This window comes from Bubalus bubalis, chromosome 20, assembly GCF_019923935.1.
Source record: "Bubalus bubalis isolate 160015118507 breed Murrah chromosome 20, NDDB_SH_1, whole genome shotgun sequence".
In the NCBI taxonomy this organism is placed as follows: Eukaryota; Metazoa; Chordata; class Mammalia; order Artiodactyla; family Bovidae; genus Bubalus; species Bubalus bubalis.
In genome coordinates this window covers 65135971-66252035 of record NC_059176.1, presented here as the reverse complement: position 1 = coordinate 66252035, position 1116065 = coordinate 65135971, and the positions used below count along the sequence as shown (strand labels likewise).

Sequence of the window (1116065 nt, the reverse complement as noted above, 5' to 3'; positions counted from 1 at the left end):
AAAGAAAACCTCTTCAATAAGTTGTGTTGGGAAATCTGGACAGCCATATGTGAAAGAATGAAATTAGAACACTCCCTAACACCATGCACAAAAATAAACTCAATTAGATTAAAGACCTGAATGTAAAACCAGGCAGTATAAAACTCTTAGAGGAAAACATTGGGAAAACACACTTTGATAAAAGCCACAGCAAGATCTTTTTTGACCCACCTCCTAGAGTAATGAAAATAAAAATAAATAAATGAGGCCTAATTAAACTTAAAAGCTTTTGCACAGCAAAAGAAGCTATAAACAAGGTGAAAAGACAACCCTCAGAATGGGAGAAAATATTTGCAAATGAAGCAACAGACAAAGGATTAATCTCCAAGATATATGAACAACTCATGGAGCTCAATATCCAAAAAATAAATAATCCAATCAAAAAATGGACATCTCTCCAAAGAAGACATGCATATGGCCAATAAACACATGAAAAGATGCTCAACATCCCTCATTAGTAGAGAAATGCAAGTCAAAAGTGAGGTATCACCTCACACTGATCAGAATGTCTATCATCAAAAAAACCTACAAAAGATAGATGCTGGAAGGATGTGGAGAAAAGGAAACCCTCTTACACTGTTGTTGTTTAGTCACTAAGTCATGTCCAACTCTTTTGCAACCCCATGGACTGTAGCAGATGGATTCTTTACTACTGAGCCACCAGAGAAGCTCTTACACTATTGGAGGGAATGTAAATTGATGCAGCTACTGTAGAGAACAATATGGAGGTTTCTTAAAAGACTAAACATAGACCTACCATATGACACAGCAATGCCACTACTGGGCACATACACTGAGAAAAATCACAAGTCAAGAAAAAGACACGTGTACCCCAATGTTCATTGTAGCACTATATACAATAGCTAGGACATGGAAGCAACCTAGATATCCATCAACAGATGAATGGATAAACAAGATGTGGTATATAGATTCTTTACCACTATACCACCTGGAAAGCCACACTGGAATATTGTGTGTGTGTGTGTGTGTGTGCATGCGCACTCAGTCATACAGTCATTTTCAACTCCTGCAATCCCATGGACTATAGCCCACCAGGCTCCTCTTTCCATGGGGTTATCTGGGCAAGAATACTGGAGTGGAATATATTTCCTCCTCCAGGGGATCTTTCCAAACCAGGGATTGAACCTGCAACTCGTATGTCTCCTGCATTGGCAGGCTGATTCTTTACCACTGAGCCATTTGGGAAGCCCACTGGAATATTACCCAGCCATAGAAAGGAACAAAATTGAGTCATGTATAGTGATGTGGATGAACCTAGAGCCTATCACATGGAGTGAAGTAAGTCAGAAAACAAAAAACAAATATTGTGTATCAACATATATATATGGAATCTAGGGGGGGGGAAATGGTCCTGATGAGCCTATTTACAGGGCAGGAATGCAGACATAGATGTAGAGAAGAGGCTTGTGGGCACAGAGGGAGACAGAAAGGGCAGGACAAATTGAGAGAGTTGAACTGATATACAAACACCACCACGTGTAAACTAGAGAGCTGGCAGGAAGCTCCTACGCAGCACAGGGAGCTCAGCTGGGTCCTCTCTGATGACTTAGAGGGTTGGGATGGGAAATGGGCTAGGAGGGAAGCTCAAGAGGGAGGGGATATTTATGTACATATGGCTGATCCACTTTTTTGTACAAAAGAAACCAGCACAGCATTGTAAAACAAGTATATTCCAATAAAAAGAAGAAGAAAATGCAGTCTTTTTCTAATGTGGAGACAAAAATCTAAGAGAAACATTGTGACAGGTGTACACTGGTATAGTCAAGATACAAAAGTTGGACAAGCAACCCCCGGCTGCCTTCTTGTCTCAGCTTCCCCAACAGCCTTCTGTAGGGTTGAATGAAAACAAAATCCCACGTAACTCCATCCTTCTATTCTCTTGTCAGGATTCCTGAAACCAGGAGTACTTTCATACTTTTACTAGATGGTGCTAACATATTAGCCAAATTGGAAGGAAAAATTTGATGCAATTCTTGCTTTCATTTATTTTCTACAGAAAGAGAAAAAGGTTTCAGGTTTTAGGAGTCACACAATGGATAAATTTTCATGTCAGAATAAAAGGGAGATGAATGTCATTTTGTTCATAATAAGGTGGTTTTAAACAGACTAGGATAACTTTTAAGGATCCTTAAGGTAAGAAGCTATGACAAACTTAGGCAGTGTATTAAAAAGTAAAGACATCACTTTGCCAACAAAAGTCCATATAGTCAGAGCTATGATTTTTTCATTAATCATGTATGGATGTGAGAGTTGGACCATAAAGAAGGCTGAGCACCAAAGAACTGATGTTTTTGAACTGTGGTGTTGGAGAAGACTCTTGAGAGCCCCTTGGACTGCAAGGAGTTCCAACCAGTCCATCCTAAAGGAGATCAGTCCTGGGTGTTCTTTGGAAGGACTGATGCTAAAGCTGAAACTCCTATACTTTGGCCATCTCATGCGAAGAGTTGACTCATTGGAAAAGATCCTGATGCTGAGAGGGATTGGGGGCAGGAGGAGAAGGGGACGACAGAGGATGAGATGGCTGGATGGCATCACTGACTCAATGGACATGAGTTTGAGTGAACTCCGGGAGTTGGTAATGGACAGGGAAGCCTGGCGTGCTGCGATTCATGGGGTTGCAGAGTTGGACATGACTGAGCGACTGAACTGAACTCTGTGTATTCGTCCCTCCTCTTCTTAATGCCTTCTGCTTCTGTTAAGTCCATACTATTTCTGTCCTTTATTGTGCCCATCTTTGCATGAAATGTTCTGTTGGTATCTCTACTTTTCTTAAGAGATCTCTAGTCTTTCCCATTCTATTGTTTTCCTCTATTTCTTTGCACTGATCCCTGACAAAGGCTTTCTTATCTCTCCTTGCTATTCTTTGGAACTCTGCATTCAAATAGGTATATCTTTCCTTTTCCCTTTGCCTTTAGCTTCTCTTCTTTTCCCAGCTATTTGTAAGGCCTCTTCAGACAGACATTTTGCCTTTTTGCATTTCTTTTTTTGGGAGGGTGGTCTTGATCACTGCCTCCTGGACAATGTCACAAACCTCCATCTGTAGTTCTTCAGGCACTTGGTGTATCAGATCTAATCCTTGAATCTATTTGTCACTTCCACTGTATAATCCTAAGGGATTTGATTTAGGTTATACCTGAATGTTCTAGTAGTTTTCCCTTCTTTCTTCAGTTTGTCTGAATTTGGCAATAAGGAGTTCATGGTCTGAGCCACAGTCAGCTCCCAGTCTTGTTTTTGCTAATTGTATAGAGCTTCTCCATCTTTGACTGCAAACAATATAATCAATCTGCCTTCAGTATTGACCATCTGGCAATGTCCATGTGTAGAATCTTCTCTTGTGTTGTTGGAAAAAGGTGTTTGCTATGATCAGTGCATTCTCTTGGCAAAATTCTGTTAGCCTTTGCCCTGCTTCATTTTGTACTTCAAGGCCAAACTTGCCAGTTATTCCAGGTATCTCTTGACGTCCTACTTTTGCATTCCAGTCACCTATGTTGAAAAGGACATCTTTTGGGGGTGTTATTTCTAGAAGTTCTTGTAGATCTTCATAGAACCATTCAAATTCAGCTTCTTCAGCATTACTGCTTGGGGCATAGACTTGGATTACTGTAATACTGAATGGCTTGCCTTGGAAATGAACAGAGATCATTCTGTCATTTTTGAGATTGCACCCAATACTACATTTTGGACCCTTTGTTGACTATGAGGGCTACTCAACTTCTTCTAAGGGATTCTTATCCGCAGTAGTAGATATCATGGTCATCTGAATTAAATTTGCCCATTCCAGTGCATTTTAGTTCACTGATTTCTAAAATGTTGATGTTCACTCTTACCATCCCCTATTTAACCACTTCTAATTTACCTTGATTCTTGGACCTAACGTTCCAGGTCTGTGCAATATTGTTCTTTACAGCATCAGACTTTACTCCATCACCAGTCACATCCACAACTGGGCATTGTTTTCGCTTTGGCTCCGTCTCTTCATTCTTTCTGGAGTTATTTCTCCACTCTTCTCCAGTAACATATTGGGCACCTCCTAACCTGGGGAGTTCATCTTTTAGTGTCATATCTTTGACTTATCGTACTGTACATGGGATTCTCAAGGCAAGGATACTGAAGTGGTTTGCCATTCCCTTCTCCAGTGGACCACATTTTGTCAGAACTCTCCACCATGACCTGTTCGTTTTTTGTGGCACTAAAAAATGGCAACCCACTCCAGTATTCTTGCCTAGAGAATCCTGTGGACAGAGGAGCATGGTGGGCTGCTGTCCATAGGGTCGCACAGTCGGACACGACTGAAGCGACTTAGCATGCATGCATGCATTGGAGAAGGAAATGGCAACCCACTCCAGTATTCTTGCCTGGAGAATCCCAGGGGCAGAGGAGCCTGGTAGGCTGCTGTCTATGGGGTTGCAGAGTCGGACACGACTGAAGCGACTTAGCAGCAGCAGCAGCACATGGCATTGGCTCATAGTTTCATTGAATTAGACAAGGCTGTCTCATTTTAGGCTCACAATACCTTACAGAGAGGCTAAATAACTTCCTTAAAGTCACAACACTAAAGACAAGATTCAAACCAAAGTCCAACAGACATACAATCACTTTTTGCTAAAACATTCCAAGTATGGTCTACAAAGGAATATAATTTCAGTTTAATAAACATTCATATTGTCTCCTGAACACAACTAAATGTTTAAGTAATGAGAAAGAGAAGGAGTGCTTGAAAAGAACTTTACTGAATAATGAAGTGAGGGGTCTGGGGAACACACCATGTTCTGGGCTGGCTATTTTAATGCATGAACACTTAACTATTACAACAATCCTGGGAAGTAAATATTGATACCTCTTTTTTTTTTCTTCCATAAGAAGAAACGGAAGTTTACAAGGTGCAAGAAGGTCCAGGGTTACAGAAGTTGCAAGACTCATAGTTGGGAATAGAAATCAAACTCAATCGGTCCATAAATATTTACTGAGTGTTTACTATGTACCAGAGCTATTACGAGGCACTTTAGAATAGAATATTAGAGATCCCCTACATACAGCTCAAAGGCTTCCCAGGTAGCTCAGTAGAAAAAACTCTGCCTGCAAGGCAGGAGCCACAGGAGGTTCGATCCCTGGGTTGGGAAGATTCCCCCAGAGAAGGAAATGGCAACCCACTCCAGCATTCCTGCCTGGACAATGGCTTCTGCTATTGAAAGTATACCTCAGCTGTTTCTCTCCATATTCTCCTGTATTTTCAGTCTGAAGCGGCTTGCTGTGTTACCTCAGTTCTCTGATGTGTCCAAAAGAAGCTGTTACTTTTCACTTTGTTCAAATTTTTCCTCTTGCAAGTATGGCAGTGACTGCTTCCAAGCTCCTTTGCATGTCAGGGCTGAGATCAGAAGTCTCATTTTTAAAATTTAAAACCAAGATTTAAATGTGTTTATATGTCTAAAGATAGCAACTTTTTTTTTCTTGACCACACTGTGTGGTTTTCAGGATCTTGGTTATAGGACTAGGGATTGAACCTGCACCTCCAGCAGTGAAAGCCCAGATTCCTAACCACTGCACCACCAGGGAATTCTCTTCTTACATGTTTATAAAGTAGTATAATTCCAAGTGAGATCCTTAAATCACATGTTATTAATGCACTGACAGTGATCATTTTGTCTTAGGGAATGACAATCAAATATGAACAATCCAAAGATTTCCACAGCAATATGACTATTTGGTGTCACTATAGTAGTTATCATGCATTTTTCGTCAGTGATTACAGCATGATAAAACGTTAAAACATACATCATTTTGCTGGTGATTGAAAGAGAAGAAATGAAATGCAAATATTGTATACTGAAACCAATCATTAACAATGTATATAGATCCCCTATATCCTTTTATATAATCTTTTCCTTATTTCAGTTCAGTTCAGTTCAGTCGCTCAGTCGTGTCCGCCTCTTTGTGACCCCATGAACTGCAGCATGCCAGGCCTCCCTGTCCATCACCAACTCCCAGAGTCTACCCAAATCCATGTCTATTGAGTCGGTGATGCCATCCAACTATCTCATCCTCTGTCGTCCCCTTCTCCTCCTGCCTTCAGTCTTTCCCAGCATCAGGGTCTTTTCAAATGAGTCAGCTCTTCACATCAGGGAGCCAAATATTGGAGTTTCAGCTTCAACATCAGTCCTTCCAATGAACACCCAGGAGTGATCTCCTTTAGGATGGACTGGTTGGATCTCCTTTCCTTATTTAGCCTTTGTATAATTTAAAAATTATACAAATGATAAATATGACTCTAGGGGAGAAACTTTAACCTGTCTCCCATTTTTGCCTTCCATGTGAATTCTGGCCACCACATATTTGAACCCAACAAGAGGCTCTAGACACTTCCTGTGGCCCATTTCTTATCTGGGAAACTCTGTGTTTGCAGAGATGGTGAAAGTATAGAGTCACAGGAGAGGAAGGAAGCATGTGTATGAAGAATAAGGCTTTACTTTTGTAGACTCTTGTTGTTGCCCAAGTATTCTCAAACATCTTCTTGAATGATTTATAATACAATACATAAAAAGGAGAAAAGGTGCATGTTATTCCATTTTCACATGAGTTTAGAAGCCAATAAACCCCAAGTTTCTTGTCGAAGAATATATTAGGAGGTATCTTACCACCAAGGGACTGAAAGTAGGACTTAATAAATGTGTGCCACTTAATATTGATTAGAGTTGCCATTGAAGTAAAAAGTATATAAACTACTTTTCCTTCCAGTTTAGTTTATGATTATTTAATATAATTATACCATCCCAATATAAAATTCTACCAAGAAGGCAAGATTTCTAACTTTCAGAGGATAAAATAAGAACCAAGATTCACTTGCTGCTGCTGCTAAGTCGCTTCAGTCGTGTCCGACTCTGTGGGACCCCATAGACGGCAGCCCACTAGGCTCCTCTGTCCCTGGGATTCTCCAGGCAAGAACACTGGAGTGGGTTGCCTTTTTCTTCTCCAATGCATGAAAGTGAAAGTGAAAGTGAAGTCGCTCAGTCAGGCCCGACTCTTAGTGACCCCATGGACTGCAGCCTACCAGGCTCTCCGTCCATGGGATTTTCCAGGCAAGAGTACTGGAGTGGGTTGCCATTGCCTTCTCCGAAGATTCACTTACCCTGAATTAAAATGTCATGCAGATTGAGTTCACTAAGACTTTAATTGTAGTTTAAATTTTTTATTGAAACATTATTTACATTTTTATTTATTCACTTATTTATTTGTTATTACATGTTTATTACATACTTGGGCTTCCATGGTGGCTCAGATGATAAAGAATCTGCCTGCAATGTGAGAGACCTGGGTTCGATCCCTGGGTTAGGAAGATTCCCCTGGAGAAGGGAACAGCTTCCCACTCCAGTATTCTGGCCTGGAGAATCCGATGGACAGAGGAGCCTGGCGAGCTATAGTCCATGGGGTCGCCAAGAGTCAGACACAAATGAGGGACTGACAGTTTCAGTTTACATACACATTTCTCCTTATGTTCATACCCTATTCGTCTGTTATTTGGGAATTGTCTTTCATTTACCCATAATTCTTTGATATATTTGTATTTTTTTATTTGGAAGAACCATGGTACTAACTATAACTATGAAAACTATAAAACCACTTGTAATAAAGCTAGCTGCAATTTTTAACTTTTAAGAGGAAAAAAACTACAAGAAAGGAAATAAAATGGCATGTAACATTTCTGTCTAGGAAGTGTTCATGTTTCCCCATATTTTATTTATCATTTACTTACAGAAGAAAGTTTAACTTTTTAAAATAAAATTCATTCACTATTTTCACTATTAAATACTGCTGAAGCTAAAGGTAAAGGAGAAACGAGAGACATACCCATCTGAATGCAGAATTCCAAAGAATAGCAAGGAGAGATAAGAAAGCCTTCATAAGTGATCAATGCAAAGAAATAGAGGAAAACAATAGAATGGGAAAGACTAGAGATTGCCCCAAGAAAATTAGAGATACCAAGGAAACATTTCATTTAAAGATGGGAACAATTAAAGGACAGAAATGGTATGGACCTAGGAGAAGCAGAAGACGTTAAGAAAAGGTGGCAAGAACACACAGAAGAACTATACAAAAAAGATCTTCATGACCCAGATAACTATGATGGTGTGATCACTAACATAGAGCCAGACATCCTGTAGTCCAAAGTCAAGTGGGCCTTAGGAATCATCACTACAAACAAAGCTAGTGGAGGTGATGGGATTCCAGCTGAGCTATTTCAAATCTTAAATGATGAATGCTGTTAAAGTGCTGCACTCAATATGCCAGCCAATTTGGAAAACTCAGCAGTGGCCACAGACTGGAAAAGGTCAGTTTTCATCCCAATCCTAACAAAAACAATGCCAAAGAATGTTCAAGCTACTGTGCAATTGCACTCATCTCACATGCTAGCAAAGTAATGCTCAAAATTCTCCAAGCCAGGCTTCAACAGTACGTGAATCATGAACTTCCACATGTTCAAACTGGATTTAGAAAAGGCAGAGGAAACAGAGATCAGATTGCCAACATCCACTAGATCATCAAAAAGCAAAAGAGTTCCAGAAAAACATCTACTTCTGCTTTATTGACTATGCCAATGCTTTTGACTATATGGATCACAACAAACTGGGAAATTGTTAAAGAGATGGGAATACCTGACCCCCTTACCTGCCTCCTGAGAAATCTGTATGCAGGTCAGGAAGCAATAATTAGAACCAAACATGGAAGACTGGACAGGTTCCAAATTGAGAAAGGAGAACATCAAGGTTGTGTATTGTCACCTTGCTTATTTAACTTATATACAGAGTACATCATATGAAAGGCCAGGTTGGATGGAGCACAAGCTGGAATCAAGATTGCCAGGAGAAATATTTCTCATATCAATAACCTCAGATATGCAGATGACACCACCCTTATGGCAGAAAGCAAAGAGGAACCGAAGAGCCACTGGATGAAAGTGAAAGAGGAGAGTGTAAAAGCTGGCTTAAAAGTCAACATTCAGAAAACTAAAATCATGGTATCCAGTCCCATCACTTCATGGCAATAGATGGGGAAACAATGGAAACAGTGACAGACTTTATTTTGGGGGGCTCCAAAATTACTGCAGATGGTGACTGCTGCCATGAAATTAAAAAACACTTGCCCCTTGGAAGAAAAGCTATGACCAATATAGACAGAATATTAAAAAGCAGAGACATTACTTTGCTGACAAAAGTCCATACAGTCAAAGCTATGGTTTTTCCAGTAGTCATGTATGGATGTGAGAGTTCGACTATAAAGAAAGCTGACCACCAAAGAATTGATGCTTTTGAACTGTGGTGTTGGAGAAGACTCTTGAGAGTCTCTTGGACAGCAAGGAGATCCAACCAGTCCATCTTAAAGGAAATCAGACCTCAACGTTCATTGGAAGTACTGATGCTGAAGCTGAAGCTCCAATACTTTGGCCACTTGATGCGAACAACTGACTCATTGAAAAATACCCTGATGCCTGGAAAAAGGAGAAGAGGACGACAGAGGATGAGATGGTTGGATGGCATCGCTGACTTGATGTACATGAATCTGAGCAAGGCCCAGGAGCTGGTGGTGGACAGGGAAGCCTGGCATCCTGCAGTTCATGGGGTCTCAAAGAGTTGCACACAACTGAGGGACTGAACTGAAATAAACATCCTACATATAAATTTGTTTAGAAATGGAATCACTTTGGGTATCTCTGCATTTATGTATTTATACTCTCACCAGCTCTGTATAAGATTTTTTTGTTTCCCCATATCAATATCACTCTAGGTATATAAGAATTATTAATTTCTAAGGTATGTTTATGAACATATAATACATTACTGCTCAATTTGCACTTACTATATTGTTATCAAATTTTAATTATTTTATATACTTTTTAGCTGTTAGGATGTTTTCTTAAATTCTGAACTCATTATGCATATCTATTGCCCTTTAGGGCAATGGATAAAATAATTTTTTTAATGTATACTGGACACTATTATTTATTTGTTAGTAAAAGTGGCACATTTTTTCTTTCATTGTAGGGTTTGCTTTTTGTGTTTGTTATAATGTTTTCATATAAAATGTTTAAATGTTTTATGAACTTTAAATTTATCATAAATTAATTTTGATTTAATTTAAATAAATATTAAATTCAAATTAATCCATCCTTTGTGTTTTAATTTGTGCTTTTCATGTGTGTCTAGAAGGAAATGGCAACCCACTCCAGCGTTCCTGCCTGGAGAGTCCCAGGGACAGGGGAGCCTGGTGGGCTGCCGTCTATGGGGACACAACCAAAGCGACTTAGCAGCAACAGCAGCAGCAGTTTAACAAATTCATGTCTTTGACCACTATCAAGATATTCCCCTGTATTTTGTTCTATTTAAGATTTAAGTAAATTTTTTCCCCATTTTTCTGTCTTTGGTTCCTCCGATATTAATTTTGAATATGGTGTACGATATAGATCTAGTTTTATTGTTTTCTGTATGCGTGTCACTAGCATCATGTGTTGCTAAGTCCAAACTCTGATTTGTAATACCACTGCTCTCTGTTCATATATTCTTGCTCCTTCATTTTCAGTATTTCCAGCCTGGTCCTTTGGCTGATTCGCCTTCCCCATGCCACATTTCTATTTACCACATCTGACGTGGGGTAGGATGGAGCTCCTCTTCTTCCATTATCTTTTCCTGGTTCTGAGGCTCTCCATAGAAACTTTGCTGTTGCTAGGTCAGGTTTCACAAAGGTCCCTATTAACTTGACTTTATAGTTCATTTTGAGGAGAAAAACAGCTTTAGTATTGCCATCTATGAATATATATTATGATTTTTTTAGGTCTTACTTTAAGCCTTTTAATAAAATTATAATCTTTTACTCAAGATTTTCATGCTTGCTTAATAAACTGTATTTCTTAGTAGTTCCTCAACACAAACTTGGTAGGGTTTTGTAGCTTTAAAAAGATTATATTTCCTAATAAGTTGTTGCTAATGAATTGTTGCTAAATATTTCCTAATAAATTGTTGCTGAAGAATTTAAATACTCTGGAGTTAGACTCTTGAGTGTGAATCCCTGCTTTGCTATTATTAATATGTGACTTTGTATGTACACAGTGATTATGTGTGAAAAATGAGATCTTTAATTTTTTCTTTTATGTCTTGTGGGCTTTCTTTCATTCTATTATGTTACTGTGCTAGTTAGGAATTCTAGTATTCTATTAAATATGAATGCTGATAGGAGGTATTAATTACTTAATGGGAATGTGTCTAATGCTTCATTATTAACTGTGATGTTCATAGAAATATATGATCAACTATCAAGTTTAGGAACATATCTATCTCCTAATACCAGATTGCTAATATTTAAACTCAGCTAGTATTAAATTTTAACAATTTTTTATCTGTTGAGAAAAAATATAAAGAAATACTTTACTTCTTTCTATAAAGTCAATTTCTATTGAGGTATAATTCACACATAACAAATACTACATTGAGAATTTTTCATTTTTGAGTTCTAGCTTTGTTATGATTAAATGATGGATCTAGGGTGGCTCAGAGGGTACTGCTTACAATGCAGGAGATCCGGGTTCAATCCCTGGGTCAGGAAGCTATCCTGGAGAAGGGAATGGTAACCCACTCCAGTATTCTTGTCTCCCCCCTTCAAAAAAAAAGGGGCTCAAAGAAATATTTCGGAGAAGGCAATGTCACCCCACTCCAGTACTCTTGCCTGGAAAATCCCATGGATGGAGGCACCTGGAAGGCTGCAGTCCATGGGGTCACTGAGGGTTGGACAAGACTGAGAGAATTCACTTTCACGCTTCACTTTCATGCATTGGAGAAGAAAACGGCAACCCACTCCAGTGTTCTTGCCTGGAGAATCCCAGGGACAGGGGAGCCTGGTGGGCTGCCATCTATGGGGTCACACAGAGTCGGACACGACTGAAGTGACTTAGCAGCAGCAGGGTAGATTTTCTCCTAGATTCAATTTAGCTCAATTACTAAGACATTATCTTTCTGGAGTCGACAGAATATCTTGTGTATTCAAGTTTTCTCCACTCTGGATATCGGGTAGTCAAATGATTCTTGGCTCTGTGTGATCGCTGAGGATTGCTTTGAGGTGGTAGTAATTTCTGCAAATTTTTCTCTGTCCACCCTAAGGAGTTTTACCTTATGGATATGCAGAATGATGTTCAACCAAAGACTCAAATGGATCCCTATCCACATCTCTATCCATTCTGAAGGAGATCAGCCCTGGGATTTCTTTGGAAGGAATGATGCTAAAGCTGAAACTCCAGTACTTTCTTTGGCCACCTCATGCGAAGAGTTGACTCATTGGAAAAGACTCTGATGCTGGGAGGGATTGGGGGCAGAAGGAGAAGGGGACAACAGAGGATGAGATGGCTGGATGGCATCACTGACTTGATGGACGTGAGTCTCAGTGAACTCCGGGAGTTGGTGAGGGACAGGGAGGCCTGGTGTGCTGCGATTCATGGGGTCGCAAAGAGTCGGACACGACTGAGTGACTGATCTGATATATATATATATATATATATATATATGCCTCTGCTTTCAGACTCTTGTCTCCAAGTTATAGTCACCTTAGCCTCTCAGAACTCCCATCCCTGTTGCTCAACTCAGCAAGACTATCAAGCTCTCTTTATTGTACCAAGGTCTGGAAATCTGGAAATCACCTGCAAGCAGAAACTTGGGTGAGGATAGCTGCCTCCTTGTTCATTTCACCTCTCAGGGATTTCACCTCTGAGCCTATTAAAGCCCTTGGGCGGAATGTATAGATTAACTGCTATTCACATAGCCCTAGATGTCATTGTGTGGGACCCTCTCCCTCCAGTGTTCCCCTACATTCCTGAGATGATACAGACCAAGAGATGTGGGGAGACCGCCAGTGAGACTACAAAACAACTTACATCTTTGTGACTAATGCTCTTAATATATAAAATATAAAGAAGTTTTCAAACTTTTTAGTACAAAATTTACAGTTGGACAGATAATAGGGAAAAGTCAATTTAAAAAATGATGATAATTGCAAAATTTTTGCTTAATCTGAACATTTTCCTACAAACTTTTTAGCTAGGCAAACATTTTGCATAAAATATACGCCTTTAAGATTGAGATCAAACATTCATCTGAATTTTCTCATAGTTTTTTAAACACACAAATGACATGAATGGAGCTGAGGCTACCTTCTCAGTGCCCCAGCATTCTTGTTTGAGAATAACTCCAAGTGTTCTTATTCTAGGATTTGGTGACATCAAATTATCAAAAGTATGGCATTAATAGATAAGCGCCAAGTTTCATTCACATAATGAGAAGAGAGTGTACCACTGTGCTGCCCATCTTCATAGGTATTTACAAGGAGCCTTGATAAATACAGGGGGTCTTCATTGGATTCTGCCTTAGGCCAAAAGGACCACAAATACTGGTGGTTCCTTCACAGTATTAGTCCTATTGTTACCATTGATGTCAACATGAACCATATGAGAACTACATCAGTTCAGTTCAGTGACTCAGTTATGTCCAGCTCTTTTCAACCCCATGACTGCAGCACACCAGGCTTCCCTGTCCATCATCAACTCTCAGAGCTTGCTCAAACTCTCATCCATCGAGTCAGTGATGCCATCCAACTATTTAATCCTCTGTCGTCCCCTTCTCCTCCTGTCTTCAATCTTTCCCAGTATCAAGGTCTTTTCCAATGAGTCAGTTCTTCACATCAGGAGGCCAAAATATTGGAGCTTCAGCTTCAACATCAGTCCATTCAATGAATATTCAGGACTGATTTCCTTTAGGATTGATGGATTTGAACTCCTGGCAGTCCAAGAGACTCTCAAGAGTCTTCTCCAACACCACAGTTCAAAGGCATCGATTCTTCGGCGCTCAGCTGTCTTTATAGTGGAGCTCTCACACCCATACATGACTACTGGAAAAACCGTAGCTTTGACTAGACGGACCTTTGTCAGCAAAGTAATGTCTCTGCTTTTTAATATGCTGTGTAGGTTTATCAGAGCTTTTCTTCCAAAGAGCAAGTGTCTTTTAATTTCATGGCTGTAGTCACCACCGGCAGTGATTTTGGAACTCCCCAAAATAAAGCCTGTCACTGTTTCCATTGTTTCCCCATCTATTTGCCATGAAGTGATGGGACCGGATGCCGTGAGCTTCGTTTTCTGAATGTTGAGCTTTAGGCCAGCTTTTTCACTTTCCTCTCTCATTTTCATCAAGAGGCTCTTTAGTTCTTCTTCACTTTCTGCCATTAGGGTGGTGTCATCTGCATATCTGAGGTTATTGATATTTATCCTGGCAATATTGATTCCAATTTGTGCTTCATCCAGCCTGGCACTTCTCAGGATGTACTCTGCACATAAGTTAAATAAGAAGGGTGATAATATACAGCCTTTGATGTACTCCTTTATGAGAACTATATAGTAGGAGCTTAAAAACAAACTTCCTTTGGAAGTCTAAGGTAGTATTTATAACTACCACCAGCTCAGCTATTTAAGATTCTAAATGATGATACTGCTAAAGTACTGCATTCAACATGTAAACAAATTTGGAAAACAGCAGGGGCCACAGGACTGGAGATGGTCAGTTTTCATTCCAATCCCAAAGAAGGGCACTGCTAAAGAATATTTAAACTGCCATATATAATTGCACTCATTTCTCATGATAGTAAGGTTATGCTTAAAATCCTTCAACCTAGACTTCAGCAGTACACAAACTGAAAACTTCCAGATGTGCAAGCTGGGTTTAGAAAAGGCAGAGGAACCAGAGATCAAATTGACAACATTTGTTGGATCATAGAGAAAGCAAGGGAGTTGAGAAAAACGTCTATTTCTGCTTCACTGACTATACTAATACCTCTGTATGGATTACAAAAACTGGAAAATTCTTAAAGAGATAGGAATACCAGACCACCTTACCTGTCTCCTGAGAAATCTGTATGCAGGTCAAAAAACAACAGTTAGTACCAGACATGGAACAATGGACTGGTTCAAAACTGGGAAAGGAGTATGATAAGGCTGTATATTGTCACCCTGCTTGTTTAACTTATATTCAGAGTACATCATGCAAAATGTCAGGTTGTATGAATCACAAGCTGGAGTAAAGATTACCAGGGGAAATATCAACAACCTTAGATATGCAGGTGATACCACTCTAATGAGAAAAAGCTAAGAACTAAAGAGCTTCTTGATGCAGGTGAAAGAGGAGAGTGAAAAAGTTGGCTTAAACTCAACATAAAAGAAATTTAAATCATGGCATTCAATCCCATCACTTCATAGCAAATTGAAGGGGAAAAAGTGGAAACAGTGACAGATTTTATTTTCTTGGCCTCCAAAAGTCACTGCAGCCATGGAATTAAAAGATGCTTGCTCCATGGAAGGAAAAGTATGACAAACCTAGACAGCATATTAAAAAGTGGAGACATCACTCTGTCTACAAAGGTCCATATACTCAAAACTATGATTTTTCCAGTAATCATGTATAGATGTGAGAGGTAGACCATAAAGAAGGCTAAATACTGAAGAACTGATGTCTCTGAATTGTGATGCTAGATAAGAGTCTTGATAATCCCTTGAACAGCAAGATCAAACCAGTCAGTCCTAAAGGAAATCAACCCTGAATATTCACTGGAAAGACTGATGCTGAAGCTGAACCTCAAATATACTGGCCACCTGATGAAAACAGCAGACCCATTGGAAAAGACCCTGATGCTGTAAATAAAGAGGACCTGAGTTTGAGCAAACTCTGGGAGATAGTGCAGGATAGGGAAGTCTGGCATGCTGCAGTCCATGTGGTTGCAAAGAATCGGATATGGCTTAGCGACTGAACAACAACATCCCTCGCTATATTTTTTTTCCAAAGTAACATTAACTACAAAAGTCTATGTCAGATTTTGACTCATTCAATCTAAACAATGTGTTCTGAAGTCATATTATACCTCATTTCTGCTATAAGTCAAATTAGATTGAATTGTGTCATAGCAGATAGAAAATTCACCTTTATGTTGATAGGTGTTCTACATTGCATGCAGATACTTCTGCAGCGGCAAAGATAGATTGCATTGCATGTAAGGAAATTCAGTACTAGTTCAGAATTTATTTGGATTTGCTCACTGAAAACTATACTAATTCTCTAAATATTCCATTTCAGTTCAGAGCTGCTCATTAAGTATTCTGCTTACAGGTCTTAGTTCGGTTCCTCTGAAATTGGCTTCTGTCCTGGGAGAAGCTAGTTTAAAGATCACATCCTATGGAATTTGGCAGCCACTGGTCTCTCTGTCTTGAGTAAAAGTGACAACAGGCAGAGGGACCAGTGGGTGCCAAACACAAACGCCGGCAATTGGACGTCCGCTGTAGGAAACCAAATGGCTGATGAATGGAGCAACAAACATGCTGTAGAAAGTCACGCTCAGCTCAGCGAATCTGTTTTCTTGCCAGGATATTGGTCCCTCGAATTCTGGCTACTTTAATAGCTTTTAAATACCCTCTCGTGTTTTGCTTTTTGTTTTTTTTTTTTTTTTTCTATTTTGATCTATTTTTCCTAATTGTTCTAGGTAGGGGGATTGGTGTCCCAAAAGTTAGTCAGTCATAGCTGAGAGTGAAAGTCTAGGCTATTATGTTCTGGACACACTAAAAAGTATTTTACTGAATGATTTATGAGTCTGGTCACTAAAATATCTTTTTATTGATTTGGAAGGTGGATAACTGTTATTCAGTTTGTACCAGTTTATTTGAGGTTCTTTTTTGAAAAAAAGTCAAACAATTTTCAACAAACATGGATCCAGTGGTAACTCATTTCCTTATTGGAGTGATACACTGAATGTATGTTATTTCCAGTTAAAATGGTTTTGCTCTATATTTGCGTGTTATTTTACATAAGTGATTACACATGAAAGATTAAAGAGAGTAAGCTTCTTTAATATCATCTTTCTGCACAATTCACTGATAGAATTACTTTGAAAACAAAATGGCAAATGCTAAGAGGAAGGTTTCCCCCTCATCCGTGTTGTTTAGGTTTGCAGAATCCAGTATTCCCAGGCTTGATTTCAGACCAGAGTAGTGCCCTGCTGTTGAAGGATCCTGGTCTCTGACTTGCTGAGAATTCACTTTCTCTTTCTGGCACTGCTTTTGGTGTCAGCTCTTACGCTCCATGAAGCATTTCCTCATCATAGCTGAGTTCTGCAGTGAGTGACAAGTGTCAATGCACATCTTCACTTGTCACTAACCCTTGCCACTCAGCCACTACCCTGTTCCCCAAGAAGGCTGCTCAGCATCCGACACAATGCTACCAGCACAGTGCATGCCCAGCAATAGGATGCCAATCAGAGACTCAAAACAGAGTTTCTGTGGATGGTTAAGGGCTAGCATGAAGGCAGACAAGCAGCAAATTCAAGGACTGTGAATTAAGGATGGAGTTGTCACTACACATTTCTGATCAAACATACAAAAGTAAAAATAATTCAGTATAGCCCGCATATATACATTGTTCTTTATAAAATGCATTAAAGCAGGTGACTTTTTTTTTTTTTTTAATGTCAAAGAAGCCCTCTAATTCCCTCCCTGTATTGGAGCATCTTGTTGACTTCCCATAACACCATTAATATGGACAAGAAGAAAGCCAGGTATCAGGAAAACTGAAGATACAGGGACTAAAAGAGTGCTATTGCAAGGGTACAAACTGAATAACAGTTATCCACCTTCCAAATCAATAAAAAAATATTTTAGTGACCAGACACATAAATCATTCAGTAACATACTTTTTAGTGTGTCCAGAACATAATAGCCTAGACTTTTGGCTAGGCTATGACTGACTAGCTTTTGGGAGACCAATCCCCCTACTTAGAACAATCAGGAAAAATAGATAAAAAAAATACATATATATATGAGAGGGTATTAAAGAGCTATTAAGGTAGCCAGAATTCTGAGGGACCAATATCCTGGCAAGAAAAGAAATTCACTGAGGTGAGCGTGACTTTCTAAGCATGTTTGTTGCTCCATTCATCACCATTTGGTTTCCTACAGCAGACGTCCAATTGCCACTGTTTGTGTTTCCAAGTCTGATGACCTGTTTTTTCTGGAAGCTCAGAATATTGCCCCAAATGGTGTCAAGCTATATACTGTGGGGAGGACGTGTTGCAGACTCCACCTCCCTCCCTTAAGCAGCCCTTGGGAGTTGGTAGAAAAACATTTCAGCTCTCTCAGCTGCTGGGTACAGTATATCTGAGATATGTGTTTTGCACCATTTTTGAGGCTTTCCCTGAAGCACTCAGCCTCAGGTGTCCACTATGGTAACTGGCTTAATGACTTTTATGCTTTCCCTTCTCTATATCACTTCCCCATGGCACTACCAGTGTCCTGGACTTCCCAAATAAATCATTTTTACATTAACACTTATCCAGGGTCTGCTTCTAAGGCAGCCCAATTAATGATTCATAAGCTACGTGGGGGCTGAGGCTGTGAAGTTGAACAGAAAGCAGCTGCTATGAGGCAGAGAAGCTGAAAAGAGATTTCAGACATCTCCCAAGACTAAGGAGGCTAAAAATTAAGGTTCAGAGTTACCAAAGTATCAAGACATGAGAGGTCCCTGGAAAATAAGAGAAACACAGAAAAGTGATTCCAATACTTTGACCTGTTATTGTCCTAAGGCATTCACCAATTCCTCAGCTGCACAGGAGAAGCAAGAGGCAGAGGAGCTGAGTGTAAGTAGATAATAGCCGATTAGAAAGCTAAGTAGAGCTACCAGCACTCTCTTTGGTCTGAAAAGATAAAAATTGGAGCACAGAGCCAGCCAGAATGGAGAGGTTGAGGTAAAACACATTAAAAAAAAAATACACATAGACTTTCATTTTGGACCCCTGAGAACTGCAAACTAAAAGGAAGGGTGAACCAGAAATAGAGCAACAACTTAGTGAAACACACCTTATGCCTGGTTTCATTAGAGTGATCTGCTTCTACTCTAGCTACTCACAAGGAGCTGAAGAATATCCTTTCTAGTGGAAGAAATATCAAAATAGAGAACTTTGCCACTTTAAATACACAATGCCAGGCAAGGAACTTTATCTAGAGCTTTGCTGTTCATTATGTTGGTCACAAGCCACATGTGGCTATTTACATTTATTAAAAGTAAATGGAATATTACTTCCTCAGTCGCATTAGTTCAATTTCAAGTGCTCAAAAACTGCATCTGGCTAGCAGCGATCATCCTGCACAGCACACATATAGAACTTTTTTTTTTTTTTTGGCTTTTTATCCTACTTTATTTTTTTTATTTAAGAACATTTTTTTATTCACAGAAACTTCTATTGAACAGTGCTGATGCAGAGCTTTTACATTTTAAAATACATCTGGCATTTAATCAAATTTAAAAGGCATATAAAGATCTAGAACCATCAGAAAACAATAAAAACATAAGCATAGTGATCCAGATATTGGAGTTACTAGATGCTTAAGAAATAGATGACAAGACAGGGAAATATTAACACTTCAGATAATTGAAATCAATATAAGAGAATTAAATGGAATTTCCAGAAATGGAAAATATAACAACAGAGGAGATACAATGGGAGAGAGGAATCATTACTTGGAAGATGTTAACTTGGAAATAAACAGAACAAAGCATAAGTATGGGAAAGGCAAAGAAGAGAGCAAAAGACATCAGTTTAGTCGCTCAGTCGTGTCCGACTCTCTGTGACCCCATGGACTGCAACATGCCAGAGTTCCCTGTCCATCACCAACTCCCAGAGACTACTAAAAATTTGGGAAGTTTTCCAAATTTCTCATTCTATTGTTTTCCTCTTTCTTTGCATTGATCGCTGAGGAAGGCTTCCCTATCTCTCCTTGCTATTCTTTGGAATTCTGCTTTCAGATGGGTATATCTTTCCTTTTCTCCTTTGCCTTTAGCTTCACTTCTTTTCTCAGCTATTTGTAAGGACTCCTCAGTCAACCATACTGCCTTTTTGCATTTCTTTTTTGAGGATGGTCTTGATCACCGATTATACTATTAGTAAAGTAATATTACTAGTACTTATACTACTATAATTATTCATATACTATTATAATTTGTGGGGTTAAGTGTATGTAAGGTTTAAATTGATGATAACAATAATTGTCTTGGATATGAAAAATAATTCTTGTTAGACACTAATGAAAGAATGCCTATTCTAATTTATATGATAACCAAAATTTAGCATAGGTAAAAGACTGTTAGGTTATTAGCATAAAAACTGAGATACTTAAAGATAAACCTAACAAAATATATACAAGATCTGTATGAGGAAAACTATAAAACTACAATCCTGATGCAGGAAATCAAAAGTTTAAATTAAAAAAAAAAGTATATGTGTGTGAATAGGAAAACTCAATATTGTCAAGATGTCTATTCTTCCCATCTTGATCTATGGATTCACTTCACCCACATTCATAATCTCAGAAAATCATTTTGTAGATGTTGAATAACTGATTCTAAAGCTTGTACATAGGGCAAAAATCCCAGGATAGCCAACACAATATTGAAGAAAAAAATGAGAGGATAAATGTGAGCTGACTTCAAGTGTAACTGTAAGTCTACAGTAATGAAGACCGTGTGGATATGACAGAAGAATAGACATACAGATCTATGGAACAGAATATATAATGCAGAAATACACAAATATAATCAATTCTCTGGGAGAAAAGAAGAAAGGCAATTCAGTGAAAAAAGGATGCCCTTTTCAACAAATGACATTGAAACAATTCAGTATCTATATGCCAAAAAATACAAAGATTTTATACCTTTCACAAAAATAAGCTTGCAATGGATCATAGAGTTAAATGTGAAATGTAAAGTCTTAAAACTTCTAGAAGACAGCATAGGAGGGAAACCAGGTAACTTTGAGTTTAGTCTTGACATATTTAGATATTAAACACAATATAAAAATCATAACTCATGAAAGAAAAAAATTGATGTTAGACTTGATTAATTAAAAACTTTTGCCCTTACAAAAAAAAAAAATCAAAAAACACTGTTAAGAAAATGAAAAGATTATCCACAAACTGGCAAAACACATATTTGACAGAGTACTGGTATCTAGCTATACAAAGAACACTTAAAACTCAACAATAAGGAAACAAACAACCCAATTAAAAATTAAGCAAGAGATCCAAAAAGATGTTTAATTATAGAGGTTGTGCAGATGACAAATAAGTATATAGAAAGATATTCAAAATCATATGTCATCAAGGGGATGTATGAAATTAATTAAAATGAGGCACTACTGTGTAACTATTAGAATGCCTTCATCTAAAGCACCGAACACAACAAATGCTAGAAAGAATGTGGCTGCTGCTAAGTCGCTTCAGTCATGTCCGACTCTGTGTGACCCCATAGACGGCAGCCCACCAGGCTCCCCCATCCCTGGGATTCTCCAGGCAAGAACACTGGAGTGGGTTGCCATTGCCTTCTCCGATGCAGGAAAGTGAAAAGTGAAAGTGAAGTCGCTCAGTCGTGTCCGACTCTTAGCGACCCCATGGACTGCAGCCTACCAGGCTCCTCTGTCCGTGGGATTTTCCAGGCAAGAGTACTGGAGTGGGGTGCCATCACCTTCTCCGGAAAGAATGTGGAGCAACAGGAATTCTCATTCTTTGCAGGTTGAAATGAAAAACAGTACAGCTACTTTGGAAGACAGTGTGATGGTTTCTTATAAATCCAAACATACTCTTACCAAAGGATCCAGATGGTAGGGAGGAATAAACAGGTGGAAAAGGGATTTTTAGGGCACTGAAACTCCTCTGTATGAAACTGTAATGATGGATACATGTCATTATAGGTTTTTCAAAACCCATAGACTTTAGAGAACCAACAGGAAACTATAATATAAGCTATAGACTTTTGTTAATAGTTTATTATAAAGATGGATCAGCACTGTGCAACTACATGTCCTGACTTCCAGAGACACTTCCACAAGTGGACATAGTAAAAACTTCATTAAACATAAAGCTGTGGTTGTTGCCTAGTCACTTTGGTACCCCCCTGCCAGCAAATTAACTGCCTAAAAATGAAGCTGTCATATTGGCACGGCAATTAACCCATACTATAAAGAGGAAGAATACAGATATATTAGCTTCAAGTGTACAGCTTAATGACTCTGATGTTCTGTTTCCCAATCTGATCACTTTACTTGTGAATGTGTTTACTTATGCTCTATACTTACAATTTATCAAACTTCTGTACAGACTTATCTGGAGAAGGAAATGGCAACCCACTCCAGTGTTCTTGCCTGGAGAATCCCAGGGACGGGGGAACCTGGTGAGCTGCCATCTCTGGGGTTGCACAGAGTCGGACACGACTGAAGTGACTTAGCAACAGCAGCAGCAGTACAGACTTATACAAAAAATTAAAGTTTTAAATGTACCTACTCTTTCATCGTGCAATTCTGCTTTTAAAATTTTGTCCTAAGAAAACATTTTAATGAGTAAATAAAATTATATATATGTGATAAATAATAAACTGAAATGATGTTTAATACTAAATTATTACGTCTACCAATTGTAGCTCAAATGGTAAAGAATCTGCCTGCAGTGCAGGAGCCCAGGGTTTGATCTCTGGGTCAGGAAGATCCGCTAGAGAAGGGACTGGCAATCCACTCCAGTATTCTTGCCTAGAGAATTCCATGGACAGAGAAGCCTGGCGGGCTACAGTACGAGGGGTCGCAAAGAGTCAGACACGACTGAGCGACTAACACACACACACACCAAAATTATTGAACAACTATTGTAGTTAAAATTACAGTACTTAGAATATGGGTATATGAAGGTGAGACAGGAGATAGATGGACCCCAGACCAAGAAGCGAGTTCACTCCCTGTGACCTGATAATCCAAGATAGGAGAGGCTGAGCCCTGCCCAGATAAAAAGATAAGAGACCATATATTTATCAGTCTCAAAGTCAAAGAGACCTTCTCAGCTAAAAAGTTCCTTGGAGGTCAAAAGGGGAGTGATGTCTAGCAAACCATAGGATTCTTCACTGGACTCCATCTTGGCTAAGAGATACACATGCACCCAAAGGAGGACCCTAAAATAAACCAAATACAGACTCAGAACCAGGCAAATCAAAATGATTGGCCAAAGGAAACCTGGAAGAAATGCCCCATGTAAGCAATTTAAACCACCACGTGGGCACAAATCTCAGAGTCTGCCTGTGTGTCTATCCACACATACTCTTTTTCCTTCTAATAAACACTTTACTTGTTTCAATACTTTTCCCATCTTTGTGGGAACTCTTTTCTGCAAAGCCAGAAGACCAGGGCCTTGTCACTGGCCACTAGTTTAGTAGCCAGGATTCAGCACTCTCAACTTCTGCAGCCCAACCTCAGTCTCTGGCTGGGAACAGAAACTCTGCTTTAAGCTGCTGCAGGCCAAGGACACCTGCAGGAAGGAAAGAAGGAAGGAAGGAAGAAAGGAAGGAAGAATTAATTAGTCTCTTACTCAGAAAAGTTTTGTGTGTGTGCTAAGTCGCTTCAGTCTTGTCCTAATTTTTGCGACCCTGTGGACTGTAGCCTGCCAGACTCCTCTGTCCATGGGATTCTCCAGGCAAGAATACTGAAGTGGGTGGCCATGCCCTCCTCCAGGGGATCTTCCCAACTCAGGGATCAAATCCACATGTCTTATGTGTCCTTCATTGCCAGGCAGGTTCTTTACCACTAGTGCCACCTGGGAAGCCCAGAAACGCTTTACCCATTAACAAACAGTAGGCCCAGAGGAAGAACATTGCCTGGATTGCTGAGTGAGTTTGGAAGTTGGAGGTGGTTGATAAAAAAAAAAAAAAGTTTTAATTGTGAAGTTATGTTATAGCTGAATTTTTAAAAATAAACAAGAATTCATCAGATGATTCAGTTCAGTTCAGTTCAATGGCTCAGTCATGTCCAACTCTTTGCGACTCCATGGACTGCAGCACCCCAAGCTTCCCTGTATCAATTCCCATCATCAATTCCCAGAGTTTGCTCAAACTCATATCCACTGAGACAGTGATGCAATCCAACCATCTCATCCTCTGTTGTCCCCTTCTCCTCCTGCCTTCAATCTTTCCCAGCATCAGGGTCTTTGCTAATGAGTCAGTTCTTCACATCAGGTGGCCAAAGTATTGGAGTTTCAGCTTCAGCATCAGTCCTTCCAGTGAATATTCAGGATTGATTTCCTTTAGGATGGACTGTTTGGATCTCCTGTCAATCCAAGGGACTCTCAAGAGTCTTCTCCAACAACCACAGTCCAAAAGCATAGCTGTCTTTATGGTCCAACTCTCGCATCCATACATGACTACTGGAAAAAACCATAGCTTTGACTAGATGAACCTTTGTTTGCAAAGTAATGTCTCTGCTTTTTAATATGTTGTCTAATTTGTCATAGCTGTTCTTCCAAGGAACAAATGTCTTTTGATTTTGTGGCTGCAGTTACCATCTGCAGTGATTTTGGAGCCCAAGAAAATAAAGTCTCTCCCTGTTTCCATTGTTTCTTCATCTATTTGCCATGAAGTGATAGGACCAGATGCCATGATCTTTGTTTTTTGAATGTTGAGCTTTAAGTCAGCCTTTTCACTGTCCTCTTTCACCTTCATTAAGAGGCTCTTTAGTTCCTCTTTGCTTTCTGCCATAAGGGTGTTGTGATCTCCATATCTGAATTTACTGATATTTCTCCCAGCAGTCTTGATTCCAACATGTGTTTCATCCAGCTAGGCATTTTGCAAGATGTACTCTGCATTTAAGTTAAATAAGCAGGGTGACAGTATACAGCCTTGATGAACTCCTTTCCCAGTTTGGAACTGGTCTGTTCTGCCATGTCCAGTTCTGAGCTTCTTGATCTGAATATAGATTTCTTAGGAGGCAGGTCAGGTGGTCTGGTATCACCATCTCTTGAAGAATTTTCCACAGTTTGTTGTGATCGACACAGTCAAAGGCTTTGGTGTAGTCAATAAAGCAGAAGTAGATGTTTTTTTCTGGAACTCTCTTGTTTTTTTGATGATCCAACAGATGTTTGCAATTTGATCTCTGGTTCCTCCGCCTTTTTAAAATCTAGCTTGAACATATGGAAGTTCTTGGTTCACATACTATTGAAGCCTGGCTTGAAGAATTTTGAGCATTACTTTGGTAGCATGTGAGATGAGTACATTTGTGTGGCACTTTGAACATTCTTTGACATTGCCTTTCTTTGGGATTGGAATTAAACTGACTTTTTCCAGCCCTGTGGCCGCTGCTGAGTTTTCCAAATTTGCTGGTATATTGAATGCAGCACTTTAACAGCACCATCTTTTAGGATTTGAAATAGTTCAGCTGTAATTCTATAACCTCCACTAGCTTTGTTTGTAGTGATGCTTCCTAAGGCCCACCTGACTTTGGACTACAGGATGTCTGGCTCTAGGTGAGTGATCACAGAATTGCAGTTATCTGGGTCATTAAGATCTTTTTTGTTTAGTTCTTCTGTGTATTCTTGCTCCCTCTTCTTAATATCTTCTGCTTGTTAGATCCATACTGTTTCTGTCCTTTATTGTGCCCATCTTTGCATGAAATATTCCCTTGGTATGTCTAATTTTCTTGAGGAGATCTCTAGTCTTTCCCACTCTATTATTTTCCTCTATTTCTTTGCATTGATCACTGAGGAAGGCTTTCTTATTAAGTACCATTAATTATCTGTCTTCAAAAGATTTGCTGGAAAATGCTGTTGTTAGAGCCCATTTCTTTCCAAGAGAGTATCAGCCTGACGAGCATGCTTTTATTTTCATAAAAATGTTAGGGATTATTTTCCCCAGGCAATGTGGAGCAATCTAAAAGCATGATGATGAAAGTAAGCAATATGTTTTATTTCCCTAACTGTGCTTCTCAATCACTGTGTGATCTTAGGCAACTCTAATCTATTGGGGCCACCTTTCAAAATATGCAAAATGATGATGTTTGAAGTTCCTTCCAGTGTTTAAACACTCTATTTTAAATTTGGATGCTTCTTAGTGCTAAAATCCCTAGAAGGCTAGAAACCTTATTAGAATTCAAAGAAAATTTTATTTAAAATTATAGCACAATTACAAAAGCTGAATTACGGTGACATTATTTCATTATTATTGTTGTTGTTGTTTAGTTTTAGTGCATGCTTTATAATAATTTTGGGCTTCAAACACAAAATACATAGAGCAAGATAAATCATAGCGTAAATTGCAGTGATTATTAACCCTTATATCATTGGTGAAATGTAGAAGCATTTAATAGATAAATTGAAGATATCATGGACTCACCTGGTTTCATAAATGGTGTAAAATTTTCTGTGTTCTTTGACTGCATTCCTAAAAAAAAAAAGAAGGATAAAATATAAGCTTCAAACTTATTGCTAAGATCTGAAATTCCTTCATTAAGTCTGTTCTTAAATTTATCTATTTGATGATGAAATACCTCCACTACCTTTTTGGTAAATTTCAAGAAATAACACTTAAAGAAATATGAACACATTTTAAAAACAATACACATTACATTAGATAAACTTAAATAGTTATCAAACCACTGCTTAAATTTTATTAGAGACAGAAAACAAACAATAAAAAATAACAAATTCTAATAGTGGTATGTGCAGTGATAAAAATAGAACAAAATGATATTAATACAACAGAAAATGACTTGAGAGAAGCCATATTACAAAGGATGGCAAGAAAAGCTTCTTTGAGGAAATGAATTTTCATTGAAATCTGAGTCATGGTGGAAGTTTACCATGAAATTTGTAGGAAAATGAAAACAATATAGGAGAAGGCACTGGCACCCCACTCCAGTCCTCTTGCCTGGAAGATCCCATGGACGAAGGAGCCTAGTAGGCTGCAGTCCATGGGGTCGCGATGAGTCAGACACGACTGAGTGATTTCACTTTCACTTTTCACTTTCATGAATTGGAGAAGGAAATGGCAACCCACTCCAGTATTCTTGCCTGGAGAATCCCAGGGACAGAGGAGCCTGGTGGGCTGCCATCTATGGGGTCGCACAGAGTCGGACATGACTGAAGTGACTTAGCAGCAGCAGTAGCAACAGAAAGCAATATAAAATAATAATTATATATTGATTGCTATGGAAAAAGCACTGTAATCCACATGCTGAAAGTGTCACTGAAAATAAAAATAAATTAAGTAAACAATGGAGATAAAAGGCAGTAGAACAATACAATACCCGATAGTAAAAAGTACGTGTCAGTGACGTGGAAGGACAAGCCTTTCCCAGCGTCTCTTACTTAGCTCAGCAGTACAGGATTAAGGAGGAAAAGTCAGACAGCATTTCCACATGAAGTGAGATTATTGAAAAAGATGGAAAATTTCACAGTAAAAAAAAATAACTTTAGAAAAATGAAAATCTCAAAGAGTCAAGAGAACACTAGTATCATGGAAAAGGAACAAGATAAAAAAAGAATTTGGTAAAATGTTAATTTTGAAACATATAACTATTTTAAGAAAGAATACATTTAAAGGAATGAATAAAATGTTTATGGCTGAATAAAAAAGTTAGTGAGCTAGAAGATAGTACTGGAGGACTTTCAAAGGCAGAGCTTAAAGATAAGGAGATAATAGTGTAAAAGAATAGCAAAGATAAATGGAATACATAGATACAGGTGCCAACCTCTGGATAAGAGGAGGTATCAGAAGTAGAGAAAAAAATTAGATCAAGAAATAAGTTATTTGATAAAATGAGAACAAATTTCCAAGAATTAAATGAGAAATATTTTAGATTAAATATGAGGTGCATTTTTAGGATTGTAATAAACCAATTAAACTTCAATCTTAACTTCATACCTAACCAAAAAAACCAAAAACTATCTCAAAATGTTTCATATGCCTAGGTTCTCATATATATATAATTGTCCATTTTAGAAGCTTAAGAAAAAATATAGGAAATAATCTTCATTACCTGAGACTAGGCAAAGACTTTCTAGACATGGCACCAAAAGCACAGTACATTATAGAATGACAAATTGTACTTAATAAAAATGTAAGCATTATTTTAAGAAATAGAATGCTTTAAAAAATGAAGTGACAATTACATATTTGCAAAAAATATTTGTCAGTGACACAGACAGAAAGGACTTAAATCCAGAATATATAGAGAACTTTTAAAATTCTTAACTCTTCACAAAATTCTTAACTCTCAAAATTAAGGAATCAAACAACTCAATTAAAACTGAGCAAAAGATAGTCACTTCAGCAAATAGGGTATACAGACAGATAGGATATAGAGCTATAGGAAGAGGTGTGCAACAAAGTTAACCATCAGAGAAATGCAAATTAAAACCATATTATGATGATGGTGAACAACAATTAGAAACTCTAAAATTAAGAAAAAAAAAAAAAAAAAACAGGTGGAACTTCCCTGGCAGTCCAGTGGTTAAGCCTCAATCAACGCTTCCACAGCAGGGGCCATGGAGGCTCTTATGAAGTAGAAGTTTAAAAATCTAATAATATCAAACACTGGCATGGATGCAGAGAAACTTGATCACTTACCAATTTCTGATCAAAATGTGGTCACTCTAGGAAACAGTTATGAGGAAATCTAAGCATGCAAGTACTATGTGCTATGCTCAGTCATGTCTAACTCTGCGACCCCATGGACTACAGCTCGCCAGCTCCTCTATCCATGGAGTCTTCCAAGCAAGGATACTGATTGCACCAATCCAAGGACTGAACCCGAATCTCCTGTGTCTCCTGCATTAGCAGGCAGATTCTTTACCACCGAGCCACCTGGGAGCCCCAACATGCCAATTGTATTCCTGGAATTTATTTCACAGAAATCTAAATTTATGTTCACACAAGGGTCTGTGCACAATAGTATGTAGCAGCTTTGTTCATGGGAGCCTATATTGAATGGTCCTGATGAAAGTGAAAGTCGCTCAGTCGTGTCTGACTCTTTGTGACCCCATGGACTACACAGTCCATGGAATTCTCTAGGCCAGAATACTGGAGTGGGTAGCCTTTCACTTAGCTAGGGGATCTTCCCAACCCAGGGATTGAACCCGGGTGTTCTGGATTGTAGGCGGGTTCTTTACCAACCAACCTATCAGGGAAGACCTTGTTATCAGGGAAGCAGCTTTGTTCATGGGAGCCTTTATGGAATGGTACAGGTGCCCTTCAATAAATGATTCAAATAATTTGAATCTTTTCAAATAACTTCAAATAATTTTGTTAATCCATGTCATGGAGTACTGCTCCGCCATGGAAAGGAACAAAACTATTGATACACTCTGTCTGATAAAACTCTGGAGTAATATACTGGATGAAGAAAGGTCATCCTGAAAGAACACTTACTGGATTACTCCATTTATATAACATTGTTGAAATGATAAGATGATAGAATGGATTGGTGCTTTCCAGAGTTTAAGGAGAGGTGGGGTGGGACCTTGAGTTCCCACATGGGACTTGAACTCATGAGATATATGAGTTCAAGTGGGAAACGTGAGGGACCTTGTGGTGAAGCAAATGTTGTGTCTTGACCATGTCAAGTATCACCATCTTGTTTGTGATACTTAATATACTTTTACAATGTATTACCTATGAGGGCAAGTGGGTAAAAGGTACTTGAGATTTCTCTGCATTCTTACAGCTACATGTGAATGCAAATTTATCTCAAACCAAAAGTTTATTTTAAAAAGTTAAGCTATAAACATTTTAGAAGAAAAATTGTTAATTATTACTTGAGTTTTGAAGTGGAAAAAGATCTTTTGAGAAAAAAAAGCAATAGAAATTACCAACTAAATGAGTATCCAAAAGTTTTAAAAACTGAACATGACAAAGAATTTTATAAGTACATTTTGATGCAAATATAAATTAAAATAATGAGATATTTTGGAACCAATTTGAAAAAGAAAATTAATTAATATTGTCAAGCATTGTGTAAAATGAGTCTTCTAATGCATTTCAGTGTTAAATGTTAGTAATTTTCATATGTGTACTTGACTCTCAAGAAATTTCATGCACTCTGAATCAATAATTACAGATATGGGAATCTGTCCTTAGGAAAGAGCCTCAGCTGACTTCTGGTTACAATAAAGTCTAGCTTACCAAGTGTATTGATCTAAATACTTTAACGAGCAAAATACTGCAAATAGTCTAAGTATCTAACAGTAAAGAAATTGTTAAATAAAATACGGTAACAGCCCTACAAAGAAAGAATAGTAAGCACCTACTTGAAAAACCTTTAATGACAAAAGAAAATTCTCACATGACAGTAAGGGACACCGTAATACAAATCTTACATGTGTTGGCTTTTGTAAATAGACCAAAACTTAAATAATAAATAATCCTGAGTGCTGCAATAGTGAACTAATTTTTTAGTTCTCTGTAGCTTCCAAAAGCATATACTATTTAATAATAAGGAAGTGGCTCAGGCAGTAAAGAGTTTGCCTGCAATGTGTGAGTCCCTGAGTTGAGAAGATTCCCTGGAGAAGGAAATGGCAACCATTCCAGTATTCTTGCTTGAAAAATCCCATGGATGGAGGAGCCTGGAGAGCTACAGTCCATGGGGTCGCAAAGAGTTGGACACAACTGCGTAACTAACACACACACACAACTATAAATTATAGATAAACTGAAAAAAAACAAATCTATTACTAGAAAATGTCTTTCAGAAATTTTGAAAACTCTCCTCTTTTAAACAAAATTCAAACAATTAGGAGGATATCAGTTATATAACAATTATATAAAAAATAAATGTAGTCTAAAGCAAGTATGTTAGTCATGCTGCTGTTTATTCTTCTCAGTGCTGGTGGAGTCCTTAGCAATCCATGGGGTTCTCCAAGCGAAAACACTGGACTGGGTTGCCCTTTCCTCCTCCAGGGGATCTTCTGACTCAGGGATGGAACCCGAATCTCTTGCATCTCCTGCATTGGCAGGCAGGTTCTTTACCACTGTGTCACCTGGGAAGGCCCTCACCAATGTCAAACAATAATGATTAGGGAAAGAAAGAGCCTCAGAGGATGGTCCAGAATTCTCTTCAATAGTACAGTTCTGTCCTGCCTCATTTGACATTTTTTCCTGACCCTGAAACTTTCTTAATATTCTCAGGAGTAAGAAACTTTTCTTTCTTTAGCTAAGAAAAAAATATCTTTGGAGTAAATGGCTCGCAAATTGAATTTCTCTGCAAAACAAAGCCCCTAATGCCATCAATTCCAATATGAGTGGAGACTGCCATTTGACAAAAGTCTAGCACAGCAAGTAATCCTCATGCCACAGAGGAAGCTACAAAATTAATTTTGCTATGGAAATATGTGTTGTAAAATCAAAGTTACAGCTTATGGCCAAGGAAATTTCTGTGACTGATGGAGTGCATGTAGTGCTTCTCACCACACATTTTTCAAAAGCATGTGTTGCTCTCCATCTTCATCTGTGAAAGGCGGTCACCCCTGGTTTCCAGCTCTACCTCATCTGCACCCTCCAAGCCACCCTCTTTTAATGATCCTTTTTGCTTTTCTTTTTAGAAACTTAGTTGGCATCTATTACAGATGTAGTCCATATGAATCTTACAGTCACAGAAAATCCCGGTGTACAAACCTGTAGTTTTATCTATTTAATTCAAATTAATTTTCTATCCCAAGACCCAGTCTGCCCAACGCAGACAATCCATAGCATCCCTGTAACCCCCTCAATCACCTCATAACTTCCAGTTCAGGATGTGAACACACTTGGTTGTGAGTAAGCTCCTTTCTCTTCCTCCTGGGTCCTGGAGCAGCCTGAGATCTGGGGGTGTAGGGTCCTGTCACTGAAGGATGAGACCTTGGGCCCAGGGTGACAGTGTTTTCTCATGGGCTGCAGCCAGAGGTCGCCTGATGACAAAACAGTGTTTCTTCCACTTGAAGGGTGAAGCTAGGTGTTTCAGGGTCTTCAAGTGCCCATAAATTCAAAGGAGGTAGACTTCTGTTTAGAAGGTATATCCCCTTGCTTGGGGCTGGATTAAGTGAGGGTCTTTGCCAATGCAAACCCACGAAGTTTTTAGGTATCTTCTGCAAAATGTTTGCCTCCTAATAAATATTATCCTGTCTTTATATGTTTTAACCATTCTGAAACCCTAAGGTATATCTAATCCATAACCATTCTGAAACCCCAAGGTATATCTAATCCAAGACATTCTACTTTGGCTGGATAGTTCCCTCTTGCTCCGAGACTGGCTGCTTTCCATGCCTGCTACAAAGCTGTGACCACAGGACTTGCTGTCATGCATTCTTGGGCTACACACCTCTCTGAACCTCAAAGTGAAAGTGAATTCACTCAGTTGTGTCCAGCTCTTTGCAACCCCATGGGCTGTAGCCTACCAGGATCCTCTGTTCGTGGGGTTTTCCAGGCAAGAGTACTGGAGTGGGTTACCATTTCCTTCTCCAAGGGATTTTCCGAACCCAGGGATCGAACACGGGTCTCCTGCATTACAGGCAGACACTTTACTGTCTGAGCCACCAGGGAAGCCCTCAAGCTTCTTTTCTTTTTTTTTTTCCTTGTTTTACTCACCACTTTTACAGAAGCACATGCTTAAGTAAATTCCTCAGAATGGCATATGGAAAGTATTTCTGATAAGATGATTTTGGATTACTATTAGCAAAATATGTTTGAAGAAAAAAGGAGAATTAAATAATTATTTACCTAAAGAGAGTGTAAGTAGCGTAGGTGGAAGACACATTTGATCAGGACCCTGGAACAGGGAGTGTGGGACCCTCAAGTCCATCCCCATTCAAATGTATCTCTTCTCAGACTAACTATCCTCCTGGGGAAAAGTGAATGAAGCACCCCAGGCTTCACATATGTACACGTTTTCATCCTGAAGGAGACTTAAGAAAGTCTCATCCAGTCAGAGAGGCCTCACACCTGAGTCAATCTGTGCAGCCAGTGAAGGAACATGCTCCTTTCTTTCCCACCTCTTTAACTGTAAATATGCCATTTATTTATAATGGAGGTAGATTCATTTGTTATGGTCTACATTCAATCCATGCTTTCATCAAAATCCTGGTTGATTTTTAACATTTTGGAATAAAATTCATTCTTTATGGTGTACAGTTCTATGGTTTTTAATAAATGCATAATATCCACCAACTAAGTATCATATAGAACAATTAAATTGCCCCTAAAATTTGTTATTGTCAACCCCTTCCGTACCTCCAACCCCAGGCAACCACAGATCTGTTTTCTGATGCCTCTTCCAAACAGTCATTTAAATTGAAAGAAGCAAAATATATTCTTTTAGATTTGGTTTCTTTCACTTAGCAAAATTCATTATGGATTCATCCACATTGTACGAAATATAACATCACTGCTCAGGGGTTTCTCTGATGGCTCAGTGATAAAGAATCCACCTGCCAATGCAGGAGATACAAGTTTGATCCCAAATGCCACGGAAGAACTAAGTCTGTGTTCCACAACTACTACGCCTGTGCTCTAGAGCCCAGGAGCCACAACTACTGAAGCCTACATGCCCGAGAGCCCGTGCTCCACAATAAGAGAAACCGCTGCAAGGAGAAGCCAGCACCCCACAACTAGAGAATAGCCCTCGCTATATACAACCAAAGTCCATGCAGCAATGGATATCCATCACTGCCAAAAATAAAATAAATACTTTTTTAAAAGACTCAGTATATGTTAAAAAAAATTGCTGTTTGTAACAGAGTAATGTTACATTTTTTGGACATACTACAGATTGTTTATCCATTCATCTGCTGAAGGATATCTGGGTCATTTTCATCCTAGGCAAGCAAGAATAAAGCTACTATAAACATTCTTGTACAGGATTTTGTGTGAATATAAGTTTTCTTTCCACTAGCATAAATATATGGAAGTGGTACTCTAAGATATACAAAATATATATCTGTTGCTGGGCTGTATTTCCCTAAAGACTCTCAACATTATTATGTTGAGAGGCTTTCTGTGTTTGTTGGCATTTGTATTAATTCTTTGAAGAAATGCCTATTCCAATCCTTAGCCCATTTAAAAAACTAGGTTATTCATCTTTTTATTGTTGAATCTTAATTGTTCTTTATATATTCTGGATGCTAGATCTTAAACCAGTTATTTGATATGCAGATATTTTCTCCCATTCAATGAGTTGCATTTTCATTGTCTTGGGGGTATACTTTGATGCACAAAACATTTTTTTTTTAATTTTGATTTTTAATGTATTTCACCCATCCCCCACCCCACTTCCTTCTAGCAAACACCTTTTTGTTCTCTACATCTAGGAGTCTGGTTTTGGTCGGTTTGATTTGTTTTGTTATTCATATTCCACATATAAAGGGGACTGTTCAGTATTGGTCTTTGTCTGACAAATTTCACTTAGCAAAATACTCCCTAGATTCATCCACAGTGTTGCAAATAGGATGATTTCACTATTTTTAAGAATGAGAAATATTGAAACCAAGTAGGACCCAGTGGGGCTCCTGAGCACAAAAGCCTTTCTGTTTCCACTTCTTTGAGTTCCAAAGAGCAGATTCAAACAGCTGCTAGTCAGGAAAGGAAGGGGATGCAGAAACAAAAGAGGAGAAGTCAAGAAACAATTGTACAGCTTTGGGGGCAGGGTCTTGGTTCCCCCTCAAGGGATATACATTACAGTGTCCCTGAACTCTTGTTGAACTAAAACCCCCAATAAGTGGAAGATGTTACCTACTTGATGAAGCACTCCTCATTCCTGAGAAGGTCACAGTTTTCAGATTACCACCTGACACCAGATGATCTCTGGATTGAATGAATGTGGCCATGCAAGAACCATGATCATTATCAGCAACCCTGCCCTAGACAATGAGACTCTTCACAACTCTTCCCCTCAGCCAGCTGTGGCGCTCTCTGTCAGCAAAGCAATACAGCTGTTATTTTCTACTTAACCCAAAACACTGTCTTCAAGATTTAGTTCAATATTGGGGTACAGACAAAACATAATCCATTGGAGAAGGGAATGGCAAACCACTTCAGTATTCTTGCCTTGAGAACCCCATTAACAGTACGAAAAGGCAAAAAGACAGGACACTGAAAGAGGAACTCCCCAGTTCAGTAGGTGCCCAATGTACTCCTGGAGATCAGTGGAGAACTAACTCCAGAAAGAATGAAAAGACGGAGCCAAAGCAAAAGCAACACCCAGTTGTGGATGTGACTGGTGATGGAAGTAAACTCTGATGCTATAAAGAGCAATATTACATAGGAACATGAAATGTTAGGTCCATGAATCAAGGAAAGTTGGAAGTGGTCAAACAGGAGACGGCAAGAGTGAACATTGACATTTTAGGAATCAGCGAACTAAAATGGACTGCAATGGGTGAATTTAACTCAGATGACCATTACATCTACTACTGTGGGCAAGAATCCCTTAGAAGAAATGGAGTAGCCATAATAGTCAACAAGAGTCCGAAATGCAGTACTTGGGTGCAATCTCAAAAACGACAGAATGAGCTCTATTCGTTTCTAAGGCAAACCATTCAATATCACAGTAATCCAGGTCTATGGCTGGAGCAGTAATGCTGAAGAAGCTGAAGTTGAACGGTTCTATGATGACCTAGAAGACCCTTTAGAACTAATATCCAAAAAAGATGTCCTTTTCATTATAGGGGACTGGAATGCAAAAGTAGGAAGTCAAGAAATACCTGGAGTAATGGTCAAATTTGGCCATGGAGTACAGAATGAAGCAGGGCAAAGGCTAACAAGTTTTGCCAAGAGAATGCACTGGTCATAGCAAACACCCTCTTCCAACAACACAGACTCTACACATGGACATCACCAGATGGTCGACACTGAAATCATATTGAGTATATTCTTTGCAGCCAAAGATAGAGAAGCTCTATACAGTCAGCAAAAATAAGACCAGGAGCTGACTATGGTTCAGATCGTGAACCCCTTATTGCCAAATTCAGGCTTAAATTGAAGAAGGTAGGGAAAACCACTAGACCATCCAGCTATAAATCAAACCTTTTACGACTATACAGTGGAAGTGACAAATGGATTCAAGGGATTAGATCTGATAGACAGAGTGCCTGAAGAACTATGGACAGAGGTTCATGACATTTTACAGGAGGCAGTGATCAAGACCATTCCCAAGAGAAACAAATGCAAAAAGGCAAAATGATTGTCTGAGGAGGCCTTACAAACAGTTATGAAAAGAAGAGAAGCGAAAGGCAAAGGAGAAAAGGAAAGATATATCAATTTGAATGCGAAGTCCCAAAGAATAGCAAAGAGATAAGAAACCCTTCCTCAGTGATCAATGCAAAGTAATAGAGGAAAACAATAGAATGGGAACTACAAGAGATCTCTTCAAGAAAATTAGAGATACCAAGGGAACTTTTCACGCAACTATGGGCACAGTAAAGAACAGAAATGGTATGGACCTAACAGAAGCAGAAGACATTAAGAAGAGGTGGCAAGAATACACAGAACTAGAGAAAGATATTCACGACCCAGATAATCAAGATGGTGTAATAACTCACCTAGAGCCAGATACCCTGGAATGTGAAGTCAAGCGGGCCTTAGGAAGCATCACTACAAACAAAGCTAGTCGAAGTGATAGAATTCCATATAAGCTATTTCAAATCCTAAAAGATGATGCTGTGAAAGTGCTGCTCTCAATATGCCAGCAAATTTGGAAAACTCAGCAGTGGCCACAGGCCTGGCAAAGGTCAATTTTCATTCCAGACCCAAAGAAAGGCAATGCCAAAGAATGCTCTAACTACTACACAATTGCACTCATCTCACACACTAGCAAAGTAATGCTCAAAATTTTCCAAGCCAAGCTTCAACAGTATGTGAACTGTGAAATTCCGGATCTTCAAGCTGGATTTAGAAAAGGCAGAGGAACCAGAGGTCAAATTGCCAACATCCGTTATATAGTCGAAAAAGCAAGAGAGTTTCAGAAAAACATCTAATTCTGCTTTGTGACTATGACAAAGCCTTTGACTGTGTGGATCACAACAAACTGTGAAAAATTCCTCAAGAGATGGGAATACCAGACCACCTGACCTGCCTCTTGAGAAATCTGCATGCAGGTCAAGAAGCAACAGTTAGAACTAGACATGGAACAACAGAGTGGTTCCAAATCCAGAAAGGAGTATGTGAAGGCTGTATATTGTCACCCTGCTTATTTAACTTATATGCAGAGTACATCATGAGAAAAACTGGACTGGATGAAGCACAAGCTGGAAGCAAGATTGCTGGGAGAAATATCAATAACCTCAGATATGCAGATGACATGACCTTTATGACAGAAAGTGAAGGAAAACTAAAGAGCCTTTTGATGAAAGTGAAAGAGGAGAGTAAAAAAGTTGTCTTAAACCTCAACATTCAGAAAACTAAGATCATGGCATCTGGTTCCATCACTTCATGGCAAATAGATGGGGAAACAGTGACAGAGTTTATACTTTTGGGCTCCAAAATCACAGCAGATGGTGACTGCAGCCATGAAATTAAAAGATGCTTGCTCCTTGGAAGAAAAGTTATGACCAACCTAGACAGCTTATTAAAAAGCAAACACATGTATACCTGTGGCAGATTCATTTTGATATTTGGCAAAACTAATACAGTTATGTAAAGTTTAAAAATAAAATACAATTAAAAAAATAAAAAAATAAAAAATAAAAAGCAAAGACATTACTTTGCCAGCCAAGGTCTTTCTAGTCAAATGTATGGTTTTTCCAGTAGTCATGTATGGATGTAAGAGTCAGACTATAAAGAAAGTTGAGTGTTGAATAATTGGTGCTTTTGAACTATGGTGTTGGAGAAGACTCTTGAGAGTCCCTTGGACTTCAAGGAGATCCAACCAGTCAATCCTAAAGGAAATCAGTCCTGAATATTCATTGGAAGGACTGATGGTGAAGCTGAAACTCCAATACTTTGGCCACCTGATGCAAAGAACTGACTCATTAGAAAAGACCCTGATGTAGGGAAAGATTGAAAGCAGGAGTAAAAGGGAACGATAGAGGATGAGATGGTTGGATGGCATCACTGACTCATTGGACATGAGTTTGAGAAAACTCCAGGAGTTGATGATGGACAGGGAGGCCTGGTATGCTGCAGTCCATGGGGTTGTAAAGAGTCGGACACAACTGAGCAACTGAACTGAACTGAACTGAAATGGGGTTCAGAGGTGGAATTCAGTTTCAATATTCCATTGTGTAGTTCTTAATGACCCAGATAACTACGATCGTGTGATCACTCGCCTGTAGCCAGATATCTTGGAATGTGAAATCAAGTGGGTCTTAGGAATCATCACTACAAACAAAGCTAGTGGAGGTGATGAAATTCCAGTTGAACTATTTCAAATCCTCAAAGATGGTGCTGTTAATGTGCTGTACTCAATATGCCAGAAAATTTGGAAAATTCAGCATTGGCCACAGGACTGGAAAAGGTCAGTTTTCATTCCAATCCTAAAGAAAGCAACGCCAAAGAATGTTCAAACTACCACATAATTACAATCATCTCACATACTAGAAAATAATGCTCAAAATTCTCCAAACCAGGCTTCAATAGTATATGAACCAAGAACCAGATATTCAAGATGGATTTAGAAAAGGGAGAGGAACCAGAGTTCAATTGCCAATATCCATTTGAATATTGAAAAAGAAAGAGAGTTCCAGAAAAATATCTACTTCTGCTTCATTGACCACCCTAAAGCCTTTGACTGAGTGGATCACAACAAACTGTGGAAAATTCTTAAAGAGATGGGAAAAACAGACCACCTTATCTCCCTCCTGAGAAATCTGTATGCAGGTCAAGAAGTAACAGTTAGAACCTGAAATGGAACAACAGACTGGCTCCAAATTGGGAAAGGAGTAAGTCAAGGCTGTATATTGTCAGCCTGCTTATTTAACTTACATGCAGAGTACTTCATGAGAAATGGTGGACCGGATGAAGCACAAGCTGGAATCAAGATTGCCAGGAGAAATATCAATGACCTCATATCTGCAGATGGCACCACCCTTATGGCAGAATGCAAAGAGGAACTAAAGAGCCTCTTGATGAAAGTGAAAGAGGAGAGTGAGAAAGTTGTCCTAAAGCTCAACATTCAAAAATGAAGATCATGGCATCTGGCCCCATCACTGCATGGCAAATAAATGGGGAAACAGTGGAAACAGTGGCTGACTTTATTTTTGGGGCTCCAAAATCACTGCAGATGGTGACTGCAGCCATGAAGTCAAAAGATGCTTGCTCCTTTGAAGAAAATCTATGACCAACCTAGATAGCATGTTAAAAAGCAGAGACATAACTTTGCCCACAAAGATGTATATAGTCAAAGCTGTGGTTTTTCCAGTAGTTATGTATGTGACAGTTGGACCATAAAGAAGGCTGAGCACTGAAGAACTGATGCTTTTGGACTGTGGTGTTGCAGAAGACTCTTGAGAGTTCCATGGACTACCAGGAGATCAAGCCAGTCAATCCTAAAGGAAATCAGTCCTGAATATTCACTGGTAGGACTGATACTGAAGCTGAAGTTCCAATACTTTGGCCACCTGATGGGAAAAGCCAACTCATTGGAAAAGACCCTGATGCTGGGAAAGATTGAAGGCGGGAGGAGAAGGGGACGACAGAGAATGAGATGGTTGGATGGCATCACCAACGCGATGGACATGAGTTTGAGCAAGCTTTGGGAGATGGTGAAGAACAGGGAAGCCTGTTGTGCTGCAGTCCATAGGATTACAAAGAGTTGGACCCGACTGAATGACTGAATAACAACTTCTACAAAATAAGACCCTCCCGCTCACCCAGGGTTTGATTTTTTTGTTTTTATTTTGTATTGTTTTGGGATATCTCTGTGCTATATTTCAGCCTGAAGTGTAAATATAACACCTTCTCAGATTTTTCTTAGTCTGTGCCTCTCCTTAGTCATGTGCAGTTGCTTTATAATTTTTTCAGTATATTGGTTATTTTGAATGTCCTACTCTTCAGTGCCTGGTTCCCAGAAGGAAAAAAATAAATAGACAAAATCCAAGGTGCAAAAAGGTCACTGATCTCTTCAGTTCCATGGGAATCACTTCATCCAAGGGAGGAGGGGCTTGCAACAGTGCGGGGTGGGGGACAGTGCCAAAACACTGGACTCTACCTCTTTATCTGCAGCTCTGTGATCAGAAAAGTGAAAGTGTTAGTTGCTCAGTTGTGTCAGATTCTTTGAGACTCCATGGACTTCAGCCTGCCAGGCTCCTCTGTCCATGGGACTCTCCAGGCAAGAATACTGGAGTGGGTTGCCATTTCAGCTATCAATGGTCAGAGCTCATATGTTCAATATTTGGAGGACGAAGTCCTATTTGTCCATCCAGGCAAATTGTCTGCAAGCTGCTCGTAGAACATATGCCCGTCTGCTTGCCAAGTCACTTTTCAGTCTTTCTTATTCCATTGAGGCTTTCAACTCCTTAAACCTGTTTATTCAAATATATTAACACATCATAGAGGGCTCTTGAGTGAGGTAATTTTTCAACTGAAAAATGAGAGTGAAAAACAAAATCTTGACCTTTACTAAAGTTCTGAGGGGTAATATTTAATACTTAATATTTAAATGACATTTACTTTAGGCTATGGAAAGGATTCCATTACCAATATTTGCTTCAAAATTATTCAAAATCCTTCAATACTTTTTAAATAAAATACTTCATGATTTTATTATATTCCTTTTCCTGAATTTTCAGTGATGATGATGTCTTTAAAAAATGTGGTGTAATCAAGTATTAAATGCAATTTCTTTAAATAAATATTTAGTTCAATGGACAAACATAATGCTTGTGTGCCCCATGTGATTATTAACAGCATGTTCGCCTCAGGCAAAAACCCTCTTCCTTCTCGTTACGGCCCTGAAATTTTAGTCACTAGGGCTACAGCTATGCCTTTCTTAGATTCTTCATAGTTTCTATAGTATTGTTAACTAAAGCAATCTAAAATGCTCTCATGCAGTCTAGCTGGCCACTGTATCAACCTCAATCCTTCTTTTGTTTATCTCCTTTAGCTTTGCTGTTACTACTGCATTATTGGCACCTTATTTCATACTATTTTATCCTGTGGTTGTGATTGTCTGATCTGCAATTAGGTAATTATGTTGTGCACAAAGCCTCTTACTTACGCATGCATGTGTGTGAGTGTGTGTGAATAAGGCCCATTGTTTTTTAGTAACGGACATGGTACTATTAATGATAGGTGCCAGTTGTTCAATTCCTTCTTAGAAACTTACTTGTCAGAACCTTCCAAATACATTATCTTCTTGGTAACTGAGATAATGATTTGTTACTCCCATATTGCTTATTGATAAAACGATTTTGAAAGCTAAGTATTTGTCTCCTTAACTGAGAAAAATGTCTTGGAATTGTAAAATTGTTTGCATTTGGAAATCTTTGCAGAATTTTTCATTTTGATGGGCAAGGACTAGTCTGAAAAACTTTTGAACACAATTGTCAACAGAAAAATAAGGCTATAAATAAGACTAAAATGATCTACTTCCAAAATGTAATTAAATTAAAAATAAGGTACAGAACTATTCTCAGGAAGCAAAGGTCTGAACTCTGCTGTAGATGGGGCAATGTGAGTCTTAGCTGAGCAACATCAAGACAGGGCTTTGTCACAGAAGCATTTTCTAATGAAATAAGGTGAAGAAAGTCCGTCAGTCCTCCACTGCCTCTTCCAGCATGACTTTTTTGCTGCTTCTCCTCCTTCACTCTCCAAAACAAAGGATCTGAGGAGGTAGATGGTCTTAGAAATGTAAAAACTCTTGGCTGAAAAATGAATCATACTGATCATGCCAGCTGAGGTCATACCAGGACACTTCAAAGTGTGTACTATTTCAACTTGGACATTATTCAATAATAATTCAATAACAATTAAATTTTCAAAAAAGTATAATGCTTTGCATAAATCCACCCCTGTTTGAAATCTATCAAGTCTTGTTAAGCCCAACACAACATCATGTAGCACTTATAGGAATAAAAGGACTTATGATATTAGAATTACCTAAAAGATGGGGAAAGAATTCTGAATTTGAAGGTGGAAAATCAACAGTGAATTGTAGTACCACTCCCGTTGCTGAGAGATTTTTCACCAGTTCCACCTCTCTGACTCTGAAGCATGCTGCTTGGTATCCGAGCGAGATGCTAGAGCCCCACATAGTGCTGTTAACGTCAGACAATGTCATAAGAATTTACTCTTTGCGTGAGCCCCAGACACTGACCAAGGTCATTGAACTTTCAGAAGCAGAAGAGGAAAGTCTAATACTCAACAAAGGAAGGGCCTACACTGCATCTCTGGGAGAGACAGCAGTTGCATTTGACTTTGGGCCATTGTCAGCAGTCCCGAAGCACATATTTGGACAAAAAGGCAAAGAAGAAGTAGCAGCTTACCCTCTGTACATCTTATATGAGAATGGGGAGACTTTCCTTACATACATTAGTCTGTTGCACAGCCCTGGGAGTGTGGGCAAGCTGTTGGGCCCGTTGCCCATGCATCCTGCTGCTGAAGATAACTATGGCTACGATGCTTGTGCTGTGCTCTGCTTACCATGTGACCCTAACATCCTGGTGATTGCTACTGAATCAGGAATGCTGTATCACTGTGTTGTGCTGGAGGGGGAAGAAGAAGATGACCAAACATCAGAAAAGTCCTGGGATTCCAGGGCTGACCTCATTCCATCTCTGTATGTGTTTGAGTGTGTTGAGTTGGAGCTTGCCCTGAAACTGGCATCTGGAGAGGATGAGCCCTTTGATTCTGACTTTTCTTGTCCAATCAAACTTCACAGAGATCCCAAGTGTCCTTCAAGATACCACTGCACTCATGAAGCTGGTGTACACAGTGTGGGGCTAACTTGGATTCATAAACTTCACAAGTTTCTTGGGTCAGATGAAGAAGATAAGGACAGTTTACAGGAACTGGCTACAGAACAGAAATGCTTTGTAGAACACATTCTTTGTACAAAGCCACTGCCGTGCAGGCAGCCAGCTCCGATTCGAGGATTCTGGATTGTCCCTGACATCCTGGGGCCAACGATGATCTGCATCACCAGTACCTACGAATGCCTCATCAGGCCTTTACTGAGCACAGTCCATCCAGCGTCTCCTCCCCTGCTTTGTACCCGAGAGGATGTTGAAGTAGCAGAGTCTCCCCTTCGTATTCTGGCTGAAACTCCGGATTCCTTTGAAAAGCATATTAGAAGCATTTTGCAACGTAGTGTTGCAAATCCAGCATTTTTGAAATCATCTGAAAAAGATATGGCTCCTCCTCCTGAAGAATGTCTTCAGCTCATCAGCAGAGCCACCCAGGTGTTCAGAGAACAGCACATTCTAAAACAGGACCTGGCAAAGGAGGAGATTCAGCGGAGGGTCAAGTTGTTATGTGACCAAAAAAAGAAACAATTAGAAGATCTCAATTATTGTCGAGAGGAGAGGAAAAGTCTACGGGAAATGGCTGAGCGCTTAGCCGACAAATACGAGGAAGCCAAGGAAAAACAGGAAGACATCATGAACAGGATGAAAAAAGTACTTCACAGTTTTCACTCTCAGCTCCCAGTTCTCTCTGACAGTGAGAGAGACATGAAGAAAGAATTACAGCTGATACCTGATCAACTTAGACATTTGGGCAATGCCATCAAACAGGTTACTATGAAAAAAGACTATCAACAACAAAAGATGGAAAAGGTACTGAGTCCTCAAAAGCCCACCATTACTCTCAGCGCCTACCAGTGAAAATGCATTCAGTCCATCCTGAAGGAGGAGGGTGAGCACATAAGAGAAATGGTGAAGCAAATTAACGACATCCGAAATCATGTAAACTTCTGAACCACCAAGAACAGACTCACATCTGAAGTTAACACATGTGCAGGCTTAATCTCATTATAAAATGAACAAGTAGCACTAATTTATAAAGAAGCAGGTGCCTTGTTAGCGTTATCAGTCTCATAATTTATAAAGAGGTATTCTGGATGAACTTTGGTGTGATTGTACATCCCTTTTTATACTGTTTTATAATTAATTGAATAAATGCTTGTATTAAAAAAAAAAAAAGAAGAGCAAAAAGGACCACTTTTACCCTGTAGGTTTTATACAGAATGAATTTTCTTACTGCATATTTAGTTCAATTTTTCTTTTCTTTTCTTTTGTTGCTGTTTCAGGATCTTAGTTCCCCGACAAGGGATTGAAACCAGGCCCTCACCATGAAAGCATGGAGTCCTCACCACAGGCCCATCAGGGAATTCTTGGTTTTTGTTTTCAATTCACTTCTCATTATGCATAAAAGAATGACAATTTTTTCCTTTGTCTGAAGACTAACTGGACCACAGAATTCTGTTTATTTATGTTCACTTTTTCAATTTTTGACTCAAAAATATTTATTTGGTGTCATATTTTTCTGTAAATCTGTAACTAGTAATTGCCTTATTTCTCATAATATCACAGGAATATTTATACAAAGAAGTATTAAATGAAATCTAATTCTTGATTTCTCTAGGCTACAAATCTGGGCATAGTTAAAGCTCTGGCCAGGAAGGGTCTGCTGAAAATTTATTTAATCTGGAGAACAGGGATTCCATGAAGTATGTCATTGCAATGAAAAGAGAGCTGAGGTCTCAGCAACAAAATTTCAAGGAGAGAGAGGATGCCAATCACAGAGTCATCATGGTCCCAAGGAGTACCCTTGGACTTGATCTCTATAGTCACAAGGCTAAGTACATTGAATGTAAACATGCAAAGCATGTCAAAGAAAGCATAAACCTTGCAGAGCCATGTTTTAATAGAATTTGAACTGAAAATAGGGCAGGTTGTTCTGTACAGCAATCAGCACTGGTAGTGATGCAAGATGGTATCATTGGAGGGCACTGGGGAAGCCAGGAAGGAGAAGTGTAAAATAGCAGAAGCTTTCATTGGTGAGGACCAATGAAAGTTTCCCCGGGTGTGGGCACTGGTGCTTATGAACAGAGGCAGAGCCAAGGAAAGACTTGTTTACTGATCTCAGGCCATTGCTTTGACTCAGGGCAGGAGTAGACTATGGGAATATTGGTCACAGTCTGCTTTCTCCCAAAGTGTTTTATCTTTATTTGCACATTATATTAGGTTGGTGCAAAAGGAACTGTGGTTTTGGACCCTGAATTTTAAATCATTATAACTAGGCTCAAACACATCTTTATTAATCAAAATAGAAACCATTACAATCAATGCATTTTTTCCAATAAAAATGTAAATTTATTTATTCCTATAGCATAAAAATCTGTGCTTCAAGATTCGAGGAACTCTTAGAAAGCATTTTCTACATCCTGCAGGTTGTGGAAGCATATTCCCTGCAACAAGCTGTCGACATGCTTGAAGAAGTGATAGTTTGTTGGCAAGAGGTCAGGTGAATATGGTGGATGAGGCAAAACTTCATAACTGAATTTGTTCAACTGTAGAAGAGGTTGTTCAGCATGTGGTTGGGAGTCGTGGAGAAGAACTGGGCCCACTCTGCTTACCAGTGCTGGCTGCAGGTGGTGCAGTTTTCGTGCATCTCATTGGCTTGGTGAGCATACTTCTCAGATGTAATGGTCTTGCCAGAATTCAGAAAGCGGTAGTGGATCAGACCAGTAGGAGACCACCAAACAGTGACCATGGCCGTTTTTTTGGGAGGGGTGCAAGTTTGGTTTTAGGAAGTGTTTTGGAGCTTTTTCTCAGTCCAACCACTGATCTGGTTATCACTGATTGATGTATAAAATCCACTTTTTATTGCACCTCACAGTCTGATAGAGAAATGGTTCATTGTTTTTGCATAGAATAAGAGACAATGACGCTTCAGAACAACGATATTTTTTATTTTGTGGCCAGCTCATGAGGCACCCACTTATCAAGCTTCTTCATCTTTTCAATTTGCTTCAAATGCCAAATTTGAATGGTTAATGTTGAGTATGTAGAATGGTCAATGTTGAGTTCTTTGGCAACTTCCCATGTAGTTGTTTAAGAGGATCAGCTTCAGTGATGGCTGTCAATAAGGCATTGTCAACTTCTGATGGTCAGCCACTACACTCCTCATCTTCAAGGCTCCCATCTCCTTTGCAAAGCTTCTTGAAAGACCATCCTTTCTTCACTACACCGCAGCACCCCTTTGTCATACAAGGGATTGTATATCTCTGTTCTCATTTGTTTCTGTTCTTGTGTTGATACTCTACTATTTATACTACCATTGAGGGTCTGGTTCGAGATGGTGATGTGAGAATATCCTGAGCTCATCTTCTCCCATGGACGCACAGATCCTACAGCTACATATGCAACAACTTCTTCTGAAAAAAAAAAAAAAAACAAAAACTAAAACTGTCAGAGCTACCTCTTCACATCAGACAAATGAGAGGGAACTCACCACATTAAAGTAAGTGGGAAAGGCTGAGACACAGTCTAACCATAACCCCCAACCACAGCAACAGAGCCCACAGTCAGGAGGGAACCACAAACCTGACACTTCTTCCTGAGGAGAGAAGGGCTTGCACCCCACAACAGACACCCCAACTCTTGAGTCAGACACCTGAGATACAAGCCCCTAAAACACCTGTATGTGAAGACTAACAGGGCTCAAGCCCAAGAAATCTGCAGGCTGTGGTAAATTGAGCTCTTGAAAAGCTCTGAGACTTTAGGTGAAAGCGACTCATTTCCTAATTTTAAAGCATTTGTCTGAATTGCAGGGACCTGCTAGGACCGTCCCCAGCGTCAAAAGCTAGCATGTGCCATTTTCCTGCTCTCCCTCTGCTACAGTCAGTTGGAACCATTTTCTTTTTCATTTTATTCCCCTTCCTTTTTAAAATTTCTATTTTTTCCTTTGTTCAGTAGATACTACCATCTTTGCACTCCTCCTCTGCCTTACTTTAGGGAATGAGAGCTATCTTCACTTTCCCTCTGCAGTGCTCCAGGCACCTGTATGTCTCAGAAGAGAGCTTCTCTACACATCCAATCCCGTGTGATAATTGAGTTATAGTTGATTTATAATATTATTTTACTTTCAGGTATACAGCATAGTGGATCAAAATTTTTCTAAACTATTATTCCATTAAAAGTTATCATAAAATATTCTCTATATCCCCTCAGCTCTACAAGATAAATTCTCATAGCTTATCTATTTTATACATAGTGGTTTGTACCTCTTGATCCCCTTACCAGGCCCCCACTTTCCTTGCCCACTGATAATCATTAGTTCATTCTCTAGATCTGTTTCTGTTTGTTACACTCATTCTTTTATTTTTCATGTTCTACATATAAGAGAGAACATGCAGTGTTTGACTTTGTCTGTCTGATTTATGTCACTAAGCATAATATCCTCTAAGTCCATCCATGTTGTTGTAAATGGCAAAATCCCACTCTTTTTCATGTCCGAGCAATATTCTATTGTGAGGAGGGCACGGCAATCCACTCCAGTATTCTTGCCTGGAGAATCCTATGGACAGAGGAGCCTGGTGGTCTATAGTCCACAGGGTTGCACAGAGTCAGACACGACTGAAGCAACTTAGCACTCATGAACACAGTACACACTTGTACATATAATTCACATCTTCTTCACGTATAATTCACATCCATTCATCTATTGATGGGTATTTAGCTTGCTTCCACATCTTGGCTATTGTAAATAATGCTTCTATGAACACTGAATATTTTTTAATACATTTTTATTGGAGTATAGTTGCTTTACAAAGTTGTGTTAGTTTCTACTCTACAGCAAAATGAATATACATATATCATCACACTACACAGCCATACACATACATATATCCTCTTCCCTTTGGACTTTCTACCCATTTGGGTGACCACAGTGCATTAAGTGGTGTTTCCTGTGCTATGCAGTATGTTCTCACTAGTTATCTATCTTATATGTAGTATCAATAGTATATATGTGCCAGTTCCAATTTTCCAATTCCTTCCATCCCCCACCTTTCCTCTTTGGTATCCATATAATTGTTTTCTACCTTTATGTCTATTTCTGCTTTGCAAATAAAATCATCTATACCATTTTTCTAGATTCCACATATATGCATAATATACTATATTTGTTTTTCTCTTTCTGACTTACTTCACTCAATATAGAACAGTCTCTAGGTCCCCCATGTCTCTGCAAATGGCATTATTTTGTCCTTTTTTTGTGGGCCATGTATAATATTTTTTTAATTTACTTTTTGTGCATGTGTGCGTGCTAAATTGCTTTAGTCTTGTCTGACTCTTTGTGACCCTATAGACCATAGCCCACCCAGCTCCTCTGTGCATGGAATTATTCAGGCAAGAATACTGGATTGGATTGCTGTGTCCTCCTCTAGGGGAGCTTCTCAATCCAGAGACAGAACCCACGTCTCTTACATCTATCTGCATTGACAGGTGGGTTCTATACTACTAGCGGCATGTGGGAAGACCAATTTATTTTTTAATTGGGGAAAAATTGCTTTACAATGTTGGTTTCTGCTTTACAACAACACAAATCAGCCATAATTATACATATATCCCCTTCCTCTCAAGCCTCCCTCCCCTCCCCCACCCCACCCCTCTAGGTCATCACAGAGCGCCAGGCTGGGCCCTGCTGCTGCTGTTGCTGCTAAGTCGCTTCAGCCCTAACCCTATGTTATTCAGCAACTTCTCACAAGCCATCTATTTTAACAAAATAGTGTGTATATATTGATGCTATTTTCTCCATTCTTCCCACTCTCTCCTTCCTTCACTGGGCCCAAAAGTCCATTTTTTATATCTTCATCTCTATTCCTTCCCTAGAAATAGGTCCATGAGTACCATTTTTTCCAGATTCTATATATATGTTTAACATACTATATTTTTCTCTTTCTGACTTACTTCATTCTGTGATAACAGGCTCTAAGTCATCCACCTCACTAGAACTGACTCAAATTTGTTCTTTTTTTATGGCTGAGCAATACTCCATTGTATATATGTACCACATTTTTACCCATTCTTCCATCGATGGGCATTTAGGTTGCTACCATGTCCTGGCTATTATTAATAGTACTGCTCTGAATACTGGAGTGCATGTATCTTTCTGAATTTATGATTTTCTCTGATATATGCCCAGTATTGGGATTACTGAGTCATATGGTGAGTCTACTTTTAGTTTTTTAAGAAACCCCCATACTGTTTTCTGTAGTGGCTTTATCAATTTGTACTCCAACCAGTAGCACATGAGGGGGTCCCCTTTTACCACACCCTTTCAGCATTTATTGTTTGTAGATATTTTGGTGATGACCATTCTGACCAGTATGAAGTGATACCTCATTGTAGTTTTGGTTTGCATTTCTCTAGTAATGCAGAGAAGGCAATGGCACCCCACTCCAATACTCTTGCCTGGAAAATCCCATGGACGGAGGGGCCTGGTGGGCTGCAGTCCATGGGGTCGCTAGGAGTCGGACACGACTGAGCGACTTCACTTTCACTTTTCACTTTCATTCACTGGAGAAGGAAATGGCAACCCACTTCAGTGTTCCTGCCTGGAGAATCCCAGGGATGGGGGGGCCTAGTGGGCTGCCGTCTATGGGGTCGCACAGAGTCGGACACGACTGAAGCGACTTAGCAGCAACAGCAGCAGCAATAATGAGCAGTGTTGAGCATCTTTTCTTTCTTTCTTTTTTTTTTTTTTTTTGGCCATCTGTATGCCTTCCTTGGAGAAATGTCATTCTAAGTTTTCATTTTTTGATTGGGTGTTTGTTTTGTTTTGTTTTATTTGATATTGAGCTCCATGAGCTGCTTGTATATTTTGGAGATTAATCCTTTGTCAGTTGCTTCATTTGGAATTATTATTTCCCATTATGGAGGTTGTCTTTTCATCTTTTGTATGGTTTCCTTTGCTGTGCAAAAGATTTTAAGTTTATTTAGGCCCCATTTGTTTATTTTTGTTTTTATTTCCAAAAATCTCGGTGGTGGGTCAAAAAAGATCTTGCTGCATTTATGTCAAAAATTGTTCTGCCTATGTTTTCTCTAAGAGTTTTATAGTGTCTGATTTTACATTCAGGTTTTTAATCCATTTTGAGTTTATTTTTGTATATGGTGTTAGGGAGTGCTCTAATTTCATTCTTTACTTGTGGTAGTCCAGTTTTCTCAGCACCATTTGCTGAAGAGGCTGTCTTTTCTCCATTGTATATTCTTGCCTCCTTTGTCATAGATTAGGTGACTTTAGATGTGGGTTTATCTCTGGGAATTCCATCTTGTTCCATTGATCTATATTTCCATTTCTATGCCAGTACCATATTGTCTTGATAGTAGCTTTGTAATATAGTCTGCATTAATTTTATATCCTGCAACTTTACCCAGTTCATTGTTCTATGTATAGATCATGCTATGTACACATGGTGAGTTTTCCTTCTTCCTTTCCAACTTGGATTCCTTTTATTCATTTTTCTTATATGATTGCTGTGCCTAGGATTTCCAATACTCTGTTGAATAAAAGTAGTGAGAGTGAGCATCCCTGTCTTGTTCCTGATCCTAGAGGAAATGCTTTCAACTTTTCACTGTTGAGTATCATGCTAGCTGTGGGCTTACATTGTATGGCCTTATTTTGTTCAGGTATGTTCCTTCTATACTCATTTTGTTGAGAGTTTCTATCATAAATAGATTTGAATACAGATGCCCAACAGGCACGTGAAAAGATGCTCAACATTGTTAATTATTAGAGAAATGCAAATCAAAACTACCATAAGGTATCACCTCACACTGGTCAAAATGACCATCATTTAAAAGTCAACAAATAACAAATACTGCAGAAGGTGTGGTAAGAAGGGCATCTTCCTACACTCTGTTAGGAGTGTAAGTTGGTGCACCTACTAGGGAAAACAATATGGAGTTTCCTCAGAAAACTAAAGATAGAGTTGCCATATGATTCAGCCATCCCATTCCTGGGTGTCTATCCAGACAAAACTATAATGCAAAAAGATACAAGCACCCCTATTTTCCTAGCAGCACTATTCACAGTAGCCAAGACACAGCATTGACCTATCCAATGACAGATAAAGAAGATGCTATATGTATATGTATATGAAATAATGCCATTTGCAGCAACATGGATGGATTAAGAGGAAGACAAAAACCATATGATATCACATCCCTGGAATCTAAATTATGATACAAATGAACCTAACTATGAAACAGAAATAGGCTTATAGACATAGAGAACAGACTTGTGGTTGCCAGGGGGATAGGAAGTGGGGAAGGGATGGATTTGGAACTTGAGTGAGCTGATGCAAACTATTATATATAGAATAGATAAATAGTGTCCTACTTATAGCACATGATATTCAATATCCTGTGATAAACCATAATAGAAAATAATATAAAAAAGAATATACATATATATGTATAATTGAATCACTTTGCTGTACATCAGAAATTAATACAATATTGCAAATCAACTATACTTTAATAAAAAATAAATAATTTTTAAAAAATAAATAAAGCTGTCTCAAGATGTAAGAGGAATGGGATGGGGAGACCATTATCTACCCCACAGATTCATCAAAAGATCATTTGAATATTGAGCAACTTCCACAAAACAACTTCTGAATGCTGGTGGAGGACATCAGGCACCCAGAAAGGCAGCCCAATCTCTTTGAAAGGAGGTAGGACAATATATAAAAGATGAAAACAGAGAAAAAGTATTTAGGGATGGAGATCCATTCTGGGGAGGGAGTTGTGAAGAAGGACAAATTTCCACACAGTAGGAAACCCTACATAGGTGTGTCAGTGGGGAGCTTTGGAATCTCAGAGGGCAACATAACTGGGGGGAAAAAAAAAAACCAAAAACAGGATATGTGCCTAACCACAACTACCAGTGGAGAAACAGCACAGACACTCAAGTCTGCCAGCAGCGAGTGGGAACTGGACAGGGAGGCGTGGGCTGCATCACTGATTCTTAGGGTAAGGACCAGGCTTGAATGCCCTTAGGACAATCTGAGGGGGCTAAGGTGACACAGCAACCCAAATTATGGGATCACTAGTGAGACAAAAAAAAGGGGGGGGACCTGTCCTGGGAAAGGCTATAAAGCCTCATGGTGACCCCTGACATGCTTTCAGAACAAACTATTGTACCCTAGCAAATACCAAAGGACAGCAAGCCAGATGCCGTTTAGGGTTCCGCCCTCCCCAGAGGCAGAGAGGCAGGTGTGCAACAGCCAGAGACAGAAATCAAGGGGCTGCAGCAGTCTCGAACCAGAGACCGCATCTTCCATCAAACTGTGAGCAGGCTGCTGGTTGCTAACCACATCGTCCTGGGATCCTGATGGTTCACATCTGCCAGGAGTGTCACAGCCTGAGATCAGTTCCCCAGAGGAGACACACAGAAGACCTGGGTTTGTGCCCTTTGGGCACACCGGGAAAACCAAGAGGCCAGGACCAGGGATGTGCATAAGATGTAAGGCCCACCTGGGACAGTGCACTTGCTAAGCACCTGGTCACCTGAATGGCTGGACCTGGGAAGGGCACAAAACACACAGGCCATATCATCTGGGTCTGTGCTCTTGCAGAGCATCCAGGAACTTTGGAAGCTTAGACCTAGGAAGTGCATGAAATGCAGGGTCCACTTGGGACAGTATCCTTGCAGAGTACCCTGGAACCTGAGCAGTGTGGACCCAGGAAGCACATGCCACATTCAGTTCAGTTCAGTCACTCAGTCGTGTCCGACTCTTTGTGACCCCATGAATCGCAGCACGCCAGGCCTCCCTGTCCATCACCAACTCCTGGAGTTCACTCAGATTCACGTCCATCGAGTCAGTGATGCCATCCAGCCATCTCATCCTCTGTCATCCCCTTCTCCTCCTGCCCCCAATCCCTCCCAGCATCAGGGTCTTTTCCAATGAGTCAACTCTTCGCATGAGGTGGCCAAAGTACTGGAGTTTCAGCTTTAGAATCATTCCTTCCAAAGAAAACCCAGGGCTGATCTCCTTCAGAATTGGACTGGTTGGATCTCCTTGCAGTCCAAGGGACTCTCAAGAGTCTTCTCCAACACCACAGTTCAAAAGCATCAATTCTTTGGCGTTCAGCCTTCTTCACAGTCCAACTCTCACATCCATACATGACCACAGAAAAAACCATAGCCTTGACTAGACGAACCTTTGTTGGCAAAGTAATGTCTCTGCTTTTGAATATGCTATCTAGGTTGGTCATAACTTTCCTTCCAAGGAGTAAGTGTCTTTTAATTTCATGGCTGAAATCACCATCTGCAGTGATTTTGGAGCCCAGAAAAATAGTCTGACACTGTTTCCACTGTTTCCCCATCTATTTGCCATGAAGTGATGGGACCGGATACCATGATCTTAGTTTTCTAAATGTTGAGCTGTAAGCCAACTTTTTCACTCTCCACTTTCACTTTCATCAAGAAGCTTTTCAGTTCCTCTTCACTTTCTGCCATAAAGGTGGTGTCATCTGCATATCTGAGGTTATTGATATTTCTCCCAGCAATCTTGATTCCAGTTTGTGCTTCTTCCAGCCCAGCATTTCTCATGATGCACTCTGCATAGAAGTTAAATAAGCAGGGTGATAATATACAGCCTGAACGTACTCCTTTTCCTATTTGGAACCAGTCTGTTGTTCCATGTCCAGTTCTAACTGTTGCTTCCTGACCGGCATACAAATTTATCAAGAGGCAGATCAGGTGCTCTGGTAATCCCATCTCTTTCAGAATTTTCCAGAGTTTATTGTGATCCAGTCAAAGGCTTTGGCATAGTCAATAAAACAGAAATTGATGTTTTTCTGGAACTCTCTTGCTTTTTCCATGATCCACCGGATGTTGGCAATTTGATCTCTGGTTCCTCTGCCTTTTCTAAAACCAGCTTGAACAGTAGGATGTTCATGGTTCACATATTGCTGAAGCCTGGTTTGGAGAATTTTGAGCATTACTTTACTAGCATGTGAGATGAGTGCAATTGTGCGGTAGTTTGAGCATTCTTTGGCATTGCCTTTCTTTGGGATTGGAATGAAAACAGACCTTTTCCAGTCCTGTGGCCATTGCTGAGTTTTCCAAATTTGCTGGCATATTGAGTGCAGCACTTTCACAGCATCATCTTTCAGGATTTGAAAGAGCTCAACTGGAATTCCATCACCTCCACTAGCTTTGTTCGTAGTGATGCTCTCTAAGGCCCACTTGACTTCATGTTCCAGGATGTCTGGCTCTAGGTCAGTGGTTATACCATCGTGATTATCTGGGTTGTGAAGATCTTTTTTGTACAGTTCTTCTGTGTATTCTTGCCACCTCTTCTTAATATCTTCTGCTTCTGTTAGGTCCATACCATTTCTGTCCTTTATCGAGCCCATCTTTGCATGAAACGTTCCCTTGGTATCTCTAATTTTCTTGAAGAGATCTCTAGTCTTTCCCATTCTTTTGTTTTCCTCTATTTCTTTGCATTGATCGCTGAAGAAGGCTTTCTTATCTCTTCTTGCTATTCTTTGGAACTCTGCATTCAGATGCTTATATCTTTCCTTTTCTCCTTTGCTTTTCGCTTCTCTTGTTTTCACAGCTATTTGTAAGGCCTCCCCAGACAGCCTGTGGCAAACACAGTGTCGTCCATCCGCTGTGAGCTCCCCACACATGCCAGAGGTATTTTTTTGTAGTGTCCCTCCCTCTACACAACATAACTGAACAAGTGAACCTAAATAAGTGGCCACCATTGCCCACTCATGGCAGGGCAGAAATTAGACACTGAAGAGACTGCAAACAGAGGAATACAAAATAAAAAAGAAGGGGGAACCACACCAGAAGTGATAAGTGCAACAGATTAAAAACCTGCAGTTAATTCTGTGACTGTGCATTTGAGGAGCAACTATAGACCTGGAGAAAAATAAAAGCCAAAACAAGGGACTGACACTGAACTGACCCCACACTGCCCACAACAGCTCCAGAGAAATTCCTAGGTATATTTTTACTATTATCACTTTTTAATTTTAAGTTATTTTAAAAATTTAATAACTTAAAAAAATTCAGTTCTTTCAGTTCAGTTCAGTCACTCAGTTGTGTCTGACTCTTTGAGATCCCATGAATCGCAGCACGCCAGGCCTCCATGTCCATCACCAACTCCCAGAGTTCACCCAAATACATGTGCATCGAGCCAGTGATATCATCCAGCCATCTCATTCTCTGTTGTCCCTTTCTCCTCCTGCCACCAATCCCTCCTAGCATCAGGGTCTTTTCCAACGAGTCAACTCTTTGCATGAGGTGGCCAAAGTATTGGAGTTTCAGCAGCATCAGTCCTTCCAATGAACACCCAGGACTGATCTCCTTTAGGATGGACTAGTTGGATCTCCTTGCAGTCCAAGGGACTCTCAAGAGTCTTCTCCAACACCACAGTTCAAAAGCATCAATTCTTTGGCGCTCAGCTTTCTTTACAGTCCAAGTGTCACATCCATACATGATTACTGGAGAAACCATACCCTTGGCTAGACGGAACTTTGTTGGCAAAGTAACATCTCTGCTTTTGAATATGCTATCTAGGCTGGTTATAACTTTCCTTCCAAGGAGTAAGCATCTTTTAATTTCCTGGCTGCAATCACAATCTGCAGTGATTTCAGAGCCACAAAAAATTAAGTCTGACACTGTTTCCACTGTTGCCCCATCTATGGAATCTGTTTTATAAAATAGGGTATTTTTTTAGAAAGGTAATAGTAGTCTATAAAAATGAAAATTAATGGAGTAGTATAAAACCTATGGAAGCAAGAAATAGATTTAAGGGACTAGATCTGATAGACAGAGTACCTGATGAACTAAGGATGGAGGTTCATTACATTGTACAGGATACAGGGATCAAGACCATCCCCATGGAAAAGAAATGCAAAAAATAAAAATGGCTGTCTGAGGAGGCCTTACAAATAGCTGTGAAAAGAAGAGAAGGGAAAAGTAAAGGAGAAAAGGAAAGATATAAGCATCTGAATGCAGAGTTACAAAGAACAGCAAGGAGAGATAAGAAAGCCTTGCTCAGCAATCAAAGCAAAGAAATAGAGGAAAACAACAGAATGGGAAAAACTAGAGATCTCTACAAGAAAATTAGAGATACCAAGGGAACATTTCATGCAACAATGGGCATAATAACAGACAGAAATTGTAGGCATCTAACAGAAGCAGAAGATATATATCTTCACATTCCAGGATGTCTGGCTCTAGGTAAGTGATCACACCATCATGATTATCTTGGTTGTGAAGATCTTTTTTGTACAGTTCTTCTGTGTATTCTTGCCATCTCTTCTTAATATCGTCTGCTTCTGTTAGGTCCCTACCATATCTGTCCTTTACCGAGCCCATCTTTGCATGAAATGTTCCCTTGGTATCTCTTCTCCATTGGAGAAGGGAATGGCAAACCACTTCAGTATTCTTGCCTTGAGAACCCCATGAACAGTATGAATAGGCAAAAAGATATGACAGTAAAAATGAACTCCCCAGGTAAGTATGTGCCCAGTATGCTACTGGAGAAGAATGAAGAAATAACTCCAAAAAGAATGAAAAGATGGAGCCAAAGTGAAAACAATGCCCAGCTATGGATGTGACTGGTGATGGAAAAAATAATATTTCATAGGAACCTAGAATGTTAGGTCCAAGAATCAAGGTAAATTGGAAGAGGTCAAACAGGAGATGGCAAGAGTGAACATCAACATTTTAGGAATCTGTCAACTAAAACAGAATGGAATGGGTGAATTTAATTCAAATGACCATAATATCTACTACTGTGGGAAAGAATCCCTTAGAAGAAATGGAGTAGCCCTTGTAGTTAACAAAAGAGTCCAAAATACAGTACTTGGGTACAATCTCAAAAATGACAGAATGATCTCTGTTCATTTCCAAAGCAAACAATTCAATATCACAGTAATCCAAGGCTATGCACCAACTAGTAATGCTGAAGAAGCTGAAGTTGAACAGTTAAATGGAGACCTACAAGACCTTGTAGAACTAACACCCCCCAAAAACGCCCTTTTCATCATAGATGACTGGAATGCAAAAGTATAAATTCAAGAGATACCTAAAGTAACAGGCAAATTTGGCCTTGGAGCACAAAATGAAGCAGGGCAAAGGCTAACAGAGTTTTGCCAAGAGAATGCACTGGTCATAGCAAACACCCTTTTCCAACAACACAAGAGAAGGCTCTATGCATGGACATAAGCAAATGGTCAAAACCAAAATCAGACTGATTATATTCTTCGCAGCCAAATATGGAGAAGCTCTATACAGTCAGAAAAAAACAAGATGGAGCTGACTGTGGCTCAGATCATAAACTTCTTATTGCAAAATTCATACTTAAATTGAAGAAAGTAGGGAAACCACTAGATCATTCAGGTATGAACTAAATCAAATCCCTCACGATTATACAGTGGGAATGATAAATAGATTTAAGGCATTATATCTGATAAACAAAGTGCCTGAATATGGATGGAGGTTCATGACATTGTACAGGAGGCAGTGTTCAAGACCATCCCTAAGAAAAGAAATGCAAAAAGGTAAAATGGTTGTTTGACAAGGTCTTACAAATAGCTAAGAAAAACAGAGAAGCTAAAGGAAAAGGAGGAAAGGGAAGACACACCCATCTGTATGCAGAGATCCAAAGACTAGGAAAGAGATAAAATAAAGCCTTCCTCAGCAATCAATGCAAAGAAATAGAGGAAAACAACAGAATGGGAAAAGCTAGAGATCTCTTCAAGAAAATTAGAGATACCAAGGGAATATTTCATGCAACAACGGGCAAAATAACAGACAGAAATGGTATGGACCTAACAGAAGCAGAAGATATTAAGAAGAGGTGGCAAGAATACACAGAAGAACTGTACAAAAAAGATCTTCACAACCAAGATAATCATGATGGTGGGATCACTCACCTAGAGCTAGACATCCTGGAATGTGAAGTCAAGTGGTCCTTAGAGAGCATCACTACGAACAAAGCCAGTGGAGGTGATGGAATTCCAGTTGAGCTCTTTCAAATCCTGAAAGATAATGCTGTGAAAGTGCTGCACTCAATATGCCAGCAAATTTGGAAAACTCAGCAGTGGCCACAGGACTGGAAAAGGTCCGTTTTCATTCCAATCCCAAAGAAAGGCAATGCCAAAGAATGCTGAAACTACCACACAATTGCACTCATCTCACATGCTAGTTAAGTAATGCTCAAAATTTTCCAAGCCAGGCTTCAGCAAAACGTGAACTGTGAACTTCCTGATGTGCAAGCTGGTTTTAGCAAAGGCAGAGGAACCAGAGATCAAATTGCCAACATCCACTGGATCATTGAAAAAGAGAGTTCCAGAAAAACATCTATTTCTGCTTTATTGACTAGGCCAAAGCCTTTGACTGTTGTGGATCACAATAAACTGTGGAAAATTCTGAAAGAGATGGAAATACCAGACCACCTGACCTGCCTCTTGAGAAACCTATATGCAGGTCAGGAAAGAAGAGTTAGAACTGGACATGGAACAACAGACTGGTTCCAAATAGGAAAAGAAGTACGTTCAGGCTGTATATTATCACCCTGCTTATTTAACTTCTATGCAGAGTGCATCATGAGAAATGCTGGGCTGGAAGAAGCACAAACTGGAATCAAGATTGCTGGGAGAAATATCAATAACCTCAGATATGCAGATGACACCACCCTTATGGCAGAAAGTGAAGAGGAACTAAAAAGCCTCTTGATGAGAGTGAAAGAGGAGAGTGAAAAAGTTGGCTTATAGCTCAACATTCAGAAAACGAAGATCATGGCATCTGGTGCCATCACTTCATGGGAAATAGATGGGGAAACAGTGGAAACAGTGTTAGACTTTATTTTTCTGGGCTCCAAAATCACTGAAGATGGTGATTTCAGCCATGAAATTAAAAGACACTTACTCCTTGGAAGGAAAGTTATGACCAACCTAGACAGCATATTAAAAAGCAGAGACATTACTTTGCCAACAAAGGTCTGTCTAGTCAAGGCTATTGTTTTACCAGTGGTCATGTATGGATGTGAGAGTTGGACTGTGGAAAAATCTGAGCACCGAATTGATGCTTTTGAACTGTGGTGTTGGAGAAGACTCTTCAGAGTCCCTCAGACTGCAAGGGGATCCAACTAGTCCATCCTACAGGAGATCAGTCCTGGGTGTTCATTGGAAGGACTTATGCTAAAGCTGAAACTCCAATACTTTGGCCACCTCATTCGAAGAGTTGATTCATTGGAAAAGACCCTGATTCTGGGAGGGATTGGGGGCAGAAGGAGAAGGGGATGACAGAGGATGAGATGGCTGGATGGCATCATCAACTCAATGGACATGAGTTTGAGTAAACTCTGGGAGTTGGTGATGGACAGGGTGGCCTGGCGTGCTGCAATTCATGGGGTCTTAAAGAGTCGGACATGACCGAGCGACTGAACAGAACTGAACTGAACTGAAGTGAACAGGAAAAAAAAAAGCAGAGACATTATTTTGCCAACAATCTTCTGTCTATTCAAAGCTATGTTTTTTCCAGTAGTCATGTATGGATGTGAGACTTGGACTATAAGGAAAGCTGAGCACTTAAGAATTGATGGTTTTGAACCATGTTGTTGGAGAAGACTCTTGAGCGCCCCTTGGAATACAAGGAGATCCAACTAGTCAATCCTAAAGGAAATCAGTCCTGAATATTCTTTGGAAGGACTGATGCTGAAACTGAAACTCCAATAATCTGGCCACCGACACTAAGAAATGACTGACTGGAAAAGATCCTGATGCTGGGAATGATTGAAGGTTGGAGAAGGGGATGACAAAGGATGAGATGGAACTGGCATCACCGACTCAATGGACACGAGTTTGAGTAAGCTCTGGGTGTTGTTGATGGACAGGGAAGCCGGGCATGCTACAGTCCATGGGGTCACAAAGAGTTGGACATGACTGAGCAACTGAACTGAACAGGAGAGAAAAAAAAAAAAAGACTATAAAAAACACAAACATATGGAGGTTAAACTACACTCTTCTGAATAACAAACAGATCCAAGATGAAATCAGAAAGGAATTCAAAATATGCATAGAAACAAATGAAAATGGAGACACAACAACCCCAAACCTATGGGATTCAGCAAAAACAGTGCTAAGAGGGAGATTATAAGCAATACAAACCTAATTTAAGAAGCAAGAGAAACATCAAAAAACAATCTAAATTTACACCTAAATCAACTAGGAAAAAAAACCCAAAAACCCAAAGTTAGTAGCAGGAAGGTTATCATGAAATCAGAGCAAAAAGAATTGAAAAAGAAACAGAGGGGACTATAGCAAATATCAACAAGCTAAAAGTTGGTTCTTTGAGAAGATCAATAGAATAGACAAATCTTTAGTCATACTCATTAAAAAGAAAAGGAAGAAGAATTGATCAATAAAATTAGAAATGAAAATGGAGAAATCATAACAGACAACACAGAAATACAAAGGATCAGAAGAGACTACTATCAGCCAATTAAATGGGCAACTTGGAAGAAATGGACAAATTCTTAGAAAAGTATAACATACCAAAACTGAAGCAGAAAGAAATAGAAAAACTGAACAGACCAATCACAAGCACAGAAATCAAAACTGCCAGTCCAGGTTCGATGCACGATACTGGATGCTTGGGGCTGGTGCACTGGGACGACCCAGAGGGATGGTATGGGGAGGGAGGAGGGAGGAGGGAGGAGGGTTTAGGATGGGGAACACCTGTATACCTGTGGTGGATTCATTTTGATATTTGGCAAAACTAATACAATTATGTAAAGTTTAAAAATAAAATAAAATTTTTTCTGAAAAAATGCAAAACTGTAATAAAAAAAATCTTCCAAAAAACAAAAGCCCAGGACCAGATGGCTTCACAAGTGAATTCTACCAAAAATTTAGAAAAGAGCTAACATTCACCCTACTCAACTTCTTTCAGAAAATTGCCAAGGAAGGTAAATTCCCAAACTCATTCTATGAGGCCACCATCACCCTAATACCAAAACCAAACAAAGATGTCACAAAGAAAGAAAACTACAGTCCAATAACTCTGATGAACATAAATGAAAAATCCTGAACAAAATTCTAGCAAAAAGAATCCAACAACATATTAAAAAGATCATACATTATAACCAGGCCGGACTTTATTCCTTGGATTCAAGGATTCTTCATTATTCACAAATTAATCAATGTGATACACCATATTAACAAATTGAAAGATAAAAACCATATGATTATCTCAACAGATGCAGACAAAGTCTTTGACAAAATTCAACACTCATTTATGATTAAAAACTCTCCAGAAAGCAGGAATAGAAGGAACATACTCAACATAATAAAAGCCATATATAACAAACTCACAGCAAACATTATCTTCAATGGAAAAAAATGGAAAGCATTTCCTCTAAAATCAGAAACAAGACAAGGGTGTCCACTTTCACCACTACTATTCAACATAGTTTTGGAAGTTTTGACCAGAGCAATCAGAGCAGAAAAAGAAATAAAAGGAACCCAAATTGGAAAAGAAGAAGTAAAACTCTCACTGTTTGCAGATGAAATGATCCTCTACATAGAAAACCCTGAAGACACCACCAGAAAATTCCTAGAGCTAATCAATGAATATAGTAAAGTTGCAGGATATAAAATTAATACACAGAAATCTCTTGCATTTCTATAGACCAACCATGAAAAAAACAGAAAGAGAAATTAAGGAAACAATCCCATTCACCATTGCAAAGAAAAGAATAAAATACTTAGGAATAAATTTACCTAAAGAAACAAAAGACCTATATAAAGAAAAAACCCATATAAAGAAAACTATAAAACACTGATGAAAGAAATCAAGGATGACCCAAATAGATGGAGAAATTTACCATCTCCATGGATTGGAAGAATCAGTATAGTGAAAATGAGTATACTACCCAAAGCAATCTATAGACTCAAGGCAATGCCTATCAAGCTACCAATGGTATTTTTCACAGAACTGGAACAAAAAATTCACAATTAGTATAGAAACAAAAAACCTCAAAGAGCCAAAGTAATCTTGAGAAAGAAGAATGGAACTGGAGGAATCAACCTGCCTGACTTCAGACTATACTACAAAGCTACAGTCCTGGGCATAAAGCACCTATGAACACCTTATCTTTGACAAAAGAGGCAAAAATGGAGAAAAGACAATCTCTTTAGCAAGTGGTGCTGACAAAACTGGTCAACCACCTGTCAAAGAATGAAACTAGAACACTTTCTAACACCATACACAAAAATAAACTCAAAATTGATTAAAGATCTAAACTTAAGACCAGAAATTATAAAACTCCAAGAGGAAAACATATACAGAACACTCTCTAACATAAATTGCAGCAAGATCCTCTATGACACACCTCCCAGAATAATGGAAATAAAAAGAAAAATAAACAAATGAGACCTAATTAAACTTAAAAGCTTTTTCACAATGAAGAAATGTGTAAGCAAGTTGAAAAGGCAGCCTTCAGATTGGGAGAAGATAATAGCAAGTGAAACAACTGACAAAGAATTAACCTCCAAATATACAAGCAGCTCATCCAGCTCAATACCAGAAAAATGACAACCCAATCAAAAAGAACAGATATTTCTCCAAAGAAGACACACACATGGCTAATATACATGAAAAGATGCTTGATATCAATTATTATTAGAGAAACGGAAATCAAAACTACAATGAGATACAATTTCCTGCTCGTCAGAATGGCCACCATCAAAAATTCTGCAAACAAAATGCTGGAGAGGGTATGGAGAACCCCTCTTACACTATGGTTGGCAGTGCAAACTGGCACAGCCACCTGGAGAACTATGTGGAGATGTCTTTAAAAACTCAAAATAGAACTACCATAAAACTCAGCAATCCCTCTCCTGGGCATACACAGCAAGAAAACCAGACTTGAAAGAGACACATGTACCCCAGTGTTCATTGTGGCATTGCTTACAATAGCTAGGACATGGAAGCAATCTAGATGTTCATAGGCAGAGGAATGGATAAGGAAGTTGTGGTACATATACACAATGGAATACTACTCAGGTATATATATTAAAAAAAAAAAAAGAACACATTTGAGTCAGTTCCAATGAAGTAGATGAAACTGGAGCCTATTATACAGAGTGAAGTAAGTTAGAAAGATAAACACTAATGCAATATATTAATGCATATATATGGAATTTAGAAAGATGGTAATGACAATCCCATATGCAAGGCAGCAAAGAGACTCAGATGTAAAGAAGAGACTTTTAAATTATGTGGCAGAAGGTGAGGGTGGGATGACATGAAAGAGTAGTGTTGAATCGTGTATATTCACCATGTATATTACCAATAGCATTGAAACATATAAAACTAGATGAGCAGTGAATGTTTGATGCATGAAGCAGGACACTCAAAGCCAGTGCTCTGGGACAACCTAGAGAGATATGGTGGGGAGGGAGGTAGGAGGGGGGGGTTCAAGATGTGGGGGACACATGTGCACCTGTGGCTGATTCATGTTGATGTATGGCAAAAATCACCACAATATTGTAAAGTAATAATTCTCCAATTAAAATAAATAAATCAATCAAAAATGATAAATACATAAATGGGTGTTGAATCTTATCAAAACTTTTTCTGCATCTATTGAGGTGGTCGGAGAAGGAAATGGCAACCCACTCCAGTATTCTTGCCTAGAGAATCCCATGGAGAGAGGAGCTTAGTGGGCTGCTGTCTGTGGGGTCCCACAGAGTTGGACACGACTGAAGCGACTTAGCATGCATGTATGCATTGGAGAAGGAAATGGCAACCCATTCTAGTATTCTTGCCTGGAGAATCCCAGGGACAGAGGAGCCAGGTGGGCTGCTGTCTGTGGGGTCACACAGAGTCAGACACGACTGACGTGACTTAGCAGCAGCAGCAGCATTGAGGTGGTCATATTATTTTTATTCTTTAATTTGTTAGTGTGATGAGTTATAATATTGATTTTCAAATACTGAAAATGCCTTACATGTCAAGGATAAACCCCACTTCATCAAGGTGTGTAATCCTTTTAATATATTGCTGGATTTGAATTGCTAATATTTTGTTGAGGATTTTGCATCTATGTTCCTCAGTGATAGAGGTGTGTAATTCTCTTTTTTGTGATCTTGTTTTCTGGTTTTGAAATCAGGGTGATACTGGCTTGATAGAATGTGTTAGGAAATGGTCCTTCATCTGTAATTTTTTGGAATAATTTGAGAAGGATAGGTGTTAATTATTATTTAAATGTTTTGCAGAATTCAGCTGTTAAGCCATCTGGTCCTGGACTTAAATTTGCTAGGAGTTTTAGTTACTGATTCAATTTCACAACCAGTGATTGAATTGATTGGTCTGTTCATACTTTCTATTTCTTCCTGATTCAGTCTTTAATCAAGTATTTGCCAATTTCCTTTCAGTTGTCAATTTTATGTTGTAGAGTTGTTTGTGGTAATCTCTTACTATTCTTTTATTTCTTTGGTGTTGTCCTTTCTTATTTCTGAATGAACTGATTTGAGTCATCTCTATTTTTTTAGTTGATCAGTATGTCTAAGGATTAATCAGTTTTATTTATTTATTGAAAGAACCAGGTCTTAGTTTCATTGGTCTTTTTATTTTTTTAAGTCTTTATGTCATATATTTCTGCTCTGATCTTTATGACTTATTTCCTCCTACCAAATGTGGGTTTGGTTGGCTTTTTATTCCTTTAGGTGTTAGGCTAGGTTGTTTGAGGTTTTTCTTGTTCCTGAGGTAGGCTTGTATCACTATAACTTTCCCTCTTAGAACTGCTTTTGCTGTGTCCATAATTGTTGGATTGTCATCTTTTTATTTTTCTCCAGGTATTTTAAAATTTCTTCTTTGATCTATTGGTTGTTTAGTAGCATATTTTTCAGCCCTCATGTATTTGTGATTTTTTGCAGTATTTTCTTGTGGTTTCTAGTTTCACATTATTGTGATCAGAAAAGATGCTTGACATGATTTTAATTTTTAAAAATTTACCAAGGATTGTTATGTGGCCTAGTATGTGATCTATCCTGGAGAATGTTCCATATGCCCTTGAAAGAATGTGTAATCTTCTCTTTGGGGATAGAATGTTCTCTGCATCTATTAAGTCCACTGGCTCTGATGTGTCTTTCAAAGCCAATGTTTTCTTACCAATTTTATGTCTGGATGATGTATTCATTGATGTGCATGCATGCGTGCTAAATTGCTTCAGTAATTTCTGACTCTTTGCAACCCTATGGACTGTGGCCCATCAGTTTCCTCTGATCACGGGATTCTCCAGGCAAGAATACTGGAGGGATTGCCATGCTCTCCTCCAAGGTATCTTCCTGACTCAGGGATTGAACCTGCATCTCTTATGTCTCCTGCAATGACAGGCAGGTTCTTAAGCACTAGCACTAGTGGTGTGTAAATGTCCCCTAGTGTAATTGTGTTACTGTCCATTTTTCCCTTAATACTGTTAATATTTGCTGTATGTATTTAGGTGCACCTATGTTGGGTGCAGTTCATGGGATTGCAAAGAGTCAGACATGTCTTAGCAACTGAACAGCAACACCAATAATAACAATTGTTATATCTTCTTCTTCTTGATTTGATCCTTTGATCATTATGTAACATCCTACTTCTCCCCTATTATAGTCTTTGTTTTAAGATTTATTTTGTCTGACAGAAGTATTGTTACTCTACCTCTCTTTTGATTTCCATTTGTATGAAGTATCCTTTTCCATCCCCTCACTTTCAATCTGTGTCTTTAGATCTGAAGTGAATTTCTTGTAGGCAGCTGATACAAAGTTCTTTTTTTTTTTAATCAATTCAGTCACCTTATGCCCTTTGATTGGAGTATTTAATCCATTTACATTTAAAGTAATTTTTGATAAGTATGAACTAATTACCATTTTGCTAATTGTTTGGAAGTTGGGGGGTTTTTTTTAGTTTTTTATTTTTATTTTTATTCTTTTATTATTTGTATTATTCTCTTCTCTTGTAATTTGGTGGTTATCTTTAGTGTGTTTGGATTCCTTTCTGTTTTTTCTTGTTTAACTATTATGGGTTTGGGGTTATGTGTTTGTCATATATATATGTGTGTGTGTGTCTGTGTGTGTGTGTGTGTGTGTGTGTTTATATTGGCAATTTAAAGTTGCCAATCACTTAATTTCAAATGTACTTTAACAACCCCGCTTTTTAACTTCCAGTCACAAAAAACTACTGTTTTGACATATCTTGCACCTTTGATTTTTCGTATTTAGGCAGATCTAATTGATTTTACTACTTCTGTCTTTAACTTTCTTATTGCCTGATTTATTAACTTTACTGTATGTTTCCTTTTACCAATGAACTGTTCACTTTTGTAACTTTTATGTTTCTAGTTGTGACATTTTTTTGCTTAGAGAAGTCCCTTTAACATTTTTTGTAAAGATGGATCAATGGTGTTTAATTCTTTTGGCTTTCCATCAATCAGAATGAAAGATTTCCCAGGTAGCATATTCTTGGGTGTAGGTTTTCCCTTTTAATCATTTTAAATATGTCATGCTACTTCTTCTGGTCTACAGAGTTTCTACTGAAAAGCCAGAGCTGATGGCCTTATGGGAATTCCCTTGTAGATAACTTGTTGCTTTTCTCTTGCTACTTTTAATAATCTCTCTTTATCTTTTTCCATTTGAATTACAATTTGTCCTTGTGTGTTCCTCTTTGGGTTGATACTGTCTGGGACTCTATATTTCCTGTACTTTGGTATCAATTTCTTTTCCAGTATTAGGAAAGCTTTCAACTGCTATGTCTGCATATATGTTCTCTTGTTTTTTGCTCTCTCTTCTCCTTCTGGAATCCCTATACTGTGAATATTAGTACACTTGATGTTTTCTCACAAGCCTCTTAAACTGTCCCCATTTCTTTCTTTCTTTCTCTCTCTTTTTTTTTTTTTTTTTGCTTTATTCTGTTCAGTTTAAGTGTTTTGCTGGAGAAGGCAATGGCAACCCACTCCAGTACTCTTGCCTGGAAAATCCCATGGACAGAGGAGCCTGGTAGGCTACAGACCATGTGAGAGGGAAACAGGCAGGAGGGCCAGAGGTCTCCAAAGGGAGGAAATAGCCTGCAAGTGTCAGACATTTTGATCTCTCTTAAGCAACAGGAGGAAACAAACTAGCGATATTTTTTCCTTCTCTATACAAATTTAAAAGGAGGTTTCTCTTAAAATACTGTGTTGCCATAACGACACCTGGTTTCACCTGAAGTTAACTATTCTCAAACCTAGAGAAAACCAATGCATTTCTCTCATAGAAATGTTTATCTTAAGCTATGCTAATGTACTATGCATTTACCCCAAATTCTCAAGTCGGTTCCGCCTCTTGGCTCAGAACCTACTTGACAAACCAGTATGTTATACTCAGATATTGTTCCCCTAATCTATGTAAATGAAACTATTTGTATGGTGATCTGCCCTTCTTCAAGATTCAAGTTAATCATTTTAGGGCCCAGGATGAACCATTTGGTGCCAAGATTATCCCAAAATGCATCTTATGGGTGAGGGGCCTGGTGCCATTCTGAGTTTTAAGACATTCCTTTCTTTTATTAACAGACTGCTAGTGACTATATAACAACCAGCTGAAGACTAGCCAGGGGGGCACTCTTTCTGCCCCCTTCTGATGCCTATGTCAGAAGATTTCTCTATCTCCTTTATACTTTAATAAAACTTTATTACACAAAAGCTCTGAGCGATCAGGCCTCGTCTCTGGCCCTGGATTGAATTCTTCTCCTCTGGGGGCCAAGAATCCCAGCGTCTTTGCGTGATTCAACAACAATCTTTCACAAGGGGTCGCAAAGAGTCAGACACGACTGAGTGACTTCACTTTCACTTTTCACTTACGTGCATTGGAGAAGGAAATGGCAACCCACTCCAATGTTCTTGCCTGGAGAATCCCAGGGACAGGGGAGCCTGGTGGGCTGCCGTCTATGGGGTCGCACAGAGTCAGACACGACTGAAGCGACTTAGCAGCAGCAGCAGCAGTAAGTGATTTGCACTACTTGTTCTTCCAGATTGCTGATCCATTTTGTATCATTTAATATACTGTTGATTCCTTCTAAAGCATTTTTCACTTCAGTTATTGTATTCTTCAGTTGTTTCATTACTCTTTATATTTTCTCTTTGATAATATTTTCTAACTTCTCACTCTGTTCATCCATTTTTCCCTAAGGTCTTTGATCATCATTACAGTCATAACCTTGAATTGGGTAGATTGCATATGTCCACTTCACTTAGTTCTTCTGTGGCTAGTTCTTGTGCACTGGTATGGGAAGCTGAGTCCCACGGTCTCTGGTATTACAGACGTGGGGGTCCCAGGTCTGGGGCCTGCACACCGGTATCTGGGACACTGTCCTGTTCTTTTTGGTGGGTAGGGACATGTACAGGAACCATTGGAGGCTTAGGAGATATTAAGGCAATCTGTACTTGGTGGGAAGGACTGTATCCCCATCAAGATAGTTGCTGGACTTGAAGTATACCAATAGTGGTGACTATTCAAGCAGATGGGTCAGGCCAGGGAAGGGTGAAACAAGAGCAAGGCTTCCAAAGTGGCACTTACCCACACCAGTGTCAACATGGTAGAACAAGTTCCCCAAAATAGCTGCCACCTGCGTACATGTCCCCAGAGTGAGCTATAGTTTCTTCCTGCCTCTCTTGTTGTTCAGTCGTCCAATCATGCCCAACTCTGTGACCTTATCAACTGCAGCACACCAGGTCTCTCTGGAAATATTGTTATATCCTGGAGTTTGCTCAAGTTCATATTAATTGCCATCTCATACTCTGATGCCCTCTTCTACTTCTGCCCTTGATCTCTCTCAGATCATGGATTTTCCAATGAGTGGTCTGTTTGCAACAGATGACCAAAATGCTGGAGCTTCAGCTTCAGTCATTCCTGTCTCTCCTGCTGCTGTTCAGTCACTCAGTCATGTCCAACTCTTTGTGACCCCATAGACTGAACCATGCCAGGCTTCCCTGTACTTCACCATCTCTGAGAGCTTGCTCAAAGTGATGCCATCCAACCATCTGATCCTCTGTCGTCTCCTTCTCCTTGGCCTTCAATCTTTCCCAGAATCAGGGTCTTTTCCAATCATTCAGTTCTTTGCAAAAGTGGCAGAAGTATTGGAGCTTCAGCTTCAGCTTCAGAATATTCAGTATTGAATTTCCTTTATGATTGACTGATTTGATCTCCATGCAGTCCAAGGGACTCTCAAGAGTATTGTCCAACACTAAAGTTCAAAAACATCAGTCTTTTGGTGCTCAGCCTTCTTTATGTTCCAACTCTGACATCCATACATGACTATTGGAAAAACCATAGCTTTGACTAGATGGACATTTGTTGGCAAAAAAAGTCTCCGTTTTTTAATATGCTGTCTAGGTTGGTGATAGCTTTTCTTACAAGGAGCAAGTGTCTTTTAATTTCATGGCTGCAGTCACCATCTGCAGTGATTTTCAAGCCCAAGGAAATAAATGTGCCACAGTTTCCATTGTTTCTCCATCTATTTGCCATGAAGTGATTGGGACCAGATGCCACAATCTTAGAGTTTTGAATACTGAGTTTTAAGCCAGGTTTTTCACTCTCCTCTTTCACTTTATCAAGAGGCTCTTGAGTTCTTCTTTGTTTTCTGCCATAAGGGTGGTGTCATCTGCATATCTGAGGTTATTGATATTTCTCTCGGCAATCTTGATTCCAGCTTGTGCTTTATCCACCCTGGCATTTTGCATGATGTACTCTGCATATAAGTTAAATAAGCAGGTTGACAATATACAACCTTGATGTACTCCTTTCCCAATTTAGAACCAGTCCATTGTTCCATGTCCTGTTCTAACTGTTGCTTCTTAATCTGCATTCAGTTTTCTCAGGAGGCAAGTAAGGTGTTCTGATATTCCCATCTCTTGAATTTTGCTCAGTTTGTTGTGATGCACACAGTGAAAGGCTGAAGCACAGTCAATGAAGCAGAAATAGATGATTTTCTGGAATTTTCTTGATTTTTCTGTGATCCAATGGATATTGGCAATTTGATCTCTAGTGCTCTGCCTTTCCTAAATCTATCATAAACATCTGGAAATTCTCGGTTCACTTACTGTTGAAGACTAGGTTGCAGAATTTTGAACATTACTTTGTTACCATGGAAGATGAGTACAATTGTGTGGTAGTCTGAACATTCTTTGACATTGTCTTTCTTTGAGATTGGAAAGAAAACTCACCTTTTCTAGCCTTGTGGCTACTGCCGAGTTTTCCAGATTTTTTGGCATACTGAGTGCAGCACTTTAACAACATCATCTTAGGATTTGAAACAGCTCAGCTGGAATTCCATCACCTCTACTAGCTCTGTTCTCAGTGATGCTTCCTAAGGCCCACTTGACTTAGCACTCCAGGATGTCTGGCTGTAGGTGTGTGGTCACACCACTGTGGCTATCTGGGTCATTAAGACCATTTTTGTATAGTTCTTCTATACAAAAAGAAGCCACCTCTTCTTAATATTTTCTGCTTCTGTTAGGTCCATTACATTTCTGTCTTTTTTTGGTGCCCATCTTTCCAAGAAATGCTCCCTTGGTATTTCTAATATTCTTGAAGAGATCTCTAGCATTTCCCATTCTATTTTTTTCCTCGATTTCTTTGCACTGATCACTGAAGAATGCTTTCTTATCTGTCCTTGCTATTCTTTGGAACTCTGCATTCAGATGGGTATATTTTTCCTTTTCTCCCTTGCCTTTAGCTTCTCTTCTCTTCTCAGCTATTTGTACAGCCTCTTCAGACAACCATTTTGCCTTTTTGCATTTCTTTTTTGGGAGAGACAGTCTTGATCACTGCCTCCTGTACAATGTTATGAACTTCTGTCTACAGTTCTTTAGGGACTCTGTCTATCGGATCTAATCCCTTGAATCTATTTGTCACTTCCACTGTAAAATCATAAATGTTTAGGGCATACATGAATTTCCTAGTGGCTTTCCCTACTTCCTTCAATTTATGTCTGAATTTTGAAATAAGGAGTTCATGATATGAGCTATAGTCAGCTCCTGGTTTTGTTTTTGCTGACTGTATAGAGCTTCTCTATCTCTGCTGCAAAGAATATCATCAGTCTGAGTTCAGTATTGACCATCTGGTGATGTCCATGTGTGGAGTCATCTCGGAAGAGGGTGTTTGCTATGACCAGTGAGCTCTCTTGGCAAAGCTCTGTAGACTTTTCGCTTCTTCATTTTGTACTCCAAGGCCAAACTTGCCTGTTGACTCCATGTATTTCCTGACTTCCTACTTTTGCAGTCCAGTCCTCTATGATGAAAAGGACATCTTTTTTTGGTGTTAAGTTCTAGAAGGTCTTGTAGGTCTTCATAGAACCATTCAACTTCAGCTTCTTCAGCATTACTCGTTGGGGCACAGATTTGGATTACTGTAATATTGAATAGTTTGCCTAGGAAGTGAATAGAGATTATTCTGTTATTTTTTAGATTGCATCCAAGTACTGCATTTTGGACTCCTCTGTTGACTATGATGGCTACTCCATTTCTCCTAAGGGATTCTTTCCCACAGTAATAGCTATAATGGTCATCTGAATTAAATTCACCCATTGTGGTCCATTTCAGTTCACTCCAAAGTTAACAGGTGGTTCTGACTCAGGAATCCTTCAAATTACTGCTTGTACCCTGTGTCCTAGAGTATGTGAGATTTTGTGTGTGCCCTTTTGAGTGGAGTCTATTTCCTGCAGCTCTCTGGATCTCCTGAAATTACCCCTACTGACCTTTAGAGTCAAATGGTCTGAGGTCTCATTTCATCTTCCTGGTATAAGACCCCTGGGCTGGGGATTTCAATGTGGTGCTCAAACCTCTCACACCTTGGAGAGAATCTGCAATTATGATTATCCTCCCATTTGTAGGTTGTTCACTCAGGCATATGGTTCTTGACTATGCCATGATTGCATCCCCTCACTTGTCTCATTTTTATTCCTTCTTTATATCTTTAGTTGTAAAAGACTTTCAGGTCTTATCAATAGTTCTTCTGTAAATAGCTGTTATTTCATTGTGCCCATAAGAGGAAGTGAACTCGGTATCTTTCTACTCCACTATCTTGGATCAAATTGACTGGTGCCCCAGTTTTTATATCTGGTGACCCACTTTTTACATGTCACCCAGGGAATTACCCTTGATTACCTACCTGGCTCTATGGGACAAGCTGGCTTATGTTCCTGAGTTACCCTGGACTGTTAAAGTTAGAGAGACAAATCATGGCATATTACCACTCTTAGGGTATTGCACAAATAACAGACTAGAACATTAACTATAGACTTCCTCAGAAAGAAGTATTTCTTTCTCAAGCAATATCTGCTTGTCTCAGAACTTTGATCTTCTCAGAACTTGTCTCAGAACTTAGGGGCAGATTTCTGGTTTGACACACTTACAGAATGTATAGAAATGATTTCAGGGAACAGAGGTTAATGGTCACAGTCTACATAGACACTCTGACCTATTCTAACTCACTGGTATCCTCCAGAAAGGGCCTTATATCCTAGTTTGATGCCTCGATTTTTACAGTTGCTGCCAGGGAACACTTCTACTTTACCTGGTTCTGTTGACTAACAGGGTTTATCTTTGTGGGTCCCACAGGACTTCAACTAATGAAGAGAGAGATCATAAACAGCTACCACCCCCAGGGCACAGCAAGAGGCAACAGAATCAGAGAATCTTTCTTTCTGTGAATGAAGTTTATCATCATAGCTGCAGGCCGAGAAGCAGGTTTCTAATTAATCACACATCTAAGGGCTGAATGTAAACCTTTTCTAAGACCTTGGAGGATGGGCACTATCTTTTTGCTCTCCCTTTCTTGGTCCAGAGCACCAGTATCTCTTAGAGCGGAGTTCTTATACACATCTAGTACCCTGTTTTCTTTGTTATGGTTTTATGGCTGTGGCCCAGGGGATATGCTTTGAGCACCTGGCTGTAGTAGACACAGTGTCTTGCCTGCAGGGTCTCATGATACTGTAACCATTGGAGGCAGTTCTTTCTAGGTTACCACTGTGTAGGGCACTGCATATACAGCAGACTGAGAAACATGCATAGCTTTCTGTGCAAGAGATCTAGTCCTGGAGTTTTGGCCTTAAGAGTACACATCAGATTTGACATACATCTAGAAGTTTCAGGGGTGCTCTTAGAGAATCTAGGCCAAGGGACACCATCTTTACACTCTCCTTCTGTCCCACTACAGCTCACTGGTATCTCCTAGAAACAAGCCTATGCACTCATCTGGAGCTGCAATTTTGTGACCACTGTCCAGGAGACACCTCCAAATTGCCTGGCTCTGGTGGCCAGTAGGACTTACATTTGTAGTCTCATGTGCACATGTGCTAAGTCAATTCAGTTGTGTCTGACTCTACAACCCTATGGACTGTAGCATGCCAGGCTTCTCTGTCCATGGGGTTTTCCATGCAAGTATAGTAGAGTAGGTTGCCGTTTCATTCTCCAAGGAATCTTCCCAAACCAGGGATCGAACTTGCATCTCCTGCATTGGTAAGCAGGTTCCTTGGCACTAGAGCCACATGGAAAGCCCTTTGAAATTTTACAGGACTTGTATATATTTTTATTCCTTAAAAGTTGCTGCCTGAGGGTCTAGATTCTAATGAGCCTTGATCTAGGTACTGAAATATCTGCCCCTTTGGAATACTGATTGGTTTTGACATTCTCTCAATTACTGGGACAAGTATTAATAGTTAAAAGCTAAAATGTAATTAAAAATAAAATAGACTGTTTGAACAAACACAAAGTTTTGAAAGCCAAAACCAAGTGCTAAGTCAGGGCTGATTAGTAAGGTTCATCTCTAACACAAAGTCCACTCTTTGAAGATGGGGAGAAATGGTTATTTCATCTAGTGCATAGATACCAACACAGAAAGTCAGGTTAAATAAAGAAACAGAGGACTATGTTCCAAAAACAATAACAAGATAAAAGCTCAGGAAAAAAACAAACTTAATGAAATGGAGGTAAGTAATTAGCTTGATAAAAAGTTCACAAAGTAGGGGGAGTGGGAAGAAAATTCAAGAGGGAGGGGATGGATTTAGGTACACTAATTGCTGATTCACATTGCTGCAAAGCAGAAGCCAACACAAAATTGAAAAGCATCTATTTTCCAATTAAAAATAAGTTTTTTAAAAATTTCAAATTAACAATAATAAAAATGCTCACCAAATTTGGGAGAAGAATAAATAAACATAGTGAAAACTTCAACAAGAAGGTAGGAAATATTTTTAAAGTTCCAAATAGAAGCCACAGAACTGAAGAATAAAATAACTGAATTGAAAAATATGATAAAGTAGAGCAACAGCGGAATAGATGAAGCAAAGAAAGAGCCGATGTACTCAAACACGGTGCAGAAGAACTCACCCAATCAGAGCAGGAAAGGGGAAAAAATAAGCTTAAGGATAGCTTAAGAGATTTATGGGACAGCAACAAGCAGATTGACATATGCATTAAATAAGTTCCAGAAAGAGAAGAGAGCCAGATTGGCAAAAAACTTATTTGAAGCTATAATGGCTAAAAACTTCTGTAGCCTGAAGAAAAAAATAAAAATTCAGATCCAGGAAGCCCAGAGTGTTCCAAATAAGATGTGCCAAAAGACCCACACCAAAACACAGTATAATTAAACAATCACAAGTTAAAGACAAAGAGAGAATCTTAAAGGCAGCAAAATAAAAATAACTTGCTATATAAGGAAACCACTATAAGAAAATTAATAGACATTTAAGCTGAAACTTTGCAGAAGAGAAAGAAGTAGTATGATATATTCAAGGTGAGTGAAAAAGATTTTAACCAAAAGTATTCTACCCAGCAAAGTAATCATTCAGAATTGAAGGAGAGGTAGACTTTTCCAGTCAAAGAAGGTCAGGGAAGGACAGGGAAGCCTAGTGTGCTTCAGTCCATGGGATCATAAAGAATTGGACACAAGTTAATCACCGAACAATAGAGTTTTCCAGACAAGTAAAAGCTAAAAAGGATCATAATCACTAAACTTGCCTTACAAGAAACGTTAAAGGGAATTTTTTTTTAAGCTAAAAAAAAAAGGGCACTAATTAGTAACAAGAAAATATATAAATGTCACTGGTACAAGCTAGTTTTAGAAAAGGCAGAGGAACCAGAGACCAAATTGCCAACATCCACTGGATCATCGAAAAAGCAAGAGAGTTCCAGAAAAGCATCTATTTCTGCTTTATTGACTATGCCAAAGCCTTTGACTGTGTGGATCACAATAAATTGTGGAAAATTCTGAAAGAGATGGAAATACCAGACCACCTGACCTGCCTTTTGAGAAACCTCTATGCAGGTTAGGAAGCAACAGTTAGAACTGGACATGGAACAACAGACTGGTTCCAAATAGGAAAAGGAGTACATCAAGGCTGTATATTGTCACCCTGCTTATTTAACTTCTATACAGTACATCATGAGAAATGCTGGGCTAGAGGAAGCACAGGCTGGAATCAAGATTGCCGGGAGAAATATCAATAACCTCAGATATGCAGATGACACCACCCTTACGGCAGAAAGTGAAGAAGAAATAAAGAGCCTCTTGATGAAAGTGAAAAAGTTGGCTTAAAGGTCAACATTCAGAAAACTAAGATCATGGCATCCAGTGCCATCACTTCATGGCAAATAGATGGGGAAACAGTGGCTGACTATTTTTCTGGGCGCCAAAATCACTGTGATGGTGATTGCAGCCATGAAATTAAAAGACACACCTTGGAAGGAAAGTTATGACCAACCTAGATAGCATATTCAAAAGCAGAGACATTACTTTGCCTACAAAGGTCCGTCTAGTCAAGGCTATGGTTTTTCCAGTGGTCATGTATGGACGTGAGAGTTGGACTATAAAGAAAGCTGAGCAAGAAGAATTGATGCTTTTGAACTGTGGTGTTTGAGAAGACTCTTTAGAGTCCCTTGGACTGCAAAGACATCCAACCAGTCCATCCTAAAGGAAAAGGATGATCAGCCCTGGGTGTTCATTGGAAGGACTGATGCTGAAGCTGAAACTCAAATACTTTGGCCACTTGATTTGAAGAGCTGACTCATTTGAAAAGACGCTGATTCTGGGAAAGATTGAGGGCAGTAGGAGAAGGGGATGACAGAGGATGAATTGGTTGGATGGCATCACTGACTCAATGGACATGGGTTTGGGTGGACTCTGGGAGTTGGTGATGGACAGGGAGACCTGTCGTGCTGCCGTCCATGGGGTTGCAAAGAGTCAGAGATGACTGAGCATCTGAACTGAACTGAAAAACAAAAGATGAGAAAGAGAAATTCAAGGTAAATTTCAAAGGTAAAATTCTGTTCACCTTTTTTATCAAAAGTAATAAAATACCTAAGAATAAACCTAAGGAGACAAAAGACCTGTACTCTGAAAACTATAAGATGCTGATGAAAAAAATTGAAGAAGAGATAAACAGATAGAAAGATATACCATGTTCATGGACTGGCAGAATCAATATTGTCAAAATGACTATGCTACCTAAGCAATCTACAGAATCAATTGAATCTTTATCAAACTGCCAGTGCTGCTGCTAAGTCGCTTCAGTCGTGTCCAACTCTGTGCGAGTTGGACAGCAGCTCACCAGGCTCCCCTGTCCCTGGGATTCTCCAGGCAAGAACACTGGAGTGGGTTGCCATTTCCTTCTCCAATGCATGAAAGTGAAAAGTGAAAGTGAAGTCGCTCAGTCATGTCTGACCCTCAGCGACCCCATGGACTGCAGCCTACCAGGCTCCTCCACCCATGGGGTTTTCCAGGCAAGAGTACTAGAGTGGGTTGTCATTGCCTTTCCTGTCTTTATCAAACAACCAATGGGATTTTTCACAGAGCTAGAAAAGGAAAAAAAAAAAAAAAAAAAAAAAACACAACTCAAAAATGTGTTTGGAGACACAAAAATCCCAAATAACCAAAGAACCTTGACAAAGAGAAATGGAGGACTCAGGCTTCCTAGCTTAAGACTATGCTACAAAGCTACAGTCATCAAAACAGTGTGGCACTGGCATAATAAATATAAACATCAAAGTAACAGGTAGAAAACCCAGAAATAAACCCATGCACCTGTAGTCAATCTATGACAAAGGAGGCAAGAATACATTAGGTTGGAAAGACAGTCTCTTCAACAAATGGTGCTGGGAGAACTGGACAGCCACATGCAAAAAATGAAATTGGATCATTCCTTAACTCCATACACAAAAATAAGCTCAAAATAGGCTAAAGACCTAAATGCTAGCCCAGACACTATAAAACTCTTAGAGGAAAGCATAGGCAGAACACTCTCTGCTATAAATCAAGGCAACATCTTTTTTAATCTATCTCCCAGAATAATGAAAATAAAAGCAAAAATAAACAAATGGGACCTGCTTAAACTCAAAAGCTTTTGCACAGCAAAGGACACAACAAATGAAAAGACAACCCACAGATTGTGAGAAAATACTTGCAAATCATATGACTGATAAGGGCTTAGTCTCCAAAATTTACAAACAGCTTATGATACAATAGCACCAGATGTGCAGAAGACCTAAATAGACATTTCTCTAAAGCGGACATACAGATGGCCAATAGGCACATGAAAGATGTTCAAAATCACTAGTTATTAGAGAAATGTAAATCAGAACTACAGTGAGATATCATCTCACACTGGTCAGAATGGCTATCCTCAAAAAATTCACAAACAACAAATACTGGAGAGGTTGTGGAGAGAAGAGAACCCTCCTTCACTGTTGGTGGGAATGTAAATTAGTACAGCCACTAGGGAGAATAATATGGAGGTTACTTTAAAAAAAACTAAAAATAGAGCTACCATATGAAACTGCAATCCCATTCCTGAGCATATATCCAGAGAAAAATGTGGCCTGAAAAGATACATACACCCCAATGTTCATTGCAGCACTATTTACAATAACAAAGACATGGAAACAAGTTAAATATCCATTGACAGAGGAATGGATAAAGAAAACATGATATATATATATCACTCAACCATTAAAAGGAATGAAATAAGGCCATTTGCAGCAACGTCGATGGACCTAGAGAGTGTCATACTGAGTGTAGTAAGTAAGACAGAGAAAGAGAAATATCATATGACATCCCTTATATGTGGAATTTAAATGGAAGTGATACAAATGAACTTACTTACAAAACAGAAAGAGACTCATAGACTTAGAAAATGAACTCATGGTTTCCGGGGGGAAGAGATAGTTACGGACTTTGAGAAGGTCATGTACATACTGCTATATTTAAAATGCATAACCAACAAAAATCTATTGTATAGCTCATGAAACACTGCTCAATGTTATGTGGCAGCCTGGATGGGAGGGGGGTTTGGGAAGAGTGGATACATGTATGACTGAGTCCTTTCACTGTTCACCTGAAACTATCCCAACATTGTTACTCACTATGGAATGAAGCAGGGCAAAGGCTAATAGAGTTTTGCCAAGAAAATACACTGGTCATAACAAACACCCTCTTCCAACAACACAAGAGAAGACTCTATACATGGACATCACCAGATGGTCAACACCAAAATCAGATTGATTATATTCTTTGCAGCCAAAGATGGAGAAGCTCTATATAGTCAGCAAAAACAAGACCAGGAGCCGACTACGGCTCAGACCATGAACTCCTTATTGCCAAGTTCAGACTTAAAATGAAGAAAGTAGGGAAAACCACCAGACCATTCAGGTATGACCTAAATCAAATCCCTTATGATTATACAGTGGAAGTGAGAAATAGATTTAAGGGCCTATATCTGATAGATAGAGTACCTGATGAACTATGGAATGAAGTTCGTGACATCAGGAGACAGGGATCAAGACCATTCCCATGGAAAAGAAATGCAAAAAAGCAAAATGGCTGTCTGGGGAGGCTTTACAAATAGCTGTGAAAAGAAGAGAAGTGAAAAGCAAAGGAGAAAAGGAAAGATATAAACATCTGAATGCAGAGTTCCAAAGAATAGCAAGAAGAGATAAGAAAGCCTTCTTCAGTGATCAATGCAAAGAAATAAAGGAAAACAACAGAAGGGGAAAAGCTAGAGATCTCTTCAAGAAAATCAGAGATACCAAAAGAACATTTCATGCAAAGATGGGCTCAATAAAGGACAGAAATGGTATGGACCTAACAGAAGCAGAAGATATTAAGAAGAGGTGGCAAGAATACACAGAACTGTACAAAAAAGATCTTCATAACCCAGATAAGCATGATGGTGTGATCACTGACCTAGAGCCAGACATCCTGGAATGTGAAGTCAAGTGGGCCTTAGAAAGCATCACTATGAACAAAGCTAGTGGAGGTGATGGAATTTCAGTTGAGCTATTCCAAATCCTGAAAGATGATGCTGTGAAAGTGCTGCACTCAATATGCCAGCAAATTTGGAAAATTCTGCAGTGGCCACAGGACTGGAAAAGGTCAGTTTTCATTCCAATCCCAAAGAAAGGCAATGCCAAAGAATGCTCAAACTACCGCACAATTGCACTCATCTCACACACTAGTAAAGTAATGCTCAAAATTCTCCAAGCCAGACTTCAGCAATATGTGAACCGTGAACTTCCTGATGTTCAAGCTGGTTTTAGAAAAGGCAGAGGAACCAGAGATCAAATTGCCAACATCCGCTGGATCATGGAAAAAGCAAGAGAGTTCCAGAAAAACATCTATTTCTGCTTTATTGACTATGCCAAAGCCTTTGACTGTGTGGATCACAATAAACTGTGGGAAATTCTGAAAGAGATGGGAATACCAGACCACCTGATCTGCCTCTTGAGAAATTTGTATGCAGGTCAGGAAGAAACAGTTAGAACTGGACATGGAACAACAGACTGGTTCCAAATAGGAAAAGGAGTTCGTCAAGGCTGTATATTGTCACCCTGTTTATTTAACTTATATGCAGAGTACATCATGAGAAACGCTGGACTGGAAGAAACACAAGCTGGAATCCAGATTGCTGGGAGAAATATCAATAACCTCAGATATGCAGATGACACCACCCTTATGGCAGAAAGTGAAGAGGACCTCAAAACCCTCTTGATGAAAGTGAAAGTGGAAAGTGAAAAAGTTGGCTTAAAGCTCAACATTCAGAAGACAAAGATCATGGCATCTGGTCCCATCACTTCATGGGAAATAGATGGGGAAACAGTGGGAACAGTGTCAGACTTTATTTTTCTGGGCTCCAAAATCATTGCAGATGGTTACTACAGCCATGAAATTAAAAGATGCTTACTCCTTAGAAGGAAAGTTATGACCAACCTAGATAGCATATTCAAAAGCAGAGGCATTACTTTGTCAACAAAGGTCCATCTAGTCAAAGCTATGGTTTTTCCTGTGGTCATGTATGGATGTGAGAGTTGGACTGTGAAGAAGGCTGAGCACCGAAGAATTGATGCTTTTGAACTGTGGTGTTGGATAAGACTCTTGAGAGTCTCTTGGACTGCAAGGAGATCCAACCAGTCCATCCTAAAGGAGATCAGCCCTGGGGTTTCTTTGGAAGGAGTGATGCTAAAGCTGAAACTCCAGTACTTTGGCCACCTCGTGCGAAGAGTTGACTCATTGGAAAAGACTCTGATGCTGTGAGGAATTGGGGGCAAGAGGAGAAGGGGACGACAGAGGATGAGATGGCTGGATAGCATCACTGACTCGATGGACGTGAGTCTGAGTGAACTCCGGGAGTTGGTGATGGACAGGGAGGCCTGGCGTGCTGCGATTCATGGGGTCACAAAGAGTCGGACACGACTGAGCGACTGATCTGATCTGATACCCCAATGAAAAATATTTTTGGTTTTAAAAATTAAAAAAAAACAAAACAAACATAAAATGTTGGTAGGGGGAGAGTGAAAATTCAGGGCTTTAGAATACATTCAAATTTAAATTGTTATCAACTTAAAATAGATTGGTATAAATGTAAGTTGTTACATGTAAGCCTCTTGGGAACCTTCAAGCAAGAACCTATAGTAGACACATTATAAATAATAAGAAAAGAATTTGTGTACCACTACAGAAAGTCATAAAAGTGCAAAGAAATAGAGCAAGAGAATAAAGGTATAGGGAACTATAGAACAGCTAGAAAACAATTAACCAACTGGCCATAAGTATATACCTATCAATAATTACTTTAAAAGTAGATGAACCAAATTCTCCAATCAAAGGGGATATGGTAGTTGAATGGATTTTTTTTTAAAAAGACCTATCAATATGCTGCCTAGAAGAGACTCACTTCAGATATAAAGACATACACAGTTTATATAGTGATGGAAAAGATAAGATATTAAATGCAAATTGAAACCAAAAGAAAACTGTACTTACATAAGACAATAGTCTTTAAAACAAAGACTGTAACAAGAGACAAAGAAGGACATTGCATAATGATGCAAATGCCAATCCATATGATGATATAACATACGTAAATATTTGTGCACCCAAAATAGGTGTGCCTTAGTATATAAAGTAAATATTAACAGATCTAGAAAGAGAAATGGAAAGTAATTCAAAAATAGTAGGGAACTTTAATATCCCTCTTACAATTGATACAACATTCAGCAGAAAACCAATAATGAAAGATTCACCTTAAATAAAATGCTAGACCAGATGAACTTAACAATATTTACAGAATATTTCATTCAAAGGTAAGAAAATAAACATTCTTGTCAAGATCACATGGAACATTCTCCAGGATAGATACTTGTTAGGACTCTAAACAAGACTTAAAAATTTAAAAACATTAAAATCTTATCAAGTATATTTTCTGATATATATTTACCACATTGGTATGAAACTGCAAAACAATTAAGACAAGAAAACTGGAACTTTTACAAATAATATAAACTAAGCAACATGCTAATGAAATACCAATAAGTTTATGAAGAAATCAAAGGAGAAATCAAGACATATCTTGAGACAAATGAAGATACAATATATAAAAACATGCAGCAAAAGCAGTTCTAAGAGGAAATTTCATGAAATAAATACCTACCACAAGACACTAGAAAAACCTCAAACGAACAACATAACTTTACATGTCAAGAACTAGAAAATGAACAAACACAATCCAATGTTGGTAGAAAAAAGGAAATAACAACTTCAGAACAAAAGTAAATAAACTAAAGGCTAAATAAACTGCAGAAAAGATTGATGGAACTAAGAGCTGATTCTTTAAAAAGGTAAAGAAAATTGACAAGGGTTTTGCTAGAATTACCAAGGAAAAAAAGAGGACTCAGATAAAGTCATACATGAAGGAGGAGATGTTATAACTGATACCACAGAAATATAAAAGATGGGTTTCCCTGGTGGCTCAGACAGGAAAGAATCTGCTTGCACTGCAAGAGACCTAAATTTGACCCCTGGGTCAATAGGATTCCCTGTTGAAGGGAATGGCTATCCATTCCAGTATTCTTGCCTTGAAAATTCCATGGCAGAGGAGCCTGGTGTGCTACAGTCCACGAGGCTACAAAGAGTCAGACAAGAATGAGCAGCTAACACTTTCACTTTTCAAGAGACTAGTATAAAAAATTGTACATCAACAAATCATACAACCTATAAGAAACTAATAGATTCCTAGAAATATACAGCCTACCACGAGTTAATCATATAAAAACAGAAAATCTGAGTTACTAGGAAAGATATTGAATGAGTAATTTCAAAACTTCCCACAAGAAAAAGTCCAGGGCCAAATGGCTTCACTAGTGATTTGTAGCAATCATTTAAGGAAGAACTGATACTAGTCATTCTATACTCTTTCAAATGACACACACACCAAAAGGTGGAAACACTTCCAATATATCTCAGGATGACAGCTTTACGCTGATGCCAAAACCAGACAAAGAAACCACAAGAAAGGAAAATTACAGTCCAGTATTCATGGGAAATAGATGGGGAAACAGTGGAAAACAGTGTCAGACTTTATTTTGGTGGGCTCCAAAATCACTGCAGATGGTGGTTGCAGCCATGAAATTAAAAGACGCTTACTCCTTGGAGGGAAAGTTATGACCAACCTAGATAGCATATTCAAAAGCAGAGACATTACTTTGCCAACAAAGGTCTGTCCAGTCAAGGCTATGGTTTTTCCAGTAGTCATGTATGGATGTGAGAGTTGGACTGTGAAGAAGGCTGAGTGCCAAAGAATTGATGCTTTTGAACTGTGATGTTGGAGAAAACTCTTGATAGTCCCTTGGACTGCAAGGAGATCCAACCAGTCCATTCTGAAGGAGATCAGTCCTGGGTTTTCTTTGGAAGGAATGATGCTAAAGCTGAAACTCCAGTACTTTGGCCACCTCATGCAAAGAGTTGACTCATTGGAAAAGACTGATGCTGGGAGGGATTGGAGGCAGGAGGAGAAGGGGATGACAGAGGATGAGATGGCTGGATGGCATCACCGACTCAATGGACGTGAGTTTGAGTGAACTCCAGGAGTTGGTGATGGACAGGGAGGCCTGCTGCTACTGCTAAGTCACATCAGTCCTGTCCGACTCCGTGCGACCCCATAGACGGCAGCCCACCAGGCTCCCTCTTCCCTGGGATTCTCCAGGCAAGAATACTGGAGTGGGTTGCCATTTCCTTCTCCAGTGCATGAAAGTGAAAAGTGAAAGTGAAGTCGCTTAGCCATGTCTGACTCTTAGCGACCCCATGGACTGAAGCCTACCAGGCTCCTCCATCCATGGTATTTTCCAGGCAAGAATACTGGAGTGGGGTGCCATTGCCTTCTCCGCAGGCAGGCCTGGCGTGCTGCAATTCATGGGGTCGCAAAGAGTCGGACATGACTGAGCAGCTGAACTGAACTGAACTGATACATGATGAACATATATGCAGAAATCCTAAACAAAATATTAGCAAACCAAATTAAATAGTACATTAAAAGGCTCATACAGAATGATCAAGGGAGATTTATTCAAGAGTCTCAAAAGTAGGTCAGCATCCCCAAATCCATCAATGTGATACTCCGCATTAACAACAAGGATAAAATCATTGATCATCTCAATGGATGCAGGAAAAGTATTTGAAAAATTTTAACATTCAGATATTATAAAAACTCTCAACAAAATGGGTGTAGAAGGAATGTACCTTAACATAATGAAAGCCATATATGACAAACTCACAGGTAATGATACTCAATGGTGAAAAGATGAAAGCTTTTCCTCTAAGATCAGGAGCAAGACAAGGATGCCCACTCTTCCCACTTTTATTCAATATAATATTGGTAGACCTAGATAGAGCAATTAGGCAAAAAAAGAAATGAAATGAAACACGTTGAAACTGGAAAGAAGTAAAGCTGTCACTATTTGCAGATGACATGATATCACATATTAAAAATCTTAAAGACTCCATAAATGTACTGAACTAACAGATGAATTCAATAAAGTTCCAGTATACAAAATCAATATGAAACTACCTGTACCATTTCTATACACTAATAACAAACTTATCAGAAAAATATAAAAAACAATCCTATTTACAACCATGTATTTTTGTTGTTCAGTTACTAAGTCATGTCCAACTCTTTGTGACCCCAACGAATGCAGCACACCAGGCTTCACTACCTCGCAGAGTTGCTCAAATCCAGGTCCATTGAGTCGGTAACAGCATTCAAACAGCTCATCCTCTGTATTTCCCTTCTCCTCCTACCTTAGTCTTTCCCAGCATCAGGGTCTTTTCCAATGAGTTATCTCATCACATTAAGTGGCCATAGAATTGGCACTTCAGCTTTAGCAGCAGTTCTTTCAATGAATATTCAGGGTTGATTTCTTTTAGGATTGACTGGTTTGATTTCCTTGCTGTCCAAGGAACTCTCAAGAGTCTTCTCCAGCACCACAATATGAAAGTATCAGTTCTTCAGTACTCAGCCTTCTTGGTGGTTCAACTCTCATATTTGTACGTGACTACTTGAAAACCCATAGCTTTGACTATATGCACCTTTGTCAGCAAAGTGATGTCTCTACTTTTTAATACACTGTCTGGGTTTGTCATAGCTTTTCTTCCAAGGGGTAAATGTGTTTTAATTTCATGACTGTCATTACCATCCACAGCGATTTTGGAGGCCATGAAAATAAAGTCTGTCACTGTTTCCACATTTTCTCTTTCTATTTGCCATTAAGTGACGGCAACATATACCAAGATCTTAGTTTTTTGAATGGTGAGTTTTAAGCCAGCATTTTCACTTTCCACTTTCACCCTCATCAAGAGGCTCTTTAGTTGCTCTTCACTTTCTGCCATTAGAGTGGTATCACCTGCATATCAAGGTTGTTATATCTCCCAGCAATCTTGATTCCAGCTTGGGATTCATCTAGCCTGGCATTTCAAATGGTGAAATTTTTATTACTCTGCATAGAAGTTAAATAATCAGAGTGACAATATACAGTCTTCATATACTCCTTTCACAGTTGTGAACCAGTCCACTGTTCCATATCCAGTTCTGTTGTTTCTTGATCTGCATACCAGTTTCTCAGGGGACAGATAAAGTGGTCTAGTATTCCCATCCCTTTAAGAATTGTCCACAGTTTATTGTGATCTATACAGTCAAAGGCTTTAGCATAGTCAATGAAGCAGAAGTAGATATATTTCTGGAATTCTCTTGCTTTTTCTATGATCCAATGGATGTTGGCAATTTGATCTCTGGTTCCTCTGCCTTTTCTAAATCCTGCTTGAACATCTGGAAGTTCTCTGTTCATGTACTGCTAAACACTAGCTCAAACTACTTTGAGTATTACCTTACTAGCATGTGAAATGAGTGCAAATGTACAATAGCTTGAACATTCTTTGGTATTGCCTTTCTTTGGGAATAGAAACTGACCTTTTCTAGTCCTGTGGCCACTGCTGAGTTTTAGAAATTTGGTGGCATACTGAGTGCATCAGTTTAACAGCATCATCTTTTAGGATTTGAAATAGCTTCACTGGAATTCTATCACCTCCACTAGCTTTGTTCATAGTAATGCTGCCTAAGGCCCACTTAACTTCACACTCCAGAATGTCTGGCTCTAGGAGAGTGACCAACCATCATGATAACCATTAACATCTTCTTTGTATAGTTCTTCTGTGTAGTATTGATGCCTCTTCTTAATCTCTTCTGCTTCTATTAAGTCCTTGCCATTTCTGTGCTTTATTGTGCCCATCTTTGCATGAAAAATTCCCTCGGTATCTCCAACTTTCTTGAAGCATCTCTAGTCTTTCCTATTCTATTGTCTTCCTCTTTTTCTTTGCACTGTTCACTTAAGAAGGTTTTCTTGTCTCTCCTTGCTATTCTCTGAAACTCTGCATTCAGCTGGGTATATCTGTCCCTTTTTCCTTTGCCTTTCACTTATCTTCTTTTCTCAGCTATTTGTAAGCCTCCTCAGACAACCACTTTATTTTCTCGAATTTTTGGAGGGCAATAGTTTTGGTTACCACTTCCTGTACAATGTTATGAACCTCTGTCCATAGTTTTCTTCAGGCACTCTGTCTACCAGATCTAATCTCTTAAATCTATTTGTCATAAGGGATTTGTTTTAGGTCATACCTGAATGGTCTAGTGGTTTTTCCTACTTTATCCAATTTAAGCCTGAATCTTGCAATAAAGAACTCATGATCTGATACTAAGTCAGGAATTGTTTTTGCTGACTGTATGAGCTTCTCCTTCTTCGGCTGAAAGACTACTGTAAATTGTATTTCAGTACTGACCATCTGGTGATGTTCACGTGTAGAGTTGTCTCTTGTGTTGTTGGAAGAGGGTGTTTGCTATGACCAATGTGTCGTGTTGGCAGAACTGTGTTAGCCTTTGCCCTGCTTCATGGTGCACTCCAAAGCCAAAGAAGTGAAAGGCCTTTATGTGCTGAAAGCTATAGTACGTTAATAAAAGTAACCACAGACACAACTAAATCGAAAGATACTCTATGCTTATGAATTGGAAGAATTAATGACAAAATTTCCATACTGTCCAAAGTAATCCACAAACTCAATACAATCTCTATCAAAATACTTATGGCACTTTTTAGAGAACTAGAACAAACAATCATAATACTTGTGTGGAATCACAAAAGACCTCGAATAACCAGAACACTCTTGAGAAACAAAGGTGGAGGTATCACATGCCCTGATTTCACACTATATTTACAAAAGCATTGTAATTTTTTAAAGTATAATATTGGCATTAAAAACAGACACATGTATTAATGGAACAGAATATAAAGCCTAGAAATAAGATGCAGCCAATATACAACAGCGAAAACCAATCTCTTTAACTCAACAATCTCATAAAAAAGAGTGAAACACAAAAATTAACTAAAAATTGATTAAATACTTGAGTGTGAGACTTGAAATCATAAAATTCCTAGAAGAAAACTTAGGCAATAAATTCCTTGACATCGACCTTGGTAATGATTTTTGTGTTTGATATCAAATGCGAAACTAAAGTGGGAATACATTAAACTAAAAATCTTCTGCATACCAAACAAACAAGCAAACCAAAACCAACAATCAACAAAATGAAAACCCAGCTACTGAATGCAAAAAATATGTGCAAATCATACATCTGAAAAATGATTACTACCCAAAAAACACCCAAGAATTCATATAACTCAATAGCAATTAAAATTGTGTAACTATGTGTGGTGATAGATGTTAATTCAACTTATTGTGATTGATCATTTCATCATATATACAAATATCAAATTACTGTTGTACACTTGAAACTAGTATAGTGTTTCAATTATTAAAAATAAATATATAAATAAATAATCACAAATATTATAGCAAATCCGAAAAGACCTGTCAATGATAGCATAAACCACCTGTGGAAAATTAACATTTCATTAGATTTTTGTAAAATTACTACAGGTTCAACATAAATCTTAGTATCCAGCAAAGTCAGTGCTCCTTAAAAATTATTTTGGCTAATTTTGACCCTGACAAGTGTCATTTATTCATATGTAATTTCATATTTCTGCATTTACATACACATTTTAGAACCACCATATCAAATTTCACTTTTAGAAAATCTCCCGAATTTTTTGTGGGGATGCTAAAATTCCATTTGATCTTATTGATGGAGAACAAACACTCTTTCAATCAATGGCCATGATTTAAGTTGGTATTTATCAATATCGTTTAATAATGTTTTATGGCTTTCTATGAAGAGATGTTGAATATTTGTGTGTTTGTGTAATTTAACCAGCTTTAAAATTTGAGTTATTGGATCTTCTATACAATTACTGATTCTTTCCTGATGCTCTTCTCCAGTTGCTGAGAAAACTGGATGAAAATTTATCACAATGGTTGATGACTTTTTTTCTGCTTCACTCTTTAGTTTTGACAATTTACATATATTTGAGTCTGATTTTTAATGTGCTAAACAAATTAAAATTGTTATATCTCCTTAGTGATTTATAAGATACCTATCTTAATCACTAGCAAAATTTTTGCCTTAAAGTTTAATTTTATCTGATTTTAAAATAACTACACTGATTTCCTATGGTTGATATTTAGAGTTTAGCATTTTATAGTCTTTAATTTCAAATTTTCTATATCCTTGTTTTTGTATGTGTTATTTCTTTTAGCAGTAGATATGACATTTGTCTTTAGTGTCTTTGCGTTGTATCCTGACATACCAAAATCTAAGCTAAATTACTCTTGTTGTTGTTTTTCAGTTGCTGCCTTGTGTCTGACTCTTTGCGACCTCATATACTGTAGCACACCAGGCTCCTCTGTCCTCCACTATCTCCCAGAATTTACTCAAACTCATGTTCATTGAGCCACTGATGCTATCGAACCCTGTCATCCCCTGTCACTCCCTTCTCCTTTTGCTTTCAAGCTTTCCCAGCATGAGGGTCTTTTTAATGAGTCAGCTCTTCACATCAGGGGGCCAAAGTATTTGAGCTTCAGCATCAGTCCCCCAATGAATGTTCAGGATTGATTTCCTTAAGATTGACTAGTTTGATCTTACAGTCCTAAGGGACTCTAAAAAGTCTTCTCCAGCACCACAGTCTGAAAGCATCCATTCTTTCATGCTTAACCTTTATGCTGTCTCACATTCATATATGATTACTGGAAAAACCATAGTTTTGACTATACAGACCTTTGTCAGCAAAACAATGTCTCTGCTTTTCAGTACATTGTCTAGTTTTATCATAGCTTTAGTTTACTGTCTTTCAGAAATGTTGATAAATTTGTAGCTTGAGCCTCAGTTTCCCAAAACAATTGACTGTGACCCTAAAATGTAGCTCTAGTCCACATTTCTCCCTTTCAATTTATAAAAGGGTAGCTTTTTCATAATGGACCTTCAGATTTGTATTTAGAGAGTGATCATGATTCAGCTTCTATAAACTTTTTGTTGAGCTATAAGATTATCATACTTATCTTTTTCATCACTAAAACATAAATTTTCACCAACTTTTCACAGTATTAAACAGTTGGAGCTCATAAAACAAAGCAGGTTTTGTGCAAACTCCTGATTTACAATCAAGATAGTGATGAATTTTTAAACGTCCCTTTATTTTATTTTTTATTGAAGTATATTGAAGTATAATTTTATTGAAGTATACTTTATACTTTTATTGAAGTATAATTAACATACAACACTATGTTGGTTTCAGATGTACAACACAATAATTTGATAGTTGTATATACTGTGAAATGATCACCAAAATAAGTGTAGTTAAGTTCTGTCACCACACACTCACAGAAGTTTTTTTCCTTGTTATGAAGACTTTCCAGATTGATTCATTAAAAGCAGAAAATTATGAAACTGTATTAGAAGAAATCAAAATGTCTACAAATGGAGTGATATTCTGTACTTGATTATTGAAACTCTCAATATTGTTAAAACATCAATTTTTCCCGATTTGATGTATAGATTTAATGTAATACCAATTAAAACCCCCCACAAAGATATTTTGTAGATACTATACTTTGTAGACATTGACAAACTGATCCTAAAATTTATATAAAATGGCAAAAGTCCAAAAATGGCCAACACAACACTATAGAAGAACAAAGTCGGAGGACTGGCATTATCCAGTTTCAATAGTTACTGTAAAATCACAGAAATTAACACAGCATGGCATGGCAAGACAACAGAAACAGATGACTGTAACAGATACAGGGGTCCAGAAACAGACTCCCACAAAGCAGTCAATAGACTTTTTAAGAGCAAAATCAATTCAATGGAAAAAGTGTGATTTTTCAACTAATGGTGCTGAACAATTGGACAGCGACATGAAAAAAAAAATCTAAACACACACTTTACCTTTTTTTCCAAAAAATTGCATAAAATGATTCATAGTGCTAAATGTAAATTTTAAGACTATAGTTTCTAGAAGGCAACAGGAGAAAACCTCTATGACTTTGGGTTTGGAAGTGAGGTTTTAGATATAAAACTAAGAGCAAGATCCATGAAAGAAAAAAATGATGTTAGACTCGATTAAAATTAAAGACATCTATTAAATTAAAGTGGAGAAGGCGATGGCACCCCACTCCAGTACTCTTGCCTGGAAAATCCCATGGATGGAGGAGCCCAGTAGGCAGCAGTCCATGGGGTCGCTCAGAGTCGGACAGGACTGAGCGACTTCACTTTCACTTTTCACGTTCATGCATTGGAGAAGGAAATGGCAACCCACTCCAGTATTCTTGCCTGGAGAATCCCAGGGACAGGGGAGCCTGGTGGGCTGCCATCTATGAGGTTGCATAAAGTCGGACATGACTGAAGCGACTTAGCAGTAGCAGTAGCAGTATTAGATTAAAGACACTTTTAAGAGATTAAAAGACAAAGCACAGGCTGGAAGAAAATATTTGCAAAATCTCTGTCTTGAAAGGAATTTGTATTGTAGTTATGAGTCCAGGTTCGATGCACGATACTGGATGCTTGGGGCTAGTGCACTGGGACGACCCAGAGGGATGGTATGGGGAGGGAGGAGGAAGGAGGGTTCAGGATGGGGAACACATGTATACCTGTGGCGGATTCATTTTGATATTTGGCAAAACTAATACAATTATGTAAAGTTTAAAAATAAAATAAAATTAAAAAAAAAATCAAAAATAAGAAAACAACCCAGTTAAAGAAGTAGGTTAAAGAACTGAAAAGATATCTCACTCAAGAAGATATTCAGATAGTAGAGTATATAAAAAGATGCTCAATATAATCTGTCTTTAAAGAGTTGAGAAACAAATACATACCTTCTAAAATCCTAAAAACTGACAAGATCAAGATTACTGGCAATAATGTGGAATAATAGGAACTCTCCTCCAATACTAAAAGAAGGAGAAAAGAAATAAATCATCATATCCTAAAAAATATTTAATATTTACCCATGTTGATAAATTTAAAAGCCAGTATGAAAAGACTACATGAAATAACTACTCAGTTATTTCAGTTATAGGACATTCTGAAAAAGGCAAACTACAGAGATGGGTGAAAGCTCAATGGTTGCTAATTGTTTAGATTGAGGAGGAGGTTTGGATAGACAAAATAAGGGGATTCTTTAGGCAATCAACTTATTCTCTATGACACTGTAGTGGTAGATACATGACATTATGTATTTGTCCAAACCTATAGAACTTTAGGGACTTCCTGGGTAACTCAGATGTTAAGAATCTGCCTGCAATGTGGGAGATCTGGGTTCAATACCTGGGTCAGGAAGATGCCCTGAAGGAGGGCATGGCAACCCACTCCAGTATTCTTGCCTAGAGAATTCCATGGACAGAGAGGCATGACAGGCGTTTGCAAAGAGTCAGATACGACTTACCGACTAAACACGACTGAGTGACTAACCCTGTCACTTTCACAAGGGATATATTACCTTTCATAGAACTTTATAGTATAAGAAACTAACTTTAATACATGCAAATATTTTAAGAATCATTTAGGAAATTGAGGGGACCCAAGATGGAGTGTGGAATGTGACACCAAAATTCTAAGTGTAGTGTGATTTGAAACAACCATACAAATGGAAAGAAGGGAAGATGCTAACTTAAGGTACTTGAAAAATAAGTAGAATATGTAATACAAAAGAAGCTGCACATACGTACTGTATCTAGTTGATTATGTATTATACCACAGGGATCTAGCTTAATAATTTTGATGTTGCTACATATTTATACTGGATTGAACAACTTATCAAGTGAATAGAAAATGGTAGGATCCAGGTTCCTCACTGTCTGGTTCAGTTCAGTTCAGTTCAGTCATTCAGTCGTGTCCAACTGCTGCAGTCCTTGCATGGACTGCAGCATGCCAGGCTTCCCTGTCCATCACCAACTCCTGGAGCTTGCTCAAACTCAAATCCATCAAGTGAGTGATGCCATCCACCCATCTCATTCTCTGTCATCGCTTCTCCTCCTGCCTTCAATATTTCCCAGCATCAGGGGATATCTAAAGAGTCAGTCCTACGCATCAGGTGACCAAAGTGTTGGAGCTTCAGCTTCAGCATCAGTCCTTCCAATGAATATTCAGGACTGATTTCCTTTAGGATGGACTGGTTGGATCTCCTTGCAGTCCAAGGAACTCTTAAGAGTCTTCTCCAACACAACAGTTCAAAAGCAGCAATTCTTCAGCGCTCAGCCTTCTTTATGGTCCAAATCTCACATCCATACGTGACTACTGGAAAACCATAGTTTTGACTAGATGGACCTTGTCAGCAAAGTAATATCTCTGTTTTTTAATATGCTGTCAAATTGTCATAGTTGTTCTTCCAAGGAAAAAGTGTCTTTTGATTTTGTAGCTGCAGTCACCATCTGCAGTGAATTTTGGAGCCCAAGAAAATAAAGTCTATCACTGTTTCCATTGTTTCCCCATCTATTTGCCATAAAGTGATGGGACCTGATGCCATTATCTTAGTTTTCTGAATGGTGAGTTTTAAGCCAGATTTTTCACACTCTTCTTTCACATTCATCAAGGGGCTCTTTAGTTTCTCTTTGCTTTCTTCCATAAGGGTGGTGTCATTGCATATCTACGGTTATTGATATTTCTCCCAGCAATCATGCTTCCAGCTTGTGCTTCATCCAGCCCTGCATTTCACATGATTTACTCTGCATAGAAGTTAAATAAGCAGGGTGACAATACAGCCTTGACATACTCCTTTCCCAATTTGGAACCAATCCATTTCTCCATGTCCGGTTCTAACTGTTGCTTCTTGACCTGCATTCCCTGATATTCCCATCCCTTTAAGAATTTTCTACAGTTTGTTCTGATCCACACAAATACTTTAGTGTAGTCAATGAAGCAGAAGTCGATGTTTCTCTGGACCTCTCTTGTTTTTTTGATGATCCAACGGATGTTGGAAATTTGATCCCTGCTTCCTCTGCCTTTTCTAAATCCAGCTTGAACATTTGGAAGTTCTCAGTTCACATATTGTTGAAGCTTAGCTTGGAGAATTTTCAGCATTACTTTGCTAGCATGTGAGATGAGTGCGACTGTGCAATAGTTTGAACATTCTTTGGCATTGCCTTTCTTTGGGACTGGAATGAAAACTGACCTTTCCAGTCCTGTGGCCACTGCTGAGTTTCCAAATTTTCTGGCATATTGAGTGCAGCACTTTCACAGCCTCATATTTTAGGACTTGAAGTAGCTCAGCTGGAATTCCCTCATTTCCAGTAGCTTTGTTCATAGTGATGCTTTCTAAGGCCCATTTGACTTGGCACTCCAGTATGTTCTCACTGTTAGAGTATAAGTTTACAGATAAGCAAGCTGGAGGAAGCTACCATGTAGCAATTGTTTAAAGTTGATCTATTAGTAAGTAAGCTTAAGTTGTTGTAACAATGTACCATAGATGAGATTGCCTTGGAAAAAAAAAATTGTTCTCTTACCATTCCAGAAGCTAGAAATATAAGATGAAGATTCTCCCTGATTTGGTTTCTGATGAGGGTAGCTGCCTTCTTACTATGACCTCAGGTCTTTCCTCAGTGTGTACATATGAACAGTAAGAGCAAGTGAGCTCTCCAGTTTCTCTTTTTGTCAGGATATTGATCCCATCAGATCACAGCCCCATCCTTATGACTTCATATAACTTTAAATACTTCCTTAGAGGTACCATTTTCAAATACAGCCACATTATGCATTAGAGCTTCAGCATATGAAGGAGGAGGCTGATATGAATATGATATGAATATTCAATCCATTACAGTGGGAGACTGTAATGGCATCAGGTCCCATCACTTCATGGCAAATAGATGGGGAAACAATGGAAACCGTGATAGACTTTATTTTCTTGGGCTCCAAAAATCACTGCCAATGGTGACTGCAGCCACAAAATCAAAAGACACTTGTTCCTTGGAAGAACAGGACTATACATACCTGCATATTCACAGGTTAGTATAAACATATATATTTCCTTGACTATTCAGCTTAGATGTCCTAGAAGCTTGACATCCCATAGCAATGACCACATTTAATACCTAGGTCTTGGTTTCTAATGCCATTTTCCAGTAAAAAGAACAAGGGCTTCTGGGAGAAATGGCTAATGTTAACAATAGTTCAGAAATTGTACAAGATGAACCCAGAACATCTTGTATTTCTAGAAAGCAAATATGTAGTCAAACACATGTATACCTGTGGCGGATTCATTTTGATATTTGGCAAAACTAATACAGTTATGTAAAGTTTAAAAATAAAATAAAATTTAAAAAAAAAAAGAAAGAAAAAATACACACCACACTGATGGGGAATAACAGGATACAGAAGCCAACTGAAAGAGCTCCCAGTATCCAAAGGTGGAACAATTTGATCAAATAAAGTAGTACTGAATTTATAAAATATATATATATATTAAAATAAATGTACTTGAGTACATAGTGATATAAAAAGTAATTGATTGAATAAATAAAGGAGGAAGCAAGAGAATCCTCTTATTCAGAATTCCAAATAATTTATGTAGCTAGTCTGCCCTTAAGGATGTGGACTATAGTTCTCTGTTACTTACATGTGGGCTAAACATAGTGACTTTTTCCTATAAGTACAGTTGGAAAGAAGTGGAGAAATGTAATTTTACAGTTTGGAAAACTGCAAACAATTTGATAACAAAAGTAACAAATTATAACATCAGCTGAGAGCAGGCAGGAGTACCTGACAACTGGCAAAGAAAATATACAAGGACAAAGGAGGACAAAAAAGAGGAGAGTGAGTATGACTGGATCTGCACCTGGAGGGTGGGGGAACTGTCAGACAGAAAAGGATGAAAGAGAAAACAGTATCAACAAAGCCAAAAGTTGGTACTTTGAGAAGTTTAATAAATTTAATATCTAAATGATTTCTACAAAAAAAAGAGGGGAAAAACTCAGAGAAGGGACAAATGCAGCAATATTAGGAGTGAAAGGACATTACTACAAATAAGGAGATACCAGGAATAAATGTATGCTAGATAAGTTTGAAATTTTATATGAAATGGAAAAATACAGTGGAATATAAATCAGTAAGTTGATTTAAGAAGAAACAGAAAATTTGATAAGTGCCATGTACAAACCCTATAGCCGAATCAGTGCCACTTTTCAATTTTTCAGGAAAAAGAAAAACAACAACTGCATAGGACAAGACAGTTTTACATATAAACTCTATCAAACTGTGAAGGAACATGTGTTTGTAAACATGTGCAAATCCTTGCAAAAAATATTTTATTTTTACAAAAAAGGAGAAATCTCCCAAATCATTTCATGAGGCCAGTACAATCTTGATACAAAAACCAAATGAAAATTCTGTTGTCATATGTATTTTACTACAATTAAATTTTTTTAATTAAAAAATGGGAGGAAGACAATGAAGATGGTGGAGGAGTAGTGGCCATGGAGCACATCTCTCTCCATGGATACATCAGGGATACACCTCCAGACACAGAAGATCTTGTAGAACATCAGTTGCGAGCAGGCAGGAGTACCTGACCACTGGAAGAGAAAATATAGAACCATACAAAATTCAGTAGGAGAAATGAAGGAGGGCAGAAAAGAGGAGAGTGAGTAGGACCGGATATGTACCTGGGGGTTGGGGGACTGAAGCAGGGGTCAGATCCCCACATTGAGGCATCTGTTTGGGACAGAGATGAAGCGTTTGAGGCTGTTGGAGAGTGAAGAAACTTATCTGTGACAGTCTGAATGGAATCACACAGATAATCCTAGACAGCCAGACAGGGACACGACTCCCCTAGAAAGCTCAGTGGCTGGGAGTTGGAGCATAGAGATTGGAGAGCAATCCCAGGAAAGCTCTGCTGTTGACTGTGGGGAGATGGCCCTAGGGGACCCGAGGGAGGCGACAGCAGTGGGGAAAGCTTGTGAAGGAAAGCCAGGCAGAATGGAGGCAGGGCGATTCTGCTGAGTCACACACTGTGGGGGGGACCAGCACTCTAGTCTCTCTCTCCCCACACATCAGCACCTGGCAGCCGAAGACCCCAGAGAGGGAGGTCCTTTAAGCACCTGAAGGGCCAAGCAATAGAGAACTCCAGCCAGGGTGGACCTTTAAATGTTTGATGTGCTAAACAAAAGAGAAGGACCCCAGCTAGGGGGCCCTGTAAGTGCCTGAACAGGCCAAGCAACAGAGAAGGACCAGCCAAAGAGGCCCTCTGATTGCCAGCTGCCAGAGGCTAGAAAGACTCTAACAGGTCCATGGCTCCTGTGGCCGAGGCAGCTGGAGTCCCTGCACATTTGGTACACCAGTGTTTACACAATCCAAGCAGCTGCACCACCTCCACACTCAGTCCGTACTGGGTTAGAGCTGTCAGAAGCTAGAAAAACCCTAATAGCACCATACTTCCTGTAACAACAGCTGCGAGCACCCCTGCATATCCAGCATTAACAGGGTCCCCGTGATCCAAGCTCCCATGCCAACTCCATGCGTGATCTACACTGGGGCAGAGAAGCCAGAGGCTAGAAAAAACCATAAGACCACCATATTTCCTGCTGTCCCCACCACTGGCTCCCCTGAGTACATGATGCTGCCAGGGCCCCTGTGACCTAAGCAGCTGCACAACCTCCAGAGCAGGTCTTCCGTGGGGCAGACTCAAGTCCTCCAGGGCAGCCTCAGGAGCAAGCCCCTGTGGACAACTCACACCCAGAGGAGGAGATAAAACCACAATCAAAACCCAAGGGTGGCGTGGCTAAGGAAGAGAACCCAAAACCTTCCCACCAGCTGTACAAGCTGCAAATTAAATCCATACCATCAACTAGGCAGACTTTGTGTCTATGGAATATGTAAAAGGACAATGAGAGTTTCCACAGAAGAAAATGCACTAGCACAGGCAAATGTGGACATTGGAGTCAAGAACATGCAGGAGCAGGACACGATTAGAGTCTGAGCTGCCCCCGCAGCAGGTCCAGAGATGAGCTCAGTATTAGAGGGCATCCTAGGAAGGCGAGGTGGCCTGTGACTCACAGTGAGGATGCTGACAGCTGAGATCCAGGGAAAACATTTATTATTCTTATAGTTTAACTTGTTCAATATTGCTTCTAAAATTTCTTTTTCATTTTTCCCCCCTCTGTTGCTAGAGTTGTTGATTTTTTTAGTACTAATACATCTATGTATGCTTTTGTGAATTTTTTAAATCGCACTTTTTATTTCCTTTAAATACTTCTGCCCCTGCTTTGGACTTTTGCAGTTTTGTGGGGTTTATCCTTTTTTTAATTAAAAAAATATTATTTTTATACAAATATTCTTTGTTAAGCTTTTTTATTCTTTTCCTCTTGCAATTATCCTTTAAAATATATAAATATTCTTTACCTACCTCTATTTAACTTTGCTTTTCTATTCCTTCCTTTTCTCACTATGTTCATTAGCCTGTATTCTTTGGTTTTGTTTTCCAGTTTATGCTTTAGTTAGTTCTGCTTTTACTGGCTGATATAATTTTGCTATCCTTTGCTCTCCAGGTCAATCTCTTCTACTTTCTTTCTTTCTTTTTTTTTTGGACTGTATTGGTTTTGTTTATGTGTGTGTATGTATGTGTATATATGCCATTATCTTTGTTAGTATCTGCCTGTTAGTATTTGCCATTTATCTTGGATTTGCCTTTTGTTTTTTGTTTTAGTGTGTCTGCTTTTCTTTCCTTTAATGTCATAACAAACCACCTGTGGAATCTCAGTTCCCTGGTGATAGATCAAGCCCTGAGCCTTTAGAGTGGGAGCACTGACAACATGACTCCAGACTGCCAGAAAACTCCTAACCCCAGGGAGTATTAATTAGTAAGAACTCCCACAAAGACCTTCAGCTGTATATAAGACCTAGCATCATCCAACTGCCAGCAGTACCAAATGCAGGATGCCTCATCCAAATAACAAAACAAGACAAAAACACAATTCCAATCATCAGCAAACAGGATTACTGCCTCATACATCCCTTTCCGTCAGAGGAAAAAAAAAACTTACCTCCTCCCATCAGTGCACAAGCACAAGTCACACCCAACAGAAGCCTACATAAACCGCTGGAACAGTTTACCCTTAGCCACCAAGGGTAGAGACCAAAAGGAAGAAGGAATTCTACTTCAAAACCTGAGAAAGGAAACCTCAAACACAATAAGTTAAAAAAATTTTTAAATAGGTGCTGAATTTTTGTCACAGGCTTTTTCTGCATCTATTGAGATGATCATATGGTTTTTATCTTTCAATTTGTTGCAAAATTCTGTAAAGTAATTATCCTTCAATAAAAAAATTAATTAATTAAAAAACAGCAGTAAAAAAAAAAAGTCAGAGAAATACTGTGCAAATGAAGGGACAAACTAAAAACACACAAAATCAAATAAACAAAGAGGAAATGGGCAAACTACCTGAAAAAGCATTCAGAGTGATGATAGTTAAGATGCTCCAAACCCTCGAAAATGGAATGGAGAAAGTGCAAGAAGCAATCAATACAATTAACAAGAACACAGAAGAAATAAAGAATAAACAAACAGAGATGAAGAACACAACCACTGAAATGAAAAATACTCTAGAAAGAACGAGTAGTAGATTAGCTGAAACAAGAGGATGGGTAAGTAGCTGGGAGACAGAGTGGTGGCAATAACTGCTAAACAGTAGAATAGAGAAGAAAGAATAAAAAGAATTGAGGGTAGCTTCAGAGACCTCTAGAACAATACTACACATGCCAACATTCGAGTTATAGGGGTCCCAGAGGAAGAAGAGAAAAATAAAGGCACTGAGAACATTTTTGAAGAGATCACAGTTGCAAATTCCCCCAGCATGGGAAAGGAAATAATCAGTCAAGTTCAAGAAGCACAGAGCATCCCATATAGGACAAATCCACAGAGAAACACATTGAGACACATACTAATCAAGCTAACAGAAATTAAACATGAAGAAAGAATGTTAAAAGTAGTAAGGGAAAACCAAGATGAAACATACAATGGAAAACTCATAGAATGAACAATTGATCTTTCAGCAGAAACTATGCAGGCCAGAAAGGAATAGTAGGATATATTTAAAGTACAGAAAGACAAAAATAAATAAATAATAAAAACAACTACAACCAAGACTACTTTAACCTGCAAGGATCTCATTCAAAATTGATGGAGAAATCAAAAGCTGTAGAGACAAGCAAAAGTTAAGAGAATTTAGCACCACCAAACCAGCTTTATGACAAATGTTAAAGGGACTTATATAGTCAAGAAATGCAAGAGAAGAAAAAAGGGATCTACAAAATCAACACCAGATAATTAAGAAAATGGCAATAGGAAACTATACATCAATAACTGCTTTTTAAAAAGTTCTGGATTAATGCTGGATTAAATGCTCCAACCAAAAGACACAGACTGGCTAAATGGATACAAAAACAAGACCCTTATATATGCTGTCTACAAGAAGCCTACTTCAGGCCTCAAGACACATACAGACTGAAAGTGACAGGATGGAAAAATACGTTCCATGCAAATGGAAAGAAAAAGAAAGCTGCAATAGCAATCCTCACATCAGACAAAATAGACCTTTAAATAAAGAAGATTACAAGAGATAAAGGACACTTCATAATGATCAAGGGATCACTCCAAAAGGAAGACAAAGCAATTGTAAATATCTATGTACCCAACATAGGACAATGCAGAACTGATGCACCTCAATACGTAAGACAAACACTAACAGACATAAAAGGAGACACTGACAGTAACACAATAATAGTAGGAGACTTTAACACCACATTCACACCAATGATCAGATCATCAAAATAGAAAATTAATAAGGAAACACAAATCTTAAATGATACATTAGATGAGATGGATCTCATTGATATCTTCAGGACATTCCATCCAAATGCAGAAGAATACACCTTCCCTTCAAGTGCACATGGAACATTCTCCAGGATAGATCACATCTTGGGTCACAAATCAAACCTCAGGAAATTTAAGAAGATTGAAATCGTATCAAGCATCTTCTCTGATCACAATGCTATGAGACTAGATATCAATTACAAGAAAAAAAACTGTAAGAAACACAAACACATGGAGATTAAACACATTTCTAAATAACCAACAGGTTACTGAAGAAATCAAAAGGGAAATCAAAATATTTCTAGAAACAAATGACAATGAGAGCATGATAACTCAAAACCTATGGGATACAGCAAAAGTGGTTCTAAGAGGGAAGTTTATTGCAATAAAATCCCACCTCACATTGACTCTGTGGGAGAGGGAGAGGGTGGGATGATTTGGGAGAATGGCATTGAAATATGTATAATATCATATATGAAACGAGTTGCCAGTCCAGGTTTGATGCACGATACTGGATGCTTGGGGCTGGTGCAATGGGATGACCCAGAGGGATGGTATGGGGAGGGAGGAGGGAGGAGGGTTCAGGATGGGGAACACATGTTTACCTGTGGCAGATTCATTTCGATATATGGCAAAACCAATACAATATTGTAAAGTTAAAAAATAAAATAAAATTGAAAAAAAGAAAAAGAAAAAAAAAATCCTACCTCAAGAAACAAACAAACAAACAAAAAACATTGAATAGACAACCTAACTTTACACCTAAGGCAACTGAAAAAGAAGAACAAAAAACTCCCAAAATTAGTAGAAGGAAAAAAATCATAAAGATCCGAGCAGAAATAAATGAAAAAGAAAGGAAAGAAACAATAGTAAAGATTAATGAAACTAAAAGCTGGCTCTTTGAGAAGATAAAAAAAACTGACAAACCCTCAGCCAGACTCATTAAGATAAAAAGAGAGAAGAATCAAATCAACAAAATTAGAAATGAAAAAGGAGAGGTTACAACAGACAATGCAGAAATACAAAGGATTATAAGAGACTATTATGAACAACTATAATGGCCATAAAATAGATAACAAGGAAGAAATGGACAGATTCTTAGAAAAGTTCAATCTTCCAAGACTGAACCAGGAAGAAATGGAAATTGTGAACAACCCAATTACAAGCACTGAAATTGAAGCTGTGATCAAAAATCTCCCAAAAAACAAAACCCCAGGACCAGATGGCTTCACGGGAGAATTCTATCAAACATTTAGAGAAGAGCTCATGCCTATCCTTCTAAAACTCTTTCCAAAAAATTGCAGAGGAAGGAGTACTTCCCTGATACCAAAACCAGACAAAGACAACACACAAAAAAGAAAACTACAGGTAATATCATTGATGAACACAGATACAAAAATCCTCAACACAATTTTAGCAAACAGAATTCAGCAACACATCAAAAAGCTCATACACCATGATCAAGTTGGGTTTATTCCAGGGATGCAAGGATTCAATATATGGAAATCAATCTATGTGGTACACCATATTAACAAATTGAAAGATAAAAACCATATGATCATCTCAATAGGTTCACAAAAAGCCTTTGACAAAATTCAGCACTCATTTATGACTAAAACTCTTCAACAAATGGGTTAAAAGGAACCTACCTCAACATAGTAAAGGCCATATATGATAAGTCTACAGCAAACATTATTCTCAGTGGTGAAAAACTGAAAGCATCCTCCCTAAGATCAGGAACAAGATACAGGTGTCCACTTTCACCAGTATTATTCACATAGTTCTGGAAATCCTAGCTACAGCAATCAATCAGAGAAGAAAAAGAAATAAAAGGAATTCAGAACAGAAAAGAAGTAAAGCTCTCACTGTTTGCAGATGACATGATACTATACATAGAAAACCCTAAAGATAGTATTAAAAAATTACTAGAGCTAATCGGTGAATTTAGCAAAGTTGCTGGATACAAAATCAAAACACAAAAATCACTTGCATTTCCATATACTAACAATGAAAAATCAGAAAGAGAAATTAAGGAATGAATCCCATTCACCATTATAACAAAAAGAATTAAATATCTAGGAATAAACTTACCTAAGGAGATGAAAGAACTGTACACAGAAAATTATAAGACAGTAATGAAAGAAATCAAAGATGACATAAACAGATGGAAGGATATTCCATGTTCCTGTGTAGGATGAATCAATATTCATTTTTTCAAAGAACTAAAACAAAAAATTTCACAATTCATATGGATACACAGAAGTCTCCGAATAGCCAAGCCATGTTGAGAAATAAGAATAGAGCTGGAGGAATCAACTTTCCTGAGTTCAGACTATACTATAAAGCTACAGTCATCAAGACAGTACAGTACTGGCAAAAAAAAAAAAAAAGGCACAGAAATACAGACCAATAGAACAAGATAGAGAGTCCATGCTCTCTATGGGTACCTTAGTTGTGACTAAGAAGGCAAGAATATACAGTGGGGCAAAGATAGCCTCTTCAATAAGAGATGCTGGGAAAACTAGACAGTTACACGCAAAAGGAGGACATTAGAATATTTCCTAATGCCATACATAAATACAAATTCAAAATGTATTAAAGACCTAAATGTAAGACCAGAAACTATAAAATTGTTAGAGGAAATAATAGGCAGAACACTCGATGAAATAAATCAAAGAAAGATCTTCTATGATCCACCTCCTAGAGTAATGGAAATCAAAACAAAAATAAAGAAGTGAGACCTAATTAAACTTAAAAGCTTTTGCATAGCAAAGGAAACTACAAACAAGTTGAAAACCCTCAGAATGGGAGAAAATAATAGCAAATGAAACAACTGACAAAGAATTAATTTACAAAATATAAAAGTAGCCCATACAACTCAATATCAGAAAAATAAACAACCCAATCAAAAAGTAGGAAAAAGACCTAAACAGACATTTCTCCAAAGAAGACATACAGATGTCTAATAAACACATGAAAATATGCTCAATATTATTGGATAAATGCAAATCAAAACTACAATGATATTCCATCTCACACCAGTCAGAAGAGCCGTCATCAAAAAGTCTAAAAACAATAAATGCTGGAGAGTGTGTGGAGAAAAGGGAACACTCATGCATTGCTATTGGGAATATAAATTGATACAGCCACTATGGAATATGGTATGGAGATTCCTTGAAACCTAGGAATAAAATCACCATATGACTCAGCAATCCCACTCCTTGACATATACACTGGGGAAACAAAAACTGAATAAGACACACATACCCCACAGTTCATTTCAGCACTCTTCACAATAGCTAGAACATGGAAGCCTCCTAGATGTCCATCGACAGATGAGTGGATGAAGAAGCTGTAGTACATATACACAATGGAATATTAGTCAGCCATAAAAAGGAAGGCAAATGAGTCATATGAGGTGGACATACCAAGAGCCTATTATACAGAGTGAGGTAAATTAGAAAGAGAAATATATATATCTTCTACTGATGCATATATATTGAATCTATAAAGATGATACTGATGAATTTATTTGCAGGGCAGCAATGGAGAAACAGAAAGAGAACAGACCTATGGAAATGGGGGGAGGAGAGGAAGGAAAGGGTGTGATGTATGGATAGAGTAACATGGAAACTTACAACACCTTATGTAAAATAGATAGCCAATGAGAATTTGCTGTTTGAATCAGGGAACTCAAACATGGGCTCTGTGACAGTCTAGAAGGGTGGGATTGGGGGAGAGATGGGAGGGAGGTTCAGGATGGGGAGGAAATGGGTGTACTTATGGCTGATTCTTGTTGATGTTTGACAGAAAACAACAAAATCCTGTAAAGCAATTATCCTTCAATTAAAAAATGAAGTGGCAAAAAAAAAAAAACAATGAAAAAGAAGTTATAATTGACATCACATAAATACTAAGGACCATAAAGCACTACTGTGAGCAAGTCTATGCCAATAAAATAGCCAACCTGGAAGAAATGGATAAATTCTTAGAAAAGATCAACCTTCCAAGACTGAACCAGGAAGAAATTAAAAAAATATGAACAAACCAATGAAAAGCATCAAAATAAAAACTGTGATAAAAAGTCTTCCAAGCAACAAAACCTCAGGCCAGATGGCTTCACAGGTGAAGTCTATCAAATATTTAGAGAAAAGCTAACACTTATCCTTCTCAAACTCTTCCATAAAATTGCAAGGGAAGAGCACTCCAAAATTTATTCTGCAAGGCCACTATCATCTGATACTAAAACCAGACAAAGATATCACAAAAAAGAAAATTATAGGCCGATATCACTGATGAACATAGATGCAAAAATTCTTAACAAAATGCTAGCAAACAGAACCAATGACAAATTAAAAGGATCATACACAATGACCAAGTGGGATTTATCCCAGGGATGCAAGTCTTCTTCCATATATGCAAACCAATCAATGTGATACATCATATTAACAAATTGAAAATTAAAAAGCATATGATAAGATTTCCCTGGTGGTACAGTGGTTACGAATCTGCTTGCCAGTGTAGGGGAGCAAGTTTGATCCCTGATCTGGGAAGATTCCATATGCCAAGGAGCAAGTAATCCTATGAGCCACAACTACTGAGCCACAACTACTGAGCCAACATGCCCAAACTACTGAAGTCCATGTGCCCTAGAGCTCGTGCTTTGGAAGAAGAGAGGCCAGCGCAATGAGAAGTCCGTGTACTACAACTAGAGAATAGCCCCAGCTCATCACAGCTAGAGAAAGCCTGTGCGCAGCAATGAAGACCCAGGGCAGCCAAAAATAAATAAACAATTAAAAAAATTTAAATGACAATAACAATAATAAACTATAAAATAATCTCGGTCAGTTCAGTTCAGTTCAGTTCAGCCGCTCAGTGGTGTCCGACTCTTTGCGACCCCATGAATCGCAGCATGCCAGGCCTCCCTGTCCATCACCAACTCCCAGAGTTCACTCAGACTCATCTCCATTGAGTCAGTGATGCCATCCAGCCATCTCATCCTCTGTCGTCCCCTTCTCCTCCTGCCCTCAATCCCTCCCAGCATCAGAGTCTTTTCCAATGAGTCAACTCTTCACATGAAGTGGCCAAAGTACTGGAGTTTCAGCTTCAGCATCATTCCCTCCAAAGAAATCCCAGGGCTGATCTCCTTTTGGATGGACTGGTTGGATCTCCTTGCAGTCCCAGGGACTCTCAAGAGTTTTCTCCAACACCACAGTTCAAAAGCATCAGTTCTTTGGTGCTCAGCCTTCTTCACAGTCCAACTCTCACATCCATATATGACCATAGGAAAAACCATAGCCTTGACTAGACGGACCTTTGTTGGCAAAGTAATGTCTCTGCTTTTGAATATGCTATCTAGGTTGGTCATAACTTTCCTTCCAAGGAGTAAGCGTCTTTTAATTTCATGGCTGCAGTCACCATCTGCAGTGATTTTGGAGCCCAGAAAAATAAAGTCTGACACTGTTTCCCCATCTATTTCCCATCTCAATAGATTAAAATAAGCTTTTGACAAAATTCAACACCAATTTATGATTTAGAAAAAGATTCCAGAAAACGGGCATCGAAGGAACATAATGTAGGCTATTTACAACAAACCTGCAGCAAACATTATTCTCAATGGTGAAAAACTGAAAGCATTTCCTCTAAGATCAGGAACAAGACAAGGGTGCCCACTCTCACCACTGTTATTCTACATAATTTTGGAAGTCCTAGCCATGGCAATCAGAATAAAAAGAAAGGAATCTAGATCGGAAAAGAAGTAAAACTCTCACCGTTTGCAGATAATGTGATACTATACATAGAACATCATAAAGATATTATCAGAAAATTACTAGAGGTAATCAATGAATTTAGTAAAGCCACAGGACACAAAATTAATATACAGAAATCCCCTGCATTCCTGTATACTAATAGCAAAAAATCAGAAAGAGAAATTAAGGAAACAATCTCATTCCTCATTGCAACAAGAAGAATAAATTATCTAGGAATAAACCTACCTAAGAAGACAAAAGACTTGTATACAAAAAAAATCTATACAGCTGATCAAAGAAATTAAAGGTGACACAAACAGATGAAGAACTACATCATGTGCCTGAATTGGAAGAATCAATATTATGAAAATGACTAAACTATCCAAAGAGATCTACAGATGCAATGCAATCCCTATCAAATTAGCAATGGTATTTTTCACACAACTAGAACAAAAATGTTCACAATTCTGTATGAAAACACAAAAGACTCTGAGTAGGCAAAGCAATCCTGAGAAAGAAAAATGGAGCTGTAGGAATCAGCCTTCCTTACTTCACACAATACTACAAAGCTACACTAATCAAAGCATTATGGTAACTGGCACAAAAATAGAAACGTAGATCAATGGAACAAGATAGAAAGCCCAGATATCAACCTGCACACCATATGGGCACCTTATCTTTGACAAAGGAGGCAAGAATATACAATGGTCATAGACTCTTCAATAAGTGGTGCTGAAAATACTGGACAAATGCATGTAAGAGAATAAAATTAGAATATTTAGAATATTCTCCTTCACTCATGACACTATGCATGGAAGTAAACTAATGATGGATTAAATACCTAAATGTAAGGCCAGAAACCATAAAACTCTTACAGGAAAACATAGGCAGCACACTCCCTGACAGAAATTGCAGCAAGACCCTCTTTGACTCCTCTCCTAGAGCAATGGAAATAAAAACAACAATAAACAAAAGGGACCTAATTAAACTTAAAAGCTTTTGCACAGCAAAGGAAACTATAAGCAGGATGAAAAGACAACCTTCAGAATGAGAGAAATATTTGCAAACAAAGCAAGTGACAAAGTATTAATCTCCAAAATATACAAGGAGATTATGCAGCTCAATATTAAAAAAATAAAAAACCCAATCAAACAATGGCAGAAGACCTAAATATACATTTCTCCAAAGAAGACACATAAATGGCCAACATATACATGAAAAGATGCGACAACTGCTCATATTAGAGAAATGCAAATCAAAACGCCAATGAGCGGTCACCTCATACCAGTCAGAATGGCCACCGTTAAAAAGTATACAAACAAAACGTGCTGGAGAGGATGTGGAGAAAAGGGAACCTTCTTGCAATGTTGGTAGGGATGTAAGTTGATACGGCCACTATGGAGAACAGTATGGAGATTCATTAAGAAATTAGGGGTAAACCTACCATGTGACCCAGAAGTCCACTTCTGGGCATATACCCTGATAAAGCCATAATTCAAAACAACATATGCATCCCAATATTCATTGCAGCACTATTTACAATAGCCAGGACATGGAAGCAACCTAGATGGCCATTGACAGATGAGTGGATAAAGAAGTTGTGGTATATATATACACAGTGGAATTCATTTCATAAAAAGAAATGAATGAGTCAGTTCAACTAAGGTGGATGAAACTAGAACTTGTCATGCGCTCTGTCATGAGTGAAGTATGTCAGAAAGAAAATAAAAATAAATATCATATATTAATGCACATATAATGGAATCTAGAAAAATGTTACTGATGAGTCTATTTGCCAGGAAAAGAGATGAAGAGAATTAACTTTTGCACACAGCAGGGGAAGGAGATTGTGGGGTGAATTGAGAAAGTAGAATTTATATATGTATAGTACCATGTATAAAACAGATAACTATTGAGAAGCCACTGTGTAACACAGGAGCTCAGCTGGATGCTCTGTGATGACCTAGAGTAGTAGAACTGGAGGGTGGGAGCGAAGCTTAAGAGGGAGAGGATATATGTATACTTATAGCTGATTCATGTTGCTGTACAGCAGAAACTAGCACAAAATTATAATTACCTCCAAGTTAAAAATTTGAATAAATTAAAAAGAAATGTTAAACGCAATAATTATCAGCATTTATGGACCTCATAACAGATCATCAAAATATATGGGGAAAAAAATGATAGCATGATGGGGAGAAAGATATAGCTCTTCAATAGTAACCAGAGATTTCAGTACCTACTCAATAAGAGACAAAACAACTAGACAAAAGATAAGTAAAGAAATAGAGGACTTAAATGACACAATATGTCAACTAGATCTAACATCAATATACTGAATACCCAACAGTGATATACAAGACCATATTGTCTGTGAACAGAGATAACTTTACTTTTTCCTTTCCAATTTACTTTTTCTTTTTCTGTTTATTTTTCTTTCTTAATTTCTCTGACTATAACTCCCAGTGCTATATTGAATAGAGGTGGCACAGAGATATCTTGTTCTAAACTTAGAAAAAATGTTCTAGTCCCTTATCACTGAGTATGATATTAACTGTGAGTATTTAATAAATGGTAATTTATTATTTTGAGATAGTTTCCTTCTATTTCTCATTTGAGTGTTTTTATCCGGAAAAGTTGTTGAATTTTTTCAAAAGCATTTTTACATCTATTGAGATGATCAATAGGGTTCTCTGTTTTTTGTTTTATTCAATCTGGTAATTTGGTGTACTACTTTATTCGATTTTCACATATAGGGTTAGGGTGCCTTCTAGGAGCAAATCCCACATGGTTATGGGTCATTTACACATGGGTCATGTATAAACATTTTGATATGCAGCTAAATTTGGCTTGTTAGTATGTTGCTGAGGATATTTTCATGAGTCTTCATAAGGCATATTGGTCTGTAGTTTATTTTCCTTTAGAAAATTTTATCTGGCTTTGGTATAAAGATAAAGCTGAAGCTAGCCTTAAAAAAGGAGTTAAGTTTAAAAATAAAATAAAATTAAAAAAAAAAAAGGAGTTAGGAGGTGTTTCCTCCTCTTCAGTTTTTTTGAACATTTTGAAAATGATTGCTGTTAATTTTTATTTAAGTGTATGTTAGGAATTCACCAATATAGCCATGTGATCCTGAGCTTTTCTATTCTTTTTTTTTTTCTTTTATTTATTGAGGTATAGTTGCTTTATGATGTTGTGTTAGCTTCTGCTGTACAGCAAGGTGAATCAACTATTTGTATACATAAAGCCCTCCCTCTTGGGTCTCCCTCCCATCCCCACCATCCACCCATGTAGGTTACCACAAAGCACCAAGTTTAGCTCCATGTGTTATACAGCAGGTTCCTACTAGCCATCCGTCATACCATGTTAGCGAATATATGTCAGTCCCAGTCTGCCAATCCACCCCACCCCCAGTGTGTCTACACAGCCATTCTCTGCATCTACTGCTGCCCTGCAAATAGGTTCATCTACACCATTTCTCTAGATTCCAGATATATGAATCTATACATGATATTTGTTTTTCTCTTTCTGACTTACTTCATTCTGACAGACTCTTGAGAAGTTTTTTATTACTGATTCAACCTCCTTGCTAGTCAAAAATCTATTCAGATTTTCTATTTCCTTATGAGTCAGTCCTGGTAGCATTTTGTTTCTAGGAATTTGTTTATTTCATTTAAGTTATGCCAATTTGTTGACCTAAAGTAGCCTACAGTGTCCTCTTCCAATCATTTTTATTTCCAGGGAACCAGTAGCAAACTCTCAATTTCATCCCTGAGTTTAGTAATTTAAGTCTTCTCTCTCTTTTTTCTCACTACCTAAAAGTCTGTCAAATTTGATCTTTTCAAAGAACCAACTCTTGACTGTGCTGCTTCTCTCTCTTGTTTTCCTCCCCTCAATTTCATTTGTGTCTGCTCTAATCTTTATTATTTTCTTCCTCTGTTAGCTTTGTGTATAATTTGTTCTTCTTCTTAAGTTGCTTAAACTGTAAGTTAGTCTATTGATTTAAGATATTTATTGTTTTTTAAAGTAGGTATTTACAGCCGTTACTTTCCTTCTTAGCATTGCTTTCATTACATCCTATAAGTTTTAAGAATATTGTGTTTTCATTTTCATTTATTTCTAGCAATAATAAATCCCCAGCATGTGCAGTGGTAAAGAACCCACCTGCCAATGCAGGAGATGCAAGAGATGCAGGTTCAATCTCCTGGTCAGGAAGATCCCCTGGAGTAGGAAATGGCAACCAACTTCAGTATACTTGCCTGGAAAATTTCATGGACTGAAGAGCCTGGCAGGTTAGTTCATAGGGTCTCAAAGAGTTGGACACAACTGTACTGCTGAGAACACGCACACACGTACAAGCAAACGACATAATATTACCAAAAGAAATTAAAGACTTAAATAAGTGGGAAAACATTCCACTTCCAGTGATTGGAATACTCAATATTTCTAGGATGTCCATTCTATCCAAAAGAATCTACAGATTTAAAGCTGTTCCTATCAAAATCTTGATGACATTTTTTTGCAGAATTAGAGAAACATTTTCTCAGTTTCAGATGAATCTCAAGGAAATATGAATACCTTAAAAATCTTCAAAAAGAAAAACAAAGAAAAATGAAATTTGAGGACTCACACCTACTGATTTGTAAACTTATTACAAGGCTACCATAATCAAAATAGCAAAGTACTAGATTAAAGGCAGGGTAAAGAACCTAGAGAAAAATCCTTGCATATATGGTCACATGACTTACTAAAGGATGCCAAGACCATTCTCTGAGGTAAAGAATAGGATTTAAAAAAAAAAAACGGTGCTGGGAAAATTGAACATTCATATGCAAAACAATGAAGTTGAATTACAACCTAACAACATATACAAAAATGAACTCAGTATGGGTCAAAGATGTAAACATAAAGTTAAAACTATAAAACTATCAGAAGAAAACATAAGGTAAAAGTTCATGACTTTGAATTTGGCAATGATTACTTGAACATCAAAAGCGCAGGCAACAAAAGAAAAAAACAGGCAAACTGAACTTCATCACAATGAAAATTTTGTACATCAAAGGACAGTATCAACAGAGTAAAAAAATATTTTCAAATTATATATCTGCTAAGGGATTAATGGGAGAAGGCAATGGCACCCCACTCCAGTACTCTTGCCTGGAAAATCCCATGGATGGAGGAGTCTGGTAGGCTGCAGTCCATGAAGTCGCTAAGAGTCAGACACGACTGAGCGACTTCCCTTTCACTTTTCACTTTCATGCATTGGAGAAGGAAATGGCAACCCACTCCAGTGTTCTTGCCTGGAGAATCCCAGGGACAGAGGAGCCTCGTGGGCTGCCGTCTATGGGGTCACACAGAGTCAGACACGACTGAAGCGACTTAGCAGCAGCAGCAGCAGCAGCAAGGGATTAATACCAGTATATAATCCAACACCAAAAAGTCAAACAACCCATTTCAAAAAGGGGCAAAGTTCTTGAGAAGACATTTGAAAGAAGATATACAAATATGCAACCAGCACATATAGATACTCAAAATCACTATTAAGGAAAGGCAAAGCAAAGCAACAATAAGGTAACACTCTGCAAGCCTAGTAGGGTGCTGTCTCTCTGTATCTCACTGTCCACACTGTTCATTGAACCTGGGGAGGCAAGGTGTGATCTACGAGGCTGAAAGAAGACTTGAGGAGCCCTAGGAACTGTAGACACGTTTATGCTCTCCTGGTTGATCCAGCAGATGCAGCAGCAGACACACTATATTCTCTCATCTCATGGCTGACACAATGGTCACAGCCTTGATACAGCAGTAATATGCCACAGCTTTCTAGGTGGAGCTCACCTGGAGGTCATGCATACAATCAGTGACCAAGCGAGTACCTTGTGACGTGCATGGTCCATGCTATAAATGATCTCAGCTGTTACATAGTCAATATTTACAAAATATGGTGTGAGGGAGCCTAAACACACCATCTTAACTAATTTGCTCTCTCCTCACAGGTGCCTATTAAATAAAAACAAAATGAAAACAGAAACAAACATTGTTGATTATTATGGGGAGACAAAATGTGCTCCACTGGAGAAGGGAATGGCAAACCACTTCAGTATTCTTGACTTGAGAACCCCGTGGACGGGATGAAAAGGCAAAAAGATATCACACTGAAAGATGAACTCCCCAGGTTGGTAGGTGCCCAATATGCTACTGAAGAAGACTGGAAAAATAACTCCAGAAAGAAAGAAGACATGGAGCCAAAGCAAAAGCAACACCCAGGTGGGGATGTGATTGGTGATGGAAGTAAAGTCTGATGCTGTAAAGAGCAATATTGCATAGGAACCTGGAATGTTAGGTCCATGAATCAAGGTAAATTGGAAGTGTTCAAAAAGGAGATGGCAAGAGTGAACATCAATATTTTAGAAATCAGCGAACTAGAATGGACTGGAATGGGTGAATTTAATTCAGATGACCACTATATCTACTACTGTGGGCAAGAATCCCTTAGAAGAAATGGAGTAGTCATCATAGTCAACAAGAGAGTCTGAAATGCAGTACTTGGATGGAATCTCAAACATGACATAATGATCTCTATTCATTTCCAAGGCAAACCGTTCAATATCACAGTAATCCAAGTCTATGATCCAACCATTAATGCTGAAGAAGCTGAATGGTTCTATGATGACCTACAAGACCTTCTAGAACTAACATGCAAAAAAGATGCCCTATCATCATAGGGGACTGGAATGCAAAAGTAGAAGTCGAGCGATACCTGAAGTAACAGGCAAGTTTGACCTTGGAGTACAGAATGAAGCAGGGCAAAGGATTACAGAGTTTTGCCAAGAGAACACACTGGTCATAGAGCACATCCTCTTCCAACAACACAAGAGATGACTCTACACATGGACATCACCAGATGGTCAACACTGAAATCAGACTGATTAACATTTTTTGCAGCCAAAGATGGAGAAGTCAGCAAAAACAAGACTGGGAGGTGACTGTGGCTCAGATTATGAAATCCTTACTACAAAATCCAGACTTAAACTGAAGAAAGTAGGGAAAACCACTAGACCATTCAGGTATGACCTAAATCAAAATCCCTTATGATTACACAATGGAAGAGACAAACTGATTCATGGAATAGATCTGATAGAGTGCCTGGAGAATTATGGATGGAGCTTCGTGACATTGTACAGGAGGCAGGGATCAAGACCATCCCTGAGAAAAAGTAATGCAAAAAGGCAAAATGGTTGTCTGAAGAGGTCTCACAAATAGCTGAGAAAAGAAGAGAAGTGAAAGGCAAGGAGAAAAGGAAAGATATACCCATTTGAATGCAGAGTTCCAAGGAATAGCAAGGAGAGATAAGAAAACCATCCTCAGTGATCAATGCAAAGAAATAGAGGAAAACAACAGAATGGGAAAATTTAGAGATATCTTCAAGAAAATTAGAGATACCAAGGAAACATTTCATGCAGAGATGGGTAAAATAAAGGACAGAAATGATATGAACCAACAGAAGCAGAAGATACTAAGAAGGGGTGGCAAGAATACTCAGAAAGTGAAAGTGAAGTTGCTCAGTCGTGTCCGACTCTTTGGGACCCCATGAACTGTAGCCTACCAGGCTTCTCTGTCTATGGGATTGTCCAGGCAAGAATACTCAGAAGAACTATACAAAAAAGATCTTAATGACCCAGATAACCATGATGGTGTGATCACTCACCTAGAGCCACACATCCTGGAGTGTGAAGTCAGGTGGGCTTTAGAAAGCATATAACCCTGTGTACGAGACAGCAAAAGAGACACTGATGTATAGAACAGTCTTATGGACTCTGTGAGAGAGGGAGAGGGTGGGAAGATTTGGGAGAATGGCATTGAAACATGTAAAATATCATGTATGAAACGAGTTGCCAGTCCAGGTTCGATGCACGATACTGGATGCTTGGGGCTGGTGCACTGGGACGACCCAGAGGGATGGAATGGGGAGGGAGGAGGGAGGGGGGTTCGGGATGGGGAACACATGTATACCTGTGGTGGATTCATTTGATATTTGGCAAAACTAATACAGTTATGTAAAGTCTAAAAATAAAATTAAATTAAAAAAAAAAAGAAATGGTGTAGAAAAAAAAAAAAAAGAAAGAAAGCATCAGTACAAACAAAGCTAGTGGAGGTGATAGAATTCCAGCTGAGCTGTTTCAAGTCCTAAAAGATGATGCTGTGAAAGTGCTGCAGTCAATATGACAGCACATTTGGAAAACTCAGAAGTGGCCACAGAACTGGAAAAGGTCAGTTTTCATTCCAATCCCAAAGAAAGGTAGTGCCAAACAATGTTCAAACTATGGCACAGTTTCACTCATCTCACACACTAGGAAGTTAATGCTCAAAATTCTCCAAATGAGCTTCAACAGTACATGAACTGAGATCTTCCAGATGTTCAAGCTGGATTTAGAAAAGGCAGAGGAGCCAGAGATCAAATGGTCAACATCTGCTGGATCATGGAAAAAGCAAGAGAGTTCCAGGAAAACATCTACTTCTGCTTTACTGACTATGCCAAAGCCTTTGACTATGTGGATCACAACAAACTGGAAACTTCTTGAAGGTATGGGAAAACCAGACCACCTTACCTGCATCCTGAGAAACTTATATGCAGTTCAAGAAGAAACAGTTAGAAGCAGACATGGAAAAATGAACTGGTTCCAAATTGGGAAAGGATTACAATCAAGGCTGTATATTTTCACCCTGCTTATTTATCTTATATGCAAAATATATCATGCAAAATGCTGGGTTGGATGAAGCACAAGGTGGAATCAAGATTGCCATGAGAAATATCAATAACCTCAAATATGCAGATGACACCACCCTTACGGCAGAAAGCGAAGAGGAACTGCAGAGCTTCTTGATGAAAGTGAAAGAATAGAGTGAAGAAGCTGGTTTAAAGCTCAACATTCAAAAAACTAAGATCATGGCATCTGGTCCTATCACCTCATGGCAAATAGATGAGGAAACAATGGAAACAGTGAGAGATTTTATTTTCTTGGGCTTCAAAATCACTGCAGATGGTGACTGCAGCCATGAAATTAAAAGACACTTGTTCCTTGAAAGAAAAGCTATGACAAACTTAAACTGCATATTAAAAAGCAGAGACATCACTTTGCTGACAAAGGTCTGTACAGTCAAAGCTCTGGTTTTTCCAGTAGTCATGTATGGATGTGAGAGTTGGACTATAAGGAAAGCTGAGCACCGAAGAATTGATGCTTTTGAACTGTGGTGTTGGAGAAGACTCTTGAGAGTCCCTTGGACTGCAAGGAGATCCAACCAGTCCATCCTAAAGGAAATCAGTCCTGGGTGTTCACTGGAAGGACTGATGCTGAAGCTCCAATACTTTGTCCACCTGATGCGAAGAACTGACTCATTGGAAAAGACCCTGATGCTGGGAAAGACTGAAGGCAGGAGAAGGGGACAAGAGGATGAGATGTTTGAATAGCATCATTGACTTGATAGCCATGAATTTGAGCAAGCTCCGGCAGTTGGTGATGGACAGGGAGGCCTGGCGTGCTGCCACGGGGTTGCAAAGTCAGACATGACTGAGCGACTGAACCGAAATGTAAATTTTATATTATGTGCATTTTATCACAATTTAAAAAGTAGGTTTCTGACTGTTAAAGTAAAAGCTGACTGATTATGTAGAAGTAAAGTGTGACAACAACAGAAAATAGGACAACAAACAATATACAAGTATAAAGGTGTAAGATTCATATACTACACATGCAATGGCGTACTGTCACTTACAGGTAGGTATAGATGGTGTTAGTGGTAGAGAACGTGCCTGCCAATGCAGGAGACATAAGAGACATGGATTTGATCCGTGGATCGGGATGATCCCCTGGAGGAGGGTATGGCAACCCACTCCAGTATTCTAGCCTGGAGAATACCATGGACAGAGGAACCTGGCAAGCTATAGTCCATAGGGTTGTAGAGCCTGACATGACTGAAGTGACTTAGCATGAATGCATATTAATTTAGAGAATTAATTTTCTATTTTCAACCTTAGAGAAACTAATAAAAACAAAATAAATAGATGTAACTAACAAGCCAATAAAGAAGAGAAAATGGAATCCAAAGCAAAGACTCATGTGCTTCTATTTGCCATTTAATGTAAGTGAAGGAGCCAGCCTAGGTGTAAAAACAGAAGAGACCATGTTGCTCTGAGGATCCCGTGCCTAGTATAAGTGGGTGACAGCTGGCGCAGAAGGTGGTAATGTATGTCCACTACTGCTAAATTTGATCTTAACTGTTTTTCTTTTAAGAAAAGCCAAAAATCTATCTATTTATGCATTGAATAGATATAATTCATCTATTCATCTAGATGCAATTAATCTATGAATAGAATAATTCATCTATTATTCATTGATTCATGTGAAATCTTCTGGTTTTTAAGTTGTCTTTATTTTAAAATAGCGCTGACTAATTAAATGCATCTGTAGTCTACATATAGCCTTCAGATAACTAATATGATAACTCTAATTTAAATAAAGTGAACAATAAAAGGAATCAATGATGGACTAAAAATAGAGAGTGTGATTTCTGTGAATGGAACATTTATCACTTAATGTGCCCTATACCTTCCTACTTTTGTTCCTGCTCTTGCTTTTACCTTTTTCTGATATTTTCCGTCCAATTTCTTTTTCAAAATTCAAATCAACTGCCATCTTTTCCTAGGAATTTTGTTTCTTCTTCTAGTCAGAACTGACATTTGTTTCCTTAACAATCAAGACCCTCTTGCTTGGGCAAAGCGCTAATAAATCCACTTGGAGTACATGTGAATCAATGCGGTTATGATTCCATGAATGAAAAAACTCAAAACATTTATTAACTTTCCCCCCACCATAGACTAGACCTGCAATGTTCATTCATGCTTTTAGCCTAAACTTGTCTCTTCCCAACACTTTTTCTGTATACAGCTGCTATGGGGAATCTGTTCTGGAACATGTACTTCCCTGACCAAGGAAACTATTCAATGACTCCTTCCCTGCAAGAAGTTGATTCCTTGGCTCCACAGTTTTTGTCTTCCAGTGCCCGACTCATCTCATCTCTTGCTATCTTTACCCTGCACTTGAATTTTCCTAAATACGAAATTACACACAATTCAATGAATTGACTCTCAGCTCTCAGCTTAGAAGACTCTCCATTCAACTTCTCACCAAGCTCTGCTTCCTCATGGCAATACTGTTTTTTTTGTTTGTTTAGCCATCTCTACTCCACCTACTGCCACAAACAGCCTCGCTGTGCTGCCTCTGTGCTGGGTGGGATAGAGGGTGTCCATCCATCGCCCAGCTTCCCCAGGTTCAGCTATTTTAGTCTCACTTGGAAGCTCTTACGGAGACTGAGCCAACCCAAGGTTACGTGGAACTATGGTGCCCTCTACTGCTTTCCAGAACCGTGACTACTTTGCTTTCTGTCATTCAACACAAGAGAAAATGCTAATAGAACACATGGGAATTAAGTGGATAGACCATCATTTCCCAGGGCAAACACTGAATTTCATATTAAAACAAATATTATGAAATGCTAATATATATTCTTCTAACATGTGAATTTCCATAAGGTATGCCTTATTATTTTACTATCCTTTCAGGTCCAACCTAAGGCTCTTTATATGGTCATAAATATTAAGAGAAGACACAGGGTTATCATTTCATCACATGGAGAAATTAAGTATTTAAGCCACGTGGTTAAACAAAATTTAAAGATTAGCTCTCAATAAACATAATTTCCATGTGTTCAATAATATGCATTGACTTTAGACTGATAGGGAAAACATGCAAATTTTAAAAATAATTCATGAAAAGAATATAAATTCTCTTACAGTTGATTGAATCCAGTAAAGTATTATTGTTAAAAATCAGTATCTGTAACTCTCACTAATACAAAATAATCCCTGGTTTATCTACATTTCTTTGCAAAAATTACTAAATGATTTCCTTTGGTAATCTCTAAGGCTTTAAATTCACTAGTTATTTGAACTCTTTGATTTGCCTTATGCTGTTTAATATTGGGAAAATAGTAATTATCACTGGTATCTCTAAACCTAGAATTCTAACACTTAGTAGGTTACAATTATATTGATTTTTATTGCTTTTAATTTAATGGTTTTGATTGTCAATGAGCTATATCTTAGTGATACGATTTTTGAGTAATTAGAAAATGAAGAAATGTCTGTCTTCAATTTATTCATTTTAGAATCAGAAAAGCCTTTCAAATAAGCATTTTATCTAATTTATATTTCATGCAGAATCACTGGAATCAGAGCTATTTAATACTATGACTAAGTGTATACTCAGAATAACTTTCTTATATTTGGAACATTTATGTATTTTTATGTCCTATTTCTGAAATATATCTAGAAGCTGCTATTTTTAGAAAATCTTAGAATTTTTGGCATGTGCAAAAGTGCCAGCAGTTAGTTTAGATTTGGACTGCGTTGTATTAAACATAACTAAGGATAGTGTGACTTCACACACTGAATGATTAAAGATCTTTTCTGGAGAGTTAGAAATTCGCCCTTCTCACAATTATTCTGTTGAGAGTGACTGTAAACAATTCAGTCAGAGTATTTTGACTCTTGACTCTCAAAGTCTTTCTTTGTCTTTTGTCAGAGTATGACAAAAGACATAGAAATGATAATACACTGTCCATCAGGTTCTTGCTGGGTTTATTTAAACATTGAACATCTCCCCCTGGGTGTTCTCATAGCCAAGAGGCATCCGGTCCGGAGAAAATCAGACGCTGCCATCTTAAAACCAGAACTGTGCTTGCTTTGCTTCCCTATCCTGCCCGAGCGTCATTTGTGCCAGCCAGCCTCAGCACTCAGAGTAGGCACGCTGAGGCAGAGACGAACATGACCTCAATAATGAAATTTCACGTGTTCGTGGGTGCGGGAGGTAACGCCCTACAGCAGAATTCAAGTCCGATACCCACTCACAAGTCTGCAGACCCTAAGTCCTCTTGTCACTGACAAGAAGGCTTCTTGTCAAGAAAGGAACTTCCCAGCCTCCCCAAATGTACAGAGCAATTAGGTAAGCGTTTAATTCTAATTAATCCATTTTACTGACTTTACTTCTCATAGCAATGAATTACAATTCTTTACAAAGTAGCCTCAGAGGCCAGTTTCTTCCTATAGAGAGTAGGAGCTGCAGACACAGGGGCCTGCGTAGAGGACTGAGGCAGGACTTAGGCCCGGCCAGAAAGGCGCTCAGGGCTGGTCCTGAGACAGGAAAGCTCTAGGCACCCCGGCCTTCGGCGCCTGCCTGGACACCCCCTTTCCATCTCAGCCCTAAAAAGAGGGACACGAGGCACCGATACACTCCGGCAGGCTACCAAGAAACTTCATCAGAAACGTGGCCTGTCCCAGAGCTGGCCAAGCTGGGGACCCCGAACGCCCCCACTTCCTCGCAGCCGGCCCGGGGCCAGGGCGCGTTTGGTGAGAGTCTGGCGGCCTCTACCGGAGCGCCTCCGCAGAGGAGCGTTTCTCAGAGCCGGAGCCGACATGTAGCGCTCGCGCGAGGTGAGAGCGCGCCCCGGCGCGCCGGGGGCGCCGGGGGCTCTGCAGCGGGGCGGCGCGCGGCCTCGGGCGCGGAGCTGAGCCGCAGGGCGGCGGCGGGAGCGCGGGGGGCGCCCCAGGCGCTCGGCCCGGGAGCACCGGGGAAGTTCGCGCTGGCGGCATGGGGCGGTGACGCCGCACCGGCCTCTGCGCCTGCCAGCCGGGGAGAGCAGACGGGGGAGGAGGATGCGCCCTCGCCGACGGCTCGCCTTCCCGGGCCGGCGCGCGGGGTAAGCCCGGGCGCGCGGGACCGGGGCCGTGGGGTCAGGAGCTGCGGACGGCGGCGGGAGGGCAAGCGGCCCCGGCTCGGCCCGCATGCCTCTCCTCGAGGGTACCTGGCTCAGGGAGGGCGGTGGAGGCAGGCGGGGCCCCGCGGGCGGCCGGGAGCGCAAACTTTCCCCCGGCGACTGCGGAGGCGCAGCCCGCGCGGGAGGGCAGGGGCGTCCAGAGCAGCGCGGCGCCGCCGGACGGGGCGCCGGGGCGCAAGACCCACGGACCTGCCGGTAGGAACTGGGGCACGAGGCTCCCGCCGCGGTCACCGGAGCCGAGGGCCGAGAACGCCCCCCGGGGGCCCCGCCAGCCGCCGGGCTCCGAGGCGCGGCGGGCTGGGCGCTTCCTGCAGGGTGGGCGCGGGCTCGGGCTCGAGACTGGGGGCGGGGGCGCGAGCGGGTCGCGCTGGCGGCTCGAGGCCGGGAGACACGGAGCCGACGCTGCACCGCGCGCTCCGGGCCGAGGAGGAAAGCGCCGCGCGGCAGGACGCTCCGCTAGGACCCGGGGCGGCAGCAGGGCAGGTCTGCCGGGGCCAGAAGCGAGCCGGGGAGGGTGGGCAAACGGTTGGCGCTGGGCGCGCCGCTGCGGACCGGGCGGGCGGCCGACTCTACCCGGCCGCGGGCGCCCGGGCGCGGAGGCTGCAGCTCTGCAGTGCCACCCCCGCGCCCGCGAGCCCCCGCGGAGGTCCCGGGACCGTGGGAGACAGCCTGTCTTTGGGGGTCCCGACTCCCTCAAAGCCTGGTCCAGATTGTCACCAGGCTGAGGGCGGCAGGAGGTGCCGCCCGGGTTTCCCGCATGCAGCGCCGCGTGCTCGCCGCCGGGACTCCGGCCCGGGTTTGGAGAGCAGCCCCTGGACGCACCCAGGCAATCCCCGCCCTGCCTTTCTCGACTCGAGGGCCTTGGTTTCGGAGGTGTACCTGTTGTGTGTTTCTCTCTTTCGGAGTTGGCCTGGGGTCTCCTCGGGAAAATGTTGCTTTTGAACACGCGGTGCTCCTTTATGATGTCTATCCATTTGCGTTATGCGCATATTGAGAAATGTATCCCTTCTCTAGGGTTAGTTGCAGAGCCCAGGGATTGTGCCTGCTTGGATTTCAAATGCATTAATTAGGGCCCACCATATAATCCAGAGCCGAGAGACTTTCCAAAATGCAGTGATTACTAAGTTATTTAGTCATGGGGACAGACTGCTGAGAAAGTGGCAGCCTTCTTTTATAAGCAGTTCTTATATTGTCGTGATCTTGCAGAAGACTTGTTTAAATGTGCCTTTTTTCCCCTCTTTCCACATACTTTCTCATAGCACCTTGCAGAACAAGGAGTAGCTTGCTGGCTTTGACGCGTGGCAAATATTTCAGAAAGGTAAAATTATTCCACTTGTGGATTTGACAGATGTAAAATACAGTTAGATAACTTCAGGCATTGATTCTAATAATAGGACTAGAGGGTCATTTGATCACATGGAAAAAGTAAAACAAAGAATTTGCGACATGGGAAAGATAAATTAGGAGAATGATTCTGCACCCTGAGTAAAGGTGAAAACCAAGCCTACTGTAATTTCTTTTTACACCCCCAACTTACTGGCCAGTGAACACAGATAATTCTCGATATGGAACTGTGATGGACAAGGACAGCCAGGCTCCTTTCTTTATGCATTGTGTATGTTAGCAGTGTGATTTGATTCTAGAACTGTTTCATGGCAACATTCATGTTTATGTTTTTTCCCCTTTCAGCTTCAAGATCAAGGTGGAGAAAGGAATAGCTATTCTTCCAAATTCATCTGCTTCAGCTGTTTTTCTTACTGGGAATGGACAATGGAATGTTCTCTAGCTTTATCATGATCAAAAACCTCCTTCTCTTTTGTATTTCCATGAACTTAGCCAGTCACTTTGGGTAAGTTATCATCTATGCTTTGATTTTACAATTTTCAGGGCACAAGTACCTTTTAGAAACTTTGTTGAGCAGTGTATCAGCAAACCCTCATTGGCCACCTTTGCAGTCCCATAGAGTTTTAAGAGTCCTTGCCTTACCCCACGCTTAATTCCAAGCAAGGCTGCTTCCAGTGTAAGGTCTCTGAAGTCAGTCAGAGAAAAGAAGCACATTGTTTTCAGAAGTGGAAGCCGAAGATGGTTTCAGAGTAAGCTGTGTTTCCTCCCACTCAGGTTAAAGCAGGATTGAAAAGCTGACCTGCATGAAGGACATTTATTGCTTGTTGGACAAAGCAGTGGGCAACAGTCTTTGTCGTCCTTGGTTCCAAACAAACTAAGGATTGTTGTCCTTAGTTCCATTCTGTAAAGGAATTTGCCTTTAAAGCCAAGCCTACTGTAGGTGGCACTGACAAGGACTCGCAGTGGTCCTGACTTGAGCCAAAGGCTCAAGCAAACGCAGATACCAGAAACTGCATGTATCTGATGATCTGCAGGACCCCAGGGCATTTGGTATTACCAGTGCCTTTAAGCTCTTTCATCTTGGCCTTTAGTATCAGTGTACTGATTCTAATAGTTTTTCATCAAACTAGTGATAACCCAAGTTCCTGACAAACTTCTTATGAGGTGCTGACTCTGTCCTCTTCTTCCCAAAATTGCTGTGGCTAATCACAAGGATTGTAACTTGAAGTTGGTGGTGTGTTTAGTCGATAAGTCGTATCCGACTCTTTGCAATCCCTTGGACTATAGCCCGTGAGGCTCCTCTGTCCATGGGATACTCTAGGCAAGAATACTGGAGTGGGTTGCAATTTCCTTCTTCAGGGGATCTTCCCCACCCAGGGATTGAACCTGTGTCTCCTGTCTTGGCAGGCAGGCTCTTTACCCCTGAGCCAGCAGGGAGACCCCAACTTAAAGTTGGTGGAGTGTAATTAAGAAGTTAAATTTTAGGACAAAAGTCACCAAACACCCCTTATGTGAAAATCAGTGGTGAAGGTTGCCCTTGTGTGAATCATGGAGGCATCTGCAGGGCGCAGTGGCTCTGCAATACATCCCCACGAGTTGGCAGGAAGGAGGCCCCTCCAAAGTCCATGACCCTCTCTCTTTGTTCTCAGGACATTTTCTGTACTTCTGACTTCCCAAGTCTGTACAGACGAGAAAGCAGAGAGAGAGAGGTCTGTGACCATCCCCAGGTGTGTGGCTGGTACACGACGGCATGGGGCTGTGTTCCAGCTCCATCAGAGACGTGTCTGGCCCTCAGCACCGTGAAGGGGACAGAGTGTGTGTGCTACCCATGCCTGTGGGACAGCCTCCTAGCCAGTCAGGGCGTTCCCTTGGGACACAGTGTTGGTTGTTATTCTTACCTTGCTGCTCGTCTTGAATGGGTACTTCCCTACTTGTGCCTTTGGTTTCCTTATCTGTTCAGTGAATGTCTTCCCTTCAAGGGCTCTCCCTGCTGCTAAATCTTCTAGGATTTAACCATAGTGTTCCCACATACATCCTGCATACATCCCTCCTGCATGAGAAGTGTGTTTAGAAGTGAAATCAAACACAATATTTTAAATTTCCAAGTTAATACATTAGGTAGGTAGTTTGCTTACTGATATATTGAATACATTTATCAATATTTCAGATGTAAGAAATATGCTAGGATTGGAAACGTATTTTTTTCCTAAGATTTTAGTCGAAGATATTTCTGTGAATCTGCATATTCTGTAGTCAAGAATGTATTATGCTCACCTGATGGATGAAAGTCTGAAGTATGAAAAAATGTGCATATGGAGTTTGGCCATTAGAAGCAGCTGTACTTGATTTCTTACTCAATTTGATGACTTTCTGATGTCATCTTCAAAATAGAGAGAGAACTCTTAGTTTCTAGAAGCTAATACAAAACAAGTAGTAGAATACCCCTTAATCTCCTTGACAGTTAGTTGTTGGAGAAGTTTTGAACCTGTTGGATATAAGTTTAATAGTCCATCCTAAAATGACACCTACTAACTGCAGAAATTAATGAGACACAGAATAGTATGTGAAAAAGGAAAATATCCTTAATTCCACCACACAGATACAATCATCCTTCCCATTCTAGTGTGTTTCTTCCTCTTGCTTCTATGCCTAGCTTTATACAGTTGGGATCATACTGTGTTTTCAGTTCTGTAATTTTTGTGCTTTCTTCACGCCAATACTTTGTTACCACAGAATCTTAAAATGTATGACGTAAAATGGACAAGTGTATTGCAGTGCATAAATGCTTTGTCATGGGCTACATCCCTAATTAGGGGTGTTTGCATTGTTTCCGATTGTGTTGTTTTCCTACATATCTGTGAACATATCCGTCCTACAATTGCTTTAAGTATTTGAGTTCATTTCTATTAGAAGATGTTTCTGTAAGTGGAATTTTACGTCAGCCTCTCTGAGTGCTTTTAGCTCTTGGTTTTGTGCGTCCATTTGCTTCTGGGGACCAAGATCTGTAGCAAAGTGGGAAGTCAAGTAGGGTATGGTTTTCAGCAGAAGGCATCTTGACGTCTAGGGGCACAAGGGCCTATCGATTTCCCTTTTCATACAAGGCTCCTTTCACTTGGTTATTACTGTAAATGAACTTAAGAATAATTTTGTCAAATTGCAAAGAGAGTTTCAGAACACTTATTTGATTTAAAATCTTGACAAAATAATATCTATTGCAATATGAAGTGCCTATTGTTACGATGTCTGTTTTAGAGGACACTTATGAGCTGAGCATCGTTAGCCCTGGCTTACAGTCAGGGAGACGAGAGGAAAAGAGGCCTGGTGGGTTTACCACGCTGGTCGTGCTGGGGTTCTGTCCTCAGCCCTCCTCAGAGGGAACCTGCCAGGTGGTCCTGGGGTTCTCGTCTTGGCTTCACATGGTTTGCAGGGAAGGTCTTAGTCAGACTGACCTATAAAGGAAGGGGGCATAATTTTGAAAGGAATTCTCTGCATCAGGGTAGAGAGAATTTTCCGTTCTGAGATTACAGGAAAAAAAAGAGCTTGGTAAGCTCTGTTATCTTCTTCCGAAGAAAGAGTTTATGTGATTTTGTTCTAAAGAAAGGTGAACAGGGAAGCATGAAAGGTTGTAATTTGCACATTGTGGGACGGAAGAAATGTGGATACCTGTAAATGCATAAAGAAAATCAGACAACTGGTGAAGGGTAAAGAGTGATAGGAAACTGCTCTCAGTCAGAGAGCAGAGGAAAGAGGCAGGATGCTGTGCTTCTGTGCAATACAAAATCATACACTGTTTGCGAAAAACATGTGGATCTGGCAATCAAGAAATTTATGTGATAAGTAAAATGTATTTGGTGATTATATAAGATACGGTGAAATTGCTTTGAAAATATGAGTCTCATGTCTTCTCCCTTTTATTTTCTAAATTTGATCAGAGCCACCAGTAGCTCATTTTCAGTAGCCTTTGTAATTCTTCTGTTAGTTTTAAGTTATATAACAGAGCATGAGTCAAGTGTATAACAGAGCAGAGACATATCTGACTGTCAGCCTTGTGTGATGTCACATTCAGAGGCATGGCATAATTTGAGGCATTATAGTTATTTTAACCAGTAATCACACATACATGATATAAAGATGCCAGCACAGAAACAATGTTTGCATCAATGTAAGGTCAAAACATAATTTAATCTGAAGTTACTTTATCAGCATCTGAAAAATCATACTTTTCAGACTTGATTAGATCAGTGATAATTGCAGGATAAATTTGAGGATTATCAACTCCATAATATGGTAAAATCTGATTCCATTCATTTAATAATATTAAACACTGTTTAGAGGTTTATCTATTGGAAAGTAAAAAATGCATTAGAATTTTATCACATGGGAGCTATAATTCAAATAGACTTTGGAAAACAGTATTCTATAATTGGCAATTATAGGCAGGTTCTTGTAGAAGTAGCTTAAGAAAAGGAATAGATAAGGTTCTTCTTTATCTGTCTGCATAAGCATGCTAACCGGGACTGTTGGTTTCATGAAGAGGGCCTGTTCATACACGTTCTCAAGGACAGTTCTCTTCTCTTAACTAGAGCAGAAAGTGCACTCTCTCTGAGTCATTCATGTACTCATGATGTCTTTTTAAATGGCAAGAGGGAAATTCCCATATGGAAAGTTCTTCCTGCTTGTTACTGCAGATTCACAAGACTAGGACTGATGGTCATCATGACAGTTATAAAACCACAGAGAAGTGCTGTGAAGCAGATAGGACACTCACAGGTGATGAGGCACTTATGTGGAGGCTGCAGGGATAGCCAGAGACCTTGCATATAGTAAACATTTCAGGTGATTAAGATCCTGTGCTGTGCTGTGCTTAGTCACTAAGTTGTGTCCAACTCTTTGCGACCGCATAGACTGTAACCCACCAGGCTCCTCTGTCCATAAGGATTTTCCAAGCAAGAATATTGGGGTGGGTTGCCATTTCCTACTCCAGGGGATCTTCCCTTCGACACAGCGGTCAAACCCAAGGGTCCTGCATTGCAGGTGGATTCTTTACCATCTGAGCCACCAGGGAAGCCCAAGAATACTGGAAAGGGTAGCCTATCCCTTCTCCAGCGGATCTTCTTGACCCAGAATTGAACTGGGGTCTTCTGCATTCCAGGAAAGCCCGACTAAGACCTTACTACAGAGTAATGCCAACATTTTTTTAAGGCACCAAAACAAAATACTTTCAAATTACCTGCTTAAAACTTAAAACTGCTAAGCAAAGCTTAGACGGATAGCCAGCCAGCCCTTCTCTGGCCATCAGCTCCAAGATGAGTAACTGGCTTGGTTCAAGGGGAGAAGGAGAATGTAGGTTTTTGGATTTTTTAAACAAAGGTACAATTGCATAACATGCGTATTTTAATTGGTGTGAAATTTCAAAGGAAAATATTAGAATCAAAAGTAGAATTCTAGTGGCAGCAACAATACTTATAAGTGCTTACATGAGTACTTCTTCATTTCCAGAATGCATTTTCAAAAGAAATGTACTGTTTAATTTTCACAGAATCCTCTCTCTGTAGGTGAAAAGAGTTAAGGTGATAGAATACAGAAAAACATGTCTAAGTTTCATCATTGAAAAGTAGGAAAGTCAGGGTCCATCTCCAGGGCATGAGCTAGCAACATCAATGCAGGAGCTTCTCCAGAATGTCTGCATATTTAAGCTGCAACAGAAAGGGATAGAATGGGGGGAAATCTGTACATTGGAATCTTCTAACCTAGAACTCAAATAGCACTGCTCTAAAGATAGTATTTCATAGCCTGAATAAAATCAAATACAAAATATATACTATGAAATATGATGTAATAGAGAGGGAACCATCTTATAGGAAAATTAAGATAGACAATGAAACAGACTTTAGCAGTTCATTGAAAATTCTGTTTTATTTGTATTTATTTAACAATTTATATCAAGATCAAAAGGCAAACCTAAAAATAAATGAAACCCAGGAGCAGTTCATTTTCACTTTTAACCACAGGAAGAAATTGGGCCATCACTCCATAATCAATTTAGTTCCTACTTCAGGGATGTAGGTATCATTTTGACAGGACAGTGAAGCTGTTTTTTGTGGCAGCAGTTACTAAGCCTGCCTGCAACTCAAGTTTCCTAATCTCCAAGATAAAGTAATAACAGATCCTATGCCACAGAGTTGATGTGAAGGATAAATGCACGTATGCTAAATGCTGAAACATGGCCAGGTAAGGAGGGAGTGCTAAGTCCAGGCTAGCACTATCCTTCTGGGTGTTGTGACCAAGAAGTGCCAAGGTTTGCTAGACTCACGGGCTGGGCACAGCAAAGTCCACAAGCTTAGTCCCATTGGTAGAGTCTCCCTTCTGTGTAAGGGCGCACATTCACAGTTATTGGTTCTGGATCGGGGTTTGGGCATTCTGCAGGATGGTACCCTGCAGCTGCGTCAGGGTCTGTTGAGTCCTTCCTACATGCCAGGCACTGTCCTAGGTGCTGAGATCCTGTGATGGGCAGAGCAAAGCCTGCCTTCCAGGAGGGCTCCTTCTGGTGCAGTAAGTAAACATGTACTTATCAATTGGGTCACAAGGATTGCTGTGAAGAGTAATTCAGAGTAGGAGGTAGTGAGTGTGCTGGGAGATGTACTCAAGCAGATGTCTGAAGAATGAGCCTGTCTTGGTGGTGATGATTGGACAGTTGAGAGGAGCAGCAGAGGCAGGGTGACTGAAGAAGCCAGCTTGAGGATGGGGAAGGTTGGTGGGAGGCAGGGCCAGAGAGGCAGCATGGGTAGGGGATAGTCAGATCGTCTGTAGGCCATGCGGGGTAGCATCGGGACTAGCAGTTGGCTGTTGAAGAGTAAAATCTGATCCCACTGAGACCTGCAGTCAGTAAAGCTGACTCTGGCTGTAAGTGGAGAGTAAACTCAGAGTCTGGGTGGGGAGGCTTAGTAAAGGGGGGGGCCAGGAAAAGGCGGTCAGGAGGCAAAGGTAGTGCCCCAGGGGATGGGCATTTTGGCTAGCAGGATCGGTTGATGGGCTGCCGTGGACCTGAACAAACACCTGAAAAGGTGATGGGTTCAATAGGCTGTTGTTGAGCTGGAAGAGACAGCAGGGGAGGAGGCCGCTGAGAATTATCAGCACAGTTCTGGACCTGTGCGAGCTTTGTTAGATATCCAAGCGGCCAGGTAGGCCATTGGGCATACAGGTCTGGACTCAGAGAGAGAGAGTTTGGGACTGGAGACATGAACTTGAGAGAGGTATTTAAAGCCATTAGATTGAATGAGATCAATTAGAGATTGAGTTTAGACTGAAGGAGTGTCTCTAGACAGCCCTGGGAAATGCCAGGTTTAAGGAGAAGAGGTGGGGGAAGATAAGAAGAGACTGTGTCCTGCACTGTAAGAAGGGGACGGGCTCAGCTGAGGGCTGAGACTGGACCCGTGGGTTTGGCACTGGGAGGAGCAGCCCCAGAGGATTTCACTGGGATCCTGGGTGAGGTGGGGGCAAGAGCAGGGCAGAGTGACAGCAGAGACCTTTGAGCAGACAGATCTTCAGTGAGAGGGCCTCTCTTCAGACGAGAGGCTGAGGATGGAGCAATACCTGAAAGGGAATATAGGGTGAATGAGAGACTTTTCAAAGACCTGATGTAATTACTGATGGGAATGGTTAGGGAGGGAGGGAGACCCACGTGTAATAAGCACCGGGATGATTCGTGTGCTTTATAACCACATTTGTGGTGCATCCAGCATGGCTGGGGGAAAGGAAGGGAATCAGTCTCCGGAAGTCTGGGGTCAGATGACAGGGATGTGGCCTGTAAGGCAGGCACCTGGGTCTTACCTTGCAGGTTGTAGGATTCTGAGCCAGGCTGCAGTCTTGGGGACAAGAGTGGAGCATCTACATGAAGAGTGGTGTGCAAGGGTGGGGTGGACTTGAGCTCTGTCTGGAGAGGTGATGGGCAGGATCAGGGGCACTTTTGACATGGAAGCCACCTAAGAGTTCTGGCATAAAGCTATATGGACACAACTTTATTCACATAAAGCACATGTGCCAATCAGTCCATATTTTCCATCATAAGAGGAAACAATTTAATTGGAAACTCAAGTTTTATTTTCATGTCTGGTTATATCCACCATGGTATTTTAAAATTTTTACATATTTTAACATAGTTAACTAAAGTGGTGTGTAATGGAAATTTGAGGAAAACATCACAAAACTGCCATTTAGAGATACTTATTTAGTGAGCTTAAAGTAATGAGCGAATAAACTGAAGATACTTTTCTCAGAAGTAACAATATACTGGAGAAAGAATGCAGAAAGAAATGCAGTTCAAGAAGACAGATAAGCTGTTGCTTAAAAGCAATTCTGTTCAAGTCCCAAAGTAAGTTCACGTTAAAGCTGGTCTGCAGATGCAATTATCTATACCATTTTATGGAAATCGAAAATGACTGTCAGCATAAGCAGAGATCACAAGAAATGCATCACATATTGCCATCAATAGCACCATTTGTGGTACGAGACTCAAAAGATTTTTCTTCCCCAGAAATGATGACGTAACTGTTCAACTTGAACCATTTAAAATACTGAAATAAGGAGGCATCATCAAGCATCACTTGGTAAAGTGAAACGCATTTAAAGATGGACTCCACCGCATAGTGTTATTATTACTAGCAGAGGCATTCATACTGATAGAAAAGTTACGTTGGAGTAAAGTTTCCTCAGAAACAAAAAGACTCTTAGATTTGACGCGTAATACAACTCTCCCCTTTCAGAGTAATGCATGGATTCTACTGCAGGTTTCACTCACCCTGATACCTGGTTTTGGAGAAAGCTTTCTTGGGATCCTTGTCTTGCTGCATTCAGATTGCTCCCTCCCCATTCCTCCCCAGCTCGCGTCAGAAACCCTGCTGATGGCCTGTCCATCCCACCTCTGCAGCCCTGCTTGGCCTGAACACTGGCCCTCTCCACCTCCAGTCTTGCCTCTGATAAGCCCATCATCCCCAAGGTGCCTGGGGCCACAAGGAAAGACAATGCCCCTGTTGAGGTGCTTTGCTTTCCCACCACCTTCAGGCCACATCCTGGAGGTGGAGCTTGTCACATGAATATGCTGTGATTTGACCCCCACACAGGGCTCTTCTCACTAGGGTTCTTACATGCCCACTGCAAATGTCAATATTTTTCTTTTTTTTTTTTAATTTTTATTTGAGTATAGTTGATTTACAATGTTGTGTTAATTTCTGCTGTACAGCAAAGTGAATCAGTTATACTGTTTCTACTCTTTTATAGATTCTTCTCTCATATAGGTCATCACAGAATATTGAATAGAATTTCCCTTGCTATGCAGTAGGTCCTTATTAGTTATCTGTTTTATATATAATAATGTGTATATATATATCAATCCCAATCTACCAATTTTTTTTCTTAGTGCCGCTACTCACAGACCCCTTCCTTTGGCTTGAGACCTGATCTTCATGCTTGAAGGCTCAGGCCTGCTTTCCTTTCTTCTGACCTCATACAAAGCTTGATCCCTCTACTTTCGGGTCCTAGGATGCCCTGCATATGAGACTCCTGAAGCAATCATGTTCTTCAGGAGTCCTCTGGGAGCATGGCCCATTCTTTTAGATCCCAAGGTTAGGGATGCCACGTTTGTCATTGTGACAGTTCCCGCCACAATGCCAGGCACACGGGCGACACCTACAACACCTTTGCTGAGCTGAGCTGCTGGGATAGTGAACCTCTGTGAAGATGTGATGAGAGAGGTGCTCTCTGGGGTCATTTGGAGTCACTCTGGCAGCTGGTTCACAGAGCAGCCTGTTTCCGACTTAGCTCTCTAGTCTTAAGACAGTCCCTCTCCCCTCTGACTTCACATGAAGATCACTTGGGGACCTTAAAAAATACCAGTGCCCATTCCTCCTAAGGCCGAGTCTCTAGGGTCTAGAAATCCGGAAGAAGCTAATGCAAAAGTCACAGATTCAAATGGCCTGAAGACACCAGAAGTTAAGACCACAGGGACAGGTGGGAAATTTGCACAATTACGAGAGTTGAGCCTTTCTAAAGTCATGCATATTTTTTGTTCTGAAAACTCTGTGTGAAATAAACCCATTAGCGGACCACATTTTATGGCTGCCTGTTCCCTACTCCACCTCGTCAGAAGTCCCTGAAAGACCCAGACCTTTAGGCCTGGCGGGGGCCATTCACGGAGTGTGAGAAAGTCCTTCACCACCTGAGCATCCGTCCCATTTGTGTCCCTGCCCACGTCCCAACCATCACCTTCCCTCCTCCGCCTGGAACGTGGGGCTCAGCGTTCAAGCTTAGGGATCGAGTCCTTGTGCCTTTTGTATAGAAGATGTAAAACATGAGGATGTTCTAACATGAGTGGTTGGATGTATGTTTCCTTTATTGTCCCTTTTCTGGAACATCAGTAATATGAAAATGTTGCAGCTGTTTCATGGGCATTATTTGTAGAAAACATGCACTAACTTTAAGAAAATGGTTCAAATTTTCAGATAACCTAGTTTATTAATCCTGATACTGAAGGGAAAATTACCAAATTTTTCAAGGATTTCTACTTTATATAAAATTGTTCTCAAAAATAATGGCTCTAGTCTTAGTTCACAGAATCTGCTTCCCGCAAGAACAGAGCTTTCAGCTTGTCTTAGAAGTGGCCGTGCAGTCACAGCTGACCTGAGGGCCGGCAGAGCTCTTTGGTTTTACTCAGAACCGGGAAGACGCAAGCTGAAGCCTGCTCCCTGTACCCCGGAGGGCTGGGGAGGTGGTCTTGTGTTTCCACCTGGAGGCCTTGTGGATTTGCTCACTGCATGGAACTGCTCACTGAAGGCACAGCCCCGTATTGTGTGTTGTTTTGTTTTCCTAGCCCAAATGGAACAAAGCAAGCTGAAGTCACTCTGTATGTTAGAAGCAGTCTGTAAAAATTATACAACTTAATGTGCGTGAGAAAGTTCACCAGGCCACGCTGAGAGTCTCCCGTGTGCTGGCACACCATTTGCTTTCGGTCGTATGGGAAGGCCTTCCTCTCCATAGCTCTGAAGACAGTGCGTTTTGTAACCACCAGTTACAAAGGAATGGTTTCCTGAAGAGGACTTTCCAGTTGTTCATGAGAGGACCCTCTACTCCTGCCTGCCCTGACAGGCATTTTTAAGGACTTCTAAAGAAACTGTTTGCGACGTCCTAGGGCCTACCTTCAGTAAATACAGAGAAGAAATCATGGCAAATCCCCAGCTGGGCATCTATTTTTTTTTTAAGTCCACAGATAAATGTAAGAAACAGTTATAGCAAAAGAGGGCAAATGCTGAAATTCCTGCAAGGGTGTCTAGGAGGCAGCGCTTCTGGATACATGATGGGACTAAGTGGTCTGTGGACATCTCCATGGTCTCTATCTCCTGACAGTCAAGGCTATTCAGAGCAAATATAATTTAAGAGTATTTTCACAACAGATAATGTAATAGTTTTTAAAGTGTACTTGAAACATTAAGGTATGCTTTTTCTTTTTTTTTTTTGATTGTGACTTTTATATTTTTATTAAGATAGAATTGATATGTAACTTTGTATAAATTTGAGGTATGTAGTATGTTGATTTGATACATTTATATATTGCAATGTGATTACCACCTTAGCATTAGCTGACACCTCTGTCACGTCATGTAATTATTAAGTCATTTCCTTTTTGTGATGGAAACAAGATCTAGCCTCTTATTAACTTTGAAGTTTATGACATAGTATTATTAACTAGAATTACTTCATTGTGCATTAGATTCCCCCAAATTATTTTTTTTCTAGTTGCAGGTTTGTAACCTTAACATCTCCCAAATTCCATCACCCCAGCCCCTGGTTATTCTCTGTCTCTACGAGTTGGCTTTTTTAGGTTTCACAAACAGGTGATAGCTTTTCTCTGCCAGTTTGTATGCTCTCATCTCTCTTCTGTTAAAGAGCCAACCGGGACCTTCCAAAAACTGGACACTTGGACAAAACCTAGAATTGAGTAACCAAAGTGGTTATCGTTGAGAGCTTCACGTGAAGTGGACATTGAGGCCAGACTTAGTTTGAGCAATAGTTGCTCTTTTGTTGCTCAGCAGGGCCCATGCACAGACTTTCTTTCATAAATTTGGAGGACAGTGTTAAGGCCCTTCATCCTGACATTAGGTTTCCAAGGCTGAGTGCTTTGTCTTCCTGTGTGAAACTAAAATGGATGTCAGAGAAAAGGGAATTCAGTATTTTAAAATACTAAGTCACAGAGGAAAGAAGAAAAAAAAAAATGTGTCTGTGGACTCCAAAGGTACATAATTCAGTCTTTAACAGGACTGAATTTTAGGTTGTTTGAGCTTCAACTATATGCATTTTAATGGTGATGAGAAAATTAGATCCAAAGAACATTATAGTCATTCATTCAAAAAGGAGACACTTTAGGCCATTAGAGGATTGATCTGTTCTTAGATGCTGTCGGTGGAAATGACCGATTTTCGAGAAGCGGGTGGGGCAGGCACACATCTGTGCTGCCCCGAGAACCGCCTGCTGATGGCAAGGTTCAGCTTTCACTCCAGCTACTCTGAGCAGAGTGGGGTCCATGGTGACACTTCAGAGGGGCCCCAGGAGCCCCGTGTTCTCATCGCAAGTACCACCGGTGCTGACTTCATGGAGCCACAGCCGGCTCTCAGCAGGATGAGTTCCCTTTGAAGCCGAGCCAGATGGCAGGTCAAGTTCTTGGTAATAACACGCATTTTCCTATTTGCACATCTGAACAGGTAGCAATGGATGGACATCTGAGGTGGAACCCATGTGTCAATCATCTTCTGGACTGTGGCTTTCTTTCCCTGCTGATAACTTCTTTAGCTTTTCCCATATCTGCTCAGGGCTGATTCTCATTTCCACCTGCTCTGTTGGCATACGCCTTTTTTTGACATAGACTTTTGAGGCCTGAGTAAGTTTGTTGCTGAATTGTACAAATTAGACCGTTCTTCCTGTGAACCTCCTGCAAGGTCCTACCCGCTCTTCTCAGCGTTTTATTGTAGGTTGACATGTTGGTCACAGAACACTGTGCTCCCTGAGTCTCTGCTCTGGGGCCACATCACGTAAAGTCGAGGTTTTCAGCCTGGGCTTCACAACTCCTGCTGGGCTGGCCTGTGCTCTGACTGAGAGGAGCGTGCCATGAGAGCTGACGGTGTGGAAGTCCACCGCCATCCCTCACCAGCGATCTGTCCTGGCATAATGCTCACAGCACAGGTGCTCCCAGTCAAGAATGCAGGAAAATGTGGGCACACCAATCTTACGTTCAAATTAGATAGAAGCTCTAATGTCCTCCGGTACCGCAGAGCCCATTGCAGTGGAGTAACTAACAAAATGAAGGCTCAGTTTCTCTGTATTTGAACCAAACTGCTGAAATGCCCCACAAGTGGGTGAGGCTCTGCCAGTCCATGTGCAGTGACTATTATGTCTTAAAAATGGCTACTCTATCAACACAAATAGTTCTTCAGAGTCTGGGAGGGATGGAGTTTGCTTTGATGGGTGACCAGCCCAGAGCCAGCATTCTCAGACTGGCTATTCAAGAATTAAGCCTGTTTAAACTTCAAGAATAAGGATGATGTAAGCAAAACAGCCTGGATAGTACAGGAGATCATTCTTAGATGTCCTGCCTCCAAGACAAGTCAACATATCATTCCCTGTTTCTATATTTTGAGAAAAAATTGTAAGAAACAATTAAGAAAGTCAACTCCTTCTTTTGTTTCTCTGTTAAAAAGCTTTTCACAAATGCCAACCAGCTCTGTAAAAGCTGAGACCGATGACAACATCACGATATTCACCAGGATCCTGGATGGGCTGCTGGATGGTTATGACAACAGACTGAGGCCCGGGCTCGGAGGTGGGTGTGGGCCGTGCCTGAGGCCCTCGGGCCCAAGGCACATTTCTGCTTAAACCCAGTCTCAAGCTTACGTTTGCTGTGATTCAAACAATTCCTCAAAGGGCTTCCCTGCTAGGAATTTGACTTGGTGGTGTTGCCAAGGCTGCTGCATGTTGTCATTTTCCAGATGCAAGAAGCCAGGGCAAGTGGTCTCCCTGAAAACTCCTTTTCTCCCCAGATAATGGTAACATCCATTCTGGTCCACTTAAGGAGAAACCACTTCTTAGGTGATACTGAAGCTGAAGTTACCCTATGTTAGGAAATACTTTATCATCAACCTCATACCCTCCTGTCTCTGCAAGTCCTTTTCAGAAATCCACTATTTAGTGCAAGTCTTCTTTACACATTGCATATTACAGGTTTAATTTTTTACTAGAGCCATAATTAGTTTTTACTTTGACCCTATAAAGCTGATAAAACTAAACGAGTAGTAAAATATGCTTTCAGGGTACAGCTGGCTTGACTTTGTGCTGGGAATCCCATGCGTTTCAGGTGTGTGCAGGGCGTGTATATTTGAACCTGCTCCGTTAAGTGAGGAGGGACCCCCTAGCAAATCCATTCCCAGAGGAAAATGTTTAGTTCTTCTTCATTATTGGCATTTTTTATCAGGGCCATTTGCTTAAACCATGGGTTGACCCTCTCTGCGTCTTTGACCAGAACAGTCCACGTAGGCTCCCTGACCCCATTTTACTGTGCCCTGAGTTATGTCCCTCTGAACTGTGAGCTGAGGCCCTGGCGAGGAACCTGTGTCTGTGTTTCAGAGCGTATCACTCAGGTGAGAACGGACATCTACGTCACCAGCTTCGGGCCCGTGTCTGACACAGAGATGGTGAGTGCGCTTGCGGCCCGGCCCGGACCACTCTAAGACCTTACGGCACCGGCCCAGGGCTGCCCTAACGAGCCTTGCCTCCCTTTGTGCTAGGAATACACCATCGACGTGTTTTTCCGACAAAGCTGGAAAGACGAAAGGCTTCGGTTTAAAGGGCCCATGCAGCGCCTTCCGCTCAACAATCTCCTCGCCAGCAAAATCTGGACTCCAGACACGTTCTTCCACAACGGGAAGAAGTCCATCGCCCACAACATGACCACGCCCAACAAGCTGCTGCGTCTGGAGGACGACGGCACGCTGCTGTACACCATGCGGTGAGTGCCGCCGGCGGGCCCTGCCGTGCCGAAGCTGGCTAGTTTGAGGGTTTGTCGTATTTGTGTGTGTGTGTGTGTCTATGTGAGATGGGTGCTTTTTACCTTCTGACTTGCCCATACTGATGTCCATGTAGATTATTTCTTTGGGCTACTATGAGTTCATAGTATTTATCTATACTTGTTTATTTGATTCAAGATCAAGGGCATCTTTAGAAGAGTGGTAATGTAAGTTAGGGAAAATTTAACAGAGATTTTATTTTAAAAGTCTAAGGAGACCCCTTTTTTGTTGCGATTGTGCAGTATTTTGAAGTTTTAAAAGTCTATTTGTTGTGTGGTTTGATAACATTTCCAGCACTGAGGTTAAATTTTAGCATTTGTCATTTAAAATGATCATTAGTCATTTTTTTGAAAATTCTGAATTATTCATTGCATCTGAATAAATCAATACATTGACCAGTGAGAAAGACTCCTTTATAGCTTTTCAGTTTCCATGCATGATGGGTCTAAGTAGCCTTTAGAAGATATTTTTAAATTAATTAAAAAGAGAAAAGTAAAGAAAAAAACACAAAAGCCAAGTTTTAAAAAAGGTACATTCATTTAGGTAGCTGTTATAGATATTTTCTTAGTTATAATTCTTCACAATAAACTTTATATTTAAAAAGATAATTGTAGTGGAAAATAATGTGAATACAGTCATCTTCAAAGACTGCATGTCCTAACGTAATTCTGAGGAACGCTTTGGCCTATTGTGTCCCAAAGCTGCTTGACAACCGGCCGTGATTTTTCTTATACCAGCTCAATAAGGATTCTGATCAGTGATCTGCACACACATCTTGGTGTTTTGTTCCAGTCTTTACTCTTCCTTTTTCCCTACATTGATCTGGAAGGTGTTTCACCCATAGATGGAGATAGGAGTTGTGAGCATCACATCAATGCCTTCCCCATGCAGAAAGCATGTGGAAAGCTGAGGAATATCTCGAGGACTGACGTTCAGTCCTCGGTCGTCGTACTATGGGATGGAAGGCTGGGGAGTATCTCGAGGGCTGACGTTTAGTCCTCGGTTGTCGTGCCGTGGGAAGGAAGGCTGGGGAATATCTTGAGGGCTGACGTTCAGTCCTCGGTCTTCGTGCTGTGGGAAGGAAAGCGGGGGAATATCTCGAGGGCTGACGTTCGGTCCTCGGTCGTCGTTCTGTGGGAAGGAAGGCTGGGCAGTGAGACAGAGCACTGTGCTCAGTCTGTGAGCAGGGAGTAGTGTGGAGACGAGTCCCGCATCCTGGCCGGTGCTGGGGTTCCCCCTAGAGGGGGCCCTGGGTGGGCCTGCCGGGCATCTGTGTTCTGTCCCTAGGTTAGACATACCCCAGTCTGCATAGATTCTTATCCTTGATTCACACCTGGCTCCCGTCCTGCAGGGGTCAGTTCGGTCCATCACCTAAGACGATGGGATGCCTTCGTCTTGGGCACAGTTGCATGGACAGGGTGTGAGAGAAGCCTCTTGTCCAGAAGGGGAGGAGGCAGCAGAGGGTCCTTTTACCAAGTGTCTGTATACCAAAAACATCCCCAATACACACAGCACTTCAGACCTCCCAGCCAGGGGACAGCATTTCCACTAACCAACAAATAGGCAGAGGCTAGAAATGTTTGGTAATCAGCCCAAGGTCACAGCTATGAAGGGGGTGGTGGCAGCAGGAATTTGGGTTCTGGTATGAGCAGTTTCCTTGTTTAAGCCACCACATTTGGAAATCGGAGGGATGCAGCATTATTAGACACATAATGGCCTTCTTACCTTTAGGAAAGTGTCATGCCCAGAAGGAAGTGGTGAGAACCAGAGCAACTTAGCAGTGATTTATCCTTATTTATGCAGAGGAAGCCTGCTGCTAATGAGTTGCAAAGTTGATAACCAGTTTTCTTTTTCAGTCTTATACAACATGTGGAAAGTAGAACTAGCTACACTTGAAAGCATTAGGAATTATAGTACGATGGATCTATAGCTATAATTTGATAGCATTTTAGTCTACAGATTTAGCAGAGATGGTGAGATGACAATCATAATTAACTGGACACAGCAGAGCCCCATCCAGGCCTCACCCCGTCACTGGGCCTTTAGAAGTACAGCCTTTCTGTCTAGCACTTTGGTCACTCCCACCAAATCTTATAAAAGCAGTGATATACTTTGACCCAGTAATTTCTATGTAATGTCCATCTTAAGGAAATAACTAGGAGTAAGGACTAAGGTTTATGCACAAAGGTTTCTACTACCATGTTACTTACGATACCAAACACTGGGAAAAATATAAAAATTCTGCACATTTTTTCAACTAAAATTGTATTTAAAAATTTTTATTCAGACTTTGGATCTAATAAAAAAGATGAAACATGAACATGAAGAAGAAATTAGGGTTCACATCCTACACTTTTAACCTGAGATATATTTGAGAACTACTGTTACCAACTTCTGAAAAGTAACTCTATAGCGATTATTGTACATGGGAGGGATGCATTTATATAACATCCCCACCATGCTCCAGAAATCATTTAAGGTAATATTAAAAGGCACGCACAATTCAGATGGATAAAATTCCTTCAGTTCAGTTGCTCAGTTGTGTCCGACTCTTTGCGACCCCATGAATCGCAGCACGCCAGGCCTCCCTGTCCATCACCAACTCCCGGAGGTCACTGAGACTCACGTCCATCGAGTCAGTGATGCCATCCAACCATCTCATCCTTAGGTGGTTCCAAAGAAGCTAAGGGAACATAAGCTGTTGATGCCATTTGCTCCCAAAATGTCTTCTAAAAAGCCTTTGGTGCTTGCCTAGAGCTGATCTACAATTTCAGTTCTGAAGAACTTTCTATTACCTATGCATAATCTGTTTACAGGATCTGATGATAAAAAGGTAAGTCCAAAGAGAGCCATAGACATTTCCTGTTAGACCATCAAAGAGAGGACCCTTAAAACGCTCTGCAGTTTCCTTCAGGATGACCTTGTAGCAAATAAAAGTGATAAGTTTTACAGAGCCATACCCAGAGGTGTACTGTGGATGACAGGCCAGTGGCCCGGCATTGTCAAGGGACCCTCAGCTCAGCAGTTTCCCTGGGTTGTCATTGCCAGAGCTGGGGAGAGAAGAGGCACAGAATCCAGAGCATGACTTCTGTCCACCCAAGGACTGAATTACTGCCCTTCTGGCCGGCCTCACTAATTGCCTGGGGTTTTTCCCTGGGTGGAACTTTAGGTCATCATTGAGTAGTAGAGAGTTTTTATTTCACTCCCCTGCAAGCTCGGACATGACCACAGGAGGGCATGTGCCAAACCTCATGACACATTTTCTTTGTAACAGGTGAGCTGGGAGATAGTGACCAGCTCTCATCTCTGTTTCCTGCATGCCTTCTGAAGGTGCAGACTTGTGAGGACCACACAGGGCTTAGTTTCCTGGTCTTTGGGTCCCTGATGGAAGAGCCAGTCTCTCTAGTCTGTGGTGTAGGAAACTGCAACAAGCAAGAAAGCACTGACAAGGAAGCGGGCTCTGGTAGTATCACATGGTGTCAGAGAACCTGGCTGCTGCTGGACCTAGGATCACTGCGTCCACGCCCGTGGGCAGGTGTCTAAGAGTGCCAGTGACTGCCTTCGTGGTCATAGAATGCCCTGCACTGGGGAAAAGAGCCCTGGGCAGAGTGGAATCACTCTGCAATCACTCTGGCACACCATGTATTTCCCTGTGCTATTTTTATTTTGAGAAAGGCATATTTTTATGATTGTTTACACCCCTTTTGGATTTTCATTATTAGTAGACATCACTGCTTTGGATTGGAGCTATAGAAAGAGAAAGGAGCATGGATTTTGGAGTTAGCCTCACTTAAGTTCAGATCTTGACTTGATCATTTAGTGGTCATGAACACTTGGCCGTTTTACTTTAATCTCTTAGAACCATTGTTTGTTATTGTTTATTTCTTTCTTTCAGTACAGTGTACCTGCAGGCTCTGAGATGTCAGTTTGAGATCATCATATGTACAGCTATTCCTTGAATGGCCACTGGGAGGCAACGCAGTCACATTTTTGCATAGTGATTGGCAGCGACTGTTGAGTATGATGGTAAAGCTGAAAGTCCAGGACTTTGGCCACCTCATGGGAAAAGTTGACTCGCTGGAAAAGACCCTGATGCTGGGAGGGATTGGGGGCAGGAGGAGAAGGGGACGACAGAGGATGAGATGGCTGGATGGCATCACTGACTCGATGGAAGTGAGTCTGAGTGAACTCCGGGAGTTGGTGATGGACAGGGAGGCCTGGCGTGCTGCGATTCATGGGGTCGCAAAGAGTCAGACACGACTGAGTGACCGAACTGAACTGAACTGAACTTACTTGAATGAGATTATATACACGTTACATATGTTTGATTTGTGGGTAATATATTTGAAGGAGATCATACATATATAACTAGAAGTTTGTAACTAAGCACTGGTATGTGTTTAAGAGTGTCTACATCCCTACATGTAAACCAGTGTCCTTCATGACACCAGTAGATATATTGGTCAGATCTTGACATTTTTAAGCTAACATTTATTTTAATGATTAGAATCAATGTATTATTTAAATATTTGTAAAACAAGGCAAATCACCAAATATGGAATATACTTATGACACCGAGACCAAAGAAAATCAATGTTAACGGTTTGGTCTGTATCGCATATACGTGTCCACATGTGTGAGCACACCTGCATACACGTGTGTATATCTGCATGTCTCCACACATACTCTCCTACAGATTTTGAGTGGTCTCATTCTCTGAAAATTGTTTTGTAAATAGCTTTATGATAAAGTATATTGAGCACCTTTTCCCCTCATTAAACATTGTTCTCAAGTTTGTGATCCATTACATCCATCAGGTCAGTATCCTGTCATTATATAGTCTCTAAAGAAATGCATGTCATTTTAATTTTTTTTACTTTATGATAAACACTGTAATCAGTTCAGTTCAGTCGCTCAGTCATGTCCGACTCTTTGCGACTCCATGAACCGGAGCACGCCAGGCCTCCATGTCCATCACCAACTCCCGGAGTCCACCCAAACCCATGTCCATCGAGTCGGTGATGCCATCCAACCATCTCATCCTCTGTCGTCCCCTTCTCCTCCTGCCCTCAATCTTTTCCCAGCATCAGGGTCTTTTCCAATGAGTCAGCTCTTCGCATCAGGTGGCCAAAGTATTGGAGTTCCAGCTTCAACATCAGTCCTTCCAATGAACACCCACCCAGGACTGATCTCCTTTAGGATAGACTGGTTGGATCTCCTTGCTGCAAGCACATAATTCTATCCATTGCATAAATTCCAGGTATTGGTCAAAAGATAAGCCTTTCAGTACATGTTTCCACGTTACTCTCTAAAAACTCGACCACATTCACTCCCTCCAACAGGGGAGGAGGGGTGGTCCCTGTTACTTCCTCACTGACGTTTCACCTGTGGAACTGAAAACAAAGCAGCACTCCTTTGTGCTGCATGGGATGCGATCAGCGATAGACAAGTCCATGTGTCCCAGTGAGTCTGAGACTTATACTCACACCAGCCTTCTTCTTTCCCTTTGGGAAACGCGTCCCACAGAGCAGCTTGTGAACTGACTTGACCAAAGACGACCTTTACTCCTGAATGAGGGCCTGGGCACCTGGCTGCATAGCTCCACTCCCACCTCTGTCTTCCTGTCAGTGTGCACCTTCAAATTCCCTTGTTTTCCCCTAGCACTGGGCCCCAGACTTCCCCAGATGACCCCCCAAAGCCGCCTACTCTCCAGCTCACTGGCCCTGGCTTATCTCAGAGTCCCCCGCTCACAGCCCCTAAGTAATCTTGCCTGGAGCGTTGGCCACCTGCATCTGACATCCCTGTTGAACTTCGGAGCATCTTTGGGGAATGGCCTATATCTTGATCATGCATGATTCTCTGTGATTTCTTACAGTCCGTGGACTCTAGAGGCCTGGCTCCTGGCCCTCAAGAGGAGTTTACCTTTGTGAAGAGTAAACCATAATGACTGGAGAAGGAAATGGCAACCCACTCCAGTATTCTTGCCTGGAGAATCCCATAGACAGAGGAGCCTGGTGGGCTGCAGTCCATGGGGTCACAAAGAGTCGGACACGACTGAGTGATTGACACACACACACAAGCCATGGTGAACAAAACACCTTCCTTAATCTCGCCTACATCACGGCTCAGGCCTTAGTTTGACAGATTTGGAAGGGAGACCTAGAAAATTTCCACAGACATGCTCTGTGCTTGGGTGTCTGCCAGTTTTATACAGATTCAAGTTTATGTGTGGCTAACAAATTGTACTTTGGGGCCACATGAGGCCATCTTACTACAGGTTTCTTGGCTACTTGGTTTGAAAATGTGACTGGAACGTGATTATCCTGGGTCAATTCACTGCAGTTAGTGTTGATTTTTAGACCATTAGATTGGATTACGTCATCCTTTGCAGATGGACAACTCCAGCACGTTTTTGTCTTCTTAGGTTCTGAACCAACAAAGGCTGTCAGGCACTCCCTTCTAGGCTCCTTCCACTGTGCTCTTGTGGGCTGGAGTCTCGGGCTTCCCTGTCCAGGCAGGGACCTTAAGCTCAGGCCACAGCTCCCACAGTCTTGAGGAATCACTATGGCCTCTCTTTGAAGGCAGTGGGTGGGAGGCAGTGGGCTGCAAGCCCCAGGCAGCTGCTGGCTGGTAACTTGGTCCTAGACCCCATTACCAGCCTCACAAAGGTAAGGCCCAGGCCCTAAGTAATGTTGAATGGAGAACACCTCTTGACCTGGGCTGCTAATTGCTTTCAAAAAAAGTATGTAGCCTTTTTTATGTGCCAAATATTTTAGAAATATAAATTCATCTAATCCTCAAATCATCCTAACAGCTTGGTACCATCATTATCCCTGTTCATAGATGAGGCAAATGAAGCAGATGAAAATGAATACACAGGAATTAGCCCATCAATAGAGTTCAAATGCCCAACTCACCCACCTATACCTACTTTAACACAGTGTCTAAGAAACACACAGCAGTAGGGTATGCATGCTGTTCCGCCGACCTGTGTGAAAAGTCTCCACCAGGTGGCGCCCTATGCACTTGCATTTAGGGGGAATGGGCTCAGGAGTGCCTTGTGTGAGACACAAGAGGGAAGTTCTGGTCGCCCTGAAACTCATTCAGGGAGAGTAAAGTGCTGCATCTCTGAGCAGTGTTGCTGTGAGATGCAGTTGGTGAGTCTGCGACTGGCCTGAGGTTTCTCACAGCCAGGAAGCCCGTCCTAGCACCACACCCTCGCTGGCACACAGCTGGCCTGTACCTCCTGCCATGCCACTGGGATGCCAGGGTGCTGACTCTAGAGCTGAAGGGCTCCTGAAGAAGTGCTTCCGTCTCCTCACCTGGGGAAACATGAAGGGTCCTTCTAGGACGCTGTAATTGGTGGTCTCATCTCAGACGTAACCTGTGCATAATCTCATCTCATGCATAATCTGTCAGATGGCGAAGAATCCGCCTGCAATGCAGCAGACCAGGGTTGGATCCCTGGGTCGAGAACATCCCCTGGAGAAGGAAATGGCAACCCACTCTGGTATTCTTACCTGGAGAATCCCGTGGACAGAGGAGCCTGACGGGCTACAGTCCACGGGGTCACAGAGTCAGACACAACCGAGTGACTAACACTGCCACTTTTCACTTCATAAATGTCAGACAAGTACCTTGCATATCACATAAATCAGAGAGATCTTTTAGTTATGTGGATAATGCCCTGAGGGTTTCTGTGTCTGATGTTTATGGAGAAGAATGAAGACACCGAGTCCTCGCTGCTGAAAATGTTTCCCAAGGGGTGTGGGATCATGAGTTTTGGGTTTTGTTTTTCCTGTAATTGTACTTTCTCATACAGTAGCCACTGCATCTTGTTGTTAATTTTAAGGTTAAATAAAATGGAAAATTCAGCTTCTACGTCATACTGGCTATATTTTAAGTGGTCAGTAGCTAGTGTGAAGTAGGGCTTCAGTATCAGACAGCACAAATATAGGCCATTCATATCATCACAGAAAGTTCAGGTGGAAACCCAGCCTAATCCAACAGAGCTGAAATGTTTTCCAGGGGTCGTATTTTTCCATTGGCCCTGATGGTTGCACACAGCACTGTGGCCAGCATTAGCCAACTTTCTGCTATAAAACATACAAAGAAGGGATGACAGAGGATGCCGAGAATCCTCAGACTTCAGTAAAATTTTAGAATAGCTTTGAAAAAGTTAAAGCATTTATGGTACAATATTTTTATAACTATTTTTATATAGACAAATATATATTTTTTCTAGTTTTAACAGAATAATTGACATATAGTGCTGTGTAAGGTCAAGCCGTACAGCATGTTGACTTGATGCCTTATGCGTTGCAACACGATGACCACCACCATGTTAGCAACACCTGTTGTGTCACATAATTACCATATCTTTTTTTTGTGGTGAGAACATTTTAGGTCTACTCTCTTAGCAAATTTCAAATATGTCATGCAGTATTACAACTATAATCACCATCCTTCCACTCTAGATACCTAGAACTGATTCATTCTTAACTAGAAGCTTATACCTTTTTACCAATATCTCCCCAATTCACCCACCCTCCAGCCCTGATCACCACCAGTCTACTCTCATTTCTGGAAGTTTGGAGTTTTAAATTCATACAATATTTGCTTTTTTCTGTCTGACATAATGCCTTGAAGGTTCATCCAAGTTGTTGCAAATAGAAGAATTGTCTTTCTCATGACTGAATAATATTCTCTTGAATGTGTAAATATGAGTATATATCACATTCTCTTTATCCAGTCATCCAGAGATGAATACTTAGATTGTTTTTATAACTTCTCTTTTTTTTTATAACAGGATTTGTGAAAAATCCTGCAATAAGGATTGCAGGTAGTGCAAGTATCTCTTGTAGTTAGTTTTCATTGGAATTATTCCCCAAAGTTAGATTGCTGGATCATATGGTAGTTCAATTTTTAGTTTTCTGAGGAATTTATCTTCTTCTTTTTCTGTAGTGGCTACACCAAGTTACATACCCACTATCAGGATAGGAGGACTCCCTTTTTTCCACACCCTCTCCAAACATTTTATCTCTTATCTTTTTCATGATAGCCATTTTGACAGATGTAAGGTGGTATCTCATTGTTGTTTTGATTTGTGTTTCCATGGCAACTAGTTGTTGAGCATCTTTTCATGTACCTGTTGGCCATCTGTTCTCTTTGGGAGAATGTCTTTTCAGTTCCTCTGCCCATTTTAAAAGTTGGATTTTTTTCTTTTCTTTTTTTTTTTTTGCTATTGAGTTGTATGAGTTCTTTATGTTTTTTGGAAAGTAAACCCTTATCAGATATATGATTTGCAAATATTTTCTCCCATTTTATAGGCTGTGCTTTCACTTTGATGATTATTTCTTTGGATGTGCAGAAGCATTTTAGTTTGTCTGTTTCTTTGTTTGCTTTTGTTGTTATATCCAAAAAAGGGTTGCCAAGGCCAATGTCAAGGAGCTTTTCCCCTATGTTTTTTCCTAACAGTTTTTTCTTTTCAGGTTTTGTGCCCAAGTCATTGATCTGTTTTGAGTTAATTTTTATGACTAGTGTGAGATATGGCTCTGATTTCGTTCTTCTGCACGTGTTTATCCAGTTTTCCCAACACTAGGTATTAAAGAGATTATTCTTTTGCCAGTGAGTATTCTTAGCTCCCATGTGAAACATTAATCAACTATATGTTAGAAGGTTTATTTCTGGACTCTCAGTTCTGTTCCATTGGTCCATGTTTCTATTTTTAAGGCAATGCCATACTGCTTTGATTACTATAGCTTTGTAGTATAATTGAAATCTGGAACCATGATGCCTCCAGCTTTGTTCATCTTTCTCAGGATTGCTCTAGCTATTCAGTGTCTTTTGTGGTTTTATACAAATTTTAGGATTGTTTTTGTATCTCTGTGAAAAATGACTTTTTCAAATTTTAAAAAGGATTACATTGAATATATAGACAATTGGGTAATATGGACATTTTAACAATATTGATTTTTCTGAATCATGAATGTGAAAATTTTCCATTTGTTTGTGTCTTTTTTAATTTCTTTCTTCAAAATCATGTTCTTTTCAGTGAAAAGAACTTTCACCTTCTTGGTTAAATTTATTCCTAAGTATTTTATTGTTTTTTGTGCTATTCAAAATGAGATGTTTTTATTTTTCAGATATTTTGTCATTAATGTATAGAATTATAGCTGATTTTTGCTTGTGATTTTTGTGTCTTGCAACTTTACTGAATTCATTGATTAGTTTCAATAAGTTTTTGATGGAGTTTTTAGATCTCTGTATATAAGATCATATCATCTGCACATAAACACAATTTTCATTCTTTCCAATGTGGCACCTTTTATTTTTTTTTCTTGCCAGATTGTTCTGTATAGGATGTGCAGTAACTATGTCAAATTAGAGTGGTGAGAGAGAGTATTCTTGTCTTGTCCCTAATATTAGAGGAAAAGACTTTTAGTCTTTCTCTGTTGAGTGTGAGGCTAGCCGTGGTCTTGTCACATACGTGTGCTAAGTCACTTCAGTTGTGTCTGATTCTTTGCAATCCTATGGTTCTCTGTCTATGGGATTCTCCAGGCAAGGATACTGGAGTGGGCTGCCATGCCCTCTTCCAGGGGATCTTTCTGACTCAGGGATCAAACCCAGGCCTCTTACGTCTCAAGCACTGGCAAGTAGGTTCTTTACCATTAGCGCCACCTGCCAAGCCCCAGTCTTGTCATATATTCACTTTATTACATTGAGACATACTGTATACTGAAATTGTTAAATGTTTTTATTGTGATAGGATCTTATTTTTATCATGAAAGGATGAATTCATTTTCAGTGAATACTTCTATTGAGTTAATTGCAAGATCCTTATCTTTTATTCTATTTACGTGATTGTTGTTGTTCAGTCACTCAGTCATGTCCAACTCTTTGCAACCCTGTGGATTTCAGCACACCAGTCTTCCCTGTCCCTCACTATCTCCCAGAGATTTCTCAAACTTATGTCCATTGAACCAGTGATGCCGTCCAACTATCTCATCCTCTGTCACCCTCTTCTCCTCCTGCCCTCAATCTTTCCCAGAATCACGGTCTTTTCCAATGAGTTGGCTCTTTGCATCAAGTGGTTAAAGTGTTTATGTGATGTATCATATTTAATAATTCCTTGCATCTCTGGAATAAATCCCACTTGATTATAATGTATGCTCCTTTTAATATGCTGTTGAATTTGGTTTGCTAATATTTTGTTATGAATTTTTGCATCTAGATTAATCCAGGACATTGTCTGTAGTTTTCGTAATAGTGTCCTTGTCTGGCTTTGGTATCAAGGTGATGCTGACCTTGTGAAATGAATTTGGGAGTGTTCTTTCCTCTTCAGTTTTTTGGAAGAGTTTGAGAAAGATTGTTTTCATTGTTCTTTCACTGTTTGGTAGCATCCATCAGTGAAACCATCTGGTCTTAACACTTTTCTTTGTTGGAAGATTTTCCATAATGATTAAATTTTCTTGCTAATTTTTCATCTGTTCATACTTTTTATTTTTCCTATAATAGTCTAGGAAGGTTGTATGTTTCTGAGAATTTATACAGCTCTTCTAAGTTATTCAATTTTTGGCATATATTTGTTTATAGTAGTTTTTTGATTCTTTGTATTTTGTGATATTAGTTATAAAATTTTCTCTTTCATCTCTGGTTTTATTTGAGTCTTTTCTATTTTATTCTTAGGCTAGCTAAAGGTTTCTCAATTTTCCCCTCATTTAAAAATAAAACCCATTAGTTCTGTTAATCCTTGTTATTTCCTGGTCTGTCCTTTTAATATTTCTGCTCTGATCTTTATTATTTCATTCTTCTGCAAACTTTGGGCTTACTTTGTTTTTTATCTAGTTCCTTGAGGTATAGAGTTAGGGTGTTTATTTGAGATATTTCTTTTTTCTAGTTGAGGCATTTGCATGCTTTCCTCCTAGCATTGCTTTTGCAGCATCCCATAGGATTTTTTTTTTAATTTATTTTTAATTGGAGGATAACTGCTTTACAAAATTGTGTTGGTCTCTGCCATACATCAGCATGAATCAGTGTTAGATATACATATGTGCCTTTCCTCTTGCACCTCCCTTCCACCTCCTGCCCCGCCCCACCACTCTCAGTCATCACAGAGCAGCGGCTTGAGCTCCCTGTGTCATATAGCAAAGCTCGTGGACCGTCTGTTTTCCCTATGGTAATGTGTGTGTCTCAGTGCTACTCTCAGTTGGTCCTGCCCTCTGCTTCCCCTGCTGTGTCCACAAGTCTATGCTCTATGCCTGTGTCTCCTCTGCTGCTCTACAGATAGATTCATCAGTGCCATCTTTATAGATTCCATATATATATATATATATGCATAGATTATATATAGACTCCATATATATATATGCATTAATGTATGATATGTTTTTCTTTCTGGCTTACTTCACTCTGTATAATAGGATCTAGGTTTATCTGCTTCATTAGAACTGACTCAAATGTGTTCCTTTTTATAGCTCAGTAATAATCCATTATATATAGGTATCACACCTTTATCCATTCATATGTCAGTGGATATCTAGGTTGCTTCCATGTCCTAGCTATTTTAAATAGTGCTGTGATGAACATTGGGGTATATGTGTCTTTTTCAGTTATGGTTTCCTCAAGGCATATGCTCATTCATGAGATTTCTGGGTCGTCTGGTAGTTTTATTCCTAGTTTTTTAAGAAATCTCCTTACTCTTCTCTACAGTGGCTGTATCAGCTTACATTACCACCAGTAGTATGAGAGTTCCCTTTTCTCCGAACCCTGTCCAGCATTTATTATTTGTGGATTTTTTGATAATGGCCATTCTGCCCAGTGTGGGGTACAATACCTCATTGTACTTTTGATTTGCATTTCTCTAATAATTAACAATGTTGAACACCTTTTCATGTGTTTATTAGTGATTTGTATGTCTTCTTTGTAGAAATGTCTGTTTAGGTCTTCTGCCCACCTTTTGATTGTGTGTTTTTTTTTTTTTATTCTGGTGTTGAGTTGCATTTCCTGCATGCATATTTTGGAGATTAATCCTTTGTCAGTTGTTTCATTTGCTATTATTTTCTCCCATTCCAAGGGTTGTCTTTTTCACCCTGTTTATAATTTGCTTCACTGTGCAAAAGCTTTTATGTTTAATTGCTGCCTGCCAAGTCGCTTCAGTCGTGTCCGACTCCGTGTGACCCCATGGACTGCAGCCTACCAGGCTTCTCCGTCCATGGGATTCTCCAGGCAAGAACACTGGAGTGGGTTGCCATTTCCTTCTCCAATGCATGAAAGTGGAAAGTGAAAATGAAGTCACTCAGTCATGTCTGACTCTTAGCGACCCCATGGACTGCAGCCTACCAGGCTCCCCCATCCATGGGATTTTCCGGGCAACAGTACTGGAGTGGGGTGCCATTGCCTTCTCCCTATGTTTAATTAGGTCCCATTTATTTATTTTTGTTTTATTTCTATTACTCTAGAATGTGGGTCAGAGATCATTTGTGCTTTATTTCAAAGGGTGTTTTGACTATATTTTCCTCTAAGAGTTTTATAGTTTCTGGTATTATATATAAGTCTTTAATCCATTTTGAGTTTGTTTTTATATATGGTATTAGGAAGTGTTCTAATTTCATTCTTTCACATGTAGCTATCCATTTTCCCCAGCACCACTTATTGAAGAGACTGTCTTTTCTCCATTGTATAATCTTGCCTCCTTTGTTAAATATCATTTGCCTATAGGTGCATGGGTTTATCTCTGAACTTTTCCATATAGTAAAGTCTCAGGATTTAATAGTAATACACAGAAATCCATTGCATTCTTGTACACTAACACTAAAAAATTAGGAAGAGAACTTCTAGAAACAATCCCATTCACCATTCCAACAAAAAGATTAAAGTACCTAGGAGCAGTTGGTAAAGAATCTGCATGAAATGCAGGAGACCTGGGTTTGATCCCTGGCTTGAGAAGATCCCCTGGAGAAGGGCATGGCTACCCACTCCAGTATTCTTGCTTGGAGAATCCCATGGATAGAGGAACCTGGCATACTCAGTCCATGGGGGTCACAAAGAATCAGACATGACTGAGCAACTAACACTTTCACTTTAAAACCTATTTAAAGAGACAAAAGACCTGTATGCAAAAAAACAAACAAACAAAAAAAAAACAAAAAAAACTATAAAACACTGGTGAAAGAAATCAAAGACAACACACACAGATGGAGAGATACACCATGTTCTTGAGTTGAAAAAAAATAAATATTGTGAAAATGACTCTACTACCTAAAGCAATGTATAAATTCTGTGCAATACCTGTCAAACTACTAAGGGTATTTTTCACGGAACTAGAACAAATGATTTCATAACTTGTGTGGAAACACAAAAGACCCCTAACATCCAAAGCAATTTTGCAAAAGAAGAATGGAGGTGGATGTGTCAACTTTCCTGCCTTCAGACTATACTGCAAAGCTATAGTCATCCAGACAGTATGGTACTGGCACAAAAACAGAAATATAGACTGATGAAACCTGTTAGAAAGCCTGTCAGATTTTGTGTGTTATATTTACATTTTCATTTGCTTAGGATATTTTTGACCCTCCTTTTGATTTCTTCTTTGACCTTTGGTCACTGAAGAGAGTGTTATTTAATTTCTATATACTCATGAGTTTCCCAGTTTTCTTCCTGTTGTTGATCTCCAGTTTCATACCATCATGAGCAGAAAGACACTTGGCGTGATTTCAGTCTTCTCAAGTGTGCTAAGACTTTGTGTCCTGTCCTGGAGAGTGTTCCATGTGCATCATGAAAGAGTGTGTGCCCTGCTGCTCTTGGGTGCTATGTTCTGTATGTGGCTGTCAGGTCCATTGGTCTAAAGTATATTTCTAGTCCAACTTTCCTTATTCATTTCCTGTCTGGATAGCGAAAGTTGAAGCAATGGTGTTGTTCCAAGTGGGGTATTGAAGTTCCTTACTATTATTATACTGTCTATTTCTCCCTTCAGGTCTATTAGTATTTGGTCAGTATATTTAGGTGTTCTGATATTGGGAGCATATATTTTCAGGATTGTTATATCATGTTGATGGATTCAGCTATTATCGTTATATAATGACCTTGTTTATTTCTTCTTACAGTTTTGGTTTAAAGTCTGTTTTTTCTGGTATAAGTACAGTTATCTCTGCTTCCTTTCAGTTTCCATTTTCATGGAATATCTTTTTCTATGCCTTCACGTTGAGCCAGTTTGTGCCCTTAAAGTTAATACAAGTCTCTCATAGGCCACGTATGACTGGGTCGTGTTTCTCTGTCCATCCAAGTGTTTTGTACCTTTTGATTGGAAAATTCAATCGTTTACATTTACATCAAGTAATTGTTGTTGGAAAAGGACTTGACGATTGTGGTGGTTGCCAGAGCTGGTGGTATGCACACGCTCAGCTGCAGGGGCCAGCTGCAGACACGTAGGTAATGATGGAGGGGCAGGCCAACCACAGGGCCCTGAATGTCCTGAATGTGCACTAGTGATTGCTGGATCATGCCATGGGTGTGGCATGACAGCCAGGCTGGGGGCGTGGTGGCACGCAGCGGGAAAGAAGGGGCCAGCTGCAGGGGAGTGCAGTGGCATAAGTCAGGGGCAGAAGACAGGGCCCAGTCCGGGCCACCGGCTGTGGTGGGGCCCTGGCTCTGGTGTGCTCCCCTGTGGCCTCACTGTAGTGGGGGCTGACAGTGTTCACAGGCCTGCTGGGTGGGCTGGCCTCAGTGTGTACATGGTGGTGGGCTTCAGTGGCGACTCATGCAGATGCAGAGGCCTGGGCTGGCTGCTGGTGTGGTGCCCAGGCTGTGGTGGGGACACAGGAGAGGGACTGGGGAAAGACTCAGATGGCTGGTGTCAGTGAGGCGCCTCTGGGGTGAAAGCTGGAGAGGTCTGCAGGATTTTGACGGTGGCCGCGCTGCCTTCACTTTCCTCACTTTTGCTGGTGAGCAGGCCAGTGTGAGACACGGTCATTCTGCTATGTGGCTGCTCCTAGTAGCCCCTGCTTTTCTTCCTGTTTCTAGCCATGTCATACATCAGTTTGGCCAGTCTTCATTGCATGTAAGTGAAATAGGACCTCTGCAAAGTGTTGAGAACAGCTGTAGAACCTGATCGCTCACCCAAATCTTTGTCTCCTAAGAAGTGGAGTGTGGGCTCCAGATCTCTCAGAGCTGTTTTTATTCATGAAGAGCAATTCAGCCATTGATCTTTGTGGAGGGAAAGGGACTGGGCCTTCAATATGATGATGTCACTCCTCTTTTAATAAACTGACTTTAAAAAAAGCATTTAAACATACGAAAAAGCAAATAGATTCTAAATATTTTTAAAGGCATCCAACAAAAAATAATAAACATTGCAGATCTGGTTTTTATTATTGAACCTATTTTTTTCAACTGAATCCAATTTCTTCCCCACAGTGCTTCAGACAGTACTAATAAGGTCAGTAATGTGTGTGCGCTTAGTTGTTTCTGACTCTTTGCGACCCCATAGACTGTAGCCCGCCAGGCTGCTCTGTCCATGGGATTCTCCAGGCAAGAATACTGGAGTGGATGGCCATGCCCTCCTCCAGGGCATCTTCCCAGACCCAGGGACCTAACCCATGTCTCCTGTGTCTCCTGCATTGCAAGTGGATTCTTGAACACTGAGCCACCCTGGAAGCTCACACTTTTAAATGTAAACCTAGAAAATGTTATTTTCTGTTAGTATTAAAACAGAGAAGAAAAAGGACATGGGAGAGAATAACAGGAAAGGCCCTTTAGATTGGGGGTGGGCCCAGGAAAGGCTTCTCTAAGTCACTGTGCAATTGCGGCCAGAAGGACAAGGTGGCACTGGCTTGGTGTCCTGAACCAGCATTTTAAGGAGTGGAGGAAAGGCTGAAGCAGGGAGTGAAGTGCAGAGGTTTAAGCTTAGGTATCTGCTGTCTTGCAAAAAGAACAGGGCTTAGAGGAATCAGACTTCCGAGTGGAATCACACAGTGCTCTTAGGGGGTTTGCCAAATCGGGCAGGAGATGAGGACAGATCTTTGGGAGACAAAACCAAAGAAATGAGGTGAAACAGTCATTTTAGAGGAGAACTGACAGGACTTGCTGGTGGAATTGAAATGGAGAGATACGTGCATGACAAGTGTCAGCAATGATCCCCAGATTTGTCTTGCAAAGCAGCGCTGTTCCGAGGTCACAGTGTGAAGGAATGCATGCATGAAGACAGCTGAAGGGCACCAGGGTTTCCTGCAAGGGTCAGAGGAAGGCTGAATTCCATTTTCATTACACTCAGATCGTGTGGTTCTGAGGCTGCACGCGAAGATGTGATTGCTCGACATTTTGGTTTGACTTTCAACAGGTTGTTAAACCCTTTCCCGGGGTGCTGATCAGCAGAGGCCACACCCTGAGCAGCAGGTCTGAAGGGACGGCAGACGACAGAGCTGTCCCGGTGGGATTCTGCTGGCCTCCCCACCCCTGCATGCAGAGTGATCCCTGCCCACCAAGCGCACAAGCTGTACTCATCCCCCAGCTGGAAAATGGACAGTTGTACAGGCATCTGGAGGTCATTCTCCTCCTCCTCCCCTACTCTCTGTTTTCCTGGTGCGAGACTGAGCTTGTGGAAGGATGCTACAGAGGCTGTCAGTGCCAGAGTTAGAGCAACATGTGAGCTTGTGTGGGTGTGTGGGAGGCGGTGAGGGGATGAGCCTTAGTCTTCCAGCTTAAAGTGTATTATTAAACTATTAAACAGGAGGGGGAGGCAAGATGAAGGTCGGTTTCGCTCATCTCCCTGTGTGTTAATTTAAATAAGTAAGCAGCGATCACTGGAGTCGACCTGTCCACCAGCCTGTCTCCTGCCCTTCACCCTGTGAGCTCTTCACTGAAGCATCCTTTTCTCCCCTTTTTCTCTCAGTTGATGAAGGGTTGGAGCAAGAGGGGAGAAAAAGATGGTTCAGTGAAGAGCTCACAGGGTGGAGGGCGGGAGACAGACTGACTGACAGGCCAGCTCCAGTTTAGATGGCACATAAATGCCATCCGTACCCTGGATATCATGGACATGGAGGCAGGCGTATTTGGGAACAGGTTCGTGGGGACCTGCCTTGGGCTGGTGGGCAGGAGGCAGGGTTAACAGAGGGAGTGATGGAAGACTGAGCTGAGTTGGGGGGAGGGGCATGGCTGTGTGGGTTGAGGGGGAGATTTGCAAGCGTGCTCTAGACATAGGGACAAAAACATGCAAAAATATGGAACTAGGTGTCCAAGTGAAATAGTATTAAAAATGTGTGATGATATCTCAGAAGAATAAAAGGCGGGCAAGGAATGATTCTCTGTATACAAGGCTAGTTCCTTCTACTTTGGGCCCCTGGGAATTCTAGGGCAAGAAGCAGAATCTCTCCTGACCCCTCGACTGGCCAGCCTTCTCCTCCTTTCTCAGATGCCTTGGAGTAGGGACCGCTGCTCTCTGCAGCACATCAGCAGCATGCCGAGTGCGCAGCTCTAAGCTGTTGCCCTCTGTCTGTCACATGTTTATAAAAGCCGGTCCCTGATTGTTGAGGATGAACCCGGTGAGACCCACTTCCCCTCACTGGCCTTCAGCTTAATCCCTTGGCCTCTGGACGCTGGTGCATGATCCCCCTCTGCAGGAATTCACTGTCCTTCTCTGTATAAACCTGTGCTTCCCTGGGCCCTGTGCTCATTAGACTCTTCCTTTCCTCCCACATTCAGTTTAGTTCAGTTCAGTCGTTCAGTTGTGTCCAACTCTTTGCGACCCCATGGATTGAAGCATGCCAGGCCTCCCTGTCCATCACCAACTCCTGGAGTTCACTCAGAGTCATGTCCATCGAGTCGGTGATGCCATCCAGCCATCTCATCCTCTGTCGTCCCCTTCTCCTCCTGCCCCCAATCCCTCCCAGCATCAGAGTCTTTTCCAATGAGTCAACTCTTCACATGAGGTGGCTAAAGTACTGGAGTTTCAGCTTTAGCATCATTGCTTCCAAAGAAATCCCAGGGCTGATCTCCTTCAGAATGGACTGGTTGAATCTCCTTGCAGTCCAAGGGACTCTCAAGAGTCTTCTCCAACACCACAGTTCAAAAGCATCAATTCTTCAGCGTTCAGCTTTCTTCACAGTCCAACTCTCATATCCATACATGACCACTGGAAAAACCATAGCCTTGACTAGACGGACCCCACATTAAGAAGATGCTAATACCTGTTATTTTAGCCATTGGAGGTACGTGTGCTCTCCTTTAGAGATGTTAGGTGTATATTCCCCCCTTTTCTGTAGAGCTGAATTGAGACTTGGTACCTTTTAAAGCCACACAGACCCAGGGACAGCCTGGCCAGCAGAGCATCAGGCCCTTGGGTACTTCGTCTTCTTATTCCCAGGTTTCCTCTCTGAAAATTTTTCTGTTTCCATGGCGCAGCCTGTCTATTTGCTGATGTTCTGTAAAACACAGGCCTTGATTTCATTTTGTGTGGTCCCGTGTTGAACACACAATGATGACCTATAGGACATCCCCTCAGGCTCATCTGTCAAGGTCTGAAATGTGGCCCAGAATTCTTCCCAAATAGCAACTGCTTCCCTAGTGTTTTGTTGGGTTTTTTTCAGCCCTGGCTACCAGGGGCTGCCTATTCCTCCTGTCCTGCCCTGCCCACTCGGCCACGTGGGCCCTTCACCTCCACTAGAATGCTGCCTTGGCACTTGGTTGGCTCCTGGCTCTCAGGGAGTCCTTCTGAATACAGAAGCCAAGACAATTTGAAGCACTGAGTGTCTCTTGTTAGGGATACAGAGCTTGTTAACTAACTTGCAAATTCCTGACTTGACGCCAACTTGTGTGCAGACTCTGGAACTATTCCACTTGGGTTGGAATCCTAACTGTGCCACTAACTGTGCGACATGGGAGAGATTTTGTAACTTCATTTGTAAATGGGTATAAAAATAGTACCCGTGTTCTAGGGTTTTTGTAAACACAAGTGAAAAAAGCTTTTTCACAGCATTTCAAAAGCTTTTTTTTTTTTTTACTGGGCAGAGGAGAAACTCATTTAGTTGTCAGCCAGGCTGGTCAGGGTCTCCGTGAAAGCCAAGCAGACCCTGCTTAGGCTTTCCTATGAAGGGATGGAGGGGCCCCCAACCACCTCCCTTTCATCACACGTTTTTTCCTCCAGAGTTGTCCATTTACATCCTTCCCACCCTTGGCCATTCCTCGATCTTGAATTTGCTCAGAACCCAGCACTTCTGGGGTCTCCTTCTCTTGATTCACACAAGAGTAGAAAGGCTATTTGAAATAGATTGCCTAGGCTCTGAGGTGTTTCTGGGTATGTGCATTAATGTTGGCCCCAAATGAACCAAAAATGTCTTGGTGTCTCTGCAAAGCAGCCATAAAATAACTGTTCAGAAGATCTCATAAAAGGCATATGAAATGAAACATAATGTGTCACAAATGCCAAATCTTCACCCTCTTTGTAAAGTCACTTTTCAGTGATCCAAATTCACAAATTCAGGTAGATATCCTTATTGTTTTAGTCTGTATGCCATAATTTTTGTTAAATCAGAAAGGTGGGGGAGGGTGTTGCAGGTAAGAAGCAAGTGATTTCGTTATTGTTGTGGGACAAATTGTGTCTTTCCTGCCAAGTTTATGTGTTAAAGCCCTAAGCCCCGATTCCTCAGAATGTGGCTGGTTTTGAAGATAGGTCCTTTAAAGAGGTAATTAAGTTAAACAGAGGTCTTTAGAATGGATCCTGGCCCACTGTGACTGGTGTCTTTATAAGAAGAGATGGGCACACAGGTAGACACAGAGGCTGTGAGGACACGGGAGAAGAAGGCATCTGTAAGCCGAGGAGAGAGACCTCAGGAGACACCAGCCTGGCTTTGGTCTCACACTTCCAGCCTCCAGATCTGTGAGAAAATTTATTACTGTGGTTTTTGCCCTTGAATCTGTGACACTTTGCTTTGGCTCTCTTAGCAAACACACCCAGACATCAATGAAAAGCTACAGCTCCGTACAAACCATCCCAGCCCACTATGCACGCTTCCTTACTGCACTCTCAATTCCTTACAAACCTGGAGAAGTACAAGTTACTCACTGGTAAAATCTAGAGTTTCAGAATGCATACGTCTTTTATGATAAGTCTGCTAATGACAGGCAGAACCTCTTGTCACTTTTCCTATTTTATGCTCAGCTTCTGTGCTACATGTATCTCATTCTCTGCTCTACAAACTTGCATCCTGAAGACCAGTCAGCGTTTTACTTATAGGCTATTCACTGTGTGCTGGGGATAAAAACTAATCCAGAAAGGGACTTTCTGGGCACATTTTATCATACTGTTTTCTAAAAGTAATGCACTTTCCCTAAGTTGATGACACTTGGGGACTGGTAGGCTTCAGCTCAGACATTTAAATGATAGAAAAACCTGAAACTCTTCCTGATTCACAGAAACTCCACACAGTTCCAAAATATTTGTCTGGCCACTTACTGGAAATGCTAGACTGTCACAAAATGAGTTGCCAGAGTAGACAGTAGAGCATTCTGAAATGTGAAGTGAAAAGAAGAGAGTGATGGGCACACTCATGGAAATTGAGAGGAAAGATACTGATGGGCAGTCTTGATAGGAAGTTAGCAGAGAGCGAGGAGAGGCAGCCCCTTCAGCTAACCTTCCATCTCCGCCTAATCCCTCCAGGTAATTTACCAGCCCCACCGCCAATGCAGTGCTCCAGAGATAGTCAGGGGACCGGAAGAACCCTTGTGGCCAACTGGCAGGACTTTCCCTACTCTAGCACATGTGCGGGCCTCACACTATACCGACTAAAGTAACCTTTGGCAGCCGTTGGACTTATTAACTGCTCATAAATATGCCATGAATAAATACATCTAATTATAACAGACTGAATTATTGGAAGTGCATGTACGGGAGAGCATCCTGTTGTATAACATGCAGCTGTCAATCAGTGACCCCTGTGGACTATGCAAATAACCGTGCGTTAAAAGCTCTGCACCCCAGCTCTGCAGGGCCATTTGCCTCCCTTGGCCTGGCGCAGTTCACTCTTAAGGTGTTCTCCCTGTTCTTTCTCTGTGTGTGCTCAGTCACTCAGTTGTGTTGGACTCTGTGGCCTGCTCTTTCTTTCCTTTCTGTTAATAAGCTTTCTTGCATCAGGTAAAGGCCTTAGATTCTTCTTTGTGTCCTTAGCAAAAAACAAAGCCCCCAGGAGGAAGGGTCTCCAGACTCTCTTTCCATGAACAATCTAGGAAGAAAATCACTGAGTCTCTTAAGTCTGGACAAAGAAATCCCCACTGTTCAGTGAGGCCAACAGAAAATCTAACCCAATCCTTGCTTTAAGGAGGCTGCAGCCACCACTCAGATGGCGCTCAGCTGTCAAGCATCTGCTAGTTTAGCAGGTGTCTCGTCTACTTACCCGCGTGCTCCAACACCACCCTTTCTGTCAGCTCCCCAAAGAAGGATGTGATCATCATTTGAAAGATTCTGGGTTATTAAAATGTGTTAGATAACATAATAAATCCTGCTCTAATGTCCATTATTCACAGCATTTAGAATTCTGGAAGAAGAGATTCAGGCATGGAAAACTACAGCATCTGTGGTGGGGAAGACTGGCTCTGTGGGCCTCAGTCACTGCACAGTGCACCCTTTGGCTTCTCTGTGAGAAAAGCTGAGGCTTTTGTATTTTCTCTTTCACTTAGCCAGTTTTTATTATTTCATTTCTTCAGTTAGCTCTGGGTCTACTTAGGTCTTCTTTTTCTGGTTCTTTAATATGTAAAATTGGGTTATTGATTTGAAATCTTTCTTTTTTTTAAATGCAGACTATTTGCAGCTCTGAGTTTCACTCTGAGCACTCTTTTTAATGCATCCCGTAAGTTTTCAAATGCTGTGTTTTTGTTTCCATTCATCTCAAAGTTTTATCTCATTTCTTTTATTTATAATTTGATCCATTTGTTATTTAGGACTGTATTATTTAATTTTCACATATTTGAGAAATTTTCCATTTTTCTTCAGTTACTGATTCCTAGTTTCATTCCATTGCTGTCAGGGGAAATGCTCTGTATGATTTCAGTAGTTTGAAATTTTTTGCGACTTGTTTTGTGGCTGTTCGTGTGGTCTATCTTGGACAGTGTTGTGTGTTCCTTTGAAAAGAGGGCTACTGTTGGATGAAGTTCTCTGTATAAGCCTGGTAGGTCTACTAGGGTTATAGTGTAGTTTAAACCCTCTACTTCCCTGTCATCAATCTCTCTGGTTTTTCTAACATTACTGAAAGTGGGATATTGAGATCTCCAAGTATTGTAAAACTGTCTATTTTTCCTGAATTTTGTCAGTTTGTGCCTCATATATTTTTGAGATTCATTTTTGTTTATAATTTCTATATATTCTTAACTGATTGAGGTTTTTGTCATTATATAGGGTCCTTCTTCGTCTCTTGTAAAAATTTTTACCTTGAGCTGTCTTTTGGCTATGTTTGTTTTTTCCCATCCATTCACTTTCAATTACTGTTAACATTTTTGGAACTAAAGTGAATCCCTTTTGGACAGTATATAGTTAGTTCTATTTCTTTATCGATTCTACTCATCTCTTCCTTTTAATTGAAGTGTTTGTTTTCATTTAGATTTCATATAATTACTGACAAGGAAGGACTCAAAATAATGTAGTAAGGGATGTTGTCACAGGCTGAACTGTGTCCTTCCAAATTCATATGTTGAAATCCTAATCCTCAGTACCTCAGCATGTGACTGTATTCAGGGATAGGGTCTTTAAAGAAGTGATTAAGTTTATTTGCTTTCTTTATGCCTTAATTTTTGTTTAGTTCCTCAGCTCTTCCATTATTGCTTTCTTTGGTATTTAGTTATTTTTTTTATAACACACTATTTCAGTTCTATCTCACTTCTCTTACTGTATATTTTTTAGTCATTTTCTTAAAGGTTACTCTGGGGACTTGTATTAGCCTCTACATTTATGACAATCTAATTCAAATTGACACTGACTTAGTTTCAACAGTATATAAAAGTTTGATCCTACAGTTCTACCCTCCTCTTATGTTGTTACCGTCACAAATTGCATCTTTAAATAGAGAGTACCCAGTAATGTGGATTTATAATTACCATTTTATGCATTGCCTTTAAAATAATCATAGAGAGGTTATGAACCAAAAATAAAACTAATACTGGCTTTTATGTTTTGTTTACCTGTGTCTGTATCAGCACTGATGTTCCTCGTTTTTTCACGTGACTCACAGTTACTCCTAGCGCTCTTTTGTTTTCACTTAAAGGACTACTTTTAGTGTTTATAATAGAACAGCTCTATCAACAGTGAATGCCCTCAGCTTGTGTTTATCTGGGATATCTTAATATCTCCTTCAGTTTTGAAGGACACTTAGTTTCTTACAGCACTTTGAACATGTCCCTTCACTGCCTCTGACTTCCATGGTTTCTGATGGAAATCAATTGTTAACCTCAGTTAGGATATCCGGGGCAAGATGAGTTACTTCGACCTTGCTGCTTTCAAAATTCTCTCTTCATCTTTGGCTTTCAGCAGTTAGATGATAAGGTGTCTTAGTGTGGATCGCTTTAAGTTTATCCTAGTTGGAGTTTTTTTAACTTTGATGTTGATATTTCTGATTAAATGAAGACATTTTTGGCCATTATTTCTTCAGGTATTCTTTCTGCCCCTTTCTCATTTTGCACTTGTTCTGGGACTCTTATTGTGTACACTTTGGTATTCTTTTTAAAAATGTCATCAGTTTATTTGTTTGACTGTGCCAGGTCTTGGTCGTGTGAGTGGGATCTTTGATCCTCGTTGTGGTATGAAGGATCTTAGCTGCAGTGTGGGAACTCCTAGTTGCGGTGTGTGGGATTTTGTCCTCAGACCAGGGATTGCACCCAGACCTTCTGCACTGAGAGAACAGAGACCTAGCCTCTGGACCAGCAGGGAAGTCCCTATTTTGATATTTTTGATGGTTTCCCAGAGGTCTCTTGGGCTTTATTCATTTTCATTCCATCTTTTTCTCTCTTTTCTTGAACTGGATAATTTTACTTGACTTATCTTCAAGTTTGCTGATTCTTCCATCTCATATCTGCTGTTGAAACCCTCTTGTGAATTTTTCCTTTCAATTATTGATATTTTTTGACCTGAAGAATTTGATTCTTATTATACCTTCTCTCTCTTTATTGATATTTTCTCTTTGTTGAGCTGTTGTTCTCTAGGTTTGCTTAATTTCTCTGTCCATTGTTTTCTTTAGCTCCTTGACATTGAAGGCAATTGATTTAAAGGGATTTTTGGTAAATCCAGTGTCTTTGCTTCCTCAGGGACTGCATCTGTTCATTTTTTCTTTCCCTTGTGAATGGAATATCTGTTTTTGTGGGGTCTGTTTTTATGCCTCTTAATTTTTTGTTGAAATTGGATGTTTTGATTGTCTTAATATAGTAACTCAGGAAATCAGATCCTGCTCCATCGATAGAGTTTCCTGTTTTGCTTTCTGTGGTATTGTTTAGTGAGTTTTCTCAACAACTTTTTAAAGTCTGTATTCTTTGTCATGTGTGGTAACTCATTAGACTAATGGCGAGCAAGTAGTTTGATAGAGATTCCTTAATAACCTGGAGCAAAAAAACAGAAAAACTCTCAGTCTTTGCGAATCGCCTCGTGTGTATGTTGGAGTGCTTTTTAAAGCTTAGCCAAGCAGTTTACATCTTTGCCATAGTTTTCACTTCCTGCGTGTTCGGAGCCTGAGGGTCAGCTGGAGATGAGAACTCAGGGTCTTCTCGGGTCTCTTCTGAGCATGTATTCAGTCCTGAACATGCACATGGCCTTCTAGAGTCTCTGGAATATGTGGGCACTTTTCACCCCCTCTTTCCCCAAGTATCTCCTTCCTCAGCTTCTCCTTCCTAGGCTTTCAGTCTGTTTCTTGCTTGCCCCATATATATCCATTGCCCCTGTGACCATGCTGAATACCTTTACCTGCATATGTTTTCAACCCAAATACCCTAGGAAGACATCTCTAGTCAGTTGAAACAAAGGCAAGCCTTTGAGCCAGTCCTTCAGAACCTACAAGACAGATCAAAACAAACAACCAACATTCTGTGAGAATAAGGTCCATATCATTCCTGTTACCAGCAACCTGCACCAGGAATATGAGTTCCTATTTTCAAGACCACTGCAGAGCTGGAGAGGGGGGGCTGGTACCAGGGTAAATTACAGTGCTACAGAACTTGCTTACTGGTTTTCAGGCTTTTTTTTTTTTTTCTTTACAAAATATTCTCTGGCTACTTTTTATTTTATAGATGCCAGAGTTGCATAAAAAGTTGATGTTGACCATTTTTGCAGCTTATTCACTGTGTTGTTCTCTAGTCCCTCACTTCTACTGATGTTACCTTTACTTCTCCTCTAGAATTTTCAAAGTATTTACTGTGTGTCAGGCTTTGTACAACACATCTGTATTGGTATTTGGTACGTTGGGACTTAGCACTATAAGATAAGCTTTATATCAATACAATCCTCTTTATAGGGAAATGTGGGCACATGGAGACTGAGCTGAGCTTTGGAGCTGGGTCTGTTCCATTTTACTGTCTACTCTGTCCCCCATGACACTGCTGATTGCATTATGCCTTATGATTAGAGATGTACTTGAATTTCACTTTGAGAAAGGAATGTCTTTGCATATCTGTGCTGTTTCTTTTTTGAAGCATTATTTTTATTGCCCAGGCTTGTGTTTATTTTCCTACATTTGATTTATTAAGATGGTTTGTTGCTGGGTGTGTGGATACACATAAAAAATTAACCAAAATTTTCCATTCTCACATCAATCATAGTGTCTTCCTGAGAAACACAAGCATTAAAAAAGAAATAGCTATATTAATCAAAATAGATCAATGAAGCTTATATCCCTTTTTGCTAAGAAATATGACTGTAAAATTGTTACTCATCTACTAGTTTTCCCAAAAGACAGAAGAATTTCTGGCATCTTTCCAACAGCTGAAGGGGAATGGTAGTCCTAATGAGCAGTGCAAGTTCAGAGAGGATTTTTAGCAGAATAATTCTGATGGTTGGTCCCTTGTACATTCCTATTACATTGAAGAGTACAAAATGAATCAGTTAGCTTTAGGATGACATGAAATGTGTAACTCAAACTGGAAGTAAGTTGTGGAATTTGATTTCATTGCTAAAAGGAAGAGTTTCATTATGTTATTTCAATAACAGGTGTTTTGAAGCGTGGAACTTTACAGTTGTAGAAACAAAAACACAGATCATTTTAGTATAGTATTATTGGAACTTTCAGATAACGCCCTGAGTTTTGCTTTCTACAAGGCTGTCCTTCACTGAATTTGAATTCTATTGCCTTTAAACAAGCCATTGCACCCTTTGTTTACTGACTGTTCCCCACCCCTTCCTGGACTGTACCTGCTAAACTTGGTATCTCTTCTCATCTTTATCACAGACCAAACCCCTTCTTTAGATTTGGTTAGGCCAGGGTAAGTGCTAAGGCGAAGATCCCTCAGGAGGGCAACTTACCAGGACAGGCACCATGGCCAGACCCTGAATAAAACTAGGCTTGCACTTCTGATTTGGATCAAACCCAATTTCAGTAGGTCTACAACGGTTGCCGAAGGGACCAGTGTGCACAGGTTAGTTAGCAGAAGGACAGAGTGGGGGCGGCTGCACCTGGCAGTGACCTTTGGGTTCACACATACGTTGCTCCCAATTTGTCAGTGTTTAGATTTTAGAAGTTCTGTTTTTATAGAACTGAGCTTCAGTTTGATATATATCTACATCTATATCTATGTTTTATATATATGAGCATTAGAGTGTGTTTTCCTTAAAACATTATCATGAATCATAGTTAGTTTCCGGGAAAACCAGCAATGCCTAAGTGACAGATCGTGAACACAGTATTTCACTGTTTATCACGACACACAGAACAGTGATTGTTCACAGGAAGAGAAATGCATCCATGTATTCTTTTATTTACTGAAGAAGCTTGCAGTTCTTCTAAGCATAGGAGTATAAGGGAGAAAGCTCCAATAAATAAGATTTTGACTTTAAGCAGGGCTCATGGGGAAGTTCCTGAAGGAGAAGGGCTATCTGTACCTAGCACCGGTGACTTAATAAATACATAATGTGTGGACATGTAAATAAGCACATATTATACTAATAAAAAGACCAACTGTTTGTAATACCTGAATAAACCTCTGTTATTTGCCAATCTAGAGGTAAATCAAATATAAGGAAAAGAAGCATATAATCCTCAGAGGTAGGCTTCTTTCAGAGACCTCCCCCGTCTCTACCCAGCGCAAAATGTGTTCCTCATGCAGATATGAATCTGCAGCTTTCTGTCCGAGGACGAGAGGCAGGTGTAGAGCAAGGAAGAGTCTCCGGAGTGTTGAAGGGGCCCTGCACAGCCCCACCCAGGCAGGAATAACCAGAGCAGCACAGTGAGGCCATGGAACAATGATGGTGCTGCATGAAGTAAAGCCAGCTGGCAGTGCCAGACCTCCGCCACCTCCAAACCCAGCAGCGTTTCAGATGGGTGCAGCCACAGTCAATAGAAAGTTGTGTACATTAAGCATTTCTGTGTTCCCTCCAAGGGGCTTCTCAGTTGACACTAGTAGTAAAGAATCCTCCTGCTGATACAGAGATGGGGGTTTGATCCCTAGGTTGGGAAGATCCCCTGGAGGAGGGCATGGCAACCCACTCCAGTATTTTTGCCTGGACTATCTTATGGACAGAGGAGCCTGGCAGGCTAAAGTCCATGGGGTCACAGAGTTGGACAGAAATGAAGCGACTTAACACACACATGTATGTCCCTTCCGAAAGCTCACTTGGAAACGTATCACAGCCAAATTAAGCCTCGCCTCTTCCCCATAACACCAATCAGTAAGTACTGTGTGAGTAATGAATTTCAAGAATCCTCAAGTAAATTCCATATATTGCCTGGCAGTCACTGCAGCATCGTGATAGGAAGGTGATGCTTCCACTGAGTGACCAGTGGAGGCATATTACTCAGCTGTAAAAAAGAATTAAATAATATTATTTGCAGGAACATGGATGGACCTAGAGATTGTCATACCGAGTGAAGTAAGTCAGACAGAGAAAGACAAATACATACGATATCACTTATGTGTGGAATCTAAAATATGACACAAATTATATTTAAGAAACAAAATACACTTAGTGATATAGATACCAGACTTGTGGCTGCCAAGTAGGAGGAGGAGGGAAGGGGTAAAAAGGGAGGAGGTGCAGCCTGGATGTTAGTCACTGATCAGGCCAGGGTACTTTGCTTGAGGCTCCAGTCCATTTCATTACCCAGGCTGTGATTTTCATGGTAGTGAACACTTTGTGCCAAGGGAATATTTCATGCAAAGATGGGCTCAATAAAGGACAGAAATGGTATGGACCTAACAGAAGCAGAAGATATTAAGTAGTGGTGACAAGAATATACAGAAGAACTATACAAAAAAGATATTCATGACCCAGATAACCACAATGGTGTGATCACTCACCTAGAGCCAGATATCCTGAAGTGTGAAGTCAAGTGGGCCTTAGGAAGCATCACTATGAACAAAGCTATTGGAAGTGATGGAATTCCACCTGAGGTATTTCAAATCCTAAAAGATGATGCTGTGAAAGTGCTACACTTAACATGCCAGCAAATTTGGAAAACTCAGCAGTGGCCACAGGACTGGAAAAGGTCAGTTTTCATTCCAAACCTAAAGAATGTTCAAACTACCACACAATTACACTCATCTCACACACTAGCAAAGTAATGCTCAAAATTCTCCAAGCCAGGCTTCAAAAGAACATGAACCAAGAACTTGTGGATGTTCAAGCTGAATTTAGAAAAAGCAGAGGAACCAGAGATCAAATTGCCAACATCTGTTGGATCATAAAAAAGCAAGAGAACTCCAGAAAAACATCTCCTTCTGCTTCTTTGACTACACTAAAGCCTTTGACTGTTGTGGATCACAACAAACTGTGGAAAATTCTTAAAGGGATGGGAATACTAGACTACCTTCCTTGACTCCAGAGAAATCTGTATGCAAGTAAAGAAACAACAGTTAAAACCTGACATGGAGAATGGACTGGTTCCAACCTGGGAAAGGAGTATGTCAAGGCTGTATGTTGTGCTTACTTAACTTATATGCAGAGTATATCATGCGAAATTCTGGGCTGGATGAAGCACAAGCTGAAATCAAGATTGCCAGGAGAAATATCAATAACCTCAGATATGTAGATGACACCACCCTTATGGCAGAAAGTGAAGAGGAACTGAAGAGCCTCTTGATGAAAGTGAAAGAAGAAAGTGACAAAGCTGCCTTAAAGCTCAACATTCAGAAAACTAAGATCATGGCATCCAATCTCATCGCTCAGGACAAATAGATGGGGAAACACTGAGAGACTTTATTTTCTTCTTTTCCAAAATCACTGCAGATGATGACTGCAGCCATGAAATTAAAAGATGCTTTCTTCTTGGAAGAAAAACTATGACCAACCTAGATAGCATATTGAAAAGCAGAGACATTACTTTGCCAACAAAGGTCCATCTAGTCAAAGCTATGGCTTTTCCAGTAGTCATGTATGGATATAAGAGTTGGGCCATAATGAAAGCTGACTGACGAACAGCTGATGCTTTTGAATTGTGGTGCTGGAGAAGACTCTTGAGAGTCCCTTGGATGCAAGGAGATCAAACCAGTCAATCCTAAAGGAAATCAGTCCTGAATACTCATTGGAATGACCGATGCTGAAGCTGAAACTCTGATACTTTGACCATGTGATGTGAAGAACTGACTTCTTGGAAAAGACCCTGATGCTGGGTAAGATTGATGGTAGGAGGAGAAGAGGTCAACAGAGGATGAGATGGTCAGATGGCATCACCGACTTGATGGACATGAGTTTGAGCAAGCTCTGGGAGTTGATGATGGACAGGGAAGCCTGGTGTGTTGCAGTCCATGGGGTCACAAAGAGTTGGACTGAGTGACTGAACTGAACTGAACTGAATTGAACACTTTGTAAACTATTTATAAGTTGACGAAATCAAATTTCTTTTTCAACTTTGTGAAGATTATTTGACAACTGGTTATTGGATTAGTAATATTATTATTATTTTATTTTATTGAAACTAATCTGTTAGTTTCCTGTTGCTGTTGTAACAAATTACCACAAACGTAGTGGCTTAAAACTGTACAAATTTATTATCTCACTGTTCTGGAGATCAGAAGTCTGAAACATGTCTCACATTGGGAGGTTTGTGTCCTTTCCAGATTGTCTAGTGGAAAGTTATTTCCTTACCTTCCCCAACTTCTGGAGGCTGCCTGCATCCCTTGATTCATGGTCCTTCATCACTCCTTCCACCATCACTGCTTCCACATCACATCTCCCCCTCCAACTCAGACACTCCTGTCTCCTTATAGGTAGCCTTTGTGCCTACATTGGGCCCACCCAGATAATCAGGGTAATCTCCCCATCCCCAAATCCTTAATTTAATCTCATCTGAAAAGTCCCTTTTGCCATGGTAGGTTTTGTGTTCATAAGTAGGAAGAGGAAGGATTAGGACATGAACATCTTTGGCAAAATCATTGTTTTGCCTACCACAGTTTATCTTCTGCCCCCAAATTCATGTCTGTCACACATGAAAAAAATATTAATCTCATTCCAGTATCCCCCAAAGTCCTAAATTATTACAGAAGCAAATTAAAGTCCATAATCTCAACTAAATTTTATCAGCTCCGAAGTTCCAGGCCTGAATCATCTAAATCAGTTATATGATCTTCCCTGAGGCACAGTTCTTTTTATCTGTGAATTTGTGGAGCTCAAGAAACAAATTTGTTGTTCATTGTCCTCAGTTGCTAAGTCATATCTGATTCTTTGTGACCCCATGGACTGCAGCACACCAGGCTCCCCTGTCCTTCATTATCTCCCAGAGTTTACTCAGATTCGTGTCCACTGAGTTGGTGATGCTATCTAATTTCTAACCATCTCATCCTCTGTCACCCCCTTCTCCTGCCTTCAACCTTTCCCAGCATCAGGGTCTTTTCCAATGAGTTGGCCCTACTGCATCAGGTGGACAAAGTATTGGAGCTTCAGCTTCAGCCCACAAGTTATTACCTACAGAATACAATGGTGGGACAAGCATAGGATAACAGTTAAAGATATTGCATAGGATAACAGTTAAAGATATTGCCATTTGAAAGCAAAGAATCTAATAGGACAAAAGGAAGCAGTGTTCCACCCAAATTTCTAAATCCAGGTAGGCAAACAGCAGATTTCAAGGCCTGGGACTAATCACCTGTGACTGAAGTTCTATCCTTGGAGTCATCCTTTCTTTTTCATTAAGGATAGCACATGTTTCCAGTTGAGTGGTTTTTTCCCTACCTATTTCCTGCATGTAGAATGTTGGGGTTCGGACAGCCTTCTTTCATTTTGGCTTCTGTCTGTCCTTTTCAGTCTAAGCTGACAGTGTTTCTGCTGGTAAAATTTTTAAGAATCATGTAGGTCTCCTGCATATGTCTCAAGAATTTACACCACTAGACCTCCTCCATATATCTTTCATGAATAATTCATTCCTTATTCCTGGCTTTTGGTAACATGGCTGAAACAATCCATGAATCACACAACTCATTTCCTCAAAGAGTCTGAAGCAGTAGCAGAAGGTTGTCCAACCACACCCTTGGCTTCTTCTTAAGCATTTGTTTTCCTCACAATGAATCGCCTAATTATAATGTCTTTTGTAACCTGGATAAACTGAGAATTTTCCTAAATCAAGTCCTGGTCCCTTTTTCATTGGCAGTTCTTACCTTAATCTATTTCGTCTCACATTTTGCTATAAGCAATAGGAAGAGGCCACAACTTTAACACTTTGCTTGCACTCTCCTCATCTAAGGGTCTAATTTCATTATTGTATCAGTTTCCTGTAGCTACTATAAAAAATTTTACCACACACTTGAGGACTTAAAACAACACACATTTATTCTGTTAGATTTCTGGAGACCATGAGTCTGAAATCTGTGTCACTGGGGCAAAATCAAGGTTTTGGTAGGGCTCCAGATGCTCTAGGCCAGAGTCTGTTTACTTGCCTTTTCCAGTCTCCAGAGCTGCATACCTGCATTCCTTGGATCAGGACACCTTCCTGCATCTTCAAAGCCAGCAGCACAGCATCTTCCAATAGCCGTGCTTTCATCCCATCCCATTTCTTTTGTCTCTGCAGTCTCCTTTGCCTTTCCCTTATAAGTGTCTTTATGATGCATTTAGTGCCCATCTTGTCAGTGTCCCCATCTCAAGACCCCTAACTTAATCACATCTGCAAAGACCCTTTTCCCATATAAGGTAATGTTTGCAACTTCCTGGAATTAGGACCTGATATCTTTAAGGGGCATTGTTTAGCTTACTATCATCTTTTAAAAGTTCTACTTTCCACATGAGCCTCTGTCACTGTATAGTGAGAGTCTCCTGTCCTCCAATTTCCAATTTCCTAATTTCCTTCTGAGCCCTCATTATTAGGGCCTTTAATGTTCATATTGCTAGGAACAGTGTGTTTATTAATGTAGGTTTTAACTACCTTGCTTCTCACTACAAGTTCTCATTACAGAATCATCAACATTCACATTTCAAGTACTAGTCTGTTCAGTGTAGTCCAGGTGTTTTCTGTGATGAATCTCAGAATTCTTCCAGCCTCTTCCTATTATCCAGTTCCAAATCGTTTCTACATTTTTTAGGTATGTTACAGTAGCATCCCACTTCTAGGTAGCAGATTTTGTATTATTTTCCTATTGATGTTGTAACAAATTATCACAAATTTATTGGCTAAAACACAATTTATCTTACAGTTCTTTGGATCAAAAGTCCAAAAAGAGGCTAAAAAAGGTCTTAGGCTGAAATCAAGTTGCAGGCAGCAGGACTGTATTCCTTCTGGATTCCCTAGGGGAGAAGCCTTTCCTTGCCTCTTTCAGCTTCAAGAAACCACCTGCATCCTTAGGGTTCATGACGGCAGTCCCATTAAATTCTGCTTTTGTCATCACATCACTTGTTTTGAAGGGGAGCAAGTTTCAAGTTGTTTATTAGGAATTAACCTATGAAGAAAGCGAGGAGCAGGTTTGGGCACAAGAAGTCAAACTGCAACACCGGCCTGATAGGGAGTCAGCCAGCCTCATGAACATTCAGAGTGGCCCATGTTGAGCCCAAATGGCCGAGCCTGTCTCTGTCCACTCCCCTGCCTAGTCACAGACTCAAACTTCCTTGGGAAGAGTATGGCCTTGAGAAAGTTGGCTCCCTGCAGCTCAAGTGGATCCTCCAAGAGCTGACGGCAGGGGCTGTCGGCTGACTGTACCCCTGCAGCGAGGCAGAAGAAGGCCTTCCTTGAGAGGGATCTGGACAGCACAGATCTGCACACACCACACGCTCTCTGAGTTCATACTATGCAGTCATCATCTACTGTTTTGTTTTTTTTTCTACTTCAAAAAATAATAGTTCTGTGTACAGAGCTGAGCCTGACCTGGCAGAAATCAAAAGCCAGTGTTTCTGAGCAGAGGGAAACTAGCTGGGCTTAGTCAAGTAGGCCTGGATTCTGATGGGTCTTGGAGTAGAAGGAAAGTCTGGATTGGTTATCTGGTACAATACTTTTCTTTCGCTGTAATATAATAACAAATGACCACATGCTTGCTGCTGCTGCTGCTGCTAAGTCGAGTCAGTTGTGTCCGACTCTATGCGACCCCATAGACAGCAGCCCACCAGGCTCCCCTGTCCCTGGGATTCTCCAGGCAAGAACACTGGAGTGGGTTGCCATTTCCTTCTCCAAAGCATGAAAGTGAAAAGTGAAAGTGAAGTCGCTCAGTCGTGTCCGACTCCTAGCGACCCCATGGACTGCAGCCCACCAGGCTCCTCCATCCATGGGGTTTTCCAGGCAAGAGTGCTGGAGTGGGGTGCCATTGCCTTCTCCTGACCACATGCTTAGTGGCCTAAAACAGCAGAAATTTACTATCTCATGGTTCTGTAGGTCAGAAATCTAGTTCCTCTGTTTTGGGTCTTCCAGAGCTGAAATCAAGATGTTTGATGATCTGGGCTGTTAGCCAGAGACTGTGGGGGATAATCTGTTCCCAGGCTCACTTGGGTTTGTGGGGAGAGAGCAAATTGGCCAGGATGGCATGTTCTGCTCTCTCACCCCACGTTTTGTGAATGATGACTGGGTAACAGCTGAGATCATTTATAGCACCACGCATGCACGTCACGAGGTACTCGCTTGCTCACGAGCTACTTTGTGCTGTTGGCACATGTGAGCTCCACCTAGAAAATAGCGGCATTACTGCTGCAACACGCCGTTCCTATGGCTCCTGGAGTTTCCTTCCAGCCTCTTAGATGGTGCCTTGTCTACCTGCCTTCAACGAACAGTGTAAACAGCAAGACAGTGGGCATCACGAGCAGGATCAGCAGTGTAAGTTTGTTGGCAGAATTCAGTTTCTTGTGGTCGCAGTGCTGAGGATGTATTCTTGCTGTCAGCTGGATTCCTCTCTCAGCTCCTTCAGGTCACTTACATTCCTCATCATGTTTCCCTTTATCTTTGAACCAGCAATGATGACCTTGTCTTAATATTTTGAATCGCTCTGACTTTCCCTTCTGCTACCTTTCGTCTTTAAAAAAAAAAAAAACAAACCACACTTTTTATTTTGTATTGGAGTGTAACGGATTAACAATGTTGTTACAGTTTCAAATGGACACCAAAGGGATTCAGCCATCCATATAAATGTGTCCGTTCTCCCCCAAATTCCTCTCCCATCCAGGATGCCACATAGCATTGAACAGAGTATAGTAAGTACACTCTGCTGTACAGTAAGTAGATCCTTGTTGATTATCCATTTTAAATGCAGCAGAGTGTACCTGCGCATCCAAACTCCCCAACTTTCCCTTCCCCTCAACCTTTTCCCCCTGGCAACCATAAGTTCGTTCTCTAAATCTGTGAGTCTGTTTTATAAATAAGTTAATTTCTATCATGTCTTTTTAGGTTGCACATAAAAGTGATGTCATATGAGGTTTCTGCTTTGTCTTATTTCACCGAGTATGCAATCTCTGCGTCCATCCATGTTGCTGCAAATGGCATTATTTCATTCTTTTTTGATGGCTGAGTAATATTAAGTAATATTACATTGTGTATATGTACCACATCTTCTTTATCCATTCCTCTGTTGATGGACATTTAGATTCCTTTCATGTCTTGGCTATTGTAAACAGTGCTGCAATAAATATTGTGGTGAATGTATCCTTTCAGACCAGTTTTTTTCCTCTGGATATATGCCCAAGAGTGAGATTTTTAGGGTCACATGATAGCTCTATTTTTAGTTTTTTAAAGAACTTCCATATTGTTCTCCATAGTGTCTGTACCAGCTTCCATTCCCACTAACAATGTAGGAGGGTTCCTTTCTCTCCACACCCTCTCCAGCATTTATTGGCTGTGGATTTTTTGATGATAGCCCTTTTGACTGGTTTGCGTTGATATCTCATTGTAGTTTTGATTTGCATTTCTCTAATTATTAGTGATGTTGAACACTTTTTCATGTGCCTCTTGGCCATCTGTATGTCTTCTTTGGAGAAAGATCTTTTTAGATCTTCTGACCATTTTTTGATTGGCTTGCTTCATGAGCTGTTTGTAGATTTTGGAGACTAATCCCTTGTCAGTCAAATTATCTGCAAATCTTTTTACCCAGTCTGTGGTTGTCTTTTTGTTTTGGTTGTTGTTTTCTTTGTTGTGCAAAAGCTTTTGAGGTTTTTGAGGTCCCATTTATGTTTGTTTTAATTTCTGTTATTATGGGAGACATTTAAAAAGATATTGCTGTGATTTATGTCAGAGTATTCTTCCTATATTTTCCTCCAGGAATTTTAGAGTGTCTGGTTTCACATTTAGGTCTTTTCGGTCTTTAAACATTTTGAGCTTAGTTTTGTGTATGGTGTTAGAGAAGGATATAATTTTGTTTTTTACATACAGCTGTCCAGTTTTCATAGCACCATTTGATGAAGAGACAGTCATTCCAACATTGTATAGTCTTGCCTCCTTTTCAGAGCTTAATTGACCATAGATGCATGGCTTTATTTCTGAGCTTTCTACCCTGTTCCCTTGATCTATATTTCTATTTCTGTTCCAGTAGTATACTGTTTGGATAACTATATCTTTGTGGTATAATCTGAAGTCAGAGAGCCATTCTGATTCTGCCACTTCTGTTTTTCTTTTTCAAGATTGCTTTGGATACTCAGGATCTATTGTCTCTCCATACGGTTTTTGTTTTTTTTTTTTTCCTAATTCTGTTAAAAAATTGCCCTTGGTAATTTGATAAGGATTGCATTGAATATGTAGATTGCTTAGGGTAGTATAGTCATTTTCACAATATTGATTGTTCCATTCCAAGTACACAGTGTATCTTTCCATCTGTTTGAGTCTTCTTCAATTTCTTGTAGTTTTCAGAGTACAGGTCTTTTGTCTCCTTAGGTAGGTTTATTCTTACTATTTTATTCTTTCTTATGTGATGGTAAATGTAACTGTTTCTTGAATTTCTCCTTCTGGTCTTTTCTTGTTAGTGTATAGAAATGCAGCAGATTTCTCTGTGTTAATTTTTTAACTTGCAGTTTACCATGTTCATTGATGAGTTCTGGTAGTTTTCTCAGAGCATCTTTAGGATTTTCTGTGTATAGTATCATGTGTGCTGTGTTGCTCCTGTCATGTCTGACTCTTTGAGACCCCATGGACTGTAGCCTGCCAGGGTCCTCAGTCCATAGGATTCTCTAGGCAAGAATACTGGAGTGGGTTGCCATTTCCTCCTCCCAACGCAGGGATTGAACCCATGTCTCATGTTTTCTGCCTTGGCAGGTGGGTTCTTTACCACTGGCGCCACCTGGGAAGCCTGTATAGTATCACGTCATCTGCAAACAATGACAGTTGAACTTCTTTTCCAATTTGGATTCCTTTTACTTCTTTTTCTTCTCTGATTCCCGTAGCTAGGACTTCCAAAACTATGTTGAATAAAAGTGGCAAGAGTGGACTTCCTTGTCTTGTTCCTAACCTTGGAGGAAATGCTTTCAGCTTTGCACCAGTGAGTATGATGTTAGCTGTAGGTTTGTATGGCCTTAATGTGTTGAGGTATGTTTCCTTTATGGTCTTTTAATGTATTGTTAGATTTGGATTGCTACTATTTTATTGACAATTTTTGCATCTATGTTCATCAGTGATATTGGCCTATAATTTTTTAGGTATCTTTGTTTTTGGTATGGGTGATGGTGGCCTCATAGAATAAGTTTGGGAATATTCCTTCCTCTGCAGTTTTTTTTTCTATTTTTATCTTTGTCTTTAATTTTTGTCAGTTTGCTTACTGTGTGTCTCAGCATGTCCCCCTGGGTTTATCCTGCCTGGGATTCTGCACTTCCTAGACCTGACTGGCTGTTTCCTTTTCCATGTTAAACAAGGTTTCAGCTATTATCTCATCAAATATTTTCAGTTCAGTTCAGTTGTTCACTCGTGTCTGACTCTTTGCGACCCCATGAATCGCAGCACTCCAGGCCTCCCTGTCCATCACCAACTCCCGGAGTTCACTCAGACTCACGTCCATCGAGTCAGTGATGCCATACAGCCATCTCATCCTCTGTCATCCCCTTCTCCTCCTGCCCCCAATCCCTCCCAGCATCAGAGTCTTTTCCAATGAGTCAACTCTTCGCATGAGGTGGCCAAAGTACTGGAGTTTCAGCTTTAGCATCATTACTTCCAAAGAAATACCAGGACTGATCTTCAGAATGGACTGGTTGGATCTCCTTGCAGTCCAAGGGACTCTCAAGAGTCTTCTCCAACACCACAGTTCAAAAGCATCAATTCTTCGGCACTCAGCCTTCTTTACAGTCCAACTCTCACATCCATACATGACCACAGGAAAAACCATAGCCTTGACTAGCCGGACCTTTTTTGGCAAAGTAAAGTCTCTGCTTTTCAGTATGCTATCTAGGTTGGTCATAACTTTCCTTCCAAGGAGTAAGCGTCTTTTAATTTCATGGCTGTAGTCACCATCTGCAGTGATTTTGGAGCCGCAAAAAATAAAGTCAGACACTGTTTCCACTGTTTCCCCATCTATTTCCCATGAAGTGATGGGACCGGATGCCATGATCTTTGTTTTCTAAATGTTGAGCTGTAAGCCAACTTTTTCACTCTCCACTTTCACTTTCATCAAGAGGCTTTTTAGTTCCTCTTCACTTTCTGCCATAAGGGTGGTGTCATCTGCATATATGAGGTTCTTGATATTTCTCCCAGCAATCTTGATTCCAGCTTGTGTTTCTTCCAGTCCAGCGTTTCTCCTGATGTACTCTGCATAGAAGTTAAATAAGCAGGGTGACAATATACAGCCTTGACATACTCCTTTTCCTTTTCGGAACCAGTCTGTTGTTCCATGTCCAGTTCTAACTGTTGCTTCCTGACCTGCATACAAATTTCTCAAGAGGCAGGTCAGGTGGTCTGGTATTCCCATCTCTTTCAGAATTTTCCACAGTTTATTGTGATCCACACAGTCAAAGGCTTTGGCATAGTCAATAAAGCAGAAATAGATGTTTTTCTGGAACTCTCTTGCTTTTTCCATGATCCAGCGGATGTTGGCAATTTGATCTCTGGTTCCTCTGCCTTTTCTAAAACCAGCTTGAACATCAGGAAGTTCACGGTTCAAGTATTGCTGAAGCCTGGCTTGGAGAATTTTGAGCATTACTTTACTAGCATGTAAGCAAATATTTTATCAGGTCCTTTTTCTCTTCTCCTTCTGGGACCCCCTATAATGCAAATGTTGGTTTGTTTAATATTGTTCCAGAGGCCTGTTAGGCTGTCTTCGTTTCTTTTCATTCTTTTTTGTTCATTCTCTTCTGTGGCAGTGATTTCCACCATTCTGTCTTCCCGGTCACCTATCCATTCTTCTGCCTCAGTTATTCTGCTATTGATTCCTTCTTGTGCATTTTTCATTTCAGGTGTTATATTGTATTTTTCATCTCTGTTTATTCTTTAGTTCTTCTAGGTCTTTGGTAAACATTTCTTGCATCTTTTCAATCTTTGCCTCTATTGCCTCCATTCTTTTTCTGAGATCCTGGATTATTTGCACTATTCTTATTCTGAATTCTTTTTCTGGAAGGTTGCCTACCTCCGCTTCATTTAGTTCATTTAGTTGAAGTGTTCTCTTGTTCCTTCATCTGGGACATAATCCTCTGCCTTGTCATTTTGATTAGCTTTCTGTGATTGTGGTTTTCATTCTGAAGGTTCTAGTAATTTGGCCTTGATTCTGCTATCTGCCCTCTGGTGAATGAAGCTCCTGATGGGAGAGACTGACCATGGATAGCACTGGTTCTAGTTCTGGGGGGCAGGACTTCACTCAGTAATTTAATTTAGTTGTTTGCTGATGGATGGGTTTGAATTGATCTGAGGCAACCCAGCCCTGGACTCAACAGGCTTTATTCTAGGGGCAATGGTGACAACCTCCATGAGGGCTCATGCCTACAGGTACATCGGGAACTGCTGCTGCCAGTGCCCTTGTCCCCTAAGGGGGCTCTGCCAACCATGCCTCTGCAAGGGATGCCCCAGCACTAGCAGGCAGGTTTGGTTCCATCTCCTGTGGGGTCACTGCTCCTATCCCCTGGGTGCTGGTACACAAGATTTTGTGTCTGTCCTCCAAGAATGGAATGTTTCCCCAGCCCTGTGGAAATCTGCACTCAAATCCTGCTGGCCTTTAAAGTCAGATTCCCTGGGGATTCCTAATCCTTTTGCCAGATCCCCAGGCTGGGAGTCGGACCTGGGACTCAGTACCTTCACAACAGTGGGAGAACCTCTGTGGCATAATTGTCCTCCAGTCTGTGGGCCGCCCACCCGGCGGTTATGGAATTGGATTTTATTATGGTTGCGCACCTCCTACTCTCTTGTTGCAGCTTTTTCTTTGGACGTGGGGTATCTCTTTCGGTGGGTTCCAGCACTCCTTGTCGACGAGTGTTGAGTGGTTAGTGGTGATTTCGGTGCTCTCACGGGAGGAGGTGAGCACACACCCTTCTCCTCTGCTGGCTTGAACCAATCTCCCGCTGCATGGCTTCTGATGACATTCCTGCCTGTATGATTCTGCTGGGCCCATCTGGATAATCCAAGATAATCTCCCATCTCCCAGAGGCCTTCACTTAATCACATCCTCAAAGCCCTTCTGCTATTTAAGGTAACATATTTACAAGTCATGAGGTTTGGGGGATTAGGACATGGACATCTTTGCAGGACCATTATTCTGTCTGCCACGACACCTATTGTATCCACGCAGTATTTTCATGTAAATGAAGAAGGCTTGGCTCTGAAGAGCATATTGGGTAGAAATCTCTATTCACACCTATTAACTTTTCTTTTTTTTCCCAGAGAATAAAGCAGCTGTTACTATTTTCTTTTTCATTTGGATAAGCTGAATCAGAGAGGTTAGGCAGTTTACAAAGGTCTCACAGTTCCTTAACGGCAAAGCTACTCTAGAATTTGGCTGTTTTAACATCTTAAAGCATGCTGCACTGTGGGCTGCCCCTGTGCAAGCAAAGAGCTCTCTAGGGAGTTTACATCCAAGTTGAAGCAAACAGCTTAAGTCACAAAATGCCCTTTTCCTAGCCCTAAAATTAAGATATTAAAAATGGACCTTACATTCCAATAAGTTACTGCTTGAATGTCTTTAGAAACTGGAAGTAAAACAGAAATATAACCTTTGGGGAAGAAAAGCATATACTTGGATCTACCAGTAATTCACTGAAGTTTTTCCATAAACACATTCATTAACCTTTTAAGAAAAGTGTTTCTAAGAGATGCCCTGGCTAGTTCCTTTGCTATGGCAGTCCATATTCCATGGAGTGCTTTGATCTCAGTTTTGTGTGAAGGAGGTTGATTATACATTAAAGGACACTACATTTTAAGGATCCTGTGAATGGAAGGGTCTCTCTTATCTAGAGACGTGGTTTGAATACTATAAAAGCCTTTTTAAAAAATGTTCAAAGGCATCAAAATTTTTAATGTTCTCTTACTAAGGTTGAAGGTTGAAACATTTGCTATTGGGAAATTTATCTGAATAATACATTGATTCCTTAGAGGAGAGATGCTACCATAAATGAAGTATATTTTTTTGATGTTTGGAATTCTAATTCTAAGGAAGTCTATTAAATTGGGGAAACAATCTCAGAGGCTCTAATGTTAACACTTATCGAGATGGTAATTGTAGAATCTTTTTTATGTTTTTACTCCTTTTTATATTTTACTATGTTTTATGTTTTTTCTTCAAAAGAGTTTTCTTTTTAGATCCACTTAAATTCTTTCTCCCTGTCTCTACCCACACCTTCTCCTGCTGTATGCTAAAAGCGGACTCCTGGGTATACATTCCTTGCCATTGTAAAATGTCAGCGCAGCAGTCTCGGCCTAGATCTCAGGGCCAAACAGCCAGAATAAAGCAAGACATGAGATGCTAAGACCACAGTTACAGAAGGGATGGCTCCTCACCTCTCCTATAGACACACACTGTTAGCCAAGAAAAGCAGTATGCGAAGAAATGGACAAAAAGTCAGGAGTGGGCAGAGTGACAAAGGTGGGAGGCCAAGTCCCCTGCGGGGGTCTTCTCTGATAAACAAGCAGAAATGCAGGTGCCCCCGTGGCCATGGATATTGAAGCAGAGAACCAGCTCCAAGCAAGGGGCAGAGGAGTTAACCATGACTCACCACATTGTCAAGAACCCAGCCAACACATCTGGCTCCAGGGCAGCCTCCAGACCCAGTGGGCTGAGTGGTGTTTTCCAAGGGACAGAAGCCCAGTTGTGTGAGCTCCAGCCATGCTAGTGTCTCGAGAGGAGATTCTGCCACGGAAGGACCCTCTGTATGTTACTCTGTGGTGGGAGTGCAGCCAGTAGTTGTTGAGCTGGGTGGGGGCAACGTGACGTCTGCAGCACTGGGTCTGCTGGTTGGGGTCTGTGAGCCCTGCAGCAGGGCTAGGCCAGTCGGTTGCACCTGAAGCACCCCACTCACTGCCCTGCCGTATTCCCACGGGCTGAGCCCAGCATGTTCCTTACACCAGGGCCATCAGCTGTTGGAACGGAGGCTGCATGTGAGACAGACTTTCCTAATCATTAGCATTCTCTGTGCTTCCATATCACCATTTCTTCATGTGCTTATTTTCAGTTATTGCGTTGTACATGGCACTGTAGCTTTGTATATGACTTCTATTTCCCTACTATAAATTTGTTTCTCAAGAAAATTCTAGATTTACTGGGTGATTGTGATTTTATTCTCCAGAACATATTTGACTCACTTAAGTTTTTCTGTCCCACTATCTTTTTTAACAAATGGCTTAAGTTTACTAACAACTGAATAGAGTAACACTATTTTCTTTTATGTTGGCTGAATGTCCTCCTCACAGGCTGTGGTTTTTAAGTCCTGTTTTCTTAGTTCTACTAAATAAATATTCATTTACCTTACTTATTTCGTCGTCTCTAATAATAATCCATTTTATATAGTTTATGCTTGAAGATGTCCACACATATACAGATATATCTATATCCTACATATACTTACACATCTGCATGCTACAATTAAATATTGCACCTTTCAAAGTCATGATTCTGTAGAGATTTTAATGATTTGGGGAATACCTCTACTCTAATGTTGGGTAACCAAAAGACTGAATTTTATAAACCAAGAAGAATGAAATGAGAACATATGTACTTGTGAAAAAATCTGGACAACATGTATGAGGTGAAATTATAAGTGAAATGATAAGTATTTGTAACTTTTTTTCTTCCGCATTTTCCATATTCTTCTATGAACCTAGGTGGCATATAATTTTAAATATCATCTCCCTGCCTGAATGTGAAACTTTTATGGTATATTCTCACCCACATGCACTCACATCCCTTAGAACTGACCCCATTTGGGAGAGAGTGGTCCCCCCAGACCACCAGAAAATATCCTCTCTGTGATGGACACACACCTTCCTTCCACTGACACATGTTTTAGCTCCATTCAGAGAATACATGCATTGACCACTCCATCTGGAATTGTCAAGTGTGAATTATGTGCCCAATTAAAGGGCAAAAGGTTAATCTATCTTGAAAGAAGGAAGCAGTAAAGACAAAAATGATTGTATATTTTGACTCTCATCCCAGGCACATAGGCAAGATCCAGACTTAATATAAGAAAATAGAATTGTAACATCCATTTTAAAGTTGAAAATTGTGCAATTTGGTTTCATTTTAGGAAATTATTTTTCATTTTAAATAATAGAATTAAACATCGAGAAACAGAAGATTAACTCCTAAAGAAATTTGGATTTACTGCCTAATTAGTAGCTCTGTAAAAAAAGTAAAACCACCACAGGGACAACTCCGCAAATACAGCCAGCCTCAGGTCACAGAGCCTGTGGGAGGACTTGCCGTTAGGGTCTGTGCATTCGTGTCCGGATCCCTTAATATCTGTGTCTGACTTTCTTACCTTGAAACTGGGATGATAATAGCAGTAAATCATGCTGTTCTAACGATGTGTTAATACAGGTGAAGCACTTAACCCAGTGCCTGGCACAGACCAGCAGCTCTTACGCCCAGTGCTGTTTTAGTCATTAGTGACGGTGGTAGTGGATGGCATTATTATCTGGAAGACCAGACTTGGATTAAAAACAGTAGGAAAGTTGCCGTTTCACTTACTCTGAAGTTTCATGGTAGCAGCCCAGTACCTGATAATTATAGCCAGCTTTTGGTTAAAGCTTGTTGCTGTTGTTCAGTCACTCAGTGGGTCAGACTCTTTGCAACCCCATGACTGCAGCATGCTAGACTTCCCCGTCTGTCACTATTTCCTCAAGTTTGCTCAAACTCATGTCCATTGAGTCGATGATGCCATCCAACCATCTCATCCTCTGCCACCCCCTTCTCCTCATGCATTCAATCTTTCCCAGCATCAGGGTCTTTTCCAATGAGTTGACTCTTCTCATCAGGTGACCAAAGTATTGGAGCTTCAGCTTCAGCATCAGTCCTTCCAATGAATATTCTGGGGTCAAAATATGGACTGTGCATTTATTCCACATTTATATTTCTGAGCTTATAAATTATTTCAGAAAAAAATATATTTTCAGCCTGGTCAAGGGAAGTTTTTTAGATTACTCTTGGTAAGTGATGCAAGAATAAAAGAATAAATTATTTTTAAAGGCATTTCAAATTGCTTTACAAGTGGTAATGTATGTATAGACACATCAAGCCACAGAACTCCCGAGTAGATTTGATTTAAACCTTATTTCTAAATGATATTCACCTACAATGTAATCCTATGTAATTTGATGCAACAGTTTAGACAATTTCATAAAAGACTTTAATTAAAATAATGAGTGGAGTACTTAATATGCCTTTCTGGAACATGGTGTCCAATAAATAGAGTTGACGAGTCATTGAAAGGTCCCCATCTCTTGTTTTTCAGCTTGACCATCTCTGCAGAGTGCCCAATGCAACTTGAAGACTTCCCAATGGATGCCCATGCCTGCCCTCTGAAATTTGGCAGCTGTAAGTTATTTTCAAAAGTAAGAACCATGGATATACTTTGGGGTTATTTCCACATTCATTCAGAAGTATTTAGATACTATATGTAAATAAACTCAAGATGCGCTTCAGTGTGCTTGGGAAAGCTGGAGAGGCAGCAGGGTACACACACTTGTCCTCTCAGAATGATTTCCCTGCCTGTAACTGAGAGAATGCAAATGGGGGCTTTTGCCCTCTAGGATATGCTCCTGGGGAAACAATTCCTCACCCCTAGACCTGCACCAGACAGTTCTTTCTTGTTTTCACTTCTCAGATTCCAGGTCACCTCCTCCAGGGGCCCTTAATGACCCAATTTCCATTACCCACCTCAGAACTCCTTATTGCGTGGTAGTCATTGCTATGTTGAGTCACTTCTCAGATGTTCCGTATGAACATTTGATTATTTATATGTGGCTATTTAATTTTTCTGTTATCGTTCTGTTATTGATTTCTAGTTTAATTCCGTTATAATCAGAGGACACCTTCTATATGATTTCACCTTTCTTACATTTATGGCAGTTTATTTCATGACCCAGAGGCTTCATCTTGGTATTTGTGCTTTGAACACTTGAAAATCATGTATACTTTGCGGTTACTTGGTGGAATGCTCTACAAGTATTAATTAGATCCTGTTGACTGTGCTATTGTGAGTTCTATACTGTTTGCTGATTTTCTGTCTACATCAGTTATTGAGCAAGAGGTGTTGAAGGCTCCATCTAATTGTGCAATTGACTATTCCTACTTTCAGTTCAGTACTTTTTTGTTCCATGTATTTCTCACTTGTTCTTTGGTGCACACACATTCAGGATTATAGTCTCTTCTGGGTGAATCAACCCTTTATGATTGCATAATATTCCTCTCTGTCTGTGGTAATTTTCTTTGTTTTAAAGTCTACCTGAAATCTATATGGCCACTCCTACTTTCTTTTGATTATATTTGAAAGATATATGTATATATATATATACACATTTCCATTTGCTTAATCATCATGTTAAAATGAATTTCTTGTAGTTGGTGTATGTTTGGGTCATATTTTTAAATTTGCTTTGCCAGTCTTTATCTTTTAATTGGTGTATTCTCATAATTTACACTTTCTGGAGGGCTTGTCTGCCACTTTATTTGATTTTTTGGTTTTCTGCTCTCTGTTTTCTGTTTCTTTATTTTCCTTTTCCTGACTCCATGTGGGTTAGCTGAGCATTTATTATGATTCCGTTTTTTTTTTTTTTTTTTAATTTATAGTGTTTTGTTTGTATCTTCTTATATACCTTTTTAGTTATTGCTGTAGATATTACTTTATACATACATGACTTATTACAGTTTACTATTCTTATTTTACCAATTCATATGAAAGCTATGTTCCTTTATCCTAAGATAGTGAAAATATAGTTGTCTTAAACATTTTGTCTGTATTCACCTAGAATCACGTCAGAGAGTATTATGGTGTTTATTTGAACCATCAAACTTAATTTTGAAATCTTAAGAGAAAAAGGATATTTTTTTCTCTATTTTTACTTATGGTGTTCTTTTATTGTACTCCCAGTGTCCCAAGATTTCTTCTTTTATAACTAAAAGTTATTTTTTCATAAAAATAAAATAAAACATTTTGAAATAAATGTTATATTAAAACTGGGCTTCCCTGGTGGCTCAGATGGTTAAGAATCTGCCTGTGATGTGGGAGACCTGAGTTCTATCCCTGGGTTGGGAAGATCCCCTGGAGGCGGGCATAGCAACCCACTCCAGTGTTTTTGCTCCCCTGGAGGCGGGCATAGCAACCCACTCCAGTGTTTTTGCCTGGAGAATCCCCATGGACAGAGGAGCCTGGAGGGCTACAGCCTCCTTTATAACTGCTTAGCAAACTTCCTTTAACCATTCTTTTAGGATAGACTTCTGGCAATAAATTCTCTTAGTTTTTCTTCATCTGAAAATATCTTGATTTCTCTCTTCATACCTGAAGAACATTTTTAATGAATATAAGATTCTGTTCTGACAGTTTTGTGGCATTTGAAAAATGTGCTACTTTATTCTTGCCTCCATGGTTTCTGATGAGAAATCTGCTGTAATTCAAATCATATTTTCCTTATAGGCATGATATCTTTTCTCTTTGTTGCTTTCAAGCTTCTTTTTTTTTGTCTTTAGAGAAATTTGACTATGATGTGTATTAGTGTGGATTTCTTTGGGTTTATCTGATTTGAGATTTGTTCTACTTCTTGAATCTATAGGTTTTGGTCGAATTTAGGGAGTTTGAGCAGTTATTACTTTGAATACTTTTCCTACCCCATCCTCTTTCTCTTCTTTCCTGATTCCAATGACATGAATATTAAATCTTTTGTTGTATTCCCACAAGTTCTGAGGCTCTTTGCGTTTTTTTCTATTGCATCTGTGTGTGGTCAGGCTCCTCAAGATGGCTTTTCTCTTGCTCTCTGTATATCGCCTGCCTGACCAGTGGATATACACCTACACCCTACTCACACAACTGACTTAGATACTTGTCCCAGGCCCCAGCTAATGACTGTTCTAGCTTTAGGTCAGAACTCAACTCTCCTCTCCTCTTATCAAAGGGTTGGTGAGGACTGGGCCCCTCTGGTGGTCTCCCTGGTAACTGATGAGCCAACTTGGTACCATTTCCCCCTGTAACTGGCAATCTCCTCCTCCCCCTGAGCAAAGGTGGCTACCATGTCCTGCTGGCCACCCAGCACACACGGTGGGTGTAAGCTCCCTCATCCTTTAAACCATTGACACCTCTGTCACTGACTGTTTCTTCAGTCTAGAGGATGGTTGAGTACAGGCCTCTTAGGCCTAAGAGGTGCAACCCAATACTCTATTTTTCAGATAAACTTAATTTTTATTGTTGTGTATTTCATTTTAATGATACTTTCTTTTGTTCCCTCCTCTTGCTGATGAGCCCATTTAGTGAGCTTCTTATTATGGTTATTAGTTCTTATTTTCTTTAATTCTATGTGTCAACTTGACTGGGCCACAGGATGCCTAGATACTATTAAATAGTTAAATATTATTTAATAGTTAACTATTAAATAGTTAAATATTATTCTGGGTGTGCATGTGAGGATATTTTTTTAATAAGATTAACATTTAGATTGGTTGACTGAATAAAGCAGATTGCCCTCCCTAATGTGGGTGGACCTTGTTCAATCAGTTGAAGACCTGAACTAGAACAGAAGGGCTGACTTTCCCATGGTAAGAAACCCCTCCTACCTAACTGCCCTGAGCAGGCATGTTGGTCTTTTCCTGCCTTTGGATGCAAACTGAAACAGTTCTTCTTGGTCTCCAGCCTAACAGTTCTCAAACTGGAACTGCACTGCAGATCTTGGGACTTTAAGCTACTATTACTTCATAAGGCAACACCTTATAATAAATCATATATATATATATATGTGTGTGTGTGTATATCTTATAATAAGTCATATATATGTGTATATATATATGTCTATATAGAGATGATATACACACACATATCCTATTGTTTCTCTTTCTCTGGAGAAACCTGACTAATACAGATTTTGGTTATGAGAATAGGTGCTACTCTGGCAAATGCCTGAGAATGTGAATGTGGCTTTAGAACTGGGTAAGGGATAGAGGCTGGAGAGTTTTGTAGTGAATGTTTAAAAAAGCTGAGGTTGCTATGAAGGGACTGTTGTTGGCTGAAATGAGGATATTGAAAATACTGGTTAGGGCTTCAAAAGAAAATAAAAAGCACTAGAGAGAAATTTTTCATCTTCTTAGAGAATACCCAAATAATCATGAATAGAATGCTGCTTGAAACTTGGATGTTAAAGGTTTTCTGGTGAGGTCTCAGAAAGAAATGTGAAACAGGTTTTTGGAAAATGGTGGAAAGATGCTCCTTGTTATGAATCGGCAAAGCACTTGACTAATTTGTATTCTAGTGTTTTGTAGAAGGTAAACCTTGTGAGTAATGAAATTGGGTATTTAGTTGAGGAAATTTCTGAAGTGCTGGAGGGGTTGTTTGGTTCCTCTTGAGAGGCAACAGATGAATTAAAGAAGGAATTGTTAAGCCAAAACAAAAAAATGAAAACAAATTCCAGAACTTAAAGATTTGGGAAATTCTTATATTGCAAAAATGAGGAAGTTTGTTCATGACGGAACACCCCCCCCCCAAAAAAAAAATGGTTACCATGGTGTTATAAGCCATCTCAACAGAAGCAGGAAGAATGAGCCCCAAAGTGATTCAGAGCTGCCAGTCCTGGCCCAGGTGCAGCGTGCATGGGCCAGGGAGTGAGACAGCCTCTCCTCTGTCATCAGCAGAGCCCTGAGTGCTGCTCCCTGCAAGGCAGTGGGTGTGAGGCTGCTCCCCGAACACTGAACCAGAGAGGATTATGTTCGAGCTTTAAGATCTAGTGGAACTTGCCTTGCTAGGTTTTGGACTTGCTTGAGACTTATCAGCCCTTCTTTTCCTTTTGAAAGGGGAATGTCTATCCTATACCCATCCCACCATTATATTTTAGAGCAAAATAACTTGTTTCACAAGGTCACAGCTGGAGACAAATTTTGCCTCAGGATGAATTGAGTCTAACTGATATCTGATTTAGATGATGTTTAGATGAGACTTTGGACTTCAGACATTAGAGTTGATGCTTGGAAAGAGTTAAGACTTTGGGACTTACTAGGATGGAATGAATATATTTTGCATGTGAGAAGGACATGAATTTTGTGGGGGCCAGTGGTAGAATGTTATGAACTGAATTATGCCTCCCAAATTCATATTTTGAAACCCTAATCCTCAGTGTTACTGTATTTGAGCATAAAGCCTTTGTAACTAAAGTTAATGGAGGTCATAAAGGTACAACCCTCATCTGATGGGATTAGTGCCTTTATAAGCAAAGGAAGAGAGAGAGATCTCTCTGTCTCCACATGCATGCAACAAGGAGAGGCCATGTGAGTGCACAGGGAGAAGGCAGCCCTGTGTAAATCAGGACAAGAATCCTCACCAGAATCTGCTAACACCTTCATCTTGGACTTGACAGCCTCCAGAACTGTGAGAAAATAAATTTTGATTAATTCAACCAGTCTATAGTACTTTGTTATGGTAGCCCAAGCAGACCAACACAAATACTAAAACTTATGTTTGAGTTTTGTTTCTCTCTTTTATTTCTTTGCTGAGACTTCCTATTTTTTAATTTGTTTCAAGCATGTTTGTAATTGATCATTGTGGCATTTTATGGTGGCTGCTTAAAAAACTCTTTGTCGGGTAATTCTAACATCTCTGTCATCTCTTCCTTGACATCTATTGATTTTTCAAAAAACCCAGTTTGATTTTCCTGGTTATGATTAGGACAAATGTGTTTGTATTGGAACCTGGACATTTCGTGTGTTATATTATGACACTCTAGATTTATTGAAACCTTCTGTTTTAGCTAGACTTAAAATCACTGCTCTGGAGGGAAAGGTGTACCACAGCCTTCTTACTGCCAGGTAGGCTTCCCCTCTGATGCTGGGAAAGATTGAAGGCAGGACGACAGAGGATGAGATGGTTGGATGGCATCACTGACTCGATGGACATGAGTCTGAGTAGACTCTAGGAGTTGGTAATGGACAGGGAGGCCTGGCGTGCTGAGGTTCATGAGGTTGCAAGGAGTCAGATACGACTGAGTGACTGAACTGAACTGAACTGAGGCTTCCCCCCAGCTTCCGTTGACAGGGGGAGGCCTGGGTTCTGGCTGCTGCTGGGTAGATACAGGACCTCGAGCTCCGTACCAGTGTCCCCTGCCACTGTGTGGGTAGGCTGGCCTTGGGGTGGTAGGAGTCTGAGCTTCCACTGGGCCTCCTGTGACACAGCCCCAGCAAGTGTCAGGAGGACTGCTCCTGCTCGTCGGTGGGGGTCCAGGCTCCCCTCGCCCTCTCGCCCCTGCAGAGAGTGTGTGTCGGTGCTGCCCACCGACAGAAGGCCCTGCCCTCAGGCTGGACCTGTCCTCATAGCTGCTGAGGGGAAAGCCTAGCTTCCCACTCTCTTTGCGGGCCTGGGCTGGGTCAGGGCAGCATCTTTTCTGTGGTATTTGACTAGAGTCAAGTGATTATTTTCTGTCTTTTACTTTTTTAAAGAGAAGCCACTCCCTGCATCCAAGTGCCAGCTCCTCTCTGGGTCCCTCCTGCCCTTGTTCACTCTCCATTGCCTTCAAGGAGTTATTTTTCATGTGGTGTCCAAAGTTAATAGTTATTACCTACTAATAGCCACTCTGCCATTACTGGGAGGGAACTTCCTTTAATTCTGAAGGTTTCCTTTAAAACTAATTTCCTTCTTAATTCCAAAGGGATTTGGGGGATCAGAAGTATGTGTGATGAACCAAAATTAAGTTGGATGGGAGTAAATCTTTTTTTTTCAAATTATGATCTTCAAATGCCATGTAGAGATAACACATACGTTTACTTGGGGAAAGTAGTGTAATAGAGAGGGACTCTCACTAGAATTTATTTAAACTCCTACTGCCGTCAGTGGCTGTGCACATCAGTAGTTGGGACAAACCCTTAAAAAGGTCCCTGGGGCACCTCATTTAGGAAACACTGAGTCATTATGGCACTTAAAATTATGCCACTCTTTGCACCTGAAAATTACGCTCTTCATTTGATCAAAGGTAGAACACTAAAAGTCAAAGATTGTTATTTTTCATCATTATCTGAATAAATTCAAGTCAATGTGATGTTCAGATTTAATGGCAGTGGTGTGCAGGGCAGGCAGCACAAAGCAATTTTTGGTGAAATAAAGTATGTGAGCTTTTAAACACTCTTTATATAATCTCATATTCAGCGACTCCCCAACTATGGTTATATAATTTATAATATTCAAAGCTAAAATATGTATCTAATAGGGCCTCTTCATTTCTACATTCAACCAAACAACATCAATTTATATATATATATAAAATGTACGTATATATACATGCATATATATATGTATGTATGTACACATTTCTTGAACTTCATAGCAAGACAAAACCAATATAAACATTTCTTGAACTCAGTGGAGATACAGAACTCTCATACCAAATTTATTTATATCTGCCTGATATTGTAAGATTGGTTTGAAATTGATGCGACACTTATTCATGTTTGCTGTTACTATCATTACTATGATATTCAAGGCAGCTTAGAAGATTTTCCTCATATGTCATGTTTGCATACAATTGACCAAAAGCTAGAAAACCTCATAGACTTCACTTTTCCTCAGCTCCTATGGTTTCAACTCAAGACTAAATAGTTTTAGGAGGAGAAATACTATTCAGTGAAGTGTTTTTCTTGCTTGTGTTTTATCTTTTGGATTTACTAAAAATAGCTGCTTGGTCAAATAGCTCACTTCTACCCTTGGCATCCAGGGCTGCAGAGGTTAAATGTGATAATATAATGATTTTCAAATTACCCAGTCCAACAACTCTCTGCTGTTAGGAGACAAAGCAATGCAGATAGTCATCATTATTCTGATGAGCCACATACTCTGGCTTCTCTAACGCAGAACTGAATTAACATATATTTCTCTTATTGTTATATCTACTCTCAAGAATTCAAATAGTTATTGAAATTAGCCCTGGATTCTAGAGCTATATTTCCAGTCTGTAAGGAAATTCCTTAAAGATAATTCAGTTCAGTTCAGTCACTCAATCATGCCCGACTCTTTGTGACCCCATGGACTACAGCACGCCAGGCCTCCCTGTCCATCGCCAACTCCTGGAGTTTACTCAAACTCATGTCCATTGAGTCAGTGATGCCATCCAACCATCTCATCCTCTGTCATGCCCTTCTCCTCCTGCCTTCAATCTTTCCCAGCATCAGGGTCTAATGGCATGGCTTAAATTTGGAAGCAAGTGCTTAAACAAATCAAGACTATTTAGAGAAGGAAATAGTCCTTTTGTTGTTGTTCATTTTATTTGTGAAGTTATGCCTTAAGTGGTAGACCAAGTTTCATGAGAAAACATCTGAATTGATGAGAATATACCCTAAATTAGACGTGAACACTATTTCGGTGGATCTCCAGTAGACAGAATTTCAGGCCATCATAAGTATCATGAGGCTGAGCTGTCAGAGTGTTCAGACATGTGAGATTACAGCTCTGCTGCTGCCTTGGTCACGCCAGTATGGAGCGGCTCCGCTGGTCTGTGGGTGTCTGGAGTGCAGGTTTCAGAGAGCCACGTTGGAGCTTTGTCTGTGTTGTGCGTTGGTTGACCTTGATTATCGTCTGGCAGCTGTGTCAGGGGTGCTCTGCTCTCAGCACCCTGCGAGGTACAGTGGGAAACAGGCATGGCCAGGGTTCCAGGAGCAAATGCTGGGCAGATTAAATAATTCAGTGAAAACCCTTGTGAAACTGAGGGCTGTTTGGGGAAGCTCATGGGGGTCATATTTTGAACTGAGCCTGGAGGATTTGGATGGAAGGAGGCATAATGGATAAAGGATAAAGCACAATTGGCAGGTGATCTGTTTGTGGAGGCACTGGGCTTCCTCCTTGGGGAAGAGACACGGCAGTGCCACAGTTCAGATGTTGTTAATGTTGTTCAGTCGCTCAGTCATGTCTCTTTGTGACCTCGTGCTGCTTTTGTTGTTTTTACATGTTTTTATTGTTGTTTAGTCACTAAGTCAGTCCCCATGGACTATAGCACACCAGCCTTCTTTGTCCTCCACTGTCTCCCAGAGTTTGCTGAAATTCGTGTTCATTGAGTCAGTGATGCTATCTAACATCTTATTCTCTGCTCCCAGTAGGAAGGGCCTTAAATTCCAAAATGTAGAAATAGACAGAGCAGTGATGTGGACTAAGGGGAGGATGTGCTGAAGTCATTGTTTTGGAAGTGAAAACAAGTACTTGGAATGTCACGAAGCAGTGGAGGTGATGAGAGCTGACAGCAGGGTGGTGGCCGGTGTGACAAGTGGATTATGAGATGGGCTCTGGGCCCATGGATAAGTCAAAGATGGCATCGTGATTTAAGACCAGATGACTTGCAAAATGCTATTTTCTATGAGAAATTGGGAAGTGATTGGAAGGAGCTACTGGTATGAATGTGTAAAAAGCTAATTGCTTTATGAAGGGGACAGAAGAGTATGTGGACGGGTTCGATCCTCATATTCCTGGCCTTTGACTTGCTTCTCATTCTTCTTCACAAAGGAAGCAGCCCTTCTACTTGGAGGGTGACAGTCCTTTGTCTTCTTCCCTGATTTGGTTCCACTTAAGTCTATAGACACAGAGCACAGTCTCTCAACTCTCCCTCAGACCAGCAGGCAGTCAGTGACCCCATGTAATTTTACAGAGACCCAACTGTGGGGTGATGATGGGCCATCTGACTAGCAAATCTCAGTCTTCCACTATTGCTTTCTGGGTAACAGAGCAGCAATGTTATCTGTTCATCTCCATCTGCAGAGAGCTGCACTCACTTCTCAGCTGATTCTGGACAGGGAAAGAGGCCTGGCAAAGCCCCACTGATCTCATTGGTACCTGCCTGATTGAAAGCAGGGATGCGGAGTGTCTCATAGGTCATTAGAGATCATGTATCCACAGACATTTATATTTTACAAAGTTTCTAATTTAGATTACGGAATTGATGTGTCAGGTATTGACTTGGTTTTCAGTTCAGGAGACTGATGGGGCAGTTGAAGGCAAGTGGGTCACACAGGTGATGGTTGGTGAGGTCACCTGGGACAGGTACTCTGCCGATTCCTACCTCAGTTTTAGAAGAAGGAGGAAGACTGGGGACACGGGCATCAGAGAACTAAAATCCTATAGAGTTTGCCAATCATCAAAATTCTGATCGCCTCCTAACCTGTATTTCTTCTAACATAGGCAGTGAATGCACAGAGTAGAAGAGGCTTCCTCACTGTCTCATAGCCTGGCACGTAAGACTAACCAGTGGTTCCCACACACTCGGTTTGCTTTTGACAATTAGAAAGCGAATTCATGTACAAAGATCTTCTCATGAGACTGGATTTGACACCAAACAAAACTTCTGTCCAACCTATGGCTCTGTTCCTTGGTCACTGTTTACTGCGGATCTACTGTGTATCAGGCACATGGTGAATACTTGGTTGCCATGAGTTCATGTTGCCCTGAGCACCTCCAGGCTGTTCCCCTCAATCTGAAGATGAGAGAGCAGAGCTTAGAGTAGAACAGTGACGGTCGGGATCATGCCAAAATGTTTCTCTCATCATTAGACAAAAACTTGCGGCTTCGAAAAGGCCTTGTAAACGAGGGGTTGATGTGCCGTTGTGGCTGTTTATTCAGGATTTGCAGAGCCAGAAGAGGACACATAGGAGGTGTCAACCTGGGGACAGAGCTGCTCAAAAAGCAGTGATGAATTGCCAAGTTGGCTGTGGGTGAAAATGTTTCAAACCTTCTTGCCTAGCTCTGCTGATGTATAGTTGGAGGAAGGCAAGCGTTATGTTTCTGGAGCTCTAAATCATGACAGATGATGGTGGTATGGCAAACTTGATGGCCTCGTTTACTGTTGTCCCAGCTAAGAGATTGTTTGCCACGCATCTGACACAAAGAGCAGAATTTAGTGCTGCTAAATGTCATTGATATCAACAGGCCATTTAATACTAGCAATTTGAAAAACAAGACAATATGAATGATTAGTGTGCATTGTAGTTGACATTCATACATTACTCTGTGATTTCAAGTAACTTTTATCTGGTTACAATTCTGATTTTCTGGGGTCCTTAATGTTGGATTATGGTGGTCCATAATCCACCTGACCCCATCCCCATCAGCAGTGGAGAAAGAGGCGTGGAGGCTAGTGAGCCTGCAGGTAACAGAGGCAGCCTCTCCTCAGCCTCTGATCCTTGAAGCACAGACAGGCTTTCCTGGTCTGCATGCCACTTGGCCCCAGAACTCAAAGACAGCCACATCCAGGCCCATGGAGAGAGTCAGAACTGTGTGCCCAGCCACACCCAGTCCCATGGAGAGTTAGGACCATGTGCCCAGCCACACCCAGTCCCACGGAGAGTCAGGACTGCATGCCCAGCCACACCCAGTCCCACAGAGAGTCAGGACCGCGTGCCCAGCCACACCCAGTCCCACAGAGAGTCAGGACCATGTGCCCAGCCACACCCAGTCCCATGGAGGAGTCAGGACCGTGTGCCCAGCCACACCCAGTCACACAGAGAAAGTCAGGACTGTGTGCCCAGACACACCCAGTACCACAGAGATTCAGGACCTCATGCCCAGCCATACCCAGGCCCATGGAGAGAGTCAGGACAGCGTGCCCAGCCACACCCAGTCCCACAGAGAGTCAGGACCGCGTGCCCAGCCACACCCAGTCCCAAGGACAGTTAGGATCACGTGTCCAGCCACACATAGTCCCACAGAGAGGGTCAGGACTGTGTGTCCAGCCACACCCAGTCCCACGGAGAGTCAGGACCGTGTGCCCAGCCATACCCAGTCCACAGAGAGTCAGGACCGTGTGCCCAGCCACACCCAGTCCACAGAGAGTCAGTACCGTGTGCCCAGCCACACCCAGTCCCATGGAGAGTCAAGACCGCATGCCCAGCCACACCCAGTCCCACGGGGAGAGTCAGCACCACATGCCTAGACACACCCAGTCCCATGGAGAGTCAGGACCACATGCCCAGCCACACCCAGTCCCACGGGGAAAGTCAGGACTATGTGCCCAGTGATCCAGTCTGTACCCCACCACGTCTGCACCCCCACCATCCCACAGCTCCCACATGCATGCCCGCATCATGGTCAGCTTCTCTCCAGGCCACCCAGGCGGGTACCGTCCCCCTCCTGAAAGCGTCATTCTTCCCAAAGGCCCCCTCTTCCCTGTGCCCCCTGCTTTTTGCCCTCTTCCCATCTTCCTTGAGGACACTGGCATTGAGTAGGTAGCTCTGCAGTTGCGGGAGGAGGGATGGTGCATCGTTTTCTGTGCTCTCTGCTCTGACGCATGTCTCTGCACCCAGTCATTCTTGGCTCTCAGAACCACCCGGGTCACTGAGACCTATTGCCCCAAGGTTTGCGCTCCTTTCTGAGCTTTGGGATTCACAGTTCCCAGCTGGCTCACATCTTCCAGGGGTCATGGGGGCCTACATACTTCTTTGGGCCAGGGGACAGACTCACAGCCCATGGTGTGTGGATTGGGAGTGGAATGAGGGTGCCGGTAGGACATGAGCAGCCCTCCTCCCTGTGAACATGGCCGGAGTGGGGCCAGCCTCACAGAGCAGCAGCCTGGCCTGTCCTGGGGCACAGTAGCTGGGGAAGTACGGGGCACAAGACCGCAGGATGCTAGCTGCCTGCGCCAGTCTGGGGACAGCAGGAAGCCTCATCACCATCCACCACCCACTCCACACTCAGCCCTGGCCAGAACCCGGCGTGGCCACTCTGCTCCAGTCCATGTCTCAGCGCCACGGCCCTGCAGTCTTTAGGGTGCTGTGCCGTGTGAATGATAGAAAGAGGGAAATCTCACCTGTTTATGGGAAACTCAGGGAGCCATCAGCATATGCTTGACTGTGTCTGTGACCAGACACTTGGAAAGCAGCTTGCCAGGGCGGAGTGCGTCGTCAGCCCCCCACGCCAGCCCAGCCACATCTCCCGCAACAGAGAAGGGAACTTACAGCAGAACGCACTTGTGCTGGAGGGCTCCAGTGCAGCCCATGTGCAAACACGCTTCTGCATTACCTGAGACTTGGAAGGTCATGCTAATTTAAAACCACATGACAAGAACACTCAGCCTCCACTTGCCATGTAATTCAAGTGCAGCATCCGTGGTATCCCATTAACTGGTGAGCACGTCTGCTCTGTTTACATCATTCTGTTTGATATCATACTGATACCCAGATGGCACTGGAATTGTGTCACTAATTCTCAGGGTTCTAACGACCCCCTCGCCGAGGAGCCTCCTGAGAAGTAGGGTTCCCAACTCTGGGAGCTGCGGCTTTGCTCAGAGACAGGACACACTGGGTTTTGGAACCGTGTTAACTAACACACGTCTGAGGGGAGAACACCCGGTGAAAGAGGAAAGTGATATGACCTCACCGAGAGATGTGTCCACCTAGAGCACTGTTTTGTGTTGCCCTCAGGTCATCATCAGCCGTCAGACACACACTGTGACTAGGAATGCTTGGGGTGCCCATCTGGGCCTGTACGAGCCATGGCAGCCCACTCAGACATTCTCTGACGGGAGCCAGTGCTGACGCTGGACAGGCCTTCATGGTTCCTGTTATGACTGCAAGACACACTTGGCAGGAACTGCCAGGAAAAGGGAACTTTGAAAAAACCAGGTTATCACTCAGAGATCTCAGAGGGCCCATAGCACACCCAGGGCCACGCAGCACAGTCATGGGTGAGGGAAAGAGGAAGACCATAGATGTGGGGCTCTGCCTTTATTGGGGTCCAGGGTGGGGTGCTTAGGGTTTCACCAGTTCAATTTTTATTGGCAAATTCAAAACATAAGAACGGGAATTAGGTGTTCTAACTAGGGAGAATTGGGGTCATCAGGCAGTCAGTTATCTAGGTCACCTTGGGTTTTCTTGAAGGGGAACTGCATGGGTGGGTTGGTCCTTTATCTAGTGGAGTATCTGGGAACATGCTCATGTGAGGTGAATGCCTTTTAAACAGGTGCCTTGGCAATCAGCAATTGAAAGCCTGATCCCAGGCACTTAACACTACAATTAAAAAAAGCTTATTATCAGTCACTTGCACTCCAGAGACCTACATACACATCATGTCCCTGGTAAAAGGATTCTATACCTAAGATGTGATGTCACCCCAATCTAAATCTGTAGATCCGGTTCAGGTCCAATATAAATCTCATCAGAGTATTTTGGGGAAAGCCTGATTCTAACATGTGTGTGGGTGAAGATGAAAAGGGGACACCTTGCTCTTCCAGCTGCTGGTGTCTAGAGTTCTGCACTCTGTGTGGTTAAGGCGAGAGGCTTGCAATCGCAATAGAAAAAGGAAGCAGAACAGACAATTCCACAGAAAGAGCCTGTGCCCGCAGGAGACCTTACTTGTCAGAACAGGCCCTGAAAGGATGTGGGTGGGAAGAACGGCTTAATGAGTCCTGTGGCAGCACAGAAAATCTCATGGAGAGGGTGCAGTTGGATACTTATATAGGAAAATATGTACAGAAGTCAGCTTCCTGTATCAAGGCCCTGATGGTTAAAGATGGAGCATTCTAGCTTTGATCAGGAGGGCCTCCGAAATAAGATGCAGAGATTAAAAGGTTGATAAATTTAACTCACTTAAGCTACCATTTATAAATTTTTTTTTAAGTGAGCAAAGTTATATAGGCACAACTTGATGTTTACAACACATGGAACAAAAAAATTACGTATATCAGAATATGTAAAGAATACATGATTCAAACGGGTAAAAAACACAATCAGATTTTATGAAGAAAACATAGCAAAAAAAAAAAAAAAAAAACAACCTTTCTTTAGTGATGTCTGTAAAACTACAGAGCAAACAATGCAGTGATTATGTGATTATTGTTAAGGTTGGAAAAGAACCTGTTGGGGGAAAGTGACTTCACAGAGGGCCTGGAAGTTTCCTCTGTGTTAACTCAGTGTTTGCTCTATACTTGTTTGTTTTATTATTTTTCAAATCTTAGGAATGCTCTTTCGCACGTAAATCAAGAATAAGGGTAGTGATGTGCACTAGCAGAGAAACTCGTACACTTAGTAGTGTGACCCTTCTTCTGGGACCTTCTGTGGAGGCCTGTGGCCACACGGACACTCCTGCCCGTCTGCGCAGCAGTGGCTGCACCGGGCCCTGCCTGGTGGAGGCCCGGAACCTGCCGCCCCGCCCAGGGACGCCTTCCCTGCCAGCCCGCCTGTCTCCTGAGACGCCTGCTGAGGCCTCCCTGTGAGGGCACACAGCTCTTTGTGCCAGGGGTTGGTGCTAGGCGGGAAGCCCAGCGCACAGGCTTGTGCAGAAGGCACTGGGGTCTGGGTGTGGCAGCCGTGCAGATGCTGTAGGTATGTGGGTTCACTGTCGGGGGCCTCGAGAGACACGAGGAGCGCTCCAGTGGGCGGGTTCCTTCATGCCATCCGCTCCCCGGGAGCCGCTGTCCTCTGAAGCCTGTGACCCAGACCCCCGGAAGCGTGCTCACCGTTGCCCCAGTGCAGCGGCCACCGCGCCAGTGCCTCTGCTGCCTCCTCACCTCTCAGGCCTCACCCTGGGGGCCCCTCCGCTCCACCAACACACACCCCAGCCGCTGCTTCCCATGACGTACGTGTGCTGACGCCCCGCGATCTCACCTCCCCAGACTCCCCCACTGCACCTCTCCCCTCGGCAGAGCGTGTGTCTCCCTGTAGCACTCACTACCACCTCACATATAACATGTTCATGTATATTTGTCTCCCTCCTCTGGGATACAGTCTTCTGTTTATTTTCCATCCACCTGTTCTAGTGTTCTGCTGCCATGACATGTTATCACAAACTTAGCAATTTAATTGAAACAACATATTTATTAAGTAGCCTTATTGTAGTCATCATTTTATAATATATACATATATAAAATCATGACATTGTACACCTTAAACTTATACAATGATATGTGTCCATTGTATCTCAATAGTTAAAACATTAAAAAATAGAACAACACTTGTATCGTCTTCTAGTTCTACAGGTCAGACAGTGAATTTGCCTGGTATCCCAGCTCTGGGTTTCCCGTGGCCAGAATCGTCATGTCAGCAGGGCTGCCTTCCCTTCAGGAAGCTCTGGGGGCAAGTCCACATCCAGCCCCTCAGGCTGCAGGCAGGATTCAGTTCCCTGATCTGCAGGTTGAAGTCTCTGTTTCTTGCTGGCTGTCACCAGGAATCATTCTTGCCCATAGAAGGGCTAACTCCATACCTTGGGTCATGGCCCCTTCCTACACCTCTAAAACCAGCAATAGAAGTTGAGTCCTTTCTTTCTGCTTCAAATCTCTCTAAACTGGGTCTCTGTGACTGGCCTCAGCTTGAGAAAGTTCTCTGTTTTGAAGGACCAAAGTGGTTATATTGGGTCCACTGGGATTATCTAGGAAATCTCCTGACTTCAAGGCCCATAGCTTTCATTCCATTTGCACGGTGCCTTTTGCTGTGTAAGGTAACAGTCACAGACATGACGCCAGGGTTAAAGTTCCTGCTGCCTGCATCACCTGCCTGCCAGGACAGTGCAGACAACCAGACAAGTGCCTTCTGCAAAGTGAAACCTTTATAGGAGCTGATGTAGTCAGACGCTGCTGCAAGTTGTTAGAATCACAAACAAATGGAGACCAGACATGAAAACTCACTGAGCAGCCAGCCGGTTTCATCCTACAAATGAAGCTTAATTTAGCTTATTTTCTAAGGCTAACTTGACCTGGGTCATTTGCCTCTAAGGATTAGAAGTAAAACTTAAACTGTTTCCCGGGGTTGATATGAGGCAACTACTGACCAATTCCATATCACTTAAGAAAATTCTAATATTGTAACCACTTTGAATAATAAACCATCAACTCTTTCCTGCTATACAAGCTGCTTTATAATGGTGTACCCCTGAGCCTCAACCCATGCTTTGGTTTGAGAGCTCTCGGTTTGCAAACTGTCTTTTTGGTGTGTGCACAGTAAACTTACTCGTTGCTTCTTGAGTGACTCATCATGTTTACTTTGACTCTTAATGAACCGTTGACACCCTGATGGAGCTCTCGTCATGTCCATTGTAATAGTGGACGGCAGACATTGTCACAATCCTGTTCTCAGATAGAAGCACGGAGCATAGAACAGGAGACTTGCCCCAGAGCGTGGAGCTGGGAGAGCCCCAGGCCCTGTGGTCTTGGCCCATGTGACGGTGCACCCTGAAGAGAAGACAGTCCGTGGGAAGCACTGGGCCTGACTTCTGAGGGCTCCGCCCTGTGGAAATGATAAGGGCTTCGACTGTGGAGCTGTCTGCCCTGGTCTGACTGCCCGTGCTTTCTGTAGGTCATTTGATTCTTCAGTCATCCCTCTCACTACTCTCATAAACATGTGTGGTTGTACCAGGCTGCAAACGTTTCCAGGCTTACACTGCCTTCTGTCCCCCGCCGTGCAGACGCATATCCTAATTCCGAAGTCGTCTATGTCTGGACCAACGGCACTGCCAAGTCAGTGGTGGTGGCAGAAGATGGCTCCAGGCTGAACCAGTACCACCTCATGGGGCAGACCGTGGGCACGGAGAACATCAGCACCAGCACAGGTAGCCCTCCTCTCCCGCACCCTGCACGGGTGCACGCCTGGGGGAGCCCCGGCTCTCCTGAGCCACAAGGAATCACCACGTCCAGCCCCTCCTCCGGCGGTGCACGGAGGCGCAGCTGTGGCATCCCGGGATTAAGGGTCATGAGGGACGTTAATCCGAGGTGCGTTTGCCCCCATGTGAGCATCAGTGACCGCGGGCCCTGCTTATGTAACAGTCCTGCCAAGCACCAAGACGCCAGCAGCAGCCTCTGCAGCCAAGGCAGAGAGCTGCCTACACATTCTCCCATTTACCTGCTCTGCTGTTTCCCTGTTTGACCATTTCAGGGATTCCCCTGGGGTTGAATTTTGGAAAGCACAGCGAGCCACGTAGAAATCACCACGGCCTTCGAGGGTGCAGTTAACTCCCTCAGGCACAGGGCTGGCTTGAGCCCTCAGGGCAGCACAGGCCTGGCGTCACCCGATGCCAAGTGGGCAGGGTCTCCGAAGGAACAGAGTGCATTCCTGGCCTACAGCGACAGGGGGTGTCCTCAGACCCCAACCCCAATGGTCACGATCACCAGCTTGGCTGTTAGCAGGGCAGGGTCCTCCAGGGCGCCAAATGGCAGGAGAAATGTGGGACAAGGATGGAGTGAGTCCTGCCTGCACCATGAGTTCTAAGCCCCAGATGGTCCCCCGGTCAGCATCACCTGTCAGCATCACCACCCCTGGGAGCTGGCCGGAAGCAAGGGATGCACATTGCAGCCTTCCACTCAGTGCCCATCTGCTGGAGAGGGCTGGTGTCCTCGGAAAGGGCCTGGCAGGCCTGGGAAGAGGCTGCTGCAACATACTGCTGCTGCGTTCAAGGGAAAGGAAGAGGCAGCAGGCCTGGTTTTATAGGAAGAAGTGGGAAGGTGGCATGGCAGATACTTGGGGTTAAGGAGTGCAATGCTAATAAACCCTGTTTCATGTCATTCTGTAAACATTTTTAAATAGGATTCTGCCCCTATTTGCATTTTAAAAAATGACCTTTTTTGAATGTTATCTTATATTGCTATCCTCGACTCAAAAATAAAACAGAATGAAAAGAACCATAACAGCAAAAGAATTTATGAGTAGGAGAGTAACTTCAAATCCAAATGCAAAGAAACAGAATGGTGTTTTCCCTCCTGGCAAAATCAGATCATGGCAAAGATGTCTTTGCTACTAGCATACCTTCCCCCCTTCTCTGTGTCCCTGTCTCCTCCTATGGGACGGAGCCCAGTCCCTCCTCTCGCCTGCCTGGGGCTGTGGGGAGGGCGTGGTGGCTCTCGGTCCTGCAGGAATTGTGGTCTCCTCTTCTGTAGGGAGCAGGTTTTACCACACATGATCTTAATTCATGCTCTGAGGAAAGGCACCTAGGGACGCATCCACAGCTGACCTTATTGACCACTGGACTTTGATTCCAACAGCAAGCGTCCACGCTTCAGCCAGTCTCAAACACCTCAACACTGAGCCCATGCTGCAGTCTGACCACCCTCAAACAGATGGCCCCATCTCGGGTCTGCCTCAGCAGAGGCCCCCCGACCCTCCACCCACATCCACGGTTCTGCCAGACTCACTGGCCCACACTGTCTGATTCTTCCAATCAGTCAAAGGACTCTTGTCCTCAGATCAACTCAGCTCTGCCTTCACATCTGGAAGCATCCTTCCTGTCTCCCCAGGGAGAGGCAGACTCATGCAGCAAAGGCGCCCGTCTCACCCCGCTGCCCATGTAGCCGCCTTGGCTCCTTACCAGTTCACCGTCAGTGCAGCATCATTCTCCGCAATGAGGGGAAGGTCGGCGCTCGCCTCCCACACCACCAGGCAGATCCAGAGGAGGCACTGGGGCATCGCCAAGGAGATGCCCTCGCTGTCCCCGGGAGGCGCGGGGGCTCGGCGTGGTCAGGACCCGCCACCTCCTGGGTCTGCTGCTTCTCACCCCCCAGCCGAGGCGGGGCACTGAGCCTGTGGGGGCCTGGAAGCCCACCGCCCCTGCCAGCCCTCTCTGGCTGGGAAGTGAGGAAAAACCCTCCACCCGCGACAGGGCTCTGTGATGTCCTGAGTTATATGTAGAGAAGCTAAATCCTGAAATCCTGAGGGGAGTAGCAGTGAGGGGGGCAGGTGGAGAGCGGCACAGATTGTAACCAGGGATTAGGAAAACACACAAATCTGATTTTCCCCAGAAAAGCATCCCCCCGCAGAGGCTCTTCAGAGGCCGGGGGTCAGGAGTCTTAACAAAACAACCAGCCTCTCCTTCACCCAAACAACACGATTGAATGCTTGTGCAGAGGGAAGGTGGGGAGAAGGGAGCTCCCGAGGAGACGGTGACCGGGGCAGGAAACACAGGGATTCCTTTAGGTGGCTGACTGCACTGATTTGCTTATTTGCAGGTGAATACACAATCATGACAGCTCATTTCCATCTGAAGAGGAAGATTGGCTACTTTGTCATCCAGACCTACCTCCCCTGCATCATGACCGTGATCTTGTCACAAGTGTCCTTTTGGCTGAACCGAGAATCAGTTCCTGCCAGGACAGTGTTTGGTGAGTGTGCCTAACCCAGCCTGCAGACTGTGTTCTGCCTAGTCTAACATCGCAGAAAACAACAGCCTAGAGCTGCCTGTCTATTCTGTGACCTTGAAAACAAATTCAGTCTTAAAGACTAGATTTAGGGCTGCTTTCTGAACCAGGGTTCAGAGCAATTTGATTATCGTTTCCCTCCTGAAAAGCCTTTCACCGGTAGCCTGTTATTTATTTTTTCTTTTTTTGGGGGGAGGGGCAGGGCAGGACAGTGTTTTTAAAATTTCCAGCAATCTGTCTTGCATGAGATTTTGCTACAGTATTTTTACAAAAGAGCCTGGCAGGCTAAAGTCCATGGGACCACAGAAATTCGGAAACAACTGAGCAACTGAGCAAGAACAACAAATGTATAAACACATATATGAGATATATGCATGTATGATATGTGTGTATATGTACACATATGTATGATAAGAATCTAGAATATTATCTGACATCCCTGAGACATAAATCAAGTTTAGCCAGATCTAGCTAGCTAGTACCTTGACACAGCAGACGTGATCCAATGTTTTCCTCTTACTTGGGAGCTCATTTCATCAAATTCAACATTAAAAGTAATTTTATGGGTCAGTTGTAATGGATATTCACATCTTTCTAAACTGCCAAGTACTGTTCCCACCTCAGCTCTTCCTGCTGTACTTTTTCTTCCAAAGAAAGAAAGGTCCCCTGCATTTCCTGCCAAAACTCCTGTAGGTGGAAGAAGCCGGAGATCCTGGAGATTTCCAGGAAGGGCCCAGGACTGCTTCTGTGCAACCACCTCTCTGCCTCCAACCGCGTGCTTCGTCTGCCTCCTCTGATTTAGCATCAGGAAGGTGTGGGGGTTGGCTTGTGGATAGACAGTGTTTCCCCAGCTCTTTAGGAGAACATTAGTAGGTGGACAAGGAAAAAAATTTAGTTTGGAGGATGCCTTGTATTCCAGTCTGCTTCCTCATAGAGATTTTCAACTAGTGTTAGGATGTTAAATGACTCAAGGAGACACAAGAAGCCTGTTTAAGGTCAAACACAGAGCACTGCTCTCTAGCACAATGATGAACTGGATTTCTAAGAAAAATCAAAGGTGACCACTGATTTCTCATTAAGCATCAGTTCCATGCACAGTGCCATGTTCGGTGAGGGTATGTAAATATCTCTGAAGGATGACACTGAATGAACACTAAGCTGCTGTGACCACCAGCAACATTACACTCTTTTGATGCTGTTTGCTGGGGCTGCCTTAGTGCAGTTCCTCCCACTGAGGGCTTAAGCAATAGAAGTTAACTGTCTGGAGTTAACTGTTCTGGAAGCTCCAAGTCCCAAATCAGCAGAGTTGGTTTTCTCTGAAGGAAGGCTCTGCGTCTGGCCTCTCTCCTAATTTCTGGTAGTTTCTTGGCGTGTGGCAGCATAATTCTGGGCTTCACAGGGGGTTTTCCCTGTGTGTGTGTGTGAGAGAGAGAGAGAGAGAGATACCAGTCATATTGGGTTAAGGCCTACCCTAATAACCTCATTGTAACTTCATTACTTCTGTAAACACCATGTTTCTAAGTAAGATCTGGAAAATAATGCTGAGTTCCAGAGATTAGGACTTCAACCTCTGAATTTGGGGAGGGTGGCGCACAGTTCCACTGGAACAGCTGCATTGCACTCACTCCCTGTGCACAGACATGCACCCTTATGCAAGCAAAACTATGCTAAGAGGAAAGACAGAGCTTGTGGAAACTACATGGGTTGTAAGTGTTCAGCAGACCTGGGTCTAGTATTGGCTCTCATTTGCCAGCTGGTGAATTTGAGTGCAGTACTATTTTTACATCTTTAAGCTCCTCACCTGCCAAATGTGAATATTGACACCCATCCAGAATGTAGCTTACATCAGGGGCTGGCCCCTAGCAGATGCCCAGTAAAGGTTCAACAGCTCCCTCTGAGGATCTAGACTTGCTGTATGCTCACTGCAGATTTCCCTAAAAGACAAGGCAGATGGCTACAGGCATCTTACACAGCAGCCTCAAGGTGACCCAGTTCTTTCTTAGAGGGAGTGCCAAGACCTAGATTCAGATGTGGCACTTCTGTTGCACTCGGGTCCTTGGAGTCTGCAGGCTCCGTTAGTCCATGTGAAAGCAAGTCTGCTTTACGAGTTTTCTGGAGCCCACAGTTTGTCAGGGCACTGTGAGTCTTTGTGAAGTGCTTCCCCAGAGCCGTGGGAACATCCCTGCCTGTCTCAGCTCGACTTTTCTGAGGAACACAAAGAAGCCCCCGTCTTCTAACTTATCTGTGTTGGGCATCTGCTCTCTGCAGGGCTCAGGTCAGGACAACAGGGACACAGGGTATGTGTACAAATCAGACCCAATCCCTGCCCGCCTCGATCCATATTCTAGCGGAGACAACTGACAAGATAAGGAAACTAAGCAGTGTTTAAAGGAACGTGTTGTGCTATGAGAATTGTAGAGAGAGACCTGGGCTGAGAGACAGTTTCTTTCTGTCTTTGTCTCATGCAGAGGTGTTATCCTGGGGTCTGGTGCTAGAGCTGATTCTTGTTCCATTGTCCTCCCCTTATCGTTGACCAGGGGTGACCACGGTGCTGACCATGACGACCCTCAGCATCAGCGCCCGGAACTCTCTGCCCAAAGTGGCTTATGCAACAGCCATGGACTGGTTCATAGCCGTGTGTTATGCTTTTGTGTTCTCTGCGCTGATCGAGTTTGCTACCGTCAACTATTTCACAAAGAGAGGCTGGGCCTGGGATGGGAAAAAAGCCTTGGAAGCAGCCAAGATCAAGGTACTGACTTCGTTTTCCTCCTTACTCCAGAGAAAACGGGCCTGACTTTATGTCCAACTAAAAGCCCAAGTGTTTCTCTTCCCTACATCCCTTCCCCTGAAAAATGATTCCTTCCCTTATATTCACAGACCTTACAAAGTCTTATAACAGGTCCTGTTTTAACTTTATTTTCAATCACTAGCTTCATTCAAGGGAAAGATCTGATTTCATGTTGATGGTTTGGGCTTGTTTATCCTCAGGCCTATTACTTTTGACGAAGTACCTTCTGTCTGTTCAGGGACCACTTACCCAGTTTTGAATTGTACAGTCAATGGTTCTGCTTATTCTTTTGCCACTTCACCATGCAGTGTCTTCTGCAAGGTGGCTGAAGGTCATAAAGGGAGCATTTGAATTATTGAAAGCAACACAACAGCAAACACACCTGATTCTACTCGTGGGATGATCCAGCTTGCTTAAACGAGGCAAGAGTTATCTTGGGAAGCATTTTTCTGTGCAGAGCAATTAAGTGCTTAGTATATAGAAAGAGATTGGTGCCTGAATCTAAAAAATATTTTAAGAAAAAGGTTGTGCAACATTCCAACTTGAACTAGGTCCTTGGGGAAAAGAAAATAACATACATGGAAGAGAAGAGAAATAGCACGTGGCAAAGTGATAATTATCCCATACATAAAACAAACGAGCAAGTGAGAGATGAGAGATGAGCAGTCCAGAGTTTCCAGAGCAGGCTTGAATGTGAAACTCCATCTGTCCTTTGGAAATCATCACGAGGGCAGTCCTGGGGCCTTCCTGGAGACTGGAGACTGGAGCCCAGACCCATGATGGCGCCTGGATACTCTGCTGCTGAGGGCACTCAGGGGTGCGCACCCACAGCTGCACAGCTCTTTTTTCATTCAACACAGCTGTTCTTTTCTTACGAAAAGTCCAAAGTTCTGACTTGACCTGGCCCATCGGATTTTTCCTACTACCAAGCACCATGAATCCACTCCCACGCCGAGGTTTCAGTCATGCAAGAAAGACCTGCTTCTAGGCCCAGCTCACCTGTATGAAGATGGAGGAAGGCCTAGTGGGCCCGTATCAGGCCCCTGAGGGCAGGAGGGGTGGGGAGAGGTGCCGGGGGAGGGGGGGTCTTGACAGGCATGACGCTCCCAGATGGGTGTTTCTGTGGGAGGTGACGGGGGCAGGAGCCAGCTGAGCAGAGCTGGTGGTTGGCAGAGAGCTGGGAGAACACTGCAGAAGCAGGGGACTGTCGGACTGGGGGCTCTTGACTGAAGGGTCCCAGTAGGCAGAGCCATGGGGGTGTTCATACCCCAACAAACATGAAGTCTGGGGAGAGGAGCTTCCCAGCACTGTGTTGCAGGGAAGTAAATGTTTGCTATGGGCCTGGTGACGGTGAACTGGAGGTGGCCCCCTTGAGTGGGGCAGCCAGCTGGGAGGTGCAGCAGGAACTGAGGCCATCAGGCTTGTGTCTGTGAGCCTAGGAGGAAGGCGGAGCGGCCCTGAATGTTACTGAGTGGGCTGTCATCATCGTCAGCCACCTTATTCTCCCACACGTGGCCTCCCTGTCCTTTCCACTCATCACAGGTCTGAACACAGACCAGAAGGGAGAGGAGGGCTTGGAGGTAAAGTAGCTTGTCTCACTCCAGACTAGCACTGATCTCCTGGAAGACTGTGTGTTGCCCCCAGAGGTTGTGGAGCAGGGGGTCCCATGCCCTCGGCCAATGAAGGCATCAGGGTATCTGCAGGCATCCCAGCCAGCAAGCCCTACTTTAGTCGTGGTGGTGAGCATGAATAAGGAAGTGTATCATTACTCTTTTTGCATGAACTGGCTTTTACTTACAAGCGGAGAAAACTTGAACACCAAACTGTTTGCCATCATTACCTGTTGGGGTCTTCAGAGTTTGGGGGTGCCAGGCAGTTTTTAGGGGTGAACACCTGCAGAAGGGTAGAGAAAAAAGTTCAGGTTGACCGTGAAGGGAGCAGTCTGCTGGCCTCTGCGCCCTGCGCTGGGCAGCAAGTCTTCCCCGACAGAGCACCAGGGGCCCGTCTCCGACCACCGTTGCGGTCCTAAGGCTTGTGTGCTACCTTTTGCGAGCAGGACACCCGCTCCTGAGACCACCCTGCTGTCCATCAGTGCGTGCTCTGCCCTGCTTACCCCAGGACATGAAGGCTGCAGGAGACACTGACGGAGCTAGTCTGTCAGGCTGGTGGCAGCCCCGCATGGGTGCGTGCGGAGCCACAGGGTCTGCAGAGAGCCCTGCAGCACAGTTGCTCACAGGCCCTGCTCTGCTCTGAGGCTCATGGTCATCCTCGCCGCGGGCCTGGGTTCTCATGCTCCCTGGGTCTGTGCACATGCTCAACCTCGCTTTCCAGCGCTGCTTCCTGCTCCCTCTCCATGCCCTTCCTCTCTGCTTTTTGCCTTTCACATATTTTTAATAGTTAATATATTTGCTTTTCTTTTTTAAAACTATAGTCACCAGGCTGTGCACTACATTTCCTCATCTTATTTATTTTAAAGCTGGAAGTTTGTACCTTTTGACCACCTTCATCCATAGTGCTCCCCACCCCACCCTGACCTCTGCTGACCACCAATCTGCTCTCTGTATCTATGAGTTCAGCTTTTTGTTTATTTGGATCCTACATATAAGTGAAGTCATACGGTATTTGTCTGATTTATTTCACTTAGCACAGTGCTTTCAAGGTCCATCCCTGTAGGATTTATGGCTGAATAGTATTCCATTGTGTGTGTGTGGTATATGTGTGTCTGTATATAGTATAAGGCTTCCCTGGTGGCTCAGCAGTAAAGAATCCACCTGCAATGCAGGAGACACAGGATTGATCCCTGAGTTGGGAAGATCCCCTGGAGGAGGAAATGGCAACCCACTCCAGTATTCCTGCCTGGGAAATCCCATGGACAGGGGAGCCTGATGGGCTACAGTCCATGGGGCTGCAAAAGAGTGGGACACAATTTAGTGACCAAACAGCATTCATATATATATATATATATATATATATATATATATATAAAATGTATATTCATGATCAGTCACTTCAGCTGTGTGTATATGCATACATATATATATATACACACATATATGTGCATTTTGTTTAATTATTCATCTATTGATGGATACTTGTTGTTACCAGTCTTTGCTATTCTGAGTAATACTGTCTGGGATGTGAAATTCTAGAACAGGCAAAATAGTTTATGGCATAAAAACTCAGAATAGTGGTTCCTTTTGCTGGGGTGAGGATGCAAATGGGCTGGGAAGGGGCATGGTGACCTTCTGGAGTGCTGATGGTGTTCTGTCTTGATCACCAAGATGGTGATATATTATCTTTAATGTATTTGTGTGTTTTTCTAAATTTAATTCAATGAGACTATGTTAACTTGGTAAAAGAACAGAATTTTCCCCAACATTCTATCATGCGAATTTGCAAGCATGTGGAAATGTTGAAGAATTACACAATGAAAACCTCTTCTATTAACTTTTACTATGCTTGTGTCATCGCCACCTATCTGTCATTTATGTTACCTAGAGATGGGAATACCAGACCACCTGACCTGTCTCTTGAGAAGCCTGTATGCAGGTCAGGAAGCAACAGTTAGAACTGGACATGGAACAACAGACTGGTTCCAAATAGGAAAAGGAGTATGTCAAGGCTGTATATTGTCACCCTGCTTATTTACCTTCTATGCAGTGTACATCATGAGAAACGCTGCCCTGAAAGAAGCACAAGCTGGAATCAAGATTGCCGGGAGAAATATCAATAACCTCAGATATGCAGATGACACCACCCTTATGGCAGAAAGTGAAGAGGAACTCAAAACCTTCTTGATGAAAGTGAAAGTGGAGAGTGAAAAAGTTGGCTTAAAGCTCAACATTCAGAAGACAAAGATCATGGCATCTGGTCCCATCACTTCATGGGAAATAGATGGGGAAACAGTGGAAACAGTGTCAGACTTTATTTTGGGGGGCTCCAAAATCACCGCAGATGGTGACTGCAGCCATGAAATTAAAAGACGCTTACTCCTTGGAAGAAAAGTTATGACCAACCTAGATAGCATATTGAAAAGCAGAGACATTACTTTGCCAACAAAGGTCCGGCTAGTCAAGGCTATGGTTTTTCCTGTGGTCATGTATGGATGTGAGAGTTGGACTGTGAAGAAAGCTGAGTGCTGAAGAATTGATGCTTTTGAACTGTGGTGTTGGAGAAGACTCTTGAGAGTCCCTTGGACTGCAAGGAGATCCAACCAGTCCATTCTGAAGGAGATCAGCCCTGGGATTTCTTTGGAAGGAATGATGCTAAAGCTGAAACTCCAGTACTTTGGCCACCTCATGCGAAGAGTTGACTCATTGGAAAAGACTCTGATGCTGGGAGGGATGGAGGCAGGAAGAAAAGGGGACGACAGAGGATGAGATGGCTGGATGGCATCACTGACTCGATGGACGTTGAGTCTGAGTGAACTTCAGGAGTTGGTGATGGACAGGGAGGCCTGGCATGTCTCGATTCATGGGGTTGCAAAGAGTCGGACACAACTGAGCAACTGAACTAAACTGAACATCTATCTATCCGTTCATCCAGCCAGCCATCCTCAGTCCGTCAATGCTTCTTAATTCTTGATGGATTCAAAGTAAATAATGCATTTCCCACTAAATAATTCAGCAAGCATATCACTAATTAGAGTTCAATATTTGTTTACTGTTTGAGTCTTTTGAAGCAAAAATTTACATAATATGACATGGACAAACTCTAAGTGTACCCTTGAGAAGGTTTGACGAACATGTTCACCTATATAACCCAAATCCCTATGACAACAGAGCACGTTGTCACACTCCAGAAGGCCACTGTCCCCCTTCCCAGTCCATTCCTGTCCTCACCGCACCAATGGGAACCATTTCCTAACTTTTCTACCGTAAACTATTCTACCTGTTCTAGAATTTCACATCCAAGACTGGCCACGCGGGGTTCTAAGCCTAGAAGTCTGTGGAAGGCTGTCCTCTGCCAGAGATAAGCTGATCCCCCTGTCTGTCTCTGTCTCTTTTGAGAACTGATAGTTGCTTGCAAACATCATGTCCTTACATTCTTCTTGTATTTTGCAGAAAAAGGAGCGTGAGCTTACAATAAATAAGTCAACAAATGCTTATACTACTGGGAAGATGACTCACCCCCCAAACATCCCAAAGGAGCAGACCCCTGCAGGGACCACAAATGCTTCTTCAGCCTCAGTAAAACCTGAAGACAAGACTTCTGAAAACAAAAAGACTTACAACAGCATCAGCAAGATTGACAAAATGTCCCGAATTATATTCCCACTTCTGTTTGGCACTTTCAACCTAGTCTACTGGGCAACATATTTGAATAGGGAGCCAGTGATTAAAGGGGCTACCTCTCCAAAATGAGCTTTCGTGCTCCCAAACTCCAAGAGAGCCATACATCAGTGACGGGCACCAAGGAGAGGTTGAACTTGGGGGGCCTCCCTTATTTGGGCACTACCTTTCAGGAAATTTTTGCATGTTTAACTATATGTACAAATAATATTGCCTTGATGTTTCTATATATAATGTCAGATGTTTCAGAGATGACACATTGATAAATAAATCAAGCCACTTTCTAGAAAAACAGGAGAAATGGCACTGACACTCAGATGCTCAGCACCTTACACTGAGAGTTTACAAACAAGTATATTTTTAACTGTTCCAAGTGTTACCTAACAATGTTTTTTATACTTCAGATGTCATTTCATACAAATTTTCCCAGCAAATAAATATTTTAGGAAATGCTCCATGATTATTACTTGACCAACTCTCACAAGAAACAGATATCACAAAGAGCACATTTTGCATTGAAAAATTCAACTGTGGGCATTTATGTACAAACTAATTGCCTTTGATAATTCTTTGAAATTAAAGAATTTAATTGCTCTGAAATTAAAACTACTGCATGATCTTATGTTAAGAAATAAAATAAATATTTATGCAGACATTTAATAATAGAAGCATATAGTATGTTAGATTAACAGATAAAATATTTCCCCAAGGAAAAATTTAACTGCTTAAAAAAAATTTTTTTGGTGGAGTGGGAGTGAAACTTACTTCTCAACCTCTGACCACCCACCCCACACTGACTAACTGAACAATGACCAAGAAAGAAAAGATCTTAAAAAGTAGTGTGATGACAGTCTTGGCATCTGACCTGAGCATACACTGTCTGAAACACTGACCACAATTCACTGCAGCCAGAGTATAGTGCTTCAGTGGTGAGAAATTGTAAATGAGTTATTTTCCATTTTATTTCCCTGTATGTTATTTCATGATTGACTTATTGCTCTGTTAGCTTTTGTATATGAACCTTAAATGTTCATTAAAAAATAAAAATGAAACTGATTTTGTGGAAAATATGTCATTTTCTGAAAATATTTCAAATTTTGGTGGGTGTACTGACTCATTTTCTAAAGATGATATAAAGGAAACCCATCATGAAAGTGCTTGGGAAAAAAGCCTCTGACTTAGCTGTTCATCTCTGTTCCAGTCTGATTCTTCTGGGTAGCATGTAAAGAGAAAGCTGACTTCAACCACAATGAGGTGAATAGGTGGAACCAGAAGTTCTTTCTGTCACATACATCTCCATGATACAGTGCTCCACCGCTCTCTGCTCAGTAGAGTCCTCCCTGAAGGTAAGGTTACTGCTCAGTCATCCACACCTTTCCTTTTGCTGTTTGTGAAGAGTGATACAAAGAACTGCATGTAGACCATCTACTTAGAGTGATAACATGTGTGAAAGGAACAGTTTCTTTTTCCTCTCATAAGGGATTTTATGACCATTAGCAAATGGTATCAGAGTTCAGTTCAGTGACTTAGTCGTGTCCGACTCTTTGCAACCCCATGCACTGCAGCATGCCAGGCGTCCTTGTCAATCACAAACTCCCAGAGTTTACCCAAACTCATGTCCATTGAGTCAGTGATGCCATCCAACCATCTCATCCTCTGCTGTCCCCTTCTCCTCCTGCCCTCAATCTTTCCCAGCATCAGGGTCTTTTCAAATGAGTCAGTTCTTCATATCAGGTGGCCAAAGTATTGGACTTGCAGCTTCAACATCAGTCCTTTCAATGAACATCCAGGACTGATCTCCTTTAGGATGGACTGGTTGGATCTCCTTGCAGTCCAAGGGACTCTCAAGACTCTTCTCCAACACCACAGTTCAAAAGCATCAGTTCTTCGGCACTCAGCTTTCTTTCTAGTCCAACTCTCACATCCATACATGACTACTGGAAAAACCCTAGCCTTGACTAGATGAACCTTGGTTGACAAAGTAATGTCTCTGCTATGCTGTCTAGGTTGGTCATCACTTTCCTTCCAAGGAGTAACTGTCTTTTAATTTCATGGATGCAATCACCATATGCAGTGATTTTGGAGCCCCCCAAAATAGTCTGACACTGTTTCCACTGTTTCCCCATCAATTTGCCATGAAGTGATGGGATCGGATGCCGTGATCTTAGTTTTCTGAATGTTGAGCTTTAAGTCAACTTTTTCACTCTCCTCTTTGACTTTCATCAAGAGGCTCTTTAGTTCCTCTTCACTTTCTGCCATAAGGGTGGTGTCATCTGCATATCTGAGGTTATTGGTATTTCTCCCAGCAATCTTCATTCCAGCTTGTACTTCTTCCAGGCCAGCATTTCTCATGATGTACTCTGCATATAAGTTAAATAAGCAGGGTGACAATATACAGCCTTGACATACTCCTTTTCCTATTTGGAGCCAGTCTGTTGTTCCATGTCCAGTTCTAACTTGCTTCCTGACCTGCATACAGGTTTCTCAAGAGGCAAGTCAGGTGGTCTGGTATTCCCATCTCTTTCAGAATTTCCCACAGTTTATTGTGATCCACACAGTCAAAGGCTTTGGCATAGTCAATAAAGCAGAAATAGATGTTTTTCTGGAACTCTCTTGCTTTTTCGATGATCGAGCAGATGTTGGCAATTTGATCTCTGGTTCCTCTGCCTTTTCTAAAACCAGCTTGAACATCTGGAAGTTCACAGTTCACGTATCAAAGTTATACCTGCCTAAACGGACTACTTGATGGAACTTAGTTCTTAAAAACTCATACACCTCAGCATGTTTGATGGACACAGATATGGTCATGGCCATGGACACACATATAAGCACATATTCAGAAGTCCTTTATCTTGAATAACTATATAAATGCCTATAGCATCCACTCACTGAAAACTCCCAAGTACTTTTTCTGAGAAATCTTTCCACAGGATTCAAGATCAAGTATTATATTTTCCTCTATGGATTTATGGATGTGAAAGTTGGACCATAAAGAAAGCTGAGCATTGAAGAATTGATGCTTTTGAACTGTGGTGTTGGAGAAGACTCTTGAGAGTCCCTTGGACTGCAAGGAGATCAAACCAGTCCATCCTAAAGGAGATCAGTCCTGAACATTCATTGGAAGGACTGATGCTAAAGCTGAAACTCCAGCTTTGGCCACCTGATATGAAGAACTGACTCATTGGAAAAGACCCTGATGCTGGGAAAGATTCAAGGCAGGAAGAGAAGGGGACAACAGAGGATTAAATGGTGGAAAGGCATCACCAACTCAATGGACATGAGTTTGAGCAAGCTCTGGGTGTTGGTGATGGACATGGAGACCTGGCATGCTGCAGTCCATGGGGTTGCAAAGAGTCAGACATGACTGAGAGACTGAACTGAACTGATTATATTTTATCACAGTAGTGTGAGAGATGCACAGAACTACTACATTCTTCAAAAAGACTGGTGCCCATTTATGGCATCCCTGGTTCATTAAATATATAGAGGTTCCATTGCCCCTTCCTTCTCTGCCTTGTTTCAGGGTATCATAATAGAAAAGTAAAGGTCAACAAAAAGGATGCTCTTAAAACATCACACAAGAAGCATTTCTCTTTTGCAAATGGTGGTATATTTGTAGAATTATGTGTGCTTTCCATTATACCCTGATAGCTGAGTTGCTAAAGAATCCACCTGCAATGCAGGAGACCCCGATTTGATTCCTGGGTAGGGAAGATCTGCTGGAGAAAGGATAATCTACCCACTGCAGTATCCTTGGGCTTCCCTTGGAGCTCAGCTAATAAAGAATCTGCATGCAGTGCAGGAGACCTGGGTTTGATCTCTGGGTTGGAAAGATCTCCTGGAGAAGGGAAAGGCTACCCACTCCTGTATTCTGGCCTAGAGAATTCCATGGACTGTATAGTCCATGGGGTCACAAAGAATCAGACACCACTGAGAGACTTTCACTTTCATTTTCATTTTCCATTATACCACAGCACAAAATTAGCAAAAACCAAAGGCAAATCTGATGCTGACTGTGCAACTTTGTTTTTATTCAGTTTATTTATATTTGTTTATGTAGTCTTCACATTTTAGCTTTGCATTGTAGTTTGGAGAAAAATATAGTATAGGTTGGATCTAAAAGGCTACACACAAAAACTCACTTTAAATATCTCAATCCTAACGGGAAATGTTATCTTCCATATTAGGTTGCCATAATTTTCTTGACAAATTCTAGCCTTTGTTACAGGAAACCTTCAGAGCCCTGCTAGGGGAATTCCAATTTGAGGATACTGCTGCATTTATATGCTGCTCAGCTTTAAACGTGAGCAAAATTTAGTGAAAAAGATCACATTAGTTTTCTGTTAATTTTGTATTATAGATATTTCAGTGTTTGTTATTTTTAATGAGGATATAATGACGAATCACCTTGGGAAAATGATAATAAGGTAGGAGATAAAAATTTTGAAAATGATTATAAATTACACTGCCCTACTTTTAGAACCAGCGTATTTAACATATCTCTTTTGACATCACCATAAATACAAAGAATATTCTAATAAGTCAGCAATCAGTATTACTTCTGGAGAAGGCAATGGGAACCCACTTCAGTACTCTTGCCTGGAAAACCCCATGGACAGAGGAGCCTGGTAGGCTGCAGTCCATGGGGTCGCTAAGAGTCAGACATGACTGAGTGACTTTACTTTCACTTTTCACTTTCATGCATTGGAGAAGAAAATGGCAACCCACTTCAGTGTTCTTGCCTGGAGAATCCCAGGTATGGGGGAGCCTGGTGGGCTGCCATCCATGGGGTCGCACAGAGTCAGATACAACTGAAGCAACTTAGCAGCAGCAGCAGCAGTATTACTTCTCTGTTTCTCAGCAAGAGATGGGTCTATTTAGGGCAGGCTGTGGTGAAAGTTGACCTAAATGCTTATGTACAACAACTTGGTTCAGACATTTCTAGAGAAACTATCTAAATTAAAATGGTACAGCAACACCTTGCATTGAATATTGGCAGTTCAGTTCAGTTCAGTCTCTCAGTCGAGTCCGACTCTTTGCGACCCCATGAATCGCAGCACGCCAGGCCTCCCTATCCAACACCAATTCCTGGAGTTTATTCAGACTCACGTCCATTGAGTCAGTGATGCCATCCAGCCATCTCATCCTCTGTCATCCCCTTCTACTCTTGCCCCCAAACCCTCCCAGCATCAGAGTCTTTTCCAATGAGTCAACTCTTCGCATGAGGTGGCCAAAGTACTGGAGTTTCAGCTTTAGCATCATTCCTTCCAAAGAAATCCCAGGGCTGATCTCCTTCAGAATGGACCGGTTGGATCTCCTTGTAGTCCAAGAGACTCTCAAGAGTCTTCTCCAACACCACAGTTCAAAAGCATCAATTCTTTGGCGTTCAGCTTTCTTGACACTCCAACTCTCACATCCATACATGACCGCTGGAAAAACCTTAGCCTTGACTAGACGGACCTCTGTTGGCAAAGTAATGTCTCTGCTTTTGAATATGCTATCTAGGTTGGTCATAACTTTCCTTCCAAGGAGTAAGTGTCTTTTAATTTCATGGCTGATATCACCATCTGCGGTGATTTTGGAGCCCAAAAAATAAAGTCTGACACTGTTTCCACTATTTCCCCATCTATTTCCCATGAAGTGATGGGACCAGATGCCATGATCTTTGTTTTCTGGATGTTGAGCTTTAAGCCAACTTTTTCTCTCCACTTTCACCTTCATCAAGAAGCTCTTTAGTTCCTCTTCACTTTCTGCCATAAGAGTGGTGTCATCTGCATATCTGAGGTTATTGATATTTCTCCCGGCAATCTTGATTCCAGCTTCTGCTTCTTCCAGCCCAGCGTTTCTCATTATGTATTCTGCATATAAGTTAAATAAGCAGGGTGACAATATACAGCCTTGACATACTCCTTTTCCTATTTGCTGCCAGTCTGTTGTTCCATGTCCAGTTCTAACTGTTGCTTCCTGACCTGCATACAGGTTTCTCAAGAGACAGGTCAGGTGGTCTGGTATTCCCATCTCTTGAAGAATTTCCCAGTTTATTGTTATCCACACAGTCAAAGGCTTTGGCATAGTCAATAAAGCAGGAATAGATGTTTTTCTGGAATTCTCTTCTTTTTCAATGATCCAGTGGATGTTGGCAATTTGATCTCTGGTTCCTCTGACTTTTCTAAAACCAGCTTGAACATCTGGAAGTTCACTGTTCACGTATTGCTGAAGCCTGGCTTGGAGAATTTTGAGCATTAGTTTACTAGTGTGTGAGATGAGTACAAGTGTGCAGTAGTTTGAGCATTCTTTGGCATTGCCTTTCTTTGGGATTGGAATGAAAACTGACCTTTTCTAGTCCTGTGGCCACTGCTGAGTTTTCCAAATTTGCTGGCATATTGAGTGCAGCACTTTCACAGCATCATCTTTCAGGATTTGAAATAGCTCAACTGGAATTCCATCAGCTCCACTAGCTTTGTTTGTAGTGATGGTTTCTAAGGCCCACTTGACTTCACATTCCAGGATGTCTGGCTCTAGGTGAGTGATCACACCATCGCAATTATCTTGGTCATGAAGATCTTTTTTGTACAGTTTTTCTGTGTATTCCTGCCACCTCTTCTTTATATCTTCTGCTTCTGTTAGGTCCATACCATTTCTGTCCTTTATCGAGCCCATCGAGCACATCTTTGCATGAAATGTTCCTTTGGTATCTGTAATTTTCTTGAAGGGCTCTCTAGTCTTTCCCATTGTGTTGTTTTCCTCTATTTCTTTGCATTGATCGCTGAGGAAGGCTTTCTTATCTCTCCTTGCTATTCTTTGGAACTCTGCTTTCAGATGTTTATATCTTTCCTTTTCTCATTTGCTTTTCGCTTCTCTTTTTTTCACAGCTATTTGTAAGGCCTCCTCAGACAGCCATTTTGCTTTTTTGCATTTCTTTTCCATGTAGATGGTCTTCATCCCTGTGTCCTGTACAATGTCACAAACCTCCGTCCATAGTTCATCAGGCACTCTGTCTGTCAGATCTAGTCCCTTAAATCTATTTCTCACTTCCACTGTATAATCATAAGGGATTTGATTTAGGTCATACCTGAATGGTCTAGTGTTTTTCCCTACTTTCTTCAATTTAAGTCTGAATTTGGCAACAAGGAGTTCATGATCTGAGCCACAGTCAGCTCCTGGTCTTGTTTTTGCTGACTGTATAGAGCTTCTCCATCTTTGGCTGCAAAGAATATAATCAATCTGATTTTGGTGTTGACCATCTGGTGATGTCCATGTGTAGAGCCTTCTCTTGTGTTGTTGGAAGAGGGTGTTTGCTATGACCAGAGCATTTTCTTGGCAAAGCCCTGCTTCATTCCGTATTCCAAGGCCAAATTTGCCTGTTACTCCAGGTGTTTCTTGACTTCCTACTTTTGCATTCCAGTCCCCTATAATGAAAGGGACATCTTTTTGGGGTGTTAGTTCTAAAAGGTCTTGTAGGTCTTCATAGACCTGTTCAACTTCAGCTTCTTCAGCATTACTCGTTGGGGCATAGACTTGGATTACTGTGATATTGATTGGTTTGCCTTGGAAACGAACAGAGATCATTCTGTCATTTTTGAGATTGCATCTAAGTACTGCATTTCGAACTCTTTTGTTGACCATGATGTCTACTCCATTTCTTCTGAGGGATTCCTGCCTGCAGTAGTAGATATAATGGTCATCTGAGTTAAATTCACCCATTCCAGTCCATTTCAGTTTGCTGATTCCTAGAATGTCAACGTTCACTCTTGCCATGTCTTGTTTGACCACTTCCAATTTGCCTTGATTCATGGACCTGACATTCCAGGTTCCTATGCAATATTGCTCTTTACAGCATCGGACCTTGCTTCTATCACCAGTCACATCCACAGCTGGGTATTGTTTTTGCTTTGGCTCCATCCCTTCTTTCTTTCCGGAGTTATTTCTCCACTGATCTCCAGTAGCATATTGGGCACCTACTGACCTTTGGAGTTCCTCTTTCAGTATCCTATCATTTGGCCTTTTCATACTGTTCATCGGGTTCTCAAGGCAAGAATATTGAAGTGGTTTGCCATTCCCTTCTCCAGTGGACCACATTGTGTCAGACCTCTCCACCATGCTCGCCCATCTTGGGTGGCCCCACAGGGCATGGCTTAGTTTCATTGAGTTAGACAAGGCTGTGGTCCTAGTGTGATTAGATTGACGAGTTTTCTGTGATTATGGTTTCAGTGTGTCTGCCCTCTGATGCCCTCTTGCAACACCTACTTGGGTTTCTCTTACCTTGGACGTGGGTTATCTCTTCACGGCTGGTCCAGAAAAGCACAGCCACTGCTCCTTACCCTGGACGAAGGACGAGGGGAATATTGGCAAGGATTATGTAAATCTCCTAATATATTTGTTATGTTGATGCTTTAGGAATAAGGCTCTGTGTCTCCTTTGGGATAAGTTAGGGGAAATAGGTAAGGTAAATGAGAAATCTCTATTTTACCAATAAGGATCAGTTCAGTTCAGTCTCTCAGTCATGTCTGACTCTTTGCGACCCCGTGAACTGCAGCACTCCAGGCTTCCCTGTCCATCACCAACTCCTGAAGCTTGCTCAAACTCATGTCCATCAAGTCAGTTAGGATATTGAAGCTCAAAGAGGATAATCCATTGGCTCAAATCTTATCACATATTAGGAGAAAATATATTTCAATTCTCATATTTTCTAAATTTGACTTCACAACACCATGCAATTGCTTCCAGGTGGAAGTTGATTTAGAGCAAAAATGTAACCTAAATTAGAAAATCTTGCTTTAAGCACTGGTTGAATGATTATCTGATTATCTATTAAGAATACTCTGGAGAATATTTTTTTATACTGAAAGTGTGACCTTTAAGTCTGTTCCTTCTTATATAAGATTTCTGTGCTTCTGTTATCTTAGAAACTCCTCTTGATAGAATAGACCTGTCATGGTAGCACTCTCCTCACCTGACAGAGAGAGAGAGAGAGAGGAACGAGCAAGGCTGCAGGGAGCAAAGAGAGAGAAGCACGGACTGATTAGAACCCAGTGTCTAGATGTGATTGCTCCTTGCCGAGCACCCGTGCAAATGATTAAGGTGACTGGAGTCGGGGGTGGGGTCTACTCAAGGAGAAAGCAGAACTATGATGACACAGAGTCTCCAAGCAATACAGCTGCACTGTAAGAACTAGCTTCAAATCACAAAAGAACTTTATTTTTTTTTAATTGGAAATGCTATAGTTCTCTCAGTGAAAACAGTATTTTAAATATTAAAAAATTATTCTTAATGTCTCTTCTACAATACTAGCACATCTGGGACTATCAACACTATAAACAAACATGGTGAATATTTGAATATGAATTACTATGATCATTGCAATTACTTGCCAGGTTTGCAGTGATGTAAGGTAATGCTTTTGAAGTGTGCAAAAAGGTTCATTTCATCAAATATTTACATGATTATCTGTTTGTTGATACCATTTTCAATAGATATCTCAACTCCAATCTAAATGGCTCTGTAGCTTGTTTTAAAATGAGCATGGGTTCTTTATGAAAACTCATGATTGAAAAATATTTACTGCTTGCTGCTGCTGCTAAGTCACTTCAGTCATGTCCGACTCTGTGCGACCCCATAGATGGCAGCCCACCAGGCTCTGCCGTCCCTGGGATTCTCCAGGCAAGAACACTAGAGTGGGTTGCCATTTTCTTCTCCAGTGCATGAAAGTGAAAAGTAAAAGTGAAGTCACTCAGTCGTGTCTGACTCTTCGTGACTCCATGGACTGAAGCCTACCAGGCTCCTCCGTCCATGGGATTTTCCAGGCAAGAGGACTGGAGTGGGTTGCCATTGAGTCTGAAGAAACGGTTTTCCTTAATTTTTCTGAAGTCAAGTTGAAAGACAAGTGAAGGAGAAAGAGATGGTTGGATGGCATCACTGACTCAATGGACATGAGTCTGAGCAAGCTCTGGGAGATGGTGAAGGACAGGGAAGACTGGCATGCTGCAGTCCATGGGGTCGCAGAATTGGACATGACTAAGCTTCTGCACAACAACAAAAAGCCAAATATCAGATACTACATTTTCCAGTGAACAGCCTTAAAAGGAAAATCTGTGCTCTGTGACAACCTAGAGGGGATGGGATGGGAAAGAAGGTGGGAAGGAGGTTCAGGAGGGAAGGGACTTACATATACCTATGGCTGATTCATGTTGATGTATGGCAGAAACCATCACACTATTGTAAAGCAATTATCCTCCAATTGAAAATAAAATAAAATTTTTTTAAAATTTGAAATTAATTTTAATTGACTCAATATAGTAATTTAAGTCTAATTTATTCTATATTCTTTGTGTTGTCTCCCTAGCAGTGAACACTATTCCAGGCCAGTGACAGGTGCTCAGTGAAAGTAAATTGATGAAGGGAAAGAATACTGGAAAGTGGGTGGACTGGATGTGATGAAACCTCTTTTGGTAGGGGTTGTTGTGTCCCACTGAAGGAAAATATGTCTGTAAGAGTTTATAAAATAAGACTTTTGAGATTTTTGCTGCTGCTGCTAAGTCACGTTAGTCATGTCTGACTCTGTGACCCCATAGATGGCAGCCCACCAGGCTCCCCCATCCCTGGGATTCTCCAGGCAAGAACACTGGAGTGGGTTGCCATTTTCCTTCTCCAATACATGAAAGTGAAAAGTGAAAGTGAAGTTGCTCAGTCGTGTCCGACTCTTAGTGACCCCATGGACTATAGCCTACCAGGCTCCTCCATCCATAGCCTATTCATATTCCACATAACAACACTGGGAACACCCCCCCCCCAAAAAAAAAAAAAAAACAGCAACAATTGGCTTGGCCTGAGTAGCAGGAAGACCCTTTAGGTAAATGACCATATAATTTACTATGCAGAGGTGAAGCAAGCACCTCAGTAAATCATCTCTCCTCAAAACACAGTGACAACCCTGGCAAGATTATTAAAGCAACCATTTCAGAACTCTGGATATTTAGCTAAAGGCACACAACAAATTAAAAGTGTTTATTGAAGAAAACTACTGACCTTCAATGAGAGCAGTGGAGTCTATGACACTTTAACTCGGGGATACTCCTCTCTCCCTGCCAGTTGCTAGTGTGGTCCTGTGAAGACCAGCAGCCAATTTTGACCTGACTTGCAGCTCCACAGAAAAGCTTCATTCCCAGGGTGGTGTTGACAACAATAAAAATCAGTAGCAGTTAGGGAAGGTAAATTGCACAGGTTCCTAGGGCTGTGATGTAAGCTGAGGCTAAAAAGAGTTCAGCCAAAAATTTAAAAAGATAATATAGGTGTACAGTATACTAACGCATATATATGGAATTTAGAAAGATGGTAACAATAACCCTGTGTACGAGACAGCAAAAGAGACACTGATGTATAGAACAGTCTTATGGACTCTGTGGGAGAGGGAGAGGGTGGGAAGATTTGGGAGAATGGCATTGAAACATGTAAAATATCATGTATGAAACGAATTGCCAGTCCAGGTTCAATGCACGATACTGGATGCTTGGGGCTAGTGCACTGGGACGACCAAGAGGGATAATACGGGGAGGGAGGAGGGAGGAAGGTGCAGGATGCGGAACACATGTATACCTGTGGTGGATTCATTTTGATATTTGGCAAAACTAATACAATTATGTAAAGTTTAAAAAATAAAAAAAAAGCCACAAAAAAATTAAAAAATTAATTAATTAAAAAAAAAAAGATAATGTAGGGATTCACATGTCCATAGTGGACTATGAAAACCTCTTACGTATTGCTAGATCCGGAAATCTGTGTGCATGTTCAGGGCTGTGTGAACAGTAAAGAAAGCACAGAGAGCTATGCTGATCCAGGGAAGACACCTACAAAGCCAAAACTAAAAATTAAACAAAATTGAAGTTCATACTACAGGAAATACAAACACTGGTCAAGGGAAATTACTAAACAACAGCAAAAAAAATCTAATTTTCAATAATAAAAAAATACAATGACAACCAGCAGAGCAGAAGGGAGGGATGACTGGATTTCAAAGTTACTAAAATAAGTTAGTATGCCCGGTTTCCAACAAATACTATGAGAAGCAGAGAAGTATAGCCTATGTATAGGAAACAAAACGATCCAAAGAAACTAACCTTGGGATACTCAGATGTTCAGCATAGTAGGCAGCCTTTAAATCAGCTTTTATATATATGTTCAAAGAACTAAAGGACACCAAGGTATGTATGCACTGTTACACTTAAAATGGATAACCAACAAAAACTATTGTTTAGCACATGGAACTCTGCTCAATGTTATGTGCCAGCCTGGATGGGAGCGGGGTCTGGGGAAGAATGGATACATGAATATGTATGGTTGAGTCCCTTCACTGTTAACCTGAAACTATCTATCACAACATTGTTAATTGGCTATACCCCAACACAAAATGTTTCTGGTGTTAAAATTTTAAAAAAAAATTAAAAATTAAAAAATAAAATAAAAAAAACTAAAGAAAAGTAGGACAACAATGTCTCACAAAATAGATAACAGCAATAAAGAGAAAATAACTTTAAAAAAGAACCAACTAGAAACTCTGTAGTTTAAAAGTACAGTAACTGAAATATTCAGTGTTGTTGTTTAGCCACTAAGTTGTGTACAACTCTTTTGGAACCCCATGGACCATAGCCCACCAGGCTCCGCCGTCCATGGGATTCCCCAGGCAAGAGTACTGGAGAGGGTTGCCATTTCCTTCTCCAGGGGATCTTCTCAATGCAGGGATTAAACCCACATCTCTCGTGTCTCCTGCAGTGGCAGGCAGATTCTTTACCACTGTGCACCTGGGGATTTGCAAGATATGTGTAAAACACCATCAAATAGATCAATGTGTGTGAAATGTTAATGAGTCCTAGAAGGAGAAAGGAGAAGGCACTGGCACCCCCCTCCAGTACTCTTGTCTGGAAACTCCCATGGACGGAGGAGCCTGGTGGGCTGCAGCCCATGGGGTCACAAAGAGTCGGACACGACTGAGCAACTTCCCTTTCACTTTTATGCATTGGAGAAGGAAATGGCAACCTCACTCCACTGTTCTTGCCTGGAGAATCCCAGGGACAGAGGAGCCTGGTAGGCTGCTGTCTATGGGGTCGCACAGAGTCAGACACGACTGAAGTGACTTAGCAGCAGCAACAGAAGGAGCAAAGAGATAAAGAAGAAAAATACTGAAGAATAATAGTCAAAGTTTCTAGGGACTTCCCCAGTGGTCCAGTGAGTAAGAACCACGCAGGGGACACAGGTTCCATCCCTGATGGGAACAAAGATCCCACATGCCATAGAGCAACTAAGACTATTCGCTGCAGCTACTGAGCCCGCACACAACTCGAGAGCCTACCACAACCGCCTGCAGGCAGCAACTACAGAGCCCACCTGCTCTGGATTCTGAATGCCAAGGAAGAGCCCTCGCACCACAACTAAGGTCTGACACAGTCAAAAATAAATAAATATTAAAAAACTTCTATAGCAAGAAAAATTATCCTTCCAAAAGGCAACTGAAGTAAAGACATTCCTGGGTAAATAAAAATGGAGCAATTAATCTACAATAGACCTATTCAACAAGAAATATCAAAGGAAGTATTTCAGGTGGAAAATAAATGTTAGATGGTACTTAAATCCATACAAAGAAAGAAAACCCATAAAAGTAATTATGTAAGAAAATATAATAGAAAATATGAATATATTTTTAAATAGTTCTCAGCTCGTTTTAAAAGGTAGTTATTTGAAATAATAATTATAAAACTGTATTGTTGAGTTTATAAGCAAAAATTTATAAGGTAATAATATCACGATGGGGGAAGGACACAGCCCTATATTGGAACAAAATTTATGTATACTTTTGAAACTAAATTAATAATAATCTGAACTATGTTGTTTTTAGGTAAGATGCATGTTTAATCCCCATGCTCTAAGAAAACAAGTAAAATCAAAAAAGAATAAAGAATCCAACAAAGAAATTTAAGTGGTGCCCTAGAAAATATCTAGCAGAAAAGGAATAACACAGGAACAAAGAAGATATAAGGAAACAAAAAGCAAAACAGGAGATGTAATTCAATCATATCAATGATTATGTTAAAAATGGGGAACACATGCATACCTGTGGTGGATTCATTTTGATATTTGGCAAAACGAATACAACTTTGTAAAGTATAAAAATAAAATAAAATAAAAAAAATGCATTTGGTAGTCCAATCAAAAGGTAGAGATAGTCAGACGAAATTTTACAAAATGATCCCCCTGTAGGCTGTCAATAAGAGACAGATTTCAGATTCAAAGGCACAAATAGGTTGAAAGCAAAAAGATGAAAAAGATACACCATGCATGCATACAGAAACCAAAAGACTGCTGGAATGATTATACCGATATTAAAAAAAAAAAACACAACCTTAATATAAAAGTATTACTAGAGACAAAAAGGACATTTTATAGCAATAAAACCATCAGTTCATCAGGAACATCTAAAAATTCAAAGCAGATCCACACCTAAGGACAGAGTCCCAAAATATATGAAGCAAAAAATGACCGAACTGAAAGGAGAAATAGACATTTCAACAATAATAGTTGAAAACATTAATGCTCCTCCACTCTCAATAACTGATAGGGCAACCGGACAGAAATTCAGCAAGGAGCCAGAAGACAGGAAGAGCACCACTGACCAATCTGACTTCCCTGCTATTAACAGAACATTCTACCCAGCAACAGCAGAACATACACACCTTCTTTACAAGTGCACCTGTGCTGTTCTCCAGGATAGGGCGTGTTCTGAGCCATGGAAGAAATCTAAATACACTTTAAAAGATTAAAAGCATATCAAGTACGTTCTCAAAACATGACGGGAGTAAATTAGGAATTCATTGTTCAAACTAGGACACTTATAAGAGGACTCAAGACTGATAATTACACCATGAAAACAGGCATAAATCAAAACTGACTTAAGCAAATTCAGACTTGTGTTCATTCTGCCTTGAGCTGGGAATCCACTATTGAGTTCCTACAGTTCCCAATCCCTCTGCTAACGCTAACCCTACAGACTGTCTGCAGCACCTTTTTTAGATGAGTTTGAACTGGGGTATTTCAGAAAACGTGCACCTTACTTTCAAATGAGTTAATTTTAAATTCCACTATGTCCCATCGCTATTTTAAGGCATTTAAAAAACATAGTTTGAATCAGAATTTTTTTTTTCTTGACTCCACATGACAAAAGGTGAGAAGGTGGGCTATGGGAACTCTTTAAGAAAAGCTTGGCTATTTTCTTTTGTTGCGAATAGCTACTGACCATGTCTTGGCCTTGAGAATACCTCCCATTTAAAATGGTTAATTTCTAATCTTAATTTCTTCCTGGAAGTTCCATGCTTTACTAGAAACTATACCAAATCTTCAACATCCTAAAATTTTCACATGGTAAATAAGAGAAGGGAAAAGAAATATTTCCCACTTTTCCCACCTGTTGTTTTTGCTTACAGGAGTGAGTCAATAGATCCTGATTGCATGGAGGGGTTTTCTTAGCAAAGTATTCTAACTGAAGTATCTTGGCATGGAAGAGACAAAGGTAAGGCAAATTCTGGTCATTGGAAACCACTCTTCTGAACTTCTGAGCATTGTCTGTTAGAGGAAATAGTTTGAATATTTTTGTGACCCCTTTGGCATGATTTTATATTCTTCAGCAATAAACCAGAGAAGAAAACCTATAAGAGATACAGATATAGATTTATAAATACATAGATGTATGTGACTGACATACATCGGTATTGCTCACACACTGCGGGACCTGGCTAGGCAAGTTCAAAGTCTGCAGAGCAGGCCATTAGGAAGGGACCGTCAGGAGCAGGCTGGGACTCCAGGGACATTGGGCGAGGATGTTGCCCACAGGTGGGAATCTTTTCTCTTTCTCAGTTTCTGTCTCTCTCCAAAAAGTCTCAACCCAGTTTTCAGGGCTTTACACCTGATTAGATCAAGGCCCACTGAGGAAAATGTCCTTAACTTGAATCAATTGATTAGGGATTTTAATTATACCTACAAATTCCTTTACAACAGCATGATTTATGCCTGTCTGATTAAATAATCGGGGGCAGTAGCCTAACCAAGCTGACAAATCAAAATGCCACTTAGAGTCTTCCCCTCATCAACTTGGCACCCATGTACATCTCTTATACCATATTTAATCTCCAAATAAAGAGAGTAACAAAGTTGTATTTCTGCCTAAAATGATGCAACTAACATACCTACATTTTAGTAACTTTGTTACTGTCTTTATTTGGAGATTAAATAAATATGGTTTATTTAAAGAGATGTGTATGATACAACTAACCTACAGAGGCTTCCCAGGTGGCACAGAAGTAAAGAATCTACCTGCAATGCAAGAGACAGGTTTGATCCCTGCATCAGGAAGATCCCCTGGAGGAGGAAATGACAATCCACTCTGGTATTCTTGCCTAGAGAATCCCATGAACAGAGGAGCCTAGTGGGCTACAGTCCATGGGGTCACAAAGATACAGACACGACTGAGCACACATGTATGTAACATACCTACAACCCAAAACATGCTAACACTTTCTCCAGAAGAGAACATGAAGTCTTTGAGTACTGTTCACTTATCCTTTGGTACCTTATAACCTAAATAATGAGACATAAAATGAACTATTATTAACATCATTTATATTAGATAAGGGGATAATAGAGGGAAGAAAACAACAATATTTTTATTTACACAAAAGCATGCTACTGCTGCTGCTAAGTCACTTCAGTCGTGTCCGACTCTGTGTGACCCCATAGACAGCAGCCCACCAGGCTCTCCCATCCCTGGGATTCTCCAGGCAAGAACACTGGAGTGGGTTGCCATTTCCTTCTCAGTGAATGAAAGTGAAAAGTGAAAGTGAAGTCGCTCAGTCATGTCTGACTCTTAGCGACCCCATGGACTGCAGCCCACCAGGCTCCTACATCCATGGGATTTTCCAGGCAAGCGTACTGGAGTGGGGTGCCATTGCTTTCTCCACATAAAAGCATATTTATACCAAAATAAAGAAGAAATATTCATAACTGTTAGACTAATTTTTTAAACTGGTCACATCATTATAACTAGTATTTACAAATGCCACCTTCCACTAATCATTTCATATTCACTTTACCCTCAGCAAACATTTCCGTTGCTGATGGTGTTTTGCCTGACAGGCTGACCCAGATGCATTTCGGTGAGTTTCTGCTGAATTGTTGAAGTTCTTTAGCACAGAACATGAAAATACTAAAAGCCTCCTTAAGAGATCTCCTACATTCCGGACATACTCTTCCTAACCTCTGTTGTGGAGCAGCACTCCAATTTCCCTGTGGTTGTCAGGGTTAATTACCAAGCCAGCAGAGTCGATTTCTTGTTTGGCCTGTAGATCCAGAGGCCTGAGCTCCAAATGGATGGCCAGTCTTATTCTGTTTTCAGTGGAATCCTTGTCATGCCCCCAGGTGGAAGCACTCCCCTCTTTGGAACTGAGACCTCTAGATCAGCAGAGTATAAGATCAAGGAGATAGGAAATGAATTTTTTCTAGGTATTGCCACTTGGCTGGTGTCATAGGTGAGTTTTCAAAGGCTGCTGTAACTAATTACCATAGAGTGGGTGGTTGAAACAATAAACATTCCTTTCACAAAATTCTGGAGGATGGCAGGTCCAAGGTCAAGGTAGACCCCGTGTCTGACAAGGGCCCGGTTTCCAGTCTTCAAATGGTGGTCTTCCTGTTGTATCCTCACACGGGAGAGAGCAGAGACAGAGAAAGCAAGCTCTCAGGAGTCTCTTCCTAAGGGCACTAACCCCATGGTGAGGGCTCCACACTCATGACTCGTTTCACGCTCGTGTCACACTCACGGCACAAAGGCCTGGTTTCCCAATACCATCACAGGGGGACCTTGGCATGCCAACATATACCTTTGGGAGAAACACAGATATTCAGCTGAGAACACTATTTCTCTGTTCTATCAAGAAGGCTGCTGGAGGATAAGGGAAAACACAGCAAGACCAGTGAAGTCCATGAGTTGGGCCCATTGTCACTCTTTATTTGTTATGAAATGAGTTCCTTGATCAGAGCAATGGTGTGTGGTGTATGGAATAACAGTGGGATGGAAAAGGAGTTCTCTAAGTCCATAGAAAGTGGTTTTGGCAGAAGGGTAACTGCGTATCCAGAGTAAGCATCTCTTCCAGTAAGAGTGAAGTTGCACCCCTTTTGTGATGGAACCACTCCAGTTTAACCATCTGGCCACCAGGTAGCTGGCTGCTCACCATGAGGAACCGTGCCATTCTGGGGCCTTGGTGTTGCTCTCTGACGCTGGCAGGCCGGGCCCTCAGCAGGGGCCGCAGCCAGGCCAGCCGTACTGAGGGAAGTCCGCGTTGCTAGGCCTAGGCAAAAACTCAGTCCCTGCTACCACGGCCACTTTGCTCATGAGGCCCACTGGGCTATGACAGGGTGGATAAAGAGGCTGACTAGCATCCCAAGCATGGGCCAAACTGTCTAGTTAACTATTAAACCTCATCTCTGCTGAAGTCATTTGTTGGGGAGCACTCATAAAGGACACATCTTCCTTCTGTGCACACAGAAAGGGCTCTCCACATATTCCTTCCTCAGGCTGCCCTTTCACCACCATTCCAACTGTGTTCTCTCCAAACCTTTGACCATCCAGCCACACCACTGGCCAAAGCCCATGACAAAGAATAGACTCATACCTCTAGACCTCTTTCCTTCTAGGCAAAACGGACGAGACATATTGTTTGTAGTTCTGTCGAGTCAAAGGATCCCCCTTCTCCTTGTGCTTCAGGGGTGTCCCAGAGAGCGGTTGTAGTGCTTCTGCTCTCTGCTTTCAGGTGCTGCCTACATAGTGTGCAGAATCACCTGGAAACCAGGCTGGGGTCATTTTCCTTCACCCAACAGTTTGCAGGGAATCACCCAGGAGGCCACAGCTGTGGCTGAGAGGCAGAGTGTAATGTAGCAAGAGCAGGCCCATGGCATTTGAGTCAGCCCCCTCTTCCAGAAGGGAAAGGTGATCAAGGTTTCTGTGGTGTAAATTATGACACAAGACTAAAGAGTGGATATACCATAGAGGAGGGAGGGGAGATGGGAGCATGTGGGTATAGTTGTAAAAGGGCAACATGACAGACCTTAGCAGTGATGGACCTGTCCATTGTCTTGATATATCAATGCCAATATCTTGCTTATGATATTGTACCACAGTTTTTTAAGTTGTTACTTTTGGAGGAAATTTAGTAAAAGTTGTGCATGATTTTGCTGTATCATTTTTACAAGTTCGTGTTGAATCTACAATTCTTTAATTTTTTTTAAAGTTTAATTAAAAGTTACAGTGACTTTCAAAAAAATGCAGAGGGAAGAAAGACGAAAATAAAGTTAAGTTGATACCTTCTCCATATCATATGAGAGACCAGAGAACAATGACAACTAAGAGAAAATAACTTTCAAATTGAATTCTATACCTGGGATAACTATATTTTAAGAAGGAAAACACAGTGGTGACATTTTTAGGTTAATAAAAATCTGAGGATGCCAAATGATCCTCATTAAAAGGAATTCTAGGCAATGGAAGGAGAGCCTAGAAAGAAGCTTTGATACAAAAGAAAGAAATGTGAGCAAAAATGTTGCAAACATGCTGATAAATACAAACTCACACTGAACACACAAAGCGATTAAAAATCACCTAGTGTGCATGAATTGGAGAAGGAAATGACAACCCACTCCAGTGTTCTTGCCTGGAGAATCCCATGGATGGAGAAGCCTGGTAGGTTAAAGTCCATGGGGTCGCACAGAGTCAGACACGACTGAAGCGACTAAGCAGTGTGTATGAATAAAATAAAAGATAAACATGAATTCCTGGATATACCAGAAAGCAGCTTCTTGATTAGAGTTAACATATTCTTATGTGTTATGTTATACATGTAATATAAAATCATATGCTGCTGCTACTGCTGCTAAGTTGCGTCAGTCGTGTCCAACTCTGTGGGACCCCATAGATGGCAGCCCACCAGGCTCCCCGTCCCTGGGATTCTCCAGGCCAGAACACTGCAGTGGGTTGCCATTTCCTTCTCCAATGCATGAAAGTGAAAGTGAAGTCGCTCAGTCATGTCTGACTCTTAGCGACCCCATGGACTATAGCCTACCAGGCTCCTCCGTCCATGGGATTCTCCAGGCAAAAGTATTGGAGTGGGGTGCCAAATCATATGTTATATAATACTTATTTTTGATGGAGTAAAGCGTTTGTAACTTAATCCTGGCAAGCCTCAGGGAAACTTTAATGTTTAATTGTGGATCCAAAATGAAAAGGCCGGAACGAGGACAGAAGTATAGGGCACAATCTTGAATGCTGAGACAGAGCACAAAGAATTGTGCTGGTGAGCGGAGGAAGGAGAAAATGAAGGGAAAGGGGAAAACAGGGAAGAAGCGGAGAAAGGGGGAAATGAAGCCAGTCCCTTGACTGCTGTAGAGACAGCAGGTAAAAGTCAGCGTAGGGCATTCAAAACAGACAAACTGCTGAAAGGTTAGACAAGAAAAAGGATTGCAAACACCAGAACAAAACCGCAAAACTTGCTGTGTTCCCAAACTGAAATCCAAAACAGCAAAGAAGTTATATAGAGAAAGATGAGACTTGGTACCAAATGAAGTCTTATCATAAAAGTGAAGAGCTTACCTCTTCTATCAAAAGGAAAATATTTTTAAATAGGTTCATAAAGCAGAACTCAACTCTGCAATACAGAAAAACACACACACAGAACTCAGTGATCCAAAAAGGCTAAAGAAAGTATCGACAAATATATACCAGACAAATGAAAACTAGAAGAAAGCAGAGCTTGAAATCCTAACATCAGGCATGGTAACATTCAGTTATAAAGAGATTTAACACAACAAAACACATTTAAAAGCAAAGATATAACAGAACAACTAGAAATACACCAAAAAGTATGGCTATCACCGATACAAAGTAGAAATAACAGAAGATGAAAGGAGACCAATATATATACATACATATATACAATATATATACATACATATATATTGTATATATGTATATATACTGATATACATACATATATGTTAAAGACTTTAATATTAGGATAAAATAAGGCAAGAGAAGAAAAAGTAAGTAAAGATACAAAAAAATTAAATGGCCTTATGATTATTTTGACATTACATCTCATAATTAAGACTAGACTTCCTTTTCAAATTCACAAGGACAAGTCACAAAATTAATCTCATATTAGTTTATTTAGTAATATTAAGAAATATCAGTATATTTATAAAGTAGATATTTTATAAATAAAGATAAATATCTGATGATAAATCTCTGATGATAAAACTAGAAAATAAAAATAAAATTAAAAAATTCTCTTCCAACAGGAAATTAAAAAATTTTTCTATTAAATAACACAAGGTTGAAGGGAGATGCAAAAATTGTCAAAATTTCTAAAACTCAAAAGTAATATGTAAAATTACACATAAAAATTTATGGTGTGCATTTAAGGCACATTAAAAGAAAATTCATTTTCTTAAACATTTATATCAATGCAAATGGAAATTTTATTTTAAATTTTATTTTATTTTTAAACTTTACATAACTATATTAGTTTTGCCAAATATCAAAATGAATCCGCCACAGGTATACATGTGTTCCCCATCCTGAACCCTCCTCCCTCCTCCCTCCCCATTCCATTCCTCTGGGTCGTCCCAGTGCACCAGCCCCAAGCATCCAGTATCGTGCATCGAACCTGGACTGGCAACTCATTTCATACATGATATTTTACATGTTTCAATGCCATTCTCCCAAATCTTCCCACCCTCTCCCTCTCCCACAGAGTCCATAAGGAAATTTTAAAAGAATTAAATTCCCACTCACAAATCTAGAAGTAGAACAATGAAACAAACCAAAAGAAAATGCAAGGTAAGTAAAATAAAGATAAAAAGCTAAATTTAATTGTATAGCACATATAAAAACAGTGGAAACAACTAATGAATCAAAAGTCTGGGGATTAACAAAATGAAGTTTATAAGCCACTGAAGAAAAAAGGGGGTAACACACACAAAATAAGAAACAAATTACATAAAACCAAGAAAAGCAAGCAGCAGTCATAAAAGACTACTTAGCACACCTTTGTTCAGTAACATTGAAACATAGATGAAATGGACAGTTTCTTAAGCTTACTGAAATTGACTCTATTACAGATACAAAGTTAAGGAAGTCAAATGGTCATGGAAGAAAAAAAGAGAACTTTATCAAAGAAACTTCACATACACACACAGGTACACACAAAGGGCCCAGATGTCTTCATAGGGGAATTTCACTAACCTTTTGGAGACCTTAGAACTTCAATTTAAATAAATTGTTTAAGAACATGGAAAATGAAGAAAAACTTCTCAGTTTATTTTCAATTGTGGAAGAATTATTCAATATTAGGAAATTTAACAATTTAATTCTGTTATTAATCATCTATGGGAAACATCATTTGATTAACTCCACTGATGCTATATATATGACAAATTTCAATATTAATTTCTGATTTGTTTAAAAAACAGTCAATAATAATTATTTATGGGTGTGTCTTCTTTCTCCTTCTGTTTGTCTCTCTCTCTGTCTCATTAAGAGATCGTAGAGAATTTTTCACTGTGATTTGAAATAAGAAATTTCCTCCACTACTTTCTCTATTCTTTATCATCATACTTAAATTATTAGCTCCTGGAATTAGACAAAAATGAAATCCTGAAAGCATAAAATTGGATGACATTGAATTTGTCATTTGTAGATACTGTGATATCTATTTGTAGATACTGTGATTAAAAACTGGAGAACACTAGAGAATCAATGATCAATTAACTCAGACATCAGGAGAATTTAGAAGCAAGTAGGCTATAAAAGTAATATAAAATAAACATTTATATGCATGAATAATAACTAATTTCTATAATATATGTAGATATTTAGTATATGATAAAGTATTTAAAAATAGGGTGAAGTTGAAATTTTGACTTCCCAGGTGGCTCAGTGGTAAAGAATCCACCTGCCACTGCAGGATATGCAGGAGACTTGAGGTCAATCCCTGGGTCACGAAGATCCCCTGGAGGAGGAAATGGCAACCGACTCCAGTATTCTTGCCCAGGAAATCCCATGGACAAAGGAGCCAGGCAGGCTAGAGTCCATCGGGTTGCAAAGAGTTGGGCATGACTGAGCAACTGAGCACAAAGTTAAACTTTTGAATGAGTAGTGTGTGGAGATCTGGATAACAAGCTGGAAAATGTCAAAATACAACATGCCTCACATAATACATCAGAATGTGCTCCAAATGGATTAGAGATATGTAAGTGATCAGAATAAATCATGAGTGAATGTTTTTATAACTTGAGTGTATGGGGAAGGTTTCCAACTATTATTTATTTACATATTTAAATAGAGATGCAATAAAATACTGATAAATTTGACTACAGGAGAACATTTTAAATTTGTAGGATGAGAAAAATACAAACAAATCAAATGAAAAATGACAAATGGGAAGAAATTACTTGCAGGATATACTCCAGAAAATCAGAAAAGCTCAAAATTTGAGGACGAGATATGAAGAAATCTTATAGAAAAAAGTGCAAAGGCATGAAAAGATAATTTCCTAAAACATAAATTAGCCACAAATATTTTAAAATGTTCAATACTACTCATAACAAGAAAAATGAAAATTAGAACTATGTTGAGGTATTTCTCACATCTAAGTTCAAAACAACGATATTTTAACAATTAGATCTTGTTTTCTAAATATTGTTGTTTTTGTTGTTCAGTTGCTAAGTCTTGTCTGACTCTTTTTGTGATCTCAAGTACTGCAGCATTCCAGCTTCCCTGTCCTCCACTATCTCCTGGAGTTTGCTCAACTTCATGTCCATTGAGTCAATGATGCTATCTAACCATCTTATCCACTGGCACCCTCTTCTTCTTTTGCTTAAAATTTTATAAATATTGTTTTTAATTAAAAGAAACCAGGGAGAAAGTGTGACTTAAGGGCTGAGAAGAGGAAATTATAAGTCAGCCTGGAAAAACCTCTTGTGCAAGAAAGTAAGGATGTGCTCAGAAATAGATACCATTAGAAAATTACAGGAACTAATCAGTGAATTTAGCAAAATTTCAGGATACAAAATCAATGAATAGAAATCACTTGCATTCTTATATACTAACAATGAAAAATCAGAAACAGAAATTAAGGAATCAATCCATTCATAATTGTAAAAAAAAAAGTATAAGATATCTAGGAATAAACGTACCTAAGGAAACAAATTCTTCAAGAGATGGGAATACCACACCACCTTACCTGCCTCCTGAGAAATATGTATGCAGGTCAAGAAGCAACAGTTAGGAAAGGACATGGAACAAGGGACTGGTTCCATAATGGGAAAAGAGTATGTCAAGGCTGTATATTGGCACCCTGCTTATTTAACTTATATGCAAAGTACATCATGTGAAATGCTGGGCTGGATGAAGCACAAGCTGGAATCAAGATTGCCAGGAGAAATATCAATAACCTCAGATATGCAGATGACACCACCCATAAGGTGGTGAAGAGAACACCCAGAAAGTGAAGAGGAACTAAAGAGCCTCTTGATGAAGGCAAAAGAGAAGAGTGAAAAAGCTGGCTTAAAACTCAACATTCAAAAAACTAACATCATGGCATCTGGTCCCATCAGTTCAATACAAATAGATGGGGAAACAATGGAAACAGTGACAGACTTTGTTTTCTTGGGCTCCAAAATCACTGCAGATGGTGACTGCAGCTGTGAAATTAAAAGATGCTTGCTCCCTGGCAGAAAAACTATGACCAACCTAAACAGCATATTAAAAAGCAGAGACATTACTTTGCCAACAAAGGTCCGTCTAGTCAAAGCTATGATTTTTCCAGTAGTCATGTATGGATGTGAGAGTTGGACTATAAAGGAAGCTAAGGGCTGAAGAATTGCTGCTTTTGAACTGTGGTGTTGGAGAAGACTCTTGAGAGTCCCTTGGACAGCAAGGAGATCCAACTGGTCAATCCTAAAGGAAATTAGTCCTGAATATTCATTGGAAGGACTGATGCTGAAGCTGAAGCTCCAATAGTTTGGCGACCTAATGTGAAGAACTGACTCATTGCAAAAGATCCCGACGCTGGGAAAGACTGAACGCAGGAGGAGAAGAGGGTGATAGAGGATGAGATGGTTGGATGGCAACACCAAATCTGTGGACATGAGTTTGAGTAAGCACTGGGAGTTGCTGATGGACAGGGAGGCCTGGCATGCTGCAGTCCATGGGGTTGCAAAGAATCAGACATGAATGAGCGACTGATTTGAACTGAAGGAGACAAAAGAACCATATACAGAAAATTATAAGACACTGATGAAAGAAATCAAAGACAACATAAACAGATGGAGAGATATTCATGTTCCTGGGTAGTAAAAATCAATATTAAGAAAATGATTATTCTACCAAATGCAATCTACAGATTCAATGTGATCCCTATCAAATTACCAATGGCATTTTTCACAGAATTAGAACAAAAATTTTCACAATTCATATGGAAACACAAAAGGTCCTGAATAGCCAAAGCAATCTTGAGAAGGAGGAATGGAGCTAGAGGAATCAACCATCCTGACTTCAGACTATACTACAAAGTTGCAGTCATCAAGATAGTATGGTACTGGCACAAAAACTAAAAAATAGACCAATGGAATAAGTGAGTAAGCCCAGAGATAAACCCATACACCTATGAGGAACTTATCTTTGACAAGGCAAGAACATACAATGGAGAAAAGACAGACTCATCAATAAGAGGTGCTGGGAAAACTGAAGAGTCACATATGAAAGAATGAAATTAAAACACTTCCTAACACCATACACCATCCCCAAGAAAAAGAAATGCAAAAAGGCAAAATGGCTGTCTAACAAGGCTTTACAAATAGCTGAGAAAAGAAGAGAAGCTAAAGGCAAAGAGGAAAGGAAAGATGTACCCATTTGAATGCAGAGTTCTAAAGAATAGCAAGGAGAAATAAGAAAGCCTTCTTCAGTGAACAATGAAAAGAAATAGAGGAAAACAAAAGAATGGGAAAGACTAGAGATCTCTTCAAGAAAATCAGAGATACCAAAGGAACATTTCATGCACAGATGGGCACAATAAAGGACAGAAATGGTATGGACCTAACAGAAGCACAAGATATTAAGAAGAGGTGGCAAGAATACACAGAAGAACTGTACAAAAAAGATCTTCATGACCCAGATAAACACGATGGTGTGATCACTCACCCAGAGCCAGACATCCTGGGATGCAAAGTCAAGTGGGCCTTAGGAAGCATCACTACAAACAAAGCTAGTGGAGGTGATGGAATTCCAGTTGAGCTATTTCAAATCCTAAAAGATGATGCTATGAAAGTGCTGCACTCAATATGCCAGCAAATTTGGAAAACCCAGCAGTGGCCACAGGACTGGAAAAGATCGGTTTTTATGAATTTTTTAAAAGACTCTGGCTCCTTGGAAGAAAGGCTATGACCAACCTAGAAAGCACTTTAAAAAGAGATATTACTTCACCTAGACAAAGGTCCGTCTAGCAATATGTGAACCGTGAACTTCCTGATATTCAAGCTGGTTTTAGAAAAGGCAGAGGAACCAGAGATCAAATTGCCAACATCCGCTGGATCATGGAAAAAGCAAAAGAGTTCCAGAAAAACATCTATTTCTGCTTTATTGACTATGCCAAAGCCTTTGACTGTGTGGATCACAATAAACTGTGGAAAATTCTGGAAGAGATGGGAATACCAGAACACCTGACCTGCCTCTTGAGAAATTTGTATGCAGGTCAGGAAGCAACAGTTAGAACTGGACATGGAACAACAGACTGGTTCCAAATAGGAAAAGGAATATGTCAAGGCTGTATATTGTCACCCTGCTTATTTAACTTCTATGCAGAGTACATCATGAGAACGCTGGGCTGGAAGAAGCACAAGCTGGAATCAAGATTACCGGGAGAAATATCAATAACCTCAGATATGCAGATGACACCACCCTTATGGCAGAAAGAGAAGAGGAACTCAAAAGCCTCTTAATGATAGTGAAGAGGAGAGTGAAAAAGTTGGCTTAAAGCTCAACATTCAGAAAACTAAGATCATGGCATCCGGTCCCATCACTTCATGGCAAATAGATGGGGAAACAGTAGAAACAGTGGCTGACTTTATTTTTCTGGGCTCCAGGATCACTGAGGATGATGATTGCAGCCATGAAATTAAAAGACACTTACTCCTTGGACGGAAAGTTATGACCAACCTAGATAGCATATTGAAAAGCAGAGACGTTACTTTGCCAACAAAGGTCCATCTAGTCAAGGCTATGGTTTTTCCTGTGGTCATGTATGGATGTGAGAGTTGGACTGTGAAGAAGGCTGAGTGCCGAAGAATTAATGCTTTTGAACTGTGTGTTGGAGAAGACTCTTGAGATCCCTTGGACTGTAAGGAGATCCAACCAGTCCATTCCGAAGGAGATCGGCCCTGGGATTTCTTTGGAAGGAATGATGCTAAAGCTGAAACTCCAGTACTTTGGCCACCTCATGCGAAGAGTTGACTCATTGGAAAAGACTCTGATGCTGGGAGGGATTGGGGGCAGGAGGAGAAGGGGATGACAGAGGATGAGATGGCTGTATGGCATCACTGACTCGATGGATGTGAGACTGAGTAAACTCCGGGAGTTGGTGATGGACAGGGAGGCCTGGCGTGCTGCGATTCATGGGGTCGCAAAGAGTCGGACACGACTTAGTGACTGAACTGAACTGAACTGAGTTAAACCTATGGTTTTACCAGTAATCATGTATGGATGTGAGAGCTGAACTATAAAGAAAGCTGAGCCCTGAAGAATTAATGCCTTTGAACTGTGGTGTTGGAGAAGACTTTTGAGGGTCCCTTGGACTGCAAGAATATCCAACCAGTCCATCCTAAAGGAAATCAGTCCTTAATATTCATTGGAAGGACTGATGCTGAAGCTGTAACTCCAAAACTTTGGCCACCTGATGTGAAAGAACTGACTCATTTGAAAAGACCCTGATGCTGGGAAAGATTGAAGGCAGGAGGAGAAGGGAACGACAGAGGATGAGATGTTTGGATGGCATCACTGACGCAGCGGATATGAGTTTAAGAAGGCTCTGGGAGTTGATGATGGACCTGGAAGGGTGGTGTGTTGCAGTCCGTGGGGTCACAAAGAGTTGGACACGACTGAGAGACTGAACTGATAACACTATACACAATGATAAACTTAAAATGGATTAAAGACCTAAACATAAAATCAGAAACTATAAAACTCTTAGAGGAAAACATAGGCAGAACACTCGATGACATAAATCAAAGCAAGATCCTCTATAACCCATGTTCTAGAATAATGGAAATAAAAATAAACAAATGAGACCTAATTAAACTTAAAAGCTTTTGCACAGCAAAGATACTATAAAAAGGTGAAAAGACAACCCTCAGAATGGGAGCAAATAAAAACAAATGAAACAACTGACAATGGATTAATTTCCAAAATATACAAGCAGCTCATACAACTCAATACCAGAAAAACAATCAACACAATCAAAAACTGGGGAAAAAGTCCTAAACAGACATTTCTTCAAAGAAGACATACAGATGACTAATAAGCACGTGAAAAGATGCTTGATGTCACTCATTATTAAAGAAATGCCAATCAAAACTATGATGAAACATCACCTCACACCAGTCGGAATGGCCATCTTCAAAAAGTCTACAAACGATAAATGCTGGAGAGGCTGTGGAAAAGGGAACCCTCTTGCACTATTGGTGGGAATGTAAATTGATGCAACCTCATGGAGAACAGTATGGAGAGTTCTCTAACAAACTAGGAATAAATCCACCATATGATCCTCTAGTAGGCATATCCCCTGAGGAAACCAAAATTGAAAAAGACATTGTATCCCATTGGAGCACTATTTACAATAGTTAGAACTTGGAAGCAACCAACGTAGAGTCCATTGACAGATGAATGGATAAAGAAGCTGTGGTACATATATACCATGGAATATTACTCAGCCATACAAAGGAACACATTTGAATCAGTTCCAACGAGGTGGATGTGCCGAGAGTGAAGTAAGTCTGAAAGAGAAAGATAAATATTGTATACTAATATATATATGGAATCTAGGAGGATGATACTGATGAAATTTTCTGCAGGGTAGCAATGTAGTCAGGGACGTGGCAGGGTCAGGGGTGCGTGGAGAAGGGAGTTGGTGAGCTGTATGGAGAGAGTAACATGGAAACTTACATTACCATGTGTAAAATAGGTAGCCAATAGGAATTTTCTATATGACTCAGGGAACTCAAACAGGAGGTCTGTAACAACCTAGAGTGGTGGGAAGGGAAGGGAGATGGGAAGGAGTTTCAAGGGGGAGGGGACATATGTATACCTATGACTGATTCATGCTGATGTTTGGCAGAAACCAACAAAATTCTGAAAACAATTATCTTCAACTAAAAAATAAATGAAACAAATACAGTGGAGACATGCTAAAAGGAGCCAGGTGTCAGGTTAAAGAGGCCCCTGCTCTTTAAACCTTGGATACCTTGAGTATAACAATAAATAAGAACAGTGATAGATTAAAATGTATTGAGTAAGACAAGTCATGAGTTTATATCAAAAATAGTAATAAAGGAAGCAGGGTAGTGCTTCCTCACCATAAAATACCAATTCATAAATGCAGAAGAAACAATTGAGTTAGCAGTTCTCCATTTTACAGCTAGCAGACAAGAATCATCAATGAAAGCTAAAACTAAAATGCTTAAATATTCTTAAAGAATCCCCTCCAAAGAATATTTAACAATATAAGAAGGAAAAAGCAGCTTCACAGGGGAGAAGGCTGGCAGACACTAATTTAACCAAGGGATTAACATGACCCACAGTAGAACAAACCAGCATTACTTGCCCGTGTTATGGTGCTCTGAGAAAAGCAACATTGCTTACATCGTATCTCTGCCCAAAATACATAACCTGAATCTGATCATGAGGAAACAGCAGACAGACTCAAACTGAGATGCATTCTATAAAATCACTTGTCTCTATGGAAACTGTCATGATGCTACGAAAGGCCAAGCAATTGCCCTAGATTAAAAGCAGACTAAAAGGTATGATAACTGACAATAATTGTGTTATCCTGTATAGGAATTTGGACCAGTGGGGGGAAAATGATATTGAAGATATAACTGGAACAATTAACAAAATTAGACTGTGGACTGTAGATTATAATATATGGAAATTTTCATATGATTCTTACACATTTCCTTTTAAACTTGTGAATATTTCATATTAAGTAGTCTTTTAAGATTTGGGGAAACTTTACAAGCTGACATTCAGAAATGCAGAATGAAGAAAAGCCAAAAGGATAAATTCAGAGTACTAAAAGGTAGATATTAAGAACAACTTTTAAAGTTATACTAATAAAAAAAGTGGCAGTGATGCAAGTATAGACAAATAGATCAAGAGAACAGCTCATAAAAATGCATTCATATATGGTCACATGATTTATACAAACTGAGTGGTAAAAAGATAGCATTTTAAATAAGTCATGTTAAATCAATTGGTTATCAGTATGGAAGTAAATAAAATATTGACTCATAAATTAAACCATATATTCAAAATGAAGCTTAGACCTAAAAGGAACTTTCTTCTAAAGCTTCTAGAAGAAAACACAGTAGACTATTTTTATAACCTCTGGATAGGCAATGATTTGCTAACTAGGATGCAAAGCAATAAGGTTATTAAAAGACTATTTGCAGAGAATAAAGGCAAACCATCAACTGACAAAAGGTATTCATCACACACATTAAAAGACTCATATCAAAAATGCCAGAATCTTCTACAAACAAAGAGAAGACAAACAGCCTAGCTTAAAAATGGGAAAGAGACTTGAATGATACTTTTTAAAAGAAGATATTATAGAATTCACCTGCAATTCAGGAGACCCTGGTTTGATTCCTGGGCCAGGAAGATCCACTGTAGAAGGGATAGGCTACACACTCCAGTGTTCTTGGGCTTCCCTCGTGGCTCAGCTGGTAAAGAATCCGCCTGCAATGCGGGAGACCTGGGTTCGATCCCTGGGTTGGGAAGATCCCCTGGAGAAGGAAAAGGCTATCCACTCCAGTATCCTGGCCTGGAGAATTCCATGGACTGTATAGTCTCTGGGGTCGCAAAGAGTTGGACATGACTGAGCAACTTTCACGACTTTGAAAGGAGCTCAATGAAATTAAAGCCAGAATGAAATATCAGAATGGCTATAACCAAACAAAACTGATCTCAGAGAGACAGCAGTGAGCATTTCTGAAGGGAGGTCTTAGTTTTCTGCCCAGGAATTGAACCTGGGTAACCTGGATGAAAACCAGGTATTCTAGCCACGAGACTACCAGGGGTTAGAGGGCAGAAGCAAATTTCCCTGGCTCTTTCCTCCATTTGAAAGCAAGAATGTCTCAAGGAGGTAAAAACTGTAAAAACAGGTATAAAGTTTATGATTAGAGGCACAGTACAATGTATGGGAGAGTACACAGAGAGACTATTTATTTAAGACACAAGCAAGGCAGAAATACACACCCAGTGAGGAATGCAGGCATCCTGAATGGGGAGGAACATAACCAGAGAGGAGTGTGGGTGTCCTCAATGAGGAAGGCACCAAAAAGTTAATTTAAATCACTTACATTGGATGGTCCTTCTGGGTCTTGTTTACCTTTGGCCGATTATCTTGTTTTTTTCTTCACATCTCACTAGTCCTAGGACCCTCCGCAAGATGCTTGCACAACTTTTTACTAAGATGGATTTCATTGTAGAGACCTGTGGGTACATGTACACACTTATTATAGGGTGGGCCCTCTCCCTTTTTGACCCCCAAGAAGCCTTCCTGGACATATGCAGACAGGGAAGTCTTCCTGGACCTCAGGAGTGGGCATCTTATCTCTTTAGCAGAACTCAACTTTTGCCACTAGCTTTGTCCTTGAAGTGCCTGGGTGAGAACAAAGGCTTGGTTTTACTCCACTCGAACAAACACCAGGTGCCCAGCTCAGGCGTGCATCTATCTCCCACCTCAGGATGAGGAGGTCACATTTTACAGTTATGTACGAAGCTCAATGATGCTTTTGAACTGTGGTGTTGGAGAAGACTCTTGAGAGTCCCTTGGACTGCAAGGAGATCCAGCCAGTCCATCCTAAAGGAGATCAGTCCTGAGTGTTCATTGGAAGGACTGATGCTGAAGCTGAAACTCTAATACTTTGGCCCCCTGATGCGAAGAGCTGACTAATTTGAAAAGACCTTAATGCTGGGAAGGATTGAAGGCAGGAGGAGAAGGGGACGACAGACGATGAGATGGTTGAATGGCATCACCAACTCAATGGACATGAGTTTGAGTAACCTCTGGGAGTTGGTGATGGAAAGGGAGGCCTGGGGTGCTGCAGTTCATGGGGTCGCAAAGAGTCGGACATGACTAAGCGACTGAACTGAACTGAACTGAACTGATGGAGCTCATACACAGACAATGGGTGGTAATGGATAGTGCTACTTTGGAAATCTCTAGTAATGTTTATTATCACTAAACAAAAAAGCCCTCCCTGTGATCTAAAAAGTCCATTTAGGTCAGATAGCCAAGAGAAATCAGCACATATGCCAAACCAAAAGACATGCACGAGTATGTTCATGTCAGCTAAATATTGTGTGCCATACTGAATACCACAGCGAAATACCACATGCAGAACAAGAAGTAATGGATGCTTGCTACCTGTGACATTGTGGATACATCCAGAACACATTATGTTGGACGAGAGAGCCAGAGGTAATATAGGACACACTACACAATTCCATGTGAGATTCAAGAGCAGGCAAAACCAGTCCATTGCGATGGAACATGAAATAGTGATTACCAGAGTTAGTGTTGGCAGCAAAGCTAGCTCAGCGCCCAGGAGAGGGCTTTGGGAAAATGTGTTTTTATCTTAATCTGGGCTATAAATACATGCTATTCTTATACATATGGTATATACATGTGTAAAAATACATTGACCCATACATTTAAGGTGAGTGCATTTTGTTGTGTGTGTATTGTTGCTGTTTTTCATTCACTCAGTCATGTCCGACTCATGGACTGCAGCATGCCAGTCTTCCCTGTCCTTCACTATCTCCAAAAATTTGCTCAAATTCATGTCCTTTGAGTCAGTGATGCTACCCAACTGTCTTATCCTGGTTGCCCTCTTCAATAAAAACAACCTACAGGGGTGGGGTGGGGAGGGAGGTGGGAGGTAGGGGACATAGGTATTCCTGTGGCTGATTCAGGCCGATGTTTGGCAGAAACCAACACAATACTGTAAAGCAATTATCCTTCAACTAAAAATAAATTAACAAAATTATTTAAAAGTTGAGCAAGAACTTTAAAAAACAAAACAAAACCATGAAACATCGTAATACAATTCCGAAGTATACTTTTGAGAGTGTGAGAGATTTTATTCAAAGAGAAAACCCAGAAGCAGTAAAGAATAAGACCAGCTGATGCAGCAGTTCAATTATCCTCCATAGCTGGCCACCTTCTTCGCACCTGTAGGAGGTGAAGTCAGGCTAGGCAAGGGATTCTGAAGTATTTGTTGGGGAAGCTACAAGAGGGTCTCAAGTACAGGTAATCCAGTTTCGCCGCCATCTAGGGCTCTTCCTTCCAGTCTCCAGCCAGACGCAGCGGCCACCGCAGGTCTTCCCCGGAAGCCTTGAATCTGGATCAGATGCCAACACTTGAAACAGACAGCACGCCTCACTGGAGAGTGCTCCATACTCTCAGAAGTGCATGTGCTCCAACTCTTACCTCTCAGGTTACTTTTTATTTCCCCTTTACTACTAACTAGGGGAATGGAATGCAAATGCCGCTCGCCCAAGTGGAACCGAATTGTCAGCTTCTTTAGAGCTGAGGACGGAGAGGGCTGAGGCAATAAAATCCCTACAAAAAAACCGGAGAGTGAGCACTGCGCATGCTCCGTAAAGCATCTTCGACCCCCCGCCCCCTCCCCGCGCCCCTCTCTTCCTCCTTCTCTCACTATCTGCCCCTCCCTTTCCCTCCTGCCCCACCACACCGTCCCCTGTCCTCATCCTGGTTAAGCTGGGCAAAGCAGGAAAATCAAAGCCAGAATGATTTTCCTTTGAAGAGTGTACATTCTTGACCTTGAATTTTGCTTTCACACTTCTGCCCAGGAAGTTTGCTTTGAATTTGCCTTTCCTCAACTCACTTAGCTTTAAAAAAAAAAAATCTCTTTTCAGACAGCACCATGGAAGGGGGTGCTTTCTATGGTAAAATATTCAAGCCTTTCAAGCTGACCGGATAAGTCTAATAAATGGAGTCAAGAGCCGGAAAAGATCATGATAACAGATTGAAAATATGCAAGAAAGGAAAAGAATAAACAATAAAGAGATGTAAAAAACGCATCACATTTTCTTTTCCACTGTTTGTATTGTAAAAACTTCCCTGGACACTTGCCATTATACTGAAATTTTGCAAATATATTCAAGTATCTGTCTGTTTCTATTACAAACAACTTGAAAGCATCTGTAGCCATGTTCAAATAATAAAGAATACAGCAAGGAGTCTGAAATATTGGTCGAAGAACCAAGCAACAAATGTTTACTGAGCTCCTATTCATCTGAGAAGCAGTATGGCATAGTGATTAAGGGATGTTGGCACCTGCTGCTGGGGTGTTAACTCCCAGTCCTCAACTTCCTAGCTGGGGAATAACAATTTCTCTGTGTGTTTCATCCATCTTTGAAATGGGTATAGTGTTGTGAGAGTTAAAATTAGTTCATTTATCAATGTCTAATAGTTATTTTACTCAAGTTCCTATTACTGTGTTTAAAACTGAGGCATAGATGAATTGTTTCTTTTTACATGCAGTTTTCTCACAGCACACATAAGTATTTGGAGACAACATATTTCAAAAGCAATTAACAAATAGATCATCATCTAACTGATTTCTGAAACACTCAACTTCATTGTTGGATAGAGAAAATGAAATATTAGAGCTGCTGCTGCTGCTGCTAAGTCACTTCAGTCATGTCTGACTCTGTGCGACCCCATAGAGGGCAGCCCACCAGGCTCCCCTGTCCCTGGGATTCTTCAGGCAAGAACACTGGAGTGGGTTGCCATTTCCTTCTCCAATGTAAAAAAGTGAAAAGTGAAAGTGAAGTCACTCAGTTGTGTCCGACTGGTAGCGACCCCATGGACTGCAGCCTACCAGGCTTCTCTGCCCATGGGATTTTCCAGGCAAGAGTACTGGAGTGGGTTGCCATTTCCTTCTCCAGAAATATTAGAGTATGATAAATGTTGATATTCCCTTGAAGCTGGAAGAAGTGTTGAAGCTGTTGAAAGTGGCAGAATGTAGGAAGATTGGGAGTCTTCTTAGCGTCATGACCTGAGTGAGAAAGATGTGGAAGGCAGTGGGGAATGTCATAAGGACCCTGGGAAAGGATGAACTGGAGCAAGCTCAAGGCACAGAGATAGACAGAGATAGGAAGATGACAATGCAAAGAAGGCCAAGGGCTTGACTGTTAAAGTGTGTCTGTATACACACTTTATGTAAGTTGCTTCAGTCATGTCTGACTCTCTGCGACCCTATGGACCATAGCCCACCAGGCTCCATGGGATTCTCTCTGTCCATAGGCTTCTCCAGGCAAGAATACTGGGGTGGGTTGTCATGCCCTCCTCCAGGGGATCTTCTCTGCCCAGGGAGCGAATGGTCTCTTGCATCTCCTTCACTGGCAGGTGGGCTCTTTATCACTAGCTCTACTTGAGAAATTCCCTATATATACCTACATCTATCTGTCTATTTATCTATCTATGTGTGTATGCTAAGTTGCTTCAGTCATGTCCAGCTCTTTGTGACCCCATGGACTGTAGCCCACTAGGCTCCTCTGTCCAGATTCTCCAGGCAAGAATACTGGAGTGGGTTGCCATGTCCTCTTCCAGGGGATCTTCTTGACCCAGGAATTGAACCTACATCTCTTAGGTCTCCTGTACGGGTAGGTCTCTCTTTACCACTATCACCACCCAGGAAGCCCCTATGTATCTATTATATATCTATATATCCTCATCATCAACAACTTTACTCTGTAACCACGTTCATGTTGGTGAACCCAGAAATAAAGAGGAAAAAAACAGGCAATTTCCTACTTGCTGCTGCTGCTGCTAAGTCGCTTTGATCGTGTCCAACTCTGTGTGACCCCATAGACGGTAGCCCACCAGGCTCCCCCATCCATGGGATTTTCCAGGCAAGAGTACTGGAGTGGGGTGCCATTGCCTTCTCCGATTTCCTACTTACCCTTGCATATATCCTATGAACACAGCTGTTTGACAACATATTAAAGAAACATCACATCCTTATAATTCTATGAACAGTAGTTCAGAATAAAAAAAAAATACTTTCTAAGACCTATTTTCTTCTCCAATATAAAAGCCAACTTCTTAGTGAATGTAGTCTAAGGTATGCTGATTTGTAATAATTATATGGTGAAAGATTTACATTCTGAGTGGTTATTACTAATGAAAACAAATGCAATTTTCAGTCTGAGTCTGAAAATATATTCAATGAACTGGGTGTCATACTTCAGCCACATGTCTTTTGCTTTTACCTAGATAGAGGTCTTGGTCTTCAACCTTCAACATTCTCTTTCACTACTGCTGGTCATTGGTATGTACCAGTCGCTGTGTGTGTGAAAGGTACACTCCGGGGTTGCTTTTTTCAAAGTACTGCCCAGCAAGCCACTTTTCCATGCACAATCTCAGCAGTGCGCTGAAGGGGTTCAGTCGATTTAACACGACGGGTTGCTCAGCAGACCATCTCGCGCCTTCGCCAGGGCGCCTAGGTGGGGACGTTCTGGGAGGTCTGGGAGCGCAGAGAACCACAATGCGGTGTTGAAATGCCTGGAAGAGCTCATCCTTTCGGGACTTCTAAACCAAGGGGTCTTTCTAGACACAGGGATCTTTCTAAACCAAGGGGTGCCGATTCTAGGACCCTCTCTTAGGCTCCCGGCGGGATCCCAGAGGCTCCCCGCCCCCTTCCCGGCCTCACGCTCCTGGTCCATTGAAACCTCTCTTGGCCTCGCGAATTGTCGAGCGTGTAATTGGGGGAACTCCTCCCCTCCCAGGCCGCCTCGGAGGCGCTGCCCGCCGGAGGAGCGGCCGCCTCCCCGCCCCACCCCCGGGCGCGGCGGCCGCGCGGCCGGCGTAGAGCCCACCGCCCGGCATCTGCGCGCGGCGCGGCTCTCGCTTCGGGCGCGGTGGGCTGCGCGGGGCCACGGGTATCCGGGCCGCGAACCGCCCGCGCCCGCCAGCCCGCTGCGCAGACCCGGCGCCGGGGCGCGGGCGGGGCCGGCGTCCCGCGTGGGCCCCGCGGAGGCGCGCGCAGACCCGCCGGCCGTCGGGGGCGCGGCCGCTGCCCGAGTCCGCACTTGTCCCGCCGCAGAGGCCCGGCGCCGTCGGAGGCAGCGAGGGCCAGGAGAAGCCGCGGAGCGGAGGCCCGTGCCCCGCAGGGAGCCTCGCTCGGCCTGGGGCCGCCGACCCCGCGCCCCCTTCCGCGGCGGCATGGCCCCGAAGCTGCTGCTGCTCCTCTGCCTGCTCTCCGGCTTGCACGCGCGGTGAGTGGCGCCCGGGGTGCGGAGCCTGGCGGGCGGGCGGCGGCGCGCTCTCCGTCGGTCCCCAGTGTCCGGCGCGCCCGGCCATCGTCGTCTGGGCTGCGGCGTCTCCCGCCGGGGCCGAGCGGGCAGGAGACGGGGAGTCCGCAGGCGCTTTACCTGTCCCGTCTCCCTCGGCCACGGCCGTCTGCCTCTCCGGGCTAGGCGACCGCAGGCTTCTCTGCAGCCTGAAGCGCCGGGACTCCGAGACTAATGGGCTCTTCTCCTGAACCTTGTAAGGTCTGGTGGGTTTAAAGGATTTCGAAGCCCAGCATCACTGGGGGAAGCCGGTGTCTACCTCTTTATCTCGCTCCTCCCCCTCCCCCAAGTGTTTCAGGGTTCCGCGCGCGCCCCCGGGCGCGCGAATACACACACACAGATACACACCAACATTCTGTATGTTCCACACACACACATCAACGTTCTGTATCGTTTCCCTCCTTGAAATCTCCCGGGACCCCGGAGTCAGGTTTCCGAGCGACCCGGTTTAAACCTGTCTTTATGAGGAGTAGCAGGGCTGGAGGCAGACAGAGGAGGATGGGGGCATGGTGGGCAGCCAGGAGCTCTGCTTCTCGGAAAGGATTCCCCCAGGTTCTGTGAACACATGCACGCTACACATAAGAAACCCTTCCGTATGAGCCATTTTCACATGCAGCAGCATGCACAAACCTCCCCGTATGAAGCAAGCATACTGAAATTGATAATGAGGTTTCTACCTAATACCTGTGGGAAATTACCTTACCATAGACACCCTTGCCCTTCCTCCCAGCACACCAACCAGCTGATGGGAGCTTAAAAGTAATTCAGGAAGAGATGAAGATGACTCATGAGGATGGAAGGACAGTGGGACCAGAAGGGTTAAACCCTGTTGCTGTAAATATAAATGGAGATTTTGGGTTTGGTTCCTTTAATTCTGTCTCGGATTTGATCTCTGGTCAAGAGCCTAGAGATTGCCCTGTGCTTTAAAAATTAGAGCAGCTCCCTTCCTTCTTCTCCCCTCACTACCCCAAGAATCTCCAAGCACCTCAACTCCCCAAACACTTTTAATACCCTCTTCGTTTCCTAGGTCGGGGAGCTTGAGAGCCTTCCTGTGGGTCATAAGCTCTGCAGGTGTCAGCGTGCAGTGCTGGGAAGTCTTGCATGTTCATTCAAATTCGTGAAGTACTGAGGAACTTGTTCAGTCGGGCCTGACTTTTGTGACTCCATGGACTGTAGCCCACTAGGCTCTGTCTGTGCATGGGGTTTCCTAGGCAGATATATTAAAGTGGGTTGCCATTTCCTTCTCCACGGGATCTCCCAGAACCAAGGACTGAACTTGCATCTCTTTCATTGGCAGGCGGGTTCCTCACCACTGAGCCACTGAGGGAAGCCCCCTGAGGAACTAGGAAGGCACATTAACAAATCCTACAAGATGTGAATTTGGAAGGGTTATACTGTGAGGAAGAGAGTCCTGTTCCTCCCTGCCACAAACCGCTGCTTTTTGCAGAGTTGAGAGTAAGAAAGGTGAATTGTATGTGCTGGGGAAGGCAGACTCACTGGGGACTCTCTCAGCCAGGCAGCACACTCCTTGGTCCTTCAACTGAAGTTGCTTCCTGTCTAAGGAACGAGCTGGGAAGGAAATGGAAGTGTGCTCTCCGAGGCTGACCCTGCTTGGATGTTTCTCTGTTTAGAAACAAATAACACCAGACGTAATGTAGATGTCCCAGGTCATATCTCAGTCTGAGATTATGTCTAATTGAATTTCCTACTGCTACTGACTGGATGAAGTGACCTGCAGTTGCAGGTCAGAAAATCAACTGTTAAGATCTATAGATACTTAATATGTTAGAAGGAAATCTGCTTATTGTTCTCATTACTTTTTGTGCTTAGTAGGAAGATACCTGGGTGTCTGAAGCACTCAGGTGTCTAGGGGTTCCTAAAGACACATACAGTCTCTGGGTATTCTTCATTCTTCCATTTTGCCAAGGCAGATGTAACAACTTTAATATATTCTTTGTCTGGGTTGATTCCATGGCCTTGATAATAGAAGTTGCATATCCGTTGAAAATAATCCAAGTTTTAAACTAACGTTATTGCTATATGCTTCTTCTTTGAAAGTATCTTTGCTCTTTGAATGGGTTACAGACATGTGAAGTAATCCAGTGACCAGCATCGCCTTTCAAGTGTTAGTCACTCAGTCCTGTCTGAGTCTTTGTGACCCCTTGGACTGAAGCTCACCAGGCTCCTCTTCTCTATGGAATTCTCTAGGCAAGAATACTGAAGTGGGTTGCCATTCCCTTCTCCAGGGGATCTCTCTGACCCACGGATCGAACCTGTGTCTCCCGCATTGCAGGCAGATTCTTTACCATCTGAGCCACCAGGGAAGCTCTCACTTTTCAAAACTGTTATTAATTCTGAGACAGTTCTCATTTGTGCCCTGGCCTGCCTTCCTGGTGTTTAAAAGCCCCAGAGAAGGTTCTGACAGTTGTGCTGTGTGCTGATAGGTTGGCAGCTCTGTGGAGAGCAAAGCACCCCATTCTGACACCCTTGGAAGAGCTTATTCTACATTAAAAACACTAAGTCACACCTGGGGCTTAGTGACACCTTAAGTGAATGCCTAAGTGCCGTCTGAAGTTTAGGAGCTCCTTTTTATCTTTACGGATACATCCAGCTTTGTCTCTGCCCTTGCAGTTGAAGAGAAGGTGTAAGACATGAAAATACCATCCGAGGGCTGAACTGTAAGTTTATTGCCGATTTGTTTTTAAGAAAAAGCTAATGATGGCATTTAGGATCCAACAATCCTGATGACAGAACACTCGTGAATATAGCCGACTTGGAATTTAGAACAACAGAACATTTTTGTTTTATTCATATTCTGGGGAGTCCTTGAGATGAGATTGGGTTCTCTACAAAGGGGAGCTTTTCTGTAGGGCTGGGGTCTGGCCCTAGTGCTGAGAAGCTTTGATTTCCTTTTCTGAAGTCCTGCACAAAGTGATGAGGCTTCAGGGTTGGGAGGAGCCCAGTGCTGGTCCGGAGCATCTCAGCCTGTGCCTGCCTGCTTTCCCCCCAACCCAGCCACAGAACTGCAGGTGCCCCGTTTCACCTTCTGAAGGGAAGGTGCTGAAGAAGATGTTGCTGTTGTTCTTTTCTTTGTCTCCCCCTTCACCTACTGTGAACCAGGAAGCTTATGCAATTTCAGGAAAACACCCATCACCACTTCACCGCTAGAGGGAGAATTAGTCACATTATAATACCTGTTATTGAAGTAGCTCAAAGTATTTTTCAGAAACTAATGCCATGCATACAGAGAACTGATGAAGAGTTAGTGTGCTTCTGTGTACATATGGGTGTTGGGGCAAGAGAAGATGCAGAGCGTGGAAAGCATGGTCTGGTCTGTCCTAGTAAGCTGTCTCTGGGGGAGGGCAGGAGGGGAGAGACAGAGAGACCCCAGAGGGGCAGACGGCTGCACTGTGGGTGACTTGGAAGGAGTCCTGAGGGTGCTACATGTGATCCTGCCCAGGTGAGCTGTCCCTCTGCCCACAGTGTCCCAAGTGCCTTTGCTGTGGACTGAGCTGCCAGGCCTGTGGGCAGTGGTTGGCTCCCAGCAATCCATGTCCTTCTTTAACCCACTTCTTTTAAAGATGATAAAATTAATATTCTTGATAAATTAAATATTCTTCTGTAACATTTTAGATTTGATAATGTTATTTATAAAAGTAAAAAGTCTTACCAGTAATTAAATGAAACATATCACTTCTTGAATATCAGTCCCAAATTTTTTAAGTTCCTATTGATGGTGAATATTCAGTGCAAAAAAATCCATGGCAATTTATAGTTCCTATGGATGATGTATATATTCTAAGCTTTCTGTCAAGAAATAGAATTACAGTTTAATATTGTTGTTATCATTTAGTCACTGAGTTGTGTCCAACTGTTTGTGACCACATGAACTTTAACCTACCAGGCTCCTCTGTGGGATTTTTCCAGGCAAGAGTACTGGAGTGGGTTGTCATTTCCTTCTCCAGGGGATCTTAGCCAAGGGAAAAGTTAAATGAATTCAATCTTCAAGATATATGCCATATACTATTATCAAAACTTCATGTATGTGTATATATTCATACAGAACTAGGCTGATACTGCTCTGATCTATGTTAAAGCTAGTTAACACTCATTAAAAGACTCGTACATACCATATGACATATACATAAGATTTTAAAGATATTATATATTACAGTTATATTATAATATTATATTATGTTGTTGTTTAGTTGCTAAGTTGTGTCCAACTCTTTTGCAACCCCATGGACTGTAGCCCACCAGGCTGTTCTGTGCATGGGATTCTCCAGGCAAGAATAGTGGAATGAGTTGCCATTTACATCTCCAGGGGATCGTCTCAACCCAGGGATCCAACCTGTGTCTTCTGCATTAGAAGGAAGGTTCTTTACCACTAAGCTACCAGGGAAACCTACAGATAATTTATACTATACTGAAAATTTACATCCAGACATCCTAGAACATAAAGTCAAGAGAGCCTTAGGAAACATTACTATGAACAAAGCTAGTGGAGGTAATGGAATTCCAGCTAAACTATTTCAAATCCTAAAAGGTGATGCTGTTAAAGTGCTGCACTCAATTTGCCAACAAATTTGGAAAACCTAACAGTGGCCACAGGACTGGAAAAGGTCAGTTTTCATTCCAATCCCAAAGAAGGGTAATACCAAATAATGTTCAAACTACTGCACAATTGTACTCATTTCACATGCTAGCAAGGTAATGTTCAAAATCCTTCAAGCTAGGCTTCAACAGTACAAGAACTGGGAATAGATACACAAGCTAAATTTAGAAAAGGCAGAGGAAGCAGAGATCAAATGGTGAACATCTGTTGGATCATAAAAAAGCAAGAGAATTCCAGAAAAACATCTGCTTCATTGACTATGCTAAAGCCTTCTGACTGTGGATCACAACAAACTATGGAAAATTCTTAAAGTGATGGGAATACCATACCACCTCACTTGTCTCGTGAGAAACCTGTATGCAGGTCAAGAAGCAACAGTCAGAACCGGATATGGAACAACGGACTGGTCAAAACTGGGAAAGGAGTACATTCAAGGCTGTACATTGTTACCCTGCTTATTTAACTTATATGCAGAGTGTGTGTGTGTGTGTGTGTGTGTGTTAGTTGCTCAGTTGTGTCCGACTCTTTATGACCCCATGGACTGCAGCCCATCAGGCTCCTCTGTCCATAGAATTCTCCAGGCAAGAATACTGGAATGGGTTGCCATTTCCTTCTCCCATATGCAGAGTTCATCATGTGAAATGCCAAGCTGGATGAATCTCAAGCTGGTATCAAGATTTCTGGGAGAAATATCAGTAAATTCAGATATGTAGATGATACCACCCAAATGGCAGAAAGTGAAAAGGAACTAAAGAGCCTTTTGATGAAGGTGAAAGCAGAGAATGTAAAAGCTGGCTTAAAAATCAACGTGCAAAAAATGAGTATCATGGCATCCAGTCCCATCACTTCATGGCAAATAGATGGGGAGAAAAAGGAAACAGTGACAGATTTTATTTTCTTGGGCTCCAAAATCACTGAAGTGACTGCAGCCTTGAAATTAAAGGATGCTTGCTTCTTGGAATAAAAGCTATGAACAACCTAGACAGCATATTAAAAAGCAGAGATGTCACTTTGCTGATGAAGGTTCGTATAGTCAAAAATATGGTTTCTCCAGTAGTCATGTATGGATTGGAGAGCTGAACTATAAAGAAGGCTGAGAGCTGAAGAATTGATGCTTTTGAATTGTGGTGGATAAGACTCTTGAGAGTCCCAAACTCTTGAGAGCTCAAACCAGTCAATCCTAAAGGAAATCAACCCTGAATGTTCATTGGAGACTTTGGCCATCTGATGCGAAGAGCTGATTCTTTGGAAAAGACCCCGATGTTGGTAAAGATAGTGGGCAGGAAGAGAAGGGGGCAACAGTGGATGAGGTGGTTGGATGGAATCATCAACTCAATGGACATGAGTTTGAACAAACTCCAGGAGACAGTGAAGGACAGGGAAGCCTGGTATGGTGCAGTCCATGGGGTCACAGATAGTTGGACATGACTGAGCGAGTGAACAATGACAAAAATTAACATAAAAATATATGTCCCAGAAGCCAACTGCCTTGTGAGGTTGTTGCCTTTTTAGGTCCCATCTGAAAAGCTAAACAGAAATCAGCTTATACTTAATCAGGACAAATAAACCTCAGTGCAATTTTCTGTTTTCTATTTTGTTATCTTTTGTGAAGGAAGATATGTCATTATGGTGCACACACTGACAAGCCATGAAGGAAGAAGTTTGCTTGTTTTTTGTGTGTGACAGGCTTTTTTGCATTGGTAAATGGCAGGCCTCCTGGAAGTGCTACTTTGAAGAGGAGACTGTGCTCTTTTCAGGCCCAAATTGCTGTGCTGCTGAGATGGCCTCACTCACTAAAGAAACTACCTTGTCATTTTGAGGCCTTTCCATTCAAGTATACCCGGGAGAGGTGGCTGTCAGGCTCAGCCCTTCTTGGGACAGATTCTGATGCTCAGCATTCATTTGGATTCATCTATTAAAGGGCCAGATGCTAAAGACATGTTAGAAAGATTTTAATTTTTGTAATACCAGACCACCTTACTTGCCTCCTGAGAAACCTGTATGTAGGTCAAGAAGCAACAGTAAGAAAAGGACATGGAACACTGGACTGGTTGAAAATTGAGAAAGGAATACATCAAGGCTGTATGCTGTCAACCTACTTATTTAACTTATATGCAGAGTACATCATGAGAAACGCTGGGCTGGATGAAGCATAAGCTGGAATCAAGATTGCCAGGAGAAATATCAATAGCCTCAGAGATGCAGATGACACCGACCTTATGGCAAAAAGAGAAGAGGAGCTAAAGAGCCTCTTGATGAAGGCTAAAGAGGAGAGTGAAAAAGCTGGCTTAAAACTCAACATTCAAAAAGATGAAGACATGGCATCACTCCATGGCAAATAGATGAGGAGACTATGGAAACAGTGAGAGACCTTATTTTCCTGGGCTCCAAAGTCACTGCAGGTGATGACTGCAGCCATGAAATAGAAAGAGACTTGCTCCTTGGAAGAAAAGCTGTGACAAACCTAGACAGCATATTAAAAAGCAGAGACATTACTTTGCCAACAAAGGTCCATATAGTCAAAGCTATTTTCCAGTAGTCATGTATAGATGTGAGAGTTGGACCATAAAGAAGACTGAGTGCCAATGAATTGATGCTTTTGAACTGTGGTGTTAGAGAAGACTCTTGAGATTCCCTTAAACTGCAAGGAGATCCAACCAGTCCATCCTAAAGGAAATCAATCCTGAATATGATGCTGAAGTTGAAGCTCCAGTACTTTGGCCACCTGATGTGAAGAGCTGACTCGTTAGAAAAGACCTTGATGCTGGGAAAGATTGAAGGCAGGAGGAGAAGGGGATGACAGAGGATGAGATGGTTGGATGGCATCACTGACTCAATGGACATGAGTTTGAATAAGCTTTGGGAGATGGTGAAGGACAGAGATGCCTGGTGGGCTGCAGTCCACTGGGTCGCGAAGAGTCGGACACAACTGAGTGACTGAACAATAACAACAAGCCTACTCTGTACAAGGTGTATCAGTTTGTGTGGTAGGAGGTATGTGAAATCACCAGAGAGTATTTACCAACCAGTATCTCTTCCTTGGCACACCACATGGGTGCTGTCCAAGGATATCACCTCCTTATGTCCCTACGTCTGCCTAGACCAAAGGTGCTCCATGAGAAGCACAGAGTCAGACTCAACTATTTTCAATGAGTGCATTCTGCAGAAGCTGCTCACCTTAAGCTAAAATGAGGTCTTGGCAATGAGAAGTGGAAGCTGCAAGTTGTTTTTGCCTTGACCTTCAGAAGATCTCAAGATTGATATTAGGAAGGCTGACTCTCTGCTTGTTGGCCTTCATGTATTGGATTACTTATTATGTCTATGATTTAACATGGACTTGGAATTTTTTTATGACATTTAATGAAAGGATCATGTTACATTAATAGCACTGGCATTCTTCTTATTGGATTCTTTTTTTGTGTGTTTTGTTTTACTTTTAAGATTTTAGAGGTAATTTTTTGAATGGACTGAGTGTAATGGGGATTTTCTCCCTATTTCAGTGGTGCTTGGGTGGGCCAAAGCTTAAGACATTTCCTGGAATCATTGCTACAACTTACATGTCACACTTTGTGCTATAATTACAGGACCAGGAAGGTGGAAGAAGATGAATATGAAGATTCATCATCAAACCAGAAGTGGGTCTTGGCTCCGAAATCCCAAGACACGGATGTGACTCTTATTCTGAACAAGTTGCTAAGAGAATATGATAAGAAGCTGAGGCCAGATATTGGAAGTGAGTGATGATGTTTGCTATTTTAGTAGGAAACATAGTGTGATATATTTTTAAAGTTTTTATTTTAAATAATTATGAATTTGCAGGAAGTTGCAAAGGTAATGCAGAGTCACGCAATTCATGGATATTGAACTAGGAGTTGACGTTGGGAGAGTGTGTGTACATGGCTCCACATTGTCTTGTCACATGTGGATCTGTGTAATGATACTATAATTGAGATACAGAACGGTTTCATTACCATGAAGTTTCCCTTTCTGCTATTGCTTTAGTCTCATCTGTTTCACTCCTCCAAAATTTCTAACCTGTCAACCACTAATTTAGTCTTTATTTCTATGATTTTGTCATTTTGAGAATGGAGCCTATGTGCAGTCGTTTAGTACATGACTTTTTGAGATTGGCTTTTCTTTCCTCAGCAAAGTGATTTTGGGATCCATTCAAGTTGTTGCATGTATCAATAGTTTGTTTTACTTATTGCTAAGTAACCTTCCATGCTATGGATGGATCATAGTTTTTTAATGTATATTGAGGAACATATTGGTTATTCCCAGTTTTTGTCTATTACAAATAAAATGACTGTGAGTACTCTTGCCTGGAAAACCCCATGGACAGAGGAGCCTGGTAGGCTGCAGTCCATGGGGTTGCTAGGAGTTGGACACGACTGAACGACTTCACTTTCACTTTTCACTTTCATGCACTGGAGAAGGAAATGGCAACCCACTCCACTGTTCTTGCCTGGAGAATCCCAGGGATGGGGGAGCCTGGTGGGTTGCCGTCTATGGGGTTGCACAGAGTCGGACACAACTGAAGCGACTTAGCAGTAGCAGCAGCACATTAATAAGCACACAGGCTTTTTTTCCCCCAATCTATGTATTACTTTTTCTCTTCCAAGGTATATTTTGAAATATAAACTCTATGAATTTTAATATAGTTGAACATAATGATCATTTCTTTAAAATATTATCTGCACTAATAACATGAAAATATTTTCTTATGCTTCAGAAGCTTTATTGTTTATTTATTTATTTATTTATTTATTTTATTTGGAGGCTAATTACTTTACAGTATTGTAGTGGTTTTGCCATACATTGACACTAATCATCCATGGGTGTACATGTGTTCCCTATCCTGAACCCCCCTCCCTCCTCCCTCCCCATCCCATTCCTCAGGGTCATCCCAGTGCACCAGCCCTGAGCACCCTGTCTCATGCATTGAACCTGGACTGGCAATCTATTTCACATATGATAATATGCATGTTTCAATGCTATTCTCTCAAATCATCCCACCCTTGCCTTCTCCCACAGAGTCCAAAAGACTGTTCTATACATCTGTGTCTCTTTTGCTGTCTCTCATATAGGGTTATCGTTATCATCTTTCTAAATTCCATATATATGCTTTAATATACTGTATTGGTATTTTCCTTTCTGGCCTACTTCACTCTGTATAATAGGCTCCAGTTTCATCCACCTCATTAGAACTGATTCAAATGCATTCTTTTCAATGGCTGAGTAATATTCCATTGTGTATCTGTACCACAGCTTTCTTATCCACTCGTCTGCTGATGGACATCTAGGTTGCTTCCATGTCCTGGCTATTATACACAGTGCTGTGATGAACCTTGGGGTACATGTATCTCTTTCAATTCTGGTTACCTCGGTGTGTATGCCCAGCAGTGGGATTGCTGGGTCATATGGCAGTTCTATTTGTAGTTTTTGAAGGAATCTCCACACTGTTCTCCATAGTGGCTGTACGAGTTTGCATTCCCACCAACAGTGTAAGAGGGTTCCCTTTTCTCTACACCCTTGCCAACATTTATTGCTTGTAGACTTTTGGATTGCAACCATTCTGACTGGCGTGAAATGGTACCTCATAGTGGTTTTGATTTTCATTTCTCTGATAATGAGTGATGTTGAGCATCTTTTCATGTGTGTGTTAGCTATCTGTATGTCTTCTTTGGAGAAATGTCTGTTTAGTTCTTTGGCCCATTTTTTGATGGGGTTGTTTATTTTTCTGGAATTGAGCTGTAGGAGTTGCTTGTATATTTTGAGATTAATTCTTTGTCAGTTGCTTAATTTGCTATTATTTTCTCCCATTCTAAAGGCTGTCTTTTCACCTTGCTTATAATTTCCTTTGTTGTGCAAAAGCTTTTAAGCTTAATTACATACCATTTGTTTATGTTTGCTTTTATTTCCATTACTCTGGGAGGTGGGTCACACATCCTGCTGTGATTTATGTCGGAGAGTGATTTGCCTATGTTTTCCTCTAAGAGTTTTATAGTTTCTGGTCTTACGCTTAGATCTTTAATCCATTTTGAGTTTCTATTTCTGCTTTATTGACTATACCAAAGCCTTTGACTGTGTGAATCACAATAAACTCTGGAAAATTCTTAAAGAGACGGGAATACCAGACCACCAGACTTGCCTCTTGAGAAATCTGTATGCGGGTCAGGAAGCAACAGTTAGAACTGGACATGGAACAACAGACTGGTTCCAAATAGGAAAAGGAAGACGTCAAGGCTGTATATTGTCACCCTGCTTATTTAACTTATATGCAGAGTACATCATGAGAAATGCTGGGCTGGAGGAAGCACAAGCTGGAATCAAGATTGCTGGGAGAAATATCAATAACCACAGATATGCAGAGAACACCACTCTTATGGCAGAAAGTGAAGAAGAACTAAAGAGCTTCTTGATGAAAGTGAAAAAGGAGAGTGAAAAAGTTGGCTTAAAGCTCAACATTCAGAAAACTGAGATCATGGCATCCGGTCCCATCACTTCATGGCAAATAGATGGGGAAACAGTGTCTGACTTTATTTTTCTGGGCTCCAAAATCACTGCAGATGGTGACTGCAGCCATGGAATTAAAAGACGCTTACTCCTTGGATGGAAAGTTATGACCAACCTAGATAGCATATTCAAAAGTAGAGACATTACTTTGCCAACAAAGGTCCGGCTAGTCAAGACTATGGTTTTTCCAGTGGTCATGTATGGATGTGAGAGTTGGACTGTGAAGAAAGCTGAGTGCCGAAGAATTAATGCTTTTGAACTGTGGTGTTGGAGAAGACTCTTGAGAGTCCCGTGGACTACAAGGAAATCCAATAAGTCCATTCTGAAGGAGATCAGCCCTGGGATTTCTTTGGAAGGAATGATGCTAAAGCTGAAACTCCAGTCCTTTGGCCACCTCATGCGAAGAGTTGACTCATTGGAAATGACTCTGATGCTGGGAGGGATTGGGGGCAGGAGGAGAAGGGGACGACAGAGGATGAGATGGCTGGATGGCATCACTGACTCAATGGACGTGAGTCTAAGTGAACTCCGGGAGTTGGTGATGGACAGGGAGGCCTGGCGTGCTGCAATTCATGGGGTTGCAAAGAGTCGGACATGACTGAGCGACTGAACTGAACTGAACTGATGGTGTTAGAAAGTATTTTAGTTTCATTCTTTTACAAGTGGTTGACCAATTTTCCCAGCACCACTTGTTAAAGAGATTGTCTTTTCTCCATTGTATATTCTTGCCTCCTTTGTCAAAGATAAGGTGTCCATAGGTGTGTGGAATTATTCTGTTTTGTTCCATTGATCTATATATCTGTCTTTGTGCCAGTACCATACTGTCTTGATGACTGTTGCTTTGTAGTATAGCCTGAAGTCAGGAAGGTTGATTCCTCCAGTTCCATTCTTTTTTCTCAAGATTGCTTTGGCTATTTGAGTTTTTTTGTATTTCCATACAAATTGTGAAATTATTTGTTCTAGTTCTGTGAAAAATACCATTGGTAGCTTGATAGGGATTGCATTGAATCTAAAGATTGCTTTGGGTAGTATACTCATTTTCACTATATTGATTTTTCCAATCCATGAACATGGTATATTTCTCCATCTATTTGTATCCTCTTTGATTTCTTTCATCTTTCTTTTATAGTTTTCTATATATAGGTCTTTTGTTTCTTTAGGTAGATATATTCCTAAGTATTTTATTCTTTTCATTGCAATGGTGAATGGAATTGTTTCCTTAATTTGTCTTTCTGTTTTCTCATTGTTAGTGTATAAGAATGCAAGGGATTTCTGTGTGTTAGGTTTATATCCTACAACTTTACTATATTTGTTGATTAGCTCTAGTAATTTTCTGGTGGAATGTTTAGGATTTCTATGTAGAGGATCTAGTCATTTGCAAATAGAGTTTTATTTCTTCTTTTCCAATCTGGATTTCTTTTATTTCTTTTTATGCTCTGATTGCTGTTGCCAAAACTTCCAAAACTGTGTTGAATAGTAGTGGTGAGAGTGGGCACCCTTGTCTTGTTCCTGAGTTTAGGGGAAATGCTTTCAGTTTTTCACCATTGAGGATAATGTTTGCTGTGGGTTTGTCATATATAGCTTTTATTACATTGAAGTATGTTGCTTCTATTCCTGGTATCTGTGTGGATATAAGGTTTTATTCTCTGGGATAAATGCCCAGGAATATGATTGCCAGGTCCTATAATAAATATTGGTTTAATTTTTAAAGAAGCTGTCAAACTCTTTTCCAAAGTTTATATACCATTTTCTAGCCCACCGTCAAGGTGTGAGAGATCTAGTTTCTCTGTAACTTCACCAGCAGGTGGTACTGTCACAGGTTTTTGTTTCAACTACTTTACTATGTGTATGTCCAATAGTTTGATATTGCCTTGTTGTCTTCTCAACTTCTGTGGGCTGTTTCTGGTTTCTCTAATTTCTTCCATTTATCTGTCTGTCTATCGTGTCAATCTGCAGTCTTAATTTACATTTTCCTGATTGTTAGTGGTATTGAATTCTCTTTATGCACTTATTTGCCAATAGTATATCTTCTTCATCACAATGTCTCCTCATATTAGTTGCTGCATTAAAAATTGGAGTATTTTTGCTTTATTTAGTTTTTTCTCCTGCCTTGTTAAGTGTTCTTCCTATAGTCCAGATATGATTCCTTTGCCAGATGAAGTGTTCAGATTTTTTGCCCTCTTTGTATGGCTTTTTCTTTTCCCATCCTTTTAGTAGGGTCTTGCAAAGAAGAAAAGTTTTTAATATTGAGGAAGTCCAATTTACTTATTTTCTTTTTATGGAATATACTTTTTGTGTGTGTGGCAAGTATTTTTTTGGTTTACTTTTAATTGGAGGATAATTGCTTTACAATATTGTGTTGGTCTCTGCCATGCATCAGCATGAATCAGCCACAGGTGTACATATGTGCCCTCCCACCTGAAGCCCACTCCCACTTCCCACCCTGTGTCGTCCCTCTGCTGCTGCTGCTGCTGCTGCTGCTAAGTCGCTTCAGTCGTGTACGACTCTGTGCGACCTCGGAGACGGCAGCCCACCAGGCTCCGCCGTCCCTGGGATTCTCCAGGCAAGAACACTGGAGTGGGTTGCCATTTCTTTCTCCAATGTGTGAAAAGTGAAAAATGAAAGTGAAGTTGCTCAGTCGTGTCCAACTCTACGCGACCCCATAGACCGCAGGATTTTCCAGGCAAGAGTACTGGGGTGGGTTGCCATTGCCTTCTCTGCTGTCCCTCAGGGCTGTCACAAATAGTGCTGCAATGAACATGGGGATATATATGTCTTTTCAATTATGGTTTCTTCAGGGTATATGCCAAGTAGTGGGATTTTGGGGTCATATGGTAGTTTTAATCCTAGTTTTTAAAGGAATTCCCGTACTGTTCTCTCACAAATAGTGCTGCAATGAACATGGGGATATATATGTCTTTTCAATTATGGTTTCCTCAGGGTATATGCCAAGTAGTGGGATTTTGGGGTCATATGGTAGTTTTAATCCTAGTTTTTAAAGGAATTCCCGTACTGTTCTCTCACAAATAGTGCTGCAATGAACATGGGGATATATATGTCTTTTTCAATTATGGTTTCCTCAGGGTACATGCCAAGTACTGGGATTTTTGTGTCATATGGTAGTTTTAATCCTAGTTTTTAAAGGAATTTCCATACTGTTCTCCATAGTAGCTACATCAGTTTACATTCCCGCCAACAGTGGGAATGTATACTTTTAGAGTAATATCTAAGAGCTCTTCATAAATCCCTAGCTCCTAAAGATTTTTTCCTATTTTCTTCTAAAAATTTTAATATATGTTTTACATTTAATTCATTTTCAGCTTTGAATTAATTGTTATAGAAAATCAGTATGTGAAGTTTATAACTAAGTTTGTTTCTTTTCCTTTTGCTTATGAATCTTCCCTGTTGGCTCAGACAGTAAAGTGTCTGTCTACAATGCGGGAGATCTGGGTTCAATCCCTGGGTCGGGAAGATCCCCTGGAGAAGGAAATGGCAATCCACTCCAGTACTATTGCCTGGAAAATCCCATGGACAGAGGAGCTTGGTAGGCTACAGTCCATGGGGTCGCAAAGAGTCAGACACGACTGAGCGAATTCAATTTCACTTATGAATCTCTAGTTACTTTATTATCACTTGTTGAAAGAAACTGTCCTTCCTCGTTGACTTATGTTTGCACATTTATCAGAAGTCAGTTGGCTCAACTTCTGTGGGCTGTTTCTGGTTTCTCTAATTTCTTCCGTTTATCTGTCTGTCTATCGTGTCAATCTGCAGTCTTGATTATTGCAGCTATGTATAATAAGTCTTGGAATTGGGTGGAGTTAATTCAGTCACTTTATTTTTAAAAATTATTTTAGTACATATTTTCTATATTAATTTTTGAGCTATTTTATCTATAAGTGCAAAAAAAAATCTCGTGTTAAGCCCTTTTATCAGTTTGGGAAGAATTGACATCTTTATTGTGTTGAGTATTTTAATCCATAAACCTGGTGTATCTTTCTGTTTATTTAGATCTTGTTTAGTTTCTTACATTTAGTGTTTTGCAGGTTTTAGTATACAAGTTCTAAAAATATTTTGTTAGATTTTCACCTAAGTGTTTCACAGTGTTGGAGTGCTTGTAAATAGTACTATGTTTTAAAATTTATTTTTCCCTGTGTTCATTGCTAGTATACAGAAATATGGTTACCTTATATAAGTTAATGTTGTGTCCTCTGACTTGGCAAACTCACTTACTAATTTTAGGAAAATTTTTTTTTGATAGGTTCCTTGAGAATTTCTGTGTACATCATCATATCATCTGCAAATGAGACCTATTTCTTGCTTTCCAATCTGTATGCCTCTTATTACTGTTCTTCTTGCCTTATTTCACTGGCTAGCACTTCCAATGCTACAGGAATAGTGGTAGTGTAAGTGGACATCTTGCTTTGTTCCAGATAGTAGAGGAAAAGTATTCAGTCTTCACAATTAAGTGTGATGTTAGCTAGATATATTTTATGTATATTCCTCACTAAGTTGAGAAAGTTCCATCTTTCTCTAATTTTCTGAAATAATTTTTTTAAAATCAGGAATGGGTGTTCAACTTTGCCAAATACGTTTTCTGCATTAATTGATACACAATGTGCTTTTTTTTTTAAGGCAGCAAGTCCCCTACCTATGAACAAGTTGCATTCTGAACGTGTGTTCATAAGCCCAGTTTGTTCATAAGTACAGCAGTATTAGCCTAGGTTCCCAACTAACACAATTGGCTATATAGTACTGTACTGCAATAGATTTATAATACTTTTCACACAAATAATACATAAAAAACAAACACACACACAAATAAAACAATTTTAATCTTACAGTACAGTACCTTGAAAAGCACAGTAGTTCAGTACAACAGGTGGCATACAGGGCATGACATCGAGTGAACAGGCAAGAAAACATTACTGCCTGGAGGAGTAGGAGAAGCGGGGAGACCGTAGAACTGAAAGCTCATTAGCAACAGAAGACTGAGGGCAAGCTGCAACTTCACATATGCCTAATGTTGATGGAATACATGCTTGCATTTTTGAAAGTTCGCAATTTGAAGGTTTATATGTAGGGGTCCTGCTGTGTGGTGAATTACGTTGGTTGGTTTTCAGATATTGAACCAGCCTTGCATCCCTAGGATAAACCCCACCTAGTTATCATGTTTAAGAATAAATATTTTTTAAAAAGTCTTTTTATATGTTGCTGTATTCTATTTGCTAATCCTTTATAATCCTTTTAATATCAGTGGGGCCAACAATAATATTCCTTGCTTCATTCCTGATACTGGTAATTTGTGTTGTCATTTTTTTCTTTGTCATCTTGCTGGAGGTTGGTTCCATTGACCTTTTTGAAGAACCAACTTTTGTTTCACTATTTTTCTCTTTTCATTTTTATTATATTTTGCTTTGAATCTTTATTATTTACTTTCTTTTTCTTGCTTGGATTTATTTTGCTCTTCTTCTTTGAGGTAGCATTTAGAGTCTCAAGTTGAGACTTCTAATATAAGCATTTAGTGCTCTAAGCTGCCTGCTCTGTACTATTTTAGCTGTATCTCACAGGTTTTGATGTTTGTGTTTTCATTTTTATTTAGTTCAATGTATTTTTGACTACCCCTGAGATTTTTTCCCCTTTAATTCATGTACTATTTAGAAGTATATTTTTTATTTCCAAATGTCTAGAAGTTTTTCTGTTATCTATTACTAATTTCTAGCTTAATTCCATTGTGGTTATAGAACATACTCTTTATAAGTTCAAAAATTTTTACAATTTGTTGCTATTTAATTTATGACCTGGGATATGTTTTTTTGTGACTGTTCCATGGGTGCTTGTAAAGAATTTGTATTCTTCTGTTACTGGAGGAATTGAATCTTGTTGTTTAATGGTTTTGTTGAATTTTATATCTTTGCCAATTTTCTGTCTAGTTTTTCTATCATTTTTTTTTTGATTTAACAATTGATAGATTAAAAAAGACCAAGACAAGAAGAGTGTTCTTGGCCAGGAGAGAGATGCATGCCTGTTGATGGTGATGGTCAGAATGCTGAGGTTGTTGTGAACGCATTTTTCGTAGAGTGATCTGGACTATGGCCTGTTTCCCTCTTCTCCTTGGAGCTCAGTTTTATTTAGAGCCCTGCAGCTTGCCAGCCCTCATACTACCCTAGCTGCTGTCCCTGTGTTTTTCCAGATTTGAGGCTTACTCTCCAGTTTATCTGTATCAGGACATAGAATTACACCAGTCGCACCCAGTAAGCATAGAATTTCAAAATCCGTATGTTGTAATGTGCAGGGGTCTTGGAGATGCATGTGCTGTGCAGTCCTTGAGCTGTCTTACTACCTTCCTGTGTCTCAGTTGCCTCTTCCATATGATGAAGCAGGGGAACAAAATACTCTTAAACTTCCTTCTTGTTTTAAGGTATTTATTTAGTGAGCAGTACATCAAATTACTATTGCACGGGTTCAAAAATTCAATTGTGACCACAATTTTCCCGTCATAATTACATAAAAGGCCTACCCAGTATGGAAAGTGTGCAGCGATTAGGCATTTATATGGAAAGGGAAGACTGAGAAAATGTTACTAATTTCCTCATTAATTTTCAAACTGTGCTTGACCTTAGCACAAAGATAAATAAGACTCACCCTTTGCCCTTCTGGGTAAGTTTAGTCCAGTTGGTCCTTTGCTTATCTTGTGTTAGAACTCAGCAAAGGGCCTTCCATACATGGTTGTTATTCAGTACCACGTTCATCATCTGAGAGGGAAAGTTGGACACGGATAGAAAGTGGGTGAGTTTGGCATCCAACCCAGATCTCTCTGACTGTAGTTAGATCATTGCTGTATTTATAGAAAATGCAAGGCAAGCCCATTCAAAATTGGATTCCCCATTACACACTCATATGACAACACTTTGAAGGGAATATACTAAGACTTTGTCATGTGCAGCAAGCAAGCAGAAATCACAATTAAAAGATTTCATTTTTCCTTTATTACATGAAGAATCATGAATTTTCCAAATGAAACAGCATAATGAAAAGAACGGATATTTCTTTTTTAGAAGGCAGCTCTTCTAAAGCCTCATGTCATTTGGTCCTTGGAAGTCATTTTCATATATGGGAAGAGCTCTGTGGTTTTTGCATGAAAAAGATTTAAAAAACAACTAAATATAAAAACTCTATAGCAGATGCTCTTCTTTGGTTTCATGACTTGAAAATTCACCATGTGCACTGTCATGGCCCTGGGGCAGCAGAGTGACCTGAGGATCTCTGGGTTCCCTAGGACTCCTCTTCTTGTCTCACGTAGATGCTAAAGAACATCTGAATGGCAGAATCCAGCAACTCGCTGACACTCAGTAACTGCCCAGGGACACAATTCCCCTGTAACTCTTCGGTATCTAAAAGATACCGAATTAGACACCATTTTAATTCATGGTTTAGAAGGGCTTTAAGGGATAATGTACTGCAAATATATGAATTTCTCTTCACACTATTTTAATTCACATGCAGAATATTTTATTTGTTGTAGCCATTGTGTCTCCTTATCAAGGTTCAGTCAGTTTAATCCGTGCAGTGTTGTGCATGGATTTATCAGTTGTTTGTTGTAATTACCAGTTTATTTGCTCCCCTTCCTTATCACTCCTGCCTCCCTCAGCCAGCCAGCCCACATTTTCTGGGCATCCACTCTGCACGTAGCCCTGGCCTGTGGACAGGTGGGGAAGTGCCCTGACACTGCCTTCACTGAGGTTCTTCTGAGTGGGAGCGGGAGAAGAACGGGTTCTCAGGTAGCATCTAGGATTGGTAATGTTGTTCCCACTTTGGAGTAAAGCAGGCCTGTTAAGGCTCTCCCTGGCTTAAGCTCCTTGAAAATGCCACTTGTTTGTAGGATAAAGTCTAAGCGCCTTCAGATGACAGAGAGAGGTAAGCCTCTCTCTGGCCCTTGCCTCCACTTTGACGTGTCACACCTCCCATGGACACCTAGCCTCCCGTCTTCTTCATCTGCATTCTCGCTCCAGCCTGTGATCCCCTTACCCGCCTCCTGTTTCCTGTGTGGGGCACATTCCCCGCCTCCCTTCCAGCCTTCATGTTTTCATCTATGGCCTACACCCCCTCACCTCCCTGCCAGACTGGACCAAGTATTTCTCCTTTGATTTCTTCTAGCATCAATTTTCCATCTTTTCCATGGGATTATTAAATTTTGAAGGACTGTCCTGAGGATGGTGTAATGTGGTATAACCGTGAAATACTTTCTGTAACATTTTTGTGTGCTTTTCACAAGTCTGCAGCTGAGAACTGTCCCCTAGGACACACTTCCTAATTCCTAACTTTAGATGCGTTGGTTTATGTTGCCATCTCCCAGCATACGTAGTCCAACTGCATCAACAAAGATATAACATCAGGAAAAAAAATGGCTCAACAGCAAATAGAATCACAGAGGCTCATTTATGTTACATAGAAGTAACATGTCCACATGTTACTGTAATTAGTTTTCATAATACAAATACAATAGTTTTCATAATACAAATTGTGATCCTTGTGTTTTAAAAATACTGTTTTCCCAACTATTGTCTTTCCTCACTTCTCTAAATTGTGGATGTATCTGTTTAGTTCCACATCTTTAACTATCCATCACTCTAAGTAATACTTCAGCTGTGTCCTTTGCTAGTTCAGGGCTATGCAGGGTGTCATTTATCTCGGCAACAAATCTTGTCATGTGGGCTCAATAAGGCTGGAGGAGGATTAACCTTTTAATAAGACAATTGTGAAAAAGAAGGTTTAACGACCTCAGTAAAATTTTCCCCCTTCAAGGTTTCAAGAAATTTGAGGCACTCTCCTGAAAATAGATTATTATAGTGTCTTGCTGCTCACACTGGTCATTGAACCCAGGGTGGATAAGGCGCGACCGAGGAAGCTGGAAGAAGACTCAAGGAGCTGTGGGGACTGCAGACATGTTCATTCTCTCTGGGCAGCAGCAGCCAGGAGTCTCCAAAGACTTCTTAAATACTAAGGTGGACAAAAGTGGCCCATGGCCAAGTGGGCACACAGGCCAGTGCTACCAAGGTCAGCAGCGTCGTTGTTTACAAGACATAAGGTATGAGGCCGTGAGAGAGTGGGGCAGGAAGCATGACTGAGGCAGTGTTGTTAGTTAATTTCTCCACGTGTAGAATACAGATTGCCTCCCTGTCCATAATCTGTCAGTCTGTGCAAAATGCAGTCAATGTTGGGAAAAATAGAATTGCCTTTGGAAGGTGAATGAACACGATGAAGACATGCACAATGCATAGAGATGACCCACAGGCTCATTTCATTCAGGCAGAACATTTGAGAATTCTCCTCTTGGCTGTGTCCATAGCCAGAGGGATTTATTTTTGTCCCTCTTCTTCAGGTGTTTGCACATCTGGATTTCTTTTCCTGGCTTTCCTAAAGCTTATTTTCTGAGTTTAATGAGAACTTCTTCTAAATGTGGATCGAGGAGCATCTTGTGTGAGAAGAAGCTGATGGCATGGGTGAGGACGTGCCTCAGTGGGGGAAGACAGGCCCCCAACTGCTCCTGGTTGAGGGTGCCTGTGGGTCCCACTGGGGTCAAAGCCGGAGAGCAGATGCCACTGGCCTTTCTTTCCTCTGGGCTTGTGGAGTGGCTGTGGCAGCCTGGCACCGACTCAGGCACTGCTGTGACCCAGGCAGACTGCGTGGAGCCCTGTATGAGGAGCTGCTGCCCTTGCTGGGGTCATGTTCTCAGTAATGTAGGAAGAAGGGAAATTACTAAATGATGGGAATGTGATCCCCCATGGGACAGCAGTTGGTTCTGTTGCAGAAAATCTGTGTTAAAAAAAACAAAAAATAATTCATAAGTGGACTTTAAAGTATAATTTTTAAAGCAAGCCTTTTCATGGTTTTTTTTAATCATCTTTCAGTGAAAAATTATGAGCATAACTATGTTACCATAGAAATATGAATTGAATACTTAGAGACCATTGATCACACACGTGTGTAATATCTCTGAGACAGGCCTGGCTCAGCCCATGAAAAGCCAGAGGAAGTTCCCATCTCTTCCTCCCCTGGTTCCTGGGTTGTGTAAATGCGACAACTCCTGCCAAGCCCTGCCAAGGCTTTGAGATTGATCACTGAATTTCAGAGAATTTTGAAATGTGTGAGTTCGGTTCAGTCACTCAGTCGTGTCCGACTCTTTGTGACCCCATGAACTGCAGCACGCCAGGCCTCCCTGTCCATCACCAACTCCTGGAGTCCACCCAAACCCATGTTCATTGTGTCAGTGATGCCATACAACCATCTCATCCTCCATCATCCCCTTCTCCTCCTGCCGTTGATCTTTCCCAGCATCAGGGTCTTTTCAAATGAGTCAGCTCTTCACATCAGATGGCCAAAGTATTGGAGTTTCAGCTTCAACATCAGCCCTTCCAATGAATATTTAGGACTGATTTCCTTTAGGATGGACTGGTTGGCTCTCCTTGCAGTCCAAGGGACCCTCAAGAGTCTTCTCCAGCAGTACCACAGTTCAAAAGCATCAATTCTTGTGCGCTTAGCTTTCTTTATAGTCCAACTCTCACATCCATACATGACCACTGGAAAAACCATAGCCTTGACTAGATGGACCTTTGTTGGCAAAATAATGTCTCTGCTTTTTAATATGCTGTTTAGGTTGGTCATAACTTTCCTTCCAAGGAGTAAGCGTCTTTTAATTTCATGGCTGCAGTCACCATCTGCAGTGATTTTGGAGCCCAGAAAAATAAAGTCTGACACTGTTTCTACTGTTTTCCCATCTACTTGCTATGAAGTGATGGGACCAGATGCCATAATCTTAGTTTTCTGAATGTTGAGCTTTAAGCCAACTCTTTCACTCTCCTCTTTCACTTTCATCAGGAGGCTCTTTAGTTCTTCTTCACTTTCTGCCATAAGGGTGGTGTCATCGGCATATCTGAGGTTATTGATATTTCTCCTGGCAATCTTGATTCCAGCTTGTGCTTCCTCCACCCCAGCGTTTCTCATGATGTACTTTGCATATGAGTTAAATAAGCAGGGTGACAATATACAGCCTTGATGTACTCCTTTTCCTATTTGGAACCAGTCCGTTGTTCCATGTCCAGTTCTAACTGTTGCTTCCTGACCTGCATACAGATTTCTCAAGAGGCAAGTCAGGTGGTCTGGTATTCCCATCTCTTTCAGAATTTTCCACAGTTTATTGTGATCCACACAGTCAAAGGCTTTGACATAGTCAAATGTGTGAAGGAAATGTGTGAAGGGCCATACAAAAATTAAATATTTAGGAGTTATGATTTATATTGGTTCTGTAGAATTGTCCCTCATCCTGATGGGTTTTATATTTTAAGAAATTCAGAGGAATGAAGTACAATGTTGACAGGCAGGTGCTTGTATGTCAGGGGGAGAGGGAGTTGGAGGTGGGGTGGGGAATACTTTGAGGTCCCTAAAGCACAGCACACTGGTAGGTCACTGTGTACTGAGGTCACTGCCTCACCAGGGCACTGATCTTTGGACGACTGCTCTAACTCAAGCCAAACTGTCTTTTTCCTTTCTTGCGGCACAGCAGATGACTGTCTCAACTGAACATTTAGGTTAGCCTGGGTATTCCTCACCTAAAAAAGCACAGCATACTCTACAGACGGGTGAGTTGTCATTTCCGAGCAATTACTGTATATCCAGAAAATAATTCGAGTGTATTCACTCCGCTCTCAGCACAGATGTGGGAGGAGAGGAAGCAGGCACTCTTAATTGCTGTGCTTGAAGCAAGAGCTATTACTGTAGCCTTAGCCAACTCTCGCTCACAGAGTTAATTCAAATGCATAAGGGAGGTGGAGAACAAGGTTTCTGGAGAAATTATACCTGTCATCTCCTGGAGAGACTGTTTAGGCATCAGGAGGATGCTGAGTGAAGGGCCATTACCTCGGCCCAACGCACGCTGGCAGGCGACCCTGCCCTGTGTGTTCCCCGCCTTCACACACATACCTCACCCCCGTGGCATGCTTACCTAAGACTTCATTCTGTGTAAGACAAGACTGTATGCATGCAGTTCGGTAACAATGCTTTTTACTAAGCTGTTTTTTTTTTCTTATACAGAACATAGAATGAGGTTTCAATGTATAAGTATTTCATTTTTTCTCATGTGTAATTTGGTAAATAACTCAGGTCACGTGTCCCTAGGAATAATCTAGTGATTGCACTTGATTTGAATATGCAGTTCAGCTTATAGACTAACAAATTATTTATTTCTTACGTTTATTCATTACTACTGCAGGAGTTGAGCAGATTAGCTTCATGTAGATTAGAGAGTGTTTGAGTGAGAAAATATCTGAATTCAGTGGGTTCTTCTAACAGTTACCAGCAGACTCCCTGACCTCACTAATAGAGGTTTCCATCTCTAAATGGAATAATTAAAATGACATCCGAGTCCTGTCTTAAGAGTTATAGCCTGTAAGTCCTGGCCTGTAGAGAGAGCAGAAAGTAACCAGTGCCTTGTGTCCCAAAACCCACACACTGTCACGACTGCAGTTTCAGCTTGGTCTGTGAGCTCCCCTGTCGTGACAGCCTGTCTCAGACTGAGACTTCTGTTGAGTGTCAGCATTGCCTCATTCTGTAACTAATATCCCGCTCCAAGAGATCTCACAGACACTCTTATAAGGTATTATTGAGCGATGCTGATGAGGTCGTTCACCTACTAACTCACATTTGAGGGCAGAGGCAGATGCAGTGGTCACAGTTTTCAGGTTGATCCCCTTTGCCTGTCTCACTCTCTGCTTGCCCTGCCCCTTTGACTCTGGTAACCACTGCTCTGTTTTCAGTATCCGCATGTGTGTGTTTGTGTTGTTTTGTCTGATAATTTATTTTTTTATTTTTTATTGTGGTTCATTACTGGACATTGAATATAGGACCTTGTTGTTTATTTTATATACAGTACTATTTATCTGCTAATCTCAAACTCCAGATTTACTCCTCTTCCACCCCCTTTTGCCTTTGGTGACAGTTTGTTTTCTGTGTCTGTGAGTCTATTTATCTTTTGTGAATAAGCTCTTTTGTATCGTATTTTAGATTGCACATGTATGTGGTATCCTGTGATATTTGTCTTTCTGTCTGACTTGTTTCACTTGGTATGATAATCTCCAGGTCCATCTGTGTTGTTGCAAATGGCGTCATTGCATGATTTTTGTGGCTGAGTAATATTCTTTTGTATATCTGTGCCACATGTGTCCGTTCATCTGGCAGTGGACATTTAGGTTGTTTCAGTGCCTTGGCTGTTTGTAAATAGTGCTGCTGTGAGCACTAGGGTGCATGCATCTTTTTGAATTAAGAGTTTTCTTCATATATATGCCCAGAGTTAGGATTGCTGGATTTTATGCCAACTCTATTTTTTGTTTTTTTAAGGTATCTCCATATTGTTTTTCATAGTGGCTGCACCAATTTACATTCTAACCAGTAGTGTAAGAGGATTCCCTTTTATCCACACTCTCCAGAATTTATTATTTGTAGACTTTATGTTGATGGCCATTCTGATAGATGTAAGGGGATACCTCATTTTAATTTTGATTTGCATTTCTCTAATAATTAGCCATGTTGAGCATCTTTTCATGGGCCTGTTGGTCATCTTTGTATCTTCTTTGGAGAAATATCTATTAAGGTGTTCTGCCCATTTTTTCATTGTTTTTTTTTTTTTTTATGTTACTGATTGTATGAACTGTTTGTATATTTTAGAAATTAATCATTTGTTGGTCACAGTGTTTGCAAATATTTTTTCCCATTCTGGTTGCCTTATCATTTTTTTTAGAGTTTCCTTTGCTGTGCAAAAGATTAAAAGTTTTATCAGGTCTCATTTGTTTCTTTTTGCGTTTATTTCATTGCCTTAAGAAGCTGACCTAAGAAAGCATTTCTGTGACTTATATCAGAGAATGTTCTATGCATGTTCTCTTCTACAAGTTTAATGATATCATCAGATCAGATCAGATCAGATCAGTCACTCAGTCGTGTCCGACTCTTTGTGACCCCATGAATCGCAGCATGCCAGGCCTCCCTGTCCATCACCAACTCCCGGAGTTCATTCAGACTCACGTCCATTGAGTCAGTGATGCCATCCAGCCATCTCATCCTCTGTCGTCCCCTTCTCCTCCTGCCCCCAATCCCTCCAAGCATCAGAGTCTTTTCCAATGAGTCACCTCTTCGCATGAGGTGGCCAAAGTACTGGAGTTTCAGCTTTAGCATCATTCCTTCCAAAGAAATCCCAGGGCTGATCTCCTTCAGAATGGACTCGTTGGATCTCCTTGCAGTCCAAGGGACTCTCAAGAGTCTTCTCCAACACCACAGTTCAAAAGCATCAATTCTTTGGCACTCAGCCTTCTTCACAGTCCAACTCTCACATCCATACATGACCACAGGAAAAACCATAGCCTTCACTAGCCGGACCTTTGTTGGCAAAGTAATGTCTCTACTTTTGAATATGCTATCTAGGTTGGTCATAACTTTTAAGCCATTTTGAGTTTATTTTTGCATATGTATGAAGTGTTCTAACTTCACTGATTTATATGTAGCTTTCAAGCTTTCCCGACACCACTTACTGAAGAGACTGTCTTTTCTCCATTGTATATTCTTGCCTTTTTTGTTGGAGAAGGCAATGGCAACCCACTCCAGTGTTCTTGCCTGGAGAATCCCAAGGACAGGGGAGCCTGGTGGGCTGCCGTCTATGGGGTCGCACAGAGTCGGACATGACTGAAGTGACTTAGCAGCAGCAACAGCAGCAGCCTTCTTTGTTGAAGATTGACTGTAGGTGTGAATTTATTTCTGGCATTTGTTTTAAAAATTAGAATTATGGGTGAAATCATACAGCACTTGTCTTTCTGTCTGACTTATTTCACTAGGCAGAATACCCTCAAGGCCCATCCATGGTGTCACACATGGAAAGATTTCATCTGTTATTTTGGCTATGCCCTGCAGCTTGTGGGATTTTAGTTCTCTGACCAGGGATTGAACTTGGGTCTGCAGCAGTGACAGCACATTGTCCTAACCACTGGGCTGCTAGGGAATTCTGAGATTTCATCTTTTTTTTAAGGCTGAGTAGTATTCCATTGTGCATATGTATATATGTATGTATACATCTGTATGCACATGCTATATCTTCTTTATCCACCTATCTGTTGATGAGCACTTCTTTCCATATCTTGGCTACTGTAAATAATGCTGCAGTGAACATAGTGCCTACAGTTTTGAATGAGTGCTTTTTGTATTCTTTGGATATATACTTAAGAATGGGATATCTTAGTTTTTTGAGGAATTTCCATACTGTTTTCCTTAGTGGCTACACCAGTTTACATCCCCACCAACCCTTTTCCCCATATCCTTGTGAACATTTGTTATTTCTTGCTTAATGGTAATGGTCAGTCTAACCATCTAACCAGCATGAGGTGATATCTTCTTGTGGTTTTGCTTTGTATTTCCCCATTAATTCGTGATGTTGAAAATCATGTTGGCCACCTGTATATCTTCTTTGGAAAAAGGTTTATTCAGTTCCTCTGCTCATATTTTAATCAAGTTGTTTTTGTTGGTTTTGAATTGTATGAGTTCTTTATATATTTTAGATATTAACACCTTATGAGATATATGCTTTGGAAATATCTTCCTATTCACTTGTCTTTTTGTTTTGTTGATTATTCCCTGTGCTGTGCCTTTTTAGTTTGATGTAATTCCATTTGTTTATTTTTGCTTTTGTTTCCCTTGCCTGAGGAAGCATATCTTGAAAGATATTATTGAGAATGGTGTCAAAGAGCATACCGCCTATGCTTTCTTCTAGTTTTATTATTTCAGGTCTTCCTTTCAAGTCTTTAATTCATTATGAGTTGATCTCTGTGTATGGTGTGAGATAGTGGTCTCAGTCCTTTTTTTTTTTTTTTTTTTTTTTGCATGTAGCTCTCTAGTTTTCCCAACACTATTTATTGAAGAGATTATCTTTTTCCATTGTATGTTGTTTGCTACTTTGTTGTAAATTAGTTATCCATATATGCCTGGGTTATTTCTGGGCTCTCAGTTCTGTTCTGTAGATTGTTTATCTGTTTTCCTGCCAATATCATGCTGTTTAGACTATGATAACTTGTATAGTTGGAAAACAAGGAGTGTGATAGCTCCAGCTATATTCTTTTTTCTCAGAATTTCTTTGGTTATTCAGAATTTCTTGTATTTCCATGCAATTTTAGAATTATTTATTCTAAGTTTGTGAAAAATGTCATTGATATTTTGATAGGACTTGCATTAGGTCTGCAGATCACTTTAGGTATATGGACATTTCAGTTATGTTAATTCTTTGAATCCATGGGTGTGAAATATCTCTCCATTTATTGGTGATGTTTCAATTTCATTAAACAGTGTCTTAGTTTTCAGTGTGTAGGTCTTTCACTTGCTTTGTTAAATTTCTTTGTATTTTATTCTGTCATGATTGTAAATGGTACTGTTTTCTTAATTTCTCCTTCTCATTGTTAGCATATAGAAATAAGACAGATTTTTATATGTTGATCTTGTACCCTGCAACTTTGCTGTGTTTATTATCTCAGTTTTTTGGTGGAGTCTTTGAGATTTCCTATATATAAAATCATGTCATCTACAAAAAGTGAGTTTCACTATTCCTTTGGAACTTGGATGCCTTTTTTTATTTTTCTTGTCTAAGTTCTCTGACTGACTGACTACATTACGTTGGGTAAGAGTGGCAGGAGTGGACATCCTTGTCCTTTTTCTGATTTTAAAGGGATAGCTCTCAGGTTTTCACCATTGAGTGTGGTGTTAGCTGTGGGTTGTCATTGTGTGGCTTTTACTATGTTGAAGCTCATTCATTTTATATCCATTTTATTGAGGATTTTTTATCATAAATGGATGTTGAATTTTGCCAGTTTTCCTGCATCGGTTGAGATGATCATCACGTTTTTATCCTTCATTTTTTGTGTGTGTGGTGTATCACACTGATAAATGGATGTTGAACCCTCTTTGCATTCCTGAAGTAAATTTCACGTCATCATAGTGTATGATCATTGTACTGCATTGTTGTATTCTCTCTGTTAATATTCTACTGAGGATTTTGCATCTGTGTTCATCAGAGATACTGGCTTGTAATTTCCTTTTTTAGTTGTTGTCTGTGTTTGGTTTTGATATCAGGGTAATATTGGCTTTGTAAGATGAGTTAGCATGTATTCCCTGTTCTTCAATTTTGGGGAAGAATTTGAGAACAATAGGTATCAAATCTTCCTTGAATGTTTTTTAGAATTCACCTGTGGATCTTATGGTCCTGGACTTTTGTTTTTGGAGGAGGTTTTTTTTTCTTTTATTTATTTTTCTTTTTTCTTTTTAAATTTAAATTTATTTTAATTGGGGGCTAATTAATTTACAGTATTGTATTGGTTTTGCCATATATCAACATGAACCCACCACGGGTATACAGGTGTTCCCCATCCTGAACCCCCCTCCCACCTCCCTCCCCATACCATCCCTCTGGGTCATCCCAGTGCACCAGCCCCAAGCATCCTGTATCCTGCATCAACACCTGGACTGGTGATCCGTTTCTTATATTATACATGTTTCAATGCCATTCTCCCAAATCATCCCACCCTCTCCCTCTCCCACAGAGTCCAAAAGACTGTTCTATACATCTGTGTCTCTTTTGCTGTCTCACATACAGGGTTATCGTTACCATCTTTCTAAATTCCATATATATGCATTAGTATACTGTATTGGTGTTTTTCTTTCTGGCTTACTTCACTCTGTATAATTGGCTCCAGTTTCATCCACCTCATTAGAACTGATTCAAATGTATTCTTTTTAATGGCTGAGTAGTACTCCATTGTGTATATGTACCACAGATTTCTTATCCATTCATCTGCTGATGGACATCTAGGTTGCTTCCATGTCCTGGCTATTAGATCTAAACATAAGACCAGCAACTATAAAACTCCTAGAGGAGAACATAGGCAAAACACTTTCCAACATAAATCACAGCAGGATCCTCTATGACCCACCTCCCAGACTATTGGAAATAAAAGCAAAAATAAACAAATGGGACCTAATTAAACTTAAAAGCTTCTGCACAACAAAGGAAACTATAAGCAAGGTGAAAAGACAGCTTTCAGAATGGGAGAAAATAATAGCAAACGAAGTAACTGACAAACAAATAATCTCAAAAATATACAAGCAACTCCTGCAGCTCAATTCCAGAAAAATAAACGACCCAATAAAAAAATGGACGGGAGAACTAAACAGACATTTCTCCAAAGAAGACATAACAGATGGCTAACACACACATGAAAAGATGCTCAACATCACTCATTATCAGAGAAATGCAAGTCAAAACCACAATGAGGTACCATTTCACGCTAGTCAGAATGGCTGATCCAAAAGTCTACAAGCAATAAATGCTGGAGAGGGTGTAGAGAAAAGGGAACTCCCTTACACTGTTGGTGGGAATGCAAACTAGTACAGCCACTATGGAGAACAGTGTGGAGATTCCTTCAAAAACTGGAAATAGAACTGCCATATGACCCAGCAATCCCACTGCTGGGCATACACATCGAGGAAACCAGAATTGATGGAGGTTTTTGATAACTGTTTCAGTCTCTTTGCTAGTGATCAGACTATTCAGATTTTCTATTTCTTCATGATTCAGTCTTAGAAGGTTGTGTAATTCTAAGAATTTGTCCATTTCTCCTAGGTTGTTTAATTTATTGGCATGTAGCTGTTCATTATATTCTTTTATATTTTTCTGTATTTCTGTGATATCTATTGTTTCTCTTCTTTCATTTCTGGTTTTATTAGAGCCTTGCCTCCTTTTTTGTTACTAAGTCTAGCTAAAGATTTGTCAGTTTTGTTTACCATTTCAAAGAATCAGCTCTTAGTTTCATAGATCTTGTCTGTTGTCTTTTTAGATTGTGTTTCATTTATTTCTGCTCTGATCTTTATTATTTTCTTCCTTCTGCTCAGTCTGGGCTTCCATTCATTCTTGTTTTTCTAGCTCCTTTAGGTGAAAGGGTAGATTGTTTATTTGACGTTTTTCTTGTTACTTGAGATAGGTCTATACTGCTATAAACCTGACTCTTAATACTCTTTTGTTGCATCCTGTAAATATGTTTAATTCTCTATTTTCATTTGCCTTCAAGTATTTTAAATTTCTCCTTTGATTTCTTCTTTGATCCAGGAGTTGTTCAGTAGCAGGTTGTTCATTCTCCACATATTTGTGACTTTTCTGGCTTTCTTCTTATAGTTGATTTCTAGTTTTATACCATTGTGATTAGAAAGATGTTTGAAATGATTTTATTCTCCTTAAAGTTATTGAGACTTGTTTGATATCTTAGCATATCTATTTTTGAGGAAGTTCCATGTGAACTTGAGAAGAATGTGCATTCTTTTGCTTTTTTTTTTCTTCTCTTTTTTTTTTCTTTTGCTTTTGGATGGAATGTTTTGTACAAATCTGTCAAATTCATCTGGCCTAATGTTCCATGTCAGGCCACCGCTTCCTTGTTGATTTTCTGTCTGGATGATCTACCCATTGGTGGGGTGTTAAAGTTGTGTTGCAGTCAACTTTCCCCTTTGTATCTGTTAGTAAGTGTTTTATATATTTTGGTGTTCTTATGTTAGTTGCATTTATATTAATAGCTATTATGCCTTCTTGATGAATTGTCCTCTTTATAATTATATACTGTACATCTTTGTCTCTTGTTAGCTTTTTTTGGCTTAAAGTCTATTTTGTCTGATTTGAGTATGGCTACCCTGCTTGCCAACAAAGGTCCGTTTAGTCAAGGCTGTGGTTTTTCCAGTGGTTATGTATGGATGCGAGAGTTGGACTGTGAAGAAAGCTGAGCACCGAAGAATTGACGCTTTTGAACTGTGGTGTTGGAGAAGACTCTTGAAGAGTCCCTTGGACTGCAAGGAGATTCAACCAGCCCATTCTAAAGGAGATCAGCCCTGGGTGTTCTTTGGAAGGAATAATGCTAAAGCTGAAACTCCAGTACTTTGGCCACCTCATGCAAAGAGGTGACTGATTGGAAAAGACCCTGATGCTGGGAGGGATTAGGGGCAGGAGGAAGAGGGGACAACAGAGGGTGAGATGGCTGGATGGCATCACTGACTCAATGGACATGAGTTTGAGTGAACTCCAGGAGTTGGTGATGGACAGGGAGGCCTGGCGTGCTGCGATTCATGGGGTCACAAAGAGTCAGACACAAGTGAGCGACTGAACTGAACTGAACTGACCCTGCTTGTTTTTGGCTGCAATTTACTTGGAGTATCATTTTACATGCCTTTTCTTTGAACCTGCAAGGGGTCTCCTAAGTCACAGGCTTGTTTGAGTGGGAGATGGAGGATGGGAGGAGCTGGGTCTAATTTGCCTCTGCCATGTCTGGTGTTGTCAGGTTTATGGGCACCCCCCATTGCACTGGTGTGGCCTGGTGTGTTTGCAGAGGTACCTTTATTGAATTGTGAGTGTCTTATTGGTTGTAGATTTAAGAAGAGAGACAAAGAGGACATCTCATTACATATACCACGATGCTGATGCAACTCCTGATTTGCTCTGTCTTTAGTTTCTTAAAACAGAAGTTGACATCATTGCTTTAATATCCTCTTTCCAATTTTAGTGTTTAGTGCTATAAATTTCCTCCTAATTATCGCTATAGCAGCATCTCAGGGATTTCAATATTTTTATTTCACTTACATTCAGTAAAAAAAAAAAAATACCTATTAATTCACATTTTGATTTTTCCTTTGGAAAATGGTGAAGGAAAGGGAAGCCTGGCATGCTACAGTCCATGGAGTTGCAAAGAGCTGGACATGACTGAGTTACTGAACAGCAACAACAGCGTTTTCCCTTTGATCCATATGTGGTGTTCATTTAGACGTGTAGTATTCATTTTTCAAACACTTTAGATTATTCCAGATACCTTTAATATATTGATTTATAATTTATTATCACTGTGGTCACTGAACATACTTTGTATAACTTGAATTCATTTATATTTGAGACTTGTTTTATAGCTCAGAGTATGATCTATATTGATGTACACTTGGAAAGAATGTATATTATGCTATTGTCAGATGGAGGGTTCTTTAATTCAGTTAAGTGAATGAAGTTGTTTGAGACTTTTGAAAAATCCTGCTTTCTGATTTTTTAAAACTATTTTTTATCAAATACGGAGAGTAGATGATCAAAGTCTCTGGCAGTAACCATGGATCTGTTGATTTTCTTTTTTAGTTCTGGAAGTGTCTGAATCATTCATTTTGAAATACTGTTATTAGGGGTAAGAGCATTTAGGATATTTATGTCTTCTTGATAAACTTACCAATTTATCTTTTAAAAATTTTTTTAAAATTTATTTATTTTAATTGGGGTCTAATTACTATACAGTTTAGTAGATGAATACCTTTATGCTTGGCAATATTATTTGCTGTGAAATCTACTTTGATATTAAAATCGACATTTAGCTTTCTTTTGAGTAGTGTTAGCATGGGTTATGTCTTTCTGTCATTTTACTTTTAACCTGTATTTATCATTGGGTTAAAAGTGTGCTTCTTGTAGGCACCCTGTAGGTGTGTCTTGCTTTTTTAATCCAATCTAAGAATATTTCCTTTTTATTAAACTTCTAATTTTACATTGGAGTATAGCAGAAAGTGAAGAGGAACTAAAAAGCCTCTTGATGAAGGTGAAAGAGGAGAGTGAAAAGGTTGGCTTAAAGCTAAACATTCAGAAAACTAAGATCATGGCATCTGGTCCCATCACTTCATGGGAAATAGATGGGGAAACAGTGGAAACAGAGTCAGACTATTTTTTTGGGTTCTAAAATCACTGCAGATGGTGATTGCAGCCATGAAATTAAAAGACGCTTACTCCTTGAAAGGAAAGTTATGACCAAGCTATATAGCATATTGAAAAGCAGAGACATTACTTTGCCAACAAAGGTCCGTCTAGTCAATGCTATGGTTTTTCCAGTGGTCATGTATGGATGTGAGAGTTGGACTGTGAAGAAGGCTGAGCACCGAAGAATTGATGCTTTTAAACTGTGGTGTTGGAGAAGACTCTTGAGAGTCCCTTGGACTGCAAGGAGATCCAACCAGCCCATTCTAAAGGAGATCAGTCCTGGGTGTTCATTGGAAGGACTGATGCTGAAGCTGAAATTCCAATACTTTGGCCACCTCATGCGAAGAGTTGACTCATTGGAAAAGACCCTGATGCTGGGAGGGATTGGGGGCAGGAGTAGAAGGGGATGACAGAGGATGAGATGGCTGGATGGCATCACCAACTCAATGGATATGGGTTTGGGTAAATTCCGGGAGTTGGTGATGGACAGGGAGGCCTGGTGTGCTGCGATTCATGGGGTCGCAAAGAGTCGGACACGATTGAGTGACTGAACTGAACTGAACTGATAGCTGATTAGGGCTGATTAACAATGCTGTGATAGTTTCAGAGCAACTCAGCCAAAATTTAAATGTATCCATTCTCCCCCAAACTCCCCTGACATCCAGTGTCACATAACAGTGAGCACAGTTGCCTGTGCTATACAGTAGGCCCTTGTTGATAATCTGTTTATATATAGTAATGTATACATGTCAATTGCAAACGCCCTATCTATCTCTTCCCACCTGGTAACCATAAGTTCATTCTTTAAGTCTGTTTCTGCTTTGTAGATAAGTTCATTTGTATTATTTCTTTTTGAAAGTGAAAGTCGCTCAGTTGTGTCCAACTCTTTGTGACCCCATGGTCTTTACAGTCCATGGAATTGTCCAGGACAGAATACTGGAGTGGGTAGCCTTTCCCTTCTCCAGGGGATCTTCCCAACTCAGGGATCGAACCTGAGGTTTCCCTCATTGCAGGCGGATTCTTTACCAGCTGAGCCACCAGGGAAGCCCAAGAATACTGGAGTGGGTAGCCTATCCCTTCTCCAGTGGATCTTCCTGACCCAGGAATTGAACCGGGGTCTCCTGCATTGCCGGTGGATTCTTTACCAACTGAGCTATGAGGGAAGCCCTATTTCTTTTTAGATTCCCCGTATAAGGAATATCATATGGTATTTTTCTTTCTCTGACTTCACTCAGTATGACAATCTCTAGGTCCATCCATGTTGCTGCAAATGGCATTATTTCATTCTTTTATGACTGAGTAGTATTCCATTATATATATGCATCATATCTTCTTTATCCATTCCTCTGTCAATGGACATTTACCTTGCTTTTGACTATTGTAAACAGTGTTACAGTGAACACTAGGGTGCATGTATTCTTTCAGACCATGTTTTTCTCTGTATACATGCCCAGGAGTGGGATTGCAGGGTCAAATGGTAGCTCTCTTTTTAATTTTTTAAAGAACTTCCATACTGTTATCCACTATGGCTGTACCAATTTACATTCCCACCAACAGTGTGTGAAGGTTTCCTTCTCTCCACAACCTCTCTAGCATTTATTGTTTTTGCATTTTTTATGAGAGTCATTTTGGCTGGTTATATCTCACTATGGTTTTGGTTTGCACTTTTCTAATACTTAGTTATGTTAAACATATTTTCATGTGCCTTTTGGCCACCTACATGTCCTCTTTGAAGAAATGTCTAGGTCTTCTGCCCATTTTTTTAAAATTGGATTGTTTGTTTTAGTGATATTTAACTTAATGAACTGTTTGCAAATTTTGGAGACCGATTCCTTGTCAGTCACATCATTTGCAAATATTTTATCCCAGTGAGTGAGTTGTCTTTTCATTTTCTTTATGTTTTCCTTTGCTGCACAAAAACTTTTGAGTTTTATTAGGTACCATTTGTGTATTTTTGTTTTTATTTTCATTATTCTAGTATATGAATTGAAAAAGATATAGCTACAGTTTATGTCAGAGTGTTCTGCCTATGTTTTCCTCTAGGAGTTTTATACCGTCCAGTCTCACATGTAGTTCTTTAATTCATTTTGAGCTTATTTTTGTATGATGTTAAAGAATGATCTAATTTTATTATTTTTCACACATAGCTGTCCAGTTTTCCCAGTACCATTTGTTGCAGAGAGTGTCTTTCCACCATTGTGTAGTCATACCTCCTTTGTTATAGATTGACCATCTTGTTGTTGTTTAGTCGGTAAGTCATGTCTGACTCATTTGCAACCCCATGGACTGTAGCCTGCTAGGCTCCTCTGCCCATGAGATTTCCTAGGGAAGAACACTGGAGTGTGTTGACCTTTCCTCTACTGGGGATCTTCCAAACATAGGGATTGAACTCATAGCTCCTGCTCTGGCAGGAGTGTTCTTTACCACTGTGCCAGCAGGGAAGCCCATAACTGACCACAGGTATGTGGATTTATTTCTGTGCTTTCGAACCTGTTCCTTTAATCTGTATTTCTGTGTTTGTGCCAGGGTCATATTATTTTGACAATTATAGCTTTGTAGTATAGTCTGGATTTATAGAACCTGATTCCTCCAGCCCCATGTTTCTTTCTCAAGATTATTCTGGCTATTTGAGGTCTTTGGTGTCTCCATAAAAAATTTAACTGTTTTTGCTCTAGTTCTGTGAAAAATGCCATTGATAATTTGATAAGGATTGAAATGAATTACAGTTTATTATTTAGCCTTCATGGGTTTGTGTTTTCATATAGTTTTTTTTTTTCTTGTAGTTTATTCCTAATCTTATAGCACTGTGATTAGAAAATGGGCTTGATCTGATTTCAGCTTTCTTTTTTTTTTTTTAATTTTATTTTTAAACTTTACATAATTGTATTAGTTTTGCCAAATATCAAAATGAATCCACCACAGGTATACATGATTTCAGCTTTCTTAAAGTTACCAACGCTCATTCTGACGCCCAGCATATTGACAATTCTGAAGAATGTTCTGTGTGCACTTTAGAAGAATGTGTATGTTGCTGCTTTTGGTTGGAATGTTCTATAATGTCAAGTCCATCTGGTCTAATGGGTCATTTAAAGCCTGTTTCCTTATTGATTTTTTTTCTCTAGATGATCTGTCCATTGATGAATTGGGGCAATAAAGTCCCTCACTGTTATTGTGAAGTAACACAAGCTGATTCCTCCTTACTTTCTTCCTTTATGGCTTTTAATATCTGTTTATATATTGAGGTGCTTCTGTGTTAGATGCATATGTAATTACAGTTGTTATCCCTTCTTGGATCGATCCCTTGATCATTATATAGTGTTCTTCTTTGTCTCTCATAACAGTCTGTTTTAAAGTCTAATTTTTTCCTGATATGAGTATTTCTACTTCGGCTTTCCTTTTATTCCCATTTGTGTGGAATACCTTCTTCCATCCCTTCAATTTAAGTCTGTTCATGTCCATTAAGTCTGAGATGGGTTTCTTGTAGACAGCATGTATATGCATCTTCTTTTGTATCCACTCAACCAGTCTTGTCTTTTGGTTGGCCTGTTTAATCCATTTACATTTAAGGTATTTATCAATATATCCCAGTATGTGTATTCCCTTTGCTATTTAAAAAAATTGATTTGGGTTTGTTTTTGTATGTCTTTTATTCCCCTTACTCTTTTGTTCTCCTCTCTTGTGTTTTGATGACCGTCTTTAGTGTGTCTTTGGTTTCCCTTTTCTTTTGTGTGTGTATGTATTGTAGTTTTGGGGTTTGCTATTTCCATGAGGTTTTGATATAGTAGTCTATATATGTTAAAGATATTTTTAAAGTTACTAGTCTCTTTCCAGCCTAGAGGAGTTCTTTAGAATCTATTGCAAAGCTGGTCTGGTGTTGCTGAATTCTCTTAGTCTTTGCTTGCCTATAAGGTTTTCTCTGTCAAATCTGAATGAGAGCCTTGCTGGGTAGAATATTTTTGGTTGTATGTCCTTATGACTGAGCGACTGAACTGAACTGAATCTTTCATCACTTTAAATATATTGTGCCACTCCTTTATGAATGCGGCTCAGCTAGTAATCCGCCTGCAATGCGGGAGACCTGGGCTTGATCCTGTGGTTGGGAAGATCCCCTGGAGAAGGCAAAGGCTACTCACTCCAATATTCTGGTCTGGAAAATTCCATGGACTACAGAATTCCATGGATCTCTGCAAGGAGATCCAACCAGTCCATCCTAAAGGAAATCAGTCCTGAATGTTCATTGGAAGGACTGATGTTGAAGCTGAAACTCCAATATTTTGGCCATCTGATGCAAAGAACTGACTGACTAGAAAAGACCCTGATACTGGGAAAGATTGAAGGTGGGAGAAGGGGACGTCAGAGGATGAGATGGTTGAAGGGCATCACCGACTTAATGGACATGAGTTTGAGTAAATCCCAGGAGTTGGTGATGGACAGGGAGGCCTGGTGTGCTGGAGTCCATGGGTCGCAAAGAGTCGGACATGACTGAGCAACTGAACTGAACTGACAGTCCATGGGTGGCAAAGAGTCAGACACGACTGAGTGACTTTCACTTTCACTTTCTTTGTGAATTTTCTGCTGAGAGATTTGCTCATAACCTTATGGCAGTTCCCTTTTATGTTATTTGTCATTTTCTCCTTGTTGCTTTTAATATTTTTAAATTTTTGTCTAGTTGATAACTGTGTGTTTAGGCATGTTCCTCCTTGGATTTATCTTGCCTGAAACACTCTGTGCTTCCTGAATTTGGTTGACTGTTTCCCGTGTTAGGGAAGTTTTCAGTTATTATTTCTAAAATTATTTTCTCAGGTTCTCTCTTCTTTTTCTGGCACCCTGATATTGTGAATGTTGATGCATTTAGTGTTGTCCCAGAGGTCTCTTAGGATGTTTACATTTCTCTTTTTTTCTTTTTTTTTTTAAATTTTATTTTATTTTTAAACTTTACATAATTGTATTAGTTTTGCCAAATATCAAAATGAATTATTCTGTTCTGTGATTGTAATTTCCACCATTCTGTCTTCTAGGTCACTTATTTATTCTTCTGGCTTAGTTCTTCTGCCATTGATTTCTTCTTTTGTATTTTTCATTTCAGTTATTTTATTGTTCATTTCTGTTTGTTTGTTCTTTAGTTCTTCTCAGTTCAATTCAGTCACTCAGTCATGTCTGACTCTTTGCAACCCCATGGACTGCAGCACGCCAGGCTTCCCTGTCCATTGCCAACTCCCAGAGTTTACTCAAACTCATGTCCATTGAGTTGGTGATGCCATCCAGCCATCTCATCCTCTCTTGTTCCCTTCTCCTCGTGCCTTCAATTTTTCACAGCATCAGGGTCTTTTCCAATGAGTTGGTTCTTCACATCAGGTGGCCAAAATATTGGAGTTTCAGCTTCAACATCAGTCCTTCCAATAAATATTCAGGGCTGATTTCCATTAGGATTGACTGGTTGGATCTCCTGGCCGTCCAAGGGACTCTTGAGAGTCTTCTCCAACACCATAGTTCAAAAGCATCAATTCTTCAGTGCTCAGCTTTCTTTATGGTCCAACTCTCATATCCATATGTGGTTACTGGAAAAAACAGAGCTTTGACTAGATGGACTTTTGTTGCTAATGTCTCTGCTTTTTAATATGCTGTCTAAGTTGGTCATAGCTTTTCTTCCAAGGAGCAAGTGTCTTTTAATTTCATGGCTGCAGTCACCATCTGCAATGATTTTGGAGCTCAAGAAAATAAAGTCTGTCATTGCTTCTATTGTTTCCCCATTTATTTGCCATGAAGTGGTGGGACCAGATGCCATGCATGATCTTAGTTTTTTGAAGGTCTTTGTTAAACATTTCTTGCATCTTTTCAATCTTTACCTCCATTGTTCCCCCCACCCAAAATTCTGGATTATCTTCTCTATCATTATTCTGAATTATTTTTCTGGAAGGTTGCCAGTATCCATTTCATTTAGTTGTTTTTCTTGGATTTTATCTTGTTCCTTTATCTGGAACATAATCCTCTGCCTATTCATTTTGTCTAACTTTCTGTGATTATGCTTTTCATTCGGCAGACTACAAGGTTGTTGTTCTTCTTGTTTCTGCTCTCTGCTTCTGGTGCATGAGGCTAAGAGGCTTGTGCAAGCTTTCTGATGGGAGGGACTTGTGGTGGGTGGAACTGGACTTCACTCTGGTGACTAGGAATGTGTTTAGTAAAAGTTTAATCCACTTTTCTGCTGATCATTAGGGCTGTGTTCCCTCATTGTTCATTGTTTTGCCTGAGGTGAGCCAGCACTAGAGTATACAGGCTGTATCGTGGGGCTAATAGAGGCCTCTGAGAGGGCTCACACCAATTAATGTTTCCCAGAGCTGTTTATGCCTTAATCCCTGTCCTCTGGGTGAACCACAGCAGCCCCTAGAACCACAGGACACCCTCCAGTGGTCTAGCAGACAGGTGTGGTTCAGTCTCCTGTGGGATCACTACTGCTGGTGAGCACAAGACTTTGTGTGTGCCCTTCAAGAGTGGAGTCTTTGTTTTCCCTAGTTCTGTGAAAGTCCTGTGATCAAATCCACTGGCTTTCAAAGTCAGATTCTCTGGGGATTCCTGCTCCCATTGCTGGATCCTCAGGATGGGAGGCCTGACATGGGTCTCAGAACCTTCGCTCCAGTGGGAGAACTTCTGTGATATAATTGTTCTCCATTTTTGTGGTTTGTCCACCTGGCAGTTACAGGATTTGATTTTATTATGATTGTGTCCCTTTTACTTTCTCATCGTGGCTTCTTCTTATTCTCTGGATGTGGGGATTCATTTTTGTTGCATTCCAGAGTCTTCCTGTTGTTCAGCAATTAGTTGTGATTTCAGCACTCTTCACAATAAAAGGTGAACACGTGTCCTTCTATTTTGCCATCTTGAACCAATCTCTTCAAATATTTGCATTTTATTTGGAGTCTTTAGACCATTTGCATTAAATGTGATTATTGATGTGGTTAGATTTGACTGTCATATTTTTATTGATTTGCTGTTGATCCTGTCCCTTGTTGCTTTTCCCCTCTTTCTATGTTTCCATTTTATTTGCTTTATTATTAGCTATAAACTTTTATTTTACTTTTTTAGTGGTTGTATTAAAGATTTGTAGTATACATCTTTAACTTAATCATAGTCTACCTTCAAATAATATTAAACTATTTCACACATAGTATAAAAATACTACAGTTACATATTTCTTTCTCTTTTCTAATAGACTTTACGAAGTTGTGGTCATTATTTCACTTAAACATGTTATGAATGCTACAATATATTGTTGTTATTTTTCCATAAACAGACATTTATCTCTTAAATAGATTAAGTGAGTGAGTGATAGTTGCTCAGTTGTGTCTGACTCTGAGACCCCATGGACTGTAGCTTGCCAGGCTCCTCTGTCCATGGAATTCTCCAAGCAAGAATCCTGGCATAGGTTGCCATTTCCTTCTCCAATAAATAGATTCAATTATATATTAATTACACACTCATATCATTCTTATTTTTAGTGCTTTCCCTTTTTGTGTGTAAATAAATATTTTTGTCTTTTATCATTTTCCTTCTACTTAAAGGACCTTCTTTAGCTATTCTGTCAATATGAATGTGTTGGTAATGATTTCTTTCAGTATTTCTTTCAGTATTCAGTATTGTCTGAAAGTGTTTTAGTCTTTGTTCTTACTGGTATATAATCCTTACAGCACAAAATCCATCCAATTAAAGTGTATATATAATTTACTGGTTTTTAGATATTCACAGAGATATGTAGCCATGATTTTTTTAGAACATTGTAATCGGCCCTAAAAGGAAACAAGTACCTATTAGCAGTCACTCCCCATTGTTCCCACCTCCTCTCCTTGAGCCTGGGCCACCATCAGCCTGTATATCTGTATGGATTATATCTGTTTGGATTTGTCCTTTCTGGAACTTGCATGAAACTCATAAAATACATGGACTTTTGTTTCTGACTTCTCTTACTTAGCATGATAAAAAACTTATGCTAAGATCTAGTTATGACACAATATATCAGTATTTAATTTTGTATTGCTGAGTAATATTCTATTGTATGGCTAGGCTATATTTTGTTCATCCCTTCATTAATTTATAATAATAAAGTTTAGTAAAGCATTTTGTTTATTTTCACTTTTGGCTAGTCTGAATAATGTTGATATGAATATTTGTGTATTTTGTGTGGACAAATATTTTGATTTCTCAAAAATATACATACAGGATTGGAATTACTGTTGTTTATTTAGTAGTATATATTTATCAAGATTTTTTGTTATTTCTGATATATTTCCATTATGATTGGAGAGAGCATACTTTGAATAACTTCAGTTCTTCTACATTTGTCAAGGTTTGTTTTATGGTCTAGCTCATACATTATCTTTATGCCCTTAAAAATATGTATTCTGCTACTGTTTTATAAAAGTCTGCTGCTGCTGCTGCTGCTGCTGCTAAGTCACTTCAGTCGTGTCTGACTCTGTGCGACCCCATAGATGGCAGCCCACCAGGCTCCCCCGTCCCTGGGATTCTCCAGGCAAAAACACTGGAGTGGGTTGCCATTTCCTTCTCCAATGCACGAAAGTAAAAAGTGAAAGTGAAGTCGCTCAGTCGTGTCCGACCCTCAGCGGCCCCATGGACTGCACCCTACCAGGCTCCTCCGTCCATGGGATTTTCCAGGCAGGAGTACTGGAGTGGGGTGCCATTGCCTTCTCCGAGAAGTCTGCGACATCTTGTGATTTTACAGTGTTATTCAAGTCTTCTGTTTCCCTATAGATCTTCTGTGTAGTACTCTTGTTGAATGAAAAGACTTGAAGTCCTCAAGTATATGTTGAATTCTCTGTAACTTCTTTCATTTCCTTCTCTTTCTCTTTTAAATTATCTTTAATTTGATAGTAACATTGATATTTGTGGCTTCAGCCATCATCCCTATGTATTAACATTTCTTTTCCCAAATCTATTACTTTGACCTTGACCACCACTTAGATATATATTTGCAGTTTACTTCTAGATATTTGAGGTTCATGGCTCTGCTGTCTGACACAAAGTTCACATGGACAGCTTTTAAAATCAGTTCCAACTGGCCTGGTAATTACATATCTGATCGTTATAGTATTTCCATTATAGCCAGAACCATCTAGATAAAATCCATAGTGATGCAGAGCCTTTCCTTGTTTCCTTTGTTAAAAATTCTTTTTTTTTAATAGCCCTGAAACTTTTTTTTTAATTATTCAGAGAAACATTTGTAATAATTTTTATAGTGAACCTTTCTTCCAACATATTTGCCCTTCTTTCTTTCATGTGTGCTAAATCCCAGTTAAGGATAAGGATCACGTTAATGGCCCCACTATGTATTTAGCAATTTCTCTACAGCTGTTCCTGCTGTTTGACTGCCTAGGTTACTTGTTTGTGTTAGTGCAGCCTCACTTCAAAAGATCATGCTGTAGATTGAGCTTTCTCTGCAGACTGCAGTATAAACTCTACAATACACAGGTAATTTTAATAAATATTATCACTTTCAACTTTGTTCTCTACTCAGACCTATATATCTTATTTTCTTTACTTCATTGTAAGAGTTTCAAAGGCAATTCATCTAACTTCTCCTTACGCTCCCCCTGATATAACATTTTGTCATAGTCAGACCATAGTAGGTTTGGATTGAACTACATCATCTGGTAATGACTGTACCAGTTTTGTTCTGGTGTTCCTCATTCCTTCTTTCTGATGTTAAAATTTATTTAATTTTATGAGGAATTTCTTCTAATTTTTTTATAGTGCAGATCTCCAGTGAATAAATTATCCCAGGTTTTGTCTGGCTGAAGACATATTTCAGTTCAGTTTGGTTCAGTTACTCATTTGTGTCTGACTCTTTGTGACCCCATGGACTGCAACATGCCAGCCTTCCCTGTCCCTTACCAACCCCCAGAGCTTGTTCACAGTCATGTCTATCGAATCTGTGATGCCATCCAACCATCTCATGCTCTGTCATTCCCTTCTCTTCCTGCCTTCAATCTTTCCCAACATTAGGTTCTTTCTAATGAGTCAGTTCTTCACATCAGGTGGCCAACGTATTGGAGCTTCAGCTTCAGCATCTTCCAGTGAATATTCAGGACTGATTTCCTTTAGGATTGTTGGTTTGATCTCCTTGCAGTCCAAGGGACTCTCAAGAGTCTTCTCCAACACCACAGTTCAAAAGCATCAATTCTTTGGCACTCAACTTTCTTTATGGTCCAACTCTCACATCCATACATGACTACTGGAAAAACCATACCTTTGACTAGATGCACCATTGCTGGTAAAGTAATGCTTTTTAATATGCTGTCTAGGTTTGTCATAGCTTTCCTTCTGAGGAGCAAGTGTCTTTTAATTTCATGGCTGCAGTCACCACCTGCAGTGATTTTAGAGTCCAAGAAAATAAATGTCTGTCACTGTTTCCATTGTTTCACCATTTATTTGCCATGAAGTGATTGGGACCGGATGCCATGATCTTCGTTTTTTAAATGCTGAGTTTTAAGCCAGCTTTTTCACTCTCCTCTTTCACTTTCATCGAGAGGCTCTTCAATTCCTCTTCACTTAACTGCCGTAAGAGTGGTGTCATCTGCATATCTGAGGTTATTGATATTTCTCCCGGCAACCTTGACTTCAGCTTGTGCTTCTTCCAGCCTGGCGTTTGCATGATGTACTCTGCATATAAGTTTAATAAGCAGGGTGACGATATACAGTCTTAATGTAATCCTTTCCCAGTTTGGAACCAGTCCATTGTTTTGTGTCCGATTCTAGCTGTTGCTTCTTGACCTGCATACAGATTTCTCAGGAGGCCAGTAAGGTGGTGTTGTATTCTTATGTCTTTAAGAAGTTTCCACAGTTTATTGTGATCTACACAGTCAAAGGCTTTGGCATAGTCAATATACAGAAGTAGATGTTTTTCTGAAATTCTCTTGCTTTTTCTATGATCCAACGGATGTTGGCAATTTGAAACATCCTCTGAGCAAGACTCTGTTGGACTCTGACCCTGGCTTTGTCCTCAGTTTCTGCTGCAGCTGCTTTGGGCATCTACAGAAGCTCCCCCCCCACACACTGGGTTGATGTAGCCTCTTCTAGGCACATAAAGAATCCCAGTTATACAGCTTGGGTATTGATAGCAGTCTATAAGCAGCAATCCATCAGTGTTGAAATTGAGTGGGTTGGTCTTTGGAGTCTGGTTACTTTTCTTCTCAGTTTTGTCCTGTGAAGTACAAGCTGGTTGTGAAAATTAGAAGGTGCTAATCCTACCACCATATTTGAGTTTTATTGAGTAATACAGTTAGATGAAAGAACTCTTAGGTTCCAGTAAGTAAGTACATACATATACACATCTGATACTTTACTTCCCCTTTATTTTTGAAGAACATTTTTTGTGTATAGAATTATAGGTTAACATTTTTTTTCTTTTAATGCTTTAAAAATCATATACCATTGTTTTCTATCCTCCATTATTTCTTAAGATGTAACAGCCATAATTTTCTTTCTGTATATAATTTACCTTTCATTGGCTGATCTTAAGGTTTTTTTTTTTTTTTTTTTTTTCTTTAATGGCTACTCAGCAGTTTGCTAAAGACTTGTTTAGGTAATAGTTTTCTTTATATTTAAGATTCCTGGGTTTTGATGAATTACTTAAATCTATGCTGTGAAGTCTTTCATCAGTTTTGAAAATTTCTTGACTTAAATATCTTCCCAGTCTCTCTTTCTGGAACTCTAAATGTTTATAACTCATTGGATGTAATTGGGCTGTATGCTTATCCAAAACCAATTCCAGCCAAGGCTGCATGGCCGTGTGTAGGGTGTAGTGAATCTGGGGGAGTGAGCCAGTGTAACTAAGGTGGGCTTATCCCTATACCACAGTCACTCTTTCTCAGTGCCTGCTTCATTCTGTTCACAGTACTGACCATTATCAAAACATCTGGTTTATGCATCAGTTTACTTGCTTCTTATCTGTTTAACCCACTGAGATTTAAGCTCTATGACGGGAGGAGCTTTATGTGTTGATTATGGACTTCTCAACCTCTAGAATCCTATACCGCTTGATAATCTTCTGATTACTTTTTGAATGAATAAAGAGTGATAAGTAGGAAGGCAGGAATAGGTAATAGGTAAATATTAAAAAAACCTTTCATTGTAGTACTGGAAAATTGAATTGTAAAAGTAGATTTATTTTTACAAAGGAAAGTGAAATAAATTCAAAATAATTCAGTGAAAAAATGTTTCTATTTAGGCTTAGCCAACTGCAATAGAATCATAAAATTTCACAACTGGCTTTTGACAACTTTAGACAGTATTAAAGAGGAATCATACACTATATGTCTTTTTGTGACTGGGTTATTTTATTTATTAATATTTTATGGTGACGGAAAGTACAGTGTTTATTGCAGGTACTCAACATGGAGTCAGGCAAGGAGAATGGGCAGCTCATGCTCAAAAGACCTGAACTTTCCAGTGACTTTCTGGGAAGAGCATTAAAAAAATTTTTTTTTTACTTGTTTTACAATTTTGTGCTGGTTTCTGCCATACAACAACATGAATCAGTTATATACATACATATATATATATATATATATATATATACACACACACACACACATATATGCATATATACATATATATGTATGTATGTATGTATATGTCCCTCCCTCCTGAGCCTCCATCTCCTCTCCCCATCCCAGCACTCTAGTTTATTACAGAGCATCAGACAGGGCTCCCGCTGTTTTACACAGGATAGTGTGTATATGGCAATATTGCTTTCTCAATTCGACCCTCCCTCACCTTCAGCTGCTGTGCCCACAAGTCTGTTCTCTACTAGGTTTATCAGTACCATTTTTCTAAATTCCATGTATATGCGTTAATATATGATACTTATTTTTCTCCTTCTGACTTATTTCAGTTTTTATAAGAGGCTCTAGGTTCATCTACCTCACTACAGCTGACTGAAATTCGTTCCTTTTATGGCTGAGTTAACATTCGTTTGTATGAGTGTACCACAGCTTCTTTATCCATTCATCTGTAGATGGACATCTACACACTTCCATGTCCTCTGTGTGTGTGTGTGTGCGCGTGCGCACTCAGTCATGTCTGACTCTTTGATCCTCTGTCCATGGAATTTTTCAGGTAAAAATACTGGAGTGGGTTGCCATTTCCTACCCTAGGGGATCTTCCCAACCCAGGGATTGAACCCATGTCTCTTGCATCTCCTATATTGGCAGGCAGATTCTTTACTGTGCCACCTGTTCCTGGCTGTTGTAAATATTGCTACAATGAACACTGGGGTACATGTGTCTTTTTTAGAGTTTGGTTTTCTCAAGGTATATGCCCAGTAGTGGGATTGCTGGGTCATGTGGTAGATTTATTCCTAACTTTTTAAGGAATCTCCATACTGTCTTCCATAATGGCTCTGTCAGTTTTTATTCCCACCAACGGTGCAGGAGGGTTCCGTTTTTGCCACATCTTCTCCAGCATTTATTGTTTGTAGATTTTAACAATGGCCATTCTGACTGGTGTGAGGAGACATATCATTGTAGCTTTGATTTGCATTTCTCTAATAATGAGCAATGTTGAGCATCTTTTAATGTGGTTATTAGCCATCTGTGTATCTTCTTTGGAGAATATCTGTTTAAGTCTTCTGTCCATTTTTATAAGTGAGTTCTTAGTTTTTCTGATATTTAGCTGCATGAGCTGCTTATATATTTTCTTTTTTTTAATTTTATTTTTAAACTTTACAATATTGTATTAGTTTTGCCAAACATCAAAATGAATCCACCACAGGTATACATGTGTTTCCCATTCTGAACCCTCCTCACTCCTCCCTCCCCATACCATCCCTCTGGGTCGTCCCAGTGCACCAGCCCCAAGCATCTATTATCGTGCATCGAACCTGGACTGGCAACTTGTTTCATACATGATATTTTACATGTTTCAATGCCATTCTCCCAAATCTTCCCACCCTCTCCCTCTCCCACAGAGTCCATAAGACTGTTCTATACATCAGTGTCTCTTTTGCTGTCTCGTACACAGGGTTATTGTTACCATCTTTCTAAATTCCATATATATGCATTAGTATACTGTATTGGTGTTTTTCTTTCTGGCTTACTTCACTCTGTATAATAGGCTCCAGTTTCATCCACCTCATTAGAACTGATTCAAATGTATTCTTTTTAATGGCTGAATAATACTCCATTGTGTATATGTACCACAGCTTTCTTATCCATTCATCTGCTGATGGACATCTAGGTTGCTTCCATGTCCTGGCTATTATAAACAGTGCTGCGATGAACATTGGGGTACACGTGTCTCTTTCCCTTCTGGTTTCCTCAGTGTGCATGCCCAGCAGTGGGATTGCTGGATCATAAGGCAGGTCTATTTCCAGTTTTTTAAGGACTCTCCACACTGTTCTCCATAGTGGCTGTACTAGTTTGCATTCCCACCAACAGTGTAAGAGGGTTCCCTTTTCTCCACACCCTCTCCAGCATTTATTACTTGTAGACTTTTGGATCGCAGCCATTCTGACTGGTGTGAAATGGTACCTCATAGTGGTTTTGATTTGCATTTCTCTGATAATGAGTGATGTTGAGCATCTTTTCATGTGTTTGTTAGCCATATGTATGTCTTCTTTGGAGAAATGTCTGTTTAATTCTTTGGCCCATTTTTTGATTGGGTCTTTTATTTTTCTGGAGTTGAGCTGTAGGAGTTGCTTGTGTATTCTCGAGATTAGTTGTTTGTCAGTTGCTTCATTTGCTATTATCTTCTCCCATTCTGAAGGCTGTCTTTTCACCTTGCTAATAGTTTCCTTTGATGTGCAGAAGCTTTTAAGGTTAATTAGGTCCCATTTGTTTATTTTTGCTTTTATTTCCAATATTCTGGGAGGTGGGTCATAGAGGATCCTGCTGTGATGTATGTCGGAGAGTGTTTTGCCTATGTTCTCCTCTAGGAGTTTTATAGTTTCTGGTCTTTCGTTTAGATCTTTAATCCATTTTGAGTTTATTTTGTGTATGGTGTTAGAAAGTGTTCTAGTTTCATTCTTTTACAAGTGGTTGACCAGATTTCCCAGCACCACTTGTTAAAGAGATTGTCTTTAATCCATTGTATATTCTTGCCTCCTTTGTCAAAGATAAGGTGTCCATATGTGCGTGGATTTATCTCTGGGCTTTCTATTTTGTTCCATTGATCTATATTTCTGTCTTTGTGCCAGTACCATACTGTCTTGATGACTGTGGCTTTGTAGTACAGCCTGAAGTCAGGCAGGTTGATTCCTCCAGTTCCATTCTTCTTTCTCAAGATCGCTTTGGCTATTCGAGGTTTTTTGTATTTCCATACAAATTGTGAAATTATTTGTTCTAGCTCTGTGAAGAATACTGTTGGTAGCTTGATAGGGATTGCATTGAATCTATAGATTGCTTTGGGTAGTATACTCATTTTCACTATATTGATTCTTCCAATCCATGAACATGGTCTATTTCTCCATCTGTTAGTGTCCTCTTTGATTTCTTTTACCAGTGTTTTATAGTTTTCTATATATAGGTCTTTAGTTTCTTTAGGTAGATATATTCCTAAGTATTTTATTCTTTCCGTTGCAATGGTGAATGGAATTGTTTCCTTAATTTCTCTTTCTGTTTTCTCATTATTAGTGTATAGGAATGCAAGTGATTTCTGTGTGTTGATTTTATATCCTGCAACTTTACTATAGTCATTGATTAGTTCTAGTAATTTTCTGGTGGAGTCTTTAGGGTTTTCTATGTAGAGGATCATGTCATCTGCAAATAGTGAGAGTTTTACTTCTTATTTTGCAATTTGGATTCCTTTTATTTCTTTTTCTGCTCTTATTGCCATGGCCAAAACTTCCAAAACTATGTTGAATAGTAATGGTGAAAGTGGGCACCCTTGTCTTGTTCCTGACTTTAGAGGAAATGCTTTCAATTTTTCACCATTGAGGATAATGTTTGCTGTGGGTTTGTCATATATAGCTTTTATTATGTTGAGGTATGTTCCTTGTATTCCTGCTTTCTGGAGAGTTTTGATCATAAATGGATGTTGAATTTTGTCAAAGGCTTTCTCTGCATCTATTGAGATAATCATATGGTTTTTATTTTTCAATTTGTTAATGTGGTGTATTACATTGATTGATTTGCGGATATTGAAGAATCCTTGCATCCCTGGGATAAAGCCCACTTGGTCATGGTGTATGATCTTTTTAATGTGTTGTTGGATTCTGATTGCTAGAATTTTGTAAAGGAATTTTTTTTTAAATTTTATTTTCTTTTTAAACTTTACATAATTGTATTAGTTTTGCCAAATATCAAAATGAATCCACCACAGGTATACATGTGTTCCCCATCCTGAACCCTGCTCCCTCCTCCCTCCCCATACCATCCCTCTGGGTCGTCCCAGTGCACCAGCCCTTTAAGGATTTTTGCATCTATGTTCATCAGTGATATTGACCTGTAGTTTTCTTTTTTTGTGGGATCTTTGTCAGGTTTTGGTATTAGGGTGATGGTGGTCTCATAGAATGAGTTTGGAAGTTTATCATCCTCTGCAATTTTGTGGAAGAGTTTGAGCAGGATAGGTGTTAGCTCTTCTCTAAATTTTTGGTAGAATTCAGCTGTGAAGCTGTCTGGACCTGGGCTTTTGTTTGCTGGAAGATTTTTGATTACAGTTTCAATTTCCGTGCTTGTGATGGGTCTGTTAAGATTTTCTATTTCTTCCTGGTCGAGTTTTGGAAAGTTGTACTTTTCTAAGAATTTGTCCATTTCTTCCACGTTGTCCATTTTATTGGCATATAATTGTTGATAGTACTCTCTTATGATCCTTTGTATTTCTGTGTTGTCTGTTGTGATCTCTCCATTTTCATTTCTAATTTTATTGATTTGATTTTTCTCCCTTTGTTTCTTGATGAGTCTGGCTAATGGTTTGTCAATTTTATTTATCCTTTCAAAAAACCAGCTTTTGGTTTTGTTGATTTTTGCTATGATCTCTTTTGTTTCTTTTGCATTTATTTCTGCTCTAAGTTTTAAGATTTCTTTCATTCTACTAACCCTGGGGTTCTTCATTTCTTCCTTTTCTAGTTGCTTTAGGTATAGAATTAGGTTATTTATTTGACTTTTTTCTTGTTTCTTGAGGTGTGCCTGTATTGCTATGAACTTTCCCCTTAGGACTGCTTTTACCATGTCCCACAGGTTTTGGGTTGTTGTGTTTTCATTTTCATTCATTTCTATGCAAATTTTGATTTCTTTTTTGATTTCTTCTGTGATTTGTTGGTTATTCAGCAGCGTGTTGTTCAGCCTCCATATGTTGGAATTTTTAATATTTTTCTCCTGTAATTGAGATCTAATCTTACTGCATTGTGGTCAGAAAAGATGCTTGGAATGATTTCTATTTTTTTGAATTTACCAAGGCTAGCTTTATGGCCCAGGATGTGATCTATCCTGGAGAAGGTTCCATGTGCGCTTGAGAAAAAGGTGAAATTCATTGTTTTGGGATGAAATGTCCTATAGTTATCAATTAGGTCTAACTGGTCTATTATATCATTAAAAGTTTGTGTTTCCTTGTTAATTTTCTGTTTAGTTGATCTATCCATAGGTGTGAGTGGGGTATTAAAGTCTCCCACTATTATTGTGTTGTTGTTAATTTCTCCTTTCATACTTGTTAGCATTTGTCTTACATACTGCAGTGCTCCCGTGTTGGGTGCATATATATTTATAATTGTTATATCTTCTTCTTGGATTGATCCTTTGATCATTATGTAGTGACCTTCTTTGTCTCTTTTCATAGCCTTTGTTTTAAAGTCTATTTTATCTGATATGAGTATTGCTACTCCTGCTTTCTTTTAGTCCCTATTTGCATGGAAAATCTTTTTCCAGCCCTTCACTTTCAGTCTGTATGTGTCCCCTGTTTTGAGGTGGGTCTCTTGTAGACAACATATGTAGGGGTCTTGTTTTTGTATCCATTCAGCCAGTCTTTGTCTTTTGGTTGGGGCATTCAACCCATTTACGTTCAAGGTAATTACTGATAAGTATGATCCCTTTGCCATTTACTTTATTGTTTTGGGTTCGAATTTGTACACCGTTTTTGTGTTTCCTGTCTAGAGAATATCCTTTAGTATTTGTTGGAGAGCTGGTTTGGTGGTGCTGAATTCTCTCAGCTTTTGCTTGTCTGAAAAGCTTTTGATTTCTCCTTCATACTTGAATGAGATCCTTGCTGGGTACAATAATCTGGGCTGTAGGTTATTTTCTTTCATCATTTTAAGTATGTCTTGCCATTCCCTCCTGGCTTGAAGAGTTTCTATTGAAAGATCAGCTGTTATCCTTATGGGAATTCCCTTGTGTGTTATTTGTTGTTTTTCCCTTGCTGCTTTTAATATTTGTTCTTTGTGTTTGATCTTTGTTAATTTGATTAATATGTGTCTTGGGGTGTTTCGCCTTGGGTTTATCCTGTTTGGGACTCTCTGGGTTTCTTGGACTTGGGTGATTATTTCCTTCCCCATTTTAGGGAAGTTTTCAACTATTATCTCCTCAAGTATTTTCTCATGGTCTTTCTTTTTGTCTTCTTCTTCTGGGACCCCTATGATTCGAATGTTGTAGCGTTTAATATTGTCCTGGAGGTCTCTGAGATTGTCCTCATTTCTTTTAATTCGTTTTTCTTTTATCCTCTCTGATTCATTTATTTCTACCATTCTATCTTCTAATTCACTAATCCTATCTTCTGCCTCTGTTATTCTAGTATTTGTTGCCTCCAGAGTGTTTTTAATTTCACTTACTGCATTATTCATTATATATTGGCTCTTTTTTATTTCTTCTAAGTCCTTGTTAAACCTTTCTTGCATCTTCTCAATCCTTGCCTCCAGGCTATTTATCTGTGATTCCATTTCAATTTCACTATCATTATTTGGAATTCTTTATCAGGTAGATTCCCTATCTCTTCCTCTTTTGTTTGGTTTGGTGGGCATTTATCCTGTTCCTTTATCTGCTGGCTATTCCTCTGTCTCTTCATCTTGTTTAAATTCCTGAGTTTGGGGTGTCCTTTCTGTATTCTGGCAGTTTGTGGAGTTCTCTTTATTGTGGCGTTTCCTTGCTGTGTGTGGGTTTGTACAGGTGGCTTGTCAAGGTTTCCTGGTTAGGGAAGCTTGTGTCGATGTTCTGGTGGATGGAGCTGTATTTCTTCTCTCTGGAGTGTAATGAAATGTCCAGTAATGAGTTATGAGATGTCTATGGTTTTGGGGTGACTTTGGGCAGCCTGTATGTTGAAGCTCAGGGCTGTGTTCCTTTGTTGCTGGAGAATTTGCTTGGTATGTCTTGCCCTGGAACTTTTTGGCCCTTGTGTGGTGCTTGGTTTCAGTGTCAGTATGGAGGCGTTTGATGAGCTCCTGTCAATTAATGTTCCTTGGAGTCAGGGTTTGGACTTAAGCCTCCTACTTCCAGTTATCGGTCTTATTTTTACAGTAGTTTCAAAACTTCTCCTTCTATACAGCACCATTGATAAAACATCTACGTTAAAGATGAGAAGTTTCTCTACTGTGAGGGTCACTCAGAGAGGTTCACAGCGTTACATGGAGAAGAGAAGAGGGAGGAGAGAGTTAGAGGTGACCCAAATGAGAGGAGGTGGAATCAATAGTGGAGAGAGTGGGCTATCCAGTAGTCACTTCCTATGTGCACTCCACAACTGGACCGCTCAGAGATGTTCACAGAATTATACAGAGAAGAGAAGAAGGAGGGAGGAGACAGAGGTGGCCAGAAGGATAAAAGGGGGAAATGAAAAGGAGGGAGACAGATCCAGCCAGTAATCAGTTCCCTAAGTGTTCTCCACCGTCGGGAACACACAGAAATTCACAGAGTTGGGTCGAGTAGAGAGGGGTTAGGGAGGAGATACAGGCGACCTGGTGGAGAAAATGGAGAGTCCAAAGGGAGAGAGAGCAGTCAAGCCAGTAATCTCGCTCCCTAGTGAAAAATGGGTCGTGAAGATTGGGTTCTAAAAGGTACAAAATTGGTAACAAATACATAAAAGCAAAAATTAAAAATCTAGAGTAGAGTTTAGAATTTCAAAAATACAATGTTAATGAAAAGAAGAAGGAAAAGAAAGAGAGAAAAAACGAACAAAGAAAAACAAACTAGGTCACGAAAATTATAAAGACACTACAGGTACAAAATTGATAACTAATACCAAAAAGCAAAAATTAAAAATCTAGAGTAGAGTTTGGAATTTCAAAAATACAATGTTAAAAAAAAAGAAGAAAAATAAAGAGAGAAAACAAACAAACCAACAAAAACAATGTCGCAAAAATTGTAAAGAAAATACAGGTACAAAATTGATATCAAATACCAAAAAGCATAAATTAAAAATCTTGAGTAGAGTTTGGAATTGCAGATATATGATGTTATATAAAAGAAGAAGAGAAAGAAACAGAGGGAAAAAAAGAAAAAAAAAGTCACAGAAATTATAAAAAAAAAACTATAGGTACAAAATTGATAACATATACCAAAAGGCTAAAATTAAAAATCTAGAGTAGAGTTTGGAATTTCAAAAATACAATGTTAAAGAAAAGAAGAAAAAGAAAAAAAAAACAAAACACGGTCAAAAAATTATAAAATATATATATGAAGTTTGCTGAAGAAGAAAAAAAATAGGGTCTTTTTTTTTTTTTTTTGCAAAGTAATAGGTTATAAAAGTGAAAATTAAAGGACAATAGAGGACTTAAATTTTTTTTTTTTAATTAAAAGAAAAAAAAAGAAAGATTGATCGTAAAAATAGTAAAAATATATCTAGGTCTTTCTCTGGTTTTGTTGTGAGTATTGTGGGTTCAGTTCATTTTTGGCTAGTTCCTTGGTCCAACTTATATTTCTCAAGATCTATAGGCCCCTTCCTATGTAATCCGTAGTAACCACAGGGTTTTAATCTATGGCCTGTAGCTTCCAAGGCGTTTCCCTCTGTTATAGCTTCTTCTGTTTGCTGGTCTCTTCAGTGTCTGGTTTCTGCCCTGACACAAAGGGGATGGTGGAGGACACTTTTTTTTTTTTTGGGGGGGGGGCTCACTTGTTCAGTCACTCTGTGGGGAGGGAGGGATGCTGCAAACAGATAACACTGGCGTGCGCTCGCAGTGCCTCAGCCACACTGGGTCTGCCCCCGCTCACGGCGCGTGTAGCCTCCCTGCCCACACTGCTTGGGCTCTAGGTTGTTCCGCCGGGAACAATCAGAGGCCGGCCCTGGGCTGAGCTCCCAGGTCCAAGCCGCTCAGGTTCAGGCACTCGGGTAGTCCTCAGAGGCGCAGACTCGGTTGGGCCTGTGTTTTGTGCTCTTCCCAGGTCCGAGCAGCTCAGGTGATGAGGTGTTTGGCGAGTGCCAATGCTGCGACTTATCGCCTCCCCACCACTCGGTTATCTGGGTGTAAAACCGGCGCACCTTCTCAGGCAGATGTTGACCGTCCAGACCCCCAAGAAGTTTTAGTTAGCAAAGAAGCCTGCTTACAGTTTTATAGATAGTGTCTCTCTGGGGCTGCGATTGCCCCCTTACGGCTCTGGCTGCCTGTCACCGGAGGGGCAAGGTCTGCAGCCGGCTATCTCTGTTCAGTCCTTTGTTCTGTGCGCGGGGCCTGGCGGTGTCTTAGGTTAGGGCTGGCTTTTAGCATGGTAGATATCCCACAGTCTGGTTTGCTAGCCCAAATTATTTTGCTCAGATAGCGCTCAGGACTTTCGGGCCGATTCTTACTCTAAGCGACGCAGCCCGCGCCACGCTTCCCTGCCCAGCCCCCGCTTGCTAATGCCGTGTGCAGGCGTCTGTGCTGCTTCTCCACTGGGGGAGTTACCGTAGGGCTCGCAATCTGCGATTTTTAATTGTTTATTTATTTTTTTCTCCCTGTTATGTTGCCCTCTGTGCTTCCAAAGCTCGGCACAGATTCGGCAGTGAGAAGGTTTCCTGGTGTTTGGAAACATCTCTCTTTTTAAGACTCCCTTCCCAGGATGGAACTCCGTCCCCCCCCTTTTGTCTCTTTTTTTGTCTTTTGTATTTTTTCCTACCTCCTTTCGAAGAGTTGGGTTGCTTTTCTGGGTGCCTGATGTCCTCTGCCGGCATTCAGAAGTTGTTTTGTGGAATTTACTCGACGTTTAAATGCTCTTTTAATGAATTTATGGGGGAGAAAGTGTTCTCCCCGTCCTACTCCTCTGCCATCTTGGCTCCTCCTGCTTATATATTTTCAAGATTAACCCTTTGTCAGTTGCTTCACTTGGAGTTATTTTCTCCTGTTCTGAGGCTTGTCTTTTCATCTTGTTTATAGTTTCCTTTGCTATACAAAAGCTTTTAAGTTTTATTAGGTCCCATTTGTTTATTTTTGTTTTCATTTCCATTAATTTAAGAGGTGGGTCAGAGATTATCTTGCTGCAATTTATGTCAAAGAATATACTTCTCTGTTTTCCTTCAAGAGTTTTATAGTTTCTGGCCTTACATATAAGGCTTTAATCCATTTTGAGTTTATTTCGGTGTATGGTGTTAGGAAGTGTTCCAGTTTCGTCCATGTACATGTAGCTGACCAGTTCTCCCAGCACCACTTATTTGAGAGGCTGGTGGTCTTTTCTCTATTGTATATTCTTGCCTCCTTTCTCAAAGATAAGGTGCTCATAGGTGTGGGGGTTTATCTCTGGGTTTTCCATCTTTTTCTATTAGTCTATATTTCTGTTTGTGTGCCAGTCCCATACTTTCTTGATGACTGTAGCTTCATAGTAAAATTTGAATTTAGGGAGGTCGATTCCTCAAATTCCATTTTTTTTTCTTTCTCAGTAATGCTTTGTGTATTCAGGGTCTTTTGTATTCCATACAAACTGAAATTTTTTGTTCTAGTTCTGTGAAAAATGCCATTGGTAATTTGATAACGATTGCATTGAATCTTTAGATTATTTTTTAGTATAGTCATTTCAACAATATTGATTTTTCCAATCCAAGAACATGGTATATCTCCCCGTCTGTTTGCGCCATCTGAGATTCTCTCATCAGTGTCTTATAGTTTTCTGCACATAGATCTTTTGTCTCCTTAGGTAGGCTTATTCCTAGATATTTTGTTCTTTTTGTTGCAGTGGTGAATGGGGTTGTTTCTTTCATTTCTTTCTGATTTTTTCATTGTCATTGTATAGGTATACAAGAGATTTCTGTGCATTAATTTTATATCCTACAACTTTACTACATTCGTTAATTAGCTCTAGTAGTTGTTGGTAGCTTCTTTTAGGGTTCTCTATGTGTGGGCTTCCCTGGTGGCTCAGCTGGTAAAGAATCCGCCTGCAGTGCAGGAGACCTGGGTTTGATCCCTGGGTTGGGAAGATCCCCTGGAGAAGGGAAGGGCTACCCACTCCAGTATTTTGGCCTGGAGAATCCCATGGACAGAGGAGCCTGGTGGGCTACAGTCCATGGGGTCATAGAAAGCTGGACACGACTGAGTTTCTTTCTGATTTTTTTCATTGTCAGTGTATAGGAATACAAGAGATTTCTGTGCATTAAATTATATCCTACAACTTTACTACACTGATTAATTAGCTCTAGTAGTTGTTGGTAGCTTCTTTTAGGGTTTTTTATGTGTAGTATCATGTCATCTGCAAACAGTGAGAGTTTTACTGTTTGCAGTAAAGGAACAAGGCACCCTTCTCTGGTTCCTGATCTTAGAGGAAATGCTTTCAGTTCTTCACCATTGAGAATAATGTTTGCTATGAGCTTGTTGTATATGGCCTTTATTGTGTTGAAGTTGGTTGCTTCTGTGCCAATTTTCTGGAGATGTTTTATCATAAATGGGCATTTAATTTTGTTGAAAGCCTTCTCTGCATCTATTGAGATGATCATATGGTTTTTGTCTTTCAATTTGTTAATATATTGTAGCACATTGATTAGTTTGCATATATTGAACAATCTTTGTATCCCTGGGATATAACTCACTTGATCATGGTATATGATTCTTTTAATGTGTTGGATTCTGTTTGATAGAACTTTGTGGAAGATTTTTGCATCCATGTTCATCAGTGATATTGTAATTTTCCTTTTGTTTGTGGTATCTTTGTCTCTTTTTGATATCAGGGTGATGATGGCCTCATAAAATGAGTTTGGAAGTATTCCCTCCTCTGCAGTTTTTTAAAACAGTTTGAGCAGGATAGCTGTTAGCTCTTCTCTGAACTTTTGATAGAATTTTCACGTGAAGCCATCTGACCATGGACTTTTGTTTGTTAGAAGATTTTTATTTTTTAATCACAGTTTCAATTTTTAGTGCTTGTCGTTATTCTGTTCTTATTTTCTACTTCTTCCTGGTTCAGTGTTGGAAGATTATACCTTTCTAAGAATTTGTCCATTTCTTCCAGGTTATCCTTTTTTTTTTTTTTCCATACAGTTGCTCATAGTAGTCTCTTATGATCCTTTGTGTATCTGCGTTGTCTGTTGTAACTTCTTTTTCATTTCTAATTTTATTGATTTGAATATTCTTTTTTTCTTGATGAGTCTGGCTAATGGCTTGTCAATTTTGTATATCATGTCAAAGAACCAGCTTTTAGTTTTATTGATCTTCGCTATTATTTCCTTCATTTCTTTTTCATCTTTTTCTGCTCTGAGCTTTGTGATTTCTTTCTTTCTCCTAACCTGGGATTTTTTTTGTTGTTCTTGTTTTTCTAGTTGGGTGTAATGTTAGGTTATTTGATGTTTCTCTTGTTTCTAGAGGTAGGCTTGCATTGCTGTAAACTTCCCTCTTAGCACTGCTTTACTGCATCCCATAGGTTTTGAGTTGTGTGACTGGCTCATTTCATTTAACATAATGTCATCAAGGTTCATCCATGCTGTAGCATATGACAAAATTTCCTTCTTTTCTAAGACTGAGAAATACTCCATTGTATGTGTATACCACACTTACTTTATTCAGTCTTGGTGCATAAATAAAGATCTAATGCATATCTAATGCAATAAGTTGATGGATGTGTAGGTAACTTGATTATTGTGATTTTTTTTAAGTTTAATGTAATCCCATTTATCTATCTTTGTTGCTATCCCATCTAAGGAATTATTGCCAAATCCTGTGTCATGAATCTTTTCCCACATGGTTTTAAGTCTAGGCATCTTAAAGTTTTGTCTTTCATTAAGATCTTCGATGCATTTTGAGTTAATTTCTCTAAATGAGGTTAGGTAAGAGTCTAACTTCATTCTTTTGCATGTAGATATCTATTTTTCCTCAAATTATTTGTTAAAGAGACTGTCCTTTCCCATTGGAATGATATTGATGGTAGTCTTGACACTATTGTCAGAAATTATCTAGCCACATACACCAGGGCTTATTTCTGAGTTCTTTATTCTGTTCCGTTGGTTTAATATCTATCTTTATGCTGGTACCATGCTGTCTTGGTTATTGTTGCTTTGTAGTTGTTTCAAGTTGAGAAGTGTGAGAGAGCTACCTCTTTTTTTTTTTTTTTAAGAAAATATCTTTACTCCTCAGAGTTCCTTAATATGCCATATAAACTTCAGGAGGGGTTTTTCTGTTTCTGCCAAAAATGTCATTGGTATTTTGATAGAGATTACATTGAATCTTAGAACACTTTGGGTAATAATGACATCTTAAAAATATTAGGTCATTCTCTCCATCAACCCAAGATGTCTTTTCATTTATTGGTGTCTTCTTTAATTTCAGTCAGCAATAGTTTGTAGTATTTTCACCCTGCAAGTCCTTTGCCCCTTAGCTAAATAATTCAATAAGTATCTTATTTTTTCTGTGCTCTCATAAATGAAACTTTTCATTTAATTTCTTTTACAAATTGTTCATTGTTAATATATGGAGACACAGCAAATTTTTATTGATTCTATGTCCCAAAAGTTTGACAAATTTTTAAACTAGTGATATAACACTCTGTGTGTGTGTGTAGAATTTTTAGAATTTTTAGTTTATAAAATGTAAGTAATGCATTTTCCTGTAAACTGATAATTTACAATATAGATGCTTTTTATTTCTTTTCAGGTTAGCTGTGAGGTCTTCTTTTATGGACTTTAATATAATGAGGTAGTTTCCCTCTGTTGCTGGTTTGTTGAATGTTTTTCCTAATGAACATGAAATTCTATCATGTTTCTTTTTTGAATCAATTGAGATAATCATGGCTTTTTCTTAATTCTGTTACTGTCATGTATTGTATTAATTGTTTTTAATATATAGAACCATCTTGCTTTTTCAAGAGTAAATCCTACTTGGTCATGATGTATAATACTTTTAATTTGCTGTTGAATTCTGTTTACTCACATTTTGTTGAGGATTTTTCATCAGAGATATTGGGTCTGTACTTTGCTTGTCATGTTTTTGTCTAGTGTTAGTATGAGAATTGTGATGCTGACCTTATAGAATGAGTTTAGAAGTGTTCTTCCTCTTTGAATTTTGGGAGAGTTAGGAGAGATTTGTTGTTAATTCTTCTTTTTCTAGAAGTCATCAGTGAAGCTGTCTGATCCTGGGCTCTTCTGTGTTAGGTTTTTATTACTAATTCAGTCTCCTTAGTAGTTAATTGTCCTGACTTTTTATTTCATCATGCTTCAGTCTTAGTAGGTTGAATGTTATTATGAATTTATCCAGTTTCTAGATTATCCAGTTGTTGGTGTATAATTGTTCATATTAGTCTCTTATAATACTATTTTATTTTGTGATATCAGTTTTTTAAGATTTATTTACTTTTTAAATGAAGGATAATTGCTTTACAGAATTTTGTTGTTTTTGATATCAGTTTTAATGATATCAGTTTTAATGTCCCTCGGAGAAGGCAATGACAACCCACTCCAGTACTCTTGTCTGGAAAATCCCATGGATGGAGGAGCCTGGTAGGCTGCAGTCCATGGGGTCACTAAGAGTCGGACACGACTGAACGACTTTACTTTCACTTTTCACTTTCATGCATTGGAGAAGGAAATGGCAACCCACTCCAGTGTTCTTGCCTGGGGAATCCCAGGGACGGGGGAGCCTGGTGGGCTGCCATCTATGGGGTCGCACAGAGTCGGACACGACTGAAGTGACTTAGCAGTTAGCAATTAATGTCCCTGTTTCATTTACAACATTTTTGAGTCTTATATATTTTTCTCCAAGTACAACTAGGAGGGTTTACCAATTTTGTTGAAATTTTTAAAGAATCAACTCTTGGTTTTGTTTTTTTATAATTGAAGTACAGCCGATTAACAATGTTGTGACATTTTCAGGTGCATAGTGAAGGGGTTCAACCATACACATTCATGCATTCTCCCTCTGTCTGTCATAGTTCACTCAGTTTGAAAGTCTCTTGATTCATCCATGTAGCTGTAAATGGCATTATTTCATTCTTTTTAATGGCTGAGTAATGTTCCATTGTATGCATGTACCACAGCTTCTGTATTCATTCATCTGTCAGTGGACATCTAGGATGCTTCCATGTACTAGCTATTGTAAATAATGCTGTAATGAACTTTGGGGTACATGTGTCTGTTTCAATTTTGGTGTCCTCACATTACATGCCTGGGGGGGGTCATATGGTAGTTTTATTACTAGCTTTTTAAGGATTCTCCATAACTTTTTCCATAGTGGCTGTATCACTTTACATTCCCACCAGCAATGCAAGAGGGTTCCCTTTACTCCACACCCTCTCCAGAATTTATTGTTTGTAGACTTTTTGATGATGGCCATTTGGACTGGTGTGAGGTAGTATCTCACTGTAGTTTTGATTTGCATTTCTCTAATAATGGATGGAGGAAAACAATAGAATGGGAAAGACTAGAGATCTCTTCAAGAAAATTAGAGACACCAAGGGAACATTTAATGCAAAGATGGGCTCGATAAAGGACAGAAATGGTATGGACCTAACAGAAGCAGAAGATATTAGGAAGAGTGGCAAGAATACATAGAAGAACTGTACAAAAAAGATCTTCATGACCCAGTTAATCATGATGGTGTGATCACTCATCTAGAGCCAGACATCCTAGAAAGTGAAGTCAAGTGTGCCTTAGGAAGCATGACTACAAACAAAGCTAGTGGAGGTGATGGAATTCCAGTTGAGCTATTTCAAATCCTAAAAGGTGATGCTGTGAAAGTGCTGTACTCTATATGTCAGCAAATTTGGAAAACTCAGCATTGGCCACAGGACTGGAAAAAGTCAGTTTTCATTCCAATCCCAAAGAAATGCAATGCCAAAGAATGATCAAACTACCACACAATTGCACTCATCTCAAATGCTAGTAAAATAATGCTCAAGATTCTCCAAGCCAGGCTTCAGCAATACATGAACCGTGAACTTCCAGATGTTGAAGCTGGTTTTAGAAAAGGCAGAGGAACCATAGATCAAATTGCTAACATCTGCTGGATCATCAAAAAAGCAAGAGAGTTCCAGAAAAACATCTATTTCTGCTTTATTGACTATGCCAAAGCCTTTAACTGTGTGGATCACAATAAACTGTGGAAAATTCTTCAATAGATGGGAATACCAGACCACCTGACCTGTCTCTTGAGAACCCTGTATGCAGGTCAGGAAGCAACAGTTAGAGCTGGACATGGAACAACAGACTGGTTCCAAATAGGAAAAGGAGTACGTCAAGGCTGTATATTGTCACCCTGCTTATTTAACTTCTATGCAGAGTACATCATGAGAAACGCTGGGCTGGAGGAAACACAAGCTGAAATAAAGATTTCCGGGAGAAATATCAATAACCTCAGATATGCAGATGACACCACCCTTATGGCAGAAAGTGAAGAGGAACTAAAAAGCCTCTTGATGAAAGTGAAAGAGGAGAGTGAAAAAGTTGGCTTAAAACTCAACATTCAGAAAACTAAGATCATGGCATCTGGTCCCATCAGTTCATGGGAAATAGATGGGGAAACAGTGTCAGACTTTATTTTGGGGGGGCTCCAAAATCCCTGCAGATGGTGACTGCAGCCATGAAATTAAAAGACGCTTACTCCTTGGAAGGAAAGTTATGTCCAACCTAGACAGCATATTAAAAAGCAGAGACATTACTTTGCCAACAAAAGTCTGTGTAGTCAAGGCTATGGTTTTTCCAGTGGTCAAGTATGGATGTAAGAGTTGGAATGTGAAGAAGGCTGAGCGCCAAAGAACTGATGTTTTTGAACTGTGGTGTTGCAGAAGACTCTTGAGAGTCCCTTGGACTGCAAGGAAATCCAACCAGTCCATTCTAAAGGAGATCAGTCTTGGGTGTTCTTTGGAAGGAATGATACTGAAGCTGAAACTCCAATACTTTGGCCACTTCATGCGAAGAGTTGACTCATTGGAAAAGACTCTGAAGCTGGGAGGGATTGGGGGCAGGAGGAGAAGGGGACGACAGAGGATGAGATGGCTGGATGGCATCACTGACTCAATGGACATGAGTCTGAGTGAACTCCGGGAGTTGGTGATGGACAGAGAGTCCTGGCGTGCTGCAATTCATGCAGTCACAAAGAGTCGGACACAACTGAGCGACTGAACTGAACTGAACTGATGATGGCTTTATTTCTAGTTTTTAAGGAGTCTATATATACTGTCTTCCATAGTGTTGTATCAGTTTGCATTCCTACCAGAAGTGCAAGAGGGTTCTCTTCTTTTCTCCCCATCTTCTCCAGTACTTGTGATTTTTGGATTTTTTTCATGATATCCATTCTGACTGGTGTGAGATGACGTCTCATTGTGGTTTTGATTTGCATTTCTCTAATAATGAGCGATGTTGAACATCTTTTCATGTGTTTCTTAGGAATTTCTATATCTTCTTTGGGTTTCCCTGGCGGCTGAGAAGGTAAAGCTTCTGCTTGCAATGTGGGAGACCTGGGTTTCATCCCCAGGTTGGGAAGATCCCCTGGAGAAGGAAATAGCAACCCACTCCAATACTCTTGCCAGGAAGATTCCATGGACAGAGGAGTCTGGTAGACTTACAATCCATGGGATTGCAAGGAGTCGCACATGACCGAGCAACTTCACTTCTCGTGAGTCATAAGATATGTCTGTTTAGGTCTTTGGCCACTTTTTGATTGGGTTGTTTGTTTTTCTGGTATTGAATTATATGAGCTGCTTGTATATTTTGGAGATCATCCTTTGTCAGTTGTTTATTTTGCTATTATTTTCTCCCATTCTGAGGGTTGTCTTTTCACCTTGTTTATAGTTTCCTTTGCTGTGCAAAAACTTTTAAGCTTAATTAAGTCCCACTTGTTTATTTTTGTTTTTATTTCCATTATTCTAGGAGGTGGGTCATGGAGGATCTTTCTGTGATGTATGTCATTCAGTGTTCTGCCTATGTTTTCTTCTAAGAGTTTTGTAGTTTCTGGTCTTATGTTTAGATGTTTTATCAGTTTTGAGTTTATCTTTGTGTATGGTATTAGGAAGTGTTCTAATTTCATTCTTTTACACGTAGTTGTCCAGTTCTCCCAGCAGCAATTATTGAAGAGACTGTCTTTTTCCCATTGTATATTCTTGCCTCCTTTGTCAAAAATAAAGTCATTATAGGTACATGGGTTTATCTCTGGGCTTTCTGTCTTGTACCATTGGTCTTTGTGCCAGTCCCAAACTTTCTTGATGACTCTATGTAGTTCTGTAATATAGTCTGAAACCAGGTAAGTTGATTCCTCCAACTCCATTCTTCTTTCTCATGATTGCTTTGGCTATTTTGGGTCTTTTGTGTTTCCATATGAATTGTGAAATTTATTTTTTTAGTTTTCTTAAGAATGCCATTGGAAATGGACAGATTGTCAGAAAAGTTCAACCTTCCAAGGCTGAAACTCTTCCAAAAAATTGCAGAGAAAGGAACATTTCCAAACTCATTCTGTGAGGCCACCATCACCCTGATACTAAAACCAAAAGCATCACAAAAAAAGAAAATTATATGTCAGTATCATTGATGAGCAAAGGTTCAAAAATCCTCAACAAAATTTTAGCAAACAGTATTCAACAACACATTAAAAAGATCATACACCATGATCAAGGTGGTTTTGTCCCAGGGATGCAAGTATTCTTCAATATGTACAAATCAATCAATGTGCTACACCATGTTAACAAATTGAAAGATAAAGAACATGATAATCTCAATAGATGCATAAAAAGCTTTTGACAAGATTCAGCACCAGTTTATGATAAAAACTCTTCAAACAATGGGCATAGAAGGAACCTACCTTAACATAACAGATACCATACAGCAAACCAACAGCAAACATTATTCTCAGTTCTGAGAACCTGAAATCATTCCAAGATCAGGAACAAGACAAGAGTGCCTATGCTCACCACTATTATTCAACATAGTTTTGAAAGTCCTAGCTACAGCAGTCAGAGAAGAAAAGTAAGTAAAAGTAATCCAGATTGGAATGGAAGAAGCAAAAGTCTAATTGTAGATGAGTATACTTGTATACTGTATCTACAGTATTTTTGTATATACAGTATATTTTTATAGTGTACATAGGGCTAAACCCTAAAGATACTTTCAGAAAATTATTAGAGCTAATTGGTGAATTTAGTAAAGTTTCAGGATACAAAATCAATACACAGAAATCACTTGTATTCCTAGGTACTAACAATGGAAAAAAAGAGAAATTAAGGAATAAACCTCATTTACCATTGCAACAAAAAGACTAAAATACCTCGGAATAAACCTACCTAAGGAGAGTTTGGGTGAACTCCAGGAGTTGGTGATGGACAGGGAGCCCTGGCGTGCTGCAATTCATGGGGTCGCAAAGAGTCGGACACGAGTGAGCGACTGAACTGAACTGAACTGAACTGAAGGAGACAAAGGAGCTGTATACAAAAAACTATAGGACACTGATGAAAGAAATGGAAAAAACAACATAAAAAATGGAGATATTCCATGCTCCTGGTTGGGAAGAATCAATATTGTGAAAATGACTATGCTACCTAATACAGTCTACAGATTCGGGATATCAAGCTCTCTGGGCTTCTGTGTGTATCCCGATTCCCTGTCAGACTCGCTGGGCTTCTGTGTGTGATGCAGTTGAAGAGCTTTGCTGATTTGACCCTGGAGTTGCCCCTGGTGTCTGTCTGCCTTATGCAGACTCTACTGAGCGGCCACACCTATGTATGGCTTTTGTTCTCAGTAGTCCTCAACCTTGTGTCCCCATCCTGTCAGGGCTTAAGTTCAGGCAAGACAGAAACCGGTCCGGGTGGTCCTCCCAGGAGTCAGAACACTGGATGTGTGTTGGTTACACTTCTCTCTTCCCTTCCTCAGGGAGAAGTTAAGACCTGGGCGTTTTCACCCAGTGTTTCTGTCAGTGTCAGGGAGCAGGGCCTTGGTGAGAGCGTGACCTGAATTTTTCTCCTGGGCCCCCTTGTGGTTGATGTCAAGTCTACCTGGGGTGCTGCAATCTTTTAATGGCTTTTAGATTCCTTGCAAAGGCAGTTGGTCCAGGTATTGTTAAGTTGACTTCTCTGTGCAGACAAGGATCAAGGCTTCTATTCTGCCATTGTGCTGGTGTCACTGTTAGGAATTTGACATACAGTGAGATCTGCCAAGTATGACCGGAGAAGGCAATGGCAACCCACTCCAGTGCTCTTGTCTGGAGAATCCCATGGACGGAGGAGCCTGGTGGGCTGTAGTACATGGGGTCGCGAAGAGTCGGACACGACTGAGCAACTTCACTTTCACTTTTCACTTTCATGTTTGGAGAAGGAAATGGCAACCCACTCTAGTGTTCTTGCCTGGAGAATCCCAGGGACGGGAGAGCCTGTTGGGCTGCCATCTGTGGGGTCGCACAGAGTCAGACACGACTGAAGCAACTTAGCAGCAGCAGCAGCAGCAGCAGCAGCCAAGTATGAGGCTCCCATGTCATCCTCAGTCTTTTCACTGTTTAAAGGTGTGGTTCAGCTAGCTTTTCATTTGTGCTACAGACTCAAAACCCTGTTGATGAATGCAGTCTGATATTGCCCGTCAGGTAGTAGAAAGGAGAAAGTGCCATTGTGAAGGGAGTCCATAGTGTTATCTTTCCTGTTGCAGCTAGTACAGTCCATGGCTGGAAGGAAAACTTACTTCAAACACTCAGTTTGCAGTGGGGAAAATGAGTTCCAGAAAATTTAAATTACTTTCATAAAGTCATATGACTGCTTCAGAGTCAAATTTGTGACATTATAAGAATTTTTAAGGTACGTTTTCAATTCTCTTATATTCTTATCACCAAACTCTTTTAATAGTTGGAAATGTAGATATGAGCTTTGAAGCACTTACCCATTGGAACTGGTGGTTCTGAACTTTAAGGTTCTGAACTTTAACCCCAGTGCTCTTTTCTTTCTTCTGAGAATGTGAATTCTCAAATTGCCTGCTTTAGTAAAACATTTTATTTGAGCGTATGCAAATGTGGAATCTCACTGTTTACCTTTTTCCATATTACTATCAGGTCTGACAAAGGTCTGAGGTGATGGCAGTTTTTCTCTTGATCTTTGTAAGCTCTGCTTGGCTCTCTTGAGATCACACATCTAAAGGATGATTGAAGAGAAGTGAGAATTTAGAGTTGAATCCATAGTTCTGGGATTAGTGGAGGTGGGATTAGCTCTAAACACTGTAATCAAGTCAGAACTGACCAGATAGGAACCCTAAGGGACCTGAAATGGGACCTATAACAGTGACTCATCATCTAAATTCTCTTGCCCTAAGCTATGTCAGATGCTTTTGCATGGACCTAGGGTCTTGGCAAAAATGTAATATTAACAAGTTTGCACATTCTATGAACCTCTTACCCAAATCCTTTCATCCACCCATCCTTATAACCTACTATTCTCCAAGCTGGAGAAGAGCATTTGAAAACACATCTCCATTGAGATCATATAGATTAAGTTAATATAAGCCTCGGAGACAGAGTATTTGGACTTTTCAAAGAGCCTGGAAAGATTATTTGTGATGGTGGTGGTGGTGGTGGTAAGCTCGCACTGAAGTCATTGTTCCCCAGAATCCCTTTAAGCTTCATTACCAAAGTTAAGTCTCTGGGAGGTTGAGAGTGAAACTCTGGGAGGTTGTGTCTGTGAGGCTGCATAATCCTCTGTAAGTCACTTTCGTAATCATGTTTTAGCTTCCTGTCCTTAAATGGAAATAAAAATAGTGTTATATAGTAATTAAATGAAAAATTCTTACTATGGTGCCATTTAATATGTATTAACAAACTTTTGTCTGTGGGCATCAGCAGAAGGATGGGAGGAAGTACTTACAGGGAAGTTGACGATGGAGTGGGGGAGTCAATCTGCCTCATGCATCACCTTGCCCTGGGGGACTCTCAGTTCAAGTAAAGAAAGTGGGCAATAAAGTGGAGGGACCAACAGCAGATGAGCCCCACTCCCTTTCTTCAAAAGCAGAGGAAGACTGGAAAAGATATTTGCAGTATTTGAAGAGCACTTCTATTTAACCTTTGTGGGCATGAGAGTTGGTATTATTTATATCTCTTTTTTCTATTCATTTGTTGCAATGTAAAGTTTTCTATCTGTATATTTAAACTTATGAAAAGTAAAACTTTAAGAGACCAGAATGACATTTAGGCATAAATATTATTTGAAAGAATGACAAATGCAAGATGTTGGCTTTCTTTTGTGTATAATTTTAGAGACCCCCCCAGAAGCCATAGCAAAAAATTAACTGAGTAACTACTATTTACTTCACAATAGTCCAACCACTCACTCTGAGCCCCCTTCATAAATTGGGTTCTGCCATCAGCTCGTCTTTGATACGGGTGGAGTAAGGCACAGAGAGCTTAAGAAGCTTTTCAAGATTATGGAACTGGTTAGACCAGAGCCACTTTTCAGGCTGATGGCCAGGCAGTGTTCTCCCCTGCCTATTGCCCACGTAGCACAACTGCTCAGCGTTCTTTGGGATCTCCATTCCTCACCCCTACTGTTGCCAGTCTGGAGTAGCTCATTAGGATTGCCTTCTGTGGAGAGCTACAGTCGCTGCACATCACAGTTCTGTCCCTGTCAGCACTGACCAGCTCTATATTCTGCCTAAATTGTGTCTGTCATTGTCTATTTCTTGCTTATTTCTAAGTGAATATAAATGGTGTGTTCTCCCAATGTCACTTTCAGCTTTTCCACTTTCAGTGAACTAATGTAAGTTCTGATATAACAGATGCCTATTTTCAGAAATGTCCTTGTCTTAGATGGCCTCTTATCAGCCTTTTGCCCATCTGACCACTTGAGTCAGCCAGTAATGACTGTCAGTTTCCAAGAGACCTTAAAGAATTAGTCTTCCTGTTGCAGTATTTAATTTCATGTGAACATTTAACATATAAATTCCAAGTAAATATGATAACTTAAAATCATGATTTTCTATATATAGAGTACATGATACTAGGTATAGAAAACATTAAGGTCTGCATAAAAACTATTAAACTGATAAATGAATTCAGTTAAGTGGCAGGATATAAGATTAATATACAGAAATCTGTTGCATTTCTTTATACTAACAATGAAACATAGAAAGAGAAATTAAAAAATAATTCTGTTTAAAATTGCACCAATGAAATAACTTCCAAGACCGTGGAGGAATAAGTCACCCTCCTCCCCACAGATACATCAAAAATTCATCTGCATATGGAGCAACTCCTACAGACACGTTCAGAACACTGGCAGAAGATCCCAGACTTCCACAAAGGCAAGCCAATATCTTTAGAATGAGGTAGGGCAAAAGATAAAGATAAAAAAGAGACAATATTCTGAAAGAGTTTCTGAAGGATAGGCATTAGCTCTTCTCTAAATATTTGACAGATTACACCTGTGAAGCCATCTGGCCCTGGGCTTTTGTTTTTGGGGAGTTTTTTTTTTTTTAATTACAGTTTTGATTTCAGTGCTTGTAATTGGCTTATTTATAATTTCCGTATCTTCCTGGTTCAGTTTTGGAAGTTTTAATTTTTCTAAGAACCTCTCCATTTCTTCCAGGTTGTCCATTTTATTGGCATATTGTTGCCTGTGATAGTCTCTTATGATCTTTTGTATATCTCCGTTGTCTGTTCCTCTCTTTTTTGCATTTCTAATTTTGTTGATTTTATTCTTCTCCCTTTTTTTCTTGATGAGACTGGTTGTTTGTCAATTTTGTTTATCATCTCAGTGAACCAACTTTTAGCTTTATTCATCTTTACTACTGTTTCCTTTTTATTTCTGCTTTGATCTTTATGATTTCTTTCCTTCTACTAGCTTTGGAGTTTTTTTGTTATTCTTTTTGCAGTTGTTTTACGTGTAAAGTTAGGTTGTCTATTTGATGTTTTTCTTGTTTCTTGAGGTAGGATCATATTGCTATAAACTTCCCTCTTAGAACTGCTTTTGCTGTTTCCCATAGGTTTTGGGTCGTCAGGTATTCATTGTCATTTGTATCTGGGAATTTTTTTTCTTTCCTTTTCTATTTCTTCATTAACCTGTTTGTTATCTATAAAAGTATTTTTTAATCTTCATGTGTTTGTGTTTTTTACAGCTTGTTTTCCTAGTATTGACATCTAGTCTCATAGTGTGGTCAGAAAAAATGCTTTTTATGATTTCAATTTTCTTAAATTTACTGAGGTTTGATTTGTGACACAAGATGTGGTCTATCCTGGAGAATGTTCCATGTGCACTTGAGAAGAAAGTGTATTCTTTGGCATTTGAATGGAATGTTCTATTAGGTCCATCTGGTTTGATATGCCATTTAAGGCTTGTGTTTCCCTATTAATTTTCGATTTTGATGATCTGTCCATTGGTGTAAGTGGTGTGTTAATGGAGATTCCTTAAAAACAACAACAACAACAACAACAACAAGGAACAAAGTTATCATATTACCCAGCAATCCCACTACTAGGCATATACCTTGAGGAAGCCAAAGTTGAAAAAGACACATGTACCCCAATGTTCATTGCAGCACTATTTACAATAGATAGGACATGGAAGTAACCTAGATTGGTCATTGACAGATGAATGGATAAAGAAGCTGTGGTACATATATACAATGGAATATTACTCAGCCATAAAAAGGAACACATTTGAGTCAGTTCTAATGAGGTAGATGAACCTAGATCCTATTATACAGAGTGAAGTAAGTCAGCAAGAGAAAGACAAATATTGTATATTAATGCATATATATGGAGTCTAGAAAGATGATACTGATAAACCTATTTTCAGGGCAGCAGTGAAGATATAGATGTAGAGAACAGACTTATGGACACAAGGCAGAGGGAGGAAGGAGAGGATGGGACTAATGGGGAGAGTAGCATGGAAACATATACACTGCCATATGTAAATAGATAGCCAGTGGGAACTTGCTGTATGCCTCAAGTAACTCAAACTGGGGCTCTGTAATGACCTAGGGATGTGGGATGGGGTGGAAGGTGGGAGGGACGTTCACGAGGGAGGGGATATATGTATACCTATGGCTGATTCATGTTGATGTATGGCAGAAACCAACACAATATTGTAAAGCAGTTATCCTTCAAATAAAATTAAATACATTTTTATTAAAAAGGGGAAAAGAGGGGAAAAAAAGAGACAAAGTCTTTCAGGATGAGAACCTGTGCCCTGGGGAGGGAGTTGTGAAGAAGGAGGAAAAGTTTCCATACACTGGGAAAGCCCCTCACAGGTGAGGACAGGAGGGAGCTTTGGAACCTCAGAGGGGAGCACAACAGTGATTGCCCCCAAGGCAAAATGGAGAGAATTCATCACAGACCTCATTGCTGAACAGCATTTCCTAGCTGAGAAGCAGCTCAGATGCTTGAACCCATGGCAGAAGTTAGGGGCAGGGTGCCAAGGCTCATGCTCAGGTATCAGACCCCAGGGAGAAGACCAGTATTGGTTGCTTTGAGGATCCTTTGACGGGGCTAGTATGATACAGCTGAGGGAGTCCAGAGAAAAGACTGGGCATCCCAGACAGACAAGATAACATTGTCGACAGGACGCTCTAACTCCTTGCATTCAAAGACGGTGGCTTTGTGCCCCAGAAACTGCCAAAACCTGCCAAACCAATAGAAGCACCAGTGGTGGAATTAGACTTGACTGTAGTTTACTGTCCCAGAGGGGTAGAATAAGCCACTGGCTGCTGCTGCTAAGTTGCTTCAGTCGTGTCTGACTCTGTGCGACCCCTGAGATGGCAGCCAACCAGGCTCCCCCGTCCCTGGGATTCTCCAGGCAAGAACACTGGAGTGGGTTGCCATTTCCTTCTCCAATGCATGAAAGTGAAAAGTAAAAATGAAGTCGCTCCATCGTGTCCGACTCTAGCGACCCCATGGACTGCAGCCTAGCAGGCTCCTCCATCCATGGGATTTTCTAGGCAAAAGTACTGGAGTGGGGTGCCATTGCCTTCTCTGGCATAAGCCACTAGCCACTGCCAAAGCCGAGGAGAGTGCCTGAGGTAGCAGACAAAATGCCACCACTATGGTCCTGACCCTGGAGGTGGCAGTTGCCACCAGGCTGTGAACAGGTACACACGCCTTGATGGAAGCCAAACCAGCTTGGTCTTCCTAGAGATGCACGACCTGGGGCCATTTCCTCTGGAAGAGCGCACGACCTGCCTCAGTCTGTAACAACATCTGTGAAGCCTCTACTGCCACGAGCACGCCCTGGTACACCCCACCTGTTGATGCCATGCCCCTCTGTCTCCGCCACCTGAGTGAGCACATGAGCTCTAATAAGCCTTGGTGTTTGCCCCTCATGTCTGGGAAGGTAACAGAAACCCAAGGGTGGCCTGTAAGAAGAGGCAGGCTCTAAGCCAAAGGAGCTGTGTGACTGAAGAAGAGAAGGAGAATTAGCTCCTGAAGCTGCAGGTGCAGCAGATTCAACCCCCACAGTTAGCCTGAGACTGTAGACTTCAGGGACAGCTGTGGACTTTGGGAGTGCACACTAAGTACTGGATGGAGTAAGGCCAGATCTGAGATTGAGCTGACCCCACACTGCCCACAACAGGCTCAGAGAACTTTCCATAAATATCAGAGGACTTTGGTGTGAGTTTCTTTGACTGTTCTGGGATGTTGAGCATTGTTTTCACCAATCGTCTTAGGGTTTTGTCGTCTGTGCTGTGTGACCTGTGAAGTTGTGGTGCTACAGTAAGGGATCAAGCCTGAACCCATGAAATGGGAAACCTGATCCAGGACATTGAACCACCAGAGAAATCCCAACCCCATGGATCATTAGTTGATAGGAGCTCTCCCAAAGGCCTCCATCTCAACACTAAGACCAAACCCCACTGAAAGGCCAGCAGGTTCCAGTGATGGGTTCCACACATCCATCTTTCAGCAAAATAGGACCACAACTCTGAACATTAGAAGACAGGCTGCCTAAAGACATGCCAAACCCAGAGACACCTCCAAGCACACTAGGGGATATAGCACTGCCCCTCAGAGACACAAAATCCAGTTCTGTCCACCAGAACACAGGCACAAGTCCCCCAACCAGGAAACCTTCACAAGGCACTGGTCCAGCCCGCCCATGGCGGGCAGACTCCACAATTAAGAGGAACTATGACCCTCCAGCCTGCAGAAAGGAGACTCCAAACACAGTAAATTAAACAAAGGAAAAGACAGAGAAATATGCAGCAGATGAAGGAACTTGGTAAAAACCCACAAGATTAAACAAATGAAGAGGAAATAGACAGTCTACCTGAAAAATGATTCAGAGTAATGATAGTAAAGGTGATCCAAAATCTTGAAAATAAAATGGAGGCACAGATAAATAGACTGGAGGTGCAGATTAAATAGACTGGAGGCATGGATCAAGATTGGAGAAGGCAATGGCACCCCACTCCAGTACTCTTGCCTGGAAAATCCCATGGAGGGAGGAGCCTGGTAGGCTGCAGTCCATGGGATTGCTAAAAGTCGGACAAGACTGAGTGCCTTCACTTTCACTTTTCACTTTCATGCACTGGAGAAGGAAATGGCAACCCACTCCATGTTCTTGCCTGGAGAATCCCAGGGACGGGGGAGCCTGGTGGGCTGCTGTCTATGGGGTCGCACGGAGTCGGACACGACTGAAGTGACTTAGCAGTAGCAGCAGTATGGATCAAGATATATAAGAAATCTTTAACAAGGACCTAGAAGAACTAAAGAATAGGCAATCCGCAATGAACAACACAATAATTGAGGTTAAAAATACACTAGAGGGAACCACTAGCAGAATAACTGAGGCAGAAGAGCAGACAAGTGAGCTGGAAGATAGAATGGTGGAAATAAATGAAGAAGAGCAGAAAAAAAAGCATGAAAAGAAATGAGAGCAGTCTCAGAGACCTCTGGGACAACATTAAACACAGCATTTGAATCATAGGGGTCCGAGAAGAAGACAAAAGCAAAGGGTATCAGAAGATATTTGAAGAGATTATAGTCAAAAACTTTCCTAAAATGGGAAAGGAATTGGCCACCCAATTCAAGAAAGCCAAGAGAGTCTCATATAGGATAAACCTAAGGAGAAACATGCCAAGACACATATTAATCAAACTAACAATGAAATACAAAGAACAAATTTTAAAAGTGGCAAGGGAAAAGCAGCAAGTTTCATAGAAGGGGATCTCATAAGTCTAACAGTTTAGATGTCAACAGAAATTCTGCAGGCCAAAAGGGAGTGGCAGGATATACCTAAAGTTATGAAAGGAAAAAAAACAACAACCCTACAACCAAGATTATTCTATCCAGAAAGGATCTCATTCAGATTCAAAGGAGAAATCAAAATCTTTACTGGACTGTAAGAGAAACAAATTCAATTCAAAGTATACTTATTAAAAATATGTGTTAAAATATATTATCTAGCATATTAAATATATGTTGCAGTTGTTGTTCGGTCACTAAAAAAAAAAAAAAAAAAAAAAAAAAACTTTACTGACAAGCAAAAGTTAAGAGACTTCAGTACCACCAAACCAGCTTTAAAACAAATGCTAAAGGAACTTCTCTAGACTGGAAACAAAACAGAGAGAAAAGGTCTATGAAAACAAACCCAAAATAATAAAGTTAATGGTAATAGGATCATACATATCAATAGTTACCTTAAATGTAAATGGACTAAATGCTCCAGCCAAAAGACACATATTGGCTGATGTACTCCTTATATATGCTGTCTACATGAGACCCACCTCAGACCTAAGGACACATACAGACTGAAAATGAGAGGCTGGAAAAAGATATTCTGCTGCTGCTAAGTCACTTCAGTCGTGTCCGACTCTGTGCGACCCCTGAGATGGCAGCCCACCAGGCTCCCCCGTCCCTGGGATTCTCCAGGCAAGAACACGGGAATGGGTTGCCATTTCCTTCTCCAATGCACAAAAGTGAAAAGTGAAAGTGAAGTCGCTCAGTCATGTCCGACCCTCAGCGACCCCATGGACTGCAGCCTTCCATGGTCCTCCATCCATGGGATTTTCCAGGCAAGAGTACTGGAGTGGGGTGCCATTGCCTTCTCCAAAAGATATTCTATGCAAGCTGAAATCAAGAGAAAGCAGGAGTAATTATTCTCATGTCAGATAAAATAGACCTTAAAAGAAAGACTGTTACAGTAGACAAGGAAGGACACTACATAATGATCAAGGGATCAATCCAAGAAGAAGATACAAGAGTTATAAATATAATGCACCCAACATAGGAACATCTCAATACATAAGACAAATACAAATATCAAAGGGGAAATTGACGGTAACACAGTATTAGTGGAAGGCTTTTTAACTCCCCACTCAAAACAACAGACAGATCATCCAAACAGAAAATTAATAAGGAAATACAAGCTTTAAATCATTTGTTGGACCAATTGGACCTAATTAATATCTACAGGATATTTCATCCAAAAATAGTAGGTTTGACTTTTTTCTCAAGTGCACGTGGAACATTCTCCAGGACAGATCACAACTTGAAAGAGACACATGTACCCCAGTGTTCATTGCAGCATGACTTACAATAGCTAGGACACAGAAGCAACTTAGATGTCCATCAACAGATGAATGGATAAAGAAATTGTGTTACATATATACAATAGAATATCGCTCAGCAAAGGAATGCATTTGAATCAGTTCTAATGAGATGGATGAACCTAGAGCCTGTTATACAGTGTGAAATAAGTCAGAAATGGAAAAACAAATATTGTATATTAACATGTGTATGGGAACCTAGAAAGATGATACTGATGAATGTATTTGCAGGATAGCACTGGAGATGCAGACATAGAGAACAGACATGTGGACCCAGTGGTGGAAGGAGAGGGAAGGACATATTGAAAGAGTAACATTGAAAGATATGTATTACCATATGGAAAATAGACAGCCAGTGGGAACTTGCGGTATAATACAGGGAGCTTAAACCTGGTGCCTGTGATGACCTAGAGGAATGGGATGTGGTGGGAGGTGGGAGGGAGAGGACATATGTATACCCATGATTGATTCATGTTGATGTACAGCAGAAACTAGCACAGTACTGTAAAGCAATTATCCTCCAATTAAAAACAAAAATAAAATGACATCAAAATAGATAAAATACCTATGTATAAACCTAACCAAGGAGATGAAAGACTTACATGGTGAACTGTTGTTCAGTCGCCCGGTCACCTCCATGGACTGCAGCATGCCAGGCCTCCCTGTCCTTCACCATCTCCTGGCATTTGCCCAAGTTCATGTCCATTGCATCAATGATAACATCCAGCCATCTCATCCTCTGATGCCATCTTCTCCTTCTGCCCTCAGTCTTTCCCAGCATCAGGGTCTTTTCCAATGAGTTGGCTATTCACATCAGATGACCAAAATATTGGAGCTTCAGTATTAGTCATTCCAGTGAGTATTCAGGGTTGATTTCCTCTAAGATTGGTTCGATTTCTTTCCTGTCCAAGAAACTCTCAAGAGTCTTCTCTAGCACCACAGTTTGAAGGCTTTGATTCTTTGGCTGTCTGCCTTCTTTATGGTCCAGCTCTCACAACCCCATGTGACCTCTATGGCTATGGAAAGACCATAGCCTTGACTATATGGACCTTTGTCCACAAAGTCATGTCTTTGATTTTTAACACACTGTCCAGATTTGTCATAGCTTTCCTGCCAAGAAGCAATCGCCTTCTGATTTCATGCCTGCAGTCAACATCAATGTGATTTTAGAGCCCGAGAAGAGGAGAGGAAAACTGTCACTTCTTCCACCTTTTCCCCTTCTACTTGTCATAAAGTGATGGGGCCGGATGCCATCATCTTAGTTTTTTAAATATTTAGGTATAAGCTGGCTTTTTTACTCTCCTTCTTCACCCTCATCAAGAGGCTCTTTAGTTCCTCTTTGGTTTCTGCCATTAGAATCATATCATCCACATATCTGAGGTTGTTGACGTTTCTCCCAACAATCTAGATTCCAGCTTGTAACTCATCCAGTCTGGCATTTCTCATGATGTGCTCAGTATATAAGTAAAATAAACAGGGTGACAACAAACAGCCTTGTTGTACTTCTTTCCCAATCCTGATCCTGTGAGTTGTTCCATATAAGATTCCAATTGTTGCTTCTTGACCCGCATACAGGTTTCTCAGGAGACAGGTAGATGATCTGGTATTCCCATCTCTTTAAGAATTTTCCGCAGTTTGTTATGATCCACACTCAAATACTGAAATCAGATTGATAATATTTTTGCAACTAAAGATGGAGAAGCTCTATACAGTCAGCAAAAACAAGACCAGGAGCTGACTGTGGCTCAGATCATGAACTCCTTATTGCCAAATTCAGACTTAAATTGAAGAAAGTAGGGAAAACCACTAGACCATTCAGGTATGACCTGAATCAAATCCTTTACAATTATACAGTAGAAGTGACAAATAGATTCAAGGGATTAGATGTGATAGACAGAGTGCCTGAAGAACTATGGACAGAGGTTCATGACATTGTGCTGGAGGCAATGATCAAGACTGTCTTCAAGAAAAAGAAATACAAAAGGGCAAAATGGTTGTCTGAGGAGGCCTTACAAATAACTGAGAAAAGAAGAGAAGCTAAAGACAAGGGAGAAAAGGAAAGATGTACCCATCTGAATGCAGAGTTCCAAAGAATAGCAAGGAGAGATAAGAAAGTCTTCCTCAGTGATCAATGCAGAGAAATAGAGGAAAACAAAAGAATGGGAAATACTAGAGATCTCTCCAAGAAAATTAGAGATAGCAAGGGAACATTTCATGCAAAGATGGGCACAATAAAGGACAGAAATTGTATGGATCTAACAGAAGCAGAAGATATTAAGAAGAGGTGGAAAGAATACACAAAGAACTGTACAAAAAAGATCTTCAGGACCTAGATAACCATGATGGTGTGATCACTCATCTAGAGCCAGACATCCTGGAATGCAAAGTCAAGTGGACCTTAGGAAGCATCACTACGAACAAAGCTAGTGGAGGTGATGGAATTCCAGTTGAGCCATTTCAAATCCTAAAAATGATGCTATGAAAGTGCTGCACTCAATATGCCAGCAAATTTGGAAAACTCAGCAGTGACCACAGAACTGGAAAAGGTCCGTTTTCATTCCAATTCCAAAGAAAGGTAATGCCAAAGAATGTTCAAACTACCACACAATTGCACTCATCTCACATGCTAGCAAAGTAATGCTCAAAATCCTCCAAGCCAGGCTTCAACAGTACATGAACTGTGAACTTCCAGGTGTTCAAGTTGGACTTAGAAAAGACAGAGGAACCAGAGATCAAGTTGCCAACTTCTACTGAGTTACCAAAAAAGCAAGAGAGTTCCAGAAAAACATCTACTTCTGCTTTACTGACTATGCCAAAGCCTTTGACTGTGTGGATCACAATAAACTGTTGAAAATTCTTGAAGACATGGGAATACCAGACCACCTTACCTGCCTCCTGAGAAATCTGTACGCAGATCAGGAAGCAACAGTTAGAACTGGACATGGAATGATAGACTGGTTCCAGATGGGGAAAATGTACATCAAGGCTGTATATTATCACCCTGCTTATTTAACCTATATTCAGTGTACATCATGGCGAATGCCAGGCTGGATGAAGCACAAGCTGGAATCATGATTGTCAGGAGAAATACAATAACCTCAGATATGCAGATGACAACACCCTTATGGCAGGAAGTGAAGAGGAACTGAAGAGCCTCTTGACAAAAGTGAAAAAGGAGAGTGAAAAATCTGGCTTAAAACTCAACATTCAAAAATCTAAGATCATGGCATGTGGTCCCATCACTCCATGGAAAATAGATGGGGAAACAATGGAAACAGTGAGAGACTTTATTTTCTTGGGCTTCAAAATCACTGCAGATGGTGGCTGCAGCCATGAAATTAAAAGACACTTGCTCCTTGGAAGAAAAGCATGACACACAGCCAGTATATTAAAAAGCAGAGACATTACTTTACTGACAGTGGTCCATCTAGTCAAAGGTGTGGTTTTTCCAGTGGTCATGTATGGTTGTGAGAGTTGGAGTATAAAGAAAGCTGAGTGCCGAAGTATTGATGCTTTTGAACTGTGGTATTGGAGAAGACTCTTGAGAATCTCTTAGACTGCAAGGAGATCCAACCATTCAATCCTAAAGCAGATCAGTCCTGAATATTCATTGGAAGGACTGGTGCTGAAGCTGAAACTGAAATACTTTGGCCACCTGATGTGAAGAACTCATTGGAAAAGACCCTGATGCTGGGAAAGATTGAAGGCAGAAGTTAGAAGGTTATGACAGAGGATAAGATGGCTGGATGACATCACTGCCTCGATAAACTTGAGTTTAAGTAAGCTCCAGGAGTTGATGATGGACAGGAAAGCCTGGTTTGCTGTAGTCCACAGGGTTGCAAAGAGTCGGACATGACCAAGTGACTAAACTGAAACTGAACTGAACACAGTCAAAGGCTTTAGTGTAGTCAATGAAGCAGAGGTAGATGTTTTTCTGGAATTTTCTTGCTTTCTCTATTATCCAACAAATGTTGACAATTTGATCTCTGGCTCCTCTGCCTTTTCTAAAGCCAGTTTTACCTGGCAAGCATATTGGGGTGGTTTGCCATTCTCCCTCCTGTGGACCATGTTTTGTCAGAAATCTCTACTATGACCCATTCATCTTAGATGGCCATGGATGACATGGCTCATAGCTTCACAGAGTTATGCAAGCTCCTTTTCCATGATGAGGAAGTGGTCCATGAAGGGGTTGGTGAGCTATAGAACATTAATAAAAGAAATCTGAGTCAAGGAAGTAGAAATATATTTAATTATCTTGGGATAGAAGACGTAATATGATGATCTGAGCTTAAGCTGATGATCTGAGCCACAGTCAGCTCCAGTCTTGTTTTTCCTGACCGTATAGAGCTTTTCCATCTTTGCCTGTGAAGAATATACTCAGTTTGATTTTGATATTGATCATCTGTTAATGTCCATGTGTAGGAGGAGGGTGTTTGCTATGACCAGTGTGTTTTCTTGGAAAAATTCTGTTAGCCTTTGCCCTGTTTCATTTTGTACTCTGAGGCCAAACTTGCCTGTTACTCCAGGTATCTCCTGATTTCCTACTTTTGCATTCCAGTCCCGTGATGAAAAGGACATCTTTTTTTTTTAGTGTTTTTAGTATTAGTTTAGTTTTAGAAAGTTTTCATAGAACCACTCAACTTCATCTTCTTTGGCATCAATGCTTTGGGAATACACTTGGATTACTGTGATGTTGAATGGTTTGCCTTGAAAACAAATAGATCATTCTATTGTTTTTGAGACTGCATCCAAGTACTGCATTTTGAACTCTTGTTGACTATGAGGGCTGCTGCTGCTAAGTCGCTTCAGTCGTGTCCAACTCTGTGTGACCCCATAGATGGCAGCCCAACAGGCTCCCCCGTCCCTGGGATTCTCCAGGCAAGAACACTGGAGTGGGTTGTCATTTCCTTCTCCAATGCATGAAAGTGAAAAGTGAAAGTGAAGTCTCTCAGTCGTGTCTGACTCTTTGCGACCCCATGGACTGCAGCCTACCAGGCTCCTCCATTCATGGGACTTTCCAGGCAAGAGTACTGGAGTGGGGTGCCATTGCCTTCTCTGCTATGAGGGCTACTGCATTTCTTTTAAGGGATTCTTGCCCACAGTAGTAGATATAATGGTCATCTGAGTTAAATTCATCCATTTCTATCCATTTTAGTTCACTGACTCATATCATGTCAATATGTCAGGAAATTTGGAAAGCTCTGCAGTGGCCACAGACTGGAAATGGTCAGTTTTCATTACAATCCCAAAGAAAGGCAGGGTCTAAGAATGTTCAAAATACCAGACAATTGTACTCATTTTACATGCTTGTAAGATTATGCTAAAAATCCTTCAAGCTAGGCTTCAACAGTACACGAACCAAGAACTTCAGGTATAGAAACTGGATTTAGAAAAGGCAGAGGAACCAGAGACCAAATTGCCAACATTCTCTGAACCATACTGAAAGCAAGGGGCTTCCACAAAAACATCTACTTCTGCTTCAGTGACCAGGCAAAAGCCTTTGACAGTGTGGATCACAACAAACTGTGGAAAACTCTTAAAGAGATGGGAATACTAGACCACCTTACCTGTCTCCTGAGAAACTTGTATGCAGGTCAAGAAACAACAGTTAGAACCTTACATAGAACAATTGACTGGTTCCAGATTGGGAAAGGAGTACAATAAGCCTGTATATTGTCAACCTGTTATTTAACTTATATGCAGAGTACATCATGTGAAATGCTGGGTTGGATGAAGCACAAGCTGGAATCAAGATTCCTGGGGAAATATCAGCAATCTCAGATATGCAGATGATACCACTCTAATGGCAGAAAGTGAAAAGGAACTAAAGAGCCTCTTGATGAAGATGAAAGAGAAGAGTGAAAAAGGTGGCTTAAAACTAAATATTCAGTAAACAAATATCATAGCATCTGGTCCCATTGCTTCATGGCAAATAGAAATGGAAAAATTGAAAGTAGTGACAGATTTTGTTTTCTTGGGCTCCAAAGTCACTGCAGGTGGCGACTGCAGCCATGAAATTAAGACGCTTGCTCCTTGGAAGGAAAGCTATAACAAAGCTAGACAGCAGAGGCATCACTTTGCAGACAAAAGTTCTTTTTCTCTTAGCTATGGTTTTTCTTTTAGTCATGTACTGATGTGAGAGTTGGACCATGATGAAGGCTGAGCACTGAATAATTGATGCTTTTGAATGTGATGCTCTACAAAACTCTTGAGAGTCCCTTGGACAGCAAGGGGATCCAACCAGTCAATCCTAAAGTATCAACCCTGAATATTTACTGAAAAGACTGATGCTGAAGTTGAAGCTCCAGTACTTCGGCCACCTGATGCAAATAGCTGACTCAGTGACAAGAACCTGATGCTGGGAAAGATTGAAGGCAAAAGGAGAAGGGAGTGGCAGAGGATGAGATGATAAGATATTATCACCAACTCAATGGACATGAATTTGAGCAAACTCCAGAAGATAGGCAAGGACTGGGGAGCCTGGCATGCTGCAGTCTATGGTATCACAAAGAGTCGGAAACAACTTAGCAGTTGCACAACACTATGTTATATGTGGTTTTGATTGTCTAGCCCCAAAGAGATTGACATCAAGATTTTTTTTCACTAAAATATAATGTCAAGAATGTTTTTCATTAAAATATAATTTATTTACTTTTTAGCATGATGAGTTTGTGTGTGTGTGTGTGTCCACAATAAGTAAGACAAAGAGTCTGTTCACCTCCAGGCTCTAAGTGGCAATCTGGAGAACAGAGGTCAGCCTTGTGTCTCTGGACTCGTCAGCAGACAGTCGTGCCACTGTGACAAGGGCACTGTGACAGAGGCCATTTCCTGTCTCGGTCTCTGGGTCATTTTCTCAGCTCATGATGGATAATTCTGGGATGAGAAGGTTCTGCTGCTGCTGCTAAGTCACTTCAGTCGTGTCCGACTCTGTGCAATCCCATGGACTGCAGCCCACCAGGCTCCCCCGTCCCTGGGATTCTCCAGGCAAGAACACTGGCGTGGGTTGCCATTTCCTTCTCCATGAGAAGGTTCAGGATGGGGCAAAGAACAGCAACCAAACAAAAATCTGCATTGGTATTGTGGCAGAGGCAAGTAGAAAGTATAGTCCCTGTAATTCCTCTTTGGGTGCCGTCAGTCTTTCAAGGAAACAAATGTGGTTGACTCTTAGCAAAACTTACCCTAGGCAGCCTTGCAGTGTTCATTTATGTTGCACAGGTTATGAGAATGATTCTTCTCAAATATACAAATTCTGAGTTTTTAGGAAATAGTGATTTCCAAATAGAATTGCATGATAGAATTTCCAAATAGATTTCCAAGATAGAAATGAAATGAAAACTTGAAAGTGAATTCATTTTTGAACTAAATGCAGAGGACTCAACTCCATCAGTCCTATGTTATGCTCTTCTTCAATAGAATCTGTTCCTTTTCACTCGGAAAATTGCCATCCCTTCTCCCCTCATTCCTGACTTTCTTGCATCTGTGTAACCCTTCATCCTTCTCCCAACTACCCAGAGCTTAATGTTTTTTAAAAATTTCTGGTAAAATGCACATAACATAAAATTTGCGATTTTAACCACTTTCAAGTGTGCAGCTCAGTGGTATTTAGTGCATTCAGATTATTGTGCCACCATGACCACCATCCATCTCTAGAGCTCTTCATTTTGTGTAACTGAAGCTGTAGCCTTTAAGCACTGACTTTGCATTGTCTCTGCCTTCCAGCTCTGGGCAGCCCCCATTCTCCCTCCTACCTCTGTGAGTTTGACTACTCTAGGTGCCTCATATAAGTGGAAGCACAGTGTGTCTGTGATTGGCTAATTTTGCTCAGTGTAATGTGCCCAAGCTTCATCCATGTTGTAACATGTGTCAGTGTATTGTATATACATATACATACGTATACATATATATTTAAATCTTTCTGTGTATTATGATGTTTTGATATCTTAAAAATGCTTCCTGATTGGGCAGCTACTGCCCCTTCCAGGGTAAGCCAGTTCTTCGTAATGGCAAGGGGCCAGCTTGGAGCAGGTCTTTGAGCAAGCGGTCTATCCAATCCAGAGTCATATCTCCTCTACGTGGTGGCTTTTACACCCCAGGAGACAATACTCTGGTGTTCTAATTATCCCAAGACCTGATACCAGGCCACTGGAGACTATGTGTATAGCTGCAAGCCCACAGGAGTTATTCAAGCTAGCCAAACTAGCTGATCTGAGTTGTTTATCCTGCCTTTTCGCCCAGAGACCTCTGTTCAGATCATGACCTCAGCATCCCCTCTTTTGCCCTGTCTTCTGCCTCCCGACCACCCTTATGTCTTTCGCATGGAGTCCTGCAAAGCATGCCATACCACCCGTCTCTAGGACCTGGGAGTGACTTGACTTTGTTTTCCTGAGCCTGTCCTGAGCTGTACCTGACTGACCATCATGTGAACAAGCACAGAAAGGCTAAGTGATAGTCCACGTGCATATGCTGCATTTGGTTTACCCAGTTATCCCTCTGTGGACATATGACTTGATCCCACGTTTTGGCTGCTGTGAATGTAGATGTACAAATATGTTTGAGTCTCTGATTTTAATTCCTGTGGGTATATAACCGGAAGCAGAATTGCTGGGTCACAGGGTAGTTCTGTTTTCGGTATTTTTGAGGAGCCACCGTACTGTTTTCATCATGTCTGCATCATTTTGTATTCCCACCAGCAGTGCAAAAGGTTTTCGTTTTCTCCACGTTGTTGCCAGCATTTATTTATGTTTTTTTAAAAATTTAAATAGCAGTCGTCATAATGGATATGAAGCTGTTTTGATTTGCCTTTCCCTAGTGACTAATAATGTTAAGTATCTTTTCATGTGCCTATTGGTCATTGTTTGTCTCTTTTGCCTTAAGTCCTTTACCCATTTTTAAGTCAGGTTCTTTTGCTTATTTGTTGTTGAGTTTTGGGAGTCTTTTTTATTTTTTGAATATCAAACTTAAAACATACATGATTTCCAGATGTTTTTTTCCCATTATACAGGTTGCCTGTCCACTGTGTTGGGCTTCCTAGGTGGCTCAGTGGTAAAGAATCTGCCTGCCAATGCAGGAAATGCGGTTTTGATCCCTGGGTCGGGAAGGTCTCCTGGAGAGGGAAATGGCAAACCACTCTAGTATTCTTGCCTGGGAAATGTCATGAATAAAGGAGCTTGGCAGACTACAATCCACGGATCACAGAAGAGTCAGACATGACTTAGCAACCAAACAACAACAACAACAGCAATCCACTATGTTAATTGTGTCCTTTGATGCAAAAAATATATAAACTGGACTTTTTAATCTTGATGTAGTCCAGTTTATCTTTTTCTTTTATTGCCTATGCTTTTGGTGTCATATATAAGAAATCATTACCAAATTCAGTGTCATTAAGCTTTTCTCCTGTGTTTTCTTCAAAGAGTTTTGTAGTTTCAAACCATCCTTTTGGTTTCTGATCCATTTTGAGTTAATTTTTCTATGTTGTGTAAGGGTTCAGCTTCATTTTTTTGCTTGTAGGTATCCAGTTTACATAACACCATTTGTTGTAAATACTTTTTCCCCACTGAATGGTCTTGTCATGCTGTTGAAAATCATTTGTTATGGCTTAATCTCTAGTCCTTGAGATGTAAATCTTGAGCCTCCTGTGGCCACCCTGTTTCCTGAGTACCACTGTCAGGGCCACTTTCCTAAAGATTCTTTTTACTTTAGCATGACACTGCTTAAAGGAGAAGTTGCTTAAAACAGCTTTTCTCCCAGGTTTTGTGTGTGTGTGTGTGTGTGTGTGTGTGTGTGTGTGTGTGTTTTCCAAACTCTTCTCTTAAAACCTTTATTATTCTATTGCACTTAATACTTATTTGATACTTCCCACTTCAAGTTGTTAAGGCTTTACATCTGTAGATCCTTTTTTATTTAATGAGATTAAAAGCTCTGGAAACCTAAAGTCTGGTAAATACCATGAAACAACCAGAAAAAATCTCTTGCAAAAAGTAGGTCCTCAACTGACTGACTTAACACAGCCTTTGTATAACATTAATAAGGTTATGCAGCATTTGGAGACAGAATATTTGCTGGATCCAATTAAGTTGAAGAAAGATGCTACTTGCTGTTCAAAGTAGCAAAGCTCGGTTTAAAATGCTGAATAGTCCTTTAATAAAATTTAAACACTATGTACATAGTTCATAGAATCATATTTGGGTGTTTTCCAAAATGCCAACAGCTCTGAAGCTAACATGACTTGGTTGTGCTGACAGATAGAATAGTTGACTCCAGTTCATTATCATTATTTTTATTTTCGTGAAGGTCTGAATAACATGGCTCAGGCTGCAGACTGCTGGGTATGTAATTGAACAACAGACTTGAGCTTACAGGTGCCACTCATCAATGATTACTTATTTAGCAAAACTGGAGGAAGCTTATTGTAATAATTGCTGATACAAACACTCTTGTTTCCATAGAAATACCTTGCTTATATGCAGAGGTTCAGGAGTCTATTTATGTTCCTCCAGGCCACAAATGGAGAAGGCAATGGCACCCTACTTCAGTACTCTTGCCTGGAAAATCCCATGGATGGAGGAGCCTGGTAGGCTGCAGTCCATGGGGTCATGAAGAGTCAGACACGACTGAACGACTTCACTTTCACTTTTCACTTTCGTGCATTGGAGAAGGAAATGGTAACCCACTCCAGTGTTCTTGCCTGGAGAATCCCAGGGATGGGGGAGCCTGGTGGGCTGCCGTCTATGGGGTCGCACAGAGTCGGACACGACTGAAGCGACTTAGCAGCAGTAGCAGCAGCAGAGCAGAAATACTCTGAAATTGGTGTTCTTCTCCCCTGTACCAATCAGTTGCTGAGTGCTGGGGAAAGGAAGCCACCTCCTTTCCAGTGGCACAGACCCCTGACTTGGAGTTTGTTTCAGGAATCTCATTACTGGTCTTTCAAGTTCCATTTCTGCCAAGGAGAGGGGAACTGATTTTCTTTACGGTTAAATGAGCTAATTTTACCTCTGATGCACAGATAGATATTACAGTTTTTTGTTGTATGAATTTTACTCCCTCATAGTTGGAACGGTAATTCCTTGACTTACTGAAGTGTTATTCTTTTCTGAGTTGCAGAATTTGAAATCTGTGATATGTGTGTGTGTCTTTATGTAATAATGATAACAATGAATATTTCTTAATCTCCTTTGGTATATGTATTCTCCAGATCTTTGCTTTGAGTTACACCAAAGTAATGGATAAATAACTTGAATTGTCCGTGATATTACTCATTGTGTGGGTGTGTATTAGTCGCTCAGTCATGTCTGACTCTTGGTGACTCCATGGACTATAGCCCACCGGGCTTCTCTGTCCATAGAATTCTCCAGGTAAGAATACTGGAGTCGGTTCTCATTTCCTTCTCCAATATTACTCATTACTTAGGTTTGATTTCATAGCATAACTTTGACATTTCTTATGTGATGTCTTATATTTAACGTTTTTATGTTTTCTCTGTCGTATAATCAGCTAAACAAAGACTTTTAGAGTATCATAGTCATCTATCACTGGCAACTTGCAGTGTATAAATATCCTGTTTTTTTTACAATTAAATTTACTAACTGTAAGAATCCTTCATCATTTAAGAATTGTAACTGCCATGCAGGTCCCAAAGAAAAATCCACCACTTTTCCATCTGCTCTTGAGCTGTCAGTGTGTGACTCAGAGGAAGTTGAGGAGTGCTTTCTGGCACAGTGTATTAACTAACATACATGTGTTTTCTCCACAGTAAAACCCACTGTAATTGATGTTGACATCTATGTTAACAGCATTGGTCCTGTGTCATCGATAAACATGGTAAGAAGCTTCTTTTCTGATCTGACGGTCTTTGTATCAGTTCTTGCTTATGTTCTTATTGTGGATTTCTGTTCGAGATTTATCATGCAAGTTTAAGCTCACAATTGACTTCTTAAATATGTAGCATTTATTGAAAGTGGTAAAACTAAGGAATAGAGATTGTGACATCAGTAGTGATTAAAAAGTATCTCATCCCATGTTTTTCTCTGGATATATGCCCAGGAATGGAACTGGAGGGTCTTATGATAGCTCTATGTTTAGTTTTTTAAGGAACCTCGATAATGTTCTCCATAGTGGCTGTACCAGTTTGCATTCCCATCCACAGGGGAGGAGGAGTCTCTGCTCTCCACACCCTCTCCAGCATTTACTGTTTGTGGATTTTTTGATGATGGCCGTTCTGGCTGGTGTGAGGTCACACCTCATTGTGGCATTGATTTGTATTTCTCTAATAACTAGAGATGTTGAACATCCTTTCATGTGCCTCTTGGCCATCTGTATGTCTTCTGTGGAGAGACGTCTATTTAGACCTCCTGCCCGCTTTTTGAGCGGGTTGTTTGTTTTGATGCTGTAAGTGTCAGGAGCTGTTTGTAAATTTTGGAGACTGATCCTTTATTAGTAACATCATTCGCAAATATTTTCTCCCAATTTGTGGGTTGTCCTTTGGTTTTGTTTATTGTTTCCTTTGCTGTGCAAATCTTTTGAGTTCAAGTAGGTCCCATTTAAAATTTTTGTTTGTATTTCCATTATTCTGGGAGATGGATCAAAAAAATATATTGCTGTGATTTATGTCACAGAGTGTTCTGCCTGTGTTCTCCTCTAGCAGTTGTATGGAGTCCAGTCTCACATTTAGGCCTTTAATCCATTGGAGCTTATTTTTGTGTATTGAGTTAAAGAATGATCTATTTTCATTTTTTTACATGTGGCTTTCCAGTTTCCCCAGCACCATTTGTTGAAGAGACTGTCTTTTCACCATTGTGTAGTCTTGCCTCCTTTGTCATAGGTTAATGGACCATTAGTGCATGGTGTTATTTTAGGGTTTTCTATCCTATTCCATTGAAATGTGTTTCCATTTTTGTACCAGAACCGTATTGTCCATCTGCATCTTGTCCACGCGTTGTTTACTGTATGTAAATTCCCAGGTGATGTTATGTGCAGTTGTGCAGTCATTGGCTATGTCTGACCTCATTAAAACTAGGGATGAATATAAATGACAGTTTTTAAATTTTAGTTCCTTTTTTCAAGGATCAAAAGACCTGCCTTTTAGTGTTTCTCAGGAAAGAATCTAAGAATACTCAGCTTATACTTCTGTCTTCCTGGGGGTAAATAAACAGGAAAAAGAAAATATGGAGTCAAGTACATGTGTGATTTCCTTGAATAAAATTTTAGTATATTTTGACATACTTATAAGCAAAAAGGCTCCAGAAGTAACTGTTTCTAGTGTAGAAGTCCTTTCCTGTACAGAGTGCTTGGCTCTTAGGAAGGTGCTGGAATGTTGGAATCCACTAGTGTCAGGGTCCCCTCACGGGCACCGTAGGCCAGAGTGGGCCTCCCTGACCAGAGTGTGCAGATTCTAGGAGCAGGCCCTTGCTCTGTAGGCCAGTGACCTAACACTGGGCTCATCCTGTGCTTCCCTGCTGCACAGTGGCTCCTGGATTCAGGGGATGCATGAGGCTGAAGGGGGATTGCACAATGCCAGCTTAAGAAGCCTTCCTTTCATTGCAGAGTTCTGTGGATGGAAATAATCCTTCCAAAATTCATAGCAAAATTGTTTCTTTTCATTGCCCGGTATTAAAAGTGCTCATCTTTTCTCTGATGATAGAAGGGTTCCATGTGGGGCTGAAATTCTATTTATGGGTCACTCACTTTAAAAAAATCCCCTATGTCATCCACACAGTGGAGATGGACCACTAGCAAAGAGGGGAAATGAATAAAAGATTTACCCTACATAGACTATTGGCTGCAGATTGTGAAAGGTAAACTGTGACTGCAAACTGTGCCTTTCCCTGATTCAGTAGTCAGTCTCTCAGGGTTTCCTGTTCCGGAATTGTATTTACTTGTATTAGTTCCGTAATGCTTTATTCAGACACTGCTTTATGTGTAACACTAAAACAATGCCTCCAAAGATACATAGTCATAAAACTGTTTTAGGAACAGTTGCTTGTATTTGCATATCTAGGGATTTTCATGAACTCCTGCCACCTTGAGATCTACTTTGTGCCCAGAATCAGTCTTTGCTGCTGGAATTGATAGACTTTTCTGTGTGAAAATCATAGGCTGCAGAGGAGGCTAAAAATAAGTGACAGTCCCCACAGGGTGATAAGGGCTCTGCTAACCGCCAGCACTCCCTTGGAAGGCCCACTGCAGTTAGGATAGATTTCTCTGATGAGGTCTTGAAGCCTGAGGTGAAGCTGCTAGGCGGGGCTCGGACAGGTAGGTCAAGTGGGAAGTCGGCAGGAAAACTCAGGACGGCAGATACGTGACGCGACTGGGGACCAACTGACTTGATGTTTGAAGCCATGGGGTGCATGGGCCGGGGAACTGTGGGGACAGAGACTCGGAGGCTGTGCGTGCTGAGAGTTTGGCTTTCCCTCAGCTCTGCCCTGGACAGACCCTGCACTGGGGAGCGTGTGGACACTCCCGTCTGAGTAAGTGCAGGTCTGACTTAACGAGAAATTAGCTCAAATCCAGATTCATGAACAAGCCATCCTGATGCCCAGGGGGTCAGAACAAAGACAGATTCACTTTCCTGAAGGACGGAATGTGCAAAATCCCTGAGGGAGGTTTCAGAGGCCTTGGGAGGCAAGGGCTTCCTTTTTTTAAATTTAAATTTTTAGTTGTGAAAAGACATTTTTAGGTTCACATCAAAGTTGAGAGGAAGGTGCAGAGATTCCCTATATTCTCCCTGCCTCCACTCATGCATGGCCTCCCCAACTGTGAAAACATTTGTTACAATCAGTAAACCCACGTTGATACGTCATCATCACCCAGAGCCCATGGTTTACATTAGGAGTCCCTCCTGATGTTGTACATCTGTGAGTTTGGACCAGTCTGTAACGACGTGTTTCAACCATCACAGTATCATGCAGAGTAATTCCACTGCCCTAAACATTCTCTCTGCATCTGCTTCCTGAAGGTTGAGTACTTCCAGCCTTTGTTTTCCTAGCTCTTTGCTTAGAAGTCAGAATGATAGAGGGCTTCTTCTCACATTGCCACATACATCACATTTACCCACTGTATCTATGAAAGCAAATGATACAGTTTCAAAAGTATTGTAAAGTGCTTTAGTGTGGACCTCATGAAAAAGAAAAGCAATTTAAAAGTAGTGAACTGACTGTTGAAGTGGGAATTGGGGATTGAGTCAGCAATAATAACATAAAAAAGAATATGAGAGAGACCAAAACAAATTAAAAAACACATTGTGGGAGAAAGGCACAATTCAGAGATGTGTACAGGATTTAACGATGTACATTTTTATTGCAGTTTTGACCATAGCTAAAGCCTGATAAATTTATGACTTCCTCTAACTATTCATTTAACAATCAAGGAAAGAGAGAAAACGATTTCTTCCTCTTCTTCCTCTTTTCCTTCCCGCTTTTCTGCTTCTTTTATTGATATTATTCATACTGAAGTTCCAGTCTCAGACATTCTCCTCCCTGCTAAACAAAATGAAGTTGCATTCAAGTCACTTCCTTAACAGAGTGTTTTCCATTGTCTTGTCTCTCCTGGAGTTGTTTATGCTTTGTCTAGTTACAGAGAGATTAGAAACGATTCAGATGGGTTGAAGAGAACCTTTTTCTATTTTTCTGTAAGCTTCAATCACATCCTCTGTCTTTGTCTTTGTGGCAATTTTAGCATATCTAAATGCGCACAGTTCCTCATAGAATTACCCATGATTTGTTTCAAATAAATCATTTCAAAATTTGTTTCAATTGTTTCCTTGTATGGAAGCTGCATATAAGGGAGCTTGAGAGTTTATTTTTGAGAATATTTACCATAAGAGACCTTACTGGAATGGAACAAAGAAAACTGCTGTTTTGATGCCTCCTCCGTGCTATCAGCCTGTCTTGTGTGATCTTCTGTGAGATCACGGTAGAGAAGATACTGCCTTTTGCACTTATTTGTGAGGAGGAGCTGGAGCTGGTCGGATGGAGACCCTGGAGCGGTGTTTCTGACTCCAGCCCACTGTGTCTGTGGTCATCAGAACATGCAGCAGTGACACCTATAGAGCTACAGCTCGGGCTTGAAACTTGAGATGGAAAGGGCTCAAGGGTGAGTCTGATGCTGGGATAATTTTCCTTTTATTAAAAATACTAATAGACTTTGTTTTTAGAGCAGTTTAAAATTTTTCCCAGCTCATTGAGATAGAGTTGATGTATAATATTATATGTAAGTTTAAGGTGATTGTATATATATATGTATTGCAGAATAATTGAAACAGTAACATTAGTTCATACTTTCATTGTCATACATGATTGTTTTTTTGGTGTGGGTGATAAAAATTTTAAGATCTACTCATTTAGAAACTATCAAGTATATAATAACCATATTGTTAACTGTAGTCACTGTGCTATATATTCTATCCTTGGGACTCACTTATCTTAATGCTGGAAATTTGTACACTTCAACCAACATTTACCCATAAGTACCCCCTGCCATCCCTGGAAACAATGGATCTGCTCTGTTCTTATGATTTCTGGTTTATAAGATACTGCATATAAGTATGATAATAGAGTATTTGTCTTACTCTGACTTATTTCATGCGGCATAATTTTAAATGAGATGGTTGGATGGCATCACTGACTCAATGGACATGGGTTTGGGTGGATTTCGGGAGCTGGTGATGGACAGGGAGGCCTGGCATGCTACGGTTCATGGGGTCATGAAGAGTCAGACATGGCTGAGTGACTGAACAGAACTGAACTGAATTTTAAATTTACAAAAAACCGAGTGGGAATCACAGAGAGTTCTCATATACTTCTACATGCACACACACACACACACACACACACACGTGTTCCTCGTATTATTAACATCTTGCCATTACTGTGGTGCGTTTTGTTATGAGTGATGAATGGATACTGACACATTATTATTATGTGAAGCTCATAGTTTACATGAGGGTTCACTTTTGGTGGTGTTCCTTCTATGGATTTTCACAAATGTATGATGACATGTATAATGTACTCACCATAACTGTATTGTGTAGAGTATTTTCACTGCCCTGAATATCCTCTGTTCATCACTACCCTCCATTTCTTTAAATATTGCTTCAGTAACCTTTTATTTCTCTCTTTTCATATTCTAGGGCTCCAGTCCTGTGACCATTAAGGATATCTCCCAAGTCCCATTTGTCCCTTATGCTTATGGTTTTATTTCCATCCCTTTGATCTCCATGTTTCAATCAGTGGACACGTTTCAATCTACCTTCAGTTCATTTCAGTCGCTCAGTCACGTCCAGCTCTTTGTAACCCCATGGACTGCAGCATGCCAGCCTTCCCTGTCCTTCACCAACTCCTGGAGCTTACTCAAACTCATGTTAATTGAGTCAGTGATGCCATTCAACCATCTTATCCTCTGTCGTCCCCTTCTCCTGGTGCCTTCAATTTTTCCCAGCATCAAGGTCTTTTCAAATGAGTCAGTTCTTCACATCAGGTGGCCAAACTATTGGAGTTTCAGCTTCAGCATCAGTCCTTCCAATGAATATTCAGGACAGATTTCCTTTAGGATGGACTTGTTGGATCTCCTTGCTGTCCAAGGGACTCTCAAGAGTCTTCCAACACCACAGTTCAAAAGCATCAGTTCTTTGGTGCTCAGCTTTCTTTGTAGTCCAACTCCCACATCCGTACACAAATACTGGAAAAACCATAGCTTTGACTTGATGGACGTTTGTTGGCAAAGTAATGTCTCTGCTTTTTAATATGCTTTCTAGGTTGGAGAAGGAAATGGCAACCCACTCCAGTGTTCTTGCCTGGAGAATCCCAGGGACGGGGGAGCCTGGTTGGCTGCCGTCTATGGGGTCGCACAGAGTCGGACACGACCGAAGCGACTTAGCAGCAGTAGCAGCAGCAGGTTGCTCATAGCTTTTCTTCCAAGGAGCAAGTGTCTTTTAATTTTATGGCTGCTGTCATCATCTGCAGTGATTTTGGACCCCCCAAAATAAGGTCTCTGTTTCCATTGTTTCCCCATCTATTTGCCATGAAGTGATGGGACCAGATGCCATGAATCTTAGTTTTTTGAATGTTGCGTTTTAAGCCAGCTTTTTCACTCTCCTCTTTCACTTTCATCAAGAGGCTATTTAGTTCTTCTTTGCTTCCTGCCATAAAGGTAGTGTCATCTGCATATCTGAAGTTATTGATATTTCTCCCAGCAATCTTAATTCCAGCTTGTGCTTCATCCAGCCTGGCATTTCCCATGATGTACTCTGCATATAAGTTAAATAAGCAAGGTGACAATATACAGCCTTGACATACTCCTTTCCCAATTTGGAACCAGTCTGTTGTTCCATGTCCAGTTCTAACTTGCTTCTTGACCTGCATACAGGTTTCTCAGGAGGCAGGTAAGGTGCTCTGATATTCCCATCTCTTTCAGAATTTTCCACAGTTTATTGTGATCCACACAGTCAAAGGCTTTTGTGTCATCAATAAAGCAGAAATAGATGTTTTTTCTGGAACTCACTTGCTTTTTCTATGATCCAGCGGATGTTGGCAATTTGATCTCTGGTTCTAATTTGACCAGAGATCAAAAGGAACCAGAAGAACCAGAAGAGATCAATCTACCTTGCAGCGTCGTAAGTCATTCCTCATGTGTCCCTTATCTGTTCAAGCCATCTGTTGAGTTTTTTATGTCTTGAAATTTTATTTTATAAATTAATATAGTGATTTAATTTTTTCAGTATATAGTTTCATGACTTTTAAAATATGTTTAAATTTATGTACCTACAACAGTCAAGATAGAGAACATTTCAACTACCCCAGAAGCTGCCTCACACTTTCTGTTAACAGTCACAACTGAGCCTCACCCAAATACGTGGCAACCACTGATTTGTTTTCTCACACTTCAGTCTTGTTTTTGAGAATTCTATGTAAATGGAATCACATAATTAGTGATATTGGTTCCTTTGAAACTGGTTCCTTTCACTCAGCATAGTGGATTTAAGATTCATCCTCTTTTAATGCTTTTAGCAGTATTTTTTATATTATTACTGAGATACTGAGTAGTTATGTAGTTATATTAGTCAGGGTTCCAGAGAAATAAAATCAATAGGATATATACATATATATATATATATACACACACATATATAATCATATCACATCATATTATAATCCCTCAAGGGAAAGGCAACATGTTTTACTGAGTCCACCAACTCAAATGTTAATATTTCATCTGAAAACGCTTTCACAGATTCACCTAAGAATAATGTTTGGCTAAAAATCTGGATATCCCATGACACAGTCAGGTTGACACATAAAATTGACCACCAAAGTATTTTTCGTTTCTAAAATTTTAGTTTGACAGTTTTTCATAGATGTGAGGTCTCTGATGGATTTCTCCATCTTACAGTCTTTTTTTGGGACAGACTAATCATTAAATTCACAGCTGATGGCTGCCGTGTCTGGCCACCTGGGGTGCCATTTCTGTTGTCTCTTTGGTTGCTTGGCCCTGTGTTTTTGTTTCTCCTTGATTATGTACAAAAGTTGTAGAGGCTTCAGTCAGCGTTCCCTCTGTGCCTGGAGGTCACTACTGTTGTGGGGGCTATTTTGCTGTCCAGCTGAGGCTCAGCTGGGCTCTGGTTCCAGTCTACCCTGTCCATAGTCTTGGGGATAGCTCTGCAGGAGTCCCAACTGACGGCTTGGGTTGCTTCCCAAGGCAGCTTCAAAGTGCTCCAAAATTCTAATTTTTATATTTCTGACAGCATAAAATGGCTGGAAATTCTGCTCTTCTATTTAAGCCATTTTATAACTGGTTTATCATCTCTTACTGTGCAGCTTAGTCTGTGAGCGTGTTGAGGGAAACCCCTGGCCGTTGGGCCCATTTCTTTGCCATCCCCCCTCTCTGAAGGCTTGCCCCTCCTGGTTGGGCTGCTTGGCTGCCCCAGACTTGGCTTTTGCTCCAGCTCTGCCAGGTCCCATGCTCCTCACTGCCACTCCACTGGCTCCTGCTGCTGATAGGAGGCAAGTTCCAGGGAGAGGGGCTAAGTCCTGGCCCTGCTGCCCCTTCCATCTTGGTGTTGGACCTCTTCAAATCAGTTTTTAAATGTTTATTTTATCCAGCTTTTCTGTTTTTGCTTTGTGAGAGTATTGGTCTAGAACAAGCTTTCCCATTATAGCCACACACCTTTGATTTAAAATTTTCTTTAGATGGAATAAGGTTTGATTTCTAATAGTTGAAAAGGAAATAATTTGGAGCCATGAGTTAAGCCTAAAGGAAATTTTCATTTTCATCAAGAACTTCATTGAACAACATGTTCACTGTTTTGTTCCACTACCTTCTGCCATTTTCAGGCAACTTCATGATTCCATCTTCCCAAAACTTTTAATCTTTTTGAGCAAACAACTGTTCCATGTACCTTTTACAGTCTTCCAGAGGATTGAAATTTTTTTCATTAAGATAATTTGTAAAGACCGAAATAAATGGAAGTCTAAGATGTGATGTCTGGTAAATATGGTGGGTGAATCAGAACTTCCCAGCCAAGCTGTAACAGTTGTTGTCAGGTCAGCAGAGAAACATGCAGTCTTGCGTTATTCCTATGAACGTCTGTGTCTTCTGTTGACCAATTCTGGACGTTTTTCATCAAGTGCTGCTAGAGTTGGTCTGATTGGGTGCAGTACTTGTTGGAATGAACCATTTGATTTTCCAGAAGGAGCTCATAATAGAGGACTCTCTTCCAGTCTTACCATATTCCTTCTTTGGATGACGACTGGCCTTGGGTGTAGTTGGTGGTAGTTCATTTCGCTTGCCCCCAATCTCTTCCACTCCACATTATTGTACAGTATCCTCTTTTCATTGCCTGTCCCAATTTGTTTTAAAAACAGAACATTTTTCTTACACTTAAGTAGAGAGTTGCATGCAGAAATACAATCAAGAAGATTTTTTTCACTTAACATATGTAGAACCCAAACATCAAAGCAATTAACAGACTCAAGCACATACAAATGATTTTCAACAGTTGATTTGGATATTCTGAGTTGTGTCAGCTATCTGCTGCATGGTATAATGTTGATTGTTCTCAATTAATATTGAGATTTGATCGCTGTCAACTTAAACGAGTCTACCAGGCAGTGGAGCATTGTCCAACAAGAAATCTCCAGCACAAAACTTTGCAAACCACTTCTGATCCATTCAGTCAGTCCAGAGCACCTTTTCTGTATGCTGCACAAATCTATTTTTTGCATTTCAGTTGCATTTTTCCCTTTCTTGAAATAATAAAGCATAATATACCAAAATGGTTCTTTTTTCTTCCCTGTTCAGTATTAAAATGGCTACACAAAAATTCATTGAGTTTGATAAGTTTTTTTAAGTGCATGCTGATATGACACCTGTCACGATAGTCTAACAAAATTGTTTTAAATGAAGTTAAAGACAGCTAAGCACTATAGAGCCATCTTATGGGAAAACCAAGCAAACTTTTTGGCTAACCCCATATTTATATATATTTATAAAGTGTGATTTTGAGATTTGGTTCATCACTAGATGTAAAGCCCTTTTCCAGTGTAACAGTAGTAGAAATAATAGTGTGTATCTTAAAATATACACATTATTAAATAAACCAATAGAATATGTTGAAAGAGCCACACAGTATAAGTGGAAAAGATTTCTGAAACTTAAAAAAAATTTCCAAGAATGAGAAAGAAGGTGGTATTTAAAGGCTTTAAAAACTAGTAAAGGCTTTTTAAACCAGAGATCTAGTGAACCCCAGTCTGTAGCAGGTTCCCATTTTACTGTGAGCCCTTGAAGGCCAACACCTACAACTCTTTTTGGCTCCCTGGGACTCAGTTGAAAGGCCCTTATGAGTGTCTGTCAAATGAATGAATGAATAAAAATCGTCTTCCCTTCTGCCTGTCTACATATGTACCCACTGTACATCCTTGAGTGTTAGTGTGCACATCCTGCATACCCATACACTTCCCACATCTTAGGTTACGTTTTCATTAATGAATAGATCTTGCTCTAATTGTATTAGTTAACAACTGCCTTGCTCTGATTGTATTAGTTAACAGTTTTTCAGTGCTTCCACTGCTGCAAGAGTTTAATCCTGACAATAAACTTATGGAGGCTATTGATATCTTCAGCCAAGTTTATGGCTAATAGAGCTTAAGGTGTAGGACCCTTACGTCCTGTCTCAAAGACTGCATCTCGAAAGATGATAGAACAGACACCCATACTTTAAAGGAAATCAGTGGGAGCTATGCTAATAGGCATGTGCATGCGAGAGAGTGTGTGTGTGCACTCAGTCATGTACGAATCTTGGGAACCCCGTGGACTGAAGCCCACCAGGCTCCTCTGTCCAGGAAATTTTCTAGGCAAGAATACTGAAGTGGGTTGCCGTTTCCTAATCCTGGGAATCTTCCTGACACAGGGATCAAACCTGCCTGTCTTGTATCTCCTGCATTGGCAGGTGGATTCTTGACCACGGGCCACCTGGAAAGCCCATGCTAATGGGCTTGTCAGGGTAAAACTAGTGCATTTTAAACAGACTGTTTTTCCTCTTTTGTTTATCCTCCTGTGTCTTGGAACTTTTCACTACTTTATACAGAATGTCTTAACATGACTTGTTGCATGGAGCAGTCATGCCCCTTTGTGAATGAATGTGAACTTTTCAGCAATTCAAGCACACTGAAACAGCTCTAGTAACTTCAAAATTTCTGTTCTTTGTCAATTGCGATCTTGCACACCAACTCCATCAGATGTGTGGGTAGCTTATTTTTCTTTTCCTCTTGAACTTTTTTCATTCTGCTGGTTATTTCTCAATTGATATTCCTCATTCCCCGTAGTGTGGGCTATATCACGGACCACTGAAAAGAGCACCATCTTTAAGTTTAATGTAAAAACTGTTTTCTGAAAGGGAGGGCTCCTCAGCCCTGCCAACTCAGAATCATATGAAGTCTTTCCCCCAGTACATTAGAATGTGAACTTATTTGGAAATAGAGTCAATTTAATTAATTAAATTAAGTTTAATTAATTAAGATGAGGTCATACTGGAGAGGGTGGCCCTAAACTGATATGACTGGTGTCTTTATGAAAAGGGGAAGTTTGGAGACAGACATGTGCATGAGAACACCATGTGGAGATGAAGGCAGAGTTCTATGAGCCAAGGAATACCAAAGATGGGCAACAAACCAGCAGCAACTGGGAGAGAGGCCAGGGCTAGATTCTCCCTTATGGCTCAGATGGAGCCAACTCTGCTGACATCTTGATGTTGGACGTCAGCCTCCAGGTTCTAAGATAATAATTTCTGTTGTTCAAACCATTGAGTTTTAGGTACTTTATTATGATAGCCCTAGCAACCAAACACAGGGCCTGTCCCCTTATTTTGCAGTTCAAGCCATTTTTGGGGTCACTTTTCACGTGGCGCTGACCTGATGCTAGATGTAACTCACCCAGGGCCCTCGTCTTTTCCTGGGACTCATAGGCTGAGCAGGCTCTGCATGCAGGTTAGGGGGACACTCCCTCTTTGTCCAGCTGCTCTGCTGGTTAGGTTCTGTCTCATACTGTTCCCCTAGTCTCAGAACAGCCTGGCAACTGAGGGATTCCTGTTCTGCTTGGAAGCGAGAACGTGAAACCCATCCACACTAAGAGAATGAGTGGAAGCAGAGTTTGAATCTGAGGCTGATCTGGGGCTGTGAACGCCACTTCTTGAATTTCCTGCACTGTTGACTTGTTCTGGAAGGGCCATGCTGGGTCCGTAACCAGGCTGACAGCTGTTTTCAGTTCCCAGTCAGTGAGGCTTCCTCAGTGGTTGTGAGGGCTGTTGAGGAGGAACAGTGAACAGGACCCAGGGCTGGGAAGACCTAATGCAGAAGAGAAAGGAGTGCTCCCTTCCAGGGAGATACCTGCTGGGTCAGGTCCTTCTGGCCACTGTACCCTATGTCATGACTAGGGATTGTGAATCCCAAAGTCAAGATGAGGCCACATGTGTGAAAAGATGCTGCTGCTTCTGCTAAGTCACTTCAGTCATGTCCGACTCTGTGCGACCCCATAGATGGCAGCCCACCAGGCTCCCCAGTCCCTGGGATTCTCCAGGCAAGAACACTGGAGTGGGTTGCCATTTCCTTCTCCAATGCATGAAAGTGAAAAGTGAAAGTGAAGTCGCTCAATCGTGTCCGACTCTTCACAACCCCATGGACTGAAGCCTACCAGGCTCCTCTGTCCATGGGATTTTCCAGGCAAGAGTACTGGAGTGGGTTGCCATTGTCTTCTCCTGAAAAGATGCTAATCATTGTTAATTATTAGAGACATTTAAATCAAAACTGCAATGACCTTACACCAGTCAGAATGGCCATCATTAAAACGTTAAAAATAACAAATGCTAGAGAGGGTGTGGAGAAAAGGGAACCCTCCTTCACTGTTGGTAGGAGTGTAAATTGGTTATAGCCACTGTGGAGAGCAGTATGGAAGTTACTTAAAAAACTAAAACTGGAGTTACCATATGATCCAGCATTCTCACTCTTGGGTATATATCCAGACAGAACTCTAATTTGAAAAGATACATGCACCCCTGTGTTCATAGCAGCACTATTTCCAGTAGTCAAGACATGGAAGTAAATGTTCATCAAGAGATGAATAGTTAAAAGAAGATGTGTATATATACAGTGTAATATTACTCAGTCATAAAAAATGAAACAGGCCATTTGCAACAACATGGATGGACCTAAGGATTATCATACTAAATGAAGTGAAGTCAGAAAGACAAAAATACCATATAATACCACTTAACATGTGGAATCTAGAATATGACACAGATGAACTTATCTACAGAAACAGACTCATAAAGAAAAGACTTGTGGTTGTTAATGGGTAAGGGGGACATTAGATTCGGAGTTTGGGATTAGCAGTTGCAAGCTATTGTATATAGAATGGAACAACATGGTTCTAGTGTGTAGCACAGGAAACTTATTCAATGGAGAAAGAATATGAAAAAGAATATATACATGTGTATATGAATCACTTTGCTGTGGAGCAGAAATTAACAAAATACTGTAAATCAAATGTATGTCAATGAAACAAATTCTTAAAAAGAGGAGTGTCACATATTATGGCACCCCCATAACCGCTGTGACTGGGGCACCTCCTCATGAATGATAACCGCTTGTTTCCAACTCTGTATCTCTGAGAATTATAAGTCCGAGGGCACAGATCAGTGTTCTCTCATCACCTGACCCAGCACAGATGTATGACCCAGAGCAGGCTTCCAGTCAAGGCCTGGGGTGCTGAGGACCAAAGAGGAGGGAACGGGGCAATCTGAGAAGCAGCTTAACAGGACTGACGGGAAGCAGTGGAGGTGGAGGTCTTGGGGGCAGGACGTTTAACACCTTGGTCTCTAGCACACCCTGGTGTCTGAACAGCGCTGGCACAGACAGTGCATGCCTGCGTTGCCTGGACGTGCGCACCTATATTATTTGATTCATGTTTGAAAGGCCCATCGTCGTAGGGTACTTTCTCACCTCTGTGCCTATTTTTCCTTTCAGTTTTGTTGAGACATAATTGACAAACAGCCATGTATAAGTGTAAGGTGTAGAACATAATGATTTGACTTAATGTACACCATGGAATGATGATCACAGTATGTTTCATACACATCCATGTTCTCATACATATAAAATTAAAGGAAAAAAAAAAGTTTCCTGTGGTGAGAACTCTTAGCATGTAGTCTCAACAACTGTCATATACAACTCACAGCAATGTTAGTTATATTAATCCTGTTGTACATTACATTCCAAATATTTACTTAGCTTATAACTGGAGGTGAGCAATTTTGATCCAATTCCCTCTTCCCCACCCACCTCATCTCTGGTAACCAGAGATCTGATCTCTTTTCTGAGGTTATTTCTGAAGTGTATTTGACCTACAATACTATATTAGTTTCTACTATGCAACCTAGTGAGTTGATATTTCTATACATTACCAAATAATCACCACGATAAGTCTAGTTACTGTCATCATACGTAAATATTAAATTAGTACTGGATGTATTCCCTACTCTCTACGTTTCATCACTGTGGTTTGCTTATCTTGTAATTGGACATTTGTGCCTCTTAATCTCCCTCGCCTATTTCCCTCATCCCCAAGCCCCCTGCTCTCCGGTGACAACCTGTTTGATTTCCGTCTATAACTCTGTTTTTTTTTTTTTTCCTTTTATTTTTTAACTTTACAATATTGTATTGGTTTTGCCATATATCAACATGAATCCACCACAGGTATACACATGTTCCCCATCCTGAACCCTCCTCCCTCCTCCCTCCCCGTACCATCCCTCTGGGTCATTTGTTTTGTTATGTTTGTTCATGTCTTTCACTTTTGAACTCCACATATAAGTGAAATCATACTTGTCTTTCTCTCTTTGACTTGTTGCATTTATCATAATATCATATAGGTCCATGTTTTGTGGGCTGGTATGTGATCTATCCTGTAGAATGTTCCATGTATGCTTGAAAAGAATGTGTATTTTTCTATTTTGGATGAAATGCTCTGTTTATAGCTATTAAATCTATCTGTATAGTTTAAGGCCAATGTTTCCTTATTGTTTTTTTTTTGTCTGGGTGATTTGCCCATTAATGTTCAGTTCAGTTCAGTTCAGTCACTCAATTGTGTCCGACTCTTTGCGACCCCATGAACTGCAGCATGCCAGGCCTCCCTGTCCATCACTAACTCCCGGAGTTCACTCAAACTCACGTCCATTGAGTCGGTGATGCCATCCAGCCATCTCATCCCCTGTCATCCCCTTTTCCTCCTGCCCTCAATCTCTCCCAGCATCAGGGTCTTTTCCAGTGAGTCAACTCTTCGCATGAGGTGGCCAAAGTACTGGAGTTTCAGCTTTAGCATCAGTCCTTCCAAAGAACACCCAGGACTGATTAGTGGAATGTTAAATTCCCCTGCTACTGTGTTACTGTGAATTTCTTCCTTTGTGTCTGTTAAGATTTGCTTTTTGTATTTAGGTGTTCCTATGTTGGGGGTGTGTGTGTGTGTGTGTGTGTGTGTATGTATGTATATACACAGTTTTTATATCTTCTTGTTGGATCAGTCAGTCCTTTTTTTTATTATGTAATGACTTTCCTTGTGTCTTGTGATGGTCTCTATTTTAAGGTCTATTTGATCTGATATGTCTGGTTTAAAGTCTATGCGGTCTGATATAGCTAACCCAGCTTTATTTTCATTTCCATTTGCATGGAATACTTTTTTCTATCTTTTCATTGTCAGCCTATGTGAGTCTTTACTTCTGAGGTGAGTCTCTTATTGGCAGCATATATATGGGTCTTGTATTTTTCATCAATTCAGCCTGTCTATGATTTTATTTGGAACAGTTAGTCCATTAACATTTCAACTGATTTTTAATAGATATTTGCTTATTGCCATTTTGTGAACTTTTTTCAAGTTGTTTTGTATTTCTTTTTTGTTTATTTCTTTTTCTTTCGATCTTTTCCCTGTGATTTGATAGCTATCTTTAGTGTTATGTTTAGATTCCCTTTTCTTTTGTATGTGTAAGTATCTATTATAAATTTTTGGTTTGTGATTAGCCTGAAGTTCATATATGACGATTATGTATATATACATTCTCATTTCAACCTGATGATCTCTTACATTCAATTGCATTCTAAGAGCCCTGCGTTTTTACTGCCCCTCATACGTTTAGTGTTTTTGACATCATATTTTTATATTTTTTGTTTTGTGTAACCCTACCTACTTATTGTAGATATATATGATTTTACTATGATTGTTTCTTATCCTTCCTAGTAGCTATATAAGTGGTTGATTTACTACCTTTACTGTATATTTGTCTTTACCAATAGATTTTTCCTTCATAAGTTTAATATTTCTGGTGTTTCCTCTTCTTTTCCACTTAGAGAATTCCCTTTAACTTTTCTTATAAAGTTGGTTTGGTGGTGCTGCTCTCTGTTAACTGTTGCTTGTCTGTAAAATTCTTTACCTCTCCTTCAGATATGAATGATAGTTTTACCAGATAAAGTATTTTTGGTTGTAGGTTTTTCCCCTTTCATCACTTTATGCATACTGTGGCACTATCTTCTGGCCTGTAGAATTTCTGCTGAAAGTCAGCTATAGTCTTATGGGAGTTCTCTGTTGCTTCTCCCTTGCTGCTTTTAATTTATTCTCCTTAATTTTTTCCATTTTAATTGCTGTATGTCTTGGTGTGTTCCTCTTTGGGTTAATCCTGTATGGGACTCTGCACTTCCTGGACTTGGGTGACTTTCCTTTCCCAGATTAGGGGAGTTTTCAGCTATTTTGTCTTCAAATATGTTCTCTTCCTCTTTCTCTCTCTTCTGCTTCTTGGTCCTCTATAATGTAATGTTAGTGCAGTTGATGTTGTCCCAGAGGTTTCTTAAATTGTCTTCAGTTTATAAATTTGTTTTTCTTTGTTCAGCATTAGTGATTTCTGCTCCTCTGTCTTCTAGCTAGCCGATCTGTTCCTCTGTATCATCCAAGGTACTCTCGATTTCTTCTGGTGTATTTTATTTCAATTACTGTATTCTTCCAGTCTGTTTATTTCTTCTTCTATTTTTCTAACTCTTTGTTAAAATGTCTCACTCCGTTTATCCATTCTTCTCCTGAATTCATTGATGATCTTTATGATTATTACCTTGAAGTCTTTGTCAGGTGGATTGCATATCTCTACTTCAGTTAGTCCTGGGGTTTTATCTTGTTCCATTGTTTTGAACATACTCCTTTGTTGCATCATTTTGCCTGAGTCTCTGTGTGCATTAGGTATGTCGGTTACATTTACCAATCTGGTACTAGTGGCCTCATGGAGGAGGTGTCCTACGGGGCCCAGCAGCACACTCTCCTCTGGTCTCCAGCGCTGTGTTACCTAGGGATGCCCTCTGGGGCTGTGCCGACCCTCCTCTGTGGCAGGGCTGACCGCTGTGGCTGTGGCTGTGCTCTGGCTGCTGACCTGGTTGGCTGCTAGGCCCTGCCCTCTGTGGAGTCTAACAGCCACTGACGGCCTGGGTGTTGGCATGGCTGGCTGTGGGGCCTTGGGCCCCAGGGGTGGGTGTTGGCCTGCTGGGGGTCGGGGCTGGGTCCTGAGGATCTGCTGCTGGACGGGTTCAGATCCCGTCAGTCCCCTGGTGGGCGGCACTTGGACCCTGTACTGCTGACTGCTTGACTTGGGGGGTCTCAGGACTGGTGCCAACCTGCTGTTGGGAGGGTGAGCCCCCAGGACTAATAAGAGAGAGGACTCCAGAGTGGTATTTGCCAGCACCAGCAACCCACTCCAGTATTCTTGCCTGGAGGATCCCATGGACGGGGGAGCCTGGTGGGCTGCTGTCTGTGGGGTTGCACAGAGTCAGACAGGACTGAAGCCACTTAAGCAGCAGCAGCAGCAGCAGTGTCCTCATGGTAGAAAGAGCGCCCCCAAGTGGCTGTGCCCACGTCTGTGCTCAGGATGAGCTCCAGCTGCCTCCTGCCTCTCCAGGAGATTCTCCAAGATCAGCAGGTGGGTCTGACCCAGGCTCCTTGGAAATCACTGCCTCTGCCCTGGGTCCTGGAGCATGGGAGACTTTGCATGTGTGCTGTAAGAGTGAGTCTTTATGTCCCACAGCCCTTCTGAAATTAAGCCCTGTGGGTTTTCAAAGCCAAACATTCTAGAGGTTCGTCTTCCTGGTACAGGATCCTTGGGCTGGGGAGCTTAATGTGGGTCTTGGGCCCCTGGCTCACTGGAGAAAACTCTGCCATGTAATTATTTCCCTGTGTGGTTGCCCACCCAGGGTGTGGGTCTTGACTGTGCCATGTCTCTGCCTTTCCTAGCTGAACTGTTGTGGTTCCTTCTTTACATCTTCTGGAAAATCTTTTCTGCTAGTCTTCAGGTCATTCTCACAGACAGTTGTTCTGTAAACAGTTCTGTAAATAGTAAATAGTTGTAGTTTGGTGTGCCCGTGGGAGGGACGTGAGCCCAGGGTCCCCCTACTCCCCTATCCAGATTACTCCAGTCTGTGCTAGCTCTTTTTAACCAGGTAGATGTGCGTGTGCCTTGCCTCACTGAACAAGTTAGAAGGGGTGAATCAACAGCATGCATAATGTGGAAGAGGATGAAAAGAAATGTATTAATCTGTAGTTCTGTCCAGATGCTGTTTAGTCAGTTCATACTACTGGAGTGGTTTGGGCTTTTGGAAAAGATACAGCAATTGGGCTTCCCTGGTAGCTCAGCTGGTAAAGAATCCACCTGCAATGCAGGAGACCCCAGTTTGATTCCTGGGTTGGGAAGATCCCCTGAGAAGGGATAGACTATCCACTCCAGTATTCTTGGGCTTCCCTTGTGGCTCAGCTGGTGAAGAATCCGCCCGCAATGCAGGAGACCTGGGTTCGATCCCTGGGTTGGGAGGATCCCCTGGAGAAGGGAAAGGCTACCCCAGTGTTCTGGCCTGGAGAATTCCATGGACTGTATAGTCCATGGGGTCACAAAAAGTTGGAATGACTGAGCGAGTTTCACTTTCCATTTCACAGCAATTCAAAAGTGAAATCATGTTCCTAACACCTGTTTTAAAGTAATTATCAGACCTCTCGGGCATGAAGGAGTGCTGACCTTCACACATCTCTCGGGCCACCACTGACAACGTGTGGTGGTCCAGTGATGCTGCTGCTAAGGCTCAGGCCAGCCCTGAAGTCCTCTCTTGGAGTTCCCTTGCACTTCTTACTTAGCCACTTACCCACGAGATTCTGCTCCTTGTCTTACACACCCGGGAAGTCCGTCCTCACTGGACATTTCCCTCCCTGCTTCTCTGCATCCTCACTTTGTTCAGCTTGGTTCTCCTTTGCTTGTGTCACGCCCTCACCCTGGCCTTGATGGGTCAGCTGCCTGTGTTGTCCCATTGTTCATGACAGCTGAGCAGGGGTGGGTGTGTGTCCTGGTGGGTTTAGAGTCCCGCTGCTCTGCAGAGGTCTGCTGAGCGCACTCCTCAGGCTGCTCCGCATCCAGGCTGGGAGGATCCTGAGACACGCTCGAGTCCGCACAAAGCACGCTGCCTGCTACTCTGTCCCCTGAAGAGCGTGTGGACTTCCGTAAGGGGACAGAACTGGAATAAAACAAATGGCCGGGCCTTGCAGGCAGGCAAGTTTTGCCTTTCCCATAGTGCAGAGCCACCTGCTCCCAGGTTATGGAGCTGCCCCATGGACACCGAGGTGCTGGGCACGTGGATGTTCTGGGCCAGAAGAAACCTGTACACTGAGGCCTCTCTAGTCTCTTTCAGACCAAATGTCCTATGATTTTAGGACACAGCAGGGAAATTTGATTTTATAAAACTGAAGAAACTTTAAAATTTAATTTCCAATGAAAAATTACTTTTGCCAATGATTTGCAAGATTTGCAATCACTCCCCTTTTGTTTCTAGACTCTCTAATCTGCCCATCCTTCTCTTCCATAATATTGAAGTCTAAAAATACGCTTGTCCTTGAGCTATGCAAAGAAATAAAAATGAGCTGGAGTTATGGAAGAAAGCCGTAAAATACCGTTTTCCTTTATTTTTTTGGCTTCAGAGTTATGTTAGATATTTCAAGAAAGACATTTAAATTAAAAAAATAAGCAATTAAGTTTTAGGCATCTGAAAGGAATTTACATGAGATAAAAAAATGTGATGCTGTGAATTCAGTTGTCTTTTCTTCTCAAATTGTTCAGCCTTCTTTGAGGCACTCTGTTCTGTTGAAATTGACCAGTCAAGACCCCCTTCTCTGTGAGGAGCTGGCCTTTCTGTAAGGTGCCGTGGTATGTGAAAGCTCTTCCAGTATGCAGCATTCAAGCAGCATTTGTAGACTATTTACTGAAAATCTCTCTCTCTCTCTTGCCCTCAGCAGGGTTGGACAGGCTAAACACCACTGAAGAGAGAACTTTAGATGTTTATGAGCACGATACATCATGTTCCTTTTTTGAAAATTTTATAATTGGAGTCTCTTCTGTTTTTTTTCTTTTTTTTTTTTTTTATCCTAAGCTTCAGACATGATTTCTGATGTCTTTCTAGATCTTGTGTAGGCTATCTAGTTACTATTCCTCAGTCAACTACTTCCTAACTGAACATTCTATTTTGGCCATCCAACTTCCCGTTCTTGGTTACCATAAATTTAGCAGCATATTCACTGATGAATCATCCAATCAAAACAACCCTGCAAATAGTCAGAATCATGTTAGATCTGTGTCTTTTACTTTCTCAGTCTGTCTTGTGTCAAGGTGTGCTGGCCCGATGACTCGAGCATAGTGGAGTAGTGGAGTTTGAGCTCTGCACCTGCAGAAGTACATGGCAGCAGGAGCAATGCTGTTCGTCTCAGGACTTGCCCTCCACAGTCCCCCGGGCAGACTGTCCTACATCCTGACCTGGTACAGGAGCTCTTCCCGTAGGTCTTCATGTCCATGCAGGAAGGATGGCCCATGAGGCAGGTCTCCCATTGTGGGTCTAAATTGGTGGTGTTTGATTTCTTTAGATGAAATTGAGGTAGAGCAGCGTCGGTGACCTCAGTGAGTGTGGGTCCCAAAGACCAGATCTGTTTATGGGGACACAACATCCTGGTGGCCTCACTTGATGCAAAAGACAACTCTTCTGGGTCCCCTCTGTATCCACACTCTCATCTGTTAATGGAAGATCTCATCCTTCACTGATTTCCTCAGCTGGGTAAAATGAGTCAGCCTATCTTCTGTTGGAAAAAAATGTTTCCATCTGAGTTTATTTCTGTTTTGAAAATAAATTCATTTGTGTGTGTGTGTGTGTTTTTTAGATTATACATATAAGTGATGTCATATAATATTTTTCTTTCTCTGTCTGACTTAACTTAGTGTGATAATCTATAGGTTCAGGCATATTGCTGGAAATGACATTATTTCATTCTTTTTATGACTTAAAGAAGATATATATATCTTCTTTATCCATTCCTCTGTTGAAGTTTATTCCATGCTTGGCTATTGTAAATAGTACTGGTGTGAACACTAAGGTACATTTATCTTTTCAAATTAGTTTTTCTCTTTTTCAGATATATGCCCAGGAGTGGGATTGCTAGATCATATGGTTGCTGTATTTTTAGTTTTTAAGATTCCTCCATACTGTTTTCCATAGTGACTGTACCAATTTACATTCCCACCAAGAGTGTAGGAGGGTTCCCTTTCCTCCACACCCTCTTCAGTATTTATTATTTGTAGACTTTTTGACGATTAGCATTCTGAGTGGTGTGAGGTGATACCTCATTGTAGTTTTGATTTGCATTTCTCTGATAATTAGTGATGTTCATATTTTCTTTGTCTTCCTGATTTAGTCTTGGGAGATTGTGCATTCCTGGAAATTTACCCATTTTTTACTAAGTTGGTCATTTTATTGGTATGTAATTGTAGTAATTTTTTGTGATCCTTAGTATTTCTATGGTGTAAGTTGTAACTTTTCCTTTTTTATTCCTGATTTTGTTGATTTGGATCCTCATTTTTTTCTTTATGAGTCTAGCTAAAGGCTTATCAGTTTTGTTTATCTTTTAAAAATCAGCTCTTAATTTCATTGATCTTTACTATTGTTTTTAAATCTCTATTTCACTTATTTCCACTTTGATCTTTGTGATTTCTTTCCTTTTACTAACTTTGGGGTTTCTTTGTTTTTCTTTTTCTAGTTCCTTTAGGTGTAAGTGATACCTCATTGTAGGTTTGATTTGCGTTTCTCTGATAATTAGTGATGTTCAACATCTTTTCACTTGCTTTTGGCCATCTATAAGGTAGCACAGTGGCCAAGAATCCACCTGCCAATGCAGGACATACTGGAGCTATGGATTTGATCCCTGGGTTGGGAAGATCCCCTGGAGAAGGAAACTGCAATCTACTCCAGTATTCTTGCCTGGGAAATCCCATGGACAGAGGAGCCTGATGGGCTATAGGCCATGAGTGGGTTTGCAAAGAGTTGTACACACACACACACACACACACACATCTTTGGAGAAATATTTCCTAGGTCTTCTGCCCATTTCTTGATGGGGAGATATGTGAGTTGTTTGTTTATTTTGGAGATTAATTGCATTGTTTGTAAATATTTTCTCCCAGTTCATGGGTTGTATTTTTCTTTATGGTTTCTTTTTGTGTGTGTGTGTGTGTGTGTAAAAGCTTTCAAGCTTACTTAGGTCTCATTTGCTTATTTTTGCTTTTGTTTCTGTTACTCTAGGAAATGATCCAAAAACTATTTTTGCAATTTATGTGAGACTATCCTGTCTATATATTCCTCTAAGAGTTTTATAATATATGGTCTTACATTTAGGTTTTTAATCCACTTTGAGTTAATATTTATATATGGTCTTAGAGAATGTTCTAACTTCATTGTTTTACATATTTACATCTTTTATGTGCCCAGTTTCTCAAGAGACTGTTTTTTTCTCTTCCCATTTTATATTCTTGCTGATTTTGTTGTAGATTAATTAACCACAGGTGCTGGGCTTTGTATCCTGTCCCGTTGATCTGTAAGACTATCTTTGTCCCAGTACCATACTGTTTTGATTACTGTAGCTCTACAGTATTGTCTAAAGTCAGGGAGTGTGATTTCTCCAGCTCCATTCCTTTTCTCAAGATTCAGGATCTTTTATATTTCCATACAAATTAATTTTTTTTTGTTTCAGTTCTATGAAAAATGCCTTGGTAATTAGACAGAAACTGCATTGAATCTGTAGGTTACCTTGGGTAGTATGGTCACTTTACTAATATTGATTTTTCCAATCCAAGAACATGGTATATCTTTCCATCTGTTTCTGTTGTCTTCTATTTCTTTTATCAGAAATTTACAGCTTTTGGAGTAAAGGTCTTTTGCCTCCTTAGGTAGGTTTATTACTAGGTATTTTATTCTGTTATGTGATGGTAAATAGGACTGTTTGCTTAATTTCTCTTTCTGAAATTTCATTGTTAGTGTATAGAAATGCAACAGATTTTTGTGTGTGAATTTTGTATCCTAAGACTTTCCCAAATTCATTGATGAGCTCTAGTAGTTTTCTGGTGGTATCTTTTGGATTTTCGTAGTATCATGTTATTTGCAAACAGTGATGGTTTTACTTCTTCTGTCCCAACTTGGATTCCTTTTGTTTTTCTTCTTTGCTTTCTGTGGCTGGAACTTCAAAACTATGCTGAATAAGAGTGGTGAGATTGGGCATCCTTGTCTTGTTTCTGACCTTAAAGGGAATGCTTTCAGCTTTTCAACATTGAGTATGGTGTTAGCTGTGAGTTTGTTATATATGGCCTTTTAAATGTTCCCTCTATGCCTGTTTTCTCTAGTTTTTTTTTTTTTTTTCATAAATGGATGTTAAATTTTGTCAGAAGTGTTTTCTTCATCTGTTTAGATGATTATAGGAATAACAACCTTATTCTTCAGTTTGTTGATGTATCATATTGATTGATTTGTGAATATTGAAAAGTCTTTACATTCCTGGAATAAATCCCACTTGATTATGGTGTATGATGCTTTTAATGTGTTGTTGGATTCAGTCTGCTAGAATTTTGTTGAGGAATTTTGCGTCTATTTTCCTCTTAGATATTGGCCTGTAATTTTCTTTGTGGTGTCTTTGTCTGGTTTGGTATCAGGATGATGGTGGCCTCGTGGAATGAATTTGGAAGTACTCCTTCCTTTCATTTTTTGGAATAGTTTTGAAAGACTAGGTTTTGAACATCTTTTGAGGACGATTCCTTGCCCCCTTCATGTGGCTGTGTGATTGTGGCAGCTCCCCTTCCTTGTCATTGTCCCTGCCCCTCTCTCCCCTTCCTCCAGGCCCAGTGCATCATCACGTATCACTGGCATTGTGCTTTGGGAGGTTCCTTGGCCTGGTGGCTCCTGGTCCCTCCTCCTGGTCACCTGTTCACATCCCCTCAATATTTCTTACAGCTTCTGAGCTAAAATCCAGGCTTCTTGCCATGGACATCAAGCTGTCTACAAGGTATCTGGGACTTTGTCCCTTGGGTCATGCCATTGACTCTGAAGGGAATGCTCAGTTCCTTTTGTCCATGTAACTTACTATTTCTACTATTTTATACATAGCAGTGTGTATCTGTTAATCCCAGATCCTACCCTGGGAAGTTTCCTGCTCTCACTCCAGACTCGGCAGAGGCCGTCTCCTGCTGTGTTGATTTTCTCTCTGTGCATCTGTGTGTTGGTCTCGCTCACAGCCATCCAGGGTGGGGTTCTGATTTGTGCCTGAGCCATAGCATGTGCTCAGTAACTGTCTCGTGCTCTAGCTTCTGCATGTGAGCCCACCCCTAACGGTGGACTTTCTGTCTTTCCAGCCCAACCCTCACATCTACTGGCTCTTCAATAAATCTTTCTGTAACAAACCCAGGAAGAATTGTTGACTGAACTCAATTTGGTGAATTTCTTTTTCTGCAACTCAGAAAAACACCCTATCTTTTTTCCTGTTGCTTGGATGTAAATATGTGTTTCTCCCTTTGGTTTGCAGTATGCAGTGAAGTTATTTGTTATCCCAGAACTCAAGGGCTTAAAGTGACAGATTTTTAAAAATATATGGTCCACCAGGGAAGTCACCTAATTTTCTTTTTAAACAAATTTCACTTTCTTTTTAACCATTAAAAATGGATGTATGGTCAATTTACAATGTAGTGTTAGTTTCAGGTATACACCACCATGATTCAGTTATGCCTATACATATATTGTATATATGTTTGTTTATATATTTATGCATAGTCTTTTCCAGATTCTTTTCCATTATAGGTTATTACAAAATATTGAATAGTTCCCTGTACTATCCAGTAAATCCTTGTTGTTTATTTTATACACAGTAGTGTGTATCTGTTCATCCCAGACTCCTAATTAACCATTCCTCCTACTCATTTCCCCTTTAGTAAGCATAAGATTGCTTTCTATGTCTATGAGTCTATTTCTGTTTTGTAAATAAGTTCATTTTTATCATTTTTTAGATTCTGCTTACAAGTGCACAGTGATGCATTTCTTATTCACAGTTCACCTGGTTATGTGGGTGTGACAGACCTGGCACCCCTGTTCTAGTGCCTCTTGCAGGCTGCAGATAAGGCTGGGGCTGTGGTCATCTCACAGCTTCACTGGGGCAGAGTCCGCTTCCAGGATCCTCAGGTGGCATCTGCAGGACTCAGTTCCTTGCTGGCTGTTGGGCTGGGTATCTCAGTTCCTTGGTGGCCTTTGTCGGGTGCTTCCTAGATCCTGCTACACAGGCCTCTCCAGAGGGCAGCTGGTTGTATTACAGAGAGACTAGAGACAGCCAGCCAGCCAGAGGAGAGGGAAGAGAAGGGAGAGGAGGGGAGGCCTCATGGGCAAGTTTTTATAGTCTAATCTAGAAGGAGTGGCCTGTCACTTCTGTGTTCTCCTCATCAGGAGCACATCGCTGATTCCAATCTGCAGAAAGAGCATCTCCTCAAGGGCTGGTGTGCCGGGTAGGGGAGATATTTGGGAATCATTTTAGATGTTGACAACCACATGCATTTTTATGCCAAAGTAGATGTGGTTTCTGAGATCAAAGTGATTATCTTGGAAGATCAAATTGTCATTAATTCACATAACCACCAAAATATATTACTACACAAGTTGAGATAGATTGTTTGAAGAAATGGAATGAACAGCTTTGGAGTGATGTCATGACGGAGCTTGGCCTGGATCAGAGATCATCGGAGGATTTCTTGGGGGACTTGTGAAGCTAAGGGGATGAGTTGAGTCTAACCCAGCAGCAGGTGGCAGAAGACTGATGGGTGGCATTGGGGCATCCTGAATAGGAGGGAAAAATAGGTGCAAAGACCTTGTGCTGAGTGCTACTACGTAGCACATCCCATATATGCAAAGAGGGCAAATATCCCACCAGCTCTGGCCAGAAAATAAACTTTAGGTCAGTGCTTAGAAGGTCAGTGCCTTATTCTCCATCCTTATTGATTAGCACACAGGCTCTTCTGTTTCTTCTTTCTGGATGTACCTACTGTCTCCTGCAGGATAAACTATCTAGAATGAATGAAATGATACATGATTTGACAGCAATCAATGTAAGCAGATTTTAGCTACAGCATAAAACCACAAATCTACCAGAATTGCTGGGTATCAAGGAACATTAGCAACTGTACTGCTTTGCTCTATCAAAAGTATATGTGCGTTCAGTGAAGGAGAAAGAAAGAGGAATTAGCTTCTGCTGAGTTCCCAGGACTTACCAAAGAATTTACCCGCATTATCTCATATAGTCCTTACAGAACAGTGTGAAGTCAGTATTCTCAGTGTCTTTACAGAGAACTAAGTGCAATTAGATGTGGCCTGAAGCACCTTTTGCTCTACGGGTGGGGTCCTCTTCACTTTGTAGCAAAACCAAATTCCCACCAACCGGCCAATTAATTCCAGTTGCACAGAGAAATCCTGGCTGACTTTGGAGCAGAGTTTTAGTCTCTCCATCTGCAAATGGTGGTGCTGATTATGTGTGCTGTGTCAGAGCAGGTGGCAGATATCAACTTGACTTGAGAACTGCAGAGAGTTCCAAGATCAGAGTAATGAGAAGGAGCATCCAGGCTCTTACACACATCTTAAAATCATTTCTTCTTCCTCCGTGGCTCTCTGGTTCATTCCTATGTTCTCCAGCAGCATGAAAATCACTGTGTTTTGGATTGCTGCAAACCATGCTCCTACATCCTTATGCATGCCCTGGTTCCCTTTTGGTCTTTGATTTGCAGCTCTGTGTTACAGGAGGAACTGGTCCTTTATACTTCTTTTGCTCTTTAGAATCGTGATAGGAAGTTCTTTGAACTCCAGTTTCAAAGTTACCTCATGTTCGTGTTTCATTGCTCTTGCATATGGGAGGCATGTGTTTCGAAGGTCTCAAAACAGGCACATGCTTTTAAAATATTAAAGAGTGGAAGAGAACACTCAACACAGTTTTGTCTTACAGCTTTTCTCATTTTGGATTTAGAATATAATCTGGCACATCTGCAACTCACAAACACTTAGAATAATTTGACGTCTTGGGGCAAAACTGTAGCCAAATGCAGCTGTTATCGTGGCTACCTCAGTAGGTCTTGTCTTTCTTGTTTTACATACACTGTTATTTATTTAAATGTCCTGTTAGTGTCTCTTCCCTTGATACTCTTCCCTTGATACTCTGTGGTGGTGAGAGATGACATAAGATATGTCTGCAGTGGGACATATGGTGTCAGTTGCTTACTCGGCTAGTTGTTGCACAGCTCTTCATGCTTGCTTCCTTTCCAGAGATAAACCACCATATGTTCCTTTAAAATCCAACAAGTTGGGCATCGTTAGGTGGTTGTGTTCTGAAGGAACACTCTGTCAAGTTGTCTTGTCCTCAGTGCTACCTTCCAGTCTTGTGGTTCTTACATCACTGGCATTACTGAGGAGTAAAAAGCCCAGGAGTGCACATTATCCTGAGTTGGGTGAGGGATCCATACCTCTCATGGGTCATTACTTTTATAAGAGACTCACTGGAGAACTGTGGGACCCAGTACCTCTGACTCTGTAAGACTTAGGCATGACTGTCACACCCATTGCCTGGCCTAGAGGGAGCCCTAAAAAGACAGTCATGATTAACTATACAAACCAGATGCTGTTACTGAGCCATATTTGAGTCTGCTCACCTGTGCACAGTAAAGCCAGTCTACTGAGACCAGGTTTGTGGTGAAGCGAAGCACAGCGTTTAGTATAGGGCTCCCAAGACCCAAACACCTCCGTGGCTTTCAGAGAAGGGGTTTTAAAGGCAATGTGAGTGAGGGGAGTTGTGGAGTGTGTGATCAGCTTGTGCTCAGTTGTTGAATGGCTGGCATCAGGGTGAAGTTTTAATCATCATCAACCTGGTGGTTTCTACCAGTCTGGGATCTCTGTGCTTGCAGTCAGCAGTTTTCATCTGGTGGGGGTCTTCTTCCTGTAAAAACAATTTAGGAATGTGTGTTAGGCCTTTATCTGTCTCTTTCAGGAACTGGGAGTTGAGTGATTCTGCTAGATGTGATCTGAATTGTTACCGGATTCCAGTCCAAGCACATTTCCTTATCATTAACTCTTGTACTAGTCTTCACAGGGGCTGGTATGTGTTTGAAAATGTGTTCATGATTCTCAGTTCTCATATATCTGTTGCATATGAAAAAATTCATCTAAAAGATAAGGTTAGTTCCATTTGTATAGATGTTCCATTTACTGAATAAGGAGAAGGGAATTTTCAGTACTTGAAATGCATTTGGCCATGAAAGTGAAAGTGTTAGTCACTCAGTTGTGTCCGACTCTTGTGACCTTGTGGACTGTAGCCCTCCAGGCTCCTCTGTCTGTGGACTTTTCCTGGCAAGAATACTGGAGTGGGTAGCCATTCCCTTCTCCAATGGATCTTCCCAACCCAGGGGTCAAACCTGGGTCTACTGTGTTGCAGGCAGATTCTTTACCATCTGAACCACCAAAGAAGCTCAATATTTGGCTATGGACTCTTAAAATTTTTTGTTTTGCAGGCATCCTTATTCTTAGCTTCTGAGAATCATGGTAGTTTTAAAAGAAACAAATTGGAAATAATATTATATATGCTATCAAGCTGCTAGCAAATTTGGTGGTCCAGGAGAGGCAGAGTGAATTTGTTTGGGGGCTAAAAATGGAGGCAAGATGGATGAACTTAATTTAGGAGGTGATGTTTGTATACTTTATCTTTATTTGGGTCTCCTAGGTTTTAGGTTTTTATCTTTCTTTAGGCTTCCCTGGCGGAGAAGGCAATGGCACCCCACTCCAGTGTTCTTGCCTGGAAAATCTCAGGGACGGAGGAGCCTGGTAGGCTGCTGTCCATGGGGTCGCACAGAGTCGGACACGACTGAAGTGACTCAGCAGCAGCAGCAGCAGGCTTCCCTGGTGGCTCAGATGGTAAAGAATCTGCCTGCAATGCAGGAGACCTGGGTTAGATCCTTGGGTTGGGAAGATCCTCTGGAGAAGGGAATGGCAACCCACTCCAGTATTCTTTTCTGGAGGATTCCATGGACAGCAGATAGTGGTGGGCCACAGTCCATGGGGCCGCAAAGAGTCAGACAGACTGAGTTCCTGACACTTTCACTTTTCATTAGGTTTTAATCAAAGTCATTTTGCTAAATGTTTTGAACCCAAATAAGACTTTAATTTGTGAAACAACTGAATTACAGAAAAAAGGAGAATCAGATGAACAGAGGTTCAAGCAAAGGAATTGAGAATAGCTTATTTACGAACTGAGAGGGGGCAAGTTGACACCCTGGAAGGGCCTTTGTGCCTTGGGGAGGGGATGGACAGAGGGCTGCATCTGGGAACAAGGGTCTTCCTCCAGCCTGGGAGGAGGCTCTGACAAGGGGCATGTGGGTCACGGGGCAGAAGGGCCCATACCCCCCTCTCATGTGCTCATTGCTCTGCTGCAGGCCTGGAGGCTCAGTTTCCTCTCTGTTCCAATGGAAGGCCATCAGCACTGTTTCTGGGCCAGCCCACTCTCTGATCCAGAGCTTTTGGACACAGACCAGGTAAATGTCGAAATCTTCAGGGAAACCCATATCAATTCCAGGTGCCAAGCCTATAGCTGATATTGTAAGCAGTCACTAGACAGAAAGGTGTTTAGAAAGGCCACAGGGAGTTGATCTGGCCCTTGGCATCTGGGCCCCGGGAATGTGCACAAGAGAGTGAAGAGTGTAGCCCCTCTGCGGGGCGTAGCAGGCAGGGTGCCCGGGGCCCTGCTTCTGTCTGCCCCTGCGCCCTATCACAGTGGAGTAACACCTGGATTTTAGATGGTTGAGAAAAACGTGCAGGTTTCAGTGTCCTGGGGCTGCCATTTATGCTGTGAACATAAAATCAAAGCCTCAGTCAGTTCCCTGAGAACTGGCATCATAATTCTCCTTTAAAAACAAAGATGCCTTCCTCTTAAACAACTGCTTGCAAGTCACCTTTGAAAGCTTTCCCTGGAGATGTGTGAGGGGTTGAATACTGTCACCATGATATGACTTGTGTGCTCAACCACTTGTGGTTCTTCTGGGCTCAGAGTCCTCCAGCCAGGCAGCCAGGCTTAGGATCAGCCCAGGTTGATCAGCCAGGCTTAGGATCAGCCCACAGTGCTGCTTCTGCCCCTCAATGCCTGTCTTCACTGAGTGTAACATCCTCCCACCAGCGCCTCTGTTCTGCCACAGCCAGGCACCTCAAGACTGGCTCCTGTCCTTTGCCTGGATTGCACAATGCTTCTGTCATAATCTTCTGAAGATGTTTGCTGAAATGGCCTGTTATTGAGGACTTCCCTGACTGCCATCTCGCTCTCTTTTGTACTCTAAGACGCTTGAGATGTTTAGGGTGCAGTCAGTCCCAGACCTTCCTACAGGAGCGCCTGGGCTGCCTCTACCCACTCTATACCACTGCCTGGGCTCCTCAGGACACATGACCTGGTGGAGGAAGTCTACACGCAGACATCAGAGAAAGGGAGCAGCTCTGAGGTCAGAGACTGATGAGGAAATTCCCAGCCAACTTCAGCAGGGTGGCCGCAAAGGCAGGTGTCCTGGCAGCCATGTGGGGCTCTGCAATCCCAAGACCCTACCCCCATGGGTTTAAAGCTCTGGTGGTGGTGTTTTGTTTTTTCATTCTTGTTTCAGAAAATCTAGCAGCATGTAGACAGCCTTTGGTGAATCTAGGGAGTCTTTGTTGTTTAGTCGCAAAGTCGTGTCCGACTCTTTGTGACCTCATGTACTGCATGTACAGCATGCCAGGCATTCCTGTCCTTAACTATCTCCTGGAGTTTGGTCAAACTCATGTCCATTGAGTCAATGATGACATCCAACCATCTCACTCTCTGTTGCCCCCTTCTCCTCCTACCCTCAATCCCTCCCAGAATCAGAGTCTTTTCCAGTGAGTTGCTCTTCACATCAGGTGGCCAGAGTATTGGAGCTTCAGCTTCAGCATGAGTCCTCCCAATGAAGATTCAGGGTTGATTTCCTTATCTCCAGTTTTCTTGAAGAGATCTCTAGTCTTTCCCATTCTATTGTTTTCTTCTATTCTTTGCATTGTTCACTTAAGAAGACTTTCTTAACTCTCCTTGCTGTTCTCTGGAACTCTGCATTCAGTTGGTTATATCTATTCTTTTTTCCTTTGCCTTTCACTTCTCTTCTCAGCTATTTGTAAGGTCTCCTCAGACAATCACTTTGCCTGCCTGAATTTCTTTTAGGGATGGTTTTGGTCACCACCTCCTGTACAGTTACAAACCTCCATCCGTAGTTCTTCAGGCACCCTGTGAACCAGATCTAATCCCTAGGATCTATTCGTCATCTCCATTGTATATTCATAAGCAATTTAATTTAGGTTGTACCTGGATGACCTAGTGGTTTTCCATGCTTTGTTCAACTTAAGCCTGAATATTGCAATAAGGAACTGATGACCTGAGCTCCAGGTTTTGTTTTTGCTTATAGAGCTTCTCCATCTTTGACCACAAAGAATATACTCAGTCTGATTTCCATATTGAGCATCTGGTGATGTCCATGTGTAGAGTCATCTCTTGTGTTGTTGAAAGAGGGTGTTTGTATGACCAATGTGTTAAATTGGTAATTAATGAGCTCAAAAAGTCACATTTTATGATTCTACACTCCAGAAGAACATGATGAAGAAATATTTATAAATGTTTAAGAATGTGTATTTTAAACAGTTTGCTTTTACTGTATTCTTCAAAGGATGTTAAAATGTGATTTTTTTATTGACATACAATTGATATAATACCAGTTTCAGACCAACAACATGAGTTGATGTTTCTATATATTTTAAAATGCTCACCTCAGTTACATCTGGTTAACATTCATCTTCATAGAGTTAAAATTTTTATGATTAAAGCTTTCAAGACCTTCTTTCTTAGCAACTTTCAAATTTGCAATACACTAGTACTCTTGCCTGGAAAATCCCATGGACAGAGGAGCCTGGTAGGCTGTAGTCCATGGGGTCGCTGAGAGTCAGACATGACTGAGCGACTTCACTTTCACTTTTCACTTCCATGCATAGGAGAAGGAAATGACAACCCACTCCAGTGTTCTTGCCTGGAGAATCCCAGGGACGAGGGAGCCTGCTGGGCTGCCGTCTATGGGGTCGCACAGAATTGGACACGACTGAAGCGACTTAGCAGCAGCAGCAGCAGCTCTAACTATAGCCATCAATCTATGCATTACATCCCCAGGACATTTATCTTATATCTAGAAGTTGCACCTTTTAACTGCCTTTACTCATTTCTACTGTTTCTACTGGGGTCTGTGGCTTGATTTTTTTTTTTTTTTTTTTTTGCATTTCCTTTCTAGTGTCTGCATATTGGGTGAGCCAAAAAGTTTGTTCAGTTTTAATAGCAAAAACACAGTTTTCATTTTCACCAAGAACTTTATTGAACAATGTATTCACTAACTGAATGAACTTTTTGGTCCATCCAATATTTTATTTTTAATTGGAGTATAATCAAATTACAACACTACGTTGGTTCCAAGTGCACAACATGGTGATTTGATATTTCTGCACATTGCAAAGTGATCAACATGATGTGTCTCGTTAGCATCTGTCAGCATACAAAGACACTGCAGTATAAATAACTGTATTCCACATGCTGTGCGTTTCATCCCCGTGACTCGTTTACTTTGTAACTGGAAGTCTGTACCTCTCAGTCTCTCTTCCCTATCACAATAATCTCCCTGTTCCATGACCCTCTGACAACCACTGATTTATTCTCTGTATCTATGAGTCTGTTTCCATTTTGTTACGTTTGTTCATTTATTTTTTAGATTCCATGTATGAGTGAAATTACATGGTATTTGTCTTTCTCTTGTTCGACTTATCTCACTTGGCCAAATACCCTCCATGTACATCCTAGTCACAAATGGCAAGAAGTAATGCCTGAGTAATGCCTATGTGTCTGCGTACATATCTTCTTTACGCATTCATCTGTTGAAGAACACTTTTGTTGCTTCCAGATGTTGCCTGTTGTAACTGGTGCTGCAGTGACTATAAGTGCGTGTAAGTGCTCACTATTTCTGGGCATTTCTCCTGTTCCTGTGATCCATGCATCTGTCTGTGTCCTAGTACCATACTTGTGATGACTAGAGCTTTGTGTATAGAAATTTGACAGATTTTTGTATATTAACTTGTGTATTGCAACTTTATTGAATTCATTGATGAGTTCTAGTAGTATTTTGGTAATGTATTTAGGAACTTTCTATACATAGTGTCATCCATAAACAGGGACAGTTTTAATTCTTTCTTTCCTATTTGCATTCCTTTTTTTCTTCTCTAACTGCTGTGGCTAGGACTTCCAGCACTATGTTGAGTAACAGTGGTAAGAGTAGACATCCTTGTTCTGTTCCTGATCTTAGAGGAAACACTTTCACTGTTGAGGATGATGTGAGCTGTGGAATTGTCATATATAACCTTTATTATATTGAGATACGTATTCCCTCCCAACCAACTTTGATGAGAGTTTTTTATCATGAATGGATGTTGCATTCTGTCAAATACTTTTCCTGCATTTATTGAGATAACTATATGATTTTTATTCTTCAGTTTGTTAATTTAGTTTATCACGTTGATTGATTTCCAGATATTGAATCATCCTGGCAATCAGTTCAGTTCAGTTCAGTCACTCAGTCGTGACCCACTCTTTGCGACCCCATTAATCATAGCACGCCAGGCCTCGCTGTCCATCACCAACTCCCGGAGTTCACTCAAACTCATGTCCTTTGAGTCAGTGATGCCATCCAGCCGTCTCATCCTTTGTCGTCCCCTTTTTCTCCTGCCCCCAATCCCTCCCAGCATCAAGGTCTTTTCCAGTGAGTCAGCTCTTTGCATGAGATGGCCAAAGTATTGGAGTTTCAGCTTCAGCATCAGTCCTTCCAATGAACACCCAGGACTGATCTCCTTTAGAATGGACTGGTTGGATCTCCTTGCAGTCCAAGGGACTCTCAAGAGTCTTCTCCAACACCACAGTTCAAAAGCATCAATTCTTCGGTGCTTAGCTTTCTTCACAGTCCAACTGTCACATCCATACATGACCACTGGCGAAACCATAGCCTTGACTAGACAGGCCTTTGTTGGCAAAGTAATATCTCTGCTTTTCAATATGCTATCTAGGTTGGTCATAACTTTCCTTCCAAGGAGTAAGCGTCTTTTAATTTCATGGCTGCAGTCACCATCTGAAGTGATTTCGGAGCCCCCCAAAATAAAGTCTGACACTGTTTCCACTGTTTCCCCATATATTTGCCATGAAGTGATGGGACCAGATGCCATGATCTTAGTTTTCTGAATGTTGAGCTTTAAGCCAACTTTTTAAAAAAATATATAAATTTATTTATTTTAATTGGAGGCTAATTATTTTATAATATTGTATTGGTTTTGCCATACATCAACATGAATCCGCCATGGGTGTGCATGTGTTCCCCATCCTGAACTCCCCTCCCACCTCCCTCCCCATTCTCTCCCTCTGGGTTATCCCAGTGCACTAGCCCCGAGCATCTCTTTGACTTTCACCAAGAGGCTTTTTAGTTCCTCTTCACTTTCTGCCATAAGAGTGGTATCATCTGCATATCTGAGGTTATTGATATTTCTCCCGGCAATCTTGATTCCAGCTTGTGCTTCTTCCAGTCCAGCATTTCTCATGATGTACTCTGCATATATGTTAAATAAGCAGGGTGACAATATACAGCCTTAACATACTCCTTTTCCTGTTTGGAACCAGTCTGTTGTTCTATGTCCAGGTCTAACTGTTGCTTCCTTGCAATACTGGGATAGATTCCACTGGATCATGGTGTTGTTCATTGTTGTTCAGTTGCTCAGTCGTGTCTAACTCTTTGAAACCCCATGGACTGCAGCACACCAGGTTTCCTTGTCCTTCAGTGTCTCCTGGAGTTTGTTCCAACTCACATCCATTGAATCGATGGTGTCATTTAACCGTCTCATCCTCTGTCGTCCCCTTCTCCTCCTGCCTTCAATCTTTCCCAGCATTGAGTTTTTTTCCAGTGAGTTGGATCTTCGCATCAGGTGGCTAAAGTATTGGAAGTTCAGTTTTAGTATCAGTCCTCCCAATGAAGATTCAGGGTTGATTTCATTTAGGATTGACTGGTTTGATCTCCTTGCTGTCCAAGGGACTCTCAAGAGTCACCACAGTTCAAAAGTATCAATTCTTCAGTGCTCAGCCTTCTTTATGGTCCAACTCTCATATCTGTACATGAGTACTGTAAAAACCATAGCTATGACTATATAGACCTTTGTCGGCAAAGTGATGTCTCTGCTGTTTAATACATTGTTCAGGTTTGTCATAGCTTTTCTTCCAAGGAACAAACAAGTGTCTTAATTCCATGGCTGCAGTCACCATCCACAGTGATTTTGAAGCCCAAGAAAATGAATTCTGTCACTGTTTCCATTGTTTCCCCATTTATTTGCCATGGAGTGATGAGATCGGATGCCATGATCTTAGTTTTTTGAGTGTTGAGTTTTAAACTATCTTTTTCAACATCCTCTTTCACCTTCAGCAAAAGACTTTTTAGTTCCTCTTCACTTTCTGCCATTAGGATGATGTCATCTGCGTATCAGAGATTATTGGTTTTTCTCCTGGCAATTTTGATTCCAGTTTGTGCTCCATCCAGCCCAGCATTTTGCATAATGTACTCTGCACATACGTTAAATAAGCAGGGTGACAATATACAGCCTTGATGTTCTCCTTTCCCAAATTGGAACCAGCCCATGCTTCCATGTCAGGTTCTAACTCTTGCTTCTTGACCTTCATACAGGTTTCTCAGGAGGCAGGTAAGGTGGTCTTCAAGAATTTTCCATAGCTTGTTGTGATCCACACAGTCAAAGGCTTTAGCATAGTCAATGAAGGAGAAGTAGATGTTTTTCTGGAATTCTCTTTCTTTTTCTGTGATTCAACAGATGTTGGCAATTTGATCTCTGGTTCCTCTGCCTTTTCTAAATCTGGCTTGTACATTTGGAAGTTCTCAATTCACATACTGTTGAAGCATAGCTTGAAGGATTTTAAGCACGACCTTGCTAGCATGTGAAATGAGTGTTATTGTGCTGTAGTTTGAACATTCTTTGGCATTTTCTTCTTAGGGATTGGAATGAAAACCGACCTTTTCCAGTCCTGTGGCCACTGCTGAGTTTTCCAGATTTGCTGGCATATTGAGTGCAGGACTTTAAGATCACAATCTTTCAAGTTTTGAAATAGCTCAGCTAGAATTCGATCACCTCCAGTAGCTTTGTTTGTAGAAATGCTTCCTAAGGCCTGCTTGACTTCACACTCCAGGATATCTGGCTCTAGGTGAGTGATCACACAATCATAGTTGTCTAGGTTATTAAGATCTTTTTTGCATAGTTCTCTGTATTCCTCCCACCTTTTAAAAATACCTTCTGGTTCTATTAGGTCCATAATATTTGTGTCCTTTATTGTGCCAATCTTTGCATGAAATGTTCCCTTGCTATCTCTTTTTTATTGAAGAGATCGCTAGTCTTTCCTATTCTATTTCCCTCTATTTCTTTGCATTGTTCACTTAGAAAGCTTTCTTATGTTTCCTTGCTCTTCTTTGAAACTCTTTATTCAGATGGGTATATCTTACTTCTCCTTTGCCTTTTACTTCTCTTCTTTTCACAGCTATATGTAAGGCGTCCTCAGACAATTGCTTTGCCTTTTTGCATTTCCTTTTCTTGAGGATGGATTTGATCACGCCCTTCTGTACAGTGTTACAAACCTCTGTCCATAGTTGTTTGGCCCTCTATCAGATCTAATCCCTTGAATCTATCTGTCATTTCCACTGTATGGAATTTCCACTGTAAGGAATTTGTTTTAGGTCATACCTGAATAGTCTAGTGGTTTTCTCTACTTTCTTCAATTTAAGTCTGAATTTTGCAATAAGAAATTCATGATCTGAGCCGCAGTCAGCTCCCGGTCTCATTTTTGCTCAGTGTATAGAGCTTCTCCATATTCAACTGCAAACTGGTCAGTTTCATTACTGACAATTAGTCTGTTCCTGTTTTCTATTTCTTCCTGATTCAGTCTTGGGAGGTTGTACATTTCTAGGAGTTCATCTGTTTTTTCTAGGTTTCTTCTTCCATCTTATTGGTGTATAGTAGTTTATGGTAATGTCTTACTTATCCATTATATTTGTGCGGACATTCTTAATTTTTTTGGTCAGGCATCCTGCACTTCTGTTCTTATGCAGGACCCAACAAATTACATAGGCAGCCTGGCTTCTGGTGAATCTGAGCCTTCCAACAGTGCATTGTTTTCACTTGGTGTGTTTATACAGGCCATAATCCCACAAATTAGAGCATCACTCATAGAAACTGTAACACATTTCAAGACACTTTCATAGGGTTTTTTTTTTTTTTTTCATTTTAAATCCTTTTATTTTTTTTTTTTAAACTTTACATAACTGTATTAGATTTGCCAAATATCAAAATGAATCCGCCACAGGTATACATGTGTTCCCCATCCTGAACCCTCCTCCCTCCTCCCTCCCCATTCCATCCCTCTGGGTCGTCCCAGTGCACCAGCCCCAAGCATCCAGTATCGTGCATCGAACCTGGACTGGCAACTCATTTCATACATGATATTTTACATGTTTCAATACCATTCTCCCAAATCTTCCCACCCTCTCCCTCTCCCACAGAGTCCATAAGACTGTTCTATACATCAGTGTCTCCTTTGCTGTCTCGTACACAGGGTTATTGTTACCATCTTTCTAAATTCCATATATATGCGTTAGTATACTGTATTGGTGTTTTTCTTTCTGGCTTACTTCACTCTGTATAATAGGCTCCAGTTTCATCCACCTCATTAGAACTGATTCAAATGTATTCTTTTTAATGGCTGAATAATACTCCATTGTGTATATGTACCACAGCTTTCTTATCCATTCATCTGCTGATAGACATCTAGGTTGCTTCCATGTCCTGGCTATTATAAACAGTGCTGCGATGAACATAGGGGTTTTGATTTACATTTCCCTCATGATTAAGGATGTTGAGCATCTTTTCATGTGTCTGTTGGCCATCTGTATGTCTTTTGAAACGTTTATTCAGGGTCTCTGCCTGCTTTTTTAATCAGATAGTATGTTTTATGATGTTGAGTTCTGTGAGTTCTTCATATATTTTGGGTATCAACCCCTCAGAGACATTTTAAGTGTCTTTTCTCATTCAGTAAGTGACCTGTTTTGTTTTGCTGATATTTTTTTTTTCAGCATGCAGAAGATTTTTACCTTGATTTAGTCCCATTTTGCTTATTTTTGCTGTTGTTTCCCTTGCCTGGGGAAACATAACCAAAAAAATATTGCTGAGACCAATGTAAAAGTGTATACTGCCTATGTTTTCTTCTAGGAGTTTTATGGGTTCTGGTGCTAAATTTAAGTCTTTAATCTGTTTTTAGTTTGTTACATGGTGTGAATGGGGCTTCCCTGGTGGCTCAGCAGTAAAGAAGCTGCCTGCAATGCAGGAGACCCGAGTTTCATCCCTGGGTCCAGAATATCCCCTGGAGGAGGGCATGGCAACCCACTCCAGCACTTTTCCTAGAGAATCCCATGGACAGAGGAGCTTGGGGGGTTGCAGTCCAAAGGAATGCACAGAGTCAGACAGGACTGAAGTAACTGAGCAGCAGCAGCAGCAACAGCAGCAAGCAGCATGGTGTGAAGAGTCGTCCAGTTAGATTCTTTCGTATCTTATGTTACTATACCTGGCAGCTTGTACACCTTCATCTCCTACCCCTATTTTGTTCCTACCCCCTCCATCTCCCTGCTGATAACCACTGATTTGTTCTCTGTATCTGGGAGTCTGTTTCTGTTTTGTTATACATGTTTATTTGTTTTATTTTTTATATTCCACATATAAGTGGAAACATACAGTATCTTTCTTTGTCTGACTCATTTCACAGAGTAGAATACCCTCTAAATTCATCTATCTTGTTGCAAATGGTAGTATTTCATTCTGTTTTATGGCTGAGTAGTATTCTACTGTGTATGTATACACACCACATGTTCTTTATCCATTCAATTGTTAATGGACACTTACGTTGCTTCACTATTTTGGCTATTGTAAACAATGCTGCCGTGAACGTTGGGGTGCATGTATCCTCTGAAATCAGTGCTTTGCTTGCTTCAGATTATATATGTATATAATCTGAATATATATGATATATATATATATATATATATATATATATATATATATATATCCAGGAGTGGAATTGCTGGATCATATGATACGGGATTCTCCCTTTAGTTTTTTGAAGAGCCTCCATATTGTTTTCAATAGTGGCTGCACAAGGTTACATTTCCATCAAAAGTGCACGAGTGTCCCTTTCTCCAAATCCTAACCAATATTTGTCTTTTATAGTCTTTTTGATGATAGCCTTTCTGACAAGTCGGAGAAGGCAATGGCAACCCACTCCAGTACTCTTGCCTGGAAAATCCCATGGACAGAGGAGCCTGGTAGGCTGCAGTCCATGGGGTCACTAAGAGTTGGACACAACTGAGCGCCTTCACTTTGACTTTTCACTTTCATGCATTGGAGAAGGAAATGGCAACCTACTCCAGTGTTCTTGCCTGGAGAATCCCAGGGACGGGGGAGCCTGGTGGGCTGCCGTCTATGGGGTCACACAGAGTTGGACACGACTGAAGCAACTTAGCATAGCATAGCATTTCTGACAAGTATCTCATTGTAGTTTTGATAATTAGCCATGTTGAGCATCTTTTCATGTGTCTGTTTGCCATCTGGATGTCCTCTTTGGAAAAAAATATATTTTTAGGTCTTCTGCCATTTTTTGATTGGGTTCAGTATTTGTTGATATTGAGGTATATGAACTATATATTTTGGATACTAATTCCTTATATGTCATATCATTTACAAATATTTTCTCCAACTCCATTGTAATAGAACTGTCTTTTCATTTTGCGAGGGGTTTCCTTTGCTGTGCAAAACTTTTGTTTAATTAGACCCTATTTTTTTATTTTTGCTTTTATTTCTTTTGCCTTAGGAAATAGATCCAGAAAGATATTTCCAAGATTTTTGTCAAAAAGTGTTCTGTGTTTACTTCTTGAAATTTTATGGTTTCTATTCTTACATGTAGGTCATTACTACACTTAAAGTTTATTTTGTAGATATTGTGAGATGTTTTAATTTCATTATTTTACATCTAGCTGTCCAGGTTTCCAAGTGCCACTTATTGAAGAGATTGTTTTTCCTCCATTGTATAGTCTTGTCCCTTTGTTGTAAGTTAATTGACCATGAGTGCCTGGGCTTATTCTGGGGAGAGCCCATTGATCTTGGTGTCTGTTTTTGTGACAATAGCATACTGTTTTGATTTCTGTAGCTTTGCAGTGTAGTTTGAAGTCTGAGAATGTAATACCTTTAGCTCTGTTCTCTTTTCTCAAGGTTCCTTTGGCTATTCAGGGTCATGTAGTTTGATATAAATTTTAGGTTTGTTTATTCTAGTTCTGTGAAGAATGTCATTGGCATTTTGATAGGGATCACATTAAGTCTGAATCACTCTGGGCAGTATTAACAATATTAATTCTTCTAATCCATGAATGCAGGATATCTTTCTATTTCTTTGTGTCATCTTCAGTTTCCTTCATCAGTGTTTTATAGTTTTTAGAACATAGGTCTTTCACTATCTTGGCTGTTTATTCCTGATACATTATTCTTTTGAATGCAATTTCAAATGAGATTGTGTTACTTGCTTTCTCTTTTTGTTAGTTCATTGTTTGTATATAGAAATGCCACCAATTTCTGTATATTAATCTTGTATCCTGCAACTTTACTAAATTCATTTATTTACTAAATAAATTTATTTATTAAATTAATACATTTATTAAATTCATTTATTCAGTTCTGCCTTTTTTTTTTGGTGGGACTTTACTCTTCTCTCTATATGCTGCTAAGTCACTTCAGTCGTGTCCGACTCTGTGTGACCCCATAGACGGCAGCCCACCAGGCTCCTCCGTCCCTGGGATTCTCTAGGCAAGAACACTGGAGTGGGTTGCCATTTCCTTCTCCAATGCATGAAAGTGAAAAGTGAAAGTGAAGTCACTCAGTTGTGTCTGACTCTTTGCAACCCCACGGATTGCAGCCCACCAGGCTCCTCCATCCATGGGATTTTCCAGGCAAGAGTACTGGAGTGGGGTGCCATTGCCTTCTCCATCTCTCTATATAATGTTATGTTATTTGCCAATAGTGAGTTTTACTTCTTCCTTTCCAATATGAATGACCCGTGTTTCTTCTTCTTGCCATATTGCTGTGAATAGACTTCTAGTACTGTATTAAATAGATGTGTGCAGAGTGGGCAACTCTTTTCCATGATTTTAGAGGATATGTTTTCAATTTTTATGTGTTGAATATGTTAGCTATCAGTTTTTAGAAATGGCCTTTATCATGTAGGGATTTGTTCCTTCTTACCAGTTTTGATGGGCCTACTGGTTTTTGGACTTCACACGTGGCACTAGTGGTAAAGAACCTGTCTGCCAGTGCAGGAGACAGAAGAGATGCAGGTTTGATCCCTGGGTCTGTAAGATCCACGGGAGGAAAAAATGGCAACCCACTTCAGTATTTTTGCCTGGAGAATCACGTGGACAGAGGAGCCTGACTGTAGTCCATAGGGTCACAAATAGTCAGATGTGACTAAAGCAACTTAGCACCAGTTTTGATGAGAGATTTTTAAAATCATAATCATTGTTCAATTTTGACAAATGCTTTTTCTGCATATATTGAGATGAAGATGTGGTTTTTATCATTCCTTTTGTCAATGTCATATATTCCATTGATTGATTTGCATCCCTTGTATAAGTCCCACTTGATGTATGATCTTTTTGATATATTGCTGGATTCATTTTGCTAATATTTTGGTGACAGTTTTTGAATATATATTCATCATAGTTTTTTGCCTGTTATTTTCTTTTTTTATGGTATCTTTATCTAGTTTTGCTATCAGGGTAATGGCAGTTGTAAAATGAATCTGGGAATGTTTCTTCCTCTTCAGTTTTTTGGAATAGTTGAGAAGGATAAGTATTAACTCTTATTTATGTATTTCTTAGAATACCTCTGTGAAGTTGTCTGTTCATGGACTTTGATTTACTAGGATATTTTTGGTTACTAATTCAATTTCAGTGATGCTGATTAGTCTTTTCAGATTGTCTATTTCTTCCTAATCCAGTTTTGGAAAATGGATGATATATTTCTGGATATTTATCCATTTCTTCTAAGTTGTCCAGTTTGTTGTTCATTGTCTTATGATTTTTTGTATTTCTGTTGTATCAATTGTTTTTGCTCCTCTTTCATTTCTTATTTTGTTTATTTGGGTCCTCTTCCTTTTTTTGTTGGTAAGCCTGGTTACAAGCTTATCAGTTTCATTTGTTTATTTTTCCAAAAGCCAGGTCTTAGCCTCATTGATTTTTTCTGCTTTTTTTTTTTTTTTGGTCAATTTTATTTTTGTCTATGATATTTATGATTTTCTCCTACTGACTTTAAGCTTTGTTCTTAAAGTCAGTTTGTTCTTTTTATATTTTATTTAAGTGGTAGGTTAGGTTGGTTATTTGAGATTTTTGTTTGCTTGTTTCTTAAACTAATCATGTATCAATATAATCTTCCCTCTTAGAACTGCTTCTGCTGCATCCAAAGGATTTAGAAAGTTGTGTTTTTATTTTCATTTGTCTTGAGCTATTTTATGAGTTCATTTTTGATATTTTAAATGACACATTTTTTTTTAGTACTGTGTTGTTTAGTTTCCATGTGTTTTTTTTTTAATTTGTTAATTTTTAATTGAAGGATAATTGCTTTACAGAATTTTGTTGGTTTCTGCCAAACATCAACATCAATTAGCCATAGATATACATGTGTCCCCTCCCTCTTGAACTTCCCTCCCATCTTCCTCCCATTTACCCTTCTAGGTTCTTACAGAGCCCTTGTTTGTGTTCCCTGGGTCATACAGCAAATTCCCATTGGCTATCTATTTTACATATGGTAATATAAGCTTCCATGTTACTCTCTACATACATCTCTCCCTCTCCTTCTTCCCCCACCTCATGGCCATAAGTTTGTACTCTATGTCTGTGTCTCCATTGCTTCCCTGCAAATAATTTCGTCAGCACTATCTTTCTAGATTCCATATATATGCATTAGTATATGAGTATATGATCTTTATATTTCTTTTTCTGACTTACTTCACTCTGTATAATAGGCTCTAGGCTCATCCACCTCATTTGAACTGACTCAAATGTGTTCCTTTTTATGGCTGAGTAATATTCCATTCTATATATGTACCACAGCCTCTTTATCCATTCATCTGTTGATAGACATCTAGGTTATTTCCATGTCTGAGGTACTGTAAATAATGCTGCAGTGAACACTGGAGTACATGTGTCTTTTTCAGTTTTGGTTTCCTCAGGGTATATGCCTAGTAGTGGGTTGGCTGGATCATATAGTGTTTTTATTTTTAGTTTTTTAAAGGAATCTCCATACTGTCTTCCATAGTGGCTGTATAAATTTCATTCCCACCAACAATGCAAGAGGATTCCCTTTTCTCCACACAATCTCCAGCATTGATTGTAGACTTTTTGATGATGGCCATTCTGACTGGTGTGAGGTGATATCTTATTGTAGTTTAGATTTGCATTTCTCTAATAATGAGTGATGTTGAGCATCTTTTCATGTGTTTGTTAGCCATGTGTATGTCTTCTTTGGAGAAATGTCTGTTTAGGTCTTTTTCTCACTTTTTGATAAAGATGTTTGTTTTTCTAGTATTAAGTTGTATGAGCTGCTTGTATATTTTGGAAGTTAATCCTTTGTCTGTTGTTTCATTTTCTATTATTTTCTCCCATCTGATGGTTGTCTTTTCACTTTGTTTATAGTTTCTTTTGCTGTACAAAAGCTTTTAGGATTAATTAAGTCCCACTTGTTTATTTTTGTTTTTATTTCCATTACTGTAGTGGAGCGGTCATAGAGGATCTTGCTTTGGTTTATGTCATTGAGTGTTCTGCCTATGTTTTCCTCTAAGAGTTTGATAGTTTTTACATCTAGGCCTTTATCCATTTTGAGTTTAATCTTTGTATATGGTGTTTAGAAGTGTTCTAATTTCGTTCTTTTATACATAACTGTCCAGTTTTCCCAGCACCACTTACTGAAGAGGCTATCTTTGCCCCATGTTATATTTTTGCCTTCTTTGTAAAAAATAAGGTCCCCATAAGTGCGAGGATTTATCTCAGGGCTTTCTATACTGTTCCATTGATCTATATTTCGATTTTTGTGCCAGTACCACACTGTCTTGATGACTGTAACTTTGTAGGATAGTCTGAAGTCAGACAGGTTGATTCCTCCTGCTCCATTCTTCTTTCTCATGGTTGCTTTGATTATTCAGAGTCTTTTCTGTTTTCATATGAAATGTGAAATTTTTGGTTCTAGTTCTGTAAAAAGTGCCATTGGTATTTGATAGGGATTGCATTGAATTTGTAGATTGCATTTGATAGTATGGTCATTTTCACAATATTGATTCTTCCAACCCAGGAACATGGAATATCTGTCTGTTTATGTCATCTTTGATTTCTTATAATTTTCTGTATACAGTTCTTTTGTCTCCTTTGGTAGGTTTATTCCTAGATATTTTATTCTTTTGTTGCAATGGTGAATGGGACTGATTCCTTAATTTCATTTTTCTGAATTTTCATTGTTGTATATAGGGATGCAAGTGATTTCTGTGTATTGATTTTGTATCCTGAATTTGTATCCTGTGTGTTTTTTTTTTTAATTTCTCTTTTTGTGATTGATTTCTAGTTTCATATCATTTTTTTGGGGGGGTGGAAAATGCGATATAATTTTTATCCTCCTAAATTTTTTGAGACTTTTTTGTGGCCTAACGTGATCTACATGGAGGGCATTCCATGTGCACTTGAATAGGATGGTATTTTATTTGGGTACAGTGTCCTGTAGTTATGTAATTCCAACTGTCCAGTTGTATCATTTAAGATCACTGTTTTCTTACTGAGTTTCTGTCTGGAGAATCTGTCTGTTGATTTAAGTTCAGGTATCAAAGTCCCCTACGGTGGTCATATTGTCAGTTCCTCACTTCATATCTACGAATACTTGTATATATAGTTCAGTCACATTCTGAAAGATGTACATTTTTATTCTCCTCCCTCACATTTTGTGTCTCTGGAGTCATATTTTATATCCTTATGTTTATCCCTTCATCATTTGTCATAGCTAAAATTGATTTTACAGTTGTTATCTTTTAACTTTTGTAATAGCTTATTTGAGTGATTGATCCTCAGCCTTTACTCTATATTTGTCTTTATTACCAGATTTTTTCTTTCCTAAACACTCTATTTTCTTATGGTAGCTCTTTCTTTTCCACCTAAAGAGGACTGTTTATCATTTCTTTTAGTGTCCATTTAGCACTGATGAACTCTTTTAGTTTGCTTACCTGAGAAGTTCTTTATCCTTCCTTCAATTCTAAACGACAGTCTTGCTGTGTATTCTCAGTTGTAGGCTTTCCCCTTTCACAGCTTTATGTAAACCATGCCACTTTCTTCAGATCTGCAAAGTTTCTGCACAAATATCAGCTGATAGACTTATGGGAGAGTTTCCTTGTATGTGACTCTTTGCTTTTCTCTCTTTGCTTTTACAGTTATCTCTGTTTCTTTAATTTTTGCTGTTTTAATTATGGTATAGCTTGGCATGTGTCTTATTTAGTTCATTTTTGTTTGGAATCCTATGTGTATCATGGTCTGAATATCGGTTTCCTTCTTTAGGTTTGGGAAGTTTTCAGCCATAAGTTTATCAAATACATTTTCAGCTGTTTTCTCTTTGTCTTCTCCTTCTGGAACCTCTGTAATGCAAATGTTAGTACACTTTGTATTGTGCAAAAAATCCCTTAAACTGTTCTCATTGTTAAAATTTTGTTTTCCTTTTTGTTGTTCTCATTGTGTGATTTCCATTATTCTATCTTCCAGATCACTTATGTGTTCTTCTATTTGACTGCTATTAATTCCTTCCAGTGTGCTGTTCATTTCAGTTATTATATATATATATATATATATATATATTTTTTTTTTTTTTTACTCTGACTGGACTTTGTATATTTTTTAGTTCCTTGTTAAACTTCTCACTGTGTTCATCCATTCCTTTCTCAAGTTCAGTTAGTGTTCTTATTGCTAATGCCTTGAACTCCTTTTTGTGTTTTCATACTGTTCATGGGGTTCTCATGGAAGAACCCTGCTTGCTCCTTGGAAGAAAGCTATGACAAACATAGACAGCATATTAAAAAGCAGAGATGTTACTTTGCTGAAAAAGGTCCATCTATTCAAAGCTATAGTTTTTATAGTGGTCATATATGGATGTGAGAGTTGGACTATAAAGAAAGCTGAGTGCTGAAGAATTGATACTTTTGGACTGTGGTGTTGGAGAAGACTCTTGAGAGTCCCTTGGACTGCAAGGAGATCAAACCAGTCAATCCTAAAGGAAATAAATCCTGAATATTCATTGGAAGAACTGATGCTGAAGCTGAAGCTCCAGTACTTTGGCCACTTGATGCCAAGAACTGACTCATTGGAAAAGACCCTGATGCTAGGAAAGATTGAAGGTGGGAGGAGAAGGGGACGACAGAAGATGAGATGGTTGGATGGCATCACTGACTCAATGGACATGAGTTTGAGTAAACTCTGGGGGTTGGTGATGGACAGGGAGGCCTGGCGTGCTGCAGTCCACGGGATCTCAAAGAGTCAGACACGACTGAGTGACTGAACTGACTGACTGACTGAACTCCTTATGTCATAAATTATCTCTCTTCATTAGTTGTTTTTTCAAGTTTCTTTCCCCCTTGTTTTTTCATTTGTAACTAATTCCTCTGTCTTATTTTGATTAGCTTTCTCTATGAAATTGGGTGAAATGGTCACCCACTTTGGTCTTGAGGGAGTGTCCTTGTGTGGGAATAGCCCTGTGCAGTTTGCATGTGTCCAGTGGCTTTTGTGGGAGAGCTGGATCTGACAGGAGCATGGGGTGATACCTTTCCTGAATGTGCTAGCGGCTATCATCTTGGTGAGACTGCTCCACTTGGGGCTGGAGATGGAGGGGCCAGAGCCATGTGTGAGCTGAGCTTTTCATTTGCTCAGTGGCTGTCACTGCCCCCGAGAGGTGGTTCAAGTCCCACGATGCTGGAGCAGAAGCACTGACTGTTGGGTCTGAGCTTACTCCATTCCTATGTGTGCTCCATCCTCTCCCAGCAATGGTACATATACCCAGAGTGGAATAGCACTGGGAGTAAGAGAGTCTGGACTGTGTGCCAGGTATGGGCCAGAGTGCACACTGGGTGGTCCTGGCACCAGTCAAAGCTCAATTCAGTCGCTCAGTCATGTCCGATGCTTTGCGACCCCAATGGCTTCCCTGTCCATTGCCAACTTCTGCAGTTTACTCAAACTTACATCCATCAAGTCGGTGATGCCACCCAACCATCTCATACTCTGTCGTCCCCTTCTCCTCCCACCTTCAATCTTTCCCAGTATCAGGGTCTTTTCCAATGAGTCAGTTCTTTGCATCAGGCGGCCAAAGGATTGGAGTTTCAGCTCCAGCATCAGTCCGTCCAATGAATATTCAGGACTGATTTCCTTTAGGATGTACTGGCTGGATCTCCTTGCAGTCCAAGGGACTCTCGGGAGTCTTCAACACCACAGTTCACAAGCATCAATTCTTTGGCGCTCAGCTTTCTTTAGGTCTCTATAAATACCAGTGATAGCTGCCCTCACCCCATTCAGATGCAGTGCTGGGCCCCACCCCACTCTTTTCCCTCCAGCTGTTCACCTTCCTTGGCAGTGGCAGCCTCTATCCTAGTGTGGAGCCGGCTGCACAGCCTGGGCCAGGGTGTACTGGGGGTGGTCACAGGAAACTGGAGAGAGTCCCAGACAGTTTCAGTCTACTTCCTCTGCCTTGTTTGGAGAGTAAGAAACCATCTGTGCACTCCTCACGAGTGGAGTCTAGGTTTTTATAGCCTTCCTGTTAGTTCCACTGGTTTTCAAACCAACACCTGGGCATGAAACTAATCAAAGTTCAGTAATTTACAGCCTATGGGCCAGATGGGGCCGAGACTAATTTTTTTAAACTGTTTGTCAGCTAAGAAAAATCTGTACATTTAAAAAAAAATTGTAAAATAAACAGCAGCAACAGCAAATCTAAAGAAACAAAACAATAATATGTGAGTTTCTGTTCCATAAAGCCTGAAATATTTTCTCCCCAGCTCTCTATAGAAAAAAGTTTGCCAACACTCGTTCCAGAACCACCCTAGTTTTCTGTCTTTACAGGCACACCACAGAGGTACTGAATGTTTGATTCCAGACCACCAAAATAAAACAGATATTGCAATAAAATAAGTCACATTTTTGTTTCTGTGTGTGGATAGTTATTTTTACATTATACTGCAGTCTGTGATGTGCGCAGTTGCACTGTGTCTGGAGAAACAATATGTTTACCTTACTTAAGACATAATTTATTGCTATAAAATACTCATCGTCATTGAGACCTCAGTGAGTTGCAGTGACAACATAAAAGATCACTGATCACTTTAACAAATGTGAGAGTGATGAAAAAGTATGAAGTACCATGAAAGTTGCCAAAATGTGACACAGAGATGCAAAGAGAGCAAATTCTGTTGGAAAAATAATACCTGCTCAATGCAGGGTTGCCACAAACCTTCAGTATGCAAAGCACAGGAAAGCAAAGTGCAATAAAACAAGATAGCCATGTAACAGTTTTTTGAATGTTAAGATCAACCAGTACTAAGAGTCCTACGGACACAATATGGCATAACTTGGAGCTCTTTGTTCTAAAATTGTTTGCTAATGATACGATTTTATATTTAGGAGACGAAACATTAGAACATGATAGAGATTCCTAAAGGTATGAGAGTAAAGACAAAACTGTTCTCAAAAATGAATAAGAAAAAAATCCATCATTATCCCAGAAGTACTGGAAAAAATATTTTTGTAAAATGCACAACAGAAAAATTTAAAAAAAATTCTTCATTTGCAAAACCAATACAATATTGTAAAGTAATTAACCTCCAATTAAAATAAATAAATTTTAAAAAAAGAGGAAAAAAACATTTAAAATGAAGAATCACAAATATAAAATAATGATACAGGGACTTACCTGGTGGTCCAGTGGTTAAGACTCCATGCTTCCACTGCAGGAGTCATGGGTTTGTTCCCTAGTCAGAGAACTAAGTTCCCATATGCTGTGTGTCATGGCCAAAAAAAAAAAAAAAAAAAAAAGAGAGAGAGAAGAAAAAATAATTTAAAAAAGAAAATGATGATACAAAACAATTTTTGAATCAGTAATCAAAGAAAGTCACTCATTTAATAAATATCCATGAGCTTCTTCTCTGGGTATGGCATTGTTTTAGGTCCTGAAATAAAATTTAACACCAAAAATTCACTCTGGGAATTGGCAGAGACCTTCTGACAGTGCTGGAAAGGCTGTGGGAAGAGGCCAGAGGATCGTCCAGTGTTGGTGAGAGAATAAGCCTGGGGTTTGTGGAGTGCAGTTTTGAGAAGGCCTGTCTAGAAGCCTGTCATGTCATGTTTACTAAGTCCATCTCACACAACTGGACGGGAACCCTGAGTCCCCACCACAGTGGCATCCACTGCAAACAAACCCAGTACATATGCCAGATGGCGAATGAGGTGTTTTTAATTATAGTTGTCATATTTATTCTATAATAAATGAAACTCAATTTTCAAGGATTCTAGCACATTCCTTTCCATTCCTGCACTGATTCTTCTCAAGACTCAAGACTTCGATCAGGAAAAAGCTGCAAATTAGCTGGTATACAAATGCTGGAACCTTCCTCGAAGAAGCACATCATAAACTCACTGTTTATTTCTCCCTTTTACTAGACTCTCTACTCTTTCTTTGGAGAAGGCAATGGCACCCCACTCCAGTACTCTCGCCTGAAAAATCCCATGGACAGAGGAGCCTGGTGGGCTGCAGTCCATGGGGTCGCTAAGAGTCGGACAGGACTGAGCGACTTCACTTTCACTTTTCACTTTCATGCATTGGAGAAGGAAATGGCAACCCACTCCAGTGTTCTTGCCTGGAGAATCCCAGGGACGGGGGAGCCTGGTGGGCTGCCGTCTATGCGGTCACACAGAGTTGGACACAACTGAAGTGACTTAGCAGCAGCAGCAGTACTCTTTCTTATTTCAAAGGATTGAGGATCCAAAGACAGAGTCTAGAGTACACAATTCTTCTGTATCCATTGTCCAGATGGTGGCCAGGAGACCATAATCCTGGCCGTGCTTTGAAACATCAAGTACTTGAGCCCAGTTTTCTGGCCTCCAGATTTTGAGCTTCTGATAATCCCAGGGGCACTTCCTCCTCCTTCCTTGAGAGCACATAGATGTGAGCTGTTCTGCGAGATGCCCTTCAGCTTTCCGTACCCCAAAGTAACTGAGAACTTCAATAAAGACTTTTTCTAATTGGATTCTTTGCACAAGCTGGGTCAGGACAAGTCATCAGACACACAGTTTTTATGGGGTTAAACCATTTTTGCTTTTGTAGTTCCAGTAGAGAATGTTTTCTGAATCTAATTAAGCAACTTGGATTTAACATCTATGGTCATTTATGCTTTTGGTTTTTAGGAGAAAATGGCAAATGACAAATAACTAGAGTGTCTGAGATTTATCAAAACCAAAGGATTCCAGAGGATGTGTCTTGTGGGGCCATTGAGCTTTGTCTGTGCCTTACTCTTCGGTGGCGCTGCACAGTCCTGGAGGATGCCTCTGTGCTGCCTGGACAGATTGGGCGGTAGAAGGCGCTGGTCACGGGGAAAGTCTCAATCACTTGGGGCTCCCACTGCATGCCCTGCATGAGTGCCATGTGTAAAATGTGATGTTTTAAAGGGATTATCCCATGTATTTATTCTTTGGAAAATTACCATCCTGATTGGTAAGGTGTAAGACAACATAGTTTAAAATGTTTTCCATTTAGTCTAAAAACAGACCAAACTTAACTTGCCTAAATGAGGCCTGGGGGACAAGTAAATAAAAAAGAAGTGACTGTGTCCATCCAGAGAGTTTCCACATATGTCCAGATAGAAGATTATTACCTCCAGCTTCCGTTGCAGTACCAGGAGGGCCTTTGCCCTGTGCTGTGCAACCAGACTTGTTGCATGACATGAGAGTGTGTGGGTTCATCTGGGAAGATGCTTGTTCACTCATGTCATGGTGAACCTTTGGAAAATTTACATGCAGAATTTTACAAATGGTTGCATGGAGAGGCTATGGACTTTTACTGAAGTATGCTAATCTGCTCTATCTGCAAAGATAGCCTTTGAATACAAAGTCCTACCTTATTGAATTCCCATGGTGACTCACAATGATAAGACATCAGACCACACAGATCTTAAATATGCCAGATTAAAATGAGAGAACTGTTGATTTCCCCCAGAAGTCCAGGGGTTCAGGTTTACTATGCATCTGAGAATGGAGCAGATGGTGATAAGAGTTTATATAGCTCCCTCAAGATAGTTGTCTTCAGTTTGGTGTAATTAATAAGTGGCAGAAAAGGGTAACAATTTTTTATGCTTTTCATTTTAAGATTTTTTTAAAAACTTTTTTTATTGGGGTCTAGCCAATTAACACAGAGAAGGCAATGGCATCCCACTCCAGTACTCTTGCCTGGAAAATCCCATGGGCAGAGGAGCCTGGTAGGCTGCAGTCCATGGGGTCGCTAAGAGTCGGACACGACTGAAGTGACTTAGCAGCAGCAGCAGCCAATTAACAGTGTCATGATAGTTTCAGGTGAACAGCAAATTGGCTCAGCCATACATATACATGTATCCATTTTCCTCTAGACTGTACTCCCATAACACTGAGCAGAGTTCCTGGGGCTATACAGTAGACCTGTCTGGTTATTCATTTTAAATATAGCAGTATATACACAGCCATTCCAAACTCCCTTACTGTTTCCTCTACCACTGGCAACCATACAGTGGCAACCCACCACTGCCAACCAACTCTAACTCTCTGAGCCTCTTCCTGTTTTGTAAGTTCATCTGTATCATTTCTTTAAGATTCTGCATATAAGGGTGTCATATGATATTTATTCTTCTCTGTCTGACTTACTTCACTCAGGATCACGATCTTTAGGCTCATCCGTGGTGCTACAAATAGCATTAATGGTTGGGTAATATTCCACTGTATGTATGTAAGACATTTTTTTTATCCATTCCTCTGTCCATGGACATTTAGGTTGCTTCTACGTGATGGCTATTGTAAACAGTGCTGCAGTGAACACTGGAGTGCCTATATTCTTTCAGATCATGTTTTTCTTTAGATATATGCTCAGGAGTGGGATTGCACAGTCATATGGTAGCTCTATTTTTAGTTTTCTAAGGAACTTCCATACTGTTCTCCATAGTGGCTGTATCAATTTACATTCCTACCAACAGTGTAGGAGACTTCTCTTCTCTCCACACCTTCTCTGGCATTGTTTGTGGATGTTTTGGTGATAGCCATTCTGGCTGGTGTGAGGTCGTATCTCATTGTAGTTTTGATTTGCATTTCTCTAATAATTAGTGATGTTGAACATCTTTTCATGAGCCTCTTGGCCATCTGAATGTCTTATTTGGAGAAACGTCTAGGTCTTCTCCCATTTGTTGAGTGGGTTGCTTGTTTTGATGCTGTTAAGCATCATGAGCTGTTTGTAAATTGTGGAGACTAATCCCTTGTCAGTCACATAATTTGCAAATATTTTCTCTCAGTTTGTGGGTTGCCTTTTCATTTTATTTATTGTTTCCTTTGCTTTGCAAAAGCTTTGGAGTTTAAGGAGGTCCCATTTGTTTATTTTTGTTTCCATTATTCTGGGAGACAGATTGAAAAAATGTTGCTATGATTTATGTCAGAGAGTGTTCTGCCTATGTTTTCCTCTGGACATTTTATAGTGTCTAGTCTCATATATAGGTCTTTAATCCATTTTGAACTTGTTTTTGTGTATGGTGTTAAAGAATGAGCTAATTTCACTTTTTTACATGTAGTTATCCAGCTTTCCCAGAACCATTTGGTGAAAGACTGTCTTTCCAGCATTGTGTAGTCTTGGCTCCTTTGTCATAGATTAATTGACCATAGGTGCATGGACTTATTTCTGGGTTTTCTATCTTGTTGCATCGATCTATATTTCTATTTTTGTGCCAGTACCATACTGTTTTGATGACTGTAGTTTGTAGTATAGCCCAAAGTCGGGAAGTCTGATTCCTTCAGCTCTGTTTTTCTTTCTCAAGATTACTTTAGCTATTTGGGATCTTCTGTGTTTCCATACAAATTCTGGGACTTTTTTTCTTCTAGTTCTGTGAAAAATGCCATGGGTAATTTGATGCAGATTGCATTGAATCTGTAGATTGCCTTGGGCAGTATAGTCATTTCAACAACATTGATTCTTTCAGTCCATGAACATGGCATATCCTTTCCATCAGTTTGTGTCTTCTTCAGTTTCTTTCATCAGCATCTTATAGTTTTGGGGTACTGGTTTTTGTCTCATTAGGTAGGGTTATCATTAGGCACTTAATTCTTTTTGATGTGATGGTAAATGGAATTATTTCTTGAATTTCTCTTTCTAATCTTTTGTTGTTACCTTATAGAAATGCAACAGATTTCTGTGTGTTAATTTTGTAACCTACAACTTTACCAAATTTATTGATGAGTTCTAATAGCTTTCTGGTAGCATCTGGGATTTTCTATGCATAGTATGATGTCATCTGCAAACAGTGACAGTTTAACTTCTTCATTTCCAATTTGAATTTCCTTTACTTTTTTTGCTGTAACTAGGACTTCCAAAACTATGTTGAATAAAAGTGGTGAGTGTGGACATCTTTCTCTTGTTTCTGATCTTAGAGGAAGTGCTTTCAGCTTTTCACCATAGTGTATGATGTTAGTTGTAGGTTTGTCCTATATAGTCTTTATTTTGTTGAGGTTAAGTTCCCTCTCTGCCCACTTTCTAGGGAGTTTTTATCATAAATGGATGCTGAATTTTCAAAAGCTATTTTTAAATCTATTGAGATGATCATGTGGTTTTATTCTTCAATTTGTTGATCTGATGTATCACATTTATTAATTTGTGGATATTGGAGAATCCTTCCATCCCTGGGATAAATCCCACTTGATCATGGTGTATGATCTTTTTAATATGGATTTTGTTGAGGATTTTTGCATCTATGTTTGTCAATGATATTGGCCTGTAATTTTCTTTTTTTCTAGTATCATTGTCTGGTTTTGGTATCAGGGTGCTTGTGGCCTCATAGAATGAGTTTGAAAGTTCTTCTTTCTCTGAAATTTTTGGGAAGAGTTTCAGAAGGATACATGTTAACTGTTTTCTAAATGTTTGATAGAATTAACCTGTGAAGCCATCAGGTCCTGGACTTTTGTTTGTTGGGAATTTTTAAATTATAATTTCAATTTCAGTGCTTGTGATTGGCCTGTTCATATTTTCTATTTCTTCCTGGTTCAATCTTGGGAGACTGTAACTTCCTAAAAATTTGTCCATTTCTTCCCAGTTGTCTGTTTTATTGGCATCCAGTTGCTCATAGTAGTCTCTTATGATCCTTTGTATTTCTGTGGAGTCAGTTGTAACATTTCCTTCTTCATTTCTAATTTTATTGATTTGAGTCCTCTCCTTTTTTTTCTTGATGAGTCTGGCTAAAGGTTTATCAATGTTAACTGTCAGCAAGGTCTGAATCATTTGATTTCTCAATTTGAGTAAGTTTTGAGAAACTTACTAAACAGTAAGTTTTATGCGATGCTCACCCAAAAGTCGCAGTATCTTTGAATTTGGAAATTAACATATGTATTTTAAACTTTGTGGCTACACATATAGTTTCTAGGTTATTGTTTTTGATCTGTTGCTATTTGTCAAAGTACTTAAAAATCAAATTGCCATAATGGAAACTAAGAGCTGCTGCTGCTGCTGCATCGCTTCAGTCGTGTCCGACTCTGTGCGACCCCATAGACGGCAACCCACCAGGCTCCCCCATCCCTGGGATTCTCCAGGCAAGAACACTGGAGTGGGTTGCCATTTCCTTCTCCAATGCATGAAAGTGAAAAGTGAAAGTAAAGTCGCTCAGTCCTGTCCGACTCTTAGTGACCCCATGGACTGCAGCCTGCCAGGCTCCTCCGCCCATGGGATTTTCCAGGCAAGAGTACTGGAGTGGGGTGCCATTGCCTTCTCTGAAACTAAGAGCTACCATTTCATAAATAATCAGAGTAACTGTACAGATGACTGTCTGAATGCATCCTTGTATCCTTGTGGTGCTGAAAACTAATTTATTTAGCCCATTAGATTTCAGTAAATTCCTTGAATTGTTCAGAATTGATAAGTACGAAGTCTGAAACTATGCCATAAAATATAATTGCTGTTAACTGCTGTTGTATTACAAGAAAGTATGTGTTTTCTTTGTTTTTCCAGTTTTATTGAGATATAATTGACAAAATAGTGTTCAATTTAAGGTTTTTGGTGAGTTGGTCTGATACATTTATAAATTGCAAAATGATTGTCACCATATTTGCTACCACTTCCATTACATCACATCACATAGATACCATTAAATTTTTTTTTTTAAGCTCTTAGGCTAAATGCAGTCATTGTCACCAATAAAAGCACTGGTCAAGTCTACACACAAATGAATTTTGGATCCCATAGACACTGTTAAAATAATTTCAGACCTCCGTTTGTTGGTTAGGGAACACCAAACTGCTGTAAGAAGAAACTCAAGTAATTCAATGATTTGGAGAGTATAGACATTTCTTACTAGGGATTCTGAAATGAACGTTTTGTGTTGGTAGGCTCCTCTGCCCCTGCAGCATTCAGGGAGGAGGGCTGACAGTGAGTGCCCCATCATTTCCAGCATGTGACTGCAAAGCCCGGAGGGTACGTCTTACTCTGTTCACATGTCCCTTTGCAAGCTCCACTCTGCCAAGCTCATTGATTACTTTGTGCATTTGAAACTCCAAAGTTTCCTCCTCTCTGTAAAAGGATTTCGATCTTAGGTCTGATGCTTATATTTCTCTCTTTACGGATTTGAAGCTCTGACTCTAGTTCCATTTGTTTCATCTGTGTAGTCCTAGTAGGACTTTCATTTCTAAAGAAGATGCTGCTGCTGCTCTTTAGATGCTCAGTCATGTCCAGCTCTTTGTGACCTCACGGACTGTGGCCTGCCAGGCTTCAGTGCTCATGGGATTTCCCAGACAAGAATACTGGAGTACATTGCTATTTTCTTCTCCAGGGGATCTTCCTGACGCAGGAATCGAACCTGCATCTCCTGCATTGGTAGTCAGATTCTTAACCACTGAGCCACTTGGGGAGCCCATGGAAGGCGCTAGATGCTGTTAAATATTCTGCAGTTTATACTCAGCAGCAATGCCTCAATACAGTTCAAATGACTGAAGACATAGATAAAGCATTTTGAGTTTAATAGAGGGGAAGGTCATGATGCAAAGTAGGAATATTATTAGCAATGAGGTAACTTGCTGTTGTTCTGGTGGGTTTAGTTTTTTTGTTTGTTTGTTTTCCATTAAAGGTAAATAACTTACAGACAAGTGTGTCCATGCTGGCAGGAAATGAAAGGCTACATTATGGAGATGTTATTTTGTACTTTTAATGATGATGGGAGCTTTCACCAAATGTATGCTCTTATATTTCTGGTGCAGTAAACTCCCTAATTTCATTGGTCCCTCAAGGAAGCCCCTGTGTGGCAACATCACACACTTTGGTCTCATACTCTATACTGTGCTGGGTGGATGCTAAAGAGTCATTATGCAGCTGAAAGTTTTTTATGTTATGTTTTCCAGTTAAATGATAAAATCTGATGTTTAATTTTAACAACAGCAACTCTTTAGATATAATCTCATCTCTCCCAAGTTTAAATGATGTGCTTATTAGTTATGTCCTTATGTGCCAGTTGGATGCAGCTAAAGATTTAACGTCAGTTCCAAAGACAATGCTAGGATTGATTTATGGAGCCAGACTCCCTGTCTTCTATTTGTCTGCCTTCACTTCACACCAAAAAATGGAAAGAAAAAAAAGGAAAAGAGAGCTGTCTCTCCTTCAAACTAAAACTCCAGCTCTGACCTCAGCTTAGCTGATAACCTCAGGTAACTTGGTTCCCAACAGCAAGCCCATTTTAAGAAGATAACTGGAACTTGGTGAGAGCAGGAAATCAATTCTCCCCAGGCACAAAATGTCAGAGGATCCACCTACTGCCTGCTTTTGCATTTTCACTGCAAGACACTTAGATTTTTGAACAATCCTAATTATGGAAAAGTTCCTCTCATGCAGCTATGATAACGCCTCTTTTACTTCTGTCCTCTAACTGTATTTGCTTTCTGGAGTCTTACAGAACAAGTCTGACCCATCACTCATGGCTGCTTTTCAGACATTTAAGTCAGTCGCTGTGCTCATCTGCCCTGCCCCCGCCCCCAAATGCTGGGGTTTCCCTGCCCCCGAGCACACACCTACTGTCTCTGAACCTATGTGCACTTGTCTTCATGGGGGTGCGGGGGTGGTGCGTGTCATTGAACCTGGCTGTTTTTAAAATACTGGTAATATTTCAGTCTTTAGCTTGAGACTGCTGCTGTTGCTGTTGCTGCTAAGTCACTTCAGTCGTGTCTGACTCTGTGCAACCCCACAGACGGCAGCCCACCAGGCTCCCCCGTCCCTGGGATTCTTCAGGCAAGAACACTGGAGTGGGTTGCCATTTCCTTCTCCAATGCATGAAAGTGAAAAGTGAAAGTGAAGTCGCTCAGTCGTGCCCGACTCTTCCTGACCCCATGGACTGCAGCCTACCAGGCTCCTCTGCCCATGGGATTTTCCAGGCAAGAGTACTGGAGTGGGGGCTATTGCCTTCTCCGTTAGCTCGAGACTAGGAATACATATTTTTGACTGGATAAATAGTTTAATTAGGTATTTTATACTTATTGGTAGGCCCCATAAGGACCAAATATATTAATATTTACTAATGTTTAATTCATGTTTATTGAACTCAAAAAGGACCTTTTAAAGAAACAATAAACACTAAAAGAGAAATTTAACAATTACGCTCTTATTTGTACATTTAAGTGGATTCTTCTCAAGTATAGCTACAATCTCTTTAAACTCTAATATTGCTGATGACTTACCTATAAAAGGAACTGATACATTACAGTTTAAAGGTCTCATGAGGAGTTGTATTTTGCACTGCATAATATAAACAGCAGGTGGGGCCTTACTTTTCTCCCTCATGTGGGACAAACTCAAGGGCTGTAGTCTATACTGTACTGTAATTACTGACTTGCCCACGCCTGCCTAAACTGTTGCAAGGCAAAGGCAAAGTTGGAATCATGGCAAAATGAGAACTTAAAACAAGTTTCATATTTAGATGTTGTTGATGTTTCTGTCACAGCAATGACAGGATGTTAATATGCTGGGAATTGAACTCATTGAAAACTTGCTTTTAGACATATACCTGTACTTCTGAGAGTTTGAAATGATATCAGGGTGTTTCACGGCAGTAGGAAGATATTGGAGGCAGAATGTCAGGAATATACAAGTTTTCCTCTGGTAGGTCAGTGGTGTTTATTAGTGGTGAAAACACGGGGCCAACTTCCCTCCTTCCTGTAGATCCCCTGAGAGATACTCTGTGGAACAGGTGGATCTCTGTTCCTCTTATTTGTGATGTCCCATGGGTTTGGATCAGCAGTTTAAAATGGATTTGAGAATCAAATCACCTTTTGGTGCTCTTTATTGCTTTGATATTTAGTAGAAGATCTTTTCTAGGGAAGTAATGAGAGAAGAAAAGAGGACAAAACAGGACTTAGCTGTCTGCTGAGTAATGATCAGGCAATTGCTGGGGCCAAAATACAGCGTGATAGATCTCAGCAGTTTATGTGTTTGTTTTTTTTTTTTGAGAAACAGTAGAAAAGAAACCTGAGTGTATTTGAAGCTTTTATCTCCACTGGAATCCTCTGTGGGGACTTTAACTAGACAGCCACAGTATCGTTTGGACTTCTCCTTTCACAGAAATGAAATCCTGGTCAATTTAGGCAAGTCAGCTTGGATTTAGACTTTTAAAGGGGAAAGCATTCTCTTTGGGAAGGTGGCTTTTCCTTGCTACGTATTAATACTTTCCAAGAAAATAACTTTGCATGACCACATTTCTATGATGTTGCTCCATAATAGCTGAAATAAATGAACTAAAGTGATAACACCTGTTTGCAATAACTAAAGATTAGTTTTCTAGAAAAATCCTTTAGAAAATTATATTTTAGATTTCCCTAACCCCTGATAGAGCTAGCAGTTCTTTCTGTAATATACATATGTTCACAGTAATCTTGCTTAATACTAACCATGTATCTTTTGAACATCAAATATGTAATCTGTTTCATTTATTCCATCCTTTTCTAAATATCCCTGAAATCATAGTGCCCTTTTATTCTGTGTCTCTGGTTTTTGGACATGCAGTCGTGCTTAAACATTGATGCTAAGTGGTCCGGAAGACCATGGGCTCAAACTTTAGGCAAGAAAAAGCATCTCACTAAACTTTTGGAACAGTTGGGACTGCTTTTAATGAAATGCTGATGTGTGTTTTCAGCTATGATTCAAATATTCCAGATAGAAAAAGGAGAGGTGCCACTAGAATGGACACATTTAAAACTGGACTCAGGCCACTTGAAGGACTTTCGGGAAGGACTAGTGCTGTCCACGCTTGCATGGAAAGCTTCAATTTCTTGGAAAATCTTAAAATAGTTTTCAGTCTGAAGATCACTCAACTTGAAACTCTTAGGTCTTCCTTAAATGACCTTTCTTATGCCGTGCGTTTTCCCAAAGCAATCTAAAGAAAAGAGTTTATGACTTCTCATTAGTTGAAAGGGTATCTTTTCCCTTCCTGCTAGTCTCTTTTTCCTACCAGAATTCACTAATCTTGAACTGTAAAATTGAATTTCAAATGCAGAGTACTTGACTTATTTAAATTTTGTTACTGATTTAATTATAGATTGTTTTTGTAAAGACTTTTTTTCCCCTGTCAAAAAAAGCCTTACTTCTATCTGTGTGGAAAACACAGTGAAACAAATCCTTGTTGGGAAAAAAAAGACCCTTTAACCTGGGAGCAGGTATAGTAGGTGTCACAGATGGAGGCCAGCTGCAGGGGCAGGGAGGAGGAGGGCCAGCTCATGACTCAGGAGGCTGCACCCGGGTCACTGTTTCTGGACTCCCATTCCCCTTCATCTTGGGAGACAGCACCATTCTCATGAGTGTGCTTTGAAGATAGTCCCTTTTCTGATTTTATCTTGTTAATTCTACTCTGATTTTATCCTGTTAATTCTGCACTTCAAGTGAAGAAACTGGTAACATTTATTTAAAATACTGGCATAGCTAAACTCAGAGTACATGCTGAAATGTTGGGAAACAGCATGTCAAGGGCAAGTGAGACAAATGGAATCAGAAACAAGCAATGAAGAAACACACAGACCTCTTCCATGTGAGTATGACTTTGGGGAATATAGGAACTATATGACTACTAGCGTCTTCCAAGGAAAATGAAACAATTGACATATACATGAATATTGCTAGATTTAAAAATTTCCCAAACACATCGAACATCTTACAAGCCCCACGGCCTTCCTCTCTTCTGCACTTCTTTCCCAATCAAGGAGGCATATGGTTTGCTCTGCTCCAGTCCTCCCAAGCCAGGGGGTCTGCAGCTTAGTGAGACAGGACATGTTTTGGAATCAGATGGAATTGGGAGGATTCATTCAGATGAAAACAGCAAACAAGGCTTGGAAGTGCTTCAGCTGTTTGCATTTTCCTGCCGTCTCACTCCTGTGTTTCATCTTAAAGCTGCTGTGGCAAGATTGTGGTGACGTCTGCCCCCATTCAGAGGGTGATTCCCTGTGTCTATTTGAGGCTCCTGTTTCTTTCCTTACTTCTCTTATGATGTCTTGGAAGATGCTGCTATTGTGTTGCTGGCTTAGCAACTTTCCAGAGAACATCCTTTGGCTGAATGGAGCCACTCTGCCTGGAGGAGGGCTTGCCAGTGACAGCTAGTGCAAGAGCCTGGCCCTTTTGCCCAGAGGAATAATTCTGTCATTGTGTTTGTGCTCCAGAGTGCCCCCACGGGGGTCAGTCTGCCTCCAGCTAAGACCCTGCTTGGCTCTCCCTCCTGCCCTCCCTTGCTTCCCTGCCTCCCCTACTCCTGGGCACTTCCTGCACATGTTACTGGCCCGTAGCACTTACCAGGTTCAGCTTTAGGGAGGCTGGCCCTGTCAGGCCCTTCCCATCAGCTCTGGCACCTAGAACCCTCCATCTGCCAAGGTCTGTCTCCTTCTGAAGCCTGGCCTCCATGCCTTCCCTCCATCCTGTGAACTGCGGCACCTCCTGCACTGAACCCTCTACGTTCTCAGTTGAGTTAGTATATACTGTCTGCAGCCACAAAACTTTGACAGCTTGGTGCTTGTGTCTGTCAGGTCAGCTCAGGAGAAAGAAAGTACAGGGTAGTTTGAGGGGGAAAGTGTATGTGCTGGAAGCTTTAACTTTTGTTTCAGATTCAAAGGATTTCTTAACAAAAGAAACCACTCATTATACACAAATAAATGATTTTAATATTTAATAGGGAATTATTTATCATACTTGCAATAGGCAATCATTAAAGGAAAGAGAAATAGAATAGTAAAGGATAGTAACAGTACATGCATCATAAGATTGGGTTTTGACTGGCATCCAAGCAGCATCTTAGACTCAGACAGCAAACAGCAGTCTGGAGTCCCATTTGGGAAAAGGTCCCAGGCAGTGCCTCTGCTCCACTATTGAGACTTCAAAATTGCACTTTGGGGGTTCCTGCTTATAATCCCAGGCTGCAAAAAAATTGCAGCTCTGGTTTTATGTTAATCTTTTTTTTTTTTTTTGAACATTGTTATTTGTTTTGTCTTACAAATCTTGAAAAGTTGTTAAGCCCCAGGGCGGCTGGCCAGTTCCCTTGTAGGGGCTCAACAATCCCAGACCCACATCCTCTCTCATCCGCAGTGCTGCTTGTTTTGCACTCACGGTGGGCACATTTTCAGGTGTGCCTGGTCAGGCAGGTCAGAAGCGAGGAGAGAGGCCTGCTCTGCTTTCTTGTCTCTGAAGCCTGAACAGGACGACTTCCATGTAATTTTCCTAACAGTATAGTATAAAGAATTGCTCTAACTATAACAGAGTTGACGTAAAGGGGATGAGCTAGTATGAAGTACAGAGAACACTGATAAATAAAGTCATAGCATGTAAAAGGAGGATAGCTACCCCAGGAAGGGACCCTGGGCTGAGATGCAGACATTGTCAAAGGGGCTGTGCCCACGGCTCGCTGGACAACAGAGTCACTGTGGTCCTGTACCAGTGGAACTTGCCAGAAATCCACCTTCCAAGTTGCTGAGGAAATCCATTTACCCAAGGAGTCATTATAGTACAAAACCACCCAGGAAGGGTGCTGTGAAACTGCTGGCCACTGGGTGCCACTGAATACTGTACACTGTGGAGCTAGGTGCTGCAGGAGCCGGGCACAGGGATCGGGGGCTGTTCCTCTGGAGCCTGGAGCTCGAGGGCCCGTGCACCAAAGCAGCTGGGCCCTGGACATGTGGCGGTGCTGTAGCAGCTAGCTCAGGGAGCATTCTGGAGCCCAGAAGCAGAACCTCCACAGTGTCTCTCCAGCATCCCCAATGACAAAACTTACTGCCAGTTGGCCAAGGAATCATTTATAGGGCCCAGCTCCACTTTCATGGATCAGGCAATGGAGAAATTCAGCTCTGAGAGGCAGTACATTGATAACTGGCACAATGCCATATTTCCTCATCTGATGCATCAGCAGAAGCTTTACTGGTCACAGATAGGATAGGGCATTGTGTGATAAACATGCAGTGGAACTGCAAAATGGCAGGACTCTGAACAGGCTGATTTTAACCCTTTCAAAAAGGAAAGTGAAAAATATTTCCTCAGAGGTGTAGTGAAGACTTTAATCAGTTCAGTTCAGTTCAGTCGCGCAGTCGTGTCCGAATTTTTGAGACCCCACCCATGGACCACAGCACACCAGGCCTCCCTGTCCATCACCAACTCCCGGAGTCCACCCAAACCCATGTCCATTGAGTCAGTGATGCCATCCAACCATCTCATCCTCTGGCGTCCCCTTCTCCTCCCACCTTCAATCTTTCCCAGCATCAGGGTCTTTTCAAATGAGTCAACTCTTCACATCAGGTAGACAAAGTACTGGAGTTTCAGCTTCAGCATCAGTCCTTCCGATGAACACCCAGGACTGATCTCCTTTAGGATGGACTGGTTGGATCTCCTTGCAGTCCAAGAGACTCTCAAGAATCTTCTCCAACACCACAGTTCAAATCTAATCAGGGCCCCTAATCTTTCACTCTTCCAGACTTTCTGAATCTTCTGAAGTGTCCAGCATTTGGGGGTCTGACTGCCATGTTGTTACTGAGTCCAAACTTGTATTGTTCACAGTATCACAGGCCAGTAATCAAGAGACAAGTTTTTGAGGCAAGGAATAACTTTATTTGGAAAACCAGCAAACTGAGAAGATGGTGGGCTCATGCCCCATAAGACCATCTTACCAGAGTTACAATTCAGGCTCCTCTTACACTAAAAGGGGAGGGAATAAAGTAAGACACTTCCTGGTTCCCATCGGCCTCTGGAGGACGTCTTAATTTCTTCCTCCCTGTAGCCATTCCACAGGTGGACCTGGTCAGGATGTCTTCTGTGAGCTGAACGGTGTTTTAGCTTAAGGCTTATTACCTGGGAAACAGAGTTCCTAGAGATGGGCCATTATGTGAAATATAAGCCTATAGGCAATATCCTTTAAGTGATTAGCTTATAATAGATTACAAAATGTTCTTCCCTACAATTCTCCACTATCAACATCCATTCCACCATCTTGTGGGGAAAGAAAGAAAGGCCATTCTGTTGAATGGGGGTAACGGATATTCCTTAGGACCTTTAGTCAATCCTTTATATTTCATGACTGTTTGAACCCAATGGGACCGCTTAGCATTTTATTTAATTTGTAATTGAACTTAGAGTTTTGGTTCCAGTTCCCCAAAGGTATACTAAATTCCTGCACTATTTATTTGGACAAAATTAAAGAACTATGGATGGAGGTTCATGACATTGTACCAGAAGCAGTGATCAAGGCCATCCCAAAAATAAATGCAAAAAGGCAAATAATGTTTGTTTGAGGAGGCCATATATAGAGGAGAAAAAGAGAGAAGCTAAAGGCAAAGGAGAAAAGGTAAGATATACCCATTTGAATGCAGAGTTCCAAAGAATAGCAAGGAGAGATAAGAAAGCCTTCCTCAGTGATCAATGCAAAGAAATTGAGCAAAAAAATAGAAAGGGAAAGACTAGAGATCTCTTCAAGAAAATTAGAAATACCAAGGGAATATTTCAGGCAAAGATGGTCTCAATAAAGGACAGAAATTATATGGACCTAACAGAAGCAGAAGATATTAAGAAGAGGTGGCAAGAATACACAGAAGAACTATACAAAAAAGCTCTTCATGACCCAGATAACCAGGATGGTGTGATCACTCACCTAGAACTAGACAACCTGGAATGTGAAGTCAAGTGGGCCTTAGGAAGCATCACTAGGAACAAAGCTAGTGGAGGTGATGGAATTCCAGTTGAGCTATTTCAAATCCTAAAAGATGATGCTGTTAAAGTGCTGCACTCAATATGCCAGCAAACTTGGAAAACTCAGCAGTGGCCACAGGACTGGAAAAGATCAGTTTTCATTCCAATCCCAAAGAAAAGCAATACCAAAGAATGTTCAAACTATCTCACAATTGAACACATCTCACATGCTAGCAAACTAATGCTCAGAATCCTCAAAGCCAGGCATCAACAGTATGTGAACCATGAATTTCCAGATGTTCAAGCTGGATTTAGAAAAGGCAGAGAAACCAGAGATCAAATTGCCAACATCTGTTGGATCATAGAAAAAGCAAGACAGTTCCAGAAAAACATCTACTTCTGCTTTATTGATTATGCAAAAGCTTTTGACTGTGTGGATTACAACAAACTGTGGAAAATTCTTCAAGAGGTGGGAATACCAGACCACCTGACCTGCCTCTTGAGAAATCTGTATGCAGGTCAATAAGCAACAGTTAAACCTGGACATGGAACAACAGATTGGTTCCAAATAGGAAAAGGAGTATGTCAAGGCTGTATATTTTCACCCTGCTTATTTAACTTCTGTGCAGAGTACATCATACAAAATGCTGGGTTGGATGAAGCACAAATTGGAATCAAGACTGCCAGGAGAAATATCAATAACCTCAGATATGCAGATGACACCACCTTATGGCAGAAAGTGAAGAAGAACTAAAGAGCCTCTTGATGAAAGTGAAAGAGGAGAGTCAAAAAGTTGGCTTAAAACTCGACATTCAGAAAACTAAGATCATGGCATCTGGTCCCATCACTTCATGGCGAATAGATGGGGAAATAATGGAAACAATGAGAGACTTTAGATTTGGGGGCTCCAAAATCACTGCAGATGGTGACTGCAGCCATGAAATTAAAAGACCCTTGCTCCTTGGAAGAAAAGCTATGAGCAACCTATCAGTGTACTAAAAAGCGGAGACATTACTTTGCCAACCACGGTCCATCTAGTCAAAGCTATGGTTTTTCCAGTAGTCATGTATGGATATGAGAATTGGACCATAAAGAAGGCTGAGCACCGAAGAATTGATGTTTTTGAACTGTGGTGTTGGAGAAGACTCTTGAGAGTCCCTTGGACTGCAAGGAGATCCAAACATCCATCCTAAAGGAGATCAGTCCTGAATATTCATCGGAAGAACTGATGTTGAAGCTGAAGCTCCAATCTTTGGCCACCTGATGTGAAGAACTGACTCATTTGAAAAGACCCTGATACTCAGAAAGATTTAAGGCGAGAGGAGAAGGGGACGACAGAGGACGAGATGGTTGGTTGGCATCACTGACTCAATGCACATGAATTTGAATAAACTCTGGGAGTTGGCGATGGACATGGGGGCCTGTCACGCTGCAGTCCATGGAGTCACAAATAGTCGGACATGACTGAGTGACTGAACTGAACTGAAACAAATTGGTTACCACTTCTGCAGCTGTAATGGAATTATCATCTACTTCAGTTGGATGACAGACCTGTTGGAGGCAAACTCATGAATAGTATAGTGCCCAAAAGTTTTAATATAACTGGTAACCTCTAGGTCTTTTAGCATTGATTCTTCTATATGGGTAAAAAAGGAAACAGTGACAGCCTTTATTTTCTTGGGCTCCAAAATCACTGCAGGTGGTGACTGCAGCTGTGAAATTAAAGGACACTTGCTCCTTGGAAGAAAAGCTATGACAAACTTAGACAGCATATTAAAAAGCAGAGACATTACTTTGCCAACAAAGGTCCATGTAGTCAAAGCTATGGTCTTTCCAGTAGTCATGTATGGATGTCTGAGTTGGACTATAAAGTAGGCTGAGCACCAAAGAATTGAACTGTGGTGCTCAAGAAGACTCCTGAGAGTCCCCTGGACTACAGAAGATCACAGCAGTCAGTCCTAAAGGAAATTAACCCTGAATATTCATTGGAAGGACTGATGCTGAAGCCCCAATACTTTGGCCACTTGATGCAAAGAGCCAACTTATTGGAAAAGACCCTGATGCTGGGAAAGATTGAAGGCAGGAGGAGAAGGAGATGACAGAGGATGAGATGTCTGGATGGCATCATCAATTCAATGGACATGAATTTGAACAAACTCCAGGAGAAAGTGAAGGGTAGGGAAGCCAAGTGTGCTACAGTCCATGGGTCACAAAGACTTGAACATGATAGAGCAACTGAAGAAGAACAAGTACCTGGGCAGATACCCAGAATACAATATTTTAAAGGGGCTTAATGTAAGCTTGCTTCTGATCTGTAGTGGGTAGTTGGCAAGGTCTTATCCCAAGTTAAATGATTCTTGACATTTTAGTGACATTTCTTTTTAACATATGATTCATATTCTTGGCTTTTAATATATGATTTGTCTTCCTGTTGATTGTGGTCTGTGGGATGAATGTTGTGTTAACACCTCAATCCAAAGCTGGATAATTTCCCTAAGTGGAACCACTTCAGAGATTTTACATCCATGTGGTTCATGCTTCCATCTGTCCTGAAAATGTGTCCATACAAACACTAGCAGGTTAACTGCAATTTTTGCAGTTTGGGCATTTCAGTAAAGCCTATATTTCAGTCCTTTGGTGGACTCTGATTCAAAGTTTTCTGGTGAATAACTTCAGGATGTGGTAATCAGCCCATTCCCCAATGTCAGTTTTACCTGAGGCTTTGGTGGGGAACTAGGTCCCTCAAATCCAAGGGAGCCCCCCGGCCTCTTCATTCAGAGTGTCTCTCTCTCTGCCATACATGAGGTTCCTTCATTGTTCTGCTTTGGTCTAGGGGATCTGTTTTCTAGTGTCCCTCCTCCTTATAGTAGGCGCCTTGTTCCTTCCCCAGTAGAGCCTTACTTCAAGCTACTTGCCTTTTGGAAATCCAGTGCCACTGCCAAAAAAGGTGATGTTTTGTCTCGCATCTTCTTTCTTCTATTGCTATCCTCTTTTGAATACTTTAACAGCAACATCTACCAGTTGAGAAGGGTTCATTCCCAATGTACCATCTGATTTTTGCAACTTTCTCCTGATGTCTGAGGCGTTTTGCCCACAAAGATCAAATCTACCATTCTAATATTTTTAGGGGCCTCAGGACTTGCATTAGTATGATGTCTGTAGGTCTCATAACATTCTTTCCAAAAATTCAGAGAGGTCTTCATTTGTTTTGCTAAATTTCTTGAGTTTTGTTCAACCACTTTTGCTTGGTTTTCCTTTCCAAGGCCTTGCCACCACGGAAGCCCAACTATTAAAAGAATGTCTTTTTGTTTTCGCATCAACCAAGTGGAATTACAGTGCATGTCAACAGAAATTTGACTACTGCTGTGACAATGGACTTCCCTTGTGGCTCAGCCGGTAAAGAATCTGCCTGAGGAGACCCTGATTCGATTCCTGGGTCAGGAAGATCTGCTGGAGAAGGGATAGGCTACCCACTCCAGTATTCTTGGGCTTCCCTTGTGGTTCAGCTGGTAAAGAATCCACCTGCAATGCGGGAGACCTGGGTTCGATCCCTGAGTTGGGAAGATCCTCTGGAGAAGGGAAAGGCTACCCACTCTGGTATACGGGTCTGAAGAATTCCACGGACTGTCCATGGGGTTGCAGAGTCTGACACGACTGAGCGACTTTCACTTCACTGTAAATTATGACTGATCATTTATCAGAATATACCAGAATTCTAGGAATCCCATACAATTTCTAGAATATGTATATTGCTATGCTAAGTCACTTCAGTCGTGTCCGACTCTGTGCAACCACACAGACGGCAGCCCACCAGGCTCCCCCGTCCCTAGGATTCTCCAGGCAAGAGCACTGGAGTGGGTTGCCATTTCCTTCTCCAATGCATGAAAGTGAAAAGTGGAAGTGAAGTCACTCAGTCGTGTCCGACCCTCAGTGACCCCATGGACTGCAGCCCTCCAGGCTCCTCCATCCATGGGATTTTCCAGGCAAGAGTACTGGAGTGGGGTGCCATTGCCTTTTCCGAGAATATGTATATTAATAATATATAATACATATATTAATAATGTTTACCCATATGATACAGTCTAGAAAAGTTTTATCACTCATTTGATACCTCCCATGCAATTCAACACAGCGAACAAGCTCAATTAGTTTATTTATTATTTTTTTTTTTAAATTTTATTTTATTTTTAAACTTTACATAACTGTATTAGATTTGCCAAATATCAAAATGAATCCGCCACAGGTTTACATGTGTTCCCCATCCTGAACCCTCCTCCCTCCTCCCTCCCCATTCCATCCCTCTGGGTCGTCCCAGTGCACCAGCCCCAAGCATCCAGTATCGTGCATCGAACCTGGACTGGCAACTCATTTCATACATGATATTTTACATGTTTCAATGCCATTCTCCCAAATCTTCCCACCCTCTCCCTCTCCCACAGAGTCCATAAGACTGTTCTATACATCAGTGTCTCTTTTGCTGTCTCGTACACAGGGTTATTGTTACCATCTTTCTAAATTCCATATATATGCGTTAATATACTGTATTGGTGTTTTTCTTTCTGGCTTACTTCACTCTGTATAATAGGCTCCAGTTTCATCCACCTCATTAGAACGGATTCAAATGTATTCTTTTTAATGGCTGAATAATACTCCATTGTGTATATGTACCACAGCTTTCTTATCCATTCATCTGCTGATGGACATCTAGGTTGCTTCCATGTCCTGGCTATTATAAACAGTGCTGCAATGAACATTGGGGTACTCGTGTCTCTTTCCCTTCTGGTTTTCTCAGTGTGTATGCCCAGCAGTGGGATTGCTGGATCATAAGGCATGTCTATTTCCAGTTTTTTAAGGAATCTCCACACTGTTCTCCATAGTGGCTGTACTAGTTTGCATTCCCACCAACAGTGTAAGAGGGTTCCCTTTTCTCCACACCCTCTCCAGCATTTATTACTTGTAGACTTTTGGATTGCAGCCATTCTGACTGGTTCAATTAGTTTAATATTCCTGAGATGGAGAGAAAACAAATAATTTCAGGTATTGTAGGGGCCCTCTGGAAAGCCTCAAAGTTAGCCAGAGGTCAAATGAACCTCATTTAGAACTAGAAAAGTTTGTCAAAAATATCAAAAAATTTTAACCAGGGATAATAAAAGATCTCAATGGTCACTAAATTGAGTGAGAGAGTGAAGTTGCTCAGTTGTGTCCGACTCTTTGCGACCGCATGGACTATAGCCTACCAGGCTCCTCCATCCATGGGATTTTCCAGGCAATAGTACTGGGGTGGGTTGCCATTTCTTTCTCTAAGGGATCTTTCCCACCCAGGAATTGAACCCAGGTCTCCTTCATTGCAGACAGATGCATCACGGAAGTCCCTACAGATCACTTAAACTAACTCATAATCTTACCAAAAGCAGTTCAATATTTTAAGAAAACTTTGTCCTCTTAGAGAACCAAATTCAGGTTTTATATCACTATATATTTAAGATTTATTTTCTTAATTAATTTAAATCTTATTTTATTTATTTATTTTTTCATACATGATATTTTACATGTTCCAATGCCATTCTCCCAAATCTTCCCACCCTCTCCCTCTCTCACAGAGTCCATAAGACTGTTCTATACATCAGTGTCTCTTTTGCTGTCTCGTACACAGGGTTATTGTTACCATCTTTCTAAATTCCATATATATGCGTTAGTATACTGTACTGGTGTTTTTCTTTCTGGCTTACTTCACTCTGTATAATAGGCTCCAGTTTCATCCACCTCATTAGAACTGCTTCAAATGTATTCTTTTTAATGGCTGAATAATACTCCATTGTGTATATGTACCACAGCTTTCTTATCCATTCATCTGCTGATGGACATCTAGGTTGCTTCCATGTCCTGGCTATTATAAACAGTGCTGTGATGAACATTGGGGTACACGTGTCTCTTTCCCTTCTGGTTGCCTCAGTGTGTATGCCCAGCAGTGGGATTGCTGGATCATAAGGCAGTTCTATTTCCAGTTTTTTAAGGAATCTCCACACTGTTCTCCATAGTGGCTATACTAGTTTGCATTCCCACCAACAGTGTAAGAGGGCTCCCTTTTCTCCACACCCTCTCCAGCATTTATTACTTGTAGACTTTTGGATCGCAGCCATTCTGACTGGTGTGAAATGGTACCTCATAGTGGTTTTGATTTGCATTTCTCTGATAATGAGTGATGTTGAGCATCTTTTCATGTGTTTGTTAGCCATCTGTATGTCTTCTTTGGAGAAATGTCTATTTAGTTCTTTGGCCCATTTTTTGATTGGGTCATTTATTTTTCTGGAGTTGAGCTGTAGGAGTTGCTTGTATATTTTTGAGATTAGTTGTTTGTCAGTTGCTTCATTTGCTATTATCTTCTCCCATTCTGAAGGCTGTCTTTTCACCTTGCTAATAGTTTCCTTTGATGTGCAGAAGCTTTTAATTTTAATTAGGTCCCATTTGTTTATTTTTGCTTTTATTTCCAATATTCTGGGAGGTGGGTCATAGAGGATCCTGCTGTGATGTATGTCAGAGAGTGTTTTGCCTATGTTCTCCTCTAGGAGTTTTATAGTTTCTGGTCTTTCGTCTAGATCTTTAATCCATTTTGAGTTTATTTTGTGTATGGTGTTAGAAAGTGTTCTAGTTTCATTCTTTTACAAGTGGTTGACCAGATTTCCCAGCACCACTTGTTAAAGAGATTGTCTTTAATCCATTGTATATTCTTGCCTCCTTTGTCAAAGATAAGGTGTCCATATGTGCGTGGATTTATCTCTGGGCTTTCTATTTTGTTCCATTGATCTATATTTCTGTCTTTGTGCCAGTACCATACTGTCTTGATGACTGTGGCTTTGTGAGCCTGAAGTCAGGTAGGTTGATTCCTCCAGTTCCATTCTTCTTTCTCAAGATCGCTTTGGCCATTCGAGGTTTTTTGTTTTTCCATACAAATTGTGAAATTATTTGTTCTAGCTCTGTGAAGAATGCTGTTGGTAGCTTGATAGGGATTGCATTGAATCTATAGATTGCTTTGGGTAGTATACTCATTTTCACTATATTGATTCTTCCAATCCATGAACATGGTATATTTCTCCATCTGTTAGTGTCCTCTTTGATTTCTTTCACCAGTGTTTTATAGTTTTCTATATATAGGTCTTTAGTTTCTTTAGGTAGATATATTCCTAAGTATTTTATTCTTTCCATTGCAATGGTGAATGGAATTGTTTCCTTAATTTCTCTTTCTGTTTTCTCATTATTAGTGTATAGGAATGCAAGGGATTTCTGTGTGTTGATTTTATATCCTGCAACTTTACTATAGTCATTGATTAGTTTTAGTAATTTTCTGGTGGAGTCTTTAGGGTTTTCTATGTAGAGGATCATGTCATCTGCAAACAGCGAGAGCTTTACTTCTTCTTTTCCAATTTGGATTCCTTTTATTTCTTTTTCTGTTCTGATTGCTGTGGCCAAAACTTCCAAAACTATGTTGAATAGTAATGGTGAAAGTGGGCACCCTTGTCTTGTTCCTGACTTTAGAGGAAATGCTTTCAATTTTTCACCATTGAGGATAATGTTTGCTGTGGGTTTGTCATATATAGCTTTGATTATGTTGAGGTATGTTCCTTCTATTCCTGCTTTCTGGAGAGTTTTTATCATAAATGGATGTTGAATTTTGTCAAAGGCTTTCTCTGCATCTATTGAGATAATCATATGGTTTTTATTTTTCAATTTGTTAATGTGGTGTATTACATTGATTGATTTGCGGATATTGAAGAATCCTTGCATCCCTGGGATAAAGCCCACTTGGTCATGGTGTATGATCTTTTTAATGTGTTGTTGGATTCTGATTGCTAGAATTTTGTTAAGGATTTTTGCATCTATGTTCATCAGTGATATTGGCCTGTAGTTTTCTTTTTTTGTGGGATCTTGGTCAGGTTTTGGTATTAGGGTGATGGTGGCCTCATAGAATGAGTTTGGAAGTTTACCATCCTCTGCAATTTTCTGGAAGAGTTTGAGCAGGATAGGTGTTAGCTCTTCTCTAAATTTTTGGTAGAATTCAGCGGTGAAGCCGTCTGGACCTGGGCTTTTGTTTGCTGGAAGATTTTTGATTACAGTTTCAATTTCCGTGCTTGTGATGGGTCTGTTAAGATTTTCTATTTCTTCCTGGTCGAGTTTTGGAAAGTTGTACTTTTCTAAGAATTTGTCCATTTCTTCCTCGTCCATTTTATTGGCATATAATTGCTGATAGTAGTCTCTTATGATCCTTTGTATTTCTGTGTTGTCTGTTGTGATCTCTCCATTTTCATTTCTAATTTTATTGATTTGATTTTTCTCCCTTTGTTTCTTGATGAGTCTGGCTAATGGTTTGTCAATTTTATTCATCCTTTCAAAAAACCAGCTTTTGGTTTTGTTGATTTTTGCTATGGTCTCTTTTGTTTCTTTTGCATTTATTTCTGCTCTAATTTTTAAGATTTCTTTCCTTCTACTAACCCTGGGGTTCTTCATTTCTTCCTTTTCTAGTTGCTTTAGGTGTAGAGTTAGGTTATTTATTTGACTTTTTTCTTGTTTCTTGAGGTATGCCTGTATTGCTATGAACTTTCCCCTTAGGACTGCTTTAACCGTGTCCCACAGGTTTTGGGTTGTTGTGTTTTCATTTTCATTCGTTTTTATGCAAATTTTGATTTCTTTTTTGATTTCGTCTGCGATTTGTTGGTTATTCAGCAGCGTGTTGTTCAGCCTCCATATGTTGGATTTTTTTTATCAGTTTTTCTCCTGTAATTGAGATCTAATCTTACTGCATTGTGGTCAGAAAAGATGCTTGGAATGATTTCTATTTTTTTGAATTTACCAAGGCTAGCTTTATGGCCCAGGATGTGATCTATCCTGGAGAAGGTTCCATGTGCGCTTGAGAAGAAGGTGAAATTCATTGTTTTGGGACGAAATGTCCTATAGATATCAATTAGGTCTAACTGGTCTATTGTATCATTTAAAGTTTGTGTTTCCTTGTTAATTTTCTGTTTAGTTGATCTGTCCATAGGTGTGAGTGGGGTATTAAAGTCTCCCACTATTAATGTGTTATTGTTAATTTCTCCTTTCATACTTGTTAGCATTTGTCTTACATACTGCGGTGCTCCCGTGTTGGGTGCATATATATTTATAATTGTTATATCTTCTTCTTGGATTGATCCTTTGATCATTATGTAGTGTCCTTCTTTGTCTCTTTTCACAGTCTTTGTTTTAAAATCTATTTTATCTGATATGAGTATTGCTACTCCTGCTTTCTTTTAGTCCCTATTTGCATGGAAAATCTTTTTCCAGCCCTTCACTTTCAGTCTGTATGTGTCCCCTGTTTTGAGGTGGGTCTCTTGTAGACAACATATGTAGGGGTCTTGTTTTTGTATCCATTCAGCCAGTCTTTGTCTTTTGGTTGGGGCATTCAACCCATTTACGTTTAAGGTAATTACTGATAAGTATGATCCCGTTGCCATTTACTTTATTGTTTTTGGTTCGAATTTATACACCATTTTTGTGTTTCCTGTCTAGAGAATATCCTTTAGTATTTGTTGGAGAGCTGGTTTGGTGGTGCAGAATTCTCTCAGCTTTTGCTTGTCTGAAAAGCTTTTGATTTCTCCTTCATACTTGAATGAGATCCTTGCTGGGTACAACAATCTGGGCTGTAGGTTATTTTCTTTCATCATTTTAAGTATGTCTTGCCATTCCCTCCTGGCTTGAAGAGTTTCTATTGAAAGATCAGCTGTTATCCTTATGGGTATTCCCTTGTGTGTTATTTGTTGTTTTTCCCTTGCTGCTTTTAATATTTGTTCTTTGTGTTTGATCTTTGTTAATTTGATTACTATGTGTCTTGGGGTGTTTCGCCTTGGGTTTATCCTGTTTGGGACTCTCTGGGTTTCTTGGACTTGGGTGATTATTTCCTTCCCCATTTTAGGGAAGTTTTCAACTATTATCTCCTCAAGTATTTTCTCATGGTCTTTCTTTTTGTCTTCTTCTTCTGGGACCCCTATGATTCGAATGTTGTAGCGTTTACTATTGTCCTGGAGGTCTCTGAGATTGTCCCCATTTCTTTTAATTTGTTTTTCTTTTGTCCTCTCTGATTCATTTGTTTCTACCATTCTATCTTCTAATTCACTAATCCTATCTTCTGCCTCTGTTATTCTACTATTTGTTGCCTCCAGAGTGTTTTTAATTTCACTTATTGCATTATTCATTATATATTGACTCTTTTTTATTTCTTCTAAGTCCTTGTTAAACCTTCCTTGCATCACTTAATTTAGCTTCAAGTTTTGAAAATCTGGAGAGGCTGTTCTAGGTAATCATTCCCAAAGTATTATCCCCATAGAGTTTACCCCAAAACTCTTTGCTTCATTCATCTTTATTTTACTTACTTAAAAACTTTGTCACATTGTTATTTTCCTGTGGACAAACTTTGTAACAGGAATAGCGTATTATTTGGTTTCTAGTCAACCTAGATACAGTGGAAGTATTATACTTAATGACTCTAAAGAAATCTATATCAAACTGACACGCTTAAGCTATCTTTAACAACAGATATTAATTCAATATTGAGCATTTCCCAGATCATGTGGACCTGAAAATCATTCTGGCCAGTTTCCTTAACATTTATGTATTTATAAAAGCAATTTTCTTTAAGGCAATTAAATAGAGCTCTTTTACAAATTAATTTTGGCAGTGCCACGCATCTGTAACACATATACGAACAAACACAGGGAACTCATAGTTCCCATTTCAAAAGTGAGCTGTGAATTAGGTACAACAATGTAAAACCCATGAGTTATAAAAGACATTGGATTCAAATTGGGCTTTGGGTGATGGGATGAATCAAGGTCATCTGTCTGCATAGCTAAATCCTTATACTTGTATTTATGGAAAAGACACTTCTATTTCTACTTGTATATTTTGGTGATTTTAGGAATGAAGTGGAACCTTTCTGTTGTTCCTTGGACTGTCCCACTTTTGGGCAAGAACAGACTGTTTTTTTTTTCCCCCCTATTACCTTCTTCCATCTGATGTCAGTAAAAGTTTGAAGTATCACAGAACTGATTTGGCTGTGAATGGAGAAATAATACCACATGAAATGAAACAAAAAAGCCAAAGAACAAATAGAAAATTCTAAATAAGCCCTCAGGTTTGGTCTTGGGGTTTTAAATATACCAACAGCACAGGAGACCATGAATGGTGTAATTAACACAGCAAGAACAGCAGCATGTGGTGCACAGGGTCCCAAGATAACCCTTCCTGAACCCCTGTGGGGATCTTAAAGGCACTGTGGCCACATATGGTTATGGTAAGGTATCCTCTTCCTCTCACCTGTGAGTTCAGAGCTATAATCAGGTCCCGTATCCAAAATGTGCCTCCGAGGCCTTTCTTCAGGTGATAGTTGGAGCATTCCGCCCCTTTCAAGACGAAACACAAACACATGCCAGCTTCTAAAGAAACAAAGAGGTCAACAGAATGGGTAGAAGTCCAGCAACTCTTTCCTCTCTCCAACAGGCTACCCCACTCAAAAACAAAACAAATTGGCTTTTTTCCATAGAAAAAGCAGTAAATGAAGAGGAAATAGAGTTCCTGGCTGTACACACCAGAGTGACTTACCCTACTGTATGAAGCCCATTGTCTCCCAAATGATGATTCCTTGTTCCAGCTGCCAAGCTCTGGGACAGCCAATGCTGCATCGGGGAATTTTGGAGGGCAGATCCTCAGGAAAAGTGGTCCTGGTAGCTGCTAAGACCTTACCTGAAAATTCCCCAACTGGGGCAGGCTGGCCACAAGCAGCAAGCCTCCTGGCTAGCTCCCCCAAATTTGTTACTGAGTCTAAATTCATACTGCTTGCTGCAAGACAGGACAATAACCAAGAGACGAGTTGTTGGGGCAAGGAATAATGACTTTATTCAGAAAGTCAGCCAACTGAGAAGATGGTAGGCTTATATCCCAAAGAACTAAATTGCCTGAGTTAAAGGGGAGGGAGTAAAGTCAAGCACTTCCTGGTTCCCTTCAGCCTCAGGAGGGCAGGTGTTAATTTCTTCCTCTCTGCAGTCTTTCACAGGTGGGCCTGTCAGGATATTTCCCTTGAGCTGAACAAAGGTATTTCTTTCTTTCTTTCTTTTTTTTTTTTTTTGCTTAATGCTCTTTACCTAGAAGGGAGGGTTCCCAGAGATGGGCCATTATGTATAGTTTAAGCTTATGGGAACCATCCCTTTAGTGATTAACTTGTAATGGATTACAAAAGGTTTTTCCCTATTACAATATCCTACTCTTAAAGCAAGGACACAATTCAGGCATCTTGCAGAAACTCCTCACTTTCAAAAATAGGTTGTTTTCCCCCTGGCAAATGGGATTCCCAATCCCAAGGGAAAGTGGTGTCCGAGAGGAGGCCTGGATCAAATTACTTAGCAAGCTTTCAGTCCTGTATCTTTGCTGTCACAGAAACAGCTGAATGGATACAGTGTTCCTTTGAGCCTTGGGTCTGCTCATGGAGCCCTTAAGCAGCTCCAGGCTTTTTAGCAGTGTATCATACTTATGGATTTGTGTTTGTGATATTCCCAAGGTCTAGAGAGTCCCTTGGACTGCAAGGAGATCCAACGAGTCCATTCTGTAGGAGATCAGCCCTGGGATTTCTTTGGAAGGAATGATGCTAAAGCTGAAACTCCAGTACTTTGGCCACCTCATGCGAAGAATTGACTCATTGGAATAGACTCTGATGCTGGGAGGGATTGGGGGCAGGAGGAGAAGAGGACGACAGAGGATGAGATGGCTGGGTGGCATCACTGACTCGATGGACGTGAGTCTGAGTGAACTCTGGGAGTTGGTGATGGACAGGGAGGCCTTACGTGCTGTGATTCATGGGGTCGCAAAGAGTCGGACATGACTGAGTGACTGAACTGAACTGAACTGAGTGTCAAGTTGCAAGGAGACACTTCTCCTTAACTTTCAGGGCCCAGTGGAGAGATCATTGCACTCAGAGGCAGACTGCTTCCCTCCACGGGTAGCTGGGTCATTGTGAAAATCGTCTCCCAAGCACCTGTCTCAATTGCTGCATCCATCAAATGAACGAGTTACCTCAAAAAGTTCTTAATACCAGGTATTCTATAGTTCTTCTGTGTATCAAAGACGTGTTCTCAGAAAATACACAGACTGTGTACACATCCGTGTCTTCCCTTTCACTTCTCTCTGTGCATATGGTGTGTCTGAGTATATTATATGTAAATGGTGAGGGAAAGACTGACATGGTGTAGACTAGAAGGTTCACTGTAGTTATCCCAGGATTATGGGTGATTTAAATTTCCTTCAGCCTGCTTTACCAAGGCGTCATTCAAAATGTTGCACAATCAGAATGCATCACACTTATAATTGGAAGAAATAAATGCTTTTAGAAGTAATACTCACCTAATCATTTTGTAGATTACATATACCAGTGTTCAGTTCAGTTTAGTTCAGTCGCTCAGTCATGTCCGACTCTTTGCGGCCCCATGAACTGCAGCACGACAGGCCTCCCTGTCCATCACCAACTCCCAGAGTTCACCCAAACTCATGTCCATCGAGTCGGTGGTGCCATCCAACCATCTCATCCTCTGTCGTCCCCTTCTCCTCCGGCCCCCAATCCCTCCCAGCATCACAGTCTTTTCCAATGAGTCAACTCTTCGCATGAGGTGGCCAAAGTATTGGAGTTTCAGCTTTAGCATCATTCCTTTCAAAGAACACCCAGGACTGATCTCCTTTAGAATGGACTGGTTGGATCTCCTTGCAGTCCAAGGGACTCTCAAGAGTCTTCTCCAACACCACAGTTCAAAAGCATCAATTCTTCAGTGCTCAGCTTTCTTCACAATCCAACTCTCACATCCATACATGACCACTGGAAAAACCAGAGCCTTGACTAGACAGACCTTTGTTGACAAAGTAATGTCTCTGCTTTTGAATATGCTATCTAGGTTGGTCATAACTTTCCTTCCAAGGAGTAAGCGTCTTTTCATTTCATGGCTGCAATCACCATCTGCAGTAATTTTGGAACCCCCAAAAATAAAGTCTGATACTCTTTCCACTATTTCCCCATCTATCTTCCATGAAGTGATGGGACCAGATGCCATGATCTTAGTTTTCTGAATGTTGAGCTTTAAGCCAACTTTTTCACTCTCCACTTTCACTTTCATCAAGCGACTTTTGAGTTCCTCTTCACTTTCTGCCATAAGGGTGGTGTCATCTGCATATCTGAGGTTATTCATATTCCTCCCTGCAATCTTGACTCCAGCTTGTGCTTCATCCAGCCCAGCGTTTCTCATGATGTACTCTGCATATACGTTAAATAAGCAGGATGACAATATACAGCCTTGACGTACTCCTTTTCCTATTTGGAACCAGTTTGGTGTTTCATGTCCAGTTCTAACTGTTGCTTCCTGACCTGCGTATAGGTTTCTCAAGAGGCAGGTCAGGTGGTCTGGTAGTCCCATTTCTTGAAGAATTTTCCATAGTTTATTGTGATCCACAAAGTCAAAGGCTTTGGCATAGTCAATAAAGCAGAAATAGATGTTTTTCTGGAACTCTCTTCCTTTTTCCATGATCCAGCAGGTGTTGGCAATTTGATCTCTGGTTCCTCTGCCTTTTCTAAAACCGGCTTGAACATCAGGAATTTCATGGTTCACATATTGCTGAAGCCTGGCTTGGAGAATTTTGAACATTACTTTACTAGTGTGTGAGATGAGTGCAATTGTATGGTAGTTTGAGCATTCTTTGGCATTGCCTTTCTTTGGGATTGGAATGAAAACGGACCTTTTTCAGTCCTGTGGCCACGGCTGAGTTTTCCAAATTTGCTGGCATATTGAGTGCAGCACTTTCACAGCATCATCTTTCAGGATTTGAAATAGCTCCAGTGAAATTCCATCACCTCCATTAGCTTTGTTCGTAGTGATGCTTTCTAAGGCCCACTTGACTTCACATTCCATGACGTCTGGCTCTAAGTGAGTGATCACACTATTGTGATCATCTTGGTCATGAAGATCTTTTTTGTCCAGTTCTTCTGTGTATTCTTGCCACCTCTTTTTAATATCTTCTACTTCTGTTAGGTCCATACCATTTCTGTCCTTTATTGAGCCCATCTTTGCATGAAATATTCCCTTGGTATTTCTAATTTTCTTGACGAGATCTCTAGTCTTTCTCATTCTGTTGTTTTCCTCTATTTCTTTGCATTGATCACTGAAGAAGGCTCTCTTATCTCTTCCTGCTATTCTTTGGAACTCTGCATTCAGATGCTTATATCTTTCCTTTTCTCCTTTGCTTTTCACTTCTCTTCTTTTTCACAGCTATTTGTAAGGCCTCCCCAGACAGCCATTTTGCTTTTTTGCATTTCTTTTCCATGGGGATGGTCTTGATCCCTGTCTCCTGTACAATGTCATGAACCTCCGTCCATAGTTCATCAGGCACTCTATCAGATCTAGGCCCTTAAATCTATTTCTCACTTCCACTGTATAATCATAAGGGATTTGATTTAGGTCATACCTGAATGGTCTAGTGATCTTCCCTACTTTCTTCAATTTAAGTCTGAATTTGGCAATAAGGAGTTCATGATTTGAGCCACAGTCATCTCCCAGTCTTGTTTTTGCTGACTGTATAGAGCTTCTCCATCTTTGGCTGCAAAGAATGTAATCAATCTGATTTTGGTGTTGACCATCTGGTGATGTCCATGTGTAGAGTCTTCTCTTGTGTTGTTGAAAGAGGGTGTGTTACACATGTGCAAAAATGGACTGCCTCTACAGCACACACTCACTGCAGAAATGAGCACACAGAGCTTGCATTCTGGGGTCTGTGCTTTCTTGCAGTGCTCTTCTGTCTGCTGGACAGAAGCCTGTTTTCAAACATCCTCAATAGTCTCTGAGCATGGTGATTACTCTATTACTCAAAGATGATTCAAGCTGCTGTTTCCAGAAAAAGAGGAACAGGTTAGAAAAGGAATAGTTTTTCAAGTGTGTTGAGGAAGCAAGAACGCCAGGAAGCAGAGGCTGGAAATGCAGACCCCTGGGTGGAAATCATCCCCATTTGAGGAGGGGGGCATCCTGTTTACACTTGTGCCACCTTCTCTGCAAAACAAAAGTTTCCAACATCCTGAGTGCTGTTTAAATCTTGCTTTGTGTCTTTGGTGCCAATATAAAAAGAGGCAAAAAATCAATTTAGGGTATTGCTTCCCGTTGGTAATTCATCACTGCCTTTGATGTGGCACAGGGGTATTCTGGAACAGTATCGAGTAGTTATGGCCATCTGTCGAGTAGTCAATATCTATTTTTCATCATTGAGAGTGACTTTGGCCCCATAACACCTGTTACTATGCCATCATTTCCTTTTCTGTTCCATTAGACTGCATCCTTCTTAGTGAGTAAAATCGATTTTAAAAGAAAAGTCTTAAAAATATCCAGCAATCCCACTGCTGGGCATACACACTGAGAAAACCAGAAGGGAAAGAGACACGAGTACCCCAATGTTCATCGCAGCACTGTTTATAATAGCCAGGACCTGGAAGCAACCTAGATGTCCATCAGCAGATGAATGGATAAGAAAGCTGTGGTACATATACACAATGGAGTATTATTCAGCCATTAAAAAGAATACATTTGAATCAGTTCTAATGAGGTGGATGAAACTGGAGCCTATTATACAGAGTGAAGTAAGCCAGAAAGAAAAACACCAATACAGTATACTAACGCATATATATGGAATTTAGAAAAATGGTAACAATAACCCTGGGTACGAGACAGCAAAAGAGACACTGATGTATAGAACAGTCTTATGGACTCTGTGGGAGAGGGAGAGGGTGGGAAGATTTGGGAGAATGGCATTGAAACATGTAAAATATCATGTATGAAATGAGATGCCAGTCCAGGTTCGATGCACGATACTGGATGCTTGGGGCTGGTGCACTGGGACGACCCAGAGGGATGGAATGGGGAGGGAGGAGGGAGGAGGGTTCAGGATGGGGAACACATGTATACCTGTAGCGGATTCATTTTGATATTTGGCAAATCTAATACAGTTATGTAAAGTTTAAAAATAAAATAAAATTAAAAAAAATATATATATAAGTTTTGCATCCACAAAATGTCCTGCATCTTTGGCAATGGAATTGTCCTTACCAACAGTCTGAAAAATTTGTGGTCAGTTCACATCCTTGTTCTTTCTTGTCTTAGAGATTAAGATTTGATGAAGTTTTAAGGCTCATGATAATTGGTATAAAGGAAGAAGTTGAAACCTGTTCCTGGTTGGCCCTAAACCATCTGGCCCTAAAGTCACCCTGGGAAGCCAGGAATGGAGTGAACTGGTAGCATATATTTATTTAGTATTAATAAATAGAAAATTTTGAATTAAGAGAGTGAAGTAAATGTCTCAGAGATAAGTGGTTATATTTTATGCTGAGTCTAGAAAAAGAGAACTACCCAATTAATATTTGTTTGTGTTCAGATAGTTGCTCAATCTCCCACTGTCTGGTTGAAACCGCTTTACTTTGCAAATGCAAATGAATTATGCAAGGCCCTTTCCCACCTCAGGAAGTCCTGAAGTATTGGAGAATCGCCTTGGATATTGCATTCTAATTTTTCTCCACCCAACTAATTTGGAAGATCTCTGATCTTGATTCAGTGTCGGTGTTGTTTTTCAAAATCTGGGCTCCCTTGCATCCTAGGCAAGCATTTACAGCACAGGGAATCCAAAGTGGGAGGCTGCTTGTGTATCTCTGTCATAATCCCTACTCCAGGCTAGTAGCAACGACTTTGGTTGTGTCGTCTTGACCCTTTGGTTCAGAGCTGCCAAGAGCCAGTGGCATTTGGTGGTGCTGCATTGTGCATAGAGGCCAAGGAAGGAACACATCTATGCTTTCACCGCCTGCATCTTCCCGGCCCTCTTTTTTCTTAGTTCCGTCTGCTCAGGTGGATTTGTGCAGAAGCAAGGGACAAGTAGGGATAGTGCTGATTATACTAATACACAACCCGGTTGCTGCTTTCTGTCCTTACTGCTGCATGCACTGATGATTCTGCAAACTTGAGTGTTGTTAGTTAGGGAAGCCTGTGTATCAGTCATGATTTGGTGCTGTAGCTTGATAAATCTCTGATTTTTAGCCCCATGTCCAGATAAACAATCTCTCTCCATTTACTGGGCAATGTGCAAACTGTGGGAATGCCAAGACAAACATATTACATGTCACTGGAATCTCTCCCTTCTGGGGATAGCGTGGCAGGAGTGGGTTCTTCCTCTCAGCAGTCAGGCAGTACCCGCTCTAAATATGCTGAAGACCTGTTTCCTGGAAATGCCAAAATTATGTCTACAGTCAGATATGGATAGTTACTCTGAATTTTGGTTTTAAGGTGTAACTGGCTTAATGTGAATCTTAGACCATGAACAGTCTTTTCAGGAGCTCTAGAATAAGTTTTCTGATGAATAGCAATTACTTTTCTCTTTCACAGTTGTGGGAATACAGAAAAATGATCTTGACACTTCCTCTCAGGCTGTACCAATTCATGTAAATAAAAAGTCACAGAGTTTTCTCTGCCTCTTGGCCAGCCTCAGGGCACAGACAAGAAATCAGGGTCACAGCTAATAAATCAGGACAATAGCTAAGCCATGTGCAAAGCTGGATCTCAGTTAATAGTACCTTGCTTTTCTCATCCTACCCTTAGAAACGAGAGCCTCCTGTTACAGCACCTCATCCCCAGTGCTGCTGTTTGTGATGCCAGTCTCTTCTTGTCTATGTCCCTGAAGGCTAGATACTTTCTTTGAAAGCCTTCTTATGATCTGAAGAATCTTATCTGTAAGAAAAGACATTATTTGCTTTAAATATTATAAATGGAATTCCTGTCCCCAATTCATTTTCTAATACTATGAAATAGATTGTTTGTCTCAGCATCTTACCACCTTATCTTAAAGCACCCTTCTTATTCTAGAAAACTCATTCACAGCCAGCCAGGGATTCATCTTATTTTAGGATTCTACAAGGCAGTCAAAATAGAGTGCTTATCAATCCCAGGGACATTTTTACTCTGTGGAGTGGAAAACGTGGACTTCTGGTGGATGGTTAAGTATTTCTGCAGCAATCCACACCTCTCATCACCAGATAATTTTTGAAATGTAGAACAAGGACATCACCGCTGTCCTAAGCAAGCAACTATATTCCTGTCAAAGACTGCATCTAGCTTAACATGCAAAGTGTTTGGGCAGTTTGTCTAGTCTGAGGTGACTCCTTGGATCCAGAGATTTATGAGCCCTGCAGTGTCTGTGCACACAGACATTCATACATGGTGGAGAAGCAGAGCCAGAACCATCAGATAGAAACCTGCTTCAGGAGAAGAGAAGAAAGGGTGCACACAACCCACAGAATCTAGCCTCAAGAGGTCCCACCTGGCAGAGGAAGCATCTCTGCCCAGACAGAGGAGGAAGCCATGGTATCTGTTCTGCCTTCTGGAGGCTCCGCCTTGTCTGTGGTCCATCAAGGCCTCATGCCAGGTGGATACCAGCAGGTGCCTTCCTTGAGCTCAGCGTGTGCTCCTGCTACATACATGGCTACACTGACCATATGAAACAAACCTTGGTTGTTAAGCTTGTTTTAAAGACAACAGTGTCACCTGATCATCTATGAAGTCCTGAGTCCCCATGTTTGAGAATTATTATTATTATTTTTAAAAGGAAAAAGAAGTGAAAATATTTTGTTTATTCATTGATTTTTTTTTCTAATTTTATTGAGATGTAATTGACATACTTTCCTGGTGGCTCAGCAGGAAAGAATCTGCCTGCAATTCAGGTGATGTGGAAGACGAGGGTTTGATCCCTGGATTGGGAAGATCCCCTGGAGAAGGAAATGGCAACTCACTCCAGTGTTCTTACCTGGAAAATCCCATGGACAGAGGATCCTGGTGGAGTACAGTCTATGGGGTCTCAAAGAGTTTGACATGATTCAGCAACTAAACAATAACAACAGCAAATTGAAATATGGTACTTCTTAAGTTTAAAGTGTACAGCATAATGATTTGACTTACATATGTCATGAATGATTATCACAGTAGGGTTAGTGAACGTCCATCGCCTCATTGAGATCCAAAATAAACAGAACAAACTTTTTCCTTGTGTTGAGAACTCTCTTAGAAAGTTTCATATACAAACATACAGCAGTGCTAATTTTATTTGTTATGTTGCTTATTATATCACTAGTACTTAATTTATCTCATAACTGGAAGTTTGTATCTTTTGAGCACCTTCATCCAGATCCCCCCTCCACACCCTGCATCTGGTAACAGCTAATCTGATTTTTTTTTTTTTTTCCTATGAGTTTGTTTGCTTCTTTGTTTCTTTGGAGTATAATTGACCTGCAGTATTATGTTAGTTTCTGTTACACAACATAGTCATTTGATATTTCTGTGCATTCAGTAATGCTCATCATGATGTCTAGCTATGTATCACCATACAAAGATATTACATAGTTGTTGACTGTATTCCGCACACTATACATAGCAATCTGTGTATATGTGATTATTTTAAGTTGCTGGTCTGTAGACTCCAATGCATTTTAACAAATGTACATTTTTACTCCCTACCTATGTTTACTGTTTCATTATCATATTTTGTATCTTTTGTGTTTCCCTTAACTGTTTATTGTGGGCACAGATGATTTTGCTGCTTTCTTCTTTTAACCTTCCTACTAGCTTTATACATTGCAGATTTACTACCTTTACTGTTTATTTGCTTTAGGCAATGAGATTCTTACTTTTGTAGTTTTCATATTTCTTGTTATGGCCTTTTTTAAAAAAATTAAATTTATTTATTTTAATTGGAGGCTAATTACTTTACAATATTGTATTGGTTCTGCCACACATCAACATGAATCTGCCACAGGCGTACACGTGTTCCCCATCCTGAAACCCCCTCCCATATCCCTCCCCGTATCATCCCTCTGGGTCATCCCAGTGCACAAGCCCCAAGGATCCTGTATCGAACCTGGACTGGTGATCATTTCTTATATGATATTATACATGTTTCCATGCCATTCCCCCAAATCATCCCACCCTCTCCCTCTCCCACAGAGTCCAAAAGACTGTTCTATACATCTGTGTCTCTTTTGCTGTCCCGCATACAGGGTTATCATTACCATCTTTCTAAATTCCATATATATGCGTTAGTATACTGTATTGGTGATTTTCTTTCTGGCTTACTTCACTCTGTATAATTGGCTCCAGTTTCATCCACCTCATTAGAACTGATTCACATGTATTCTTTTTAATGGCCGAGTAATACTCTATTGTGTATATGTACCAAAGCTTTCTTATCCATTCATCTGCTGATGGACATCTAGGTTGCTTCCATGTCCTGGCTATTATAAACAGTGCTGTGATGAACATTGGGGTACACGTGTCTCTTTCAATTCTGGTTTCCTCGGTGTGTATGCCCAGCAGTGGGATTGCTGGGTCATAAGGCAGTTCTATTTCCAGTTTTTTAAGGAATCTCCACACTGTTCTCCATAGTGGCTGTACTAGTTTGCATTCCCACCAACAGTGCAAGAGGGTTCCCTTTTCTCCACACCCTCTCCAGCATTTATTGCTTGTAGGCTTTTGGATCGTGGCCATTCTGACTAGCGTGAAATGGTACTTCATAGTGGTTTTGATTTGCATTTCTCTGATAATGAGTGATGTTGAGCATCTTTTCATGTGTTTGTTAGCCATCTGTATGTCTTCTTTGGAGAAATGTCTGTTTAGTTCCTTGGCCCATTTTTTGATTGGGTCGTTTATTTTTCTGGAATTGAGCTGCAGGTGTTGCTTGTATATTTTTGAGATTAGTTGTTTGTCAGTTGCTTCATTTGCTATTATTTTCTCCCATTCCGAAGGCTGTCTTTTCAGCTTGCTTATAGTTTCCTTTGTTGTGCAGAAGCTTTTAATTTTAATTATGTCCCATTTGTTTATTTTTGCTCTTATTTCCAATATTCTGGGAGGTGGGTCATAGAGGATCCTGCTGTGATGTATGTTGGAGAGTGTTTTCCCTATGTTCTCCTCTAGGAGTTTTCTAGTTTCTAGTCTTACTTTTAGATCTTTAATCCATTTGGAGTTTATTTTTGTGTATGGTGTTAGAAAGTGTTCTAGTTTCATTCTTTTACAAGTGGTTGACCAGTTTTCCCAGCACCACTTGTTAAAGAGATTGTCTTTAATCCATTGTATATTCTTGCCTCCTTTGTCAAAGATAAGGTGTCCATAGGTGCGTGGATTTATTTCTGGGCTTTCTATTTTGTTCCATTGATCTATATTTCTGTCTTTGTGCCAGTACCATACTGTCTTGATGACTGTGGCTTTGTAGTAGAGCATGAAGTCAGGCAGGTTGTTTCCTCCAGTTCCATTCTTCTTTCTCAAGATTGCTTTGGCTATTCGAGGTTTTTTTGTATTTCCATACAAATTGTGAAATTATTTGTTGTAGCTCTGTGAAAAATATCATTGGTAGCTTGATAGGGATTGCATTGAATCTATTATAGATTGCTTTGGGTAGTATACTCATTTTCACTATATTGATTCTTCTGATCCATGAGCACAGTATATTTCCCCATCTATTAGTGTCTTCTTTGATTTCTTTCACCACTGTTTTATAGTTTTCTATATATAGGTCTTTAATTTCTTTAGGTAGATATATTCCTAAGTATTTTATTCTTTTTGTTGCAATGGTGAATGGAATTGTTTCCTTAATTTCTCTTTCTATTTCCTCATTATTAAGTGTATAGGAATGCAAGGGATTTCTGTGTGTTGATTTTATATCCTGCAACTTTACTATATTCATTGATTATTCAATGATTAGCTCATTTTACATAGAGAGGTCTTTCTTGTAAAGCTAGTTAGGTGGTGCTGAACACTTTAAGCTTTTGTTTGTCTGTAAAATTCTTTTGATTTCTCCATCAAATCTGAATGAAAGCCTTGCCAGGTAGAGTATTCTTGGGTGTAGGTTTTTCCCTTTCATCACTTTAAATATAGCATTCCACTCCCTTCTGGTCAGCATTCTGCTGAAAAATCAGTTTATGGGAGTTCCCTTGTATGTAATTCCCCTTTCTGCTTTTAATATTCTCTCTTTATCTTTAATTTCTGTCATTTTAATTCACTGTATGTCTTGATGTGTTCCTCTTTGGGTTGATCCTGTTTGCAACTGTCAGTGTTTGTGACATTTCAAAAAACCTAGATGGCTGTTTCATTTACCAGTGGAGGAAAGATTTCAGCGGTTGTATCTTCAAATGTTTTATGCCCCTTTGCCGCCCTCTCTTCGTCTTCTGGGACCCCTATAATGTGAATGATAGCACACTTGATGTTGTCCTGGGGGCTTCCTATATTGTCCTCCTTTATTTATAGTCCTTTTTCCTCTTAATGTTCTGCTTGAGTGATTTCCTCTTCTCTTACAGCTCACTGATCCATTCCTGTGTATTATTTAATCTATTATTGATTTATTCTAGTATATTTATCATTTTAGTTATTGTATTTTTCATCTCTGTTTAGTTCTTCTTTATATTTTCTAACTCTTTGTTAAAAATTTCTGATGCTTCTCCCTCTTCATCCATTCTTCTCCCAAGTTCTTTGATCATGTTTATAGCCATTACATTGAACTCTTTCTTGGATAGATTGCCTATCTCCATTTCACTTGGTTTTTCTGCTGTTTTTTTTGTTTTGTTTTGTTTTTTTCTTATTTCTTTATTTAGAGAACATCTCTAGTCTGCTTCTGGGTGCTACTGAATCCCAGTGTGGTTGACTGGGAGGCCTGTGGAGTCTTGGAGCTCGTGTTGGCCTGCTGTTGGGTGGGGCCATTGCCCAGGAGGTCCCAAGGCTGGTGCTGGCTTCCTGTTGTGTAAGACTAGTCCTGGGGCTTGTGCTGAAGGCCTGGTGTGCAGGGCCAGGTCCTGAGGGAGCTCGTGGGCTCAGGGGGTCTTAGGGCAACAGGCCTGCTGATAGATAAGGCTGTGTCTCTGCCCTGCTGATTTCTTGGCTGAGGCATCCCAGTATTTGTGCTCACAGGCTGGCAGGCGGTTCTGGCTACTGGGACTAATAAACTAGAGGGAAGGTTCCAAAATGGCACTTGCAAACACCAGTGTCAATGTGGTAGAGAGAGCTCCCAAAATAGCTGCCACCAGTGTCTGTGCTCCCAGGATAAGCTCCAGTTGCCGCCTCCCTCTCAAGGAGGTTCTCCAGGATGAGCAGGTGGGTCTGACCCAGGCTCCTTTCAAATCACTGCTCTACCCGAGGTCCTAGAGCAGGTGGGACTTTGTGTGCACCCTTTAAGAGTGAGTCTTTATTTCCCACAGCCCTCTGGCTCTTCTGAAATTAAGTCCCTCTGGTCTTCAAAGCATGACTTAGCCGGGCTGTCTGCAGGGCTGAGATCAAAGTGTCAGGCCAGCATTGTGTTCTCATCTTGTGGCTTGACTGAGGAAGGCTCAACTCCCAATATCTTGTGGTTATTGTTCATATGCAGTTAAACTGAGGGCCTCAGTTTGTTACTGTGGCCAGAGACTGCTGTCAACCTTTGCTGTAAGGAAGAACCCATCCTGTGTAGCTGTTTGCTCCATCAGAGCCGGCCAAGGGAAGAGTCCCAGCGAGATGAAGACATTACAGGAGTAACATCTGGTCACTTTTCTGTATGTTCTTTGTTAGAAGCAAGTCACTGATCATGCCTATGCTCTGGGAAAATGGATTATACAAGGGCTTGGGGACTAGGAGGTGAGAAAAATTCAGGCTGTCATAGAGCCTTTATTGAGGATCTTCCGAATGTGGCACTTACTGTATACAACAAAGTTCAAGGCATCTGTTGAGGTTTAGATCAGTTAGTAGCCTGACACTACATGGTACAGCAAGAGATCAAATTTAGTATTTAGTGAAGCACAGTGTGTGTGTGTGTGTGTGTGTGTGTGTGTGTGTGTGTGTGTGTGGGGTGGCTGGGCAGGTAAATGCAAGGGACAGGTAGAAAGTGGAAGAGACTAGAAGGTGCAGCTCAAAAGACAGGCTGGGGATAGTTTGTAAAGGAAATGAATGTCACACTGAGGCTTCATCCTGCAGTTCCAGGAGTAACCGTTGGGTTCAAAAGGCTGAGATACTATTTACACCCTTTAAGTATTTTTCAGTAATCATCATAGTCATACCTAACAGATTATGCTCAATGCTGACATTTGGAAAAGATGTTTTTGCTATATCAGTGTGTGAATCTTAAATGATCAGCTTCAAATTAAATCAAGCATAATTTTTATTAATAAAATAATTTTTAAAACTTAGATTGGCTATTTTGATTATCATTTCTTCTCATTTGTTTAGAGTAATAACACTTGCTACTAATAGCACTTGAGGTTATGTGAAAAATTATTTATCAGAAAGACTGCCTTCTTTTACTGAGCAAAATATCTTAGAAGTATTTAGGGGGATAAATTTATGTTAATTTTAAGGCATATTCAACTTTGAAGTTGATAGGTTCTGCCTTGACTGAGTTGCATCATGGGTTCCTGAGGAAATAAACTGAAACGTGCTTGCTTTGGCAGCCCAGCCCCGAGCATCGTGCCCACTACAGAGTGGGAGCTCAGTGCGGATCTTTAGAAAAAGTGAGTTATATAATTCATCCTCAACCAAGTGCATAAATGAAGGCAGCTCCCAGAAGATGACTGCTTTGGGCAGCCATTGGAGAGTTTTTACTATGGTGTTTGTACAAGAAATCCCTCTACCCTCTGAATAATTCACTGAAGATGAAAGTCAAACCATTTAAAACATGCAAGATGAAGTGCAAGCAATGTTCAAAGTTATACAGTTTGACTAATTTTTTAAAGTCACATCACAGGAAAATGTGATCTTTGCTGTCCAAGGAATTTACAAATCATTTTGTTGAGCTTAATTTTCTATGAGAAAGCCTGGTTGGCTTCCTGATGGAGGTGATGTTTGTGCTGAAAAAAGTCCTTTGTCTGTCAGACATTGAGAGTTGCAAAAGATTCCAGTCTAGAGAAACCATAATATGAAGGTCCGGATGCAGGTAATTGCCAGCCAGATACATGTCTGTATTGTCTGCCATCTACCAGTCCCTTCAAGAATGCAATGAAACTTGGAGTTTCAGCATTGAATTCTGTGGGCGTTTTATTTTCAGGTGCTGCTTCCCAGTCCTTAGCTTGCTAGTCTTAGACCTCAGATGCCCTTCTTGCAGGCCCTACACTCGTTTCTTCTGTCTTGGTTTCACAAGGATGCTGGGACCACAGCACTTGTATTTACTGGTTCAAAGTGTGAGCATTGGATATGTCTTATAGATGATCTCACCTTGCACTTCTGTGGAAGAATGAAGAACAGCTCAATAAGAGATATCCACGTTCAATCCCTGGGTTTTGTGAACGATGCCTTATTTGTAAAAGGACTTGTGAATGGGATTAATTTATCAATCCTGAGATGACGTCATCCTGGATTATCTGGAGATCTTCTAAATCCAGTGAGAAGTGCCCTTATGCGAGAGAAGCGGGGAGGTTTGAGACAGACAGACGGAAGAAGAAAGCAGAGACTAGAGTGAAGTGCCACAAGCCACGGAATGAGACAGCTACCCAAAGCTGGAAGAAGCAAAGAAGGTCTTTCCTAGAGCCTCTGGGGAGAGTGAATCCCTGTCAAAGTCCGAATTTCAGACTTGTGATCTCTAGAACTGTGAGAGGAAAAAATTCTGTTGATTTAAGCCACCAAATTTGTGATATTCTGTTAAGTCAGCCCAGGAATCTTCCATTGATAAATGACAGGATTGATTTGGGAGCGTTCAGGTGGTCTGCCCTCCACAGGCCTCCCTCTGGGTAGCCCTGACATAGACCTTTGAGTTTGGATGCTGAAATTCCACCAGGTTTTATACGTGCGGTACTTGTCTTCCTCTGCCACTTTCCAGAACAGACCATCCCGTGAGGCTGGGCACTGGGCAGTCTTAGCCAGATGGTGGCTGGATGTTGGCAAAGCAGCCTCGCCAGAGGGATGTGGTTTCTCGAGTGTGCTCTGCACTCCCTGGCTCCCCGGGGCAGTCGCTGTGTTGCTGCTGTGTTTGTGGTGTATGTTTTATCAGCCGTACGGTTCCAGTCGTGTGAGCATTGCACTGTTTCTAACGGGAATTAGGACGAAAAGACCCCCATGTCCCCGGGGGCTCATACAGCCACATGCCAGCTCATTAGGCTGCTTCAAGCCCCGCTGCGTTTTCCAGGGCAGCTGCTCGCTCATTCTCTCATTTCTCCTCTATTCTGTTCTATTCTGGGGCGCACTAATTTTAGGAATACCAAGACAAATAGGGACTCATTTGCATATGCCCCTCTTGACTTAATGGGTTGTCTCCTGGGCTGACCCTCGTGGGCAGGGGCACCCCGAGGACCATGAGCATCGTCCTTGCCATCTCTGCGAGCCCTCCTCCCCGTTGCCTTGTCAGCTTCCTGAGTGTTTTTAGGATACTGGGTAAAGATGAAAGAAATGTCTCTCTGAGATGGCCGGTGATTTTTCAGGCTCTGTTGTGATCAGCTAATCTTTTCTTTTACTCAGCTGAAGGTAGCTCTGAAAACCAAAGGTTTTCTATGTTTGTTTCTCTCTAGTCCTACACAGCGTTTAGGACTGAGGCCCGCGGGTCGGAGGTAGGGCAAGTTCTAAGGTTGTATCTTCTCTGCAGTGCAACTTTGATCATCATCAGAGCCCAGCACACACTTGTGTTGTACCCTGGCTCACAAAACAGGGTTTTCCAGTTGGGTCACATCAAGGGCTTAGTCTTTGTTACTATTTATAATAACACAATGGTCCTTGTTACTATTTATCCAGGCTCTCAGAGATGCTGAGCACATAGAATGTGGGTTTTCCTTGGTGGTGGTTTAGTCGCTAAGTCATGTCCAACTTTTGCAACCTCATGGACTGTAGCCCTCCAGGCTCCTCTGTCCATACGATTTTCCAGACGAGAATACTGGAGTGGGTGGCCGTTTTATTCTCTAGGGGATCTTCCCAACCTAGGGATTGAACCTGGGTCTCCTGCACTACAGGCATATCCTTTATTGACTGAACTTGGGTGATGGTTAATTTTATATATCAACTTGAGTGAGTCAGAGCATGCACAGACATTGGGTAAAACTGTATTCTAGATGTGTCTGTGAGGGTGTTTTGGGATGAGATTAACATTTAAATGAGTGGACAAAGTAAAAGTAGACTGTCTTTCCTAACGTGGGTGACCTTCATCCAACCACTTGAAGGCCTGAGTCAAGCAAAAAGACTGACCTTCTCTGAGTCAGAGAGACTTTGTCGTACTTGGTCACCTTCAAACTGGAACATCAAGTTTTTTCTTTTTTATTCAAACTGAAACACAAAATCTTGATGCCTTGAGCCTGCAGCCTTCAAATAAGAATTCCATCATTGATTCTCTTTACTTTAGCCCCTGAGACATGGACTGGAGCTGCCTACCAGCCCTCCTGGGTCTGCACCTTGCCCATTCATTTTCCAGATCTTGCGACTTGCTCATTATTCCATAAGCCAATTCCTTTTAACAAATCTCTCTCTATATGTCCTATTGCTTTTCTTTCTTTGAAGAACTCCAACGAATACACCTTGTTTCATCTTATCACTTGATATTTTGACCATTTACTAAGTTCTTCTCACAGTATTTCTAAGTTTGGAAAACCAAGTTCTTAGCTCTTGTCTGTGCCATGGGAAAAACCCCATATTTAGAAAAGGAAAAATAAGCTCTGATTATAACACATTATGAAATCTGTAGAAGTAAAATAAAACTACCATAGTGAAACTGGAACACATGCCATGTATGGAATACTGAAGTGACAGAAGGAAGAATACTCCTTCTAGAGGACATACTTAGCACCAGCATCACTGGGTCATTGTCCAGGTTCTCCTCATTTGGAGCTGAGAATAATCAGGTGAAATGTGAGGTAGTATGTTAAATTTCAAAGGAGTCACATCTGTTTGGAAGAAAGTAATCTCTCTAGGAAAGACATGTCTTCTTTGAGTCATCCCAGGCCCTCAAAAGCTACAGGGCTCCTTCTTAATACAGAGATAGTCCAGGGATAGTCATAGTCTCTCCCTGAGGCTGCTTTTGTCAGGATGAAATGTCTTTTGCATGATGACCTTATTATTGGTTCAATAAATAACAGCTGATCTAATAAACAGGCCTTTATTGTTGGATGGTGTCTCCGCAAAATGCATATCCTTCCTAGAACCTCAGAATATGACCTTATTTCGAAATAGGATTGTTGTAGCTAGTTAAGATATGGTCATAGTGTAGTCGATATGCTGATGATACCATCCTTATGGCAGAAAGCAAAGAGGAACTAAAAAACCTCTTGATGAAAGTGAAAGAGGAGAGTGAAAAATCTGGCTTAAAACTCAACGTTCAAAAAGCTAAGATCATGGCATATAGTCCCATCACTTAGTGGCAAATAGATGGGGAAATAATGGAAACCGTGACAGACTGTATTTTTTCTTGGGCTCCAGAATCATTGCAGATGGTGACTGCAGCCATGAAATTAAAAGACATTTGCTCCTTGGAAGAAAAGTTATGACGAACCTAGACAGCATATTAAAAACCAGACATTACTTTGCCAACAAAGGTCCATCTAGTCAAAGTTATGGTGTTTCCAGTAGTCATGTATGGATGTGAGAGTTGGACCACAAAGAAAGCTGAGCACCAAAGAATTGATGCTTTTGAACTGTGGTGTTGGAGAAGACTCTTGAGAGTCCCTTGGACTGCAAGGAGAGCCAACCTGTCAACCCTAAAGGAAATCATTCCTGAATATTCATTGCAAGGACTGATGCTGAAGCTGAAGCTCCAATCTTTAGCCACCTGATGTGAAGAGCTGACTCACTGGAAAAGACCCTGATGCTGGGAAAGATTGAAGGCAGGAGGATAAGGGGATGACAGAGGATGACATGATTGGATAGCATCACTGACTGGATGGACATGAGTTTGAGCAAGCTCTGGGAGTTGTTGATAGACAGGGAAGCCTAACATGCTATAGTCCATGGGATTACAAAGAATTAGACATGACTGAGCAACTGAACTGAATTAATAGTGTAGTAGAGTGGGTTGTATTTCAATATGACTGTTATAGCAAGAGGAGAGACAGGTGCATAGAGACATAAAGGCAGAGGGCCCAGCAGTGATGGAGGCAGAGGTTGGAGTGATGAGTGTATAAGCTAAGGAACACCAGAGGTTGTTGGCAACACCAGAAGCTTGAAAGTCATGGATAGATTCTCCTCTAGGGTTTTCAGAAAGAGCATGGGCCAACCAGAACCTTGATTTTGGGCCATTGGCAAGATCAGGCATGAATATTACCATAGCACCTTTGAGAATTGTGTGTTGAACAGTGAAGACAGTTGTTAATAGTCCCAAAGAACTGGCAATTGCTGAAAGAAAATGCAAAGGCAAAGGGTAGAGAGGCAACAGGAGAGTACTAAATCAGGCACATAGAAAACTCTGTTCTTTTACAAGATGAAGGACTATTGGGAATTACAGTGATACTTTAAAAAAATTAAGTTCTATTTAAAATTGAATGGGAGCAGGGGAGGTGTTTGGAGAAACAGGTCTTCATGATGATTTAAGTACAAAAGCTAGAAATAAATTCAGAAAATAGGGTACTTATATTGTGAATGGGTAAGATTTCGCTGGAAGCTGAATTTAAATCTTGGCAAGGGCTAACAGTCTATGGAGTGGCTGGAATAAAAGGGGACAGAATGGTAGTACAGCAGTCTCATGAAAGAGGCCTTGTGGGAGTTTGTCAGCGAACTTGTTTTCTTAGCCTGTGGGACTGGTCCCAGGCATAAATATTATTTTAAAAATAACAAACACTTCCATAACCTTGCTTGAAAGTAAGGTAAATTGAACATATAGCCTCCAACACAATCCCTGAACAGCTCTGAGAACTGGTTCATGCCAGCCCCAGACAGAGCATCATCTGGAACTTTAATGGCAAATGATAGGTTGGTGGAGAATTAAATAAAAAAAGACTCTCACTTTCTCAGACTTACTTTTCTTTTGGTTATATTCCTAGCAGAATCGTGTCTTCCCCAGATAATTCCCAGTTCACTTTTGCATGCAGAAGTTGATATTTTAGGGGCTGGCTTTCAGTGAGGATAATCTCTAGGAAACCCACTGGGGAACGAGTGATACATGATAGTGTTTTAAAGTTCAGTGGGCATCTTGAATGCTTGCCTACAAGCAGTGGTTCTAGTTACGCCCCTCTCTGTGTCCACATCCCTCTGCATCTGCAGTGTGAGATTTTAATCTCTGCCATTCAGAGGAGTCTCTTTCTCGATCCTTTGTATCAGGCTTAGACTCACTTTGAACAATAGAAAGAGATAGAAGTTACCTCTCATTTCCAAGCCCGGGAGGCAAGAGGCCTTGTTCTCACTTATTTGCTTGAGACCCTTCCCATCCACCAGGGAAACCAGGTGTGTTGGCCAGGAATGCCAGGTTGCATGGAATAGGGATGGGCCATTCCAGCTGATGCTGTCCCAGGTGAGACATCTCCTCATGGCACCCACCAGTGAGCTCAGCCAAAATGAGCCAAGCTTGACCCAGCTAACCAGGACCACCCAGTTGAAGTACAGACTCATGAGAAATAATTAACGGTTGTTGTTTTAAGCCACTAAGTGTCGGCTATGGTGAAAGCTAACACTTATAGGCACTAACCTTGACAAACATTCCCTGGTGGCTCAGACAGTAAAGCGTCTGCCTGCAATGCAGGAGACTGGGGTTCGATTCCTGGGTTTGGGAGATCCCCTGGAGAAGGAAATGGCAATCCACTCCAGCACTCTTGCCTAGAAAATCCCAGGGACGAAGGAGCCTGATAGGCTACAGTCCATGGGGTCTCAAAGAGTCAGACACGACTGAGTGACTTCACTTTCACTTGGCAAACATTTAGTTTGCAAATTAGAAAACTGAGGTCCTGAAGAATGATGGATTCACAGTGACAGAACCAGGGACTACTAATTCTGATGTTAGGTTGAGGGCTTTTCCTATTTAATCAGGCTGTTTGGGTTGGGAAATTTTGGACTTGATCTGAATTGTAACAAACATTCTGGTGCAGTTGTTGTTGTTGTTGTTGTTTTTAACTACTTCCCTTTTCTAAAAATAATTCACATAAAATTAATTAAATATTCACTCATTTACTGATTCTAAATTAAAGATAAAAGTATAATCAGTAATCAAGAAATGTACTTACTAGCATTCTTCACCTCCACAGTCATGCCTTGTGTGTGTGGACCAGAGGGGGCTAGTCCCTAGACAGGGGTTGGAATACATTGTGTGCAGTGTTCCTTGGCTCTGTGAGCAGGGAGGGAAAGAACAGGCTGTGAACGAGGAGTGGCTGGGCAGAACTGAGGCCCTCCCATCCTGTTACGCTACAGTAGCTCATCTTCTCACAGTCAGTGTCTAATAGCTTGTAACTGAGCCCATCTGCTTACGGCTGACCCCACTCACTGGGGGAGACGTACTTTGAATGTTCATGGCTTGACCACATGAGTATTAAATAGATTTTTAATATTAAAGAAAAGGCTTTGGGAGCTGTATTGGCTGGTATGGCAGATCCCTCCAGTGGCTATTTACTGGGCCCTTTTGCTTGAATTGAGTTTTAATCCTCAGTGAGAGTTCTCTTTGGAACCCAGAATTTGCATAAGTTATAGCCTTTATCTGAACACATTCTAGTGAATTTTTAGTTTTGAGGCAAGGAAAAGAGTCATACCAAATTACAGATAAAATACCTAGCTGTCATCATGAGAAGCGTTGTTTTTCCTCTCATTATGAAGATTCTCTGTATGGCTGAATCTGGATATGATCCTTATACCTGCTGCCATGTTCTTTGCCAGAAATGACAGAAGCAATCTACTCCCTTTCTATGGTGGGTGGTATCAGGCATGAGAAGACTTCTGAAAAGTAAGTTATGGGACATTTGGCTTCTGATCTGGCAGCCTGCACAGTTGTCTGAGGAGGTCTAAGCCACTATTCTGGTTTAGACAAAGGAAATGAAGACACAGGCATAGGGAAGAATGAACTCAGACACCTTCAATGTATAATCTTTTATTTATTTGGTGAAATACATGAGCTTATATGACATTCATCAGACTCTTAATTGAATTTTCAAAATATTAGAACAGAAAACTGTTGATAGGGTTTCAGATCAGAAATGTTTTTGGAGGAATCCAGATGATTAGGTGCACTGCGTTTGGTGTAACCTGATTCAGAACCACTAACGCAAGGGCTGGGCTTGCTTCTCATTCCTGTGACTGAGGAAGGATGTCACAGAGAATTTAAGACTGCAGGAAACCCATGGCATCATTAGATGGTTGGCAGAACATGTGACTTGTGTGGAAAGGATCAAGAAAGCTTATTTAGCTTGCAAACAGAAGGATGAGAGATGACTCTCAGAAACTGTGAGATGCCTTTTAAAGTTCTCTGCAGTAAGGCTTCTGTAGGCCCCTGGCTTGGTGAATGAAGACCCTTAGGGACTATGGTGAGCTGGGGAGAGCCCGCCCCAGCAGCACCGGCTCGCAGCATGCCCTGCCTCGTCAGCCAGAGTCCCAGCCAGCGCCCTGACCTCTGCGCATCCTGCAGGGTTCTCAGTGCTGAAGGTTTTCCCCAGAAACCCTTTTCTGTGTTTTAGAAAGCCTTTGCGTGCATCTATAGTGTAATTTAGTTTTTATCATGGTATTTTATAAGGAAGTGGTCAAATGAATTTAAATTATATAAGGTATATGTTTCATGGCTTTTAAAATTAATTTATTTTTTTATTGAAGGATAATTGCTTTACAGAATTTTGTTTTCTGTCAAACCTCAACATGAATCAGCCATAGGTATACATATGTCCCCTCCCTTTGAACTTCCCTCCCATCTCCCTCCCCATCCCACCCCTCTAGGTTGGTACAGAGCCCCTGTTTGAGTTTCCTGAGACATGCAGCAAATTCCCATTGACTATCTGTTTTACATATGGTAATGTAAGTTTCCATGTTACTCTCTCCATACATCTCACCCTCTCCTCCCCTCTCCCCATGTCCATAAGTCTATTGTCTCTCTGTTTCTCCATTGTTGCCCTGTAAATAAATTCTTCAGTACCATTTTTCTAGATTCCATATATAACTGTTAGAATAAGGTATTTATCTTTCTCTTTCTGACTCACTTCACTCTATATAATAGGTTTTAGGTTCATTCACCTCATTAGAACTGACTCAAAGTTGTTCCTATTTATGGCTGAGTAATCTTTCATGTTTTTAATGGGAAATTACAAGCTGGCTTAGCATAACGTAAATGAGGCAGGGAAAAATAAAAGACAGTTTCCATTACTAAAATAGCACTTGTAGGCAAGCAAGCTAACCCCCATCAACAAAGGCCAAGATCATTTTTTTTTTTTTTTTGCTTTTATTCACAACGGAGGCTAAATAAAAATTTTAGTCATCTGAACTGACTGATGGCAAAATTTGATTACTGAAAAAAAGACCTATTGATTATTTTTAAAAGAAAGTTTTGTCACTTCCAAATGCTTTCAGTTAAATGCAAAAGCAAACAAGCATGGCCTCAGCAAGGGTGAGTGATGTCACTCAGTCGTGTCCGATTCTGCGACCACATGGACTGTATGTAGCCTACCATGCTCCTCCGTCCAGGGGATTTTCCAGGCAAGAGTACTGGAATGGGTTGCCATTTCCTTCTCCAGAGGATCTTCCTGACCCAGGGATTGAACCCGGGTCTTCCGCATTATAAGCGTACGCTTTACCATCTGAGCCACCAGGGAAGTCTCCCCCAAACACATATCGGAGTCTAGCTATGCATGCTTTCCAAGTGGCGTCACAAGTTTCAGGCTCTGTGTGCAGTGTCATTTCACTGTGGATGTGGAACAAAGGTGCTTTAAAGCTCTGAAAATGTTTGTTTTCTAGAGTTTCTACATTGTATTTATACAACAAGCCTTGCTTTTAAAAACATGGTGTGAAAGTAAACTGCTGACATTTTTCTGTACACCATCACGAATCTACTTAATGATTTGTACATTACACTGTCCACAGGCAAAGAGAATGTGGGATTTCTGAGTCAAGGCTGACTGGGTTTCTGAGCTAGGGGGGCAGTGGAGAGATTAATTAAGCTTCTGTCCCTAACTGCATGAGGACCCTGGATCCTAGCAGGACCATGTTTTATCTAGCCCACCCTGTCTTGCCTCAGCCACTCTGTTGATGCTCCCCTCAAAACCCATCCAAGTATGCCAGTCTCCCTGAAAATGCTCATTCTTTTGTGCAAATCCAAGTGCTGCCTTGTCCTTAAGCCTGTCTCCAATACCCTCAATGTCTCTGGATTCGTGCAGTCTTTTGTGTCTCTCTTAGACCTTTTCTTGCAACTTCTATTTTTTTTCTTAGTTTCCCATGCATGTTTCTCATTCACTGTCTGTAGGTAACACAAAATACAGGGAATGACCCTGAATGTCCATGTCTCCAATGCATTGTCAGATGCCTTCTACATCCTTTCCGAATGGGAATCTATGTCTGTTCTGCTCTGGCACTGCCATACAACTTCGGGGTATAATAGAGACTATCTCCATCTTTAACCCAAGGAGTTTTTGTAGTGAGAAAAGTCAGGAGATACTTAGAAGACAGGGCACTAGTACAACAGTAAACGTGAAAGCCCTTTAGATTAGCCTGGGCCTGGGGGTGCCAGAGTCAGGGAAACTTCTGAGAAGTTTAAGGTATACCGATAATTGCTTATCAGTCAGTCAGATCGTTGTGTCTGTTTTAGATCGTGGAAATCAAATAATTAGTTAACAAATTGTATACACATGGGCAAAAAAGCTTTGGTTTTATGGAACAGACACTAAACTAGTTACAGCTGAACTAAATAAGCAGCTCTGTCCATCACTGGTCAAGTCACAAAGCCTGAGCCATTTCAAGGAGAGGGCCTTACTCCGAAGAGCTCATTCCTTTGCTTCCTGAGCAAACAGGGTTACCATAGAATGTGATTCTTGTTTTGATGTTGGTGTTTTCTAATTGTCTGTCTGACTAGGCAGCACTTGGGTCTCTTTCACAGCAAAGGGGCTCTCTGAGCAATTCACAGATGTGCTGCATGTTGAGAACTACTTCAAAGTTATTGCGTACTTCATAGGTGCAGGATTGAATGAGAGCAGGACACGCTGCATGAGAAGGCAAGTAAATATTTTATTTCCAGGCTGATTTGCTGGTCAGTATCACATGATTCTGAGAAGGAGAATTTGGAGGTGAGTGGGATGCTGCATCTCTCAGTGGTAATTTTGTTTTCTGTAATTTTTTTTGCACCAAAACCTCATTTGGTTTGATTTTTAAACCTCATTTTGTTGTAAGAATAATAGATCACCTTTTACATAAAGTTAATAGATGTGCTCCATTGTATTTAATTGGTGAAAAATATTCCTCATTGTGGCTCCATGGCCTATTTTTTAACCAGTATGCTCTTGATGGTGTCTCTAGTTTTTCCCTAAACAAATTAGTTGAAAAGAAGTTGCTTTTCTCTAGGTCTATTCTCTAGGTTTAATTTGTGTGTGTGTGTGTGCTAAGTTGCTTTAGTCATGTCCTATTCTTTGTGATCCTATAGACTGTAACCTACCAGGCTCCTCTGTCCATGAGATTCTCTAGGCAAAAATACTGAAGTGGGTTGTCATGCCGTCCTCCAGGGGATCTTCAATCAACTCAGGGATTGAACCTGCATTTCCTGCATTGGCAGGTGGGTTGCTTACTACTAGTGCCATCTGGGAATCCCTTAATTTGCATAGTTATTGCCAAAGTTCATTTAAACAAAAGCTTAAAATCTTGTCCCAAATTACTAGCATCAATACAAGGTTGCTTTTTTTTTTTTTTTCCCACTTGCAAGCACTGGATACTATCCATTTAACTTAGAGTCTGCTAATGTAATGATTAGTGACAGTTTTTAAAAATTATGTACAATAGGGAGAGATGGAGTAAGGGAGCATTTATGTGTATATATTAGTGGGAGTGGCAGCAAGCCTCAGTTAATTTTAAAATATTAATTTGAATATATAATAGAAATCTTTGGTTTATTTTTGTGCCTGGCATATTAACAGTGAAAGGCCTTCCTATCATGTGTAAACTTTACAACTTACTCTCCTCTTACAAATCTAAAGTTAAAAATTATACTCTTTGAATATATGATGCTTTTGAGATGGAATATAGTGACTCATGCACTGTAGAGTCACCAACAATAAACATTTTATGGAAGAGCTTAAAACTAACTCTAAATGGTTATTGTTATTGTTGTTGTTCAGTCACTAAACTGTGCCCAATTCTTTGCAATCCTGTGGACGGTACCTTGCCAGACTCCTCTGCCCTCCACTATCCCCCGGAGTTTGCTCAAATTCATATTCATTGAGTCAGTGATGCTATCTAACCATCTCATCCTCCGCCACCCCTTCTCCTCCTGCCCTCAATCTTTCCCAGCATCAGGGTCTTTCCCAGTGTGTTGACCCTTCACATCAGGTGGCCCGAGTACTGGAGCTTCAGCTTTAGCATCAGTCCTTCCAATGAATATTCAGGGTCAATTTCTTTTAGGATTGACTGGTTTGATCTCTTTGCAGTCCAAAATAGCATCATTCAAACTAACAGCTGATTGTTTTCTCAGTTTTTCATCCTCTAATTCTTTGAAAATTTTCTTTTACTGTGATAAGAACACTTGACATGAGTATACCTTCTTAACAAAATTTTAAGGATGCAATGCCATTACTGAAACTTTTGGAATTTTGACAGTTCCCTTTTTTCCATAAAGATCATGGGGGTGGGGAGTCGGATAAATGAATGTTTGTGGACCTGTCAATGCTGGTCGCCACTCTAGGCCACACTTTATGAAATGCTTCCTGTTGGGGGAGTGGAGAGAGGGTGCCCCCTGTGGTGGGAGGACCCCCCCCTCCCAATCCAAAGTGCAGTGGGCTCCTGTTGGGGGTGGGGCAGGGCAGAGCTCCGCAGGGCTGGTCAGATGTCAGCACTAGACTGAGGCCTGGACAGGCATCATGAATGAACTGAGCTCAAGGCCCTGCTTCTTTCTCTGAGAATGTGGGCAGTAATGACCTTGTCAGTCTCACCCGGATTTACTGAAATCAGAAATAATCTGTGTAAAAGCATGTTTCATATTGGAAAGTCCTGTACAATGGAAAGGTATTGAAAAATGTAGTATGTTTTAACATGAAAAGTGATTTAACAAACATTATACTGTTATATTAACAGCTTTTTCATATATACATTCAAGTTTTTTGGCAGATAAATACCTTCTTAATGGACAATTTAAATCGCTACTTCCTAAGCAAAGCATGAAAAAGATACTGAGGTTTATCTGGATTTGCTGATTTATTTTTGACATATTTAGCATGCAACCTTTGCATAGGCCTCTTGTTGCTGTGTTGGGCCTCTGGGGGCCCCCAGGTCTGTGCTGGGTTCTCAGGGCTGTTTGACCGACATACTTGTTTCCACACCATCCCTGCAGATTTCTGTCCAGACCCAGGTATCCAGGACAGATGGAGGCCCTGGGGACCTTCCACCGCTTCAGGAAGCCAGAGCCTCCATTCCCAGAGAGAGTCCACAGGCCCAAGGAAGCTAGCAGGTGGCTGAGCCATTGCCATGGATGTGTGGCCCAACAGGAGCACCGGGTCCTCCAGCTGCTCCCATGGCACCTCCAGGCTGTTTGTGGCAGACACAGCTTAGGTAGCCTCAGACACCTCTCACCCGAGTGACACAGCTGGGGTTAAACACATTTACATTTGACCCCAGGTGAAGCTGCAGTTCAGTGGAGCAGAGTGGACATCAGGCATGAGACCTTGCTATGGTGAGAGTTGGACTCTGCAGACTGAGGTCAAAGATACCTGGTCACATCCCAGCCTCAGCACTTTGTGACCTGGGCCAGAATTCTTTTATTCTGAGCTCTGTGGTGTGTATTTACTCAATAAATATTTACTGGAGACCTAGTTGTACTAAACACCCCCCAGGGGTGCTGGGAACATAGCCATGAGTAAACAATCTCGTTGTGCTCTGGGATCTTATATTCCAAGGTGTGGGATGAGGCAGTTACAAAGAAAAACAAGCATATAATTTGACAAATGGTGATAAATTCTATGCAGAAAAGTAAAGCAGGGAAGAGGAATAAGGAGGGCCTGCTGTGTCTCTGTATGTGATTGTCTTTGTGCAAATGTGCTTGTGTGTGTGCTTGTGAGCATATGCATGTGTCTGTCTATGAGATGTGTGTGTGTGAGAGTGGAGAGGGGCAGCTGTGTGACTCTTAAAAAAAATGGCATTCCAGTGGGGAACAGTTTTCAGAGGCAGAACTCTGGAAAGTTCTATAGCAGCAAGGAGACTCATGCAAGTGGGGGAAAGGGAAAGGGAGCAGGACAGACATGGTTAGAGGATCCACCCCCATCCCAGGGCCTCCAGGGCCCAGGCAAAGACCTGAGAGAAGACACAGTGTGCCCCGTCTAGAAGGAAAGATGTTCCGTGGGCAGGTGGGTGGTGGGGGTCTGCTGAGGGAGGGGATTTTCCCCTGGCCATGTGGGGTGCAGTGTGCAGGACAGGAGAGGAGCAGACACTTGTATCCTGCAATACAGCATGGAGAGAGAGAGTGGGGCATGTGGTTAAAGAGGACTCAGTGGAGAGAGGCCCTGAATTCCACTTCAGAAGGGGGAAAATTATGTCCAAGTGGGGTCCGGGGCAGTGAAGGCTGATGAACAGACTGGAGGGCTTGTGAGGTGGGCGTGGGGGCAGGACACAAGCTGATTTACTGTCCTTTCTCCATTTATCATCTTAAAACCCATGTCAAAAATAATTTGCCAGTATATTTGTTGTTTTTCAATTGCTTAGTCATGTCCAACTCTATGTGACCCCATGGACTGCAGCACACCAGGCTTCCCTGTCCTTTGCTATCTCCCTGAATTTGCTCCATTGAGTCAATGATGCCATCCAACCATCTCATCCTTTATTGCCCCCTTCTTCTCCTGCCCTCAGTCTTTCTCAGCATCAGGGTCTTTTCCAGTAAGTCAACTCTTCACATCAGGTGGCCAAAGTATTGGAGCTTCAGCTTCAGTATCAATCCTTTCGATGAATATTCAAGGTTGATTTCCTTTAAGACTGACTGTTTGATTTCCTTACTGTTCAGGGGACTCTCAAGAGCCTTCTCCAACACCATGGTTTGAAAGCATCAGTTCTTCATTGCTCACCTTTCTTCATGGTCCAACTCTCATGTCCATACATGACTACTGGAAAAACAAAAGCTTTGACTAGATGGAGCTTTGTCAAGAAAGTGATATCTCTGCATTTTAATACACCAGTTTTAGTCTAGTTTTGCCATAGCTTTTCTTCCAAGGAGCAAGCATCTACTAATTTCATGGCTGCTATCACTGTCCACATGATTTTGGAGCCCAAGAAAATAAAGTCTGCCACTGTTTCCACTGTTTCCACTGTTTCCCCATCTATTTGCTATGAAGTGATGGGACAAGATGCCATGATCTTCATTTTTTGAATGATAAAATTTAAGCTGACATTTTCATTCCTCTTTCACCTTCATCAAGAGTCTCTTTAGTTCCTCTTTGCTTTCTGCCATAAGGGTGTTTATTAATATTTCTCCCAGCAATCTTTATTCCAGCTTGTGCTTCATCCAGCCCAGCGTTTCTCATGATGTACTCCCCATATCAGTAAAATAAGCAGGGTGACAATATACAGCTTTGATGTACTCCTTTTCCAATTTTGAACCAGTCTGTTGTTCCATGTCCAGTTCTAATTGTTGCTTCCTGACCTGCATACAGGTTTCTTAGGAGGCAGGTAAGGTGGTCTGGTATTCCCATCTCTTTAAGAAATTTTCCGTTTGTTTTGATCCACACAGTCAAAGGATTTAGTGTAGTCAGTGAAGCAGAAATAGGTGATTTTCTGGAATTCTCTTGCTTTTTCTGTGATCCACTGGATGTTGGCAATCTGATCTCTGGTTTATCTGGCTTTTTAAAATTCAGCTTGTATATCTGGAAATTCTTGGTTTGTATACTGTTGAATGCTAGCTAGGAGGATTTTGAGCATTACCTTGCTAGCATGTAAAATGAGTGCAATTGTTTGGTAGTTTTGAACATTCTTTCTCATTGCCTTTCTTTGGGATTGGAATGAAAACCAACCTTTTCCAGTCCTGTGGTCACTGCTGAGTTTTCCTAATTCACTGGCATATTGAGTGCAGCACTTTCACAGCATCATCTTTCAGGATTTGAAAGAGCTCGACTGGAATTCCATCACCTCCACTAGCTTTGTTCATAGTAATGCTTCCTAAGGTCCACTTGACTTCACACTCCAGGTTTTCTGGCTCTAGGTGAGTGACCACACCAGTGTGGTCTTCCGGATCACTAAGAACTTTTTTTGTGTAGCTCTGTGTACTCTTACCACCTCTTCTTAGTATCTTCTGCTTCTGTTAGATACACACTGTTTCTGTCCTTTATCGAGCCCATCTTTGCATGAAATGCTCCCTTGGTATCTCCAATTTTCTTGAAGAGATCTCTAGTGTTTCCTATTCTATTGTTTTCCTCTATTTCTTTTCCACTGTTCAGTTAAGAAGGCTTTTTTATCTCTCCTTGTTTTACTTTGGGACATTGCCTTCAGATGGGTATATCTTTCCTTTTCCCCTTTGCCTTTTGCTTCTCTTCTTTTCTCAGCTATTTGTAAGACCTCCTCAACCAACCATTTTGCCTTTTGCATATCCTTTTCTTGGGAATAGTTTTTATCACCACCGTCTGTACAGTGTTACGAACATCCATCCGTAGTTCTTCAGGCACTGTGTCTATCAGATCTAATCCCTTATATATATTTGTCTTTTTACATTGTGAAATGCGGTTATGTTATACATCATTTTAATGAACATTTCTCTTTATGTTTTTTTGAATGAATTATTACTTAATTTATATTTATTTTAGGCTATAGAAATGATGTTAGACAAAGAGCAAATACAAGCTATTTTTTTATTCAAGTTCAAAATTGGTTGTAAAGCAGGGAGACAACTTGCAATGTCAGTAACATATTTGCCCCAGGAACTACTAACAAATGTACAGTTCAGGGTGATTCAAGAAGTTTTACAAAGGAGAAGAGAGCCTTGAAGATGAGGAGCTTAGTGGCCGGCCATTAGAAGTTGACAACAACAGTTGAGAGCCATCATCAAAGCTGATCCTCTTAGAACTACACAAGATGCTGCCCAAGAACTTATTGTCAACCGTTCTACAGTCATTTCGATTTGAAGCAAATTGTAAAGATGCAAAAGCTCAATAAAACCTTTAAAAATCATTGTTTTGAAGTGCTATCTTCTCTTATTCTGCACAACACCAAACCATTTCTCAATCAAATTGTGAAATCTGACAAAAAAGTGGATTTTATATGACAGCCAGCCGTGGCTTGATCAGTTGTTGGACTGAAAAGAAGCTCCAAAGCACTTCCCAAAGCCAAACTTGCACCAGAAAAAAGTCATGGTCACTGTTTGGTGGTCTGCTGCCAGTCTGATCCACTGCAGGTTTCTGAATTCCAGCGAGACCATTGTATAACAAGTGTGCTCAGCAAGTCGATGAGAGGCACTAAAAAGTGCAATGCCTGCAGCCGGCATTGGTCAACAGAATGGGCCCAATTTTTCTCCATGACAGTGCCCAACCACACATCACCCAACCAACACTTCAAAAGTTGAATGAATTGGGCTCCAAAATTTTGTCTCATCTGCCATATTCACCCGACCTCTCGCCAGTGGACTACCACTTCCTTCAAGCATCTCAAAATCTTTTTGCAGGGAAAACATTTCCACAACCAGCAGGAGGCAGAAAATGCTTTCCAAGAGTTCATCAAATCCCCAAGCACGGATTTATACACTATAGGAATAAACAAACTTATTTTTCATTGGCAAAAATGTGTTGATTGTGATGGTTCCTATTTTAATTAATACAGTGTAACAGCCTAGTTATAATGATTTAAAATTCAGGGTCCAAAACCACAGTTACATTTGCACCAACCTGATAGTTTTTTTCAGAGAAAAAGTAGAGGCCAACGGGAAGGGAACTTTGGGGGATCAGAGGATAGGGGAGGGGAGGAGCTCAGCTAGCATGCCAGGCCTGGACCTGATCCTACATTCTCCAAGGAGGCCAGAGAAACTCTGGGGCCCCTCAGCCCATGCTGACCCTAAGCCCCAGGCCCCCAACCCTCCAGGGCCTTTTCGGGATGCCTGTGTCCTGAGCATAGGCCTAAACCCCGCCTAAACCCGCCTCCACCTAAGCCACAACCCTGAGTCTTCTCTGGGTTTTTTGAAATCACCGTTGTTTCTGTTTTACCTCTCAGTTGTTTCATCTACATCTTTATTTTTTCTAATACATCTGTTAGTGTTCTGATTTTTAAAAAATTTTTGTTCAGTTATTGTTCTGCTCCTTTTTTGGGGGCAAGGGGAGTGCTACAAGGCTCATGTTTTATATTTTATGCTCTTACATTTAGGTATTTAATTCATTTTGAGTTTATTCTTGGATATGGTGTTACAAAGTGTTCTGGTTTCATTCTTTTATGCATAGTTGATGTTTCCCCAACAAAACTTGTTGAGGAAACTTTTTCTCCATTGTATATTTCTTGCCTCCTTTGTCAAAGAAAATGTATCCAGCAGTGCATGGATTTATCTCGGGCCTTTCTGTTTTGTTCCATTGATCTACATTTCTGTTTTCGTGCCAGTACCATATTGTCTTGATGACTATAGCTTTGTAGTATAGTCTGAAGTCAGGAAGATTAATTCCTCCAGTTCCCTTCTTCTTTCTCAAGATTACTTTGGCTATTTGGGGTCTTTTGTGTTTCTATACAAATTGTGAAATTATTTGTTCTAGTTCTGTGAAAAATACCTTTGGTAGTTTGATAAGGATTGTGTTGAATATATAGAGTGCTTAGGGTAGTATAGTTATTTTCACAATATTGATTCTTCCAATCCAAGAATATGATAGATTGCTCCATCTATCTGTGTCATGTTTGATTTCTTTCATTAGTGTTTTATAGTTTTCTGTGTACAGATCTTTTATTGCTTTAGCTAAATTTATTCCTAAATGTTTTATTCTTTTTGTTGCAATGGAGAATGCAATTGTTTCCTTCATTTCTTTCTGTTTTTTTCATTGTTAGTTTATGGGAATGCAAAGAATTTCTGTATATTAATTAATTAATATATCACAACTTTACTGTATTCATTTATTAGCTCTAGTAATTTTCTGGTGGCATCTTTAGGGTTTTCTGTGTAGAGAATCATGTCATCTGCAGAGAGAGCTTTATTTCTTCTTTTCTAATCTGGCTTCCTCTTATTTCTTTTTCTCCTCTGATTACTATGGCTAGGACTTCCAAAACTATGTTGAATAGTAGCAGTTAGAGTGAGCACCTTTCATGCATTGGAGAAGGAAATGGCAACCCACTCCAGTGTTCTTGCCTGGGGAATCCCAGAGACGGGGGAGCCTGGTGGGCTGCTGTCTACGGGGTCACACAGAATGGACACAACTGAAGTGACGTAGCAGCAGCAGCAGCAGCAGCAGCAGCAGCAGCAGCAGAGTGAGCACCTTTGTCCTATTTCTGATATTAGAGAAAATGCATTCTTTTTTTTGCCATTAATGATGATGTTTACTCTGGGTCTGTCATATATGACTTTTATTATATTGAGGTATGTTCCTTCTATGCCTAGTTTCTGGAGAGTTTTTAATCATAAATGGGTGTTAAATTTTGTCAAATGCTTTCTCTGCATCTGTTGAAATAATCAGATGGTTTTTATCTTTCAGTTTGTTAATATGATGTATCTCATTGATTGATTTATGTATACTGAGGAATTCTTGCATCCTGGTGCAAAAGCCCACTTGATAATAATGTATGATCTTTTTAATATGTTGTTGGATTCTGTTGTTAGAATTTTGTTGAGGATTTTGCATCCATGTTCATCAGTGACATTGGCCTGTAATTTTCTTTTTTTGTGGCATCATTGTTTTTGGTACCAAGTTGATGGTGGCCTTGTAATGAGTTTGGGAGTTTGCCTTCATCTGCAGTTTTTTTGAAAGAGTTTGAGCAGGATAGGTGTTAGCTGGTTAGAGTAATCTTGGTTATAGGCTTTCCCCTTCTATCACTTTATATCCTGCCGTTCCCTCTGGCCTTCAGAGTTAGTGTTGAAAGATCAGCTGTTATCCTTATGGTGAATCCTCTTGTATGTTATTTGTTGCTTTTCCCTTGCTGCTTTCCATATTTTTTCTTTGTGTTTAATTTTTATTAGTTTGATTAATATGTGTCTTGGTGTGTTTCTCCTTGGGTTTATCCTGTATGGGACTCTCTGGGGTTCTTGGACTTGGGTGGCTATTTCCTTCCCATCTTAGGGAAATTTTTAACTACTATCTCTTCAGATATTTTCTTCTGTTATTTCCTTTTGTCTTCTTCCTCTGGGATGCCTTTGATTCGAATGTTGGCCACTTAACATTGCCCCAGAGGTCTCTGTCTCTTAGGCTGTCATCATTTCTTTTTATTCTTTTTTTTCTTTATTCCGGTTCTGAGTCATTTATTTCCACTATTATCTCTCTGGAGGGCAGAGCAGTGTCCATTAGTGAGTTTTGGAGTGTCTGTGGGTTTGGTATGACTTTGGGCAGCTTCTTTACTAATGTGCAGGGTTACCTGTTTTGCTAAAGAATTGACGTGGAATGTCTTGCATTGCTTGCTGGCTCTTGAGTGAAGCTTGGTCTCAGTGTAGGTATGGAGGCTTTGGGGTGGGCTTTCATCTTTTAATGTTCCCTGGGGTCAAGAATTTTCTGATGGTCCAAAACCTGGATTTGAGCCACTTGCCTCTAGATTTCAGTCCTGACCTCTTACAGTAGCATGAAGACTTCTCTGCTCACACAGTACCGAAGGCAAAACCCCCAGGTTAATTGTGAAGCAACTCTCCACAGCCAGAAACACCCAGAAAGATTCACAGAGTTATGTAGAGAAGAGAAGAAGCAAGAAGGAGAAAGAGATGACAGGAGGGGAAAAAGGAGAATCAAGAGAGAAGAGAGCAATCAATTCAATAATCACATCCCTAAGTAAAATAGATACTAAAAATTAGAGTTTCAAAGATACAAAATTAACAACAAAAGATCAAAAAGCAAAAACCTGGAATAAAAATTAGACTCTCAAAAGTACAATATTAAAAAAAAACAGAAACAAAAATATGAAATTTATTTTTAAAAAAAGGTTTTTTAGAAAGGTAAGAGTAGGCAGCAAGATGAAAAATTAACGGAGTAATGAAGTATGCTAGTATAGTATGAAGGAATAAAGAAAAAAGAAGGGAAGGTAGAAAAAAAGAAAAAAATAATAAAAAATTTAAATTAAAAAGTAATAAAAAAATTAAAAAAATAATAAAGAAAACTTTTATAGGAGGCAGGAAGTATATCTCTATATGGTCATAATGTGATGAATGTTCATGTGATCCCTCCATTTTCCTGCTTCAGTTGAGTTGCCTACTCAGAAGGTCCTCCAATATATCTAGGAAGGTGTCTGGACCTGTTGTGTGCAGTGTGGAATCAGTTCAGTTATAGATATTCCCTTGCTCTGGCTTGCACTTCTTCTCAAAGTCTACAGTTGCTCCTAAAGTACACAATCTCAGTTTAACGGAAGGATTTTATTCTGTTGCACCTGCCACTTCCAGAGAAGCTCCCCCTTCATTGCTCTGCTCACCTGGCCCGCCTCTGCTTCCTAGTTTTTCTTCAGTGTCTGATCTCTGCCCTGACACGAGAGGGGAGAGAGTGGCCTCTCATTTGGGCTCACTTGCTCAACTGTGTTGTGGAGAGAGAGGGACATTGCAAGTGCCGCTGGCATGTGTGGGGTGCCCTCAGTGGCTGGACCACACATGGTTGCAGGGCCAAGCTGCTCGGGCTCCTGGTGAGCTGTGAAGGCACAGCCCCAGGTGGGCATGCGTCTCCCCAGGGTAGCTGGACTCAGGCTGTGACTCTCCTGGCAGAGCTGGGCTGTCCATGATCCCAGGAAGACGTGGGTGAGACTGTGGGCCATCCACTCAGATTTTAGGGGCAGACGCTGTCTCTGGGGCTGGCACTGCAGTGGCTGCTTGCCTTCCATCTCTGGCTGTTGCATGCCTGCTTCTCTGCCTCTGGGACCATAGGTGGCAGCCAGCTTGACCCTCTTTGATATTTGCTAGGTCATGATTCTTTGTTCTGTGAGCGTGCCTGGGCTCAGAGTGCGGCGTTAGAACCTTCCTGCAGGAATGTTCCGTTGTTTCTCTGGTGATTCCATGGTTTTCCCCATTCTGCCTGTGCTGTGTTGTATAGCTACCTCAGAATGTTCCGGCATTCAACCCCGGTCCTTTCCCTGAGGACCCGTGACACAGCCCGAGCCAGCATACCCAGCTCCCACTCACTGGGGGCAGACCCCAGCATATGAGCCAGTTCCCGCTGGTAACTGCCATTCGGCATGATCTCTGGGGTGAATTTTCTCGGTTGTGCTTCCCTCTGAGCTTCCTAAGCTTCGCACTGAGCCTGCTTGTGAGAGGAGTTCCTATTGTGTGGAAGCTTCTCCTCCATGACTCCCTTCACAGGACAGATCCCCATCCCCAAATCCTATGTCTCCCTTTTTTTGTCTTTATTTTTTGCCCTATCTCATTCCTAGGAGATTGGTTTGCCTTTCCGGACATCTGGGGTCCTCGGCCAGCATTCAGAATTTGTTCTGTGGGAGTTGCTCCACATGCACATGATATATTTGGGAGGGAGAAGGTGGTCTCCCCATCCTGTTCCTCTGCCATCTGGGGACTGTCCCCTTCTCCACTGGTTGTTTTAAAGTGCGTTATTTAATTTTTACAATTTTGTGAATTTTTTTCATTTTTTTCTGTTCTTGATTTGAAATTTCATTCCGCTGTGCCTGGAGATGCTATTATGTATGATAGTTATCTTTTTTAAATCTACTGATACTTGGTTATGGTCTAACATCAAGTGTATCCTTGCAAACGTCTTGCGCGTCCTTGAGAAGAATGTGTACACTGCTGGTGTCATTGTGCAGAGGCGTCTGTGTATGTCTGTCAGATGAAGGTGGGTTAATGTGTTTTTTAAGTCCTGTGTTCTGCTTTCTTCCTTACCTTCTCTCTAATTATTCTATCCATTATTGTGAGTGGATTTGAAGTGCCCAACTATTATTCTAAAACTCTACTTCTCTCTTTCATTCTATTAGTTTTTGTTTCAAGTATTTTTATGGTCTGTTACTAGGTGCATAAATGGTTATATCACCTTTCTTTATTAAAATTTTTATTTAATGTACAATGTCCTTCCTTGCCTCTTATAATCTGTTTTGACTTAATGTTTGGTCTGATGTTAGTATAGCCACCCCTACTCTCTTTTGTTTATGTTTTGTATATAATACTTTTTCCATCTTTTCACTTTCAATCTACTTGTGTCTTTGTACAAGTGCATCTCTTAGAGATAGCGTATAGTTGAGTGAGGTGTTTACTCATTTTGGCAGTCTCTGTCTCTTGTTGAGTTTAAAGTAGCTACTGATTTGCATTTATTTTATTATTTTTTTTGATTTGCATTTAAAGTAACTACTGATAGGGAGGAATTTACTTCTGTCACTTTGCTACTTGTTTCCTGTAGCTCTTTTGACCCTCATTTTCTTCATTACTGTTTTTCTTTGTGTTTTTAGTTTATTTTTTTCCTACTGAAATGTTTAAATTACTTTCTCATCTCTTTTTGTGTATATTCTATAGCTATTTTGTTTTTAGTTATCTTGATGATTACAGGTAACATCCTAAAGTTATAATACTCTAATTTGAATTTATATCTGCTTATTGTCAGTAGAATGCAAAAATTTACTCCTTTACACTTTATTCACAACTTTTTATTCTTTATATAACAATTGTCCATTTATTTGCCTTTGTTGAGATGTGTATTTATACAACTTCAAGTTACTGTGTACTGTCTTTTCATTTTACCTTTCGGGACTCCTGTGAGCATTTCCTATAGCCAGGTCTAAAGGTAGCAAACTCCCTCAACTTGTGTTTATTTGGGAAAATTTTGATTTTCCCCTCATGTTTTTTCCTCAGTTTATTGATATATAATTGACATACTACTCCTGTATTAGTTTTAAGTGCATTCTTGATCACTTTGGAGAGACAGGTTTACCAGATACAGAATTCTTTCTTAACAGTTATTTTCTTCTAGCACTTTGACTGTATTAACACATTACCTCTGGCCTCCAAAGTTTCTGTTAAGAAATGTGGTAATCTCATTGAGGATGCTTTATGTGTGATGATATCACTTTTGTCTTGCTTTTTTTTAAAATTATTTTTTACTAGTGTATAGTTGTTTTACAGTGTTGTGTTAATTTCTACTTAACAGCAAAATGAATCAGCTCTGTATACATTTCTCTAATCTGTTCTGTGGTTCCTTCTCATGTAGGTCACCACGGAGCATTGAGTAGAATTCCCTGTGCTATACAGTAGAGTCTTATTAGTTATCTTTTTTATACATAATATCAATAGTTTATATATGTTTACCCCAGTCTCCCAATTCATCCACTACTCCCTCTATCCTCCTTGGTTTCCATACATTTGTTCTCTCTATGTCTGTGTCTCTATTTCTGTAAGATCATCTCTACCATTTTTTTTTCAGATTCCACATATATATTAATATACAATATTTGTTTTTTCTTTCTAACTTGCTTCACTCTCTATGACAGTTTCTAGGTCCATCTATGTCTCTACAAATGATCCAATTTTGTTCCTTTTATGACTAATATCCCATATTAAAATCAGATTGACTATGTCCTTTGTAGCCAAAGATGGAGGAGTTCTATACAGTCAGCAAACTAAAAACCTGGAACTGACTGTGGTTCAGATCATGAGCTCCTTATTATAAAATTCAGTCTTAAATTGAACAAAGTAAGGAAAACCATTAGGCCATGAAGATATGACATCAATCAAACAGCTTATGGTTACACAGTGGAGGTGATGAACAGATTCATGATATTAGATCTGTTAGGCAGAGTGCCTGAAGAACTATGGATGGAGGTTTGTAACATTGTATGGGAGGCAGTGACCAAAGCCATCCCAAAGAAAAAGAAATTTAAGAAGGCAAAGTAGTTGTCTGAGGAGGCTTTACATGTAACTGAGGAAAGAAAATAAGGGAAAGGCAAGGAAGAAAGGGAAAGATATACTCAACTGAAGGCAGAGCTCCAGAGATCAACAGTGAAAGAAAGATAAGAAAGCCTTCTTAAGTGAACAATGCAGAGAAATAGAGGAAAACAATAGAACGGGAAACACTAGATGTCCCTTCAAGAAAGTTGAAGAAAACGAGGGAACATTTCATGAAAGGATAGGCACAATAAAGGACAAAAATGATAAGGACCTAACATAAGCAGAAGAAATTAAAAAGAGGTGGCAAGAATACACAGTATAACTCTACAAAAAAGGTCTTAATGAACCAGATAACCATGATGTTGTGATCACTTACGTAGAGCCACACACCCTGGAGTGTGAAGTCAAGTGGACTTTACAAAGCATTACTACAAACAAAGCTAGTGGAAGTGATGGAATTCCAGATGAGCTATTTAAAATTCTAAAAGATGATGCTGTTAAAGTGTTGCAGTCAATATTGTAGCAAATTTGGAAATCTCAACAGTGGCCACAGGACTGGAAAAAGTCAACTTTCATTCCAATCCCAAAGAATGATCAAAATACCATATAATTGCACTCATTTGAAATGCTAGCCAAGTTATGCTCAAAATCCTTCATTGTAGACCCACTAATACACGAACCGAGAACTCCCAGATGTACAAGCTGTATTTAGAAAAGGCAGAGGAACCAGAGATCAAATTGCCAACATTCCTTTGATCGTGGATAAAGCAAAGGAGTTCCAGAAAAAACATCTGCTTCTGCTTCTCTGTCTATACTAAAGCCTTTGGACTGTGTGGATCACAAAAAACTGCGAAAAACTCTTAAAGAGATGGAAGTATCAGAACTCCTTACCTGTCTCCTCAGAAACCTGTATGCTCATTAACAAGCAACAGTTAAAACTGGACGTGAAACAACTGGTTCAAAATTGGGAAAGGAGTGTGTCAATACTGTATACTGTCACCTGCTTATTTAGCTTACATGCAGAGTACATCATGCGAAATTTTGGGCTAGATGAATTGGAAGCTGGAATCAAGGTTACTGGGAGAAATATCAACAGCCTCAGATATGTAGATGCTACCACTCTAATGGCAAAAGTGAAGAGGAACTAAAGAGCCTCTTGATGAGGGCTCAACATTAAAAAAATGAAAAGCACGGCATCTGGCCCCATCTCCTCATCACAAATAGAAGGGGAAAATGCGGAAGCAGTTATAGACTGTATTTTCTTAGGCTCCAAAATCTGTGGATGGTGACTGCAGCCATGAAATTAAAAGATGCTAGCTCTTTGGAAGGAAATCTATGACAAACCTAGATAGTGTATTAAAAAGCAGAGACATCACTTTGCTGACAAAGGTCAATATACTCAAAGCTCCAATACATGACTCCAATAGTCATGTATGGATGTGAGAGTTGGACCCTAAAGAAAGCTGAATGCTGAAGAATTGATTCTTTCGAATTGTGGTGTTGGAGAAGACTCTTGAGAGTCCCTTGGACTGGAAAGAGATCAAACCAGTCAGTTCTAAAGTAAATCAACCCTGAATATTCAGTGGAAAGTCTATTGCTGAAGCTGAAGCTCCAGTACTTTGGCCATCTGACATGAAGAGCCGACTCACTGGAAGAGACCCTGCTCTATGAAAGACTTAAGGCAAAAGGAGAAGGAGGCAGCTGAGGATGAGACAGTTAGATGACATCACCAACTCAATGGACATGAATTTGAGAAAGCTCCATCAGACAGTGAAGGATGGGGAAGCCTGTCATGGTGCAGTCCATGGAGTTGCAGAGTCGGACATGACTTAGCAACTGAATACCAACAACAAAATATTCCATTTTATGTATGTACCACATCTTATTTTTCCATTCCTCTCTTGATGGACATTTAGGATTGTTTCCATGTCCTGGCTGTTGTAAATATTGCTGCAGTGAACACTGGGAATTATGATTTTCTCTGGGTATTTCCTCAGTAGTGGGATTGCTGGGTCACGTGGTAGTTCTATGTGTAGTTTTTTAAGGAACCTCCATACTGTTCTCCACAGTGTCTGTATCAATTTATATTCCCATGAACAGTATGAGAGGGTTCCCTTTTCTCCGCACCCTCTCCAGCATGTATTGTTTGTAGATTTTATGAAGATGTTCAGTCATACACATGGCCAGCAAGCACATGAGAAGATGTTCAACATCACTAATTATTAAAGAAATGCAAATCTTGCTGCTTTCAATATTCTCTCTTTTTCTGGTGTCTTGAAAGTTTGTTTATAATGTTTCTCAATGTGGGTGTCTTTGAGTTCATCTTACCTGGAATTCACTGAATTTCTTGAAAATGTAGACTCATGATTTTCATCAGATTTGGAAATTTTGAACCATTATTTCTTCATATATACCCTCTGTTCCTTCCCCCATTTCTTCTAGGATGTATTTGTATTTTCTTAATGAGTAATGATATTGAGTATCTTTTCATGTGCTTTCTGGCTATTTATATATCTTCTTTGGAGAAATATCTATCAAATCCTGTGATAATTTTTAAAATTAGGTTGTCTTTTTAATGTTGCATTTAAGAGCTTTTTAATATACATATTCTGGATACTAGAACTTTATCAAAATCATGATTTGAAAATATTTTCTCTTACCTTTGTCTTGTCTTTTATCTCTCTTGTTAAATGTTCTTTGATGCACAAGTTTTTCATTTTGATAAAGCCAGATTTACATATTTTTCTTTTGTTGCTTGTGCTTTCAATATTATTTAAGAAACTATTGGTGAATCAGAGGTTGTGAAAATATACTTCTATATTTTCTTCTAAAAGTTTGATAGTTATGGACCTTACATTTAAGATCTGGTTCATTTTGAGTTACGTTTTGCATGTGGTGTAAGATAAGGGTAAAATTTCTTTCTTTCCCATGTGTATTCAGTTGTCCCAGCACAATTTGTTGAAGACTGTTCTTTCCCCATTGAATGGTCTTGGAACACTTGTTTAAAACCAATTGACCAAAGAAATATGGGTTTTAGAGAAGGAAATGGCAACCCACTCCTGTATTCTTGCCTGAAAAATCCCATGGACAGAGGAGCCTGGTGGGTTGCAGTCCATGGGTTTGCAAAGAGTCGGACATGACTGAGCACGCACACCATGTGGGTTTGTTTCTGGACTCCCAGTTCTATTCTGTTGATCTGTATGTCTGTCCTTATGCCAGTGGTACACTGTTTCAATTACTGTACTTTTTAGTAAGTTTTCAAATCAGGAAGTCTCAGACCTCCAAATTTGTTCTTCTTTTACAAGATTGTTTTGGCTGTTTGGGGTCCCTTGAAATTCCATATGTATTTCCAGGCCGCATTTTGTATTTTTGCAAAAAAGCTCTTGGGATTTTGGTAAAGACTGCATTGAACCTTTAGATTGTTTTGGATAATATTGCCATCTTATCAATATTAAGTGTTATATGTGCATATAGGATACACCCTGTACATCCTGTATGTATACACCCTATACATGCCTATAGATGCCTTTTCAATTCTTGTGTTTTCTTTATTTCAGCAGTGTTTTATAGTTTTCAGTACACAAGACTTTCATCTACTTGGTGAAATTTATTCCTGAGTATTTTATTTTTATGCTATCAAGTGGAATTCTCTTTTTAATTCCCTGTTCAGGTTATTTATTACTAGTGTATAGAAATACACTAATTTTTCATGAGTTGGTCTTATATCCTGCAACACTGATTTTGAAATTGTTTATTCACTCTAACAGTGTATGTGTGTGTGTGTGTGTGTGTGTGTGTGTGTGTGTGTGTGTATATGTATTCTTTAGAATTTTCTACATGCAAAATCAGGTTACTGTAAATAGAGATAGTTTTACTTATTTGTTTCTAATTTGGATGTATTTTGCTTACTTTGTTGACTAATTGCTCTAGCTATAACTTCCAGTACAATGTTGATTGAAGTGGCAAAATTGGGCTTCCTTTATCTTAATGGTTTCGTGATCTTAGGAAGAAAGCTTTTAGCGTTTTGTCATTAAGTTTGATGTTAGATGTGGGGTTTTCATTTATGCCTTTTATAACTTTGAGGATAGCCTCTTCTGTTTCTAGTTTATTGAGTGGTTTTATTATTAAAAGCTACTGCACTTTGTCAGTTGGCTTTTGCTGGATCAGTTGAGTTGCTTGTGTGGATTATTTCCTTTATTTCCTTAATCTGGTGTATTATCTTAAGTTTTATATGTTGAACTTTCATTGTGTTCCTGAGATAAATCCCACTTGGTCATGAGATAATCCCTTTAATATGCTGCTGCAATCAGTGCACTAGTATTTTGTTAAGAACTTTTGCTTATATATGGGATATTGTGCTATAGTTTTCTTTTCCTGTGATGTCTTTAGCTGACTTTGTAATGATGACGTTGTAGGAGTTAGGAAATATTCCTTCCTCTTTATTTTTGGAAAAGTTTGATAAAGAGTGATTTTAATTCTTTAAATATTTGGTGGAATTTATCAGTGAAACCATCTGCTCCTGGACTTTTCTTTGCTGGAAGGTTTTGACTGTTGATTCAGACTTTTCAGTTGTTATGAGTTTATTCAGATTTTCTACTTTCTTTGTGAATAGATCCCTTGTATTAGCCCCTGACAGGTCAAAACCAACAAACACAATTTGCTGGGAATTAGGTCTGCTTTGCTCTCCCTAGCACCAAGTATTCATAAGGGAACATTGGCTAGTATCTTCAAGACTGATGCTGCTTTGGGTGGGAAGGTTGGCCTCGATGAGTTAAAACACCACGGAATTCTCCAGGACTGTTTCTGTGGACTTTCTCTTGGCTCACCTGGTTCCTGCAAATCTTTCACTACCTTTGAGAATTTTGATAAGGTTGATTCTGGTAATTTTTGCCAAGTTTTTCTACGAAAGGATGCTCCAATGGTCTGTATTCTGGTATTTTTTATGATGCTAATACTGTCAAATACTTTTTAATACATAATCACATTGTCGTCAAACATTAACTTTTTTAATCTGAAATTTTAAGTATTCTCATCATTTTTCTGTCTTATAGAATGCCCTCTATTACATTCATTAACCCATGGCTTCTGTCTGGGTCACATTATACCAGCTATTAAACCAGTCATTCTAATCTTCACGACTTCGTTTACCAGCTTTTCCCTCCTTTTATGACAGAAATGGGGACCCTTTACTTTCGGAAACTCTGTTGTTCATATTTAAACCTTATTAAGAATGTTTTATGTGTGGAAGTTTTCAGTATATGTGCAGGTGTGGCACAGAGATCCTTCTTACTTGATTTCCTTGTTACCTTATTTTCACAAGATCCTGGAGCATGCAGGTACAGTTTTCTGCTTTTCCCTTCCATTTTCTGAGATGTCATTCTGCCTTGACATCTTTTTGACATGCTTTTGTCAGCTGCTACTAACCAATAGGCACTATGTGAGGACCCATGACACTCTCAATGGTTTTTCTTGTCTCACCAGAAACCGGTGTTCTAAAGGCTCAGAATAGGGAACCCCAGTCCACATGGGCTGGTTATACTCAGTCTCTGAAGATTTAATGCTGGCAAAAACAACAGATAGGCTTGCCATCAGAGAGATGTGCTTACTAAATATTTGTTTCCCTTGCCTGCAAGTTGAATTACAGAATTTTCAGAACAGAAAGGGACCTTTGATATGATCTATTCAGTGTCCCCATTTTACAGGTTAGGGAAAGAATTCACAAAAGTTTGTCATCTAACAGAACCCTCCTCTCCAGAATGTACCCTCTGCTGTACCACATTGTTTGTGTCTGTATGTAAACTTCTGTAGAAGTTCTTCTCCATGAGGCCTCTCTGGTAACTGGAATTTCAGATTCCTGTGTAGTACAATTTAAAGGCAACTGAGAAAGTACCTGCTTTCCTAGTATGTTTCCTTGTATCTTTTCCCAGTCCTGGAAATGCTGCTGCTATCTGTTCCTCTAGACCTGTAGTGGTCAGTGTGAACGAGGGCATGTCCTCAGGAGGGATGGCTGATGCAGTGCATCAGTGCCTGAGGACAAAGCTCTGGTGCTGAGGCTGAGGCAGGAGAGGAAGGGACTGTGCAAGCGAAGAGGGACAAACCCAAGTCAAGTGTAGCCGGACTGCTGAACCAGAGGTGGGAGAGCAGCGATCGCGTGGGAGGGCTGGACAAGCGGACTGGGTTACACCGTGGCTTTGCCTTTACTAACTGTGTGTCTTTGGGCAGAACACCCAAATATGTTGCACCTCAGTTTCCCCACCAGTACAATGGGAATAGCAAGTGATAGACAGTGTTGGTGAGAAAAAGTATAAAGTACCTCAGATGGTACATTAAGTAGCTTGAGTGTGAACTGGGATCTTCATAATTGCCATGCGTGGCATGCGTTGGGCGATGCAGCTCCCTGGTGAGTTTAGGGAGTCTGCTTTTCAGTGTGCACATGTTCCACCCTGGGTGCCTTCTCTTTAGCTCTGCTGTGGACTCTTCTAAAGGATGTACAGAAAGACTACGTATGCTGATACCCAGGATGTTTTTGTGAGAAGAAATTTCTTTACAGTTTTCAATTTTTTTAATTAAGAAATACTATGTTGGAGAATTTTGGCAACAGTGCCTGAGCACTCAATCTCAAAACCCAGTTTTCCATAATATAGAGGAAATGTCAGAGTAGGAAGGGCCCTAACAAGGAACTCGAAATGATATTGACACTACTGTACCTTTTGAATGTGGAGGGCCCCTCAGCATGTTAATGCGTTTGTTAATCTCTTGCTTTATGTGAGGAGATGACAGAACACAGTGGCTCAAATTGGGTCATATTACCTGATTTCAAGGCTAACTTCATGGAGTCATGAGCGAGTGTGTGATCTTGCTCATTTAAAAAGTGCCTCATTTACAAAGTGAACATAATAATACATCCCCCCCCCCCCCCCAAATGTTCTGACAGGTACAGTGGATTTCATGCATGCAAATCACACAGCAAACTACCTGGCACTTAGCAGACATACCCAGTTAGCATTGGTGATGGCGGCAGACATTCACCGAGTACAGTCCTCAGGCCTTTGTTAAGCGGGCTGTTTTCATTTGCCCTACCAGGGGGCTCTGAGCCAAGCATTAGGCACTGGCCTTTCCCATTTCAGCTGAATCATCCATTATTCAGGGGCTGCATTGTTTACAGCTATTTCCTTGCTATTGTTTTGGAAACCAGGTCTCAGAGAAACTAAGAACATTGCTCAAAGCATGAAGGGGACTGAGGATTCCAAATAAGAGCTGTCAGACTCCAGAGCTTTTCGTATCACCACGTTACCTTATTGAAAAGTTGTCTGCCCTGATGTTTGTAACGTGCTTTGTCCAGAAAGCAGTGTCCCCGAGTCTGAACCAAAGAAAACAGAGATTAGATTGCAGTCGTATGTGATTGCCCTTTCTGGGTTCTAAGAAAAGTCTCTGGCCATGGGAAGAGAGTGCCCAGATTCTAGGTGCCCAGAGCACGTAGGCAGATGGCAATAGTTCTGCAATTTGCAGGGAATGGCGGGTGTCTTACCTTGATGCAGTCGGGCCTAAGAACATTTCTATTCCCTGTGATTATTGTACACTCCAAAGATAATTTGAAAAAACCTACCACGAGGATTTTTCTCTGATCACAAAAGTATTAGATATTTACTGTTGAGATTCAAAAATGTAGAAAAGCACAGAGAAGGAAAAATTCTAAATATCACCATTTACATTTTAGAATATAATTTTCCAAATATATACATGGTGACAACATATATACTCACTTATACATGGACAGTTTATGATGAAAATAGCATTTTACAAACTGTTTTTTACATGAACACATCGTAAATACCTGTGTCATTAACGACTACACCATGGTTTCTTTTTTTTTTTAACACTTTAGTTTAGCTCATATTGCTACTTCCAAGCTTTCTCCAGAGCATGATACCTTTTAAAAACTATTTTATCTATTTATTTAGGACTGTGCTGGGTCTTTGTTTCTGTGTGCAGACTTTCTCTAGTTGTGAAGAGCCAGGCCCATGCTAGTTGTGGAATGCGGGCTTTTCACTGCAGTGGCTTCTCTTGTGGAGCATGGGCTCTAGGGCATGCAGGCTTCCATAGTTGCCGCACGTAGGCCCGTAGTTGTGGCTTGTGGGCCTCGGGGCACTGGCTCAGTAGTTGTGGCACACAGGCCTATTTGCCCCATAGCCCATGGGGCTCGATCCTGGACCAGGGATCGAACCAGTGTCCCTTTCATTGTGAGGCAGATTTCTCAACCACTGGGCTACCAAGGAAGCCCTGCATCATGGTTTCTTATAGTCATAAGTCAAATTTTTTATCTCTATATAGGAACTTAACTCAGTCTCAACTGAGAGGCAGAGATCTCTGCATACAAGTAATAAAACTCACATTGATGTCTCCCATTATAAATTAAAAAGTAAAATAAGAAAGAAATGTCAGTTAACAAGTTCACCACTTGAACAGACTTAGCCTGTCTTTTCATCATCATTTCAAGAGTGTCTGGCTCATATGTCTCTGTAGCTGGCTGTCACAACTCTGTGGAATGAAGGCATTGACACAGTTGTCTTCACTGATGGGCATGGATTTTATTGAATTTCGTAGGACAGATATGCAGACGCCATCCACACACCTTCCATAATGGCAACGGAGAGTTCTTGGTATGAAAACACATCTGCAGGCTCTGTCTCAGCTTCTCTCCTGCCACTTTCCTACCACAGATGTGAGGGATATAAGCTTCCTCATTGGAAATGATCTTCTTTGTCTAGACCTCTGTCTCCCTTTAGATATTTGGTGATGTACTGGAGTGTGGTAATATCTGACAGTGGAATCCCTTCCTTCCACGATCACATGGAGGTGCTTCCCATTACAGTTCACAAAACTTCCCCAGACTTCTCACAAACAAGTTTATACTAATCTCTTGCCAGCAGAGAATGCTGTCAAAGCTGGAGAGGGGAGACAGATGTCACCTGCCCCCCATCTTTCATTAAATTTATGTTTCCCTTGGGATGTTTTGCTCTGTGGAACAAGTGTTTGGCAATTAAGCCTCTTCGAAGAGGAGCCTCTAGGGCCTACCATGACGACAGAGCCCAAACCCTTGTGTCTTTCCACCCTCTGAAGCGAGAGGGACATTCAGCCCCCCTGGCTCTCTCTGCCCTCTGGTTTCTCTCTTCACACCACTCTAGTCTTTGGACAGAGGCGCCCTATCAGTGTCTTCCCGACTCTGAGTCCGAATTCCTCCTGACGGAAAAATTTCCCAGGGGGCCTGCCTTCCCCTTTTATGTGCTCTTAACAGCTCTTAAGTTTCCAGTTGCGCTTGACCTGGATTATCACATCTGATAAACAAACACCATATGGTCAGCCTGGAAGGCTGCAGATTATTACATTCAGAAATGCTCCAATTCACTAGGTATTGCTCTCAGCAAAATATCGACAGTCAGCTTGTCCTAAATCTTGACAAGTTGTTCTTCTACATATTCATAATAGACTATCACGCAAAGCAGGGTTCTAGTTTACTTGTGTTTTTTCATCAGGTTTGTCATTCAATTTAACAAATACTTATTGAGAACGACTGTATAGAGGCCCTGGACTTGGCGCTGCTGAGGAAACAGGTTGGTCAGAGAAAGTCTTGCCCTTAGGGACTATCTAGTGTGATGAGTGACTAAAATGTGCATATATGAAACGTGAATAATTGGGGAAGCTTCACTGGGAAAGCCTGGAATAATGACACAAAGTGATTTGAAGCAAGGGGTATGTGCTAGTGTGAATCTTGGGTATATGAGGCTTTAGGACATATATACCTGGGGCATAAGGACATAAGTGGAAACAGTTGGGAAGAAAGAGCATCTATCCTGTAGATACAGCTTGTCTCATTCACAATTTTTCCGAAGGCATGGAGAGTTTTTTTCCAGTTAGTTTTATCTTTTTTTCCTTTCCTTTCCCCCTCATTCCCTCCCTCCTCCCCTCTTTCCATCTACTCGTCTCAAATTTTTCTTCTTTTACTGCTTCAGCTTTAATTATGATATTCTCTAAACTATCAGTTCAGTTTAGTCTCTCAGTCATGTCCGACTCTTTGCGATGCCATGAACCGCTGCACGCCAGGCCTTCCTGTCCATCACCAACTCCTGGAGCTTACTCAAATTCATGTCCATTAAGTCAGTGATACCATCCAACCATCTCATCCTCTGTCGTCTCCTTCTCCACCTGCCTTCAATCTTTCCCAGCATCAGGATCTTTTCCAATAACTCAGTTCTTCACCTCAGGTGGCTAAAGTATTGGAGTTTCAGCTTCATGATCAGTCCTTCCAATGAACACCCAGGACTGATCTCTTTTAGGATGGACGGGTTGGATCTCCTTGTAGTCCAAGGGACTCTCAGGAGTCTTCTCCAACCCCACAGTTAAAAAACATAAATTCTTTAGTGCTCAGCTTTCTTTATGGTCCAACTCTCACATCCATACATGACCACTGGAAAAACCAAAGCTTTGACTAGACAGATCTTTGTTGGCAAAGTAATGTCTCTGCTTTTTAATATGCTGTCTAGGTTGGTCATAACTTTTCTTCCAAGGACCAATTGTCTTTTAATTTCATGGCTGCAGTCACCATCTACAATGATTTTGGAGCCCCAAAACAAAAAAGTCTCTCACTATTTCCACTGTTTCCCCATCTATCTGCCATGAAGTGATGGGACCAGATGCCATGATCTTTGTTTTCTGAATGTTGAGCTTTAAGCCAACTTTTTCACTCTCCTCTTTCACTTTCATCAAGAGCCTCTTTAGTTCTTCACTTTCTGCCATTAGGGTGGTTTTATCTGCATATATGAGGTTATTGAAATTTCTACGGGTAAACTTAATTCCAGCTTGTGCTTCATCCATTCCAGCATTTCTCATGATGTACTCTGCATATAAGTTAAATAAGCATGGTGACAACATACAGGCTTGACGTACTCCTTTCGCAATTTGGAACCAATCTGTTGTTCTATGTCCAGTTCTAACTATTACTTCTTGACCTGAATAAAGATTTCCCAGGAGTCAGAACAGGTGGTCTGGTATTTTCATCTCTTTCAGAATTTTCCACAGTTTGCTGTGATCCACACAGTCAAAGGCTTTGGTGTAGTCAATAAAGCACAAATAGATGTTTTTCTGGAACTCGCACACTTTTTCGATGATCCAATGGATGTTGGCAATTTGATTTCTGGTTCCTCTGCCTTTTCTAAATCCAGCAGAAACATCTGGAGGTTCACAGTTCACATACTGTTGAAGCTTGGCTCGGAGAATTTTGAGCATTACTTTGCTAGCGTGTGAGATGAGTGCAATTGTGCAGTAGTTTGAGCATTCTTTGGCATTGCCTTTCTTTGGGACTGCAACAAAAACTCATCTTTTTCAGTCCTGTAGCCACTGCTCACGAAGATCTTTTTTGTATAGTTCTTCTGTGTATTCTTGCCATCTCTTCTTAATATTTTCTGCTTCTGTTAGGTCCATACCATTTCTGTCCTTTATTGTGACCATCTTTGCATGAAATGTTCCCTTGGTATCTCTAATTTTTTGAAGAGATCTCTAGTCTTTCCCAATCTATTGTTTTCCTCTCTTTCTTTGCATTGATCACTGAGGAAGGCTTTCTTATCTCTCCTTGCTATTCTTTGGAAATCTGCATTCAGATGGGTATATCTTTCCTTTTCTCCTTTGCCTTTCACTTCTCTTTTCTCAGCTATTGTAAGGCCTCCTCAGACAATCATTTTGCCCTTTTGAATTTCTTTTTCTTGGGGATGGTCTTGATCACTGCCTCCTGTACAATGTCATGAACTTCTGTCCATAGTTCATTAGGCACTCTGTCTGTCAGATCTATTTCCTTGAATCTATTTGTCACTTCTATTGTATAATCGTAAGAGATTTAATTTAGGTCATACCTGAATGCTCTAGTGGTTTTCCCTACTTTCTTGGATCTAAGTCTGAATTTGGCAATAAGGAGTTCATGATCTGTGTCACAGTCAGCTCCCAGTCTTGTTTTTGCTGACTGTATAGAGCTTCTCCATCTTTGGCTGCAAAGAATATAATCAGTCTGATTTTGGTATTGACTGTCTGGTGATGTCCATGTGTAGAGTCTTCTCTTGTGTTGTTGAAAGAGGGTATTTGTTATGACCAGTGCGTTCTCTTGACAGAACTCTGTTAACCTTTGCCCTGCTTCATTCTGTACTCCAAGGCCAAATGCCTGTTACTCTGAGTATTTCTTGACTTCCTACTTTTGCATTCCAGTCCCCTATAATGAAAAGGACATCTTTTTGGGGTGTTAGTTCTAGAAGGTCTTGTAGGTCTTCATAGAACCATTCAACTTCTTCAGCATTACTGGTCCAGGCATAGACTTGGATTACTGTGGTATTGAATGGTTTGCCTTGGAAATGAACAAAGATCATTTTTGAGATTGCATCCAAGTACTGTATTTTGGACTCTTTTGTTGACTATGATGGCAACTCCATTTCTTCTAAGAGATTCTTGCCTACAAGTATCTGAATTATATAATGATCATCTGAATTAAATTCACCCATTACAGTCCACTGATTCCTAAAATGTTGATATTCACTCTTACCATCTCCTATTTGACCACTTCCAATTTGCCTTGATTCATGGACCTAACATTCCATGCAATATTGTTCTTTCCATCACCAGTCACATCCACAACTGGGTTTGTTTTTTCTTTGGCTTTGTCTCTTCATTCTTTCTGGAGTTATTTCTCCACTGATCTCCAGTAGCATATTGGGCAGCTTACCATCCTGAGTAGTTCATCTTTCAGTGTCTATCTTTTTGGGTTTTCATACTGTTCTACATTATCTGTTCACCCTAAAACAGTTATAATCAACCAGGGTAATTTTTCAACCCCTACCCCAACATATACACACAAGCAACAGTGTCAATGTTTTAAGATGGTTTTGTTGGTGCATTTTGCATTTGGTGGGTAGAGGCCAGGCAGACCTTAAATATCCTACAGTGAACAGGAATGTCCCCCACCTCAATAAAGAATTATCTCACCCAAAAGTCAATAGTGTAAAAAAAATTTGAGAAAATCTGCCCTCAGTTCTGGAGAAGGCAATGGCACCCCACTCCAGTACTCTTGCCTGGAAAATCCCATGGATGGAGGAGCCTGGTAGGCTGCAGTCCATGGGGTCGCTAAGAGTTGGATATGACTGACCAACTTCACTTTCACTTTTCACTTTCATGCTTTGGAGAAGGCAATGGCAACCCACTCCAGTGTTCTTGCCTGGAGAATCCCAGGGACGGTGGAGCCTGATGGGCTGCTGTCTATGGGGTCGCACAGAGTTGGACACAACTGAAGCGACTTAGCAGCAGCAGCAGCAGCCCTCAGTTCAGTTCAGTTCAGTCGCTCAGTCATGTCCAACTCTTTGCGACCCCATGAATTGCAGCACGCCAGGCCTCCCTGTCCATCACCAACTCCCGGAGTTCACCCAAACCCACATCCATCGAGTCGGTGATGCCATCCAGCCATCTCATCTTCTGTCATGCCCTTCTCCTCCTGCCCCCAATCCCTCCCAGCATCAGAATCTTTTCCAATGAGTCAACTCTTTGCATGAGGTGGCCAAAGTACTGGAGTTTCAGCTTTAGCATCATTCCTTCCAAAGAACACCCAGGACTGATCTCTTTAGAATGGACTGGTTGGATCTCCTTGCAGTCCATGGTACTCTCAAGAGTCTTCTCCAACACCACAGTTCAAAAGCATCAATTCTTCTGCATTAGGCTTTCTTCACAGTTCAACTCTTGCATCCATACATGACTACTGGAAAAACCATAGCCTTGACTAGACGGACCTTTGTTGGCAAAGTAATGTCTCTGGTTTTGAATATGCTATCTAGGTTGGTCATAACTTTCCTTCCAAGGAGTAAGTGTCTTTTAATTTCATGGCTGCAATCACCATCTGCAGTGATTTTGGAGCCCCCCAAAATAAAGTCTGACACTGTTTCCACATCTATTTGCCAAAACTCTGCCCTAGAGAATCAGAATATCTAGGATAAGGACATCATGATTATACTCCAAACCTATTATCATTATTAGCTAGTAGTTCTTTTCATCTTAACTCTATTTTTTTTTTTCTATCAGAGATGTTACAAGGAGATGTAGTGGAATTAAAAGTAACAGTAACATTGAATTCATGGATAAGACAGAGATAGTATCAGGACTCAATTATTTGGAATTGTCGCAATTTTAGTATGTTGAATTTTTGTAAATATGCCCTGAGAATACATGAAGAGATTTGAGCCCTTAGAATTAATGAATGTTAATGTCATGGGGCCTAACTTAGAAAATACTCTCCTTTTATTTTTTTTTTAAAAGCATCCTGACTTGTACATTAGAGAGAGAAAGTACTTAGTTTTTAAATAAGAAATCTGATATAGTTTTCATTTAAGATTATTCTTTAAATAATATAAGTCTTTCCCATGTCTGTTTCCAAGATTTAGAGCTAGAAATCTCCCAAGTCCAATAGACAAGCAGAGTCTCTACTCATTAAAGTAAATCAGAAAATCTTATAAAATTCAGATAGGGCAAATTTCCATATGGAAAATGATAAAAAGAAATGATCAAAAAGATAGAAACACTCATTGCATCAGACAGAATATTTAAAAATGATGAAGTTCCCATCAAGGGGGAGCAACATCATTGTTCTCGCATCCTTCTTTTGAGTACTAAAAGTCACTGGACATAACACAGCAATCGAGCATAGGAATACTGGAAGATGGTAAGAAGAAAGCAAACTGCCTAGGGCCTTTAGAACAAGGAATAATACAGGAGTGAGTTAGCCCCAATGCCATAAGATGATTTCCTAGCTGCCAAAGATACAACCAAAACTCATTCCTCATACAATGAAACAGTAAAATTAAATAGGAATGAGAAAATAAACCAATGCCAACATCAAGATAAATAAGAATATAGGATAGAGAGGGGATACTTAGACAATCATATTTTAAAAGTAGAGAAAGTAGGGCTTTCCTGGTGGCTCAGTGGTGAAGAATCTGCCTGCCAGTGCAAGAGACATGGGTTCGATCCCTGATGTGGGAAGGTCCTACATGCCACAGAGCAGCTAAGCCCATGTGCCACAGCTATAGAGTCTGTGCTCTAGAGTTTGGGAGCTGCAACTGCTGCAGCCATCTGCTTCAACCTCGGAAGCGCACATGCCCTAGAGCCTGTGCTCTACCACGAGAGAGGCCACCATAGTGAGAAGTCTGTGCACGGCAACCAGAGAGAGTCCCCAGCTCACCACATGTGAGAAACGTCTGTGCAGCAATGGAGACCTAGCACAGCCGTAAACAAATACATAGAAATTATTGGTTTAAAAAAGGTGGGGAAGGTAAAAGGACCTATAGAGAAGAGTTCTCTCTACCTCTGACAAAGTGATACCATGTCAGTACCAGGAGACTGTGGCATGGTACTGCATCAGTGTGCTAGGACTACCATAACGAAATACCACAGGTTGGGTGGCTTAAACAAGAGCTTTCTTTTCTTTCAGTTCTGGAGGCTAGAAGACCAAGATCAAGGTATATGCAGGCTTGATTTCTCCTGAGGTCTCTCTCCATGGCTTGTGGATGGCTTTCTTTTCTCTGTCTTCATGCGGCCTTCCTTCTGTGCATGTGTGTGTCCCACCCACCTTCTTATACAGACACTAGTATGGATTAGGGCAAACTCTAATGACCTCTTTTTATTACTTAATTACCTTTTTAAAGACTGTGTCTCTAACCATAGTCATATTCTGAGGTTACGACTTCAATATATGAATTTTAGGTGGGACAAAATTTAGCACATTACAGTTGCCTATGCATGTTATAGTATAAATAGAGGAAAAAATTGAATGGGAAAGACTATAGATCTCAAGAAAATTAGAGATACCAAGGGATATTTCAGGCAAACATGGGCACAATAAAGGACAGAAACAGTATGGATCTAAGAGAAGCTGAAGAGATTAAGAAAAGGTGGCAATAATACACAGAACTATACAAAAAAGATCTTACTGACCCAGACAACCACGATTGTGTGATCACTCACCTACAGCCAGACGTCCTGGAGCGTGAAGTCAAGTGGGCCTTAGGAAGCATTACTACAAACAGAACTAGTGGAGGTGATGGAATTCCAGCTGAGCTGTTTCAAGTCCTAAAAGATGATGTTGTGAAAGTGCTGCACTCATTATGCCAGCAAATTAGGAAACCTCAACAGAGGCTACAGGAATGGAAAATGGAAAAGGTCAGTTTTCATCCCAGCCCCACAGAAGGGCAATGCCAAGGAATGTTGATATTGCTACACAATTGCACTCATTTCAAAGTCTAGCAAGGTAATGCTCAAAATCCTCGAAGCTAGGCTTCAATAATACCTGAACCAAGAACTTCCAGATGGTCAAGCTGGATTTAGAAAAGGCAGAGGAACCAGACATCAAATTGTCAACATTTGTTGGATCATAGAACACGGCAGGTGAATTTTAAAAAATCTACTTTTACTTAATTGACTATGCTAAAGCCTTGACTATGTGGATCAAACCAAACTGTAAAAATTCTTAAAGGGATGGGAATACCAGACCATCTAACCTGTCTTCTGAGAAACTTGTATGCAGTTCAAAAAGCAGCAGTTAGAACCAGACATGGAAAAATGGACTGGTTCCAAATTTGGAAGGGAGCCTGTTAAGGCTGTATATTGTCATCCTGCTTATTTAACTTATATTCAGAGTACATCATGAGAAATGCTGGGCTTGAGGAAGCAGAAGCTGGAATCAAGATTGCTGGGAGAAATATCAATAACCTCAGATATGCAGATTACACCAACAATTTGGCAGAAAGCAAACAGGACTTAAAGAGCCTCCTGATGAAAGTGAAAGAGGAGAGTGAAGAAGCTGGCTTAAAACTCAATATTCATATATGATATTATACATGTTTCAATGCCATTCTCCCAAATCATCCCACCCTCTCCCTCTCCCACAGAGTCCAAAAGACTGTTCTATACTGGGGCTGGTGCACTGGGACGACCCAGAGGGATGGTACGGGGAGGGAGGAGGGAGGAGGGTTCAGGATGGGGAACACGTGTATACCTGTGGCAGATCATGTTGATATATGGCAAAACCAATACAATATTGTAAAGTTAAAAAATTAAATTAAATTAAAAAAAAAAAACACCTCAATATTCAAAAACAAAAATCATGGCTCCTGGTCCCATCACTTCATGGCAAATAGATGGGGAAAAATGGAAACTGACAGACTTTATTTTCTTGAACTCCAAATCATAGTGGATGGTGACTGCAGCCATGAAATTATAAGATTCTTGCTCTGTGGGAGAAAAGCTATGAAAAATTTTGATAGCATATAAAAAACAGAAATATCACTTTGCTGATAGAAGTCCATGTAGTCAAAGCTATGATTTTTCCAGTAGTCATGTCCGGATGTGAGATTTGGACCATAAATAAGGCTTTTTTGCTGAAGAATTGATGGTTTTGAATTGTTTTGCTGGAGAGGATTCTTGAGATTCCCTTGGATAGCAAGGAGATCAAACCAGTTAATCCTAAAGGGAATCTACTCTGAATATTCATTGAAAAAGACTGATGCTGAAGCTGAAGCTCCAGCTCCAATACTTTAGCTTCCTGATGCAAAGAGCCAACTAATTGGAAAAGACTCCGATTCTGGGAAAGATTGAAGGCAGGAGTAGAAGAGGGCAACAGAGGATGAGATATTTGATGGCATCACTGACTCAATGGACATGAATTTGACCAGGCTATGGGAGACAGTGAAGCACAGAGAAGCCTATTTTGCTGCAGTCCATGTGGTCATAAAGATTCAGACACAACTGAGTGATTGAACTCTGCTCTATACTGTATTATACACTAACAGACATAAAAGCACAATCACTCATCGAGGATTCACACATGTAGCACTCTAAGCCAGTCACATGAACTAATTTACATGATTTGACAAGGGAGCAAACGTTCGCATCTTTGAAAGTTTGCACCTTGAAAGATTGTGTGTAGAGGACTTACTGTATTAATAGAAATTTCACACAGTCTCTTCCAGAAAATAGAAAAACAGGGAACACTCTTCTGGTGTTTTTATGAAGCTAATGTTATCTGATAGCAAAACCTGATAAAGGCAGTGTACTAAACTGTAGTTTAGATTCTTTCATGAACTTAAATGCAAAGAACTTCAACAAATATTAGCAAATAGAATCTGGAAAGGATAAAGGAACTATACACTATGACCAAGTCAGATTTATACCAGATATGTAAGGCTGGTTCAACTTGATTTCAAAATCAACCAATGCAATCCACTAAAGCAATGAGCTAAAGAAAAAAATCATGTGATCATATTGTTTGATGTATGAAATGTATTTGATAAAACTAATACCTATTTATGATTAAAAGCTCTCAGCAAACTAGGGATAAGGAGAAGCTTCTTTAAATTGATATAGGAAGCATTTAAAATATTCTAACAAAACCTGCAGCTAACATTAGACTTAATGGTGAAAGACTGAGAATCAGAAACAAGGTAAGGTTGTATGCTTTCACAGCTCTCGTTCAACATGGTGGTTCAAGCCATTGCAATATAGCCAAAATTAAAAAAAGGCATATGTATTGGAAAGAATAAAATAAAAACCTGTCAATTTACAGGTAACCTGATTGTCATGTAAAAATCATAAGGAATCTGTAAAATAGAATTAATGAATTTAGCAAGGTCTCAGGATAAAAGATCATCACACAAATTTAATTTGCATATAATAATAAAGAATATATAGAATTAAAAACATAATAGCATTTGTGATTGCTCAAAAAATGAAATACTTAGGTATATATCTAACAAAATATGTATGAATTCTCTATGCTAAAAATTATACGATGCTGGTGAAAAAAATTAGAGAAGCCCTAAATAAATACAGAAATATTTTGTTCCTGCATTGGAAGACTCAACAAAATAAAGATGTCAGTTTTCTCCTATATAGTATATTTAATGTAATTCCTATCAAAATAGCACAAGGTTTTGCTGGATATAAGACAAACTTATTTAAAATTTATATGGAGTTTTATAAGACCTAAAATAGCTGGAACAATTTTGAAAAAGGAGAATAAAGTTGGGGGAATTAGTCTGCCTGATTTTAGGGCTTTGGATATAGCAACACTAATAATAAAGTGTAATCTGGCCAAGGAATAAACAGATAATTCCATGAAACAGAATGGAGAATCCAGAAATAGACCCACACAGTTATGCTCAGCTGATTTTTGACACAGGCAAACAAATAAGCAGCTCTTTATTTTTAAAATGGAGAAGTTCTCGGGACCTAAGTCTAGTAAAAATAAATTTTAGGCTTGACAAAGATTCATAAAGATCAACAACTACAAAACAGTAAGCTGATCTCATTACAATTAAGACCCTGCCAAAGACCTTTAAAGAGGATGAAATTACAATTTACAAATTGAGAGAAAATATTTCCAAACCACATACCCAACAATACACCAAGGTCTAGAACTTAAAAAGGAGTCTCCAACTTAAATGTAAAAAACTGAACCACTAAACCATCCAGTTACAATATGGGCAGAAAGCATGAAGTGACATTTCACCAAAAGAAGATAAACAAATGACAAATAAAAGTTGTTTAACATTGTTAGCCATTAGAAAAATACAAATTAAAACCACAGAAAGATATGAGTGCACACCTATCAGAATGACTAAAACAAAAAAATAGTGATAATGCCAAATGCTGACATTTGGAACTAGAATGTGGAGAATTCAGAATACTTATATATGTCTGGTAAGAATGTAAAATAGAACAGTTACTGTGGAAAGTAGTTTGGCATTTTCTTACAAAGCTTTGCATGTGTTTATTATCTAGTCCATTTCATCCTTGGGCATTTGTCACTAAGAAATGAAAGCTTATGTCTACATAAGAGCATGTACAAACCTGTTCATAACAGGTTTATGTATAATTCCAACTCTGGAAAGAGCCAAATCTTTCAGTTGACAAGAATGGTTAAACAACCTGTGATACATTCTACCATGGAACACTCCTCAACTTTGAAAAGGAATTAACTATTGACATACAGAACAATTTGAATGGTTCTCAAGGGAATCAAGCTGAATAAAGGAAACCTACTCAGAAGATTATATACTGTATGATTGCCTTTATGTAATATTGAGATGATGAAATTATAGCAACAGAGACTGATTTAGTGGCTGCCAGATGTTGGGGGATATGTGGGGAGGCAAAAGAAAGATAATTATGGATAAGAAAGAGTTGCATGAGAGATCCTTGTAATGGAGCAGCTCTGTCTTTACTGTGATGGAGGTGATATGAGTCTACATGTGATAAAATAGCATAGAACTAAGTTCACACACATATACATTATCCACAAACGCAATAGACTATTCATCAACTTTATTCGGACTGTGCAGGCAAACTGGTGCAACCTGAATAAAGTTGATGGATCCTGTTTGTTAATTTGTTATGTGGTTTTGCAAGATGTTATCATTGGGGAAAATTAGGTGAAGGGCATGGGTAGTGTTTGCATCATTTCTTAAAACTGAATGTGAACCTTAATGATCTCAAAAAGAAAGTTAAAATGCATGTTTTTTTGCATGTATCTGGATGTGTTAAGAAAGATTTGGACATTATTGTATTCAATGAAGACTTGTGGTCTGAGTGAGGCTCTTCACGGCAGGCGCCACTGAGTGTGTAATTTGTATTTCGAGAACCCACACAGCCTTGCTGCTAGCAGGCCACTCAAGTGTGAACAAGGCCTCCTTCTGTCAGAGCTCTTCAAAACTAGGTCTGCCTCTTGGGCTTGGCTTAGCAAGGGCCACGTGTGCAGTTAAATACGTTGGCTGCTATCAATATTAGATGCTTTTGAAGCCAGTTAAGTCATTTTCATCTTAAAAATGTAAGATCCTGAAAACTGCCATTGTCCACACAGTTTTGGAAATGAAAGTTTTTGTTTTTTTGTTATGACTTGCTTCTTTATTCCTAGTGGTCTGATTATTTGAGGATTTTGTAATAACTAATCACAGGAGTTAGAAACACAAATTTGGCTCTAAAAATGATTTGAAGGCATATTTCTTTCCCTCATGAGCTATCAGATAAATTGCCTGGCTTAATAATAATAATAATAGGTTTTCTAGGAGATGGGGATTTCACATGGTGGGAGACTTTATTATGAAAAGAGTATTTGCATGAATTTAGAGAATATTTGGGCTTCCCTGGTGGCTCAGACAGTAAGGAGTCTGCCTGCAATGCAGTAGACTCGGGGGTTTGATCCCTGGGTTAGGAAGATCCTCTGGAGAAGGAAATGGCAACCCACTCGAGTATTCTTGCCTGGGAAATCCCATGGACAGAGGATATGATGCTATGAATTAAATCACAGAATTTCCCCCACACTAACTAATGAGCTCAATTCTCCCAGTAAAAGTGTCAACAGGGAATAATTTTAGTATTTAAATTTAGTATGTGTGTTTGCTAGTATCTGATTTCTCAATGTAAATATGTTATCTGAGTGTGTTTGTATTTTTTCTTCCACAGCCCAAGGGTACTACCCTTATTAAAAATTAACCATGTGTCAAATGTTGAAAATCCTGGGAAAAACAAAACTGCCATTGATAGAAATAATGCAGCATAATTTCTAGCTAATATCTTTACAGTGTTTTTCTTTAAAAAGTTAAAAATACTGATTGTGCCAAGCATTCAGATTGGTGAATTATGAAATAAGTAATAGTCATTGTACAAGAAAAACACTCCTCTGTTACTCTTTTATTCTCCCATACTCACACCATTTCTGACAGCGAATGTGGGACTTTTCCCACACTAAACAATTTTGTGACACCAGCTCAGTGTCCTGCAGTTTAACTCAATTCTAACTCTGTCTACCTTCAGATTGCACATTGAAGGACTCAGTCTCATAAGAAAATCTCTACCTCAGATGCTAATCATAAGTCTGAGGTTGTCACCTATACGTCTGACCAATCAGCTATAAATCAGGGTACCCTTCCTTGGGTTGGATGATTTGCTAGCCTGACTCACAGAACTCAGGGATATACTTATTGTTTACTAGCTTCTTATATCAGTATAATAAAGGCCACCATAGAGGATACAGATGAACAGCCAGATGAAGAGATACATAGCATAAGGTTTGGGAGGGTCCCAACCGTAGGAACTTCTGTCCCCATGGAGTTTGGGGTGTATCACCCTTTTGGCACAGGGATATGTTTCCTAACTTGGAAGCTAGTGGGATTTTTATAGGGGCTTCGTCATATAAGCCTAATCAATGATTAACTTCAGTCCCACTCTTCTCCCCTTCCTGGAGTGTGGGGTGGGAGCTGTGCCTAAAAACTGTAATATTCTAATCTTGATCTCACCTTTCTCGTGGCCAGACCCCATCCTGAATCTCTCAGGTGCCTACCAAGAGTTGTCTTAATATTACAAAAAACTTTTTTATCACCTAGGAAATTCCAAGGAATTTAGGAGCTCTGTGTCTGAAGTTGGGTCAAAGGTCAAATATTAGAACAAAAGATGTTAATGCTCTTATCACTTAGGGAATTGCAAGGTTTTAGAAGCTCTGTTCCAGGAACCAGGGACAGAAACCAATATTTGCGTATGTATTATTTTATAGTCATATTCATCAGAGAAGGCGATGGCACCCCACTCCAGTACTCTTGCCTGGAAAATCCCATGAACAGAGGAGCCTTGTAGGCTGCAGTCCATGGGGTCATGAAGAGTCGGACATGACTGAGTGACTTCCCTTTCACTTTTCACTTTCATGCATTGGAGAAGGAACTAGCAACCCACTCCAGTGTTCTTGCCTGGAGAATCCCAGGGACGGGGAAGCCTGGTGGGCTGCCGTCTATGGAGTCACACAGAGTTGGACATGACTGAAGTGACGCAGCAGCAGCAGCAGCAGCAGCAGCAGCAGCAGCATAGTCATATTTATAATCTTTCTCACCTTAAATGAATGTGGAAAATTTAACAGTTGTTTGTGCCCTGTCTTCATCACATGGTAATACCCTCAGTGGCACTTCACAACTAGCCTTGGGAGGTTCCAGGCTTCCTGGAGTCCTTGTCTCTTCCTTGGAACGGACCCCCTTTGTTTCAAGTGTTGGTGAAGCCATGTTCAGTTCAGTTCAGTTCAGTTCAGTCTCTCAGTACTGTCTAATGCTTAAAGGTAACTCTTCTGGTGTCAAAGGTCCCCAGTGAGGCATACATGGGAGCCGCTGCCCACCCCGGGGGGCTCAGAGCAGGGCCTGTTGGGATGAGACAGGGATGCCCTGCAGGGGAGGGAATCAGAAGCAACAGGACCAGTGTTTCCACCAAAGGATGGTCAAGTAGCTCCGGAGAGGAGAAGGGTATAAAGGAATTGCTTTCCCTTTAAGTCTTTATTCATTAGCTCTTACAAGTAACAACACAACAGTGTATTAAAAGCAGTCAACTCCCCTTTCTGTTCTCTGTTTTCTTCCCACCTGCTTGAGGTGACAAAACATCAATAGCTTAGGATACATATGCCCGCAGGTTTCTCTCGGCTCTTTTAGAGTGCTCAGATACAGAATACATGCCTTTTAAATGATCCTTTGACATAGCTGCTTTTCATGGTTAGAACTTTCTTTAATGATTAGTGAGGAAAAAATTAAGCACTGGTTTTTTTTTTTTTTTTTAATTTTATTTTATTTTTAAACTTAACATAACTGTATTAGATTTGCCAAATATCAAAATGAATCTGCCACAGGTACACATGTGTTCCCCATCCTGAACCCTCCTCCCTGCTCCCTCCCCATTCCATCCCTCTGGGTCGTCCCAGTGCACCAGCCCCAAGCATCCAGTATCGTGCATCGAACCTGGACTGGCAACTCGTTTCATACATGATATTTTACATGTTTCAATGCCATTCTCCCAAATCTTCCCACCCTCTCCCTCTCCCACAGAGTCCAAAAGACTGTTCTATACATCAGTGTCTCTTTTGCTGTCTCATACACAGGGTTATTGTTAACATCTTTCTAAATTCCATATATATGCGTTAGTATACTGTATCGGTGTTTTTCTTTCTGGCTTACTTCACTCTGTATAATAGGCTCCAGTTTCATCCACCTCATTAGAACTGATTCAAATGTATTCTTTTTAATGGCTAAATAATACTCCACTGTGTATATGTACCACAGCTTTCTTATCCATTCATCTGCTGATGGACATCTAGGTTGCTTCCATGTCCTGGCTATTATAAACAGTGCTGCGATGAACATTGGGGTACTTGTGTCTCTTTCCCTTCTGGTTTCCTCAGTGTGTATGCCCAGCAGTGGGATTGCTGGATCATAAGGCATGTCTATTTCCAGTTTTTTAAGGAATCTCCACACTGTTCTCCATAGTGGCTGTACTAGTTTGCATTCCCACCAACAGTGCAAGAGGGTTCCCTTTTCTCCACACCCTCTCCAGCATTTATTCCTTGTAGACTTTTGGATCGCAGCCATTCTGACTGGTGTGAAATGGTACCTCATAGTGGTTTTGATTTGCATTTCTCTGATAATGAGTGATGTTGAGCTACTTTTCATGTGTTTGTTAGCCATCTGTATGTCTTCTTTGGAGAAATGTCTATTTAGTTCTTTGGCCCATTTTTTGATTGGGTCATTTATTTTTCTGGAGTTGAGCTGTAGGAGTTGCTTGTATATCCTCGAGATTAGTTGTTTGTCAGTTGCTTCATTTGCTATTATCTTCTCCCATTCTGAAGGCTGTCTTTTCACCTTGCTAATAGTTTCCTTTGATGTGCAGAAGCTTTTAAGGTTAATTAGGTCCCATTTGTTTATTTTTGCTTTTATTTCCAATATTCTGGGAGGTGGGTCATAGAGGATCCTGCTGTGATGTATGTCAGAGAGTGTTTTGCCTATGTTCTCCTCTAGAAGTTTTATAGTTTCTGGTCTTACGTTTAGATCTTTAATCCATTTTGAGTTTATTTTTGTGTATGGTGTTAGAAAGTGTTCTAGTTTCATTCTTTTACAAGTGGTTGACCAGAGTTCCCAGCACCACTTGTTAAAGAGATTGTCTTTAATCCATTGTATATTCTTGCCTCCTTTGTCAAAGATAAGGTGTCCATATGTGCGTGGATTTATCTCTGGGCTTTCTATTTTGTTCCATTGATCTATATTTCTGTCTTTGTGCCAGTACCATGCTGTCTTGATAACTGTGGCTTTGTAGTAGAGCCTGAAGTCAGGTAGGTTGATTCCTCCAGTTCCATTCTTCTTTCTCAAGATCGCTTTGGCTACTCGAGGTTTTTTGTTTTTCCATACAAGTTGTGAAATTATTTGTTCTAGCTCTGTGAAGAATGCTGTTGGTAGCTTGATAGGGATTGCATTGAATCTATAGATTGCTTTGGGTAGTATACTCATTTTCACTACATTGATTCTTCCAATCCATGAACATGGTATATTTCTCCATCTGTTAGTGTCCTCTTTGATTTCTTTTACCAGTGTTTTATAGTTTTCTATATATAGGTCTTTAGTTTCTTTAGGTAGATATATTCCTAAGTATTTTATTCTTTCCGTTGCAATGGTGAATGGAATTGTTTCCTTAATTTCTTTTTCTGTTTTCTCATTATTAGTGTATAGGAATGCAAGTGATTTCTGTGTGTTGATTTTATATCCTGCAACTTTACTATAGTCATTGATTAGTTGTAGTAATTTTCTGGTGGAGTCTTTAGGGTTTTCTATGTAGAGGATCATGTCATCTGCAAACAGCGAGAGCTTTACTTCTTCTTTTCCAATTTGGATTCCTTTTATTTCTTTTTCTGTTCTGATTGCTGTGGCCAAAACTTCCAAAACTATGTTGAATAGTAATGGTGAAAGTGGGCACCCTTGTCTTGTTCCTGACTTTAGAGGAAATGCTTTCAATTTTTCACCATTGAGGATAATGTTTGCTGTGGGTTTGTCATATATAGCTTTGATTATGTTGAGGTATGTTCCTTCTATTCCTGCTTTCTGGAGAGTTTTTATCATAAATGGATGTTGAATTTTGTCAAAGGCTTTCTCTGCATCTATTGAGATAATCATATGGTTTTTATTTTTCAATTTGTTAATGTGGTGTATTACATTGATTGATTTGTGGATATTGAAGAATCCTTGCATCCCTGGGATAAAGCCCACTTGGTCATGGTGTATGATCTTTTTAATGTGTTGTTGGATTCTGATTGCTAGAATTTTGTTAAGGATTTTTGCGTCTATGTTCATCAGTGATATTGGCCTGTAGTTTTCTTTTTTTGTGGCATCTTTGTCAGGTTTTGGTATTAGGGTGATGGTGGCCTCATAGAATGAGTTTGGAAGTTTACCATCCTCTGCAATTTTCTGGAAGAGTTTGAGCAGGATAGGTGTTAGCTCTTCTCTAAATTTTTGGTAGAATTCAGCTGTGAAGCCGTCTGGACCTGGGCTTTTGTTTGCTGGAAGATTTTTTATTACAGTTTCAATTTCCGTGCTTGTGATGGGTCTGTTAAGATTTTCTATTTCTTCCTGATCGAGTTTTGGAAAGTTGTACTTTTCTAAGAATTTGTCCATTTCTTCCTCGTTGTCCATTTTATTGGCATATAATTGTTGATAGTAGTCTCTTATGATCCTTTGTATTTCTGTGTTGTCTGTTGTGATCTCTCCATTTTCATTTCTAATTTTATTGATTTGATTTTTCTCCCTTTGTTTCTTGATGAGTCTGGCTAATGGTTTGTCAATTTTATTTATCCTTTCAAAGAACCAGCTTTTGGTTTTGTTGATTTTTGCTATGGTCTCTTTTGTTTCTTTTGCATTTATTTCTGCTCTAATTTTTAAGATTTCTTTCCTTCTACTAACCCTGGGGTTCTTCATTTCTTCCTTTTCTAGTTGCTTTAGGTGTAGAGTTAGGTTATTTATTTGACTTTTTTCTTGTTTCTTGAGGTGTGCCTGTATTGCTATGAACTTTCCCCTTAGGACTGCTTTTACGGTGTCCCACAGGTTTTGGGTTGTTGTGTTTTCATTTTCATTGGTTTTTATGCAAATTTTGATTTCTTTTTTGATTTCTTCTGTGATTTGTTGGTTATTCAGCAGTGTGTTGTTCAGTCTCCATATGTTGGATTTTTTAATAGTTTTTCTCCTGTAATTGAGATCTAATCTTACTGCATTGTGGTCAGAAAAGATGCTTGGAATGATTTCTATTTTTTTGAATTTACCAAGGCTAGCTTTATGGCCCAGGATGTGATCTATCCTGGAGAAGGTTCCATGTGTGCTTGAGAAGAAGGTGAAATTCATTGTTTTGGGGTGAAATGTCCTATATATATCAATTAGGTCTAACTGGTCTATTGTATCGTTTAAAGTTTGTGTTTCCTTGTTAATTTTCTGTTTAGTTGATCTATCCATAGGTGTGAGTGGGGGTATTAAAGTCTCCCACTATTATTGTGTTATTGTTAATTTCTTCTTTCATACTTGTTAGCATTTGTCTTACATACTGCGGTGCTCCCGTGTTGGGTGCATATATATTTATAATTGTTATATCTTCTTCTTGGATTGATCCTTTGATCATTATGTAGTGACCATCTTTGTCTCTTTTCACAGCCTTTGTTTTAAGTCTATTTTATCTGATATGAGTATTGCTACTCCTGCTTTCTTTTGGTCCCTATTCGCATGGAAAATCTTTTTCCAGCCCTTCACTTTCAGTCTGTATGTGTCCCCTGATTTGAGGTGGGTCTCTTGTAGACAACATATGCAGGGGTCTTGTTTTTGTATCCATTCAGCCAGTCTTTGTCTTTTGGTTGGGGCATTCAACCCATTTACGTTTAAGGTAATTACTGATAAGTATGACCCCGTTGCCATTTACTTTATTGTTTTGGGTTCGAATTTATACACCATTTTTGTGTTTCCTGTCTAGAGAATATCCTTTAGTATTTGTTGGAGAGCTGGTTTGGTGGTGCAGAATTCTCTCAGCTTTTGCTTGTCTGAAAAGCTTTTGATTTCTCCTTCATACTTGAATGAGATCCTTGCTGGGTACAATAATCTGGGCTGTAGGTTATTTTCTTTCATCGTTTTAAGTATGTCTTGCCATTCCCTCCTGGCTTGAAGAGTTTCTATTGAAAGATCAGCTGTTATCCTTATGGGAATTCCCTTGTGTGTTATTTATTGTTTTTCCCTTGCTGCTTTTAATATTTGTTCTTTGTGTTTGATCTTTGTTAATTTGATTACTATGTGTCTTGGGGTGTTTCGCCTTGGGTTTATCCTGTTTGGGACTCTCTGGGTTTCTTGGACTTGGGTGATTATTTCCTTCCCCATTTTAGGGAAGTTTTCAACTATTATCTCCTCAAGTATTTTCTCATGGTCTTTCTTTTTGTCTTCTTCTTCTGGGATCCCTATGATTCGAATGTTGTAGCGTTTAGTATTGTCCTGGAGGTCTCTGAGATTGTCCTCATTTCTTTTAATTAGTTTTTCTTTTATCCTCTCTGATTCATTTATTTCTACCATTCTATCTTCTAATTCACTAATCCTATCTTCTGCCTCTGTTATTCTACTATTTGTTGCCTCCAGAGTGTTTTTAATTTCACTTATTGCATTATTCATTATATATTGACTCTTTTTTATTTCTTCTAAGTCCTTGTTAAACCTTTCTTGCATCTTCTCAATCCTTGCCTCCAGGCTATTTATCTGTGATTCCATTTTAATTTCAAGATTTTGGATCAATTTCACTATCATTATTCGGAATTCTTTATCAGGTAGATTCCCTATCTCTTCCTCTTTTGTTTGGTTTGGTGGGCATTTATCCTGTTCCTTTATCTGCTGGGTATTCCTCTGTCTCTTCATCTTGTTTAAATTGCTGAGTTTGGGGTGTCCTTTCTGTATTCTGGCAGTTTGTGGAGTTCTCTTTATTGTGGCGTTTCCTCGCTGTGTGTGGGTTTGTACAGGTGGCTTGTCAAGGTTTCCTGGTTAGGGAAGCTTGTGTCGATGTTCTGGTGGATGGAGCTGTATTTCTTCTCTCTCCTTTCGAAGAGTTGGGCTGCTTTTCTGGGTGCCTGATGTCCTCTGCCGGCATTCAGAAGTTGTTTTGTGGAATTTACTCGACGTTTAAATGCTCTTTTGATGAATTTGTGGGGGAGAAAGTGTTCTCCCCGTCCTACTCCTCCGCCATCTTGGCTCCTCCCGCCTAAGCACTGGTTTTAAGGAACAAAAGGCAACCTCAGCCAGAACCTTGTGGAACTGTGGAGCTCAGTATGTGTAAATTACCAAGTTGAAACAGTTTCACTGCAATATACATGCATACAATAGTCACAGAAAATGAACATCCCTTGCTTTATTGTGTTTGGGAAAGGAAAAAACCTACTTCTAAGGAAATGTGAAGTCACATGAAAAATAACCATTTTAAGCTCTTATTTGTAGAAGGTTCAGCTATATTTTCTATTTCAAAACAAAGATTTCAGTAATTTTCTATGATATCTTTTCTAACTTTTTGCCCATGGCACTTGACTGCATCATATGTGTAAGCAAGGATAGACTAATGCATCCTGACAGAGTGCTCCTGCTTTCCAGAGGCTTTTGTAGGGTCACAGGCATGGCCCGCTAAAAGCCAAGATGTCCTGGCTTTCAAGAATGAATGTAGGTGCTGCTCATTCAGGGAGCTGTGAATTTTGAGTGTACTTTAATGTTTGCCAGCTGGTTTGTAGTTTTGTTTATAGACTGCATTAAATCTTTTCTGTCACTTATTTACCCACTGAGGAAACATTGAAGGCTGCCTAGACCTTCAGCATAAAGGTCTAGGTGGTGCTGTTTTTAAAACAGCTGGTGCTGTTTTATGCATTTGTTATACAGGCATTACTTATGTTTCCTGTGAGATGTTAAACTGCATTAAATGGGCATTTCAACATAGCTTTTTTCTCATAACTGGGTTACTCTGCCTGGGTAGGAACAAAAGCCTGCTGCTGCTGCTAAGTCGCTTCAGTTGTGTCTGACTCTTAGCGACCCCATGGACTGCAGCCTACCAGGTTCCTCAGTCCATGGGATTTTCCAGGCAAGAGTACTGGAGTGGGGTGCCATTGCCTTCTCCAGAACAAAAGCCTAGTTGCCCTCTATCTCCTTGTTTGAACAGTATATGAAAAATGCAATACACTGAAATACAAGTAAATGAACTCACAAGAAAGTCATTATAACAAATTGCATTATTTCTTGCCAATGCTATCTATGTGTAGCTATAAAAATTTTTTAGAATTTAAAAGTATAATTAAGGGATCCAGAGAGAACAAATAGTGGTATTTAATATTAAGTGACAGACTTATGCTCTAATATATTAATTGTTGTTCTTCAGTTCCTAAGTCATATCCAGCTCTTTGTGACCCCATGGACTACAACACAACAGGCTTCCCTGCCCTTCACCATCTCCCAGGTTTGCTCAAACTTGTGTCCATTGAGTCAGTGATGCCATCCATCCAACCATCTCATCTTCTGTTGACCCCTTCTACTCCTGCCTTCAATCTTTCCCAGCATCAGGGTCTTTTCCAATGAGTTGGCTGTTCACATCAGGTGGACAAAGTATTGGAGCTCAGCTTCAGCATCAATCCTTCCAATGAGTATTCAGCATGGATCGCCTTTACGATGGACTGGTTTGATATCCTTGCTGTCCAAGGGACTCTCAAGAGTCTTCTCCAGCACACATCAATAATGATATTAAAATGTAAATGGCCAAAATACACCAATTAAAAGATAGGGACTTCCTGTTGGTCCAGTGGCCAAGACTCTATGCTTGCAATGCAGGGGGCCTGGGTTTGATCCTGATCAGAGAACTATTTCCCACATGCTGCAACTAGGAGTTCCCATGATGCAACTAGAAAGATTCCACATGCTGCAACTAAGACCAAGCACACCCAAATAAATAAATATTTTTTAAAAAGACAGATATAGGCAGAGTAGATTAAGAATTTTGTAAATTTTAAAAATAAAATAAAATAAAAAAAAATACAACTTTGCACCCCCCAAAAATAAATAAATAAAATAAAAATAGATGTAAATAATTCAACTATATGTTGTTTATTTTTATTTTATTTTTTTTCTCTTTTTGGAGACTTGGAAAATACAGAACAAGGTTACATATAGTTTCACTATGTATTACAATTATTTTTTGACTAGATAAATTAAGATTTTTAGTTGGAGTTTCAATATCTATCTCTCAAAAATTAATTGAATGAATGTACAAAAAAGTAGAAGGCTATAGTAGACTTGAAAAGCACTATGAAGCAATTCAACATAATTAAGCTTTATACAATTTTCACACAACAGTAGGATACAGATTCTATTCAAGTTCCCATAGACTATAAACTGGGAGACACTGGAACATAAAACATATCCAGGGACATAAAAAAGGTGCAAAAAATTCGTGGTGTAAAGGTATTGAAATCATACAGAATCTATTCTCTTATCATTGTGGAATTATGTTAAAAATCAGTATCAAAATATATTTGAAAATAACCCACATATTTTCAAGTGCAATGTAACTTTACCAACAGAGATTTTTGACTTAACCAATGAATGCCTCAATAAAGTTAGAAGACTGAAAAAACACAGAGAGTGATTGCAGAGAAGAAAGCATTTAAGTGGGTAATTAATATAAAAATGGGCTTCCCTGGTAGCTCATCTGGTAAAGAATCCACCTGCAATGCCGTACACACTGGTTCAGTCCAGTGTCTGGGTAAGGAAGATCCCTGGAGAAGGGATAGGCTACACACTCCAGTATTCTTGGGCTTCCCTGGTGGTTTAGATATTAAAGAATCTGCCTGAAATGCAAGGAGACATGGATTGGGAAGATGCCTTGGAGAACGGAATGGCTACCTACTCCAGTATGTGGGTAGAACACTGTGTTTCTCTGGAAAAACACAGAGAGTGATTGCAGAGATGAAAGCATTTAAGTGGGAAATTAATATAAAAATGGGAAGTTAATATCAAAGATACTTTAAAAACCTGATGTATTTGGAAATTAAATGTCTACTTTTAAATAAAGGGTATATCTAAGAAGGGGCTTCCCTTGTGACTCAGCTGGTAAAGAATACCAGCAATGCGGGAGACCTGGGTTCCATCCCTGGGTTGGGAAGATCCCCTGAAGAAGGGAAAGGGTACACACTCCAGTATTCTAGCCTGGAGAATTCCATGGACTGTATAGACTATGGGGTCAAAAAGAATTGGACACGACTGAGTGACTTAAGTAAAGGAAAGATATGCCCATCTGAATGCAGAGTTCCAAAGAATATCAAGGAGAGATAAGAAAGACTTCCCCAGTGATCAGTCCAAAGAAATAGAGGAAGACAATAGAATGGGAAAAACTAGAGATTTCTTCAAGAAAATCAGAGAACATTTCATGTAAAGATGGGCACAATAAAGGACAGAAATGGTATGGACCTAAAAGAAGCAGAGGATATTAAGAAGAGGTGGCAACAATACACAGAAAAACTATACAAAAGAGATCTTCATGACCCAGATAATCATGATGGTGAACAAGTGAACAAGAACTAAAGAGAACTAACCAACTTTCTTGATGGAAGTTATAGAGGAGAATGAAAAAGCTGGCTTAAAACTCAGCATTCAGAAAACTAACATCATGGCCACAGTCCTGTCACTTCATGGCAAATAGATGGGGAAGCAATGAAAACAGTGAGAGACCTTATTTTGGGGGGCTACAAAATCACTGCAGATGGTGACTGCAACCAAGAAATTAAAAGATGCTTCTTGGAAGAAAGGCTATGACCAACCTAGACAGCATATTAAAAAGCGGAGACATCACTTTGCTGATAAAGGTCCGTCTAGTCAAATCTATGGTTTTCCCAGTAGTAGTGTATGGATGTGAATGTTGGACTATAAAGAAAGCTGAGCGGTGGAGAATTGATGCTTTTGAACTGTGGTGTTGGAGAAGAGTCTTGAGAATCCCTTGGACTGTAAGGAGCTCAAACCAGTCAATCCTAAAAGAAATTAGTTTTGAATATTCATTGGAAGGACTAATGCTGAAGCTGAAGCTCCAGTAGTTTGGCTGCCTGATGTGAAGAGCTGACTCATTTGAAAAGACCCTGATGCTGGAAAGATTGAAGGCAGGAGGAGAAGGGGACAACAGAGAATGAGATGGTTGGATGGCATCACCAACTCGATGGACATGAGTCTGAGCAAGTTCTGGGAGTTGGTGATGGATAGGGAAGCCTGGCATGCTGCAATCCATGAGGTTGCAACGAGTCAGTCATGATTGAGCAACTGAACTGAACTGAAGTAGACATAGGAAGGAAAATTAGAAAATATTTGTAACAATAAAAATGAAAAGAGAATTTATCAGAATTTGTTTCATGAGGCTGAAGCTGCTCAATCTAACTAAATACAATGTGGAATCTTGAATAAGATATGAAACAAATAATGGATAGTAGCATATAATTTTGTCAAATTTGAACAAAATCGGTACTTTGGTTAATAATACTGTATCACATGTTAATTTCCTTTTTTTTTTTTTTTTTTTTACAGCATACCATTTCTTTATATTCTCAGGGTTAGAAGTTTCAAGCCTCATTCAGTTTTTTTAAGACCACTTAAATAATAAATTTTATAGATTTTTAGCAGTAATACTGGATGCCAAAATACATGGAAATATATCAAAGTTTTAAGTGAATTAAATTGGAAATCTAGCATTCTATTTATAGTAAGTCAAAACAAGTGGAATCAAAATGTCATAAATTTTTGGCTAGGCAAACGTTTATAGATTTTCTAAAATATATATATATATATATATTATATACACTACTTGTATATGTGTGTACAAAAGCTTTTCTACTATGCTTGATAAAGTCTTGAGAAAGAAGAGCAATAACAAAGTAAGAGCTGGAGAAATTAGTACACATAAACTACATAAAATGGCAGCACTGAATATGAAACAGGAAAAGTAAAACAAGCTAGAAAAAGGTAAAATATCTTCATATAATCCAGTTGTTTTTAAACATGGCTGCTCATTACAAGCACATCTAGAGTTTTGAGGAAAAGACCAATACCTGGGCATTTATAGTTTTCAAAAATTCAAAGATAATTCTGACACGCATCTGGATTTTAAAAAGTGATTACAAGTTTTTCTATTAAATGGTAGAGTTAGTGATATAGAATTCTATTATTTTCTGTTGATGAATCATGATACAGTAGTATTAAGCTAATAATAGTTACATAACCACAATAGTAAAAGATGTTTCTCAGTATTCACAATCAGTAGCCAGACAAAAAATAAAAGATAATTACACTTGTAAGCCATACTAGAAACATGATTAACCTAACAATATAAAATAATTGGATAACGCTTAGGGGGTTAAGTAGAGTGATCTGATGCAGCAAACATGAGTTTGATTCCTGGGTTGGAAAGATCCCTTGGAGGAGGGCCTGTCAACCCACTCCAGTATTCTTGCCTGGAGAAACCAATGGATAGAGGAACCTGGTGGGATACAATCCATAGGGTCACAAAGAGTCAGACATGACTGAAGGGATTGAGCACACATGCACATGTGGTCCTATTACCATTTTCTTAATTGTTTTGGGTTTGTTTTGTGTAGGTCTTTTCCTTCTCTTGTGTTTCCTGCCTAGAGAAGTTCCTTTACTGTTTGTCGTAAAGATGGTTTTGTGGTGCTTAATTCTCTTAAGTTCGCTTGTATGGAAAGCTTTTGATTTCTCCATCAACTCTGAGAGTATTGCTGGGTAGAGTATTCTCAACTGTAGGTTCTTCCCTTTCAGTTCAGTTCAGTTTAGTCACTCAGTCGTGTCCAACTCTTTGGGACCCCATGAATTGCAGCACGCCAGGCCTCCCTGTCCATCACCAACTCCTGGAGTTCACCCAGACTCACGTCCATCAAATCAGTGATGCCATTCAGCCATCTCATCCTCTGTCGTCCCCTTCTCCTCTTGCCCCCAATCCCTCCCAGCATCAGAGTCTTTTCCAATGAGTCAACTCTTTGCATGAGAGTACTTTGCATGGCCAAAGTACTGGAGTTTCAGCTTTAGCATCATTCCTTCCAAAGAAATCCCAGAGCTGATCTCTTTCAGAATGGACTTGTTGGATCTCCTTGCAGTCCAAGGGACTCTCAAGAGTCTTCTCCAACACTACAGTTCAAAAGCATCAATTCTTCAGCGCTCAGCCTTCTTCACAGCCCAACTCTCACATCCATACATGACCACAGGAAAAACCATAGCCTTGACTAGACGGACCTTTGTTGGCAGAGTAATGTCTCTGCTTTTGAATATGCTATCTAGGTTGCTCATAACTTTCCTTCCAGGGAGTAAGCGTCTTTTAATTTCATGGCTGCAGTCACCATCTGCAGTGATTTTAGAGTCCCCCAAAATAAAGTCTGATACTGTTTCCCCATCTATTTCCCATGAAGTGATGGGACGGGATGCCATGATCTTCGTTTTCTGAATGTTGAGCTTTAAGCCAACTTTTTCCGTCTCCACTTTCACTTTCATCAAGCGGCTTTTTAGTTCCTCTTCACTTTCTGCCATAAGGGTGGTGTCATCTGCATATCTGAGGTTATTGATATTTCTCCCGGCAATCTTGATTCCAGCTTGTGTTTCTTCAAATCCAGGGTTTCTCATGATATACTCTGCATATAAGTTAAATATACAGCCTTGACGTACTCCTGTTCCTATTTGGAACTAGTCTGTTGTTCCATGTCCAGTTCTAACTGTTGCTTCCTGACCTGCATACAAATTTCTCAAGGGGCAGATCAGGTGGTCTGGTATTCCCATCTCTTTCAGAATTTTCCACAGTTTATTGTGGTCCACACAGTCAAAGGGTTTGGCATAGTCAATAAAGCAGAAATAGATGTTTTTCTGGAACTCTCTTGCTTTTTCCATGATGCAGTGGATGTTGGCAATTTGACCTCTGCGTTTTCTAAAACCAGCTTGAACATCAGGAAGTTCACGGTTCACATATTGCTGAAGCCTGGGTTGGAGAATTTTGAGCATTACTTTACTAGCGTGTGAGATGAGTACAACTGTGTGGTAGTTTGAGCATTCTTTGGCATTGCCTTTCTTTGGGATTGGAATGAAAACTGACCTTTTCTAGTCCTGTGGTCACTGCTGAGTTTCAAATTTGCTAGCATATTGAGTGTAGCACTTTCACAGCATCATCTTTCAGGATTTGAAATAGCTCAACTAGAATTCCATCACCTCCACTAGCTTTGTTCCTAGTGATGCTTTCTAAGGCCCACTTGACTTCACATTCCAGGATGTCTGGCTCTAGATCAGTGATCACACCATCGTGATTATCTGGGTCGTGAAGATCTTTTTTGTACAGTTCTTCTATGTATTTTTGCCATCCCTTCTTAATATCTTCTGCTTCTCTTAGGTCCATACCATTTCTGTCCTTTATCAAGCCCATCTTTGCATGAAATGTTCCCTTGGTATCTCTAATTTTCTTGAAGAGATCTCTAGTCTTTCCCATTCTGTTGTTTTCCTCTATTTCTTTGCATTGATCACTGAAGAAGGCTTTCTTATCTCTTCTTGCTATTCTTTGGAACTCTGCATTCAGATGCTTATATCCATCCTTTTCTCCTTTGCTTTTCACTTCTCTTCTTTTCACAGCTATTTGTAAGGCCTCCCCAGACAGCCATTTTGCTTTTTTGCATTTCTTTTCCGTGGGGATGGTCTTGATCCCTGTCTCCTGTACAGTGTCACGAACCTCATTCCATAGTTCATCAGGCACTCTATCTATCAAATCTAGTCCCTTAAATCTATTTCTCACTTCCACTGTATAATCATAAGGGATTTGATTTCGGTCATACCTGAATGGTCTAGTGGTTTTCCCTACTTTCTTCAATTTCAGTCTGAATTTGGCAACAAGCAGTTCATGATCTGAGCCACAGTCAGCTCCTGGCCTTGTTTTTGCTGACTGTATAGAGCTTCTCCATCTTTGGCTGCAAAGAATATAATCAATCTGATTTCGGTGTTGTCCATCTGGTGATGTCCATGTATAGAGTCTTCTCTGGTGTTGTTGGAAAAGGGTGTTTGTTATGACCAGTGCATTTTCTTGGCAAAACTCTATTAGTCTTTGCCCTGCTTCATTCCATATTCCAAGGCCAAATTTGCCTGTTACTCTAGGTGTTTCTTGACCTCCTACTTTTGCATTCCTGTCCGCTCTAATGAAAAGGACATCTTTTTTGGGTGTTAGTTCTAAGAGGTCTTGTAGGCCTTCATAGAACCGTTCAACTTCAGCTTCTTCAGCGTTACTGGTTGGGGCATAGACTTGGATTACTGTGATATTGAATGGTTTGCCTTGGAAGCGAACAGAGATCATTCTGTCGTTTTTGAGATTGCATCCAAGTACTGCATTTCAGACTCTTTTGTTGACCACGATGGCTACTCCATTTCTTCTGAGGGATTCCTGCCCGCAGTAGTAGATATAATGGCCATCTGAGTTAAATTCACCCATTCCAGTCCATTTTAGTTCGCTGATTCCCACAATGTCGACATTCACTCTTGCCATCTCTTGTTTGACCACTTCCAATTTGCCTTGATTCATGGACCTGACATTCCAAGTTCCTATGCAATATTGCTCTTTACAGTATCGGACCTTGCTTCTATCACCAGTCACATCCACAGCTGGGTATTCTTTTTGCTTTGGCTCCATCCCTTCATTCTTTCTGGAGTTATTTCTCCACTGATCTCCAGTAGCATATTGGGCACCTACTGACCTGGGGAGTTCCTCTTTCAGTATCCTATCATTTTACCTTTTCTTACTGTTCATGGGGTTCTCAAGGCAAGAATACTGAAGTGGTTTGCCATTCCCTTCTACAGTGGACCACATTCTGTCAGATCTCTCCACCATGACCCGCCCATCTTGGGTTGCCCCACGGGCATGGCTCATAGTTTCATTGAGTTAGACAAGGCTGTGGTCCTATTGTGATTAGATTGACTAGTTTTCTGTGAGTATGGTTTCAGTGTGTCTGCCCTCTGATGCCCTCTTGCAACACCTACCATCTTACTTGGGTTTCTCTTACCTTGGGCGTGGGGTGTCTCTTCATGGCTGCTCCAGCAAAGCGCAGCCACTGCTCCTTACCTTGGAGGAGGGGTATCTCCTCACTGCCACCCTTCCTGACCTTCAACATGGGATAACTCCTCTAGGCCCTTCTGCACCTGAGCAGCAGGGCTCCTTGGACGTGGGGTTGGTCCTCCCGGCCGCCACCCCTGGCCTCGGGCTTGTGGGCGTGGGGCAGCTCCTCCCGGCCGCCGCCCCTGACCTCGGATGCTGGGTAACTCCTCTCATCGCAGCCTCTGACCTCGGAAGCAGGGTAGCTCCTCTCAGCCGTCCCCCTGACCTCAGATGTGGGACAGCTCCTCTCAGCTGTTCCTGTGCCTTCACAGCCTGGCACTCTCGGCCGCTGCCCCTGACCTTGGATGTGGGGTAACTCCTCTTGGCCGCTGCCCTTAGGGCATGGGGTCCTCCCGGCTTCTGCCCCTGACTTCGGACGTGGAGTAGTTCCTCATGGCCGCGCTTAGTGCGCCGGTTGCAGCCGCCTGCGCTTAGTGTGCCGGTCGCATCACTTTAAATATACTGTGCGTTCCCTTCTGGCTTGTAGAATTTCTGTTGAGAATCAGCTGGTAACCTGATGGGAGTCCCACATATGTTATTTGTAGTTTTTCCCTTGATGCTTTTAATATTTTATCTTTGTTGTTTAATTTTCATCATTTTGTTTACTGTGTGTCCTGGTGTGTTCCTCCTTGGGTTTATCCGGCCTGGAACTGTCTGTACTTCTTGGACTTTATTGACTGTTTTCTTTCCCATGTTAGGGAAGTTTTCAGCTATTATCTCTTCAGATATTTTCTCAGATCCTTTCTGTCTCTCTTCTCCTTCTGGGATACTTATAATGTGAATGTTAATGCGTTTAATGTTGTCTCAAAGTTCGCTTAGGTGGTCTTCATTTTTTTGTTCATTGTTTTTTCTATATTCTGTTCTGCAGTAGTGATTTCTACCACTCTGTCTTCCAGGTGACTTGTCCATTCTTCTGCTTCAGTTATTCTGCTATTTATTCCTTCTAGTGTGTTGTTCGTCTGTTTGTTCTTTACTTCTTTTAGGTCTTTGGTAAATATTTCTTTCCCGGATCCTGAATTATGTTCACTATCATTATTCTGAATTATTTTCCTGGAAGGTTGCCTATCTCCACTTCATTTAGTTGTTTTTCTGGGATTTTGTCTTATCCCTTCATCTGGACATAAATAAATAAAGGGTGCTGCCGTCATGTCCGACTCTGTGTGACCTCATAGATGGCAGCCCACCAGGCTCCCCGGTCCCTGGGATTCTCCTTTCCTTCTCCAATGCATGAAAGTGAAAAGTCAGAGTGAAGTCACTCAGTCGTGTCCGACTCTTAGCGACCCCATGGACTGTGGCCCACCAGGCTCCTCCGTCCATGGGATTTTCCAGGCAAGAGTACCGGAGTGGGGTGCCATTGCCTTTTCCCATCTGGACATAACTCCCTGCTTTTTCATTCTGGTAATCATTCTGTAATGTGGTTTTCATTCTGGCTGCTGTGGTGATTGCAGCTCTCTTGCTGCTTCTGGCTGACTCTGGTAAATGAGGCTAAGAGGCTTGTGTAAGCTTCCTGATGGGAGGGGCTGGTAGCTGGAAAAGCAGGGTCTTGCCTGGTGGACTGGGCTGTGCTCAGTAAAACTTTAATCCAGTTATCTCCTGATGGGAAGGGTTGTGCTCCCTCTCTGTTTGTTGTTTCATCTGAGGGGACCCAGCCCTGAAGTCTATAGGCCCTATGGTAGGGTTAATTGTAACCTCCAAGAGGAATTTTTCCAGGGGGCACCTTCCAGAATTGCTCCAGCCACTGTTGCTGTCCCTATGGTGAGCCACTGCCTACCCACACCTCCACAGGAGGCCCTCCAACACTAGCAGGTAAGTCTGATCCAGTCTCCTGTGGAGTCACTGCTCTTTTCCCTGGGTCTTGGTGCAAGCCAGAGTTTGTGTGTGTCCTGCCCCCACCCTCCAAGAGTGGAGTCTCTGTTTCCCCCAGTCCTGTGGAAGTCCTATAATAAATTCCCATTGGTCTACAAAGTCAGATTCCCTAGGAATTCCCAGTCCCTTTCCCAGATTGCCAGGCTGGGGAGCCTGACATGAGGCTCAGAACCTTCACAACTCAGGAAGAATTTCTTTGGTATTATTGTTCTCCAGTTTGTGGGTCACCTACCTTGTGGGTATGGGATTTGATTTTATCATGTCTGTGCCCCTCCTACAATCTTGTTGCAGCTTCTTCTTTGTTTTTGGACATGGAGTATCTTTTTTTGGTGGGTTCCAGTGCTATGGTTGTTCAACAGCTAGTTGCAATTTTCATGCTCTCGCAGGAGGAGATGAGTGTATGTCCTTATATTCCACCATCCTGAACCAGAAAGCTCAACTATATGCTGTTTAAAAGAAGTTAATTTCAAATTCAACAATATGGGAAGGTTGAAAGTAGAAGAATGGAGGCTGTATGCTATAAAAATAGTAAATTAAATTTTTAAAAGCAGGAAAGATATGTTAATATCTGATGAAGTAGAATTTAGTACAAAGAAAACTACCAGAGATCAAGAGGGCCTTTACATAATGTTAAAAGGGTCAATCCACCAGAAAGATATAATGATCTTAAATGTGTGCATAAACCAATAGAACCTCAAAATACATGAAGCAAAAACATACAAGGCTGAAATATATGAATTCAAAATTATGCTTGGGAAGTATATAATAAGTTTGGTCAGCAAAATCAAGCAACAGGATCTGGTTTACATGTATTGAGCGCTCTACCAACAGCAGAATACACATTTTATTCAAGTGTTCATAGAACATTTACCAAGAGGGATGATTTACTCGATCACAAAGCAAACCTCAACAAATTTAAGAGAATTTAAGTCATACAGAGTTTGTGGTGTGATCATAAGGCGAACTAGAAATCAGTAGCAGAAAATACAAGAAAATCTCTAAGCAAATGGAAATGACACATTTCTAAATAATCCATACACCAAAATATTTGAGAATTTTCAAATAAATAATATACAAACTGAGCAAAAATGAAAATATATCAAAATATGTGTAAGAAAGTGAAAGTCATTCAGTCATGTCCGACTCTTGCTATCCCCATGGACTGTACACTGCCAAGCTTCTCTATGGAATTCTCCAGGCCAGAATGCTGGAGTGGTTAGCCGTTCCCTTCTCCAGGGGATCTTCCCAGGGATTGAACCCAGGTCTCCTGCATTGCAGACAGATTCTTTATTGTCTGAGCCAACAGGGAAGCCCAAGAACACTAGAGTGGGTAGCCTGTCCCTTCTCCAGGGGATCTTCCCGACCCAGGGATAGAACTGGTTTCTCCTGCATTGCAGGTGGATTCTTTACCAGCTGAGATACAGGAAGCCCCTAAAATATGTGGGGATAAAGTTAAAGCAGTGTTGAAAGGAAAATTTATAGAAGGAAATACATTAGAAATGAGGGACAATTTCAAGTCAATAATTAAAAAAATATTTTATTGAAGTATAGTTGATTTACACTTGTGTTTAATTTATGCTGTACAGCAAAGTGACTTGGTTATACATACATACATATTTTTCATATGTTTTTCCATTATGGTTTATCACAAAATATTGAATATTGTTCTTTGTGCTATACAGTAGGACCCTGTTGTTTATCTCAAATGAGTAATTTAAACTCCTACCACAGGAAATAAGAAAAGTAAAAGCAAAATAAACCCAAAGAAAACAGAAGGAAGACAAGACAATGAAGACAATGATGAGACCAGAGATCATTTCAAGGTAAACTTGGAAAGCAATGGAGGAAATCAGTAAAACAAAAAGTTTTTTTCAAAAATATTAATAAAATTGATAAGCAAAACTGATAAAAACAGATGATGTAAATCACTTTATAAGGAATGAAACAGAGATAGCACCAAAAATGTTACAGCTATTAAATAGGTAGTAAGGAAATATTATGGGCTTTCCAAGTGTCACTAGTGGTAAAGAACCTGCCTGCCAACGCAGGAGACATAAGAGACAAGGGTTCAATCCCTGGATCAGGAAGATCTCCTGGAGGAGGGCATGGCAACCTACTCCAGTACTATTGCCTGCAGAATCCCTTGGACAGAGGAGTCTGGTGGGCTATAGTCCATAAAGTTGCAAAGAGTTGGACAGGACTGAAGCGACTTAACATGCAAGGAAATATTATGAACAGTTTTAGTCTCATAATTTCAACAACTCTAAGAAATGGACCAATTCCTTGAAAACTGCAAAGTACCAAAGCTCAACCAGGATTAAATTCGCAATCTGAATATACCTACAGCTACTGCAGAAATTGAATTTCTGATTACAAATTTCTCCAAAAAGAAATCTCCTTGCACAGATGGTTTCTTTGGACAACTTCATACAGTATCTTCAACTTTATATAATATCTACTATAAAATAGTAATAGGGTCATATTATCTCTAATAGTTATGCCATTTAAAAGAAATACATTCTTAATTTTAGAATACTTTCAGATGTATAGAAAAGTCATGAAGATAGTACAGTGAGTTTCCATATATCCCACACCTACTTTCCACTTTTGTTAGCATCTTACATCAATGTGGTACATTTGTTACAAGTGATGAGCAAGTATTGATACACACTAATAGCTGATATCCATACTTTAGTTATATTGCCCTAGAGAATATATAAAACAGTGAGTTCTATGTCATTTTTCTGTTCCAGGATCCCATTTAAGATATCACATAACATTTAGTTGTCATATGTCCATTGTGAATTTTTTGGGTAATTTTCTATTTGCTTGTTTGTTTATTTTTTGTAATTTCTTACTTTCTGGACTATAAGAATCTCCTTGATCATCTTTTACTATTCCTTCTCTAGTCCTAGAATCAGTTGTCATTCAGAGTCTCTGTCTTGTAGCTCTTTAAGCTATAACCCAGTGTTACACGGCAGCTGCCTTGGTATGGTGGGTGTATGTGAAGTGTCAGGGCTATTCAGTACTTTTTTAAATATAGTCTCAGTCTTTTAGTGGACCTGTGTTTCAGGGCTCTGGGCTTCATAAATGTTGCTGTCCATATTCCCATGGTTAGATTCTTTCCCAGATGGTAAAGTTTCTTCCTCAGATGGAAACAAGTTTCAGAATTTTGCTCTTGCAAAGTCATTTCCCCTGGAGAGTAGGCCTTTGTTATTGAGAAGGCTTTGTGAACATTACACGATATGGTTTCCCTCCTTCTCCCACCAGGACCATGAGGGAATCTATTTAGGATCTTCATCATGAGAATATAAGGATTTGATTATCAGTTCCTGTGTGTGGATGTGTGTGTGTGTGTGTGAGGTTACATACCAAGAAGTAATTTTATCACATTATGTGTCCTGTAATTCAACTCGATTCTGACACTGTCTACCTGGAGATAGCATCAGATGCCACAGGATAAGGGTTCATTTCCACAGGTATGCCTCACCCCCCCACTATAGACATCAGTTGAAAGTCCTATTTGTAACCTGTGCTTCTGACCAACTGGCTATAGATCATGGATTCCAATTGACCCATCAAAATGGATTTGATTAGCTTGAGGGGCTCACAAGAACTCAGGGAGATATTTTACTAGATTGCTACTACTACTACTAAGTGGCTTCAGTCGTGTCCGACTCTGTGTCATGGACTGCAGCCCACCAGGCTTCTCCATCCATGGGATTCTCCAGGCAAGAACACTGGAGTGGGTTGCCATTTCCTTCCCCAATGCATGAAAGTGGAAAGTGAAAGTGAAGTCCCTCAGTTGTGTCCTACTCTTAACGACCCCATGGACTGCAGCCTACCAGGTTCCTCCATCCATGGGATTTTCCAGGCAACAGTACTGGAGTGGGGTGCCATTGCCTTCTCCATTATTAGATTGCTAGTTTATTATTAAAGATATAACTCAGGAAGAGCCAGATGGTATTTGTCTTTTTCTTTCTGATTTACTTTGCTTAGTATGATAATCTGTAGGTTCATCCATATAGCTTCAAATGACATTATTTCATGCAGATGATACCACTCTAATGGCAGAAAGTGGGGAGAGAGAGGAACTAAAGAGCTTCTTCATGAGGGTGAGAAAGGAAAATGAAAAGCTGGCTTAAAACTCAACATTCAAAGTACTAAGATTATGGCAACTGGTCCCATCACTTCATAGCAATTAGAAGGGGAAAATGTGGAAGCAGTAGTAGATTTTATTTTCTTCAGCTCGAAAGTCACTGTGGATGGTGACTGCAGCCATGGAAAGACAATTGCTCCTTGGAAGGAAAGCTATGAAAAACCTGGACAGTGTATTAAAAAGCAGAGATATCCCTTTGCTGACAAAGGTTCATATAGTCATAGCAATGGTCTTTCCAGTAGTCATATAAAATTGTGAGAGTTGGACCATAAAGAAGGCTGAGCACCAAATAAACCGATGCTTTTGAGAGTCCCTTAGACTGCAAAGAAATCAAGTCAGTTAGTTCTACAGGAAATCAACCTTGAATATGGATGGGAAGAATTGCTGCAGAAGCTGAAGCTCCAATATTTTGGCCACCTAATGCAAAGAGCCGACTCACTGGAAAAGCACCTGGTGCTAGGAAAGACTGAAGGCTAATGGAACCTGGGGCAGCAGAGGGTGAGATGATCAGATAGCATCACTAACTCAATGGACATGAATCTGAGCAAACTGTGGGAGACAGTGGAGGACAGGGGAACCTGATGTGCTATAGTCCATGGGGTTGGCAACTGAACGACAAGAACAACAACAAATATTCCCCTGTATATATGTACCACATCTTCTTTATTCATTCAACTGTTGATGGACATTTAGGTTTCTTCCATGTTTTGGCTATTGTAAATAGTGCTGCTATGAACATTGGGATGCATGTGTCTTTTTGAATTAGAGTTTTGTCCAGATAAATTCCCAGGAGTGGGATTGCTGGATCATATGGCAATGCTATTTTTAGATTTTTGAGTAACTTTCATACTGTTTTCCATAATGGCTGCACCAATTTGCATTCCCGCCAACAGACTAGAGTAGGAGTTCCTTTTCTCCACACCATTCCAGCATTTTTTTATTTGTAGACTTTTAAATTATGGCTATTCTGACCGGCATGTGATTTTGATTTGCATTTATTTAACAATTAGCAATGTTGAGCATCTTTTCATGTCTTTGTTGGCCATCTATATGTCTTCCTTTCAGAAATGTCTAATTAGGGCTTCTGCCCTTTTCTTGATTGGGTTGTTTGTTTTTTGTTATTAAATTTTGTGAGCTGTTTGTGTATTTTGGAAGTTAACCTCTTCTTGGTCATATAATTTGGAAATATTTCTCCAGTCATTAGATTGTCTTCTCCAGGCGTGCCACTTGTCCAGCATCTCCACCTGGAAGCTCTCCAAACAACCTTTGGGGTTTCTCTGGAAGTTACTTTACTTAGTCATGATTGATTAAATTACTGACCATTAGCCTTTGATTCACCCTCCAGCTCTTCTCATTTCTGAGGAGATCTGAGTACAGGGAATATGGCACTGAATGTTCTAACCCTCTAGTCACATGGGTGTTTCTCCTTGCAACCAGGCCCCATGCTTCCATGTGGTCGAAAAGTCAGCTCATTCACATAACAAACGACTACTTAGTTGCTCTCCAACAAATGTTCTCAGAGTTTTAGGAGATCTGCACCAGAAAAGGGGATGAAATCCAAATATGCTTTCTTATTATAAATCATAATATCATAGACTTTGGGAGGGGCGGGTTCCTGAGAGAAAATCCAAGGAAGCTTGGGGTGTCACTTATGGCAGGCGCATAGGGCTTTCTTGCTGTCATGCTGGTCTTCACTCAGGCCCCAGTGAATCAGCATGTGATTCTTCCCAGGGATCAACCCAGCTCTCCTGCCCTGCAGATGGTTTATTTACCATCTGAGTCACTAGGGAAGCCCATGGCAAAGGAATCAGAGACCAAATTACCAACATCTGTTGGACCATAAAAAAAGCTAGAGAGTTCCAGAAAAACTTCTGCCATCTACTTCTGCTTCATTGACTATGCTAAAGCCTTTGACTATGTGGATCACAACAAACTATGGAAAATTCTTAAAGAGATGGGAATACCACATCACCTTAACTGTCTTCTGAGAAACCTGTATGCAAGTTTCTAACTGTTAGCAACAGTTAGAACCAGACATGGAACAACAGACTGGTTCCAAATTGGGAAAGGAGTACATCAAGACTGTATATTATTACCCTGTTTATTTTAACTTATATGCAGAGTACATCATGCGAAATTCTAGGCTGGAATACTCACAAGCTGGAATAAAGATTGTCAGGAAAAATATCAACAACCTCAGATACGCAGATGATACCACTCTAATGGCAGAAAGTGAAGAGGAACTAAAGAGCCTCTTTATTGAGGTCTTTTACAGACTGGGACCTGGGGACTGGAATCAATGAAAAGAAAGAGAGAGAAAGAGACAGAAAGAGCAATATCCCTCGGGTCATGTGGAAAGCCAATACACAAGACTCGTACCGCTCCTGAAGGCACAGGGAGTCCTCTCAAGGAGCTTTTGAAAGCCCGGAAGAGAAAGTGAGCTTGGTAGGCCTCCACGCTCTGAAGAATTTCCCAGAGACAAAAGAAGGATGCGGGGGACCCAAGTCTCTAGTTGAACAGGGTATTTTATTAGCAGAAATGCATGCTTATATATCTTCAGTAAGATAATTACTCAGCCATTAAAAAGAATGAAATTCCACCAGTTGAAACAAAATGGATAGTCTGTTAATTACAAGGTTGCTGAAGAGAGTCACTGAAGGGAGTCACTGAAGAGAATCCAAGCAGGTGCCCTTTCCCATGATCTCAGTCCTGAGAACTGCGTGCAGCTCTACTTGTTCCTGTATTCTAGGAACTGATAAGGAACAGAGAATCCTTGAAAAATGGCACACAAAGGAAGAAAATACAACATACTGGATCCCTTAAAGTTGAATGTCCCCTGACAATTCCCCCTTTTTATTTTTTCATAATTGGGGGTGACTGTAGATACTTTTGTGAAAAAGGCCCTGACCAAATGAGTTTGTTTAGTTTGAACAATTTTAGTTGAAAGGCATCGGTATACTACAAATATAATCATTGGGATAATTATCAGCATTATAGCTCCAGATCCAATACTGTGTATAATACTTTGAAACCATCCTTGAGGGTCTAGCCCAGATAAATTGATCAGCTAGCTGTTCAGCTAAGGTTTCCAGATTGTTGGAAGAGGGTAGACTCTTAGAGAAAGTTTCAAAGGTTTCCTTTTGTAATAATTGTACAATTAAGGAAGCATTATCATGTAAGTCTTGCAAATGAAATTTGATTTGTTCCCAGTTGTAGGCACTATAGTGGAACTGAACAGGGGTAATACAAAAGTGAGTAGAATTCCAGTCACATTTTAGTATAACTTGTTTTTGTAAATCTATTAATTGATCTCCGACCCATTGGACGGCTGTTTTTATTTCCTGTATTTCATCTTAAACTTCCTCATTTACCTGAGCCTGAGTGGTCCACATAGTATGAGCATCTTTGGTCCAATTTTGAATAAAGTTGTGTGTTAGAATTGAGGTTTGTAAAGCACTGTCTGCGACAGTGGCAGTAGTGCAAATGGCTATTAATCCCCAAATGCCAAGAATTAATCACCCAGTGACTTCTTTAGATTGCCAAAGTAATTTAGTAAGTAGCAAGGGGGCAACTCCTGCCATGGGACCCTCCTCCCAGGGTCATCGGAGATCTACTGGCAACCACAGATTATGTCGAGATCGAAGAATCAAAAGGGATTCGTTTTTCAAAGAAACAGAGAAATTAAGACAAGTATACAATTTGTTATCTATACAAGTCACAGAAGGCAAAGTCTTATTAAACTGCAAGTTCCCTATAGCTATAACGAACACAAGCTTGCATGAAATATGAATGATTATAATGAAAGGAATAGTTACTGACTATGACTGGTCCCCATAAAATATCCAGTTCAAGTTCCAAGTTCTTCGGTGCTCGCAGCAAGTTTCCAGATGTCCTATTGTTCAGGCCCAATCCCTTTATTGAGGACGATTCGAGGGCGAGGGGGTGCCATTCCACCGTCAAGCCAGCCAGGAAGTCCTTTGTCATGGTAATATTCCATCATAGTATTAGTAACCTATGCTACTTGAGTAGCATAATCACATACAGTGCTGTTAATATCATCTGCATAGTTAGATAACCACACACCATGGGGTCCCCAATCAACAATGGTGTAATTGGCCACAAACATTAATTTCCCTGATTTAGCTTGACATCTGTCCCAATGAACAGGAGTATATTTAAAGTTCTTATATGTAAACCCTTTGCATAATGATTTTTGTCCTTTTCCTAGAGTTTCAGTAGTGTTGACATGGTTCTTATAGAAAGAAAGGGCAGTAAACTTTCTAAGCAATGTCTGAAAGTTCTTCTTTGGAGGTAGAACGAAAGCCCATGTTTGTTGGCTAACGTTAATGCATAATTCTGTTGGACCCATGCATAGAGGAAGGACTTCATATCCTAGAGAAATATTAACTAGTCTCCCTTCTTCCTCAGGATGAAAGGGCCCCTCCAAGTTCCAAGGAGGAAGCATATGTAGTGAGTTATTAGTGGATATGATTGGTCCTATATCTAACGAGCGTTAGGTATATAAGCCCAATAAGTGTGATTAATCAAGTCAGCCTGAGCAGGGGGAAGCAAAAGCAAGCAAAGCAAGCATAGTGACAAAAATATTTTCAGGATTCTGAGGCCTTATCCTGTTGAAAAACAAGATTTTCAGCTTGATTAGTAAGGGTTTTCATCTGTCCCCAAGTAGGGAGATCATAAGTTTGGTGACATTGAGTGCAGCTTTTCTTGGAAAATTTTAAAGCCGCCATGGTTTGTACTGGAATCTCCTCCTCTTGGGGATTTTGCTGTTTCTTCTCTATCTTGAATGCTGGTGGCTCCCCTGGGGCAGATCTTCCAAAGAGGGAGCGAACTGATTTCGTTGGCTCCATCTGGAGAAATACAAGCATACCTCTTTCTCTGTAATATTAATTTTCCAGATTTCCATTGTTTAGTCAACCCGTCTTGATACCAAATGGGCAGAGGAAGGGAGGTATGCTTCAATACCTGGAAATGTTTTTCTGCTTTTGTTAAAATATCTCCTTGCATTAAATTTAAAAAATTAAAAACATAAAGCTGTATTAGTGATAGGAATATATTGCATTGGAATCTAGTAAAGTCTGCTCTGGATAGGAAGATAGAAGTATTCCTGTGTATTACACCTTTTTAAAAAATTTTTATTTGTAGTTTCAGTGTGTGGTGTGTTTGTATATGGGTCATATAAATGGGGGAAGTGCGGTTCCTAATAAGAGATTGTAGTTCAAGAAAAAGCTGTTGTTGAATAATAGGTCGATTGGAGTTTATAGTGGAGGTTTCTATATTTCTTAATATAAAAACTGAATATAAGGAGTCAGAAATTATATTAATGGGGTCAGGATATAGGTGAATAATTTGAATAAGAGTAATTCGTTTTGTTGAGTAGAATGAAATTTAGTATAAAAGATTTTATATTTTTTGAGAGACCAGAATGAGGCTTTGGAGTTTTTAGTCCCATCTATATAGAAAATATAAGCTTGAGGTATAGGTTGTGAGCTGATAATGTGAGAGATAATAAATTCAGTATTTTTAAAGAGATTCCAGAGTTTGTTGGAAGGATAATGAAATGAAATTTCTTTAAAATATTCCAGAAAGGCTATTTGGAAATCGGTAGAAGTTTGTAGTGCATTCTGGAATTGAGATTTATTAACAGGTATTACAATTTTATGAGGATCACAGCCAATTAGAATCTCAGTTTTATTTCTCTCATTGATAATTATTAGAGCGATCAAATCAAGATAGGGCATAAGTGACCTTGTCCTTCTAAAATGGGTATAGATCCATTCTATTGGATGTTCTTGTTGGACAAAAAGTCCTGTGGGGGAATGGAGAGAGGGGAGTATAAATAACTCGAGAGGTAAATCAAGTATAATACGAGTAAGAAACTGTTTTTGCAATTTATTTTGTATTAAACAGAGTTCCTCTCATGCCTCTTGTGAAAGCAAACGAGGGCTATTTAAATCAGGATCTCTTTTTAAAGTGTTAAATGGATTAATCAGTTGATAATTTGCAATGCCTAAAGAGGGTCTAATCCAGTTTATATCACCTAAAAGTTTTTGAAAATCATTCAAGGTTGAAAATTTATTGGTATGAATCTGTGTTAGTTGGGGAGTAATACGTTGTCTATTAACAACAAATCCTGAGTAATGGTAAGGTGTAGAGCCTTGAATCTTTTTAGGGGCAATGATTAACCCAGAGTCTTTTAAGTATTGTTGAGCTATGTCAAACATTTGTTGAGTTTCTAAAACAGATGGAGCAGAAAACAAAATATCATCTATATAACGCATGAAAAGAAAGTTAGGAAATTGTATTTATTCTTACAGGTTTAAGGGCTTTGGTTACATAGTATTGGCACTTGGTGGAAGAATTCATCATTCGTTGAGGTAGTACAGTCCATAGGTACCGTTTATGAGGCCTGGTCTGATTAGGATAAGGAAGAGAGAAAGCAAATCTCTCTCAGTTTAGAGGGTGTAAAGGTATAGTAAAAAAGCAATCTTGTAAATCTATAATAATAATATGTCAGTTTTGAGGAATAGTGGTAGGTGATGGAATTCCTAGTTGCAATGCATTTATAGGTTTCATAGATGCATTAACTTTTTTAAGGTCTGTTAAGAGATGCCATTTGTTAGATTTCTTTCTTATAACAAAAATGGGAGAGTTCCAAGGGGAATAAGATTCCTCAATATGTTTTAATTTTAATTGTGTTGTTATGAGTTCCTTAGTAGCCTCCAATTTCTCTTTTGTAAGGGGCCACTAGTTTGTCCAAATAGACTCATCATTCTTTCAAGTTATTTTAATAATTGCATTGTTTGTCAAATGAGCAGTGGCCCCTAGGAAACATGTGGAATATATATTTGAGTTTGTCATTGCATAAATGAATCTCTTCCTATTAGATTAAGGGGTGCATCTATCACATAAAGTTGTAATGTTGTAGGCTGGCACTTCTGGTCCCTCATAAGGATAAATTTAAATATTTTGATAGATTTATTGTATTTTGGTTTGAGAAATTCCTGTAATTTGGCAAGAAATTCTCTGTATAGGCCAAGATTTGGGCCATAAATGTTTGGAAATAATAGTAATATCAGATCCAGTATTGAGGAGACCAGAAAATCTTTGCCATTAATTTTGATATATATATTTGGTCGTGCATATTCATATATTATTGATGTCCATAAGGATTGTTTTTGATGTGTATTGCTGAATCCATCTGTCTGTATGTCATTAGAGGAGTTAATAGAAATGTAAGGTAAAAGAAGTAATGGGCAATTTTGTCCCCCTTTTTGAATTACCATAGTATCTGAGATGACATCATAATTTGAATTTCTCTCTTATAATCTGAATCAATTATTCCAGGGTAAACAGTAATTCCCTTAGAAGTGAAGTTGAATTGGCCAAGTAAAAGGCCAAAGGTTTTTGGAGGTAGGGGTCCAAAAAGTCCAGTAGGTATTCTAGGCTTGAGGGAAAAGAAAATCATTTAGGGCGGGTATATCGACTGCAGCACTGCTGGATGTTGAGGGTTTGAGGGAAAAGATGGGGTTTGTCCCTGGGTTTTGTTGATGGGGACCCGGGGAGTCCCCAGCTTGGAGTTTCCCGAAATAGGCTTCCCTTCAATATCATATTTTAGATCGAGATTCCCTGGCCCAATGTATCCCTGTATGGCACGAAGGCAGATTCCTGGAGGTTTTTCTAACAGTTCTAATTTTTTCTGTGTGCCTTTTAGGGAAATCCCTTTGTAAATGGGTCTTGTCCCCACATGTAAAATATCCTTCATTTCCCTTTTAAAAGCAGCAGCCATTGTTTTGGCTAATATTTGCATTTTCTGAGTTTCTGATCCTAAATTGTGATAAGCCTTCAAATAATCAATAACAGTCCCAGTCTCATGAATTGGAGTGATAGCTCTTTGATATTCCTGATTTGCATTTTCATAAGCAAGTAGTTTTCCTAGTTGCATTATGGCCTCTTCTCCGATAACACTATAGGAAATAGCAACTTCCAATCTAGCTAAAAAATCAGCATAGGCTTCATTAGGCCCTTGGAATATCTGTATAGCTGCCTTTAGGCTTCCCTTGAGGAGTAATTCAATCCCAAGCTTCAAGGGCAACTTCTGTCAATTGCTCAATGAGCCCCCAAGATGATAGCTTACCCAGTGAACGATTCTGCCAGATTCGTGGTCTCTGAAGGAGAGTTAACTCTGGGACCAAAGATAGGTCTCAGTCATTCAGAGCTTTGTGTGAAAAATTTTATGTAAAGTGACAGAACAGAGAAAGCTTCTGACATAGACATCAGAAGGGGGTAGAAAGAGTATCTTACTCACTAGTTTAAGTGGGACCTTATATATTTCTCAACTAGCTGCTGAGCATAGATAAAAAGAATACCTCAACGTTGTAAGAGTTCCATTAGGCCCTTTCCCAAGACATTCATCCTGAGATAACTTTGGCACAAGATTAGCCAGGGAGAACAAGTTCCAGACAATGTCTCTGGGCAAGATATACTCTTGCTGTGTAATCAGGGGTACAAGTCTTGAGATACAGGTTCCCAGGCAAGATTTGTTATAATTATAATCATTAACATAGAGCCTAAGAAAAGCATTTCCATGAGTAAGACATTGTGCTGTGTAATCATTAATTCTGGACCTAAAGAAAGGTCAGTTTTCTGGCAAGATACATTGTTGCACAAGGCTTAAGGAAAGGATGAGTGAGAATGTTTGCTTCCTCTTTATAGGGCACTGGATTATCTGCCTAAGCTTTAATGCTTTCATTTTCTCCTGCTTTTAGGAAAATATGGTTGCCAGAGAAAGGGGTGGATAGTATTTTCTCATGAGTGTGTGCCAAAGGCTGATCATTGTCATCAAGAAAAGTATTGTCAGTCTTGGTGTCAAAAGAGCCTCAGAAGAATCATCTTCAGGGTCATCTTGTTCTTGAATTGAGGGGACTTTCGGTTTTGTGCCTGTTGCAAGAGGAGGAGGAGGAGCACTTGGGGCCGGGCTGGTGAGAAATTTTTGAAATATTTTATGTTGTTCTAATTGAGCCTTTTGTAAAGTTTCATCATCTAATTCATATTCATGTAACAAGTGTTCCGCCTGTTGTCAAATATTGGGGGTGCTAGAATTATGTTGAAATGGCAGAATCACAGCTTTAACAAAATGGATAGTCAATTATTAAGTACAAGGTCGCTGAAGAGAGTCACTGAAGGGAGTCACTGAAGGGAATCCAAGCAGGTGCTCTTTCCCATGATCTCAGTCCCGAGAACTGTGTGCAGCTCTGCTCATTCCTGTATTCCAGGAACCGATAAGAACAGAGAGTCCTTGAGAAATGGCACACAAAGGAAGAAAATGCAACACACTGGATCCCTTAAAGTTGAACATCCCCTGACACCTCTTGACGACGATGAGAGAGGAGAATGAAAAATCTGGCTTAAAACTCAACATTCAAAAAGTGAAGATCATGGCATCTGGTCCCATTTCCTCATGGCAAACAGATGAGGAAAAAGTGGAAACAGTGACAGATTTTATTTTTTGGGCTCCAAAATCTCTGCAGATGGTGACTGTAGCCAAAAAATTAAAAGACGCTTGCTCCTTGGGGGGAAAACTATAACAAATCTAGGAGGCACATTAAAAAGCAGAGACGTCACTTTGCCAACAAAGGTCCGTATAGTCAAAGCTATGTTTTTTCCAGTAGCTAAGTATGGATATGAGAGATGGACCATAAAGAAGGCTCAGCACTGAAGAACTAATGCTTTTGAATTGTACTGGAGAAGATGCTTGAGAGTCTTTTGGAGAGCAAGGAGATCAAACCAGTTAATCCTAGTTAACTAACCAGGGAAATCAACCCTGACTATTCATTGGAAGGATTACTCTTGAAGCTGAAGCTCCAGTACTTTGGTGATGTGAAGAGCCAACTCTTTGGAAAAGATCCTGATGCTGGGAAAGATTAAAGGCAGAAGGAGAAGGGGATAACAGAGGATGAGATGGTTTGATGGCATTACCGACTCAATGGACATGAATTTGAGCAAACTCAGGGAGGTAGTGAAAGACAGTGGACCCTGGTGTGCTTCAGTTTGTGATCAAACCCAAGTGTTTTAATTCCTAGCTTAATCTCTTTCCACAATACAACACTACCTGTCTATATTAAGACATTATAGAATGCTCTTCTGTATAAACCATGTTTTTGTTTTTTTTTTAAAGTGGTTGCTTCTTGAATCCATAGTTAATGGTTTTTACTTGTCTCAGGTTTGCTTTAGTATTCATTTTATTTTTCAGTGAAAGTGCCTATAAACATTGACCTCTGTCCTCACTTCAAAGACATAGTTTTTCTTGTCTAGATTGATTACCTCCTTATCCTCTGTCCCCCATACATTTGCACCATCTACAAATTGCTGCGGATGCTTCTTGCAGAGCTTTCAAAAATATCTGAAGATGTGATTCATAGAAATGTCAGGATAGCTGCTGATTCAATATTAAATAGAAAAACTATACTAAACACTTAATCTTTTTTGATGATTCAAAAAGTAGAGTCGCTCTGCATGTGGAAATATACTTGATGTTTTGCGTGCTTTGAGATGACAGTCTCAGGTACCTTAGAAATATTTAGACAGACATTGGAAATCATAGGGCCATACCAGAACAGTCACAGAAGGTGGGACTGTCCAGAAATCAGACATTGGTCTAGGATCAGTGGTAAGAATAGTCTGTTTATAACCTGGAACCATGACACCACTTGGATGAGAATAAAGTTCCCTCAGGCAGCTCCAGCTGACAGGAAAAGACTTCCCCATTCAGGAAGGCTCAAGCAGGGAAGTTGTTATTTTAAAGTCTAATAGCAGCTTGCCTTCTTCTTTCTTCCTTCTACACTCAGTATAAAGGCCTGACCCCTTCTTTTGGATGTCTCATGATAGCTTGTTTTTTAAGGGCCAAATACAAGAAGGGAAAGGGTTCCAATGGAAATGTGGCCAGATGAGCACCTGTGCCTCTGGACCAAGGGGAGAGTAAGATGTCAGCCAAGAGCATTCAGACTTAAAGCTAAGGAAGAGTTTCCAAATGGTGAATGGTAAGTTTGGGAAATTTTCGGTGGTCGAGGGGAGAGACTTCCTTTCTTATGAGCTTTCCACATGGATCAGGTTCTCTTGTCTGGAATATTAGTATAACCAAGATGACTTTAGAATATTTTCTTTAATTTTTACTTTAAGAGATCCAAAGATTGCAGAATTAATTCTTTTATAGGGTGATATCACCAATACTGCTGTTTTGTTGTGTTGTAGTATCATTTCTACTTTAGAAAAGAATGATACATATTTATTGTAAAGGCTTCAAACAAGATAGAAAAGTACAAAGGCAGGAATATTTCCTAAAATATCACCATCCAGAGCTAACCTTTGTATTCTACAGAACTCTTTTCTAGATACTCAAACTAGCCTAGAGGAACTTTTTGGCTTAAGTAACTGATAAGTCCAAGGATATTCCTTACTTCAGGTATGACTAAGTGTCAGTGTTCAGATTATGCTTTAAAGAATCTCCGTTTCCTCTGTCTGAGCTTCTTTCTCAGGCAGGCTCTCTTTTCCTGGACCAAACGTGGCCCCCAACAGGACCAAGTCTCCATGGGCTCAACCACCTGCTATTTCAGGAGATTAAACTGTCTTTCTTGACAGTTTCAGCAAAAGTCCTGTTGTCAAATGCACTTGGAGAGGAACATAAGGTACCAACAACTGCAAATGAACCATATGAATTGATGAAGGGAACATTTTTTGTTTTGATTTCTGTGTTTTTATATTAATTAATTATTTTCAAGTTGAAGTTTAGCTGATTTACAGTATTGTATTAGTTTTGGGTGTGCAACCTAGTGATTCATATTTTATAGATTATACTCCATTTAAAGTTGTTATAAGGTAATGGCTATATCCTCTCTCTTCAATGTATCCTTTTAGCTTATTTATTTCCTACATGGTAGTTTGTATCTCTTTATCCCCTATCCCTGTTTTACCATTCCTCCCTTCTGTCTCCCCCCTAGTAATCACTAGTTTGTTCTTTGTATCTGTGACTCTGATTTTGTTCTTATATATTCATTTATTTTCTTATATCTTATATTTCACATATGAGTGATACCATACAGTATTTGTCTTTCTGTCTGACTTTTTGTGCTAAACATAATACCCTCCAAGTCCATCCATGTTGTGGCAAAATTTCATTCTTTTGTATGGCTGAGTAATTTTGCATTATATATATATGTATATATATATATATACATAAACATATACACACACACACACACACACACACACACACACATGCCCCATATCTTCTTTTTGATTGAAGTATAGTTAATTTACAGTATTGTGTTAGTTTCAAGTATATAGCAAAATGATTGTTATATATATTTTCTTTTTCATAGTCTTTTGCATTTATAGGTTATTGCAAAACATTGAATATAGTTGCCTGTGCTATTCAGTAGGTCTCTGTTGTTTATCTGTTTTATGTACAGTGATGTGTGTTTGTTAAACACAAATTTCTAATTTATTCATGACCTTATTTTCCCTTTGATAACTGTTAAGTTTGTTTTCTATGTCTGTGAGTCAGCTTCTGTTTTGTAAATAAGTTAATTTGTATCATTTCTTTCTTAAGATTTCACAAATAAGTGATATCATATGGTATTTGTCTTAGTCTGACTTACTTGGTTTAGTGTAATACTCTGTAGCTCCATCCATGTTGCTGCAAATTGCATTATTTCATTCTTTGGTGGCTGAGGAATACTCCATTGTGTATACACATATATACCACATCTTTATGTCTCAGTGAACACATACTTTGTTTTCATGCCTTGGCTATTGTAAGTAGTGCTGTTGTGAACATTGTGGTACATGTATCTTTTAGAATTCGAGTTTTCTCAAGATATATGTGCAAGAGTGGGACTGAAGGATTGGGTTGTTGGTTTGTTTGTTTGTTTTAAATATTAAGCTGTATGAGCTGTTTGCTTTGGAAATCACATCCTTGTCAGTTGCATCATTTGCGGATATTTTCTCCAATCCCTTAGGTGGTTTTGTCTGTTGTTTTGCTGTGCAAAAGCTTTTGAGTTTACTTAGGTTCTATTTGGTTTTATTTCTCTAGGAGACAGATCCAAAAATATATTGCTGTGATTTTTGTCAGACTGTTCTGCCTATGTTTTCCTCTAGGAATTTTATGGTATCTAGTCTTAAATTTACATCTTTAATCCATTTTAAGTTTATTTTTGTAAATGTTGTGAGGATACATTCTACTTTCTTTCTTTTACGTGTAGCTGTTCAGTTTTCCTAGTGCTATTTACTGAAGAGATTGTCTTTCTCCCAAGAGATTGCTTTTGTCTCCTTTTTTGTAGATTAAGGTACCGTGAGTGCATGGGTTTTTTCTGGGCTCTCTATCCTATTCCATAGATCTGTGTCTGCTTTTGTGCCAGTATCACATTCTTGATACTGTAGCTTTGTAGTATAGTCTGAAGTCAGAGAGCATGATTCCTCCAGCTCTATAATTTTTTCTCAAGATTATTTTTTGGCTATTCAGAGTCTTTTCTATTCCTATACTAATTAAAAAAACATTTGTCCCAGTTCTGAAAAATGCCATTGGTAATTTAATAGGGACTGCTTTGGGGGGTGGTATGATCTCTTTAACAATGTATTGATTCTTCTGTTCTAATAATATGATATATATTTCCATCTGTTTGTGTCATCTTCAGTTTCTTGCATTAGCATCTTAAAGTTTTCACAGTACAGATTATTTTTGCCTCCTCTGATAGGTTTATTCCTAGGTATTTTATTCTTTTTGATGTCGTGGTAAATGAGATTGTTCCCTTAATTTCTATTTCTGATGTTTTATTGTTAGCGTAGAGAAGAAATCAAGTTTCTGTATTAATTTTGTATCCAGGAATTTGCTGAATTCATTGGTGCACTCGGGTAGTTTTCGGTAGTGTCTTGAGGATTTTCTATGTATGGTATCATGTCATTTATAAACAGTGACACTTTTTCTTCTTCCATTGCAATCTGGATTTATTTTATTTATTTTTATTCTCTGATTTCTGTGACTAGGACTTGCAAAACTATGTTGAATAAAAGTGGTGATAGTTGGCATCCTTGTCTTGTTCCTGATCTTAGAAGAAATGCTTTAAGCATTTCACCTTTGAATGTGATGTTAGCTATGTGTTCATCATCTATGACCTTTATTATCTTGAGGTACATTGGCCCACTTTCTAAAGATTTTTTTTTTATCATAAATGGATTTTGAATTTCATCACAGCTTTTTTTTTTGCATTTCTTGAAATGATTGCATGGCTTTTATTCTTTAATTTGTTAATGTGGCCTAACACAGTGATTCATTTGCAGACATTTTTACCTATTAATCTATTCATGGGCCCTTAAGTTACTTTCATATATGACAATGTAAATAATAATACTACTATAAACCTTTGAGTATATGTATTTTTTCCAGTTAAGTGCTTCATTTCTTTCCAATATACTAGGAGTATAAATGCTGGATCATATGGTACATCTATTTTTAGTTTTCGAGGAACCTCTGTACTGTTTTTCATTCTGGTTACATCAAAGACTAGAGATCTCTTCAAGAAAATTAGAGATACCAAGGGAACATTTCATGCAAAGGTGGACTCAATAAAGGACAGAAATGGTCTGGACCTAACAGAAGCAGAAGATATTAAGAAGAGGGGGCAAGAATACACAGAAGAACTATACAAAAAATGTCTGCATCACCCAGATAATCATGATGATATGATCACTCACCTAGAGCCAGACATCCTGGAATGCAAAGTCAAGTGGGCCTTAGGAAGCATCACTATGAACAAAGCTAGTGGAGGTAATGGAATTCCAGTTGAGCTCTTTCAAATCCTAAAAGATGATGCTGTGAAAGTGCTGCGCTCAATATGCCAGCAAATTTGGAAAACTCAGCAGTGGCCACAGGACTGGAAAAGGTCAGTTTTCATTCCAATCCCAAAGAAAGGCAATGCCAAAGAATGCTCAAAGTATCGCACAATTGCACTCATCTCACACGCTAGTAAAGTAATACTCAAAATTCTCCAAGCCAGGCTTCAGCAATATGTGAAACGATGAACTTGCAGATGTTCAAGCTGGTTTTAGAAAAGGCAGAGGAACCAGAGATCAAATTGCCAACATCCGCTGGATCATGGAAAAAGCAAGAGAGTTCCAGGAAAACATCTATTTCTGCTTTATTGACTATACCAAAGCCTTTGACTGTATGGATCACAACAAGCTGTGGAAAATTCTGAAAGAGATGGGAATACCACACCACCTGACCTGCCTCTTGAGAAATTTGTATGCAGGTCAGGAAGCAACAGTTAGAACTGGACGTGGAACAACAGACTGGTTCCAGATAGGAAAAGGAGTATGTCAAGGCTGTATATTGTCACCCTGCTTATTTAACATATATGCAGAGTACATCATGGGAAATGCTGGACTGGATGAAGCACAAGCTAGAATCAAGATTCCCAGGAGAAATAACAATAACCTTAGATATGCAGATTACACCACCCTAGGGATGGGGGAGCCTGGTGGGCTGCCAACTATGGGGTCTCACAGTAGGACACGACTGAAGCGACTTAGCAGCAGCAGCAGCATGGCAGAAAGCGAAGAAGAACTAAATAGCCTCTTGATGATGAAAGTGAAAGAAATTAATCCTGAATATTCCTTGGAAGGACTGATGCTTAAGCTGAAGCTCCAATCCTTTGGCAACCTGATGCATAGAAGTGACTCATTGGTGACCCTGATGGTGGGAAAGATTGAGGGAAGGAGGAGGAGATATCACAGCATGAGATGGTTGGATGGCCTCACCATTTCCATGGACATGTGTTTGAGCAGGTTCTGGGAGATTGTGAAGGACAAGGAAGTCTCATATGCTGCAGTCCATGGGGTTGCAAAAAGTTGGACAAGATTGAGTTACTGAACAACAACAATCATGTTATCTACAAATAGTCTTATTTTTCCCCTTCTGAAATTAAAAGATGCTTACTCCTTGGAAGGAAAGTTATGACCAACCTAGATAGCATATTCAAAAACAGAGACATTACTTTGCCAACAAAGGTTCATCTAGTCAAGGCTATGGTTTTTCCTGTGGTCATGTATGGATGTGAGAGTTGGACTGTGAAGAAGGCTGAGTGCCAAAGAATTGATGCTTTTGAACTGTGGTGTTGGAGAAGACTCTTGAGAGTCCCTTGGACTGCAAGGAGATCCAGCCAGTCCATTCTGAAGGAGATCAGCCCTGGGATTTCCTTGGAAGGACTGATGCTGAAGCTGAAACTCCAGTACTTTGGCCACCTGATGCGAAGAGTTGACTCATTGGAAAAGACTGATGCTGGGAGGGATTGGGGGCAGGAGGAGAAGGGGACGACAGAGGATGAGATGGCTGGATGGCATCACTGACTCGATGGACGTGAGTCTGAGTGAACTCCCGGAGTTGGTGATGGACAGGGAGGCCTGGCGTGCTGCGATTCATGGGGTCGCAAAGAGTCGGACATGACTGAGCGACTGAAGTGAACTGAACTGAACTGAGTTTGGATGATGTTTGTTTATTTTCTTGTTTGATTACAGAGTCTCAGATCTCCACTACAATGTTTCATTCTTTTATTGTAAGTAGTTGTTCTGTTTTTCTAGCAACACTTATTGAAAAGAATGTCTTTCACCTTTGTATATTCTTGTCTCCTTTGTTGTGGGGTAATTGCCCATAAGTCATGCATTTGTTTCTGAGATCTCTATTTCATTTTTCTGATTTATTGATCTGTGTGTCTTTTTTTTTTTTTTGACCAATACCATACTTTTTTGATCACTGCAACTTTGTAGTGCAGTCTGAAGTTTCAGAGGGTTACACCTGCAACTTTGTTCTTTTCTCTTAATGTTACTTTGACTATTTGGGGCCATTTCTGCTTCACTATAAATCTTAGAATTATTTTCTTTGATTCTGTGAAAAATATAGGTATTTTGATAGGGAGGGCATTTAATCTGTAGATTGCTTTGGTTAGTATGTAAGAACAATATTAATTGTTACAATGCATGAACATGGTATTTTTTCCATTTTTTGTATCAACTATAATTTCCTTCATCCCTGTCTTACAGTTTTCTTATATTTTCACCTCAAAGGTTAATTTTGTACTAAATTTTTTTTTGGTGCAATTTTGATTGGGACTTTTTTCTTGCATTCTCTTCCTGATAGTTCATTATTAGCATATAGAAAAGCAATAGATTTCTGTGTGTGTGTGTGTGTGTGTGTATACATACCAATCTTATATGCTACAACTTTAATTATTTATTTAATAGTTCTAAAGTGTTTTGGTGGTGACTTTAGGTTTTTCTATATGTAGTATCATGTCATCTGAAAATAGTGATAGTCTCACATTTTCCCTTCTAGTTTGGATGTTTATTTCTTTTCCTTGTCTCAGACCTCCAATGCAATATCGAATAAATGTGGAAGTAGTCAATATTCTTTTTTTCTTTGTTCCTGATTTTAGAGGAAATTCTATTAGTTTTTCACCATTGACTGTGATGTTAGCTGTGGTTTTGGCATATATGGCCTTATTATGTTGATATATGTCTCCCCATACCAACTTTAATGAATATTTTTTCACAAATGGATGCTGAATTTTGTCAAGTACTTTTTCTGCATCTGTCAATATATCATGATTTTTATCCTTCCTTTTTAAAATATGCTGTATTACATTATGTAATTTGTGGGTATTGAACCATCTTTGCATCCCTAAAATAACTCCCACTTGATCATGGTATTTGATCTTTTTATGTATTGTTGAATTTGGTTTGCTGGTGTTAATATTTTCTTGGATTGTTGCACCTTATTGAACAGTGATTCAATTAATTTTTTATAGTGTCTTTATCTGTTTGGTTTTAAGGGTGATGGTACCCTGGTAGAATGAATTTGGAATGCTCCGTCCTCCTCAAGTTTTTGGAATAGTTTGACAAGGATTGGTATTACCTCTTCTTTGTCTGTTTTGTAGAATTCTCCCATAAAGTCACCTGGTCCTGGACTGTTTTTTGCTGGCAGTTTTTCTTATTACTTATTTAATTTCAGTGGAAATGATTGTTCTGTTCTGTTTTGATCGTTTATTTCTTCCTGATTCAGTTTTGTAAGAGTTTGTGTTTCTAGAAACTTTTCCAGGCCTTCTAGGTTCTTCAAATTTTTGACATATAACTGCTCTTGGTATACTGTTATGATTTTTCATTTATCTATGATATTGGTTGTAATTTTTTCTCTTTCATTTCTTATTTTGTTTGTTTTGGTTTTCTCTTTTTTTTTTTTTTAATTTTTTGGTAAGCCTGGCTAAAGGTTTGTAAGTTTTGTTTTTATTTTTGAAAATTCAGCTATTGGTTTCACTAATCTATTTTATTATTTTGGTCTTTATTTATTTCTTCTTTGAGCTTTAGTATTCCTTTCCTTCTATTTTCTTTGGGCTTTGTTGCTCTTTCTTTTTGTAGTTCCTTTAAATGATAGGCTAGCTATTTATTTGAGATTGTTCTTTTGTCTTTGAAGTACGATAGCATCGTTATAACTTTCCCTCTAGAACTGCTTATGCTCAATGCTATACATTTTGGAAAGTTGTGTTTCCATTTTTCTATGATTTGACATATTCTCTGATTTCTTTCTTGAAAGAACTGTTTTATTTTTTTCCTTTTAGTAGCTTATTATTTTGTCTCCACACGTTTGTGTTTTTTTGCTGTTTTCTTCCAGTAGTCGATTCCTAGTTTCATACCATTGTGGTCAGAAGTAAATGCTTGATATAATTTCTATCCTCTTAAAAATGTTAGGACTTACTGTGTGTCCTGTAACATGTGATCCACCTGTAGAACATTCCATGTGAATTTGAAAGGAATGTATATTCTGCTGATTTTAGATTGAATATCCTCTGTTATCTGTTAAGTCTGTCTTGTCTAATGTGTCATTTAAGACCACTGTTGCCTTATTTTCTGTCTGGATATTTTATCCATTGATTTAACTGGGATGTTAAAATCCCTTACTATTGTATTTTGTATTTTTCCTTATATGTCTGTTAACGTTTGTTTTATAGTATTTCAGTTCACTTCAGGTCAGTTGCTCAGTTGTGTCCGACTCTTTGCGACCCCATGAATTGCAGCACGCCAGGCCTCCCTGTCCATCGCCAACTCCCAGAGTTCACTCACACTCACGTCCATCGAGTCAGTGATGCCATCCAGCCGTCTCATCCTCTGTCATCCCCTTCTCCTCCTGCCCCCAATCTCTCCCAGCATCAGAGTCTTTTCCAATGAGTCAACTCTTCGCATGAGGTGGCCAAAGTACTGAGTTTCAGCTTTAGCATCATTCCTTCCAAAGAACACCCAGGACTGATCTCCTTTAGAATGGACTGGTTGGATCTCCTTGCAGTCCAAGGGACTCTCAAGAGTCTTCTCCAACATCACAGTATTTAGATATTCCTATATTAGGTATATATATAAATGAATGGTATATCCTTTCTGTATTCATCCATTTATTGATATAGTGATAATGCCTTTCTTTCTCTTGTAATAGCCTTCATATTAAAGTCTGCTTTGTCTAATATGAGTATTACTACCCCAGATTTCTTTCTGTTTTCACTTGAATAAGATATCTTTTTCTGTCCTCTCACTCTTTGTATCTTTAGTTCTAAAGTGTGTTGCTTGTAAGCAATATATGGATGGATTCTATTTTTTAACCTCAAAAGCTACCCTACTTTTTTTTCAAATTTTAATTGTGGTATAATTGATTTAAAGTGTATTAGTTTCAAATATACTGTGTGTGTGTGTGTGTGTGTGTGTATATATATATATATATATGTATATATATATATAACATTCACATATTCTTTTCCAGATTTTAGATTCTTTTCCCATATAGGCGATTAAGCAGTAGTAAGTAGAGTTCCCTGTGCTATTGATTAGATCTTACTAGTTATCTGTATTTTATATGGTTGTGTGCATGTGTCAATTCCAATCTTCCAATTTATCCCTCACTCCCCCTTACTCCCTGGTAATCATAAGTTTATTTTCTACATCTGTTACTCTATTTCTATTTTGGAAATAAGTTCATTTATAACCTTTTTCTTAAGATTCCACATATAAGTGATGTCATGTGATATTTGTCTTTATTTGGCTAGCTTAATTCACTCAGTTTGAGAATGTCTAGGTCCACCCATGTTGCTGCAAATGGCATTATTTTTTATTTTTAATGGCTGAGTAATATTCCATTGAATGAATATATATATATATATATATATATATATATATAAAACATCTTTTTTATGATGATGCTTTTTAAAAAATTTCAACCATAAACAAGATTAGAATATATACAGGTTATTATACAAAAGGTGTTTTAAAACTCTGTGGGAAGAAACAGACTGTTTCTTGGTTTTGTTTTGTTTTTATTGGAGGATAATTGCTTTACAATGTTGAGTTAGTTTCTTTACAAAACATGAATCAGCTGTAAGTGTACATATACCCCCTACACGTTCAGCCTCCCTTCCACCCCTCAATGTTCCACCCCTCTAGGTCACCACCAGCACCAACCTGACCTCTCTGTGTTACACAGCAGCTTCCCACTAGCTGTTTATTTTACACATGGTGTTTTATATATATCAATGCTGCTCTGTCAATTCATCCTCCCTCTTCCCCCTGCTGTGTCCACAAATCCATTCTCTATGTCTTCATCTCTATTGCTGCTGCTAAGTTACTTCAGTCGTGTCCGACTCTGTGCAACCCCATAGATGGCAGCCCACCAGGTTCCGCCGTCCCTGGGATTCACAGGCAAGAACACTGGAGTGGGTTGCCATTTCCTTCTCCAATGCATGAAAGTGAAAAGCGAAAGGGAAGTTGCTCAGTCGTATCCGACTCTTAGCAAACCCATGGACTGCAGCCTACCAGGCTCCTCTGTCCATGGGATTTTCCAAGCAAGAGTACTAGAGTGGGGTGTCATTGCCTTCTCCATCAGTAACATTTTTCTACATCCCATATATATGCATTAATATAGGTTATTTGTTTTTCTGTTTCTGATTTACTTCATTCTGTATGACAGACACTAGATCCATCTACATCATTGCAAATGACCCAATTTCATTATTTATATGGCTTAGTAATATTCCATTGTATATATGTACTACATGTTCTTTAAACATTCCACTGCTGATGGGAGTTTAGGTTGCTTCCGTGTTTGGGCAATTGTAAATAGTCCTGCAGTAAACACCGGGATGCATATATTTTTTCAAATTATGGTTTCCTTGGACATATGCCAAGGAGTAGGATCATATGACAGGTCTATTTTCAGTTTTTTAAGAAACCTCCATACTGTTCTCCACAGTGGCTGTATCAGTTTGCATTCCCACCAACAGGGCAATAGTGTTCCCTTTTCTCTACATCCTCTCCAGCATTTATCACTTGTAGATTTTTTTGGTGATGACCATTCTGACCCTTGTGAAGTGATACTTTATTATAGTTTTTATTTGTATTTCTCTAGTAATAAGTACTCTTGCCTGGAAAATTCCATGGACAGAGGAGCCTGGTGGGCTGCAGTCCATGCGGTCGCTATGAGTCGGACACGACTGAGCTACTTCACTTTCATTTTTCACTTTCATGCATTGGAGAAGGACATGGCAACCCACTCCAGTGTTCTTGCCCGGAGAATCCCAGGGATGGGGAGCCTGGTGGGCTGCCATCTACAGGGTCGCACAGAGTCGGACACGACTGAAGCGACTTAGCAGCAGCAGCAGTAATAAGTGATGCTGAGCTCATTTGTATCTGATTTTAACCATTTTCTTTGAATAATTGTATATTTAGAACTTCTGCCCATTTTTTGATTGAGTTGTTTGTTTATTGATATTGACCTTCATTAATTGTTTGTATATTTTGGAGTTTAATTCCATGTCAGTTCTAATTCTGTGAAAAATGTCATCACTGATTTGATAGGGATTGTACTGAATCTGTAGATTGCTTTGGGCACTATAGACATTTTCACAATATTTTCATCTTCCAATCTAAAGAACATGGTATATCTCTGCATCTGTTTGTGTCTTCTTTTATAATATATCCTTCTTCAGTTTCTTACAGTTTTCTGAGTACAAGTCTTGCCTCCTTTGGTCAGTTTATTCCTAGATATTTTATTCTTTTCATTGTAATGATACATAGAATGGTTTCCTTAAACTTTTTTCTTATCTTTCATTGTTTGTATATAGGAATGCAAGAGCTTCCTGTGACTTAATATTGTACCCTACAAATTAATAAAATTCACTGACATTTACTTTTTTATTTGAATTCCATTTATTTCTTTTTCTTCCCTGCTGTATTGAAAACTCCTTGCATCCCTGGGATTACTCCCCTTGATATGATGTATGATGATCATGATGTAAGATGGTGATTTTAATATGGTGTTGGATTCAGTTTGCTAACATTTTATTGAGGATTTTTACATCTATATTCATCAATTATATTGGCCAGCAGTTTTCTTTTTTTGTGATTTTTTTTTTCTGGTTTTGGTATCAGTGTGATGGTAGATTTGTGCAATGAACTTGGAAGTGTTCCTTACTCTGCAATTTTCTAGAACAGTTTCAGAAGGGTAGGTGTTATTTCTTCTAAGGGATTCTTGCCCACAGTAGTAGATATAATGGTCATCTGTGTTAAATTCACCCATTCCAGTTCATTTTAGTTCGTTGATTCCGAAAATGTCAGTGTTCACTCTTGTCATCTCCTGTTTGACCACTTCCAATTTGCCTTGATTCATGGACCTAACTCTACAGATTCCTGTGAAATATTGCTGTTTACAGCATTGGACCTTGCTTCTATCACCAGTCACATCCTCAACTGAGTGTTGCTTTTGCTTTGGCTCCATCCCTTCATTCTTTCTGGAGTTATTTCTCCACTGAAGCTCCAGTAGCATATTGGGTGCCTACTGACCTGAGGAGTTCATCTTTCAGTGTCCTATCTTTGTGCCTTTTCATACTGTTCATGGGATTCTCAAGGCAAGAATACTGAAATGGTTTGCCATTTCTTTTCCAGTGGATCACGTTTTTTCTTAGACAATCACAATTCTAATACATTTTTTGGCAGAAGCATGTGCTCCTGGCTTTTAAATAATCAACAGTTTGAGCCCAAATCTTAGGGATTCATGTTCTTGTGAATAGATCCCTTTGATTTTTCACTTCCAAGAGAAGTCAGTTCTATTAAAATAAAATTCCAATTTAGAATATGAGGTTATATATGAGTAAGATATGTTTATCAATAGCAAGGAATGTAGTACTCTATAAAGATAAAGCTCTTCTTATCAACATTTTGATTGCCTGGGACCCTAACTTGGAGTTTGTACAGAAAAGCCTAGATCAATGCTTGATGTTTTTCCCCCACTTTATATGTTGGTTTAGAGGATGCTAGGGCACCAGCTCATTATTTTCAAAGGTGACCTTTCAGTTTTTTAAAACTCTTTGAAGACATAGGATAAATATATGTTATATATTTTCAATCTATTGTACTTATGGAAGCTCAAATTTTCCCATCTTTAGCCAGTGGAAATATACTGAAATTTTGTCCTAACTTCTTTGGAAGTAGATCTGCTAGTCTTTAATAGATTATTTACATCCTGTTAAAACAAGATATCCTGTGTTTATCTTATATATTTGCTGCATCAAACCCAGGATGACCAATTCTTCAAGGAGTTCTGGTTCCCTGTACTGCTAACTAGTATTTAGAGGCTAATATTTGGAATCTAGGGTACTCATTGATACATTTGATATGGTTTCCAGGCTTTTTCAGTGGAGAAATTTAGGAAATATGTGTTTTTCTTCAGCCAAGATCCAGCCTGAGTTGAAACTGATATATTTAAAAAAGAAACTGATATATTTAATTGAAATTTAGGACTACATGATTTAGTTTAACTTCATTAGTGTTATAATTGTATAAGTTTCAACCATTTCTCTGATGGTTGAAAATCCCAGTTTCCTGACTTAATTCTTCATTTGCTTTTCTCTGTAAAGTACACATAACAGTCCCAGGATAATATCAATGCTGCAGTATAGCGCTTTTTAATGGATCCTTTGCTATACTCTCTTCAAAAAAAGCAACTTTTGATTTTAAAAATGTTTCATGAAAATAGCTAAGTAAGCATGAATAAACATTCTGCTACTAGTTTCCAGGATAGTCTAGTTGATGAAAGAAGATAATGATTTAAAATGGAAAGTAGGAAACGAAGTTAATTTATTAGATAATATAAAGTACAGATTTATTGAGGGAATAAGAGAATCTTTACCCAAAAGGATTATTCTATTTACTTGTGGAAATATACTATCACACTGATAATCACAGGTGTAATTAGCATTTTCAGGATTCATTGCAAAGAAATTAATTATCTTTATTAGATAAAAATTTGTTATCTTTATTAGATGGAATTGAAAGGTTGTTGTTGAATCACACGAAGACACCGGGATTCTTGGCCCCCGGAGGAGAAGAATTCAATCCAGGGCCAGAGACGAGGCTTGATCGCTCAGAGATTTTGTGTAATAAAGTTTTATTAAAGTATAAAGGAGATAGAGAAAGCTTCGGATATAGGCATTAGAAGGGGGCAGAAAGAGTACCCGCTTGCTAGTGTTAGCAATGAAGTTATATACTCTCCAATGAATCCAAAGAATGGAGGTTGTAAAGACCTCACCAGACCTACTCCCATAATTTACATTTTAAGATAACAGAATTAGCCAGAAGGTTTAATCCAAAGACTGTCCTCAGGCAGGATACATCCTTGTAAAGACCAGGTCTACTCCCATAATTTACATTTTAAGATAACAGAAGGTTTAATCCAGAGACTGTCCTCAGGCAGGATACATTATTGTTATATAATCCTAAGGAATGTAGAGAAGGAAAAAAAAAAAAAAAGTTTGTCCTTTCTTCCTCCTTGAGAATTCCAGACCCCTCTCTCCTTGGGGACCCCTAGACTCCTTATCAACCTGCCTAGGAAATGACTCTCTCAGAATGATATTAGATGGAGTTAGAAGAAGATGTTATTAATCCTTTGAATTCTGGAAATATACATTTTAGATAAATATTGATATGTTTCTTAAGTTAAAATGTATCCTTAGTTTTATTTCCTATTATCACAAACTTAAGAAATGAAATAAATATAAATAGTGATTACACAATTTAAGTTGTCTATACTAATTTACTATTGGTGGCATTTATTAATAGACAGAATTTAATTGCTAAGAAACCCCACAGGACCCACAAGGGTGATGCCTATAAAGTGAAAATGAAAGTTGCTCAGTCATGTCCGACTCTTTGAGACCCCATGAACTATAGAGTCCAAGGAATTCTCCATGCCAAAATACTAGAGTGGGTAGCCATTCCCTTCTCCAGGGGATCATCCTGACCCAGGAATTGAACTGAGGTCTCATGCATTGCAGGTGAATTCTTTACAAGCTGAGCTACCAGGGAAGTCACAGAATACTGGAGTGGGTAGCCTTTCCCTTCTCCAGGGCTTCTTCCAGACTCAGGAATTGAACTGGGGTCACCTGAATTGCAGGTGAATTCTCTACCAGCTGAGCTACCAGGGAAGCCTATAAAGCTAGAGTTTGTTTATTTTTTTGCAGGAAAAGGATTCAGTATAGCAGAAATGTTGAAGAAAGGAGACACATTCCAATCAGAGGCTCCCTCACAGGTCTGGAGAGACTAGGCACCATATGGAAACACTCATTCTTTCAGACCAGGAGTCACTGATATATACACCAAATACCATGGGTTGAGACATCTCAAACTGAGTCTTGATCAGGATATTTTGGGGTTCCCTAGTTGGCTCATATGGTAAAGAATCCCCCTGCAGTGCAGGAGATTCAGGTACGATCCCTGCTTGGGGAAGATGCTTTGGAGAAGAGGATGGCAGCACACTGCAGTATTTTCTGTCTGGAAAATTCCATGGACAGAGGAGCCTGGTGGGCAACAGTCCATGAGATTGCAAATTGTTGGGCATGACTGAGCAACTAGCACTTTCTTTTCAATTCAGGATATGTTATTTTCTGCTGGTTGGGTGCACCACCATTCTCACTACAGTTATCTTGAAGGCTGTTACCTTTATTATATGTGATTCATCAGTCTCACTGATATTAATAAACAGTGATGAAAAGTTGGTGGATTCCCTGGTACTGAACTGGTAAAGAATCCGCCTGTAATGCAGGAGGCCCCAGTTCAATCCCTGGATCAGGAAGATCATCTGGAGAAGGGATAGGTTACCCACACCAGTATTCTTGGGCTTCCCTGGTGGCTCAGGCAGTAAAAAATCTGCCTTCAATGCAGGGTTCAGTCCCTGATTTAGAAGATCTGCTGGAGAAGGGATAGGCTATTTACCTCAGTATTCTTTCTTGGAGAATTCCAGGAACAGAGGAAATGCAAAGAGTCAGACATGACTGTGTGACTCACTTTCACCCATCCCCCAAACTCCTCAAATTTGTGCTTACATCAGCATTGTCAGTTACTATGTTTCATGCCTGGACAGTGTGTCAGTTGGCTACAAGTAAGGTTCTTGTTTCAGTGCAACAGCTCCTGTGGGAAGCAACCATCACAGCATGCCTTTGAATTTAGCAATCAGTTCAGCTCAGTTCAGTCACTCAGTGAGTCTGACTCATTGTGACCCATGGACTGAAGCAGGCCAGGCATCCCTGTCCATCACCACTCAAGGGCTTGCTGAATATCATGTCCATCAAGTCTGTGATGTCATCCAACCATTTCATCCTCTGTTATCCCCTTCTTCTCTTGCCTTCAATCTTTCCCAGCATCAGAGTCTTTTCAGATGAGTCAACACTTCGCATCAGGTGGCCAAAGTATTGGAGTTTCAGCTTCAGCATCAGTCCTTCCAATGAATATTCAGGACTGATTTCCATTAGGATTTACTGGTTTGATCTTCTTACAATGCAAGGGACTCTTCAAGAGTCTTCTCCAACACCACAGTTCAAAAGCATCAACTCTTTGGTGCTCAGTTTTCTTCATGGTGCAACTCTCCCATACATGAGTACTGGAAAAACCATAGCTTTGACTAGATGAATCTTTGTCAGCAAAGTGATGTATCTGCTTTTTAATATGCTCTCTAGTAAAGTAATGCTCAAAATTCTCCAAGCCAGGCTTCAGCAATAGGTGAACCGTGTTCCAGATGTTCAAGCTGGTTTTAGAAAAGGCAGAGGAACCAGAGATCAAATTGCCAACATCCACTGGATCATTGAAAAAGCAAGAGAGTTCCAGAAAAATATCAATTTCTGCTTTATTAACTATGCCAAAGCCTTTGATTGTGTGGATCACAATAAACTGTGGAAAATTCTGAAAGAGATGAGAATACCAGACCACCTGACCTGCCTCTTGAGAAACCTATATGCAGGTCAGGAAGCAACAGTTAGAACTGGACATGGAACAACAGACTGGCTCCAAATAGGAAAAGGAGTACGTCAAGGCTGTGTATTCTCACCCTGCTTATTTAACTTATATGCAGAGTACATCATGAGAAACACTGGGCTGGAAGAAGCACAAGCAGGAATCAAGATTGCTGGGAGAGATATCAATAATCTCAGATATGCAGATGACACCACCTTTATGGCAGAAAGTGAAGAGGCACTAAAAAGCCTCTTGATGAAAGTGAAAGAGGAGAGTAAAAAAGTTGGCTTAAAGCTCAACATTCAGAAAATGAAGATCATGGCATCTGGTCCCATCACTTCATGGGAAATAGATGGGGAAACAGTGGAAACAGTGTCAGACTTTATTTTTTTGGGCTCCAAAATCACTGCAGATGGTGATTGCAGCCATAAAATTAAAAGATGCTTACTCCTTGGAAGGAAAGTAATGACCAACCTAGATAGCATATTGAAAAGCAGAGACATTACTTTGCTAACAAAGGTCCGTCTAGTCAAGGCTATGGTTTTTTCAGTGGTCATGTCTGGATGTGAGAGTTGGACTGTGAAGAAAGCTGAGTGCCGAAGAATTGATGCTTTTGAACTGTGGTGTTGGAGAAGACTCTTGAAAGACCCTTGGAGTGCAAGGAGATCAGTCCTGGTTGTTCATTGAAAGGACTGATGCTGAAGCTGAAACTCCAATACTTTGGCTACCTCATGCGAAGAGTTGACTCATTAGAAAAGACCCTGATGCTGGGAAAGATTGAGGGCAGGAGGAAAAGGGGACGACAGAGGATGAGATGGCTGGATGGCATCACTGACTCAATGGACATGAGTTTGAGTGAACTCCACGGGTTGGTGATGGACAGGGAGGGCTGGTGTGCTGCAATTCATGGGGTCACAAAGAGTTGAACATGACTGAGTGACTGAACTGAACTGAGGTTGGTCATAGCTTTTCTTACAGGGAGCAAGAGTCTTTTAATGTCTTGGCTGCAGTCACAATCTGCAGTGATTTTGATGCCCCCCAAAGTAAACTCGGTCATTGTTTCCATTGTTTCCCCATCTGTTTGCCATTAGGTGATGGGACTGGATGTCATGATTTTTGTTTTTTCAATGCTGAGTTTTTGCCAACTTTTTTACATCCTCTTTTATGTTCGTCAAGATGTTCTTTAGTTCTCATTGCTTTCTGCAATATGGGGGGTGTCATCTACATCTGAGGTTATTGATATTTCTCCCAGCGATATTGAATCCAGTTTGTGCTTCATCCCGTCTGGCATTTATATGATGTACTTTGCATGAAAGTTGGGAGAAGGCAATGGCACCCCACTCCAGTACTGTTGCCCGGAAAATCCCATGGATGGAGGAGCCTGGTAGGCTGCAGTCCATGAGGTCGCTACGAGTCAGACATGACTGAGCGACTTCACTTTCACTTTCCACTTTCATGCATTGGAGAAGGAAATGGCAACCCACTCCAGTGTTCTTGCCTGGAGAATCCCATGGATGGAGAAGCCTGGTAGGCTGCAGTCCATGGGTCGCACAGAGTCGGACATGACTGAAGTGGCTTAGCAGCAGCATGAAAGTTAAATAAGCAGGGTGACAATATACAGCCTTGACGTACTCCTTTCCCTATTTGAAACAGTCTACTGTTCCATATCAAGTTCTAATTGTTGCTTCTTGACCTGCATACAGATTTATAAGGAGGCAGGTGAGGTTGTCTGGTATTCTCGTCTCTTGAAGAATTTTCCACAGTTTGTTGTGATCCATACAGTCAAAGGCTTTGGGATAATCAATAAAGCAGAATTAGTTTTTTTTTTTTTTTTTTTCTGGAACTCTCTAGCTTTTTATATAATCCAGTGGATGTTGGCAACTTGATCTCTGGTTCCTCTGCCTTTTCTAAATCCAGCTTGAATATCTGGAGTTCTCAGTTCACATACTGTTGAAGCCTTACTTGGAGAATTATGAGCATTACTTTGCTAGCATGTAAGATGACTGCAACTGTTTTGTAGTTTGAGCATTCTTTGGCATTGCCTTTTTTTGGGATTGGAATGAAAACTGACCTTTTCCAGTCCTGTGGCCACTGCTGAGTTTTCCAAATTTGCTGGTATATTGAGTGCAGCACTTTCATGGCATTATCTTTTATGACTTGAAATAATTCAGCTGGAATTCCATCAGCTCTACTAGCTTTGTTCATAGTAATGCTTCCTAAGGCCCACTTTACTTCACATTCCAGGATGTCTGGCTCTAGGTGAGTGATCACACCATCGTGGTTATTTGGGTCATGAAGATCTTTGATTAGATCAGAATTAGATTGAATTAGATCAGAAGATCTAATTCTTCTGTGTATTTTTGTCACCCTCTTTTTAATATCTTCTCCTTCTCTTAGGTCCTTAGCCTTTCTGTCCTTTATTGTGCCCATCTTTGCATGAAATGCAACCCACTCCAGTACTCTTGCCAGGAAAATTCCATGGATGGAGGAGCCTAGTAGGATACAGTCCATGGGGTCGCAAAGAGTCGGACATGACTGAGTGAATTCACTTTCCTTTTTCTTTCTTTTGCATGCAATGTTCCCATGGTATCTCTAGTTTTCTTGAAGAGATCTCTAGTCTTTCCCATTCTATCCTCTTTCTCTATTTCTTTGCATTGGTCACTAGGAAGGCTTTCATATCTCTCCTTGCTATTCTTTGGAACTCTGTATTCAGATGAGTATATCTTTCCTTTTCTCCTTTGCCTTTCGCTTCTGTTCTTTTCTCAGATATTGGTAAGGCCTCCTTAGAGAACTATTTTGGATTTTTGCATTTCTTTTTCTTGAGGTTGGTCTTGTTCACTGCTTCCTGTATAATGTCATGCACCTCTGTCCATCGTTCTTCAGGCATTGTGTCTATCAGATCTAATCCTTTATATCTTTTTGCACTTCCACTGTATAATCATAAGGGATTTGATGTAAGTCAGACCTGAGTGGTCTAGTGGTTTTCCCTACTTTCGTAAATTTATGTCTGAATTTTGCAGTAAGGTGTTCATGATCTGAGACGCAGTCAGCTCCCAGTCTTGTTTTTGTTGACTGTATCGAGCTTTTTCATCTTTGGCTACAAAGAATATAATCAATCTGATTTTGGTATTGATCATCTGGTGACGTCCATGTGTATAGTCAGCTGTTGTGTTGTTGAAAGAGGGTGTATGCTATGTCCAGTGCATTCTCTTGGCAAAACTCTGTTAGCCTTTGCACTGCTTCATTTTTTTACTGCAAGACCAAACTTGCCTGTTACTCCAGGTATCTTTTGACTTTCTTCTTTTGCATTCCAGTCCTCTGTTGATGAAAAGAACATCTTTTTTTGGTGTTAGTTCTAGAAGGTCTTGTGGGGTCTCATGGATCCATTCAAGTTCATCTTCTTCGGCATTAGTGATTGAGGCACAGACTTGTATTACTGTGATATTGAATGGTTTGCCTTGGAAATGAATAGAGATTGTTTTGTTCTTCTTAGATTGCACCAAAGTGCTGCATTTTGGATTGTTTTGTTGATTACAAGGGCTAATTCATTTCTTCTATGGGATTCTTGCACATAGTAGTGGGTATTAGGGTCATCTGAATTAAATTTGCCCATTCCTGTCCATTTTAGTTCACTGATTCCTAAAATGTTGATATTCACTCTTACCATGTCCTGTTTGACCACTTCCAATTTACCTTGATTCATGGACCTAACATTCTAGGTTCCTATGCAGTATTGCTCTTTACAACATCAGACTTGACTTCTATCACCAGTCCCATCCACAACTGGGCATTGTTTTTGCTTTGGCTCCATCTCTCCATTCTTTTTGGAGTTATTACTCCACTGATCTCCAGTAGCATATTGGTCACCTACGAACCTGGTGAGTTCATCTTTCATTGTCCTATCTTTGTGCCTTTTCATACTGTTCATGGAGTTCTCAAGGCAAGAATGCTGAAGTGATTTGCCATTCCTATCTCCAGTGGATCACATTTTGTCAGTACTCTCCACCATGACCCATCTATCTTGGGCGGCCCTACGTGGCATGGCTCATAGTTTCATGGAGTTAGACAAGGCTGTGATCCATGTGATCAGTTTGGTTAGTTTTCTGTGATTGTGCTTTTCATTCTGTCTGCCATCTGATGAATAAGGTTAAGCTGCTTATAGAAGCTTTCTGATGGGAGAGACTGACTGTGGGGGAAACTTGATCTTGTTCTGAATGGTGAATCATGCTCAGTAAATCTTTTTTTTTTTTTTTTAAACATTAATTTATTTATGTTAATTGGAGGCTAATTGCTTTATAATATTGTGGTTATTTTCGCCATACATTGACATGAATTAGACACGGGTGTACATGTGTTCCCCCATCCTGAACTCCCCTCCCACCTCCCTTCCCATCCCATCCCTGTGGGTTATCCCAGTGCACTGGCTTTGAGTGCCTTGTTTCATGCATTGAACTTGGACTGGTCATCTGTTTCAGACATGGTAATATGCATGCTTCAGTGCTATTCTCTCAAATCATTCCACCCTCACCTTCTTGCACAGAGTCTGAAAGTCTGTTCTTTATATCTGTGTCTCTTCTACTGTGTCGAATATAGGGTCATCGTTACCATCTTTCTAAATCCATATATATAATGTATTTGTGTTTTTCTTTCTGACTTACTTCACTCTGTTATAATATGCTCCAGTTTCATCCACCTCATTAGAACTGACTCAGATGCATTCTTTTTAATAGCTAAGTAATATTCCATTGTTTATATGTATCACAGCTTTCTGATCCATTCATCTGCTGATGGACATCTAGGTTGCTTCCATGTCCTGGCTATTATAAACAGTGCTGCAATGAACATTGGGATACATGTGTCTCTTTCAATTTTGGTTTCCTCGGTGTGTATGCTCAGCAGTGGGATTGCTGGGTCATATGGCAGTTCTATTTGCAGTTTTTAAAGGAATCTCCACAGTGTTCTCCATAGTGGCTGTACTAGTTTGTATTCCTACCAACAGTGTAAGAGGGTTCCCTTTTCTCCTCACCCTCTCCAGCATTTACTCTTTGTAGACTTTTTGACAGCAGCCATTCTGACTGGCATGAGATGATACCTTATTGTGGTTTTGGTTTACATTTCTCTAATAATGAGTGACATTGAGCATCTTTTCATGTGTTTGTTAGCCATCTGTATGTCTTTGGAGAAATGTCTGTTTAGTTCTTTGGTCCATTTTTGATTGGGTCATTTATTTATCTGTTATTGAGCTGCATGAGCTGCTTATATATTTTTGAGATTAATTCTTTGTCAGTTGCTTCATTTTGCTATTATTTTCTCCAATTCTGAGTGCTGTCTTTTCACCTTTCTTATAGTTTCCTTCGTTGTGCAAAAGCTTTTAAGTTTATTAAGTCCCATTTGATTATTTTTGCTCTTATTTCCATTACTCTGGGAGGTGGGTCATAGAGCATCTTGCTGTGATTTATATCAGAGAGTGTTCTGCCTATATTTTTCTCTAGGAGTTTTATAGTTTCTGGTTTTATATTTATATCTTTAATCCATTTTGAGTTTATTTTTGTGTGTGGTGTTAGAAAGTGTTCTAGTTTTATTCTTTTACAGGTGGTTGACCAATTTTCTCAGCACCACTTGTTAAAGAGATTGTCTTTTCTACATTGTGGCTCAGAGGTTAAAGCTTCTGCCTACAATGCGGGAATCCTGGGTTCAATCCCTGGGTTGGGAAGATCCCCTGGAGAAGGAAATGGTAACCCACTCCAGTATTCTTGCCTGGAGAATCCCATAGATGGAGGAGCCTGGTGGGCTACAGTCCACGGGGTCACAAACAGTCAGACATGACTGAGCGACTTCACTTTTCTAGATTGTATATTTTTGCCTCCTTTGTCAAAGATAAGTTGTCCATAGGTGCTTGGGTTTATCTCTGGGCTTTCTATTTTGTTCCATTGATCTAATGTTCTGTCTTAGTGCCAGCACCATACTGTCTTGATGACTGTAGCTTTGCACTATAGTCTGAAGTCAGGCAGCTTGATTCTTTTAGTTCCATTCTTCTTTCTCAAGATTGCTTTAGCTATTTGAGGATTTTTGTGTTTTCATACAAATTGTGAAATCATTTGTTCTAGTTCTGTGAAAAATACCCTTGGTAGCTTGATAGCAATTGCTTTGAGTCCATAGATTGCTTTGGGTAGTATACTCATTTTCACTATATTGATTCTTCTGATCTATGTACATGGTATATTTCTCCATCTATTTGTGTCATCTTTGATTTCTTTCATCAGTGTTCTATTGTTTTCTGTATACAAGTCTTTTGTATGTTTAGGCAAATGTATTCCAAATATTTTATTCTTTTCATTGCAAAGGTGAATGGGATTATTTCCTTAATTTCTTTTTCTGATTTTTCATTGTTAGCATATAGGAATGTAAGGGATTTCTGTGCATTAATCCTGTGAATTTACTATATTCATTGGTTAGCTCTAGTAAATTTCTGGTGGTGTCTTTAAGGTTTTCTGTGTAGAGGATCATGTAATCTGCAGTGAGAGTTTTACTTTTTCTTTGCCAAACTGGATTCCCTTTATTTACTTTTCATCTCAAATTACTGTGGCTAGGACTTCCAGAATTATGTTGAATAGCAGTGGTGAAAGTGAGCGCCCCTGTATTGTTCCTGATTTTAGCGGCAATACTTTAAATCTTTGCCATTGAGAATAATGTTTGCTTTGGGTTTGTGGTATATGGCTTTTGTTAGGTGGAGGTATGTTACTTTTATGCCTACTTTCAGGAGAGTTTTTATCATAAATGGATGCTGAATTTTATTAAAGACTTCCTGTTCATCTATTAAAATAATGATATGTTTTCATCTCTCAATTTGTTAATGTGGTGTATCACATTGATTGATTAGTGAATATTGTAGAATCCTTGTATCCCTGGAACAAAGCCCCATTTGATAATTATATATGATCTTTTTAATATGTTGTTGGATTCCATTTGGTAGAATTTTGTTGAGGATTTTTGCGTATGTTCATCAGTGATATTGGCCTGTAGTTTTTGTTTGTTTTTATATTGTTTTTTAAGTGGCATCCTTGTCTAGTTTTGGTGTCAGGACAATCAATGGTGGCCTTATAGAATGAGTTTGGGAGTTTTCCTTCCTCTGGAAATTTCTAGAAGAGTTTGAGTAGAGTCGTTGTTAGCTCTTCTCTAAGTTTTTGGTAAAATTCATCTGTGATGTCATCTGGTTCTGGGCTTTTTTTTTTTTTTTTTTTTTGGACAATTTTTTATTACAATTTTGGTTTCCAAACTTGTGATTAGTCTGTTTATATTTTCTATTTCTTCCTGGTTCGGCTTTGAAAGGTCATACTTTTCTAAGAATTTATACATTTCTTCCAAGTTGTCCCTTGTATTGGTATATAGTTGTTCATAGTATTCTCTTATGATCTCTTGTCCTTCTATGTTGTCTGCTGTAATTTCTCCATTTTCGTTTCTAATTTTACTGATTTGAGTCTTCTCCCTTTTTTTTCTTGATGAGTCTGGCTAATGGTTTGTCTATTTTGTTTATCTTATTAAAGTCCCAGCCTTTAGTTTTATTGATCATTACAACAGTCCCCTTCATTTCTTTTTCATTTATTTCTGCTCTGACTTTTATGATTTCTTTTCTTCTACTAACTTTGGGGGTTTTGGTTTCTCTTTTTCTAGAAGTTTTAGGTGAAAGGTTAGATTATTTATCTGATATTTTTCTTGTTTCTTAAGATAGTTTTGTATTGCTGTGAACTTCCCTCTTAGCACTACTTTAACTGAATCCCATAGGTTTTGGGTTGTCATGCTTTCATTATCATTTGTTTCTGTGTATATTTTGATTTCATTTTTTATTTTTTCAGTGATCTGTTGGTTATTCAGAAGCATGTTGTTTAGCCTCCATTGTTTGTGTTTTTTTTGTGGCTTTTTTCCTGTGGTTGATGTCTAATATTACAGCACTGTGATCAGAAAAGATGCTTGAAATGATTTCCATTTTTTAAAATTTACCAAGGCTTTATTTGTGACCCAGGATGTGATCTATTATGGAGAATGTTCCATGTGCACTTAAGAAGGTGAAATCCATTGTTTTTGTGTGAAATGTCCTTGTGATACCAATTAGTTCCAGCTGTTCCAGTGTATCCTTTAAGGCTGGTGTTTCCTTATTAATTATCTGTCTGGATGATCTCTCCATTGGTGTGAGTGGGTATTAAAGTTCCCCACTATTGTTGTGTTACTGTCAATTTCCCCTTTAATAGTTTAGCATTTGCCTTATGTATTGAGTTGCTCCTATGTAGGTGCATATATATTTATAACTGTTATGTCTTCTTCTTGATTTTACCCCTTGATCATTATTTAGTGTTCTACTTGTCTCTTTTAATGCTCTTTATTTTAAAGTCTATTTTATATTATATAAGTATTGCTACTCCCACTTTCTTTTGGTCTCCATTTGCATGAAATATATTTTTCAAGCACCTCACTTTCAGTCTGTACATGTCCCTAGATTTGAGGTGGGTCCCTTGTAGACAGCATATGGGGGATCTTGTTTTTGTTGTCTGATTGGAGTATTTAACTCATTTATATTTAAGGTAATTTTTGATAAATATGATCCCATTACCACTTACTTTATTGTTTTGAGCTCACTTTTATAATCTTTTTCTGTTTCCTGTCTAGACAAAATCTTTAGCATTTGTTGAAGAGGTATCTTGTTGGTGCTGAATTCTCTTAGCTTTTGTTTGTCTGTATAGCTTTTGATTTCTCCTTTGAATCTTAACAAGATCCTTGCTGGGTAGAGTAATCTTGGTTGTAGGTTTTTCCTTTTCATCACTTTATTTATATCCTGCCATTCCTTCCTGGCCTGCAGAGTTTCTGTTGAAAGATCAGCTTTTATCCGTATGGGGATCCCCTTGTATGTTTTTTGTTGCTTTTCCCTTGCTGCTTTTAATATTTGTTTTTTTGTGTTTAATTTTTGTTAGTTTTATTAATATGTGTCTTGTGTTTTTCCTTGAGTTTATCCTGTATTGGACCCTCTGGGCTTTTTGGACTTGGATGGCTATTTCCTTCCCCATTTTAGGGAAGTTTTTGGCTGTTATCTCCTCAAATATTTTTTCAGGCTCTTTACTTTTGTCTTCTTCTGAGACACTTAACATTCAAATATTGGGGTGCTTAACATCATCCCAGAGGTCTCTGAGGTTGTCTTCATTTATTTTTATTCTTTTTTCTTTTTTCCACTCTGCTTCATTTATTTCCACCGTTTTATCTTGCAGCTCACTTATCTGTTCTTCTGCCTCAGTTACTCTACTGTTAGTTCTCTCCAGAGTATTTTTAATCACAGTTATTCCGTTGCTCATTAGTGACTGACTGTTCTTTATTTCTTCTAGTCTTTTGTTCAACGTTTCTTGTGTCTTATCAATCTGTGTCTCCAGTCTATATATCTATATCTCCATTTTGTTTTCAAGATTTTGGATCATCTTTGCAATCATTATTCTGAATTCTTTTTCAGATAGACTCCCTATCGCCTGTTCTTTTGTTTCATCTGGTGGGTTTTTATCATGTTCCTTCACATGCTGGGTATTTCTCAGTCTTTTCATTTTGTTTAGTTTGCTGTGTTTGGGGTCTCCTTTCTACAGGCTGAAGAGTTGTATTTCCTATTAATTGTGGAGTCTGCTCCTTGCAGGTGGGGTTGGACCAGTTTTTTGTTAATTTTTCTTGGTTGGGAGAACTGTGTCTGTGTTCTGGTGGATGGAGCTTGATCTTGTATCTCTGAAGGGCAATGCAGTGTCCAGTAGTGACTTTTGCGGTGTCTATGGATTTGAAATGGCTTTGGACAGCTTGTTTATTAATGTACAGGGTTGTGTTCCTGTTTTCCTGGAGGATTAGTGTGGGGTGTCTTGCACTGGGCATGATGACTCTTGGGTCAATCTTGGTCTCAGTGTAGGTACAGAGGCTTTTGGGTGGGCTTATTAATGTTTCCTGGTGTTGAGAATTGTCTGATGGTCCAAAATTCTGGAGTTGCGCCTCCTGCCTCCGGGTTTCAGTCCCAGTGTCTTACAGTAGTAACAAGACTTCTCCACCCACACAACACAGAAGACAAAACCCCTAGGTTAATGGTAAACAAATTTCCACAGCCAGGAACACTCAAGAGGATTCACAGAGTCATATAGAGAAGAGAAGAGGGTGGTAGGAGAAAGAGGTGACCAGGAGGAGAAAATGGAGAGTCAGAACTGGAGAGATCAATCAAGTCAATAGTCAAATCCCTAAGTGAAAATGGATACTAAAAATTAGACTCTTAATGATACAAAATTAATTACAAAAGATTAGAAAACAAAAATTTTAAAAACCCAAATAAAAGTAAGACTCTCAAAAGTAGAATATAAAAAGAAACAAAGTATTTTTTTAAATCTGGAGTTTATTTAAAAAATAAGATTTTTTTTTGAAAGGTAAAATATGGTGTAAAAAATAAAAGGTAAAGGGGTAATAAAGAACCATGTTAAGGCACCATGAAAGAAAAAAGAAAAAGAAGAGAGGAAAGAAAGAAAAAAAATAGGAATAAAGATTTAAAGAAATTTTAAAATAGTAAAACTAAAAAAACCTTAACAATAATAATAAAGAAAAAAAAAACTGTGTGATTCCTCTATTTTCCTGCTTCAGTTGTGTTGCCTACTCAGAAGGTCCTCCAGTATATCTAGAAACATCTTTGGTGTTGTGGGCAGTGTGGAGTCAATTCTGTGTCAGATATTCCCTTGTTCCAGCTTGTATTTGTTCTCAAAGTCTACAGTTGCCCCTCAAATGCACAGTCTCTAACTGGAGGATTTTAATCTGTCATACCTGCCCCTTTGAGGCAGTTCTCTCTTCTTTTGTTTGCTTAGGTTGGCCTCCTGTGCTTGCAAGTCTCTCTTCAGTGTCTGATCTCTGACCTGACCCGAGGGGATGAAAGTGGCCACTTATTCAGGCTCACTTGCTCAGTTGTGCTGTGGACAGGGAGGGACGCTGCAAACAAGCACCACTGGCATGTGTGGGAGCACTTGCAATGGATGGATCACATGGGGTTGCCACAGCCCAAGGCAGCATGCACCTCCCAGATCCAAGCAGCTGAGGTTCCTTGGTATGCTGTGAGAGCACAGTTCCAGGTGGGCTGTGCATCTCCTCAGGGGAACTGGTCTCAGGTGTGACACTCCTGGCAGATATGAACTGTCCAGGATCCCAGGAAGGTGTGGTTAGTGACTGGCAGCCCACTCATAACTGGTGGGAGATGCAGTCTCTGGGGCCGAGTTTGCAGTGGCCCCTTGCCTTTCACCTCTGGCTGTCATGCACCTGCCTCTCCGCGTCCAAGGAGGGCTGCAAATGGCAGCTGACTCACCCTTGTTTGGTATTCGCTAGGGCAGGATCCTTTGTTCTGTGAGCATGCCAGGGCTCACAGTGCAGCAGTAGAGCCTTTCCACAGGAAAGTTCCTTTGTTTTTCTTTGTTTCCCTGGTGTTCCCATGGTTGGGGTTTTCCTGGTTCTGTCTGTGCTCTGTCACATTAATCTGCTCAGTGTCCTCACGGCATTCAAACCTTGTCCTTTCTCTAAGGACCAACGATGCAGCACATGCTCTGCACCCAGCCCCCATTCACTGTGGGTGGGACGCGAGCATGTGAGCCTGTTCTTGGTAATTGCCTTTCGGCAATTTCTGTGATGAAATTTTTCAGTTATGCTGCCCTCTGAGGTTCCTAAGCTCCCAACTGACCCCACCTGTGAGAGAGTATCCTATTGTGTGGAAACTTCTCCTCCTTAGATATTCTCCCCAGGACAGGTCTCCATTCTGAAATCCTCTTCTCCCTTCTAATTTTGTCTTTTGTCCTACCTCATGCCTCAGAGAATGGTTTGCCTTTCTGGGTATCTGGGGTCCTCTGCTAACGTTCAAAAGTTATTCCATGGGACTTGCTCCACATGCAGATGATATTTTAATATATTTATTGGAGAAAGAGTGGTCTTCCCGTCCTATTTCTCTGCCATCTTCCATTTTGTGAATTCTGATATGGGTTTTGTGAATTAACTTTATCAGCCTTTGCAGTTTGTCTGTTGATAATATTTCTCCATAGACATGCCTAGAATATGTAATACTCCTGCAACTCTGTCTTAAGTTTCTTAATAACAAGACAAACAAAGAACACCTTGAAATATTTACCATTTGCTTGCATTATACAAGGAACAATACTGTGATTAAAGAAGGATTCTAAAAAAATAATATGAATACTGCCATTTCAACTACTACTATTTCTGCTACTACTGTTACTAAGAAAAACAGAGGAGAAATATAGCTAACATTTATGTGTAAAGCTATTCTAAATACTTTACATATACTAATTTATTTAAGTCTCACAACTCAGTGAGATAGATAATATTGCTCTCTTACTTTTAGATAAGACAAATCAAGGCAGAAGGAAATTAAGCACTAACTCAAGGTCAAAAAAGTAATAATGTATGGAGACAGAATTTAAGTCAAAACATTTTGGCATTAGAGCCCAATATTTGTTTAAATTCCCTTTAAGTTTTACTTCACTGAAGTATTTCCCTTTAAACTTTACTCTCCCTGAAAGTCTGCTGCTGCTGCTGCTGCTAAGTCGCCTCAGTTGTGTCCGACTCTGTGCAACCCCAGAGATGGCAGCCCACCAGGCTCCCCCATCCCTGGGATTCTCCAGGCAAGAACACTGGAGTGGGTTGCCATTTCCTTCTCCAATGCATGAAAGTGAAAAGTGAAAGTGAAGTCGCTCAGTCGTGTCCGACTCTGCGACCCCAAGGACTGCAGCCTACCAGGCTCCACCGTCCGTGGGATTTTCCAGGCAAGAGTACTGGAGTGGGGTGCCATTGCCTTCTCCGCCCTGAAAGTCTAACCTATGTTAATTTCTCTGTCATCCCCCTGAGAAGAGGCCTGGATTTCAGTTTGGAGTCTTTTCTGAATCAAGGCGATACTTTAGAGATTTCTCGGATGTAAATATTAACAGAGAGAATGTTTTCTCCCTCTTCTGAATAAGCTATACACTTGCATTTTCCCAAACATATAAAAGTGTTCCTCGTGTTACATTTTGGATTGTATTTGGATCAAAGGGATCACTTAAATTGAATGACTGAAAGAAATTAAAGATATTTTAACATAAGCTGTCTCTATAAAATCATAGAGGATTATTTTCAAATTTCCAGGGATGAGTTCTTGTTTACATCTAAATTTTCATTTCTGTTTTGGGGCTGCTCAGATAACTCAAAATTCTTTATGGATAACCAGTCTCCTTCCCTGTACCTTCTATCCACTGATAATATTTGTGACCTCTGGAACTCTGGAATGACTCAGGGTAGGCCTACTTCTAACTAACCTTTTTGCTGATAGAAGAATAATGTTAATGATGATAATACTAGTCACTAATGCTCAAACTACCACACCATTGCACTCATCTCACATGCTACTAAAGTAATGCTCAAAATTCTCCAAGCCAGGCTTCAGCTATATGTGAACCATGAACTTCCAGATGTTCAAGCTGGTTTTAGAAAAGGCAGAGGAACCAGAGATCAAATTGCCAATATCCACTGGATCATCGAAAAAGCTAGAGAGTTCCAGAAAAACAGCTATTTCTGCTTTATTGACTATGCCAAAGCCTTTGACTGTGTGGACCACAATAAACTGTGGAAAATTCTGAAAGAAATGGGAATACCAGACCACCTGACCTGCCTCTTGAGAAACCTATATGCAGGTCAGGAAGCAACAGTTAGAACTTGACATGGAACAACAGACTGGTTCCAAATAGGAAAAGGAGTACGTCAAGGCTGTATATTGTCACCCTGCTTATTTAACTTCTATGCAGAGTACATCATGAGAAATGCTGGGCTGGAAGAAGCACAAGCTGGAATCAAGATTGCCAGGAGAAATATCAATCACCTCAGATATGCAAATGACACCACCCTTATGGCAGAAAGTGAAGAGGAACTAAAAAGCCTCTTGATGAAAGTGAAAGTGGAGAGTGAAAAAGTTGGCTTAAAGCTCAACATTCAGAAAACGAAGATCATGGCATCTGGTCCCATCACTTCATGGGAAATTGATGGGGAAACAGTGGAAGCTGTGTCAAATTTTATTTTTTTGGGCTCCAAAATCACTGCAGATGGTGACTGCAGCCATGAAATTAAAAGACGCTTACTCCTTGGAAGAAAAGTTATGACCAACCTAGATAGCATATTGAAAAGCAAAGACATTACTTTGCCAAAAAGGGTCCGTCTAGTCAAGGCCATGGTTTTTCCAGTGGTCATGTATGGATGTGAGAGTTGGACTGTGAAGAAAGCTGAGTGCCGAAGAATTGATGCTTTTGAACTGTGGTGTTGGAGACGACTCTTGAGAGTCCCTAGGACTGCAAGGAGATCCAACCAGTCCATTCTGAAAGAGATCAGCCCTGGGATTTCTTTGGAAGGAATGATGCTAAAGCTGAAACTCCAGTACTTTGGCCACCTCATGCAAAGAGTTGACTCATTGGAAAAGACTCTGATGCTGGGAGGGATTGGGGGCAAGAGGAGAAGGGGACAACAGAGGATGAGATGGCTGGATGGCATCACTGATTCGATGGACGTGAGTCTGAGTGAACTCCGGAAGTTGGTGATGGACAGGGAGGCCTGGCATGCTGTGATTCATTGGGTCACAAAGAGTCGGACACTACTGAGCGACTTAACTGAACTGAATGCATGTTAGGGCTTCCCTGGTGGATCAGACAGTAAGGAATCTGCCTGCAATGCAGGAGACCCAGCTTTGATCCCTTGGTCTGAGAGATCCCCTGGAGAAGGGAATGGAACCCACTCCAGTATTCCCGCCTGGAAAATCCAGTGGATCAAGGAGCTGGTGGACTGTAGTCCATGAGGTTGCCAAGAGTCGGACATGACTGAGTGACTAAACAACAACAATGCATACTAAGTGCTGCCTACTATGTGGCATACATTTTTCTAGACTTGGGCAGTGTGCTAATATGCTTTCACTTCTTGAAAACCCTCTTGAAATGGGTGCTGGTATTCCAATCTTCATTTTGCCAATAATAAAGCTTAATTTTAAATGGGATAGATGGCACTGAAGCAGGTGTAGGAGTTGAATTTAAACCTAAATCATCTAGTTCCTGTGTCTGTGTACTAAACTGGTGTTGGGGATGACAAAGTTTTCCTTGACTCTTATAGGGCCCCCTCTACTCTGAAAAATAAACTGACAAAGACAGTTTAACAGGAGAACAGCATACACATTTATTTAATATAAGATTTATGTGACATGGAGTTTCATAAGGAAAAAAGACCTGATGAAATAGTTAAAGCTGAGTAGTTTCATGCTAGGTTTGTTGAAGAGAGGAAGCGTAGAAACATGTGATAGCAGAAAGGGCATAAGCTAATGGTAGTGAACCGTAGAAACTTAGCAAGCCTGTTCCTTCAGATTCTGCTCTGTGTCCCTCCATCTTTGGGGATAAGTGTGCGCCTTTCTTTCTGGTATACCAAGGGCCTCTCTCATAGGATGATTTATGACTTGCTTCAAGGGAAGATCAGAAAGACTTTTCTGCACATGCCATTTCTGAAACTCCTTCAGCCTGAGCTATTCAGTATGCCAAGGTGCCATATTTTGGGGCAGCATGTCCTACAGCCTGTCACAAGCATGCCGTGATCACAAACTGTAACCCCACAATGTAGTTTCCTACTAGTTTGAATGCTTCATTTTTTTTTCAGATTTTCTTAAGGCTTTATTTAAAGATTATTGTCACTCAATTCATAATGTTGTAATTCAGTAGACATTTATTGAATATCAATCATGTATCACATGCCATGCTGCTGTGATGGTTTGACTCCTTTAAATGGGCTCAGTTGATGATACTTGTCAAAACAAAACAGGATCTCCAAGGCCTGAAACTGAGATGGAAGGAAATACCAGTAGCCTGACTCATGTGTATGTTTATTATACAATAAATGCAGTAACAATAGTGGGATTAACTAATATGGTATTTTTTTCAATTCATAATAAATGTACATGAAGCCCAAGAACTCAGCCTTTGCATTTCTGCTACCATATATGCCACATTTTATGTGTTTTGAGTTTATGCTTTTCACCCTAAATTGAGAGTTTTAAATTTATAGATCATTAGAGTTGGTACATCATTCTGACCTTTTGAGTCTATATTGTTCTATTTTTCAACTCACTTACTTTCCGTTCAAAGAACAATATCACTTGTGAATTTGCTATCCAGACCTTCTGTGTTGCTCTTAGTTACTAATCCGGATGTTGTAGAAGCACAGCGCTAGCCCCTGAGGCATGCCAGGGTAGCACTTGACATTTAAGTCCCATTTGTGTGTTCATTTAATATATGATTATTGTGTATCTAGTTCTGCTCTAAATGTTGTTTGGTGAGTCACTCAGTCCCTAAAGAATCTAACTCTGAAGCTAATTGTGTTATTACTTAGGCCACAATGGATCAGTAAAAATGATAAAAGTCTGTGTGATAGCAAAATTCAGGGTTATGTCTCAGTCATCCTCTCGATTGACTATTGAGGAAAATTAAGTAGAAAAAACTCAGCTTGCATGTAGTATGTTGATACTTAGGGCTTTGAACTCTCAGCCTAGATAGTCATAATTCTGGCAAATATTGATGTCAGGTTTAATGAAATATAGCAGATGCTGTTAGCTGATCATGGGGAATTATGTCCTTTAAATGTGATTTGTTCTTTTGCATTGTGAATTTATTAGTTACATACTGTTATATAACAAATGAGTACAAACTAGTGACTTAAAATGCACACATTTATTATTTTGTAATCTTTGTGGGTCATGAGTCTAGATATGGCTTAACTGGGCCCTTTGCTTAGGGTCTAAGAAGTCTGAAATCTAAGTATCCTCTGAAGGTGTTCTCATCTGGAGGCTCAGCTGGGTAAGAATTTGCTTCCACGATTACTCAGGTTGTTTATAGAGGCCACTCTAAGTTCCTGGAGTCCACCCTTGGGGAAGCCTGAGATCCCTGGCATATGGGCTCTCCCTGCTTGCCTGCTCACTTCATCTGTCCACAACAAGGGTCTCTAGACCCTTATACAATGTCACAGAATCGTTGGAATGATGTCCTGTTACCTCTCCATGTTTTCATGGATATAAGCAAGATGTAGTTTCTGCTCACGCAGAAAAAGGAGATTAAACAAAAATGTGAACACCAGGGGTTGGGGATCGTGGAGGACCATCTTCAAGTCTGTTTGTGATACATGATGTTTAAACAGTTAAATCCATTGCTACTATTTAAATGTTAGGAAATTATATGTTAAAAAACAGATGTTTCCAGATTTCAAAAAGGCTAATACACTAGGTATGTTTTTACATGGCAACTTTGCTATGAACTCAGGAGTAGCTGCTCCCTTTCAGCAGGTCGATTGCTCCTTCTCTTATCCCTGTCCCCACTTCTCTGTGTTGCATGTTACCTTCATCATCACGCAGATAGAGTTCTTTTTCTTACATCTAACCTAGCTGACCTCCACTGCCATTTTTATTTTGAGCTTTTTATTTTGTTTTGGGATGTAGCCAACTGACAAAGTCCTGATAGTTTCAGGTGAACAGCAACCGGGGAACTCAGCCATAAGTATACATGTATCCATTCTCCACAAACCCCTCTCCAGTCAAGGCTGCCACATAACATTGTGTCATTTATTTTGAGATTCCACATTTAAGGCATTTCATATGACATTTCTCCTTCACTGTCTAACTTCACTCAGCATGACACTCTATAGGTCCACCCACATTGCTGCAAATGGCATTATTTCATTCTTTTTAATAGCTGAGTGATATTCCATTGTATATATGCACCACATCTTCTGTATCCATTCCTCTGTCAATGAAGGTTTAAACAGTGCTGCACTGAATGTTGGGCTGCTTGGATACTTTCAGATCAAGTTTTTCTCCAGAAATATGCCCAGGAATGGGATTGCACAGTCATATGTATCTCTTTTTTAGTGTTTTAAGGAACCTCCATACTGTTCTACATAGTGGCTGTACTAATTTACATTTCCACCAAAAATGTAGGAGGATTCTCTTCTCTCTAAACCCTCTCCAGCATTTACTGTTTGTGGACTTTTTGATGAGGGCCATTCTGGCTGATGTGGGGTGGTATCTCCTTGTAGTTTTGGTTAGCATGTCTCTAATAATTAGTGATATTGAACATCTTTTCATGTGCCTGTTGGCCATCTGTATGTCTTCTTTGCAGAGATGTCTATTTAGGTCTTTTGCCCATTTTTTTGAGTGGGTAGTTTGTTTTGATGCTGTTAAGCATTGTCAGTTATTTGTATATTTTGGGAACTAATCCCTATCAGTCACATTATTTGCAAATATTTTTCCCAGTCTGTGGGTTGTCTTTTTGTTTTGTTTATTGTTTCCTTTTCTGTGCAAAATCTTTTGTGTTTCAGTCAGTCTCGTTTGTATATTTTTGTTTTTATTTCCAGTATTCTGGGAAATGCATCAAAAAAGATGTTGCTGTGATTTATGTCAGAGAGTGTCTTGCTTATGTTTTCCTCTAGGAGTTTTATAGTGTCCAGTCTCACATTTTGGTCTTTAATCCATTTTGGGCTTATTTTTGTGTATGCTGTAAAAATATGAGCTAACTTCATTTTTCTACATGTAGCTGTCCAGTTTTCCCAGCACCTTTTGTTGAAGAGACTGTCTGTCAGACATTGTATTGTCTTGGCCCCTTTGTCATACATTAATTGCTCATAAGTGCATGGTGTTATTTCAGTGTTTTCGGTGCTGTTCCGTTGATCTATATTTCTATGTTTGTGCCAGTACCACACATTTTGATGAGTATAACTTTGTAGTATAGTCTGAAGTCAGGCAGCCTGATTCTTCCAGCTTTCCTTTTCTTTCTCAAGACTGCTCTGGCTATTTGGGGTCTTTTGTGTCTCCATACAAATTTTGAGGTTATTTGTTCTAGTTTTGTGAAAAAACAAACAAACAAACAAAAAACACAAGGGCTTCCCTTGCGGCTCAGTTGGTAAAGAATCCGCCTGCAATGCAGGAGACCTGGGTTTGATCCCTGGATTGGGAAGATCCCCATACATTGCAGGTGTATTCTTTACCAGCTGGGCCACAAGGTAAACCCAAGAATACTGGAGTGGGTAGCCTATCCCTTCTCCAGTGGATCTTCCTGATGCAGTAATCAAACCGGGGTCTCCTGCATTGCAGGTGGATTCTTTACCAGCTGAGCTATGAGGGATGATATAGATACAAACGTTTATGAGCCAGACAGTGTATTAAGTCATATACAGTACTCCATTTGAGTTTTAGAACCACATTGTGAAATAAGATATATTGTTATTGTTTTCTTCTTTCTCGTATAAAGAAACTGAGGCACAGAAAGGTGATGTAACTTGTTCAAATTCCCAGAGCTAGAAGTGGAATCAAACCCAATATCTGCATTGTTAAGGAATTATTATTCAGCATGTAGAGGAATTTATTGGAGAAGGCAATGGCACCCCACTCTAGTACTCTTGCCTGGAAAATCCCATGGATGGAGGAGCCTGGTAGGCTGCAGTCCATGGGGTCACTAAGAGTCGAATACGACTGAGTGACTTCACTTTGACTTTTCACTTTCATGCATTGGAGAAGGAAACGGCAACCGACTCCAGTGTTCTTGCCTGTAGAATCCCAGGGATGGGAGCCTGGTGGGCTGCTGTCTATGGGGTTGCAGAGTCGGACACGACTGAAGTGACGTAGCACTAGCAGCAGAGGAATTTACTTATGTGTGTGGCCCTGCGCTGAATCTGGTAAAACAGCATAAAGGAAAACAAATGGAAGAGAAAGCCAAAGCAGCATCATTTCAGAGTAACTTTTTGCTACTGTCTGCAGTTACAGACAGCCTGTGCTTTGGAGAAGGTACCACTGCACATACTGCTGGCCTGGTTCCCCAATCCTACATCAGTCCATTAGGCCTGGGTGCTAGGAGGTGACTGTTTAGCAAGATATCCACCATTAAACAAAGTAGATAATAAGCTGATGATTATGCTTGAAGCTCAGTAAAGCAGTATACCTTCTGCACGTAAGTTGTTTAATTCATGCCCCATCCCCGCCACTCATTTTGGTATTTGGAAGACATTGTTTACCATTTCAGGAAAGCTGGGGAATTGTTTCAGTATCAGTGTGGTCCCAAATGTCAGTCTAGCCCACTTCTAAAAAGATGTTGGGCACAAATGGGCCTGGCTCACAGCCATGACTTGGAGTTCCTTTCTCTCTACTTTCCAAACTTCTAAGAACCATGTTAACCCCACATGTTGATTTTGCCTAATAAGGCATCTACGGAATCTTTTTTCTTTATATGTGAGTAAAACGCTTATTGAGAGTTGTAATATGCTAATGAATAAAGTAGATGTGCTAATGTGTTCATGAAAAAGATAGTTTTCATCCTTTTAGATGTCAACTATCTTTTGTCTGATTGAACATCTTGGCACATTTTCTTTGCCATTGTCTACAGTGAAGCAACAGATATTTATTAAGCACCATCCATGGTGCAGTCGGAGAAATAAAGATAACATTTACTCAACCTCTGCTCTCAAATAACTTAGTGTCTTGTTGGGGAGAAATATATCTACAAAATAGATAACTTACAGTTTGAACAGGACCCCAAAGACTGAATGTACACAGAAGAGTAGAGCGAGGTCACTTGAAGTGACTGTGATCATTGAAGGGGTATGATCCATCCATTCATCCACTTGTTTAACCTGCCTATCCATCTATCCACATACATTTGCCAAACACCCACTTCTTTAGATTCTTTTCTGTGGACATAGACCTGCCTGGGAAGCTTACATTTCAGTGGGTGAATTAAAATCCAGATTGAATTAAAATTTGTATTGTGTGAATTATTTAGAGGTCAGGAGAGAGGAGGCCAACCTTTGGAGCAGTTTGACTCTCATAAAATCATGGTGGAATGGCCTGTGTTCGTATCTTTTTAGGATTTGGGAATAATTTGCCAAGTCTATTATAATTTCTACTGAGCATGATAGTGAAAAGTGAAAGGGAAGTCACTCAGTCATGTCTGACTCTTAGCGACCCCATGGACTACAGCCTACCAGGCTCCTCCATCCATGGGATTTTCCAGGCAAGAGTACTAGAGTGGGGTGCCATTGCCTTCTCCGACTGAGATAGTTATATACAGTTTTGGATGTTGTAAAACTAAGGTTTACCCACTAAACACAACTAGTAGAATGGGATTGTTGAAACAACTGTGGTAAAAAAAAAAAAAAAAAAAAAAAAAGTATGTAGACACACAATTATCCCATTTGTGTCTAGTTTACTGGCACTTTATCTCCTGTTCTCATGGCAGCCCTGTGAGTTTTTATCCACCTAACAAGTAAGGAAATGGAGTTTTGAGGGTAGATTGGACTGAACCAAACCAAAAGCCCAGTGGCCTGGGCTGAACACAGCTAAGCTATTCTGTCTCCATCATGTTACTGTATAGACCAGACAGATGGTCTTGCTCTATGGTGTGATGGGGGAGTGGATGGAGAAATGGGCATGCCATAGCCTTAACTGTGGTCATCACTGAAGTCCTGTCACCCTTGATTAATGTCCATGGGTTTTGTTGGTTTTGTCTCTCATTAAAGGGAAATCATCCCCAGAAATGTGGCCGTGTGTGTATCACAATTCCACAGTTCAGTGTGTGAATAAACACCTCATTTTAGATAATGGCTCTCAAAGGGGAGGAAAAGAGTAGAAAGAGATACAGGTAACTCTCTGGTGGGAGCAGCTGTGAGTCTCTGAGTAAACTCCGCCCAGCACACATGCCAGTGCCTTGCCTTAAAGAAGCTCCAGCTTCTCTCCACACTTACAGAATCCTGGAAGAGCTGTTCTGGTTCTGTTGGGAAAAAAGGTACACATTGAAAGCTTACCCTGCTTTTGCTTTTTCTGTTTCAGAAATGTTGATAAAATTCCTTCTCTTTCAAAAATAGGTCTTTGATGCCTCATAATTACATTTTTGCTTTAATTATAGCTACTGCTTTCTAGAAAACTCAGTTCCTCCCAGTGTGATTCTAAATGCTTGCTTATTAGTCATTGTGGGCTTGTTGTTCCTCAAATGTTCATCAGACATCGGCTTTTAATGACAACAGTTAGTTGCATTTCCAAAACATCTTCATTTAATTATACTACCTTTTTTCATCCCAAAGAGTTTCAGTGTGACCTTTTGCCAAAGGACTTTTTTTTTTTTCTTTTTTGAGGGGGAAAAAAAGGTGAAATCTTTCACTGATGGATAGATTCAGCAACCACTGTTGTGTAATGAAACATAATTCAAACGTACGTAAAGAAATAGCTTTGCTAGCTGGAGTGCTGTGTTCCAGAGAGGGAGATGGGCTGTCAAAGTAAAACATGGAGCCAAGCAACCAACCTGCATTCCCCACCGGGTTGGGTTTTGTGGATTGTGTGCCAGTATCCCAAAGCCTACTTCAGATTGTCATCAACAATAAAAGCAACATCAGATATAGTGTTGTGTTGAATGCTGCTTAATGGAATTCAAGACAAATAACAATAAGATGTAGGGGCTTTCCAGGTGGCTCAGTGGTAAAGAACCCACATGCCAATGCAAGAGATGTGGGTTTTATCCCTGGATCAGGAAGATCCTCTGGAGTAGGAAATGGCAACTCACTCCAGTATTCTTGCCTGGGAAATCCCATGGACAGAGGCACCTTGTGGGCTAGTTCATGGGTTACAACAGTCAGACATGACTGAACACACACACACACACACAACACACAATGATAAGGTATATTAGGTGCTTTAAAATGCATGGTACAGTAAAAAGAAAGGACCATCCTAAGTGACACAGCAGATATGATTATAGATGGTTGTCACTGATGACAGTGGAAAGAAAGGTGCCTCTTCTTAGGCCAAATCTGCTGGGAGAAGTAAGACTTCACACTGCTATAGCAGCCAGGGGCACAACAGAAGACCAGTGGACAGCAAGTTGAGAGAGGACAGGGTAGGACAGGGTTTTCGTTTTACCCACTCTTTACACACATTATCCTATTGAAGCCTCATAGATATCCTGCTGCTGCTGCTAAGTCGCTTCAGTCGTGTCCGACTCCGTGCAACCCCATAGATGACAGCCCACCAGGCTCCCCCATCTCTGGGATTCTCCAGGCAAGAATACTGGAGTGGGTTGCCATTTCCTTCTCCAATGCATGAAAGTGAAGTCGCTCAGTCGTGTCTGACTCTTAGCGACCCCATGGACTGCAGCCTACCAGGCTCCTCCATCCATGGGATTTTCCAGGCAAGAGCACTAGAGTGGGGTGCCATTGCCTTCTCCGCATAGATATCCTAGAGGTAGATATTGTTACAGTTTACAGATGAGAAAACTGGGGAGTCTAAGGGACTTCCCTGGTGGCTCAGGGGGTAAAGTGTCTGCCTGCAATGCAGGAGACCTGGGTTCGATCCCTGGGTTGGGAAGATCCCCTGGAGAAGGAAATAGCAACCCACTCCAGTATTCTTGCCTGGAAAATCCCATGGACAGAAGGGCCTGATAGGCTACAGTCCACAGGGTCACAAAGAGTTGGACACGACTGAGTGACTTCACTTTCTTTCAAGAGACTTGGTAGTGGGTAAGGTCATAAATTTTCAGCAGAAGCAATGGGTGTCAGTCCCAGACCTGAGCATTGAAAGGCGAGTACAAGACCCTTCTGAACTCTCTCACCCCTCCCCTATGTATGAATCAGACCCTTAATGAAGCAAATCCAGCATGAAGATGACACAGTGCTATGCCCACCAGCCTGCTATGGACACTGCAAAGCAAGAGAATAGACATTTGTTGCTCCAGGCCCCTGAAAATGTGGGGTTGTCTTTTGTGATAGTGTAGTAGAGTTCATCATGATGGAATCAGAAATTAGTACCAGGAATGGATGACATAATAACCAAAAGCCTAAAATATGCAGCACTGATTTTGGGGCTCAGTGGGTAGCAGGGAAGCTATCTCTGGGGCTGACAGCACCTTGATCTGTGTTAGGCAGTGATATAGCATTTGGTTTTGATAGGTAGCAACTTAGAAGGAAGATAAAGTCCTACTAGTCTAGTGACTGGGAGACAGATTGGAAAAAATTTTCCAAGGTACATGTTCAAGATGTTGTACATCTTTTTATCTGTTTGTTGTCATCTGCATGTCTTCTTCGGAGAAATGTCTTTTTTAGGTCTTCTGACCACTTTTTGACTGGGTTATTTGTTTTTCTGCTACTGAGCTGCATGAACCACTTGTATATTTTGGAGATTAATCCTTTGTTGGACTAATCCTTTGTTTCAGTTGCAATTATTTTTTTCCATTCTGAGGGTTGTCTTTTCATCTTGTTTATATGAAACAAAGGAAAATTTAATTATGTCCCACATATTAATTTTTGTTTTCTTTTCCATTATTCTAGGAGGTGTGTCAAAGAGGATTTTGCTGTGATTTATGTCAAAGAGTTGTTTGCCTGTGCTTTCCTCTGAGTTTTATAGTTTCAGGCATTATATTCTGGTTTTTAATCTGGTTTGTGTGTGTGTGTATGTGGGTGTGAGTGTATGTGTGTGTGTGTGTGTGTGTGGTATTAGGAAGTATTCTAATTTCATTCTTTTGCATGTAACTGTTCAGTTTCCCCAGCATTTACTGAAGAGGCTGTCTTTTCTCCATTGCATATCCTTGCCTTCTTTGTTAAAAATAAGGTGCCCATACATGTGTGGGTTTATCTCAGGACTTTATTTTTCTATTGATCTATATTTCTTTTTTTTTTTTTTGCACGAATTCTGTACTATTTTGATGACTGTAGCTTTGTAATATAATCTGAAACCAGGAAGTTTGATTCCTCCAGCTCCATTTTTCTTTCTCAAGATTTTTTGACTATTTGGCATCTTTTGAGTTTCTATGCAAATTTTGAAATGTTTTGCTCTACTTCTGTGAAAAATTCCATTGGTAATTTGATAGAGAGTGCATTGAATCTGTAGATTGCTTTGGGAAGTATAGTCTTTTTCACAGTATTGATGCTTCCATCCAAGAACATAATGTATCTCTCCATCTGTTTGTCATCTTTAATTTCTTTCATCAGTATCTTATAGTTTTGTGTGTGAAGGTCTTTCATTTCCATGGGTATTCAGTTCAGTTCAGTTCAGTCCCTCAGTCGTGTCCGACTCTTTGCGACCCCATGAATTGCAGCATGCCAGGCCTCCCTGTCCATCACCAACTCCTGGAGTTCACTCAAACTCATGTCCATTGAGTCAGTGATGCCATCCAGCCATCTCATCCTCTGTCGACCCCTTCTCCTCCTGCCCCCAATCCCTCCCAGAATCAGAGTCTTTTCCAATGAGTCAACTCTTTGCATGAGGTGGCCAAAGTACTGGAGTTTCAGCTTTAGCATCATTCCTTTCAAAGAAATCCCAGGGCTGATCTCCTTCAGAATGGACTGGTTGGATCTCCTTGCAGTCCAAGGGACTCTCAAGAGTCTTCTCCAAAACCATGGTGCAAAAGCATCAATTCTTCGGTGCTCAGCTTTCTTTATGGTCCAACTCTCATATCAACGCGTGACTACAGGAAAACTATAGGTTTGACTAGACGGACCTTTGTTGGCAAAGTAATGTCTCTGCTTTGTAATATGCAGTCTAGGTTGGTCATAGCTTTACTTCCAAGGAGCAATCATCTTAACTTCATGACTGCAGTCACCATCTACAGTGATTATGGAGTCCAAGAAAATAAAGTCTGTTGCTGTTTCCATTTTCCCCCATCAATTTCCAATGAAATGATGGGACCCTATGCCATGATCGTCATTTTTTGAATGTTGAGATTTAGGCCAGCTTTTTCACTTTCCTCTTTCACCTTCATCAAGATCCTCTTTAGTTCCTCTTTGGTTTCTGCTATAAGGGTGATGTCATCTGAATATCTGAGGTTATTGATATTTCTCCCAGTGAGCTTGATTCCAGCTTATGCTTCATCCAGCCTGGCAATTCTCATGATGTGCTCTGTATGTAAATTAAATAAGAAGGGTAACAATATATAGCCTGATATAGTCGTTTCCAATTTTGAACCAGTATGTTGTTCCATGTCCAGTTCTAACTGTTGCTTCTTGACCTGCATACAGGTTTCTCAGGAGGCAGGTGAGGTGGTCTATATTCCCATATCTTTAAGAATTTTCCAGAGTTTCTTTAGATCTTACATAGTCAAAGGCTTTAGCAGGGTCAATGAAGCAGAAGTATATAATTTTCTGGAATTCTCTAGCTTTTTCTATGATCCAACAAATGTTGGCAATTTGCTGTTTCCTTGGACTTTTCTAAATCCAGCTTGAACATCTGGAAGTTCTTGGTTCATGCACTGTTGAAGCCTAGATTGGAGAATTTGGGGCATTACATTGCTAGCATGTGAAATGAGTGGAATGATGTGGTAATTTGAACATTCTTTGGCACTGCCTTTCTTTGTGATTGAAATAAAAATTGACCTGTTCCAGTCCTGTGGCCACTGCTGTGTTTTCCAAATTTGCTGGCATATTGAGTGAAGCACTCTATGAGCATCATCATTTAGGATTTGAAATAGGTCAGCTGGAATTCCATCACCTCCACTAACTTTGTTTGTAGTGGTGCTTCCTGAGGACCACTTGACTTCACATTCCAGGATGTCTGGCTCTAGGTGAGGGATCACACCATCGTGGTTATCCGGGTCATGAAAATCTTTTTTGTATAGTTCTGTGTATTGTTGCCACCTCTTCTTAATATCTTCTGCTTCTGTTAGGTCCATACCATTTCTGTCCTTTATTGAGCCCATCTTTGCATGAAATATTCCTTTGGTATCTCTAATTTTCTTGTAGACATCTCTAGTCTTTCCCATTCTATTGTTTTCCTCTATTTCTTTGCATTGTTCTCTTAGGATAGCTTTCTGTCTCTCCCTGCTATCCTTTGGAACTTTGCATTCAGATGAATATATATTTTCTCCTTTGCCTTTAGCTTCTCGTATTTTTCAGCTGTATGTAAGTTCTCCTCAGTCAACCGTTTTGCCTTTTTGCATTTCTTTTTCTTGGGGATGGCCTCCTGTACAATGTCATGAACCTCTGTCCATAGTTCTTCAGGCAGTCTATTATATCTTATCTCTTGAATCTATTTGTCACTTCCACTGTATATAGTAAGGGGTTTGTTTTAGGTCATACATGAATGGTCTAGTAGTTTTTCGTACTTTCTTCAATTTAAGTCTGAATTTTGCAATAAGGAGTTCATGAGCTGAGCCACAGTTAACTCCTTGTCTTGTTTTTGCTGACTGTATAGAGCTTCTCCATCTTTGGCTGCAAAGAATATCAGTTCAGTCGCTCAGTCATGTCTGACTTTTTGCGACGCATGAACTGCAGCATGCCAGGCCTCCCTGTCCATCACCAACTCCCGGAGTCCACCCAAACCCATGTCCATTGAGTCAGTGGTGCCATCCAACCATCTCATCCTCTGTTGTCCCCTTCTCCTCCTGCCCTCAATCTTTCCCAGCATCAGGGTCTTTTCAAATGAGTCAGCTCTTCACATCAGGTGGCCAAAATATTAGAGTTTCAGCTTCAACATCAGTCCTTCCAATGAACACTCAGGACTGATCTCCTTTAGGATGGACTGGTTGGATCTCCTTGAAGTCCAAGGGACTCTCAAGAGTCTTCTCCAACACCACAGTTCAAAAGCATCAATTCTTCTGTGCTCAGCTTTCTTTATAGTCCAACTCACATCCGTACATGACTACTGGAAAAATCATAGCCTTGACTAGATGGACCTTTGTTGGCAAAGTAATGTCTCTGCTTTTTAATGTGCTGGCTAGCTTGGTCGTAACTTTCCTTCCAAGGAGTAAGCGTCTTTTAATTTCATGGCTGCAATCACTATTTGCAGTGATTTTGGAATCCCCCAAAATAAAGTCTGTCACTATTTCCACTGTTGCCCCATCTATTTGCCATGAAGTGATGAGATCAGATGCCATGATCTTAGTTTTCTGAATGTTTTCTTTTAAGCCAACTTTTTCATTCTCCTCTTTCACTGTCACCAAGAGGCAAAGAATATAATCAATCTGATTTTGGTATTGAGCATTTTGTGATGTCCATGTGTAGAGTTGTCTCTTGTGTTGTTGAAAGAGGGTGTTTGCTATGACCAGTGCATTCTCCTGGCAAAACTATGTTAACCTTTGCCCTGTTTCATTTTGTACTCCAAGGCCAAACTTGTCTGTTACTCCAGGTATCTCTTGACTTCTTACTTTTGCATTACAGTCCTCTGTGATGACAAGAACATCTTTTTTGGTATTAGTTCTAAAAGGTCTTGTAGGTCCTCATAGATCCGTTCAACTTCATCTTCTTCACCATTAGTGGTTGGGAGATAGACTTGGATTACTGTGATATTGAATGGTTTGTGATGGAAATGAGTAGAGATCATTCTGTCATTTTTTTTTTATTCTTTATTTTATTTATTTATTTTTTAAAAATTTTATTTTATTTTTAAACTTTACATAACTGTATTCTGTCATTTTTAAGATTCTACCCAAGTACTGCATTTTGGACTCTTTGGTTGACTATAAGGGCTACACCATTTCTTCTAAAGGATTCTTGCCCACAATAGAATATATAATGGTCATCTGAATTAAATTCACCCATTCTGGTCCATTAGTTCACTGATTCCTAAAATGTCAATGTTCACTCTTGCCATCTGCTGTTTGACCACTTCCAATTTACCTAGATTCATGGACCTAACACTCGACGTTCCTATTCAATATTGTTGTTTATAGCACCACACTTTTTTTCTACCAGACACGTCCACAAGTCTAAGACACATCATCCAAGTCTATGCCCCAACCACTAAAGCTGGAGAAGATGAAGTTGAACGGATCTATGAAGACCTACAAGACATTTTAGAAGTAACACCAAAAAAAGGATGTTATTTTTTATCACAGAGGACTGGAATGTGAAAGTAAGAAGTTAAGAGATACCTGGAGTAACAGACAAGTTTGGCCTTGGACATAGTAGCTTATGCCCCCCCATAAATGGAAACAGTGCAATAGCACTTTGAAAATGTGTGTACTTTCCTAAATTTCATTTTGTGTTCATTTAACTTGTTTTTCCTATCCTTATATTATTTGTGAATAATTTAAACATAACAAAAATCATGTCTGTCTTCTCAATCCTATTTCCAGACCAGAGGTAACAACTTTCACCTTTTTAAGATGTAATTTTCTGATACTTATCTCTCTTTATCAGTAATCTGGGTATTGTACATCTTTGATTTAATTTTAGACACAAACGATTGACTTTGTATAGTCATTGCTGAGTATTGTGGGTACCTCACAGCCCCTGTCCAGAACCTTGACCCTGACTGTGTAAATGCGTCTCAATTGGGTAAACACATATGAGAGAGTTTTTGTTCTTTTAACCATGTAAATTCTCGTCATTGTTAGGCTAGTGTCATTTCTCATCTAACTCTTTGTTTTTCCTTGAAGTCAAAATTGACTTTTCTGCTGCAGGTTCAGTTTAATTTTTAGAGTGTATCACTAAAACTTCCTGTACTCTCAACAGTTTGCAATACACCTCTCATAAGAATTTTCTATGCAGTCAGTTGTGTCTGATGATTTATGTAACAAATATCCATCTGGATTGCAACATTTTATGTAGACCTAGGAGGAGCCTCATAGGCTGCAGTCCATGGGGTTGCTAAGAGTCGGACATGACTGAACGACTTCACTTTCACTTTTCCCTTTCATGCATTGGAGAAGGAAATGACAACCCACTCCAGTGTTCTTCCTGGAGAATCCCAGGAATGGCGGAGCCTGGTGGGCTGCCGTCTATGGGGTCGCACAGAGTCGGACACGACTGAAGTGACTTAGCAGCAGCAGCAGCAGCAGGAGGAGAGCTATAATCCTGATGGACATCTGTCATATAAGAATTTTCCTTGAAGAGCTCCACCTCCCTCTGGCATTGGACCCCTTTTATCCAAGATCTCAGACCTTCTTCATCCTTGATTAAACTCCACTGTGGGATTGAAAATAATTTTCCTCAGGATTATGAAGGCATTATTCCATTTCTTCAATTTTGCTTATTAAAATTTTTAATATAATTCTGATTAATTATTCTTTGTAATGTTTTTCTTCTTTCTGGATGCTTTGGGAAATTATTCCTGGTGCTCTGAAATTTTACCATCTATTAAGATCAATATAGAGAAACAACTGAATCTTAGATATTTGCAATGAATGATCGGAAAATGAAAGAATATTTCATTTGCAGTAGTATCAAAAAGAACATAATATTAGGAATAAACTTAGCAAAATAAATGACTAGTATACTCTGTACTATAAATCATTGTTGAAAGACATTAAAAATCTAAACAGATGGAAAGACAATGCATGTTTGTAGATTCGATGACTTAACATTCTGAAATGGATTTTTTTTTTAAAATTTAGTGTCTTCAGAATTTCAGGGTATGGGAGGGGAAATAGGAAAATGTTGTTCAGTGAGTATAAAGTTATAATTATATAAGATGAATAAATTTTAGAGATCTACTGTACAACATGGAATCTATAATTAATGATACTATGTTGTGCACTTAAACACTTGAGGGTGAATCTCGTTAAGTGTTCTTATGCCACCAAAAACAGGCAAAGAGGCACAAGGAATATTTTGGAGGTGATGAATGCATTTATTACCTTGTTTGTGGTGGTTATTGGCATATAATTGCTGATAGTAGTCTCTTATGATCCTTTGTGTTTCTGTGTTGTGTGTTATGATCTCTCTGTTTTCATTTCTAATTTTATTGATTTGATTTTTCTCCCTTTGTTTCTTGATGAGTCTGGCTAATGGTTTGTCAATTTTATTTATCCTTTCAAAGAACCAGTTTTTGGCTTTGTTGATTTTTGCTATGGTCTCTTTTGTTTCTTTTGCATTTATTTCTGCCCTAATTTTTAAGATTTCTTTCCTTCTACTAACCCTGGGGTTCTTCATTTCTTCCTTTTCTAGTTGCTTTAGGTGTAGAGTTAGGTTATTTATTTGACTTTTTTCTTATTTCTTGAGGTATGCCTGTATTGCTATGAACATTCCCCTTAGGACTGCTTTTACAGTGTCCCACAGGTTTTGGGTTGTTGTGTTTTCATTTTCATTCATTTCTATGCAAATTTTGATTTCTTTTTTGATTTCTTCTGTGATTTGTTGGTTATTCAGCAGCGTGTTGTTCAGCCTCCATATGTTGAAATTTTTAATAGTTTTTCTCCTGTAATTGAGATTTAATCTTACTGCATTGTGGTCAGAAAAGATGCTTGGAATGATTTCAATTTTTTTGAATTTACCAAGGCTAGATTTATGGCCCAGGATGTGATCTATCCTGGAGAAGATTCCGTGAGCACTTGAGAAAAAGGTGAAATTCATTGTTTTGGGATGAAATGTCCTATCAGATCAGATCAGTCGCTCAATCATGTCCGTCTCTTGGCGACCACATGAATTGCAGCACGCCAGGTCTCCCTGTCCATTACCAACTCCCGGAGTTCACTGAGACTCACGTCCATCGAGTCAGTGATGCCATCCAGCCATCTCATCCTCTGTCGTCCCCTTCTCCTCCTGCCCCCAATCCCTCCCAGCATCAGAGTCTTTTCCAATGAGTCAACTCTTCTCATGAGGTGGCCAAAGTACTGGAGTTTCAACTTTAGCATCATTCCTTCCAAATAAATCCCAGGGCTGATCTCCTTCAGAATGGACTGGTCGGATCTCCTTGCAGTCCAAGGGACTCTCAAGAGTCTTCTCCAACACCACAGTTCAACAGCATCAGTTCTTCGGCACTCAGCTTTCTTCACAGTCCAACTCTCACATCCATACATGACCACAGGAAAAACCATAGCTTTGACTAGACGAAGCTTTGTTGGCAAAGTAATGTCTCTGCTTTTGAATATGCTATCTAGGTTGGTATAGATATCAATTAGGTCTAACTGGTCTATTGTATCATTTAAAGTTTGTGTTTCCTTGTTAATTTTCTGTTTAGTTGATCTATCCATAGGTGTGAGTGGGGTATTAAAGTCTCCCACTATTATTGTATTATTGTTAATTTTTCCTTTCATAGTTGTTAGCATTTGTCTTACATACTGCGGTGCTCCCATGTTGGGTGCATATATATATTTATAATTGTTATATCTTCTTCTTGGATTGATCCTTTGATCATTATGTAGTGACCGTCTTTATCTCTTTTCACAGCCTTTGTTTTAAAGTCTATTTTATCTGATATGAGTATTGCTACTCCTGCTTTCTTTTGGTCCCTATTTGCATGGAAAATCTTTTTCCAGCCCTTCACTTTCAGTCTGTATGTGTCCCCTGTTTTGAGGTGGGTCTCTTGTAGACAACATATGTAGGGGTCTTGTTTTTGTATCCATTCAGCCAGTCTTTGTCTTTTGGTTGGGGCATTCAACCCATTTATGTTTAAGGTAATTATTGATAAGTATGATCCCGTTGCCATTTACTTTATTGTTTTGAGTTTGAGTTTATACACCGTTTTTGTGTCTCCTGTCTAGAGAATATCCTTTAGCATTTGTTGGAGAGCTGGTTTGGTGGTGCTGAATTCTCTCAGCTTTTGCTTGTCTGTAAAGCTTTTGATTTCTCCTTCATATTTGAATGAGATCCTTGCTGGGTACAGTAATCTGGGCTGTAGGTTATTTTCTTTCATCACTTTAAGTTTGTCTTGCCATTCCCTCCTGGCCTGAAGAGTTTCTTTTGAAAGATCAGCTGTTATCCTTATGGGAATCCCCTTGTGTATTATTTGTTGTTTTTCCCTTGCTGCTTTTAATATTTGTTCTTTGTGTTTGATCTTTGTTAATTTGATTAATATGTGTCTTGGGGTGTTTCACCTTGGGTTTATCCTGTTTGGGACTCTCTGGGCTTCTTGGACTTGGGTGATTATTTCCTTCCCCATTTTAGGGAAGTTTTCAACTATTATCTCCTCAAGTATTTTCTCATGGTCTTTCTTTTTGTCTTCTTCTTCTGGGACTCCTATGATTCGAATGTTGGAGCATTTAATATTGTCCTGGAGGTCTCTGAGATTGTCCTCATTTCTTTTAATTCATTTTTCTTTTTTCCTCTCTGATTCATTTATTTCTATCATTCTATCTTCTACTTCACTAATCCTATCTTCTGCCTCCATTATTCTACTATTTGTTGCCTCCAGAGTGTTTTTTATCTCATTTATTGCATTATTCATTATATATTGACTCTTTTTTATTTCTTCTAGGTCCTTGTTAAACATTTCTTGCATCTTCTCAATCCTTGTTTCCAGGCTATTTATCTGTGATTTCATTTTGATTTCAAGATTTTGGATCATTTTCACTATCATTATTCAGAATTCTTTATCAGGTAGATTCCCTATCTCTTCCTCTTTCGTTTGGTTTTGTGGGCATTTATCCTGTTCCTTTACCTGCTGGGTATTCCTCTGTCTCTTCATTTTGTTTATATTGCTGAGTTTGGGGTGGCCTTTCTGTATTCTTACAGTTTATGGAGTTCTCTTTATTATGGAGTTTCCTCACTGTGGGTGGGGCTGTATAGGTGGCTTGTCAAGGTTTCTTGGTTAGGGAAGCTTGTGTCGGTGTTCTGGTGGGTGGAGCTGGATTTCTTCTCTCTGGAGTGCAATAAAGTGTCTAATAACGAGTTATGAGATGTCAATGGTTTTGGAGTAACTTTGGGCAGCCTGTATATTGAAGCTCAGGGCTGTGTTCCTGTGTTGCTGGAGAATTTGTGTGATATGTCTTGCTCTGGAACTTGTTGGCCCTTGGGTGGTGCTTGGTTTCAGTGTAAGTATGGAGGCGTTTGATGATCTCTTATCAATTAATGGTCCCTGAAGTCAGGAGTTCTCTGGTGTTCTCAGGATTTGGACTTAAGCCCCCTGCTTCTGGTTTTCAGTCTTATTTTTACAGTAGTCTCAAGACTTCTCCTTCTATACAGCACCGTTGATAAAACATCTAAGTTAAAGATGAAAAGTTTCTCCACAGTGAGGGACACCCAGAGAGGTTCACAGAGTTACATGGAGAAGAGAAGAGGGAGGAGAGAGTTAGAGGTGACCCGAATGAGATGAGGTGGCATCATAAGATAGAGCAATCTAGCATCTCTTCCTTATGTGCGCTCCACAATCTGGACCGCTCAGAGATATTCATGGAGTTATACAGAGAAGAGAAGAGGGAGGAAGGTGACAGAGGTGACCAGGAGGATGAAAGAGGGGAATGAAAAGGAGAGAGATAGATCCAGCCAGTAATCAGTTCCCTAAGTGTTCTCCACCGTCTGGAACACACAGAGATTCACAGAGTTGGGTAGAGAAGAGAAAGGGGAGGGCAGAGACAGAGGCGACCTGGTGGAGAAAAAGGAGAGTCCAAAGGCAGAGAGAGCAGTCAAGCCAGTAATCTTGCTCCCAAGTAAAAATGGATACTGAAGATTGGGTTCTTAAAGGGACAAAATTGATAACAAATACCTAAAAGCAAAGATTAAAATTCTAGAGTAGAGATTGAATTTTTAAAAATACAATATTAAAGAAAAGAAGGAGAAGAAGAAAAAGACAAAGTCACAAAAATTTTAAAATATATATATATGTATATGATGTTTGCTTTAAAAAATAGTATTTTTTAAGTAATAATAGGTTATAAAAATGAAAATTAAAGGAGTAATAGAGGACTTAAAATTTTTTTTTTAAGTTAAAAAAAAGAATGATGGTAAAAATAGTAAAAATATATCTAGGACTTTCTCTGGTGGTGTTGTGGGCAGTGTGGGGTGAGTTCATTTTCAGATAGTTCATTGGTCCGGGTTATATTTCTCAAGATCTATAGGCCCCTTCCTATGTAGTTGGTACTAACTACAGGGTTTTTATCTATTGCCCCTGTCACTTCCAACGCGGTTCCCTCGGTTTTAGCTTCTTCTGTTTGCTGGTCTCTTCAGTATCTGATTTCTGCCCTGACAAAAGGGGCGTGGTGGCGGGCACTTTTTTTGGGGGGGGCTCACTTGTTCAGTCGCGCTGTGGGGAGGGAGGGATGCTGCAAACAAATAACACTGGCGTGTGCTCGCAGTGCCTCAGCCGCACTGGGCCTGCCCCCGCTCCTGGCATGTGCACCCTCCTGCCCACATAGCTCAGGCTCTAGGTTGCTCTGCCGGGGACCATCTGAGGCCGGCCCTGGTCTGCATGCACCTTACAGGTCTAAGCCTCTCAGGTTCAGGTACTCAGGTAGTCCTCAGAGGCGCAGACTCCGTTGGGCCTGCGTTTTGTGCCCTTCCCAGCTCTGAGCAGCTCGGGTGATGAGGTGTTTTGGCGAGCATGGCCACTGCGACTTATCACCTCTCCCGTCCCTGCAGCTCAGTTTTCTGGGTGTACAACCAGCGCACCTTCTCAGGCGGATGATTACTGTCCAGAACCCCAAGAAGTCTTAGTTAGCAAAGAAGCCTGCTTGCAGTTTGGTAGATAATGTCTCTCTGGGGCTGCAGTTGCCCCCTTCCAGCTCTGGCTGCCAGTCACTGGAGGGGGATGGTCTGCAGCCAGCTAGTTCTGTTAGCCCTTTGTTCTGTGCGCGGGCCTGGCAGTGTCTTAGGGCTTTTCACGTGGTAGCTATTCCACAGTCTGGTTTGCTAGCCAAAATTAGTTCTCTCTGATTACCCTCGGGGCATTCAGGCTGTATCCTTACTCTAAGCAGTGCTGCCCGCGCCTCCCTGCCCAGCCCCTGCTTGCTAGCGGCGGGTGCAGGCGTCTGTGCTGCTTCACCACTGGGGGAGTTACCGTTGGGCTTGTAATCTGTGCGTTTTAATTATTTTCTTATTTTTCCTCCCTATTATGTTGCCCTTTGTGCTTGCAAGACTCGCCACAGACTCAGCAGTGAGAGTGTTTCCTGGTGTTTGGAAACTTCTCTCTTTTTAAGACTCCTTTCCTGGGACAGAGCTCTGTCCCTACCTCTTTTATCTCTTTTTTTTTGTCTTTTATATTTTTCCTACCTCCTTTCAAAGACAATAGACTGCTTTTCTGGGTGCCTGATGTCCTCTGCCGGCATTCAGAAGTTCTTTTGTGTAATTTACTCAGCGTTTAAATGTTCTTTTGATGAATTTGTGGGTGGAGAAAGTGGTCTCCCCGTCCTCTGCCATCTTAGGACCGCCCTCCCCATAAAATTCATTTAAAAGTATTCCTTCCTTTTCTATTTCCTTGAAGTCATTCTATATAAATGATGTTGATTAGTTTAAAATATTTGGCAGAATTTCCAGTGAAACTACCTGTCCCTTCAGTTTTCTTTTTGGGAAAATTTGAAATTAAGAATCCAATGTTCTTAATAATTACAGAGATGTTCAGTTTATCTGTTTCATTTTGTATTAGTTGTAGTAGAGTGTGTTTTGTTTCTGAACAACTTATCTAATTTATCAAGAACAATTTAATTTATCAAGTACTTATCTAACATTTGTCAAGTACTTTTCAAACATTTATGTAATTTGTCAAGTACTTATATGAAGAGTTGTTCATAGTATTGTCTTGTTATGTTTTTGTGTATGCAGGATCTATAATGAAAATCCCCATTTTTGTAATCTGTATTTTTTAAAATCAAAGTTGTCCCTTTCCCTCAGACAGTAAAACACCTGCCTGCAATGTGGGAGACTCATCAGTCCCTGGGTGAGGAAGATCCCCTGGACAAAGGAATGGTTGCCAACTCCACTATTCTTGCCTGGAGAATTCCATGGACAGAAATTCCTGATGGGCTACAGTCCATGGGCTCACAGAGACATGACTTAGCAACTAACTTTCACTTTTGTCACTTTCCTTATCTTTTCAGAGTTTTTAATTTCAATTGATTTTTTTAAATTTAATTGATTTCTGCTCTTGTTTTCTTCCTTTTACTTACTTTGTGCTTATTTTTCTTCTCTTTCTAGATTTTTAATTTGGAATTGTAGACAGTTGATTTTATTGCTCTTCTCTATGCATTTAATACTATAAATTTCCTCTCAGACCTATTTTAACTTCATCTCACAGATTTTGATGTTTTATTTTTATTTGTATAAATGTGTCCTTTTTAAAAATTTCACTCAGACTATTTTGTCCCCTGGACTATTTAGCTGTGAGTTGTTTAGTTTCTAAGTGTTTGAAGTTCTTTCTGTTATTAATTTCTAGCTTAATAGAAAATACTCTGTACAATTTCTAGTTCCCCCCCCCCCCAAAACAAGTTTTGTTTTATCAAAAACATATGGTCTCTCTTGGTATATATTCTGTGGGTACTTGAAAGAATGTATATTCTTTTTATGTTGAGTAGTTTATTCCATAATGCTAATTAGATCATGTTGCCCAATAACAATGGTGAGTTAGTCTGTATCCTTGCTGATGTTCTGCCTAGTGGTTTCATCAGTTGTTGAGTGGGGGATGTTGAAGTCATTAAATGTAACAGTGAATTTATTTTTGCTTTCAGTTCTGTCAGTTTTACTTCACGTATTTTATAGCTCTGTTGTTTGGTACATTCATATTTTCAATTGTTATGTCTTTTTGGTGGATTTAAACTTTCACCATTATGTCATAATTTACACTGAAGTCTGCTCTAAGTCTGCTGCTGCAATGGTTAATTGTAGCCATTTCTACTTTTTATTTTCTCTGCACTAGATACACACACACACACACACACACACACCTTTTCTGTCCTTTTTAAAAGTACCTATGTTGTTGAAATATTTTAAGCGAAACCTAGTTGGTTCATGTTTTTTAATCCACTCTGCCAGTATTTATCTTTGAATGATGTTATTAGACCATTTGCATTTCATGTCATTTTCAACATGATAAGATTTAAGTCTGCACTTTGTGTTTTGTTTTCTATTTGATCTTGATTTTTGTTTTCCATTTTCTGCATTTTTTCAGGTTACTTGATCTTTTGTAGAATTCTATTCTTGTTTACCTATAGGGTTCATGTGTATTGATTTTTGTATGTATTAAGTGGTTGCTCTAAATCTTACATTGCTGCTGCTGCTGCTGCCAAGTCGCTTCAGTCGTGTCTGACTCTGTGCTACCCCATAGATGGCAGCCCACCAGGCTCCCCCGTCCCTGGAGTGGGTTGCCATTTCCTTCTCCAATGCATGAAAGGAAAAGTGAAAGTGAAGTCGATCAGTGGTGTCCGACTCTGTGCAACCCCATGGACTGCAGCCTACCAGGCTCCTCCATCTATGGGATTTTCCAGGCAATAGTATTGGAGTGTGTTGCCATTGCCTTCTCCCAATCTTACATTATATATGTATAAGCTATCACAATTTATTTGTATCATAATTTTACCAGTTTAAGTGGAATGTTGATACTGTACCTTATTTACATCCCTAGTTTATAATGAAATTGTTTTAATATTCCAAGAGCATCATTTGGGACTACATAAAACAGAAGCATAATTTCTGCATCCACTATCAAACATAGAAAGCTAAAGAGGAAATGGAAAATCAATTATATTTTTCATATTTTTACCAAATGTATACTTCCTTTCTGATGTTCTAAGATTTCCTTTTCAGGAGTTTTCTTCCTGTTTAGAGATGTTCCTTTAGGATAGGTCTGCCAGTGACAAATGTTCTTAGATTTTCTTCATTGAAGTCTTTATTCCTTCTTTATTCCTAAAGATTACTTTTGCTGAATGCAGGATTATACAATTCCTTTTATTCAGTATTTGAAAAATTTGTACCATTTGCATGTAACCACCTTGATTTATTATGAGAAATGCACTGTTGCTCAAATTCTTTTTTTTTCCCATTGATAGGTTTTCATTTCTTTTTCACTGTTTTTAAAGTGTAAAATATGTTTTGTCAGAAATTTTACTGTGATGCATCATATACAATTTTTTCCTTTTTTGGCTGTAGTTTACATTTTTCACTTGTTCTGCTTTTGGTTTGCTTAGCTTATTCTATAGGTTTATGTCTTTTGGCAACTTAAGAGGTTATCAGCCAATATTTTAAAGTAATTTTTCACCACCACTCTGCTTCTCAGACTCCAGTGACATGAACATGAGCTTTTTATTATAGTCTCAGAGGTCGATGAAAATCTGATCATTTTTCCAGTCTGTCTCCTCTCTGTCTTTTCAGATTGTGTGATGTCCATTGCTCTACATTCTCTTTGATGATTCTTCTCTCTGTCCTCTCCGTTCTGTTGTTGAACACAATCAAAGAGTTTTCTTTTCAATTTTATATATTTCAGGTTTCCCTGGTGATTCAGCTGGTAAAGAATTTGCCTGCAAGGTGGGAGACCTGAATTTGATCCCTGGGTTAGGAAGATGCCCTGGAGAAGGGAATGGCTACCCACTCCGATATTCTGGCCTGGAAAATTCCATGGACTGTATAGTCCATAGGGTCACAAAGAGTCGGACACGACTGAGTAGCTTCCACTTTCACCTAGGTTCTAAGCCATTCATTTGTCTTCTATATATCTTCTACTGCGTCTCTCCATTTATTTGTTTATGTTTTTTATTTTTGCATTTGTCACAGGTATACAGATAATTGCTCAATGAAGCATTTTTATGATGGCTGCTTTCACCTGACAAAATCTTTGTCAGATAATTCTAACATCTGTCTTCTGAGTTTTGGCATCTATTGATTGTCTTTTTTCTTTCAGTTTGAGATCTTCGTGGTTTTGGTATGGTGAGTGTTTTTTTAACTGAAACCTGGATTTCTAGGTACTGTATTATGAAACTGTGTAATTAAACTTTTCATTTTAGCTGGCTTTCTGTGACACCACTTCAACAGAGGAAGGGTTGAGGTGTCACCTCATTTTTTTTGAAGTGGTAGAAGTCTTGGTTTTTTATTTCACATTCCTTCATACCCAAAGGCTGAGCTTTCTAATTACTGATGGGATGTTCTGAATTTCCAGTTGAAGGCATAGAAGTGCCTGCTTGCTGTGTCATCTCCAATCATTCCATCATGAGGAGAAGTTCATTACCGTGTGATGGAAATGGAAGTCCTGTCTCTCTACTCAGCCTTCCCTGACATCACCTTAATCAAAGTGTTGAGGGTTGGGTCATATTATGATAGCCTGGCAAAATTGGATGTTAAGGCACCCTACTTATCTTTGTTGACATGGGTCAAGCTAAGTCCACAGTTTATCTCTTGTGTGTGACTAAAATAGAGCAATTATTGGTAGAAAAAAAAAGTATGCTAGCTTCCCATTTATTGGTCCTTTAGATAATAGAGTTTTGTGGTATATATAAAGTTTTTGAGTTGCTGGCTTCTTCACCTCTGTGTCTGGCTGCATCACCCCAGTGAATTCAACACTGAGTCTTTGCTTGGGTCCTGAAGTCCTGGGGGTCTGCCTTCTTCTCTCCACTTTTCACAGTCTTCTTATGTATGTTTTATAGATAATATGCAGGAATTTCTAAAGAAATATAGATAAGTATGTCTCTTGCATCTTCCCAGCAGTGGAAGTCTTTGAAATGCATTTTTTTTTCTCAGTTCACTCTTTTCACATCGAGACAACTTTGGGTTTTAGTAGAAGATGGTTTTGTTTTCCTGTTTTCACTGCAAGTGACCAGAGACATATTTTTGTTCAAGGATAGGGCTATGTACATTTGGAACTGTGGGCTACAGATAAAATTAAATGGTATGGAGTGTTTTCTTTTCTATTATAGGTTTAAGTAGTTTGTCCATTAAGGAAGTCCACACTTGACAAGTAATTCCATCCCACCATTTTCTATCTACCTCTTATGCAGTGTATAATGTACATGTAATGAATGACTTTCTTTTCCAAGTACAGAAGCTATGTATGACAGAGTCTCACTTCCTTACTCTCTACTTCAATAGAAAAAGAATCATATTTCTGGAGTGGAACACAAGCAAAGACAAGCATTTATTATTGGCAAAATTGCTTGCACTTTTGGTTAGGTATATTACACTATAAAAAATAAAAATGATTTTGCTAATAATATATGCTTCTTTTCAACTTCAGAAATATGATAATTAGGATCCAATTACTGCATGATTAGAGTTCAGTTCAGTTCAGTCGCTCAGTCATGTCTGACTCTTTGCGACCCCATGGACTACAGTATGCCAGGCTTCCCTGTCCGTTACCAACTCCTGGAGCTTGCTCAAACTCACATCATCAAGTTGGTGATGCCATCCAACCATCTCATCCTCTGTCATTCCCTTCTCTTCCTGCCTTCAATCTTTCCCAGCATCAGGGTCTTTCCCAATGAGTCAGTTCTTCGCATCATGTGGCTAGAGTATTGGAGCTTCAGCATCAGTCCTTCCAATGAATATTCAGGACTTATTTCCTTTAGGATTGACTGGTTTGATCTCCTTGCAGTCCAAGGAATTCTCAAGAATCTTCTCCAACACCACAGTTCAAAAGCATCAATTCTTCAGAGCTCAGCTTTCCTTAGTGTCCAACTCTCAATCCATACATGACTACTGGAAAAACCATAGCTTTGACTAGATGGAACTTTGTTGGCAAAGTAATGTCCCTGCTCTTTAGTATGCTGTCTAGGTTTGTCATAGCTTTTCTTCCAAGGAGCAAGCCTCTTTTGATTTCATGGCTATAGTCACCATCTGCAGTGATTTTGGAGCCCAAGAAGATAAAGTCTGTCACTGTTTTTATTGTTTCCCCATCTATTTGCCATGAAGTGATGGGACCAGATGCCATGATCTTTAAGTTTCCTATTAGACATTACAGCACATTTTTCCCTTGTGATGACTCTCCTACAAGGTGGATCTTTTGCCACCATTTAGAACACAGGTAAAGAGTCATGAGAAATGGTTAGAGAGCTCATGGGGCATTTCAGAAAGCAATATTTCTAACACCTTTGTCCTGAGGGAGGCAGCAGTGTGACAAGGATATTTTTTCAAGTTCTTAGAATTTTCTTAAGAGCTGAATAATTCTTCTTTATCCTTATTATTAAACTAAATCTTTATACTTCGCCCTTCCTATCGCCTTTCCTTTCTTCAACTGGTATTTTCACTCCCATTCATATTTTCCTCTCAGAAACTCTTTTTATTTCTGAGTACATCTTTAACTCTTCTTTATCTACTTATTTTTATAAATGGATATAAAAATCCTCTCCCCTTGCTTTTAATATTAATACATATATTTGAATATTATTTTAAATATTTTATATGTTGAGGAAGATTTTCATCTGTTTAAAAAAAAAAAACAAGTGAATTCACAATCCTTTTTTCTTTACATCTCTGTGACACTTGAATTTTCTTTTTCCTTTTGATTAGTAATTTTCGAGAGAATAGATAATGATTTTTTACCCTGAAAACAATGTTTCTGGTTAAACAGTTGTCTTTATGTGATGTTATATAAGATTTTAAGTAACTATATACATTGATACCTGCTGAATACCTACTATGTAGACATAGCTACTTCTTGTGAGTCCCACTAGAAGTCAGAGATTATCATAAATGCTGCATTTATTGTCTTCAGTTCTGACATTGACACTTCAAACATAAGAAGAAACATGGGAAAACCACTTGTTTTTTAGATGAAGAAACGCAGGATTAGAGAGATTATTACTCAGAAAGTACCAGACTGAGAGTCAGCAGAGCACAGCTTCAACCCAGTGATGGCTGAGTCTAAACCTCCTCCAGCCAGGGAATACTCAAGTGTGGCTGAAGGAGCAGAAGTTCTTGAGGCTGGACCAGGGCTCCCTGGCTCCTGTAACGTAAGTTCTGTAAAGCATCAGTTTATATTAGAAGGAACGTAGTATGTTATAAGACAGACTGGTGATTTTTCACTATTTTTAAAACTATGATGACTTAAAAGCCATCAGGGCAGCAACACTTTTGGGGTTTCTTATGAATCTTTAAAACTTAATTTTGAAATAACTATAAAAATATATTCTAATGAATAATTATTTGAAAAAATAAACAGATTTATTTTGAAATGAGGATAGGAAGATACAAATGTGGTATAGAGAAGCCCCATGTACCCCTTCCCCAGTTTCCCCCAGTCATTCCCCTTATGTATCAAACTGGAAACCAGACTTTTGGACAGTATATAAAAGTTTGCATGGTTTTCTTCAAGGCCATCTTATCTGATGTGTACATTTCTATAACCAGCCTTCAGTTAAGATACAGAATTATCCCATCACCACAGAGATCCCTCTCCTGCTGTTCTTTTATAGTCACTCCCAGCATCCCTAACCCCTAACAACTATGAATCAGTTTTCAGTCTTTATACTTTTATTCTTTGCAAAAATGTTATATGAATGGAATCATGTAGTATATGATCTTATGAGTTTTATTCACTTTACCCATTGTCCTTAAGAGCCATCAATTTCTGGTGTAAATCAATAGTTCATTGCTTTTTTCTTCTGAGTAATATTCTGTGTAGCTTGGTTAACCACTCACTTACTGAGAGAAGTTTTACTTGTGTCCAATTTGGGGCTATTACAAATTAAGCAACTATGAATGTTAGAGTATTAGCCTACTAAGATTTCCACAACAAAAGGCCATGGATTGGGTGACATTTATTTTCTCATGGTTTAGGAGTTGGGGAGTTTCAGCTCAAGATGCTCTGGGGTTGGTTTCCAGTGAGATCTCTTTCTGACTTGCAGATAGCACCTTTTTTGTCTTCTCACTATGACCTCACATGGCCTTTTGAGACTGTGTACTTGGGGACAGGTGTAGGGAAAGAGAGAGAGAAGCAAGCATGTTCCTGTATCTCTTCCTCTCCTTATGGTAACACCAGTCCTATAGGATTAGGGCCCCATCCTAATGACCTCATATAACCTTAATTACACTCTTGAAAGACCTATCTCTAAATATGGTCACATTGGAGATTAGGAGTTCAATATATGGCTTGAGTTCATAGCAATTAGTGTAGAGAATTTTTGTAGTCATAAATTTTCATTTCTAGGAGTTTAATTGCAGAGTTGTATGCGAGTGCATGTTTAGTTTTATGAGAAAGTGCCAAAACTGCTTTCCAGAGTAGCTGTATCTTTGTAGACTCTCACAGCAATCTATGACAGATGCAGTTTCTCCACAACCTCACAGAATTTATCACTATTTTTACTTTAGCCATCTGATTGGTATGTAATTTTGGTCTAAATTTGCATTTCCCTAATGATCTGTGATGCTGAACATCTTTTTTACATGCTCATTTGCTATCCAAATATCTTCTGTGGAAAATCTCTATTTTTTTTAACCAATGATTGCTCAGCTGGTAAAGAATCTGCCTGCAATGCAGGAGACCTGGGTTCAATTCCTGGGTTGGGAAGATCACCTGGAGAAGGGAAGCACTACCCCTTCTGGCCTGGAGGATTCCATGGACTGTATTGTCCACGGGGTTGCAAAGAGTTGGACATGACTGAGTGACTTTCAGTGATCTGTGATGCTGAACATCTTTTTTACATGCTTATTTGCCATCCAAATAGCTTCTGTGGAAAAATCTCATTTTTTTAAAACGAACTTTCTAATAGGATTGCTTTAAATGTGATCATGTATCTTAGAAATGCCTGTTTTGCTTTTTGAAATAGTGAAAACATCCAAGCATTTCTCTTTATATCATCCCTTCGGAAGGGGGCCAGCCTTCCTTGATGACAGGAATAGACATAGTGCTGGGTAGAGGGATAAAGGACTTTGTTTCCCTTCTCAGAATGTCTTTCTCTCCATAAATTAAAGGGGTATAAAAATGTATGTTTTTCAGGGTAGTTTCACAGACGTTATTCTGGGGTTCCTCACATATGATCCTGAAACTGAAAAAGAGGCAATGAAGTGACTTCATGGGAACCAGAAGTCGAAAGCCAATACAGGAACCCATACTCACAAGCTTTTCTTGAGACTTACGGGGGAACACCAACATGTTATATCATTACTTCCTATTTATGAGTAAGCTGTGAGTCATTATCTTTGGAAGAGAAATGGACCAGAAGCTCTTCAGTGGTTCCCTTGCTACTTGGGAAGTCAGTCTTCATCCTTAGTTACAGACATGATATGTTACCAAGCCTAAGCTCATTCTACTTGACGCATGACAGGTCAGTAAGTTGGGAGATGAGTTGTTGGAACAAGAAATAACAATTTTCATTGAAAAGCTACCTGACTGAAAAGATGGTAAACTAGGATCTCAAAAAAAAAAACATGTTATCTCAGTCCAAGTTTTGGCTCCTTTTATATACAACAGAGAGAGGGGGAGGCTCCTCTCTGGCTAAGTGAGACCACTAATGGCCATGCAGAGGAGGTGGTTGATGCACCCTTTACTGGGATCTCTGTCTGAGGCGTGGGTGCCATAGACTCAGCCCGCCTCTGGCTCCTCTCCAGCTGGGGAGACTATTACAGTGGCAGCAGTAGTAATTCAGAAGGAACTCGCATCAATCAACATAGGAATTTTTAATGGGCATTTAAAAAAACTATGCTATGTTGCTTCATGTACTTTTGTGAAATACTGCTTAAAAAACTGAGTTCAATAATTGCTTTTATATATTTTTATACTATCTGGCATCTTTTGTTTCTTTCCTTCCATCAGTGTATCAATTATTTTTTCTTTTTATTTCAAAGAATTATATGTTTTAAAGAGACATATAATTACCAGTTAGCTAGAGGCATCTTTTGTCCTAGAAATGTGGAAACTGATTTTCTCCCCTGCACTGTCTTGAGAACAGATGCTCTGTTTATTTTACACTTCTATCTCTGTTACCTAGAACAAGGCCTCATTCATAGATGAGGGGTTCACTGACAACTGTGAGAATATTCTAAATCCTTGTTTTCTACAGAACTGATAGATCCATCAATTACAAAAGGGAAGATAAGAGATGACTAAAAAGAAGTACAGATTATAAAGGACCAATTAATAGAATAAGATGGAAGAAATAGTTCCAAGCATAAAAATGTTTAAAATAGAAATATATAAAATTCTCCAAGTAGAAGAAAACAGTTTTGCAAAACCAGATACAAATATTTGCTGTTTAACACTGACACATGAAAAAAGCATTAGGGAACGCAGGAAACTGAAAACCTAAGGATGAAAAAAATATAGCAGGACAAGTCCTAACTAAAGACAGCTAGAGAGACTGTGTTAATTTCACTAATTAAATGGACTTTAAAGACTAAAATAAGGCAAAATTTTTCAAGTTTTTGCATCCTTTGGTCTCCCATTCCTATCATGTAGATGTTACCTATGTTTTACTTATGGTGTATTATAGATATATTTCTCTTTTTAACACAACAAACTATTGAGGCTTTTTTGGTCATGCATCTTACATGGAAACTCCTTGATTGTCTTTCCACCTTTTCTAAGTACTTATCTAAGTAGGTACTTTGCCTAAACACAGTTATCAGTGTGGGTCTTCCTATGGCACATCTTCCCAGGAAGAATACTGGAGTGGGTTGCCATTTCCTTCTCCAAGGAATCTTCCTGACCTAGGGACTGAATCCATGTCTCCTGCATTCACAGGCAGATTCTTTGTCATGGAGCCACCAGGGAAGCCCAAACGCTGTTACTTTGAGGGATGGGATGGGGAGGGAGTTGGGAGGGGGCTTCAGAATGGAGAACACATGTACACCCATGGCTGATTCATGTCAATGTATGGCAAAAACCACTAAAATATTGCAATTAGCCTCCAATTAAAAAAAAATATTGAAAATACTATCCAAATACCTTTTTGTAGCCAATGTAATGCCATTTTAATTCATTTCCTTTGTATGTGCTCTGGCATTTTTCTGTTTCAGAAAATTCAGTGTTCCTTTTGTGTTTCTCCTTTACTCTCAAAATAAGTTGTTGGGAGGTTATTTGCATATCAAACAATCCCTCATCACCAGCTGGGTGTCTTACAGTTTAACTCAGTTCTAACTGTGTTACCTGGAGATAGTGTCAGATCCCACAGGTTAAGGGCTCAGTCCCACAAGACTGCCCCTCCTCCAACTTCAGTGCCAGTTGCAAGTAGTAGGTCCCCAGGTTGGGCTTCCCACTAGTGGGTACTAGTGGTAAAGAACCCTCCTGTCAGTGCAGAAAATCTAAGAGATGTGAGTTCAATCCCAGGTTCAGGAACATCCCCTGGAAGAGGATATGGCAACCCATTCCAGTATTCTTGCCTAGAGAATCCCATGAACAGAGGAGTCTGTTGGGCAACAGTCCATGAGGTCGCAGAGTCAAACACAACTGAAGCAACTTAGAACGCACACACGCAGGTCCCTAGGTTACCAGAACTTCTGTTTGATTTGGCTACAATTAGAGGTTCCCATGACTCCTTCCCCTTGGGATTCAGTTATTTTTGCTTCCCTGGTAGCTCAGCTGGTAAGGAATCCACCTGCAATGCATGAGACCCCCTTTCAGTTCCTGAGTCAGGAAGATCCCCTTGAGAAGGGATAGGCTACCCACTCCAGTATTCTTAGCCTTCCCTCGTGGCTCAGTAAAGAATCCGCCTGCAATGCGGGATACCTGGGTTTTATCACTGGGTTGGGAAGATCCCCTGGAGGAGGGCGTGCAACCCACTCCAGTATTCTTGCCTGGAGAATCCCCATGGAAAGAGGAGCCTAGCAGGCTACAGTCCAAGGGGTCACAAGGAGTCAGACATGACTGAGAAACTAAGCACAGCATAGCACACATGACATCATCCCCTTGGGATTCAGTCATTTTTGCTAGAATAGCTCACAGAACTCAGAGACACACTTACCTCTGCTAGTTTATAAAAGGATATGGATAAACAGCCAGATGAAGAGACACTTTATCAGAAATCTGGGAAGGTCCCGTGTACAGGAGCTTCTGTCCCTGTGGGTTGGGGTATATAATATGCTGGTATGTGGATGTGTTCACCAACCTGAAAACCTCCTGAATCCCATACTATTGGAATTTTTATAAAGCCCTCATCATATAAGGGTGGTTAGTAACTCTGTTGCCAGACCCTCTCCCTTCTCTAGAGAATGAGAGATGGGACTGAAAGTTCTAAGCTTTGATAATGGCTTGATCTTCCTGGTGACCAGTCACCATCCAGGTGCCCATCCAGTCAACTCATTAGAGCAAAGACTCTCCTATTACCCAGGGAGTTCCAAGGGATTTAGGAGCTCTGTGTCAGGAAGCAAGATCAAAGACCAAATATTAGTACGAAAGATTCCTAGTGCTTTTACTACTTAGGGATTTTCAAGGGTTTCACAAGCTTTGTGCTGAGAACTGGGGTCAAAGACTAAGTATTGTTACAAAAGTTTTTCTTATCCACCTCTATTTACAAGGGATTCAGAAGCCTTATTTTGGAAACCGGGGGCAAACACCTGAAGTATCTTTGATTCTCCATAGGTCATTTCAGTCGTAGGTTTTTCTTGAATTATTAAAATTCTTCAACTTCCCTCTTTCTTTACCTATTTCTCACAACCTGCTTTCATGTTTGTCTCTTTCAAGGACTTTTGTTATCTGGATGATGGCACTTCAGCCTGTGTCTTGAATTTGTCTTAACTTTCCATTTATCTTTCACATGACTTTGTGTTTTCTTATCCACTGGCATTTACTCAATCTAGTCTTTGAATTTTAAGTTGATCCTCAGCTATATCTATTCAGTTAGTCATCCTGATTAATATCTTATTTTAATGTTTATATCAAATATTACTAATATAGTTCATTAATTTTTAGTGTTTATCAGGCTAATATAAAATTTTAAATTAATTTATTCTCATATGTTTTTTAATAGAATCTCCCATCTAATATGTTAATTTTTTTAGCCTGTTAGGTAATACTCCTTTTTTATTTTATTATTTTTTTTTCCAAATTTTAAAAATGTTTATTTACTGCCTCCCAAGAAAATACTTTGCATACATTTTATTTTTTATTTTTTTTCTTTTTCTTTTTTTTCCTTTTTTTTTAAATTTTATTTTATTTTTAAACTTTACATAATTGTATTAGTATTATAAAAAATTACTTTTTTAATGTACAAAAGGACTTACTAGTTGAGTATATCATCTCAATTAATAGCATGTTAAAAAAAATCTAAAAATGTTCTGGAGATATAAATCTTACCATATGATGCACCTACAGTATTTTCAGGGATGTACAGACTATATACAGGCTGGCAATGGCCAGTGAAATCCTAGTGCAGGGAAAGAATGTGCACCACACAGAGCTCAGATCCTTGGAGATGTCCCACAGCTGTCATTTGAAGTCAAACTTGTCTTTGGACCCTGATACAGCATTTGCTGTTCTAGGATGTAGAGGACCAGGTGAGGATTTTGGCAATGTCCTGGCTGTAACCAGTATCATAGTCAGTGTCAAGTTCATAGTGATGCAGGTGGATTTGGCAAGGTTGCCACAAATCCAGCCTGAGAAACGTGTGAGGTGTTTGTATATGTGTGTGGTGTGGAGAACGCAACCATTCACCCTACCATATGTTGGAGAACAATATGGTGTTCAATATGGAGAACAATATGGAGAACAACTGGTGTTGTTCTGACACCAGTTCATCTTCACAGAAAAGACTCAGAAGTGATACTAATGGTGGAAATAATAGACAAGGGCATTAAAGAGCTATTATAAATATTCTTAAAGATTTGAAGGGAAATGGGAAGATAATGAAAGAAGACAGGGGAAATCTCAGTAGAGCATGAAAACTATGAATAAAATCAAATGAAAATTCTAGACCTAAAAAAAAAATAAATAAAAACTGTCTAAAATAAAAAAATAATATGTGGTCTTAACAGGAAATTTAATATTGGATATATTGCAAAAGAAAAGATCAGTGAACTTGAAGACTGTATCTTCGGTAGAAAACATTTAAGCTGAAATACTGAAGGAAAAGTGCTGAAATAATGATCAGATCCTGAGTGATCTCTGAGAAAATGTTAAGTGGTCAAGTGGTCTCAAGTATGTATAATAGCAGCCCCAGAAGGAGAGAGGAATTGGGAGAAGATAGAGAAATAATGGCTGAATGTTTTCCAAGTTCACCTGAGAAATAAAAGTCTTTAGGGCAAAGAAACTTAACCAATCCTGGGCAGAAAATTCATACCCAGGAAAATTATAATTAAATTGCTGCAACAAAAAAGAAAAAAAAAATTAAGCAAACGTAGGGAGAAGCAGCACATTACACAGATGGTTGATTAAAATATGCTAACTTTGCATATGAAATAATGCAAACTAAAAATAACAATGGAAAAAAAGAGAAGAATCAAATCAACAAAATTAGAAATGAAAAATGAGAGGTTATAACAGACAATGCAAAAATGTAGAGGATCATAAGAGAGTTTTACAAACAACTATATGCCAATAAAACGGAAAACCTGGAAGAAATGAACAGATTCTTAGAAAAGTTCAATCTACAAAGACTGAACCAAGATGAACTAGAAATCATGAACAATCCAATTACAAGCACTGAAATTGAAGATGTGAAAAAAAAAAAAAACTCCCAAGAAACAAAAGCCCAGGGCCAGATGACTTCACAGTGGAATTATATCAAACATTTAGAGAAGAACTAATCCTTATCCTTCTAAAACTCTTCCAAAAAATTGCTGAGGAAGGAACACTTACAACTCCTATGAGGCCACCATCACCCTGATATCAAAACCAGACTAAGACAGCACACAAAAAAGAAAATTACAGGTCAGTATCACTGATGAACATAGATGCAAAAATCCTCAACAAAATTCTAGCAAACAGAATTCAACAACACATTAAAAAGATCATGCACCATGATCAAGTTGGGTTTATCCCAGGGATGCAAGGATTCTTCAGAATATGCAAATCAATCAATGTGATATACCATATTAACAAATTGAAAGATAAAAACCATTTGATAACCTCAATAGATGCAGAAAAAGCTTTCAACAAAATACAACACCCATTTATTATATATGTAAAAAAAAAAAAAACCTCTTCAGAAAATGGGCATAGAAAGAACCTAGCTCAATATAATAAAGGCCATATATGATAAACACACAGAAAACATTATTCTTGATGAAAAACTGAAAGCATTCCCTCTAAGATCAGGAACAAGACAAGGTTGCCCACTCTAACCACTATTATTCAACATATTTTTGGAAGTGCTAGCTATGGCAATCAGAGAAGAAAAAGAAGCAAAAGGAATCTAGATTGTAAAACAAGAAGTAGAACTCTCACTGTTTGCAGATGATATGATATTAGACATCAGATCAGATCAGTTGCTCAGTCGTGTCCGACTCTTTGCGACCCCATGAATTGCAGCACGCCAGGCCTCCCTGTCCAACACCAACTCCCGGAGTTCACTGAGACTCACGTCCATCAAGTCAGTGATATTAGACATAGAAATCCCTAAAATGAGGCAGTCCTATGATGGCCGAGGAATATGACAGGGAACCACTTTCTCCCCTACAAATTCATGAAAAGGTCATTTGAATGTGGAGCAACTTCCACAAAATGACATTTGAACGCTGGCAAAGGACACCAGACACCCAGAAGACAACCTAATCCCTTCAAAAGGAGATAGGACAAAATACAAAAGACAAAAACAGAGACAAAGGATTTAGTAATGGAGACATATCCTGGGGAAAGAGTCATGAAGGAGAAGAAGTTTCTACATACTAGGAAACCCTATTATAGGTGGGTCACTGGGGAACTTTGGAATCTCAGAGGGGAACGTAACCAGAAAAAAAAGAAAAGAAAAAAACAAAAACAGAATATGCGCCTAACAGTAATTAGCAGCAGAGAAATGGCTCTGACACTCACTCCCAGCAGCAGTGAGTTGGGGCTGGGAAAGGAGGTGCAGGCTGTATCGTATGTAGGTTCTTAGGGTTCTTAGGGTAAGAACCAGGCTTGAATGCCCCGAGGACAATCTGAAGGGGCTAATGTGACCTAGCAAATAGCAATCCGAACCATGGAATCACCAGAGAGACCAAAAAAAAAAAAGAGAGAGAGAGAATAAAAGGACCTTTCCTGTCAGAAGGCTCTAACATTGCCTGGTGACCCTGGCATGGCTCACAGCACAAAGGAGTGTGCCTTAGCAAATACAAAAGGAGAGCAAGCCAGCTGCCATTTAGGGTCTTCCCTCCCCAGAGGCAGAGAGGCAGATGTTCAACACCTAAAGGCAGAAGGCCAGAGGCCACTGCAATCTCACCCTAGACACCGCATCACCCACTGAACTGTGAGCAGGCTGCAGGTTGCCGATCACATCATCCTGGGATCCTGGATGGTTCACATCAGCCACGAGTGTCACAGCCTGAGATCAGTTCCCCAGAGGAGACACACCTGGGACTGTGCCCCTGCAGCACACTGGGGAAATCAAGCACCTGGGACCAGGGAAGTACATAAGACTCATGGTCCACCTGGGACAGTACACTAGTCAAACACCCCGTTGCCTGAGTAACTTGGACATAGGAAGTGCAAAACCACACAGCCAATCTGGGTCTGGGCCCTTACGGAGTACCCAGGAGCCTAAGAAGCTTAGACCAAGGAAGTGCACGAAATGCAAGGCCCACTTGAGACGGTGCCCTTGCAGGGCACCCTGGAGCCTGAGCAGTGTGGACCAGGGAGTACACACTGCCTTAGGCTGTGGCAAACCCAGTGTGGTCCCTTTACTGCAAGCACTCCCCACACATGCCAGTGGTATTTCTTAGCAGTGTCTCTCCCTTTCCACAGCACAACTGAACAAGTGAGCATGAATAAGCGCCCACCTTCACGCTCTCATCTCAGGTTAGAAATTAGACCCTGAAGAGACTTGCAAACAGAGGGATCCAAAATAAACAAAGAAGGGGAACCACCCCCAGAAGTGAAATGTGCAACAGATTGAAAAGCTGCAGTTAATGCTGAGACTGCATTGAAGGGGCAATATAGACCTTGAGAAGAAGTAGAAGCCAGAATAAGGGATGATCTGACACTGAACTGACCCACACTGCCCACAACATCTCCAGAGAAATTCCTATATATATTCTTACTATTACTACTTTTTAATTAAATAAAATTCATTCTTTATTACTCCTTTAACTTTTATTTTTATAGCCTACTATTACTTTTCTTAAAAAAAACTCTATTTTTCTAAAACAAATTCCCTATATATATATTTAATTTTTGTAATTGATTTTGTTTTGTGCTTTTTAGATTGTATTTTTGAGAAAACTATTCTAGGTTTCTAATCTTTGCTTTTTGATATTTGTTATCAATTTTTTACCTTTAAAATCTAATTTTCAGTATCCATTTTCACTTAGGGATATGACTACTGGCTTGATTGCTCTTGATTCCCTGTTAGCTCAGTTGGTAAATAATCCACCTACCATGCAGGAGACCCCAGTTCAAGTCCTGGGTCAGGAAGATCCGCTGAAGAAGGGATAGGCTATCCATTACAGTATTCTTGGGCTTCCCTTGTGGCTCAGCTATTAAAGAATCTGCTTGCAATGCAGGAGACCTGGGTTCAGTCCCTGGATTGAAAAGACCCTCTGGAGAAGTGAGAGGCAACACACACCAGAATTCTGGCCTAGAGAATTCCATGGACTGTATAGTCCATGAGGTAACAAAGAGTCGGACACGACTGAGTGACTTGCACTTTCACTTGATTGCTCTCTCCCCTTTTGACTCTCCCTTTTCTCCCCCTGGTCACCTCTATCTCATTCCTCCCTTTTCTCTTCTCTATATAACTCTGTGAATTTCTCTGGGTGTTCCTGGCCGTGGAGAGTTATTTCACCATTAACCTAGGGGTTTTATCTTCTGTGCTATATGGATGGAGAAGTCTTGAGGCTAGTGTAAGAGGGGGACTGAAATCAAGGGGCGAGAGGCTCAACTCCAGTACTTTATAACATCAGAGAACTCCTGAGCTCAGGTAACATTAATAGACAAGTTCCCACCCAACAGTCCATACCTACACAGAAGCCAAGGTCCACCAAAGAACCAACAAGTTCTGGTGCAAGACACACCACACTAAACAGCAAACACTTCTCCAGCAAAACAGAAACACAACCCTGAACATTAAAATGTGGTCTGCCTAAAGCCCTACCAAATCCACAGACACCCCAAAACTCACTACTGTATACTTAATTCCACTCCAGAGAGAAGAGATCCAGCTCCACCCACTAGAACACAGACAAAAGTTCACCCAACCAAGCCACTGGTCCATTCCCACCCACAGGGAGAAGACTCCACAATTATGAGGAACCACAACCTTCCATCCTGAAGAAATGGCACCCAAAACACAGCAACTCAACAAAATGAAAAGGCACAGAAATATCCAGCAGGTTAAGGAACATGATTAAAAAAAAAAAAAAAAAAAACAGCAAGCCAAACAAAGAGGAGTAAACAGGGAGTCTACCTGAAAAAGTATTGAGAATAATAATAGTAAAGATGATTCAATACCTTGATAACAAAATGGAGATACAGATAAATAGACTAGAGACATGGATTGAGAAGACAGAATGTTTAACAAGGACCTAGAAGAAATTAAAAAAAAGTAATCAATAAAGAATAATGTATTAACTGAGATTAAAAACACTCTGAAAGGAACAAATAGTAGAATAACTGAGGCAGAAGAAAGGATAAGTGAAGTGGAAGATAGAATGGTTGAAGTAAATGAAGCAGAGAGGAAAAAGGCGGAAGAAATGAGGATAACCTCAGAGACCTCTGGGACAATGTTAAATGCCCCAGCATTCAAATCTTCTGTCCCAGAAGAAGACAGAAAAGATAGTGCATGAGAAAATATTTGAGGAGATAATAGTAGAAAACTTCCCTCAAATGGAGAAGGAAATAGCCATCCAAGTCCAAGAAGCCCAAAGGGTCCCAAACAGGATAAACCCAAGGTGAAACACACAAGAGACACATTAATAAATTGATTAAAAGACCCTTACTCCTTGGAAGAAAAGTTATGACCAACCTAGATAGCATATTCAAAAGCAGAGACATTACTTTGCCAACTAAGGTCCATCTAGTCAAGGCTATGGTTTTAACAGTGGTCATGTGTGGATGTGAGAGTTGGACTGTGAAGAAGGCTGAGTGCCGAAGAATTGATGCCTTTGAACTGTGGTGTTGGAGAAGACTCTTGAGAGTCCCTAGGACTGCAAGGAGATCCAACCAGTCCATTCTGAAGAAGATCAGCCCTGGGATTTCTTTGGAAGGAATGATGCTAAAGCTGAAAGTCCAGTACTTTGGCCACCTCATGCAAAGAGTTGACTCATTGGAAAAGACTGTGATGCTGGGAGGGATTGGGGGCAGGAGGAGAAAGGGATGACAGAGGATGAGATGGCTGGATGGTATCACTGACTCGATGGACGTGAGTCTGAGTGAACTCTGGGAGTTAGTGATGGATAGGGAGGCCTGGCATGCTGCGATTCATGGGGTCGCAAAGAGTCGGACACGACTGAGTAACTGAACTGAACTGAACAAAAATTAAACACACAGAAAATATTAAAAGTAGCAAGGGAAAAGCAACAAATAGCACACAAGGGGATCCTCATAAGGATTACAGCTGATCTTTTAATAGAAACTCTTCAGGCCAGAAAGAAATGGCAGGACGGACTTAAAGTGATGAAAGAGAAAAATCTCCAACCAAGATTACTCTACCCAGTAAGGATCTCATTCCAATATGAAAGAGAAATCAAAAACTTTACAGACAAGCAAAAGCTAAGAGGATTCAGCTCTCCAACAAATGCTAAAGGATCTTCTCTAGACAAGAAAAACAGAAAAGGCTTATAAAAACAAACCCCAAACAACAAGTAAATGGTAACAGATCCATACTTATCAGTAATTACATTAAGTGTAAATGAGTTAAATGCTCCAACCAAAAGACAAAGACTTGCCAAATGGATAGTAAAACAAAACCTATATATATGCTGTCTACAAGAGACCCACCTCAAACCTAGAGACACATACAGACTGAAAGTGAGGGGCTGAAAAATCATTTCATGCAAATGGAGACCAAAAGAATGTGGAAGTAGCAATACTCATATCAGATAAAATAGATTTTGAAATAAAGACTGTGAAAAGAGACAAAGAAGGACACTACATAATGATCAAGGGATCAATCCAAGAAGAAGATACAACAATTGTTAGTATATATGCACCCAACGTAGAAGCAACTCACTGTATAAGCTAAATGCTAACAATTATGAAAGGGAAAATTAACTAACACAATAATAGCGGGTATTTTAATACCCTACTCATGCCAGTGAATAGATTAACCAAACAGAAAATTAACAAGGAAACACAAGTTTTAAATGATACAAAGTATGAAATAGATATCTATAGGGCATTTCACCCAAAAGCATTTAACCTTTTCTTCAAATGCACATGGAACATTCTCCAGGATAGATCACATCATGGGCCACTAATCTAGCCTTGGTAAATTCAAAAAAGTTGAAATCATTTCAAGCATCTTTTCTGATCAGAATGTGGCAAGATTAGATATCAACTACAGGAAGAAAACAAACAAACAAACATATGGAGGCTAACCAGCATGCTTGTCATGAAAGAAATGTAAAAAAAAGGTATAGAAGCATATGATGATGGAAACATGACAACCCCAAACCCATGGGATTCAGTAAAAGCAGTGTAAGAGGGAAATACAAGCCTACCTCAAGAAACTAGAGAAACTAAACAACCTAACTTTACACCTAAAGCAAACAGGAAAAGAAGAAAAGAAAAAACCCAAAGTTAGTAGAAGGAAAAAAGTCATAAAAATCAGAGCAGAAATAAATGAAAAAGAGACAAAGGAGACTAGCAAAAATCAACAACACTAAAAGCTGGTTCTTTGAGAAGATAAACAATATAGAAAAACTGTTAAAAATGAAAATGGAGAAATCACAGTAGACAACAGAGAAACACAAAGATTCTAAGAGATTACTATGAGCAACTATGTGCCAATAAAATGCACAACTTTGAAGAAATGGACAAATTCTTAGAAAAGTATAACCTTCCAAAACTGAACCAGGAAAAATAGAAAATATGAATAGACCAATCACAAGCACAGAAATTAGAACTGTAATAAAAATTTTTCCAAGAAACAAAAGCCTGGGAGCAGATGAATTCACCCGTGAATTGTACCAAAAATTTAGAGGAGAGCTAACACAAACTCTTCCAGAAAATTGCAGAGAAAGGCAAACTCCCAAAATGATTCTATGAGGCCACCATCACCCTGATACCAAACTAGACAAAGATGCCAGAAAAATAAATAAATAAATAAATAAAACTACAGGGCAATATCACTGATGAACATCGATGCAAAATTCCTCAATAAAATTCTAGCAAACAGAATAAAAAAACATATTTATAATATTATACATCCTGACCAAATGGGCTTTATTCCAGGGATGCAAGGATTCTTCAGTATTTGAAAATCAGTGTGATACACCATATTAACAAACTGAAATATAAAAACTATATGATTATCTCAATAGATGCAGAGAAACCCTTTGACAGAATTCAACACACTTGTATGATACAAACTCTCTAGAAATCAGGCATAAAAGGAACATACCTCAGCATAATAAAAGCATATGTGACAAACCCACAGCAGACATTATCCTCAATGCCAAAAAATTGAAAGCATTTCCTCTAAAGTCCAGAACATGACAAGGCTGCCCACTCTCACCACTACTATTCAACATAGTTTTGGAAGTCCTAGCAATAAGTCCACAGCAATAAAAGAAGAAAAAGAAATAAAAGGAATCCAGATTGGAAAAGAAAAAGTAAAACTCTCACTATTTGTGGAAGACATGATCTTCTTCATAGAAAACCCTAAAGATACCACCAGAAAATTACTAGCACTAATCAATGAATATAGTAAACTTGCAGGATATAAAATCAATACACAGAAATTCTTTGCATGCCTATACACTAGCAATGAAAACACAGAAGGAGAAATTAAGGAAAGAATCTCATTCACCATTGCAAAGAAAAGAATAAGTAGCAATAAATCTACCTAAAGAAAAAAAAAAACTATATATAGAAAACTATAAAACACTAATGAAAGAAATCAAAGACGACACAAATAGATGGAAAAACATACCATGTTCATGGATAGAAAGAATCAATATAGTGAAAATGAGTATACTACCCAAAGCAATCTATAGATTCAAGGCAATCCCTATCAACCTATCAGCAGTATTTTTCACAGAACTAGATCAAATAATTTCACAGTTTGTATGGAAACACACACACACACACACACACACAAAGAAAAAAAACCTCAAATAGATAAAACAATCTTGAGAAACAAAAATGGAACGGGAGGAATCAACCTTCCTGACTTCAGACTGTACTGTAAAGCTACAGTCATCAGGACAGTATGGTAATGACACAGAGACAGAAATATAGCTCAGTGGAACAAAATAGAAAGCCCAGAGATAAATCTGTGCACTTACAGACCCCTTATCTTTGAAAAAGAAGGCAAAAATATACAATGGAGAGAAGACAATCTCTTTAACAAGTGGTACTGGGAAACTGGTCAACCATGTGTAACAGAATGAAACTTTCTAACACCATACACAAAAATAAACTCAAAATGGATTAATGATCTAAATGTAAGATGAGAAAGTATAAAACTCTTAGAGGAAAACATAGGCAGAACACTCTTTGACATAAATCACAGCAGGATCCTCTATGACCCACCTCCCAGAGTATTGGAAATAAAAACAAAAATAAATAAATGGGACCAAATTAAACTTAAAAGCTTTTGCACAACAAAGGAAACTATAAGCTAGGTGAAAAGGCAGCCTTCAAAATGGGAGAAAATAGCAAACAAAACAAATGACAAAGAATTAATCTCCAACATATACAAGGAGCTCATGCAGCTTAACACCAGAAAAATAACCCCATCAAAAAGTGGGCAAAAGACCTAAACAGACATTGTTCCAAAGAAGACATGCAGATGGCTAATAAACATCTGAAAAGATGCTCAACATCACTCATTATTATAGAAATGCAAATCTAAACCACAATGAGGTATCATCTCATGTCAGTCAGAATGGTCGTCATCAAAAAGTCTATAAACAATAAATGCTGCAAGGGGTCTGTAAAAAGGGAACACTCTTACACTGTTTTGGGGAATGCAAACTGGTATCACCACTATGGAAAACAGTGTGGAGATTCCTTTAAAAAACTGGAAATAGAACTGCTATATGACCCAGCAATCCCACTGCTGGGCACACACACTGAGGATACCAGAATTTAAGGAGACACATGTACCACAGTGTTCACTGCAGCACGTTTGCAATAGCTAGGACATGGAAGCAACCAAGATGTCCATTGGCAGATGAATATACTGCCTATATATATATATATATATATATACACATACATATATGCATACATACATATACACACATATATATACATACACACACACACACACACACACACACAATGGAAGTTGTAGTATATATATACAATAGAATGTTGCTGCTGCTGCTGCTGCTAAGTCGCTTCAGTCGTGTCCAACTCTGTGCGACCCCATAGACGGCAGCCCACCAGGTTCCCCCATCCCTGGGATTCTCCAGGCAAGAACACTGGAGCGGGTTGCCATTTCCTTCTCCAATGCATGAAAGTGAAAAAATAAAGTGAAGTCGCTCAGTCGTGTCCAACTCCTAGCAACCCCATGGACTGCAGCCCACCAGGCCCCTCCATCCATGGGATTTTCCAGGCAAGAGTACTGGAGTGGGTTGCCATTGCCTTCTCCGACAATGGAATGTTACTCAGCTATAAAAAGTAACACATTTGAGTCAGTTCTTCTGAGGTGGATAAAACTGGAGCCTATTACACAGGTTGAAGTAAGTCAGAAATAGAAACACAAATGCTGTATATTAAAGCATATATAGGGAATTTAGAAAGATGGCAATGATGATCCTATATTCCAAGCAGCAAAAGAAACACAGATATGAAGAACAGACCTTTGGACTTTGTAGGAGAAAGTGAAGGTGGGATGATTTGAGAGAAGCATTGAAACTTGTATATTACTGTATGTAAAATAGATGACCAGTGCAAGTTCAATGCATGAAGCATGACACTCAAAGCCCTCTCTCTGAGTCAACCCAGAGAGATGGGGTGAGGAGGCAGTGGAGTTCAGGAAGGGGCCAAATGTGTGCCTATGGCTTATTCATGTCAATGTACGGCAAAAACCATCACAATAGTGTAAAGTTATGCAGCCATGAAATTAAAAGACACTTACTCCTTGGAAGGAAAGTTATGACCAACCTAGATAGCATATTCAAAAGTAGAGACATTACTTTGCCAACAAAGGTTCATCTAGTCAAGGCTATGGTTTTTCCTGTGGTCATGTATGGATGTGAGAGTTGGACTGTGAAGAAGGCTGAGCACCGAAAAATTGATGCTTTTGAACTGTGGTGTTGGAGAAGACTCTTGAGAGTCCCTTGGACTGCAAGGAGATCAGCCCTGGGATTTCTTTGGAAGGAATGATGCTAAAGCTGAAACTCCAGTACTTTGGCCACCTCATGTGAAGAGTTGACTCATTGGAAAAGACTCTCATGCTGGGAGGGATTGGGGGCAAGAGGAGAAGGGAACGACAGAGGATGTGATGTCTGGATGGCATCACTGACTCGATGGACATGAGTCTGAGTGAACTCTGGGAGTTGGTGATGGACAGGGAGGCCTGGCGTGCTGCAGTTCATGGGGTTTCAAAGAGTCGGACACGACTGTGCGACTGATCTGATCTGATTATCCTCTGATTAAAATAAATTAATTAATTAAAAAAAGAAAACCCTAAATATACCATCAGAAAATTGCCAAAGGTACTCTGTGAATTTAACAAAGTGGTAGAGGACACAAAATCAATACAGAAATTACTTATATTCCTATACACTAACAGTGAAATATCAGAAAGAGAGATGAAGGAATCAATCCCATTTACCACTGCAACAAAAAGAATAAAATACCTAGGAATAAACCTACCTAAGGAGACAAAAGAGCTGTATACAGAAAAGTATAAGACAGTGTTGAAAGAAATCAAAGACAACATAAACAGATGGAGAGATAGCCCTTGTTCCTGGGTTGGAAAGAATCAATATTGTGAAAATGACTATACTACTAAATGTAATCTACACATTCAATGCAATCCTTATCAAATTACCATAGCATTTTTCACAGAACTAGAGTAAAAAAATCTCACAATTCATAGGGAAACACAGAAGACCCCGGATAGCCAAAGCAATCTTGAGAAGGAAGAATGGAGCTGGTGGAATAAAACTTCCAGGCTTCAGACTATAGTACAATGCTTAGTCATCAAAACAGTATGGTACTAGCACAAAAACAGAAATATAGACCAATGGAACAAGATAGAAAGCGCAGAGATAACCTTAGACACCTATGGATAACTTATTTTTGACAAAGGAGCAGGAATATACAATGGGGAAAGGTAAAGCCTCTTCAATAAGTGATGTTGGGAAAACTGGACAACTATGGTGAAAAGAATGAAATTAGAACATTTCCTAACACCATACACAAAAGTAAACTCAAAATGGATTAAAGACAAGAAACTATAAAACTCCTAGAGGAAAACGTAGGCAGAACACTCTATGTCATAAATCACAGCAAGATCCTCTGTGACCCATCTCCTACAGTAATGTAAACAAAAACAAAAATAAACAAGTAAGACCTAATTAAACTTAGGTTTCCAGGTAAAAATACCAGAGTGGGTTGCTTTTCCCTTTTCCAGGGGATCTTCTCAACTCAGGGATCAAACCCTACTTTCCCACATTGCAGGGAGATTCTTTACTGTCTGAGCTACCAGGAAATACCCTAATCAAACTTAAAAGCTTTTGCACAGCAAGGGAATCTATAACAAGGTGAAAAGATAGCCCTCAGAATGGGAAAACATAATAGCAACTGAAACAAATGACAAAAGATTAATTTCAAAAATATACAAGCAGCTCATAGAAGTCAATTGGAGAAGAAATGGCAACCCACTCTTGCCTGGAGAATTCCGTGGACAGAGGAGCCTGGTGGGCTGTTGTCCATGGGGTCACACAGAGTTGGACACAACTGAAGCAACTTAGCATGCATGCATGCATTGGAGAAGGAAATGGCAACCCACTCCAGTATTCTTGCCTAGAGAATCCCAGGGACAGAGGAGCCCAGTGGGCTGCCATCTATGGGGTTGCACAGAATCGGACATGACTGAAGTGACTTAGCAGCAGCATAGAAGTCAATACCAGAAAAACACACAACCCAATCAAAAAATGGAAAAAGACCTAAACAGACATTTCTCCAAGGAAAACATACAGATGTCTAAAAACACAGGAAAAGATGCTCAACATCACTCATTATTAGAGAAATGCAAATCAAAACTACAAAGAGATTTGTAACTCAAAACTACAAATCAAAACTACATTCTGACCACACCACACCAGTGTGTGGTCAGAATGGCCATCATCAAAAAAAATCTGCAACCAATAAATGCTGGAGAGTGTGGAGAAAGTGGAACCCTCTTACACTGTGGCTGGGAATGCATATTAACACAGCCACTATGGAGAACAGTATTGAGATTCCTTTACAAACTAGTAATAAAACCACCATATGACCCAGAAATCCCACTACTAGGCATATACCCTGAGGAAAACAAAATTGAAAAAGACACATGTAACCGACTGTTTATTGCAGCTGTATTTACAATAGCTAAGACATGGAAGTGACCTAGATGTTCATCAACAGATGAATGGGTAAAGAAGCTATGGTTCATATATACAATGGAATATTACTCAGCCATACAAAGGAACACATTTGAGTCTGTTGTAATATGGTGGATGAACCTAGAGTCTTTATACAGAGTGAAATAAGTCAAAAAGAAAAAAGCAATTATCATATACTAATGCATATATATATATGTGTGTGTGTGTATATATATATATATATGTATAATCTAGAAAGATAGTACTGATGAGCCTATTTGCAGAGCAGCAGTGGAAACACAGGCATAGAGAACAGAACTATCGCTATGGGGGCAGGGGGAGGAAGGAGAAGGAGAGATGTATGAGAGAGTAACATGGAAACTTACATTACCATCTGTAAAATAGATAGCCAATGGGAATTTACTGTTTTACTCAGGGAACTCAAACCGTGACTCAGTAACAACACAGAGGGGTGGGATGGGGAGAGAGGTGGTAGGGGTGTTCAGGTGGGAGGAGACAGGGGTGAACCTATGGCTGATTCATGTTGATGTTTGGTAGAAGCCAGTGCAATACTGTAAAACAATTATCCTTCCATTAATAATTAAAAAAAAATAACAATGGATTAACATCTCCAAAGGAGAGGAAGAGAGAGAGAAGGATATAGTAAAAATTTATATTTCCAAGGGAAGTATCCTTTAAAATGTGTATTGAAAAAAATGGTTAATGAGAGAGAGAATCCATCACCAGCAGAAGAGTGCTGGGCTACTTGATACATTGTGGCAGATTCATGTTTTTTTGTTTTTTTTTTTTTTAATTTTATTTTATTTTTAAACTTTACATAATTGTAGATTCATGTTGATATATGACAAAAGCAATACAATATTGTAAAGTTAAAAAATAAAATAAAATATTTTTAAAAAAATGTTTCTTCAGGCTGAAGGACAATTACACCAAATGGAAACTTGGGTCTATTGAAGGATTGAAGATCTCAGATACGTGGAAATATATAAGCAAATGTAAAAGACTTTCTCATTTCTTAATTTCTTCAAAAGACAATTAACCATTTAAAGCAAAACATAATACAATATATGGGCAAGTTTACATGTGGAAAGAACATTAGACAGTAGTATCACAAAGGAGGGGAGAGAGGAGTTGAACGTAGACAGCTGTAAGTATCATATGATAGGTAAATAATATAATATTATAGTAGACATTGATAAATTAAAATATGCATATTATAAAGTATAGAGCCACCATTAAACATAACACAAAGTATCACTTAGTAAAGTAACTATAATAGAATACTAAAACACATTTTAGTTTATCAAAAAGAATACAGAAAAGAAAAATACAAAGAACAAAGAATATTGTGACAAATAAAAAAAATGCAAGATAGAAAGCAAACAAAAACATATCAATATAATCGCCTTATATATAAATGTACTAAATACTGCATTAGTAGCCCAATATGTCATTTTTTCAGTCACTTTATCAGTGTTCTTAATAATTTTGAAATCATGACAGTGGAATCATGTGAAGAATGCAGCAAATAAGATGTGTGCAAGAAATAAGATTTCATTTTTTATTTCATTGGCATTTTGTTGCTAGTTTTTCCAAATGAGTGTTTAAAAGCGGAAGGTTGATGTGCCAGTTATCAGTGTATCATTATTCATTCCCCAAATAGATTTTGAATCTCTCAACTCAAGCAATTTTAAATTGAGGATATATAATTACTACTTTCAAGGCTGTCCCTTTTAGATTGTGCTTTTAGCTCTCGCTCTGTAGATGACTCAGACTGTTCATTAGGCAGCAGCAAAAATGCTGGAGCTGATCTGGTGCTAGGTGAGCAGGAAGCGGGCGGACAGAGGGCCAGTATCTCGGAGTGCCGATCATGGGTTATGTTGCTTGCATCTGGCTGGATGAGTTTGATGTTACAGCCAAATCATCAAACATTTCTCCTAAAAATACAGAACACAATCTGTTAGAATCCATGCTCAAAAATTAAGAAGTAAATTAGAGCTTTGAGAATCTGCAACAAATCTTAAATCATGAAACCCCTTCACTTAACTGTGTCTTTTAATCTTAAATAAAATTATTATTCTTTCCCTTGGGCTTCCAACATAAAAGCTAGAAAGAAAGGAACATTGGTGCACAGAGATGTTCTCCTCAAATCATTACCCATAGTGGGAGTGCCCAAAGGTTCTTGCCATGTGTAGCCAAATTGTATGTGTGTGTGTGTGTTTAGTATATGAAGAGAGAGAGAGGTATTATACTGACAGTTAGGAAAATCATAATAAATAGGAATAAAATTATTCTCTCCCTAGCCACCTAGAAAAGAAGTTTTGTCTGTTTCTGTCTAGTGTTTGGGCACGTTCTGTGGCATGTTACAGAGGTTTTAGGTCAACCAAAACTCATGCTTGCATTGAACATTGTTGTTCTAGGTGCAGTGAAGAGATGCAAATAAGGGTGATCTTAGCTTCCAAGGTGCCCAAAGGAGAACAGCATGGCCAGGTGTGGGAGGAATTGTTGGCTCTGAATAATGAAGCTTCCCTGGAATCCATGGAGTTGTGCCTGGGAAGTCATGGGAGACTCTTTAGTCCTCAGCATGGTGGCTCCCTAGACTGTAGAGTTTCCCTGGGTATCATTAGGGCTGGGTTCTCCACTGAGCCTCACCCTCACTCTGCTTTTCTCCTTTGAATTCTGTAGCTTGGCATCATGGGTTTCTAAGACTTAGATTATTTATTTCCAAGTTACTATCCTGCACTTCGGCATGTTGAACTCTTCTCTGACACTCTTCTTACCACTTACGCAGGGTTGCCTCTGTCCTTCTCCATCCCTGAAGTTCAGAAGGAAAGTCAGACCTGAGTATTGACCTCTTGCAGGATTGCCTCATCTAGTGAATGCATGCAGCACATGTGCACCTGCAGCCTCAGACTTCCATGAGCCAGAAATATTTCTTGAATCTTTTTTGCGAAGTTAAGTATGACTGCAAGCCCCATCACCCAGTTTAAATTAATCCAAATCATTACTGGGCTGGGACCTTCCTCCCCCTCGAGGGATCCTTGGATTCCCATGGTATTCTGATCTCAGAGAAGGGTCTCCATTGCCCATACAGCCTTAACAGTCCAAGTCTCTCCACCTGGAAAAACTGTGGCCTCAGGATTAGCTAGTGAGTCTGAGAGCTAAGCAAAGCATCCAGATGCTGTGCATGTACCATGCAGATAATGGTTCCGTCAGGATGCTAACAACAATTTGTAGTCCATTGTCATTAAAGTGACCTGAATCTCACTCATCCATCTGTGAATGCACCTAGGAATTGCTCTTTCTGCTTTCAAGCCACACTCTGGGACTAGCAGAGCAACACCCCATTGAACAGTTGGCCTCATCTCTTGTGACAGAAGCATGTAATGCTTCATTCTGAAAGCCTATAATCATTTGCTGGCTCTGAAGTTGAAATGTCAGGGCTTTCTACTTGTTGCATTGTAACTACCTACTTCATTTGAAAATGTTCTGGATGTGGGCCTCTTTATTGATGTAGGGAAATGGAGTTTGCAGTTAAGGTCCCATTAGCAGTTCAGCAGGGAGCTGGCTGCTCTGGCAGTGCTGGGAAGATAACCCACACACATGCCCGTTAGTCTGTCCCTTCAGTTGGCAGTTCCAAGCCATCTGGACACAGGTTGGTGTGGCTTTATGAGCAAGAAAGAGGGAGAATGGGGAGGGGCTGGGCTAAGAGGGATGGGGAGAGGTGGGGAGGAACCTAGATGGAAGATTCTGAATAGAATTTCCTGCTTCAGATACTTTATCTTTTAATAGTAGTTAATTATAAATATGTATAATTTAGGTGCCTTTTCCCTCACAATATTTGTAGGGACATTTTTTTGTGATATGTTTAAACACATACCAAACTATAGAGAATAGTTTACCCTGTATGCTCATCATCTGAATCAATAATTATCAAGATTTCCCCAAATTTTTGTTATGTTTGATGGTGAAATATTTAAATTCAAACTCAGACCTCTCATCATTTCCCGCTACATACTTGAGAATTCTTTGCTAAAAGATAATGGACTTTTAAAACTGAACAACAATACTATTATACTACCAACAAAATCCCCAGTGTTTCCCTGGCATCCTATAATGCGCAAACCATACCCAGTCATATTTGTGTGGCTGCCTTGTTAAAGCAGCTTCAGGCTATCCACACCTACATTTGGTCTGTCCACGTGTCTGATGGTGTCCTTTCTTCTCCAGCAGAACATCCATGTGCGTACTTTTCTATTCATTGATGTGTTGAAGAGACTGGCTGCTTTCTTTCTTCTGGAGCTATTTATTCTCTACCCACAGTTCCTGCATTTCATATGTTGTATCACATTAGGCACAGTTTCTTCCACTTTAATAGAATCCTTCAGTACAAAACCACTGTCCCTCATCAATTAAGAGCTATTTGGTTGCCCAGGTACATTACACAAGGGAGAGGGAGGATCAATGCTGAAATCCGCCCCTTTAATTGCCAGCTGGCAGAGTGAACGGTGCTGTGGGCATCCCAGTGCTGACCAGTGGCTGTTATCTCTCCTCTTCTCCCCCTTCCACCCCCTCCCCTCCCATTTCTTTCCTTTCCCTCCCCTCCCTCATTCACATGCTTTATTAAATGTTGTTATAAGCCCATACATCCTTATATATTCAATATATTTTTATTTTAAATATAGTTGGTTTACTATATTTTCAGGTATACAGTATTTCAGGAATACAGTAAAGTGTTTCAGGTATACAGTAAAGTGATTCAGTTATATATACATATATTTTTCAGATTCTTTTACATTATAGGTTATTGTAAGATATCAAGAATAGTTCCCTATACTACACAGTAGGTTCTTGTTGCTTGCCTATTTTATGTAGAGTAGTGTTTGTGGTTAATCCCAAACTCCAGATTTATCCCTTTCATATACCCTTTGGTAATCATGCTTGTTTTCTATGTCTGTGAGTCTATTTCTTTTTGTTAAAAGGTTCATTGGTATCATTATTTTTTAGGTTCTACATATGAGTAATATCCTATATTTGTCTTTCTCTGTCTGACTTCATTTAGTATGATAATCTCTAGGTCCATCTATGGTTGCTGCAAATAGCATTATTTCATTCTTTTTTATGTCTGAGTAGTATTCCATTGTATATGTGTACCACATAGTCTTTATCCTTTTATCTTTTGATGGACATTTAGGTTGCTTCCATGTCCTGAAATTGTAAATAGTGCTGCTGTGAACACTGGGGTGCATATATCTTTTATAGTAGTTACGTTTCTGATTCTCACATTTTCCTGTCTTTGGTGAATGGAAACCTCTTCAGACTGGCTTCTGTGACTTTTGACATGACCCTCCTCAGGTGTCACATGATGTCCCAGAATCTCTTTGTATGCTTCTTTGCCAAGTTATGGAATTAATTTCTATGGTGCTCTGCCCCCACTCAATGGAGAATGTATTTCGAAAATGCTATCTGGCTTCCCTCATAACTCATTCGGTAAAGAATCTGCCTGCAATGCAGGAGACCCAGGTTCTATTCCTGGGTCAGGAAGATCCCCTAGAGAAGGGAATGGCAACTCACTCCAGTATTCTTGCCTGGAGAGTCCCATGGACAGAGGAGCCTGGCAGGCTACAGATCGCAAGAGTTGGACACAACTTAGTGACTAAACCACCACCACCACCATTAGGGATGGACATTGCTATCGGTTTGTCACAGTTCCTAGAAATGTCCATCATTCAGAACTAGGAAGTACATAGTATTTAAAGAAACCATCAGGACCAAGGACCATGTTCACTGGCCTTCCAGTGGGCCTTCCTCTGGGGATGGAGGGCTTTTGTCTCTCTGTCTCTCTGCAATCTAGTTTGCTGTAACCCCCAACCCAGGAGTACCTTCTATCTATCCTGCCCAGGGCTCCTGCTCTGTGTGGGTCAGTGTCTGCTCCTGCAGCTTCCTCAGTGTTTGTGACCAGCATGAGCTCCCTGGTTGCCCTGTGACCGTCAGTCCCTCTGCTGCACAAACCTGATGCCTAGGGCCTACATGGGCTTCTCAGTTTTGCATAGTCTGCAGACCCATTGCTCTGGTTGCTTCTACCTGGGGCCAGATCCTCTTTTGGGGGGATCAGCCAAGAGGCTTCAAGCACCCTCTTCCTTACATCATCTGCCACCCCAGCGCCCTGATGCTAACCCTACCTACCAGTGTAACCACCCACCAGTGTAACCACCTACCAGTATTTTGGGTTTCAGGGTTATTCCCTGACCCATGTTTGTTTTAAAGATATGGATTTTTCATATGTTATCCTCCTCTTCAATGATGTGTCTGACTTGCATTGGGGAATTTGAGAAAATTTAGAAACTATGCAGCCATCCCCATTCCACTGCCCAATAATGTTTTAAATTAAAAATCAATTTATGATTAGATAAGACCTAGACAAATACCTCTTCCAGAGACATTATAGGCATGTTCCCAGTGAAGAAGATAAATGCTAGAAAGCATGACAGATGGCCCTTGGTGGGTCAGACTTCCCTCAGGATTATTGTAAAGAGAGGAAGCCTTTATTCTCTTTTCCTCACAATGCATCCTGACCTTTGTGCCAAGAATAATTCAGTTGGTACTTCAACCATTTCACCTCTAACTGCTGGTTACACGGAAAGGAGTCATTGTCCCTTCCCCTGAGCACACCTGCAGGGTCCCCTCAGTAGAGTGACCTGGGGGAAGCCTTGCAGCATAAAAGGCTTAAGAGACTCAGCTCTTAGCAACCTATATTAGAAGGGCATGGAGCAAAAGCTGGTATTGGGAAATTTCTTCTGGCTTACATAAAAAGGTATGCCAAAAAAGTAACAAGTGAAAAATACTTTCTGTAGCTCCAATTTGACTGCTAAGTAAAATTAAACATTTTCCTTTTTTAAATTTAAGAGATCAACACAGCCTTCAGCATGCTGATGTGCATACATTTCTTAAAGAGCTAACAGTAAGCATTTGCCAAGTGTATATGGCTGCCCAGCCCTTTTATTCCTATAATCTGACAGTTAAATTCTATCTCTTTCTAAACCTGTGCTCCCAGGGAACACAGGTATTGAACACATTACAGGGGCTAAAATGCTTACTAGCACCAAAAATTGGAGAAGTAAATGGCAACCCACTCCAGTGTTATTGCCTGGAGAATCCCAGGGACAGGGGAGCCTGATGGGCTGCCGTCTATGGGGTCGCACAGAGTCGGACACGACTGAAGTGACTTAGCAGCAGCAGCACCAAAAACTACTGTGGGCTTAGAAAAGGTAATGATGCTCATTCTTTAATCACTTGTTTATGAACCAATGTTTATAGAATAGCTTGGTGTTATTCTTGGTTATGCTAGTTATGCCAAAGGACCTACACTTACCTTCCTGCTGTCAAGGAGGAAAGAGGGTTAATAAATCATTCTAACAAGATGTGTCTAGTTCTGCAGTTGTGGAGTTTGAGGAGCTGTTAAGTAGAGGGCAAGTAATCTCTGTACTAAGACTAGTTCAGTTGTTACTTTAAGCAGTACTCTTGCCTGGAAAATCCCATGGGAGGAGCTTGGTAGGCTGCAGTCCATGGGGTCACTAAGAGTCAGAAACAACTGAGGGACTTCACTTTCACTTTTCACTTTCATGCATTGGATAAGGAAATGGCAAACTACTCCAGTGTTCTTGCCTGGAGAATCCCAGGGACCGGGGCGCCTGGTGGGCTGCCATCTCTGGGGTTGCACAGAGTCGGACACGACTGAAGCGACTTAGCAGCAGCAGCAGTGTTAAAAAATAAACTGAAACGTTAAAATGTTTAAGAGTTTATTTGAGCTACATCAATTAGAGTTGAGTAGTACCAAGCTAAAAATGGTTAGGAGCACTCTACTAACAGGAGCTGGGCGTATGGGTTTTATAGAGCAGAATGTGTGCATATGTGCTCATTTGCTTCAGTTGTATCTGACTCTTTGAGACCCCATGGACTATAGCCCTCCAGGCTCGTCTGTTCATGGGGTTTTCCTGGCAAAAAATAGTGGAGTGAGTTGCCATGCTCTCCTGCAAGAGATCTTTTGGATGTGGGGATCAAACCTGCATCTCCTGCATTGTGGGTGGATTGTTTTTTTACCACTGAATCACTGAGGAAGCCCTTTTTTGAACAGCGTGAGTGCCAAGTCACTTCAGTCGTGCCCAACTCTTTGCAACCCTATGGACTGTAGCCCACCAAGCTCCTCTGCCCATGGGATTCTCCAGGTAAGAATACTGAAGTGGGTTACCATGCCCTCCTTCAGGGGATCTTTCCAACCCAGGGATTGAACCCACGTCTCTTATGTCTCCTGCACTGCAGATGGATTCTTTACCACTGAGCCACTGGGAAAGCCCTTTTTTGATCAGATGGGAAAGCAAAGCAAGATATTTATTTGATTGATTACAAATTAAGCAGTTTTCTTACTCGGGAAAGCCTAGGTGGCTATTTATGATGGGTTGTTCTTAAATTTCATTTTCTGGGATACCATTGCATTTACAGGAACTGACTTTGGTTTAGGTTTTAGTTTGCTTATGCAGGCAGTTACCAGGGTTTTAGAGCAACTTTGGACTAATGGCCTCTTTAACTAGTTATTTTAACACTAGAGGTTAACTCTGCTCTTAAAAGTCAGGCATGCTTCCCAGAAGAGGGTTCAAATCCAGGAACTTGCATGGTGGAGTGCTGAAAGAGTTGGAAATTTCCAGACTGGTTGTGTCAAGTTCCCATTGTGTCCTTTTCTACTGGAAGTAGAGCTTGGAAAATGCCAGAGACGCGATGCTGAACTCAATGCCTGATTATAAAGAGGTAGTGAAGAGCATCGGTGACAGTGCCCAAGTCATGACTCTCTGATTAATGGGGAAAGAGTAAGTGGTTTGGCTTGTGTGTGTCACACCTACCTAGATGTCTCATGTCTGTAGTTAATAGCAGGGGAATGCCCTGAACTACTCCAATGTGCATTTCAATTTCTTAAAAACTTTGCAGGGGTGCTCAGGGTACTATTTTAAACAAACCAGCTTTTCATAGATGCTTCAAGTATTGATGAATATTACTGATTCATTCAATACTTGCTTGTGGTTCAAAAAAAAAATCCAAAACCCACACAAGCCTGAAAGTCATAAATTGTGAAAATTCCTTTTAAGGAATTCAGATCAATGTCAGAATCAGAAATATGACTTATTTTTAAATGAAAATAATAGCATCATTGAAGTACCATGATTTACATTTTAAAACATGTCCAGTTTAGCAATCTAGTGATACAGTATTGTCAGCCTTCCTTCCAAGGATGTGTTGCAAAGCAAAGCCCCATGCACTCTCCTGTGTCCCATACAATGCAGTACACAGTGTCACTTTGCATTCATTTTATCTCCAAGATAATAGTGCATTAGCTACATCCAAAATAAGATCCTTTGTGCATTTTCTACTTTTGTTGATAAGGTGGTAATTGCTTGTTTTCAGTCTATAAATTCTTTGTATAACAATTTCCTTTGATTTAGGTGGATAAAATTCTGATAGCTTTATGCTTAGTCTAACTCTATGATATTTATCATGTTTCCCTGTGCTATAGTATGAAAACTTTAAGCAGGAACTACCTAAGTGGGCAGTTTCCAGTTTCAGAATGTTTAGAATTCATACATTCCTAGAATACAAAGGAAAAGAACATCCTAGGATTCTATTGCCTGTCAGGGAACCTTGAGTTTTTAGAACTTTAGTTTGATTCCTGATTTCTTGTCATCTGTTATTTATTTTCTCATGATATTAATTTCAAAACCTACAGTAAATGGAGGCCAGAAGAATAACTGAGTGTTTGGAAAGGGAAACAGTTATCTGAGGTGAGAAAGGGGAGAATCACCTCTTCAGCCTTGTATGCCTTCAGACTGTACCTCTTTCTTCCCTGTTGCCAAACTGTATTGGTTGACAGTAAGTTCATTTCCTCTTAGATGTGACTGAAGTCAGCTCCGAGGACCCTGAGCAGTTCTGTCTCATGGTGTATCTTGCATGCTACTCATCTGCTTGGATTGCAGACTTCCTGATGAACAGCCAAGGGTCTTCAGCTTTCCCAGGAAATGCTGGGATCAGGCACTTGTTTTCCTCATTGCAGTGCTCACAGAGGTATTGGTTAGCACTTGGGGCAGGGGAGAGAAATCTGGCAGAGAAACAGAGAAATGCTGTTTCAGAAGTACCTTATTAGCACTGTCTAAGTATGTAAAGGCTTGAAAACCATTGGTTGAGAATATTGAATAGATTCCCTGCTGGCTTAGATAGTAAATAATCTGCCTGCAACTCAGGATACCCAGGTTCAATCCCTAAATCAGGAAGATCCCCTGGAGAAGGGAACGGCAATGCACTCCAGTGTTCTTGCCTGGAGAACTCCATGAATAGAGGAGCCTAATGAGTCCTTGAGGTCACAAAGAGTTGGATACAACTGAGCTACTAACACACACCACACACATATCTTTCAACAGCAATTCTGAATAGATGGGCAAATGGCTTGAGTGAAAGGAAAAAAAAAATGACCCTCAACAAGACAGCAACTGTAAAATTCTTCCAGATCACTTATTTTCAGTCAATTTTGGTGGTGTGTTTCCATCCACAAATGGCTCAGTGCCTCCCTGATAGTTCAGTAGACACTCCTTGTCTGCATAGCCTGCATTTACCTTCCATGGTTCACCATCACCCCACTGCCCTGAGCCAGGTTCCACTCCTCTTTTACTCTCTGCTTCCTGCAGGGTGCAACCATCAGTCACTTACACAGTTAACAGTACTCTGACCTGGATCCCTTTTCTAAAATCTATACTGTGTGTGTGTGTGTGTGTGTGTGTGTGTGTGTGTAGCCAGGGTCAGTTCCAGGGATAACTGAAATACACCATGATCACCAGCACTGTTTTCTTTTATTGTTCTTTTATTTCCTCCTTGGTCCTTTCTGGGCCCAAATCAACTGGTTAGTGCTATTACCATTCACATTTTGTCACTGTTAGCATATGCCCTCATCATGGCCACTGGAAATTGTCTATCTTATACCTACTTAGGACTCAAGATTTGGACTAACCAACCTAATACGCAAAATTGTTTTGGCTTAGTATTTTAGGGTTTGTTTTAGTCTGTTCTAACAGAATATGTCAGAGAAGGCAATGGCACCCCACTCCAGTACTCTTGCCTGGAAAATCCCATGGACAGAGAAGCCTGGTAGGCTGCAGTCCCTGGGGTCACTGTGAGTTGGACACGACTGAGCCGCTTCACTTTCACTTTTCACTTTCATCACTGGAGAAGGAAAAGGCAACCCACTCCAGTGTTCTTGCCTGGAGAATCCCAGGGACGGGGGAGCCTGGTGGGCTGCCGTCTATGGGGTCGCACAGAGTCAGACATGACTAAAGTGACTTAGCAGCAACAGAATATGTAGACTGGTTGACTTAAAAACAGAAATTTATTTCTCAGTTTTAGATGCCACAAGTCTGAGACTGATCTGGTGTCTGGTAAGAATCTGCTTCCTGGCTTGCAGGTGGGACCTCCTCTGTGTACATAGTGAACACTAATCATATAAAGACACTAATCTTCTCAAGGTTTTCTATGACTTCATTTAGCCTTAATTACTTCTATAAAGGCCTAATCTCCAAATGTAATCACATTGGGAGCTAGGGCCTCAACATACAAGTTTGGAGGGACCTAATTCAGCCCATAGCAGTGTTGGAAATTCCTCTCTCACATCGGCTGCTATTATAGACTGTACTGTCTCTACTTACAAGAGCCCCAGTTTCAACCTTCATGACATGGAGCATTTCAGTAAGGATCTAAGGAACTGAAGGGCTAAAATTAAATAAATATCTCACCACCATCAAATCTACCTATCTCTCAACATTTCATGGTGGAGAATTTCGAGCAGGCGCCTGGCAGGAGGATGTTTTATTAAGAGCAGCCTCTATTCAGGGTCTCGGGGGAAGGGCCACTAAGAGCTGCCCATACCACGTGGGCATTTAGAGGGTGTTATCATTAGGGAATCTCAAGTCAGCATACCTGTCCTACTGATAGCTTATGGTGAATGGTGTCAGATTCCTGATCTCCAAAGAAGAAAATTTAGCTTCAGGACCAGAGACTAGGCTTGATCGCTCAGAGCTTTTGTGCAGAAGAGTTTTATCACAGTGTAAAAGGGACAGAGAAAGTGTCTGACACAGACATCAGAAGTGGGCAGAAAGTGAGAGTGCCCTACTTGCTAGTTATCAAGGCCTTATATACTTTTTCAGTTGGTTGCTAAAAATAGAAAGGTCTTACCAGACCCACTCCCATAACCTGCATCTTAAGATAAAAGGATTAGAACTAACAACAGAAAAGTCTTACCAGAAAAGGATTATCAGAAGGTTCTTGTTAAGAATGAGAAATATGTCCTTGAGCAAGATACATTGTTGTTATATAATCATTAGTACAGAGTTTAAGGAAACACATACCCTTGAGCAAGATGAGTTGTTTTGTTGTGCAATCATTAGCTCTGGGATTAAAGAAATGTAAGTCTTGAATTATTTAAATTTAAGTCTTAAAGAAAGTTAGTCTTAATGCATGTTGATGCATAGCAAAACCAATACAATATTGTAAAGTAAAAAAAATAATAATAAAAAAATAAAGATTGTTGTCATAAGAACTCAGAGTTTAAGAAAAAAATGTCTTATGTGACTAAGATGAAGGAGTGTAGAAAAAAAGGTTTAGCCCTTTCTCCTCCTCAAGAGCCTGGGACTCCTTATCAACCTACCTAAGAACACTCTCTCACTACCCCCAGAGTTCTTCATTTTAGATTTTATCCATCAGGAAGGGAAAAACAAAAGACAGGCCTCTTTACCACTTGCGCCCTTGGTTACTACTACAAGTCTTATCTAGACTCCCATCTTAGCCCAGATTTGTGTGACAAGCATATTGTAATGCAAATACCTGGGGATGCAAAAAATGAGGCAAACTGTGTTACAAATGTGTGACCACTCAGAGCATCCACTGAAAGGATCAGGCTGAGGTTAGGGTCAGAAACAGAGTCCATGATTTCTGTCTGACTGAATTTCTAGTTCTGTCTCTTCTATGCTGATGACTATCACGTGTATACCATCTGACCACACATGTGCATCCCCACCACATCTTTGTGGATGCAATTTTCCCTTTTTCTGTTACATGATACACCAATAGTAAGTGATTATTCATTCACTTTCACATGCATATTGAGCATCATACTTCTGTAAACACTCCCTGAAGTGTTAAGTGAAAGTTAAAGTAGCTGCTGAATCATGTCTGACTCTTGTGATCCCATGGACTGTAGCTCACTAGGCTCTTCTGTCCTTAAGATTCTCCAGGCAAGAATACTGGAGTGGGTTGCCGTTCCCTTCTCCAGGGGATCTTCCTGACCCAGGGATCGAACACTGCATCTCCTGCATTGCAGGCAAATCCTGTATCATCTGAGCCACCAGGGAAGCCCTAGGTAAGCAGCAGTAAACCAAAGACTGCAGCACTCAAAAGTGGCACTCTCTGGTCATATTCAGATTCTAAGGTCCCAGTTAAGATATTACTTGACTTTTTTTCTACCAGACTGTACTAGATACTTAGTTAGCAATTTTGTCTATCTAGTTCTGCTCATGAGAAAACATAGTGAATTCCCCAATCAAACAAATGCCATTGTAGCATAGCATTTTTCCTGTGACATGAAGTTGAATGTAACTGAAAATATATATGGAATGCCTATTGAAAGTTAGTAGGAAGTAGAAAGCAACAAAATTGAATGCAAAATAAACATTAGAAATATTTATTAGAATATTAGAATAACATGGAGAACCCAGTAGAAGTGCAGAGTCTGAGGCACCTTGAACGTCAGCTCTGGGGATGGTCCCCCACTACATGTATTTTCTAGAGATTATCTTGCTGGTTTTTGGACTGTAGGCTCTATGCTGGATTGCACACTAGAGCCTGTAAAGCAGGGGTGGCTGGAACCTAAGCAATTCACTCCCATAAACTAGTCTTAATAGCTGTAATCAAATGTATCTTTATTCAAAGTTATGGATTATACAACATCATGGATTGAAGTTTTTCTCCAGTACTCAAGACTTTGAGTAGTCAAATCTACGAATTGTATGTGCTTTGCTGTTGCTGTTTAGTTGCTAAGTTGTGTCGGACTATTTTGTGACTCCACGACTGTAACCTGCCCTGCTCCTCCTTCCAAGGGATTTCTCAGGTGTGAATACTAGAGTGGGTTGCCATTTCCTTCCTTAGGGGTCTTCCCAACCCCAGGGATTGAACCTGCCTCTCCTGCTTGGAAGGCATATTCTTTACCACTGAGCCACCTGGGAAGCCTCATTGTATGCATTTTACTGGGCAGCAATATAGTTTTTCATAAATGATATTTAAGAGGATGTACTCAGGAATCAGAAAGATTGTGTTCTGTATCTGGATTCACCACATAAGAATCGCAGGACCTGGTGCCTGGAGACCACTGGGCTTCTGCTTCACAGTGGAGACGTCCCTGGTGGCTCAGACTGTAAAGTGTCTACCTACAATGTGGGCAATCTGGGTTCAATCCCTGGGTCGGGAACATCTCTTGGAGAAGGAAATGGCAGCCTGTTCCAGTATTCTTGCCTGGAAAATCCCATGGATGGAGGAGCCTGGTGGGCTATAGTTCATGGGGTCACAAAGAGTCAGACACGACTGAGCGATTTCACTTAGATTTTAGACTCAGGATTCAGAAAGACTGTGTTTTGTATCTGGATTCACATAAGAATCGCAGGACCTGGTGCCTGGAAACCACTGGGCTTCCACTCCACAATGGAGGTAACAGTTCCTACTCACTGAGAGTTGAAAGAGATGACTTGAGGATGGCATTTAGCTGAGAGGTTGGAATAAAGAGCTTCCCACACAGCTACCAGCCAGACACATTTGCACTGAAGTCTAGTGGTCACGTTGAACATCCAGCTGTTCATGTGAATCTGAAGCTGCTGGGAATCAGAGGGGCCCTGCTGAGAGACCCGGCAGTGTGCATGCTTACCAGCCTCATTAACAGGATGCCCACTTGACAGAAATGAGCCACTGCTGGTTCAGGCAGCTGATGGGCAGCTGATGCTTACAGGAATCCTAAAAAGACCTGCCCTCATCACCAAGGATGCCGTCTTAGGGTGATGTTAAGCTAAATAGAGGAAAAACAGCAAAAAAATAAAACTTGTGCTTTTATGATTTATTTTTAGTTTTCAATGAGGAATGATCAGTTCATCTAAGAAGAGCCTTAGGTGGTGGATTTTTTTAAATCCTTGATTTCCACTTTGGGAAATATTGTTTTACAGATGACAAATGTTTGTCTCTTTTCTTTCAGTTTTTTTTTTTTTTTTTTTTTTTTTAAAGATGAGCCATGAAATGATCAGCTGGAGTTTTAAGTGTATGGCAAACATGCTTCATTTTCTAATATGTATCTGATCATGTGGCCATAAGTCTGAATGCTAAGGTGTAAATAACCTATCTTAGTCTCCCCTGGGACAATAGAAAGACTAGAAGGAAAAATAAAAACCAAAACATTAGGTTTGACTTTGCACCACTCTTTTAGCTCCTGCTGTGAGATGGTGATGATGAGAACCCAGTGATGAAGCAGGTGCCCAGGCTGCACCACAAAGGCGAGAGGAGAGCTGGGTACAAAGCCAGTACTTTGGATCCCAACTCCCTGATATTATCCAGCACACTGCACATTTAATTACTACAAGTGCTATTTTGAAGGAGGTGAAGAAGTGATTGAAATGGCTCTGGGCCTGAAAAACTGTCAAAGTATGGCTTTTTCCCCAACTTAATCTAGATATAGTTGACGTATAAATTGTATTAGTTTTAGGTGACTTGATATTTTTTTTTTTTTCAAAATAATTACTGCAGTAAGATTAGTTAATGTCTATCACTTCATATGGTTACAATGATTTTCCTTATGACAACTTTTAAGACCTACTGTTTTTACAATCAATATTGTTAATTGTTACTGTCAAATAATGCTATGTATTACACACTCAGATCTTATTGATTTTATAGCTGGAAATTTTTCCCTTTTGGCCACCTTCACCCATTTTCCCACTTCCACAGCCCCCACCTCTGGCAACCCCAAGCTATTCTCTGAATTTATGATTTTAGAGTCCGCATATAAGTGCGATCATACAGTACATCTCTCTGTCTCACTTAATCTCACTTAGCATAGAGCCCTTAGAGTTCATATATGTTGTTGCAAATGGCAGGGTGTCCTTGTTTATAGCTAAACAATATTCCATTCTCTATATACACCACATTTTCTTTATCCATTCATTCATTAATGGGCACAGGTTAACTCCGTGTCTTGACTATTGTGAATAATGTAAATGATATAATGGATATTGGGCTGCAGATAACTCTTTTAGACAATGATTTTATTTCTTTGAGATATATAGCCAGGAATGTGGGGGTTGGATAATATTTTAATTTTTTTAAGGAGTCAACATACTCTTTTCTACAGTGACTGTGTCAATGTACCTTCCCTCGAAAAGCGCAAAAAGTATTCCCTTTCCTTCTTAAAAAACTGCTTCAGTTCAGTTCAGCCAGTTGCTCAGTCGTTTCCGACTCTTTGCGACCCCATGAATCGCAGCACACCAGGCCTCCCTGTCCATCACCAACTCCTGGAGTTCGCTCAGACTCACGTCCATCAAGTAAGAGATGCCATCCAGCCATCTCATCCTCTGTCGTTCCCTTCTCCTTCTGCCCCCAACCACTCCCAGCATCAGAGTCTTTTCCAATGAGTCAACTCTTCGCATGAGGTGGCCATAGTACTGGAGTTTCCGCTTTAGCATCATTCCTTCCAAAGAAATTCCAGGGCTGATCTCTTTCAAAATGGACTGGTTGGATCTCCTTGCAGTCCAAGGGACTCTCAAGAGTCTTCTCCAACACCACAGTTCAAAAGCATCAATTCTTTGGCGCTCAGCTTTCTTCACAGTCCAACTCTCATATCCATACATGACCACTGGAAAAACCATAGCCTTGACTAGAAAGACCTTTGTTGGCAGAGTAATGTCTCTGCTTTTGAATATGCTATCTAGGTTGCTCATAACTTTCCTTCCAAGGACTAAGCATCTTTTAATTTCATGGCTGCAGTCACCATCTGCAGTGATTTTGGAGCCTAAAAAAATAAAGTCTGACACTGTTTCCACTGTTTCCCCATCTTATTTCCCATGAAGTGATGGGACCAGATGCCATGATCTTCGTTTTCTGAATGTTGAGTTTTAAGCCAACTTTTGCATTCTCCTCTTTCACCTTCATCAAGAGGCTTTTTAGTTCCTCTTCACTTTCTGCCATAAGGGTGGTGTCATCTGCATATCTGAGGTTATTGATATTTCTCCTGGCAATCTTGATTCCATATTGTGCTTCTTCCAGTCCAACGTTTCTCATGATGTACTCTGTGTATAAGTTAAATAAGCAGGGTGACCATATACAGCCTTGACGTACTCCTTTTCCTATTTGGAACCAGTCTGTTATTCCATGTCCAGTTCTAACTGGTGCTTCCTGACCTGAATACAAATTACTCAAGAGGCAGGTCAGGTGGTCTGGTATTCCACTCTTTTCAGAATTTCCCACAGTTTATTGTGGTCCACAGAGTCAAAGACTTTGGCATAGTCAATAAAGCAGAAATAGATGTTTTTCTGGAACTCTCTTGCTTTTTTGACGATCCAGCAGATGTTGGCAATTTGGTCTCTGGTCCCTCTGCCTTTTCTAAAACTAGCTTGAACATCTGGAAGTTCACGGTTCATGTATTGCTGAAGCCTGTCTTGGAGAATTTTGAGCATTACTTTACTAGCGTGTGAGATTGAGTGCAATTGTGCGGTAGTTTGAGCATTCTTTGGCATTGCCTTTCTTTGGGAGTGGAATGAAAACTGACTTTTTCCAGTCCTGTGGCCACTCCTGAGTTTTCCAAATTTGCTGGCATATTGAGTGCAGCACCTTCACAGCATCATCTTTCAGGGTTTGAAATAGCTCAACTGGAATTACATCATCTCCACTTGCTTTGTTCGTAGTGATGCTTTCTAAGGCCCACTTGACTTCACATTCCAGGATATCCGGCTGTAGGTGAGGGATCACACCATCATGATTATCTGGGTTGTGAAGATATTTTTTGTACAGTTCTTCTGTGTATTCTTGCCACCTCTTCTTAATATCTTCTGCTTCTGTTAGGTCCATACCATTTCTGTCCTTTATCGAGCCCATCTTGGCATGAAATGTTCCCTTGGTATGTCTAATTTTCTTGAAGAGATCTCTAGTCTTTCCCATTCTGTTGTTTTCCTCTATTTCTTTGCATTGATTGCTGAAGAAGGCTTTCTCATCTCTTCTTGCTATTCTTTGGAACTCTGCATTCAGATGCTTATATCTTTCCTTTTCTCCTTTGCTTTTCACTTCTCTTCTTTTCACAGCTATTTGTAAGGCCTCCCCAGACAGCCATTTTGCTTTTTTGCATTTCTTTTCCATGGGGATGGTCTTGATCCCTGTCTCCTGTACAATGTCACGAACCTCAGTCCATAGTTCATCAGGCACTCTGTCTATCAGATCTAGGCCCTTAAATCTATTTCTCACTTCCACTGTGTAATCATAAGGGATTTGATTTAGGTCATACCTGAATGCTCTAGTGGTTTTCCCTACTTTTTTCAATTTAAGTCTGAATCTGGCAATAAGGAGTTCATGATCTGAGCCACAGTCAGCTCCTGGTCTTGTTTTTGTTGACTGTACAGAGCTTCTCCATCTTTGACTGCAAAGAATATAATCAATCTGATTTTGGTGTCTACCATCTGGTGATGTCCATGTGTAGCATCTTCTCTTGTGTAGTTGGAAGAGGGTGTTTGCTATGACCTGTGCATTTTCTTGGCAAACTCTACTAGTCTTTGCCCTGCTTCATTCCATATTCCAACGCCAAATTTGCCTGTTACTCCAGTTGTTTCTTGACTTCCTACTTTTGCATTCCAGCCCCCCATAATGAAAAGGACATCTTTTTGGGGTGTTAGTTCTAAAAGGTCTTGTAGGTCCATAGAACTGTTCAACTTCAGCTTCTTCAGCGTTACTGGTTGGGGCATAGACTTTGATTACTGTGATATTGAATGGTTTGCCTTGGAAATGAACAGAGATCATTCTGTCGTTTTTGAGATTACATCCAAGTACTGCATTTCGGACTCTTTTGTTGACCATAATGGCTACTCCATTTCTTCTGAGGGATTCCTGCCCGCTGTAGTAGATGTAATGGTCATCTGAGTTAAATTCACCCATTCCAGTCCATTTCGGTTCTCTGATTCCTAGAATGTCGACATTCACTCTTGCCATCTCTTGTTTGACCACTTCCAATTTGCCTTGATTTATGGACCTGACATTCCAGGTTCCTATGCAATATTGCTCTTTACAGCATTGGACCTTGCTTCTATCACCAGTCACGTCCATACCTGGGTATTGTTTTTGCTTTGGCTCCATCCCTTCATTCTTTCTAGAGCTATTTCTCCACTGATCTCCAGTAGCATATTGGGCACCTACTGACCTGGAGAATTCCTCTTTCAGTATCCTATCATTTTGCCTTTTCATACTGTTCATGGGGTTCTCAAGGCAAGAATACTGAAGTGGTTTGCCATTCCCTTCTCCAGTGGACCACATTCTGTCAGACCTCTGCACCATGACCCACCCATGTTGGGTGGCCCCATGGGTATGGCTTAGTTTCATTGAGTTAGACAAGGCTGTGGTTGTAGTGTGATTAGATTGACTAGTTTTCTGTGAGTATGGTTTCACTGTGTCTGCCCTCTGATGCCCTCTTGCAACATCTACCATCTTAGTTGGGTTTCTCTTACCCTGGACGTGGGGTATCTCTTCATGGCTGCTCCAGCGAAGCGCAGTCGCTGCTCCTTACCTTGGATTAGAAGTATTTCCTCACCGCTTCCCCTTCTGACCTTGAACGTGGAATAGCTCCTCTAGGCCCTCCTGCGCCCGCACAGCCACTGCTCCTTGGAGGTGGGGTTACGCCCCCCAGCCCCAGCCCCTGGCCTTGGGCATGGGGTAGGTCCTCTGGGCCGCTACTCCTAACCTCGGACTCGCGGTAGCTCCTCTCGCCTGCTGCCCCTGACCTCGGACGTGGGGTAGCTCCTCTCGGCCACGCTAGATGCGCCAGTCACAGCAGGCTGCGCTAAATGCGCCGGTCGCAGCCGCCCGTGCTAATACATTTTATTTAAACACTAAAACATGCATTATTTTCTTCCTTGGTTTACTTAAAAAAATGTTTGGTTTCCAAGAGCAATGCAGGAACATATGCTCCGAATGAAAAATAACTGTATAGATTAGAGAAATATATTGTGTAAAAAGGAATTATCCAACCATTCACCACATAGTCCTGCTCCTGTCCCTAGGGGCAAACACAGGCAATAATTTGAATTTATATCAATCAGATGACTTTAATATATGTATTTTATATTAACACGTATATGCCCATTGGGCTTCCCAGGTGGCTCAGTAGTAAAGAATCTACCTACCAATGCAGAAGATCTGTGTTTTATCTCTGGAGAAGGAAATGGCAACCCACTTCAGTATTCTTGCCTGAGAAATTCCATGGACAGAGGAGCCTGGCAGGCTACAATCCATGGGGTCACAAAGAGTCATACATGACTTAATGACAAAAACAACAACAATAACAACACCTATTACTCTACAGTATTCTCTGAGGGATTTTCCTCTGCATGGTTATTCATTCACCTCGCTATTTGCTAATCACTTACTCTATCCCAGGTGTTTTGCTTGTTACTAAAAATATAAATCTTCATGACCCAGACAATCGTGATGGTGTGATCACTCACCTAGAGCCAGACATCCTGCAATGTGAAGTCAAGTGGACCTTAGGAAGCATCACTACGAACAAAGCCAATGGAGGTGACGGAATTCCAGTTGAGCTATTTCAAATCCTAAAAGATGATGCTGTGAAAGTGCTGCACTCAATAAGCCAGCAAATTTGGAAAACTCAGCAGTGGCCACAGGACTGGAAAAGGTCAGTTTTCATTCCACTCCCAAAGAAAGGCAATGCCAAAGAATGCTCAAACTACCGCACAATTGCACTCATCTCACATGCTAGTAAAGTAATGCTCAAAATTCTCCAAGACAGGCCTCAGCAATACATGAACCATGAACTTCCCAATGTTCAAGCTAGTTTTAGAAAAGGCAGAGGGACCAGAGATCAAACTGCCAACATCTGCTGCATCATCGAAAAAGCAAGAGAGTTTCAAAAAGGATCTATTTCTGCTTTATTGACTATGCCAAAGCTTTTGACTGTGTGGATGACAATAAACTGTGGGAAATTCTGAAAGAGATGGGAATACCAGACCACCTGACCTGCCTCTTGAGGAACCTGTATGCAGGTCAGGAAACAACAGTTAGAATGGGACATGGAACAAAAGACTGGTTCCAAATAGGAAAAGGAGTACGTCAAGGCTGTATATTGTCACCCTACTTATTTAACTTATATGCAGAGTACATCATGAGAAAAGCTGGGCTGGATGAAGCACAAGCTGGAATCAAGACAGCCGGGAGAAATATGAATCACTTCAGATATGCATTTGACACCACCCTTATGGAAGAAAGTGAAAAAGAACTAAAGAGCCTCTTGATGAAAGTGAAAGAGGAGGGTCAAAAAGTTGGCTTAAAGCTCAACATTCAGAAAACGAAGATCATGGCCTCCAGTCCCATCACTTCGTGGCAAATAGATGGGAAAACAGTGGAAACAATGGCAGACTTTATTTTTGGGGGGCTCCAAAATCCTGCAGATGGTGATTGCAGCCATGAAATTAAAAGACGCTTACTCCTTGGAAGGAAAGTTATGACCAGCCTAGACAGGATATTAAAAAGCAGAGATATTACTTTGCCAACAAAGGTCCATCTAGTCAAGGCTATAGTTTTTCCAGTAGTCATGTATGGATGTGAGAGTTGGACTGTGAAGAAAGCTGAGTGCTGAAGAATCTATGCTTTTGAACTGTGGTGTTGGAGAAGACTCTTGAGAGTCCCTTGGACTGCAAGGAGATCCATCCAGTCCATCATAAAGAAGATCAGTCCTGGGCGTTCATTGGAAGGACTGATGTTGAAGCTGAAGCTCCAATACTTTGGCCACCTGATGCAAAGAACTGACTCATTTGAAAAGACCGTGAGCTGGGAAGGATTGAAGGTGGGAGCAGAAGGGGATGACAGAGGATGAGATGATTGAATGGCATCACCAACTCAATGGACATGGATTTGGGTGGACTCCGGGAGTTGGTGATGGACAGGGAGGCCTGGCATGCTGCAGTTCATGGGAAGCAAAGAGTCAGACACGACTGAGTGACTGAACTGAGTGGCTGAAAAATATAAATATGATCGTTGCTTTCAGGAAGCTTATACTCCAAACACAAATAACGGAAGGAATCATATAAAATTGGGGTTAATTATATTTGAAATGTGGGTAAAATTCTCCAATGATACCATCTAGGTCTGAAGATTTATTTGGGGGTAGTTTTTAATTTATAATTTATTAAAAGGTAAAATACAATTCAGGTTGTCTGTTTGATCTAAGTTGAATTTTGACAGGTTATAGATTTTGAGAAATTGACCCATCTTTTCCTAATTATCAAATTTGAGTGTAATGTTGTTCATAGTATCCACCATTTCTTCTTAAGGGCTGGAAGGTCTGTAGGAATATCCTCTGTCTCACTCCTGATATTGGTGATTTTTGCCTTTTCTCTACTTTGTCCTTCTAGTTAGAGGTTTATCACTTTTACTGACTTGAAAATTGTTTTTTTTTGTATCTTTGTTTTTATCTATTGTTTTCCTATTCTCAACTCCATTAATTTCTGCTCTTATCTTTATTATTTCATTTCTTTAGCTGGCTTTGTGTTTATTTTGCCTTTTTTAAGTTAATAATTTAGATTACTGAATTTCCCTTGCAGCACTGCTTTAACTTCATTCCACGTATTTTGATATGTTGTATTTTCACTTTAATTCAGTTTTATGCATTTAAAAATTTTTTCTTTGATATATAAGCTTCACCTATAAATTATGTAAAATATGTTTTGACTTTCTTGTTGTCCTCTCCTTTTTTATTTCTATTTTTATTTCCTTTTAATCAGAGAACAGATTCTGGATGTTTCCAATTACTTTAAATTTCTTCAAGTTTATTGTATGGTCTAGGATATGGTCTATCTTGGTAAATTCTTCAAAGGTATTGGATTAAAAATGTGTACTCTTCTGTTTTAGGTTGGAGTTTTTCTACGTGTATGAATTATTTTACAGGTTCTGTTTGTAGACCGATTTGTTCAGTTCTTCTGTGTCCTTGATAATCTTCTGTCTAATAGGTCTATCAATGGTTTGAATGGGGTTTTGAATCTCCAATGGTAGTTGTGAATTTTGTGTATCTTAATATCTATCAGTTTTTGCTTTATGCACTTTGATGTTCGTAGCATATTGCTGTTACATTTTCTTGAACAGATGATCTTTCTATCATTATGTAATGTCTCTTTGTGTCATTAGTAATTTTGTTTTCTCTGAAGTCTGCTTCATCATATATTAATATAGCTATTCCTCCATTTGCTTAAAATTAATATTTTATGGTATCTTTCTCCATTAAAAATATTTTTAATTAGAGAATAATTGCTTTACAATATTGTGTTGGTTTCAGCCATACATCAACATGAGTCAACCATAGGTATACACGTGTCCCCTCCCTCTTGATGCTCTCTCCCATTTCTCACCCATTCTTACCCCTCTAGGTTGTTACCAAGTCCTAGTTTGGGTTTCCTGAATCATAAAGCAAATTCCCACTGGCTATCTATTTTACATACGGTAGTGTATATGCTTCCATGCTACTCTCTCCATTCGTCCCGCCCTGTCCTTCCTCCCCCCTGCCCATGCCCATAAGTCTGTTCTCTATATCTGTATCTCCACTGCTGCTTTGCAAATAGGTTCATCACTACCATCTTTCTAAATTCCATATATATGTATTAATATACAATAGTTTTTTTCTCTTTCTGACTTACTTTACACTGTAATAGGCTCTAGGTTCATCCTAGTCAGTCATTAAAACTGACTCAATTGTGTTCCTTTTTTATGGCTGAGTAATATTCCATTGTATATTTGTACCACAACTTCTTTATCCATGTATCTGTCAATGGACATCTGGCTTGTTTCCGTGTCCTATCTACTGTAAATAGTGTTGCAATGAACATTGGGGTACATGTGTTGTTTTAAATTATCGTTTCGTCATGGTACATGCCTAGTAGTGGAATTGCTGGTAGTTTTTTCCTAATTTGTAAGGAATCTCGATACTGTCTTCCGTAGTGGCTGTATCAAATTACATTCTAACTAACAGTGCAAGAGGGTTCCCTTTTCTCCACACTCGCTCCAGCATTTATTGTTTGTGGATTTTTTTATGATGGCCACTCTTGGCTGGAAAAATCCCATGGATGGAGGAGCCTGGTGGGCCGCAGTCCATGGGGTCGCGAAGAGTCAGACACGACTGAGCGACTTCACTTTCACTTTCATGCACTGGAGAAGGAAATGGCAACACACTCCAGTGTTCTTGCCTGGAGAATCCCAGGCACAGGGGAGCCTCATGGGCTGCCGTGTATGGGGTCACACAGAGTCGGACACAACTGAAGCGACTTAGCAGCTTAGCATTCTGACTGGTGTGAGATGGTATCTCATTGTGGTTTTGATTTGTGTTTCTCTGCTAATGAGTGATGTTGAGCATCTTTTCATGTGTTTGTTAGCCATCTGTATGTCTTCTTTGGAGAAATGTATGTTTAGGTCTTTTGGCCACTTTTTGATTGGGTTGTTTGTTTTTCTGGTATTGAGTTGTATGAGCTGCTTGTATATTTTGAAAATTAATCCCCTGTCAGTTGTTCCATTTGGTATTGTTTTCTCCCATTCTGAGGGTTGGTTTGTAATTTCCTTTGCTGTGCAAAAGCTTTTAAGTTTAATTTGGTCCCACTTGTTTATTTTTGTTTTTATTTCCATTACTCTAGGAGGTGAGTCATAGAGGATCTTGCTGTGATTTATGTCATACAGTATTCTGCCTATGTTTTATAGTTTTATAGTTTCTGGTCTTACATTGAGGTCTTTAAACAATTTTGCGTTTATCTTTGTGTATAATGTTAGGAAGTGTTCTAATTTCATTCTTTCACATGTAACCTTTTTCCATATTTTTACTTCCATTCTACCTATGTTATTGAGTTTCAAGTGAATTTCTTCTAGACAGCATATAGTTGGAGCATGTTTTTTTAATCAACCGTCAATTTCTATATTTTAATTGTTGAGTCCAATCCATTTACATTTAAGATAATTATTGATATAAGATATTAACATTTAAATCTACCATTGTCATATTTGTTTTCCCTTTGTTTAATTTTTTAAATCATTTCTCTGTTTCTCTTTAGTTATCTTTATTTGGGTTACTTGAACATTTTTACAATTCCACTCTGATTTAGCTATAATGTTCTTGAAGATATTGCTTTATATGTTTTTTCTTCACAGCCACTCTTAGAATCATAGCATACATTATTGATTTATAATAGTTTCATTGTTTGATGACATTGAGTGAAGTGTAGTTTCCTAGACCCATTTTACTTTTTAGATATAATTGACTTAGAGGTTTTCTACACATACATTGAACACCATATCAGTGTTAAATTTAGACATCAAATATTCTTTAAGAAATTCATCAGAAGAATTGTCTATTGTGTTTTATCCCTGCTCTTACTCATCTTCAAGCTCTTTTTTCCTTTCTGAAGTTCCAAGATTTCTTTATTGTCATTTTCTTTCAGTTTAGAGAACTTCCTTTAGTCATTCTTTAAGGGAGATTTACTAGTGACAGATTTGCTGAATTCTTTGAGAATGTGTTTTCTGTCCTCATCATATGGAAAGTGAAGTTGTTCAGTCATGTCTGACTCTTTGCAACCCCATGGACTGTAGCCTACCAGGCTTCGCCACCCATGTGATTTTCCAGGCAAGAATACTGGAGTGGGTTGCCATTTCCTTCTCCAGGAGATCTTCCTAACCCAGGGATTGAACCTGGGTCTCCCACATTGTAGGCAGATGCTTTACCATCTGAGCCACCAGGGCATATGGAGGGGGAGGTATTTTCACTGGCTGAGTAGAATAATCACAGTGATAGTTATTTTCTTTTAGCAATTGAAGTGTGGTGTGTAATGTTCCAGCATCTGTGGTTTCAGATGAAAAGTGTATTGGTGTTTGCATTGGCATCTGCCCATATATAGTATGTTATTTCTCTCTAGCGCCTTTCCAGATTTTCCCTTGATCTTATTTTCATTAATTTTATATTGATGTATTTAAACATGGATTATTTGGGTTTGCTTTAATTGGGGTTTGCTCAGTAGTGGGCTGCCGTCTATGGGGTCGCACAGAGTCAGACACGACTGAAGCAACTTAGCAGCAGCAGCAGCAGCAGTCTCTTGAACCTGGAAGCTCATGTCTTGTAGAAGCTTTCAGCCACTATTTCTTCCAAGACTTTATCAGTCTACTCTCTTTTGAGACTTTGATGATATGAGTAGTAACTGATTTGTAATTCACATATAGTTCCCTATGACTCTTTTTTGTTTTATTTATTTTTTGCACTTTACAGTCTATTTTCTCTGTTATTTAAATCAAGTGAATTTTCCTCATCTGTCACCACTCATATAGACTTTATCTTCCGGTGTGTTATTTCTGCTATTGAGACTATTCAGTTAATTTTAAAGTTTTATTTGCAGGGGAAAAGTAGGGTGGAGGGATAAAATGGGAGACTGGGATTGACATATACACACTCCTATATACAAAAAAGATAACTAACAAGGGCCTACTTTGTAGCACAGGGAACTCTACTCAATACTCTGTAATGACCTATATGGAAAAATAATCCAAAAAGAATATATATATTACCTATATAGGTAATATATATATAAACTATATATATTCTACATATATAATAGATATGTTCTATTAATATATTCTATTATGTATATTATTATATATATCATATATTTTATATATTATATAATATATTATTATAGTTGTTATATCATTAATATTATACAATGTTAAATATATTATATTATATAATATATATTATATATTTATATATATATAATATATTCTTTATATATAATAAATAAATGTAATATATAACCAGTCCATTCTGAAGGAGATCAGCCCTGGATTTCTTTGGAAGGAATGATGCTAAAGCTGAAACTCCAGTACTTTGGCCACCTCATGCGAAGAGTTGACTCATTGGAAAAGACTCTGATGCTGGGAGGGACTGGGGGCAAGAGGAGAAGGGGAGGACAGAGGATGAGATGGCTGCATGGCATCACTGACTGGATGGATGTGAGTCTCAGTGAACTCCGGGAGTTGGTGATGGACAGGGAGGCCTGGTGTGCTGTGATTCATGCGGTCGCAAAGAGTCGGACACGACTGAGCAATTGATCTGATCTGAATATATATACATACAAAATATATATGTATTATATATATATTATGTATAATATGTGGGCTTCCCTGGTGGCTCAGAGGTTAAAGCGTCTGCCTCCAATGTGGGAGACCTGGGTTCAATCCCTGGGTTGGGAAGATCCCCTGGAGAAGGAAATGGTAACCCACTCCAGTATTCTTGCCTGGAGAATCCCATGGACAGAGAAGCCTCATAGGCTACAGTCCACGGGGTCGCAAAGAGGCGGACAGGACTGAGCAACATGCATTCCCATTCGAGTATATATATATAAATATATATGTATAAATATATATATGTATATGTATGTGTATATATATATATATATATATATATATATATATATATATATGACACACTTTATTGTTGGGCTTCCCTGATAGCTCAGTTAGTAAAAGAATCCACGTGCAATGGAGGAGACCCTAGTTTGATTCCTGGGTCGGGAAGATCCCCTGGAGAAGGGATAGGCTACCCACTCCAGTATTCTTGGGCTTCCCTTGTGGCTCAGCTGGTAAAGAATCTGCCTGCAATGCAAGAGAACTGGGTTCGATCCCTGAGTAGGGAGGATCCCCTGGAGAAGGGAAAAGCTAATCCACTCCAGTATTCTGGCCTGGAGAATTCCATGAATTACAGTCCATGGGCTTGCAAAGAGCCGGACACAACTGAGTGACTTTCACTTTCTTTCACTTTATTGTACAGCTGAAACTAACACAAGGTTGTAAATCGACTATACTCCAATAAAAGTTTTTAATTGTCTTTACTGAATTTGCCATACTTTTGTTTGGATTTTGCGGACTTTTTTTTTTTTTTTTTTTAAACAACAACAAAGAAAAACACCTACTTGGCCACACTGTTCCAGGCTCTGTTTTGTCCTAAAATACATTATCTCATTTAGTCCTCATAATATTCCAATGAGGCAACCAGCATGCAGAGATGAAGTCGCCCTTAATCCTGAGGATGAAGCCCTGGTGCAAATTCCAGCTCAGTCCTACTCTCTAAGGTCGTTGACCATTTGGATCATAGCTTTTCATGCATGAATATGGGCAGTGCTGTCCGGGTTGCTGAGCAATTAGAGAAGGAAATGCGTGAGGTGCTCCCTGCATAAGATGTTGAGTATGCTAAGTGTTCAGTACATGTCTCAGCTGTCACTGTTGCTGGATCTAGTGTCACTGCCATTCTGCAAAGTGAGGTCCAGTGAGGTACCAAGAGCACAGTTAGTTACTCAGCAGTAGAGGAGGGTGTCCTACCAACCCTAAAAGCATAGAGAAGAGGGGTGGGTGGAATCATCCTTGTGGTTTTCTACCATGTGTCTACTTTTATGAAACTTTACAAAACTGGAAAATCATATCCTTCCATTCTGATTAGCTTTCACAATGAAACTTGCACTTTGCTCCATTGTGTGAGACAGAAGTTGATCTTTATAGGCGGAGAATACCTGTTGCCACCCTGAGTAGCAAAATAGGCCTGTTCCTATTTTCTTCACTTGTTACATTTTTAACTGAATGTTTACCTGATCTTCAAGGTGACGTGGAAGGAGGGGGCAGCTGTTTGTGTCCTGGAGGGCGTAACCATCAAAGGTGATGCCATCAGGAAACAGAGCAGCCAAGTTCATGGAGTTCACAGTTGCACTTGGGGCTTGTATCCAGTAGAGTATACACGAGTAACAGTCAAGTATGCATTCTATGGAAGCTGTCTCAGAAGAAAGGATCAAGGATTTCATGGAGCCAAAGCTTAATGGAATTGAAGATCCACAAGTTGACAGACTGCTTTGGTTTTCCATTGTGTGGTTAGAATAACAGCTGATATTTTAGTCTGATCCTAAATGTGATACACTTGTTTTAAAGTGAATCTGTTTCTTGTTGCAACAAAGGAAAAATGTCCAGAATTTATCTTAATGCCAAGATTAACTTGATTTCCATTTGCTACCGCTAGTGTGTGTGTCCCCCCTTAGAAGGGTGGGGTCTGTGCTTCAAGTGAAGTACCCACAGCTTCCCAACTGAACTATCCTTATTTTTCCTCTTTTATTTCTACCCTTTTCCTTCCTTCCATCCTTCATTCCTTTCTTCTCTCTCTCCCTCCCTTTTTTCTCTTTCTCTCTTCCTTTTCTTTCTTTCTTTTTCTAAGGTATTGCTTCCACCTCTTCCAAACAAAGAACAACACCAAAGGCAAAGTAGAATGGATGTTTACCACCTAGTCTGTGACCACACAACAAAGAAGTTGAATTCTATGAGCCATACTTCAAATACTGCTTACTTTTAAAATACATGCTCACTTCTGGCAATTTTGCATGAGATAAAATGAGAACATCACATATATGTTTCCAGATATGTTAATCAATGTTTAGGGTGTTCCTGCCTATGTCAGGTGCTGACATACTGGTATCACTTCCCTGGCTCAAAATGCATCACTGAACAGAGCAGATGCAGACCCTCCTTCAAAGAGCTTACCTTCTGGCATGAGAAAGTAAAGGAGTGACCCTTTTTACTCCTCACAGGAGGAGATCAGAAAAGTATTCCTGTAAAGGGCCAGGTAGTAAATGCATCAGGCTTTGTGAAACTTGGGCCTCTCTTCCTGTGTCCTTGTAGTGAATGCAGCTGTGGACCATATGTGAATGGTGGACATGGATATGTCCCAGGGAAACTTTATTTACAGAAACAACCCTCAAGGTGTATTTGACCCAAGAGACCTAATGTCACTCTTGGGCTTTATTTATCACTCCCTACCATAAATCTTTAATGTAGGCCCTTGAGATTTACTTCATTTAAAGTTTTTTACTGATGTTGACTACAGTTTCAACTCTTTATCTAACTCCAGCTTTCTAGCTGATCCATACTTTAAGAAACACCAAAAACAACATCTCTCAGATTCTGTAGATACCCAGCCATCTCTACACACTTCCCTTGTAATAATTCCCATGAATCCAAACAAATGTAAAGTGGACAGGAGAAAAAGAGCAGAACATATGTCTTTAGCCCCTGTGTACTGCTTGGCTAACTGCATCTGACTTCAGTTCTAGAGAAGGGATTAAAAAGAAATTGGTTTCAGTTGAGTACCTAACGATGTGTTGTGTCCTTTGGATACTCAGCTGTAAGGTGTGGCTTCTGTCCCCTAACTGTGGACAGGTCCAGAGGAGGGTCAGACAGCAGATACTCCACAGAGTGGTACACCATGAGGTCAGCCAACAGAGCTCAGACAGACTATCACTTCAGGACCAGAACTGCATCTAGCCCACCCTGGGGCGTGTGTGTTTGTGTGTGGAAGGAGGGTGGGGAGACAGGGAGGAGGGAATAGGGAGGAGAGAGAGAAAGATACCAGGGAGAAGGAAGAAGGGAGAGAGGAATCTAGGCCAAGGAAAAGAACAGCCATTCTGAGCGGTAAGCAGGTGGCTGCATGCCGTAGGGTGTTTCCAAACACCCTGTTGGGTCACAGTGTTTGTAAATACCGGGAACAGATTTGGTCCACAAATCTGTTGTGGTCTCCAAAGTTTTGGTCCATAAGACCAGCCTAGAATCCTTAGGGCCTGGAGTCATGTGTCAGAGCTAACATTTGCATGTCACTAAGTCGAATCCAACTCTTTGTGACCCCATGGACTGTACCCTGCCAGGCTCCTCTGTCCATGGGAGAGAATACTGGAGAATAGAATACTGGAGTGGGTTGCCATTTCCTCCTCCAGAGGATCTTCCCAACCTAGGAGATTGAACCATATCTCCTGTGTTGCCAGGTTGATTCTTTACCACTGAGGGTAGGACGGGAAGAAGGCCTAGCACGTGTTCATGGGCTCCGTCTGAAGCTAGGTTCCTCTCTGGCTCAAGCATCATGCCTGTGTGGCTGAGGACAGGCCAGCTCTGCACAGAAGGCCCCTTGCTGAAGACCACTGGAGCCAGACTATGAGCCCAGGAAGGGGACAGAGTTGAGGACAGGATCCCTTCCTTCCTCCTCAACCTCCAAAAACACCTGTAATTCTCTCAGAATTTGCTTCTCCCCATTGCAGACCACGTAGATGGTCTCTCATTCATGAAAACTATTAAAAAAGTGAATGTAGGAAGAAGAGTATTCATGTTCAGTTTCTCCCCCCATGGAGATGTTCAACTTTCTGGGTCCCATCGTACAGTGGTGTGTCCCTCTGTCCCTCTCCTACCCTTCCCGGCCAGGGCCTCTGAGCTGTGGTCTTCTTGACATGTCTGCATCCTTCCTCTGCCCCATCTGTGCACACACAAACATGGGAACATACATGCACACCCTCCACTCAACCTCTAACCTGCTGCAGAGAACTGCCAGCTATGAGCCGACACTCTTGTTTTCCCTGGTGATGTCTAAGTGTGATGGAGAATATTCCAAACACTTAGTGCTTGAGAACACTAGGGAATACGGTGGCAGCAAAATGTGGTTTGAACATTCAAATATTGCCATTTTAGAAGTTAACTGCTAGCAGAGTAGGAGGAGAAGCATTTCTGTCTCCAGAACCCAGCAGATCCTACAGACGCTTCTAAGGACACAGAGGGGAGCAAAGTGGGGACAGCCCTGTCCTGAGAGCCTTGCTGGAGGAGGGTCTTCATCTGAGAAGGTGGAGGCTATGTTCCTGGGAACATGCTCCTCACTGTCTCACACTAGTCTCTCCAGATCCCTAGGAGACCCCTGATCAAGGTGTCCCCTTAATGACCATCTTATCAGAAGGTAGAAATAAAAGAAAGGTTAGAGAAATACCACAGGTCATCTTTGAGTCCCAGGGAATACGTTTTTATTACTTTCCGAGCCAGAGGGAAAAGACACTGAAGGGTGTGAGCCTGTGAGGGATACTGGGACATGGGCTTTCAGTCACACAGGCCTGCATGTGAGCTGAGCAGGCCCAGCTGTGGTGTCCCAGTGGCTCCCCTGCTGACCGGCCGCCACGTGCAAGCAGGGCTTCTGGGGACAGCAGCATCTTGCCTGCCTTCCTTCTCTTTGTGAGCGGAAGCCTTCCACAGGCACCCAGGGAACACTCCCTGTGTCCAGAGTCACAAGGAACCAGTCACCACATGCAAATACACATTATCCCCAAGCCACATTGACAGGTTTAATTGCACCTTTTGGTAGCACTCTTTCTAAAACATATTTTGCAATTCTGCCTTTTCAAAGACAGTTAATTGACTATAAACTGCTCTGTGGTCCTTGGCTCAAGGGCTTGCTGGGGCTCAGTGGTGACCCTTGGTGCCAAGAAAGCCTTCCAGTGGCTGTGGTGCTGGCCACAGGCCCCGGTTCCAGAGGCCAGTGCTCTCTGACAGCTTGTGACTGTTTCCTTTCATTTCGTCTTGTCTCTCCCCTGCTCTGATACTCTCATAACATTTGGATGCTGTCAGCAGAATGTCTGTTGCAATTCTCTCCATTTCTTATTGGTGTTTCTCAGCTTCCAGCAGCTTGAAACTCAGAAAGCAAATCTTAAAGTAAATCAGAACTTGAGGAATTTAGGTTCACAGAAGTTTCAGCTTACACCCAGCTACTTGGACATTTTCATGGGTGGACCTTTCATCTATGCTAGATATAATGATGAGAGCTCTGTTAGTCGAGGTCCATATGGACTTCATGTGAGACCCTCACAGATCCTTCAAGGGAGGAGCTATTAGGAGACTATTCTTGCAAAGGAGAAGATTGAGGCTCAGTGTGCCTGAGAGACCCAAGGCTTTCCAGGAGAGAGTCTGCTTCTACATCCCTGTTCCTTGCCACCTGGTCACTAGATCACGGGAGCAGTGATATGACATTTTTTAAAGAACCTACGAAAAATTAATGTAAAAATGAGTCACTTCAACCATAAATGGAAAGTTATTTATTGTGTGATAAACAAGACTTTTGACGTAAGAAATATTGCAAATAAAACAAACAATATGTGAAACATGGAGACGTCCTGTCTTAAAAACAAACACACTCCAGAGAGTGTATATTCTCTGAAACTAGAATCTGGTTTTTAAAATGTATCATTTTATAGTGTAGTCATGTTCAGTTAAATCTGAAAGTTCAGAAGTGTTCAGTTGCTCATTTGTGTCTGACTCTTTGGGACCCCATGGACTTCAGAACATCAGGCTTCCCTGTCCATTACCAACTCCCAGAGCTTGCTCAAACTCATGGCCATTGAGTCAGTGATGCCATCCAACCATCTCATTCTCTATCATCCCTTGTCCTCGTGCCTTCCATCTTTCCCAGCATCAGGGTCTTTTTTAATGAATCAGTTCTTGGGCATCAGGTGGCCAAAGTATCTGAGCTTCAGCTCCAGCATCAGTCCTTCAAGTGAATATTCAGGACTGATTTCCTTTAGGATGGACTGATTCAATCTCCCTGCAGTCCAAGGGACTCTCAAGAGTTTTCTCCAACACCACAGTTCAAAAGCATCCGTTCTTTTGCACTCAGCTTCCTTCATGTTGCAACTCTCAAATCCATACATGACTACTGAAAAAACCATAGCTTTGACTAAATGGATCTTTGTTGGCAAATAATGTCTCTGCTTTTTAATATGCTGTCTAGTTTTGTCATAGCTTTTCTTCCAAGAGCAAGCACCTTTTCATTTCATGGATGCAGTTAACATCTGCAGTGATTTTGCAGCCCAAGAAAATAAAGTCTCTGTTTCCATTGTTTCCCCATCTATTTGCCATGAAGTGATGGTACTGGATGCCATGATCTTAGTTTTTTGAATGTTGAGTTTTAAGCCAATTTTTTTCACTCTCCTCTTTCACTTTCATCAAGAGGCTCTTTAATTCCTCTTTACTTTCTGCCATAAGGGTGGTGTCATCTTCATATCTGAAGTTATTGATATTTCTCTCGTCAAACTTGATTTCAGCTTGTGATTCATCCTGCCCAGCATTTTGCATGGTGTATTTTGCATATAAGTTAAATAAACAGGGTGACAATATGCAGCCTTGACATACTTCTTTCCCAATTTGGAACCATTCCATTGTTTCATGTCCAGTTCTAACTGTTGCTTCTTGACCTGCATACAGATTTCTCAGGAGGCAAGTAAGGTGGTCTGGTATTCCCATCTCTTTAAGAATTTTCCACAGTTTGTTGTGATCAACACAGTCAAAGTCAATAAAGGAGAAGTAGATACTTTTATGGAACTCTCTGGCTTTTTCTGCGATCCAATTTTATCAGCAATTTGATCTCTGGTATCTCTGCCTTTTCTGAATCCAGCTTGTACATGTGGAAGTTTTCCATTTACGTACTAATGAAGCCTAGCTTGGAGAATTTTGATCATTACTTTGCTAGCATGAAAGAAGAGTGCGATTGTGCAGGTGTTTGAACATTCTTTGGCATTGCCTTTCTTTGAGATTGCAATGAAAACTGACTTTTTCCAGTCCTGTGGCCACTGCTGAGTTTTCCCAATTTTCTGGCATATTGAGTGCAGCACTTTGACAGTATCATCTTTTAGAATTTGGAACAACTCAGCTGGAATTCCATCACCTCCACTAGTTTTGTTCATAGTGATGCTTCCTAAGGCCCACTTGACTTTGCACTCCAGGATGTCTGGCTGTAGGTGAGTGATCACACCATCATGGTTATCTGGGATATTAAGACCTTTTTTTGTATAATTCTTCTATGTATTATTGCCATCTCTTCTTAATCTATTCTGCTTCTGGTAGGTCCATACCACTTCTGTCCTTTATTGTGCCCATTTTTGCATGAAATATTCCCTTGGTAACTTGAATTCTCTTGAAGATAGCTCTAGTCCTTCCCATTCTGTTGTTTTTCTCTATTTGCATTTATCACTGAGGAAGACTTTCTCCTCTCTCCTTGCTATTGTTTGGAACTATGCATTCAAATGGGTATATCTTTCCTTTTCCCCTTTGCCTTTGCTTCTCTTCTTTTCTTAGCTATTTGTAAAGCCTCCTCAGACAACCATTTTGCCTTTTTGCATTTCTTTTTCTTGGGGATGATTTTGATCACTGCCTCCTGTACAATGTCATGAACCTACAATCCATAGTTCTTCAGGAACTCTATCTATCAGAAATAATCCCTTGAATCTATTTGTCACTTCCACTGTATAATAATTGTAAGGGATTTGATTTAGGTCTTACCCTAATGGTCTAGTGATTTTCCCTACTTTCTTCAATTTAAGTCTGAGTTTTGCAATAAGGGGGCTTCTTTTGTGGCTCAGCTGATAAAGAATCCACCTGCAATGCTGGAGACCTGGGTTTGATCCCTGGGTCAGGAAAATTCCCCTGGAGAAGGAAAGGCTACCCACTCCAGTAGTCTGGTCTGGAGAATTCCATGGACTGTATGGTCCATGGGGTCACAAAGAGTCAGACACAACTGAGCAACATTCACTTTCACTTTGCAACAAGGAGCTCATGATCTGAGCCACAGTCAGCCCCTGGTCTTGTTTTTGCTGACTGTATAGAGCTTCTCCATCTTTGACTGCAAAGAATATAATCAATCTGATTCCGGTGTTGACCATCTGGTGATGTCCATGTGTAGAGTCGTCACTTGTGTTGTTGGAAGACGGTGTGATCTATGACCAGTATGTTTTCTTGGCAAAATTCTGTTAGCCTTTGCCCTGCTTCATTTTGTATTCCAAGGCCAAACTTGCCTGTTACTCCAGGTATCTCTTGACTTCCTACTTTTGCATTCCAGTCCCCTATGATGAAAAGGACATCTTTTTTGGTGTTAGTTCTAGAAGGTCTTGTAGGTATAATAGAACTGTTCAACTTCAGCTTCTTCAGCATTAGTGGTTGGGGCATAGACTTGGATTACTGTGATATTGATGGTTTGCCTTGGAAACAAACAGAAATCATCCTGTCATTTTTGAGACTGCACCCAAGTACTGTATGTTGGACTCTTTTGTTAAGTATGAGGGCTACTCCATTGCTTCTAAGGAATTCTTGCCCACAGTAATAGATATAATGGCCATCTGAATTGAATTCACCCATCATGACCATTTTAGTTCACTGATTCCTAAAATGTTGATGTTTACTCTTTCTGTCTTTTTTTTGGCCACTTCCAGTTTACCTTGATTCATGAACCTAACATTCCAGATTCCTATGCAGTATTGTTCTTCACAGCATGGGACTTTCTTTACTTCCATCACCAGTCACATCCACAACTGGGTGTTGTTTTCGATTTGGCTCTGTCTCTTCATTCTTTCTGGAGTTATTTCTCCACTATTCTCCAGGTAGCATACTGGACATCTACTGACCTGAGTAGTTCATCTTTCAGTTTCATATATTTTTGCCTTTTCATCCTGTTCAGTATTTGTGTGCATGCGTGCTAATTTCCTTCCATTGTGTCCAACTCTTTGTGACCTATGGACTGTGGTCTGTCACGCTCCTTTGTCTATGGGATTCTCCAGGCAAGAATACTGGAGTGGGTTGCCATGCCCTCCTCCAGGGGATCTTCCAGACCCAGGGATCGAACCCAGTTTTCCTCCATCTCCTGCATTGCAGGTGGATTCTTTACCACTGAGCCTTGGGAATCCTGGTCTACATTACATGCTGTGGCAAAGAATCAGACATGTCTGAGCACAACAGAACAACAAAGTCTTCATTAAAGTTAAAAACTTGTTCTCTAGGAAAGATTTCAAGAGAATGAGAAGATTAGAAACAAACTGGAAGAAAATATTTGTAAAAGACACATATGATAAAGGACTTTTTCCAAAATACAGTATATGAAAATCTCTTAAAATTCATCAGTAAGGAAAACAGCTTGGCTAAAAATAGGTCAAAGACCTTTAAAAATACCTCACCAAAGAAGATGGTGAGTAAGCATATGTAGATGCTCCACATCGTGTGAGATCATGGAAATGCAAACTAAAACAATGAGGTGCTACTTACTACACACTTATTAAAACATCCAAAATTTAGAGCACTGACAATACTAAATGCTGGTGATGATGTGGAGAAATGGGAACTCTAATTCACTGTTGTGAGAATGCAAAATGATACAGCCACTTGGCAAGACACCTAGGCAGTTTCTTACCAAACAAAACATACTCTTACCATATGGTTCAGCAGTTGTGCTCCTTGGCATTTATCCAAAGGATCTGAACACTTATGTCCACATATAACCTGCACACAGATATTCATAGCACTTCTATTCATAATTGCCAAAACTTATAAGCAGTCAACAGAGAAGGCAACAGCACCCCACTCCAGTACTCTTGCCTGGAAAATCCCATGGACGGAGGAGCCTGGTGGGCTGCAGTCCATGGGGTCGCTAAGAGTCGGACACGACTGAGCAGCTTTACTTTCACTTTTCACTTTTATGCATTGGAGAAGGAAATGGCAACCCACTCCAGTGTTCTTGCCTGGAGAATCCCAGGGACGGGGGAGCCTGGTGGGCTGCCGTCTCTGGGGTCGCACAGAGTCGGACATGACTGAAACGACTTAGCATCAGTAGCATAAGCAATCAAGATGCCCTTCAGTAGGTGAATGGATAAATAAACTGTGGATTATCTAGACAATGAAATACTACTTAGCACTAAAAAGAAAAGACAAACAATAAAAAGACATATTACCATAAAAATGCATATTACCAACTTAAATGAGTCAATCAGAAAAGGCTTCTGATTCCAACTAAATATTCTGGGAAAGGCAAAACTATGGAGACAGCAGAAGGATCAGTAGTTGCCAGGGTTTAGGGGAGCATAGCGGGTAATAAGGGCTTCCCATGTGGTACTAGTGATAAAGAACCTGCCTGCCATCGCAGGAGATGTAGGAGACGTGGGTTCAGTCCTAAGGTCAGGAAGATCCCCTGGAGAAACAAATGATAACCCACTCCAAATCCTAAGAAGAGAGGAGCTTGACAGGCTACAGTATATAGGGTCATAAAGAGTCGGACACTAAAGTGACATAGCATGCATGCAGGGAGAAATGAACAGGCAGAGGATTTTTAGAATACTGAAACTATTCTGTGTAATATATAATGGTGAATACATATCATATATTTGTTCAAACCCATAGACTATATAGGGCTTCCCTGGTGGCTCTTTGGTAAAGAATCCACCTGCAGGGAAATGGCAACCCTAATACCCCAGTATTCTTGCCTAGGAAATCCCATGGACTGTGGAGGCTGGTGGGCTATAGTCCATGGGATTGCAAAGAGTCATACAGGGCTGAACACACACACGCACAACATGCAATAATAAGGTGTATTAGGAGCTTTAAAATGGCATGGTACAGTAAAAAGAAAGGACCTTCCTAAGTGACACAGCAGACATAACTAGAGATGGTTGTCACTGACCACAGTGGAATGAAAGGTGCCTCTTATTAGGCCAAATCCACTCTGAGAAGTAGAACCTCACACTGCTGTAGCAGCCAGGGCACAACAGAAGACCAGTGGGCAGCAGTTGAGAGAGGACAGGATAGTGACTGAACAGCAACGACAACATAGACTATACAAAACCAAGAGTAAATCCTCATGTAAACTACAGACTTTGGATGATGATGGCGATGCCCATTGAAGTTCATCAACCTCTGTAGGTTCATCAGCTGTAACAAGTGCACCATTTTGTGTGCCATTTGCTCAGTCATGTCTGACTTTTTGTGACCCCGTGGACTATAGCCCGCCAAGCTCCTCTGTCCATGGGATTTTCCAGGCAATAATATTGGAAGGGGTTGCCATTTCCTTCTCCAGGGGATCTTCCAATCCAGGAACTGAACCTGGATCTCCTGAATTGCATGCAGATTCTTTATCATTTGAACCACCAGGGAAGCCCTACACCACTTTGGTGGGAAGTATTGATAGTGAAATTAAAAGACGTTTGCTCTTTGGAAGGAAAGCTATGACAAACCTAGACAGAGTATTAAAAACTAGAGACATCACTTTGCCTACAAAGGTCTGTATAGTCAAAGGTATGGGTTTTTCAAGTCATGTACAGATGTGAGAGTTGGACCACAAGGAAGACTGAGCACCGAAGAATTGATATTTTTTTTTTTTTAATTTTATTTTATTTTTAAACTTTACATAATTGTATTAGTTTTGCCAAATATCAAAATGAATCCACTACAGGTATACATGTGTTCCCCATCCTGAACCCTCCTCCCACCTCCCTCCCCATTCCATCCCTCTGGGTCGTCCCAGTGCACCAGCCCCAAGCATCCAGTATCGTGCATTGAACCTGAATTGTTGTGCTGGAGAAGACTCTTAAGCATCCATTGGACTGCATGGAGATCAAACCAACCAATCCTAAAGGAAATCAGTCCTGAATATTTATTGGAAGGACTGATGCTGGAGCTGAAGCTACAGTACTTTGACTACTTGATGTGAAAAGCCAACTCATTGGGAAGACCCTGATGCTGGGAAAGAATTGAGGGAAGGAGGAAAAGTGGGCAGCAGAAGATGAAATGGTTAAACAGATGATGCTCACTGAGCACTACCAGCTCAGTGGACATGAATTTGAGCAAATTCCAGCAGAGAGTGGAGGACAGGGGAACCCGGCATGCTGCAGTCCTCAGGGTCGCGGGGTAGGACTTAGCAACCTAACAAAAACCACAGCTGGTAGTGGGGGAGGCTGTGCATACATGGGGCATGGGGTGTGTGGGAACCTCTGTGCCTTCCTGTCAGTTTTTCTGTGAACCTTAAACTGCTCAAAAATATTAATTAAAAAAGGAATATTGTCTACTTTCTAGGTCAATTAACTAGAAGATGAAACTCAGGCTCTTCTGCCTTTAAATGAGCTTCATTTATTCCAAAATTTTCCAAACAGATTTAACATTGACTTCAACTGAAACATTCCCACCCAGAAAACACTTGCCTTATTTCATCAAATAGCTTTTGAAAACCCTGGTCACTGGTATGCACGCCCCCACTTTCCTTCTGAGGAAGCAGGAGTAGGCAGTTAGAGAGCTTCAGGGGGGGACGAAGTACGCTTTCTGCCTGCTACCTTGTATGAAAACAAAGCAAATGTCCAAATGCTGTGTTCAGATAGTAGACTGAATTGTATTTAACTGTAGCTATATTCATTATGTCATTAATGGCTGAAAATACATGCACATTGGTGGGAGGCAGATCTAGGATTTAGGTTTTGCATTTCTTCTCACTTGTTTCATTTTTCTGTCCTAGATATTCTGCCAGACTTCTCCTTGCTAACACTTAGGCTATATTATATGTAGTTGATGCCAATATTCCTTTAAAAAGAAGTAGCCAGCATTTTAAGGCAACTCCTTGCAGGGAGAGTTTGGGAATCTAGAAGGAGGAAGAGGGGTCAGCATAGCTGCTTGGCAGCTGGCTTGGGACCCTGTAGGTTCAAGGTGGCCTCTGAGCTCCCCAGTCTCTCTTTCTCTCTCTAGCTCCTTTCTGAGTCCTCTCTCTGACTTTGCTGTTCATGAAAAGTCACCCTAGACAAGGCCTGATGCAACTGAGCATGTTGGGAATGTGAGATGTGCCCCACCCAGTGTTGGATTCTAGAAAGCTCTGTGGGTAGGGCTGCACACAGCCTGGGCAGAAGGATCATGGATGTGCATCTGTCTGCCTTCCTTATTCTTTCTTCCCCTCCTGCTTGGCCTTCTGAAGCTAAGTCCTTCTCATGCACCTTGCATCCTAAGGGCCATGATTAGAAGGAGGCATGTGTCCCTCCTGGCTGCACCTCATTCTTGCCATCTAACATTTCCTGTGCTTCCCTGCAGTTCAGCATTCTGTAAGCTTTGATCCCATTTAGGTCCTAAGTCCAATCTTAATAGATTCTTCTAATATCCCCCCATACTTGGCAAGGATCTTAGAACCCTTATTTTTATTAACTGGTAAAAGCTCAGTTTGCCTCTTCTTATGTGATCCTCTGTTATTAAACACAAATGCAAAACTTTTGTGAGAGAATTGGTATCAAACTTCAGGCATGAATCACAGGCGAAGACACTCATGTTCTGAGTCACTTGGGTCAGTTGAGTGGATGTATAATGATTGGTCCATGACGGATGACTGCAGGCAGTGACCCTCTGTGAAGCCATGTGTCATATAGCTTTTCTGGTCCTAGGGATGTTTCTTCTGGGTCACAGTCTCACTTTTCTAGTTTTTTGTTTTTTTTTCCTGGGCACTGCACTTGGTTACCTAGGATTATGGGTGCAAATTAAAAATGATTTTTAAGTGTGTTTTCCTGCACTGACCTTCCTGACCTCAGAAGAGATGGAAACGTGTCTTTGGTCATGTTACATGCAGCTTGATGCCCTGAGGACTCGGTGAGGATAAGCCTGCACTGCACTGAGGAAATTACCTGCAGATCTCTGCTTTACAGATGTCCTCACATGGCGTTCTCTCATTCAGCATGTTAGGAGTAAGACAGGCAGAGCCTGGCTGTTTGGTGTCTGTAAGAACTAGCGGGGGCAGAGGCTGCCTCCAGGGCACTGCATACCATTCTTGGACTCAGACCCTGCACAGCAGCGGATAGCGGGTGGGGGGCAGATGAGCTCTGGAATCGGTGACAATTAGATTTACAAAGATTAAGTTTACCTGGACTTGAAAGGGAAGACAGAAAGGTCTGCAAGAAGCAGAAACCTTTGGAGATAGTGAAAATTAGAGAGGACACTTGCTCAGTCCTGCCACCTGGGGTCACAGGATGGCTCCTTGAAGCAGTCAGAGCCACGTGGCAACTGCACTCAGTACCATCTCGGGGGCAGAAGCTTCTTCATGGCTCCAGATCACCTACTCTGACCTCCACCGTGTTTCCAAGGAGACTCCACCACATAATGGCCCAAACCTGCTCCTGGGGCTGAGTTGTTAGGCACCAGTGCTCAGCAGGACCCCGAGTGGGGCTCATGCTGACTATTTCTACAGGGGTGATCACCCCAGCTTTAAACTGGCCATTGTGTTTGATCAAATCTTTTAAATTGAGAGATGTTTGAGTATCTGCTGTGGCTATAGTAATGCTGTCAGTTGACTGGAAGTGAGTGCCCCGCTGCCACAGCTCTATGCCATGACCAGAGCTCCATGTCTCTGAGCTCCTCATCATTCATGGGTGTCGGTCTGAGAGACAACCACAGAGCTGAGCAATGCCACTGCCCTAAAGACCTCCCAGCCCCATCCTAGGACCTTTGGAATGGCCTTTATACTCCAGGCTCCAGAAATGTAAGACTCTGTCCCTACTATCAGGAGTCTCCAGGACCTACATTGGCTGTTAAAAGGCTGCATCTTACCCCTGCCTGTAGCACCTGGAGCTTGTGCAGGGGAGTGTTTTATAAACTGTGAGGCATCTTAGCGGTCACATCTCACTTTCATTTGCCATTCAGTGTGTCATGCTCCTCAGAGGGACATAGAGATGAGCCAAGCATTCTGCTCTCGAGATAGACACATAACACCAGAAAGAGGGCTTGGCCAGTCTCTCCTTCCAGGGCAGTCTAGGGGCTCCCCTGGGAGGCCAGGCATGTCTTCCAGGAGGCAGAGCCTCTTGCTAAAGTGGGTGCTGAGAGGGAGTGGGGACCCACGGACACCCAGCCCCAGGACTGGGTGGAAGGAGTACAGGAGTCGGGGCGGGTCTCCTGGTGTTCTGAGGTAGCCTTGCCATTGCTCACGGCCACTTCTCTTGAGATGGGGGTGGGGCAGGGTAGGCAGAGGGGTTCTCTGTCTTCCTGGCATCAGGTGTGCAGAGTTGTAGCTCCACTTCCTCTTCCTGAAGCAGCAGCTCTTCTTAGGTTCAGTGTTACTGAAGCCTTGCAAATTGAACTGACAGAAGACCTGATTAACAAGATAAAAATATTTTATATGAGATGGCCAGCCTCATAGAAACAAAATGAAAACCCCAAAGAGTAGTCAGACCTAGAGACAGTAATTTGTGGAGAAATAACAAGACAAAGAAAAAGGGTTTTGAACTGCTAGGGGTAATAAATTTTGAGCAGGTAAATATATGGGACACTAATGGAAGATAAGGGTTATTTAGTGATGTTTGTACCCATTTTGGTGCTGACGTTCCCTCTTCTTCCTGGAGAGGGGATTTACAGTGCTCATTCTTCAAAAGTTTCTGCTTTTAGTCAGATGGGAGAAGCTCTGACAAAGTCTATTTCTTCATCTATTAATTTAAAATACTCCAAGTGGCATACTTTGGGTTGGCATGCCTGCTTCCCTCACTCAGCAGTGATGAATGCTTCATTCAGGGCTCCACTCCCTGCATTTCAGACTCCTCCACATCCCCACCCAGCCCCTGCCTATCTGACTTTGTCAAGCATGCCAGCCCTGCTTGCATGTCTCCTCTTTCAACTCTAAGGCCAAGTGCTGAGTATGATTTTCATGTCAATCTTACCTTCAATGCAAATCTCATCAGTTCAGTTCAGTCACTCAGTCGTGTCCGACTCTTTGTGACCCCATAGACTGCAGCATGTCAGGCTTCCTTGTCCATCACCAAATCCTGGAGTTTATTCAAACTCATGTCCATCAAGTTGGTGATGCCATCCAAACATCTCATCCTCTGTTGTCCCCTTCTCTCCTCCTACCTTCAGTCTTTCCCAGCATCAGGGTATTTTCCAATGAGTCCGTTCTTCACATCAGGTGGCCAAAGTACTGGAGCTTCACCTTCAGCGTCAGTCCTTCCAATGAATATTCAGAACTGATTTCCTTTAGGATTGACTGGTTGGATCATCTTGCAGTCCAAAGGACTCTCAGGTCTTCTCCAATGCAACATTTCAAAAGTATCAATGTTATAGCCTGTGTGTTCCACAGAAGAAAGCAGGGTTTAAAACAGGACTCAGAAGTCAGATATTACTGGTTCTGAACCACTGGGATTGATGCTAACAGGAAGCTGACCTTGGCCAGATCACCTTCAGTGAGTCTCTGTTTCTCTCCCTGCAGAGTAAGATAAAGGTTTTGTGTGCATCCACTTCACACAAAGAAAGGCAGCTATGGTTATTCTGATTCTTGGAGTGATGAGTAATGAATACAAACCCTACAGAGGACCCTGACCACTCTCTCAGTTTACCCATGCCCTGCTCTGATCTGGAGCTTCTTTTGACTACAGATCAAGTGCTAACTCCCTCCCTTGAGATTCTGGAATCCTTACTGTAGCTTCCCCGTCATTGGTTTTTAATCACTTTTTCTTTCCTAAATGTTAAGCTGCGCTGGTGGCTCAAATGGTAAAGAATATGCCTGCCATGCAGGAGACCTGTGTTTGATCCCTGGGTTGGGAAGATCTCCTGGAGGAGGGCATGACAACCCACTACTGTATTCTTGCCTGGAGAATCCCCCTGGACAGAGGAGCCTGGCGGGCTACAGTGCATGGGGTCATGAAGAGTCGGAAATGACTGAGAAAATAAGCACAGGGACTGTAAGGGCCCGAGGGGACCATGTGCCATATCTTTCCATGTTTCCTGTAGGTGGTATTGCTCTACATATGGGCACAGACACCAGTTTTGTCTGTGCATCACTCCTGGCCTTGTGGTGAGCATGGGTTTCAGTTTGGGACAATGGCTGGTTCTCCTCCAGGTCCTATAGTATTGCCCCAAGTTGTAGGAAAGAGTCCAATTTGGGTGAAACCCCTTCCCCAGTATTAGGCACATAGGATCTGAGAGAAGTTCTGTCCTAAATTGTAAAGCTGACAGCAACTTCCATGGTTATGCCCCCACCCATAGCAGGTGACAGGACAGTGCAAGATAGAACCGAGTGATGGATGTGCTCTTGTCTATGGGTTCCGTTGCCTGGGAGCTTGAATATGGATCCTCGCTGCTCCACTCTCCATCCTGCTGGCCTCTGTCCTGCAGCTGTATGCACAGCAGCCAAAAGCACCCACCTGCCGACTGCATCCCCCAGGGTCGTGCTGACCACACACTGCTGTGCTTGGCTCCAGGAGCTAGAAAGCTGAAGGGCACAGCCTCAGTGAAACTTGATTCCTGCTTCCTCTTTTCTTTGAAATAAAACCTGCTCTTTAATTAATATAATTTACTTCAAACAGATATTCAGAATTATAAACATTGGGTCAAAGTCTATTTTTACCATAACTTATATAAGTTTTTCCAACAAATTTCCCAATTACATGCTCACTAGCATTAACAGTAAGTGGTAGTTTTACTACTTTCTTCTTTTCATTTATCTATGATCAACAGTCATAGATCGGGAATTCATTTCAATCTTTAAAGTTGACAATAATTTTGACAATAATTTATACACAAAATATTATTTAACCTTTCAGTTGGTTGAATGTGGACCTATTTATTTTTTCTTTTCTTTTTCTTCTCACTCAACAAACAGTGAGGTACATGTCCTAAGTTACATTCAGTGAAGTGAACTGCTCTAGTTGACATGAAATAATTAAAGGGAATTAGTGCATGATAAGTAGATAACCACCTTACCAGACCACCTTACCTGCCTCCTGAGAAATCTCCCAGGAGAGAGATTTCTATGCAGGTCAAGAAGCAACAGTTAGGAACCAGACATGGAACAATGGACTGTTTTAAAATTAGGAAAGGAGTACATCAAGATTCTGTATTGTCACCCTGCTTGTTTAACTTACGTGCAGAGCACATCATGTGAAACGTTGGGCTGGATGAAGCACAAGCTGGAATCAAGAATGCCAGGAGAAATATCAATAACCTCAGATATGCAGATGATACCGTTTTAATGGCAGAAAGTGAAGAGGAACTAAAGAGCCCCTTATTGAAGGTGAAAGAGGAGAGTGAAAAAGCTAGCTTAAACTCAACATTCAAAAAATGAAGATCGTGGCATTTGGTCTGATCACTTAATGGTAAATAGATGGGAAACAATGGAAACAGTGACAGACTTTATTTTCTTGGGCTCCAAAATCACTGCAGATGGTGATTGGGACCATGAAATTAAAACACACTTGCTCCTTGGAAGAAAAGCTATGACAAACTAGACCACATATTAAAAAGCAGATATATTATTTTACCAACAAACATCCACCTAGTCAAAGCTATGGTTTTCCAGTGGTCATATATGGATGTCACAGTTGCACCATAAATAAGCCTGAACACTAAAGAATTGATGCTTTTGAACTGTGGTGTTGGGGAAGACTCTTGAGAGTCCCTTGGACTTCAAGGAAATCCAACCAGTCTGTCCTAAAGGAAATCAGTCCTGAATATTCATTGGAAGGACTGATGCTGAAGCAGAAACTCTAATACTTTAGCCACCTGATGTGAAGAGCTGACTCATTGGAAAAGACCCTGATGCTGGAAATGATTAAAGGCGGGAGGAGAAGGGCATGACAGAGGATGAGATGTTTGGATGGCATCACTGACTCAATGGACATGAGTTTGAGCAAGCTCAGGGAGATGGTGAAGGACAGGGAGGCCTGGCATGCTGCAGGCCATGGGATCGCAAAGAGTTGGACATGAGTGAGTGAATGAACGACAACAACAACAATACACAGATGAAACCTTTTATTAAACAGATGGTTAAAATCGTATAAGACATTTAAGGGAGTTTTGTCTGCTGATGGATACAGCTATGTGATTTTTCTCCTTCTTTTACTGACCTGTGTTTTTGGATGTTTGTTCTGCTTCCAATGCAAGCTGTGCAAAGAAGCCTCCTTCTCCTCCTATTTGTTTGAAGAAGAGTCTGAAGACCACTGGTATAAATCCTGACATAACATTAGTTTACATTATAGCACTTTACATCCTTAAATTAAAAATCAATGACTACAAGAGTTGAGGCATTATAAAATCAAAACTAGCAGAAACAAACAAAACCAAGATTAAAGCAGAGTGACTGAGTAGATGCTAATTTTTTAAGTACTCATAAAAAGAGTCTTATGTAAGTGACATTATTTTGGGAGTGCCATTTTAGAAGGCCCTGTGGAACCTAGAGATCTCTTGTGTGTACACAGGTTACAGGGGCCCCTGCAGGATAACATCACAAGTTTGACTTAAATTATATTTCCAGATGATTCTATAATTTTTTGCCTTATTACAACCAAGAAGATGTTTCCAAGAATGTCTAAATGACCCTTAATTTCTCCTGTGTATGTCGTCTGGGTAAATGTAACTTGTTCTGGCTTCATAAAATGTTGCTTCCCTCTGTTTCTCAGCTAATCAAAATTTGGGGTCAGCGAACTGACCTTCCCTGTCCAGAAGGCAAATATAGATGATGTAGATGCTGTTTTATCTCTTATTTTTTTCTTTTTACTAAAGCACTAGGTATTTTTATGATTGTCCAGTTAGGTGACATGGTTGAAATACAATTAGCTTGAGGACAGCAGGTACTTTGGTTTTCTTGAGCTGGCTCATAATCGTTTTAAAAAAAACTCTTTCTAATGTAATCTTTCTGCATTCCAAATAAAGATTTTCCTATAGTTTTGGCCTCAACTCTTCTCCCTTCTCATTCTCTTCCTGGGGAACCTCAGCGAATCTTAGGGCTCCAGCACATTCTTCAATAGAAGGTACCGTGCTTTGTGAGTCAGTCAGTTCAGTTCAGTTCAGTCGCTCAGTCATGTCCAACTCTTTGAGACCCCATGAATCACAGCACGCCAGGCCTCCCTGTCCATCACCAACTCCCGGAGTTCACTGAGACTCACGTCCATCGAGTCAGTAATGCCATCCAGCCATCTCATCCTCTGTCGTCCCCTTCTCCTCCTGCCCCCAATCCCTCCCAGCATCAGAGTCTTTTCCAATGAGTCAACTCTTCACATGAGGTGGCCAAACTATTGGAGTTTCAGCTGTAGCATCATTCCTTCCAAAGAAAGCCCAGGGCTGATCTCCTTCAGAATGGACTGGTTGGATCTCCTTGCGTCCAAGGGACTCTCAAGAGTCTTCTCCAACACCACAGTTTAAAAGCATCAATTCTTTGGCACTCAGCTTTCTTCACAGTCCAACTCTCACATCCATACATGACCACAGGAAAAACCATAGCCTTGACTAGACAAACTTTTGTTGGTAAAGTAATGTCTCTGCTTTTGAATCTGCTATCTAGGTTGGTCATAACTTTCCTTTCAAGGAGTAAGCGTCTTTTAATTTCATGGCTGCAGTCACCATCTGCAGTGATTTTGGAGCCCAGAAAAATAAAGTCTGACACTGTTTCCACTGTTTCCCCATCTATTTCCCATGAAGTGATGGGACCAGATGCCATGATCTTCATTTTCTGAATGTTGAGCTTTAAGCCAACTTTTTCACTCTCCACTTTCACTTTCATCAAGAAGCTCTTTAGTTCCTCTTCACTTTCTGCCATAAAGGTGGTGTCATCTGAATATCTGAGGTTATTGATATTTCTCCCGGCAATCTTGATTCCAGCTTGTGCTTCTTCTAGCCCAGTGTTTCTCAGGATGTACTCTGCATATAAGTTAAATAAGCAGGGTGACAATATACAGCCTTGACATACTCCTTTTCCTATTCGGAACCAGTCTGTTGTTCCATGTTCAGTTCTAACTGTTGGTTCCTGACCTTCATATAGGTTTCTCAAGAGGCAAGTCAGGTGGTCTGGTATTCCCATCTTTTTCAGAATTTACCACAGTTTATTTTGATCTACACAGTCAAAGGCTTTGGCATAGTCAATAAAGCAGAAATAGATGTTTTTCTGGAACTCTCTTGCTTTTTTGATGATCCAGTGGATGTTGGCAATTTGATCTCTGGTTCCTCTGCCTTTCCTAAAACCAGCTTGAACATCTGGAAATTCACAGTTCACGTATTGCTGAAGCCTGGCTTGGAGAATTTTGAGCATTACTTTACTAGCGTGTGAGATGAGTGCAATTGTGTGGTAGTTTGGGCATTCTCTGGCATTGTCTTTCTTTGACATTGGAGTGCAAACTGACCTTTTCCAGTCCTGTGGCCACTGCTGAGTTTTCCAAATTTGCTGGCATATTGAGTGCAGCATTTTCACAGCATCATCTTTCAAGAGTTGAAATAGCTCAACTGGAATTCCATAACCTCCACTAGCTTTGTTTGTAGTGATGTTTTCTAAAGCCCACTTGACTTCACATCCCAAGATGTCTGGCTCTAGGTGAGTGATCACACCATCATGATTATGTGGGTCTTGAAGCTCTTTTTTGTACAGTTCTTCTGTGTAGTCTTGCCATCTCTTCTTAATATCTTCTGCTTCTGTTAGGTTCATACCATTTCTGTCCTTTATCGAGCCCATGTTTGCATGAAATGTTCCCTCGGTATCTCTAATTTTCTTGAAGAGATCTCTAGTCTTTCCCATTCTGTTGTTTTCCTCTATTTCTTTGCATTGATTGCTGAGGATGACTTTCTTATCTCTCCTTGCTATTCTTTGGAACTCTGCATCCAAATGGGAATATCTTTCCTTTTCTCCTTTGCTTTGTGCTTCTCTTCTTTTCACAGCTATTTGTAAGGCCTCCTCAGACAGCTGTTTTGCTTTTTTGCATTTCTTTTCCATGGGGATGGTCCTGATCCCTGTCTCCTGTACAATGTCACGAACCTCTGTCCATAGTTCATCAGGCATTCTATCAGATCTAGTCCCTTAAATCTGTTTCTCACTTCCACTGTGTAATCATAAGGGATTTGATTTAGGTTATACCTGAATGGTCTAGTGGTTTTCCCTACTTTTTTCAATTTAAGTGTGAATCTGGCAATAAGGAGTTCATGATCTGAGCCACAGTCAGCTCCCAGTCTTGTTTTTGTTGACTGTACAGAGCTTCTCCATCTTTGGCTGGAAAGAATATAATCAATCTGATTTTGGTGTTGACCATCTGGTGATGTCCAGGTGTAGCATCTTCTCTTGTGTTGTTGGAAGAGAGTGTTTGCTATGACCAGTGTGTTCTCCGGACAAAACTCTATTAGCCTTTGCCCTGCTTCATTCCATATTCCAAGGCCAATTTTGCCTATTACTCCACGTCTTTCTTGACTTCCTACTTTTGCATTCCAATCCCCTATAATGAAAAGGACATCTTTTTTGAGTGTTAGTTCTAAAAGGTCTTGTAGGTCTTCATAGAACCGTTCAACTTCAGCTTCTTCAGCGTTACTGGTTGGGGCATAGACTTTGATTACTGTGATATTGAATGGTTTGCCTTGGAAACAAACAGAGATCATTCTGTCATTTTTGAGATTGCATCCAAGTACTGCATTTCATACTCTTTTGTTGACCATGATGGGTACTCCATTTCTTCTAAGGGATTCCTACCCACAGTAGTAGATATAATGGTCATCTGAGTTAAATTCACCCATTCCAGTCCATTTTAGTTCGCTGATTCCTAGAATGTCAACGTTCACTCTTGCCATCTCCTGTTTGACCACTTCCAATTTGCCTTGATTCATGGACCTAACATTCTAGGTTCCTATGCAATATTGCTCTTTATGGCATTGGACCTTGCTTCTATCTCCAGTCACGTCAACAACTGGATATTGTTTTTGCTTTGGCTCCTTCCCTTCATTCTTTTTGGAGTTATTTCTCCACTGATCTCCTGTAGCATATTGGGCACCTACCTACCTGGGGAGTTTCTCTTTCAGTATCCTATCATTTTGTCTTTTCATACTGTTCATGGTCTTCTCAAGCAAGAATACTGAAGTGGTTTGCCATTCCCTTCTCCAGTGGACCACATTCTGTCAGACTTCTCCACCAGGACCCATCAGTCTTGGGTGGCCCCACATGGCATGGCTTAGTTTCATTGAGTTAGACAAGGCTGTGGTCTGTGTGATCAGATTGACTAGTTTTCTCTGATTATGGTTTCAGTGTGTCTGCCCTCTGATGCCCTCTCACAACACGTACCCTTTTACTTGGGTTTCTCTTACGTTAGACATGAAGTATCTCTTCACGGCTGCTCCAGCAAAGCACAGCTGCTGCTCCTTACCTTTGATGAGGTCTCCCTTCCAGACCTTGAACGTGGAGTAGCTCCTCTCAGCCCTCGCACAGCCGCTAGTCCTTGGACGTGGGGTCCAAGTAGTTTATCTTAAAGCCTAGGGTAACCCAGCAAGGACCTACCTCCCTGTGTGCCTCAATTTCCTCACCTGAATGGGACTGGACTAGACATCAATAGTTACTGCAATACCTTTCCACGACCTCACAAAGAATCTCCACAAAGATGTTTATGATGAGAATGTATTTTTTCACAGCTTTATAGATAAAAATGATATAACTGTGTAATTTTAAGGTGTACAATGTGTTGATTTGATCTATGTTACAAAATGATCACAACCAAAGCACTAGCCAACACCTTCATCTCATCACATATTTACCATTTCTTTTTTGTGGTGAGAACGATTAAGATCTGTTCTTTTAGCGATATTCAACTATACAATACAATATTCTTAAGAATAGTCACCATGCCCTATGTTAGATCCCTAGAACTTATTCATCATGTACCCGTTGACCATCTTCCATTTCTGCCAACCCCCAGCCCCTGACAATAACTACTTTACTCTCTGTTGTGATCAGAATGTATTCCATTTCCAAGGTATTTAAGATGGAAGAAAGAAAAGGCTAAGAAGTAACAGATGAGATTATTCCTAAATCCCTACAAGTGTAACATTTGCTCATGCTGTGGATTTAGGAGTGATTTTAGTAGATTCCATATATTACTTTAGCAGTGCTATTCATGAGCTTAATGCAGCTCCTTTTCCATTCAGAAAGTACAGCTTTTCATAGCCATCTCTGGAGGAAGCATTATTCAATACAATGATACATTTCCTTTATAAAGGAAAAGAAATTCTCCTGTGGGCTCTGTGATTCTATAACCTGCAGGGCAGTGTCTTTCAGAATTGGAAATGGCCATCCAGCCACAGCATTAACTCCCTGTGTGGGGACCAGGGCAGCCAGTCTCCCACCCCTGGGAGCTCTCACCCCACTCCTTTCTTGAAAGAAAGATCAATAACACTTTTTCTTTCATCCTCCAGGGTATGCTCACCAGCACATACTCAGAATCAAATGTTTTACTCTTATTTCTTTCATCTTACTTCCACTGTTTTAATCATGTCTTAGCTTACAGGCTAATATAAAAATATTTTGAATTAGAAACAGTAGATATGTCTGAAATCCCCTCCTGTCTTTCCTATGTCAGTGTCTATGTCTTACAGCATGGGGGCCCTGGCTTCTGGGACACTGCTCTAGGTTGTAGAATCACAGCCCCCGCCAAGAGAATTTGGGCTTGTAGGAGTTCCGCCTTTACCCACCACCCAATGCTTCATTCTAAGACTTTACTTAGATACATTGTAAAATTTGGTTGTCATTCCTGCCTGAGGAAGAATAATCTAAAGCAAGTGCTGGACTTGTGCACTGTGAAGATTCTCTCCATTTTTGCAACCATTTGTGTCCTGTCCAGAGGAATGAAGATTAAAATATGGTAACCTTCAATCTTCCGACTAACACAACTTTGTGGAGGACTGCCAAGTTCCAACAATAACACTTCAGAAACAGCATGATGGATTTTACAGCCTGTCTCGTAAAATGCACCTGGAATTGCCATTGCACTTTACCTGGCTTGCTTTACTGCTCTGGGCATTAAAGAAGCCCTCCCTCAGAATGTGGTTGGGAGAGGTTTCTGGGAGTCACAGGATACCTGTGGAGTGCTGTGAGTGCAGAAGAGGTCTGGGGCAAGAGCGCTGGAGCTTCTAGGAGACAGAGCAGAGCCCAGAGGAAAGGGCAGAGGCAGAGCCTGTCCCTAAGGCTGTTACCTGATTTAGTGCTCCGTTTGGTGCTTACGAGCACTTCTGAGAATCTATTTTCTTTAGAAGAGGCCAGCAGACAGGCACAGGCACAGAGATGACAGTGTGGATGCATTCAGTCCTTGGAATGTGCTGCTGGGTGTGAGTCCTGGAAAACCCAGCACCAGGGGTGAAAGCCCTAGCAGAGGGGGGCTGAAAGAGACAGCTGCAGTGGCCTGAGCTGATGGAGGGGAAAGAGGGACTGAGAAGAGGACTCTGCCCTAGGGCTTGGAGACAAGGGCCCTCAGGACATAGCTGGAGGTATGTGTCAGGAAGTGAGCTGTGGGTGTGAGCTGCCCACTCCGGTCCTCAGGGATTTGAGGAACAGGTTCAGGGATGCCATGGGCTGAGGTGGATGTGCTCTCAGGGACTAAGCACGCCAAGGGAGGACAACATGAGCCTTGTGCTTGGTTGCAGCCACCGCCAGACCTTGCTGCTCAGGGCAGGAGGTGAGAGCTCACCAAGTTCATGGCCGGCCTGACTGGCAGTGCCACCCATGCTGACGCAAGAGCGCTGGCAGGACTTGTGCATAAGGAGAGGCTTGGTGAGTGTCCAGCTCTTGTCCCAGCATGTGCCACCCTGCATGGCAGGCTAACAGGCTGCCATCTGGGCACTCAGAGCTCCAGTTGGTGAATTTCCCTGCATAGGAGTGTTGTGCAGGGGAGTTTGCTTCCATTTTTAGCTAATGTACTCTACCAGGGAAACCTTTCAAGTGCAAGGAGCACCAGGTTTGCAATTTCTCTTTTGACCTGCAATCATGTTCCCTCTACTGTTGGGGAGATGAGGATAGAAGCATGCTCACCTGATTTGTCCTGGGCACCTTGGCCGTTCACTCATAGTCAGCATCTACCCTTACATTCTTGCTTTATCACCTGGGAAAACGGGTCCCAAGGGAGGTCAAGCAATGGGTACACAGCCCCTCAGTGTCAGAAAAGAAAGGAAGGTCAAGGCCTGTGCCTCCCCAAGGAAATTCTTATCCTTATTTAGAAAGACATCAATTACAAAAAATAAAGTAAAACAAAAGAAAGCAAAGGGAAGGAAGGAAGGAAAGAGGAAAAGATAAAAGATTCATGTGGATGTATGGCAAAACCTGGAGAAGGCAATGGCACCCCACACCAGTACTCTTGCCTTGAAAATCCCACGGATGGAGGAGCCTGGTGGGCTGCAGTCCATGCTGTCACTAAGAGTTGGACACGACTGAGTGACTTCACTTTCACTTTTCACTTTAATGCATTGGAGAAGGAAATGGCAACCCACTCCAGTGTTCTTGCCTGGAGAATCCCAGGGATGGGGGAGCCTGGTGGGCTGCCATCTATGGGGTTGCACAGAGTCGGACACGACTGAAGCGACTTAGCAGCAGTAGCAGCAGCATGGCAAAACCAATACAATGTTGTAAAGTAATTAGCCTCCAATTAAAATAAATAAATTTATATTAAAAAAAGAGAAATCAATAAAAAAAAAAAAGGATGTTCCACATAAGTTGCAAACCCATCCAAAGACCCATGAGGCAAAGATTCTAAGGGTCCCTAAGTATTAACTGAATTAAAAGCTTATTGAATTAACAATAAGATATCAAGTTTATTAACAAAAATAAGAAAATATGGTAACCTCACAGTTACTGAATAGATCAAAGCAACCATGGAAATGTCTTTTACAAAAGGAGAAAAATCAATTACTACTTTCTTTTTTTATTGTTGTTTTTTAATTTAATTTAATTTAATTTTTTTAACTTTACAATATTGTATTGGTTTTCCCATATATCAACATGAATCCGCCACAGGTATCAACAATGAAGTAAGGAAATTTTATCAAGTATTTATTAAAGAAGACTTTTAGAGTATCTGTGCTTGCAAAGTAATCTAGATGTTGAGGCAATTGTTTTATAATTCCAGTCTACCAGATATATTTTTCTTTGTGATTTTGATATGCCATATGTACTTTTATGTATAAAAGTATGATTAAGAATAAATAATTTTTTTAGAAATGATCATGTTTTATTTTTTATTAAAAAAAATTTTTTTTTTACTTTACCATATTGTATTGGTGTATTTAAGTATTTAATTAATCATTTAATTTATTTTATTTGATTCTGTAAAAGTATTTCATTAATAAATTGTTTTAATATATACTTTTATAGTTTTAAATGCTCAAATAGATTAACTAACTGCAATATTTACTATCTTTTTACAAATAAATAAAACATTTAAGCACCAATTAAAATACATTGTAATACAGAATTCTGAACTTACTATACATCAATTCTGTAGAATAAATCTAAGATGCATTATGATGATAACCATTGAACAAGAAGTACAGCTCAAATGAACTAGGTTTTATACTATATAGTTATTTCCACATATATTTATTGTCCTCTACCTGTTAGAATGTCATTCTACATCTGAAAAGAATGTACATGCACAACCCTGAAATGGATGGCTATCCATAGTCATTATCCTTAGTTTGTTCTGGATGTTACTCCTCTCATTATGAACTGTTTTTAATTGTACATTTTTTCCCCTGGAAATACTTGTTCCACGTGAAAAATGAAGCATAGGCTCTTATAATTTCTGGTGTTTGTATAGTTTGCCTACGTTTTCTTGAAGCTATTTACTATTGCTTTTCTTGGTTTTGTTTTTGTTTGTTGCTAGTGACATTTTGTGTGTGTGAATAGATATCCTCTTCCTCATTTCATTCTTTTTTTTTTTTTTACATTTTTACTTACATGTATTTATTAACTAATTTAATTTGGACAGCTTTAATACCTTGAATGGGTCTAGGAATGCAAACCTAGCATTAGTTCTCTGTCTCTCTCTATTGATGAGCTTTGTCTCTCCTATAATTCAATATTTATCTTATTACTCCTAGTAAATACAGATTTTCTTTCAATCATTTATCATTTATTTAGAGGAAAATTGATTTTCAATGTTGTGTTGGTTTCTGCCATACAACAGCACAAATCAGTCATAATTACACACACACACACGCACACACACACACACACACATATATTTCTCCTCCCTCTTAAGCCTCCCTCCCCTCCCCCACACCCCACCCTCTAGGTCATCACAGAGCACCAAGCTGAGCTCCTGGTGTTATATAGCAGCTTCCCACTAGCTATCTATTTTATACATGATAGTGTATATATATCAATGCTACTTTCTCAGTTCTTCCCACCCTCTCCTTTCCCTGCTCTGTCCATAAGTCCATTCTATATGTCTGTGTCTCCATTCCTTCCCTGCAAATAGGTTCATCAGTATTTCTAGATTCCATATATATGCATTAACATATGATACTTGTTTTTCTCTTACTGACTTACTTCACTGTGTATAGCAGGCTCTAGGTTCATCCACCTCACTACAACTGACACAAATTTGTTCCTTATATGACTGAGTAATATTCTGTTGTATATGTATACCAGATCTCCTTTAGCCATTCATCTGTCAATGGACATCTAGGTTACTTCCAAGTCCTGGCTATTATAAATATTGATGCAGTGAACACTGGAACCCATGTGTCTTTTTGAATTGTGGTTTTCCCAGGGTAATGTCCAATAGTGGGATTGCTGGGTAAAATGGTAGTTTTATTCCTATTTTTTTAAGGAATCTCCATACTGTTTTCCACTATGGCTGCATCAGTTTGCATTCCCATCAACAGTGCAGGAGGGTTCCCATTTCTCCACATCCTCTCCAACATTCATTGTTTGTAGATTTTTTGATGATGACCATTCTGATTGTTGTGAGGTGATACCTCATTGTTTTGATTTGCTTTTCTCTAATAATGAGCAATGTTGAGCATCTTTTCATGTGTTTGTTGGCCATCTGGGAGTCTTCTTTGGAGAAATGTCTGTTTAGGTTTGCTGTCCATTTTTTGAATGGGTTGTTCATTTTCTGAGCTGTATGAGCTGCTTATATATTTTGGAGATTAAGCCTTTTTCAGTTGCTTCATTTGCAATTATTTTCTCCCATTCTGAGGGATATCTCTTTATCTATCTTTTCATTGCTGTGCAAAAGCTTTTAAGTTTAATTAGGAACCATATATTTATTATTGTTTTTACTTCTGTTACTGTAAGAGGTTCAGGATCTTGCTGCAATTTATTTTGAAGAGTGTATTGTCTATATTTTCCTCTATGAACTTTATAATGTCTCACCTCATATTTAATTCTTTAATCAATTTTGAGTTTATTTTGTGTAAGGTGTTAGAAAGTGTTCTAATTTCATTCCTTTAAATGTAGCTCTCCAGTTTTCCCAGCACCATTTATGGAAGAGGCAGTCTTTTCTCCATTGTATATTCTAGCCTTTTCTCCATTGCATATAAGGTGTCCATAAGCACGTGAATTTATCTCTTGGCTTTCTGTCTTATTCCATTGATCTATATTTCAATTTTTATGCAAATACCAGACTCTCTTGATAATTGAAGCTTTGCAGTATATTTTGAAATCTGGTTGTCTGAGGCCTTTCAAATAGCTGAGAAAAGAAGAGAAGTGAAAGGCAAAGGAGAAAAGGAAAGATAAACCCATTTGAATGCAGAGTTCCAAAGAATAGCACAGACAGATAAGAAAGCCTTCCTCAGTGATCAATGCAAAGAAATAGAGGAAAACAATAGAATGGGAAAGACTAGAGATCTCTTCAACCAATTAGTGAACATTTCATGCAAAGATGGGCACAATAAAGGACAGAAATGGTATGGACCTAACAAAAGCAGAAGATATTAAGAAGAGGTGGCAAAAATACACAGAAGAACTGTACAAAAAGATCTTCATGACCCAGATAACCATGATGGTGTGATCACTCACCTACAGCCAGACATCCTGGAATGTGAAGTCAAGTGGGCCTTAGGAAGCATCACTACAAACAAAGCTAGTGGAGGTGATGGAATTCCAGTTGAGCTATTTCAAATCCTAAAAGATGATGCTGTGAAAGTGCTACACTCAATGTGTCAGCAGTGGCCACAGGACTGGAAAAGGTGTTTTCATTCCAATCCCAAAGAAAGGCAATGCCAAAGAATGTTCAAACTACCGCACAATTTAATTCATCTCACACCCTAGGAAAGTAATGCTCAAAATTCTCCAAGCCAACCTTCAACAGGCCATGAACTGTGAACTTCCAGATGTTCAAGCTGGATTTAGAAAAGGCAGAGGAACCAGAGATCAAATTGCCAAAATCTATTGGATCATTGAAAAAGCAAGAGAGTTCCAGAAAAACATCTACTTCTCCTTCATTGACTATGCCAAAACCTTTGACTGTGTGGTTCACCACAAACTGTGGAAAATTCTTAGAGAGATGGGAATACCAGACCACCTTACCTGCCTCCTGAGAATTCTGTATGGAGGTCAAGTAGCAACAGTTAGAACTGGACATGGAACAACAGACTGTTTCCAAATCGGGAAAGGAATATGTGAAGGTTGTCTATTGTTACCTTGCTTATTTAAATTATATGCAGAGTATATCATGCAAAATGCAGGGCTGGATGAAGCACAAGCTGGAATCAAGGACAGCTTGAATTACCAGGACAAATATCAGTAACCTCAGATAGGCAGATGATACCACCCTTATGGCAGAAAGCAAAGAAGAACTAAAGAACCTCCTGATGAAAGTGAAAGAGGTGAGTGAAAAAGTTGGCTTAAACTTAACATTCAGAAAACTAAGATCATGGCAAATAGATGGGGAAACAATGAAAACAGTGAAAGACTTTATTTTACAGGCTCCAAAATCACTGCAGATAGTGACTGCAGCCATGAAATTAAAGGACTCTTGCTCCTTGGAAGAAAAGCTATGACAAAGCTAGACAGCATATTAAAAAGCAGAGATATTACTTTGCCAACAAAGGTCCGTCTAATCAAGGCTATGGTTTTTCCTGTGGTCATGTATGGATGTGAGAGTTGGACTGTGAAGAAGGCTGAGCGCTGAAGAATCGATGCTTTTCAACTGTGGTGTTGTAGAAAACTCTTGAGAGTCCCTTGGACTGCAAGGAGATCCAACCAGCCAATCCTAGAAGAAATCAGTGCTGAATATTCATTGGAAGGACTAATTCTGAAGCTCCAATACTTTGGCTACTTGATGCAAAGAAGTGATTTGGAAACTTGCCTGATGCTGGGAAGGATTGAAGGCAGGAGGACAAGAGTACAACAGAGAATGAGATGGTTGGACGGCATCACCAACTCAATGGACATGAGTTTGAGCAAACTTCGGGAGTTGGTGATGGACAGAGAAGCCTGGCATGCTCCAGTACTGCTGCTGCTGCTGCTGCTAAATCGCTTTGGTCGTGTCCAACTCTGTGCGACCCCATAGACGGCAGCCCACCAGGCTCCCCCATCCCTGGGATTCTCCAGGCAAGAACACTGGAGGGGGTTGCCATTTCCTTCTCCAATATGTGAAAGTGAAGTCGCTCAGTCGTGTCTGACTCTTCGCGACTCCATGGACTGCAGCCTACCAGGCTCCTCTCTCCAGTGCATGGGATCGCAAAGAGTCAGACACGACTGAATGACTGAACTTAACTGAACTGAACTGAAGTCAGGAATATTGATTTCTCCAGCTCCGTTTTTCTTTCTCAAATTTGCTTTGGCTATTTGATGTCTTTTGTGTTTCCATACAAATTATAAAATTCTTTGTTCTAGTTCTGTGAAAAATGTCATTGGTAATTTGATAGGGATTGCATTGTATCTGTAGACTGCTTTGAGTAGATTAGTCATTTTCACAATATTGGTTTTTCTAATCCATGAACATGGTGTATCTCTCCATCTGTTTGTGTCATTTTTGATTTCTTTCATCAGTGACTTAACAGTTTTCTGCATACAACCTTTTGTCCTTTTAGGCAGGTTTTTATTCCTAGCTATTTTACTCTTTCTGTTTTGAATGGGATTGTTTCTTTTATTTCTCTTTCTGATTTTTCATTGTTAGTGTATAGGAATGCAAGGTATTTCTTTATATTGATTTTGTATCCTGCTACTTTATTAAATTTATTGATTAGTTCTAGTTATTTTATGATGGAATTTTTAGGATTTTCTATTTTTGTATCATGTCATCTGCAAACAGGGAGAGTTTTCCTTCTTCTTTTCCAATCTGAATTCCTTTTATTTCTTTTTCTTCCTGGATTGACATGGCTGGGACTTCTAAAGCTCTACTGAATATTAGTGATGAGAGTGGACACACTTGTCTGGTTCTTGATCTTAGAGGAAATGCTTTCACTTTTTCACAATTGAGAATAATGTTTTTTGTTATAGTGAGATAGATTATTTCAATGCTGATTAACTGGAGAATTTTTATCATAATGGGTGTTGAATTTTGTTGAAAGCATTCTCTGCATCTGTTGAGATGATTGTATGGTTTTCATCTTTCAGTTTGTTAATGGGGTGTATCACATTGATTGATTTGTATATATTGAAGAATCCTTGGATCCCTGGGATAAATCCCAGTTGATCATGGTGTATGATTCTTTTAATGTGTTGTTGGATTTTGTTTTCTAGAATTTTGTTGAGGATTTTTTTGCATCTATATTCCTCAGAGATACTGCCTGTAACTTTTGTGTGTGATATCTTTGTCTGGTTTTGGTATCAGGGTGATGGTGGCCTCATAGAACGACTTTGAGAGGTTTCATCCCTCTGCAATTTCTGGAAGAATTTGAGCAGAATAAGTGTTAACTCTTGTCCAAACATTTGATAGAATGTGCCTTTGAAGCAATCTGGCCATGGGCTTTTGGTTATTGGAAAAAAATTTTTTTATTGTAGCTTCAATTTCAGTGCTTGTAATTGGTCTGTTCATATTTTCTGTTTCTTCCTGATTCAGTATTGGAAGGTTTTACTTTTCTAAGAATTTATCCATTTCTTCCAGTTTGTCCATTTTGAGGGGCATATACTTGCTTGTACTAGAATTCTTCTGTGGCCCAGATGCTAACAAATCTGCCTGTAATGCAGGAGACCCAGGATCAATCCCTGCATCAGCATGATCCCTTAGAGAAGAGAATGGCTCCTCTCTAGTATTCTTGCCTGGAGAATTCTATGGACTGAGATGCCTGCTGGACTACAGTCACAGAGAGTCAAACACGACTGAGTGACAAACACTGCATGTTATAGTGTCTCATGAACCTTTGTATTTCTGCATTATATGTTATAACTTCTTTTCCATTTCCAATTATACTGATTTGAGTCTTTCCCCTTTTTTTCTTGATGAGTGTAGCTAATAGTTTGTCAATTTTGTTTACCTTCTCAAAGAACCAACTTGTAGTTCTGTTGATCTTTGCTATTGTCTCCTTCATTTCTTTTTCATTTATTTCTGCTCTGATTTTTGTGATTTCTTTGCTTCTACTAACTTCGGATTTTTTTTCTTCATCTTTTCCTAGTTGCTTTATGTATATGATGATTTTACTTCCTGGTTTTCTCATTGAGGTAGATTTGTATTGCTGTAAACGCTCCTCTTAGCAGTGCTTTTGCTGCATCCCTTAGGCTTTGAGTTCTCATGCTTTCATTGTCATTTGTTTCTAGTTACTTTTTCATTTTCTCTTTGATTTCTTCAGTGACCTCTTGGTTATTTAGAGATGTATTATTTAGCATCCATGTGTTTGTGTTTTTTACAGTTCTTTTCCTGTAAGTGATTTCCAATCTACAATATTGTGGTCAGAAAAAATGCTTGATAATATTTCAGTTTCTTAAATTTACCAAGGTTTGATTTGTCATGTGAAATATGGTCTATCTTGGAAATTGTTCCATGTGCACATGAAAAAAAAATGTTTTCTAATGTTTTTGAATGAATGTCCTGTAGATATCAATTAAGTTCATCTGGTCACATGTGTCATTTACAGATGCATGTGTTTCCTTATTAATTTTCTATCTGGATGATCTGTCCATTGGTGTCAGCGGGATGTTAAAGTCCCTGAATTTTATTGTGCTATATTTGATTTCCCCTTTTATCAGATCAGATCAGTCGCTCAGTCGTGTCCGACTCTTTGCTACCCCATGAATCGCAGCATGCCAGGCCTCCCTGTCCATCACCAACTCCCAGAGTTCACTGAGACTCACATCCATTGAGTCAGTGATGCCATCCAGCCATCTCATCCTCTGTCGTCCCCTTCTCCTCCTGCCCCCAATCCCTCCCAGCATCAGAGTCTTTTCCAATGAGTCACCTCTTCGCATGAGGTGGCCAAAGTACTGGAGTTTCGGCTTTAGCATCATTCCTTCCAAAGAAATCCCAGGGCTGATCTCCTTCAGAATGGACTGGTTGGATCTCCTTGCAGTCCAAGGGACTCTCAAGAGTCTTCTCCTTTTATAGTTGTTAGCATTTGCCTTATGTATTGAAGTGCTCCTTTTTTTTTTTTTTTTTGGTGAATATATATTTATAATCATTACATCTTTTTCTTGGATAGATCCCTATATCATTATATGGTATCTTTCCTTGTTTCTTGTAATGGTCTGTATTTTAAAGTCTATTTTATCTGATATGTGTATTGCTATTCCCACTTTCTTTTGACTCTATTTGCATGGAATATCTTTTCCAGCATCTTACTTTCAGTCTGTATGTGTCTCTAGGTCTGAAGTAGGTCTCTTGTAGATAGCACATGTAAGGGTCTTGTGTTTGTACCCATTCAACAAGTCTGTATCTTTTGGTTGGAGCATTTAATCCGTTTACATTGAAGGTAATTATTGATATGTATGGTCCTGTTACTGTTTATTGCTTTGGGATTTTTTTGTATCCCTTTTATTTCACTTGTTTTTCTTTTTTTTTTTAATTTTATTTTATTTAACTTTACAATATCATATTGGTTTTGCCATATATCAAAACGAATCCGCCACAGGTATACATGTGTTCCCCATCCTGAACCCTCCTCCCTCCTCCTTCCCCATACCATCCCTCTGGGTCGTCCCAGTGCACCAACCCCAAGCATTCAGTATCGTGCATTGAACCTGGACTGGCAACTCGTTTCATATATGATATTATACATATTTCAATGCCATTCTCCCAAATCATCCCACCCTCTCTGTCTCCCACAGAGTCCAAAAGACTGTTCTATACATCAGTGTCTCTTTTGCTGTCTCGTATACAGGGTTATTGTTACCATCTTTCTAAATTCCACTTGTTTTTCTTATATAGAAAATTCCATTTAGAATTTGTTGTAAACCTATTTTGGTGATGCTGAACTCACTTAACTTTTGCTTATCTATGGAGTTTTTGATTTCTCTGTCTAATATGAACGATATCCTTTCTATATAGAGAAATCTTGATTATAGGTTTTCTTCTCCCCTCCCCCCCACCTTTTATTGCTCTACGTATATCCTGTCACTCCTTTCTGGCCTGCAAAGTTTCTGCTGAAACATCAGGTGTTAACCTTAAGAGAATTTACTTATGTTATTTGTTACTCTTCTCTTGCTGCTTTTAATATTTGTTCTTTGTGTTTAATTTTTATTAGTTTGATTAATGTGTCTTGACATGTTTCTCTTTGGGTTTATCATATATGGGACCCCCTGGGCTTCCTGGATTTGGATGACTATTTCCTTTCCAATATTAGGGAAGTTTTCAATGATTCTCCTCCAATATTTTCTCAAACATTTTCCTTTCCTCTTCTTCTTCTGGGAAGCCTATAATTCAGATATTAGAATGGTAATTGTTGTTCCACAAGTCTCTGAGACTGTCATTTTTTTCTTTTCATTCTTTTTTCTTTATTCTGCTCTGCTTTACTTATGTCCACCATTCTATCTTCCAGGTCATTTACCATTCTTCTGCCCCAGTTATTTTGCTATCGGTTCCCTCTAGTGTGTTTTTTATTTCACTTATTGTGTTGTCCATTACTGATCATCTGTTCTTTGTTTCTTCTGTTGTTCAGTCACTGAGTCACATCTGACTCTTTGTGACCCCATTGACTGAAGCACTCCAGGCTTTCCTGTCTTTCATTTTCTCCCAGAGTTTGCACAAATTCATGTCCATTGAGTCAGTGACTCTGTCTAATCATCGCCTCTTCTGCCACCCCCTTCTTCTTTTGCCTTCAGGCTTTCCAAGCATCAGGGTCTTTTCCAGTGAGTCAGCTCTTTGCATCAGATGGCCAAAGTATTGGAGCTTCAGCTTCAGAAAAAGTTCTTCACATGAGTATTCAGAGTTGATTTCATTTAAGATTGATTGTTTTGATCTCTTTGCACTCCAACGGACTCTTAAGAGTATCTTCCAGCACCCAAATTTGAAAGTACCAATTCTTTGGTGCTTAGCATTCTTTATGGTCCAACTCTTGTATCTGTACATGACTACTGGTAAAACCATAACTTTGACTATGTGGACCTTTGTTAGCAAATTTATCTCTGCTTTTGAGCATGCTGTTTAAGTTTGTCATAGCTTTCCTTCCAAGGAGCAAGTGTCTTTTGATTTCAGCCTTTGGCTCCAGTGGGTTTGGAGCCAAAGAAAATGAAATCTGTCACTGTTTCCAATTTTCCCCCCATCTATTTGCCACGAAATGGTGGCGCTGGATGCCATGATCTTAGTTTTTGAATGTTGAGTTTTAAGCCAGAGAGTTTTCACTCTCTTTCACCTTCCTCATGAGGCTCTTTAGTTACTCTTCACCTCTTACCATTAGTGTTGTATCATCTGCATATCTAAGGTTGTTGATATTTCTCCTGGCAATCTTGATCCCAACTTGTGATTCATCCAGCTCTGTATAACGCATGATGGACTCTGCATATGAGTTAAATAAGTAGGGTGACAATATACAGCCTTGTCATACTCTTTTCCCTATTTTGAACCAGTCCATTGTTCCATGATTGGTTCTAATTGTTGCTTCTGACCTGCATACAAGTTTCTCAGGAGAGAGGTAAGGTGGTCTGGTATTCCCATCTCTTTAATCATATTCCACAGTTTATTGTGATCTACACAGTCGAAGGCTTTAGCATAGGCAATGAAGCAGAAGTGGATATTTTTTTTGGAATTCTTTTGCTTTCTCTATGATCCAACGAATGTTGCCAATTTGATCTCTGGTTCTTCTGTCTTTTCTAAACCTAGCTTATACATTGGAATACCTCAGCTCACATACTGCTGAAGGCTAGCTTGAAGGACTTTGAGCAAAATCTTGCACCATGTGAAATGAGAACAATGGAACTGTAGTTTGAACATCCTTGGCATTGTCCTTCTTTGGATTTGGATTGAAAACTGACATTTTCCAGTCCTGGAGCCACTGCTGTGGTTTCCAAATTTGCTGTTATATTGAGTGCAGCACCTTTACAGCATCATCTTTTTTAGGATTTGAAATAGCTCAGCTGGAATTCCCTCACCTCCACTAGCTTTGTTCATAGTGATGCTGCCGAAGGCCCCCTTGACTTCACACTCAAGGATGTCTGGCTCTCAGTGAGTGATCACATCATTGTGGTTATCCAGGTCATTAAGGTTTTTTTTTTTTTTTTTTTTTTTTAATAGTTCTTCTGTGCATTCTTGCCACCTCTTCTTAATCTCTTTTCTTTCTATTATGTCCATTTCTGTCCTTTGATATCTCCAGTTTTCTTGAGGAGATTTCTAGTTTTCCCATTATGTTGTTTTCCTCTATTTCTTTGCCTTGTTCCTATTAAAAAGGGCTACTTATCTCACCTTCCTATTCTCTAACTCTTCATTCAGTTGAGCATATCTTTCCCTTCTTCCTTGCCTTTCCTCCTCTTCTTCTCTCAGCTGTTTGTAAAGCCTCCTCAGACAATCACTTTGCCTTCTAGCATTTCTTTTTCTTTGATATGGTTTTTGTCACTGCCTACTGAACAATTACGAACCTCCATCCATAGTTCTTCAGGTACTCTGTCTACCAAATCTGATCCCTTGAATCTATTTATCACCTCCATTGTATAAGCACATGGGATTTGATTTAAGTCATACCTGAATGTCCTAGAGGATTTCCCTACTTTGTTCAATTTAAACCTGAATTTCACAATATGTAGCTGCTAATCTGAGCCACAGTTAGCTCCAGGTCTTAATTTTGCTATGTTCAGATTCTCCATTTTCAGCTGCAAAGAATATAATCAGTCTGATTTTGGTATTGAGCATCTAGTGACATCCATGAGTAGATTCATCTCTTGTGTTCTTGGAAGTGGGTGTTTGCTATGACCAGTGCATTCTCTTGGCAAAATGTTAGCCTTTGCCCTGCTTCATTTTGTACTGCAAGGCAAAACTTGTCTGTTACTCCAGGTATCTCCTGACTTCCTACTTTTGCATTCCAATCCCCTTTGATGAAAATCACCCGTTCCTCTTCATTTCAGTTCAGTGATTTCTAAGGTATGTTTTTTGGTGTTAGTTCTTGAAAGTCTTGTAGGTCTTCATAGAACTGGTCAACTTCAGCTTCTTCATCGTAAGTGCTTGGTGCATAGACTTGAATTACTCTGATGTTAAATAGCTTGCCTTGGAAATGAACTGAGATCATTTTGTCATTTTTGAGATTGCACCCAAGTACTGCATTTCAAACTCTTTTGTTGACTATGAGGGCGACTCTTTTTTTTCTTAAGGATTCTTGCCCACAGTGGTAGATATAATGGTCATCTGAATTCCCATCCTAAAATGGAATGTTCATGAAAACTAAATGTTCACTGATTTCTCAGATGTTGACATTCAATTTTGCCATCTTCCACTTGACCATGTCCAATTTACCTTGATTCATGGACCTAACATTCCAAGTTCCTATGCAACGTTGTTCTTTACATCATCAGGATTTACTTTCATTGCCAGACACATTCACAACTGAGTGTTATTTTCACTTTGACCCTGTTGCTTCATTCTTTCTGGTGCTATTAGTAATTAATTGCTCTCTGTTCTTTCCTTATTGGACACCTTCCAATCTGTGGAGCTCTTCTTCTGGTGTCATAAATTTTTGCCTTTGCGTGCTGTTCATGGGGTTCTCACAGCAAGAATACTGGAGTGGTTTGTCATTCTGTCCTCCAGTGGACCACGTTTTGTTAGAACTCTTCACTATGACCCGTCCATTTTGGGTGGCCCTGTATGGCATGGCTCAGAGCTTCATTGAGTTACCCAGGCCCCTTCACCATGATAAGGCTGTGATCCATGAAGAGGTTGTTTCTTTTAGGTCTCTGTTAAACATTTTTTTTTTTTTAATGTTCTTAACCCGTGCCTCCATTCTATTTATCTGTGGCTCTTATTTTATTTCCAAGATTTTGGATCATCTTTACTATCATTCCTCTGAATTCTCCTTCAGGTAGAGTGCCTATTATTTTCTTAATTTGTTTGGTCTTGTGAGTTTTTACCATGCTCCTTCATCTGCTCCATCTTCCTCTGTCTTATCATTTTCTTTAATTTACTTTGTTTGCAGTCTCCTTTCTGCAGGCCGCAATGTTTCTTTTCCTCTTTCTTGTGCAGTCTGTGCTTGTGTAAGTTTGGGCCAGTTCCTTGTGAAGGTTTCCTGCTGGGAGGGACTGGTGCAGGTGTTGTAGTGGGTGTTGCTGAATCTTATCTCTCTGAAGGGCAGTATCTCACCCAGTGGTGTGTTTTGGGGCATCTGTGAGCTTGCTGTGGCTTCAAGCAGACTGTCTGCTAATGGGGAGATCTGTTTTCCTCTTTTGCTAGCTGTTTGGAGTGAAGCATCTGGCAGTGTAGTTTGCTGGCCTTTGGCTGTGACCAGGTTTTAAGGTTGAAATGGAGGCCTTAGGCAGAGATCTTCAGATTAATATTCAGTATTGGGAATTGTCTGGTGATCCAATGTCCTTAATTCAGGTCTCCCATCTTGGGAGTTCAGTCCCAACCCCTTACTCTAGCACCAAGACTCCACAAGCCACACAGCACAGGAGAGAAAAAGAAAGAAAGATAGAAAAAAATCAAACAACATACAAACAAAAACAGAATGGATAGACAAAATGTAAATAGACAAAATGTCTTGTACCCAAGATGAATGGTAAAAGCAACATTAAGCAGATAGGAACACACAAAGAAACTTGCATATTCACACTCACAAAAAGGAAAGGGAAGAAAGAAAAGAAAGAATAAAAAGAGGAGTCCAAAAAAAGGGAGCAGTGATACCAATAAACAAACCCATAAATGAAAACAAACTGAAAACTAGACAAGCAAATATACAAACTGAAATCATGGTTAAAAAAAAAAAAAAAAAAAGTACTGTAGAAGTAGGAAAACAATAAAATAGGATCAATTTATTTTAAAATAAAAAAATTAAAAAAAAGTAAAAAATAAAAATTAAAGGAGTAATTTAAAAAGAAGAAAAATAAAGCAAAATTTAAAAGATAACAAAATACATAGATAGAGAGAGAGAGAGAGAGTGGTAACAAGAAGGATATTTTTCTGTGACCTTAGTTGTCAGTGTCCTCACTGTACAGTGAGCTCCAGCCCATCTGCCTACTCAGGAAGCCCTCCATATTTCTGGGAAGGTCTCTGGATCTGCTATGGACACTGTGGGGTCTGGTCAGACTCAGATTTGGCCTTACCCCAGCTTTTACTTGCGTCCAAAGTCCAAAATGACCCCCAAAGCCCACAGCCTCTTGCCAACTGCAGGGATTTAATCCACTACTCAAATCTCCTTCCTCTTCTTTGGTGACACAGCTTTTGGTGCTCAGTTTTGGTTTTGGCCCCACGTCCATTTGTAGGCTGCCCTCCAGAGTCTGTTCTTCACCCAGACAAGAGGGGTCTCAAGCAGAGCCTGAGTATGGCTTCCTTGCTTAGTCAGGTTAGGGAGAGGGAAGGATATGGCAGACACAATTCCCATGTGGAGGGAGTTCCTGCAGTGGCATAGGCCTGTGGGAAATTGGTGCCACCTGAGATGGTCTTGTGCTCTCCTGGGGGAATTGGCCCCAGGTTGTGGGTCACTTGACAGTGCCAGGTTGCACAGGCTCCCAGGAAGGTGTGGCCAGTGACTTGTTCCTGCTCACAGCTTGGCCAGTGGCTCCAAAAGCCATTGCGCCCACTTCTGGGTTCAGAGACTGCAGCCACAACCTGCCCCACCTCTGGCACTCAAACAGGCAGAGGCTGTGGCCAGCATGAGCACCTCTGGGGTTGTTGACTGCAGCTGCAGCTCTTCCCACCTATGACGGCGCTCATGAAGGTGGCGTCCTGCTGTCTGTGATCTCACGGAGTTAGTGGGTCCTGCAAAAAGGATCTCTTGCCTCTCTGGCAAGTCCAGGCTCTTACCTGGACTCCCTCAGCTGTGCAGTACTAGACTCCTCAGACTATCTTTATGGCAGTCAACCCAAGTTCTCTCTCTGGGTCTGACCTCTGAAGGCTGAGCCTCAGCACTCAGCCCCCAGTGACGTGGCAGGCATGCAGACAAGCGTCTCAGGCTGTGAAGTGCTGGTCATCGCTGATCTCTGTTCTGAATTCTCTCGGGGCTTTGCCTCCATGCACCTGTTGCTTTGCTCTCTCTGGGTTTCCATAACTTCCCCCTGTGCCTGTCCATGAGATGATTTCTGAGTGTGCAAAAAGTTTTCCTCCTTCACAGCTCTCTGCCAGAGGTGCAGGTCCCATCCCGACTTCTTCGTCTCTTTTTTCTTTTTTTTTTAAATTTTATTTTATTTTTAAACTTTATAAAATTGTATTAGTTTTGCCAAATATCAAAATGAATCCGCCACAGGTATACGTGTTCCCCATCCTGAACCCTCCTCCCTCCTCCTTCCCCATACCATCCCTCTGGGTCGTCCCAGTGCACTAGCCCCAAGCATCCAGTATTGTGCATCGAACCTGGACTGGCAACTCGTTCCATACATGATATTATACATGTTTCAATGCCACTCTCCCAAGTCTTCCCACCTCCTTCTCCCACAGAGTCCATAAGACTGTTCTATACATCAGTGTCTCTTTTGCTGTCTCGTACATGGGGTTATTGTTACCATCATTCTAAATTCCATATATATGCGTTAGTATGCTATATTGGTGTTTTTCTTTCTGGCTTACTTCACTCTGTATAATAGGCTCCAGTTTCATCCACCTCATTAGAACTGATTCAAATGTATTCTTTTTAATGGCTGAGTAATACTCCATTGTGTATATGTACCATAGTTTTCTTATCCATTCATCTGCTGATGGACATCTAGGTTGCTTCCATGTCCTGGCTATTATAAACAGTGCTGCGATGAACATTGGGGTACACGTGTCTCTTTCCCTTCTGGTTTCCTCAGTGTGTATGCCCAGCAGTGGGATTGTCTCTTTTTTCTTATTTCATTTGCCTTACTTTGTTACGTGGCAATTATCTTGCCTTTTTGGAAGTCTGAGGTCTCCTGCTAGTGTTCAGTAGGTGTTCTGTACTAGTTGTTCCACATTCAGATATAATTTGGATGCATTTGTGGGGTAGAGAATGATCTCCACATCTTACTCCTCTGGCATCTTGGAAGTCCCCTTTCATTCTTTAATAGTGAAGAAAATAATCATCCCAGCCCTCTTTGGAAATTGCCATTTGAAAATAAGAAAGACTTGTGTTGTGGTCTTATTTAATTTTGCTTTTGGTATTAAGCTATTAAATGGCTTAGTACTGTATTTTGTGTGTATCATAAAAATGAATTTTACAAATTGCAGGCCTGAACCCACCATGCTGTTGTATTTGTCTTTAACAATGGCAAAGTGCTGTAAAGGAGGCATTGGAGTTCAGTTCTAGGTCATTGTTTTAGTCCTTTGCATAGTGAATGTAGTTTTAAAACTATATTTTCAGTGATTGGACCAAATTTAAAATTTTAAAATATCAGTGTGAGTGTGTATTTGTGTGCTTTCTTCTTAATATTAAACAGAATTCAAGAAAATACAGAAGCCTTTAATGCACCTAAATATTCTGCATGAAATATCAAGTATTCAAGTCTCATAGCAGTGTTTCCACATTATGTGCACAACAGCACTGCATGTGTTTGTATAAATAAACCAAGAACTTTAAAGTACCTTTATATTTTAAGTATTTTTCCAAGCATCTAAATTTTTAAAAGTCTTGTGTGGAAAAAAAAAAATCATGTATGTTCAATACTATATGCTCAAGAGAACAGTATAATTATAGTTAAACTAATAGTAATAATAATAAAATAACTAGACTCCAAAAAAGGACTTAAAATCATATGGAGCCATGAGGCCATACCCTTTCTTGATAACTTTGGAGGCTACTTGAGCAATATACAGTTGTCCCTCAGTCCATGGGAGATGAGTTCCAGGACTCTCCCCTCCTGTGGATCCTCCCATCTAAGGATGCACAAGTCTTTTATATAAAATGATTTTTATAGAATTTTCACCTAACCTACACATATAGAATTGCACATGTAGAATTTGCACCTAACCTACACATATCCTGCCATTTACTTTAAATAGTCTCTGGATTATCTAGTATGCCTTATGCAATATAATGTAATTCCCTGTAAATAGTTATAAATACAATGTACATATTATGTGAATAGTTGCCAGCCTGGGGCAAATTTGAATTTTGCTCTTCAAAGCTTTCTGGATTTTTTTTTCTAATATTTGCTGTCTGCTGGATGGTTGAATCTGTGTATGTGGAAACCTGTGGATATGGAGGGCTGACTATATTTTCCTTTAAGAACACTTCATGAAGTTCACCTGCTGAAGGTATTATGAAATGGGAAGGGGAAAAGGACTTTAGAGGCAGAAGAGGTGGGCATGGAGATGTTCAACTTTAATGAAATCAACTGTGAATTTCTAAATGCCATTGCTATATTTCATGAATGTGAGCTTGAAAACTCAATTTTGGTGATTTAAATCTTTTGGCCAAAAAAGGCAGGGGCTGGTCAAGGTTGCCATCCTAGAATAGAACCTCCTTAATATCCTGGATGCGGACATGAAAATAAGAGTTTCAAACTTATTGTCATTTTCTTTTAAAATAATTCATTTGCTTGATATGATAACACTTTCATGTTTTCCTTGATAGGCAGAGAATATCTAAATTGTATTGACTCTCCCACATTTATATGAAGGAAATAATAATCCAATTATCTAAACTGTGCAAAACATATTAAAAATTTTTAATCTTTGCAAAGATTTTTCATTAATTGATCTAAATATTAGATGGGAAAACTTTAATACCACTCTTGTTTACCTGAGGTTCACAATAATTTCTCTGTAAAAAATTTAATTTTTATGCTGAAAAATAATAAAGCTGACTACACAATAAATTGTAGTGGATCTCTTAAAACAGGTAAAAATAAATTTAAAGTGAAAATGAACTATAAAAAGTGAAACAATTTTAGATTCATTTGTCTCAGGGAAAATGAAAGCATGGTTTATGATTATAATTGTTGCCATGTTAAATGAAGTTAAAAGCCAATTTTGTTGCAGGAAACCATGTATTCATAATTCAGTCTAACTTTAAGCTTGGAAATGGTGTTCAGCCATATGAAATATGAATTGAGGGCAGCTTCTTCAAACTTAAAATGATTCTTTAAAATAATAGAGAATAAATCTGACTTATGTTAAAAATTCAATAGGACTTGAATAATCCATTCATTTCATGCCTCTGGCCTGAAATGCAGTGGAGTGTGGTCCGAACAGCTGTCATTTCATCTGGATCTACCTGGAGGCTCCTTTCTGCCTTATTCAAAAGCTGAAATGTTCTTGTACACATGGCCACTTACCTGACAGGATCACAGTCCTTCTGGACTGTGGTTGGGGAGTAAAAGGACAACTGGGCAATGCAGGGGACAAGGATGAGACCCAGAGTGCACCAGTGGTGAGTCTGCCTTTGGTATGAATTGTGCCAGTTATTTTGTAAGATCATGTTCTAAGTGCTGAGAATATCTGAAAATTCTGCTAATGACCATTCAACCTTAACTTGGAGAATATCTGAAAATTCTGCTTATGACCATTCAACCTTGACTTGGAGGCAGGAGGCAAGGAGGTATAGATGAAAGGGAAAGGCCATTCTCTTTCATTCAATGAATGTATTTTGACACACATTATGAGTGTGACTTATTCTTTACAAAGAAACATTTTCAGTGGAAAATGATGCAATGTATTAATTATTCCTTCCTGAAAAAACTGGACTAGTTAGGTCCATGGTGGTTAAGCTCACTCTCTCTCCCTACACCCTAGAAGTAGTGAGTTGATGAGAAGTCTGTTTTCTCCCTTCTGAGGCACTGGCCGTGGAGGCGAGTGCTGTGTTGGTCAGCAGGACTGCAGAGAAAACACAGCAGGAAGCAGACAGCCCTCTGTGAGCTCCATTCACGTGAGTGATGCCTAGCCCTGCAGCAGCTCCTCTCGCCCCTGGAGTAGGGGCAGTGGAGCCTGAGCTGAGGAGGAGCAGTGAGGTGTGCTGGCTTGCCCAGAAGCGTGAGAGCCTTTCTCTCTGGCTGTGGTGAAGACTGGGGGCTTCTGGCTAAGGGGCTGCACTTACTTTTTGCTTTATACCCACACACCTGTGAGATAGGCTTCCATTAAAAAGAATCCCTGTTGTTTTATTTAGCTGAACCTTGAGAGCAAGCATGGAGAAGTGGAATAGGGTGTATATTTCAGTCAGCTTGGGTTGCTGTAACAGGATATCATAGGCTTTCACAACCAACATTTATGTCTCGCAGTTCTGTAAGCTGGAAGTACGATGTATGAAATCAGGGTGCCAGCATAGTCAGGTTCTAGTAAGGGCCCTTTTCCTGGTTAGATGGCCGCCTTCTCACTGCGCTCACATAGTGGAGAGACATCTCATGTCTCTTTCTCTTTATATAACAGCACTACTCTTATCTTGAAGACATCACCCTCCTGACCTCATGTAATATCTCAAAGGCCCCACCTTCAAATACCATTGTATTGGGAATTAGAGTTTCAACATATGACTTTGGGAAGAATGATCATTTAATGCACAGAGGTACACATCCATCAGTGCACCCACACCATGAACATGTTTCTGCAGAATTCACCAGATACATTCACAGTCACTACAGAGCATGACTCAGGATGCTGAAAGACAGCGGGCTTAAACGTTGCCCCCATTCAGACTTTTATGTTTCATAAAATCATGAAGCTGTTAGACAAAATGTGAAAATACGCATTCTATATAAAGTGTCATTTTGTATACCCAGTTAAATGAGTAAAATTTTTTCAATTTACAATATCTATATAGTACATGAGGAATATAGCCAATATTTTATAATAACTATAAGTGGAATGTAATCTTTAAAAATTATAATAGCATATAATATTGTACATCAATTGTACTTTAATATTTTTTTTAAAAATTTACAATATCATTTTCCCCCTTCTTTATATATTATGAGCTAAGCACTTGTAATTCAGAGAAACCCCCCCAGACCACAGAAATTTACAGAGGAATATCCTAGTATCTTTCCTTTTTTCCCCACTAGTCTGACAAGATGAAAAATAAGGAATAAAAATTTATAAGTATGCCAAAAAAGAAACTAAAGTTTATTTAGAATAAGCTACTCCTAATTCCATTCTGTTCTATTGTGTCTAGTCCTGTGATATTTGGTTGATGAAATACTGTACTGATAAAGCTTATAATTATATAACAAACAAAAACAGTCTTCCTAGGCCTCACAGAAACCCATGCCACTTTCTCTCTGAGCCCAGCCTCACGCTGTAGCACAAGGATTTGGCCCAGGGCCACCGTCTGAGACCTGCCATAGTCTTACCGTGTGACCTCTGCAGATGTCTTAGCTTTTCTGGGGCTCAGTTTCCTTATTTGTCAAATGGAAATGCCTTCTACCCAAGGTTGCTATGAGGAGTAGATGTGTTAGTGCCTTTAAAGCCTAGCTTCTACTTGCTCAGTAACATGCACGCCTTGTTGGTGTGCCTGTATCCTCCTTTTCCTGGAGTATTAACCTGAGGAAGGCAAGGTTGTGTCCTTGGGTCTAGAACCATTACTCTCTGAGTCAGTGATGCTGGGAGGATATGCTGTGGAGTAATCAGCTTCTAGTTACTAAGTTAGTGTGTCACTTTCAGAGAATTTTCCACTTGGTCAATGTGAAGTCTTTACTTGAGACTTTTTAGCTTATGTCATTGATGAATAAAAATTCGGACTCATGTATACAGTGGAGCTCCCTTGTGAGTAATGTAACCACTAGGTAAATGACCCATTCCAAAGAATGCTTGTATCATTAATGCCTGCTTCCAGGACTCCGAGGGAGGTGACCTGAGCTCCAGCCACTGGAATCTCAACCCCTTTTTGAGACAAGCCATAAATCCAGCCTTTGGGCATAATCCAATCAGGAAGTGCCAAGATTTTTGTTTTATCTTAGAAATTTATCAAAAATTTAAAATCTAACTTAAACTGCTTCTAAATTTGTTGAAAGAAATAAATGTCCCCCAAATCTTTGCAAGATTGAGATTCCAGAAACAGGTCTAGTTATGTGTACCAGCCCCAGCATAGCTGATGGGATTTGTCTTTGAGAGAAAGCCCACACCTCACTGCCCATCAGTTCTGTGGGTCCCCTTAAATGCTTGGGGCTGATTCTCAGGTTATCTCTCAGTAACTCTATTTACTCCACATAAGTTGGTGTATTTCTGAGATTGTGTATTTATCCTTAAAAGTCATAAATTCAATTTAGATATTTCATTAAACTGGCATGTGTAAAGCTGAAGTGTGGGTGGGCATTTTTTCTTCCTAGACTGGAAGACTTAGAAAAAAATATAAAAACAATTTTGTCTTTCTTATGCGGATGTAGTAAATGAATTCTGTATGGCAAAAGCATCAGACAGAATGCTTTTGAACATTTATCAGAACATTTATCATTTCTATGTTAATTCAGATTAAGACAAAAAGTCAAAGACAAGCCCTTTGGTTCTTACATAGGGATAGTACTTGATGTTCAGATACATGATCCCTTGAAACATAATTTCTACAGGCAATTCCCTCTTCTTACATAATCTAATGGTGTTGTATTTCTAATGAGGTAAGAGCTCCTCCTGGGATTATGTGGAAAATACAGTGCTAGTCACATACTACCATGGTGCTTCTTTGCATTATTATATGACATTTTCCCTTGCGTCTCTCACTCTGATTTGTTGTGAATCACTTTCAACTTCCTCTGAACTATAAAGACATTTCCTTGATCCAGGGTGAGATCCAGGTTGTGTCAGGCATGCAATTTATTAAATTTGCTTCCACTTTGGGACAGATTCCACTCTAAGATTTTATGAAGTACATACCATGCAGACACCCTGGTGTGATTCTTCAGGCTGTAAGGAGGTGCCCAGTGGGAATGAGAGATTGCTGCTCGTGCCACACAGGTCAATGCCCACTGCTTAGATTTCAGAAGGGCTCATTCCACAGTCAGTGCTGGCCCATTCTGTAATCTCCAGCATGGTCACATGCCTCTTGCCTGCTAGTGAGGAGTTGAAACCAAGACAGTCTTATTTAACCTGCAGGTGCCACTAGCGGCACATTCTTCTCTGTGAAAACCCTATAAATGCAAGTCTTGTAACTATTTGTAATTACTGTATATTTTTCTTAGCTTCTCTTTTCTATCAACTATGCTTTATGTTGGCCTAGCACTTCTCGTATCACCTTTAAAGTTTCAACCCTCTACAAAGTTGACACTCTAGGTTGCAAGTCAAACCGTGGTGAAAGAAAAGCTCTGAAACAGGAGGATCCTAGACCCAAATCACTCAGTGAGCCTCTGCTGATCTGTTGTGAATCCAGAATGCCTTTTTACCAGTGGGAGAGCCTCTGATTTCCTTCCAGGGGTTGCCTGAACTCTGGTGTTGGTTTCTACTAGGAGACAGCTTGAAATATCCACTCTGTCCTCAGAGAGTCCTCAGAGCACTCTGTATGCACTCGCTGCGGTTGTTTCATCAATAGCTCTTCAGAGTCCATTGATGCTGGACTTGATTGTGTGGTCACTTTGTATGGAACCAAACTTAAGTCCCCTCACATGCACAGTTTAGCCATCTACTGACACAGAATCATGGTGAAGAAAGTGTAACATTTTAATGAAAGACACCAGACAAGGAAACCAGGGCAGCTAATGCTTAAAAATCCCTGAACTCTCTCCAGTTGTTTTCTGAGAACAATTTTTATAGTCAAAATTTGTGGAGAGGTGTGCAGGGTATGGTTTCCCAGGTGGCAGTAGTGGTAAAGAACCCTCCTGCCAATGCAGGAGATACAAGAGACTTGGTTTCGATCCCTGGGTAGGGAAGATCCCCTGGAGAAGGGCATGGCAACCCATTCCAGTATTCTTGCCTGGAGAATCCCATGGCCAGAAGAGCCTGGCAGGTTACCGTCCACGGGGTAGCAAAGAGTCAGACACAACTGAAGCAATTTAGCATATGTGTATGCATGGTATGCGGCTTTCCTCTGGCTGGTTGTGGGGGAGGTAACAGCAATGTCAGCCTTCTGGTTCCAATGAGTCAGGAGTCTATGTGCTTGGCTCAGCCTAAAGTTACCATCTTCTGCCTGGTGCGGTCCCTAGTTCCTGTAAAGTAATTGAAAGATTTGTATCGGCTTGATATGTATACCCCTTGAGGAGTAACCAGGACACTGCCAGATGATGAACTGTTGTTTCCTGACTTCCTTTCCTTCCTCTCTGCATTCCCTCACTCCTCTAATTAGTGACTGTTTGAATCTACCCTTTGGAACTCCAGGAAGGTCTAGGAAGCTGAAACCTTTTTCCTACAAAAAAGAAATGGGGGTTATGGAAGGGCTTTGGTATCAGGAAGATCCTGCTGGGTTTCAACTTTGGTCACTGGATCCTAAGCAAATCTGACATGGGCAGATCCTTGATATCTGCTGTGTGTGGAACACGGCCACCATGCTAATACTCTCATCTGAACTTCTTGAGACTTAAGACTGCACAGAGGAAATTGTCCAGCTCCCTCAGCCTGCAGCCCAGCTCATGAAAGTGAGCTCACAAAAGAGCAACAGGGCCTATTCTCTTTCAACCCATGGAATCAATAAAACTAGTACCTAGTTGTTCCTGTAAGCCTAAATTTCGAGATGTTTTATTACACAGTAGATGTTTGACACCCTTTTGGAAAGCATATTCCACTGTCCATTCAACAGAGAGACAATATTTATGCTTAAGTGTTAGAAAACATTTTATATCAGTTCTTAATTCAACTAATGAAGTTTTTCTCTACAATTATTAGTGTAACTCTAATGAAGCTATTTTTATAAACTCTGAATTATATTTAACATAAGCTTTACAACTGTAATGAAAGAAAATTCATAGATTGGTTGCACTTTTATATAATATACAAACTAATCTGTGGGTTATTTTTACTTTTTAATGTGTAAAATTTCATTATCTAAAAATGATTTGTGTTTTCCATTCCAATCCTAATATTTCATAGTTTTCTTTCTTGATCTGGCATCTGGTACAATTCTTAGTATCTTACAATTCTTAGTATTATTGTTAGTAGACATTGCTATCTTTTCTCTCTTCAAAAAGAAAGCTTTCATTATTTCATCATTCATTATAATTTCTGCTACAGTTTTTTTTCAATTACTTATGTTTAAAAAGATTCCTTATATTCTTTGTTAAGAACTTTTGTTATGAATTTTTCCTATCAATTGCTATCATCTTATGATTACTTTCTTCTAATTTTCTAATATGATATAGATGGAAGCACGAAGCTCAAGCTTCATGGGTACAAATGATGTTAATAAGAAACTAATTTATTTCTATGCATGTAAGAAATGGCAAAGGGAATTATATATATAAGATACCATTTGAAAATGCAGCAGGACTGCATTATATAATTCTCTATGTTAGTGTCTGTTGTGTCTTCTTTAGATTTGCTCAAAGGTAGCTAATATATTTTTGATACACTTTTAAATGATATCTTATATATAATTTCCTTTGCCATTTCTTACATGCATATAGAAATAAAGTAGTTTTGCATTAACATCAGTTGTACCCATGTCAAGTAGACACTGACTCTAAATCTTACATGGATTTAGTGTAACAATTTTGTGGAATTATTCTGCTAAAAACCAAAAATAGTCAAAACTCTGATGAAGAAAATAAAAATCACTGTGTGCCCTTGGCCTGACATTTATCAAGACTTGTTATCAAGCTTTAGTAATTATGGTATATAAAATTGGTGTGGAAATACACAGGGAAATTAAAGGAACAGAAACCGACCTATGTATAGATATTTGCATATATGATCTTAGAAATACATCAAAGGTAGGATTTTAGATTCATGGTTGAGCAGACTTTTGGAACTGGTTTTTGGACATGAGTTAACCATCTCCTCAGGTTGCCATCCTTCTGAATAAAGCAACTACCCCATTTCTGTCAGCACTTGTCTCTGGAGTATTAGCTTTTGAATGTGAGCAGCTAAATCTGAGTTTGGTTAGCAATCAGGCACTAATTGAAGTCTTTTCAGTAATAACAACAGAAACTTTATTCAAATTTTATTCAAGATGAAACCGAGCAGGACCTTGTGGGGTTGCTGGGCATGAAAGCCTTTCCATGACCCCCATTTCTCTCATAGGAAATGGACTCCAATTTTCATGACCTTCCCTGATTTCTAAAGGGCAGATTCAAACAGTTGCTGCTGAGAGATAGGAGGATGTGCAGAGACAAGAGAGGATCAGCCAAGAAATAAGAGTGCAGTCTTGGGGCAGGGTCCTGATTTTGCCTCAATGGAGCATTGTTCAGTCCTGTCCAACTCTGCGACCCCATGGACTGCAGCATGCTAGGCTTCTCTGTCCTTCACCATCTCCTAGAGCTTGCTCAAACTCATGTCCATTGAGTCAGTGATGCCATCCAACCATCTCATCCTTTGTTGTCCCCTTCTCCTTCTGTCCTCAATCTTTTCCAGCATCAGGGTCTTTTCTAATGTAATGAGTCAACTCTTCACATCAGGTGGCCAAAGTATTGGAGCTTCAGCATCAGTCATTCCAATAAATATTCAAGATTGATTTCCTTTAGGATGGACTGGTTTGATCTCCTTTCAGTCCAAGGGACTCTCAAGAGTCTTCTCCAACACTACAGTTCAAAAGCATCAATTCTTCAGTGCTCAGCCTTCTTTATGGTCCAACTCTCACACTCATACATGACTACTGGAAAAACCAACTATTGTTGGCAAAGTAGTGTCTCTGCTTTTTAATATACCCTCTAGGGTTGTCATAGCTTTTCTTCCAAGGAGCAAGTGTCCTTTAATTTCATGGCTGCAGTCACCATCTGCAGTGATTTTGGAGCCCAAGAAAATAGTTTGTCACTGTTTACATCGTTTCTTCATCTATTCACCATGAAGTGATGGGACCAGATGCTGTGATCCTAGTTTTTCAAATGTTGAGATTTATCCCTCAAGGAATATACACAACAATATCTTTAAGCTCTTTACAGAACTAAAGTCTTGAACAAATGGAGGACGTTAGCATTTTTTATTTCAGATTAAAGGAACCAGAGAAACTTAAGAAATTATCTGAGGCCATATTAAAGGAACCACAGAAACTCATCATATTACCTGAGACTAGATGAAAGAAGTGCAGGCCTTGCATACGCCATGATCCTGATCATCAACCCCACCCTTGAAAGCTTCTCACCAAGTCCTGGGATGCATACTTTTGACAGACCTGCTGTATCTCCCTTTGTCTGGCAAAGCAACAGAGCTATTCTTTTATTTTTCATCCAAAACTCTTTCTCTGGGATTTGATTCAACAGCAGTGCACAGAGGCCGAGTTTTCAGCACCAAAGACTGTTGCAAATAGGGGAGAGAGACTGGACTTAAATTCCAGTACAACAGGGAGCAACGTGAATTTATAGATAGTGGGGAGAGTAACAAGGTCAGTGCTTGGAAACTTACTAAGAGAAATTGGTTAGCTATCAAGGGTGGAGGTATCCTTGCTGTCAGGAGGTCTACATCAGACGTAGGGATGAGGATCTTGAACAGATATTAAGATAAGTAGGGTGCAGAAGTTGGGTCACTTATTGAATAACTGACTTAGAATTCTTGCTAGTGGAGACTGGGATTCAGAGTGTTACCAAGACTCCAAGCTCACTCTGCTCACTCTGAGTGATAGGCTGATAAATCCAGTAGATGAGATGTTGAGGCAAGGAATATGACCTTATTCGGAGAGCTGACTGACCAAAAAGATGGCAGACTAACATCTCAAAATAACCATCTTGTTGGGGCCAGATGTCAGGTTCTTTTAGTGATCAGAGATTGGGGGAGTTGAGGAAACAAAAAGACCATTTAATTCTTGCAAATATCTCCTAGAATGGCAAGCCTCAGGCAGGCAGATGTGCTAGTTTCACTTCCTCACAGTCATTTCACAGTTGGTGTGAAATGGAATATCTTGATTCCTGTGTCCCCAAATGTGAATTTTTGAGCCATGCTGGCAAGCAGCAGACAATGCCATTTCCCACACAAAGAACTCAAGAATGCCACAGTCCTTCACAGCTGTGCAGGGTCAAGTTATCTCCCTGTGAGCTATACAAAGGCACTTTAGTTTAAGGATCAGACAGAGAGGAGCAGGGTTCCCTGAGGCAGACCATTATGTATGCTATAATTACAAAAGAAGCAAAAAACAGGATTTAACAGTCACAGAAACAGATCCGATATGGGATCAAAATTAATTCTACTCGGTTACCAGAAAAACCTGGCTAAAGTTGGTTGAGGAGGGACTCTTTGTCACTTGTACTAACCTAAGGTGTCATAGGTTTGTGATGTTTCCACCAAAGAGTCTATAAACATTTTGAAGGATCGTATTACAGGTTTCCCTAGGGCTTCTCAGGTGGCACTATTGGTAAAGAACTAGTGGTAAAGAACTCTCCTGCCAATGCAGGAGACATAGAAATGCATGTTTGATCCTTGGGTCAGGAAGAAGCCCTGGAGGAGGGCATGGCTACCCACTCCAGTATTCTTCCCTGGAGAATCCCCTGGACAGAGGAGCCTGGCGGGCTATAGTCCATGGGGTTGCAAAGAGTCTGACATGACTGAGCAACTGTGCATGCACACACGCAAACATGTGTGGGCTGGTGATTCCTGTACCACACTGCAGAGTAGTAAATGACTCAATGCAAGGGAAGAAGAGGATGCTTGTTAGTGATTTATTTATTTTTAGCTCTATTTTGTTTTAAAATTCTATTGCACTTTTTTTTTTTTTTTTTTAAAGGGTAGAGGTATTCAGACAGAGGCCTGATGAATGCTGTTTAAGATTTTTGCTGGAAAAAAAAAAAAAAAAATCTGCTATCCATTGCTGAGAAACTAATGTTTAAAGTAAACTTTTTCATGTAAGGGAGGGTTAATCTCGTTCCCAGCCCTCTTTGTCTCCCCCCAACACCTCTTACATTTGTTTTCTTCTTCCCAGTTACTGTTGGCTCAGATTGTAAAGTGTATGCCTACAATGCGGGAGACCCGGGTTCAATCCCTGGGTTGGGAAGATCTCTTGGAGAAGGAAATAGCAACCCACTCCAGTATTCTTGCCTGGAAAATCCCATGGACGGAGGAACCTGGTAGGCTACATTCCATGGGGTCGCAAAGAGTCAGACAGGACTGAGTGACATCAATTTCACTTTCACTTTGCCAGGTACTGTGTATGTGACTTTCAAAATTGCTGCAGTTGACCAAATGCTCCCCAAGGTGAAGGACATTTGAAAGGTGATCCCATTTTATGTGTATTTCAGGATGTTCATTAAGTAGGGAGCACTGGAATCTGAGCAGGACCCTGTGGGACCCTCCAGGTATAAATGTTTTCCATGTCCCCTATTTCTTGTTGTAAGAAATAGGCTTCATTCATCTTCCTTGAACTTCCCTCAGTTTGTAAGTGCAGATTTACACAGCTTCTCATCAGGGAAAGGAAGGGATCTGGAAATAAGGGAGGAGCAGTCAAGAAACAATAGTGCAGCCTTGAGATAGGGTTCCCCCTTAAGAAACATACATAACTGTATCTCTGAGTTCTTCTGAAGGGACTAAGGCCCTCACCCAGGTGAAAGTGGTAACTTCAGGCTGAGCTTGAATTTGCTGGAGCACTGCCCTGTTACATTACCACCAACCAATCAGAAGAAAAGTGTATACCCTGCAGCCCTCATCCTAGATTTTGCTGTAAAAACTTGTCCCTCAAAGCCGTCAGAGAGTTTGGAGTCATTGAGCACAGGCCATCCATCCTCCCTGCCTGGTCCTACAATAAACCTTTCTCTGTTCCAAACTCCAACACTGAGGGTTGTTTGGCCTCACTGTGCCTTGGGCACATGAACTTGCATTTGGTAATACACTCACCTTCTGGACATGTCCTCTCCATTTTTCCGAACACACGGTTTTCCATAGGAATGTTCTCATGCTTGCTAACAGTGCAGGCACCTCTTCAACTGTTTAGAAAAAGACTAGGATTATTTAAAAATCAGTTACTGTGCCTTCTCTACCTGGGCTCTTTCAGAGTGCCTGGGGCCGTACCTTCTTTTCAAAGGAGAACTCAGAGGTCAGGAATTAGGGCTCTGGCTTTTGGCAAATTACTCCTATTACAGGCAAATGGTTGATAAGAGGCAGAGGATGTGAAAGGCCATTGTGAAGAGAAGGTATTTAGCAGGAGGCTGCATTCAGGGGCTGAATGTTTGTATTATAATGGGTCTGAAATCCACCTGGCACCAGCTCCTCTCCTTGGCTACAGTTCAATCTTAAAAATGCAAGGATTTAATGTTTTGGGTTGTTGGAATTCATAGCTTGAAATTTTATGTTATTTTGGTTTTTTTTTTTTTTACTAAAACAGTTAAAAAAACTGAATTCTTTTACAACCAGGTACCATTCTACTTTAGTGTCCAGTCAACCCTCCATGTTTATCACTGTTCTGTTATTTCTACATGCTCTGCATTTGGAATGGTCTCCCTGTGAAGTGATCAGAGTCACACCATATTAAATGTAAACTAAACGTTTTTATAAAATCATTGAGTCCCAGTGACTGTACCCATATTTTTCTGTTGGAGAAAATCAGCCAGGTCTTTGACGTTTTCTAATTCAGATATCCATAAGGAAATGTATAGAATCCTCTCCCCCTACTTCATTATGTAATCATAATATTTATAAAAGAAGATAGATAGTTTTAAATCAAATGATTATTTCAGAATTTCCTAGAAAAGAAAAAAAAAAGTCACTGATTCTGTAACTCACTGCTTCTGGAGTCTGCTGGGACCCTCAGAGACTGCCGCTTAATGCCCACCCTGTTTTGTCCCAATCAGGGGTGCACTGTGCACTGATCTATCCTACTCCTCTTCCCTTACAGGTCATTGTTACCAAAGGAGAATGAAAGAAGCTCCTCTTTGCAAAGAGTACCTGTTCTCATTACTGAATGCCAGTTCATATGCCCAACACACAGGGAAGCCAAACAAACTGAAATGGTGATGTTTTGAGTAGAGAAAGATTTATTGCAGGGCCAAGCAAGCAGAGTGGGTGGCTTATGTTCAAAGATCCAAAACTCTCTCATGGCTTTTGGGAAAAAAACATGTTTATAGGCATAATTTGAGGTGAATGCTGTCAGGTGAGTGACTTCCTTCCAAATGGTTGGTGGTGAGGTAACAGTGGTAGTCCAGGAATCTTGCTCAGCCTAAAGTTACCATCCTTCACCTGGATGGGGGCTTCAGTTCTTACACAAGAACTCAAAAGTTCTCTTAAGGAAGAACCAGGACCCTGCCCCCTAGCTCAATTACTGTTTCTTGACTGCTCCTCCTTTATTTTTGCATCCTCTCCCTTCCCTCATTAGCAACTATTTGAACCTTCCCTTTGGAACTCTGGGAAGGTCAAGGAGGCTGAATGAGCCTATTTCCTACAAACAAGAAACAGGGGGCAAGGAAAGGATTTGTCCCTGAGAGGGCTCCTCAGAGTCTTGCTGTTTCATGCTTACTGATTTTTCCTATCATGTCTTCCTATTAAAATTATAAACCCAGTGGGAGCTGACATTTGATCAAATATTTGTGTTGTTTGTCTAACAGATTTTAGCACAACTAGCTTCTAAGCATACCAAAGGTACTTGAAAAATGCATATTAAGATGATTGCTGAATTTCTATTAGAAACTGACATAATTCATGAAAGTTAATGATACACTCAGATGAAATTGAATCTATGGAACTAATGGGAAGTATATAGTAGCAGTGAAGAGGAAAAATTAACATTTTACATAACCTCCTGCTCATTCTGCCTCTGTAACTCAGCTTGCTCCTTGCAAAGTCTGGATCACATAGGTCACGTGGTCTTGGAAAGTGGGGACTTACAATACTAGGAACTCGAGCTTATTTCACTCACCCTTGTTCTGCTCTTTGCAATTGCCCAGCCCCTAGAATCCTGCTTAATCATGCCTGTCCGTGTAAAGGTCAGGCACCCCGCTTCCTGTCTTGACTGCTGTTCCCGCGCTCGTGAAACCCCTTAGTTTAAACAAACATATTAGCAGCTAGTATTGCCCACTATAGTCTGTCTATAAAAACTCTGTAACTCCTTTGTTGGGGGCTCTGAGTTGGAGTGGTAACTCCTCTGGGCCTGCCGGTATAGTAAACCTGAGTTCTCCAACTTTCCAAGTGTGGTGCTTGGTTTCTCGATTACTGGTTTCTGCAATAGCAGGACCAGTGCTGGCAAATTCCTAATCACAGGGCTGAGTGTCAAGAAGCAGCTTTCAGATGAATACCACCCTTTCCCTGGGCTGAATCATGATGATTTGGTCACCTGAACAGTGTCATTGTAGCGTGCTTTATGAAGATCCTGGTGAATGAGAAAGGGGAGTCTACAAGCCAGAAAGAGGGTTCTCACCAGAACCTGACCAGCCTGGCATCTGATCTCAGACCTCCAGCCTCCAGAACTGGAAAAAATAAGTGTCAGTTGTTTGCAAGCCACCCAGCCTCTGATATTTTGATATAGCAGCCTGAATGGAAAGATGCTGTGGTCCATTCAAGTAAATTTTCAACCAACTAAGTAGATTCTTCATCTGTAAAATGAAGATATTGCAGCAAATTTAAAGGGTCTCTGTGAGGTCTAGGTGAATTATGTGAGTCTGTGTGTGTTTAATTTTATTTCCACCTGTTGTGCATAGACTGTGAACACTGGGACCTTGTAATTACATCTGGAGGGAGGGGGAAGGGGAGAAGTGTTAACTCAGACGCTGTATCAATTCCACACTTAGGAGATGAAGCACTTGTTCCTGCACTGGACATAATATGGTAGAATCACCCTGGGACTCCACAGCCCAGTTGTGGTGGGTTTACCACATCTTTTTTTTCCTTTTTTGGTTCCTTATTAGTTTTGTGATGAACAAGACTGCAGGAATCTCAGAATGTATGCTTCATGAAGAAGAAGTAGCCGAACTTACATTTCTTTAATGTGTTTGAATTAGTAAAGTCTGAGACAGACAGTGTTCTGTGGCATTGGTTTTCAGGACACCCACTGGCAGGGAGAGTGAAGCTTCTGCCTGTTTGCCATCCCCCCACCCCGTCTTCCCCCTCAGTGCTGCCTGAGGGTTCGTGCAGGAGCATATCTCATCAATCCCATGTACACTGGGTGACAACATGGGAAGACATGAAAGACATTGTGACATTATGGAGATCTGGATGAGAATTTTATTAAATTATTTTGCTTCCCATAAGGACAAGTAAAATCCTCTAGCATTACGAGGTAATCAACAAATATGGATTTAATTCACCTGAAGTTTGAAAGAACAGGCAGCATCACTGCTGTACTATTAATTCTAACCTAGAGGGTATCCTGCCTGCAATGTGGGAGAACTGGGTTCCATCCCTGGGTTGGGAAGATCCCCTGGAGAAGGCTACCCATTCCAGTATTCTTGCCTGGAGCATCCATGGACAGAGGAACCTGGCAGGCTACAGTTCATAGGGTCGCAGAGTCGGACACAACTGGGTGACTTTCACAGAGGGGTTAGAATTACTTCAAATGCTTCCAAATCTGTCATGATTGTTAGAATCCCAGCAGTCAAACAAAAATGAAACTTCAGAATTTTACAATAATATTTGTTAAATATCAATTATTTCAAAAACAGCAAAAGCTGTTAGAAATAAAATTAAAGTTTATGATTGCTTTCTCATTTTCTAGACTTATATATCTAAACATTTATATAGTTTTAAATAAAAGCATGTACGTGAATTTTATATGCTAATTTAAAGTATTTATTTAAACTTGCAATACATGTGTAATCAATAAATACATATTAAAAGTTTGTAAGATTGTTCAGAAATCATGTGTCTTATCAATGAAAAATTTGCCTACGTTGAACAATCTCCCCAGCTGATAAATATATTGATTGTTTCCTATAAGTTGTTTAAAACAATTTTCTCAAATATCTTCAAAACTATATGGTAGTCTTTAGTCATTCATAACCTGCTCTCATATAAGAATTTTCATTACCCCAAGCATTCACAGCTACTATTAAGATTCCTTAACATTATAAGATAGTAGTAATTGGATGCTTAGACATTTAGGTTCTTTTAATGTCCTGGATATTGTAGATAGTGCTGCAGTGAACATGGGGGTGGTCCATGTGCCATTTTTTTTTGTCTTTTTTTTTTTAATTTAATTTTATTTTCAAACTTTACAATATTGTATTGGTTTTGCCAAATATTGAAATGAATCCGCCACAGGTATACATGTGTTCCCCATCCTAAACCCTCCTCCCTCCTCCCTCCCCATACCATCCCTCTGGGTCGTCCCAGTGCACCAGCCCCAAGCATCCAGTATTGTGCATCAAACCTGGGCTGGCGACTCGTTTCATATATGATATTATCATGTTTCAATGTCATTCCCCCAAATCTTCCCACCCTCTCCCTCTCCCACAGAGTCCATAAGACTGTTGTATACAACAGTGTCTCTTTTGCTGTCTCGCATACAGGGTTATTGTTACCATCTTTCTAAATTCCATATATATGTGTTAGTATACTGTATTCGTGTTTTTCTTTCTGGCTTACTTCACTCTGTATAATAGGCTCCAGTTTCATCCACCTCATTAGAACTGATTCAAATGTATTCTTTTTAATGGCTGAGTAATACTCCATTGTGTATATATACCACAGCTTTCTTATCCATTCATCTGCTGATGGACATCTAGATTGCTTCCATGTCCTGGCTATTATAAACAGTGCTGCGATGAACACTGGGATACACGTGTCTCTTTCCCTTCTGGTTTCCTCAGTGTGTATACCCAGCAGTGGGATTGCTGGGTCATATGGCAGTTCTATTTCCAGTTTTTTAAGGAATCTCCACACTGTTCTCCATAGTGGCTGTACGAGTTTGCATTCCCACCAACAGTGTAAGAGGGTTCCCTTTTCTCCACACCCTCTCCAGCATTTATTGCTTGTAGACTTTTGGATCGCAGCCATTCTGACTGGCATGAAATGGTACCTCATGGTGGTTTTGATTTGCATTTCTCTGATAATGAGTGATGTTGAGCATCTTTTCATGTGGTGGTCCATGTGCCATTTTGAACTATGGTTTTCTCAGGGCATATGCCTAGTAATGGGATTGCTAGGTCATACGGTGCATCTAGTCAAGGCTATGTTTTTCCAGTGGTCATGTATGGATGCGAGAGTTGGACTGTGAAGAAAGCTGAGCACCGAAGAATTGATGCTTTTGAACTGTGGTGTTGGAGAAGACTCTTGAGAGTCCCTTGGACTGCAAGGAGATCCAACCAGCCCATTCTAAAGGAGATCAGCCCTGGGTGTTCTTTGGAAGAAATGATGCTAAAGCTGAAACTCCAGTACTTTGGACATCTCATGCGAAGAGTTGACTCATTGGAAAAGACTCTAATGCTGGGAGGGGTGCGGGCAGGAGGAGAAGGGGACGACAGAGGATGAGATGGCTGGATGGCATCATGGACTTGATGGACGTGAGTCTGAGTGAACTCCGGGAGTTGGTGATGGACAGGGAGGCCTGGCGTTCTGTGATTCATGGGGTCGCAAGGAGTCAGACATGGCTGAGCGACTGATCTGATCTCATCTGATGGTGCTTTTATTTCTAGTTAATTAGTGGCTCAGCAGTAAGAATCTGCTTGCAATGCAGGAGACGTGGGTTCAGTCCCTCGATTGGGAAGATCCCCTGAAGGAGGAAATGGCAAGCCACTCCAGATTCTTGCTTGGAAAATTCCATGGACATAGAAGCCTGACAGGCTACAGTCTGTGGGATCACAAAGAGTTGAACACTACTGAGCTCTCACTTACTTACTTAAGGAGTCTTAATGCTGTTCTTCATAGTGGTTGTATCAATTTGCATTCCCACTAAGAGTGCCAAAGAGTTCTCTTTTCTCCATGTGCCCTCCAGAACTTTATTGTTTGTAGATTTTTTTTGATGATAGCTATTCTGACCAGTGTGATGTGATTGATACCTCATTGTGGTTTTTACTTGTATTTTTTTTTAAATATAATGAGCATTGTGAACATTTTTCATGTGTTCTTTGGCCACCTGTAGGTCTTCCTTGGAGAATTGGTTGTTTAGGTTTTTCCCCTCATTTTTTGAGTGCTGTTTTTTTTGTTTGTTTGTTTGTTTGTTTGTTTTTTAATTGAGCTGCACGAGCTGCTTGTATATTTTCGAGATTAACCCTTTGTCAGTTCCTTCCTTTGCAAATATTTCCTTCAATTCTGAAGGTGCATTTTGTCTTATGTTTTGCTTTATTGTGCAAAACTTTTAAGTTTAATTAGGTCCAATTTGTTAATTTTTGTTTTTATTTTCATTACTCTAGAAGGTGGATCCAAAAGGATCTTGATACTATTTATGTCAAATAGTGTTCTGCCAATGTTTTCTTCTAAGAATTTTATACTTGGTTTTTAATCCATTTTGAGTTTATTTTTGTGTACATTGTTAGGAAGTATTTTAATTTCATTCTTTAACATGTGACCGTCCAGTTTTCCCAGCACCACCTATTGAAGAGGCTATCTTTTCTGCATTGTATATTCCTGCTCCCTTTGTTAAAGATAAGGTGACCATAGGTGTGTGGCTTTATTTCTGGGCTCTCTGTCTTGTTCCATTGATCTGTATTTCAGTTTTTGTGCCAGTATCATACTGTCTTGATAACTGTAGTGTTGTATTATAGTCTGAAATCAGGAAGCTTGCTTCCTTCAGCTCCATTTTTCCTGACTCAGGATTGTTTTGGCTATACAGAGTCTTTTGTAATTCCACACAAATTAAAACAATTTTGTTCTAGTTATATGAAAAATGCCATTGGTAATTTGATGGGGATTGCATTGAATCTGTAGATTGCTTTTGATGGTATAGTCATTTTCACAATATTAATTCTTCCAGTCCAGGAACATTGTAACATCTGTTTGTGTCATCTTCAGTGTCTTATACTTATCTGTGTACAGGACACTAGTGTCTGGAAACACTAGTCTCCCTTGTAGGTTTAGTCCTAGGTATCTTATACTTTTGTTGCAGTGGTGAATGGGATTGTTTCCTTAATTTCTCCTGATTTTCCACTTGGAGTGTGTAGGAATGCCAGGAATTTATTTTTTTTTAACTTCATATTCATTTGCAAGTTCAATGTAATCCCAATCAAAATATATTTTGCACTATTGAAAGAAAGTTGTAGACAGGATGCTCCATTAGTACTAAATATTTTTTATAAATATATATATTTTATTGAATTATAGTTGACTTAAAATGTTTCAGGTACACAGCAAGGTGTTTCAGTTATATAGATACACATACATATTTTCAAAATTACTTTCCATTGTAGATTATGATAAGACATTCCCTGTGCTATATTGTACACTTTTGTTGCTTGTTGCATATCTAATTTTTTTTAATTAGAAGTCTAGCATTCTATCCATACTAGATCAAGCAAGTGGAATCAAAATGCCATAAATGTTTTAGTTAGGCAAAAAATCATATGCTTTCTAAAATACATATATATTATACATACTATTTATATATATATATATATATAGAAAAGTTTTTCTACTATGTTTGATAAAGGCTTAAGAAAGAACATTAAAAAGAAGGAAGGAAAAAGAAGAGATGGAGAAATTGGAAAACCAACTAATTGAAATGGGAGCACTGAAAATGAAATAGAAAAAGTGAAGCAAACTAGGTAAAAGTAAAGGATCATCATATAGCCCAGGTGTTTTAAAACATGGCAGCTCATTGGAAACATCTGGAGCTTTAGAGAAAAAAAGCAATACCTCGGCATTTGGATTTTTCAAGATAATTCTGATATGCATCTGGATTTTAGAAATTGATTACAGAATTTTCTATTAAATTATAGTTTTGGTGATAAGAGAATTTTATTATTTTTCTTTTGGCCAGTCATGATACAATGGTACTAAGTGAGTAATAGTTACATAATTACTATAGTAAAAGATATTTATCAGTTTTTACAATCAATAGCCACACAAAAGCTAAAAGATAATTACCATTGCAAGCCATGATTAATCTAACAATATAAAATAATTGCATACAATTTAGGGGGTCAAAGCAGAGTGATGTGGTAAGTGGAATTGCATACTTACAGAATTTTTCATCTGCCCAGCCAGTCTATGTCTTTTGGTTGGCGCATTTAACCCATTTACATTAAGGTAATTATCGATATGTATGATCCTATTACCATTTTCTTAATTGTTCAGGGTTTATACTCTGTAGGTCTTTGCCTTCTCTTGTGTTTCCTGCCTAGGGAAGTTTCTTTAGCATTTGTTGTAAAGATGGTTTGGTGGTGCTAAATATTCTCAACTTTTGCTTGTCTGGAAAGCTTTTGATTTCTCCATCAAATCTGAATGAGAGTCTTGCTAGATAGAGTATTCTTGATTGTAGGTTCTTCCCTTTCATCACTTTAAATATATCATGCCATTCCTGTCCAGCTTTTAGAGTTTCTTTGAGAAATCAGCTGATAACCTGATGGTAGTTCCCTTTTATTTTATCTGTCATTTTCCCCTTGTTGCTTCTAATGTTTTATCTTTGTCTTTAATTTTTGTCAATTTGATTACTATGTGTCTTGATGTGTTTCTCCTTGGGTTTATCCTGCCTGGAACACTCTGTGCTTCCTGTACTGGGTTGACTATTTCCTTTCCAATTTTGTGGAAGTTGTCAGCTCTTATCTCTTCAAATATTTTCTCGGGTTCTTTCTCTCTTTGTTCTCCTTCTGGGACCACAATAATGTGAATGTTAGTGCATTTAATGTTGTCCCAGAGGTCTCTTAGTCTGTCTTCATTTTTTTTTTTTTTCATTCTTTTTTCTATGTTCTGTGTCAGTGATTTCCACCATTCTGTCCTCCAGGTCATTTATCTAACAATAAACTGTGGAAAATTATGAAAGAGATGGGAATACCAGACCACCTGACCTGCCTCTTGAGAAACCTATATATGCAGGTCAGGAAGCAACAGTTAGAACTGGACATGGAACAACAGACTGGTTCCAAATAGGAAAAGGAGTACATCAAGACTGTATATGGTCACCCTGCTTATTTAACTTCTCTGCAGAGTACATCATGAGAAACGCTGGGCTGGAAGAAACACAAGCTGGAATCAAGATTTCCAAGAGAAATACCAATAACCTCAGATATGCAGATGACACCACTCTTACGGCAGAAAGTGAAGAGGAACTAAAGAGACTCTTGATGACAGTGAAAGTGGAGAGTGAAACAGTTGGCTTAAATCTCAACATTCAGAAAACAAAGATCATGGCATCTGGTCCCATCACTTCATGGGAAATAGATGGGGAAACAGTGGAAACAGTGTCAGACTTTATTTTTTTGGGCTCCAAAATCACTGCAGATGGTGACTGCAGACATGAAAATAAAGACGCTTACTCCTTGGAAGAAAAGTTATGACAAACCTAGATAGCATATTGAAAAGCAGAGACATTACTTTGCCAACAAAGGTCTGTCTAGTCAGGCTATGGTTTTTCCAGTGGTCATGTATGGATGTGAGAGTTGGACTGTGAAGAAAACTGAGCGCCGAAGAATTGATGCTTTTTAACTATGGTGTTGGAGAAGACTCTTGAGAGTCCCTTGGACTGCAAGGAGATCCAACCAGTCCATCCTAAAGGAGACCAGTCCTGGTTGTTCATTTGAAGGACTGATGTTGAGGCTGAAATTCCAATACGTTAGCCATCTCATGCGAAGATTGACTCATTGGAAAAGACCCTGATGCTGGGAGGGATTGGGGGCAGGAGGAGAAGAGGAAGGAAGAGGATGAGATGGCTGGATGGCATCACCGACTCGATGGACATGAGTGGGTAAACTCCGGAAGTTGGTGGTGAACAGGGAGGCCTGGCATGCTGCAATTCATGGGGTTGCAAAGAGTCGACACGACTGAGTGAACTGAACTGATGTTATTGATTCCTTTTAGTGTCTTTTTGTCTCTGTTTGTTTGTTGTTTAGTTCTTCTAGGTCTTTGGTAAACATTTCTTGCATCTTCTCCATTGTTTTCCTAAGATCCTGGATCATCTTCACTGCCATTATTCTGAATTCTTTTTCTGTAGGGTTAACCTGTCTCCACTTCGTTTAGTTGTTTTGCTGGAATTTTATCATGTCGCTCCATCTGGGACATGACTTTCTTCTTTTTTATCCTGATTAACTTTCTGTGATGTGGTTTGGTTCTAGCCACTGTGGGATTGTGATTCTTCTTTCTTCTTCTGTCTGCCTTCTGAAGGAGGAGGCTAAAAGACTTGTGTAATCTTCCTGATGGGAGGGGCTGGCAGTGGAAAAAACTGGGTCTTAATCTGATGGTCAGGATGTTGCTCAGTAAAGTTTTAATCCAATTATCTGCTGGTGGGTGGGGTCACGGTCCCTCCCTGGTAGTTGTTTGTTCTGAGGCGACCCATCCCTGGGGTCTGTGGGTTCTATGGTAGGGTTAATGGAGAACTCCAAGAGGGCTTACACCAAGGGCAACATTCCTGGCCTACTGCTGCTAGTCCCCCTGTCCCTGTGGTGAGCCCCTGCCAATTCACACCTCCAATGGAGTCCCTCAACACTATCAGGTGGTTTTGGTTCATCTTTCCTCTGGGTCTTGGTGTTTGTGCTCTCCAAGACTGGAGTCTCTGCTGAATATTTCTCTGCCTTTTCATTTTGTTTAGATTGCTGTGTTTTGGGGTGGCCTTTCTGTATGCTGGAAGTTTGTGTTTCCTCTTTATTTTGGAGGTTCCTCCTTGTTGGTGTGGTCGGACGAGTGGCTTATCAAGATTTCCTGATTAGGGAAGTGTGCGTCTGTGTTCTGGTTGGTGGAGCTGGAACTTTTCTCTCTGGAGTGCAATGAAGTGTCCAGTAGTGAGTTTTGAGGTCTGTGGGTTTTGTGTGACTTTTGGCTGCCTATATTTTAATGCTCAGGGTTATGTTCCTGCATTGTTGGAGAATTAGCTTGGTATGTCTTGCTCTGAAACTTGTTGCTCTTTGATGGAGCTTGGTTTCAGTGTAGGTATGGAGGCTTTTGGATGAGCTTTTATCGATTAATGTCCCCTGGAGTCAGGAGTTTTCTGGTGTCCTCAAGTTTTGGATTTAAGCCTCCTGCCTCTGGCATTCAGTCTTATTCTTACAGTAGCCTCCAGACTTCTCCATCCATACAGCACCAATGACAAACATCTAGGTTAATGGTAAAAAGATTCTGCAGAGTGAGGGACACCCAGAGAGGTTCACAGAGTTATAAGGAGGAAAGAAGAGGGAGGAGGGAGGTAGAGGTGACCAGGAGGAAAAGAGGGGGAATCAAAAGGGGAGATAGCAATCTAGCCAGTAATCAATTCCCTATGTGCTCTCCACAGTCTGGAACACTTAGAGAGGTTCACAGAGTTATATAGAGAAGAGAAGAAGGAGAAGGGAGGTAGAGCTGACCAGGAGGAGAAAAGCTGGAGTCAAAAGGGGAGAGACCAATCTAGCCAGTGATCAGTTATCTAAGTGTTCTCTGCAGCCTGGAACACCCACAGAGATTCACAGAGTTGGGTAGAGAAGAGAAGGGGGAGGAAGGAGATAGAGGTGACCTGGGGGAGAAAAAGGAGAGTCAAAAGGGGAGAGAGCAATCAAGCCAGTAATCACATCCATAAGTAAAAATGGATACTGAAGATTAGATTTTTAAAGGTGCAAACTTGATAACAAATACCAAAATGCAAAGATTAAAAATCTAAAGTAGAGGTTAGACTCTCAAAAATACAATATTAAAGAAACAAAACAAAATCACAAAAATTATTATATATATATATGAAATTTGCTTTAAAAATAGGGCATTTTTTGGCAAGGTAATAGTAGGTTATAAAAATGAAAATTAAAGAAGTAATAAAGAACTTAAAAATTTAAAAATGATAGTAGTAAAATATATCTAGGAATTTCTCTGGAGCTGTTGAGGGTAGTGTGGGGTCAGTTCAATTTCAGATAGTTCCTGTTCCACCTTGTACTTCTTCTCAAGGTCATATAGGCCCCTTCCAATGCTTAGTCAGTGTTAACTACAGGGCTTTAATCTGTTGCACCTGTCACTTCCAAAGTGGTTCCCTCTTCTTTGTTTATTTTGACTTCCTCTGTGTGCAAGTCTGTTTAGTGTCTAATTTCTGCCTTGATGCAAGGGGATGAAGGTGGTCACTTATTTAGGCTCACTTGTTCAGTTGTGCTGTGGGGAGGGAGGAACACTGCAAACAAATATCACTGGCATGTGTAGGGAGAGCTCGCAGTGTCTGGGCCAAACTGGGTTTGCCCCTGTTCACGGCGTGTGTGCTTTCCCAGTCTACACTGCTCAGGCTCCAGGTTGCTCTGCAGGGGAACTGTCCAAAGCAGGCTCTGGGTTGCATGCACCTCCCAGGTCTAAGCCACTCAGGTTCAGGTTTTCGGGTACTCCACAAAGGCACAGACTCCGTTGGGCCTGCGTTTTGTGCACTTCCAGGTCCAAGCAGCTCAGGTGACCAGGTGCTTGGTGAGTGCACTCTCCCCAGGTGGTGGTGGTGGTGGTGGTGTGGGTTGCGTCTTATCTCCTCCTCTGTCCCAGCTGCTCGTTTTCCTGGGTGTGCAGCAGGAGCACCATGTCAGGTGTGCCATATGTCTCCTCTGGGGAGCTGATCTCTGACTGCGACCCTCCTGGCAGATGTCAACTGTCCAGGATCCCAGGAAGACTTGGTTAACAACTGGGAGCCTGCACACAGTTTGATAGGGGATGCCATCTCTGAGACTGTGCTTGCCCCTCGCCTTCTGGCTCTGGCTGCTGCCAACCTGCCTCTCTGCCTCTGGTCGGGGGTGGGCCGGTCCGCTACAGGCTAACTCTCCTCTCGTATTTGCTCAATTCTTTGTTCTGTGAGCAGGCCCAGCAGTGCCTTAGGTTAGAGCTTTTTGCTGCAAAGTTCTGTCTCTATTTTTTTTTTTTTTTTTTCCTTTCTCTCTGGCAATCCAACAGTTTGGGTTGCTGTCTCACATTAGCGCCCTCAGATTGTCCTTAGGGCATTCAGGCCCAGTCCTTACCCTAAACATGCAACTGCACCTCTTTGTTCAGTCCCCATTGGCAGACGTGAGCATCTGGGCTACTTCTCTGCTGGGAGTTGCAGTTAGGCACATATTCTATGGTGTCCCCCGGCGCCGGCCTCCGCCCCACACCCCCCCTACCCCCCCACCGCCGCTCCCGGTTATGTTGTCCTCTGAGATTCCAAAACTCCCCTCAGGCCTGCCAGTGAGAGTGTTTCCTGGTCTTTGGAAACTTCTCCTTCATGACTCCCTCCCTGGGGTGGGTCTCTGTCCCTCACTCTTTTGTCTCTCTTTTTGCCTTTTATATTTTTTCCTAGCTCCTTTCAAAGAAAATGGGCTGGCTTGCTGGGTGCCTGGTGTCCTCTGCCAGCATTCAGAAGTTGTTTTGTGGTAGTTTCTCTGCGTTCAAATGATCTTCTGATGAATTTTTGGGAGAGAAAGTACTCTCCCATTCCTATTCCTCTGCCATTTTAGGACCTCCCCTCTGAATTTTTTATTTTTAAATTGACTCTAGTAATATTAAATTTGGACAAATTCTCTAATTAAGGCCCAAGTCTCAAAGCAGTAGGATGCTGAATCTAGCATCTTTAGTTGCCTTGAATTAAAATAATGACAGACCTAATTAGATAAATGTTGTGGTTTTCATGGTCTGATATTTTAGCAGCAATTTGCAAAGACCTGACATGAAAGAACATTTCTTTTGGTTTTATTAATATTGAATAAAATGTTTTTGTATTTTATTCAATATTCAGTCAGTTCAGCCACTCAGTCATGTCTGAATCTTTGCAACCCCATGGACTGCAGCACGCCAGGCCTCCCTGTCCATCACCAACTCCCAGAACTTGCTCAAACTCATATCCATTGAGTCAGGGATGCCATCCAACCATCTCATCCTCTGTCATTCCCTCCTCCTCCTGTCATTCTCTTCACCAATATTAGTAAGAGATTAAGAGATATTTTGAGAGATATTTTTGTATCTCTCAAACACAGTGTGACCTGATTTGAGAGAGATTTTTATATCTCTCAGAAACAGTGTGACCTAAATATAAGATGATGTTAAGCAGCATTGCAATTTACAGATGTTTCTTTTGTTTGGTTATATTTTTTGTATGTATGCTTCTATGCAAATAAATGTATACACATACATAATCCTGTCTTTTAAATGATCTCATGTTTACTAATCTCCTCATGAGCCCTTTCCTCCTTGAATTCTCAGTCCTACTGTTCCTGTCACTTCCTTCAGCCGACACATTCCCTCTGCAGACTTACTTCCTTGAACACACAAACTACTACTGTTGATTGCATTTTTCACTCAGAACCTTCATGAAGATGATTTTCACCTGATGTGGACTTACCATCAGAATCTTACCATCCTCTGTAAGGATGCCTTCTGATCTGATACTGATGCCTTCTGATACTGAAAACCTCTGACTTTGATTCCTATGCTAAAGTTTAAACATAGTACCCCATCCCTGACATTAAAGAAAAAAATTAAGAGAAAAGAACATACCCCCCACTGCAAACTGTTACGTGGTTACATGGAAGCAGATAATTACTAAACAAAGCCTGAAACACACACAGAAATAGACAAGAGTTATTCCAGTGTCCTTTGTATGCTTTGTGTTTATTTTTCCTCCCATTAACCTCATGTATGTGAAAAACATATTTCTGCCTCCCTGTTCTCTGACTGTTGGTCATCATTTTTGAAGGCCTTCAGACAGGTGTCCTGTCCATCCAGTCTTGCCACATCAAGCAGCAGGTGAAGCCCATGCTCCAAATTCTCTGTTAGTCTCACTGCTTTTAAAACATTCTGTCCACCCAGGAATGGGTCCCATGGCTGTCTTGGTGGGCTCCTGCTGTCCTTCTCTGTTGAATCACCAGTTGGTCTGCTGTGATCTCTGGGGAAATGGGCCAGCAGCCTGCTCTTCCTACCTAGTATTATCTTACTACAGAGCCAGAGGTAAGTCCACACTGTGAAGTGAATAGGTTATTACTCATCCTACTGATATCGAAGATTGAGGAATCCGTTCCCATCTCCTCATGGCAAATAGATGGGGAAAATGTGGAAACAGTGTCAGAGTTCATCTTCTTGGGCTCCAAAATCAATGCAGACAGTGACCACAGCCACAAAATTAAAAGATGCTTGCTCCTTGGAAGAAAAGCTTTGACAAATATAGAGAGTATATTAAAAAGCAGAGACATCACTTTGCCTACAAAGGTCCATATAGTCAAAGCTATGGTTTTTCCAGTAGTCATATACAGGTATGAGAACTGGACCATAAAGAAGGCTGAGTGCTGAATAATTGATGCTTTCGAACTGTAATGTTAAAAAGACTCTTGAGAGTCCCTTGGACAGCAAGGAGATCAGACAAGTCAATCCTAAAGGAAATCAACCCTTAATTAATATTCATTGGAAGGACTAATGCTGAAGCTGAAGCGCCAATACTTTGGCCAACTGATGTGAATAGCTGACTCATTGGGAAAGATCCTAATGCTGGGAAAGATTGAGGGCAGGAGAAGGGGATGACAGAGGATGAGATGGTTGGATGGCATCACTAACTCAACAGACAAGAGTTTGAGCAAACTCCGGAAGATAGTGAAGGACAGGGAAGCCTAGCGTGCTGCAGTTCCTGGTGTTGCAAAGAGTCACTGAACAGCAACTGATATCAAAGGGCAAGGCAAATAACTGAAGTATAATTCCAGAAAAGAGCACACAATCCAACAAAGAAAACATGAGTTTTACCCAGCATCTGACATTAGTACACAATTAATCCTACCTCAGTGTCTGTGTCTGAGCTGTACTGTCACATACAAGTGTGGCAGGTGGGTCCATTGGCAATGTTGGCACTAAGAACAGGTTCAAGGTCATCCATATTCAGATTCGTGATCAGTAAAGTGTTTTGATGATCCCAGTCATGACACCTGGAAAAGGAAATGGCAACCCATTCCAGTATTCTTGTCTGGAAAATACCATGGACAGAGGAGTCTGGCAGGCTACATTCCATGCGGCTACAAAGAGGCAGACATGACTGAGCAAATCAGCACAGAACATTATGAAACATAAAATTGAAAGAGTTTTAAGAGTGAAGGAAGATACAAGGGAGAATGGCTTCTATAGTTCTAGTAAAAAGGAAGGACTATTGGAACCTGAGGGGCCCTGTGTTTCTACCATCAAAGATCATGTCAGTGAAACAGTGAACCATCGCAACTTTGAAGATGGACAGATAGTCTACAGCCTGGGTGGTATATCAGTTGAGGAACATGTGGGGCTTGCCTTCAAGGAGTGGCAACATAGGATGGAATTAGAGAGTTGAAATAACTAGAAAGAACACAGAAGGAAGAATACTTGGGACATGTGATGGATGTGAGATGGGTTATGAAACTGATCATGACCACCAATGTCTCCAGGTAGACACATTTGGGGAGAAGCTCAGGTGAGATGCTTGAAATCTCTTAAAAGATGCTTGACACTTCCGTGAAATCTTAAGGTAAGTCCAGTTTCAGTACCAAACACACAGAGCACAGAGAAGGCTTTTGCTTTGACTGTCATCTAGGGTTGAACTGGGAGGTGCTCAGCCCCACATCTCAGGGCATCAGGCCCTCCAGGAGCAGCACACACTTGAATGCCTGTATGTTGGTAAGCTTTCTGCCAGGTGTCTGCTGAAAGGTGCTCACAGCCTCTGAAGGGCACTTTGTTAATATCCTTTGTGTTGCACATATGACATAGGTGCCTGACCTGTCCCACCTCAGCCTCAGGGCCTGTTGACCATCTCTGAATCCCTCCTTCCTTTCTGTGGCTCTGCTGAAGTGTCCCCTCATCAGGGAGGCCTTCCCTGTTCACCCCTGTGATGCATTGTCCAGCTTGATTCGATGCAGGTTACCCTACAACCCTCCTTGCTGTGTCCCTTGTAGAATTAAGTAGAGACTGTTGTGGCCCCAACATCTTCAACCACGTGGCAGTGTGAGTTCAACCACAAAGTTAGATGAGTGGTGAAGTGAAAGTTGCTCATTTGTGTCTGACTCTTTGCAGCCCCATAGACTATACATTTCATGGAATTCTCCAGGCCAGAATACTGGAGTGGGTAGCCTTTCCCTTCTTCAGGATATCATCCCAACCCAGAGTTCGGACCCAGGTCTCCCACATTGCAGGCGGATTCTTTACCAACTGAGCCACAAGGGAAGCCAAAGAATACTGGAGTGGGTAGCCTATCCCTTCTCCAGCAAATCTTCCCGACCCAGGAATCGAACTGGGGTCTCCTGCATTGCAGGCAGATTCTTTACCAACTGGGGTATCAGGGAAGCATGCATTGATTAAATAATGTGACTTTAAAGGATATTACATGATCATTCATTCCAACTCTTTCAAACCAAGCTGCAAAACATTTTACCAGACACTGTGAGGGAAGAGTGGCAAAAAAGAAAAGGAGGCTTCACTTAGTAAGCCATCCAGAAAGAAGTTTCTGTGTAATTCTATCTTATGCATTACATTGACATTTTTATAATGTGTAGAAGCTGAGCCAATTGAGTGTTGAAGGACAAAGTGGGCTGGGAGCCTCAGATCTGATCTTGAGTCCAAGGCAGTGATGATGCTCGCTGCCAGGTGGGAGTGGACGACAGCTTAGTTTCCTCCTTTTATGTCTTTCTCTGCATCCTCCTCTGTTCCTTCTACACTGTACAACCTTCGCTTCTAACCCTACCACATCTGCATCACCTCTGCTGGGCTGACCTGATTGGCTACTCTGAGCTTAAGAAGAGGGATGTCTGTGTCACTGGCCACAGAGCGTCTATCAGGCATCCAGCCACATTCCCCCACCTTACCTAATGGAACAGCATCTTTCTGTTTTACCCCTGGAATGACATCTGCTCAGAGACTTATGTTTCTACCGTCAAGGATCATGTCACTGAAACAGTGAACCATTGCAACTTTGAAGATGGACAGATAGTCTACAGTCTGGGTTGTATATCAATTGAGGTCTCCTCCCTGCCTTGCAGCAGAAGCTCTGACTACCTGCAGACCCCTGCTGCCCAGTACCTTTACCAGTGGTCCCAGGAAGCTGTTGACATTTAGATTAGTGAAAAGTAAATAAAGTTAAACTTTCCTTCCTCAGTGGCACTGGCCACATTTTAAGTGCTGAATTGTCACACTGTTTTATAGGAACGCTTCTAGCATCACAGAAAATTCTACTTTAGACAGTGTCCATGACAAGAGCTATGCATTTCATCACATTTTCTAGTCCAATAGTAAGTTTATAGGTGGGAAGAGTACAAATGTCAGGCTGCTTAGAGTGAAGAATAGTGCAGGGCACCCACAAGGTTGTAGCTGGCACTGTGCCTCTCAGCAGACCCCAAGGCCAGGGCCTGGGACTCCAGGCCTTCTCTGGCTGTCATTTCTGATTTTCTTGTCTTGCCTTCAGAAGGCCTGAGGAGAAATGAGTCTTCAGGCGCAATTCACAAACCAGAGACCACAGCCTCACAATGTAGTTCACTTCTGCAGGGGAAGAGTTCTGAAGCAGTCAACAAGCCTTTCCTATTTTTCCCTCACATATTCTTTTACCATTAGGCTAGTTATTGGAAAGATAAACTCTCTCCTATAGCTATTTTCAAGTGCTGATTCATAAAGTGTTTCTGTGTTTTGCATTACAAAATTCTGCTCTGAGCAGTTTGTATTTCTGATCACTGAGGTGAGAACAACTGGAGGTTCCCCAGGACAAATTAAAAGAAGAGAGGTGCTCCTTCAGAGACAGTGCACCCCCCACCCCCATCCTCTACCCTACTCCAGGCCAAGAGAATAAGGGAAACTTGGAAAAGTTGGAATATTTGCAAAGTAAAAATTTTTGTGCATCTGTTTGCATTTTTGTCTTCTTTCATTGGTCACTTATTTTTTAAAATGTTATTCTGAATAAATATAAGGTGTAACACTTTTTCCTGCCCTATATTATTGTAGTGATCTCAGTTAGGCAGCAGTGAGCAGTGGCATGAAGAGAGATCTTAATTCCCTGCCCAAGACTTGAACCTGGGTAGCCCAGATGAAAACCAGAAATCCTAGCCACCAAATCAGCAAGGGCTAGAGGCTAGAAGCTAATTTTCCCTGGATCTTTGCCCCCAGTGAAAAATGCACTTGTCACAGAGGTAGGAACTATTAATGCAGGTACAAAGTTTCTTATTAGAGACACAGCAGAAGAACAAGGGGAGAGAACAGAGAGAAACAGTTTGTTTAGTTGAGACAGAAGCAAGGCAGAGAAGCCTGCCTGGAGAGAAAGGCTGTGCTCATCCTCCCAAGTGAGGAGGAGCCCAGGAAAGAAGCGGTTAAGGCATTTATAAGGCAGTTCTCCCAGGTCTTTGTCTTCCTTCAGGCTAGTTATCTAGTTTCTTTTTCCACACCTGAACTGCCCTGGGACCCTCCCTGGGGTGCATATGCACCCCTCAGCCAGGATGGATCTCGAAGTGAAGGCTTCTGGGAGGAGCCAGACTCATTATGGGCTGGAGTTGTCCTGACTTTTGATGCTAAGGAGCCTTTCTGTGCATGTGTAGTGTCTCCCTTGTCCTTTACTTAGAAGGGACTTTGCTTCTCTTTGTGTTTGCCTCTCTCAGTTATTCCCTTGAGGTGTTAACAAGAGACAAAGACTGGCTATTTACCCTGTTTCTATTGTTACTTCTATTTCTGAGAGCAAATGGGGGGCTCATTTTCCATTCCTCAACTGGAGCCCACCTATCTCTTATCTCAGGAAATGCAAAGAGAAGACTGGATGATTGTAAATGTCCAACCTGGAGCCCATCTATCTCCTACCTCAGAGATAGTCTGAGATATGAGGTTGAATTATTAAGTATGAATGCATCTAAGTCATTTCCTCCTTCCTGGGATTAGAAGGGTGTCACCAAGCTCTTCTTGGAGTTCTAAAATTCCAGTTCAGTTCAGTTTAGTTGCTCAGTAGTGTCCGATTCTTTGCAACCCCGTGAACTGCATCACACCAGACCTCTCTGTCCATCACCATCTCCCAGAGTTTATTCAAACTCATGTCCATTGAGTCGTTGATGCCATCCAACCATCTCATGCTCTGTCGTCCCCTTCTCCTCCTGTCTTCAAACTTTTCCAGCATCAGGGTCTTTTCCAAAGAGTCAGTTCTTCACATCACATAGCCAAAGTATTAGAGCTTTGACTTCAGCATCAGTCCTTCCAATGAATATTCAGGACTGATTTCCTTTAAGATTGACTGGCTTGATCTCCTTGGAGTCCAAGTGACTGTCAAGAGTCTTCTCCAACACCACAATTTAAAAGCATCAGTTCTTTGGCACTCAGCTTTCTTTATGGTCCAGCTTACACATCCATATGTGACTACTGGAAAAATCATAGCCTTGACTAGACAGACCTTTGTTGGCAAAGTAATGTTTCTGTTTTTTAATGTGCTGTCTAGGCTGATCATAACTTTTCTTCCAAGGAGCAAGTGTCTTTTAATTTCACGGCTGCAATCACCATCTGCAGTGATTTTGGAGTCCAAAAAAATAAAGTCTGACACTGTTTCCACTGTTTCCCTATCTACTTGCCATGAAGTGATGGGACTGGATGCCATGATCTTAGTTTTTTGAATGTGGAGTTTTAAGACAGTTATTTCACTCTCCTCTTTCAGTTTCATCAAGAGGCTCATTAGTTCCTCTTCACTTTCTCACGTACGAGTGGTACCATCTGCATATCTGAGGCTTCTGATATTTCTCCCAGCAATCTTGATTCCAGCTTGGGCTTCATCCAGCCCAGCATTCCACATGATGTACTCTGCATATAAGTTAAATAAGGAAGGTGACAATATACAGCCTTGTCATACTCCTTTCCCAATTTGGAACCAGTCTGTTATTCCATGTCTGGTTCTAATCGTTGCTTCTTGACCTGCATGCAGATTTCTCAGGAGGCAGGTAAGGTGGTCTGGTATTTTCATCTTTAAGAATTTTCCACAATTTGTTGTGATCTACACAGTCAAAAGCTTTAGTGTAGTCAATAAACTAGAAGTAGATGTTTTTCTGGAACTCTCTTGCTTTTTCTATGATCCAGCATACGTTTGAAATTTGATCTCTGGTTCCTCTGCCTTTTTAAATCCAGCTTGAAGATCTGGAAGTTCTCAGTTCACATACTGTTGAAGCTTAGCTTAGAGAATTTTGAGCATTACTTTGCTAATGTGTGAAATGAGAGCAATTGTGCAGTCGTTTGAACATTCTTTTGCATTGCCTTTCTTTGGGATTGGAATGAATACTGACCTTTTCCAGTCCTGTGGCCACTGCTGAGATTTCCAAATTTGTTGGCATTTTGAGTGCAGCACTTTGTTTTTTGAGTGCAGATTTTTGAGTTCATCTTTTAGGATTTGAAATAGCTCCACTGGAATTCCATCACCTCCACTAGCTTTGTTCGCAGTGATGCTTCCTAAGGCCCACTTGACTTCGCACTCCAGGATGTCTGGCTTTAGGTCAGTGATCACACCATTGTGGTTCTCTGGGTCATGAAGATCTTTTTTTTATAGTTCTTCTGTGTATTTTTGCCACCTCTTAATATCTTCTGCTTCTGTTGGGTCCATATCATTTGTCTTTTATTGTGCCCATCTTTGCATGAAATATTCCCTTGTATCTCTTTATTTCCAACATATCCCTTAACTTCCATCCCTCCTACTCTCTCTTGACACACTTTCTCTACCTGTTGGCAAAGGTCTTCCTTGATCCATCCATAATTGACAGTTCATTGGGGTTCTACTCTTCTACTTTGTCCATGCTGTACCTCCATTTTGGGAGCCTCATCACTGGGGAGAATGGGGATAGTAAGGATATAAGTGGGGTGGGAAGCATTGGAGAAGTTTTGTAGTACAAGCAGAAGTGCATTTTAGGGAAGTGACAAGGTTCCCTAGGAGAAGGAGTTTCAACTTTGTCTGGTGGATGAGAAAGTGTATTTATTTTTCACTGAACAGTATTTAAAAATAAAAAGTATTTTCACAATACAGTATTTATCAAAGTATCCAAATAACAAAAAGGTAGTAACATTTTGATTTAAAACCTAGGCATAAATTCATTTTTTAAATAAATGTAGTAAAGTATGAAATATGAAGTATTTAATATCAATATTTCAAAATTAAATATTGTTTAGGATTATTAAATTTTTTTTTCATAACTTGAGCATTTGTATAAAGTTCTGATTGATTCTTAGAAGGTAACTGAAGATTCCCTTTCTCTAGTTCACAAATAGAGGTGATTCTCCAGCAAGGAGTCCAGATAAAAGGCAAAGCTGGTGGGGGCACAATTGGCTGCAGGCATCCCTTTGTCATGTCCCACTACCCCCACCCTTGCCATCGATATCCTACTGGCCTGGAGTCTGGGTCTGTGTGGCCAACAGTTGTGGCTTCCCATGAAAGGCCAGTCAGTGTAGGCCCTGAGAACTTAGGGCCCCTGTACCCACCAGAGCTTGGCAAGTTGAAATGACTCCTGCAAACCCAGTGTGGATGAGCCTCCTTGAAAAAGATGTGCACTGAGGAAATGTGTGATTGCCAAAGCGATCCTTGCCATCTCCCTCCCCACCTCCCTCCACCCTCACCCCAGGCCACCCCCATATTCCTAGTGCCTCCATCACTAATCATCTGATGTGGATGATATGGGTGTTTGCTTAGCCAGCGGATGGGAGAGGGCTGGTGAGAAGTCAGAGAGTGGCTATGGGGACAGACCTCCTCCTCACCCTCCTCTGCCTTTCTCTCCTCCTTGCCCTGGGTTTTGCATTGTTCAGAGAAGATGGCTCTTGGACCCCTCAGAACTGCATTCCTCAGCCCAGGCCTGGCTCCCCTGGGTCCTCACCAGCCCCAGACCTTGGGCTGGGCAGGCACTCTGTGTCAATATGAGACTACTTTCCTGGCTCCCAATGGAGTCATCCTTTCCTGTGTGTGAACCCCAGGAGAGGAGACTTGTTTATAGGCACTGAATGCTCAACACAAACGTGATTGCCCCTAGTCAGCCAGAACTAAGCTGCCTCCATCCCTCCCTTTGCCAGGGGAAACTGGGGCCATATGCTTCTTAGGCAAGCCTATTAGACCTTCTTCAACCTGAGATTTGTGCAGTAGTGTAGCTGGGAAGGGTTAGTTTTAAATTTACACTGGATCTGCCCCTGTGACTAACCCTTTCTTGTTATTATAAACATACATAATGGCCTGCCTCAGGGAGGTAACCTGAGCTGCCCACCTGTGAAGGACTGTAAGGAAGTTACACTAACACATTCCCCTGCCTGAGACCTGCCATTCTAGGGGACATTTCCAAGGATTGAATAGTCTTTTTACTTTGCTTCCTCCCCTTCCTCCCCACCCATCTCTGACCCATAAAAGAACCTGGCAACCAGGCCCTGATAAGATGGTTATTTTGAGACTCTAGCCTTCCATCTGAGTTAAATTCACCCATTCCAGTCCATTTTAGTTCGCTGATTCCTGGAATGTCGACATTCACTCTTGCCATCTCTTGTTTGACCACTTCCAATTTGCCTTGATTCATGGACCTGACATTCCAGTTCCTATGCAATATTGCTCTTTACAGCATCGGACCTTGCTTCTATCACTAGTCACATCCACAGCTGTGTATTGTTTTTACTTTGGCGCCATCCCTTCATTCTTTCTGGAGTTATTTCTCCACTGATCTCCAGTAGCATATTGGGCACCTACTAACCTGGGGAGTTCCTCTTTCAGTATCCTATCATTTTGCCTTTTCATATGGTCCGTGGGGTTCTCAAGGCAAGAATACTGAAGTGGTTTGCCATTCCCTTCTCCAGTGGACCACATTCTGTCAGATCTCTCCACCATGACCCGCCCATCTTGGGTTGCCCCACGGGCATGGCTTAGTTTCATTGAGTTAGACAAGGCTGTGGTTCTAGTGTGATTAGATTGACTAGTTTTCTATGAGTATGGTTTCAGTGTGTCTGCCCTCTGATGCCCTCTTGCAACACCTACCGTCTTACTTGGGTTTCTCTTACCTTGGGCGTGGGGTATCTCTTCAGGCTGCTCCAGCAAAGTGCAGCCGCTGCTCCTTACCTTGGAGGAGGGGTATCTCCTCACTTCACCGCAGCCCTTCCTGACCTTCAACGTGGGATAGCCTCTCTAGGCCCTCCTGCACCTGCGCAGCCACAGCTTTGTTGTGGGGTTGGTCCTCCTGGCCGCCGCCCCTGGCCTCAGGCGTGGGGTTGTTCTTTCCGGCCCTCGCCCCTGGCCTCGGGCGTGGAGGCGTGGGGCTGCCCCTCCAGGCCACCGCCCCTGACCTAGGACGCGGGGTAACTCCTCTTGGCCGCTGCCCCCCCCCCCCACCCCGACCTTGGACGCTGGGTAGCTCCTCCCGGCCGCCCCCCGTGACCTCGGACTTGGGTAGCTCCTCTCGGCCCTTCCTGCGCCGTCGCAGTCTGGCACTCTCGGCTGCTGCCCCTGACCTCGGACGTGGAGTAACTCCTCTTGGCCACCGCTCTTCAGGCATGGGGTCCTCCAAGCTTCTGTCCCTGACCTCGGACGTGGGGTAGCTCTTCTTAGCTGCGCTTAGTGGGCTGGTCGCAGCCGCCTGTGCTTAGTGCGCTGGTAGCAGCCGTGAAATTAAAAGACGCTTACTCCTTGGAAAGAAAGTTATGACCAACCTAGATAACATATTCAAAAGCAGAGACATTACTTTGCCAACAAAGGTCCGTCTAGTCAAGGCTATGGTTTTTCCTGTCTTGGGTTCATTGACCAGTCTTGCAGCAAGCAGAGTGAGCTTAGACTAGGTAACAGCAGTGGAAATTAAAGACATTGGCAGGAAAATGTGGGGCAGGATCTTTGGGAGAATTTGACTCCCTGAGAGTGGACACCTCCCCACCAATCCCTGCAAACCTGACACCAGGCGAGGCAGACAATATTACATCCATAAGAGTTTTCCAAAGTAATCTAACCATATTACTATGCAAATAAAAATCTCAGAATCTGAAGTGTTCAGAGGATTTTGTTATAAATAATAGCACAACATTCTGTCTAGCAGTTTAAACTTTTAATCTGAAATTTTTTGTCTCTGATACCTGCTCTGTATTAACCTGGTCATGTGTTTTCCCAAGGGTTTCCTGCCTCTGTTTGCACTGATTCCTTTTGCTCTTAGAAAAATGCAATTTTAAAGATAGGAAGTTCTCTCTGGTATTAGTTTCTTCTAGGAAGACCATAAAGGGCCCTAGTGTCCATACTCAGAGCCTCAGGGGACACAGCAGGACAGTGAGTCCACAAGCTTATCTCTGGCAAGGAAGGCAGCAACTCACTAATCTTGCTGCACTCAGGACTTAATCTGCCCTGTGCTATTGGGGTTTTCTTTTGCAATATAATCGAATGGGAAGGATAATTCCCATTCTACCTTGAGCTGAGTTTTGATTCCTTTATTTTTAGCTTCTCTAAATAACTCAGTTTTTCTTTGGGGAGAGGAGTAAATGACTGGCTATTGAAATTTTAAATCTCCTACTTTAAACAGGGTCGTTCATAAAGGTTGTGTCATTCTCTAATGTACCTTATTTCCCCCTCTCTAATGAGAGAACTGATTTAACCTAAAGCTTGAAATTAATTTTCCAGATTCCTGACCATAATCACCTTGCTTTGAAGAATCTTCAGGTTTCCCTGGAGAATTTGTTTTTCTTCAGTTTTCCAGTTCTTCTAATAATTGCAGAGACCCTGCCCCAGAGCTCAGAGGGGACCATGCAATTCCCTGGCTGCTCAGCACACTAACCAGAACTGATGGAAATTGTGAGTCAGGGGGGGATAAAGACTGGGAAAAGGAAGACCAGGTTGAAGGGGTGTGAGTGAGTGAGACGGGGTGACATTGGGAAGGGTCTCTCTGAGAGGCTGCCTTCAGGCAGAGACTACATGTAAGAGGGGTTTGCACACAGAGCTGGAGGGCAGAGAAGGGCCAGGGGCCCAGAGCAGGAAGGAGTTCAGGGCATGAGGGACCCTCAAAGAGGCAGGGCATCAGAGCACAGTGGAGGCACCCTCTAAGATGAAGCAATCACATAGGAGGGTTCTTGAATGTTATTCTAGGTTTCTGTGTTATTTTAATCAAGGAAATTTCACTGTCTAGTTTAAATTTGAAGATCTTTTCTGTGGCCACATCCCTATCCTCAGAGTCAGCCCTGCTCTGGTCCCACCTGGCCAAACACCACCGAGGGCCACTCCAGGCCTCCAAATCACCACCCCTCCCACAACCTGCTTCTCTTATCTTTGACTGCTTGCCCAGGCCCAGCCTGAACAGGGACCAGCTCTGGGCATGCTTCAATGGCTCCCAGCAGCAAAAGTCCATAGCTCCCATGTCCTGCTTGGCTTTTTGAATGATGCTGATCTGCACAGGTATATCTTGCCCCATGACTGATCCTCTGCACAGGCAGGAGCAGAGGCTTATACCTCATACCTTAGGGACTGGGGTTCCTCCTTGGAAATGTTCTGTGAAATCAAGAGCCAAGAGCTCCAGACACCAGCTTCAGCTGACAGTCTGCATGGGAACACGTCTCTCTTGTCCCTCTTAACTTAAAAAAAAAGTATACGACATGAGTTTTTTCTGGGGCAAAATGAGGATGATAGCCTACAGAGACTACATGTAAGAGGGGTTGTACTACATGTAAGGGAAACAGTATGTCAGATAGCTCTGAGAAACTGATCCAAAGAAATAACAGGGAAGATCAGTATAAATGTGATTTTGATGAAAGGGGAGTACAAAGCAATCAAGCACATATTTTCTTTGCAGAAAGTTTCTGCTAATCACATGGAGCAAATGTCACCATGAAAGATTTCAGGGCTTTTCTAGATATGAGGAGATACAAGAACTGAACTCATAAAATCAGTTCCTGAAAATATTCGAGTATCTTAAGACTGTTCTGCCAGTTTTTCCCAGAGCACAGTGTGCCTCATTTCTGCTCTTCACCCTGAACTTCTTTCAGGGAGTGTCAAGAGTCAGCATATACAGCAGCACATGATTTAAATCTTCTAGAGGTAGATGTCAAATGCCAATGGCAAGTGCCAGTTTGTAGTTGACACCTCTCAGGTTACTTCCTCCAGTAGAGAGTCAATAGCCCGTGGAACCTTTGCAGTGTGATGCTTTGAAGAAGTCAGACCATGGATAATGATCAGTTCAGAATCATCCAACTTTATTTGGATTGTCAAAATCCAGAAATAGCAACGTGACCAGATAATAAAACAGTAGTTAATAAGAGTTAACATAAAAATGTAAAAACAGTTTGTGAACTGGGAGGTTTCAACTCCAAACCTGATATGAAGCTCAGAGGCATGAAATTGTAGGTGGCTTATCAAGAGACCTTGAGAGTGGGATGGTGCCTGAGCCAGCAGTCACCTAAGGGGCTCCCTCCTAAGGGGCAGAGCCAGGCTGAGATCCAGGTCTGGAGTTTTCAAGTTGAGGAGGTTCAGGTCTGCCTAGCATCCTTTCTTCTAAATTGGCTCTGAAGATGCCAAAATTCCCCGGAAAATAACTAGTATTTGGTTACATTTTATAGGTTGTTAGTGAATGTGGAAGGCAGAGTAATGGGCCCATTCCTTCCACCAAAGATGTCCATATCCTAATGCCTATAACCTAGAAATATATTATGTTACATGGCAGAAAGGACTATGCTGATATAATACACGAGGGACCTTGAGGTGCAAGGTATATTAGATTATCCAGGTGGACCCCAGGTAATCACAAGGCTTCTTCATATAAGATGGAGGCAGGAAGGTTAGATAAGATGTGAGGATGGAAACAGGTGGGAGAGATGCGGTCCACAGCCCAAGGAATGAAGTTTCCTTTTATAAGCCTGGAAAGGCTGGGAACAGATTCTCTGCTGGATCCTCCAGAAGGAAGGAAGACCTGCAGACCCATTTGAAACCTCTGACCTTCAGATAAAAATTTGTGTTGTTTTCAGCCAAATTTGGCATAATCTGTCAAAGCAGCAATAAGAAATGAATACAATGAGCCAGTTTTTTTAGATTGACTTTTTATACAAAATCACATTTCAATTGGCCAGATTGTGTTGTTTTCAAGGTTTCTTTGTTTGTTTGTATGTTTGTTTGTTTGTTTTACTGCTGATGAACATTTAGAATAGTATGTGAAACACTAGGGTATCCATCCATCTTTCTCTTTATCTATAGGCAATTTGACCCAAAACACTGAGGGCTTTTTAAATTCAGTAAATAAAGTAAAAAGATCTTATAGTTCAAAAGGGAAAATGCTAATTATATTTTGAAACAAGTTATTATTAACTGTTTAAATAACAAGAGTCCTACTGTGTGCTCCAAGGCAGGTTTTCAAATGCCTTTTGTCCTTGGTCAGTGAAAGGATGGACCTAGAGCAGCCAGTTTCTCAGGACAGAGATTGTCTGTGAAGGAACACAAGGAAAAAGTTGAATTTCTTAGAGTTTTCCGAGTGCTGGGGTGACTTAAGAGATGCATATTGGGCTTTATGTGTAAATGTTGTTGTTGTTCAGTCACTAATTGTATCCTACTCTTTGCAACTCCGTGGACTGGGTCAAGCTCCCCTGTCCTTTACAGTCTCCCAGAGTTTGTTCAAATCCATGTTCATTGAGTCAGTAATACTATCTAAGCATCATCCTCTGCTTCCCCCATTCTCCTTTTGCCTTCAATCTTTCCCAGCATCAGGGTCTTTTCCAAGGAATCAGCTCCTCACATCAGGTGGCCAAAGTGTTGGAGCTACAGCTACAGCATCAGTTCTTCCAATGAATAATCAGGGTTGATTTCTGTTAAGACTGATTGGCTTGATCTCCTTTCAGTCCAAGAGAATCTCAAGAGTCTTCTCTAGCATCAAAAGCATCAATTTTTCAGCGCTCAGCCTTCCTTATGGTCCAACTCTAACATCCATACATGACTACTGGAAAAACCATACCTTTGACTATACAGACCTTTATAGGCAAAGTGATGTCTTTGCTTTTTCAGTATACTGTCTAAGTTTGTCATAACTTTATTTCCAAGGAACAAATGTCTTTTAATTTCATGGCTGCAGTTACCATCCAAAGTTATTTTGGAGACCAAGAAAATACAGTCTGTCACTGCTTCCACTTTTTCCCCTTCTGTTAGCCAGGAAGTCTATGGGACCAGATGCCATGATCTTCATTTTTTAAACGTTGAGTTTTAAACCAGCTTTTTCACTCGTGTCATTCGCCATCATCAAGAACTCTTTAGTTCCTTTTCACTTTCTACCGTTAGAGTGGTATCATCTGCTTATCTGAGGTTGTTGACATTTCTCCTGGCAATCTTGATTACAGCTTGTGATTCATCCATCCTGACATTTCACATGATGAACTCTGCATATAATTTAAATGAGCAGGATGACAATATACACCCTTGTCAAACTCCTTTCCCAATTCTGAAGCAGTCTGTTGTTCCACGTTGTTCTTGACCTACATATAGGTTTCTCAAAGACAGGTAAGGTGATCTGGTACCCCCATCTCTTTAAGAATTTTCCACAGTTTGTTGTGACCCACACACCAAAGGCTTTAGTATAGTCAATGAAGCACAAGTAGATGTTTTTCTGGAAATCCCTTGTTTTTTCTATGATCCAACAAATGTTGGCAATTTGATCTCTGGTTCCACTGCCTGTTCTTAACCCAGCTTCTCCATCTGGAAGTTCTCAGTTCATGTACTACTGAAGCCTAGTTGAAGGATTTTTATCAGAACCCTACTAGCATGTGAAACGAACATAATTATACAATAGTTTGAACATTCTTTGGATTGGAATGAAAACTGACCTTTTCCAGTTTTATGGCCACTGCTGAGTTTTCCAAATTTGCTGGTATATTGATTGCATCATTTTAATAGCACCATCTTTTTTTGATAGCCTGTGGAGAACAATGTTGGATTTGTGACCTCCAAAGAAAAAGATTTAGCTTTGGGATCAGGGACCAGATTTGATCATTCAGAGCTTTTGTGTGACAGAAGTTTTATTACAGTGAAAAAGGAGAGAGAAATCTTCTGACACAGACATCAGAAGGGGGAAGAGAGTGCCTCACTCACTAGTTTCATCAAGGCCTTATATACTTTTACCAGACCCACTCCCACAACATTTGTCTTAATATAAGAGGATTAGTCAGAAGGTTCTTGTTAAGGAGAAACAAGTCCTTGGATAAGATACATTGTTGTTATATAATCATTAGTACAGAGTTTAAGGAAAAACATACCCTTGAGCAAGATGAGTTGTTTAGTTGTGTAATCATTAGCTCTTGGATTAAAGAAAGTTAGTCTTAAAAACCATTGTCATAACAATTTAGAGTTTAAGAAAAATCGTCTTATGTGAGGAATACAAAGCAATGTAGAAAAAAAAAAAAAGTTTGTCCTTTTCTCCTCCTTGAGAACCCCAGACCCCTTTCTCCTCCTCTAGGGCCCTGGACCCCTTCCTTCTTGAGGGCCCTGGACTCCTTATCAATCTACCTAAGAATTAGCTTTCTCATTTGAAATAACTCAGCTGGAATTCCATCACCACCACCAACCACCTTTGTTCATAGCAATGCTTCGTAAGTGCCACTTGACTTCACAATCCACTATGTCTGACTCTAGGTGAGTGATCACATCACGTGTTTATCCAGATGATTATGACCTTTATACTTCTTCTGTGTAATCTTGCCACCTCTTTTTAATCTCTTCTGCTTCTGTTAGGTCCATACTCTCTGTCTTTCATCATACCCATCCTCGCATGAAATGTTCCTCAAAATCTCCAGTTTTCTTGAAGAGATCTCTAGTCTTTCCCTTTCTGTTGTTTTCCTCTATTTCTTTGCATTGTTCATTGAAGAAGGCCTTCTTTTCTCTCCTTGCTATTCTCTAGAACTCTGCTTTCAGTTGGGTGTATCTTTCCCTTTCTCCCTTGCCTTTCACTTGTCTTCTTTCCTCAGCTATTTGTAAAGCCTCCTCAGACAACTACTTTATTCTTGCACTTCTTTTGCTTTGAGATGGTTTTAGTCACCACCTCCTATATAGTATTACAAACCTCTGTCCATAGTTCTTCAGGCATTCTGTCTACCAGACCTAATCCCTTGAATCTATTCATTACCTACATTGTATAATCATAAGAGATTTGATTTAGGTCATACCTGAGAGGCCTATTGGTTTTCCCTGCTTTCTTCAATTTAAGCCTGAGTTTTACAATAAGGAGGTCATGATCTAAGCCACAGTCAGCTTCAGGTCTTTTTTTGCTGACTATAGACAGCTTCTACAGCTTCCTCTGCAAAGAATATAATCAATCTGATTTTGGTATTGACCATTTGGTGATGTGAATGTGTAGAATCATCTCTTGCATTGTTGGAAAACACTGTTTTCTATGACCAGTGTGTTCTCTTGATAAAACTGTTAGCCTTTGCCCTGCTTCATTTTTACTCCAAGCCAAAACCTGCTTGTTACTCCAGGTATCTCTTGACTTTCTACTTTTGCACCCCTATGATGAAAAGAGCATCTTTTTTGGTACTATTTCTAGAAGGTCTTCTAAGTCTTCATAGAATGAGTCAACTTCAGCTTCTTCAGTATCAGTAGTTGGGGCATAGACTTAGATTACTGTGATGTTGAGTGGTTTGCCTTGGAAATAAACTGAGATCATTCTGTCGTTTTTGAGATTGCACCCAAGTACTGCATTTTAGACTCTTTTGTTAGCTATGAGGGCTACCTCATTTCTTCTAAGGAATTTTCGCCTACAATAGTAGATATAATAGTCATCTAAATTAAATTTGCCCGTTCCCACCCATTTTAGTTTATGGATTCCTAAGATGTTAATGTTAACTTTTGTATCCTTCTTGACCACTTGTAAATAAGATTAGACATAAAAATATATGCCTTATCTCAGTATCATAACACTTGTAATGCCCAATGCAAAATTTTAAAATGAACATATGGTCTTTTTATTGAGATACCGTTGACACATAACACTGTGTAAGTTTAGGGCATGCAGCATGCTTATTTCATGCATGTATATATTGCAGTACCATTACCACTGTAGCATTAGCCAACACCTCTATCACTTCACATAATAATTATTTCTTTTGTGTGGTGAAAACAATTAAGATATAGCCTCTTAGTGACTTTGAAGTTTATAGCCTAGTACTGTTGACTGTAATCACTCTGCTGTGCATTAGGTCCCCAGGATTTCTTCATCTTGTAGTTGTAGGTTTGTACCCTTTGACCACAATCTCCTGAATTCCTTCACTCCCAATCACCCGGTAACCACCATTCTACTCTCTTTTACTGAGTTCACTTTGTTAGATTCTGTAAGTGATATTATTCAGTATTTGTCTTTCTTTGACTTACTTAGCAAATGAGGCTCAAGGTCCACCTTCACTGCTGCAAATGGCCAGATTTCCTTATTCTTCATGGCTGAATTGACATTCTCTTTCTCCACTCATCCCTTGAACCAAAGGAAATGAAAACAGGTTACAAAAGCAGTATCTGCACTCCCACATTTATTAAAGTAGCATTAACAATAGTCAAGGTATGGAAGCCACTTAAATGTTCATCAAATTATGACATTTAAAACACTGTCTCTCCAGTCTCCTGGATCACTATGTCCACAGGCTGAAAGCTGTTTCCTTCATAGCTCCAAACTGTGAGTGACCACGCTACACACTAGACAGTGTTCTGGAGGCCGCAAACACTGGGAGGGGCTGGACACCTCCTGCTAGCTATCAATAGGGAGGGTTGCCATGTTCCAGCACACAGGTTGGCTGGCACCTAGTTAGAAGGATACCCCTTTCTTTTTAAATTTTCTGAACATCTCAGTCCTCTAGGAGGTTTTGCCTTCCTCATACTTTCCACCTTCCACTGCTACCAAATGCCTGGTGCATCTTTGCTGTTTCTTCCTTCTCTCTCTCTCTCTCTCTCTCTCCCCACTTCCCCCTACCCCCCAACACTTCTTTTTTCTCTATTCCAAGATATCATTGGATATCCTGAATGAAACAGACAGCTTTCTGCAAAGCCTTGTTTTTTATATTTATTATAGTTGGTAGTGGGCTTCCCTGATGGCTCAGCAGGTAAAGAACTCACCTGAAGTGCAGGAGGTGCAGGTTTGATCCCTGGGTCAGGAAGATCTCCTGGAGGAGGGCATGGCAACCTACTCTTGTATTCTTGCTTTGAAAATCCGATGGACAGAGGTTCCTAGTGGGCTATGGTTCATGGGATCACAAAGAGTCAGACATGACTAAAGCGACTGAGCACATGTAGTTGGGAGTTACCTTTCCAGCGTCTCCTAATGTTCCAAGGCCTTGGGAATACACCTACCTAGTGGACATGGAACAAGACTGGTTCCAAATAGGAAAAGGAGTATGTCAAGGCTGTATATTGTCACCCTGCTTATTTAACTTATATGCAGAGAGCATCATGAGAAACTCTGGGCTGGAGGAAGCACAAGCTGGAATCAAGATTGCCAGGAGAAATATCAATAACCTCAGATATGCAGATGACATCACCTTTATGGCAGAAAGTGAAGAAGAACTAAAGAGCCTCTTGATGAAAGTGAAAGAAGAGAGTGAAAAAGTTGGCTTAAAGCTCAATATTCAGAAAACTAATATCATGGCATCCGGTCCCATCACTTCATGGCAAATACATGGGGAAACAGTGGAAACAGTGGCTGACTTTGTTTTTCTGGGCTCCAAAATCATTGCGGATGGTGATTGCAGCCATGAAATTAAAAGACGCTTGCTGCTTGGAAGGAAAGTTATGGCCAACCTAGACAGCATATTCAAAAGCAGAGCCATTACTTTGCCAACAAAGGTGCGTCTAGTCAAGGCTATGGTTTTTCCAGTAGTCATGTATGGATGTGAGTGTTGGACTGTAAAGAAGGCTGAGTGCTGAAGAATTGATGCTTCTGAACTGTGGTGTTGGAGAAGACTCTTGAGAGTCCCTTGGACTCCAAGGAGATCCAACCAGTCCATCCTAAAGATTAGTCCTGGGTGTTCATTGGAGGGACTGGTGTTGAAGCTGAAACTCCAATACTTTGGCCACCTGATGCGAAGAGCTTACTCATTTGAAAAGACCCTGATGCTGGGAAAGATTGAGGGTAGGAGGAGAAGGGGACGACAGAGGATGAGATGGTTGGATGGCATCACCAACACAATGCACATGGGTTTGGATGGACTCCAGGAGTTGGTGGTGGACAGGGAGACCTGGTGTGCTGCAATTCATGGGGTCGCAAAGAGTCGGACATGACTGAGCAACTGAACTGAACTGAACTGACACCACAAAGACTCCTCTCTTTACTCTCCTGAGTTCTATCTAAGACAGTGTAGTACACTCTCCTTAATCCTTCAGCTCCTCAAAGGGACTAGTTCAGACACTCCTCTTTGCCTTCTGGGGCAACTCATCAGCAATCTCTTTCCCTGGGACAGGTTGGGAAGCGCACATTCATTCCCTGCCCCCGTTTCCATGGTAGTGAGAAAGTGAACAGCACTCAGTAACTACAGTGAGGACCAGAGCGGGAGGATCATCATTTTGAGTGATGAGGGACGTCTCACGGAGAGTGGGGAACCAGAGTTCAGGAGGCCACTCAGAGATCACTGGGTCCTTCAGCACATAAAGAGGCCCAAGTCTAGAGATGTGGGTAGGGAAACAATAGCCTCACAGATAGAGGATGACTTTCCCTGTCCTGAGGATCACACTGCAAGTCATGTGTGCCCCCAGAAAATACCTGAAAGTATGTTCTTCAGGAGAGTTGAACAGGCAGGTAGTTGGGGGGAGGGGTTCCCTGAGATACTCCTGAGTTTACCCTCCCTGTCTGTAGCCTTGCACCTACTTAAGCAGCAGCTTTTCTATATCTAAGACCTAATATAAATGGATAACCATGATCATCACAAAGTAAAAGGAAACCTGAGATGTAAACATGAAACATGTTGATTAAAAAAAAAAAAAAAAAAGATTAGCTAATATTCCAGAGGAGAAAGTTTAGGAAACAGATAACTTCAAACAAAACACTCTGATTAGCATGGCTGGAGTGAAATTTTAAACATGGCAACTGTTAAAAAAAAAAAAAAATACAACAAAACAGGATCTTATGATGGGTTAAGAACTGGGGAATAATAATAAAGGTTCTTTATATTAAGGAAATATAAAATTTGGTTAAAAAATGAGAGAGAAAGCACACAAAATTTCTTTTTAAAATAAAACTTCTTTGTTTTTCTCTTTATGACTTACTTCATTCTGTATAACAGGCTCTAGGTTCATCCACCTCAGTTCAACTGACTGAACTTTGTTTCTTTATATGGTTGAGTAATATTCCATTGTGTATATCCAGCGTCTTTATCCATTCACCTGTTGATGAACATCTAAGTTTCTTCCATGTCCTAGCTATCGTAAATAGTGCTGCAGTGAACACTGGGGTACATGTGTCTTTTTAAATTGTGGTTTTCTTAGGGTATATGCCCAGTAGTGAGGTTGCTGGGTCATATTGTAGCTTTATTCCTAGTTTTTAAAGGAATCTCCATATTGTTCTACATAGTGGCTGTGTCAATTTACATTCTCATCAACAGTGAGCAAGAAGGTTCCCTTTTCTCCACATCCTTTCAGCATTAAAAGTTTGTAGATTTTTTGATGATGGCCATTCTGACTGGTATGAGGTGATACCTCATTGTGGTTTTGATTTGCATTTCTATAATAGTGAGCAATGTTGAGTGACTTTTCAAGTGTTCATGATCCATCTGTATGTCTTCTTTGGAGAACTGTTTATTTAGGTCTTCTGCCCATTTTTTGATTGAGTTATTTGTTTTTCTGATTTTGAGCTGCAATTGCATATTAATGCATATATATGGAATCTAGAAAAAATGTGCTGGTGAACCTATTTGTAGGGCAGGCACAGAGACACAGATGAAGAGAATAGACTTGTGAACACAGCGAGGGAAGAAGAGGCTGGGATGAACTGAGAAAGTGGCATTGAAATATATACATTAACATGTGTAAAACAGGTAACTAGTAGGAAGTTGCATAAAACAAAGGAAGCTCAGCCTAGTGCTCTGTGATGACAAAGAGGGATGAGATGGGGGAGGGGGGCAGGGAGGCTCAAGAGGGAGGAGATATATGTATACTTACAGCTGATTCACAGTGTTGTAAGACAAAAACCAATGCAAAACTGTAAAGCAATTATCCTCCAATTAAAAATAAATAAAAATTTAAAAAGTAGAACATGAAAGGATAGTAAATATGAGTGTAAAGAAAAGAAGGAGTATTTCTTTAAAAAAAAAAAAAAATCCAGAATCCAGCCTAATAGACGTTTTAGGAAGAGGTCACAGAGTGAGTGGAGTTAAGGAAACTAGGAAATAAATAACTTAAAAATTTCTCAGTGGAAAATAAGTATTTATTTTGGAAAGGAAATCAAATGCCAAGTACCATGACTAGAAAAATAAGAGATGTTTCTCTTCAATGCCAATCTGTAAAATTTTGGAATACCAGGAATAGAGGTCAGCTGTGAATAGAAAGAAAATTATGATGGTTTCAGAATCTCATCAATGACACTGGATGCTGAAACACAAAGGAGCTTTGAGAGGATGTGTTCAGACTTCTTGGGGAAAATAATTTTGTGTCTTAATTCCCATACCCAGCACTCAAATATATGTGATATGCTGTGTTAGTCAGCTAGGGCTTCCATAACCAGATAGCACAGATTGCATGGCTCAAACCACAGAAATTTATCTTCTCACAGTTCTGGAGGCTGGGAGTCTGAGCTCAAAATGTCGGCATGGTTGGTTCCTCATAAAGCCTCTCTCCTTGATGTGCAAACGACTGTGTTCTCACTGTGTCCTATGCAGACTTTTCTCTGAGCATACCTCCTTGACATCTCTCCCTCTTCTTACAAGACCAGAGTCTTACTGGATCAGGATCCTACTCTGACCTCATTTAACCTTAATTATACCTCTTTAAAGGCCCTATCTCCAAACAGTCACTTTGGAGGAATTTTGGAGAAATATTAGTCCATAACATGTGTGATAGTAAAATAAAGACATTAATATATATCAAGGGCTAAGACAGTTTGCCTCCTTCAAGAAAAAAGGTAAATAAACCAAATGTGAAGAAAGATACTAGATCCAAGAGACAGGGAACCCAATGTAGGAGATAGATGAAGAGAGTTCCAGGGCAATGCTCTGTAGAGTACACTAGCTGAAATGGACTGAATTGGTCGAGGGTCAGGAGGAAGAGCATTGGGACAAAGCAGGTATGCATTGGATGACGTAACATGGGCCAATAACACACGAATAAAAGAAAGACACCTGCATGCTTTCTGAGCAACTGCTCAGTCATGCCTGACTCTTTGCAACCCTGTGGACTGTAGGCAGATCCTCTGTCCCTGGGATTTGCCAGGCAAGAATATTGGAGTGGGTTACCACTTCCTCCTCCAGGAGATCTTCCTGACCCAGGGATCAAACCCACAGCTCCTATATCTCCTGCATTATCAGGCAGATTCTTGACCACTGAACCACTAGAGAAGCCTAAGAGAAAGACAATCATAAGGAAAAAAGTAAGACGTGCATAAATAAAATGGCACAATGCTGCTCTACCTATCTCTGTGGTAACAATGGAACAAAATAGAAAGCCCAGAGATAAATCCATGTACCTATGGACACCTTATCTTTGACAAAGGAAGCAAGAATATACAATGGAAAAAAGATAATCTCTTTAACAAGTGGTGCTGGGAAAACTGGTCAACCACTTGTAAAAGAATGAAACTAGAACACTTTCTAACACCATACACAAAAATAAACTCAAAATGGATTAAAGATCTAAACATAAGACCAGAAACTATAAAACTCTTAGAAGAGAACATAGGCAAAACACTCTCCGATGTAAATCACAGCAGGATCCTCTATGACCCACCTCCCAGAATATTGGAAATAAAAGCAAAAATAAACAAACAGGACCTAATTAAAATTAAAATCTTCTGCACAACAAAGGACACTATAAGCAAGGTGAAAAGACAGCCATCAGAATGGGAGAAAATAATAGCAAGTGAAGTAACTGACAAAGAACTAATCTCAAAAATATACAAGCAAATCCTGCAGCTCAATTCCAGAAAAAGAAACGACCCAATCAAAAAATGGGCCAAAGAACTAAACAGACATTTATCCAAAGAAGACATACAGATGGCTAACAAACACATGAAAAGATGCTCAACGTCACTCATTATCAGAGAAATGCAAATCAAAACCACAATGAGGTACCATTTCACGCCAGTCAGAATGGCTGCAATCCAAAAGTCTATAAGCAATAATGCTGGAGAGGGTGTGGAGAAAAGGGAACCCTCTTACACTGTTGGTGGGAATGCAAAGTAGTAGAGCCACTATGGAGAACAGTGTGGAGATTCCTTGAAAAACTGGAAATAGAACTGCCATATGACCCAGCAATCCCACTGCTGGGCATACACACCAAGGAAACCAGAATTGAGAGACATGTGTACCCCAATGTTCATTGCAGCACTGTTTATAATAGCCAGGGCATGGAAGCAACCTAGATGCCCATCAGCAGATGAATGGATAAGAAAGCTGTGGTACATATACACAATGGAGTATAACACAGCCATTAAAAAGAATACATTTGAATCAGTTCTAATGAGGTGGATGATACTGGAGCCTATTATACAGAGTGAAGTAAGCCAGAAAGAAAAACGCCAATACAGTATGCTAAGTCACTTCAGTCGTGTCCGACTCTGTGTGACTCCATAGACTGCAGCCCACCAGGCTCCCCCGTCCCTGGGATTCTCCAGGCAAGAACACTGGAGTGGGTTGCCATTTCCTTCTCCGATACAGTATACTAATGCATATATATGGAATTTAGAAAGATGATAACAATAACCCTGTATGTGAGATAGCAAAAGAGACACAGATGTATAGAACACTCTTTTGGACTCTGGGAGAGGGAGAGGGTGGGATGATTTGGGAGAATGGCATTGAAACATGTATAATATCATATATGAAACGAATCACCAGTCCAGGTTCTATGCAGGGTACAGGATGCTTGGGGCTGGTGCACTGGGATGACCTGGAGGGATGGTACGGGGAGGGAGGTGGGAGGGGGTTCAGGATGGGGAACACATGTACGCCAGTGGCAGATTCATGTTTATGTGTGGCAGAACCAATACAATATTGTAAAGTAAATAGCCTCCAATTAAAATAAATAAATTTAAATTTAAAATAAAATAAAAAACAGTCCTGCATTAAAAGGTGAGATTACAACTAAAAAAAATAAATAAAATAAAATTTTCAACTTCTAGAAACTTTAGACATGGAAACTTTGTTTGTAGGTGAAATTAGAAACTGAGAAATGGGACAAAAAGTCAGCTTACTGTGTGACACTGTGAATCAAGATTTATCTCCAGAAGAAGGAAGCAGTTGGAAGCAGACGATTTAAAGTTGCAAAGGTAACCAATATGGGAACCAGTCTTACAGCCATATTGAGAGAGTTGATTTTCATATACTGGAGTCTAAAATTGGAAAATTAATACGTGTTCCAGTGGCAAAGCATTATCTAGAGAACTGACATTAAACATTAGAGTGAGAATCAGTGGAAAGAACTGATTTCCCCACCATTTGCCTCTGCTCAGGATAGAGGGATTTGGGTTGGTAAGATGGCCGAGGAGATGTCACTCTGCATCACATACCCTCCTGGTACTAGTCTATCTTTTCTCATATATGTGTTTAATTACATAAATATATCAAATGCGTGTAATTATATATATGTGGTGTTTATCACACTGACATTTTAGTTGACAGAGAATTATAAGTAGAACCAACCTCTTCCTTCCTTTCCCCTTTATATAAACCTTCCCTGGTGCATATTTCTATCCTCAGGGGGTAACTTTCTAACTTGCAAAATTATTGAAAAACTTATTTCACTTCAAGTCATGCTATTGAATTTCCACATTTCTATCTTTTAAAAAAGCCTCCGTTCTATGAGTTCACTTTTTTCATTCTTCAATTTTATGTATTAAGAATTGAGGCCAATAATATTATTTATTTCCTTATTTTCCCCTGTAAATCACTAGATCCCACCTCTACTACCCAACAGCTCTTTATAAAATGCATGTGCTCTTTATTGTCACTTTCTCCTTTCTTTCCAACAGATCTCTGAGCAGAGTCCAACTTGCCTTTCTATTCTGACTATATGACAAATCAGAGCTCATTTTCAAGACTAGCCATTCTCTCTCAAATTCTTTTCTTTCTGAACATATTATATTAGAATAGAAGACAATGATCCATATTTGTGCATCTTATTTGGTCAGGAGCAAGAGACCTGAGTGTCTTTGAGGAAGGGAAAATACACTGTATGCCTTGTGAGAGAACAGAACATCTCACAGTTTAGAGGGACACTTATGTATTTCCTTTCATTGCATATCATCTGTTTTTCCTTTTGTGATCAAAGCTGGAGGTAGTTGGTGGACTTTACTTTCCAGTCATGCTGGGCATCTTAAACCAGAGTCATCTCCATAATGCTTTCTTGTAAGAATACTATTTTCAAAGTAGGATGCAAAGAGATATGTTGATCTGTAATGAGTCTTAGTGGTTCTTTTCTACATCTCCATATCTCCTATTAAATGAATGATTTCTTTTTGGGATCCAGTTTTACCTTACCAAAGATGTGACATCTTAATCCCTTCCTCCCTCTGCCCTGTCTTCCACACTGAATAACCACTGGAATTTTGAGGATGTTTGTAAGGGTTTTTTTGGTTTTTTTTTCCCTTTTTTCTTTTTATGTTTGTAAGTTTTACTAACATATTTTTCATTCTTAATTATTTGTGGTGAGACAAATATCCTTACCTGATTTAAGCACTGCCGTCAGCAATTTGAGAACTTGCTGCTGCTGCTGCTGCTAAGCCGCTTCAGTCCTGTCCGACTCTGTGCGGCCCCATAGACGGCAGCCCACCAGGTTCCGCCGTTCCTGGATTCTCCAGGCAAGAACACTGGAGTGGGTTGCCATTTCCTTCTCCAATGCATGAAGTGAAAAGTGAAAGTGAAGTCGCTCAGTCGTGTCCGACTCTTAGTGACCCCATGGACTGCAGCCCACCAGGCTCCTCCGTCCGTGGGATTTTCCAGGCAAGAGTACTGGAGTGGGGTGCCATTGCCTTCTCCGTGAGAACTTTCTAGGGATGCATATTTAGAACCAAAAGACAGTTAAATGACTTATCAAGAAGTCATTTAAGCTTTTCTTTTAATTAGCAAATAATTTTGAGAAAATAGAGTCCACTAAACTATAGGCTTTTTCTCCCTTCACTATGCCTAGTGCTCTTTTCTACACAAAAGAAACACACGTTTCCTCCACTGATTATTGTATCAGTTTGGCACAAGTGAGAGCCATTAGTTTTGAATCACCTGGGCTCTCATTTCCATCACAGCCAAAGATAACTGGTAAATGAATTCCTCTTTAGAAATAGAGTCATCAGAGCCCACTTGCATCAGACCCAGGGGCTATCACAGATAGCGCAGAATGTCAGGATTGCATCCAGATTATAGAGAACGTAAAATTCCCTGGAAGAGTATCTACTTACTACTAGGATTTATAGTGGAGAGATTAGAAATAACTTAAATTCAACAGTGAAATGCAGTATCATAGCCACAATTTCTTTTTTAAGAGTTTAGTGATAACGTCAATCTCAACCCCAGTGGTTAGTCATCTGTAAACTGTACTGAGTCCCAAGAAAATCCACGTGAAATGTGTGACGGTGTTTTGCTTAAGTCACCAGATCCTGATTCCTGTAACCATTCATTCTGTAACAGAAATGATGCTGTGACTGATATTTGGATAGTTCCCCAAATTAAGAGATTTGAACTTGTCACTTTTTCAAATGAGCAAATGAATCCCATTAATAGCTGCTTCTAGGAGCAGATGGGAATATTTGATGCACAGATGGAAACCAAAATATTTAAAACTTTCATTTTCTTTCCATCTATCTGTGGGAATCATTTTTGTTTTAAACTTATCAACCAAAAAGCCTGTGCCTAGAATTCATTCTGCCAAGTCAACTGCGTTCAGTTGTGATTGTTCAAACAAATATTTGTAAATACTTTTATTTGTTGGGCCATGCCTCTTACTGAGACAATGGTAATTGTCCTCATGTTGAGTAGACAAACATTAAGCTGACCACTATTTTTAAAAAGCCACGGTGGTAATACATACTGGGAAAGAGAAGCACAGAACTCTGGGGGAATCCATAACCGCATTTCCTGGAGGGTCAAGAAGGGAATCTTGAGGGGCATGATGTTTGAGCTGACACCTGAGAGGTGAGCAAGGCACTGTTTAGCAAGGGAGGGGCACAGAGATGAGGAAATATCCTATTTGGAGGTAACATCAGAGGGAGGACCCAGTGGTGTAGAGAAACATAGACACGGTTGCCTCTGGAGGAAATGAGGAAGGCCAGAAAACTTAAAGCTCTCATGCCTGAGAAACAGCAGGAGAAACTTGCTGGGGATGACCAAGGCCTTCAGGAGTCTGGGGAAGTGTTGGACGCTCTGCAGGGGCGTTATGTGAATGGATATGCATTTTAAAGAGCCATTCTGGCCAATATTAGGAGAAAAGATTTCAGAAAGCAAAAGTGAATACTTTTGTTTTAGGTACATGCCCTTTATCAAATACGTTCATTGCAAGTGCTTTTTCCTAGTCTGCACTTGTCATTCATTTTCTTAACTGTGTCTTTTGAAAACAGATATTTTCAATTTTGATGAAATCCAGTTTATCAGTTTTTTTCCATGGATCATGCTTTTGTAGTTTTATGTAAAATTTATCAGCAAATCTAAGATTTTCTTCTATGTTTTCTTCTAAAAGTTTTTAAGGTTTAAGTTTTATATTTAGATCAGCGACCCATTTTGAGGTAATAATTGTATGCAGTGTAAAATATGCATAAGAATTTATTTTTTTATATGGATAGATAATCTTTACATAGTATTTGTTGAAAGGATCATTCTGTGTTGTCTTCTTACATTTGTCAAAAATCAGTTATCCCTATGTGCGTCAATCCATATCTGGAATCAATCCTAACCACTTATTTGTCTTTATCACACTGTCTGGATTTACTGCATCTCTAAACTAAACCTTGAAATTGGATCTGTAGTTCTGCACCTTTGGTATTCTCTTTCAAAATTTTACTGGCTACTATGGGTGCTTTGCAGTCCCATATTTTAGAAATAGTTTGTCAATTACTAAAATAAAATCCGACTATATTTACATTATTATTGTCTAGTCACTAAGTCATGTCTGACTCTTTTGCAACCCCATTAACTGTAGCCTGCCAGGCTCCTCTGTCCATAGGATTTCCCAGGCAACAATACTGGAGTGGGTTGCCATTTCCATATCCAGGGGACATTCCCAACCCAGGCATCAAACCTCTGTCTCCTGATTTGGCAAGCAGATTCTTTACCACTGAGCCACCAGGGAAGCCTGTAGTTTTATTAAGAATACATAAATAGGGCTTGCTTCAACAGCACATATACTAAAATTCGAATGATACAGGGAAGATTAGCATGGCCCCTGGGCAGGATGACATGCAAATTTGTGAAGCATTCCATATTTGTAATGGATCAGTGAGCTGGAAGATAAAATCGTGGAAAGAACTGCTGAAGAGCAGAATAAAGTAAAAAGAATGAAAAGAACTGAGGATAGTCTAAGAGACCTCTGGGGCAATATTAAACTCACCAATATTCAAATTACAGTGGTCCCAGAAGAAGAAGAGAAAAAGAAAGGGTGTGAGAAAATTTTTGAAGAAATTATAGTTGAAAAGTTCTCCAACATGGCAAGGGAAATAGTCATTTAAGTCCAAAAGGCACAAAGAGTCCCATACAGGATAAACTCAAGGAGAAACTCGCCAAGGCACATACTAATCAGACAAAGATTAAACACAAAGACAGTTAAAAGCAGCAAGGAAAAAGCAAGAAGTAACATACAAAGCAAGCCCCATATGTCTAACAGCTAATCTTGCAGAAGAAACTCTGCAAGCCAGAAGGGAATGGCAGGATATATTTAAAGTACTGAAAGGGAAAAATCTACAACCAAGACTACTCTAGATCTGGCAAGGATCTCATTCAAAATTGATTGAGAAATAAAAAGCTTTTCAAACAAGCAAACATTAAGACAATTCATTACCAGCAAACCAGCTTTACAATAAATGTTAAAGGGACTTATATAATTAGGAAATACAAGAGAAGAAAAAGATCTACAAAATCAAACCCCAAACAATTAGGAAAATGGCAATAGGAACATATGTACCAATAATTACTTTACATATAAATTAATTAAATGCTCCAACCAAAAGACATAGACTGGCTGAATGGATACTAAAACAATACCCATATATATGCTGTCTACAAGAAAACCACTTCAGACCTAAATATTGAAAGTGAGAGGATGAAAAATATATTCCATGCAAATGGGAAGCAAAAGAAAGCTGGAGTAGCAATCCTCATATCAGACAAAATAGACCTTAAAATAAAGAAGATTACAAGACATAAGAAAGGACACCACATGATGATCAAGGGATCAATCCAAGAGGAGGACATAACATTGTAAATATCTGTGCATCCAACACAGGAGCACCTCAATACATAAGACAAACACTAACAGACATAAAAGGAGAAATTGACAATGAACAATAACAGTAGTAGATTTAACACCCCACTTACAGCAATGGGCAGATAATCAAAACAGAAAATTAATAAGGAAACATGTTTTAAATGATACATTAGATGAGCAGACCTCATTGATATCTTCAGGACATTCCATCCAAATGCAGACTACAACTTCTCAAGTGCACATGGAACATTCTCCAGGAGAGACCACATCTTGGGTCACAAATCAAACCTCAGTAAATTCAAGAAAATTGAAATCATATCAAGCAATATTTCCAACAACAATGCTATGAGGCTAGATATCACTTACAAGAAAAACACTGTAAAAAGTCACAAACACATAGGGATTAAACAATACATTTCTAAATAATGAACAGGTTACTAAAGAAATCAAACAGGAAATCAAAAAAATCCTAGAAACGAATGACAATGAAAACATGACAACTCAATACCTATGGGATGCAGCAAAAGCAGTTCTAAGAGGGAAGTTTGTAGCAATAAAACCCTACCTCAACAAATAAGAAAAACATCAAATAGACAATATAACTTTACACCTAAAACAACTGGAAAAAGAAAAAAAAAAAAAGCCCAAAGTCAGCATAAGGAAAGAAATCATGATCAGAGCAGAAATAAGTGAAAAAGAAATGAAAGAAACAATAGTAAAGATTAATAAAACTAAAAGCTGGTTCTTTGAGAAGATAATAAAACTGACATATGTTGTCATTATAGACATGCCTGAACCAGCTAAGTCTGCTCCTGCCCCTAAAAAGGGCTCTAAAAAAGCTGTGACCAAGGCCCAGAAGAAGGACGGCAAGAAGCGCAAGCGCAGCCGCAAGGAGAGCTACTCTGTGTACGTGTACAAGGTGCTGAAGCAAGTTCATCTGGGCACTGGCATCTCGTCCAAGGCCAAGGGAATCATGAACTCCTTCATCAATGGCATTTTTGAGCACATCGCTGGCGAGGCATCGCACCTGGCACATTACAACAAGCGCTTGACTATCACATCCAGGGAGATCCAGACTGCTGTGCGCTTGCTGCTACCTGGGGAGCTGGCCAAGCATGCTGTGTCTGAGGGCACTAAGGCTGTCACCAAGTATACCAGCTCCAAGTAAATATAATATGCCTAGCTGCTGTTAACAGAGAAGGCAATAGCACCCCACTCTGGTACTCTTGCCTGGAAAATCCCATGGACGAAGGGCCTGGTGGGCTGTAGTCCATGGAGTTGTTAAGAGTCGGACATGACTGAGCAACTTCACTTCCACTTTAACCAGACTCATCAGGAGAAAAGAGAGAAGAATCAAATCAACAAAATTAGAAATGAAAAAGAAAGAGGTTGCAAGAGGCAAGGCAGAAAAACAAAGTATTATAAGGCTTTTATGAAAAAAAAATGGCAATAAAATGGATAACCTGGAAATGGAAGAAATGGAAGAAAAAGACAGATTCTTATAATTCAATCTTCTAAGACGGGACCCGGATGAAACATAAATTATGAGCAACCCAGCTATAAGCACTGAAATCAAAACTTTGATCAAAAAAACAAAAGTCCAGGACCAGATGGCTTCACAGGTGAATTCTATCAAACATTTAGAGGATCTAATGCCTATCCTTCTAAAACTATTTCAAAGGTTTCAGAGGAAGAAACACTTCCAAACTCATTCTACAAGGCCACTGTCACTCTGATACCAAAACCAGGCAAAGACAACACAAAAATAGGTAAGTACAGGCCAATATCACTGATGAACATAGATGCAAAACACTCAACAAACTTTTAGCTAACAGAATTCATCAACACATTAAAAAGCTCATACACCATGATCAAGATGGGGTTATTCCAGGAATGAAAGGGTTCTTCAGTTCAGTTCAATCATTCTGTCATGTCCAGCTCTTTGTGACCCCATGGACTACAGCACGCCAGGCTTTCCTGTCCATCAACAACTCCCAGAGCTTACTCAAACTCATGTCCACTGAGTCCGTGATGCCATCCAACCATCTCATCCTTTGTAATCCCCTTCTCCTCCCACCTTCAATCTTTCCCAAAGTCAGGATCTTTTCCAACGGTTCAATATACACAAATCAATCAATGCAAAGCACCATATTAACAAATTGAAAGATAAAAATGTATGATAATCTCAATAGATGCAGAAAAAGCCTTTGACAAAATTCAGCACCCATTTATGATAATAACTCTTCAAAAAATTGGCATAGAAGGAAACTATCTCAACATAGTAAAGACTATATATGATAAGCACACATCAAACGTTATTCTCAGTGGTGAAAAACTGAAAACATTCCCTCTAAGATCAGGAACAAGACAAGGGTGTCTACTGTTACCACTATTATTCAACATAGTTTTGGAAGTCCTAGCTACAGCAATCAGAGAAAAAAAGAAATAAAAGGAATCAAGATAGGAATAGAAGAAGTAAAGCTCTCACTGTTTGCAGATGACATGATAATATATATAAAAAACCCTAAAGATATTATCAAAAATTACTAGAGCTAATCAGTGAATTTAGCAAAGTCGCATGATACAAAATCAATACACAGAAATCACTTGCATTCCTTTACACTAACAATGAAAATAAGAAAGGGAAATTAAGGAATCAATACCATACAACACTGCAACAAAAAGTATAAAATATCTAGGAATTAACCTACCTAAGGAGACAAAAGAACTGTATACAGAAAATTATAAGACACTGATATAAGAAATCAAAGACAACATAAACAGATGGAGAGATATTCCATGTTCCTGGGTAGGAAGAATCAACATTGTGAAAATGACTATGCTACCAAATACATTCTACAGATTCAATGCAGTTCCTATCAAATTACCTATATCATTTTTTACAGAACTAGAACAAAAAATTTCACAGTTCATGTGGAAACACAAAAGGCCCTGAATAGCCAAAGCAGTCTTGAGAAAGAAGAATGGAGCTGGAGGAATCAACCTTCCTGACTTCAGATTATAATAAAAAGCTACAGTCATCAAGACAGTATGGTACTGGCACAAAAACAGAACTATAGACCAATGGAATAAGATAGAAAGCCCAGAAATAAACCCATGCACCTGTGGGTACCTTATTTTTTTACAAAGGAGGCAAGAATATACAATGGAGTAAAGACAACCTCTTCAATAAGTGATGCTGGGAAAACTGGACATCTACATGTAAAAGAATGAAATTAGAACACTTCCTAACACCATACACAGCGATAAACTCAAAATGGATTAAAGACATAAATGTAAGACCATAAACTATTAATCTCTTAGAGGAAAAAATAGACATTGTTGTTCTATATCAACAGAAAACTTGTTGATATAAATCAAATCGAGATCCTCTATGAACCACCTCCTAGAGTAATAGAAATAAAAACAAAATTAAACAAGTGGGACCTGATGAAATGTAAAAGCTTTTGCACAGCAAAGGAAACTTTATATAAACAAGGTGGAAAGACAACCCTTGGAATGGGAGAATATAACAGCAAATGAAACAACTGACAAAGGATTAATTTCCAAAATATACAATCAGTTCCAATATACAACTCAATACCAGAGAAAACAAACAACCCAATAAAAAAGTGGGGAAAAGACCTAAACAGCCATTTCTCCAAAGAAGACATACAGAAGGCTAACAAACACATGAAAAGATGCTCATGTCGCTGATTATTAGAGAAATGCAAATCAAAACTACAGTGAGATATCACCTCACACCAGTCAGAGTGGCCATCATCAAAAAGTCTACAAATAATAAATGCTGGGGAAGGTGTGGAGAAAAGGGAATATTCTTGCACTGTCGGTGGCAATATAAATTGACACAGGCACTATGGAAGATGATAGGGGGAATCCTTAAAAGACCAGGAATAAAACCACCATATGGCCCAGCAATCCAACTCCTAGACACATACCCTGAGGAAACCAAAATTGAAAAAGTCATATGTACCCCAATGTTCATTGCAATACTATTTACAATAGTTAGAACATGGAAGCAACCTAGATGTCCACTGACAGATGAATGTATCAAGAAGTTGTGGTGTGTGTGTGTGTGTGTGTGTATATATATATATAATGGAATATTCAGTTCAGTTCAGTCGCTCAGTCATGTCCGACTCTTTGCGACGCCAGGCCTCCCTCTCCATCACGAACTCCCAGAGCTTACCCAAACCCATGTCCATTGTGTCGGTGGTGCATCCAACCATCTCATCATCTGTCGTCCCCTTCTCCTCCTGTCCTCAATCTTTCCCAACATCAGGGTTTTTTCCAATGAGTCAGCTCTCCGCATCAGGTGGCCAAAGTATTGGAGTTTCAGCTTCAACATCAGTCACTCCAATGAATACCCAGGACTGATCTCCTTTAGGATGGACAGGTTGGATCTCCTTGGAGTCCAAGGGACTCTAAAGAGTCTTCTCCAACACCACAGTTCAAAAGCATCAATTCTTTGGCCCTCAGCTTACTTTATAGTCCAACTCTCACATGCACACATGACCACTGGAAAAACCATAGCCTTGACTAGACAGACCTTTGTTGGCAAAGTAATGTCTCTGCTTCTCAATATGCTGTCTAGCTTGGTAATAACTTTCCTTCCAAGGAGCAAGCATCTTTTAATTTTATGGCTGCAATTACCATCTGCAGTGATTTTGCAGCCCAGAAAAATAGTCAGCCACTGTTTTCCATCTATTTCCCATGAAGTGATGGGACCAGATGCCATGATCTTCATTTTCTGAATGCTGAGCTTTAAACCAACTTTTTCACTCTCCTCTTTCACTTTCATCAAGAGGCTTTTTAGTTCCTCTGCACTTTCTGCCATAAGGGTGGTGTCATCTGCATATCTGAGGTTATTGATATTTCTCCCAGCAATCTTGATTCCAGCTTGTGCTTCTTCTGGCCTAGTGTTTCTCATGATGTACTCTGCATATAAGTTAAATAAGCAGGGTGACAATATACAGCCTTGATGTACTCCTTTTCCTATTTGGAACCAGTCTGTTGTCCCATGTCCAGTTCTAACTGTTACTTCCTGACCTGCATATAGGTTTCTCAAGAGGTAGGTCAGGTGGTCTGGTATTCCCATCTCTTTCAGGATTTTCCACAGTTTATTGTGATCCACACAGTCAAAGGCTTTGGCATAGTCAATAAAGCAGAAATAGATGTTTTTCTGGATCTCTCTTGCTTTTTTGATGATCCAGCAGATGTTGGCAATTTGATCTCTGGTTCCTCTGCCTTTTCTAAAACCAGCTTGAACATCGGGAGGTTCACGGTTCACATATTGCTGAAGCCTGGCTTGGAGAATTCTGAGCATTACTTTACTAGCATGTGAGATGAGTGCAATTGTGCGGTAGTTTGAGCATTCTTTGGCATTGCCTTTCTTTGGGATTGGAATGAAAACTGACCTTTTCCAGTCCTGTGGCCACTGCTGAGTTTTCCAAATTTGCTGGCCTATTGAGTTCAGCACTTTCACAGCATCATCTTTCAGGATTTGAAATAGCTCAACTGGAATTCCATCAGCTCCACTAGCTTTGTTCGTATTAATGATTTCTAAGGCCCACTTGACTTCACATTCCAGGATGTACAGGTAAGTGATCACACCATCGTGATTATCTGGGTCGTGAAGCTCTTTTTTGTATAGTTCTCCTGTGTATTCTTGCCACCTCTTCTTAATATCTTCTGCTTCTGTTAGCTATAATCCTAAATGCAGTGGAAAATTGTTTTGAAGCATCTAATACTTACAGTCTTTTACAGTAGGAAATTCTTACTAACAAAATTCATATAAACTCAAAAGAAATTACCTGAAAGGATGCTATAAATAGAAAAAAATGATGAATATTCCAAGTAGGATCCAAAATAGAAATGATATAGAGCAATATAAGGGCTTCCCAGGTGGTGCTGGTGGTGGTGGTGGTGGTTGTTTAGTCACTAAGTTGTGTCCGACTCTTGAGACCCCAAAGACTGTAGCCTGCCAGGCTCCTTTGTCCATGGGGTTCTCCAGGCAAGAATACTGGAGTGGGTTACCATTTCCTTCTCCACAGGTGGTCTAGTGGTAAAGAACCCATCTGCCAATGCAGGAGACATAAGAGATGCAGGTTCAATACCTGGGTCAAGAAGATCCCCTGGAGGAGGGCATGGCAACCCACTCCAGTATTCTTGCCTGAAGGATCCTATGTACAGAGGAGCCTGGTGGGCTATAGTCCTTATGGTCACAAAGAATTGGATATGAATGAAGCAACTTAGCACACACACAAAGCAATATAAAAAAGAATGAAAATTGAAAAGCCAAAAACTGCTCTTAGAAAAATGGACCAGAGAATTCATGGTCCAGTGGTTAGGATTCAGTGCTTTCACTGCTGTGGGCCTGGGTTTAATCCCTGGTCCTGAAAGATCCTGATAGCCATGTGTTATGGCCAAATAAATAAATAAATACTCTGAGGAAGGTAGAAATTAAAAGGAAGAAAAATGAATCAAATTTTTCTCTGTTAATATAATGAATGATCTGTGTTTGCACTTTAGGCCTAGAAATATCTCACTTACAAGAGGGAAAGCCCACAAAGAGAAGGTATGCAAATGCATAGCAGTTGAATTTTCTCTTCTGCCTTTAAGGCACAAACACAGGTGCAGGAGTAGTTTGGCCATCCTAGTTTTGTTTGGCAGAGTCTGTTGGCACCTGGTTATGCAGGCCTGCTTGTTCAATACAGAAATCATAGCCAAGTATATTTAAAGGAAAAATATCATTTATAAATGGTATATCTTAAATTCACAATCCAATACCAAAACATGTGAGGAGAATGGTTTAACTCAGCTAATCTTTGACAGTGATGGAAGCCAAGAGGTGTTCCAGAAAGAATTGGCAGGGGAACTTAAAGGGGTAAATTCAGGGTCCTGGGTGATGAGAATCATTATTTGTTATTATTTTATTATAATTCTACATGCTGTGAATACTGAGATTGAGCCTGAGCAGATATGGGAAGCACTGCCCCTTCAGGAATTTAGCTTTGCCCTCCTTTAATGCTGCAAGTATTCCAGATATCAGGGCCAGATGAGAAGGCAGAAAAGGCTCCTCCACACAGCTAGAGCTTTCTTGCTTGCCCTTCCCCCTGGGCTTATTGTCCTTACATATCTTACATCTGACCTTTTTGTCCTTACATCTCCAGGCCAATTGTGCAAGCTTTGGAGATATGCTTGTCTACTGCAGCAGAAATGCCTGCATGTGTGTGCCTCTGTCTTCCATTACCCAGGCTCCCAGCCACTTGCTGTTGGCCTGGGTCATGCCATGTTCCAGGCACTGGAGGTGGAGGTAAAGGGGGTCCAGGCCTTTCCATCAGAGTGGCCACCTCCAGGATGGTTGGGAGGAGGTGCGAGGAATGTGGCTATTGTGTTATGTATCAGTCACAATCATAGTAAGAAAATCACACACACTCGGTATTCATTTGCTAGAAACTGTGTGTCGGAGTGGGACTATGTAGGGGGCTAGGGAATCCACCAGAGTGAAACCAGCTCCCGCATCTTAGGGGATCAAGAGGAAAGAGAAAGAGGACATATATGTACAGGCTTCAGGGACATCTTGAGGAAATGTGTGCATGAAAAATTTGTCAGTAAAGCCTACCTTTTCATCATAGTAACTGGGTTTGAAGTTTCTATAAACCTTCACAGGTATATTTCAATTTACCTAGGGATTCTCTCTGCATGTTTTCAAAAACCTAGGCAAAAAGATTCATCTATGATTGGCCTGCTCTGAACTCTTCAAAAGAATCTTTTGTTTGAATCAGGGCGGAATCACGCACCCAAGGATGGAGAAGACCTGCTAGAGCAGGTGTGGGCCATGGTACAACATTCAGCCTCCTCTGTGTCTGTAACTGAGCAAACAAGGGGGCATACTTCAGGAGGAAGGGTGCATACCAAAAAGGGAGTACCTAAAGATATTGCTGCCGTTTATGTCAGAGAATGTTCCGCCTATGTTTTCCATTAAGAGTTTTATAATATCCAGGCTTACATTTAGGTCTTTAATCAATTTTGAGTTTATATTGTTTTATAGTGTTACAGGGTGTCCTAATTTCATTCACTTACATGTAGCTTTCCAGTTTTCCCAGACCACTGATTGATGGAACTGTCTTTTCCCCGTTGTGTATTCTTGCATCTTTGGTCATAGATTAGTTGACCATAGTTGTGTGAGTTTGTCTCTGGACTTCCTATCCTGTTCCATAGATTTACATTTCTCTTTTTGTGGTTGTACCATAGTGCTTTGACTACTGTAGCTTTGTAGTATACTTTGAAGTCAGGAAGGCTGATTCCTCCAACTCCATTGTTTTTCTTTCTCAAGATTGCCATAGCAATCTTGCCAAAGATTTATTTGGGGTCTTTCCTGTTCCCATACAGTTTATAAAATTTGTTGTTCTAATTTTATGAAAAATGCCTTTGGTAATTTGATAGGGATTGTATTGAATCTGTAGATTGCTTTGGGTAATGTAGTTATTTTGACAATATTGATTCTTCTAATCTAAGAGGGTGGTATATCTCACTATCCATTTATATCATCTTTGATATCTTTCATCAGTATTTTATAGTTTTCTGAGTACAGGTTTTCTGGTTCATCTCCTAGAGTAATGGAAATAAAAACAAAAATAAACTAATAAGACCTAATTAAATTTAAATGCTTTTGTACAGCAAAGGAAACCATAAAAAAAAAAAACGAAAAGAAAACTCACAGAATGGGAGAAAATATTTGCAAACAGAACGACTGACAAAGGGTCCAAAATATGCAAATAGCTAATGCAACCCAATATCAGAAAACAACCCAATCATAAAATGGGCTGAAAATATAAATAAATATCTCTCCAAAAAGGCATTAGATAGCCAAAATAGACAGGAAAAGATGCTCAACATCACTAATTTTTAGAGAAATGGAAATTATAATGTAATATCACTTCACACCAAGCAGAATGGCCATAATTCACCTACACTGTTGGGAGGAGTATAAATTGGTACAGCCACTGTGGAGAACAGTATGGAGGTTCCTTAAAAACCTAAAAATAGAAATATCATATAATCCAGCAATCCCACTTCTGGGCATATATCTAGAGAAAACCATAAGTCAAAAGGACATATGTACCCCAGTACTATATACAATAACCAGAATATGGGAGCAATCTAAATGCCCATTGACAAATGAATAGATAAAGACAATGTGGTACATGTACTCAATGGAGTATTACTCAGCCAGTAGAAAGAACTAAATAATGCTGTTTTCAGCAACACAGATGGACATAGAAGTTTCATACTGAGTGAAGTAAGTCAGATATTGAAAGAAAAACATCATATGATATCTCTTATGTTGTTGTTTAGTCACTAAGTTGTGTCTGACACTGTTGCTACCCTATGGACTGTAGCTTGCCAGGCTTCTCTCTGTCCATGGGATTTCCCAGGCAAGAATACTGGAGTGCATTTCCATTTCCTTCTCCAGGGGATCTTCCTGATGCAGGGATCAAGCCCACATCTCCCTCATTGGCAGGCAGATTTTTTTTACCACTGAGCTGCCTGGAAAGCCCAAGATATTGCTTATATTCAAATCTAAAAAAAAAAAAAATAGTACAAATTAACCTAGTTATAAACAGAAATAGACTCACAGACATAGAAAACAAACTGATGGTCACTAAAGGCAAAAGGGGAGGGAAGGATAAATTAAGAGATTGGGATTAACATATACACACACTACTATACATAAATATAATAGATAACTAATAAGGACCTACTGTGTAGCACAAGGAACTCTACTCAATATTCATAATAACATATATGGAGAAGAATCTAAAAAGGGATGGATATATGTATATACATATATATTTTCACTTTCACTTTAGGGTACACCTGAAAATAACATAACATTGTAAATCAGTTGTACTCATTAAAAAAAAAAAAAGCTGTATATTTTCTTTTTCCCTTTTCCTTCTGTAAAATAACAGCAGAAACTCAATTCTTGGGGATCTGAATTAGAATCAGGGCAAGTGAATTTTTAGAAACTGTGGTTTTTAATAATGAGGCAGTAGTAAAGTGTTTGACAGAGTATTCAATTGAAACATGTTTTCTATAGCAGCAGTTTCCAATCTTTTTGGCACCAGGGACCAGTTTCATGGAAAATAATTTTTCCACAGAAGAGGGCTGGGATATTGGTTTTGGGATGATTCAAGCACATTACACTTATTGTTCACTTTGTTTCTATTATTACATTGTGATATATAGTGAAATGATTATACAACACACCATAATGCAGAATTATTGGGAACCCTGAGCTTGTTTTCCTACAACTAGACAGTCCCATCTGGGTGTGAAGGGAGACAGTGACACCTGAAACATGTAGCTTATGTCCAAGTCTCCTCCAATGTCTTGTTTTGATTGCTATTACTGCAAAAAAACCTGCTTCAAAAAGATAGGATCTTGATAATGGAAGCAGGCGTTTGAGTGCTTTTGTGGCAACATCAGGATATTTCTCATTGACTATAATTAAGAACATATGGTGATTTGAAGTTGTCTCAAACATTTCAAAAATTAATTTTTTCTTCTGTGAATTATATTTTTACATTTTAATATAAGCTGAATGAGATCTTTATTCAAAAGGAAATTTAATTATTTGTCACATTTGATTGCAAGTATTTTTCCTAGTTGTACATTTATTTTATTTTTATATAATTAAAACTATTTTTAATTGAAAGATAATTGCTCTGCAATATTGTGTTGGTTTCTGCCAAACATCAACATGAATCAGCCGTAAGTATACTTATGTGCCTTCCCTTTAAACCTCCCTCCTATCTCCCTCCCAGTCTCATTCCTCTTAAGTTGTTACAGAGGAAATTCCCATTGACTATCAGTTTTACATATGGTAATGTGTATGAGTCCTTGTTACTCTCTCCACATATCCCACCCTCTCTTTCCTCCCCTCACCAAACCCCTGTCCGTATCTATTCTTGATGTCTGTGTATCCATTGTGTGCTAAGTCACTTCAGTTGTGTCTGGCTTTTTGCAACCCTATGGATGTAGCCTACCAAGCTCCTCTGTCCATGAGATTATCCAGGCAAGAATACTGGAGGGGGTTACCATGCCCTCCTGCAGAGGATCTTCCCAAACCAGGCTTGAACTGGCATCTCTTGATCTTTCTAACCCAAGGATCAAACCCATGTCTTTTACATCTCCTGCATTGGCAGGCAGGTTCTTTATCAGTAGTTCCATGTAGGAAGCACACGCTGCCCTGCAAATAGATTCATCAGTATGATCATTATAGATTCCATGCATATGCATTAACATACGATATTTGTTTTTCTTTTTCTGACTTACTTCACTCTGCAAAATAGGCTCTAGGTTCATCCACCTCATTAGAACTGACTCAAATGGGCTCCTTTTTGGCTATTATGGGCTCCTATTATGGCTAAGTAATGTTCCATTGCATATATGTACCACAACTTCTTTACCCATTCATCTGATGATGGACATCTAGGATGCTTCCATGTCCTGGTGGTGGTTTAGTCACTAAGTCGTGTCCAGCTATTTGTGACCCCATGGACTGTAGTCTGCAAGCTCCTCTGTCCATGGGATTCTCCAGGCAAGAATACTGCCATTTCCTTCTCCAGGGGATCTTCTCAACCCAGGAATTGAACCTAGGTCGCCTGCATTGCAGGCAGACTCTTTTTACCAACTGAGCTACAAAAGAAGCTCAGTCCTAGCTATTGTAAATACTGCTGTATCAATTTATATTCCATCCAACAGTGGGAAAGGGTTCCCTTTTCTCCACACCCTGTGGAGTATTTATTTGTAGATTTCTTGATGATAGCCATTCTGACTGGTGTAAGATGATATCTCATGTGGTTTTGATTTTCATTTCTCTAGTAATGAGCTATGTTGAGCATCTTTTCATGTGTTTATTAGCCATCTGTATGTCTTTGGATAAATGTCTGTTTAGGTCTTTTGCCTATTTTTTGATTGGACTGTTTGTTTTATGGGTAATGAGTTGTATGAACTGCTTGTATGTTTTGGAAATTAATCCTTTGTCAGTTGTTTCATTTGCTATTATTTTTTCCCATTCTGAGGGCTGTCTTTTCACCATGTTTATACTTTCCTTTGATGTGCAAAAGCTTTCAGTTTAATTAGGTCCCACTTGTTTGTTTTTGTTATTTCCATTGGAGGTTGATCATGGAGGATCTTGCTGTGATTTATGTCATAGAGTGTTATGCCTATGTTTTCCTCAAAGAGTTTTATAGTTTCTGGTCTTACCAGAACTAGTTTAAATCTTTAACCCATTTTGTGTTTAATTTTGTGTATGGTGTTAGGAAGTATTCCAATTTTATTTTTTTACATGTAGTTGTCCAGTTTCCAAGCAGCATTAATTGAAGAGGATATCTTTTGCCCATAGTATGTTATTCTTTTGTAAAAATAAGTTCCCCCTTGGTGGGTAGGTTTTTCTCAAGATTGCTTTGGTTATTCAGGTCTTTTGTGCTTCCATATGAATTGTGATATTTTGGTCATATTTCTGTGTGAAAAGTGCCACTGGTAATTAGATAAGGATAGCATTGAATCTGTAAATTGCATTTTGTAGTATAACCATTTTGACAATATTGAATCTTCCAACCCAGGAACGTGGAATATCTCTCCATTTCTTTATGTCATCCTTGATTTCTTTTCATCAGTGTCTTATATTTTTCTGGATACAGCTCTTTTGTCTCCTTGTTTAGTCACTAACTAAACTGTTGTTGTTTAGTCACTAATATGTGCTCAACTCTTTGCAACCCCATAAACTCAAATACATCAGGTTTCTCTGTCCTTCACTCTCTCCCTGAGTTTGCTCAAACTCATGTCCATTGAGTCAGTGATGCTATCCAACCACTTCAACCTCTGTCGCTCCCTTCTCTTGTCCTCAGTCTTTCCCAGAATTAGGGTCTTTCCCAATGAGTTGGCTCTTCACATCAGATAGCCAAAGTATTGGAGTTTCAGCTAGAGCACTAGTCCTTCCAATGAATATTCAGGGTTGACTTCCTTTAGGATTGACTGGTTTGATTTCCTAGGGACTTTCAAGAGTCTTTCCCAGCACCACATTTCAAAAGTATCAATTCTTCAGTGCTCAACCTTCTTTATACTCCAACTCTCACATCCCTACTTGACTCCTGGAAAAACCATAGCTTTGACTTTACATAGCTTTGACTCCTGAGACATCTGTATGCAGGTCAGGAAGCAACAGTTAGAACTGGACATGAAACAACAGACTGGTTCCAAAAAAGGAAAAGGAGTACATCAAGGCTGTATATTGTCACTTTCCTTATTTAACTTATATGCAGAGTACATCATGAGCTGAGCTGGAAGAAGCACAAGCTGGAATCAAGATTCCCAGGAGAAATATCAATAACGTCAGATATACAGATGACACCACTGTTATGGCAAAAAGCGAAGAAGAACTAAAGAGCCTCTTGATGAAATTGAAAGAGGAGAGTGAAAAAGTTAGCTTAAAGCTCAACATTCAGAAGATTAAGATTACACCATCACTTCATGGCAAATAGATGGGGAAACAGTGGCTGACTTTATTTTTGGGGGCTCCAAAATCACTGCAGATGGTGATTGCAGCCATGAAATTAAAAGACGCTTACTCCTTGGAAGGAAAGTTATGACCAACCTAGATAACATATTCAAAAGCAGAGACATTACTTTGCCAATGAAGGTCCATCTAGTCAAGGCTATGGTTTTTCCAGTAGTCATGTATGGATATGAGGGTTAGACTATACAGGAAGTTGAGCACCAAAGAATTGATGCTTTTGAACTGTGGTGTTGGAGAAGACTCTTGAGAGTCCCTTGGACTGCAAGGAGATCCAGCAAGTCCATCTTAAAGGAAATCAGTCCTGAGTGTTCATTGGAAGGACTGATGTTGAAGCTGAAACTCCAATACTTTGGCCACCTGATGCGAAGAACTGACTCATTTGAAAAGACCCTTATGCTGGGAAAGATTGATGGTGGGAGGAGAAGGGGACCTCAGAAGATGAGATAGTTGGGTGGTATCACCAACTCAGTTGACATAAGTTTGGGTAAGCTCTGGGAGTTAGTGATGGACAGGGAGGCCTGGCATGCTGCCTAAGAGTTGGACATGACTGAGTGACTGAACTGAACTGACTATACAAACCTTTATCAGCAAACTGATGTTTCTATTTTGTAATACACTGTCTAGTTTTATCATAGCTTTCTTCGAAGGAGCATGTGTCTTTTAATTTCATGGCTATAGTTGCCGTCCACATTGATTTTGGAGCTCGAGGAAATGAAATCTGACACGGTTTTCACTTTTATCCCATCTGTTTGCTATGAAGTGTTGGGACCAGTTGCCATGATCTTCATTTTTTGAACATTGAGTTTTAAGTCACATTTTACATTCCCCTGTTTTACCTTCATCAAGAGATTCTTTAGTTCCTCTTCACTTTCTGCCACTAAAATGATATCATCTGTGTATCTGAGGTTGTTGATATTTTTCCTGGCAATCTTGATTCCAGCTTGTGAGTCATCCAGCCCAGCATTTCGTATGATGTACTCTCTATAAAACTTAAATAAGCCCAGGTGACTATATGAAGCCTTGACATACTCCTTTCCCAATTTTAGCCAATCCATTGTTCCATGTCTGGCTCTAACTGTTGCTTCTTGACCTGTACACAGTTTTCTCAGGAGGCAGGTAAGGTGGTCTGGTTTTCCCATCTCTTGAAGAATATTCCACAGTTTGTTGTGATCCACGGAGTCAATAGCTTTAGCATAGTCAAGAAAGCAAAAATAAATGTTGTTTTGGAATTCTTTTGCTTTTTCTTTGTTTCAGCAAATGATGACAATTTGATCTCTGGTTCCTCAACCTTTTCTAAATCAAAATACATCTGGAAGTTCTCATTTCATGTACTGCTGAAGGCTAGTTTGAAGGATTTTGACCATTACCTTGCCAGCATTTGAAAAAATTGTAATTGTGTGAATATTTGAACATTCTTTGGCATTGCCTTTCTTTGGGATTGGAGTGAAAACATGTTTTCCAGTCCTATGGTCACTACTTAGTTTTCAAAATTTGCTGACATATTGAGAACAGTGCTTTAATAGGATCATCTTTTAGGATTTGAAATAGCTCAGATGAAATTCCATCACCTCCACTAGCTTGTTTGTAGCAATACAAAGAATTTTTAGGTAGGTTTCAGTTCAGTTCAGTCGCTCAGTTGTGTACGACTCTTTGCGACCCCATGAATCGCAGCACACCAGGCCTCCCTGTCCATCACCCACTCCTGGAGTTCACTCAGACTCATGTCCATCGAGTCAGTGATGCCATCCAGCCATCTCATCCTCTGTCGTCCCCTTCTCCTCCTGCCCCCAATCCCTCCCAGCATCAGAGTCTTTTCCAATGAGTCAACTCTACGCATGAGGTGGCCAAAGTACTGGAGTTTCAGCTTTAGCATCATTCCTTCCAAAGAAATCCCAGGGCTGATCTCCTTCAGAATGGACTGGTCGGATCTCCTTGCAGTCCAAGGGACTCTCAAGAGTCTTCTCTAACACCACAATTCAAAAGCATCAATTCTTCAGCATTCAGCTTTCTTCACAGTCCAACTCTCACATCCATACATGACCACTGGAAAAACCATAGCCTTGACTAGATGGACCTTTGTTGACAAAGTAATGTCTCTGCTTTTCAATATGCTGTCTAGGTTGGACATAACTTTCCTTCCAAGGAGTAAGCGTCTTTTAATTTCATGGCTGCAGTCACCATCTGCAGTGATTTTGGAGCCCAAAAAAACAAACTCTGACACTGTTTCCACTGTTTCCCCATCTATTTCCCATGAAGTGATGGGACCAGATGCCGTGATCTTCATTTTCTGAATGTTGAGCTTTAAGCCAACATTTTCACTCTCCTCTTTCACCTTCATCAAGAGCCTTTTTAGTTCTCCTTCACTTTCTCCCATAAGAGTGGTGTCATCTGCATATCTGAAGCTATTGATATTTCTCCCAGCAATCTTGATTTCAGCTTGTGCTTCTTCCAGCGCAGCATTTCTCATGATGTACTCTGCATGTAAGTTAAATAAGCTGGGTGACAATATACAGCCTTGATGTACTTCTTTTCCTATTTGGAACCAGTCTGTTGTCCCATTTCCAGTTCTAACTGTTGCTTCCTGACCTGCATACAGATTTCACAAGAGGCAGGTCAGGTGGTCTTGTATTCCCATCTCTTTCAGAATTTTCCAGTTTATTGTGATCCACACAGTCAAAGGCTTTGGCATAGTCAATAAAGGAGAAATAGATGTTTTTCTGGAACTCTCTTGCTTTTTCAATGATCCAGTGGATGTTGGCAATTTGGTCTCTGGTTCCTCTGCCTTTTCTAGTAGTAGATATCTTTTTATTGCTATGGTAAATAGATTGATTTCTTAATTTGTCTTTCTGATTTTTCACTATTAGTGTATAAGAATGCAAGTGATTTCTGTGTGTTGATTTTGTATCTGGTGACTTTGCTAAATTCACTGATAATCTCTAGTAATTTCCTGATAGTATCTTCAGAGTTTTCTATATAGTGTCACATCATATGCAAACAGTGACAGTTTTACTTCTTTTCCAATCTGGATTCATTTTATTTCTTTTTCTTCTCTGATTGCCATAGCTAGGACTTCCAGAACTACGTTGGGCAATAGTTATGAGAGTTGGCACCCTTCTCTTGTTCTTGATCTTAGGGGGAATGCTTTCAGTTTTTGACCATTAAGAATAAAGTTCACTGTGAGTTTTTTATATGTGGCCTTTCTTGTGTTGAGGTAGGTTCCCTCTATGACCGATTTTTGAAGAGTTATTATTATAAATGCATGCTGAATTTTGTTGAAGGTTTTCCTACTATCTGTTGAGATTATCATATGCTCTTAGCTTTGAATTTTTAATATGGTGAAGCACATTAATTGATTTGAGTATATTGAAGAATCCTTGCATCCCTGTGATAAACCCTTGGAAGAAAAGTTAAGACTGACCTAGGCAGCATATTTAAAAAGACATTACTTTGCCAACAAAGGTCCATCTAGTCAAGGCTATGATTTTTCCAGTAGTCATGTATGGATGTGAGAGTTGGACTGTGAAGAAAGCTGAGTGCCGAAGAATTGATGCTTTAAAGTGTTGGAGAAAACTCTTGAGAGTCCCTTGGACAGCAAGGAGGTCCAACCAGTCCTTCCTAAAGGAGATCAGTCACTTGTTCATTGAAAGGACTGATGTTGAAGCTGAAACTCAGTACTTTGGCCACCTGATACAAAGAACTGACTCATTTGAAAAGACCCTGATGCTGAGAAAGATTGAAGGTGGGAGGAGAAGGGGATGACAGAGGATGAGATGGTTGGATGGCATCGCCGAGTCAATGGACATGAATTTGAGTAAACTCTGGGAGTTAGTGATGGACAGGGAGGCCTGGCGTGCTGCCTTCCATGGGGTTGCAAAGAGTTGAACACTACTGAGTGACTGAGCTGAAATGAACTGAACTGATGACAGTATGTGATCTTTTTAATGTATTCTTGAATTCTGTTTGCTAGGAGTTTGTTGAGGATTTCACATCTATGTTCATCAGTGATATTGGCCTGTACTTTTCTTTTCCTGTGTCCTGTCTTTGTCTGGTTTTGGTATCAGCATGATGGTGGCCTCGTAGAATGAGTCTGGAAGTGTTCCTTGCTCTACAATTTTTTGAAAGAGTTTGGGCTTTTGTTTGTTGGAAGCGTTTTGATCACAGTTTCTATGTCAGTGATTTCAATGCTTGTATCCAGCTTGTTCATAATTTCTATTTCACCCTGGTTCAGTCTTGGAAGGTCAAACTTTCAAAGAAATCAATCCATTTCCTTTAAGTTACCCAATTTATTGGCATATATTGCTTTTCTCTTGTGCCTTCTACTTTTTTCATTTATAATTTTGTTGATTTGATTTTTCTCAGTTTTTTTATTGTTGAATCTAGCTAATGATTTGTCAATTTTGTTTGTCTTCTCAGAGAACCAGCTTTTAGTTTTAAGTTTTTACTACTGTTTCCTTCATTTCTTTTTCATTTATTTCTGCTCTGATTTTTATGATTTCCTTCCGACTAACTTTGGGGTTTTCTTGTTCTTCTTTTTCAGTTGTTTTAGGTGTAAAGTTAGGTTGCCTATTTGATATTTTTCTTGTGTCTTAAGGTAGGATTGTATTGCTATAAACTTCCCTTAGAAATGCTTTTGTTGCATCCCATAGATTTTGAGTTGCTGTGTTTTCATTGTCATTTGTTTCTAGGAATTTTTTTTTCCCTTTTGATTTCTTCAATAACCTGTTCATTATTTAGAAATGTATTGTTATTCTCCACATGTTTTTTTTTTTAACATATTTTCTCCCCTGTAATTGGTATCTAGTCTCATAGCGTTATGGTCAGAAAAGATGGTTGATCACAATTTCAGTTTTCTTAAACTTTCTGAGGTTTGATTTGTGACCCAAGGTGTAATCTATCCTGGAGAATATTCCATGTGCACTTGAGAAGAAAGTGTATTCTTCTGCATTTGGATGGAATGTTCTAAAGATATCAATTAGTTCCATCTGGTCTAATATATCATTGAAGGCTTGTGTTTCCTTATTAATTTTCTGTTTTGATGATCCACTGTCCATTGGTGTAAGTGGGTTATAAGTTACCTTACTGTTATTGTATTACAGTCAATTTCTCATTTATGTCTGTTAGTGTCTGTCTAATGTAGTGAGGTGCTTCTATGTTGGGTACATAAATATTTGCAATTGTTATGTCTTCCTCTGGGATTGATCCCTTGATCATTATGTAATATCCTTCCTTATCTCTTATAATATTCTTTATTTTAAGGCCTATTTTGTTTGATATAAGAATTGCTACTCTGGCTTTCTTTTGATTTCCATTTGTGTGGAATATGTTTTTCCATCCCCCACTTTCACTGTGTATGCATCTCTAGGTCCAAAGTGGGTCTCTTGTAGACAGAATATTTATAGGTCTTATTTTATATCCATTTAGCTATTCTGTCTTTTAGGTAGAGGATTTAATCCATTTCCTTTAAAAGTAATTGTTATATATATGTTCCTATTGCAATTTTTCTTAATAGTTTGTAGTTTGTTTTTGGAGGTCTTTTCCTTCTCTTGTGTTCTTTATCCATTTAAGTACCTTTAACATGTGTTGTAAAGTTGCTTTGGTGGTACTAAATGCTCTTAAATTTTGCTTCTCTGTAAAGCTTATTATTTCTCCATCAATTTTGCTGGGTAGAGTAATCTGTTTGTAAATTTTCCCCTTTCAATACTGTAAATATATCCTGCCATTCCCTTTTGGATTGCAGAATTTCTGCTGAAAGATCAGCTATTAATCAATGGGATTTCCTTTGTATGTTACTTGCTGCTTTTCCTTTGCTGCTTTTAATAGTCTTTGTATTTAATCTTTGTTAGTTGATTAGTATATATCTCAGCATGATCCTCTTTGGATTTATCCTATACCAGAATTTCCTATGTTGGGGAACTTTTTTACTGTAATCTCTTCAAAACATTTTTCACACCATTTCTTTTTCTCTTCTTCTCTGGGACCTCTATAATTCAAATATTGGTGCATTTAATTTTGTTCCAGAGGTCTCTGAGACTATCCTCAGTTCTTCTTTTTCCTTTTCCTTTATTCTGCTCTTTGACAGTTATTTGCACCATTCTGTCTTCCAGCTTACTTATCAGTTCTTCTGTCTCAGATATTCTGCCATTGATTCCTTCTAATGTATTTTTTATTTCAGTAATTGTGTTATTTGTTTCTGTTTATTCTTTATTTCTTCTAGGTCCTTGTTAAATGTGTTAATTGATTCTTGCATTTTATCCATTCTATTTCCAAGGTTTTGGATCATCTTTGTTATCATTACTCTGAATTATTTTTCAAATAGTTTGCCAGTTTCCTTTTTGTTTATTTGGTCTTAGGTGCTTTTGGCTTGTTCCTTCATTTGCATGATATTTCTCTGCCTTTTCCTTTTTTTCTTTTTAACTTATTGTTTTTGAGGTATCCTTTTCCCAGCCTTCAAGGTCAAATTTCTTCTTCCCTTTTGTTTCTGCCTTTGATGGGTGAGGTTGGTCCAGTGGTTTATGTGGACTTTGTGTTGGATGTGACTTGTGCTTGCATTCTGGTGGGAAGAGGTGGCCCCTTTTCCCCCCCTCTGGTGGGCAGGGCTGTGTGAGGTGGTAATCCTGCTTCTGTTGCTTGGATTTGTGCTTCTATTTTGTTTTTTGTTAGGATGAGGTGTCCTACACGGAGTACTGCCAACAATTGGGTGATACCAAGACTTGTATACAGGTGGAGGCCTCCGTGAGAGTTCTCAGTAATTAATACTCTCTGGGGTTAGGAGTTTTCCTGCAGCCTTGGGTCTTGAAGTCAGCACTCCCGCTCCAAAGGCTCAGGGCCTGATCTATGGCTGGGGAACTGAGATTCCACAAGTTGTTTGTTATGGCATTAAAGGGAATTAAAACAAACACACAAAACCAAAAAACAAAACAAGAAACAAAAGACAAACCCAGACAAATGGCAAATACAAAATCAGGCAAATAATAACAAAAATAATGGAATATACACAAATATATACACACATAAACAAAACGAAAAGAGTCCAAAACAGAAAGTACAAGAGATAGACCGCCAAAAATGATATCAACCAGTTTAAAAAAGGAAAAAAAAAAAAAAAAAAACTAACTTTTTCTAAAGTGCAAACTGGAAAATAAAACCAAAGCACAGTGCCAACTGGGGAATAAAGCAACAAATATGAATCAGACTAACAAACATGGTGAGAAAAAAAAAGGAAGGAAGGAAAGAAAGAATAAAAAAGCAAAGTTAAATAGAAGTAGATAAAAAGATTTATGTATATTAAAAATAACTACAAGAAAAGCAAACAAAAGAATAAATATTAAGAAAATAATGAATTAAAAAAATAAGAAAACCCTCCACAGAACCACATAAGGCCAATGTAGAGGCAGAAGTATATAAAGGAAATTAAAGAAAAGTGAAAGTCATGTCTGACTCTTTGCGACCCCTTGGTCTATACAGTCCATGGGATTCCAGGCCAGAATACTGGAGTGGGTAGCCATTCCCTTCTCCAGGGGATCTTCCCAACCCAGATCAAACCCAGGTCTCCCACATTACAGGCAGATTCTTTACCAGCTGAGCCACCAGGAAAACCCAATAATACTGGAATGAGTAGCCTATCCTTTCTCCAGCAGATCTTCCTGACCCAGGAATTGAACCAGGGTCTTCTGCATTGCAGGTGGATTCTTTACCAGCTGAGCTACCAGGGAAACAAGGAAATTAAAAAATTAAAAGTGTGATATAAAAAAATTCTCAAAACTTATAGATTTAATAATTCTAATAAATCAACAACTACAGCAACAGAGGGGAAAGAAAGAAAAGTAAAAAATTGATAAGCAACTACAGAACAACTCAAAAGAGAATAATTATAAAGATTTTTCTTGGTTCTCAGCTGTCAGGTTCCTTTCCCTTGCTGTGGGTCACAGTCTATTTCTCCTCTGTAAGCTGTTCTCTAACACTGAGCTGATCTCTGGGCCTGCTGTGGGTGCAGCTCAGACTCTAATCTAGTCTTACTCCTGCACTTTCTTTCCTCCAATGTCTACAGCTGCCAGAGCTAGTGCACTTCCTTTTATGAGAACTCTCATTGACCTTTTATATATTCCATAAACACAGAGTCTGCCTAGTTGATCATATGAATTTAATCTGTAGTTTGTACAGCTGGTGGGAAGGTTTTGCGTCCTCTTCTTTAGCCACATGGCCCCTGGGTTTCAGTTGTGTTTTTATCTCCACTTCTGCATGTGAGTCGCCCACAGAGGTTTGGTCATGAGGCTGCTCTGGAGGACTTGGGTCTACCCCAGTGAGGACTAGGTATGAGGGTGGTGCAACTGCTTGGATCACAGAGACCCGGGCAGCACCAGGTACTTAGGGGTGCTGTTGGCTAGGGAAGCATGAAACAATGTGCTCTTGGGGCTTTTTCTAGCCTCTGGTAGCTCTATCCCAGTGGGGATCAAGCATGGAGGTGGCATGGTTGCTTGGATCATGGGGACGCTGGCAATGCTAGGTACACAGGGGTGACAGCAGCTACTGTCACAGGAGATGTGGTGATATTAGAAATTTTTCTAGCCTCTGGCAGCTCTGCCCCAGTGAGAATTGAGCATGGAGGTGATGCAGCTGCTTGGATCGCAGGGACCCTGGCAAAGCCAAGCGTGCAGGGATACCGACTGCCTCAGCCACAGGAGCTATGACCCTATTCGAGTATTTTCTAACCTCTGGCAACTGGCAATCAGAAGGCCTTTTTGGCTGGTGCCTCTGTTGCTTGGCCCATTCAGGCAAGGCACTCAAAAAGCTCTCCTGACTGGGGCCCTTCTCTATTGCTCGGCATGTCAGGCACTGAAATGGCTTCCCTGGGAGGGTCCTTCTCTACTGTTCCAAACAATAGAGACCAGCCTTTCTTGGGTCTCTCTCTGTTTTTCAGCTGCCAGTGATGGTGTGTGGGGAGAGGGTACAGTGTTGGCTCCAGCCGCTGTGTGTGACTCAGCAACATTGCCTTGCCTCCTTGGCTGCCTGGTTTTCCTCCATAGGCATTTCTCACCACAATCTCCTCCCTCATCTTCTCTTGGGCCATCTCCCCATAATTAACAGAAGACCTCGCCCTGGGATTGTTCCCAGCTGCTGCACTTTCTAGAGGACTTGTGTCCCTGTCCAGGGTATGAACAGCTACCCAAGGATGGTCTGTGTGATTCTCATTCCATTCAGACTGTCACAGATCAGCTTCTTCCCTCTCCAACAGCCTCAAATGCTTCTCCTTTGTCCTAAACAATTGCCCTGATGTGGGGATCTCACCCCTGCTTCAGTTCCCCCACCCCCCAGGTGCAGGTCTAATCCTTCTCACTTTCCTCTTTCTCTCCATCTTTCCTTTACACTACTGAGTTTTGCTTGGTTCTATATATTCTTTTCCAGTAGTCAGACTGCTGCACACTCTCAGTTGGTGTTTTGCAAGATCCTCTTTGTCTAAAGGTATATTCCTGATGTATCCTTGGAGAGAGATGTACTCCATGTCCACCTACTCCTCCATCATCTTGTTCTTCTAAATTTATTTATTTTTGATTGGAGGATAATTGCTTTACAATATTGTGTTGGTCTCTGTCATATATATCAACATGATATATGACATAGATATACTTATGTTCCCTCCCTCTTGAACCTCCACACCATTTTCCACTCCACCTCACCCTCTAGGTTGTCACAGAGCACCAGATTTGAGCTCCCTGCATCATACAACAAATTTCCACTGGCTATTTATTTTACATATGGCAATGTATGTTTCCATGTTACTCTCTCAATTCATCTTACCCTCTCCTTCCCCCACTGTGTCCATAATACCGTTCTCTATGTTTGTATCTCCATTGCTGCCCTGCAAATAGGTTCATCAGTACCACCTTTCTAGGCTCCATATATATCCATTAAATCCGATATTTGTTTTTCTCTTTCTGACTTAGTTCATTCTGTATAACAGGCTCTAGGTTCATCCACCTCATTAGGATTGACTCAAATATGTTCTTTTTATGGCCGAGTAATATTCCACTGTGTATATGTACCACAACTTCTTTATCCATTTATCCTTGATGGACCTCTAGGTTGCTTCCATGTCCAAGGCATTATAAATAGTGCTGCAACAAACATTGGGGTACTTGCATTTCTTTCAATTATTGTTTCCTTAGGATATATGCCCAGTTGTGGGATTGTTGGGTCATATGATAGTTCTATTTTTAATGTTTCAAGGAACCTCCATAATGGCTGTATCAATTTACATTCCCACCAACAGTACAAGAGGGTTCCTTTTTCTCCACAAGTTCTGAAGGATTTATTGTTTGTGAATTTTTTCATGGTGGCCATTCTGACTGATGTAAGGTGGTACCTCATTGTAGTTTTGATTTGCATTTCTCTAGTAATGAGCAATGTTGAGCATCTGTTCATGTGTTTATTAGCCATCTGTATGTTTTCTTTGGAGAAATGTCTGCATAGATCTTCTGCCCATTATTTGATTGGGCTATCAAGCATACTTTTAAGGCCACCATAATTTGCTACCTCAAGCAGTTGATCTTCCTACAGCATGGACAAAGTTGATTCACCTGACTTATTCACAAGTGGATTGCAGATCCATTCCTTCCTAGTTCAGGGGGCTTTTGTTGTTGGAATGTAATGCTCAATGTGAGAGTTGGATTATAAAGAAAGCTGAGGGCCAAAGAGTTGATGCTTTTGAACTCTGGTGTTGGAGAAGACTCTTGAGAGTCACTTGGACTGGAAAAAGATCCAACCAGTCCATTCTAAAGGAAATCAGTCCTGAATATTCATTGGACGGACTGATGATGAAGCTGAAACTCCAATACTTTGGCCACCTGATATGAAGAACTGACTCATTTGAAAAGACCCTGATGTTGGGAAAGATTGATGGCGGGAGGAGAAGGGGATGACAGCAGATGAGATGGTTGGATAGCATCACCGACTCAATGGACATGAGTTTGTGTAACCCCGGGAGTTGGTGATGGACAGAAAGGCCTGATGTGCTGCAGTCCATGGTGTCACAAAAAGTCGGACACGACTGAGCAACTGAACTGAACTGAATGGTCAAACTCTTTTGAAAGCTGAGTTAGTTGATCATGCACCTGAAGGAAGAAAGAGGGTGCTAGCTCAGTCTCTTTCAAAATCTCTGCTAATGTTTGAAACATGTCAAAAATCCCAATGTTCATCTGTCACTTCTCTACTTCCAGTTTGGATTTGAATGCAGCCACTTTTTCTGCTAACTTGAACACAGTTGTTTTTCTGCCCTGAGATGACAGTTTGAGCTATTGAACAGGTTGAATATGTCACATAAGTAGGCAAGTTGTGCAGCCCATTCTGTGTCACTGAAGTATGCTGCCAGTGGTGACTTTCTTTCTAAAAGAAATCTCTGGAGCAGCTCTCGTAAGTCCCAAACTCTGACCTTTCAAAGTCATCTCACTTCTTTGTATGTCACATCTCACAGAAAATGTGTGTACTGTGTCCATCTCCTCAGAGAGTTGTGCAAATAGACATGAGTTAAGGGTATGTAGTTTTATGTGGTTGATGGTTTTAATCACATCCTGAAAATGCTGTTAAGTTTAGGTGACATTTTTCTGTTAGCCAAGATTTCTCTATGGATGACAAAGTATGTAAATTCACGTTCAGAAGCAACCTCTTTGACCCGAGTAGTAAACACAGAAATCCATCCAGTCATGGCAGCCACTCTGTGCATATACTGACCACAAATGACCCATCCAGTTTTCCTCATATGTAATCATTCAAATACTCGAGTAGTTCTGCAGCTGTGGTATTGGTTGGCAACAAAAGTGGACATAACATATTCTCATGCACACCGTCCTGAACATTTATGGCACAAGAACAAGCATTATTGCCTTGTTGTCAGCATCAGTAAATTCGTCAATCTGGTTTGTGTACCATGATGACTCATTAATTCTAATAACTGTGCCTCAGTATCTTCTGCTTTTTCATTGATTCATTTAGTTATGTTGCTAGATGAAAGAGGAATGTGTGCCACTTTTTAAACTGCAGCCTTTCCTAAAAGTTCACAACAGATGTCTTCAGCAGCAGGCAGGATTAACTCTTCATCAATAGTAAAGGTCTTCTTAGCTTTAGCAATTCAGTTAGCCAATGAATATGCCCTCAGTGCAGACACATTTGATGAAGTGGTAGCCTTCAGTAATTGCTTCTGTTCTTCGTGTTCACATTTTTTTTTTTTTCTTTTGAAAAACTCCAAAGGCTTATTGTTTAATGCAGGGTGCTTGGCCTGGCAAAGCAGTTTCAAAGTTTTCATGCTTAGTTTGATAGGCAGTCATCACATATTACACACAGCAGGCTTAGAGAATGTGAATCACCTGTTGCAATAAACCCATAATTTAAGTAGGACTCAATATTTTCTTTTAAATACATTTTTTGTTGTCAGTCTTCCGTTATCTCATCATTGAGTCTTTCCCCCTTTTCAAAGATGCGCTCCAGTTACCTTTAGTTTTTACTCATTTTGGTTTGGGTTAGCTTGTGAGCACTCCAAAACTGTGACTAATACAAGTATCCAGTGAAGGAAAGAGGCATAGATGGAAGTGGTAAATAAAATAATGGGAAGGCCAGGCACAGACTAAAATAAGTGTTGGATTCTGACTTAAAGCCTGCCAGATGCAGCTGTACTATTGAAGTTCATCAACTCACTTCCCACTGTATCGCCTGCCACCAGTTTAATTATCATTTGGCACTCACTAATGGGGTTTTGATATGAGTCTCTGAGCATTTATTATGGTCTCTGTGCAGCCAAACCTATCTGACAATAATTTGTGTTTACAGCTACTCCCCATGCTACCATCACCACCTCAGCTCCACCTCAGATCATCAGGCATTAGATTCTTGTAAGGAGCTCACCACCTAGATCCCTTACATGCATAGTTCTCAGTAGGGTTTGAGCTCCTGTGAGAATCTAATTCCATAGCTGATCTGTCAAGAGGTGGAGCTCAGGTGGTGATGTTAGCCATGGGGATGGGGAGAAGCTATAATACAGATGAAGATTTGTTCACCTGCTGCTTACCTCCTGCTGTGAGGCTCGGTTCCTAACAAGCTGTACTGCACTAGTATATGGCTCAGGGGTTGAGGACAGTTGCTCTAGAGCAAGGGTTGAAAAGCTTTTCGTGTAAAGAACCAGATAGTAAATATTTTGGGCCAGTGAGTCAGATGATGTGTTACAACCATTCACTTCTGAAGTTGCAGTTTCAAAAGCAGCCACAGACTGCTTGTAACTAGATGAGTGTGGTTGTGCCCCAATAACACTTCATTTATAGAATCAGGTGGTCTTTGCTGACCCTTAAGACTTGGCCTAAAATGATACAAAATAGAAAAAGAGCAAGCAAAGGAGAGTAATGAAAAGTTGCTGCTGCAAGCCATGTGCTACTCCAGGATCCATGACCTCCAGAGGAGAATATTTTGATCTGGGCCCAGAGACCAGGGTTGACCACTGGAGCATTTTGTGTAACAGAATTTCATTAAATTATAAGACAGATAGAGAAAGCTTCTGACATAGATATCAGAAGAGGGCAGAAAGAATGCCTGCTTGCTAGTTTTCAGCAAGTTGATTTATGTCTGTTCAGTCAGTTCAGTTTAGTCACTCACTCATGTCCGACTCTGTGCAACCCCATGAATTGCAGCATGCCAGGCCTCCCTGTCCATCACCAACTCCCAGAGTTCACCCAAATCCACGTCCATCGAGTCCGTGATGCCATCCAGCCATCTCATCCTCTGTCAGCCCCTTTTCCTCCTGCCCCCAATCCCTCCCAGGATCAGAGACTTTTCCAATGAGTCAACTCTTCTCATGCAGTGGCCAAAGTACTGGAGTTTCAGCTTTAGCACTATTCCTTCCAAAGAAATCCCAGGACTGATCTCCTTTAGAATGGACTGATTGGATCTCCTTGCAGTCCATGGGACTCTCAAGAGTCTTTTCCAACACTACACTTCAAAAGCACCAATTCTTTGGCGCTCAGCTTTCTTCACAGTCCAACTCTCACATCCATACATGACTACTGGAAAAACCATAGCCATGACTAGACGGACCATTGTTGGCAAAGTAATGTCTCTGCTTTTAAATATGCCATCTAGGTTGGTCATAACTTTCCTTCCAAGGAGTAAGTGTCTTTTAATTTATTGGCTGAAATCAGCATCTGCAGTGATTTTAGAGCCCCCCAAAATAAAGCCTGACACTGTTTCCACTGTTTCCCCATCTATTTCCCATGAAGTGATGGGACCAGATGCCATGATCTTAGTTTTCTGAATGTTGAGCTTTAAGCCAACTTTTTCACTCTCCTCTTTCACTTTCATCAAGAGGCTTTTTAGTTCCTCTTCACTTTCTGCCATAAGGGTGGTGTCATCTGCATATCTGAGGTTATTGATATTTCTCCCGGCAATCTTGATTCCAGCTTGTGCTTCTTCCAGCCCAGCATTTCTCATGATGTACTCTGCATAGAAGTTAAATAAGCAGGGTGACAATATACAGCCTTGATGTACTCCTTTTCCTATTTGGAACCAGTCTGTTGTCCCATGTCCAGTTCTAACTGTTGCTTCCTGACCTGCATATAGGTTTCTCAAGGGGCAGGTCAGGTGGTCTGGTATTCCCATCTCTTGAAGCATTTTCCACCGTTTATTGTGATCCACACAGTCAAAGGCTTTGGCATAGTCAATAAAGCAGAAATAGATGTTTTTCTGGAACTCTCTTGCTTTTTCAATGATCCAGCAGATGTTGGCAATTTTATCTATGGTTCCTCTGCCTTTCCTAAAACCAGCTTGAACATCTGGAAGTTCACGGTTCACGTATTGCTGAAGCATGGCTTGCAGAATTCTGAGCATTACTTTACTAGAATGTGAGACGTGTGCAATTGTGCAGTAGTTTGAGCATTCTTTGGCATTGCCTTTCTTTGGGATTGGAATGAAAACTGACATTTTCCAGTCCTGTGGCCACTGCTGAGTTTTCCAAATTTGCTGGCATATTAAGTGCAGCACTTTCACAGCATCATCTTTCAGGATTTGAAATAGCATCATGGGAAATGCTGGGCTGGAAGAAGCACAAGCTGGAATCAAGATTGCTGGGAGAAATTTCAATAACCTCAGATATGCAGATGACACCACCCTTATGGCAGAAAGAGAAGAACTAAAGAGCCACTTGATGAAAGTGAAAGAAGAGAGTGAAAAAGTTGGCTTGAAGTTCAGCATTCAGAAAACTAAGATCATGGCATCCAGTCCCATCACTTCATTACAAATAGACAGGGAAACAGTGGAAACAGTGACAGACTTTTTTTTGCAAGGGAACTCCAAAATCACTGCAGATGGTGCAGCCATGAAATTAAAAGATGCTTAATCCTTGAAAGAAAAGCTACGACCAACAAAGACAGCATATTAAAAAGCAGAGACATTACTTTGTCAACAAAGATCTGTCTAGTCAGGGCTATGGTTTTTCCAGTAATCATGTGTAGATGTGAGATTGGACTGTAAAAAAGCTGAGCATTGAAGAATTGGTACTTTTGAACTCTGGTGTTGCAGAAGACTCTTGAGAGACTTTTGGACTCCAAGGAGATCCAACCCGTCTATCCTAAAGGATATCAGTCCTGAGTGTTCATTGGAAGGTCTGATGTTGAAGCTGAAACTCCAATACTTTGGCCACCTGATGCAAATAACTGACTCATTTGAAAAGACCCTGATGCTGGGAAAGATTGCAGGCAGGAGGAGAAGGGGACGACAGAGAATGAGAAGGTTGGATGGCATCACTGAGTCAAAGGACATGAGTTTGAGTAAAATCCGGGAGTTGGTAAAGGACAGGGAAGCCTGGCGTGCTGCAGTCCATGGGTCACAAAGAGTAAGACACCACTGAGCAACTAAACTGAACTGAATTGAGAGAAGTAAAAAAAAAAAGTTGCTACTCGCAGTGTATTTCCCTCTGATTCTGGGGTACCTCTGGCCTTCCTACCTGTTACCCTCTCAATATCAGGAAGAGAAATGTGTCTCCTAAACCCCAAAATAGAATTATTTCAGTTGTTGGTTGATACTTGATCAATAGTTCTTTTCTTTTTTTGGAGTAACTAAAGTCAGAGGAACCTGGCAGGCTATAGTCCATAGGATTGCAAAGAGTTGAACACGACTGAAACCGCTTAGCACACACATGAATATTTTAGGTTAACTATGTAATTAATACACTATTCTTTGTTATTATAAATTGCATGAATAAGGTCCAGTCTGTATTACCATAACAAAGAAAAATAAAAGTCAAGAGTTAAAAAAAATGGAAGTTTATTTTTATTCCCCCTTCATGTAACCCCTGTCTTGAACCATCAGGTCAATGGGGTGACCCTGCCCTGTGTAATCACTCAGGGACCCAGGTTCCTTCCATATTTTGATTCATCACATCCATGGGTGATAGTGTTTTACACAATTAGCGATAGGCCACTATTTATTTACATTTCAGGTGGTAGCATGAAAAAAGGGATCATAGAGGAAGGAGCTAATGGTCCTAGATACAGAAGTTGCATGAGCTGCTTACAGTCATTGGTGAGAAGTCAATACCGCTTCCACACTGTGTTGCACAGGTTACTGGGAAGTGGTATCAGTGGGGGACCAGCTTCAAGTAAAGTTACTGTAGACATGAGAGAGTCTAAAGGACAAATAATGGACAGTTGAATATTCAAGGTAGAGGAAGGGATTGCATGTTTAATTCAGTTTTGTATCTCAGTGTCCAGTTCATAATATTCAGTTCAGTTCAATTCAGTCACTCAGTCGTGTCTGACTCTTTGTGACCTCATAGACTGCAGCATGACAGGCTTCCATGTCCATCACCAACTCCCAGAGCTTGCTCAAACTCATATCCATTGAGTAAGTGATGCCATCCAACCATCTCATCCTCTGTCGTCCCCTTCTCCTCCTGCCTTCAATCTTTCCCAGGATCAGGGTCTTTTCCAATAAGTCAGTTCTTCACATCAGGTAGCCAGAGTATTGGAGCTCTAGCTTCAGCATCAGTCCTTCTAATGAATATTCAAGACTACTTTCCTTTAGGATTGACTGGTTGGATCCTCTTGTAGTCCAAGGGACTCTCAAGAGTCTTCTCTGACAGTGCGGTCCAAGAGAATCAATTCTTCAATGTTCAGGTTTCTTTTTTTTTTAATTTCATATGATTTTCTTTGTTTTTTTTTTTTTACTTTACAATATTGTATTGGTTTTATGGCATTAAAACATGTATAATTTCAGGTTTCTTTGTGGTCACATCCATACATGACAACTGGAAAAACCACAGCTTTGACTAATGGACCTTTGTTGGCAAAATAATATTAGTATAATTCATATGTTTGATTGAATGAATGAGGGTGTCCCGATGGTAAAACCCAAAATGTTATATTCCCAGGGTTTCTCAATTATCAAATTACTTATTGCTACATAACCAATTGCCTCCAAACTTAGCAACTTTAAAAAACCCAACAATTAATATCTCACCACTTCTGAGGATCAAGAGTCCATGAGGGGCTGAGCTTGGTTATTCTGGCTCAAGGTTATTCTCTCCAGAGTTTGCAGCCAAGCAGTCTTCTGAAGGCCCCACTGAAGGAAGATCATCTTCCAAGGTCACTCATGTGACTGTTGGAATGAGGCCTCAGCTCCTCACAGAATGGACCCTTCATAGGCTCCCAGACATTCTTCCCAACATGGCAGCCAGCTAGCCCCAGAAAGAGCAATCCAAGATGGGAGCCACAGCCGTTTGTAATAAATACAGCACTTCTGCCATGTTCAGTTGGTCACACAGGCCAGCTCTGATAGAATGCAGAAAGGGACTACAAAAGGCTGTAAATAAACAAAATCAAGACTCAATGGTTTCCTCCGTGTGTATGCCCAGTAGTGGGACTGCTGGGTCATAAGGCAGTTCTATTTCCAGTTTTTTAAGGAATCTCCACACTGTTATCCATAGTGGCTGTACTCGTTGGCATTCCCACCAACAGTGTAAGAGGTGAAGTAAGCCAGAAAGAAAAACACCAATACAGTATACTAACGCATATATATGGAATTTAGAAAGATGGTAATGATAACACTATATGCGAGACAGCAAAAGAGACACAGATGTATAGAACAGTCTTTTGGACTCTGTGGCAGAGGGAGAGGGTAGGATGATTTGGGAGAATGGCATTGAAACATGTGTAGTATCATATATGACACGAATCGCCAGTCCAGGTTCAATGCAGGATACAGGATGCTTGGGGCTGGTGCACTGGGATGACCCAGAGGGATGGTATGGGGAGGGAGGTGGGAGGGAGGTTCAGGATGGGGAACACGTGTACACCTGTGGCAGATTCATGTTGATGTATGGCAAAACCAATACAATATTGTAAAGTAATTAGCCTCCAATTAAAATAAATAAATTTATATAAAAAGAGACGCAATGGGGGCCTACTTACTGCTTCTAGTCCTGTGTCATATAGCTCCACACATCACAGATTGGCGTCAAGTATAGAAGATCTGAATTAAACTTGTGGCTGATGACAAGAGTTTGCATGTGGAAATATTTGTCAAACACTAAAATAAACAAGGTTAAACTTTTTATTTGCTTTGTAATCTCAGGAATTCTCAGAGCCTTTGATAAAGTTCCTTATGAATCTCAGCAGGATTGCAGCATAAAGTTATTATCACACCATTTTCATGGAACCTCTGTTAACATTTCATAGAAATTATTTCAGTGGATGCTTCAGAGAAACACTGCTTACTGAAAGAGACAAAAATTCTTTGGGAGGACAGAGCCCCCAGTGTATATAAGATCAAGGACACAATAATCCTCTGAAGTGAGAATTCATTTGCTTTACATGGTACATCTACTTATCATTCTGGTTAGCTACACAAAAATTGCAGTGCCAACTCTTAAATACTCACCTACTCTTCCAGTGGACTATTTCCATCCTTATCTTATTTACCATTCTTCCTTCTACCTTCATTTTTCTTCTTCCTTCTTACCAGTTTTCTTTCTAAAACACGAATCTTAGATATGCATAGTACTTTGTTTACAAGCCATCCTACTTAAAACATCACAGGTATTTATCAGGAGGCATTTTCATTAAAGAATAAATTAGTCTTCAAGGCCTCATCCTTTTATCAAAATATTGTATTTGCCCACAAGTCTTTGAATTATTTAATATTTATGGTGGGTGTGAAGTTAAAAATCATAGAAATGCCTAGTATTATGAATTGATGTTTAACAAGAGAAAGAGGATCAAGTTGTTGTTCAGTCTCATAGTTGTGTCCAACTCTTTGTGACCCCATGGACTGCAGCACACCAGGCTTCTCTGTCCTTCACTGCCTTCTGGAGTTTGCTCAAACTCATATGCATTGAGTTAGTGATACCATCCAACCATCTCATCCTCTGTCGTCCCCTTCTCCTCTTGCCCTCAATCTTTCCCAGCATCAGGGTCTTTTCCAATGAGTCGGCTCTTCTCATCAGGTGGCCAAAGAACTAGAGCTTCAGTATCAGTCCTTCCAATAAATATTCAGGGCTGATCTCCTTTAGAATGGACTGGTTGGATCTCCTTGCTGTCCAAGGGACTCTCAAGAGTCTTCTCCAACACCACAGTTCAAAAGTGTCAATTCTTTGGCCCTCAGCCTTATTTATGGTCCAACTCTCACATGAATACTGGGAAAATCATAGCTTTGACTATAAGGACCTTAGTATTATTTTAAGGATCCTAAAATAATAAGATTTTTAATATTTTTAGTATCTTAAGCAATGTGTTGAGATGAAGCTTTATAATTGGACCTATAAAATCAGAGGACCTTTATGAATTGCATTGAGGAAATTGTGTTTTATGAGCAATAATCAAGAAAGCCCATTCCCCCTGTTGGGATACCTGCCTTAGCTAGAACAGCCAAGTCTATTTCCACTGTGATAGTGTTATCTGACAATTCTCAATGCTTATTATTCCTCCCCTGCCTCTTGAAACATAAAAGAAAATGTACCTCCTAACTGGCTCTACCAGGCAAAACATCAGTTGTCCTCATTGTATGTCCAAGTAGTAGTATCACTTTTCTTATGACAAGTAGAAAAACCCTGAAATTTTAAATTAGGTTGTCAATAGAAGTGCAGTTTTAGCCGCTAATTTCTGTGATTGCAGGGCTAATAAAGAAGCTCAAGGTATCCTTTAATAATAAAAGCAGATAAATATGAGCACAGAGATGACAAAGGAAATAAGAGGTCTGAGACTGAGTGATAGCGACATTAAACTGGCATACTAATAATCAAACTTGTGTTCACCCTAGGTCACACTCTCTACATTTGCAAATCATGCAGATGATCTTGCTGGACTTTAGGACTTGTGGAAACAAATAGGACCACTCAGAGGCTATTTATTCAGAGCTTACTATATCAAGGGAGTCAGCCAGCATTACTTATATTTGGCAGATACTCAAAAGCAGGCAGAAGAATGTGAAAGCTTTATAGTAGAAGAAAAGAATGGCTCCAGGTGTATTATGATTGGAGGTTGTTTACACATGAAAGTTGGAGCATCTTATGTGATTGGTTAAGGGTGCATATTTGACCTTCTCTAGTAGGCCCTGAGTTTGAAGTGGGAGTGAAATTTAGGGAAGCTTTCAATTATCCATCAAGTCCTGACCATTCTTAGCTGATGGTTGCAGAGGTTATGGTTTAGATCCCTGGGTTATTGGCTTCAGAGGTTGTGATAAAAAATTCCATTGTCGTATGTGGTCTAGTCATTGTACATCTGTATATTCAGCCTTTCAGAGTGGGTATGGCATGAATTAAATGAGATGTTGCTAAGCACCTGGCACAGGACTTCATGCGTGGTCAAATTTCAATGAACTACATTATAATTTTAAACTATTAAGAGATAAGCCTGGGCTTAATTACCAGGAGACCTGAGTATGGAAATGATGAGTTTTGTTTTAGGAATTTTGTTATGCAGTATGATGCAGAGTTGATTAAAGGGTGCAAGAATGACTTGATGCAGGCCTGCATTGCCACTTTGATAATAGCATCTCAGAACAGGAGTTGCCTGTTCTACAAAATGTGTTAAAGTATTAAACAACAACAACAACAACAACAACCCTTTGACAAAGCAAAGATGAAGCAGGCTCTGAATTCAGATCAGGAAACACATATTTTATACATCACCCTGCAGCTGTCATTCCATGTTAATAGAATTACATGTTTTGCTGGGATTGTACTTACATTTCCTATACCATCTCCCCCCTAGCTAAAATAGAAACAAAAATTTGTTTGATTGACTGGCTATCTCAGAAAAGTTTGCACTTTGCTCACATAAAAGAGAAGGGAGGGAAAAGTCAGATTTTAGCAACTAGTAAGACACTCAAGAAAGGAAGGCTAGGGTGAGGCTAAACTCTTGAGACCAAGGACTTAGGTCACCATCTGTCCCAGGGAAGGAGGTGATTTCTCTTATTGGGGAAGATAGAGGGTCCAGGTTCACACCAGCAAGGAAGCAGAAATGCGCTGCATTTTCTTTTCTTTTCTTTTTCTTTTGTGGTGAAGTCCATAAAGGCAGTTCTCTGAGGAACATAGTAAAGGAAATGCTTACAGAAGAGGATACTGTGAGTTGGTTATGGAAAGTATGATGAATGGCTGGCTACCTGTTGTTTTAAAACCTTCTTGTACTTATCCACATTTTGCATGGTTTTAGTTTTTTTCTATTCACCATGCAATATTACAGAGTATGGATATCTGAGTATATATTAGTTCATAATATATAATTATTGAGACAGAGATTAAAATTAGTCATCATAAATTCCTTGAATGTTTCTGAGAATCAGTCCAGGTGCCTAACTAGAGGAGATTGATAGCATAATTAGAGGGATCAGTACAAAAATATTCCTTGACTTTCATTGTTTAAGTACATAGAAACTCATATAATCATATATCGGTAACTTGATATGGTTTCTCTATTGCATTTAGCCCTTTTCTCTGCTTTTTCCCCTCATTTTTGCTTTACAACACTAGTAATAAAGATTATGAAAGACTTTCATCTTAACTACTATAAATCTGTATAATTGAAATCTAAATTTACTACTGTTTAACAGTAAAAAGAAGAAATTTAGAATCACTGGAGCCATTATTTTAATTTTTTTAACATTTTATTTTGCGATTATGATAAATTAAGAAGAAACCACAAAAATCATACAGAAAGAACTAAGTACCCTTTACCCTGTTTCCCCAAGAGTTTACATCTTACAGAACTGTATGACAACAGAAAAAACACTGACATTGGTGCAATCCACAGACCTTATTCAGATTTCACTGCTTTGACACTCACTCATTTGTGTGCCTTTTTATGGCTCCATACACTTTTGTTACACGTGTGCTGCTGCTGCTGCTAAGTTGCTTCAGTCGTGTCCGACTCTCTGTGACCCCATAGATGGCAGCCCACCAGGCTCCTCCGTCCCTGGGATTCTCCAGGCAAGAACACTGGAGTGGGTTGCCATTTCCTTCTCCAATGCATGAAAGTGAAAGTGAAGTCGCTCAGTTGTGTCCAACTATTTGCAACCCCATGGACTGCAGCGTACCAGGCTCCTCCATCCATGGGAGTTTCCAGGCAAAAGTACTGCAGTCGGGTGCCATTGCTTTCTTCGTGTTACATGTGTGCTAAGTCACTTCAGTTGTGTCTGACTCTGTGCGACCCCATAGACAGCAGCCCACCAGGCTCCTCTGTCCTTGGGTTTCTCCAGGCAAGAACACTGGAGTGGGTTGCCATTTCCTTCTCCAATGCATGAAAGTGAAAGGTAAAACTGAAGTCACTCAATCCTGCCTGACTCTTCGCCACCCCATGGACTGAAGCCCACCAGGCTCCTCCGTCCATGGGATCCTCCGGGCAAGAGTACTGCGTAGGTGCCTGTAATTGCCACCATAGGGGAGACAGAGGACTGTTCCCATCTGGGAAGGATCTCAAAGGACATGTCCTCCATTCTTCCTTGGTAGGCACACACATCCCCTACCCATCTATAACTTCTGGAAACCACTAATCTGTTCTCCAAGAAAGTTTTATGCATTGAATCCTACAAAATGTAAACATGCAATCTTTGCTGCTTTTCCTTTTTTCACTCAGCATAATTCTTTTGAGACTGATCCAATTTCATCAATAGTTTGTTTCCTTTTATTCCTGACCAGCATTTCATTGTATGAATGTATCACAGTTAGTTAAATCAGTCACTCATTGAAGGATATTTGAATTATTTCCAGTTTTTTAACATAAGAAACAAAGCTACTATGATCATTTTTTTAACAGATTTTAATAGCCTAAATTTTCATTCCTCTCAGAGAAAAGGCCAGGGTTGCTATTTGCACATAACATAGTAAGGTCATATTTAGTTTTTAAAAAACTTTTTAAACAAAACCACCAAACTATTTCCCAGAGTAGTTGTACCATTTTACATTCCCATCATCAGTGTAAAAGAAATCTATTTTCTCTGCCTCCACTGCAGCCTTTGTGTTGTTATTTAAAAAAAAAATTAGCTATTTTATTAAGGTATTGATATCTCATCATGGCTTTAATTTGCCTTTCCCTAGTGGTTAATGATGTTGAACGTCTTTTCATGTGCTTATTTGCCATCTATATCTCTTCTGTAGTAAAATGTCTGTTAGTATCTTTTGCCCATTTTCTAGTTAGATTGTTCTGTATTCTTGTTTTGATACTTCTTCATATATTCAGATAGGAATCTTTTGTGAGATATATAGCTTACAAATATTTTTTCTTTCTCTAAGTCTATAAATCATCATTCTAGTTTCCTAAAATGTTTTAAATTTTGGTAATGTACAGTTTATTCTTTAAATTTTATTGATTGTGCTTTTGGTGTCATCTATAAGACTCCTTATCTTGCTTTAGGTTTTGAAGATTCTTAGTTTTTCTTCTGTTTTGTAGCTCTACATTTTCTTTTAAATTTATGATCAGTTTCTAATTAATTTTTGTATAAAGTCCAAGATTTTGCTTTAGTCTCATTTTTTTTCCCCCTATGGATATCCTTTGCTCCAGCACCATGAACTCAAAAGTTACCTTTTCTCAAATGAATTGTCTTTGCATTTTGGTACAAAGTCAATTGGTCATACATTTGGGGGTTTTTGTGTAGCTTCTCTATTCTTCTCCCTTGATCTGTATTTCTGTTCTTCTGCCAGTACCACTTTGTCTTGAGTACTGTAGGTGTATAGTAAGTCTTTAAATCAGGTAAAATAATTTCTTCAGTTATTCTTTAATTTTAAAAATGCTTTAACTGTTCTTATTTATTTGCCTTTCCATATAAATTTAGAAGGGGCTTCCCAGGTAGCGCTCTGTAACCTGCCTGCCAATGCAGGTAGATGTAAGAGGTTTGATCCCTAGGTTGGGAAGATCCTCTAGAAGAAAGCATGGCAACCCACTCCAGTAGTCTTTCCTAGAGAATCCCATGGACAGAAAAGCCTTGCAGGCTGCAGTCCATAGGGTTGCACAGAGTCAGACATGACTGAAGCTACTTAGCATGCATGCATTGTATGCAGGTCAGGAAGCAACAGTTAGAACTGGACATGGAACAACAGACTGGTTCCAAATAGGAAAAGGAGTTCGTCAAGGCTGTATATTGTCACCCTGTTTATTTAACTTATATGCAGAGTACATCATGAGAAACGCTGGACTGGAAGAAACACAAACTGGAATCAAGATTGCCGGGAGAAATATCAATAACCTCAGATATGCAGATGACACCACCCTTATGGCAGAAAGTGAAGAGGAACTCAAAAGCCTCTTGATGAAAGGGAAAGTGCAGAGTGAAAAAGTTGGCTTAAAGCTCAACATTCAGAAAATGAAGATCATGGCATCCGGTCCCACCACTTCATGGGAAATAGATGGGGAAACAGTGGAAACAGTGTCAGACTTTATTTTTCTGGGCTCCAAAATCACTACAGATGGTGACTGCCGCCATGAAATTAAAAGATGCTTACTCCTTAGAAGGAAAGTTATGACCAACCTAGATAGCATATTCAAAAGCAGAGACATTACTTTGCCAACAAAGGTTCGTCTAGTCAAGGCTATGGTTTTTCCTGTGGTCATGTATGGATGTGAGAGTTGGACTGTGAAGAAGGCTGAGTGCCTAAGAATTGATGGTTTTGAACTGTGGTGTTGGAGAAGACTCTTGAGAGTCCCTTGGACTGCAAGGAGATCCGACCAGTCCATTCTGAAGGAGATCACCCCTGGGATTTCTTTGGAAGGAATGATGCTAAAGCTGAGACTCCAGTACTTTGGCCACCTCATGCGAAGAGTTGACTCATTGGAAAAGACTCTGATGCTGGGAGGGATTGGGGGCAGGAGGAGAAGGGGACGACAGAGGATGAGATGGCTGGATGGCATCACTGACTCAATGGACGTGAGTCTGGGTGAACTCCGGGAGTTGGTGATGGACAGGCCTGGCATGTCGCGATTCATGGGGTCGCAAAGAGTCGGACACAACTGAACTGATTATATTTATGATCATGAAGGATATTGGTTTTTTTTTTTCCTTTTTTGCACTGTCTGGTTTTGGTATTAGGTAATACATGACTTGGAAAGAATTCTACACTCTTCTGTCATCTGGAAGAGTTTGGGTAGAATTAATCTTAATTCTTTGAATATTTGGTAAAATTTCCTACTGCATCCACATAGACTGCATAGCCGCATAGAGATACTTTTCCCTTACAAATCTTTAAACCATAAATTTAATTCCTTTAATAGTTGTAAGGCTATATACATCATCTATTTAATGTTAGTTGATTTTTGATATTTTGTCCTTTTTGAGGAAATGGTCCATTTTATTTAAGTTGTTGATGTGTGTAGAGTTCTAAGTCTGTTCTTTATGTCTGTTTCCATTGCTACCCTGTAAATAATTTCATCAGTACCATTTTTCTAGATTCCATATATATGTATTAATATACAATATTTGTTTTTCTCTTTCTGACTTACTTCACTCTGTATAATAGGCTCTAGGTTCATCCACCTCATTAAAACTGACTTAAATGTTTTCCTTTTTATGGCTGAGTAGTATTCCATTGCGTATATACCACAGATTCTTTATCCATTCATTTGTCAATGGTAATCTAGGTTGTTTCCATGTTCTAGCTATTGTAAATAATACTGCAGTGAACATGGGGGTACATGTGTCTTTCTCAATTTTGGTTTCCTCAGGGTATATGCCTAGTAGTGGGTAGGCTGGATCATATAGTGGTTTTATTTCTAGATTTTTTAAGGAATCTCCACACTGTCTTTCACAGTGGCTGTATAAATTTCATTCCCACCAACAATACAAGAGGATTCCCTTTTCTCCACACCCGCTCCAGGATTTATTGTTTGTATTGGCAATGGCCATTCTGACTGGTGTGAGGTGGTATCTTATTGTAGTTTTGATTTGCATTTCTCTAATAATAAGTAATGTTGAGCATCATTTCATGTGTTTGTTAGCCATCTGTATGTTTTCTTTGGAGAAATATCTGTTTAGGTCTTTTGCCTATTTTTTTTATTGGGTTGTTTGTTTTTCTGGTATTGAGTTGTATAAGCTGCTTGTATATTTTGGAAATTAATCTTTTGTCAGTTGTTTCATTTGCTACTATTTTCTCCCATTCCAAGGGTTGTCTTTTCACCTTGTTTATAGTTTCCTTTGCTGTGCAAAAGTTTGTAAGTTTAATTAGGTCCCACTTGTTTATTTTTTGTTTTTATTTCCATTAATATAGGAGGTGGGTCGTGGAGGATTTTGCTGTAATTGATGTCATAGAGTGTTCTACCTATGTTTTCATATAATAGATTTATAGTTTATGGTGGTACATATATGTCTTTAACCCGTTTTGAGTTTATCTTTGTGTATGGTATTAAGAAGTGTTCTAATTTCATTCTTTCACCTGTAGCTGTCCAGTTTTCCCAACACCACTTATTGAAGAGGCTATCTTTGCCACATTCTATGTCTTGTCTCCTTGTAAAAAATAAGGTACTGATAGGTGCAGGGGTTTATTTCTGGGCTTTCTATCTTGTTCCACTGGTCTGTATTTCTGGTTTTGTGCCAATACCATACTGTCTTGATGACTGTAGCTTTGTAATATAGTCTGAATTCAATAAGACTGATTCGTCTAGCTCCAAGATTGCTTTGGCTAATTGTGTCTTTGTGTTTCCGTATGAATTTGAATTATTTGTTCTAGTTCTGTGAAAAATGTCATTGGTAATTTGATAGGGATTGCATTTAATCTGCAGATTGCATTTGGTAGCATAGTCATGTTCACAATATTGATTTTTCCAACCCAGGAGCATGGAATATCTCTCCATCTGTTTATGTCATCTTTGATTTCTTTCATCAGTGTCTTATACTTTCTGTATACAGTTCTTTTGTCTACATTGGTAGGTTTATTCCTAGATATTTTGTTCTTTTGTGTTTTTTTTTTTTTTTTTTGCAATGGTGAATGGGATTGATTCCTTAATTTCTCTTTCTGATTTTTCATTATTAGTTTATAAGAATGTGCATGATCTCTGTGTATTGATTTGGTATCCTGCAACTCTTCTAAATTCGCTGATTAGCTCTAGTAATTTTCTGATACTATCCTTAGAGTTTTCTATGTATAGTACCATGTCATCTGCAAACAGTGAGAGCTTTACTTCTTTTCTGCTCCGAATTCCTTTTATTTTTTTTTCTTCTCTGATTGCCATAGCTAGGACTTCCAAAATGATGTTGAATGATAGTGTTGAGAGTAGGCACCCTTATCTTTTTCTGATCTTAGAAAGAATGCTTTCAGTTTTTCACCATTGAGAATAATGTTTGCTGTGGGTTTATCATATATGGCCTTTACTATGCTGAGGTAGGTTCCTTCTATGCCCATTTTTTAAAGAGTTATTATCATAAATGGGTGCTGAATTCTTTGAAAGGCAATTTTTCTGCATCTATTGAGATAATCATATGAAGACCTTTCCTCTTTTTTATTGTAAACACTTTGTGCTATAAATTTCCTTCTCAGTGGTGCTTAAGCCACATCCTACAAATCTACATATATATAAATGTATATATTTATGGGGCTTCCATATATATATATAGGGCTTCGCAGGTGGCGCAGTGGTAAAGAATTCACCTACCGATGCAAGAGACATGGGTTTGCACCCGGGGTGGGGAAGATCCCCTGTAGTAGGAAATGACATCCTACTCCAGCATTGTTGCCTGGAAAATTCCATATATAGAGTAACCTGATGGGCTGTAGTCCATGGGGTCACAAAAAGTCTGAGAAGACTGAGTACACACACACACACACACACACACACACACCCATATATTCGTTCAGTTGAATGTATTTTTGATTTCTCTTGTGACTTCTTCTCTGAACCACAGACTCTACACACACCCCACCCCACCCTGACACACACACACACACACACACACACACATCATGGAAAGACACAGAAGGAGATCAGATCTCTAAGTCTTTTCCATCTTATCCAAAATTAGAAGTTCTAAATCAAGTCAAGGAAAGTGCAAACAAAATGACCTTTGCATTAAAGTTTCATTTACTTGTCAAGCATTTCCTAAAATCTTCCATTGAATCAACCTGATATGCATGCAATATCTATCTCTTATATGTTGGGTACTATTATTCTTTCTCTAGATTATAGAAAATCAAATGAAATAGTCATTCTTCTCAAGCATGAAACTGGTGATATTTCAGCCTTGTTGAACCTCCTGATGTTTGGACCATTTTCTTTCTCTGCTGCTGGCTAGTTTGTCTCACTACTTTTCATTTGTAAAACTCCAAACAGCTTCATTGTCTTCTGACAAGGGTTGTTATAGGGACATGCTCCTTGAGGATATGCCTTGAGGTAGGAATGGAGACAATGGTAAGTCTACTAAGTGTGAGGTGAAAACAGTGATAGAAGAGAAGGTAACTGTTTTTATGAATTAAATATTCTTAATAATTAGAAGAATCTGGTAGAAATGGCTTCAGATGGAAATGGTGTGGTCTGTATTTTCAGTGTTTGAAAAAAATAAAAAACAAACTTCAATAATTCAGGGAGTCCAGAGAGCTCAAGTGCTTTTAGGAAATATCTTCCTAAGTGACCACTCATAATATGAAACCCCACACCAAGTAAAGAAATACAGAATTTCCTTGGAAAAGAACAAAAATGATGTGATGTGTTTTAATCTGTGGATCAAGTATTTATTTATGTAAGAGAGAGTCCTTCCTTTGGAGGCTGATCCTCACTCCAATGTCCACCTCTCATCTTTCCCATAGATAAGTAGCTACTGGCCTGAGAGCTGTTGTGCTACCTCCCATTGGATCGTTCCTCATGGTCATTCTGAAACTAAGCATGTGTATGCAACTAAATGAGCAATGGCTCCATGAAACAGGACTCAACTACACTGTATTCTGAAGTTGTTGGGAGGAGTGTCCTATAAATGCCAGTTACATCTTGTTCGCTGATGTTATTGTTCAGTTATTCTATATCTTCATCATTTTTCTGCCTTGTAGATCTATGAGTTTTTGAGAGTGGGGTGGTGAAGTCCTCAACTTTCTCTACTTATTTTTCTAGCCCTTTTAGTTGTGTATGTTTTGCAGTTCTCTTGTTTGTTACATGTAAAAATCACTGTCTTTTGGTGGATTGATCATTTTTAAATCATTGCATAAAATCTTTCTTTGTTTCTGATAATTATTTTTTCTCTCAAGTTTCATTTTATCCATTATTAAAGAATAATTCTCTGTAAATCTCTCTGGTTTGCTGGAATAAAGCAGCTCCATTTCTGCATCCTTCAGAAAGGGGCTTTGGCTCTGTCCTGCACTCAGGGAAGCCTCTGTAGTTAGTGTGTTGACCAAAGGGAAGAGAGAGGAAGAAGAGAAAGCTGGTGTCACAGAATGACTGACAGTACCTGCTGTTTTTACCTGCAAGATTCCTTTACCCAAGAAAGAGATGGTAGAGGGAGGGCATCTTGCAGAGAGCTGGAAATCTTGCAGGAGTTGGACAAGTGAGACAGAAACATAAGAGAGATTTTTCTTAGTGTGGCCTGAGGAAATATGGACTGAGTGTGGAAATGAAGTAATTCATAGATTGCTTTTTTTCTTTCTTTCATTTTACACACAGTCATTCTCCTTGGAGACTCTTTGATATCTCTGGTAGTTATATTTTCAAAAAAATCTAAAAGCTTTGATGTAAAACTATGGATGGATAAAAAAGTTGCATCAATTTGACCAATAAGTAAACAAACAGATCTCTTATAATATAAATCAGGAGTTCAAGCTTCACTTTTAGATATGAAAGTTTAATTTAATAAATTGCATATTTTCTTCAATTTAGTAATTGCATTTTTTGTTTTTGCATCAGTGCTTTCAAGAAAAAATCATTCAGTATTTAATGGAGTAAAAGTTAATGAATTTGCTCTGCCTTTAGGAAATCAAGATAAATTCATCATCAGCTGTATTCTGTATTGTATATCATTACTACTGAAAGTAATAAAGTGAATTAGCCTCACATCATAAATAATTATATTGGGATAATCAATTAGAGAATGAAAATGGTAAGTCTGGAATTAATCTTTGAAGTTGACTTGTTCAGCCCTTAGTTTTATAGAAGTGGAGCCTATGCCCAAGGAGGGGACAGATGGGGCAGGGCATCTTAACCCTGAAAAATTCCTCCTAGGGAAAATACAAGGAGAATCGTAATTTCCTTTTACTTTTGTTTCTCTTTAAAGTAATATTTTTAATAAAGTGATGAATTTTACCATTCTGTAGACTAAGAAATTTTGATAGATAATTTGATACAAAGGAATAGAATGAACTAAATTCTAAAAGAGTATATTGGGAAAAGTTATTAAAAGGATAAAAATCAAGTTTTATTTCTCCCCTATGCAAATTTTTTAAAAATACTACCACCAAAGAAGACAAATAGAGGGCAAAAATTGAATGAGCAGAATCACCTTTTAAAATAGCATTTATAAGAACTTTATGATAAATATTTTGACTTTTAATCATGAAGCTAAATTTTTTATGAAGGTTAATAGATTAGATTGCACACTATCTATCAATAAACAGCTTTTGATTTGTTCAAGTAACTGAACACAGAGACGGTTCCTATAAGTCAGTCTATACTATTTACTGAGTCAGATCAGATCAGATCAGTCACTCAGTCGTGTCCGACTCTTTGTGACCCCATGAATCACAGCACGCCAGGCCTCCCTGTCCATCACCACCCCTCGCAGTTCACTGAGACTCATGTCCATCGAGTCAGTGATGCCATCCAGCCATCTCATCCTCTGTCGTCCCCTTCTCCTCCTGCCCCCAATCCCTCCCAGCATCAGAGTCTTTTCCAATGAGTCAACTCTTCGCATGAGGTGGCCAAAGTACTGGAGTTTCAGCTTTAGCATCATTCCTTCCAAAGAAATCCCAGGGCTGATCTCCTTCAGAATGGACTGGTTGGATCTCCTTGCAGTCCAAGGGACTCTCAAGAGTCTTCTCCAACACCACAGTTCAAAAGCATCAGTTCTTCAGTGCTCAGCCTTCTTCACAGTCCAACTCTCACATCCATACATGACCACAGGAAAAACCATAGCCTTGACTAGAAGAACCTTTGTTGGCAAAGTAATGTCTCTGCTACTGAGTAGATCTCTTGAATTTGAGAATTCAAGTAACTTCTTTCTGCAAGCAACAGGAAGTATTTTAATTCTACCTCTGGAATATACAAAACTATACAAAAAAGACTCTTAATGACCCAGATAACCATGATAATGTGATCACTCACCTAGAGCCAGACATCCTTGAGTGTGAAGTCAAGTGGCCCTAAGGAAGTATCACTATAAACAAAGCTAGTGAAAGTGATGGAATTTCAGCTGAGCTATTTTAAATCTTAAAAGATGACGGTGTTAAAGTGCAGCAATCAATCGATATGGCAACAAATTTGGAAAACACAGCAGTGGCCACAGGACTGGAAAAGGTCACTTTTCATGCAATCCCAAAGAAGGGCAGTGTCAAAGAATGTTCAGACTACCACACAATTGCACTCATTTCACATACTAGCAAAATAATGCTCAAAATCCTTCAAGGAAGTCTTCAACAGTAAGTGAACTGATAACTTCTGGATGCACAAGTTGGATTTAGAAAAGACAGGGGAACTAGAGGTCAAATTGCCAACAACTGTTGGAACATAGAAAAAGCAAGAGAATTCCAGAAAAGCGTCAACTTCTGCATCATTGACTACGCTAAAGCCTTTGACTGTGTGGATCACAACAAACTGTGGAAAATACTTAAAGAGATGAGAATACTAGACCACCTTACCTGCCTCAGGAAAAAACCTTTATGTAGGTCAAGAAGCAGCAGTTAGAACCAGACATGGAGCAACACTTGTTCAAAATTTGGAAAGGAGTACATCAAAGCTATTTATTGTCGTCCTAATTATTTAATTTTATACAGAATACATCATGCAAAATGCCAGGCTGGATGAATCACAAGCTGGAATCAAGATTGCTGGGAGACATAACAACAACCTCAGACATTCAGATGATGCCAGTCTAAAGGCAGAAAGTGAAGAGAAACTAAAGGGCTTCTTGATGATGGTGAAAGAGGAGAGTGAAAAAGCTGGCTTAAAACTCAGCATTCAAAAACTAAGATCTTGGCATCTGGTTCCATCACTTCATGGCAAATTGATGCGGAAAAAGTGGAAATGGTGGCAGGTTTTATTTTCTGGGGCTCTACTGTGGATGGTGACTGCAGCCATGAAATTAAAAGATACTTGCTCCTTGGAAGAAAAACTATGGCAATCGTAGATAACATACTAAAAAGCAGAGACATCACTTTGCTGACAAAGGTCTGTAGAGTCAACACTATGGTTTTTCCAGAAATCATGTATGAATGTGAGAGCTGGACCATAAGGAAAGTTGAGCACCAAAGAATTGATGCTTTGGAACTGTGTTGGAGAAGACTCTTGAGAGTCCCTTGAGCTGCAAGGAGATTAGACCATCAATCTAAAGGAAATCAGTTCTGAATATTCACTGGAAGGACTGATGCTGAGGCTCCAGGTCACCTGATGGCAAGAAAGATTAGAAAAGACCCTGATGCTAGGAAAGATTGAAGGCAAGAGGAGAAGAAGAGGGCACAGGATAAGATGGTTGGATGGCATCACTGACTTGATGGACATGAGTTTGAGCAAGCTCTGGGAGTTGGTGGTGGACAAGGAAGCCTGGTGTGCTGCACTCCATGGGGTCACAAAGAGTCAGACATAACTGAGCAACTGAACTGAACTGAAAATATATAGCTTAAAACTTGGGTAAATAGAATAGACTTGTTTATCTTTTAATTTGGGGGGCGAGTAGAGGGTCCCTCTTGGCTCATTAATAGATGAAAGTGGAAGTGTTAGTCACTCAGTCGTGTCTGACTCTTTTTGACCCCATAGACTGTAGCCTTCCAGGCTCACTGCAAGGCTCTTGCCTTGGAATTCTCCAGCAAGAAATCTGACACCCATTGCCATTCCCTTCTTTGGGGATTTTTCAGAACCCAAGGATCAAACCTGAGTGTCCTGCATTGGGAGGCAGATTCCTTATAACCTGAGCCACCAGGAAAGCCAACTTTTGGTAGTGTAGTAATATCAGAGCTTGTTTTAATCACATCAATGTCTATTTTGTTTATCCCATTCTAAATAATCATCCAAAGAATTTTTTTAATTCATTTGTGGTAATTTCTTTTTTAGTAGAAAAAATTTTTTACCTCAATGAAATAATAGCTAGACCTTTTTTTTTTTTTTGGCTTTTTTCCAAGTTTTTTGTTAATATTATTAATTTCTCTTATTAGCATCTATAACGCCCATTGAGAAGGCCTCATTGAAGCTTCCTAAACTGGTTTTTCTCCTTCAAAAAAGTTGTTAGGTTAATTTGACTTTGTTTTACAGGAACCAACAAAACAGTTGTTTACAATGATAGCACTCTAGATTTAATAATTTGTTAGTTTCTTTAATTTTAAAAGGATCCACCATCTGGCCATCAATTAAGAAAGCAAAAAGGCCTCTTATAGGCCTAATATAAATAAACACACAATAGAACAACTATAAACACAAAATAGAACAAAAATACACACACACACACACACACACACACACACAAAATAGAACAATAGACGATCAGATAGGACATTTACCTCTCAAAGACACAGAGAAATCTGAGCTTCCACCTAGAAGGCTTGCTTAAGATTTTACCAAACCAGTTCTTAATTTTTAACTGCATTAAAGAGCCCCCTTAATATTTAGGATGAGATTTAATTTATCCAGTTAACTACATACTTGCAAGTATGAGCTCCTTCCTTATGCCTTTGTACAATGGAGCCACCTAGGTGTCTTTCAATGAAACCCTGAGTATTTCTGTCTTAAAATGGAGCCTGCCCCCACCTGTGCCTTTCCACTGATAGGTATTTTCTCAGAATGTTTCAACTGAGCCCTGGGTGTCCTTAATCGGCTCCCTCCCTCTCCTAGTGTCTTTCAACTGGGTGGGAATTCTCTAGGTATCTTCCAGCTGAGCCCTACCCAGTATCTAGACCCTGGGTGGGTATTTCCCCATGTCTTTTCACTGCCCACCCCCACCCAGGACCTTACTGAGAGGGAGCAGGTACCTGCTATGCCCCATGAAATAAAAATTCAGGATCTCAATCAGTATGGGAGATCCGAGGACCAGGAGAGACTTACTCAAATCTGTCTGGAACTCCTGAGGAAGCAGATGGCACAAGGGGCCTATGCTGGTACCATGGCTCTGATTTCTCATAGAGTTCAGCAGAGGAGAGACATTTGCTCTGTGTCCCTTCGCGTTGGTCACCAAAACTTTTGACAAAAAATATATATATATATATATATATATAGTCAGAACCTTAAAGTAGAGAGTTATTTTATTTGGTGGGAATGTTTAGGACTCTGGGCCCAGGAAACAGTATCTCAGTAGCTCTGAGAAAGCATTTCTAAGGAGGCAGGGTGGAAGTCAGGCTATATAAATTTGCAACAAAGGGAAGAGGCAGTCTGAACGTCAAAGATCAGGTATCAAGTTAAGGAATTCAGCCTTCTATGTATGGGAAGATGAAAGCCTCTGGGCTTACTGAACTCATTCCTTTCATATGCACTTCAGCTATCTTTGGCCAATCCTGTTTCCTTGCTCACCTTGCTTTTTGCATTCCCCCAGCTCCTCAGCAATCACTGTGAGGGTAGCAGCACCCTCTGGATCATAGTTTTGGGAGCCCTCATTCATATTTGGAGATGAGAAATCAGTGATGGCTGTGGCATTTCTTGTTGATTAATATGGCAGGAGATAGTTTCATTTCACATCTGTGTATCTCAAGTTCTTGATATTTCTCCCAGCAATCTTGATTCCAGCTTGTAACTCATATAGCCTGGCACTTTGCATGATATGCTCTGTTCAGTTCAATTAGTCATGTCCAAATCTTTGCAACCCCATGAACTGTAGCATTCCGTCCATCACCAACTCCCAGAGCTTGCTCAAATTTATGCCATCTGAACATCTCATCTTCTGTTGTCCCCTTCTCCTCCTGCCTTCAATCTTTCCCAGCAACAGGGTCTTTTCCAATGAGTCAGTTCTATGCATCAGGTGGCCAAAGTATTGGAGTTTCATCTTCAACATCAGTCTTTCCAATGAATATTGGGACTGATTTCCATTAGAATGGACTGGTTGGATCTCCTTGCAGTCCAAGGGACTCTCAAGAGTCTTCTCCAACACTACAGTTCAAAAGCATCAATTCTTTGGTGCTCAGCTTTCTTTATAGTCCAGCACTCACACCCATACGTGACTACTAGAAAAACCATAGCTTTGACTAGACAGACTTTTATCTGCAAAGCAAAAGATATGACACTGAAAGATGAATTCCCCAGGTCGGTAGGTGCCCAATATGCTACTGGAGAAGACTGGAGAAATAACTCCAGAAACAATGAAGACACAGAGCCAAAGTGAAAATAATGCCCAGTTGTGAATGTGACTGGCAATGGAAGTAAAGTCCAATGCTGTAAAGAACAATATTGCACATTGCATGGAAACCTGGAATGTTAGGTCCATAAATCAAGGTAAACTGGAAGTGGTCAAAAAACAGTGAATATAAACATTTTAGGAGTCAGTGAACTAAAATGGGCTGTAATGGGTGAATGTAATTCAGATGACCATTATATCTACTACTGTGGGCAAGAATCCCTTAGAAGAAATGGAGTAGCCATAATAGTCAACAAAAGAATCTGAAATGCAGTACTTGGATGCAATTTCAAAAATGATAGAATGATCTCTGTTCATTTCCAAGGCAAACCATTCAATACCATCATAATCCAAGTCTATGCCCCAACCAGTAATGCTGAAGAAGCTTAAGTTGAATAGTTCCATGAAGACCTATAAGACCTTCTAGATCTAACACCCACAAAAGATGTCCTTTTCATCATAGGGGACTGGAATGCAAAAGTAGGAAATAAAGGGATACCTGGAGTAACTGGCAAGTTTGGCCTTGGAGTACAAAATGAAGCAGGGCAAAGGCTAGCAGAATTTTGCTAAGAGAACACACTGGTCTCTTAGCAACACCCTCTTCCAACAACACAAGAGAATATTCTACACATGGATATCACCAGATGGTCAATACCAAAATCAGATTGATATGCCTATAGTACAAGTTAAACAGGATGACAATAAACAGCCTTGTTGTACCCCTTTCTCAATCCTGAACCAGTCAGTTGTTCCATACAGGGTTCTAACTGTTGCTTCTTGACCTGCATACAGCTTTCTCAGGAGATGGGTAAGATCGTCTGTTATTCCCATCTCTTTAAGAGTTTTCCACAGTTTGTTATTATCCACATGTTGTAGGAAGGGAGACCTGTTTCAGCTTGTAGTGTGTACTCTTTTCTAACACTCAGATATGAATTGTCCAAAGAGACACATGTGCTGACAAAGCAAGAGATTTTATTGGGAAGAGGTGCCCAGGTGGTGAGCAGGAGGGTAAGGAAACCCAGAAGAACTGCTTTGCCACGAGGCTCACAGTCTCAGGTTTTATGGTGATGGGATTAGTAGCTGGGTTGTCTTTGGCCAGTCATCCTGACTCAGAGTCCTTCCTTGTGGTGCATGCATTGCTCAGCCAAGATAGATGCCCGCAAGAAGGCTTCTGGGAGGTGGTTGAACACGTAGTGTCTTCTTTTGACCTTTCCTGAACGCTTCCAGTTAGTGGTGGCTTATTAGTTCCATGTTCCTTACCAGGACCTCTTGTCATAAAACAACTCATGCAAATGTTACTAAGGTGCCTGGCCAGGGTGGGCAGGTTCAGTCAGTGTGTCTCCCCTAACACACATAGTCAAAGGCTTTAGCATAGTCAATGAAACAGAGGTATATTTCTTCTGGAATTCCCTTCTTTTCTTTATGATCCAGTGAATGTTGGCAATTTGGTTCCTCTGCCTTTTCCAAACCCAGCTTGAACATCTGAAAGTTCATGGTTCTTATAATTCTGTAGCCTAGCTTGGAGGATTTTGAGCATAACCTTACTAACATGGGAGATGAGTGCAATTGTCCAGTAGTTTGAACATTCTTTATTATGCCCTTCTTGAAAATTGGGATGAGGATTGACCTTTTTCAGTACTGGAGCTGCTACTGTGTTTTCCAAATTTGCTGACTTATTAAGTACAGCACTTTAATAGTATTTTCTTTTTGGATTTTAAATAGCTCTCCTGGAATTCCATCACCTCCACTATCTTTACCGGCAGCCATGCTTCCAAAGGCCCCTTTGACTTTACACTCTAGAATAGCTGGCTCTGAGTGAGAGACTACACCACTGTGGTTATCCAGGTCATTAAGATCTTTGTACAGTTCTGCTGTGTATTCTTTCCGTCTCTTCTTGATCTCTTCTGCTTCTAATAGGTCTTTATCATTTCTGTCTTTTATTGTGCCCATCTTTGGATGAAATGTCCTTTGATATTTCCAATTTTCTTGAAGAGAATTCTAGTCTTACCCTTTCTGTTGTTTTCCCCTATTTCTTTGCATTGCTCATGAAAGAAGGTCTTGTCTCTCCTGACTTTTCTCTGGAACTCTGCATTTAGTTGGGTGTACCTTTCCCTTTCTCCCTTGCTTTTCACTGCTCTTCCTTCCTCAGCTATTTGTAATGCCTTCTCAGACAACCACTTTGCCTTCTTGCATCTTTTTTCCTTTGGAATGGTTTTCTTCATTGTCTCCTATACATTGTGGACCTCTGTCCATAGTTCTTCAGGCACTCTGTTCACTAGATCTAATCCCTTGAATCTATTCATCACCTCCACTGTATATTCATAGGGGATTTGATTTAAGTCATACCTGACTGACCTAGTGATTCTCCCTGATGTCTTTAGTTTAGGCCTGAATTTTATTATGAATAGCTGATGATCTGAGCCACAGTCAGCTCTGTGTCTTTTTTTTTGCTGACTGTATACAGCTTTTCCATCTTCAGCAACAAAGAATGTAATCAATCTGGTTTCCATATTGACCATTTTGTGATGACCATGTGTAAAAGTCATTTCTTGTGTTGTTGAAAAAAGGTGTTTGCTATTGCCAGTGCATTCTCTTGGCAGAATTCTGTTAGCCTTTGCCCTGCTTCATTTTGTGCTCCAAAGCCTAACTTGTCTGTTACTGCAAGTATCTCTTGACTTCCTACTTTTCCATTCCAGTCCTTTATGATTAACAGAACATCTTTTCTTTTGGTGTTAGTTATAGGAGGTCTTCTAGGTCTTCATAGAATTGATCAATGTCAGCTTCTTCAGCACTGGTGGTTGAGGCATAGACTTGGATTACAGTGACGTTGAGTGGTTTCCCTTGGAAAGGAACCAAGATCATTCTGTCATTTTTAAGGTTGCACTGCATTTCAGACTCTTGTTGATTTTGAGGACTTCTCCATTTCTTCTAAGGGATTCTTGCCCACAGTAGTAGAAATAATGGTCAGCTGAATTAAATTCACCCATTCCCATTCATTTTAGTTTACTGATTCCTAAAATGTTGATGTTTACTCCTGCCATCTCCTGCTGGACCACATCCAATGTACCTTGATTCATGGACCTAACATTCGAGGTTCTTATGTAATACTGTTCTTTATAGCATTGGATTTTACTCTCATCACCAGACACCTCCACACCTGAGTGTCATTTCCACTTTGGCCCAGATGCTTTCTTTCTGGAGCTATTAGTAGTTGCTCTCTGCCCTTCCCTGTAGTATATTGGATACCTTCCAACCTGGAGGGCTCATCTTTCAGTGTCATATCTTTTTGCCTTTAAATACAGTTCATGAGGTTCTCAAAGCTAGTATACTCCAGTGGTTTGCCATTCCCTCCTCCAGTGGATCATATTTTGTCAGAACTCTCCACCATGACACATTCATCTTGGGTGGCCCTACACAGCATGGCTCATAGTTTCATTGAGTTACACAAGCCCCTTTGCCACAACAAAGCAGTGATCCGTGAAGGGGTCCTTTGATATGCACCTCAGCTTTCTGGGGCCAGTATCCTATTTTCACATCCTGAGTTCCTAATGGCCCACCATAGGGAGTGGCTGTAGTCTAATGGCTGCTCCATGGCAGACAATTGCCCCTCCCTGAATTCACTAGGGTTCACTGGCTCACACTGGAGGGCTACAGTGGATGATGACTGTGACATCCTTGTTTACTCATACAGCAGGAAATAGTCTATTCCTCACCTTCTGATTTCTACCATGTAATCAAATCCTAGTGAAATCAATCAACATGGCAGCAGTTGGGCTCATTTTAGTTTTTATTTAACCAGAAGATCAAACATTTGAATGATGGAATTCATCCAAAAAGATTTGTAGTTAATGAAAACATTCTAGAGAAAATGATTATTGTGTCCTTTTGGAATATCCCAAATTTTGTCAAAATCATTCAATTCCTTCCAGGTGAATTGTATGCCTGGAGTTGAAATTGTGATCTCAATTCATTCTGCTATGTACAAATGGATCCATGCACTGAGGGGCAGCCTTCCATTAGAAGAATCCACATTCTTCCTTCTTCATTGTCCTCCTAGTTTATGTGTGTGAGTGAGAAAAAGACGGTTGCAGTGGTGTTTTCCCATGGTAACTGGCATCTCAGAAGTCTTTGAGAAGTATTTGTATACTGATATTAGAACAGGTTATCTGACCCTAATTATTTCCTAGATAATAATCCATGTCAATTAGCTGAATTAAGGACTGTGTCCTGGTGTGCAGAGATTGGAGAGAAGCAACAATGTGAAAATCAACTTTCTGCAACTGTTACTATAGTTACCAGGATTTCTATAACAGCAGGAAACAAGTGCTTTCAGAGAATGGAGAAAGGGAAAAGAAACTGGAGCTATTTCCATAGCAACAGAGATTTACTGATGTGGATAAATTATCATTTTCTCTACCTGATAATATTGATATTGGTCATAAATAATTTTACGGGAGTAGAAATATAGAAAACTCTGATCCTGAACTAAGGATTTAAAGCACAAGACATCAAAACTGCTTTCATTGCAAACATCACTAAAGTCCAGGAATGATGCTGTGAATTGGATGACTGACACTTTGTGAAGCAAAGGGATTACTGACTGCTACTAATGTTGCCATTTTTGGTTGCAAAATTCAGAGAAAATTCCTTTAATCTATTTGTACTAAAGACTGTGTGTGGGATGGGTGCAAGATATAGAATAAGTAGACATTAGAGAACTGATGTAAATGGAATTAGATTTAGAATGTATGAAGGGAATCTGAAAAGATTTGCAACATTACATAGCAAAGATAAAAAAGAGAAAAATACAACTGATGCAGAACCAAAATGTGCTCACTGTAAGTAAATGCTGGAGGGAAAGGAGAAAGATTGGAGTGCTGGAAGTTGCTTTAGGGTTATACATGGCCAATTTGCAAATAAAATGTTAAAAGGCTTTCATTCTTGTGTTTATTTATTGAGTCTTTACTATATGTCAGATACTATTTTTGCATAAGTACACCAGTGGTTTAAACAGACACGAATCCCTGTTTCTGTGGAACTACATTCCCAATGGAAAACAGACAATATAAAAATGATAAATAAGAAAATTGTGTGTGTGTGTGAAAAGTACTATAAAATAAAGAAACATGAGCAGGATGCAGGAGTGGAGGTAAAGTTGCAATTGAAGATAAAGTGTCAAGGTTGACCTCATTGAAAAGGCAATATTTGAGAGAGTTAGCCAAGCTAATGTCTGTGAAATGGAGTAACTCCTGCCATGTCAGTAAAGAAGAATGTCACAGTCATCAGAGATTTGAGGCCTCCAAATATGAATTTATGATCCTGGAGGTTCCCCCCCCCCCCCGCCCCCACTGAAGGGAGAACAATGCCTGCGATGCAGTAACTGTGATATGCCCCTTGCTCCCCCCCAGTGAGCACTGAGAAACTGGGGGCAGGGTGATGTGAGAAATCAAGAAGCAGGATGCTGGTCCCAGGTAGCTGAGATGCATGTGAAAGAAACGATTTCACTGAGCCCAGACACTTGCAACTTCCTGTACATAGAAGAGTGCTAAATTCTTTGAGATATCTGATTTTCCTTAACTAACAATAATCTTTGATTTTCTGACTGCCTGCTCCCCGTCTTACAAACTTCAATATAACCTGACTCCTTCCCCTGCCCCCTTGGAGCAGTTTCTCAGGGCTACCTGAGATGCTGCCTCCTGAGCTTCAGGTTATAAAACTTTCACACTGAATAAAACACTCTTTACTTTCAGGTGTAGCTATTTTTTTTTTTTTTTGATCGATGTATCTTAGATAAAAGCATCCTAGTAAGAAAGATGAGCACTGTCTTAGCACTATCACACACCTAGATAATGGCAGATGAGGATCAGAATCCAGGGCTCTGTCCTGTGTATCTTATTGTCTTTTCTATACCTCAACTTTAAACAATTGTCAACAATATAATTTTCTGTTCAATTGCTCTAATGAAGAGGCTCTCAAGGGGTTGTCCTCTGGACCAGCAGCGTCAGCATCAACAGGAAATTGTTAGAAATGCAAAATTTTCAGGTCCCACTCAAAGACTTACTGAATTGAACACTCTGGATGTGGGGCTTTGTGTTCCTAACATGCCTCCAGCTAATTCTGACAGCTGCTTCTCCTAATACCTTCACATTGTCTTCAGTGCCTACCTTCACTTCTGACTCTGTGTTCTGTAAAATCTCTCGTTAATAAATCCCAATTTGTCAACCACTATTCTAGTCCCCCAACATCCTAGTACTTTTTTAAGAAGAAAATATGCAACAGTGGTTGTTTCAGAATGGAGAAGACATACTTACAATGTAGCCAGTGAGGACAGAGTGGGTGCTCAGAGATGAAGGCCTAGCTAGGCGCTGTCCTAAAAAGGATGAACACAGGGATAGTCAGTCAGGAGACACCAGCTCACCCAATTTTAAGGAAATTATGGGTGAAAGAATCTACTTTTGGAGAAACTTGAGGATTTTCTAGAACCAGTCTGAAAGCAATGTGGCCCTGAAAAGAGAGATCTATCAGAAAAGTCTTGTTGGGTCAATTTTCACCAAAATGTGGGACATCATGTGTTCTACATTTAATTTTATTATCTTCCTTGCTAATTATACTCCAAGTTGAGGTGGATAGGTACAAGAACGCCTTATATCCTTCTACTTCTCTCACTTCAGCTTATTAGTAGCCATTAGGTTTTGAACTGTGTTGGACCTCAAGTCTATTTTCTGTAACCATTTCAAAAGCAAGGGCTGGACTTCTGCTTCTAATAATGATGGATAAGGGTGAATAGAACAACTCACTCACTAGAAATTACCATAAAAGCTGATCAAAATATGAAAATTCTGTTTGAAAGTGTCAGAAATATAGCATCATGGCTGGAAAAACTTTTGGAACAGAGATTCAAGTGATAAAGGAAATTGGCAGTGAGTAGTCAGACAGTTATGACTGTGTTACTTTAAGGAACATCTGCATTTTGGAACAGGCTGTTGACAGAGACTGAGCAGAGATTCTAGTCAGCCTTGTTGGCCTGGGGACAAAAATCGGAGTCTTGTGCCCTCCAAGAGAAAGTCTGGTGTAATGGGAAAACTTTGGGTAACAAATCCCACAGGAAAAGAGTAAAAGTGGAAAAAAAATAGACCCACTCTGAATCCAACTCCTTTAATGGGGAAAATGTAAGGAGCAAATGCAACTGTCTTTATTTGCAGATAATTAGAGATGCAGGCCTGTCTTATGAAAGGACAAGCTCAGTAGCGCTTCTCCTGACAAGCAACTGCAGAAAATAATGAACACACAAACACACACCACATAATCATTAAAGTCTCTACAGCTCATCCTGAGTGCATGCATTCAAGAAATCTACTAAATCTCAGTAAGAACCACAATGTTCCTCAACCAGACTTGGCTCTGCTCACTGGCTCACAGTAAAGCCAATTGACTGATACTTGGTTGTTGTGAAAGAAATTGTAGCATTTATTGCAAATGCAAACCAGGACTCTGGGGCAGGTAATGCTCAAAAAACCTGAACTCCCCAGTGGATTTCAGGGAAACATTTTTAAAGGCAAGGTGAAGGAGGGACGTATTGGGGTATGTGATCAACTTGTGCACAATTCTCTGATTGGTTGATGGTGATGTCACAGGGTAATGTCACAGAGCTAATATTATCAGTCGTCAGGCTCCAATAGGCCTGAGGGCTACACACTCATTTTCATCAAGTAATTCACATCTTCCATTTGGTGGGGGTTTTAGCATCTATAAAATAACCCAGGACTGAATTGAGAACTTCCAGATGTAAAATGAACCAGAGAACAAATTGCCAACATTTGTTGGATCATAGAGAAAGCAGGGGAATTAAAAAAAAAAAAAATCTACTTCTGCTTCATTGATTATGCTAAAGCCATTGACTCTGTGGATCACAACAAACTGTGAAAAATTCTTGAAGAGGTAGGAGTACAGGAGCACCCTACCCATCTCCTGCGAAACCTGTATGCTGGTCAAGAAGTAACAGTTAGAACTGGACATGAAACAACGGACTGGTTCAAAATTGGGAAAGGAGTATCACAAGGTTGTACACTGTCACTCTGCTTCTTTAATTTATATGCAGAGTACATCTTGTGAATTGTGAGGCTGGATGAGTTACAAGCTGGAATCAAAATTTCTGGGAGAAATATCAACAACCTCAGATATACAGATGATTACACTCTAATGGCAGAAAATGAAGAGGAACTAAAGAGCCTCTTGATGAAGGTGAAAGAGGAGAGTGAAAAAGCTGGCTTAAAACTCAATATTCAAAAAAATGAAGATCATGGCATCTGGTCCCATCACTTCATGGCAAATTGATGGGGAAAAATTGGAAACAGGGACAGGTTTTATTTTCTTGAGCTCCAAAATTACTGTGGATGATGACTGCAGGCATTACATTAGAAGATGTTTGCTCCTTGGACAGAAAGACATGACAAATCTAAACAGCATATTAAAAAGTAGAGACATCACTTTGCAAAACAAAGATCCATATAATTAGAAGCTGTAGTTAAAGCTACAATTTTTACAGTAGTCATGTATGGATATAAGAGTTGGACCATAAAGAAAGCTGAGTGCCAAAGAATTGATGCTTTTGGACTGTTATGCTGGAGAAGACTCTTGAGAGTGCCTTCCCTTGGACAGCAAGAAATCAAACCACTCAATCCTGAAGAAAATCAAACCTAAATATTCATTGGAAGTATACTGGTGCTGTAACTGAAGCTCCAATACTTTGGCCACCTGATGTGAAGAACCAACTCATTGTAAATGACCCTGATGCTGGGAAAGATTAAGGGCAAGAGGAGAAGAGGGAGAGAGAGGTTGATGTTTGGATGGCCTCACTGATTCAATGGACATGAGTTTGAGCAAACTCCAGGAGGTAGTGAAGGATAAGGAAGCCTGATGTGCTGCAGTTCATGGGGTCACAAAGAGTTGGACATGACTTAGTGACTGAACAACAACTGGGAGAGAGTGAAGGACAGGGAACCCTGTCGTGCTTCAGCCCATGCAGTTGCAAATAGTTGAACACTACTTAGTGACTGAACCACAAATGCATCAGACACTGTTATCTATGTCCTTTAAGAAGGAACTAAAGATTCTGTGACTGCTATATGGCTGATTTATAGCTTATATTCTTACCAGGTCTCCTGCCCTAAACTGCTGCTTTTATTTACTTTCTTTTAATTGTTGATTCTTGAGCCAAGATTTTGTGACTTAGAGGGAGACTTGGGAGATTTTCTACAAATAATAGACAGTCAGAGGACACGGGAGGCTGGATCTATCCTCAGGAGACCCCGTAGGGTCCTGTTCAATTACAGCAGGAGTCTATGGCTTTTGCTTGCCCCCCATGCCGCCCCCAATTCTAGCTTCATTTTATGAAATTCTTATGCAGGTCCTGTATTCTAGACAGGTACAGCCAACAAAATAGGGGCTCCCTTTCTCCCTAGATCCCATTGTTATTTAAATCACATCTGGTTACTTACCACTTGAAAATCAATACCCCCAAAAGAGGCAGGTCTTGGTACAACAGAAAATTGCTTTTAATCAGAATGCTGGAAATCCACGGAGATGTGGACTCAGTGTCCCAAAACCATATCCAAAGATTCTGCTCGGCCATGAATCACTTTAAAGGGAAAAAGGGAAGTAATCTTAGTTAATCATTGAGATGGGGATCAGAGTCACCACCTTGCCCCACTGGAGGCCTGCCAACTTCTCCTAATAATTCTTTAGATGCTATCTTGTCCACATAGTTTGTTCATGAGAGTACTGTAGGGGCTTCCCTGATAGCTCTATTGGTAAAGAATTCACCTGAAATGCAGGAGACCCTGGTTCGATTCATGGGTCAGGAAGATCCCCTGGAGAAGGGATAGGCTACCTGTCTGTATTCTTGGGATTCTCTTGTGGCTCAGCTGGCAAAGAATCTGCCTGCAACGTCAGAGACGTAGGTTTGATCCCTGTGCTGGGAAGATCCCCTGGAGAAGGGAAAGACTACCCACTCCAGTATTCTGGCCTAGAGAATTCCATGCACTGCATAGTCCATAGGGTTGTAGAGTCGGACACAACTGACACACTGAAGGGGAAGCTAGGAAAGAGAGCTGGTCATCTGTTAATCACTTATTCTTCATTTCTACTTCTTTCATCGATGGAAAGAACCAACAAATGAGGCAAGCTATTATGTGATCAAAAGATTTGAAAGGTGTGGTTGGGCTGGAGATGATTAGAGCATGGGCATGACTTGTTCAAGTTTAGCAACAATATAGCTCTGCTAAAGTAATGAGAAAAAGGGGCTTCCTTCTGGGAAGGACCTTTCCCAGTTCTCCTAAAGTGTGTCATCATCTGGCTGTTCATCCATATCCTTTTATAAACTAGCAGAGGTAAGAGTGTCTCTGAGTTCTGTGAGCGATTCTAGCAAAAATAACTGAATCCCAGGGGAAGGAGTCATGTGTGCAGTGCTGTGCCTAGTTTCTAAGTCATGTCTGACTCTTTGTGACCCCATGGACTGTAACCCAACAGGCACCTCTGTCCATGGGGACGCTTCGGGCAATAATACTAGAGTGGGTTGCATGTCCTCCTCCTGGGGATTTTCCCAACCCAGTGATAAAACCCAGATCTCCTGCATTGTGGGCAGATTCTTTACCAGCCTAGGTACCAAGGAAGCTTGTGTTTGCTAAGTCGTTTTAGTCATGTCCAACTCTTTGCTACCCTATGGGCTGTAGCCCGCCAGGCTCCTTTGTCCACGGGATTCTCCAGACAAGAATACGGCAGTGGGTTGCTATGCTCTGCTCCAGAGGATCTTCCTGACCCAGGGATCAAACCCATCTCTCTTATGTCTCCTGCATTTGCAGGCAGGTTCTTTGCCACCAGCCCGCTCTGGGAAGCCCAAGCAGCCATAATTACTGGAACTCAAATGTTATATTAGAAAATGTGCACTTAATACAAAAGAAGTAAACAAAGAAAAAGAATAAAAAGACATAAACAATACAAAAACAAAAAGCAAATCATGGATGTAAATCCAAACATACCAATAACATTAAACATAAATGGATTAAACAATTAAAGGCAGAAATTGTCAGATTGGATAAAAAGAAAAATATATGCTGTCTACATAAGACTTTATGATATTCTTTATTGATTTGAAACCAAAAGGATGGAAAAGATATATCATGCAAATATCTGACACTAGATTGCTGTAAAGACTATCAGTTCAGTTCAGTCACTCAAAAGTGTCTGACTCTTTGCAACCCCATGGACTGCAGCACGCCAGAATTCTCTGTCTATCACCATCTCCCAGAGCATGTTCAAACTCATGTCCATTGAGTCAGTGATTCCATTCAACCATTTCATCCCTTGTCATCCCCTTCTCCTCCTGCCTTCAGCCTTTCCCAGCATCAGGGTCTTTTCCAGTGAGTCAGATCTTCGAATCAGGTGACCAAAATATTGGATCTTCAGCTTCAGCATCAGTCTTTCCAGTGAATATTCAGGACTGATTTCCTTTAGGACTGACTAGTTGGATCTTGCAGTCCAAGGGACTCTCAAGAGTCTTCTCCAACACCACAGTTCAAAAGCATCAATTCTTTGGCACTCAGCTTTATGGTCCAAATCTACATCCATACATGACTATTGGAAAAACCATAGATTTGACTATATAGACCTTTGTCTGCAAAGTAAAGTCTCTGCTTTTAATATGCTAAGTTTGTCAAAGCTTTTCTTCCAAGGAGCAAGTGTCTTTTAATTTCATGGCTGGAATCATCATCCACAGTAATTTTGGAGCCCAAGGAAATAAAGTCTGTCACTTTTTCAATTGCTTCCCTGTCTATTTGCCATGAAGTGATGGGACCAGATGCCATGGCCTTCGTTTTTCGAATTTTGAGTTTAAAGCCAGCTTTTTCACTCTCATCAATAGGCTCTTTAGTTCCCCTTCCCTTTCTGCCATAAGGGTGGTGTCATCTGCATATCTGAGGTTATTGATATTTTTCCCAGCAATTTTGATTCCAGCTTGTGCTTCATCCAGCCCAGTATTTCATATGATGTATTCTGCATAGAAGTTAAATAAGCAAGGTGACAATATACAGCCATGAAGTACTCCTTTCCCACCTTGGAACTAGTCTGTTGTTCCACTTCCAGTTCTAACTGTTGCTTCTTGACGTTCATATAGATTTCTCAGGACGCAGGTAAGGTGGTTTGCTATTCCCATGTTTTAAAGAATTTTCCACAGTTTGTTGTGATCCACACAGCCAAAGGCTTTAGCATAGTCAATGAAGCAGAAGTAGATGTTTTTGTGGAATTCTCTTGCTTTTTCTATGATCCAACGAATATTGGCAGTTTTATCTTTGCTTCTTCTGCCTTTTCCAAATCCAGCTTGAACTTCTGGAAATTCTCAGTTCATGTACTGTTGAAGCCTCAGTTGGAGAATTTTGATCATTACTTTGCTAGCATGTGAGATGAGTGCAACTGTGTGGTAGCATTGCCTTTCTTTGGGATTGGAATGAAAAACGACCTTTTCCAGTCCTGTGGCCACTGCTGAGTTTTCCAAATTTGCTGTCATATTGAATGCAGCACTTTATTAGCATCATCTTTTAGCATTTGACATAGCTCAGCTGGAATCCCATTACCTCCACTAGCTTTGTTCATTGAGATGCTTCCTAAGGCCCACCTGACCTCACACTCCAGGATGTCTGGCTCCAAGTGAGTGATCAAACCATCATGGCTATCTGGGTCATTAAGATCTTTTTTGTATAGTTTTTCTGTGTATTCTTGCCACCTCTTCTTAATATCTTCTGCTTCTGTTAAGTCCATACCATTTCTGTCCTTTTTTGTGCCCATCTTTGCATGAAATGTCCCCTTGGTATCTCTGATTTTCTTGAAGAGATCTCTAGTCTTTCCCATTCTATTGTTTTCCTCTATTTCTTTGCATTGATCAGTTAGGAAGGCTTTCTTACCTCTCCTTGCTATTCTTTGGAACTCTGCATTCAGGTGGACATATCTTTCCTTTTCTCCTTTGCTTTTCATTTGTCTTCTTTTCTCAGCTATTTGTAAGGCTGCCTCAGACAACCATTTTGCCTTTTTGCATTTCTTTTCCTTCGTAGTGACTATGCTAATATCAAATGTAAAAATGACTTTAAGAAAAACTAATGTTGCTAGAGAAAACAAGGGCATTACATAATGAGGAATGAGTCAACCTATCAGGATGGTATAAACATATATGAACCTAACAACAGAGCACCCAAATATATTAAGCAAATGCTGAGAGAACTGATAGGAGAAGAATACAATTCAACAATCATATCTGGAGACTTCAGTTCCACTTTCAATCATGATAGAACAAATAGAAACCTTCAGGGAAATAGAAGTCTTGAACAACACTATAAACCAGCTAAGCCTAACAATCCTCTCTACAGCACTCATCTAACAAGAGCAAAATGCACATTTTTCTCATGTGCACATGGAACATTCTCCAGGAAAGACAACATACTTAGTCATTAAAGAAGACTTAATAAACTTAACAGGATTGAAAACATGCAATGTATAGTGTCCACAATAGAATTAAATTAGAAACCAAAATTGTGTCACATATTCATGGCTCTTCGCCATGAGGTCAATATTTCAAAATCAACTATTTTTATATACCAGCAAAAAAACAGAAAATTAAAATTTCATAAAGATACAACTTGTAAGTTCCTGTGTGCGATAAGATCAAGATGATTCAGTCTTTACCAACTCATAAAAGCATAATACATGATCAGAATGGCTGGAACAAATATTTGAAGACACAGAAAATTAAATAGTAGTAAATGGATTGGGAAAGAACACCAGAATTGAAGTACCACAAAATGGTCAAGGAATGTTCCCTTGTTTTTCCTCCAGAGTCTCTTGGCTTGAATTTAACACTGCTTTAAATCTGGAAGTCAGCCCTGTTTTTCAGAAAGTGAGATTCTAGAATAAACCCTCTTATCTTGCTTGATGTGTTGGGAAAAAACTCCTGATTCTTAGGTAGAAATATTATTTAGGTGATACTTATGGAAACTTTCAGAACCCAGAAGTTTCAAAACTCTGATAAAGAGAGGGAGACTTCCTCTTTATTTGGTGGGGCTATTAATACCTCACTTTTTTCCTCTCCCTATCCTATTTACAGAAAAAGTACAGAATTGTCTAACATCATGTGGTTATGATTCTGCTAAACATAAGACTAAATTAAAAGCAAACCAGGGATTTGATGTGCAAAAGGCTGTTCAAACTTTAGCAAGAAATGTTACATGTAATAAAAATTAAACTGTATGGTTTAAAAAAAGGAAAGAAAGAAGGAAAAAGTATAGGATAGATTGCAGAAAGGGAGATGGTCAAGAAAATGATCTCAAAATATTGTTTATATGTTCCAGGACTTATCTTGGACATGGATGGAAGGATCATAGGCATGGGTCTAATCATAATTAGCATATCAAAGATTTTTAGGAGTGGACTAATTGCTAGTCCGTTACCTAGGTTCTAGACACATGTGGAATATATCTGAAGAGAACTACAGATATATAGTAGTATATATCTGAGAGTTCCAACATATAGATACACTTAGAACTCTCACATACAACTGGTAGTGGAGCTACAGAACACAGAAAACAGCTTGTAACTTACGGCTTATAACTTGCAGCTTAAACAAGGTCAATTGTCTGATCAAAGTATCAACTTTTTGTATGGAATTTAAGACTTGGAGTCTCACAAAATAAAATTTTAAATATGAAGACTATGATCAAAAAATCCCATGGCAAATAAAGAACCATTTTAAAGCTTACTATAATACTAGAGTAATCAATGCACTGTGGCAGTGGCAAAGGGCTAATTAAATGGTTCAGAAGAAGAGCATAGAGACTATACAAATGTGGCCAAATGATTTTTTCCAAATGTTCCCAAGAAATTTGATGGAGGAAGGAGAGTGGTATTGGAACAATGACATATTCATAAGGAAAAAATGACCCTTGTATAAATACCTTAAACATAAATAAAATAACTCTAAGTGGGTCATAGATTGTCATGTGAAACAAAAACTACAAAACTTTTTAAAGAAACTGCAGGAGAAAACCTACAAAGTCTAAGGTTTGGGGTGAGTTGTTAAACATGGTTCCCAAAATATGGAACATAGAAGAACAAATGAAAAAACACCACCAATGACAACAACCTACAGAATGGTAGAGAGTATTTACAGATCGCCCAGCTGACAAGGAATGTGGAATTGCTCCACATTCCTTGCTATTGTCAGCCTTTTAAAAAGTTTACCATTCTATAGTTAGAATAGTTTAAATAGGTTTATGGTATTATCTTATCAACTTAAGGATATTGAACATCTTTTAATGCATCTGTTCGCTCTCTTTATATCCTCTTTGGTGAAGTGTCAGTTCACATATTTTACCCATTAAAAATATTTTTTTTCTTACCTTGAGTTTGAAGAATTTTTTTTACAAACAGTAAATACTAGTCTTTTGTCAGTTGTTCAGTTCAGTTCAGTCACTCAGTCATGTCCGACCCTTTGCGACCCCATGGACTGCAGCACACCAGGCTTTCCTGTCCATCACCAACTCCTGGAGCTTGCTCAAATTCATGCCATCCAAACGTCTCAACCTCTGTCATCCAATTCCCCTGCCTTAAGGCTTTCCAAGCATCAGGGTCTTTTCCAATGAGTCAGTTCTTTGCATCAGGTGGCCAAAGTATTGGAGCTTCAGCTGCAAGATCAGTGCTTCCAATGAATATTCAGGACTGACTTCCTTTAGGATTGACTGGTTTGATCTCCTTTTAGTCCAAGGAATTCAAGAGTCTTCTCCAACACCACAGTTAAAAAGCATCAATTCTTCGGTGCTCAGCTTTCTTTATGGTCCAACTCTCACATCTATACATGACTATTGGAAAAACCATAGCTTTGACTAGTGGACCTTTGTCGGTAAAGTAATGTCTCTGCTTTTTAATATGCTGTCATAACTTTTCTTCCAAGGAGCAAGCATCTTTTAATTTCACGGCTGCTGTCACCATCTGCAGTGATTTTGAAAGTTTCTCACTGTTTCCATGTTTCCATTTCTATTTGCATGAAGTAATGGGACTGGATGCCATGAAATTTTTCTGAATGTTGACTTTTAAGCCAGCTTTTTCTCTCTTTTATTAAAGTTTTAAATGAAAGATAATTGCTTTACAGAATTTTGCAGTTTTCTATTATACATCAAACGGAGAAGGCAATGGCACCCCAATCCAGTACTCTTGCCTGGAAAATCTATGGACGGAGGAGCCTGATGGGCTGCAGTCCATGGGGTCGCTAAGAGTCGGACACGACTGAGCGACTTCACTTTCAGTTTTTACTTTCATGCATTGGAGAAGGAAATGGCAACCCACTCCAGTGTTCTTGCCTGGAGAATCCCAGGGATGGGGGAGCCTTGTTGGCTGCTGTCTATGGGGTCGCACAGAGTCGGACATGACTGAAGCGACTTAGCAGCAGCATTATACATCAATATGAATCAGCCATATGTACATCCATGTCCCCTCCCTCCCAAACCTCCCTCCCATCTCCCTCCCAAACCTCCTTCCCATCTCCCTCCCCATCCCACCCTCAGCCAATCACAGAGCCCCTGTTTGAGTTCCCTGTGTCATAGAGCAAATTCCCATTGGATATCTATTTTAAATATGGTATTGTAAATTTCCATGTTAGTCTCTCCATACATCCCCCTTATCCCTTCTCCCTTCTCCTCATGTCCATAGGTCTGTTCTCTATGTCTGTTTCTCCTTTGCTGCCCTGAAAATAAATCCATCAGTGCCATCTTTTCAGATTCCACATATATGTGTCTCTATATGATATTTATGTTTCTCTTTCTGACTTACTTCACTCTGTATAATAGTCTCTAGGTTTGTCCACCTCATTAGAACTGACTCAAATGTGTTCCTTTTTATAGCTGAGTAGTATTCCATTGTATATATATATACCACAACTTCTTTATCCAGTCATCTGTCAATGGACATCTAGGTTGCTTCCATGTTCTAGCTATTGTAAATAGTGCTGCAATGAACATTGGAGTACATGTGTTTTTTTTTTCAATTTTGATTTCCTCAGGGTATATGCCTAGGAGTGGGATTGCTGAGTCATAATGTGGTTTTATCCCTACCTTTTTAAGGATTTTCCATACCATTTTCCATAGTGGCTTTATCATTCTACATTCCCACCAGCAATGCAAGAGTGTTCCCATTTCCCTATACCCTCTCCAGCATTTATTATTTGTTGATTTTTTCATGATGGCCATTCGGACTGGTGTGAGGTAGTAATCTCATTGTAGTTTTGATTTGCATTTCTCTAATAATGAGTGATGTTGAGCATCTTTTCATGTCCTTGTTAGCCATCTGTATGTCTTCTTTGAAGAAATGTTTCTTCAGGTCCCTTTCAGAATTTTTGATTGGGTTGTTTGCTTTTCTGGTATTGAGTTGCATGACTTGCTTGTATATTTTGGAAATTAATTATTTGTCAATTGTTTCCTTTGCTATAATTTTCTTCCATTCTGAAAGTTGAGTTTTTTTTTTCACCTTGTTTGTAGTATCTTTTGCTATGCAAAAGCTTGTAAATTTAATTAGATTACACTTGTTTATTTCTGTTTTTATTTCCATTACTTTAAGATGTGGGTCATAGAATATCTTGCTTTGATTTATCTCATTGAGTGTTCTACCTATGCTTTCTTCTAAGAGTTTTATGGTTTATGGTCTTGCATTTAGGTCGTTAATCCTTTTTGAGTTTATCTTTCTGTAGTGTTATAATGTCATTTTTTTACATGCATATGTCCAGTTTTCCTAGAACCATTTATTGAAGAGGCTATCTTTGCCCCATTTTATATTCTTGCCTTATTAAAAAAAAAAAATAGGACTTCCCTGGTAGCTCAGATGGTAATGATTCTGCCTGCAGTGCAGGAGACTCAGCTTCCATCCCTAGGTCAGGAAGTTCCCCTGGAGAAGGAAATGGCAACCCACTCCATTATTCTTGCCTGGAAAATCCCACAGACAGAAGAGCCTGGCAGGCTACAGTCCTTGGAGTCACAAAGAGTTTGATACAACTGAGCGAATTCACTTTGTCAAAAATAAGGTACCCATAGGTGCGTGGGCTTATCTCTTGGTTCTCTGTCTTGTTCCATTGGTCTATATTTCTGTTTTTGTGTCAGTACCATTCTGTCTTAATGAGTGTAGCTTTATAGTATAGATTGACATCAGGAAGATTGATTCCTTCAGCTCCATTCTTCTTTCTCAAGATTGCTTTAGCTATTTGAGGTCTTCCCTGATTCCATATAAATAGTGAAATTTTTTGTTCTAGTTTTTTGAAAAATGCCACTGGTAATTTGGTAGGTGTCACGTTGAATCTGTAGATTGCATCTGGTAGTATAGTCATTTTCACAATGTTGATTCTTCCTATCCAGAAACATGGACTATCTCTCCATCTGTTTATGTCATCTTGGTTTCTTTCATCAGCATCTTATAATCTTCTGTGTACACATGTTTTCTCTCCTTAGATAGGTTTATTCCCAGTTGTTTTATTCTTTTTGTTGCAATGATGAATGGGATTGATTCCTTAATTTCTCTTTCTGATTTTTCATAATTTTTTGTATATAGGAATGCAAGTGATTTCTGTGATTGGCCTTGTATCCTGTGACTTTGCTGAATTCACTGATTAGCTCTAGAAATTTTCTGATAGTTTCTTTTGAATTTTCTTTGTATAATATCATGTCATCTGCAAACATTGAGAGTTTTGCTTCTTCTTTCCCAATCTATATTCCTTTTATTCCTTTTTCTTTTCTAATTGCTGTAGCTAGGGCTTCCAAAACTATGTTGAATAATAGTGATGAGAGTGGACACCCTTGTCTTGTTCCTGATCATAGAGAGAATGCTTTTAATTTTTCACCATTGAGAATAATGTTCGCTGTGGGCTTTTCATACATGGCCTTTACTATGTTGTGGCAGGTTCCTTCTATGCCAATTTTCTGAAGTATTTTTATCATAAATGGATGCTGAATTTTGTCGAAGGCTTTTTCTGCATCTATTGAGATGATCATATGGTTTTTATTTTTCAATGTGTTAATGTGGTGTATTGCGCTGATTGATTTGCATATATTGAAGAATCCTTGCATCCTTGGAATAAACCCAACTTGATCATGGTATATGAGCTTTTTAATGTTGTTGAATTCTGTTTTATAGAATTTTGTTGAGAATTTTTGCATCTATGTTCATCAGTGATATGGGCCTGTAGTTTTCTTGTGTTGTCTTTGCCTGGTTTTCGTATCAGGGTGCACCAATACAGTATACTAACACATATATATGGAATGTAGAAAGATGGTAACAATAACCCTGTGTACGAGACAGCAAAAGAGACACTGATGTATAGAACAGTCTTATGGACTCTGTTGGAGAGGGAGAGGGTGGGAAGATTTGGGAGAATGGCATTGAAACGTGTAATATCATGTATGAAACGAGTTGCCAGTCCAGGTTCAATGCACGATACTGGATGCTTGGGGCTAGTGCACTGGGACGACCCAGAGAGATGGTGTGGGGAGGGAGGAGGGAGGAGGGTTCAGGATGGGGAGCACATGTATACCTGTGGCGGATTCGTTTTGATGTTTGGCAAAACATATACAGTGTTTCAGGTTTAAAAATAAAATAAAACTGAAAAAAAAAAAAAAGAATGAGTTTGGAAGTGTTCCTCCCTTTGCAATTTTTTGGAAGAGTTTCAGAAACGTAGACATTAGCTATTCTCTAAATGTTTCAAAGAATTCCCTTGTGAAGCCATCTGGCGCTGGGCTTTTGTTTTTTGGAAGATTTTAGATCACTCTTTTGATTTCAGTGTTTGCAATTGGGTTGTTCATAATTTCTATTTCTTCCTGGTTCAGTCTTGGGTGGTTGAACTTTTCTAAGAATTTGTCCATTTCCTCTAGGTTGTCCATTTTATTAGCATATAGCTACTAATAATATTCTCTTATGATCCTTTGTATTTCTGTGTTGTCTTTTGTAAACTTTCCTTGTTCATTTCTAATTTTGTTGATTTGATTTTTCTCCCTTTTTTTCTTGATGAGTCCAGCTAGTGTTTATCAATTTTGTTTTTCTCTCAAAGAAACAGCTTTTAGTTTTATTCATCTCTGCTAATGTTTCCTTCATTCCTTTTTCAATTATTTCTGCTCTGGTTTTTATGCTTTCTTTCCTTCTGTTGACTTTGGAGTTTGTTGTTCTTCTTTTTCATACTGTTTTAGATGTAGACTTAGATTGTCTATTCAATTCTTTTCTTGTTTCTTGAGGTATGATTGTATAGCTATAAATTTCTAATTAGCCTCTAATTAAAATAAGTAAATTTAAATTTCAAAAAAAAAAAAACTTCCCTCTTAGAACTTCTTTTGCTGAATCACATAGGCTTTGGGTCATCGTGTTTTTATTGTCATTTGTTTCCAGGAACCTTTTGATTTCCTTTCTTATTTCCTCAATAACCTCTTTGTTTTTTAGTAATGTATTGATTTTGCAGTTTTTTGCATTTTCCCCCCATGTAGTTGATATCTAGTCTCATAGCATTGTGGTAAGAGAAGATACTTGATACAATTTCTATTTTCTTAAATTCCCTGAGGCTTGATTTGTGGCCCAAGATGTGGTCTATCTTGGAGAATGTTCCATGTGCACTTGAGAAGAAAGTGTATTCTTCTGCATTTGGGTGGAAAGTCCTGAAGACATAAATTAGGTCCATTTGGTCTAATGTTTCATTTAAGGTTTGTGTTTCCTTATTGATCTCTTTTTTGATGATCTTGCTGTCTATTTCCTCTCTTATGCCTATTAGTATTTGCCTTATATATTGAGATGCTTCTATGTTGGATGCATAAATATTTAAAATTGTTGTGTCTTCTTCTTAAATTGATCCCTTGATCATTATGTAGTGTCCTTCTTTGTTTCTTATAATATCCTTTCATATAAGTCTATTTTGTCTAGGATAAGGATTGCCACTCTGGCTTTCTTTTGTTTTCCATTCACATGGAATATCTTTTTCCATCCTTTTACCTTCAGACTGTATGTGTCTCTAGGTCTGTGTGGGTCTTCTGTAGGCAGCATATATATGGGTATTGTTTTTGTATCCATTCAGTCATTCTATATCTTTTGGTTGGTGCATTTAATCCCTTCATATTTAAGGTAATTATTGATATATATGTTCCTATTTGCATTTTCTTGATTGTTTTGGGTTTGTTTTTGTAGTTCTTTCCTTTCTCTTGTGTTTACTGGCTATGTAACTCCCTTTATTATTTGTTACAAGGCTGGTTTGGTGGTACTGAACTCTCAACTTCTGCTTGACTGTGAAGATATAATTTCTCCATCAAATTTGAATGAGATCTTTGTTGAGATCTAGTAATCTAGTAATGGGATCTAGTGATATTGGTTGCAGATTTTTCACTCTCTGTACTTTAAATATATCCCTTCTGGCCTGCAGAGTTTCTGTTGAAAGATCCACTGTTAATGGTATGGGCTTTCCCTTGTATGTTACTTATTGTTTTTCCCTTGCTGATTTTAACATTTTTTCTTTGTGCTTAATCTCTGTTGACTTGATTAATATGTGTCTTAATGTGTTTCTCCTTGGGTTTATCCTGTAATGGACTCTCTGTGCTTCTTGATTGACTATTTCCTTTCCCATTTGGAGGGAGTTTTCAACTATAATCTCTTCAAAAATTTTCTCCGGACCTTTTTTTCTTTTTCCTCTGGGACCCCTATAACTTGAATGTTGGTGCGTTTCATATTGTCCCAAAGGTCTCTGAGGATATCCTCAATTTTTTTTCATTCCTTTCCCTTTTTTCTGCTCTTCAGCAGTTATTTCCACCATTCTATCCTCCAACTCTTCTATCCATTCCTCTGCCTCAGTTATTCTGCTACTGGTTCCTTTTAGAGTATTTTTAATTTCAGTAATTGTGTTATTCATCTCTGTTTGCTTATTCTTTATTTCTTCTATGTCCTTGGTGATTGTATTAACTGTGTTCAATGTTTCTTGCATTTTTTCATTCTATTTTCAAGACTTTGAAGCACCTTTAACATCATTAGTCTGAATTCTCTTTCAGGGAATCTTTATTTCCTCTTCATTTATTTGGTCTTGTGAGTTTCTACCTTGCTCTTTCGTTTGTGCTGTATTTCTGTCTTTTCATCATTCTTTTTCCCTAACTTGCTCCACTTGAGGTCTCCTTTTCTCAGTCTTTAGGGTTGTATTCCTTCTTCCTTTTGGTTTTTTGCCTTCAGAGGGAAATGTTGGTTGGGTGATTTGTGTTGATTTCTTGTTAGGGGTGACTTGTACCTGTTCTAGTGGGAGGAGATCAAGCAGGTAATTACAGAGACATATACACACACTTCCACACACACAGTTATAACCAAAGTGTTATAAAGAAAAGAGTACAGGAAATTGACTTGGAGAACAAGGCAAACGAAAAGTGATATCAACCAATTAAAAGCAGAACTAGCTCATGCTCTGTATGGAAAACTGCATGAGCAGAGGGCCAACTGGGAAATATAGAAAAGAGAGCTCAGCAGTTCAACCTGCTTGGGGTGGGGGGGGGGGGGGGGGGAGAGTGAATCTAACAAGGGAGAAAAAGAGAGAGATTTAAAAAAAAGAAGAGAAGGAAGGGAAAGAGAAAAGGAGGGGGTGGAAAAGAAGTTAAAAGAGAGAGAACAGAAAAAGTAGAAAAGCAAAGATGAAAGACGTATGTGGAAAAGATTTCTATATATTCAGGAATTGCTACAGCTGGTAAAGAACTGTAGGAAAAGCAGTTGAATATATCAAAAACAAAATTTAAAAACTCATTTTAAAAAAAGGTGAAAAAGAAAAAAGGCATCTTAAAATGAATTTTTTTAATGACAAGATACACGAAGAGGAAAACTCCACAGCACCACAAAAGGCTAATGTGAATGTAGAACTATGTAGGGGCAATAGACAGTGTGATTTATAAGAAAAAAAGAAAAAATCTTAAAATGATTTTTTTTTTAATCAGTTAAGTCCAAGAGGAAAACTCCACAGCACTGAAAAGGGCTAATGTGAATGTGGAAATATGTAGGAGGAATAAACATTGTGATTTATAAGAAAAAAAGGGGGAAAAAATGGTTCTCAAGGTCATATTTCTTCTTGATTGCGGGGTCTGCCCCCATGCCTGGGGTTGGGTTAGTGTCCTGTGGTGTATCCTGGTTGGGAGAGCTCGTGCCTGTGTTCTGGTCAATGGAGCTGGATCTTGTCTCTCTGAAGGGCAGTACAGTGTCCAGTAGTAAATTTTTGAGTGTCTATGGGTTCAGAATGTCTTCTGGCTTTGGCAGTGTTAAACACGTCTATCTCCGCAGCCTCCTCAAAGTGGCCCTCTCCTCAGTATCTTCACTGCCGCCAGCCCCCAACTTATGCCTGGCATCCTGGCCCCTGCTTCTCTGCCCTGTGCCGCTGGCTGAAGCTTGCTGGGTCGGGGCGTGTGTGGATCTCTTCCTGCCCTCTGCATGGTGGAGACTTGTGTGGACTCCCCTCCGCCCCTGAGCTTCTCTCTGTGTCACGGGTCTTGTGGCTCTTGTCTTGGCTTCTGGGGCCCACCCTTTGCTTCTCGGGGCTTGTGTGCACTTGTTTCAGCTCCACAGGCCTCGGCTCTGCATCCTGCGTCTAGCGTGGACTTGTTTGGGCTCCCTGTGCCCGCCCTCTGCGTCGTGAGGTTTGTGTGCACTTGTTTCCTCTCACCGCCTGCCCTCTTTCTTGTGGAGCTTATGTGTTTCACACTTATTTCAGCTGTGCTGCGAGGGTTGTGTGTGCTGCCCAAGTTTGTATGCCTCCCTTGTCTTGGCACCCCGGGCCTGCCCTTTGTACCACAAGGGTTGTGCGGGCTCCTGGGGTTTGTGTGCTGTGCCTCACTCAGCTACCTGTGCCCGCCCTCTGTGTTGAAGGGGTTGTGTGCGCTGGCTAGGTTTGTATGCCTCCCCGAGGCATACTCTCAATGCCTGAGCCTACTGTCTGGTTGGGGCCACAATCCAGGAGCTGTTAACAGGCTAAGAAGTTCAACTTTCTCTGTTTACTGCCCTCTTAAGTCCCTGCTTTGCCCGTTTTCCAAGATTCTGCAACTCCCCCTTGCGCCCATCTTTGGGGGAGCATCCCTGTGCCTGGGAACGCTTCCTGTTTCAGGACCCACTCCCTTCCTCAGCACACAAGTTCCTGCCCAAGAAGTTCTCCATCTTTTCACTTTTTAATGTCTCCATCCTGTCTCCTACCTCATTTCAGGGAGCTTACCCTGTCCCCCTGGAGGTCTGGGGTCTGCTGCTGTCACCTAGAGATTTCTTTATAGGAGTTGATCTTTTTTGTACAGTTTTTCTGTGTCTTCTTGCCATCTCTTCTTAATACCTTCTGTTTCTGTTAGGTCCCTACCATTTCTGTCCTTTATTGAGCCCATCTTTGCAGGAAATGTCCTCTTGGTATCTCTAATTTTCTTGAAGAGATCTCTAGTCTTTCCCATTCTATTGTTTTCCTCTATTTCTTTGCACTGATCACTTAGGAAGTCTTTCTTATCACTCCTTGCTATTCTTTGGAACCCTGCATTCAGATGGGTGTATCTTTCCTTTTCTCCTTTGCCTTTTGCTCCTCTTCTCTTCTCAGCTATTTGTAAGGTCTCCTCAGACAACCATTAGGCCTTTTTGCACTTCTTTTTCTTGGTGATGGTTTTGGTCACCACCTCCTGTACAATGTCATGAACCTCCATCCATAGTTCTTCAGGCACTCTGTCTATCAGATCTAATCATTTTAATCTATTTGTCACTTCAATTGTACACATGTATAAGTGTATAAGGGGTTTGAATAGGTCATACCTGAATGGTCTAGTGGTTTTCCCTACTTTCTTCTATTTAAGTCTGAATTTCGCAATAAGGAGTTCATGATCTGAGCCACAGTCAGCTCCCAATCTTGTTTTTGCTGCCTGTATAGAGCTTCTCCATCTTTGGCTGCAGAGAATATAATCAATTTGATTTCGGTTTTGACCTTCTGGTGATGTGCATTTGTAGAGTCATCTCTTGTGTTCAAAGGGCGTGTTTACTCTGATCAGTGCATTCTCTTGGCAAAATACTTAAAAAGGAATTCTTCATTCTGGGATTAAATGTGATTTGACTGTGAACTTGGATCAGGAATGTTATATGTCAATTGTATTTCAATAAATCTGAAGGGAAATGGAACCTCACCACGCCTTTTCCTCAAACAATATAGGTGATCACTGTTAACATATCTTGTAATACCCACCATGTAATACCCATGTAATGATACCCACTTCTAACACCCACCATGTTAAAAACAAAAACACTGTCAAATTTAGAATCCTGATTCTTAAAGTTTCTGATAGGTTAAAGAGCCCAAGCCAGTTCTTCAAGGGTAAAAACCAAGTAACACAAAATAAAACTTATGCTTACGTAAGCACCTGACACAGCTTCCACTACAAAGTATTACTAACTCATTTTACATTCTGACATTCTCATGATTCCCTTTTGGATGGTGACAAGTACTTCAGAACAGTGCCTAAAGGGAAAGTAATTTATTATTCTGAGAGAAAACTCAAAGCAGATGTCTTGGACACCCATCTTTTAAAATATTTAATTTTAAATGTAACTCAGTACAGAATTACAAGACTTTTCTTCAGGCACAGGGAAGCTACATTACATTTTTCAGCCTCCACTGTTAGCTTTATGGGGCCTCTTGTAAATAAATGTCCCAAAGGGGAGATTTACATCTTTTAAATCATTTTTAATGCTGAAGGTCCCCTAGGGTAACAGATGTACTCTGCTGGAAAGGGGAGGGAAAATGCTATGAAGTCCCACTTCCTTCTTAGGCAGCTATCTCGAATATTATGTGCATTCTCTAAATCCCTGATGAGGTCCCAGGAGCTTTTTTAGCTTCTCATTCAAGTCAGAAATTCCCATTAGTCCCTTACCATGATGATGCCTGAGGAATGCTGCAGAATACCTTGTCAAATTGTGATTCAGTTCATTTAATGTTACTCTGGACTTCCCTGGTGGCTGAGATGATAAAGAATCAGCCTGAGATGTGGGACACCTTTTTTCGATCCCTGGGTTGGGAAGATCCCCTGGAGGAGGGCCTGGCAACCCACTCCAGTATTCTTGCCTGGAGAACCCCATGGACAGAGGAGCCTGGTGGGCTATAGTCCATGGTGTTGCAAAGTGTTGGACACGACTGAGCGACTAAGCACAGCAGAGCACAATGTTACTTTGCCCGAAGGAACTTCAGATCTGTGGAATGTATCCTTCTCCTCATAAATTTAGTTTTGCCTGTTGGAAGACAACTTACTGGAATGGGGGCTGGCACCAAAAGTGTATGTCCCACTTCCAGCCTCTTGACTAAGGTTCTGGGGAGCTGAGGGGAGCCCCTCACTATTGCTGAGCACAGTTGTGAAAAAGACATTTAAAAACAACATGAGCTTCAGCAAAGCTCCATCACTGATTGGGCGGATGACTCCCAGATCCTTTAGTTCCCGTCTGTAAAATGGGATATGGATATGTTGTGAACTTTCAGCAAAGTAAGGGCATGTTGATCATGATCATTTAGATCATGGACAGAGACGTAGAAGTTGGTAACCAGTTGTCACCCACTTTCTTTAGACATAGGCATTGTGGTGATGATGTCTGTCATCACTGTGGCAGGGACCTTGGAGGTCACCTTATTTATTGGCAGAGACACTGGGCACACATGGGCTGAGGTGCTCAGAGCCATACCCAGAGCGCAGGCCTCTCTTCTTACCTCCTGTTCAAGATGTTATACTATGCCAAGCCTCCCAGTGGAAGCTCGCTAACTATTTAAAATTTTAACTTAGGGAATGGATTATTTCTGAAGGGTATGGTGCCCTGCCCATGCCCTGGGCTTGCTGGGCATCATCCTCCAGATCCCTTGCATACATCAGGTCTGTCCTGGCATCAGTGAATGCTGACTCAACTTTCTGCACTGGGAAGTTATCCCTGTGTAGATGAGACAGCACTTGGAAGAAACACTTCCAGAGGAATGTTCCTGATTCTTTGGGGAATAAGTGTTGTCCAGTATACAAACTAGAGAGAAGAAAAGGGAAGTATCATTTGCTACTGATGTTTAACTTCCTGGAACTTCCTAAAACTTGTATTTTATTACATATAATAACACACAAAAAAGATTCTATCTGGAAAGAAAACATACTAGGAAAGTGATGGACAGATGTTCTAGAAGAAATTCATGTTAACAAAGTCATTTAATTTTCTTTTTTTTAATTGAAGCATAGTTGGTCAACAATGTTGGGTTAGTTTCAGGTATACAGCAAAGTTATTCAGTTATCAGATCAGATCAGATAAGATCAGTCGCTCAGTCGCGTCCGACTCTTTGTGACCCCATGAATCGCAGCACGCCAGGCCTCCCTGTCCATCACCACCTCTCGCAGTTCACTGAGACTCATCGAGTCAGTGATGCCATCCAGCCATCTCATCCTCTGTCGTACCCTTCTCCTCCTGCCCCCAATCCCTCCCAGCATCAGAGTCTTTTCCAATGAGTCAACTCTTCGCATGAGGTGGCCAAAGTACTGGAGTTTCAGCTTTAGCATCATTCCTTCCAAAGAAATCCCAGGGCTGATCTCTTTCAGAATGGACTGGTTGGCTCTCCTTGCAGCCCAAGGGACTCTCAAGAGTCTTCTCCCCGCAGATCAAAAGCATCAATTCTTTGGCATTCAGACATCTTCACAATCCAACTCTCACATCCATAGGTGACCACAGGAAAAACCATAGCCTTGACTAGATGAACCTTTGTTGGCAAAGTAATGTCTCTGCTTTTGAATACGCTATCTAGGTTGGTCATAACTTTCCTTCCAAGGAGTAAGCATCTTTTAATTTCATGGCAGCATTCACCATCTGCAGTGATTTTGGAGCCCAGAAAAATAAAGTCTGACACTGTTTCCCCATCTATTTCCCATGAAGTGATGGGACCAGATGCCATGATCTTCGTTTTCTGAATGTTGTGCTTTAAGCCAACTTTTTCACTCTCCACTTTCACTTTCATTAAGAGGCTTTTGAGTTCCTCTTCACTTTCTGCCATAAGGGTGGTGTCATCTGAATATCTGAGGTTATTGATATTTCTCCCAGCAATCTTGATTCCAGCTTGTGCTTCTTCCAGTCCAGCGTTACTCATGATGTACTCTGCATAGAAGTTAAATAAGCAGGGTGACAATATCAATATACAGCCTTGACGTACTCCTTTTCCTATTTGGAACCAGTCTGTTGTTCCATGTCCAGTTCTAACTGTTGCTTCCTGACCTGCATACAGATTTCTCAAGAGGCAGGTCAGGTGGTCTGGTATTCTCATCTCTTTCAGAATTTTCCACAGTTTATTGTGATCCACACAGTCAAAGGCTTTGGCATAGTCAATAAAGCAGAAGTAGATGTTTTTCTGGAACTCTCTTGCTTTTTCCATGATCCAGGGGATGTTGGCAATTTGATCTCTGGTTCCTCTGCCTCTTGGAAACCCAGCTTGAACATCGGGAAGTTCACAGTTCACATATTGCTGAAGCCTGGCTTGGAGAATTTTGAGCATTACTTTACTAGCATGTGAAATGGGTAGTTTGAACATTCTTTGGCATTGCCTTTCTTTGGGATTGGAATGAAAACTGACCTTTTCCAGTCCTGTGGCCACTGTTGAGTTTTCCAAATTTGCTGGCATATTGAGTGCAGCACTTTCACAGCATCATCTTTCAGGATTTGGAATAGCTCAACTGGAATTCCATCACCTCCACTAGCTTTGTTCGTAGTGATGCTTTCTAAGGCCCACTTGACTTCACATTTCAGGATGTCTGGCTCTAGGTCAGTGGTCACACCATCGTGATTATCTGGGTCATGAAGATCTTTTTTGTACAGTTCTTCTGTGTATTCTTGCCATCTCCTCTTAATATCTTCTGCTTCTGTTAGGTCCATACCATTTCTGTCCTTTATCAAGCCCATCTTTGCATGAAATGTTCCCTTGGTATCTCTAATTTTCTTGAAGAGATCTCTTGTCTTTCCCATTCTGTTGTTTTCCTCTATTTCTTTGCATTGATCGCTGAAGAAGGCTTTCTTATCTCTTCTTGCTATTCTTTGGAACTCTGCATTCAGATGTCTATATCTTTCCTTTTCTCCTTTGCTTTTAGCTTCTCTTCTTTTCACAGCTATTTGTAAGGCCTCCCCAGACAGCCATTTTGCTTTTTTGCATTTCTTTTCCATGGGGATGGTCTTGATCCCTGTCTCCTGTGCAATGTCATGAACCTCATTCCATAGTTCATCAGGCACTCTATCAGATCTAGGCCCTTAAATCTATTTCTCACTTCCACTGTATAATCATAAGGGATTTGATTTAGGTCATACCTGAATGGTCTAGTGGTTTTCCCTACTCTCTTCAATTTAAGTCTGAATTGGCAATAAGGAGTTCATGGTCTGAGCCACAGTCAGCTCCTGGTCTTGTTTTTGCTGACTGTATAGAGCTTCTCCATCTTTGGCTGCAAAGAATATAATCAATCTGATTTTGGTGTTGACCATCTGGTGATGTCCATGTATAAAGTCTTCTCTTGTGTTGTCTTCTCTTGTGTTGTTGGAAGAGGGTGTTTGTTATGACCAGTGCATTTTCTTGGCAAAACTCTATTAGTCTTTTCCCTGCTTCATTCCGTATTCCAAGGCCAAATTTGCCTGTTACTCCAGGTGTCTGGGGTCAGTGCTTATCAGGGGATCTCCTAGTGGGGCCAGTGCTCATGGTGGGGGAGTGCCTAGTGGGGTCAGTGCTCATGGGATGGTGAGCATCTAGTGGGGTCAGTGCTCACAGTGGGGGGAACGCCTAGTGGGGTTAGTGCTCATAGGGGGAGCACCTAGTGTGGTCAGTGCTCATCGGGGGAGTGCCTAGTGGAGTCAGTTCCATGGTGGGGTGCCTAGTGGGGTCAGTGGTCATGGAGTGGAGTGCCTAGTAGGGTCAGTGCTCATGGAGAGAGCACCTACTGGGGTCAGTGCTCATGGTGGGAGGGAGCACCTAGTGGGGTCAGTTCTCATGGGGGGGGGGAGCACCTAGTGGGATCAGTGCTCATGGAAGGGGACTGCCCAGTGGGACCAGTGCTCATGGGGGTAAAGTGCCTAATGGGTTCAGTGCTCATGGTGGGGAGCTCCTAGTGGGTTCACTGCTCATGAGGGGAGTGCCTAGTGGGGCCAGTGCTCATGAGGGGAGCATGTAGTGGGGTCAGTGCTCATTGGGGGAGCACCTAGTGAGGTCAATGCTCATGGGTGGAGCACCTAGTGGGGCTAGTGCTCATGGGGGTGTAGCACCTAGTGGGGTCAGTGCTCATGGTGGGAGTGCCTAGTGAGGTCAGTGCTCATGGGGGTGTAGCGCCTAGTGGGGTCAGTGCTCATGGGGGGAGTGCCTAGTGAGGTCAGTGCTCATGGGGGTGTAGCACCTAGTGGGGTGCTCATGGTGGGGGGAGCACCTAGTGGGCTCAGTGCTCATGGGGGGAGTGCCTAGTGAGGTCAGTGCTCATGGGGGTGTAGCGCCTAGTGGGGTCAGTGCTCATGGGGTAGCACCTAGTGGGGTCAGTGCTCATGGTGGGAGTGCCTAGTGAGGTCAGTGCTCATGGGGGTGTAGCGCCTAGTGGGGTCAGTGCTCATGGGGGGAGTGCCTAGTGGGGCCAGTGCTCATGGGGGACAGCACCTAGTGGGATTAATGCTCATGGGGGGAGCACCTAGTGGGGTCAATGCTCATGGAGGGAGCACCTAGTGGGGTCAGTGCTCATGGGGGACAGCACCTAGTGGGATTAGTGCTCATGGGGGGAGCACCTAGTGGGGTCAATGCTCATGGGGGGAGCACATAGTGGGGTCAGTGCTCATGGGGGACAGCACCTAGTGGGATTAGTGCTCATGGGGGGAGCACCTAGTGGGGTCAATGCTCATGGGGGGAGCACCTAGTGGGGTCAGTGCTCATGGGGGGAGTGCCTAGTGAGGTCAGTGCTCATGGGGGGAGCGCCTAGTGGGGTCAGTGTTCATGGGTGTGTAGCACCTAGTGGGGTCAGTGCTCATGGGGGGAGTGCCTAGTGAGGTCAGTGCTCATGGCAGGGGGGAGCTTCTAGTGTCTGCTGCCTGTGCTTTTCACATTAGCCTTCCCCACCTCCCACTCCTCAACACTAGCCTTGGGAAGTGGGAGTGGTTGATGGCTGCCGTAAAGCAGACCTGTTCTTCCTGGACTCAGAAATTCACATTTGGTTGGCTGGAATCTTTGATGGCTGTGACATCCTGTTTATTAATATGGCAGGAAATACTCCTTTTCACAGTATACATACCCATGTAATAATTTCTCAAGTTCTTTAAATTAGGACTATTTGAAGATAACTACATAATTTATTAAGGATGAAAAGTGGAAATGATTAGTCAATCAGTCGTGTCTGACTGTCTACAACCCCATGGACTGTAGCTTGCCAGGCTCCTCTGTCTGTGGAATTCTCCACGCAGAATAGTGGAGTGGGTTACATCTTCCCAACCCAGGGACTGAACCTGGGTCTCCTGCATTGCAGGAGTATTCTTTATCATATGAGCCACCATATTTATACTTTCTTAAGTATAAATGGCTCCATTTATCAAACTGAACTGAACTGAAGCAACTTCATGATTAGGAATGCCAGGAACCAGGAGATATCCTGGCCCAGGTCTCATCTTCCATATGAGACTTGCTCCTAAAGAAGTGGCAAAGAAAGGCAACTGCACTTGTTTTTCCTTCCACTTCTAATCCCAGTATGTCCTGAGAAATGTCCAAAGTAAAAGGAGTTCTTATGCTGTTTTTGCAAATAACTCACCGTAACCACATACTTTTACCCAGACTCACCTACACTTAAAAGTTTTTCTGATGGGCACATGGAGATTCAGGGCTTCCCAGGTGGCACTAGTGGTAAAGAATTCACCTGTCAATGCAGAACTCATAAGAGATGCAGGTACAATTCCTGGGCCAGGAAGATCCCTTGGAGGACAGCATGGCAACCTACTCCAGTATTCTTGCTCAGAGAATCCCATGAACAGAGGAGCCTGGTGGGCTACAGTCTGTAGGGTTGTAAAGAGTTGGACATGACTGAAGCGACTTAGCATGCGTGCACACACATAGAGATTCAAGATACAGTAAGTCTCCTACATATGAACCTTCAAGTTTCCAACTTCAGAGGTACAAATGTGCATTTGCATGTCCAGATATGTAAGTTAGTTTGTGTGCCTGACATACATTATCATGTGTATGCATCCTTTATATGTGGTTATGTTTTGGGGTACTTTGCTGTACAGTACTATATAAAGTACAGTAGTACAGTGTCTTTCTTTCAAGCCCAGAAGGTCTGGAAGCAAGCATAAAAGCAGCAGTGATATAACTGGTACTGCTAAGATGAGAGTCACAACATAGGGGATGGCAAAGGGATTTTCTTATTTGAGGAGACACTGTTGGTTTTGAGGTACAGGATCTAAATGTAGGACAGCACCTGAAAGCTGTGGCAGCCATTCAGAATGCAACCCAGTACTGCCTTGTCGTCTATGATAAGGACAAAAGAGATACTACCCAGACATCGCTGGATCATTTTTTCAAGAGGGTAGATAGAATTGAATCCAGCAAGGAACCAGAACCAGTGCCATCAGCGTCAGGCACGAATGAGATCGCAGTGTGCCCTCTGTCTCCTGTTGTTGATGATCCTTCAGCTCTACCATCTCCCGTTCCTCTCCTTCCTGCAGTCAGTAACTCTTCTCATCTGTTCACTCGATCCCAGCCCCTGTATGCCAGCTGTTGTGCTGTACTACTGTACTTTTCAAGGTACTGAACTGTAAGATTAAAAATGTTTTCTTTATCTTTTGTGTTTGGTTTTTATGCATTATTTTTGTGAAAAGTATTATGAATCTATTACAGTGCAGTACTGTGTAGCCAATTTTGTGCGTTGGGTACTTAGGCTAACTTTGTTGGACGTAAAAACAAATGGACATATGAATGCTCTCAGTATGGAACTCTTTTGTATGTAGGGAACTTACTGTAGGAGATTTCCCACTTGAAGTAAACTTGGATAAAAATGTTTGTGAACTATTAAAGTGAGTATTCAGACAGAGAAAGTTGGAATGCAAAGGATAGGTGTATTTATAAGTGAAAAACTTGAAAGTGGCAGCAACTGTGTTTAAGAACAAATGTTATGAACATCTTTGGGTAACTTTGTATTTTCCTTTGGACACTTTCAACTCCTCTAAGGCATTTTATGTAAAAGTGTGTGACCCCATGGACTATACAGTCCATGGAATTCTCCAGGCCACAATACTGGAGTGGGTAGCCTTTCCCTTCTCCAGGGGAATCTTCCCAACCCAGGGATTGAACCCAGGTCTCCCACATTGCAAGCAGATTCTTTACCAGCTGAGCCACAAGGGAAGCCCAAGAATGTTGCAGTGGGTAGGCTATCCCTTCTCCAGCAGATATTCCTGACCCAGGAATCAAACTGGGATCTCCTTCATTGCAGGCAGATTTTTTACCAACTGAGCTATGAGTGAAGCCCATAATGATTTTATTTAGTCTTAATTTGGCCTCTATATTAGTTTGCTAGGGCTATCACAAGAAAGTACCACATAGACCCAGTGGCTTAAAGAACAACAATATATTTACTCCTTGTCTGGGGGCTAGAAGTCCAAGATCCAGGTATTGCCAGAGTTGGTTTCTCCTGAGGCCTCTCTTCTTGGCTGGCAGATGGCCACTTTCTCTGTGTGTATCTTGCTTTTGTGTATGTCTCTCTTCTCAAAAAGACACCAGTCAGAACTGGATTAGGACCCACCCATATGACTTATTTTAATTTAATCATCTTTGAGAAGTCCTGTCTCCAAGTAGTCACATTCTGAGGCACCAGGCATTAGGACTTCAGTATGTGAATTTGAGGGGAACATGCAACTCAGCTCATAAGCATCTCCTTGAGCTTTCTGCAGCCACCTCTGCACACACCTCTGTAATGACCTACCAGGTTGAAAAGGAAACAGGGAAATGGATTTTCCCCTTAGAATGAGAAAGCAGTCACAAAAGGACCTAGACTTCAACAGCGTGGTTGAAGCAAAAATATCATTCTCTACGGCCTCCTAACCTGTGGAAGTGGGAAGAGAAGATTTGCAGGCTGACGTGGGCACATCAGCTGGGCAGAGAAGGAGTGGGGTCCTGGAAGCCTGTAGTGTCTCAGGGGCTGGGCATTGTCTTGGTGTGTGCACAGGTTGGAAAGTAATTTCTAGGCATGAGGCAGGATGAGAGGCGATTAAAGTTTATTAGAATGGGAGACACCGTTAGCACAGCAGGCCGGCTCAAGGGAGAGCCAGCCCCTTTCATGGGCTTGTGGCCACTTATTATAGTCTCAGGACGAAGAAAATTCCCATGGAGGGGTCGTGTTAGTCACTGATCAGGATTCTATATGGTGCATACGTTACTTAATATGGAGACAGCAGCTGGTTGTTTAGGAACAAGATGGCTCATGACAGCAGTTGCCATGGAGCCTGGCTAATTCTGGTGATGTTTTCTTATGACCTCAGTACAGGGCTCCACAGGTTGACCTGGTCTGCTTGGAGGAGATGCTCAGCAGCTGCCCTGGGGCACACTGACCAAGCAGTGCTTTGTGACCACTCTGGAGAGGGGAGGGAGAGCAGGCCCTTTCTGTATTTGGGGACCCCATGGGTTCTCTTGCATGGGCACACACTGAAAGGGCACAGGCATTTGGAGGTTGAGCCCCCTGACACAAGTCACCACCTCATACTTAAAAGTACATGGTAGGCGAGCAGCAAGCCATCCATGTGGTGAATGGCACTACCTAGCAGCCCAGACTACAGAACTGTAGTTATGGTTTAACAGGTAGCTTTATAATTAAGGCCTCAGATCTTTGCTAATTGCTGGGACTCTCTAGTGGTCAAGAAAGCGCTCTTAAATGATGCTGGGGTGAGGTGGGGCGAGGAAGTGTTAGTGCCATAGACAGGGATCAAGGGACCATGTGACATGGTGGGACTGTCACATGTGACCATGTGACAGTGTTACATGGTTCAGCTTGAAAACAGTTGTGAGCTATTCCAGAGAAAAATACAAGGCATTCACATCAGGAGAAGAAAGTGATGAGTGATACTATAAAGAAGGACTGGCAGCAGTCAAACATTTGAAGCTAAGGAGCCATACCTCAGGGGACTGGGAGATGAGAGGACTGAGGAGATGACATGAGGGCCTCTAGGCTTGGGGACAGCACCAATGGGACAGGGAGGATGTGGGTGTGTGTAGGCTGTCATGTCACATCAGGGAGCAGATTGTGGTGGTAAGGGGTGTGTTTACAAGCAAGCAGATGGTCAACTTGGATTATAAAGCAAAAAGTCCTGCATATCATGCATGCATACATGCTAAGTTGCTTCAGTAGTGTTCAACTCTGTACGACCCCATGGACAGCAGCCCATCAGGCTCCTCTGTTCCCCACCAGGCAAGAACATTGGAGTGGGTTTCCATTTCCTTCTCCAGAGTGTCATGCAAAGGAGTTTAAATTCAATTCTTAGACTTTGAGTAGCCACTGTATGCTTTTGGGTAGCAGTGATCATTGGAGAATATAACATCCAATGGAATGCTTTAATCTGAAAGACAAATGATATGAAAGCAGTTAATGAGTAGCTGAAATTCAGAGGAAGGACAGCAATTCAAGGAAGGGAGTATTAAAAAGTCGAGCAAGAGAATGAGGAAAATGTTCATGGGTGTAACTGGGGAGCCAGCTTACTGATGGGTGCTCTTCCCACCCTCCCGTGCCCCTGCTGATTCTCTATCTATTTTGCATCCTCCCCTGCACTGCTCCCCATCATATGGGCTGACCCCACAGCCTGCCTTTCCAGGCTTGGTCATCTGGCCTCCTGCTGGAATCCACCAGTCTGAGGCACTTGGGAGATAAGGACAGAAGGGAGGGAGATTTCCCTTCTATTCTCTTGACTGCTAGCATCATCCCCAGCAACAGCTGTGTTTCCTCCAGACCCTTGCTTATCCTGAATTGGGTCTACCTGACATCCACAAGCAAATCCTGGTCCAGATGCATGAACACCACATGATCCTTCGCTCTTCGCAATTTATATGATGCTTGCAAAATTTAAGCCTCAGAGCTCCACACTTGCAGAAACTCCTCCCAGGCCCCTGGGAAGGTCCTAGCAGCATGTGAAATTTCCAACTGCAAAGCATTTAAGATAATACTGCTATCTCTTTCTCCTCTGATTCCTCCATTACAAGTTCCTCTTGTTGGGAGCAGGTACTTGTAGACCTTAAGAGGAGATGGGGCTGGGGAAGCTTTCAGGCTGTGGTTAATGGGATGGGGTTCCCTGCAACCTTGGTATATGATGATCTTCATGGCATGAGCCACTCCCAGTCTCTATCCCAGTGTGATTGTTTCTCAAGGTCCAGTTACCCTGAAGTGTAAGAGGCTTGGAAGAAAATCTTAGAATCCAAAGTTCACATGTAGAAGCCCCAAACTTTATATAAAAGAAACTTGAGGTTTCCCCAATATAGTATCCCAAACATGCAGATATTTCTGATAATGAACTGTGAGTTAAGTAAATTTTTCTTTTAAAAAACTATTAATAATAAAATATTTTGTTTCACTATACCAGAGGAAATAATCATTTTTATTCTCTCCCTCTAAATAACTAGCATCATAAGACATTGTCATAGTGACCAGAGAGCAAGCAGGCAAAACATAGAGGATGTGTGAGTATGGTGAAGGCAAGCCAATTAGCAAATAAAAACAAAATCTGCTTTTCCTGAATTTTGTGGCATTTGAAACTTAAGTATTTATGTTTTTTCTCATTTAAAGTAAGTGTTGTTGTTGTGCAGTCACCCAGTTGTGTCTGACTCTTTGCGACCCCCTGGACTGCAGCATTCCAGGCCTCCCTGTCTCTCATCATCTCCCAGAGCTTGCCCATGTTCACGTTCATACAGCTGTCTCATCCTGTGATGCCCTCTTTTCCTTCTGCCCTCGATCTTCCCCAGCATCAGGGACTTTCCCAATGAGCTGTCTGTTCACATCAGATGACCAAAATACTGGACCTTCATCTTCAGCATCAGTCCCTCCAGTGAATATTCAGGGTTGATCTCCCTTAAGATTGACTGGTTCGATCTCCTTGCTCTCCAAGGGACTTTCAGGAGTCTTCTTCAACACCACAGTTTGAAGGCATCAATTCTTCAGTGCTCTGCTTATTTCACAGTCCAGCTCTCACAACCATACATTACCACTGGGAAGACCATAGCCTTAACTATTCGGGCCTCTGTTAGCTGAGTAATGTCTCTGCTTTTCAACATGCTGTATATGTTTGTCATCTCTTTCCTGCCAAGAAGCAATCATCTTCTGATTTCATGGCTGCAGTCACCATCTGCAATGATTTTGTAACCGAAGGAGAGGAAATCTGTCACTACTCCCACCTTTCCCCTTTCTATTTGCCATGAAGTAATGGGGCTGGATGCCATGATCTTAGTTTTCTAATATTTAATCTTAAGCCAGCTCTTTCACTCTCCTCCTTCACCCTCATCAAGAGACTCTTTAGTTCCTCTTCGCTTTCTGCTCTTAGGGTGGCGTCATCCTCATATCTGAGGATCATTATTGATGTTTCTCCTGCCTGTCTTGATTCTGCTTTGTAGATCATCCAGCCTGGGCTTTCTCATGATGTGCTCTGCGTATAGATTAAACAAACAAAGTGACAACAGATAGCCTGTTGCCACCTTTCTGTCAGCCTGACATACTCCTTTCTCAATCTTGAACCAGTTGATCTTGAATCAGTTGTTTCATACCGGGTTCGAACTGTTGCTTCTTGACCTGCATACAGGTTTCTCAGGAGACAGGTAAGACGGTCTGGTATTCCCATCTCTCTAAGAACTTTCCACAGTTTGTTATGATCCATACAGTCAAAAGCTTTAGCACAGCTGATGAAACAGAGATAGATGTTTTTTTTTCTGTAATTCCCGTGCTTTCTCTATAATCCAGTGAATGTCGCACTTTGATCTCTAGTTCCTCCTCCTTTTCTAAACCCAACTTGAATATCTGGAAGTTCTTGGTTCACATAATGTTGAAGCCTTGCATGCAAGATTTTAAGCATGTCCTTACCAGCACAGGAAATGAGTGCAATTATCCGACAGTTAGCACGTGCTTTGGTACTACCCTTCTTGAGAGTTAAGATGAGGATTGACCCTTTCCAGTCCTGTGGTCACTGCTCTGTCTTCCAGACTTGCTGACATAATGAATGCAAAATCTTGTATTCATTAAATGTACTGTTGACTAAAAAAAGATGCGCAATGTGAGAGTTGTAAAATAAGTTTTAAATGGGGCAAAATGAAGACTGGAGTCCAGGAGACAGCACCTCAGACAGCTCCGAGAGACTGCCCCAAAGAGGCAGTGGGGGAAGGTCAATATATAAGATTTTGGTGAAGGAAGAGTTCAATGCAATCAAGTGCTTACTTTACAAAAGGTTTTCTGCTAGGCACAAGGAGCTGATGACACCATGAAGGGATTTAGTGATTTTCTAAATATGAAGAGATGCAAGGATTGGGATCATGAAATCAGTTTCTGAAAATATCTCTCTCTCTCTAAAGACCACACAGAAATTAAAAGATGCTTTCTCCTTGGAAGAAAAACTATGACCAGCTTTGTTCAGTCACTGGCAAATACTCTTGGCAAGTACCAATTTATAGTTGACAAGCAAGTGCCAATTTGTAATTGAAAGTATATTTTTATCTAATATTTTATTTATATTTTTATATCCTTTCCTTAAAGGGGGCCTTAGGTTGCATTAGTATCAGGTGACAAGTCCTGGACCTGCTTAGAAAGGCAGCATATTCCCCTATTGCATCTTCAGGCCACCTGGTTTTCAAATGCTTCTACAGTGCACCCTTGTAGCAAATACTTTTCACAACCCACCATACCTGAAGCAATCTCACTCCTCTCAGCTCTGTTACAGCCCTCCCTGACTGATACACCCATCAACTGTCTACTTTCTGTCCAGTAGTTCTAGGATCAGATGGGAGGCATGGTCCATGAAGAGCTCCCTGCACTACCCAGGTGGGCCTCTTTGGCTTCCTGGAGGCTGCCCTCACCTTGCCTGTGTTCCAGGTGGGGCACCACACTCTCTCCATGTGCTTTGGGCCCAAGCTTCTTCATGCAGGGATGTTTCATCTGTCTTTATATAAACCTAACCTCGTGCTGAGCACAGAGTAGGGCTCACATGGTGGAGTTTGTCAGTGGCTTCCAAAGACTGGAGGAGCTTTGGGTAGGTGGGGAGAATTTTCAAGGGGCTCAGGAGTCTGAGCAGGGCAGGTGTGGCCCCCGGAGTCTGCACAGCTGGAGGCAGGGCTGGGGCAGGTCTCTGGGGGAGAGATGGAGGCAAGCTGCAAAGCCTCGTTTCCTAGGAAAGTTTGAATAACTAATACCAAAAATATATGTTATGCTCCCATACCTGATAAGGAAGAAATAAAAACAATTTCATTCTAATTGTCACTATATATTATACATTTTTAGTTGAGGCATTTAAACAACCTCTAATTGGCATGCACCTGTGATTACCATATTGTAAAGAAAACTACCAATAACTTCTGAGAAATGGAATATTTCCTGCCAATATTTATCAGTAAACAAAGATGTCAAAGTCACCAGCAATTGCAGTCATCATGGACAGTGAGCTTGTGAGCCCTGAGGGAACTCAAGAAGGAAAGAATACCTGCCATCTAGCAGCCATCCGACTGCAACCACTCCCTATGGTGAGCCCTCAGCATGTGAAAACACAGGATACTGGCCCCAGATAGCTAGGATGCATATCAAAGGAATGATTTCAGTAAGCCCTGACTTGTTTCTTCCCATACATAGAAAAGTGCTAAATTCTTTAACTTGGATTATCTGGTTTTCTTTCATTAACAAAAGTCTTTTGAAGTTCAGACTACCTGCTCTTTGTTGCAAAACTTCTATATAACCTGGTTCCTCCCCTCATCTCCTTAGAACAGTTCTCTCAAGGTTCCTTGAGATGCTGTCTCCCGGGCTTGAAATCCTAAAAATTCCCATAAAACATAATTCTCAACTATTAGGTTGTGAATATTCTTAAGTTGAAGGCAATGGCACCCCACTCCAGTACTCTTGCCTGGAAAATCCCATCAATGGAGGAGCCTGGTAGGCTGTAGTCCATGGGGTCGCTAAGAGTCAGACATGACTGAGCGAATTCACTTTCACTTTTCACTTTCATTCATTGGAGAAGGAAATGGCAACCCACTCCAGTGTTCTTGCCTTGAGAATCCCAGGGACAGGGGAGCCTGGTGGGCTGCCATCTATGGGGTTACATGGAGTTGGACACGACTGAAGCGACTTAGTAGCAGCAGCAGCAGCATTCTTAAGTTGACATTTCCAACATTTAAAGATTTGTCCAACACATTCCAGGTGAGGTCCTGACATGCTAGAAGCAAGGGAGTGCCTGTGTCTGGGAGTGTGTTTCCTGAAACCTCCTATCTCCAAGCCCTGTCCTTTATTAATCTATCATCTTTCCATGTGGCCCTCTTTTTTGGTAAAGGGAAGGATAAAACCATTACAAAATGACTTTCTAGTATTTTAGAAGATACAGAGAGAGAACATGAAGAATTATAACTTTTATTCTGTTTTGTTAATATGCTCCAAGTGCTGCTGGCCTTGGAGGAATCATTAAGCCACCCTCCATTATTAAAATAAATTATCAGCACAGGCTCTCCACAAGCATGAAGGTTTAAATTAGAGATGTTGCGCATTTGTCAGCTGTTACATTAACTAGTATTTCAGACACATTAATTTCATAACTGTGGGTGCTTCATCACTCAGTTGTGTCCAACTCTTTGATCCCATGGATTGCAGCCCACCAGGCTCATCTGTCCTTGGGGATTCTCTAACAAGAATACTGGAGTGTCTTGCCATGCCCTCCTCTAGGGGTTCTTCCCAACCCAGGGATCAAACCCAGGTCTCCTGCATTGCAGGTGGATTCTTTACCTACTGAGCCACCAGGGAAGGCCAATTTCATAGCTATTTATGAACAATATAAAATGTTGTTTAAGATAGACCTTGTAAAAGTGACTTTTTTCCCTTAATGAAGTTACAAAGCAACTTTATGAGAGACATAATGTTACTCTGTGGGTGGGGAATGTTTCTCCAACATTATCTTAAAAGTGCTTATAATAAAACATCCACATCGGGCACCACACACACCATCCACACCCCACTCTCTTGAGTTGGAGTTTGTGCCAAGGCTTCAGAAGACAAAGAGAACACTCTCGAAGCTTTCAGCCCTCTCCCCAGTGCATTATGGTGTGATTCCTTTTCTTATAGGGAAATGGTGCACCCTACAGAAAACTTGCTTTCACCACTGAAAGGTTAACTCCATGTTTTCAGAAATACAAAATGTTAAAGGTGGAAGGTTCTTATATTTAATCTAACTGAACTCTCCCATTTTAGAGATAAAGAATCACAGGCTGAGGAATGTGAATAATTTCACACAGTTTGCAAACAGGGCAGAAGTGGAGTGGACGCCCACACTGGGATTCTTTCTTCACCACACAGTGGTGGTTCCCACATCTGGCAACTAGACTGCAGCTTTGGCCAACTGCTCATACTCAGATTCAGGGAAGCAGAGTTTTAAAAAAGTTTTATTGATATGTAGTTGATTTACAGTGTTGTCTTAGTTTCAGGAGTAGAGCAAAGTAATTCAGATAGATATAGATATAGATATATATACACACATTTTTTGCATTCTCTTCTATTATAGGTTATTACAAGATATTGAGTATAGTTCCCCATGCTATACAGTAGGTCCTTATGGTTTATCTGTTTTATATTAGTTTGTATATGCTAATCCCAACCTCCTAATTTATCCCCCCCCCACCACTTTTGTAACCATGTTTGTTTTCTATGTCTGTGAATCTATTTCTGTTCTGTAAATAAGTTCATTTGTATCATTTTTTAGATTCCACATATAAGTGATATCATATGATATTTGTCTTTCTCTATCTGGTTTACTTCATTTAGTATGAAAATGTCCAGGTTCATTCATGTTGCTGCAAATGGGATTATTTCATTCTTTTTTATGGCTGAATGATATTCCATTGTATATTCATATATATATATGTATGTATATATACATATATACACACACATGTACATGTATATGCATATATATAAATATATATTATATGTCATATATACATATATATAAAACATGGTGTGTGTATATATATATATATATATATATATATATATATATATATATACCATGTCTTCTATATCCATTAATCTGTCAATGGATGTTTTTCCATGTATTGGCTATTGTAAATAATACTGCAGTGAACACTGGGGTGCATGTATCCTTTTGTCTTTTTTTTTTTAAAGAAATTTTTAATTTTGTATTGGAGTATAACCTATTAATAATGTTGTGATAGTTTCAGGTGAATAGCTAAGGGACTCAGTCATACATATACATGTTTCTATTCTCCTCCAAACTCCTCTCCCATCCAGGTTGCCACATAACATTGAGCCAAGTTCCATTTCCTATACAGTAGATCCTTTGTTCGTTATCCATTTTATTTTTTTTTATTTTATTTTGTTTTTTAACTTTACAATATTGTATTGGTTTTGCCATATATCAAAATGAATCTGCCACAGGTATACATGTGTTCCCCATCCTGAACCCTCCTCCCCACTCCCTCCCCATACCATCCTTCTGGGTCGTCCCAGTGCACCAGCCCCAAGCATCCAGTATTGTGCATCGAACCTGGACTGGTGACTCGTTTCATATATGATATTATACATATTTCAATGCCATTCTCCCAAATCATCCCACCCTCTCCCTCTCCCACAGAGTCCAAGACTGTTCTATACATCAGTGTCTCTTTTGCTGTCTCGTATACAGGGTTATTGTTACCATCTTTCTAAGTTCCATATATATGCATTAGTATACTGTATTGGTGTTTTTCTTTCTGGCTTACTTCACTCTGTATAATAGGCTCCAGTTTCATCCACCTCATTAGAACTGATTCAAATGTATTCTTGTTAATGGCTGAGTAATATTCCATTGTGTATATGTACCACAGCTTTCTTATCCATTCATCTGCTGATGGACATCTAGGTTGCTTCCATGTCCTGGCTATTATAAACAGTGCTGCGATGAACATTGGGGTACACGTGTCTCTTTCAATTCTGGTTTCCTCAGTGTGTATGCCCAGCAGTGGGATTGCTGGGTCATAAGGCAGGTCTATTTCCAGTTTTTTAAGGAATCTCCACACTGTTCTCCATAGTGGCTGTACGAGTTTGCATTCCCACCAACAGTGTAAGAGGGTTCCCTTTTCTCCACACCCTCTCCAGCATTTATTGCTTGTAGACTTTTGGATCGCAGCCATTCTGACTGGCGTGAAATGATACCTCATAGTGGTTTTGATTTGCATTTCCCTGATAATGAGTGATGTTGAGCATCTTTTCATGTGTTTGTTAGCCATCTGTATGTCTTCTTTGGAGAAATGTCTGTTTAGTTCTTTGGCCCATTTTTTGATTGGGTCATTTGTTTTTCTGGAATTGAGCTGTAGGAGTTGCTTGTATATTTTTGAGATTAGTTGTTTGTCAGTTGCTTCATTTGCTTTTATTTTCTCCCATTCTGAAGGCTGTCTTTTCAGCTTGCTTATAGTTTCCTTTGTTGTGCAGAAGCTTTTAAGTTTAATCAGGTCCCATTTGTTTATTTTGCTTTTATTTCCAGTATTCTGGAAGGTGGGTCATCGAGGATCCTGCTGTCATGTATGTTGGAGAGTGTTTTGGCCTATGTTCTCCTCTAGGAGTTTTATAGTTTCTGGTCTTATGTTTAGATCTTTAATCCATTTTGAGTTTATTTTTCATTTTCCATTTTAAATATAGCATTGTGTACAGGTCCATCCTAAACTCCCTCACTATCCCTTCCCCTCGTCCTTCACCCTGGCAACCATAAGTCTGTTCTCTAAGTCTGTGAGTTAAAGGAAATTAAATGGGAATAGTTTTGTTCAGGCTTCAGAGACAAGAAAGCAGGGCAGGCCTCTGACCTCGCTTCAGATCTGCCTGGACACTGCCCTGACTTCGTGGCTGCTGGCGAGTGCACCAGTTGTCATCAGTAAGCTGAGCAGCACCATAGGTGAGATATGGAGTGAACCTTGGAATTTTCCTGAGCCCTTTGGATCCCAAGGGGTCTGGAGAAACTCATCACTCACAAGATAAAACAAACAGCATTGTAGAAAGATTAACATGAAACCAGAGCTGCAATTTGCTTGCAAACTGATGATGGTATCAGTTTGCAGCCTAGCATTATAATCAGGAACCCCCAAAACTGCAATTCAGTCTCACCAGTGGAATGGATGCACTGCCTGGGACCGACCCTTTCTCAATTGGGATTCCAGACTACTGTTACATGGGCCTTCCCAGCACTGAGTCTGGGTGTTAGTTGGTCCAACTGAGTGACATATGTGCTGTTTCTCTCCTCTACTGTTTATATTTCTCTTTTCTTTTAATGATTATATATTGAAAGTAAGTTCGATAAGTCTTTATTAAATATTGAATTTGCATATTTCTGTATAATGCATGGTTTCTTTTGTTAATAAATCCTTTGAACCTGATGGGGTTTCCCTGATAGCTCAGTTAGTAAAGAATCTGCCTGCAATGAAGGAGACCCCGGTTCAGTTCCTGGGTCTGGAAGATCTGCTGTTGAAGGGATGAGCTACCCACTCCAGTATTCTTGGGCTTCCCTTGTGGCTCAGCTGGTAAAGAATCTGCCTGAAATGTGGGACACCTGAGTTTGATCCCTGGGTTGGGAAGGCCTGGAGAATTCCATGGATACAACTGAGAGACTTGCACTTTGAACCTGAAGCAAAAGTTAAAACTTTCACCAAAACATTAAGTGAGTCTGTTTCTATTTTGTAAGTAATTTCATTTGTATCATTTATTTTTAGATTCCACATATAAGGTATGATATTTTTCCTTCTCTGGCTGACTTACTTCACTCAATATGACAATCTCTAGGTCCATCCATTTTGCTGCAAATGGCATTGCTTCATTCTTTTTCATGGTTAAGTAATATTCTATTGTTGTTCAGTTTGTGGAATTCTTTAGGCAAGAGTACTGGAGTGGGTAGCCATTCCCTTCTCCAGAGAATCTTTCTGACCCAGGTATTGAACTTGGGAGGGGTTTTCCTGGTGACCTCAGATGGTAAAGAATCTGCCTACAATGTGGGAGCCTGGGGTTCAATCCCTGAGTCAGGAAGATCCCCTGGAGAAGGGAATAGCAACTCATTCCAGTATTATTATCTGGATAATTCCATGGACAGAGGAGCCTGGTGGGCTACAGTCCATGGAGTTACAAAGAGTTGGACATGACTGAGCAGCTAACACACTTAATATTCTATTGCATATATGTCCCATATCTTCTTTATCCATTCGTTGATGGACATTTAGTTTGCTTCTATGTCCTGACTATTGTAAATAGTGCTGCAATGAACATTGAGATAAATGTATCTTTTTAAATTATGATTTTCTTCAGACATAGGCCCAGAAGGAGGATTGCTGGTCATATGCAGCTTTATTTTTAATTTTTAAAGCAAGCTCCATACTGTTCTCCATAGTGGCTGTTGTTCAGTCACTCAGCTGTGTCAACTATTAGTGACCCCATGGACTGCAGAACACCAGGCATCCCTGTCCTTCACCAGAATGTGCTCAAACTCATGGCTATTGAGTCAGTGATACCATCCAACCATCTCAACTTCTGTCACCCTCTTCTCTTCCTGTCCTCAGTCTTTCCCAGCATCAGAGTCTTTTCCAACTGAGTCAGCTGTTTTCATCAGGTGGCCAAAGTATTGGAGCTTCAGCTTCAGCAACAATCCTTCCAAAGACTATTCATGGTTGATTTCCTTTAGGATTGACTGGTTTGATCTCCTTGCTGTACATGGGACTCTCAAGAATTTTCTCCAGTGCCACAGTTTGAAAGCATCAATTATCTGGTGCTCAGCCTTCTTTATAGTCCAACTCTCACATCTGTACATGACTATTGGAAAAACCATAGCTTTGACTATATGTACCTCTGTCAGCAAAATGATTTCGCTGCTCTTTAATACACTTTCTCAGTTCATCATAGCTTTTCTTCCAAGAAGCAAGCATCTTTTAATGGCTGTACCAATTTACATTCCCACCGACAGTGTAGGAGGGTTGCCTTTTATCCTGGGAAGCAGACTTTGACTTGATGAAAGTTCCTTAACCTCTCAGGCCTTGGTTTACCCTCTAGGAGAAAATTGTTATTGTCTCTATTTCAATAATTAGTGACTGGTGGGTACAGAAGCATGGGAGTGCCTCATAGGAGTGACTTTAGGTGATGCTGCCTAGCTTGCTGTTTACCCATCTCAGATCTGCATTTTAAAATGTATTGTGAAGGGAAAGGAAAGATGATAAGGAGAGAAAAGACCTCAAGAGGAGGACTATTTGGTTCAGTTCAGCAGGAGACTTTTTGTTTTTCCATTCAAAAAAAAAAAAAATCAATTTACTTTTTATTGAAGGATAATTGCATTTGTATACAATATGAAAACCCACTTGGAAATTTTCACTTGGAATCCTTGGCAACTTAGGTAAAATTCTTGAAGTTTTCTTTGTTTCAATATCCCTGAATAATATTGGAATTAAAAGTATCTGAATAGTTTTAGATTCTTTCCAAAATACACTCAGGGCCTTTATTGGCTACAGAAAATCAGTCCCGAATATTCATTGGAAGGACTGATGTTGAAGCTGAAGCTCCAATACTTTGCCCTCCTAGCATGAAGAACTGACTCATTAGAAAAGACCCTGATTCTGGGAAAGATTGAAGGTAGGAGGAGAAGGGGAACACAGAGGATGAGATGGTTGGATGGCATCACTGCTTGATGAACATGAGTTTGAACAAGCTCAGAGAGTTGGTGATGAACAGGGGAAGCCTGGCATGCCATAGTCCATGGGGTCACAAAGAGTCGGACATGACTGAGCAACTGAACTGAACTGAACTGTCCACATGAACTTTGTCTCTTTAGGGAGAGCATCTTGATCCTCTTCTCATTTCTTTACCCAATACACTGGTGTTAAAGGGAAGAAGGAATTAATTAATATGGGTACCTATATGTGCCATACTGGCCATTCTCACACCCTGAATTTTATTTAAAGTTTTGAGTGTGTTCTCATGTTCTCTGTATAAATGTAGGCTATTTCATAGTCAGCAATCATTGTTAGGCTAAAATTCTGCCATCAAGGAAGTAAGGGGTCTGTTTCCTGGCCCCACTGGGATGATTCTGTACACTACATTGTTCCTGCTTCTCAGGAATGTCTTTGACCTTCCTGCTTTCTGTGTTCAGGGCCCCTGCAAGGGAGCTATCTCTCTGCCAAGCTCACTCTGCACCTCACTGAGGTCTTGGTTCTAAGTCACCTTCTCAGTGAGGACTGCAGCCCCCACCCTTGCATCCCACTCTCCCTTCTATCTTTTGCACCTACAATATGTATCTGGTGTGAATCAGGTGGTCTCTGCTTCACAGTCTCTCAGGGCCTGAAAGGGGAATGTGTGACTCTACCACATGCCTGCAGGTAGGAGTGCTGTGATACTGGTGAACTGCACCAGTGACCACCAAGATCTGTCTCTAGCTGCCAGATGTTTTGTCTGTCTCGCCATCATTAGGACAGACACACTCTTCCTTTCTTCAACTGAGGCAACCCAAAAGATCCACCCAGACCCATTCCCAGGATTGGGGCTGCCTGTATATACCACATCAAGATGTACATGGCTCTCCTTGATCCACTGACCTCTAAACTGAAGAGAAAGCTCTCTAACCCACAGCCACATGTACAGTATAGCTACAAAGATGGAGAAGAGCCAGGATGATCTCAATCAGCACTGATTTATAGCAATTCTGAGACTCCAATGGACAGATCCTGAGTGGAGTCTTATTCCCTATGAGGAGAATATCTTTGATATTCTAGAGTTAAGTCTGGATTAACTCTATTCCCAGAGTTGGGCTCCCAAAGACTCTTCTCATTGGATCTTGACTCCATTGTCTGGGAGTTTCCTTTTTCCATTAACTGTTCCAGCTGTGGGAATATTGGCATTGAAGAATAAGCCTCCTTTTGGATCCAGATTTTCCAGGCTACAATTTATCATTACAGAAAGAAAAGCAACATTAAATCTGAGTCTCAAATAGTCACAGACTTTTTTCCTGACTTAAGATTCCGAATCTAAAAGGTGGCACTGATGAATTTATTTTCAGGGCAGCAATGGGGAAACAGATATACAGAACAGACCTGTGGACATGAGGGAATGGAAGGAGGGGGAGGGGGAGCTGCATGGAGAGAGTAACATGGAAACTTACAATTCCATGTGTAAAATAGATAGCCAATGGGAATTTGCTATATGACTCAGGGAACTCAAACAGGGGCTCTGTGACAATCTAGAAGGGTGGGATGGGAAGTCAGATGGGAGGGAGGGGACATGGGTGTACCCATGGCTGATTCTTGTTGATGTATGACTGAAAACCACAAAATATAGTAAAGTAGTTATCCTTCAATTAAAAAAAAAAAGCCTAGCCAGTCTCTTACTTGATAGACCAATTTCATGTGTGCATAGATCTTGTGTCAAAACGATTCCAAGATCCCTGCTATGCCTTTGTTTCAAATGCCATTGCCTCTACCCAACCCTTTGCTTTCACTTTCACTTTACTCTTTCTCTTAAATTAAGCACATACCTTGGCCCTATCACCTTTCAGTGGAAAAGTCATGTATTAGTCTTTTGTCCTTGGAGCCAAATTTGCACAGTGACAACCTATTTAGAGATTTTTAGCAATGGGTCTGAATTATTTCTGCAAAGCTGAGTTTCAATAGGCTTTTAACACTCTAAGCATTTCTTGATCCTATGATTCACTGATAGGGATGAGAAGCATTTGTTTCTTCCATTCCTACAAGAATCAGTATTTGTTTTATCTTTCTTTTCTCTTTTGTCAACTAAAGAAAAACACACAACCTAAAAGTTGCAACTTAAGTATTATTTGGGGATCTTACTGAGGACTTAGGCTCAGTGGTAAAGAATCTACCTGACAATGCAGGTAGCTGAGTTTGACCCCTGGGTTGAGAAGATTCCCTGGAGAAGGGAAGCCTGGTGGGCTCTAGTCCATGGGATCACAGAAGAGTCAGACATGATTTAGAGACTAAACAACAGCAACAACAGCTGAGAACTTAGGCCTAGGATGCAGCCTCTCGGCTCTAAGGAACTGCTCTGAAGAGTTAAGGAGGAAGCCAGGATATAGCGTTTTTGCTGGGAAAAAAATGTAGTCAAACATCAAAAGATCACTGATAATTACAAAGAAGAAGTACCTCAAGTTAATGATTTTGATGCTTTTCTATGTATGAGAAGATGTAAGAATCAAGGTTCATTGAAATTGTCCCTTAGGTATTTATCTTAAATATCTAGGGCCAGTTTCCAAACCACAAAATGCTTCCCCCTTGTTTTTCCCCATCCTGAATTCCCCTCAGGGCACACCACTGGGGGTGTGTGGAGGGGGCCACTGGAGTGGCTGATGGCTTGTTCCTTGTAGAAATGGAAATTTTGGCAAAAACCTGTTTACTGGAATGGCGGGCAATAGTCCTTGTTCATACTTTCATAACTGCTTCCAAACTGGCCATTTATCCTCTGAGGCAATTCGTTTCTTGTGTTAACTTACCAAGCATAGTCAATAGCAGTTATGGCTTGTATTTTTCACCTTAATTTTCTCAGGCCTGTCTTCCCTGATTGGAATATAAGCCCCATGGAGGCAGAGACTTTTCCTGTTGGCACAGTTCTGGGCCTTCAGTGGTTTGCAGGGCCTGACATAGTGCAACAAAGATGATGAATGAGGGAATTAGTTAATAAAAGGTCAGACTGGTCTGTTGAATTACCTCTCAGAAAGGTTCTTTAACCAGAAACTCAATGAAAAGTATAAATATGAGATTTGTTGAGAATTACTGAACTCTGTAAAAACAATTCATTTATAATATCTAATATGGAAGAAAACTATGAAAGATATTAAGATCACTGACCACATAGATCCTCTTTATTGTGGACCTAAAGATAATCCTTTAAACTGTGACTGGGGGAAGAGCCCCAGAGGTGGTCCAGACTTGAGACATTTCTCTGGGTCTCACAGTAACATCAACCCCATCCTGTATCTAATGTACTGTGCATATTGGGGTTACTTCCAGTTACAGAAAAAATTTGCCCCTTCAGCCCTCTGTTGGAATCGGCATTTGACTTGGGTGGCTGTCAGCCCTATTTTTTGTTGTTGTTGCTGCTGCTTGTTTTTTGCTTTTCTGTTTGATTTGGGTTGATTTGTGATTTGAGAAAGCTTTTAGATGAAAATGATCATTTTTTTTTTGACTTAAATTTTACTTTATTTTTTTTAATTTTATTTTATGTTATTTTTAAACCTGAAACTTTATTAGTATATAAGCTAATACTCTGGATAATTTGTGTTGTGCCGGGCACTAGAGCTTTTTATTTAATCATTTCTTTTCATATAACTCCTTTAAGAAGTAGATAGACACTACTATTCTATTCATTTTATAGACTACAGTTGGGTAATGCTAAGCGACTGAACGGAGAGAATGCTAGATTTTGCTACCTGCCAGAACTTGGACTTAGGAATATAGGAAGGTCTGCATCTATGTTCTGAATCATTTTCTACTACCTCTCGGCCTCTCACTACACTTTATGTATTTATTACAATTTACTATTTACAGAGCATTGTCATGTGTTATCTCACAGTTGACTAATGATATTGGTTACCTTTGTTAAGTGTCTGCCATGTTGATCCAGTCACGATGTTAAGTGCTAACAGGTGAAGATGAAACCATGAGCAGAACCAAACTCCTGAGAAAGAAAGCAAAACCTGCAGAAAATCCACTAACAGAAATGTCTTTCCCCTCCTTTTGCTCTGTTTCAGGAATATCAAATCGATATATTTTTTGCTCAGACCTGGACTGACAGTCGCCTTAGGTTCAACAGCACAATGAAAATACTTACTCTGAACAGCAACATGGTGGGGTTAATATGGATTCCAGATACGATCTTCCGAAATTCCAAAACTGCAGAGGCTCACTGGATCACCACCCCCAATCAACTCCTCAGAATTTGGAATGATGGGAAAATCCTTTATACTTTAAGGTGAGATGCTAGTGAATATTTAATCCCACAAGTGGTCTGACACTGGGGACTTTAGATCACTGTAGGAATGGGACCCTACATTGCTGAGTTCTATCACTTCTCATGTTCAGCATGCTACTGGGTCTTGAAGAAGTTTTTCCTAATCCCACATGTGCAAAACTGCTGCTGCTGCTGCTGCTGCTGCTAAGGCACTTCAGTCATGTCCGACTCTGTGCAACCCCATAGACAGAAACCCACCAGGCTTCCCCATACCTGGGATTCTCTAGGCAAGAAAACTGGAGTGGGCCGCCATTTCCTTCTCCAATGCGTGAAAGGGAAAAGTGAAAGTGAAGTCACTCAGTCGTGTCCAACTCTTAGCGACCCCATGGACTGCAGCCTACCAGGCTCTGCCATCCATGGGATTTTCCAGGCAAGAGTACTGGAGTGGGGTGCCATTGCCTTCTCCATGTACAAAACTAATGTCATAAAAATAATCTTTAATAAATATAAACTCCTTCCTTCATTAGTATCCATTTCTGCTAGAAGTGGGCTGTGGAAATTACCTTTAATATATTTAACCCACAGGTCCATTAAACTAAGAAATAAAGATGTCTTGGTGTACTAATTGGCAAATCTAATTATAGCCAAATTTGAGACCACAAGGAACAAAAGAGCACAGAGGGCGTTCTCTAATGCATCCTTAATGGAAGTGACAGCCACCTTGTAATCAGTCCTCCTGGGGCAAGGCTGTCCTCATAGAAACCCAGTAAGGTAATAGTGGCTGGTTTTGAAAGAACGTGAGCTCACTTGCCTGCCCAAAGTCTCCATTGGGAACTAATATTACCTGAGTTTGAACCTGGGTCTGTATCTCTCAAGAGTCTCTCCTGTAGGGTGACCTGAGTCTGACTGAACACATGACTGCAACATACATAGAATGTATGGTAGGCAGCTACACCAGTCTTCCTGCTCATCCAGCCCTGGGATCAAGGAGGCTGCCCTCCCAGTCTCTGAGGCCTTTCTAGAGCACTGGCCTGACCACCTTGTGCCGATGGTCGCTTTCTCACTGGCTTTGCTGCTCCTCGGCTGCTTCCTGCACCTCCTGTCCAGCTCCTGACACGGCACCTCCTCATTCTGCTGCTCCTGCCTTAGGATTTTACCCAATTTCCACTTTCCTGCTGACTTAGCTCATCCATTCCTAAGGCCTTAAGAGCCATATCCATGCTGAGGATTCATCCCATGAGTTATTTCCAATGCCTAATGTCCCTTCTGGGCACCAGATTCTTGGAGCTACCTGCCCATGTGATATTTCCTCATGAAATCCCAAAGGGCATTTGATTCAGCATGCTACCGGGGAAGGTGATTGCTCTAATACCTCTGACCATGTCCCTCTGTCCTCCTGCTTGGTGAATACCACTGCCAAGCCCTGAACACAGCTTCCTCCCCTTACATCCATTATGAGAAGCTTTTAATTGCAAGTGATTTGTGGTCATAAGGAAAAATCTGTAACTCATATAGTAAATAAGTATTTGTCACATAGATAAAGGCACATATTGGCATCAAAATAAGCAGAACAGTTAAGAATTTTAAAGTTTCAGGGAAATTATAATGTTGGCAGACTGGAAACAGCCACAACAAAACTGCCACAGGAAATTCTACTGATGAGTTACATTTGGAAAACAGGATTTTTTAATAGCTATTTCCTCATCAATTCTTAAAAGAATATAAATGGGACTCTGAAATGAATGTGAGCTTCAGCAAATCATAATAGAGACATGGCCAGTCATGGGATCCTTTACAAAAGCTCAAACCCCAGGAATGCCTGCTTTGAAAAGATGCCATACACACATTTAGTGCAGTCAGCACCTGCCTATCCAAGTGGGGAGGCTGGCCAAATATGAAGTCTTCCCTACAAGTGGATGAACTTGGCATTATACCTAACTAGGCAAATAAATCAGTTTCAAAATGGAGGAAGGATTTAATTCAGTCAAGCAAATTAAAACAAAGATATGTGACAGCAAGGACACATATTGTTTCAATTTGTTTCCTCTCTTACTTGGCTTGTATTTCTAGACACAGGCAGTTCACTAATGGACATTCCCTTTGATTCTGATAGTTAAAAGTAAAGCAAAGTGACACGACACACAAGGAGGGAGGAGGGTTCAGGATGGGGAACACGTGTATACCTGTGGCAGATTCATGTTGATATACGGCAAAACCAATACAATATTGTAAAGTTAAAAAAATAAATAAATAAATTGAAGGGGGAAAAAAAAAAAAAAAAACACCAAATGGTATACTAAATGGATAGTGCCCTTGCCAAGACTGGATTCCATGCGGCCACCCCAGCCCCCTGCCCCCTGTGTTGTGGTAATGTGACTGCCCTGACCTTGCTTAAGGCCTTTGCTGGTTTGCTCTTGGCTGACCTCAAGAGTGACATTTGCTCCCCCACAGGCTCACCATAAATGCAGAATGCCAGCTGCAGCTGCACAACTTCCCCATGGATGAGCACTCCTGCCCGCTGATATTCTCCAGCTGTGAGTACTGACTCGGGGTATGACTGCTGTGGAAATGACTCTCTAGCCTATGCTGATTTCTAGTAAACAGTCATATGACTAATTATAGCATCACTGTACTACCAGAGAAAACAGATAACAGTTTTCGTCTGGACCACCTGAGGATATTCACTCTAGACTTTGTTATATAGAACCCATGTTACAAAATATGTAGCTTTGATAAATCTTTGAGCAACTTAAACCATTTGTATTAATAGTAAAGAACTCAGAAATTGATGAACTGTTGACTTACCAAAGACCCTTCTGCTAATAAACTGTATGTACTATTTGAATGTATACAGAATTCCTTTGCAATAATTTTAGGTTTAATATCATCTTCAGTCAGGTGGTTTCTCTTCAAAATAAAAACATAGAGTTTTTGCTTAAATATATTTATATTTGTCTCATTATGCTATAGATGGATGTAATTTTTCATAGTATTTTATTTATTCCAGTTTTTACATAGGATTGATGCTAGAACTAACAAGTACTCATTTACTAATTCTTAAAGACTGTGTCTAATGCTAAGTACAGCAATACAAGTAAAAGGAAATATCAAATTTATTTGATTATAAAGTTTCAGAGTAAAGGCCAATATGGAAATGAACTTGCAGAATTTATAATGGCTCATTTAAAACATATTGACCACAATACTTAAGTATGACTCATAAGAATTCAGCTAAGTTTATTGACTATCTTTAAAATTGCATATGGGATATGACATGCAAATGTGATGAATTCTCAGGCAGGTTTTGTGGCTTCCTTCACTAGACATTTTAGTGAAAAGACAAACTGAAATAATGGATAAACACATTGTACAGTTCATTTTAAATTCAGAAAAAGACAAGATAGAAAGCAAAATTTCACCTAGGGATAGATGTAACCAAGGAGGCCAAAGCCATCTTGAGAAAGAAGAACAAAGCTGAAAATGCCACAGTCACTGATTTCAAACTAGACTACAAAGCTATAGTTACCAAAACGTGTGACACCAGCATAAAGACAGACAGATAGCTCAGTGTAATAGAGCAGAGAGCCCAGAAATACACTCACATGTATGTGGTCATTAATTTATGACAAGGGAGACAGGAATATATGCAATGAAGAAAGGACAATCCCTTCAATAAATGGTGTTGGGAAAACAGGTCAGCTACATACAAGAGAATTAAATTCAACCACTGTCTTACACTATACACAATAATTAACTGAAATTATATTAAAAATTGAACATAAGACTTGACACCATAAAACTCCTACAAGAAAAATAAGTAAGCTCCTTAACATAGGTCTTGGTGATGATTTGTTTAATCTGACATCAAAAGCAAAAACAAAACCAAAAATAAACAAATGGAACTACATATCATACTGAAGATCTTCTGTACAGAAAAGAAAACCATCAACAGAATGGGAAGGCTGCCTATTTAATGGATAAAATATTTGTAAATCATAAGAGAGTAATATCCTAAATATGTAAAGAACTCCTTCACCTCAACAGCAAGGAAAATTTTTATTAAAAATGCGCAGAAAAGGTAAACAAACATTTTTTTCTGAAGAAGACATACAGATGGCCAATAGGTATATGGAAAGATGTTCAATATCACTAATAATCAGGGAAACGCAAATCAAAACCACAATGAGATATCATTTCACACCTATCAAAATGGCTATTATCAAAAGCACAAGTACTGGAAAGGATCTGGAGAAAAGGAAAGCCTTATGCATTGATGGTGTGAATTAAGTTGGTGCAGCCATTGTGGAAAATGGTATGGATATTCCTCGAAAAATGTAAAATAGGGCTACCATTTGATCCAGCAAGGAGAGTTAAGAAAGCCTTCTTCAAAGCTTCTTAACAAAGCTAAGGGAGGTGATGCAATTCCAGTTGAGCTATTTCAAATGCTAAAATATGATTATGTTAAAGTGTTGTACTCAATATGTCAGCAAATTTGGAAACCTCAGCAATGGCCACAGGACTGGAAAAGGTCAGTTTTCATTCTAATCCAAAAGAAATGTAATGTCAAAGAATGTTCAAACTACCATACAATTGCACTCAATTTAGCTGCTAGCAAGGTAATGCACAAAATACTTCAAGCTAGGCTTCCACAGTATGTGAACTAAGAACTTTCAGATGTACAAGCTGGATTTTAAAAAGGCAGAGGATCCAAAAATCAAATTGCCAACATTTGCTGGATCATAGAACAAGCAAGGGAATAAAAAAATAAAAATAAAAAACCCAGACATCTACTTGTGCTTTATTGACGATGCTAAAGCTTTTGACTGTGAGGATCACAACAAACTGTGGAAAATTCCTAAAGAGATGGGAATACCAGACCACCTTACCTGCCTCCTGAGAAACCTGTATGATGGTCAGGAAGCAACTGTTAGAACTGGACATGGAACAACAGACTGGTTCCAAATTGGGAAAGGAGTATGTCAAGGCTGTATATTGTCACCCTGCTTATTTAACTTCTTTGCAGAGTACATCATGCTAAATGCCATGCTGATGAAGCTCAAGCTGGAATCAAGATTGCCAGGAGAAATAACAGCAACCTCAGATACAAAGATGATACAACTTAAATGGTAGAAAGTGAAGAGGAACTAATCAGCCTCTTGATAAAACTGAAAGAGGAGAGTGAAAACGCCGGCTTAAACTCAGCTTTTAATAAATGAAGATCATGACATGCAGTCCCATTACTTCATGGCAAATGGATGGGGGAAAAAAGTGGAAATGGTGACAGGTTTTATTTTCTTGGGCTCCGAAATCACTGCGGACAATGATTATAGCCATGATATTAAAAGAGGCTTGCTCCTTGGAAGAAAAGCTATGACAAACCTAGACAGCATATTAAAAAGCAGAGACATCACTTTGTCGACAAAGGTGCATCTTCATAACTGGTGTACGTCTTAAACAGAGACAAAGTTGTCCATTCCCTGCCTGCTGTCCCGGTGCATTAACCGAGTTGGGCCCTCTTCAAGGTGGAATGTCCTGGCAAACAGGACTTTTGCTTGGCAGGAAAGGAACCACACAGCTCCTTGAAAGTCCTTTATCTTTTGAATGAGAGAGAAATAGCAGATACTGTGAAATGGCAGCAGTGGCCCTGTATACTGTGAAGCAAGTGCTCAGGTATAAAATTTCCAAAAGGAAGCCTGTCTTCTAAGAAGAGAGCAATTGTTCACTTGGCTGGTCTCAGAGATGCCCAGATAGTTGGTAAAACAGTGTTTCTGAGTGTGTCTGTGAAGGTGCCTACAGGAGTCATTAGAGTAGTACAGTAGTCAGTAGACTGGGGAAAGAAGATAGCCCTCACCAGTGTGGATGGGGTGGATGGAGTTATCCAGTCCTCTGAGGACCAAATGCAGGCATACCTCCTCTTATTGCATTTCACGTTATTGTGCTTCACAGATACTGCATTTTGTTTTACAAATTGAAATTTATGGCATCCCTTTTTAACAGCCTTGTTTTTTAATTAAGGTATTAACCTTTTCTTTTTTTTATATGTAATGCTATTGCATACTTTTAAAATACAGCTCATGTTGTTCTCACAGCAAGAATACTGGAGTGGTTTGTTTTTCAGGGAGGCCTGGCATGCTACAGTCCATGCGGTCACAAAAAGTCACACACAACTTGGTGATTGAACAACAGCAACAACAACTTTGCATACGTAATAGACAATTGCATAAAGTAAACAAAATTTATACGCTCTGGGAAATTCTGTGTGACTTGCTTTGTTGCTGTGTTTCTTTATTGTGATGACCTGGACCTGAACCTGCAATATCTCCAAGGTCTGTCTGTAGAAGAAACAGGTGAATGACAGTGGCATTTGCTCTTTGCTTGAGCTGGGACGTGCATCTTCAGTTCTCAGATATCAGGTGGCTCCTGGTTCCCAGGCCTCAGACTTGGATCAGGACTTAAAACCTCAGTCTCCTGATTCTGAGGCCTTTCAACTCAGACAGAAGTACACCACCAGCTTTCCTGAGTCTTCAGTTTTTAGAGGACAGACTGTAGAACTTCTCAGCTCCCATATTGTATGAACCAATTCCTATAATGTATGATCTCTTATATCTTTATCTCTATCTATCTCTGCATCTATACTTACCTTATTGGTTCCGTTTCTCTGGAGAACACTTACTAATACAGGAAGGGAAGTTCTCACCCTTCCATCCTATAAAATATGTGGACTCCAAGGTCCCCAAAATGTTCTTGTGTTCACTTGAGCTCACCTGCTTTGGATGTTACCAAAGGGTGTTTTTTGGTATGTCTGAGAGAGAGGGGAGTCCTGTAGCCTGGAGCTGAGAGTGAGAATCAAGGCATTGCCCTGGGAAGCAGGTTTCCCATCAGGGACCACACCAGGCAGACCAGTGTGGAGGGTGAGGGGCATTTTGCCAGCTTGTCTCTTTGCCTGACCCATACTCCTTGAGATGCTCACCTTTCACCAGATGGCTAGGTCATCTTCCCACATGCTGTCCAAGTCATCTTCCTACATGTTTCTGGATCACTGGCCTCCCCAGCTCTTCCCTGACCAAGCCACCTCACTGCTGAGGACACTCACACATTGCGGGGTGGGAGGGTGCTGTCGATGCAGACAGTGATGCCTGTAGCAGAAGGAATGGAGCTTTGAGGTCTCCTCCCATGAACTGTTGTGGTAGAAACCACTGCTACTGATGATTGCACTGGCTCTGCTGTCCAGTCTTGCAGGCAGGTTGCTTTTCTTCTGTTTCTGAGTGAAATAAGTTGTTGAAAGAGCTTAGGGGCCAGGTCATGGCAGAGGAAGAATTCCTGACTGTAGCCTACCAGGGTCCTCTGTCCATGTTATTCTTGAGTCAAGAATACTAGAGTAGTTTGCCATTTCCTTCTCTAGAGGATTTTTGCAACATAGGGATCGAACCCAGCTGTCCTGTGTTGCAGGCAGATTCTTTACTGTCTGAGCAACAGGGAAGTCATGGACTCTGGGCCATTATGATGCATCAATGCAGGTTTATCAAATATCCACTCTTGATAATGGGGGAGGCTATGCATGCCAGGGGGATGATATGTAAAAATCTTTTATTTTGCTGTGAACCTAAACTGCTCTAAAAGTAGTCTTAAATTTTGAAATCACAAAAATAAAAGTCTTTCTCCTTGCAGTCCAAGGGACTCTCAAGAGTCTTCTCCAGCAATGCAGTTCAAAAGCATAAAGTCTTCAGTGCTCAGCTTTCTTTATAGTCCAACTCTCACATCCATATGTGACTACTGGAAAAACCATAGCTTTGACTAGACAGGCATTTGTTGGCAAAGTAATGTCTCTGCTTTTTAATATGCTGTCTAGGTTGGTCATAGCTTTTCTTCCAAGGAGGAAGCGTCTTTTAATTTCATGGCTGAAGTCACCATCTGCAGTGATTTTGGAGCCCAAGAAAATAAAATCTCTCACTGTTTCCATTTTTCCCTCATCTATTTGCCATGAAGTGATGGGACTGGATCTTTGCTGTTTGAATGTCAAGTTTTAAGCCAGCTTTTTCACTCTTCTCTTTCACTTTCATCAAGAAATTCCTTAGTTTCTCTTCACCTTCTGCTGTAAGAGTGGTGTCATCTGCATATCTGAGGTTTTTGATATTTCTCCTGGCAATCTTGATTTCAGCTTTCCAGGAATCAAGCCCAGCATTTTGCATGATGTACTCTGCATATAAGTTAAATAAGCAGGGTGACAATATAGCCTTGATGTACTCCTTTCTCAATTCGGAACCAGTCCAGTCTTCCATGACCTATTTTAACTATTGCTTCTTGACCTGCATACAGATTTTTCAAGAGGCAGATATGGTAATCTGTTATTCCCATCTCCTTAAGAATTTTACACAGTTTGTTATGATCCTCACAGTCAAAGGCTTTGGCACAGTCAATAAAGCAGAAGTAAATATATTTCTGGAACTCTCCTGCTTTTTCTATGATCCAACGCATGTTGGCAATTTGATCTGTGGTTTCTCTACCTCTTCTAAATCCAACTTGAACATCTGGAAGTTCTCGGTTCATGTACTATTGAAGCCTGACTTGGAGAATCTTGAGCATTACTTTGCTGGTGTGTGAGATGAGTGCAGTTATGTCGTATTTTGAACATTCTTTCATAGCCTTTTATGGGATTGGAATAAAGATTGACTTTTCCAGTCCTGTGGCCACTGCTGAGTTTTCCAAATTTACTGAGTGCAGCACTTTCACACCATCTTTTAGGATTTGAAATATCTCAGTTGGAATCCCATCACCTCTACTAGCTTTGTTTGTAGTAATGCTTCTTAAGGCCCACTTTACTTTGTATTGCACGATGTCTGGCGCTAGGTGCGTGATCACATCATCATGGTTATCTGGGTCATTCAGACCTTTTTATGCAGTTATTCTGTGTATTCTTGCTATCTCTTAATATTTTCTACTCTGTTAGTTCCATACCATTTCTGTCCTTTATTGAGCCCATCTTTGCCTGAAATGTTCCCTTGGTGTCTCTAATTTTCTTTATGAGATCTCTAGTCTTTCCCTTTCTATTGTTTTCCTCTGTTTCTTTGCATTGATTGCTGAGGAAGGCTTTCTTATCTCTCCTTGCTATTCTTTGGAACTCTGTATTCAAATGGGTATCTCTTTCCTTTTCTCCTGTGCCTTTTGCTTCTTTTCTTTTCTCAGCTATCTGCAAGCCATCCTCAGACAGCCATTTTGCCTTTTGTGTTTCTCTTCCTTGGGGGAGGTCTTGCTCCTTCCCTCCTGCACAGTGTCACGCACCAGTGTTCACTTAGCATAGGGCCTTCAAGATCCATTCATGTTGTTGCAAATGGCAGCATTTCTTTATGAGGCTGAGTAATATTTCACTACTTGTGTGCTCAGTTTCTTCAGTCGTGTCTGACTCTTTCGTCATGCAGAACTTATGGACTATAGCCCACCAGGTTCCATGAGATTCTCCAGGCAGGTACACTGGAGTGAAATATTACTCAGCCTCAAAAAGAAAACACTGCCATTTGCAACAACATGAATGGATCGTGAAGGCAGTATGCTAAGTGAACACTGGTGTTTGACACTGTGCAGGAGGGAGGGAGCAAGACCACCCGCAAGGAAGAGAAACACAAAAGGCAAAACTGCTGTCTGAGGATGCCTTACAGATAGCTAAGAAAATAAGCAAAAGGCAAAGGAGAAAAGGAAAGATATACCCATTTGAATGCAGAGTTCCAAAGAATAGCTATATATATATATATATATATATATATAAAAATATATAATGTAATGTCTGTACACATACATTTGGAGAAGGAAATGGCAACCCACTCCAGTGTTCTTGCCTGGACAATCTCATGGACAGAGGAGCTTGGCAGGTACAGTCTGTGGGGCTGCAAAGAGTTGGACACAACTGAGCAACTAACAAACACTACACATATACATGTACATATACATATAGTATATATGAATTTTTATTTGGTGGGATATAGCAGGTGCCTGCCCCGTCTTGGTAAGGTACTCGGGATGGATGGGGGAAGACACCAGGGTCTAGATATTGGGTGTGGCTCGGTTGGAAGATACTGAGAGAATTCTCACCTGGTTGAAAGACACTGGGAGGTGGAGGGAGTTGATTAAGTACATCCAGGGCTCCGTTGAAACATACTGAGAAAATATCTACCCATGGAAGACACAGGTGGTGGCAGACTCAGTTTTTACCGAGAAATAACCGGAGCTCAGTTTAAAGACACTGAGGTGGCTCTGTTGTAGAAAGACATAAGGAATGGAGCTCATACTTGCAAGTACCTAGTTAACTGGGGAAATTAAATCTCACCCTAAATTTTGAGGGAGCTTATAAATGCATATGCAATTAAAAGTTAAGAGCTGGCTTGGTAGAACCTTAAGCAAGGCCTTCTAGGGGAAAGCTCAGATTTGTCTGTGTCTTTGAGATGTAAATATGCTATCTGATCTTACTAAGTTTTTGTATTGTATGTTTGTTTATATTAGGTCTTTTTGTGTTCTTAATAGGTGGCCAAATGATGGATCCTTTTAAAATTAGAGAAACTTACAAATTATTAAATCTAGAGCACTCTGATTGTAAGCAAATGTTTTGTTGGTGTCTATAAGGCACCAGGGCTTCCCTGGTGGCTCAGATGGTAAAGAATCTTCCTGCAATGCAGGGGGCCAGAGTTGGATCTCTGGGTCAAGATGATCCCCTGGAGAAGGGGCTGGCAAACCACTCCAGTATTCTTGCCTGGATCCCATGGACAGAGGAGCCTGATAGGCTACAGTACATGGGATCACAATCGGTCACAATTGAGCAATTACACTACTATTACATATAGTGAATTTACACACATATATATACGTCACTGCCATCCAATCATCTGTGGATGGATACTTAGTTTATTTCCTTGTCTTGGCTGTTGTGAATAACGCTGATGTAAGTATTGGATGCAGATGTAGATTTTGTTTCCTTTGGATTCATATCCAGATGTGGAATGCTGGATCACATGGCAGTTCTGTTTTTTCACTTTTTCCTCTACACTGTTTTCCATAACAGCTATACCAATTTACATTCCCACCAACAGTGTACTTGGGTTCCCTTTTCTCCACAATCTCACCAACACATGTGATCTCTTGTCATTTTGATGAAGCCATTGTGACATTGAGGGGTGATATTTCATTGTGTTCCTGACTTGGATTTTCCTGATGATGGAGCACCTTTTCATGTACTTGTTGGCAATCTGTATGTCTTTCCCAGAAAAGTGCCTGTTCAGGTCCTTTACCATATTTTAATCGAGTTATTTCTTGTTTTCTATTGACTTGTATGAGTTCTTTATATATTTTGGATATTAGTCCCTTGTCAAATATGTGATTTGCAAACATTTTCTCTCATTCTGTACATTGCTTTTTGGTTGTGGTGGTGGTTTAGTCACTCAGTCATGTCCGACTCTTACATTTTGTTCTTTCCTTTTTTGTGCAGAAGCTTTTTGTTTGATGACATCTATCTGTAGCCAGATGACCTGGGTGAATCACTGGAGGTTTTGTGCCCCTTTCTTAGCAGCAGATGGAAGGAGGTAGGATGGTGCAGTGGCAGGAAGGTTGCGGAGGTGCTGGAGAAGGTGACCTTTAGTGTCTCAGATCTTCTCACATGGGGGCACTACCTCTCCTCTTGGCAGATGATGGTTTTGTAGGTGCCGGGTCACCTGGAGAAGAGTGTGCACTGAAGGGTGCACAGATGACATTCACCCCGAACACCAAGCGCCTGAAAACCAGCACAAAGGAAGTGCTGGGGGCTGGAGTCAAACAAGAGTGAGAGCTCATCCCTATGTCCGCACATCTCACTGCCTAGGTATTTGCAGATTGTTTACATTCTCCGAGACTTGGCTTTCTCTTAATATGCACCTCATCTGTCTCTGTGAAGATTCAGTTAAATAATGGAATGTGCATGTGATGGGAAACTCCTGCTCAGGGCTCCCTCTTTGATCAGAAGGGAGTCATCTGATTGTCATCACTGTGGATACCCTTGTGACTGCAGAGAGTGTTGCTGGGGGCAGGGGAAGCCTGAGAGGGAAGGACCAAGGCTGTGAAGCAAGGCTTCCTGGGCTGGAATGCCAGGTGCCTGCTTGCTTCACCACAGAACATTGGGGAACTTTCTTCACCTCTGTAAATCCCACTGGGTCTTCCTTCCCCCATCTGTAAGGTGGGAATGGCAGCAAGCTGAAAAATCATGGAAAGGATTAGAGGCATACCCTTTATATATTCCTAGTTTATTTAGCCAAAGATGTGGACTTGAGGAAAGCTAGGTGACAGGAGTAAGTATGAGGGATGTTTGCACATTTTCTCTCTTACTGTTAGGTTCCCCAAGGATGCACAGCTGTGTTGGACATAATCTGCACATGGAAAGATTCTAGGGGAGAGAAAATATTCAAACCCTCATTAGTCATTAGCCATGCTAGGCTTAATTTCATCAGTTTGAAAGAATCTACCCAACTATGGACACACTTCTGTATAAAGGTAGCCTGCAGACTGTGGGCTCTGCGACTGTGTTAAAATAAAGCCAAGGATGCTAAAGCAGAAACTCCAGTACTTTGGCCACCTCATGAGAAGAGTTGACCCATTGGAAAAGACTCTGATGCTGGGAGGGATTTGGGGCAGGAGGAGAAGGGGACGACAGAGGATGAGACGGCTGGATTGAATCACCGACTCAATGGACGTGAGTCTGAGTGAACTCCAGGAGTTGGTGATGGACAGGGAGGCCTGGCATGCTGCAATTCATGGGGTCACAAAGAGTCGGACACAACTGAGGGACTGAACTGAACTGAACTGAAGCTGGCCACTCTTCTTTCCCTAGACCTTATAAATGGCATGCTCACTACATTGGTTTTTGTCAGTGCAGTGATTTTGAAGAGTTTAGAGAAATCAGGGTTTCCACCTGAGAACACAGAGATGAGTGCATTTTTGGCAACTGATGGGAAATTCTATCCATCCAGTGCTAGTTCAGCTCTCTGTGTTCCAGTGGAAGCAGCAAGCACTTCTGAGGATTAAGATAGGACCTCACTGAACTGTCCTACTTGGGGAAAACATCAGCCTGCTGATTGTGCTGCCGGCCAAGACATTCACTTTCACTCCATCGCTGGCTGTCACGTCCACATGAGCACGGAAACCAGAGACAGCCAATGTGAGCACCAGAGCAACAGCGTGCAGCTGATCCTGCCCAGGTTCAAAGCCATAACACAAATAGATTTGATGGGGAAACTAATGGATGCTTGATGCATTAAAGGCAAATTTTGTGAAAATAACAAGGTTGGAAAACCTTCATGTTTCTCACATCTTGCAAAAATTGAAGTCATTGAAGATGAAACCAAAATTTCATCAGCAACAACTGGGAATCTAATCACAAGGTCATTGCCTCCTTGGTTTACGGTAAGAGACCTTTTCCACCATTCATCCAACACAATCCCACAAGTGCTGTCTTACTCATGGAGCAGATGAACAAACCCCGAAGAGTGTACAAAAAAATCTTTCAAAGAAAAGACTACTTGGCTATGAAGAAAAGACTCCTTCCCTACATCTTTCAGAGTTCTGTTACATATGTTTGTGCAGTATTTCTGTTTTGAAGATTAGTTCACAGGAATAGAGACAGAGATATAAGCATTTCTACTCTGGGATATGTTTTGGAGGGAAAAAAGGGCAGGATGACTGTAGCACAATATTGAGAAATGGAGAGAAAGGCTTCAAAATGCCTAAACAATTACCTAAGCAGCTGAGTGGTTACCTAGGTTAACAACTCGATCAGGCATTTACTGTTCAGATTAGGGTCTTTGTTTTGTTTCTTATGTGTTGCTTTCCAGAGGAAACTTAATCGCTGTAATAGAGTGGGGATCAGGCGAGACATTTAACAGTTACTTTCACTATTTTATGAAAAAAAACTTCTTTGCCTTTAAAATGTTTTCCCCATTCAAAGGCTTGATAGTAAACATTATTTGGGGGAGTAGAAATGAGTTGGACACAACTGAAGCGACTTAGCAGCAGCAGAAATAGTGAAATCTCTAGCTTCTTTGTGTGTTTCTATTGTTTTATATAATGTATGTATTCACTGAAATAAAGTTTAGAAAGCTTTTTGAAACATGACAAAGTATGAACCCTATTGAGCATCAGGGAGCCTCTGGACTAGCCCCTTGCCTGCTTGGAAAGCCACTCGCAGGCTGTTGTGTCCACACAGTGACCCTGAGGAGCCCTGTTTCCCTCCGTGCCTTCCACAGCCAAGGTCATGCAGCGTGGGGTGGGGAGGCCCTCTGCTTGCATCACCCTAGAGAGCGAGGTCAGCTGCGTCTCAACAAAATGGAATGGCTGTTGAGTCTGCACTCTTGATTATTATTACAACTGTTGTTTTTGTTCTTGTTACAAGAGGACAGGTGGAGCAGAATTAGACACTCAGGCCTCAAGGTGTGAAATGTATGAGATGTATTTTGTTGCAGCATTGCTCCTCCCCTCTAAACCATTCACTGTGAAAAAACCAACACAGCAAGCACTTTTATGCACTTTATCTTTGACACCTGTGCCAGCTGTAACTGTACTCTATCTTGAGAAATTATCAAGGAAATGTCATTGCTGTTATGGTGATACTGACGATGTCTGAGAAAGTTGGCTGATATTCAGAGTTTTAAAAGGCAATGCTACTTTTCCGCAAAATAATTAATTTGGAAGTGGAGTAAATGCCAGGTAGCAAATCTCTATGTCAGCAGATGTGGGTCCTGCCACTGCATGGTTACAACAGTCCCAAGCACATATCCGGTTTTCTCTCTGGCTGGCACCAGGTGTGGCCAGAGAATAGTGATGATCTCTCATCTATGTGTATGTTTCCTGCCAGAGTGCAGGGCAGCACATTCAGCCCTCCATTCCCACTGCCATCCCCCCTTCACAGATGATAAAACTGAGTCATAGGGAAGGAATGCAGTGTGGGATCATATAACTGGTGCATGGTACAGCAATAGTATGAATTTGGCTCTTGCTTCCCCAATTCCACGTTCTTCTCTCCATACCAGTCTTTATTGTTTTTGTTTTTAGCTAAAGAGACCCAGTGTCAAGGCAAAAGAACCTGTGTATGGCCTCCTAGAAATTTGCTTTTTCTATCACTTCCATCTGTACTCTGACCATTGCCTCCTCACTCAGTGATCAAAAAACATGGGCCTGCATGCAAGACATGACAGAGCTACTGCTTCCTTCCTGCCAAATGAAGAGGAAAATGAAAATTCTCATGGAATTCCTAAGGAAGGCATGCATCTTTCAGGGAAGAAACTGGCATATTCTTCATCAAAGCACTGCAGACATGTTCATAGCCAGCTTAATAAAGTATACTAGGAATTTGGTGGAGAAGGCAGTGGCACCCCACTCCAGTACTCTTGCCTGGAAAATCCCATGGGTGGAGGAGCCTGGTAGGCTGCAGTCCATGGGGTCACCAGGAGTTGGACACAACTGAGCGACTTCACTTTCACTTTTCACTTTCATGCATTGGAGAAGGAAATGGCAACCCATTCCAGTGTTCTTGCCTGGAGAATCCCAGGGACGGGGGAGCCTGGTGGGCTGCCATCTATGGGATCACACAGAGTCGGACATGACTAAAGCAACTTAGCAGGAATTTTGGAGCATCTCCCCTTTTGCCTTTTCCACCAAATGAACCAAGCAAGAGAGGGGAGCCTGCCTCCTGGATCCTGATTCCGAGGCTTCTGCCTGAGTCTGGGCTCTTAGGAAGCTTCACATTGTTCCCCACTCTGTTGGGAAACAACAGGAAGGCGGAAGAAGAGCACACCCAACCAGGAACTGTTTCTTTCCTATGACAATGCTTAACATTGTGCTAGTTGAAAAGTGAAGTGCTAAAAGCATCCAGCTCTGTTATCGGAGAACAGATGAAGAGGAGTGAAATGGAACCTGAGAGGCAATATATCCATAATGTATATAACTGCCAAATGCATATTATTTTAAGCATATCTTGGATTTGTGTATTAATTCCTTTCCTTCTCTCATTGTCATCCTTTAAACTTCCATCACTACCCAGATTTAAAATCTACTCTGCACTGACTCAACTAAATGACCTACCTAAACAGGAATTCTGAATCACTCTTCTTAAAAGTCTTCAAAGCTTGCTCATTTATTGTGTTCATTCACAAATAAATTCCAAACTTTTTTATCCAGAAGAAATAAAAAAGAAATTAAGGGAGAGAGGGAGGAAAAAGAAAGGAAGGAAGAAGTAAAGTTGTGGCGCATTCTTAATTGGTTTCCATTACCTGGGAATAGAGCTGGAACAATCCGGTTATTCTTTGTGAGATCATGAAAGCAGACTTGGTAATGTTTAAATGTTGCAGGGGACTCACATTTCTCACTTTTAGACACATTTCCTCTCTTTGGATGACTAAGAGCTGGAGAAAATAGATAACTGTGTATTTTCATCCATTTTATTGGAGCCATGCCAGTCATGCGGAGGTGATGGCTTTGAGGATGATGCATATCCTTTGAATGTGAATTAGGAAAATAGTTGTGGTGAATGGGAGCCACCTCTTCTCAGAATTCCTTATTTGACATAGTGCTTACATCAAGTGGCGTATCTCCTCCACACTTAGTGTGCTGGGGTCTTAGGTTGTCACCTGTGAACGTGTGATCTGTTCTGAGGGCACTGGGGGTGAGAGGCATCACTTTGCTAGGTTGTTCTGATGTAATGCACAACCTTGTGTCAGTGTGCTTGGGGTGATGGAGCTATGGGACTCCAGGCCTGGTTTAGATGAGGGGTTTCCTTAGTATTCTTAATACCTTAGCAATGGGAGGTGATGATTTGTTTTTATTCTTATAGGTCTGATGCACACCTCAAATGTCAATACAGATGTGCTTTGCTATTTAGTATGTCTCTTAAAAGCTCTCATTTCATTTCTAGTTTTTCTGAAGAAATTTCATAACAGGAGCCCTGTAATGAAAAGTTAATATTGGACAGAATTGAGTATTTGAAACAATTTCTCAGTTTAGCTGAATTAAATGCTGTTGACCTTTGAAAGACTGTATCATTTTATGATAGAATTACTTTGAACATTATATCAAATTTTATAAACATTTATTCAGAAATTTCAAGACAAAATTGATGCTTTCTTTGATCATAGATTTATTGATTAATTGGGAAATTACCAATTGATAAAACATTGGGTTATTTTTAGATTTTGAGTCTTATTTTTGCCATTTAATACCTAAGTAAATTTCTGTATTTACTGAGAGATAGTGGGGGGGTGCTTCCCAGGTGGTTCCATGGTAAAAATCAGCCTGCAGGAGATCAGGAGATGTGGGTTTGATCACTAGGTCGGGAAGATACCCTGTAGGAGGAAATGGCAACCCACTCCAGTAGTCTTGCCAGGAAAATCCCGTGGAGAGAGAAATCTGGCGGGCGACAGTCCATGGGGTCACAAAGAGTCCAACACGACTGAGCAACTGAGCACACACACTGAGAGATGGGTGCTGAGGTCCCCAACTGCAATGTTGTTGTTCAGTTGCCCAGCCGTGTTGGACTCTTTGTGACCCCATGGACTGCAGCATGGCAGGTCTCCCTGTCCCTCATCATCTGCTGAAGTTCTCCCAAGTTCATTTTCATTGCATTGGTGATGCCATCCAGCCTTCTCATCCTCTGACGCCCTCTTCTCTTTCTGCCCTCAGTCTTTCCCAACATCAGGGACTTGTCAAATGAGTCAGCTGTTTGCATCAGATGACCAAAATAGTGGACCTTCAGCATCAGTCCTTCTAACTAGTATTCAGTGTTGATTTCCCTTAAGATTGACTGCTTGTATCTCCTTGCTGTCCAAGGGACTCTCAGGAGTCTTCTCCAACACCACAGTTTGACAGCATCTGTTCTCTGGTACTCTGCCTTCTTTACAGTCCAGCTCTCACAACCATACGTGACCACTGGAAAGACGTAGGTTGACTATATGGACCTTTGTCAGCACAGTAATATCTCTGCTTTTCAGCACACTGTCTAGATTTCTCATGGCATTTCTGTCAAGAAGCAATCATCTTCTGATTTCATGGCTGGAGTCACCGTCTGCAATGATTTTAGAGCCAAAGAAGAGGAAATCTGTCACTGCTTTCACCTCTTCCCCTAACTGTAATAATGGATTTATTTTTCAGTTATTTTAGTCTTTCCTCATATATTTTGATGTTGACTTGTTAGGTACATTCACACCTAAGATTTCTTTATCTTCTTGGGAAATTACCGCCTCTACATGTCAGCATGGATTTTTAAAAAGACCCCTATGTTATCTACGAGAAACCCAGTTTAAACATAAAGACTTATATAAGTTACTATCAAAGGCATGAAGAAAGGTATACTAACACTAACCAAAGGAAAAAATAACTAATTAATTTCAGACAAAGCTGGTCCAAGAATGCAGATGTTAATCAGTGGCATTTTTTCCATTACAACCAAGAACATATTAATGGTAGTCATTTAAAAGTGCTTGTCTGATAATTCCAATACCTGTGGCATCTATGAGTATGGTTTTTGTGACGTCTTTGCCTCTCCAGATGGCTTTGTGCTTGTTTGTTGTCTTTTGACATGCCTTATCCTTTTTCTGGTTGAAATCCAGACTCGTTATCTTGGTTAATGTAGTAGTACTGTCACATGTGCACTAAGTCACGTCTGACTCCGTGCGACCCTATAGACTATAGCCCGCCAGGCTCCTCTGTCCATTGGATTTCATAGGCAAGAATACTGGAGTGTGTTGTCATTTCCTTCTCCAGGGGATCTTCCTGACCCAGGGATTGAACACACATCTCCTGCTTGGCAGGTGGATTACTTACCAGCTAAGCCACAAGGGAAACCCAAGAATATTGGAGTGGGTAGCCTATCCCTTCTCCAGTGGGTCTTCCCACCCCAGGAACTCAACCAAGGCCTCCTGCATTGCAGGCAGATTCTTTACCAACTGAACTCTCAGGGAAGCCCATATTGGTTACTATGTTCTTGTAAAAACAGCTTTAGAGTTAAACTTTATGTTAATCTGGCTTGGAGTTGGGCTGTGCATCATGTTTGCTGCAACTATAGGTTCTAGAGGCTAAAAATTGCTTCAGTGCCCTAGTGTTTGTTTCTCTTTTTGATTTGGGCTTCCTGGGTGTGCCTCCTTGGAGAGGGTCTAGGTCTTGTAGTTATTTTGGCTGTAATCCACTGTTCTTATACTGGAGTCCTGTTAATTTGGAGTGAAATGTTGGAGATAGGGAGTTTTCTGTAATCTTATGATTATACCCCAGTCTTTTTATGGGTCTGTGTTTCTGGGCTGTGACCTTTACAAGTATTTCTCCAGTAGAATAGGTTTCCCTCTAACTCTTACTCCCTTCCCCAGCTTCTGCATTCCCAATCTATTTCCTTGAATCTGTAGTCCTTTTTGACTTTGTTCTACCCTCCAATGTGGGATGAGAAGACTAAAGAGGGGCAGAGTGCAAGGATGCCTTTCTCTTATATGGGATAAGGCCCTGGGAAAGTCTTTTCCCTTCTAGAGTAGGTCTTAATTATGGCAAATGCTAGTGTATATTTTACAATGTTAAGTCTACCCCTGTCAGAGGAAGAAAAGGGATTTTTTCTTGGACCTTCACATTAAGAACCTTATAAAACTCATGGAGGTAAAACCCATGAAAATTTTCAGGGCCCCCTGAGGTTGTTGACCCCCAAGTTTTTTGGTCTCATATTAGCTCACACAGCCTCCAGCAAACACCAAATTTATTACCTAAGCATTTCTGCCAGTTTGGGACTTCAGTGACTTCTCCTCCACATAAATAGACTCCAAATTGACTCTCCATGTTTCCTGGTTTCTGCAGATTTCTGGGTGTTGATTGCTCTGCAGCCCTCAGTTCTCTGATGGGTCCAAGACTAGTCAGTATCTTTCAGTTAGTCCAGCCTTTTCTTATGGTAAAGATGGATGTGATGACTTCCAAGCTCTGTTCATGTTGGAGCTGGACCTGGAAATCCCTTCATATGGCATTTCAGTTCCAGTCAATAGCTAAGAGTTAGGGATTTTCCAAGGTAGATACTCTTGAAATTTGAAATGAAAGATTGCAGAGCTAAATAAATGTCATATGCTGCCGTTATTATTGGAACGAGTGAGGACCTCAGTGCTGGTGCCGTGAAGCACTCCGTGTGCTTGATCCTTGTCTTCCAGGAGGTTGACACAGTCATGCATCTAACCAAGAGGTATAAATACTTCTATGTGCACACATGCTAAGTTGCTTCAGTCGTGTCCGACTCTTTGTGACCCCATGGACTGTAGCCATAGGACAGGCTTCTCTGTCCATGGGATTCTCTAGGCAAGAACACTGGAGTGCGTTACCATTTCTTCTTCCAGGGGATCATCCCGATCCAGGGATCAAACCCATGGCTCTTACATCTCCTGCATTGGCAGGCAGGTTCTTTATCACTAGTACCATCTAGGAAGCCCAAATATTTATATATTTAGAGGTATATAAACCTGTACTTTTTATTAATATTTAAATTTATTAAGTATTTATTTATTATAAATAAATTAAAATGTAGATTTATAGGTATAATGGTATAAATAACCGGGAGCTATAGCATTTACCAAGCACCTACTCTGTATGAAATGCTGCTTTGACTGCTATATTCATATATTAATTAATTAAACCCTTAAGAAAACGTAGTGTGATACATACATTGTTCTCTTCATTTTTTTTGTATAAAGACACTGAAGATCAAGCTGTTTAAGTAACTTGCTCAAGGTCACATGACTCAAAATTCTGAAACAAGTGCCAGACCTCATGCTCTTAACCACTGTGCTTTGTCTCTCTCTAACTATTATATGCAGATAATACATTGATACTGATTCATAATAATTCAGGGAAGGGAAGTAAAATGTCTTCTGGGTTGTGGGGGTGGGGAGGTTATTCCTGTCATGGGAAATCAGGGAAGATTGTCATTTTAGTTATTAAAGTAGGGTTTAATAAGCAGTTGTGTTAGGAGCAGTTTGGGAAACAGAGAAAAGGATGGGAAGGCCCAGGAATTTGTAAACAATGTGCCTTGAAAAATGAGACAGATACCTAGAAGGGAACATCAGACTGGGAGAGCTGAACTGCTTTCTGAATGTTTAGAGCTTTTGAATTAAACAAATGACAGGGTCACCAGTGTGTCTGAGAAAGATTGATATAGCAGAACATAGGGAGAGTTGCAGAGAGAGATGAGATAGAGCTGTGAGGTTGGCAGGGCAGAATGTGCCAGGATTGATGATGATGCCTGAGGCTCAGGGTGTGCAGGCAGAGAGGGGGAGGAATCAGAAGTGACTCCAGCACTTAACATTTGTGTGCCTGGACCTTGATGCCTTAGGTTGCTAAAAGCCAGATTATATATATACACATATATGTACACCCAGGGGTTTACCAGGGAGCTCTGTGACAAGGGAGGAGACACCCATTCAATCCCTGGGTTTGGAAGAGCCCCTGAAGAAGGAAATGGCAACCCACTCCAGTATTCTTTCCTGGGAAATCCCATGGACAGAGGAGACTGGCAGGCTACAGTCCATGGGGTCGCAAAAGAACTGGACATAATCTAGCGACTGGACTATACAGACATGTGTATGTAGCCTTTTAAATGAGATTGCAGCCATTAGCGGAGCACCCCTCGAAGGCTCTAGCCCCCTGGGTTGTTATCATTGGCTGGGCTTAAAAGTAACTTTCAGGGTGACTTTTCCAGTGGCAGAAGAACAAAGGGGAGTCGTGTCTGCAGTAACTTCCTCAGAAGACAGTGGTCATTTCTTCAGATGAGACACACTTCTACTAAGTTCAACCTATAAAGAGAATGTATTTACCTCAAAGGGAACAGTAGGAATGACAAAGGATGATGTCCTTAGCTTCTACTCCCACTAGCACCTTACAGACTTGTCAAGGTTAACCTTTGAAATCTTCCAGCTTTGGAATATGTCAGCTAAACACTGGGTTTTTCTCTCCTTGCAGCCCTTCTAAGGGTGTTTCTTAACCATCTGATTGGAATAACAAAACCTTGCCTGCTTTCTGACCTTTGTGAAGAGTTTTCCACAGTCCATAGTTTATCAGGTTATTAGAGGAGAGAACAGAGATACCTTAAAACTTTGTGCTTTAGAATAACAAGTTTTTTTTTTGTTTTTTTTTCTCTCTTTTTTTTTTTTAATTTTATTTTATTTTTAAACTTTACATAACTGTATTAGTTTTGCCAAATATCAAAATGAATCCACCACAGGTATACATGTGTTTTTAATGGGAAAGTTGAGCCACATTCTTTCTTCTAGAAATATGGCTTTTGGGCTCCCTATAGACTTGCAGACCATGTTTATTCTTTTGATCATATCTGACTGCATACTTTACTGCCCTATTTTTTTCCTTTAGTGACAGTAATAAAAATCATTTCCCTTCAGTACTTATTTTTGACAACTTAAGCAGCAACTTAAGCAAAACCAGAGGGTTACAATTTTCTCCTTTGTACATGCAATAAACTATTCAGAGAAACCATTCTTGTCACAGGCTTTTTCTTCTCTCCATATCACTTTCCAGTGATTAGCCTTCAGGATTTCTCTCCATATACATCAGAGATTTTCCAGGCATTTTAAAATCCAGAGATTTTAAAAGTTTCCAGCTTGCAGATGTCTTACAGATAATCTCATGTGTGACTTTAATTCCATTCATGAAGAGCCAGGGCCCAGAGAGATTACCCGTGCTTCTGTCAAGCACGCAGTTGGTCTATGATACATGCAAGATGTACATACATGCAAGATGATACATATATCCAAGTCTCCCTGGTGGCTCAGAGGGCAAAATATCTGCCTGCAAGGCAGGAGACCTGGGTTCAATCCCTGGGTCGGGAAGATCCCCAGAAAAGGAAATGGCAACTCACTCTGGTACTCTTGCCTGGAAAATCCCATGGACAGAGGAGCCTGGTGCAGGCTACAGTCCATGGGGTTGCAAAGAGTTGTACATGACTAAGCAACTTAACTTTCACTTTCACAGGCAAGATGAGAAATCATGTCTTCTGACTTTTGGTCTAGTGGTCTCACTACTCAAAGATGGGAGGAATTATAGGAGGTAAAGTCCAAAATCAATTCAATAACCTTCAGCTGTCTTTTTTTTTTTTTTTTTGGAAATTGACTAGTGATCAATAAACAAAAATAGAAATGCTAGACATAGATTGATATAAACATTTATAAAGCACGATCCTGTCTTGGGGAGTTTGCAGGGTAGTTCAGACAGGGTAGATAAGATTAAGAAAGTGATTCAGAGAGAATTATGTGAATTATGGTAGCACTATGCCTCACCAGGGACTTCCCTCATAGCTCAGTTGGTAAAGAATCTGCCTGCAATGCAAGAGACCTGGGTTCGAGCCCTGGGTTGGGAAGATCCCCTGGAGAAGGAAACGGCAACCCACTCCAGTATTCTTGCCTAGATAATCTCATGGACAGAGGAGACTGGCAGGCTACTGGGGTTGCAAGAGTCGGACACCACCACCATGCCTCACCATAGGATCTACTTTAAAAATTTCCCATTAAGTTAAGGTTCACTGCAGAATTTCATTACATAGGTGACACATGCAGTTAAAGGATGATTCCATTATTTTGCATGTGTGCTCAGTTGCTCAGTCATGTCCGGCTCTTTGCAATGCTGTGGACTGTAGCCTACCAGGCTCCTCTGCATATGGGATTTTCCCAGCAAGAATACTGTAGTGGGTTGCCATTTCCTCCACCTGGGTAGCCCAATTCCATTATTACTCAGCTACTGAAAAGAAGGAAATAATTCTATCCGCAACAATGTGCGTGGATCTAGAGAGTATTATGCTTAGTGAAGTAAGTCAGAGAAAGACAAATACTCTATGTTATTTATATGTGGAATCTAAAAGAAAATGAATGAACACAACAGAAGCAGACTCACAGCTACAGAGAACAGACTAGTGGTTACCAGTAGGGAGAGGGAAGTGGGGTGGGGCAATATTGGGGAAAGAGAGTAAGAGGGACAAACTACTGTTCGTGAAATAGGTAATCAGCAAGGTTGTACTCTATGGTGTTGCACAAGGAAATATAACTACTATTTTGTAACAACTTTAAATGGAGTATGTCTATAAAATACTGAATTACCTAAGTATTAAGCATGATTCTATTCCCAAAGTCTCAATATCTAACATGGGTTTATGGAAGACTTTCACTGACAAGGTCAAAACTCCCAGAGGTCAGTGACTGCGCCTGCTGCTTTCAGTACTACATGTCTTATGTGCAGCATGAGTGAGGCACAACCCGTATTACTGAGTTTTTAAAGACTTTTTTATGATTTAAAATTTTAAGACTACTTTTAGAGCACTTTAAGGTTTACAGCAAAATGAAAAGATTTTTCCATATTATCCTCCTGGCACGCATAGCCTCTCCCATTATCAGTAACCACCACAAGAGTGGGATATTCGAAAAACCTGCATTGATGCATCATAATGGCCCAAAGTCCATGACTTCCCTGTTGCTCAGATGGTAAAGAATCTGCCTGCAACACAGGAGACCTGGGTTGGGAAGATCCTCTGGAGAAGGGAATGGCAAACTACTCTAGTGTTCTTGCCTCGAGAATAACATGCACAGAGGACCCTGGTACGCTACAGTCCATGGGGTCACAAGGAGTCAGACATGACTAAGGGACTAACACTGCTACTACTAATGGCCCAAAGTCCATAGTTTACATTCTTGGTATTGTTTCTTTTTTGGGGTTTGAACAAATGTGTAATATAATTCATCATTATGGTATACATAGTATTTTCACTGCCCCCCACCTATTCATTCCTCCTCACCCTTGGCAACCACTAATCTCTTTACTGCCTATAGTTTTACCTTTTCCAGAATGTCATGGAGTTGATATCACATGGAATTTAGTCTTTATGATTGATTTCCTTCACTTCATAATATGCAATTAAGTTGTTGTTCAGTAGCTCAGTTGTGTCTGGTTATTTGCAACCCCATGGACTGCAGCATGCCAGGCTTCCCAGTCCCTCACTATTTGCTCAAACTTATGTTGACTGAATCAGTGATGCCATGCAACCATCTCATCCTCTGTCACCCCATTCTCCTCTTGCCCTCAACCTTTCCCAGCATCACGGTCTTTTCCAATGAGTCAGCTCTTCTCATCAGGTGGACAAAGCATTGGAAGTTCAGCTGCAACATTGGTCCTTCCAATGAACATTCAGGGTTGATTTCCTTCAGGCTTGACAGGTTTGATCTCCCTGCTGTCCAAGGAACCATCAATAGTCTTCTCTAGCACCACAGTTCGAAAGCATCAATTCCTTGGCACTCAGCCTTCTTTATGGTCCAATTCTTACATCTGTACATGATTGCTGAAAAATACATAGCTTCAACTATGTGGACATTTGTCAGCAAAGTGACATCTCTGCTTTTTCTTCCAAGGAGCAAGTGTCTTTTAATTTGATGGCTGCAGTCAATGTTGGCAGTGGTATTGAAGCCCAAGAAAATAAACTCTGTCGATGTTTCCATTTTATCCCCATGTATTTGCCATGGTGTTATGGGACCAGATGCCATGATCTTTGTTTTTTGAATGTTCAGCTTTAAGCCAGCTTTTGCACTCTCCTCTTTCACCTTCATCAGGAGGCTCATTAGTTCCTCTTACCTTTCTGCCATAAAGGTGGTGTCATCTGCATATCTGAGGTTATTGATATTTCTTCTGGCAATCTTGATTCCAGCTTGTACTTCATCCAGCCGAGCATTCTGCATAATGTTCTCTGCATATAAATTAAATAAGCAGGGTGACAATATACAGCCTTTATGTACTCCTTTTCCAATTTTGAACCAGTCCATTGTTCCATGTCCAGTTCTAACTGTTATTTCTTAACCTGCATGCAGGTTTCTCAAGAGTCAAGTAAGGTAGTTTGGTATGCCCATCTCTAATAATTTTCCACAGTTTGTTGTGATCCACACAGTCAAAGGTTTTGGCATAGTCAATGAAACAGAAGTAGAAGTTTTTCTGGAATTCCTTTGCTTTTTCTATGATCCAATGGATGTTGGAAACTTGATCTCTGGTTTTTCTGTCTTTTCTAAATCCACTTTGTACATATGAACTTTCTCAGTTCATATACTCTTGAAGCCTAACTTGCAGGATTTTGAGCATTACCTTGCTCGCACGTGAAATGAGTGCAATTTTCTGGCAGTTTGAACATTTTTTGGCAGTGCCCTTCTTTGGGATTGGAATGAAAACTGACCTTTTCCAGTTCTGTGGCCACTGTTAAGTTTTCCAAATTTGCTGGCATATTGAGTGAAGCAGTTTAATAGCATCATCTTTTAGGATTTGAAATAGCTCAAATGGAATTTAAATTGTAAGTTTCCTCTATGTATTTTCATGGCTTAATAGGGAAAGGTTGCTGCTACAAGCCATGAATGATGCTGAGATTCATGCGCTCAGGAAGAGAGGAATTCAATCCAGGGCCAGTGACTTGGCTTGATCACTCAGAGCTTTTTGTGTAGCAAAGTTTTATTAATGTATAAAAGAGATAGTGAAAGCTTCTTGCATAGACATCGGAAGGGGAAAGAAAGTGCCCCCTTGTTAATTTTTAGCAAGGGGTTATATGGCTATTAGCAAGCTGCTAATTAGAGAAAGGAAACACCTCAAAACTGGGAGAGTAGCACCAGGCCCCTCACCCACAACATGCATTTTGAGATAGCACTGGCACAAGGTGATTCATCCCGGGTCATAAAACAATTGATGTGAATCTTGATGAAATACAGAAATCTCATCAAATACATAGTTCATTAACATAGCTTAAGATTTCTTCAAAAAAATTAGAGATACCAAGGGAATATTTCATGCAAAGATGGGCACAATAAAGGACAGAAATATTATGGACCTAATAGAAGCAGAAAACATTAAGAAGAGGTGACAAGAATACACAGAAGAACTGTGCAAAAAAGGTCTTCATGACCCAGATAACTACGATGGTGTGATCACTCACCTAGAGCCGGACATCCTGGAATACGAAGTCAAGTGGGCCTTAGAAAGCATCACTACGAGCAAAGCTAGTGGAGGTGATGGGATTCCTGTTGAGCTATTTCAAATCCTGGAAGATGATGCTGTGAAAGTGCTGCACTCAATATGCCAGCAAATTTGGAAAGCTCAGCAGTGGCCACAGGACTGGAAAATTAATGTATAATTTTATACATTAATAAATGGAATATCAGTTTTCATTCCAATTCCAAAGAAAGGCAATGACAAAGAATGTTCAAAATAGTGCACAATTGCACTCATCTTACACACTAGCAAAGTAATGCTCAAAATTCTCCAAGCGAGGCTTCAGCAGTACGTGAGCCATGAACTTCCAGATGTTCAAGCTGTGCAAGAACTTCTAGATGTTCAAGAAAGGGCAGAGGAACCAGAGATCAAATTGCCCACATCCGTTGTATCATCAAAAGCAAGAGAGTTCCAGTAAAACATCTACTTCTGCTTTATTGACTATGCCAAAGCTTTTGATTGTGTGGATCACAACAAACTGTGGAAAATTCTTAAAGAGATGGGCATACAAATCCACCTTGCCTGCCTCCTGAGAAATCTGTATGCAGGTCAAGAAGCAACAGTTACAACTGGACATGGAACAACAGACTGCTTCCAAATTGGGAAAGGAGTATGTCAAGGCTGTATATGTCATCCTGCTTATTTAACCTCTATGCAGACTACATTATGTGAAATGCCAGGCTGGATGAAGCAAAGCTGGAATCAAGATTTCCAGAAGAAATATCAGTAACTTCAGATATACAGATGATACCACCCTTATGGCAGGAAGCAAAGAACTAAAGAGCCTCTTGATGAAATTGAAAGAGGAGAGTGAAAAAATTGGCTTAAGATCATGGCATCTGGTCCCATCTCTTCATGGCAAATAGATGGGGAGAAAATGGAAACAGTGTGAGATTTTATTTTCTTGGGCTCCAAAGTCACTGCAGATGGTGACTGCAGCCATGAAATGAAAAGACGCTTGCTCCCTGGAAGGAAAGCTATGACCAACCTAGACAGCCTATTAAAAAGCAGAGACATTACTTTGCTGACAAAGGTCCATCTAATCAAAGTTATGGTTTTTCCAGTAGTTGCATATGGATGTGAGAGTTTCACCATGAAGAAAGGTGAGCACCAAAGAACTGATACTTTTGAAATCTGGTGTTGGAGAAGACTCTTGAGAGTTCCTTGGACTGCAAGGTGATCGAACTAGTCAATCCTCAAGGAAATCAGTCATGAATATTCATTGGAAGGACTGATGCTGAATCTGAAACTCAAATACTTTGGCCACCTGATGCAAAGACCTGACTCATTGGAAAAGATCCTGATGCTGGGAAAGATTGAAGGCAGGAGGAGAAGGGGACGATGGAGGATGAGGTGGTTGGATGCATCACCAACTCCATGGACATGAGTTTGAGCAAGCTCTGGCAGATGGTGATGGACTGGGAAGCCTTGTGTTTGCAAAGAGTCACACACTACTGAGTGACTCAACTGAACTGAAAGCAAACATTTCCATAAGAAAAACGCATTGGTTAGTTCAAGTTTGAGATAAAGTAAAGTTCAGTGGGAACCAGGTGTCACCATGACAGCACAGAATTAGAAGAGAAAATTTAAAATAAAGTCTGCCACTAGCAGTTTATTTTCTCCTGCCATTTATGGACCTCTGACCTCCCTACCAAGGCTGTTAACACTCTCCCCCCCTCTTTTCATTCAGGAGAATTATGTTGCCAAGGGAAAGGGGTGGCTTTCTCATTCTATAATTGCTTCTGTGCTGGTAAGTGGTGTCGTCCCTAAATTGCTGATTCAACATATTTTCCTAACTCTCAGGTTGAGGGCCTCTGATTCAGATGCCCCAAGTAATAGTTGGAGAAGGCTGTGGCACTTGTAGGAGCTTTGAACTGTGGTGTTGGAGAAGACTCTTGAGAGTCCTTTGGACTGCAAGGAGATCCAACCAGTCCATTCTAAAGGAGATCAGCCCTGGGTGTTCTTTGGAGGGAATGATGCTAAAGCTGAAGCTCCAGTACTTTGGCCACCTCATGCGAAGAGTTGACTGATTAGAAAAGACTCTGATGCTGGAAGGGAGGGATTGGGGGAAGGAGGAGAAGGGATGAGATGGCTGGATGGCATCACTGACTCGATGGACGTGAGTTTGAGTGAACTCCGGGAGTTGGTGATGGACAGGGAGGCCTGCTGCTGCTACTGCTGTCAAGTCACTTCAGTCGTGTCCAACTCTGTGCGACCCATAGACGGCAGCCGACCAGGCTCCTCTGTCCTTGGGATTCTCCAAGCAAGAATACTGGAGTGGGTTGCCATTTCCTTCTCCAATGCAAAAAAAGTGAAAGTGAAGTTGCTGAGTCATGTCTGACTTTTAGCGACACCATGGAATGAAGCCTACCAAGCTCCTCCGTCCATGGGATTTTCCAGGCAAGAGTACTGGAGTGGTTTGCCATTGCCTGGCAGGCTACAATTCATGGGGTTGCAAAGAGTCGGACAGGACTGATCCACTGAACTGAACTGAACTGAACAGAACAACCATTTGTAACTAAAAAGCCTTCATGAGGCTAGAAACAAGTCCAGCTACACAGTTACAGATGTAGGGAGCAAACAGCAAAACCAGAACAATCAGCAAAGTTAAAAGTCACATTGTGTCCATAGTTAAGGTACAAAGTGTTGCATTAGTCCATTTTAGGATTATTAGATGTCATCAGATTAAGAAGAGGCATTGCATGTGATTTTTGTTTGTGATGGTAGTTGCAGACTTAGAGAAGTCCTTTCCTTGAAGTGGAGACACCCACCATGGGAAGCCTTCCACTGATGAGGATGGGAGTGCTCCACAGACCCATTAATTAGACTGATTGTGGAATGTGGCATAAGAATGAGCCCAGGACAGGAAGATGTTGTCTTGAGAGTCAAACAGCTGACTCAGGAATTTTGGAGTCAGCGGAAGCAGGCCCTCATAGATTATCAGGCCTATCTCAAAAGTTAAAAAGTAAAAGCATCAAGAATAAAGACATAAAATGACATCACTTAGTTTGGGCCAGGGTGCACCCATGAATCAATTGCTCATGCCTTGACAGCTGTTGGAGAAGGAAGAATAATCTGGTAAGGGCCTCCCCAGAGGGGCTCAAGAGGTTGTCCCTAAGGTCCCAATGACTTTATCAGGACCTCAGTTCCTGGGTCAAACAGCGTCTTGCTTGACTCAAAGGCTGGGTCAGGAGTCACCTCCTGGAGTTCCTGCAATGTCTGCTGAAAAGCTGAAAGTTGAGTTACATAGTTAATTAATTCCAAGGCTTTAGGAAAATCTGGTGCAAGCCTTTAAGAATTTTTCACTGAGAATTTTCAGGAATTATTGTCTGTCCTTAGACTGTAACCATCCTTTATCAGTAATATTTGCTCTTTTCTATATCTTTTTAATTCTTCCTCAGTATATTGTGGTTTTTCCTGTTGAGCAGAACCTGTCCAGACCATTGGCGTCTGTAGTGAAGGGAGTTCCTAAAGTGCCAATTTTCTCAGTTGGCAGTCAGCAAACTGCTAACCCTAGGCTACTTTACTCCTGTTCCTTCTGTGTCCTTTGTAATGTATAACAGCTACTTTTTTAGGGCAATACATACCCATCAAAAGTCTTTCAATCTCTTTGAAATGCTTAATAGTTTCTCCTGTTGCTGTTTTAAACTTTCTTTTCTTATTGCAGCATGAGCATGTAATCTCAAGCCTATTTAGAATCAGTTTAGATATTTAACTCACTGCCCTTTGCTTAACTCTGAAGTTTGGGTCAGAGCCACAAGCTCTGCTGGCTGAATACTCATTCCTGGGGAGAGTGACTTTGCTTTTAAAACCTGTTCAGCCATCACCACCTGGTAACCCGTTTTCCACTTTCCATCCCAAACAAAAGAACTGTCATACATAAATATTTCCATGTCAGAATTTTCTAATGGAGTATCCATTAAGTCTTTATGAGCTGTATAATTTAGGGTTAAGTTTAGAAATTGGGAACAATCATGATGGGGTGTTTCATTTTTCTTCTCAGGAAGGAAAATGGCAGTATTTAAGTTCCCACAAACTTTAAGTTTAGCTATTGGTCCTTCTAACAACAATGTCTGATATTTAAGAAGCTGATGGTCTGTCATCCAAATATTAACTTTGAAGTTTAAGATTTCACTGACATTATGAGAAGTCGGTACAGTAATATTTGGTCCATTAATGAACTTTAGGTCATTAGCAAAACAATAGCAGCAATTACCCTTAAGAAATATAGCCATAGGATTTATTTTTTTTCAGTAACAAACTAAACTCTGATCCTGTGGGCAAGCTTAAAGTGGAAGCCTGCAGGAGAGCAGTTTGAAGAGCCTTAAAAGCCTCTTAAGTCTCTGGAGCCCAAACCAGCTTGTCGGTTTTGGCCTGTTGAATTTCAGTTACAAGTTTATATAAAGGCTGGGCAAGTTCCCCATAATCTGGAATCCAAATGTGGCAATAGGCTTGGATGCTCAAAAATCCTCTCAATTGTCTTAAAGTCATAGGTAGGGGCTGGTTTAGTATAAGCATAATTCTCTCGGGGCGTATAGCCCTCATCCTTTAAAAAAAAAAAAAAAAAGAAAAGAAAACCAATGACTGAAAAATACTTGACTTGTTCAGAAATTTCAAACAATAGAGTATAAGGATTAGGCACCATGGGATGTAAAGAACCATAGTCTCATTTGTTATTCATAAATCTTGAACTAGTCTCCATTTATCATTTAACATTTTTTTTAATACCCAAAATAGAAGTGTTGCATGGACTGTTACAGGGAATTAATAGCCCCTGCTCCTTTCAATTCCCAATGGTGGATTTTAACCCTTTCTTAACCTTGGGTTTCAGTGGCTACTGCTTTTGATGTGAAAATATCTGAGGGTCTTTGAGTGTGACAATGACAGAAATAGCATTCTGTGCTCAACCCACAGTTTTTCCATCAGGCCACATTGTAGAATTTACATTTTGTTTAATCAATGGGAGAGAAAGAGAGTGCTCCATATTCATGAAAACAGAGACACGGACCTTGCTTAATATATCCCTTCCCAAAAGGGTGAGGGAGACTCTGGACGATGAGAAACTCTTGTGAAAACAGCACAGAGTCTCAGTTGCGGCTTAGAAGACAACTGAAATAATAACATTTGGCTCATCCAGACAGTCCCGTTATGGAAGTAGATAGAGGAGAAAGTCAGCCAGGGGCTTCAGTAAACATAGAATAAGTAACCCAGTGTCTAAAAGGAAATCAACTGATTGGTCCCCACAGTTATCAATACTTAGGGTTCCTCAGGTATAATTAGGATGGGAGCTTGTGCGGGGACTCCTAGGCACCTTCAGTCCTGATTATCTTGAGAGTTGGTTTCCCTGGGGCCTACACCTCTGAGGACAGTCTCTTCTCAAGCATGATCTTTTTCAGACCAGACATGGAGCTGGGGGTGGCTTAGATGTTTGACAGCAATTCTGCTTGAGGTGTCCCCCCTTTCCACAGTAACAGCAAGTCAGTCCCTTTTCACCTGGGTCCCTCTGGGCACTTTTTCCCCAGACTGTTTCAGAGCAGATCTGAGAACCATCACTGGGACTTCGGTCTTTCCTGGTCTTTTTCTGCCTCTTCTCTTCTTTCTCCCTGCCATAATAAACTGTCTGAGCTAGTTTCAAGAGGTTCAGTTCAGTTCAGTCGCTCAGTCATGTCCGACTCTTTGTGGCCTCATGAATCACAGCACGCCAGGCCTCCCTGTCCATCACCAACTCCCGGAGTCCACTCAGACTCACGTCCATCGAGTCAGTGATGCCATCCAGCCATCTCATCCTCTGTCATCCCCTTCTCCTCCTGCCCCCAATCCCTCCCAGCATCAGAGTCTTTTCCAATGAGTCAACTCTTCACATGAGGTGGCCAAAGTACTGGAGTTCAATCTTTAGCATCATTCCTTCCAAAGAAATCCCAGGGCTGAACTCCTTCAGAATGGACTGGTTGGATCTCCTTGCAGTCCAAGGGACCCTCAAGAGTTTTCTGCAACACCACAGTTCAAAAGCATCAATTCTTCGTCTCTCAGCTTTCTTCACAGTCTGACTCTCACATCCATACACGACCACTGGAAAAATCATAGCCTTGACTAGACGGACCTTTGTTGGCAAAGTATTGTCTCTGCTTTTCAATATGCTATCCAGGTTGGTCATAACTTTCCTTCCAAGGAGTAAGCGTCTTTTAATTTCATGGCTGCAGTCACCATCTGCAGTTATTTTGGAGCCCAAAAAAATAAAGTCTGACACTGTTTCCACTGTTTCCCCATCTATTTCCCATGAAGTGATGGGACCAGATGCCATGATCTTTGTTTTCTGAATGTTGAGTTTTAAGGCAACGTTTTCACTCTCCTCTTTCACCTTCATCAAGAGGCTTTTTAGTTCCTCTTCACTTTCTGCCAAAGGATGGTGTCCTCTGCATATCTGAGGTTATTGATATTTCTCCCGGCAATCTTGATTTCAGCTTGTGCTTCTTCCAGCCCAGAGTTTCTCATGATGTACTCTGCATAAAAGTTAAATAAACAGGGTGACAATATACAGCCTTGACATACCCCTTTTCCTATTTGGAACCAGTCTGTTGTTCCATGTCCAGTTCTAACTGTTGCTTCCTGACCTGCATATAGGTTTCTCAAGAGGCAGGTCGGGTGGTCTGGTATTCCCATCTCTTTCAGAATTTTCCACAGTTTATTGTGATCCACACAGTCAAAGGCTTTGGCATAGTCAATAAAGCAGAAATAGATGTTTTTCTGGAACTCTCTCGCTTTTTCCATGATCCAGCGGATGTTGGCAATTTGATCTCTGGTTCCTCTGCCTTTTCTAAAACGAGCTTGAACATATGGAATTTCACAGATCACGTATTGCTGAAGCCTGGCTCAGAGAATTTTGAGCATTACTTTACTAGCGTGTGAGATAGCATGTGAGATGAGTGCAATTGTGCAGTAGTTTGAGCATTCTTTGGCATTGCCTTTCTTTGGGATTGGAATAAAAACTGACCTTTTCCAGTCCTGTGGCCACTGCCAAGTTTTCCAAATTTGCTGGCATATTGAGTGCAGCACTTTCACAGCATCATCTTCGAGGATTTGAAATAGCTCAACTGGAATTCCATCACCTCCACTAGCTTTGTTCCTAGTGATGCTTTCTAAGGCCCACTTGACTTCACATTCCAGGATGTCTGGCTCTAGGTCAGTGATCACACCATCGTGATTATCTGGGTCGTGAGGATCTTTTTTGTACAGTTCTTCTGTGTATTCTTGCCACCTCTTCTTAATATCTTCTGCTTCTGTTAGGTCCATACCATTTCTGTCCTTTATTGAGCTCATCTTTGCATGAAATGTTCCCTTGGTATCTCCAGTTTTCTTGAAGAGATCTCTTGTCTTTCCCATTCTGTTGTTTTCCTCTATTTCTTTGCATTGATCGCTGACGAAGGCTTTCTTATCTCTTCTTGCTATTCTTTGGAACTCTGCATTCAGATGCTTATATCTTTCCTTTTCTCCTTTGCTTTTTGCTTCTCTTCTTTTCACAGCTATTTGTAAGGTCTCCCCAGACAGCCATTTTGCTTTTTTGCATTTCTTTTTCTTGGGGATGGTCTTGATCCCTGACTCCTGTACAATGTCACGAACCTCATTCCATAGTTCATCAGGCACTCTATCTATCAGATCTAGGCCCTTAAATCTATTTCTCACTTCCACTGTATAATCATAAGGGATTTGATTTAGGTCATACCTGAATGGTCTAGTGGTTTTCCCTACTTTCTTCAATTTCATTCTGAATCTGGCAATAAGGAGTTCATGATCTGAGCCACAGTCAGCTCCTGGTCTTGTTTTTGCTGCCTCTATAGAGCTTCTCCATCTTTGGCTGCAAAGAATATAATCAATCTGATTTCGGTGTTGACCATCTGGTGATGTCCATGTGTAGAGTATTCTCTACACACCTGTTACTCCAGGTGTTTCTTGACTTCCTACTTTTGCATTTCAATCCCCTATAATGAAAAGGACATCTTTTGGGGATGTTAGTTCTACAAGTTCTTGTAGGTCTTCATAGAACCATTCAACTTTAGCTTCTTCAGCGTTACTGGTTGGGGCATAGACTTGGATTACTGTGATATTGAATGGTTTGCCTTGGAAACAAACAGAGATCATTCTGTCGTTTTTGAGATTGTATCCAAGTACTGCATTTCGAACTCTTTTATTGACCATGATGGCTACTCCATTTCTTCTGAGGGATTCCTGCCTGCAGTAGTAGATATAACGGCCATCTGAGTTAAATTCACCCATTCCAGTCCATTTTAGTTTGCTGATTCCTAGAATGTTGACATTCACTCTTGCCATCTCTTGTTTGGCCACTTCCAATTTGCCTTGATTCATGGACCTGACATTCCAGGTTCCTGTGCAATATTGCTCTTTACAGCATCGGACCTTGCTTCTATCACCAGGCACATCCATAACTGGGTATTCTTTTTGCTTTGGCTCCATCCCCTCATTCTTTCTGGAGTTATTTCTCCACTGATCTCCAGTAGCATATTGGGCACCTACTGACCTAGGGAGTTCCTCTTTCAGTATCCTATCATTTTGCCTTTCATACTGTTTATGGGGTTCTCAAGGCAAGAATACTGAAGTGATTTGCCATTCCCTTCTCCAGTGGACCACATTCTGATAGCCCTCTCCACCATGACCCACCCATCTTGGTTGGCCCCACAGGCATGGCTTAGTTTCATTGAGTTAGACAAGACTGTGGTCCTAGTGTGATTAGATTGACTAGTTTTCTGTGAGTATGGTTTCAGTGTGTCTGCCCTCTGATGCCCTCTTGCAACACCTACCATCCTACTTGGGTTTCTCTTACCTTGGACATGGGGTGTCTCTTCACAGCTGCTCCAGCAAAGCTCAGCCGCTGCTCCTTATCTTGGATGAGGGGTATCTCCTCACCACCGCCCCTTCTGATCTTGAACATGGAATAGCTCCTCTAGGTCCTCTTGTGCCTGCACAGCCGCGCTCCCTGGAGGTGGGTTGGTCCTCCCCGCCGCCGCCCCTGGCCTCGGCCGTGGGATAGCTCCTCTCGGCCGTTCCTGCACCATCGCAGCCTGGCACTCTCGTCCGCTGTCCCTGACCTTGGACATGGGGTAACTCCTCTTGGCCGCCTCCTCTCAGGCATGGGGTCCTCCCAGCTTCTGCCCCTGACCTCGGATGTGGGGCAGCCGCCCACGCTAAATGCGCGGGTAGCAGCCGCCCGCACCTGTAACAGGTTATCTAAGACTAATTTGGTCCATATGCCTGTTTTAGTGGCTTATGGTGGATATTTGGAGCTGATTGAGAAATCTATCATTTAAGTTCATTCCTCCCTTCACACTTTTGGGATCAATCTCAGTGAATCTGTGAAGGGCCTCCTGTAGTCTGTCTAGGAATTTACCAGGAGCTTCCTTCTATTCCTGTTTTATGTTTGCCAGTTTGGCATAGTAAAAGTCTTAACATGCACCTGCTTGAGTCCTGACAAAGTGGCTATAATCCTATCTTCCTTAAGCCGTGATATAGTCCAAGTCTGACTCTGTTGTGGGAACTGTCTGATTCCCAGTAGGGAAGGAGGCTATCTCACCCTCCTATTTTTTGCTAATTCATCACCAAGGCATTTTATCTCCATAGGCAACAGCTTTTCCCCAAACTCAAGTTTTTGAGTCAGGAGTTAGCATCTGTTCCAGGATATATTATATCTCTAAGTAAAGTTAAGCTCTGGGGATTGAATTTATCCCAATTTCTCAAAATACATTTTAAAGAGGTGGTTCTGGAACTGCCAGCCCCCATCTGTAAGAGAAAAAAGCAGTGTCCAGTGCTCTTTTCTACTGGAGGCATCCTTCCCTGCTCTAGATGGGGGTGGAGACAGACTTTCCAAGAAAGCTTTCCCTTCCTGGTCAGACTTAGTCTGTCCCTTACTGATGCAGGCAGCTTACTCGTCCCTCTAGGTTCTACCACTGAGGCAGGGTGGAGATGTACCAGGGGTAGACCTGATGGTATCCCAGATTGATGTTCAGCTCCTTACCATTAAAACCTTTGTCTGATTTCTGCTCCTCCTCTGGTGCCACCTAGAGTACAACAGAATAGCCTTCTGGGATGCCTCCCAAGCTAAGACCACTAGGGGAAGAACCATCCATCTTCCATGTGCCTATGCACATTCCTGAGTACAGTCCTGACAACAGCAGAAGTGGTGAGTAATAGAGGGATGAATGTAAAACCCAAGATGTTCCTTCTGAGTGTCACTGCACCAGTATATGTGATAGTAAAAAAGGTAATGAAGGGCTGACCAGCAAGGGAAAAGTGATTTTTGTCCTTAAGCTATTAGGGGTAATCCTTCCAGTTTATTCCCACAGATTTCACAGAAAGAACATCTAAGGAGTTGAGACAGAAGCCACTGGAGAGCTCCTCTGGTCCACTAAGAGCTAGCATTACCAGAGGAAGAAGCCCATTGCACTTGTAGTCTGACTAGATCCTGGGATTCCTGATCTGTGTCCTTACAAACCTCATGGTCACCAGCAGTGCTTCTATCCACATAGATCCGAGGCACAGCCATGACAAAGATGTACTTTCAGGTTGCTGCCCTCAGAGGCAGGCAGCCAAGAGGCAGGCAGCGACCTCTAGCCTGAGAGACATTCCTGGAGCTAGAACCCGAGCTCGCTCCTGAATGTGCTCTTGAAACCTTCTGCTCCTAGCAAGGCTGCTACTGCTGCTGCTACTGCTACTGCTTCTGCTGCTGCTGCTACTAAGTTGTTTCAGTCATGTCTGACTCTGTGTGACCCCAGAGATGGCAGCCCACCAGGCTCCACCGTCCCCAGGATTCTGCAGGCAAGAACACTGGAGTGGGTTGTCATTTCGTTCTCCAATGCGTGAAAATGAAAAGTGAAAGTGAAGTCGTTCAGTCGTGCCTGACTCTTCACAACCCCATGGACTGCGGCCTACCAGGCTCCTCCATCCATGGCATTTTCCAGGCAAGAGTACTGGAGTGGGGTGCCATTGCCTTCTCTGCCTAGCAAGGCTAGGCTCTTCCAAACTTGGGGTATAAGTAAAAGTACATAGTAACAGCATGGATCGCAAATCCCTTGAAAACCTATGATCCAACAGATTAGGTTAGTGGTTTCAACTACCAAGCAGTTAAAAAATGGTCAACAAGACCAGGAAAAGTTTGACTGGGAAAGGAGAGTTCGGTCCACATGCTTCATCCATCTCTGGCTGCTCCCCCCAAGAGGAGACATCTGGTGCCTCTTGACTTTAGCAGGCCAGTATAATCCCCTGAAAGGGTTTCTGCCGTAATATGAGGTCATCATGGAACCGCAGATTAGGATGCAGCTATTGCTTTGCAGCTTTATGCGTCTCACATTTGTAATCAATCGCACACACACAGGCACACTGTAGAGTTAGTAAAGTAAAGCAGAAAACATGTTTAATAAGAAAACAAAGAACTAGAGCTCCAAGTGTCCTTACCTTGTCCTGAAGACTCCTGGGCAAGCCCCTAAAATGAAAGGTTGCTGCTATGAGTTGTGAATGATGCCAGGTTTTGTGGCCTCCAGAGGAGAAGAATTTAATCCAGGGCCAGTGACGAGGCTTAATCACACAGAGCTTTTTGTGTAGCAAAGTAAGTACAAAAGAGATAGTGAAAGCTTCTCACATAGACATCAGAAGGAGACAGAAAGTGCCCTCTTGCTAGTTTTTAGCAAGGAGTTATATACCTATTAGCAAGCTGCTAATTAGAGAAAGGAAACACCTCAAAACTGAGAGAGTTGCACCAGGCCCCTCACTCACAACATGCATTTTGAGATAGCGTTGGTGCAAGGTGTCATCCTGTCAAACAATTGACATGAATCTTGAAGAAAGATTTCCCATCAAATACATAGTTCATTAACATAGCTTACAAAACACTTCCTTAAGAAAAACACATTAATTTTCTCAAGGTTTGAGATAGTTAAGTTCAGGTGGAACAAGGTGTCACCATGACAACACAGGGTTAAAAGAGAAAAGAAAAAAAAGTCTGCCACTTGCAGTTTATCTCTTCCTGCCACTTGGGGACCTCTGGCCTCCCTACCAAGGCTATTTACACTCTCAATAACTTATTGTTCTTTAGAACTGAATAGCAGTCCATTTTCTAACTATACCATAGCTTCTTTATTCAGTCCCCTAATGAAGGACATCTTGATTGCTTCCAAATTCTGGTGGTTATAAATAAAGTTGTCATAAATAACTGTGTATAGGCATTTAGGTGAACCCAAGTATTCAACTCTTTTGAGTAATACCAAGGATCATGGTTGCTGGATCATATGGTAAGAAAAATTTTAATTTTGCAATAAACTGTCAAACTGTCTTTGAAAGTGGTTGTACTCTTTTGCATTCTAAACAACAATGAATGAGTGTTCCTGTTGTTTCACATCCTTACAGCATTTGGTGTTGCCAGTGTTCCAGATTTTGGCCATTTTAGTAGATGTGTGTTTCATAGTCTTGATTTCTACTTCTGTGATGACATATGAATATCTTTTCATATGCTTATTTTTAAAATTTACTTTTAATTGGATGATCATTTATTTGCAATACTGTGTTGGTTTCTGCTATACAACAATGTAATCAGCCATAGTATACATTTATCCCCTCCCTCTAGAACCTCCCTCCCCACTCATCCTAATCCTGTAGGTTGTCACAGAGCACCTGATTGAGTTCCATTTTATACAGCAACTTTCCACTAGCTATCTATTTTACATATGGTAATGTATATGTTTCAATGCTACTCTCTCAATTCATCCCACCCTCTCCTTCCCACACTGTGGCCACATCTGCTTTCTACATCTGTGTCTCTATTCCTGCCTTGCAAATAGGTTCATCAGTACAATTTTTCTAGATTCCATATATAGGCATTAATATATGCATTTGTTTTTCTCTTTCTGACTTACTTCATTCTGTATAACAGGCTCTAGGTTCATCCACCTCAGTTCAACTGACTCACGTTCATTCCTTTTTTATGGCTGAGTAATATTCCATTGTATATATGTACCACTTCTTCTTTATCCATTTATCTGTCGATGCACATCTAGATAGCTTCCATGCCCTGGCTATTGTAAATAGTGCTTCAGTGAACATTAAAGTATATGTGTCTTTTTCAATTATGGTTTTCTCAGGGTATATGCCCAGTATTGGGATTTCTGGGTCATATGGTAGTTTTATTCCTAGATTTTAAGGAATCTCCATACTGTTCTCCATAGTGGCTGTATCAATTTACATTCCCCCAACCTAACAGTGTAAGAGGATTCACTTTTCTCCATATCCTCTCCAGTATACATTCTTTGTAGATTTTTTGATGGTGGCCAATCTTACCACTGTGTGGTGATACCTCATTGTAGTTTTGATTTGCATTTCTCTAACAATGTGTGATGTTGAGCATCTTTTCATATGTTTATTGGCCATCTCTATGTGTTCTTTGAAGAAATGTCTGTTTAGGTCTTCTGCCCATTCTTTGATTGTTTGTTTGTTTGTTTTATATTGAGCTGTATGAGCTGCTTGCATACTTTGGAGATTAGTCCTTTGTCAGCAGCTTCACTTGCAATTGGAGAAGGAAATGGCAATCCCCTCCAATATTCTTGCCTGGAAAATCCCATGGGTGGAGGAGCCTGATGGGCTACAGTCCATGGGGTCACATAGAGTAGGACATGACTGAGTAAATAATACTTCAGTTGCAATTGGGCTTCCCTGGTGGCTCAGACAGTAAAGAATCTGCCTGCAGTGCAGGAGACCTGGGTTCAATCCCCGGATTGGGAAGATCTCCTGGAGAAGGGAATGTCTACCTACTCCAGTATTCTTGCCTGGAGAATTCCATGGAGAGGAGCTTAGCAGGCTACAGTCCATAGGGTCGAAAAACATCAGACACAACTTAGTGAATATCACTTTTCACTTTCACTTGGGAATATTTTCTCCCATTCTAAAAGGGTTCTCTTTCCATCCTGTTTATAGTTTCCTTTGCTGTGTAAAAGTTTTTACATTTAATTAGGTCCCAATTGTTTGCTTTTGTTTTTATTTCCATTACTGTAGGAGATGAGTCAAAGAGGATCTTGCTGTGATTTATGTAAAAGTGTGTTCTGCCTATGTTTTCCTATAGGAGTTTTATAGTTTCTGACCTTACATTTAAGTCTTTAATCCTTTTTGAGCTTATTTTTGTGTATCCTGTTAGAAATTATTCTAATTTCATTCTTTTATAAGTAGCTGTCCTGTTATCCCAGCACCAATTATTGAAGAGGTTATCTTTTCTCCATAGTATATTCGGTCCTCCTTTATCAAAGATGAGGTGTCCATAGGTACGTGGATTTATCTCTGGGCTTTCTGTCTTGTTCCCTCGATGTATATTTCTGTTTTTGTGCCAGTACCATTCTAACTTAATTACTGTAGCTTTATAGTATAGTTTAGAGTCAGGAAGGTTGATTTCTCATTACTGAATTTTTTGAATGAGCTTTTGATGATTAGTAGCTCTTGCATGTTATGTGATCTGTTCTAATGAGAACAGTTTTGAGAGGGAAAGAGCACTGTTGATAATTATGAGAGAAAAACAGAACTAAATTGTACTGTGCCAGGAAAACTCAGGGTGTTCAGGGTTTCATATTCAATAGGGAAAGGTTTGTCTCCATTAGTGTTCATTGTGAGTTGTAATATATTTGTCTCCTACAAATAGGAGTCTCCTGTGTCTCAAAATCTGATACCAGCTGGGAGTTACTTAGTGAACCTCACTCTGTAATCTGTTCTCCTGTGTGTAAAGGAAAGAGATCATGAGAATAGGAGCCTGTATATGTGCAACTGAACAATAAAAAGACAAAATGGTCAATTAAAGATGGTCAAAGAATCATAATAGACATTACTCCAGAGAAGATATACAAATACCCAATCAGTACAGGAAAGCATACATAATATCATTGAAGTGAAGTGAAGTTGCTCAGTCGTGTCCAACTCTTCGAGACCCCATGACTGCAGCCTACCAGGCTCCTCTGCCCGTGGTATTTTCCAGGCGAGAGTACTAGGAAATTGCAAATCAGTGCCACGATGAGATACCATCTTGCTCCCACCAGAATGGATATATCACACACACACAAAAATCATAACAATTGTTGGCTATGATATGGAGAATTTAGAACCCTTGAACATCGCTGGTGGGAAGGTAAAATGGTGCATCTCTTTTGCAAAACAGTTTGGCAGTGCCTCAAATAGCTGAATATTCAGTCAACATTGATTCATCATTTCCATACCCAAGAGAAATGAAAATATACATTCATGCAAAAACTTTAACATGAATACTCATAGCAGCATTGCCCATAGTATACAAAAAATGGGGGGAAAACCCCCAAATGTCCACAAACTGATGAATATATATGGAACAGATGTGGTATATCTACACAGTGGAATATTATTCAGCAATAAAAAGATATGGACTATTGGAGGTACACTACAATATGGATAAAACTTGGAAGCATTTTACTAATTGAAAGAAACTAGAAACAAAAGGACAAATATTTGTATGATTTCACTTATATGACAAACTCATTGAGACAAAAATATATTAGTGGATGCCACAGGCTGGGATTAGGAAAGAATGAGTCATGATAGCTATAAAAGGCATAGAGAGGGTTTCTTGGAGTGAAAAAATGTTCTTGAATTAGATATTGATAACCAATGCATTGGTAATCAATTTTTGAATATAATAAAAACCACCACTGAGTTGTTCGCTCTTAAAGGGTGATTTTATGGCATGTGACTTATAGTTTGATACAGCTGTTTTTTGTTTTTTTTTTAAGAACTCCAGTGATTTATAAACAGTATTAACCATAATGAATTTGACAATAACATAATAAAAGATATATTTCACTTTTGATTTCTGTGAGAATTTGAAAAAGGCATCGCTAACTGGAGAGTGGGGAGTGAGGAAAGAGCAGGGGGAGGAGGGAAGTCTCAGTGTGCAACCAAACTTGACCTCTCCACAACTCTATATGTGACTTTCATTCTTCCAGTCAGAGACTCCAGAAATAAATCTGCTCTCACTGTGCTTCATCGTTTAGTTATTCATATCTTCGCTATTTATTGAGGACTAACTATTAGGCAGGATATCTGAAAGGAACGAGTTGCTCCCTCAATCCTTCTTGTCCTCAAACTAAATTTACATTTTCTTCGACATCTGTGTATATACTTAACTTGCAAAAAAGAATAATGTTTAAAAAATTGCCACAATACACACCAGAAACCCTGGAATGTTCATTTACTGAAAACTATTAATTGTTGAACTTTATCTTAAGGAAATAAAGGATCGTTGTTATAGAAAATCATGTCCATTTCCACTTTTCTCACATGAGAGTTTAACCAATGCCAATATTCCATAATCTGAGATATGTTAAATAAATTCTGGTATGTCTGTATAAGAAGAACATGTGGCACAGTTGTTTTTTTAAGCTTTATGTTTTTTTTAAATTTTATTTTATTTTTAAACTTTACATAATTGCATTAGTTTTGCCAAATATCAAAATGAATCTGCCACAGGTATACATGTGTTCCCCATCCTGAACCCTCCTCCCTCCTCCCTCCCCATACCATCCCTCTGGGTCGTCCCAGTGTACTAGCTTTATGTTTTTTATTGGAATATAATTGCTTTACAGAGTTGTGTTAGTTTGTGCTGTATAACATCATGAATCAGGCATATGTATAAAGCATCCCTTCCTTCTTGAGCCTCCCTCCTACTTTACCATTCCACTCCTCTAGGTCATCACAGGGCACTGAAGCTGATATCCCTGTGCTATACAGCAGCTTCCCATTAAGTATCTCTTTTACACATGGTAGTGTAGATATGTCAATGCTACTCTCTCAATTCAGTCTCCCCTACTGTGTCAGCAAGCCTGTTCTCCGTGTCTGCACCTCTAATCATGCCCTGAAAATAGGTTCATCAGTACCATTTTTCTAGATTTCATATATATATATATATATATATATATATATATACACACACGCACGCGTGCGCTAAGTCACTTCAGTCGTGTCCGACTCTCTGCGACCCCATAGACGGCAGCCCACCAGGCCCTGCCGTCCCTGGGATTCTCCAGGCAAGAACACTGGAGTGGGTTGCCATTTCCTTCTCCAATGCATGAAAGTGAAAAGAGAAAGTGAAGTTGCTCAGTCGTGTCTGACTCTGTGCGACCCCATGGACTGCAGCCCACAAGGCTCCTCTGTCCATGGGATTTTCCAGGCAAGAGTACTGGAGTGGGGTGCCATTGCCTTCTCTCTCTCTCTCTCTCTCTCTCTCTATATATATATATATATATATATATATATATATATATGTCTTAATATACAATATTCATTTTTCTCTTTCTGACCCACTTCATTCTGTATAACATGTTCTATGTTAATCTGCATCACTTTAACTGAATGAATTTCATTTCTTTTTATGGCTGAGAAATATTCCATTGCATATATGTATCATATCTTCTTTATCCATTCATCTATTAATGAATATCTAGGTTCCTTGTCCTGACTACTATAAATAGTTTTGTGATGAATATTGGGGTACATGTTTCTCTTTCAGTTATGTTTTCAATTGTGGGAATGTGCCCAGTAGTGGGATTGCTGAGTCATATGATAGTTCTTTTCAATTGCGTTCATGGAATTCTCAAGGCAAGAATACCAAAGTGGTTTTCCACCCCCTTCTCCAATGGACCACGTTTTGTCAGGCCCTGACTAGTAGGAACATGTCCTTCAGCTGTTCCAGGTAGCCTGACAACATGTCCGGCACCCTGGTTGTCCCATTTCTGTAGGCTTCAGCAGTGTATGAACTTAGTACTTCCAGATGTACAAGCTGGACTTAGAAAAGGCAGAGGATCCAGGGGTCAAATTGCCAGCACTCACTGGATCACAGAAAAAGCAAGAGGATTCAAAAAAAAATCTACTTCCACTTCATTGATGATGCTAAAGCCTTTGACTATGTGAATCACAACAAACTGTGGAAAATTATTAAAGAGATGGGGATACCATACCACCTTACCGGTTACCTGAGAAACCTGTATGCAGGAGAAAAAGCAACAGTTAGAACCAAACATGGAACAATGGACTGGCTCAAAATTGGGAAAATAATATGTCAAGACTATATTGTCACTTTGCTTATTTAACTTATATGCAGAATACATAATGTGAAATGCCAGGCTGGGTGAATCACAAGCTAGAATAAAGATTGCTGGGAGAAACATCAACAACATCAGATGCAGATGACACCACATTAATGGCAGAAAGTAAAGAGGAACTAAACAGCCTCTTGATGAAGTTGAAAGAGGTGCATTAAAAAGCTGGCTTAACATTCAACATTCAGAAAATGAAGATCATGGTATTTGGTTCCAAGACTGAATGGCAAATGGATGGGGGGAAAGTGGAAACAGTAAAAGACTTTATTTTCTTGGGCTCCAAAATCACTGCAGACAATGACTGCTGCCATGAAAGTAAAAGACGCTTGCTCCTTGGAAGAAAAACTATGACAAACCTATCAGCTCAGTTCAGTTCAGTCGCTCAATCATGTCCGACTCTTTGCAACCCCATGAATCGTAGCACGCCAGGCCTTCCTGTCCATCACCAACTCCCAGAGTTCACTTAAACTCATGTCCATCGAGTTGGTGATGCCATCCAGCCATCTCATCCTCTGTTATCCCCTTCTCCTCCTGCCTCCAATCCCTCCCAGCATCAGGGTCTTTTCAAATGAGTCAACTCTTCGCATGAGGTGATCAAAGTATTGGAGTTTCAGCTTCAGCATCATTCCTTCCAAAGAACACCCAGGACTGATTTCCTTTAGGATGGACTGCTTGGATCTCCTTGCAGTCCAAGGGACTCTCAAGAATCTTCTCCAACACCACAGTTCAAAAGCATCAATTCTTCGATGCTCAGCTTTCTTCACAGTCCAACTTTCGCATCCATACATGACCACTGGAAAAACCATAGCCTTGACTAGATGGACATGTGTTGGCAAAGTAATATCTTTGTTTTACAATATGCTATCTAGGTTGGTCATAACTTTCCTTCCAAGGAGTAAGCATCTTTTAATTTCATGGCTGCAAACCTATACAGTGCACTAAAAAGCAGGGACATTCCTTTGTCAGCAAAGGCCTGTATATTCAAAGCTATGATTTTTCCAGTAGTCATGTATGGATGTGAGAGTTGGACCTTAAAGAAAGCTGAGTGTGGAAGAATTGATGCTTTTGAACTGTGGTGCTGGAGAAGACTCTTGAGAGTCCCTTGGACTACAAGGAGATCCAACCAGTCAATCCTAAAGGAAATCAGTCCTTAATATTCATTGGAATGACTGATGCTGAAGCTGAAGCTCCATTACTTTGGCCACCTGATGTGAAGAGCTGACTCATTTGAAGAGACCCTGATACTGGGAAAGATTGAGGGCAAAAGGAGAAGTGGGCAACAGAGGATAAAATGGTTGGATGGCATCATTGACTCAATGGACATGAGTATGAGCAAGCTCCAGAAGATGGTGAAGGACAGGGGAGCCTGGCATGCTGCAGTCCATGGTGTTATAAAGAGTTGGACATGACTTACAGACTGAACAACAACAAAATTATTCAAAACTCAAGGATTTTGTGAGAATTTAGTGACACCACTTTACACTTTTGCAGACCTTTATAATGTCTGGCTTAATGAAAGGCAGATGATTTTAATATCTGCTTCTGCATTCAATATTTTGTAGTATGTAAATATAGTTGAAGAAAATCAAGCTGGAGTCAGATCTGTAGTTCAAAATATTTTATTAGACTTTTCAGATAATCATGGATATTCTCCTTTGATGTCACATAAAATTTAACAAGTAGGAATTTCTTAGAATTTAGATGTAATGTAAACTGATATGGTATCAATGAACTATTCATACTCTGCTACCTGTTACTTCATTGGTCTGTATTGTACTTGGAATATACGCTTTACCCATGCTTGATTTTGAACATCATGCATTGGTCCACAGAGTTATGCAGATCATCCAAATGTTGATATGATATGGTAGCAAAGCAAACAATAAGTCCTGAGGGTGAGATAAGAGGAGATAGGCCCTCAATGTCCCTCAAGTGGGAGGCTGAACCCTGAACTATTCTGAGGCATACAGATCTAGAGAAGAAATGTTGGAGCACAGGATTTGTGATAAATAAGATGGTGGGTGAACATTTAAAGAATGCAAATAAAATGTACTGCATAAATATTATTTATTCTATATTCAAACTCATTCATCAAGAGCCTGCTATGGATAAAATGTGCAATTTTTTAAAAAGGTTTTTTGAAATATTTTATTTTTCTCTTGAAGTACGCAGAAATGTAGGCGACTCTGGTTGCAGCAATGTCTGGGAGCTTATGAGTTTATAGGTATGCTGTGCAGAAGGCCACTTCTCAGAGGTCCTGGTCAGAGGGTCTTGCACTGGAGCTACTCCTTGGGAGGGCACAAACCTTCTTAGATCCAAGAGCGGCAGTTACAGCTTCTGGTGGGTGAGAGGCACTGCACGCTCTTTGTGAACACAGATGTTTGGGGAGGAAGGAGCAGAGAGGTACACTGGGTAGAGGGGTGGACACAAGGTCCCTCCCTTCCAGGACAGCTCAGGCCGAGCAGCAGTTCACACAGGTGCCCCAGACACATGGGCAGGTACGTGCCCAGTCTCCCAGCGAGCCAGCCCTCACAGTCAGAGCCGCTGTGTCTAAAATGTTGTGAAATTATAAACAAAACATCTTCCTTTTCATTGTTATAACTCCCTCTCGGCCATTTTTTTGCAGTATGTTCAATTTTAATTAGGCTTTTAATATTTTCCACAGAGGCCTGTAGTTAAATTTTGATTTAATGAGAAGAGAGTTATTTATTTAGTTCTTTATTTTGTAAGAAATCAAATTAAATACAAAACAAAAGCTAGGGTAAGCAAAGCAACTATATATTAGCCAGAATACTATAAATTTTCCTTTGAAGCTGAGGAAACAAACATTTGTGGCCTATCCCATCCCCATGGTTAAAAACATAGTGTTACAGTAAAATATAAAATAAAAGGCTATCTTTATGGCTAGATATACTACATATAAGCATTCCCAACTAAATGTTTTGTAAACTTTTCTGTATAGGAAAATGATATGTTGCATTTTTTGAACATTTATTAAATGATTTATGCTATTATTATCCATATTTATATTAAACTGCCATCTAGACTTTTTTTTTTTTTCCTGGTAAGATTCAAAGCAGAGGCTAATGTAAACCAGGAAGGTTATACTAAGGTTATCTGAATATCTTTCTAAAACCTTCAGGCTCTCTGATTTAGTTCTAATACAAATGTTCTCATATGTGTTTTTCTTCTGCTTTTTAGATGAAGGTGTTGTAGCTTATTTACTTTGTTCCTCAGTTTACCAGTTTTTGGGTGCCACTCCGTTCTAGGGTGTGAGGGTGGGGAACCTGCCACTCTGCCTGAGGCAGTGGGACCTGGGCATGCCCTGACTACAGTGCACTGTGTCAGAGGTGGTGCCCAAGGGGAGCAGATACTCGGGGGCTCACCAAACCCTCCTGACCTTGGAGAGGAGGTGACAGGAGGCAGCACTGAGATAGCTGTGGCAGTACAGGCGCGTCTTTCTGATGACTATGGGGGTGAATACAGACTAGATTCAAACCTGTTGCTTTGCCTCAGGCAGCCTGGGGAGTGCAATTCCAAAAAGAAATAGAAGGGAGGATCTGCAGAAACTGTTTCTGATGGAACACCATCTGGGCTTGTGTCAGAGCCCCGGGGCAAAAAGACCTAGCATTTCTTTGCATTGATGTTAAACTACTCCAGTTGGAAAATATTTATTTGGGAAAATTCCTCCTCAGAATGTGTGCTTGCTTCAGTGAGAATGTACCAAAAGGAGATTTTATTAACATGAAATGCCAGTGGAGAGTAATTCTAGTAGACATCTTGTGGCCATCTGTCCAGGCCAGATGTGTGTCCTGGAGGAGGACCTCTCTGCTCTGCCTGTGGGTGTGTCAGAGGGCTGCTGCACCTTTCTTGCCCATACACAGCTCCCTCTGCAGCTATCACACAAAGGACAGACCCTTTCTGCCAAAAGAAGATACCCCTGCTGTAGAGATGATGCCTTCAGTGTTAAAGAGTTTGCCCCAACTCCTGTCTGCTCCTGGGATGAGGAGCCCACGTGTCTTTGGCTCCCAGAAGAGTATGTGGAATGCTCCCTTCCTCCTTGTGAAAGGGTACCCTCAATGCTTCCAGAGGATGCTTTGTGGCCAGCTGGGCAACCCTGGAGTCCAGCTTTTGTATTGAGAGCTAAGCTCCACCTCTCTTTAGCAGCATGAGCTTGTACTACTGGTTCTAGGAGTGACTCAACTGAGGGGAAAAGATGTTATTTATCATCTCAATGGGACCTGGCCAGGGTGAAATAGTTAGCTTTGTAAATGCTGTAGCATCAGTGCCAAGCAAACAGCAAGTCAATACCTGTGGCCCGTTGTGACTGTGGCCTCTCCCAGACCGTGCCAGAGAGCAAGGTCTTCTCATCGACTAGGGCTCCAGGGCTCTGAAGCAAGTATGTTATGTAACATGTTGAGCTAGCAGGTTCAGCAGAACGCCTGGAATTGTAGCATCATCTAGCAGGGCACTTGAAGAGAGCTTCCCCAGGGATCCTCACCTCCTCTGGGGACAGCCCCCTTCTGGGTCTTGGTGCCCTATAGGCAGGAAAGGGCCAATGCAGCGTGTTGCTGCTGCTGCTGCTGCTAAGTCGCTTCAGTCGTGTCCGACTCTATGCGACCCCATAGATGGCAGCCCATCAGGCTCCCCCGTCCCTGGGATTCTCCAGGCAAGAACACTGGAGTGGGTTGCCATTTCCTTCTCCAATGCAGGAAAGAGAAAAGTGAAACTGAAAGTCACTCAGTCGTGTCTGACTCTTAGCGACCCCATGGACTGCAGCCTACCAGGCTCCTCCATCCATGGGATTTTCCAGGCAAGAGTATCTGAATTAACTTCTTAGGATGATGCTAATGCACTAAAACTGGGGACTGGGTAGGTGCTCTCCCCAAACACCTTTCTATTCTGGAGGAAAAGACAGAGGGAAGAACATTACTTGCCCAGCTCAACATCTAAGACATTGAATTTAGAAACCACCAGAAGACTGAGCTATATAGTCTGCTTTTACCCTCACAAACTCTCATGCAGGAGAAGACAAGCAGACCTCTTCTCCCAGTGGAGAGACTAGCCTTTTATGAGCATGAAGGGCCAACAGACTGCATGGATGCAAGTGAGGGCAGCTTTTCTGGGCTAATCTGTTCTTACATAAATGTTACTTTAGTTCAGTTCAGTCACTCAGTCGTGTCTGACTCTTTGAGACCCGATGAATTGCAGCATGCCAGGCCTCCCTGTCCGTCACCAACTCCCGGAGTTCACTCAAACTCACGTCCATCGAGTCGGTGATGCCATCCAGCCATCTCATACTCTGTCATCCCCTTCTCCTCCTGTCCCCAATCCCTCCCAGCATCAGTCTTTGCCAATGAGTCAACTCTTTGCATGAGGTGGCCAAAGTATTGGAGTTTCAGCTTCAGCATCATTCCTTCCAAAGAAATCCCAGGATTGATCTCCTTTAGAATGGACTGGTTGGATCTCCTTGCAGCCCAAGAGACTCTCAAGAGTCTTTTCCAACACCACAGTTCAAAAGCATCAATTCTTTGACACTCAGCTTTCTTCACAGCCCAACTCTCACATCCATACATGACTACTGGAAAAACCATAGCCTTGACTAGATGGACCTTTGTTGACAAAGTAATGTCTCTGCTTTTGAATATGCTATCTAGGTTGGTCATAACTTTTCTTCCAAGGAGTAAGTGTCTTTTAATTTCATGGCTGCAATCACCATCTGCAGTGACTCTGGAGCCCAAAAAAATAAAGTCTGACACTGTTTCCACTGTTTCCCCATCTATTTCCCATGAAGTGATGGGACCAGATGCCATGATCTTCATTTTCTGAATGTTGAGTTTTAAGCCAACTTTTTCCCTCTCCTCTTTCACTTTCATCAAGAGGCTTTTTAGTTCCTCTTCACTTTCTGCCATAAGGGTGGTGTCATCTGCATATCTGAGGTTATTGATATTTCTCCCGGCAATCTTGATTCCAGCTTGTGTTTCTTCCAGCCCAGTGTTTCTCATGATGTACTCTGCATAGAAGTTAAATAAGCAGGGTGACAATATACAGCCTTGATGTACTCCTTTTCCTATTTGGAACCAGTCTGTTGTTCCATGTGCAGTTCTAACTGTTGCTCCTAACCTGCATACAGGTTTCTCAAGAGGCAGGTCAGGTGGTCTGGTATTCCCGTCTCTTTCAGAATTTTCCACAGTTTATTGTGATCCACACAGTCAAAGGCTTTGGTATAGTCAATAAAGCAGAAATAGATGTTGCTTGCTTTGTGTCATATTTCTGAAACTAGCTATCAGCTAACAGAAGATGATGTGTCAATTAAGTCAAATTATAAAATTTCACATTCAATCTGTTATTTCAACATTTCCAAGATGACTGTTATCCTTCATCTTAAATCTTAGGATTTATTTAGCTGATGTTCAGTTGCCCCTTTGAGGGTATTCCTACCCCCATTTTATTTACTTTTGAGAAAATGTCAGGTTGAAAAATTAACATACACATATGTATTTTACACACACACACACAGTCTTAGATAATTTTCTTAGCTTTGGAGTCCTTCTATTTAATGATGATTACTACAATTGTTAATCACACAAAAATGATTTACTTTTTTCCTCACATGTATTTAGTGTTAGATTGGATGCTCCTCGATGCTATTGACTGTCTTTCAGGAGTTCAGATTGGCTCAATTAAATGTACATATGGAATACTAAGAAGCACAGGAGCAAAAGTGGCAAAACATCTTTTACCATCACCTTCTGTCTTGTTCTTTATTAGGACCACCCAAGAGTTAGTTTCACTTCAGTGACAAAATTAGGTTAAAATGTAAAATCTAGATAGTGAGTTCCATGAGGAGAGAATGTTTGCACACAATCAGTGTCCCAACAGTAGCCAACCATGACATCGAGTCATTAATTTAAACACTGACCTGGAGAATTTCATAGACTATATAGTCCATGGGGTCCAAAGAGTCAGACAAGACTGAGCAACTTTCACTTTCAAAGATGATGTTTAAGTTTGAATCAGTTTGTGGAGGTATTCTCTGGAAGAAATCAAGAATGAATATTTTAAAATGTTGTAATCTTATAATTCTATAAAAGGTGCCAGGGAAGCTCTGTAAAAGTAGGGGTTTTCAGAGGACTGGTTTCTGACAAAGAAAGTAGTAAAAACTGGTTAATGCCTATTTTAATCATTAACATTTTTTGTGGTTTTATTTTTCGGTGTACATTAAGAGCTCCTTGAGGTAGCATTTTATATCTGGTATTTTAAAGTACGAAAAGCAGACACATGGTGAACATGTTTCCTTTTGTGTGATTTCACCATATGATAGGAAATGGAAGTTTTACCAACAGGGCATTGCTCTGTATGCCTTGATATTCAGCTAGATGCCTTTTATTGATTCCAACATCCATGTTCTGCTCCAGGTCATTGTTGCTGCTTCAATTAGCTTGGACTAACCATTGTATCTAAGACTTGAGAGCAGATATTGGTATTTTGGGGCCAGGTGGTGCCAGTGGTAAAGACAAAATGGTAAAAATGCAGGAGTCTTAAGAGATGTGGGTTTGATCCCTGGGTCAGAAAGATCCCCAGAAGAGGGATTGGCAACCCCCTCCAGTATTCTTGCTTGGGGAGAAACCCATGGACAGAGGAGCCTGGTGGGCTACAGTCCACAGAGTCACAAAGAGTCGGACATGACTTAGCAGGCAGGCATTGATATTTCAAACAAGCATCTCTCCAAAATAATCATGTGTCAGAAGTTGTTAAACTGCCAAACATAATACTCTCCCGTGTTTCCAGGGACTAGAAAGTACATAAGAGTAAAGCAATAAATTATTCTGGGAGTCTTCCCAGGTGATGCTAGTGGTAAAGAACCCACCTGCCAATGCAGGAGACATTGGTTTGATCCCTGGGTTAGAAAGATACCCTGGAGGAAGGCATGTAACCCACTCCAGTTTTCTTGCCTGGAGAATACTTTGGACAGAGGAGTCTTCCGGGCTACAGTCCATAGAGTCACAAAGAGTTGGTCATGACTGAAGCAATTTAGCAAGTAAGCACAAACTTCAGCTTATGAAAATAATGTGAAATTGTATATTGCTACAGATATAGAAACATTGGCAACAACTCCAGTTTTAAGGACTTATAAACTGGTATATAATTCATTAAATTTTTTGTTCTCTTCAGTTTTTTATTTAAACCTTTCTGGCCACCATCAAAGGCTGTCTCCACTAATGGAAGAAGACTCTACATTTCCACATTTCAGACTTCCTTCACATTTCCATTTAGCATGAAGGAATCTTCTCTTCTTACAAGACGAAAGTAGCAGGAGTGCATTGAATTTCTCCTGGTATATACTTTGATAAGATTTCTATATATTTAGGGGTAAAAATGTGGAGGAGGTCTGGTCCCTTCCACCACAAAGTCCTGTCCAGGATTCCAGGTTGAGCCAAGCACAAGATATCACCCAAAGCTTAAAACTAGGATACAAAAAAATAAAGGGAACTTATCAGGATCAAAAATCGAAGCAAAAAGAGGGTATAGCTAAAGGGACAGAGTTGAGTTACATAGAGTTTCCTGAAAATAGACAGAGCTGGGGAGTTCCAAGCAGAATGCAAATGAGGAGTGCTCTCAGCTGCTGCTGCTGTTGCTAAGTCACTTAAGTTCTGTCCGACTCTGTTAGCCCTTAAATAATTAAGTAAGTATTCAGTTCAGTTCAGTAGCTCAGTCGTTTCCAACTCCTTGCGGCCCCATGAATCGCAGCACACCAGGCCTCCCTGTCCATCACCAACTCCCGGAGTTTACTCAGACTCAAGTCCATCGAGTCAGTGATGCCATCCAGCCATCTCATCCTCTGTCGTACCCTTCTCCTCCTGCCCCCAATCCCTCCCAGCATCAGAGTCTTTTCCAATGAGTCAACTCTTCACATGAGGTGGCCAAAGTACTGGAGTTTCAGCTTTAGCATCATTCCTTCCAAAGAAATCCCAGGGCTGATCTCCTTCAGAATGGACTGCTTGGATCTCCTTGCAGTCCAAGGGACTCTCAAGAGTCTTCTCCAACACCACAGTTCAAAAGCATCAATTCTTTGGCGCTCAGCTTTCTTCACAGTCCAATTCTCACATCCATATATGACCACTGGAAAAACCATAGCCTTGACTAGACAAACCTTTGTTGGCAAAGTAATGTCTCTGCTTTTCAATATACTGTCTAGGTTGGTCATAACTTTCCTTCCAAGGAGTAAGCGTCTTTTAATTTCATGGCTGCAGTCACCATCTGCAGTGATTTTGGAGCCCCAAAAAATAAAGTCTGACACTGTTTCCCCATCTATTTCCCATGCAGTGATGGGACCAGATGCCATGATCTTCGTTTTCTGAATGTTGAGTTTTAAGCCAACTTTTTCCCTCTCCTTTTTCACTTTCATCAAGAGGCTTTTTAGTTCCTCTTCACTTTCTGCCATAAGGGTGGTGTCATCTGCATATCTGAGGTTATTGATATTTCTCCTGGCAATCTTGATTCCAGCTTGTGTTTCTTCCAGCCCAGCGTTTCTCATGATGTACTCTGCATAGAAGTTAAATAAGCAGGGTGACAATATACAGCCTTGACGTACTCCTTTTCCTATTTGGAACCAGTCTGTTGTTCCATATCCAGTTCTAACTGTTGCTTCCTGACCTGCATACAAATTTCTCAAGAGGCAGGTCAGGTGGTCTGATATTCCCATGTTTTTCAGAATTTTCCACAGTTTATTGTGATCCACACAGTCAAAGGCTTTGGCATAGTCAATAAAGAAGAAATAGATGTTTTTCTGGAACTTTCTTGCTTTTTCGATGATCCAGCAGATGTTGGCAATTTGGTCTCTTAGTAAAGAGAAAACCTGACTCATACTGTGTTTGCTAATGGGAGCTCTGGAGCTGGGACAGCCCTTCAGTTCAGTTCAGTTCAGTTCAGTCGCTTAGTCGTGTCCGACTCTTTGCCACCTCATGAATCACAGCATGCCAGGCCTCCCTGTCCATCACCAACTCCTGGAGTTCACCCAGACTCACGTCCATCGAGTCAGTGATACCATCCAGCCATCTCATCCTCTGTCGTCCCCTTCTCCTCCTGCCCTCAATCCCTCCCAGCATCAGAGTCTTTTCCAATGAGTCAACTCTTCGCATGAGGTGGCCAAAGTACTGGAGTTTCAGCTTTAGCATCATTCCTTTCAAAGAAATCCCAGGGCTGATCTCCTTCAGAATGAACTTGTTGGATCTCCTTGCAGTCCAAGGGACTCTCAAGAGTCTTCTCCAACACCACAGTTCAAAAGCATCAATTCTTCAGTTCTCAGCCTTCTTCACAGTCCAACTCTCACATCCATACATGACCACAGGAAAAACCATAGCCTTGACTAGACGAACCTTTGTTGGCAAAGTAATGTCTCTGCTTTTGAATATGCTATCTAGGTTGGTCATAACTTTCCTTCCAAGGAGTAAGCATCTTTTAATTTCATGGCTGCAAGAAGTGTCCAAAGTTGCAGCAACAGAGCCAAATCTTTGTATCTCCATATCAGTACTGGCTGATACGGAGGTCATTGGCTATGGGGTCCCCAAGGAAGGGGCATAACTAAGGCAAGCCACTCCCTGCAACTGTGGGTGATTCTCAGTGCAAGGTGCAGCCATGAACTGGCATTCTCAGCAGCTGGGCATCCTGTGCATCCATTCTGAAGGGCTCTGGGATGGAGCAGCAGCGTGTCTACTGTGCTGAGAGAGTGTGAAAGACCTGGATACATTCACTCAGCACACAAGTTTTAAGTGCTGGCTATTCATCTATCCCCAGTAAGATGCAAAAAGGCAAAATAGTTGTCTGGGGAGTCCTTACAAATAGCTGAGAAAAGAAGAGAAGAAAAAGGCAAAGGAGAAAAGGAAAAATACACCCATCTAAATGCAGAGTTCAAAAGAATAGCAAGGAGAGATAAGAAAGACTTCCTCAGTGATCAATGTGAAGAAATAGGGGAAAACAATAGAATGGAAAAGACTAGAGATCTCTTCAAGAAAGCTAGAGATACCAAGGGAACATTTCATGCAAGTTCAATTACTCTGTCGGGTCCAACTCTGAAATCCCATGGACTCCTGGAGCTTGCTCAAACTCATGTGCATCGAGTCGGTGATGCCATCCAACCATCTCATCCTCTGTTGTCCTCTTCTCCTCCAGCCTTCTATCTTTCCCAGGATCACGGTCTTTTCCAATAAGTCTGTTCTTCACATCAGGTGGCGAAAGTACTAGAGCTTCAGCTTCAGCATCAGTCCTTCCAATGAATATTCAGGACTGATTTCCTTTAGGATTGACTAGTTTGATCTCCTTGCTGTCCAAGGGGCTCTCAAGAGTCTTCTCCAACATCACAGTTCAAAAGCATCAATTCTTCCATGCTCAGCCCTCTTTATGGTCCATAGCTTTGACTAGATGGGCCTTTGGTGGCAAAGTAATGTCTCTGATTTTTAATATGCTGTCTAGGTTAGTCACAGTTTTTCTTCCAAGGAGCAAGCATCTTTTAATTCCATGGCTGCAGTCACCATCTACAGTGGTTTTGGAACCCCCAGAAATAAAGCCTTTGACTGTGTATCACAAAAAAACTGTGGAATATCCTTCGAGAGATGGGAATACCAGACCACTTTACCTGCCTTCTGAGAAATCTGTATCCAGGTCAAGAAGCAACAGTTATAACCGAACATGTAACAGGACTGGTTCCAAATTGGAAAAGGAGTATATCAAGGCTGTATACTGACATCCTGCATATTTAACTTATATGCAGAGTACATCATGCAAAACGCAGCCCTGGATGGATTTGAGAGGTGGACCATAAAGAAGGCTAAGAGCTGAAGAATTGATGCTTTAGAACTGTGAAGTTGGAGAAGACTCTTGAGAGTCCCTTGGACTGCAAGGAGATCTAACCAGTCAATCCTCAAGGAAATCAGTCCTGAGTATTCATTGGAAGGACTGATGCTGAAGCTGAAGCTGAAGCTCCAATACTTTCACCACCTGATGCAAAGAACTGACTCTTTGGAAAAGACCCTGATGATGCTGGGAAAGATTGAATTCAGGAGGAGAAGAGGATGACAGAGGATGAGATGGCTGGATGACATCACTGACTCAATAGTCATGAGTTTGAGCAAGCTCAGGGAAGCCTGGCATTCTACAGTCCATGGGGTCACAAAGAGCCAGACACGAGTGAGCAACTGAATTGAACTGAACTGATGCTTCTATCAAGGTTCTCAATAAGGGGTGAATTGAGGTGAATGTGGCTGATACAGAACTGGATCTCACCATCACAGCCTTCCAGGAAGGGGCAGCAGACTGCCAGAAATGAGACAAAGAAAGAAGAAAACTGATTTAGAAAAATTAAAATTTCAGGAAAAGATAGATACTCTGAAGAAAATTAGGTAATGTCTTGTGGGAGTATGCAAGGCTTGGTGGTCAGGGGAGCCCTTTTTGAGTGGTGACAAGTGAACTGACGTGAGAGTTAGGGAAGTAGGGCCTCTGTGAAGACCTGGAGATGAGTGCTCCAGGTACAGGGCTGGGTGAGATGGGGTAAATTTTCAGGTCACTGGCTGGGGGACTTTTGCCCCAGTCAGGGAGTGACTTTAAGGATTAAGGAAGCTAGTTCTGTCTAACAAAAAAGACTATGATTATAGTTAAATTGGGATAATGTTCTCTAAACTAAGGGACCTAGATTCTTATTCTGAGTATCACTGCATAGTTTCCTTTATTTCAGGCAGGTCTGTGAGGTGGTGATGGCCACTCACAGATCCTACTCATCCTTTGCTTTTAAGGCTTATGACTATTTGTCTATATCAGCTGATCCAAAAACCAGTGCCTGGTATGGGGCCTGGGAAGGACCATTTTCCTTGTGGACACTGGCTCTGAGGGAGCAGATGTTCCAGTCAGGGGAGGAAACTGGGTCAGACAAAGATGGCCAAAGGCAACCAGGATTGTGACTTTATTCACAGAAGGTCCCCACAGAGGCAGTGTCCTTCTAGATGTTTCAGAAGCCTCTAGTGACTATCTTTGAGAATGATTGCAGATACTTAAGATACAGTGAGAATGGTACTTTGAAGAAGCTGTAGAATAAAAGCAGAGATATCCATGCTAGGAGAGAAGTAGGTTATGGCACTTACTCTAGAAAAAAAAGGGGGCAAAAAAGCAGGTTGTGATTGCAAACCTGAAGTAGGTCAACACTAAAGCAATGATGAGTCATGTTCTCTTTTTGGAGTTTGTTCAGGGCCGAGAGTAAGGAAGAAGGGTTGGAAACTTGGGGTGGTGCTAATGTGTACTTTTTTAGTCAATGAGGGCTCCTGTAGTAGTGCTGTGTGCACAGGATGGAGTGAGGATTGATACCAAAGGGAATCTTTGGTAACGGAGCCAAAATGACATTTCACGAAAGCCTAGAGAGGGGCAGCGCTCTGAACATCAGAACTAAGGTCATTTTTACACCATTTTCTCACCCTCCAGCATTTGGCTTTGATTCTAAACAGTCTGAAGACTTGAGTTGGTTCTGGCAGAGGTCCCGGTCAGTGTCTGTCGTCCATTAGAGGGCAGCCGCCTCCTCTGTGCCATGGTGAGGACAGCATACACCTGCCTCTCCCTGCGGCAGCAGAATGCCTCATTTTGCTGGACACATCAGTTAGAGCCTGGCCACACAGAAGGGACTGTATCTTTTGAAGACAAGCACATGGTCAGTGGCAACCTCCCTCTCTGTCTGATGTAACACCACAATTGATAAGTGAAGCATTATATTTTCCCTGTCTCCACAGATTTCCCATATTGAAGGGACATTTACTCTACCCCTCTTTGCCGTTTATAGACCAAGCCAACAACCAAACCAGTTACAATATGTGAGCTATCATTAGTTCCTTTAAGGCATGTAAGCTATTGAATCTCTGACCTAGACTTAAATGGAAGGAGCTGAACAACCTGTGAGATTTCAGATGAAAGAAACTGGAGAGGGGAACCAGTAAGGCTGCCATGATGACAGAACACCTCTCAGGAAGACTGACCACATGAGCCAGCCTAATGTTCAGCCTGTCCTCTGGAGCCTTTCTGTTTGGGCATGCAGCTGTGGGATCTGATGAGTTACATGTATTGGATTTAAATGACCAAAGCAACCTTCCTTTAGAAGAGCAAGTAACTAACGTCTGTACCAAAAAGAGAGGAGTAGTGACAGAACGGCCACCACCTAAGCACAGGCACCTTGGTGTGGACATATATTGTGCAAGCAAACCATGCTCCGGGGGACCTCAGGAAACTGAAAAATCTGGGTTTCTGTTATTACATCAAGTTTTCATTATTATTATTTTTTTTGAATTGTATATTTTATTTTATTTTTTTTATTTTTTTAATTTATTTTATTTTATTTTTAAACTTTACATAATTGTATTAGTTTTGTGGTTTTATACATTCCAAGAGAAAAATGAAATAGACTGCCTCCAATAAAAGGCATGTGTTGTTGTTTCTAGTTAATTAAACTTGTATGGCAGACAGTTCAATTATATGCAGGTACTGTGTGGATATGCCCCTTTGGGTATTTATATGATCTCCTAGGGCAAATTGTACTTCTGTATGTCCTGAGGAAGCCAAAGTTGGCATATTGATGTTGCCTGGACAAGAGGTTGTCTGGGAGGAAGAAATATTCCTCTGTCCTTCCAGCTTCTTCTGGTTCATCTAAGAATTCAAGTGACAGATTATTAGGAGAAAATTGAGCAAAGTTTAATAACATGTATCTATGGATGAGATGCAGGAAAACTGAGGAACTCCCAAAATGGCTAAAATCTTCACCTTAATTCAGCTAAAGACAAAAGAGGATGTTGGGTAGAGGTTCACGACTTTGAAGGGAAAGGAGGCAATTCAGATACAGATGAAAAACCAAATGTTTGGTAAATAAATGTTTGCTGTGTCAGCAGAGACAATGGGATACAGAGTGGACTCTCATCTATAAGAGATCAGACGGGGGAAGCTCCTAGATTCTTCCAGATTGTTTCAAGACTTGATTGCATTCAGTTTAAAATAATCCAAATGGCACAGACATCTTAGGGTGGCAACTTTCGCACCCCTACAAAGTGCTCCAGTCATGAGGGAAAAGTGTGCTTGGAGGAACTGACAGGTGTGGCATCTCGTGATGTGGGTGTCCATGGAGAAACTGTCCAAGTACCACTGGAGAGGCCTGGAAAGGCTTAGCTAAGAGAAAGGTACACACGCATCCCTGTTTTGAGTAGATGGGTGGGTACACAGTTCTATAATGACCCTAAGAATGGTCTCTTTAGAAGTTCCCAGACAACAATGGCAATGGCAACCCACTCCAGTACTCTTGCCTGGCAAATCCCATGGACAAAGGAACCTGGTAGGCTGCAGTCCATGAGGTTGCTAGGAGTCCAACACTACTGAACGACTTCACTTTCACTTTTCACTTTCATGCATTGGAGAAGGAAATGGCAACCCACTCCAGTGTTCTTGCCTGGAGAATCCCAGGGAAGGGGGAGCCTGGTGGGCTGCTGTCTATGGGGTCGCACAGAGTCAGAGACGACTGAAGAGACTTAGCAGCAGCAGCAGCAGCAGCAGCAGACAGCAATGGAGGGGAGGAGAGTGTAGCCATTCCCAGAACTAATCTTTGCCAGATTCCTTGAAGTATGATTTGCTTAGAATGGATTGTAGAGAAAAAGACCTTCTTTATAACAACTTGGCTACACCATGACCATGAAGCCCATTTCCAGACTGTTTACCAACCTACTGGAAGGTAACCACAACATAGTAATGTAAGTAGCATGAAATATGGCATGTAGTATTGCTACACTGCCAAATTGAAAATTTTCATATGCTTTATCATAGTTTTGCCTTTTTATTTTGAAACAATTTCAGGATTACAGGAAAGTTTCAAGGATAGGAAAAATAATTTTTTATACCCTTCACTCACATTCCCCAAATTTTGAAGTTTTACCACATTTATTTAATTATTCACTCTTTCTACAAGCACACAGTTTTGTTTTGTTTTGCTGATCCATTTGAGATCTAGTTACAGATATATTGCCTTTCACTCCTAAATAAATTAACATGTATTTCCTAAAAGCTGAGATATACTTTTATATAATCAGAGTAAATTTATAACAATAAGGGCATTGTATTGATACATTACTACTATCTAATCTACAAGCCTTACTTAAATTTCATCAATTGTCTAGAATGACATTTACAGCTAAAGAACACACATACATAAACATGCTAACCCTTCCTCCTCCTAGTCCAAGACCCAGTCTAAAACAACAAGCTGTGCTTTCCTTCTCTGTCATTTTGGTCTCCTTTGATCTGGGCTGGTTCTTCAGCCTTCTTAAGATAGTGGCATTGCTGTACCGGGCACACCAGCAATTTTACAGAACCTCCCTCCACTGAGATCTGTGTGCTGTTTATTTGTGGTTAGAGTAGTGCCTTGCATTTGGGCAGGAGCAGCGCAGTCAGCTGTGCCTCATGTTGGGGCACATGGTATCCCTGTCACTAGCCAGTGAGGTTCACTTTGATTACTTGTTAAGACAGGTCACCAGATTTCTTTGCTATATAGCTATTTTTCTCTCTGTAATTTGTTATTCCTATGAAGGCTGTCTGCAAAACATTTTGTAAGAATGGAATTCTTACTCTCATTAAAAGTAAAAACTCAGAGGCTCAGAAACTGCCCAACTTGTCCAAGTCACATATTCTGTTGGGGGTGCAGAGCCAGGTCACATGCCAAAGTATACTCTGCTATGAAAGAAAGCATAAAATAAAGGAAAATATTCCATTTGTATACTGATTTGCTAATAACCAGACTTGAGTTTTGTAGGCCTAGATGGAAGAAGTCTCCTCTTGAAGGCAGTTTTGGTAGAGTCAGAGAACAGGAAAACAGGACCATGTAATGACCTCCTTTCCCTCTGCCAGTCCTGGGAAAGCAGGACGTAAAGCTCCTTTCAGGTTTAGGTATCAGAGCCCAAAGACAATCATAGGAATATTTCAGTTCAGTTCAGTCGCTCATTCATGTCCGACTCTTTGCAACCCCATGAACCACAACACGACAGGCCTCCTTGTCCATCACCAACTTCTGGACTTCACCCAAACCCATGTCCATTGACTTGGTGATGCCATCCAACCATCTCATCCTCTGTCGTCCCCTTCTCCTCTTGCCCTCAATCTTTCCCAGCATCAGGATCTTTTCAAATGAGTCAACTCTTCACATCAGGTGGCCAAAGTATTGGAGTTTCAGCTTCAGCATCAGTTCTTCCAATGAACACCCAGGACTGATCTCATTTAGGATGGACTGGTTGGATCTTCTTGGAGTCCAAGGAACTCTCAAGAGTCTTCTCCAACACCACAGTTCAAAAGCATCAATTCTTCAGTGTTCAGCTTTCTTCACAGTCCAACTCTCACATCCATACATGACCACTGGAAAAACCATAGCCTTGGCTAGACAGACCTTTGTTGGCAAAGTAATGTCTCTGATTTTTAATATGCTCTCTAGGTTGGTCATAACTTTCCTTCCAAGGAGTAAGCATCTTTTAATCTCATGGCTGCAGTCACCATCTGCAGTGATTTTGGAGCCCCCAAAAATAAAGTCAGACACTGTTTCCCGTCTATTTCCCATGAAGTGATGGGACTAGATGCCATGATCTTCGTTTTCTGAATGTTGAGCTTTAAGCCAACTTTTTCACTCTTCTCTTTCACTTTCATCAAAAGGCTCTTTAGTTCTTCTTCACTTTCTGCCATAAGAGTGGTGTCATCTGCATGTAAGGTTATTGATATTTCTCCCGGCAATCTTGATTCCAGCATGTGCTTCCTACAGCCCAGCATTTCTCATGATGTACTCTGCATATAAGTTAAATAAGCAGGGTGACAATATACAGCCTTGATGTACTCCTTTTCCTATTTGGAACCAGCCTGTTGTTCCATGTCCAGTCCTAACTGTTGCTTCCTGACCTGCATATAGGTTTCTCAAGAGGCAGGTCAGGTGGTCTGGTATTCCCATCTCTTTCAGAATTTTCCACAGTTGATTGTGATCCACACAGTCAAAGGCTTTGGCATAGTCAATAAAGTAGAAACAGATTTTTTTTGGAACTCTCTTGCTTTTTCCATGATCCAGCAGATGTTAGCAATTTGATCTCTGGTTCCTCTGCCTTTTCTAAAACCAGCCTGAACATCTGAAAGTTCACGGTTTCATGTATTGCTGAAGCCTGGCTTGGAGAATTTTGAGCTTTACTTTACTAGTGTGTGAGATGAGTGCAATTGTGCAATAGTTTGAGCATTATTTGGCATTGCCTTTCTTTGGGATTGGGATGAAAACTGACCTTTTCCAGTCCTGTGGCCACTGCTGAGTTTTCCAAATTTGCTGGCATATTGAGTGCAGCACTTTCACAGCATCATCTTTCAGGATTTGAAATAGCTCAAGTGGAATTCTATCACCTCCACTAGCTTTGTTTGCAGTGATGCTTCCTAAGACCCACTTGACTTCACATTCCAGGATGTCTGGCTTTATGTGAGTGTGAGTGAGCACACCATCGTGATTATCTGGGTTGTGAAGATCTTTTTTGTATAGTTCTTCTGTGTGTTCTTGCCACCTTTTCTTAATATCTCTGCTTCTGTTAGGTCCATACCATTTCTGTAATATGGAAACATTACAATTAGATATACATTATTTTTACAGCTAAAATAAAGAGTATGCAGTCCTTTAAAATTGAGGGATAACAGAAGAGGAAGAGCCGTAGGCTGTAGAAGAGGAAATGGCTGTGGATACAGACAGGGTTATATGATAGGTTCATGCAGTCAGCTGAGCTATAGCTGTACCAGGAGTCTATGATTTCGGATTTCCAACCCCATACCATTTTCCTGCATAATATGCAGAAAAATCTTGGGAGCAAGATAAAAATGTATCTCCTAAAATTCCAGGCTGTTTTGCAGGACTAAATTCTTCATATTGCATCAGTTTCATTGAGTTCCATGTATTGGGGACAGGTCTTGTAAATTTATGCCACCTGTGTTATAGAGCCATCTTATTCTGCTTTAACTGTCTGCCTTGGGAAAAAAGGCTCAGTCTTTCCAGGTCTTTCTCCCAGCCATGTTCTCAGGGTGAAGGTGTGTCTGTGCACATCCTGATCTTCACACAGCTCCTAGGGCACGAGTTCTTTGCTCATCTCTGCAGCAATAACCTTTTGTTCACCTTATCACAAGACTTCCCCTCCATCTATTACCTGCATGGGTGCTAAAACCTGTAATCTGCCAGAAAAGAACCTTGTATCCATGTCCTTACTAAGTTGACCCTTGCTGTGTCTACGCATCACCCATCTCTGCAAATCTATACCTGCAGCTCCCACTCATGCATGAAGAGGATGCAGAGAAAGAGATAAAGAGAGAGAGAAATAAGCTGGTCAGGAGAGAGTGTACAGAATGAAGGGAGGGAGGGAGAGACAGGCAGAAAGAGAAACAGAGAGAGAGAGAGGGAGAGAGAGACAGAGAATTGGGACAAAGCTGTACTTCCAAAAAACCTTTAAAATGCTTCAAATATGGGGCGAGTGCTTGTAAATATTACAGCAAAATCATTTCATACACAACATATGTGACAACCTTTCTAAACTGTTTGTGACTTGTTTATTATTTAAATGTTAGTCAACTAATTACTGGTCCTCAATCACTGTCCTCACTGGCTAACCTTCATGGGTTGCCCTTATCTTCTGTGGTAAACAGATTCCAGATGTAGGAAAGGAGAATCAGATCCATTGTAGTAAGGAAAGTTTTCATAGAAGAAATGGAAAGAGATCAGGAAAACTGTGGGTCCTGCTCTTAGATGTCTCTGTGTATCCATTTTCTGAGCATGCTGTCCTTTCTCCCCTCCCTTCCTTGCATCCAGGCACTTCTAGGTGGGGACCATTACCACCTCGTGAGGCCCTGGCCAGAGATGGAATGGGTCATTCAGCTTTAGGTCTTAGAGAGAAGTACTCTTTCTTTTCTTCATTTAACTCTTATTGTGGAATAAGATCAAAAGTCGATGACTATCTTATGATTTTCAAGGAATGGACACCAGGACAAACACTTTGGTGTAGGTTGCAAACTCATTCCTGAGGCTTACTACTAGAAAACCTGATGGTGGTATGAGGGCCAAAGTGCCTGGACACACACACACACCACACACACGACATGCCAGGGTAGCTGGTCAAAAATGTTGCTGTGTGAAGAATAAGAAAAGAGACGTGGGAGTGACCTCATAGTGCCCACTGTCTCTCTCAGAAAACAGTTACATGTCGATAACAATAACAGTAATCTTGGGCACAGTCTCACTGACACTGCCCTCGTGCTGTACCATTGTCTCATTTATGCTCACATATGGATCCGTTCTGTTATCTTCACCTCCAGTTTCATAGGATACCAAAGCACAGGAGTGTAGAATTAGTCACCCCACATCATAGAGGGTCAAACTCAGGCACGCTCTAAAGCTGACACTTACCCCCTCAGTTACTTAAAATGAGGAACAGAAACTCTGGAGAAGGAACGTATATGTCTGCTTAGGAGTCTGGGAGACCGAGTAGTAGACGCTGAGTAAATGGAGACTTGAAGCGTATGGGAGATGTGGACGAAAAGTGTCACCTATCACTTCAGTAAACAGAGGGTGTTGCAGCCATCAAACCAGTAGCTCAAGCGGTGTACCCTAAGGGGATTCAGGATGAAGAAAAACAAGATAAGAGAAATGTGAGAAATGGAAAATATGTGAGAAATGGACTATTTCTTGCCGTATCAGCAAACAAGGATGTCACAGCCATCAGCAGCTGCAGTCACCACAGTGTGAGCTGGTGAGCCCTGAGGGAACTCAGGAAGAAAGGATACTGCCAGCTAGCAGCCATTAGACTCCAGCCACTCCCTAAGGTGAGCCCTGAAAAAAGGAAACTCTGAGTGTGAAAACGGGATACTGGACCCAGACAGCTGAGGTGCCTGTCAAAGGAACCATTTCAGTGAGCCCAGACTCTTGCAACTTCCCACACTTAGAATGAATGTGAACATGAAGTCACTCAGTCATGTCCGACTCTTTGCGACCCCATGGACTGTAGCCTACCAGGCTCCTCTGTCCATGGGATTTTCCAGGCAATAGTACTGGAGTGGATTGCCATTTCCTTCTCCACACTTAGAAAAGCACTAAATTCTTCAATTTGGGTTATCTGGTTTTCTTTAATTAACAAATAACCTTTTGATGGTCAGACTACCTGCCCTTTGTTGCAAAATCTCTATCTAACCTGGCTCCTCTCCTCACCTCCGCCTCCTCAGAGCACTTCTCTCAGGGTTGCTTGAGATGCTGTTTCCCAGGCTTGCTGCTGCTGCTGCTAAGTCGCTTCAATCATGTCCGACTCTGTGCGACCCCAGAGACGGCAGCCCACCAGGCTCCCCCATCCCTGGGATTCTCCAGGCAAGAACAATGGAGTGGGTTGCCATTTCCTTCTCCAATGCATGAAAGTGAAAAGTGAAAGTGAAGTCACTCAGTCGTGTCCGACTCTTAGCGACCCCATGCTTGAAGCCCTAAAAATTCCCACCGAGTGAAACAGAACTCTCAACTTTTAGGTTGTGAATACTTTTTAAGTCCACAATTATGTATCAAAGGAATTATTTCAGCAAGTCCAGACTGTTGCATCTTCCCATGCATAAAAAAATGCTAAACTCATTAACTTGAATGTCCAATTTCTCTTTAATTAGCATTAATCTTTGGCTGTTCTGAGTACCTGTTTTTTGGGTTTTTTTGCAAAACTCTATAATCTTGACTCTTCCCTTACCTCTTCGGAGCAGTCCCTCAGTGCTATCTGAGAAGCTGCCTCCCAGGTTTAAGTCCTCAGTTTGTCTACTGAATAAAACATTATTCTAAACTTTTAGATTGTGCATTTTTCCCAGGCAACAGAGGAAAGGCAGTAAGGGAATAGAAGGAAGGAGGGACACTGACAAAACCAGTATGAAGGGAAAACTTAGTATTTGGTAACCTAAGATCTCTACTGATGAAATTCAAAGTTGAAGGAACCCGGCATCTTGAAATGATCTTAAATATGTATGCAAGGGTCAAATAATAAATTATTTACATTTTCTAAGACTTGACTTTTGACATGCATACAGAAGCATGTCCTAGGAATCATTAACTTTTTGAACTCACTGGGCAGGATGTGGGTCTCATTCCACATTGTTTTTTTGTTTGGGGGCTTGTCTTATACTTTTATTGCATGCATGGTCAGTTGTTCAGTCATGTCAGACCCTTTGCAAACCCATGGACTGTGTAGCCCACCAGGCTCCTCTGTCCATGGGATTTTCCAGGCAAGAATAGTGGACTGGGTTGCCGTTTCCTTCTCTAGGGGATCTTCCCGACCCAGGGATCAAACCCACATCTCTTGCATCTCCTGCACTGGCAGGCGGATTCTTTACCACTGAGCCACCTGGGAAGCCCTCCTTTAGGTTACTTGCTTTCAATGCTGCTACCAGAAGAGCTTTCTGGTTCCCCTTTCTGGTTTCAATACTGCTTTCCCTTTCCCATTTCCTTGCTTCTGTCATTGTTCCCTGCTATTGAATACTTTAAAAACAGCATCTACTAATTGAGAAGGATTCATTTCAAATACACCATTTGGTTTCTATAATTGTCTATTCTCTGGGGCACTTTGCCTGATGGAGGTCATATTTATCATCCTTACATTCTCAGGACCTCAAAGTCTGAATCTGTGTTGTGTCTATAAGCTTGATAAATCCTTTCTATAAACTCTGATGGATACTCAGTTGGTTTTTGTTTTATCTCTTGAATTTTATTTAAGCTCTTTTGTCTAGGCAGCCAGTTGGGTTTTCTGTCAGACACTGTACCAAAAGGTGGTAGTCCTCTGACTCCTTTTACTCTTGATACAATAGCATAAATGCTTCTACATATCAAATCTCATCTCTTTTCCCTGCTCTGTTGCAAACACCTAACTGTGAGATTGCATAATAGTTGAATGAGCCATTCAGGGGCCATTGCTCTTCTGTTCCTAACATATATTGGGTCCACACCCAATTGCAATAGCATTCTCATAGGCTCACAACTGTATTTTGCCCATTTGAATGGTTTTGTTGCTACGCTAGCCTGCTTGGTTTCATGGGTAAGCAAACCTGCTTTCTTGAGTGATCACTAACTTACAGGAGTTTCCCATGCTTTTCCCTTTAACTATGATCCCCTAGTGGGATTACCTATTTAACCACCTACTTTGTCCCTCTTCTCTGTCCCTATGAAAAGAATACAAAAAGAGATACCCCAGGTGAGGTGTCATTTATAGGACCTTTCAGTTAATGGACATTAGAAGCATAACTGGGAAAATTGCCTGACCTCTAAGCTCTGTTGGGAATAACAGTGGAACAAATATGTAGACACTGCTAGTATACAGCTGCCTCAACACAAAATGATTCAGCTATTCAATTGCATGAGATTCTAGGAATATCTTCAGTACTCGAACACAGATCCTCCTGCTATGAAGTAATAGTGTAAAAGAAAACCTTTCAGATGTGGGTATTGACAAAGTCTCCCCAGTCCTGTTCTTGAGTCACATGGAGGCCAATGGTGGGGTCTTCCTTCTGCCTTCTTACTCTTAAGATATGCATGTGAGGCCCATGCTGGAAACCTAATAATATCCATTATATGCTGATTGCATACTACTTCAGCACATCCCAACCAATTAAAACTGATGTACAGAACAGTCTTTTGGACTCTGTGGGAGAGGGAGAGGGTGGATGATTTGGGAGAATGGCATTGAAACATGTATAATATCATATATGAAATGAGTCGCCAGTCCAGGTTCAATGCACAATACTGGATGCTTGGGGCTGGTGCACTGGCACGACTTAGAGGGATGGTATGGGGAGGGAGGAGGGAGGAGGGTTTAAGATGGGGAACACGTGTATACCTGTGGCGGATTCATGTTGCTATATGGCAAAACCAATACAATATTGTAAAGCTAAAAAATAAAAAAAATTTTTTTTAAATAAAGAAATGCTAAAAAACTTCAGCTCTTAAAAAAGCAAAGCCATTCTTTAAAAAAAAAAAAAAGCCTTTAATGTAAGTCAATGGCCACTTATTGCTTAAGTGGAACTAAACAGTGAAATAGTCACTTATTCAAGGTCCTCAGTCTTATCCTCTGTTAACTAAAGTATTTGCCTGGGTGATCTTGCATCATCTTTCTGCTTTGAGATCCATAAGAACTGCACTGGGGGCACTTAGTTAAAGGCAATGGCACCCCACTCCAGTACTCTTGCCTGGAAAATCCCATGGACGGAGGAGCCTGGTAGGCTGCAGTCCATGGGGTCGCTAAGAGTCGGACATAACTGAGCGACTTCACTTTCACTTTTCACTTTCATGCATTGGAGAAGGAAATGGCAACCCACTCCAGTGTTCTTGCCTGGAGAATCCCAGGGACGGGGGAGCCTGGTGGGCTGCTGTCTATGGGGTCGCACAGAGTCAGACACGACTGAAGTGACTTAGCATAGCATAGCTGAATATAGGGAAACGTAAAGAGAAGAATGCAATGTATACATCTCCAGGAAAAATTTGCTAACCAGATGGCCAGCTAGCCACTTATGCTATTCAAACAATAGCCTGGAGAAAGCAGTTTGCAGCTTTTTCTTGCTTTCTTTTTGCAGTCAACATCAGATGATCTATAGTGGCCAGTATCCTACATGTTTGGATAATCTCCAGATTGCTTTGCAAAGTGTTTCTGCCACTTCACTTGAGATCTTAGTCGCCAAGTCTGGGACCACCCATGTTGCTTGGTCCAGCAGACTTCAGGCATTATGACATGGACTGGTTTTTCACCCTTGAAATCTCAGAAGGCCACCTCAGAGGAGGACCAGGCATCTCCTGCTTTGTTAGCTGCTTGTTTAAAGCAGTTGAATGATCTTTACCTCATCAGCTGCACTTCAATGACGCAAAGCCACATTGAATTTTAATTGTGTGGAAGGTAAATAAGAATGGCAAAATGAAGCAACCACTCTGGCACATTACTTTCCTGCTGTATTTAATATCAAACATTGGTTTCTCGTGTGTGGAAGTGTTACTAGTGGCTACTGGAAAAATATTGGTTGCTATTCTAGCAGCCAAAAAATGGGTGCAAATCCATGATTTTTATCAACACTGACAATTTGCCAGTGGTGCTGCACAACACAGCTGTGACACGCATTGCTCTCCTGAAGTTCTTTCTCAATCAGGAAGTCAAGGTAATGAAAGAGAAAAAACAAACCAGCACAGTTGTTTCTGCTGTTGAGCTTTGAAGTGAGGTAGGTGCTTTCATTTTTCTGCATAGTTTGTGATTGCCCCATATTAACTAGCTGTTATGGCCAGTGCACCAAGTTCCACTTTCTAAAACTGCTAATAGAGAATATTTTGTGAGAAAAGATATTCTCATCAGACCATATACTTGTGGTAATGATGTTGGTGACAGCTACTTAATAATCCAAATCACAACACAAGAATACCCTTTACAGTTAAAGTTAAATGATTTTCAATGATTATGTGCTGGAGGCAAGCTGCAAATGCAAATTAATGTGTCACTATAAAATATATTCTTCATGTTTCTTTATTTTGTTATTTATTTTTTCATTTCAGATGGGATGACCAGGCTTCTTGTATTCTTTGGATTTCATAAATAACATTTAAATTCTTTTTGTCAAAAACAGTTCAACCTGATGTTTCCCAGAATTTTCTACTAATATATTTCCTTTTGAAATCTAAGTATCCATCTTATATTTTGCTTATGTTCAAGTTTGCTTCTTTTATTTATAAACAAATATTTTACACATACAACTTGGTTGTATGTCTGTGGACTTCCATTGTCTCAAGGTGGGTTTGTTGTTGTTGTTCAGTTGCTAAGTTGTATCCAGCTCTGTGATTCCATGGGCTGCAGCATGCCCGGCCCCCCTATCCTTCATTATCTCCTGGAATTTTCACAACTGAGCAACTAACATTTTCACTTTTTCACTTCACTCACATCTGTATATGACTACTGGAAAAACCATAGTTTTGACTATATGGACCTTTGTCCACAAAGTGATGTCTCTGCTTCTAAAATATGCTCCCTAGGTTTGTCATAGCTTTCCTTCCAAGGAGCAATTGTCTTTTTATATCAAGGCTTCAGTCCATAGTGATTTTATTTTATTTTTTAACTTTACAATATTGTATTGGTTTTGCCATATATCAAAATGAATCCACCACAGGTATACATGTGTTGCCCATCCTGAACCCTCCTCCCTCCTCCTTCCCCATACCATCCCTCTGGGTTGTCCCAGTGCACCAGCCCCAAGCATCCAGTATCGCGCATCGAACCTGGACTGGCGACTCATTTCATATATGATATTATACATGTTTCAATGCCATTCTCCCAAATCACCCCACCCTCTCCCTCTCCCACAGAGTCCAAAAGACTGTTCTATACATCAGTGTCTCTTTTGCTGTCTCGTACACAGGGTTATTGTTACCATCTTTCTAAATTCCATATATATGCGTTAGTATACTGTATTGGTGTTTTTCTTTCTGGCTTACTTCACTCTGTATGATAGGCTCCAGTTTCATCCACCTCATTAGAACTGATTCAAATGTATTTTTTAAATGGCTGAGTAATACTCCATTGTGTATATGTACCATACAATCTGTCACTGCTTCCAATTTTCCCACCTCTATTTGCAATGAAATGATGGTACTGGATGCCATGATATTAGTTATTTTTTAATGTTGAGTTTCAAGCTAGCTTTTTCACTCTTCTCTTTCAGATGGGTTTGCTCAGCAGCAAAGCCTGTAACAAATGGTACATTAGAGGATTTGGAGGGAGATGTCATGAAATATTGGCAGGGGTACAGAAGTCAGGCAGCCAATCAAAGTTGTGTGTAGAGCCACTGTGGTGCCTAGGGTGTAACACACCTCAAGGTTGTCTTGACTGGGAATAAGGAAGCTAGGAGTTTATCCTTCAACTCCATCCATCACTGGCTAAGTTCCTCTCCCTTGCAGTTGGAGGAAGGCTTGCGGGAGGTGCTGTGGGATGCAGACTGGAGCTGTGAGTGCCAAATGACCGACACCATCCATGTGACACATCACTGACGGTGCCTCAGGTGCTCATGGCTCTTTGTAACCAATGGAATTTTTGAAATAACATCTAGTACTCATTTTATATGTCTCATTTAGACAAAGTTTAGTTGGCCTGTATTCATTTCAAAATACCTTTTGAAGATGTTTCTACTAGAACAAGATGTGGAGAATTTCAACATCAATTAATTTAAACATTCTTGACAGATGTAAGTAATCAGGAAAGGGGCTTTGTAAACCACTTAGTGTACCCTTTAACTTTACAGATGATTGAGTAAATTGTCCCCAAATAGTTGCTAAGTGGTAAACTCTTATGTCATGCATGATATCTTTCCTTAAAAAAAAAAAAAGACTGTTATATCTATGATATCAGCATAAGCCTCAGGAAAAACTTATGAGGTAGGAAAATTAGCTGATATTCTTCTATTTCATTTCACACAACTGATGATCTATTGCTTCCCAGCTTTCCCCAAAGCTTCTGATATCCTCCTTAGTTCCTCCTCTGGGCTACAGGAGGCCCAAAGATAGTGTGGTTGGATTTGACTAGTTTTCCTAGATCCTCTGTTAGATAATGAGTACTTTAATATCTTTTAGAAGTGACCAATGATAATTAATTTATAGTTGCATCTTCAGCAATAACAAAGCGACCCAGTGAGAGAACTTGTTGCTAATGAAGTAAACCTTACTTGGGATAGATGAGAACATTTTTATTATAAGTGTATGAGTCAGGTGTGAATCTTTGGAAACTTCATAGTTTTGCAGTTAGGTAAGTCACCTAATATGGAGTGCATGTTTAAAGCTCTGCTGCTGCTGCTGCTAAGTCACTTCAGTCGTGTCTGACTCTGTGCGACCCCATAGACGGCAGCCCACTAGGCTCCTCCATCCATTGGATTTTCCAGGCAAGAGTACTGGAGTGGGTTGCCATTGCCTTCTCCGTTTAAAGCTCAAGTGTAGTTGTTTCTGACCCGTGTTCTGAGCCTGCAGTTTATTTGTTTAATGACTTGACTATTGATATATTTAAATCATTATAAATGATCAGAGTACTAACATTTAAGCTATGGCAGCAATTCAACTTATTTTAGAAAAAAGGAGTTTATCTCATTGGAAAAAATGTAATCAGACTCCTTTATTTTCTGGAGTTGGTGTGTAAAGAAAGCTAAGTTAATTGTGAACAGATTGGAGAGTGGATTATGGGCTGAAAAGAAAGGAATTGGATGAAGTAGGCCTTCTCTGAATGCCTTCTGCAGAAAGAGCAAACCATTGTGTTTGTATTAGGAGAAGTGTTTTGCTTTGTGTCCCTATGTATGTATGAATATGTTTATGTGCATGTGTGTGCTCCTTATGTTTCTAAATAGTCCCATTCATCCAGTTCTAAAAAGCATAGAATATGAAGAAGTAAATCAAATGGGCCATAGGATGCATCACTATGAACAAAAGCTATGGAGGTGATGGAATTTCAGTTGAACTGTTTCAAATCCTAAAAGATCATGCTGTTAAAGTGATGCACTCACTATGCCAACAAATTGGGAAAACTCAGCAATGGCCACAGGACTGGAAGTTAGCCTTCATCCCAATCCCAAAGAAAGACAATGCCAAAGAATGTTCAAAATACTGCACAATTGCACTCATCTCACATGCTAGCAAAGTAATGCTCAAAATTCTCCAAGTCAGGCTTCAATTGTACATGAACTGAGAACTTCCAGATTTTGAAGCTGGATTTAGAGAAGGCAGAGGAAGAAGAGATCAAATTGCCAACATCTGATGGATAATAGAAAAAGCAAGAGAGTTCCAGAAAAACATCTACTTTTGCTTTATTGACTATGCCAAAGCCTTTGACTGTATATGGATCACAACAAACTGTGGAAAATTCTTCCAGATGGGAATACCAGAACACCTTACCTGAGAAATCTGTATGCAGGTCAAGAAACAACAGTTAGAACTGGACTTGGAAGAAAAGGTTGGTTCCAAATTGGGAAAGGAGTACATCAAGGCTGTGTATTGTCACCCTGTTTATTTAACTTAAATGCAGGGTACATCATGCAATATGCCAGCCTGGATGAGGCACAAGCTGGAATCAAGATTGGTGGGAGAAATATCAATAAACTCAGATAAGCAGATGACACCACCCTTATGGCAGAAATCGAAGAAGAACTAAAGAACCTCTTGATGCAAGTGAAAGAGGAGAGTAAAAAAGTTGGTTTAAAACTCAACATTCAAAAACTAAGATCATGGCATCCAGTCCTATCATTTCATGGCAAATAGATGGGGAAATATTGGAAACAGTGAGAGACTACGTTTTTGGGCAGCCATGAAATCAAAAGGCGCTTGCTCCTTGAAAGAAAAGCTATGACCAACCTAGACAATGTATTAAAAAGCAGAGACATTATTTTGCCAACAAAGGTCTGTCTAGTCAAAGCTATGGTTTTTCCAGTAGTCAATTGTGGATGTGAGAGTTGAAATATAAAGAAAGCTGAGCACCGAAGAATTGATGCTTTTGAACTGTGGTGTTGGAGAAGACTCTTGAGAGTCCCTTGGACTGAAAGGGGATCCAACCAGTCAATCCTAAAGGGAATCAGTCCTGAATTTTCATTGGAAAGACTGATGCTGAATGAAGAACTGACTGATTGGAAAAGACCCTGATGCTGGGATAGATGAAGGTCAGGAGGAGAAGAGGATAACAGAGAATGAGACGGTTGGATGGCATCACTGACTCAACAGACATGAATTTGGGCTAGCCATGTGAGTTGGTGATGGGCAGGAAGGACTCACCTGCTGCAGTCCATGGGGTCACAAAAAGTCGCACATGACTGAGAGACTAACTGAACTGAGCTAAAGTTAAATTGCTTACTCTGTTTCATCCATTCCGTTCTATGAAACACACAATAAAGACTCTTGCTCACAGATCCCCCCTTTTCTCCTGCTTTCTGATTAACTCTGGTGCTTCTGTGTGGCCCCCTGTGGTATGCTATATCCCATGTTCTTGGGAACTGTCTTTTCAAGGTCAATTGATTCCTCTTCTGTTAGTATCATCAATCTGAATAATAAAGCTTGCATTTTAAAACAATTTTACATTCAAATTCCTCACAATGCTAAAGCAATAGCCTTATGATTTCTGTCACTAAAAATTACTGTTGTCTTTGAGTTTTAAGAATTTTACTATCATGTTTGTGGGTATGGATCTTTTTGTGTTTACTCTACTTGGAGTTTGTTGAGCTTATTGGACATGCAGATTGTATGCATCAAAATTTGGAAGTTTTCACAATTATTTTTCCAAATAGATTTCCTATTCCTTTATCTCTCCTCTCTCCTGGCACTATGAGTACATGTATGTTGGAGTGCTAAATGATGTCCCACAAGTCTGTTAGGATCTTATTTTTCTTCATTATTTTTTTTTTCTAGTGTTTCTAGAGTAAATAGTGTTTCTTGATCTTTCTTTAAGTTCACTAGTTCTTTCCTCTGTCAATTCAAACCCACTACGAAGTCCCTCTAGAAAATTTTTTTTCATTTATTGTCATTTCAAATATTAAAAGTTCATTATGTATTCATTGTCTCTAATTAGTTAATTATTATTATACTTTGATTCTTTAAACAATTTTCCATTAGTTCTTTGAACAGATTTATATCATCTTTGTAGCCTTTGTCTGCTGGTTAAACATCTGTACCCCCTCAATGAGAATTTCTATTGATGATCTTTCCTTCTTATGAGTCATACTTTCCTGTTTCTTCTAATGTCTCATAATTTTTGTTGAAACTGGACATTTACATATTAGAGCAAATCTGTATTCTCATACAACAATACCTATTATTGCAGATTTTTGTTTATTGACTTACCTGGACTATTTCTGTAGCATCTGTTAGCCTCACAAAAAAGGTGTCTGATGTTTTTCTTTAAAAAAAAAAAAAAAATTGTCTGACTCCAAAATGTTTTCAATGGATCAGTAACTAAGTGGAGACAATTGATTACTCAGAGGTTGTGTTTAAAACCCTTAAGTGAGTTATGTTTCCACACTTTGCTGTAAAACTGAGAAACCTAGTAAGTTTGACCTATGTACAGTCGGATGCTTTTGGGTCCAGAAAGTGTTAGTGGCTCAGTCGTCTCCGACTCTTTGGGACCCCATGGACTGTAGCCCACCAGGCTTCTCTGTCCATGGAATTCTCTGTGCATGAATACTGTAGTGGGTAGCCATTCTCTTCTCCAGGGGATCCTCATAACCCAGGGATCGAATCTGGGTCTCCTGCATTGCAGGCAGATTTTTTACCATCTGAGCCACAGAGGGCCTCAACAATCTCTTCTGAGTGCATGCAGGATATAGGAAATCTTAGCCAGGCCTCTTTGGATGGATCTATGTGTTTGATTTCTGGTTGGTTGGTAACTTTCCTCAACTAATATCACTAATTAATATAACAACTAATATCATTGTTAGCCTTTTATTTGCTACTAAAATTTCTATTGTTTTGCCAATGCCCCTCAATTTTTGCCATGGGATTTTGGTATCTTAATGAGATTCTTTCATGCTATGCACCAAATAAAATAGCCCTGTGTGGTTGTGCAATGGAACTTCCAGTATACATGAAACACCCTACCCTTCCATGCATGGATCCAATGCATGGATCTGGGGGTGGCTGAAACAGTACCTGGCTAAAATGACACAGATTGACATTATTTATATCTAACCCAATAGCTTTATTAAATAAATTATTATCATTGCTTTGTGTCCTTCAGCCAACATTTAGTTACTTAAAATCACAATTTTTGAAAACATTCTCACTTTCATCATTGCTTTTTTGGAGAAGAATTAACAAAGCTCCTCACAAAGACACTCTGCTACCACAGATTTCTTTTTTTTTTCTTGGATTTCAGAAAAATGGAATCATAGAGTATGCAGTTGTGTGTACATGTACATGTAAGTGTATATGCATGTGTGTGTTTGTATCTTTTGTTTTATAACTTTTAACAGCTAAAATTTCTTCCATGTTATTGCTTGTATAAGCAGTTTTTCTAGTTAAAGTTCTTTCTACTTTCTAAATAATTTTCCCTTATGAAACTTCAGATATAGTATAGAAAAAACTTGTATACTCTTTACCCAATATCTCCTAATATAATATCACCAGAGCAAGAAAATTAACATAAATATAAAATATTAATTAAACCTAGAGTTTTATTTGGATAGTACCAGTTTTATATGTACTGCATGTATCTATGGAAATTTATCATGTTGCTAAGTTTATGTAACCTTTACTAATCATGATGCAGAAGTTATATATATATATATATATATATATATATATATATATATATATATATTATGAAGGGCTAGGCCAAGCATGTTCAAACTGCCATTTAATTGTGTTCATTTCACATCATAGCGAGGTAATGTTCAAAATCCTTCAAGTTAGGCTTCAGCAGTATATGAAGTGAGAACTTCCATATATACAAGCTGGATTTAGGAAAGCCAGAGGCACCAGAGATCAAATTGCCAAATTCACTGGATCATAGAAAAAGCAAAAGAATTCCAGAAACACATCTACCTCTGCTTTATTGACTACACTAAAGCCTTTGACTGTGTGGATGACAACTGTGGAAAATTCTTAAAGATGTGGGAATACCAGACTACCTTACCTGCCTTCTGAGAATCATGTATGCAGGACAAGAAGCAAAAGTTAGAAGTAGACATGGAAGAACTGACTGGTTAAAAATTGGGAAAGGAGTACATCAAGGCTGTATATTGCCACCCTGCTTATTTAACTTATATGCAGAACACACTATGTGAAATGCCAGACTGGATGAGTCACAAGCTGGAATCAAGATTGCCGCAAGAAATATCAGCAAGCTTTTATGGCAGAAAGTGAAGAGAAACTAAAGGACTTATTGATGAAGGTGAAAGAGGAGAGAGAAAAAAGCTGGTTTGAAACTCAACATTCAAAAAAAGAAAATCATCACTCAGAAATCAAAAAATTGGTCCCATCACTTCATGGCAAATAGATGGAGGAAAAATGGAAACAGTGACAGACTTTATTTTCTTGGGCTCCAAAAATCAATGTGGACAATAATGGCAGCCATGAAATTACAAGATGCTTTCTCCTTGGAAGAAAAACTATGGCAAACCTAGACAACATATTATAAAGCAGAGACATTACTTTTCTGACAAAAGTCCATATAGTCAAAGCTATGGTTTTACCAGTAGTCATGTATGGATGTGAGGGATGGACCACACATGTATACCTGTGGCAGATTCATTTTGATGTTTGGCAAAACTAATACAATTATGTAAAATTTAAAAATAAAATAAAATTTAAAAAAATAAAATAAAATCCTGAGGCACACACACACACACAAAAAAGAAGGCTGAGAACTGAAGAATGGATACTTTCAAACTGTGGTGCTGGAGAAGACACTTGAGAATCCATTGGACAGCAAGAAGATCAAAGCAGTCAATCCTAAAGGAAATCAACTCTCAATATTCATTGGAAAGACTGATGCTGAAGCTCCAATATTTTGGCTACCTGATGCAAAGAACTGACTTCTTGGAAAAGACTCTGATGCTGGGAAAGATTGAAGGCAGGAGAAGAGGGGATGACAGAGGATGAGTTGGTTGGATGGCATCACCGACTCAATGGGCATGAGTTTAAGCAAACTCTGGAAGACAGTGAAGGACAGGGAAGCCTGGCATACTGCAGTCCACGGGGTCACAAAGAGTTGAACACGACTTGTTCAGCAACTGAATTCTACTCAAATCTAATGAATCACAACCACTAATGTGTTCTCCATAGTTGTTTTTCTAATTCAAAAATGTTATGTAAATAGAACCATAGCAGATGTAAATTTATTGAACTGTCTTTTTCATTCAAACCAATGTCATCCATTGAGTCAGTGATGCCATCCAACCATCTCATCCTCTGTCATTCCTTTCTCCTCCTACCTTCAATCTTTCCCAGCATCAGGGTCTTTTCCAATGAGTTGACTCTTCACATCAGGTGGCCAAAGTATTGGAGTTTCAGCATCAGTCCTTCCAATGAATATTCAGTGTTGATTTCCTTTAGGATTGACTAGTTTGTTCTCCTTGAAGTCCAAGGGAGTCTAAGAGTCTTCTCCAACACCACAGTTTAAAGCATCAATTCATTGACACTCAGCCTTCTCTTTGGCCCAACTCTCACATCTGTACATGACTACTGAAAAAACCATAACTTTAACTATATGAACCTTTGTCAGAAAAGTAATAACTCTGCTTTTTAATACACTGTCAAGGTTTGTATGGCTTTTCTTTCAAGGAGCAAGTATCCTTGCAGTCACCGTCCACAGTGATTTTAGAGCCCAAGATAATAAATTCTGTCACTATTTCCATTTTTCCCTATCTTCAATTAAGTTCAGTCACTCAGTCGTGTCTGACTCTTTGTGACCCCATGAACTGCAGCACACCAGGCTACCCTGTCCATCACCAACACCCAGAGCTTGGTCAAACTCGTGTCCATCAAGTCAGTGATGCCATCTCATTCTCTGCTGTACTCTTCTCCTCCTGCCATCAACCTTTCCCAACATTAGGGTCTTTTCCAATGAGTCAGTTCTTCATTCAGCATCAGTCCTTCCAATGAATATTCAGGACAGATTTCATTGAGGATTAACTGGTTTGATCTCCTTGCAGTCTAAGAGACTCTCAAGAGTCTTCTCCAATACCACATTTCAAAATCATCAATTCTTTTTTTCTGGTCCGACTCTCACATCCATAATTGACTACTGGAAAAACCTAGTTTTGACTAGAAGGACCTTTGTTGGCAAAGTAATGTCTCTGCTTTTTAATATGCTGCTTAGGTTTGTCATAGATTTTCCTCAAATGAGTAAGCATCTTTCAATTTCATGGCTGCAGTCATCATCTGCAGTGATTTTGGAGCCCAAAAATATAGTCTCTCAATGTTTCCATTTTCTATTTGCCATGAAGTGCTGGAACTGGATGCCATGATCTTAGTTTTCCTAATGTTGAGTTTTAAGCCAACTTGTTCACTCTCCTCTTTCACTTTCATCAAAAGGCTCTTTAGTTCTTCTTTGCTTTCTGCCATAAGGGTGGTGTCATCTGCATATCTGAGGTTATTGATATTTCTCCCATCAATCTTGATTACAGTTTGTGCTTCATCCAGCCTGGCACTTCACATAATGTACACTGAATATAAGTTAAATAAGCAGGGTGTCAATATCCACCCATGATATACTCGTTTTCCCAATTTGGAACCAGTCAGTTGTTCCATGTCCAGTTCTAACTGTTGATTCTTGACATGTATACAGATTTCTCAGGAGGCAGGTAAGGTGTCCTGGTACTCGCATCTTTTTAAGAATTTTCCACACTTTGTTGTGATCCACACAGTCAAGGGCTTTGGCATAGTCAATAAAGCATAAGTAGATGTTTTTCTGAAACTCTCTTGCTTTTTTGATGTTTTTTGGCAACTTGATCTCTGGTTTCTCTGCCTTTTCTAACTCCAGCGTGGACATCTGATAAGTCACAATTTATGTACTGTTGAAGCCTGGCTTGGAGAATTTTGAACATTACTTTGATAGCGTGTGATATGAGTGCAGTTGTGTGGTATTTTGAACATCCTTTCATTGCCTTTCTTTGGGATTGGAATGAAAGCTGACTTTTCCATTCCTTTGGCCACTGCTGAGTTTTCCAAATTTGCTGGCATACTGAGTGCAGTACTTTCACAGCATCATCTTTTAGGACTTGACATACCTTAGCTGGAATCCCATCACCTCTACTAGCTTTGTTCATAGTGATGCTTTCTAAGGTCCACCTGACTTCACCCTCCAGGATCTGGCTCTAGGTGAATGATCACACCCTCATGGTTATCTGGGTCATTTAGACCTTTTTGTACAGTTCTTCTGTATATTTTTACCACCTCTTCTTAATATCTTCTGCTTCTGTTAGGTCCATACCGTTTTTGTCCTTTTTTTGGGGGGCGGGCATTTTTGCATGAAAATTTACCTTGGTATCTCCAATTTTCTTGAAGAGATCTCTCGTCTTTCCCATTCTATTGTTTTCCTCTATTTCTTTGCATTGATCACTGAGGAAGCCTTTCTTATCTCTCCTTGCTATTCTTTGAAACTCTCCATTCAGATGGGTGTATCTTTCCTTTCCTCCTTTGCCTTTAGCTTGTCTTCTTTTCTCAGTTATTTGTAAGTCCTCCTCAGATAACCATTTTGCCTTTTTGCATTTGTGTTTGTGGAAATCATCTTGACCTTGGCCTTTACAATGTCATGAAACTTCTGTCCACAGTTCTCCAGCGATTCTATCAGATCTAATCCCTGGAATCTATTTGTCACTTCCACTGTATAATCATAAGAGATTTGATTTAGGTCATATCTGAATGGTCTAGTGGTTTTCCCTACTTTCTTCAATTTAAGCCTGAATTTGTCAATAAGGAGTTCATGATCTGAGCCACAGTCAGCTCCCAGTCTTGTTTTTGCTGACTGTATAGAGCTTCTCCATCTTTGGCTGCAAAGAATATAACCACTCTGACTTCGGTATTGACCATCTGGTGATGTCCATGTGTAAAGTCCTCTCTTGTGTTGTTGGAAGAGGTTGTTTGCTATGACCAATATGTTCTCTTGGCAAAACTCAGTTAGCCTTTGCCCTGCTTCATTTTGTACTCCAAGGCCAAACTTGCCTGTTACTCCAGGTATCTCTTAATTTCCTCTACTTCCATAGCAATTTCCTATGCCCCCTATGATGAAAAGGGCATTTTTTGTGTGTTATTTCTAGAAGGTCTTGTAGGTCATCATAGGATCATTCAACTTCAGCTTCTTAGGCCTTAGTGGTGGGCACATAGACTTGGATCACTGTGATATTGAATAGTTTGCCTTGGAAATGAACAGAGATCATTCTATCATTTTTGAGATTGCACCCAACTACTGCATTTTGTACTCTTTTGTTGACTATGAGGGCTGCTTCATTTTTCTAAAGGATTCTTACCCACAGTAGATATAATGGTCATTTGAATTAAATTCACCCATCTCAGTCCATTTTACTCCACTGATTCTTAAAATATCGATGTTCACTCTCACCATCTCCTGTTTGACAATTTCCAATTTACTTTGATTCACAGACCTAACATTCCAAGTTCCTATGCAATATTGTTCTTTATAGCATTGGACTTTGCTTCCATCACCAGTCACATCCACAACTGGGCATTGTTTTCACTTTGGCTCCATCTCTTCATTCTTATTTCCCCACTGTTCTCCAGTAGCATAATGGGCACCAGCATTTAAAAATTTTAGTCATTCTGCTTTAACTTGAATTTGCCTATTGACTAATAATGTTGAAGATATTTTCAGTGATTTTCACCACCTGTGTAGCTTCTTTGGTGAACTGTTTACCCATTTTCTAGTTTTTATGCTTTTGTGTTACTATTGAATTTTGAAAAGTCTTTGCATATTTTTAATAGATGTTTAATTTCTTAAATATGTCATTTGTAAATATTTCCTCACAGTATGTGGTTTACATTGTTCTTCTGTTAAGTGTTTTTCACTGAGCTGAACATTTTTAGTTTTATGAAATTCAATTTACCAACTTTTTCTTTAATGGATCTTGATTTTGTGTCAAATCTTAGATCTCTCCCATTAGTCCTAGATCAGTTAAGTTTTTCAGATTTTTCAGATTTTTCATAATTTTATAAAATTATTATACTTGTATTTTGCATTTTCATCTATGATTCATTTGATTTTATATTTACATTCTATATGGTGTAAGGTTCAATTTGGCCTGTTTTAACATGGTGAGCTGAAATAACTGTCAATTCTCTCTTGAATTATTTTTGCATGTTTGCCAAAAATTAGTTGGCTAAACTTGTCTGAATCTGTTTCTGCCCTTTCCATTTTGTTTAAGTGATCTGTGTTTATCTTTATGCTAATTCCACACTATACTTATCGTTATATCTATAAGTATTCATATATTTTTAAATTAGGTAGTATGCATTCCTCTAACTTTATTATTCTTTTTCAAAATTGTCTTATCTCATGTAGTTCATTCCCTGTATGTGTAAGATTTTTAAATATCTCTTTTTATCTAAAGAAAAAATATTCTTGGGATCCTGATCAGAATTGTATAGCATTAGTGAATGTTCTGGGAATTATAGTCTACATATTTAGCTTATCATAGTTCACCAATGTCAACATTTTGCTACGTGAATTGTAGAACCCTTGCAAGTTCAAGTTCTTAATTCCTTTATTTACACCTCTCCCTTTTATGATATAATTGTTTTACATCATTTATATCTACTCTAAGCTTTGAGATCTACATCAGAAGAGTTATTTTTTATTTAACCATCAAAAAATCTTTAAAAACTTCAGAGAAAAATAGTATGTTATAATAAATCATGATGTTCCATGTTTCCTTCTGTTGTCATTTCCTTCTGTTTAAATAAGTTCCTTTAGCAATTCTTTTTTTAGAAGAAATTTCCCATTTTTATTTTATTTATTTTTTAAAACCTTTTTTATTTTGCATTTGGGTATAGCCAATTAACAATATGTGAGAGTTTCAGGTGAACAGCAAAGGGACTCAACCATACATATACATATATCCATTCTCCTCCACTGGTCATGTATGGATGTGAGAGTTGGACCCTAAGGAGCTGAGCACTGAAGAATTGATGCTTTTGAACTGTGGTGTTGGAGAAGACTCTTGAGAATCTCTTGAACTGCAAGAAAATCAGACCAGTCAATCCTAAAGGATATCAGTCTTGAATATTCATTGGAAGAACTGATGCTGAAGCCGAAGCTCCAATACTTTGGCCACCTGATGTGAAGAACTGACTCATTGGAAAAGACCCTGATGCTGGGAGAGATTGAGGGCAGGAGGAGAAGGGGGCATACATAGGATGAGATGGTTTGATGGCATCACCAACTTGATGGACATGAGTTTGAGCAAGCTCTGAAAATTGGTGATGGACAGGGAGGCCTGGTGTGCTGCAGTCCATGGGGTCGCAAACAGTCAGACACAACTGAGTGACTGCATGGACTGATTCTCCTCCAAACTCCCCTCCCATCCAGGCTTCCATGTAACAGTGAGCAGAGGTCCATGTGCTGTATAGTATATCCTTGTTGGTTATCCATTTTAAATATAGCAGTGTGTTTATGTTCATCCCAAAGTCCCTAAATATCCCTCCCCTCCTACCCCAGGCAACCATAAGCTCTTCTTTTAGAGTGTATCTGATAGCAACAAGTCTTCCTAGTTTTCCTTCATCCAAGAATGTCTTTCTTATTTTGATTCCTGAGCAATATATTTTGTAGATATAGAATTCTGGGTTGACAGTCTTCTTTCATCATGTGGCAAATTTTGTGCCATTTCCTTTTGACCTCCGTGATTTCTGATGAAAAATATGTTGCCATCTGAATAGTTTTTCCTCTGTAGCAGTGCTCCATGTCTTTTTGACTGCTCTTGAGGTTTTTTTAAATGTCTTTGTTCTATTTTTTAAAAATCTCAGAAATTTAATCATGATGTGTTTGCATATGGATTTCGTTAGTCGCTCAGTCATGTCTGACTCTTTGCGACCACATAGCCTGTAGCCTGCCAGGCTCCTCTTTCCATGAACTTCTCCAGGTGAGAATACTGGAGTGGGTAGCCGTTCCCTTCTCCAGGGAATCTTCCTGAACTGGAGATCGAACCCGGGCCTCCTGCATCACAGGCAGATTCTTTACTGTCTAAGCTACCAGGGAAGGCCATGTGGATTTGGGGGGTGTATATTTTGGGGAGGATTTCTTAGTTTCTTTAGTCTGGAAGTTTACACTTTCACCAATATTGGGAATTTTTCATCCATTATGTTTTCAAAACTTTTTACACACCACACTTTATTTCTCCCATTCTGGAACTTCTATAACATAAATATTAGCTCTCTTTTTATATCTCACAGGTCTCTGAGGATCTGTTCTTATTTTTACAATTGATTTTATTCTTTTTTTGTTCAGATTTGAAATTTTTTATTCTTCTATCTTCAAATCCACTTATTTTTTTCTTCTGTCATCTCTATTTCATTCTTGAGCCCATTGATTAAATGTTTTATTCTAATTACTGCAGCTTTTATTTCTACAATTTTCATTTAGTTCTTTTATATTGTCTGTATACCAAGACTTCCTATTTTCCCATATGTTTAAAACGCATTTAAATCCCTGCTTTAAAATCTTTGTTAAAGAAGTTCACCACATATGTTTTCTTGGTATTTATATCTTTTGATTGTCTTTTCTCATTTGAACTGTGATTTCACTGTTTTTGATATAATTAGTATTTTCAGATTGTATTCTAGACAGTTTGAGTATGAAATTATGAGATTTCTGTACTTATTTAAATCTATTGTTTCAGCAAAAACAAATAAATCAGTTCATTTCCAGATGCCCATTCTGGCTCACATTTGTGGGATGTAATTTGAATGTTAATTTTATTTTCAAATTGTATTCAGCACTATTCTAGCTTGTCCTGCTTTGTACTACCCAAGGACTTTTATAATGACATTTTCCATATTCTAGTTTACTCTTAAAACTTTCTCTGTTAATTCTGGTTGTTTTCATTATGCACCATTTTGGTTGTGTGTCTTGGACTTAATACATAGATATAATGTATTTTTTACTTTATCTTCTCTTTAGGTGGAAGAGTTGGAAAGCCAACATTTTGTGTTATTACTTCATGCATGGTGGGGATGAATGACAGGTCTTTATCTCTCAGTCTCCACAGACTCAAGTGAGGAGTGGAAAGAACACTGTTTGTGCTCACGATGGTGAAGAGTTGATGAATTTTACAGTGCTTTACCCCACAATCCCTACAGCACCTATTGGGGAAGATTAGGAGCACAGTTTCTTTCATGCTGTTCATCTGGAGTAGGCTTTGGCATAGTCAATAAAGTAGAAATAGATGTTTTTCTGGGACTCTCTTGCTTTTTCCATGATCCAGTGGATGTTGGCAATTTGATCTCTGGTTCCTCTGCCTTTTCCAAAACCAGCTTGAACATCTGAAAGTTCACGGTTCATGTACTGCTGAAGCCTGGCTTGGAGAATTTTGAGCATTACTTTACTAGTGTGTGAGATGAGTGCAATTGTGTAGTAGTTTGAGCATTCTTTGGCATTGCCTTTCTTTGTGATTGGAATGAAGTGGACCTATAACCGGAGCTCTTCCCTGTCGGACACCAGTTGTAGAATCCACCATTCTTGACTTCCCTGGGAGGCCCTGCATGCCTGACCCTTGTTTACCACTGCAGCATCATTTTTGCTAATATTCTTCTAGTTATCTATCTTCAACACATTCATCCAAGAAATATTTACTGGGTGACTACTGTGTGTTGGGCACTATGATGATATTCAATGTGTAGTCCAAAGGGGCCATCCTCTTCTTTATTTCAAGTAGGGACCATATGTTGTGTGTGTGTGTGTCCCCATGCACTTGTGAACATAGACACATGTGTGCACATGTGTGTATCTGTGTCACTGGCGTTTTCAAGTTGCAGGCTGCTCAATTTCCCAGGCCAGGACATATAAGAAATATAAATTCAAAATACCTGAAACTCACTACCTAGTCATCTCTTGAAGTATTAAATTTCTTAGCCATTCTAACCTCTTTCTTCAGCTTTTAGTCTTTTGAGAGTTGGTTTATACTTATTACCAGGGTTTTTAGTTATGATTAGCAATAGGACTATGGTGGAATATACTTATTCCATCTTATCTGAAATTTTTTCATGAGTATTACTGTGTTGCATGAATAATACTGCAATGAAAAAACAAATTTTATTTTCCCTTCTCATTAATGTGCATTTGGGTTGTTTCTCATTTTATTTTTATTGTTATTAAAAGGTTATTATAAACATTCTTGTGTAATCTTTCAAGCCTATATTTCATTTCTCTTAGATAAATTGATCATAAGAAATATATGTTTTTAACTTGAGTCAGAACAGTCAAGGAATGCTGAATAATAAGGGATTTTCCTTGCATTTTTGGAGATTCAGACCTAGGTTAGAGAAAGTAGATCCCCTGGAGATGGGAAAAGCTACCCACTCCAGTATACTGTCCTGGAGAATTCCATGGACTGTATAGTCCATGGGGTCATGAAGAGTCAGACACAACTGAGCAACTTTCACTTTTTTTAAAAAGAAGCATTCTTGTGTAATCAGTCAAGCCTATATTTCATTTCTCTTAGATAAATTGATCATAAGAAATATATATTTTTAACTTGAGTCAGAACAGTCAAGAGATGATGAATAATAAAGGATTTTCCTTGCATTTTTGGAGATTCAGACTGAGGTTAGAGAAAATAGCAATAGTTTGAATAAAATAATGATATTTTTAATACAAAATGACTGACTTGGGATAGCATTTACTTCTCTTCTATTCCATATCCCACCAGCATTACAAAAACATAAAAGAATAAGTTTATAATATCACAGAAAATCCAGGAAGTGTTTCTTTTTTCATTTTTTTATTTTATACTGGAGTATAGCTAACTATCAATGTTGTGTGATTTTCAGGTGTACACCAAAGTGATTCTGGTATATATATACATGTATCACTGGGATCACATTGAATTTGTAGATTACCTTGAGTAATAAGTCATTTTGACAATATTCATTCTACTAACTCAAGAACATGGTGTAACTTTTCATCTGCTTGTGCTGTCTTCATTTTATTTTTTCAGTGTCTTAAATTTTTCAGAGTGCATGTCTTTTGTCTCTTTAGGTAGGTTTATTCCTAGGTATTTTGTTCTTTTTGATGCTACATAAATGGATTTTTTTCCTTTAAATTTCCCTTTCTGATCTTTCATTGTTAGCATATAGAAGTGCAAGATTTCAATGTATGGATTTTGTATCCTGCAACTTGGCCAAATTCATTAATGAGCTCTAGTAGTTTTCTAGTAGCATGGTACCACAGTTGAATACTATGAAAACAAGGATCTGCAGTGAAGTGTGCTAAATAACAGTGGAGTCTTAGCAAAGTCTGGAAAGCACACCAACTGGATATCATGCACTCCATGAGAACAGAGTTGGGGCACAAAATAGAAAAACCTCAGAAAATTAATAATTAGATCATTAATCTCAGAGAGACTCAAGTACCTGATATGTCCCTAAAGAAGTAGAAGATAATATATATAGTAACTCTGTAGAGTTAAATATTTGCATGCTAAACTTTCAAGAATTAAGATTCATTAAATGGATAGACTAGAGCTTCCCTGATAGCTCAGCTGGTAAAGAATCCACCTGCAATGCAGGAGACCCCAGTACAGTTCCTGGGTTGAGAAGATCTGCTGGAGAAGGGATAGGCTACCCACTCCAATATTCTTGGGCTTTTCTTGTGAGTCAGCTGGTAAAGAATCCACCTGCAATACAGGAGACCTTGGTTCAACCCCTGTGTTGGAAAGATCCCCTGGAGAAGTGAAAGGCTAGTAATTAGACAACAAATGGATAGACTAGTAATTAGACAACACTGTGATCTGATAAATGAAATTGAAAAACTTACAGAATATGGAGAAAAATGCAATACTAATGAAAGAGAGAATTAGCATCAGAAAATAAAAACTGAAGTCACAGAGAGGGTGATAGATACAGAGAGATGAGGAGAATAATGGAAAGGGAAGAGACCATAGAGTTTGTAGGGAAATAAGACTTTTAAAATAAACAATTAGAAGAAATTTTCTTTGAGTAGATGATCTCTATAAATGTCTTCAGTGTTCCTCTAGGGCTATCTATTTGGGCCCTTCTGCAAACCTGAACTCTACAATAATATACAGTCACAACATTTATAGAATCCAAGAATGAAATAAATTTTTTCACATTTCACAGGAAAATAAGTGGACAAAAGAATGTTCCTTATTGATGTAAACCTTGATACTTTCAAGATTCTCCCTCTGTATTTGGATTTCAACAGTTTGATTATGTGTCTCCATGTGGGTATCCATGATTTATCCTACTTCATTGCTTGACTGCTACTTGTATACCCATGTCTTTGCTCAAATTTGAGAAGTTTTCATCCATTGTTTCTTCAAATAACTTCTCTAATCTTTTCTTTTATTCCCTTATCCTTCTGAGATTCTCTAAATGCTTGTATTGGTTGATTTCATAGTTTTCCATAGGTTCCTTATATACTCTGCCCACTTTACTTTTTTCCTGCTCCTCAGACTCCATCATTTCAAATGACATGTTTTCATATTTACTGATATTTTTTGCCTGATAGAATCTGCTCTAGTGAATTTTTCAAATAGTTAACTATAGTTTTTAACTCCAGATTTCCTTTGGTTCTATTTTATAATGTCTATCTCTAGATTCTCATTTTGTTCATATACAACTTCCATGATTTTTTAGTTCTTTGTTCATTTTTTTCTTTAATTCTTTGAGAATACTTAAAACAGGTTTTCAAGTCTTTATTTAGTAAGAACAATGTGTGTACTTCCTCCAGTGACTGTTTCTGAAGATTATGGCATCTGGTCCCATCACTTCATGGCAAGTAGATGGGGAAACAGTGGAAACAGTGTCACACTTTATTTTCTGGGGCTCCAAAATCACTGCAGATGGTGATTGCAGCCATGAAATTAAAAGACGCTTACTCCTTGGAAGGAAAGTTATGACCAACCTAGACAGCATATTGAAAAGCAGACAATACTTTGCCAACAAAGGTCCGTCTAGTCAAGGCTGTGGTTTTTCCAGTAGTCATGTATGGATGTGAGAGTTGGACTGTGAAGAAAGCTGAGCGCCAAAGAATTGATGCTTTTGAAATGTGGTGTTGGAGAAGACTCTTGAGAGTCCCTTGGACTGCAACTGGTTGGAGATCCAACCAGTGCATTCTGAAGGAGATCAGTCCTGGGTGTTCATTGGAAGGACTGATGCTAAAGCTGAAACTCCAATACTTTGGCCACCTCATGCGAAGAGTTGACTCATTGGAAAAGACCCTGATGCTGGGAGGGATTGGGAGGAGGAGGAGAAGGGGCCAACTGAGGATAAGATGGCTGGATGGCATCACCAACTCGATGGACATGAGTCTGAGTAAACTCCGGGAGCTGGTGATGGACAGGGAGGCCTGACGTGCTGCAGTTCATGGGGTAGCAAAGAGTCGGACACAACTGAGCGACTGAACTGAACTGATGTAGACAATCATGTCATCTGCAAAAAGTGTGAGTTTTACTTCTTTCCCAAGCTGCTGCTGCTGCTGCTAAGTCGCTTCAGTCATGTCCGACTCTGTGCAACCCCATAGATGGCAGCCCACCAGGTTCCCCCGTCCCTGGGATTTTCCAGGCAAGAACACTGGAGTGGGTTGCCATTTCCTTCTCCAATGCAGGAAAGTGAAAAGTGAAAGTGAAGTTGCTCAGTCATGTCCGACTCTTCACAACCCCATGGACTGCAGCCTACCAGGCTCCTCCGTCCATGGGATTTTCCAGGCAAGAGTACTGGAGTGGGTTGCTATTGCCTTCTCCATTTCCAAGCTGGATTTCTTGTATTTCTTTTTCTTCTCTGATTCCCGTGGCTAAGATTTCCAAAACTATGTTGGAATAGTATAAGTCTTTATTGTGTCTTTCATAGAAAGGAATGGATGAAACAGAGTAAACAATTTAACTTTAGCTCAGTTCAGTTAGTCTCTCAGTCATGTGCGACTTTTTGTGACCCCATGGACTGCAGCAGGCCTGTCCTCCCTGTCCATCACCAACTCACAGAGCTAGCCCAAATTCATGTCCATTGAGTCAGTGATGTCATCCAACCATCTCATCCTCTGTCGTCCCCTTCTCCTCCTGCCCTCAATCTTTCCCAGCATCAGGGTCTTTTCAAATGAGTCAGCTCTTTGCATCAGGTGGCCAAAGTTCTGGAGTTTCAGCCTCAGCATCAGTCCTTCCAAAGAACAGCCAGGACTAATCTCCTTTAGGATGGACTGGTTGGACTTCCTTGCAGTCCAAGGGACTCTCAAGAGTCTTCTCCAACACCACAGTTCAAAAGCATCAATTCTTCGGTGCTCAGCTTTCTTCACAGCCCAACTCTTACATCCATGCATGACCACTGGAAGAACCATAGCCTTGACTAGATGGACCTTTGGACTGCAAGGAGATCCAAGCAGTCCATTCTGAAGGAGATCAGCCCTGGGATTTCTTAGGAAGGAATGATGCTAAAGCTGAAACTCCAGTACTTTGGCCACCTCGTGCAAAGAGTTGACTCATTGGAAAAGACTCTGATGCTGGGATGGATTGGGGGCAGGAGAAGAAGGGGACAACAGAGGATGAGATGGCTGGATGGCATCACTGACTCGATGGACTTGACCCTGAGTTAACTCTGGGAGTTGGTGATGGACAGGGAGGCCTGGCGTGCGGCGATTCATGGGATTGCAAAGAGTCGGACACGACTGAGCAACTGAACTGAACTGAACTGAAGCCTAAATAGGAACATTTTTCACTGCCATTTCCTTCACCAGAGGATCTTTCCGACCCAGAAATCGAACCCAGGTCTCTGACTGAGCTATGAGGGAAGCCCCCATACTCGCTTATTACACTATTAACAAATATATATATATATATAATTTGTTGAGTGTAATCCTAAGAGTTCTTACCACAAAGAGGAAAACACAATTGATAACACTTAGTGTGCTTTCAATTTTTCCAGATAACAGAAATGACTTCAGAACACTTTAACGTCCTTTATTCTTCTTCACTTTATATGGTATTGTGTTTGCACACTTTAATTCTATATACATTTCAATTACCGTAGTGCATTATTATTATGTCAGTGTTACCAACATATTTACCCTTTTTTCTGATTTCATTTCTCACTGCATTTTAATGTGTCCCTCTAAGATAATTTCAGTCTCAGTTCAGTTCAGTCGCTCAGTCATGTCTGACTCTTTGCAACCCCATGAATCGCAGCACACCAGGCCTCCCTGTCCATCACTAACTCCCGGAGTTCACTCAAACTCATGTCCATCAAGTCAGTGATGCCATCCAGCCATCTCATCCCCTGTCATCCCCTTCTCCTGCCCCCAGTCCCTCCCACATTCAGAGTCTTTTCCAATGAGGCAACCCTTCGCATGAGGTGGCCAAAGTACTGGAGTTTCAGCTTTAGCATGATTCCTTCCAATGAACACCCAGGGCTGATCTCCTTTAGAATGGACTGGTTGGATCTCCTTGCAGTCCAAGGGACTCTCAAGAGTCTTCTCCAACACCACAGTTCAAAAGCATCAATTCTTCGGCTCTCAGCTTTCTTCACAGTCCAACTCTTGCATCCATACATGACCACTGGAAAAACCATAGCCTTGACTAAATGGACCTTAGTTGGCAAAGTAATGTCTCTGCTTTTGAATATGCTATCTAGGTTGGTCATAACTTTCCTTCCAAGGAATAAGCGTCTTTTAATCTCATGGCTGCGGTCACCATCTGCAGTGGTTTTGGAGCCCAAAAAGATAAAGTCTGACACTGTTTCCACTGTTTCCCCATCTATTTGCAATGAAGTGATGGGACCAGATGCCATGATCTTCGTTTTCTGAATGTTGAGCTTTAAGCCAACTTTTTCACTCTTCTCTTTCACTTTCAGATACACTGATGATAAATTTTCTTGGTTTTTGTTTGCCTGAAAGTATTTCTACTTCATTTTTTGTAGGATACTTTGCTTGGCATAGAGTTCTAAGTTTAAAGATAATTTCTTTCATCTCTTTGAAGATTTTATACAACTGTATTTTTATTTCATTTTTCTGTTAAGAAGTCAATTGCCAATCTAGTTGCTGCTGCTTTGAAAGAATCATTTTCTCTAACTGATTTTGGGACTTTGTCATTTGTTTTAAACAGCTGTGTTATGATATATCTATAAGTGGCTTTCATATTTATCTATCAATATTACTTTTATAACTTCCTTAATCTATGGTTTTAAATATTTCTATAGTGTTAGAAAATTCTTAACCTTCTTATTTCAAATATTGCTTCTTTCCCATACTTGTGTTTTCTTTCTTGAATCCCAAATACATGCATGTTAGATTCAGTGTTGCTCCCATTACCTTGTTAGTCCTATCACCCTTGGTTCTCAGTGATTAATTCTGGAAGCTTTTTCTGAGCTATGGTCTAGTTCAGTATTGCATTATTCAACCATATTCAATCGTCTATTGAACCTATCCACTGAGTTGTTAATTCTGAATTTATGTTTCTTAGTCCTATCATTTTTTTGTGTATATAACTTCCAGTACTTGACCAAAACTGTTACTCTTATTATCTGTCTTCTTAAATGTATTAAAGATAAGCTAAGCCTTAATTTGTGGCTGATAATTTCATTATTTAGGATTGATCTTTTCCTGTTTTCTGCTGTATCTTTTCATTTCAATTACATTTTCCCACATGTATCTTATAATTTATTTATTTATAATAGTTTTATTTAGATATAATTGGTGTGCCATATGACTCACTCTTTTAATATGAGTAATTCAATAATGCTTATCATCATCACAGAACTATGCAACCATCACCTCAATCAGTTTTAGAAAAATTTCATCATCCCCAAACCCCAGTTTATTAGCAATTACTCTCCAATACCCCCAGCCCCTCAACTCTTGAAAAAATATTAATACAAAACAAGTACTATTTGTGTCTCTATAAATTTTCCTCTTCTGGACATTTCATGTGAGTGAATTTACTTGATATATGGTATTGTTGTGATTTGCTTCTTTTACATAGTGTGTTTTCAGGATTTGTCCATGTGTATTTCATTTCTGCACTTCATTCCATTGCTAAATGATGTTGCATTGTACAAATATAACACATTTTTAAAATCCATTTATCAGCTGATGTACATTTCCCAGCACAGTTTTTATCCTATCATAAATAAGGCTGCTATAAGAATTTATATACAAAACTTTTCATAGACATGTTTTCATTTCACTTTTGTATATAGCTAAGATTGAAATTGTTGGGTCATATAGTCTGTCTGTTAAACCTGTTGAGGAACTGCCAGAGTGTTTTCCATTCCAGTTAATATGGATTAATGATTTGCAATCCCGTTGTATTATAAAATTTACATTATACTTGCTAAAGCTGTGCTATGGTCTGGGTATTTGTGTCCCACTAAACCCATATGTTGAAATCCTAATTCATAAAAGTAATGGTATTAGTAGGAGGCTTCCCTGGTGGCTCAGTGGCAAAGAATCTGCCTACCAGTGCAGGAGATGCAGGAGACTTGGGTTGGATTCCTGGATCTGGAAAATCCCATGGAGGAAGAAATGGCAACCCACTCCAGTATTCTTGCCTGGATAAGCCAATGGACAGATCCAACCTCTCACTGAGTCACTAAGTTGCTGATGACCTCTTTGGACTCTTCTTCTACCTTCTCAGATCCATGAAAATCATGAGTGGGAAAAAGTTCTTCCAAACTCCATTCATGGTGATGGCTGAAACCTCATACCAAGAAAAGTCAATGTGTTTTGCAGCCTTCTATTGTTTGCTTTGTCTCTATTTCATTTATTTCTGATTTGATCATTATGAATTCCTTATTTCTGCTAACTTTGGGTTTCATTTATTCTTCTTTCTCTAATTGCTTTAGGTATAAGTTTAAGTTGTTTATTTGGGATTTTTCTTGTTTACTGAGGTAAGATTGCTATACACTTCCATCTTACAACTGCCTTTGCTGCATCCCGTAGGTTTGAATCACCATAGTTTCATTTTCATGTATCTCTAGGTATTTTTTGACTTCCTCTCCCATATCACTTTCTCTTTTTAATTTAATTTTAATTGGAGGATATTTGCTTTACAGTGTTGTACTAGTTTTTGCAATAACGACAACATGGTTCATCTATAATTATACCTATATGCCCTCCTTGAGCCTGCCCTCCCCATCTCATCCTCTAGGTCATCACAGAGCACAGGGCTGAGTTCCCTGTGTTTTACAGCAAAATCCCACTAGCTATCTGTTTTACACATGGTAGTGTATATATGTGTTAGTCGTTCAGTCATGTCTGACTCATTGTGACCCTATGGACTGTAGCTACTCTCTCAATTTGTCCACTCCTCTCCTTACTACACTGTGTTCACAAGTCCATTTTCTACACCTGTGCCTCTATTGCTACATACAGATAGGTTCATCAGTACCATTCTTCTAGATTCTATATGTGTGTGTGTTAATATACAATATTTGTTTTGCATTTCTGACTTACTTCAGTCTGTGTAACAGGCTCTAGGTTCACCCACCTCAGTTCAACTGATTCACATTCATTCCTTTTTATGGCTGAGTAATATTTTACTGTATATATGCATGACATTTCTTTAGTTTTATTTTAAATTTATTTTTTAACTGGAGGAAAATTGGTTTACAATGTTATGTTGGTTTCTGCCATACAAAACACAAATCAGACATAGTTATACATATATCACCACCCTCTTGAGCATTCCTCCCCTCCTCTCATCCCACCCATCTACTTCATCTCAGAGTACCAGGCTGGGCTCCCTGTGTTGTACAGCAACTTACCACTGGCTATTTTACACTTCATAGTGTATATATGTCCCAGCTACTGTCTTGGTTCATCCCACTCTTTCCTTCCAAGGAGCAAGTGTCTTTTATTTCGTGGCTGCAGTCACTATCCAGAGTGATTTAGGAGCCCAAGAAAATAAAATTTGTCACTGTTTCCATTGTCTCCCTATCTATTTGCCACAAAGTGATGGGACTGGATGCCATGATCTTAGTTTTTTGAATGTTGAGTTTTAAACCACCTTTTTCATGCCCCCCTTTCACCTTCTTCAGCAGGCTCTTTAGTCCCTCTTCACTTTCTGCCATTAGGGTAGTGTCCTATGCATACCTGAGGTTAACAATATTTCTCCTGACAGTCTTGATTCCAGCTTGAGATTCATCTAGCCTGGCATTTCACATGATGTACTCTTCCTGACCCAAGGATAAAGCCTGGGTCTCCCACATTTCAGACAGATCCTTTACCATCTGAGCGACCAGAGAAGCCATATATATATATGTATATGTATATATGTACACACACACATATATGCCATATATGTATATATATGTAAATATACTGTATTCATTTGTCTCTTTCTCACTTAACTTACTTCACTCTGCATAACAAGCTCTAGGATCACACACCTCATTAGAACTGATTCAGAGCATTCCTTTTCATAGCTAAGTAATATTCCATTGTTTATACATACCACAACTTCTTTATCCATTCATCTGTCAATGGGCATCTATGAACAGGTTGCTTCCATGTTGTACCTATTGATAATAGTGCTGCCATGAATATTGTGGTATGTGTGTCATATGCCCAGTAGTGGGTTCACTTATCTTCTTTTCTCAGCTACTTGTAAGGATCCTCAGAAAACCAGCAAAAGGCAAAGAAGAAAGAGAATGATATATTCAGCTGAATGCAGAGTTATAGAGAAAAGCAAGGAGAAATAAGTGGACAGTGCAGAAAAACAGAGGAAAACAATAGAATGGGAAAGACTGGAGATCTCTTCAAGAAAACTGTAGATACCAAAGCAATATTTCATGCAGAGATAGGCATAATAAAGAACAGAAACAACAAGGAACTAACAGAAGCAGATGAAATTAAGAAGAGGTGGCAATAATACACAGAAGAATTGGGGGAAAAAACAGGTTTTAATGACCCAGATAACCAAGATGAGATTTCCCTGGTGGCTCAGATGGTAAAGCGTCTGCCTACAATGCACAAGACCCGGGTTCAATCCCTGGGTTGGGAAGATTCCCCCTGGAGAAGAAAATAGCAACCCACTCCCGTACTCTTGCCTAGAAAAATCCCATGGATGGAGAAGCCTGGTAGGCTACAGTCCATGGGGTCTCAAAGAGTCAGACACGACTGAGCAACTTCACTTTCTTTCTTTCTTAATTTCTTTCTTTCTTTAACCAAGATGGTGTGGTCCCTCACTTAGAGTCATACATCCTGGAGTGTGAAATCAAGTGGGCCTTTGAAAGCATTACTACAAACAAAATTAGTGGAGGTGATGAAATTCCAGTTAAGCTATTTTAAATCCTAAAAGAGGATGCTGTTAAGGCGCTGCACTCAATAGTCAAGAAATTTGGAAAATACAGCAGTGGCCACAGAAATGGAAAAGGTCAGTTTTCATTCCAATCCCAAAGAAAAGCAATGCCAAAGAATGTGCAAACAACCACACAGTTGTACTCATTTCACATGCTAGCAAGTATATCCTCAAAATCCTTCAAGCTAGGCTTCAGCAGTATTGAACTCAAACTTCCAGATGTACAAGCTGGATTTACAGAAAAGCAGAGGAACTAGATTTCAAATTGCCAACATTTGTTGGATGTTAGAAAAAGCAAGGGAATTTCAGAAAAGCATCTACCTGTGTTTCATTGACTATGCTAAAGCTGTTGGCCATTGGATCATAAAAAACTGTGGAAAATTCTTTAAAAGATGGGAATACCAGACCACCTTACCTTCTTCCTAAGAAACCTCTCTGTGGGTGAAGAAGCAACAGTTAAAATCAGACATGGAAAAATGGACTGGTTCAAAATTGGGAAAGGAGTATGTCAAGGTTGCATATAGTCAACCTACTTATTAACTTATATGCAGGGTTCACTTCAGTCACTCAGTCATGTCCAACTGTATGCGACCCCATGGACTGCAGCACACCAGGCTTCTTTGCCCATCACTACTAAAATCCTGAAAGATGATACTGTGAAAGTGCTGCACTCAATATGCCAGCAAATTTGGAAAACTCAGCAGTGGCCACAGGACTGGAAAAGGTCAGTTTTCATTCCAATCCCAAAGAAAGGCAATGCCAAAGAATGCTCAAACTACTGCACAATTGCACTCATCTCACATGCTAGTAAAGTATGGCTCAAAATTCTCCAAGCCAGGCTTCAGCAATACATGAACTGTGAACTTCCAGATGTTCAAGCTGGTTTTAGAAAAGGCAGAGGAACCAGAGATCAAATTGCCAACATCTGCTGGATCATGGAATAAGCAAGAGAGTTCCAGAAAAACATCTATTTCTGCTTTATTGACTACGCCAAAGCCTTTGACTGTGTGGATCACAATAAACTGTGGAAAATTCTGAAAGGGATGGGAATACCAGACCACCTGATCTGCCCCTTGAGAAACCTATATGCAGGTCAGGAAGCAACAGTTAGAACTGGACATGGAACAACAGGCTGGTTCCAAATAGGAAAAGTAGTACGTCAAGGCTGTATATTGTCACCCTGCTTATTTAACCTCTATGCAGAGTACATCATGAGAAACAAGCTGGAATCAAGATTGCCAGGAGAAAGATCAATAACCTCAGATATGCAGATGACACCACTCTTATGGCAGAAAGTGAAGAGGAACTAAAAAGCCTGTTGATGAAAGTGAAAGTGGAGAGTCAGAAAGTTGGCTTAAAGCTCAACATTCAGAAAACGAAGATCATGGCATCTGGTCCCATCACTTCATGGGAAATAGATGGGGAAACAGTGGAAACAGTGTCAGACTTTATTTTGGGGGCTCCAAAATAACTGCAGATGGTGATTGCACCCATGAAATTAAAAGACACTTCTACTCCTTAGAAGGAAAGTTATGACCAACCTGGATAGCATATTGAAAGGCAGAGACATTACTTTGCCAACAAAGGTCCGTCTAGCCAAGGCTATGGTTTTTCCAGTGGTCATGTATGGATGTGAGAGTTGGACTGTGAAGAAAGCTGAGCACCGAAGAATTGATGCCTTTGAACTGTGGTGTTGGAGAAGACTCTTGAGAGTCCCTTGAACTGCAAGGCGATCCAATCAGTCCATCCTAAAGGAGATCAATCCTGGGTGTTCATTGGAAGGAATGATGCTAAAGCTGAAACTCCAGTACTTTGGCCACCTGATGTGAAGAACTGACTCACTGGAAAAGACCCTGATGCTGGGAGGGATTGGGGGCAGGAGGAGAAGGGAGTGACAGAGGACAAGATGGATGGATGGCATCACCACCTCGATGGACATGAGTTTGAGTGAACTCCGGAAGTTGGTGATGGACAGGGAGGCCTGGCATGCTGCAATTCATGGGGTTGCAAAGAGTCGGACATGACTGAGCAACTGAACTGAACTGACTAACTCCTGGAGTTTTCTCAAACTCATGTGCATTGAGTCAGTAATAGCATCCAACCGTCTCATCCTCTGTCATCCCCTGCTTCTCCTGCCTTCAATCTTTCCCAGTGTCAGGGTCTTTCCAATGAGTCAGTTCCTCACATCAGGTTGTCAGAGTACATCAATATATATACATTTACATAGTGTATGCAGAGTACATCAAGTGAAATGTCAGGTTGGATGAATCACAAGCTGGAATCAAGATTGCTAGGAGAAAAGTCAACAATGTGAAACATGCAGATTATACCATTCTAATGGCAGAAAGAGAAGAGGAACTAAAGAGCCTCTCGATGAAGATGAAAGAGAGTGAGAAAGCTGACGTAATACTCAACATTCAAAAAACTAAGATCATGGCAACAGGCCCCATCACTTCATGGCCAATAGATGGGAAAAGAGTAGAAGAAGTGAGGGATTTTATTTTCTTGGGATCAAAAAATCACTGCAGACCATGACTGCAGCCCCAAAATTAAAAGATGCTTACTCCTTGTAAGGAAAGGTATGACAAATGAACCGTGTTTTAAAAAGCAGAAGGCAATGGCAACCCACTCCAGTACTCTTGCCTGTAAAATACCATGGACGGAGGAGCTTGGTAGGCTGCAGTCCATGGGGTCACTAAGAGTCAGGCATGACTGAACGACTTCACTTTCACTTTCACTTTAAAAAGCAGTCATCAGTTTGCCAACAAATGTCCAGTAATCATGTATGGATGTGGGAATTGTAACCTAAAGAAGACTGAGCACTGAAGAATTGATGCTTTCAGATTGTGGTGCTAGAGAAGACTCTGAGAGTCCCTTGGGCTGCCAGGAGATCAAACTAATCAATCCTAAAGGAAATCAACCCTGAATATTCATTGGAAGGACTGATGCTGAAGCTGAAGCTTCAATACTTTGGCCACCTGATGCAAAGAGCTGACTCATTGGTAAAGCCCTTGATACTGGGAAAGATTGAGGGCAGGAGGAGAAGGGGGCAACAGAGAATGAGATGGTTGGATGGCATAATTGACTCAATGGACATGAGTTTGAGCAATCTGGGAGATAGTGAATGACAGCGAATCCTGGTGTGCTGCAGTCCATGCAGTCTCTAAGAGTTGGATACAACTGAGCAGGAACAACTTAGGTTGTGAGTAGGAGGACAAGGGGTGACAGGAGGATAAGATAGTTGGATGGCATCATCAATCAATGGACATGTGTTTGAGCAAACTCTGGGAGATACTGAAGGACAGGGAAGCCTGGGAAGCTATAGTCCATGAACTCTCAAAGAGAGTCTGAGCAACTGAACAGCAACTGAAATACTGTAAAGTTACTAATACTTTAATACTGTGATATAAAGTCAATATATCTTATGTTATCTTTTAGAGAATAAGAGAAGGAAAAATATTTGCTACAGAAATGTGTAACAAAATAAGGAAGAATACTCAAGACAATTACAGCCTTCTTTACTGTAATAGTATTCATTGCTGATATTTATCATGACCTTCTTCTATTACATATTCCCTTTGACTTTAGCAAATATCTAAGATAGTTATCATTCTATGTTGGTGAAGTGACCCAAAGCTTCTCTCACAAAGTACTGAGCCATTAGTAGCCCTGCTAGAGTTGGATTGTTTTTCACTGATCTCAAGCAAAGAGCATGGTAATACTGAGACGTCCTAGGGGATCCAGCATACTCTTGTATTCCAGACATACACTTCCTTAACTCCACTGTGGAGTGATGTCATCCACTTTCCCCTCAGCAGTCAGAATCAATTACTACAGCCAGTAAATTCCTTCCTTGCCTGATGATTCAGAAGTATGGAAAACCAAAGTGGCTGGATGGCCATCTAAACCTCCAATTCAGTGGAATCATAGTTCTCTCTGTGGAAGATAAGATCTCTAGACCTGCAGAATATAAGTCATGAGAACTAGAAGCAAAAATTTCACTAGTGGGTCACTAAGAATAATAATGAGTACCATTCCCATCTCAATCTCTTGATTTCTGAAGCTGTAAACTCTTCAGTTCAGTTCAGTCTCTCAGTCATGTCCGACTCTTTGCAACCCCATGAATCACAGCACGCCAGGCCTCCCTGTCCATCACCAACTCCCAGAGTTCACTCAGACTCAAGTCTATCGAGTCAGTGATGCCATCCAGCCATCTCATCCTCTGTCGTCCCCTTCTCCTCCTGCCCCCAATCCCTCCCAGCATCACAGTCTTTTCCAATGAGTCAACTCTTCACATGAGGTGGCCAAAGTACTGGAGTTTCAGCTTTAGCATCATTCCTTACAAAGAAATCCCAGGGCTGATCTCCTTCAGAATGGACTGGTTGGATCCCCTTGCAGTCCAAGGGACTCTCAAGAGTCTTCTCCAACACCACAGTTCAAAGACATCAGTTCTTCAGTTCTCAGCCTTCTTCAAAGTCCAACTCTCACATCCATACATGACCACTGGAAAAACCATAGCCTTGACTAGACGGACATTTGTTGGCAAAGTAATGTCTCTGCTTTTGAATATGCTATCTAGGTTGGTCATAACTTTTCTTCCAAGGAGTAAATGTCTTTTAATTTCATGGCTGCAGTCACCATCTGCAGTGATTTTGGAGCCCCAAAAAATAAAGTCTGACACTGTTTCCACTGTTTCCCCATCTATTTCCCATGAAGTGATGGGACCAGATGCCATGATCTTCGTTTTCTGAATGTTGAGCTTTAAGCCAACTTTTTCACTCTCCACTTTCACTTTCATCAAGAGGCTTTTTAGTTCCTCTTCACTTTCTGCCATAAGGGTGGTGTCATCTGCATATCTGAGGTTATTGATCTTTCTCCTGGCAATCTTGATTCCAGCGTGTGCTTCTTCCAGCCCAGCGTTTCTCATGATGTACTCTGCATAAAAGTTAAATAAGCAGGGTGACAATATACAGCCTTGACGTACTCCTTTTCTTATTTGGAACCAGTCTGTTGTTCCATGTCCAGTTCTAACTGTTGCTTCCTGCATACAGATTTCTCAAGAGGCAGGTCAGGTGGTCTGTTAGTCCCATGTCTTTCAGGATTTTCCACAGTTTATTGTGATCCACACAGTCAAAGGCTTTGGCGTAGTCAATAAAGCAGAAATAGATGTTTTTCTGGAACTCTCTTGCTTTTTCCATGATCCAGCAGATGTTGGCAATTTGATCTCTGGTTCCTCTGCCTTTTCTAAAACCAGCTTGAACATCAGGAAGTTCACGGTTCACGTATTGCTGAAGCCTGGCTTGGAGAATTTTGAGCATTACTTTACTAACGTGTGAGATGAGTGCAATTGTGCAGTAGTTTGAGCATTCTTTGGCATTGCCTTTCTTTGGGATTGGAATGAAAACTGACCTTTTCCAGTCCTGTGGCCACTGCTGAGTTTTCAAATTTGATGGCATATTGAGTGCAGCACTTTCACAACATCATCTTTCAGGATTTGAAAGAGCTAAACTGGAATTCCATCACCTCCACTAGCTTTATTCATAGAGATGCTTTCTAAGGCCCACTTGACTTCACATTCCTGGATGTTTGGCTCTAGGTCAGTGATCACACCATCGTGATTATCTGGGTTATGAAGATCTTTTTTGTGCAGTTTTTCTGTGTATTCTTGCCACCTCTTCTTGATATCTTCTGCTTCTGACCATTCTGTCCTTTATTGAGCCCATCTTTGCATGAAATGTTCCCTTGGTATCTCTAATTTTCTTGAAGAGATCTCTAGTCTTTCCCATTCTGTTGTTTTCCTCTATTTCTTTGCACTGATCGCTGAGGAAGGCTTTCTTATCTCTTCTTGCTATTCTTTGGAACTCTGCATTCAGATGTTTATATCTTTCCTTTTCTCCTATGCTTTCGTTTCTCTTCTTTTCACAGCTATTTGTAAGGCCTCCCCAGACAGCCATTTTGCTTTTTTGCATTTCTTTTCCATGGGGATGGTCTTGATCCCTGTCTCCTGTACAATGTCAGAAACCTCATTGCATAGTTCATCAGGCACTCTATCTATCAGATCTAGGCCCTTAAATCTATTTCTCACTTCCACTGTATAATCATAAGGAATTTGATTTAGGTCATACCTGAATGGTCTAGTGGTTTTCCCTACTTTCTTCAATTTCATTCTGAATTTGGTAATAAGGAGTTCATGATCTGAGCCACAGTCAGCTCCTGGTTTTTTTTGTTGTTGTTGACCAGAGAAATACCACCATCTACTGGATGATGATTCAAACTATATGCAACCTCCTGGAGAACCTTACATTTATCCTGAAAAGTATTGCCACCTACCTGGCACTGCACCTGCATTTTCAAAAAGTCATTTCCACCATCCATCAAGCCATTGGAACATTCGAAAACCAATGAATTCCAAGAGCATGGGTATTTTATCACAGTTCTTTGCTGATACATGTTGGACACTGGCATGAGGCACCCAAAGTATCTTACCAACCCAGGTGTCATTCTCAGGGCCAACAAATGCAGATCATGACCAGTCCACTGGAAGGCAACGTTTAGGAGAAACATCTCTCTTATTCTTCAACTGCAACTAAATGGCTCATAATTTGATCATGCCTCATGTTTCTGAATCACATCGACATTCCAGCTGTTTGTCTTTACTACGATTTGTAGGAAAGCATTGCAAGACCATTTAATAATAGTATTTTTGACAGTCACATGCATTTTTCTAACCAATTCTCTCCGTGATTGAAATGGAAATAGTTTAATATAATACAGCGTTGGTTGTTGGGAATGCAGTCCTTTTTCCCCGAGATTGTATCCCCATTCACATGCTTATTCTCTTGAGCAGTGTTCCACAGTTGTCTCATGATTTGAGAAAATGCAAACTCCATCTCATTATCTTGCTGAGAAGCAATCAACATCAGAGATTCTGTGGCAATGTAATGTGCCTCCCATGGGAGTCAGTGTGAACTGAACAGGACTCACTCTCTTCCTATGCCTCTTACCCGCCCCTACCCGCCCCCGCCCCCGCCCCCCCCCCCACCCCGCCTCCAAATCACCAAAAGAAAAATAATCCAAGCTTATCTATTGGAAGTTATTTTTTTTTATTTTTGCCTTTTGACCCCCTTCACCCGTTTCTCCTACACTTTGCCCTCTGCCTCTGGCAGCCACCAATCGTTTCTTTGTATCTATGACCTTGCTTTGTTTTGTATTGTTTTTCAGGTTCAACATATAAGAGTGATCATAGGGTATTTGTTTTTTTTTTTCAGAGATTATTTCTATGTGAGCTAAATTGATGCAAATTGTTACATGTAAACTACAGCAAACGATGCATTGATGAGCATTTAGACTGCACACATTCTTTTAGAGGATCTCTTGATTCATGTGGCTTTCAGGCATGGGAGAGTGAATCCAAAGGAGGGAGCAGCAAGTGTTGCCTCCCCAGGACCTCAGTTCTCTTTGACACTCCTATTTCTACAATATTTCTGCCCCTCCCTTCTGGTCCCAATGCCCACAACATCCTCCCCATACTCTCTCCATCATGGCTTCTCTTATAAGATTTTTTTTTCCTTCTGGTCATTCATACCCCTCCACCCAGCACACATCCATGAATCTCAAAAGCTCTTGTTCCTTACTCTGTGTCTCAAGAATTTTTAGGTGTAATATGGGATGACCACTGGAAATGTATCAATATAAAAATATGAAAGGGGACTATTTTCTTTCAGAAAATGCCATTCTCCCAGTGAGACAAAGATGCTTTCAGAGCCAGCCACCGTACAGTAGTGGCTGCTCTCCTTTTGACCCAGTCTCACATCCTTGTATCTGATGTGAGTCCCTGGAACATCAATGTGAGCACATGTGATGAGCTGTGAGACAAGGACAGATTATGTCATGTGACACAGGTGACAACATGGGAGCTTTCCAAAAGGACGGTAAAACCCCTTCAAAAAGAGTTGTCAAATGAAAGATGTCATCCTCCAAAAAGAAATTAGAAGACAAATTACAGTTAGCATAGTAAAGTTTGAAAAGTCATGGTGATAATTTGAATGTTGCTCTCTGGAAAGTCCTTTGCAATTTCATGGTTATTTTTGAGTTTTTTTCCCCAGAGTTTTTCTAATTGGCTGTTTCTGATTTACAGGGAGTGAGAGAAATGTAATTATGACTGATTGAATCACAGGAAGTCAAAAATCACTGAATGTAGGCCCATTCTGTGGAATTAGACCATGTGCTATTATTATGATTACCCAGTGACCATACCTCTGAAGTTGCAGCTATATCCAAGAATATTTGAACTTACTAACTGAACTAATATTTGGGCAAATTTAGGTATTATAATAGTATTGAATAAGTGTGAGTATTTGAATATTATTAATACTATTGGATAAATTCAGGTATTATATATTATCATAATTTTAAAAATAAAAAGAAATTACCATCGCTAATAATTTGCCCACAATTTTCTCAAATGCACTGTTTAATTTGACTTATTTTTAGTTTCAACTTTTCCATATTGTGCTATGCTATGCTAAGTCACTTCAATCGTGTCCGACTCTGTGTGACCCCATAGACGGCAGCTTACCAGGCTTCCCTGTCCCTGGGATTCTCCAGGCAAGAACACTGGAGTGGGCTGCCATTTCCTTCTCCAGTGCATGAAAGTGAAAAGTGAAAGTGAAGTCACTCAGTCGTGTCCGACTCTTAGCGACCCCATGGACTGCAGCCTACCAGGCTCCTCCGTCCATGGGATTTTCCAGGCAAGAGTACTGGAGTGGGGTGCCATTGCCTTTTCCTTTCCATATTAGGCAAACACAAACAAAAACAGTATTTTGGCGTGACTTTTTGGTGATAAGTTGCATGCTTCAATAATTTTTAAACTGTCTTGAGTAAAGAAAAAAACATTACAGAATTCCTCATGCCATCTAGAACCTTGCTTAACCCTGAGCTGTGGACACTGGTTCCAAATAGGAAAAGGAGTACGTCAAGGCTTTATACTGTCACCCTGCTTATTTAATCTCTATGCAGAGTACATCATGAGAAACGCTGGGCTGGAAGAAGCACAGGCTGGAATCAAGATTGCCAGGAGAAAGATCAATAACCTCAGATATGCAGATGACACCACCCTTATGGCAGAAAGTGAAGAGGAACTAAAAAGCCTCTTGATGAAAGTGAAAGAGGAGAGTGAAAAAGTTGGCTTAAAGCTCAACATTCAGAAAACGAAGATCATGGCATCTGGTCCCATCACTTTATGGCAAGTAGATGGGGAAACAGTGGAAACAGTGTCAGGCTTTATTTTGGGGGGCTCCAGAATCACTGCAGATGGTGACTGCAGCCATGAAATTAAAAGATGCTTACTTATTGGAAGAAAAGTTATGACCAACCTAGATAGCATATTGAAAAGCAGAGACATTACTTTGCCAACAAATGTCCGTCTACTCAAGGCTATGGTTTTTCCAATAGTCATGTATGGTTGTGAGAGTTGGACTGTGAAGAAAGCTGAGCATCGAATTGATGCTTTTGAACTGTGGTGTTGGAGAAGATTCTTGAGAATCCCTTGGACTGCAAGGAGATCCAACCAGTCCATTCTAAAGGAGATCAGCCCTGGGATTTCTTTGGAAGGAATGATGCTAAAGCTGAAACTCCAGTACTTTGGCCACCTCACATGAAGAGTTGACCCATTGGAAAAGACTGTGATGCTGGGAGGGATTGGGGGCAGAAGGAAAGGGGACGACAGAGGATGAGATGGCTGGATGGCATCACTGACTCGATGGACTTGAGTCTGAGTGAACTCCGGGAGTTGGTGATGGACAGGGAGGCCTGGCGTGCTGCGATTCATGGGGTCGCAAAGAGTCGGACACGACTGAGCAACTGATCTGAACTGAACTGAATGAGACTAGAAATCAATTATAAGAAACAAAACCTGAAACAAACACAAAGATGTACGAAGATGTGGAGTCTGAACAATATGGTACCAAGCAACCAGTGGATCATGGAATATATTTTAAAAACACCAAAGCAAACAAAAAAACCCACAGCTACCAGAAACTTACGGGATGCAGCAAAAGCAATTCTAAGAGGGGATTTTATAGTGATACAAGCTTACCTGGGGGTGGTGGGGGGGGGATCTCAAATAAACAACCTAAGCTAACATGTAAAGGAACTAGAAAAAGAAAAACAAGCAAAACCCAAAGTCAGTGAAAGTATGAAATCATAAAAATTAAAAAATAGAAACTACAAAAATAGAAAAGATTATTGAAACTACGTGTTGGCTCTTTGAAAAGGTTGAGGAAAAAAATCGTTTAGCCAGACTCATCAAGAGAAAAAAGGGCCAAGATCCATAAAATCGGAAATGAAAAAGAAGTTACAACCAACATCACAGAAGTACCAAAGATCATAAGAGACTATTCCAAACAACTATACTCTAACCTGGAAGAAATTAACGAATTCTTAGCAATCTACAATCTCTGAAGAAAGAACCAACAAGAAATAAAACGTGTGAACAGACCAGTCAATGAGATTGAATCAGTCATTTAAAAACTCCCAACAAACAAAAACCCAGGACCACATGGATTTCCAGGTCAATATTACCAAATATTTAGAGAAGAGTTAACACACATCCTTCTGAAACTTACAAAAATTTGCAGAGGAAGGACAGCTCACAAACTTAACGTATGAGGCCAGCATCACCCTGAAATCAAAAGCAGACAATACCAAAAAAAAAAAAAATTATAGGTCATTATCACTGATGAACATAGATGTGAAAATCCTCAATAAAATAATAGCAAACTAAATCCAGCAATACACTTAAAGGACCCTACACAAAAGCAGAGACATTACTTTGCCAACAAAGGTTCGTCTAGTCAAGGCTATGGTTTTTCCTATGGTCATGTATGGATGTGAGAGTTGGACTTTGAAGAAGGCTGAGCGCCGAAGAATTGATGCTTTTGAACTGTGGTGTTGGAGAAGACTCTTGAGAGTCCCTGGGCTGCAAGGAGATCCAACCAGTCCATTCTGAAGGATATCAGCCCTGGGATTTCTTTGTAAGGAATGATGCTAAAGCTGAAACTCCAGTACTTTGGCCACCTCATGTGAAGAGTTGACTCATTGGAAAAGACTCTGATGCTGGGAGGGATTGGGGGCAAGAGGAGAAGGGGATGACAGAGGATGAGATGGCTGGATAGGATCACTGACTCGATGGATATGAGTCTGAGTGAACTCCAGGAGTTGGTGATGGACAGGGTGGCCTGGCATGCTGCGATTCATGGGGTTGCAAAGAGTCAGACATGACTGAGCAACTGATCTGATCTGACACTATGATCAAATGACATTTATCCCAGGGATGCAATGATGGTTCATTATCAACAAATCAATTAATGTGATACACCACATTAACAAGTGATCATGTCAATAAATACTGGAAAACTTTTGACAAAATTCAACATTAATTTATGGTTTAAAAGGTGTGAGGAATTGTACCTCAACATATAAAAACCATATATGATAGCCCCACAGCTAAAACATGATATTCAACAATGAAAAGCTGAAAGCATTTTCTCTAAGATCAGGAAGAAGATAAAGAGTCTTACTTTCACCACTTTTATACAATATGCTGTTGGACGTTCTTGCCATAGCAATCAGACAAGCAAAAGAAATAAAAGGCACAAAAATGCAAAAGAAAGAAGTAAACTATCACTGTTCGCAGAAACTGTCACTGTTTGCAGATGACATGATACTGTGCATAGAAACACTAAATACAGCACCAAAGAACTACTACTATCACTGAATTTGGTAAAGTTGCAGGATACAAAATTAATACACAGAAATCTGTTGTATTTCTATACATTAGCAATGAACTCTCAGAAAGAGAAGTTTGAAAAGAAATCCCATTGACAATGATTAAAATACTTAGGAATTGACCTAACTTAAGAAGTAAATGACCCTCACTTCAAAAATTTGGCTTCCCAGGTGGCTCAGTGGGTAAAGAATCTGTCTGCAATGCAGGAGACATAGGTTTGATCTCTGAATAGGGAAAATCCTCTGGAGTACGGAATGGCAACCCACTCCAGTATTCTTACCTGGAGAATCCCATGGACAGAGGAGCCTGGAAGGCTACAGTCCAGAGGGTCACAAAAAGTTGGACATGACTGAAGTGACTGAGCACACATACACACTCCAAAATTTATGAGACATTAGTAAAAAAAAAAAAATGAAGATAACACAAAAAGATGGAAAATTAACTTGGTTGATGAATAAAAGAATTAATATTTTGATATGACCATACTATCCAAGGTAATCTACAGATTAAATGCAATCCCTATCAAAATACCAATGGCATTTTTCACAGAACTGGAAAAAATCATTTTGAAAATTGTATGGAAATGCAAAAGATCTTGAATAGCCAAAGCATTCTTGAGAAATTAGAATTGAGCTGGAGGTATCATGGACCCTGACTTCAGACTATATTATGAAGCTGCAGTAATCAAACCAGCATGGTATTGGCACGAAAACTGACACAGAGATTAATGGAACAGAATAGAGAGCCCAGAAATACATGCATGCACTTATGATCAATTAATCAATGACAAAAGAAGCAATAATATATTTTGGAAAAGACAGTCTTTTCAATAAATAGTGCTGGGAGACCAGGAAACCTACATGGGAAAAATGAAGTTATAATATTTTATCCTACCACATACAAAAATAAACTCAAACTGGAATATAGATGCAAATGCAAGATGGGAAATCATAAAACTCCTAGGAGAAAATACAGGCAAGATACTTTTTGACAAAAAATGCAGCAATATTTTTTAAATCTATCCCCTAAGGAAAATAAAGCAAGAGCAAAAAATAAACAAGTTTGAGCTAATAAAACTATAAAGATTTTCACAAAAAAGGAAACTATTAACAAAATGAAAAGACAGTCTACTGAATGGGAGAACTTAGTTTTAAGTGATATGACTTGGGAGATAAGGGATTAATATCCAAAAATATAAATAGCTCATATAATGTCAGAAAACATACACTGTGATTTTTAGAAAGGGCAATAGACATGAATAGGCATTTTTCCAAAGAAGCTATACAGATGCTATATAGAGATGCTAAAGAAGCTACATAGAGATGGCAAAAGTCTCATGAGAAGATATTCAACATAGTTAATCATCAGAGATGTGCAAATCAAAACTGCAGTAAGAAACCTCATACGCATCAGGATGACTATCATTAAATAGAAGACATATCAAATGTTGGCTAGTGTGGGTAGAAAAGGGATCCCTTGTACACTGTTTGTGAGAATATTAATTGGTATACCCACTTAAAGAAGATTATGGAGTTTACTCAAAATCTAAAAAATAGTTTCCTATGACGCAGCACTTCCACTCCTGGGCCTATATTCAAAGATAATGAAAACTCTAATTAAAAATACACATGAACCCTAATGTTTGTGACAGCTTTATTCACAATAGCCAAAATATGAAAGTAACCTAAGTTTTCATGAACAAATGAATGGAGAAGGAAAATTATATATAAATATATATATATTTAATATATATAGTATATATATATTATATATATACATGTGTGTATATATATACACACGTATACATACACACTCACAATGGAATCTTATTCATACAAAAGAATGAAATTTTGAAAGTTGCAACAATATGTATTATGCTTAGTGAAATATGTCAGAGAAAGACAAACATAAGTTACATGTACAATTTAAAAAATAAAGTAAATGAACTTATAAAACAACAACAAAAATGTAGACTAATAGATATTGAGAACTAAGTAATAGTTACCAATGGGGAGGGGGGAAGGAGGGACAAGATAGGTATATGGGATTAAGAGAAACAGACTATTATATATAAAATAAATAGGGTTCTAGGATATATTGTACTGCACAGAGAACATGCCCATTATTATACAATAACTTTAAGTATAATCTATAAAAATTTTGAGTCACAATGTTGTACACCTAAAATTAATACAATATTGTAAGTCAACTATAACTCAATAAAAAATAAGTGAAGGGAACATTTAATAACATAAATATCTCTGGAAAGTTTTCAAATATTTTCAAATGAGATAATATACTTTAAAAGCACTTATGAATTGGAAACTTTTGTTTCTGGGAAGATATAGTTGATATCTTTACCTTATTTCTCCTACTAAATACAAAACTACTGAAAATTATGTGAAACACATATTTTAAAATTTGTAAGGAAAAAAAAATTTGTAAGAGTGATAAGATGGAACAGCTGTGGAAAGAAGGTAGGTTATTTAACATCAATTCTAGCTCAACAGAAAATCAATGAAAAGAAAAGGAAAAAGGAAAAAAAAAAAAAAACAGGTTGACATCATGTAGTATACATTAACATCACACACTCATGCACACACACACATACTGATTGCATAGAAACGTGACAATCAAGTAGAAAACCCTTGACCAAAATAATTTCAAAATGACTATTAATTGAAATATATAATAAAACTATAAAATAATTAGATTTAAAATTTGAAAGGATTTATCTGGGCATGCTTTAAGGAATGATTAAACATAAATACAAAATAAATACGAAAGTGACTAATGGGATTAATAATATAAAATTTTCCATTTCAGTATGTCAAATATATAAGAAAAATGCCAACAGAGAGGAAACAATTGGGAATGGGAGGCTTTCTCCAGTCATTCAGTATTACTCAAAAACAGTTAAGGTGCCCTTCCAAGGATTTTAGAAGAACCTCTATGTATAGGTCTCCATGATACCAACTACAGTGTAGCACAATAAGTGAGAAGATAGAGATCCTAAAGTCAGAAAATCTAAGTTTTTATTCTGGCTCTGTCATAGGTACATGACTCAGAATCTCTGTGCTTCAACTTTCTCATCTGTAAGATGGAGACAGCAATACCTATGCCACCAGGATTGTTGTGAGACTTAGCACATTGAAAGTCTTGAAATATTGCCTGGTGCCTCATTACAGAAAGCAATATGATGATGGTGGTGATAATGATGATTACTATGGTAAAGAATAAGAAGATAGTGAAAGTAGTGGTGAAGGAAGAAGAGGCATAGGAAGAGGACTGAATGGCTAAGAAAATAACTGAAATTTTCCTCCCAAATTCACACGCCCTCTGAAACTCCAACTACTTTTGTTCTTTCAAGTTAATGCATGCATCTTCAGAAGAGTATGGTTAATTTAAATGTAAATATTTAAATATGTTTATAGAAAATATTTGTTGTTGTTCAGTCACCAACTTGTGTCTGACCCTTTGTGACCCCTGGGCTTCAGCATGTCAGGCTTCTCTGTCCCACACCATCTCCCAGAGTTTGCCCAAATTAATGCCTATTGAATCAGTGATGCCATCCAATCATCTCATCCTCTTTTGCCCTTTTTTCCTTCTACCTTCAATCTTTCCCAGCATAAAGGTCTTCTGCAATGAGTTGGGTGTTTGCATCAGGTAGCCAAATTATTGGAGTTTCAGCTTTGACATCAGTACTTCCAGTGAATATTCAAGGTTGATTTCCTTTAAGAGTGTCTGGTTTGATCTTCTTGCTGTCCAAGGGAATCTCAAGAGTCTTATCCAGCACCACAGTCTGAAGGCATCAATTCTTTGGTACTCTGCCTTCTTTATGGTCCAGCTCTCACATTTGTACATGACTACTGGAAAGACCATAGCCTTGACAATATGGAACTTTGTTGGCAAAGTGATGTATTTGCTTTTTAACACACTGTCTATGTTTGTCATAGCTTTCCTGCCAAGAAGCAATCATCTTCTAATTTCAAGGCTGCAGCCACCATCCACATTGATTTTAGAACCCAAGAAGAGGAAATCAGTCAATGTTTCCACATTTTCCCCATCTACTTGCTGAAGTGATAGGACTGGATGCCATAATCTTAGTTTTTTTAATATCAAGTTTTAATCTGGCTTATTTACTCTTCTCCTTTACCCTCATCATGAGGTTCTTTGTTCCTCTTCATGTTCTGCCATTGTATCATCTGCATCTGAGGTTGTTGATATTTCCCCAGGCAAACTTGATCCCAGTTTGTAACTCATTCAGCCTGGCATTTCCCAAGATGCCCTCTGTGTATAAGTTAAGTAAGTAGGGTGACAAAAAACAGCCATGTTGTACTCCTTCTTGGTATGCATTTTCATAAGAGGATTTTCAGCAGTATTTTACAGAATTGATTCAGTATTCAACCCTGATTTTGGAAAATATTTTAAAAAGCTGTTAGGAAAGCTTTAAATATAAATATATATATATATATATATATATATATATATATATATATATATATATAGCCATGAACATTTCTGGGATAGTAAGGCTTAAATACAAAATTACTCGAACAAACTTTTAGAGCAGAGAGAAATGAATATTTCAGAGATATCAATAGTGGCAGGCATATACAGTGTAAAGTTATAGACATACCTATTCGGATTTGGGGAATATGCTCTTTTTATAATTAGTTTGACATTTCACAAGCTCATGTTACAAATTCTTTCCTTAAGTTTATATAAGTTCATTGAATATTTTGAAATCTGGCATGATGAAGATACTAGCTATATGTAATCAAAGTCACACAATGCTAAAGAGTGTAGAGTAAGGTAACAAAGTTAACTTTTCCACAAACCAAGCCTGTACCTTGGAATTGTCTTTTAGATTATATCTTGTTTTCCAAACTGGCTGTTTATATATTTTATATATTTCTTTTGGATTTGAAATTCCAAAAGAAATCAATAAAATATTCTTCTGAAAGATTTGTAAAACTCTTAAACAGAAATTTCATTTCATATTAAACTATAATATTTATAAATAACTTAGCAAAAATAGCCTTTTAATTATTAAATGTAGTTAAAATTAGAGCTTTTTTGTGTGTGTTTTGGTCAACATCAGTTTAGTATAAGACATTGATTCTAGATGATAAAAGATGAAATGAGAGCTATATTGAGAAATATCTGGTAAGATGAAAGTTAGTGGCCATGTTTCCCTGTCCATGACCTAAAAAGACAGAGTTGAATTTCTTTTGAGATCATAATTTAGGTGCTATAAAATGCAAGCATTTTCACATTTGTAACCTACATGCAATCATCACCAAAAACAAGATAGAGAATCTGTATTTTCCCCATCTCAGTGAGTTCATTCATGTCTCTTTCTGTTCTCCGGGCCCACGTTGGGGTGATTAGTTTTTAAAATGAGTACATTTGTTCATACTTTGTTCTCTGAACAGTTGAAAATGAAGCAATTTAGCATAGTAACAACTGTTGTATTTTCCAAATTTTGTTTTACAGCTATAACATAAGATACAGATTACTTTCATATTTTACATGAGCATGTGAAACTTAAATTTTGTAGATGGTACTCAAAAGGGACTGAAAACCCCTTTGATCTTGGAGGCCAGGGGGACCTGATTACAGAACTTCCACAGGACTGGTGAAACAGACTCTTGGAGGGCACAAACAAAACCTTGTGTGCACTGGGAGCCAGGAGAAAGGAACAGTATCTCCACAGAGACTGAGCCAGACTTGCTGATGAGTGTCCAGGAGTCTCCGGTGGAGGCAGGGATAGAGTGGCCTGCTGCAGGGTCAGAGACACTGAAGACAAGGGTGCCTGAACAAGTCCTTATGAAGGAGGTTACCATTAGCTTCAGTATCCCTACAATAGTTCGGTTCAGGCCAAAAAAAGGGAGGGAACACAAAATTGGATTAAAGATTTACTGATCATGGCCACACCCATCAAAACAAGACCTAGTTTGCCCAAAAGTAATTCTCTCCCATCAGGAAGCTTCCATAAGCCTCTTATCCTTATCCATCAGAGGGCAGACAGAATGAAAACCACAATCACAGAAAACTAATCAAACTGATCACATGGACCACAGCCTTGTCTAACTCAAAGAAACTATGAGCCATGCCACGTAGGGCCACCCAAGATGGATGGGTCAAAGTGGAGAGTTTTGACAAAACATGGTCCACTGGAGAAGGAAATGGCAAACCACTTCAGCATTCTTGCTGTCAGAGCACCATGAACAGTATGAAAAGGCAAAAAGGTATGAAAATGAAAGATGAACTCACTAGGTTGGTAGGTGCCCAATGTGTTACTGGAGAAGAGTGGAGAAATAACTCCAAAAAGAATGAAGAGATGGAGTCAAAGCCAAAACAGCGCCCAGCTGTGGATGTGACTGGTGATGGAAGTAAAGTCCGATGCTGTAAAGAACAATATTGCATAGAAACCAGGAATGTTACATCCATGAATCAAGGTAAATTGGAAGTGGTAAAACAGGAGATGACAAGAGTGAATACTGACTATTTAGGAATAAGTGAACTAAAGGACTGGAACAGGCAAATTTAATTCAGATGACCATTATATCTACTACTGTAGACAAGAATCCCTTAGAAGAAATGGAATAACCCTCACAGTCAACAAAAGAGTCCAAAATGAAGTACTTGGGTACATTGACCAAAATGACAGAATGATCTCTGTTCATTTCCAAGGCAAACCATTCAATATTAGAGTTATCCAAGTCTATGCATCAAACAATAATGCCAAAGAAGCTGAAGTTGAATGGCTCCATGAAGACCTACAAGGCCTTCTAGAACTAACACCCAAAAAAGATGTCCTTTTCATCATAGGGGACTGGAATGCAAAAGTAGGAAGTCAAGAGATACCTGGAGTAACATTCAAGTTTGGCCTTGGAGTACAAAATGAAGCAGGGCAAAGGCCAACAGTATTTTGCCAAGAGAACACTCTGGTCATAGCAAACACCCTCTTCCAACAACACAAAAGATGACTCTACACATGGCATCACCAGATGGGCAATACCAAAATCAGATTGATTAGATTCTTTGCAGCTAAAGATGGAGAAGTTCTATACAGTCAGAAAAAAGAAGAACAGGAGCTGACTGTGGCTCAGATCACGAACTCCTTATTGCCAAATTCAGACTTATATTGAAGAAAGTAGGGAAAACCACTAGACCACTCAGGTATGAGCTAAGTCAAATCCCTTATGATTATACAGTGGAGGTGACAAATAGATTCCAGGGATTAGATCTGATATAGTGCCTGAAGAGCTATGGACAGAGATTTGTGACATTGTATGTAAGGCAGTGATTAAGACTATCCCCAAGAAAAAAATGCAAAAGGGCAAAATGGTTGCCTGAGGAGGCCTTACAAATAGCTGAGAAAAGAAGAGGAGTGAAAGGCAAAAGAGAAAAGGAAAGGTATACCTATTTGAATGCAGAGTTCCAAAGAATAGCAAGGAGAGATAAGAAAGCCTTCCTCAGTGATCAACACAAAGAAATAGAGGAAAACAATAGAATGGGAAAGACTAGAGATCTCTTCAAGAAAATTAGAGATACCAAGGGAACATTTCATGCAAAGACATGCACAAAAAAGGACAGAAATGTTATGGACCTAACAGAAGCAGAAGATATTAAGAAGAGGTGCCAAGAATAAACAGAAGAATTATACAAAAAAGTTTTTTTGTTGTTATTGTTGTTGGTTTTTTTTTTTTTTTTTTTTTTTTTTTTTTTTTTTTTTTTTTTGCAGTCCATGGGGTTGCAAAGAGTCAGACACAACTGAGTGACTGAAGGCTGTATATTATTATCCTGCTTATTTAACTTATATGCAGAGTACATTATGTGAAATGCCAGGCTGGATGAAGCACAAGCTGGAATCAAAATTGCTGGGAGAAATATCAATAACCTCAGATATTCAGGCGACACCACCCTTATGGCAGAAAGTGAACAGAAACTTAAGAGCCTCCTGATTAAAGTGAAAGAGGAGAGTGAAAAAGGTGGCTTAAAACTCAACATTTAAAAAAACTAAGATCATGGCATCCGTTCCCATCATTTCATGGCAAATAGATGGGGAACCAATGGAAACAGTGACAGACTTTATTCTCTTGGGATCCAAAATCACGGCAGATGGGGACTGTAGCCACTAAATTAAAAGATGCATGCTCCTTGGAATAAAAGCTATGACCAGCCTAGACAGCATAATAAAAAGCAGAGACAGTACTTTGTGACAAATGTCTATCTAGTCAAAGCTATGGTTTTTCCAGTAGTCATGTATGGATGTGAGAGTTGGACCATAAAGAAAGCTGAGGACTGAAGAATTGATGCTTTTGAACTGTGTTGGTGTTGGAGAAGACTCTTCAGTGTTCCTTAGACTGCAAGGAGATCAAACTTGTCAATCCTAAAGGAAATCAGTTCTGAATATTCATTGGAAGGACTGATGCTGAAGCTGCAGCTCCAATACTTATGCAACCTCATGTAAATAACTGACTCATTGGAAAAGACCCTGATGCTGGGGAAGATTGAAGGAAGGAGGAGAAGGGGATGACAGAGGATGAGATGCTTAGATGGTGTCACCAACTCGATAGACATGAGTTTGAGTATGCTTCAGGAGTTGGTGATGGACAGGGAAGCCTGGCATGTTGCAGTCCATGGGGTTGCAAAGAGTCAGACACGACTGAGCAACTGAACTCAGCAAATTAATCACAAGCACAGAAGTCAGAGCTGTAATAAAAAATCTTCTGACAAACAAAAGCCCAGTGATAGCTGATGTCACAGGTGAATTCTCCTAAAAGTTAGAGATGAGTTAACACCTATCCTGCTCAAACCCTTCCAGAAAATTGCAGAAGATAGAAAACTCTCAATCCCTTTCTATGAGGCCACCATTACCCTAATACCAAAACCAGATAAAGATATCACAATAAAGAAAACGCAGGCCAATATCACCCATAAACATAGATGCAAACATCCTCAACAAAATTCTACCAAACAGAATCCAACAACACATTAAAAGGATCATACATCAAGATCAAGTGGGAGTTATCCCAGTGATGCAAGGACTCTTCAGTATATGTAAATCAACCGATGTGATAGACCATATTAACAAGTTGAAAGACAAAAAAACATATGATCGTCTCAACAGATGCAGAAAAAGCTTTAACAAAATTCAACACTGGTTAATGATAAAGACTCTCCATAAAGTAGGCATAGAAGGAACATACCTCAACATAATAAAGGCCGTATACAATAAATCCATAGCATACATTATTCTCAACAGTGAGAAAATGAATGCATTTGGTGCAAGAGGAGCAAGAGCAAGGTCACTGCAGCCACGAAATTAAAAGATGCTTGCTCCTTGGAAGAAAAGCTATGACCAACTGAGACAGCATATTCAAAAGCAGAGACATTACTTAGCCAACAAAGGTCTATCTAGTCAAAGCTATAGTTTTTCCAGTAGTCATGTATGGATGTGAGAGTTGGACTCTAAAGATAGCTGAGTGCCGAAGAATTGATGCTTTTGAACTGTGGTGTTGGAAAAGATTCTTGAGAGTCCCTTGGACTGCAGGGAGATCCAATCAGTCCATCCTAAAGGAAATCAGTCCTGAATATTCATTAGAAGGACTAATGCTGAAGCTGAAACTCCAATAATTTGTCCACCTGATGTGAAGAACTGACTCCTTGGAAAAGACCCTGATGCTGGGAAAGATTGAAAGCAGAAGGAGAAAGGTTTGACACAGGATGAGATGGTTGAATGGCATCACCGACTTGATGGACATGAGTTTGAGCAAGCTCTGGGAGTTGGTGATGGACAGGGAAGCTTGGCATGCTGCAGTCCATGGGGTCGCAAACAGTTGGACAAAACTTGGCCACTGAACAACAACAAATTACATAATATTGTACATCAACTACTCTTCAATAATAATAATAAATGTAAATATGTAATAAATAATAAAAGCTATATATATAATAAAGTTTATAATAAAAAAGTAAATTTGTCTTTCCTGAGATCTAGACAGACTCAGCTCTGGAAAAGTTTAGAAGGTCTGGTGACAGTGAGCTAGGAAGTTAGATAAGGTCTATACTTTGAATGTCAACTACAACCAAGCCTTCCACATTGAGAGATATATTCTATGTTCACACAGACATGGCATGTGGTTGTTCACCTTTTGTTGATCGTGAAGATCTGCAGCAAAAATCTTCTGGGTTAAGTAGCCACTTCCCATTCATTTTTGGAGCTTCTATGCATATGGGGAAAAGTTAATGATTAAATATGGACTAAAATGTCAACTCCTATTAAGTGATCAGAATTATAATTTTGACTTTAATGTGTTACAATCCTATGTCTTCAAGCACTAATATTTTTTTTGCATTTTTAGATGGCTACCCCAAAGAAGAAATGATTTATAGATGGAGAAAAAATTCGGTTGAGGCAGCTGATCAGAAATCCTGGCGGCTTTATCAGTTTGATTTCATGGGCCTCAGAAACACCACGGAAATTGTGCAAACATCAGCAGGTAAGAGATAACTTAAAGAAGTGAAATTCTCAAAAAAAAAAAAAAAAAAAAAAAACTCTGACTTTTTCCCTTCATGCCTAAGGCATACCTTTCATGTAGAATTCCTTCCTGTGTGTGTTTTAGCTAATTATACTCAGGCAGCCATGATTCCTAAGTGATATTTGAGGCAAAACAGCTGATCTAAAAGTCAAAAATGTTCAATGTTTTAATTGCAATGGGGAAAGGGTGATTAGAATTGCCTTATACTTTTAAATTGAGACCATGTTGGCATTATGTCTATAAATCCTCTCATCACTGACCAGATTTATATAAACCAATTTCACTAATGGTAAAGAGTTCTACAACTTTCCACATACATGATGAACATGAGATACTATAGATAATATACAAAACAAAAAGCTCATGTGAAATGTCCTTTGAATTTCAGTTTCTAGCTTCTTCCTTTGCTTCAAATTTTGTGTCTTTTTTCAATATACTGAGCCCAATAATTATCCACCAATTTCATTTTAAGTGAACATTATATGCATATTATAACACATGTATTTAGACGAAAGAGATGCTTCACCTCTTAATGTCTTTAAATATATTTTTTTTCTTTTATGGATGTTTTTTGTTTGTTTTCTGGTAATTCCCAAATAAGAATCTATGGTTCACTATTTTGCAATTCATTTTTTTCTAACAGGATTTGGGGAGTAGATTGGTTTCAAGTCAGTTTTTCTTCTGATCTAGTTATTTGCTAATATAAATATTTATTGACTTTTAAAACACCATAATAATTTGCTTCATATGACTAGATTAAGATGTAAATTTTAATAATTAGTAGTAAATATCTTTAGTTCATCAGGCACTCTGTCTATCAGAGCTAGTCCTTTAAATCTATTTTTCGCTTCCACTGTATAATCATAAGGGATTTGATTTAGGTCATACCTAAATGGTCTAGTGGTTTTCCCCACTTTCTTCAATGTAAGTCTGAATTTGGCAATAAGGAGCTCATGATCTGAGCCACAGTCAGCTCCAGATCTTGTTTTTGCTGACTGTATAGAGCTTCTCCATCTTTGGCTGGAAAGAATATAATCAATCTGATTTCGGTGCTGACCATCTGGTGATGTCCATGTGTAGAGTCTTCTCTTGTGTTGTTGGAAGAGGGAGTTTGCTATGACCAGTGCGTTCTCTTGCAAAAACTCTATTAGCCTTTGCCGTGCTTCATTCTGTACTCCAAGGCCAAATTTGCCTGTTACTCCAGGTGTTTCTTGACTTCCTACTTTTGCATTCCAGTCCCCTATGATGAAAAGGACATATTTTTTGGGTGTTAGTTGTAAAAGGTCTTGCGGATCTTCATAGAACCGTTCAACTTCAGCTTCTTCAGTGTTACTGGTTGAGGCATAGGCTTGGATTACTGTGATATTGAATGGTTTGCCTTGGAAACGAACAGAGATCATTCTGTCATTTTTGAGATTGCATCCAAGTACTGCATTTCACACTCTTTTGTTGACCATGGTGGCTACTCCATTTCTTCTAAGGGATTTCTGCCCGCCAGTAGATATAATGGTCATCTGAGTTAAATTCATCCATTTTAGTTCGCTGATTCCTAGAATGTTGACATTCACTCTTGCCATCTCCTGTTTGACCACTTCCAATTTGCCTTGATTCATGGACCTGACATTCCAAGTTCCTATGCAATATTGCTCTTTACAGCATCGGACCTTGTTTCTATCACCAGGCACATCCACAACTGGGTATTGTTTTTGCTTTGGCTCCATCCCTTCATTCTTTCTGGAGTTATTTCTCCACTGATCTCCAGTAGCATATTGCGCACTTCCTGGGGAGTTCCTCTTTCAGTATCCTAACATTTTGCCTGTTCCTACTGCTCATGGGGTTCTCAAGGCAAGAATACTGAAGTGGTTTGCCATTCCCTTCTCCCATTGACGACATTGTGTCAGACCTCTCCACCATGACCCATCTGTCTTGGGTGGCCCCACATGGCATGGCTTAGTTTAATTGAGTTAGACAAGGCTGTGGTCCATGTGATCAGATTGGCTAGTTTCCTGTGATTATGGTTTCAGTGTGTCTGCCCTCTGATGCCCTCTCGCAACACTTATGGATGTAAGAGTTGGACTGAAAAAAGTTGAGTGCTGAAGAACTGATGCTTTTGAACTGTGGTGTTGGAGAAGACTCTTGAGAGTCACTTGGACTGCAAGGAGATCCAACCAGTCCATTCTAAAGGAGATCAGTCCTGGATGTTCATTGGAAGGACTGATGCTAAAGCTGAAACTCCAATACTTTGGCCACCTCATGTGAAGAGTTGACTCATTGGAAAAGACCCTGATGCTGGGAGGAATTGGGAGCAGGAGGAGAAGGGAACGACAGAGGATGAGATGGCTGAATGGCATCACTGACTCGATGGACATGACTTTGAGTAAACTCCGGTAGTTGGTGATGGACAGGGAGGCCTGGCATTCTGTGATTCATGGGGTCGCAAAGAGTTGGACACGACTGAGAAACTGAACTGAACTGAACTGAGTAAATATCCTTAAAGAACAGTCTGAATTTTTTTTTAACTTTTTATTTTGTATTAGGGTATAGCCAATTGACAATGTTCTAATAGTTTGAAGTGAGCAGCAAAGGGACTCATTCATACATATACATGAATCCATTCTTCCCCAAACTCCTCACCTGTACAGTCTGCCACATAACACTGAGAAGAGCTCCATGTGCTATACAGTAGGCCCTTGTTTGTTATCCATTTTAAATATACCTTTCCATTCCTAACTCTCTATCCCTTTCCCCCATCTTTCCCCCCAGCAACTATAAGTTCATTATATCTGTGAGTCTTTTCCTGATTTGTAAGTATAAGTTCGTTAGTATCATTTCTTTTTAGATTCCACATACAAGGGATGTTGCATGATATTTCTCCTTCTCTGTCTGACTTCACTCCAAATGACAGTCTCTAGGTCCTTTCATGTTGCTGCAAATGACATTCTTTCATTCTTTTTAATGGCTAATATTCATTGCCTATATGTACCAGATCTTATTTGTCCATTCTTCTGTTGACAGGCTTTTAGGATACTTCCTAAAAGAAGTAACCTAAAAGAATTCTAAAATAGAATTCCATGCCTTGGCTCTTATAAACAGTGCTGCATTGGAGTGCATGCATCCTTTTGGAACATGTCCTTCTCTGGATATATGCCCAGGAGTGGAATTGCAGGGTCATATGATAGCTCTATTTTTAGTTTGTTTGTTTGTTGTTGTTGTTTTAAGGAACTTCCATCTGTTCTCCATATTGACTGTATCAATTTACATTCTCATCAACAGTGTAGGAGGGGTCCCTTCTCTCCACACCCTCTCCAGTATTTATTGCTTGTGGGTTTTTTGATGACAGCCATTTTTGACTGGTGTGAGGTGATATCTCATTGTAGTTTTGATTTGCATTTCTCTAATAATTAAAGATGTTGAACATCTTTGCATGTGCCTCTTGACCATCTGTATGCTTGCTTTGGTGAAATTTCTATTTAAGTCTTCTGCCCTATTTTTTATTGGGTTGATTGTTTTGATACTATTAAGTGTCATGAGCTGTTGTAAATTTTAGAGATTAATTCCTTGTTGCTCACCCCATTTGCAAATAATTTCTGCCATTCTGTGAGTTGTCTTTTCCTTTTGTTTGTTTTTTTCACTGTGCAAAAGCTTTTGAGTTTAAAAAAAAAAGGAAGTCATTCAGTCATGTCAGTCATGTCCGACTATTTGTGACCCCATGGACTGTACAGTCCATGGAATTCTCCAGGCCAGAATACTGGAGTGGGTAGCCTTTGCCTTCTCCAGGGGATCTTCCCAACCCAGGGATTGAACCCAGTAATCCCACATTGTAGGCAAATTCTTTACCAGCTGAGCCACAAGGGAAGCCCTTTGAGTTTAAGTAGGACCCAATTGTTTACTTTTGTTTTTATTTCCATTATTCTGGGAATAATAGATTGAAAAAGATATTGCTGAGATTTATTTCAGAGAATGTTCTGCCTGTGTTTTCCTCTAGGAATTTCACAATGTCTGGTTCTCAAGATTGTTTTGGCTATTCAGGGTCTTTTATTTCTCCATACAAATTTTAAGATTTTTTTGTTCTAGCTCTGTGAAAAATGCCATTGCAAATTAGATAGGGATTGCAATGAATCTGTAGATCACCTTGGGTAGTATAGTCATTTTGACAATATTGATTCTTCTGATCCAAGAACATGATATATCTTACCATTTGCTTATGTCTTCTTCTATTTCTTTCATCAGGCTCTTATAGTTTTCAGAGTACAGTTCTTTTGTCATCTTGTGTATGTGTGATAGCCAATCAGTGGTGTTCAACTCTTTTGTACCCCATGGACTGTAGCCTGCCAGGCTCCTCTGGTCCATGAAATTCTCCAGGCAAGATTACTGGACTGGGTAGCCATTCCCTTCTCCAGGGGATCTTCCTGACCCAGGGATCACACCTGGATCTCCTGTGTTGCAGGCAGAGTTTTTTACCGCTGAGCCACTGGGAAAGCCCCCTTTGTCTCCTGGACAGGTTTATTTCGAGGTATTTTATTCTTTTTAATGAGATGATAAATGGAATTGTTTATTGAATTTCTCTTTCTGATCTTTTGTTAGTGTATAGAAATGCAACAGATTTCTGGGTGTTAATTTTGTAACCTGCAATTACTAAATTCAAGAGCTCTATTAATTTTAAGAACAGTCTGAATTTTTTGATAGAATTCTAAAATAGATAACTGAAGTTGCTACTTTGTATCCATGGGGATTGATTCCCACATCCCTAAAGATATCAATATACCAGATGCTCAACCCCACTACATAAAATGGCCTAATGCCTGCATTTAACATACATCCTTCTATATATTTTAAATCATCTCTAAATTACTTATAATACCTAATATATTGTAAATGCTATGTAAATAGTTTTGAATACAATGTAAATATTATTCAAATAGAATTTACCCTTAAGCAACTCAGTTTAAACTGTACAAGTTCACTGAAATTTTGATTTTTTTCTGTAGTAAATACTACAGTATTATGCAACCCCAATTGGCTGAATCCCTGTATGCAGAACCTTGGATATGAAAAAATTAGAGAATTACACATACTGAGGACCATTTACATTAAAACCTTGTGGGCACCAGGATCCACAGACTCCACAAGAGATTGAACCAGATCTGCCTTTGAGTGTTTGAGTGTCTCCTGTGGAGGCATGGCTCAGCAGTGGCTGTCTCAGGTACAGGGACTCTGGCTGCAACAAACCTGGGAGGCACTGTCACATAAATCCTCATGGAGGAGGTCACCATTAGCCCCACCATAGAGCCACTGGGTATAGAGCCACAAGCTGGATAACAATTATATCAAAGAAGTTCTCACACTGCTGCAAAAGTTCTAGGGCCCACAACAAATTCTCCAACCTGGGGATCTGAGAACGGGATGCAGAACCCCCAGGAACTTGACTTCAAAGGCCTGTGGGATTTGATTACAGAATTTCCACAGGTGTGAGGAAACAGATTCTTGGAGGGCACAAACAAAATTTTGTGTGACCAGGACCCAGGAGAAAGGAGCAGTGACACCACAAGAGAGTAAGCCAGACTTGCCTGTGGGTGTTCAGGAGTCTCTGGCAGAGGCAGGGCCTATTGTGGGGTCAGGGACACTGAACACAATCCTGGCAGCACCCTAGCAGCAGGGTGGTGCTGGTATAAGTCTTTTTGAAGGACTTACTTTTGAAGGAATACTTCAGTATTCCTGCCTTGAGAACCCCATGAACCGTATGAAAAGGCAAAAAGATTTGACACTGAAAGATGAACTCCCCAGATTGGTAGGTGCCCAATATGCAACTAGAGAAGAGCAGAGAACTAGCTCAGGAAATATGAAGAGGCTCAGCCAAAGAAAAAGCAACACCCAGTTATGGATATGATTGGTGATGAAAGCAAAGTCTGATGCTGTAAAGAACATTATTGCATAGAACCTGGAATGTTTGCTCTGTGAATCAGGGTACATTAGATGTGGTCAAACAGGAGAGGGGAAGAGTGAACATCGGTATTTTAGGAATCAGTGAACTAAAATGGATGTGAATGGAAGAATTTAATTCAGAAGACCAACTGTGGGCTGTCATTCCCTTAGAAGAAATGGAGTAGCCCTCATAGTCAATAAAACAGGCCAGAATGCAGTACTTGGGTGTAATCTCAAAAACGATGAATGATCTCTGTTTATTTCCAAGAAAACCATTCAATATCACAGTAATCCAAGTCTATGCCCCTACCACTAATGCCAAAGAAGCTGAAGTCGAACAATTCGATGATGACCTACAAGACCTTCTAGAAATAACACCATAAAAAGATGTTCTTTTCATCATAAGAAAGTGGAATGCAAAGGAAGGTAGTAAAGAGATACCTGGAGTAACAGACAAGTGTGGCCTTGGAGTACAAAATTAAGCAAGGCAAAGGCTAACAGTTTTGCCAAGAGAATGCACTGGTCATAGGAAACACCCTCTTCCAACAACACAAGAGAAGACTCTACACATGGACATCACCAGATGGTCAATACTGAAATTAGATTGATTATATTCTTTGCAGCCAAAGATTCAGAAGCTCCATACAGTCAGCAAAAACAAGACCAGGAGCTGACTGGGGCTCAGATAATGAACTCCTCGTTGCCAAATGCAGGCTTAAATTGAAGAAAGTAGAGAAAAGCACTAGACCATTCAGGTATGACCTAAATCAAATTCCTTATGATTGAACAGTGGAAGTGAAAAATGGATTCAAGGGATTAGATGTGATAGAGTGCCTGAAGAACTATGGACTGAGGTTCATGACATTGTACAGAAGACAATAATCAAGATCATCCCCAAGGGAAAAAAAAAGGGCAAAAATGCAGAATCATTGACTGAGGAGGTCTTACAAATATCTGAGAAAAGAAGAGAAGCAAAAGGCAAAGGAAAAAAAGAAAGATATATCCGTCTGAATGTGGAGAATAGTATGGAAAGATAATAAAGCCTTCCTCAGTGATCAATGCAAAGAAATAGATGAAAACAATAGAATGGGAAAGACTAGAGAGCTCTTCAAGAAAATTAGAGACACCAAGAGAACATTTCATGCAAAGATGGGCACAGTAAAAGACAGAAAATGTATGGACCTAACAGAAGCAGAGCATATTAATAAGAGGTGGCAAGAATAAACAGAAGAACTACACAAAAAAGATGTTAATGCCCCAGATAACCATGATTGTGTGATCACTCACCTAGAGCCAGACATCTTGGTTGCGAGGTCAAGTGGATCTTAGGAAGCATCACTAGGACCAAAGCTAGTGGAGGTGATGGAATTCCAGCTGACTTATTTCAAATCCTAAAAGATGAGGCTGTGAAAGTGCTGCACTCAATATGCCAGCAAATTAGGAAAACTCAGCAGTGGCCACAGAACTGCAAAATGTCCGTTTTCATTCCAATCCCAAAGAAAGGCAATGCCAAAGAATGATCAAACTACCACACGATTGCAGTCATCTCATATGCTAACAAAGTAATGCCAGTCCAGGTTCAATGCACAATACTGGATGCTTGGGGCTGGTGCACTGGGACGACCCAGAGGGATGGAATGGGGACGGAGGAGGGAGGAGGGTTCAGGATGGGGAACACATGTATACCTGTGGCGGATTCATTTTGATATTTGGCAAAACTAATACAGTTATGTAAAGTTTAAAAATAAAATAAAATTTAAAAAAAACAACAAAGTAATGCTCAAAATTCTCCAAACAAGCCTTCAACAGTATGTGAACCGAGAACTTCCAGATGTTCAAGCTGGATTTAGAAAAGGCAGAGGAACCAGAGATCAAATTGCCAACATCTGTTGGATCATAGAAAAAGCAAGACAATTCCAGAAAAACATCTACTGCTGTTTCATTGACTACACTAAAGCCTTTGGCTGTGTGGATCGCAACAAACTGTGGAAAATTCTTCATAGGTGGAAATCTCAGACCACCTTACTTGCCTCCTGAGAAATATGTATGCAGGTCAAGATGCAATAGTTAGAACTGGGCATGGAATAATGGACTGGTTCCAAATTGGGAAAGGAGTACAAGGCTGCATTTTGCTTTACTGCTTATTTAACTTCTATGCAGAGGACATCATGCAAAATGCTGGGCTGGATGAAGCACATGCTGGAATCAAGATTGCTGGGAGAAATATCAATAACCTCAGATATGCAGATGACACCACTCTTATGGCAAAAAGCAAAGAGGAACTAAAGAGTCTTTTGATGAAAGTGAAAAAGCTGGCTTAAAACTCAATATTCAAACATTGAAGATCATGGCATCTGTTCCCATCACTTCATGACAAATAGATGGGGAAACAATGGAAACAGTGACAAACTTTATTTTCTTGGGCTCCAAAATCACTGCAGACTGTGACTGTAGCCATGAAATCAAAAGACACTTGCTCCTTGAAAGAAAAGCAATGACCAACCTAGACAGCATATAAAAAGCAAAGACATTACTTTGCCAACAAAGGTCCATCTAGTCAAGGCTATGGTTTCGCCAGTAGTCATGTATGCATGTGAGAGTTGGACCATAAAGCAAGCTGAGACCCAAAGAATTAAAGGTTTTGAACTGTGATGTTGGAGAGGACTCTTTCTTGCGAGTCCCTTGGACTGCAAGGAGATCAAACCAGTCCATCCTGAGAGAAATCAGTCCTGAATGTTCATTGGAAGGACTGATGCTGAAGCTCTAATACTCTGGCTACCTGATACAAAGAACTGACTCATTGGAAAGGACCCTGATGCTGGGCAGGATTCAAGGCAGGAGGAGAAGGGGATGACAGAGTATGAGATGGTTGCATGACATCACGAACTTGTTGGACATGAGTTTGAGCAAGCTCCAGGAGTAGCTGATGGACAGCGAAGCATGGTGTGCTGCAGTTCATGGAGTCACAAAGAGTCAGACATGACTGAGTGACTTAACTGAACTGTACTGATTTATATGCAGATTTTCAAATTATATGTGAATTTTCAATTTATATGTGTATTTTCAACTTATATGTAGATGTTCAGCTGTATAGAGTGTTGGTGCCCATATTTTTCAATATTCAAGTGTCCTTTTCATGTGTGTCAAATTCAAGTTTGTTTTTCCTAACTTTCTGAAAAAAAAAAATTGTTTCAAATATTGTCAGTCCACAGTTGGTTAAATCTAAGTATGTGGAACCTGTTGCTTTGGAAGGCTTACTGCATTTCACATGAAGAAAGGTCTTAAAAACTATCTAATCAACAGACAAAAGCAAAACTTCTCCACAGGTGTCATGGTGGTAAAGGTGAAAAATGACATCTGCGTTTAAATATTAAATGTTGATAAGGTTAAAAGAATGAAAGATCATAATCATTAAATAAATCATGGAGACAGCATATAATGGGGAATATTTGGGGAAGCATTTACCCAAATTTGAGTCACTTACATTAATAATATAATTACATTCTGAGAGTTTATAATAAACCAGCAGATCTTTGTGGCAGCCCAATGGAAGTAACTAAATGGGATGATTGTTCTAGTATTTAAATGCCAAGTATTAATGCTGTTCTTTCTTTCCTGGTATTGTGGGCAAAATGATATTAAACAAAAGGAAATGTGAAGGCAGGTTGAACACAACTGGTTTTAAAATATACAATAAGATCACTGCTATATTTAAAATAAATAATCAACAAGAACCTACTGTCTAGCACATAGAATTCTGCTAAATGTTATGTGGGAATCTGGATGGAAGTGGAGTTTGGGGGAGAATGGATACCTGTATATGTATGGCTAAGTACCTGTGCCATTCACCTGAGATTATCACAGCACTGTTTGTTAATTGACTGTCAGTTCAGTTCAGTTCAGTCACTCAGTCGTGTCTGACTCTTCGCGACCCCATGAATCGCAGCACACCAGGCCTTCCTGTCAGAAACAACTCCCGGAATTCACTCAGACTCAAGTCCATAGAGTCAGTGATGCCATTCAGCCATCTCATCCTCTGTCGTCCCCTTCTCCTCCTGCCCCCAATCCCTTCCAGCATCAGAGTCTTTTCCAATGAGTCAACTCTTTGCATAAGGTGGCCAAAGTACTGGAGTTTCAGCTTTAGCATCATTCCTTCCAAAGAAATCCCAGGGCTGACCTCCTTCAGAATGGACTGCTTGGATCTCCTTGCAGTCCAAGGGACTCTCAAGAGTCTTCTCCAACACCACAGGTCAAAAGCATCAATTCTTCGGCGCTCAGCCTTCTTCACAGTCCAACTGTCACATCCATATATGACCACTGGAAAAACCATAGCCTTGACTAGATGAACCTTTGTTGGCAAAGTAATGTCTCTGCTTTTGAATATGCTATCTAGGTTGGTCATAACTTTCCTTCCAAGGAGTAAGCGTCTTTTAATTTCATGGCTGCAGTCACCATCTGCAGTGATTTTGGAGCCCCCAAAATAAAGCCTGACACTGTTTCCACTGTTTCCACTCTTTCCCCATCTATTTGCCATGAAGTGATGGGACCAGATGCCATGATCTTCGTTTTCTGAATGTTGAGCTTTAAGCCAACTTTTTCACTCTCCACTTACACTTTCCTCAAGAGGCTTTTTAGTTCCTCTTCACTTTCTGCTATAAGGGTGGTGTCATCTGCATACCTGAGGTTATTGATATTTCTCCCAGCAATCTTGATTCCAGCTTGTGTTTCTTCCAGTCCAGCATTTCTCATGATGTACTCTTCATATAAGTTAAATAAGCAGGGTGACAATATACAGCCTTGACGTACTCCTTTTCTTATTTGGAACCAGTCTGTTGTCCCATGTCCAGTTCTCACTGTTGCTTCCTGACCTGCATACAGATTTCTCAAGAGGCAGGTCAGGTGGTCTGGTATTCCCATCTCTTTCAGAATTTTCCACAGTTTATTGGGATCCACACAGTCAAAGGCTTTGGCATAGTCAATAAAGCAGAAATAGATGTTTTTCTGGAACTCTCTTGCTTTTTCCATGATCCAGTGGTGTTGGCAATTTGATCTCTGGTTCCTCTGCCTTTTCTAAAACCAGCTTGAACATCAGGAAGTTCAGGGTTCACGTATTGCTGAAGCCTGGCTTGGAGAATTTTGAGCATTACTTTACTAGTGCGTGAGATGAGTGCAATTGTGCGGTAATTTGAGCATTCTTTGGCATTGCCTTTCTTTGGGATTGGAATGAAAACTGACCTTTCCCAGTCCTGTGGCCACTGCTGAGTTTTCCTAATTTGCTGGCATATTGAGTGCAGCACTTTCACAGCATCATCTTTCAGGATTTGGAATAGCTCAACTGGAATTCCATCACCTCCACTAGCTTTGTTCATAGGGATGCTTTCTAAGGCCCACTTGACTTCACATTCCAGGATGTCTGGCTCTAGGTCAGTGATCACACCATCCTGATTATCTGGGTCATGAAGATGTTTTTTGTACAGTTCTTCTGTGTATACTTGCCACCTCTTCTTGATATCTTCTGCTTCTGTTAGGTCCATAGCATTTCTGTCCTTTATCGAGCCCATCTTTGCATGAAATGTTCCCTTGGTATCTCTAATTTTCTTGAAGAGATCTCTAGTCTTTCCCATTCTGTTGTTTTCCTCTATTTCTTTGCACTGATCGCTGAGGAAGGCTTTCTTATCTCTTCTTGCTATTCTTTGGAACTCTGTATACAGATGTTTATATCTTTCCTTTTCTCTTTTGCTTTTTGCTTCTCTTCTTTTCACAGCTATTTGTAAGGCCTCCCCCAGACAGCCATTTTGCTTTTTTGCATTTCTTTTCCATGGGGATGGTCTTGATCCCTGTCTCCTGTACAGTGTCACGAACCTCATTCCATAGTTCATCAGGCAGTCTATCTATCAGATCTAGGCCCTTAAATCTATTTCTCACTTCCACTGTATAATCATAAGGGATTTGATTTAGGTCATACCTGAATGGTCTAGTGGTTTTCCCTACTTTCTTCAATTTCATTCTGAATTTGGTAATAAGGAGTTCATGATCTGAGCCACAGTCAGCTCCTGGTCTTGTTTTTGCTGACTGTATAGAGCTTCTCCATCTTTGGCTGGAAAGAATATAATCAATCTGATTTCGGTGCTGACCATCTGGTGATGTCCATGTGTAGAGTCTTCTCTTGTGTTGTTGGAAGATGGTGTTTGCTATGACCAGTGCATTTTCTTGGCAAAATTCTATTAGTCTTTGCCCTGCTTCATTCCGTATTCCAAGGCCAAATTTGCCTGTTACTCCAGGTGTTTCTTGACTTCCTACTTTTTCATTCCAGTCCCCTATAATGAAAAGGACATCTTTTTTGGGTGTTAGTTCTAAGAAGTCTTGTAGGTCTTCATAGAACCATTCAACTTCAGATTCTTCAGCGTTACTGGTTGGGACATAGGCTTGGATTACTGTGATATTGAATGGTTTGCCTTGGAAACAAACAGAGATCATTCTGTCGTTTTTGAGATTGCATCCAAGTACTGCATTTCGAACTCTTTTGTTGACCATGGTGGCTACTCCATTTCTTCTGAGGGATTCCTGCCCGCAGTAGTAGATATAATGGTCATCTGAGTTAAATTCGCCCATTCCCGTCCATTTTAGTTCGCTGATTCCTAGAATGTCGACGTTCACTCTTGCCATCTCTTGTTTGACCACTTCCAATTTGCCTTGATTCATGGACCTGACATTCCAAGTTCCTATGCAATATTGCTCTTTACAGCATCAGACCTTGCTTCTATCACCAGTCACATCCACAGCTGGGTATTGTTTTTGCTTTGGCTCCATCCCTTCATTCTTTATGGAGTTATTTCTGCACTGATCTCCAGTAGCATATTCGGCACCTACTGACCTGGGGAGTTCCTCTTTCAGTATCCTATTATTTGCCTTTTCATACTGTTCATGGGGTTCTCAAGGCAAGAATACTGAGGTGGTTTGCCATTCCCTTCTCCAGTGGACCACATTCTGTCAGACTTCTCCACCATGACCCGCCCATGTTGGGTTGCCCCAGCGGCATGGCTTAGTTTCATTGAGTTAGACAAGGCTGTGGTCCTAGTGTGATTAGATTGACTAGTTTCCTGTGAGTATGGTTTCAGTGTGTCTGCCCTCTGATGCCCTCTTGCAACACCTACCGTCTTACTTGGGTTTCTCTTACCTTGGGCGTGGGGTATCTCTTCACAGCTGCTCCAGCAAAGCCAGCCGCTCCTCCTTACCTTGGACGAGGGGTATCTCCTCACCACCGCACTTCCTGACCTTCAACGTGGGATAGCTCCTCTAGGCCCTCCTGTGCCCATGCAGCCACCGCTCCTTGGACGTGGGGTTGGTCCTACCTGCTGCCGCCCCTGGCCTCGGGTATGGGGTAGCTCCTCCCGGCTGCCGCCCCTGACCCTGGGCGTAGGGGCGTGGGGGCGTGGGGTAGCTCCTCCCTGCCACCGCCCCTGACCTCGGACGCAGGGTAGCTCCTCTCGGCTGCCGTCCCTGACCTCGGATTTGGGTAGCTCTTCTTGGCAGTTCTTGCACTGTCACAGCCTGGCACTCTCGGCCACTGCCCCTGACCTCGGACGTGGGGTAACTCCTCTTGGCTGCCGCTCTTCGGGCATGGGGTCCTCCTGGCTTCTGCCCCTGACCTCGGATGTGGGGTAGCTCCTCTCTGCCACACTTAGTGCGCCGGTCACAGCCACCCACGCTACAAATACACACAGAACGTAGTTATGGGGAGAAAGCTGGCTGTAAGACAATACTAACACAGGAAGGTGCAAATGGAGAAAGTCATAGAGTTGAGGTAGTAGTATGAATTTTTTGTGTGCTATTATGGGTAAAAAAAAAAAAAAAAAGTATGAAAAACATTCACAACAGATAGGAGCTTTCAGTCTCACTAGAAAAACATGCTAGACATGAAAGTTTAATGAGTAAATTAGGAATTTATGTATCAACATTACAAATAGAAATTATATTGAACTCAATTGCTTAGAAGACAGAAGAAATTGGGACTTTTTTATGAATAGAAAATTAGTATCTCCCCAAAATTCTTTTACCCACTCACAGCAAACAGTCTTCCCATGAAATCAATGAACGTGTTGGCATGATAGAAGAATGTTCTCCATCTGTTCTTAGCTATTGTTCCTGTTTATATATGAAACTTCATGTCATGTTAAATATTTTCACTGTGTATCCTTTAGAAAATAAGCCAAAATTGTATTATAAATAAGTAAATTTACATTAAAAATCGAACTCACTTTTCTTCAACAAATCAGAAGCTGTTTTGAAGATAAGAGTGAGTGGGCTCCAGAGAGGTACCACTTCCTCCCATGCCTGTCTGCAATAGCTCAGAATGTCCTAAGTCTTATTTCCTGCTGGAAGGTCCTTGATCAGTCATTTATGGTCCCTCTTTTGCACAGTCCTTCAGTTCTCTTTCCCCTTTCTCTTGCATGAAACACAACCCTAGTTAATCCAGCCCTCTGCCCACTCTACACTTGGGCCCAAACAGCATTATGGGGCAAAAAATAAATAAATAGAAACATACCACTTCCATGACCTATCTCAATTTAAGTCCTTGGCCATGAATTTCAAGTGAGCCTTAAGGTAATCATATTGTATTTTGCTAGTCCAAAGTTTTTCAGACTTTACTCATTATATTTTATTCATTGTATATTTTTTTTAAATTTTTTTTAATTTTATTTTATTTTTAAACTTTACATAATTGTATTAGTTTTGCCAAATATCAAAATGAATCTGCCACAGGTATACATGTGTTCCCCATCCTGAACCCTCCTCCCTCCCCATTCCATCCCTCTGGGTCGTCCCAGTGCACCAGCCCCAAGCATCCAGTATCATGCATCGAACCTGGACTGGCAACTCGTTTCATACATGATATTTTACATATTTCAATGCCATTCTCTCAAATCTTCCCACCCTTTCCCTCTCTCTCAGAGTCCATAAGACTGTTCTATACATCAGTGTCTCTTTTGCTGTCTCGTACACAGGGTTATTGTTATCATCTTTCTAAATTCCATATATATGCATTAGTATACTGTATTGGTGTTTTTCTTTCTGGCTTACTTCACTCTGTATAATAGGCTCCAGTTTCATCCACCTCATTAGAACTAATTCAAATGTATTCTTTTTAATGGCTATTTTTAAACATTTTTTGATTATTATGTCCGTTGGAATATTAATACTACAGATATTCTGACATAGCTCTTTATGTTCCATGGCCTTTTGGAGGGCTACATATGGTATCCAAGATTTTTCATCTCCCTCCAAAAGTAAAATTTTCCTCCCTTAGGGGTAATATCACTTCAATTAAAATGCAAACTCTAGTCTATTTATTCTCCTGCACTCCTTGATGGCTTGTTCCTATTTTGCTCTTAGTTTCAACCTCTGACATCTCTACCTTCTTTCTGATTTTCCACTGGTGATCTTGCCACTAATTCTCCCTAAAATGCTAAAGCAATCAGAGAACATCCAACATATTTGCTTACCTGTTCATGCAGGGTATTGCAGATGAACACCCATTGCTTATCCATATGTGCACTAGGTCCTGCTCCTTCTACCCTATACAAGGGATTGCTCCAATATATCTCCCTCTCTCTTCTGCCACATTTTTACTCTCTACAGTGTCATTATCTCTAAAACTTAAAAAACAAGCTGCTGTTTCACAAATAGTGAAAGGAAAAAAAAACAACAACAAAGTTTATTCCAGTTGGGTCTCCAGTAGGCAACATAGGACACACACAAAGTGGGTAACTAGGAAGAATTTAGTAAAAGGAAGGAGCTATTTGCTGCTGGCTGCTGCTGCTGCTGCTAAGACGCTTCAATCGTGTCTGACTCTGTGCGACCCCATAGATGGCAACCTACCAGGCTCCCCCATCCCTGGGATTCTCTAGGCAAGAACACTGGAGTGGGTTGCCATGTCCTTCTCCAATACATAAAAGTGAAAAGTGAAAGTGAAGTCGCTCAGTCGTTTCTGACTCTTCGGGACCCCATGGACTGCAGCCTACCAGGCACCTCCATCCATGGGATTTTCCAGGCAAGAGTACTGGAGTGGGGTGCCATTGCCTTCTCCGATTTGCTGCTGGCAGATCTTAGCATATATTTCAATAAGACATTATGGCAGGAAGACTAACGGCTTCCAAAAAGGTCTATGTTTAATCCCACAAATCTGTGAATACATCGTGTTACATGGTAAATGGCATTAAGGTTGCAGATGGAATTAAGGTTTCTTTCCAGCTGACTTTCAGATGGAGATGCATTCTAGATTAGGGCCCAGTGTGACGAGGTTGGCAGAAGAGGGTCAGACAGAGATACAACTCCCAAAGAAAAGCATAGAGAGTTACAAAGCTGCTTGCTTTGAAGTTGGTGTAACCGGGGCACCAGCCAAGTAACGTAGGTGGATTTAGAAGATGTAAAGAGCAAGAAAATGCATTCTAGAGCTTCTGGAAAGGAACACAATCCTACTGATTTTAGCCAAGCAAACTACATGCCAGACTTCTAAAGAACTATAAACCCAATAATTTTTGCTGCTTTAAACCACTAAGTGGTTATTTGTTACAACAGCAATAGGAATATATAGGCATATTGCTGTAATCTTGAATTAGTGATACTGAGGAACAGTTACCACTTCGTGGCTGAAGGAAGAAGAAGAGAGAGTGGTTACTGGAATTTTTCATGAAAGGATTTCAGCATTTGTTGCTTTGGCAGACTATCCATCCAACCTGCAGCCCTGAGGCAGGTAAGCTAAGAATAAATGCCACAACCTCTCTCTCCTCACAGTATCTGTTCCTTCCCCGCAGTTGTCAAACTCAACCAGAAGCTGAAGCTTGAAAAACATCCAGTGTGGTCCAGGCAGCCCAGCATGTTACACATAAAGCTGGTAGAAATAGTAGAAGGAAGACTTGAAGGGGCAACAGATGCCCAACGCAATGTTGTTCCCATTCTGCTTCCTCCACTTGCTACTGTCCTATTTGTGCCCTTTGAAGCAAATCCTTCTAAAGAATAGTGTGGTCTCACTGACTCCAGGGCTTCTACTTAAGCCTACCTCAGTGGGCTTTCATTCTAAACTTCTTAACCAGCACTTCTCAGCACCTGCCAGAGACTTCTAAAATGCTTCTCTCACCATTATTCATCCTTTTCTCTTCTCTTGTCTCCTAGAATTCCTCTCTTGAATATTCTCCTGCTGCTGTCTCTTTCTCTGCATTTTTATGTTGTATCTTTGCTTTCTCCACATTATAGTGCTTTAGAAGTGCCCCAGGTCTCTGTTTTCTATCTATACTCACTTCCCCCTGAGTCCCATCCATACTTCCACGGTGTTAACACACAAAATTACATATGCAGCCCCAGATCAAATATCTCAGAAATTCCAGCCTTGTGGATCCAATTGCTTGTTCTTTACATGTCCCAAATCAATACCATTAAATATTTCCCATGTAGTCTTCCCCTGTCAGATGGTGGCTCCCCCATCACTGATGTGGTTAATCCAAAACCCTCAAGGTCATCATTAACTCACCTCTTTTTCTTAAATTTCATAACTAATGTATCAGAAAATGCTGTTGACTGTATTTTTTTCTCTTTTATTTTTTTTTTTTTTTTTTGCTTAACATTTTTTTTAAATTTTAGATTTATTTATTTTCGTTGGAGGCTAATTACTTTACAATATTGTATTGGTTTTGCCATACATCAACATGAATCCTCCACGGTTGTACACGTGTTTCCCATCCTGAACCCCTCTCACACCTCTTTCCGTGTACCATCCCTCTGGGTCATCCCAGTGCACCAGCCCTAAGCTTCCTGTATCCTGCATCGAACCTGGGCTGGAGATTCGTTTCTTATATGATATTATACACGTTGCAATGCCATTCTCCCAAATCATCCCACCCTTGGCCCTCTCCCACAGAGTCCAGAAGACTGTTCTATACATCTGTGTCTCTTTTGCTGCCTCGCATATAGTGTTATCATTACCATCTTTCTAAATTCCATATATATGCGTTAGTATACTGTATTGGTGTTTTTCTTTCTGGCTTACTTCACTCTGTATAATAGGCTCCAGTTTCATCCACATCATTAGAACTGATTCAAATGTATCCTTTATAATGGCTGAGTAATACTCCATTGTGTATATGTACCACTGCTTTCTTATCCATTCATCTGCTGATGGACATCTAGGTTGCTTCCATGTCCTGGCTATTATAAACAGTGCTGCAATGAACATTGGGGCACATGTGTCTCTTTCAGTTCTGGTTTCCTTGGTGTGTATGCCCAGCAGTGGGATTGCTGGGTCATAAGGCAGTTTTATTTCCAGTTTGTTAAGGAATCTCGACACTGTTCTCCATAGTGGCTGTACTAGTTTGCATTCCCACCAACAGTGTAGGAGGGTTCCCTTTTCTCCACACCCTCTCCAACATTTATTGCTTGTAGACTTTTGGATTGCAGCCATTCTGACTGGCGTGAAATGGTATCTCATAGTGGTTTTGATTTTCTTTCTTTCTTTTTTTTTTTTTTTTTTTTTCATTTCTCTGATAATGAGTGATGTTGAGCATCTTTTCATGTGTTTGTTAGCCATCTGTATGTCTTCTTTGGAGAAATGTCTACTTAGTTCTTTGGCCCAGTTTTTGATTGGGTCATATATTTTTCTGGAATTGAGCTGCAGGAGTGCTTGTATATTTTTGAGATTAGCTGTTTGTCAGTTGCTTCATTTGCTATTATTTTGTCCCATTATGAAGGCTGTATTTTCACCTTGCCTATAGTTTCCTTTGTTGTGCAGAAGCTTTTAATTTTAATTAGGTCCCATTTGTTTATTTTTGCTTTTATTTCCAATATTATGGAAGGTGGGTGATAGAGGATCCTGCTGTGATTTATGTCAGAGAGTGTTTTGCCTATGTTCTCCTCTAGGAGTTTTATAGTTTCTGGTCTTACATTTAGATCTTTAATCCATTTTGAGTTTATTTTTGTGTATGGTGTTAGAAAGTGTTCTAGTTTCATTCTTTTACAAGTGATTGACCAGTTTCCACAGCACCACTTGTTAAAGAGATTGTCTTTAATCCATTGTATATTCTTGCATCCTTTGTCAAAGATAAGGTGTCCATAGGTGTGTGGACTTATCTCTGGGCTTTCTTTTTTGTTCCATTGATCTATATTTCTGTCTTTGTGCCAGTACCATACTGTCTTGATGACTGTGGCTTTGTAGTAGAGCCTGAAGTCAGGCAGGTTGATTCCTCCAGTTCCATTCTTCTTTCTCAAGATTGCTTTGGCTATTCTAGGTTATTTTGTATTTCCATACAAATTGTGAAATTATTTGTTCTAGCTCTGTGAAAAATACCATTGGTAGCTTGATAGGGATTGCATTGAATCTATAGATTGCTTTAGGAAGTATATTCATTTTCACTATATTGATTCTTCTGATCCATGAGCACAATATATTTCTCCATCTATTAGTGTCTTTTTTGATTTCTTTCACCAGTGTTTTATAGTTTTCTATATATAGGTCTTTAGTTTCTCTAGGTTAATATATTCCTAAGTATTTTATTCTTTTCATTGCAATGGTGAATGGAATTGTTTCCTTAATTTCTCTATTTTCTCATTATTAGTGTATAGGAATGCAAGGGATTTCTGTGTGTTGATTTTATATCCTGCAACTTTACTATAGTCATTGATTAGTTCTAGTAATTTTCTGGTGGAGTCTTTAGGGTTTTCTATGTAGAGGATCATGTCATCTACAAACAATGAGAGTTTTACTTCTTCTTTTCTATTTGGATTCCTTTTATTTCTTTTTATGCTTTGATTGTTGTGGCCAAAACTTCCAAAACTATGTTGAATAGTAGTGGTGAAAGTGGGCACCCTTGTCTTGTTCCTGACTTTAGAGGAAATGCTTTCAATTTTTCACCATTTGTGATAATGTTTGCTGTGGGTTTGTCATATATAGCTTTTATTATGTTGAGGTATGTTCCTTCTATTCCTGTTTTCTGGAGAGTTTTTATCATAAATGGGTGTTGGATTTTGTCAAACGCTTTCTCTGCCTCTATTGAGATAATCATATGGCTTTTATTTTTCAATTTGTTAATGTGGTGTATTACATTGATTGATTCGCAAGAATCCTTGCATCCCTGGGACTGAAGAATCCTTCAATCCCTGGGATAAAGCCCACTTGGTCATGGTGTATGATCTTTTTAATGTGTTGTTGGATTCTGATTGCTAGAATTTTGTTAAGGATTTTTGCATCTATGTTCATCAGTGACATTGGCCTGTAGTTTTTTTTTTTGTGGCATCTTTGTCAGGTTTTGGTATTAGGGTGATGGTGGCCTCATAGAATGAGTTTGGAAGTTTACTTTCCTCTGCAATTTTCTGGAAGATTTTGAGTAGGATAGGTGTTAGCTTTTCTCTAAATTTTTGGTAGAATTCAGCTGTGAAGCCATCTGGACCTGGGCTTTTGTTTGCTGGAAGATTTCTGATTACAGTTTCAATTTCCATGCTTGTGATGTGTCTGTTAAGATTTTCTATTTCTTCCTGGTTCCGTTTTGGAAAGTTATACTTTACTAAGAATTTGTCCATTTCTTCCACATTGTCCATTTTATTGGCATATAATTGCTGGTAGTAGTCTCTTATGATCCTTTGTATTCCTGTGTTGTCTGTTGTGATCTCTCCATTTCATTTCTAATTTTATTGATTTTATTTTTCTCCCTTTGTTTCTTGATAAGTCTGGCTAATTATTTATTTATTTTTCCTCCCTGTTATGTTGCCCTCTGTGCTTCCAAGGCTCGCCACAGACTCGGCAGTGAGAGTGTTTCCTGGTGTTTGGAAACTTCTCTGTTTTTAAGACTCCCTTCCTGGGACAGAGCTCCATCCCTCCCTCTTTTGTCTCTTTTTTAGTCTTTTATATTTTTTCCTACCTCCTTTCGAAGACAATGGCTGCTTTTCTGGGTGCCTGATGTCCTCTGCCGACATTCAGAAGTTGTTTTGTGGTATTTACTCAGAGCTCAAATGTTCTTTTGATGAATTTTTTGGGGAGAAAGTGGTCTCCCCATCCTATTCCTCCACCATCTTAGGACCACCTCCTTGACTGTATTTTATATATGATGATTTTCTGCCCGTTTTACTGATCTGAGTCACCATAAACTCTTACCTCAATTATAACATTAATCTCCTAATTTGTCCCTTTGGTTCTAGCTTTGACCACCTGCTGCTACTGCTACTGCTACTGCTAAGTCACTTCAGTTGTGTCTGACTCTGTGCAACCCCATAGACGGCAGCCCACCAGGCTCCTCTGTCCCTGGAATTCTCCAGGCAAGAATACTGGACTGGATTGCCATTTCCTTCTCTAATGCATGAAAGTGAAAAGTGAAATTGAAGTCGCCCAGTCATGTCTGACTCTTAGCGACCCCATGGACTGGAGCCTACCAGGCTCCTCCATCCATGGGATTTTCCAGGCAAAAGTACTGGATTGGGGTGCCATTGCTTCTCTGAGCTTTGACCACCTACAGTACATCAAAAGATGATTCTTCATTACTGAAGTTGACATTTCTCTGCTCAGAACCTTCCATGACCTCCCCCCCCCCACCCCCTGCCTTCTGCTTAGGGCAAATGCCAAATTCTTTACAATGCACTCTACAGCTCTACATGATCTAGCCCATGATGGTTCCGCACAAGTCACCCACCACCTTCTCTCTGACTCTGCTCCAACCTTACCAATCATGGTCTCGCCGTATGGTTTTGGACAAGCTATTTTCTATCTATGCAATAGACACCCTTCCTCAGGGTTTGTGCCTGACAAACTGCATCATGCTTTTTTAAAAAATCTAGTCTCAGGAAATATCGTCTCATTGATTCCTATCCTGACTACTTTATTAGCACTCTCAACATTCACAAGCTGATCTTATCTACCATATAACTGTATGTATTTATTGTATTTATGTTTTGGTCTTATTCCATGTAGGGGACATTGTCCATGTCATTAACTGATTTATATGAAGTACATATATGGGGCTTGACTCCTACTGATACACTTCTAAATGAACTGGAGACAAAAGTATTTGAGTCAGGGAGATCACTTAGGAGGGATGATACAAGAAATCATGAGATTTGAGTCAGAAAGAGGCAATGGGAAGAGAAAGAAAGTAATATATTTAAAAGACTTCCTGTCAGTCAAATGAACAAATCTTGTAAGTGGTATGGTATATGGGTTAAACAGATTTCAAAAGCAAAAAGGGAAAGAACTAAGGCCTTTGGAACAATATGGGAGCAGATAAGTAAAATAATATTGGGCACAAGTTGGAGAGAATCATGGGATTTGTACCAGATTCTGGAGGAAAATTCTTATCTAGGTTGTTGTCATTCAATCTCTAAGTCATGTCTGACTCTTTGCAACCCCATACACTGCAGCACACCAGGCTCCTCTATCCACCATTATCTCCCAGACTTTGCTAAAATTCATAAACATTGAGTAGGTGATGCTATCTATCCATCTCCTCCTCTGCCATTTCCCTTTCAATCTTTCCCAGCTTAAGAGTCTTTTCAGTGAGTTGGCTCTTCTCATCAAATAGCCAAAGTACTGGAGCTTCAGCTTCATAAACAGCCTTTCTAATGAATATTCAGGGTTGATTTCCTTTAGGATTGACTTATCTGATCTCCTTGCAGCCCAAGGAAGCCTCAAGAGTCTTCTCTAACACCACAATTTGAAAGCATCAATTCTTTGGCACTCATCCTTCTTTATGGTCCTACTATCACATCCATACATAACTACTGAAAAAATCACGTGTCTGTTAGTTGCTCAATTATGTCCAACTCTTTGGGACCCTATGGACTATAGCCTGCCTGGCTTCTCTGTCCATGGAGTTATCCAGGCAAGAATACTGGAGTGGGTTGCCATTCACTTCTTCAGGGGATCTTCCTGAGCCAGGAATCAAACCCAGGTCTCCTGCATTGCAGGCAGAATCTTTACAATTGGAGCCACCAGGGAACCCTGTGGGGAAAACCATAGCTTTTACTATATGGACCTTTGTCTACAAAGTGATGTCTCTGCTTTTTAATACAGTGTCTAGGTTGGTCATAACTTTCCTTCCAAGGAACAAGCATCTTTTAATTTCATTGCAGTATTATTCCCATTTATTTTGGAGCCCAAGAAAAGAATATGTTACTGCTCACATTTTTTCCCCTTCTATTTGCTATGAAGTGAGAGGACTGGATACTATGATCTTAGTTTTTTGAATGCTGAGTTTTAAGCCAGTTTTTCTACTCTCTTCTTTTACCATCATTAAGAGGCTCTTTAGTTCCTCTTCAGTTTTGGCCATTAAAGTGGCACATCTGAGGCTTTTGATATTTCTCCTTGGCAATCTTGATTCCAGCTTGTGATTCATCCAGCCTGGCATTTCACATGACATACTCTGCATATAAGGTAGATAAGCAGAGTGACAATATACAGCCCTGTCGTACTCCTTTCCCAATTTTGCATCAGTCAGTTGTTCTATGTCAGGTTCTAACTTCTGGTTCTTGACCCACATATAGATTTCTCAGTAGACAGGTAAGGTGGTCTGCTATTCCCATCTCTTTAAGAATTTTCCAGTTTGTTGGGATCAACATAATCCTACTCTTTAGCATAGTCAATGAAGCCAAAGTAGATGTTTTTTGGGGGGACTCCCTTGCTTTCTCCATGACCCAATGGATTTTGGCAATTTGATCTCTGGTTTTTCTGTCTCTTCCAAACCCAGTTTGTACTTCTGAAAGTTCTCAGTTCATGTACTACTGAAGTCTAGCTTGAAGGATTTTGAGCATGATCTTGCTAGCATGTGTAATGAGCACAATTGTACAGTAGTTTGAGTATTCTTTGGCATTGCCCTTCTTTGAGATTGGAATGAAAACGGACATTTTCCAATCCTGTGGCCACTGCTGAGTTTTCAAAATTGGCCAGCACAATGAGTACCCCACTTAACAACATCATCTTTTAGGATTTTAAATAGCTTAGTTGGAATTCCATCACCTCAACTAGTTTTGTTCATTGTAATGCTTCCTAAGGCCCATGTGACTTTACACTCCAGGATATCCAGCTCTAGGTGAGTGATTACACAGTCATGGTTATCTGAGTCATTAAAACCTTTCTTGCATAGATCTGTGTATTCTGCCACCTCTTCTTAATCTCTTCTGCTTCAGTTAGTTCCCTACTGTTTCTGTCCTTTATCATGCCCAAGCTTGTGTAAAACGTTCCCTTGATATCTCCAGTTTCTTTGAAAAGGTCTCTAGTCTTCCCATTCTACTGTTTTCCTCTATTTCTTTGCATTGTTTATTTAAGAAGGCCTTATTTCTCTTTACTATTCTCTGGAAGTCTGCATTCCATTTATTATATCTTTCCCTTTCTCCCTTGCCTTTCACTTGTCTTCTTTCCTCAGCTATTTGTAAAGCCTTATCAGATGACCACTTTGCCTTCTTGCATTTCTTCTTCTTAGGAATAGTTTTGACCACTGGCTCCACTATATTGTTATGAACCTCAGTTTATAGTTCTTTAGGCACCGTGTCTACCAGATCTAATCTTGAGTCTGTTCATCATCTCCACTGTATAGTTATGAGGGTTTTGATTTAGGTCATACCTGTATGGCATAATGGTTTTCCATAGTTTCTTCAACTTAAGCCTGAATTTTACAATAAGGAGCTAGTGATCTAAGCCACTGTCAGCTCCAGATCTTGATGTTACTGACTGTATAGAGCTTCTCCATCTTTGGCTGCAAAGAACATAATCAGTCTGATTTTGATATTGAGCATCTGGAGATACCCATGTGTAGATTCATTTCTTGAGTTGTTGGAAAAGAATGTTTGCTATGACCAGTATGTTGTCTTGCCAAAACTGTTCACCTTTGCCCTGCTTCATTTTGTATTCCAAGGCCAAACTTGCCTGTTACTCCAGGTATCTTTTGACTTCCTACTTTCACATTCCAATCCTCTACGATGAAAAGGACATCTTTTTTGGTGTTACTTCTATAAGGTGTTGTAGGTCTACATAGAACTGATCAACCTCAGCTTCTTCTGCATCAGTGTTTTGGGCATAGACCTGGATTACTGTGATATGGAATGGTTTGCCTTGGAAATGATTAAGATCATGCTATCATTTTTGAGGTTGCCCCCAAGTATTGCATTTCAGGCTCTTTTATTGATTATGAGGGCTACTCCATTTCTTCTAAGGTTTTCTTGCCTGCTGTGGTAGGTATAACAATCATCTGAATTAAATTCACCCAGGCCCATCCATTTAAGTTCACTGATTCCTAAGATGTCGATGTTCAGTCCTGTCATGTTCTGCTTGACCACATCGAATTTACTTTGATTCATGGAACTAACATTTCAGATTCCTATACAATACTGTTCTTTCATCATTGGACATGAATATCACCACCAGATATATCCAAATTGCGTGTCATTTTCACTTTGGCCCATACACTTCATTCTTTTTGGTGCTATTATTAATAGTAATTGCCCTCTACTCGGGAGAAGGCACTGGCAACCCACTCCAGTACTCTTGCCTGGAAAATCCCATGGACAGAGAAGCCTTGTAGGCTGCAGTCCATGAAGTCGTGAAGAGTCAGACCCGACTGAGAGACTTCACTTCACTTTCATGCATTGGAGAAGGAAATGGCAACCCACTCCAGTGTTCTTGCCTGGAGAATTCCAGGGATGGCAGAGCCTGGTGGACTACTGTCTATGGGGTTGCACAGAGTCAGACACGACTGAAGCAACTTAGCAGCAGCAGCCCTCTACTTTTCCCTAGTAGTATATTGGACACCTTCCAACCTGGGAGGCTCATCTTCCAATGTCATATTTTTGCCTTTTCATATTGTACATAGGGTTCTCCAGAGAAGAAGACCGGAGTTGGTTGCCATTTCCTCCTCCAGTGGACCATATTTTGTCAGGAATCTTTACTATGACCCGTTCTTAGGTGATCTTGCATGTCATGGCTCATGGTTTCATTTAGTTATGCAACCCATTCATCACAACAAAGCTCTGACTCATGAAGGGGTTGCAAAATGGTAAATATGGCTACAAGTCTAGTAGGTTCTTGCCCTGCTCTCTTAACTTATATGCAGAATACATCATGCTAAATGCTGGGCTGGATGAAGCACAAGCTGGAATAAAGATTGCTAGGACAAATATCAATAACCTCAGGTATGCAGATGACACCACACCACCCTTATGGCAGAAAGTGAAGAGAAATTAAAGAGCCTCCTGATGAAGATGAAAGAAGACAGTGAAAAGGGTGGCTTAAAATTTAACATTAAAAAAACTAAGATCATGACATCTTGTCTCATCATTTCATGGCCAATAGATGGGGAGACAATGGAAACAGTGACAGACTTTATTCTTTTGGCCTCCAAAATCACTGCAGATGGTGACTGCAGTCATGAAATTAAAAGATGCTTGCTCCTTGGGAAAAAAGCTATGGAAAACCTAGATGGCATGTTAAAAAGCAGAGACATTACTTTGCCAACAAAGATTCATATAGTCAAAGCTGTGGTTTTTCCATTAGTCATGTATGAATGTGAGAGTTGGCCCAAAAAGAAGGCTAAGCACTGAAGAACTGATGTTTTTGAACTGTGGTATTTGAGAAGACTCTTGAGAGTCCCTTGGCTGCAAAGAGATCAAACCAGTCAATCTAAAGGAAATCAATCCTGAATCATTGGAAAGACTGATGCTGAAGCTGAAGCTCCAGTACTTTGGCCACCTGATGCAAAGAGCTGACTCATTAGAAAAGCCCCTGATGCTGGGAAGGATTGAAGGCAGGAGAAGAAGGGGATGACAGAGGATAAGATGGCTGGATGGCATCACCGACTCAATGGACATGAGTTCAAGCAAGCTCAAGGAGATGGTGAAGGACAGGGAAACCTGGCATGCTGCAGTCCATGAGGTTGCAAAAAGCTGGACATGACTGAGTGACTGAACAACAATTAATAGGTTCATCAACCATCTCCAAAATGGAGCTGAACAAGTTGATATCATTAGTATGTGGTAGAATCATGCTAACAGGGTCCTTAAAGCCAGGAATACCCAGAGAGTGAGACCTGTCAGGACAGACCTAGATAAAGTAGGTTTTATAATAATGCCTGCCCGAAACTGGATCCCTCCCTTCATTGTTCCAAGCCTGTGAATATTTTTTGCCTTAAGGAAATACAGGTAATAGACTGCACCTGCATTTCCAGAGAGATTCATGGAATCTTTCAGGATATGAGTTTGAGTAAACTCCAGGAGTTGGTGATGGATAGGGAGATCTGGCGTGCTGCCGTCCATGGGGTCACAAAGAGTCAGACACGACTGAGCAACTGAACTGAACTGATTCTTAGATTCAATTATCTATTAATTCATTTAGTTGCAAAAAATGTTTCATGGAAAAGTTAGAATGTGTTGGACACTTCTTGACCCTAGAGAGCTTCCAGACTACAGCACAGAAGACAAGGAATTAGAATTTACTGAGATATCAATATAAATGTGTCCCAACAATTGCTGCAGAAGCACAGAAAGGAGGAGGGCTCCATTCTGGCGCCCTATGGAAGAAATCACAATGATCAGGATTCTTAGCATTTCTCTACTTCTGCAGGTCACAGTATCCTAATGAGGTACCAAAGTTGATGTTAGCAGAACTGTCTCCTAATCACAGCAATCAATAGAAAACATGCATATTGCACACTCCTGAAGATATCCAGTGTCCCTAAACACAAGGAAGAATTGTGTTGAATAAATCTGTGTTTAAAACAGCACTCCTCAAATTCCTTTTACCAGAAAATATTTATTTCATGGAATATCAACAATGGCATTATTAGTCTATAAAACATCACTCTGAGCATTTCATTTATGAATGATAATACTGTTTTATGGATTTAGAAGACATATTGAGTATTTCAGTCATAGCTGAGGATAAAATGCAAAAAAAAAATAGCCTTACAAAATTAGCATACTAGTCAAAATTAAGCCTATATTTGATTTAAGTAAAATATTTACATATAAATTCCACATGTATCCTGATAGAGGAAAAGAATTTCATTCTGCCACAGAGAATTTTTCAAATTTATTTCTCATAATACATTTTATTGGAGAAGGCAATGGCAACCCACTCCAGTACTCTTGCCTGGAAAATCCCATGGACGGAGGAGCCTGGTGGGCTGCCGTCTTTGAGGTTGCATAGAGTTGGACACGACTGAAGCAACTTAGCAGCAGCAGCAGCAGCAATACATTTTATTATGGAAATTATTTTTTTCAAATTAGTTGATTTATTTTTACCAATATTATGGCCCATAAAAAATTAATAATTAAAAGACGCTTGTTACTTGTAACAAAAGCCATGACAAACCTAAACAACATATTAAAAGGCAGAGAAGTCACTTTGCCAACAAAGGTCTGTATAATCTGTATAATATGTGTTTTCCAGTAGTCACATACGGATGTGAGACTTGGACCACAAAGAAGGCTGAGCACCAAAGAATTGATGCTTTTGAACTGTGGTGCTGGAAGAGTCTTGAGAGTCCCTTGGGATGCAAGGAAAGCAAACCAGTCAATCCTGAAGAAAATCACCCTGAATATTCATTGGAAGAACTGATGTTGAAGCTGTAGCTCCAATTCTTTGGCCACCTGATATGAAGATCTGACTCATTGGAAAAGACCCTGATGCTGGGAAGGATTGAGGGCAGGAAGAGAAGCAGGCAACAGAAGAAAAATGGTGGGATGGCATCATTGACACAATGGACATGAATTTGAGCAAACTCCAGGATATAGTGAAGGACAAGGAAGCCTGGAATGCTGCAGTCTATAAGCAGGTTGTGAAGAGTTGGACATGACTTAGTGACTGAACAACAACAACAACAATTTTTAAAAGCTTTACAACCATCGTCAATCTTTGTTTTACTGCATTTGTAAAGAAAACATCCTTTTGGATCATTAAAAAGTCCAATTTATATGCTTACAAATTAATAGTCTTTACATTTACTGCCAGCCATTGATGGGCATTAACTACAAAACAATTCTCACAAGCCAGCGGTTGTTGATTATTGACATAATCTGGATTATGTTAATCAAGGAATGGTTTTTTAGTAGAATGTGTTTCTACAAAATAAATAACATAAAAATAAACTCTTTTCGAGATTTCTTTATTTGGTGATCACTTTTTATGTTTTAATATCTCTACGTATGAAAACAAGACAAGTCCCTATTCTTTTTTATTTTTTTTATTTTTAAACTTTACATAATTGTATTAGTTTTGCCAAATATCAAAATGAATCCGCCACAGGTATACATGCGTTCCCCATCCTGAACCCTCCTCCCTCCTCCCTCCCCATTCCATCCCTCTGGGTCGTCCCAGTGCACCAGCCCCAAGCATCCAGCATCATGCATCGAACCTGGACTGGCAACTCGTTTCACACATGACATTTTACATGTTTCAATGCCATTCTCCCAAATCTTCCCACCCTCTCCCTCTCTCACAGAGTCCATAAGACTGTTCTATACATCTGTGTCTCTTTTGCTGTCTCATATACAGGGTTATTGTTACCATCTTTCTAAATTCCATATATATGCGTTAGTATACTGTATTGGTGTTTTTCTTTCTGGCTTACTTCAGGAGTTCATCTACTGATAAAAAAAAATGTTTGGCTTTTATACTCTTTAAGACCAACATAATTCAAATGGGTTGCACATCATTCAATATGCTTCCTCACATCATTCTTAGCCTCCATCTATATAAAATCTTTAGAGTGGCCTCACAAATATCATTTCAGTTTTCAGAGATCTGATCTGATAGCCCAGTTAGGGAATTCCAAGTTATCATAGTCTTCTTTCTGTAGAAACTCAAAGTTAATAGGATTCATGTCCAGAACTAATGGATCTGAAAAAGAGGTTCTATAATCCCCTTAAATTCCTAAAGTAACATCATGGCAAATGTTCAACTTTGCCTTGTTGATAAGCTTCTTCATAATTCTTTTTAAGTAAACAAAGCATTTTTATTATAGCCATTCATTTATTCATTTAGCCAAAACCAATTTTGCAGAGAAAACTTAGCCTCTGGTGACAATTAAGGCTTTCAGGAAGGTGCATCAGGAATGAATGAGATTATTTTTAATACATAGAAATTGAGTCCATTGCTGTGGACTCAAGATAGAGTGAGATGGTAGAGTGGGACTGGAGCCCCCAAAGAGCTCAAAGTCATGACATGCCTACACACATGTCTATATGTTGTTCTATATATGTTTTTTTTTTTTGTCATATCCAGCATGAATTAGGTGTCAACATTTAAGACTATTTGATAAGTATTCATAAAACACAACTGTGCTTTATAGCATTTCACAATGTGAAAGGTCATCCACAGCATTCTGATGGCATTTAAGAGGATCCTTGTTAAATAACTTTCTTTTCTTTTTTTTTTAATAATTATTTGCTTTTTTCTTTTTTTATTTATTTATTTTAATTGGAGGTTAATTACAATATTGTATTGGTTTTGCCATACATCAACGTGAATCCGCCACAGGTATACACATAAACAAGTGTTATTCCTTGTTTTCAATTTCCTAACTCAATCTGCTGCCGCTGCTAAGTCGCTTCAGTCGTGTCCGACTCTGTGCGACCCCATAGGCGGCAGCCTACCAGGCTCCTCCATCCGCGGGATTCTCCAGGCGAGAACACTGGAGTGGGTTGCCATTGCCTTTTCCAATGCATGAAAGTAAAGAGTGAAAGTGAAGTCACTCAGTCGTATCTGACTCTTCGCGACCCCATGGACTGCAGCCTACCAGGCTTCTCCGTCCATGGGACTTTCCAGGCAAGAGTACTGGAGTGGGTTGCCATTGCCTTCTCCATAACTCAATCTAATGATGTCAATAATATGTACTCCTTTTTTCCCAAGGATATTAAAGCAATTGATGTATTATCTTTCTTGCTGGCTCTCACAGATCATTGTGAGATATTATTACTCCAAGTTTTTAAAAGGGGGTATATATTATTATTTAAAGAGTATAGATATTATTATTTCATGTTTTTAAACAAATATAAATCTACTATGGAACTTATTTGTGAAATAGAAAAGCATTGAAAAACTTGAGAAGCATGAGGCAAGGTGTCTAATCTCTAGATATATGCCAACACCAGGTACTTTGAGATGGACTATCTTCATTTCTGCCTCACATCGTCATCACAGAGTCTGTGTAAGAATTTTCATCAGAAAATCTGAAAGAGATGGGAATACCAGACCACCTGACCTGCCTCTTGAGAAAGCTATATGCAGGTCAGGAAGCAACAGTTAGAACTGGACATGGAAAAACAGACTGGTTCCAAATAGGAAAAGGAGTACGTCAAGGCTGTATACTGTCACCCTGCTTATTTAACTTATATGCAGAGTACATCATGAGAAACGCTGGGCTGGAAGAAGCACAAGCTGGAATCAAGATTGCCAGGAGAAAGATCAATAACCTCAGATATGCAGATGACACCACCCTTATGGCAGAAAGTGAAGAGGAACTAAAAGGCCTCTTGATGAAAGTGAAAGAGAAAAGTGAAAAAGTTGGCTCCAAGCTCAACATTCAAAAAACTAAGATCATGGCATCTGGTCCCTTCACTTCATGGCAAATACATGGGGAAACAGTGGAAACAGTGTCAGACTTTACTTTTTTGGGCTCCAAAATCACTGCAGATGGTGACTGCAGCCATGAAATTAAAAGAGGCTTACTCCTTGGAAGGAAAGTTATGACCAAACTAGATAGCATATTCAAAAGCAGAGACATTACTTTGCCATCAAAGGTCCATCTAGTCAAGGCTATGCTTTTTCCAGTAGTCATGTATGGATGTGAAAGTTGGACTGTGAAGAAAGTTGAGCGCCAAAGAATTGATGCTTTTGAACTGTGGTGTCGGAGAAGACTCTTGACAGAGCCTTGGACTGCAAGGGGATCCAACCAGTCCATTCTAAAGGAGATCAGCCCTGGGTGTTCTTTGGAAGGACTGATACTAAAGCTGAAACTCCAGTACTTTGGCCACCTCATGCAAAGAGTTGACTCATTGGAAAAGACTCTTATGCTGGAAGGGATTGGGGGCAGGAGGAAAAGAGGACGACAGAGGATGAGATGGCTGGATGGCCTCACCGACTCGATGGACATGAGTTTGAGTGAACTCCGGGAGTTGATGATGGACAGAGAGTCCTGGCGTGCTGCGATTCATGGGGTCGCAAAGAATCGGACACGACTGAGCCACTGAACTGAACTGAACCCTAACCTCCGTTAGATGTGACCCTGGGAAACCACTTTTATTTAATTGATTCTACTTTTCTCTGTTGGGAAATATGTAAAAGTATTATTTATATCAATCTCAGACTTTTACATAATATAATGAATATGTCTATATATTTAAAATTCATAAATACTGTTCAACAGCATGAGTGACTGCATGAGTTTCCTGGGGCGGCCCAAACAGTCCCACAAACCAGATGGCTAAACAACAGAAATTTATTCTCAGTTTTGAAGGCTGGGAGCCCAAATTCAAGTGCCACCAGGTTGAACACCTTGAAGCAAATATCTGACCTGGACCTCTCTTCTTGGCTTACAGGTGGCATTCTTTCTGTATCCGTGTCAGTGTCCAAATTTCACCTTTTGTATAAAGACACCAGTCATATTGGATTAGGGCTCACCCTACCTTAGTTTGACTTCACTGATTACATCTGCAATGACTGCATTTCCAATTAAGGTGACACTCTGTAGTACTGGGTGTTAAAACTCCAATATTTTAAAAAATAAAATAAAACTTTAAAAAAACAAGAGTGGCCTTATGATTGCAACTGAACCTTGACTACATGGGAGGCCAAAGGTAGTCTGGCAGTTTCCCATGCTTGTTCAGCTGGGGCAGCAAGAAGGGACACTCTTCCAGGTGCTCCATGACCTCATCAAGCAGCCCTTCTTGTTTCATTTCAAGTATCTGAGGAGCCTCAGGCCCTGGTGGATGGAAGTGACCTTTCGTACTGGCAAAAACACACCCAGCACAGGCAGAATATGTACTGCAGACCCTGCTTCATATTAATCAGTGGGACCAGTTGGTGAGGCTGAGATCTTGATATCTGGTTGGCCTTATACATCCTTAACAGATAGATATATTAAAGAGGATCATGAATTTGGCTAACTCCAGGTGCAAAGTTTGGGGCCAGGGACAAACAAAAGCTCTGAGAAGATACTAGCCTCAGCTGGGACCCAGTAGAGCCTCCTCGACCCCATGCATTTCAACCCATAACAGTAACCTAGAAAATATCACACACCATGAGGGTTAGTGTTTCAGGTGCATTTTGAAGTAAGACTTTCTCTTTATCCTGAATACACTCTTCATACTTGGATTCTCTAGTGGCATTCAAGATCAAAGTCCCCTCCCAAGAGGACCTCTTGCATTTACTGTGAACAATATAGGGCACAGGCCAGTGCTTCTGAGCATGTGGGTGGCCTGCTGACTGGCAGCTTTGGTATCACTTGGGAGCTAGTGGCTTCCCTGGTGGCTCAGATGGCAAAGCATCTGCCTGCAATGCGGGAGACCCGGATTCGATTCCTTGGTCGGGAAGATCCCCTGGAGAAGGAAATGGCAATCCACTCCAGCACTTTTGCCTGGAAAATCCCATGGACAGAGGAACCTGATAGGCTACAGTCCATGGGGTCACAAAGAGTCGGACATGACTGAGCGACTTCACTTGGGAGCTAGTAAGAAATTGAGACTCCTGGACCTCATCTCAAACCTTTTGGATCAGAATCTCTCAGGGAGGCACTAAGGATTCTGGATTTCACAATTCTAATGATACAAAATTTTGGCATGCTGGGTGAGGCAGACCAGACTGTATCTAATGTATGGAATAAAAATCACATTCCTGTAGGATCACATCCAATGAAAAATAATCTGTTATGACTTCTGGCTGTCTCAATAATGTTATGTATTGTTTAGGTTACTGATGCTCTTGAACAGTCTTTGTATAGTCTTCCTGCCTCCTCAACTATTCCCCCAAAGATGATTACAGAAGGCTTTTCCTTTGTAATAGCCAAAAGCCATGTTGCATATTGAAAATTGGAAAATTTAAATCTTTCATCTTTCTATCATCTGTCTATCTATCTACCTACCTATCAAATCCACAAAGTATAACAAAAAATACCTCTACTAGACTATTATTCTGACCATTTTAAATGTGTATATCAATACCTTCACTGAGTATAAACCTGCAGAGAATTCAAGAAAAGTATATTTTGGAATTATTCATAATATATCAGTGGCAAGATATCTGATCTGGGTTTTTTATAAGTTTTATTTATTTAAAAGAAACCAAATATTTATAGATATGTGTATATGCACAAGTTAGTATATATGTATCTATTTCCTTGCTCAGTCAGCTGAGAATTCCTAAAAGCAGATAGCCCAGCATCAATGATTCAAATATTGGTTTTCAATACTATTCTCCAATAAAAAGAACCAAAAATCATTGAATAAATAGCTATTTGTAGGACGGAGACAAGAAATATAGATAAGCCTGTAGCATCTTGTAGTGCAAGGAAGAAAGAAAATGCTAACACACACATACAAACAAAACGATGGTGATATGTCAAAGGGACATGTGAGCCAACTAAAAGACATTGCAATTATCGAAGTTGAAAAATTTGAGCAAGATAATTTATTTTTATTATTTAATTTATCTTATTTATTTAATCTTATTTATTTTATAATAAAGTATGTTATTATAACCCACATAAAATACATATGCATGCATCTCCACTATACAAATGTGATTAAATAAATAAATAGGAGAAAGGACAAATTTTCTATGCATAAGAATTCCAAGTAATTTATGCAGATATTAATGCCCAGGCATTAATCTTCTACTCCTCAAGTGTGGACTACTTTTAACGACTTCTTTCCAATGAATACAGAGTAAAATGGAAGGCAGAGGGTAATTTTACAGAACAGACATCTGACAAATACATCTTCAACCAGGAGATGGAGATAAACATTAACAGTCCTACAATGTTGGTGATACATATTCTTGATATAATGTGATGAAAATGGGATTGCACCTCTGATGCCTTCCTCCCAAAATCAAATATCCTCAGACTAATAAATAAGAAAACATCAGACATTCACAATCAAGGAATAGTCTACATAACTTACCACTACTTCTTGAAACTGTCAGTTCAGTTCAGTTCAGTTCAGTCGCTCAGTCCTGTCTGACTCTTTGCAATCCAATGAATTGCAGCACGCCAGGCCTCCCTGTCCATCACCAACTCCCGGAGTTCACCCAAACTCATGCCCATCAAGTCGGTGATGCCATCCAGCCATCTCATCCTCTGTCGTCCTCTTTTCCTCCTGCCCCCAATCCCTCCCAGCATCAGAGTCTTTTCCAGTGAGTCAACTCTTTGTATGAGGTGGCCAAAGTACTGGAGTTTCAGCTTTAGCATCAGTCCTTCCAAAGAACACCCAGGACTGATCTCCTTTAGAATGGATTGGTTGGATCTCCTTGCAGTCCAAGGGAATCTCAAGAGTCTTCTCCAACACCACAGTTCAAAAGCATCAATTATTCAGTGCTCAGCTTTCTTCACACTCCAATTCTCACATCCATACATGACTACTGGAAAAACCACAGCCTTGACTAGATGGACCTTTGTTGGCAAAGTAATGTCTCTACTTTTGAATATGCTATCTAGGTTGGTCATAACTTTCCTTCCAAGGAGTAAGCGTCTTTTAATTTCATGGCTGCAATCACCACCTGCAGTGATTTTGGAGCCCCAAAAAATAAAGTCTGACACTGTTCCCATTGTTTCCCGATCTATTTCCCATGAAGTGATGGAACCAGATGCCATGATCTTGTTTTTCTGAATGTTGAGCTTTAAGCCAACTTTTTCACGCTCTTTCACTTTCATCAAGGGGCTTTCCTTGAGTTACCCTAATCTGTGATATTGAGGTGATTAGCCCCAAATGTTGATCAAAAAGAAAAAGAGTGAATTGTCTTTGAAATATGATTTTTAAAAAACATAGTATTTTCATTACAAAGTGTGCACCATTGTCAAATAAGCAAAACCCATAGGAAAAATAATAGGGTATAGACACAGTTCTACAGGTCATTAAGACACTGGAGTTAACCATCAAAGACTTTAGTATGAAAATAACTAATATTTTTAAGAGAAGAGAAAAAATAATAAATGAAAATAAAGATAATGTCACCAGAAAACAACTTTAAAAAAAACATTTCAATAGATTTTTTTTAATTTTTATTTTATTTTTAAACTTTACAATATTGTATTGGTTTTGCCAAATATCGAAATGAATCCGCCACATGTATACATGTGTTCCCCATCCTGAACCCTCCTCCCTCCCCATACCATCCCTTTGGGTCCAGCAATCCCACTGCTGGGCATACACACTGAGGAAAGCAGAAGGGAAAGAGACACGTGTACCCCAATGTTCATCGCAGCACTGTTTATAATAGCCAGGACATGGAAGCAACCTAGATGTCCATCAGCAGATGAATGGATAAGAAAGCTGTGGTACATATACACAATGGAGTATTACTCAGCCATTCAAAAGAATACATTTGAATCAGTTCTAATGAGGTGGATGAAACTAGATTTTTTTTAATATCAAAAAAATTTTTTTGCTTAAAACACCTCACATTTATTATCTTTATTTTTTATTGAAGGATAATTGCTTTACAGAATTTTGCTCTTTTCTGTCAAACCTCAACATGAATCAGCCATAGGTATACATATATCCCCTCCTTTTTGAAACTCCTTCCCATCTCCCTCCCCATCCCACCTTTTAGGTTGTTACAGAGACCCTGTTTGAGTTTCCTGAGCCATATAGAAAGTTCCTGTTGGCTATCTATTTTACATATGGTAATGCAAATTTCCATGTTACTCTTTCCATACAGCTCACCCTCTCCTCCCCTTTCCCCTTGTCCATAAGTCTATTCTCTATGTCTGTTTCTCCGTTGGTGCCCTGTAAATAAGTTCTTCAGTACCATTCTTCTAGATTCCATATATATGTGTTAGAATATGATATTTATCTTTCTCTTTCTGACTCACTTCAGTCTGTATAATAGGTTCTAGGTTCATCCATCTGACCAGGACTGACTCAAATGCCTTCATTTTAATGGCTGAGTAATATTCTACTGTGTATATGTACCACAATTTCATCCATTCCTCTGTCGATGGACATCTAGGTTGCTTCCATGTTCTAGCTATTGTAAATAGCGCTGCAATGAACAATGGGATACATGTGTCTTTTTAAATTTTGGTTTCCTCAGGGTATATGCCTAGGAGTTGGATTGCTGGGTCATATGTTGGTTTTATTTCTAATTGTTTAAGGAATCTCCATACCATCTTCTCTCATAACTTCCCTCGTACCTCAATCTTCATACTGTCTCCCCTCATAGCTCAGTCAGTAAAGAATATGGCTGCAACGCAGGAGACCCAGGTTCAATTCCTGGATTGGGAAGATCCCCTGGAGAAGGAAATGGTCACCCACTCCAATATTCTTGCCTGGAGAATCCCAAGATCAGAGAAGTCTGGCCATGGGGTCGCAAGAGTTGGACACAACTTAGCGACTACACCACCACCACCATCATACCGTCTTCAGGAATTTTAATAACAAATACAAAAGATAGGGGAGTTCCAAGAAAGTTGAGGAGTAGGTGGATGTGGCTCCATGGCTGCATCAGAAATATATCTCTACTTGCAACAATACTCACAGAACACTGGCTGAGCATTACCAGGAGACCTGATCACCAGAAAGGACCATAGATCCACATGTAACTAAGTGGAAGGAGGAGAGAAAGCAGCACCTGGTTTGCACCCTGGGGTGAAGAAGGGAAGCACTTGAGGCTGTCAAAAGAGAATGAAGCAGCTGATCTGTGAGTCTGGATAAAGTGAGAACCACACAATCCATGTACATGTCCAACATACCCTGGCCTGGGATGCATGCTCATTGTTGTGCATGGTCCTGGGAGATGGAGCCTATGAATTGGAAAGCAATCCCAAAATGAACACTGCTACCAGCTGTGGGAAGACAGCCTGAGGGAAGAGGAGGGAGGAAATATGCAAGATGGAATGCCTTTGGAGGAAAACTAGACTGCCATGGAACCAGGGCACTACTGTTGAGTCACATGCAGGGAGTGAAACCACCCTGTAGCCTCTCTCTCCCCACATGCCATCAGCTGCCATTGGAAGGACTGGTCAACACTGCACATAGAGTGCCTGACACTGGAGACAAAAAGGCTCCCAGTAGGGTAATATCTCCTGCACCCATGGCCATTGACTTCCCTGCTCACCTTGCCCCACGGGTGTTCCCCAAATTTAAGCAGTTATGCCATCTCCACACCCTGTCCCCACTGGAGCAGACCCAAGTCCTCCAGGGCTGCCTCAGAAGCAGACTCTTGTGAGTAGCCCACATGCAGAGGTCAACTGGTTTTCATGTGAAACAGATAATAACTGTAAATGTAAGTAGCTGGCTTTTTATAATTTTAATGTGCACACACTGCTAGATACACAAATGCACACTTTAACCAGTTGCAGCCTGGCTATGATTCTGTACTGACTTTACCTGTTATCAGTGCTTTGTAACCTAGATAGATTGACAGAAAATAAAAACTGCCCAAAGTTCCAAAACAAACAAACAAAAAATACAATGAGTGTCCCCACAAAAGAAAATTCTCTACTTCTGATACCTATGGACATTGAGGGTAAGCAAATGAGGGAGCAGGACCAGATGCCCTCACAGAGCTTACAGCCAGTCCAGAACCCAGCCCCCACCCAGCATTGAAGGGCCTCTGAGCAGGCACAGGTAGACGGTGGCTCATGGTGGGAACAAGGACACTGAGAGCTGAGACCCTGGGAAAACATTTATTATTTTTTTTATGCTTTGATTCACTATGTTTTTGGTTCTGTTTTCTTTTTTGGTTTTCTTATTTCTTTATTCTCTATTGTTATGGTTGTTGTTTTGTTATTACTATTTAATCTTTTGGGATACTTTTAGTCACAGGTCCTATTTTTCATATACTCTGCTTTTATTGGGTTTTCTGTTGTTCTGGGCTTTTCTGGTTTTCTTTCATTCCTTTTTCACTTTTTTCTTTGCTTTTAAAATATATATCAGTTCAGTTCAGTCTCACAGTCATGTCTGACTCTTTGTGACCCCATGAACTGCAGCACGTCAGGCATCCCTATTCATCACCAACTTCTGGAGCTTGCTCAACTTCATGTTCATAGAGTCGGTGATGCCATCCAACCATCTCATTCTCTGTCATCCCCTTCTTCTCCTGCCTTCAGTCTTTCCCAGCATCAGAGTCTTTTCCAATGAGTCAGTTCCTTGCATCAGGTGGCCGAAGTATTGGGGTTTCAGCTTCAGCATCAGTCCTTCCAATGAATATTCAGGACTGACTTCCTTTAGGATTGACTGGTTTGATCTCCTTGTAGTCCAAGGAGCTCTCAAAAGTCTTCTCCACCACCACCACAGTTCAAAAGCATCAATTCTTTGGTGCTCAACTTTATTTATAATCCAACTCTCACATCCATAATTGACTACTGGAAAAACTATATCTTTGATTAGAAGGACAAGTGTTGGCAAAGTAATGTCTTGGCTTTTTAATATGCTCTCTGGGTTGGTCATAGCTTTTATTCCAAGGAGGAAGAGTCTTTTAATTTCATGGCTGCAGTCACCATCTCCAGTGATTCTGGAGCCCCCAAAATAAAGTCTGTCACTATTTCTATTGTTTCCCCATCTATTTGCCATGAAGTGATGGGGCCAGATGCCATGGTCTTACTTTTCTGAATGTTGAGTTTTAACCCAACTTTTTCACTCTCTCCTTTCACTTTCAGTAAGAGGCTGTTTAGTTCTTCTTCGCTTTCTGCTATAAGGATGGTGTCATCTGCATATCTGAGGTTATTGGTATTTCTTCTGGCAATCTTGACTCCAGCTTGCACTTCATCTAGCCCAGCATTTCACAGGATTTACTCTGCATATAGATTAAATAAGCCGGGTGACAATACACAACCTTGACCTACTCCTTTCCCAATTTGGAACCAGTCTGTTCTTTCATGTCCAGTTCTAACTGTTGCTTCTTGACTTGCATACAGACTTCTAAGGAGGCAGGTAAGGTGGTCTGGAGTTCTCATCTCTTGAAGAATTTTCCTCAATTTGTTGTGACCCATATAGTCAAAGGCTTTGGCATAGTCAATAAAACAGAAATAGATGTTTTTCTGGAACTCTTTTGTTTTTTTTTCAATGATCCAACAGATGTTGGCAATTTGACCTTTGGTTCCTCTATCTTTTCTAAATCCAGCTTGGACATCTGGAAGTTCACAGAGCACATACTGTTGAACCCTGGCTTGGAGAATTTTGAGCATTACTTTGCTAGCATGTGAGATGAGTGCAATTGTGCAGTAGTTTGAACATTCCTTGCCATTGCCTTTCTTTGGGATTGGAATGAAAACTGACCTTTTACAGTCCTGTGGACACTGCTGAGTTTTCCGAATTTGCTGGCATAGTGAGTGCAGCACTTTAATAGAATCATCGTTTAGGATTTGAAATAGCTCCACTGGAATTCCATCACCACCACTAGCTTTGTTTGTCATAATGCTTCCTAAGGCCCACTTGATTTCACATTCCAGGATGAGTGATCCTGAAATGTGATCACATTCTAGGTGAGTGATCACACCAGAGTGGTTATCTGGGTCGTGAAAATCTTTTTTTTTTTTTTTTTCTGTATAGTTCCTCTGTGTATTTTTGCCACCTCTTCTTAATATCTTCTGCTTCTGTTAGTTCCATACCATTTCTGTCCTTTATTGTGCCCATCTTTGCATGAAATGTTCCCTTGGTGTGTCTAATCTTCTTTATAAGATCTCTAGTCTTTCTCATTCTATTGTTTTCCTCTATTTCTTTGCATTCATCGCTGAGGAAGGCTACCTTATCTCTCCTTGCTATTCTTTGAAAGTCTGCATTCATATGAGTATATCTTTCCTTTTCTCCTTTGCCTTTCACTTCTCTTCTTTTCTCAGCTGTTTGTAAGGCCTCCTCAGGCAATCATTTTTCACTTTTGCATTTCTTTTTCTTGGGGATGGTCTTGACCACTGCCTCCTGTACAATGTCACTCACCTCTGTCCATAGTTCTTCAGGCACTCTGTCTATCACATCTAATCCCTTGAATCTATTTGTCCCTTCCACTGTATAATCATAAGGGATTTGATTTAGGTCATACCTGAATATTCTGGTGGTTTTTCCCACTTTCTTCAATTTAAGTCTGAATTTGGCAATAAGGAGTTCATGAGGAGTTCATGATCTGAGCCACAGTCAGCTTCTGTTCTTATTTTTGCCCACTGTCAGACTTTTAAGAGTCCCTTTGACTGAAAGGAGATCCAACCAGTCCATCATAAAGGAGTGTTCCTTGGAAGGACTGATGTTGAAGCTGAAACTCCAGTACTTTGGCCACGTCATGCAAAGACTGACTTATTGGAAAAGACCCTGATGGTGGGAAAGATTAAAGGCAGGAGGAGAGGGGGACGACTGAGGATGAGATGGTTGGATGACATAACTGAGTCGATGGACATGAGTTTGTGTAAACTCCGGGAGTTGGTGATGGACAGGGAGGCCTGGCTTGCTGCAGTCCACGGGGTCACAAAGAGTTGGACATAACTGAGTGACTGAACTGAACTGAAATGAACTTCGTGTCAGAGCTTCTCCATCTTTGACTGCAAAGAATGTGATCAATCTGATTTTGGTATTCAACATCTGGTAATGTTCAGATGTAGAGTCTTCTCTTGTGTCATTGGAAGAGTGTGTTTTCTATCACCAGTGCATTCTCTTGGCAAAACTCTGTTAGCCTTTGCCCTGCTTCATTTTATATTCCAAGACCAATCTTCTCTGTTATTCCAGGTATCTCTTGACTTCCTACTTTTGCATTCCAGTCCCCTGTGGTGAAAAGGACATCTTTTTTGGGTGTTAGTTCTTGAAGGTCTTGTAGGTCCTCATAGAACCATTCAACTTCAGCTTCTTCACCATTACTGATTGGGGTATAGACTTGGATTACTGTGATACTGAATGGTTTGCCTTGGAAACAAACAAAGATCATTCTGTCATTTTTGAGATTGCACCCAAGAACTGCATTTTGGATTCTTCTGTTGACTATGACTAAAGTGTATATAGATCTTTTAAATATAGTTTTAACTTTGATTCTCTGTTGTTCTTTTTTTTCTTACCACTTTCATGTTTTAATTTTCTTTGCTTTATTTTTCAGTTGGCACTCTGCTCCAGTTTTTTTTTTTTTTCTGTTTAATTCTTCTTTTTTGTTTTTAATTTGTGGATTTCTTTTTTTATTTCTTTTGTTTGGTTGCTGTCTTGTACTTTGCTTTCTTTGCTTCTGTTTTGACTTCTTGTGTGTGTGTGTATTCCTTTGTTCTTGTTTCTCTTTGTTTGATTTTACATTTATCATTTGTCTTCTTTAAGTCTTTTTTCTTTTGTTGTTGTTTTGTTTTCCTTTTTTAAAACAATTCCCCTTTATTGCTGTGATGAATAATTTGTGCTGTCTTTGTTCCCAGACCAAAGATCAGGCCTGAGGCTCTAGGGTGAGAACAAGTCCAAGACAGTGGACAGTCAGATAAGTCTTGGCCCCTGGGAATATTAATTGGTGACAGCTCCCATTACACCATCAAAATCTATGTCTTGACTCCACCCAACTGCCTGGAGCACACAGTGCCAGACTCCTATGCCAAACCACAAGCAAGACAGATACACAAACCCTACCATTAGCAAACAAGCCTAATAAAGTCATACTAAGCCCATAGATACCCCCAAAGTACACCTCTGACATGTCCCTGCCCATCAGTGGGAAAAAATTCAGGTCCACCTACTAGAACACAGGAACCAATCCCTCCTACCATGAAACTTTCACAAGAAACTAGACCAACTTCACTCAATGAGGGGAGAAACCAGAAACAAGATAAACAACTCTGCAACCTGAGAAAAAGAGAGACCTCAAACACAGTGAGCTAGACAAAATAAAAAGAAAATTATCATTAGGATGACACGAAGTGTTAGTTGCTCATTCATATCCAACTCTTTGCAATCCCATGGACTATAGCCTTCCAGGCTCCTGTGTTCATGGAATTCTTCAGGCAAGAATACTGGAGTGGATTGCCTTTCCCTTCTGCAGGGGAACTTCTCAACCCAGGGATTGAAAAAGTGTCTCCAGCATTGCAGGCAGATTCTTTACCATCTAAGCCACCAGGGAAGCCCCCATTAGGATGAAAAAGCAAGACAAAAACCCACAAGACCAAATAAATAAAGAGTAAGTAGGTAATATATCTGAAAATGAATTCAGAGTAATGATAATAAAAATTATCCAAAATCTTGAAAATAGAATGGGAAAAAGGCAAGAAACATTTAATAATTGTCTAGAAGAATTATAGAATAAGCAAACAATGATGATTCACACAATAACTGAAATTGAAACTACTCTAGGAAGAATCAATAGAAGAATACACTGGGGCAGAAGAATAGTTAAGTGAGCTACAAGACAGAATGGTGGAAATAACTGCTAAGGAATAGAATAAAGAAAAATGAATGAAAAGAATTGGGGACAGTCTCAGAGACCTCTGGGGCAATATCAAATGCATCAACATTTGAATTAGGGGGATCCCAGAAGAAGAAAATGAGGAGAGTCTGAGAAAATATTCGAAGAGATTATAGTTGAAAGGTTTCCTAACATGGGAAAGAAAATAACCAAATTCAGGAAGTACAGAATCTCATACAGGAGAAACCCTAGAGAAATATTAAACACAAAGAAAAAAATATTAAAAGCAAGGGAAAAGCAACAAATAACATACAAGAGGATCTGCACAAGACTGACAGCTTATCTTTTAGCTGAAACTCTGCATGCCAGAAAAGAATGGTAAATATTCAAAGTAATGAAAGAGGAAAAAACCTACAACCAAGATTACCAAGGAAGGATCCCTTTCAGATTCAACAGAGAAATCAAGAGCTTTAAAGATATTTCAAGAGAACTTATGGGAATTCAGCACCACCAAACCAGCTATACAACAAATCCTAAAGGAAATTCTCTACGCAGGTAAAACAAGAGAATAAAAAGACTTACAAAAACAAACCAAAAACAATTAAGAAAATGGTAATAGGAACATACATATTTATAATCATCTTAAATGTAAATGGGTATTATGCTCCAACCAAAAGACCAAGACTGGCTAAATGTGGTCTCTAATAGACCCACTTCAGACCTAGGGAGACATAGAAACTGAAAGTGAAGGGATAGAAGACCATATTCCATGCAAATTGAAATCAAAAGAAAACTGAGGTAGCAATACTGTTATTAGATAAAATAGAATTTAAAATAAGGAATACTAAGAGAGACAAGGATGGACACTATATAATGATCAAGAGATCAATCCAAGAAAAAGACATAACAATTGTAAATATTATGCAAGCAACAAAGGAGCACCTCAATATATAAAACAAATGCTAACAGCCACAGAAGGGGAAACTGACAGCAACACAATAAGAGTAGGGACACTAACATTTCACTTAATCAATGGACAGATTACTCAGGCAGAAAATTATATGATGAAAAGACAGTCTCCTCAATAAGTAGACTGCTGCATATAAAATAATGGAATTAGAACACTTTCTAACACCATACACAGAAATATTCAAAACAGATTAAAAACCTAAACGTAAGGCCATCTATGGGCTTCCCTTGTGACTCAGTTGATAAAGAATAGGCCTGCAATACGGGAGACCTGGGTTTGATCCTTTGGTTGGGAAGATCCCCTGGAGAAGGGAAAGGCTACCCATTCCAGCATTCTGACCTGGAGAATTCCATGGACTCTATAGTCCATGGGGCAAAGAGCCATCTATATAAAACCCTTAGAGGAAAACATTGGCAGAACACTCTTCAACATAAATCACAACAAGGTCTTTTTGACCCACCTCATAGCTTAATGGAAATAAAAACAAAAGTAAAACACATGGGACTTATTTAATCCTAAAGCCTTTTGAAGAGCAAAGGAAACCATAAACAACATGAAAAGACAACCCTCAGTATGGGAGCTAATAATTGCAAATGAAGCAACTGACAAAGGATAATATCCAAAATATACATAAAGCTCATGCAGCTCAATATTAGGAAAACAAACAACTCAATCAAAAAATGGTTGAAAGACCTAAGCAAACATTTCTCCAAAGACATAAGATGGCCAAAAATACAGGAAAAGATGATCAACATCACTCATTATTAGAGAAATGCAAATCAAATCTACAATGAAGCATCACCTCACACTGATCAGAATGGCTATCATCAAAAAAAAAAAAAAAACTACAAAAAATAAATGCTGAAGAAGATGTGGAGGAAAGGAAACCCTCTTTTACTGTTGGTGAGAATATACATTGATACAACCAGTATGGAGAACAGTATGGAGATTCCTATGGAAACTAGAAACAAAACTCTCATATGACCCAGAAATGCCATGTACAAAAATGGTATGATGAACCTATTTTGTAGAACCGAAATAAAGACACAGACATAGAAAAAGGACGTGTGGTCACAGCAGGGAAAGGAGAGGTTGTGATGAATTGAGAGAGTACCGTTGCATATATACACTACTATATGTAAAATATATAGCTAATGGGAAGCTCCTGTATAACAGAGGGCGCTCAACGTGGTGCTCTGTGATGACCTAGAAGGGTTGGATGAGGGTGGGAAGGAAGCTCAAATGGCAGGGGATATATGTATACTTATAGCTGATTCGTGTTGTATAGCATTGTAAAGCATTGTAAAGCAATTATCCTCCAATTAAAAATATACAAAAGTTGCATCTAATAAAAGTAATTTGTTATATAAAAGTAGGTTAAAGAAAAAATATGACTAACCACAAAGTGATTAGATAGAAAATAATCAAAACAAGAAAAATTAGAGACAAAACAATAAATATGTTGAGGGCAAAAATTATATGAAATATGGCATACATTTCTAATATAAATGTAATTGATAAAGAAAAAATTGAAATTGGAATTATAGAGAATTGGTTAGATGCAATATCTGAATAAATAATGTCTTAAAATTACCCTAGATAACTGAAAACATGAAATCACACACTTAAGAATACTTGTGAACTCCAAAGAAAACCTTTGAACTTCTAAAGACTGAAGGCAGAAAGTATGTCTTTTAACATCTTGAGAAACACACACACACACACACACACACACACACACACATTACTTTCACAGGAACAAAATTAACACAGACATCTGGCTCCTCACCAGAAATCATAGAAACCAAAGACAATGGAGAAAATTGAGAAGAGAGAAAGAAAGATGATTTTGTGATCACTATAACAAGTTTCTTCTGTCTCTTGTATAAAACCTCTAAGAAATTTGCATGCTAGTCTATTTCTTTGCCATACCAAGGCTACCCATGCAGTCCATTTGAACCTTGGTCCAATTGTCTAAAATTACTTGGATAGGACACACAGCACTTTTTTTATCCTAAGAATGAAGACATCTATAGCAAACTTTGTGAAATTGAGCTAAGTACTTGAAATACACTCTGCAAAGGACAAGCTTAGGGCATGCCTAGAGCATACTTAGAAGTGGTTCTGTAGTATAGGCAGTTCTAGCAAAAGTCTCCTGACTTGAAGAGATCATTGGTAGCCTAGATCCATAATTAACCTAACTAGAAGCTTTTCCTTGGTGCCTCTTTTATTTTATTTGTATTTTTTAAAGAGGTAAAATTAATTTTAATGAAATACTGAATTCACTCATAAATAAAAAGTAGTATTCCAACACCCAATGAACATAAAAATTATTAATGAAATATTTTACATTTTTTATTCATACTAAGTCTTTGAAAACAGGTGTGTTAGTTACATAGCATATCCCACTTTAGACCCACTATACTTTGAGCCAGTACCTATTTTATTACAAAGACCCAAACAACCCCTCTCAGAGAATAAATTTGTTATAGTCGAAGTAATCATGGGAAAGAGCTGTTTTTCCATGACTATGGCAAAAGCCACACAGCTTGATGTGAATATCTAACACTTTTAAAGTTTATTTAAGCTTTACGTTTAGCCAAGTTCTGTAAGTAATTCTCTAAACTACAAGCAAAGTATTCTGTATATGAAGTTTTATATATGGCCTATGTTTAATAAGTTGCTCATGTTCCAACCGATTTTTAAAAAGAATTTTCTCCGTTAGTGCTCATGGTGAAGAGTGAGTACAGATTAAGAGCACTAGAGTCACACCGTCTAGGCCTTACTGCTTTGGCACCACCCACCGCTAGCTGTCCTTGATCAACTTCTGTAATCCACCCATGAAGGACATTACCTTCTCCTTTATATGGCTGTTGTGAATTTAAGTGAATGAACATGTAAAGCACATAATTGCCAATGAAATATATATATGTGTGTGTATATATACATATATATACATATATACAGTATCTATTATTATTGCCTTTATATGCTCCTTGTGAGGGAGAACTGTGAAATTTGCACATTGGCTTTTATTTAATAAACGATCCATTATGTTGGCTGTTAGAATTTTATTCAATGAGACGTGCTTCTACAGAGTAAAATTTGTGAGATTTATATCTTGAGTGCAAAAAGGAATGTATATATTTAAAATTGCCCCAAAAGAAGAAACTTTTTTTAATATAAATTTATTTATTTTAATTGGAGGTTAATTACTTTACAATATTGTATTTGTTTTGCCATACATCAACATGAATCTGCCACAGGTATACACATGTTCCCCATCCTGAACCCCTCCTCTCTCTTCCCTCCCTGTACCATCCCTCTGGGTCGTCTCAGTGCACCAGCCCCAAGCATACAGTATCATGCATCAAACCTGGACTGGCGACTCTTAGAGTGAGTTCTTCTTGACTTTTTGTCATATTTGTCCAAGTGAAATGTGAGTAATAAATCCATCTGACTTTTAGAATCAGAACTTTAAAAATAGTGACAGTGTCATTGTCCACAAGATTGAGTGAAAAGTCTTTCAAGCTGATTATGAGTCATCCTCCTCTAATTCATAGAGGAAATATGGAAAAGCCACTGCTTGGTTCAATGAACTGCTCATCTGCTAAGAAAATTGAAATCATATGATACAAATCACATCTGATTTTCTTTTTTATGTATCGGATTTAATTAATAACTCTTTCAAAGCAAAGAGTTTTGCTGTCTTTTAAGAGACCTGTCTTTCCATGAGACCTGAACAAATTCTAGTATTTAGTATACAGTGACAGTGGTATTTTTAAATATCCTACGTTAAGTATAGTTTTTCATTTGCTGCTCATCTGCACTTTGAGGAAGGTAGGGTGTGTGCCACTACCTCTATTATCCAACAATGGACACAATCAGAAGAACCACAGCAACATACACAATATGTACTGCAGCTGATTTTAGACCCTCCCACTGTGAGACTACTGGCTCTTCCATTTACTTTTTGTAGCTAACTTTCAGTTTTCAGAACATTTTACTTTATCTAAACCAGTGTTAGGTTAGGTTTCATTTTTTTGGTATATTCCCTTGCATGAATGATATTATATATCCTTTTTTTTCCACTATGGAGTTACATTATTTCTTTTAATTATTTGATCAGAAGAAAAATCTTAAATTTGTACACTGGTATAAGAGAGTATGATCATTTTAAACTATATTATATTCTTTAAAAATAATTATGTTATTGAAATTTAGAGCTCTGGCAAGGAATGCTATAGTATATTTCCATGTTTCAAATGCTAGTTAACTTTTATTGTTTTATATGCTTCTTTGATGCTACTATATCATTTACCTTTTATTTGTGTGTGTGTGTGTTTTTTTTAATATAAATTTATTTATTTTAATTACTTTACAATATCATCTGCTGCTGCTAAGTCGCTTCAGTCAGGTCTGACTCTGTGCAACCCCATAGACAGCAGCTCACCAGGCTCCCCCATCCCTGGAATTCTCCAGGCAAGAACACTGGAGTGGGTTGCCATTTCCTTCTCCAATGCATGAAAGTGAGAAGTGAAAGTGACTCCTTAGTCGTGTCCGACTCTTAGCGACCCCATGGACTGCAGCCTTCCAGGCTCCTCTGTCCATGGGATTTTCCAGGCAAGAGTACTGGAGTGGGGTGCCATTGCCTTCTCCGACAATATCATCTACCTTTTAAAATAGTTATGCTCAAGTGCAGTTCCAAGATGGCTGAGGAATGGGATGGGGAGGCCACTTTCTCCCCCACGAATTCCTCAAAAATCATTTGAATGTTGAGCAACTTCCACAAAACAACTTCTGAATGCTGGCAAAGGACACCAGGTACCCAGAAAGGCAGCCCATTCTCTTCAAAAGGAGGTAGAACAAAATGCAAAAGACAGAGAGAGAAAAGATTTAGGGATGGAGACCTGTCCTGGGGAGGGAGTCATGAAGGAGGAGAAGTTTCCACACATTAGGAACCCCATTCACAGGCGGGTCTGTGGGGATTTTTGGAATCTCAGAGGGCAACATAACTGGGGGAAAAAAAAAAAAACAAACAAACACAGAATATGTGCCTAACCTCAACTGCCAATGGAGAAGTAGCCCAGAAGCTCACGACCGCTACCAGCGAGCGGGGGCTGGGCAGGGAGGTTCAGGCTGCATCATCAGACCTTAGGGTAAGGTCTTGAATGCCTTGAATGCCCTGAGAACAATATGAGGGAGCTAACATGAGATAATAACCCAAACCTTGGGATCTCCAAAGAGAGAAATGGAATTAAAAAAAAAAAGAACTTTCCCGTGAAAGGCTCTAACATGCAGCCTGGTGCACTCACAGAACAAAGGATTGAGGAATACCAAAGGAGAACTGGCTGCATATAGACCCCTCCCTGCTGGAGGCAGACAGGCAGGCATGCAACAGCCAGAGCTGGAAGGCAAGAGGCTGCTGCAATCTCAGCCCCAGAAATGGCATCTTCCACCAAACTGTGAGCAGGCTCCGAGTTGCTAATCACATCTTCCTGAGATCCTGGACAATTGACACTGCCAGTAGGGTCACAGCCTGAGATCAGCTCCCCAGAGACACATGGCACACCTAAGACAGTGCTCTTGTTGAACACCTGGGAAACTGAGCAGCCAGAACCAGGGAGGTGAATAAGATGAACAGCTCACCTGGGACAGTGCGATCGCCAAGCACCTGGTCGCCTGAGCTGCTTGGGCCTGGGAAGGGCACAAAACACATGCCCAGCCGGGTCTGTGCCTGTGTGGAGTACCCAAGAACCTGAGCAGGTTAGACCTGGGAAGTGCATGAAACCCAGGGCCCACTTGGGATAGTGCCCTTGCAGAGCACCCTGGAGCCTGAACAGTGTGGACCCAGGAAGCACATGCTACCTTGGGCTGTGGAAAACCCAGTGTGGTCCATACACTTTGGGCACTCCCCAGTGCCAAAGTGATATTTGTTTGCAGTGTGATGTTCTATAAAAATAATTATGTTATTATTGAAATTTAGAACTCTGGCAAGGAATGCTATAGTATATTTCCATGTTTCAAATGCTAGTTAGCTTTTATTTGTTTGCAGTGTCCCTCCCTCTACACAGCACAACTGAACAAGTAAGCCTAAATTAGTAACCACCTTTGTTCCCCCCTCCCCGTGTCAGGGAGGAAATTAGACTTGCAAAAAGAGGAAGCCAAAATAAACAAGAGGGAACTGCTCTGGAAGTGACAGGTGCAACAGATTAAAACCCTGCAGTTAATATTGATTAAGCATTGGAGGAGGCCTATAGACCTTGAGAACAAGTACAAGCTGGAATAAGGAACTATCTGTAACTGAACTGACCCCACACTGCCTACAACAGCTCCAGAGAAATTCATATATATATATATATATATATATATATTTTACTGTTATCACTTTTTAATTTTTTTAACTTTTAAGTTATTACTCCTTTAATTTTCATTTTATACCCTACTATTACCTTGCAAAGAAGACCCTATTTTTAAAGTAAATTATATATATATATATTTTAATTTTTGTGATTGATTTTGTTTTGTATTTTTTATAGTCTAACCTCTATTCTAGATTTTTAATCTCTGCTTTTTGACATTTGTTATCAATTCTGTACCTTTAAGAATCTAATCTTCAGTATCCTTTTCACTTAGGGATGCAATAACTGGCTTGATCGCTCTCTCCCCTTTTGACTCCCCTCTTCTCCTCCTCTCTCTGGGTGTTCCAGGCTATGGAGAGTACTTAGGGAATTGATTACTGGTTAGACTGATCTCTCCCCTTTTGACTCCCCCTCTTCTCCTCCTGGTCACCTCTATCTCCCTCCTCCCTCTTCTCTTTTCTATGTAACTCTGTGAATCTCTCTGGGTGTCCCTCACTGTGGAGAATTGTTTCACCATTAACCTAGATGTTTTATCAACTGTGCTGTATGGATGGAGAAGTCTTGAGGATACTGTAAGAGAAGGACCAAAAGTCAGAGGCAGGAGACTTAACTCCAAAACTTGAGAACATCAGAGAACTCCTGACTCCAGGGAACATTAGTAGACAAGAGCTCACCTCAAAGTCTCCATATCTACACTGAAACCAAACTCCACCCAAGAGCCAACAAATGCCAGTGCAAGACATACCACACTAATTCTCCAGCAAAGCAGAAACACAACTCAGCACTAAACGACAGGCTGCCAAAATCCATGGCAAACCCATAGACACCCCAAAACTCACTACTGGACACACCAGAGAGAAGAGATCCAGTTCCAACCACAAGAATACAGGCACAATCACCCCCAACCAGGAAATCTTGACAAGCCACTAGTCCAATCCCACCCACAGGGAGCAGGCTGCACAATAAAGAGAAAACACAAACTTCCAGCCTACAGAAAGGGCACCTCAAACACAGCAATATAAACAAAATGAAAAGGCAGGGAAATATTCAGCAGATAAAGGAACATGATAAATATCCACCAAACCAAACAAAAGAGAAGATGATAGAGGGTCTTCCTGAAAAAGAATTCAGAGTAATGATACTAATGATGATCCAAAAATGGAAAACAAAATGGACTTGCAGATAAATAGACTAGAGAGAAGGATTGAGAAGATGCAAAAAATGTTTAACAAAGACCTAGAAGAAATAAAAAAAGAATCAATCAATAATGAATAATGCAATAACTAAGATCAAAAGCACTCTGGAGGGAACCAACAGTAGAATAATAGGCAGAAGAGAGGATAAGTGAGGTGGAAGAAAGAATGGTGGAAGTAAATGAAGCAAAGAGGAAAAAAGAAAAAAGAATTAAAAGAAATGAGGACAACCTCAGAGACCTCTGGGACAATGTTAAACGCCCCAACATTCAAATCATAGGTGTCCCAGAAGAAGACAAAAAGAAAGAGCATGAGAATATACTTGAGGAGATAATAGTTGAAAGCTTCCTTAAAATGGGGAAGGAAATAGCCACCCAAGTCCAAGAAATCCAGAGAGTCCCAAACAGGATAAACCCAAGGCAAAACACCCCATGGCACATATTAATCAAACTATCAAAGATCAAACACAGAAAGCAAATATTAAAAGCAGCTAAGGAAAAGCAATAAATAACACACAAAGGGATCCCCATAAGGATAACAGCTGATCTTTCAATAGAAACTCTTCAGGCCAGAAGGGAATGGTAGGACATACTTAAAGTGATGAAAGAGAAAAACCCACAACCAAGATTACTGTACCCAGCAAGGATCTCATTCAGATATGAAGGAGAAATCAAAAGCCTTATAGACAAGCAAAAGCTGAGAGAATTCAGCACCACCAAACCAACTCTTCAACAAATGCAAAAGGGTCCACTCTAGACAGGAAACATAAAAAAGGTTTATAGCATTGAAACATGTATATTACCATATGTGAAATAGATCACCAGTCCAAGTTCAATGCATGAAACAGGGTACTCAAAGCCAGTGCACTGGGACAATCCTGAGGAATGGAATGAGGAAGGAGGTGGGAGCGGGGTTCAGGATGGGGGACACATGTACACCCATGGCTGATTCATGTCAACGTATGGCAAAAACCACCACAATATTGTAAAGTAATTTAGCCTCCAATTAAAATAAATAAACTGATTTTTTAAAATTGAACCCCAAACAACAAAGTAAATGGCAATGGTATCACACTTATCAATAATTACCTTAAATGTAAATGGGTTGAATGTCCCAACCAAAAGACAAAGACAGGCTGAATGGATACAAAAACAAGACCCCTATATATGCTGTCTACAACAGACCCACCTCAAACCAAGGGACACGTACAGGCTGAAAGTGAAGGACTGGAAAAAGGTATTTCATGCAAATGGAGACCAAAAGAAAGCAGGAGTAGAAAAACTCACATCAGATAAAATAGACTTTGTAATAAAGACCATGAAAAGAGACAAAGAAAGACACTATATAATGATCAAAGGATCAATCCAAGCAGAAGAAACAACAATTATAAATACATATGCACCCAACATAGGAGCACCTCAATACATAAGGCAAATGCTAACAAGCATGAAAGGGGAAATTAACAGTAACACAATAATAGTGGGAGACTTTAATACCCCACTCACACCTATGTATATCAACCAAACAGATAATTAACAAGGAAACACAAGTTTAAATGATACAATAGACCAGTTAGACCTAATTGATATCTATAGAACATTTCACCCCAAAACAATGAATTTCACTTTTTTCTCAAGTGCACATGGAACCTTCTTCAGGATAGATCACATCCTGGGCCATAAATCTAGCCTTGGTAAATTTTTAAAAAAATGAAGTCATTTCAAGCATCTTTTCTGATCACAATGCAGTAAGATTAGCTGTCAACTACAGGAAAAAAAAAACTATTAAAAATACAAACATATAGAAGCTAAATAACACACTTTGAATAACCAACAGATCATGGAAAAAATCAAAAAGGAAACAAAAATATACATAGAAACAAATGAAAATGAAAACACAACAACCCAAAACCTACTAGACTCAGTAAAAGCAGTGCTAAGGGGAAGGTTCATAGCAATATAAGCCTACCTCAAGAAACAAGAGATACATCAAATAAATAACCTAACTCTGCACCTAAAGCAACTAGAAAAAGAAGAAATGAAGAATCTCAAAGTTAGTAGAAGGAAAGAAATCATAAAAGTCAGAGAAGAAATACATGAAAAAGAAACAAAGGATACTATAGCAAAAGGCAACAAAACTAAAAGTTGGTTCTTTGAGAAGATAAATAAAATAGACAAACCACTAGCCAGACTCATCAAGAAAAAAAAAGGGAGAAGAATCAAGTCAACAAAATTAGAAATGAAAATGGAGAAATCACAACAGACAACACAGAAACACAAAGGATCATAGAGACTACTATCAGCAACTATATGTCAATAAAATAGATAACTTGGAAGAAATAGATGAATTCTTAGAAAAGAATAACTTTCCAAATCTGGACCAGGAAGAAATATAAAATCTTAACAGACCCATCACAAACACATAAATTGAAACTAATAAAAAATCTTCCAACAAACAAAAGCCCAGGACCAGATGGCTTCACAGGTGAATTCTACCAAAAATTTAGAGAAGAGCTAACACCTATCCTACTCAAACTCTTCCAGAAAATTGCAGAGGAAGATAAACTCCCAAACTCATTCTATGAGGCCACCATTACCCTGATACCAAAATCAAAGATGCCACACACACACACACACACTACAGGCCAATATCACTGATGAACATAGATACAAAAATCCTTAACAAAATTCCAGCAAACAGAATCCAACAACATATTAAAAAGATTGTACATCATGATCAAGTGGGCTTTACTCCAGGGATGCAAGGATTCTTCAATATTCACAAATCAATCAATGTGATATACCACATTAACAAATTGAAAGATAAAAACCATATGATTATGTAAATAGATGCAGAGAGAGCCTTTGACAAAATTCAGCACCCATTTATGACAAAAACTCTCCAGAAAGCAGGAATGGAAAGAATATACCTCAGCATAATAAAAGCCATATATGATAAACCCACAGCAAACATTATCCTCAACGGTGAAAAATTGAAAGCATTTTCCTCTAAAGTCAGGAATAAGACAAGGGTACCCACTCTCACCACTATTCAACATAGTTTTGGACATTTTAGCCACAGCAATCAGAGAAGGAAAAGAAAGAAAAGGAATCCAGATTTGAAAAGAAGTAAAACTCTCACTGTTTGCAGATGACATGATCTTCTACATAGAAAACCCTAAAGACACCACCAGAATATCACTACAGTTTATCAATGAATATAGTAAAGTTGCAGGATATAAAATTAATACACAGGAATCCCTTGCATTCCTATACACTAACAATGAGAAAACAGAAAAATTAAGGAAACAATCCCATTGACCACTGCAACAAAAAGAATAAAATACTAGGAATAAATTTACCTAAAGGAACAAAAGACTGATATATAGAAAACTATAAAATGCTGATGAAAGAAATCAAATATGACACAAACAGATGGAGAAATATACCATGTTCATGGATTGGAAGATTCAATACTGTGAAAATGAGTATACTACCCAAAGCAATCTATAGATTCAGTGCAATCCCTATCAAGCTACCAATGGTATTTTTCACAGAACTAGAACAAATAATTTCACAATTTGTATGGAAGCACAAAAAAACCTCAAATAGCCAAAGAAATCTTGAGAGAGAAGAGTGGAACTGGAGGAATCAATCTGCCTGACTGCGGACTATACTACAAAACTATAGTCATCAGAACAGGACGGTACTGGCACATAGACAGAAATACAGATCAATGGAACAAAATAGAAAGTTCAGAGATAAAATTCACATTCCTATGGACACCTTATCTTTGACAAAGGAGGCAAAAATATACAATGGAGAAAAGACAGTCTCCTCAACAAGTGGTGCTGGGAAAAATGGTCAACTATGTGTAAAAGAATGAAACTGGAACATTTTCTAACACCATACACAAAATAAACTTAAAATGGATTAAAGATCTAAATGTAAGATCAGAAACTATAAAACTCCTAAGGAAAACATATGCAGAACACTCTCTGACACAAATCACAGCAATATCCTCTATGACCCATCTCCCAGAGTAATGGGGGAAAAAAGCAAAAATAAACAAATGGGGCCTAATTAAACTTAAAAGATTTTGCACAATGAAGGAAACTATAAGCAAGGTGAAAAGACAACCTTCAGAATGAGAGAAAATAATAACAAATGAAGCAACAAAGAATTAATCTCAAAAATATACAAGCAGCTCAATACCAGAAAAATAAACAACCCAATAAAAGAATGGGCCAAAGAACTAAACAGACATTTCTCCAAAGAAGACATACAGATGGCTAACAAACACATGAAAAGATGCTCAACATCACTCATTATCAGAGAAATGCAAGTCAAAACCACAATGAGGTACCATCTCACGCCAGTCAGAATGGCTGCTATCAAAACGTCTACAAATAATAAAGGCTGGAGAGGGTGTGGACAAAAGGGAACCCTCTTACACTGTTGGGGGGAATGCAACTTAAATACATCCACTATGGAGAACAGTGTAGAGATTCCTTGAAAAACTGCAAATATAACTGTCATATGACCCAGCAATCCCACTGCTATGAATACACACCAAGGAAACCAGAACTGAAAGAGATATGTGTACCCCAATGTTCATCACAGCACTGTTTACAATAGCTAGGACATGGAAGCAACCTAGATGTCCATCAGCAAACAAATGGATAAGAAATTTGTGGTACATATACACAATGGAATATTACTCAGCTATAAAAAGAATGCATCTGAGTCCGTTATAATGAGATGGATGAAACTGGAGCCTATTATACAGAGAGAAGTCAGAAAGAAAAACACCAATACAGTATATTAACACATATATATGGAATTTAGAAAGATGGTAACAATGACATTATATACAAGACAGCAAAAAAAGACACAGATATAAAAAACAGACTTTTGGACTCTGTGGGAGAAGGCAAAGGTGGGATGATTTGAGAGAACAGCACTGAAGTATGTATATTACCATATGTGAAATAGATGACCAGTCCAAGTTTGCTGCATGAAACAGGGCACTCAAAGCTGGTGCACTGGGACAACCCAGAGGGATGGGATGGGGAGGGAGGTGAGAGGGGTTTTGGGACAGGGGCCACATGTACAGCTGCAGCTGATTCATGTCAATGTATGGAAAAAAAGAACACCACAATACTGTTAAGTAATTAGCCTCCAATCAAAATAAAATAATTCTTATTCCTATTATACAGATGGCAAACCTGAGTCTTAAAAATATCCATATTTATAAAAATCAATGGCAAGACATCCTGGGATAGCCTCAAACTCCTATTGAGTGCATCTCTATAGAAAGTGCTAGGAGAGTCCTGCAGGGGATAAAAGTCAAACAACTCTTCCAGTCTTATGCCAAAGCCACCTGGAAAACTGGTTTCTGTCTGCAACCTAAAAATTACTTCCTACGGCACTCCTCCCTGTTCTCTCCACACCAACCTGGTTAGCTTTCATAGTTCTTAAGCACTGCCATCTTTCAGCCAGGAACCATATTTCACTCTCTCAAAGACTAGGTTAAGTAGGGCAGCCATTTACTTCCATCATGCCCTGACCTTGCCCCAAGGTAGCATTTATCACACTGCATTGTATGCTGATTATAATCAAAGAAGAAATATGACCCACAATTGAGAACAGAACTTTGCAGCCATTCTGTCCAGGTTTAAATTCCAAGCCTAATCTTACAAATTGTGTTTTTATCTTGGACAGTGATCTTACTTTTCTGAGACTCAGTGTTCTCATCTATAAAACAGGAGGACAGTATGAATACCTACCTCACAGAAAAGAATCTTCTGAGGATTAAATAATCTTGAAAGAAGCCAGTAATTATTATCTAGCATTAATATTATATGTGCTCCCCTATAGATTGACCAATTTGTTTCCCAGGGATCTAGCAAATTAATTGGTTCAAATAAAGCATTTGATAGTTATATCAATGTTTGGAAAAGAAAACAACCATTAATTTGATTGGCAAACAAGTCAAAAAATTCATATTTTACTTTGCTGACATTTAGTTGTTATGTTAGAAATACTAGCAAGAGAATATTAAGGTGATATAGTAATAAGGGGAGCTTCCCTGGTACCTCAGCTGGTAAAGAATTCGCCTGCAATGCAGGACACCCCGGTTCAATTCCTGGGTTGGGAAGATCCCCTGGAGAAGAGATAGGCTACCCACTCCGGTATTCTTGGGCTTTCCTGGTGGTTCAGATGGTAAAGAATCCACCTGCAATGTGGATTGGGAAGGTCCCCTGGAGAAGGGTGTGTGGCAACCCACTCCAGTATTCTTGCCTGGAGAATTTCATAACTGAGAAGCCTGGTAGGCTACAGTCCATGGTGTTACAAAGAGTCCATTCAGAAGATAAAGCATCCAACTCACTTGAAGATTTTGGTTTAACTTCCATTTTCTGGCTTAAGATAGAATCTGGGAAATTCAGGCCTATTTCTCTAAATAACTAAATTGTTGCCTGTCACTGCCAATCTTCTTTTATAACGTGGTGAGATGTTATTAGCCCAGTAAGCCATCAGTTAGACAACCTGGACAACATTTCCATTCATCCAATGATATACTTTCTGTTGGTTCTATTTCTCCTGGTTTTCACAGAAGACACTTCAGTGCAAGAAGTTTCTTATAGATACCAATGTTCTCTAGACAGTAACCTTGTTCTTTGGATGTTTCTTCCACTTCCACTCTCCTCTCCACAATTCACTGAGAGAGGAGAATGAGAGTCCTTGCTGCAGTGCCACTTCCAGCTCTTCACCTATCCCCCTTCCCTGTCATCTCTTCATAGTGCCTTTGCCTCATCCTTATACTTGTCTTAGTTGCCGTTGAAGAGGTCTGAGGTCAGAGTCAGGCCTCTTTAAGTTGAGTTCTTCCTCTTCTCCTTTTGATTTGCTTTTAAACAAGAGGAGACTTATTCAACTAATCAAAACATTATACAGTTACTACAGCAGGAGCGTTCTTAGCAGTACCCCCTTTGCTGTACTCCTTTGCCCAAATGATCTACTTGGAAAATCCATGTGACCTCAGGACTACTCTGCTCTGAATGACACGAGCTTCTCACTGTAGCCCATGTGACTGACTCCTTGTTGACCCGGCACCAATCTTCTTAAAATGCATACAAATTATTACTTAGTCAACCTGATTACTCTTCCTAAGGAGGGAAACATAATTTAATAAGACAAACAGTCTGAGGATAAGCTTGCTGCTGCTGCTAAGTCGCTTCAGTCATGTCCGACTCTGTGTGACTCCATAGACAGCAGCCCACCAGGCTCCCCTGTCCCTGGAATTCTCCAGGCAAAAATACTGGAGTGGGTTGCCATTTCCTTCTCCAATGCATGAAAGTGAAAAGTGAAAGTGAAGTCACTCAGTTGTGTCCGACTCTTAGCAACCCCACGGACTGCAGCCCACCAGCCTCCTCTGTCCATGGGATTTTCCAGGCAAGAGTGGGTTGCCATTGCCTTCTCCAGAGGAAAAGCTTACCCTGAGGTAATAATGACAATGACACTTAGAAGTTGTAGGCTTCCCTGGTGGCTCAGATAGTAAAGAAGCCGCCTGCCAATGCAGGAGATATAAAAGATGCAGGATTGATCCCTGGGTTGGGAAGATCCCCCGGAGAAGGGAATGGCAACCCACTTCAGTATTCTTACCTGGAGAATCCCATGTGGGCAGATGAGCCTGGCAGGCTACAGTCCATGGGATTGCAAAGAGTCAGACACAGCTGAGCAACTAACAGAAGTTACTGTTTTATTTCCTGTCTTCTTATTTCAAAAGCATGGCTTCCCTGGTGGCCCAGATGGTAAAGAATCCAGCTACAGTGCTGGAGACCCAGGTTCTATCCCTGGGTCTGGAAGATCCCCTGGAGATGGGACTGGCTACCCACTCCAGTATTTATGCCTAGAGAATTCCATGGAGAGAGGAGCCTGGTGGGCAGTGGTCCACTGAGTCCCAGAGTCAGACACAACTAAGCAACTAACACTTCCTATTTCAGATGCATGTCAGTATTGGAAATTTGCGTACTTTAAAATTTTCTTCTCCATTACCCCTAGATACCAATGCTATCATATTTCCTTCTTTATGATTTTTTTTTAAACTATCTCTTATGACTTGTGCAATTTTGTTACTGAGTCCAAGCTTGTACTGCACATTATAAGATAGACCAATAAAACAGGTAATGAGGTACTGGGGCAAGGAAGAGTGACTTTAGCTAAAAAGCCAGAAAACCAAGAAGATGGCAGACTGATGTTAAAGGATAATCTTGCTGGGGGTCTGCGTTCTAGTTTCTTTTATAAAAGAAAGAGGGGGAAGGTGAAGAAGTAAAATAAAGAGGTCATAAATTGTTGCAAATATTTCCTGTTTTCAGCCAGACCCCAGAGAGAATGTGTTAATTCCTTCTTTTTCACAGTAGGTGGGCTAGATTAGGATGTTTCCTGTGAGCTCAACAAAGGTATTTTATCTTAACATTCAGGCAAGGCAAACAGGGTTCCCAGTGATGGGCCATTATGCATACTTTAAGCTTATGGGCAGCATCCCTTTAGTAATTAATTTTTAGCCAAGACAGTAGAATACAAAGATTAAGTAAAGAAACACATAGTATAGAATAAGACTTGTTCCTCCCTATTACAATTTTGTTCATCAAACTTCGTTATCAAATCATGTTGGAATAATTTACTGATTCTTTGTAACAAAAGCCTTTATCAATAAATAGCTTTAGAGGTTTGGACTTTAGAATCGCAACGTCATGACTTTCTCATTTGCCAGGACTGATTATGCTGAAATTAAAAAAAAAAAGAAAAGCTAGTATCAGGGAGGGGGAAATTTCACCTTCCACCTCCCCTGAGTTCTTGTGTCTAAACTAATAATAAAATTGACCCCCCCCCCAAAAAAAAAACACAAATTTTAATTCATGCTCATGGAGGTCTCATAGAAATGGAACTTAAGAAGTAACTGAAATAGGCAGCTTTTATATTTCTTAGACAAAGAAATTATAAATTTTTGAGTAATTAATCAGACAAAGAAACAGGTTTTGAGTGTTTAATTGGTAAGGTATCTAAACAGAGTTTGGGGCTTGAGTAAATGAAAGAAATAACAAGGTTAATTTATTTAGGATTTTCAGCTAGAATTCCCTATCTTTGGTGGTAAAGGTGTCTTTCTGTCCCCAATGTAGGGCGGGCAACTTTCATGTCAGAAATTGGTTTGCTGCTTTCAGAGAGACAGAAAGGAGGGTCAGAGTGTCCTTTTGTGTTGACCATTTCTTATTTTAATTCAAAGTAATCAGTTGAGGCACATTTGGGGGAGGCCGCCCTTGTGCCCCAAAACTAGCAAGCCCTCAGTTTGGGGAATCAAATAGACAAACTTGGCTAAGAATTCACCATAGCTCCCAATCCTTACTGTCATAAGTAAAATGATAGTATACATTTCAAAAGCTTTTTATTTCTTCTGTAATAAAACTACAGATAAAAGGAGTAAAAGCCATGCTTTGGTTTTGTTTTAAATCTTCCTTCAAAAGACTGAGGGTGTGAATGTAGTGCTGCTGATTCCTAGAATATCACTGGGTGGTTAATCTTATGGTGCAAGTTGGATCTCATTTGATGAGGGAAGGTGAGACTGGAGTAGACAGAACTGCTGTACTAAGATGCCCCTCCCACTCCCTTCCTGGTACAGAGTTTCTTTTTCTTCTTTCCATTTTTATTATACTGAAGGCCAGGATGTTTTCTAGGGAATTAATCTTCAAAGTAATACCTGGATTGAACGGACTGATATTGTTTGTTTTATAAAGACATTTGTCTGACTGAAGGGGAACCGCTATTTATTTAAGACTGATGTTTATATCATTCTTTGTATAAGTGAAAGAACCACTGGCAAAAATACATCTGTGCATTTACTTTTCCATATAAAGGGTGGCCTTTGGCATTGCATCTGCTATTTGAAGTGCCATTATCAATCTGTGCCTTCAATTCATAAACCATTCAATGGTTTAAAGAAGAGGGGTAATTTGTAATGAATAGGAAGACTGCAAAAGAATTAGTTATTTTTAACAAGGAAAATGCTTAGAATAGAATGTTTGGGGAAATAATTGTATGAAATCTGATATGACCTTTGATGTGCTTGTTGGGATGTAATTGTGAAGTGGAATCAAATTTAACAAAATCATAATGATGGTTTTGCTTTCATCTCTGAAAAGTTTTTCTTTTCATTCTAAATTATTTATGCATATTCAATATATTTTAAAATATTGCTATTTTTGAAAACTTTAAAATAGCAGGAAAAACATATAAAAGAATAAATCTTCCTCCATCAAATGTTAATATCATGCTAAATGTGTTTTTAAAGTTTTTTAACATAAGATATATTCTTTTTCATGTAATAGATTTGCTGTTGATTGAAAACACCCTCAAAAGTAGACAAAAGTACAAAGGACCACCACAGCCAGCCACATGAGAGTCCAGTCCATTTACCAGCAGGCCACCACCAGCAATGTGACACCGTGAGCCCCTCAGCCAGCTGTGTCAGAAACTGGCCCCCCTCCCCAGTGTGCCAACACCAGCTCTAGGACCATAAGTGCTTTGCAACCAGAGTTTTCAGGATCTAGCTCTGCCCACTAGTGGGCCAGCACTAGCCCCCGGCTCTGAAGATCCAGACTTACAAAGTCTAGGACCACCAGAAGGCTAACAACAGCGCTGAGACACCTTGGATTCATTAGTCAGCTGCCCCATGAGCCATCCCCACTCACCACAAGGCAGAAACAAGTTTTGGAATAGGCTGGAACCCACAGCCAGCTGTTTCATGAACCAGTCCTGCCCAGCAATACACTGACATTTGATTTGGGACCTCTGGGCTCACAGTACATACACAATATACGGCTCTACTCATCAGTGGGCCACTACTTACCCTGGGTCCCCACAGAGCTACACGCCTAGTGGCCTTGTGACCCAGCCCCACTTCACCAGTGACTGGCAGGCCCTGCACAAGGCAGGTCCTGGCAACCAAACAGACAAGAGGCCAACCATACCTACCAGACCAAGATAAAATGCCAGAAGTAGAGTTATGTAAATTAGAGCTAGGCAATCTACCCAATAAAGAGTTCAAGGTAATAACTGTCAAGATCCTCAAAGTAATCAGGAGAATATTCAATTAAAAAAGTGAGAATTTTTAAGTTTTTAACAAAGATAAACTATGAAGAATCAAACAGAGATGAAGGACACTGTAACTGAAAACTTAAAAAACACACAACAAGGAATCAACAGTAGGTTATATGGTGCAGAGAAACCGGTCAGGGAGCTGAAAGTCAGAATAGTAGTGGCTCAGTCGTGCTATCCCATGGACTATACAGTCTGAGGAATTCTCCAGGCCAGAACACTGAAGTGGGTAGCCTTTCCCTTCTCCAGGGGATCTTCCCAACCCAGGGATTGAAGCCAGGTCTCCCACATTGCAGGCAGATTCTTTACCAGCTGAGCCACAAGGGAAGCCCGTAGTGGGAATTACTGAAGCCAAATAGAAAAAAATAAAAAATGAGATCAGGACAGTTTAAGAGAACTGTACTCAGAAATGTACGATACTGATGCTGAAACCTGGCCTCCATACACTGGTACTGGATTAAATCTTGGAAACAGAATTTTGGGTGAAAGTGAAGTCGCTCAGTTGTGTCTGACTCTTTGCGACCCCATGGACACCAGGCTCCTCTGTCTATGGGATTTTCTAGACAAGAGTACTGGAGTGGGTTGCCTTTTACTTCTCCAGGGAACTTCCCAACCTAGGGATCAAACCCAGGTCTCCCGCATTGTAGACAGACGCTTTACCGTCTGAGCCACCCGGGAAGTCTCAAATAACTTTATTGCTTTGTCAGGCAAAGGGGTCCTCAGCAGGCCAGTGCTGTCAAAAGTGTGTCTCCCAACCTGGAGGATGTAGTGAGGAGTTTTATAGTAATGGTTCAAAGTGTAGACATGATTAGCTTATGGATATACTTCTGTTTGCATTCAGTTCAGTTCAGTTCAGTCACTCAGTTGTGTTCGACTTTTTGCGACCCCATGAATCGCAGCACTCCAGGCCTCCCTGTCCATCACCAACTCCCGGAGTTCACTCAGACTCACGTCCATCAAGTCAGTGATGCCATCTATCCATCTCATCCTCTGTCATCCCCTTTTCCTCCTGCCCCCAATCCCTCCCAGCATCAGTCTTTTCCAATGAGTCAACTCTTCGCATGAAGTGGCCAAAGTACTGGAGTTTCAGCTTTAGCATCATTCCTTCCAATGAACACCCAGGACTGATCACCTTTAGAATGCACTGGTTGGATCTCCTTGCAGTCCATGGGACTCTCAAGAGTCTTCTCCAACACCGCAGTTCAAAAGCATCAATTCTTCGGCACTCAGCTTTCTTCACAGTCCAACTCTCACATCCATACAAGACCACTGGAAAAACCATAGCCTTGACTAGACGGACCTTTGTTGGCAAAGTAATGTCTCTGCTTTTCAATATGCTATCTAGGTTGGTCATAACTTTTCTTCCAAGGAGTAAGCGCCTTTTAATTTCATGGCTGCAGTCACCATCTGCAGTGATTTTGGAGCCCAGAAAATTAAAGTCTGACACTGTTTCCACTCTTTCTCCATCTATTTCCCATGAAGTGATGGGACTGGATGCCATGATCTTCGTTTTCTGAATGTTGAGCTTTAAGCCAACTTTTTCACTCTCCTCTTTCACTTTCATCAAGAGGCTTTTTAGTTCCTCTTCACTTTCTGCCATAAGGGTGGTGTCATCTGCATATCTGAGGTTATTGATATTTCTATCGGCAATCTTGATTCCAGCTTGTGTTTCTTCCAGCCCAGCGTTTCTCATGATGTACTCTGCATAGAAGTTAAATAACCAGGGTGACAATATACAGCCTTGACAAACTCCTTTTCCTATTTGGAACCAGTCTGTTGTTCCATGTCCAGTTCTAACTGTTGCTTCCTGACCTGCATATAGGTTTCTCAAGAGGCAGGTCAGGTGGTCTGGTATTTCCGTCTCTTTCAGAATTTCCCACAGTTTATTGTGATCCACACAGTCAAAGGCTTTGGCATAGTCAATTGTGGTGAGATAATTGGGAGTCAGCATCATCAACTTTTTGTTTCCAAACAGTCTGGAGTCTATGCACTTTGGGCAGCAAACAGTTAATTTATTCCACCTGGTGGTATTTTCCATATCTATAAACCATCTCAAAGGACATGGCTCAGAATATTATCTCTAGTCCTCAAGGAAGAATTAAAGTCCTTAACTTTGTTTAATGGATAAAGTAGTAGTATTTTGTCTTGCTTGACTGTTTTCCTTTCTTTCTGCATTTTTTCACTCTTCTGATTAAGTTTATTCTTTATTCAAAGTTTTGTGTTTTTTTCTACAGACAAAAGGCAAGTGGAGGATATGGCTGAGAGTTTATTCTTAGAAGGTTTTATAGGGGTCTGCTCTGTAACAATTCTGATGAAAGAAATTCAAAATGGAGCAGATAGAAAAATAGAATGTGTTCATGGAGTGAAAGATTTAATGTTGTTAGAAACACCGTATCACCCAAGGTGATCTACAGATTCAGTGAAATCCTTATCAAAGCACCCATACTCGAACAAATGCTTCTCACGTTTATATGGAAACACAAGGACCCTAAAGAGTCAAATCAGTCCTGAGGAAGAATAACAAAGCTGGAGGTATTGAACTCCCAATTTCAAAGTATTCCTCAAAGCAACAGTCATCAAAACAGTATGGCTCTGGCACAGAAACGGTCACATAGATCAGTGAAACAGATAAGAGAGCCCAGACGTTAACTGCCACTTATATGACAATTAATCCATGATAAAGGACACAAGAATATACATTATGGAAAAGACAGCATCTTCAACAAATGATGTTAGGAAAATTGGACAGCTGTACACAAAAGATTCTAACTGGACCACTCTCTGACACTATTCACAAAAATAAACTCAAAATGGTTTAAATAGTTAAATATAAAACTATAAACATAAATATAGAACCTCACCCACAGTGAAACAGGGTTCCCTTTCCTTTTCTCCACACCTTCTCCAGGATTTATTGTTTGCAGATTTTTTAATGATTGCCATCCTGACCAGAGTCAGATGATACTTTGTTGTAGTTTTGATTTGCATTTCTCTAATAATGAGTGACGCTAGTAAAGTAATGCTCAAAATTCTCCAAGCCAGGCTTCAGCAATATGTGAACCATGAACTTCCTGATGTTCAAGCTGGTTTTAGAAAAGGCAGAGGAACCAGAGATCAAATTGCCAACATCTGCTGGATCATGGAAAAAGCAAGAGAGTTCCAGAAAAACATCTATTTCTGCTTTATTGACTATGCTAAAGCCTTTGACTGTGTGGATCACAATAAACTGTGGAAAATTCTGAAAGAGATGGGAATACCAGACCACCTGACCTGCCTCTTGAGAAATCTGTATGCAGGTCAGGAAGCAACAGTTAGAACTGGACATGGAGCAACAGACTGGTTCCAAATAGGAAAAGGAGTACGTCAAGGCTGTATATTATCACCCTGCTTATTTAACTTATATGTAGAGTACGTCATGAGAAACACTGGGCTGGAAGAAACACAAGCTGGAATCAAGATTGCCAGGAGAAAATCAATCACCTCAGATATGCAGATGACACCACCCTTATGGCAGAAAGTGAAGAGGAACTAAAAAGCCTCTTGATGAAAGTGAAAGAGGAGAGTGAAAAAGTTGGCTTAAAGCTCAACATTCAGAAAACGAAGACCATGGCATCCAGTCCCATCACTTCATGGGAAATAGATGGGGAAACAGTGGAAACAGTGTCAGACTTTATCTTTTGGGGCTCCAAAATCACTGCAGATGGTGATTGCAGCCATGAAGTTAAAAGGCGCTTACTCCTTGGAAGAAAAGTTATGACCAACCTAGATAGCATATTGAAAAGCAGAGACATTACTTTGCCAACAAAGGTCCGTCTAGTCAAGGCTGTGGTTTTTCCAGTGGTCTTGTATGGATGTGAGAGTTGGACTGTGAAGAAGGCTGAGTGCCGAAGAATTGATGCTTTTGAACTGCGGTGTTGGAGAAGACTCTTGAGATTCCCTTGGACTGCAAGGAGATCCAACCAGTCCATTCTAAAGGAGATCAGCCCTGGGTGTTCTTTGGAAGGAATGATGCTAAAGCTGAAACTCTAGTACTTTGGCCACCTCATGCGAAGAGTTGACTCATTGGAAAAGACTCTGATGCTGGGAGGGATTGGGGGCAGGAGGAGAAGGGGATGACAGAGGATGAGATGGCTGGATGGCATCACTGACTCAATGGATGTGAGTCTGAGTGAACTCTGGGAGTTGTTTCTGGACAGGGAGGCCTGGCGTGCTGCAATTCATGGGGTCACGAAGAGTTCAGACACGACTGAGCAACTGAACTGAATAATGAGTGATGTTTAGCATCTTTTTTTTGTGCTTCTTAGCCATCTGTATGTCTTCATTGGAGAAGTGTCTGTTTAGGTCTTCTGCCCATTTTATGATTGGGTAGTTTGTTTTCCAGATAATGAGCTACATAAGCTGCTTGAAACAAGCTAGATGCTCATCTTCAGGGGAATAGATAAAGAAGTTGTGGAATGGAATATTAGTCATAGAAAGGAATGAAACTGAGTAAGTTCTAGTGAGGTGGATGAACCTAGAATCCGTAATACAGAGCAAAGTGAGTCAGAAAGAGTAAAACAAATACCATATAATTAACACATGTATATGGAATCTAGAGAAATGGTACTGATAAACCTATTTGCAGGGCAGGAATAGAGGCACAGACATAGAGAACAGACTTGTGGACACAGCAGGAGAAGAGATTTGGATGAATTGAGAGAGTATTGACATGTATCCGCTACCATGTGAAGCTACTGTGTAAAACAGGGAGCTCGGTTAGGTGCTCTGTGATGACTTAGAAGGGTGGGATGAGGGAGTGCGGGGAGGCTTAAGAGAAAGAGGTTATATGTATACTTATAGCTGATTCATGTTGTACAGCAGAAATTAACACAGAATTATAAAGCCATTATCCTCCAATTAAAAAAGGTTAATTTCAATGACTTAAAATTTGGGTCAAAGGATGCAGATTTATGTTTGTAAGATGAATAGTGCTGGGGATCTAATGTACAGCGTGGTGATTATAGTTAACACTATATTATAAACCTGAAACAGTAGATCTTAAAAAGAAAAAACAAATGGCAATTATGTTGCATGATGATACTTTTGGTTCAAGCTAAAGTGATAATCATTTTATAATGTACACATATATCAATCAACACATGTACACCTTCAACTTACTATGTCCTATGTCAATCATATTTCAATAAAGCTGGAATTTTTTGTCAAAAAGATTTTTTTTAAAAAGAGCAGAGGGTATGAATAGACATTTTTCCAAAAAAGACTTACAGATACCCAACAAGTACATGAAAATACGCCTCGTCATCACTAATCATCAGGGAAATGCAAGTCAAAACCTCACATCCATCAGAATGACTATTAACAAGAAGACAATAAATAATAGGTGTTGGTGAGGATGTAGAGAAAACATAGAAATGCACATGTGTTTTATAACAATTTTATATTATCAATGCTATTTTCAAAGTTAATAAGTGTATTTATGTTCCTAGATTCTAATAGAATAAAGGAAATTAAAGAGAAAACAGATAATTTACAACTTCAAAAAGATGTTTTTTCATTAACAAATATGTTACTTCCTAAAGGTTCCCCTAAAGTGAAGAAAACCTTTATAGACTTTACAGTTAGAATAATTATTTGCTATATGGTCCAATTTTAGATAGAATCAAAAGTCTTGACACTATAGATGAGTTGGTGGCCATATCCTGGAGCTGGAGATAGTCAGAGATGCACCAACAGCTGAACAGGTTGGGATTATTACTTGTTGCAGTGAGGGAGAACACACACTGTGAGAACCATGGGGCATCTTAGTACAGGGAGATCAAGGGACAGATCTTGGAAGTAGAGTGTGGCTCTGATTTTGGTTGCTGCCACATGCCTATCTGTTCAGTTCAGTTCAGTTCAGTCGCTCAGTCGTGTCCGACTCTTCGCGACCCCATGAATCGCAGCATGCCAGGCCTCCCTGTGCATCACCAACTCCCAGAGTTCACTCAGACTCACGTCCATCGAGTCAGTGATGCCATCCAGCCATCTCATCCTCTGCCGTCGCCTTCTCCTCCTGCCTTATCTGTTAGTGTCAGGTCAATACCCAGCAGTAAAGAGCTTTGGCTAGTAGTGCTAGGTCAGGTCCCAGATGTGAGAGACTGTTTCTCCTTCTCAGAGACAGTATTATTTGAATGTATTCTCTCATTGATATCATACATGGCTACTTATTACATACATTGTGATTTTTTTACACTATTAGATTCTGTAAATTTTAGTGTATATACTTGTATGGTATTTTCCAAACTTGTTTTGCAATTTGTTCTATGTTAAAGTGGTTTCAATGGTTTCCAGGCTTCCAGGTAATATTCCCTTACTCCTTGAGCTCTTAATTTGAGCCAATACTTAATTGGGTGGATTTTATTTTAAAGTTATTTCTTCCATGAAAGATCGATGAATGTTGTATTCCCTGATTTTTTTCATGTTTAAGAATGTCTACTAATGCCTTTATTCTTTAATTGTATCTTGCCTGAGTCACTGTTTCTTTCCTTCAGAAATTTGTAGACATAGTTCTATTGTCTTCTTGCATTGACTGCTGTTTTAGAGAAATCTAAGGCCAACCCACTCCAGTACTCTTCCCTGGAGAATCCCATGGACAGAGGAGTCTGGTGGCCTGCAGTCCATGGGGTTACCAAGAGTTGGACACGACTGAGCGACTTCAATTTCACTTTTCACTTTCATGCATTGAAGAAGGAAATGGCAACCCACTCCAGTGTTCTTGCCTGGAGAATCCCAGGGATGGGGAGCCTGGTGGGCTGCTATCTGTGGGGTCGCACAGAGTCGGACACAACCGAAGCTACTTAGCAACAGCAAGGCCAATATAATGCTTTCACCTTGGAAGCATACATCATCTGAATCTGAAGCATCATACATCTGAAAGAAGAAAGCTTTACAATTTTCATTTTCCATTTTCACATGACTTGCCTACTAATTAATATAAACACGTGTACACGTGTGGTGGATGCATGTTGATGTGTGGCAAATCCAATACAATATTGTAAAGTAAAAAAAAATAATAATAATAATAATTTTTAAAAAATAAAAAAATAAACACCATTTTTTGATTAAAAAAAAAACTGCTGCTAAGTCACTTCAGTCGTATCCAACTCTGTGTGACCCCATAGACGGCAGCCCACCAGGCTTCCCCGTCCCTGGGATTCTCCAAGCAAGAATACTGGAGTGGGGTGCCATTGCCTTCTCCGTAAAAAAAAAAAAAAAAAAAACAACTAGATAAAAAATGAATTTCATCATATAGTCCAGTGTTTTTACTATAAAATTCACCCTTTTATTTTTAAAAAAATTGTGTTGAACTATAGCTGATTCACAATATCATCAGTTCCTGTTGTACAGTAAAGTGATTGTTATAAGTATGCATACTCTTTAAAATTCACTCTTTTAATGTATATAATTTAGTGGGTTGTTTTTAGTTTTTTGTATATTCACAAAGTTGTGTAACCATTATCATGTAAAATTATAGAATATTTCCATCACCCCCAAAAGAAGTTCTCTAACCATTAGTAGCTACACACATTCCCCCCTCCATACACTCTCTGTAACCCACTAACCTACCTCTGTCTCTATGAGTTACTTATTCCAGACATTACACATAAATGGACTCATACAAAATGTGGGCTTTTGTGTCTGACTTCTTTTGCTTAGCACAAAGTTTTCAAGGTTCATCCATGTTGTGGCAGAATGAATCACAGTATTTCATTCATTTTTATGGTTATGTTATTGATTTCTATTCCACAGTATGAATATGCAGTATTTTCTTTATTCATCAGTTGAGAGGTATTTGGGTTGTTTCCAATTGGGAGCTATGATAAAAAAAAATGCTACTATGAAAATGTAATAAGTAAATATGAAATATTTACATAAAGTTTGGAGGGTTAAGTAGAGTGATGTGGTAAGTGAAAGTACATACATGCACATGTTTTCATCTGTCCATCAAGTCTGTGTCTTCCAGGCACATTTAATCCATTTACATTTAAGATAATTATTAATATGCGTGATCCTGGACCATTTTCTTAATTGTTCTGTGTTTATTTTGTTTAGGTCTTTCCCTTCTCTTGTGTTTCCTTCCTAGGGAAGTTCCTTTAGCATTTATTATAAAGCTGGTTTGGTGGTATTGAATTCTCCTGACGTTTGCCTGTCTTGAAATCTTTTGATTTACCATCAAATCTGAATGAGATTCTTTTTGGGTATAGTATTCTTGGTTTCAGGTTCTTCCCTTTTCATCACTTTAAATATATTATGCTATTCCTTCTGGCTTGTAGAGCTTCTTCTGAGAAGTCAGCTGATAACATTATGGGAGTTACCTTGCATGTTATTTGTCCTTTTCTCCTTGTTACTTTTAGTATCTTATCTTTGTCTTCAGTTTTCTGTGGTTTGATTACTGTGTGTCTCCTTGTGCTCCTCCTTGGGATTATCCTGCCTGGGACTCTCAGTGCTTTCTGGACATGGTTGAGTATTTCCTTTCCCCTTTAGGGAAGTTTCCATCTATTATCTCTTCAAATATTTTCTCAGGTCCTTTCTCTCTCTGTTCTTCTTCTGGGGCCCATATAATGAAACTGTTGGTGTGTTTAATGTTGTCTCAGAGGTCTCTTAGGCTGTCTTCACTTTTTTCATTCTTTTTTTCTTTATTCTGTTTTGCAGCAATAATTTCCACCATTCTGTCTTCCAGACCACTTACTCATTTTTCTGCCTCAGTTATTCTGCTATTGATTCCTTCTAGTGTTTTATTCATCTTTGTTTGTCTGTTCTTTAGTTCTTCTAGGTCTTTGGTAAATATTTCTTGCATCTTCTCCATTCTTTTTCCGAGATCCTGATCCTGAACCATCTTCACTATCATTATTCTGAATTCTTTTTCTGGAAGGTTGACTATCTCCACTTCAATTAGTTGATTTTCTGATGTTTATCTTATCCCTTCATCTGGGACATAACTCTCTGCTTTATCCTTCTGATTAACTTTCTGTGATATGGTTTTCAGTTTAGTCACTGCAGGATCTTCTTCTTCTGTCAGCCCCTCTGATGAAGGAAGCTAAGATGCTTGTATAACTTTCCTGATGGGAGGGACTGGTAGTGGGGAAAACTGGGTCTTGCTCTAGTGAGCAGGGCTGTGGTCAGTAAAACTTTAATCCAACTGTCTGCTGATGGGCGGGGTTACACTCCCTTCCTCTTAGTTTGGCCCAATGCAACTTAGCCCTGGGGTCTACCGGCTCTATGGTAGGGTTAATGGTGACTTCCAAGAGGGCTTATGCCAAGGCAGTTCCAGAATTCTGCTACTAGTGCACCTACCCTCATGGCGAACCTCTGCAGACACATGTCTCCACAGGAAAGCCTCCAACACTAGCGGGTAGATCTGATTCAGTCTTCTATGGGGTCAATGATTATTTCCCCTGGGTCTTGGTGCACACAAGATTTTGTTTGTGCCCTCCAAGAGTGCAGTCTCTGTTTCCCAAAGTCTTGCAAAATTCTTGTAATCAAATCCCATTGGCCTTCAAAATCAGATTTCCTGGGAATTCCCAATCCCTATGCCAGATCCCTAGGCTGGGAAGCCAGACATGGGACTCAGAACTTTCACAATAGTAGGAGAATTTCTTTGATATTCTTGTATGGGTTGTGTGTCACCCACCCAGCAGAAATAGGATTTGATTTTATCGTGACTGCACTTCCTACCATCTCACGTGGCTTTTTCCTTGTATTTGGATGTGGGTATCTTTTTTTGGTTGGTTCCAATGCCCTCCTATCAATGGTTGTTCAACAGCTAGTTGCAATTTTGGTGCTCTCATGGGAGGAGATGAGTACACATTTTTCTACTCTGCCATCTTGAACCCCATACTTTAAAACACAGCTGACATGTGCTGACAGCCTCCTTCTGGTAGCCCTTGTTCTGAAGGATTTACATTTATTAAAGTAGTTAATCCTATTGCCATTGCCAGTATTGTTGGCAACCTGTTTCACAGATGAGGAAGATGAGCACACAAACAAATGAGCCAGCCGGGCTGAAACCCAGACAGTACAGTTTCTATAGCTGTGCTTTTAAATACTGCACTATATTGCTTCTGTACAAAATAGGAATTCTAATGATGGATGATAAAATATGCTTATCAGTCATTCTGATAAGCACAGGGAATAAAAACTATTGTATTTGAGCCTATAAGGCTCATCAGAAAGTTGGCAGGTGCTTAAAATATGACCCAAAGAGAGAGCTCACTGAAATCCCTTCCTTTGCAATATTTTGCTTAACATACTAGTCCATTTGGCTTTAGTTTAAAACAGCAACTGGATTTTTATTCTTTTATTGGCTGGTGTCTCTAGTAATCATCTGCTATGACTAATGTCTCTTGCTAAGTATTGGGAATGAAATAGTGAATGACAGAAGCACAAGTCCAGCTCTCATGGAGTTTATAGTCTTGTAGGAAAGATAGATATTAATCAGCAGTGTCACAGAGAAGTATGAAATCACAACTGCGATGAATAGAGGTCAAATGGTCACAATTCTCTGTAAGCAGACAGGAACAGGAGAGCATGACCTAGACCCAGTGATCAGGAAGGCAAACTTGAAACTGAGAACTGAAGGACAATGTGGTACTCAACAGGCAAAGGGTGGTACTCAACATGCAATGTGGTACTCAACAGGCAAAATTTGATGAGGAGAAGGTGACTCTAAGCTGCCAGGCTGTTGAATGGAACACAGTATGTCTCTACTACTGAAAAAGGGTCCAGTGTCTGGAAAACACAGTGCAAATACTCACAGAAGATATAAACTTAGAGAAGCAAGCATACTTCTTTCTGTATGAGAAATATGCCTTAAATATCAGCTGACTTGAACTTATCAAATAGTAAATACGAAAACAAAAGATGGGGATAAATTCAGGGAATTGGTGAGACAATGATTGAAGGACAAAGAAGATAAATTTGGGATAGTGAAACAACCCAGAGATGGGTAAGGATGGAAGACCCTATACCCCCAGGTTAGTGGAACTAAGAAGGGAGTTTATGAGTAGTTTCTTGAAAGTCCAATTCATAGCAGCCTTATAGAAGCTAGTGGGTTCTACATCCCTGGGAAACAGGCCAAAATAGACAAGAAGAGGGAAAAATACCTTAGTTTCTTCCATTCTCTGCTCTGCCAGATACCTTTCCCATTAGCAACATTTTGTCCACTCACCGAGGAGCTGGTGACATAGCCACAGCTGTCAGCATCCATGAGGCACAGAGCAAGGCAGGGAAGGGACAGGGATAGATCTATGGACAGAAGCTCAGGGCCAGCACAGACATAACATAATGTGCACTGAATAAAGGAGCTCTTAAATTTTCTACTCCCTAAAACCTGCCTTATCTGTTAAGGCTCATCTTTCAACTTGAAATCCTAAAAATCTACCTACCTTACTCCACGATCTCACTTATTTTTATTTCATATATGTTCACTCTAATATCAAATTAGGGTTTTTATTGTTGTTCAGTCACTAAGTCATGTTTGACTCTTTGTGACCGCATGAACTGCAGCATGCCAGGGTTCCATGTCCTTCACTATCTCCCTGAGTTTGCTCAAACACATGCCATTGATTCAGTGATGCCATCCAGTCATCTCATCCTCTGTCATTCCCTTCTCCTTCTTGCCCTCAATCTTTCCCAGCATCAGTGCTTTTCCAATAAGTCAGTTCTTCACATCAGGTGGACAAAGTATTGGAGCTTCATCTTAAGTATCAGTCCATCCAATGAATATTCAGGGTTGATTTCCATTAGGATTGACTGGTTTGATCTCCTTGCTGTCCAAGGGACTCTCAAAGGTCTTCTCCAGCAACACATTTCGAAAACATTAATTCAGCCCTCAGCCTTCTTTGTGGTCCAACTCTCAGATCCATACACGACTACTGGAAAGCCCATAGCTTTGACTACAAAGATTTTGTCAACAAAGTGATGTCTCTGCTTTTTAATACAAAGTCTAGGTTTTCCACAGCTTTTCTTCCAAAGAGCAAGCATTTTTGAAATTTTGTGACTGCAGTCACTGTCTGCAGCGAGTTTGGAGGCCAAGAAAGTGAAATCGGACACTGTTTCCACTTTTCCCCCATCTATTTGCCATGAAGTGATGGGAATGGATGCCATGATCTTCGTTTCTTGAATGTTGAGTTTTAACATTCACTTTTTCACTCTCCTCTTTCACACTCATCAAGAGGCTCTTTAGTTAGTTCCTCTTCACTTTCTGCCACTAGAGTGGTATAATATGCATATCTGAGGTTGTTGATATTTCTCCCGACAGTCTTGATTCCAGCTTATGAGTCATCCAGCCCAGCATTTCATGTGATATACTCTGCATATAATTTAAATGAGCAGGGTGACAATGTACAGTCTTGATGTACTCCTTTCCCAATTTTGAACTAGTCCATTGTTCCATGCCCAGTTCTAACTATTGCTTAACTTGTCCTGCATACAGGTTTCTCATGAGACAAGTAAGGTGGTGTGGTATTTCCACTTCTTCAAGAATATTCCACAGTTTTTTGTGATACACACAGTCAAAGGATTTAGCATAGCCAATGAAGTAGAAGATGTTTTCTTGGAACTCTCTTGCTTTTTCTATGATCCAGCAGATGTTGGTAATTTGATCTCTGGTTCCTCTGCCTTTTCTAAATCAAGTGCATCAATTTAGAAATGCACTAACTTTCTAAATCGGTAGTACGCAAATTGGACTACTGATTTCAGTTTGTGTACTGCTGAAGTCAAGCTTGAAGGATTTTGAGAATAATCTTGCTAGCATTTGAAATTATTGAAACTGAATGGTAGTTTGAACATTCTTTGCTATTGCATTTCTTTGGGATTGTAATGAAAACTGACCATTTCCACTCCTGTGGCCACTGCTGAGTTTTCCAAATTTACTAGCATATTGAGTACAGCACTTTAACAGCGTCATCTTTTGAATGTGAAATAGCTCAGCTGGAATTCCATCACCTCCACCAGCTTTGTTCATAGCAATGCTTCCTAAGGCCCACTTGACTTCACACTCCAGGATGTCTGGCTCTAGGTGAGTGACCACACCATTGTGGTTATCTGGGTCACTAAGGCCTTTTTGTACAGTTCTTCTGTGTATTCTTGCCACCTCTTAATCTCTTCTGCTTCTGTTAGGTCCTTGCCATTTTTGTCCTTTATTGTGTCCATCTTTCATGAAATGTTCCACTGGTATCTCTAATTTTCTTAAAGAGATCTCTAGTCTTTCCCATTCTATTGTTTTCCTGTTTCATTGCATTGTACACTTAACAAGGCTTTCTTATCTCTCTTTGCTCTTCTCTGAAGCTCTGCACTCAGTGGGGTATATCTTTCCCTTTCTCCTTTGCTTTTTGCTTCTCTTCTTTTCTCAGCTATTTGTAAGGTCTCCTCAGACAACCACTCCACCTTTTTGCATTTCTTTTCCTTGGAGATGGTTTTGATCGTGACCTCCTGTACAATGTCACAAACCTTCACCCACGTTCTTCAGGCACTCTCTCTACCAGATCTAGTTCTTTTAATCTATTTGTCACTTCCACTGTATAATCATAAGGGATTTGATTTGAGTTATACCTAAATGACCTAGTGGTTTCCCCTGTACTGTACTGTGCTTAGTCGTTCAGTCATGTCCAACTCTTTGTGACCCCAAGCACTGTAGCCCACCAGACTCCTCTGTCCATGGGGGATTCTCCAGGCAAGAATACTGGAGTGGCTTGCCATGCCCTCCTCCAGGGGATCTTCTCAGCCCAGGGATCACACCCAGGTCTCTTGCATTGCAGCTGGATTCTTTACCATCGGACCACCAGGAAAGCCCAGTAGTAGCCCAATTTCCCTAATTTCTTCAGTTTGAGCCTGAATTTTGCAATAAAGAGCTGATGATTTGAACCACAGTCAGCTCCAGGTCTTGTTTTTGCTGACTGCATAGAGCTTCTCCACCTTCAGCTGCAAAGACTATAATAAGATTTCAGTATTAACCATCTAGTGATGTCCATGTGTAGAGTCATCTCTTGTGTTGGAAGAGGATGTTTTCTATGACGAATTTGTTCTCTTGGCAAAGCTCTGTTAGCTTTTGCCCTGCTTCATTTTGTACTTCAAGGTCAAACTTGCCTTTTTCTCCAGGTATCTCTTGACTTCCTACTTTTGCATTCCAGGCCCCTATGATGAAAAAAAGTTTTTTTGTTTTGTTTTGCTTTGTTTTGTGTTGGTTCTATGAGGTCTTGTAGGTCTTCACAGAATCATTCAACTTCATTTTCTTCAGCATTAGTGGTTGGGGCATAGACTTGGATTACTGTGATGTTGAATGATTTGCCTTGGAAATGAACTGAGATCATTCTGTCATTTTGAGATTGCAACCAAGTACTGCATTTTGGACTCTTTTGTTGACAATAAGAGCTCCATTCCTTCTAAGGGATTATTGCCACAGAATCTAAATTAAATTCACCCATTTCTGTCCATTTTAGTTCACTGATTGCTAAAATTTCAATGTTCACTCTTGCTATCTCCTGTTTGATCACATGCAATTTATCTTTATTCATGGACTTCATGTTCCAGGTTCCTATGCAGTATTGTTCTTTACAGCATCGGACTTCACCACAAGACACACCCACAACTGGGCATCATTTCTACTTTAGGTCAGCTGCTTCATTCTTTCTGTAGCTATTTCTATGCACTTTCCCAGTAATATATTGGACATCTACTGACCTGCAGAGCTTATTTTTCAGTGTTATATCTTTTTGCCTTTTCACCGGAGAAGAGAATGGCAAACCACTTCAGTATTCTTGCCTTGAGAACCCCATGAACATTATGAAAAGGCAAGTTAGGGAAGTGGACTGCAAAATCTATGGTACCACATGTGATATGATAATCTTTGTTAAAAATATCACCAAATGTCTATTATTTTTCATAATTTTCAGGCATCCTCTGTTATTACCAGAAAATGTTAGTAAAAAATTAATATATGAATCTTATAATAAGGGAGAATGAATGAGACAATGACTGGGAGAATAAGGGAGGATGAAAATGTGAAATATGACCTTAGAGTTAGCCTGGAGACTATCTGATCAAAAAAGAACCTATTCCATTTCTAAATTTGACATGGGTGGTAGAAGCAGATTAGTAGGTTTGTTCCTAGAGAACAGACATTAATCACAATATTGTGCTGAGAGCAGAGATTCTCTCTGTCAAAGCATGCCTCAGAAACCTACCTGAAATTTTCCTTGCAGAGATTTAGCAACAGAGAGGCTACTCCTCTGTTTAAAAAAAAAAAAATAGTTCATATTAGAGTACAGTTGTTTAACAATGTTGTGTTAGTTTCAGGTGTACAATAAAGTGATTCAGTTATACACATGCATATATCTATCCTTTTTCAAAATCTTTTCCAGTTTAGGTTATTACAGAGTATTGTGCAGAACTCCCTGTGCTATACAGTAGGTTCTTGTTGGTTGTCTATTTTAAATAAAATGGAGTTTACATGCCAATCCCAAACTCATTTTCTAAGCCCTTTAGTCTGTTTCTATTTTGTACATAAGTTCATTTGTATTTTTTTTTTTAGATTCTGCATATAAACAATATCATATGATATTTCTCTTTCTCTGTCTGAGATATTTCAACTAGTATGATAATCTCCAAGTCCATCCATGTTGTTGCAAAAGACAATATTTCATTCTGTTTAATGACTATTAGTAATATTCCATTGCATATATGTACCACATCTTCTTTATCCATTTCTCTGTAGATGGACATTTAGGTTGGTGATTATAAACAGTGCTTCAAGGAACATAGAGGTGCATGTATCCTTCTGAACCATGTTTTCTCTGGATATATGCCCAGGATTGGGATTGCAGTATTATATGGTAGCTGTAATTTTAGTTTTTTAAGCAATCTAAATTCTCTTATCCATTGAGGCTATACCAATTTACATTCCCACCAACAGTGTAAGAGGGTTACCTTTTCTGTACACTCTCTCCAGCAGATTTTTTGACAAAGGGCATTTTGACTGGTGTGGGGTGATATCCCATTGTGATTTATTTGCAGTTTTTTTTATTTGCTCAAAAAAATGATATTGAGCATTTTTTTTCATATACTTCTTGGCCATCTATATATCTTTTCTGGAGAATGATGATTTATTCTTCTGCCAATTTTTTGATCAGGTTATTTGCTTTTTGGATATTAAGCCCTGTGAGTTTGTAAATTTTGGAGATTTGTTGCTCCCATCATTTGCAAATATTTTCTCCCATTCAGTGTGCCCTTTTCTCATTTTTTTATGGTTTCCTTTGTTATACAAAGCTCTTGAAAATAATTAGGCACCATTTGTTTATTTTTGCTCTTATTTTCTTTAGGAAATAAATAGAAAGTGATTTTGCTGCAATTTACATCAAAGAGCATTCTGCCTATATTTTCCATTAAGAGTTTTATACTTTCCAGTCTTACATTTACATTTATAATCCATTTTTGAGCTTCTTTTTATGTATGGTATTAAATAATGTTTTGATTTTTTTACATGTAACTTTAGTTTTCCAAATACCAGTTATCGAAGAGAATGTCTTCTGCATTGCATAGCCTTGCTTCCTTTGTCATAGATTAATTAAACCTGGTAGTATGGGATTATTTCTGGGTGTTCATGCTGTTCCATTGACCTATAGTTCTGTTTTTGTCTCAGCACCATATTTTGATTGATTCTAGCTTTGTAGTATAGTCTGAAGTAAGGGAGCAATATTCCTCTCTCCAGCTCCATTTTTCTTTTTCAAGATTGCTCTGACTATTCAAGATCTTTGTTTCTCCATACAAATTTTAGGATATTTCATTCTACTTGTCTGAGAAACACCATTGGTAATTTGATAGAGATTGCACTGAACCTGTAGATTGCCTGTGTAGTATAGTCATTTTGACAATAATTGATTCTTCCAATTTAAAAGCATGGTATAGCTTTCCATCTGCTTTTGTCATCTTTGATTTTTTACCTCAGCATCTTATAGTTTTCAGAGTACAGGTTTTTTGTCTCCTTTGATAGTTTTGTTTCTAGGTATTTTATTCTTTTTGAAATAATAGTAAATGATATTTTTTCTTGGACTTCTGTTTCTGAATATTTGTTGTTAGTGTAAGAGATGCAGCAGACTTCTATGTATTAATATTTTATCCAACAAATTTACTAAATTCATTGATGAGCTCTAGTATTTTTCTGATAGCATTTTTAGGATTTTCTATGTATAGTATCAAGTCATCTGCAAACAGTGATGATTTTAATACTTCTTTTTCATTTGGATTCCCTTTACTTCTTTTTCTTCTCTGTTTGCTGTGTTTAGGACTTCCCAAACTATGTTAAATAAAAGTAGTGAGAGTGGACATCCTTGTCTTGCTCCTCAAGGGCATAAGTTCCCTCTATGCCCACTTTCTGGAGAGTTTTTATCATAAATGGGTGCTGAATTTTGTCAAAACCTTTTTCTGTATCTATTGAGATGATCATAAGGCTTTTATTTTTCAACATTGATACAGTGTATCACAGTGATTGATTTGTGGATTTTGAAAAATTCTTACATCCTTGGGATAAATCACACTTGCTCATGTTATATAATCTTTTAAATGTATTATTGGATCTGGTTTGCTAGCATTTTGTTGAGGATTTTTGTGTCTATGTTCATCAGTGATATTGGCCTGTAATTTTCACAGTATTTTTTTTTCCCCCTTAGGTCTCTTTGTTTAATTTTGGTAACAGAGTGATGTTGGCCTCATAAAATGAATTTGGGTATGCTCCTTTCTCTGAGTATTTTTGGAATAATTTCAGAAGGATAGATGTTAACTCTTCTTTAAATATTTGATAGACTTTGCCTGTGAAATCATCTCCTCCTGAACTTTTGTTTCTTGGAAGATATTAATCACAGTTTCAATTTCAGTACTTTTGATTGGTCTGCTCTTAGTTTCTATTTCTTCCTGGTTCAGTTTTTGAAGATTGTACCTTTCCAAAAATTTGTTCATTTCTTCTATGTTGTCCATTTTATTGACATATGGTTAGATGTAGTAGTCTCTTATGATCTTTTTGTATTTTTGTGGTGTCTGTTGTAACTTCACCTTTCCATCTGCTTTTGTCATCTTTGATTTTTTACCTCAGCATCTTATAGTTTTCAGAGTACAGGTTTTTTGTCTCCTTTGATAGGTTTGTTTCTAGGTATTTTATTCTTTTTGAAATAATAGTAAATGATAGTAAATGATATTTCATTTTGATTTGAGACCTCTCACTTTTTTTTATGAATCTGGCTAAAACTTTATCAATTTTGTTTATCTTTTCAAATAACTAGCTTTTAGTTTTGTTGATCTTTTCTATTGCTTGCTTTGTTTCTATTTCATTGCTTTCTGCCCTGTTCATTATGATTTCCTTCCTTCCACTAACTGTGAGTGTTTTTGTTTGTTTGTTTGTTTTTGTCTCTCTCTAGATGTTTTGTTGTAATGTTAGGCTTTTTACTTCGATTTTCCTGGTGTCCTGAGGTAAGATTGTACTGGTATAATTTTCCCTCTTACAACTGCTTTTGCTGCATCCATAGGTTTTGGGTAATTGTATTTTTGTTTTCATCTATCTCTAGGTAATTTTTTATTTCCTCCTTGATTTTTTCGGTGGTTCATTGCTTCATTAGTCACATGTTGTTTAGCCTCCATGTGTTTGTATCTTTTACAGTTCTTTTCCTTGTAGTTGGTTTCTAACATGATAGTGTTGTTTACAGAAAGATGCTTGATATGATTTCAAATTTCTTTTGAGGCTTTCTTTGTGGCCTAGCATATGATCAGTCCTGGAGAAAGTTCCATATGCACTTGACAGAAATGAGTATTCTGCTTTTGGGTGGAGTGCTTTATAAATATTAAGTTCATCTGGTCTAATGCATCTTCTAAGGTCTGTATTTCCTTACTGATTTTCTGACTGAATGATATGACATCTTGCTTTCATCTCTCCATAGATAGATGAAAGTGGGATCTTATATTTTCCCACTGTTATTATGTTACTGTCAAATTCTCCTTTAATAGATGTCAGCATTTGCCTTGTAAATTGAGATGCTTTATGTTGGGTGAATATATATTTGCAGTTGTTTTATCTCGTTTTAGATTGATCCCTGATCATTCAGTATTCTGTCTCTTTTCTTTTGTAACAGTCTTTATTTAAAGTGTATTTTGTCTGATATGAGTATTGCTACTCAAGCTTTCTTTTCATTTTCACTTGTGTGGGACACATTTTCCCATGTGCTTCCAGTCTATGTGTCCAAAGATCTGAAGTGTGTCCCTTGCAGACAGCAAATATATGAGCCTTGCTTTTGTATCCACGCAGCCAGTCTATGTTTTTTGGTTGAAATATTTAATCCATTTGTATGGGTAATTATCAATATGTGTGTCCTTTTGCCATTTTATTAATTGTGCTGAATTTGTTTTGTTGGTGGTTTTTCTTCCCTTTCTCTTTTATTTTCTTTTGTGATTTGATAACTAATTTTACTGTTATATTTGGATTCCTTTTTCTTTGTATGTGTGTATCTATTGTAGAGTTTCAGTTTGTGGTTATCATGAGGTCTTCATATAGCAGTCTGTATGTAAACAAGATTAAGTAGATGGTTTTTTATATTTCAAATGCTTCCCCAAGATCCTACATTTGTGTCCTCCTTTTTCTCAGAATTTCTGGGTTTGATATCATATTTATATGTAGATTATTTCATACCTTTACTGTAAGTTTGCCTTTACCAGTGACTCTTTCCATTCGTAATTTTCTTGTTTTCAGTTGTGGCCTTTTTTCCCCTCCTGTTGACATTCCTTTAGCATTTGTTGCAAAGTTAGTCTGGTGGTGCTAGATTCTTTAAGTTTTTGCTTGTCTATAAAAATTTGATTTCTCTGTCAAGTTTGAATGAGAACCATGAAGGTTAGAGTATTCCTGGTTGTAGATTCTTCTTCTTTTCATCACTTTGAATACATAATGCCACTCCTTTCAGAACTGTGGAGTTTCTACTGAGAAATCAGCTAATAATCTCCTGAGAATTCCCTTGTATGTTATTTGGCATTTTTCCTTATTGCTTTTAGTAATTTTTCTGTAGCTTCAATTTTTGTTTATTCTATTGCTATATGTCTTTGTGTGTTCTTACTTGGGTTTATCCTGCCTGGGATTCTCTGAACTTCCTAGTCTTCAGTGAATGTTTCCTTTCACATGTTAGAGAATTTTTCATCTATTATCTCTTTAAATATTTTCTCAAGATCTTTCTCTCTGTCTTCTCTTTCAGGAACCCCTAGAACACAAATGTTTGTAGGTTTAATGTTGTCCCAGAGTTCTCTTAGACAGTCCACATTTTATTTCATTATATTTTTCTTTGCAGTAAATCCCTTCCATCTGAATGAGTTTACTTCTGAAAGTGAGCTTGTAAGTCCATCCAACTTACTTTTAAGTCCAACAAAGTTAGCTTAGGTACCTAACGCAGTTGGCTATATAGTACTGCACTGCAATAGGTTTATGATACTTTTCACACAGATAGTACTAACAACAAATGAACACAAAAAATAAAGAAAACATTTTTTATCTTCCAGTTCAGTACCCTGAAAAATACAGTAGTACAGTACAGTAGCTGGCACACAGGGGTGGCATTGAGTGAACATACAGAAGAGATATTGACTGGAGGTGGGAGATGGTAAAGGTGAAGGATTGTCAGCAATAGGAGACAGAGGAAAAGCTACAATTCACTCATTCCTGACATTGATGGAACACGTGTTCACATTTGTGAAAGTTCATAACTTGAAGGTTTGATGTGGGGACTACTATATTTTTACTATATATGTATACGATGGCATTGATTTTCACCATTCTGTTTTCCAGCTCAATTATCTATTCTTCTCCCTCAGTTATTTTGCTATTGATCTCTTTCAATGTATTTTTTTTTAGTTATTGTATTATTATCTCTGTTTGTTTTTTTAATTCTCTAGGGCTTTGTTAAACATTTCTTGTATCATCTCAGTCTGTGCCTCTACTTTTTTCCTGAGATCTTAAATCATCTTTACTACCATTACTCCAAATTCTTTTTCAAGTAGATTACCTATCTCCACTTCACTTAGTTGTCCTTATAGAGTTTTATTTTGTTCCTTCATCTGAGACATATTCTTTTGCTATTTCATTTTCTCTAACTTTCTGTGATTGTGATTTCTTTCTGCAGGCTTCTTCTCTACCCTCTGGTGGATGAGGCTCTAAGAGGCTTGTGTGGGTTTCCTGGTTAGAGGGAATTGTACCTGCCCACTAGTGGGTGGAGCTGGAGCTTGTCCCTTTGGTGGGCAGGGCCTTGTCAGGGGGTGTGTTTATCAGTCAGCTGTTTATTCGGGGAGACTTTAAGCAGTCTGCCTGCTGATGGGTGGAACTGTGTTCCCACCCTGTTTGTTCTTTGGTCTGGGGTGAACCAGCACTGGAGCCTGTAGGATGTTGGGGTGGAATCAGGTCCTGGTGAAAAAAAACACACTCTCCTAGAGGGTCTACATCAATGAACACTCACCAGAACTGCTATTATGAATGTCCCTATCTCCACAATGAGCCAGAGACACAACCCCTGCGTCTACAGTATACCCTCCAACACTAGCACTTAAGTCTGGCTCAGTCTCTTATGAGGTCACTGCTTTTTTCCCTGGGTTCTGGTGGCATCAGATCTTGTGTGCCCTCCAAGAGTGGAGTTTCTGTTTCTGTCAGATCTGTGGAATTCCTGCAATCAAGACGTACTGCCCTTCAAAGTCAGACTCTGTAGGGTCTCTGTTCCACATTGCCAAGCCCCAAGGATGGGAAGCCTGATGTGTTACTCATAACTTTCACTCCTGTGGAACAAATTCCATGGTATAATTGCTCTCTAGTTTGTGGGTTGCCCACCCAGCATGTATGAGATTTGATTTTACTGAGGTTACAGCCCTTCTACCATCTCCTTGTGGCTTCTGGCTTTTTCTATGTTTGAGTGTTGGGTATCTTTTTTGGTAGCTTCCAGTGTTTTTTGTTGGTGGTTGCTCAGCAGCTGTGACTTTGGTGTGTATGAAAGGAGTCATATCACATCTTTCTACTTTGCCATCTTGCCTCCTACAATTTATGAGACTACTCCTTGCAGTTGCTTTTTAGAGTTTCAAAATCAATCAACTCAAAGCCATTCTAAACCTTCACTGCAGATGTAATGTCTTCTACCCCCAAAGAGGCTCATTCTTCTGTTTTCTATCTGAAGCAGGCTTCCTAACTGACAGTTCATCTCTTACACTGAATTTGAAGAGATTCCTTCAGATGTGAAAAATTGCAAAGCCTTAAGACACAAGATTTGAACAGGTTTTGTGCAAAGTAAAATATGGAATATCCTAGCTTAACATTCCTCATCTGCATTCTTCAGGCATTTATAGCTGTGCCCAAATTTTGTTTGGATTACTAATGTGAAGGCATCTTTGAACACCTGAGGATAAGAAGCTAGTATTGGAGTTTCAGCCTCAGCATCAGTCCTTCCAATGAACACCTAGGACTGATCTTCTTTAGGATGGACTGGATGGATCTCCTTGCAGTCCATGGGACTCTCAAGAGTCTTCTCCAACACCACACTTCAAAAGCATCAATTCTTCGGTGCTCAACTTTCTTCACAGTCCAACTCTCACATCTGTACATGACCACTGGAAAAACCATAGCCTTGACTAGATGCACCTTTGTTGGCAAAGTAATATCTCTGCTTTTGAATCTGCTATCTAGGTTGGTCATAACTTTCCTTCCAAGGAGTAAGCGTCTTTTAATTTCATGACTGCAATCACCATCTGCAGTGATTTTGGAGCCCCCCAAAATAAAGTCTGACACTGTTTCCCCATCTATTTGCCATGAAGTGATGGGACCAGATGCCATGATCTTCGTTTTCTCAATGTTGAGTTTTAAGCCAACTTTTTCCCTCTCCTCTTTCACTTTCATCAAGAGGCTTTTTAGTTCCTCTTCACTTTCTGCCATAAGGGCGGTATCATCTGCATATCTGAGGTTATTGATATTTCTCCCAGAAATCTTGATGCCAGCTTGTGCTTCTTCCAGCCCAGCATTTCCCATGATGTACTCTGCATAGAAGTTAAATAAGCAGGGTGACAATATACAGCCTTGACATACTCCTTTTCCTGTTCGGAACCAGTCTGTTGTTCCATGTCCAGTTCTAACTGTTGCTTCCTGACCTGCATACAGATTTCTCAAGAGGCAGGTCAGGTGGTCTGGTATTCCCATCTCTTTTAGAATTTTCCACAGTTTATTGTGATCCACATAGTCAAAGGCTTTGGCATAGTCAATAAAGCAGAAATAGATGTTTTTCTGGAACTCTCTTGCTTTTTCCATGATCCAGCGGATGTTGGCAATTTGATCTCTGGTTCCTCTGCCTTTTCTAAAACCAGCTTGAACATCTGGAAGTTCACAGTTCACATATTGATGAAGACTGCCTTGGAGAATTTTGAGCATTACTTTACTAGCATGTGAGATGAGTGCAGTTGTGCAGTAGTTTGAGCATTCTTTGGCATTGCCTTTCTTTCAGTTCAGTTCAGTCACTCAGTTGCATCTGACTCTTTGCAACCCCATGAATCACAGCACACCAGGCCTCCCTGTCCATCACCAACTCCCTTTGGGTGGAATGAAAACTGACCTTTTCCAGTCCTGTGGCCACTGCTGAGTTTTCCAAATTTGCTGGCATATTGAGTGCAGCACTTTCACAGCATCATCTGTCAGGATTTGAAATAGCTCAACTGGAATGCCATCACCTCCACTAGCTTTGGCCGTGCTCAGTATATGTTTAATCCAATTTTCTGTTGATGGGTGGGGCTGTGTCCCCTCCCTGTTGTTTTACCTAAGACCAAACCTTGGTGGACATGATGAAGAAAATGGTGATCTCCTTTAAAAGGTTCCATACATGAACTGCCACACTCAGTGCCCCTGAACCTGCAGCAGGCCACCACTGACCCATGCCTCTGCTGGAGACCTGGACACTCACAGGCAAGTCTGGGTCCGTCTCCTACGCTGTCACTGCTCCTTTCTCCTGCGCCCTGATGCACTCAAGGTTCTGTTTGTGCCCTCCAAGGGTCTGTTTTCCCAGTCCTGTTTAAGTTCTGGTGGCTCTATGGTGGGGTTAAAAGCAACCTCCTCCAAGAGGGCTTATGCCACACCCAGGTCTGCTGCACCCAGAGCCCCTGCCCCTGTCGCAGGCCACTCATCACCCATACCTCCACACTCAAACATTCAAAGACGGGTCTGGCTCAGTCTCTGTGAGGTCTCCTGGTGCACACAAGATTTTGATTGAGCCCTTCAAGCGTCTCTAGTAGGTATGGGGTTTGATTCTAAATGCAATTTTGCCCTTCCTGCCATCTTTCTGGGGTTTCTCCTTTGCCCTTGGATGTGGGGTATAATTTTTTTACTGGGATCCAACATTCTCCTGTCAATGGTTCTTCAGCAGCGAGTTTTAATTTGGGAGTTCTTGCAGCAGAAGATGAGCCCATGTCCTTGTACTCCATCATCTTGAAACCATTTAATATAACAGTAATCCAAGTCTATGCCCCAACCAGTGATGCTGAAGAAGCTGAAGTTGAACGGTTCTATGAAGACCTACAAGATCTTCTAGAACTAACACCCAGAAAAAGATGTCTTTTTCATTGTAGGGGACTGGAATGCAAAAAGTAGGAAGTCAAGAGATACCTGGAGTAACACATAAATTTGGCCTTGGAGTACAAAATGAAGCAGGGCAAAGCCTAACAGAGTTTTGACAAGAGAATGCATTGGTCATAGCAAATACCCTCTTCCAACAACACAAGAGAACATTCTACACATGGACATCACCAGATGGTCAATGCCAAAATCAGATTGATTATATTCTTTGAAGCTGAAGATGGAGAAACTCTATACAGTCAAAACAGGACTGGGACCTGACTGTGGCTCAGATCATAAAGTCCTTATTGCCAAATTTAGACTTAAATTGAAGAAAGCTGGGAAAATCAATAGACCATTCAGGTATGACCTAAATCAAATCCCTTACAATTATACAGTGAACCATGAACTTCCAGATGTTCAAGCTGGATTTAGAAAAGGCAGAGGAACGAGAGATCAAATTGCCAACATCTACTGGATCATCAAAAAAGCAAGAGTGTTCCAGAAAAGCATCTATTTCTGTTTTATTGACTATGCCAAAGTCTTTGATTGTGTGGATCACAAGAAACTGTGGAAAATTCTTAGAGATGGCAATACCAGACCACCTGACCTGCCTCCTGAAAAATGTGTATGCAGGTCAAGAAACAGTTAGAACTGGACATGGAACAACAGACTGGTTCCAAAAAGGAAAAGGAGTATGTCAAGGCTGTATATTGTCACCCTGCTTATTTGACTTATATACAGAGTACATCCTGTGAAATACCAGGCTGGATGAAGCACAAGCTGGAATCAAGATTGCCGGGAGAAATATCAATCACCTCAGATATGCAGATGACACCATCCTTATGGCAGAAAGTGAAGAAGAACTAAAGAGTCTCTTGATGAAAGTGAAATAGGAGAGTGAAAAAGCTGGCTTAAAACTCAACATTCAGAAAACTAAGATCATAGCATCGAGTCCTAGCATAATGGAAACAGTAACAGACTTTGTATTTTGGGGCTCCAAAATCACTGCAGATGGTGACTGCAGCCATGAAATTAAAAGTCACTTGCTGCTTGGAAGAAAAGCTATGACCAACCTAGACAGCATATTAAAAAGCAGAGACTTTACTCTGCCAACAAAGGTCTTTGTAGCCAAAGCTATGGTTTTTTTCAGTAGTCGTGTATGGATGTGAGAGTTGGACTCAAAAGGTAGCTGAGTGCCAAAGAATCGATGCTTTTGAACTGTGGTGTTGGAGAATACTCTTGAGAGTCCCTTTTACTGAAAAGAGATGCTACCAGTCCATCCTAAAGAAAATCAATCCTGAATATTCATTGGAAGGACTGATGCTGAAGCTGAAACTCCAGTATTTTGGCCACCTGATATGAAGAACTGACTCATTGGAAAAAACCCTGATGCTGGGAAAGATTGAAGGCAGGAGGAGAAGGGATAACAGAGGATGAGATGGTTGGATGACATCACCGACTTGATGGGCATGAGTTTGAGTAAGCTCTGGGAGTTGGTGAAGGACAGGGAAGCCTGGCATGCTGCAGTCCGTGGGGTCACAAAGAGTCAGACACAACTGAGCAACCAAACTGAACTGATTAATTGAAATGCAATTGCAAGCAATAATATAAAGATCTTAAGTACTCTTCACTAAGTTAATGATATGGTAATGTTTTGAAAATACAAGTGTATCACACTTTGGTACTATAGTCAAGATTTCCACATTGCCCTTTTTTGTCCATGCTATTTCCTTCCCACTCTCGCTCCTTCCAAATTCTTTGGCAGCCATTAATCTGCTCTGTATGTCTATTTTACCAAGAATGCTATATAAGTGAAATAATACAAAATTAAACTTTGGATTTTTTTAATTCAGTATTATTCTCTATTGATTCATCCAATTTGCTGAGTATACAATAGTATTATTACTAAGTAAATACTTTAACTATTCACTCATTTAAGGAAATAAAATATTGAAGACTTTGACTATTACAAATAAAGCTATTGTATGGCACCCCACTCCAGTACTCTTGCCTGGAAAATCCCACGGACGGAGGAGCCTGGTAGGCTGCAGTCCATGGAGTCGGACACGAGTGAGAGTCGGACACAACTGAGCGACTTCACTTTCCCTTTTCACTTTTATGCATTGGAGAAGGAAATGGCAACCCACTCCAGTGTTCTTGCCTGGAGAATCCCAGGGACAGGGAAGCCTGGTGGGCTGCTGTCTATGGGGTCGCACAGAGTCAGACATGACTGAAGTGACTTAGCTAGCTAAGCAGAGGTGTACAAGTTTTGTGTGAACATACATTTCCATTTCTCTATTTCTCTGGAGTAATTGGTAAGAGTGCAAGTATTAGGTTTTATGGATGCTAGTTAAATATTTAATTTTCTCTTTTCTCTTTTAAGTAACCACCAAATTATAGACCTCTAGAACTTCTTTTCCCACTAGATCTAGTTTCAACTAGACCTTTTGTTATAATCACACAAATTGTTAAGGCTCTATTTACTTTTATTTTTCAGTACTAGTTCAGATTGAATGATTCCTCTTCTTTATCACCCAATTAACTAATTACTTGTCTGTCATCTCCTTTCTGAAGTCAAGCTCAATCACTGATCTTTTCATTTTGGTTGTTGGTCTTAGTTATAAAAATTTCCATTTAGTTCTTATTTATATCTGTTCATTCTTTGGTGTGGATTTCCATTTTTTGCTTGTTCTCTATGTTCATAATTATTCATTTAAACAATTTTAAGATGGTTGCTTTATAAATAAATCTAATATGTCTGCTATTTTGATGTTATCATGTATTGATTGACTTTTCAGTTTGAGATATCCCTTGTTTTGGGGAATGATTTTCAGTTTAAATCTGAACATGGTATGATGTTATGGGACAGAATCCTATTTAAATTTCTGTTTTAGCTGACACCTAACTTTTTCTGACACCTAACTTAATAAGGTTATATGTTGATATCAATTCATTACTGCAAGGTGAGAATATAAGCCCAGATTCCCTGCTTGGCCTCTTTTGGCACCTAATGAGGATTGCCTCCTTGTTACTCCTGAAAGCATTGAGCAAGAGTAGTGCCCATTTATCAGGATAGGAATAGGAGTCAAGGCTCTACACATGGTCTCCACTGGCGCCACATGGGTGGAGGAGCTTGCAACTACCCTGAGAGGGTAAAAGTTCTGACTCCTTACTTGATGTTCTCTCTAACTCCCACAGTGGATGGGTTGGGGTGCCTCCATATAATGAGTCAAGGCCTGGAAGTCTAGGAAACCACTCAAGTTTGCTGGTATAAGAAAGGCTGGATCCCCAGTATTTTCCATGGTGACTGACTGAGGGTTTTCTAAAGAAACAATAAATCAAGTTGCAAACATCCATTGGATCATAGAAAAAGCAAGGGAATTCTAGGAAAACATCTACTGCTTCATTGACTACTTAAAATGCTTTGAGTCTGTGTATTACAACAAACTGGGAAATTCTTAAAGAGTTGGGAATACCAGACCACCTTATCTGCCTCCTGAGAACAACAACAATGAAACATAAACAGACTCATAGACTTACTTAGAGAATGAACATATATAATGTTGCCAGTGGGAAAGAATGGGAGAAAGAGGTAATGAGGGAGTTTGGGAATCAACATGAACACTCTGCTGTATTTAAACTTGGCAACCAACAAGACCCTACTCTATAACACAGGGAATTCTGATTAATTTTATGTGGCAGCTTGGAGGGAAGAGGAATTTGGATGAGAATGGATACATGGATATGCGTGGCTAAGTCTTTTTACAGTCCACCTGAAACTATCATAATATTGTCAATTGGCTACTGTTGTTGTTGTTCGATTGCTAAGTTGTGTCCAACTCTTTGTGACCTCATGGACTCCAGCAAGCCAGGCTTCCTTGTCTTTCACTGTCTCCTGGAGTTTGCTCAAACTTATGTCCATTCAGTCAGTGATGCTATCCAACCATCTCACCCCCTGTCACCCCCTTCTCCTCTTGCCTTCAATCTTTCCCCACATCAGGGTCTTTTCCAGTGAGTCAGCCCTTTGCATCAGGTGGCCAAAGTATTAGAGCTTCAGCTTCATCATCAATCCTTCCAATGAATGTCAGGATTGATTTCCTTTAGCATTGACTGCTTTGATCTCTTGTTGTCCAAGGGATTCTCAAGAGTTGTCTCCTATATTCCAATATTAAAAATAGTTTACATTGAAAAAAACCCAGATCACTCACCTTTGTGTTTTTCCAAGATATCCTTTGTCTTCACCTGCTCCATCTTCTCATGTTTTATAAAATTTTAAATTTATGTTTTATATATAATTTTCAGGAGTTTTAGTTGTATTTATTGGGCACACTGGGAAAGATATATTGACTATATTTTCCCAGAAGCAGAAATATCCAATCCATTTTTATTAAGGTATAGTCAATTTAAAATATTATATTAGACTCAAGTGTACAACATAGTGATTCAAAATTTTTATATATTTTGCTCAATTTAAAGTTATTATAAAAATATATTGGGACGACCCAGAGGGATGGAATGGGGAGGGAGGAGGGAGGAGGGTTCAGGATGGGGAACACATGTATACCTGTGGTGGATTCATTTTGATATTTGGCAAAACTAATACAATTATGTAAAGTTTAAAAATAAAATAAAATTTAAAAAAAATAATAAAATAAAATAAATAAAAATATAAACTTTAACAACTCACTAGTACTGATGGACAGATCATCAAAACAGAAAATTAATAAAGAAACACAAACCTTAAGTGATACATTAGATGAATCTAATTCACATCTTCTGGGCATTTCATTCAAATGCGGAAGAATGCATATTCTTCTCAAGTGGCACATGGAACATTCATCAGGACAGACCACCTCTTTGTTAAAGTTCCCTAATATTATTGTGTTACTGCTGATTTTCCCTTTTATGTCTGTTAGTGTTTGCCTTATGTATTGAGGTGCTCCTCTGTTGGCCATATATATTTTTTCAACTGTTATATCTTCTTCTCAGATTACTTTCCCTTGATCAGTATGTAGCATCCATCTTTATCTCTTGTAATATTCTTTATTTTAAGGTCTATTTTGTCTGATATGAGAAATGCCACTCCTGTTTTCTTTTGATTTTCATTTGTGTGAAATACCTTTTCCCATCCTCTCACTTTCAGTCTGTTTGTGTCTCTGGGTCTGAAGTGGCTGTCTTGTGACAGAAAAACATATTGGTCTTTTTTGTGTGTGTCCATTTAACCAGTCTGTGTCTTTTGTTTGGAGTGTTTACACCATTTACATTTAAAGTAATTATCGATATGTATGTTCAAATTTGCTTTTTTTTTTTCATTTTTTAAATTCTCTTAATATAAAATATTTATTTTAATTTGAGGTTAATTACTTTACAATATTGTATGGGTTTTGCCATACATCAACATGAATCCGCCACAGGCGTACATGTGTTCCCCATCCTGAACCCCCCTCTCACCTCCCCCCTCCCATACCATCCCTCTGGGTCATCCCGGTGCACCAGCCCTGAGCATACTGTATCATGCATCAAGCCTGGTCTGACGACTCGTTTCACATATGATATCATATATGTTTCAATGCCATTCTCCCAAATCATCCCACACTCGCCCTTTCCCACAGAGTCCAAAAGACTGTTCTATACATGTGTCTCTTTTGCTATCTCGCATACAGGGTTATCGTTACCATCTTTCTAAATTCCATGTATATGTGTTAGTATACTGTATTGGTGTTTTTCTTTCTGGCTTACTTCACTCTGTATAATAGGCTCCAGTTTCATCCACCTCATTAGAACTGATTCAAATATATTCTTTTTAATGGCTGAGTAATACTCCATTGGGTATATGTACCACACCTTTCTTATCCATTCATCTGCTGATGGACATCTAGGTGACTTCCATATCTTGGCTATTATAAACAGTGCTGCAATGAACATTAGGGTACAGTTGTCTCTTTCAATTCTGGTTTCCTCAGTGTGTATGCACAGCAGTGGGATTGCTGGGTCACATGGCAGTTCTATTTCCAGTTTTTGAAGGAATCTCCACACTGTTCTCTATAGTGGCTGTACTAATTTGCATTCCCACCAACAGTGTAAGAGGGTTCCCTTTTCTCCACACCCTCTCCAGCATTTATTTCTTGTAGACTTTTGGATAGCAGCCATTCTGACTGGCATGAAATGGTACCTCATTGTGGTCTTGATTTGCATTTTTCTGATAATGAGTGATGTTGAGCATCTTTTCATGTGTTTGTTAGCCTTCTGTATGTCTTCTTTGAAGAAATGTCTGTTTAGTTCTTTGGCCCATTTTTTGATTGGGTCGTTTATTTTTATGGAATTGAGCTGGAGGAGTTGCTTGTATATTTTTGAGATTAATTCTTTGTCAGTTGCTTCACTTGCTACTATTTTATCCCATTCTGAAGGCTGTCTTTTCACCTTGCTTAGAGTTTCCTTTGTTGTGCAGAAGCTTTTAATTTTAATTAGGTCCCATTTGTTTATTTTTGCTTTTATATCCAATATTCTGGTAGGTGGGTCATAGAGGATCCTGCTGTGATGTATGTCGGAGAGTGTTTTGCCTATGTTCTCCTCTAGGAGTTTTATAGCTTCTGGTCTTACATTTAGATTTTTAATCCATTTTGAGTTTATTTTTGTGTATGGTGTTAGAAAGTGTTCTAGTTTCATTCTTTACAAGTGGTTGACCAGTTTTCCCAGCACCACTTGTTAAAGAGATTGTCTTTTCTCCACTGTATATTCTTGCCTCCTTTGTCAAAGATAAGGTGTCCATAGATGAGTGAACTTCCAGACGTTCAAGGTGGTTTTACAAAAGGCAGAGGAACCAGAGATCAAATTGCCAACATCTGCTGGATCATCAAAAAGCAAGAGAGTTCCAGAAAAACATCTATTTCTGCTTTATTGACAACGCCAAAACCTTTGACTGTGTAGATCACAATAAACTGTGGGAAATTCTGAAACAGATGGGAATACTTTGAGAAACCTATATGCAGGTCAGGAAGCAACAGTTAGAACTGGACATGGAACAACAGACTGGTTCCAAATAGGAAAAGGAGTACGTCAAGGCTGTATATTGTCACCCTGCTTATTTAACTTCTACTCAGAGTACATCATGAGAAACGCTGGGTGGGAAGAAGCAGAAGCTGGAATCAAGATTGCTGGGAGAAATATCAATCACCTCAGATATGCAGATGACACCACCCTTATGGCAGAAAGTGAAAAGGAACTAAAAAGCCTCTTGATAAAGTGAAAGTGGAGAGTGAAAATGTTGGCTTAAAGCTCAACATTCAAAAAACCAAGATCATGGCATCTGGTCCCATCACTTCATGGGAAATAGATTGGGAAACAGTGGAAATAGTGTCAGACTTTATTTTGGGGGGTTAAAAATCAGTGCAGATGGTGATTGCAGCCATGAAATTAAAAGACGCTTACTCCTTGGAAGGAAAGTTATGACCAACCTAGATAGCATATTCAAAAGCAGAGACATTACTTTGCCAACAAAGGTCCACTAGTCAAGGTTATGATTTTTACAGTGGTCATGTATGGATGTGAAAGTTGGACTGTGAAGAAAGCTGAGCACCGAATTAATTGTTTTGAACTGTGGTATTGTAGAAGACTCTTGAGAGTCCCTTGGACTGCAAGGAGATCCAGCCAGTCCATTCTGAAGATCATCCCTGGGATTTCTTTGGAAGGAATGATGCTAAAGCTGAAACTCCTGTACTTTGGCCACTTCATGCAGAAAGTTGACTCATTGGAAAAGACTCTGATGCTGGGAAAGATTAAGGGCAGGAGGAGAAGGGGACGACAGAGGATGAGATGGCTGGATGGCATCCCGACTCGATAGACATGAGTTTGAGTGAACTCTGGGAACTGGTGATGGATGGGGAGGCCTGGCGTGCTGCAATTCATGGGGTTGCAAAGAGTTGGACACGACTGAGCGACTGAACTAACTGAACTGAGGTGCATGGATTTATCTCTGGGCTTTCTATTTTGTTCCATTGATCTATATTTCTGTCTTTGTGCCAGTACCATACTGTCTTGATGACTGTGGCTTTGTAGTAGAGCCTGAAGTCAGGCAGGTTGATTCCTCCAGTTCCATTCTTCTTTCTCAAGATTGATTTGGCTATTCGAGGTTTTTTGTATTTCCATACAAATTGTGAAATTATTTGTTCTAGCTCTGTGAAAAATACCATTGGTAGCTTCATAGGGATCGCATTGAATCTATAGATTGCTGTGGGTAGTATACTCATTTTCAATATATTGATTCTTCCAATCCATGAATATGGTATATTTCTCCATTTATTAGTGTCCTCTTTGATTTCTTTCACCAGTGTTTTATAGTTTTCTATATATAGGTCTTTAGTTTCTTTAGGTTGATATATTCCTAAGTATTTTATTCTTTTCGTTGCAATGGTGAATGGAATTGTTTCCTTAATTTCTCTATTTTCTCAGTATTAGTGTATAGGAATGCAAGGGATTTCTATGTGTTGATTTTATATCCTGCAACTTTACTATATTAATTGATTAGTTCTAGTAATTTTCTGGTGGAGTCTTTAGAGTTTTCTATGTAGAGGATCATGTCATCTGCAAACAGTGAGAGTTTTAATTCTTCTTTTCCAATTTGGATTCCTTTAATTTCCTTTTCTTCTCTGATTGCTGTGGCCAAAATTCCAAAACTATGTTGAATAGTAGTGGTGAGAGTGGGCACCCTTGTCTTGTTCCTTACTTTAGGGGAAATGCTTTCAGTTTTTCACCATTGAGGATAATGCTTGCTTTGGGTTTGTCATATATAGCTTTTATTATGTTGAGGTATGTTCCTTCTATTCCTGCTTTCTGGAGAGTGTTTATCATAAATGGATGTTGAATTTTGTCAAAGGCTTTCTCTGCATCTATTGAGATACTCATATGGCTTTTATTTTTCAATTTGTTAATGTGGTGTATTACATTGATTGATTTGTGGATATTGAAGAATCCTTGCATCCCTGGGATAAAGCCCACTTGGTCATGGTGTATGATCTTTTTAATGTGTTGTTGGATTATGACTCATAGAATTTTCTTAAGGATTTTTGCATCTATGTTCATCAGTGATATTGGCCTGTAGTTTTCTTTTTTTGTAGCATCTTTGTCAGGTTTTGGTATTAGGGTGATGGTGGCCTCATAGAATGAGTTTGGAAGTTTACTTTCCTCTGCAATTTTCTGGAAGAGTTTGAGTAAGATAGGTGTTAACTCTTCTCTAAATTTTTGGTAGAATTCACCTGTGAAGCTGTCTGGACCTGGGCTTTTGTTTGCTGGAAGATTACTGATTACTGTTTCAATTTCCATGCTTGTGATGGGTCTGTTAAGATTTTCTATTTCTTCCTGGTTCAGTTTTGGAAAGTTATACCTTTCTAAGAAAATGTCCATTTCTTCCACATTGTCCATTTTATTGGCATATAATTGCTGATAGTAGTCTCTTATGATCCTTTGTATTTCTGTGTTGTCTGTTGTGATCTCTCCATTTTCATTTCTAATTTTATTGATTAGATTTTTCTCCCTTTGTTTCTTGATGAGTCTGGCTAATGGTTTGTCAATTTTATTCATCCTTTCAAAGAACCAGCTTTTGGCTTTGTTGATTTTTGCTATGGTCTCCTTTGTTTCTTTTGCATTTATTTCTGCCCTAATTTTTAAGATTTCTTTCCTTCTACTAACCCTGGGGTTCTTCATTTCTTCCTTTTCTAGTTGCTTTAGGTGTAGAGTTAGGTTATTTATTTGACTTTTTTTCTTGTTTCTTGAGGTATGCCTATATTGCTATGAACCTTCCCCTTACCACTGCGTTTACAGTGTCCCACAGGTTTTGGATCATCGTGTTTTCATTTTCATTCGTTCCTATGCATATTTTGATTTCTTTATTTATTTCTTCTGTGATTTTTTGGTTATTCAGCAGCATGTTGTTCAGCCTCCATATGTTGCCATTTTTAATAGTTTTTATCCTGTAATTGAGATCTAATCTTACTCCATTGCAGTCAGAAAAGATGCTTGGAATGTTTTCGATTTTTTTGAATTTACCTAAGCTAAATTTATGGCCCAGGATGTGATCTATCCTGGAGAAGGTTCTGTGTGCACTTGAGAAAAAGGTGAAATTCATTGTTTTGGGGTAAAATGTCCTATAGATATCAATTAGGTCTAACTGGTCTATTGTATCATTTAAAGTTTGTGTTTTCTTGTTAATTTAATGTTTAGCTGATCTATCCATAGGTGTAAGTGGGGTATTAAAGTCTCCCACTATTATTGTGTTATTGTTAATTTCCCCTTTCATACTTCTTAGCATTTGTCTTACATATTGAGGTGCCCCTATGTTGGGTGCATATATATTTATAATTGTTATATCTTCTTCTTGGATTGATCCTTTGACCATTATGTAGTGTCCTTCTTTGTCTCTTTTCACAGCCTTTGTTTTAAAGTCTATTTTATCTGTTATGAGTATTGCTACTCCTGCTTTCTTTTGGTCTCTATTTGCGTGGAATATCTTTTTCCATCCCTTCACTTTCAGTCTGTCTGTGTCCCTTGTTTTGAGGTGGGTCTCTTGTAGACAACATATATAGGGGTCTTGTTTTTGTATCCAACATATATAGGGGTCTTGTTTTTGTATCCATTCAGCCATTCTTTGTCTTTTGGTTAGGGCATTCAACCCATTTACATTTAAGGTAATTATTGATAAGTATGATCCCGTTACCATTTACTTTATTGTTTTGGGTTCAAGTTTATACACCCTTTTTGTTTCCTGTCTAGAGAAGATCCTTTAGCATTTGTTGGAGAGCTGGTTTGGTGGTGGTGATTCTCTCAGCTTTTGCTTGTCTGTAAAGCTTTTGATTTCTCCTTCATATTTGAATGAGATCCTTGCTGAGTACAGTAATCTGGGCTGTAGGTTATTTTCTTTCATCACTTTAAGTATGTCCTGCCATTCACTCCTGGCCTGAAGACTTTCTATTGAAAGATCAGTTGTTATCCTTATGGGAATCCCCTTGTGTGTTATTTGTTGTTTTCCCCTTGCTGCTTTTAATATTTGTTCTTTTTGTTTGATCTTTGTTAATTTGATTAATATGTGTCTTGGGGTGTTTCACCTTGGGCTTATCCTGTCTGGGACTCTCTGGATTTCTTGGACTTGAGTGATTATTTCCTTCCTTATTTTAAGGAAATTTTCAATTATTATCTCCTCAAGTATTTTCTCGTGGTCTTTCTTTTTGTCTTCTTCTACTGGGACTCCTATGATTCGAATGTTGGGGCATTTAACATTGTCCCAGAGGTCTGTGAGATTGCCCTCGTTTCTTTTGATTCATTTTTCTTTTTTCTTCTCTGATTCATTTATTTCTACCATTCTATCTTCTATTTCACTAATCCTATCTTCTGCCTCTCTTATTCTACTATTTGTTGCCTCAAGAGTGTTTTTTATTTCATTTATTGCATTATTCATTATATATTGACTCTTTTTTCTTTTTTCTAGGTCCTTGTTAAACCTTTCTTGCATCTTTTCAATCCTTGTCTCCAGGCTATTTATCTGTCATTCCATTTTGATTTCAAGATTTTGGATCATTTTCACTATCATTATTCAGAATTCTTTATCAGGTAGATTCCCTATCTCTTCCTCTTTTGTTTTGTTTGGTGGGCATTTATCCTGTTCCTTTACCTGCTGGGTATTCCTCTGTCTCTTCATCTTATTTATATTGGTGTGTTTGTGGTGGCCTTTCTGTATTCTGGCAGTTTGTGGAGTTCTCTTTATTGTGGAGTTTCCTCGCTGTGGGTGGGGTTGTATGGGTGGCTTGTCAAGGTTTCCTGGTTAGGGAAGCTTGTGTCAGTGTTCTGGTGGATGGAGCTGGATTTCTTCTCTCTGGAGTGCACTGAAGTGTCCAGTAATGGGTTATGAGATGTCACTGTGTTTGGAGTGACCTTGGGCAGCCTGTATAATGAAGCTCAGGGCTGTGTTCCTGTGTAGCTGGAGAATTTGCATGGTATGTCTCGCTTTGGAACTTGTTGGCCCTTGTGTGGTGCTTGGTTTCAGTGTAGGTATGGAGGCGTTTGATGAGCTCCTGTCGATTAATGTTCCCTGGAGTCAGGAGTTCTCTGGTGTTCTCAGGATTTGGACTTAAGCCTCCTGTTTCTGGTTTTCAGTCTTATTTTTACAGTAGCCTCAAGAATTCTCCATCTATACAGCACTGTTGATAAAACATCTAGGTTAAAGATGAAAAGCTTCTCCACAGTGATGGACACCCATAGAGGTTCACAGAGTTACATGGAGAAGAGAAGAGGGAGGAGGGAGATAGAGGTGACCCAGATGAGATGAGGTAGAATCAAAAGAGGAGGGAGCAAGCTAGCCAGTAATCACTTCCTTATGTACGCTCCACAGTCTGGACTGCTCTGAGATGTTCACGGAGTTACACAGAGAAGAGAAGAGGAAGGAAGGAGACAGAGGTGGCCAGGAGGATAAAGGGGGGAATCAAAAGGAGAGAGATCCAGCCAGTAATCCATTCCCTAAGTGTTCTCCACCGTCTGGAACACACAAAGAGATTCACAGAGTTGGGTAGAGAGGAGAAGGGGGAGGGAGGAGATAGAGGAGATCTGGTGGAGAAAAAGGAGAGTCTAAAGGGGGAGAGAGCAGCCAAGCCAGTAATCTCGCTCTAAAGTAAAAATGAGTACTGAAGACTTATCACTTCCCTTGTCCCTGCTACTTAGTTTTCTGGGTGTACAACTGGTGCACCTTCTCAGGTGGATGTTGACCATCCAGAATCCCAAGAAGACTTAGTTAGCAATGAAGCCTGGTTGCAGTTTGGTAGATAATGCCTCTCGGGGGCCACGATTGCCCCCTTCCAGCTCTGGCTGCCTGTCACCAGAGGGGGATGGTCTGCAGCTAGCTAGCTCCGCTCAGTCCTTTGTTCTATGAGCGGGCCTGATGGTATCTTAGGTTAGGGCTTTTCACGTAGCTCTAGTCAGTCCTTTGTTCTGTGAGTGGGCCTTGCAGTGTCTTACGGTAAGGCTTTTCACGTGGTAGCTATCCCACAATCTGGTTTGCTAGCACAAGTTAGTTCCCTCAGATTGCCCTCGGGGCATTCAGGCCCCATCCTTACTCTAAGCAATGCAGCCCGCGCCTTCCTGCCCAGCCCCCACTTGCTAGTGGTGAATGCAGGCGTCTGCGCTGCTTCTCCACTGGGGGAGTTACCGTTGGGCACGTAATCTGTGGGTTTTAATTATTCACTTATTTTTCCTCCCCATTATGTTGCCCTCTGTGGTTCCAAGGCTTGCCACAGACTCGGCAGTGAGAGTGTCTCCTGGTGTTTGGAAACCTCTTTTTTAAGACTCCCTTCCCGGGATGGAGCTCTGTCCCTACCTCTTTTGTCTCTCTTTTTGTCTTTTATATTTTTTCTTACCTCCTTTCGAAGACAATGGGCTTTTTTTCTGGGTGCCTGATGTCCTCTGTCGGCATTCAGAAGTTGTTTTGTGGAATTTACTCAGGGTTCAAATGTTCTTTTGATGAATTTGTGAGGTAGAAAGTTTTCTCCCACTCCTATTCCTCCACCATCTTAGGACCGCCTCCTATTTGCATTTTCTGAAAAGGCAAAATGATAGGATACTGAAAAAGGAACTCCCCAGGTCAGTAGGTGCCCAATATGCTACTGGACATCAGTGGAGAAATAACTCCAGAAAGAATCATGGGATGGAGCCAAAGCAAAAAGAATACCCAGCTGTGGGTGTGCCTGGTGATAGAAGCAGGGTCCGATGCTGTAAAGAGCAATATTGCATAGGAACCTGGAATGTCAGGTCCATGAATCAAGGCAAATTGGAAGTGGTCAAACAAGAGATGGCAAGAGTCACCGTCTACATTCTAGGAATCAGCAAATTACAATGGACTGGAATGGGGGAATTTAACTCAGATGACCATTATATCTACTACTGCGGGTAGGAATCCTTCAGAAGAAATGGAGTAGCCATCATGGTCAACAAAAGAGTCTGAAATGCAGTACTTGGATGCAATCTCAAAAATGACAGAATGATCTCTGTTCATTTCCAAGGCAAACCATTCAATATCACAGTAATTCAAGTCTATGCCCAAACCAGTAATGCTTAAGAAGCTGAAGTTGAACGGTTCTATGAAGACCTACAAGACTTTTTAGAACTAACACCCAAAAAAGATGTCCTTTTCATTATAGGGGACTGGAATGCAAATGTAGGAAGTCAAGAAACACCTGGAGTAACAGGCAAATTTGGCCTTGGAACACGGAATGAAGAAAGGCAAAGACTAATAGAGCTTTGCCAAGAAAATGCACTGGTCATAGCAAACACCCTCTTCCAACAACACAAGAGAAGACTCTGCACATGGACATCACCAGATGGTCAACACCAAAATCAGATTGATTATATTCTTTGCAGCCAAAGATGGAGAAGCTCTATACAGTCAACAAAAACAAGACCTGGAGCTGACTGTGGCTCAGACCATGAACTCCTTATTACGAAATTCAGACTTAAATTGAAGAAAGTAGGGAAAACCACTAGACCATTCAGGTATGACCTAAATCAAATCCCTTATGAATATACAGTGGAAGTGAGAAGTAGATTTAAGGGCTTAGGTCTGATAGATAGAGTGCCTGATGAACTATGGACTGAGGTTCATGACATTGTACATGAGACAGGGATCAAGACGATCTTCATGGAAAAGAAATGCAAAACAGCAAAATGGCTGTCTGGGGAGGCCTTACAAATAGCTGTGAAAAGAAGAGAAGTGAAAAGCAAAGGAGAAAAGGAAAGATATAAGCATCTGAATGCAGAGTTCCAAAGAATAGCAAGAAGAGATAAAAGCCTTCCTCGGCGATCATTGCAAAGAAATAGAGGAAAACAATAGAATGGGAAAGACTAGGGATCTCTTCAAGAAAATTAGAGATACCAAGGGAACATTTCATGCAAAGATGGGCTTGATAAAGGACAGAAATGGTATGGACCTAACAGAAGGAGAAGATATTAAGAAGAGGTGGCAAGAATACACAGAAGAACTGTACAAATAAGACCTTCACGACCCAGATAATCATGATGGTGTGATCACTGACCTAGAGCCAGACATTCTGGAATGTGAAGTCAAGTGGGCCTTAGAAAGCATCACTACGAACAAAGCTAGTGGAGTTCCAGTTGAGCTATTGATGGAATTCCAGTTGAGCTATTCCAAATCCTGAGATATGATGCTGTGAAAGTGCTGCACTCAATATGCCAGCAAATTTGGAGAACTCAGCAGTGTCCACAGGACTGGAAAAGGTCAGTTTTCATTCCAATCCCAAAGAAAGGCAATGCCAAAGAATTCTCAAACTACGGCACAATTGCACTCATCTCACATGCTAGTAAAGTAACACTCAAAATTCTCTAAGCCAGTCTTCAGCAATACGTGAACCGTGAACTTTCTGATGTTCAAGCTGGTTTTAGAAAAGGCAGAGGAACCAGAGATCAAATTGCCAACATCCGCTGGATCATGGAAAAAGCAAGAGAGTTCCAGAAAAACATCTATTTCTGCTTTATTGACTATGCCAAAGCCTTTGACTGTGTGGATCCCAATAAACTGTGGAAAATTCTGAAAGAGATGGGAATACCAGACCACCTGACCTGTCTCTTGAGAAATCTGTATGCAAGTCAGGAAGCAACAGTTAGAACTGGACATGGAACAACAGACTTGTTCCAAATAGGAAAAGGAGTATGTCAAGGCTGCATATTGTCACGCTGCTTATTTAACTTCTATGCAGAATAAGTACATCATGAGGTACATCATGAGAAACGCTGGACTGGAAGAAACACAAGCTGGAATCAAAATTTCTGGGAGAAATATCAATAACCTCAGATATGCAGATGACACCACCCTTACGGCAGAAAGTGAAGAGGAACTAAAAAGCCTCTTGATGAAAGTGAAAGATGAGAGTGAAAAAGTTGACTTAAAGCTCAACATTCAGAAAACGAAGATCATGGCATCTTGTCCCATCACTTCATGGGAAATAGATGGGGAAACAGTGGAAACAGTGTCAGGCTTTATTTTGGGGGGCTCCAAAATCACTGCAGATGGTGACTGCAGCCATGAAATTAAAAGACGCTTACTCTTTGGAAGGAAAGTTATGACCAACCTAGATAGCAGATTCAAAAGCAGAGACATCACCAACAAAGGTCCGTCTAGTCAAGGCTATGGTTTTTCCTGTGGTCATGTATGGATGTGAGAGTTGGACTGTGAAGAAGGCTGAGCGCTGAAGAATTGATGCTTTTGAAGTGTGGAGTTGAAGAAGACTCTTGAGAGTCCCTTGGACTGCAAGGAGATCCAACCAGTCCATTCTGAAGGAGATCAGCCCTGGGATTTCTTTGGAAGGAATGATGCTGAAGCTGAAACTCCAATACTTTGGCCATCTCATTGGAAGAGTTGACTCATTGGAAAAGACTCTGATGCTGGGAGGGATTGGGGGCAGGAGGAGAAGGGGACAACAGAGGATGAGATGGCTGGATGGCATCACTGACTCGATGGATGTGAGTCTGAGTGAACTCCGGGAGTTGGTGATGGACAGGGAGGCCTGGCGTGCTACGATTCATGGGGTTGCAAAGAGTCAGACACGACTGAGCGACTGAACTGAATTGAACTGAACTGAACTCATTGCTATAGGTTTGTTTTTGTGGTTCTTTTCCTCCTCTTGTATTTCCTGCCTATAGAAGTCCCTTTGATATTTGTTTTAAAGCTGGTTTGGTGGTGCTAAATCCTCTTAACTTTCGTTTGTTAAGCTTTTTATTTCTGCATCTAATTTGAATGAGATCCTTGCCAAGTAGATTATTTGGTTGTAGATTTTCTTTCTTTCAGTACTTTAAATATATCCTGCCATTCCCTTCTAGCCTGCAGTTTCTGCTGAAAGATCAGCTGTTAATTGTATGGGGTTTCCTGTATGTTACTTGTTGCTTTTAATATTCTCTCTTTATGTTTAATCTTTGTTAGTCTGATTGTATGTTTTTGTGTGTTTTCCTTGATTTAACATGTATGGGACTCTCTGTGCTTCTTCCACTTGATTAACTATTTCCTTTCCCATATTAAGGAAATTTTTGGCTATAATCTCTTCAAAAATTTTCTCAGACTTTTTCTTTTATTCTTCTCCTTCTGGGACCCATAAAATCCAAAAGTTGGTGCATTTAATATTGTCACAGAGGTCTCTGAGACTATCCTCAATTTTTTGCATTCTTTTTCGTTTATTCTGCTACTCTTTTGTGTTACTGTTAACGTCTTCCTTTATGTCTGTTAATATTTGCATCATATATTTAGGTTGGCCTATGAGGAGGAAATGGCAACCCACTCCAGTATTCTTACCTGAAGCATCCCATGGACACAGGAGCCTGACAGGCTACAGTCCAATCAGTCGCAAAAAGTTGGAAATGACTGAGTGATTAAGCACGTTAGGTGAATATATACTTAAAACTGTTACATCTTCTTCTTGGATTGATCCCTTGTGTTGACCTCAATGCTCTTCTTTGTCTCTTGTGACAGTCTTTGTTTTAGTGTATACTTTGTGTGATAAAAGTGTTGCTACTCCAACTTTCTTTAATTTGCATTTACATGGAGTGTTTTTTCCATCCCTTTACCTTGTTTCTTTATTAATAGATCTGCAGTGATTTTCTTGTAGGCAGCACATATAAAGGTTTTGCATTTGTATTTGTTCAGTTATTCTATGTCTTTTGATTGGAGTATTTAATGTTTACACTTTAATTATTGGTAGGTGTATATTTATTGCCATTTTTTCCATTGTTTGGGGATTTGGGGGTAATTTTTTCACTCTTTTATTCTTCTTTTGCTCTGGTCCCTTTAGTGTCTTTAGCTTTATGTTTGAATTTTTTCTCTCTTTTCTCTGTGAATCTGTTATTAATTTCTGATTCATGATTACTATGAGGCTTATATACAGCAATCTGTATATAAGCATGATTATTTTAAGACGTTCATATCTTAAGTTTGAATGAATTGTAACAACGTTGAATTTTTATTCTACCCCCCAATTACTTTTTTATCATAATATTTTACATATTAATTGTGAGTATAAAGGATTTTACTATGCTTGTCTCTTAACCTTTCTAATAGCTTTATATATGGGTGATTTAACTACTTTATATTTGCCTTCATATTTCTCACTGTTTGTTTTTTGCTTATAGAATGCCCTGTAACATTTCTTATAAAGCTGTTTTGGTGGTGCTGGATTCTTAGCTTTTTATTCTCTGTAATACTTACAATCTCTCCATCAAATTTGAATGAAAGCCTTACTCGATGGAGCATAATTCTTTTGTAGCTTTGTAGTTTTCTCCTTTCATCACTTAAAATATAACATGCTTCTTCTTTTTGGTGAACAATTTTGCTTAAAAGTCAGCTAATAGCCTTATGGGAGTTCCCTTTTACATAACTTGTTGCTTTTCCTCTATTCCTTTTAATTTTCTCCATCATTCACTTTTGCCATTTTAATTACAATGTGTCTTGGCATGGTCCTCTTTGAGTTGATCCCATTTGGAACTCACTATGCTACTGGTCCTAGATATCTGTTTCCTGTCCCAGGTTGTGGAAATTTTCAGCTCTTATGTCTTCAAATATGATCTCTCTCTCTTCTCCTTCTGGGACCCCTATGATGTGAATGTTAGTGCTCAATGTCATCTCAGAGGTCTCTTAAACTATCCTAATTTCTTTTCATTTTTTTTCTTTTTTTTCTGTTAAGCTTACATTATTTATACTACTCTATCTTCCAGCTCCCTGACTTGTTTCTCAGCATCATCTAATCTATTATTAATTCTTTCTAGGGTGTTTTCATTTATTATTATATTCATCTCTGGTTATTCTTTATATTTTCTAACTTTTTCTAAAAATATCTAACGTCTTACTCTGTTCATTCAATATTCTCTTGATTTATTTGAGAATGTTTGTGATTACTACCTTGAACTCTTTCTCTTTACTGGGTAGATTACCTATCTCCACTTCACTTAATTCTTCTAGTTTTTTATCTTATTCCTTCATTTGGAACATATTTATTTGTCACTTACTTTTTCCTAATTTGCTGTTTTTATTTCCTTATATGTGGTAAGTTAGTCATATTTTCTGACCTTTGAGTAGTGGCCTTTTATGGGAGAGGTCCCCTCTGGTCACCTGAAGTATGTGATCTAGGCGTTATTATATATGTTGTCTGTGTGCATCCTTTTGTTTTATTGTGCTGACTACTGTGGGAAGATTGGTAGGCCTAGCTGACCCCTGCTTGGTTTGATTACCAGGCCCTATCTTGTTCAGAGACAGCTGTCCAAGAGCTGTCAGGGCCACGTCATGAGGCTGCTGGCTTCAAAAACTGGGAAGTCTTGGAGTTAGTGCTGGCTCAATCATAGTCAAAGGCAGATTATAGAGTGTGTGGTTTGGGATTCCCAGATCTAGTGTCCGCCTGCCTGTGGATGTGGCCAGTCCTGGATGTGGCCATGTGGCTGGCTATGGGTTCTGTGGTATCCCAAAGCTCATTCTGGCCTGCTGGTGCATGGGGCCATATCCCAGAGTGGCTGGCCTAGGAGCCCAAGGAGTCTCAGATCTGGTACTGCTTATTGGTAGAGCCAGGACCCAGTGGGTCCCATGGCTGGAAAAAGCTGATGGTAGGTGGAAATGATGGTAGGTGCAGAATGTCTATCTGCAGGGCCCTGGAATTTCTGTTTCTAGTGCCAACACAGTTTTGTTGGGAAAGTTCCTAGGCTATATGGGCTCAGGGGGTCTTAAGGCCACCAGCCTACTGGTGAGTGGGCCTGTGTCCCTGTCAAGCTATTCATTGGCCTGAGGCATTCCAGTAGTACTGCTGACAGGCCGGTGGGCAGGAGTGAGGCTGGGTACTGAGGCTAATGACCTAGAGGGAAGATCCAGCATTAGTGTCTCTATGGTAGAATAAGCTCCAGAATGGCTGTCATCAGTGTCTATGTCCCCAGAGTGAGCTCCAGTTGCCTTCTCTCACATTACCAGGAGGTTTTCCAAGATGAGCAAGTGAGCCTGACCCAGACGCCTTTCAAATAACTACTTCTGTCCTGGGTCTTTGGGAGGTTTTCTGTGTGCCCTTTAAGAGGGGAGACTCTATTTCTCGCTACTATCTTTGTCTCCCCAAAATAAGACCTGTTGGCTATCAACTTCAATCATTCCAAGGCCTCTTTTTTCCTCAGTGAGGAAACCTTGGACTTGGGAACCTAATGTGTCCAAACTCCTGATTTCTTGGGGAGAACCTCTGCAATTATAATTATCTCCTGTTCAAGGATCACTCACATGGCATGTAGATCTTAAGTATACACCTATATCCACCCTTCCTATCTGTCTCATTGTGGTTCCTTCTTTAGATTTTTAGTTGTTAGATTTTCCTGGTAGGTTCTGGTCTTTCTCACTAATATATGCTCTGTAAATAGTTATAAATTCGATGTGTCTGTGAAAGATGAATTCAGTGTCTTTCTACTCCGCCATCTTGGCCAAAATCTCTCTGTTACTGACTTTTAATTTAATTTCATTTGAGAATAGAACTTACTTTTTATGACTTGAACTCATTTAAATTTATTAAAACTCACCTTATGTATGTGTGTGAAAGTTGTTGTGTCCAACCCTTTGCAACCCATGGACTATACAGTCCGTGGAATTCTCCAGGCCTTATGGAGTGGGCAGCTATTCCCTTCTCCAGGGGATCTTCCTAGCCCAGGGATCAAACCAATATCTCCCACATTTCAAATGAAGTCTCTACCATCTAAGCCACCAGGGAAGCCCAAGAATACTGGAGTGGATAGCCTATCCCTTCACCAGTAGATCTTCCCAACCCAGGAGCAGAACTGGAGTCTCCTACATTGCAGGCAGATTCTTTACCAGCTGAGCTACCAGGGAAGCCCCCAAACTCACCTCAGTGTTCATAATATAATCCATTTTAGCAAATGGCTTATGTATATTTGGAAAGTATGTATATTCTATTGACATATAGAGGAGTGTTACATAAATGTGAATTAGGTCACGCTGGTTGGTAGTACTGTTCAGATCTTTTATACCTACTTATTTTCTGTCTGCATGTTCAAGCATTTATTGAGAGAGTAGTATTGAAATCCCTGGTCATAATTATAGAATTGGCCATTTCTCCTAGAAAAAATCTATTTGTTTATACTTTCTATATTTCAAAGCTCTTTTATTAGGCCCATACACATTTAATATGACTGCTTCTTTTTGGAACTGACATGTTATTTTTTATTAAATAAGCCTATTTATTTCTAGTAATATGTTTTTGTTTTAAAATCTACTTTGTCTGATGCTATATAGTAACTTGATCTTTCTTTGATCAGTACCAGCATAGTATACATTTTTCTTTTACTTTTAACCTATTTTTATTTATATTTAGTGTTTCTTGTAGGCAGCCTGTAGTTCAGTCTTGCTTATTTATCCAAGCTGACAAATTGGTGTATTTAAACCACTTACCTTTAGTGTGATTGTTGACATGTTTAGTTTTAAATTTATCATCCTACTCTTCTGTTGTGTTTGCCAAATATGTTTTTGTTCACTGTTTTTTTTCTTATTTTATCTGCTCCTTGAATATATTTTGTGATTCCATTTTATCTTCACTGCTAAGTTTTTAGATAAAATGTTTTGATTTGTTTTAGCAGTTCCCTTTATGTTTTATAGTATATATCTTGAAATTATCACAGACTACTGCTAGCAAGGTTTTGCTTAAAATCCTTCAAACTAGTCTTCAGCAGTACATGAACAAAGAACTTCCAGATGTACAAGCTGGGTTTATAAAAGGCAGAGAAATCAAAGATCAAATTGTCAACATTCACTGTATCATGGAGAAAGCAAAGGAGTTCCAGAAAAACACCTACTTTGGCTTCATTGAGTATGCTAAAGCCTTTGACTGTGGGAATCACAACAAATTGTGGAAAATTCTTAAAGAAATGAGGGGTACCAGACCACCTTACCTGTCTCCTGAGATATCTGGATGCAGGTCAAGATGCAACAGTTAGAACAGGAATGAAATAACTGACTGGTTCAGAATTGGGAAAGGAATACAACAAGGCTATAAATTGAACTTAAATGCAGAGGACATCATGCAAAATGCATGATGAATCACAAACTCGAATCACTGCTGCTGCTAAGTCACTTCAGTCGTGTCCGACTCTGTGTGACCCCATAGACAGCCTCCCAACAGGCTCCCTGGTCCCTGGGAGTCTCCAGGCAAGAACACTGGAGTGGGTTGCCATTTCCTTCTCCAATGCATGAAAGTGAAAAGTGAAAGTGAAGTCGCTCAGTCCTGTCCGACTCTCAGCGACCCCATGGACTGCAGCCTACCAGGCTCCTCCATCCATGGGATTTTCCAGGCAAGAGTACTGCAGTGGGGTGCCATCACCTTCTCCATTGAGTCAGTAATTCTTGTTAAATATAAGTCTAAAGCCCATCACTTCATGGGAAATAGATGGGGAAACAGTGGAAACAGTGTCAGGCTTTATTTTTCTGGGCTCCAAAATCACTGCAGATGGTGACTGCAGCCATGAAATTAAAAGACGCTTACTCCTTGAAAGGAAAGTTATGACCAACCTAGATACCATATTCAAAAGCAGAAAAAAAAAAAAGCAGAGACATTACTTTGCCAACAAAGGTCCATCTAGTCAAGGCTATGGTTTTTCCAGTGGTCATGTATGGATGTGAGAGTTGGACTGTGAAGAAAGCTGAGCACAAAAGAATTGATGCTTTTGAACTGTAGTATTGGAGAAGACTCTTGAGAGTCCCTTGGACTGCAAGGAGATCCAACCAGTCCATTCTAGAGGAGATCAGTCCTGGGTGTTCTTTGGAAGGAATGATGCTAAAGCTGAAACTCCAGTACTTTGGCCACCTCATGTGAAGAGTTGACTCATTGGAAAAGACTCTGATGCTGGGAAGGATTGGGGGCAGGAGGAGAAAGGGACGACAGAGGATAAGATGGCTGGATGGCATCACCGACTCGATGGACGTGAGTTTGAGTGAACTCTGGGAGTTGGTGATGGACAGGGAGGCCTGGCATGCTGCAATTCATGGGGTCACAAAGAGTTGGATACGACTGAGTGACTGAACTGAACTGAACTGAAAGTGAAGTCGCTCAGTCATGTCCGACTCTTTGGGACCCCATGGACTGTAGCCTACCAGGCTACTCTGTCCATTGGGATTTTCCAAGCAGGGGTCTTGAGAGGGCTGCCATTTCCTTCTCCAGGAGATCTTCCCAACCCAGGGATCGAACCTAGGTCTCCTGCACTGTAGGCAGACGCTTTACCGTCTGAGCCACCAGGGAAATCCTAAATATAAGTCTAGCCTATATTTAACTAAAGAAAATTATGCAGCTGAGTTAATAGATAAATGAACTTCTCTTCTCTCCCTAGTTTCCTGATTTTTGTTATTGGTAAATCTGATCTCATATAATGATTTGAGAAAGTTGACTTTTGTTCTATTTTCTAATAATGATTGTGTAGAATTGGTGCTCGTTCAACTCTGATTTCAATGAACTTAGCTTGATTATTTACACAACTGTAACAAGAAGAGCCAGAGAAGACAATGGCACCCCAGGCCAGTACTCTCGCCTGGAAAATTCCATGGACGGAGGAGCCTGGTAGGCTGCAGTCCATGGGGTCGCTATGAGTCGGACATGACTTAACGACTTCACTTTCACTTTTCACTTTCATGCATTGGAGAAGGAAATGGCAACCCACTCCAGTGTTCTTGCCTGGAGAATCCCAGGAATGGGGGAGCCTGGTGGGCTGCCGTCTATGGGGTCGCACAGAGTCGAACACGACTGAAGTGACTTAGCAGTAGCAGCAGCAACAAGAAGAGCAATTGATAATTTCTTTTAAGTTGGCAAACCTGGAACTTTTCATAAAGAATCTCAGATAGAATATTTAAGAGACCACTCAAGGCCTCTCAGTGCCAAGGACTTATGATCAGATTTTCCCTTCAATACCCTCAGATTTGGGTGACTCCTTCTTTTCTTGAGGTCCTCAAAATATTGAGGTTCTTGCATCTGCCAGGAAATGGCTTTCCTTACTCACGTAGTAAGGCCGTTGGAAACCCTGTAAGCAGGAATCAGGGCATTTTTCCAAAGGTATTTTTGGCAGCATATTGTCCACCTTGGTTTTTTAAATTCACCTAGTCATATGTGAGTCTATGGATGTTTCTTTCATATATGTGTTTACAGTCAAAACCTTGATAATATAACCAATGTTCCCAATTTTGTCCTTTTTATGGGGAGAACAAATTTGTATTAATGTTATATAATAATATTTCCATAAAAACAAGAATATTCACTAAGAGTTTCCAAATTCTGGAGGTAGAGCAGAAAAGATAAATGTTTTCTCTTTGTTTACAAAGTTGTGCTTTGTCAAATTGCTGCGTGTGATAGCTGGCTTAAAGGGAAAGGTTTTCTCACATGTGGAAAACAAGACTAAAGAGCCAGTAATATTTTGAACAAAAAAAGTATGAATATGTTGAGCCATATTCATCAATTCACTAAATCCTATGTAACTAATTCTTGTTGAAATTTATCTTTTATTACCAGTTTATAAAACCAACAAGTTTTCCACTAGAGTTCTGTAATTTCTTATCAAGCTCAGAGGTGTAATCTAAAAGTTATCAGGAACCTATATTTGTCAAAAAATCATTTTGTGAAACTTCTTGAAGATATTCATTTTTGTAAAAGCTGCAGAATAAAATAATCACTCTATAAATGATAAAAACCTAAAATTGAATGGTTAAAGATCTGATAACAATGAAATTAACAAAGAAATTTGATTATTTCTGCAACATACAAGAATTGGAATCATAACATTATAACAGGATATATCTAGATTTTAGGGACTTCAAATTATTTTTAGAGCATTTATAATAATAACATTTACCTTGAAACATAGCCTGAGAATGCTTATCATCACTCATTTGATAATGCTTCCCATGTAATTTAACACGCCAAATAAGCCTACTCAGTTTAATATGTCCCTTTGAGATGTTTCAGGAGTCCTCTGAAGCACCTTGAAGTTAGTTAGAAGTCAAAAGAACTTCGTTTAGAGTCTGACTTGGGGCAGTTTGAGAATTTTAGACACTGGTCAAATAAGATCAAGGTCATTGTGAAAAAATACTTTTCACTTAACCAAAGTGATAGTAAAAGATTTCAAAGGCAAATACACAAATTTACAACAGGTTACCTAAAAGGTAAATAACTTTACAATCTACTATCAGAAACAGATCAATATCCTAAGAAAACTTTGTTCTCTTAAGGGTGAGAGAAGACCAAACTCTAGTTTTGCATCAGCTAACTTTTATTACTAAAATTTATTTACTTAATTAAATATACTCTAAATTTAGCCAATTCTGACCATGCATAAAATTCTTTTTTTCAGGTTGCTTTTTCATAAATCTTTTATGCCTTTTTTATTTTAACTTCAGATTTTGCCTTATGTTTCCCCCATTCCCCCCCTCCCCCCAGCTTTTTCTTAGTATCTCTTTAGGACAAAATTGCTTTCTTTTAGCAAAATGCATTATCATTTCTTAGATCTCTCTCTCTCTCTCTCTTTTTTCCCTCATACTAAGATGTGTTCCTTATTATTTTATTTTTATTTATTTTTATTACTTTTAGTAGTTTTAATTACATAATTTAGGTTTCTTAATCTTTGAAAATCTTACTTTCTTGTGAAAGCTACAAAGTAAGCAATTATGAACTGTTTTTACACTAGCATTTTTTAGATTGGCAAACATATTATTGTTGTTGTTTAGTTGCTAAGTCATATCCAACTCTTTGTGACCCCATGAACTGAAGCACGCCAGCTTCCCTATTCTTCACCATCTCCTGGAGTTTGCTCAAATTCAACTCCATTGAGTCAGTGATGCCGTCTAACTATCTCATCTTCTGTTGCCTCCTCCTCTTGTCCTCAATCTTTCCCAGCATCAGGGTCTTTTCCAGTGAGTCAGCTGTTCACATAAGGTGGCCAAATTACTGGAACTTCAGCATCAGGCAAACATATAGATACTATTTATAATTTCTAAACATATGTACATTTTTACAGAAAATTTCTCAGTGTGACATCAAACATTTTATTAATAGTTCCAAATATCTTTAGTTTCTCTCCACAAGGAAGCCTGTGGTCAGTAATTAATGGTTCAATATTTTATCTTTTTGGAAATGAGCTAGAAATTCAATACATTTTTCTGTTTAACTTTAGCAAAACTCTAAAGTTTCAAGTTACAAAAGAATTTGGAGCAGATAATTTTAAGTTGACATATCATAGATCATGATATTCTTAAATAATTCACCTAAAAACTTTACCTCATTTGCATTTAATTTACTTATCAAAATATCATCATAGCAAATACTTCTTGCTGAAAATTTTTATAACAAAGATAATAAGATCTTATTTGAATAGGAACAATAAAAGTGTTATATGTAGTGCAAACGACTCTAAAGTTATATATGTACTAGTTAAACCAACAAACATCAACTCACTTTAACATCAAATTTTTTTTTATTTTTTAAATTATGAAAGTATGATAACACACTTACAGTAGACTTGGAAAATACAGGACAAAGTTACATATAGCTCCACTATATAATATAATTATTTTTAAGTACATAAATAGAAATTTTTTATTTGGAGTTTCAATATCATTCTCTTAAAATTTAATAGAATGAATAAACAGAAAACTAGAAGGATACAGTAGACTTGAAAAACACTTTGACCTAGTTAAGATTCACATAATTTTGTTTGTTTGTTTGTTAAGGTCAAACAAATTTGACCTAGTTAAGATTCAGATTCAGATAATTTTCACACAACAGTGGGATACAAATTCTACAAATTCTACAATTCTACAAAAAACCTCAATGGTTTTCATAGACTATAAATCTGGAGATATTGGAACATATCCAGAGACATAAAACAATGCTCAAAATTTCATGGTCTACAGGTATTGAAATCATACAGAGTCTAATCTCTTATCACTGTGGAATTATGTTAGAAATCAATATGAAATGATATTTAAAAATAACCCACATATTTTCAAGTGCAAAGTGACAATTTCTAAGGGAGATCTCTGACTAAGCTATTGAAATCTTCAATAAAGTTAAAAGACTGAAAAAACACAGAGGGTGATTGCAGATAAGAAAGAATTTGAATGAGAAATCAATATCAAAGTGAGAAATTAAAATGTCAAAGATCCTTTGGAGGAAAAAACAATACCTGGGCATTTGGGTATTTCAAAATTTTCCAAGATAATTCTAATGTGCTTCTGGATTTTAAAAAGTGCTTACGAGTTTTTTTCTATTAAATGGTAGGTTTAGTGATATAAAATTTCATTATTTTCTGATGACCAATCATGATCGGTTTACTTCAGTCACTAGGTCGTGTCTGTCTTTTTGAGACCCCATGAACAGCAGCATGCCAGGCTTCACTATCCTTCACTATGTCCCATAGTTTGCTCAAACTCATGTTTATTGAATTAGTGGTGACATCCAATTATCTCATCCTCTGTTGTCCCCCTCTACTCTTGCCTCCAATCTTTCCCAGAATCAGGGTCTTTTCCAATGAGTTGGCTTATCAGGTCCACAAAATATTGGAGGGCTTTCCTGATAGCTCAGTTGGTAAAGAATCCACCCGCAATGCAGAAGACTCCAGTTCCATCCCTGGGTTGGGAAGACCAACTGGAGAAGGGAAAGGCTACCCACTCCAGTGTTCTGGCCTGGAGAATTCCACGGACTGTATAATCCATGGGATCACAGAGTCAGACACGACTGACCAACTGTCACTTTCACTTTCAAGTATTGGAGCTTCAGCTTCAGCATCAGTCCTTCTGATGAATATTCTGGGTTGATTTCCTTCAGAACTGACTGGTTTGATCTCCTTGCTGTCCAAGGGAATCGCAAGAGTTTTCTCCAGCACCACAGTTGGAAAGCATCAACTCTTCAGTGCTCAGCATTCTTTATTTATGGTCAAACTCTCACATTTGTAAGTGATTAATAGTTGCATAATCACAATAGTAAAAGTCATTTATCAGTTTTCACAATCAATAGCCAGACTAAAATCAAAAGATAATTACAAGCGCAAGCCATAATGGAAATATGATTAACCTAACAATATAAAATAATTACATACAGTTTGAGGGGTTAAGTAGAGTGATGGGGTAAGTGGATATGCACACACACACATGTTTTCATCTGCCCAGCCAGTCTACATCTTTTGGTTGGTGCACTTAATCCAGTTACATTTAAGGTAATTATCAATACCTTAAATGTATAATCCTATTACTGTTTTCTTAACTGTTTTAGGTTATTTTGTATAGGTCTTTTCCTTTTCTTGTCTTTCCTGTCTAGAGTAGTTCCTTTAGCATATGTTATAGAACTGGTTTGGTGATGCTGAATTCTCTTAACTTTTACTTGTCTGTAAAGCTTTTGATTTCATCATAAATCTCAACAAGAGTCCTACTGGGTTGTAGGTTCTTCCCTTTCATCACTTTAAATATATCGTGCCATTCTCTTCTGGCTTGTTGAGTTTTTTTGAGAAATCAGCTGATAACCTTACGGGAGTTCCCTTGCATTTTATTGCTTTTTTTTCCCTTGTCGCTTTTAATATTTTATCTCTTTCTTCAATTTTTGTCAGTTCGATTACTATATGTCTCACTATGTTCTTCCTTGGGTTTATCCTGCCTGGGACTCTCTGCACTTCCTGAATACGGTTGACTATTTCCCATTTTAGGGAAGTTTTCAGCCTACTATCCTTTCAAATGTTTTCTCAGGTAGTTCACTCTCTCTTCTCCTTCTGAGATTCCTATAATGAAAATGTTGGTGCATTTAATGTTGTCTCAGAGGTCTCTTACTTCATTTTTTCCATTCTTTTTTTCTATATTCTCTCTTGCAGCAGTGATTTCTACCATGTTGTCTTCCAAGTTCCTTATTCAGTCTTCTGCCTCAGTTTTTCTACTATTCATTCTTTCTAGTGTATTGCTCATCTCTTTCTGTTTGTTTTTTAGTTCTTCTAGGTCTTTGGTAAACCTGTCTTGCATCTTCTCCATTCTTTTCCTGATATCCTGGATCATCTTCACTATAATTATTCTATATTCTTTTTCTGGAAGGTTGACCATCTCCTCTTCATTTAGTTATCTTTCAGAGGTTTATATTGTCCCTTTGTCTTGGACATAACCCTTTGCTGTTTCCTATTGATTAAACTTCTGTGATGTGGCCTCCATTCTAGAAGCTATGGCAATGTAGTTCTTGCTTTTTCTATCTGCCTTTTAAGATGGGAGTAACTGGTGGTGGGAAATCCTGGGTCTTACTCTGGTAGGTATATTCATGCTCAGTAAAATTTTGATCCAATTGACTGCTAATGGGTGGGGCTGAGCTCCCTCTCTATTAGCTGTTTGGCCTGAGGTGACCCAGCCCTGGAGTCTACAGGATCTATGGTAGGGCTAGTGGTGACCTTCAAGAGATCTCATGCCAAGAAGTACTTCTCAAGACTGCTGCTGCCAAAGCCTCCTTCCCTGAGACAGGCCACTGATGACCCATGCCTCCCCAGGAGACCATCCAACAGTAGCAGTTAGGTCTGGTTCAGTCTCCTGTGGGGTCGCTGCTCCTTCCTCTGGTTCTTGGTACAAGAAAGATTTTTTGTGTGTCATCCAAGAATAGAGTCTCTGTTTCTCCCAGTCCTTTTGAAGTCCTGCCATCAAAGCCCACTGGCCTGCAAAGTCAGATTCCCTGGGGATTCCCAGTCCCTGTGCTGGATTTCCAAGCTGGGAAACCTGACGTGAGGCTCAGAACCTTCACAACAAGGAGAGGACTTATTTGGTATTCGTGTTCTCCACTTTTGTGGTCACCCACTCGGAGAGTATGGGATTTGATTTTATAATTATTGCACCCCTCCTACCATCTGGTTGTGGCTTCTCCTTTGGATATGGGGTATCTGTTTTGGTGGTTCTAGTGTCTTCCTGTTAATGATTCTTCAACAGGTAGTTGCTATTTTTCTGTTCTCACAGTAGGAGATGAACACAGATACTTCTACCCCTCCATCTAAAACCAATTTCCCAAATAATAATTTAATAGTGCATTTTTTCTAGATCTCATGAACCTGAAATTTATTTGGGTTAGTTTTTTATATTTCAGAGAATTTATAAAAGTTCTTAATTTCTTTAGGCCAATTAAATAGAACATATTTATAAATTAATTTTGTTCATGCCATTTAGAGATAGAAATATATGATGTTTATCGCATACATACCTGGATATACACACATCCATATAAACATAGAAAGAAATCTCTTAATTTTCATTTTAAAATTTAACATTTGATCTATATGTCTATTTTTGTGACAGTACCATGCAATTTTCATTACTCTAGATGTTTATAACAGCCCGAAGTCAGGAAAATGTATTCCATTAGGTCTGTTCTTTCTCAAGATTGTTTTGGCTATTCAGGGTCTTTTGTGTTTCCACACAGTTTTTTCTTCTTCTTTTCTTTTTTTTAAAATTACTTATTTTTTTATTGAAGGATAATTGCTTTACAGAATTTTGTTGTTTTCTGCCAAACCTCACATGAATCACCCATAGGTATACAAATATCCCCGCCCTTTTGAACCTCCCTCCCATCTCCCTCCCCATCCCACCCCTCTAGGTTGATACAGAGACCCTGTTTGAGTTTTCTGAGCCATACAGCAAATTTCCATTGGCTATCTGTTTTACACATGGTAATGTAAGTTTCCATGTTACTCTTTCCATACATCTCACCCTCTCTTCCCCTCTCCCTATGTCCATAAGTCTATTCTCTATGTCTGTTTTCTCCATTGCTGCCCTGTAAATAAGTTCTTCAGTACCATTCTTCCAGATTCTGTATATATGTGTCAGAATACGGTATTTATTTTTCTCTTTCTGACTCACTTCACTCTGTATAATAGGTTTTAAGTTCATCCATCTCATCAGAACTGACTCAAATGCCTTACTTTTAATGGCTGAGTAATATTCCACTGATGAACTATGGTGTTGGAAAAGACTCTTGAGAGTCCCTTAGACTGCAAGGAGATTCAACCAGTCCATCCTAAAGCAAATCAGTCCTGAATATTCATTGGAAGGACTGATTTTTAAGCTGAAACTCCAATACTTTGGCTACCTGATGCAAAAACTGACTCACTTGAAAAGACCCTGATGCTGGGAAAGATTGAAGTCAGGAGGAGAAGGGGATGACAGAGAATGAGGTGACTGGATGGCATCAGCAACTCAATGGACATGAGTTTGGGTAAACTCTGGGAGTTGGTGATAGACAGGGAGGCCTGGCATGCTGCAGTCCACGGGGTCACAAAGAGTCAGACACGCCTGATCAACTGAACTGAACTGAACTAAAAAACATGCTCAATATCCCTAGTCATCAGGGAAATGTAAATCAAAACCACAGTGAGAGATATCACCTCACACCTGTCAGAAAGGCCATTATCAAAAAGAACACAAAGAACAAATGTTGGCAAGGATGTAAAGAAAAGGGAACACTGTATGCTGTTTTGGAGAATGTAAATTGGTGCAACCAGTGTGGGAAATGGTATGGAGTTTTCTCAAAAAATTTAAAACTGGAACTACCATATAACCCAGTTAATTCCACCCCAAAAACCCTGAACACACTAATTTGAAATATACATGCATCCCAGTGTTCATAGCAGCATTATTTACAGTTGCCAAGATATGTATGCAACCTAGGTGTCCATCAAAAGATGCATTGATATAGAAGTATACATACCTCACCTCTTTTATATACACACACACACACACATACACACACACAAGGACACATGCACAGAATGGTATACTACTCAGGAATTAAAAAAGATGAAAATTTGCCACTAGCTGCAACATGGATGGACTTGGAGGGAATAATGCTAATTGAAATGAATCAGACAGAGAAATAAAAATACTATATCACTTATATGTGGAAAAATATTGTATCACTTATATGTGGAATCTAAAAACTACATGAACTAGTGAATATAACAGAAAAGAAGCAGACTCCTAGATACAGAGAACAAACTACTGGTTACCAATAGGGAGAGGGAAGCTGGGAGGAGCAATTAAAAGTAGGAGGTAAGAGTTACAAACTATTAGGTATAGGGATATATTGTACAGTACAGAGTATTTAGCCAATATCTTTAAATATCTATAAATGGAATATTTATAACCTTTAAAAAAATCTTTAAAAATTGTGAACCATTAAATTGTTACCTATAACATATAATACTGTGCATAAAACATACTTCAATTAAAAAATAAAAAACGGGAGAAGGCCAGAAAATACTGATTAAAATTGTTTGAAAAATGAGTTTGAAAAAAATAATGTTTGTGGTTTCTCTCAGGCCCTGTATTTGAGACAGCTTTCTGCAATGTGCCCACTATCCATCTACTAAAGCTTGCTCTTGCCACTGTTGGGGGCATACACAGGGAGCTAGCTGCAGGTTGCAGGGGGATATCACATGTAGAGTCCTAGAAGTGCCTATAGGCCATTTGGGGAAATCCACAGGTGAGGCACCCTCAGTAACTTGTGGACACACCTTCTGATTGAATCCCTGAAGAATCTTTGTCCTTTGTTAAGGTCCATTACAAGCTCTAAGTGCTAACCACCCCTCAGGTTGCCACTCAGGATTCAGTGCTCTGGGTGAGGGAAGAGAAAAGTGGGTGTCATTAGCAGCATCTCTCACACCAGGGAAAGCAGGCACTCACTTATGTGCTTTCAGTTTCTTCTATGGGAGAAATCACAGCTGAAGAAAATCTCTTGGCTCAGAGCTGTACTGCCTTGGGGGAAGAGGTGATGTGGGTAAAATCTAATCTTGATTTATTTACTCTAGTAGTGCAACTTTTTCACTAGACTCCTGGATTCCCACAAAGTCTCTCTCATCTGTAGGTGATTGTTTAAATCAGTGTTTTCAGGAGCTCCCTGACCACAGCTAAGAGGGGCAGGAGCTGATTCATGGGCCACTTCATGGCCCACAGCTGGGACCAAGTTCTGTATACCTACTAGCCAACATACAGTGAGTGTGACTCCTCATGGGTCCCTAGGCATATGGTGTTGCTGACAGAACCAAAGTCAAACAGGACTGTAGCTGAATTCTAATACAATCAGAGTTGTTTCTAGGTCTGTAGCTGTGACTGCAGTCAATGAGTCAGTCATCTGGGTATAAATCTGTTTTCTCAGTGGGTCTTTTATTCTTCAACAGCATCATTTTTTCACAGTCTCCTAGCTGAATCCCACATCTCCCACAAAGGCACTTTTATCCATAGATAAATGAAAGAGATTGGAACACCAGACCACCTGACCTGCCTCTTGAGAAACATATATGCATGTCAGGAAGCAACAGTTAGAACTGGACAAGGAACAACAGACTGGTTCCAAATAGGAAAAGGAGTACATCAAGGCTCTATATTGTCACCCTGCTTATTTAACTTATATGCAGGGTACATCATGAGAAACGCTGGGCTGAATGAAGCACAAGCTGGAATCAAGATTGCCAGGAGAAAGATCAATAACCTCAGATATGCAGATGACACCACCCTTATGGCAGAAAGTGAAGAAGAACTAAAGAGCCTCTTGATGAAAGTGAAAGAGAAGAGTGAAAAAGTTGGCTTAAAGCTCAACATTCAGAAAACGAAGATCATGGCATCCGGTCCCATCGCTTCATGGCAAATAGATGGGGAAACAGTGGAAACAGTGGCTGACTTTATTTTGGGGGGGTTCCAAAATCCCTGCAGATGGTGACTGCAGCCATGAAATTAAAAGACGCTTACTCCTTGAAAGGAAAGTTATGACCAACCTAGACAGTGTATTAAAGAGCAGAAACATTACTTTGCCAAAAAAGGTCCATCTAGTCAAGGCTATGGTTTTTCCAGTGGTCATGTATGGATGTGAGAGTTGGACTGTGAAGAAAGCTGAGCGCCGAAGAATCGATGCTTTTGAATTATGGTGTTGGAGAAGACTCTTGAGAGTCCCTTGGACTGCAAGATCCAACCAGTCCATTCTAGAGGAGATCAGTCCTGGTTGTTCACTGGAAGGACTGATGTTGAGGCTGAAGCTCCAATACTTTGGCCACCTCATGCAAAGAGCTGACTCATTTGAAAAGACACTGATGCTGGGAAAGATTGAGGGCAGGAGGAGAAGGGACAACAGAGGATGAGATGGTTGGATGACATCACTGACTCAGTGGACATGAGTTTGGGTAAACTCTGGAAGCTGGTGATAGATAGGGAGGCCTGGCGTGCTGCAGTCCATAGGGTTGCAACGAGTCAGACATGACTGAGCGACTGAACTGAACTGAACTGAAGGGAGCAATATGTTTAAGGGACCTTTGGTTTGGCCACTGTGCTGATGTCATTCTCCTTTATTTTTCCATTTCTTTGTAACATATTACCAGCAATTTTGTTGCTTAAGACAAAATCAACATAATTCAACAGTTTCTGTAAGGAGTATGGGTGTGGCTTATCTGAGTGCTTTGTCTAGGCTCTCATAAGGCTGTGATTGAGCCTGAGCTTAATTTTCATCTGCAATCTTGACTGGGGAAAAATTTACTTCTAAACTCATTAGGCTGTTGGAAGAATTCATTGTTTATAACTGTAGAGCTGATGGCAGCTCACTTCTTCAAGACCAGAAGAATTTTTCATCATGAAAGATTCAATTCTTTTAAGGATTTTCTTCTGATTAAGTCAGGCCCACCCACAATAATCTTTCTTTGGATCAAACTTGAAATTAACAGATCTACAAAGTCCATGCTAAAACCAAATCACATGTTCTGCCCAGGTTCTCAAGAGGAGAGAGTCATACAAATGTGTGACTAATTGGAAGTCATTTTAGGGTATGTCTGCCAGGTATGTCTTTGGTGTCTGAGGAGACATAAAGAAATGAAGATATCCATGACATTGAGTAAATAATGATTTATAATAGTATTCTCTGGGAACAGTGAAAATTATGGAAAATATAGCTAGTGTTTAATCTTCAGGGAACATTTTGTATGTTGCTAATCTTTATATCTCATGGAACACAGTACTAGCTTAACAAATTTTTATTGTATAAGTAGTATCAACAAGCTGTTCTATGCTGTTGTCCTAAAAAGTAATAATTCACCTGCCCTCCGAAAAAGTCTTCAGTATAACTTTTCCTTACCTTGGCTCAGAAAAAAAGTCACAAAAATGAGCAATTAGCAAAAGGTAAATTCTTCTTACAATTCCACTGACCCAAGATGACTTGTCTATCTTGATAAATCAGAGAAACTTCTCACTCCCTCTCCAACTTTTTCCATTCCATCTTCCCCTGGGAAATGGGCATCAGGCACATTTCATGGCAGACTCTGATGACCTCTAAGGATTCTAGAATCACTGAACCCTGTTATCTGTCATAAAAGTTAATTGGAAACTCAAGTATCTGATTTAGAAAGAACTAATCACAATAAAACAAAAATCTCTGCAATTTAGTTCATGAATTGCATTAGGAAGGCTGCACAATTATCAGAGTAAACACCTCAGAGAAGGAATTAAGGCCTCTAAAAAAGCATGTACTTGGAGAGGAGACTTCATACTCAAGTTGGAGCTTGCCAGGTCCCTGAGTATGTGTCTGTGTGTTCATAACGTGCATGTGTGGAGGTATGTGTACACTTGCACGGGGGAAGCACATAGAAGAAACATTTCTTTTTCAGTCACCAGTCCTAGAACTAATGAAAAATATAACTAGGAATGCACCTGGCCTTTTCTGAGAAACTGCATGTGTGGTGTTCAATCACTCAGTCGTGTCCGACTCTTTGAAACCCTATGGACTTAGCCCACTATGCTCCTCTGCCCATGGGATTCTCCAGGCGAGAATACTGGAGTGGGTTGCCATTTTCTTCTCCAGGGGATCTTCCCAACCTAGGGATTGAACTCATGTCTCCTGTGTCTCTTGCATTGGCAGGTGAATTCATTACCACTGAGCTACCTGGGAATCCCTGAGAAACTTTATTGGCACATGTTTTCAGAAATAAGGAAATGGTTTTGCCTTCTATGAAGATATGTTTTAACTTAAGCCTAGACGAGTAAATTATGCACAGAAACGTGGTATTTCTGAAAATGAGAACCTTATGCCCTTTTCCTTCCATTTGGGATGACTGGCACATTGGCTTTGTATTGGTCTTCCTGTCCAAGACAGTGTAGCTGGAACCCACAATTCCTCCTGCTACTGCTTCTCCAGATATTTGTTCCCCATGAGAGCTAGAAACAGAGAAACAGGGGTTCTCTGGAACCACTTTTTAGGTTGTGTCCCAGAACCTCACCAAAAGCTAACTAAGTTATAGAACCAAGCCCCAGAATGTGGCCCTGACAACCCCTTCTCACTTTCACATCTGACAGTGGGACGTTCAGGCAGACCCATGAGTTAGGCAAAGGGGTATTCTGAACACAGGATATGCGGAACCTGTTCACCTCAGGTTGGTGCAAAGCAGATGAATTTGTTAAAATGAATCTGCTCTGGAGTTGTCCCTCTGTTTTTCTCACTGAGGAACTTACAATGGTGGTTGAAGAAATTATTCAACTTGTGGAATATTCCACTGTGATTGTGTTCATAACTGGTAGGGTGTTTTATTATGTTTTGCTTATCTATTTTCTGCTCAGTTTTTATTGAAATTTTATGTAAATATTAATAGATCTTTAAATGTCACACATAAATAATAATATTTCCCCAGGAAATGATATAACTTGACCTTCATATTACTTAGAAAAATATGTTTGTGTTTTTTATTGTTTCACATTAATCATTCTCCTTCCTTTGTACTGAAATACTAATTTGCTAAAAATTTTTAATGTTTCTTGGGAAATAATTTCCAAATTGATGTTTCTATTGGCCATCCTAAGTATTGCTACAACAGAACACAATATTTTGCAAAAAATATTCTAATTTGTTGAAAGGCATAATTTTACATGGGCTTCATATAGTCTGCTTGTGAATATTTTAAGTAAAAATGGGACTTTGGGACTTTTTTCATAGAAGAAACATTTCTTTTTCAGTCACCAGTCCTAGAACTAATGACAAATATAACTAGGAATGGTCCTGGCCTTATCTGAGAAACTGCACATGTGGTGTTCAATCGCTCAGTCGTGTCCGACTCTTTACAACAATGAAAAAAAAATTTTTTAAACAAGTACCAGCTGATTGCTTACCAAGTAACATTGATAAACAAGGCATATATTCTAAAACTCAACTCGTTTATTGGTTTTGAGTCTAATATTTTATTAGAATTATAGAAATAAATTAATCACAGTTTTAGAAACAATTAGTGCTTCCTGGTGGACTAAATGATTTCTAAGCTGAGCTTCAAAGTTGAGTGTGAACTATTTGGATGCAGGTGAAAGGAAGACATCCTACACAGAAAAGAAAGTATGCAGCAACCATTGGGGAATGATCTTGGCACATATGAGGACCTGGGGAAGTGCAAAGAATACAGGGGCAAGGGGGCATTTCATTCAGAATGATGCAGTCTGTTGGAGAGGGGGAAATTCCCCCCACCCTCCACCCCTCTTGAGTTCTTATGGCTTGACTAATATTAATGATAAAAGTGACATGATACAGATTAACAAGAGAAAAAGAAAATTTGATTCATACACAAGGAGGTCTCATAGAAATGGGACCTAAGAAGTGCCCAGAAATGTAGCTTTTTAGACCAAAAAAACAATACATCTGTGAGGAATTAATAGGATAAAGAACTTGGGTTTTGAGTGCTTAATTAGTGAGAAATCTAAACAGAGCTTTTGTTTGGGGTAGTAAATTAAAGAAGGGAAAAAGGTTTGTTTATATAGGCTTCCTAGCAATAAGGATGACCTACCTCTAGACGCGGGGAGTACACCTTTCACGTAAGAGATTGTTTTCCTACTTCTGGAGACAAATAGGAGGGTCAGAGTATATATCTCTTGCATTGGTCATTTCTTAAGTAACTTTAATTCAAAATAATCACTATGCCATTGAGGCATATTTTGGGGTAGCTTACCCTGGGCCCCAGAAAGACCATAATGAAGTATTTTTCCCTTTTTTAAAATATTCTTTATTTATTTTTTTGAATCAAAGGATAATTGCTTAACATAATTTTGTTGTTTTATACCAAATATCAACATAAATCATTTATAGGTATACACATGTCCCCTCCTTCTTAAACATCCCCCCCAACTCCCTCCCATCCCACCACTCTAGGTTGTTACAGAGCCCCTTTTTGAGTTCTCTGAGTCATACAGCAAATTTCCGTTGGCTATCTATTTTACTTATGGTAATGTAAGTTTCTATGTTACTCTCTCCATTCATTTACCCTCTCCTTCTTCCCCCTGCCCGCATGTCCATAAGTCTGTTCTCTACGTCTGATTCTCCATTGCTGCCCTGCATATAAATGCATTGGTACAATCTTTCTAGTTTCCAAATATGTGTGTTAATACATGATATTTATCTTTCTCTTTCTGACTTACTTCACTCTGTATAATAGGCTATCCATTCACCCACCTCATTAGAATGTAGACTCAAATGCATCCCTTTTTATGGCTGAGTAATATTTCATTGTATATATGTACCACAGCTTCTTTATCCATTCATCTGCCAATGGACATCTAGGCGGCTTCCATGTTCTAGCTATTGTAAATTGTGCTGCAATGAACATTGGGGGACATGTATCTTTTTCAATTTATATTTCCTCAGGTATATGCCTAGTAGTAGGATTGCTGGGTCATATGGTGGTTTTATTCCTAGTTTTTTAAGGAATCTCCATACTGTCTTCAATAGTGTCTGTATCAGTTTACATTCTAACCAACACTCCAAGAGGGTTCACTTTTCCCACACCCTCTCCAGCATTTATTGTTTGTAGACTTTTTGATATTGGTCATTCTGTTTGGTGTGGGGTGATATCTCACTGTAATTTTGATTTGTATTTTTCTGATAATGAACTATGTTGAGCATCTTTTCATGTGTTTGTTAGCCATTTGTATGTCTTATTTGGAGAAGTGTCTGTTTAGTTCTTTGGCCCACTTACTGATTGAGCTGTTTATTTTACCGATATTGAGCTACACGAGCTGCTTCTATATTTTGGAGATTAATTCTTTGTTAGTTGTTTCATTTGCTATTATTTCCTCCCATTCTGAAGGCTGCCTCTTCACCTTGCTTATAGTTTCCTTCATTGTCCAAAAGCTTTTAAGTTTAATTAGGATCCATTTGTTTATTTTCATTTTTATTTCCATTTCTCTGGGAGGTGGGTTATAGAGGACCTGGCTGTGATTTACCTCAGAGAATGTTCCACCTATGTTTTCCTCTAGAGTTTTATAGTTTTTGGTCTTATATTTAGGTCTGTAATCTATTCTGAGTTTATCTTCATATATGGTGTTAGGAACTGTTCTAGTTTCATTCTTTTGCATGTAGCTGTCCAGTTTTACCAGCACCACATATTGAAGAGGCTATCTTTGCCCCATTGTATATTCTTGATTCCTTTGTGAAAAATAAGGTACCCATAGGTGCATGGGTTTATTTTGGGGATTTTTATCTTGTTCCATTAGTCTATATTTCTGTTTTTGTGCCAGTACCATTCTGTCTTGATGACTGTAGCTTTGTAGTATAATCTGAAGTCAGGAAGCTTGATTCCTCCAGCTCCATTCTTCTTTCCCAAGACTGCTTTGGTTATTCAGGGTCTTTTGTGTTTCTATATGAATTGAGAAATTTTTTGTTCTAGTTCTGTGAAAAATACCATTGGTAATTTGATAGGGATTGCATTGAATCTGCAGATTGCATTTGGTAGTATAGTCATTTTCACATTTTATAGTCATTTTCACAGATTGATCCTTCCTGCATAGGAACATGAAATATCTCTCCATCTGTTTATGTCATCTTTTATTTCTTTCATCAGTATCTTATAATTTTCTACATACCGTTCTTTTGTCTCCTTATGTAGGTTTGTCCCTAGGTATTTTATTCTTTTGGTTGCAATGGTGAATGGGATTGATTCCTTAATTTCTCTTTCTGATTTTTCATTGTTAGTATATGGGAATTGTTACTATATGATTTCTGTGTATTGATTTTGTATTCTGTGACTGCTAAATTCACTGATTAGTTCTAGTAATTTTCTGATAGTATCTTTAGGGTTTTCTATGTAGAGTATCATGTCATCTGCAAACAGTGACTACTTTCCTTCTTTTCTGGTCTGGATTCCTTTTATTTCTTTTTCTTCTCTGATTGCTGTAGCTAGGACTTCCAAAACTATGTTGAATAATAGTGGTGGGAGTGGACACCCATGTCTTCTTCCCCAGCAGGATAAACTGTGGATTTATCATATATGGCCTTTACTATTTTGAGGTAGGTTCCTTCTAGGCCCCTTTTTTTTCTCTTAAATTTTAATCATAAGTATGTGCTGAATTTTGTCAAAGGCTTTTTCTGCATCTATTGAGATTGCAATATGGTTTTCATCTTTCAATTTGTTAATATGATGTATCACACTGATTGATTTGCATATATTGAAGAATCTTTGCATCCATGGAATAAACAAAATTTGATCATGGTGTATGAGCTTTTCAATGTTTGTTGAATTCTGTTTGCTTGAATTTTGTTGAGGATTTTTGCATCTATGTTCATCAGTGATATTGGCCTGTAATTTTCATTTATTCTGTTCTCTTTGCCTGGTTTTGGTATCAGGGTGATCGTGGCCTCTTAGAATGAGTCTGGAAGTGTTCCTTCCTCTGCAATTTTTTGAAAGAGTTTTAGAAGGATAGACATTAGGTTTTCTCTAAATGTTTGAGAGAATTCACCTGTGAAGCCATCTGGCCCTGGGCTTTTGTTTTGGGGGAGAATTTTGATCACAGTTTCGATTTCAGTGCTTGTAATTGGGTTGTTCATAATTCCTATTTCTTCCTGGTTCATTCTTAGAAAATTGAACTTTTCTAGGAATCTGCCCATTTCTTTCAGGTTGTCCATTTTATTTCCATATAGTTGCTTATAATAGTTTTTTATATTTCTGCATTGTCTGTTGTAACCTCTCCTTTTTCATTCCTAATTTTGTTGATTTGGTTCTTCTCTCTTTTTTTTTTTAATGAGTCTGGCTAAAGGTTTGTCAATTTTGTTTATCTTCTCAAAGAACCAGCTTTTAGTTTTATTAATCTTTACTATTGTTTCCTTCATTTCATTTTCATTTATTTCTGTTCTGATCCTTATGATATCTTTCCTTCTACTAACTTCAGGGTTTTTGTTGTTGTTCTTCTTCTTCTTTTTCCAGTTGTTTTAGTGTAAAGTTAGATTTTCTATTCAATGATTTTCTTGTTTCTTTAGGTAAGATTGTATTGCTATAAACTTCCCTCTTAGAACAGCTTTTGCTATATCCCATAGGTTTTGAATTGTTTTATTTTCATTGTCATTTGTTTCTAGGAATTTTTTTTATTTTCCCTTTTGATCTCTTCAGTAACCTGCTATTATTTAGAAACGTATTGTTTATCTCTATGTGTCTGTGTTTTTTATAGTTATTTTCTTGTAATTGATATCTAGTTTTGTGGTCAGAAAAGATGCTTGATATGATTTCAATTTTCTTAAATTTACTGGGGTTTTATTTGTGACCCAAGATGTGGTCTATCCTGGAGAATGTTCCATGTGCATTTGAAAAGAAAGTGCATTCTTCTGCATTGGAATGGAATGCCCTGAAGACATCAATGAGATCCATCTGGTCTAAGATGTCATTTAAGATTGTGTTTCCTTTTTAATTTTCTTTTTGATAATTTGACCATTGGTGTAAGAGGAATGTTAAAGTCTCCTACTATTATTGTGTTACTGTCAATTTCTCCTTTTTTGTCTGTTAGTGTTTGTCTTTTGTGTTGAGGTGCTCCTATGTTGGGTGTTTATCTTCTCAAAGAACCAAATTTTCGTTTTATTAATAGATATTACAACATCTATTTCTATGTCTTCCTCTTGGATTGATCCCTTGATCATTATGTAGTATCCTTCCTTATCTCTTGTAATACATTTTATTTTAAGATCTATTTTTTATGATATGAGGATTGCTACTCCAGCATTCTTTTGATTTCCATTTGAGTGGAATATATTTTTCCAACCTCTCATTTGCAGTATATATGTGTCTTTAGGTTTGAAGTGGGTTTCTTATAGACAGTATACATGTGGGTTTTGTCTTTGTATCCATTCAACCAGTCTGTGTCTTTTGGATGGAGAATTTAATCCATTTACATTTAAAGTAATTATTGATACATATGTTCCTATTGTCATTTTCTTAATTGTTTGGGGTTTATTTTTGTAGATCTTTTTCTTGCCTTGTATTTTGCTGACCATATAAGTCCCTTTAACATTTGTTGTAAAGCTGATTTTGTGGTACTAAATTCTCTTAACTTTTGCTTGTCTGTAAAGCTTTTGATTTCTCCATCAATTTTGAATGAGATTTTTACCAGGTAAAATAATCTTGGTTACAGATTTTTTTCCCATTCAGTACTGACACTCCCTTCTGGCCTGAAGAGTTTCTGCCAACAGATCAGCTGTTGAATGTATGGGGTTTCCTATGTATGTTACTTGTTGTTTTTCTCTTGCTGCTTTTAGTATTCTTTCTTTGTGTTTAATCTTTGTTAGTTTGATTAGTATGTGTCTTAGTGTGTTTCTCCTTGGGTTTATCCTGTATGGAATACTTTATGCTCCTTGGACTTGATTGACTATTTCCTTTCCAAACTTGGGGAAATTTTCAACTATAATCTCTTCAAAAATTTTCTCATACCCTTTCTTTTTCTCTTCTTCTACTGGGACCCTTATAATTTGACTGTTGATGCAATTAATATTGTCCTTGAGGTCTCTGAGACTATCCTCTCTGAGACTAACTGAGGATAGTCTTCATTTTTTTTTACTTTATTCTGCTCTTCAGCAGTTATTTCTACCATTCTATCATCCAGCTCACTTTTCTATTCTTCTGCCTCAGGTATTCTGCTAGTGATTCCTTCAAGAGTATTTTTAATTTCAGTAATTGTGCTGTTTGTCTCTGTATGTTTATTCTTTTATTTTAATAGGTCTTTGTTAATTGATACTTGCATTTTCTCCATTTTATTTTTTTAGGTTTTGGATCATCTTTACTATCATTATTCAGAATTCTTTTTCAGGTAGTCTGCATATTTCCTCTTTATTTATTTGGACTTATATGTTTCTAGATTGTTCCTTCATTTGCACATTATTTCTCTTTTTAATTATTTATTTATTTATTTTTAATTTATTTTGTTTGAGGCCTCCTTTTCCCAGGCTTTGATGTTGAATTCTTTCTTCCTTTTGGTTTCTGCCCCCATCAGGTTGGTCCAGTGGTTTGTGTAAGTTTCAGGTAGGCTTTGACTTGTGCTTGTGTTCCTGTTGGAGGAGGTGAGTTTTTTCCCCTCTGATGGGCATGGCTGAGTGAGGTGGTAATCCTGTCTGCTGATGATTGAGTTTGTATTTTTGTCTTGTTTGTTGTTTGACTGAGGCATCCTGCACAGGGTGCTACTGGCAGTTGGGTGGTGCCAGGTCTTTCACACAAATTGTTGCCTTTGTCAGTGTTCTCAATATTTGATATTCCCTAGGGTTAGGAGTTCTCTGGTAATCTAGGGATTTGGAGTCAGTGCACCCACTCCAAAGTCTTAGGGCCTGGGCTCTGGCCAGGAACAGAGATTCCACAGGTGGTTTGTTATGGCATTAAATGGTATTAAAACAAACACACAAAAGTGAGAAACAAAAGGTGCATCCCAGATAAATGGCAATTACAAAATCAGGTAGATAATAACTAAAATAATGGAATATACACACATATATGTACACCCATATGCAAAACCAAAAGTCCAAAAAAGATAAATATATAAAGTATAATAGATTTACCTTGCAAACAAAGGAAATCAAAAATGATATCCACCAATTAAAGAATAAAACTATAGGTACAAAATTGATAACAAATACCAAAAAGCTAAAATTATAAATCTAGAGTAGAGTTTGGAATTTCAAAAATACAATGTTAAAGAAAAGAAGAAAAAAAAAGGTCTAAAAAATTATAAAAAATATATATATGAAGTTTTGCTGGGCATACACACTGAGGAAACCAGAAGGGAAAGAGACACGTGTACCCCAATGTTCATTGCAGCACTGTTTATAATAGCCAGGACATGGAAGCAACCTAGATGCCCATCAGCAGATGAATGGATAAGAAAGCTGTGATACATATACACAATGGAGTATTACTCAGCCATTAAAAAGAATACATTTGAATCAGTTCTAATGAGGTGGATGAAACTGGAACCTATTATACAGAGTGAAGTAAGCCAGAAAGAAAAACACCAATACAGTATACTAACGCATATATATGGAATTTAGAAAGATGGTAACAATAGCCCTGTGTATGAGGCAGCAAAAGAGACACTGATGTATAAATCAGTCTTGTGGACTCTGTGGGAGAGGGAGAGGGTGGGGAGATCTGGGAGAATGGCATTGAAACATGTAAAATATCATGTATGAAACGAGTCGCCAGTCCAGGTTCGATGCACGATACTGGATGCTTAGGGCTGGTACACTGGGACGACCCAGAGGGATGGTATGGGGAGGGAGGAGGGAGGAGAGTTCAGGATGGGGAGCACAGGTATACCTGTGGCGGATTCATTTCTATGTCTGGCAAAACTAATACAATATTGTAAAGTTTAAAAATAAAATAAAATTTTAAAAAAAGAAAAGAAACTAGCACAACATTGTAAAGCAACTATACTCCAGTAAAAATAAAATAAAAAAAAGAATAAAACTAACTAAAGTGAAAACTGGAAAACAGAACTAAAGCAAGGTGCCAACTGGGGAATAAAACAACAAAAATAAAATAAACTGACAAATATGGTGAGAAAAAGAAACAAAGAAAATAAATGCAAAGTTGAGCAGAAGTAAATAAAGAAGATTTATATACAGTAAAGATTAACTACAATGGGAAAAGAAAAGTAGGAAAAGCAAACAAAGGAATAAATGTAGAAAAAAGTAACAATAAATTTTTAAATTTTTTAAAAAGAGAGAACAAAAAGTAAAAAAAAAAAAAAAAAAAAAAAAGGAAAACCCCACAGAACTGCAAAAGGCCAATGCAGAGGCAGTACGCTGCTGCTGCTAAGTTGCTTCAGCTGTGTCTGACTCTGTGCGACCCCATAGACGGCAGCCAACTAGGTTCCTCTGTCCTTGGGATTCTCCAAGCAAGAATACTGGAGTGGGTTGCCATTTACTTCTCCAAGGCATGAAAGTGAAAAGTGAAAGTAAAGTCGCTCAGTCGTGCCCAACTCTTAGCAACCCCATGGACTGCAGCCTACCAGACTCCTCCATCCATGGGATTCTCCAGGCAAGAGTACTGGAGAGGCAGTATATAACAGAAATAAAAAGTGTGGTTTTTAAAAATTCTCTAAAGTTTAAATACATTTAATAGTACTAGTAAAAACCATCAACTACAACAACAGAGTGATAGAGAGGTGGGGGAAACATCCAGAAGCAACTACAGAACAAGTCAAAATATAAGAAATGTTTTTCTTGAGTCTCTGCTGTCAGCATCCATTCCCTCGCTGGGAGTCACAGAACACCTCACCTCCCTAGGATGCCCTTCAACACTGGGCTGGTGTCTGGACCAGCTGTGGGATCTGCTCAGACTCTAATCTGGTACTATTCCTGTGTGTTCTTGCCTTCAATGTCCACAGGTGTCAGAACTAGTGCATTTTCTTTTGTGAGAACTCGCGTTGTCCTTTTACATATTCCATAAACACAGTCTTCCTAGTTGATTGTGTGGATTTAATCTAGTTTGTACAGTGGGTGGGAAGGTTTTGGGTCTTCTTCCTTAGCCACACTGCCCCTGGGTTTCAACTGTAGCTTTATCTCTACCTCTGGACGTGGGTCATCCAGAAGGGTTTGCTCTTGAGGCTTTGTTCTGTGCCAGTGAGGGCCGGTTGTGGAGGTGGCACAGCTGCTTAGGTCACAGGGTCCCTGGCAGCACCAGGTACTCAAGGGAGCTGGCAGCAGGAAATATGCTCTAGAAGGGTATGGCAACCCACTCCAGTATTCCTGCCAGGAGAATCTCCTGGGCAGAAAAGCCTGCAGACCACAGTCCACAGGGTCTTAAAGAGTTGGATGTGACCCAAGTGGCCCCGTTTGCATAGATGCAGAACTCTTTCTAGCTTCTGGCAGTTCTTTCCCGGTAGGGATCATGCATGCAGGTGGCATGGTTGCTTGGATCACAGGGACCCTGGCAATGCTGGCTATGCAGGGGCACTGGTGTCTATTGTCACAGGAGACACAGTGTTATTAGGGCTTTTTCTAGTCTGTGGCAGCTCTTCCCCAGTGAGGACTGAGCATGAAGGTGGCACAGCGGCGCCAAGTGTGCAGGGACACAGACGGCCTCAACTACAGGAGCTTTGGCCCTATCAGAGTCTTTTTCTAGCCTCTGGTAACTGGTGATCTTCGGCTAGACCTCCTCCATTGCCCCACCCATTCAGGCCTTTAGAGGGCTCCCCTGACTTGGGTCCTTCTCTGTTGCTCAGCACTGTCAGGTGCTTAAAGGGCCAGCCTCTCTGTTGTTCAGCTGCTGGTGCTGGCCTGTGGGAGAGAGAGGCTAAAGTGATGGCCCCATCCCTACACACAGCAGTATCACCTTGCCTCCAAGGCTGCCTGGCTTTCCTCCACAGGCATTTCCTACCACAATCTCCTCCCGCGTGTCCCCTAGGGCCATCTCCCCACCATCAACCACAGACCTCACCCTGGATTCCTCCACAATCTCTGCACTCCAGCCCCCAGCTGCTGTGCCTTCTAAGGGACACATGTCCCTGACTGGGGTATGTATGGCTGTGGCAAGGATTTTCTGTGTGATTCTCATTCCATTTAGACTGTCACAGATCAGCTGCTTCACTCTCAGCCTCAACTATCTCTCCTCTGTCCCAAACAGTTGCCCCAGTGTGGAGGTCAGACCCCTGCTCAGTTCCCCCGCCTGCCAGAGGCAGGTCCAGTGCTACTAACACCTCTCTTTTTTTCCCTACTTCTTTCATTCTACCGAGTTTTATGTGGTTCTATATATTCTTTTCCACTGATCAGGAGCTCCTGCCCACTCTGAACTGGTGTTCTGCAAGCACTTCTGTGTCTGAAGGTGTATTCCTGATGTATCCATGGAGAGAGATGCACTCCATGTCCACCTACTGCTCCACCATCTTATTCTCTCCATCATAAAGTTTTGACAGTTGTACAGGAGAAACAAGATGCTGTGTTCTGGAAAGATCCTTTTGGTGACAGGACGCAGAATGATCCAGAGTACTGAAGGTTGTTATGAGACAAGCCAGGGGCTTTGGTAAATAGTACATGGGCCAGGTAGGAAGAGGAATTGGGGGAAATAGAGAAGTTGAAGAAGGGAAAATGAATCAGAAATGGTTGTCTAGGTTCCCACCTTGGATAAATGAAAGGAGGACCTAAGCTAAGAGAAGGTATTGGTGTGATAGAGATAACAACTCATTTCTGGTCATCGTGAATTTCAGGTGCCAGAAGGTTGAATCCAACAGGTTGAAGGATGGAGGTCAAATGGGAGGAAGGAGAGAGACACAGTTCTGCAGAAGATCACTTAGAAAAAACATGGGTAGAGGCGACTTTGGAATAAAATAAACAACGTATTAGGCATGCGCACTCTCCCAGTCCCTCATGGAATCTTATGAGATTTCCAGTAACATCTCTATTAATCCCAACTGTTTATGTGTGGCTTTGCATTAGTAAAGAGGAAGTAGTGTCCATAAAATGATTTCTTCTGTTTGTTTTCAGAGTAATAATGAAAGGATAAGATAAATATAAAAATATTATGCAAAACATTATAGTAAGTGATTGATAAGCTTAAAGTCATACTACAAAAATGGAAATATAAATTTGTTACCAAAGTTTAGATATAAAAGTTTATGTGCAGGTCTGTTACTATTGAAAAAGCAAACTGAGAATGGAGTTACTTGAAGGATGAGTTTTTTCTTATCCTTGGTTTTAGACATGTAACATACAGCTAGACAGAAGTGATAATAGCTCATTGAGTAATGGCCTGAATAAATGGTGTAGAATAATGGCATAGAATAAATGTGCACATCTATCACACATATCAAGTAATATGTATTTTTTTGTGTGTCTTTTATAGTAAAATACTTCACGCAGCCATGGATATAATAAAAATTAAGTTTCAGAGCACCAGAATTCTGACTCTTCCTCCAATTTGATAAATGCTGTACTTGAATACTTTTATCAAGTCATTCATTTAACAAAATAAGTTATAAATTATTTCCTTGAATTATTTTAACACAAGAAAGTTGTGTTAATTTTGGCAATACTTCATTACAGGTGACTATGTTGTCATGACTATATATTTTGAATTGAGTAGAAGAATGGGATACTTCACTATTCAAACATATATTCCTTGTATACTGACTGTGGTTTTATCCTGGGTATCATTCTGGATCAAAAAAGATGCTACACCAGCAAGAACAGCATTAGGTGAGTTTCAAAAAAGTCTCCTACCATTTTGTGTAATTTTAATATAGAACTATATTCATAAAAATACTTTCAATGAAAAAGACAGTTCAAATGTAACTGATCTAATTTGAGGGCTACTTGATTATTTTAAGTATAAAAGTTAGATTTTTCTTCCTGACAATAGAATTCCCAGTGTACCACTTAAGTTGAAGTTAAGTATTCAAAATAAATCAATTGCATCATTCTGTACTGTGCTCTACGGATGATGTCATTAAAAATGTAGTCATGTTCTGAAACCTGCCACACTCAAAAGTCTCATTATGTCAGTTAATGGAAATAGAACAGTGCATGGAAATAGAACCTTTGAGGATTGATGACCAAATCAGTAAAACAATCTTTCAATAAAAGAAGTACTGCTTGGCTAGAGCAAATTTACCAGCAAACAAGAAAATGATTATTCTTTTCAGCTATAATTTACACATTAATGCTCAAAGTCTTTTCATAAATTTTTCTCTGGTACCCAAAGTTCTCTTAATAAAACATTAAATTTAAGTGGTTTTAGAATTGTAGTGCATGTTTTATATCAGTTTTTCTTTATGGTAGGAATTTTGCCTAACTTTCTATATTTTTATTTGTTAATAATGTATGATATATAGTTCTTTCCACCAGCACTATCACAATTTCTTTTGGAAATCAAGCTACCTCAATATAAAAAAAAAACTGCAAAATCTTGTATATTACATTGCACCACTTCTGTTGGTTTTTTAATTCTTATTTGTTTAATAGCACAGTACTTTTTGAACAAGGTAAATTAGCCTTTAATATCCTCTGTCCTGTGGAAATATCCTCTGTCCTGTGGAAAAGATGAGAATACCAGACCACCTTACCTGCCTCCTGAGAAATCTGTATGCAGATCAAGAAGAAACAGTTAGAACCAGACATGGAACAAAGGACTGATTGCAAATTGGGAAAAGAGTGTGTCAAGGCTGTATATTGTCACCCTGCTTATTTAACTTCTATGCAGAGTACATCATGTGAAATGCCAGGCTGGATGAAGCACAAGCTGGAATCAAGATTGCCAGGAGAAACATCAATAGCCTCAGATATGCAGATAACACCACCTTTATGTCAGAGAAGGCGATGGCACCCCACTCCAGTACTCTTGCCTGGAAAATCCCATGGACGGAGGAGCCTGGTAGGCTGCAGTCCATGGGGTCGTGAAGAGTTGGACACGACTGAGTGACTTCACTTTCACTTTTCACTTTCATGCATTGGAGAAGGAAATGGCAACCCACTCCAGTGTTCTTGCCTGGAGAATCCCAGGGACAGGGGAGCCTAGTGGGCTGCCGTCTATGGGGTCGCACAGAGTCGGGCACAACCGAAGTGACTTAGCAGTAGCATGGCAGAAAGCAAAGAACTAAAGAGCCTCTTGATGAAAGTGAAAGAGGAGAGTGAAAAAGTTGGCTTAAAATGCAGCATTCAAAAAAAGAAGATCATGGCATTGGGTCCCATCACTTCATTGCAAATAGATGGGGAAACAATGGAAACAGTGATAGACTTTCTTTTGGGGGGCTTCAAAATCACTACAGATGGTAACTGCAGCCATGAAATTAAAAGACATTTGCTCCTTGGAAGAAAAGCTATGACCAACTGAGACAGCATATTAAAAAGCAGAGACATTACTTAGCCAACAAAGGTCCGTCTAGTCAAAGCTATGGTTTTTCCAGATGTCATGTATGGATGTGAGAGTTGTACCAAAAAGAAAGTTGAGCTCCAAGAAATTTATGCTTTTGAACTGTGGTGTTGGAGAAGACTCCTGAGAGTCCCTTGGACTGCAAGGAGATCAAACCAGTCAATCCTAAAGGAAATCAGTCCTGAATATTCATTGCTGAAGCTGAAGCTCCTACTTTGGCCACCTGATGCGAAGAGGTGACTCATTGGAAACTACCCTGATGCTGGGAAAGATTGAAGGCAGGAGGAGAAGGCGGTGACAGAGGATGAGATGGATGGATGGCATCACCAACTCAATGAGCATGAGTTTGAGAAAGCTCTGGAAATTGGTGATGGACAGGGAAGCCTGGCGTGCTGCAGTCCTTGGGGCTGTAAAGAGTTGGACACTACTGAGTGAACTGAACTGAACTGATCCCTCTGCCCAATATTGGTTTTGCATTCTTATATAAAATACATGATAAATCAGCTGACAAAGGCATAACATAAATTTAGCAACTATTCTTCAAGTTATGACCTCACAATGACAAATTCAGAGGTCATAGTGAGTATAACTTTAAAGATCAGCTTCAAAACAGAGTAATATTTCTTCACAACTTGAAACTATGCAAGTCCTATCAAAGAGTAGCCATCATGGTGTTAAGAGGACAGAGATACTAGAAATATATCATTCTTGCAGGTAATAGATTTGCTGACCAGAAGAGTGGAGAAATCTCAACACTAGCATATTTAATGGAGACACCTGAAGAGCTCTGCTTAATAAAGCAATACTCTAGACTTCCCCTAATTGAAACAAATCATGCCATGACAAATCAAGCAAAACCACCAGTAAATCAACTATTTATTATAAGAATTTAACATTCTTTTTAAAAAATTACATAGTCCATCATGTATCATCTACAATATTGTATATACAGTAAAAAAAAATTACTACTTTCTTAAAAGCAGATAATTGTGATCCATGATCAAGAAAAAAATGTCAACATTAAAATGCAACTCTGATGTTGAATCAGCAGATATGGGCTTTCAGTTCAGTTCAGTCGCTCAGTCGTGTCCGACTCTTTGCGACCCCATGAATCGCAGCACGCCAGGCCTCCCTGTCCATCACCAACTCCCGGAGTTCACTCAGACTCACGTCCACCGAGTCAGTGATGCTATCTAGCCATCTCATCCTCTGTCGTCCCCTTCTCTTCCTGCCCCCAATAAAGCAGCTATTATAACGGTGTTCAAGAATTAAAAGAAAATACAATGTTAGTGAAGACAAGATGGATAATATCAACAAATACATTTCTTAAAAATGAAATTCTAGAATAAAATGTATAATAGTCAAATTGAAAATAATCACTAAATGAGTTTAAGACCAGATTGAAGATGCCAGGGAGGGGAGAGATCATGTACAATTGACCATCACATAAAACTTATCTAATTAGAAGAAGATATGAATTAAAAAATGATTTAAAAGAATCAACATTCAGAAAACTAAGATGATGACATCTGGTCCCATCACTTCATGGGGAATAGATGGGGAAACAGTGGCTGACTTTATTTTTTGGGGCTCCAAAATCACTGCAGATGGTGATTGCAGCCATGAAATTAAAAGATGCTAACTCCTTGGAAGGAAAGTTATGACCAACCTAGACAGCACATTAAAAAGCAGAGACATTACTTTGTCAACAAAGGTCCATCTAGTCAAGGCTATAGTTTTTCCAGTGGTCATGTATGGATGTAAAGAAAGCTGAGCTCTGAAGAATTGATGCTTTTGAACTGTGGTGTTGGAGAAGACTCTTGAGAGTCCCTTGGACTGCAAGGAGATCCAACAAGTCCATCCTAAAGGAGACCAGTCCTGGGTGTTCATTGGAAGGACTGATGCTAAAGCTGAAACTCTAATGCTTTGGCCACCTGATGCGAAGAACTGACTCATTTGAAAAGACCCTGATGCTGGGAAAGATTGAGGGCAGGAGGAGAAGGGGACAACAGAGTTGGTAGGATGGCATCACCAACTTGATGGACATGGGTTTGAGTGAACTCTGGAAGTTGGTGATGGACAGGGAGGCCTGGCATGCTGCGGTTCATGGGGTCGCAAAGAGTCGGACACATCTGAGCAACTGAACTGAAGTGAACTAAACTGAACAGAGCCTCAGTGATCTGTGGGACAATATGGAGATGTATAACACAACTTCAACTGGTACTCCAAAATGAAAAGAGAAAAAGAATCAACTTTAAAATTTTTGAAGACATTTAGTAAAAATATGCAAATTTCTTGAAAATGAAAGTGAAAGTGAAGTTGCTCAGTTCTGTCTGACTGTTGTGACCCCGTGGACTGTAGACTACCAGTGTCCTCTGTTCGTGGGATATTCCAGGCAAGAATACTGGAGTGGGCTGCCATTTCCTTCTCCAGGAGATCTTGCCAACCCAGGGATCAAACCCGGGTCTCCCACATTGCGGACAGACACTTTACCATCTGAGCCACCAGGGAAGCCCTACCTACAAATTCTTTAGACATAACATGGTCACCACATTTTTGAAAATGTTAAACCGAACATTTATTACAAAATCTATATTTTTCATAAAAATTTATCCACCATCAGTATATACTTTTCAAATTTACAATGCATTTTTACAAAATGTATCACAACTTTCCCACCTGCAATAAGGACAGCCTGACATTCTGTTTTCACTATACTGGTTAAAGAAACTGATTCAAAGAGGGTAAGTGGCTTTATCTGACCAAATGTTGAGAAGGCCCAGAGCAAGGCTGAAGCCTTCGACTTCTAGTTCAATATCCTGTACACCTGACCATGCTGTGCATGCTGTTCTATTTGATTTATTCTACAATTTCTTGCTGACTGACAGACCCGGGAGGCACTAAACAGGAGCTGTGATGCTTCTGCAAAGATGGGAACTAATGTGCATTCATCTGTCATGTCTATCTGATCTTTCTATCACATATACATCTCTTAAATTTGCTCCACAGTCTTTGATTAAATCTTTAGTGTTGGCCAACATACATGAAATAAAGTCAGATTAATACTGTGATTAACTAATTAACCAATGAATCAATGCACTCATAAAAAGCATTTATTGAAATAGAATGCTAGACATGGTGCTATGTAATGGGAAAGAAAGGGTGAGCAAGATACAGTTTTGTTTTTAAAGATCGCACATTCTATGCAGGGAGACAGACCACAAAGACATAAATAATTCTCTGTGATCATGCAAAAAAAAGCACATAGAATGTATAAGAATAGTGAAGATGTGTGTATTATCAGCTCTGCCTGGAGTACTATAAAGTGATTTGCCTCAGAAAAAGTGGTGTTTCTGCTGAGTCTTCAAAAAAAAGTAAGTTTACAAATTGTAAGGAAAAGGAGAAGACAGGAACTAGTTTATCTGGGCAGAAGAACAGTGTGAGATGAGGAACAGACAAAGTATCGGGGACTGCAAATCTCACTTTCATTAAAAATATATTTTAAAAAAATGTCAAACAATACAAAAATTACTGAATAAATGGGATGATATTAACTTAATTCATATATTTTAATATTGTGAAGACTATAACAAAACATATTATGGAAATGTTGCTTATAATATTATATGTACATTACAATTAAAAGTATTATTGCATTTACACAATGCCAAGAAGGAGGATTCACCTAAAAATAAAACACCGTGTGGAATGGAGGGATTCTGTTCGGCTTCTTTTACAACTTGGTATGTGTCCCCTGTGCAGGCATCACCACAGTGCTGACCATGACCACACTCAGCACCATAGCCAGGAACTCCTTGCCCCGGGTGTCCTATGTGACTGCCATGGACCTTTTCGTGACTGTGTGCTTCTTATTTGTCTTTGCTGCTCTGATGGAGTATGCTACCCTCAACTACTATTCAAGTTGCAGAAAACCACCTACCACTAAGAAAAAAACATCGGTGAGTTCCAGTAGCAAGGATTTTCTCCGTATATATATGGAATTTAGAAAGATGGTAACGATAACCCTGTATGCGAGACAGCAAAAGAGACACAGATGTATAGAACAGTCTTTTGGACTCTGTGGGAGAGGGAGGCTGGGGATGATTTGGGAGAATGGCATTGAAACATATATAATATCATATAAGAAATGAATCGCCAGTCCAGGTTTGATGCGGGATACAGGATGCTTGGGGCTGGTGCACTGGGATGACCCAGAGGTATGGTATGGGGAGGCAGGTGGGAGGGGGGTTCAGGATTGGGAACACGTGTACACTCATGGAGGATTCATGTTGATGTATGGCGAAGCCAATACAATATTGTAAAGTAATTAGCCTCTAATTAAAATAAATAAATTTTTTAAAAAAGAAAAAAATGCAAAAGAAAAATTAAAAAAAAAAAGATTTTCTCAGAAGGTAGTAGAAGAACATTTTGAGGTAAATGGTTCTTATTCATAAGGATTTTATACATGATATAAATAGTTAATTTAATAAGGCTTTTTAAAAACAAGATAGGTATTCAGAAGATATGAATGTGACTGTCAAGCAGTCTTCAGCTTCACCTACCAGTGGCATGGGCTGGTGTAATCACACCTTAAAGATTATTCATTATCAGAGTGTTCTGTAATACAGATTCCATGGCAGTTTTCAATGGCTTTTTCTGCTTTCCTTGTAGTTACTACATGCAGATTCCTCAAGATGGATTCATGAAAGGATAAGCCTACAAGCACCGTCTGTACGTATAACATTGCAAGTGTAAATATTTCTGAGAACTCTGTGTAAACTACAATTGAAAAATATTATTGTTTACAAATGCATCTATTGAAGACCAAAGAGTAATGCATGTACTCCCTAAAAAAAATGTATTTACAAAGAAATGTTCAACTTAGAAAATTTGGAAAATAAAGGGGAAAAAATCACTTCTACTCAGGGATTAGTGTATAGCATACATATTTCTGTAACTCAAAATTATGTTCTGAATACAGTTCTTGGTCAAAATATTAATTTTTAGGATCATTTTGATGATTGCATCATATGTTCATGATTGATACATGCACAGATGATCTTGGCTGGACACTGGGCTAATCCACAACTTTTCACTTTTAAACATATTTTTATATGTTTTGTACATACTTGTGACTATTTTCTTAGTATTAATTCCTAGAAAGAGAAAGCCTGGGCCAAAGAATTGCATGTTTTTTTCCAAATCACATTCCACCAGTTTTCTTAGCAGTGTGAGTCACTCATTGCTCAATGTGGGTCACTCTCCCTGCATTTAGGTGAATAGTTGAATATACAAACAACTCCTACAAACTATTCCTATTGGCATTGCTTTGATTATTGATAAAGCTTAATATATTTTTACTTGTTTTTGATTTTCACATATTCCTATGAATTGCTTTTTATGTCCATTAATTTTTATAAAATTTTTTGCACAATTTTGATAACATTTTTATCCTTTCCTATCTTCAGAATGACATAGCTCTCCCTGACTTTCTTTTGAGTGCTAACTCTGTTTGACAACATATTCTAAGTACTTTCATTTATCAACTCATTCTATCTTCACAAAAAAACCCACTCTACTGACAAGGACATTGAGATGTGGAAAAGTAAAGTGCTATAAGTATTGACCGAACCTTCACAATTTAAAAAATTGTTGTATTTAATTATTACTGCTACCTGAATTTTTAGTATATAGCTTAATGTAAGACTCTATTGAAAAATTGAGAAACATGTCTTTAAATCATTGATTGTGAGCTACCACTTTTACCATATGACAACTTTCACTTTATATTTTTATCCTTTTGTACATAAGAAGTCACAAATTGCACTGAATGTTTTATGCCCACCCGTACACGATAGGTGGTTTTCTAGCTGCTAATCAGCATCTTATGTTCAGTTCATTTCAGTCAATTTCATCAGGAGATTGTATAATTATCTATACTCTGCAAGTATGTATCATTATAGTTCTGACAGAAGTGAAGCCATTTTTCTAGCTGTGGGAAGCCACGGTGGACATAGATTTTGCCAGCAAATGCTGCCAAATAGCAACAGACTAAAAGGTAATGGGAAGGGGTGGAAATAGAGGATGCTAAATAACAGAGACAAGTCAGAACAAATAGTCTGAGGCCCAGAAAATACATTATCACACACAATCAGGGGGCTAAGAGTGGAGGAGGAAATGTTGACATCTTCGGTATAGAAATGATACAGTCAAAAGTAATAAAGAATGTTTAACATAGAGGGAAAAAAATAGCCACAAAACTGGAAGAAATTTTTATGCGGGAAAATGTAATGACCCTAAAGAAAGTACATACAAAAACAATTCACAGAAAGGGCTCCAGGCCAGCTGATGCTACTGCTGCTGCTGAGTTGCTTCAGTCGTGTCCGACTCTGTGCGACCCCATAGATGGCAGCCCACCAGGCTCCCCCATCCCTGGGATTCTCCAGGCAAGAACACTGGAATGGGTTGCCATTTCCTTCTCCAATGCATGAAAGTGAAAAGTGAAAGGGAAGTCGCTCAGTCATGTCTGACTCTGCGCGACCCCATGGACTGCAGCCTACCAGGCTCCTCCGTCCATGAGATTTTCCAGGCAAGAGTACTGGAGTGGGGTGCCAGGCCAGCTAGCATGACATAATCAGAGAATCCTCAACAGGAGTTCAGAAGACAAAAAAAAAACTGGGGTTTATCAACTGTTGGATGATAATGTCTTCAGTTCAGTCCAGGTTCGATGCACGATACTGGATGCTTGGGTCTGGTGCACTGGGACGACCCAGAGGGATGGAATGGGGAGGGAGGAGGGAGGAGGGTTCAGGATGGGGAACACATGTATACCTGTGGCGGATTCATTTTGATACTTGGCAAAACTAATACAGTTATGTAAAGTTTAAAAATAAAAATAAAAAAAATTTTTTTTAAAAGAAAAAAAAAAAAACCTGGGGTTTTTCAACTGTTGGATGATAATGTCTTCAGTTCTATTCTGAAATATCTAGTGTTAGGTTAGTTAAGGGGCCACTCTCCTCAAAAAGGAAAAGCAGAGATGAACAGCCTCTCACTAACCAGGGACAGGAGCTGGCCCCCTGAGGGTCATATGTTGCTTTGGGGGTAAGTGGTCCAAACTGTTCTGTGCCTCAGTTACCTCCATAAAATACAAAGGCTAGTCCACTCTGAGTATGCGGTAGTACTTGCTGCCCAGGAAGTGCAGTGGTTCTGAGGAAGTCAAGGAACTGCATTATACAAAGAAGCAAAACAGGTGTGAGTCAGGCAGGGACTAGCTGGGCTGAAGATGACCCTGGAGATTCATTAATTAAAATCTCTATTTGGGGCATAGTTGAAATTATCTTGACAAATCGGGGGGGTGGGTACTGAATTTCAAGAAGTACTTAAACAATTTAACATATGGCTATTTACAGTTCTTAACATTATAAGTTTTATTTCGATATTGTAATATGTCATTTTACAACAGTGAGCTATAAAGATATAACTAGAGATCTCTTATTATTTGTTTCAGTGATCATGGATTTTAGTTCTCTAAATGAAGAAGTGAGGTATATAGTTCTCTCTTGTCCTCAGAAATCATACACTTTTTAGCATGTTACCTTTTGGGGCATCCTTTTAATCTCTACTGAGCTGTCTCCATCCCTTCAGAGACTTCTGATGCCCATTTTGAGTCAGCTGCTCATGTTGGTCCTGCCTGCTTGTAATGGCTGGACATCTTTGTGTGACACTGCACAGTTAAAAAGGTTGAAGAAATAAAAGGATGAAAATCTGGCTGAACACTGTCAAAACACATGTACAATTGTTAAATTATTTGTTCTAGCTCTGTGAAGAATACTGTTTGTAGCTTGATAGGGATTGCATTGAATCTATAAATTGCTTTGGGTAGTATACTCATTTTCACTATATTGATTCTTCCAATCCATGAACATGGTATATTTCTCCATCTGTTAGTGTTATTTAATACAAGCAGATTTTTCTAATTGGAAATTATAAAAAAAAAAAAAATTCTTCAAATGAACCAGAGTCGAGTCAGGAATTTGCTTTTCTCAGCAAACTTCCAGGTGAAATTTACACCCACTCAGGTTTAAGAACCATTAATCTGGAGAACATGCGCCTACACTAGAACCTGAGGGACACCAAGGTTTTTATTTCTTCCGATTGCCTAGAATTGTAGAAGAAAGTAGGTAGCTGCACCATGGCCCCCTGACTGGCTATTGGCCCAGAGCATCTTGATTTAGGTTAGTCCTCACACAGACATTTCCCAATTAAAAGCATGCCCCAAAGGCTACCAGTAGCGACACTGAATCCTCTACCACAGAGCTAGAAAAATATCCAATCAATGTAATATCCAGAAGTAGAAGGAAAAAGGTGCCATATTTCCTTGTAATTATGGGTTTTGGTTTTATATAAATATATAATATATATGACGGCAGTCCACCAGGCTCCACTGTCCCCGGGATTCTCCAAGCAAGAACACTGGAGTGGGTTGCCATTTCCTTCTCCAATGTATGAAAGTGAAAAGTAAAAGTGGGGTCGCTAAAACTCGGACACGATTGAGGGTGTCCGACTCTTAGCGACCCCATGGACTGCAGCCCACCAGGCTCCTCCATCCATGGGATGCTCCAGGCGAGAGTACTGGAGTGGGGTGCCATTGCCTTCACCATTATAATATATAATAGATATCAATTAATAGGTGTAAATAATATATATTATATATAAATAATATAATAAGGTATAATATAATACAATTGATATACATTTTATATATATTATTAAACATGTTATATATTGTATAATAATACTGTATATTATATATTATGTAACTATACAGATTATATATAATAATGTATATTATATATATTATATGAAACAGATTATATAATTTATATTATAATATATACAATATTGTATATTATTATACATGTATACATATATATATGTATGCAATATATACATTGCATATATATATGCAATATACATATTGTATATGTATATATATTATATATATTATTATATATTATATAACATATATAATATGATTATATAATATATATAATATATTAATATATAATATATATTATATATATAATATTGTATGTATTATTGTAGATTATATATAGTATATTATATACATCATATAATGTTATATTTTATTATATATATCATATATAAAATATATAATGATAATATAATATATATTTGGTATATAATATTTATATTTATATGATATATATAAATGATATACATTTATTATATATAATATTATATAATATATATAATTATATGCATATAGTATATATTATGATATATAATATATATCATATAATAATATAATATATAATATACAAGTATATATAATATGATATGTTATACATATATTTATTATTATATTATATTATATATTTATTTATTATATATGTGTATATTATATATACTATATTTATTATTATATGATATGTTTATTATTTATTTACAGGTATTATATTATGTATTATATTATATTATTGTTATTATTGATATTGTATTTATAGTACTATAAGAACAGATCAGATCAGATCAGTCGCTCAGTCGTGTCTGACTTTTGCGACCCCATGAATCACAGCAAGCCAGGCCTCCCTGTCCAGAAACAACACCCGGAGTTCACTCAGACTCATGTCCATCGAGTCAGTGAAGCCATCCAGCCATCTCATCCTCTGTCGTCCCCTTCTCCTCCTGCCCCCAATCCCTCCCAGCATCAGAGTCTTTTCCAATGAGTCAACTCTTCGCATGAGGTGGCCAAAGTATTGGAGTTTCAGCTTTAGCATCATTCCTTCCAAAGAACACCCAGGGCTGATCTCCTTCAGAATGGACTGGTTGGATCTCCTTGCAGTCCAAGGGACTCTCAAGAGTCTTCTCCAACACCACACTTCAAAAGCATCAATTCTTCAGCGCTCAGCCTTCTTCACAGTCCAACTCTCACATCCATACATGACCACAGGAAAAACCATAGCCTTGACTAGACGAACATTTGTTGGCAAAGGAATGTCTCTACTTTTGAATATGCTATCTAGGTTGGTCATAACTTTTCTTCCAAGGAGCAAGCATCTTTTAATTTCATGGCTGCAGTCACCATCTGCAGTGATTTTGGAGCCCAGTAAAATAAAGTCTGACACTGTTTCCACTGTTTCCCCATCTATTTCCCATGAAGTGATGAGACCAGATGCCATGATCTTCGTTTTCTGAATGTTGAGCTTTAAGCCAACTTTTTCACTCTCCACTTTCACTTTCATCAACAGGCTTTTTAGTTCCTCTTCACTTTCTGCCATTAGGGTGGTGTCATCTGCATATCTGAGGTGATTGATATTTCTCCCGGCAATCTTGATTCCATCTTGTGTTTCTTCCAGTCCAGCGTTTCTTATGATGTACTCTGCATATAAGTTAAATAAACAGGGTGACATATACAGCCTTGATGTACTCCTTTTCCTATTTGGAACCAGTCTGTTGTTCCATGTCCAGTTCTAACTGTTGCTTCCTGACCTGCAGACAAATTTCTCAAGAGGCAGATCAGGTGGTCTGGTATTCCCATCTCTTTCAGAATTTTCCCCAGTTTGTTGTGATCCACACAGTCAAAGGCTTTGGCAAAGTCAATAAAGCAGAAATAGATGCTTTTCTGGAACTCTCTTGCTTTTTCCATGATCCAGCAGATGTTGGCAATTTGATATCTGGTTCCTCTGCCTTTTCTAAAACCAGCTTGAACATCTGGAAGTTCACGGTTCACATATTGCTGAAGCCTGGCTTGGAGAATTTTGAGCATTACTTTACTAGTGTGTGAGATGAGTGCAATTGTGTGGTAGTTTGAGCATTCTTTGGCATTGCCTTTCTTTGGGATTGGAATGAAAACTGACCTTTTCCAGTCCTGTGGCCACTGCTGAGTTTTCCAAATTTGCTGGCATATTGAGTGCAGCACTTTCACAGCATCATCTTTCAGGATTTGGAATAGCTCAACTGGAATTCTATCACCTCCACTAGCTTTGTTCGTAGTGATGCTTTCTAAGGCCCACTTGACTTCACATTCCAGGATGTCTGGCTCTAGGTCAGTGATCACACCATCGTGATTATCTGGGTCGTGAAGATCTTTTTTGTACAGTTCTTCTGTATATTCGTGCCATCTCTTCTTAATATCTTCTGCTTCTGTTAGGTCCATACCATTTCTGTCCTTTATCAAGCCCATCTTTGCATGAAATGTTCCTTTGGTATCTCTGATTTTCTTGAAGAGATCTCTATTCTTTCCCATTCTGTTCTTTTCCTCTATTTCTTTGCATTGATTGCTGAAGAAGACTTTCTTATCTCTTCTTGCTAATGTAATATATTATATTATATATATGTATATTATATAATGATATATATTATATATCATGTATTATACATAATTATATCATATATATTATATACATAAACAATATTGTATATATTACAATAATATATTACAATATTACAATAATATTACAATATTGCAATATTACAATATCACAATTTTACAATGTTGTAATTAATAAATTGTAATTAATTGTTGTATATTATATAATATACTATGTAGACAGTATAGTATACAATATAATTTATTGTATATTATATTAATAATTGTAATTAATTATTGCAATCAATATATTACAATATTATATATTGTCTATACAATGTAGAATATTGTATATGTATATATACATAATATATATGATATTATTTTATATATATTATATAATATATGTATTAATAAAATATATGTAATAATATATAATAAATATATATATATATATAGTATTCATGATGAATTCTGAAAGACCTCTCTTCCAGCATTAAGCAAAGGGCTTGTGTGACTCCCTCTCCCTTGATTTCAGCCTCCACTGACACATACAGTTTCCTTTGACACCTCAGATCCTCAGTTCCTGCAGCATAAATAAAATAGAACAGAAAGACAACCATGGTTTTTAGTTTTCATACGTTATTCAGTCAAACTTAGAAATTTGTCCTCTCTAAATGGACAGGGAAGACTGGCATGCTGCAGTCCATGGGGTTGCAAGAGTTGGACGTGACTGAGTGAATGAGTGACTGAACTGAACTGATCCTCTCTAAAAACTTCAATTTAGTACACAGTTTTAGTTGTATGGGAGAGTTCTTCAACTGCCTGAAGAATTGACAAGTCTATTTGAAGCCATTACTCAAGGTTAAGAATGATTCCTCTCATTTGTGAGTGACTGTAAGTCATCCCCTCCCCTTATCTGCCCAAATATTGACTTTTCCAATCAGGAAGAGAGCTTGTGAAGTAGAAAACAAAACATTCCAATTGTATACAATTTTTGACTGTCAAGAGATGACAAGCAATGTCTGGTGTTCACACACTGAAAGCTCATTTTTTAACCTGAATTACATGGAACAAGAAGATTCTCTCTTATCGTTCCTACACACCATAGCTTTTTTACTGTCTGCTAATTAGAAAGAAAAGAAATTTATTTCTCCACAAGTTTATATAAGTATTGTTTAACATTTGAAGAATTGTATATAATGTGTGTGCATATATGCTCCAAATCAGCAAAGAAGTAGGCAGAACAGGGACTTGAAATGTCTAGTACACATTTGAAAAAATGCTGCATCTCCCTTATCAGTAATCTGAGAAACACAAGTTTTGAAAACTGAACTCTAGTGTTTTGTTTTTCCATTAGATTTGCAAAGATTGAACTCTGCACAGCAGGGATGGGGAGCAGGCACGGGGCACAGCACTGTCAGCATTATTTGTGGACAGGCATGATCTATGCTTATTGCTTGATTCATCTCGAGCTGTTCTTAATGCATTTCATGATGATTTTTGTGTTGTTCTTGTTGTCTGCAGAACTATTCTCTCCTTGACATGAGGCCACCACCACCTGTAACAGTTACTCTAAACAATTCCGTGTACTGGCAGGAATTAGAAGATACCTGTGTCTATGAGTGTTTGGATGGCAAAGACTGTCAGAGTTTCTTCTGCTGCTATGAAGAATGCAAATCAGGATCTTGGAGAAAAGGACATATTCACATAGACATCTTGGAACTGGACTCATACTCACGGGTCTTTTTCCCTACATCATTCCTGCTCTTCAACTTGGTTTATTGGGTGGGATACCTCTATCTCTAACTCTTCTTCCAGGTGATAAGTGAAGAGCATTAGACTCCCCTCTAAACTTTCATCATCCCCAGACCAGTAGTGACTAACTGGAGTAGCAAGGAAAGACACTGCTCAGTTTATCTGAAATACATCACTTCTGAGCAGTGTAGGAATATGTGGCAAATATTTGTATTACGTATTTCAAACCCACAGATATATGCGTGTGCACACACAAGTTAACTGAGTGTTAAAGTGATCTTCTTGCTAATCCTTTGCTGAATCTGTAGCTTGGTGATATTTATAAATGTGTTTTGGATACTGGAAGCAGTTCCCAATTTTCTTTTGTGAAGAAATCTGTGAAATGTACAAGCAAATATCTGAGAAGCTCTCTCAGACTCCACCCTTTCTGTATTTTAACTTGGGCCCTCGGCAGCACTGGCACCAGCTGCACAGAGTCGCTGCTGACTGAGACTCATGCTGGCTTCAGCCACTGGCAGTCTGAGTTCAAGTGTGAACTGCAGTGAGTTACCACCCAGTTCCTCTCTCTGTGGCCTCTTTGCTCTGTCACCACCTTCACTGGTTGGTGTACTTTTATCTAACAACCTCACCCTAAGTTTGGAAAGGTTATATCTGTTTCATCCACAAGTGTTCAGTTGAGGAAACAGTCTGATTTTCAAAATTCTCATTTTGCTGAAGTCAAAGATGTTTACTATCCCTGAACATCATAAGTTCAACATTTTATCCTAAGAATTGTGTTTTACTAGACCAAGAGGCAACCCCAGAGTATACTCTATTATAGGTTCAATGATTATCTTTACCTTGCAAAGAAAGGTATATAGCATTCACAAGCTTTGGTTTTGAAACTGTTTTCCAGAGTGTGAAAGAAATGTAGATAGAATTTGTACAAATTTTTCTTAGTGAATATTAACTTTCAAGTCAAATCAATTTTAGATGCAAAACAATGGGTCATGGCTATCATCAATGATATATTTTGATGAAAAAAATTATTTTATATTTTCAAATAAGGATAGGTAGCAAGATGCTAAAGGAAAAGAAACCTTGAAATTATTACTCTTTTGATATTTTTATAACACAAAGCAAACTTGCTTATTGATGTTAGTTCTTTGTTATAACTGGATGCTAGTATGTACTTCACAAGACTCTTCAGAAGCTTTCCACCATAGATAGGGGAAAAAAAAGTCTTACATTAGTTTAACAGATGCTTTGCCATTATTAAAATTTTGGTACTAACTCTGCTTCTCATCTTTATCACATAGAAAATTGAATTTGTTTTATTGGAAACCATATAATTTTATTTTAATTATGTATTGTGCATACTATTATTATTCAGAAAAAAGGGTAAAACATTATGCAGGAAAAGTATATAAAAGTGCTAATTCATACAATTTAATGAATGCAGACCAGACACAGAAGACATGGAAGTGGAAGAGACCAGAAGAGTTGAAATTAGATGAGTCAATTTTTATGAACATCAAGTGAATGCAAATATATTGATCTTTATCACCCAATTTTCAAGGAAAAGTCTATATAATGTAAGACATTGAGTTACTTCCTGTCAACTCCTTCCATGCTTTTGGTTTGATACTTACTACATAGGCCACAAACCAATTGGTTTTTATTTTGAAAGTCCAATTTAAAACACAAAAAACAGTAAGTATTTGTGGAGAAACAGGTTGAATCTATTAGCCCAACAGAAATTTCTGTGCTGTTGGAGACTTGTGCCTACTAGCAGTCTCCTCCTATCTCTCAGGCATTAACCTCCCACTCACTCAACAGCAGTGGGGGGTTCTGGAGGTGCCCTGACCACATCCCACCAGAGGAACTAAACACCCAGGGAGAGCATCCCAAGGTTCTTCTACAAACGCAATTCTCAACTTTATAGCAATATGAAAATTTCAATTCATTATTTCTTTTTTTAAAAAGTTCTGGAAGGAGCTGAATTTTTCAGTGAAATTCTTGGCAGAAAAATAACTTAAAAATATTTTTATCACATATATTAAGTCCAACTTTACCTTTAAAATTTTTTACTGAGGCCTCTTATTTCAAGGCTGTTCAATAATTGAGCATCATTGGCAACTCTTATGAAATTATAAGTATAGGATCATCTGTGTTTTCTGAATCCAACCAATCTCTCCCTCCCAATATCAGTCATTCTGCTGATCTAAACACACTAGTTTATGGTTCCTTTTCCATGAAACAGAACATTCACCTCAAGAGAGTGTAACAGATCGCAGAGCCTAAACTGGATTTCTGCACATCTATCCACTACGGGATCTTACTAAGAAGAACAAAAGCATTCCCTGAGAACACACCAATGCCTGCTTCTCTGCAGCTTGCCCATTTAAGTTCTCCTTATTGATCCCAGCTCCCCAGATAAACCATTCCAGTCTGCAATAAAGGAAATTGGCAAGTACCTCACACAGGTGCAGAGCTCAGGGGCATGCTTTTAAGTAGGTATGAGTTTACTTTATGGAAGAAGGAAGAGGATGAGCACTGGGATTGTGTGAAGGGAATGTATCACTCTTTAACTGAAGGACTCTCTTTCACCAGTATGCTTGGTTAGTAGGGTATGTATGGTGAGCATTGTGCAAGACTGTTCACAGACACTACATCCTTACAGCTCCACCCAGATTGCTTTGCATGTAGAATGGGGAGTGATATTTGGTGGCTAGATGGCAGCTGTAGGGAAGTTGAGTGGCCTGCATTCCAAAAGTGCTACTGTGTTCCTCACTTTTAGAAACGCTAAATTAAGGAAATGACTGTTCCACATTTTGACAAAAATTTCTAATTTCTGACCACCATACCTCGTACTTACAACTGTGACTGTCTCTATTAAGCTGCATCTAGGCTGGATGGAGAAAAAAGAAATTTCACACCAATGGAATTAGAGCAAAATGCATCTTCAGATCTTAGAAAGTTTCAGTTTCTGCAAAGTCTGAATACCACAGGCCAGAACAGAGACTGTCACATACATGACTGAGAAGGACAATATAGTTATAACTTACTCTGAACCTAGTCAATACTGTCCCTAATTTACCCAGCATATGCCTTAAAGTAACACATAAATCTTAAATTATATATATCATGTAGATTTTTCATTTCCTGTGATCATATTTATCTCATGCCAGATTTTACTTATCATTTATGAATGGCGAAGACAAGATTTCTTTATGTGCCCAACATTTTATCCTTAATTATATTATCAAATCAATTAAAAACTAAATTTTTGTGAACTCTTTAATTGAAGCAATGCCTTTCCTTTATGACAAAGCATTTTCAGGCTACATATGAGAAATCGGGGCCAATCTAAAAGTCAGTGACATTAGCGCTTGTGATAGGATGTGAGTGTTCACTTAGAACCTTCACACCAAGTCTTTTTACCTGGTCACAGCTTGCTGTAGTAAAAAGGCATAGACAGATTTTTTTGTTCCGCTGCAAAATATCACACTCTGGAAGCAAGAGTGGTAATTGATAACCCTATTTTGCATTCGTGGATACTTGCCACAACAGGACATTCTTTATTAAAAGGGCTATGACTCAAAACAAATACAAACCTCATTTTTATCCATTTATCTTGGCTGCCAATAACTGAAAACTTTCTGTGATTTCCTTTGAAGACTTTAAGGACTCTAACTAGTCTCCATGCCATTATACTTGCTATGCCAAATCAGTGCTCTCAAAATACAAACATTTTTAATTCTCTCCACGATCTTGCTACTGTCTGATGGGTTCTGAAATTTATATACATATGAAATTTCATCCTCAATTTCTGTAAAAAGACAAAATGTGAGTGACGAGATAAGGATAATCTGATGCAAATGCACGCCGAAATATTTACTATTAGACTTCAGAACACCGTCACATTTAAAAATATTCAGAAAGATGTCTGTAAATAAGAAAGAAAGAATTAGATAGTAAACACACTGTAACGTGAAACTCAAAATTTTCTGTTGAAGTCCCCTTCAAATTTCCCAAAACTGAGGTAGTGTGTAATCTGTACATTTTTCCCCTCAAATTTGCCTGTAGGAAACCTTCAGATTCACACAACTTAACAGTACTGCCACAGTGTATAATCATATCCAAAGAACCAAAAGTAAAAGTTCAGGCTAAATGACCCCTTCTCAAATTCTTTGTTAACTTACCTTTTACTGTAAAAACAGATTTCTATGATTATGGGGATAAAACACTGTAAAAGACAGAAATAAGAGTTGAGATAATAGGTAAACAACTTAGCCAGTCATATCTATGGAAAATAAAACTTTGGCTTTTAAAATAAAATACCTGGTAATCTTTGAAGAGCAGCCATTAGACATTCCCACTCCTTCTTTTACAATTTCTTCTGATTAAAACTTAGTAATTCCAGGATATAAACCTAGCCTAGTTCTATTTACAGAGAAGACAATGGAACCCCACTTCAGTACTCTTTCCTGGAAAATCCCATGGATGGAGGAGCCTGGTGGGCTGCCTTCTATGGGGTCGCACAGTCGGACACGACTGAAACGACTTAGCAGCAGTTCTATTTAGATCAAAAGAGAATGTTTCCTACTTTCTTTTCAAAATGTCTAGTTAAATGATGCTTTCGTTTTTAATGTTGTCAATGAGACATCTTAAATCTCATTACTCTGCTCACAGAAAAACCAAAGTTTAGACTGGTTTATATCAGTCCTATGGAGAAGGCAATGGCACCCCACTCCAGTACTCTTGCCTGGAAAATCCCATGGATGGAGGAGCCTGGTAGGCTGCAATCCATGGGGTTGCTTAGAGTTGGACACGACTGAACGACTTCACTTTCATGCATTGGAGAAGGAAATGGCAATCCACTCCAATGTTCTTGCCTGGAGAATCCCAGGGACAGGGAACCTGGTTGGCTGCTGTCTATGGGGTCTCACAGAGTCGGACACAACTGAAGCGACTTAGCAGCAGCAGCATATCAGTCCTAAGAGAGTAGTACATTTACTAACAAGTCTTCAGTGTTTTGAGTTAACTAAGCCAGTTTTAAAAATTGTATTATACAGAAACAAGAGCTAGAAAACAATTAGGTAGATATAACACAGGAGCATGCGCACAACGCACATGTACACTCACACATAAAGCAACATATTTGAATGTGCTATTCAGGTAATGAGAGGGAAATGTAAAGTTGTTTTTTTGAATTAATCAGATCATCACCTACCTCTACCACCTTGGGGTTTTTTGTTTTTTGTTTTTTGTTTTTTTGGCATTTATAAGCCCAACACAACATTTTCTCAGCCCAGTGGACTGTTCTACAACATCAGGATGATAGTGGTTTCTGCAGGGAAGGATGGTCTCTAACTGCTGAACAGTTTAAACTGTGCAGGTTGGAAAGTACAGTGAAGATTGATTGCCAATAATGAAATCCCCCAGACTGAGAAGGTGGCTGTTATATTTTCTCCTTTTCCAGCTCTTTGAGATTCTTTCTTTTTCCCAATAACCACTTTTCCACAAAAAGTATTAAAGCTCCTATTTTCCATTAAAAAGCAGAACTCAATGCCAGACTGATTTTCAGGAACAAATGATGAGCACTTTAATTTGGTTCTTGTTTATTACAGCAGATTTTGTTTTCATTGGCTATTTGTTTACAAAAGGAAGGATTTGGGGTGTCAGCTTTGTCAATTGACAGGTGAAAGCCACTCAATACTCAGAGAAGCACTTCAGTCACTTTGTTGAGATTAGAACACCTCATCACCCTAACTAGCTGTGGCAGTTCCAGTCAATGCATCCACCACTCAGCTCACCTGCCCCATTCACCGATTTCACACACTGGTTAGGGCAGGGTGACCCTGAAGCTACAGAGAGTTTAAAGAAAAAAGAAAAACTTCATTCTGAAGTGACTTTCAATGTAATTAAATGATATATATTGACAGAAAGCTCATTTAACTTGCTGACCAAATGTTTAAGTTGGCAGCTGAATATGATAGGATTTTGGAAGTAAATTATGCTGCATTGCATTATCATCATCATCATCACTATTGTCATAACCATCACCACCACCACCGCCTCCACCACCACCACCATCATCATCATTATCATCATCATCATCACTATTGTCATAACCACCACCACCACCATCATCATCATTATCATCATCATCTATGTATCCTTTTCCAGGTTCCACACTAGTGCTGGGCTTCTGAGGTGGTGCTTGTGGGAAGGAACCCACTAGCCAATGCAGGAGATGCAAGAGATATGAGTTTGACCTTGGGGTCAGGAAGATCCTCTGGAGAAGGAAATGGCAACCCACTCCAGTATTCTTGCCTGGAAATTTCCATGGACAGAGGAACCTGGTGGGCTACAGTTCATGAGTCACAAAGAGTCAGACATGACTGAACACACACACACACACACACACACACACACACACACACACTTACTAGTGCTTTGGAGCTTCCTGGGTTTCACAGTTGTAAAGAATCTGCCTGTCAATGCAGGAGACACAAGAGACACAGGTTTGATCTCTGGATCAGGAAGATCCCCGTGGAATAGGAAATGTCAACCCACTCCAGTATTCTTGCCTGGAGAAGTCCATGGACAGAGGAGCCTGGTGGGCTACAGTCCATGGGTCACAAAGAGTTGGACACTGCTGAGCATACATGTATGCATCCTAGAGCTTAACTATTTATGCAACATGAAAGTTTAATTTCTTTCCCAAACTAAAACAAAATTAGAACTTAAAAAGAGAAAATAAAAAAGTTTTATTTCAGTTTAAATATTAAATACACAGTTCAAATATTTGCTTTCCTAGAAACATTTCCAGAACTGTACTTTGTCCCAGAGGTCCTGTTTGTCTACCTTGCCTCAATCAGAATTTGAAATTATTCCTTAGGCGAATATTCCACCTAATTGCTTTTTGGTGGCTTGTGGATTTGTGTTTTTGTTTCTTATTTTGTCTTGGTTTGGTTTTTGTTGTTTTTATGGTGCTTGATGTTTTTTATTCCTTTTCAAGAAGTTAACATTTAAATTGGCTAAGAACTATCTATCATTTTTCCCTAAAATGAATGCTTCTGTGTACACTTCAGATTTCTGTTAGCCCCAACAGACAATCAATATGCTTCTTATTATATAATTTGGGTCTAACCTTTGACTCTTTCTAATATATCTTGAGATTTTTACTTTTGGATAGAAATAGACACAAGTAAAACATATTAATGAAATTTACAGTATTTATTATTATATTAGCTGTTTAGACTAATTCTTTGAAAACATTTAAAAGGAAACTTTCGATCATTCTTGACCTTCAAAATGACTAATTTTGTGCTAGTGAACAATGTTTACAAGCATATGTTTGTGCAACTACATGACATATTTTTCCTTATAAGCAGCTCCTGAACTAAGTGAGAGATTCATTCCTCATGAATGAATTCTCTGTGGAAAGTTGACAAAGAGCAACAATTTTCAGGGATTAGGCCTGGATTGTTTTGTGAGGAGTAAGGGGCCATCTCGTGCTTACCTGCAGTGATGTGTGTGTTTATATCCTTATGTACAGTGGTAAAACTGGAACAACTTATTAGCGTGTGTATTACTCTACCTACCACCCTAAACATAGTTGAAACAAGTAGAAAGGAGCACAGTTTCCTAATGAAAGCATATTAGCTTCTCAAGCTTTTTCTTTTTATGGAAAAAAAGAAAGAAACAGATAGAACTATCTTTTTATTTCCTGAAAACGTGGGGCCACATTTTTTATTTAAAAAGAAAATCAAGGTTAAATAACTGATGAGATATTGTTTTGAAGTCCAAATGAGGCTGCCTTCTACTGAAAGCAGACCATCACATTTTCACTAGGGCACACTTAAGTTACTTCTTGGTCATTTGTGCATAGTGGTTTATTTTAACTGATAAGCCAAAAGTAGTTCTTCAAGATATAGGTGGCAAATAGCCTCTGTAACGTTTGTTTAGGACACAGATTTCATGTATATTGTGAGAAAGTACCAGGTTTAGTGTGAACTGTGCCACATGTAAGAGTTAATCATAACGTGTAGTCGTCTCTTTTTGAAACATGTGTATAAAGGAAAACCGTGAGGTGCCCTAGGAGATGCTCCAGGCAGAAAGGCAGAGAAGATTTGCATATCTGCTCTTTGCCTGAATGGAATCCTTCCTGCCTGTGGATTCATCTCCTCCAAGTGGGAGAGAGGAGAAGGAGTGCAGAATCTGAAGGTTTCTTGGAATCTGCACTGAGCATTCAGTGTAGAGAGCTGGTCCTGAGAGGTGACCAGCCCTGGCCAAATGTGTGCTCTGGTCCCTTTCCAGGCAAGTGGGTTGAGGGCTAAACCAGGGTCCCTGCCTTCGTCAAGTGGCATCCAACAGCCCCTGCTCTACTGTCATCCCATGAGGGCCTGAAGGCTCTGGCTCTGGGTCCGAGGTCCTGCCATCCTCCTCCTCTCTGTCAAGGATGTGACTCCCTGTTAGCTGTGCGGCTCGTGATTTCCTAGAGAAAAGTGGGCACGCTTGTGTCCAACGTGCCTTGGCAACGCGGGCAGCACTGAGACATGGGAGGCACTACACCTTGCTTCGCCAGTCTGGTCCCACTGTGCCCTGCTCGGGGTGGGCTAGGCTGCCCTCTGTATTTGTATTTGGATTCCTATGTTTGTACTTCTAATACAAATAAATGCACATGTTGTCAGAAATATTTGAGCCAAGAGTAGGTATCTTTCTTGTTTTGAATGGCCAAACAGGAGGCTGGGAAAAGGCATGGGCTTTCAGGTCCACATGGGTGGGGGGCCTTCCCACCGGCGGGAGTGTAACATCAACTGCCCCTCTCGGAGGCTCACCCTTCTGCTAACACTACCCAGAGGCAGATTCTGCAAATGTTAAGAAAGAGGGGGGAAGTTACAAGTGACTTATGTTCAAAGCATGTGCCCTTCTCCACTCTTGATGAAGCCCAGAAACAGAGACTCCCCCACAAGCCCAAACAACACACCCACCCCTGCCCATGGAGAGCTTGAAATCCCACTCTAGCCAAGCAAGGAGGCAAGTGCCAGTCTCCAGGGCCTCACCTACAGTTCAGGTGTGATTAAATACTATGGGCAGGGTTCTGAGTTTCTGCCCCTCCACTATCCATGAACGTGAAAGGGAGAACTGATTACTCTTAAAGTCTGAATAGCTGCTCTGTGAGAAAGGGCTGCAGCCCCAAACTAAAGAAAAAGCCTAGCTTAGCAAACATGATCACAAACCAATGGCCGCCACTGAGGACAGACAGACTTTACACCCCACTTTGGTCAATTTGAACTGAGCACATTTTACTGAAAACAAGAATCAGGTCTCCTAGCTCACCTATTATGACTTCAGTGAGACAGCCCAGCCTGCTCCTCGATGGGTGCTCCACTGGAGGAATGGAGCAGGGCCAGCTATGAGACATTTTCTTCTGCCTCTGCCAGCTTCCACTTCTTCTCCAAGACTTAGCACAGGCTTCTGAACCTGACATTAGGTTTTCAGATGTCAGCTGGATGGGTCAGAAGTATATAGTTTGGTATTTCCATAAATTACTTCTGGATTACTTCAATCTATGTTTGAATGATGGTGAACATTTCATTTTCATTAATCCCTCCCTCTTACCAGAACTGTCAAGTTGTCCCTGGTCTGTGACCAGTTCTACAGGCCTCTTCATAGATAAATTACAATCACAGCTGTCTTTTATGCAGGACTATGCGCTAAGAACTTTGCACACGATGAATCATTCAGTCCTTCTAGTACTCTGTGAAGGAGGTACTATTGTTATCACCTTTATACTGATAAGAAAGTTTAGGCTTTCCCAATGTTAAAGACCTGGGAAAATGCGGAAAAAGAGTTCAAGTGCTGGAAATATGACTTTATGTACTTCAGAATTTCTGTGCTTAAATATTACACTCTGCAGCTAGTGTCTTGAAAACTGGAACGTTATGGAGTGAATTTCTGAGAACTTTTTTTACTAGGGCCAAAATTTACTTTTTAATTAATTTAAATATGTTTTTCTTTGGAAAAGAATATTTTTTTTCAAAAGAGCACAGGGAATGTAAATTGGTACAACCACTATGGAGAACAGTATGTAGGTTCCTTGAGAAAATAAAATAGTTTCACATGATCCAGCAATCACACTCCTGGGCAAATATCTGTAGAAAAACATGGATCAAAAGGATGCATGCACCCCAATGTTCATTGCAGCACTGTTTGCAATAACCAAGAGATGGCAGCAACCTAAATGTTCATCAACAGGTGAATGGATAAAGATGTGGTACATATATGCAATAGAATATTAGTCAACCATTAAAAAGAAAAAACTAATGCCATTTGCAGCAATATGGATGAACCTAGAGATTATCATGGGCTTTCCTGATGGCTCAGTGGTAAAGAATTCACCTACAATGCAGAGGATAGTGGATTCAGTTCCCGAGTTAGGAAGATCCTGTGGAGATGGAAATGGCAACCTACTCCAGTACACTTGCCTGAGAAATCCCATGGACAGAGGGGCCTGGCAGGCTACAATCCAAGGGGGTCATGAAAGAGTTGGACACAACTTAGCGACTAAACAACATCAACAAAGAGTAGTAAGCCAACTAAGTGAAATAAGCCAGACAAAGACAAATAATCATGTGTTATCACTTTATGTGGAATCTAAAAAACTATAAGTGAACTTATTTATAAAGCAAAGACTCATAGAGAATGAACTTATGATTAGCAGGGAGAAGGGTGGAGTGAAGGGAAAGAGTTGGAGTTTGAATTTGACATGTACACACTACTATATTTAAAATTGATAACCAAGAAGAACCTGCTGTATAGCACAAGGAACTCTGCACAATATTCTGTAATAACCTAAATGGGAAAAGAATTTGAAAGATAATAGATTAGTATATATGTTAAAATACTAATAATTTTTAAATAAAATTTAAGAAAAATAAAAGGGCATCTAAAGAATGTGCTAAAATGGTACAATGAGGTCAGCAGTGTTTAGTAGGGATCCACAGAAATCAATCACAGTTGTTCTCAGCTGAAAAGTAATATACACAATGTCCTCTCACTTGATTACTTGACTGATGGCAGAAAGTGAAGAGGAACTAAAAAGACTCTTGATGAAAGTGAAATAGGAGAGTGAAAAAGTTGGCTTAAAGCTCAACATTCAGAAAACTAAGATCATGGCATCTCGGCCCATCACTTCATGGGAAATAGATGGGGAAACAGTGAAAACAGTGTCAGACTTTATTTTGGGGGGCTCCAAAATCACTGCAGATGGTGACTGTAGCCATGAAATTAAAAGACGCTTGCTCCTTGGAAGAAAAGTTATGACCAACCTAGATAGCATATTGAAAAGCAGAGACATCACTTTGCCAACAAAGGTCCATCTAGTCAAGGCTATGGTTTTTTCCAGTGGTCATTTATGGATGTGAGAGTTGGACTGTGAAGAAAGCTGAGCACCAAAGAATTGATGCTTTTGAACTTTGGTGTTGGAGAAGAGTCCTGAGAGTCCCTTGGACTGCAAGGAGATCCAACCAGTCCACTCTAAAGGAGATCAGTCCTGGGTGTTCTTTGGAAGGAATAATGCTAAAGCTGAAACTCCAATACTTTGGCCACCTCATGCGAAGAGTTGACTCATTGGAAAAGACTCTGATGCTGGGAGGGATTGGGGGCAGGAGGAAAGAGGGACGACAGAGAATGAGATGGCTGGGTGGCATCACCGACTCGATGGACATGAGTTTGAGTGAACTCTGGGAGTTGGTGATAGACAGGGAGGCCTGGCATGCTGCGGTTCATGGGGTCGCAAAGAGTCGGACACGACTGAGCGACTGAACTGAACTGAACTGAACTGAAAGTAAGAACAGATTTTATTACCAGACTCTGTACTGGTTGCAGAGTGGGAATTATAAGGAAAGTGAGAGAGTCAATTCTTAGGTAGGTTGATAAGGAGTCCAGAACCCTTGAGGAGAAGGAGGAGGAGGAGGAGGAGGAGGAGGAGGAGGAGGAGGAGGAAGAAGAAGGGACAAACATTTTTTTCTACAGGGCTTTGCCTTAGTCACATAAGACATTTTTTCTTAAGCTCTGAGTTGCCATGGCAACAATCTATTTTGCCTAAGACTAACTGTCTTGAAGCCCAGAGCTAATGATTACACAACAAAACAATGCATCTTGTTCAAGGGTATGTTTCTCATTAAGCTCTGTGCTAATGATTATATAACAATAATGGATCTTGCTTGAGGACATGACTCTCCTTAACAGGAACCCATTCCTTCCTGCTAACCTTGTTATCTTAAGATATATGTTGAGGGAGTCAGTCTGGAAAGACTTTACAACCTTGAGATATTCTTTTGATCTATTGTTAGTAACCAATTGAAAAAGAATATACGACTAGTGAGAGGGGCACTCTTTCTGCCCCCTTCTGATGTCTGTCAGAAGCTTTCTCTGTCCCTTCTCACTTTAATAAAACTTAGGCCTCACGAAGCTCTGAGTGACTAAAGCTGCATCTTTGGTTCTGAAGCAAAATTTTCTCCTTTGGAGATCACGAATCTGACACTATTTATTGTAAGCTATCAAAAGGAAATCCTTCACATTGTCATGATTTGGGATCCTGAGATTTGAAGTGGCATGTTTGAATCTCCTACCCCACACCAGAATAGCTTTTGTTTTCTAAAAGCTGTTCAATGGCTCCTCCCGGGTCAGTTGAGTCTCAAGGGATACTCTTCTCATTGTCTCAGGCCTAAAACAAAGTGACATTCAAGCACAGCCCAGAAGGAGAACCTCAAGTTCTATTACCCAGGGAGGTTGCAGACACACTTGAGAGACTGCAGCATCTTAAATATTTGTAGTTGGCAGGAGTCTGTGAAGCCTGCCTGTGAGTTATGTTAAGGATATTAGAACCAGAAAGGACCAGTTATAACACTGGACTGACTGTCTTTATAAATGAGGGGATTAAACAGTACCAACAATTCATTTTAAAGCCTAACAGTGAAACTATTTCAGTAAAATGACTTGAAATCTGGATTCACAGTGGCCTTCAGCCAAAGACATTGAAATGCTGGCACTTCCCTCATACACTATAAAGGAAAAAGCCCAAGTTTTTAAGAGGTGGAAATTTTGGAGTAGATTCATCATGTGCAATTAATCCACTCATAATCTAACCATAAATAGGAATACTCAGGGATAACTCCCTGACCTAGATACTTATAAAGGCACCAGGGAAACAGTTCCAGCATCCATGGAAGTTCACAGTAAATAATGGTGGAAGATGCCACCATGAACTCTTGGAGTAACAGGATTAGATGGCATGACTTACCCTACAGAGACAGTGGATTCAATGACCATGATAAGTCCTAGTCAGTTCAGTATCAATTCAGTTACTCAGTCGTGTCTGACTTCTGGCGACCCCATGAATAGCAGCATGCCAGGTCTCCCTGTCTATCACCAACTCCCGGAATGTACCCAAACCCATGTCCATCGAGTCGGTGAGGCCATCCAGCCATCTCATCCTCTGTCATCCCCTTTTCCTCTTGCTGCCAATCCTTCCCAGCATCAGGGTCCCTTCCAATGAGTCAACCCTTTGCATGAGGCGGCCAAAGTATTGCAGTTTCAGCTTTAGCATCAGTCCTTCCAAAGAACACCCAGCACTGATCTCCTCTAGGATGGACTGATTGGATCTTCTTGTAGTCCAAGGGACTCTCAAGAGTCTTCTCCAACACCACACTTCAAAAGCATCAATTCTTTGGTGCTCAGCTTTCTTCAGAGTCCAACTCTCACATCCATACATGACCACTGGAAAAACCATAGCTTTGACTAGACGAACCTTTGTTAGCAAAGTATTGGCTCTGCTTTTGAATATGCCATCTAGGTTGGTCATAACTTTCCTTCCGAGGAGTAAGCATCTTTTAATTTCATGGCTGCAGTCACCATCTGCAGTGATTTTGGAGCCCCAAAAAATAAAGTCTGACACTGTTTCCACTGTTTCCCCATCTATTTCCCATGAAGTGATGGGACCAGATGCCATGATCTTAGTTTTCTGAATGTTGAGCTTTAAGCCAAGTTGTTCACTCTCCTCTTTCACTTTCATCAAGAGGCTTTTTAGTTCCTCTTCACTTTCTGCCTTAAGGGTGGTGTCAATTGCATACCTGAGGTTATTGATAGTTCTCCTGGCAATCTTGATTCCAGCTTGTGCTTCTTCCAGCCCAGCGTTTCTCATGATGTACTATGCATAGAAGTTAAATAAGCAGGGTGACAATATACAGCCTTGATGTACTCCTTTTCCTATTTGGAACCAGTCTGTTGTTCCATGTCCAGTTCTAACTGTTGCTTCCTGACCTGCATACAGGTTTCTCAAGAGGCAGGTCAGATGGTCTGGTATTCCCATCTCTTGAAGAATTTTCTACAGTTTATTGTGATCCACACAGCCAAAGGCTTTGGCATAATGCATAAAGCAGAAATAGATGTTTTTCTGGAATGCTCTTGCTTTTTCTATGATCCAGTGGATGTTGGCAATTTGATCTCTGGTTCCTCTGCCTTTTCTAAAACCAGCTTGAACATCTAAGCCCTAGTAATGGTAGGTAAATCAAAGCAATTTGATACACAGCATCTGAGACAATGAACAATTGATCCTGAGGTCTGTAGCAATGACACAGATGCAAAATCTGTGAAGGCTATGCTTGGTATATATAATTTAGGAAGGACTAGCGATGGCACCCCACTCCAGTACTCGTGCCTGGAAAATTGCATGGACGGAGGAGCCTGGTAGGCTGCAGTCCATGGGGTCGCGAAGAGTCGGACACGACCGAGCAACTTCCCTTTCACTTTTCACTTTCATGCTTTGGAGAAGGAAATGGCAACCCACTCCAATGTTCTTGCCTGGAGAATCCCAGGGACAGGGGAGCCTGGTGGGCTGCCGTCTATGGGGTCACACAGAGTCGGACGCGACTGAAGTGACTTAGCAGTAGCAGCAGCAGCAGGGAGTAGTAGCACATGTGAGCATAAAGGACTCTTTTAAACTAGATTCAGAGTACCTTTGTTAATCAGATCTCATTGAAAGGAACCCTGCATTATGGCAACCAGTCTATACTGTGATTCTTCCTCGAAATCTTTCCCAGAGAAAAGGAGCTATTCACCAGACTGACTGTGTCCAAAGGAAAGAAAAATAATCAGAATTTCTAGATTTATTCCATTCTAGCTAGAATTTTAAAAATTCCCTTTGGACATAAAATGACATTAGGGCTTAAAATCAGAGGGGCATATGGAAGTCAGGGAATAAGCAGTCTTGTTTGCCTTGCTCATCTTCTAGGACCCAGAAAAATGATTCGATACGTAAGGAAGGGTCAGTAAAACACTTTGGTTCATCCCTGAAGTTGGTAAACTCTGTGCTTTCTGTCATAATATTCATATATCCTGCCTAAATGATTTTTAAATAATTTTATTTATTTTTAATTGAAGGATAATTGCTTTAAAATATTGATTTCATTTCTGCCATACATCAACATGAATTAACCATAGTATACATCTGTCCCTTCTCTCTTGAACCTCACTATCACCTCCCACCTTTTCTCAGCGTTCTAGGTTTTAAGCCACAATTTGAGTTCCTGAATCATACACCAAATATCCATTGGCTAACTATTTTACCTATGGTAACATATATGCTTCCATACAACTCTCTGTATTTGTCTCACCCTCTCCTTGCCCCCTGCCCATATCCAAAATTCTGTTCTCTATGTCTGTATCTCCATTGTTGCCCTCAAATAGGTTCATCAGTACCAGCTTTCTACATTATTCATGTGTTCATTAATATATAATATTTTTTTTCTTTCTGACTTAGTTCACTTTTTTTACTTTAAATTTATTTATTTTAATTGGAGGCTAATATGCTGTAGGTTCATCCACCTCATTAAAACTGACTCAAATGCATTCCTTTTTATGAATGAGTAGTATTAGATTTGGAGAAGGCAATGGCAACCCACTCCAGTATTCTTGCCGGAAAGGTCCTATGGATTGAGGATCCTGGTAGGCTGTAGTCCACGGGATCTCTAAGAGTCGGACACGACTGAGAGACTTCACTTTCACTTTTCACTTTCACGCTTTGGAGAAGGAAATGGCAACCCACTCCAGTGTTCTTGCCTGGAGAATCCCAGGGACGGGAGAGCTGGGTGGGCTGCCGTCTATGGGGTCACACAAAGTCAGACACGACTGAAGTGACTTAGCAGCAACAGCAGTATTAGATTTATATATGTACCACAACTTCTTTATCCATTCATCTGTCGATGGATCTAGGTTGCTTCCATGTCCTGGCTATTGTAAATAGTGCTTCAATGAAAAATGGGGTACACATGTCTTTTTTCAATTTTGGTTTCCTAAGGTTTTAGAAAAAGCAGAGGAAACAGAGATCAAATTAGCAACATCCTCTGGATCATCGAAAAAGCAAGAGAGTGCCAGAAAAACATCTATTTCTGTTTATTGACTATGCCAAAGCCTTTGACTGCATGGATCACAATAAACTGTGGAAAATTCTGAAAGAGATGGGAATACAAGACCACCTGATCTGCCTCTTGAGAAACCTATATGCAGGTCAGGAAACAACAGTTAGAACTGGACATGGAACAACAGACTGGTTCCAAATAGGAAAAGGAGTACGTCAAGGCTATATATTGTCACCCTGCTTATTTAACTTCTATGCAGAGTACATCATGAGAAATGCTGGGCTGCAAGAAGCACAGGCTGGAATCAAGATTGCCTGGAGAAATATCAAGAACCTCAGATATGCAGATAACACCACCCTTATGGCAGAAAGAGAAGAGGAACTAAAAAGCCTCTTGATGGAAGTGAAAGAGGAGAGTGAACAACTTGGCTTAAAACTCAAGATTCAGAAAACTAAGATCATGGCATCTCGTTCCTCATTTCATGGGAAATAGATGGGGAAACAGTGGAAACAGTGTCAGACTTTATTTTTTGGGGCTCCAAAATCACTGCAGATGGTGACTGCAGCCATGAAATTAAAAGATGCTTACTCCTTGGAAGGAAAGTTATGGCCAACCTAGATAGCATATTCGAAAGCAGAGACATTACTTTGCCAACAAAAGTCCGTCTACTCAAGGCTATGGTTTTTCCAGTAGTCATGTATGGATGTGAGAGTTGGACTGTGAAGAAAGCTGAGCACCAAAGAATTGATGCTTTTGAAGTGTGGTGTTGGAGAAGACTCTTGAAAGTCCCTTGGACTGCAAGGAGATCCAACCAGTCCATTCTGAAGGAGATCAGCCCTGGGATTTCTTTGGAAGGAATGATGCTAACGCTGAAACTCCAGTACTTTGGCCACCTCATGCGAAGAGTTGACTCATGGGAAAAGACCCTGATGCTGGGAGGAATTGGAGGCAGGAGGAGAAGGGGATTACAGAGGATGAGATGGCTGGATGGCATCACTGACTCGATGGACATGAGTTTGGGTGAACTCCAGGAGTTGGTGATAGATAGGGAGGCCTGGCATGCTGTAATTCACGGGGTTGCAAAGACTCAGACACGACTTATTGACTGAACTGAACTTAACTGAAGGATATATGACTAGAAATAGTATTGTTGGATCATATGGTGGTATTTCTGCTTTATCGACTGTGCCAAAGCCTTTGACTGTGTGGATCACAATAACTGTGGAAAATTCTGAAAGAGATGGGAATACCAGACCGCCTGATCTGCCTCCTGAGCAACCTATATGCAGGTCAAGAAGCAACAGTTAGAACTGGACACGGAACAACAGACTGGTTCCAAATAGGAAAAGGAGTACATCAAGGCTGTATATTGTCACCCTGCTTATTTAACATCTATGCAGAGAACATCATGAGAAACGCTGGGCTGGAAGAAGCACAGGCTGGAATCAAGACTGCCGGGAGAAATATCAATAACCTCAGATGTGCAGATGACACCACCCTTATGGCAGAAAGTGAAGAAGAACTAAAGAGCCTCTTGATGAAAGTGAAAGAGGAGAGAGAAAAAGTTGGCTTAAACTCAACATTCAGAAAACTAAGATCATGGCATCTGGTCCCATCACTTCATGGGAAATAGACGGGGAAACAGTGGAAACAGTGTCAGACTTTATTTTTGTGTGTTCCAAAATCACTGCAGATGGTGATTGCAGCCATGAAATTAAACCTCTTGGAAGGAAAGTTATGACCAAACTAGACAGCATATTAAAAAGCAGAGACATTACTTTGCAAAAAAAAGGTCTATCTAGTCAATGGTTTTTTTCAGTAGTCATGTATAGATGTGAGAGTTGGACTATAAAGAAAGCTGAGTGCTGAAGAATTGATGCTTTTGAACTGTGGTGTTGAAGAAGACTCTTGAGAGTCCCTTGGGCTGCAAGGAGATCCAACCAGTCCATCCTAAAGGAGATCAGTCCTGATGTCCTTTGGAAGGATTGATGTTGAAGCTGAAACTCCAATACTTTGGCCACCAGATGTGAAGAACTGACTCATTGAAAAGACCCTGATGCTGGGAAAGATTGAAGGCAGGAGGAGAAGGGGACAACAGAGGATGAGATGGTTGGATGGCATCACTGACTCAATGGACATGAGTTTGGGTGGACTCCAGGCGTTAGTGATGGACAGGGAGGCCTGGCATGCTGCATTCCATGGGTCGCAAAGTGTTGGACACGACTGAGCAACTGAACTGAACTAATGGTGGTTTTATTCCTAGTTTTTTTAAAGGAATTTCCATTGTGTTTTCCACAATGGCTGCATCAGTTTATATTCCCATGGGCAGTGCAAAGGATTTCCCTTTTCTCCTCACTTTCTCCAGCACTTGTTGTTTGTGGGTTCTTTGATGACGGCCATTTTGACCAATGTGAGATGATATCTCATTGTAGTTTTGAGTTGCATTTCTCTCATAATGAGCAATGTTGACCGTCTTTTCATGTGTTCATTAGGCATCTGTATGTCTTCCTTGGAGAAATATCTGTTTAGGTCTAATGCTCATTTTTTGATTGAGTTGTTTGTTTTGGACATTAATCCTTGGTCAGTTGTTTAATTTTCTATTATTTCCTCCCATTCTGAGAGCTTTCTTTTCACCTTGGTTATAGTCTCTTTTGCTATGCAAAAGCTTTTAAGTTTAATTAGGTCCCACTCATTTATATTTGTATTTATTTCCATTATTCAAGGAGATTGGTCATAGAGGATCTTGCTTTGATTTATGTCATCAAGTGTTCTGTCTATGTTTTCCTCTAAGAGTTTTACAGTTTCTGGTCTTATATTTCAGTCTTTAATCCATTTTGAGTTTATCTTTGTATATCGTGTTAGGAAGTGTCCTAACTTCATTCTTTTACACATAGTTGTAGTTCTCCCATCACCATTACTGAAGATACTATCTTTGCCCTATTGTATATTCTTGCCTCCTTTGTCAAAGATAAGTTGACTGTACGTATGTGGGTTTATCTCTGGGCTTTCTAACTTGTTCCATTGGTTTATATTTCTGATTTTGTGCCACTTCTGTAGTATAGTCTGAACACAAGAAAGTTGATTCCTACTCTAGCTCCATTCTTCTTTCTCTAGATTGTTTTGGCTATTCAGAGTCTTTTGTGTTTCCATACAAATTGTGAAATGTATTGCTTTAGTTCTGTGGGAAAATGCCTTTGATAATTTGATAGGGATTACATTGAGTCTGTAGATTGCATTTGGTAGCATAGCCATTTTCACAATATTGATTCTTCAAACCCAGGAGCATGGAATATCTCTCCATACGTTTATGTCATCTTTGGTTTATTTCATCACTGTCTTGTAGTTTTCTGTATACAGCTCTTTTGTGTCCATAGGTTTATTCCTAAGTATTTTATTGTTTTTGTTTAAATGTAAGTGGGATTGATTTCTAAATTTCTCTTTTGATGTTTCCTTGTTAGTGTATAGGAATATAAGTTATTTCTGTGCATTTATTTTGTATCCTGCAAATATATGAAATTCACTGCTTAGGTCTAATAATTTTCTGATAGTATTATTAGGGTTTTTCATATACAGTATTACGTCATCTGCAAATAGTGAAAGCTTTACTTCCTCCTTTCCAATCTGGATTCCTTTTATATCTTTGTCTTTTCTGATTTCTGTAGCTAAAACTTCCAAGACTGTATTGAATAACAGAAGCAAGAGTGGGTACCCTTGTCTTGTTCCTGTTCTTAGAGGAAATGCTTTCAGATTTTCACCATTGAGAATAATGTGAGCTGTCGGTTACTTGTATATAGCCATTCTTTTCTCAGAAAAAAAATGCAGCTGTTTGACCAAGGAGGTTGTGGCTATGACTAGCAAGAAAGAAATCCAATTGTTTTTCCAGGCAACTTTCTGGCTGTCATGCTTTTGCATTCATATGGCAAAAACACTGCAATTTGCCAAAAGGATCAAATTTCCAGCTTCACTTCAAGCTGTTTTATCTGCCTTTTCCAAGAAGTTGAAGAACACACACAGAGCACGCTGCACGTTTTTATGGGAAAACTAGTTTGGGGAGAGTGCTCTGGGAGTACTGAGTACCCTGTGATTAGGTTACCCTGACTAGGTGACAATGTACTGCATGCTGAGCTCCTAGGCAAGTAGGTAACACCAGGCAGTCTCTCTCAGGAAATGCAGTTATTTGACCAAATATGTTGCAGAAAAAGCATAAAGAAATCTAATGGTGTTTCAGGCAGCTTTGTGCTGCCATCCCTTCACGTTCTGAGTGCACACACAGTTCAAGTAGCAAAAAAAAAAAAAAAACAAAAAAAAAACAAACAAAAAAAAAAAAAAACAAAAACAAAACAAAAAAAACCTCTCCAGGTTCACACATAGGAGTTTCCCCTGTCCTTTCCAAGCATTTGAATAACACCCCTAGTGCACACTGAAGATGTACCAGAAATGTACCAGAAAACTTATTTCATGGGAGTGCTTTGGTGGTACCGAGTCCATGATGGTTGGTTTTTCCTGAATAGGTGGAACTGTGCTGTGAGCTGAGATCCTAGGCAAGTAGGTTCCACCAGCCAGTTTCTCTCAGAAAATAAGATGGTTTGACCAAAGATGTTGCAGCAATGACTAGCAGAAAAGAAATTCAATGCTTTTTCAGGCAGCTTTCAGGCTGCCCTCCATCAGCGTTCCAAGTGAGAATACACTGCAATTCATGATTTTCATGCAATTTGGACTTTCCAGGCTCACACCTAGCAGGTTTCCCTGCCCTTTGCAGGCAGTTGTATAACACACACTTAGAAGCACACTGCAATCTTTCACAAGAGAACTTGTTTGGAAATATGATCCTTATGCCAAAAGCAATATTTTTCCCATGTGAATGCTAATTAGTTGCAACCCCTAAGATGCCTGAAAAACACTCTGATTGCTTTGTTCTATTCACTGCAGCGTATCTATTGTAGGTCAAGTGAATTTTTAGAAACATCTCAGGGTGCTCACAGCTCTTTGCTACTAGCTCTCCTAGAGAACATTTAGGCCCAACACTAACTAACTACTATCTCAGTTATGTATTCACTGCATGTGAAACATTTTCTGCACGTTTTCTTCATGGATGTGTTCTGTGTTTCCCAGGTGTGTGTTTTTCCTGGTATAAAGAACCAGAGAGATCACGTTTGTCACTTTGGAAATTGGACTTTGAGAAATATTTTTCCTCTAAAAAAGCTAGATTAGCTGCGATCTCTAAGCTGTCTGAAAAACACTTTGGTTGCTTGTGTTCAATTCACTGTATCAATAACTTTTCATGGACAAGTGAGTTTTTAAGTAGAAACTCCTTGCTAGTAGCCCTCTGAAAGAACACTTAGGTCTAACTCAGTCCTATATCAGATATGCACACATCTCATGCAGAATATTCCATGTATACAGTTTTCTTCATGGAAGGGTTCAGTGTGTCTTAGGTTTGTGTTTTTACTTGTTGGAATTTGCAAGGAAAGATACTCTTTGTCTCCTTGGCAATTGGGGCCAATTGGTAAAAGCAGTATCTTCCCATCTGGTATACAGTTGTGGCCTCTAAGTTGCCTGAGAAACACACTGGCTGCCTTTGTTCCATTCACTACAGCAATTTCTGTCTGTGGACAAGTGAGTTTTCAGAATAAACAGTGTATTTGCAATGCCTTGCTAGTAACTCCCTTAGAGAAACACCTATGCCTTATTAGGCACTAGCTCAGTACGCATTTGCCATATGCAAAACCCTTAGTGAACACGAGTTTTTTCATGGAAGGAGTCACTGTGTGTCAGGTGACTTGGAAACGTCAGGGAAAGATGCTGCCCTCTGAAAGATAGGGAATTGTGGCCCCTGTGCTGCCTGAAATACTCTCTGGCTGTTTGTGTCTTATTCACTGCAGTGATGTCTCTCATTGAACAAGTGAATTTTTAGAAAAAAAAAAAAAAAAAACTGGATGCTTGCGATTCTTTGCATGTAGATCTCTCAGAGAACACCTAGACCTTACTAGGTGCATCAGGTGTGCATTCAAGTAATGCTTCCAGGTATGTATTCACAAAAGGATACTGTGTATCCTTTCAAATACTTCATAATTGAAACCTGCTGTCAAAAGCAGTATTCTTCCATTGTGAAAGCTAGAAATTTGTGGCCTCTAAGTTGCCTGCAAAACACTTTGGTTGCTTGTGTTCATTCATTGCAGCAATGTCTCTGTTTCAGCAAGTGAGTTTTTAGAAGGAAATATGGGCTTCTCTGGTGGCTCAGATGGTAAAGCATCTGCCTACAATGCAAGAGACCTGAGTTCGGTCCCTGGGTTGGGAAGATCCCCTGGAGAAGGAAATGGCAACCCAGTTCAGTATTCTTGCCTGGAAAATTCCATGGACAGAGAAACCTGGTAGGCTACAATCCATGGGGTTGCAAAGAATTGGACATGACTGAGTGACTTCACTTCACTTCCATGGTGTTTGTAGTTCCTTGCTTGGAGCCCTCACATAGAACAACTAGGCCTACCAAGGTAATAACCTATGTATTCATCACACACAGATCATTCAGCACACTCAAGATTTTTAAAGGAAAGGTTCAGTGTGTCTTGGGTGATTGGTTTCACTGGTTTGAAACTGCAAGGAAAGATTCTGTTTTTTACCTTTTAAACTGGAGCCTGCTGCTACAAGGAGTATTTCCTTCTGTGAAATCTATGTAGTTGCAGCATCAAAGCAACTCTGGTTGCTTGTGTTATATTCACTACAACAGTGTCTCATTAAACAAGTGAGTCTTTAGAAGGGTGTTTGCAATTCCTTGCTGGTAGTTCTCTAAGAGAATACCTAGGCACAGAAGATACTAACTCTGGTGTGCATTCACCACATGCAAAACACTCTGTGTATACAAGTTTCTTCATGAAAGTATTCAATGTGTCTCACATATATATTTTTGCTAGTCAGAAACTGCAGGAAAGATGCTGTTTGTCACCTGGGAAATTGGGGCCTACTGGCATAGCGGTATTTTACTCTGGTGAAAGCTAGGTAGTTGCAGGCTCAAAGCTGCAGAAAAACACTTGGGCTGCTTGTGTTCTATTCAGCGGCATGATCTCTCGTTGGACAAGTGAATTTTTAGAAATAAACGAGATTCTTACAATTCCTCGCAATTAGCTCTGTAAGAGAACACCTTGGCCTACTGGGTACTAACCCTGGTTTGCATTCACCACATGCAGAACACTGTGCACACACAAGTTTATTCATGGAATGGATCAGTGTTTCTCAGGTGTGTGTTCTTGCTTCTCAGAAACTGCTTTTCCCCCTTGAACTTATGCAATTTGGGCTTCAAAGCTGTCTGAAAAACACTCTGGTTTATTGTGTTATATTTTCTTCAGCTATGTTTTCAGACAAGTAATTTTTTAGTTTAGAAAGAAACTGAGTTCTTGCAACTCTGTGTTAAGAAGCTCTCTGAAAGAACAGCTAAGCCTAACAAGTAATAACAGATATGCATTCACCAGATGCAGAACACTCAGCACATACAAGATTCTTCCTTTAAGATCAGTGTGGATAAGGCAAGTGTTTAGCTGATTGAAAGCTGCAGAGCATGTGCTGTTTGTCACCTTAAAAACTGGGGCCTGGTGGCAAAAGCAGTATTTTCTTCCTGTGAAAGCTAGGTATGTGAAGTTTCAAAGCTGCTTGAAAAACCCTGTTTGCATGTTTTCTATTCACTGCAGAAATATCATTCTATGACAAGTGAGAAAGAAACATTGCCAGCAACTCTTTGCTAATACCTTTCTAAGAGAACTCTTAGTCTTAACCAGGTACTATTCACTACACGAGGAACACTGCCTACACAAGTTTCTTCATGGAATGATTCAGTGTGTCACTGGTGTGTGTTTATTTTATATCCTATAACTTTACTACTTTCATTGATTAGCTCTTATAGCCTTTGGTGGTGGTGTAGGGTTTTCTAAAGCTAAAGACAAATGAGAAAAGGAAAGATATACCCATCTGAATGCAGAGTTCCAAAGAGGAGCAAAGAGAGATAAGAAAGCCTTCCTCAGTGATCAATGCAAAGAAATAGGAGAAAACAATAGAATGGGGAAGACTAGAGATCTCTTCAAGAAAATTAGAGATACCAAGGGAATATTTCATGCAAAAAGTTGCACAACAAAGGTCAGAAACACTATGGACCTAAAGGAAGCAGAGACATTAAGAAGAGGTGGCAAGAATACACAAAAAATCTATACAAAAAAGATCTTCATGACCCAGACAACCATGATGGTGTGATCACTCACCTAGAGCCAGACATCCTGGAATGTGGAGTCAAGTGGGCCTTAGAAAGCATCCCTACAAACAAAGCTAGTGGAGGTGATGGAATTCCAGTGGAGCTATTTCAAATCCTAGAAGATGATGCTGTGAAAGTGTTGCACTCAATATGCCAGCAAATTTTGAAAACTCAGCAGTGGCCACAAGACTGGAAAAGGTCAGTTTTCATTCCAATCCCAAAGAAAGGCAATGGCAAGGAATGCTCAAACTACCGCACAATTGCACTCACCTCATACACTAGCAAAGTAATGCTCAAAATTCTCCAAGTGAGGCTTCAACAGTATATGAACCAAGAACTTCCAGATGTTCAAGCTGGATTTAGAAAAGGAAGAGGAACTAGAGATTAAATTGCCAACATCCGATGGATCACAGAAAAAGGAAGAGAGGTCCAGAGGAACATCTACTTCTGCTTTACTAACTATGCCAATTCCTTCACCTGTGTGGATCATAGCAAACTGTGGAAAATTCTTAAAGAGATGGGAATACCAAACTGCCTTACCTAACTTCCTCCTGGGGAAAATGTATGCAGGTAAAGAAGCAAAGTTAGAACTGGACTTGGAACAATGGACTGATTCCAAATTGGAAAGGCATAACTCAAAGCTGTATATTGTCACCCTGCCTATTTAACTTATATGCAGAGTACATCCTGCCAAATGCCAGGCTGGATGAAGCACAGCTGGAAGCAAGATTTCTGGGAGAAATACCGATAACCTCATATATGCAGATGACACCACCTTTATGGAAGAAAGGAAAGAGGAACTAAAGAGCCTCTTGATGAAAGTGAAAAAGGAGAGTGAAAAAGCTGGCTTAATACTCAAAATTCAGAAAACTAACATCATGGCATCTGGTCCCATCACTTCATTGCAAATAGAAGGGGAAACAGTGGAAACAGTGTCAGGCTTTATTTTTCTGGGCTCCAAAATCACTGCAGATGGTGACTGCAGCCATGAAATTAAAAGATGCTTACTCCTTGGAAGAAAAGCTATGACCAACCTAGATAGCATATTAAAAAGCAGAGACATTACTTTGCTGACAAAGGCCCGTCTAGTCAAGGTTATGGTTTTTCCAGTAGCCATTTATGGATGTGAGAGTTGAACCATAAATAAGACTGAGCATTGAAGAACTGATCCTTTTGAACTGTGGTGTTGCAGAAGACTCGTGAGCGTCCCTTGGACTGCAAGAAGATCAAACCAGTCAATCCTAAATGTAATCAGATCAGATCAGATCAGTCGCTCAGTCGTGTCCGACTCTCTGTGACCCCATGAATTGCAGTACGCCAGGCCTCCCTGTCCATCACCAACTCCCGGAGTTCACTTAGACTCACGTCCATCGAGTCAGTGATGCCATCCAGCCATGTTATCCTCTGTCATCCCCTTCTCCTCCTGCCCCCAATCCCTCCCAGCATCAGAGTCTTTTCCAATGAGTCAACTTTTCCCATGAGGTGGCCAAAGTACTGGAGTTTCAGCTTTAGCATCATTCCTTCCAAAGAAATCCCAAGGCTGATCTCCTTCAGAATGGACTGGTTGGATCTCCTTGCAGTCCAAGGGACTCTCAAGAGTCTTCTCCAGTCTTATGGACTCTGTGGGAGAGGGAGAGGGTGGGAAGATTTGGGAGAATGGCATTGAAACATGTAAATATCATGTATGAAATGAGTTGCCAGTCCAGGTTCGATGCACGATACTGGATGCTTGGGGCTGGTGCACTGGGACGACCCAGAGGGATGGAATGGGGAGGGAGGAGGGTTCAGGATGGGGAACACATGTATACCTGTGGCGGATTCATTTTGATATTTGGCAAATCTAATACAGTTATGTAAAGTTTAAAAATAAAATAAAAAAAAAAAAAAAAAAAAAAAGAGTCTTCTCCAACACCACACTTCAAAAGCATCAATTCTTCGGCGCTTGCCTTCTTCACAGTCCAACTCTCACATGCATACATGACCACAGGAAAAACCATAGCCTTGACTAGACGAACCTTTGTTGGCAAAGGAATGTCTCTGCTTTTGAATATGCTATCTAGGTTGGTCATAACTTTCCTTCCAAGGAGTAAGCGTCTTTTAATTTCATGGCTGCAGTCACCATCTGTAGTGATTTTGGAGCCCCCAAAAATAAAGTCTGACACTGTTTCCACTGTTTCCCCATCTATTTCCCATGAAATGATGGGACCAGATGCCATGATCTTCGTTTTCTGAATGTTGAGCTTTAAGCCAACTTTTTCACTCTCATCTTTCACTTTCATCAAGAGGCTTTTGAGTTCCTCTTCACTTTCTGCCATAAGGGTGGTGTCATCTGCATATCTGAGGTTCTTGATATTTCTTCAGGCAATCTTGATTCCAGTTTGTGTTTCTTCCAGTCCAGCGTTTCTCATGATGTACTCTGCATATAAGTTAAATAAACAGGGTGACAATATACAGCCTTGACGAACTCCTTTTCCTATTTGGAACCAGTCTGTTGTTCCATGTCCAGTTCTAACTGTTGCTTCTTGACCTGCATACAAATTTCTCAAGAGGCAGATCAGGTGGTCTTGTATTCCCATCTCTTTCAGAATTTTCTACAGTTTCTTGTGATCCACACAGTCCTGAATATTCATTGGAAGGACTGATGCTGAAGCTGAAGCTCCAATACTTTGGCCACCTGATGCAAAGAACTGACTCATTGAAAAAGACCCTGAAGCTGGGAAAGATTGAAGACAGGAGGAGAAGGGGATGACAGAGGATGAGATGGTTGGATGGCATCACTGACTTGATGGACATGAGCTTGAGCAAGCTCCAGTAGTTGGTGATGAACAGGGAAGCCTGGCATGCTGCAGTCCATGGGGTCTCAAAAGTCGGACATGACTGAGCAACTGAACTGAACTGAAGCTATAGTATTATGTTATCTGCAAACAATGAATATTTTATTTATTCTCCAATCTGAATTCCTTTTATTTCCTTTTCTTCTCTGAATCCCATAGCTAGGACTTCCAGAACTGTGTTGAATAATAGTTATGAGAGTGGGCACTATTGTCTTGTTTCTGATCTTACAGGAAATACTTTCAGCTTTTCACCATTGAGAATAATGTTTGCTGTTAGTTTGTCATATATGGCCTTTATTATGTTGAGGTAGGTTCTGTTGATGCCGATCTTCTGGAAAATTTTTATCATGAATGAGGTTTGAATTCTGTCAAAAGTTTTATCTACATCTATTGAGATGATCATGTTTTTCTCTTTCAATTTGCTAACATGATATATCAAATTGATTTGCATATATTGAAGAATCCTTAAATCAGCGGGATAAACCCCACTTGATGATGTATATAATTCTTTTAATGTGTTGTTGGATTCTGTTTGCTAGAACTTTGTTGAGGAATTTTGCCTCTACACTCATCAGTGACATTAACTTAAAATTTTCTTTTTGTGATATCTTTGTCTAGTTTTGGTATCAGGGTGATGGAGGCATCAAAGAGAGAGTTTGAGTGTTTTCCTCCCTCTCTAAATTTTAAGAATAGTTTGAGCAGGATAGTGCTAACTCTTCTTGAACTTTTGATAATCTCCCGTGAAGACATATGGTCCTGGGCTTTTGTTTGTTGGAAGATTTTTGATCACATTTTCAATTTCCGCATTTGTGATTCAGTCCAGTTTAGTTCAGTTGCTCAGTCATGTCTTACTCTTTGCAACCCCATGAACTGCAGCATGCCAGGCCTCCCTGTCCATCTCCCTGTCCAACTCCCAGAGTTTACCCAAAGTCATGTCCATTGAGTCGCTGATGCCATCCAACCATCTCATCCTCTGTCATCTTCTTCTCCTCCTGCCCTCAATCTTTTCCAGAATCAGGGTCTTTTCAAATGAGCAACTCTTTGCATAAAGTAGCCAAAGTATTGGAGTTTCAGCTTCAACATTAGTCTTTCCAATGAACACCCAGGACAGATCTCCTTTAAGATGGACTGGCTGGATCTCCTTGTAGTCCAAGGGACTCTGAAGGGTCTTCTCCAACACCACAATTCAAAAACATCAATTCTTCAGCCCTGAGCTTTCTTTATAGTCCAACTCTCACAGTTTGTTCATATTTTCTACTTCTTCTTCAGTCTTAGAAAGTTGTACTTTACAGAGAATTTATCCATTTTTCCCCCAGGTTGTCTATTTTATTGTCATATAATTGCTCATAGTAATCTCTTATGATAATTTGCATTTCTGCATTGTCCTTCTTTTTTGTTTCTAATTTTGTTGATTTGTCCCTTCTCCTTTCTTTTGATGAGTCTGGGTAATGGTACTGCTGCTACTGCTAAGTCACTTCAGTCGTGTCCGACTCTGTGCGACCCCATAAACAGCAGCCCACTAGGCTCCCCCATCCCTGGGATTCTCCAGGCAACAACACTAGAGTGGGTTGCCATTTCCTTCTCCAGTGCATGAAAGTGAAAAGTGAAAGTGAAGTTGCCCAGTCATGTCCAACTCCTAGCGACCCCATGGACTGCAGCCTACCAGTAGTTCCTCCATCCATGGGATTTTCCAAGCAAGAGTACCAGAGTGGGGTGCCATTGCCTTCTCCAGGTATGTCAATTTTATTTTCTCAAAGAACCAATTTTTAGTTTTATTGATCTTTGCTATTGTTTCCCTCATTTCTTTTTCATTTATTTCTGTCCTGATCTATATGATTTCTTTCCTTCTACTAATGTTTAGGTTTTCTTGTTTTTCTAGTTGCTTTAAGTGTAATGTTGGTTAGGTTTGTAATGTTGATTACATTATATATACATATAATATATATAATATATAATATATATATATATATATATATATATAGTGGTATTAAGAAGAATATGGAACTTCCCTGGTAGCCCAGATGGTAAAGAATCCCTCTGCAATGCAAGAGATGCAGGTGACCCAGGTTCCATTCCTGGGTTGGGAAGATCTCTGGAGAATGGACTGGCTACCCATTCCAGTATTCTTGCCTGGAAAATTCCATGGACAGAGGAACCTGATGGGCTCCAGGGTCACAAAGAGTCAGACATGACTGAGCAACTAACACTTTTTACTTTAAGAGGAATATTATCCTATGGTGTCAGTTGTTCTCACCACACAGTAAGCTCAAGTCAATCTGCCTACCCAGAAACCCCTCTAATATTTCTAGAAATATCTCTGGGCCTGCTGTGGGCACTGTAGGGTCTACTCCTACTCAGATCTGACCTTACTCCAGCTTTTCCTTGCTTCTAAAGTCCACAATTGCCCCAAAGTCCAGTGTCAAGTTAATTGCAGGGATTTAATCCACTGCACCTGCCGTTGCGGGAATGAATTCCTTTCCTCTTCTTTGGTCACACAGCCCCTGGCACTCCGGTTTGGTTTTGGCCCCACCTCTGCTTGTATACCACCCTTTGGCATCTGATACCTGCCCAGACAAGAAGATGATGATCTCTTGCTTCCCTGGCAGGCTGAGATTTTCCCCTGAACTCCTCAGATGTATAGGATTAGGCATATTAGAGTATCTTCACAGCAGTCAACCCCAGTCATCTCCCTGGGAAACCTGAGACTTGGCACCCAGCCTTCTTCCTGTTGCTGTGGCAGGCATGCAAACAAGTGTTTCCAGCTGGGAAGTGCTGGTCAGCAAACATCTCTGTGGTGAATTCTGTTTTGCCTTAATATCTGCTGCTGTATTTCCCTTCTGAGGTTCCAGAACTTCCCCCATCCCTGCCTATGAGGAGGTTTCCAAATGTGTGGAAACTTTTCCTCCTTCATAGCTCCCTCCCTAAGGTGCACTTTCTTGTCCCAATTCCTTTGTCTCCTTTTTTTCTTATATCTTTTGCCCTGCTTAATTCTGTGGAGATTAGCTTGCCTTTTTGGAAGTCTGAGCTCTTCTGCCAGTGTTCAGAAGGTGTTCTTAGGAGTTGTTCCACATGCAGGTGTGTTTTTGATGTATGTGTGGGGAGGAAGGTAATCTCCATGTCTTACTCCACCATCTTTAAAGTCTCCCCAGTACGTGTATTCTTAATCTAAACACCCTTGCCTTCCGCCTAGTTCTTATTAGCCCTTGATGCTTTATAAAATGAATTCTTGGGATATTTAGGACCCAGGAAGTAAAACAAATATATAATAGATGGGATTATAAATTTTACAGTTAATTTCAGAAAAAGATAACGTCTTTGGTGTCTGCAATTCAGGTTCTATCTATCCCCTCACCAAGTTTCCCTTTGAGATTAGGATTTTGCTACATGAACATAAATCAGAACTGAAGGACTAGGGGTGGGGACATCTTAGGATCTAATTCTTCCTGAGCTGGATTAGAATTTAGCTCCCACATCTTGCATGGCATGTGCTAGTGAGGATGCCTTTTCTACCTCCATACAGCCTTCTTGGTAATGCAAGTTCACCTGTTATTTCTGCTTCTGATAGGCCATTGAAAATGATTCTGGCATTTTTTTCCCCTACATTTAAGACCCAGAGACACTCTCTCTACCATTTTCAAGAGGCTTCCTGCTCCCATCTTTTGTGAGCAACCTCACTGAGTGGAACTCTGGAACTCTGATCAATAGCCTCATAAATAACAAGTTGGTTGCAGTTAACTTTTTTCTGATCACGTTCCTTACCTCAAAAGAGTACCTTCCTTTGGGTTCTGGATTTGGCTGTTGTGCAGCACTTAACAATAACATGAGACTTCAATGTCATTTCCTGATTTAATGTGGCTGAATAAGATTGCTTTGGCATCCAATTTAATGACACAGGTTTGATAATTTAAGGGCTAGTCTCAGTGAACTTCGGGAGTTGGTGATGGACAGGGAGGCCTGGCGTGCTGCAATTCATGGGGTCGCAAAGAGTCAGACACGACTGAGCGACTGCTCTGATCTGAGTGAGAAAAAAGGGTAAAAAAAGAAACTTGTAACATTATTTATACTCTCATCCCAAGTGAAAATTTAGCAAAAATTTGATGAGAGGAAAGTGAGGGCTTATATGCTCAGAGCTCAACCTCCATTTGTGTGTCTTGGGACCAGAAAAGTTAGCTCTACTTGAATTCATTTTTTTCCCAGAAGTCCAATATATTCAGTGTGCAATTTTTCAGAACATGAGGTTCACTCAGGATAACTTGTATCATGTTATAGCAGAAACTTTTATACCAGTGACACAGTCATGCAACACTTGAAAGAACTTTGCTTCTGTGGAACTATATTAAAATGTTGATTTGAATATGTATGTATTTGTATGTAGTAATCAGTAAATGCCCTGGTTCTGAGGGTGTACGAATATGAATTTAAGAGATATGTATCTATTTTTGTTGTTTTTCAGTCACCTGGTCATGTCCGACTCTTTGTGACCCCATAGAAAGCAGCATTCCAGGCCTCCCTGTCCCTCACCATCTCTTGAAGTTTGCCCAAGTTCAAGTCCCTTACATCAGTGATGCCATCCAACCATCTCATCTTCTGACAACCTCAATCTTATCCTTCCGCCCTAAATCTTTCCCGGCATCAGGGACTTTTCTGATGAGTTGGCTGTTTGCAGCAGATGACCAAAATACTGGAGTTTCATCTTCAACATCAGTCCTTCAAATGAGTGTTCAGGGTTAATTTCCCTTAAGATTGACTGGTTTGATCTCCTTGCTGTCCAAGGAACTTTCAGGAATCTTCTTCAGCACCACAGTTCAAACACATCAATTCTTTAGCATTCTGCCTTCTTTACAGTCTAGCTCTCACAACCGTATGTGACCACTGGGAAGACCATAGCCTTGACTGTATGGACCTTTGTCAGCAGAGTAATGTCTCTGCCTTTCCAAACACTGTCTAGGTTTGTCATGGCTTCTTTTTCTTCTTCTTCTTCAGGAAATAACTTCTCTTCAGGAAAATTGGAAATATCAAGGGAACATATCACCCAAAGATGGACACAATACAGAACAGAAATGATAGAGACCTAGTAGATGCTGAAGAGATCAAAAAGAGGTGGAAAGAATACACTGAAGAACTAAACAAAAAATATCTTAATGAACTTAACTGAGGGCTTATATGCTCAGAGCTCAACCTCTGTGAGGTTATACTTAAGTCAGTAAACTCTAAAGGATGATGCCATCAGGGTATTGTTTTTGATATGTCAGCAAATCTTGACGACCCAGCAGTGGCCACAGGACTGGAAAAGGTCAATTCTCACCCCACTTCCCAAGAAGGGTATGACTAAAGAATGTGCTAACCACACCAGACAATTGCACTCATATCTAGTTTTACCTATGTGCATATTTAACATATTTTAAAGGCCACACTTGGAGGTCTACAAGAATGTCATTTAAAGAGAGGTCTTTGTATTATGCAAGTCTGAGAAACACTATTGTTTGATTGCCATCTCTGCAATCTCCTTAGCTACCAACTCCTTTAGTCCTGTTTTGCTGCATACACTTTTGTGAAAAGCTGAGATTTCACAATTTATCAGCTACTGCCACAATAATCTTCATAGTAGCACTGTTTACAATAGCCAAGACATGGAAACAACCTAAATGTCCATCAACAGATGAATGGATATGTGGTATGTATATACAATGGAATACTACTCAGCCATAAAGGAGAATGAAATAATGCTATTTCCAGCAAAATGGATGGATCTAGAGATAATCATATTAATTGAAGTAAGTCATGAAGAGAAATACAAATACCATATGATGTCACTTAGATGTGCAATCTAAAATATGATACAAATGAACTTATCTATGAAACACAAGCAGACTGACAGATATAGAGAACAAAATTGTGGTCAGCAAAGGGGTAGGGGGTGAAGAGGGGTTGTATTGGGAGTTTGGAATTAGCAGGTGCAAACTATTATACAGAGAATGGATAAACAACAAGGTAACTATTTTCTATATCTTATAATAAATCATATGGAAAAGAACAATGTGTGTGTGTGTATGTGTGTGTGTGTATATATATATATATATATATATATATATATATATATATATCAGTCAGTGCTCAGTTTAGTCACTCAGTCGTGTTGGCTCTTTGTGACCCCATGGACTAAAGCATGCCAGGCTTCCCTGTCCATCACCAACTCCTAGAGTTTACTCAGGAGAAGGCAATGGCACCCCACTCCAGTACTTTTGCCTGGAAAATCCCATGGACGGAGGAGTCTGGTAGGCTGCAGTCCATGGGGTCACTAGAGTCGGACACGACTGAGCGACTTCCCTTTCACTTTTCACTTGCATGCGTTGGAGAAAGAAATGGCAACCCACTCCAGTGTTCTTGCCTGGAGAATCCCAGGGATGGGGGAGCCTGGTGGGCTGCCGTCTATGGGGTCGCACAGAGTCAGATACAACTGAAGCGACTTAGTAGCAGCAGCAGCAGCAGAGTTTACTCAAACTCATGTCCACTGAGTTGGTGATACCATCCAACCATCCCATCCTCTATCATCCCCTTCTCCTCCTGCCTTCAATCTTTCCCAGCCTCAGGGTCTTTTCCAATGAGTCAGTTCTTTGCATCAGGTGGCCAAAGTATTGGAGTATCAGCTTCAGCAGTAGTCCTTCCAATGAATATTATATATTATTGTATATAATTATTATATATTATATTATATTATATATTATATATTATAATATATATTATATTATTTATTATATAAATACATTATATAAGTAAATAATTATTATATTTATTATTATATAATATAATATATAATATGTTCTATTTGTTATATATTATATATTATTATATTATATATATTATATATAATATTTAATATATTATTATATATAATATAATATATAATACATGCTGTATTGTTTTTAGTTGCTCATTCATGTCTGAATCTTTGCAACCCCATGGACTGTAGTCCTCTGGTCTTTTCTGTCCATGGGGATTCTCCAGGCCAGAATACTGGAATGGGTTGCCACGCACTCCTCCCGGGCATCTTCCCAACCCAGGGATTGAACCCAAGTCTCCCACATTGCAGGTGGATTCTTTACCATCTGAGCCACCAGGGAAGCCCAAGAATACTGGAGTGGATAGCCTATCCCTTCTCCAGGGGATCTTCCCATTCCAGGAATAAAACTGGAA

At 40.1% G+C, this 1116065-nt stretch overlaps 3 protein-coding genes, 4 long non-coding RNA genes and 2 other non-coding genes across 14 annotated transcripts; 6 read left to right on the top strand and 3 right to left on the bottom strand.

Annotated features, from left to right (window-relative positions):
- Positions 1-41865: 41865 nt before the first annotated feature.
- LOC102414150 (nuclear pore complex protein Nup88) lies at positions 41866-44014 on the top strand. The gene has a single exon (XM_044932816.1). The coding sequence runs from the start codon at positions 41957-41959 to the stop codon at positions 43694-43696; it is 1740 nt and encodes a 579-aa protein (XP_044788751.1). The 5' UTR covers positions 41866-41956; the 3' UTR covers positions 43697-44014.
- A 75186-nt stretch (positions 44015-119200) lies between these two features.
- Positions 119201-210447, top strand: GABRA5 (gamma-aminobutyric acid type A receptor subunit alpha5). 6 transcript variants are annotated; one of them, XM_044932917.2, is made up of 11 exons: positions 119225-119295; positions 120899-120957; positions 121329-121488; positions 134726-134847; positions 135648-135715; positions 135809-136029; positions 181500-181582; positions 198594-198737; positions 201124-201276; positions 203850-204061; positions 209164-210447. In XM_044932917.2, the coding sequence occupies exons 3-11, from the start codon at positions 121403-121405 to the stop codon at positions 209461-209463; spliced, it is 1389 nt and encodes a 462-aa protein (XP_044788852.1). In that variant the 5' UTR covers positions 119225-119295; positions 120899-120957; positions 121329-121402; the 3' UTR covers positions 209464-210447. The 6 variants fall into 6 exon arrangements, with proteins under 6 accessions (XP_025127436.1, XP_044788852.1, XP_025127432.1 ...); XM_025271647.3 differs by lacking the exon at positions 119225-119295 and adding an exon at positions 119342-119561; XM_044932916.2 differs by lacking the exon at positions 119225-119295 and adding an exon at positions 119748-119834.
- Positions 210448-246795: 36348 nt separating this feature from the next.
- GABRG3 (gamma-aminobutyric acid type A receptor subunit gamma3) lies at positions 246796-1085008 on the top strand. Its single transcript, XM_045163713.1, has 10 exons — positions 246796-247060; positions 255335-255483; positions 333647-333714; positions 810635-810855; positions 813286-813368; positions 930213-930350; positions 1066475-1066627; positions 1072062-1072258; positions 1072971-1073030; positions 1081159-1085008. Exons 1-10 carry the CDS (start codon positions 247008-247010, stop codon positions 1081438-1081440), a joined length of 1404 nt encoding a protein of 467 aa, XP_045019648.1. The 5' UTR covers positions 246796-247007; the 3' UTR covers positions 1081441-1085008.
- LOC123330705 lies at positions 397382-410241 on the bottom strand. Its single transcript, XR_006546779.2, has 3 exons — positions 410100-410241; positions 409815-409933; positions 397382-397637 (listed from the first exon to the last, which is right to left on the bottom strand). It is a non-coding gene; the product is annotated as an uncharacterized LOC123330705 (long non-coding RNA).
- On the top strand, positions 433343-437473 carry LOC123330704. Its single transcript, XR_006546778.2, has 3 exons — positions 433343-434694; positions 435127-435176; positions 436944-437473. It is a non-coding gene; the product is annotated as an uncharacterized LOC123330704 (long non-coding RNA).
- Positions 664665-667736, top strand: LOC123330707. Its single transcript, XR_006546781.1, has 2 exons — positions 664665-664918; positions 666451-667736. It is a non-coding gene; the product is annotated as an uncharacterized LOC123330707 (long non-coding RNA).
- LOC123330706 lies at positions 664912-665715 on the bottom strand. The gene is made up of 3 exons (XR_006546780.2): positions 665628-665715; positions 665454-665542; positions 664912-665042 (listed from the first exon to the last, which is right to left on the bottom strand). It is a non-coding gene; the product is annotated as an uncharacterized LOC123330706 (long non-coding RNA).
- On the top strand, positions 708975-709076 carry LOC112581064. The gene has a single exon (XR_003105502.1). It is a non-coding gene; the product is annotated as a U6 spliceosomal RNA (small nuclear RNA).
- Positions 1041365-1041436, bottom strand: TRNAC-ACA. Its single transcript has one exon. It is a non-coding gene; the product is annotated as a tRNA-Cys (tRNA).
- Positions 1085009-1116065: the final 31057 nt, after the last annotated feature.

Bases quoted from the DNA above. Each gene is read 5' to 3' on its own strand.
- GABRG3 (XM_045163713.1), top strand. From the start codon at position 247,008: ATGGCCCCGAAGCTGCTGCTGCTCCTCTGCCTGCTCTCCGGCTTGCAC. The intron at 813,369-930,212 runs GTGAGTACTGAC...TTGCATTTTTAG, and splicing joins CCCGCTGATATTCTCCAGCT to ATGGCTACCCCAAAGAAGAA. The intron at 1,066,628-1,072,061 runs GTGAGTTTCAAA...TCCCCTGTGCAG, and splicing joins ACCAGCAAGAACAGCATTAG to GCATCACCACAGTGCTGACC.
- LOC102414150 (XM_044932816.1), top strand. From the start codon at position 41,957: ATGATATTAGAATTACCTAAAAGATGGGGAAAGAATTCTGAATTTGAA.
- GABRA5 (XM_025271651.3), top strand. From the start codon at position 121,403: ATGGACAATGGAATGTTCTCTAGCTTTATCATGATCAAAAACCTCCTT. The intron at 134,848-135,647 runs GTGGGTGTGGGC...TCTGTGTTTCAG, and splicing joins ACTGAGGCCCGGGCTCGGAG to AGCGTATCACTCAGGTGAGA. The intron at 204,062-209,163 runs GTACTGACTTCG...TGTATTTTGCAG, and splicing joins TGGAAGCAGCCAAGATCAAG to AAAAAGGAGCGTGAGCTTAC.